At 42.4% G+C, this 1,153,433-nt stretch overlaps 2 protein-coding genes, 3 long non-coding RNA genes and 1 pseudogene across 12 annotated transcripts; 2 read left to right on the top strand and 4 right to left on the bottom strand.

Annotated features, from left to right (window-relative positions):
• Positions 1 to 286,855: 286,855 nt before the first annotated feature.
• On the bottom strand, positions 286,856 to 453,099 carry LOC149470797 (uncharacterized). The gene is made up of 2 exons (XR_016307920.1): positions 452,925 to 453,099; positions 286,856 to 287,448 (listed from the first exon to the last, which is right to left on the bottom strand). It is a non-coding gene; the product is annotated as an uncharacterized LOC149470797 (long non-coding RNA).
• Positions 420,203 to 908,179, top strand: RBMS1 (RNA binding motif single stranded interacting protein 1). 6 transcript variants are annotated; one of them, XM_089659931.1, is made up of 14 exons: positions 420,207 to 420,576; positions 765,844 to 766,019; positions 812,057 to 812,115; positions 827,644 to 827,735; positions 856,629 to 856,786; positions 859,387 to 859,466; positions 868,504 to 868,610; positions 870,187 to 870,233; positions 872,031 to 872,121; positions 876,245 to 876,295; positions 886,304 to 886,414; positions 891,349 to 891,429; positions 893,227 to 893,313; positions 905,189 to 908,179. In XM_089659931.1, the coding sequence occupies exons 1-13, from the start codon at positions 420,502 to 420,504 to the stop codon at positions 893,302 to 893,304; spliced, it is 1,206 nt and encodes a 401-aa protein (XP_089516057.1). In that variant the 5' UTR covers positions 420,207 to 420,501; the 3' UTR covers positions 893,305 to 893,313; positions 905,189 to 908,179. The 6 variants fall into 6 exon arrangements, with proteins under 6 accessions (XP_089516069.1, XP_089516057.1, XP_089516046.1 ...); XM_089659920.1 differs by having other exon boundaries at positions 870,187 to 870,245; XM_089659927.1 differs by having other exon boundaries at positions 420,208 to 420,576; positions 868,504 to 868,619.
• LOC149470796 (U2 spliceosomal RNA) lies at positions 516,650 to 516,737 on the bottom strand (annotated as a pseudogene).
• On the bottom strand, positions 691,485 to 734,540 carry LOC149470795 (uncharacterized). 2 transcript variants are annotated; one of them, XR_016307919.1, is made up of 2 exons: positions 734,098 to 734,540; positions 691,485 to 691,753 (listed from the first exon to the last, which is right to left on the bottom strand). It is a non-coding gene; the product is annotated as an uncharacterized LOC149470795 (long non-coding RNA). The 2 variants fall into 2 exon arrangements; XR_016307918.1 differs by lacking the exon at positions 734,098 to 734,540 and adding an exon at positions 695,690 to 695,920.
• Positions 908,180 to 927,948: 19,769 nt separating the features above from the next.
• On the bottom strand, positions 927,949 to 989,704 carry LOC149470793 (uncharacterized). 2 transcript variants are annotated; one of them, XR_016308004.1, is made up of 3 exons: positions 989,509 to 989,704; positions 937,011 to 937,137; positions 927,949 to 928,529 (listed from the first exon to the last, which is right to left on the bottom strand). It is a non-coding gene; the product is annotated as an uncharacterized LOC149470793 (long non-coding RNA). The 2 variants fall into 2 exon arrangements; XR_016308005.1 differs by lacking the exon at positions 989,509 to 989,704 and adding an exon at positions 937,857 to 937,940.
• Positions 989,705 to 1,002,802: 13,098 nt separating this feature from the next.
• ITGB6 (integrin subunit beta 6) lies at positions 1,002,803 to 1,110,227 on the top strand. Its single transcript, XM_089659907.1, has 15 exons — positions 1,002,803 to 1,003,004; positions 1,013,413 to 1,013,492; positions 1,035,033 to 1,035,237; positions 1,039,257 to 1,039,503; positions 1,044,312 to 1,044,474; positions 1,045,327 to 1,045,488; positions 1,046,987 to 1,047,082; positions 1,059,767 to 1,059,856; positions 1,077,222 to 1,077,356; positions 1,083,211 to 1,083,619; positions 1,083,964 to 1,084,186; positions 1,087,181 to 1,087,278; positions 1,092,540 to 1,092,659; positions 1,103,571 to 1,103,737; positions 1,108,911 to 1,110,227. The coding sequence occupies exons 1-15, from the start codon at positions 1,002,944 to 1,002,946 to the stop codon at positions 1,108,995 to 1,108,997; spliced, it is 2,343 nt and encodes a 780-aa protein (XP_089516033.1). The 5' UTR covers positions 1,002,803 to 1,002,943; the 3' UTR covers positions 1,108,998 to 1,110,227.
• The last annotated feature ends 43,206 nt before the right edge of the window (positions 1,110,228 to 1,153,433 follow it).

Here is a 1,153,433-nt window from a genome sequence, read left to right as displayed (position 1 = left end):
CCATGCTTCTAATATGTGAAACTTAGTATAAATCTTTAGTGTGTCACACCAATATAACATTTTTACATGTGTATATAAAATATGAACATAAATATATCCCACATACAAAAAACTAAAAATTATTTAAACAAACTACACCCAGCCAATGTCTTTACATAATCAAAAAAAGTCCATGTGTAAAGTGAAATTGAAAGGGAAGATATTTCATCCATATAATGGTTCTTCAATTCATGTGTAATTTAAACACCACCACACCGTGCTGATCCCCCACCCAAACGGATTGAATAAACTCACCAGAGCTCCAGGCTGGTCAAATCATAAACCAGCTGACACACAGTGGCCCTGGGAGCAATGATCTGCAGTAATATCTCTGGCTCCTACACGACTTGTCAATCTTCACAAAAAAGGATGGAATTACATGAGAAGAGAGAAAGAGGAAACTCCATAGTGTAAAACTGTTAATAGCTTTATTCCATTTAAAAAGAGAGAATCTCACTCATAATCTACAGTGTCTCCATCGACACTGATAAAAACAGCATGTACATATGCAAAAGGGTGAACTCCGGTAACACAAATGTCAGCAGCTCACCTATGCTACATGGTGACATCACCTCCAAAGCCCCGCCCTACGCGTTTTGTCCTCCAGCATGTCTCCTCTGTGATCCATTAGATGCATTGCAATGCAAACCGCATTGCAATAAATCTTTCCCCTGCTATTCTAGCTAGGAAAGCCCTGACCCAAAAGTGACATCATGGACGTCGCCTTCCAAATCACACAAAGAAGGTGGGGGGAGGAGACCCCTCCACCCACCGGCATTTGCCAAGACGCTCTTGGGCCCACAGATGGGCATGCAGAGCCCAGTGTCATGGCAGAAGTGCACCGTGGTGGGGGGCTGTGGAAGCAATCGGCAGCAGCGGAGCTGGCTGATTGCTTCCAGCTGACAGGCAAGAGTCTGCCTGTCAGATTTATACACAATCCTGATGGCTGCAGCCACTGGATTGTGTATAAAACCCCCTGCTGTCAGGTCCCTATGAAGTACAGACCTGGCAGCAAAAGGGCTAATGCAGTATAAAAGCCCAAAGTAAACATTTATTATATTACGGCTTACCCGGTCTCAGATGTGATGGCTGCATTTTGTTCAGTTTTCTTTTTTAGGCATTCTTTGTTTTTCAGATGATGATCTGGCCACTAAGTCTGCTGTTTTTCAAAAGAACAAGCTGTCCTGCAGATGTATCACTTAGAGGGATTAGACAAACCATTTTACACTGACAGGGAGGCTTAAAATGGTCAACTTTTATTCATGTATGTAAAACCTTTAACCAAAAGGATAAAATGTTGCTGTAACTGCTTATAGAGTGTTAGCTGGAGTTCAGCTTCAATTTGTTAGTGTATTCAAATCTGCTAATACATCCCCCCAAATTAACAATGCTATTGTCTACTGTGCCCCCTGTGTTCCAGAGTGGGGGCACTCTAATACAGGAGGTGTGGTACTGGCCAGATCACCAGGTGAAAACAGTGGGAAAACAGCCTAAAACAAACTAATGCAGCCACCACATCTAATGAGTAATTAAGCTGCAGTATACTATTTTTTTTTTTTGAGTTTAATATTGCTTTAATTGTGACAATTTTAACCATTGTTCTTTTTTGAGGGATTTTTTTAAACACATATGGCAATACTCTCTCTACTCCATTGTAAAGAATTCTTACCCACCTTCTTTCTCGGTTGTAGACATATACATTTTATATGGCAAAAGCCTGTTTAAAAAAGACAGTTATGTCCATAGTTAAATATATTATATAAAGTTGTTTACAGTATACACAGGTATGTACATATCAATCTGTGTGTATATGCATGTATATATTTATATATTCCTTTATTACTATGCAGCAATAGAGCATCTTATATTAAAATAAAATTCAGGATCATACCTTTTTTTAACTGGAGACTTTAGCAGATGTCAGTTGGCACAGTTTAAAAAGACAGATGGAGATGCAAAGCTAAAGCACAGAGGTTTTTCAAAGGCATGGAAATTCTCATTCCACCTTTTGAATACAGATGCAGATGTACCTGTAAAGTGCTGTCAGGTGGAAAAATCAGAAAAACAAGCACAGCTTGACTCTCCTATATGTGTAGAATTGCCAACTGTCCCTGATTATTTGCGACGGTCCCAGGTTTGAAAGATATCATTTTAACGTTTTGACCCCAGAAATGCTGAAAATTGATCAGCCCTGTTACATACATTTGTAACAGTGATAGTATGTCATTCATTTCAGTATTCTACCAGTAACATAGAGTACATTTATTATAGGACATATGCTGACTGTAAGGCCTGGTTCATATTTGCTATTGTAAGAGCAATGTGTGCAGCCAGCTTTTGCAAAGCATTTGTAAAATGTTGAGCAGTGTTGAAGTCTTCCATTATAGTTTGGATAAGTAAAGTGATTATAAACACTGAATTTTTTAAATTAAAATACCAAACATGTTATACATACCTGTGCACCAAACCTATACCTACCAGCAGACCCGATCTTCCTCTTCTTGGGTGCTCCTGGCTCCTACCCCTTGCTGAGTGCCTACCATAGCAAGCTGCTTGCTACAGGGGCACTCATGCAGGCTTGTTCCTGAGCTGTGCTCTGTGTGTCCATTGACACACAAAGTGTGGCATGACCCATCCCCTGCTCCCTCCTCACTGGCTGTGATTGACAGCAGCAGGAGCCAATGGCTCTTATTGCTGTCCCTGAGCCAATAAGGAGGGAGAGAGCAGGGAGAGATTCTGCTCTTGGGGAACAGTGCTGAATCGAGATCGGGCTCAGGTAAGTATTAGGAGGGGGGCTGAGGGAGGGGAGCTGCTTTCAGGTTTTTTCATATCAATGCAATGCAGAGAATGCGTTAAGGTAAAAAAAAAAACTTTCAGTCTTTAGAATCACTTTAAAAATGGAACTTTAGGAAAAAGAAAAATGTTGCCATAGGCACAAGTGAAATATTTTACCTTTAATGCTGAACGTGATCCATTCAAGGGAATGGAGCTGCTCTGAAAGTACCCTACAACTGCGTGCAATGCTGAAGGTTGGGGCATGCCAGTGCAGGGTTGAAGGGGTTAAAGCAGGCAGTGAGGAGGTGATACAACTCTTCCTTACCACCTGTCAAATGATCTCTGGAGAGCAATCCAAACGCTGATCACTCCTCAGAGTCTATATTGTGAGCAAACCCATTATTTTTTATTCATTTTTCATCTTTTTTTTTACAGTTTTTAGAATTAAATTTTTTTTTACATTTTTAACAGTCCTGTTGGGTGCCTTTGGGGAAATATCAGGGGTGTAAACAGACCACTGCTGTCTCACTTTTGAGACAGAGAAATGGACTGAGGGCAGAGACTCTTCAGTCCCTTCCTCTGAAGCCTCAGCTGCACTGGACAGTCAAGGAACAGGAACACCCTGTGCTGAGCGGCTCCCTGTTCATCCGCAAACTGAAGTATAAAAAAAACAAAGTTTTCCATGCTTCAATTATGAATGAACACAGGAGTGATCAATACCAATCACAAACAAAATTATGTCAATAAATATGTATTTTTATCCATACTGATATTGTGTTTATGTGCCTAAAAATGGCCATGTTTAATATACTTCAATAATCTTTTGACTCTTCTTTCAACAGTTTTCGGTCCTAAATGTTGCAGAATGGCACCACATAATAACATGGTGCCGCTTCCTGCAGCATTCATCTGTGAGTCTAAGGCAACCTAATCATGCATCCAAAGAAGGCCGGTCCTTGATACCCTGATCTTACAGGAGGTGGGTTGAAAGATGCTAGAAATCATTCAGCCCAGAATATGATCGCAGATAGGCAAGTCTCCAGGTAATAACACCCAGGGGTGTATTTGCCATGAGGCAAACAAGGTGTTTGCCTTGGGCAGCATTTTACACGGGGCACGCTGCCTCCAGGCAGAAGGGACACCATGGGTGTGAGTGGCCGGGCCGCGATTGGGGGGGGGGGGGCAGCCGAACTGACACACAAGTAGGGGCCAGGGGACCAGCTGCAGAGGAGGGAGGAGTGGTGGGCGGATCCCTGGTGTGCTCAGGGAGCAGTTGAAGGCTAGGGCCCCCTGTCAGGCAGGCTCCAGCCAGGATCTGCAGTGTACATCAGGCTGCACAGGGTGGGTGAGGCCAGGAGGTGCCAGCAGAGGGCCTGTGGAGGAGGAATAAAAAGAGGACAAGGTCAGGACAGGAGCAAGACCCTGTGCTCTTTGTTGCAGTTGCTGCCAGAGATCGGACACAGGCTCAGCTACTTACCTGTCTTGCTGCCCCCCTCCTGTTCTGCAGCCACTGCTTCACACTGCCCCCCTCCTGCTCCATGACCCCCAGTCCCTCGTCTCAATGCCCCCTTCTATCCTGAAGAGGTGGATCTTAAACAGGACAGAACAATAGAATCTTCAACAGGCTGATGTGTTTTGAGGACTAGTCTCGCATACCCCTGTGATCCGATTCTAGTGTGGACCCAAAAAAGGCCTCTGCACCTTTATGGTGTGGTGTGATTTGTGCGTAATACAAATAGTATGTGATTTGCACAGGAATGCGGTGTGGTTCCTGTGTGAATCACATGCGATGTACCACACTTGTGTGAACCTAGCCTAAAGGGCTGGCTGTCTGTCCATGCGTGTGGGGTTCACCTGGTATGCAGGCTAAATGACCCATAATCCAGGGAGCCCCGCTGCTAATCCTCGGGGTGGTTTTTATCATGGCTAATAGCCTTGCCTGGGGTCCGCTGGCTCCATGTGAAATGGGCAGCGGTGTAAGCAGAGTCTCTAGGTACGCACACCCGCACAATGCTTACAGTCGTATGGCGGAGGTTGGGTGAGCTAAATGTAAAAATGCTTTGTATCCAAATGAATGCTGCATTGCTGGCTATTGTTGTGCCTTGTTCCCTGCAGCCGCTGTGCATACCGAGCTCAGCCACAGAGAGTACTCTGCATAACAGGTGTACAAAATAATACTTTGTCTGTTCACACATGGGATTTATCTGTTGGTGGCTTCTCATATTTGCTTTACTATTTTTCCATTATGCCAACCCCCTCAAAAGACCAGCATTCCCAGAGAAGGTAGAGGAGTCGTCTGTGGATGACTACCATAGCCAGCATTGCCTGTTGGAGTATAGGATATCCCATTAATATTTGTTTTGTGGTCTCCAATTGCTAAAAAAAACAACAAAAAAGGTCTTTATGTCCTCAACAATTCCCTTAGATGACTTGTGTATATTGCAGAATATTATTGTAATTCTGATGCAGATTCCTACCTTTTGTGTTGCTTTTCTTAACAAAACATTTTCATCATGTCCTGTTCTCTGGCAGGGCAAGGTTTGGTTCATTAACCACCTGGTGACTTCAGGGCTGTGGTTGGAAGCTGACGTATCGGCATCCCTCTAGCAGTGGTTAACCCTTTAGGGTTGTTACTTCGCAAGTTATTTTCTACTTGATTAAATTATTGCTTTTTTTGTTTTGTTTCGTTTTGGGTTTTTTTAGCTGCTTTAAGCAGCAGGCAAAACCCTGTGAAAGGATTATCTAGTTTGACAATGAGCAGTCTCAGAGTTTTCCAAAGCAAGACAACCGTTTTCAGACTTTTTAAAAAAGAAGACACTGATAAACATGAATGTAAGTGTTTCACTCGCCCTGTGAAGGGGTTATGTGTTCTAACAAGGAGCAGTCTCATAGCCTTCCCAGGCAGAACAGCCTGTTCAGACTCTCCAAAGGGCAAAAGACAAATGGACGTGACAATATGAATCATGCTTTGTTCAAGCAACCACAAATGAAGATGATGACACCCAGCACGTTGTCACATTCATTAAGTGGCCAGTGCACTCAAAGGGAGTTGTTTCCACTCACCCTGTGAAAGGGTTATATGTTCTGGCGATTAGAAGTCTCATAGCAATGCCAGGCAAGACAGCCTCTTCAGACTCTATGAAAAGGAAGAGGGAAACGAGCATGACTATGTATCCTGCTGGTTTAAGCAGCCAGGGATAGAGATGATGACACCTAACAGGATGTCCCATTCAATAAACACATTGTCAATACACTAAAGGAATGGTTTCCACTTACCCTTTGAAGGGTTATCTGCTTTGGCAATGAGAAGCTGCCTCGTCTTCCCAGGTGAAGCATCCCTCTTCAGAGTTTCCAAAGAGGATGATGTGGATGGACATGACTGCATGAATACTGCTTTGTTCGAGCAACCAAGGATAAAGATGACACCTAACAGGTTGTCACATGAAGCTAATACACTCTAAAGGAATGTTTTCACTCACACTGTGAAAGGGTTATCTGTTCTATCAATGAGCAGTCTCCTAGCCTTCCAGGTAAACAATACTCCTCAGAATCTTCCAAAAGAAGATTCAGGGGAGCATAACTGTGTGAGCCCTGCTGGTTCAAGCAACCATGGATAAAGAAGTTGACACCTAATGATTTATCACATTCATTGACCAAATGGACGATACATTCTAAAGGAGTTTCTTTCACTCACCTTGTGAAGGGGTCATATATTCTGCCAATCAGCAGTCTCAGAACCTTCTCAGTCAAATCAACCCTTGCCAGATTAATCCAAAGAACATATGGACAAACATGACTTTATGATTCCTGCTTTGATTAAGTAGACAGTGATTAACCGCTTCAATACCGGGCACATTTACCCCCTTCCTGTCCAGGCCATTTTTCAGGTTTCAGCGCTCTCACACTTTGAATGACAATTGCGTGGTCATACAACATTGTACCCAATTTTAGCATTTTCTTCAAACAACTCGAGCTTTCTTTTGGTGGTATTTAATCACCACTGGAGTTTTTATTTTTTGCTAAATTAACAAAAAAAGACCAAACATTTTGAAAAAAAAACACTTTTTTCTTTGTTTCTGTTATAAAAGTTTGCAAATAAATAATTGTTCTTCATAAATTTAGGCCACGATGTATTCTGCTACATGTCTTTGGTGAAAATAACTCAAATTAGGATGTATTAGTTTGTAGGAAAGTTATAGAGTTCACAAACTATGGGATAGATCTGAATATTGATCAATCCTGAAGTACTGACAGCCAATCGAATTTCCTGAGGTCCAAGAATGTCAGAACAGTACAGATATCCCCCAAATGACCCCTTTTGGCAAAGTAGACAGTCCGACGTATTTCATAAGAGGCATGTCGAGTTTTTAGAAGTTGTATTTTTTTTGTCATAATTTTTTGGAAAATGAAAAAATTAAAAAAATTATTTTCACAATTTTTTTTTTTACATACTGTCACCAGTGCAGTACAGTGTCATCATATAACTGGCATGGCGGTTATCAGGGACACTGACTAGTGACAGTATGAAAAAAAAAATACATTATTTTTTTATTATTTTTAATTTTTTCTTTTTTTTTAAGATTTCTTTTTTTCATATTTCACTATGACCAAAGTAGTACAATGTTACCATAGTAACATTGTACTACTTTGGGGAAGTGATCAGTATTTTTTTTTTTACACAATTTGCTTATAGCAAAGCATTTACCTGAATGATATCGATTCATTCAGGGTTTTTTTTTTTTTTTGTGCTTTGCTGTGATTTGGTCATGGCTAATCACAGGACAAATCTGGGCTGTGATTTGCCCAGCTTGTGAATGTGATCAGTGTGACCATTCACAGCTAGACACACTAGTATACAATGGATGGCATGAATGAAGCCATCCATTGTATACAACTGTCATGTGACCTGCTGTGATTGGTCACAGCAGGTCACATGGTACCGTCAACAGGGCCAGTACTCAGATCTGTCATCGGCCGTGTCCGAGGTACATGGCCGGTGACAGATCGCACCGCTGCGTGGCTCTGCAGGCGTGCAAACTGCGCATGCCCGAAAGGATGCCATATGTCGTACATCCAGAAAGGTGAGTGTTTTTGCCGGCCGCCATTCGACCATAGGCTGGGCGGGAACCGGTTTAGATGATGGTGACCAAGTTGTCACAATTAATTAAGCATGTGATCAAGCCACTCTAAAGGAATTTCTGAATTTACCTTCTGCTACGGCCATCTATTCTGGCACTGTCCAGTTTTCCTTTTAGGGCCATTATAACTGGTCTCAGAGCCTTCTCAAGCCAATCAATCCTCACCAGTCCCTTCTGAACAAGAAGATAACGACCTTTGTCTAGGTTGTTGATTCCTCCTTTTGTAAGATTGATGAAATTCCTTTAAATAGAAGCAAAGTTGTGGAAGTATTTTAAGTGCCTCCAAAGGACGGCTTGACAATTCCCTTATGGTGACTGAATCAAATGCATGTTCTACAAGACTGGAGCATGCTGTCACAGCAGGATGTCAAGGGTTTTGAATCACCCCTTTGGTCGGTGTGTCCCTTATGGGATTGGCCAGATACATGACTTTACCATTAGATGATGTTGTGACCTTCAAGGATGTACTCAATAACTCCATTGTTTTTGATCTTGGAAGGTGAATCTGAATTAATAGCGGTCAGTTTGACTTCCTACCTCTGTTGAGTTATAGGAGACTGGAGTTCAAGAGTCTGTTTCCACGCTCACTCCAGAGAGGATAGCTTCTGCATTTCTGGCTGAGAGTCAAAGAAAAAGCCAATACATAATCCAAGAAGTCAGTGAAGAGCTTGAAGTCAGGATGCTTTCTGGTATTTTGGGAATTTTGCCAACCATACATGTCTTATGGGCACTTGGTGGTCCCTCCTTGGACATAGGTACAGCTTTGGTGATGGACACATAGTCACTCAAGGCAGGCATTTCAGGTCATATTTGGGAGTGTCATACTTTAATTGGTTTTATTTACAAAGCAGTGTAGCAATTCACAACAAATTCAAACTAGTGATAGGGTAAGCCCAACTAGTTGCCACAGTATATTTCTACATATTCTTTGCTTAACAAAGTACGTTTCAAAAATATCCCAGGTAAACATTTGTTTAAAGAGTTGTAATATAAAATAACACCACTAGATGGCACCTTCTACTTTTGAATCAAATAGCATCTGTACAGCTTGAATAGACTATGCTTTGGACAGCTTCAAATGTCATATTTAAACAATGTCAGCTAACCCAAAACTAATTACTGATGTCAATTAAGAGGTTTTTGTTTTCTTTTATTTAATACATTTAGACTTTCAGCCAACAAGTTATCAGGTCGGATTGCACTGTGATGAGCCCCACTCTCTTTGCTGGATTTATAATCAGCAAAATGGCTTCAGTATTTACTGTAATTTCCCTTTCCAGACAAGCTCCATGGCAGCATACTAATGGAGTAGTCTCCACCTCTTCCACCCTCATAGAAACATGAATTAATACACTCAAAACCCTACTTAGCCACTGCTTTACATAGCCACAATGGCTAAATGGTTAGCACTTCCGCCTGGCAGCACTAGGGTCATTAGTTCGAATCCCAGCCATGGCACCACCTGCCTGGAGTTTGCATGATCTCCCTGTGCCTGTGTGGGTTTCCTCTGGGTACTCCAGTTTCCACTCACACTCCAAAGACATGCTGCTAGGTTAATTGGATCCTGTCTAAATTGCCCCTAGTATGAATGTAAGTTAGGGAGCTTCTGTTGTATACACCTTGAGGGTTAGGGACTGATGTGAATGTATAATACATATGTAAATTGATGGCACTATACAAGTACCTGAAATAAATAAATAATAGCCAGCTTATTCTGACTGGGAGGCATACGATGATGCCATAGATCAGGTCAGGAAAGGAAAATTACAGTAAGCATTGGAGCCAATCTTCTGATTTTCCCAACAGCTCTGTGTCAGCATACTAACAAGAAATAACTTGAAAATTCAGGAAGGGAATGCTGAATATTTTAATTAAAAGTGGTAGAAGAGGAAATCACTTTCTGCCCAAAATTTACAGCAGGCTTGTTCAACCTGCAGCCCACGGGCTGCATGTGGCCCAAGAGAGCTATGAATGCAGCCCCACAAAAAATTATAAACTTAAAAATTTTAATTTTGGGGGGAATTTTTTGTAAAAATGAATTGACATTTAGCAAACACATGTGGCCAAAGGACTTTTATAAGTTTTATCTTCCCAAATAAAAATATCCCACTCTTCACAATAATGCCTTATATATGTCATCAGTTTTCAGCAGCCTCTATATTTGTGAGCTAATATTTTTAGGATGAAGCACACGAATGGCAAAATTAGAACCAAAATATCTGATGAGAACCTTGAGAATTGCTACTACAGCCATCAAACCGAATACTGATGAGTTAGTTTATAAATAACAGTGTTAAATATTGCACTTGGTTTATGTTACTCTTTTTTACTTTTATAATAAAAAATATACAAAAAATTAAGGTTTATTATCCGGATACAATATCTATGTCGATGATCGTCAACTTTTTCTGCTCATCAGCTTTCCTTATTAGTGTATTTTATGTGTGGCCCATGACAATTTATCTTCTTCCAATGCAGCCCAGGAAAGTCAAAAGGTTGGACACCCATGATGTACAGCCTTACAAGTTGTCTCTGGAGAGAACCAACCAGCTTCTGTCCAGAAGGATGCAACTCTTCAAGAGAAATGTGCTGTAAACCCCTCTACCCCTTTGCCTTGTAAGCTGACAATATGGGGTTTATTTACTAAAGCTGGAGAGTGCAAAATCAGACTCACTTCTGCATAGAAACCAATCAGCTTCCAGGTTTCATTGCCAAAGCTTCATTGAACAAGCTGAGGTTAGAAGCTGATTGGTTTCTATGCAGAAGGGAGTCTGATTTTGGACTCTCCAGCTTTAGTAAATAAACCCCTATGGGTCTGAACATATATGAAGCGATAATCTGAACAGGCACTTTCCTGCTTTCAGTTGCTCCTGTAGGAACAATGAACAGGTGATCTTAAGATCTGATGCTAGCTGTTGCTTCTATATATGATTAAGAGCTTTGCCATTGTCCAACTGGCTTCATTGCTGGTTGCTTGCAGACAAAAATGGACCACAATTCCTTGTTTCAGATGGAAGTCCATGATTATTTTAGGTATGAAAACTAGCACTGGCACCATCAAAACTCTATCCGCTAAGAAGATGATAAAAGGCTCTTTCACCCCCAATCCAGTTTGGACACTCTTCTTGCAGATGAGACAGAGACTAAGAGGGCCACTTTCACATTAAGATGCCAGAGGGAAACACCCATTTCAGAGCTAAAGGGATCAGAAGCCAAAAATTCCAGGTGAATCCCATTTAGGAAAAAGCAGCTTCCTTACAGGCCTTGACCTTATTACTGCTTTAAAAATTGGATATTGACTTATTGAAGGACCATTTGGTTTTGGAAAATGTTGATATAGGATGCTGATACATGGATCTTCAGTGTCCTCCTCATGCTGAGATTAAGTGATGTCAATTCTCACTGCAGGAAGTCCAAGATATTATGCACTTGCAGATCTGCAGCTGTGAATCCTTTTTAGATGCATATTGTTGAAATTGTTGCCATACTCTGCAGTAAGTCTTATTGGTGCTACTTTTCCTGGATTTCAAAAGGGTATAAACAGCATTTGCTGAGCAGCCTAACCTGATAATCCATCAAAATTCTTGCCATAAGATAAGGTCTCTCTGGATGGAATATGTGCCCTTGAGACAGGGGAATGTAAATGTTCAGCTTGAGTGTTCCGCTATAGTAGCAGCTGTAGCAATCGTGCACACAGAGATGGATGCGAACCTCCATTTTGGCAAAGGCCTCCATCTTCTATCATTTTCTACTCCCAAATCAGCTCTTCCACATCCTCCATCCCTCTCTGTTGAGTGACACGTGGTTCCTGGATGCTGAGTTCAAAAAGGCATCAAGGCCCAGCGGGGGAGCTCCTGGCTATAAACCCCAATTAGCCTGGCCCCCATATGTCTGCGAGACTCTGCTTGAAAAAGGATCGTAAAACCATAAACCAGTCCCTTGCTGAGCTTCAAAGACATTCCAGATAAGTCGAAAACCAGACATCACATTCGACATCCATTTTCCCCTATGATTTCATATCTTGGAATATGCAAGACTTACATAAAAACCAGACATATATTCAGACCGGTCACTTTAATACAGGTCGTCTGATATATTACACCCCCTATCTGACATCTACAGGAGAGCAGAAACTGATATCTCCTTAACCATCCCAGCAGGTATGTCATATTTCATATTTAGACGTTTAGCAGATGATTCTGCGTATTAATCTACCCGTGAATAGAATGTTACTTGTACCTAGGAAAAGTTATTGACCATAGTATAATTTGGGAGGGATTTGGTCATAGCCTGAGCTCCCCGCCTACAATACCCCTCCCTAAATGAGGCGATTGGTTCTCTGCTTTAAGGAGACACCCTGCTGAGTTCCTAGAAAAAGGTTGTTATGCTTGGAGTTAACCTAAGCTGAGTTGAGCTAAGTTGAAGATTCTCCCTTTTAACATCAGAACTAACTTTGGGAGATAAGGCACCCTTTTGGCTCAGGAAACTTGAAAGCTGCTTAAACCAAGGCTTTTGGCAAGTACTGTATCTCTCTAAATTCCTTTCTGTTATCTCTTTGCTGTGTTATTGCTCTCTGTATATTTATACAATATATATATATTTATATATATATATACAGTGAGGAACAGAAGTATTTGAACACCCTGCGATTTTGCAAGTTCTCCCACTTAGAAATCATGGAGGGGTCTGAAATTCACATTGTAGGTGCATTCCCACTCTGAGAGACAGAATTTAAAAAAAAATTCAGGAAATCACATTGTATGATTTTTAAAGAATGTATTTGTCTTGCACTACTGAACATAAGTATTTGAACACCTGAGAAAATCAGTGTTAATATTTGGTACAGAAGCCTTTGTTTGCAATTACAGAGGTCAAACATTTCCTGTAGTTCTTGACCAGGTTTGCACACACTGCAACAGGGATTTTGGCCCACTCCTCCACACAGATCTCCTCTAGATCTGTCAGGTTTCGGAGTTTCAGCTCCCTCCAAAGATGTTCTATTGGATTTAGGTCTGGAGACTGGCTAGGCCACTCCAGAACCTTGATATGCTTCTTACAGAGCCACTCCTTGGTTATCCTGGCTGTGTGCTTTGGGTCGTTGTCATGTTGGAAGACCCAGCCATGACCCATCTTCAATGCTCTGACTGAGGGAAGGAGGTTATTGCTCAAAATCTCACAATACATGGCCCCATTCATCCTCTCCTTAATACAGTGCAGTCGTCCTGTCCCCTTCGCAAAAAAGCACCCCAAAAGCATGATGTTACCACCCCCATGCTTCACAGTAGGGATGGTGTTCTTGGGATGCAACTTATCCTTCTTTTTCCTCCAAACACGACGAGTGAAGTTTAGACCAAAACGTTCTACTTTGGTCTCATCTGACCACATGACCTTCTCCCATGCCTCCTCTGGATCATCCAGATGGTCATTGGCAAACTTCAGACGGGCCTGGACATGTGATGACTTGAGCAGGGGAACCTTCCGTGCAATGCATGATTTGAAACCATGACGGCATAGTGTTCTACCGACAGTGACCTTTGAAACTGTGGTCCTAGCTCTCCTTCATGTCATTGGCCAGCTCCTCCCTTGTAGTTCTGGGCTGATTCCTCACCTTTCTTATCATCAGTGATACCCCACGAGGTGAGATCTTGCATGGAGCCCCAGTCCGAGGGAGACTGTCGTCTTTAGCCTCTTCCATTTTCTAACAATTGCTCCAACAGTTGATCTATTTTCACCAAGCTGCTTGGCAATTGCCCCGTAGCCCTTTCCAGCCTTGTGGAGGTCTACAATTTTGTCTCTGGTGTCTTTTGACAGCTCTTTGGTCTTGCCCATGGTAGTAGTTGGCGTCTGACTGACTGTGGGGTGGACAGGTATCTTTAAAGAGCTCAGACAGGTGCAACCAAGTTAGATTAATGAGTGGAGTAGAGGTGGACTTTTTAAAGGCATAGTAACAGGTCTTTGAGAGCCAGAATTCTTGCTGTTTCTTCGGTGTTCAAATACTTATGTTCAGCAGTGCAAGACAAATAAATTCTTTAAAAATCATACAATGTGATTTCCTGAATTTTTTTTTTAATTCTGTCTCTCAGAGTGGGAATGCACCTACAATGTAAATTTCAGACCCCTCCATGATTTCTAAGCGGGAGAACTTGCAAAATCGCAGGGTGTTCAAATACTTCTGTTCCTCACTGTATATATATATATATTGGCTACATCTTTTTCTATAAATATTTTTATTGCACCCTTTTGACCTTTTTAGTAATAAATCTTACTTTCTGAAAGTGTTGAACTGTTTCTAAAGCTCTTTAATGCAAACTAAGAACTCCTGTCTCTGAAAAGAGCTACTGTGGGTGTTTAAACTTCTGTATACCCTGCCTGCGGTGACAGTGGTATACAGACAATTATTCAACATCATAGTGTTATTGCTGATATTGCAGAGTTTCCTCTTTCTCTGTACAAAAAGGAGGTGGTGGAAGTGTGAAGGGTTAATTGTATAATTAACCTGACCCAGTAACAATTGCTCCCAGGCTGCAAGTACACAGATTGTGATCCATTAGCTGGAAAATCTTTGTGCAGGGTGCAGCTGGGCGTAGCATTGTTACGCACATGACAGCGCAGTTTTAGATTGGCTAGTCCTTCGGTCACGAGTTTTGTGAGAAGGGCTGGGGTCTGACGCCGTGATCGTCACAGCAGCTACCATGGGTGCTTCGGCCAGATGGCAACTATTGCCAGCACCAAGATGTTCTCCTTACAAAGTCTCTAATATCAGACGAATGGGAAGGAAGGCATACACCTACTGGAGCCACCAGTTTAACATCACAGGATTAATTTTCAATCAAAACCTCAAGCAAAACTTTGCTAGCTTGGCATTTGCAGGGGACACAAAACGCTCCACCTCTGGATGGAAAGCCCAGCCTGTCACTATCATATACATCTCCAGCAGCAAGGACAACTTGTTGCTGTCTAAGAGGGACCCCGAGAGCAAATTGGCTTGGATACTGTTTGGACCCAGAATTTACATTGCTTACAGGTAGAGAATATTAGCCTAAGCACACAACATTATTGGAGCAACCACAAAAGCTTAAAGGGTCAGATGGGGTGTCCTCAGCTCCAGGAAATTGGACACCAGTTTCTTTAAGGGAAGGACCATACCTCCTTAGTTGACTCTAAAAAGCATAAGGCTTCCCAGACCCTCTTGATGGCATCTGTCATAATTACAATCCATGAGATGGGTAGCAGGGAATGACAGTTTAAGAAATTTCCCTCATCCACCACCTAAGATCCTTCTTCATTGAAGCAGTGATAAGTATACTGTGTCTCAGATCTTGTCACGTACCTGATAGAAGACCAAGATGATGAAGGTAGCCTCTCTTGCATTTCCTGCCCAAGCACCCCTGAGAATGGGACAGAGAGTGCAAAGGGACAGGAGGAACTTGAGTGGCGGAGGATGTAGCTTGCACTGGAGATGCTGACTGGGAAGATCCAGCAGGACATGCAAGAGTAGGAGCATCAGGTGAGGAATCAGCTGGATAATCAGCAGACGTTAAAAAAGAATGCTGGCTTGTGCAATAGTTCAGAATGGCAGAGCTCATAGATGATGTCAGCAGGCATGTAGCAGGATCGTGCATAGAAGCAGGCAGCTGCATCAGTACATAAAGTATGTAGGCAATCAGCATTGGCATAGAGAAGAATCAGAAGCAAAAGCATAGTCAAGATCAAGCCAAGGTTATCAACGAGTGGGCAAGGATGCAGCCGAGGTCAGAAACAGTTAGAATAGAAGTACAGAGCAGAATCCAAATCACATCAGTAGGAAGCTGTGTCGATAACCCGAAATCACATGCAGAACATGGGTCAGGAGACAGGAACATGCTGAAGACCAGTCAGCACTGACACTGAATTAGAGCCTCCCTTAAATAGGCTGTTTGATGCTAATACCGGCTCTAGGCGGGCATGCACATATGTGCACATGCCGTGATGCATTGCTCAACGTGCGCATTTTTGCTCACATATGCACGCCTGGCTTATGTTCAGGCAGAAGTATGTACGTGTACATGCATATTTCTCTGAGCCAGCTGGCTAATAGAAATTCCCTGATAGGTCTTCCATCCACTGCTGGTCTAAGAAACCCTTCTGAAAGGGGCAATACATCCATTGAACCCATCTGGTCATCAGAATCATGGAGATCATTGTCCTGCATATCTTCAGACACTGAATTGCAGTGAGGGAAGTAGCACTCAGGGCATGTGTGATTCTTCCAGAAAATTTCAGAATTTTCTCCACTGGAAGTGGGATGGAATTCTCAAAGATATTTATTTGACCTCCAGGGTATATCAGGTGTGACTGGCATCCTGTTTTTTTCTGGACTAAAAAGTAGAGGTGAATACATGACTGAAAAATACTCTATTGTGGTATAAAAGTTTTTTTCTTAATGTTGTATACTGGAATCCTTGTCAGCATGAATGTGAGACAGAATGATCTTTTGAAACTTCCATGTATGACTCTCCCATTTTTCAAAACTCATTGGTTGCTATATTTTGTCTCACCAAACCTGCCAGAACCAGGATAGCCTGGCTCCCACCTGGCATAATTGGATGGGCAAGATTTCAAATGGACTTCTGGGTCTCTTGCCTCAAAGGGCAACCTTAGCTGAGTTTGAAAAGAAGGACTGTTTGTCAAGGCCCTGAACATTTTTTTGCACATTCTGTAAGTGCTGCCCTTTTCCCCACACACAAAATTGGTTTGCCCGTGAGACTATAAGAAGGCATGACACCAACTACACAATCAACAAAGTAAGTTAAAAATTTAATGAACAGTTTATTGATACAAAAATAGTTTAAAAATCTAATTACATGAGTAGGAGATTTGTATAAAATACATATAGCTGATTTGATACAGTTCAATATACTCTACATTAATGATGACATTACATAAATGGTTATTTTAATCCCATATCATCTTTACCCAGTTAATCTCAGGAGTGTTCTCACACCATTTTAATGAGTGGAATAATGCATCATGCTTCTCAATGCATTTCGTGAACTTTAATTCACTTTATCAGGAGTGGGTGCTATTGACAAGGTATAAATCAGCTTGAATTAAAACCACAATCTTCCAGTAGGGCTGTCACCAGGGAAATCTGCCCCTGTAGCTGAAGGGGAACCCAGAACCCTAACAAGCAAGAGAGGCAGAGATAGCACAAAAAGGCAATGGCTAGGTATCTACAGGAACTAACAGTAGACCCACAGACTGGAATCTCCCTCAGGATTGGGATGCACAGATGGCGCTGCTCTTTGACCACAGGCCTTTCTTTTCTATGTCTTTTTTTTTTTCTTTGGAAAACCTGCCATAACAATGCATCAGAGGAACTGGATAATGCATCTGAGGAATTGGACCATGAGAACTGCCAGGAACATACAGCATATTGAAAGAGGAGGAAAGAAAAGGTCTAAACAACAAATACAAGAGGGTGCCACCATCTAAGTGCAGATGACTTAATAAAGGAAAGTGTTAAAAACAAATTGCACTCGCTCTACTCCTTAAAAAGGAGTAATGTGTGTCACACTCCAAGGGGAAGTCATCTGTGGAGCGACCACCAATTGCAGAGATCAGCAGGAAAGCATCTGGAAACTGCAGAGCTGCACTGGGAACCTGCTGGAGAGAACCTCTGCTCAGCTGGTGGGTTGGACTGCATCTCTGATGAATAAATCAGTGACTTCTGGGTAGTACAGCAGGAGTTGGATAGGATCAGCTACCCTTGGAAGCCACTAATGCATCTATCTAAGATGTTTGCGTTCCAGCCCACCAGCTTAGAAGTGGTTCTCTCCAGCAGCTTCCCAGCGCAGCTCTGCAGTCTCCAGCCGCTTTCCTGATGATCTCTGCAGTTGTTGGTCACTTCACAGATGACTTGCCCTTAGAGTTTGACACACTCTCCTTTTTTATGCAGTGAGTGCAATTTGTTTTTTACCATTTCCTTTATTAAATCATCTACACTTAGATGGTGGTGCCCTCCTATGTTCGCTGTTTTTTTATATGCATTATGTTACCTAAGATCTGAATTAAGAGGAGGAGCAATCATTGCCCTGGAGTGATTCATAATTGTCATTGACTTGTATAAACTTACAAAGACAAGCATTTATGGGTCCGTCAGTGCAGTAGCTTCAGTTCATTAATTCAAGGTCTTATAGGGGTACAAGTGACGAGACTACCCCATTAATATGCTGCCATGGAGCTGTAAGGAAAATGTGTTTTATGCTATGAAGAATCCAAAAGAAGGAAAGAAAATAAGCAGAAATGCTGATTTTGCAGCAAGATGAGTGACAGCCAAGGTGAGCAGGAATTCAGCAGAGAAATATGTCCTAGATATCTCACCATTGAAATCTCTAGGTAATATAAGGAATGCATTGTATCGCTTATCATACACCATATATCATATCACCTTTGGGTTGACTGGCTCTAATACTAATAGTACTGTACTGACAGTGCTATTGGTGACAACAAAAATAACAAACAAATCAAGTTTAAGAAAGAAGAACATTGCTGGACCGGAGGGGGCTCAGGTAAGGATTGGGGGGAGGCTGGGGGGATGCTGCACATAGAAAGGTTTTTTAGCTTCATGTATAGAATGCAATAAGGTAAAAAACCTAGGGCCTTTACAACCACTTTAAGGATAGGTTCACACCGGTACCCTGCAGTTTGGCAGCAACACAGGTGTATGCAAGTTTTTGTGCATTTTCTCTCATTTTTAGCACTAGGTCTGATGTTTTTGCCTCATTTTCTAAAAGCACACAAAAATCCAGCATGCTGCATCTTTCAGAAAACACAGCAAAAGTGTGCAATCTAATAGAAGCCTATACGACTGCGACTGAAAATGTAGGTAAAATGGCGCATACACCTGCACTATAGCCAAATTACAACGCAGCAGTGTGAACCCAGCTTTAGTCCTCATTCACACGGGAAACCTTATCAAAACATTTGAGCAGAGGGCTGCAGTCTTTCTTCGTTCTGAGCCCTGCATGGGTCCCACACAAATGTACGCTCAGAAAGATCCATGCAGCTATTCACCTTTCATGATCTATGCAGCCATTTGTGTACAGATCCATGCAGCCATTCACCTTTCTTGATCCATGCATCCATTTGTGTACAGATCCATGCAGCCATTCACCTTTCTTGATCTATGCAGCCATTTGTGTACAGATCCATGCAGCTATTCACCTTTCATGATCCATGCAGCCATTAGTGTACAGATCCATGCAGTCATTCACCTTTCTTGATCTATGCAGCCATTTGTGTACATATCCATGCAGCCATTCACCTTTCATGATCTATGCAGCCATTTGTGTACAGATCCATGCAGTCATTCACCTTTCTTGATCTATGCAGCCATTTGTGTACAGATCCATGCAGCCATTCACCTTTCTTGATCCATGCAGCCATTTGTGTACAGATCCATGCAGCCTTTCACCTTTCGTGATCCATGCAGCCATTTGGGTAAAGATACATGCAGCTACAGTATTTGCCTGCCATTGATTTGAATGGGCTGGATGCATGCAGCTGCAAAGACCACATGTGCCTCTCGGGTGGGTAAACACAGCCCTCAGCATAGGTGAACGGATCAGTGCATTTGCAAACCCAACTATTACCTTGTAAATGTGGCATCACCACTCTTCTGTACATAGCCTGTGCAGAGATCAGAGCAGTACCAGTGTGGGAAAGCTGGAAAAAGGGGGGCTGGCAGGATTAACATGGAATGGCTGAAGTACGGGGGATTGGCTAACAGTACTAGTGTGGGGTGGCTGGAAGATGGGAGGCTAGCAGTATCAGCATGGGATCGCTGGAGTATGGGGGATGGGCTAGCAGTACAAGCGTGGGGTGGCTGGATGATGGGAGGGTAGCAGTATCAGCGTGGGATGGCTGGAGTACAGGGGGTGGGCTAGCAATACCAGTGTGGGGTGGCTGTAAGATGGGAGTCTAGCAGTACTAGCATGGGATGGCTGGAGTACAGTGGGTGGGCTAGCAGTATGAGCGTGGGGTGGCTGGATGATGGGAGGCTAGCAGTACTAGTGTGGGATGGCAGTACCACTGTGGAGTGGCTGGAAGATGGGAGTCTAGCAGTACTAGCGTGGGATGGCTAGAGTACAGGGGGTGGGCTAGTAGTACCAGCATGGGGTGGCTGGAAGATGGGAGACTAGAAGTATCAGCGTGGGATGGCTGCAGTACTGGGGGTAGGGTTAGCAATGCCAACGTGGGATGGCTTGAGTATGGAGGTGTGGGCTAACAGTAACAGCGTGCGGTGGCTGGAAGATGGGAGGCTAGCAGTATCAGCGTAAGATGGCTGGAGTACGGAAATAGGGTTAGCAGTACTAGTGTGGGGTGGCTGGAAAATGGGGGGGGGGGACTAGCAGTACCAGCGTGGGGTGGCTGGAAGATGGGAGGCTAGCAGTACCAGCAAGGGATGACTGGAGTACAGGGGGTGGGCTTGCAGTACCAGCGTGGGATGGCTGGAGTACAGGGGGTGGGCTAGCAGTACCAGCATGGAGTGGCTGGAAGACGGGAGGCTAGCACTACCAGCGTGGGGTGGCTGGAAGATGGGGTGGCTGGAAGATGGGAGGCTACCAGTACCAGCAAGGGATGGCTGGAGTACAGGGAGTGGGCTTGCAGTACCAGCATGGGGTGGCTGGAAGATAGGAGGCTAGCAGTACTAGCGTGGGATGGCTGGAGTACTGGGGTAGAGTTAGCAGTACCAGCATGGGATGGCTGGAGTATGGGGGGGTGGGCTAGCAGTACCAGCATATGGTAGCTGGAAGACTGGAGGCTAGCAGTATCAGGATGAGATGGCTGGAGTACCAGCGTGGGGTGGCAGGAGAATGGTGGTGGGGGAACTAGCAGTACCAGTGTGGGGTGGCTGGAGGACAGGGAAGGGGGGCGCCAAAAAACACCTTTGCCTATGTAGACAGAAATCCTTGCACCGGCCCTGCTTAAGAGGGCATCCATTGATGCTGCTGTCCTCAGTGTGTAGTGTCCCATTCCTTTTACTATGATGCCCTAAAATAAGCTGGAATGAGCTTCTGCTGATACCGGCACCTCTTAGTAGTATGAATCACCAGATGGATCTACATTGGTGCTTCGAGCGGCACTCTGTAAGCTTTAGTTAAGGTCAATCCTCATGAAGGAGATTGAGAACAGAATTTTTTTTATTCACGACAAATAAAGGTACATTCACACCCTTAATAATAAGGTCATCTGCCCATGCTGATGTGTGCACTACTGATCCACATGACATGTGAATGTTAACGATGGGTTTACTCTAATGTATTAATATTGCTAACATTTTAAAGAAAACTTTGAAAGCTGTCCAATGTTATTTATAGCCATAACACACTTAATATGACAGATAATGGAGTCCTTCAACAAAGCCTAATTGGAATATAGTTATCCTATAATGACTAGAACTTATATATACATTTTCCATTCTAAGTAAAATATATATATACTCATTAATGGAGAATAATTATGTGATCATTAATTGGTAACATGACAGAATCTAGAAAAGTTTTACAATCTCTCTAATTAACAAGAAACAACTTTGTTGATGAATTGACCGCAAACACATAAAATGATGTTGATCTAGATGAATGTCAGTGGGGATCCTAATCATCCCACAAAGTTTTTGAGTCTTATATTTCTTTAACTGATGTTTAAGCTTGATCAGAAGAGTATGAGACTATCATAAAGTTTTTTAAAGCCTTGACTGTCGTAAGCTTTCAAGTACATTTAAATAGGTTTCTAAACAATATATACTGTAAATTGGTATGTAGTAACCTGTCAATATAGTAATTTTAAAGTAGATATAAACTCTAACATTTACTGTGCTATAGCACTGTGCATCATAAAGAATTGTGATTTACAAAAAAAAAAAATAAAACAACTGTTTTCACTGCTTTTTTCATCCTGTGTTGCATCTCAGGGCAGCTGATCCTCTGCAGCCTCTTAGCAGTAATTTCCAGTCTACCTGAGCATCAGTGATGGCCTGGCATTTCTCAGAGCTAATTTTATGATGGTGACATAGTGGACCATGTCTGTATAATGTGTGTTGAAACAGATGCTTGTATTTTTTATCAGAAGGTCACATGACTGGGTGACAACACAGGAACACAAATAGGGGACTGAGAGTTATTGCTTCAAAACAGAAAGTATCTGAAAAGGGCCTTCATGTCAGGGTCACTAATTTTCAGATTTAACATTTTTAAAGTGACTTTAAGTTCTTGTTCACGCTAGCAGTGGAGGGGTGGTAAAACCCCACAGGCATTTTTACTGCTCCCCCCTCCCAACTGCTCCCACTTTAGCTGCAGGGGCAGAGGCCAGGGGTGTAAATATGCCACATCAATGATCCTTTGCTTTGGAATTGTACCCCCTGTCACTTTTTAAAGGTGTAGTGCCTGCAGAAGTTGACCCATTCATGTGTGCGAGTGTGCAATCCACACACTTGTGTTGCACTACTGCAGTGATCAAGGTGTTAATACAACATCTCCTCACTGACTGTCAAATGTTCTCTGAAGAGCGTTCCGAATGCAGATAATAGGCAGGATTTGAAAATACTTTTTAAAAATAGTTTTGAAATATTTTACATTTTCTCTGATAAGGTAAATATAAAATCTTATGTATGAATATTTTGTATTCTCCATTTTATCTAGCAGGTGGAACTTTGAACTGTGTTTCACATGTTTCCAGTGTCTCCTTAGCTCCTCTGTTGGAAAGTGGGGATGTTTACAGAGCTCAATTGCTCAAGCTAAAATGAACACACAAGTGAATGTGACAGAGCAACAATATTCTCCTCCTTCAGTACAGCTCCATCTGTGGGTTTATTCAGGCAGAGCTCGACTGTTGTACTTTCTTTAGAAAAACTATATTGCTCTTAGAATACTTTCTATTGGAATTAATAAAATAAAATAAAACAGACTTAAAACCAAATATAGTTTCTCTAAAAAGTATAAGTTCACAATTGTAGCCCTAAACTAAATAAATTGTTGATGGATCGCACGTTATTGCGTGTTTCTGATCTATGTTTCATTTTCAACATATTTAGTGGATAATCTTTCCAATTTTGTAAATTAGGTTGTACTTACTTTTATACAGTTCTCAATTGTCAGGCAAAAGAAACATCCATCCATGCAATGCTTTTCACCGTGTATATGACTAGCACTGTAGTTGGTTATGCACAGCTGCCAGTTACAATCCAGTTATAGAAAACCCAGCTGAAATCTTGTATCACCTGTGTCAACCATCCAGAAAAAGTGAGTTTTTGCCAGCTCACACCAGAATGCAGTGCAGGAAAGGTGTGTTTTGTGTGCGTTTCCTGCACCACCTTCGAAACGCACAGCCTTTGTGAAATGCTGTGGCAATGGATTGCAATACATTGTTAACAGCACCCCAAATTCAGATCGCAAATGCAGGGCAATTTCTGGCAGCAGATTGCATGTTATCGCAGAACCATGCCATTTGGTGCAGCTTTTGATATTTTTTTAAAGTAGTGCATGTGCTACTTTTTGTGTGGTCCGGTGTGATTTTGACCCTAGTCAAGTAAATGCTTTGCCAAATCGCACTGCAGGAGAGTGCACAGGAATCTGGTGTAAATTGGTCCTTAGAAAAAAAACTGGAAAATATAGAATGATAGAAAGAAAGGTAAATAACCAGAAAAGATAAACATTTTCTGAGTTCTCTAAGGCATCTGAATGCTGAGGATTCGTTAACTGTAGAATATGATAAACTACCTGGTGCTGGTCCAGTGAGCATGACAAACGGTATAGAGTGTTCTAAGGGAGTGCACCGCATTCTATAAGTATTTATTGATGGCTTAGAGAAACCAGGGATACTGTGCTATGCAACCTGGCAAAGATAAAGTGGTAGCTGTCAGTTTTGCGTCTAGGCTGCAGATTCATGCGAGGAGATGTGTCATTCATCAGGTCACAGGTGTATGTTGTACACTCTAATAATGAATACCCTACACACTCTATTTCTGCATTAAAATCAGACTGAATCAAAATAACATTAAATGTGCAGGTAAAGTGAGATAGATATATATATATATATATATATATATATATATATATATACTTAAAAATATTAAAGGAACACTTTATAATCAGAATATAGCATCAAGTCAATTAAACTCTTGGGATATAAATCGGGTCAGTTAAGTAGCAGAGGGGATTGTTAATCAGTTTCAGCTGCTTTGGTGTTAATGAAATTACCAACAGGTGCACTAGATGGGCAACAATAAGACGACCCCCAAAACAGAAATGGTTTTACAGGGGGAGGCCACTGACATTTTTTCCCTACTCAACTTTTCTTTCTCATCAAATCTCCGTCGGTGACGGCTCCCAAGTCGCAATGTCAGCTACATTGTGGGACTCTGATCTCACTACCCGCCGACATGGGAGTTGCCACCGACGGAGATTTGATCCCAAGCGACCCTTAAAGGGACCGGTCTCTTCAGTTGGGTCCGGAGATTAAGAAATAGGAAGAAGGGTTCCCAGTGGTTCTAAAACGATGGAGGACCAGGAGAGTGGAGGAACACAAATGTATTAATCATAAGCGCATTCAAATTTTTCTTAAGGTAGAGAACTGTGAGCACCGAGGTGGCACAACCTGCATGTTTGCAGCACTTTAATAGATGATGATGGTTTTAGGAGCACATGAGAAATTCTATGGAATTGTGCAGGAAGTTGATTTAAAACTCTATCCATGTTCACCTTTTTAACTCAAATTGCATGTACTTGCTTTTATGGACATTGTGTTTTATTCACGTATATGATTTATGCACGTTTATATGTCTATTTGATGTTTTTCTTAATTACTAGGATGATGATTTGGTATTTATACTTTATATTAGCAGTGCAGCATTAAGTTTTTGTTTATTTACATAAATACGTACAGTTGTGTCCAAAATTATTCAACCCCCAATGCTGTAAAGGGGTTTAGGGACTATAGTGTACATTTGGAATTGTATTCAGAATCAAATCCTACAAGGACGTTGTAACTACCCAAATGCAACTAAAATGACATCAATTGTTTATGTAATACAGTAGTAAATGGTTCTTATGTGGTTTCTTCATTGCCACAATTATTCAACCCCTTAAAGACTACCACTCTGAAGAACAGAGGTTCATACAGGTGCTTTCCATCAGGTATTGAAAACACCTGTGGATGTCACCGAGCAGCAATCAAGCATAATAAGCACCAATTAGGCAGCTTTAAAATGACTGTGATACTCAGCTCCTTCTAGACATTTACTGGTGTGGTTACAAACATGGTGAAGGCAAGAGAATGGTCCAGGAAGACAAGAGAAGAGGTGATTTCTCTTCACAGGAAGGGCAATGGCTATAAGAAGATTGCAAAGATGTTAAACATACCAAGAGACACCTTAGGAAGCATCATTCGCAAATTCAAGGCAAAGGGCACTGTTGAAACGCTACCTGGTCGTGGCAGAAAGAAGATGCTGACTTCGACTGCTGTGCGCTACCTGAAGCGTAGAGTGGAGAGAAGTCCCCGTGTGACTGCTGAGGAACTGAGAAAAGATTTGTCAGATGTGGGTACAGAAGTTTCAGCCCAGACAATAAGACGCACACTGCGTAATGAAGGCCTCCGTGCCAGAACTCCCAGGCGTACCCCCTTGCTGTCTCCAAAGAATAAGAAGAGTCGACTGCAGTATGCCAAAAGCCATGTGGACAAACCACAAAAGTTGTGGGATAGTGTTCTGTGGACTGATGAAACAAAATTAGAACTGTTTGGGCCCATGGATCAACGCTATGTTTGGAGGAGGAAGAACAAGGCCTATGATGAAAAGAACACCTTGCCTACTGTGAAGCATGGTGGAGGGTCAATCATGCTTTGGGGCTGTTTTGCTTCTGCAGGTACAGGGAAGCTTCAGCGTGTGCAAGGTACCATGAATTCTCTTCAGTACCAGGAGATATTGGATGGAAACGTGATGCAGTCCGTCACACACCTGAGGCTTGGGAGACGTTGGACCTTTCAACAGGACAATGATCCCAAGCATACCTCCAAGTCCACTAGAGCATGGTTGCAGAGGAAAGGCTGGAACATTTTGGAGTGGCCATCGCAGTCACCAGACTTAAATCCGATTGAGAACCTCTGGTGGGACTTAAAGAAAGCAGTTGCAGTGCGCAAGCCTAAGAATGTGACTGAACTGGAGGCCTTTGCCCATGAAGAATGGGCGAAGATACCCGTAGATCGCTGCAAGACACTTGTGTCAAGCTATGCTTCACGTTTAAAAGCTGTTATAACTGTAAAAGGATGCTGTACTAAGTACTAAGATTGAATGTCACTTGGGGGTTGAATAAAACTGATAATGCTGTGAGCACAGAAAAGACATTTGTGGTTATTTCATTATAACTGTTATGTTATATTTGTCTGACCTACAAGTGCCTCTTTAATGTAAATGTAAGCAAGATGACTGAATGATCAAAAGCAATGTCAAACTGGCCAAAACACTCAATTTCAGTGGGGGTTGAATAATTTTGGACACAACTGTAAGTACCCAGTAATTCTAATCCAAGTATGGTGATCCATCAGAGAGCAAAACCTGATTTTTAGTTTTTACCAGGTTAGTTAAGTTCTGATATGGGTCCCAGAATTCGGAGCATCAAACAGATTTGGGATGGGAAAGACCTGAACTACAGGTCTCTTGGTCCTGTATAGGGTAAGCGCCTACAAGAGAGAGCTGAAAAGGGTAGGAATTAGTCAGCAGATGTCCATAAGGTGTGGTTTACAGCAGGACCGACTTGGGAGAAGGAGCTGTGTGATGAGACACTACTGAGCTGTGGATACCTTTTCCATGGATTCTTGGAGCAGGCAGGGACTTTATGCCCTGTTAAGGGTCAAGTTTATGCTGGTGGTGAGCCAAAATTTTGTTTTCTTTCAGAGATTGATGGACTATTTTTGTTTGCCTTTTGAAAAAAGGGGCTAGTGACCCAGAGCCCCCAAATATCTAAACTTGCAGTGCTTGGTGGTATTTTACAGTCTGAAGGCTACAGAGTCCTATCTATAGATAGATAGATAGATAGATAAATAGATAGATATTTGGGGGCTCTGGGTCACTAGCCCCTTTTTTCAAAAAGGCAAACAAAAATAGTCCACCTCCTTGCCTTTTGTTAAACGCCTCTGAAAATAGATCTGAACACAGATAACTTTTCAAAGGCGCAACAATTTAGCCCTACATATAAGCCTAGCCTTAAAGTGAAGAAAACTAGAAATATTTTTTCTTATTTGTTTCCTCTTGGTCTGCCAATATTAGGAATGCACTGATACCGATACCAAGTATTTTCATGAGTACTTGTGAGAATACTCCCGATACATTAACCCATACTTTGCGTGACCGGAGCAGCAGCATAACACACAGCTCCGGTCGCCTCTGTGCTCCCATCTGCCATCCCCGGGATCTCCCTGGCTTCCGATTGCCCAACGGATTAAATTCCAAATTGCTAACACTGACGTACAAAGCTGTCCATAACACTGCCCCAAACTACATCACCGACCTGATATCCAAATACCACTCAAAATGTACTCTTCGCTCCTCACAAGACCTCCTACTCTCTAGTTCTCTGGTCTCCTCCTCCCATGCCCATCTCCAGGACTTCTCCAGGGCTTCCCCCATCCGCTGTAGCTCCCTACCCCGATCCATCAGACTATCACCTACTCTCCTCTCCTTTAGGTGCACCCTGAAAACCCACCTCTTCAGGGAAGCCTACCCCACCCTCAGCTAATTGCCGATCTCCTCCACTCTTCCTACCACTCCATCCCCCACAGTGATTCCTCCCGTACCACTCTCCCCTCCCTCCTAGATTGTAAGCTCCAAGGAGCAGGGCCCTCGAACCCCTCGTGTATCGCATTGCATTGTTATTGTACTGTCTCGTGTATTGTCTCCCATTGCAATGTACATCGCTGAGCAAACTGTTGGTGCTATATAAACACTGTATAATAATAATAATAATGGACGCAAATTGCACTGCAAAAATTAGCATGTGATTTGAACAGGAATGCAATTCCTGTCCAAATCACATGTGGTTTTCCCACTGCTACCTGTGTGAACCCAGGCTTGTCATAGCCCGAGTTCACACAGGAACGGTGCAGGAACCCTCCCTGCGGGCATCCCATGTTGGGTGTCAGTGGTAGGAGATAGAGAAAGTAGAGGGTATTTGAAATCCCCCGCTGCTTTCTTTCTTCTCCTTGCAGCAATGACAGTTCAGGCTAGATGGTATCTGATTGGTCAGCACCGTTAATCCTGAACTGTCATCGCTGCAAGAAGAGGAAATAAAGCAGCCATTAACGCAACTTTCACTGCAAAGTATCAGTACTCTGTATCGGCGAGTACTTGACTGAAAGTAAAAACAGTATTGGTGCATTCCTAGTTAATATGCCATTAAAGTGTTTTGTTATATCTGTTAGAGAAGTGCAAAAATACTCATTGATCCCATTAGAAAGGCAGCCCCAACCCTTGTGTGCACTTCTACATTGAAGCCCAAAGCACTGTTATCAGCCCTACCCAAGTTACCCCTGGGAACTAAAGATCATCTTGCCCCCATATTATGGAGTTAAGGAGAAAGGTAGGTATTCTGTAGTCCTAACACTCGCCCTTTCCTAGGCTGACAATGGTGTTCATCCATAGATATGGTACAGTGAGTGAGCGAGAGTTGTCACCCTAAGACAGGAAGTATGTTACTGGCAGGGATCAGCACAAAAAAACTTGAAAAAAGAAAACTAAAGCAGCCACCACATCTAAAGACTGGAAGGCTGCAATGTATTATATTTTTCTTTCTGAGTTTAGATGCAGTTTAGGTTTCTTGATGGACTTGAATCCAACAGGCTAAATTAATTAGTGAAAAAGTTCCATCTACAAGGAACCGGTGACTTCCAAATGAAAAGCCAGTGTCCTCTCTCCATGTCAGAGTTAATTAGCAGAATGAACCTTGCATGTATTAATGAGCCTTTAGCTGTTCTATTCCTTTGACACTTGCTCCAATTATGACAAAGACACGGCTTAAGACAAATATTGAATCTCAGTTTTGTGCAGCAGCACGACAGATCAAAATAACATTCTCTTCACATCTGTGCTTAGGGAATATGGGGACATGTTGATTTTCTATGGTCAGCTCTATAGAAACACTGCGGTTAATTTACTAAAGGCAAATAGGCTGTTTACTTTGCAAGAGAATATTCCCATATCTTAAAGTACAACTAAACTCTGGTTAAAAAAAAAAATCTATCTATCTCTCTATATCTATCTCTCTATATCTATCTCTCTATATCTATCTATCTATCTATCTATCTATCTATCTATCTATCTATCTATCTATCTATCTATCTATCTATCTGTCTATCTGTCTATCTGTCTATCTATCTATCTATCTGTCTGTCTGTCTGTCTGTCTGTCTGTCTGTCTGTCTGTCTGTCTGTCTGTCTGTCTATCTATCTATCTATCTATCTCTATATATATCTATCTATTCGAGGGGCTAAAAAGTCAAACCAGGACCAAGACTAATTTCAAGGAGTGGAAACTGCATTTAATTTTGACATACTCCCCTGCTACATTTATTCACTTATACCAGCATTTAACTAATGCCTGGAAAGCTTCTGCATAGCAAAATGTGTCAGTACCATCCTAGGACAGCCTGCTTCACTTCGTCATCAGTGCTGAATTGCTGACCTCCGAGGAACTCTGTTAGGGGTCCAAACAGGTGGAAATCACTCGGATCGAGGTCCAGGCTGTAAGGAGGATGTGGCATTACCTCCCAGCTGAGTTGCTGCAATGTGCACGTGGTGTGGTGAGCAGTATGAGCTTGTGCATCATCCTGGAGAAACAGGATGCCCTTAGTGATCCACCCAGGCCATTTTTTCCGTGTATGCACATCACTCAGAACACGACACGAATATTCACTGTTGATAGTAGCACTACCCAGCGAGTGCTAACTTTTTGAAACTGCAAATGTTCGTGAATGATTGTGTTCACTGTTCCCACAGAAATATTTGTCTCTTGTGCAATTTCACGACAGGTTACAGTGCCTTGAAAAAGTATTCATACCTCTTGAAAATTTCTACATTTTGTCATGTTACAACCAAAAACATAAATGTATTTTATTGGGATTTTATGTGATAGACCAACACAAAGTGGCACATAATTATGAAGTGGAAGGAAAATGTTAAATGGTTTTTAACATTTTTTACAAATAAATATCTGAAAAGTGTGGCTTGCATTTGTATTCAGCTCCCACATCTAAAGAGTTTTTTGCCCATTATTCTTTGCAAAATAGCTCAAGCTCATTCAGATTGGATGGAGAGCATCTGTGAACAGCAATTTTAAAATCTTGCCACAGATTCTCAATTTGATTTATGTCTGGACTTTGACTGGGCCATTCTAACATATGTATATGCTTTGCTCTAAATCATTTTACTGCAGCTCTGGCTGTATGTTTAGGGTCATTGTCCTGCTGGAAGATGAACCTTGGCCCTAGTCTCAAGTCTTTTGCAGACTCTAACAGGTTTTCTTCTAAGATTGCCATGTTTTTGTCTCCATCCATATTCCCATCAACTCTGACCAGCTTCCCTGTCCCTGCTGAACAAAAGTATCTCCACAACATGATGCTGCCACAACCATGTTTTACGGTGGGGATGGTGTGTTCAGAGTGATGTGCAGTGTTAGTTTTCTGCCACACATAGAGTTTTGCTTTTAGGCCAAAAAGTTATATTTTGGTCTCCTATAACCAGAGCACCTTCTTCCACATGTTTACTGTGGACCACACATGGCTTCTTTTGCATACTGCAAACAGGATTTCCTATGGCTTTCTTTCACCAATGTCTCTCTTCTTGCCACTCTTCCATAAATGCCAGATTTGTGGAGTGAACAACTAATAGTTGTCCTTTGGACAGATTCTCCCACCTGAGCTGTGAATCTCTGCAGCTCCTCCAGAGTTACCACGGGCCTCCTGGCTGCTTTTCTGATTAATGCTCTCCTTGCCTGGCTTGTCAGTTTAGGTGGACGGCCATGTCATGGTAGGTTTGCACTTGTACCCTACTCTTTCCATTTTTGGATTATGGATTGAACAGTGCTCCATGAGATGTTCAAAGCTTGGGATATTTTTTTAGAACCTAACGCTGCTTTAAACTCCACAGCTTTATCCCTGGCCTGGTCTGGTATGTTCCTTGGCCTTCATGATGCTGTTTATTCACCAATGTTCTCTAATAAACCTCTCAGGGCTTCACAGAACAGCTGTATTTATACTGAGATACAATTACACTCAGGTAGACTCTTTTTACTAATTAGGTGACTTCTGAAGACCATTGGTTCCACTAGATTTTAGTTAGAGGAATCAGAGTAAAGGGTGCTGAATACAAATGCACGCCACACTTTTCAGATATTTATTTGTACAACATTTTGAAAACCATTTATCATTTTCCTTTCACTTCACAATTATGTGTCACTATGGGTTGGTCTATCACATAAAATCATGACAAAATGTGGAAAATTTCAAAGGGTGTACGGTTATCTTTGAAACACTTACACCATTCAAATGTCTTACCGCGAATGAGTGTCTCACCACCATACTGTGATTGAAGCCTTCTGTAGATGTCTACGGGTTTTACGCCTTCGCTCACAAGAAACTTCATCACCACAGGCTGTTCCATACACACACACTAACACTGTTTGCCATCTTGACTAACGGTCTCTGGACAGGCCCATGACATTTGCATTACCTATCAGTAACAAGACTCACTTGCCACTTACTACTGTGTGTGTGTGTGTGTGTGTATATATATATATATATATATATATATATATATATATATATACTTCTCAAAAAAGGAAAATGAAAGGATCACTTTTTAATCAGAATTATATGAAAGAAAATTTCAACATATAATCAAGTCCCAAGTCCCGGAACATGTGGACCCTAAAACTAATAAGAGTCATAAACGCATGAATGTAATGGCCTGAAGATCTGTATCCACCATAACTCTCGAGCAGAGGAAAGATGCTGGACAATCATAATGAGCGGAAAGGATCCCTTCAGAGTATCCCCATCTTATATATCTCTCCGATGTGTACATTCAGAAGCACACTCCATGTATTCAGCAGTCCTCTGTACTCCTCGAGGGTCCACGTGTTCCGGTAAGAGTCCTACCATTACTTGGTGGTGGTGCACTTGGTTTTTTTTAAAGACACGTGGTGTTTGATTACACAATAACTTTGGGACTTTATTTACGATTTTTTTCACTTGTGACTTGATTATTTTCTTTCATATAATTTTCATTATGTATTTAATTGACAATAATGATGGTGTAGCATGGCAATTGATTTATGTTTATTTGTACACAATTGATCTGATTGTTTTGCCAGTAGCAATTTTTAATTTTTTACTTTTAGCGCGACTTTTTGCCTCTTTCTTGACTTTTTAATCAGAGTATAGCATCAAGTCAATGAAACTCCTGGGATATTGATCTGGTCATTTAGGTAGCAGAGGGGGTTGTAATCAGTTTCAGCTGCTTTGGTGTGAATGAAATTAAGAACAGGTGCACTAGATGGGCAACAATGAGACGACTACCGAAACAGGAATGGTTTTACAGGTGGAGGCCACTGACATTTTTTTCCCTACTCATCTTTTCTGACAGTTTTTCACTAGTTTTGCATTTGACTAGGGTCAGTGTCACTACTGGTAGCATGAGGCGATACCTGGACCCTACAGAGGTTGCACAGGCAGTCCAACTCCTCCAGGATGGCACATCAATACATGCCATTGCCAGAAGGTTTGCGGTGTCTCCCAGCACAGTCTGAAGAGCATGGAAGAGATTCCAGGAGACAGGCAGTTACTCTAAGAAAGCTGTACAGGGCCGTAGAAGGTCCTTAACACATCAGCAGGACCGGTACCTGCTCCATAGTGCAAGGAGAAACAGGATGAGCGCTGCCAGAGCCCTGCAAAATGACCTCCAGCAGGGCACTGGTGTGCATGTCTCTGACCAAACAATCAGAAACAGACTTCATGAGGGTGGCCTGGGGGCCTTTCATCCTCTAGTGGGCCCTGTGCTCACTGTTCAGCACCATAGAGCTTGACTGGCATTTGCCTTTGAACACCAGAATTGTCAGGTCTGCCACTGGCTCCCTTTGCTTTTCACAGATCAGAGCAGGTTCAACCTGAGCACATGTGACAGACATGAAAGGGTCTAGAGCAGCCATGGAGAATGTTATGCTGTCTGTAAGCCTGTCAGCATGACTGTTTTGGTGGTGGGTCAGTAATGGTCCGGGGGGGCATATCCATGGAGGGACACACAGACCTCTACAGGCTAGACAATTGCACCCTGACTGCCATTAGGTATCAGGATGAAATCCTTGGACCCATTGTCAGACCCTACGCTGGTGCAGTGGGTCCTGGGTTCCTCCTGGTGCATAACAATGCCCGGCCTCATGTGGCGAGAGTATGCAGGCAGTTCCTGGATTAAGAAGGAATTGATATCATTGAATGGCTCCCACGCTCGCCTGAGCTAAATCCAATAGAACACCTCTGGGATATCATGTTTCGGTCCATTCAAAGCCGCCAGGTTTCACCTCAGACTGTCCAGGAGCTCAGTGATGCCCTGCTCCATATCTGGGAGGAGATACCCCAGGGCACCATCCGTCGTCTCATTAGGAGCATGCTCCGATGTTGTCAGGCATGTATACAAGCACGTGGAGACCATACTAACCACTGAGTACCATTCTGAGTTGCTGTAATGAAATTTCAGCAAAATGGACTAGCCTGCTGCATAATTTTTACACTTTGGACTTTTACTCTCTTTGAATTCAGTCCTCTGTAGGTTGATCATTTTCATTTCCCTCAAACGATTGGGGCATCCTTACATTCCTGACACATTACACAGTCCATATCACTATAGATATCCAGCATGATATTTTTCCCCATTGAGATCTAATGTGTTTTCAAAGTGTTCCTTTAACTGTTTTGAGCAGCGTATATACAGTTGTGTTCAAAATAATAGCAGTCAGACATCACTAACCTGATCAATCACTGTTTTTGGTAGAAATGATATTTCTACATGGCAAATAATTTACTAGCAAGTGTAGTAGAATAGAATTCCAACAGACCCAACAGTCATGACATGCATGCTGCTGATTCTGTGTAATTGAATCACTAATTGAAAGGGGCATGTTCAAAATAATAGCAGTGTGGAGTTCTATTAGTGAGGTCATTCATTCTTTGAAAAACAGGTGGCAATTATTGCCCTTATTTAAGGAAGGAAGGCAGCAAATGTTTTACATGCTGGTTACAATGCATTTCTCTCTGAAATTCTGAGGAAAATGGGTCGTTCCAGACATTGTTCAGAAGAACAGCGTACCTTGATTAAAAAGTTGATTGGAGAGGGGAAAACATATAAAGACGTGCAGAAAATGATAGGCTGCTCAGCTAAAATGATCGCAAATGCTTTAAAATGGCAACCAAAACCTGAAAGACGTGGAAGAAAGAGAAAAACTACCATTCGAATGGATAGAAGAATAGACAAAATGACAAGGACTCAGCCAACAGTCAGCTCCAGGAAGATCAAAGAAGCTGTAAAGTTACCTGTGAGTACTGTTACAATTAGAAGACGCCTATGTGAAGCCAAGCTATCTGCAAGAAGCCCCCGCAAAGTCCCACTGTTGATAAAAAGACGTGCTGAAGAGGTTACAATTTGCCACAGAGCACATTGACTGGCCTAAAGAGAAATGGCGCAACATTTTGTGGACTGATGCTTGAATAGGTCATGCTGCCTTATGCTGAAGAGGAAATGCCCTTGAAATGGGTGTTCCAACAAGACAATGACCCCAAACACACCAGTAAACGTGCAACATCTTGGTTCCAGACCAACAAGATTGATGTTATGGAGTGGCCAGCCCAATCCCCGGATCTTAATCCAATAGAAAACTTGTGGGGTGACATCAAAAATGCAGTTTCTGAGGCAAAACCAAGAAATAGAGAAGAACTGTGGAATGTAGTCCAATCATCCTGGGCTGGAATACCTGTTCACAGGTGCCAGACGTTGGTTGACTCCATGCAACACAGATGTACAGCAGTGCTCAGAAACAGTGCTTATACAACTAAATATTCATTAAGTGATTCAAAGGAAAGCAAAATCTTCAAACATTTTTCAGTTTATATAGTGAATGTTTGAGTTTATAAAGAAGAATACAAACACTGCTATTTTTTTGAACAGTCTAATATTCACTTTTCTTCAATTTTTTTAGAGGAACAACACAAATTTGATATATTTTTCTTCATGTTTTGATTTGGAATAGAATGTGTAGTGTTCCCAATGCATTTGTGTGTATGGAAATAAGAACTATTAGAAGGATTTTGAGCTTTATTCACTTTTTTCAACACACTGCTATTATTTCGAACACAACTATATGGATGTGTGTGTATATATGTATATATATATAATTTTTTTTTTCTCCCAGTGGAGTAATATCTGAATCTTAGGGGACAGACTGGAGCAGCTTTTCTTCAGTGATCGTTCCTCACTGTGCTGTTTTTAAGCTGAATAGTGCACACCTGGCAGTATTTTTCGGAAAACTGGCAAAGGAAAGAATTGCTTTAACGCTAACAATTCTTCAAGCAAAACTCTACTTTCCCAAATAAAATCAATATAATGAATGTTATTGCTTCAAGAGCCATTTTGTAATTTAATGTTACTAAAAATTGCCCTTCCATTTCCGTACTTAGCCAGACACAGCTGCCAGAAAAATCATATTTCACTTCCTTGCAACTGTGGCAACACTGAAAAAATCGCATTGCTTGTGTAATTGGCTTGCACAGGTATTATATTCATATTTTTATTATACAAGATTTATATAACATCAACAGTTTGCGCAGCGCTTTATAACAAGAGGGGTTTAGTTTGAATGAACCTTAGGAAAATATATAAAACTCTTTAGTTCGTGCATTCATTTGTTCTAAAATTTTAAAATCAAGTTCGAGTTTAGATAATGCAGTTACTTTAAATTTTTTTCTATGCAGTAATTAAAGGAGTTTTATGGTAACACCTTATGCTTTCATTTTATAACATTACAATTGTAATAACAATACACACAATGGTTATATTTGACAATCCAATAAAAGTTTTCATGTTGTGAGCTCTGCCTGTCTGCTGATCATCTTTTCGCACATCTTCCTGGATTCCCTGCATGCTTTACAGCTTCTCCTCTGCTGTTTATTTTCAATTCCTAAGGACTACATATCCCATGGTACCTTGCTGCCTGTACGCAGTGACTCCTCTATTGACTTCTGAAACTCCTCCTCTCAGCACCTCTGTAGTTCAGAAGGCAGGCTCTGTGAAATGTGTGACACAGCAGTGCCCATCCACAGGGCATAGGGAATATGTAAGTAAATGTGTAGGGATGTTCACAAAGAAGGTTTACAAACTTCAAGATTGTTCAGAGTAATAGGAGTAGGCTAGAAATAACTGAAATACAATGTGGAAATTAATATATGATGGTACATTTGGACCACAGATACACTTTAATATTGTTCTGAAGAACCACCATTAGACAAGTGCGATTCGTTACGTTACAAACCAAAATTTGGAAACAATTTTCCTTATTTGGAGTTTTGGATGAATCCAAATTTTTGAATCACAATAGTAACAAATTTCAACAAATACAAAATAAATGATAATGAATCAAATTAATCTGAACTTGAAAATGAATTTCGGATTAGAAATAGAAAGATATTGCAATAAACACAATAAGGTATAAAATTGAAATACGATGATAATTCCTATTTAGGCTGCTGAACAGAATAGAATAGAATAAAAAAACTAGAATAGAATAAAACAGAAAAGAATAGACTAAAATAGAATAGAAAATAAAGGAATGGAATAAAATAAAATAGGTAAAAATAGAACAGAATGGCGTAAAATAGAAAAGAAAAAGTAGAATAGAATAAAATAGAACAAATATAGCTGTCTTTTGAAATTCAAATTTAGAATTTAAATTAGAATCTATTTAAAAATACAAATTTATAAAATAAATCTGAATATACAAAACAAATTCCGAAAACAAATCTTTCTAGCATAACGAATATGAAGAAATTAAGTTATTCACTTAAAGCAGTTGTAAAGGCTCAAGGTTTTTTACCTTCATGCATTGTATGCATGAAGGTAAAAAATCTTCTGTGTGCAGTCTTGGCTGGTCCGGGTCTCTGTCTCTTCATTGGCTGAGAGAGCAAGCGGGAGGCTCCCGCTGCTGTCAATCACAGTCAGTCAGCCAACCAATGAGGAGAAAGAGAGGGGGCAGGGCTAAGCCATGGCTCCGTGTGTGATGGCTGCTTGCTGTGGAGGAACCCAACTGGGGGCCAGGAGAGCCTGGGGGGGCCCCGAGAAGAGGAGGATCTAGGCTGCTCTGTGCAAAACCACTGCACACAGCAGGTAAGTATAGACATGTTTGTTATCCCCCCCAAAAAAATAATTAACCTTTAGAAACGCTTTAATGAAAGAATCAGACAACAAATGTTTCCGTCGTGTACATCTCTAATTGCCATACAACAGCTTAAACTTGAAATTAGATTTTAGGCATATTAGGTGAAGGGTGAGATGATAGTTACTGACTGATAACAGCTTAGGTGGGCAACAAAGTGGCAATATGTGTACCAGTGTTCAAAAAAGTACGGCAGTGGTGCAGTCTTCAGAACAGCAATCCTTGGTTGCTTGAAATCCAATGAGAATGAGCTACAGCACACCGCAGGAACACAGTTTCCCAGAATTTTGGAAGTCCAACTGACACGTACCTGGATAGTGAGCCTAACGTGAACAGGCAAACCTCTCGTACAACTCTGGCTCAAGGACTGCTGATGATGAGACAGCGGTCGCAGGGGCACGGTGGGGTATGAGTGCCTGTGATCAGTCCAGTAATAGTGGATGAGCTGATGAGTTGTAGGCAGTGAGCAGGGTTCTGATGTAGCCTTGCTGGTTGGATGGATACCCGAGAGCAGCGTGCTGAGGATACAGGGTCCGACGAGCCGGGTTCGGTATCGGTCAGGCAGATCAGGCTTAAGGTGGCAGGAGGAAGGGTAGTCAGGTCACAGGCCAGGTCAGTAACGGAGGATCAATCAGACAGGAGCAGAGACAGAAGAATAATCCAAGGCAAGCCAGGGGTCAGGGCAGGTAGCAATCAAGCGGAGGTCAGGAACAGGCTGGTTCGGTATCAGGAGACAATCACAGGAATCAGGGAACACACAACAACTCTGTCCCTCATAGAGCCTCAGTTGTCCCTCTTTTTGGTCTGATATGTAAATCTCTATACAAAATTTGTATTTTTTTTACCACCAAAACTATTATGCTGCACTAAAATTTTTATCTATCCTCTACTTGATTTGTTATGTTGAAAAGACGATATAAGGGAAGATAGAACGTGTGTGGTTCATTTACTGCATATTAGATCTTTGTGGGGTATGAGGGGATCCGACCGTATGTGCAAATGTTCATCTACGACCATTTTAACCACTGTGTGGATGATGCTACCCTTTATTACTGTTAATGTTGACATGTAAGTTTGTGGAGAAGGTCTCTTTTGGTAAAATTTGTGTAATTATTACATTATTTAATGTTATGTTTATATATATATATGCATATATGTATCTTCCAGCTAGGGCATTGGACTTCTTCGCCTCCAAATCTTTCGGGGTCTTGAGGAAGCTAATAAGCGAAACGCGTCAACCTCTGGAGGACTTTTGTGGTCATGACATACAATGCTATATACTATTGGGCTGACTAGCCAATATACTGGTTTTATGGTAAATTTTTGGAAGATATGTTTCAATGAACATGTTTTTATACAATAATATGAGGTTGTCTGTTTCCTGTACCAGTAAAGTCCCATTTGTTTTTTTCTGTGGTTCTTTATAAAACATATGAGGGATGAGGTATGTTTGCAGTCTGATTTCTATATAATAATAAAGTACAAAGTTTTTACTTTTTTCTTTTCTCTTTTTTGGATCAGCTGTTTTTCAACTCCCACATAATAAATCTCATGCAATCTTTATGGCGGAATATATTCATGGAACTATTCTTCTTTACTTTTTCATTTGAAAATTGCCTTTAAAATTTGTTTACATCATTGTCGGGAGGTAGCTATCTCTTTTCAAAGCTTCTTTCAGCACTGTTTTTATTTGTTGCTTTTACAATGAATCTTATGGTCTTGCTTCATAGAATTGTTTTGCTCCATTTCAACATCTCTACTGTATGATTAAGCCCCCAGTGGCCAAGGCAAAATGCATTAGGGGCAAGGCTTAGGAGGAGCCAAAGCCTGAGGCCGTTCCCAATCCTGTCCACCTGTTGAGCTAGTGGTGTGCAGTGTCTTTCATTCCTCCATGCTTCACTGCTTTCTGGATCAAGCATGTACCCTTACAATGCTGAGATTTGTTTTCCAGTAGAGAATTTTTAGTAGTAATCTTGAAATTAAATGATTTATAATAGAAAAGAAACATTAGTGGTCAGTGTAGATGTTCTTCTTTGCATTGGTGGCCAGTTTGAATGGGAGATCAGTTCACCATTGCTCATTGTTTAGGGAACATCTAACAAACTCAGGAAGAAGCCAACGGATCCACTGTACCCTTATTGGCTGATTATAACGTAGAGGAGCCATATAGTGTAAGAGTTTAGGTGTCTGCAATGAAGGATATTTTTAATGCTGCAGAATACACAGACATTTGAGACAATTGTGCACTTCCAACCTTTAGCCAACAGTTTGGGGAAGGCCTTTTTGTATTACAGCATTACTGTGCCCCCGAAATGGTGTGGGTTGATGAGTTGGATGTGGAGGAATTTGAATGGCCTGAACAGAGCTTTGACCCTAAAAGAGAAGTATAGCCAAAGCTATTTTTGCTATGCTTCTCTTATTGATCACAGGAGTGCAGTTTGTTCTACACTCCTGTGACCTGTTTTCAGCCGAGCGGGGTAAAGCCTGCTGTCAGCTGACATCACTATGCGTCCAGGCTCGAGAAAGATCTACCCACATGCCTGGACTGGCAGCTGGCTGAGCCTGAGAGGCTGTGCTAGCTGCTCCTGCCCCCTCCACAGCCCCTCACTCCAATGAGCACAGGAGGAGCAGAGTAGACATTGGTGAGTGACAGTCACAGGCTCTCTGCTGGCCGAAGACAGAGAACTGAACGATCAGTGGTGTTTGGCGGTGGTGATGCAGCTGGATCAGTGCTGCAGCCATCCAGGTGAGAATGATTGTTTATTTTTTTAAAGCCATTATTCTCTTTTAACTTTGCTGAATGCCTTTGGGATGAATTGGAGCACTGTCAAACATCAGTACCTGACCTAATAAATACTCAGCTGAATGGACAAAGAGTTCCCAGAGATACACTCCAATACCTGATGGAACTCCTTCCCAGAAGTATGGAGGATGTTAAAGCTGCAAAAGGGGAAGCCAACTCCATATTAAGGCTCATGTTTTTGGAGTGGGATGTCCAACAAGCTCATATAAGTGTGATGCTAGGTGTAGAGGTTTGACAAAGAAGTGAATGCTTTGAAATGTGTCACCCCATTGGCCAGTGGCTTTCCCGACTTCCTACTGACATCCCTTTCAGTACTTCCACATTCCATGCTGGTTACCACTGAAATCACTTCTCTATCCATCTGGGGTTTGTCAAAGAAGTGAATGCTTTGAAATGTGTCATCCCATTGTGGGTGGCTTTTCTGACTTCTGAGCAGGTGCCTTCCGCGTTCCATGCTGGTTACCGCTGGAAGGATAATTATGCATCCCCTAGACATGGCAGATGACCTCGAGCTCTCCAACTACCATGGCTGTTGGATACACAAATATGCCTGTATACTTGTTGATGTAAGTTGCCAATTGGCTTTTAATAAAAACTCATTAACATTGATTGCTACACTTAGTCTAGCGTCACCTTGTGTCCCTGTACAAATTTTTGTAAACTCTTTTACCAAAAGTTATGCTTTAGCTTATTACATTTAGTGATTTCAACAAATTTTCATAGTAAAAATATCCTGCTTCTCTTACAAGATGACAATTATTAGGTAGCTGTTTAAAGTGGAGTTCCACTCACTCTGTAAAAAAATAAGTCAGCAGCTACAAAAATGTAGCTGCTGACTTTTAAAAAACAGCCACTCACGTGTCCCACGATCCCGTGTTGCCCCCGCTGCAGCCCATTTCACCGGCCGTCCTGTATTCCAGGTGCTGGCATCTTCAGTGTGGGCACCCCAGCTGTGACAGCTTGTGGCTTCACAGCCGGGTGCCCACTGCGCATGCGAGCGCAGCGCTGCGCTCCCTGAATGGCCCCGTCGTCTTCTGGGACCTGTCACGTGTCCCACAAGACTCCGGGGAGGGAGGGTAGGAGGACAACGTTTGCTTTCAATCGCCTAGGTGATTGCAGCAGAAGTGGGAGCGGGCACCTGTCAAATTCGGGTACCCATTCCCCCCCCCCCGCTCTCCTCCAAAGGTGCCAATCCTTAATGGGGAGCAGGGGACCAATCTTTAAAGTGGAACTTCCCCTTTTGGGTGGAACTGCGCTTTAATATAACAATTGTTGGCATTGTTATTAGGCCCCATGCACACAAAGCACCGTGTTTACAGACATTTGACTTTTATTTTTTATTTTTTGGTTTTTAGCCTGTAAACACCCCTCTATGTTAGCCTATGTGGCCATGCATATATAGATCTTTACAGGCACATTAGAAAAAAATTCTGAATGCGCCTAAATGCATGTGAATATGTGTAAACAAGCCTAACCGCTAGGAGTGTTTAGCCCTTGAGCGTTCATTCATTCTAACAGCCTGAACAGATTATTATTCTGGTCAATGTAATCAATGAAAAGTCAAACGCTTGATGCACCTAAAAGCGTCTAAATGCGTATGCAAAACACTGCTTTAGACATATATTTTAGGCTGTTTTATTTTCCGAGGAAGAAAATGTCCTGTGTGCACGAGGCTTTACAAACGGTCACTTTAAGCATGCCTCCCAGTTAACGGTCTTCCCTTCCCATCTGCATGTACTAAACGCTGTCATTTGTGTGTTATATTTTTAGTTTGGATAATGAATAGTATTGTTGGAGAATTAAACAGGCTTGTATCTAAACATATCCTCTTTTCAGAAAGACGCCATCCTCTCCAGTTAATAATGCTGGTAAATCAAGTGCCTGATGACAATCATTCAGTCTCTCATTTACATGGATTCAGAAAAGCTGAACTGCTGCCAGACCTTCCCATCCAAATATCACTTCAAAATCTGTTTGTTCAGTTTTATCCTCTCTGCCTGCCAATTTCAATTGGGCCGTGCCAGCTTTCTTCTGGTTTCAGACAAAATTTTGGTCATAAGATACAGAGGAGTAAAAAAAAAAGAATGTATTTAATATAAAGAATGTGACATATTTTAAACAACATTGTTGTTGGTAATCAGACAAGGAAAATGACACAACACATTTTATGATGTTCATTTTGTTGCCATGTGTTGGTTGGCATTATATGTTCTCATTACTGTAGTGAATAGGCAGAGTTAATGACGATGTACATTCAGATCAGTCCTTGTCTTAGTGGTGGGTACAGTTTATTGTCTCTATATAAACTCACATACATATGTTAGATGTCAGATTCCAGCAAGGGGTTAAAGAGGAAGTCCAGCTGTTTAAAAGAAAAATTAAAAGTCAGCAGCTACAAATACTGTAGCTGCTGACTCCTCCAGGCCAGGAGTCCAGAGCTGTCCTCACCCATGCTGGTTCTTTGTCAGTCATTGGATTCCCAATGCTGCCATCTTGGCTGTGGGAGCCAGCTTTGACTTCCTGCTGTTACAGCTGCCTTCTCACTGTGCATGCGCAAGATCGTGCTACCCTGTTGGATTGGTCCTGGGGCTTCCTGGGACATGTGACATGTTCCAAGAGGTTGTGGAGGGGAGGGGGGGGGTTGGGTTAGCGGGTCAAATTTGTGGAAGTGGGCATCTGCAGATAAAGATGCTCGCTCCCCCCCCAAACAAGAAGAACATTTGTTTGAGAAAAACTCTCCATCCTGCTCCTTCAAATTTTCTCTTAATCATGGTCAAAAACGAACATCAATTAGACCCCATAAATGATTAGAAGGTCGAATGAATGTTCTTAAAACAAAACATTTTGTATGAAACTTTAATAGTGTGTGGCCAGGTTTAGTATACAGGTTGGGATTTCAGGAAAAGATAGTGTTATGTTGTTTAATGTTTTGTCCTTCACATGTACAACCATGTGGTGGGAGAGTACTTCCACTACACTCTTTAACCCATTCTTGCCTGGCATAGGCTGGTCCCCTTAGGCTCACGGAGGCACTAGAGGCATGGGGTCCTCCTCTGAGCTTTATACAGAAGCACCCCTGCCATGCTCAAACCAGCACCACCCAGTAGCCTGTTTCACACATAGGTTATGGCACTGGACCCATTAGCAACTTCACCCAGTACAAGTTTTGTTTCTGGAAGATGTTCCCATTTTGGGGTTATAAGAACGAAGATTTCAACTAACATCACAGCCAGCATCACAGGGGACACTTTTTGCTGACCGTGTATCCATTCCTTGTGCTGATTTCTTTAAAATAAAAGTTTTAGCCAAACCAATGACCAATACTTCATACTCTTACTACTAGACCTCTCTGCGGCATTTGATACTGTTGACCAGCCACTCCTTCTCAATAAACTCTACTGCAAGGGCGGACTGACCATTCGAGCACTCGGGCACTGCCCGAGGGCCTGGGTTCAGTAGGGGGCCCCATGAAATGCCCCTGGTACCTTTTTTATAGGCTTTTTTGAGTGTGGGCAAGGACACAGGGGCCCCATAATCCCCTATTGCCTGGGGACCCCATGAGTTGTCAGTCTGCCCCTGCTCTACTGCCTTGGTCTCCAAGATTCAGCTCTATCCTGGTTCTCCTCCTATTTGTCGCAGCGCTCCTTCAATGTTATCTGTAACTCTGTCTCCTCCTCTCCACTTCCTCTTTCTGTAAGGGTCTCCCAAGACTCTGTTCTTGGACCCCTTCTCTTCTCTATCTACACCTCCTCTATTGGTCACCTGATAACCTCCCATGGCTTCAAATACCACCTCTATGCCGATGACACCCAAATCTATCTCTCTACTCCTCATCTCACTCCTTCAGTCTCCTCTCGCATTACTAACTTACTAACTGAGATATCAGCACAGCCCTTCCTAAAACTAAATCTCTCTAAAACCGAGCTGATAATATTCCATCCCCCTCGTGCATGATTTTTCCATCAAGATTGATGATACAACTATCAGTCCCTCCCTCAAGCCATGGTACTAGGTGTAGTTCTGACCTATCCTTTCATCCCCAAATCAAATCCCTGTCAAAAGCTTGTAGACTTCACCTCCATAACATCTCTAACATTCGCCCCTTATTAACCAATGAAACCACCAAGCTACTCATTCACTCTATTGTTATCTCTCGCCTTGACCATTGCAACTCCCTTCTTATAGGCTTACCTCTTTGTAGACTATCCCCTCTTCAGTCTATCATAAATGCTGCTGAATGGATCATCTACCTTACCAACCACTCAGTGTCTGCCACCCCTCTATGCCAATCCTTCCACTGGATTGCCTAGCAAATTAAATTCAAAATACTAACGTACAAAGCCATCCACAACCCTGTCCCGAGCTACATCACCAATCTTGTCTCTAAGTATCACCCAAACCGTCCTCACGGCTCCTCTCATGATCTCCTGTTCTCAAGCTCCCTTGTCTCCTCCTACCATGCTCGTCTTCAGGACTTTGCCAGAGCCTCTTCCATCCTCTGGAACTCTCTACCTCAATCTGTCCAGCTATCCCCTACTCTGGCTGCCTTTAGGCAATCCCTGAAAACTCATCTCTTCAGGGAAGCCTATTCCATCCTTCCAAGCCTTCCATCAGCTAATCCCCCACATTTATAACCTTTTGTACTACTTGCCCCACCCTATTAGATTGTAAGCTCTTATGAGTGGGGCCCTTTTAATCCTCTTGTTTTGAGAAAATCTCTGTGCAAACTGTCGGTGCTATATAAGTCCCGTATAATAATAATAATAATATGCTCACCCTTTCTGTCCCCCTCCTCTATTCATAGAAGCAGTACTATAGCTTCCATCAATGAAACATGATCTATGAATGTAAGAGGTGGACCTTTCATTCATCTACCTGTCCTCCATTCATAGAGCGCTTTTCATTGGTAGAAGCTATAGTATAGCTTCTATGAATGGAGGAGGGGTGTGGAAAGGGCCAGCATAGTCATATTCTTGACAAATGCATACACCAGGCCCCTTAGCTCGTATCAGCCCCTGCAGCACCAGAAGATTATGGGGTTGGGGGGGGGGGGTCAGAGGACTTTGGATTTCAACTAAAACTGCAGCCATCAGCACAAGGGACACTTTACATTGCCTGCAAAATACTGTCCCTTATGCTGATTTTTTTTACGTTTTGCTTTAAAACTTAGGCTTCAAATCACGAGTGTCAAACTGTCTGCCCTCCAGCTGTTGCCAAACTACAAGCATGACTCATGGCCCTGCATGACTCCCAAAGGCAGGGCCATGATGGGACTTGTAGTTTCGCAACAGCCGGAGGGCTGCCAGTTTGACACCCCTGCTTTAAATCTAGCCCAGGGGCGGACTGACAACTCATGGGGCCCCCGGGCAATAGGGGATCATGGGGCCCCTGTGTCCTTGCCCAAACAGAAAAGCCTATGAAAAAGGTACCAGGGTCATCTTATGGGGCCCCCTACTGACCCCGGGCCCTCGGGCAGTGCCCGAGTTTCCAAATGGTCAGTCCACCCCTGATCTAGCCCTTACTTGGCCCTATCCCAAAGAAGAAAATCTTTGTCATTTAGATCATTAAAATTTAAATGAAAACAATCTGTGTATATTCCAAGCTGTCAAAGTTTTAAACAAGAACTTGACTAATTAATTTGCCCAAATGCAGAGCAGTTATATTTGAAGAGCGGACTATGTTGACAGGTTTCATTGATATTGAGATATTAGTTAGGACATTAAAAAAAGAAAACAAAAAGGATTGAAAAAAACAAACTTAAAACACGGACATTTACTTGGCGATGAATCCCTCTACTAAAGCAGTGTGATTCTAGTCCCATTTAATTTTATGCAGAAATAACCACTTCTCTGATCTGCTGCAGGCACCCCGCCGCTTAGGTGTAACAGACAAGTGCTATCCGGCACATGAAATAAATTTTCCTGTATGATTTACAGTAGGAAACTCCCCACTGAGCTGCATGCAGACAATCTGATCAAAGGTTCCAGACACTTCCAAATTTTATACATCAACCCTGTTGGAAGCACATTTTAGAAATAGTTGCTACACTTTACAGAAGCATAAAGGCAGAGGGGGATTACCATACCAACACTGAGATGTTTTGTGAGGCAGCAGAAAACATTTGATGCAGTCAATTTTTCTTTATTGGTACATGAAGGGTCCATTTACAGCATCTGTGTTGTGGTAATGCGCATTACCGCAATGCACGGTGATGCCTTGAATAGAACCCTAATGCAGGACCAGAAGGCACCTCTGCAATGCACTGAGCCCCCCCTTACATCAGGGTCCCCATCAGAGTCCCCCCCCTTAAGTTAGCGTCCCCATTAGTCTCCCCATTACATCAGGGCCCCATCAGAGTCCCCTCTTATATTAGGGTCCTCATTAGAGTTCCCCTTATATCAGAATTTCTGTCATAGCCCTCCTTACATCAGAATCCCCATCAGAGCCCCCCTTATATCATGGCCCCCCTCAGAGTTCCCTCTTGCATCATGGTCCCCTTAAGAGTCACCCCTTGCAAAATGGTCCCCATCATAGTTCCCCCTCACATCAGTGGCCCACCAGAGCCCCTCTTACATTAGGGTCCTCATTATAGTTCCCTTTATATCAGAGTTTCTGTCAGAGCCCTCCTTATGTCAAAATGCACATCAGAGCCCCTCTTGCATCATGCCCCCTTCAGAGTTCCCCTTGCATCATGACCCCCTTCAAAGTCCCCCCTTGCATCATGGTCTCCTTCAGAGTTCTATCTTGCATCATGGACTCCTTAAGAGTCAACCCTTGCAAAATGGTCCCGATCAGAGTTCCACCTTACATCAAGGCCCTACCAGAGTCCCCTCTTACATCAGGGTTCTCATTATAGTTTCCCTTATATCAGACCCTTTGAAAAATGGTCCCCTCAGACTTCCCCCTTACATCAGGGCCCCACAAGAGTCCTGTCTTGCATCAGGGTCCTCATTATAGTTCTCATTATATCAGAGTCCCGGTCAGAGCCCACCTTACATCACATTGTACATCAGAGCCCCTCTTGCATCATGCCCCCCTTCAGAGAACCCCCTTGCATTATGGCCCCCTTCAGAGTTCCCCTTGCATCATGGTCCCCTTCAGAGTTCCCCTTGCATCATGGACCCCTTCAGAGTTCCCCCTTGCATCATGGACCCCTTCAGAGTCACCCCTTGCAAAATGGTCCCCCTCAGATTTCCCCCTTACATCAAGGCCCCACCAAAGTCCCCTCTTACATCAGGGTCCTCATTATAGTTCCCCTTATATCAGAGTCCCTGTCAGAGCCCTCCTTACATCAAAATGCACATCAGAGCCCCTCTTGCATCATGATCCCCTTCAGAGTACCCTTTGCATCATGCCCCCCTTCAAAATCCCCCCTTGCAGCATGGTCCTCTTCAAAGTTCCACCTTGCATCATGGTCCCCTTAAGAGTCACCCCTTGCAAAATGGTCCCCATCAGAGTTCCCCCTTACATCAGGGCCCCACAAGAGTCTGATCTTGCATCAGGGTCCTCATTATAGTTCTCATTATATCAGAGTCCCTGTCAGAGCCCACCTTACATCAAATTGTATATCAGAGCCCCTCTTGCATCATGCCCCCTTCAGAGAACCCCCTTGCATCATGGCCCCCTTCAGAGTCCCCCCTTGCATCATGGTCCCCTTCAAGGTTCCACCTTGCATCATGGACCCCTTAACAGTCAACCCTTGCAAAATGGTCCCCATCAGAGTTCCCCCTTACATCAGGGCCCCACCAGAGTCCCCTCTTACATCAAGGTCCTCATTAGCATGGAGACTACCATAGCTGACCCCTCCTTTTGAAAAAGCTAGCTGCCTGGCTGTCACACTAACCTGCTTGTTTCAGTACTTTGAGCCACTTATTCTGAAGCATTTTCAGGAGGTCAATAATGGTGGTTCCCATATGTCTCCTTTAGCAGTGTAATGATTCTAGACAGACCGACATTAAAAGATTCAGTTATGTATTTCTTTACAAAAAAATCTTTATTGGGTATTTTTAAATATAGCCAAAATATGTACAAAAATCTGTGTTTGTATTAGTTTCCTTTATTCCTTGCATGGTGAGACTGAGGGAGAGGCAGCACTATGAACCATCCAGGAATTACTGCATTGCATAGTGCTGGCAATCTAACACTAGTAGCTTGCTAAGCAGAGTGATGATCCTATCAGTGTGGCAATGCTTTTTGTTCAGTGACCAAGCCTAAAGGATAAGTTCACCACTAATATGTTATATGTTACACCCATATTTAGGGAGTAACATGCAACATGGTAGCATTAAAGCACCCCTCCTCCACCCCACTCACCCCAAGAGTGAGAGCAGATGGGTGATCCGGTCTCTGCTTGCTATGTTATCTGGTAAAGGTGCTTGGATCACCAGAGCAAATGAACAGAACTGTTAATCTTTTAAAACGTTGGGCGGCTAACATTTATAAATTTCAGCCAGTGCCAGGACAAGGTCATCCAGTGCCCAGGGTAAAGAAGGCAAACTGTGCCCCCTTCTCCTTCATTTGTGAACTTAGGGGATGCTCCCCCCAGCAGTCATCTGCTTATCAAAATACCTTGCATCAGAGAGAACTCACTAGCGTTCCTATCCATAGAGTAAACTACTATGCCCAGAGCAGCTTCCCCTCCTGCCCACTCCTTGTCCTGGGGCTAACTTCAGCTACATATTTAGCATTGCTGAAATTATTCCCATCTGCAAAAAACAGTTTGAGTATTGCCACCCTTACTTAAAAAATGTGTACCCTATCAAAAGATGCAGAGCGGTAGTTATAGAATGATGGGGTGGTCTATACAGGCTTCTTCCTTTTGTTTCCAAATTCATTATGTGAAAATTATTGGGAAAAAATAAAGCCAGAAAAAACAACTGGAGTGAGCAAAAGGTAACTTATTGTGCTGAACTGATATTATATCATTATCTACCACCAAAAAGGATTTGATGGCTATGTGTTATCCAACATGAAGAATGTCTTATATCTCTTCTCTTCTGTCTGTTCCACAATTCCTTTCTTCGGCTCCATTGCTGAAACTGCCCATGAGTCCCAAAGCTGATCAGAAACAGCAGAGATAAATGAGAAATGTTAACACCAATTGTAAATGTTATTTTTTAGTGTTGCTCTCTCTGATCTGTTGCCCTAGGCACAGGCATTCAAGATCCTTAGGGAAATACGGTGGCATAATTTGCACAGAATACTAGTGATGAGGAAATCTGATCAGATTCATGCCACTAGTGATAGAACTAAACCAATCTGTGATACATTTAGCAGGTTGGATTATCCCCCATGGGATATTGTGCATTTGTAAAGGGGGTCTTAAGTACTCCATACCGGTCTGTTTGCACATTTCACACTCTCTTTTGATGCACAGAACCTTGTCCAAGCTCGCTGACCAATGGTAACAAGACCGAGAGGCAAACTAGTTTGTTTTACAATTGGTACAGCTCCATACATCTGGACTTAATGAGGTTAACTCTATCCATCTCCAGATAACTTCATCCACATGCTTACTGGCCCATTCACCCACGGGGTACTGGTTGCACATTTTGTTACTATAAAAAGAACTATAGCGGGTTCCATAGAGTCCTTCACTAATTTCAAATGGATTGGTCCACCAAGCTCTGTGAACAATCCATGGTGAACAGATTCCCAACAAATCCAAATTTAAGTGACCTGATTCGCTCATCACTTTACAGTACAAAAGAAGAAGATCCTACTGAATTATGGAGCTGAAGGCTTCTTATTTCTTGGTTTAGACTTCCTGAGCAATAACATGTTGATAAGAAGGTAACATGACATAACATAACTCAGCAATGTTTAAATGTTCATTAAGTCTAGGGAAGGTTGAAAGTAGAAAAACGTACCTTTTCCTTGCTCCATTACAACTGGTTCTCTAGATAATCTCAAATCTGCTGCTGCTGCTCCTGCATGGTAAATGATGACGTTGGCGAGGCCTCAACTGCACAACATGTGAAGAGTAGTGGCTTCATGGAACCAGTTGTATGGCAGGTAAGAAAGCTACAGGAGTGAGGAATAAGGTGTATATTTCTGCTTATTCCTCACCCCCTAGATCAGAATTTTGCAATCGTTTAACATGGAGGAACCTCTAAAATAACTTTCAGGTCTCAGGAAACCCCTACTAATTACTGCAGCTTACAGTACAATAGCATGGTGGTCATGGGCAGGAATGCTCCTTGCATTTGTCGTCATTGGATAGAATCCACAGACAGCTTAACAGAGTATTGTTGTCAGTGGTTACCTATCTGAAGGGTAATCTAAGAAGTAATCTCTAGGAACCTCTGGAGGAACCCCTGGGTTCCATTGAAAGCTAGTTGAGAAAGGTTGCCCTGGACCAAACAAACATTTTTCCCTGGCTATGCAGGCGAGAGGGGGCTACAAACTACTGTTTGTGGTATAAATTCAGGCATACCCTGCACGTCCCTTTAGGTTTACTGCAGAGATTTTCGGCTTTGCTGATATATTGGCCAAATATCTATAGGGATTCTTGTTTTATCTTTTCACAACACCAGTGCTGATCAGGTAATTATAGCAGATAGACCCTCCCGCTCAGCATTGGGTTTGAGAAGCTAGTGCAGTGACCCATTCAAACATTGAAAAAACAGAGGGAATTTGGAATTCTCAAAGATATGTAGTGCTTACCCCTGAAGGAGGGGGTCCCCTGATCCTGTGCCCATGACTCTGTGAACAGCACCACACACACTGACATCTGACTGAGTGGGGAATGTATACTGCAGAAATCTGTATATATACCCCAATGTTCAAGGTACATAGACACCAGGAATGACACAGCAATTGGTTAAGTAATAAAAATAAATATATTGCAATAAGGTAAACACAATAGGAAATATACTGTAATGAATAAATGGCAGGAGAAATATGTTGATATGGTTAAATAGTAAGAGAAATATATGGCAATGCTTAAGCAGTAGGAATAATGCGCTGCAGAAACAAGAATTGTTATAAAACACAACCCTCCCTGAATATATATATATATATATATATATATATATATATACACAGTAACAGCTCAGCAGTCCATAATATACTACCCTATTTCTTCTGCTGGCCAGATCATTGGGACCTAACTGTTATGGTGGCTGCTCAAGATAATATGCCTTTGAAAAACAGATGCAGGCACTTGCCACTGTGTTTCTTGCAGACAATTCTATCCCTCTTTATCAAGATATAGTGCATGGTTGGCCAATAGCCTTTCACCACTCTGTGTTAGCAGGGGGTCTCCTTCTGTTCACTAGCCAAGTATACCCCAGTCAATGTTCTCAGCATCCGGCTCCTCAATCATGCAGCATGTTGCAAATGGCTGCCAGTTTGTCTCTCTTTCACTCAGGTGCAGTGGTCCACTCGCAGCTTCAGTGCCTCTGCAAGTCTTCCTTCCTTTCTTCCTCTACTCAGACCCGAAAATTTACATACTTAATTTTCTTCACCACAGTTCTGCCAGGAGCTGAAGTCTTTTCTTCTTAGGCACTAAAGCTAGTATAGTCTGCAGAAACTACACCTCCCACAATCCTCTACACTTCTTTCCAGTGTCTCTAACAGTCCACATCCTCAGTGTACCCCCTAGTGGATGGAGGGTAGGCTTACTTTGGCTGTTCTATGTTTTGTAATAATAGCCTCTCCTGCAGCCATGCCTGTGTACAAGTCTCCTCTGCAGCACAGACACAGAGTTCTTTTCCTGCCGGAGATGAAAAGTAGTTTTTCACAAATCTCTTGGTGACTCTTGGTGAGATCTCTCTTTTTGAGTTCCTGGGTATGCATGACCATTCCTGTGGCCAATATGAGGGGTTATAATGCTGCACACTGTATATTTTAAACTTATTTTATATTATGGAAAATGCAGTAGTAGAATGCAGTAGTAAAAGCCAGATCACGCAGAAGTGGGCAAAACTCCAAAAAACCCCAGGAGGACAGAAACTATGGCAGGGATGTAACAGGGCATAGGTGCCACTTTATGTGGGTTGGGGGTGGGCAAGTCCTGGAGAGTTGGGTGATTTAGTGTGGTGGAGTGAGGAGTAGGAAAAAGAAGTTCACATAGCCAGCTCCAAATATGCATGCTTTCCCCTTTGTGGCCCCAAGGTTGGGATAGATTGGGAAGCAGTCAACTGCAACCTTGGTTGCTTGATTATAATGAGTGCTATGTGAGTACCGCATCCTCCTGTTCTTGCACTGCCCGCACCATTAAGATAGATGGTTTGTCAGAAATGTTCTAAGAATGTTTTGTGCATCATCATATTTTTGGATATGTGAATGTCACTAAGAAGTTCAGTAAACACTTTGGACAAATAAGTGAAGCAGTCACTCTGTCTCTAATTTTTTTTATCCCACTGTGGCAGTATGGCCCATGGTGGAGGGGTTGTTTAGAACCAAGGTGGATGGAATGATGTTACTTTACCAGAAGGCTACCTATTACAATTCAGGGTATAGCATCCTGCTGGGCTGAGGGAATGTTGGCCCTGGTACAGAGCCGGAAACTACTGTGTGGATAGAGGCCTTGAGTAAAATTTGTTCTGTATGGTGAAAAGTCAACCAGCCTCATGGAACTTGGTTTTCTGAACACTCCCATGTTGAAAGTATCAGAAGGTTTGATATTCCTTGCAGGATTCCAAGGCTTAGATAAACCTGCTGAAGAAGGAGTGTTCTGCATTGCCCCTCCTACAGGGAGATCTTTCTGTTTTTATGATTGAAAGATCTCACTTAAAATTTCAGTGATTATCCAAAATACATTCACCAGCCACCAGGTTGGACCCCCTTTTGCCTTCAGAACTGCCTTAATTCTTCATGGCATAGATTCAACAAGGTGTTGGCAACATTCCTCAGTGATTTTACTGACATGATAGCATGCCTTTCTATCATCTTGAACCAGTCTGACCCTTTTTCCTCTGTCCTCTGACATCAACAGGGCATCTGACACAACTGCCGGTCACTAGATATTTTCTCTTTTTCGGACTTTTCAGACCAATCCTAGAGATGGTTATGTGAGAAAATCCCAGTAGATCAGCAATTTTTTAAATACTCAGACCAACCATGGCACCAACAACCATGCCACGTTCAAAGTCACTTAAACCTCATTTTTTCTCCATTTAGATGTGGTGAAGACAACTTGCTGATGTTCAAACTGAGCATCAGCAAGTTGTCTTCACCACGTCTAAATGCCTAAATGCATTCAGTTGCTGCCATGTGATTGGCAATTTGTGTTGCCAAGAAATTGAACAGGTGTACCTAATAAAGTGACCGATGAGTGTATGTAATGAATCAGGGGCTGACTAAGCCGACTAGGCTCCATTCATAACTACAGTTTCACTTTTGGGTGGAGAGCAAGCACAGGCCGTTGGAGGTAATTAAACCATAAAGAGTACCACTTCCTTAAACTTAGCACACCTACATAATAAAATCATTTTATGCATTTCAGGGGCTCCACCCATTTTGTCAGTGCTTGACAAAGGGGCAGAGCCCCTGAAATGTGTATCGGCTCTGCCTGCTCCCAACATCACAGGTCTGCTGTGCCTGCTGCCTCTCTCCCTATTACAGCCACACATGCCACCAGCTTGCCCGCCAATCCCCGGCATGGCTGGATGATTACATCAAGCACACTGCTGCATGTCCCACTGGGCTACATCTACTTGTCATCCTCTTTGTCATCCTCTTGATGTCTGCCTATCAGACTGGGCTCCTGTATGCTGGTCATCCTGATTTTATTATGCAAGTGTGCTAAATTTAATAAAGTGGTACTCTTTATGGTTTTACTAACACCAGTGCCCTGTGCTTGCTCTTTTCCCATTCTGAGATCCATCCCTGATCTGACGGAGATGCTACAGGAATTATTTGGATCTTTCTCCCTTTATCCTTATTTTTCAATTGGAATCTTCCTGGGACTTCTAACTTTTAGCCTTGGACACAGCTTGCCTTAGGAGCGCTGAGTAAGTGGTTCATACTAAAAAGTTTCTCTTAAGACAAGCTGTGTCCATATCAAAACATTAGAAAGTCCCATGAAAAATAGCAGTATTTGGTGCACACTTTTTAGTGTGTGCCATTTGTGTTTTTATGTTTCACTTTTGGGTGGATTGTCCTTTAAAGATAAATTGATTTTATAACTTCCAGCATTACAACTACCTTGAATGATTTTACTTGTTGCCTGGAAATGAACAAGGAAAAGAAAAGATGTTTTGACAAGCTGCAACACAGACTAATTTGCTAAAACTGAGTAGCTTTACATGTTCTTTTTTTCCTTTTTCAAAAAGTGCCTACAAAGCACACCATTTAGGTGTTTTTTTATTGTTCATTTAATTGTGCATTTAAGCTTGAAGAATCAATGTTATCACATGCAGCCACTACAGGCACCCATCAATTTCACACATTCTGATGAATAGGCAGCAACCCAAGAGGCCATTGAGCTGCATAATGTTATTCTTCTAATTCTAGTGCCACTTGTAACTAAATAGCCTCAGTTACATCCAGGCAGCCTTAATTTATTCTCAATAGGCTGTGGAATAAAACTGTTTATATGTTTTACAAAGTGTCAAGCTAAAGAGAAAAATGTGACAAATATATCATAACATTACTGCGCTGGAAAGTGCGTTTAGAGAAAGAGATACGCATATTACAATGTCAGCAGGTTCTCCTGTGCTCAGTGAACAGAAAACAGTTCCTTGGTAATGGGAAAACACTACACCAACGGTACTACCAATTTATGGGTCTATTTAAAGAGAAACAAGTCTTTGCAAAGATTCAGCACTCATGCCAGTTGACCTAATTTATTACCCTGGTCTCGCAGGGTTTCACAACTGTCAATCAATTGCTATTTCTACCAATTTTTTACTCTTTAAAATCTTTTTAATCAAATAAAAAAAGTATATATATATATATATATATAATTTTTATATATATATATTAAAAGGGAGTTAAAGCACAGTAAGTATAACTTCACCAAATAGATAATACAGCAATTGCAGGCATCCCTGCCCTTTTTAATTACTCACCTGCTTTATGCAGTAGAAATGGAGATATGGGTCTTAAATAGCTTCCATATATACAACACATGGGATGCGAAAGAGGTGTGATCACTTATTACCCTTACATATAGCAAACGCTTGCTCATAAAATGGGGATTCTTAGTTTGCATACATTGCATGTTCAAGCTGGCCATCTGCATCATAGTGATCCCTCTCTGGCCAGTCCCTACTCTATCTGGCAGATTGCCAACCTGTTCTTTACTAAATTAGCATACTCTTGAGAGTGTGGAAATGTAGTGCACAGTAAATTACTATTTTGGTGGTTTCTTTGGGAACACACTAGGTTTCATGCATAGATTATTATTATTATTATTATTATACAGTATTTATAAAGCGCCGATAGTTCACTCAGCGCTGTACATTACAAAGGGGGACAGAACATGTGACAGAACAATACCAATACAATGCAAAACATGAGGGGATCGAGGGCCCTGCTCTTTCGAGCTTACAATCTAGAAGATAACTATATTGCACTACCCCTCCAAGGACCACTGGTTCTTTCCCACCAGTACAGAGGCCACCAGTCATGCAGGCAAAAGTCCATACACCCTGGCTCTAATAAACAGTCTAGGGGTTTGTCTTTTTATGATTTATTGCTTGCAGAACTTGTAACAGGAGAGGGACTTGGGGGTATGTGATACTACAAAACAGTTAGTGACAATAGTGAGAGGACAATTTTCTCCCAAAGGAGATGTGAACACTCAATAGTCTATTCCCGCAAAGCCAAAGACCATGGGGGAAAATCACACTGGAATCTGGTTACCTTGTTCCAATATATACTTGCAGTCAGATCTGGGCTGGTTCTAGCTCCCAGCACATCATCTCCTGAAACCTTGCAAAACAGCAGCCCAGTCCTTTAGCACCTCATGGGCAACAGCTCCTCCTGCAGCAGAGCATTTTCCTTCCTGGGGAAAGACGATCTCTCCTGGGGTTTCAGACTATTTATCAGCTGCCCAGCTACCATCTGGGCACACCTCCCCAGGGATTGACTAGGCCCTGATCAAGACTGGGTATTTGAATTCTCCCTTCCCATGCTTTAGATTCTAGAAGCTTCTTCTAGAGGCAGGGGGAAGCAATCAAACTCCCAGCCTGTGAAACCCTGAACAGACTGTGCCAAACATATATATATACATATATATATATACAGTTGTGTTCAAAATAATAGCAGTGTGTTGAAAAAAGTGAATAAAGCTCAAAATCCTTCTAATAGCTTTTATTTCCATACACACAAATGCATTGGGAACACTACACATTCTATTCCAAATCAAAACATGAAGAAAAATATATCAAATTTGTGTTGTTCCTCTAAAGAAATTGAAGAAAAGTGAATATTAGACTGTTTAAAAAAATAGCAGTGTTTGTATTCTTCTTTATAAACTCAAACATTCACTATATAAACTGAAAAATGTTTGAAGATTTTGCTTTCCTTTGAATCACTTAACCTCCCTGGCGGTATTCCCGAGTGTAGCTCGGGGTAACATTTCAGTACCAAAAGCGGTAACCCCGAGCTACACTCGGGAATACCATGCGGCGCTGCTCCGGCATGTGTTCTTCACTTACCTTACCCTGCGCTCCCACGATGTGTCCCCTGCAGCGTCCCCGGCCATCTCCTCCGGCCGATGCCGGCATCCGGCTTCTGTGTCCTGTCCCTGTGACGTCGGGACGTACGGGCGCCGCCGCCGCCGGCGGCGGGAAATTTAAAAATTTTAAAAAATGTCATTTTTTTTTTTTTTCATTTTACACAGTAAAACATTGCTGTTTCAACCTATTTCACATACATATTGTCCCTAGTGCTTTGTCCTGCGCCCTGCCTGCATTTTGTCTGTTCTTTCTGCCTGGAAACTGAGAAATGTCCATGGCGTCCAAAAAGTGTCCCTTTAGGTCAAAAGCGGTTTAGATCAGCTAGAGAACAGCGATAGTAAATCAGAACCACTTGCAGAATTGAGTGATAATGATTCGTGGGGAAATTCGTCATCAGAAACTGAAAACGATTTTGCGACTGAGCTCAGCAATGTGCGAACTTGGCGCTCTATTTCACATTTCAGTGTTTTTGGTTTGATTATATTATTGAATTAAATTTTTTATTATTATTATATTATTTTTATGATTATTTATTAAATTATAATTTATGATTTTGTGTTTCAAATTTTATCATACCCGGGATGTTTACTAGACTCTTGTTCGGACAGATTTCAGTGAGTTTTTCCTAAAAATTACAGCCTACAATAAAAAAAATACATATTTCCATGCAAAAAAATGGTACCGCTTTCAGCACCAAAAATCTGAAATAATCATACCGCCAGGGAGGTTAATGAATATTTAGTTGTATAAGCACTGTTTCTGAGAACTGCTGTACATCTGTGTTGCATGGAGTCAACCAACTTCTGGCACCTGTGAACAGGTATTCCAGCCCAGGATGATTGGACTACATTCCACAGTTCTTCTCTATTTCTTGGTTTTGCCTCAGAAACTGCATTTTTGATGTCACCCCACAAGTTTTCTATTGGATTACGATCTGGGGATTGGGCTGGCCACTCCATAACGTCAATCTTGTTGGTCTGGAACCAAGATGTTGCACGTTTACTGGTGTGTTTGGGGTCGTTGTCTTGTTGGAACACCCATTTCAAGGGCATTTCCTCTTCAGCATAAGGCAGCATGACCTCTTCAAGTATTCTGATGTATTCAAACTGATCCATGATCCCTGGTATGCGATAAATAGGCCCAACACCGTAGTATGGGAAACATCCCCATATCATGATGCTTGCCCAACCATGCTTCACTGTCTTCACAGTGTACTGTGGCTTGAATTCAGTGTTTGGGGGTCGTCTGACAAACTGTCTCCGACCACTAGACCCAAAAAAAACAATCTTACTTTCATCAGTCCACAAAATGTTGCGCCATTTCTCTTTAGGCCAGTCAATGTGCTCTTTGGCAAAATGTAACCTCTTCAGCACGTCTTTTTTTCAACAGTGGGACTTTGCGGGGGCTTCTTGCAGATAGCTTGGCTTCACATAGGCGTATTGTAACAGTACTCACAGGTAACTTTAGACCTTCTTTGATCTTCCTGGAGCTGATTGTTGGCTGAGTCCTTGCCATTTTGGCTATTCTTCTATCCATTCGAATGGTAGTTTTTCGCTTTCTTCCACGTCTTTCAGGTTTTGGTTGCCATTTTAAAGCATTTGCGATCATTTTAGCTGAGCAGCCTATCATTTTCTGCACTTCTTTATATGTTTTCCCCTCTCCAATCAACTTTTTAATCAAGGTACGCTGTTCTTCTGAACAATGTCTGGAACGACCCATTTTCCTCAGAATTTCAGAGAGAAATGCATTGTAACCAGCATGTACAACATTTGCTGCCTTCCTTCCTTAAATAAGGGCAATAATTGCCACCTGTTTTTCAAAGAATGAATGACCTCACTAATAGAACTCCACACTGCTATTATTGTGAACATGCCCCTTTCAATTAGTGACTCAATTACACAGAATCAGCAGCATGCATGTCATGACTGTTGGGTCTGTTGGATTTCTATTACTCTACTACACCTGCTAGTAAATTATTTGCCATGTAGAATATTATTTCTATGAAAAACAGTGATTGATCAGGTTAGTGATGTCTGACTGCTATTATTTTGAACACAACTGTATATATTTATAAATAGATATGTATAGATATATATGCGTTTTTGTTTCTCATGTCTCTTTATCTATTCCAACTTCTAGTGATTAAAGGGTTAGTTCACCTTTAGTGACTTTTGGCAAAAAGAACCCATATGCCCTACACCTTCCTCAGAATATTAATATTGAGTGCTTCGTTTTGTAAAAGGATGATTGCTTTTCAAGCTGCTAATTTAATTGTCCTCCCCTCTCTGTCTGGCCTAAATGGCAGGACATACCAAGCATAGGCCTTGGTAACTCACAAATGAGCACTCAGAATCATTCCCTACGCACACATTCACAATCAACTCTTTCTTGCAGCTCAGCATTCTATGAGAGTGAAAAACCTATCTACCCCCAGTAAACCAAAAACTGTCACCTATTGAAAAAATGCTGCAGAATCTTGATTGCCACTGACACTGCAGGGGTAAGTGAGTGTTCTTTCTGCTGTTCTTTCTATTAGCAATCATTAGAGTTGCCACCAGCAACAATTTTGCAAGTACAACATAGCACTTACAGTTGGAGAGCGAGGGGCAGCACCATCAGCTTATTAGGCTCTACTGCACATAGTGCTGTCAATCCAACACTGGGGGCTTTCTGACAGGAGGAAAAAAGCTAATGGACAGACACTTGTGTCTGTCCATTGCCTATATAGCCATGTACGTACAGCAGTCCTGTAATGGGTTATGTTTGACTCCTTAAACCACTAGATGGTGCCATGCACATAGTAAGTATATGGCCTGCAACACCAATAGGAAAAGACATTGTGGCCGAAATTATTGTTTTAAAATATTTAAAATACCTCTGTTCCTTCCTATTTAGGGAATGCTGTGAAATTCATGCACCAACAACTATTTATTGTGGTTGTGGGATATGCCAGGGAAACTTGTTTGCATATTTAGAACATGGGGAGATCTTTGCTGTTAAGTAAGTATTGCAAACAAATGGGCTTGATACTGTATACTGAATGAGTATCACACATTCACTTTGAAATGTGAATTTTGTTTTTTTTGCAAAGTGAATTTTTTACTTAGTTTAGTGAATAAGGTGAAGCTGTGCTAACGCCATTCATCCAATCTTTTCCAAGCATAAATTTAGGGGGGGTTTTTATTATTTTATTTCCATTACACATGATTTGGTATTCTTTGTAAAGTGAATTGCATACAAACTCTGAAGCTATGTGCAAAATCAATAATGTGCAAACAAGATTGGTGTGCAAAATGATGTAAAAGTGCAGTTCGTAAATATAAATATAAATGTTATAACTGTAACAGAGTCCCCAAGTAACACTTGTGTGTCCCCAATTACAAGATTCATATACAACAGTCCCAAGGACTGGAAAAAAGAAGGGACAGTTATCTTTAAATCAGTGGATTACAGTGAGGAGAAAGAAGAATCCAACTCCAAGGATTCATGCATAACACACCACCCATGTTGTGTGTGCAAGCAAGGCTTACCAGAGTTACATGACCCCCAATACAGTGTGGGTATATAGAATTTGGTGTCACCATAGGCTTCTTTCGATCTTATGGCACCTCACAGAACCCCCCCGGGTAAGTATAGTAACTCTTGCAACCTGCCTCCAGATCTCCAGGGCAGCACTCCACAGCTCACAGTAAGGGACAAAGAAACACAGCTCCCATAGTGTAAATCCACGTTAAAAAGAAGTTTTGTTCTGCAAATGCACTTACAATTTACCTCAAAGCATACATCACTTGAGATATATCAAAGCATCCAGTGACTGCGGCGGTGTTGTGCATACATGGTAGCATGTATCCTTTCCCCCTCCTATGCGTTTCATCACAGGGGGAGGTATCAGAGAACTGACCTGTAGAGCCCTTCAGCCATACCCTAAAGTAACCTCGCTGACTCACTCCCAGGCTTCTAGCAAGCCTCTAACTATGCACAAAAAAAACCTATCTACACTGGAGGCAGGTAATAAGCATTTATTGTTGAATAGACATAGAGGGGTCTATTTACTAAAGCTGGAGAGTGCAAAATCAGACTCAGTTCTGCAAATCAATCAATCAATCAATCAATCAGCTTCCAGTTTTTATTGCCAAAGCTTAATTGAAAAAGCTGAGGTTAGAACCTGATTGGTTTCTATGCAGAAGTGAGTCTGAGTTTGCACTCTCCAACTTTAGTAAATAAACCCCAGCGCAACTCTTCTTCAATAAAAGCTTACCAGCCAGAAATGTTTCATTCAAAGACTATGTCAGAGATTTACTAAACCTGGTGTACTCAGAATCTGGTGCAGCTGTACATGGTAGCCAGTCAGCTTCTAACTTCACCTTGTTCAATTAAGCTTTGACAATAAAACCTGGAAGGTGATTGGTTTCTGTGCAGAGTTGAACCAGATTTTGCACCATGCAGTTTTAGTAAGTAACCCCCATATTTCTAATGTATTACCATAACAATCGGCTATTCTGCATTAGTATATAACAGAAGAGTATATTTGTCATGTTGCCCAATCTTCGGCCTCTGACCTTTAGCCCACAACCTCTTACACTGCATTCTCTCAACATGGTAGCCACACTCTTTCCCTGCCTTCAAAGCAGCTTTTATATTTCAATTCTTAAAAAAAATATATAAAAAGGCCGACCCTGACAAGTTCTCTCGACCCTGACAAGTTCTCTCATCTGTCTGCCTTTCTGACATTGGCCACCTGAAACCGCCAACAACAGGGATGGGGTGCAGCTGTTGGGTTCAACACATTCCCTTGACCTTATTCTCACCCTTTCCCTGCACTTTTGTTCCATATATCAGTCCATATACACTTGAACTTTGTACAGATGTCTGCTTTACAGAATATTGAAATACAGATTCACTTTTTTCAGTTCAACCTCAGGCAAATGAAAAACACAGAAAACACGACACCCCTGCATATGCAATATTTCTGGCCAGCATGCATCCCGAATATCGTCCGTGGTGAGATCTGCTTATTTGGGCTGCTAGAGGAGGACACTTTTTTAGATGGTGGGTCACGTAGTGTTTGTATGGGGGGTTAGGGGGGGTTTCATAGGGAATGACTACCAGTGGGACTACACATAATCCGGTGGGATTCTCCGTAGAGCATGGGTATAATTTTATATCTTTTTGTATCTTTTAACTGCTTTCAATAAATTTTGTATGACGTAGCCCTAGAGGTGTCATGTTTTCCATGATTTCTATATCCCCTTTCATAGAGTTGTACATTTGTGGTGGCGCCCACCTATATCTTAGGGTTGGGCACCTCCTATACTTGGGATTCCCCCAACCATCTGATCTAGTTTGTAGATATGGGTATAATTTTATATCTTTTTTGTTTATATTTTTTTTGTATCTTTTAACTGCTTTCAATAAATTTTGTATGACGTAGCCCTAGAGGTGTCGTGTTTTCCATGATTTCTAATTCTCCTTTCATAGAGTTGTACATTTGTGGTGGCGCCCACCTATATCTTAGGGTTGGGCACCTCTTATACTTGGTGCATTCCACCAACCATCCGATCTAGTTTGTAGATATGGGTATAACTTTATATATTTTTTGTTTATATCTTATTTGTATCTTTTATCTGCTTTCAATAAATTTTGTATGAGATAGCCCTAGAGGTGTTGTGTTTTCCATGATTTCTAATTCTCCTTTCATAGAGTTGTACATTTGTGGTGGCGCTCACCTATATCTTAGGGTTGGGCACCTCTTATACTTGGGATTCCCCTAACCATCCAATATAGTTTGTAGATATAAAATACAGCCAATAATGCAGTACAGGGGATGTATTTGTCCCCTGTACAGAATCATTCAGATTGATAAAGAGAAGGTCAGCACTTAAAAGTGGTTGTAAACCCTTACATATACCCAGCGAAGTGACTGGCTTCAGGTGATACACAGTGTTGGAGATTTTGCTGTATAACCCTACAGAACATGTCTGGGCTGTATACAGAATATCTAACACACAGAGATGAAACAAATCCTCCTACATAAGTTGCACTTGTTTATCTGCAGTATTCTCTTCCCTACATCTGTTCATAGTGCAGAATTATAAGCACTGGTGCACACTGCTGAGACTTCAGGTGCGACATGCGATTTACAAATCGCACCTGAAGTAGACTGTAAGGTAAATGGCACTGAAATTGCACCTGTCTCTATATCAGCACTACATTGAAGTCGCGCTTTAAATAGGACCAGATTGCACCACTTTGAAATCGCATTCAGTGTGAACCAGGGCTAAGGCCTCATGCACACAGTACATTTTTGCATCCACTTTTAGGAGCGTCCGGCGTTCTTTTTACTGCTTGTAAACAGCCCTCTATGTTATCCTATGTGTCCATGAACACATAGATGTTTAGGAGCTTTTAGTGGCAGGAGCATTTACAGGCAGGAAAAAAATCCAGGGCCAGTGCGTCCAGGAGCAGCAGTGTTATGGCAAAAAAAACACTTGACATGTGTAAACGCATCTAAATGAGCCTAAATGCATGTAACGCTAGGCACATTTAGTGCTTGAGCTTTAAATTCATTTCAATGGCCAGAATAAATGATTATTCTCTCCAAATAAATGAATTTATTCCCAAATGCTTGTAAACACATCTAAACCTGTGTAAAATTGTTTGATACTTTTACAAGCATCAGGCATTTTTTCTGCAAAAACGCTACTGCCAGGAGGAAGGCTTCTAGGCAGGGGTGGACTGACAACTCATGGGGCCCCTGGGTAATAGGGAATCATGGGGCCCCTGGGTAATAGGGAATCATGGGGCCCCTGGGTAATAGGGAATCATGGGGCCCCTGTGTACTTGCCCAAACTCAAAAAAGCCTATGAAAAAGGTACCAGGGGCATCTCATGAGGCCCCCTACTGACCCCGGGTCCTCAGGCAGTGCCCGAGTTTCCAAATGGTCAGTCCACCCCTGCTTCTAGGAGTTTTTTTTAGCATTCTGTGTGCATGAGGCCTAAAGCTTGTCTGAGTATGCAGAAAAAGGGACAGACAGCTGACATTACCCACTACAGAGTTCAGTGAGGAGAGCTCTGAGAGATGATTGGAGGGAAGAGACACCCCCCCCTCTTTCACACAGCACACAGGAACAGAGCTGAGGCTGTCAATCTGCTGGAGGTCCCTCCCCTGTCACCATTTTTCTCTTTGTGCCAGGAAAACATGGCAGAAGTGATTCATGCTGATGGCAGAGGAATGAAGCAGCATACAGAAATGATACTTAGTGCTCTTAATTGTGACATGTACACACTATAGAGGCATATGCTTTGTTCATATTTCATGTCTGAGGGTTACACCCACTTTAAGCCAATCAACTTCTTTCTACAGTGTACATATGCTGGTAGCTAATATGCTGACAGGAGGAGTCAGAGGGATGATAGACACAAAGTCAAACTCCAGGCTCTGCACATTCTCCCTACAGTGTTGCCCCTCCACACTAAAGGTACCCCAGGTTGGTCTCATGATGCCACGAGTCCTCTTCCTCTTTGCCTCTTTCCTGAGACTTGGTGGTCCTCGGTGATGTACAGAGCCGTAATAACATGATGACATCAGTGTCTCTCTCTGCACCACTACATAGGGTGCTATTTTGATGCACCCCAGGCGGCAGGCCCCTGACTTACTGCACTCACATTATGTTCTCAGTCTTCTGAGTTGAGTGAGACTGGACTTTATTAAAGGATAAGTTCACCTTTCTGACAAAAATAAATGCACATTTTTTTTGCAGGTAAAAAAATGTGCATTTTATTATTTTTGTCCAAAGGAGCTTGGAAAGCATTGCACCAGTGATCATTAGATGGCTGGTGCCATGCAGGTCTCCTGCAGACTTGTCAGAATATCTGCATGCCGTACAGTACAGTCAAGCAGATATTCTGACAGGAAGCTTCAATGAACTACTATGGTGCTCCACAGCGCTGTGGTAGTTCATTGAAAACTACAAGCCGGCAACCACTAAGGCTGCCAGGACTTGTAGGCACTAATTCACAGAACTCTGTGAATAAGTGACACAGCTGTGAGGGCGGAGTTCCATGAGGCCACAATGTTTTCAAATCTGACTTCTCCCCATACTATCTGTCAGAGGGTTTGGGGGAGAGGAGGCTGCAGCTATGGGAACATGTTACATGTTCCACCCTAAAAACAGGTGGAACATGTAACATGTTCCCAAAGATGAACTTATCCTTTAAGCCAGGAACACTGAGGACATATTGTGGCGAAAAGCAATTTCTGTAGGGTACATCTCCAGGTTAAAGGCATGTCTTGAGCAGGGGCGGACTGACAACTCATGGGGCCCCCGGGCAATAGGGGATCATGGGGCCCCCGGGCAATAGGGGATCATGGGGCCCCTGTGTCCTTGCCCACACTCAAACCACGCCCAAAAAAGCCTATGAAAGGTACCAAGGGCATCTCATGGGGCCCCTTACTGACTCCGAGTCCTCGGGCAGTGCCCCAGTTTCCGAATGGTCAGTCAAGTGCTAATTATTACTCGTGAGCTAATATGGTGAATTTCAAAAAAATAAAAAATTATAAAAATTATATTGTGAAACAAAAAATAAAAAAATAAATAAAATTAAAAAACCTTTTGAATATGCACAAAGTGGTTTGCAAACACACTACACCAACTCATAAATAGTGTTAATATCTATATATAATCAATCAACTGTGCTACGCTGATTAAATAAATAAACTACAAAATTATGTGAATCCTTAAAATTACATACCATCCAAATAGTGTAAAAAAAAACAAAAATTGCTTAAATCATCCTCTTAAAAATAAAAGTATATTAATAATATATTAATAACCACAAACAATAAATACACTCAACATATAAAATGTCCCATCATCTTGTGTCCAGAAACCAATAGTAAAGAAAAGTCCTCCTTTCCTGAGATAATAATACAAACAGATGGATTTATTCCAACATATGAATGACTGCAGAATATATGAAGCTCTATTATGCGCTCACCTCCATTTTTAGCCCAATATATAGGCTAAACCAGCTGTTTATCCTAAGAGGATAAATATGTAATTTTGTTCCCAACTTCCTTTGAATGGTTCCACACCGTGATTTTCTAATTATCCACCTGGTGTCTCTCCACTTAATACTATCCTATGTCGGTCTGAGGATAAATGGATGGATGTTTTCTCCATCTCACCTCCAGGGGTCTAATCCTCCTTGTATCCACTCCAAAGACTCCACTCATATAGATAGTTAAAACCAGCCTTATTATAGAACTCCTAGTGTGCACTGCACACTTGCTGTACTTGCCGTGTAAAAGCCGACTGGACGTGGTGATGCCAGAGCCCCTCCCCTATGCGTTACGCCACCGTTCACGTGGCTTCATCAGGGGGAAATGAGTCCGCCCTTGGCTGTCACTGTCCCTCCCCTGCACCGATCACATCGGACTTTGTTCCTGATACATATCATCCATGGGGGAAGGGTGTGTGCAGGGTATGTTCAGTGAACACCCCGCACCCATGGATGATATGCCTCTCACCTTGCCACTGCCCACTGGCTACACCACCAGCACAGTGTCCGGACCCGTCACCCGACTCACTCTGCCACCAGGTAAAGTGACAGGTGAGCTACTACTGGGTAGGGATCTGAGACTGCCTCCTCCTCCGCTCCCCACACTGTCACTGGACAGTGATCATCTCACGGGCCCCCTACTGACCCCAGGCCCTCGGGCAATGCCCGAATGGTCAGTCCGCCCCTGGTCTTGAGGATTGTGGAATCAGCCATTGGATTTTTTGTCTCCTGTGAGTCCAGCCAGTACAATCTGCCTCCTATAGGACCCTACATTTCTTCTGTACTCTGTTTAATATAAAATAAAGTAAATTTCCAAAAAGGAAGATTGAGGCTGATGGACCTTGAATGCCAATGGTCAAAAACTTGTTGCCCCCATTTCCCAAGATATGCATGGAAATTATATTTTTTTTTAATCTAGAAAGCATCCAACCGTAAATGAAATATTAATTTTTGCTGGACACATAGTGAAGAAATGATTTTTACTTGCCTGTTATACTTTCATACTGTCATCATTACCCAGTGCTTTCCTGAATAAACCACTTTATGTTATAGCAACTTTCCTCAGGTTGAAAAAAAAATAAGAAGGTTCCTTAAAGAAAGAAAAAAGAGGAGACCTACTTTCCTTGAGTTTATAGGGGTCTTTGATAAATATGGCAGGTTAAGTGAATTTCTCAGAGTCAACACTGTAACGGGAAGCTTTCATTATCTTTTGCTACCATTCCATCAATTTTTTCCCTCATGTGAGAAATCTTTATCTATCTCTGCAGCTTCCAACCAGTCAACAATTTCCCTCATTGACCTTTTATGAAGATTTTATTGCTTTGTTGTGAACCTTTCATATCAGCTGGGAAAACTGGCAAATCATAAATATTCTACCATTTATTTTGTTATCCGCATGGTATAATATGCTGGTTCCTTTTTCTGTATATAGAAAATGTATTGCAGGTTATTGATAGCTACCCACATTATCGTCTTTATTAAAAAGGTAATGTTTATGTCTTCACTGTAAAATGTTGCTACACAATTGACTGATTTACTAAGGCTCCATGCACACTAGCATTTTTTTAAGGTCCTAGAAGCTGTTATCAGCATATCTTTTTCTGCTACTAGAAGCTAAATAGTGTGATAATATGTGTCCATGCACACTGTTTTAGGCTACTCACATTTTTTGAGCTTCAGCGTCTTGGATCAAAAAAAAAATTGTTTTTGTAGAGTTTTTGCATTTCAATGTTTTTATTAATTTATAAACAGTTTAAGACAGGAGCAACAAACATGCCCACGCAGGGGCTATCAACTGCACATAAAAAAATAAAAAAAAAACAGTGCTCTAACACCAACAGAGCAAAAGGTGCACCCAATCAGGGGCTATCAATGGCACTTAAATGAGAAAAACATTAGTATAACACCAACAGTAACTCAAACTAAAGGCAGCTATCCACTGCCACACCAAAAACAAACAGAAAAAGAAAAGGAAAGAGGAGTACAAAAGGAAAAAGATAACAAGACCAAGAGCAGGGCTCCGAGAACGCCAGTACAGAGCAACATCACAACCCCAGACTAGGCGGGGGGAGCGTGGGAAAGGCATATTGCAACCACGGCTCCCATATTTTCAGGAATTTCCATTGGGAGTCGTTACAGATACTCGACATCTGTTCACTGAGCAACATATTTGTAGAGTTTGTGGAGTGTTTTTCAAACAGAAAAAAATGCTAAACGCTCTTAAACACTGCTAAACGCTACAAAAAGGCTCATAACAGTTTTTTCTTTTTAGTTTTTTTTTCTCTACATGTACTGTAAAAAATAAAAAGCTCCTAAACACTCCTGAATGCTACCAAAACGCTATTACTAGTGCTTTTTATCCAGCGTTTTTGAGCTTATAAGAAATGATAGTGTTCATGGAGTCAAAAAGAAAATACCCACAAGCAGGTAGAAATGAAAATAACTGGTACTCTTGTATGACTCTGGTGGCTGGCCTTGTAAAGGGGATCTAAGCCCAAAACCAACAAAAATTATATATTGCAGCTTACATTCATTAGATGTTATGGCTGCATTAGTTTTCTTTTTTAGGCTTTTGTTCCTTATTTTCACCTGTTGACCCAGCTACTAACACACTTCGTAAGTTAGGATGGCTACACTCACTCATTCGCTGTATCTGTGGAAGAGCAGCTCTTGGACTACAGCATTGTCTTTCTGTAGATAAGGTAGTGTTACGTGGACTAGTAGCTTTAGGTGGACTTTACATAAGCGACTAACAAATTAACCACTTGGCGACCGCCCGCCCACAATGTACTACGAGCCAGCAGCTGCTGTAGGCAAAGCAACATACCTGTACATCACTGCCTGGTTCTGGGTTTAGGGCGCACGCATGCTCACAAAGTAGGGATGAGAAACTGACAGATCTTTAGTAAAAGCAGCACGTTACACACATAACATATAGCTAGGTACACATTTAACCCCTTGATCACCCTAGATGTTAACCTCTTCCCGGCCAGTGTCATTATTACAGTGACAGTGTATGGTATTTGTTGGATCTGTTTCCCTGAGTGTGCTATACTGCTGAGCTACTGAACTTCTGGACTTTGACCTCTGTCTGATACCTGCCTTCCTCTCTTTGCCTGACAATTCTACATTACTCTGCCAATCTGTGTATGACCCTGCCTGTCTCCGACTACATTTTTGGATTCTGGCTTTGTACCTTGCCATCAAAAGTTTTTGTTGACCTGGCCTGCCTGACTATGCTAACGCCTCAACCTCCAGCCAAAGCTCCACTGTTGAATGTCCTTACAAGTACCATACATACAGTGCAACAAACAGGCCAAAATGACAATGGACCCAGCTGACGTGGTTAAGGCTATTTTTCATTAAGGACACTTGCTTGATACTCATGAAGTTCATCTTACTTCTCTGGATACTAAACTGGACACACTGACTACGATGATAAAATCCTTGCTGCCGGCATCCTCTGAATCAGTTCAGACTCCTGCTCCAGCCAAAGCCACCTCTTCAGTACCTCTCAAACTCCCTCTTCCTGAAAAGTCCATGTTTTCTCTCTCTGAATGGAGGTGAGAGATACATTGTGTTTCTCTACCTTTCAGAGAAAAATAATATTAATAATAAAAAAAAATAAAACGTACATCAAGGTTTAATCTAGGTCAGTTCCAGGGTTAGTGTTTGGGTCAAGGTTCTGGGCCAAATGTCAGGGTCAGGTTTTTTTTTTTTTTTTACATACATTTTTTAATTAGTATCAGTGTCAGTGTCAGTTAGTGTCAGTGTCAATGTATTTCAGGCAGGATAAAAAAAACAAAATGCACACTATTGTTTCTGGTCCGTACTATAGGTACAAACAACAACTAATATACACATATGTGGTATTGCTGTGATCGTCAGGAGCAGAATTTATTTTGAGTTTTTCTTTGGTGGTAGGTTATGGCAGTAGTAGGAAATATACAGCTACATTTGAAAAAAATGATTTTTTTGGGGGGGTCAGTTTTCCTTTGATAATGAAAAAAAAATTCAGGAGATATCCATTACCATTCACCACCAGATGAAAGCCCAGTTTGTCTTGAAAAACAGGTATAATCCATCTGGATGCACAAAGTAGTTGTGATGATATGTACGGTTTTACTAACACATGTCAACGTTGCAAAATTGTTCTGAGGCATTTAGATTTGTTTTACCTTTAGGCACGAAGGAGTTAAGTTTGCCTTTACTTCCTGGTTTAGTGTCTGTTTTCTTTGATATAGCACTACTTTTGGATACTATTAGTAATTAGGATAAGTATTACTTTCAGTAAATTCTTGATATATTGTATGTTTGTGCACTCAATCCCATGTGTCAGAGGGGCTGAGGTTCTTGAGAAGGTCGAGGCAACGAAAAAGAGGAACCATCCTTTCCAGTGGCTCCTTCGAGGGTAGTGCTACATTTGTAAAAGGTGGACTTACCTATGTATCTAAAGTCAAAACTTATGTTGGTAGCGTTTCAGATATACTTGAATTTAAAGCAGAACTAAACTTAAAATGTTAAAAATTGCCAGCAGGTAGCCGTTTATTGCAGAAGCAACATTCAATGTTTCTTCTGCAGTAAGACACTTACTTGCCTGTTGGCAACCTTCCATTGAATATACACCGAGATGTACATTCCCGCTCACTCCGGCTATGCTGGAATGACTGACTCCCGTGTGCATGCATGCAATCACATCATCCTTCACTGGCCAATCAAGAGACCAGAATCTCTGCACCTGGAAGTAGCCCAGGAAGAAGATGACATCAGTTGGCAGGTAATGTAACATTCACATCACTGGGAGATTGAGGTGAGTACTTTGTGAATTTTCCACTTTAAACAAAAAAAAGAATTCTGTGTGCACATAAAGCGGTATCAAAAATGTAGTATATACTAATTATTAGATGTGGTAGTTTTCTTTAGGCTTTTTCCTCTGTTTTCACCTGGTGATCTGACCAGTAACACACCTCTTGTATTAGGGTGCCCCCACTCCAGATGAAGAAGCACAGGGGCACCTTTGGACAGCAGCATCGTCTGCCTGGGGGGGGAGGGTTATGTGAAATAGCAGATTTAAATACATAGTTTTTCTTTTCTTTTGTGATAAAGGTTTTACATTAATAAATAAATGCTGATCACTGTAAGAACCCCTGTCAGTGGTAAATGGTTTGTCTCAGTACACTAACTGCTACATTTGCAGGAGAGCTTGTTCTGATGAAAAACAACAGACCTACTGGCTGGATCACCAGGTGAAAATAAAAGAAAAAAGCCTAAAATACAAAACTAATGCAGCCACTGCATCTAGGTTGTGGTAAGCTACAACATAATAAATGTTTGCTTTTGGGTTTAAAATGGTTCTAAAGACTCAAGGTTTTTTACCATAATGTATTCTATGCAATAAGGTAAAAAACCTTCTCTGCTGCAGGAACCCCCCAGCCCCCTTATTCTTACCTGAGCTCGGTCTGATCCAGCGGTGTGCACAAAAGCAGCGGCTCTCCCCGCTGTCTCTTTCCTCATTGGGCAGATTGATAGCAGTGGAAGCCATTGGCTCCTGCTCCTGTCAATCAACTCCAGCAGGGGCGGGGCTGAGTCCCGCTGTGTGTGTCAATGTATGCAGCAGCGGGGCTTGGGAACAGGCACACATGAGTGCCCCCATGGGAAGTGGCCTCCTGTGAGGGCACTGGACAGAGAGGAGGAGCCTGGAGCACCGATGGGGGACCCAAGAAGAAGAGGTTCGGGGCCACTCTGTGCAATTCCATTGCACAGAGAAGGAAAGTATAGAGATGTTTATTTTTTTTCCATTAAAATTGCTTTAATACCACTTTAATATTCTAATTCCTAATCCAAATAACCTGTATGCAGTGACAAGGTAGTCGTGCTTGACTATCTTGAGTTGTCTGTTGGTTGGAATGGCTGAGAATCTGAGGCACTCTGTACAAACCCTTGGCTGGCTGGCTGGCAGTATTTCATTTGGCACTGGTCACCCTATTAGCTCAGGCAGGATTTAAAAAGTATGCATTATATTTAAGAAATGGTTCACAGCTCATTATATTGCCTACAGCCCAGCTGGCACTGTATGCAACTGTGTAGCCTGTCCATCCCATGAGGCACCTTTAACGAGAGCACCCAGGGGCTATAGACCTAGATCTGCATGTAAAGTATGTGCAGGGACCTCCTGATGTCCATTTTTAATTTATGCTATGGGTCTAGCCACTGTAGAGTAATGACAGGTTTACTTTAACTTTGCACAAATTCTTTGACCTATAATACCTGGCAAAGCTCACAAAATTTTGAAGCTACAAGAAAAACAAAGACAAAGCTACAACCGTTCAGCCAAACATCTGTTCATTTTACATCCAGGAGACAGGGTAAGAATGCAAACAAAGAATAGCTGCCCAGTATAAGTGCCAAGGCAATAAAAGAGCCTTCAGTACAGCCGAAGTGTTCTTTATGTTGAAATATAAGACGACTAAAATTAGTTCTCTTAACATCAAAGTTGTGTGCCAACAGGAAAAAAAAGGTGAAGATACTTTAAAAGGGAGACCACAGGGGTATTCCAAATATCTTCAGAGACACAAGGTAAAAGAAATTCTGTGAACTGGTATCTGACCGCAGACCATCTTAGGTTTTCCTGAAGATGTAAGTTTTAGTCATCTCGTGCAGGGGAGGCATTGGAACTGTTGTCTGAGGATAAATTCTTTCCTAAAGCCTTTAAACAGAACAGAGATTAAAGATGAACTCAGGGCATTGCTTTGGCAATGCCCTGCCTTACTAAAGTTTTCAGTTTCTATATCAATGCACCAGATCCTTCATAAAACCTCATTAGATTTTATGCAAATATGGCAGAGGCGCACTGGTGTCCTGTTTGAATGACCAGTCATCATGGCCACTCTCTGTGAGCAGGCGACCGTTTGTGTAACAGCCCTGCTGTAGTTCTGGCCTATGGTGTCCACACTGTTACGTACTAGTCTGGCATGTCCATTTCAACATTGTTTAATTAAAGGACTACATTTGACCATTTGCTCACCTATCTCTGGCCCCTGGGGAACTATTCCTCCCATCGGTTCGAGGGACTATTTCTCCCACTGACACTAAAAGTGGGCTATAATGTCTGCCACTGACACCAATGCTGGGGCACTATTCCTGCCACTGATACCAAGTAAGGGCTTTATTTTTTCTACCATTGTGGTACCAAGATGTGGCAATATTCTTCCTACTGATATCAATGATGGGAACCTTTTTCTATCACTGATTACAGTGGTGGAGCACTATTTCTCCCACTGATACCAACGATGGGGCAATATTCCTTGCACCAATATCAATATGGGGCACTATTCTTCCTCTCACTAATACCAATGATAGGGCACTGTTTCTTCTCTTACTGATCTCAGGCACTATGTAACTTTTTACCCCCCTTCCCTTCCTCAAGTTTGAAGCACAGTAGACTGCTCCTTTGTTAACAAAGTTTGGAGAGCCCTATTCTACACTGTTAGGGCCTTAGGCCTCATTCACACTGGCACTTCTGTGATTGGCTTTTCTAAAAGCAGGAGATGTCTCCCTATAAACAACTTTTATGCCTCCCAGAGGACTTTTTTCCTATATTAGGATGTTCCTGCAGTAGGGCTTGTTTACACCGCAATGCCAGCATTCAGCATGTAGTTTTACATGTGCGTTTACATGTACTTTTAATGTGTTTGTGCTATGCTCGCAGTTTGTTTGAAGTGTGTTTTATGGCATTGCCTATATTCTTTTTTTTTACTGGGTTACTTTAATGTGCATTTTGTGGTGACACATGCAAAAAAATTAATCATGTTATACTTTTTAAATGCACATGAAAGTATCGCAACAGCATACACTTAGCTCATTGAATTAAATATAATTATCTTATATACATTGGTACTGCATTTAAAATGGTGTTCGACAGCATCCGGTGTTAATGAGCCCTTAGTACAATCATCTTTATCAATAATTAATGTACAAAAAATGAATTACATAGAGATTTGTTATGAACACTTGAAGATGACCTCAAAGTGACACTATACTTTAGGCCTGATTCTCAACGGAGAGTCAGACTTTTTATAGAAATCAAATTAGGTATACTGGGCTTAGACATAGTTACCAGCATGTAATATAAGGCCAGAACTATAGCAGGGCTGTTACACGACCGGTTGCCTGCTCACAGAGAGTGGGCAATGATGACTGGTCATTCAAACAGGACACCAGTGCCCCTCTGCCATATTTGAATACACTCTAGTGAGGTTTTATGAAGGATCTGCTGCATTGATACAGAAAGTGAAAACTTTAGTAAGGCAAATATCAGACAGCCTGGGGAATTGTGAGCATTGTGGGCTGGAAGATGGATTGAGGAAGGTTGGAGTGAGGAACCTGTGAGGGGGCCCCAGGGAGAGGAACCTACCTACAGGCAGGTCGCTGGAGAAGAGGATCTCCACTGCATCAACATTTCCTGGGGAGGAGAGCCTGTGTAGCTGGGAAGGAGCCAGCCCAGAGTAAAGACTGAAGGCAGCTGCCAACCCACTGAGCTAACAGGAGAGGACAGTGTGAGTACTCTTACAACCCCTGGTACAGAAAAGGGTGAAGATGAGGGTGGTCAGGTGCAAGACCCAAATAGCTTCTCATCCTGGACTGTTCAGTTGACAGCTTCTGGGCCCCCTTGCCCAGGGAAATACTCACAGTGCACCCGGGTGAAGAGGAGGAATCATCCAGGTTCTGAGGAGGTACACTGAAGGGGTTTAGTGCTCCTTGAAGAAAAACTGTTACTAATCTGCATTTTTGTACATAAACTGCTACGGAGTTGTCCTCAAGTTGTACAGTTCCCCGGGCATCCCATATACCTCTAGACCCAATCCAAGTTTAACCCCTTAATAAACTCATAAAACCAAGCTCAAGGACCATTTACTGACTCCAGTGTGCAAAATGTGGGAAAGGTGCGTTGCCTGGCCGTGCAGAGCATAGCCGGACCCATTCAAATCCAGTGACCCCTAAGGGGGCAAAGCTATATATATATATATATATATATATATATATATACATATACATATACAGTGAGGAACAGAAGTATTTGAACAGCCTGCGATTTTGCAAGTTCTCCCACTTAGAAATCATGGAGGGGTCTGAAATTCACATTGTAGGTGCATTCCCACTCTGAGAGACAGAATTAAAAAAAAAATTCAGGAAATCACATTGTATGATTTTTAAAGAATGTATTTGTCTTGCACTGCTGAACATAAGTATTTGAACACCTGAGAAAATCAGTGTTAATATTTGGTACAGAAGCCTTTGTTTGCAATTACAGAGGTCAAACATTTCAGGATAGAGTGCTCTATAGGTCAGTCCTCTGATACCTCTCCCTGCTTTAGAAACTTGGAGAGGCTTCTAGAAGTCAGTAGGCTGGGGTGAGGAGGAGCTTATCTGCATATGTATGAGAGTCTAACCAATCTTAGGCAGGAGGTCTGGCAGTGTGGCAGACTGGCCCATAAATGTGACCAAGCCTGGCCAACAAGCGGAGTTGAGAGGAAGATTGAGGACTAAAGTGCTGCTGTGTAGCCTGGGAGGGAAACCCAGAGAATGGGGGTTCTGCCTCCAGGCTGGAATTAGAAGGAAGAAGGAAAGTGGAAGTAGGGAGCTCCACTGCCCTGAAGTCCACCTGAGAAGGATATCCTGCATAGCCTGGAGAAGAACCAGCCCAGTGGAAAGCCTGAAAGCAGTTCTATCCATAGCAGGACAAGGACAGTGTGAGTACCTCTACACCCCCAGGGCTTATAAGGGAGAAGTTCACTCAGGGGGCATTGAATTCCTAGGAGAGGATTACTTTGCTAAAGACTGTTGTGGTTCCGGCTGGAACACAGTCAAAAGTTTGTAATTTAGCAGTATTCTAGCTACTTGGCAACCGGCCCATTGCTACGGGACAGCCGCTCTGTGCAAAATCACACATACATATATATATATATATATATATACATATACCGTATTTTTCGCTCCATAAGACGCACTTTTTTCAAAAAAGGGGGGAAAATGTCAGTGAGTCTTATGGAGCGAATATAAAGCAGCCGGTCCGGTATTTTTGCGGCCACCATGTCAGAATACCGGGCCGGCCGCTCAGCTGTTGTCTCCTGCAGGGCCTTACCTGTTCCTAGCTCCAGCACTACACAGTCTTCCCGCGCTGTGGCTTCTGTGACAGCTGGGTGCCCACTGCGCATGTGCTGCGCTTTGTGAACGATCCGGTGTCTTCTGGGACACATGAAAGGTCCCAGAAGGCGCCGGGCCATTCACAAAGCGCAGCGCTTCTCGCACATGCGCAGTGGGCACCCGGCTGTCACAGAAGCCGGCCCGGGAAGAAGAGGGAAGGCAACTGTCAAATTCAGGTACCCGCTCCCCCTCCCTCCCCAAAGGTCAGCAGTCTCTGGTCATTCCCTGCACTGTCTGCAGTCTCTGGTCATTCCCTGCACTGTCTGCAGTCTCTGGTCATTCCCTGCACTGTCTGCAGTCTCTGGTCATTCCCTGCACTGTCTGCAGTCTCTGGTCATTCCTTGCACTGTCCGCAGTCTCTGGTCATTCCCTGTACTGTCCGCAGTCTCTGGTCATCCCCTGCACTGTGTCCGCAGTCTCTGGTCATCTCCTGCACTGTGTCCGCAGTCTCTGGTAATCTCCTGCACTGTGTCCGCAGTCTCTGGTCATCTCCTGCACTGTGTCCGCAGTCTCTGGTCATCTCCTGTACTGTGTCCGCAGTCTCTGGTCATCTCCTGTACTGTGTCCGCAGTCTCTGGTCATCCCCTGTACTATATCCGCAGTCTCTGGTCATCTCCTGTACTGTGTCCGCAGTCTCTTGGTCATCCCCTGTACTATGTCCGCAGTCTCTGGTCATCTCCTGCACTGTGTTTGCAGTCTCTGGTCATCCCCTGTACTATGTCCGCAGTCTCTGGTCATCTCCTGTACTATGTCCGCAGTCTCTGGTCATCCGCTGTACTATGTCCGCAGTCTCTTGGTCATCCCCTGTACTTTGTCCGCAGTCTCTGGTCATCTCCTGTACTATGTCCGCAGTCTCTGGTCATCTCCTGTACTGTGTCCGCAGTCTCTGGTCATCCCCTGTACTGTGTCTGCAGTCTATTGGTTCAGAATATTTTTTTTTTCTTGTTTTTCACCTCTAAAACCTAGGCGCGTCTTATGGTCAGGTGCGTCTTATGGAGCGAAAAATACGATATATATATATATATATATATATATATATATACACAGGTGAAACTCGAAAAATTTGAATATCGTGCAAAAGTTCATTTATTTCAGTAATGTAACTTAAAAGATGAAACTAATATATGAGATAGACTCATTACATGCAAAGCAAGATAGTTCAAGCCGTGATTTGTCATAATTGTGATGATTATGGCTTACAGCTCATGAAAACCCCAAATCCACAATCTCAGAAAATTTGAATATTGTGAAAAAGGTGCAATATTCTAGGCTCAAAGTGTCCCACTCTAATCAGCTAATTAAGCCATAGGACCTGCAAAGGGTCCCTAAGCCTTTAAATGGTCTTTCAGTCTGGTTCAGTAGGAATCACAATCATGGGAAAGACTGCTGACCTGACAGTTGTGCAGAAAACCATAATTGACACTCTCCATAAGGAGGGAAAGCCTCAAAAGGTAATTGCAAAAGAAGTTGGATGTTCCCAAAGTGCTATATCAAAGCACAATAATAGAAAGTTATGTGGAAGGGAAAAGTGTGGAAGAAAAAGGTGCACAAGCAGCAGGGATGACCGCAGCCTGGAGAGGATTGTCAGGAAAAGGCCATTTAAAAGTGTTGGACATCTCTCACAAGGAGTGGACTGAGGCTGGAGTCAGTGCATCAAGAGCCACCACACACACACGGATCCTGGACATGGGCTTCAAATGTCGTATTCCTCTTGTCAAGCCGCTCCTGAACAACAAACAATATCAGAAGCATCTTACCTGGGCTAAAGAAAAACAGACCTGGTCTGCTGCTCAGTGGTCCAAAGTCCTCTTTTCTGATGAGAGCAACTCTTGCATCTCATTTGGAAACCAAGGACCCAGAGTATGGAGGTAGAATGGAGAGGCACACACTGCAAGATGTTTGAAGTCCAGTGTGAAGTTTCCACAGTCTGTGTTGATTTGAGGAGCCATGTCATCTGCTGGTGTTGGTCCACTGTGCTTCATTAAGTCCAGGGGCAACATTTTTGGAGCAGTTCATGCTTCCTTCCGCGACAAGCTTTATTCGGATGCTGACTTCATTTTCCAGCAGGACTTGGCACCTGCCCACACTGCCAAAAGCACCAAAACCTGGTTCAATGACCGTGGGATTACTGTGCTTGATTGGCCAGCAAACTCGCCTGACCTGAAACCCATAGAGAATCTATGGGGCATTGCCAAGAGAAAGATGAGAGACATGAGACCGAACAATGCAGAAGAGCTGAAGGCCACTATTGAAGCATCCTGGTCTTCCATACCACCTCAGCGGTGCCACAGGCTGATAGCTTCCATGCCATGCCGCATTGAGGCAGTAATTGCTGCAAAAGGGGCCCAAATCAAGTACTGAGTACATATGCATGCTTATACTTTTCAGAGGTCCGATATTGTTCTATGTACAATCCTTGTTTTATTGATTGCATGTAATATTCTAATTTTCTGAGATTGTGGATTTGGGGTTTTCATGAGCTATAAGCCATAATCATCACGATTATAACAAATCACGGCTTGAACTGTCTTGCTTTGCATGTAATGAGTCTATATCATATATTAGTTTCACCTGTTAAGTTGCATTATTGAAATAAACTTTTGCACGATATTCTAATTTTTCGAGTTTCAGCTGTATATATGTGTGTGTGTGTGTGATTCTGCTTTTCTGGGTAGGGCGCCTACCCGATCTGTCATTGGCTCCCCTACATCAGCTGGGATGTGCCATTTTAATCTCCCTGCAAAGCAGGGCATAAAGACCAGCACATCTCCTAGTGAAACAGCACACAGTACACACACAATAACACTCCCTGGCAAACAGTTAACCCTTTCGCCCAGATGTTGAAATGGTAGTAATCCGCATCCAAAAATAAAATCCACTGCAAGCTAAATGCATAATATTCTAGTATGAATCGCATACTAGCACATTATGTAAAACTTACTTTAAAATTAGGCCCTCCAGCGGAGCGCTGTCACCGCTGACAGGGCTTTCATCATCACCCGGTCCTTCTTCTGGGTTCAAGGGCTCTGGTGGCTTAAATGGCCGAGCCACAATGATTTTGCTCCCACGCATGTGCATGGCACACGGCACAGTGCTCTGAAGGAACTGCATGGGTATGCCATTTCTTCAGAGCGCATGCGCCTGCTCTAAAAGAAAAATCCTAATATCTCCTAAGTGGTGCGCGTTTAGGAGATATTCATTTTACCTACTGGTAAGCTTTATTATAAGCTTTCCTGTAGGTAAAAATGAACAAAGTGGCTTTACTACCACTTTAACCCCTTCATTCATCAGTGTCTTTAGTACAGTGACAGTGCTTTTTATTAGCACTGATCACTGTAGTGTCACTGGTGATGTCAGTGGCAGTTAGTCAGTTACCACCCAGTGTCAGTTAGTGTCAGAATGCCCACCGTACTATCCCCGTCCCGCTATAAGTCGCTGATTGCCATCATTACTAGTATACAAAAAAATTCCTGTATCTTTACCATTATTTGTAGATGCTCACGTAAACCAGTTAATATACACTTATTAGGATTTTTTTTTACCAAAGACATGTAGCAGAATACATATTGTCCTAAATTTATGAAGAAATGTTATATTTGTCATTTATGTTATTGGATATCTTTTATAGCATAAAGTAAAAAATATTGTTTTTTTTTTTAAAGTTCAATCTTTTTTTGTTTATATCGCAAAAAATAAAAAACCCAGTGGTGATTAATTTCCACCAAAAAAAATCTCTGTTATTGAGAAAAGAATTATATCAATTTCAATCGTGAATAGCGTTGCATGACTGCACAATTTTCAGTTAAAGTAGCGCAGCACTGAATCGTAAAAAAATGGCCTGGTCATGAAGAGGGTAAATCTTCCAGAGGGCAAGTGGCTAGAGAAGGAAATTGTCCTCATTTTTTATTCTTCAATCAAGTTGGGCATCCCATAATCCCTTTACCCTATCCAAGTTGAACTCCCTAATAAATCCTAAAAACCAAGCCCATGGACTGTACAAAAAGAACGTATTTGAAAACTGAAATAAATGAATAACAAAGCCCTTGGAGCTTAATAGCAGCTCTTTTTTTCTGCCTCCTATAACAATGTTCCAGAGGTTTGAAGTCAATGTTATGCTGTAACAAAAGCAAAACAAAAAGTTCAAACGTGAAGCAAGACATTAAAATGACAAATGGCAATTCTGTTAATGCAGCGCAGTGTGTTCGGGTCACGAAGTCAAGTCCTGGAGCATCTAAAATAGAATGAGATCTTCACGATATGATGGTCACCTATAGCTGTTTCTTAGTACAACCTTGACCCTGCAAGTCAAGCACAAAACTGTCAAAGAACAGCCCCACAGTCCAGAAGTGTGGTGACATTTAAAGAGCAACTTCGGTGGAACAGTAACGCAAATAGTTGAAAACATACATAAGATGTTTTATCTGCTAAAAACTACCAAATAAATATATAGCACCCTCCTAGTTACACTGGGTGGAGCTAGATCTCTAGTGATTAGACAGGATCTGAATAGCAGCTCAGGTACAATAGCCAGAAGAGTTGAATTGTGGTCAGGGCTGAGAGACTCTGCAGGCCAGCTCCTCTGGAATTTCCCCCTGTTCTGAGGCCTTCAGAGGAGGGCCTTGGAGGCAGTGGGTGGATCTGAGGAGTGGTAGGCTGCACCTTTTGAGGGACCTAAGCCAATCCCCAGCAGGAGGCTTGGCAAGGGGCTGGACTCTTAAAAGGTGTTAGAGTCTGCACAGTAGCAGGAGTTGGAGTGTGGTGGTGGGAGAGGAGTGTGAGGCTTCAGGAAGGAGGCTGCCAGGAGGTCTGCTGGGATGGGGCCTGCCTGCAAGACAGGAGCTGGAAAGGAAGAAACCTCAGGACTTACTGGTCCCCTGAGAGAGGACAACCTGTGTGGCAAGGAAAGAGCAGCCTGGTAGCAGCAGCCATTCCAAAAGCTATACAGGAGGGGATCTGAGTGAGTATACCTGCACCCCCTGGGCTTTGCTAGTGACTGTGTACCTTACTTACGGGAACGGGAGCTAGATCCCCTGCTCAGGAAGAAAACCTTCAGATTGCTGGGTGAAGAAGAGTTCATCTAGGGTCTGGGGAACTACATCTGGAGCTGCTGGCTAGCACTCCAACAGAGACTGTGTCAGAGAGAAGAAGCTGTGAATAGTTCAGCAAGTTGTCCTCAGGATTCAGTTCCCTTGGGCATCCTATACACTCCTTACCCTATCCAAGTTTAAACCCCTCAATAAAATTATAAAACCAAAGCTCAAGGCCTGATTTCTGTCTGTGGATGAAGGCTGTGTGGAAAATGCTATCTGATTGGCTGTGGAGGACTATAGGGGGACCCAAATTCATCAGCGATCCCTAAGGGGGTTGTGCTACATTAGCATATTATTTATTTATTACTATAAATCATCTGAGCTGGAATTATTCAAAATGCTAATGCACCAGAAGTACAACATAGGATCCCGACTTTAAGTGGAACTCCAAACCAGACAGCGAAGTACACAGTACTTTTTTTACCTTCTAAAGGATTTGTATTTCTGTTCAGATAATTGTTTGATTCACGCACCCCTGGCACTCTACACAGCCAGTGATGCCAGGTTATATTTTGGTAAAAAATGAAGCTACCTGTTGTACTCTTCCAGTGTGCTTATTGGACAATGAATCAGTATCATTGCTTATGTCCAAAAAGCAGGGAGCTGACCCAGGGCTAAGGCGGCCCTTATAGTAGACCTTAAAGGAGAAGTACAGCCAAAGCTCTTTTGGCTGTACTTCTCCTGTGGACCACAGGAGTGCAGAACAAACCTTTACAGCTGACAGCGGGCTGAAGCCCGCTGTTGGCTGACATCACTCAGCCGGTCCAGGCTGGAGAAAGATCCCAACTTCAAAGTCGGGATCCACCCCAGTATCTGGAGCGTGCCACTGAGAGCCTGAGCCAGCTGCTCCCTCCCCATCCACAGCCCAGAGCTCCAGTGAGCACACAGTGCTGCATCCATCTAGGTAAGTATAAATGGGGATAAAAAATCCACACTTCTCTTTTAAGGAAACATTTTTTTTTACATTGGATAGAGTAAAGGGAGAGGTATAACCCCTGTAATTTTTTTTGCCATGTGTGTCCATTGCAGAGATTTCCCTTAACTTCCTGTCCTAAAGTGAAAACAGGAAGTCCAAAGTGAGGGAATCCCTGTTTGTCACCAGGGTCATTAGAACTAGTGTACCCATTGGAAGATTTCCTAGTTTTGTTCTTTTGACAACTTATGATTTGCTTTTTCTTTCACTTTCACTTTCACTCTCAGTGATAACGGTAAACAGAACAAATAGAGAGGGTAAATCTCCCTAATGGGGACACAGACAGCAATAAAAACTCAGCAAGGGTTCTAATCCCTCGCCACTCTATCCAAAACTAAACAAAAATGTTTTGCCTTTAGTTATACTTAAAGGAGTTAATTCACCTTTTCAGAACAAATGAAAAGGTGAACTAACACTGTACACCCTCCTCACCCTCCTCAATCCTCACTGTACTTACTTCCATGGGTGATGAGCTGTCAGTGCGCACTCAGTTGGTGCAGCGGTCTTGGGGTTTGAAATCCCCAGTATTCTCCCTCTTCTCTCTCCAGCGCTGTCAGGATGGATCAGAGTGATGCTCTGTGCTGGCGATGACCAATCAGAATTGCTCTGATCTGTCCCGGAAGCTCTACACAGAGATGAAGGAAAAGACCGGGGACTTCAAATTCCCGGACCGACCACTACACCAGCTGCATGGGCATTGACAGCTCATCACCCATGGAGGTAAGTACAGCAGGTACAAGAAGGGGGTGGGGAGGTAGTATAGTGTTAGTTCACCATTTCATTTTTTTCTGAAAAGGTGAACATACACTTTAAAGTACAGGTCCACAAAATCTCCATAGCCCCCTCAAAATATTCAGGTGTGACAAGTCCCCCTACACCATGAAGGGAGATTCCGTACCTTTGTGACACTTTTCTGGCAGTGTGAATGTAGTCAGAAGCCTTGCGCAAAATTCATGAAATCCGCATGTAGCACCCTCTAGTAGTGTTTGAGAGATACATTTAGTTTGGCTCACAGATGTAACTAAAGTAAGCATGTCTGTGGGGGTCAAGCTTAGGTCAGGCTGGGGGGCTTTGCAGGTCAGGCCTCTGTCGCCTCCCCATGGTTCTGGAGGTCCATGGAAAATTCTAGAAACTAATGGGAGATAGGGTGAAGACCAAGATCTGCAAATTCATTGGAGTCTAAACAATCCCAGGCAAGAGGCCTGGCAGTGTGGTAGATGGGCCCAAAAATGTGAGAGTGCCAATCAGAGGGAGAGTCTGGTGGTTGAGTGGAAGATGGAGTGTTGGGAGGTTCATGGGAGAAGACCCTGGGGAAGGGCAAGGGCTGGAGCTGAGAAGGAAGGAAGAAAGGAAAGAAAGAAAGAAAGAAAGAAAGAAAGAAAGAAAGAAAGAAAGAAAGAAAGAAAGAAAGAAAGAAAGAAAGAAAGAAAAAAAAAGAAAGAAAAAAAAAGAAAGAAAGAAAGGAACTTCACTACAAGTCCTATCCATGAGGCACCCTGCCCAGCATGGGAAGACTAGCACAGCTAAAACGCCTAAATGAGAAGTCTTGTCCCAAAGCAGCAGCATACAGGGGACAGAGTGAGTACCTCACCAGATACTATATCCAGCATGCTTTCATGAGGACAATGTCACATTGAACCTAATCCCTTGCTATGGGAAACGTATCCAAAGCAGGTAGGTGGGCTGGCATTTTCTCACCAAGTACTGGGACTTCATGAAAGTTCACAAAAGGGGACCTAGTGCTCCTTAAAGTAACTTTGCTACTGATCCTTAAAGGGACTGATACCACTCCGGCTGGAGTAACATTCAGGATCCATTTGTTTTTAATATGTAAATGCAGGAAGTTTGTCCTCAAACTGTTCTTTCTAGTAAAGTTGGGCATCCCATAACCCCTAATCCCTATCCAAGTTGTTTTCACCTAAATAAAACAACAAAAACAAGCCCCCATGGACTGGGGTAGTGCTACACATATTTTCATTGTTGGCACTGATTTGTGCAACAAATGTGTGTGTTTCTTATTTGTGACACTTTTACTGTCTGTTGCTGTTGCGACAAATTCAAAAAGAAATACTGTCCCATCCAACCTCTCTGTCCTGTCCAATCGAAGAACACTTTGCATTCATTCAGAGAATGCAAGGCATTCTCTGAATGGTGCCCATGTCAAGCTGTTAACTTCCTGGGTTCAGAATGCATCAGATCATCCACTCAGCACGGGAATCAGAAGTGGAGATCACTGGAATAGTGGTGTCTTCTTCAATGATTTCCAGCTTCGAGTAAAATATACCATGCGTAGAATTCATCTTAAACCTCCCTGGTGGTCTAATTATGTCAATATTTTTTAATGTCAAAGTGGTACATTGTTTTGCATGGAAATTTGTTTTACATTGTAGGCCTGTAATTCATAGGAATAACTCACTTAAATCTGTCCAAGTCTAGTAAAAATCCCGGGTATGATAAAGTTTGAAACACAAAATCATATAATATAATATAATAAATGATTATAAAAAATAATAATATAATAATAAATTGAATCAATAATGAAATCAAACCAAAAACACTAAAATTTGAAATAGAGCGCCAAGTTCACACATCACTGAGCTCAGTCGCAGAATCATCACTTTCAGTGTCTGATGACGAATTTCCCCATGAATCACTATCGCTCAGTTCTGCAAGTGACTCTGATTCACTATTGCTGGTCTAAAACTGCTTTTGACCTAAAGGGATGCTTTTTGGATGCCATGGATGTTCTCAAGTTTCCAGGCAGAAAGAATGGTAAAAGTGCAGGCAGGGCACAGGACAAAGCACTAGGGACAAAATTTAGGTGAAATAGTTTGATAGATTAATGTAATCCTAACAGATATGTGTATGTCATGTTTCTACTTTGTTGAATCTCTCACCGGTTTCGCCCCCCTACGTCGCAATGCTCGCAGGGAAGGGAACCCGGAAGACGGATGCCGGCATCGGCCGAAGGACATGACCGGAGGAGACAGCGGGAGGACATTGGGGGATCGCAGGACAAGGTAAGGATCAGGGGATCACAGGACAAAGACTACAATGTAATCCTGAGTGTGGCTCGGAGTTACCGCTTTTGGTACTGTAAATTAACCCCCAGTCACACTCGGGATTACCGCTAGGAAGGTTAAGAGTGCCATGACCAGGGTTGAAAATCAGATCTTCACAGCCACTCTCCTGGGCTGACTGTACAGCTATTAGCAGCTATCCACAGAACTCTGTCCATCTCCACAATAAACAGAGGTTACCACGAGCATACTGTAAGTCAATTCTTCAGATCAGCAAACCAGGAATGCAAATTTGTGCTTTTTGGTTTTGCAGATCTGCAAGCTTGCATTGACATTCAGTGCACCCCGCAGTAAAATCTATTTATTCTCAAGATGAACTGAGATCTATAGAAAGCACAACCAGCTGGAGCAGCACAGGAGAGTGGATGAATCTTAGATGTTCAAGCTTGGCCACAACACATTTACGGCCCTTTCACACTGACAAGTTTTAATCAGTTTTTCAATTAGAGAATGTCAAAGAAAAATGCATGAAAAATGCATACCTTTAAATCCTATGGAACTCTTCGCACCAGTCAGTTGCATTTCAGTTTTTAAAAGTCCTGTTCACTGAATTTATGGTACATAATGGGCCCTTTCACACTGATCAGTTTTCTGTTTAAAAAAAAGCAGAAGATCATGCATTTTTACTGCATTTTTACAACAAAGCAGCGTGAAAGCAGCCAAATATGCAACTGAAATGCAACTGACCAGTGTGAGGAGTTCCATAGACTTTAAAGGGATGCATTTTTTTCATGCATATTTCTTCCCTTCTTTTTAACTGAAAATCTAATCAAAAACTATGAAAGGGCTCTTTGCAGGTATTTCTAAAACATTGAAGAGCTATTTGTTGTGTGAAACTGCATGTAAATTCAGCCTGTAAGAATGCCAGCAAAATCAAATATTACTAGGCTATTTTCTCTCCAGGTCAGATGTTCTTCATTCATAAGGATATTGTGATTCAGAAAAATACTGCACTTTGCCACTAGATGGAACTGATGATCATAGGAAATAAATACTTTTTTTACTGTGAACATTGTCTCCATCTAGTGCCAATATTGTGGTATTTTCCTGATCCACCTATCCCTATGAAAAACATCCAATCTGGAGACACTTAGCACACAGGTCATGGTACACCATTGATTTAGAGCCTCAGACCATCACAAGTGTCTATGGAAGTTTACAGGCCTGTTCAACACATGCTATTTGCATAACCCTTTTCAACCTCTAATTTATATACACCAATATCCATATAAAACAAAGTAAAAAGATGGCTATGATTACTCTGGAAATAAATCTTTAGCCGATTATAGGAATTTAACAAATGATTTAATGGGCGCTGAACACATGAGGGCAGCAAAATGCAGAGTTATAAAGTATAAAGTAAGTACATGTTTTCCTAACAAAAGCAGACACAAGCTTAAATATCAAAAATCTTAAAGCTGGACAAATTGTGCATTATTTACTGAATAATTTGTATATAGTAGCAATACAAGCTGAATCTGATGCATCTGATGCAGCCAATGAAAATGAATACATTTTATAAAGCTACTAATTGAACAAAAAAGTAGTATTTGTGCTTGGGACAAACAGATCTATACTTCGATAAGAAAAATTAATGAAAACACAAAACAAAACAAAAAAAAATACAAAACATGTATATTAAGAAACAAACAAACAAACAAAAAAAAAACAGGCGGACATTATGTACCACTCAAGTCTCTTTTCTATGTTTATATGCCTGTTGTACCATGTACTTGTGTCAAAAAGTATTCTGTTCTCTTTATTTCTGCCTTTGTGTGAAATACCTGGTGATCTTGCCAGTCCCCCTGTTTTCCTATTTCAAGCACATCCATCCCAGCATGGTCAGGTTTCTGGCTTGGTGAGGCTTGATCTGACACACCACACCCTCTCTCTCCCCATCCCCATCCTTCTCCCTCTCCCTGCACAGCCCTTCATTGGGAAGATCAGTGTACTGCTATTTCTCTACCTCCTGCTGACACACTCCCTCGCAATCTCCACACCCACCACTTATGCAGCTGAGAACAGAGGCCATGTGGTCACTTCTAAAAATAAAAGAGAAAAAGAAATGTATATTTTTTTTTATATATACACACGTTTTGCCTTGCATTTCTATTTTAAACTGAATGAGTTGCTTTACAAGGTAAGGATTCAGATATATGTTAGATCCTCACTGACTGCTCTTCCATATATAGGTCACCTCTCCTAAAAAGGTATCCGTTCTTTTATTTGTGCTCTGGAATCATGATTTGGCTTGCTGATGTCTCTCTTTATCTTACTCTCACTATATTTATATCTATATAACCCAAGCTGTAAAAATCACGTTAGTGGATCTGGAGAATGGACCAGTGGCATGAACTGGCTCTGTTTACCTACAGGTGCTCCCTTGCCCATCCTCCAATTCCACTATAAATTCTTACTTTCGTAATTTGCTGAGAATTTTGCCAGCAAAGACAGTTTTAAGATGGACTTCAAATCAGTTCACTGGTCGGGTGAAGTTTGATCTGTTCACTCATCACACAATGATGATTCTATGACCATGATGGTCAAGGTGGAGAAACCACATCATAGGAATGAGGGGGAGAATGAAGAGAGTTTCTAAACCTTTGCTTTTTCTCTTGCATCCCAGTACCAATGGCATTGGTCGCAGTGATTTTGCCTTCTTGAGTCTGTGATTGGACTGTCTAGTTCATATTGCCAGTGTCTTAGGTGTCTCTATTAATGCTGCTCCTAAGTCAGCCTTAACTAAAAAATGGCCCTGTAGTCACTGGTAGCCACAGCGTGTGCTACTATCTTCTACAAACTCAATAAATAATTCCATTGGTCTGGTTCCCCATTTAACAGTTCTGCTCCACAGAATTGCATCCCCCATCTTCCAAAGAAAAGTGCCAAAACAAAGAATCTGTTATAGAAATGGACACTATAGGAAGAAACATCTTATTCTCACAATTGTTTTGCAATCTTCATTCTTCGCTCATTTCAAGGCATTTTTTCAAGTCCAGAAAAGATGCAGAATGTTTGAAAATCAAAAAGCAACCTTAGTCAATGTCACATACCTGACCTTGGCCAAGATGACAAGAGGGCTGCCTTTATACCTCTTGTCCTGTTTCCCCTGGGGATGCTTTTGGCCTGCATCCCCGACCAGAGAGTAAGTGTCCTCGACATCAGGATGTACTGACTGAATGGAAAAAATGAATTCCTCCTGTTGTCGGAGAAGAGAGTATACACTTGTCTGACACAGTGATGACATGGGTGTTACAACCATACCCCACTAACGACAGCACAGAGAGCTCAAGGAAAGGAACCCCTGAATCTGAGCTGTCTACTTCAGCAGACACTGTGGGGGCATACCCCCTACCTCACTGGCCTAACTAGGGAAGTTTATAGAGACTCTATTGAAGAACCCTACCTCTATCACCAGTCATAACTACTGAAGATTGAGATTCTTCTCTGGTAAGGCCCCTACTCCCTTGAGTGAAGACAACTTTAACACTTGGGTTGATAAAGTCCTCCAGGCCATAAAGGAATGGGAAGTGGCAGATGCTGTGAAGAGACAGAGGGTAGTGGAGAGCCTACGGTCTCCCGCCTCTGACATTGTGCAAAACCTAAAATGGGTCAAGCCAGGCTGTACCGCCTCTCTTGAGGTCCTACTGGAATGTTTGGGCGAGGTGAGAACTGTACAGAATTGACTTATTTATTTCAATTATTCTATTATTTCAATTATTTTATATCAACAAGTAGGAGAGAAATTGTCCGACTGTGCAAAGACTGGACAAAATCTTGTACCAGGTGGTTGTCCAGGGAGGAATACTGCCACACCTGCCTAAGCTGTATACAGAGAAAGACTCTCTGTATCTCTCTGAAAGACTACCAAAACAAGCTGCCTCATTGGGCAACCTTCAAAGCCAAGAACCAAAGGAGCTGGTGTGAATCAATCTCTTGTGTCTGGAATCATATTTGATAGCAAACCAATCAAAGAACTGCTGGCTTTGTTAGGAATAAAGAAGCCCAGGACTATTCCTTATCACCCCCAAGGTGATCCTCAACCAGAGCAGTTCAATCAAAAACTCCTGAACATGCTTGGCACCCTGCCATTAGAAAAGAAGCAACAGTGCAGCCAACATATTACTGCAGTAGTGCATGCTTACAGTATAATAGCATTGAGAATTACATAACAGGCTTTTCCCCTATTTTCTAATGTTTGGATGGGAGGCTAAATTACCCATGGATTTGGCCTTTGGCACAGCTCCTGATCACCTTACCCTCTCATCATATTACGGGCATGTAGACAGACCGAAACATCAATTAGAAATTGTCCGACTGTGTGCAAGGACTGGACAAGATCTTGCACCAGGTGGGTGTCCAAGAAGGAATACTGCTGCACCCGCCTAAGCTGTATACAGAGAAAGACTCTGTGCATCTCTCTGAAAGACTACCAAAACAAGCTGTCTCATTGGGCCACCTTCAAAGCCAAGAACCAATGGAGCTACTGTGTATCGATTTTTTGTGTCTGGAATCAGATTCTAGCGGATGGGGGAATGTCTTAGTAGTGACAGACCATTTCACTAGACATGCTCAGGCATTCCCCACAAAGAACCAGCAGGCATCCATGGTAGCCAAAGTCCTAAAAGTTTTATTTCTGCACTACGGACTTCCGCAGAGAATTTATTCAGATCAGGGCAGAGACTTTGAAAGCAAACCGATCAAATAACTGCTGGCTTATACCCGTGGTATTGGCCTTTGGCACAGCTCCTGATCACCTTACAATCTCATCATTTCACGGGCATGTAGACTGACTGAAACATCAATTAGAGACCGCTTATGAGAAAGCTAAGCAGACTTCCCAAACCTGCAGAGGAGAGAAACAAGTCACGACATGATTCCAAGGTGCAGCTGCAGGATTCACAGCCATGGGACCGAGTGCTGCTAAGAAACCTTGGAGTTCCAGGGAAACATAAAATCGCAACCTGCTGGAAATCTCAACCATATGTCATCTGTCAGAAGCGTCCGGAACTGCCTGTTTATCAGATCTGCCCAGAAGGGAAGAAATGTCCAGTGAAATCTTGTCTGACGCTGTGCGAGTCCCAACACCGATGAACACTACTCCCACTGTGGGGACGCGGCCATGCAAGCCTCCCCCAACCCCTCCTCAGCTCACTGCAGCCATAGAGGATGGAACAAAAAGAGGAAGAGTGGGTGGAAATAGGTATAGATTCGTGACCACTTCTATCTGCCAGACAGTATTCTGGCACTCACCCCTGCTTCAGGATTGACCGCCCCTTCCCCAAATTTCTATCCAGAGACTCCTTCCTCTGCAAACATAGGCCCTGCAGGACTTGTTGAGCCTACTCTTCAGCTAGGTCCCACTTTTGAAGACTTCCTCCAGCCCCCCCCTCGAGCCTGTGAATGACTCCCCAAAGGGTTCTCAAGCAGGGCCTGTGATTGAAGAAGCTGATGAGTTCATGAGAATAGAGGAGGATTACATCTTAGGGGAAGGAGATAGTGTCACCAATCAAGAAAGAGTGGAGATAGGAGCATCAAGAGCACCCAAAAGACTGACTTATGATGTTCTGGGAGAGAGTTCCGAAGAAACCGTCTATGCTAGCTAGAGAATCATAGAAGTTCCTTTTTACAGCACCTTCAAGAATCTGTAAGCCACTTTGCTGACACCATGCCCAAGGAGGTCTTCAAACCCATGCCCTTATCTCTTTATCAAGCAGAGTCTCCTAACCTTGGTGGGAGTTATTTCTGCAGAAGTTGATTATAATGAACACCTGCCAATTGTTGTTCCTCCTTACTAAGGTGGTTATTTTCCTTGCTGAATTTATTATTATTATTATTTCAGGTACTTATATAGCGCCATCAATTTACGCAGCACGTTACATATATATTTTACATTCACATCAGTCCCTAACCCTCAAGGGGCGTACAATCTAAGGTCCCTAACTTACATTTATTCATACATACTAGGGACAATTTAGACAGGATCCAATTCACCTAACAGCATGTCTTTGGAGTGTGGGAGGAAACCGTAGTACCCAGAGGAAACCCACGCAGGCACAGGGAGAACATGCAAACTCCAGGCAGGTGGTGCCATGGCTGGGATTTGAACCAGCGACCCTAGGACTGCCAGGCGGAAGTGCTAACCATTTAGCTACTGTGCTGCCCATTTATATTTGATTTGAATTTATATTTGTTATGTCAAATGATATCAGTTTTTTTTTTTTCTTGTTCCTTGGGGGACCAGTGTGTACACCCTACCATAATGCAAGCTGCAAGATGTTAAGAGAAACACAAGATGGCAGTGTTTTGCAATTCAGTAGCACTCACACTCTGTAGAACAGCCCCATGAACCTTGTATACTGAATTGGACTTTGCTGGGGAGCAGTGTACCAGAGGACTACATTTCATAGAGGAGCTGGCGTGTGGGTGGGGAGGGAACGCTGCGAGTGAGACTGGGGAACCTGAGCCAACCAAGTGAACACTGACATTTTTCTCATATCTGCCGCTTTCCTGCACACAGTTGCAGATATTGCATATAGTTAACACATGTTGTGGCCTAGTTTCCCTGGCAGCTACTATTGAACATATTTGCAGCATGGTTCAATCATCAGAGCTGACTGCAGTGTATGTCTTCTGCAGGCCAAACCACATCATTGTTCCCTTAATTAGACCTACGCTCTTAAAGGAACATTTATCACCATTGCCATTAGCTACTGCAGCCCAAAGAGGTGTTGCCCTTTCCCAGAAAGTGCTTCTGCCAACATCTGACACCTTTTTACTTACAATTTACAACTTGCTCCCTACAATAAAGGGATACCACCCACGTCCAGTGCCACTTAAAGGGATAGTACTTGTTCTTTCTTCTTCTTGTTCTTGCATTAATCCTTTGAGGAATTATCACCTTCATCTCTTCCCACCTAAAAGTCTGGATCGTTGTAGTGCACCAACTGGGCCCCAACGAGCTGCAGAAGATTCTGCACTGCATTTAAAGGGACGTTGACCTCCTTGCTGACTGGAGACTAGACTTCAGGTTGGAGGTTTTGAGTTAGCTTCAAATAGCAGGGCTGCTAACACTGATTGAGATTTTGCTGTATGTATTGTTTCTTTGCTTAAGGTTCCTAAGAGTGACAAATGTCATTACGTACACATATATCACTTTATGCTGTTTTACCCAGGTTACAGTCATGTTTAATATAAAGATCATATCAGTTTACTCCAATCTGTGTGAGTCTAAATTTTGGTGATAATTTACTCTGGTCAGAAGAGTACTGTGGTGTCAGCAGGGGTTGGGCTTTTGGAGAGGGGTCCTGAATGACAAAGAGCTTAAAAATAACTCCGTGACTCCTAAGGGGGTAGTGCTACATATATTTCACTGAAGGCAATGAGTACTACAATGATCATCCATAACGTTATGACCACCTACCATAACTTGTCGCGGCATGGACTCCACTTGACCTCTGAAGGTATGCTGTGGTATCTGCCACCTGATGCTTGTGTGCCCATTGTAGGTGCTTTTGGCTGCGGACATGGGTCAACATGGGCACCCTGACAGGTCTGTGGCTACACGACCTCATACACAACAAACTGTAATGCACTGTGTGTCTGATACATTTCTATCAGAACCAGCATTAACTTTTTCAGCAATTTGGCCTATATATAGCTCGTCTATTGGATAGCACTACATGGGCCAGCCTTCACTTCACTTTTCTAAAATTTCTGATATGAGATGACCATCCATCCTATTCATGAAAAGGGTTACAGCCTTTTAGAATTATGTGTTAGCAGCCATAGTAAAACATATTGTTCTTGTCAGTCTCCTACAGCCTTTGAGTCTCCTACAAAGAGAGACGAAAAAGGCTTCTGAAGATGGCTTTCTATTTTCTATGTCTAGGTGTCATATCGGTGTTTTAATGGTTAATGAGCAAGCTCCTCTGCACAAACTAGTATTCTCTTTATTAAATGGAATGTATAGTGTTTTAATATGGTGTCCTAAATGAGGAGAGTCACCTCCCCGACAACAAAGAAAGGTAAAGTCTTAATTAGTGGGTAACCAGAGAAACGTACAGGCAGTGATGAACTTTAGTGTCAAGGTCCTACCTTTTCCCTGAGGTTATGTTACTCCATGTGCTGGTGTCCATCTTGGATTCTGCTGTGCATGATGGGAATCCTTTTATGCCTTCAGGTTTCTGTGGTCCATCCCCCAGAGGGGTGTGGCTGATGACATATAAGCCTGTGGCCCCCACATGCTCTTTGCACTTGTGTCTTGTGTCTTTGTGTTGCTATTACTCTGTTCTGACTCTCGTGACTCTCCTGGTATTCTGATTCGGCTTGTGACTGACTATTCTTTGTATTCTCCTTTGATCTGACCCTCTGTTGCTGAACCCGGCTCCTGACCTGTGATTCTCGTCTGCTGTCCTGTACCGTTTTGTCCTGTTGTTGTTGACCCCGGCTTGTCTGATTACTCTTTTGTCTCTTCCACCAGCTACACGCCATTGGCGGCGGCCATTACCGCAGCTGAGGTGTCTCGGGGGCCGCGACCTGGTTCCTGGCTGCGTCAAGTCCATCCCCACCATCAGGGGCCCTGGTGAAGGGCAGCCTGGGACTTAGACTCCGCGCCCTGAGGGACTTCGGTCTGTGGGTGGTGGTTGTCGTCAGCCAGTGCATTACATTGTTAGGCCTGCCTGTCCGTTCCTCAGCTCCTGCCCTGACATTTAGACTGCCCTGGGAGCCCTCTGTAGAATTTACCAGCCTTTCTAATTGCACACCTTACTGGTATTGCTCATGTTTTTCAGGGATCTGTAGCAACTGTTTACTAGTATAGCAGCCTAAAGCCTAAGTTTACTCAAAAACAACATAAAATCACCACGAGGGACATTACTCGTGATCAATGCAATGTGTCCTTTGTGCTGTTGTCTCATCCTTTAGTAGAACGTCTCCTTCTCCAATTTCCCCCACCCCCGACACCATAATTTTCGGGCACAGCAGGTGTTAATAGAGTTAACAGAGCTCTGCCAAGCACTCATAAACAGTGCGCAACTATGTCCACCCTTTTTGTCCACCTCCTCCATGCATAGAAGCCATAGAAGGAATCATTCATTGAAGCCATAGAAGGAATAAAACAGGATCTATGAAATGAGGATGAGTGGATGATTGAAAGGTATGCCTCCTCAGTTCATAGATCACATTTCATTCATAGAATCTGTAGTATGGCTTCTATGAATGGTGAAGGTGGGTGGAAAGGGTGGGCATAGGCAAGCTCTCTCTGTCACAGCTTTCCAAGCCATGCTGGGCACTTTTATCAGTCAAAGTGCAACAGACCTTGCCTGATGAAGGGGCCCTGTGTGTGTTGACACGAGCACAATGTATATGTAAAATACTGAACACTACGGATGTGAAATATGCTGTAAAAGGCTCACATATAGAAACAGGGATGGAGCTTTGCAACCCTCTAATAAGAAGTACCTGAATAAGGACCCAATTGCATGATATCCTGGTTCTATTATTGTTTGAATATAGCCTTTAAAATTTTTGAAAACGACTTTTGAAATGACATTAACATGTTAAAGCTTTTATGATTGGCTTTACATACACTTTTAGAATCCCATTAACATGTTCCAAAAAACTCTATTTAAGAAAAGTGTGTGAATATTTCATGGAAACCTTCGCAGAGCAGCAAACTGTATTTTTCTGGCCAAAGCATTGATTATTGTATGACAGCAACTACAAAAGAACCCAGAATTCGTGCATAAGCCCAACAGTCCCTCTAACATACTAAAATATAATGCATAGGAAAACCATTTGCACACTAATGTGCTGCCAAATGGAATCTTCACCAGCGTGTGGTGAGTGGTATTCAGCCAGAGGTTACATTAGAATTTTATCTCGTTTTCTATAGCCTGTAAATGCTGTCTGGAAGTTGACAGATTTAAACAATGTGGTGAGTCTGGGCAGATCTGAAATGCCTGGTTTGCAAACTCCATGAAGAGTCGTTTCCTATTCCTTGCCTAGAATTCCCTGGAAAAATGTTATCTCTTCTTGCCTTAGACATACAGAATGGCGTTTCTCAATGATATCCCTCATCACTTTCACTATTATACGTGCTTTGGAACTATTGCTCATTACAAGCTATTATTCCATCTGACATTTGAGTTATTATGTATTATTTATAACCCAAAGATCACAAACCTCATTCATAAAATTCCTGCTTATACCAGTAATAAATAACTGGAGAAATGTACATTTCTTTCAAACCTGCAATCACTATTCAAAAAATCTTATAGGTATGTTAACCCTGACAAGTAAAACTCATATTCCAGGAATTATGTATTTTGCATACTTAGATTGGACCAGCTTGGTTGGATGTGAGAATGCATATCTGTTATCCGGAGGGTTGTTGGGGATGCTGTAAATCACTGTATTAGCCCATGCTACATACAATGTGTGACAATTTGATTCTTGGAATGGACTGTAAAATAACAATGTTTGCTTGCCTATACACTAGCAGCTGTTGTCACCTTCAAAGTAGTGCCATTGTAAAGTAACGCACTTTTCTAGACAACTGTGCAACTGCCGGAAACATTCCTGTAATTTGTTTTCTGGAACGCTGCACAGTATCTTTGTTGCAGCGCACAGGATGTCTGGAATGTCATCAAATCTGTGTCCTTTTATGGCATTTTTTTTTTTGGGAAAAAAAATTCACAGGGTGCTAAGTCAATGGAATAAGGAGGTTGATCTTGTTTTGGAATGGATTTTTACGAACACTTAATGCGTTATGTGCAGAAGCATTGTCATGGTGGAGAATCTAGTCAGGCCAGAGTTCGTCTTTTCCTGTGAACAGATTCCCACAACCTTTTAATTTTCCACATTTGTATCTGTCCCTGCATTTTTGGCTGCTCGCTTCATTGTGGACATCTTCCTGCCCATTTTTAAACTCTAGATTTTTTTCATGGAAAGTTCACAATAAGCCTGTTGTAACAAAGCTAAAGTTTCACCTGCACGTTCGCCAATTTTCACGCAAAATTTGATATTAATCTGCTGCTCCAGATTCCTGTCACTCATTTTCCACCAATAGTGCAATGCACATACGTGTTATTTCTTCTACTACTCCATAAAGAATGAGTGACGACCTAAGCGAGTGGAAGTTAGAACATGTCAGAACACGCTGTGTGACTCACCACCATAGTGCTAAGCGTGGTCATTCCGAGAATATGACTCTTACACCTCGTACAGTGAGAGTGGTGATCTTCAGGGTTTTGTGCAAGCATCTTCCCTTTACACACTGATTACAGGGGGTCACTTATTCTGCACCTCCACCATTTATAGAATGCCTTTTATATTTTGTAGATGAATACAAGGCATTCTCTGATTGGACATGGTATAGAAGATAGGTTTCCTTATCTCCACTTGGTCAAATCATAGAATGCCCTGTATTCATTGAAAAAAATACAAGACGTGTGAATGACAGTGGTGCTGAGTAATAATTTTTCAATAATTTTTATAAAAACTAAGTTTGGCTCTTTCTGCTGCAGTGGAGGTCTGCTGGCAACTCCAGTACTCAAGGCATTTTTCTCAGAAAATAGGTGCAGTTATTCTCCTCTTCCAAGACACCTCTTGCATATGCCCCTCTACCTACCTCCTAGTCCTGCCCCTTTAAGAGAATACAGAACCAAGTATTGTTTTATGGAGTTTAGTAGTTTCTATGTAATTTTTTATTGATAACAAGTAAAATAGATCCCCTGCATCCAGCAACAATAGACACCCCTCCAGCCACAATAGGCTCCTTCAGCAACAATCAACCCCCCAGCAGCAATAGTTCCACCCCACCAATTAAAGACTCTGCCATCAAAAACAGATCTCCCAGCAGCAAGCATCAATAGATCCTCCAGCAAATGGCAACATTAGACCCATCCCTGAACAGTAGATCCCTCCGAGCAACAGTTTGCTCCCTCTAGCAGGGGTGGCCTGACCATTTGGAAAATCTGGCACTGCCCGAGAGTCCGGGGTCAGTAGGGGACCCCATGAGATGCTCCTGGTACCTTTTTCATAGGCTTTTTTCAGTTTGGGCAAAGACACAGGGGCCCCATGATCCCCTATTGCCCGGGGGCCCCGTGCATTGTCAGTCCGCCCCTGCCCTCTAGTTCCATAACCCCCCCCCCGTAACAATAGACCACTTTCCAGGGACAATAGATCCCCAAGCAACCAAATTCAATAAACCATGCAGGAAACCCCAATACACCTTGCCCATACTGTACATACTTTCAGTACTGGGGGTTCCGGAACTGCATTCCCCTATGTTCCCGCTGAAAAACCCTGACTGTACTTATGTGTTGGAGTGCCATTCTAAATAAATGTGTCTCTTTAAAAACGAAAAGAAAAAAAAGAGAAAGAACAAATGTCTGGGAGTGATATTTTAGGTCCACTAGTCCTTTACATTTCCTGCAATTTTGGTTTGTGGAATTGTGACTTTTCCCTGAAAAAAAAAATTTTTTTTTGTGTTCCAGCTACTTTTCCCCATCCAATAGGCTATGGTGAGTTGAAACATCCATTTTTGTATATCTTAGTTTTGAAATAATAATCAGCTATGAACAGTTCAAATATTTCTTACACGTTTGGCCCCTGTTTTTCTGACTTAATTAAAATAATCAGGAGAAGTATGTGTGTGTTATGTAATTAAAGAACCCCGGACCGTGGGACTGGAGTAGGGGAATTAACTCCTGTGACACACAGGGGACCTGGAAAAGTTGGCATATGAGAAACATTTTCTTCACGCTTTTCTTAACAGAAGCTAATTAAATTCAATTCAGTCATTTGTGAAACCATTCAGTGATCCGCCTTTTAGAAATATAAGGCTTGTCCAGGCCAGCTGAGCTTAAAGTACTGTTGTCAGTCATCACAAGTTTGGATAAATAGCAGCTATCCTAATTTAATTCTATAATTTAATTTCATTCATGCTATAGATTTTAGTTTTGAAGCCAACAAAAAAATATCAGGAAGGAAGACGACCAAGACTTCCAGATTCTTCCAGTTTCTAGCTCAGAATTCTCAGAATCTCATGATTTATAAGATGTAAGGGGATAATACAGCTGGAATGTACCCAAAAAGTGAAAAATGTTTTGGGTCAACCCTTTATTCACTTGAGTACTAGCCTGTAATTCTTCTTCATCACCAGGCCATTTTTCAGTGTTGTGACAGTTTGACTGACAAATACTTGGTCCAAGCTTCTTGAGCGCTTAGTCTACAATCGCCTAAGCGCCCACCTCACTGACAACAACCTCCTTGATCCACTACAGTCTGGCTTCCGTCCCCTACACTCCACCAAAACCGTCCTACTTAAAATCACTAACGACCTGCTAACCGCCAAAGCTAATGGCCACTACTCAGTCCTCCTACTCCTCGACCTCTCCGCGGCCTTCGACACAGTCGACCACCCCCTCCTCCTTACTAAACTACACTCCCTTGGCATCAGGGACTCTGCTCTCTCCTGGTTCTCCTCTTACCTATCCCAACGCTCCTTCAGCGTTACCTATAACGCTGCCACCTCCCCCTCTCTCCCCCTCTCTGTTGGGGTCCCCCAAGGCTCTGTCCTCGGACCCCTTCTCTTCTCCATCTACACCTCCTCACTTGGCAAACTGATACACTCCCACGGATTCAACTATCACCTCTATGCCGATGACACACAAATTTACCTCTCCACCCCTCACCTCACCCCCTCACTCTCCGCCCGCATCACTTACCTCCTAAATGACATATCAGACTGGATGTCACTCCATTTCCTCAATTAAACCTTTCCAAAACCGAGCTCCTAGTTTTCCCCCCAGCCTGCGCCCCCCCCCCCATCCTCTCCATCATGACTAACAATCCCACCCCACACGCCAAAGTCCTAGGTGTCACCCTGGACTAAAACCTTTCCTTCCAACCACTATCAAATTCATGCAGGCTCCACCTCCGCAACATCTCCAAGATACGTATGTTCCTCACCCCAGACACCACTAAACAACTCGTACACTCCCTTATTATCTCACGCCTAGACTACTGCAACTCCCTTCTCACCGGCCTACCCCAACACACGCTATCCCCACTCCAGTCTATCCTGCACTCAGCGACTAGACTCATCCACCTCACCAACCGCTCCACATCCGCCACCCCCCTCTGTCAATCCCTTCACTGGCTCCCGATTGCCCAAGGCATTAAATTCAAATTACTAACTCTGACATACAAAGCCATTCATAATGCTGCCCCAAACTACCTCACTGACCTGATACCCAAATACCACCCTACCCGTGCTCTTCGCTCCTCACAAGACCTCCTACTCTCTAGCTCCCTGGTCTCCTCCTCCCACGCCCCACTGCAGGACTTCTCCAGGACTTCCCCCATCCTCTGGAACTCCCTACCCCAATCCATCAGACTGTCACCTACCCTCCTCACCTTCAGGCGCACCCTGAAAACCCATCTCTTCGGGGAAGCCTACCTCACCCTCACCTAACAGCCGTTCTCCTCCACTCCTCCTACCACTCCATCCCCCACAGCCACTTCCTCCTGTACCTCTACCCCCTCCCTCCTAGATTGTAAGCTCAAAAGAGCAGGGACCTTGAACCCCTCGTGTATTGTTTTGTTACTGTATTGTGTCATGTACTGTCCCCCCACTTTATTGTACAGCGCTGAGCAAACCTTTTGCCGCTATATAAACAATGAATAATAATAATACTTGGTCACACAATAGATAGATAGAACTTTATTTTTGGAGTACTTAAAACGACAGAAAACACTGCTTGATGATTTGTACCTACAAGCAGGGCCGGTACAAGGGTGGGGCCAAGCGGGCACCTGCCCCAGGCGCTGTGTTGAGAGGCGGCGCACTGCTGGTGCTTTTCCTCACTGACGGGAGTGCTTGCAGTTTCACTCCTGTCACAAGGAGCAGCTGCCAACACTTGCTGGAAGTAGGATTAGGCTTTATCCTCCCTCTAGCCTGCAGGGGGCAATAGACAGCCGGCACTGAGACTAAGAACTTGTCTCAGTCTCAGCACGGCACTGAGGAGTGAAGACAGATTGTCCTTCCTCTCTGCCCTTATCATGTAACTTATCGCATGACTGGAGAGAAGAAGGCGAAGCTGCCTTCATTCCAGAAGATCAGTGAGTATAAGGTGGGAGGGAGACACATTGTGTACGTGGGAATTCTGATGGGGCAGCTAATGTACAGGGGGACTCTGATGGGACACCTGATGTACAGGGGGACTCTGATGGGACACCTGATGTAAAGGGGGACAATGATGGGGACACCTGATGTAAAAAGGGGCATGGATGGGGCAGCCGATGAAAAGGGGGCACTCTGATGGGGCAGCTGATGTAAAATGGAACTCTGATGGAACACCTGATGTAAAGTGGAACTCTAATGGGACACCTGATGTAAAGTGGAATTCTGATGGGACACCTGATGTGAAGGGGGACTATGATGGGGACACCTGATGTAAAAAGGGACTCTGATGGGGCAGCTGATGAAAAGGGGGCACTCTGATGGGGTAGTCGATGTAAAGTGGAACTCTGATGGGACACCTGATGTAAAGTGGAACTCTGATGGGACACCTGATGTGAAGGGGACTCTGGTAAGGACATCTGTTGTAAAGGGGGACTCTGATAAGGATATCTTATGTTAAGTGGTTTTATTTTCTTTCACTTGAAAAGTAGATGTGATTGGCCTACTTTAATGTTTTATTAGAAAGAGATTTGGAACTCAGTAAATATTAGCAACCGGATCTCTTTGAATTCATTCCCTCTTCCTTAGGTAAACATTGGTGCATTGCAGGCATGTGTGCAAAATTGTGTGTATTCCTGCAATACACCAACACACACAGCTCTTTTACAGGTGTGCATTGACAACATTCATTCTTAGGGATTGTTCACACTTAACTAAATTTCTACCTCATCAAAAAAATGCCCCTATAGCATTAGACAGGTGTTAATGAGCTTTAGTATGGGCGTTCTACAAGCTCCCCAAAGTCCTATGAGCGGTTTTGAGGTATTTTTAAGGCGTTTTACAAGCGTTAGAACCACACTACAAACACCTATAATAAACTCCATGGGTATTAACACCCTGCAAATGCCTGCCAGGGATTTGCGGAGTGTCACCATAGACTTGAATGGGAGGCATTGAAAGGCTTTAACTCCTGACTCGACATGAGGCTTCAATTTTGAAGCGACGGGATGCTAACGCTTCATGTTTTGTTAATGTGAACAGCACTGTGTGCTGCTCATAGTATCATTTCCATAGGCATTTGAGGAGCGTTAAAAATGCCCCTCAAACTCCTGCTTTGAAAGCTAGTGTGAACTAAGCCTTAATGGCATAACACATACATTGCTTTTGATACCATGCATTTTGGTGTGGTGTGATTTCTAAAAAGGTTCTTTTGCGCATTCTTCAAGTGTAGGGCAGCCCATTGAAAAGAATGGACTTCCCCATAAGTGCTTTGCAAAAAAACGCACACTACATCACATCTGCTCCATGCACCTCTAATAGCCCCACCCCCTCCGCCTGAGGAGGGGCCAGTTTGCCATCTTCGCCCTGGGCCCTGGAGGACCTTGTCTCGGAACTGCCTACAGGTAAGCTCATAGTAAAGTTTACCTGTAGGTACAAGGAATATCTCCTAAACATGCACCATTTATGAGATATTCATTATTTATGCAGCTGATGATGTCACTGATGCATGCACACTGTGCTCTGAAGGGATGGCACACTGAGTATGCTGTCTCTTCAGAGTGCTGTGCCATGATAGTGACTCCTGTGTGCATGCATGAGAGTGATGTCATCGCGGCTCAGCCATTCAAACAGCCAGAGCCCACAAACCCGTAAGGAAGACCGGGTGAAGATGGAATCCCTATCAGCGGTGACAGCGCACCACCGGATGGCTTCATTTAAAAGTAACTATTTCATAATGTGCTAGTATGCGATGCAAACGACTACATTATGCTCTTGACTTGCAGGGGAAAGTTTTTTTTCCTGAACTTTACTACTGCTTTAATAACCACTGTTTTTTATTATATAAAGAAAAAAGTGAGATTTTGAAGAACAAAATTGATCTAATTTTTGATTCCAATTTTAATATTTTTGGGAAATGAAGAAACATGTTGGTGTTGAGGTGGTTGTAACATGGAGCATGGTAATGGTGCACTAGATACAGTGCACAATACATACAGGTCAGAGAGAGGATGAGGTGAAGATGTTATACATGTAATATAGAAAGAAAGAAAGAAAGAAAGAAAGAAAGAAAGAAAGAAAGAAAGAGAGAGAGAGAAAGAAAGAAAGAAAGAAAGAGAGAAAGAAAGAAAGAAAGAAAGAAAGAAAGAAAGAAAGAGAAAAAGAAAGAAAGAGAGAGAAAAAGAAAGAAAGAGAGAGAAAAAGAAAGAAAAAGAAAGAAAGAAAGAGAGAGAAAAAGTAAGAACGAGAGAGAGAGAAAAAGAAAGAGAGAAAGAAAGAAAGAAAGAAAGAAAGAAAGAAAGAAAAGAAAGAGAGAGAGAGAGAAAAAAGAAAGGAAGAGAGAGAGAGAGAGAAAGAAAGAAAGAAAGAAGGAAAGAAAGAGAATAAGAAAGAAAGAAAGAAAGAAAGAATAAGAAAGAGAGATACATACTGTATCTCCCTAAGTGTCATAAACTAAACTACCATAAATACACCCCCCCAAAAAAAATGCTGGAAAAAAAGGAGAAAAAGTGGAAATCCTTTTTTCAAGCAAGATTTGTCTTAGCATTGCAAGTGAGTGGGGTTCTCACTTTGGGAAGACTATTTAGCTGTAATAACACTGCTCATCCCTAATAAGTACTGAATTATATGTGTAATTCCCTCTAGTGTAAGATTTTTAGAACTTGGAGAAGTTTCTAGAAGCTAGTGGGTGGGGGTAAGGAGGGGCTAAACTGCATTCCTAGGGAAATCTGGACAATCCCCCAGGCAGGATGCCTGGCATGGTGGCTAGGTCAGCCTTTAAATATGAGTGATCTTTGTCAGAAAGGGGAGTTGGGTGGAAGATGGAGTGAAGAAGTGTTACAGGTGTGGAGCCTGGGAGGGGACCCCAGAGGAGAAGGGTCTGCTTACAGCCTGGAAGCTAGAAAGAAGGACCTCTATTGACCCTGCCTGATGAAAGAGCGTTCCTGGACTCATCTCGTCCTGCACATGCTCAGAAACGCATCGCATTTTGATGACGTCAGACGCCACATTTGCTGATCCTGGACACCTTGGAGACTCTGCCTAGTTCCACCATTCATGCAGCATATGCATAGCACCATCTGCTGGCAGACACCTTGGAGATTCCACCAGGCTTACCATCCATGTTGCACATGCACAGCACCACCTACTGATGGACTCAATCGATCTCCTCTCTGGATCAGAAACACAACATCATCTGGCTACAGACATCTCACCCTCTTACCCATGAGCCTGTTTTTAAATTCTAAGATGTGAGTTACTACCAGGGGTGGACTGACCATTTGGAAACTCGGGCACTGCCCGAGGGCCCGGGGTCAGTAGGGGGCCCCATGAGATGCCCCTGGTACCTTTATCATAGGCTTTTTTGAGTTTGGGCAAGGACACAGGGGTCCCATGATCCCCTATTGCCCGGAGGGGCCCCATGAGTTGTCAGTCCGCCCCTGGTTACTACTTATCTTTTTATTAAATACCTTCACAGTACACACTTAGAGGCGCTGTGTTTCTTTGTTTTCTCTATTGTCCCACAGCATAGGAGGCAAAGACAGCTTGTGAGCAGGGTAGGAGCCAGCCCAGTTTAAGGCCTGAAAGCTGCTTCAACCTTTAAAGCTACAGGAACAGGACAGTGTGAGCACTTCTACACTCCCTGGGCCAAAGAAGGTAGAGGGTTATCAGGTACAATACCCAACTAGTTCTCCCTGGGACTACATTACTTGTGTGTCTCGAATCCCTTGCCCTAGGATACTCTCAAGACAGCCAGGTGAATGAGGAGATTTTCATCTGGGGTCTGAGGAGGTTCATTTAAGAGGGCCAAGTGCCCCTTGCAAAGACTATATGCTGATTCTTCAGAAGATACAAGCTACTCCTGAAGCAGTACATAGCCTAGGATCTGTTCTTTCATGGTTTTTGTACTTTTTGTGCCCAAGAATTTGTCCTCCAAGTTGTTTCAGTTCCATTAGGCATACCATATACCTTTAGACCCCTAGTTAATCCCTAACAAAACAACAAAAACCAAGCTTGTGGACTGTTTGCTGACTGTGGATGAAAGTGTGGAAAATGCGTGTTGCCTGGCTGTGAAGAGCATAGGGGGACCCAAAAACTTAAAGGCCCTCAGGGTAGAGCCACATATGATTCAATTTTTTTGTGTAGAGTGCAATTTAGAAGATGTTGGTACTATATAACCAAACAAACTATACTAGTATATATCATAATATTATCTATATATACAGTATATGTAATATCTTTATATTATTATTATAATACAGGATTTATACAGCGCCAACAGTTTGCTCAGCGCTTTACAATATAACGGAAGACAATACAGCAACAATACAGTTCAATACAAGAGCTCCTTGGAGCTTACAATCTAAGAGGGAGGGGCTAGTGGTGCAAAAGGTAATAACTTTGGGGGATGGACTGGTAGGAGGAATAGAAGATTCCATTATTAGCTGAGGGCAAGATAGGCTTCCCTGAAGGGAGAGGTTTTCAGAGATCACCTAAAAGTGAGCAGAGTAGGCGATAGTCTGATAAATTGGGGTAGAGAGTTCCAGAGGATGGGGGAAGCTCTGGAAAAGTCCTGGAGATGAGCATGGGAGGAGGAGACAAGGGAGCTAGAGAGCAGTAGGTTGTGCGAGGAGCGGAGAGTACGGTTTGGGTGATATTGGAGACAAGATTGGTGAAGTAATTTGGGGCAGAATTATAAATGGCTTTATATGTTATTGCTAATGTTTTGAATTTTATCCGTTGGGCAATGGGAAGTGAGTGGAGGGATTAGCAGAGAGAGGTTACAGATATGTAATGGTTAGTAAGGTGGATGCGTTTTAAACGCCCCTCAAATGGTAGATATTATACCTGCGCCTTTTTCATGTGAACGCTAGCTGCTTCTGCAGCAAACACTAATCATGTCTCAATCTATAAACATCAAATGCAGTGCTATACTCTCTTATGCAAAGATATCCTAAGGCCCCATGTACACAGGACACTTCTGAACGTTGGAAACTGACTGCTGGAAAACGTAGGTTAAAAAACGTCTGTTTAGCTGCGTTTGCATAACGCATTTATGCGCGTTTGCGATTAGAAGTGTTTTTTAAAGATAAGCACAGGAGAACCTCCCAAAAGCCCAGAATGCACTGAAAAGTGGTAAATTATTAACTATATCAGACTGTTTCAGAGAAATACAGAGAGTAGAAGCAGAGACAGCAGTATGTGTTGAAATTAGCTTAGGTGTGATTTGCTTATTAACATTTCTTTTGTTTCCAAGGGTGGGAAAAGTGTCTGGTGGAGTGAGTCATTAAGGCCACCTGGCAGGGGGTCTTCATGAGGAATTTGAGGTGTGAATGGTCATTAACATATCTTTTGTTTCCAAGGGTGGGAGAGGTTTGAGGTGTGAATTGGTTATTACAATGTGTGACACGCTTGGTAGGAACATCCTGTGTTCAGTGTTTTGTCCATCTGACTACCTTGAAAACGCTTTGCATGCATTTTTCATGATGAAAAAAGGCTCTGGACAGCATCGGGAACTGGAAAAGTTAAAAAAAATTGCCATATGCAAATGCTCATAAACGTGATTTGCTGCGTTTACAAGCGTTTACAAGCGTTTTGCATTTGAAACGCTGATAAAATCGACTGCTGAACGCAAGTTTTCTGCGTTCAAAAAAACGACTGTAAACTCAAATGCCTGTAAACGACTGTAAACGAAGATGTGTACATGGACACATAGGAAAACATTAGGGTGAGTTCAGGGGCTGCTGAAAAAAACTCTGAACAGCTCCTAAACCTGAGTTTATCAGCTGCAGTGTACATGAACCCTAACAATTCATACACCAAAAGATTTTTTTTTTAAAATAAGAGTTTTTATTTTATATTTTAAAAAATTATTTTGGTTTTTGAATTATTGAGAGATCTTTGCATGAAAGAGTATACCGCTGCAAATGAGATATATAAACTAAATTAGTAGGCACTACCAAATTTCCCACATAGCAGAGATAGAAAGCGCATCAAAAAAAGTATTGCACTTACTGTTATAAATATCTTGGACATTCTATATACTGTAGCATAAAAAAGCTGCACAGAAAGCAAGCATATAGGATCCTCTGATTCATTTATCTCCCACTCTGCCAGCCAGCCCCTGTGGGAAACACAAATTGGTGTAAAAAAATATCTTGTCTTATATGCTGAAACTAGAGATGGATTGTACTACCTCACCAGGCATCTTCGATTGCCTTCCCCAAAGCTATGAGACAACGGTAAATCAATGAACTGTCAATGATAGGGAAGAGGCAGACAGGAAGCTCATAACAAGGTATACTTACTGTGTAAACACAGCTCACCAGTCACCTTGTGCTGCTTTCCAAGCCAGGAGCTGCCAGCCTTACCTTCTGTTATGAACTCTCTTATGGGGTCTTGATGGTGAAAGTTCACCCACAAACACCAATCAAACTCCAGATCTTTCTGGGAGTGACTAAAACAGTTTCTTGTTGCCCACAAAATTTAGTTTGTTTTATCTATTACAAGTATTTATATAGTGCCAACAGCGCCATCTTTAATATTGATTGGACCCTGGTCAAACCCCTACCCCCACCTCCATGCAATTTGACTCTCAACTTGCTCTGAGACATACAATAAATAACAGCTAGACTCAAAATCAGTTGACAGCAGCTGTCAGGAATGTACTTGCCAATGGTGGTGGGACTCACCTGCCTTGTGGGCTGCAGTACCAGGGCTGGCCAGCGGGTGCTCTCAGCAACCAGAAGCTCACTCCTGCAGTCGGCCATCACCTGGGGCTGATTGCAGGAGGTGTATTTAAGGAATGGCCAGACCTGCAGTCAGTGCTTTGCTGTATGTTTCCCATGAGCCCCTGTACCTGCATCCTGTCTGCTTCCTGCCTGATTCCTGATTCTGCTTGATCCTGACCCTGAATGAACTCTGCCTGTCCTGACTTTGGCTATTCTTGACCACTCTCCAGCCTGCTCCTTTGGTACCTTGTCTGCCTGATTGTTCCTGACCCGGCCCGTCTGACTACGCTCTGCCTACTCCTTTGTGTCTTGTCTGCCTGATGATTCCTGACCCGGCCCGCCTGACCACTCCACCTCACCAGCCCTGACTGCTCTTATCTGTGTACATTCCGTTATCAGTTGGAGGTTTGGTTTTGTTATATTGTGCGTTTGTGTATAACCCTTAATAAATTATATATTTACACCATACTTGAGCCTGCGTTTCCCTGTGTCAGTTCACGCATCTCTGGTCTTACCGGGAGCTCTGACAGCAGCAGATCAGGCAGTGATTATGATTGGTTGCCAGAGGTTACAGCATATCATTACCGCTCACTGACTGGTTGCTACAGGTTACAGCACATGATTTCTGCTCGCTGATTGGTTTCTAGAGGTTACTGCACATCATTATTGCTCACTGATTGGTTGCTAGAGATTACAGCAGGTCACTAATGTTCACTGATTGGGTGCTAGAGGTCACTGCACATCATTAGTGCTCACTAATTGGTTGCTAGAGAATACTGTACATCATTACCGCTCATCCATTGGTTGCTAGAGGTTACTGCACATCCTTACCACTCACTAATTGGTTGCTAGAGGTTATTGCATGTCATTACTGCTCACTGATCCGTTGCTAGTGGTTACAGCACATCATTACCACGCACTGATTGGTTGCTAGAGGTTGCTGCACGTCATTAGAGCTAACTGATTGGTTGCTGAAGATTACAGCACATCTCCTCACTGCCTGTACATCATGGACTAGGGAGGTGAGGAGACCTAAATCTCCTAGGACTCCAGGGAACAGTGGCAGTGCTCACTGATTTGTTGCTAGAGAATACAGCAGATCACTACTATTCACTGATTGATTGCTAAAGGTTACTGTGCATCATTACCACTCACTGATTGGTTGCTAGAGGTTACTGTGCATTATTATAACTAACTTATTGGTTGCTAGAGGTTACAGCACATGATTACAGCTCATTGATTGATTGCTAGAGGTTACTGCACATCATTAGAGCTAACTGATTGGTTTATAGAGGTTACTGCACATCCTTATTGCTCACTGATTGGTTGCTAGAGATTACAGCAGATCACTACTGTTCACTGATTGGTTGCTAGAGGTTACTGCACATCATTACCGCTCACTGATTGGTTGCTAAAGGTTACTTTGCATTATTATCACTTAGTGACTGGTTGCTATAGGTTACTGTGCATTATTACCACTTATTGGTTGCTAGAGGTTACAACACATCATTACAGATCACTGATTGGTTGCTAGAGGTTACAGCACATCATCTCCTTACTGCTTGAACATCATGGACTAGGGAGGTGAAGGGATCCACCCAGTGGTGTATGTTGTTTTTGTGCTGCCCTAGGCAACACAAAAATTAGGTGCCCCCCCCAAATGAAAAAGAAAAATGCAACCCTCCGTGCAACAACCTAAGCAGCTGTATGCTGGCACCTGTCCTGGATACTCTCCATCCCAATACACACGTCCTATAGTTTATCCCACCTACTCCAGAGGAATCCAACCCATATATATACCCCAGTGAATGCCCTTCTTATCATCCCCCCCACATGCCACCAACCTAATCACACCAACCTGATTGCACCCCTGCACATACCACCAACCTGAGTGCACCCTCCCATTATACCGCCAACCTGATCACCCCCCCCCACATACCGCCAACCTGATTGCACCCCCACACATACTGCCAACCTGATTGAATTCCCCACGTTATACCACCAACCTTAGCACCCCCCACATACTGCTAACCTGAACACATACCCTCACATACCGTCAACCTGAAAACAGCCCCCACATGCCGCAAACCTGATCAAACACCCCACACACCGTCAACCTGATCTCACCCCTCCCCCACACACAACGCCAACCTGCAAATAGCCCCCACATACCACCAACCTGATCACATCCCCCCCACATGCCGCCAACCTGACCACACTCCCCCCTCTGATCACATCCCCAGATCCCTCCATTCTGATCACCCCCCAAATACCTCCCTCCCCCATCACACACACCTTAGGTTTACCAATCCCCCCAAGTCTCACCAGTCCTGCAACTCCTCTACATGAAGCCAGGATGATTAGCCGTGTATCAGGCAGTCAGAAGAAGATCTCTACCAGGATCACAGGTGGAAGCTTCCGCAAAGAGCGGGGAACCTCCTCCTCCACCCCGCATGTCCGGGCACACACCACCATTCTGGGGCTTGCCTGACAGTGGGACCCTGCCCCTTTCTTGCATGCACCTGGGATCCTCCCACCACTCCTTCTTCCTCTGCATCCTCGGATCTGTTCTGACAGTAGGGTAAGCTCACCATCCTGATGAGCTTCAGTGTGCTCTCCTGCTCTCCCAGCAGCTTACTAAACAGCAGGCAAACTAAAACTTCATGGTGCACCCACTCTCCAGGCACAGAGTGGAAGTTTTAGTTTGCCTTCTGGGGGGACAAGTATTTTAAAAATCCATGTTTAAAAATCCCAGGTGCAAGCGGCTGGGGCTCCGGAATTACCTCCTTTAAAAATGCCGCCCTAGGCAAACGACTTGTTTGCCTTGTGGTAAATACACCCCTGGACCCACCAATAGACAGAGGACTCCTAGGACTCCTGGGATCAGTGGCAGTACTGGGGGGGGAGTATGATCAGTGCCATTGCTGGGAGGTTGATAGGATCAGTGGCAGTGCGGGGGGGGGATGGGATCAGTGGCAGCGCTGGGGGAATAAAGGTGTGATCAGCGGCAATGCTGGGGGATTGATGGGATGAATGACAGTGCTGGGGGCGTTGGGATCAGTGGCCATGCTGGTGGGGGGATGGGATCAGTGGCAGTGCTGGGTGGGGATGGTATCAGTGACACTCACTTGCTGTTACCTGTCAGTCAGTGTCTGCTCTGTTCCCCCTGTCTGCATGCGAGCTCTCTGGCCACCAATGTGAGGGGGACTTACACTCACCATCGTGTAACAGGGGATTTTATGACACCATCCAATATAAATAGGGATTTCTACACTGATGTAATAGGAGCATTTACAAAAACCACCAGTATAAGGGGGAATATACAATGACCTACATGTAAGGGAGAATTTACACTGACAACCATTGTTGAGGAGATTTGTACTGACCACCAATGTAAGGTGACATTTCTATACTGACCACTAATGTTAGGGGGGGGGATTCACACTGACCACCAATATAAGGGGGGATTTACATTGACCACCAGTAATAAGGCGGCATTAGTAAGCACTGATGAGGCTCCACTGATAATTCCACCCTAAAAATGGGTGGAATATGTAACATGTTCCCAAAGGTTAACTTATCCTTCATTCATTTTGCTGCCAGAGCCCTGTTTGCGCTTTTTTGCACACGTATATAAAAATGATTTTATTCCTGAAGATTACATAAACCTGTTTTTGGTTTTGTGTCTAGTAAGGTTACTTTGCGTTATAAGCAAGGAAGTTTAAACCTCTGTGGTATATTTATGTGCTTTTACTAAATAGAAAATCTGCACATACAAGCTGTTTTCCTGTTCTCAGTAATGAGAGGTCTGTCACACTTTTTCTTTCCCACTGGGTGATCATCATAAAAAATATCAAATACTATCTCCTCATCCTCACTATTATTTGAGGAGAGCACATCTCCATAATCCCAGTTTTGGGATATGACAATGGGATATGACAATGACACATACCCTGACTTTACTAACAGGTTTACGGCCCTTCTTTTTCCTTAAGGCATTAATTGATTTGGTCATGAGGGCTGCACACTGCTCTTGAAAATCATCATCCTGACTAGCAGTTGAATGTACACACTCCGAAGCAACTGATAGCTGTTTTTTTAATGCAGTCATTTTTGCCTCTGCCTTCTCCCTTCTTTGTGATTCAGTATAGAGAGTATGAAGAAAATACCAACCCACTCTGGACACTATCAGAGGCTATAACTAATCAGATTCAGCTACTTACACTGCTTGTGTTAAAAAAAATACATTTAATGATGCATTAATGATTATACCCACATGGAAGAAAAATGTATTTGAAATATATTTTAAAAATATTCTTCCCAAATATATTGACATATTTTTGAAATTCTACAATTTTGGCCACATTCAATATATTTCAAAATATATTTAAAAAAAACCCAAATATATATATATATATATATACTGCATGTTGAAATGCGTTTTTCTTACAAAATATATGAAAAATATTTTTAAAAATACATTTCAAATATACTGTATGTCTTTAAAAATCTAAATTTTTGGAATGCATTTACAAATATATGTAAAAATATATGTTAAAATGACTTTTTTATATGTTAAAAAAAAATCTGAAGAATATATTAAAAAAAAATTATATTTTTAAAAATGTAGATTTGTATTTTTAAAGACATACAGTATATTTGAAATGTATTTTTAAAAATATTTTCATATATTTTGTAATAACGCATTTCAACATGCAATATGTATGTATATATATATTTAAATATATTTTGAGATATATTGAATATGGGCAAAATTTTAGTATTTCAAATATATGTCAATATATTTGGGAAGAATATTTTTAAAATATATTTCAAATATATTTTTCTTCCATATTGGTAGAGTTTCAGATATCCGTGCCTTTTACATGTGCCTGGAGTTTATATTTAACTCTGTATTTATACCATTGTATTTGCTTCCAGCAGTGGGATTACACCTTGTACAAAAATCTTAATTTCCGCGCTAAGTCTGAGACTATAACTCCATCTAAGCTTTATACACAACACTGCTCCTTTCTAAAAGATCTGCTTTTTATATCCCTATAAATGGTATTGCAAGGTAGGAAAAATATAACCCCTTACCTTTTTTTTATTCCTTGGAAAGTTCCAAAAGTCAAAAGTGCATTTTCCTTTGAAACCAAACAAGGAGAATCAAGGGAAAATTGCTTTGTGTTTGGTGTGAGAATACATGCGCTACTCTTTTATTCATTGTATGTAGTATGTCAGTTACACAAAAGCTTGAATGATCAAATCTTTTGACACACAGATTTAAAGTGCTTGTAAACCCTTACATATACCCAGTGAAGTGACTGTTCTCAGGTGATACACAGAGATTAAACAAATCCTCTTACATAAGCTGTACTTGTTTATCTGTAGTCTTCTCAACAGCTGATCAAAGTGGAATTTATAAAGCTTGGCTAAGTTGCCAGAAAAAAGGGGGTGGAGAGCTTAAATTACACACTGCAGAGTTCAGTGAAGAGAGCTCTGAGAGCTGATTGGAGGGAGAAGACACACCTTCCTCTACACAGCTTACAGAGCTGAAGCTGTCAATCTGGAAGCTGGAAGTCCCTCCCCTGTCACCATGTACTGTATCCTTTGGTGTCAGGAAAACTTGTCAGAAGTGACTGAGGCAGCAGACAGAAATGACACATAGTGCTCTTAATTGAGACAAGTATCCACTATAGAGGGATATGCTTTGTTCATATTTCATGTCTGAGGTTTACAACCACTTTAAAGTGTTACTAAACCCAGGGCCCTGCATTCACTATATCTGGTATCCCACAGTACACAGAAATGCAATTATTTTAGTAAATATAAACTGCTAAATCCCTTTTCTCATCGGCAGTTAGAGCAGTCTTGTGACTTCTATCAGTGCCCAGCTGAGCACTGGTTAAAGCTTGTAAGAGGAGTTTTCTTTCTGCTCTAGGAGGATGCAAAACCCCTGACCTCTGTTTGGACAGTGCTGATTGGCCCTGTGATGATCACATGCACTCTCCTAAGAAAAAAAAAACTATCTGGCAATACATATCAAACTGAGCATGTGCAGAGTGTCTCCACACGGTATGTCTTATAAGGAGATAATAGGGGGACACTAGAAGGAGGGGAGGATCAGAAAAGTCAGGATCAAACAGCGTTTTTACACATTGGAGAGGATTAACCCCTTAGGTTCCACAGTGAGTATAACAAGCATGCTTTACTGCATATACAGACTGATTTTACTGTCTACTGTTGTGGGCTTAGTAACACTTTAACCACTTCCTGACCGGCCGTTGTATATAAACGGCCGGACGGTGGCACTGCAGGGTCAGGTGGCCGTCTACAAACGGCCTCCCCGCACCCTGCTTGTGCGCGCAGCACCGCGATCCGCTGCCCGCTGTGTCCTCCGGACACAGTGAAACACCGATCGTCGGACGGGACCTCTGTACGAGGTCCCGATCATGTGATTACTGATTGGCCAATCAGTGATTACATGCAAAGTAGTAAGCAAGATGTCACTTCTGACATCATTGCTTACTACGTGTGAAATCTGTGAATGATCACAGAGGTCACATGGTACAAGGCTATTCACAAAAGCCTTGTACCATGTGACAAGCTGTGACCAATCACAGCTCACTCTGTATTTCTCAATGAGTGCAGGAATGCACACAGAGAGAAAGAGAAATGATTGCTTTTACATCCTATATGGGTGTAAAAGCAATCAGTGTAAAAAAAAAAAAAAAAAAAAATTTAATCACCCCTCACAAGTAGTACAGTGTCACCATGGTGACACTGTACTGCTAGGGTGACAGTATGTAAAAAAAAAAAATAAAAAAAAAAAATAATAATATAATAAAATAAAATAAAAATGTAAAAAAAATGTTTAAAAATTATAATTTTTGCTTATAAACTAATTTGGATTTTTTTTTTCTACTAAAAAGATAGCGGAATAAATTTTGGCTAAGATTTATGATGAAATATTATTTATTTGCAAAATGTTATAAAAAAAACACTTTTTTAAAAATTTTTTGGACATTTCATTTACATAGCAAAAAAAATACAAATCCCAGTGGTGAATAAATACCACCAAAATAAAGCTTTATCTATCTAAAAAAAATGGTAAAAAATTCATTTGGGTACAGTGTTGCATGACCGCGCAATTGTCATTCAAAGTGTGATAGCGCTAAAAGCTGAAAATTGCCCTGGTCAGGAAGGGGGTAAAAGTGTCCGGTCTGGAAGTGGTTAAGGTAGTAATCAATTTTAAAAGCTGAACATCAAACTAGAAGGACAATTTTAAGCTTATTACTATTATCATAGTAATTTAATAAATAATGTATGTAGGATACATGTAATAAATATGATGTATTTTAAAAAAGATGATAGTGGAGTGCAAAGTATCTTGGCGCAGTTTTCAAATAATTATTCCAATCTTACATCCTCTGATCATCTCTTATGTCCTTCATTTGTCCTTGGAGGAAACCGAGTATAGTAGTTAAGCCTGGTACACACTATGAGAATATCGGACAAATGATCGTACGGTTGTTCTTTTTTGCATGCTAGTCCCATATCGAAAAAAACGAGGTTACAACTTTGGTGATGTAATTTGTTGTATTGTATTGTAATGTATTCTTTAGTTTCTGAGCATGCGTGTTCTTGCTCTTTTGTTTCGGACAAATATTGTACAGATTAAATGAAAATCACACGAACTGGTATCGTATGAAAAAATGGTGCCCTTTCGAATAATTTCAGATGCAAGCTGTGTACTAACAATCAGACTATCGTACGATTGCTATGAAATTGGTATTTTATGTCTGATTTTCTGATCGTGTGTACTAGGCTTTACTACAGGGGTGCCCAACCTGTGGCCCGCGGCCACATGTGGTCCTTGGAGCCCTCTTACAGTATGTGGTCTCCACATCAAACTGAATACAGGAGTTTTGGTGCACTTTCAAGAAGTGCACCACATCTGCAAGATATAATAGGAATAATAGGAATCTAGGGAAAAACACAGCTAACCCACAGGGGCACTGCTCTGCACTTGAGGTAACCCTCAGGGCATCAGTGTGAAAGCAGCCCTATAAGAGGCTCAGGACAGTAAGGCCACATTTACATTTGCAGTTTGGGACGTGGTAAAGCCCTATAGTTGAAACGTGTTTATACCACACACCCCCAACCACTGGTGTAGGTTCAAGGGTGTCAGGGCAGGGCTGTGGAACGGACAGGTAGGCCTAGTGGTAGGGTAACGCACTGGCTGACGACAACCACCACCAACAGACTGAAGTCCCTCAGGGCGCGGAGTCTAAGTCCCAGGCTGCCCTTCACCAGGGCCCCTGATGGTGGGGATGGACTTGACGCAACCAGGGACCAGGTCGCGGCCCCCGAGACACCCCAGCTGCGGTAATGGCCGCCGCCAATGGCGTGTAGTTGGTGAGAATGACAATAGCGTAGTCAGACAAGCCGGGTCAATAACAACGGGACAAAACAGTACAGAACAGTAGACAGAGAATCACAGGTCACGGGCCGGGTTCAGCAACGGAAGGTCAGATCAAAGGGAAACGCAGAGAATGGTCTTAGTCACAAGCCGAGTCAGAATACCAGAAGAGTCACGAGCGTATACACAGAGCTGTAGCAAGACAAAGACACAAGACACAAGTGCAAAGAGCATGTGCAGATCCCAGGCTTATATGTACTCAGCCACACCCCTCTGGGGGATGGACCTCAGAGACCTGAAGGCATAAAAGATTCCCATCATGCTCAGCAGAAATCCAAGATGGATGCTAGCACATGGAGTAACATAACCTCTGGGAAAAGGTAGGACCTTGACAGTACCTCCTCCTCAAGGGCCCCTCCCCCTCCGCGGCTCAACAAAAGGTTTCCGAGGAAAGCGGGTATGAAACGCGCGGAGGAGGGCAGGAGCATGGACATCCGCGGAAGGAACCCAGGAACGCTCCTCGGGACCATAACCGCGCCAATGAACCAGGAACTGTAATCGGCCGCGCACCAATCGAGAGTCCAGGATCCGGCTCACCTCATACTCCTCATGACCGTCAACCCGAATGGGACGGGGCCGAGGCAGAGAGGTAGTGAAGCGATTGCAGATCAGAGGTTTCAACAGTGATACATGAAAGATATTGGAGATCCGCATCCCAGGTGGAAGGGCAAGGGCATAGGCCACCGGATTCACCTTGCGGAGAATGCGAAAAGGACCGACAAAACGGGGAGCTAGTTTGGGTGTGGGCACCCGAAGATTGAGGTTGCGAGTAGACAACCACACCCGATCGCCGACTTGGTATGAAGGAGCGGGCAACCGTCTGCGATCAGCCTGGAACTTCTGACGCTGAGCCGAGTCCCTCAAAGCCCTCTGGATCTGCCCCCATGAAGAACGCAGGGCAGCAAGATGGTCCTCCACAGCCGGAATGTCCTGTGGTGAGAACCTCTCAGGTAATACCGCGGGTTGGTACCCATAGTTGGCCATGAAGGGGGACATCCCGGAGGAGGAGTTGACCGCTGAGTTCCTGGCAAACTCAGCCCAAGGCAGGAGATCGGCCCAATCGTCCTGATGGTCCGAGATATAACACCGAAGGAATTGTTCTAAGGCCTGATTGGAACGCTCCGCAGCCCCATTGGACTGCGGGTGGTAGGCCGAAGAAAAGGAGAGACTAATGCCCAACTGGGAGCAGAAGGCGCGCCAGAATCTGGACACGAACTGACTCCCGCGGTCCGAGACAATCACCTTGGGCAACCCATGCAGGCGAAAAATCTCCCTGGAAAAGACCGTGGCCAGTTCTTGCGCTGTTGGTAATTTCCTGAGTGGAATACAATGGCACATTTTGGAAAAACGATCGACGACCATGAGGATGACCGTATGGCCCCGAGACACAGGGAGGTCTACAATAAAGTCCATGCCCAGGTGTGACCAAGGACGCTCCCCATTGGGAATGGGTTGCAGAAGACCCATTGGAAGATGCCGTGGAGATTTATTCTGGGCACAGATCGAACATGCCGCTACATAAGAGGCGATGTCGGCACGGAGAGTTGGCCACCAGAACAACCGAGAGACGACCCAAGACAACTGGTTCCTCCCCGGATGCCCGGCAGTTTTGGAGTTATGGTAGGTACGCAGCAGACGGGTGCGCAACCCCTCGGGTACAAAACATCTACCCTCCGGTCTCTCGGGAGGAGCGTCAGTTTGAGCCGCCAAAATCTGCTCCCCAAGGGGAGAAGTCAGACTGGTACGAATGGCAGCCAGGATATGATCCGGAGGTATGACCGAGGTTGGCTCAGAGTCCTCCCTGGACAACTCAGAGTATTGCCGCGATAATGCATCAGCCCTGACATTCTTGGAACCAGGCAAATAGGAGACCACATAGTTGAACCGTGACAAGAACAAGGCCCATCTGGCTTGACGGGGTGTCAATCTTTTGGCCTCCGAAAGATAAGTCAGGTTCTTATGATCGGTAAGAATGAGGACCGGAACTGCGGAGCCCTCGAGCAGGTGCCTCCATTCCTTGAGAGCCAGAATGATTGCCAACAACTCCCTATCTCCAATCTGGTAGTTGCACTCTGCAGAGGAAAGCTTCCTGGAGTAGAACCCACAGGGAAGTAGGGGTCCATCGGGCGACCGACGTTGAGACAGGAGAGCGCCTACTCCTGTCTCGGATGCATCAACCTCAAGAACGAAGGGCAATCCAGGATTGGGATGAGACAGTATCGGAGCCGAAGCGAAGGCGGATTTCAGAGCCTCAAAAGCTACGATGGCCTCGGATGGCCACTCGTGAGGATTGCTGCCCTTCTTGGTTAGGTCTGAGAGAGGTTTTGCCAGCGTGGAGAAATTTCTGATGAATTTCCGATAGTAGTTGGCAAAACCCAAAAAGCGCTGAATGGGCCGAAGGCCATTGGGACGAGGCCACTGCAGAACTGCCGAAACCTTCTGAGGGTCCATGGAGAATCCCTCCGCAGAAATGATGTAGCCTAAAAAGGCAACTTGGGATCGATGGAATTCGCACTTCTCAAGTTTACAAAAAAGTTCGTTCTCACGTAATCGTTGCAGCACCTGCTTGACATCCTGGATATGGGACTCCATGGAGGCAGAGTAAACCAGGATGTCATCCAAGTAAACTACCACGCACTGCTGCAACAAGTCACGAAGGACATCATTTATGAATTCCTGAAAAACTGCGGGCGCGTTACACAACCCGAAGGGCATCACCAGGTATTCGTAGTGACCGGTTCTGGTGTTAAACGCGGTCTTCCACTCATCCCCCTGTTTGATCCGTACGAGGTTGTACGCCGCCCTAAGGTCAAGTTTGGTAAAGACTGTTGCCCCCTTAAGGCGGTCGAACAACTCAGTAATCAAGGGAATCGGGTAGGCATTCTTAGTGGTGATTCGATTGAGACCCCTATAATCGATGCAAGGCCTCAATTCACCACCCTTCTTCTTTACAAAGAAAAAGCCCGCTCCTGCTGGGGAAGTAGACTTACGAATGTGCCCCCGGGAAAGCGCATCCGCAACGTACTCCTCCATGGCCTTATTCTCCGCAACCGAGAGAGGATACACCCTGCCACGCGGAGGAGTGGCACCGGGTTGCAAGGATATGGCGCAGTCGTAAGGACGATGAGCAGGTAAGGCACCAGCGCGTACCTTATCAAACACGTCCTGGTACTCCCCATAATCAGTGGGCAACGCAGAGTCTGAGGAGGCACACAACACCTTAACCGGCCCACGGATGCACCCGGCCCCACACTGTGAAGACCACGAGAGAATCTCGGCAGTTTGCCAATTGAAGGTTGGATTGTGCATCTGGAGCCAGGGATACCCCAAAACCACCGAATAGTGCGGAGAAGAAATCACCTGGAAACAGGCCAACTCCCTGTGAACAGCCCCAATAGCTACTTCAACTGGCATAGTCTCGTGGGTAACCTGCGGTGGTTGCAGGGGCCTGCCATCTATCGCCTCGAGAACCAATGGGGTAACTCGAGCCTGCAGGGGAATGGAGTGCTGGGCAGCAAACGAGCTGTCCATAAACAACCCGCCAGCCCCAGAATCTACCAACGCCTGGGCCGTCACCGAGCCCTCTGCCCAAGAGAGGACAACGGTGATCAGTGGCTTATCTCTGCGGAACGCCGGGGACGAGGAGACTCCACCCAAGATCTGTCCCCGACAGGATCTCAGGTGCGAGCGTTTCCCGGACGGACCGGACAGGACTGCCAAAAGTGCCCACCAAGACCACAGTACAGGCAGCGACCCTCCCGACGCCGAGCGGCTCGCTCTCCCTCGGAAAGGCGAGCAAACCCCAGCTGCATGGGCTCACCACCAGACAATCTATCCCCAGGAGGCGTGGGAGGAGAGGGAGGAATGGGTGGGATAGAAAACGCAGGTGCCAGTCGATTGGAAGGCCTCCACAGGCGTTCCTTGAGTGAAGGCCTCTCCCTGAGCCTGGTATCAATCAGGATCAGGAAGGAAATTAGTGCTTCCAGCTCCACAGGCAATTCCTTGGCTGCGATCTCATCCTTCAATGCATCAGAAAGACCCTGAGAAAACGCAGCCACCAGAGCCTCATTGTTCCAACCCACCTCTGCTGCCAGGGTACGAAACTCTATGGCGTACTCGGCCACGGTCCGTGAACCCTGATGCATAGACATGAGCAGCTTGGCAGCCGAGGCGGAGCGAGCCGGTACATCGAATACCCTACGGAAGGCATCGACAAAACCGGAAAACTCGTGAATCACGGGGTCATTCCTCTCCCATAAGGGATTCGCCCAGGCCAAGGCCTTGTCTGAGAGTAGTGAGATGAGGAAACCCACCTTTGACCTCTCAGTCGGAAAAGCGTAGGGGATTAATTCAAAGTAAATCCCCACCTGGTTAAGGAACCCACGACACTGACTCGGCTCACCCCCAAAGCGCTGTGGAAGAGGGGCTGAACCGGTCATACCTCTGGACACCGCGGGTGCCGCATCAGCCGCGGCGGTAGGCACAGCAAGCGGAACAGCAGCGGGAGCGACCACCGGAGTGACAACCGGCCTAATAACACCAGGAGTAAGGTGCGCGGTGCATGCCAGCAGAGTTTGCAACGCCTGAGCGAACTGATCCAACAGGAGATCCTGTTGATCCAGTCTGGCAACCAACATAGGAAGTGAAGGCGTACCTGCACCGTCAGGATTCATGGCACTTGTGTAATGTCAGGGCAGGGCTGTGGAACGGACAGGTAGGCCTAGTGGTAGGGTAACGCACTGGCTGACGACAACCACCACCAACAGACTGAAGTCCCTCAGGGCGCGGAGTCTAAGTCCCAGGCTGCCCTTCACCAGGGCCCCTGATGGTGGGGATGGACTTGACGCAACCAGGGACCAGGTCGCGGCCCCCGAGACACCCCAGCTGCGGTAATGGCCGCCGCCAATGGCGTGTAGTTGGTGAGAATGACAATAGCGTAGTCAGACAAGCCGGGTCAATAACAACGGGACAAAACAGTACAGAACAGTAGACAGAGAATCACAGGTCACGGGCCGGGTTCAGCAACGGAAGGTCAGATCAAAGGGAAACGCAGAGAATGGTCTTAGTCACAAGCCGAGTCAGAATACCAGAAGAGTCACGAGCGTATACACAGAGCTGTAGCAAGACAAAGACACAAGACACAAGTGCAAAGAGCATGTGCAGATCCCAGGCTTATATGTACTCAGCCACACCCCTCTGGGGGATGGACCTCAGAGACCTGAAGGCATAAAAGATTCCCATCATGCTCAGCAGAAATCCAAGATGGATGCTAGCACATGGAGTAACATAACCTCTGGGAAAAGGTAGGACCTTGACAAAGGGTTGCAATGGTGACCCTGCTCCATGCTCCAAGGAACCCGTATGGACTCCATGTCACATTCTGTGTTATACTTGGACAGGAGGGGCAGCATATACAGGACCCAATCTTCTTCATTTTCCTCCTGCAACCGTTGAAAGCCTACTTCTCCTCCTCTCCCTGTCACTGGCTGTAAGGAAATTCCCGTGAGACGGCTGGTGAATAGATGTGCGCATGTGCACAGAAATGCACAATCACGCACACGCACAGTGAAGATTGGTGCCAGATGGACTATTTAAAAGGTGCCTCTGCCTGTGCTGAGTGCTGACTGGTCTTCAGCTATTCCCCATTTCCTACTCATTCCTGTGTGATTTCCTTGTTGCTGACCCGGCTTGTTCCTGACCTGACTCTGATTACTCTCCTGCTTGATACTTGTTCCTGACTTCGGCTCTGCTCCTGACTTTGGCTTGCTTATGATTTGGTACCTCGCTGTCCGCCCGTTGATGACCCTGGCTATTCCTTTGACACTGCTCCTGTCTCCCATCCCTGCTTCCTGCCTTGCTCTGGTGCACACCTGGTGATCTACCATACCAGCTCTGCATATTACTACTGTGCCTGAATCGGAGGTTCATCAGTCTTCCAAAGTCACCAACTGCAAGAGCTGCAAACAACATCTGCTGGCGCTCTTGTCCCCCTGGTCCCTAGACACCCTCTGTTCCACTTCCAGTGGGGTCAGGGCTAGTCACACAAGTGAGGCCTACCTCGTCATTTCAGTCTCCAATCAGGTACATGACACTGGAATTTAGCCGCTACAGGATAAAAAAGTTGATTACGCTATTCAAAATTTTAAATTCTCAATCATTTAATTTCATTGTGTCCTGCAACCGGTTACCAAATCACATACGTGGCCCTAACTCTTCAAAAGGTTGAGCTCCCCTGCTTTACTACCTAACCTAACCAGCCCCAAATATTTATGGATAGATTTTATTGTGGAAGACAACTTCTGTAGTTAAGCTTGCAAGACATTTCCTTGTAGCGGAACCTCCCTGAAAAACAGAAGTTCTTCTCTTCCTCATCCTCCCTCCCTCTTCTGCCAGAAATGAAAACCCTTTTTTTGAGAGGGGGGAGCATCTAGCTTTGACATGTTCCTGCCTCCGCTTCTGCTGGAAGTTCTCCCTCCTCACTTCTTGCCCACAACCTCCTGGAATATGTCACAGGTCCCAGGAGGCTGCGTGACCATTCACAGAGCACAACATAGCTCAAGAATGCACAGTAGGGAGCTGGCTGTGAAGCTGCAGGGAGTCACAGCCGACTTCCCAGTCAACATGGCGGTGTTGGGGACTGGAAGACCAGTGAAGAACCAGCCCAGGTGAAGAGAGCACTGGATCCCTGGACTAGTAAGTGTCTTTTTATGCTAATCAAATCCAGTGACCTACACTTAGTAATTTGCTGAACCAGGTCCAGGTGCACTATTTCTGAATGTTGCCCACGATGGTGGTGGAAGGTCTGTAAAATGGACAAACTATATGACTATGCTTTGTGTTTCACTGTGTAACTATGTCATTTAGACCCACTGGAGTGTTTGAGAGATCAACACATTTTCTTGAAATGCTAAAATATAATCTCAAGTCTGATAGCAGGCTTTATCTTTAAACACTTTTTTGAATGTAGTACACCCCTTAGTAATGTCTTTGCATCCTTAAGGGGTTGTATAAATGGGTGTTGCTATCAAAAGTTGAGTTTTTCATTTCAGCACAGCGGTACTCACACTGCATTCGTTCAAAGGCAAGTCATAGCAAAAGGCTACATTTATTCTGCTTGGCTTTCAAAGGAAACACATCTCAACAGGATCTGCTGTGTCTAAGTGAAATACAAAGCAACACAAAGCAGGTCAAACTCATCCTCAGAAACATCATCCATGCTACACCATTGAAATAAAAGGGATTGCGCTTACCTGCGTTTGACATGCATTTCAAACACATGGCCAATGCAGAAAAATGCTTGTTTACAGAAGCACTAACACTCATGTTAAGAACTCTGACCTTAGCAAAAGGTCATGGCTGAGATTTTTAGTCCTATTACTAAAGCCTAGTGACAATTTGGTCTCAGTTTCTGAATTTGGGAGGGCTGATTCTATGTATAGTAACTGACCTCTTAAATCAAACACTCAATCGTACTTGGCTTGCAATAAGACCATTGGGTGTTAGTAGGTGTCATGGTGTATCTCTCCTCACTCATTCAATTTAAAGTCAATGGGTAATTATAACTTCCCCCTAGTGATGGTTGTTCCCAGTTCCCGAGCTGTAGTCTACTGTAATTAGATTCCAGCAATGAAAGATCTGAAACCCCGGTCCAATCACTCCAGCTCCACATTTCTTAGCCAGTGAGCCATGTCAGAAAACACACACTCAGTTGTTCATAACATGCCTCTCAGATTCCAGAGGTCTGTTGAGAATCGCGTCGAACACCCAGACTCAAAATACACCAAGGTTGCAAGTTATAAGCACGTGGTCTCGCATGGGAGTCCATCTCACCATCACCAGATTGGCTGACCAGCTTCAACCAGGCCACCACCCCTTTCCCTAATAAGCTGCCAGGTCCTACACAGTGGCTGCACATTTTTTGTATTTTTTCACATGTTGTTGACTGTTGTTTTTCTTCTCTTTACAGAAATAGTTGTCTGTTATAAAATGATGTAGGGTCTTTGATAGCTACCAGTTTGGGTAAAAAACAGTGCTTAGTAGGCTTTTACTTTATTATGAAAGTCTTGTTTGAGAGATATTTTCATCTTTTCTTGCAGTAGACGTCTTGGCAGAAAGGTAGTGAAATTTTCAGCAGCTGAGGTACAGAATCTGTAACAACTTGAGCTGTAATTCAAAACTAGATCCCACATTTAATGTGGCGAGCCGACTGTAAACAGATTGTATTGTAATTGGCATCCCATAAAAGGCTCTTAGCAGAGCAGTTCAAGTTAAATCCATAAGAAGCATTGCTGACACCTTTTGTGATCCACAATACCTTCATGGGACGCCAAACAAAATGAAACATTCCTAGAGTTTCTCCCCTGCCGTCTGCTTTCCTCTGTTATGTTTTAAAAGCGATATGCAGCTGGATAAGGCACATATTATCCCAATTGTATTGCTGGAACAAAAACAGTGTGCCAAGTTCTTAATGGAATAATTCACTTTTGTGCCTATTAAAACAAAAAAAAAAGAACAAAATAGTAAATAGTTAAACAAGTTGTAACAGGCCAAGTAAATATACACTTTTAACTTGTGATTTTATCTGACAGTGCGCGTCAGTACGATGTTAGGTGTGAATCAGGGACATATGGGGATTCTGGTGTCAACAGAAAATTATTTTTAAACTGGATTTTCTACTCATCAAATATTACAGCTTGTCTAATACTAATGCTTTTTCCAGAATGGCACCCCAATTCAGTATTACAGCAGTGGACAATGCAACCACATTGCAGGACACTACAACACACATGTAGTTGGGGCTTACAACACGCTACTGGAGACACTGGAACCACACTTGCTAATACCTAAATATTAGACAGGAGTTTGCATTCATGTTAAATCAACATTAAGGCAGTAACGCAACACTTATAAGGGAGCAGCAACTTGCACTATTAACTGTTTTGTATCTCATGGCCAAACTCCTCACACTATTAACAATAAGCTCTTTGGACACAGCTACTGTTAGATAACCCCACTTCCCCAGGTGTGCAGCATTTTTGAGCCAGTACCGCGGAGTATGTACCGGTCTTCACCAACACAGCAGTTCCTGCCACCTCACTCCCAGTGACATGTCCAACTGTGGCTACAGGATCCAGGAAATGCACTTTTACTGTAACAACATTCTTGTACTCCTCCGGAGACCTCACTACATCTCTTTCTCATGACTCCCAGCTAGGTCCCTAGGCACTCTGTGCTTCAAGGACGGTCCCAGTCTGTGGGGAACTTAGTGAAGGGTTCAAGCACAACATCCCTGTGTCTGTCACCCTTGCTTCTCACCCATTCCCTGATGGGTTGGATGCCATAGCAAGTGATACATATACGTTTGTCCCTAGCAATGGCAATATAGCCTATACTAGACAGCATCCTACATGATGGACTCTCTGTACTGTATGTTCCCTAATCTTAGTCCCTTGGTTAATAGCCCCATTATTTGATATGCCATGTATGCACTCCTTTAGAGAGAGAGACTTGAAACCAGACACATTAATGGAACAATAAAGCAGCTTTACTGAAGTATTTAAGGGTAACACAGGAACAGTTCTCAAACAGCATCTTCACACACATTCCTACAAAGTTCTCTAAGTGCTCCAGAGTAGAATTCTGGGCCAATAAGCACCCCAGATTCCCCAGACCTACTCTTTTATGCATAGGTTACAGGGCAGGTTAGGGGTCCCTAATGTCTCTAAATCTTATTTGGCTGCCCAGATTCCTCAGCTATCTTTGTCCCAAGCTTCCTTTGAAATCTTTATTAAAAGGTCTTGCCACCAGCAACAAAAAACATTTTCTTACAAAAATATAAAGTTGATATATACAAATAAATTAATAAATAAATAAATACAAAATACCATACGACTGGTCTAAACAAATATCAACTAAATACAGTAATAATTCACAAAGCATAATCAAAAATATAACATAAAGCATAATAACTTATAAATGTCAGGGCCTGTATGGCCTATATCAGGAAAATATCTATCAAAATAAACAATTTACAATCAGGAAAAAATAAATCAAATTTTATATACCTTCTTGACCTTTCAACCAGGGGGGTAAGGCCTTTACTGCTTATCTGACCCATAACTAGGCTTTAGCCCACTATGAGAAACCTTAATCATGTAGTTCCCAGAGGCCCAATCAGCCCTTCACACAGGAGTGACGCCTTTACGGCTCGTATTTCTCAACACAAGGCTTTGGCCTGTGTGAGATTCCAGTCATGCTTCACGAGAGAACATCAACAAGGCCCTTCCGGCCCATCAGGCAAGCAAAGGTCTTTATAGCTCATACCATATCACAGCACTGGCCTGTATGGAAGTCTTCTGTTATGCGGATAAGTTTTCACAAGAAAAAATTCTCAAAGGCCCTTTCGGCCCATTGGGTAGGGGCAGTGCCATTATGGCCCATATCACTCATGATGAGGCATTTGGCCTGTCTGAGATTCGGGGAGGAAAAATCTTAACAACAGCTTATTCAGCCTATCAGGCTTCGACAAAGGCCCTTTCGACCTGTCAGACAAGAAAGAGGCCTTTATGCCTCATCCGCCTACACACATACTTAGGCCCTTTTAGCCATAACATAATCATAAATGTATTAACACACAAAACAAAAAATGCAGAACAAAGGCTGAGAAACGCAGGTCTTAAAATGTACGTAGCCTCTCTTCAAAAATTCTTCATCCAAAATCTAAGGGAGTGGAAAACTCAGAGAAAAAAAAGAGAACAGCATCCTCACCCAGAGATCAACAGACCGCGGCTACAGACCTGATATTCCTCCATGCCTCTATCCAGGCCCTTCGCCGCAGTCTGTCTTTCTCAAGACCCCGAATTTTCCCAACCTCACCAAGAATGTCATATACCACCACCGAGACAGGAAAGATTTTCTGCCGAAGGGAGACCTGGCACCGTGCATTCCAAATGAAATATCGGACCACTAGACAAACTAGAAAAAGAGTGTCAAAATCAAAATCCACATGTCTTTCAAATGCCCCATATACCCACTCTGCATAAGACATGCATTGCAGGAAGGGGATGTCTAGAGAACTCCCCACCTCTTTGTATACCTCTATATTGAAAGGGCACTGAAGCAAGAAGTGGTCCCCACGCTTCCTTGGATGTCCCCCTGTGGGTGCTTCTAGAGCTCCCCAACTGCGCCTAATCAAATGCTTATATGGCTTCCTCATAAACTCCGCCCTGTGACCCTAAGCCTACTTATGCGAAATAGTCTGAAATTATGGGATTCCGTGCAATACTCGAGCTCCCCTATGCCACCTTTTTTGCCCTTGCTATCTATCGCTAACAACCCCTTGTTTCTACCTGGCCTGGATGAGCCCCAGGCATTCTCTGGGTGGCTTCACACATGTGTGACACTGTTTGACCACCCTGTCCTTTCCAATGTGGGCTGGCCTCTGAGAGACCCACTCTACAGTCTGCATTTTTTCACTACTTTCAACTTCGGCATTGGCTATCTTTCCTTCATCATGCTTCTACTTATCCTTTCCTGGAAAGCAATGTTACTTGCCAACCATCACCAGGATCTCCAGGCCTTATTTCTAATCTCTTTGCGTCCTTGAACAGTCGATCACCCTCCACCTTTCTCTCTTATGTGACTCAATGGGGATGGTGTCTGAAATAGATCCGGTGCACTGGAGCCTGGTCTTCTATTGCTAAATGTACATTTATACTGCCACCTTAGAGACAGCGTATAAGGTGCTGTTATGATGGTATTGGGTTCAAACCTGAATCACCCATGCTAATCCATCTTTCAGTGACTGCTGTTTTCTGGGTTGTGGCCCTCGTGGCGTTGTCCTGCATACATGGCAGACATTTCTGTGACTGGTAGACTTCTGGCCACAAGCCTTAGGCTACGTTCACACTAGGCGGCAGAGAGGCGTTTGACACACACCAAAAGAGTAATAACTACATCTTGGAAGTCTTTTTCAGCAGACCTTTTTGGGGCACTAATAAACCCCTGTTTATATGGTATGACCTGCAGGGGCGGCAACTTCCTGAGAAAGAGTGGGAAAATCTAGCCACAGTGTTACCCTTTTCCTCTTAGATCCGCCAACCTAGCAGGTCAACTTAAGGACAGAGCACACACATCTACATTGTAACAGTTTAGTACAAATAACACAGTCAACTTGATGAACCCAGGATTTCTGATTGATTTTTAGTCCTTACATCACAACACGTGGAGGCTGCGTGACCCCTTCACCACCATGCTTCCCACCCAGGCTCCACTGTCCCACCTGCGTGTCGTTGGGTAGAGGGAAGGGATACCAGCAAACATCCATTTGCTAATCTTTCCTAGATAGAATGAACTTAGAAACAACGTGAAAACATCCTTTCCTTTTTCTGTTGTCACTTTCCCATATCCTTGCGGCCAGAGAAGATGCTAATGAAGGGCGATCTGCACGCCTTTAGCTGCAATGGAAGACAGGTGAGACATCAGTGTTCTAAAAGACTTCTGATTTCTTATTAATGAGAATCTGTCTTAAAAATATATCACATAGGGGCTTTTTTGTCCCCTACGTGATATAAATAAAGTTTTAGTGCAAAAAAAGTTAAAAAATAAAGTTACACCAAAGCACTTAAAGTGGAAAGAAACCCGCTTATTCTTTTCAGCCAAGGAAACTGCCATTTTAGATTCTGTTTGATCTTCAACTGCCATGGCCATGCACATGTGATCAGTTATGATTCCAGCCTTTTGATGGTTTGACAGTTTGGTTGAGAACACAAGCAAATGTGAGTTAGCGTTCCCGGCATGCCGGGAATGTAACTGTGTTTTGAAACTGCTAAATCGATGGGTTTAGTTCTGCATTAAAACCCCACCCAAACATTTTTAAGCCATCAACATGTTAAACTTTAAATGTGATATAAACAAACTCCAGCCCCCTCCACCTTAAAAAAAAAGCATGAAGCAAGAAAAGGCATAAAAAAGGTGCCAAAAACGCTATATAAATGCACTGTAAAACATAAGATTATCAGCAGCACTAGTGTAAACCTAGACTTAGTGATTGAGTTTAGATTTGTTGTAAGGGCTCTTTCACATGTGCAGAAATGCCCTCTGCTAAGTGTTTCACCGCGGTCCAGGGTGGTAGAGCAGCTGCTGTCAGGCGTTCAAGAGTTGATCTTTTTGTCTCCTGAACGCCTACTTTATTTTTTTTATATCCAAGGGGGATTTTGTATTAAAATATCGCACTGCAACTGGCCATTGACCTCAGTGGGTGGAGCCATCTGTCAAACTCTACAAGCCGAGTTATAATTGCCAGAATCATAAAGCAAAGCATTGCACCCTATTTGTACAGCTCCATGTTACAATGTTGCAATTTAGATGGGCGGCAGTAAAGCCACGGCTGGGTTGAGTGTTTTTACTGCCCCTCTAGCTGCCCATGTGAAAGAGCTCTAAGAGGGTCTAATGAACATCTTCCATTCAACTCTGCTGTGCTAAATTCAGTCAGCTCTATCAGCAAAGCTTTTTTTCTCCTCTTCCCTAAATTGCAAATCATTAAGAGAAAAATATCAGCAGCAGTTTTGCAAAATATAATTACTCCCTCGAGTTGCCTCTTTTCCCGGTAATAGCAGGGAAATATTTCTGAAGAAGTTGAAAGTTCAGTCGCTAACTTTTGGTTTTGCTGTGCATAGTGCACATTTTATCTCCAACAATAGTCTGAGTCCCTGCTCACATTTCCCATGTGGAATAAAGGAGCGTTGTTCATGGCAGAAAGCTGAGCACGTGCCAATACTTCTAAACATCACAAAGCTCAGGTGTGAAATCAAATATTCAGAAATCCTGATAGTAACACTTCCTTCCTCACCAACAGACTAATGGAAAGAAGAAACAAAGGCACACACAGATCTGAAATTACCCTCAGCTAGAAAGGCTGCCTTTGTTCACAGTAAAAATAAAAATATGTGAAAATGTTTTGCTTTATGTGGTAAAGTGGAACTCCAAGTGAAAAGCTGACTACACAGTAAAAAATGTATGTGTGCTAACTGGTTTACGTTCCAAAGGATTTGTAATTCTGTTCATTATAAAAACAGTTATATGGCGCAATCCCTGATATCGAGGGACACCTTTTATTCTAGGATATTATGACATTAATACTGTATACAATATGTAAATGATGAGTCCATAAGTCCATAATCATAAAAGAGGAAATGGATCTGAGTAGGCAGTTCCACTAAGAGACTGGAACATATCTCAGTAATGACAAGGAAGGACAGAAGGGGGCGCCACTAAGTGCAGTATTTAAAAAAAAACTTTAATAACACATAGGTAGATGCACTCACATGTAAACCATGAAAGTATTGCCTCTAAGTAAACGGAGCTATAGTATGGTGTCTTTGCAATTGTGAACTTTTGTGAACTATACTAGATTGCCAAACGTATTGGGACACCCTTCCAAATCAATGGATTCAGGTGTTCCAATCACCTCCATGGCCACAGGTGTATAAAATCAAGCACCTAGGCATGCAGACTGCTTCTACAAACATTTGTGAAAGAATGGGTCGCTCTCAGGAGCTCAGTGAATTCAACTGTGGTACAGTGATAGGCTGCCACCTGTGAAATAGGTCCATCCGTGAAATTTCCTTGCTACTAAATATTCCACGGTCAACTGTTAGTGGTATTATAACAAATTAGAAACAACTGGGAACTATAGCGTATGCATATGCTGAAGCGCACAGTGCGCAGAAGTCGCCAACTGTCTGCAGAGTCAATAGCTAAAAACCTCCAAACTTTGTGTGGCCGAGCAGCTGCATCCAAGTCTTACATCACCAAGTGCAACGCAAAGTGTCGGATGCAGTGGTATAAAGCACGCCATCACTGAACTCTAGAGCAGTGAAGACATGTTCTCTGGAATGACGAATCACATTTCTCTGTCTGGTTTTGGTGGTTGCCAAGAGAACAGTATTTGGCTGACTGCATTGTGCCAAGTGTAAAGTTTGGTGGATGGGCGATTATGGTGTGGGGTTGTTTTTCAGGGGTTGGGCTTGGTCCCTTAGTTCCAGTGAAGAGGTCTTTTAAGGCATCAGCATAACAAGACATTTTGGACAATTTCATGCTCCCCACTTTGTGGGAAGAGTTTGGGGATGGCCCCTTTCTGTTCCAACATAGCTGCGCATCAGTGCACAAAATAAGGTCCATAAAGACATGGCTAAGCAAGTTTGGGGTGGAGGAACTTGACTGGCCTGCATAGAGTCCTGACCTCAACCCGATAGAACACCTTTGGGATGAATTAGAGCGGAGACTGCGAGCCAGGCCTTCTCGTCTGACATCAGTGCCTGACCTCACAAATGCGCTTCTGGAAGAATGGTCAAACATCCCCATAGACACACTCCTAAACCTTGTGGACAGCCTTCTCAGAAGAGTTGAAGCTGTTAAAGCTGCAAAGGGTGGGCCAACTCAATATTGAATCCTACGGACTAAGACTGGGATGTCATTAAAGTTCATGTGCGTGTAAAGGCAGGCGTCCCAATACTTTTGGCAATATAATGTATGTCTGAACCCAGAGTGTCAGAGGTGTTGGGGGGCTTGCAAGGTCAGGGAAACCTTTGAGGACTGTCACCTTCCAGCGGCCTCTGCGGGGGTGGCGCTACATTTTTATAAAATGCTGTGTTTGTTTTACACCAGATGTAACTGAACGCACACCTTCCAACAAGTTCAACTTTTGTCTCATCAGTCCACAGAATATTTCCCCAAAAGTCTTGGGGATAATCAAGATTTTTTTGGCAAATGCGAAATGAGCCTTTGCATTCTTTTTGGTCAGCAGTGGCTTTCATCTTGGAATTCTCCCGTGGATGCCATTTTTGCCAGTCTCTTTCATATTGTTGAATCATGAACACTGACTTTAACCTCCTTAGCGGTTTTCCCGAGTGTAGCTCGGGGTAGAATTTCTATACCAAGAACGGTAACCCCGAGCTACACTCGGGCTTACCATGCAGCGTTCTCTGGGGGTCCCTGCAGCACTTACCTTGTCCTTCGCTCCCACGATGTGTCCCCTGCAGCGTCCCCGTCCATCTCCTCCGGCGGATGCCGGCATCTGACTTCCGTGTTCCGGTCCCCGTGACGTCGGAACGTTCGGGCGGCGGAACCGGCGGGAAATTTGAAATTTTTAAAAAATGACATTTTTGCTGTCATTGCTTTTTCATTGCATTTCACATACATTTTGTCCCCACTGCTTTGTCCTGTGCCCTGCCTGCATTTTGACTGTTCTTTCTGCCTGGAAACTTAGAAAAGTCCATGGCAGCCAAAAAGCGTCCCTTTACATCAAAGGCGGTTTTAGAACAGCGATAGTAAATCAGAACCACTTGCAGAATTGAGTGATAATGATTTGTGGGGAAATTCGTCATCAGACACTGAAAACGATTTTGCGACTTTGCTCAGCGATGTGCGAATTTGCCTCTGTATTTCAAATTTCAGTGTTTTTGGTTTGATTATATTATTGAATTAAATTGATTATTATTATATTATTATTTTTTATGATTATTAATTAAATTATAACTTATGATTTTGTGTTTCAAGTTTTATCATATCCGGAATGTTTAATAGACTCTTGTTCGGACAGATTTCAGTGAGTTATTCCTAAAAATTACAGCCTAAAATTAAAAACTACATATTTCCATGCAAAAAAATGGTACCGCTTTCATCACAAAATTCCTGACATGTTCATACCGCCAGGGAGGTTAAAGGAGAAGTACAGCCAAAGCTCTTTTGGCTGTACTTCTCTTGTGGATCACAGGAGTGCTGTTTGTTCTGCACTCCAGTGACCCATTTACAGCTGACAATGGGCTGAAGCCCGCTGTCAGTTGATGTCACTCAGCCAGTCCAGGCTTTGGGAAAGATCCCGACATTGGGATTCACCCCAGAGTCTGGAGCAGCACCTGGCTCAGCCTCTCAGAGAGCCTCCAAAAGTTTGAGCCAGCTACCCCCTCCCCCTCTACAGCCCAACGCACCAGTGGGCATGGGGGGAGGGGAGCAGAGCAGACAGTGGTGACTAACAATCACCGCTCTCTGCTGACACCGGCAGTGAGAACTCAGCGATCAGCGGTCATGTGATTGCTGAGCTATTACTCTTGGAGCTGGCAGGGGACAGATGCAGCATTGGACAGATGCTGCATCCACCTAGGTAAGTATAATTTAGGAAATAAAAACCCTTCTCTTTTAACTGAGGCAAGTGAGGCAGTTCTTTAGATGTTGTTCTGGGTTCTTTTCTGATCTCTTGGATGAGTCGTCATTGTGCTTGGAGTATTTTTGGAATAAAAAATTATAGTTTGTTGCTATTTTAAGCCAGTTTTTCCTTTGATAATAAAAAACAGCAGATATCCATTACCATTTACTATTAATGAAGGCCCAATTTGTCCTGAAAACAAAACAATGTATAATTCACCTGGATACACTAAGTAGTTGCGATGATACATACACATTTACTAACACATGTCAAAGTTTCAAAACTGTTTTCACTGCTAAGCAGGGGCGGACTGACAACTCATGGGGCCCCCGGGCAATAGGGGATCATGGGGCCCCTGTGTCCTTGCCCAAACTCAAAAAAGCCTATAAAAAAGGTACCAGGGGCATCTCATGGGGCCCCCTACTGACCCGGGCCCTCGGGCAGTGCCTGAGTTTCCAAATGGTCAGTCTGCCCCTGCTGCTAAGATTTGTTTTACCTTCCTCATGAAAGGGTTAAATATATATATTTTTTTAAATATCTGTTTGGTAAATGCAAAACCAATTTCCCATTGATCTTATCAGAATTTCAGTGCTGTCCTGCAGCCTGTACACTCTGACTGTAGTCAGGTGTTGGGCAGCAGTACATCTGCTGACCTGAAAGTGACACTGTACCATTTTTTCAAGCTGACAGAAGATCACTGAGGACTAATTTGTCCCCTGCTATGGGCTCCAGGCAGCCGTCATGGGGAAGATGGCATATCTTTTTGGATGCTGCAATCCTGTGAGCATTGGGCAGTCAACTTGACAAAGAAGTCCATAAACAGGAGATTCTGCATCATTTGGTGTGCCCACAGTGTGGAGTAGCATAAAGCCAGCCTTAGATGGTTAGAATCCTGGCTGGTTCAGCAGGGACTGGACAGGATTCAAACCATCCATGGGCAGGCTCATTGTACCCAAGTCTACTGTTGTACAACTTGAGTACAGCCACCATGTTGGATTTTTTATGCAATTATTGCAAGCAGCTATCATAGCCGCTGGCAGTAATCGCTGTGTTCTTTTGCCGCCTTCCCACCAGGAGAACACAATAGCTCAGCAGGAGGGATTCCCCTATCAACCCTGACTGTGTTGATGGGGAAATAAAGCGATTTTCTTTCCTGCAACCCATGCTTGCAAAAAAGAAAATTGCATCAGGTATGGCCTGCCTTAGAGAAAGGTGTTGATTCTTCCAATTCTTCGGGTACACTGATTAGGCCCTTCCTATATACCTATGTTATATCAAAGCATTTAATCAGCCCTCCCATCACTTATATAGGTCTACATAACAATTACTCTATATGTGGTATAGATGAGGAAATAGGGAGGGATTCAGAAATTTAGCAAAAGAAACAATTATTTTAATGTATTTAAAGAGATAAAACATTTTTATTATTATTATACAGGATTTATATAGCTCCAATAGTTTGCTCAGCGCTTTACAATATAAAGGGAGACAATACAGCAACAATACAGTTCAATACAAGAGGGATAGGAGGGCCCTGCTCCTTGGAGCTTACAATCTAAGAGGGAGGGGCTAGTGGTACAAAAGGTAGTAACTTTGGGGGATGGACTGGTAGGAGGAGTAGAAGATTCCATTATTAGCTGAGGGCAGGATAGGCTTCCCTGAAGAGATAGGTTTTCAGAGATCGCCTAAAAGTGAGCAGAGTAGGCGATAGTCTGATAAATTGGGGTAGAGAGTTCCAGAGGATGGGGGAAGCTCTGGAGAAGTCCTGGAGATGAGCATGGGAGAAGGAGACAAGGGAGCTAGAGAGCAGGAGGTCATACGAGGAGCAGAGAGTACGGTGTGGGTGATATTTGGAGAAAAGATTGGTGATGTAATTTGGGGCAAAGTTATAAATGGCTTTATATGTTATTGTTAATGTTTTGAATTTTATCTGTTGTGCAATGGGAAGTGAGTGGAGAAATTAGCAAAGAGGGGTGGCAGATACAGAGCGGTTAGTAAGGTGGATGAGTCAGGCAGCAGCATTCATGATAGACTGAAGAGGGGATAGCCTGCGATGAGGTAGGCCAATGAGGAGGGAGGTACAATAGTCAAGGCGAGATATAACAAGGGAGTGAATAAGTTGCTTAGTAGTTTCTGAGGTTAAGAACGGGCGTATCTTGGAGATGTTGCGGAGGTGAAGTCTACAAGATTTGAACAGCGATTGGATTTGGGGCTGAAAGGACAGATGGGAGTCTAGGATTACATTTGGCACCCTGGCATGAGGGGAGGAACTGATATTTGTGTTATTGATTTTTATGGAGAAGTCAGGGGAGGGGGCACAGGATGGAGGGAATACTAGGAACTCAGTTTTTGAAAGATTGAGTTTGAGGAAAACATGAGGAAATGTGCATGTATTGCAAAGATCTACTATATATTTTTTTTGCCCTGGCATACACTTCAAACCACAAATTATCAGAGGTGGCTAGAAAAGAAAATTATACAATTTGTAAAGTTTGATGCTGCATTCTGCTCCCTCCAACCCTGCCAAGAATGGATTTTATTAAAGTATTAGATAGAGTGGAGATGGATGAGAACACCTGTCATTTTGTATTGCTGTCTGTGCCCACATTGGAAGATTCACTCTGTCTTTTTTGTCTTGTTTCCTATTATCATCAAAAATCAAAGTGAAAGAAAAAGAAAATTCTGGATTGTCACCAGAACAGGAATAAAGGGAAAATCTTCCAATGGGGACATCAAAACAAGTGACTCTTATGAAAACCAGGGATTCTCTCAATTTGACTAAGGGACAGAACATAAGGAGAAATCTCCCCAAGGAGACACAAATGACATTTTAAAAAATGACAGGGTTTTAACAATCCCATGCATTATCCAAAATGTAAAACATTTGCCTTTAGTTCTGCTTTAAGCCTAACTCCACAATTTTGGACACATCTGATAATGCAAGATAATAATCAGCATCTTTGTAGACATCATTTTATTATGTATTTTGTTCCATTTTATTGCTTCTTAGTTTGGAAAGCAGTGCCATGTGTGGAGCCATACAAAGGTCTCCTGAGATCCTAAGCAGTGTCCTGTCATTATCAGGAACCCATGCAAAGAGGTATAGATTATACTGCTCAATGCTCCAGGTCACAACCCATTAACAGTAGCTGACAATGCTGGCAGGCACCCTCATTGAAGCACTAAATTACTGGCAGAAGTAAATATCTTGAAAAACATATTGGTCAGGGCTAAGTGGTTTAATAGGCAGAATGTAAAGCAAAGAGAGATAAAGAGCAATAGTCATTCAGAGGGCAAAAAAATGGAAACTGAAGACAGCATGGGTCAGCATCTGAATGACAGGTTCAAGGCCAAGCACCAGAATACCACCCAGGAGCAGGAGGTATATTTTTCCTAGGCACCCTTATAGCGTACTGAGAATTCAAATTCATTTAGGTAGGTGCCTGTGATATTGGAGGTGCATTTTCAACATATCTTCATAGCAGTATCCAAAAAAACCCCAAGCTTGCCCAAGCAAATGCCGCTGGTGGAAGGTGACCTGTGGTTGTTACAGGCAGTAAGTAGTCAAGACAGTGTTTCAGCATGGTCTTCAATGGTCTTCTGAGGCTTCCTTGGCATCTCTAGTGATTTTGTCTATGATAATAAGTGTGTGAAGAGAGACTGAGGGCTCTTCATAAAATGTCTCGTCACGTTCCTATTACAATTCTAATTTATTCTGTAGAAACATGTCAAGAAACAATGGGGGAACTCAATCACAACAGACTCAAGATTCCTAACTGCATAGCTGTGGTTAAGATTCTCAGCTTGTTCCTAATAGTCATTTTTCCTATATAGGCCTGATTTGTTTTCATAGTCTCTTACAGAAAGACATATGTCAAGATGACTGCACAATTTGTTCTCAACCTAGAGAATAGAGATCGTGTAATCCTACAAAGTGCCATTATCGTATTCAACTAAACCTTGCTGTTTAAGCTAATTAATATGTAGTTACAGGTTTACTATGGAGTCTCATATTAATTTTTTTTACACAAACATTCATTTTTTCGCCATGATTTCAGATGCTGCTGTAGCTGCCAATTTTAGGAATCACTAAATACAAATTGCAAGCTGTATTTTTAAAGTAAACCAGTGCTTGTCTTGTGCTGCCTTTTGTTGGTTGCTCCATGTGGATTCGGCAGGGGTGACAAGTGAAAATAAAATGGTGGGCTGCTAGGTAGGGAGATTAACCAAAATGATAGCTACACAAGAGTATAGTTATCCTTTAATTGTCCACTCCACCCCCCTGCTTATAGTTAAAGAGACACTGAACAATATCCTTACTCTCCAAAAATAATCCATGCACATCCTTTACTTAATAGCCCTGTAATCTATTTTTCATGAAATTGTTACTGTGTTTTTCTGCCTTCTTGTTATCTCCACTATGCCCCCCCCCCCCCCACTTCTGTTTATTTGGAATGAGCAGTAAGCGTCCAAATCATTGTGGTCATGTGCACTGCTCTATGCATACTACAAAACCCATAGTTCATCTCCAGAACAAGTAAAAGAGGGTGTTCATAATTCTACATACAACGGGACTCTGGAGATATAGCCACATAGCCACCCTCTTACGTAAGTTGGAGCACAGCAGCAAAAAATAAAAGGAATTTGAAGGAAGCTAAGAGCAATAGAATGGACCTTTTTGAGTTAGGCATGCATGCCTGTAGATAATTATTTTTTAAAACCAGAGTTTAGTGTCACGTTAACCTCTTTTAGCTCCCTTGCTTCCCACTTTGTCTGATGGAATGAAGAGATTAAGCCTTGTGTACATTCCAAGTTGATCTGCTTGAAGCTACATGGCTAAGGGCTTTTTCCTAGCCCTATGACATTGCTTGGGCATGGTGCATTGTGGCAGAAAAGGGAGTTCACATGATCCTCCATTTGCATACCCTTTGGTTGGCAAATAAAGACAGGAAACTGCAGGAAAGCTGAGCAAAGATGAGGTGGATAAACAAGCAACCCTGTTGCTTTGCACAGGGTTCTGTCAGTTTTCAAGCTTTCTATTCCATATTCAGTTTGATGCAGTTTATGAGCTGCTCTTACTTTTTCTTAAAAGAATTGCCAGTTTTTAGTGCTACCTTACTTCATAAAATGACTTTCCTTCCCTCCTTCTGGCCATTGTGGTATATCCCATCCTTCCTAAACACTATTTTTGTTCTAAACTCCCTAAGTTCCCAAATCTCTGTGGTCATGTCGTTCCCAAAATTATGTACAACATAAAAAGTATAGAGGTAAAAGGACATCATTAAAACAAATAAGGACAGCAGGAGAACTGCAATGCCTAAGCAAGCCTGTTTGACATTACCTTAGAAAGCTTTTGCCATTACAGAGTAATTGAGGACAACCCACTCACTGTGCAACAAAGGGGACACAAAGACATTTCAACAAGAAAAATTACTGGGCACTTGAAAATACTAAATTGCAATGACTTTTATTTTTACTTTGATACAAAGTCTGGTGCAAGAAAAAGTTGAACTTCTGGTAGTATATAGTGTCACCTCATATGGCCCAAAGTCTTAGTTCTAGCTTCTGTGTTCACAACTGCCATGGCTGTAATCCATCACAGATGTTTTAACACCCTACCTGCCCCCCCAAAAAATATGTAATTTGTGATTCCGAGACACAACCCTGGTTGCTATTAAACTTTAATGAAATATGTATGTTCTACACATGTTCACGTGTCCACAGGATATGAGGACAACTGCCTTCCAGTAATGAATTGTGTACAATTTGTCCACCATCCGCCACTGCTGCATTTTATAAATTAATGAATGCCGATGATTAAACTATGACATAGAACTTTACAGGATTGTTCATCCATGATGAAGAGGAACATATGTTGTAAACTTTATACAAAGAACTCTCCTCCCCAGTTCATTTGAGAACAAATAGGACATATTCTATATAACAACAAACTCAGGCTCTAGTAAATCCATGGCTGGAAAAGGTGAGTGTACATTTACTATACAGTAGTCGCTGCAACTTTACTATCAAGTGTTGGAAAGTCGCTGCTCACGTTATCATAAATTGAACTGTATCCAGTGCTGGATTTACCTTTTGCAGTGGGCTTGCGGCTAGGGTGGAAGAGGCAAATATAATCCAGTTTCCTCCCACACTCCAAAGACATGCTGGTAGGTTAATTGGATCCTGTCTAAATTGGCCCTAGTATGTGTATGTATGAATGTAAGTTAGGGACCTTAGATTGTACAACCCTTGAGGGTTAGGGACTGATGTGAATGTACAATATATATGTAAAGTGCTGCGGAAATTGACGCCGCTATATAAGTACCTGAAATAAATAAATAAATAAAATAGTTATTGGTCCCACTTTTTTCCATCATGAGTAAAAATACTGTTTTCTCATATAAGTTTATTTAGAGACTGTACAAAATTCATAGCCAAGTTGGGACCTGTAAAGCAAGAAAATGTTCTCTGTAAAAGAGCTGATCCTAATGATGAAATTAATGATGGAAATCCTCCTTTTACTGGGCCACTATAACAATGTGCATCTGACCAGGTCATAGATGTATGCCTTTTTGGATTAAATTAAATACCACTTATTAATTGATTAATGTAAATATAAACCCTAACCGAAACATTTATTTTGCTAAAGCACTATGGGGGTGTTTACTAAAACTGGTGCACACAGAATCTGGTGCGGCTGTGCAAAGTGACCAATCAGCCTCCAGGTTTTATTGTCAAAGCCTAATTGAACAAGCTGAAGTTAGAAGCTGATTGGTTACTATGTAAAGCTGCACCAGATTCTGTGTATGGTAAACATTTTTTAAAATGGAAATATTCGTTTTCACATTTTTTCATCCTTTTCTGGCATCTCAGTACAAAGATTTCCTTCCTTTTACATGTATGCGCTCCAGCAGCAGCAGGAAATCATTGCTCAGGGCAGATTTCTTGTTGATGACAATGGCAGAAAATATCCGTGCAATGAAAATGGAGGCCACATTGGCTCAGGAGGTCTTGCTAGAGTCAAAACTGAAATAGAGTAACACTCAAAACCTCCTGTTTATTGGCCACTGCACTTTAGAGAAAGCTATGTAATGCTCTTGGATGGCAACAATCCACTCACTGATAGCCAAGGAGCTGCAAGGAGTTGTAAGAGCCCCATCTCCATTTCTCCTCCTGCCCTACCGACTTACATTAAAGCAGTTAAACTACTATGACTGTAGACCTTTATTTACCTGGGAACAAGGTAGTCCTAAGGGATAGTTCCTCTTGTATTCCCAAGACCCCTTTAGATGGAGATGCTAGAGACTTAGGAGATGCTAGAGACTTATGAACATGAATAAAATATCAGTTGTAAGGGGGACAACTTTAGAAGGTAATGGCAGAGATATAGTAAACCATGCAAAAGACAGGGACAACCAAGAATAGTCCTATCAGGTTCATCCTGCACGGATAGTCAACATGGCAGCAAATATAAGCAGGAAGGCTTTGTACAGCAAGCTTGTAGCATAAAACAAACAAATCATCTGCTCTTCCAAGCTACTAACTCAGTTCAGTCTACTGATGGGTTCCCCAAATCAAAAAGGCAGTACCTTTTAGTGTTATCTTTTAGTGTTCATACACTGTCCATAATCCTGTGAGCCAGTGCGTCACCCTGTGAAATCCCACTTATCGAAGTCTCAGAATAAAGTTGTACTTTAATACAGATCTTGGAGTAAAAAGCTAGGTCCACTTAATATATAAGTGCCCCCTTATCTAATGTAAATAACAGCATTATTGTAAAAAAAAAATATGTAGGGAAAAAAACCTTATATACTGCAGGAGGTGATTTTACCATCCTTCTGACAGGATCCTGAGGAATGCTTAGTGACCAAAATTTAATGAGATGGCACTTCGGCACAGTGCAGAAGCATCTTCTCGTGAGATTGTGGGCACTCAACATTTCTCCTGAATCTTTCCAGAAGATTGGTGACAGGACCATCACATAGAAGCTGCGGGTAAGGTAACTATATTTAAGAGCATTGTCCCTACAGGTGTTTTTTTTGTACAATTTGGCTGCTATTTACAGTGGGGGAAGCTGCTTTTAATATATTAATCAGACCTTTTTTTTACTGCAAGGTCCACTTTATTTAACTCCTCCTAACAGTAGCCCAACTGGGATGATAATTACCTTCTTCCAGGCCCCAGACAGTTTTATTCATATTCCTTATTCATTCCTGTGATTACTCATGGTGGTCTTTAGTGGTCAATAGTACAGCACACCAATAGAAATAAATGGGTCTGTGCAGTATGAAGAAAAGCTGGCCAAGACCATGTTGGAGGGAAGATCATTGGATCAAGAAGGAAAGTATTATCCCAATGGGAGTAATAAATAGGGATATTTTCACCAAAGGTGAAGTTGTCCTTTAAATCCACAGTTTTTCTAATACCGTATCAGCAGTGGCTCCTCAATTGTGTTCCAGTTCCTGAAACCATTCTCTGAGCAGGAACACTGAAGATTCATATCTCATATCTATCCCTGTCTTCTGTCCTCCCTGAGTGCTTTTGGTGGTGCTCTCAGTTCCATCATGTACTGCCTCCGCTAATGATATTCCTTTACAGTTAGCAGACAAGGAAATGTCAAAAATACCATTAATGCTGGTGATCGCCTAAGAAACAAGTGTTCATTATAATAGCTCTTATCTTCACATACTGAAAGCTGAGAGTGCAATGATTTTTTTTTCTTTTAATAATGTAGCTGCCGAAGTGTTCTTCAGCCGTCTCAGCCAGTTAGAAGCTGTAGTGATTCTGAAGGGTTCTTTCATTGAAATAATGTTTGAAAGTTGTTTTTTGTTGCATGTTCTCAAGACTTGAGTGTTGGCTTGAGTATCATTTTAAAATGTTTGGTTGATAAAAAGAAATATAAAGCACTTTGGGAGATCTCAGGACTTACATAACTGGGAAACAATGTAATTTATTAAGGGGAGAAAGTGGTAATCTGCAGCAGTAAGCTTTGCCAGTATATAAAAGGAGGGTATGGCTTTTTGTTGGAGGCAGAGGAGTTGATTGAAAGAATATGCGTCTAAGATTGCACATCGATCCTGCACACAAGCGTGGTCATACCATATAGGAATAAAACTGCATCATATGGGAACTGCAATTTTTAAAACCTAACTCCAGTCATTTTATTTTTGGTTTTAGAATAGTGGAAAAGGCAAAAAAACACTGTCAGGTTTTTACTGAGGTTTGTGTCCTCATTGGGAAGAGGACAGGAATTAAAGACAGGCTAAAAACAAAGCACAGTAATGGTGAAGGGTTAGCACTAATGAATGCTTATTATTACTGTTAATGACTTTCTCTCCTAGTGGCCATTGCTCCCCACATTTATTGTACTGCTGTCACAAGCTTTCAGAAGGACAGGAAGTAAGGTGAACTCTCCCAAATGGGATCAGGGCAGAAATAATAATTTGAAAAGGGCATTTACTTTTTTTTTCAATCTATTTAGAACTAAATATTTTTTGGCTGAAATTGGGTTTTAGAAAAATGTAAAAAAAAAGGTGTAAACAAAACCCAAAAACAAAAATATAAAATATTGCTGCTTACCAGTTCTTACATGGGGTAGCTGCATAAGTTTCCATTTTTTTCAGCCTTCTTTTTCTTTATTTTCACTTGTAATCTGGCCAGTAACACATTTCCTGCCTCAGGGTACCGAAGCTCCACTTTATGGAGGAGTATTGGAGACACTCTTGGATAGCAGCACTGTGAACCTGTGGAGAGGGTTGTATTTAATGCACTAGCAAATTAAGATTTGGTAGTGACTGGGAAATTGCAAATTACATATTTCCTTATTAATGTTGGCCTCACAAATGTTTAACCTCCCTGGAGGTATTCCCGAGTGTAGCTCAGGGTAAAGTTTCAGCACCACAAGCAGTAACCCCGAGCTACACTCGGGAATATCCTGCATCGCTGCTCCGGGATCTCTTCTGAACTTACCTTGTCCTGCGCTCCCGCGATGTCCCTCCTGCAGTGTCCCCTGTAATGTCCTCCGGCGGATGCCGGCATCTGTCTTCCGGGTTGTTCCCTGCAACGTCAGGACATACGGGGGGAAATTTTAAAATTTTAAAAGTGACATTTACTAACTTCCCTAAAATCACATAGTAAAACATTAGTGTATCAAGCCATTTCACATACATTTTGTCCCGAGTGCTTTGTCCTGTGCCCTGCCTGCATTTTTAATGTTCCTTCTGCCTTGAAACTGAGAAAAGTCCATGGTGTCCAAAAAGTGTCCCTTCTAAGTCAAAAGCGGTTTTAGACCAGCTAGAGCGATAGTAAATCAGAACCACTTGCAGAATTGAGTGATAATGATTCATGGGGAAATTCATCATCAGACACTGAAAACGATTTTGCGACTTTGCTCATTGATGTGCAAACTGGCGCTCTATGTCAAATCTCAGTGTTTTTGGTTTGATTATATTATTGAATTAAATTTATTATTATTATATTATAATTTTGTATGATTATTAAATTATAATTTATGATTTTGTGTTTCAAATTTAAACATACAATATTTACTAGACTCTTGTTCAGACAGATTTCAGCGAGTTACTGTATTTCTAAAAATTACAGGCCTACAATAAAAAAACTACATATTTCCATGCAAAAAAATGTACCGCTTTGAGCACAGAAATATGGACATAATCAGACCACTAGGGAGGCTACAAATGCCTCCAAGCCTTGGTTAAAGAGCTGTATGGGGACAAGGTCTGATTACCTTAAATAACAAAGGAATGTGACTATTTGGACAAGTCAGACCACAGCTCTCCTTTTTGTTTGCATGGGGGGTGGGTTGTCAATTGCTTAAACCAGGGCTTGAAAAAGCCGCTCGCCCGCTCACCAAATGCGAGCAGAAATTCCTCTGTGGTGAGCGGCTGCGAGCGCCGAGCACAGATGAAGAAGCATGGAGCAACTGCACATGCGCTCCAAGCCTCATTGTGAAGCCGAGTTCCGGTTTACAACTTCCGGTTTCCGCGGCATCGCCATTGCAGTGGCAGCGCCGCTGTGGGGACACGTGCAGGAGAGGTCCGCTCTCCTACGCTAAGAGGAGACACTCTCTCCACCACCGTGGGGGAATCAAGGCCCGCTCTCCACCGCCGTGGGGGACATGAGGCCTGATCTCAACTGCCTTGGGGGACACGAGGCCTGATCTCAACCGCCTTGGGGGACACAAGGCCCGCTCTACACCTCCTTGGGGGACACGAGGACAACTCTCCACCACCTTGGGGGACACGAGGCCCGCTCTACACCACCTTGGGGGACACGAGGCCCGCTCTACACCTCCTTGGGGGACACGAGGCCCGCTCTGCACCGCCTTGGGGGACACGAGGCCCGCTCTGCACCGCCTTGGGGGACACGAGGCCCGCTCTGCACCACCTTGGGGGACACGAGGCCCACTCTAGACCGCCTTGGGGGACACGAGGCCCGCTCTAGACCACCTTGGGGGACACGAGGCCCGCTCTACACCGCTGTGGGGGACACGAGGCCCGCTCTACACCGCCTTAGGGGACACGAGGCCCGCTTTACACCGCCTTGGGGGACACTATGCCCGCTCTACACCGCTTTGGGGGACACGAGGCTCGCTCTACACCGCTGTGGGGGACACGAGGTCTGCTCTACACCACCTTGGGGGACACGAGGCCCGCTCCACACCGCCTTGGGGGACACGAGGCCCACTGTACACCGCCTTAGGGGACACGAGGAGAGGCCCTCTCTACACCGGCATGGGGGACACGTGAAGGAGAGACCCGCCAGGTGCACATCACTACACCCGCCAGCTTAAGGTAAATGACATTTTTTTGTGCTGCGCTCTGGGGGCAAAATGATTTGGAAAAGAGTTATCTTATATGCACCATTGGTCCTTCACAATTGTAATGCATGGACAGACCCACCCACCAAGCAAGCAGCTGTGCTCCTCCCTGCTCCTGAAAGGCAGCCCAGCCAGCAGACACACAGATCCACCAGAGGAGCCTTCAATCAGGCCAGTTTTTAATCTGAACTGCCTTTAATCTGAACTGCCTTTAATCTGAAGTGGCGTTAAACTGAAGTGGTGTTAATCTGAACTGCCGTTGAGCTTAACTGCCTTTCATCTGAACTCCCTTTTGATCTGAACTCCCTTTGATCTGAACTGCTGTTGAGCTGCGCTGCCTTGTTTAATCTGAACTGCCATTGAGCTGAACTGCCTTGTTTAACCCCCTGGCGGTATTCTCGAGTGTAGTTCGGGGTAAAGTTTCAGTACCACAAGCGGTAACCCCGAGCTTCACTCGGGAATACCATGCGGCGCTGCTCCGGGATCCCTTGATCACTTACCTTGTCCTGCGCTCCCGCAATGTCCCTCCTGCAATGTCCCCGGCAATGTCCTCCGGCGGATGCCGACATCTGTCATCTGGGTTCCCTCCCCTGCGAGCGTCGGGACGTACGGGGGACGGAACGGCGGGAAATTTGAAAATGACAAAAAGTGACATTCACTAAATACACTAAAATCACATAGTATAACATTACTGTATCAAACCATTTCACATACATATTGTCCCTAGTGCTTTGTCCGGCGCCCTGCCTGCATTTTTACTGTTCTTTCTGCCTGGAAACTGAGAAACTTCCATGGCATCCAAAAAGCGTCCCTTTAGGTCAAAAGCAGTTTTAGACCAGCTAGAGAACAGTGATAGTAAATTAGAACTACTTGCAGAATTGAGTGATAATGATTTGTGGGGAAATTCGTCATCAGACACTGAAAACGATTTTGCGACTTTGCACAGTGATGTGCGAACTTTGAGCTCAATTCAAATTTCAGTGTTTTTGGTTTCATTATATTATTGAATTAAATTTATTATTATATTATTATTTTTTATGATTATTTATTAAATTATAATTTATCATTTTGTGTTTCAAATTGTAACATACTGGGGATGTTTACTAGACTCTTGTTTGGACAGATTTCAGTGAGTTTTTCCTAAAAATTACAGGCCTACAATAAAAAAAATACATATTTCCATGCAAAAAAAGTACCTCTTTGAGCACAGAAATATGGACATATTCAGACCGCTAGGGAGGTTAATCTGAACTACCGTTGAGCTGAACTGCCGTTAAACTGAACTACCTTATTTAATCTGAACTCCCTTATTTAATCCCTCCCAAGTGTTGGCCTTACACCTCTAGAATTTCTTTGAAAATTTTTGATTTCAGAACATTTGTTTAATTATATAAGAATTAAAGGGGAAAAATCAACAACTGGTTTTGACCAGAGCAAGCAAAAAAATCAGATGATAAGGATGGAGAATTTTTGTTTAATCTAATGAAAATGAACATTCTAATTGTTGAATTGGCTTCTAGCCAAGACAAATTGTAACTAGTTTTATGCATGTGCACTTGTCAACCCTTTCTACGGAAATTGAGACATTGACATGGTACTCAAGCAAAAAGTCATTTGAAATTAGTCAAGGCCATCTTGTTTTGCTGACCTGGATTATGCTTCACAAAAATGTGGTGAGTGTTTTACAGGATAAACAATCACTATTGTAAAAAGTATGGAACCCCTGGCTCTCTTATTCAGAGGTACCGGATACCTGGAGGTGACGAGATGACGTTGGTCTTCTGGATCCTTGGAAGAGCACTTCCTGTCTCCCTTATTCATCCTCTCTTCTTTAATTTTCCTGATTTTGCTCTTTTGAGACTTTCTTTCCAAATTGCCCTCAATAATAATGCCGGGTCCTCTATCCCGACTTCTGGTCTTGTTTACCACATGTGTTACATCACAGTACACAACCTGTCATATCTTGGAATTTGCATTGTTAATAGTATTACTGATGGGAATACTCTGGGTTTGTACCCCTGTGTTAGTCCCTTGCTCCTATATGACTCCTGGAAAACGGTCATACTCTCTGTAATGAGGGACAGGTGCAGGCCTGCCTATCTCTTCTGCATAGAGCCCCAGTTCTGTGTAGTTCCTGTGTTTGTTCTCCTTTTTTTTTATACATGTCTTCTTTTCCTTTTGAGTCAAGATTGGTTGATATTGCAACTGTGGACTGTTCCCTGATAGCTCAACAGTTGTGAGTGTTATTAGAAGGAGATATGGGACTATGTTGGTATTTTTTGATATTACTGTATGGCTTTACTCTTCTTGATAGTCTCAAAAATACATACAATGTTATATTATCCTATTTTGTAAAACTAATAAAAATGATTGAAACAGAAATTAGTTGAGTCCACAAAGGCACCATTGAATGGTCAGACTAGCAATTTTTATACTTTCTCGTCCAAATAATATTCTATAATATTCTGGTGTAAGGCCAGTTTAAATTTTTATTTTCAAGGCTAAGAACAATTTCAGCAAATACAGAAAATTTCTGTTGATTTTGCCCAAAATATAATGTTCTAATCACTCCCTGTAAGAAAACACAAAGTACATCATATATCTCTATGTGAACTGCTAGTACCATCAATCCACCATGTAATTAAGGTGAACAAAGGTAAACAAATTTGAAGACCAGCCTGTGTGACAACTATAGATACCGCCATAGGTGAAGCACAGAGATGAAGGAAAACTTAAGGGGGGATTTACTAAAACAGGAGCACTCAGAATCTGGTGCAGCTGTGCATGGTAGCCAAACAGCTTCTAACTTCAGTTTGTTCGTTAAGGCCCCTTTCACATGGGGCAAACCTGTCAGCGGATCTGCTTGCGTAGTGGAGGATCTCTCCTCTGACTCCCACTGAGTAAGCGGATGTCCTTGTCTGCTCCGCTGCTGCAGTACGTACACAGATACAGCCTGCTGTCCTCTATGGGCAGTTGGATGGAAATGGACAAAAGGGGAACGGATCACCATTCGTCTACTTTTGGCGTCATATAACGTCCTTCTAGAATGCGCTCTTCTGCACGCCCCCAGGGGGCGTGCACCTGGCGATCTCCGTGATCACCTGTGTCCAATGACATGCTGATCACCAGGAAATGCAATTGCCGGTTCTCGGCTGCACTTTCCTCACGCTGTCAGAGAACCGGCAGTTGTCAGAGCAGGGATCGGCACCAATCATCAGGGCACTGATGATCAGTGCCCTGATGATCAGTGCCCAGCAGTGCCACCCACCAGTTCCACCCACCTGTGCCCAGCAGTGCATCCACCTGTGCCCAGCAGTGCACCCACCTGTGCCCAGCAGTGCCACCTAGCTGTGCCTAGCTGTGCTACCCACCTATTCCCACCAGTGCCACCCACCTGTGCCCACCAGTGCCCATCAATGCAGTGCTGCCAGTCAGTGCCACCAGTCAGTGCCCAGTGGTTGTGCCAGTCAGTGCCCAGCAGTTGTGCCAGTCAATGCCAAGCAGTGCCGCCAGTCAGTGCCCAGCAGTGATGCCAGTCAGTGCCACCTATCAGTGCTGTCTATCAGTACCCATCATCAGTGGCACCTATCAGTGCCGCCTATCCGTGACACCTCATTAGTGCTGCCTATCAGTGCCGCCTATCTGTGCCACCTCATTTGTGCTGCCTATCAGTGCCGCCTATCAGTGCCCTTCAGTGCTGCCTATCAGTGCCCATCAGTGCTGTCTATCAGTGTCCATCAGTGCTGCCTCATCAATGCACATCAGTGAAGGAGAAAAATTACCTGTTTGAAAAATTTTATAATAGAAACAAAGAAATTTTTTTTTTTTTCAAATTTCTTGCATTTTTTTTTTGTTTATAGCACAAAAAGTAAAGTGCCCAGCGGCGATTAAATACCACCAAAAGAAAGTTCTATTTGTGAGAAAAAATTTTTATAAAAATTTCATATGGGTACAATCTTGCATGACTGCGCAATTGTCACTCAAAGTGCGACAGCGCCAAAAGCAGAAAATTGGTCTGGTAAAGAAGGGGGTATAAGTGCCCAGTAGGCAAGTGGTTAATTTGTGAGAAGTTAACCGTACAAGGAAGGTTCTGTACTGCACATGTGCTGATCTGCTATATAAGATTCTATACTCTGGCACTTGAATATACAGGTACCAATGAGAAATATCTGTAGAAACTGACTTTTTCCATGAAAGTATAGCCCACAGGTTTTCTTTTTAAATGCCACTACTACCTAAAATACATAGCGTTTTTTTTACAAATATATATTTTTTTTTCTGCAATTTAGGAAATAATGGGTTTCTTTTCCTATAAATACTCTGTGTATGATTTTTCACTCATTTGGTGTGCCAATTAGCGGTGACATATATAAAAAAAATTATTTCCTATATTTATGGAAAATAGTGTTGGGGAGTTTATCAAGACAGACAGAACTGGGACGGTCTCTATCAATTCATTTTTCTTCCTCAGCATCCTACACAGCACGCTTTGTGCAGTCTGTAACTATAGCTACAAAATCACTCTAGATCGTCCTGATGGATGTTTAAGAATGAAAAGTACCGGCCTGAAAATTAATCTGCTGCACTATATATTATGTCAGGCTGTGTCCTTGTGCTTTAGGATTGTAAGTGTAACATAAAACTTGCAAACATATGAGCTTTCTGAAGGCAGCTGTATTGTTAGCTGGGCTAAAGGGGTTATATTTTTTATTTTATGTATTTGTTTGTAGTTGTACGTGTTAATTTTTTATTAATTCCAATCAGTTTTCTGTTTAATATGAACCTGGCAAGTTTAAGATAAATGCGGATTAAAGTTCTCTGCAATAAAAGAGCCGTAATATCCACCTGTTTGTCTTGCTTTGTCTGCTTTCTACTCTCCTGTACAACATTGCAGCCTCACATGCCTCTTTGGCATTGGATATTACAAGGAGTGTCCAGTGACTGTTTACCCTTGACATGCAATGGCACCATACTCTGCTGAGCCTCATAGTGACATAGGGGCTTGAGGATGGAACCTTGGCCTGTAATGTTGAACACAGGCATCTGACACTCCTGGAAGTGTCAAATACCAAAGAAACTGACAAAGGCTGCAACGATGGAATAGAGGCAAGGTATTAGATGCAGGATGAAGGTGAGGGGAGTATACAGTAAATGCTCTACCAAGGATCCAGATTTACTTTAAATAAATTAGACAAATTAAAAAAAAATTATGTCCAGATTAATGCCCCATATATAGTAAAATTCCTTTCAGAGATGTTGGATAGAATGTTTGGGTACAGAGTAACAGATTTCCTTGCAGGTTTCTGCTGCAGAACCTAAGAATAAAATTAAATGTAATCACAAAAATTTCATGTCATTTCAAGCATAATTACAGTAATATCAATGGTGTTTTAAAATATGCAGGGTTCGTTTAAAAATGACCTGGTGATCCGGCCATTGAGGTTTTTGTTCAAACACTTACTGTGATAGGGTGACAACACTCTATCATTCTCTCCAATTTGTTCTCTTGTGTTGCCCCCTCACCCCCCCTGTCTTGCAGCCTTCCGATAGAGACCATGAGTGGGAAAATCAACACAATTGTTGTCACCATCCGGAAACCCAACCTGAGAAATGCTAGGCAGCCATTGCTGGAATGTAGACAGAAAGTGGCTACAAAAAGGCTGCAGAAAATGAGTTGACATAAATTGAAAGACGAGGACCACATTCCCTTAAGTGTTCAGCTGTAGTAATAGATGGTTGCTTGTAGTGACTGTAGCAGATGGCGACACACAAACCACAGTATGACACGGCACTCTTCTACAAACATATACGCTCTTTTATTAGTGCAATGTCACATCAGTCAAGTAAGCCAACGTTTCAGGGCCATTCAGGGTCCCTTCTTTAAGGTGACATATAAAATCTCAATCGTGACTATGTAGCCTTGAGGAAGGGACCCCTCATGGCTCACTTGACTGATGTGTACATGTACAAGTGTTGGTGACGTCTTATCATTTTACTATAAACAACAATGAGATGTCTTCCTGTCAACATGCAGGCACTCTAGCAACCGCTGCATATTAGTTTTCAGGGTGGATTTCCTGATGGTGACAACAGTGGACAACACCTATTCAATGGGTGTTCAATGGATCATTGGCTGCAAGCACTAATCAGAGGCTGGTTTTCCAGCATGCACATTTGACAGGAGCTGGTTGTGAGGCTGGCTTCTGTAGAACACACAGCTTCACACACAGGTCGAAAGTTTTCTGGTTCCTGCTGGACCGGACGATTTTTGGCCCATGTGTACTGGGCTTTAGCCAGGTGCCATGATGCAGATTCAGGAGTTACGTCATCCTGGCCAATCAAGATGGCCGAAGATCCTTAGCCTAGAAGAAGCCGATGCGAAGATTTCCACACCAGCTAGGGAGCTTGTGGACGTTTCATCACTGGAGGGGAGGTGAGTAACATCTTGTTTTAACATTTTAATGCTTTTATGAGATCTCAAGGTGTGGGTTTACATATAGTTTAAGGCAATTCTGCAGCAGTATAGCAGGGGATGTGTTAGTCCTTACATGAGCTCTTATTACCTCATTTATTTAAAAAAAAACAAAGAATTGACATTTGTGGACTGGCTGGCCTGTTATCAGAACAGGATATGGGGCAACCTTGAACTCTTGCACAAGCATTAGACGCAGAATGTCTGGCAATCCCCAAGTGGAGGAAAGTTTATTTATAAGAAGTTGTATGAAGATCTGCTTCATATCAATCTGCTCTCTGCCTTACAAACCTTGTTCTACAGCGTATTTGGTCTTTGTGAGAGTTCACACTCGAAGAATGTTCAAATGATTTGAAACAGCTCTGGACTATTTACAAATGCTGACACCAGATCTTCTCATCAGATAGCAATGAGTTTAAAGAGAACTAGAAGAACTAGAACTAGGATTGATTTAGCCACTTAATAATATCCGCCTATGCACATATTTCTTCTATATATCATATCCTTTTACAGCTGAAAGCAAGTCCCACCAATCAAGGCAGTGGAATGTGGAAGGGGTAACTGTTAAAAAGAAAACACTGCATTGTGTGTAATGGCTAACACATTTTTTGGAACCTATAAAAGGAAAATTGAAAACGTGCAGCACAACCCCCCTGTTTTTATGTTACATGCAAATGTGAATTATGGTGGAAACCCCCAAGGGACCTTACAGTTTAGAAACACTGAAAATGTTATTTTTCCATACACTGTGCAATATACTGTACTATATATATATATATATATATATATATATATATATATATATATATATATACATACACACATATAAACACTTCATGAATAATGGTAGAACCCTCCAACCAACTCCCACCTATATTGTGCAAAATTCCAACTAAACAAATCATTACAATATAAAGTCCATTAGATATTTCCCTTCCACTAGTAGTATTGTGCAAGATTTCTTAACAGGAAACACCACATCCAAACCTTCACCAATCGCACAAACTGGTCACCACCACAGATTGCTTTAAACAAACTTTAGGTCCCAATGCGCCTTCCCCATTAAATAGGGTATTTGTTTATTTGTTCTAACTCAGGATTTCTCCAATTTCAACAACTAGACCCCTTAAACTTCTGGATTTCATTAAGGACACCAGATTTTACTTCTCCCTCCAGTAGAAGCTCAAAAGAATCAAGAGAAGGCCATCATCATGCATACCTATCAAATGCTATAAATTTTATTAAAAGTCACTAATAAATACATTCACTTTAAAAATTGCACTAATTCTGGTGCACTGCAGAGAAATCAGCCTAAAATAAAATGTGTTGCCCCCTTAAAGTGGAACATTACCCATAACAACTTGATAAAAAATATTGTTCTTTACCAATCACATACATTCCACATTAGTACTTATGCAAACTTAGTATGTGCAGTAAATTGCCTCCAGCATTGTTCCTGCCATTTTGCTGAAGCCCTGAGCAGCAGTAAATCTTTACGCTGTCAGCAGATTGTCCTCTAGAAATTCGGCACAGTGCCTAAAAATAGAGAGCAACTGAGAACGTGCAGATGAGGGTGAGACAGTGTATTACTGGATTTTAAACAGTATAGGCACTTATTTTTAATGTTTTACATAGCTATACCTGCAAAAGGGGCCAGCATGAAGTGATCTAGCAGATTTAATTTTCTGACTAAAATTCCACTTTAGCCACTTCCCCCTGGGTGGACATCATATGATGTCCTGGGGTTTGAGTGGAGATATATGGATGATGCCTGCAGCTACAGGCATCATCCAGGTATGTCTGTTTTCAGCTGGTGATTCCCTCTGTTGTAAAAGCCATCCTAGAGGCTGATTAGCCGCTGGTTTGCTTTTACAGTAGAAGGGGATGCCGCGGTCTTCTGTGCGATTGGAGAGCCAGAGAACCAATCTGGCGGTGCCACCGATTTACCATAGACCTGGCCGTGGACTAGATGGTCCCCTGCCATCTCTATGATTCTGGGAGGCCAGAAACAACATCATGACCTCACTTCCAACTCTGGCAAATGTAAACACTGCCATTTTTTTTTTTGCTGGAAAGCCTGAGATAGTTTTTTTCTAAATCTCATGCTTTCCAACATAGAGGAGAGATATGGGGTCTTATAGACCCAAGATCTCTCCATAAACAAGACCTCTCATGCCATATTCCTATTACAAAGGATGTTTATATTGCTTGTCATAGGAATAAAAAAAATTAAAAGGAAAGTGTAAAAATAAAAAAAAAAAAAAAGTTTTAAGCACTCCTGTCTACTTGCACACAGAAGCAAACACATATGTATTTTGCGCCTGCATATGTAAATGGCGTTCAAACCATACATGTGAGGTATCACTGTGATCATTATAGCGTGAGCAATAATTCTAGCATTAGACCTCCTCTATAGCTCTAAACTGGTAACCTGTAAACATTTTTAAAGCGTTACATGTGGAGATTTTTAAGTACCGTAGTTTTGCACCATATCACGAGTATTCCACTGTCATATGTTAATAAAGCCCAATAAATGTTACCAGGTGTATTGGTGGTAGGCCCTATTTACCAAGTGTGCTCTTACATTGTCACCCAGGCTCTGATGAAGAATACAAGTAGCCATTCCCACACATATTACGCAAGCATGGTCTACTGTTGTCACCATCAGAAAATGCAGACATGGCTAGAGTACATGTGGAAAGAAAGCAAAAAGGCCCTAGGAGATTAGCAGCACCAAGATGTAACAAAGAACTTAAAAAAAAAAAGTGAAAAAGGTATTTAATTTTTTAAAAATGTATTTCTTTATGCTACTCAGTGCTTTAGCGCACTAAATACCATTCAATTAGGGGTTAAATCTCCTTTAAAACAAAAAATGCCAAATGGTTGTAACCTATTCTTATTAAATATTATGTATTATTTTGTAACCAATAAAGTTTAACTTTAAAGCAGATTTCCAGTTGAATAGCAAAAAAAAAAGTCAGCAGCTACCTGTCCCCACGGCTGGTTTCACTGGCCGTCTTCTTTCCACAGCACCGGCATCTTCAGTGTTGGCACTAGGCTGACAATTTGCGGCTTCACAGCTGGGTACCCACGGCGAGTAGCACTGCGCTTTGTGAATGGTACCGCGATCTTCTGGAACCTGCAACATGTCCCAGAAGACTATGGGGAAGGGGGGGCAACTTCTGCTTCTGATCACCTTAGGCGATCGCACCAGAAGCTGGAGCGGGTACCTTTCAAATTCGGGTACCTGCTCCCCTCCGCTCCCCAAAGGTGCAAATCCTTAACGGGGAGCAGGGGACAAAGCCTTAAAGTGGAACTTCCCCTTTTAGGTATAGCTCCGCTTTAAATATAACTTTTTTTCGAGTTAGTGGGGAGAGGGATTAGAACACCTGTCTGGTTTCTATTGCTGTCTGTTCTCCCATTAGGGACATTCCTCCCACTCTATTTGTCCTGTTTACTGCTGTAAGTGAAAGTAAAAACTAAAGAAAGTTCTAAATTTTGGGTTGAATTTAGAACAGTAATTGGTGGAAAATCTTCCAATGGGTGTAGTAGTCCTTGTGACCCTGCTGACAACAGGGGATTCTCTCAAAGTGGAGGGATTTCCTCTTACTTCCTGTTTTGGCTATGGGACAGGAAGCAAAGGGAAATCTCAACAGGACACAAATGGCAAAAAAACTGACAAGGGTTATAACCCTCCCTTAATCTATCTAAAATAATATAAAAAAAAACAACAAAGTCCTATTATATTTGCCTAAGCTGAATACTAGGAAAATACACTGCTCAAAAAAATTAAAGGAACACTTTGAAAACACAACAGATCTCAATGGGGAAAAATGTCATGCTGGATATCTATACTGACATGGACTGGGTAATGTGTTAGGAACGTAAGGATGTCCCATTGTTTGATGGAAATGAAAATTATCAGCCTACAGAGGACTGAATTCAAAGACACCCTGAAAATCAAAGTTAAAACATTATGCAGCAGGCTAGTCCATTTTGTTGAAATTTCATTGCAGCAACTCAGAATGGTACTCAATAGTTTGTATGGCCCCCACGTACCTGTATGCATGCCTGACAATGTCGTGGCATGCTCCTAATGAGACGACGGATGGTGTCCTGGGGTATTTCCTCCCAGATCTGGACCAGGGCATCACTGAGCTCCTGGACAGTCTGAGGTGCAATCTGTTGGCGTTGGATGGACCAAAACATGATATCCCAGAGGTGTTGGATTTAGATCAGGCGAGCGTGGGGGCCATTCAATTGTATCAATTCCTTCATCCTCCAGGAACTGCCTGCATACTCTCGCCACATGAGGCCGGAATTGTCGTGCACCAGGTGGAACGCAGGCCCCACTGCACCAGTGTAGGGTCTGAAAATGGGTCCAAGGATTTCATCCCGATACCTAATGGCAGTCAGGGTTCCATTGTCTAGCCTGTAGAGGTCTGTGCATCCCTCCATGGATATGCTTCCCCAGACCATCACTGACCCACCATCAAAATGGTCATGCTGAATGATATTACAGGCAGCATAATGTTCTCCACGGCTTCTCCAGACCCTTTCACGTTTGTCACATGTGCTCAGGGTGAACCTGCTCTCATCTGTGAGAAGCACAGGATGCCAGTGGTGGACCTGCCAATTCTGGTGTCCAATGGTAAGTGCTAATTGAGCTCTATGGTGCCAGGCAGTGAGCGCAGAGCCCAGTAGAGAACGTCGGGCCCTCAGGCCACCCTCATGAAGTCTGTTTCTGATTGTTTAGTCAGAGACATTTACACCAGTGGCCTGCTGGAGGCCATTTTGTAGGTCTCTGCCAGTGTTCATCCTGTTCCTCCTTGCAAAAAGGAGGAGATACTGGTCCTGCTGATGGGTTAAGGACCTTCTATGGCCCTTTCCAGCTCTTATAGAGTAACTGCCTGTCTCCTGGAATCTCCTCCATGCTCTTGAGACTGTGCTGGGAGACACAGCAAACCTTCTGGCAATGGCATATATTGATGTGCCATCCTGGAGGAGTTGGACTGCCTGTGCAAACTCTGTAGGGTCCAGGTATCGCCTCATGCTACCAATAGTGACCCTGACCCTAGCCAAATGAAAAACTAATGAAAAACAGTCAGAAAAGATGAGTAGGGAAATAAATGTTAGTGGCCTCCACCTGTAAAACCATTCCTGTTTTGGGGGTCGTCTCATTGTTTCCCATCTAGTGCACCTGTTGTTAATTTGATTAACACCAAAGCAGCTGAAACTGATTAACAACCCCCTCTGCTACTTAACTGACCAGATCAATATCCCAGTAGTTTAATTGACTTGATGCTATACTCTGATTAAAAAGTGTTCCTTTAATTTTTTTGAGCAGTGTATAAAACGCACAAATAATGCAGGTATGCAGGATCATCAATACATTAAAATATTATTTATATTATTAAAAGCCTTTTTTATGCAAGCAATATAAGTACACAGAATTTGTAATGGTGTCAGCCTCTTGCTGTCCCTGTACAGGCAGAAATTTCAAGTTCAAAGTATATGTGAACCCTCACCTTGTAAAACAACCCATTCAGTTTAAAATAGAACTGAAATACAAAACATTTGTGTATAGCAATAAAAAAAATTATTATAAATACCTTCTTTTTATAAGTGATTACATACCCTCTGTTATCAGCTGCATAAGGAGCTCAAAGAGCTGAGGGAGGAGAAACAGCAGTACACTGGTCTTCCCAGTGAATAGCTGTGCAAGCTGGGGGGGGAGTGGGTGTCAGTACAAGTCTGAACATTGGAGGAGAGCAGAGTTCTCAGCACAGCTAGAAAACGGACCATGTTGTGTTCTCATGCCTAGTGTGGTCAGTTTTTAATTAGGAAATCAGAGGGATTAGCAGGAACACCAGGGATTTTACACAATGGAAGCAATACTTAGAGAACAGGATACTTTTTTGTACAAGTACACGGTACAGCAGGCACATATCAGGAATATGAAGTGTTGGATTTATATATTCTTTAAGGGGTTTTTGCCTTCAGTGTTGCAGACATGAAGATCTGGTGCAAATGATATGTTTTTCTCTAGATCATAGATTGCATATGATTAGCGTGTAATGTTTGTACCTGTCCAAATAAGTCAGGGTAGAAAAGACAACAGCCAGGAAGCTTAAAATTGTGTATACTTTAAAAATACAAATATTTTTCTTTAATTCTTCCAAGTTTAGTTTGGATCCCTTTCAGCCAGATTCACTCCCCTTGACCCAATTACTCCAGCCTCCCTGTGACCTATAAACACCTTTTGATTTGGTTTCCTTCACTTTGTCCGCCATAACGTTTTTTTCACTACTGGGATTAACTTCTGAGTCTGTTCACTGCCAACTGAGCCGGTTTTATGGTATGGCTGTTCATTTCGCTTCTTAACGGGCCTACTCATAAACACTGACAACTGAAATATGGATGAAGTTCCACCTCTTGTTCTCAATTTTGGTTTTATGGCCACTTTCGAATCGACAAGAACAGAGGCGGTTTATAGTGTTTTTTTTTTTTTTCCTTACCCTGCTTTTACCTCTGTTGTCTCTACTACATCATTTATAGCAATTCATATGATACCATATAGAGAAGATAAAAATCAATTCTGTAGCTAAGTGAAACGATCATAGAAAAATAACTGAGCAGGCAAAATTGAATACTGCTGTTTTTACTATAATCTGTCTGCAGAACCTTTGGTGTCTGCTATTGGGTTTTAAAGTAGAACTCTTTTCAAAAATAAAAACAAAAAAATGAATACAAGGAAAAGATAAAGTAAAAAAACAACTGCAAAATACACCTGCAATCTTAACCGCAGGTGACCTATTCCCACCTTTGCAGTGCACATTACTTTAACACATATTACATGTGTAGTGCACCCCTAAAGGGCCTCTGATATACTTAGCCCTATTCCCCCAGATAAAGCAGACACAGCATTTTCTTCTCTCTTCCGCTGGTTCGCAGAAACAGTCTAGGGCTGTCTTTTTAGAGTTTTATTGGGAACGTTGAACTTGGATTGGGTGATGGGGAACATAGAATATCCCAGAAACTGGCGAACTGAACACTTTGAGAACTACTTTGCTATCTTGCTGAACTGTACAAAAAAAAATGCCCCACAGAAAATCTATGCTGATGGTGACTATGAGTTCTCCCAGAGACCAAAAGCTATACAATCACTGACTTTCCAGCACTGGGATCATTTACTCACATAGCCATTGGATCATTGGTTGCCTCCTGATATCCACCAGGCTCTTCTCAATGAGTGAGATGCAGGCTCACATCACTATAGGACAGCTGGACACTTTTTCCCCCAACATCTTCCTAGTTCCCTCCAGTGAGTATGTCTATTTATTTATTTATTTCAGCTACCTATATAGCGCCGTCAATTTACGCAGCGCTTTACATATATATTGTACATTCACATCAGTCCCTAACCCTCAAGGGGTGTACAATCTAAGGTCCCTAACTCACATTCATACATACACACACTGGGGACAATTTAGACAGGAGCCAATTAGCTTACCAGCATGTCTTTGGAGAGTAGGAGGAAACCGGAGTACCCGGAGGAAACCCACGCAGGCACAGGGAGAACATGTAAACTCCAGGCAGGTGGTGCTGTGGTTGGGATGTCTAGACCCAACTTCCAGGATTTAAGCTTGCAAATAGACCTAGCTAAGGTTTAGATTGGATCTCAATGTCTTCGTAGTAGCATTTCTATCACTTCTATCCCAGAGGCAGACACCTGCACAAGAGTCTTCTCCAGCAGGACTGGACCCTAGAGCTCCCTCTCATATCTCATCCCTCAGACTTTTCATGGGCTCTCCAACCACCTACAGGTCACACCTCCCCAAGGATTGGCTGAAATCCCCTAAATATTCAAGTGTTCTTCCTCCCACTATAATTCTGCAATCCTCCAGATTACAGGGACAAGCAGTCAGAGCAGTAGCCTATGAGACACTGAGCGACCCTAAACAATCAACCCTACTTCACTGATTACAAAGAAGCTAGCTAAATTTACCCAACAGCCTACACTAATCTAGGAGGGTGCTAAACATGTGTTAGCTATTTGCAGTACATTCATTCTGAACAGCAACCCAATGCAATAAACCAATGCAACTTCAGCACACATGTGTTGCAGTGCACTACAATGCATGGTAACACGTCAATATGCATTGTGGTGTGCTGTGCTGGAAAAAGTGCCATATTTTATTTCTGTTCCTGTGTGAGTGTACTGTTAAAAACAAAATGGGATGCTTTATCGGAGAAGAAACGTGTGAATGGGCACTAATTCTTTTTCACCATTAATGGTCCTGGTTTCTAAGTTGAATGACAGCTGACATAATTCAAACCACTTCCTCTGAGCCCAGGGTGTCGTGAACCCATCCTCTCAGGCACTGTCATCACACAACCTGAGCTCAGAGCTTGATTACACTGAATAACGCTTACGTGCCATTATGTGAGTGTCATACAGTGCACCAACATTGGCCATCTACCACTGCTGCCAGAGCAGAAGATGTAGGTGTAATGATGTCATTGGATCATTTAGAAGACCCTTGAAAGTATGTGGTATGTATATATATATATATATATATATATATTTTTTTTTAAAGGGGATCCAGAGACGGGAATGAGATGGGGGTTGCGGGGTAAAAACTCTACAGTTCTACTTTTACCTTGCCCATAATAAGCCAAATAATAGGTTTGCTATATAACAGGCACAAAAACATCCTGTTGTATTTACATTACCTATCTTCCATCACTTCCCTGTTCCCCACTGGAACACTGAGAAATATTCCATGAAGGCAAAACTGAGGTCTGCAATGAGGTGGGTTGGAATTTTCATGTATTCTCTATTCATCTCTGCAGATAAGGACATGAATAGAGATAACACAAGTACCACACAGTACTTAATAGGCAGAAGTAGGAAGATTGGAGAATAATGGATGAGTACAGGTGTGTCGGTGTATGGAGGAATGCCAGATAATTTGACTCTGACCACTGAGAGCTCAATGTGTAGCCCATCTTACAATGAGGTGATTGTAGACGTAATAGTGCACTTGCGACAGAAACAATTGAGTACTGTCCGTGATTCTTTTTTATTTGCACTAACATACAATTTTCAGGACAAGCTTTTGGGTATGTCCCCTTCTTCAAGGTCCAAGCAGTATTCGACCTGCTTGGACCTTGAAGAAGAGGACATACCCAGAAAGCTTCTCCTGAAAATTGTATGTTAGTGCAAATAATAAAAATCCATCTTACAATCAAATTATAATAGTATCTTGTATATTTTTTCCATTATTTGTACATGTACTGCCTTCCCTCGCAGGGGCCGCTGGATTGTAAGCTCGAAAGAGCAGGGCCCTCGATCCCCTCATGTTTTGCATTGTATTGGTATTGTTCTGTCACATGTTCTGTCCCCCTTTGTAATGTACAGCGCTGAGTGAACTATTGGCGCATTATAAATACTGTATAATAATAATAATGATGAAGGGTTCTCGGTTCTGCCATGACTCTTAAAGCTGTTTGGTCCCCTTTGAAATACCTGGTTGTAGGTTGGAAGCTGCTCACGTTTGTGTATCCTAAGCATTGGTATACTACCACTCAGGGGCGGACTGACAACTCATGGGGCCCCCGGGCAATAGGGGATCATGGGGCCCCTGTTTACTTGCCCAAACTCAAAAAAGCCTATGAAAAAGGTACCAGGGGCATCTCATGGGGCCCCCTACTGGCCCGAGTTTCCAAATGGTCAGTCCGCCCCTTCTACCACTCTCTAACAGTACACAGAAAATAGGCCACAAGCAGCTTGTGGTAGATTAAATGGATGTATTAAAGCAGTGCAGTTAAACAATGCATAAATGACTAAACAGACAAATGAACAAATTCAAAAATGCTGCACTAAGTAACATGAACATTAGCCTATGAAGTGGCAATCAACTGAGCGGCAGCAGTATTAAACCAAATTATAACTGGTGCAGACAGGGTTAAAGTATTGGCATCAACTACATAAATCAAGAAATTAAAGGTCCCCGTGTGCACACTATGCATTATGTACAGGTGCCTAATTGTTAGTTATGTTACCAACACAGTGCCGCCTATCCAATGTAAAAAAACAGATATACAAGTGAAAACAAAATACAAGCAGATTCCAAATTATGCAGCTGCCTCTTTAAGTGTAAAACACCAGTGATACAATGTGCTGAAATAAAGATCTGCGCTTGCTAGATTCCTAATCATACATAAAAAAATACATAAATACAAAATTTGTGCAGCGTAGAAAACAAAAAGAGAAATAAAATAAAACTAAAAGTTCACCAATCTCCCCAACTCTTCACCACTTGTGTCTAAAAAAAATGCGCACTCACCAGAGGGTTTTGACCCCTTTTTACAGGTAGGTCAAACAGTGTATGATCTCCCAAGGGTGCTTTAGGTCAAGAAGTGGATTCCATGTGCTTCTTCAAATGATCAGCTTAATATAGCATACTCAGTAATGAAGCAGAGAACTTCCATTAAAAGCATCTAAGTGTAGTATTTATTTAATGTATTGCACCTATATTTTTTTTTTAATGAGAATTGCCCCTAATTTGCCTTTTGGAATAGCCCTCACCCATCCTGTGTGGTGGCAACCTCTGACGGAAATGTACCCATTTAGGTAGGAACCAGGAACCAGAAGCCAGGAAACTTTCCACAAGAATTGGTTGGTGAGCATATCACCAACATAAAAAACTGGTACAGGCAACCACTTTAGAATGAAGCACAACCGTGACCCCACTCTATTGAAGTTTTGGGGAATAGACAAAGTTTTGAAACACTGGAGGGGTATGGACATGCGGCAAAAGGTTTCCCAAATGGAAACCAAATGGATACATTAAATCTGGACATAGATTTAAATTGTTTCTTTTCGGATTATTAGGTATCTTGGGTAAACAGATAGCTATGTATTAGTTTTGTTATCACAGTTTCAATATTAAATATTCGAGGTGCTGTTGAGGTAACCACCATCCTAGAAGTGTTATTGTGGGCATAGCATTCACCCTAAGACTTTAACACCCTATGGTGGACTTCATCCCCTTTTAAATGTTTTTTTTTTTGGTTTTGCATTTTTTATATATTTTTATTAAGAGTTTATATGCTTATAAGTAGTACTAATTTGTAGACCCACCCCTCAGATGGGCATTTTCTATACCTATATGGTTGGTAGATTTTGTGAAGTTTAAATGGGGGGTGGTTATAAATGGGCTAAATCTCCTTTTGTTTCCTAATATTGGGTGTTGATTTTCTTAATACCACTAGAGGGAGCCATGGATGCACTATGGAGGGTATAGGAAAAATTTGGTATATTAGGGGACATAGATTTCTAATAGGAATGCTCACCTCCTATACCACTCGTTGGCACTTCCATAGTGACATAGGGATTAATTTGTATATGTCCTAAGAATATTGTGTTTTTATGTTTGTTTTGTTCTTTATAATGTAAAACGCAGCAGAATATACAGCCAGTATAATCGGTCTATCACATTACCTTCATTATTAGTACCGGTGGCCATTTTGTTGTGTCCATCCAATTACAGCATTTTTGCTTCAATATAGTCTGTTCGGAAATGGTGGCTCAGTATTTGCTGAAGACGCTGCTCCGGTGAAATGTACGCGGAAGCGCTCCGTGTCCCATATGAAATCATGTCTAGCCCATGGAACGAAGGCTTGGAATGCATGCCGGCCAACAGAGGCGGTGCAGTGACTAACATCCATTATAGACTGTATACACTGGTGCCGGTAATATAGGCACCTTGTAATGTGAGTGCATTTTTTTACTTTTTTATGTGTAATACCTAAAATAAATACTACACTTAGATGCTTTTAATGGATGTTCCCTGCTTCATTACTGAGTATGCCATATTAAACTAATTGTTTGAAGAAGCACATGGAATCCACTCCTTGACCTAAAGCACGCTTGGGAGATCATACGCCGTTTGACCTACCTGTAAAAAGGGGTCAAAACCCTCTGGTGAGTGCACATTTTTTTTGGACACAAGTGGTGAAGAGTTGGGGAGATTAGGTTGATCCCACAACCATTGAAGGACTTACATCATTGTGTGGTGTTGGGTTATACACTCTGGCGGACTTCTACTTTTATTTTATTTCTCATTGTTTTGTTTCTACTCTGCATAAAGTTGTATGTATATATTTTTTATGTATTATTAGGAATCTTTCAAGCACCTATCTTTATTTCAGCCTAATTGTTAGTGTTGGCCGGCTTCTGTTGGGGTGCTTCTGTAGGTGGTGCATGCATAACTGTCCCTTTAAGAGTGTGCAGCAGATGGCTTATGGGCCAAGATAAGCACGGATTGTCAGCTCACCTCTCCTGGTACACAAGAATCAGGTCCAAATTAGGTCTGCAGTCCTCAGAGGTCAAGTCCCAGGAGGCTCAGTCTCTCAGTTGTAGGTGCTCACAAGGACCCAATCTCTCACAGGCTCTGGCAGAAACTCCAACAGGTCTCTCTAGCCTTGGTTTCTGGTGAAGCAAACAAACTCTGAGAGTCTCAGTTCTTTGGTCACTGCTGTGAGCACAGGTACCCCATGCAGCAGGTCCTCACTCTCTCAGTCTTGGCTCTGGACTGCCCTGAGATACAGTGGTTTGCCTGCAAAAAATCCTGTCCTCTTCCCCTCTAACATGCAGGTGATCATGGCTCCTGTAATTCTTGCAACCAGTCATTTACATTTCATAATACTGTCTGCATACTACATGTCCCATGATGCCCTGTTACACAGCGACTCTCCTTCTCTGGTGTTTCCATTGGCTCTGACTCCCCTGCCCTCTTACTGGCTCTTCACTGCTGCCCAGGAAGGGTGCTGGTAGAATGAGGTGAAATTAATCTGGTTCAGCAGAGACTGGCTGAATTTTGATCCCTGTATGTGTATTTACAACTGACCTATTAGACTTTCCCCACTCAATCAGCATTCCAGGCTATAGCCTTCCCGATGTCAGAATGCAGAAGCACAACAGGGTGGGAAATGACTCTTTTAAGGGCTGCCGTATGACGAACAAATGCATTTGGAGCGACCCTCTGATAATCTATTCGTTAGTACACAGCTTCCGAGACCTGATCGGGACAGTTCATGTGAAAATATCTGAAGGGACAAGCATGAAAATGTTTCTCGTAAGATAACAGAACAAAAGATTTTTATGTAATTAGCATAGTATTTGTAGGAAAAAAATCGAGTGACCAAAACCATGCATGCTCGGAAACGAAAGAATATATTTCAATACAATACATCATTTTCAAAGTTGCATTCGATCTTACGAGAATTTTGATAACTTTTGTAACCTATTCGTTTTTGATATGAGACTAGTATGCAAAAAAAAAATGCCAATCATACATCCAATATTCTCATCGTGTTCACTGGGCCTTAGTGTTCCATTTCAGACTTAAGCTAGCCATAGATGGATAGCATTTTGGAGACTCCCTGCTGTCAGAATACAAAGGCACATAGGGAAGGATTTCTCTATCCACCTTGCTGGCTGATTAATAAGTAAAAAAAAACAACCTTAATCTATGGGCAGCATTATTCAACTTTGGGTTTTTGTGTAATCTTATTTCTTTCTATTTGGACTATTAGCATTGTAGGGTACTTACAAGATAGTAACAAATCCCTCTGTGTTTTTGTGTCTCTGTAGTCCTATTCTCTCCGTTTGCTGGATGAAAGTGGTAAATATAAAATATTAATATGTAATATATTATAATTATTCCTTAAAACTTTTAGACTGGAATATTTAGAAAAATATACACTCCCTTTAAAGAGACCCTGTCCCCACTCCATGTTTAACTAGATGAACATACTAAGTAAAAGTATGTATATACCCATAAATAAGTCTGGATCCATGCTGGAAAAGACATTATACACTGCTCATTAAAGGAACACTTTGAAAACACATCAGATCTCAATGGGGAAAAATATAATGCTGGATATCTATACTGATATGGACTGTATAATGTGTTAGGAATGTAAGGATATCCCATCGTTGGAATGGATGGAAATGAAAATTATCAGCCTACAGAGGACTGAATTCAAAGACACCCTGAAAATCAAAGTGAAAAAATGATGCAGGAGCTAGTCCATTTTGCTGAAATTTCATTGTAGCAACTCAAAATGGTACTCAGTAGTTCATATGGCCCCCACATGCGTGTATGCATGCCTGACAACATTGGGGCATGCTCCTAATGAGATGACGGATGGTGTCATGAGGTATTTCCTCCCAGATCTGGACCAGGGCATCACTGAGCTCCTGGACAGTCTGAGCTGCAACCTGGCAGCGTTAGATGGACCGAAACATGATATCCCAGAGGTGTTCTAATGGATTTAGGTCAGGCAAGCTTGTGGGCCATTCAATTGTATCAATTCCTTCATCCTCCAGAAACTGCCTTCATACTCTCGCCACATGAGGCCCGGCATTGTTGTGCACCAAGAGGAACCCAGGACCCACTTCACCAGTGTAGGGTCTGACAGTGGGTCCAAGGATTTCTTCCCGATACCTAATGGCAGTCCGGGTGCCATTGTCTAGCCTGTAGAGATCTATGCGTCCTTCCATGGATATGCCTGCCCAGACCATCACTGACCCACCACCAAAACGATCATGCTAAACGATGTTACAGGCAGCATAACATAGCCTCTCCAGACCCTTTCACATCTGTCCCATGTGCTCAGGGTGAACTTGCTCTCATCTGTGAAAAGCACAGGGTGCCAGTGGCGGACCTGGCAATTCTGGTGTTGTGTTCAATGGCAAATGCCAATCGAGCTCTATGGTGCCGGGCAGTGAGAACAAGCCCCACTAGAGGACGTTGGGCCCTCTGGTCACCCTCATGAAGTCTGTTTCTGATTGTTTGGTCAGAAACATTCACACCAGTGGCCTGCTGGAGGTCATTTTGTAGGGCACTGGCAGTGCTCATCCTGTTCCTCCTTGCACAAAGGAGCAGATACAGGTCCTGCTGATGGATTAAAGGCCTTCTACGGCCCTGTCCAGCTCTCCTAGAGTAACTGCCTGTCTCCTGGAATCTCCTCCATGCTCTTGAGACTGTGCTTGGAGACACAGCAAACCTTCTGGCAATGGCACATATTGATGTGCCATCCTGGAGGAGTTGGACTGCCTGTGTAACCTCTGTAGGGTCCAGGTATCTCCTCATGCTACCAGTAGTAACACTGACCTTAGCCAAATGCAAAACTAGTGAAAAACAGTCAGAACAGGTGAGTAGGGAAATAAATGTCAGTGGCCTCTACCTGTAAAACCATTCATGTTTTGGGAGTCATCTCATTGTTGCCCATCTAGTGTACTTGTTGTTAATTTCATTACCACCAAAGCAGCTGAAACTGATTAAACCATTTACTGTTGACTGTCTCACTACCTCTGCTGGAAGTCTATTCCAAGCTTTAACTACCCATTCAGTAAAATAAAAATCTAAGATTAGTTTTGAACTTTGCTCCAGTTAGTTTGAGGTCATGTACCCACGTTCTTTATTTTGGTTTCATATTGAAAATACCGCCTTCTTGAACCCTATTCACCCTCTTAATGTATTTAAAGGTTTCAATCCTGTCTCCATTTTCCCTTCTTTCCTCCAGACTGTAAATATTAATTTCCTGAAGTCTCTCCCGGTATGTTTTATTCCTCAGACCTTTCACGATTTTTGTTACCTGTCTCTGGACCCGTTCTATATCATCAATATATTTTTGTAAGTGAGGTGTCCAGAACTGGACACAGTATTCAAAATGAGGTTAAACTAAAGATCTATATAGGTGAATCAGGACTTCCTTCTTCCTGCTGATGACCCCCTTAGTGATGTATCCTAGAATTCTATTCACTTTCCCCACTGCCTGGTCACACTGCTCATTTTGCAAACTTCTGAAACAAGTACCCCCAAATCCTTTTCCTCTGTAGTGCTTGTCAACACTGTACCCCCAATGTTGTACCCTGTGAAGGCATTCTTTTTCCCTATCTGCATTATTTTACATTTAGAAACAATGAAATGCAGCTTCCTGTTCTTTGACCAATCTTCCAGTGATGCCAAATCATGTTCCATGTTACAGACACCTCCAGGGATATCAACCCTATAACACACCTTTGTATCATAAGCAAAAAGACATACCTTGCCCAACTCACCTTTAGCTATATCACATACACATAGATTAAATAGAACAGGACCTAGCACAGAGCCTTGTAGTACACCACTAGTGTCTGGTCTCTGTTCTGAATGAACCCCATTTACAACAACTCTGGTATCTATCCTTTAGCCAGCTGTATATCCAATAAACCACCCAAGGGTTAAGTCCTAGCTTGCACAACTTTTGTGTTAGATCATTATGTGGAACTGTATCAAATGCCTTGCTGAAATCAAGATATGCTATGTCCACAGCATCACCCTGGTCCAAAACATTGATAATATGGTAAAAAAATTAAATCAGATTCCTGGCAGTAACTGGCAAAGCCTCACATGGTCTCCACTTCTGAGAGTGTCACAGGCTGTGCTCTCCAGCGAGACCAAGCTGCTCTCTCTCCCTTATACTGACATTAGTCAAGGTCCTGTCCTGACAGCGGATCTGGAAGCCTGTTCTGATCTTCAAAGACTGTCAATGGAGATCATGTGGGCTTTTTCCTGGTACTTATAGGACTTTGACTGACATCAGGACAGGGGAGGGCAAGCAGCTGAGTCTCTCTGGAGCATACAGCCTGTAAATGTCAGAGATGCTTGAAAATATAAAGTCAAAAGATTATACTGACTAACGGTATGTAAATACTTTTACTCGGTATGTTTATCTGGTTAGGTATGGAATGGTGGCAGGGCATATTTATCTTCCTTTTTAGCTCCATCCCCCCCCCCCCCCCCGTTTTATTTTTTCTCTTCCTGAATCCTTGTCTTGATGAGGATGACATTGTAAGGCCTCCCACTGCTTCCCGGGATGTCTACATCATACATCCTAGGAGGTTGAATTATGGTGTTTCCAATTCAAAGATCCCATGTGTTCTGTGATGTGTCTATGTATGTAGGAGAGCCTCTCATTTTCCACATATGCATAGATATGTGTGTTATCTCTTTTCAAGATGGTGGCATGGGAGCAGAGTGGGAGCAGAGAACTGTGGATGTAAGTGAAAAAATGCTGGACTTCAATGACTAGTATGTACATTTTTTTTTATTTTCGAAGTGGGACAGTTGTTATTGATGTAAGATTTAATTTAGGTAGGTAGAGTGAAGTCCACTATAACCAGTTCCAGTTCATGTCAGTTCTGACATTCTTCTACATGTAAATATCTGCATTATTTTATGCTAGAAAACTACTTAGAACCCCCAAACATTATATATTTTTTTAAAGTAGAGGCCCTAAAGAATAAGATGGTGGGTGTTGCATATTTTTACATCACACGATATTTGAGAACGTTTTTTTAAAAGCAAGTTTAAGAAAAAAAATAAAACATTAATGAATTTCAATGCGCAAAAAACACAAATCATACTGATTGTTTAGTAAAATATAAAAGATGATGTAACGTAGAGTAAATAGATGACAAACATATCACGCTTTAAAATTCTATTAGACCCCAGATGTCTCCTCTGGCTTCCAAAGCAGCCAGTCAGGCACAGATCAGTCTGATCGGTTGCTTCACTGGCCGGTAACGAGCCAGTAAACAAAGAATCAAAGTTTTTGTCGCTTCCGGATTTTAATGTCTAACAATGGGAGGAACAAGATCAGTTTCTCTCACTGTTTCCCTGGAAGCAGATGCCAGCAGTGGTATCATTACTGGGCTCCTCATTCATTTGGGTGAGCCTGGTAAAGGTGGCAGCAGGAGTTGGGGGACCTCCTTTTGACGCCTGTAAAATAATCCAGCGACTCTTTAGGCACTTGGTTTACATTCACATTATGCAGAATTGCTGGCTGAAAAAAATGATATCTTAGACATCCCTGCATCTGCATTGATGACTGAGATATCACCCTTCCCATCCAGAGACGCACCAGTACATCACATGGGTAGGAAGTGGTTAAGGCTGATGTCAGAGGGGCAGCTCAAAATTGTCATCATCAAAATTGCTAAAAGGCTACTAACCAGCTAAATCACTCCCTCAGTGTCATCTTGCTGCCTTAGATAACAAGGAAGTGATTCCATAGAGACAAAAAGGCAGCCTCTTTGTTATTCTGCCACAGAGAATTGCAAACAATTGCCAATGGCAGAATTGCTAGCAGCAGGGTCTTCTTTCTGAGATCAGCTTAATGGTGGCCATACATGCTTCGATAAATGATCAGTTTCTTTTCCAATCGATCTTTTTTGATAGGATTTATCAATCTATAGTCAATAGCCCATTCGAATGATATGCCACAGGGGGCGAAGTGGATTTCAATCGATAGATATGAACATAAGTAATCAAACGCATCTCTATTTCCACCATGTACTGTATACTCATACTCTGATCGTAACACAATCGTATTCAAGAACATAATATCCCAGCACTGCTGATCAATGTAAAGTGTTCAATAAATTTCCGCCCTAACCAATCAACTCAGTTTGATCGAATCCAAATAAAATCAAGTTTAAATCAATTGGAAATGGAAGTTATGGCTTACAGTTGTTTGCAGATTTGATTGTTTTAAATGGGTGCTCAACCTGTGACATTCAAGCTGTTGCAGAACTACAAGTCCCATGTTGCATTGCAAGGCTGAAAGGTACAAGCAAGGCATGATGGGACTTGTAGTTTTGCAACAATTGGAGGGTAACAGGCTTAGCACCTATCCAATAATAAAGATAAAGCATGTATGGCCACCATTAGCATGAAAACAGCAATGGCAGTGTTACTCATGTTCAATCAAACCTCTCTTGTCTTGCAGATGTTTCATTCAATCTAGTTATCAAAGCACAGGTCAGCCTTGGGGTTTTCAGAACTAGCTGCAAATATGGAAATCATTTATGCATCATATTCAGAAAACAGAGTCCTTGTTGACCTTCATGACTTTTCTATATTAGATCTGGAAGAATGTGCATCATTGTAATATTCCTTCAATTGTTCCTTAAGCAGGCATAATTCTACAACATAATTCCAATTCTCACACTATGATGGTATTATGTGTTTGAATGTGCTACCCATGGCAATATATGATCGCCGCCTATAAATATATTCACTTCATTAAACCTTACAGCAACATTAATTATTTTTAAATGTTAAATTTTTCCGTTCTGTCATTTTAAATGTGCAAATTGATGCTTAGTAATAAAAAGCCACCCACACATTTTCCAGGAATGATACTCTGCGCTATAATAGTTTTTAATTCAATTTCAAGTAAACACAGTTGCATATTAAACAGCATATTCACTTATGGCAAAATTGGACCGTTTAGCCTTCTTTCAGACAGGTGGCAATGCGTACTGTTCCCTGAGAAGAGATCCACAGTGGTATAGCAGCAGTTGGCAGGCATTCAGGAGACAATCCTGCCACCTCCTGAATGTCTGATTTTTCCTTTTTTTCAATCTCAAGGGGGAATAAAAAAAACCTGAATTATAGGTGTGCACCATAGGCACTTGCCGAGCATTTTACTTGTGTTTGGGGTGTGCTCCGATTGGACTCAATGGGTGAGTTTGACAGATGGTGCTGCCAGTCAAACTCTGCAGCTTGAGTTAAAAATGCCGTGGCTGCAGCATGTGTGCAACCCTGTCTGGCTGTAATGTTAGCATCTGGGTGGCCAGCTGGAAAGCTGTAAAACCACGGCTCAGCCACCTGTTTTACCACCCTCTGGCCCCTGTGTTAAAGAGCCCTAAGAGTATTCGATGTTTTTAATTTAACAGACTTGAGGCAGAAGTCACAGGTTGAACACTAACCAGGTTTGTGTACAGTTAGTTAAAAATCTGCAGTACCCTTCCTGACAGCTCTATTTGGGACGGATTAGGGCGTATTTACTAAATGTGACAAAAGAAAGGCCCCATTCAAATCTCACGTAGCAAGAACAAGCTTTCCCGCTTGCGATTTTTAAGCATAATTCGCATTTTTTCCGTGTGGCGGCGTTCACTTGACAGCCTGCCTTATTTGCTGTTGTCGTCCAAAAGAAGCTCCTTTTTTGGACGACAAGCTGCATGTGATTTTTAAAAGCTTAGTTTTCCGCAATTTTTGCACTATTCTGACACGCCACAATCGCAACAAAATTTAGAATTAAAAATTAAGATTAATAATTAAGATTAATGGCACGAAAAAGCATGTTTTACCACAATTTTACCTCAATTTGAAATTGCAGTGATTCTACTGGTGATTCCAAATTGCCAAGTGTGAATGGGGCCTTAGAAACAAAAGTAAATTTAAAAAAAGGTAAACGGTTATGTTGCCAAAATTTTATTTTTTTTATGTTACATTTCTTTTTGAATGTGTTCACCCTACAAGTAATCCAGGCCATACATGGGTAGAATTCCGAAAGAGTGTGGCCATCGATTTTGAGTGATTGGGCATGTTGGAAATTTTTTGAAAAACAAACAAGTTTCTAGTCAATGATGTGAGAATTGTACAAGACATACAATTGAAAAAAGAAAACCCGAGCTGTGACTGAGAAAGAAAAGAATATTCCCAACCATGAAAATTCTTTTCTTTAGCAACATGAGGTAAAATTGAAGGCTTGGTTGGTTGAATATCTAAAAACAATTGTGGCACCATCTAATTAAAAAACACACTAAATTTCCAATAATTATGGTGAATACTTGTGAGCTATTATGAATCGAGGTGTTCAATAAGTTCTACAAGTGTATGGGGTGCGCTGGCACTTGCACTGACTCACTTAGCTAGTGTGTATAAATGATAGAAAAAAGATTGCGCCGCGCTCCTATATATTTATATATACAGCTTAAGCTTCTAAAGTGTATCAAATAACAATATTACCAAATATGAACTGTGACTATACCACTAAATGCATATGAAATAATACATATAGATAACATGCATGGTAAATAATCCTAAAGCAATAGTGCCTTAATGGGTGCCACGGTATAAACCTATGTTGCACCTATATATAACTGTGTATACTCTATACTAATAGTGCAAAAGCATATGTGCACGTGCTAATATTAAACAAATATATATACAGTCTTTAAAATAAATGTGCAGGTGGATATTCTGTTCCTTTTCTCCGAGTGCTAGATGGTCTCCTTATATGCTCACCTCTATATTTGCCTGAATGAATCCAGGCAAATACGCTTTTTATCCTTCCAGGATAGATGAAATGGGATGATGCCTTTGCTCTAGCCGTCCTATGAGGTGGACATGCATATGGATGGATCCTCCTGTTATCTCCTTTATCTCCCTGTGTATCTATGAGTACACTGAATAGCTCTCTTGGGATCTCCCAAATCCCCTCCTGGGGTTGTTTCCTCGTTCACTCCTCCTTATATCAGCTCATGGGATGTTTGGTCAAAAAGAGGAAAAAGCAGACCATAGTGTCTTATCCTTATACACAAAATGGATTTATTTCTGCCAATAACAGGTATAACTTGATGGTATGCAGCTCATATATGATCCAAACAGGCATAGATGGCAATCAGCAGGTAAAAAGTAGGTAAAAAGAAACCTCTCTGCAGCTGCCCCTGCAGTGCTGTCTGCCTGTGCTTGTACTCGGATCTGCTCGCTTCTCCAGTGCAATGTCGTGACGTCAGAGCCCCTCCCCTACTCGTTGCGTCAAATTCCCCCTGATGAAGTCACGTGACCCTGTGATGCAACGCGTAGGGGAGGGGCTCTGACGTCACGACAATGCACTGGAGAAGCGAGCAGATCCGAGTACAAGCACAGGCAGACAGCACTGCAGGGGCAGCTGCAGAGAGGTTTCTTTTTACCTACTTTTTACCTGCTGATTGCCATCTATGCCTGTTTGGATCATATATGAGCTGCATACCATCAAGCTATACCTGTTATTGGCAGAAATAAATCCATTTTGTGTATAAGGATAAGACACTATTGTCTGCTTTTTCCTCTTTTTGACCAAACATCCCATGAGCTGATATAAGGAGGAGTGAACGAGGAAACAACCCCAGGAGGGGATTTGGGAGATCCCAAGAGAGCTATTCAGTGTACTCATAGATACACAGGGAGATAAAGGAGATAACAGGAGGATCCATCCATATGCATGTCCACCTCATAGGACGGCTAGAGCAAAGGCATCATCCCATTTCATCTATCCTGGAAGGATAAAAAGCGTATTTGCCTGGATTCATTCAGGCAAATATAGAGGTGAGCATATAAGGAGACCATCTAGCACTCGGAGAAAAGGAACAGAATATTATTATTATTATTATTATACAGTATTTATAAAGCGCCAATAGTTCACTCAGCGCTGTACATTACAAAGGGGGACAGAACATGTGACAGAACAATACCAATACAATGCAAAACATGAGGGGATCGAGGGCCCTGCTCTTTCGAGCTTACAATCTAGAAGGGGTGGGATAGTGGTACAGGAGGAGATAGCTGTGGGGGATGGAGTGGTAGGAAGAGTGGAGGAGGTCAGCAAGTTAGCAAGGGGTGAGGTAGGCTTCCCTGAAGAGATGGGTTTTCAGGGTGCGCCTAAAGGAGAGGAGAGTAGGTGATAATCTGATGGGTTGGGGCAGGGAGTTCCAGAGGATGGGTGACACCCTGGAGAAGTCCTGGAGGCGGGCATGGGAGGAGGAGACCAGGGAACTAGAGAGAAGGAGGTCTTGTGAGGAGCGGAGTGTGCGTGCTGGGCGGTACTTGGATATTAGGTCAGTGATGTAGTTCGGGGCAGTATGGTGGACAGCTTTGTACGTCAGTGTTAGGATTTTAAATTTGATCCGTTGCGCATTTATTTTAAAGACTGTATATATATTTGTTTAATATTAGCACGTGCACATATGCTTTTGCACTATTAATATAGAGTATACACAGTTATATATAGGTGCAACATAGGTTTATACCGTGGCACCCATTAAGGCACTATTGCTTTAGGATTATTTACCATGCATGTTATCTATATGTATTATTTCATATGCATTTTGTGGTATAGTCACAGTTCATATTTGGTAATATTGTTATTTGATACACTTTAGAAGCTTAAGCTGTATATATAAATATATAGGAGCGCGGCGCAATCTTTTTTCTAACACTAAATTTCCAGTTTTCGGAAGAAACTTTATTCAGAATTCGACCCATGTATGGCCTGCATAGAGTGACAAAACTTTATTCCTGTCTCCCAGCTGTTCACTTCTGTAGTCACCGTGTCTTAAGAGCTTCCAATGAAGACTACAAGCTGCTGTGCTAACGCACAATGTACATACATGTTCCTCTGTTGCCACCATCAAGGAACTCATCCTGAGAATATTGCATGCAGCCATTGCTGTAGTGCAAGTAGGCAGGAAGTGCTGGCAAAAAGACTGCAGAAGATGATGAGCACTGAGATGCAACAAGAAGGTAAAAACGTGAAAATTGCAGACTATACATTTTTCTCCCCTCCACACAACAAATATTCCAGAATCGATTACCTCTTTATCTCGCAAGCTGACCTCTCTTTCCTCCATGATTCTTCCATCGAACTGATGATCCTCTCTGATCATCACACTATCACATTACGATTTCCGGAGAAACATTCCCGTTCTAAGATGTGGCGTTTGGATGCCTCTGTTCTTTCGGACTCGGCCAATGAAGCAGAGGTTCGCTCCCAATTAATGGACTATTTTTCGAACAATCAAACTCCAGATACCTCTTCGTTAACTCAATGGGAGGCACATAAATGCGTCATTTGAGGAATCCTAATAGCTATGGCCACAAAATGTAAAAAAGAGAGACAGACTCGCTTACAACAACTCTTAGGCCGCCTCGACTTTATCTGATCTTACGGACACCCGCACACAGCTCTTAAACGAACTAGGCACGGCAGCTAAGCTCAGATTCATTTTGTCGCACAAAATTTTTTATGAATTTGCTAACAAAAGCGGGAGATTCTTAGCCAGATCCCTCCAGACAAAAAAGTTGAGTTTAACGGTTCACAAGATTAGGGGATCGGATGGCTCTTTGGCCACCTCAAATGCGGATATAGCATCTCACTTCGAGCAATACTACAAAACATTATACAATCTTCCTCCAGAACGTCACCCTTCTGAGACCAATAAGCCTAGAGACACCCTAATCTCTGACTTTCTTCGCCTCTATAGTCCTTCCACTGTACCTGATGATACTATTCAGGATTTGGAACATCATATCACGGCAGAGGAACTCTCCCGAGCCGTCCAGCAAATGAAACCTGGTAAAAGCCCGGGCCCTGATGGTCTTTCTGTGGCATATTACAAGGAGTTTCTAGATATTTTGAGTGGACCCTTCCTCTCTGCCTTCAACACTTTCTCTTCACCCCCCACGCAACATCATCGCCTCCTGGAAGCTCATATCACTGTCATCCCCAAAGAAGGTAAAGATGTCACTTTGGTTACCAATTATAGACCCATCTGTCTTTTGAACGTAAACATCAAAATCTATGCAAAGATCCTAGCCAACTGTCTCCTTCCCTTGTTACCCTCCCTGATTGACCTTGACCAAGTGGGCTTCATCCCAAGAAGGGAAGCAAGAGATAACACCATCAAGGCTCTTAACCTTCTCCACCGGCTTCACGATTCTCGCAGTCTAGGATTTATTCTTTCCCTAGATGCCAAGAAGGCTTTTGATAGGGTGTCCTGGGATTACTTTAAGGCATCCCTACAGGCGATTGATTTAGGGGACACCATGCTCAATTTCATTAATGCACTGTATTCTGCTCCAACGGCTCAGGTCCATGTGAATGGGCATCTATCTCATCCATTCCCTCTTGGGAATGGTACGTGCCAAGGTTGCCCCCTATCCCCACTTCTTATTGTGATATCACTAGAACCATTGTTACGCAAACTCCGCTTAAACCCAGATATCAGGGGTATTTCCATGGTGAACAAGGAATACAAACTTGCTGCCTACGCAGACGACATTCTTTTGTTTGTGACAGAGCCCCGGATCACCTTGCCCAACCTACATAACGATTTTTCCTTTTTTCAATATATTTCGAACCTCAAAATTAATAATTCCAAATCCTATGCCTTAAACATTACTCTTCCTCCAGACCTGGTTTCCTTTTGTCAGTCACAGTTCCCGTTTCAATGGGAAAGGGACTCCCTTACCTATCTGGGAATACAGCTTACGAGTAACCTCTCTGATCTTTATGTCAAAAACTTTCTTCCAACCCTTGGTGCCATCCGAGCAGACCTAACTAGGTGGCATCGCCCATGCTTCTCCTGGATTGGTAGGCCTCCTCTATCTATTTCAAACCTTACCTATCCATTTACCACCCACCTTTTTCGTTTCATGCAGAAGAATGTGCTCTCTTTTTCTCTGGAATCATAAACGGCCACGTATTTCCTTCTTAGAACATGTGCTCCCCAAATCCAAAGGAGGGATTGGACTACCTGACCTGCAACTCTACCATCGGGCCTGCCATCTTACTAGGATAATCGATTGGAATATTCACCTTACCACCAAAGCGTGGGTCCTGCTGGAACACTCTTGTTCCACTTCCCCCTTGGCATCGATCCCGTGGCTTCTGACCAAACACATTCCTCAAGACCTCCTCCTACATCCAATAATCGGTCCTTCCCTTAAAACCTTTCGCTTAGCCTATAAATCGGCCTCCATTTCAGATGCCCCCAACCCACTAACTTCTCTTCGCCTCAATCTGGACTTCCCTCCCGGTATGCATAAGTCCTTTCCATCAGCACATTGGCCACACAGTCAAGTTTTAACGAACCATTTTTTTCACAAAGGTCAGCTGAAGTCTTGTTCTTCCCTGGCAAGTACTATGGGTGATCTCACCTTTCCCTTTTGGGCCTATCTTCAAATCAGACATTTTCTTCTCTCTCCGGCATATCACAATAAATGGGTCCGCCCTCTCACCTCCTTTGAGTCACTCTGTTCAAAGGCTGATCCACGGAGGTATTTAGTATCATTTACCTATCTGCTTCTTCTTGGTGACAGAACCTCTGATTCACTTCCCGCCTGTAAAGCTTAGAAAAGAGACTTGAACATTGACTTTTCTTCCTCTGATTGGGACCAAATCTTTACCTTTTCTCATACGTGCTCCTTGAATGTTTCGGCACAAGAAAACGGTTACAAGTTAGTATTTGTTGCAGATGTGGGGCTCCTGTTGGATCTCTTCTTCATATCTGGTGGGACTGCCCTATGGTCCAGCCCTTTTGGCAGGAGGTACATCGGATTACTTCTTCGGTGTCTACTCTTGATATTGAGTTCTCTCCGGCCCAACTTCTCCTCCAGCACACTCCGCTTCCCAAACGTCTATATTTCAAATCTCTGGCTATGCATATGCTTAACGCGGCCAAACTCTGCTTACCGGTTCTCTGGGGGTCTGTTCACCCCCCCACAGTGCGAGATTGGTTCATACGCTTGAACAGAATTGCTGAAATGGAAGAGCTGATTGCTTCTTCTCTGGATAACCCTACTAAATTTTCTCATACGTGGTCCTGTTGGTTTCACTTACGAACGACCCCTGAATATCATTCTTTTATGGGCCTTGCTGATTGATTCCGAACCTCTCTGATACCCCGTAGTGTTTCTGGCGATATATCGGCTCTCTGTTTTTTCAAGGTTGTGATTGAGGTCCTTTGTCTCGATGTCCTGTACTGCTTGGAGCAAGCTACGCTTGGCACCTTGATACGCCTGCAACTGTCCCCAGCTCGCTTCTCTGCCAGGGTTGCGCGTATCTCTCATGTCCTGGGAGTCTAGAGTAAAGGTGACTTACCTACCCTCCTACTCCTCCACACCTCCTCCACATCTGACCCTTCCCCAACCCCCCATCTGTACATGTAATTTTTAATATGACTACAAAATTCCTCTCTCAGCCAAAAGTATAAAAAATGTAAGCTGTACTCCAAAATTTAACTCTTCTTTCTGTGTTTAATAATTTTCCAAAAAGACTTTTGCAGCAGTAGTGAAATGCGTCAAGGAAGGTTTGTTTCAGATGGAGTCATTAATGTATGCAGCCTTTTTTTGACAATTAATTAACACAGGAAGGAAAGCTGTTTCCTTTGACCAAGAGTGGCTGGGTTGTGGTAGCCAGCATCCGGGTTGTCCATGTGAGATAAAAGGAGCAAGTCTGGGGCAAAGCCAGAGTTCTTTTTACAAATTTTCTCTCCCATATTTCTGATACTGTGGAGATTGTAGACATTTGTAGAATTGTGACTAGAGGAAGGATATTAGCTCTGACTTTTTGCTTTCTACCCCCCTGAGAGCCACTGGTTTTGGGTCCCAGTTTTTTCCTGCACAGCCAAGCAAAACGTATTTTCCAACTTGTATCCAGACACAAAGCAACAGACCATGGGCTTAGTTTTTTGTATTTATTAGAGATTTCAATTTGGATAATGAATAGAGGTTATAGGATGCCCAATTTGATTTAAAGAACAACAAAATGAGGACAGCTTCCTTCTCTGGCATACTGCAGCAACAGATACTTTATGTCTTCCCTGCGGAACAGCAACAGTCTTCAGCAAAGTGATCCCCCCCTAGGAGTCTGGTGTCCCCTCCTAAGTGGTATTTTTAGTAATATCCCAACTTGTAGGAGCTCATGGTACCCTTAGTGGCAAAATACAAGCCCCCCTGGACTCGGTATCTGATCCCAAGGCAAGGAATTTGGTAGGCACTAAACAGTCCCTTGAAGACTTGCCAAGAACTTGCATCAAGCAAAATTCTCCCTTATAGCACTTCAATCCTCCCCTTTGATGGCAAGGCTATGTCATATATATGGGCAAGTCTGCCACACTGCCAGGCCTCCTGCCTGGTATTGGCCAGACTCCCAGAAATATGCAGATTAGCCCCTCCTCACTTCCACCTACTGACTTCTAGGAGCTTCTCCAAGCTTCTAGAGAAGCAGGAGGTACCAGAGGACTAACCTGTAGCACCCTCCAACCTGACCAGAACCCACTTACTCTCACTTACTCTTACACCCAGGCTTCTAGCAAGCCTCTAATTACACATAACAAACTATGTGGACTAGAGGATGCTACACTTTACAATTGTAGAGATATGATTTCAAACACCAAATAATTGCACTCAGTTGACTCAGAGACTTGAATTGTGACAAGGACCAGAAAGCAGGGAGCAAAATGTATGTGTAGCATTTATCCCTGAAGAAGCCACTAATGCATGGGTCCCCTGACTTCCGATGACAACAACCCTTACAGCAATGCCACACCTTCTGACACATCAACGATGAAGAAGGAGGATTAATTTGGGCTACACACCCAACAATGCAAGGATAAAAAAATCCAACATCATGGCAAACTATCATGACAGCAGTCTCCAGCTCTGCGGCACCCTCCAACAGTCACCTCTCACTCCCCATGTTAGACTGCCCCAAGCACTGTCTTTTCCTTCCTTTTCTTCCTCTCTGCAGCACACTGTTCTCCTAAAACTCGTAGTCCCATACAGTTCTTCTTTTAATAGATGTTGTCTCATGGGAACTACATCCTCCACACTTCCAAGAGGTTCCCAGCAGTCTTTCCCTTCTCCATTGGTGGGCTCTTCCTCTCCCAGCCCACTCTGCAGCCAATCACAGTGTCCTCTGTATCTTAGGTGGTGGGCAGGGCTCTCTTCCGATCCCTGTGGCTGCAATTGCATCTGTTACAGTGCCTGTCCACTCCCCTCCCCACTCCTTTTCTCAGTGGCAGCTGTGGAGAGGTGACAGTTGCAGTGTATGGGTGGCTTTGAGAGCTATTACAGCCTGGTCCAGGAGGCTGCAAGCCTGGCGGGGTTGTGAACTTGACTACAGTATGTAGTGTCCAAACAGTCTTTACTGTGCTTCAGACAGGTTTAGAGGTAAGCTTTTTGGTACCTTTCAGCCCATCTCTACACTTGTCTGCTTATATTATCTCATTCAATAAAAGTGGTTTTCATGCATTGCATGGATGATGGCCAACAAGCATGAAGCAGCTGTATGCAGTTTGAGTAAATGGCTCTATGATATTAGACTGTGTCTGTGCTATAAAGATTCTGGATTTGTAGTTGGCTCAGGGGAGAAAAGAAGGATTTGCATGGCTCTACACACTATGCTAGGATGAGGATTAGCCCTTTGTTCATGGGGTTTGTAATGGAAGAGAGACATGCAGATACCTTATGTTTTCAGGGGGCCCCACTGTTCTCCACAAAGATGTATTGTACATGTAAATGGGATAATCTAAATGAAATCCTATCACAAAGCTCCTCCACAGACAGGCCATGGGAAGTACAGTTTGAGTTTCATCCTATACAGAGGTGGACTGACCATTTGGAAACTTGAGCACTCGGGTACTGCCCGAGGGCCCGGGGTCAGTAGGGGGCCCCATGAGATGCCCCTGGTACCTTTTTCAAAGGCTTTTTTGAGTTTGGGCAAGGACCCAGGGGCCCCAAGAACCCCTATTGCCCGGGGACCCCATGAGTTGTCAGTCTACCCCTGATCCTATACATTACAGAAACGTTTATGCTTTTGGAGGTAGGAGTAAAGAGGCTGCAAGAGATCTAGGGCAGAAAGAGAGAACACAGGAAACATGTTAAGCTCCTCTTCAGGGAGAGGGAAAAACATCTCCCTTTCAACCCCCCGTACCTAATCAATAATTTTCATTAAAAAAAAAGTCTATCTGTAAACCCCAATTACTTACCTTATGCTCTAGTCACATGACATGTCAGGTCCCAAGTCTTCATTCTTCTGCACGTTAATGTGGGAAGGACTGGTCTGCTGTACCTAAGGGTATTCCTAGGATACTGCCATTGGCTGGCAAAAAAAATGCTTTACTGGGTCATCAATGGAGTCTTCACAAGTTCCTGAAGCATTTCAAGGTAACTACTCGACGTGAGACAAACACAAGACCAGTTGACTGAGCAGCTGAGTACAAAAATACTTCCAATGATGCTCAGCGAGGATGACATGATAGTGATTTTCACGTAAGTTTTTCTTGGATGTATGGCTTTTTTTAGTGATATGCTTTACGTTCAGAAAGTTTTTTCACTAGAGATGATTCTATGGGGTTGATCTAATAAAGGCAAATAAACTGTGCACTTTGCAAAGTTCAGTTGCACTCTGCAAGAGCAGTTGGGCCGGAGCTTAGTAAATGAGTAGAAGCACTGCTGAATTACATCATCCAATCCTGTGCAAGCAAAAATGCTTTTTTTTAATTTTCCTTGCATGTGATTGGGTATTCTTTGCAAAGTGAAGCTTCATCTCATTTATTAAGCTCTGGAACTACTGCTCTTCTAGAGTGCAACTGCGCGTTGCAAAGTGCAATCTATTTGCCTTTAGTAAATCAACTGCTATGTGTCAGACAATAGATAACTTGAGTGGAAGATATCAATTGTATTTTTACTTCAAAGCTTCAGACCTGCAGGTTTGGCTGGGACTATAATCATGTACACCAATGGCACAACTGGACCCCAACACTAGCTGGCTGAAGAGAGAGAACTAAGGACTGCCCCTTTACTGCTGCTCCACAAAGACTTTTACTCATTGCCTATGCTAAGAGGTACCTCTCAGGGGACATTGTGCTATATCCTAGCTATTCTCCCAGAATGCACTCTAGACTACTTATAGTATTATTGTTCACAGTGCAGATAATGCTTATATGCACTGTTTATTACTGACTTTGATCATTCATAAGTTAATCCCAGTCTAGTGGTACAGAACTCTATTTTAACTTACCTTGGCATAGTGATTATACTATCTAGCAGACAGTGTTTCTGAACCTACCTTCTGTGTGCTCATTTATACTAAAGCCACCCTTTATTCTAACCTGTACCAATACATTGAGTTCATTTACAGCTAAACCGTCTTGTGTCTTTTTCCTGGTGCTAATTCACAGTGTACAGTATTCATACTCATGTTCTAATAAGTGCTTAAAGTAACTTTTATTCATCCAGGTGTGTCAGTGAGGCTGTACTTGGAATCAATCAGAGAACCAAAATCAACCAAGTGGCTCCTGTGGAGGTAGGGCTATATTTGTTTTTAACTTACCTTTTTTAACATCTTCAAGCTGGTCACATTACACCGCAGGATCTTTTTTACATTCACCTCTGCTCTGGATGATTCTTATTGATGCAGAAAACTGTACTGATAGTATCACTTTCTGCACCAGTGCACTGTCAATGAAGGGTGCCATGGTGATGCCCCCTTAGGAACATGGCCATGACACCATGGCTTCACAGTAAAATTTTTAGTCCTCTGGGTTAAATGACAGTGGGCCATCTTCAGGTATTATGGGGGACAGCTCCAGAAAAAAGTAAGCTTTGCAGCCAGAGCTACCCCTTCTTTTTAATATTTGGGGGGCATTTTAGAAAAAATAAAAGCTGGGTTTTAAGTCCCTAATGACATGAAACACCCACAAAAACTCCTGACAGCTAAAGGTCATGTCATGCTTACCTGGGGTTTAGATAACCTGAAGAAGCAGAATTTTTTGTATATGATATGAAAGAGATATTTAGTAAAATAATGACAGAATCTGTAGTGCTGAAATGTGCTTTTTTATTAACATGACGTGTAAATTTTAATGCTAGGTCTGCTTTGAGTGTGTTTAGAAAGGAGGTCTAACCTGGCCTCCATCATTCCTTCTGGCAAAAGAAAAAGTTTAAAAGATCGATAATTTTTAATACAATGACTGACAAGTAAAACCGTCGCTAGACTGTGTTTCTAGTGTGTATAATCAGAACAATCTGCAGAGACTTCCTGTCTGTGGCTAATGGGATGTTTCTCTACGGGTTTTTGTCACCATAGCAAATACTTTGTAATACACAAACATTTGCGATGCTGGAAATCCACCCACTCTGCTTGAAATATAGCAAGGGGTTTCATAGAAATGAATTCCAGCTACCCCGCTGAGTTTTAAGATAAGCCTTCTGAGTTTGCATTCTGAGTGTCAAAATGAAAATGTGTGAGGTTTGCAGGCCTGATTTATGGGAAACACACACATTCCTTTTCAAAGCCCATATTGGGAAATTAGGTAAAAACGTGAAGCAAATTGCTTTATCATGTTTTTTCCTGAAGGATTAGTGGCAGTAACTCCAAAGCTGAATATAAATAAGTAGGCATAAAAGGTAATGCAATCCAGAACTATTTTCCAGCATGAAACAAACTGGCTTCAAGCTGAACTGCAGGAAGCCAACTGAGTACACATATATACGGGAATTTTTCCTACTCTGCCAAAACATTTGTAATTTTGTCCAGCTAGTGATTCAGAAGAAACGGGATGTAGGTCCTGGATCCAAAGTGAGTTTATTCCCAAAGTGTTGCGTGGAATATAAGTAGAGTGCAGTGACTCAGGTTATGCCGCTCTGAATGAATGAAGTGGCCTCTGGGAGGTACTTTGGCCAGTTTTAAAAGAGGAAAGTGACGCACAAAAGGTTAAGAGTCAGATTTTTTTTTCATCTCAGTATATATGGAAAAAATCAAGTCAATGTTTTTATGCCTCTGTAAGGGACCACCATCATCAGGGCTTATATACTGGTTACAAAAATTAGACTGCAGTGATGCCAGGCTCAAAGAAGTTAACAGGCTCAAAAATGAGTACCTATGTAGTGCTTACCCCCAAATGAGCTGCTTGATCTGTCAAGTCCTCTGTTCTTGTGCCCATGACTCTCCTAACAGCTCTGACACACATGTTTGATCTAAGGCTATAAATGCAGACACCTATGCATATAAATACCCTAGCTAAGGGAGGTAGAGAGGACCTATAGGTGGTTATTGCAGCAGCAGTCAGCAGTCAGCAGCCCACATGTGCTAAACTTTCTGCTGGCCAGCTTATAGGGGCCCAAAATCTTTAGTTGGAGCTCTCTAACTAGTGTCCCTTTAACAGTTGGTGCATGCAAAAGTAAAGTGTTCCTAGCCGGCAAGTCTGTCCCTTAGTTAAGCTGCAGTGTATGGTTGGCTAGAGTCTGCTCACCTGTCCTGTGTAAACAGAGGCTTTTCGCCCCGTCATCATGTACAAAAGACTTCCCTCATTCTCTCTGGTGGCATCCTCAGCACTTGACTCTACTGCACAGCCAGCTCCCTGCAATTCAGGTCATGATCCAAGGCTGAAGGATAGCATTTGTTCTGCTTCCCCTGCTTTCAGATAAAGATGTCCCGCTTACTGCTCTCGCTGCACTCTGGTGGGTTATTATGGTCTGTATCGCCGCTGTTCTCGCTGCAGAAAGAGAACCTTCTTTCTCCTTCCACCCAGGGAATTTACTGCTGGCCTTCCCCTTTAATGTCTTTCTCTTGGGAATTGCCATTTTACAGCCAGCCTCTAGTAATATTATTATTATTATTATACAGGATTTATATAGCGCCAACAGTTTGCTCAGTTTTGCTTTACAATATAACGGGAGACAATACAGTTCAATACAAGAGGGAAAGGAGGGCCCTGCTCCTTAATAGCTCAGTCTCTCTTGTAAACTACATTTCCCACAATCCTACAGGACTTTCCTAAGTCTCTCTTGTACTCTGTGTTTACTGGGTGCCCTCTAGTGAACAGAGGCAGAAATAACACTGACTGTATCTATGTAGAATTCTTTTGTGCATACACAAGGAGAACATCAACAGCTGCTCCTCTCCTGCCAGATAAAGTGGTTGTAAACCCTTACCTAGTAGTGACTGGCCTTAGGTAATACACAGAGATGAAACAAATGTACCTGCTTCTCTGCAGCCTTTTCTTCTCTACAGCCACTCAAAGTGCAGAATTTCTAAAGCTTGTCTAAGTTTCCAGAAAGCAGGGGGTGAAGAAGTTGCAGTGGGGAAAGCTGAGAGCTTATTCGAGGAAAGGGACACACCCCTTTCACACAGCACACAGGAACAGGGCTGAGGCTGTCAGTTACAGGCTGTGTGCTGGAGCTTCCTCCCCGTCACCTTTTTTCTCTTGGTGTCAGGAAAACTTGTCAGAATTGACTCATGCTGATAGCAGAGGAGCAAGACAGCAGAGAGACATGACATTTAGGGGTTGATTTACTAAAGACAAAAAGACTGTATACTTGGCAAAGTGCACTTGCACTCGCAAGTGCCGTTGTTCCAGAGCTTAGTAAATTAGGTAAAGCAACACTTTGCAAAAAATACCCAATCATGAGTAAATAAAAAAGTGCATTTTTGCATGCACTTGATTGGATGATGGATTTCAGCAGAGCTTCTGCTCATTTACTAAGCTCTGGAGCAACTGCTCTTGCAGAGTGCAACTGCACTTTGCAAAGTACACGCTATTTGCACGTAAATCAACCCCATCTTCTGAATTGAGACAAATACACACTATAGAGGGGTATACTTTGTTCATATTTCATGTCAGAGGTTTACAACCACTTTAAATACCAGGCTACGCCTATAAGGTAGTAGGCTTCAGCAGCTGATTCGTGCAGCAATGCGATCTTGTTATCCAGGCATCTGTGTGAGACAGCATAGCCAGGTCTTCAACTCCTTCTGAACCAGCAGCACATGTTTGGTCAGGAACACACCCCTAGTGTGCTAAATGGCAAGCAGATGTCAATTGAAGAATATGCTAGGTGCAGGCTAAACAGGCTAAAGGTCTATACAGTCTTGGCCAAAAGTATTGGCACCCTTGCATTTCTGTCAGTGCACCACTTCGCACAGAAAATTGTTGCAGTTACAAATTTTTAGGCATTCACATGTTTATTTCTTTTGTTTGTCTTGGTATGACACAAAAAAGAGGAGAAACAAAAAGCCAAATCTTGCCAAGAAATGCAGGGGTGCCAATATTTATGGCCATGCCTCTATGTAAATGGCCAGCTGAACTGTCCACCTGGAGTTCCTCCATAATATATATAAAAATATAAAAAATCAGCGAGTGGGAGCTGCTTAACATGGCCCCAGCAGATGAACAGAAGTTCTGGTGAGCCTATATAGTGATATATTATATATATATATATATATATATATATATATATATACTGCTCAAAAAAATTAAAGGTACACTTTGAAGACACATCAGATCTCAAGGAGGAAAAATATCATGCTGGATATCTATACTGACATGGACAGGGTAATGTGTTAGGAACGTAAGGATTCCCCATCATTTGATAGAAATGAAAATTATCAACCAACAGAGGACTGAATTCAAAGACACCCCCAAAATCAAAGTGAAAAAATTACACAGCAGACTAGTCCATTTTGCAGAAATTTCATTACAGCAACTTAAAATAGAAATAGTTTGTATGGCCCCCACATGCTTGTATGCATGCCTGACAACATTAGGGCATGTTCTAATGAGATGACAGATGGTGTCCTGGGGTTTTTCCTCCTAGATCTGGACCAGGGCATCACTGTGCTCCTGGACAGTCTGAGGTGCAACCTGGCGGCATCAGATGGACCGAAACATGATATTCCAGAGGTGTTCTATTAGATTTAGGTCAGGCGAGCGTGGGGGGCCATTCAATGGTATCAATTTCTTCATCCTCCAGGAACTGCCTGCATACTCTTGCCACATGAGGCCGGGCATTGTCGTGCACCAGGAGGAACCCAGGACGCACTGCACCAGCGTATGGTCTAACAATGGGTCCAAGGATTTTATCCCGATACCTAATGGCAGTCAGGGTGTCATTGCCTAGCCTGTGGAGGTCTGTGCGTCCGTCCATGGATATGCCTCCCCAGATCATTACTGACCCACCACCAAAGCGGTCATGCTGAACGATGTTACAGGCAGCATAATGTTCTCCATGGCTTCTCCAGACCCTTTCATATCTGTCCCATGTACTCAGGGTGAACCTGCTCTCATCTGTGATTAGCACAGGGAGCCAGTGGCAGACCTGCCAATTCTGGTTTTCAATGGCAAATGTCAATCGAGCACTGTGGTGGTGGGCAGTGAACACAGGGCCCACTAGAGGACGTTGGGCCCTCAGGCCACCCTCATGAAGTCTGTTTCTGATTGTTTGATCAGGGACATTCACACCAGTGGCCTGCTGGAGGTCATTTTGTAGGGCTCTGGCAGTGCTCATCCTGTTCCTCCTTGCACAAAGGAGCAGATACCGGTCCTGCTGATGGGTTAAGGACCTTGTACAGCCCTGTCCAGCTCTCCTAGAGTAACTGCCTGTCTCCTGGAATCTCCTGCATGCTCTTGAGGCTGTGCTGGGAGACACAGCAAACCTTCTGGCAATGGCACGTATTGATGTGCCATCCTGGAGGACTTGTACTGCCTGTGCAACCTCTGTAGGGTCCAAGTATTGCCTCATGCTACCAGTAGTGACCCTGACCCTAGCCAAATGTAAAACTATTGAAAAACAGTCAGAAAATGTGAGTAGGTAAAAAAATGTCAGTGACCTTCACCTGTAAAACCATTCCTGTTTTGGGGGTTGTCTCATTGTTGCCATTAATGCACCTGTTGTTAATTTAATTCACACCAAAGCAACTGAAACTGATTAACAACTCCCTCTGCTACTTAACTGACCAGATCAACATCCCAGGAGTTTAATTGACTTGATGCTATACTCTGATTATACTCAATTTATAATTGTTCCTTTAATTTTTTTGAGCAGTGTATATTTGTGTATATATATACAGTTAGGTCCATATATATTTGGACACAGGCACAATTTTAGTTTTTTCAGATATTGACCAAAACATGTTCAAACTATAGTTATATAATGCATATGGTCTGAAAGTGCACACTCTCAGGTATAATTTGAGGGTATGTACATTCAAATTTGAGGAAGGGTTTAGGAATTACAGCCCTTTTTCAAGGGACCAAAAGTAATTGGACAATTGAATCAAAAGCTGTTTCATGGCCAGGTGTGGGCTACTTCTTCATTATTTCTTTATCAATTAAGCAGGTAAAAGGTCTGGAGTTGATTCTAAGCGTGGTATTTGTATTTGGAATCTATTGTTGTGAACCTACATCATGCGTTCAAAGGAACTGTCAATGCAAGTGAAACAGGCCATTGTAAGGCTTCAAAAATGAAACGAATCCATCAGAGAGATAGCAGCAACATTATCAGTGGCCAGATCAACAGATTGGTACAGTCTGAGGAAAGAAGAATGCACTGGTGAGCTCAGCAACTTAAAAAGGCATGGACGTCCATGGAAGACAACAGTGGTGGATGGTTGCAGGATCCCCTTTATCGTAAAGAAAAACCCATTCACAACATCCAGACAAGTGAAGGACACTCTCCAGGAGGTGGGCATATCATTGTCAAAGTCTACAATCAAGAGAAGACTTCATGAGGGCAAATACAGAGGGTTCACCACAAGGTGCAAAACATTCATAAGCCTGAAGAATAGAAAAGCCAGATTAGACTTTGCCAAAAAACATCTAAAAAGCCAGACCAGTTTTGGAAAAGCATTCTTTGGATGGTTGAAACTAAGATTAATCTGTACCAGAATGATGGGAAGAATAAAATGTGGAGAAAGCTTGGAATAGTTCATGATCCAAAGCACACAACGTCATCTGTAAAACATGGTGGAGGCAGTGTGATGGCATGGGCATGCATGGCTTCCAGTGGCACTGGGTCATTGGTGTTTATTGATGATGTGACAGAAGACAGAAGCAGTTGGATGAATTCTGCAGTGTTTAGAGATATACTGTCAGCCCAGATTCAGCCAAATGCAGCAAAGTTGATTGGACGGCGCTTCACAATACAGATGGACAATGATCCAAAACACACTGCAAAAGCAACCCAGGAGCTTTTGAAGGAAAAGAAGTGGAATATTCTGCAATGGCCGAGCCAATCACCTGACCTCAACCCAACCGAGCATGCATTTCACTTGCTGAAGGCAAAATTTAAGGCAGAAAGACCCACAAACAAAGAACAACTAAAGACAGCTGCAGTTAGAGCCTGGCAAAGAATCAGAAAGGAGGAAACCCAGTCTTTGGTAATGTCCATGGGTTCCAGACTTCAGGCAGTCATTGCCAGTAAAGGATTCCCAACAAATGAACATTTTATTTATGATTATATTCAATTGTCCAATTACTTTTGGTCCCTTGAAAAAGAGGGGATTGCTACTCTTAAGAGCTGTAATTCCTAAACCCTTCCTCCAATTTGGATGAACATACCCTCAAATTAAACCTGAGAGTGTGCACTTTCAGCCCATATCCATTATATAACTATAGCTTGAATATGTTTTGGTCAGTACCTGAAAAAACTAAAATTGTGCCTGTGTCCAAATATATATGGGCCTAACTGTATGTATATATATATATATATATATATATATATATATATATATATATATATATGGTGATATTTCCTATGTGTCCTGACTTTAGGGACATCCTGTATAGGAAGTAATTAACTGGTATAAATTTCCAATGTTGATTTAAGACTGAAGGCAATTTCTTTATTGACATTTTGGAAAATACCTCTCAACTTTCTGAAATGAGGAAGAGGGACACCTATTAGCACATTTTAGTGGCTGCATTGTGTTACATTTAAAGTGAAGTGATATCACAACTGCTGTCACAACACTTCCTGGTAGAGATCCATTGATCGAAACACGTTGAGGTTTGATGACGCAACTTCCGCTGACATCACTTCCGCCCTTTGGAACGCACGCTGTCTAGAGGCTTAACCACCATAGCTGCAGCCATTTTCTTCCCTTTACAAGCAACAAGGCTGAATACACCAAGTGCCAGGTTATGGGCACTTCTTTTGTGAGTTGTATTTTTACAGTACGTCCTCACCATTAAAGTTGTAACGGTTTTACACTATGGGATGTACGTTTTTGTTTTTATTTATATGCTGAATACTTCCATTTACTGCATGTGGAGGAGAGGAGGAATTTTGGTATTGACATAGCCCCTGTAAAGGAACACCGGTTACCATTAGCAATGCTGCATACTAGTCCCAAATGCACAAACTACCATCCTAGAGATAGGTGGTCAATCGGATGACAGTGAGTGCAAGTCCATGTGGGGGCAACAGTTTGAGCAAAGTGGAGCACCAGTCACTATATATGGAGTTCATAATCAAGAATTGAGCACTTTGCACCTTATCCTCACATACTGGGACTCAATAATTAATACCAGTATAATAAATGTTTATTGAATGTCACAAGTTATTTATTTATTGTCACTAAGTTTCTATAATTTGCATGGCTTATGTGCGGTCCATATGGTATTTATTTATGATTCTGTGTATACGAGTTCACAATTAGGACTGCTGCACATAACAGTTACTTTCTATTATTGATTTTATTCATAAGCGCAGCAGCATTTTTTTATTTCTCAATAGAGTTCTGTAGTTATTTGTCTGATTGGAGTTCTGTTTTCATATAAAATAATCAATCATAGAAAATTTCATTTTGGGATATTTTCCAATGAATCAGTTGAGCCTCTGTCTTATGTAACCATTCAGGATTAGCTGGTTTATAGGCCAGCTGTAGTTCATTCAGTAACATGAGGCTCTGCAGTCCCAGTCTGCTTGAAGGTTACATAAACAACTCCGTAGGTAGACACCTATTCTGAGAAACAGACGCTTTTGGACAATGAACCTTTTTTCAGCAGTAGAGGCAGACCGTCCATAATGTTCTTACAGGGCTAGCGGCTGAGGATTGATGATTGAGTGCAAATGCTTTGCTGAATCAATATTCAGTGTTAGCTATTGAATTACATATGGCAAATCCTCTGCCCACCATTTCCTTTGGTTTTGGCTAATGCTCTGTTTTAGCTATTTGATCATGTCAATACATGAATAATCCATGCTGGCAGTATTGCTCTGCCAGGCTTCATTATTATCATTATTAATATTACTATCATTATGGAGCACTTACAATACGACATCTGTTTACATTTATTAAAGGATAGCCATATATTTAGGACAATTACTGTATAGGTCCACCGCTTCCCACCTCCCCACCTTCCCAGCTAGGAATGAACAAATCTGCCTGGTTTTGATTCACAGAGGGTTTTTTGAATCTTGTTTGAAATTCACAAATCCATAACTTAGCAGTGAACCCCATTGATCTCTATAGAGACTAAACTCTGGCCATTTTATAGCCTTATAGGCAATCTATTGTTAAAAACAGGCATGGGGAGCAGGGCACTGCTATGGGGAACATTTAACAAAAGAAAAGAAAAAAGAAACATATAGTGGAGAGAGGGAACTTTTAATGCAGCTTCAAAGGTGACATGGGAAAAATGCCATTATTCTAAATCACATAGTTAGGTTGAAAAAAAGACAAAAGTTCATCTAGTTCAACCAATAGAAAGAATAGATAAACGCCCATATACAGAACCCTATACCCCCAAGTTGATCCATCTTCAATTCATTACATGCTTGGGAGATGCCTTTAAGCTGTATGTGGTGCTACCAAACAGCATTTTTCAAGGACAGTGTTAGCGAGACCATATTCTGGCGTTACATACTTTGAATGGGTAACTGCCTTTTTAACTTTTACATTTAACTTGGCTTACATTGATTAGCAGCATCTTAGTCTGATTCATTTTAACTTGAAGAAAAGGTTTTTTAAGGTAGTTTAGGCTCCTGATTTTTTTGTATCCAGCATTAACAGGCATGGATTAATTGAGGAAAGTAACAGCCACAACAGATCTAAAAGCTAAGAATGTCTAAAATATAAAGCTAAAGTCCTCATCTTTGTACACATTGGTCAGTGACAAAACAGTTTCATAGAATAGTTTGCTTCCTTTTTTTTTTTACCCCACTGCACGGTTAAAATGTTAATAAAATTCCAAACGAGAAAAAGCAAAAATACCTCAAAACCACAATCACTCATATTCCAAACCATTTCCCACCCTTAAATCCACAAATATTCCCCAAATAATTTTAAAACTAATTTTCAAATATAAACTGCAGCCATGTGTTTGACGGAAATTGGCTAGAATTAGGACAGTACATGAACAGGCAGCAAAAGACAAAGCAGGCTTTATTTTGCAATAAAGATTTGAGTGTATTATTTGAGAGACAATAGCCACAAATTTTATTTTGAAGCTGGACAGTCTGTAAGAAGTTAAGTTATGCCTCAATGTAAAAGGGATAGACAAGGCAGGTTTGATCTTGTAATATAGTGTACTATTTGAAAGTCAATGGCCACAAACATTGTACAATGGTTGGACAGCTTGGTGAGACTACAACATAGGAGGAAGAGATGAGACCGGGTTCGGAGTGCTATTTTGTCCAAGCTCTTGCTTTAACCTCTCCCCTATAAAGTCTAGTTAGAAAATTCCTGCCCTGAGTATTCCCATGGTTTTGATTTCCTATACACATTTTTTTTTCTACTTATGCTACTTTTTATTAATAGCTCATTTCAAATGTATCTTTATTTTTTTCTGTATTTTTATATTGACGCAGTGGTTGGGCTGCACACAGCAGAAGGCAGACATGCCTGCAATTCCAGCAAAATCTTTTTCCTCCCAGTCAATCAGCTATATTTTTTTTTACATACTTTTTTGTTTCATGAAAGTCAGGGCACTGGAGGCATAGCTAGGGGAAAGGAAGAGCAGGCAGCAGCAAAAAATAAAGTGATACTAAACACAAACTATTTAATTTACATTATTCCCTCCCTTTATGTGTGTGAATAATGGCACTGTATTTATTTAAAAAAAAAAAAACAATGCACAAATGTCCCCCTAGTATAAGAGAGTGGGGCTAAGGGGGATAAGGAGGAGAAGGGAGGTGTGGGGGAGGGGGGTCTGAGGAGGAGAGAGGGGTGCAGTGTGGTTTGACAAGGATGAGGGAGGTGCGGGGTTGTCTGAGGAGGAGAAGGGAGTTGTGTGTGTGTGTGTGTGTGTGTGTGGGGTGGGGGAGGGAGATGTAGGATGGTCTAAAGAGGAGAAGGGAGGTGTGTGTGGGGGGGGGGGCTGAGGAGGAGAAGGAAGGTGTGGCGGGGGTCTGAGGAGGAGAAGGAAGGTGTGGGGGGGGGTCTGAGGAGGAGAAGGAAGGTGCTGGGGGTCTGAAGTGGAGAATAGTGGGGTGGGGGGATGGTCTGAAGAGGAGAAAGGAGGTGTGGGTGTGGTCTGAGGATGGGAAGGGAGGTGTGGGGGGAGGTCTGAGGAGGCTGTGGGGTGGTCTGAGGGGGAGAAGGGAGATGTGAAAGGAGGTCTTAGGAGGAGAATGGGGCTGTGAGTTGATCTGAAGAGGAGAAGGGAGAGGTGGGGGGGGGGGTTGAGGAGTGGGGTGGTCTAAGGAGTATAAGGGAGGTGTGGGGGTGGGGGTCTGAGAAGAAGGGAGGTGTGGATGGTCTAAAGAGGAGAAGGGAGGTGTGAGGGGTCTGGGGAGGAGAGGGGGTGTGCTGTGTATTCAATCTCAGTATAGGCTCTCCATCTCCCCCTACAGGCTGGAGGGAGAAAAAAAGCCAGAATCCTCTCCCCAGCAGAAGCCAGATGCTCTTCTTGTGACAGGAGTGAAATACTCCTGTCAGTGAAGAGCGGCACAAGTGTCTAAATCACCAGCACACCCCCCCCCCCCCTTATCACTCCATCTATGTCAGGCCCTGTGAACAGCATTTAATACAGTACGTACTGACAGTTTTTAATAACCTGGGTTTAATAACACTTTAAGTGTGGAAATCAATGCCAGATCTGCCTTCCCTTCCCCAAATCAGGATGTATGCTTTTTGAGGCAGTATATTTTATTTTGTCAGGATCTTTTGATTATTTTGGTGCAGTACCATAAACTTGTAGTTGACCCAGGAAAAGCTGTGTTTTGTTTGCAGCACGTCACCACATACCTGTGCTGTAAAGTAATATGCATCAAAGCACCACATATTTCCCCCCTATTGCCACAGCTGCCATAAATTTAGGCAATCCCATCTATGACAAAAAGTCAGTCAGGCCTAAAGTGAGCCGCAGAAGTTCTACACATGGAGTTAGTAGGGGGTGAGCAGGTTCTGCAGGGCAAAGCAGTGGTTAGGCCACACTGTCTAGAGTCAGTACATGCTCTCCTTTTCTATCTGGTGGGTATGCTATACACCCACAGTACACACAAGAGGCAATAAAGTGACTGGTAGCCTCCCTATTCTTACTCCTCCAAGACACACAGTAACAACTTGTTTGCAAATAGTGCTAATGTACCCTTTTCCTTTTCCTCCTCCTCTTCGGAAAACACTGATATAGCCCCACAAACTGGCTAAAAGGACTCAGTGGAATTAGAGGCCACTGCTATCCCCAGGGCTGGTCCACAGAGCTCTGTAGTGTGTGTGGGCCTTTTATAACATACAATATATTGCCAAAAGTATTGGGACACCCCTCCAAATCATTGGATTCAGGCGTTTCAATCACTTCCATGGCCGCAGGTGTATAAAATCAAGCAGACTGCTTCTACAAACATTTGTGAAAGAATTGGTTGCTCTCAGGAGCTCAGTGAATTCAAGCGTGGTACCATGATAGGTTGTCCCCTGTGCAATAAGTCCATCCGTGAGATTTCCTTGCTACTAAATATTCACGGTCAACTGTTAGTGCTATTTTAACAAAGTGGAAGCAACTGGGAACAAAAGCAACTCGGCCACGAAGTGGTAGGCCATGTAAAATGTAAAAGTGGGGTCAGCGCATGCTGAAGCGCACAATGTGCAGATGTCACCAACTGTCTGCAGAGTCAATAGCTAAAGACCTCCAACTTCGTGTGACATTCAGATTAGCACAGCAACGGTGAGTAGAAATGGAGCTTCATGAAATGGATTTCCATGGCCGAGCAGCTGCATCCAAGCCTTACATTACCAAATGCAATGCAAAGTGCCGGATTCAGTGGCGTAAAGCACACCGTCAATGGACTCTATAGCAGTGGAGATGTGTTCTTTGGAGTGAGAATAATGCTTCTCTGTCTGGCAATGCAATGGACGTGTTTGGGTTTGGTAGTTGCCAGGAGAACGGTACTTGCCGGACTGCATTGTGCCAACTGTAAAATTTGGTGGATGGGGGTTGTTTTTCAGGGGTTGGGCTTGGCCCCTTAGTTCCAGTGAAGAGAATAAGTAAGGCGTCAGCATACCAAAACATTTTGGACAATTTTTTGCTTCCAACTTTGTGGGAACAGTTTGGGGATGGCCCCTTCCTTTCCAACATGACTGCAAACCAGTGCACAAAGCAAGATCCATTAAGACATGGATGAGCAAGTTTGGGGCGGAGGAACTTGACTGTCCTGAGTCCTTACCTCAACCTGAAAGAACACCTTTGGGATGAATTAGAGCAGAGACTGCGAGCCAGGCCTTCTCTTCCAACATCAGTGCCTGACCTCACAAATGCACTTCTGGAAGAATGGTCACACATTCCCATAGACACATTCCTAAACCTTGTGGACAGCCTTCCCAGAAGAATTGAAGCTGTTATAACTGCAAAGGGTGGGCCAACTCAATATTGAACCCTACGGACTAAGACTAGGATGCCATTAAATTTCATGTGCCTGTAAAGGCAGGTTTCCCAATACTTTTGGCAATATAGTGTATTTAAAATAAGTCCCCAAATTATTATTATTATTATACAGTATTTATAAAGCGCCAATAGTTCGCTCAGCGCTGTACATTACAAAGGGGGACAGAACATGTGACAGAACAATACCAAAACAATGCAAAACATGAGGGGATTGAGGGCCCTGCTCTTTCGAGCTTACAATCTAGGAGGGAGGGGATGGTGGCACAGGAGGAGATAGCTGTGGGGGATGGAGTGGTAGGAAGAGTGGAGGAGGTCGGCAAGTTAGCAGGGGGTGGGGTAGGCTTCCCTGAAGAGATGGGTTTTCAGGGTGCGCCTAAAGGAGAGGAGAGTAGGTGATAATCTGATGGGTTGGGGCAGGGAGTTTCAGAGGATGGGTGACACCCTGGAGAAGTCCTGGAGGCGGGCATGGGAGGAGGAGACCAGGGAACTAGAGAGAAGGAGGTCTTGTGAGGAGCGGAGTGTGCGTGCTGGGCGGTACTTGGATATTAGGTCAGTGATGTAGTTCGGGGCAGTATGGTGGACAGCTTTGTACGTCAGCGTTAGGATTTTGAATTTGATCCGTTGCGCAATCGGAAGCCAGTGGAAGGATTGGCAGAGGGGGGTGGCGGAGACAGAGCGGTTGGAAAGGGGAATGAGTCTGGCAGCCGTATTCAGGATCGACTGAAGCGGGGATAGCCAGCGGCGAGGCAGGCCAGTGAGGAGGGAGTTGCAGTAGTCGAGTCGTGATATGATGGAGTGGATGAGCTGTTTAGTGGTTTCTGGGGTTAGGAACGTGCGTATTTTGGCGATGTTGCGGAGGTGGAGTCTGCACGAGTTTGTTAAAGATTGGACTTGGGGTTGAAAGGATAGGTTGGAGTCCAGAATGACACCAAGTACTCTGGCCTGCAGGGCGGGTTTGATGGTAGCGTTGTTGGATGTGACGGAGAAGTCAATGGGGGGTGGTGTCCGGGCTGGGGGGAAGACAAGAAACTCGGTTTTGGAGAGGTTCAATTTAAGGAAGTGGAGTGACATCCAGTCTGATATGTCGCTCAGTAGGTGTGTGATTCGGGCTGAGACCAAGGGGGTGAGGTGGGGGGTTGAGAGATAAATTTGTGTGTCGTCGGCATAGAGGTGGTAGTTGAAGCCGTGAGAGTGTATGAGCTGGCCAAGGGAGGAGGTATAGATGAAGAAGAGAAGGGGCCCGAGGACAGAGCCTTGAGGGGCCCCAACAGAGAGGGGGAGTGAGGGGGAGGTGGTAGCATTATAGGTAATGCTGAAGGAGCGTTGTGACAGGTAGGATGAGAGCCAGGAGAGAGCAGAATCTCTGAGGCCGAGGGAGTGTAGTTTTTTGAATCACCTCTATGCCCAGTGTGTTAATGCCAGCTTGGCAAAACTGCTGCCTTTAATGCTGCTTCCATTCCAACTCATAGTTTCATTCCTTTTCACAAGTTTATGGTCTGTGCTACACCATAGTGGCAGGTACCCAGCCACCATAATGTGGCCTAGAAGGCCATTCCCCAGACACTTTATTTTGACCAGGAGGCTATCTCTGCTCTCTCACAACATATGGAATGCAATGAGGTTGCAGGAGGCAAAAGAGTAAAACGAAGAGGAAAATGTTTGGGTGCTGGTGGTAAGCAAGAGGAAAGGGTTGCTTACCATATCACAACACAGGTTAGTCAGCAAACAAATGGAGTGGGTAAACTGTACGGTCAGAGAGTAGTAGTGATTAGTCAAGTGTAGAATACTATAGGATGCCCATTCATCCTTAAATCTTCCTTCAATAGGAAAACATATGAGAGATGCAGTCTGAATTATAAAATTCACTGTCATAGACTGGAGGTTGTGGTCTCTTTGTGGCAGATTTATACAATTTTTTAGATATTCTATAATTTATAGAATTTTTTTTTTCATTTTTTTAAATTTTTTTTATGGTTAAATCTTTTTTTTTGTGTAGGTTTACAGCTTATAAGACATAATACTGTATGTATATAGTATAATGAATGCAAAGTGTACAAAGAACAATTTGTAAGGCGATTTAGTGTAGAAAATCAAATTGTAGAATAACATATTACAGACGTCAGATAGTAGTATGATAGGTGCAACCTGGACTGTTGCTTATAACTGCTGTGGAATTTCTTCCTTTGTTGCTGCTGTATTATCCTTCTGCAGTGTGCACAGGGTTAAACTGAATATTCATTAACCACTTGCCTACAAGCCAATTCTGAAACTTCTCACCTACATGTAAATAGCAGCATGTTGTGAATAGCAGGCCTGGTGTGATCAGACTGTACTAGAGATCACACCCACCCCATGTAAGTAAGGAAAAATGGGACTTCTCAGCAAGATTAAAAGGGAGAAATCACATCAACTTCTATCCTGACTGTATGACTTGAACTTGACTTTTACTGAATCAAAACAAGTATCTAGAGACCCAGAAGAAGGTACACTGGTTCTGGTAAGAGACTAACTGTGCACAAGTTAATCTGTTATCTGTTGGGAACTGTTGGGTTTTTTCAAGGGCACCAACTTTGCCAGCCATCTTTTTTTTTCATCATTCACTGGCCAGTGTGACAAAATAGGAAATATCTTTATATACTGTTGCTAGGTAAATGCAGTTCAGTTAATTACTGTTATTCAGAATACTGCAAGTGTTTAACCACGTCTCTCAGAGTAACGTCATTGTCGTATTGATTGTTTGTGTAAGTACAGTTGCTAATCCTCTCTTCTTTTAGGCTATGCTTGGCATAATACATCCTTTGAAATACCTCAAGGTGTGTCTGTAAATGCTGGGTGAGCAAGGTGTGTCATCTTCAGGTGTGCAGAGGAATCACAAAACCATTCAGCAGCTCCTCTGAGGGTAGTGCTACATAGGCATTACATATAGCTTTTTATTTATATTTTTAGTTGTTTTTCCTTGTAAAGTTGTCCCTGCCCTGGTCAAGCAAACATTGGCAGGGACAGAAATGCAAACTGGGTACTACCGTAGGCAAGAAGGAAGTCCTAGGCCTCAACGCTATTTTGTCCTAATGCAAAAAACAAAAAGGGCTCCTTTCCAAATAAGGCCGCTAGCGCAGACACTCAGCTAGCAGGTTACAAGAAATACCACCTAGTTGAGAACAGAAAAGGGAATGTCTCTGACAGGTAAAAAAAGGCCAGATTCAGATCCCTTGGAGTCACAGGAAAATTAATGGGAAGAGCTACATGGGAGACTCACTGTAAAATCGATGTCCTTCGAAAAAAAGAAAAATAGGGCAGGAACATGACTTTTGACACTGCTGAAAGCCAAACCTTGGTCCAGACCCATAATTTACCACCCACCACCAACATTTTTAACATTATTTCCATCTATGTATTATTTTATTTTTAAAAATGTTTATTTTATTACTATTAATTGTTTTTTTTTCTGTAAAACCACTCCTGCCCTGCTCAAACAAACATGGACAGGGATTACAAGACTGTAATAAAAACTCTAACAAGATCATATCTATCAATTGACTATTTGGGTGTTAAGGATTTACCACTGGCTGAAGGTGGCCCAATATATGCTTGAGGTACTGGTTTCCCTGCTGCATGTGCTATGTCACAGAGGGCCTTCAGCGTGCATGATAGATGTTACCAATAAAATCAAAACATATATTTTAAAGTGTAGTTAAAGGCAAAACTTATTTTTATTTAATTTTGCAAAGAGTGGAGAAAATTAGAACAGCTGTCAGGTTTTTATTGCCTTCATGGAGATTCACCTTCTCTTGAGGTACTGGTTTCCCTGCTGCATGTGCTATGTCACAGAGGGCCTTCAGCATGCATGATAGATGTTACCAATAAAATCAAAACATATATTTTAAAGTGTAGTTAAAGGCAAAACTTATTTTTATTTAGTTTTGCAAAGAGTGGAGAAAATTAGAACAGCTGTCAGGTTTTTATTGCCTTCATGGAGATTCATCTTCTCTACTTGTCCTCTTTAGGCCTCATGCATACTGTGCTTAAAAACTGTTTTTCTCCTACAGGAGTTTACATAATAAAAAATGCTGTAAAATGCTGCAATTTTGTATGGGTGTTAATTGTTAATGCGCATTCACGCGTGTCCCTGTGTCTGGCATTGATGCATTTTATTGTCCAGCATTCTGGCCATTAGAATGCATTAATGCAGGAACGCATTAACATGCTTTTGAGCATATTTTATGTTCAAAAACTCTTCCCCTGAACGTACAAGTGATTTTTTTTTCTGCCTGTAAGCTCCCCTGCCACTAAACTCCTGAAAACTCCTATAGATTAAACGTTTGAAGAAGCAGCTATTTTGAGCTGCACTGTGCATGAGACCTTACCATTATCACCAAGAGTGAAAGTAAAAGCCAATCCCAAATTTTGGGATATCACCAGGACAAGCATAGGGGGGAAATCTTCCAATGGGGATGCTAGATCTAGTGACCCAGACGGCTTAAAAAAATGTTTTACTTTTAGTTCTACTGGAAATATGTTTAACTAACCACTTGCTATCCGCCCTATAGCAAAAGTACTGCTACAGGGCGATATGGCTGTGCAAAATCCCGTATATATATGGGATTTGAATCTCTGGGTAGGGAACGCGTGCACCCTACATGCACTGCTATTGGCAGCTGGGGATGTTAATCACCGGGTCCCGATTGGCAATTCCCAGCAGGCACTCGGTGATTGTCAGCAAAGCTGACAGGGGAGAGACCACAGGTAAACAACACAGGTCTCTCTCCTGTCAGCATGGACATGCTGCTTTGTATCTCTCTGCACAACAGGTAGATACAAAGCAGCATGTCTTCCAAGTAAAACAGCACACAATGTAAAACACACAGTTAACCCTTTGATCTCCCCAGATGTTAACCCTTTCCTGCCCAGTGTCATTAGTACAGTGTCAGTACGTTTTATTAGCACTGATCAATGTATTAGTGTCAATGGGGATGTCAGTGGCATTTAGTCAGTTCCCCCCCAGTGTCAGAATGTCATCCGCAGTCCCGCTATAAGTTGCTGATCGCCGCCATTACTAGTATAAAAAAATAAAAATAAAACTTCCAGTATATATACCGCCATTTGTAGACATTATAACTTTCACGTAAACCAATTAATTTAGACACTTTTGGATTTTTTTTAGCAAAGACATGGAGCAGAATACATTTTGGCCTAAATTTATGAAGAAATTTGATTTAAAATATTTTTTATTGGATATGTTTTATAGCAACAAGTAAAAAATATTGCTTTTTTTCAAAATTGTCGGGCTTTTTTTTGTTTATAGTGCAAAATATAAAAAATGCACAGGTGATCAAATACCACTAAAAGAAAGCTCTATTTCTGGGAAAAAATGACATAAATTTCATTTATGTGCAGCATTGCATGACCACGCAATTGTCAGTTAAAGTAACGCAGGCACATCGCTAAAAATGGCCTGGTCAGGAAGGGGGGTAAATCCTCTGGAGCGCAAGTGGCTAAGGAAAGACCAAACGCTTTTTGGGTATATGCGGATACAGTAGGGGGTTACTGTGCACCTGAGGTGAGGGTGTGCTGTGTTTTTGGTGCACAGTGATTTTACATTTTTATCTTTTTAAGGAACAATTGAGGTGTGATGAAATAAAGGCAACTTTTGAACAGAATGTCGGCAACCTCTGCCTGAAGGGCTCTAATCACTCTCCGTTAAAAGAAAAAAAAGTCCCCAATTCATTTAAAAAAAATAGCTAAGTTATGGACAATTGAAGAGCCAATTGTCAATCATTTGCAGACAAATATTGTTCCTTAAAAGGATTTTTGGGTGTACAGATCTATACACGCAGACAGAACACATAAGCAAATGTACCCCAGCATTGCATTTGAAAGAACCTAAGCAAAGTCTGTTTACATAGATGTAAACCCAACCACCAAAATCTCACATAAGCTTTAACATGATAATATTTGGAAAGCTTATTTTTATTTTAACAACTAGTTTTCATGAAAATGACAGCTGGAAATACTGATATAAAGGTCCTTGTTTAGGAACTTTGTGTTATCTCCTGCTGATAAATCACCCTGTCACATGCTCTCCCAAAGGAAACTAAATCCTGCTGTCCAAATGCACATTACCCAGGCATGTTCCATTGTTGTCACCATGTAAAGTGGACCTTAAAAATATATATACTTATCTCAGCCCCTGCTTCCAGTGATTCCAGGAGGCATAGATGATTTCATTGTGCCTCAAAGCTGCCTTCTGGGATTGCTAGAATATCTGCGCTCCAGGCCATTGTGGGGGCATATTCTTTGATGGATTTTGAGTGCCCAGCTATCCCCAGAGGTGCAGGTTGATGTGATGCACACTTCCCAGAAGTGATGGAAGCGCTGCAGGTGATTTGACTTTGGGGTACAGAGTGGCTTTCAATAGAATGGACTGTCTATATTCATGGAAGGTCTGCCTTAATAAAAGACCTGCCATATTGCCACTGAGCAGGATTGAACCTTATTTCTTCTCCTATGATGTGATTAAAAAATCCCTAAAAAATTCTGTGTTGGCCAAATATTTAGAAACTTTGACTGCTTCTTATTGCAAATGAAAATTCTTCTTTTCCAGGAAATCAGTGTCTTACTTTAAAGCGGAGCTCCACTCAAAAAGGGAAGTTCTGCTTTAAGGACTGCTCCCCCGATGCCCATTAAGGATTGGCACCTTTGGAGAGCAAGGGGGGGAGTGGGTACTCGAATTTGACAGGCACCCGCTCCCACTTCCGGTCCATTCGCCTAGGTGATTGGAAATGGAAGGTGTCCTCCCTCCTTCCCTCCCTGTAGTCTTTTGGGACATGTGACAGGTCCCAGAAGACTACAGAACCATTCAGGAAGTGCAGCGCTACTCGCACATGCGCAGTGGGTACCCGGCTGTGAAGCCACAAGCTATCGCAGCCGGGTGCCCACACTGAAGATGCCAGCCTCCAAGAATACAGGACGTCCGGAGAAACGAGCTGCAAGGGACACACCTCGGGACCGAGGGACAGGTAAGTGGCTGTTTTTTTAAAAGTCAGCAGCTACAGACTTTTATTTTTTTGATAGGTCAAGTGGAACTCCGCTTTAAGAACGTTATGTGCCCACAGAATCCCTGCCAGGACTTCCAGAACTCTTGCTCTCAGGATCACTGCCAGAACTTCCAATGGTTCTCACAGAATCCCTGCCAGGAAGTTCTCCAAAATGATACTCGGCACATCCTCTGACCAAAAGGGTATTTACGCTCCAACCATTCATCTGACTAGTCTTGTGTCTTATTGCCAGCTGAGAGCATAAAGTGACACTGAACTCTGTTTCAAAAAAGAAAACAAATTTTATTCAAGTATGTATTCTTAACTCAAAACAGTCTCTTCTATTGCTCTCAGCCTAATCCAAATTCCTTTTTTTCAGCTGTGATCCGACTTCCTGTTAGAAGGTGGCTACGTTCAATCTCCATGGTCACTGTATGTAGAAGTGTAGCCACCATCACCATCTCATCATTCCTTGTGGGCGGCTATGATAAAAATGCTGTCACTTCACACACTGAGAGAGCCCCATCACCTGTCAGGGATATAATTTGTGACAATGACCAACCAGTACAAAGCACTGAGAATACAGGAATATAAGTAAGGGGTCTCCAAGGGGTTCACACAACAAATGTTGACACAGTGTACAAATGATTCAGCAATGGAGACCCACATCATTCTGTTTCCATGACTTCTGGAGAATAATATGTCTTTAGAGACCTTGAACCAACTGGTACATGTAACATTAATGTAACCTAAGACATGAATTGAGGGGGAGTAACATTTCTGGCACACATAACTCATCTGCTATGAACGAGAATTAACCTTAAGGTTGTTTCACATATCTGTTTCCCAAGACGGATTTGTTCCAAGAGATGTGATTTATTTTCTGTAATATAAGTGTTTACTACCTTTTTAAAATCACTCTAAGAAGGGAAAGCAAAGGATGTCCTAGGCTACTACACAGGAAAAACAAGCTTTCAAGGGCATCTATAATGGTTTAGGGTTTATTTTTTAGACATTATTTTGGACATTTTAAGAATTTATTTCTGTTCTTTACATAAAATATTTACGTAATAAATCAACATTTAATACAAACTACACCCATTAGGTCTCTTTGATACAGTGGGAGTGGTAAAAACAGGCAATTGAGCCTGTCCTGTTGACAGGCTGTATCTCCTGTCAAACCTGCCAGTTCAAGCCAAAGGGGCAGCACATTAGTCCCATTGAAAAAAATTAGGCAAAAAGAAAAACAAATTAGGCATTCAGGAGGCAGTAGGAGTCCGTCCTGAACAGCTGACTGTGAAAAGCAATCCACTATGGAGAGAAAGAGCAAGTTTGAACCTAGCCTAGCACAGTAGCCAAAAAGTATCATGGTTTTCTAAAGAGAGGGCATAGTCAAAGCTATAGCAGTTGCCTTGATTCTTTCTCTCTCTCATTATACGTTTTGAGAGTCCTGCATAAACAGGCAGGGATGGAGGGGAAGGAGTACCTGCTTTGACTCACTCTGCTGTGTGTATAAATTGGAGCTTGAGCTACTGAGCTTTGTAATTAACGACAAAGCATACAAACAAAACAAGTATGCTTAAAGCGGAGTTCCACTTGAAAAAATAAATAAATAAAAGCCAGCAGCTACAAAAACTGTAGCTACTGACTTTTAAAATACAGGCACTTACCTGTCACTCGGTCCAGCGGTGTCCTCACCACCACTGGTTTCACCGGCCGTCTTCTCTCCCTGGCGCTGGCATCTCCAGTGTGGGCACCTGGTGACAGTTTGCGGCTTCACAGCTGGTTGCCCACTGCGCATGCACGAGAAGCACTGCACTTTATGAATGGCCCCATAGTCTTCTGGGACCTGTCACATGTCCCAGAAGAATATGGGGAGGGAGAGCAACTTCCACTTCTGATCGCCTAGGCCAGTGGTCGGCAAGCCGCGGCTCGCGAGCCACATGCGGCTCTTTACACGCTTTAATGCGGCTCTTGTGTGCCGGGCGCCCGCTCCCCTCCCTCCTCTCGGGCGGCAGGGACTCTGCAGCGTGATCCAAAAAAAAACAGCCAGGGCAGCGCGCTCAAATGCAATGATTGGCCAGTCTCGCTACCACTCACATCCTGATAGCCAGTGATTGGCTGTCAGGATGTGTGTAGGCGGGGCAGCGTGATGAACGTGAGAGGAGCTAGGCTCCTCTCACAGTCCGCCCTGAAGACCGGAACGGCGCGGGAACACGGCAAGAGGAACGCGCGGAGCAAAGGTAAGTGAATTGACACAGGGGGGACTTGGCTTACTACTTGCTACTTACTTACTACTACTATATGAGGGATGAATTAATATGGGGGATGAATTACTATAGGGGGGATGAATTACTATGGGGGATGAATTACTATATGGGGGATGAATTACTATATGGGGGATGAATTACTATATGGGGGATGAATTACTATAGGGGGGATGAATTACTATAGGGGGGATGAATTACTATATGGGGGATGAATTACTATATGGGGGATGAATTACTATGGGGGATGAATTACTATATGGGGGATGAATTACTATGGGGGATGAATTACTATGGGGGATGAATTACTATATGGGGGATGAATTACTATGGGGGATGAATTACTATATGGGGGATGAATTACTATATGGGGGATGAATTACTATAAAAACTTATTGAAACTAAAAACAGTGTACCATCCTATGTATTTTCAGTTTTAAAAATGTGGCTCTCAAAATAAATTTCAATCGTGGTTTTGGCGAGATTTGGCTCAGTTGAAAAAAAAGGTTGCCCAACACTGGCATAGGCGATCGCTTCTGAAGTGGGAGCGAGTACCTGTCAAATTCGGGTACCTGCTCCCCAAAGGTGCCAATCCTTAATGGGCAGCGGGGGACAAAGGCTTAAAGCAGAACTTCCCCTTTTGGGTGGAGCTTCGCTTTAAACTGCTATATAAATGTTACCACTCTATACCAAATTGACATCCCTGTTGTCACGCTTCCGTGCACATTGAGTCGGCACCAGATTTTGCCTCCTGTCTGAGTTGCTCGGGTTCCTGCCTATCCCCCTTGAACCTAGGTATTATTAAGCCTTTACACCTGTGTGTTAGTGTTCGAGCAACGTGTCTCCATGTAGTAGCCAGACCCCTCTGATTTCTGTGTTGTGCGCCACCGATTGAGTACTCTCATATTTTTGTGTGCCCTTTGATGCTGTCTTTGTTCTCAGTGTTTTCCAACTGGCTGTGCATTTATATTGCCTTTGGTTTCTGTCTGTGGATTTCTTCATCCCCTGTTGTCTGTGTGTCCTTTTCAGCATTGTTTCTTGTTGTTTGCCTGCAGTCCTTCCAGCTTGCTGCAGTAGGTTACCTTGCTTCCTAGAATCCTGTGCATACCCCTTGGCAGCGTGCTGTTTGCTTGCACTATGCCCGCACGGGTGTATTAGAGAGCCACAACCTGAGGTCTGCCTTGCAGTACAACATCCACACCTTCATTGGCTCTGGTGAAGACCGGGTGGCACCTTAGATCCTGCGACTCTGATACACCACCGTTTGTGAGCAGTTACACTGCATCTGCGAGGACTGGTAAACAGGTACACCCGCTAGTTCTTGAGTTACAGTCCCAGGTGGTCTTACCCCTGAATGTGACACTTGTGTCTACGCATGAGCACAACCTAACATCCCTTCCTAAGCAAACTTGTAAAGGAAATGCAGAGATGCATAGGAAATGTAAAGACCATGTGTTCAGATAGACAGACCACCCTTGCCTGTGTCAGCCACTAAAGTTAACCTGTGCTTTAGACATGCAGGGCTATGCAACAAGTTCTCCTAATTTTTGTCCTCCTCCTCTGCACATCCCTTGCCTTGCCCCCCAATCCATTTGGCTGCCTACAGCACAAAGATATACCTGGTACATCTAGGTAGGGTGGAGCCAGGGGCAGACTGACATTTTGGAAACTCAGGCACCACCCGAGGGCCCGGAGTCAGTAGAGGGCCCCATGAGATGCCCCTGGTACCCTTTTCATAGGCTTTTTTTATTTTGGGCAAGGACACAGGGCCTCATGATCCCCTATTGCCTAGGGGCCCCATGAGTTGTCAGTCCGCCCCTGGATGGAGCATGAGAGTATCTTCCTTTCTCTTTCCCTTTCTCTCTCCCTCTTTCTGAGCAACCAATCATCAGGCCCAGCAGGGTAGAAAGGGAGCCCTCAGCTCTGTATGGTCCAACTAGAGCAGCTTGGAACTTATGCAGGTCTCTTCCCTTTGCTTCTGCAGGCAGAAAAGAGCAGTGGGGAGTGAAGAGAAGTATAAGCAGCAGGGGCAAGAGGCAGATAAGTCAACCCTGCATGGCCGAAGAATTTACTTATTTTAAAACTCAACACTAGGCAATGTTTTTCTGAAATCTGTTTTCCAAAGTCTCCAGGCTGGTGTAACACCCTGCTATTATTCAGACTGCAGGATGTTAAAAGAGACACAAGGTGGCAGTGTCCTGCAACTCAGTGGCATACACATGCTCTGGTGAAAAGCTCTATGGTTTTAGCAAACTGAACTGCAGGACTTTTCTGGAAGGCAGCTAATTAGAAAACTAAATTTCCCACAAGAGCTGGCATGTGGGTGGAGGCATATATATGTACAATAAAAAGAAACAGAGGGGTGCCAGACTAAGTGCAGCATTAGTTGCGAAGTTTATTAAAAACATACAATTGGCAACTCACTAGAAGATGAACAGGGACAGGCATGTCAGTAATTCATCCGGATGTAACCCCTGTGGGTTTTAGCTTCCAGACAGTCTATGCGTAGCTGGACTGTGGAGCTGGAACATCCGAATGCGACCATCCCCCGCAGTGACCAGCATGGAACGCAAGATGGCGCCAGACCGGACGTGACATCAGCACATTGTCGCCGCAATTACTAGTGTAAAAAAAATAACAATTCCAATATACAGGTGAAACTTGAAAAATTAGAATATCGTGCAAAAGTTCATTTATTTCAGTAATGCAACTTAAAAGGTGAAACTAATATATGAGATAGACTCATTACATGCAAAGCAAGATAGTTCAAGCCGTGATTTGTGAGAATTGTGATGATTATGGCTTACAGCTCATGAAAACCCAAATCCACAATCTCAGAAAATTAGAATATTACATGCAATCAATAAAACAAGGATTGTACATAGAACAATATCGGACCTCTGAAAAGTAGAAGCATGCATATGTACTCAGTACTTGGTTTGGGTCCCTTTTGCAGCAATTACTGCCTCAATGCGGCGTGGCATGGAAGCTATCAGCCTGTGGCACTGCTGAGGTGTTATAGAAGACCAGAATGCTTCAATAGCAGCCTTCAGCTCTTCTGCATTGTTCGGTCTCATGTCTCTCATCTTTCTCTTGGCAATGCCCCATAGATTCTCTATGGGCTTCAGGTCAAGCGAGTTTGCTGGCCAATCAAGCACAGTAATCCCACGGTCACTGAACCAGTATTGGTGCTTTTGGCAGTGTGGGCAGGTGCCAAGTCCTGCTGGAAAATGAAGTCAGCATCCCCATAAAGCTCGTCTGCGGAAGGAAGCATGAAGTGCTCCAAAATCTCCTGGTAGACGGCTGCGTTGACCTTGGACTTAATGAAGCACAGTGGACCAACACCAGCAGATGACATGGCTCCCCAAATCAACACAGACTGTGGAAACTTCACACTGGACTTCAAGCATCTTGCAGTGTGTGCCTCTCCATTCTTCCTCCATACTCTGGGTCCTTGGTTTCCAAATGAGATGCAAAAGTTGTTCTCATCAGAAAAGAGGACTTTGGACCACTGAGCAACAGACCAGGTCTGTTTTTCTTTAGCCCAGGTAAGACACTTCTGACGTTGTTTGTTGTTCAGGAGCGGCTTGACAAGAGGAATACGGCATTTGAAGCCCATGTCCAGGATCCATGTGTGTGTGGTGGCTCTTGATGCACTGACTCCAGCCTCAGTCCACTCCTTGTGAAAGTCCCCAACACTTTTGAATGGCCGTTTCCTGACAATCCTCTCCAGGCTGCGGTCATCCCTGCTGCTTGTGCACCTTTTTCTTCCACTATTTTCCCTTCCACATATCTTTCTATTAATGTGCTTTGATACAGCACTTTGGGAACACCCAACTTCTTTTGCAATTACCTTTTGAGGCTTTCCCTCCTTATGGAGGGTGTCAATGATGGTTTTCTGCACAACTGTCAGGTCAGCAGTCTTTCCCATGATTGTGATTCCTACTGAACCAGACTGAGAGACCATTTAAAGGCTCAGGAACCCTTTGCAGGTGTTATGGCTTAATTAGCTGATTAGAGTGGGACACTTTGAGCCGAGAATATTCCACCTTTTCACAATATTCTAATTTTCTGAGATTGTGGATTTGGGGTTTTCATGAGCTGTAAACCATAATCATCACAATTATGACAAATCACGGCTTGAACTATCTTGCTTTGAATGTAATGAGTCTATCTCATATATTAGTTTCACCTTTTAAGTTGCATTACTGAAATAAATGAACTTTTGCGCGATATTCTAATTTTTCGAGTTTCACCTGTATATACCATTTGTAGACGCTATAACTTTAACATAAACCAATTACTTTATACGTATTGGGATTTTTTTTTAGCAAAGACATGTAGCAGAATACATTTTGGCCTAAATTTATGACGAAATTAGATTTTTAAAATTTTTTTACTGGACATGTTTTATAGCAAAAAGTAAAACATTTTTTATTCTCAAAATTGTTGGTATTTTTTGTTTATAGCGCAAAAAATAAAAAATGCAGAGGCGATCAAATACCACGGAAAGAAAGCTCAATTTGTGGGAAAAAAGGACATGCATTTCATTTGGGTGCAGCGTTGCATGACTGTCAGTTAAAATAACGCAGCGCCGTATCGCAAAGACATGCTGGTAGGTTAATTGGATCCTGTCTAAATTGGCCCAAGTATGTGTATGTATGAATGTAAGTTAGGGACCTTAGATTGTGCACCCCTTGAGGGTTAGGGACTGATGTGAATGTACAATATATATGTAAAGCGCTGCGTAAATTGACGGCGCTATATAAGTACCTGAAATAAATAAATAAATAGCAACCATAGTCAGTGGATAAATATGCATCTCCCCTTACAAGCAATTGGATGAGTGCCCCCCCCTAGCTCCCCAGAAACAGGGTCCTTGAATTACTTTCGGATTCTTTGACTTCTGTTCCTAGATATTTTTAGAAGCTGAAAAGCGTCAAACATATGCAGGAGTATATATAATCAAAGTTCTATACTGTATTAGTGTTTTACTAATATGTGTGGGAGCCAAGGCAGCACACACTTCTAATGTTAAGAAGAGTGGAGAGAAAACACATCATTTACTATCGCCATGGGTGGTCCTGTCACAGCACTGTTGATAGGAAACAAGTTTAATGCAATTCACAGGTAATCATTTATCAAAGAATGCTGTTTGCAAGACTAATTAAAGTTGTTTTAGGAATAAAAGCATCAGGAAATGGGTTCAGGTGCTAAACTAGAATAAAAGGGCGACCAACAGAGCTGAATGTGGATGTGTGATTTAGACACCATCATGTCAGTTTTGAGAGAAAAAAGGGCACCATATTTGGAATGTATTCTTTTTTTCTTTGAGGAAACATAGAACACAGCATAAAACAGGCTACAGGGCTTAGAGCGTTCACTGTTTTTGCACCATTTATATGGAAATAAAAATATATTTTAGCAAAGCATTGCTTTGTCAGATTTTAACAGCAATTCCAAGGTAAATGAAATCAAATAGCATGAACGAACTGATAATGTGGCCCAGAAAATTTTAAAATAGGCACTATAAAAGCCACATCTCTTGATTTGGATAGAGTGGAATTGTTCAAATTCCTGTTTTATCATTGTAGCTTTAGTCCCTGTTGCAAAGATTCAATCTCTTTATTTGTCCTGATGACTATAAACTGGGACTAAAAGATGAACTCTGGGATCTGAAAATATTGTCTAAGTCCCTGGTGACACTGGATGCGAATTGGCATGCGATTTGCATGCCATGAGGCTTGTAAATTGCATGCCAAGTTGCACTCTATTGTCCGCAATTAGAGCGGCCATATCAAGTCGGAACTGTACAGATTTCTAAAGTAGTACATGCACTACTTTTGGTGCAATTTGCATAGAGATATGTGTCAAATGTCTTGCAAATCACACCTGAAATCGGCATGTCCTTTGACTTTGAAATTGTGCAACTTCACTGTAAGTTGCATGATTTCAAAGTTGGGTTTGGTATAACTGGGTTGTAACTGCAAGAGGCATGAGAATTCATACTTGTTTCTTGCAGTGTTTTGTGCATTTTCTTCAAATCTGTGTAGCAGTCAAGCATAAAACTTCCTGTAATAAAGACCTGTCAGTGCTGCTCTCTCTCCTTGTGCAGGGTGACTGGTCTTGTCTCTGCCCCCTCATCTAGTTTTCTGCAGGCAGCCTGTAATGGGTGGGCCTGCTGGGTCCCTCCCATGGTACTGTTCTCTTTGCTTGTGCAGGGTGACTGGTCTTGTCTCCGCCCCCTCATCTAGTTTAATGCAGGCAGCCTGTAATGGGTGAGCCTGCTGGGTCCCTCCCATGGTTCTGCTCTCTCTCCTTGTGCAGGGTGACTGGTCTTGTCTCCGCCCCCTCCTCAAGGTTTCTGCAGGCAGCCTGTAATGGGTGGGCCTGCTGGGTCCCTCCCATGGCTCTGCTCTCTGCAGAAACTTTGTAAAGCACAGTGATGGTGTTACTGCTTGTGTTACAAGAAAATAACTGGGCTTGCAAAGGTATTTGGTGCGCACAAAGAAAATGTATATCATTTGTGGCTATTGTAGAATATACAGTATTTAAATGAAAGTTTGTGCCAGGAGTTCACTTGGAAAGTAATGGGAAATCCGAAATGTCACCAAAACAGGAATAGAAGGAAATCTCTACTACAACAAAGCTTGGAGAAAAAAATATAAGACTGTAGTAAGGGTGTTTACATAAAATCAAAGTGCAATACAACAGTGGTCTGGAAATAAAAGTGCCATGACTGTAATCCATGTTGACAATATCCTTGAGTGAAAAATCTCAAAAAAAATCTTGACTGTGATATAATGACCAACTAGAAAAAAGATTTAGGAGAAGTGAAATTTAAAAAAAAATAAAGTAAAGCTGAGTTCCTCAGTGGATACACAGCAGAAAATCCATAACAGGTACATCATGGGTTAATTTCCACTGGCTCCAAAAACCGCTCAGTGCAGCACTCAGGAGATTGAAGATATCTCTAGCATAACACACAAACATACAGCAGAGGGTGGATATGTGTTTACTACACTTAGATCGCACCTTCTGCTGTGTGTTAAGAGAACTGAAATAAAGGGAAGGGAGCAGACAGGGGAGGTACAGTAGGTAGGGGGTGGGAAAGGGAGGGAGAAATCTGCTGGAATAGACATGGGTTTCTCTTTAACCAATGCCACCTAACATGCTCTATAATGGCTCGCTTACACATGGGCAAAGACTGCCACTCATCTGAAAAGTAATCTGCGCTTGGATCAATTTTCAGAAGTGTTTGACCCCCTGACTATCATGCCACAATTGCATGCATTGAAAGCTGCAGCAGGGCAGTTGCAGTGCAGCCCCATTCATTTGAACGAGTCATGTTCTGGGGGGCGGTCCTGATGAAGCTGAATAAGATACGCCCATCGGTGAAACGCGTTGATGTCACAAGTCAGTGATGTTACGGCTGGCAGCGTTCACCAGTGACACGCACCCTGTCCCGGGTGGTGACACGAGGAGTCACGGCAAACTTTTTCAGTGCTGACCACTGACCGATGGCGCACCTATCTGGAAGCAGGGCTCTTTCACAAAAATCACCAGTGCCAAAACCGTGAAATTATATACTAAATAAATGCTGCTGCTCATTAGTGTAAACACTAAAAAATATTTTGCAAACAGGTAATTTTTCTCCTTCACTGATGTGCATTGATGAGGCTGCACTGATAGGCAGAACTGATGGACACTGATAGGCGGCACTGATTAGGTGGCAAGGATAAGCAGCACTGATGGGCACTGATAGGCAGCACTGATAGTTGGCACTGATATGCAACGATGGGCACTGATAGGCAGCACTGATGGGCAGCACTGCTGGGCACTGATGGGTGGCATTTCACTTGCTGAAGACAAAACTGAAGGGAAATTGCCCCAAAAACAAGCAGGAACTGAAGACAGTTGCAGTAGAGGCCTGGCAGAGCATCACCAGGGAAGAAACCCAGCGTCTGGTGATGTCTATGCGTTCCAGACTTCAGGCTGTAATTGACTGCAAAGGATTTGCAACCAAGTATTAAAAAATGAAAGTTTGATTTATGATTATTATTCTGTCCCATTACTTTTGGTCCCTTAACAAGTGGGAGGCACATATGCAAACTGTTGTAATTCCTACACCGTTCACCTGATTGTAAATACCCTCAAATTAAAGCTGACAGTCTGCAGTTAAAGCACATCTTGTTCGTTTCATTTCAAATCCATTGTGGTAGTGTATAGAGCCAAAAATGTTAGAATTGTGTCGATGTCCCAATATTTATGCACCTTTCTGTATATTAAAAAGTAAGGGTCCCAACACTGAACCTTGGGGTACACCACTGACAACCCTAGACCATGGAGAGTATGAATCATTAACCACTACTCTCTGAATATGATCTTTTAGCCAGTTTTCTATCCATTTACATACAGATTTTTCCAAGCCTGTTAACCACCAAGCTTTGGATAGAACTGCTTAAAAAGAAAAATAAGGAGGTGAAACTGGATATTTGTAGAGTGCTTAGGCTTCAAATTTAGGAGGGGGGTTGCCTTGGGATCTTTTGGGATTACCTGGTATACATCACTTCAAAATCTCCTGATGCTTGTACAGGTCCTCTTGCATGTATTTTAATTTGTGTTCATGTTCACATCTACACAATTTTTAAATTAGTACATGACATTACTTAGTTATAGCTCATTTTTTCTTGAGAACATATACTTTATTTATATACAAATACATAAAAACAATGACTCAATCAAGGTATATTCCTCCCTGTACTGCGATGCAGCACATAATTACACCACATAACCATACAGTTGCAATCACACAAAAACATCATTCACTCAGCCATATGATGCCTAATGTGTTGTGTGGAGCAAAGTTACCTGAACCATCAATTTAGACAGGAGCCAATTAACCTTCCAGTCTGTCCTTGTAGTATGGGAGAAAACCCGCACAGGCACAGGGAGACCATGCAAGCTCCGTGCAGCAAGTGCCATGGTTGGCAGTCAAACCTACGACTCTACTGTTGCTCGGTAAATGTGCTAAGTACTTAGCCATTGTGCTGCCATTAGGCTAAATTTACAGTTTTCTATTGAAAATCTAAGCAAAGACCAGGCCTTCTGGAACAATGTATTGAAGACTGATCAATCAAAGATAGAGTTGTTTGTTCACAGTGATATTAGATATGTTTGCCACAAACTGAAGACAATATTTCATTAGAAGAACATTGTAACAACTGTGAAGTATGGTAGTGAAAATGTGATAGTTTTGGTTTCTTTTGCTGATTCAGGGTCTGGGCATGGAGCACACAAGCAAATCCATCAAGGAAGAAATAGAGGTTTATGGACTGCCTAGTCAAAGCCTTGTTTTTTTTTTTGCTGATTACCAATGCCACTTTGTAGAGGATTTATAGATGGACAGTTCATGCAAAGGAAATCCACAAACCTTGCAAATAAAGGAATTATGTTTAGAAAAGTGATAAAAAATCTCTCTGAGTCTGTAGTTGGGTGCAGCGTGGTGTGGCGGCAGTAAATACACAAAGTACGGTTGCAAATAACAAACGTTGTATTGAAGTCACAGCCCAAAGATACAAACAGCTTAGTGGGAAGGCACCCGAATGGGAACACTCACAATTCTGAACAGTAATACAGAGCGGAGCAAGTCCTGATATGTCATCAGCTTCTGTCTCTGAGGGTGAAATGCGGCCTGGCCAGTCTATGCCCAATTGGGAGGATTCCTGGGAGGATTCTCTACTTGTCTTTTCCCTACCGCTCTTCACTTTCCATGTCACAAAATGAACTCCAAGACAGGGAGCCAGGGCCTTAAATAGACAATGCCTGACCCAAGATGCCCACCAGAGTCACATAGGGTAGCAGCATCCAACAAGATCTCTTACCTAGTGACCCAGGAAACCATAGAGGAGCATTTTCCTCCTGTCTTCCTTCTACAATGCCACTGTGTTTGAGCGCCACCTGCAGTGGAGAAAAGAAATATTGATGTTACAGACTGGTGGGCAATTATATCAAAAGCCTACAAGGAGTAATTTCTGTTAAAGTGGGAAAAACCAGCTTTTGATGCCAAGGATGTATTTATTTTTTCCAATGTATACAATATTTCTATTGATGTTGTTGTTCAGCTTATGATTGAAAAGGCAACTTTTTCTTGAGTTTTTATTCACATATCACCTTTGTCTGTGGGCACTGTTTTAATAGAGATCTAATGTTTGACTGTTTAAACATGTTAAAGAAGTCCTCAAATTCCATGGGGTGTACTTAAAGCCAGACTCCAGGTTTACATTCACATTAAATAGTTTATTTGGGCCACATTGACTATTTCTTTTACTAACTGATGCAACCGCTGACAGCATGAGCTACATGCAGTACACAGCACTGTGTTCTGGCAACGGGATGAGGACTTCCTGTCTGCTGCAAAAATCGAATCGGGCCCAGTGCTTCTCAGCCATTCACAGAAAGCCTTTTATTTTTATCAGTAAATACGAGGTTTTCGCTGATTGGCTGAGGTGGAGATTGTGACATCATCAGCCAACCTAGAGTTCGGCTTTAATGATTTAAAATTACTGTATATGTTCAATGACAATCACTTAGAAGGTATTGACGTGTTTGCATCACCATGCCAGGCAACTAGTGAATTTAAAAGGAGAACTTGCCATTGGCAACCTAGGTAATTTGCCAATACAGGCTTCCTTCAATAAGTAGACATAACAGTGGAGAAAGTAAAACAAAAAAGCTACTTTAGCAAAGAAAAAAAAAGTATAAAAAAACAGTAAAAAAAAGTAATGCTAAAATGAAACCATCATGGCTCATGCTATGCCTTTCTTTAACAAAAGGGGAAGCTGTTAGTGACCCAGTGTCAGATAAGAGTAAAGGTCACATCCACTATAGAATGTTGAGAACCTGTTGAAATTGTACCAATTTTATGGTCTTTTTTCCTTTGAGTCTCCAATTTCTTCCACTTCTCACTGACTTCATTCCAGTCTTGACCTCTTTTACCCTAAAGAAAATTAAATGCAGCCCTTAACCTGCTAGACACCAATTAGTGCAGAAGTTCTCATCCCCCTCCTCTTGCATTCTTCAGTGCATTCCAGTGTGTGTCCTCCTTCCAAACGGAGTATATAAACAGACGAAGAACAAACTGAACTCCTTCAAGGAAAAATTAACCATACTTTATAGATCACAACTTCCTGTAGAAGTGCAATCAATGTTGATAGTTGGTTGGGAATTCAAGCTTCCAGTACTCAGCAACTTATTTTGTATGAAGCAGGGATGGGATTAAAACCTCTGTTGGGTTTTTGTTGCCTTTGCAGTAAAACTCTGCAATTGAGTGGCATTTTTACTGCCCCTCATACGCTCATCCATTTGCTGCAGAGACAGTGGCCAAGGGCAGGCCTGGACTGGGACCAAAAATAGGCCCGAGCACTTTGGACTGAGTAGCACAAAGCCCAGGGACCCTTTCCTTGGAGCCCGGTGGTGAAACACCAGCGCCCGGTCACAAGAGCGACCTTTGTGGCCCTGGTAATTCCGTCACTAGTGTCAGTAGGTTTTTATTTAATTTTTCACAATTTTATATATTTTTTTTTTTTTTAATTTTTTTGTAGGCGAGAAAGAAAGAAAGAGGGAAATAAAGAAGACAGGAAGGAAGAAAAGACAGAGAGAAAGAGGGAAGGAGAGAGAGAAAGAGGAAAAGAGAGAGGGAGAGAGAGAGAGAGAGGGAAAGGGAGAGGAAAAGAGCGAGGGAAAGGAAGAGGAAAAGAGAGTGGAAAAGAGAGAAGAAAAGAGAGAGGGAAAGAGAAAGAAAAAGAAAGAAAGAAAGAAAGAAAGAAAGAAAGAAGTGTAGAGATGTGCTGGTTGCTTTAAATCTTAAACAGCAGTTGCAATTTTATATTTTATTATTTTTTTACATTTTTTTGTAGGCGAGAAAGAAAGAAAGAAAGAGGGAAAGAAAGAAGACAGGAAGGAAGGAAAGACAGAGAGAAAGAGGGAAGGAGAGAGAGAAAGAGGGAAAGAGAGAGGGAAAGGGAGAGGAAAAGAGAGAGGGAAAGAGAGAGGGAAAGGGAGAGGAAAAGAGAGTGGAAAAGAGAGAAGAAAAGAGAGAGGGAAAGAAAGAGAAAGAAAGAAAGAAAGAAAGAAAGAAAGAAAGGTAGAGATGTGCTGGTTGCTTTAAATCTTAAACAGCAGTTGCAATTTTATATTTTATTATTTTTTTGTAGGCGAGAAAGAAAGAAAGAAAGAAAGAAAGAAAGAAAGAAAGAAAGAAAGAAAGAAAGAAAGAAAGAAAGAGGGAAAGAAGGAAGACAGGAAGGAAGGAAAGACAGAGAGAAAGAGGGAAGGAGAGAGAGAAAGAGGGAAAGAGAGAGGAAAAGAGAGAGGGAAAGAAAGAGGAAAAGAGAGAGGGAAAGAGAGTGGGAAAGAGAGAGGAAAATAGAGAGGGAAAGAGAGAAAGGAAGGAAGAAAGAAAGAGAAAGAAAGAAAGAAAGAAAGGAAGAAAGAAAGAAAGAAAGAAAGAAAGAAAGAAAGAAAGAAAGAAAGAAAGAAAGAAAGAAAGAAAGAAAGAAAGAAAGAAAGAAAGAAAGAAGGAAAGAAAGGAAGAAAGGAAGAAAGGAAGAAAGAAAGAAAGAAAGAAAGAAAGAAAGAAAGAAAGAAAGAAAGAAAGAAAGGAAGAAAGAAAGAGATGTGCTGGTTGCTTTAAATCTTAAACAGCAGTTGCAAAGCATTTTGTCTCTCTTTGTGAGTGACAGACAGGAAAAGCAGGACTGTGCTCTAATTGGTTGTTACTACAGCTGAAAAGGATCCACCCATAGTAGCACTGTTGCAGCTGAACTTATGATTGGCTGTGGAGGAAAGGAGAGAGGAAAAAGGAAGAAGAACCACATGTGGGGAGGCAGACATTTTCAGGGGACTGCATGGAGCAAGGGCTCCTGGTGTGAAGTCACAGAGTCTCACTCTCTGTGCTGCTAGAGCCCATGGACTGGGCTGGGAGTGTGTAGCAGAGAAATTGTTGCAAGAGGACAGTGTGCAAACTAAGGACTGTCCTGCCTGACACTCAGGATTACAGCCACTCAAGTGCATGTGTCTCTCAAAGTCTGAAGCTGCTGAAAGAGAGAGGATTTCTACTGCTGTCTAATGCTATCTAGAGGACAATCCAGAAACAGTGAGTACTCTGTGATGAAATGGGATTTTGTTATTGCTGCATTTGCTGTTCATCTCTGGAGAATGGTCATGAGAAAGCCTGCTCTCTTATTCTCAGAGTGACACAGATCTTGGAAAGCCCAAGCTGCTCAGAATTAGCTATTCCTGCTGCTGATTGATGAGAGAACTCTGTCTCTGTATATTACTGGTTTGTCTCCTCAAGACTTGTGCTGTGGCTGAAGTGTGTTTAGTTGCAAATCCCCACAGAAGCTTGCTACTTTGAATATACTGAGCAAGTGTCAGTATATCAGGATTTCACCTGTATGGTAAAGATTTGTTGAAGTGTTGTTTTTCTTCTATTGCAATGTTCACTGGGAGATTCTGCTTAAAGGAGACTGTGCTATCCTGGTACCCCTGGATTAGAAATACTCTCCCATGCAGAGAGTGAGCGCTCTTCCATTGATTAAAGGGCCCCAATGTTGAGAGACTTAAAGTTTCATCCCACTGGCCAGTGGTTAGGCTCATTTCTGCTCTAGATAGTATTGCTATAGCAAATGTCAATAAGCTGCTAAATCTCATTAACAGTCATTGTTTCATGTGTCAATGTCACTCTCATATGTCACCCTAGTCAGTGTGATACTAGTCCATTTTTGGAGAATTTGGCGAGTGAATTGTGACTTCTTACTAACTGTGTTATGCAAAGTGTTATCTGTGTTTTATGTACATTACCTGTGTTAAATCAGCTAGTTCTTTTTCAGGGTTTGTCTTCTTTAATAAAACTCGTAAAAAATATTCTCAGAGTGTCGAAGTGTTCTGGGTATAATCGGAGGTGTCACCAGATTCAGGTGGGAGCTGAACCTATATATCTAGCCAAGCATCACCCAAGGGTGTGCGAAAGAAAGAAAGAAAGAAAGAAAGAAAGAAAGGAAGGAGAGAAACAGGAGACAGCAAGAGAGAGAAAGAAAGAGAGAACTATAGAAAAGAAAGAAAGAGAGATGAGATGAGGAGGGGGACCACTGGAGGAAATGAGGGAGGGAGCCACTGGAGGAGATGAAGGAGGGGGCCGCTGGAGGAGATGAGGGAGGGAGCCACTGGAGGAGATGAAGGAGGGGGCCGCTGGAGGAGATGAGGGAGGAGGGGTGGCCAGGGGCGGGGGAGGAGCATACACGAGCCAACCACATGCAGACCACATGCAGGAGATTGATAAGAGAGGCGGCTGGGCTCACATAGAGGAACCAAGAAATGCACGATCCTCTATGTGCTGCCCGGCCGCCTCTCCTGTCCAGGCAACCCTGGTCCACTGAGATAATGCCCGGTGTGCTCTATGGCCAACCTGGGCCTGGCCAGGGGTGTACACATGCCTTGGCTGTGGTGTTTTGAGTCATGGCCACAGCAGGAAGTATACCCCTCTAGCACCCAATGGGCGGTACCGCCTGCTGAGTGTGACCCATTCAAGTGAATGTAGCTGCACTGCAATCACCTGGAAACCGTGCAAAAAAGTGTGGGGTTTCGGTGTGGTTGACCAGTATTTAGGGGGTTAGAACAGGCAGTGAGGAGGTGATACAATGCCTCCTCATTGTCTGTTAAATGTTCTCTGAAGAGCGATCTGAATGTGGGTCACTCTTCAAGGAGCAAAGCAGGTGTAAAAAAGGCCTAAATAAAATTTTAAAAAGTAGATTTACTTTTTCAAGGGAATTTCCCCTAAGCAGCTCCATAAGCAAAACTGAGAGTATCCATTTTGGCAAAATTGTAAAATATGTCATTTTGCGGCAAAATCAATTTTGCTGATATTTCTCTGCTCATCCCTATTCTACACATATTTATAGATATTAACTGAGGCTTTTTTCATGTTTGCACATTTTTTTTCTGTTCCTATTTGTGCATTTCCTTCTTTTTTTTAGGTTTTTTGCTTATATGACAGAACAAAATAATGACAAACTTCTTTCGTTTTTGACAACTGTGCAAGCGCATCCTTAGATGTGGTGATTATATTAGGTTTTTTGTGGCTTTCTCCCTTTATTGCCAGTAACCAACTTCCTGTTCTAGAATGGCATGCTCTATAAATATAGTGTATCTATGGCAATTTAAATATTATACTCCTGATATGTTCCTGCTGTACCATGTACTTGTATGAAAAAGTATCCTGTTCTCTTTTGTATTGCTGGTGTTCCTGCCAGTCTTTCTGCTTTCCTAATACAAGCTGACCACACTAGGCATGAGAGCACAGCATGGTCAGTTCTCTAGCTGTGCTGGGAACTCTGTCTGCTCTCCTCCAATGATCAGACTTCTCCTGACAAGACACCCCCCCCCCCCAATGCCTTCATCGGGAAGATCAATGTGACTGTTTCTCCTCCCTCAGCTCTCTGACCTTGTTATGCAGCTGAGAACCGAGGGTATGCTGTCACTTATAAAAAAGGAGAAAAAAAGGTACTTATAATGTTTTTTATATCTATGCACAAATGTCTTGCCTTTCATTTCTGTTTTAAACTGAATGGATTGTTTTACAAGGTGAGGGTTTACATATACTTTAGGCATCTTTAAAAAACAATTCAATTTATCATTCCCCAACTGAGATCTGAGGAACAGACTATTTGTGAAGTTGTAGCGAACTGCCCTCTCACATATATCTTTTCTTGTTTTGGACTCTCATAGCAACTCAAACTTTTTTTCTCTTTGCAACAATAAAGATCTCCCATATTTCTGGTTTACTGATTCTGGGCCAGCCTTGAATAAATTCATGCTATCCTGCCCGGAGCCATTTTTATGAATGAAATCATTCTGAAGGATTATATTTTCCTTGGCAACTGAATACATCCCAGAGTATGATGTCAGGGATCAATAAATAGATCCGTTGTGTTATCTAATGGAGGAAAATGAAGACCAGCTGTTTCATTTGTAAAACATGTTTTCACTTTTTTTGTGATTACGTCAGAATTGTAATTTTCATGTCATGGTGTTGGGATGAGAAGTGGTGGCAGACAAGGAAGCCATTGTGCAATTACGAGTGCGTCGCTTACGGTTCCTATTCTCCACTTATATTATTCATTGGTTCAGCTGGCCAGCAGCATTATCTTTCACATCTTTTACATATCAATTTCTCCTTACACAGACTAAGTATTTTTTCATTAATAAAAGTATCATCAGATGTGATGGAAATTAGAATAGACATGAATAATTCCAGTTACCCATTCATGGCAAAGTAATAGTGTCCATTGAAAGGGTCCCTTTCTTAGATTGTAAGCTCCAAGGAGCAGGACCCTCCTAACCCTCTTGTATTGAACTGTATTGTTGCTGTATTGTCTCCCTTTATATTGCAAAGCGCTGAGCAAACTTTTGGCGCTATATAAATCCTGTATATTAATACTTAACCTTGTGAACATTTTCCTTCTGATCTTTCCTTCTCCGCAAGCAGAACCTATATCTCAATTGTCCGCTGGGGTCGGATTCAGGACAGTGGTGATGTGCCTCCCAGAGCAGATGGAGTTTATGCTCAGGTGGGAACAGGCACAACTGAAAATCATGGGATTATGAATATCAAGATTCAAGTTATAAAACACTGTGTGGGAATAGGGCCTTAGGCTCCTTTTCATATATCTAGCCCTCTTTTGTGGGGGGGTTATGAAAAATGACCCTCTCCAAAAAGGATAGTGCGTTAAACCTGTAGGTAAATAAGAGAACCAAAACCATCAGTAAGTGGAAGCTTGATAATAAAGTTGGCAGTGCCTCCACCCAAGATAGGGCCCTCTGTGAGGGGATTCCCTTCTTGGGAAATGAATCAGGAATCTAATCAAAGTAATAACAGCAAAGGAACTACTGCAACCAACATATAACATTAACCATAAGTATATACACTGCTCAAAAAAATTAAAGGAACACTTTGTAATCAGAGTATAGCATCAAGTCAGTTAAACTCCTGGGATATTAATCTGGTCAGTTAAGTAGCAGAGGGGGTTGTTAATTAGTTTCAGCTGCTTTGGTGTTAATGAAAATAACAGGTGCACTAGATGGTTCAACAATGAGATGACCCCCAAAAGAGGAATTATTTTACAGGTGGAGACCACTTACATTTTTGCTCTATTCATCTTTTCTGACTGTTTTTCACTAGTTTTGTATTTGGCTAGGGTCAGTGTCACTACTGATAGCATGAGGCAATTCTTGGACCCTACAGAGGTTGCACAAGCAGTCCAACTCCTCCAGGATGGCACATCAATACGTGCCATTGCCAGAAGGTTTGCTGTGTCTCCCAACACTTTTATCTCACAAAAGGCTTGTTGTCAACAAAGCTCAGTAGCCTATGGTGAAATTTCTACGCCTGAGTCATGCAGAGCAGTGACTGATCTCCCTCCCATCATGCAGCTCTGACAGGGCTTGAGTTAGAGACAGAGTACCTGAAACCCATAGTGCTCTGGGAGTTCTTTACCATGAATGAAATGTTATTTTGAAACGTTTGTAAAACAAAGGTTGTGTATATTGTATATATAGTAGAAAATTAATGTAAAACATCACTTTTACACACTATTGTTTCCCTTTAAGAAACTTTTTACATTTCTGGCTTCTGTACACTTTTACTGTTCAAGGGGTGTTCATGTCAAATTGGGACTTTTAATTTTCCAGGTATAAAAATGGATGCTAGCGTGGCGGTACTACATGCAGTAAGAAATGGCAAGCATGTCCTATTACTGATAGGTGGTGCATATGTCGCAGGCCAGTCCAGAAACTGCCAATCAAGATGGCATACAACAGTGTTAGTGTGTGCATGGAACAGCGTGTGGTGATGAAGTTTCTTGTGAACAAAGATGTAAATCCTGCGGATATCTACAGAAGGCTTCAAGCACAGTGTGGTGATGAGACGCTGAGCCACAGTAAGATTTTTGAAAGGTGTACAGATGGCCCTATGTCCATCAGTGACGATCCCAGCCGTGGTGGTTCACAGCCCACAGCAGTCATTCCTGTGAACATTCAGCGTATGGAACGCCTGATCCTGGAAAATCAACGTGTAACCTGTTGTGGAATTGCACAAGAGACAAATCTTTCTGTGGGAATGTTGAACACAGTGATGAGGAAGTGAGGAAGGCTGTCCTAGGATGGTTCAGGCATACTGACAAATCTTTCTATGCCAAAGTTTTCCAGGCATTAGTTAAATGTTGGGATAAATGTATAAATGTAGCAGGGGAGTATGTTAAAAAATAAATGTAGTTTCAACTCCTTGAAATTTGTTCTTTTATTATATAAACACAAAAGTCTCTGTTTGACTTTAACGCCCCTCGTATATTCATAATGAAAGATCTAAGAAATCTCTCAAAGAGCCTGATGTAAGTGGATCTCATGCGACCAGTGAGGCTGAGCAGTGTTACCTCTCTGGCTTGCTTCTGCATCTTTGAGCATCCACTTGAACAAACATGGCTGTGCTTAGTTGGTAATCTCTGAAATGGAACATACTAAGGATGGTCAATTAACAAATACTAAATAGAACAAAAGTTAATTCTTAATATCCAGCTCAATGTTTGTTTTTATGTAAGCATGTAATAACTAATTTCAGAAATGTAATCTCTTGCAAGTTCAAATTGGTATTTTATAAATCTAACCCCTTTCGAAAATATTGGATTACGTAATGCACAATACAACACGTTTCAGTACTTAACATTTTATCTTATTAAAGTATTCCCGTGAGATGACTACAGCCCACCAGCTGTATACTGGCACCTGAAATGGAAAGGCTCCTGTCCCAGCCATGAAGTCATCTCAAGTAACAGTCTAGGTCATGGAGCCTGCAAGTTATGTTATCACTGAACACCAGTTACTGGGCACAATTTTCCACTGACAATTGACAAAAGCACACCATTCTTCCCAATGGCACAGGGACACCTTTCCTCCAGCTCACCAGTGACACATTGGACATTTATTAACCCCAGTGACACCAACATTTAGTACTCCCAGTGACTTTGGGGAATTTTTTGGACTCCTACTGACCGTTGATAAGCACACCAGCCGCCATTCCCTTTGATAAGCCAACTTCCTAGCACCAGAGGGGGTTAACAGCACACAGTGTCTAAGATCCTTAGGGATATCTGTACTCACAAGGCCCAAGAGATACTGGACGCCTTCCTCTATGATACCAGACCAGATCTTCAGGAGACAGCCCCTCAGTCAGCGTGCCAGAACCAGGGTGTCAACAATTCAGGCCCACCTATGGCAGCAGCTTCCTGGGAGGGAAACATGCTCTCCCCAGACTTGGATGATCCTAGCCAGGAAAGGCCCAGAGCCCCGTGTGCTCACTGAATATATACAGTTACCCAGCATGCCTTGGTGCTAAATATGTGTTCTTTCAAGCACCTATTTCTGAAGTCTTCAGACCTGGGAGCAAGCTTGCAGACAGAATACATTTTTAAATTTTATGAAATATAACAGAAAAGAACTGTTAGTAAAATTAAAACTAAAAGTGAAGTAATGCATAAAATGGAATGCAAATCTGATTACTGAAAAAGCTTAAATAAATAGACTGAATTTTGAGAATGAAAATCTAACCATTTTGGAACCTTTATAACCCTTTACAAACAATCCTCCATGTGTCGTAAGTGCTGTATCTCTGTAAACAGAAGTCTAGTTTAGATCATCTCACTGCACACAAACTAACGGCCGTCCAGCTGTTGCGAAACTGCAAGTCCCATCATGCCTCTGCCTTTCGGAGTCATGCTTGTAACAGTCAATCTTGCAATGCTTCTTGGGACTTGTAGTTTGGCAACAGCTGGAGGGCCGCCAGTTTGACACCCGTGCTATAGATGAACTGATTTTCTTTCCTTTCACCATGGGTGGAAGGAAAGAAAATCGCTCGATTCCCCCATCAACACAGCCACTGTTGATGGAGGAATAACTCCCACAGCGCTATTGGCGGCAGGGATGCTTCCCAGCAGCAGGACAAAATTATTACTGCTAGTGGCTATAGCCGCCAGCACATACGGTATCACATGGAAAAAATCTGACAGGCTGGTTGTACCCAAGACTATCAATGGATGAACTTGGATGAAATCAGCCTGCCCATAGATGGATCGAATCTCGGCTGGTCCCTTCTGAACCTTGCGAGTTTGGATCCATCTGTGGCTGGCTTTATTTAAACAAAGATCTTTCCATAAGATTATGTGTGCATTGAGCAGATCTTTCCTTGTAAAATCCTAACTTGTGTAGACATCTAAACACTTTGAGACTGCTTCTGGGAAGTGCGAGCAAAAGCAAAGTTATTACTCAACTGACATTCTATAGAAGCGTTTCTTAACCTTTTTAACCCAGGGAAGTCCTTGAAATAATTTTCAGGTCTCAGGGAACCCTTGCTAAAACCAAATAATTAGAGGTCAGTGGGACAAATGCTCATTACATTGGTGTCCAGTGGGGAAAAATGTCCCTTACATCGATGGGAATTGATTGTCTCCTTAAAGACAACTAAAATGATCATTGGTGTCATACAGCTGGCTGTGTCAAGTGGCATTGGTCATGGAAAGATGCAATATCATCAGATGGGAGGTCAATTATGCACATCTTAAGGAACCCCTAGCAATCTCTGTAGGAACCACAGGCTTCCATTGAACCCTAATTGAGAATGGCTGCTCTATAGTATTCTGCTTCAATCCTCTCTCAGCAGCTACATTAAAGTTTACGTAGACAGGAAAGGGGAGGAGTAGAGGAGCTTGAGCAGCACAGAGAGTAATTAGAAATTCCCAGAAGATTAAATAGCTATGTCATGCAAGGAGGAAGGGGGGAGTTTAAGGGAAATTACTCCTGAAGTAATCGCATTTTCGAACAAGTTCTGAGGCACATTGCAATTGACAATAAAAAAATGTAATGCAAAGAAAAAAAAACACTGCAGGTTAGCATTTAACACTCTAGATTTTTCAGTTTTGTAGGTTGGTGACAGGGTTTCTTTAAAAGCTGACATACCATTTTAGTATATTGGCCTGTCACTTTGATGAGCAGATTCACTAGGCAAGAAAAAGGGGCAGAATCCATGATGGCGGGCCTTCAACACCACAAGGAAAGCCTATGAGCCTGTAGATTAGAGCAGCCCAGTGATCAGGGATCTCATGGCATTCTTGTAGTCTTCTGAAGGTACCTGTTGGCACCCCCAGGTCCTGCACCTTAAGGCTAGACATGTGCAATTCAATTTGTTTACTGACAAAAATTTTTTTTCGGAGATTTGGATGGATCCGAATTTCTGAATGAACATAGAAATGAATAGCAATGAGTCTGCAAAAAGTAATAATGTATTTTTTTTTTAAAAAAATGCATTTGTTCAATTGTTTCAATTGGATGACATCATTTTCAAATTTGTTTGATAGTGATAAGGATTCAAATTCATTGTGAATAGCTATGGTTGTTAAGGTACGGGTGTCTTCTGCGTCTTTAACAACCATGACTTATCAATTTTTAAAACATCTAGGTGGCGCCCCCCCAAATTCATACCAGACCTTTATCCGAGCATGCAGCTTGGCAGGCCAGGAAAGGGGGGGGGTGAGCGATGCGCCCCCCCCCAGAACCATACCATGTTGATGGAGACAGTGGCCTCTTCCCCATAAACCTGGTTGGTTGCGGCTGTATGCAGATGGGGGAACTTATCAGAACAGGGAATCCCTTTTAAAAAGGGGGCCCCCCGGATCCCGCCCCCCCATGTGAATGAGTATAGGGTACACAATACCCCATACTCATTCACCAAAAAAAATATCAAAACTAAAAAAGACAGTTTTTGATAAGTCCTTTATTCAACCCTGAAAAAAATAATAGCCCCCGCGAAATAGATCCAACGTCAATCAAGATAACCACTGATCCACACGCGAAAAAAAAAAACGCTGCCCACCAAGCACGACGTGTCCCATCCAGGGACATATGCTGAATGACAGATAAACATGGGAGTAGGGTCACTAGGTAATCCCACCTACCATCAACACGGGGACAAGGTGCTTTGGGGGGGGAGTTCCCCCTTCCCTCAAAGCACACCCCCATGGTGAGAGCATGTGACGCTCGCTCACCCTCTTTCTTTTCTGGCCTGCTGGGCTGCATGCGCAGGTAAAGATCTGGTGTAAATTTTGGAGGGGGACCCACGCCATTTTTTTTTAAAATTGTGATGTGTTGTTCCCTTCAAAATCCATAGAAGACTCGAAGGGCCTGGTAAGGATTGTGGTGGGACCCTGACAATGTTTTTAAAAAACTTCTTTTGTTTACCAGAATAATGGTTGTGTGCAGGGGCGGACTGACAACTCATGGGGCCCCTGGGCAATAAGGGATCATGGGGCCTCTGTGTCCTCGCCCACACTCAAACCACCAAAAAAGCCTATGAAAGGTACCAGGGACATCTCATGGGGCCCCCTACTTACCCCAGGCCCTCGGGCAGTGCCCTAGTTCCCCAATGGTCAGTCCGCTCCTGGTTGTGTGGCCTGCTCCTTAACAACCACAGCTATTCATAATGAATTTAGGTCCGTCTGATGTTATCCACCCAGAATAACGAATAAGCAAAACGAATCCCAAAGAAACGGAACAAATCCCGAAAATGAAACGACCAAAACAACGAAAATGAATAAATTATCAACTTAACGAATGAGTCCAAAATGAAATGAAATTTTCCGCTGTGTATATGTCTACTTATGGCTGCTCTCACTTAGGCAAGTTTTTTTGGGTGACAGATGTACTTTAAGGCTTATCAATCACTCAGCAGTGCATATCAATGGACAACTATGCATTGAAATATGCCTCGTCTTCATTTTATGTGCCCCTTTAACTACAGTTTAAGCTTTTCCTGGGCATTAAACAGAAGAGAGTACATTCTGTGTATGCTTCAATATGGTTCTTTTGCTTTGAATATACTTCTCTGTTTGAAAAATGATAGTTTTGTTGTGACAAGAAACATATTTACTTTGAGAAAATGTCCTCATTTGCATGTCATTAATTCTGAAATGATAGTTAAGGAGCTTAAGATGATGAATGTAAGCAAAATCTCTTGTTATCTTGTGACAAACGACTGACATCCTGCAACTTAACAGATGAACTTAGAATATATAAAACTGTCAATAGAAAAAATACAAAAGAATTGTCAGAATTCATCCACAGCACTCCGCTCAGGGGATAACATGCTAAGGAAGACAGGGTAAAAAGAAAGTAAAAAAACACATGAATTGGCTGTTGCAGGACTACTTAGGAGCAGCTTCTGGGCCATTTAAGGACATATTTTATTCTATTTTGTCTTCCCTTCCCCCAACCACTAGATGATATTACCTATATCAGACAATCTGGCATTTGTGAACTTCTCTAGAATCTCCAGTACAATTTCCCAAGAGGTCTTAGCTAAACTAAAGCCAAATATTTCACTTCAGCTTCCAGCTTTGGCTTTGCAACTGGTTCAGTTTAATACCTGGCCCCCCTCCTGCTGGACACTTCTTTGTCACGTCTTCTATTAGAACCTGCTCAGCACACGTGGGAGTAGGGATAAAGTTTGGGTTCATGGTGAATCACTGGGATTTGTGAAGTTCGCAAATTGTAAATTTCTGGCCCAAAAAGTTTGCAGGCTTGCTGCCAGATATAAGGTGTAATCAACAATGCAATGTTTAGCATTTGCACCAAGTTAGCAGGGTCTCAAGAATCAATCATGTGAAGCAATGGATAATGTAGTCTCCTTTCTATAAAAAGTTGAGCTCACAGCAACCATATTTTTAGGGTGTGTTGGAGCTGCTGGGGAGAGCTGACAAATCTGTGTAAAGAGAAACTGATTTTTTTTTTACATTTTATTTTTATTTACTTATTTCATGTGCTTATAAAGCAACATCAATTTACGCAGCACTTTATATATATTGTACATTCACATCAGTCCCTAACCCTAAAGGAGTGTACAATCTAAGGTCCCTAACTTACATTCATACATACACATACTAGGGACAATTTAGACAGGATCCAATTCACCTACCAGCATGTCTTTGGAGTGTGGCAGGAAACCAGGGTACCCAGAGGAAACCCACGCAGGCACAGGGAGAACATGCAAACTCCAGGCAGGTGGTGCCGTGGCTGGGATTCAAACTAATGACCCTAGTACTGACAGGGTGAAGTGCTAACCGTTTAGCCACTGTGCTGCCCATTGTTTTACATTGTTATTTAATTTTCTTTTTCATTTTGCTATTGGTTCCCTATAATAATGTTTCCCATGACTTTTGTTTGACAGTAGCTTGCTTATTAGCCCTAAAAATGGCCAGACTTGAATAACAGGATTCGCCCACTATAGACTTCAATGGTTTTTGCCACAAAGTAAGTGTCAGGGATCCAGGTATGACCAGAGATGTGTGGACTGACACAGGGAAGTAGCAGGCTTCAGGAACACAGGCGTAGTCAGGGCTGGAGAGGTGGAATGGTCAGGCGGGCCGTAAGGTACTGTCAGGCACCGCCCGGCAGGATCTCTAGTGACCCACAGAACAGAATTCCCCAGGGTGCGGAGTCCAAGCCCCAGTCTGCCTTTTCACCAGAGTCCCTGATGGTGGGGATGCACTTGGCGCAGGACTGAGACCAGGTCGCGGCCCCTGAGTGCACCCAATTGTGGTAGAGGGGTCCGCCGAGGGTATGCACCGGGGGAAACCTGATGTGAAGGGGCTGGCAGGTTTGGACAGTAGTGACTGGATCCGTGCGGGATGGATGGATTGTCTGGGTAGCGTCAGGCGTAGTCAGGCAGGCCAGGTCAGCAACATGTGGGCAGTGAGGTACCGGAGGAGCAGGCAGAGAATAGTCAGGGGCACAAGCCGGGTTCAGTAACTCACGGGCAGCGCGGTACAGTGGATCAGGCAGAGAATGGTCAGGGTCACAAGCCGGGTTCAGTAACTCACGGGCAGCACCGTACAGAGGATCAGGCAGAAGGATGGTCAGGGAAGCCAGGGGTTAAACAGGAGACGGTCAGCAGGGTCAGGAACAATGCAGAGTCGGCAACACATCAGATAGGCAGAGGAACAGGAACACAGGATACAAGGTACAGGGGCTCATGGGAAACGACACCAAGGCACTGACTGCAGGTCTGGCCATTCCTTAAATACACCTCCTGCAATCAGCCTCAGGTGATAGCTGCCTGCAGGAGTGAGCTTCTGATTGCTGAGAGCACCCGCTGGCCAGCCCTGGTACTGCAGCCCACATGGCAGGTGAGTCCCACCACCAGTGCTGAGTCCATTCCTGACAGTAAGTAGACTTCTAGCAAGATTTGAGAGACTGTTAGGGCTAATTTACACATGTGCGGACTGAAGCTCAGGTTTCACAGCTGATTGACAGAGTAGTTGTGCAGCACATGTCAGGTTTACAACAGGTAGAGGACAGGATTAGGTCAAGATTTTATCCTACAGACCAAAGAAAAGCGCACCATATCCCTGGATACAAGTAGGTGATTATTTCCTTGTGCCAAAAGATCCAAAGTAGCCAGGAGTATGGATAAAAACTGTCACAAATGTAATTGCTTAAAATAAATACATAGATCAATGGATCATACCATGAAATGAAGTCACAGAGAGACTTGCACAGGTATCCCAAAATCACATGAGGGGGCAGATGGGGGACACCCACATGTAACTCCAGAAGAAAACCAGCCAGTGATGTCAGTGGCTGCTGGGGCTCCAGTGCTCGGGCCGTCTCGACCGGAAGTGACATCAGCAGAAACAGGAAGTAATGTGGAGGATGGGCAAAAGTGATCCACGGAGGTGCCGCTCTAAGGGCAGGCTGCAAACTGGGATAAGAATCAATCTTCAAGTAAATCCTCAAGTAGGTGACAGGCATGTAGACATACAGCACTCTCCTAGTACAGCTAAGGGGAGCTAGACACTAATGGTTAGTCAGCTGGTTAGCTGACTGGTTAGAAGCTCAGGTGTGATAGCCAGAGGGGTCAAGCTGTGGTCAGGGCTAAAAGACTCTGCAGGCCAGCCCCTCTGGAATTTCCCCCTGCTCTGAGGCTTTCAGAGGAGGGTCTTTGAGGCAGTGGGTGGATCTAAGGAGTGGCTGGCTGCACTCTTGAGGGACCTTAGCCAATCCCTAACAGAAGGCTTGGCAAGGGGCTGGGACTCCCTTAAAAGGGTAAGAGCCGGCTCAGTGGGAGTGGAGTGTGGAGAGTCGGGTGGAAGACATGAGGCTGGAGGAAGGACACTGCCATGACACCTAGTGAGATGGGGCCTGCCTGCGAGCCTGGAGTTGGAGAGGAGGAAAGTTTGGAGCTCACTGGCCCCCTGAGCGAAGACCACCTGTATGGCAAGGATGGAGCAGCCTAGCTGATAGGACTGGTAGCAGCAGCCAACACATCTGCACCCCCTGGGAAAATAGGGGAAGGAGCACTCTGGTGGGAAACCATATTATCCCGCTACTAGTGACTGTTTACCTCTATTAAAGGGATAGGAGCCAGATCCCCTGCTCAGGAAGAAAGTTTTCAGATTGCTGGGTGAACAAGAGTTCATCTAGGGTCTGGGGTAGTGCAACTAGGAGATGCTAGCTATCATTCCAACAGAGACTGTGTTGCTGAAGAAGGAGAAGCTTATCTTCTGAGCAGAGAGCGATGATTGTCAGTCACTGCTCTCTGCCCTGCTCCTTCCCACACTCACTGGAGCGCTGGGCTGTGGAGGGGGAGGGAGTGGCTGGCTCAGGCTCTCAGCAGCTCACTGAGAGGCTGAGACACGTGCTGCTCCAGACTCTGGGGTGGATCCCGACTTTAAAGTCGGGCTCTTTTCTCAGCCTGGACTAGCTGAGTGACATCAGTCGACAGTGGGCTTTAGCCCACTTTCAGCTGAAAATGGGTCACAGGAGTACAGAACAAACTGCACTCTTGTGATCCACAGGAGAAATACAGCCAAAAGAGCTGTGGTTGTACTTCTACTTTAAGCCTGGATGGGTGAAATGCGTTAGAAGGGTGGACATAGGGTGGAAGCATGTAGTGTGTAGTCTATCAATAAAACTGTTGAAGTTTGGTGGTATTATCGATGTGTGACCCCTTTCTTCATAGTGTTGTGAATTTTTGAGCATTTCAGAATCCTAAAATGGTTGTAAAACCAAAAACATCTAACTAATTAGGAGTCTCATGCATGAGCACGAGAGAAGGAGGCGTGTGTCCCACAGCTATCCACACAGATCACTCCCGAAATAGCCAAGCTTGGGAATTACTCAGTGGACCATGCCGACCCTATGTGCTTATCTCTTCTAACAGAGGAGGAGGGGGATACATGCTTTCACAGGTCATCATTATCAACTAAGGGGGGGAGGGGCAAACAGCTTCACACAGATTAACCCCACGGCTTCCAGGGAGAAAGGCGAGAAGTAGGATCACAATTACCCCTCAATGACTGGCCACATCTACTGTGTAACTATCGGACATTACTTGAAAATAGGGCATTACAGTAGTAAGTACCCAACCATTGAGGGATTAATTGTGATCCTTCTGCTTGGCTGTGGGGTGAAATCTGTTTGAGGCTATTTGGCTCCCGTTAATTGATAATGATGACCTATGAAAGCATGTATCCCCCCTCCTCTCCTCCCTTAGCAGAGATAAGCACATAGTGTCGGCAGGGTCCCGCTGAGTAATTCCCGACAGTTGCTCAGCTCCCTCCAGCCTATGAAAGTCTGCAGTCTCCGGTGCCTCAAATGCTCAAGGTGGAGTTGACTCCTGATGAGTCTGTTACTCACAGGAGACCCCCTCTCCTGGTTACACAAATTTTGTTCATGTGTTGGGTTTTTCACTGTAGGAAAGCAGAGAGGATTTCAGATGACTGGCTGCTCCTTTTTTGGCCAGACTAGGGACAGATGACTTCTGCTGCTATGCTGTGGTCATTCCAATTTAGATTTTTTGGGGTTTACAACCACTTTAAGGCTACATTTGCATCGACATTTTGCCACAGTGCACATGCCAACGGCAGGAATTTTCTCATTAATGCTGCTGCTGTGAGTAGCTAGCTGTGGCTGTCAAGCACATAAATTTCAATGACAGTTTGTTGGCAGCCACAGCAATTCATGGCTGTTCACACAGCCACGCTCGCTGCAATTAATCGCTGGCTGTATGAAGAGACACGAATAGTCAACAACTTGTCATTAAAGTGTACTGGCGGCCTCAGCTAGCTGTGCACACCTGTCATACACAATAGCAGGAATCAGTAGATTACTGCCACTGCCATTCACAGTGTGGCAAAATGCCAGTGTGAATATAGACTTAAGCATCTGCAAATTAAAAACAGCATATTCATTTTTTATATCAATAAATCACTTGTGTATTAGTTGTATAAGTTATATCATTTTTTCAGCGAAGGTGGAGTTTTCTTTGCAGGGAACATCAACAGTATGTTTCACTTCCAGCTTTACAACCAATGCCAGATTAAACTCTATGGGGGGGCTCTAGAAAATAGAAACTTTGGGGGCCCCCCTCGCAGGTTTCTGGAAGTTTCTTGTGTGCACGCTCAGGTGGGATAACATTGAATTAGGTAGTGTGCACGTCAGCTGCTGACACCAGTGACCATCACTGTTGTACATACACATACGTAGGTTGCACCAAAATCTTTTACAAACTGACAGCTGAAAGAAATTGAACTTTTAGGAGACAAACTGGAATGTGAACCTGATGTCAATGGTTTATGTACTTTAAGATAATTATTATTAATTACATTAATACAGTATTTTCTCTTTAGGGTTTTTAATTTGAAATTTGAAATATTTGTTTGAGTTGATTCATTCTGCCATCTTTTGTAGACCATTTAAGAAAGCTTCATTGTAATTTTCTTTCAAGATCAAATCAGTAATAATTTTGATCTGTTTTTGTGGGGCCCTTAGGCAGGTGTCAGTGCTCACTTTGCCTATTTAGTAATCCGGCAATGGTCACAACACATTGTGTTGGTCAATGACTGCATTTCTAGGCATGTCTTATTATTAGTGACAATAAAATTAGGGGAATCATCGATATATGTTTGTTTTTCGTTGGTCTTGTCTTTAAATTGATTTGTACTTATTATCAATCCTTAATTTACACTATAAGGCCAAATGTTTCTGGACAGATGATCAAATCTACAGGAGTTTGTTGGACATATCACTTCACAACCAAGGCCATTTACTCCCCTTTTCAGCTGGGAAGGCTTTTCACAATATTTTAAAGTGTGTCTGTTGTAATTTGTGCAATTTCAGTCAAAAAAAGCATTTGCAAGATCAGGTACTGATTTTGTATAATTAATATCGAATATCAGCACAACAGAGTGTAAGTAACCAAAGTCCCCTAGCAGCTGAAAACCTCCACCACCCCAGCAGAGTAAGAGATATGTGTTAAAACAGCGCTTAAAAGTTCAAATGTTCTCCAAAGTTAAATGCAAAGTGTCTTGTCAAGAGCCTGTCACCTTCATGTTCAAATAAAGTGCATTCATTAAATCACCATCTCTTTTGAACTAACTATATAGTGTGAAATAATCATATAATGTGCTCATATTAAAATAACATGTGCAAGCTATACATACACTACTCCAAACTCTTCCTTTCCAGTCCTCATGTGTGATGTCTTTTCTGGGAAGATCCTCATTCCTCACTCCTCACTTCCAGATGGGTGTCCGGAGCCCCAAAAATTAAATCAAAAGCAGTAGTGCAACACCGTAATGCACAAAAGTATAAATGTTTAATAATTCCTACTACTCACATCGAGTGAGCTTCAAATGTGTCCATCCCTTTAAAACCCTTAGTGTTCCACCATGAAATGTGCTGAATTGTTCACTCCATGCACCTTACCGAACTCCTCAATCCCATAAGCATATCCAATGAATCCTTTTGACAACCATTTTCCTTCTTACTTCCAAAATACGTATGCACAAACCCTCAAAAGGACAACACATATATATAGCTTGATACCACTTTACGAAATAGTTTGTGTAAATATCCAAACTACTCACATAAGCATACAGAACAAATGTCCTCTTATGCACACCATGCAAAGTGTATCCATTGCTACTATCCACCAACCAGTCACTCCATGCACCTTGGCCTATAGATCAAAAATTAAGCGCTTTTAATTTAATTGTCTTCACATCAAAGAGCAATAGAAATTCGTCCACTCCTCAACAAGCAAGATTCCTTCATGGAAAACATCAAAAAAGATCCATAGTGCAGCAATTTTTCAAATAAAAACACACATTTATTCATATGACATTTTACTTTTGAACAGAATTGATAAAAAGCTTGTAAACTTAACTCAAAATGGCTGCCACAGCACTTCAAGTAAGAATGATGATGTCACTTCCGACGATCCTGCAGGCCAGGGGACAGGCTGTAGGTTGGGCACGGACACCCACCTGGAAGCGAGGGGTGAGGATCTTCCCCAAAAAAGACATCACACATGAGGATTGAAAAGGAAGAGTTTGCAGTGGTATATGAAAAGCTTGGAAATATTATTTTAATGTGAGCACATTATATCAACATATGGAGTGAATACATATTACACTATATAGTTTTTTCTTTCTCTTTTTGTGATTGGATATTCAGGAGAGTGATTTTCAATTCAAAAGAGCCAGTGATTTCATGCACTATTTGAACATGAAGGTGACAGACTTTCTTGAGAAGACACTTAGCATTTAACTTTTGAGGACATTTGAACATTTTAGGGTTCTTTTAACACATAACTGATTTTGTAAAAAAAAGATCTGGCTCAGAATGTGCTTTTCAAATTATCCCATAGGTGTTGGGTTAAGGTCAGTGCTCTCTGCACGTCACTAAGGTCCTTCCCACGCCAAATGTATCAAACCATGTCTGTGGACCTGGAACTGAATAATTTGAAAGGGTGTCAACATACGTTTGGCCATGTAATCTACCTTATTCTTTAATAAATGACATTCATCCATGATATTTTTTTAGAAATATACAAACTCTATTCAGATAATGTAGTGTTGATTGTTACACCCACTCCTACAAAGCACCAGTGTTAATCAAAGAACCACCATGATGAGAAAGGCAAACATCCACTTGGCATCGGGTTCAAAATAATTTTTCTGTCTTGCTTTCCCAATATATTTATGGATGAATGGAGGCCCATAATGTTTACTTCAGTATACTGTATATCTATCACTGTGCAAAGAATAAACTCAAGAGTCTATTTTCCATTGATGAGTGAGATTGTGCCTTTCATATATCAGTGATCGCAGCATCTCTTGAACAGTTTTAGGCGTTTGGGAACTTTTTTTGTGCTGCTTGTCTGCTAATTAGCTCCCAGATCTGTTTTTCTGAGATGATTTAATTTGAGTGGCTGTGTTTGGGATTGCCTACTGAGGTACTGCCTGCTAATGAACGTCCATAAAATCATAATATACAGCTGTGACTAAAATATTTCATAATTCCTGCTCATATTGCAGTACTGTAACTGAGATTTATAGACTTCTGAAATGTAATTGTGTATTGGCATAGCAATAGGGATCACATATGTCATCCTGGTTTAGATCTCAAAGTCTGAGTTATAATCGCTATATATGTATATGGGGTTGGGTCTGTTATGGCCAATGTTCCTTTATTTTATAAATGTAATATTGTAAAATATAACAATTCTGTAGATAATAGTTTACCTATATAATGCAAGCCTTTAAAATAGCATGCCTAACTAGTCACTTTAGTGAAATGCTGCTTTTATGCATAGTGTACAGTTAGAGATCACTGTAGTCACTATTTATATTAGTTATCTTTACAATGTTCATACATACAGTGCTCACCTTTAGGATTTACTTTTATTCTGCTTTGCTCCTATCATTGCTAGAGCTGTCCAATCAGCGGGGAGCATAATCTTTGCTGATTGGAGAGCTCTAACTCATTAGGGGGCATGTCAGACCTTTGCAGAGAGACCCTGGTTTCCATACAGAGAGCAAGGGTCCTACTTTGCAGCTGCAGGCAGAATTGTTTTATGTTCCCCAGAAAGTTGTTATTTTTTTAAACACAGCTTTGGCTGTAATATTCACCTTCTATCTAGAGTTGACCCTCACATTACCTGAAAGACTAATGCAGGCCATAGATGGAGAGAAAACCGTCCGATTTTTCTTTAAAAAAACAAAAAATCGGTCGTTCAAGCTGCCAACGTTACCAGCAATGGTAAAAAAAATCGGCCGATTTTCATCCCGTCTACAGCCGGCAAAAAATGTCCCTGCAGAGAGCTCCGCTATTTCTTTGACAGTTCTTTGACATTTATAGCGGTTGCAACAATGTATCTATTTGTATCCGTTTAGGATACAGATGTTTTTATTCGGAAACAAATAGATACAATGTTGCAACCGCTGTAAATGTCAAGGAACTGTCAAAGAAATAGCGGAGCTCTCTGCAGGGACACTTTTTGCCGGACTGGAATTCCTCTTATTTTTCATCCTCTTCTTCTTCTTCATCCTCTTCTTCTTCTTCTTCTTCCTCTTCTTCATCTTCCTCTTCTTCTTCTTCATCCTCTTCATCTTCATCCTCTTCTTCTTCTTCTTCATCCTCTTCTTAAAACTCTTATTCTTCTTCTTCATCCTCTTCTTCTTCCTCTTCTTCATCCTCTTCTTCTTCTTCATCATCATCCTCTTCTTCTTCTTCTTCTTCATCCTCTTCTTCATCCTCTTCTTCTTCTCCTTCTTCATCATCATCCTCTTCTTCTTCATCTTCTTCTTCCTCTTCTTCATCCTCTTCATCATCATCCTCTTCTTCTTCTTCTTCATCCTCTTCTTCTTCTTCATCCTCTTCTTCATCCTCTTCTTCTTCTTCTCCTTCTTCATCATCATCCTCTTCTTCTTCTTCATCTTCTTCCTCCTCTTCTTCTTCTACTTCTTCCTCTTCTTCATCCTCTTCATCATCATCCTCTTCTTCTTCTTCATCCTCTTCTTCATCCTCTTCTTCTTCTTCTTTATCTTCATCCTCTTCTTCTTCTTCTCCTTCTTCATCATCACCCTCTTCTTCTTCTTCATCCTCTTCTTCTTCTTCTTCTTCTTCATCCTCTTCTTCTTCTTCATCATCATCATCATCCTCTTCTTCTTCTTCATCCTCTTCTTCTTCTTCCTCTTCTTCATCCTCTTCTTCATCATCATCCTCTTCTTCTTCATCCTCTTCTTCTTCATCATCCTCTTCTTCATCCTCTTCTTCTTCCTCTTCTTCATCCTCTTCTTCTTCATCCTCTTCTTCTTCTTCATCCTCTTCTTCTTCCTCTTCCTCTTCTTCTTTTTCTTCTTTTTGTCTTCCTCTTGCAGGTCACTGCTCATGCGCAGGTTTTTATATCGGTAAAAAATCGGCCGATTTGCCCATCATTGCCGCAAAAATCGGCCGATTTCCAACTTTACCGATAAAAAAAATCTGCCAAAATACCGAAAAATGGCCAAACAAATAGCCCACTAACGATCCGAAAATCGGCCGATTTTATTTTCGGCCCATCTATGGCCTGCATAAGCAAAGTCTGTGGCTATAGCATGTCATGGCACTCTATAATCACAGTTTCATGTCAGCATCTCTCTCTACATCATCCAGGAATGCCATAATGCTAGGAGAAGACTGAAGAGGGTAAGGACCCAGCATGTCACCTGACCAGCCAGAGGATATAAAAAAGGTAAGCAAAATAAAATAAAAACGTACTGCTGAGAGAGGGCTCAATGGGAATTGGGGTTCCCCAGAGGAAGGCACAGAGCCCAAAGTTTTTTTGAGACTTTTATGTAAATGATCCTAAAAGTACTGTTATGAAAGCCTTTGTATGTTTCTATAATTTTTAATTATATACATATAGGGGGAGATTTACTAAAACTGGAGCACTCAGAATCTGATGCAGCTGTGTATTGTAGCCAATCAACTTCTAACGTCAGCTTGTCCAATTAAGATTTGACAAAACCTAAAAGTTGATTGGTTACCATGCAGAGCTGAACCAGATTTTGCACTTTCCAGTTTTAGTAAATCTCCCCCATAGAGTGGCAGCCATATATGTGCTCATTACAAGTACAGATTCTGCTGCTTTGTTGATCCTCTTACCTAACTAGTCTGCCAGATGGGTTCTTTCTGATTAAAAACAACAGATTTTTTACTCTATTGGAGTTCAACATCCACAGGGATCAAATAAGCTATTTTTATTTATGACAAGTAAGAAGCAGAATTCTACTCAAAGTAATAATGAGATTAGGTAATACTGACTTGTTCCCTATTTATACTTGTGAAGTGTAAATATTAATGATAGGTCCACTTTAAGAAAGTCCATATTTGGCCGAATTAGCTGACAATGGCTGTTGTTTGCCTCTAGAGGAAACAGCTCTCTAAGAATGAGGAATAACCTTTGGATTCCTAGTCTCTTGGCAAGTGGAAGTGGATCTCGGATAAGCCCAGACTCTCAGGAAGGTGGGTAATGGCCTCATCGCTCAGAAGCATTTTCTTCTCATTGAGTCCTTTTAATGAGCACTTGACATGAACTGCTTCTTTTTTCTCTTAGTTGGCTTACTACCAAGACACAGAAAACACAGTGTTTGGGGAAAGCAGAGCTAGAAGCAAGGACAGCTGTCTTATTACCCACTAGAGAGGACGAATTGTTGCTGACGACTCTGCAACCAGGTGGGGAACCAAGAAATAAAAGCTTTTTTGCAATGTAACCCTTTGTGGATTTCTTTATCTTTGCTCTATTTTCCTTATGTAAGTCTTATTATCGCTAATGACTAATCATTTTGATTCATATATTACTGACAGCAAATAAAGATTAAGTGGTCCAAGTGAAGTTGTCTGACTTGCCCATTTATTTTCTTAATAGTGATTTTTTGATACATTTTTTGTAAAAAAAAAAAAAAAACACAGTATATAAATATATATAATATATACTTATATTGCCAAAAGTATTGGAATGCCTCTCCAAATCATTGGATTCAGGTGTTCCAATCACTTCCATGGCCACAGGTGTATACAATCAAGCACCTAGGTATGCAGACTGCTTCTACAAACATTTGTGAAATAATGGGTCGCTCTCAGGAGCTCAGTGAATTCAAGTGTGGTACCGTGACAGGTTGCCATCTGTGCAATAAGTACATCCATGAAATTAACTTGCTACTAAATATTCCACGGTCAACTGTTAGTGGTATTATAACAAAGTTGAGGCACCTGGGAACAACAGCAACTCAGCCACAAAGTGGTAAACCATGTAAAATGACAGAGCGAGCTCAGCGCATGCTGAAGCACTCAGTGCACAGAAGTCGCCAACTGTCTGCAGAGTCAATAGCTAAAGACCTCCAAACTTGGTGTGGCCTTCAGATTAGCACAACAGAAATGCATAGAGAGCTTCATGGAATGGGTTTCCATGGTCGAACAGCTGCTGCCGAGCCTTACATCACCAAGTGCAATGCAAATTGTTGGATGCAGTGGTGTAAAGCACCCCGCCACTGGACTCTAGAGCAGTGAAGACCTGTTCTCTGTAGTGGCAAATCACACTTCTATGCCTGGCAATACAAAGGACGTGTCTGGGTTTGCCAGGAGAATAGTACTTGCCTGACTGCATTGTGCCAAGTGTAAAGTTTGGTGGAGGGGGGATTATGGTGGGTGGGTTGTTTATCAGGGGTTGGGCTTGGACCCTTACTTCCAGTGAAGGGAAATCTTAAGGTGTCAGCATACCAATACATTTTGGACAATTTCACGTTCCAACATGACTGCGCACCAGTGCACAAAGCAAGGTCCATATGGGGGAACGTGACTGGCCTGCACAACCCAAAAGAACACCTTTGGGATGAATTTGAGCGGAGACTGCAAGCCAGGCCTTCTGTCTGACATCAGTGCCTGACCTCACAAATGCGCTTGTGGAAGAATGGTCAAACATTCCCATAGACACACTCCTAAACCTTATGGACAGCCTTCTCAGAAGAGTTGAAGCTGTTATAGCTGGGTGGGCTAATTCAATATTGAACCCTATGGAGTAAGACTGGGATGCCATTAAAGTTCATGTACGTGTAAAGGCAGGGGTCTCAATACTTTTGACAATTTAGTGTATATCAGCTCTCGAAATTTCCACTCATTTATAGTGTGGAACAGTCAAGTGCAGCATATAAATATATATAAAACCTGTGTATATAAAAACTAGAAAATCAGCAAGAAATAGAGTCTGTGAATAAATGTGATATTCCATGCACTAAAGTGCAATATTATAAATCAATAATAATGTTTGTGGTTGCACTTATCAAATCAAAATTCCATCCGACAACTGCATTCAAATAATGTCCTTATGTTGGTAAAGTGCAATTAAGAGCCAGAAATGCATCCTTCGGCAGAGGCGGCATTATGTCAGAAATGTAGGCTCCACCCGACGCATTTTGTGCGCATGCACATCCTCAGAAGACAAAGTTTTATATATATTTATATGCTGCACTTGACTGTTCCACTTTATATATTTACTGTGTGTTTTTAGTGCTGCACTTCTTTATATATATGCTTGTGGGGAATGTTACCTATACCTTGAGTGCTAGCTGCTTTAATATTTTCACTAGCGTTCGCCTGTATATTTTATATATATATATATATATATATATATATATATATATATATATAATTATTATTATTATTATACAGGATTTATATAGCGCCAACAGTTTGCACAGCGCTTTACATTATAAATTTTTTTTGTTAATATATAAAATATATACACACATCATATAGTATATAAGAATCAAGAATAGTGTGCCACACGTGTTTTGTATTTTGTGACAGTTTGTTTATGGATACTTTATTACAACCTTGCTTTGATTAGAATATTGTCATTTTGTCATATCGCCTCTGTAGATGGTCACTGTGGTTGGTTCTGAGGAACTTCCCCCATAGATATGTAAACTATTGGTGGCTTTGTCTTTCACCCTTAAACCTGACGAAGGCTTACCCAAAGTGGGTAGTGGTAGGGGTACCCAAGTGACTGATCACTATATTCCCAGGCTCTCTTTGTAGGGGAGGGGAGTGTTGATCGGTGTCAAGGTCTCTCCGTGGCGAGGGGAGACAATTTTTGTGTTGCCTAGGGCAGCACGAAACCTAAATACACCACTGGGCGTCCTGGCTATAAAACCTCACCAGCTAGGTGCCTAGCTGTCTGTTCGCTGTGCAATCTGGGATATCGTAAAAGTGTAAACCAAGTCCCTCACTGAACTTCAAAAGACTTTCCAAGGGGTTGTAAAAACACACTTACTTTTAAAAACTCACTTTTTCATATAAGTTGATATCTTCACATAGGACATAATTACCTAAACATGGAGCCCATATTCGGACGGCTCAATTTGAGACCATTCTCCTGGTATGTTGCACCCCTTATCTGACACATGTAAGAGAGCAGAAAATTATATCTCCTGAACCATTCAAGTAGATATGACATGTTTCATCTCTAACCATTCCGCAGATGTGGCTGAGTATTAATATACTAGTGCCCAGGCTGGCAAATGCCCCAAGAGTGAGTTATGAATCATAATAGCAGCTATGAGAGTTTCTAGTCATAACTTAGGGCTCCACCTACACTTCTCTCCCCAAAGGTGACGATTGGTTTCACTGCTCCAGGGAGACACTCTGCTGGGATCCTAGAAAAAGGCTGTTATGCTTGGTGTATGAGAGAGAAAAGAAGAGTCTCCTGGGTTAACATCGAAACTGACAGTAGAGACAAGAAATCCTTTTGACTTATGAAACTTGAAGCTGCTTACACCAAGGCTGACTGGCAAGTACTTTAACCCTCTAAATTCCTTTCTGTTACCTCTTTGCTGTGCTATTGTTCTCTGTATATTTATATATATATTGGCTACATCTTTTTCTGTAAATATTTTTTTGCACCCTTTTGACCTTTTAGTAATAAATCTTACTTTCTGAAAGTGTTGAACTGTTTCTAAAGCTCTTTAATGCAAATTATGAATTCCTGCTGCTGAAGAGCGCTACTGTGTGTGTTTAACCCTCTGTATAACCTGCCTGCGGTGACAGTGGTATACAGATGATTATTTCAACCATCATAGTGTTATTGCTGATATTGCCGAGTTTCCTCTTTCTCTGTACAAAAAGGAGGTGGTGGCAGTGTGAAGGGTTAATTGCGTAATTAACCTGACCCAGTAACAATCGCGCTCAGGCTGCCAGTACATCGATTGTGGTCCATTAGCTGGAAAATCGTTGTGCAGGGTGTGGCTGGGCGTGGCATTGTTACTCACGTGACATCGTGGTTTTAGATTGGCTAGTCCTTTGGTCACGAGTTTGGTGAGAAGGGCAGGGGTCTGATGCCGCGATCATCACAACTACGTTCTTATGATATTATATAATAAAACTTATAGTTTAGTTAGTGGGTTGGCCGAGCAGAAGTTGATATTGTTATACTAAAGGCCTCCTGCATTGACAACTGCTTTTGAAGAAATTTGAATAAATGTATTATCAATATACAACACAAATTTATATAATGAAATGTAGTCGTAGCCACGTTGTCACATACCTGGTGGAGATTGAGCTGGTGAAGGGGCTTCTCTTGCACCTCTTGTCCAACACCCCTAGTAGTGATGAAAAAAGGTGTGAAGACACAGAGTAGCATGTGGGCGGTGTAACAAGCAGCACCAGCTGGTGTTTGCAGGAAACAGATGACTGTAGATCCTAGATTGTAAGCTCTAATGAGCAGAGCCCTCTGTTTCCTCTTGTACCAAATTGTATTGTAACTGTAGTGTCTACCTTCGTTTTGTAAAATGCTGCGCAAACTGTTGGCGCTATATAAATCCTGTATAATATAAATCCTGTATAATAATAATAATCACTAGGCAGGAACTAGGAACTGGAACACGGTGATACTTTATTGACAGGAGGGTAGCCAGGGCACAAGCCAAAAGGTCATCAACAGCCGGGTAACGAGGTGCAGAAACATCAGGCAGAGGACAAATTCAGGATATAAGCTGGGACTGGTACATGGCCGGGCAGCAAGATACAGGAGCGCAAGACAGGAGCAGAGTCAGGGTACAAGCCGAGGTCACAGCAGGCAGGTGGAAATCCAAAGACAGGTCAGGGACAAGCCAAGTCATGCACAGGTAGGCAGGTTTAGCAGGTCAAGGCTCAGGATAAGCAGGAACTAGCTAAAGACCACTCAGCAATCCAGTCATATCTCAGACCAGCTTAAATAGGCTGTTGATGCCAGTGCCAGCCGGGCGTGTGTGCATGCACCTGCACATGTGCATATATTTTGAGCACACGCTATTACATTTGTGCATGTGTGCTTATGCCCCCTTTGCGTAGAATTATGAGCATGCACATGAACATGAGCATATGACAGTCTTCTGGTTCCAATAGATACTGAGCTTCTCTTGCACACCTTCCCCTCATTCTACATATAAGAAAAGAAAATGCAATACACCGAAACAAAAAAAAAGTATACAAACAAACAATATAGTACAAAAAGCAACCCATATGAAGAATAAGTATTATATAAAAACTAAAATAGATCTATGGTCACAGCAAACTCTTTCATTTTCTAATCTCAGCATTGTAATGGCAACATAAACAATAGTTATTTTTGACAATCCAGTATACGTTTATTGGAAAATCTCCTTTTATGTTGTGAGTTCTGCATGTCTGCTGGCCATCTCTTCCACAACTTCCCGGATTCCCTGCATGCTATAGAGCTTCTGCTCGGCTGTTTACTTTCCATTTCTAAAAACTACATATCCCTTGGTTCCTGCAAGTAGTGATTCCTGTACTGACTCCGCCTCCTGAAACTGCTCCTCTCAGCACCTCTGTGGTTCAGTAGGCAGGCTCTTTGAAATGTGTGACACAGCAGTACTACTCACAGGGCATAGTGACTACGTGTCACAGAATTCAAGACAGTAAACATGTGGGTATTTTCACAAAGTAAGTTTACAAACTTCAAGGTCATTCATATTAACTGCTTTCCCGCCGCCCTATAGCAGATATACTGCTACAGGGCGGCAGGGATGCACAAAACCACGTATATATACACGTGATTTTGCATTTCCGGGTAGGGGGCGCACATCCTACCCGCAGCGCCATTCGCGGCTGCGGCTATCAATCACCGGGTCCTGGTTACTGAGCATCTCTGATGGGGAGGAGGACTGTTTTGTTTACTAACAGTTCTCCCCTGTCGGCTTTGGCACACTGCTCTGGATGGCTGTGCACAGCACAGCCATCCAGAGCAATGTGATTATAGTGAAGCACACAGACACTGCCCCCCAGTAAAACACTCCCTGCACTCAGTTAACCCTTTGATTGCCCCGCATGTTAACCTTTTCCTGCCCAGTAACATTAGTACAGTGTTAGTGCTTTTTTTTAGCACTGATCACTGTGTTGGTATCACTGGGGATGTCAGATGTTCTTCCCAGTGTCACAATGTCTGCCACAGTTCCGCAGTCCTGCAGTCCCGCTATAAGTCGCTGATTGCCGTCATTACTAGTAAAAAAAAATTCCAGTATCTATACCGCCATTTGTAAATGCTATAACTTTCATTTAAACCAATTAATTTACACGTATTGGGATTTTTTTAATAGCAAAGACATGTAGCAGAATACATTTTGGCCTAAATTTATGACGAAATTTGATTTTTTAATTTTTTTTACTGAACATGTTTAACCACCTCCCATCCGGCCGTTGTATATAAACAGCCGGACGGTGGTAATGCAGGGTCGGGTGGCCATTTATAAATGGCCTCCCTGCCCCCTGCTTGTGCGCGCTTCCTGGGAGTGTGCAGCACCGTGATCCGGTGCCCGCTGTGTCCTCCGGACACAGTGGAACACTGATCGTCGTACGGGACCTCTGTACAACAAATAATCACATACATAAACAATTACAGAATGCCCTATATATATGGGAATGCATACCTCCCAACTTTTTGAGATGGGAATGATTGACACCTATTAGCAAATGTATGTAGGCATAGGACACACCCCCTGCCATTTCCCCACTAACAGAGCGAAACTCGGCTGATTTACTATTAGGTCTGATTTTCGAACGAAAAATCGTTCAAAAATCGACCAATGTATGGCTGGCCTAAAGAAGAAGTTCCACTTTTTATGCGCTCCTCTCCCCCATCTCCTTCTATTTTTAGCATCTTTGGGTTGGGGGAGGGGCAGGTATCTGGTTTTGACAGTAAACATGCTACCACCAGTGAAGAACCAATCTGGGTGAGGATGGAGCTAGACCCCTGGACAGGGAAGTGTCCTTTTTTTTTAAACGTCAGCAGTAACAGTATTTGTAGCTGTTGATTTTTATTTTTTTTCAAACAGGGTGAAGAACCACTTTAATGTCCAAGGATATTCTTTGCAGTCTTTATTACCCACTATAGAACGTTACGCATACCATGCCACATGGTTTGTCATATTACTGTCTATAGAAGCTAAAAAGAGTCTGTTGTGAAAGGATGACTTTCTTTTGTTCACTCAAGAAGTTCAACAATTACTGAGCTTCCTTGAGTAGTCCCCAGTCACACATTTGTTTGCTTCAAATCGTCTGAGAAGTCACACCCACAATGGAAGCCGTCAAATTGTGGCAAACCGACGGAATCGCACCCAGGGTCGGACTGACAACTCATGGGGCCCCTTGGCAATAGGGGATCATGGGGCCCCTGTGTCCTTGCACAAACTCAAAAAAGTCTATGAAAAAGGTACCAGGGGCATCTCATGGGGCCCCCTACTGACCCCGGGCCCTCAGGCAGTGCCCGAGTTTCCAAATGGTCAGTCCGCCCCTGGTCACACCATTTTGAAAGTAGCTCATGCACTACTTTTTGCAAGTTCAGGAGTGACTTGCATAGACATCTGTGCATGGAGTTGCACAGATGTCTTCCAAGTCGCACCTGAAGTTGCACTGACATCCAACTCACCAAATTCAAGTGAAGTCGTACGATTTCAAAGTCGGATTTGGCGTGACCAAAGTCTTAGGATGGATATATGTGCTATGCATGAAAGATCTTTTTGTAATAATTGTTCACAGAAATCTAAAGCTATTTCCTTGCTACACCTCCACCCCATTTAAAAACACAGGAATAAATGACTTAGTATCCCTCTTCTTTAAGTCAGCCATCAGCTCCTTAATTTTGTTGATATTGGGCAATAGTTTATTCTCCCTACACCATCATGACAGATCTAGTATTTCCACACTATAAAAAAACCTCATCATTATTTGTAACCCAGACAACAATCATCGCCATACTTAAAGTGATGGTAAAGCTTAATATTTCCTTCATAAAAATAATAAAAATGCTATATTTACCTGCTTTGTGCAATAGTATTCCCCTCTTTCGGCTCCTCCTCTTCTTGGTTTATCGCCATAGAAAGCTGCTTACTATGGTGGCACACATGCGCCTTGCTCCCGAGCTGAGATGTGTGTGTCTATTGACAACACAGTGAGGCTCAACCCCCCCACCACTATTTTTCCAAAGGATTTGACTGACAGTCGCAGGGGCGCAATGGCTCTCATTGCTGCCTCTTTAAGCAGAGAAATAGGAAAGAGCCACTGCAGTGCTGGACTGAAATCTGACCCAGGTAATTATACAGGGGGATGCGCGGGCAATGCAAATACTGGGACATTTTTACCCTAATCCAGGAAATGCATTAGGGTAAAAATATCTAGCCTTTTAGAGCCACTTTAATGATTGAATTCCTTTCATATAAGTGTAGCACTTCTCCCATAGGACTTGCTAAGTTTTGGGTCCCCCCTATAGTCCTGCACAGCGAGGCAACACACATTTTCCATACAGACTTGCATCCAGGAGACAGTAACCAGTCTTTGAGCTTGTTTTTTTTTTCTTTTATTAGGGTAATTTAACTTGGATGGGGTAAGGGATGTTTGAGATTCCCAAAGGGAATGGCAACTGAGGACAATCTTCCTGGAACTATGTACAAGTCTCTTTAGACAGCAAAAATTGTCTTCTGGAAAGCTAGCTTGCATCTCCTGGTGTAACACCCCAGACCCCAGCTGAATCCTCTCCTCATCCAACTGTACTGAGTGAATCCCTTGTACAGGGGATCTAGTGCCTGTCACTTTAAATTTCAAGACAGTCCCTGGTAGTCAGCTAATCCAATTTCCCACTGAAGTACTCCTTCCCCTCTCTTGCCCAGAGGATGTAGGTCTACTCACTCAGTCTGTGAGCGGATGGGTCGGTGGCTGTTCTCAGGCTTTCTGCTTTGCTGCTCCTTCCCTGCTGTACACATAGTCCTTGCTCTGGGTACTGATGAGGTCCTGTGCTTTGCTCCTTTCCAGCTCCACTACGTGCAGGTGACCCGCTTCCCATATGGGCACCCTCCCAGGCTCCTGCTCTCCAGCCTCTCACTTCCACCCGAACTCTCCTCCTGCTGAGCAGGCTCTGTCACACTTGAAGGCTGCCCTGGCCCCATGCCAAGCATCCTGCTTGGGGATTGTCCAAGGTCTTCCAAGTGTGCAGGCCAGCCCCTCCTCACCCACCCACTGCTTCTAGAATCTTCTCCAAGATTCTAGAGCAGGGGGAGGTATCAGGGAACTTACCTGGAGAGCCTCTGAGCTCTGATTGAAATTTGACCTCCTTCTGATTATCACCACAGGCTGCTACTCGGCCTCTGACTAACAATTGAACACTAGCTCCACCAAGCTATCTAGGAGGGTGCTGCATAAGGGAATACAAGAACACAAGGTAAACACTAAGGGGCTAAGCATGCAACCCTGAGGACTACCTTCTTTAAGAAACAGTACAGAGGAGGACTGTCTCCAATCTATCTGCAACTGTTTGTAAGAAAATCCAATATCCAATTACAAAGTGTGGTCTTTGCTGGTCCTGAGTGTCCCTATCTTGTGCATGGTTTACTGCTGCCAGTATCAGGAAGGTAACCCCCTCCCCCTTTAGACAGTTGTCACCAGAACCACTGTAACCACTGTCATTATTTGAAGATGCCCCTCACTTCCTGTTCAGGTGACAACCATAAAAAAATTTAGATTTTCCTGTACTTTCTGTCATAGTGACAACGGTCACCAAGTCAAATAAAGAGGGCAGCACTTCTAAGTGGGGACACAAACAACAATAAAGATTCAAACTATCAACCTACTCTATTCAAAAAAGTTAGATGTTCTTTAAAAAGCAGCAGTGGTCAGCTTGGAAGATTATGGATTCTTCTGCAGAGCACCTAAATTAAATTTTATACCTCCAGCTCCAAAGTTTCAGTTCAATGCAACTCTTGTGCCCATAAAGGCAATGCCTGTCAGAACAATAGAGGGTATGCTTTGAGAAGCTCATACCCCTCAGATCTACTCCAGCTGGTACACAACACCGTGCTCTTGGTCATTCTATTGCTTTTCTAATTGTACTCATATGGACTTAGTCAATGTTAGGTACGTATTATCAGAAAGTGCTCAAGAAGATGAAACGATGAAAGAGCAGACAGCTCTTGGTTTATAAAGGACAAGTAAAATAAAATATTGATAACTGAATGTGATTACGGCATATGCAAACTATTACACCAGCTGAAACCTAAATGGGGATTAAAAATTCTAGATGGGAGGAATAATGGAGGAGTCAAGAAATTAATTGAAATATGTGGTATTTTCTGAAATGTATCTTGGCACTAACTGTGTTCATAGAATGTTTTTTTTAAAAGTACATTAAAATATGCTACTATAATCCAATCATTCTTTGTAGGGGGTAATTCTAGGTTCATTTAAAGGCTGATAAGACTGATGGCAGGGAATGGAGACTCTGGAAAAAAAACCCTCTACTGTTTATTATTTAATTAGATTGAATTTACCAGGTTTGTGAGAATGTAACATCGAAGCTCAAGCAAAAAATATATCTTCTATTTATTCTCTTTAATTAATTTATAAATTTTAGTTTTCAAAAGAGTAATTAAAATCCGAACCATGGCACCACCTGCCTGGAGTTTGCATGTTCTCCCTGTGCCTGCGTGGTTTCCTCCGGGTGCTCTGGTTTCCTGCCATACTCCAAAGACATGCTGGTAGGTGAATTGCTCCTGTCTAAATTGTCCCTAGTATGTGTATGTATGAATGTAAGTTAGGGACCTTAGATTGTACGCTCCTTGAGGGTTAGAAACTGATATGAATGTACAGTATATATGAAAAGTGCTGTGTAAATTGATGGTGCTATATAAGTACCTGTAATAAATAAATGTCCAAATTCTTACCTGGAACTATAGTCACATGGCCAGGTTCTAATTTTTTTTTGAGGCTCCTTCTTGCATTACTCATGTGGTTCCTGGTTATGTGGATTCTGAAAATTGGCTGCCAAAAGTGTCCATCAAAGGAAACAGAAACAAAATTGGTTGGCTGCACAGAGAGCTGATTGTAATCATCAGTCTCCATTACTAGAAGAGGCACCACAGATGGTCACACAACAGCAGATTTAGGTAAGAAAATGAGGAGGATCGTAGAAGCTTTTTCTTTTTATTCTAGAATGACTAGAAGTGAGTGGAGTTCAGCTTTAAATATTAGTTGTTGTTTAACAAATTATAATGATTACCATCTCAATTGTGATAATTCATAAAACAGAAGAGCAAAAACACTAGAGCTACACAAGAGATTTTTAGTAGCTCAATTGTGCAAATAACATCACTAGAAATAGCAGCCAATCCCCAAGCAGATAGGACAAATGTATCCCTATAGTGTAAACTACTCAGTAGCAGGTATTAGCAATTAAAGGCTCACTTTAAGGGTGGATTACACTGGAACGCAGTGTGGGAAAGGCACGTTCACTAACCATGTCATGAACTGCACAACATTAATAACGTGCTCGTCCACACGAAACGCATCAGCCGGAGCTTAGCCGGTGACGTCACGCCGCCCCGCACCTCGTGGAGGCCGGTGGCCATCTTTGTTTCTGGGCTACCCTATGTGAGTGTACTGCATTATGTTCAAATAAAAATGTCTGTACATACTACACTATCAGTGCTTTTTTGGGGTGGGCTGTATGGTTGAGCCCCCCCCCCTTTCAAGGTGGATATCTATTTTGAGTGCCCTGCTCTGAGGAGTCCTGACTAGCTGTATGACAACCGTTGCTGGATGCCTGGTGACCCCCTGCTGGTTAGAGGAAGGAGCATCTCCATCAGAGTGACAGCCTGCTAGATGACCCATATTGCCTCAGCCTTCTAGTACCAGGAGTGGTCTGACAACTCAATTGCGCATATTTTGCGCTTTCTGGTGAGTGCATATAGTATACCCACCTATGAGCACGGAGTCGACAGCATTCGCACCTATTACTGGGACGATTGATATATCACCTGAGGATGTTATTTTCACTTTAAGCACTTTAGCTATCACCCATTTTTAACTTTAATTTTATTAGACGCATGATGTATATATGAGTCATTGCTTATCCCTTTTTTTTTAGTGCTGCATATGTTTTTATTATTTATTGTGAAGGTTTGGGTTCGTACCTTTATGCTAGCTGCTCATTACTCATTTCCAAGCGCTCGTTAATGTTTTACTGTTTTGCACAACATTAATTGTTCATGGCACCCCAAATACATCTTACAAACGTGTTGCGTTTATGGCCACCAGACTGCATGGTACTGCAGTAACCATGTCGCTCGGTGAGGCGCACTTTGCACATTACAGTGTAAACCAGCCCTAATTGCCAATACTATTTTTTCACTGTTAATGGACCCCCAAGCAGGGTGAAGATTAAAAAGCCACTCAGGTTGCAATACTCACATTCATTACAAAGCAGTCCCACACAGTACTATTTTTTTTGGCACAAGATGTCCTCCGTTTTCTGGGTCAAATGATTATTATTATTATACAGTATTTATAAAGCGCCAATAGTTCGCTCAGCGCTGTACATTACAAAGGGGGACAGAACATGTGACAGAACAATACCAGTACAATGCAAAACATGAGGGGATTGAGGGCCATGCTCTTTCGAGCTTACAATCTAGGAGGGAGGGGATGGTGGCACAGGAGGAGATAGCTGTGGGGGATGGAGTGGTAGGAAGAGTGGAGGAGGTCGGCAAGTTAGCAGGGGGTGGGGTAGGCTTCCCTGAAGAGATGGGTTTTTAGGGTGCGCCTAAAAGAGAGGAGAGTAGGTGATAATCTGATGGGTTGGGGCAGGGAGTTCCAGAGGATGGGTGACACCCTGGAGAAGTCCTGGAGGCGGGCATGGGAGGAGGAGACCAGGGAACTAGAGAGAAGGAGGTCTTGTGAGGAGCGGAGTGTGCGTGCTGGGCGGTACTTGGATATTAGGTCAGTGATGTAGTTTGGGGCAGTATGGTGGACAGCTTTGTACGTCAGTGTTAGGATTTTGGATTTGATCCGTTGCGCAATCGGAAGCCAGTGGAGGGATTGGCAGAGGGGGGTGGCGGAGACGGAGCTGTTGGAAAGGTGAATGAGTCTGGCAGCCGTATGCAGGATACCCAACCTCCTTCAACTCAGAAGACTGAGTATACACTATGAATAAATGGGTGTCATTGTCCTGCTCCCTAAAGGGCATCACGACAATGCCTTTAATTCATAGTATATTGAAACAAAACATTTTGTCAATGGCACTCTCTACATCAGCAGAAGGCCACCCCTTGCTGAGAAGAGACCAAAGAAAGTCTACTTTCAGAAAACCGCACCAAAATTATACAAAAGTATTGCCCATAATTTATTCCCCCTCACATAATCTATTATTTTTACTTGATATAAACTAGAGAAAGAATCTTATATATTTGATCTAGTATTTTTTTGGTCATTTTTTTTACCTCAACATTATGGTATTCCAATTCAACTTTTATTAACTGTGGAAAATATAACACAGAATTAAGGGCAACATAATAGAGGGCAGTTAGATCTACATTCTTTATACATAGCTTCCTAAATATATTTTTGCATTTCTTTTTTACTTTTTACTGCAATAAATATTAAATTGGACACAAACCCTAAAGATATCTTAAAATTATTTTGAACCACTGTAGAAGCTGTGCCTAAAAAAAGTTATGCAAAGGGCTCACCATAATTGTTTGCAGGCTTTCTGAAGCTTGTCTATTGCCTAGGACTGATTTACTATGCTTTACGCTCTGCTATGTCTTGTGTATAGGCAGTTATCTTGATAGAGGAGCAGGGCATTGCTTCTTCATGTAATGCTCTGTATGCACGTTTAAAATATCAGATAAACGATCGTTCGTTTTTTTTCTGCATGCGTCTCATATCAAAAATGGAGAGGTTATTACCCTAGGTTCATACCTGAGCGTTTTGCAGAAGTGCACTACAGTCCATTTAACATCATTTCCTATGGGACATGTTCCCATCTCTGCGTTTTCACCAGGTGCGTTTTTTGGAAAGGGTCAATGATGTTTTTTAACTCAAAAAGTAGTAGTGTGTGCGTTTTTGCTACGTTCTTGCTGAGTTTTTGCTGAGTTTTATGTTTTAAATCTGCCTAGCAACAAGAAAAAAAAAATTAAAAGCGAAATGCAGCAAAAACGCATCAAAAATGCAGGTGCAAAAAGGCAACTCAATGCAGAAACGGATCAAACGCAAACTGCATAGGTGTGTACCTAGCTTTAAAGTTACAATAATTCTTTACCGAGGGAATAAAAAAATTTGAAGAATGTAATGTACTTGTATTGTATTTTCGGATGACTACTGTACTGGTTAAATGAAAATCATACAATCTGGTATCGTACAATAAACATTTTCGTGTTTGCCCCTTCTATATTTTTCAGGCGATTGCTGTGTACTAACGATCAGATTATCATTTAATTGCTTTAAAAGCAGCATTTTTTGTATGATATTCTGATGGGGTATACGGGGCTTTAGACCCATACCCCAGATAAATGATCATCTGATTAACTGACAAACAGTAGAAAGAATGACTGAAAATCAACAAGAGAGGTAGAAGAAGCACAGTTCCATAGAACAAATAAAGAAGTGGGGAGATCCTTGCAATGTAGGTTTCCAGGTACAGCTTCCTCACCAGCAAGAGGAGAATTGTAAACTCTATGGCGTATCTTGAATTGTATTAATCTGTCTTTTGCAGTTGTTGCATAGGGTATTCCCAAATGTCCTCCCAGTCTTTGGAGTCCATGTCCAGAGTCTCCACCCTACAGTTGGCCAACAGCTTATCCAAACCACATGAATAGACAGTTGAAGGGCTTTGTATACATTGGACAATGGTTTTTTAAGAGAGTCATCTAGCAGTAGGCCTTCCAATCCAGATTAATCAAAGGTGACTTCCCACCCAAACAGCGTGGAATTGTATTTAAATCCCACATTAGTTCCACAGAATCCAGAACTTTTGGGGGATATGAAACAGTAGTGACATCACCAACCTAACAAACAATGCTTCGGAGGACACTCCAAATCTCAAGAATAGCAGGTTTAGGAGACCACAGGAACAAGAGTGCCTAAGCATTGTCACACCAAGAAATAGACTGATACTTTATGTAAGGAATTAAAGGCAAAAAATAGATATTTTCAAAGTACTGCTTTGCCACAATTAACCTTTCTGTAAATTTCCTATCAGGCAGCAAAATATTAAAGTGGATTTCTACCCGATTTTTAAAGTTTGGACTCATGTATTGCTTTCTGCTGTTCCATCAATGTTTGGCATATTTTTTTTTTCTCTTAAAGTTTTCATACCTTTAGGCTACTTGAAGCACTGCACTTCCGATGTACCTCGCCGTGGCAAATACGTCACATCCTCCTGCCTGCTTGTTCCTGGGATGTATATGTCATCAATCCCAGAAGTCAATGGGCATCCCCCACTCTACAATGAGTGCGCCGTGCTTTCTTCTCACTGTGCAGGCGCAAGATCAGGAGGTGCATGCTGGGTAGCCATGCGCCGTATCCGGAAAGAAAGTGCGGCTGGGCTTCAGATGCCCATAGTAAAGATGGAAGAAGACAGGATCATGAGGGGCCAGTGAGTGTCTTTAAAAAAACAAGGAAGACAATTACATCTGCAGCGTATGCCATTTTGCATGGCATAAGCTGCGACTGTCACGGAGGAACTTTAAACAAAAAAAAGAAAAAAATGACTGGAACTCCGCTTTAAGTTTTGAGTATATGTCAAATTTACAGGTTTTTTAGAGATAAATTTGCACCAAATGCAATCCAGGATGAGTTATATGACTGTAAGGCCAGGTACGTGGTCACATTATACCTGCTGAAACCCATCTCAGAAAGCCTGGTAAGTTGTTTTATATATATATATATATATATATATATATGGGACCACTTACTTTATGAGGAGATATATATATATATATATAGCCTCATAAAGTGAGTGGTCCCTTCTAGTCAATGATCCTATTGCAGTTTGAAAAACCCTTGCTGGCTTTAGCTCCAGCACTAATTGTTCATTCATAATAGTAGGAGGTCACTCAGTTCTGCAGCACTGTGTAATCTAACCGCGGCTGCCCATAAATACACAGCCCCTGTAGACACTTTTATGAATGAATGGACCGGTGCAGGGTATAACTCAGTCCCACCTGTTCATTCATAAAAGTGAAAGATCACCTAATGCTGTGGCCCTCTGTGATTCATTTGCCGGGGCTGTGTATTTATAGGCAGCCACAGCTAGACACAAAACCCTGCAGGCTGTATAATCTGTGGTGAATGGCAACGCTGGCATACAGAGAGGCCCCTGCTGTCAGGGAGCAGTGCTGTCACTCACAACTTTGTCTCCTTGCTGGCAGCGTTGTTGGGACGTGGGGGCATTTTACAGACAGCCAGGAGGTGTTGTGTCACCTCCACACCACCAGCTTTAACCCCTTGAAACCCTCACTAGTGTGCTGCAACTATGCAGTTGCAAAGCACCTTTACTCAGTTGAATGTACTGCCCGCTGAATGTGTCAGCTGGGATAATGTTGCCGTACCATATGTTTATGCCACATTATGGCATATGTTTTCCCCCCTCTGTTGTCTTTGCAGCATAACTGGGAGCAGTTGGCGGTGGCAGTAAAAATGTGGCTCAGCTGCACTTTCTTACCGCCCCACCCTCCCGTACACAGGTGTAAACAAGGCTGTATTCCATTTGTGTATTCATCTGTTTGCCTGGATTTCAGCCGTATCACAGAAGTCATGAAAACTTTACTATGAACAGAAATGATTTCCAGAGAAATGGGCTAATTTTAAAAACTGAGGACATATAGCAACACCAAAGTGTCTGAAATAAAAATATATTTAATCATACCAAAATAAGACACAGCAATGCAATATAAACAACTGACATTTTGAGATCATGGAGGACATCTTTATGGCTAGAAGCAATTTGTAGGGACAGATCTTCAGTGCTGTGACTGTCCCTGGAAACCAAGGACACCAACAGTGTCATGGCAAAGCTGTCTGCCAGTGGAACAGTAAACACAAAGAAAACTGCCTTTGAAAACTGTGGCAAAAAAACCTGTGAGATTACCCGAGAATGTTTAAATTAGGATCATCTCATACAATGGCAAGAGAATAAGAGGAAATCAGCAAATAACTGTTATTTCCTGGCATTTAGAGTGTAATTTGGGCTCTGTGAATATGACGAGTTGACAGCAGAATGAAGTGAAGTTGTCTGACTGTGTATAGATCTATTGCTATACTGGCAGAATGGGAGGCACTCTCTGTATGAAGCTATTTTTAGCTGTTTCATTGTTGTTTAAATCAATTGTCTAATCATTTCCATGCTGCAGGTCAGAGTGGAATTTCCTTTTTTCACCTGTAGGTTATGAAAATATTAGACAGATGTACAAATGGCAGAACATGGGGTCTTGTGGCAAAAAAGTGTTGATGAATTCCAGGTAAGGCAATTTTTACAGGACAAGAGCCTGAGCGTTGTCACCCTATAGTAGGAAGTGCTGGAAAATGATTTTTTTATTGGCAGGATCACTAGGAATTATTTTAATGAAAGCTGCAGATTTAAAGTGTTACTAAACCCAGGACCCTGCATTCACTATCTCTGGTCCCCCGCAGTACACAGAACATGGAAATGCAATTATCTTAGTAAATATAAACTGCTAAATACCTTTTCTCATCAGTGGTATATAGCAGTCTTGTGACTTCTGTCAGTGTCCAGCAGAGCACTGGTTAAAGCTTGTAGGAGGAGTTTTCATTCTCCCCTGATTGTCCTATGAGGCTGCATAACCCCTGACCCTCTGTCTGGATAGTGCTGACTGGCCCTGTGCTGATCACATGCACTTTCCCAAGTAAAAAAACCCACCAAACTGAGCATGTGTAGCTTGCCCCAAGGCTCTGTTCTATCAGCAGATCGATTGGGGACAGTAGAAGAAGGGGAGGATCAGAGAAGACAGGAACAAACATCCTTTTTACACAATGCAGACGATTAGCCCCTCGGGTTCCACAGTGAGTATAACAAGCATGCTTTACTGCATATACAGACTAATTTTACTGTTTTGGGTTTAGTTACACTTCAAAGGATACGTTCACCATTGGCAACATGTTACATGCTCTACCCATTTTTAGATTGGAACATGTAACATGTTCTTACTCCTGTCACGTCTCCCCACTATGCTGCATCTAGTAATAGCTAGCAGGGGATCTTCTCGCCCCGCTAGCTGTCACTATTTTTAAAACAACACGGCCATGCGGGGCTCCGCCCGCCCAGCAGCTTCTTTCATTCACAGAGTTCTGTGAGTGGGAAACTACAAGTCCCAACAGCCTTAGCGGCTGTCGGCTTCTAGTTCTCAATGAACTACCATGGTGCTGTTGAGCTCTCTAGGTAGTTCTTTCTGTCAGTGTGTATATGTCTGTCCATTGTAAGTACGAGCAGATACACTGACAAATCTGCAGGAGTGCTGAATGGCGCCTGTGATCTGCTGATTGTGGGGGCAATGCTTTACACGCTCCAAGAGAAAAAATCTTTAACCACTGAAACTGCTTTTTAAATGACTCAAAAATGCAAGGGAGGGGCGGTGACGTCATCACACATCCACAGAGGAAACGGCGAGTATAGCGAGTGAACACACACACACCTGCAGGGCTGTTTGCAGGAGGACCTGGATTTATTTACACAAAAGCGTTACTTTTGCTGATACCATGTGAGTGGGAGATCAGAAGCTCATTAAACATTTTTACTCAGGATAAGACACTATGTTTCTTTTTCCCTTTTCAATGTATGTATCGTTCATGGAGGAATAAGCCAAGCAGATAGAGGAGAAAGTCCTAATTGAGAAAAGCTGAATTGAGGAGAAAGGAGAGGAGGAAGGAGAGAGAGGTTCATGTCATGAACATAGACTTACCACGCCAATCAGATTGATTCACATTACCATCTCAATTTGTATGAACTGAACTATTTTTTATATTTTCATTATATATCATTATATATTTTTTCACTTTTGAATAGTTTTTCAGGCACGCAGTTTTTTTGCATTGATTTACAAATATTAATGACATTTTTTTGATTCACTTTAATTATGGATTCAAGTATTATGCAATTATGAATTTAAGTATTATGGATATAGATTATTATTGAATTTTTAGTTATACACTATATTTATTTATTTATTTAGAGCACTTAGATTTATTAATTTTGGAGCGCGGTACAACATAGATATATGCTTTTTAAATGACACTACCATGATAGGGCTCATATACACTGTCTACCAATGGTGGAGCATCAGCTGCCAGGTAAGGATGAGCTCATGTGTGTTCGGATTGTAGTGGAGCCCACCTGTGTGATTGCACCAGCAATCTGTTAATAGACCCGGTCAATAATAAATAGGAGAAGTATTCCCCACCCTACAGCCTCATGTATACAAGCCCCTTGCAGGGGCGAACTGACCATTGGGGAACTTGGGCACTGCCCGAGGGCCCGGGGTCAGTAGGGGGCCCCATGAGATGTCCCTGGTACCTTTCATAGGCTTTTTTGGGTGTGATTTGAGTGTGGGCGAGAACACAGGGGCCCCATGATCCCCTATTGCCCGGGGGCCCCATGATCGTCTATTCCCCGGGGGCCCCATGAGTTGTCAGTCCGCCCCTGGCCTCTTGTATTGTATATGTACAGCTGTGGGGGGGATGCCTCGGATGCTCATTATTGGCCCAGTACAGGCAAAGTTTCCCAGTGGGATCACTCAGGTGGGTTCAGATTAGGATCCGAATAGACCTGAGCTCATCCCTTCTGCCAGGCATTCAGGAGGAGATACTTTTTTGGAGCCAAAGGATGATTTATTAAAATTAAAATACCACACCACAACCAAAAGCCAAATGTCTGCCTCTCAGTTGCAGTGTGGCCCACTGACTTGAATGGGTCACATGACCTGCCTGGTAAACAAAGCCTTAACATCCAAAGACCTATACTAGCTGCCTGTGTAAACAAATCCTTAAAGTGGTATAGTGTGTACTAGCCTTGATCCGAAGCTAATAGTGTGGATTCTATCTGCTGTCTCTTCTCTCTGTTTGCATTAGCACTTCTGACAGTCTATGTTGATCCCACAAAATATGGGGAGACCCTGACCTCCAGCAAATAACAGGTAATTGACAGCCTCAGCTGTGCATTATTCTCTAGGAGCCTGTGTAGAGAAGGCTGTGTCTCTTCATTCAGGTCTCAGATTACACTCAGCTCTGTACTCTATGTTGTGCAGTGTGTAACATCAGATCACCACCCCCTGCCTGCCAGAGCCCGGAAATGCTGTGTAAAATGTGTGCTTTAGGAGGCTGTAGAGATAAAATGACTGAAGATAAACAGGTACAACTTACTGTATGTAGCAAGCTTTGTTTCATCTCTATGTATCACTTCATTTGGTGTATATATATGGGTTTACAACCACTTTAATGGAATTTATTGACTGGCTTTACATATACTTATATAGATACTGTATATGGACAGCCCACAAGCTTCCATTGAGCTTTAAGTTTTTCTTAATTTGAACCTTTCTCTTTATCAAAAATGTCAAACATAAAAAACAGAATTTGCAATAAAACCTGTCTTTACATGGGGGGGAACTATCGGTGGTGGAGCTTCACCAGGAAACAAAGGGCCTTAGAAGGGAAACCCTTAGGTGGAGCTGTTTTCATGATGCCGCGGGAAGTATGATCTCCTCCGCATGCGTCTCACTGGTAAGTAAAACCTTGACTGCTACTGCAGATAATTATCCCAGCTTATCAGAAAGACTGAGCAGCATATGAGCTCCTCTTATTGATTTTTCCTTAACAGCAATAATAATAGCAACAAGTAAAAAGGAAATAAAATAAACACCGGGGTCATTAGGGAAGGCTGCTGCTGTATTGAGCAGAGGCCAAAGCTCATTGTAGAGGAGAGCCGGTCGGCTAAGAGGCAGGCTGGGCAACACGCAAGGCTAATAGGTGAAAAGTACTATGATTACCAGAAAGAATTGAAGAGAGGGATGATGAGTGAGTGTTCTCTGCCTTATCTTCCTGTGCATTCATGAAACAGTCAATACTAAATTCAGCTCCAAATCAATCCAGAGTAACTGGCAAGAAGCAATTGACATCTGCTGAATACATCCTAGTCATTTCTTACAGGGAAATTGCAGGTTTTGTTACTTCGTGATTAGGTGTTAAGTACATGCAAGACACCATATGTTTTCTAATGAATAGTGTGTACTATGGGCAACTTTCTGTCTTTTACGTATTAAAAAAAAAACAGTTTTATAGAGCGGTCGCATCTCCTTTGCCTTCAAATAGATGTAAATCCTACCTAAATTACATTTAGTTTGCTAAAGCACTGTGAACCAAAATCTGAATAAAATATCTGTTTTTTTACATTTGTTGCATCTCAAAGCTGCTGCTGATCTCCTGCATTCTCTTTGCAGCCAATTTGTGTCTATGCCTGCCTGTAAGGGTCCCTGATTGGGTGGCGGTTCACACCATGTTGACTCTGGACCTGCTTTGCTTCTTTTGTGGGTGGGATAGTCACTTACATGGGATTTGAAGAAACTCCATCATATTGTGTCATCCTTCTCCTTCTGGCCTGAGACCCAACTCTTTCATATTCCCGACTGTCAGCCTGTTACCCGGGATAAAAGAATGTCCAGTCCAGGTGATTTACTGCACAACCCAGGCACCATATCAGTTCATCACTTGTAGACACAGTCAATAACACGACATCTTGACAGACGTCTATGGTACAGAACACAATACCTCCTTCTTTGTGTAGGCAGGTGCAGTCTGTTTTCACCACGGCAGGTGATGCTCAACTGTGGTACTACAGCCTGGAGAGAAAGTCAAGGGAAGCCTGGTTTCTCTGTGGTTTCCTGAATCATGGAGCAGCCATTCTGGTTGGGTACACTGCATTCATGTGACCCCTGGCACCCATCTTGGGTCTGCAGGGTCTTTATAAGCCCCTGCCGCTAGGTTTTGGCGTACATTTGTGAAGTGGGTGGGGTAAGGAAATAGAACCCATCTGATAGGCAAAGTGACTAGTGGCAATGAAAGGTTCCTGACAGGTTAGGGATTGGCTATCTTCAAGGAAGTCTCCCCTTTGGGACCAGACTGGCTAGGCCGCACCTCACCCTTAGAAACAGAAGCTGTTGGTGTATCACTTCCTGTTACATCTCTGCATTTGAACTGAACTGTGAGTGTTTCTCCTAAGCGGAGCTCTCCCACTAGGGTGTTTGTAGTTTGGAATTCTCTTCAATACAGTTCCAAGTTTCAGACTCTGTGTATTTACTGCCGCCACTGCACCACGCTGCATCTCCCCACATGCAACTTCCTATCAATAATCTTCAGTGCAGAACACTTTCCTTGATGGATCATACTTGGGTGTTTCCTCCACACACATGGGATGCTTCCCCTGAGGCTGTCCGAAACCAATCCACAGGACCCACTAGCCGAAGGTCAAGGGTGGCAAGGTTTCTCATTCTGTCCCCAATGTGTCCTCACTGATCACCCTGGCAGTTAAGACCTGAAGAGGGCTCTCTGTCTTTCTCCAGCACAGCTCTACATTTTTCTGAACATGGGTGTCCTGCTTCCATACCCTAACTCCCTTGGACCTCACTGATAGCTGACATATAAAGGGGCACTAACTCTACCCACTATATCACTAAAAGAGGGGCCACAATTAAAAGGGCACTAACAAATCCAACAAACCAGCGATGGCTGCATGGTATTTTTGAGGGCGAGTTTCCTTATGGTGACAAAATTAGACCATGCCTGAACAATGTGTGGTGAAATGGACACCTGGGGTCTCTACTCAAAGCCAAGGTGACAACACAGGAGCAAAAATGGACAGGATTGGAGCATTGTACACCTATATACACGAAGTGTCTAAACAAGGACCTTTATAGAAGGATCAACACAGACCAATTTATTAAAAGCTGCAAGTAAAAAAAAAAGAACATTTTGAAATTACATTAACATGTTCAAACTTATATACTCTTTAACCGCTTCCACACCGCCCTATAGCAGATATACTGCTACAGAGAGGCAGGGGTGCACAAAATCACACATATATATATATATATATATATATATATATGTGAGTGTGTGTGATTTTTCATTTCCAGGTAGGGGGCGTGCGCGCCCTACCCGTGCCGCCATTTACGGCCTTGGCTGTCAACCACTCGGTGTTTACCGAGGATCTCCGATGGGGAGGATGGCTGCTTTGTTTACTAACAGTCCTTCTCCCTGTCGGCTCAGGCACAGCACAGCCCTCCAGAGCCGTGTGCTTACAGTGAAGCACCAACACCCCCCAGTAAAACACTCCCAGTACACAGTTAACCCTTTGATTGACCCTCATGTTAACCCCTTCCTGCCCAGTGCCTTTAGTATATTGTCAGTGCTTTTTTTTTTAGCACTGATCACTGTATTGGTGTCACTGGGGATGTCAGTGACACCAAGTCAGTTCCCCCCAGTGTGAGAATGTCTGCCGCAGTCCCGCTATAAGTTGCTGATCGCCATTATTAGTAAAAAAAAAATTACAGTATCTATACCGCCATTTTTAAACGCTATAACTTTCACGTAAACCAATTAATGTACACATATTGAGATTTTTTTTTAGCAAAGACATGTAGCAGAATACATTTTGGCCTAAATTTATGAATTTTTTTACTGGACATGTTTAATAGTAAAAAGTCAAAAATATTGTTTTTTTTCTCAAAATTGTTGGTCTTTGTTTTTATAGTGCAAAAAAATAAAAAATACACAGGCGATCAAATACCACCGAAAGAAAGCTTCGTGGGATAAAAGAACGTAAATTTAATTTGGGTGCAGTGTTGCACAATTGTCAGTTAAAGTATCGCAGCACTGTAACGAAAAAAAATGGCCTGGTCAGGAAGGGGGGTAAATCCTCAGGAGGGCAAGTGGTAAAAGGGTATGGTTATAGAATGAAAATAAAGGGGATGTTAAAAATTAATTCCAGGTATGGATATTTTTACATAGTTACATTAGTCCAGCTATCATAACTCTTTGAACTCTCTAGCTGCTCAAAATCACTGTAGTGATCTCCAGTGATATCCACTTACTGTCCGTGCCAAACGGTTGCCCTGCTGCATTGCGAACACAGGAGATCGCCTGCTTGGTATATTTACCATTCAGAGTAATGTCACTGTCTCAACTCTGTACTTGTCCAATCAGAGAACACTTTGCATTCATTGAGAGAATGCAAATCGATCTCTGAATGGTGCCTGTGCCAATTGGGTTCAGTAAGTAGCAGGGCAGCCGGACCCAGAAGCTAGAGGAGATCACTGGAGTAGAGGTGCCTAATACCGTGGTTAGAACTTCTAGGGTGATCCCACAGGTATGTTTGAAGGAAGATGCAGTCTGCTTTCTCCACTGTGGATAGCTCTCGAACCTGAGTGGTACCACAGCCTGGAGAGAAAGTCGAGGGAAACATAGTTTCTGCCCAATTAATGCCCCAACATTGGCAAGATTAAACTGCCTAATGTGTTCATTTCTACTAAAGTTATTGTAAACCCTAAACACCTTAATGCATTCCCTGCATTAAGGTAAAAAATGTTTTAGAATGCATTTTGCCCCCTCACCCAAACTTATACTTACCTGAGCCTGATCTTGATCTAGCGCTGTGCCTGTCTGTAGTGGCTCTCTCCTCTTTTCCCTGCTTTTCACAGGCTATGCTGGGAGCAGCGGGAGCCATTGGCTCTCACTGCTGTCAGTAAAATTCTGTGATCAGGGCCCAAACCTCTTTGTCTGCGTGTATAGACACAGCCAGCGGGGCTCAGGATCAAGCCCGCAGCTGTGTCACAATGGTTCCTATGGTGGCACACAGAGAAGAGGAGATGCCAGGAGTGCCAGTGGGGGACACCAGTAGAGGATGTGCAGGGATGCTTTGTGCAATATCACTTCACTGACCAGGTAAGTATATCATGTTATTTTAAAAAATGACTTTGCAAACACTTTAAGTACTATGCTCTGTCTTTAAGTGTGTTTCATGTCCCACATCCAGGATACATAAGTCATGTCTGACACTAATAACAATGCAATGAATACAGTTTAACAATGATATTATATTGGATGAATGGCTTTATATTCTGAATATGTCTGTGCTACAAACCAGTGGTTTTACATGAGTAGTTTGCCACTTGTGCATAATGGTTTTTAATAAATCAGGAATAATCCACTCATTTTCTGATTTGTAAGATGATATGTGAATACCTTCTGTTTTAAGACGATTATGCTGTTCTTAAAGCTCAATTGCACACAGGCCAGAAAATAGGCAGAAGCTTTTTATATTGTTCCAAAAGCTTCAACTGCCAAGTCTTACTGCTTCGAGTCCTTTTGTTGCTTCCCAGCACCGGCCACAAATCCAAGGAATGGGCAGCATGATGCACAATAGGACTTCTGCTCCCTGTGTACGATCAATGGTGGCTGTATGTAAGCAGGTGTGCCTGTGTTAAATGTATTTTCTGCTGTGTGAACTACACTATTTAGTTGATGCTGCCCAGCAGAAATGGGTTTACTGGGTTTAGTTAATTAAGCAAATAACTCTTTAAACTGCCACTGCCAACTTTTTAACAGTTGGAAATATTCACAAGATTAGCAATAAAAATTATAATTGTAGCCTCCCTGGCGGTATTCCCGAGTGTAGCTCGGGGTAAAGTTTCAGTACCACAAGCGGTAACCCCGAGCTACACTCAGGCTTACCATGCGGCGCTGCTCCGGGATCAGTTCTTCCCTTACCTTGTCCTGCGCTCCCGCGATGTCCCTCCTGCAGTGTCCCCTGTAATGTCCTCTGGCGGATGCTGGCATCTGTCTTCCGGGTTCCGTTCCCTGCGACATCGGGACGTACAGGGACGGAATGGCGGGAAATTTGAAAATGACAAAAAGTGACATTCACTAAATTCACTAAAATAAAGTAAACCATTACTGTATCAAACCATTTCACATACATTTTGTCCCGAGTGCTTTGTCCTGTGCCCTGCCTACATTTTTACTGTTCTTTCTGCCTGGAAACTGAGAAACATCCATGGTGTCCAAAAAGCGTCCCTTTAGGTCAAAATCGGTTTTAGACCAGCTAGAGAACAGCGATAGTAAATCAGAACCACTTGCAGAATTGAGTGATAATGATTTGTGGGGGAAATTCGTCATCAGACACTGAAAATGATTTTGCGACTTTGCTTAGTGATGTGCGAACGTGGCGCTATATTTCAAATTTCAGTGTTTTTGGTTTGATTATATTATTGAATTAAATTTATTATTATTATATTATTATTTTTTATGATTATTTATTAAATTATAATTTATGATTTCGTGTTTCAAATTTTAACATACCCGGGATGTTTATTAGACTCTTGTTTGGACAGATTTCAGTGAGTTATTCCTAAAAATTACAGGCCTACAATAAAAAAAATACATATTTACATGCAAAAAAATGTACCGCTTTGAGCACAGAAATATGGACATAATCAGACCGTTAGGGAGGTTAAAATAAACATCGGTGCACACACTGTCACCACAGACGAGTATATTCAGAGATTTATCATTAACAATAGTGCTCTTCAAGAGACAAGGATTCTTTTAGCTTGTGTTAGCTCGTTAGAAACAGTTTCAACACTTTTAAAAATTGGGTTTAGAAATGAAAATGTCAAAATGGTGCAAATAAAATATTTACAAAAAAACCCAAAGTAACAAAGAGACAACAAGCAACAAAGAAATCAAAAGGAGTTGAGGGTGAGAATACATAACAATGTCCTGGTTTGCAGAGTCCAATGAAGAAGCAAAGACAGTGCAGTGGCTCTCTCACATCCGGTTAGGTGTTTCTTTTTTGATGTTAAACAAGAGCTCCCAAAATGTGGTTGTATTCCACTTTTCTTCACGTCAAGGTGGGTGTTAACAGAGACCATCTGACCAGTCATCTGGTCTAAGGGGTGGTTGCTGGGATGTCATTATGTTTATGACCAAGTTTCAGATGCAGTTTTGTATAGGTAATAATATCTCTGAATACCTATTGTTTATAGACTGCTAACATGCATATCATTGGCCAATGTGACATTTGCTTCAAAATGAATATAAATATGATAGATTTCAGATGTCTACTTTACCTAAGAGGGATACAGGGTGCCAATGGTTCCCCATATCCTTTAATACAGGGGTGTGTGGACCTAAAATGCTGCAAATGAACTTGGGAAGGTAAATATGTCCTTACTCTGGCTCTGCTATTATTATTTAATGAGTTATGAAATATACTGAAGTTTTGCAGTCTTGGCTGCTAACCAGTCTATCAGAAATGTGTATTGCTACAGAATGTATGATAGGGAGGAGAGTTGCCAATATCCAGTCACTCAAGCAGGCAAATCAGACTTTTTTATAGGGTTTTCCAGACTGTAGGGTAGATTCGTCTAATAGGCATGAGAGGGCCTGCACCTGTCCTTATCTGATAAGGTTCTGGCATCAGTTACCAGTTGAGTATTGCACCAGAGGCTTCCTGGGGGAATGAAGGGAAGGGAACCACTGTTGCTATTCACCAACTTGTGTTACAAACTGTAATGGCTGAATTCTGAACAACATGATGTCTTTGCCCTTTCACACAGCTTTGTGGGGGCTGAGTACGCGGTACCATTACACTGCCATGGTGGAGGATCCTGTGAGATTTGTGGTTCACGCCGCTTTACCTGTAACACAAGCATCAGTACTTAGACAGACTGAGCTAGAAAAGATGGCTGTGTGCTGCTGCAACATGTAACTGCTGCGGATCGTCCACTATATGTGAGTGACAATGTACTGTCAAGTGATCCTGGATAGCATGTCTGTGTGATGTGACTGTGAATGCCATCTTTAAAGTAAAACTGGTAAAGTGCAGCAACTCTATCTTTGTGTGGACATTCCTTCCTTTTGGGATATAAGGGTTAATGGCTGGGAAAGTCATGAGATGGCCTATGGCAAAGAGAGAGAACAAGATGGCAGAGGGTTAAATCCTCAAGCGAGTGGGCTGTTTTTCTGAAAGGGAAAAAACGGGCAGGGACTGGTGCTCTAGACACCATTACTAGCCCCTCGCAAGTCCCCCTTACATGTGTGAGATCAGCAGTGTCTGTATATCAGTTCGAAAAGCTCCCCTACCTTGTCAGCACTACAGCACACCAGTCAGCAGTGCTTGTTCTCCTACAAATCCATAACAGTCAGTTAGTGCCCCTTAGGTCTTGTTCACACTGTATCGTTTTAAAAAAAATTTACCTTAGCTCTGATTTTTTTGTTTTCTGTGTACACTGCATGGTGCATCCAATGTGCATAGTACATCCTAACTTTTTCTTCATATGCTCAGTGTGTGCCCCTGCCCATGTGCAGGAGTTACATTATCAGTAGCCGTCCAATGGCTGGAGGATTGCTCTGGAACTGAAAGAAGCATTGGTGAACATGGAAGTATGCTGTGCATAATATGCAAAAATGGTACATTATCCCTTTAAGAAGGTAAACTATTAAACATACAGAGAACAAACAAATTCCAATGAAATAGGTGCCAAGGTCCAAATCCAAGATTAAAGTGTTTCAAAATGCTTGTGAATGCAACCAAATATTCTTCCACACAGCAACAGTAGCACACACTGCTTACCAGACTCTTAGACCCCCAGATTATAAGAGATCAACCACGCTGTATAAAATATCAGCAACCACATAGATGGTATTGGCAATGGGGATGTGCTTGGCAGATGGCTCAGTCAATGCTCAGCACCACACGGACAAAGAAGATACAAAGGTCAGGATAGTGTAATACTGCTAGGCAACAATTATTAAAAATACAATTGGGTACTCACAAGGAAAACCATGGAGACAACCGCTACAAGTACTGCTGCACTCAACCATCGGCATTTTGATGTTACCAATGGCTCTGTCCTACACGTTTCGTCATAACCAACGTCATCAGGGGACTAGAGATGCTGTGCAAACTTGCACATAATGGCGAGAGCCCACCCCAACCAAAAAGAGTTTACTTCAGTTTTAACTTGCAAGCATCAAAGAGAAGCTGAAGTATCAGTTCTGGGTGGACTAGCCCTTTAAGCCCAATCTAGATTTTTCCAAATGTTCTTCAATAGTGACTATGTTTGGCACACACATTAGGTCTCACATTAAATATGGTAAGTACCATGTTTTGGCACCCTGGTTATTGGGAGCTCTACAAAATGTGAAACAAAGAAGCAAAATAACAAAGAAGAATCAGTTTCCAAGGGCAGATACTGTATATGCATAGTCAGCTTATGCTCTCGTGGTTAGTTTTTAGACTCACAGAACACTTTAGTGTTCTCTGATACATTTATGTATAAAGTTTCATATTCAACAATACAGTTGGGGTTCACCATCCAATATATTATACTCCTATCATTATTATAGTCATCGTAATTATCCATACAGTATATTATCATCATTGCTGCAAAGGTATCCATTATTACTGTATAAGAACAGTGGATGGCTTCCAAAGCACATCAGAAACAATTGTGGAAACAAGAAATCATTTTGCAGTTTATTTCTTCCTCTGAGACATAACATTCATGCACTAGAAGGAATTGGGAGTCTGTTATGGGCTTAGCATTTCTTGACACTAATGAGGCAGCTTGTAACATTCCTAGGGTCTGCATCGATTTCACAGTAATTCCCATATTTGCAGCTGCTTTATAAGCACTTGCCACGCACTCCAAAATGGAGTGTTAATTTCCTGGATTATGGGGTGCAAGAGACAAGACCCATGTTGTGATAAATTGTATTTTCTGCAGTGGTGCTCTTTAAAATACTGTGCAAATTGATAAAAATATAAAATGAATACAATTGTATTAAATATTGTTTGTGGCTGACAATGGTTTCAGAATGACCTGTAGTTACAGTGAACCTGAACTTCTCTAAAATACATAGGATTACAGTAGGGGTGAGCTCAAGCCTGTTTGGATCTCGAAGCCACTTGGACTATCCCACCTGGAAGCTGTCATTGCACAAATTCAATCATAATAGACTTAGGCACTCTTTGCCTCGCAGACGCAGTGACAGCTTCCTAGCAGGGGGGTTCGAACTAGGATCCGAACAGGCCTGAGATCACCTCTACTGTTATCCTATGTATGTTTTAGATGTGTCAGGTTCACTTTAATCTCATCCTTAGATAACACCAGTATTCTGACTCAGATTGTTGTGATAGCAATTTATCCCTTGTGAGACCTCTCTGCCTAGCCTGTATAAGCAGATATAATCACTGTGGACAATCCTTATCAGATAGCTGAACTCACCAATACTGTGTTCTTCCAGAAGTTGCTTTATTCTGTACATGTGACAACAGGATACAGCAGAATGAATGGTTTCCAGTATTATGCGGTCAAAAGATGATACTTTCTGTAGCTTACTATGCAGAATACATGTGTCCCTGTTACATGTGGTCTGTTAGCTGCATCCATGACACAGGAAGTGCTGAACTCAAGAAGAAGGGAGGAGCTTCATATACAAAGGAATTGTGTCATAGATCTCAGGGAGGTAATATAAAACAAATGCATTACCAAATAAGGCCACTGGATGGCAGCATAACTAACTATAGAAATGTCCATAGGAAATGGTACAAAAAATAAACTATATGAATTCTCATGTACATTACCATAAATATTAACTGTGTAACAGCATAACCAGCGTGCCTGCAAGTATGTGCATTCATCTTCAAATCAATGACTGTGTCAATGTCTGTGATGTTGTTAAGCGCCCTTTGTTCCTAGGTTGAGATCCTATACGTTGCATTGACGTCCCTCCATGCTGAGATTAAACTGGTTCTAAAGGTAAAAGGTTTTTACCTTAATGAATTCTATGCATTAAGGTGTAGTGATATCCTCGTGGGGGTCGCTGTGTTGTTGGTACCCCTAAGCTTCTCTCTGCACAGCCAGGCAACAGGTATTTCTCACACTGTCTTGCATCCAAGAGACAGTAACTAGTCCATGGGCTTGGTTGTGTTGTTTCATTAGGGGAAATCAACTTGGATAGGGAGATTATGGGATGCCCGGTTGACTTGAATCAATGAAAGGGGGACCCTTCCCTCCTATGTACAAAGGCAGATCCTGTACTGTTCTTTTCTTGAAAGCTGATCTTGCTGATCAGTAGCACAGCCCTTTATGGGCAAGGAACTAGCATCCCTTCAAAAATCAGCTTAACTTCTTGAAACTACATGTAGGGATGTCCTCTCTCCACCTGTAGAGCTGCTCCAAACTCCATGTCCTGCAAACACTACTTGCCCTCCTGGCTTCTCAGAAGATCTCCCTGGACAAGGATTGAGCCCAGTGCTGTCTTTAGAAAGCTTGTTACTTGGTGCAGTCTTTCTCCTTGTAGATCCCAGAGAGTGCTGCTATATGCACGCTGTCCTCTTTGCTCCCTACTACTCCAGGTCTCGATCACATTCACGCCTCACTGCTGAATGTATCCTCCTGAGCCAGCACGAGCCCAACCTGGAGGCCACCCTTTCCTAGACCTAGGGTACCCCTCCTAGGCACCAACAGTCTCCTCTGCACTTCATCTTCCACCCGACTCCCCTCTCAGCTTGACTCTGATATTTATGGGCCAGTCCACTACTCTACCAGGGCCTCCAAACCTGGGATTGTCCCTATAACTTCCATAAACATGTAGATTAGGTCTCCACCCTTTCCTGCTTACTGACATCTGGAAATTTCTATGGTCCTCCAGAGTCAGAAGGAGGCGATAGAGCCACAACCTGTTAACTCATCCAGCTGACCTGCAATAACCCGACCTCACAGACTTACGCAGTTACCATGACGATTTTACCTACAATACACTATTCTGACAGTACACAAGAGAGTGCTACAAAGGTAAAAAACTTTCTGCATGCAGCTCTCCCATCCCCCAGCTTCCTCCTATATTTATCTGAACCTGATCTTGATCCAGTGGCTCTCTCTCATTGGCTGAGCGACAGCAGCGGGAGCCATTGGCTACCTCTGCTGTCAATCACAGGCAGTGAGGAGTGAGTGGGGGGTGGGGCCAAGCCGATCTCCGTGTGTCTGTTGACACAAAGAGTGGGAGAGCACCAATAGCAAACGGCGTGCTGGGGGAGGGGGGGAGTCAGGAGTGCTGGCGGGGGACCTGAGAAGAGGAGGATCAGGTGTGCTCTTTGCATAACCATTGCACAGAGCAGGTGAGCATAACATGTTATTTTAAAGGAGAAAACCCTACCTCATGCAATTTTAAAGGCATGTAGACCCTCCTACTTGCACTTTGTGTTTTTGCCTGCTTAATATGTGCAATAATGATGTTGTTTCATGGTATCATTTGTTGCCTTGTACACAATCCATATCAGAAGTTACTGTTTATGTAGGAACATGAGGTACTGTTTTTGGCATGGAAATGCACAGATTAATGCATGACCTGTCTGTAGTGTAAGACCTGATACTTCCTGTGAAGAATCTACATATCCTACAGTCCCCAAGTCTCTCAGTCTGAGGGCTACACAGTAAGGCAAGGGCTCAAAGTAATTACATCTAATACAGACACAAGCAGGCAAAGCATTCCCAGATGCACAGAGAGCTCAACATGTTATTATTTTTTTATTACAGGTACTTATATAGCACCATCAATTTATGCAGAGCTTTACATATATATTGTACATTCAAATCAGTCCATAACCCTCAAGGGGTGTACAATCCAAGGCTCCTAACTTACATTCATACATACACATACTAGGGCCAATTTAGACAGAATCCAATTAACCTACCAGCATGTATTTGGAGTGTGGGAGTACCTGGAGGAAACCCACACAGGCACAGGGAGAACATGCAAACTCCAGGCAGGTGGTGCCATGGTTGGGATTTGAACAAAGGACCCTAGTACTGCCATGCAGAAGTGCTAATCATTTAGCCACTGTGCTGCTCCATGTAGCTAGAAGATGTTTTTCTTATTAAATTAGCACTACATTTGAAATGCAACACAGAGCAGATGGCAAGGCATGCTTTGGACACCATGTGAACCAAAACAGGAAGTTGTCCTGTCCTCCTGGTGGCTAGGGGCAGGGTAGCTGAAGCAATGCATGGACATAAGGAAATCGATCAGCCATGGCAATTCTAATTCCAGCCACAACATGCAAGCCTATCATTACAAAGTAAGGCAAACAAATAGCACAAGGAATATAACTACGCTAATACCAAGTTAAAACAATGAAAACATTGTTTTACACAAAAGTGTAAAACAAAAGTGTACAATGCCTTTAAAGTCTGATTCTTGTCATTTAATGGACAAATGCCTGAGCCTTTACTTCCCAGTGAGGCTCTGACATTAGACAGTTGAGTAATAAGACATAGCATAAAGAAGAAGCTGGTTGTACTTTTAACATGGAAACCCTGTTTTCTTCCAGGGCCTAGCATCCAAGGAGGTTCCATTGGGACACAGATATTGACTGGAGGGCCATTATAAAGTTTTGTATGGCACCACACGGTGTTGGTACTTAAAGTCAAGTGAGGCTCTGGTATTAGATAGTTTGGTACAGGCTTGCTCTAAAGCTGAAGATAAGGCAGAGCTCTGTCTACATCCTGGGCCTAGGATCCAGGAGGGCTCTACAGTAATACAATTATTAATTTGAAGACAGGTAATTGCAGGTACCACAAGGTGCTGTAACCTAATTCAAACTGATGCTTTGCTCATACAGTGCAAAGATTTTTTTAAATAATCCTTTCCCCAGAACCATATAATCACCTTTTCATCACCCCCGGTTCAGTTGCCAGCAGTGAAGAAAATAACAGGCTTTGCTGATTATAGTGTTTTGTGGAGCTTATGCGTGATATTTTTTGCTCTTGAGTGGCTGAAATGTACTGCTGAAAGAACAAATGGAAGGTGAGTATGTGCCCCTGGAGAGTAGGACATTAAATTGAACATGTTGTAAAGTCATACTAATTGCTTGATTTTTTTGCTTAATAACAAACATGCCATACTTACCTGCTCTATGCAGTGGTTTTGCACAGAGCAGCACCGATCCTCCTCTTCTCTAGTCCCACGCAGGCACTTCTGGCTCCTCCCCTCTGAGCAGTGCCCCCATAGCAAGTGGCTTACTATGGTGGCATTGGTGTGTGCTCGCTCTGGAGCCCCGCTCTCTGCGTCCATAAGACACTGCAGAGCGTGGCTTGGCCCGACCCCACCCTCCACTCCCTCCTCACTGGCTGTGACTGACAGCCGAGACAATGGCTCCCGCTTCTGTGTCTTAGCCAATGAGGAGGGAGAGACCCAGGAGAGACACAAGAAACTCCTGTGCACATCGCTGGACCAAGATCAGGATCAGGTAAGTATTGGGGGGGCTGAGGGGCTGCTGCACACTGAAGTTTTTCTCCTTCATGTATAGAATACTTGAAGGTAAAAAACCTTGATCCTTTAGAAACATTTAAGGCTATGGATAGTCAAGTATTTACATGTTTTTATCAAGCAGTAAATGAGCTTTAATGCAACCCTCACTGATCTCTGTAGCTGAAGACACTGCAGAGCAATCAGTCCTCAAAGAGAAGCTTTCAAGCCATTCAACTTGGCTCTCTAAGCATATAAATCTTCCCCTGTTCCCCATGATCTGAGCTCCTGAGCTGTGTTTATAGTAGGGATTAGAAGATTGGAAGGTTGCTGAGTTATTGCTGGGAGCATAAGCTGAGCTGCTGAGAGAAATAACTTAAAGCAATCATATCACTATAAAAAATGTAAATGCAATCCATTATTCTAAAGGAAGATAATGCAATTTCCTAAAACTGGATCAGACAGAATCTTGAGTAGCTGTGCAGAGTAACCAATTAGCTTTTAGCTTTAGCTTGTGTAGGTAAGCTTTAGAAATAAGTTAGAAACGGATTGATGCTCCAGATTCTGTCTGCATCAGTTGTATTAAATTAAATTCTCCACACTGTATATACTTATCTTCCCTGAAAGAGTGACATTTCCTCTTTTCCAGGAAATCGACACAACCAGAAGTGTTGCTTTATGAACTTCTGCTCTGAACTCTGAATGAATTGCTCATTTGTGCCTGCAACTACAGAGGTTAATGAGGGCTATTTTAAAGCTTATTTACCTCTTGTTGTTAATAATAAGTAAAAACTATAATGTTCATAGTCTGGCCACATGTTCACCTTACACACTTTTTAGGCTTGGTCAGGTTTGTGTAGGCAAAATTTGAAAAGCACTTTGTGTTGAGCTTAGAGTTAAACAAGTACCTCGGGAAAGACACAAAATTCAATAGAAATAAATGAATTGCTCTTTTTCCTTGTCTGCTTTAGGGAAAACAAATCTCTACCATTTAGAGTCTGTACCAGGATATAAAACTTGCCTACAACACAATGTTACTCCTGTGAGGCAGTGACACTCTATCTAGTTTGATTCACTAGTGCAAGCTCTTGCCTTCTACCTTTCTCAGTAAAATATATACTAACAGTTTTGTAGAGCTATTTGTACTGATCTTCGGTAGGCACACATGAATAATGATCATCCACTGCCAAACAGTTACATTAGCAATGTCCCATTTACTTAGCAGTAAAGTCCCAGAAACATTCATTACAGATGGGGTTTTTTGCTCAGGATGTACAAAATGATGGGTGCCAGTCACTTTAATAAATGTAAAAATAGAAGAATATTGCATATGACAATATGAGAAGGAGGGTGAGGTCTGGATCAGGATATCCTGAAAATACACTAGACCTCAAAACTAGAGATGAGCGAAGAAATGAAAAATTCGATTCGGCTGATTCGGCGAATTCCAGTGTGAAATTCGATTCGATGCGAATTTCTCCGCTACGAAGATGACTTATTTAAAGGGTTTCTAGGCTTCAGAGAGCCTTTAAATTAGTGCAGAACACTGTACCTTTAATTTAAATGCCCTTGGAGATGAGGAAGGAGAAGGAGAAGGAGAAGGATGAGAAGAAGGAGAAGGAGAAGGATGAGAAGAAGGAGAAGGAGAAGGATGAGAAGAAGGAGAAGGATGAGAAGAAGGAGAAGGATGAGAAGAAGGAGAAGGAGAAGGATGAGAAGAAGGAGAAGGAGAAGGATGAGAAGAAGGAGAAGGAGAAGGATGAGAAGAAGGAGAAGGATGAGAAGAAGGAGAAGGATGAGAAGGAGAAGGATGAGAAGGAGAAGGATGAGAAGAAGAAGGCTGAGAATAAGGAGAAGGATGAGAAGAAGGAGAAGGAGAAGGATGAGAAGAAGGAGAAGGATGAGAAGAAGGAGAAGGAGAAGGATGAGAAGAAAGAGAAGGATGAGAAGGAGAAGGATGAGAAGAAGAAGGATGAGAAGAAGAAGGATGAGAAGAAGGAAAAGGATGAGAAGAAGAAGGATGAGAAGAAGGAGAAGGATGAGAAGAAGGAGAATGATGAGAAGAAGGAGAAGGATGATAAGAAGGAGAAGGAAGAGAAGAAGGAGAAGGAGAAGGATGAGAAGAAGGAGAAGGATGAGAAGAAGGAGAAGGATGAGAAGAAGGAGAAGGATGAGAAGAAGGAGAAGGATGAGAAGAAGGAGAAGGAGAAGGATGAGAAGAAGGAGAAGGATGAGAAGAAGAAGGATGAGAAGAAGGATGAGAAGAAGGAGGAGAAGGATGAGAAGAAGAAGGATGAGAAGAAGGAGAAGGATGAGAAGAAGGAGAAGGAAGAGAAGAAGGAGAAGGAGAAGGATGAGAAGGAGAAGGATGAGAAGAAGGAGAAGGATGAGAAGAAGGAGAAGGATGAGAAGAAGGAGAAGGAGAAGGATGAGAAGAAGGAGAAGGATGAGAAGAAGAAGGATGAGAAGAAGGATGAGAAGGATGAGAAGAAGGAGAAGGATGAGAAGAAGGAGAATGATGAGAAGAAGGAGAAGAAGGAGAAGGATGAGAAGAAGGAGAAGGATGAGAAGAAGGAGAAGGATGAGAAGAAGGAGAAGGATGAGAAGAAGGAGAAGGAGAAGGATGAGAAGAAAAAGGATGAGGAGAAGGAGAAGGATGAGAAGAAGGAGAAGGATGAGAAGGAGAAGGAGAAGGATGAGAAGAAGGAGAAGGAGAAGGATGAGAAGAAGGAGAAGGATGAGAAGAAGGAGAAGGATGAGAAGGAGAAGGAGAAGGATGAGAAGGAGAAGGATGAGAAGAAGGAGAAGGAGAAGGATGAGAAGAAGGAGAAGGAGAAGGATGAGAAGAAGGAGAAGGATGAGAAGAAGGATGAGCAGAAGGAGAAGGATGAGAAGAAGGAGAAGGATGAGAAGAAGGAGAAGGATGAGAAGAAGGATGAGAAGAAGGATGAGAAGAAGGATGAGAAGAAGGAGAAGGATGAGAAGAAGGACAGTTCTGTGACAGTTTCTGTCTATTTCTGACAGTTCTGGGACATTCACTCCATACAGCGGTTTCAACCGCTGTATGGAGGGAATGTCATAGAACTGTCAGAAATAGACTATTAATGACAGTTCTGGGACTGTCCTTCCATGCAGCGGTTGAAACATTGTATGTATTTGTTTCCATAAATGGATCCATTTATGGAAACAAATACATACAATGTTTCAACCGCTGCATGGAAGGACAGTCCCAGAACTGTCATTAATAGTCTATTTCTGACAGTTCCATGACATTCCCTCCATACAGCGGTTAAAACAGCTGTATGCAGTGAATGTCCCAGAACTGTCATAAATAGTCTATTTCTGATAGATCTGGGACATTCACTCCATACAGCTGTTTTAACCGCTGTATGGAGGGAATGTCATGGAACTGTCAGAAATAGACTATTAATGACAGTTCTGGGACTGTCCTTCCATGCAGCGGTTGAAACATTGTATGTATTTGTTTCCATAAATGGATCCATTTATGGAAACAAATACATACAATGTTTCAACCGCTGCATTGAAGGACAGTCCCAGAACTGTCATTAATAGTCTATTTCTGACAGTTCCATGACATTCCCTCCATACAGCGGTTAAAACAGCTGTATGCAGTGAATGTCCCAGAACTGTCATAAATAGTCTATTTCTGATAGATCTGGGACATTCACTTCATACAGCTGTTTTAACCGCTGTATGGAGGGAATGTCATGGAACTGTCAGAAATAGACTATTAATGACAGTTCTGGGACTGTCCTTCCATGCAGCGGTTGAAACATTGTATGTATTTGTTTCCATAAAATGGATCCATTTATGGAAACAAATACATACAATGTTTCAACCGCTGCATTGAAGGACAGTCCCACAACTGTCATTAATAGTCTATTTCTGACAGTTCCATGACATTCCCTCCATACAGCGGTTAAAACAGCTGTATGCAGTGAATGTCCCAGAACTGTCATAAATAGTCTATTTCTGATAGATCTGGGACATTCACTCCATACAGCTGTTTTAACCGCTGTATGGAGGGAATGTCATGGAACTGTCAGAAATAGACTATTAATGACAGTTGTGGGACTGTCCTTCCATACAGCGGTTGAAACATTGTATGTATTTGTTTCCATAAATGGATCCATTTATGGAAACAAATACATACAATGTTTCAACCGCTGCATGGAAGGACAGTCCCAGAACTGTCATTAATAGTCTATTTCTGACAGTTCCATGACATTCCCTCCATACAGCGGTTAAAACAGCTGTATGCAGTGAATGTCCCAGAACTGTCATAAATAGTCTATTTCTGATAGATCTGGGACATTCACTCCATACAGCTGTTTTAACCGCTGTATGGAGGGAATGTCATGGAACTGTCAGAAATAGACTATTAATGACAGTTCTGGGACTGTCCTTCCATGCAGCGGTTGAAACATTGTATGTATTTGTTTCCATAAATGGATCCATTTATGGAAACAAATACATACAATGTTTCAACCGCTGCATTGAAGGACAGTCCCAGAACTGTCATTAATAGTCTATTTCTGACAGTTCCATGACATTCCCTCCATACAGCGGTTAAAACAGCTGTATGCAGTGAATGTCCCAGAACTGTCATAAATAGTCTATTTCTGATAGATCTGGGACATTCACTCCATACAGCTGTTTTAACCGCTGTATGGAGGGAATGTCATGGAACTGTCAGAAATAGACTATTAATGACAGTTGTGGGACTGTCCTTCCATACAGCGGTTGAAACATTGTATGTATTTGTTTCCATAAATGGATCCATTTATGGAAACAAATACATACAATGTTTCAACCGCTGTATGGAAGGACAGTCCCAGAACTGTCATTAATAGTCTATTTCTGACAGTTCCATGACATTCCCTCCATACAACGGTTAAAACAGCTGTATGGAGTGAATGTCCCAGAACTGTCATAAATAGTCTATTTCTGATAGATCTGGGACATTCACTTCATACAGCTGTTTTAACCGCTGTATGGAGGGAATGTCATGGAACTGTCAGAAATAGACTATTAATGACAGTTCTGGGACTGTCCTTCCATGCAGCGGTTGAAACATTGTATGTATTTGTTTCCATAAAATGGATCCATTTATGGAAACAAATACATACAATGTTTCAACCGCTGCATTGAAGGACAGTCCCACAACTGTCATTAATAGTCTATTTCTGACAGTTCCATGACATTCCCTCCATACAGCGGTTAAAACAGCTGTATGCAGTGAATGTCCCAGAACTGTCATAAATAGTCTATTTCTGATAGATCTGGGACATTCACTCCATACAGCTGTTTTAACCGCTGTATGGAGGGAATGTCATGGAACTGTCAGAAATAGACTATTAATGACAGTTGTGGGACTGTCCTTCCATACAGCGGTTGAAACATTGTATGTATTTGTTTCCATAAATGGATCCATTTATGGAAACAAATACATACAATGTTTCAACCGCTGCATTGAAGGACAGTCCCAGAACTGTCATTAATAGTCTATTTCTGACAGTTCCATGACATTCCCTCCATACAGCGGTTAAAACAGCTGTATGCAGTGAATGTCCCAGAACTGTCATAAATAGTCTATTTCTGACAGTTCTGGGACATTCACTCCATACAGCGGTTTCCGGCAAAAAGTGTATGTGCAGAGTTCCTCTATTCTGCAGATACACTTAGAGGAGCTCTGCAGATACACTTAGAGGAGCTCTGCACATACACTTTTTTCCGGTTTGGAATTATTCTTATTTTCATCCTACTTCTTCTTCTTCTTCTTCATCCTCATCCTCATCCTCTTCTTCTTCTGAGGATGAGGATGAAGAAGAAGAAGAAGAAGAAGTAGGATGAAAATAAGATTAATTCCAAGCCGGCAAAAAGTGTATGTGCAGAGCTCCTCTAAGTGTATCTGCAGAGCTCCTCTAAGTGTATCTGCAGAATAGAGGAACTCTGCACATACACTTTTTGCCGGCTTGGAATTATTCTTCTTTTCATCCTACTTCTTCTTCATCCTCATCCTCAGAAGAAGAGGATGAGGATGAGGATGAGGATGAGGAAGAAGAAGAAGAATGAAAAGAAGAATAATTCCAAGCCGGCAAAAAGTGTATGTGCAGAGTTCCTCTATTTCTGACAGTTCTCTCACAGCTTCTTCACATGTACAGCGGTTGAAATATCTGTATCCTAAATGGAAACTAATAGATACAAATTGTATCTATTAGTTTCCATTTAGGATACAGATGTTTCAACCGCTGTACATGTGAAGAAGCTGTGAGAGAACTGTCAGAAATAGAGGAACTCTGCACATACACTTTTTGCCGGCTTGGAATTATTCTTCTTTTCATCCTACTTCTTCTTCTTCTTCTTCTTCTTCTTCTTCTTCTTCTTCATCCTCATCCTCATCCTCTTCTTCTGAGGATGAAGAAGAAGAAGAAGTAGGATGAAAAGAAGAATAATTCCAAGCCGGCAAAAAGTGTATGTGCAGAGTTCCTCTATTTCTGACAGTTCTCTCACAACTTCTTCACATGTACAGTGGTTGAAACATCTGTATCCTAAATGTAAACTAATAGATACAATGTTTCAACCGCTAAACATGTGTTCCTTCTGTCAGAGAACTGTCAGAAATAGCGGAGCTCACTGCAGGGACACTTTTGCCGGCTGATCGGGAAATGTTCGATTCGCGCACCCGAAGTAGGCAAAATTTCGGTTTCGACACGAATCGAATATTTCCTGAAATTCGACTCGAATTCCGGTTCGCCTAGTTCGATTCGCTCATCTCTACTCAAAACAATAGACTATGCCTTAATCTCTTTTAGATCTTCCTCAAAGTTACTTATGGTTACCTTGAATCTTCTGATCAATGTGGAGAACACCACTGTCACTGATCAGTTCTGCCACTTGATCATTGGGGTGAATGCCACTGCCACTGTCTTTGCTGAGGAGCCAAAGGAGAACAGACAGAGACCAGCTGTCATCCAGGAGTTGGTGAGAGGGTGAGAGACTGCTGGCCAAACCCTACTGCACCCTATTTAAGAGGAACAGTATTGTTTGCTTGAGACACATTGCAGGCACCTATACCTGGGTTAGGAGGAACTTATCTTGAAAACTCCAGCGCTGGATCTGGTCCCCAATATGTTTCTCATCTTGACCATTGGCTTATCAATGGTATATCCTATTTACTACGATATATACTGTATATTGCCATTTCCTTTTCACTGGTTGCTGCACATACAGTCTATATATATATATATATATATATATATATATATATATCACAATAAATATCCCTTCAGATTGGGTGTATCAGAGAGTGTGGTGCTACTTACAGTCATGAGCTCTGGGAACAGAGGACTCTTGGTGGTAAGTATTACATGTCCATATATGGGGGCAGTAGCAGCTTGCTTCCTTGCCTTAACCTCGCCATACTCTAGTACAGTTTTTCTCAACCTTTTTTTCAGTCAAGGCACTCTTTAAATTATGGACAGTCCCGAGGCATCCTTTAAAATTATGGACAGTCTTGAGGCACCCTATTCTAAAATGGAAAGCTTCAAGACTGTCCATAATTTTAAAAGGGCACCCCATTGTAAAATGTGAAAATCTATTCTAATAGTTTTATATAATGCAGCAACATCCACACATGTAGGACACCCAACAGAGAGGGATTTGTTCTTCCAAAGCAAATACACTTTTGCACACTGGTACTGACTTCTCAGTTTTTCTCCATCACTGAGCTAATGTGACCCCAGCACTGACAGAGAGGGGCAAGGGATGATATATCTGGGATACTGTGCAGGCGGCTGACATCCCCCTTATCAACTGATGATGTCATTGGTTGTCAGGACACAAGCGGCTAGAAGGTCGTAATGGTGCACAATGAAATCCCGTAGCTTTGTGTAACTAAAAGGCAGGCTTGATCCACCCGCTGGCTTGTATACAGGTTTTGAGCAATTTTTAGACATTTTGCCAAGGCACCCCTGAAGAAACATCAAGGCACCCCAGGGTGCCTGGGCACCCTGCTCGAGAAAGGCTGCTCTAGTAGAATTTTTTAATGAACATTCACACCATCGTTCATTCGCAAATTCTCATCAGTGCAATTCAAAGACAAATGGCAAATGCCATTAAAAAAGTTTGCTTCTAACGTCTGATTTTAGGGTGAATAGGTTTTACCAAATTAAGACCATATTCACTGTTAGAAATTTGGATTGTATGAGAAAAAAAATTTCCATTATGCTCCTTCAAATTTTCTTGACACTACAGACAAATAATGCGTCAATTTGGCACCAGTAAACACTAGAAAAGTCAAAAGAACATTAAAAAATATATATTTTTGCATTAAATTCTCCTAGTGTTTGACCAACTTTACACTCTCCTCTCCAGCAGTCAACACCCTCAGGGGTATCTCCCAAGATGGGAACGCCCTACTTCTTTCCATGGCTAAGCCTGAGGCCTAGGAGAAACTGACTTCTAAGGTGACATTCTTAGAAGACAAAAGCACAGAGGGGAAGAGGCTAAATAGGAAGTTTTCCAAGATATCGGACAGTTTATCTAGAATGCTTCAGCAGGTTCAACAGGCCCACTTATTAGCTAGGCTATCAAACACCCATAACACAGAATAAAACATCTCTAGAACACTCTACTGGAGCAAGCTCAAGCAACATGTGGTAGAGAAAATACACTTTATACTTCGAGGATCACTCCTCCCCATTTTGAGGGGTCTATCCCCTGGAAGCAAGTATCCCTGGAATATCCCTGGGAGTGAGGCACCTCAGCCTGGAGCGTGCAAAATCAAATGTAGCTCTGCATAGAAACCAATAAGCTTCGTTTTTTTTGTCAAAGCTTAATTGAAAAAGCTTAAGTTAGAAGCTGATTGGTTACCATGCACAGCTGCACCAGATTTTGCACCCTCCGGTTTCAGTAAATCAACCACAGTTACTCTGCTGGACTCTGTAGCCAAATGTGCATGCGTGGCAATACTTGGCAGAAAAGGAATTCATTTTCCAGCTTTTGACTATGAAGTCCAGCAATGCCATTCCAGGGTGGCCAAGGCATCTGCATTGTGTAATGTTTACACTGCACAGCCTTGTGGCATGAGAAATTCTGGGCAGTAAGAGTTAGACTACACAAGTGAAGACAAGGAACCTGAAGAGCGATCCCTAGTCCACTGGTGATAGGTAAATGTCTACTGACATCTTACCTCTGCTCTCCTAGCATTACTTACACTTGAGGTCAGTTGTAAGTAACAAATTGAGAGGTTACATAGTTTGGCTGAAAAAGACAAAAGTCCATCTAGTCCAACCATAAAAAAAAAAGTTATAATCCTATACCCACAGTTGATCCAGAAGAAGGCCCCCCCCCCCCAGCAAAGCATGATCCAATTTGTTCCAGCAGGGGAAATGATTCCTTCTTGATCCCCCAAGACCCAAATGGATATTCCCTGGATCAACTTTACCTATACAATGTTAGTATCCAGTTATATTCTGTGTACCCAAGAAAGAATCCAGGCCTTTTTTAAAACAATCCACTGAGCTGGCCAGAACCAACTCCTGAGGGAGTCGATTCCACATACTTTACTGTGAAGAAGCCTTTCTGTATTTCTCTGTAAATCTCTTTTCCTCCAGACGTAAAGAGTTCCCCCTTGTCCTCTGTGATGACATCAGGGTGAATAACTCTACACCAAGTTCACTATATGAACCACTGATGTATTTATACATGTTGATCATATCCCCTCTTATGTATTATACATATTGATCATATCCCCCCTTAATCTCTTCTCAAGAGAGAATAAATTCAGTTCCTCGAATCTTTCCTCATAGCTGAGCTCCTCCATGCCTCTTATCAGTTTGGTTGCCCTTCTCTGCATTTTCTCCAGTTCCGCAATGTTTTTTTTGTGAATTGGTGCCCAAAACTGAACTGCATATTCCAGATGAGGTATTACTAATGATTTGTACAGGGGTAAACTGATATCTCTCTCATGTTACCAGAGGTCAGGTGTAAGTTATGTATAGAGAGCAGAGGTCAGGTGTAAGTAATGTACAGAGAGCAGAGGTCAGGTGTAAGTAATGCATGGACAACATAGGTCAGGTGTATGCACTGCATGCAGATCAGAGGTCAGGTCTCCATGTATTACTTACACCTGAACTATGCTCTCCGTGCATTACTTACACCTGACCTCCCCGTACATAATTTACACCTGACTTGTCCATGCGGTGCTTTCCCTGACATCTGCTCTCATTACTTAGACCTGACCTCTCCAGGCATTACTTTCAAATAACTTCTGCTCTCCTTATGTTCCTTACATTTAGTCTCTACACTCTGTACATAGCATATAACTCACCTCTGCACGTAACTTACACCTGACCTCTGCTCTCTGCGTTACTTACACCTGACCTCTGCTCTCCATGTGTTACTTACACCTGACCTCTGCTCTCTGTGCGTTACTTACACCTGACCTCTGCTCTCTGTGCGTTACTTACACCTGACCTCTGCTCTCTGTGCGTTACTTACACCTGACCTCTACTCTCTGTGCGTTACTTACACCTGACCTCTGCTCTCCCAGTGTTACTTACACCTGACATCTGCTCTCTGTGCGTTACTTACACCTGACCTCTGCTCTCTGTGCATTACTTACACCTGACCTCTGCTCTCCCAGTGTTACTTACACCTGACCTCTGCTCTCTGTGCGTTACTTACACCTGACATCTGCTCTCTGTGCGTTACTTACACCTGACCTCTGCTCTCCCAGTGTTACTTACACCTGACCTCTGCTCTCTGTGCGTTACGTACACCTGAACTCTACTCTCTGTGCATTACTTACACCTGACCTCTGCTCTCCCAGTGTTACTTACACCAGACCTTTGCTCCCTGTGCATTACTTACACCTGACCTCTGCTTTCCCAGTGTTACTTACACCTGACCTTTGCTCCCTGTGCATTACTTACACCTGACCTCTGCTTTCCCAGTGTTACTTACACCTTACCTCTGCTATCAGTGTGTTACTTACACCTGACCTCTGCTCGTCTAAAGTTACTTAGACCTGACCTCTGCTTTCCCAGTGTTACTTACACCTTACCTCTGCTCTCAGTGTGTTACTTACACCTGACCTCTGCTTTCCCAGTGTTACTTACACCTTACCTCTGCTATCAGTGTGTTACTTACACCTGACCTCTGCTCGTCTAAAGTTACTTAGACCTGACCTCTGATTTGCTAATGTTACTTACATCTGACCTCTGCTCTCCCAGTGTTACTTACACCTTACCTCTGCTCTCCCAGTGTTACTTACATCCGACCTCTGCTCATCTAAAGTTACTTAGACCTAACCTCTGATTTCTTAATGGTACTTACACCTGGCCTCTGCTCTCCTAGCATTACTGACACTTGATCTCTGCTCTCCTAGCATTATCTACACTTGATGTCTGTTCTCCTAGTAGTACTTACACCAGAACTCTGCTCTCCAAGCTTTCCTTACACTTGATCTCTGCTCTTTTTCTGTTACCTACACCTGACCTTTGCTCTTCATGTATTACTTACATTTGACATCTGTTCTCCTAGTGTTTCTTACACCTGATCTCTTCTCTTTTTGTGCTACTTACACCTGACCTTTGCTCTCCATGTCCCAATTGACCTCCTTGCTATTTACTCTTGACCTCCACAAACTGTGTATTACGCTCTCCTGACCCCTGCACTTTTTGCCTTACACACTCTTGTCTATTTAACCACAGCCCTTTAAAGGATAAGTTCACCTTTGAGAACATGTTACATGTTCCACCCGTTTTTAGGGTGGAACTTGTAACATGTTCCTAATGCTGCAGCCGCTGCACAATCTCCCTGTGGAGCATGGTGGTAGCTCAATGATTCTTCCTGTCATTGTATCTGCTTGCCTGTACATCCCATATGGAGCCAGAACACTTGCAGCACTGGGGATTGGAGATGAGCATCTGCATAGTAGTGGTGCACTGAGCTGATATTGTTACAGCACTGAGATTTGGAAGCAAATTGATGAAGAGAGCATCATTATTGGACCTGTTATAGATTGTTTTAGCATAATGTTTTGGACACATCTTTGATATAGAATATTTATGTTATGATTTAAATATTGCATTATTTTAAGGTGGAATGGTATATATCTTGTATGTTAACGCTAGACGCATTTAGGCACATTTACGTGTTTGTGCATTCATGCATTAAATATTCTGGCCAATATAATACATTAACACCAAGCATGCAAACATGCATAAACGCTCGTGAATGAGCATAAATTCGCTTGCAAAGAGTTGCTTTTACTATGTTTTTTAAGCAGAATACTCCTGTCAAGAGAAAGGGTGTTTAGGGGTGCTTATCGTTCAATAATCATACACACCCAATAACGTTGCCCCAATAAAACCCAATCAACAATATTTGTCTTCAGAATTTATCAGGTCTTTGTAACAAGTGTGTTTGCCATTTTCTTTGTACTGCCTTCAAAATCTACAAGTGCACATCAGCGTGCACCAAGCTTATATTTACAGAAGTCCTTTATTGCTTTATATGTTTTATTTTGGTTCTGTACAAACAATATTGATGTCTGTTTGCTTGCGGTTTTATGTTTGTTTCTTTTGGTCTATGTTTTTTTTTTTTTCCTCATTCTATTTTGTTACAGCAGAAGATCAAAGCGATGAATTTCCTCGTAGTCACTGAAACATCACTGAAAGGTTAAAAGCGGATTTGTCTGACATTTTCAAACCTGTTTTTGATATTTGTTCAAGATTCATTAGAGGGAAATTCGTGTTTTTACTGGCTTTATCATAGTACACTTTCCAAATAAATCCGTTAGAATATCAGCCATTGATGTGACCAGTATATATCACAGATGCAGTTCTAATGTCAGTTTTAACCATTTAGAATCTATTTCTAAATCCAATTCTAAATCCAAGAACAAAAATGTAACTGTAATATTGCAGCTTTCTTCTCATTAGATGTGGTGGCTGCATTTGTTTTATTTTTTTCAGGCTTCTTTACTGGCTTAGGGTGACAATGCTTACTAATTGTACAGCAACTATAGATGTGTGCACAGGGTGTGCCGCGCGTGCCTGGGCACACCCTAATCACCCCAAGTGCATTACGCTTACACACTTCTCTTTCACTGTACCAGCAGAGAGATCAATGTGCCTGGGCAATATATATGTAGACACACACATGTGTGTTTGATCTGCAGGGTGCACACCCTAATGCAACAGGCTGCGCACACCTATGACCGCAACTATATAGAAACAGTGTTGCCACCCTAGGACAGAAAGTGGTTTAGGACTACAGAACATCTCCCCTATTTGTCATCTCCATAGCATAAGTGGGTAGGTGTTTAGTAGTCCACAAAAAAAAACTGGAAACAATGCTAAATGATAGTGTGCAGAGGCAGAGAGCATAAGAGGTTATCGGCTCACATTTCAAGCAGGATTAATAGATATTTTTGCATTTATTTAACAGATATAAAACAATGCATTCAATTGCACATTTAACAAACTATTGGGAAAAATAAGAGATGTTTATTATAAGTCCCATAGTTATCTTGCCCCTCCTCCCAGATCCTAGACTCCAAGAGCACTTTTTTTTTATTTCAGAGATGTACACGTTTTGCATTTTGTAATTATATTTCTAAATATAATAATATTATAATATATCTAATGCAACTTTACTTTACGCAGGCCCAGATATTTACTCCAGACTACATTTGTCAATGTCTTCTGACCTAAAGGATATCCCAAAATAAAATGATTACATTACTTGGAATGCTAAAGCTCGAAGTCAAAGTTTATCAAAGTAAAAACTTGAAATGACATCACGTATACTTGCATAAGCTTTTAATGTCCATGTAATAAGTGCATTTGTCATCTTAAGCATCCTATGAATTATTTGGAACATTGCTCTTGTCAATGGTGTCATCTCCTTAAACATTATATAACATTCTTTGGATGTCGGCCAGCCTGCACCCCTCCTCCATCAAAAACGCAATGACGGCACGTTGCTTCTGCTTGGAATCCATTATTTACCTGCAATGAAATAAAAGGAAGAAGAGATTCTATAAAGGAAGAGTTACTCTACCAACATCTGAAATTTGAACAACCTATGTAAATTAATGTAGCACCCTCCTAGGTAGGTGCTAGATTAGTTAAGTTTAGTGCTGGCTCACTGTGTTCAGTGGAGCTGTGTGTGTTTTTGGTTAGGTAAATGGTTAGGTAAATTTAGCGTGCCTCACTGTAACCAGTGTGGCTGTAATTAGTATGTTAGGCACATCTAGCTGTGCTCACTGTATTCAGTGCAGCTAATTAATTAGGTCAGTTCAGTGTTTTCAGCTGCTGCTAGTCTGATAGCTCCCTCTGTTTCCAAAGAGTGGTAGAATTCTCTGGAACATAGGTGTGGAGCTATTCGGATGGCAGTATGAATATTCCTGCAGCGCTGGCCAATCCCAGAGAGCAGGGTCCTGCAGACCTCTGGGTAATTGCATAAATACTCTGAGAGACTGGGTTTCTGGGTCTTTTTATGCAGAGGATCAGTCCAGACTGGAGGGCTTCTGCCCTCCAGGGAAATGCTGCCATGTGCTTGCTGTTTGTGAGGCCTCGGGTGAGCAACCTGGGGGGCCTGGATGCTGAAGCTACAGAAAGCTGACTGAAGGGCTGTCTGCTGAAGATCTGGTATCATTGGAGAAAGGTGTTGCTTTTAAGTTGGAAGGAGCAAACCATCTCTCTCTGGACTTTCTGTGAGTACAAACTGAGATCTTAGAGACTTTTTGGCTGCTACCATGCTTCTTGTGCTAGAGTCAGAGCTTGCTAAAGGGAATCGGCAGTTCTGAAGAGCTTAGTCTATCTAGTTCTCTGTGAAGGGTCACTACTCTTGTTGCTCTAACAGAAGCTTGTGTTTTGTTAACTGCTTCTATTACAAAGCCAAGTCCACCATTTGCTATATACAAGGACCTTTGCTTCAGCTCTGCATTCAACTGTTTCTACTGCAAGCTAAGTCCACAGTTTGCTATTTGCAAGGATTTCTGCTTTGGCTTTATAGAAATGAGATCACTGTCCTCAACTTGAACATAGTTTCTGTTTTTTTGGAGTAACCCACCCAATTCCCTCAATCCTGTTCAAGTTCTCCAAAAAAAACAAACAAAAAAAAAAAACAACACCCCTAGACTGGTTATTGAGGAAAAGAGTGACTGCGTTCGTGTACCTGGCTGTAGGGTAATCCATTGGGGAAGAACCTGAGCAAATTTTCAGCGGCTCCTTCGAATGTACCCATAACATTTTGATAACAATTAATGTTTTTTAACAAAAGAACATACATTTCACATTAATAATTCTTCTACCAAAGTTAGTGTGTGCTGTAAATTGCCTCCAGCATTGCTCCTCTTTGTTCTTGCTGGAGTATGCCATTTTGCTGAAGCCCAGAGCAGTCACTTGGAAATTCTCCCCCTCTCCTTGGTCTTAAAAACTATATATCACTTTCTTCAATTAAAATATGTTCATTTCCAGCCTTGATTATATGTCTTGGCAAAGATAGAGAGGAAGGCTGTCAAAAGTGTTTACAGTGCTGAAGTTCACAGATTTGCCAATGAAGAAGAAAGGAGGTTCTATCAGAGAGATAACATGAGACACTATCCTTGTAGCTTTACTCTTTTGTGACTTCCTGGCAGCAGAGTTTGTCCTTTCACCTCTCCTACTTTTCTTTTCTCTCTCCCTAATCTGTGTTCCCTCAACACATTCTATGTCATTCCTGTTGCTTTCTTCCCCCTAAATAAATCCCTCAAATCCCTCTTGTATTGAACTGTATTGTTACTGTATTGTCTCCCGTTATATTGTAATGCACTGAGCAAACTGTTGGCGCTATGTAAATCCTGTATAATATCATAATAATTCTCTAATAAATCTTAGCCCCTTCCCACTGCCGCCTCCTGGCCCCTTAAGAGGTTCTAAATGCCAGGAGGAAGAGGCTGTCATTCCAATCATGTGACTGATGTGACTTAACTACAAATGAGTGTGAACATTCCACTTTAAGTGGGAGGGAAGCTTTTGGCTCTAGATTCTGGAAGTGGGACAGGAAAAATGTATATACTAAAACTGCACATTATTTAACAAGAGTAGAGTATAAGTGGTTGTTTTTGTAATTCTATGCAGTTTTTTAGTCTCTCATAAGCTAATAATTCCCCTTTATGTGCTGTAGTTGCTTGGATGACATAACAGTCTCTTTTCATGACTCCAGGCAATCAGAATTCTGAAGAAATCTGGAGTTATGTGAAGCAGTTTGCAGCCACCGTGTCACTGGCTCTTATTAAATATCCAGACAGCAGAACACACCCAGACTAGACAGAAATTAATCAGACAGTTCATCCAAGTAGCAGTACTTTCAACTGGTGAAACACTGTCTAAAAAGGAAGCATTACAGCATCTTATGCTTTTAACGGTTCCTTGAAATGTCATCCGGTTATGCTGTGCAGTGTATCACAGACCTACATTTTATAACCTGGAAGAGGCTTAAGGGGAATTGGAGTTTATACTGCATTGGATTCAAACAATATGGAAATACCAGTGCTACACTGAATACATACAGAATATACAATATAAAGTATCTATATATATATATATATAAACTGTAAGGAACAGAAATTAACACCTTTCCTTTGGCTTCCATACTGCAGGTATTGATGTCATACTGCTTCTGAATACATCTTGGAAAATACTCAGTACCCAACATCTCATGAAAGGAGGCTGCAACACAGTGCAGGATCATGTTCTTGCAAGATTTGAAGTTCTCAACATTCCTCGGGATCTCTTTGGCAGGAAAATATAATTTTTTGCCTTCTTTACATGAGTGGGGCAAGGGGCAGTGAAAACAGGCAGTTGAGCTGCAGTTTCAAAATTCAAATTCGGCTGAAAATAAAGATAAACGCATTCAAGAGGTGGCAAAATTATCTACTAAATAAGTAGCAGTTGCTGCTCTACCACAGGCAGTACAAACTGCCACCGATCTAAATGTGCCTTTACTTTGGTGCCATAGGCAGAAGCCATGGATGAGTTGAATATATTACAACATTTTTTCTTACCGTTGGGGCGCTAATGTAATAAGTGTATATTGCATTTGAACTGAAAAGTTTGCTTTAACTACAGGCCAAAGACTCATCTGTAATGGATCCACGTGTATTGCACCACTTATTTAGTGTAAACTAACATCTGTTGTTCTAAATGATCTAAAACACAAGTACCATGCAGGTGCCATACCATGGCCATGCTTTCCTGCTAAGCGCTCTGGGAATACTGAAAACCAGGACACTCTGGTATGTACATTTTTATGAGCTTTTCTTGGACAACCTGGCTCCCATTCTAGAGTCTATTCATGTTTCATCTGCCTCCTCTGTCACTACATCACTGTAATGGGCCACTTAGTTTCTGGACATTTAGGCTAACTTTAGGTTTGCTTTAAGCTGCCCATAGATTGAAGAGGGCAGTCATTTGAACAGGGACAAGTTGACTACCCTGTTGGTATGCTATACATGAAGCTCTAAAATTGAAAGCTCACCTATATTGACTTGTTGTTATTATTATTATTATACAGGATTTATATAGCGCCAACAGTTTGCTCAGCGATTTACAATATAAAGGGAGACAATACAGCAACGAAACAGTTCAATACAAGAGGGATAGGAGGAAACTGCTCCTTGGAGCTTACAATCTAAGATACTTGTAAAGTGTATATGCCTAGAAAAGGGTAAGGGAGGAGCTGGGGGTAGAAATAGTAAACCAACAGAATCTACTTATATTTCTGCAAACCCATCAAGTAATAAAATCTCTTTGGCAAACTGGACTGTTTCCACTGCCCCCACCTTGCTTGCATCACACATTGGCACACTTCCACTCAGAAGCCTGTTTTTATAAATCTTCATTCCCACCAAGATGTTTGTAGGCAGGTGCAGGTTTTTCTCCATCCAGTAGGTGGCATGGTACCATCATACAGATGGAATAAAGTCTGTTAAGGGAAATGTTCCCTTGGGGATGCCATTGGTGTCTCAGAGGTAACAGCTGTCTGACTGGATACTGCAACATCTGTTGACCTTTGGTAGCCATCTTGGTGTAGGACGCTATGAAATAGGGTACCCTTGCCATTTGGGTGCTCCTGGAGCCAGTGGTAGGTTAGGAACAAAGACCCTACTAGTTAAGGAGAGTGAATAGCACAGGGAAAGGTTCCTGGTGATTAGGTTCAGTGCAGGGGCTTGGCTTCTGCAGAGTATACATTCTGGTATCCAGACCAGTGAAGTGGGACTCTTCTCAGCAGCAACTCAGTGCTATCCCAGCGTACCACATACTGCCATCCCTCCAGCAGAAGCTGTCCTCCCGTAACATAGGTCCAAGCCTGGTAGTGTACACTTACCATCTACTAAATTTACTGCAGTCAGTACCTACTAAAACTGTCTTTATCTCTTACTCATAACCTATCTACAATATATCAGATACTTACCACATTAATGGCTATTTGTGTAAGCTGTCCTGATTGGGTACCATTGGGTGTAGGCCCCATCCACAAGGTCCTCTGTGAAGTAGGCTTTCTTTACCCCCAACATACCTAAATTATAATCCATGTCAAGTGAAAAAAACATACTTCCTAAATTGTTTTAAACTAGACCTGTCACACGTTTGAGCAAATCAGACTGAAAAAGTGCATACTAAATGATTATCTTCAGTAAAAGAAAACATGTTAACATTCTGCCACCCAGGTAACACATATGGGCGGTGACAAAGAGGGTGGGATTTACAGCCCAGATGCTGCACATATGTGTACATGGACGGCCCAGGATTCTGTGCTGGGAGAACGCTCACTGCACACTAACAGCTCAGCACCAAGTTGTCAAAGACAGCTCTTGGTTTCTAGTCATAATCAGGAACTGACAGGCTCCTAATCATTTGACCAATGTGACAGCCAATCACGGTGATAATATGATCGGGAAGTTCATCCCGTCCTGATCCCACTTGAATGGATGCTGGGTGGGAAGGAGTTAAGAAGCTTGGTATATACAGAAATAACAGCAGCTGAAATTTTATACTTTGTCACGTTCCTACCATATTCCAAGACTCTCTACAGGTCATTGAAGCTGCCTGTCATTAGAAGAAGCAATAGGGGAAGGAGGAAGAGGTGGAACCAAGTTCAAGTTTTATAGGAAAAGATTTTCATATCACCCAATTTGCCTTTGTCTCTGGATCTACTTTTGTTGTTTTCTGGGTAACAGTATCTAATCGATGGTTTTACTTGTTGCACTCACCTCCTCTTTAACCTTTGCAATCTCATGAGAGCATTGATATAATTTCGTTACACAGCCCCTTTAATAATGCAGAGTGCCATTTGCACTCTACTAAGTTAAACCATTTCATATTGTCAAATCTTTACCGAATCATGTGCTGCTATAAAACCACTAAATAAACAAAAGCATAATAATATACCTTTTACAGAATTACTTTTTTTTCACTTCTTTAATTTATATTAATTTTTGCAGGTCCCCCAGCAGAAAGATTTGTGCCTCAAGTCGTGGTTTATTGATTACTCTGTGTCATTGTCAGTCTGGTTTTATGTTCTTTAACATCTGCTACACAGTAGACACAATTAAAAAAAAAAAAATAAAAGAAGCTGGCTTATTTGTATTCAGACTGCAATACAGATGGCTGCTTTGTAGTTGGAATCCAGTCTGAACTATTTTGCAGTTTTCTGCACGATTTTCCATGCCTAGTGCTTCTAGTCATTAGTCTGTCCCTTTCATTCATGGAAGACTTGTACCTATAGATTTAAATATTGATGTGTGATCATCAGTGGATTTTTATTGTATGTATATATTATTAATGTTAAGGTAATGTTTATGTCATGTTTAATTCATTTGCATTATGTAACATTCACTTTTAACTGTCACCAGACATGCACTGCAGTCTATTAAAGGATTCTGCATGAATGGTCAAATACCGGTGGAGTCCAAATGCTGAGGAGCTCCATTTTACTAATTCAACCAGCCCCAACAGTCCAGAAATTAGGCCAGATGCCTCCTGTACCTCTCATTTGAACTAATGATAAGTGGCCTAATAATCAAAAGTGAGGCACGGGGGATAAGGGGGGGCTAGAGCTATTCACATTAGACACTGATCAAGGTATACTAGTCCTAGGTTTCTTGGTATGTCACAATTCATTCAGGCACCTCTAGACACATTCCGTATATGTCTGGTAACACGTTAGAATGTAAAAAGTAATTTTGACTTTACTTGAAAAACACACAACTGTTGACCTCTCATATAGGGAGTCAGTATATTGCTTACCGTAGAACTTTAGCTAAGACCACGTTCTAGCTTTGGATAGAGTTTGGAATGGTTAGAACCTGTGTATGGTTTTTACACTCTACTGGGGAGATTTTCCTTACTGCCTGCCCCAGAGACATGACAGGAATATAGAAGAAACATGCTGTCCAGAGTAAGGAAAGTCATAAAAAGGTGTCCCTCCTGGAAGACTCACTCTTCCTCCTTGTTCCAGTGGCATCGGAAATGTATATTTTCCTTCTCTTTCAGTCCTAACCACCAGAACAGAAAATAAGAGTGAATCCCTTAAAAATGGACATAGGCAGCAATAAAACCTAACATTCTAACTGGTTCTCACTTTACTCAAAGCTAGTAAAGAATGATTTTCACCAGTTCCATGTGTTTTACAGGGACATTCTGTTAGACATTGTCCTCTGGGAAGTGTTAAAACCCAATTCACTCAAGTAAACTGGTAAATTGGCCCTAAAGCTTACTTACCAGTTTGCCATTGAGTCATTGAGGTGGTCTGCAGTGTCTTCCTCAAACAGGAAGCAGACACTCCAAGGAGAATTCTGCTGTTAAGGTCTCAGAGGGTTGATGAAGTGACAATTCTTAACCCTTCCAATATATATGGCCCAATAGGAAAGCTTCTTATTAGTTGCTGTACCTGTCACGATTGCGGTGTCAGACCCCAGACCTTCTCACCAAACTCGTGACCAAAGGACTAGCCAATCTAAAACCGCAATGTGACATGCATAACAATGCCACACCCAGCTGCACCCTGCAAAACGATTTCCCAGCTAATGGGCCACAATCTCTGTACCGGCAGCCTGGGCGATTGTTACTGGGTACGGTTAATTACGCAATTAACCTTTCACACTGCCACCACCTCCTTTTTGTACAGAGAAAGCGGAAACTCGGTGTTATCAGCTATAACACTATAATGATTGAGATAATTGTCTGTATAAAATGGTCATAACACAGGCCTGTTTTACAGAGGGTTAAGCAAACAGTAGCGTTCTCTTTAGAGGCAGGGATTCATAAATTGCAATACAGAGCTATAGAAACAGTTCAACACTTTCAAAAAGAAAGATTTATTACTAAAAGGTCAAACGGGTGCAATAAAAATATTTACAGAAAAAGGATGTAACTAAGATATATATATACATATACAAAGAACCTGTAAGGGACCGCCAGCGCTCCACTGAGTAGGCGTCCCCAGAGCACGGAGTCTAAGTCCCAGGGCACTTGTTCACCATGGCCCCTGATGGTGGGGATGGACTTGGAGCACCCTGAGACCAGGTCGTGGCTACTGGGTATACCCGTCAGTGGTAGTGGTATACGCCGGGGGCTCCCACGGAGGAGAGCCTGATATGAGGAGGTCTGAAGACCCCTCTGAGAGGGATGGATGGATGTCTGAGCAAGTGCGAAGTCAGGCAGGCCGGGTCGGTAACTAAGAGGACGGTGCGGTACAAGGCAGCGGGCAAAGAATAGTCGGGTCACACGCCAGGTCAGCAACAGCAGGTCAGATCCAATAGGGGGCATCCAGGAGAGAGGTCAGGCAAAGCAAGGGTCAGGACAGGAGAATATAGCAAGGTCAGGTACAATCCGGGTCAATAACTTACAAGGCACAGGTTCGCAGGTTCAGGAATACAGGGAAGACCAGAAGGCACTGAATGACAGCTCAGGGCCATTTAAATATCCCGCCCTGTGCTGTCATTGGTGCCACGCACGCACCCGCGATCTCCACTGCGCATGCGCAAACTCGATTGCCGCGGTCGGCCAGGTCCCAGTGCCCGCGTCCCTGCACAGGGCGGTGCACTGCGCCTGCGCTGAGCCCAGTGCTGCGGCAATCCCCGACAGAACCATAGCACAGCAAAGAGATATCAGGGAGAGGTGAAAGGGTTAAAGTACTTGCCAAAGTCCTGGGTTAGCAGATCCACGTTGCAGAGCAAAAGGGCACGGGTCTCTCCAGGTGGTATTGATGTTAAAATGGGAGACGTCTTCAACTCAACTAATCTTAGGCCTGACAGCCCAATTTGTAGTTCCCAGCAGGGGGTGTTGCTGATGTCAAAGGAACAATACCCCGTTTCGGAGGGAACGTCTGGGCGTAGGCCTAAACTAGAGCCAAAATCTTTCATAACTCATATTTTGGCCCATAACTTCCCATCTGCACAAGTGACATTCCACCCGCGGGTAGATTATTATGCAGACAAGTCTGAGGATTGATTAGATATGAATTATGTAATTCTATACTGAATGGTTCATGAGATCTATTTTTCTGCTTTCCTGTGTATGCGAGACGAGTCGAGTGACCCATCAAACTGTCTGGCTCCTCCTAGCCAATCTGACGGTATGTCTGGTTTTTATGCAAGTTTCTCATATTCCAAGATATGAGACATAAGGGAAAATGGATTTTGAGGAGTGTTATCTGATTCTGTCACCTACACTGCATTAGGTTCATTAGGTCAGAATCTCTTTCAACTCCTGAGAAAGCTTGCCTTATCTCCGAGGTGTGAAATGGCACAGGTTCTCCCAGACAGCCAGGCACCTAGCTCAGAGCTGCCTTGGCCTGCCAGTGACCCGCTACATCAACATTTTACAAAGATTCTACAAAAATATTTTAGTCAATTGTGCTTCTAACCCTGTAAAAAGTATGGGTAAGACATTGTTCCAGCATGACTGTGCCCCTTTGTACAAAGTCAGCATCATAAAGACATGATGTTTGGTGTGGAGGAACTTGAGTGGCCTACACAGAGCCCTGACCTCAACCCTACTAAACTGAAACAACCTCAAAAATGCTCCTTTGGCTGAGTAGATACAGAGTCTCACAGACACACTCCAAAATCTTGTTGAAAGAGTTCTCAACAGACTGGAAGTAGCAATAGCCACAAAGGGGGAACCAACTCCATAATAATGTCTGTGGTTTTGGAAAAGGATTTTCAACAACCTGCAGATAAAACCTGCAGATAAAGGTGGCAATATTTTGACCATGGATAATTCACGATATGTAAAAATGTGTAAGAAAATTCTCAATAACCTTAGCTGGTACATTACAACTTTCCTTCCACACTTGAAAAATTCCATAAAAAATATTATCAACTATGTGACAGTGCTTATTTGAAAAGCAGTATAACTAAATCCACATGGGAATATATTAGAACAAACTTTCCTATTACTCCAACATTTTATGCCCTCCCTAAGGTTCATAAAAATGTTAATGATCCTCCTGGTAGACCCTGTTATCTCAGGGAGGGGTGCCCTAACGGAAAATGCAAGCAGATTAGTGGACGAATATCTCAGGCCTCATGTAATAAGTTTACCTTTTGACATTCATGATATTATACACCTCTTTCAGATTTTCAAAAACCTGAAGATAAAGGGGGCAATATTGTGCTCATGGATAATTCACAATATGTAACAATGTGTAAGAAAATTCTCAATAACCTTAACTGTTATCGTCCTATTACAACTTCCCTTCCCCACTTGAAAAATTCCATAAAAAATATTATCAACTATGTGACAGTGCTTATTTGAAAAGCAGTATAACTAAATCCACATGGGAATATATTAGAACAAACTTTCCTATTACTCCAACATTTTATGCCCTCCCTAAGGTTCATAAAAATGTTAACGATCCTCGTGGTAGACCCTGTTATCTCAGGGAGGGGTGCCCTGACGGAAAATGCAAACAGATTAGGGGACGAATATCTCAGGCCTCATGTAATAAGTTTACCTTCTGACATTCATGATACCATACACCTCTTTCAGATCATCAATGGGTTACATATTTCTGAAAATGCAATATTAGTTACGGGGGATGTTGAAGCTCTTTACAGCTCCATCCCCCATGAAAGACACCTGGCAGCCATCAAACATATTCTGACCCAGCGAGGCCAACAGGACTGCATGTATAATGTTTTGATCGAGTCCAATTTGAATTTCATCCTTCATCATAATGTTTTTTCATTTTGCGGTTCCCACTACCTCCAGGTACAGGGCGTAGAGATGGGGACATGTTGTGCCCTATCCTACCCCAATCTTTACCTGGGTGAGTGGGAACGAATGTTCATGACTGATGAATCCTTGTCGATGTATACTGACCATATTTCATTGTGGTAAAGATATATCGACAATGTTTTTATCGTCTGGGATGGCCCCCAAGACCTACTCCTAAAATGTATAGACAGGATGAACAGAAATTACTTCAATCTTACATATAACATGACATGTGATAGAAAATTAGTCACATTCTTGGATGTAGAGATCTATAGAAGAAAAGATGGAGCCCTTTGCTGCAACTTTTACCACAAACCCACTGCTGGGAATGTTATTCTCTATGCCTCTAGCTTCAACCCAAAGACCCTCATCAACTCTATACCCTATGGGCAATACTTCAAAGTCAGACGGAATTGTTCCGATGACTCTTCTTTTATTATTGAAACCAAAAAACTCCAACAAAGATTATTGGAGAGAGGTTTTTCCCATACCGCCTTGACAAAAGCATACAAACGAGCAATAATGAAAAACAGAAATCAACTCCTATACAAAACAAGGACAGATACAAATCCATTAAGAATCATCACAAGGTTTTCCAACCAACACCAACAAGTTAAAATAATCATAAAAAAGTACTGGCACATGCTCACCATGGACTCCATCGTAAGTAAATTTGTTCAGAAAACCCATTATTCACATTTAGGTGAACTACTTCCATTAGAGATTGCACAGTCCAGAGTGAATATAGGGGAGAATCACATGGGGACCCTGGTAACCATAAAGGTACTTTCATTTGTGAGTCTTGTAAATATTGCAAATTTATGTGCACTGACAAAAAATATTTTACTACCTAAAGGCTTATTGTATCATCCTAAACATTATGCTAATTGAAATAGAACTTTTGATTTTATATATCTGTTATAATTAGAGATGAGCGAATCGAAGTAGGCGAAGTGGAATTCGTTTCGAATATTAGGAAAATTTCGATTCGCGTCGAATCCGAAAATAAGCAGACTTCGGATGCGCGAATTGAAATTTTTCCTAAAATGGCGGCGACATGTGCGGCGACGGAGCGGGGATGTCTGGGAAGGCGCGCAGACAAGGCGCGCTGACCCATAATGCATTCATTCATGACATGTGATCGCATTAGCCAATCAGCAGCCAGCCAGCCAGCACAGTGTAATGGTCGAGCTATAAATGGCGGCCATTTTAGAATTCTCCATTTGCCTCCAGTCATTCAACAGAGGCAGACCTGGCTGTATTCAGGGAGAGAGTTAGGGACAGAGAAACGTTACTTAGGGCCACAGAAACATTACTTAGGGCCACAGAAACGTTACTTAGGGCCACAGAAACGTTACTTAGGGCCACAGAATCGTTAGTTAGGGCCACAGAAACGTTACTTAGGGACACAGAATTGTTACTCAGGGACAGACAGAATTGTTACTGAGGGATACAGAATTGTTACTGAGGGCCACAGAATCGTTACTTAGGGCCACAGAAACGTTACTTAGGGCCACAGAATTGTTACTTAGGGACAGACACAGAATTGTTACTGAGGGACACAGATTTGTTACTGAGGGCCACAGAATCGTTACGTAGGGCCACAGAAACGTTACTTAGGGCCACAGAAACGTTACTTAGGGCCACAGAATTGTTACTTAGGGACAGACACAGAATTGTTATTGAGGGACACAGAATTGTTACTGAGGGCCACAGAACCGTTACTTAGGGCCACAGAAACGTTACTTAGGGCCACAGAATTGTTACTTAGGGACAGACACAGAATTGTTACTGAGGGACACAGATTTGTTACTGAGGGCCACAGAAACGTTACTTAGGGCCACAGAAACGTTACTTAGGGCCACAGAATCATTAGTTAGGGCCACAGAAACGTTACTTAGGGACACAGAATTGTTACTCAGGGACAGACACAGAATTGTTACTGAGGGATACAGAATTGTTACTGAGGGACACAGAATTGTTACTGAGGGCCACAGAACCATTACTTAGGGCCACAGAAACGTTACCTAGGGCCACAGAATTGTTACTTAGGGACAGACACAGAATTGTTACTGAGGGACACAGATTTGTTACTGAGGGCCACAGAAACGTTACTTAGGGCCACAGAAACGTTACTTAGGGCCACAGAATCGTTACTTAGGGCCACAGAACCGTTACTTAGGGCCACAGAAACGTTACTTAGGGCCACAGAATTGTTACTTAGGGACAGACACAGAATTGTTACTGAGGGACACAGATTTGTTACTGAGGGCCACAGAAACGTTACTTAGGGCCACAGAAACGTTACTTAGGGCCACAGAATCGTTACTTAGGGCCACAGAAACGTTACTTAGGGCCACAGAATTGTTACTTAGGGACAGACACAGAATTGTTATTGAGGGACACAGAATTGTTACTGAGGGCCACAGAACCGTTACTTAGGGCCACAGAAACGTTACTTAGGGCCACAGAATTGTTACTTAGGGACAGACACAGAATTGTTACTGAGGGACACAGATTTGTTACTGAGGGCCACAGAAACGTTACTTAGGCCCACAGAAACGTTACTTAGGGCCACAGAATCGTTACGTAGGGCCACAGAAACGTTACTTAGGGACACAGAATTGTTACTCAGGGACAGACACAGAATTGTTACTGAGGGATACAGAATTGTTACTGAGGGCCACAGAATCGTTACTTAGGGCCACAGAAACGTTACTTAGGGCCACAGAAATGTTACTTAGGGCCACAGAATTGTTACTTAGGGACAGACACAGAATTGTTATTGAGGGACACAGAATTGTTACTGAGGGCCACAGAACCGTTACTTAGGGCCACAGAAACGTTACTTAGGGCCACAGAATTGTTACTTAGGGACAGACACAGAATTGTTACTGAGGGACACAGATTTGTTACTGAGGGCCACAGAAACGTTACTTAGGGCCACAGAAACGTTACTTAGGGCCACAGAATCGTTACTTAGGGCCACAGAAACGTTACTTAGGGCCACAGAAACGTTACTTAGGGCCACAGAATTGTTACTTAGGGACAGACACAGAATTGTTACTGAGGGACACAGATTTGTTACTGAGGGCCACAGAAACGTTACTTAGGGCCACAGAAACGTTACTTAGGGCCACAGAATCGTTACTTAGGGCCACAGAAACGTTACTTAGGGCCACAGAATTGTTACTTAGGGACAGACACAGAATTGTTATTGAGGGACACAGAATTGTTACTGAGGGCCACAGAACCGTTACTTAGGGCCACAGAAACGTTACTTAGGGCCACAGAATTGTTACTTAGGGACAGACACAGAATTGTTACTGAGGGACACAGATTTGTTACTGAGGGCCACAGAAACGCTACTTAGGGCCACAGAAACGTTACTTAGGGCCACAGAATCGTTACTTAGGGCCACAGAAACATTACTTAGGGCCACAGAATTGTTACTTAGGGACAGACACAGAATTGTTACTGAGGGCCACAGAATTGTTACTGAGGGCCACAGAACCGTTACTTAGGGCCACAGAAACGTTACTTAGGGCCACAGAAACGTTACTTAGGGCTACAGAAACGTTACTTAGGGCCACAGAATCGTTACTTAGGGCCACAGAATCGTTACTTAGGGACACAGAAACGTTACTTAAGGCCACAGAAACTTTACTTAGGGCCACAGAATTGTTACTTAGGGACAGACACAGAATTGTTACTGAGGGACACAGAATTGTTACTGAGGGACACAGAATTGTTACTGAGGGCCACAGAACTGTTACTTAGGGCCACAGAAACGTTACTCAGGGACACAGAATTGTTACTCAGGGACAGACACAGAATTGTTACTCAGGGACAGACACAGAATTGTTACTCAGGGACACAGAATTGTTACTGAGGGACACAGAATTGTTACTCAGGGACACAGAATTGTTACTCAGGGACAGACACAGAATTGTTACTGAGGGACACAGAATTGTTACTGAGAGACACAGAATTGTTACTGAGGGCCACAGAACTGTTACTTAGGGCCACAGAAACGTTACTCAGGGACACAGAATTGTTACTCAGGGACAGACACAGAATTGTTACTCAGGGACACAGAATCGTTTAATTAAAGAGTATGTCAGACAACATGCAGAGGAGTGGCAGAGGAGGCAATGTTTTAGGAGCGAGCAGACGTGGCAGCAGAGGAAGGGGTTGAGGCAGCACTATTCGCAGCCAGAGGCCAGTGCTCCCGGTGTCATCCAGTACAGTGAGGAAGAGCTAACAGAGGGCGGTCAGGAACAGGGGGAGACATCCGCCTCTTCAGCAGCCAGGCGAAGAAGTAGTGGCGAGGAGAGTGGCTCGGTAGCCGGTCTAGAGACAGGTCTGTCTCCTGACCCACACGCAGCCGAGGGGGCTAGTAGTGAGGCGGAGACCCTAATTGATGATGATGAGGCTGATCGCACTTGGCAGCCTCGTCGTCATCAGGCTATTGCTTCCGCATCATCAGGAGAAGAGGGTGGCAGCTTGGCAGCGAGCAAAACAGTCGGTGGGTTGTCTCCATCGCCACACTCTGCCATGTGCCACTTTCAGGTCTCCTCACACACTGCTGGTGTTTTCAATTTTTTGACATAGGGTGCTGGCAGATTACGGGCCTCCCAAAGCTGCTGCCAGGCCCCTAATCTGCCATGGGCCCCTATACCGCCTCCTCATGCTGCTGCCAGGTCCAGAGTGTCTCATGGGTCCCTGTACGGCCTCCCATTGCTGCTGTCTCCATCGCCACACTCTGCCATGTGCCACTTTCAGGTCTCCTCACACACTGCTGGTGTGTTCAATTTTTTGACATAGGGTGCTGGCAGATTACGGGCCTCCCATAGCTGCTGCCAGGCCCCTAATCTGCCATGGGCCCCTATACCGCCTCCTCATGCTGCTGCCAGGTCCAGAGTGTCTCATGCCATGTGCCACTTTCAGGTCTCCTCACACTGCTGGTGTGTTCAATTTTTTGACATAGGGTGCTGGCAGATTACGGGCCTCCCATAGCTGCTGCCAGGCCCCTAATCTGCCATGGGCCCCTATACCGCCTCCTCATGCTGCTGCCAAGTCCAGAGTCTCTCATGGGTCCCTGTACGGCCTCCCATTGCTGCTGTCTCCATCGCCACACTCTGCCATGTGCCACTTTCAGGTCTCCTCACACACTGCTGGTGTGTTCAATTTTTTGACATAGGGTGCTGGCAGATTACGGGCCTCCCATAGCTGCTGCCAGGCCCCTAATCTGCCATGGGCCCCTATACCGCCTCCTCATGCTGCTGCCAGGTCCAGAGTGTCTCATGGGTCCCTGTACGGCCTCCCATTGCTGCTGTCTCCATCGCCACACTCTGCCATGTGCCACTTTCAGGTCTCCTCACACACTGCTGGTGTGTTCAATTTTTTGACATAGGGTGCTGGCAGATTACGGGCCTCCCATAGCTGCTGCCAGGCCCCTAATCTGCCATGGGCCCCTATACCGCCTCCTCATGCTGCTGCCAGGTCCACAGTGTCTCATGCCATGTGCCACTTTCAGGTCTCCTCACACTGCTGGTGTGTTCAATTATTTGTCATAGGGTGCTGGCAGATTACGGGCCTCCCATAGCTGCTGCCAGGCCCCTAATCTGTCATGGGCCCCTGTACCGCCTCCTCATGCTGCTGCCAGGTCCAGAGTGTGTCATGGGTCCCTGTACGGCCTCCCATTGCTGCTGTCTCCATCGCCACACTCTGCCATGTGCCACTTTCAGGTCTCCTCACACTGCTGGTGGTTTCCATTTTTGTCATAGGGTGCTGTATGGCCTCCCATTGCTGCTGCCTCCACCGCCACACTGTGGCTCCACACTCTGGTTTTGGCCCCGTGACTGCCCAAATGAGTGAAGTGTGCGGTGATTCTAAGATCGACGGCACTCATCTGCATGTCATACTGACTGTCAGTATTATTTCTCTTCCCCAGCAGACTCCAAGGGCATTTAAATTAAAGGTACAGTGTTCTGCACTAATATAAAGGCTCTCTGAAGCCTAGAAACACCCTTTTATAAGTTAAATTCACAGCGAATATATTCGACTCGAATCGAAATTTTTCCACGAATTCGCCGAATCAGTCGAATCGAATTTTTGAATACTTCGCTCATCTCTAGTTATAATGTGAGTGCAGTTGTTACCATGTCGCATACCAACATATCAGAAGTATGCAAACATGCAACCCTGACTTTCCCCTTGGGTGACATGTCACAGCGGTACATGACGGCTTTTTCCCCAAATTAAATTTTTGATTTTGGACTGGATTCTCCCCAACAAAAGAGGAGGGGAGTGGAAAAAAGGACTCCTACAAATGGAACTAAAATGTTAAGAGCAACACAACCCCCAGGCCTAAATGAAGCTGTTTGCTTCAAGCTGTTCCTGGAGGTTTTTGTGCAAGTTAATATGGAAAAATAATTAGGTCTTTCTTCTGCCGACATATTAAACTCATGATTTGAAGAGGTCCCTGTATACACTATATGTCTCTTATTGATTGTAAACAAAGTTTTTGTGTCAGTTTCAGTCGTGACTATCATCCACTTGCCTTTTACATACGTCTATACGTCTGTAATCATGACCATCTGTATTATCAATTTCTTTATTGTTTTCTGTTTTTTTTTTGCAGTATTGTATGTTTGATTTGTGTTATGTTCATCAATTGTCTTTTTGTGGGGTCATTGCCATCCATGTATTCTCCTCTTTGGACACATGGTTGTTTGATTTGGGAATTTTCCTCTCTGCCTCATATTTTTCCATCCTCTCCTTCTTATGGATGGTGCTTGGTGGCTGTTCGGCATGCATTGACCACCTGGTTGCCAACATCTTCCCAGCTTGGTGAGTGACAGGGGTTATTTTTATACACCTGATATAGGAATGTTTTCCTGTTCACTCTCTTTCTTTGCAGTGACTAGATCACTTACAGATTTGGCTTTTTGTGCCTATATAATTTAATTTCATCATTATTTTTTTCTAGTATACATACACACTTCATATATTACTACTTGCAGATTATTCATCTATTCCTCTGAAGTCTCCATTACCAAGGGTGCCACACCTATAGTTGGGATCATATTGAATTAGAAATTTTCTTTATATACTGTACATATAAATATTTGCTATATTTGAGGTTGCCTGGTGGGATGGCAGTGATCACTTGTTTTTAACGTATTCAGCTTTGTTCCTGTGATAACTGCTCTCTGAATTGTAAGTTATATGCAAAAATGTGAAATATGACAATTTGTATAGACATGTAATTTTTGGACTCTTGCTAAATATGCTCATTATACTCTAGAGATGTAATATCCTTCAAACCCCTGAGGAAAGAGTGCTATATCTCTGAAATGCGTTGGGTGAATGGAGACACATCACAAGCTTGTAGTAACCATTGTGAACTCCCTGTACTTTATGTATTATAATCTGGTGAAAGCCATTTTTGATTTTATGAATCTTTTGTGTAATAAAATATGCTAAATCGTTTTACTAAATGATTGTACTGTAGTGCCTTAAAAGTCCCAAATTGGGGTAAAAAACATTTTTGGTTATATCTTAGGGATGTGGCACATATGAGAGTACATCCACCCTGATATTCACCAATGGTTGGCCACCTTGTGTAACACACAGATTGGGTAAGTCATTAAATGCTTATAGGCATATCTCCCAGCTTTTTGAGATGAGAAGGTGGGACACCTTTCTAACACAATGTAGTTAGGCAATGAACACATCTCTGTCATGGCCCTCAGTTATGCAGAAGAATTACAATTACAAAAATAATTGGTTATACCCAGAATAATTTTTTTTCGCCATTACTATATTTATCCTGGTGTTTCAAAATATCAAAAAAAGATAGTTAAGAAATATGATAAAAGTTTAGTGCAGAGTAACACTTGAATCATATGTTTCCATATATACAGTAGCTGTGCATCAGACCAAAATGAAGGCCAACTGAGGAGGGAAGAGGGACAGAGTGACTTTGTTCCAAAAGAGAGAAGTCCCCATAAATAACGAATGGTTGGAAGGTATGCCTATGGGTACCTAAACAAATAACCCTAATCTTACAGTATGATTTTTCATTCTCAAAATTCAAGCAGAATTATGAAAAATGGGATTAAAAGTTCCTCTCAAATTGAAATGCCAGTGCACATAGTGTAGCATTTTGGAAGACAAGGGAGATAGAGAGTGCTTTTAGAAATTCACCATGCAACATTTCTACCACTGTGTTCTTGGATTAAGCTGGATGTAAGCCTATTACATACATACTGTATATACAGGCTAGGGCTCTTTTCTGTCTCTAACAGCTGAGGGAGTTGTTCAGTCTTTTGCCTGCATTCATATGTGGCTGAGACACAACAGGAAATTCTTCTGTGGCAGCCGTCATCATTATGCACAAATCAACCTACATAGCTGCACAGCATGTTTGAGTGCCTCAAGACTGAAACTGCTGTGTAAAACTTTTAAGGGACGGCAGTAAGTTAGTAAAAAAAAACAACTTTGTTTTTTAAATGTTGTAAATCCCAGTTACAACATCATAATCATGAGAATATTCAGAACGTTAAGACAGATGTAGGTTTAGATTTATAGATTGATACCAAAAGAAAGCCACTCTGGATCTCTTTCGGAGCTACAAAATTCCTAAATCTTGCTCATGGTTTGTAATACTATGGTGGTAATATTTATTCCGATCAATCTCTTACAATAGGAATTATCGATCTATAGTTGACAGTGCATTCGATCGATATGCCACACACAGGCAAGTGAATGTTGGATTTGTTGGCTAATATGCAATCATAATTAACATCATAAATTACTGATTGCATCTGTTCCCCCCATGTAATCGTATAATCTGATTAATCAAAATATGATCAGTATCCATGAACAATGATTAATGATAGCGATGATTAATGATAACGAGGGCAATGTTATTTTACACATGTATTTGCAAATGTGTGCAAACTATACCCCTGTTTTTGTCAAATAACTGTTTATTCAGAAAACATATTCAGAAATCGAGTGACATTCTATATCATAGAATCGTGTAGAATGTTACAATATTATCCAGCTAAATGCTAGGGAGAAAAACTACAGGCATGAAAAACATTGGAAAACTCAAATGTACCCGTGAGGAGACTACAGAAAACACATGCTCATATCAGTACTAATATGGTAACCACAAGCATTAATAGGTGAGGCACATTAAGAACATAAGAAAAATAGAACTAAACTAAATATCACCAAGGAAGAAAAAAAAATTATATATATACACAGTATCTCACAGAAGTGAGTACACCCCTCATATTTTTGTAAATATTTTATTAAATCTTTTCATGTGGCAACACTGAAGAAACACTGCTACAATGTAAAGTAGTGAGTGTACAGCTTGTATAACAGTGTAAATTTGCTGTCCCCTCATAATAACTCAACTTACAGCCAGGGGCGGACTGACAACTCATGGGGCCCCCGGGCAATAGGGGATCATGGGGTCCCTGTGTCCTTGCCCAACCTCAAAAAAGCCAATGAAAAAGGTACCAGGGGCATCTCATGGGGACCCCTACTGACCCGAGTTTCCAAATGGTCAGTCCTCCCCTGCTCACAGCCATTAACCACTTGCCTACCAGGCACTTATACCCCCTTCCTTACCAGGCCAATTTTCAGCTTTCAGCGCTGCCGCACTTTGATTGACAATTGCGCGGTCATGCAACATTGTACCCATATGAAATTTTGATCATTTTTTTCTCACAAATAGAGCTTTCTTTTGGTGGTATTTAATCGCCACTGGGCACTTTACTTTTTGCGCTATAAATAAAAAAAGTGCAAAAAATTTGAAAAAAAAAAAGTTTATTTGTTTCTTTTACAAAATTTTTCAAACAGGTATTTTTTCTCCTTCACTGATGTGCGTTGATGAGGCAGCACTGATGGGCACTGATGGGCGGCACTGATGGGCACTGATAGGCAGCACTAAAGGGCACTGATAGGCAGTACTAATGAGGTGGCACGGATAGGCGGCACTGATAGACAGCACTAATTAGGGGTCACGGATAGGCGGCACTGATATGCAGCACTGATAGGCGGCACTGATAGGTGACACTGATTATGGGTACTGATAGACGGCACTGACTGGCATCACTGCTGGGCACTGACTGGTGGCACTGACTGGCACAACCCCTGGGCACTGACTGGTGGCACTGACTGGCAGCACTGCTGGGCTGCACTGGTGGGTGGCACTGGTGGGCAGCACTGGTGGGTGGGCACAGGTGGGTGGCACTGGTGGGCACAGGTGGGTGGGCACAGGTGGGTGGCACTGCTGGACACATGTAGGTGGCACTTCTGGGCACAGGTAGGTGGCACTGCAGAGTGGCACAGGTGGGTGCACTGCTGGGCACAGGTGGGGGCACTGCTGGGCACAGGTGGGTGCACTGCTGGGCACGGGTGGGCGGAGCTAGTGGGCGCACTGCTGGGCGGAACTTGCGGGTGTCACTGCTGGGCACCGATTATCAGGGCACTGATCATCAGTGCCCTGATGATCGGTGCCGATCCCCGCTCTGACAACTGCCGGTTCTCGGCAGTACTTTCCTCACGATCTGACAGCGTGAGGAAAGTGCAGCCGAGAACCGGCACTTGCATTTCCCTGTGATCAGCGCTGATCACGTGGTAAAAGGCCGCTGTGATTGGCCTTTTACCACATCACGTGATCAGCTGTGTCCGTAGGACACAGCGATCACGGAGATCGCCGGGTGCACGCCCCCTGGGGCGCGCAGGAGAGCGCGTTCTGGGAGGACGTCATATGACGTCCACCCAGAACTGGCCAGCCGTGGTGAAGCCGTCATTCGGCTATGCGCGGTCGGCAAGAGGTTAATTTCTAAATAGCTGGCAACAAAAGTGAGTACACCCCTAAGTGAAAATGTCCAAATTGGGCCCAATTAGCCATTTTCCCTCCCCAGTGTCATGTGACTCATTAGTGTTACAAGGTCTCAGGTGTGAATGGGGAGCAGGTGTGTAAAATTTGGTGTTATCGCTCTCACTCTTTCATACTGGTCACTGGAAGTTCAACATGGCACCTCATGGCAAAGAACTCTCTGAGGATCTGAAAAAAAGAATTGTTGCTCTACATAAAGATAGCCTAGGCTATAAGAAGATTGCCAAGACCCTGAAACTGAGCTGCAGCACGGTGGCCAAGACCATACAGTGATTTAACAGGACAGGTTCTGTCAGGAATCGTGGCGCCTCTCCCGGCGCACGCGCACTGGCAACAGCTCATGCCGGGACACAGGCACTAGGTCCCGGCGGGCCGCGGCTGACAGGACACCGCGCATGCGCAGTGGGAGCCGCGGGCGCGCCTCGGGCGGCCAATGACAGCCCGGGGGTGCGTCCTGGCCGGCCAATGACAGTGCAGGGCGCACTATTTAAAGATGCCCTGCACTGTCATAAATTGCCGCAAGGTCTTCTGTGATCCTGAAGTTTCTGTACCTGACTAGTGACCCTGATTGCCCTGACTACGCTGCCTTCTCCTGTGATTTGACCCGGATTGCCCTGACTACGCTGCCTTCTCCTGTGATTTGACCCGGATAGCCCTGACTACTCTGCCTTCTCCTTTCCTGACCCCCGGCTTGTTTGACCATCCTGCGGACTGACTTATCCTGCTGACCCTGCGTGTGACCTGACTACTCTTCGCCTGCCGATTTCAGTACCTCGCTACCCCACGGAACCACGGTTCGTGACCATCCTGCTAGGTCCGCCGTCCTCCTCACATCTGGCTCTCCCGGTACCTGCATACATCCCCGGAGGCTCCCGCTGCCACTGGTAGGCCTGCTCGGAGGTCGTGACCTGGCCCTGGTCTGTTACAAGTCCATCCCCACCATCAGGGGCCCTGGTGAAAGCACAGACCGGGGCTTAGACTCCACGCTCTGGGTAGGTCTGTCAAGTGGGCAGCCTGAGGCACCACCTGGCGGATCATAACAGGTTCCACTCAGAACAGGCCTCGCCACGGTAGTCCAAAGAAGCTGAGTGCACTTGCCCAGCATCATATCCAGAGGTTGTCTTTGGGAAATAGACGTATAAGTGCTGCCAGAATTGCTGCAGAGGTTGAAGGGGTGAGGGGTCAGACTGTCAGTGCTCAGACCATACGCCGCACACTACATCAAAATGGTCTGCATGGCTGTTGTCCCAGAAGGAAGCCTTTTCTAAAGATGATGCACAAGAAAGCCGTAAACAGTTTGCTGAAGACAAGCAGACTAAGGACATGGATTACTGGAACCATGTCCTGTGGTCTGATGAGACCAAGATAAACTTATTTGGTTCAGATGGTGTCAAGTGTGTGTGGTGGCAACCAGGTGAAGAGTACAAAGACAAATTTGTCTTGCCTACAGTCAAGCATGGTGGTTGGAGTGTCATGGTCTGGGACTACATAAGTTCTGCTGGCACTGGGGAGCTACAGTTCATTGAGAGAACCATGAATGCCAACATGTACTGTGACATACTGAAGCAGAGCACGATCACCCCCCTTTGGAGACTGGGCCGCAGTCTGAGATGACCCCAAACACACCTCCAAGATGACCACTGCTTTGCTAAAGAAGCTGAGGGTAAAGGTGATGGACTGGCCAAGCAAGTCTCCAGGTCTAAACCCTACTGAGCATCTGTGGGGCAACCTCAAATGGAAGGTGGAGGAACGCAAGGTCTCTAACATCCACCAGCTACATGATGTCGTCATGGAGGAGTGGAAGAGGACTCCAGTGGCAACCTGTGAAGCTCTGGTGAACTCCATGCCCAAGAGGGTTAAGGCAGTGCTGGAAAATAATGGTGGCCACACAAAATATTGACACTTTGGGCCCAATTTGGACATTTTCACTTAGGGGTGTACTCACTTTTGTTGCCATTGGTTTAGACATTAATAGCTTTGTGTTGAGTTATTTTGAGGTGACAACAAATTTACACTGTTATACAAGCTGTACATTCACTATTTTACATTGTAGCAAAGTGTCATTTCTTCAGTGTTGTCACATGAAAAGATATAATAAAATGTTTACAAAAATGTTAGGGGTGTATTCACTTCTGTGATATACTGTATATATTAGCTAGTAAGAGATATGGTAGAAAAGTAAGGAAAAAGGAGAATACCCAGGAGGAAAGGACCGGCATTGAGAGTACTCACAGATCCAAACCCCTGCTTTTAACATGAACTGTTAGCCAGAACAATTCGGTTTGTTGCAAGCTGGCTGGTAAGCCGAGCTGGGGATTTTTCTTTGTCGTTGTTTGAGATGCGTCATCCTTCCTTGTGCTCCTTGCTGTGAATACCAGTTATAGGTTGGGATAGTTGTGGTTTGTTTGTACCATTTTTTAAATGAACCCCATCAGGGTTTTTTAAGTTCCTCAGGTCAGCATAGCCTTTTTCTAGAATTCAGGTTCTACTCCATCACACACTTGTAGCCCATCCAGACGGAGCCACTTAAGCTCCCTGAATTTGGATCAATGGACCCTGTAATGCCATGTTTCCATCAGTCAAGGCTCCCATTTCCTAAAGGGGTTCTGGGGGCCTTCAGAGTGCTGCTATACAAGGGATAACAAGTGACTGAAAATAAAGCAAATTCAGGTATTAATGCTACCCATGTTTACAATTTTATGAATACTTAACTCTATTCCTAGGTGTTTTTTTTTATTCTGCTTAGAGCTCATCTTTAAAATACACTATTATTATTATTATTATTATACAGGATTTATATAGTGCCAACAGTTTGCGCAGTGCTTTAAACGAAATGTGCCTGGCTGTTATTTTGAAGCCCTGGCTTCAATGCTGACCATACACGTATACTTTTCATTTGTTTAGCTTGTTTTGGGCAAAAGAAATCTAACAGATTCCTCCATCCATGCGAATGGTGTGGATGGAATGCTTCCCCCTGTCGGGCTATTGTACTCTCAACACAAGAAGAAACAGAGCATTGTATTCAGATTTTCTAAGGGTCGCTGAAATTGTCTCTAGGCACACTGACTCCAGTTCAGCAGGACTCCATGAAACGGAGACTACCCTCAGGAACAAAGAATAAACCCAGAGTTTAGAATCCACATACATATAATCCAATGAGAGCACCAAACAAACATCCAAGAGTCCAAGGTAATTTATTTATAAAATAGCAGAATAAAGCCATATTTCAGGTGCCAAACACACTCCCTTTTAATCAGGACTTAATTCTGCACTCACTAACACTGCCCTCCTGAAACCAAGTAGTAAATTGCAGAGCAGGTTTAGTTGGTATCTGCTCACCTGCATCTGTCTAAACAGTCAAAATTCTTAAGCTCTGATAAAGGAGAGTGTGTTTGGCCCCTGAAATATGGCTTTATATTACTATGAATCATTTTTATCATGAAATTACCTTTGACTCTTGGACATTTTTTTGGTGCTCTCATTGGATTTTATGTAAGTGGGCTACTGTATTCTGAGAGCTGCTAGCAACAGCAGTCAGAATACCTAAATAGAGCCTGCAGCTAATTAGCTGCAGGAGCTATTTGGGGGACAATTTTCAGCCTGGATCCTTTGACAAAAGTTGACTGAGTAATCAACTGCTGTCAAGCCTGCAGGGCCAGCCACTATTAGAAATAAGGAAAATTCTTCTGAATCAACTGAAATTCTAACAGTATATAGCCAGCTTTAATGACACAGAACAAAAAGGCAGATCAAGAGTTGTAACTTCATCCTGGCTTCATCCGTGCTCTAGGTCAATGACTCAAAGGAATGCCAACCTACGTATTAGTATAGGTTTCCAGGAATAAAATCTGTATGTCTCATAACAAATTGTCATCTCACTGCCGTGGTGGATACAAATAACAGGGTTACCATATTTTCAAACACACGTTTGTGCAGTTGTAAGAGGGGGAACGATCACTATGCTGCAGACTGTTGAGTACACAATAATTGTGTGGGTGTTCCTACCTCAGTGTGATGGCAAGAATCTGAGTTTGTTCCTTTTTATTATGTGTATACCTTTGACAGTAAAACAAGATACCATATAATATAATTGGCTGAAAGAATACAATTATCATGCAAGAGCATTCATATGGCAATAGCCTTGTAATTGATTGTAGCTGGCTTTGCAATGATTATATTGGGAATGACTGCAAATCAACAAAACAGAGATTAAACAAATAATACAAATGGCAAAGCTGTTTAACTCTCTAAATATAGACTCATATCAATTTCTGAGGTTAAGAAGCTGTTAATATGCAAAAATAGCTAGTCTCTTGACACAAACACCCAGAATGATTTGTGGTTTGCCATCCCTTCCTTACGATCTTCAGATGCCAGTTGGAGTCAAGCTCTTTTTTTAACCCCCCCCCCCCCCACTATTGAAACATCCTAAATAATGTATTAAGCTTTAAAGGTAAAGCAGATATTTATCATTCATTTGTTATTCCTGATTCAGTCCTGCTCAGTCATGACTTATTAAGAAGAATCGTGGGCCAGAAATAAGGAAGATCATCTTCATACCAGGGATGAACTCGTGTGTTTGGGCCCTGAAGTAAATTCTGTTGGTGGTCCAGTTGACAAAAACTAGCTTGCTTTTGCCATACACAGCCCATGGGGTAGCTTAGGTAAAAACATTACAGATGACATAACAAAAGCTTTAGAAAACACGAGCATCCCTTAAATGTTGTAATAGGGGACAGAGGTGGTCTATCAGCTCAAAGGAAAAACATACAGTCAGGTCCATAAATATTGGGACATCGACACATTTCTAACATTTTTGGCTCTATACACCACCACAATGGATTTGAAATGAAACGAACAAGCTTTAATGTGAGGTTATTTACATCCAAATCAGGTGAATGGTGCAGGAATTACAACAGTTTGCATATGTGTCTCCCACTTGTTAAGGGACCAAAAGTAATGGGACAGAATAATAATCATAACTCAAACTTTCACTTTTTAATACTTGGTTGCAAATCCTTTGCAGTCAATTACAGCCTGAGTCTGTAATGCATAGGCATCACAAGATGCTGGGTTTCATCCCTGGTGATGCTCTGCCAGGCCTCTACTGCAACTGTCTTCAGTTCCTGCTTGTTCTTGGGGCATTTTCACTTCAGTTTTGTCTTCAGCAAGTGAAATGCATGCTCAATCGGATTCAGGTCAGGTGATTGACTTGGCCATTGCATAACATTCCACTTCTTTCCCTTAAAAAACTCTTTGGTTGCTTTTGCAGTATGCTTTGGGTCATTGTCCATCTGCACTGTGAAGCGGCGTCCAATGAGTTCTGAAGCATTTGGCTGAATATGAGCAGATAATATTGCCCGAAACACTTCAGAATTCATCCTGCTGCTTTTGTCAGCAGTCACATCATCAATAAATACAAGAGAACCAGTTCCATTGGCAGCCATACATGCCCACGCCATGACACTACCACCACCATGCTTCACTGATGAGGTGGTATGCTTAGGATCATGAGCAGTTCCTTTCCTTCTCCATACTCTTCTCTTCCCATCACTCTGGTACAAGTTGATCTTGGTCTCATCTGTCCATAGGAAGTTGTTCCAGAACTGTGAAGGCTTTTTTAGATGTCGTTTGGCAAACTCTAATCTGGCCTTCCTGTTTTTGAGGCTCACCAATGGTTTCCATCTTGTGGTGAACCCTCTGTATTCACTCTGGTGAAGTCTTCTCTTGATTGTTTACTTTGACACACATACACCTACCTCCTGGAGAGTGTTCTTGATCTGGCCAACTGTTGTGAAGGGTGTTTTCTTCACCAGGGAAAGAATTCTTCGGTCATCCACCACAATTGTTTTCCGTGGTCTTCCGGGTCTTTTGGTGTTGCTGAGCTCACCGGTGCATTTCTTCTTTTTAAGAATGTTCCAAACAGTTGTTTTGGCCACGCCTAATGTTTTTGCTATCTCTCTGATGGGTTTGATTTGGTTTTTCAGCCTAATGATGGCTTGCTTCACTGATAGTGACAGCTCTTTGGATCTCATCTTGAGAGTTGACAGCAACATATTCCAAATGCAAATAGCACACTTGAAATGAACTCTGGACCTTTTATCTGCTCATTGTAATTGGGATAATGAGGGAATAACACATTCCTGGCCATGGAACAGCTGAGAAGCTAATTGTCCCATTACTTTTGGTCCCTTAACAAGTGGGAGGCACATATGCAAACTGTTGTAATTCCTACACCGTTCACCTGATTTGGATGTAAATACCCTCAAATAAGAGCTGACAGTCTGCAGTTAAAGCACATCTTGTTCGTTTCATTTCAAATCTATTGTGGTGGTGTATAGAGCCAAAAATGTTAGAATTGTGTCGATGTCCCAATATTTATGGACCTGACTGTAGCTCATATACCAGTGCACTGTCTTACCAACTCCTCTTGGTTTGAGACTCCTTTCTAAATATCAGTGTTCACCAACTAGAGTCTTCCAAGCAAGCCTTTATTAAATAAGACTGGATTAATTCTTCATTTTCATAAACCATTATAGAGGTTGACTATTCTCTAAATTTACAGTAATATATCGCATATTATGCCAAAGAAAATAAAAACCCCTAAACACTGCCCCGTGGAATTGATTTACCAAGAATAAAGACTATTCACTTAGCAAATGTAATGTTCATTGAACTTAATAAATAAAACAAGCTTTAAACAACTAATCATATACTAGCAAAAATCCAGTTTTTTTTACTTTACCTTACATACAATTGCATAATTAAAGTGAACAAGGCTATACTTTATTTACAATTACCGGTATGTACTTTCCAAAATGAACATGTGAATAGCCTTTACTCCTATATCAAACCTATAATGTTTTTGTTCTAATATCTTTTTTATTGATTTAACAGTATAAATTTAGAGTATAAATTTACAAATACAAACATACATTAATATGCATATGTAAATTAGGAAGGGAGAGAATGGGAAAAAAAGAAATATATCTGCACTATTTTATCTCACTTACTTATCTTGCATACCTATACGTTTTCGACAACGTTACAAAAACCACCTTCATTTGGCTGTGCTTTTAAGTCTCAAGCCCTAATTTCCATTTCTTGAGCATATAGGAGTTCTGCAGCTTGTGATATAAGGGTTTGTATATAGTTGTATGAATTTAACTTTGCACTTCTGTTCAATCAGGGATTTCAACATGACATTCTTCTATGAATGGGGGGCTGCTGGTTTCTTTCACTCCCACATCGCCTTTTTGTTGTCAAAGCTACATTTTTGGAAAAGTAACAGTGTAAAATGATACAGAGCTTCTATAAAGCTTAGATTTCAGCTGTTAAGAATTCCAAAATATACATCCTAGTATACCAATGGAGATATAATCTCCCCTGTTGTCAAGCTGTGCAGTTAAATAGTAATTCCAGGCAACAAATAAAGCCAGTCAGTGAAATGCGATATGTTAGATGTTGCAACTGAGTTATTTGATTTATTATCTAATTTTAAAAAAGACAATATGAAGTGGGACTTGCCAAGCTTCTCAGAGGGTATCTGGACAGCATTGCAGTCTTTTGTCTACCTTGTCCCTCAGATGCCACAATGTGCATTGGTAAAGTGCAGAAGGCTCAGCGTAGGATACTGGAACCACAAAACACATTTTCCAGCAATTTTACAAAGCCAAAAATGAGATTTAGGCAACCTACAGGAATGAATCTAGAGCCACAGAGCAGCTGAACTGTGTCACTTTTTTAAACGTTTTATTTTGTTTGACTGGATAAACCTTTTGAATGGAGCTCTAAAGTAAATACTCAAATATTGGACCGTTAGTATAAGGTGGATGGATACATTTGTGGCATGCTTTACCACCATCATTTCCATGACCAGTCGCCAGGTTCAAGCATTATCATCCAGGTAGGGGAGGACTATAGTCCTGCAATTTAGAGCTTAGAGCCAACGAGGGAGTATTAATGGTAGTATTACATACATATTTATTTTCTTCTGGGGACTATTAAAATCTGTAAGCTCCAAGGAGAAGGGCCCTCCTATTCCTCTTGTATTGAACTGTATTGTGCTGTAAAGCGCTGAGCAAACTGTTCGCGCTATATAAATCCTGTATAATAATAATAATAATAATCCACATCTCTTCTCTAGACTGCCTATACTGTTGGAACACTGGGATCAACTTGTGGACATTTACTAATTAATAATTACAGTAAATCGTTTATTTATCTGCGAGCCCTTATTTGTTTGCTAAGCTGGCTTTCAGGATATTTACTTGCTTTTCATCAGCCTATCAGTTGTCACGTAATAAAGTTTACATCAGTATGCACCATGATAATCTTTTGAATAAGTGCTCATATATTTGGAGACATGACGAGTGATTGGTGTGTATTTTAATTCACCAGGTTCACCGTTCATCATGTGTTATTTAGATGATTGTTAATAAAGACTTTTTGTAAGGACATCTGTCGGAGATTAATCATTTTGTTCACATTTGTACTTGAATTAGTTTACATTATATGTTTTGGAGTGGTCACAGCCATGTATCCATTTTTATGGTATTGTTTTAAATCTTTGGCTCTAAAGTAAACACTCAAATATGAACTGTTAGTCCAGGGTGGATAGATACATTTTTGGCATGCTTTACTATCATTATTTCCATGGTCAGCCACCAGGCTCAATCGATTCACCTGTCTAATAGGATGGCAGAGAAGGTAAGTATCAGCAGCAGGAATAGAGGATTGTTACTTTGCCCATTGTAAAGGGCTTAAACTGTACGGGGCTTAAAGTGAGAGTTTGAGAACAAACATTTAAAAAAAACCCTACATTATATTATCAACAGTTTCTTACTTCAAACAAGTCAATACCTAAAATGCAACAGATAACTTTGAAAATTCAGCATCAAGGAAAAGCCTACAGGCCAGGCTGAAAATCTTCAACTCTTTAGCTGATAGACCTTTGTTTGCCTCTAAGACAAAGCAACCCACAGATTGCAGGTTGAATGAAAAAATAAATGACTCTATTCCCCCATCCACACACTCAATGCGGATGGGGAATCCTCCCTCTACTGAGCTATTGTATTCTGACTGCAGGAAGCCTTCCACACTGTCAGAATACACTGATCAGTGTTGCCGGCTATAGCCTACAGCACTGATCAATCACTGAAAATCCAATGGGCTGGTTGTACAGAAGTCAATTGGTGGACTGACTTCTGAAGAACCAGCCTGCCCATACATGGATCGAAAATTGGCTGGTCCCTGCAGAACCAGCCAAATTTTGATCCATGTATGGCTGGCTTAAGTGTGCTGCTATGGTTCAATGAACATCCAATAAATACAGTTACATATGTTTTTTTCTTTGATGGCTGCTAACATTAGTAAATTAACCACTGGCTCTCCAGAAGATATATCCCCCTTCCTGACCAGGCCATTTTTTGCGATACGGCAATACGTTACTTTAACTGACAATTGCGCAGTCATGCAATGCTGTACATAAATTATGTGGCCAATTTTACATACAAATGTCAGTTCCAAGGCAGCATGCAAGCTGTTTTAAAAGTTGTGGAGAAGAAAACACATGAATGAACTAAGGTCTGCCAATGAAAGTACTTACTGTTGCCCCAAAGGAAAAGTAGCATAATCCTCACCTGAGCAGTTCAAATAAATTTAGGAACTGGATTGTGTTATTTATGGACATGAGCCACGAGTAAGGCCGTTATGGCAGAAACGCGTTGACTGTTTGTGCTGTGCACATCAATGTTCTAATAAAGCTGATATTTTACTGCACTTGACAGTGATGCCGGAAATCTTCTTTTCTGCTATTTATGGGCAAACTAAGTCTTTAGGAAGCATATAGGTTTTATATACGTAGAGAGCTCTGTATGTTATTTTTGTCTTTTAAGACAATGGCTTTCTTCACAGGTTCCTGTCACAGTGTGTGTGAATGTATTCCTCCATGTTTGATCCCTGGTGCCGCTTGTTCTATCTCATTCTGTACACATTAAGCAGAACAGAGGCTTTCTGGGTATACATCAAATATTTTATCCTATAGCTTTAATCTTAAGGATATGTCTTCCAGTGAATCATAGAAAAACAAATATTCACTCATAGGTCATTGGGTCTAAGTGTGTTTGATTTCTAGCACTCACACAGCAGATGTCCTCTATCGCTCTACACTCTGTCTTAATGTCTCTTCAGCCTCTGATATTTTGATCTGTCACGTTAAATATCATTACTACAGTATTATGGTCATTAAGAACAATGACATGTTCCAGTCTGCTTTGCTTCTTCTTTCTCTGTCAGACAGCTTATCCATTATCCAATGGCTAGATGGTGCTTAATGTCATCAGTTGTAAAAAATTACATTATTGGCCTTATTCAATAAAGAGAGCTAATTCCAACCTATAGCAAACAACCAGACTCCATTATGGACTGGTCCTTTTTAAGTAAAGTGACTTCTGATTACGTGCACTTAAAGTATATATCTAGACAAAGTGTTTTTCTTTTTAATTTAGGACAGAGTAAAGAACGGTTAACACCCTGTCTTCTGGTGAGACATCAGCGAGTGAGAGGAAATCTCTCCAAACTGAGGGGCAATTACTGCTTAGCAGGTACACAGACAGTAATAAAAAACAAAAAATAAAATAAAGTAGAGGTGCTGGGCTTGAAGCTTGGCTATCTTCACATGCTGATTGGTAATGGTTCTTCTCAAACAAATCTCAACCGTATGGAGAACAAAAAGTGGGGAAATGGTCCCACAGGAGTAATAGGGAGAAACCAAATTGTTCTCTTCATTCCTCCCAAGACCTCCTGCTCTCTAGCTCTCCTGTCACTTCCTCCCATTCTCACCGCCAGGACTTGTCCCAAGCCTCACCCATCACCCCAATCTTACTATCTCCTACCCTGTCCACTTTTAGGCAATCCCTAAAAACCCTTCTCTTTAGAGAAGTCTATCCTGTCTCCACTTAACAACTGTACTTTTATTACTTCCATCAGCTCATCTCCCACAGTTATTACCTTTTGTATCACTTAACCCTCCCATTTATATTGTAAGCTCTAAGGAGCAGGGCCCTTTCCTCCTGTATTGGATTCTATTGTAGCTGTACTGTCTGCCCTCAATTTGTAAAGTGTTGTGAAAAGCTCTGTGCTATATAAATCCTATATAGTAAAAATAATAATGAAAATAATAATAATAATAATAATATTAACAATAGGAGGAATAAGCAATAAAACCGGACAGTTTCAAACTTTTCCTTATCTAAGCAAAAAGGCTAGAAATGGACTTTTCACTAAAAGCAACATTTCAGGCAAAAAAAGAATGAAAGCATTCAGAGAGAAATTAATGATATCCAGTAAATACAGCATCAATGCTTTAAAATGTTTACTCAATTCAATTTTATTTGAGTTCTTTGTAATCCCTGCTGAATAAGTCTGCATTGCTCCATGAATAATTAGTAGGAACACTGTAAGAGTCTACCTTCCAAAGCAAATCATATTAATCAGGGACCTTGCTAATGTTATTGATGAAATATAGTCATTGCCATATTTGGTCAATGTCATCACCTGAGATGCCCGCTGGCTTGTTTACAATCAAAAACAAGCCAGGCAGTAAGAAGCCCAGAAATCCAAGCAGGCAAACAGGCCATATCTGACTATTTAGTTTGCCCATTCAGCAAACTGCAAACAGCTTAGATTTAGGTCGAACTCAAGGTCAACCCAAACCTCATACTTGTCAGCCCTTAGGTGTGGTGGCTGCATTCATATTTTTTCAAGCTTGTTTGCTTTATTTTCACTTTGATCACACCATTAATGCAGTCCCTATACTAGGGTGACAACACTCACTCATAATAGTGTATCTTTGTAGGAGCAGCGTTGTCACCATAGGAGTGAGCTACAGCTTACCTCCCCTTCTCCTCTTCTTCATATGTAGTACCCTCCTAGTTTATAGTGAAAAGTATACCTTATGGCGCCGCTCCAAGCTATGCATGGAAGGAAAAGGATCCTATTATATCCCCCCTTACCCTATCCCAGTTCTAAATCCCCTCAATAAACAACAAATTAAACACTCAAGGACTAATGTAACGTACATGTAAGATTTGAGTAGCTGAGATGTGACATAAATATAAAGATTTGAGTAGCTGAGATGTGATCTGTAGAAAATATGACAATGTAGGTTTAGCGTCATTCCATGGTAATATAAGATGTGTTCAGAATGAAGGCAGAGGCACATGGTCATCAATTAGCATCTGAAAGGGACAGAGCTTCCTCTGGAAGGAGGTGACACCTAGGTGCCAATAAGATTTGACACCTTCTGGGAAATCTAGAAGGAAAAGGCTCCAGACAGTTCGGCTGCAGGAGACCGGGGGGGCTCCGATCTGTCTGGGGAGCTTTAAAGTATATACACAGATCAAAGGAATAGATTTCATCTCTCATAAAAGCTAAATTAGTTGCAGAGAGAAGAAAATATTTCCTTCTGATTGGACACTCTGTAGGCTACATCTGCATGTAAAAAAACTGTATTTGTGGCCTATGTAGAATGCCAGAAAAATGCAGGAAATGGTTATGTGGTGCCGGATTGCACAGCTGAACAGTGAGTGGTATTGTCGCGATCGGACTGATGCGCTGGTGTCAGAAATTCAATCCCTGACTTGGTTATTTAAACTGTTCCTGGTCCAATCGACTTTGGGCATTTCAGCACCCAGAACGTCCTGTGGACTGGTACAGGAACACCCCCCAGGGTTGATTGGCCAAGGACTAATGTCCAGACCATGTCCATATTCCCACAAATTGAGGACTTGAGGTATGGACGTTGTGATTCGTATGGAGCCCGTCCTATCGATTGACGGATCGTGGACTTTCTCTGACTTGCTCCATTCGCAGGATAAATCTTGGTAAAAGTTTTATTTCTGTTTTTTATTCCCTTTTATTTTAAAGTGAATAGTCAATGGTGTGTCTTCTTGTATTTTTTGTAACATTTTATACTTTGTACATATTTTATGCACTGCCCACTTTCGGGATACTAAATCTTAAAATTAATAAGTGACTTCTGGGTACTTAAGCTCGGGCTCATATCTCTGGAGAGATTAGATTGTATTGTATTTTAGTGTCTTTATATGCTCGGTCAAGTTCATTGCCAATCTGTATGCAATTGCACTGTGTGTTGGCAGATTGCTTGCAGATTGTAAGGGTGACAGGTCTGCCAGATGGAGATCTGTGTGTGGTGTCCCAGCAGTCCGTTCTGCGGATAAACTGTTGGGTGGTGGCTACCGTTTGTGGTGTGTCTGGTGTGGGGGTGTGTGGACAGTGGAAGAGTGATTAACACCGGGGTTCTAGCTTGTAGGACAGCTGGAGGAATCCTAGAAGGGTGTGTCAATCACTAGGCTGCTACTCAACCCTAATTAGTGCACCAGATTGTATGTAAGATTTGTGTCTACATGTGTGTATGGTCAGCCAGCTGGATTGGAGTGGAGTCTCCCTCTAGTGGTGGCAAGAGGTAGCGCGGGCTGTGAAAATATATCATGGCCAGTCTTATATTCGTATATATATTCAGATTAAGTCCCCCTTATTCCCTCATACCCCAAGTCATGGCCGCACGTGCGCGCCTTGGTTAGCTAGTCGCTGTGGGCATGTGCGTGTGGGTTGGATTCGTGACAACTGATTTTTGACTTTAAATGCAGAATGCCTGGCTGTGCAGGACTATAGGAGGACCCAAATCAACAGCAACCCCCAAGGGGGTAGTGATACGCATATAATTGGGAGAGGTATTTGTAGTCCACAAAGCTGGGGACAATGCCAACTGAAAACAGTCAGTATAGGCAGAGAACATAGGAAGTTATCAGTTTACAAGATTTCTGGCAGGATCAACATGTGTAGTTTTTTGTATTTATCCAACATATACATATTACCTAGTTGGGCAGGTTGAAAAAAAAGACACAAGTCCATCTAGTTTAACCAATGGAAAAATAGAAAACCTCCATATAGTGTACACTATCCTATACCAAGAGTTGATCCAGCAAAAGACGAAGAAAGACAATAAAGTCTGATCCAATTTTCTCCAGTGGGGAACAAATTCCTTCCCGATCCCTCAGGAGGAAATTGGATATGGTCTGGATCAACTATTAGCTGTTACTGTTAGCATCCAGGTATATGTTAGGCATTTAGGAATGAATCTGGATCTTTTTTAAAACAATCTACTGAGCTGGCCAGAACAAGTTCTTAGAAGTCTATATCACTTTTTCACAGCTTTCACTGTAAAGAAGTCTTTCCATACATGTACGTTAAATCTTTTTTCCTCAAGATGTAAAGCATGCCCTCTTGTCCTCTGTAATGAGCTGAAAGTGAATAACTCTACACCAAGTTCAATATATAGCCAACATATGTATTTATACATGTTGATCATATCCCATCTAATCACCTCTTCTCAAGAGAAAATAAATTCATGTCTGCTGATCTTTCCTCATAGTTCGGCTCCCTCATGCCTCTTATCAGTTTGGTTTCCAATTGCACTTCTTCAATATCCTTTTTGTGAACTGGTACCCAAAATGGAACTGGCGATATCCTTTAGGGATGTTGTTCCACTGCATAGCTTGGTGTTTGCAAATACTAAAATGGTACTTTTAATATCAAACTCTGTATCATTTATAAGTAAGTTAAAAAGCAAGAGTCCCAACACTGAACCTTGGGGTACACCACTAATAACCTTAGACCATTTAGAGTCTGAATCATGAATCACTACTCTCTGAATACGGTCTTTTAGCCAGTTTTCTTTCCATTTACAAACTGCATTTTTTAAACCTGCCAGCTTTAACATTGCATCAAAGGCTTTTGCAAAAGCCAAGTATACTATATCCACAGACACTCCTTTGTCTAAGTTTTTGCGTACCTCCTCATAAAAATAAATCAGATTTGTTTGACAACGTAGGTCATGAATCCATGCTGAATATTGCTTGAAATATTTTCTTGCAAAAACACTTCTGTTGTCTTTTGAGGTCTTTAATAAACTCTCAAGTAACTTCAAGACTATAGAAGTTAAACTAACCGGTCTATAGCTACTTGGTAAAGCCTTTTTTTTCACATATAAGGACCACATTGACCTTACACCAATCCAGTGGTATTTCACCACTAATTAACGAGTCTCTGAGAATTAGAAATACCTAATACACAGTACCCTCCCCAAAGTACACAATTCTCCCCCACCCTCCATCCTCCCAAGGAAAATTAAAAACAGTGGCGTAGAAATAGCAGAGCTTTACACTTTCAAAAGCTGTGGGTGTAAGCCATCTGGCCAAGGTGGTTTATTCACCTTTATTTTCCCTAAATGTTTTTAAACCATTGTGGATCATTTGGGATTTCAAATCTATTACCATTATGGAATTGAGCTCCCCAATTTTCCTTTGTATATACAGAGCTGAAGAAGGTATTTCATACATTTGCTTTCACTTTGTCCTCAGTTATCGATTCAAAATTATCTTGTAAAGGGCCTACATGCTCAGACCTGACCTTTTTACCCTGACCTATACCTTTTTAGGTATATTTAACAGACCAAACAGAAGCAAATAAGATAAGTTCATTGTTAGGGTTTACAGTACATACACTTTAATGAGTGCCTACAACAGCTGGAGTTGCTCATTACTGCCCCCTACGGGGGTGTCAGATGGCTCAGTTACTGCGTATGATGCTTGAAATGGCAGCATGGCTTGTAGTAATTGGACAGTCCCAGGCCACTCTGGCATTGAGAATCTTTTGGCAAATAACAGAGTCTCTGTATATGTGTTTCAGATGTGTATTTATCTGCTTGGCTGGAGTTCCCTTGAATCTACCAATGTGATATAGATGTCAGTATATTACCCTATAAAGCAAGACAGATTGCTGGCTAAAATGAGGACACCACCAACATCAGCACAAGTGCTGTGCCAGTTCCAAATGATTGAAGAAAAGCATCTCTTTGAGAACTAAAGAATATATTTTTATGCAATTGCAAATCTCTCTTCTTTTATGTCTCTTTATCATCCATCCAAGGCTGAAATGAAAAGTCCCAAAAAAAAAAGGAATTTGAAAGTGAAGCATCAGTTCTGTGAGCAGATGCTTTGCAAGAAGCAGATTGATGTTGATGTATAATCCTCAGTATCACAAATACGAATCAATACATCCGAATGATGCTGGCTGTGTTCAGATACAGATATAACACCCAGCAGTAAAATTCACATGGATGAGCTTTAGAACTCCTGATAGTATCAAAGGCCAGGTTGTCAAACAAGTCTGAATTATGGAGCTCACTCAAAATCGTTAAACAGCAGAGATTGAAACTGAACATGACCTTTCTGTAGTTTGGGGACTATCCAACAGAAATTAATTGACTGAAGCCTGATCCGAACACACTGAATGTTGAGTTTAGCCATATTTATAATTCTGAATAACCTTTTCTGTGGCCCCTTTAGAAAGAATATAGACATTTATGCTCTACATTTAAATGTAAAGGAACATTTGTAGTCTTGTACAGTACTAAGTAGAAGAACAAGGAGGTTTGATTTCTTACAGGAAATGAAAGCTTTGATCTGTATTCTGCTATTCACAAAAACTTCTCAATTCTGTTTCACAGTTATTCTTTGCAGACATTTTATATTGAAAGAGGTCCTCTTCCCTGTAAATGTTAAACTGCATGCATTAAGCGGCATATTATGTTCACTTTAGATATAATGGGCAAGCTCAAAGGGAGACCAGCACATGAATATGATTGATCGTCACAAAGGACACTTCTTGATAATTATTTAGTTTGACTATCGTGGATAGGGATCCATATACACAGGAGGAGAGATGGTTCAGAAAATGCAGGAGCAGACTTGAGGCTACGTGGAGCAAGTCATGGGGTCACTGCATAAGACTTGATGCCTTGGGGACTCAGGAAGCTCAGGAGACACTGATGACACACAATCACAGGGGTCATTGGAGATGGAGGAGTCAGTGGAGATGGAGGAGTCACTAGAGACATCAGAGAACAGGGATCACTGAAACCACTGGATCAATGGGAACATAGGAATCACTGGAGAAACACAGGATACAGGAGGCAAAGAGGTTGAGATTGCACAAGGGTCACACAGTCAGCAAAGGCACAGGAGCACTGGGGTCACTGGAAACACTACGGTCACAGAGTACACAAGGAACACAGTCTCTCATGCAGCACTGGAATGCCGGTATTGGTGGAGGAACAAAGTGACAGGATTACTGAAGGTACAGGAGTGCAGGAGTTGCTGGAGGCAAGGTAGTGCAAGGGGCTCTGAAGTCATAGGTGTTCATTAGTCTCTGAAGGCACAGGTGTTACAGTCACTGGAAGCAGGGAAACACAGGAGGAGTAGTCAAATTCTGGAGGCACAGGGGTGCTCAGCTTAGGCATAGTGACACATTGCTCAAACAATGAGCAGAGCATTACTTAGACCTTTAAGGATGAACCTGCAATCTGATTGGTGGCATCTCCAGTACCCTGGGAAAAACCCAAAAGTGACATTGGCTGTGCACCAGAGGGGGGACCCAGTGCAAGATCCCAGGGATCATGAATATGACATTACCCTCCCCTTTACAAGGCTTCCCAACTGTTGAAGTTCTGGTTTCAATAGAAAGTAGAGATAGAATCTCTTTTCCAGATGAGAGTTTTTCACATCAGATGCAGGTACCCCAGATCTTTCTTCAGGGCTGAAGCAATTCCAGTCAATCAGATATTGATATTGTCTGCAAGACATCTTGGAGTCTAAGATCTGATGAACCTTGTGTTCTTGAAATGGATAATCTACTGTATTTAGAACCAGAGGTTTAAGTAATGAAACATGGAAAGGATTCTGTACCTTCAGACAAAGTTTGTAACAGACTGGATTGATCTTGGCAGTGATAAATAAGGAGGAAACCTTGAGACAAATGTTTTTGGTTGCAAGCCAAACTTTATTGGAGAAGAGATGCTTTTCAACAGTGATAACCAGAAAATTTCCTGCGTCTGACAGTCGAGTGCTGGAGCCAGTTTTGAACTTGGGACAATTTTTCTCTGCACTGCACAAACTGCAGGAACCTCTGAAAAGCAAGGTTTTGGCAAGAAAACACGTGCATGTTTTTCATAGAGTATGAAGAATGGGGACCTCTTACTGCTGGCATTATGATATTTATTGTGAGCAAATTCTTCCCAAGGCAAGTGGGCAACCCAATCGTCCTGATTTGCAGACACTAGGGCACAAACGTTTTGTTCTAAGGATTGGTTGATCCTCTTGCTTTGTCCAAAGGCCTGTGGATCATTGTGTGAGGAAAACTGTAAGGATATATCCAAGAAACAGGAGATGAATTGGACCCCATGATCGGAAACAATATGGGTTGGCATGCCATGAGACCTGAAGATTTCCTGGATATAGACAGGTACCAGTGCTGCTGCTTCAAGACATGGAAGCCTTCAGCTTCATATGGAGGCCAGTGCTTGTGGTCAGCATCTTTTTAGGTGAGAGCGGTAATGGAGACAACAAGAACAGAGTAGTTGTTTATAAACTGCTGGTAGTACTTAGTGAGTCCTAGGAAGCCAGTTAAAGATTATTATTCAGGTAACCATCATGCATACATATGTGGAACCACAACATGAAACATCAAATGGGTGTCTAAAATATGCTGCAAAGCTTTAATACAGTTTCTCATTCTCATTTTTGATGATATCCAACATAAATATATACAAAAATGGGCTTTTGAGCATGAATGTGTCCTGCAGCTCATAAATGCAATCATGTGCTCACACTGACATTGGTGAAATGAGAGAGAAAAAAGACAGACATCTTTTAATAAGGGTCAAAGCTTGATCCCCCAGGACAAGGTACAGAGAGAGTTGTTACCTTTGTTATAGCACTGCAGCTATTGACTGGACATACAGTACACTGTGGCAAGGAAGGTTCTATACCTGAATCATCCTGAAAACGCAGCTGTTACACAGTCATGTAATAAGCACACATCCATCTGTTTAACTCTGTGCATCTGTCTTCCCATTTTGTATTTTGTTTCCATTCCATTATATCTATCGGTTGCAGATTCTATTGTTATTTTAAGTACAGTTCTTTTTATCACTGTTGTAAAAATGTAATGCCATGCAACAAAATGTTAAAAGACAGATTTTAACATCAGCTAATTTATCAAGCTTGACTATACACTCCCCGGCCACTTTATTAGGTACACCTATTCAATTGCTTGGTAACACAAATTGCTAATTAGCCTATCAAATGGCAGCAACTCAATGCATTAAGGCATCTGGACGTGTTGAAGATGACCTGCTGAAGTTTAAACCGAGCATCAGAATGGGGAAGAAAGGGGATTTAAAGTGTTATTAAAAGTGTTACTAAACCCACAACAGTAAAATCTGTCCGCATATGCAGTAAAGCATGCTTGATATACTCACTATGGAACCTAAGGGGTTAATCCTCCACATTGTGCAAAAAGGCTATTTGATCCTGTCTTCTCTGATCCTCCCCTTCTTCTACTGTCCCCAGTCCAATTGTTGATAGAATAGAACCTTGGGGGCAAGCGGCATATGCTCTGTTTGGTATGTATTGCTAGATAGTTTATTGTTTCTTGGGAAAGTGCATGTGATCAGAACAGGTCCAATCAGCACTGTCCAGACAGAGGGTCAGGGGTTATGCAGCCTCATAGGACAATAAGGGAAGAATGTAAACTCTTCCTACAAGCTTTAGCCAACAGTGTCCAACAGTGCTCTGCTGGACACTGATAGAAGTCACAAGAGCTCTGCTGATGAGAAAAGGTATTTAGCAGTGCATATTTACTACAATAGTTGCAATTCCATGTTCTGTGTACTCTGGGAGACCAGATATAGTAAATGCAGGGTCCTGTGTTTAGTAACACTTTAAGCGTTTTTGACCATGGCATGGTTGTTGATGCCAGATGAGCTGGTCTGAGTATTTTAAAAACTGCTGATCTACTGGGATTTTCCCACACAAGCATCTCTAGGGTTTACAGGGAATGGTCCTAAAAAGAGAAAATATCCACTGAGCAGCAGTTGTGTGGACGGAAATACCTTGTTGATGTTAGAGGTCAGAGGAGAATGGGCAGACTGGTTGCTGCGACATTCAGATGGTACGGTCAGAATTTGGCAAACAACTTGAAAGCATTGATCCATCCTGCCTTGTATCAATGGTTCAAGTTGGTGGTGTAATGGTGCGGGGGATACTTTCTTGGCACTAGCAAGGTGTACCTAATAAAGTGTCCAGTGAGTATATGGATCCAGGTGCTCAGCTAAACAAAATTACATGTGACTGCAGGGCGGGGAATGCCTCGGCCGCTTATGATTGGCTTTGTGCAGTGACAGCTTCTGGGATAGGTCATCCCTGGTCTTAACACCTAACACGTCTGTTAAAAAGGCACTGGGATCTCTGTTACTGCAAAGACATTCCAATCATCACCTGAAACTGGGGCTAAAGTCTACATACCTTTTTTTTTTACTGTTCGTTCAATTTCGCTGGATATTTGCTTTCTATATTTTTTTGTAAACATTACCTTTGCAATGCTGCCTGTTAATAAAGAAAAATGTATGCTATAACGTTTAGATTTTATTGATTGCACATGGTGTCAGCAGCAATAACCTGCAGCATAATGGGATTACTCTGCTACAAAGTATTGTATGGTACCTAGCTCAACTGCAGCTGAAACATGTTTTGTCTGAGCGTAGCCAGCGAAGGACAGAACGATAAAATTAAATAACTAATATTTCCCAGTGTTACCGAGTTTGTTTCATACTTTCACTCTTCAAAAATAATTTTTCTCTATTAAGGAGGAGCAATGCTCATATAATATTTCAACATGCATGAATATAGTAAAAAAAAAGAACTTTAAAGATTAAATAAAAGTACTGCCAGAGGTAAGTGTAGCATTGTAGTTAATGGGGAAGAAAAGCTTAATGCTAACTATCCTTGTTCCCTCCCCATCCTAAAAAAATGTGTGTACTTACTAGGGTTGCACCAATGCTGATACCGAGTTACTTGAATGAGTACTCCTACTCATGCAAATGTTCCCGATAAAACAAAATCTCCCAGAAAAAGAGGGCCTCAAGGTCTCAAGTCTGGGAATCCCCAATCATACTTTCACTCTTCAAAAAGAAATTTTCTCTATTACGGAGGAGCAATGCTTATCCACTTGCCTACCAGGCACTTATACCCCCTTATTTACCAGGCCAATTTTCAGCTTTCAGCGCTGCCGCACTTTGATTGACAATTGCGCGGTCATGCAACATTGTACCCATATGAAATTTTGATCATTTTTTTCTCACAAATAGAGCTTTCTTTTGGTGCTATTTAATCGCCACTGGGCGCTTTACTTTTTGCGCTATAAATAAAAAATTGCCAAAAATTTGAAAAAAAAAAAAAAGTTTCTTTGTTTCTATTATAAAATTTTTCAAACAGGTAATTTTTCTCCTTCACTGATGTGCGTTGATGAGGCAGCACTGATGGGCACTGATAGGCGGCACTGATGGGCACTGATAGGCACTAAAGGGCACTGATAGGCAGTACTAATGAGGTGGCACGGATAGGCGGCACTGATAGACAGCACTAATGAGGTGTCACGGATAGGCGGCACTAATATGCAGCACTGATAGGCGGCACTGATAGGTGACACTGATGATGGGTACTAATAGACGGCACTGCCTGGCATCACTGCTGGGCACTGACTGGCAGCACTGACTGGCACAACCGCTGGGCACTGACTGGTGGCACTGACTGGCAGCACTGCTGGGCTGCACTGGTGGGTGGCACTGGTGGGCGGCACTGGTGGGCGGCACTGGTGGGCGGGCACTGGTGGGCACAGGTGGGTGGGCACAGGTGGGTGGCACTGCTGGGCACAGGTAGGTGGCACTTCTGGGCACAGGTGTGTGAAATTGCAGAGTGGCACAGGTGGGTGCACTGCTGGGCACAGGTGGGTGCACTGCTGGGCACAGGTGGGTGATCTGCTGGGCACAGGTGGGCGGAGCTAGTGGGTGCACTGCAGGGCACAGGTGGGCGGAACTTGCGGGTGGCACTGCTGGGCACCGATCATCAGGGCACTGATCATCAGTGCCCTGATGATCGGTGCCGATCCCCGCTCTGACAACTGCCTGTTCGCGGCAGTACTTTCCTCACGATCTGACAGCGTGAGGAAAGTGCAGCCGAGAACCGGCACTTGCATTTCCCTCTGATCAGCGTGTTATTGGACACCGCTGATCAGGTGGTAAAAGGCCGCTGTGATTGGCCTTTTACCACATCACGTGATCAGCTGTGTCCGTAGGACACAGCGATCACGGAGATCGCCGGGTGCGCGCCCCCTGGGGCGCGCAGGAGAGCACGTTCTGGGGGGACGTCATATGACGTCCACTCAGAACTGGCCGGCCGCAGTGCAGCCGTCATTCGGCTATCTGCGGTCGGCAACAAGTTATATAGTAATGCCACATGCATGAATATAGTAAAAAAAAGAACTTGCAAAAGTTTAAATAAAAGTGCTGCCAGAGGTAAGTGTAGCACTGTAGTTAAAGGGGAAGAAAAGCTTAATGCTAACTATCCTTAAAAATGTTCTCTCCCCATCCTAAATAAAATGTGTGTACTTATTAGGGTTGCACCGATACTGATACCGAATACTTGAATGAGTACTCGTACCAGGGGCGGACTGACCATTTGGAAACTCTGGCACTGCCCGAGGGCTCGCGGTCAGTAGGGGGCCCCATGAGATGCCCCTGGTACCTTTTTCATAGGCTTTTTTGAGTTTGGGCAAGGACACAGGGGCCCCATGATCCCCTATTGCCCGGGGGCCCCAAGAGTTGTCAGTCCGCCCCTGACTCGTACTCATGCAAATGCTTCCGATAAAACAAAATCTCCCAGAAAAAGAGGGCCTCAAGGTCTCAAAAGCAGTAGTCCGGGAATCCCCAATCAAACACCTATATGCATGCCAAACTGAAGAAATTGGTTATAGATTCAACCAGGACTCATGAGTTTTTTTATATATATGTAAATACTTGTTCATAGTGTATTGACATACGGTAGATACACAGACTGATGATAATACGGTTCATTAAATAACCTCTTTACCATCAGCCTGTGTATCTATGCCAATACACTATGAACAAGTATTTACATATATATAAAAAAAAACCATGAGTCCTGGTTGAATCTATAACCGATTTCTTCAGTTTGGTATGCAAATGCTCCCGATACCTTTGCGGTGCGATTTGAATCCATACAAAATAAATGAGCTCAAATCACACTGCAAAGAATCACATGCAATTTGAACAGGAATGCAGTGTGATTCCTGTCCAAATCTCGCGAAGTTTCCCCCACCACTCCTGTGTGATCTTAGTATAGAACGACAGGGAAGCACCATCTAAGAAGTGCAGCAATGGGCAAACAAACAGCTTATTAATATTACAACTCATATGTTAAAAGTACATAATATATCTTGCATCGCATGTCAGATCTAAAACCACGGCCACTTGCAGTGCTCACAGGGCTGGAGGAGCTGTATAGGCGGCCCGCCCCCAAGCTGAGATCACTTCCACCCTATACCCACAGGGGTTCCGGAACTTCCTATATCTCCTCCAGCCCTGTGACCACAGCAAGTGGCTGTGGTTTTGGATAGAAATTGCACCACATCCCTGTTCAAATCGCATGCAATTTTTTGCAGTGCAGTTTGAGCCCATTCATTTTGTATGGATTCATAAAGGTATTGGCAGTCAATATCGGCGGGTAACATGTCAGTGCAACCCTAGTAATGATCTATTTTTAATCCATTCCAGTCGTATCACATGGTCCTACAGCTTCAACTCAGGGAGCACTCAACAGCAGCTGTGACGTCACCTCAAGGCTCCCATGGGCCATTTAGACTTTAAGCCAACCATATATGGATCACATTCAGCCAGTGTCTGCTGAACATATGGACAGGCTAGTTGTACAGAAGACAATCTACTGATTGACTTCTGTACAATCGGCCTGTTGGGTTTTTCTCGATTGATCAATGCTGCCGAATAATGTCAGAATACAGTAACTCAGTAATTCCTCCATCAAAATCAAATGTATGGATAGGGAAATTGGGTCTTTTTTTTTGTTTAACCCGCTGGTTCAATGAAAACAAAATCAGTATGTATGGGCTACCATAGGCTTTTTTTCCACTTTAAAGGATAAGTTCACCTTTGGGAACATGTTACATGTTCCACCCGTTTCCTCCCATTTCCACATCTCTGACAGATAGTACAAGGAGATGTTTCCCCGTACTATCTGTCAAATTTGAAAACAGTGCAGCTGTGCGGGGCTCCGCCCACACAGCTGCATCATTCATTCACAGACTTCTGTGAATGAATGAACTGCAAGTCCTAGCAGCCTTAGCGGGTGTCAGCTTGTAGTTTTCAATGAACTACCATGGCGCTGTGGAGAGCCATGGTAGTTCATTGAAGCTTCCTGTCAGAATATGCACCGCATATTCCTGTGCAAATCACATGCAAATTCTGTGCAGTGCGATTTGAGCCATACATTATGTATGGCTCAAATCACACTGCATTCACACCGAAAAGGTGCAGGACCCTTTTTTTTGGTCTGCACTAGAATTGGATCGCATGGGTATTCACACTCATGTGATTCAATTCTGCACATCGCAGAGCAATTTGCGGACCGATTTCAGGGTGTTGTTAACTTAACATACACACCTGCAACGGTACGCATGAACAGGGTGCTGTTGTGATGCGGTGCGGAATTCGCACACAAACCGCTGCAAATTCCACACCGCATCAGTGTAAACCCAGGCATAAGGATGAGCTCTGTAAACTCTCATTGCAAGACACCTGGTGACACTCAATTGCCATTCCACTGTTCAGTGTTGTCTGCCCCACAGAGCTTTTTAGAGGTAAGGAGTTTGCCATTATCTAAATCTGAGCTGTTTAATTGGTGTAAAGAGCAACATTCAATATACGTGGAATCAGTGCACACAAAGTATGGGTGCAACTACATCTATAACAACCCAGCGAGCTGTTATAGGTCCCAGAGACATACAGGGGCCCCATCAATGCGTTTCCTTTTCTGCTAAGAGATTCTGTCATAACAAAGTTTAATCCAATACTACTGTAGAAAATACCTTTGGAATATTTACCATTAACACCTCTATTAATCCAATCTTCATTCTTTTGCAGAGTAAGGCTACATTCAACCAGACAGTAGGAGGCAGATCTCAATGCCGCTTGCACATAGTGTATGTGAAGAGCAGCAGTTTTCAGTGGTGGCTACCATTTCTGTACAAATCAATACAGCCTCAGAGCCGGTGTGCATCCGAGGATGGCATTTCTGCTGAGTTTCTGCCCAAACACAAACTGGCCACAGCTAACACTGTTCAACAGGTAAAAAGTTTTGGGCATAAAATTAGCTAATCTTACATAATTTTGGGGTGCTGAAAACGAAAATGACCCTAAAAAATGTTGATTGGCTCTAGTTTCCATGATATATTCACCCATCTAATGACGTAAGCCATTCAAAATTATGATGTAACTTCAGCTGCATATTGCGCAATTGATACTGGTGACCAATAGAAAATTGCATGTATACTGAGATGATGCAATATTAGCCTTTAATTGCATCACTTCACTGCATAAAAGCTGCAGTATCTGTAGCTGATTGTAGTTCGACAGCGTCTTTACATTTCGTTTTATGCTTATATAGGCTACTCAGTAATGCCTCGAACTTGTGTGAATAAAGCAGATAATTTCTGCTATATCTGCGGTGAAATAACTTTTATCTCACAAAAAAGGAGGATAACAGGAATGATTAAGAAAGCCTACAACTTGTATTTTGGCTGCAAGATAGGAGACCAGGACAAGAGCTGGGCACCACATATATGCTGCAATTCTTGTGGGACGGCACTGGAGCAATGGTTGAATGGAAAAAAGGCATCTATGCCTTTCGCTGTGCCAATGATTTGGAGAGAGCCAACAGATCATGTTAGTAATTGTTACTTTTGTATGGTGCCTCCAATTGTAAAAGGGCTAAATAAGAAGAAAAAGTTATCTGTGCACTATCCAAATATTCCATCGGCAATACGTCCAGTTCCTCATGGAGAGGGGCTACCAATTCCTAAAGCACCAGAATCCTTCGTGGTTGAGTCAAGTGAGGAAGAACCTGAAGCGTGTAGTCACGTGCAGTTGTAAGAGATAGCCCTTTCCTCGAATACAAGAGACAAAACTAGTGAGAATCCTAAGTATTAAAATGATTCAACTTAGCTTATGGCTATAATTTTTCTTGGTAATCCTATGCAATATATTATGCCATTTAGGCTTTGTTATGTAGTCAATATCACTTGCTTTATATTTGTGGAAAGACATCTATCTATATAATTATTGTGCATTATGTAGTCATTACGCCTATAGTAGAAAACTTTCCGTTTACAGAAAAACTAGAGCCAATTGACAAATTTCATTGTTATATTTGAACTCAGAATGTGAAATTCATTAAGAAATGGATCCTTTTGTTTCCAAAACTGGCAAAAAATAAAAATTTGTTGAACAGTGTAATCGGCCAGTTTGTATGCAGCCATAGCACAGAATGCAACTGAGCCAGATGTGGTGTTTAACCGCCTCTGAACACAGCAAACTATCTATCCCCCATTGCCCGGATAAATGTAGCCTTAGTGTTGGACGCTTGCTTCTACTCACTGTGGTTACCTCCCTCCTATCACTTCTGCCTGTTGTGGCTCCCTTCACACTTGCCCTACTGCTCACTGTGGCCCCACCTTCTCTGCACCACTACATGGATAGTGTTTTCTAGGTTATCAAGGGCCCACACTTACCTGGAGATACAAGTGGAAGAGCATGGCAGTTGCTGTGGAAATTTAGAATAAGGTTAATATTTCTGCTTATTCCTTACCAGGGATTAGCTCAGGTGGGTTTGGACAAGAGTTTGAACTCGCCTGAGCCATCCTGCCTGGAAGCTGTCACTGACGACAGCCAATTATAGGTGATGTAGGCATTCTCACGCAGCTGAACTCCTGGTATGTGGGCAATTGCCATGTGGCGAATACCTCCAGTGCTTATGATTAGTTGTTTGTAGTGACAGCTTTCTGGTGGGATAGCTCGGGTGGGTCATGAACCCACCTGAGTTCATCCCTGGTAAGGAATAAGCAGAAATATTAACCTTATTCTTCATTACCCCCTGGACTAAACAAATATTTACCCTTTGCCCTGCAGGGAACATTTTTTATTTGCATGTATGACTGCAGTTCAGCTTTATTATTATTATTATGTTTATATTATACAGGATTTACATAGCGCCAACAGTTTGCACAGCACTTTACCAAATAAAGGAAGACAATGCAGTTACTATACAACTCAACACAAAAGGGTGAGCAGGGCCCTGATCATGAGAGCTCACAATCTAAAGGGCTTTAAAAATCACCTATTAATATTATTATATCTATTTTTTTCAATGGTTTGGTTGCTAATGATTCATTCTGTGTATATACAGGTATACACTATATTGCCGGAAGTATTGGGATGCCTGCCTTTACATGCATATGAGCTTTAATGGCATCCCAGTCTTAGTCAGTAGGGTTCAATATTGAGTTGGCCCACCCTTTGCAGCTAGAACAGCTTCAGCTCTTCTGGGAAGGTTGTCCACAAGGTTTGGGAGTGTGTCTATGGGAATGTTTGACCATTCTTCCAGAAGCGCATTTGTGAGGTCAGGCACTGATATCGAATAAGAAGGCCTGGCTCGCAGTCTCCGCTCTAATTCATCCCAAAGGTGTTCTATTGGATTGAGGTCAGGAACAGGAAGAGGCCATCACCAAACTGTTCCCACAAAGTTGGGAGCATGAAATGCTGATGCCTTAAGAGTTCCCTTCACTGGAACTAAGGAGCCAAGCCCAACCCCTGAAAAGCAACACCACACCATAATCCCCCTTCCACCAAACTTGACACTTGACACAATGCAGTCAGGCAAGTACTGTTCTCCGGGCAACCACCAAACCCAAACACGTCCATCGGATTGCCAGACAGAGAAGCGTGATTCGTCACTCCAGAGAACATGTCTCCACTCCACTCCTTTCCATTGTCTAGTGGCGGTGTGCTTTACACCACTGCATCCGACGCTTTGCATTGCAGTTGGTGATGTAAGGCTTGGATTGAATTCACTGAGCTCCTGAGAGCGACCCATTCTTTCACAAATGTTTGTAGAAGCAGTCTGCATGCCTAGGTGCTTGATTTTATACACCTGTGGCTACCAAGGTGATTGGAACACCTGAATTCAATGATTTGCAAGGATGTCCTAATACTTTTGGCAATATAGTGTAGATAAGACAGCTGTATCTTTTTGGTATAGCATTAAAATCATGTTCTGTTAATAAGCAGTGAAGCAATTGAATGACAGGATTCCACCACCCATTAACAGACCGCGATGCATTGTGGAACAATGATGATATGAATTCTGTGAATGGTGTAAAGGGTAGAAGGGGGCAGGTGGGCAGCTCAACTATTCTCTGTAGCAGTGGCTATGGTTAACTCTAATAGTGCCAGAAGACAGCCTTCCCGGACAGTGTTAAGTGGTTGTGAGGAAACCCTGCAAGGATTTTTAGCAGAAGCAGCAGTCTGCAGGTAATGGGATACACACTATTGTACTAAGTAATGTGCATCGTGCCCCCAACAACTTTAGCTTTAATATTGGGGTGCTCAAATCACAGCATGCACTTATTACTGATATCTGTTCTGGAAGCTGCCATTTCTTCACAGCATACTTTTTCATCGTTTTAAAGAAGAAAATCAAAGTGCACAACAATGTGCACCTAAACCAGCTCACATTATATCACTCACAATCAACACCATTACCCCCCTTCACCCCCGTTCCAATAGATTTAAAAAAAGGTTAGGCATACATCAGTTAGGCCTACCATCCCTGATTAAAACTGCCCTGCTGCTGGCCAGTTTTACACTGCTGTATCCTCTGCAGTATCCTAATTCTTGTAGCCAGCTTGCTCATTTTGTCTCTATTCATTTTGGACCTAGCCTTGCCATTTAAAACTGTCTTGCAGTTGGCTGAATTTACACTGTTTTGTCACCATGCCCCTTACTTCTTTTAGAAAAACATCCACCTGCACTCCTAGTACAATTTAGCCATATGCTGTTGCTGAGACTGTCCTTGAAAACTGTACTGTTCTGTAATGCCGTGTATAATTTTAGGGCAACCCATAAGCATGTAATTTAAAGGATTTATTATTTATTGATAATAAATAAAGGATTTAAATAGTTTTTGCATGGATACAAGTCATTCATGGCAGATCACAGTTTTCCATGCCTTTCTTTTTTACTGTGGGTTGCCTATTAGCCATAAAAATGTCCAGAATTTTATTTATTCTTATTTTTACACATGATTTACTGTATATAGTGCCAACAATTTGCTCAATGTTTTACAAAATAAAGGGAAATGGTACAGTTACAATTACAACTAAAAGACAAGGCATTTTACATCAAAATTCACCCACCTTGATTTCAATAGGATTCCCTTCTAAGTTTGGGATCCCTGAAATTCATTTAAGATTCGCAGAACCCTTTGCGAGTCAAACGTCATCCATCACTACTGGGGAGCAAAGTTTTTGTAAATTTTAGAACTGGATAGACAGAGATACAAATCCTTTGGCAGGCAAAACAGCTTCAATATACTATATTCTGTATTTCATCTGTGTGTTTTGCTGTGTCTTTAGCTTTAACCCCTTTCTGCATACATGTACATATACACATGCATGCTTTTACCAATCTTTTTTACTTATAAAAGCAATTGTGATAAAAAAAAAAAAAAAATTCAAATAGTCCTCAATTTTCCAAAAACTTCCAAAACTTTCAGATCCAATGTGCTTTTTCTGAATTGCATTCTAGGTATTTTACTTTCGTTTCTGCCTATTCTAGGACATGTTGTATCAACAGAGATCGTTCTGTGTCTCACTTTTAAAAGGACCAGTAAATCATTCTTTCTGTGCCATGAGCCTTCTCTTCGTCCCAGCAGTAGGTAACGTAAACAAGCTGCTGTAGGTCTTTTGCTGCTTTAGTAGAGAAAAAAAGACAGAAAGACAAAGGGCTCTCTCCTTTATAGGCCATGGGAAAACCAATGAGCGACCCCCACCGCCTTCCCTATAATGAAGTGCATATCATCTTACTGGCTGGATAAACAGTCCGCTTAACATAAAAGTAATCACACCAGGTATTCCCAAAATGTTTTAATTAAGTTAAAATTAAATATACATTTTTCTGTTGTAGTATCGTCTCAGCCAGATAGACGTTGGATCAATCGGGATTTGGCCCAGAGCCTGATGCTGACAAAGCGATCCATTTCTGAGGCTGAAATAATAACTGCTTTTTAGGCTTTGCTTTTCTCTTTCTCTTGGTAAACCTAATTCAAAGAGGGTCTATGTGAAAGCATAAACTGGAGTGAAGGGTGTGTGCAAAATGCAAATATATAAGCAATGTAGAACCCAACAATTAAATCAGTAGACATGCAGTTATTACCTTTGGCAGCCAATGATAAAGTCATTGTTACACTTATTGTATGGCAATATTGCCCATATGAGAATGAAATATTGAGTTAAATAATAAATAAATATTCCAACCAATGGGTTGGACAGCTGTTGTCATTACATTTTGTGTACACCATTTTATATACAGTATCTCACAGAAGTGAGTCCACCCCTTACAGAGCATGATCCCCTCCCTGACTGGGCCGCAGGGCAGTATTCCAACATGATAACGAACCCAAACACACCTCCAAGACAACCACTGCCTTGCTAAAGAAGCTGAGGGTAAAGGTGATGGACTGGCCAAGCATGTCTCCAGACCTAAACCCTATTGAGCATCTGTGGAGTATCCTCAAATGGAAGGTGGAGGAGCGCAAGGTCTCTAACATCCACCAGCTACATGATGTCGTCATGGAGGAGTGGAAGAGGACTCCAGTGGCAACCTGTGAACTCCATGCCCAAGAGGGTTAAGGTAGTGGTGAAAAATAATGGCAGCCACACAAAATATTGACACTGTGGGCCCAATTTGGACATTTTCACTTAGGGGTGTACTCACTTTTGTTGCCAGTGGTTTAGACATTAATGGCTGTGTGTTGTTATTTTGAGGGGACAGCAAATTTACACTGTTATACAAGCTGTACATTCACTACTTTACATTGTAGCAAAGTGTCATTTCTTTAGTGTTGTCACATGAAAAGATATAATAAAATATTTACAAAAATGTGAGGGGTGTACTCACTTCTGGGAGATACAGTATATCCTTAAAAACATTTAGTTATATCTCTTTGAAGTATAAATAAAATACTTCCTGATTCTGCCAGGAATTTTGTAAGCTGATAAATTCCTGGGCCCCCCTTCTGTGCTGTACTGTGATCAGTTAGAATTGTTTCCAGTTCCCCCCCGTGGACTACAGAACACCTCCTAATGCGATGAAGAGGAGAGGGGAAGGTGATCTGTAGTCATAAGGTGACTTGGTTTTTTTTTTTTATTTTTTAATGTTTAGAGAAAAAAAAGACCAAAACCTTTTAGAAAAAAAAAATAGTTTCCCTTACTTTTTGTTGTAAAACATCAAACAAAAATGCCTGGACAGTACAAACACCTCAAAACGACCCCTGTTTGCAACGTAGAGACCTCAAGATGATATCATTTTTTGCCAGTATTTTTGGAAATGAAGAAACGTGCTGGTGTTGAGGTGGTTAAAATATCAAGCTTTCTAATTGTGTACCAGATACAGCTCATTATTAATGTACTGATCATCCACAGAGGGGGGAGGATGGGATAATGTACAGGCCACATACAGTGAAAGGATGGAGATGATGGGCTTAACTCACAGAATAAGGGAGGTCAACAGCTAATACAGGCACTACAGAGACAGGATGGAAATGAGATTTACAGGAGGGGGGATTAAAAGGGGTAAAAAGATCCCTCGTTAAAATAAATACAATTAAAGAAAAAGTATAGCCAAAGCTATCTTGGCTGAACTTCTCCTGTAGGTCACAGGAGTGGGGTTTGTTCTGCACTCCTATGACCCATTTTCAGTTGACAGCGGGCTAAAGTCAACTGTTGGCTGACATCACTCAGCTGGTCCAGGCTCTGAAAAGATCCCGACCATATGATCAATCCAGAATCCTGGATGGACATCTGGTTCAGCCTCTCAATGATCTGTCAAGAGCATGAGACAGCCCCTCCTGCCCACTCCACAGCCTAGCACTCCAGTGAGAGCTGGAGGGGCAGAGCAGAGAGCCGGAAAGTGACAGTGACAGCTCTCTGCTCAGAGGGAAGGGGAGAATAAAGGTATCAGCGGTATTTGATTGCTCAGTTCTCACTGCAGAGCCAGAGGGGAACAAATGCAGCATATGCATTCACCTAGGTGAGTATAAGGCTCCATTCACATATAGGCGTTTTGAATCACGGACGAAATCGCCACGATTATGCCTGAAACTTCAAAACGTGCTGTTAAAATTTCAAATGTTCCAATGCGATCTGTCGTACGATGATAGCGGCAGAATTAACCTGCGTTTTTAGGTACCATTGAAATGAATGGTACCTGAACACACTGAAGAGCGATTTGATGTTTTAACAGCGTGTTTTGAAATTGTGAGCAATTCCGCCTGAGATTCAAAACGCCTATATGTAAACGGAGCTGAAATGTTTTTTACTTCACTTTTAATTAAATCTTCCTCTGCCTACTCTTCATTGTTTGACCCCTTGCTGACCGCATAACACATACATGCAGAGGCAAAAATAGTGGATTTTAACACCCAGCCCCCACACATACAGTATGTCCTGGGATTGTGTACTGATAATGCGCTCCCAGCATTCTGACTGATCTGTTATTCTATGCATTAAGGTAAAAAATGCCCCGTTTCCTGTCCCCACTCCCCCTTGTCCCTAAACACTTGTCTGACACCTCTCACCAATCCAGAACTGTCCCAGCTGCACCATCTGCCTTTCTGGTCTCACAGGAGACACTGGCAGTGGGAGCCATAGGCTCCTGCTACTGTCATTCAAACACCTCTGAGGAGGGAGTTGGAGGTGTGGCTTACTGGTTCTGTGCATGGCTATGGATGCACACAGCCTGGTTAGGGAGCTCACCCACACAGATACCCTCTTAGTACACAAAGGAGGAGTGGAGAGGGCTGGTGGGGAACCCTAGAAAAGGAGGTAAGAGACCTCTCTGTGCAATGCAATTATACAGGGCAGGTAAATATAACATTGTTTTTATTTTAAATTAAAAAAACAGACTTTACATTCACTTTAGTGATTCTAAATATTTTTTTTTTAATAACAAACACAGTATGTTTACCAGCTCTGTGCAATAGTTTTGCACAGAGCAGCCCCGATCCTCTTCCTTTTGTCGGTTGTGACTTCTCCCCCCTGACAAGTGCATCCAATAGCAAGCCTCTAGCTATGGGGGCGCTCGAACTGGCTTGTTCCTGACAATGTCCATTCACACACACACACAGCGTAGCTCGGTCCCGCCACCACTCTTTCCTCATTGGCTCACTCGCTGCAATTGACAGCAGCAGGAGCCAAGGGCTCCCCCTGCTGTGTGAGCCAATGAGGAACAAGAGACCCGGGAGAGCTGTGGATCTCATGCACACTGCTGGATTGAGATGGGGCTCAGGGTGGAGCTGCACCCAGAAGGTTTTTTACCCTAATGCATACACTGCATTATGGTAATAAAACCTTCTGCCTTTAGAACCACTTTTTCACTCTCTCTCTCTCTATAGATATTTAAAACAGCACAGTAAAGAGTTCATGTTTACACAGCTAGGTGATGTGTAAGGGTAGGTGCACACCACTGCGTACTGATGATGTGCACTGCATTGTGTTTCTGCTTGCACTGTGATTACTATGCTTTTACAGCGCACTGCAATGCAATTTGATAAAATACTGCCTGCCTTTTTTTCCAACCCACATTAACGCTTTGCATTTTTAGCCTTTTGCCTTGTTGAAGCATTGGAACTACATTGTCCAACACAACTGAATGCATGTGCTGTGAACAAGCCCTGAAGACCCTTTCATACTAGCACAGTCTGCTATGGGGCATTTAACTCGCATGCATTATGTTAAGGCTGCCTACTCACTTGAATGGGCTGTCTAAGGGCTTGTTCACACAGGCTGCTTTGTATAACGCGCATGCTGGTGTGCACTGTCAAGGGGCCGATGCCAATGCATCACAAACTCGCTGTTTACATTCTTTTAACTTTGTTGTTTTGTCCCAAAATGACATTTAATTTGTCTTTTTTTGCAGCAGTGGGTTGTGATGCAGGGTAATGCGTTTCAAAATACTGTGCTGATAAAGAGTACTGCATGCTCTACTTATTTCATACACATCATTGCAGCACTGTGGTGTGAGCTGAGCTTACAGGACTCAAAGCAAATTGCCTTACCTATGCATTGGGTCCAGGGGCAAACTGACAACTCATGGGACCCCCGGACAATAGGGGTTCATGGGGCCCCTGTGTCCTTGCCCAAACTCAAAAAAGCCTATGAAAAAGGTACCATGGGCATTTCATGGGAACCCCTACTAACCCTGGGCAGTGCCCGAATTTCCAAATGGTCAGTCCGCCCCTGATTGGGTCTATGTTGGGCAAGACAACCCAGTGCAGACTAACACATATGGCATGAACAGGTCCTTAAGAATGACAATTAACCAAAAATCAAGTATGCCGAATTGTCGATAGTGCGCAGTACTGCCTTACCACACATTGTGGTGTGCTGCAATGTAGGTGCTCTGGGAAGGTGTGTTCGGGTGCCATTCTGAATCAATAGCATCACACTAACACATGTTCCAAGGAGCAGGGCCCTCCTATCCCTCTTGTATTGAACTGTATTGTTGCTGTATTGTCTCCCGTTCTATTGTAAAGCGCTGAGCAAACTGTTAAAGCGCTGTATAAATCCTGTATAATAATAATAACTAGAAAAGCTACAATTTCTGGGGAAATTGTGTGAAGTGTTCTTGCCTCCACCAGTAGTCTACAACTGGAGTGGGCGGAGTAGCTTTTGTCACTCTGCTGCCTGCTCACACACCTGGGTTCCTATGGCAACTCACTCTACAGCAAGGGCAGAGGAGCGGTTAAAAACAAACTGCTCCAACTTGCTCACTTCACTGGCTGTTGCCACTTCAAACAGTTGTAGTTTTAAAATTATAAATTCTACACCGAAGAACTTTATATTGTGAGAATCACAAGACCCAGACCTACATTTTGATGCATAGCATGTCTCTGAAATATTAAAAATGAAGGCACAGTCACAGTTTAGAATTTGCCCTTCAAATTTCAGGTGGCTAGAGTGCAGTTTCAATGAATGTCAATGGGCGGCGTGAGTTGCAAACTATCAGGACTATGGCTTAGTCGTGGACATTGTTAGTGGCAGCAGGGATAGCTGAACGTTTTGATATATGATTTGTGTAGGTGGGCTTGAAAATGAGGGAGTGATGGCAGTTTAGAAATCATGTCCTGATTTTTCAGCTCCCACTCTACTTTTGAACATTGCGCCATTCATTCCTATGGGACCAATTTCACCACAAAAATGGCGATATTTCGTGAACCATTCGGCGAAACGTTCCACAAAGTAATAGCACACCAATCGGGAACAATCCGATACGTTTCTGTATATTACTGTCTATGTAGTGTAAAAACTGTGGGAGGAGTTAGGGTGGTAAATTTGGCTATAATAACAAGAATATATATGTGAGATAACAGTAAGTGGTCTGCCATGCAAGAACCCTTAATAATGTTGTCATTGCAGTGTGCTGTTGTGAATAGGCCATAGGACACCATGGGACAGTCAATCATGTACTCTGATATTTATGGGCACATAAGAATTTTATTCACATGAGCGGACCTATCTGTACACCCATTTGAAGGCTTGTCCAAGGGTGTGGAAATTTTTTAACCGCTTCCCAACCGCCCTGTAGCAGAACCACATATATATATTGTAACGGGGTTCGCTTGGCAGCGGGTGTGTGTGACCCCCTGGATGGGTGCACAACACAAAAACACAGGCACAGCACAACAGTGGAGGTGAAAAAACAAAAAGGTTCAGTTTATTTACAATATTTACAGGAAAACGTCAAACCAAAAAGAAACATCAAATCAAACCCTGGCCAACTGGATATTTACTGTACAATTAGCTTCCCTAGCTATCCACCAGGTACAGCCTGATACTATACCTAGTCCCTGTTAGTTGGAGGCTTAGCCACACAGGCTTTTGTCTCCCTGCACACAGATAATATGTTGCTCCCCAGTCTACTCAGGCAACGATCTGGTTCCAGGGTGGAGCAACTCCCTAAGCAGGCTGGGAAGTTTTATAGAGGCCTTAATGAGCCCACTACCTTCAGCTGGGCTCATTACCTCAGTGCTGAAGGACTCAGCACTTCCCCTAGTGGAACAAATCCCTATAGAGTCTAAACCTTGGACAAATGTATCGTCCATCCAGAACGCAACCAGGTGATTTCACCTGCCTACTGTCACAATATATATACACATGATTTTGCGTTTCCGGTAGGGGGCACGAGCAAGCCCTACCCGTGCCACCGTTCGCCGCTGTCAATCATCGGGTCCCGACCGGTAATTAATCGCCAGCACCTGGTGATTTCCAAAGATCTCCAACCGAGAGGAGGACTGTTTTGTTTACTAACAGTTCTCCCTGTCGGGCACACTGCTTTGGATGGCTGTGCACAGCACAGCCATGCAGAGCAGTGTGTTTACAGTGAAGCACACTGACACCGCCCCCTTGCAAAACACTCCCTCAACACAGTTAACCCTTTGAGCGCCCCTCATGTTAACCCCTTCCTGCCCAGTGCCATTAGTACAGTGTCAGTGCTTTTTTTTTTTTAGCACTGACCACTGTACTGGTGTCACTGGGGATGTCAGTGATACCAAGTTAGTTCCCCCCCAGTGTCAGAATGTCCACGACAGTCCCGCTATAAGTCGCTGATTGCTGCCATTACTAGTAAAAATAAATTTAAAAAAAATTCCCAGTATATATACCGCCATTCATAAATGCTATAGCTTTCACATAAACCAATTAATTTACACGTATTGGGATTTTTTTTAGCAAAGACATGTAGCAGAGTACATTTTGGTGTAAATTTATGATGAAATTAAATTTTTTAAGTTTTTTTACTGGACATGTTTAATAGCAAAAAGTCAAAAATATTGTTTTCTTTCTCAAAATTGTTGTTTTTTTTTAAAAAAATCAAATACCACCAAAAGAAAGCTCAATTAATGGGGAAAAAAGGCCGTAAATTTCATTTGGGTGCAGCGTTGCAAGACCGCGCAATTGTCAGTTAAAGTAACGCAGCGCCGTAACGCAAAAAATGGCCTGGTCAGGAAGGGGGGTAAATCCTCAGGAGGGCAAGGGGTTAAAAAAGCTGCTCCTATGTCGGTGCATTTTGCAGCTGTTTTTTTTTTTTAATTGATTTATATTTTATTAATTTTTATATATATATTTATTTATTTTATATACCGTATTTTTCGCTCCAAAAGATGCACCTGACCATAAGCCGCACCTAGGTTTTAGAGGCAGAAAACAGGAAAAAAATATTCTGAACCAATGGACTGCAGACATAGTACAAGAGATGACCAGAGACTGCAGACACAGTACAGGAGATGACCAAAGACTGCGGACACAGTACAGGAGATGACCAAAGACTGCGGACACAGTACAGGAGATGACCAGAGACTGTGGACACAGTACAGGAGATGACCAGAGACTGCGGACACAGTACAGGAGATGACCAGAGACTGCGGACACAGTACAGGAGATGACCAGAGACTGCGGACATAGTACAGGAGATGACCAGAGACTGCGGACATAATACAGGAGATGACCAGAGACTGCGGACATAGTACAGGAGATGACCAGAGACTGCGGACATAATACAGGAGATGACCAGAGACTGCGGACACAGTACAGGAGATGACCAGAGACTGCAGATAGTACAGGAGATGACCAGAGACTGCAGACAGTACAGGAGATGACCAGAGACTGCGGACAGTACAGGAGATGACCAGAGACTGCGGACACAGTACAGGAGATGACCAGAGACTGCAGACACAGTACAGGAGATGACCAGAGACTGCGTACATAGTACAGGAGATGACCAGAGACTGCGGACACAGTACAGGAGATGACCAGAGACTGCGGACACAGTACAGGAGATGACCAGAGACTGCGTACATAGTACAGGAGATGACCAGAGACTGCGTACATAGTACAGGAGATGACCAGAGACTGCGGACACAGTACAGGAGATGACCAGAGACTGCAGACACAGTACAGGAGATGACCAGAGACTGCAGACATAGTACAGGAGATGACCAGAGACTGCGGACACAGTACAGGAGATGACCAGAGACTGCAGACATAGTACAGGAGATGACCAGAGACTGCGGACAGTACAGGAGATGACTGCTGACTTTTGGGGAGGGGGGGGGAGCGGGTACCTGAATTTGACAGGTACCCGATCTTACTTCTGCGGAGTTGTTCTTTGGTTAGTGTCAGCTCTGCAGCGGGACCTTACCTGTTCCTCTATCCAGCGCTGTCTTCCCGGCTTCTGTAGTGTGGGCGTTCGGCTTGACAGCAGGGTGCCAAGTGCGCATGAGCGAGAAGCGCTCTGCGCTTTGTGATTGGTCCGGCGGCTTTTGGGACCTGTCATGTGTCCCAGGTGCTGCCTTACCATTCACAAAGCGCACCGCTTCTTGCGGACTTGGCACCCGGCTGTCAAGCCGAGTGCCCACACTACAGAAGCCAGGAAAACAGCGCGCCGCTGGATAGAGGAACAGGTAAGGTCCCGCTGCAGAGCTGAGCGGCCGGCCCGGTATTCTGACACGGTGGAGGTGGAAATACCGGACCAGCCGCTCCATATTTGCTCCATAAGATGCACTGACATTTTCCCCCCTTTTTTTGGGGGAAAAAAAGTGCGTCTTATGGAGCGAAAAATACGGTATATATTATTTTACATAAGTATAGCGAGTGCTCAATATATTTTATTTGGTTAAAAAGCTACTTGTCCGGGGACTAAATCAGGGTCCCAATCTGCTTGTTCCTCATGACAATCTACAAAAAAAAAAAGGAGGGTTGATGATTTTTATTAGGCAGAGGTGTTTTTCGGAATGTCTTGGGCTTTTGAAAACAAAAGGAGCTTTATTGTGACTTAAACGTTTAATGTTTTTAACATTGCGCTGTGTATATCCTATTCACCTCCCTGCTTGTCTCCAGCACCACACCCGGGGACTAGCAGGGAGGGGAGAGACCTTGCAGTGTGACAAGTACTGATTGGGCGCTTGTCAGGAAAGGGGAGTGTCAGGCTTTTTTAACGCTCAGCAGACACACATCTACTAAGCAAGTAAATAAGGTGCCGGCCCCAATGAGAAAAAAACAACTTTATTCGCTCAGGTTACCCTCACACACAGAAACACTTGGGTGCTCAGTACTAGTGCTCCGACGTCCGCTCCGTTAGGCCCCGTTCACACAGGGGCATTTTGGGATTGTGGCATAATTACTGCAATTCTGCCCGCAATGTCAAAACACACTACAATCACAAAACGCAGGTTCAGGTGTCATTTTTTTCAATGGTACCTAAAACGCAGTGCGGTCACTGCGCAATTCACTGCTCTGCAAATTGCATCACATGAAGCTTGTTGCCCAAAGAGGAGCAGGAGCATCTTTTGGGCGACAAGCTTCACACAAAGCGATTAGCTACAAGACAATCACAGCAAAACCAAACCACGATTTAGATGCCATTGAAATCAATAGCACCTGAACCTGTGTTTTCCGTTTCTGCTATGATTCCAAAATGCCCATGTGTGAATGGAGCCACCCTGGTTCACACATATGCGATTCTGGATGCGTTTTCAAATGCACAGATTCACACGACAGGCTAGATATTATGTGTTCCTATTGAGGTGGTTCAAGTGTTACTAAACCCAGGACCCCGCATTCACTATATCTGGTCCCCCACAGTACACACAACATGGAAATGATATTATTTTAATACATATAAACTGTTAAATACCTTTTCTCATCAGCAGTTAGAACAATCTTGTGACTTCAGCAGAGCACTGGTTAAAGCTTATAGGAGGAGTTTTCTTTCTGCTCTAGGAGGATGCAAAACCCCTGGCCTCTGTCTGGACAGTGCTGATTGGCCCTGTGCTGATCATATGCACTCTGCCAACAAAAAATAAACCTCTCTAGTAATACACACCAAACTGAGCATGTGCATGTGGCTACAGATTCAGTCTGTCTTATCAGGTGGACATCTGAACAAGAGGAGGGGCAGAGAAAACAGGATCAAATGGCATTTTCCACACAATACAGAAGATTAACCCCTTAGGTTCCACAGTGAGTATACTGCATATACAGACTGATTTTACTGTGCGGGTTTAGTAACAATTTCATACATGTGTTCCACATGCATTGTGATCTGAGTACCATGAGAAAAATGGTCCTGTGCGAGTTTGTAGCAGTGCGTTCCAGACTCACAAGTGGTAGAGTGACATGCATAGATAAGTACTTACATAGGATTGCTATTGACAGGAGTTTTCTCTTTGAAGTGAATTAAGGGTGTTTTTGCATTTAAATTAATGGGAGGAGTTATTGCATTGAAGTCAGAGGGAGGCGTTTTTTGCATGAAGTAAATGGAAGGCGTTATGTCATTGAAATCAGTGGGAGCCGATTTTGCACTGAAATCGATGGGAGGCGATTTTGCATTGAAGTCAATGGGAGCCAGTTATCGAGAGAGAGTTGGTAAAATCATGCCTGTTCTGAAATTGCACAGGAATGGTATTCACAAAGAAGAATTGCAATTTCAGCACACATAAGTATGAACCTAGGATAAAGAGGCTGCTTTCCCGCAGCAGGGCTAAGTGTAAAAAAATCCCACCTGCCCGGCGCCTGGAATTGCTTGTCCTGGGTGTCAGGTGATATGATTTACACATCCCTGTTGTCTTTGTCCCTATGGGCTGCATAGGTTTTCCTTGCATCCGCGTATAGATCCATTCATGTCTATTGGGAAGCAGTAGCTGCAGGGATGCAGCCGCTGGTCCCAATTTGACAGCCGTTCAGATGTGTGGCTCTGAACTCTGGCACAACTTACTATCAAATTGGGACCAGTGTGTGTAGACTTGAAGGAGACTGCCTGCATGTGGATGAACGGAACACTGTGTGGGCAAAGACAACCCTTCCCACGGGTGTAAGGATAGGTAAGCCATTGTGGATTAGGCCTTACTGAACAATATAGAGGCTGCCATTGCCAATCACCTATACTAAAATGGCCGTAGTGCTGGCTGAAATTCATTAAAACTGTCATTGTTATTGAGCAAGTATACAAACTTGTTTGATTTTCTTGATTCAGGTCAATGTCAATGGGGGCAGCACAGTGGCTAAATGGTTATCACTTAATCCTGGCAGTCCTAGGGTCATTGGTTCAAATCCCAGCCACAGCATCACCTGCCTGTAGTTTACATGTTCTCCCTGTGCCTGCATGGGTTTCCTCCAGGTACTCCAGCTTCCTCCCACACTCCAAAGACATGCTAGAAGGTTAATTGTCTTCTGTCTAAATTGGCCCTAGTATGATTATTATTATACAAGATTTATATACTGCCAACAGTTTGCTCAGCACTTTACAATATAACAGGAGATAATACAGCAACAATACAGTTCAATAGAAGAGGGTTAGGAGGGCCCTGCTCCTTGGAGCTTACAATTTAAGAGGGAGGGGCTAGTGGTAGAAAAGGTAATAACTGTGGGGGATGGACTGGTAGGAGAAATAGAAGATTCCATTATTAGCTGAGGGCAGGATAGGCTTCCCTAAAGAGATAGGTTTTCAGAGATCGCCTAAAAGTGAGCAGAATAGGTGATAGCCTGATAAATTGGGGTAGAGAGTTCCAGAGGATGGGGGAAGCTCTGAAGAAGTCCTGGAGACGAGCATGGGAGGAGGAGACAAGGGAGCTAGGGAGCAGAAGGTCGTGCGAGGAGTATGATATGTATGAATGTGAGTTAGGGACCTTAGATTGTACATCCCTTGAGGGTTAATGACAGATGTGAATGTACAATATATATATGTAAAGCGCTGCGTAAATTGACAGCACTATATAAGTACCTGTAATAAATAAATAATAATAAATGTCCCAGGAAATATTGTGCTTTGAGAATTTGGAGAAGATCACAAACTGTAGCCTCCATTCTCTTATGACAGGTCTGATTTATAGAACTTTATATATTCTCCTGATTATTTATCCTACATCTGAACTTACATTACCTTCTTCTCCTTTGATGTGTACTCGGTGGACCTGCAGACAGACGAATGTGAAGAATGAGCTATTAGTGACACAATAGAGTGCACATGACAGGTGATCCTGGGGATGTATGCTGGGAATTAATTACATCCATATGTTCACACTCTGCTACAAACGTGCATCTCAGGAAACAACCCAGGACTAAGGACAAGCCATTCTATTCAAATAAATATGGTGGAAGAACAAGTACAAGTAGACTTAACATCAGGCACATTATTTTATGTTAAGTGCTATAATATCTGAGGATAACATGGTAAAATGGTCAATGATACTGATGATGTTACTTTAAACTGACTTTATGGTCAAAATGTAAAACCATATATTCATTCCCATATTGTATTTCAGTTATTTGTTGTCCTACTCTTGTTAATCTGAACAATCTTGAAGTTCATAATCTTACTCTGTGAAGATTCTCTCTGTTACACGTATTCCCTATGTCCTGTGATTAGGCTCTGCTGTGTCACACGTTTCGCAGAGCCTGCCTTCTCAACTACAGAGGTGCTGAGAGGAGGAGTTTCAGGAGGCGGAGTCAGTACAGGAAACACTTCTTGCAAGCAGCAATTTATCATGGGATATGTAGTCCTTAGAAATTGAAAGCAAACAGCTGAGAAGACACTGTAACACAAGCAGGGAATCCTGGAAGTTGTGTAAAGAGATGGCCAGTAGACAGACAACACTTGCAACATGAAAAGAGAGTAAGTGTATATTGGATTGTCAAAATAACTATTGTATGTATTACTATTATAATGCTGATGATAAAAAATGAAAGTGTATACTGTGGCCATAAATTTCCTTTAAAGTGTTACTAAACTCAGGACCCTACATTCACTCTATCTGGTCTCCCACAGCAGACACAACATGGAAGTGCAATTATTTTAGTAAATATAAACTGCTAAATACCTTTTCTTATCAGAAGTTAGAGCAGTCTTGTGGCTTCTATCTGTGTTCAGCCAAGCACTAGCTAAAGCTTGTAGGAGAAGTTTTCTTTCTGCTCTAGGAGGATGCAAAGCCCGTGGCCTCTGTCTGACCAGTGCTGATCACATGTACTCTCTCATGGAAAGAAAAACCTCTCTAGCAATACATACCAAACTTAGCATGTGCAAAATGCCTACGGTTCAGTCTGTCTTATCAGGAGATAAGAGGTGGTCACTTGAAAAAGGGGAGGAACAGAGAAGAAAGATTCAAACAGCCTTTTTACACAATGCAGAGGATTAGCCCCTTAGGTTCCACAGTGAGTATAACAAGCATGCTTTACTACATATACAGGCTGATTATACTGTTGTGGGTTTAGTAACACTTTAAACAAGTCCATTGTTTAACTTTACAAGTTTGCATTAATAAATTCCAGACATGTCTCAGTATACGACAACAGCATACCTCTTCAAAAAGGTATATATGATATCTGTCCCACTCTGCTCTGATTGGCTCCCAGATCCCCTGCTGATCAATGCAGACTCCAATCCGTGTGGAAGAGACCTAAAGGCTACAATATTATCAGAATCCCTTGCAGCACACTTGTTTTAGGTCAGTGCCCGTCAGTATCCCTGGTGTTTACATTATTCCTGCATGCTGGTGGTCAGGTAGAACTACGGTTGCCACCTCATCCCTTTAATCCTGAACACATATTAATTACACAGCTTCTGAGGCTAATTTAATGCAGATAAGGCATTAGGTGAATTTAATTACCACCTTAATCAGCCACACAACCTGTGCAATGAATATGTGTTCGGTTTTAAAGGTATGAGGTGGCAACCCTAGGTAGAACACTGTCTCAGGGCTGCTGTTAGAAACCATGGGGCCACATACAGCCAACGTGACAGCACCCCCCAAAAGCACAGTTTACTAGGCTTCAGTTATGAATGAACATCGTGAATGATCAGTTCTGGTCACTCATTGTGTTCATTCAGGAAAGGAAGGGGACGGTAAATGTCACATATTTACTGGACCATTCCCCACTATCCATCTTGAAGGATCCTACAGTATGCTTTCAGCTGCCGGAAAGAAGCAGAGGAGGGAAGCCAGCAGCACTGCAGGTACACGGGGGGCCTGGGCAGCAGGAGGAAATGTATAGTATACAGGGATTGTCATGAGTGCAGCAGGAGCAATTAATGGAACCAATCCCCTGTATGGAGAGGAGAAGAAGCCAGCTTTCAGCTGCTGCAGAGAGAGCCATACAGGGGATCAGTTCCAGTAATTGCCCCCCGCACAGTGCTGATAACCTTCCCTGTCCACATCCAATTCACCTAGCTGCCTGAGCCCCCCTGCTGGCCTGGGCCCCATACAGCAGGACTGGTGGTACCCCCTTATCCACAGTCCTGCACTGTCTACTCTGCTTTCATCTCAAATTTTAGCAGCAAGGTACGATAGTTTTAAAACATTTTAACTGTCTCAAAACACTATGTCACACACTGAAATTCCATTTTATTATGTGTATCAGACGGCAAGTCTATGAGATTTTATGGGCTGTATCAGTATTTTGGAGAAGGGTATAAAATATTTGAATTCCTGTCTTTTATTAGTCCTCATGCACACTGGACGTTTTTACAGCAGCTGTTTTTGGCTTTTGACTTTTTTTTCTACAGCCAGTAAACCCTCCAGCATGTTATCCTATGTGTCCATGCACACATAGACTGTAATCAACATTTTTTGGCTGGAAAAAAACACCCAGGACTAGTAGGTTTCTAGAGGAGTTTTTTAGCTGTAAAAATGCTCTAACACTGAAAAACGCGGTAAATCGTGGCAAACCAGCGTTTTTGGATTTTTTTTACCCCCCCCAACAAACAAACAAACAAACAAGCCCCAAAAGCAAAAAAAGTGGCAAAACTCATGTTTTTAACGTGACTTTACACAGCTAACATTACCAGCGTTATTAAACCGCCCCGGGTGCATGGAGCCTTAGGGTTGCCACCTCATCCCTTTAACCGAACACATATAAATCACACAGGTTATGAGGCAAATTTAATGCAGATAGGGCACTAGGTGAGTTTAATTACCACCTTAATCAGCCACAGAACCTTTGTCATTTCTATGTGTTCTGTTTTAAAGGGATGAGGTGGCAACCCTATCTGTGATACAGGATGTGTCTGGACTAGGGTTGCCACCTCATCCCTTTAAACCTGAACACATATTAATTAGACAGATTTTGTGGCGAATTTAATGCAGATAAAGCACCAAGTGAGTTTAATTACCTCCTTAATCAGCCACAGAACCTGTGCAATTAATATGTGTTCGGTTTTAAAGGGATGAGGTGGCAGCCCTAGTCTGGACTCCCATCAGTTTGCTAAAAAAAAAAGAAAGACTTTCACTTTTTTATTATTATTATTTATTATTATACAGTATTTATATAGCGCCAACAGTTTGCTCAGCGCTTTACAATATAAAGGGAGACAATACAGCAACAATACAGTTCAATACAAGAGGGTTAGGAGGGACTGAACCTTGGAGCTTACAATCTAAGAGGGAGGGGCTGGTGGTACAAAAGGTAATAACTGTGGGGGATGAACTGATAGGAGGAATAGAAGATTCCATTATTAGCTGAAGGCACAATAGGCTTCCCTGGAGAGAGGTTTTCAGTATTATTATTTCCATATTATTATACACTTTAAGATAAATGCTCTATGTAATTGTTCTGTCCACTTCTATTCATTTGCATATTATTACAACATTTGCTGAGCCACTTTTGCATCTAAAATAACTATGTAACATAAAAGCTTCGAACTATCAAAATTTTTTTGAAACTTTCTTTGAGTAGCACCTACGTGCTGGTGTCAGGAACCCATGGAGAAGTTTGAATTGTGGCCCTTATGTTCAGACACCAATTTTCCCAGGTGTCTAGGCTACATAGGGATTGCCACAACTTCTACCAAACTAACATTGCGTGTTTCATTTTGGCCAGAGTTCTTCTATGGAATGATTCAAAAACCCATTTTCATATAAAAAGAATGAGGAATGTTTCATTACAGTAGAACGATGATTGGGAATCCGCTGTCGATTCCTATTGAAAGGTACACGGTGTCCACACATTTCAATGGTCCTTTTAAAAACATGACCGTTGTTACAATTATCTCTTCTTGTTATCAACAACCCTCGTTGGTAAGCAATTACGGCTCATTCATATTTTATGGCGTGTGCCCAGAAGAAAGCAAATGCACACAAAGATTGCATCTAGTAATCCATTAATGCCTACAGCAATTTGTTGGACTGCAAAGTATTATTAAAGAATGTATAATATTCATTATCCATATAGTACATAATTTAAAACGGGAAGATTGCTTTTCGTGCTTTCGGTGACAACCCTATGTGTATGGAATACATGCGATAGTCGGAATAATAGAGTTCAAAGGTGAAACACGATGCTGGAAATATATTAGTGAGCAAGCGAGAAATGTTATTTGTATATTCTAGCACAGTTTTAAACTAAAAGGAAATTGTAGCGTATATATATATTCCCCAGACAACTTTATTTTTTTACTTTTTGCTGCATTTAGCTTAAAGCAGTTGTAAATGCTCAAGGTTTTTAACCCTCATGCATTCTATGCATGAAGATAAAAAAAACCTTCTGTGTGCAGCAGTGCCCCCAGCCCCCTCAATACTTACCTGAGCCTCATCGAGATCCAGTGATGTGTACAACAGCCTCGTCTGTCCTGGGTCTTTGCTTCTTCATTGGCTGAGACAGCAGGTGGAAGCCAATTACAGTCAGTCAGCCAATCAGGAGAGAGAGGGGGCAAGGCCAAGCCACGGCTTCATGTGTAAACAAACAGCTGCTTGTTATGGGGGAACCGGACAGAAAGGAGGAGCCAGGAGAGCCTGCGGGGGACCCGAGAAGAGGAGGATCCAGGCTGCTCTGTGTAAAACCACTACACAGAGTAGGTAAGCATAGACATGTTTGATATTTTTAAAAAAAATTACCCTTTAGTATCACTTTAAAGAACTCCTGATGTTAGGAAGGCCTACTGAATCCCCAAGATATACTGTGCACATAGCACTTATGTCCATTAAAATCAGTGCTATGATTTGGAAATAAAATTAACTCCTTACCCAGTGCCCACTCCTTACTAAGTCCTGCTTCTTTCTGCTCAGCACAGACTTTAATACTAAGCCCTATCCCTCCCCAATAAATCTTGCCCCATCTTATTAGGCCTTGCGCCCCCACACACAAACCCCTGCCTTTTCTTAAAAAAGACACTGTCACCTTGTATATGCAGGGTAAAACTGACAGTATCCCCTGGTTCTCTTATACTTATCTTACCTGCACTCACTAGCTACTTCTTGCTGCTCTGAAATTGACTGTGTCAGGGACCCGGGGGGGGGGGGGGGGTGGCGATGATGTCACCCACCCAGTCACGTGGCAGTGTTCAGACCTAGGAATTGGCTGCTAGACCTAGACACTGTCATAAGGGAGTAGGTCACATAAGCCGAAATTATGTATATTCTCGCTAACTGTGAAGAAGCAAAAAGCTGCAAGGGACTAAGTGGATTCCTCATCTGTGCTGTACTTTGCAGATGGACAAATTCCCCTTTCCTGTCAGAATACCTGATTGGCTGCAGCTGCTGTTTATCTGACAAATTTCTGTTGAGGTTCTTTGATTTTTCAGGTGAAAAATGTTGGTCAGGAGGGTGGAGACAGGACCTCCCATGGAGTGAATTTCATCCGGTTTATCAGGAACTGGCCAAAATTCACATCATACTTGGCCAGCTTTTGACTTAAAGGGTTAGTTCACCTTTACAGAAAAAAAAGTAAAGATTAACTAACACTGTATACCATCCCCACCCCACTTAGTACCTTCTGTACTTATCTCCAGCGATCCTGAGTTGTATGGGCTCCCACAGCTGGTTCTGGTTTGAAATCTTCACTCCTCTCCCTCCTTTCTATGCAGGGCTTCCCTGGACAAACCAGATCACTTCTGATTGGTCAGCAGTGTAACAGTGAATCAATCCAGTCCATCCCAGAAGTGCTGCACAGAGAAGAGCAGGGATTTCAAATCTGAAGACTGCTGGACCAGCTGTGGGAGCAATGACAGCTCAGGATCGTTGGAGGCAGGGGCGGACTGACCATTTGGAAACTTGGGCACTGCCCGAGGGCCCGGGGTCAGTAGGGGCCCCATGAGATGCCCCTGTACCTTTTTCATAGGCTTTTTTGAGTTTGGCAAGGACACAGGGGCCCCACGATCCCCTATTGCCCGGGGGCCTCATGAGTTGTCAATCCGCCCCTGGTTGGAGGTAAGTACGACATGGAGGAATGAGGTGTACAGTGTTAGTTCCCTTTACAAAATTCTTTATAGCTGAATTAATGCTTACTAGCTTTCGACCTAGCCAGCTTTAGATGTAATAAGCAAGCAGTATGTAGGGGAAGGGGGGCTGAAAGGTTATTTATTTTTTCCTTCCAGTATTGGGGTATTATGGAGAACCGATCAGACATATGAAAAGCAAAAGTCCTGCAAAAGGTAGATATCACAGAATTTCTGCTGTTGCTTTGTTTGTCACAAAACGTTCCTGTGTGCACCTCTCTGAAGCTAGATTCACTTTATTTTTGTGTAAAACGTCATTGCAGTATCCTCTTTGGCAAACGTTCAGTTCTATTTTATTTTTATTTACATTATGATTCTGTCAGTTTGCCGCCTAGCATACAACTCTACGACATTCCTCTGAAATGTGGTTGTTCTTTGCAAAGTAGCATGGTTTATCCCACTGAGAAATTCTGTCTTGTTGTGGCTCATTAAGTCCAGAGAAGAGGAACAAAGACATTTGGAGAAAAGTCATAAACTTTTTTCGATTATGAAAGCTGCTTGTGCAACGCTTGCTAACCACAGTGTGTCAGGCTTCACATTGGTCACTTATTAAAGTCCGGTGATTGTTCTAGAAAGAATTTCGTTAAAACCCACCCACAAGCGGGACTTGCTCCGAGGGACGGGTCGTCTTCAGGTCACTGTTAAAACCAAATTGTAGTCCTGATACATGAAAGCTCTTTGGGAGCGAAGTGTGTTTTTTTTCTAAAAGAGTGGATATCGTTTCCAGAGCAACTTAAACCTCATGTGTTTTCACAAGGAAATGAATCATTTATTTTCTTTGGCCTTTTCCCTGTTTTCTCAAATTTTTCATATTTTGAACTGCCTAATAGATTTTGAATGAGCCAGAAGGAAACCCACCTTTTCGTCCATGCCTGTTGAGCTGCATTGATCTGCATAGATCGACACAAGCACAACGCAGAGGTGCTTAGAAAATAATTGTTTTCTATGTGCCTTGTTAACACCATACAAGTGTGGTGATGTACGGTGTGTAAAAATGTGCAAATCACAGCATGTGACTTCAGAGCCAAATAAGGAGTCATAGCCAAAAAGGTTGCCTTGGGCAAAATCCACCCCATGGCAAGGTTTTAGCTTACAGGCTGGTGTGAATGAGCTCTTAGGGCTCCTTTACACTCGCTTTGTTCTCTGAAGAGCATTTCAGGTTCAGAATGCTCTTCAAAGAGCATTTTAAAGATGATGAGGATGCATTGCATCGCCTTCTCACTATCTAATTTAACCCCTTGCACCCCACACTAGCACGCCACAACCGAATGCATTATATGTGGTTGCAGAGCACTTTCAGAGCAGCCCCATTCATGTAAATGATTCACACTAGCCAGGTGCTACAGGGATATAATTCCTGCTGCAGCTGTGAATCCCAGCCTCATGACCACTGCATATTTACACCATCGCTGCTGCCCCTGCAGCTAAAAAGGGAGTAGTTGGGGAGGAGGGGTCAGTAATAACATGGCTCATCTGCGGGGTTTAAAGTCAGTCTTTTCCTGAATGATCAGTGCCACCGGCTCTCAGCTGTCAGAGCGCAATGGCTCAGCAGGAGTGATTCCTCTATCCACATCGAATATGTGGCAGGGGGAATCGGCTAATTTTTTTTTCATTCAACCCGCGGGTTTAACAAAAAAAATGGTATAATGTATGGCCAGCCTTACTACCCCTTAGACATTAGTGTGGACAAGCCCTTAGATGGGTATAGTTTTGTAATTATTGTATTAAAATTTACTTAATGCATTAATGGGCAAGGCAAGGTAGCCATCTATTGAAAGCTTTTCCTTGAAATGTCGTTAAAGCATATCTCCAGGTAATGTCTGTATTGTAAAGTTACATTGGTCCAGTTTGGATGAATGGTAGTATAAATATTCCATACCTGACCAATCTCTGTGGATGCAGATACTACATTGATCCTTGCTGCCTGCCAAACGACTGCCCTATCGAAGGGTGGTCTTAATTAGTATGGTAAGTGGAACTTACTATCACTAGTGATGGGTGAATCTTCTCAGGTTCGATTCAAAAAGGGTTCAGTGAATCTTGTTCAGAATTCACTGAACCAAAGTATGGAGGTAACGTCTATGGGGTGAGTCTGTTCTATCTTGAGGAAGCGGATCAAGTCTGTGAAACGCGTCAAATGGGATGCCTCCACCATTGGCTATGATATTGAAAAATGTGTACTATGATATTGTATCTATGATAGAAGGGCTAAACAGGTACTTAGTAGGTATTAACCTGTAACCTTTTTTAGGGTTTTGTCTCACATTTTATATATTGAAATGAATAAAAATCAAATGAGTTTCTAAATATTTGAGATCCCTATGTGGTAGCTGTAAAGTCCGAATGTATTTTTTCTGTTTTTGGATTATCACGTTATTGCGGACATGGTATTGATTTGGTCCTTGTAAATTCACTAGACTGCGAAACTTGAACCAGCAGGTTTCCCTTTAAACCTATTTCAACCCGAATCCCATACCTACTTATCAGCTTTTCAAAATTCAGCAAAACCTTTAAAATGAAAAAAAAATAGGAAATGCCTGCTTTTCCTATGTACTGGTCATAATATCACCTGCTGACAGATAGAAAGGGCCAGGCATTAACTCATGTCATACATTTTTCATGTCTAGGTCCTTACTATATTAAGCTTGTGCAGCTAATGAGATACTGCAGAGATGGACAACGAGAGCATCAGTGAAGAGTTATAGGAGATGACGAATTGTCTTTTATCTCCTGAGTCACCTTCTGTTCACTGATCACTAGATCAAACAGCCTCTATTAGAGATTACATTTGTTCTCCATTCATAATTTAATGCAGCATTAAAACCAGCTGCTGCCCAGGAAGGTCATCATGTGTGAGGTAGTTATTTGTGTCCATTTATCCAAAATATTCATCTGGCAGTACCTCCAAAACTAATAGCTTAGTTGGTGGTAAATCTCAGAGGGTTAAATCACCATCCTTTATCATCTACCAGCAAGGATTCCAGCAGCAGCAGCCCATTTGCTTTAACAATTATGAGGGGTCTTAGTCCCTATTTTGGATTTATCTACTTAAAATCTAAAGGACCAAAGCCCTTGGTGCCAACAAGAGTCACATCTTCTCTTCTGCTGTTGTGTTATGGGGCTTGTTCACACCATAAGTCGCATTGCATCTTAGATGCATCCCCATGCGGTTTTACTACATTTCAACCACATCTACAATATTGTCTATTATTGCCTATGATCTTGTCAACATAATGAGTCACTGTGGCATAAGAAAAATAAAATGTTAGGTGCTGAAGTTTTGGTGGTCCTCAGAAGGATGATTATTCATTGCATGTGTGATGCAGACTGATACGAGACTAAGGGAATAACCTTTTTTTACAGCAATAGTTTGAACGAGTCTTAATGATACGTTTAGTTCTGGCATGGACTAGACATGTTTTAATACTTGCTTCAACAGCAGGACTGGGTTTCTGCATAGCCAGCCTAGGGTGGTGGTCACTGTAAGATAGCAAATCTTGGCTTTTTGAGTTCACTTGTTGTCAGGACTTGGGGCTGAACCTGCAGCCTCTGCTGTGTCTAACAATGTCTCTTCTTGCTGAGCAACCTAGAACACTAGCCAGCTCCCTGGACAATTCTTTGAATGATCCTGCAATGAACCTTGTTTATTTTGAAGCTTGAACCCTTTTGCTTCTCCTTTGTGCTTTGCAGTTCCTTTTGGCCAGAATAGTGTGCTCTCTCCAGACGATATGTTTCTCCTTTGCGTATCTGTAGCTTTCCTTATCTTCACTACCACTTGTTACCGACCCTTGGGTTGTTCATCGACTACACTTCTGCTTGATCCCAACCTGCAACCATTTGTTACTGACCTTTGGCTTGTTTACTGACTATGCTCCTGCTTGATTCCTACTTGCTTTATCTGCTGCTGGACCGCTCACCTCCTCGTGGGGTGAACCTGAGGACTGCAACCTGGTTCTAACACTCTGCAAACCCCATCTCCACTATCAGGAGTTCTGGTGAATATTGGTTAGTAGAGACCGTGCCTTGGGTGAGCCTGCATCATGCACTTGATTGACCTGCTTGTATACCTATTCCTCTGGTCAGTGAGAGCCCCTCTACTGATATAGCGACTGGTCTCCGAACCTGACCCTTGACTGTGGCACTTGCACTTTAGTATACTCAAACATGCTTCTTGGCATCCTGGGTATATTTGGCTTAGCCAAATATTCCTATGGTTGCTAGGAAAAATGGGGGGGGGGGGGTATCCTATATGTGTGACTCACTCTGCAGCCAGTGTAATCTAATCTTTAATTTTTTTTTTTTTTCAGAATGGCTATTATCCAAGCCTCCAGAAAACTGATGCTCTTTCTTGTTTTTAACCTTGCCATCTGATATCTGCAAATGGAAAAGGAAACAATACATTAAGATGTAACTTAATTTGCCTCTGGGATGAGTAGAAAGACATTAAAAAAAAACCCACACAGAAAAGAAAGATTAAATATATATTTTTCTTTCTTTCCTTTAAATAATTCTTCCTCTCATAATTACTCTATGATCATGATCATGGTCTGTCAGTATGCCAGTATTCTGCCACTTGACTGAAATGCCAGTTTAGCAGTGAAGTATGCCTGAAAATAAAAATAATTTTAGCATGTTGGCAGCTGTTTTCATTTCCCCCATTAATCAATTTTCGACATAGATTTGATTTATTTATACTGAGTCGCAGTGTGCTGAGCCTTTGCCAGCAGAGAAATAGAACTCGATTCATGTTACACATGCAGCAGTAGGGGGACTTGGACTGGGTACTAAAGCAGCATCACTGATAGAATACAGCCTGAAATGCATTACTGTCTAGACAGCAGGTCGGTTAGGTCAGCGGTGTTCCTGGAGTTTTTCCACTTTCCATCACGACCTGTACTGATCAATAACAGGAAACATACACGGTGCATTACTTAGAAACAGCTTCTAAGGGGAAATGGGTGTGCTCTCACCAAGATCAAATACAATCATTTAAAGTGCAACTCTACCTTCCCCTCAGATGTTATGTTCAATGGCAGGACAGCAAAATAGTAAACTTTGTTGTGATAATAGTGAAGTGATGAATTCTAAGATGAGTAGTTAGGATTGGGAAGGGGGACAGAACACAATTCCACCCTCATTTTCCCAAACATGCAAAAGTCAGTAACAAGACAGGGCAGCACTTTAAGTTAAGTGGTTAAGTGGTTAGCGCTCCACCTAACAACTGTACTTTTAATTCTTCCATCATCTCATTCCTCACAGTTATTACATTTTGTACCACTTGTCTCACCCTATTAGATTGTAAGCTCTTATGAGCAGGGTCTTCTTAACCCTCTTGTATTTTATTGCATTTTGGGATAAATATTTCCATAAATGAATACAAATTGACCAGCACCATTGTCAGTGTTTAATGGTTTGTCTCCGCATTATTACTGCCAATTTTGCTTTGCAGCTTGGTCTTTTAAAGGAAAGTAAAAAAAAATAACAGACTTACTGGTCAGATCAACAGATGAAAACTAGTGCCTCCACTACATACAGCTGTAAGGCCCTCTAGTTAGACTGTTAGACTAAATTTAGTTTTTGGTTTCACAGCAGTCAGTGGAGCAGTAATCTATTGTTTTGGTTGGTCAAGGTTTTCTTCTGTGTTTGATTTCTTCCTCCTGCTCTTGGGAGAAGCTTCCAGAATAAAGGGCAAGGAGTTTCAAATGTCCAGTATGTATATTTATTATGCCCCATCCAACCCCTGGAAGGAATCAACCAGAAGGTGGCTGAGGAGGTGATAAATATCTGGGAGGCTTTTCCAGTGTTCTTTCCTCTTCAGGAAGGGTTCCAGTTTTCATAGGGCTGCTGCCCTCAGGAGGCAGCTACAGTGAGATAGATTTGCAGTTTGGGCTGAGGGCCTGGAGTAGATTGCTGATGGATTTTGTTGGAGGGCACTGTTCTGAAGTCCTGGTCTGGAGAAGGATCTTTAATCTCCTTCACTAAGGATCTACCTGTGGAGTCTGGGTGGCAGACAGCTCCTGGGACATTGTGAGTAAGACCTGGTTGGGACTTTGATGTGTGCCTGCTGCTATAAGAATTTCTACTTAGAAGTTTGTCCCTGTATTGATTGTGATTTTTGTTTTGGAGTATCCTAAAACCCCTGATTTCCTACTCCTGATTCAAGTTATTCTGCAATAAATTCAGAAAGAAATCCCCTAGCATGAGCTTGTATTGTCAGTGTTCATGAAGCTGTGCTTGAGACTGGCAGCCTCTCTAGCTAGAGAGACCTGGGTTATATTCAGTGGCCCATTCAGGGGTAAGCCCTACACAGCCTTATGAGTACACATTTGTTGCATTGCATTTGACCTATAACTGAGCTCTCCATAAGAAAAGCTTACGCATTTTCAATGATTCCTAGGGTACTGAAGGTAAATTTTCCCAAAAAGTGGATGCAGTCTGTCATCATCAAGTTCAATGCAGGACAGGTGTGTGAGGATGGCGTGGCCCATCCACAACCCCAGGCATCAGAGGTGAGTGCCAACGGAATGGGGATCAAAGAATAAAGTAAGTGGTAAAGCTTATTTCTCTAACCTTAGATCTAACAAGTATAACCCTTGCAGTGTGGGGGGCTCACTTCAAGAGTGTTTGAAAAAAAAAACAGAGAGCTTAGCTTTAGGGAAATCTGGCTCTATGAAAAAGCTACCATTGTGTAAACTCTGTTACATTCTAGCCTGGATGTGGCAGCAAATGATAAAGATATTTTTGAAGATCAGAGTTAAAGCATGTGGTGGAAGCCAATATGTATGTGTATGTTTGTGTGTAAAGGGTTAACTGCTCAGTTGACCTGCCCTAGTGACAGTCACTCTCAGTCTGCTGGTGCTTCAGTTGTTGTCCCGTGAGCTGGAAAATCTCTGTGCAGACTGAGAGTGTGTACATAACGTCTGTAATTAGTTTTTATTACCTATTTTGTCCTGTTATGCATCAACACAACTTGGTAGTATTTATTGTGTCCATCTAGAACTAGAGCAACTTTGTAAATGCTGCTCTTTGCTATGGGCAGGGGTGTATTTACCACAAGGCAAACAAGACATTTGCCTAGGGCACCATTTTTCAGGGGGGCAGCACTGCCCCCGGAAAGAAAGGATGGAGACCAGGTGAGATCCGAGAGTGGCTGTGGGCTGCTTGACGGTGTATGCAGAGCCCAACTCTCTTTGAGAAGGTGAGTGTCTTCTCTCTCTTCATGGGGGGGTGGCTAGTGTACGGGGGGCGGTGGTAGTGGAAATCTCTCAGGTGGGGGGGCAGGGGTGTTGGTCAATGTCAGGCTGTCTCTGCAGGGGGGAGGGGTGGTGTTGATTGGTGTCAGGGTCTTTCTGTGGAAGGGGGGTGTTGGGTACCCAATTTTGGTGTTGCCTAGGGCAGCACAATACCTAAATACACCACTGGTCATGGGAGTGTGTCTACAGTTAACGAGAATGTTCATATAGACACATGGATTTTTCACATAGCAGCAAATATTAAACTTTTTTTGCCAATCACAGTGAATATTTACGGCCTATTCACACCTATGTGTATATTTTCAGTGAGCCAATGCCCTTTTTTTTTTTTTTTTTTATTCTGGAAAGCTACGCCATACAAAAAGGTATCTATTGTCACAAGAGGGCATGCAACCAACCAGAATCCCCTAATTCTTCCATTTCAGTTGTAGGTGGATTGCCCATTTAAAAATAGCTTGTACTCACAAAAGTATGCCAGATGGCCTCTCTTTCTGAAAATATTATTTGCCTGGTTTTAATGCCATGGGCTTCAATCTTTTCAGAACGTGTATAAAGATCAGGAGCTTTCACTTGACTGTTACTTTAGTTGTAGCATGCTAATTGTGGGTCAGTGGTTTGCAAAGTATTGTAACAAAGTATTGGACTGATATGACTGCCAAATGAAAAGCATTTGCAGAAAAAATAGTCAGCAATGGAAGTTCTCTTTCAGCACAGGTTTCCTTTAAGAGAAAACATGATAGAAAATCAGTGTAAATAATTATTAGGTACGGGAATATTGCTGTACTGTAGCAGCATACCAATTATAATTGGTATGCTGCTACAGTACAGCAATATTCCCGTACCTAATTTGGTTATATGATAAGCTCAGATATGTTTGGTCTTCTTGGAAGATCTTTATGTGTCAGGTGAAATAAATCTGAAGCGTTTAGCCATGGAAGTTTAAAGCCATATCATCACACGTCATCACCATCCATGCTAAGCCTGACAGATCGTGTTTGAATTCCGAAAATGAGCTTGGAGACAAACAACCAATCAACATGGTGCAAAATTATACACATATAATAAATTAACTGGGATATTTTTTACTTTTAAGCCCACTTCAAAGGAAGCCTTCCCTATGAGCAGCAATGCCATGTATGGCTTCCATTGCACAAGGTAAATTATGTAATCTACAGTGACATCATAGCTATGTCAGAGAACCATCAGAGAAAAGTCATGCTGCTGTTGTGTGAGTGAGACTTATCAGCTTCAAACTTCAGGACCACAAGTCTTCATAATTTCAGTAGTTTTATAGCAAGTCCAAAAACACTATACACTAAACACTAAAGTGTTTCTAAAGGCTCCAATGTTTTCACCTAAAATAAGAAAGATGTTTATACTTACCTGCTCTGCATATTGGTGTAGCACCCCTCTAGTTAGCCAGGGGGAGCTAGCTAGGTTGTTCAGTTAGAGGCTGAATAGCAGCCTGCTATGAGTCAGCCTGGGATGAGTCAGCCAGGTTACAGTACACTGGGTCAGGGCTGAGGGCTCTGCAGGTCAGTTTCCTGATACCTCCCCCTCCTCGAGAAGGTTGAGAAGTTTCTAGAAGGCAGCGGGTGGGGGTGAGGAGGGGCTGATCCACATACTGAAGGGATTCAGACCAATTCCCAAGCAGGAGGCTTGGCATGGGGTCAGAACAGCCCTTAAGTATGAGAGAAGTGGTCAGTGTCGGATGGAAGCTGATGTGAGCAGGTTGGAGTGTGGAGCCTGGGAAGGAGCCCAGGGAGGGGCTCACCTGCAGGGAGGATCTTGGAATGAGGATCTCTCAGCTTCAAACATCACCTGAGAGAGGATAGCCTGGGAAGCAGGGAAGAAGCCAGTCCAGAAAATGGCCTGAAGGCAGCCACCAACCCAACAACCTTACAAGAGAGGGACTGAGTGAGTAGTACTGCACCCCCTCGGACAGATAAGGGGAGAGGGCAGTCAGGTGGAGAACCCAACTAGCACCTCATCTGGTATTTTTTCATTAAAGTGGCAGCTTCTGGTTCCCCTTGAACAGGAGATTTCATCTGGGGTATGAGGTGGTACACCAGAAGGACTGTAGAGCTCTTCAAGGAGAGACTGTTTGTCTATGGACTTGTACATACACTATATTGCCAAAAGTATTGGGATGCCTGTCTTTACACACACATGAACTTTAATGGCATTCCAGTCTTAGACAATAGCGTTCAATATTGAGTTGGCCCACCCTTTGCGGCTAGAACAGCTTCAACTCTACTGGGAAGGCTGTCCACGAGGTTTAGGAGTGTGTCTATGGGAATGTTTGACCATTTTTCCATTTGTGAGGTCAGGCACTAATGTCAGATGAGAAATCCTGGCTCGCAGTCTTCACTCTAATTCATCCCAAAAGTGTTCTATGGGGTTGAGGTGCAGGCCAGTCAAGTTCCTCCACCCCAAACATGCTTTGTGCACTGGTGCACAGTCATGTTGGAACAGGGAGGGGAAACTGTTCCCACAAAATTGGGAGCATAATATTGTCTAAAATGTCTTGGTATGCTGACATCTTAAAGAGTTCCCTTCACTGGAACTAAGGGGCCAAGCCCAAACCCTGCAAAACAACCCCACACCATAATCCCCCCTCCACCAAAATTTACACTTGGCACAATGCAGTCAGGCAAGTACTGTTCTCCTGGCAACCACCAAACCCGACACATTCATCAGATTGCCAGACAGAGAAGTGTGATTCGTCACTCCAGTGAACGCGTTTCCACTGCTCTAGAGTCCAGTGGCAGCGTGCTTTACACCACTGCATCTGACACTTTGCATTGCACTTGGTGATGTAAGGCTTGGATGCAGCTGCCATGAGAACCCATTCCATAAAGCTCTCTACATACTGTTGTTGTGCTAATCTGAAGGCCACATGAAGTTTGGAGGTCTTTAGTTATTGACCGCCAAACAAGCCTACTTCGTAACCCTCATCAACACCCTCTCCTCCAGTCCTCGCCGGCTCTTCTCCACTTTCAACTCCCTACTCTCCCCCCCCCCACACCCAGTACCTCACTCACCTCCCATGAGATTGCCAATCACTTCCAAAATAAGATCAACTCAATCCGTAAGGACATCACCAATGCTCAACCTACCTCCCCACCTAGCCTCCCTCCCACCATAACCCCACCAACTCTCCCATCCCCTGACCTCGCAACCGCCCTGCCCCCCACCACATCTAACATTCCACACACTATTACCTCCCCAACACTCTGCTCCTTCAGCCTTGCCACCACTGAAGAGGTCACCAAGATCTTCTCAGAAGCCCGCCTCACCACTTGCCCACTTAACCCTGTCCCCACACAACTCCTCCGGGCACCCTCCTCCTCCATCCTACGCTCCCTCACCCACATCTTCAATCTCTCCCTCTCTACTGGTGCATTTCCCTCCCCCCTAAAGCACGCGCACATCACCCTCCATTTCCTCAAACTGAACCTTTCCAAAACCGAGCTCCTAATCTTCCCCCCAGCCTGCGCCCACCCTCTCCATCATGACCAACAACGCCACCATCTGTCCCAACCCGCAAGCCAAAGTCCTAGGTGTCACTCTAGACTCAAACCTGTCCTTCCAACCCCATGTCCAATCGTTGGCAAACTCATGCAGACTCCACCTCCGCAACATCTCCAAAATACGTACGTTCCTAACCCCAGACACTACTAAACAACTCGTTCACTCCCTCATTATTTCACGTCTGGACTACTGCAACTCCCTTTTCACCGGCCTACCTCACCACAGACTATCCCCGCTTTAGTCTATGCTGAACTCAGCGGCCAGACTCATCCACCTTACCAACCGCTCCTCTTCTGCCACCCCCCTCTGTCATTCCCTCCACTGGCTCCCGATTGCCCAACGCATTAAATTCAAACTACTAACACTGACATACAAAGCCATTCACAACGCTGCCCCAAACTACCTCACCAACCTGATACCCAAATACCACCCAACCCGTAATCTTTGCTCCTCACAAGACCTCCTACTTTCTAGCTCCCTGGTCTCCACCTCCCACGCCCGACTGCAGGACTTCTGCAGGACTTCCCCCATCCTCTGGAACTCACTACCCCAATCCATCAGACTGTCATCTACCCTCCTCACCTTTAGGCACACCCTAAAAACCCATCTCTTCGGGGAAGTCTACCCCACCCTCACCTAACAGCCGATCTCCTCCACTCCTCCTTCCACTCCATCCCCCACAGCCACTTCCTCCTGTACCACTTTCCCCTCCCTCCTAGATTGTAAGCTCCAAAGAGCAGGGCCCTCAAACCCCTCGTGTATTGTTTTGTTACTGTATTGTCTCATGTTCTGTCCCCCACAATAATGTACAGCGCTAAGCAAACCTTTTACTGTATAATAATAATATTTGACTGTTTGCTTCAGTATGCGCTGACCCCGCTCTGTCATTTTACACGGCTTACCACTTTGTGGCTGAGTTGCTGTTGTTCCCAGTTTCTTCCACTTTGTTATAATACCACTAACAGTTGTCCATAGAATATTTAGTAGCAAGGAGATTTCATGGATGGACTTATTGCACAGGTGGCAACCTATCATGTTACCACACTTGAATACCCTGAGCTCCTGAGAGCGACCCATTCTTTCACAAATGTTTGTAGAAACAGTCTGCATGCCTAGGTGCTTGATTTTATACATCTGTGGCCATGGAGGTGATTGGAACACCTGAATCCAATGATTTGGAGGGGTGTTCCAATACTTTTGGCAATATAGTGTAGTTGCTAAGGAGATTTGTCCTCATGTTCACAGTCCTTGGGCATCCCATACACCCCTCAACCCCATCCAAGTTCAATATCCCTTAATAAAACAAAAAAAACAAGCTCAAGGACTTTTACTGTTTCCATTGTGCAAGGTCTGAAGAAAATGCATGTTGCCTGGCTGTGCAGGACTACAGGGGGACGCACAACTCAGCGACTCCTAAGCGGGTAGTGCTACACTGGTATTGCACAGAGCTGCTCCCGTACCTTCCCTTCTGGGGTCCCCTGCTGGTGCTCTCAGCTCTGCCTTTTCTGTTCCTCCCTCCCTAGCATGCTGCTTGCTTTGGAGGCATACCTGTGGGCTCGCTCCTGAGCAGGGCTGTGTACACCCATAAACACACACAACGTGGTTTGGCACCACCCCCTCCTCACAGGATTTGATTGACTATAAATCTGCCTTCTGAGACCAGGAAGAAAGAGCAGGTCTGCTGCAGACGGACACAGCACTGGATCAATAAAGAACTCAGATAAGTATTTGGAGGGGGGAGCAAACAGTTAGGAAAAGGTAATGCATTAAGGTAAAAAAAACTTGCAATTTTTGAACCATTTTAAAGCAGAGATATGTGTATGTCTTGATAAAAAGTGTTTTTTTTTCACTTGCCATTAAACTACTGGATTATAGAAGAACTTCACTCTCCAGTACATTTTTAATTTACCCTCTTACCTGGTGGTAGAGAAGGATCTGGGGGTTCTGGTAGATCACAAGTTTAATAATGGCATGCAATGCCAAGCTGCGGTTTCTAAAGTGAGCAAAATGCTCTCTTGTAGTACAAGAGGTATAGACTCCAGAGAGAGAGATATCATTTTACCCCGGTACAAATCATTAGTAAGACCTCATCTGGAATATGCAGTTCAATTTTAGGTACTAATTCACAAAAAGAACATTGGGGAACTGGAGAAAGTGTAGAGAAGGGCAACCAAACTGATAAGAGGCATGGAGGAGCTCAGCTATGAGGAAAGATTAGAGGAACTGAATTTATTCTCTCTTGAGAAGAGGAGATTAAGGGGGGATATGATCTCCATGTATAAATACATCAGTGGTTCATATAATGAACTTGGTGTAGAGGTATTCACCTTGAGGTCATCACAGAGGACAAGGGGGCACTCTTTACGTCTGGAGGAAAATAAATGTATTCTCCAAACACAGAAAGGTTTCTTCACAGTGAGATCTGTGAGAATGTGGAATAGACTCCCTCAAGAGTTGGTTCTGGCCAGCTCAGCGGATTGCTTTAAAAAAGGCCTGGGTTGTTTCTTAGATACACAGAATATAACTGGATACTAACATTTATAGGTAAAGTTGATCCAGGGAATATCTGATTAGGGGATTGGGAAGGAAATTTTTCCCCTGCAGGAGCAAATTGGATTATGCTTTGCTGGGTTCTTTGCCTTCCTCTGGATCAACTGTGGGTATAGGATTATAACTCTTTTTGTTTTTTTTTTAATATGGTTGAACTGGATGGACTTTTGTCTTTTTTTCAGCCAGACTAACTATGTAACTATGTAACCTTGTCCGCTGGGTTGTCCTAAAAAAACCTCACGCACCAAGAGAAACCATGGTTGTCTCATGTAATCAACCACTCCACTGCTAAATGCCAGGTCACTCATCACCAGCTTTTCTTTTTATGTCATCAACAGTGTTGCCAACCTGCAGCATAATTTTGAAAATTGAAAATTTACTGACGGAGCACATTTTTTTTTACTGACAACCTAACAAATGAAATGACAAAACTAACACAATCAATATTTAAACAGTATAAACACAATATGGAAACACTTACAATACCCAAAACTTATAATTTGACTGGTTTACACTTACAAAAGTCAACACAGCATGACAAATTATCAGCCCCTGATATTTACAGACAGTTGTAAAAATCAGTAATTTTTACAACCTCTCCATAAATTTACTGGCGGTTAGCAACCCTGGTCATCAGGAGGTTGGCTGTCTATTCCTGGTTCTTGCAGCAAGCCCCCTGATGATGTGCTACAGTGCATGCGTACCGTGGTGGAGATTGTTCTGAAGCCCCCTGGCAAGATGGAAGGGCAGGAGGATGGGAGGGAATTATGAAAAGTCATTGAAGAGAGTGAAAGTCTACTTCATAGCCGTATCTAGTGACCTCTTTATTACCTTGATACTACTCATAATCATGCCATCAGAGACGACCTGAGCAAGAACACCGACACCCCCTGGGTGGATAGGGGAATGAGCATTTTGGTGGGAAAACAGATTAACACCCTGCTTGTGACTGTTCACCTATTGAAAGGGACAGGAACATGATCCCATGCTCAGGAAAACCTCCAGATTGCCGGGTGAAATGGAGAAATTCACCTATGGTCTGGGGTTGTACATCAAGGAGATGCTGGTTAGCTCTCCAACAGAGACTGCGCTGCGGAGAAGGCACGTGAACTGTTCCAGGAAGCTTGTCCTCAATTGTTGGTTCCCTTGGGCATCCTATACCCGCCTTACCCTATCCCAGTTCTAAATTCCCTCAATACAAACAACAGAACCAAAACTCAAGGACTGATTTCTGACTTTGGATGCAAGCTTGTGTGGAGAATGCTGATTACCTGGCTGTGCAGGACTATAGGGGGACACAAATCCTTGGCAACCCCCAAAGGGGTAGTGCTATATATACAAGTTCAGCTTTTTCCCGAATACCCTCTATGGGCACCCCACCTCTGGTTACCTAACTTGCAAGAGCAGGAAAATAGTCAAATTTGTAACCATAGGACATCAAATGTGCTAGGACTACAGAACACCTTCCCTTTTCTTTATTTCTATAACACAAAGAGGAGTGATTGAAAGAAGAGTTTGTAACATTTTCACCACATGCCCATTTGCATTTGCGAAGGTATTTGGACAGTTGTACAATAAACTGTAACTAAAAATATTGGGTGGCACCATAGTTGATATCCCTGAGGAAGAAGCAAACTTACGGTATATGTTCAGGAGAACCTGCCACAGGAAATTCCGCCATACATTTCCCTGTGCCATCCATGGGAGCAGGTCACAGTTCACTAAATTATACATTTCACAGATACTGTAGGTTTCAAGGACACTCACGGCATTTGATTCCCTTTGACTGGCCATACATTATATAATTTTCTTGAGATTTTTCATTTAGATTTACCAAAAAGCCATATAATAGGAGGTCAAACCTAACACTTTCAATTGTATCCAATTAGGCAGGCTCTTGCATTACATAGTTGAAGGTAAATCTAAAGGAAATTGGGCAAACATTGGACAGAAAATTGTATAGTGTATGGCCAGCCTTTATCAGGGCAAAGTAGCAAAGGCTAAAATGACTTAAATCCATCTGGCCGGTGACCATTTCCACTGCAGTACACACGCTTTTTTATATGGATATATGGATGGCATATGGATGGATTTGAAGTGTTTTTAGCCTTTGCCACTTTGCTTCAATAAGGAGAACCCAGAGAATAATATGCTGCAATTATTTACGAACAGGTTTAGCACAATGACCTGTTTGGGGAGGGCCATTTCCAATAACTTCCCCTCCCCCAAAATAGTTCTACACTACTATAGCAAATTTATAAAACATACACTTTTCGTATAGTTCAGCAAAGAGAATTTTCAAAGTGCAGCAACCCTATAGCAACCAATCCAATTTCACCTCTGATGTCAGCAGTGTGAAAAATTAATTCTGATTGGCTTCTTCAGAGTTACTGTATTCTGCACAGAGAGCTTGCATCACTGAATAATGCTTAATAACATACACAAAATTAGTTTACAGCTGAAAGAATACTAATTCAACAATCCTAAATAAAATAATCAAACGTCAAGTGGGATGTGCCGTTAAATGAGATGACAGTAATAAATTCCTATCTAATTACAATGACAAGTTATTTACGAGCACATTTTAATTAAAATTCTATGTAAGAAGGTTAATTAATAGTGTTAAATAACATTTTAGGATTTATTATTGGAAGATTTATGGACACCATTTACTGATTTGCAAAATATAAAGGATGTGTTGAGTGACTGCTGAAGTTTTTTCTTTCTGCTGAGGAAAAGGTCAGATGGGCTAAAATCTACATGACTCATTCATTCAGTTATAGATGAGTCACGCAAGCTCTCCTGGAGAAAATATTGTACATGGGAAGCTTGCAGTATCGTAAGGAGAGAAATTAGAGTAAAATTCGCAGTCATTTTGACCATACAAGCCTCATCCTAGGGCACCAGGGGGAGATGACGCAGGACCAAAGGAAAACATTTACTATTTGTGTTAATCTTTTTGCCTTTGCTGGCCACCATTGTAAGCAAATACAGCATTATAATGGAAGACAAAGAAGGCAATGAAGGCACTGATGAGAGGAGTCACATGATGTAAGGGTAAAGCAAGGCCCATCATTTGTGTCAGTAGCAGTAAATTTAAAACCTGCTGTTGGTGTCATTGAGGATAGAATATACGGTATAACATCATTGGTGTAGGTGAAATAAAATGAACCCCATTGTTGGTGTCGGAGGGAGAAAATGCTCCTCATATTGTTGGTGTCAGTTGGAGATTTGTGTCAGACTCCTACTGTGATGAACAAATATGTGGACATTTTCCAATGACTTTAGACTGGTCACCATACCCCTCTATACACATTTGTCCCAATTGCCTTTTAGACTAACAGATAAGATCACTGTATTTATTCGTCGACGTTGTATCAGACTAATGCAAGCCATAGATGGGTCAATGATGGGCAAACTGGCCGATCTTTTTACCGATAAAAAATCTGCGCATGAGCCGTGACCTGCAAGAAAAAGAAGAAAAAGATGAAAAAGAAGAAGCAGAAAAAAGATAAGAAGAAGGAGAAGAAGAAGAAGAAGTAGAAAAAAGATAAAAAGAAGAAGAAAAAAGATAAGAAAAAAAAGAAGAAAAGGAAGAAGAAAAAAAATAAGAAGAGAAAGAAGAAGAAGAGAGAGGAAGAAGAAGAAGAGAAAGAGAAGTAGAAGAAGAAAGAAAGAAGAGAAAGAGAAAGAAGAGGAAGAGGAAGAGAAAGAAGAAGAAGAAGAGAAAGAAGAGGAAGAGAAAGAAGAATAATTCCAGTTCGCTATTATATTTGACATGAAAAAGTATTGCGGTTGCAACAATGTATCTATTTGTATCCGAAAAACCCATCTGTATCCAAAATGGATACAAATAGATACAATGTTGCAACAGCAATACTTTTTCATGTTAAATATAATAGCAGGGCTCTCTGCAGGGACAGAAGTAATTAAATGCCGGCCGTAGACTGGAAGAAAATTGGCCGATTTTTTTTCTGTTGGTGGTAACGTTTGCCTATTGAACGACCGATTTTTTGTTTTTTTGTTAAAAAACCGGCCGGTTTTCTTTCCGTCTATGGCCTACATTACCAGTCTACATGTAACTTACAGCAAAACCTCAATCTCTCAATCAACATAGATTATTTTTAATTCTTATGACCTGCTAACATTAATAAATAGATCAGAAAATATATCATATTTACTAGTTTAAACCTTTTTTTTTTACATTTCTTCAGTTACTTCCAGATTTCTAGACTTTCCAGGTAAATGATGTCACACATCCCAGGAATCTTCAGGAGGGGAGGAGGGGTTTTCTTAGCACACCCTCCTGCCTGCATGTCTGAGCTAAGGGTGGATTTGTTCCAGAAACTGAATGCTACATGAATCATCTGCCTTTACTCAAGATGTCCATGGACAGAAATGGCCAATTAACCACTTCAAGTCTGGACACCCTTCCTGTCCAGGCCAATTTTCAGCTTTTAGCGCTATCACACTTTGAATGACAATTGTGCAGTCATGCAACACTGTACCCATATGAATTTTTTACCATTTTTTTGAGACAGATACAACTTTATTTTGGTGGTATTTATTCACCACTGGGATTTTTATTTCTTTGCTATATAAATGAAAAAGTCCAAAAATGTTAAAAATAAAGTTTTTTTCTTATAAAATTTTGCAAATAAATAATTTTTCTTCATCAATGTTGGCCAAAATGTATTCAGTTATCTTTTTAGCAAAAAAAATAACCCAAATTAGTTTATAACCAAAAATTTTAATGTTTCTAATTTTTTTTTTACATTTTTATTTTATTTTTTTATATTATTTTTTTTTTTTTACATACTGTCACCCTAGCAGTACAGTGTCACCATAGTGACACTGTACTACTTGTGGGGGGTGATGAAGATTTTTTTTTTTTTTACACTGATTGCTTTTACACCCATAAAGGCTGTAAAAGCAATCATTTCTCCTTCTCTATGGCTGCATTCTTGGAGCCATTGAGAAATACTTTGTGAGCTGTGATTGGTCACAGCTTGTCACATGGTACAAGGCTGTTGTGAATAGCCTTGTACCATGTGACCTCTGTAATCATTCATAGATTTCACACATAGCAAGCAATGATGTCAGATTTGACATCTTGCTTACTACTCTGTATGTGATCACTGATTGGCCAATCAGTGATCACATGATAGGGACCTCACACAGAGGTCCCGTCCAACGATCGGTGTTCCACTGTGTCCAAAGGAGACAGCGGGCACCAGATCGCAGTGCTGCGCGCTCCCAGGGAGCGTGCACAAGCAGGGGGCGGGGAGGCCATTTATAAACGGCCACCCGACCCTGCACTGCTTCCGTCCGACCGTTTATATACATGGGCCGCACGGGAAGTGGTTAACTTGAACATTAAAAAATAATTGTGATAGCGTTTTTGGTTTGTGGTGCTCAGATGCAGTGTAGTTCCACTTTAAAACTTTAAAGCGCACACTAACTGTCAGGCTCCGCCCAGCGGGATCTCTAGTGGTCCACGGCACGGGGTTTCCCAGGACGCGGAGTCTAAGTCCCAGTCTGCCTTTTCACCAGAGCCCCTGATGGTGGGGATGGACTTGGTGCAAGACTAGAACCAGGTCGCGTCCCTGGGCACCCCCGGCGGTGGCAGAGGGGTCCCACTGAGGGTATGTGCCCGGGATGAGTCTGCTGTGAAGGGGATGACAGACCCTGATCCGAGCGGGATGGATGGGATGACAGATCCCGATCCGAGCGGGATGGATGGACGACTGCTAGGAGTGAGCGAGGTCAGACTAGCCGGGTCGGTATCGTGCGGGCAGCGTGGTACAGAGGGAGCAAGCGGAGGATGGTCGGGGTCACAAGCCAGGTTCAGCAGGTAGCGGGCAGCGTGGTACAGAGAGTCAGTCAGAGGGATGGTCAGGAACGAGCCGGGGTCAGAGCAGGAGAGGGTCAGCGTAATCAGAACGGGCAGAGTTTGGCAACAAGGAAACGTACTAGCAGGAACACAGGAACAGGAACAAGACCTTGCGGCACTTTGGAAATGCACAGGGCAGATTTAAATAGGGCGCCCTGAGTTTCCATTGGTGCGGCCGCGATCGCTACTGCGCATGCGCGGCCGCCGCCGCGATCTCTGTATTCGCCGGCCAGGAAGAGTCGGCGATCTGCGCATGCGCACGACGCTGAGCGGCCGGGATCCCTGACATTGCCCCCCTCCTACGGGCAGCCTCCGGATACCCAACCGACCCCTTCCTAATGCCTGGTTCCGAAAAAATCTCTGCACAAGTCTTGGGGCGTGCACATTTTGGGCCGGCTCCCACGAATTTTCTTCCGCCCCATACCCTTTCCATTTCACCAGAAACTGAGTCTGGCCTCCCCTTTTCCTACAATCCAGGATAGCCTCAACTTCAAATTCCTCCTCCCCATCCACGTTTACTGCCTCCGGTGGTTTAGACCTTCGGTCCGGGAAGGGGTCTGGAGTTGCTGGTTTCAGTAGGGATACGTGGAAGACCGGATGAATCTTCATAGATTCAGGCAGAGCGAGCTCGTATGCTACCTCATTGATCCTGCGTTTGACCCGAAATGGACCCAGGAATTTGGGAGCCAATTTCTTCGATGGGCAGGACATCTTTAAATTTGTGGCGGACAACCAAACCTGGTCCTCCGGCCGCAAACTCAACTCCCCTCTTCTCTTTTTATCAAAAGCCCTCTTATTGCTCTCCTGGGCCTTTGCCATCGCCTATTGGAGCAATTTGTTATTAGAGGATAAAAAGCTCAGCATGTCCTGCATGGCCGGAACCGTGACTTCCGGAATCAAATCCGGCAAAAAAGTAGGGTGGAACCCATAATTTGCGAAAAAAGGAGCCTGGCCTGTAGCAGAATGACTCGCGTTATTATAGGCGAACTCCGCTAGCGGCAGGAGGGTCAACCAGTCGTCTTGGAGGAAGGTAGTGTAGCATCTGAGGTACTGTTCAAGTGTCTGATTCGTTCGTTCTGTCTGGCCGTTTGTTTGTGGGTGATATGCAGAGGACAATGACAGTTTAATCCCAAGCGTCTCACATAGAGCTTTCCAAAATCTAGACGTAAACTGAACCCCCCTATCTGACACAATATCCTTGGGGATTCCGTGGAGTCTTACCACCTCCCTGATAAAAACCTGTGCGGTCTCATGGGCTGTCGGTGTGTCCTTTAAGGGTACAAAATGAGCCATCTTGGACAACCGGTCTACAATCACAAAGATTGCTGTGTGTTCCTGGGAGGGGGGAAGCTCTACAATAAAGTCAACGGAGATCATGCTCCAAGGTCTGTCAGGTATTGGTAGTGGGCGTAATAGGCCCCAGGCCTTGTTTCTGGTAGTTTTATTCCGCTGGCACACGGTGCAAGTCTTAACATATTTCTCGCAATCCCTGGCCATAGTGGGCCACCAAAAGGTGCGTTGCAATAGTTCCAGGGTCTTGCGTATTCCAAAATGTCCCGCTAACGGGTGGTCGTGGCAGTATCCAAGTACCAAGGTACGGGTCTCCTCGGGAACTACAATCTGGCCTTCTTTCCAAAGAAGCCCCTCCCGATTCACTAAGGAAATACCGGGTGTGCCTGGCATGCCTATGGATGCGGTCTGCAGTCTGGAGCGGAGCTCAGATTGTAGGATCAAAAAGTTCCCTGAGGACAAGATTGTGTCGGGTCGGGGCGTCTCTTCAGGGTCCCCGAACATACGGGAAAGTGCGTCGGGCTTAGTATTCTTTGATCCTGGTCTATAGGTAATGTGAAAAGCAAATCGCGAAAAAAAAAGTGCCCACCTAGCCTGACGTGGTCTCAAGCGCTTTGCTGTCCTCAAATATTCCAGGTTTTTGTGATCTGTGAATATCAATATTGGGTGTACTGCCCCTTCTAATAAATACCTCCATTCCTCTAGTGCCACCTTGATTGCTAGAAGCTCCCGGTCCCCAATATCGTAATTCCTTTCTGCGGAAGTCAGTTTTCTAGAGAAAAAGGCCACTGGGTGCATGAGCTCTTTAACGCCCTTCCTCTGCGACAAAATCGCCCCCACTGCGTTTTCAGACGCATCCACCTCCAGGATATAGGGCATAGATGAGTCAGGATGGCTCAGGATAGGGGCCTCAGTGAATAACCTCTTTAAAGTGGTAAACGCTTCCTGCGCTTCTGGTGTCCACTGGAAACAGACCCCCTGTCTGGTTAACTGAGTAATCGGGGAAACTAAACCTGAAAAGTTCTTAATGAACTTTCTATAGAAGTTTGCGAAGCCTATGAACCGTTGGACCGCCTTCTTGTCAGTGGGTATAGGCCAATCTAAGATAGCTGACACCTTTTGGGGATCCATGGCTATACCTGTAGTGGAAATGGTCAGACCCAAAAAGGAAATGCTATGCTGCTCAAAGCAGCACTTGTCTGCCTTAGCATATAGACCGTGTTGGCGGAGTCGTTCCAAAACGTACCTCACATGCCCCCTATGGACCTCTAAGGATGGGGAAAAGATCAAGATGTCGTCTAGGTATACGACAACAAAGATGTCCAGATAGTCCCTAAATACATCATTAATGAAGTGTTGGAAAGTGGCGGGCGCGTTGCATAGGCCGAAGGGCATGACCAAGTATTCAAAATGCCCGAATCTAGTGCGGAATGCTGTTTTCCACTCATCCCCCTCTCTGATGCGGACTAGATTGTATGCTCCCCTCAGGTCCAGTTTAGTAAAGATAGAAGCTGACTTTAATCTCTGAAAGAGCTCAGGGACTAGAGGTAGTGGGTAACGATTCTTGACAGTTACTTTGTTCAGGTCTCGGTAGTCTACACAGGGTCGTAGGGATTTGTCTTTTTTTTCCACAAAAAAGATACCAGCCCCAGCTGGTGAAGCGGAGGGCCGAATAAACCCCTTGCGGAGACTTTCGTCAATATACTCCTTTAGAACCCCTAATTCCCGTTCAGTTAACGGAAATATTCGCCCAAAAGGTATCTCCGAGCCTGGGAGCAAATCAATCGGGCAGTCATATGTTCGGTGCGGGGGCAGGACCTCTGCCCCCCGCTTACTGAATACATCTAAATAACTATGGTAGGCTAAAGGAATGGCTTGAGCCAATTCTGCCTCCATATCCAGACAGAGCAAAGCCTGCGGTGCCGGAGACGCACTAGGGAGGCAATGCTGCTGGCAATAGGATGACGTGAAGTGAACTGATCCAGACTTCCAATTAATCTGCGGGTCATGGGCTTGTAACCAAGGGAGGCCCAAGATCACCGGAAACAGGGGGGATGCGATGGCATCCAGGCGGAGAAGCTCCTGGTGATGGTTGGCCACTGTAGTAAAAATAGGTGGAGTTTCACGGTCCACTACCCCTGACCTAATTTGGGACCCGTCAGCTAAGAAGATATTTAACCCTGTCTCCTTTGACTGTAAAGGAATCTGCTGCTGAGCTGCGAAATCCAGATCTATGAAGCAACTACATGCTCCAGAGTCTATAATTGCGGTAGTTACCACAGTTCTCCCTGGCAGCTGCAAGGAGATAGATACTGCTAGATAACTGGTGTCGTTCTTAACCTTAGGAGTAACCGTGGAAAATATCGCAGGAAACCTCCTCCTCTTGGCAGGGCAGGTATGTACTATATGGCCCGCCTCCCCACAATAAAAACAAAGCCGGTTTACCTGACGCCTCTGGCGCTCCTCAGACGTTAGTGGAGACCGAACCCCTCCTGCTGACCTGAGATTTGACGTATTCGTGAATTCCTGGTTCCGGTTGACCCGTGGAGACTTGGTCTGGACTGGAAGTCGCCTGGCTGATCTCTGCTCTTGGCTGGACCTTTCCCTCCTACGTTCCCGCAACCGGCGGTCAATCTGGATAGATAAGGTTATTAGGCCCTCAAGAGTTTCAGGCATGTCAACTCGGGCCAGCTCGTCCTTCAGTGGTTCGGTTAACCCCATGCGAAATTGGTGAGACAGGGCCGCCTCATTCCATTTGGTGTCACCACCCCAACGCCTGAATTCGGCGGCGTATTCCTCCACTGCCCGATTACCTTGCCTTAGGGTACGTAGGGACATTTTGGCCGTCGTGGCCGTATCTGGGTCGTCATATAAAAGCGCCATCGCTTTAAAAAATGCTGTTACTGAACCCAACTGAGGGTCTCGGTTTTCTAGTAGTCGGTGGGCCCAGGCTTGGGGTTCCTCTTGTAATAAAGAAATAATGAACCCGACCCTTATGGTTTCTGATGAGAACGTTCGAGGCTGGAGGTCGAAGTATAACTGGCAGGAAATACGAAACCTCCTGAATCTACCTCGATCCCCGAAAAAATGTTCCGGTAAGGGAACTCGGGGCTCCGGTGCAGATGTCAGAACTAGTGTCTCCCCAGGGCGCTCTTTAACCTGCCCGGTAGGGGTGGCTAAGGTCTGCAAACGGTCACCTAATTCTGTATAGCCCTCCTGGAGGAGCCTAACCCCCTCTGTGAGGGTGGCAATGTGTTAGCACAGATCGTCCAGGAGGAAGGTTCCCCTTCCAGACTCAGTCATGGCCGCAAGGTACTGTCAGGCTCCGCCCAGCGGGATCTCTAGTGGTCCACGGCACGGGGTTTCCCAGGACGCGGAGTCTAAGTCCCAGTCTGCCTTTTCACCAGAGCCCCTGATGGTGGGGATGGACTTGGTGCAAGACTGGAACCAGGTCGCGTCCCTGGGCACCCCCGGCGGTGGCAGAGGGGTCCCGCTGAGGGTATGTGCCCGGGATGAGTCTGCTGTGAAGGGGATGACAGACCCTGATCCGAGCGGGATGGATGGGATGACAGATCCCGATCCGAGCGGGATGGATGGACGACTGCTAGGAGTGAGCGAGGTCAGACTAGCCGGGTCGGTATCGTGCGGGCAGCGTGGTACAGAGGGAGCAAGCGGAGGATGGTCGGGGTCACAAGCCAGGTTCAGCAGGTAGCGGGCAGCGTGGTACAGAGAGTCAGTCAGAGGGATGGTCAGGAACGAGCCGGGGTCAGAGCAGGAGAGGGTCAGCGTAATCAGAACGGGCAGAGTTTGGCAACAAGGAAACGTACTAGCAGGAACACAGGAACAGGAACAAGACCTTGCGGCACTTTGGAAATGCACAGGGCAGATTTAAATAGGGCGCCCTGAGTTTCCATTGGTGCGGCCGCGATCGCTACTGCGCATGCGCGGCCGCCGCCGCGATCTCTGTATTCGCCGGCCAGGAAGAGTCGGCGATCTGCGCATGCGCGCGACGCTGAGCGGCCGGGATCCCTGACACTAACCAGATGTGTAGGGAAAACTTACGTGTGCTTTATTTCTGTAATATGACATCTAAAATGCTCTGTTTATCTATCAACAGGGTTTAATTTGAAGATGTTTACAGATATTGGCAATTTGAATTATAAATTAACCTTTAATAGCCATATAAAACTCATTGCACACTTTAAATCTATTTAAAAAAGCCTTCATTTTGCCTTCCCTATTAATCCCAATGCAATTTAACAAAATAAACTCAAAAATAGTGGGTAATTCTTTGGCTTCTGATGCTGAACGGAATAACAGGGGAAAGCAAAGGTACATATTTATTCTTGGATAATGGGGTCTTAAAGTAAAGTCTACTTTATTACCTATACCATCTGTACCATTTAGAAGGTATTCACATTTGTAGTGGCCGGTGATGTGACCAGTGTATGTGCACTATGCTCTGAATGGACAGCACACTGGAGTATGCTGGCCATTGAGAGCACTGCGCCATGACAGTAACTCCCATACGCATGCACAGGAGTGACGTCATCAAAGCCTGGCCATTCAAAAGGCTTGAACCCACAAACCTGAAGGAAGACCGGATGAAGATGGAAGCACCAACAGCAGTGCATACTAGCACATTATGGCTTAAACCACCTGGGGGCCCACATGTTTTTTTTAAATTTAGGACTTTACTACCATTTTAAATTGCATCTTCACTTTAAATGAAATTAATTCCCTACACCCCCTAAGCCAGTGATCTCCAAACTGTGGCCCGAGGGCTGGATGTGGCCCTCTGCTTCATTTTATCCGGCCCTTGGGGCATTATTCCCCCACTGTCAGCAATAGTGGGGCACTATTCCTCCCACTGACACCAATGATGGGGCACTATTCCTGCCACTGACACCAACAATGGGGCACTATTCCTCCCACTGACACCAATGATGGGGCACTATTCCTCCCACTGACACCAATGATGGGGCACTATTCCTCCCACTGATACCAATAGTGTGACACTATTTCTCCCACTGCCACCAGTCATAGGACATTTTTTACTGCCGCTGACACCAGGATTTTTTCTACTCCCGCTGGCCACAGTCTGGCCCCCCTAAAGATTGAAGAACAGTAAACTGGCCCTTCGTTTAGAAAGTTTGGAGATCCCTGCCCTAAGCGTCCATTCGTTCCAGTGGCCTGAATAGATTAACCGCTTCCGCTCCGCCCTATAGCATAAATACTGCTACAAGGTGGCACGGGTGCACAAAATCAATGTGACTTTACAGTTCCGGGTAGGGGGCCACCATTCACAGCCTCAGCTGTCAATCACAGGGCCCTGGCCGGTGATTACTCACTAGCACTTGGTAATCCCCGAGTATCTCCAAAGGGGGGTGGGGGGTGGGTGAGACCTGTAAATAAACAATACAGATCTCTCCCCTGTCAGCATAGCAGAGCCATACAAAGCAGAGTGCTTAAAGTGAAACATACACACAGCCCCCATAGGTAACAGTACACAGTTAACCCTTTGATCGCCCCAGATGTTAACCCCTTCCTGCCCAGTGCCATTAGTACAGTATCAGTGCTTGTTATTAGCACTGATCACTGTATTGGTGTCACTGGGGATGTCAGTGACACCAAGTCAGTTCCCTCCAGTCCTGCTAAAAGTCACTGATTACTGCCATTAATAGTATAAAAAAATAAAAATTCCAGTATATATTCCGCCATTTGCAAACACTATAATTTTCACATTAACCAATTAATTTACATGTATTGGGATTTTTTTTTTAGCAAAGACATGTAGCAGAATACATTTTGACATAAATTTATGATGAAATTTGATTTTTTAAATTTTTGTACTGGACATGTTTATTAGCAAAAAGTCAGTTTTTTTTCCTCGAAATTGTCCGTCTTTTTTTTAAGCGCAACAAATTAAAAACGCACAGGCAATCAAATACCACCAAAAGACAGTTCTATTCGTGGGAAAAAAAGGACGTACGTTTCATTTGGGTGCAGCGTTGCATGACCGCACAATTAAGTAAAAAAATAGTAAAAATAATGCAGCGCCGTATCGCAAAAGATGGCCTGGTCAGGAAGGAGGGTTAATCTTCTGGCCAATGGAATCCATAAATGCTCAAACGCTTGACATTATTATTATTAGTATTATACAGTATTTATAAAGCGCCAATGGTTCGTTCAGCGCTGTACATTACAAAGGGAGACAGAACATGTGACAGAACAATACCAATACAATGCAAAACATGAGGGGATCGAGGGCCCTGCTCTTTCAAGCTTACAATCTAGGAGGGAGGGGATGGTGGCACAGGAGGAGATAGCTGTGGGGGATGGAGTGGTAGGAAGAGTGGAGGAGGTCGGCAGGTTAGCAGGGGGTGGGGTAAGCTTCCCTGAAGAGATGGGTTTTCAGGGTGCGCCTAAAGGAGAGGAGAGTAGGTGATAATCTGATGAGTTGGGGCAGGGAGTTCCAGAGGATGGGTGACACCCTGGAGAAGTCCTGGAGGCGGGCATGGGAGGAGGAGACCAGGGAACTAGAGAGAAGGAGGTCTTGTGAGGAGCGGAGTGTGCGTGCTGGGCGGTACTTGGATATTAGGTCAGTGATGTAGTACGGGGCAGTATGGTGGACAGCTTTGACATGCCAAAATGTGTGAAAAATGTGGCTTTTGGTGGCTCCTGCTAGGAGAAAAGGCGTTCAGGGGAGCTGAGCAGACACATAGTGCATGTGGCCTTATACAAAAACATTATCTAAAATGCAAATATATAATATGTAGTTATATTTATATATATATAATGTATATTTAAGTTTTCTATACTGGCTTCATTGATTGCAAAGTGACAACACATTGGTAAACCGGCTCAGGAGCAAAGTGCTCCTGGAAAATATTTTAATATCTTGGCATCTACGTAATTACTTTTATATCTTTTTCATTTGGCTGCTGATTTAGCAACCAAAATGTTTTCCCTTAAAAAAATAAATCCTGCCATTTAAGTGAATAATGGTCTGTAGGAGCCCTTTCGGTTCCCAGACACACAAGCTTATTAGCACAGCGCCTTCTGCTCTCCCCCCAACATTCTCCAGAATGTGTGTTACGAAGTGGAGAAATAAAATTAGCTGTGCTCTTCTCTGTAAATTACATGTGTAATTAGCATAGAAGGAAATTAACTCAAAGCAGCGGAATATTCATAAGCTTGTAAATTATTCTCTATCAGTTTACAATGGCCCTTGTTCTGAGATCATATCGCAGCAGGCATGGCTCTATCCAAGAAACGTAAACTCGCTCTGGCCTTTTCTCAAATAGCAACATATATCTCCAACACAGTGTGACCTTTAAATGTAATAAAATAATACTCACTGATCCAGAGGAACTGTATACATAAAAATGTCGTCTCCTGGATCAACAGTGTTTACTAGGAGGAGGTATTATTGCAGATAGAGGTCATTTTATGAAATGGGGGAATGGAGATCGGGGATGACATAATTATTTGGAAATAACAGATTTATCAGTGAACGGTGAAAATAAGTATTTCTAAAGGATAGCTAAAGACTATTTAAAGCTGAACATGGTCAAACATTTTCACTTAAATACATTCCTCAATAGTAACAAAGGATATGAATCCACTTTGTGTACACCAATTATTTTTTTTGCAAACCCAGGTATTAATTTGTAAAAGTAGAAGTGACATCATCAGTGCACTGCATATAGCCTGTTCAGAGAATGGAGCTGTTGGAGGGGCTAAACAGCTCCACTCACTGCAGGATACCTGCAGCAAACTACATGAGGGGGCGGAGACAAGACCAGTCACCCTGCACAAGGAAAGAGAGCAACAGTGGCTGGTCTTTATTACAGGAACAGTTTCACACTGGACTATGGCACATAGTAAAAATATGCATGCCTCTTGTATTTAAACAGTGTTTACTTATCTTGAGTTTAGCTTTAAAGCCCAAGCTTCCAGAGGACCATTGCCTGCCTTGAGGATTCCTGTTTGTATTTTATGCTTTTTTCTACACATACTTTTTGTAGATGTCTTCATTGCAGGTCCTTCTCGCGATTTCCCCTGGTGTTAGGTGGTCCCCAATGATGTAGATAGTGGCACTGACAATGTCACATCAATGATACTCACTGTACTGTGGGCTGGATTCCACCAGAACATGGTGTGGGAAAGATGCGTTATGTGTGTGTTTCCCACATCATGTTCAAAGTGCACTGCCTTTGCAATCTGCTGCAGGTGCTAATACATTGTTAATGGCACCCCAAATTTAGATCTCCAGGCAACACTAAAATTGGGTACCCCCCGGCCCTGGTTCCGCTGACCACAGCTTCCACCACTCTCCACCAATCACCCCCCCAGCCCTGCCACCGCCATTCTCCACCATTCCCCCAAACCCTGCCACTGCCACTCTCTGCCAAACACCTTCCTCTACATGCCCTGCCACCGCCACTCTCCACCAATCATCCCCCCAACCCCGCCACCTCCATTCTCAGCCAACTCCCCCCCCAATCCACCCACTCTGCCAACACCTTCCCCTCCAGGCCTTGCCATCACCACTCTCCGCCAATCACCCCTCCAGCCCCGCCACCGCCATTCTCTGCCAACTACCCCCCAAACCCTGCCACCACCACTCTTTACCAAACACCTTCCCCTCCAGGCCCGGCTGCTGCCACTTTCAGTTTGTTGAACTGATACCTACCCCTGCCATTAGTTCTGGAAGTGTCCACCTCCCAGGGCTCTCTCAGTTTTTGACAGTCTTTCTCTATCCTCTCAGGACTGGACCTGCTTTCTCCATCCTGCTATGTCCTCCCAGGAGATTCTCATGGGTCAGTACACCCCAGCTCATCTTGTTCCGGGGGGCATTGCCACCCCCCCCTAAGAATTGCCACCCTAGGCAAGCCCTTTGCTTGCCTTGCAGTAAATATGCAGCTGAACGCAGTGCGTTTGCATTTTTCAATAGTAGTGCATACATTCCAGTGTAATTTGCAGCCCATTCAAATGAATGGGCTGCCAAATGCCACTGCAGGGGATTGCATAGGAATGCAAACCATGTTCCACTGCGATTTTGGTGTGCAGCCTACACTCTAAGTGCAGCACTTTGGTAACACCCCTCTGGGGCTCGGTCCATGATACCTTCTACCTACAGTAAGTCCTCAGTCTTCCAGGCTGGAAGACGCCCAGCGTCAAATTGAATGGGTTTCCTTAACACAGTGTGAATGAATGCATAAAAACATGTGCAATAACAAATGAAGGAGCCCTAAATGTTTTTTTAACTTTGTTTCTGAATATATTTAGGTAATACATTTGCACATGAAGGCATATGTAATTTGTGCCTCTTGATCTATATTGCTGCAAAATGGCAGCATATGACTGTTACGTAGGAGTAGCCCAGCTCAGTGTGTTTAGGTGCTAAACATTCAGTAATAAAGAAATTGTAAATTTATCTGTAAACATCCCTAGTTTGAAAGTATAACCAGGGCTGCATGTGCCAGGGGTAAGGGGTTGTTTTACAGGGAGAAAAAGTGATGAGAAATTCTTCTAATAGCGAGAGAAGCAGCAGCAGAATAAAAGTTTGATGCTCTGCCAGTGAGGATCTGATGTCATGCACTTCACAGCATTGAGAATGGAGCTGAGTGTAATATGAGACCTGAGTAGAAGGCATGGACCCCGTGCCACCCACATGCACGCACACACAGAGTCTCATAGGGAAATATGCACAGCTGAGACTGTCAATCACCTGCTGTGTGCTGGAGGGGGCAGAGATGTGTCCAGGGTTTGTCTGGTGTCAGAATAGACTGTTAGAAATGACTCATGTAGATAGCGGAGGAATGAGAGAGCAGACAGAACAATAATCATCCATCCGTCCATGTCTCCATGCTTTATTTTGCTGAGAAATCACTTTTTTTTTATAATTTACTTTTTATTGATTTTCAAAATGTTTACAACAAACAGAGTTGCACAAGTCATGAAATAAACAATAAAGAACAAAGAAAGAGGCTGATCGATGAGAGGTATATAGGTACATACAATGTCAGTACATAACAGTGAATTAGCCATCATTTGCAGACAATTGAGTAGGTAAGTCAGAAATGAAAAGATTCCACGGTTCCCAAACTGCCTCAAAGGTGGGGACAGCATTAGCATGTAAAGCAGTGAGGTATCCCATTTTACTAATCTCTGCTATAACCTTCACTAATTCTGATTGTGTAGGAGGCGTAATAGAAAGCCAATGCATGGGAATGGTTCTTCTGGCCGCTGTTAAAACATGGGAGGATAATTTTCTGGTAAATTTGGAGAGGCCTGAAAAAAGGCAGGCCCAATAAAAAGTGAATGGGCTCAAATGCAACAGGAACCTTTATGAGTAGCTGCAAAAGGTTAAGGACCTCTCTAGAAAAATGTGCAATGTGTTGGCAGGTCCAGAAAATGTGGAAGAGAATACTAGTTTCATCGCCACATCGCCAGCAGGCAGGAGAAGCGTTCAGATTGCGAGCATGGAGAACCTCAGGAGTCCTATACCTAAACATCAGTATTTAATAAGTGTTTTCTTTATACTCTACATATATAGAAGATCTGGAGGCAGCCCCCAAATCCTACTCCATTGATTCAAGGCAATATCCCGTTGGAGGATTTGGGGCCATTTGCACATATAAAGGTGCGTATCAATAGTAAGGGGGCTGAGAAATCACTTTGCAATAACACCCCCTAGCATTTCCGCCCGTGGCCATCTTGTGTAAGGGCAGATGATTCATGTAGCATTTATTTCCTGGAATTCATCTGTCCTTAGCTCAGGCATGCAGACAGGAGGGTGTGCTTAGCTGAGAAAACCCCATCTCCCCTCCTGAAGACTCCTGGGATGTATGGCATCATTTGCCTAGGCATGGAAACCAGGAAGTAACTAAAGAAATGTAAAAAAAAGTTTAAAACAAGTAACTATGATATACTTTCCTATCTATTTACTAATGCTAGCGGCATAAGGATTAAAAATAGTCACTATTCATTAAGAGAGTGAAGTTCCACTTTAACTAGTTTAAAAAACAGAAACAAAAACCTGAACAAAATAATCCACAATTGGACAGATTAAACTTTTCTTCAATATTACTATTTTATGACAGGACAGCATTAAGTCCCAAACCTTTTTACCTCTTAGTCCCTTATAAACATAACCTATTAGTTGTGCCTTTGTGGAGATGAGTGTCACTTTAGATTGCTGTAACAATCACCAACAATCAACAATGACTAAAAATTTCCATGCACACTTAACAGCTAATCTGCAAAAAAAAAACCAAATGACCCTGTCTAACAATTAATGTTAAAAGCAGAAGGTTTAGTTGCACACATTTGGAGATGTATGTGAAAGCCGCAGTGCCCCAACAAGGCTCTTCTGTATACTGCGGTCCTAACTCTATAGTTTTGAGAGTCTCCAAGTTGGAGCACATACATCGGGGATACATTCTACACAGGTTTGCCTGGAGAGAGCCCACCCCTCCTTAAAGGCAAAGGGACATGTTGGGTGCCCAGCAAAAGTACAGTGGCAGTTGAAGGCATCTAATGTGTCCCTCCGCTAAGTCTAAAGCACTTCCACGTGCGCAGAATGAGCAAACTGTGTGACTTTATTTCATGAAACAAATATCCACACTTATATTAAAAACGTGGTGCAGGAACTCAAGTGGCCAGCTCACAGTCCTGACCTGAACCCTACTGCATGCATAAAGCCGGACCCGCCAAATGATTGACAGCGGCGGTGTTTCTCATCCTACTTCACAGGGCAGCAAGCACAATGTGTTTCAGAGCCCCAGCCTCCTTTTTCAAGTTAGCCTGCTTGGAAAAGGAGGCGGGGGTTCTGAAATGCATTGTACATCATCTGGTGTTTGCGTGCTGCCCTATGAAGGAGGCTGAGAGACTCCGCCACTGTCACCCATTTGGCGGGTCCAGCTTTTTGTGTTTGGCATAGTGGTCAGTGAGTGTTCCTACATAGCTGCTGCTATTCTTTTCCTTCCACTGCCATGCCACTGCACCAAGTTTTTAATATAGGTGTGGATTTTGTTTCATGGAGTTATACAGTTTGCTCATTCTGCACCCTGGATCTCTGTTCTTTTTGCACGTTGTTTCTGATCATACCAAGATCTGTTCCCACCAGGACCTGCCGATTACCTATTGATCGTTTGCTGCCACTTTCCAACCAAGACCCATGGCCCATCTTGTGTGAAGCAGTGTTTGCTACAGGTCCCTATGAGCTGTAGATCTCCCCACTGCCTATTTACTGCCACTTCACATTCAAATTCTTTGGACTTTATCCTGTTTTAGTGGTTGTAAAGGTTGAAGGCTTTTTACCTTCATGCATCCTATGCCTACGTGCTTGATTTTATACACCTGTGGCCATGGAGGTGATTGGAATACCTAAATTCAATGACTTGGAGGGGTTTCCCAATTCTTTTGGCAATATAGTGTAATTCAGGCCGAATTTCACATTAATTTTCTTTAGAAAATCTGATGGTGCCACCATTGATTTCAAAATTCAACCAACCAAGCCTTCAATTTCACCTCATGTTGCTACAGAAAATAAGTTTCTTGGCCAAGAATTTTCTTTTTCTTCCACGTCACAGCTCATGCTCATTTCTTTTTTGTTTATATTTCTTGCACAATTCTCCCATAATTGATTTTAAATTCATGAATTTTTTCAAAACTGTGACCCACTAATGCTGTGAAATTCTAATGAAACTTCTTAGAAAAGATTTTCGAAAGAAAAATATTTTGGAATTTGACCCATGTACGGCCGGCGTAAGTCTATGTTAGAAAAATAAAGAAATATATAATAAAAATAAATAAATAGATAAAATTTAAAAATGGGGCAGACTCAATAAACTACTTGCTCTATTTTCTGCCATCACTTCATGTTTCTGCAATTGTTTAAATAACTTTGTATGCTGTAACCTTATAAGTACTCTTTACCTGAAATGCAGTTCGGTATAGGACAGGAAATTTTAGCATATTTATATTCAAATCTTATCAATACCTTTATTTAAAATGGACTCTCCAAGGCCCCCCCAAAATCCATTTGAACCCTGCATGTTTAGAACTCGACAGGATTGCTGTAACGTATATTTTAGTTTTATTGGTTCCTTTAAAAATCTGTCTACAGTTAGAGTACTTGTTTAATACTATATATGTAATTTATTTGATTTTATTTCCAGTATGAGACATGGAGAATTTTGGGTACATCTTAAAGTATTTAAAAAGTGTCTCAATGTTTCTTCCTGGCAATTGCTGAGCTGAGCAGGAACCTTTCCTGTTAAACTCTCGTATTTTATTACTTTTTACAAAGAAGGATGCTGCAATATTATTCTGATTTGTGTCTTCTATTTATGAAGATAATGTAAAACTAACACAGATTGAGCACCGAGATAGGGAAGTCATTTAGATATGAGTAATAACTCTGTTTGGAAGCAAAGCATTGCTAGTGCCTTGAAGGTTTGGTGTGTCCATATTAACCTCATTACAGTTTTTTCAAAGATTGCTAACCACTTATGCACTTTGGTTACCAAAGTCTGGAGTTTGGGTATATCCCTGGTAGGGATGAACAAACTCACATAAGTTAGAACTCGCAGCAAATCAGGCAAGGGTTCACTGGGTAGTAGCAAACTCAATTCACTCCCTAAAGAGACACTGTCATCATTTTAACATCTTTCATGTGGTTCACATAAATAAAATGTATTGTAGCTCCCTCCTAGTTAAGTGCTAGGATTTGTATAGTTACAATAAGTATAGCTGTGTTTCTCTGCTTAACAGAGCGACTGTAAGGAAAATCTAATTGGGCTCTCTGTGTAACAGAGTACTGTGATGGATTAGTAAGGTCTGCTCATGAAGCTCTGTTGCTGTGTAAGTTTGTCTGTAGCTCCACTTGCCTTCAGGAAGCTATGAGAGCCTTCCAGAACATATGTAGGGGCTAAACAGATGAGCGGCATGAACATTAATACAGCCCTGGCCAATTGCAGGGGAGGGTGGCCCCATTGCATGCTGGGAGTGGTATTTATGTTCTGTGAGCACATGGGCTCAGCGTATTTCCCTGGAGAGGATTGCACCAAGCCAGGCTGGTGGCAGGCTTGCCTCACCTGACACTTGCTGCCATGCGGGCCTCAGGTGGGTGATCTGAGGGCCTTAAGTTAGGAAGAGTGGTTCTGTTGTAAGCTGACTGATGGAAGCTTTCTGCCAAAGATCTGTTTGGTATCACTGGAGAGACACTTTGAAGATTGGAAGGAGGCTGTCTTTCTGTCCTTGGGCCTTGTGAGTACAGAAACTGAGAGATCTTAGGGACTCTGTGTGTTTTGCTACCCCTCTGGTGCTTAATAGTCAGCGTGGGTCTGAGAAAAAGGGAACACTAGCTGGTGTTCTGAAGAGCTTGTCCAACTGTTGCTACTGCATGGGACTTTGCTCAAATCTCAACTACCTGTTGCTTCCATTTAAAGAGAAGTCTGCTATCTGCTTTCAGCCAGGACTTCAACAAGTGCTCAGTTAGGAGATCAGCTTGATGTCCTCAGTGTGAATAGTTTGAGTTTTGGAGTATCCTATTAAATTCCCCATCCCTATCCCCAGTTCTACAATAAAACTCCAAAAAACAAACATCCCCTAGACTGGTCATTGAAGATAAGAAGCAAAAGAGTGTGTTTACTTGGTTGTGGAAAATATTCTGTGCTTGGCTGCAGGGCGAAGCAAAGGGAGACCTGGGCGGCTCCTCCAGGGGTGACACTACAGTATGAGACTAGTATTTTACTAATGCTGCCATTGTCCCTTCCTCCTGCCTCCTGGCCCTGATGTCAACAGGGTGTCTGGCTGCAGCCTGTCCAGCCTCCAGCACTCTATGAGTACAACAGTACATAGGTGGCATTTTCTCTGTGTGTGCTATGCATTGGAAATCACCACTGTCACTGGAAACATGCAGGCAGATTCTCACACACAAACCTTGAGCAGGTTGTCCCAAAGGCCAACTCCAGTCTAAACTTTCTATAGGATAGAAATGTAAAGGTATCACGTACCTATTGGAGGCTGAGTAGCTGAGGGAGCTTCTCTTGCATCTCCTGCCCAACACTCCTGAAGGTGGAAACATAGAGTGTGAGGGCACAGAGTGGCATAAGTGCCAAAGTTTGCAGGCTGGCCCAGATTTGTGTTGCAGGCAGATAAGTAGAACTGGAAGCTGAAGAGCACAGGGCAGGAACTGGGCACAGGAACAGCATGCTACCGGATCAGGAGGCCAAGACAGAGTCCAGGAAATTAACTGAGGTCAACAATACCTGGGCAGGATGGTTTTAGAATCAGAAGACAAAGACAGATTTCAGGAAACAAGCTGTGATCAGTAGCAGTTGGGCAGTGGGGTAACAATATTAGGAGGCACAATCAGCAGAATAAGTCTTAGATAAACAAGGACAAGCTGAAGACCACTCAGCAACTTTCTTATGCACTGCTTCAGTTTATATAGGCCAATGAGTGCCAAAACCAGTGTCAAGTGTGCACACTCATTCTTGCGCACATACAAATGCGTACGTCTTCTCACTAATGCACGTCCAGAATTTCTCTTGGTTGGCGTGCCTGCACTGGTTTCCTTCTGCTGCTAAAAATCTGGGCTTACAAAAGGGATTTTTTTACTCTTTTCTATGACCCCATCGAGGAGATTTCCCCATCCTGCTGCAGTGCCGAGGAGTCAAAGGGTTAGGAAGTTCTAGAAATTGCTGTCAATGGGGACAGCAACAAAGACACTTTCTTAGTTAGGCTACATTCATACTATTGCAGATGGTTGCTGGTGTGCTGGAATCACAACTGTTCCCTCACACCAAAAAACACAGTGCGTTTGCAGGTGCATGAACCACTGGGAAGTTGCATGGTGCAAAAGCTCCATGCGTTTTCCCAAATGCTTAGGTTTAAAAATGGTGTATGAAACGCAAGCATAGCAGCCCATTTAAATAAATGTGCTGCCATGCCAGGGCAATCGTGGCTTGTAGAGCCACCATAGTGTAAACCTAGCCTTGACTGACTGAAGTTAAAAATGGGAGGTTTTTAACGCATTGAACGCAATGAAGTCACGTGTTTAGAATGATAGCCAGGCAATCAGCATTTCTAAAAGTGAGGTCAACAACAGCAGCCTTTACATTTTTATAGTAAGGTATTTTATACTGAACTCTAGGTAAGATCTTAACTGCATACCTTTAATCATCCATCTTGGACTAATGTAAATATGAATATCCTATACCTGAGGGATCGTTGTAGAAGCTGACAATCATTGTAGCAGTCGGTGCTACTACAGCAATCGCCACATAATTCCTGGGTCCTGTACTGAGCTGCCTTACAGTAAACTGACCACAGGGGGTTGTTCACTCTGCAATGCTGCTCCTCATAGAATGTCTTGTGTTTATTTCAGTGAAAACAAGGCATTCTCTGATTGGACAGTGTGAAGAGGAGGGGCAGTGACATCACAATTGCCACCTCATTTCAATCAGGGAACACCTTGTTTTCATTACAAAAACAAACAGGGCATTCTGTGAGTGGCTGCAGTGCCAAATCAGCAACCCCTGTGGTCAGTTTCCAATGCAGCAGCTGATCAGCACAGAACTCAAGAACACCACAGTAATCGCTGTACTAGCGCTGACTACTACAGTGATTGGCAGCTTCTGCAGTGGTCCCTCTGGTTTGAGATATGCATGCTTACATTGGTCCATGCTATTTGCTGCCATATACTTATGGAAAAAAAAAAGACAGCACATTTACTTATCTTTAAAATATTTATGGTATTTTAATACTGGCTAAAATTATGATTTACAATGGAAAACAAACCTAGATGAGGTTCAAAAAACAGGCTGCCTCAATCACTGAATTAATAGTCAAAGGCATCATCTACAGTTTCATTGCATAGCCAAATTGAAACTTAGTATTGCTTCTTTATTTATAGTGTTTCCATTTGCACTAACATCCAAATTTTTAAGGACAAGCTTTCACGATGTGTCCATTTCATCAAAGTCCAGCCAGTACTTAACTCAACATTGAAGGAAGAAGTTTCCCCCCGAAACTTTTTCTGAAAATGTAGATGTTAGTGCAAATAAAAATAGTATCACGGACAGAACTTTTTGTTGCAAGTGCACTAATACAGCTACAATTGCCTCAAGCATAGTGTTTCAAGCTAAGAAAAACTATTTGACCACATTGTGCTAATATTAACTTACTAAACCTGGAAATAGTCCAGAAGCAGGACATCACACTATTGTTGACTGAATGGATACTTGCGTCCACCAAAGGCAGATATGATTTACTGACAGAAAATTTGAGAGATCTATTTGAAAGTCCTTATGTGCATTCTGATCTACTTTTGATCTGGTGGATCTTCTGGAGAGTTTTACTCCATCAGGTGGAGGGTCTTTGAAGTTCTTTTGAGGGTCGGAGTGGATACACTTTACAAATAACAGGATTTTATTATACTTTTCTTTATACTTTCTTTACTTATTGTATAACATTGTTTATATTTTTTCCCCCACAGCCACTTCCTCCTGTACCACTTTCCCCTCCTTCCTAGATTGTAAGCTCGAAAGAGCAGGGCCCTCGAACCCCTCGTGTATTGTATTGTTACCGTCTTGTCTCATGTTCTGTCCCCCTTGCTACTGTACAGCGCTGAGCAAACCCTTTGGCGCTATATAAATACTGTATAATAATATATACCCTTATATTTATAGTAATTCATGTGATTTATGATTTGTTGTGCAATACTGCTGACACGTTTAATATTGATACTTTTATTTACATATTTATGGGATCAATATCAGATTGGATTACTACAAAATAATCTGCAAATTACACGTCTGCTAAACTTACAAGTAAATTTAAGACAGGTGAAATGTAGCTGCTTTCCCAGTCATCCATAGCTTGCAAGCACCGGCTTCCATCTAGGAAGGTCTCTGGTAACCTCCAATCTTCAGAGTATGGCACTCCACTGCAACGGCTATAATCATAGTTACATAGTTAGTCTGGCTAAAAAAAGAGAAGACCATCCAGTTCAACCATTAAATAAAAAAGGTTATAATACTACACCCACAGGTGATCCAGAGGAAGGCAAAAAAACCCCAGCAAAGCATGATTCAATTTTCTCCTGCAGGGGAAAAAATTCTTTCCTGAGTGGCAATCGGATATTCCCTGGATCAACTATACCTATAAGTGTTAGTATCCAGTTATATTCTGTGTATCCAAGAAAGAATCCATGTCTTTTTTAAATGCTATTTATCAAAGTTCATGTAGTACAGTCATGTAGGAATCCAACGTGTTTCGGCTGTTAGGCCTTAGCCATGATCTGATGTCCGAAACGCGTTGGATTTACCTTGACTGTACTACATGAACTTTAATAAAGAGCATTAGATTATAGCCATTGCATTGGAGCACCAGCTTTCTCTATATACTGTACAATTAACTTCATCAAGCACAACCTTGAGCAGGAATCAGAATTACTGAAAGAAACAAAGTAGAAGGTATGTAAAGTGTGTAAAGCATTTTTCTTATATTTGGATAGAATGGTGATGGGTTAGAACCTCTGTCAGGTTTTATTGCTGTCTGTGTGGATTCATCCCCTCTATGTTCTGGTGATCACTGCCATCTAAACTGAAAATTGTCACCACAACAGAAATAAAGGGGAGATGTCTAAGATGGCATTTCCCGCACTTTGGGGAGATTTTCTCATTTCCTATTGTGTCTAAAAGACGGGAATTGAAAGGTAACGGGGAAGATTTACTAAAACTGGTGCACTCAGATTCTGTTGCAGCTGTGCATGGTAGCCAATCAGCTGCTAACTTTAGCTTGTTCATTTAAGCTTTGACAATAAAACCTGGAAGCTGATTGGTTTCTCTGCACAGCTGCACCAGATTTTGCACATGCAATTTTAGTAAATAAACCCCAATGTGCTCACAGTGGAGAACAAGGAAAAAGCTGACATGTTTGGAGCATTCTATGCTCTAATGAAAAGCTTTTGCTTCAGATATACTTTAAATTGATTCAGGTATAGTGAGGAGTCATATTTTTAAAACTCTAACACATGACTAACACAATGTTTATTGGAGTGGAGTGCAACACCACTGCAGTGAATAGAACTGAATAAAATGTTAAATTGGACATTTCAACAAAGTCCTCCCAAAAAAAATTAAAAAAGTAAACATTGCAATGCACCAGATCAGTACATTGGCACTATTCCTCATAGAAAACAGCTAAATTCAACACGGCTTCTGGTGTGAATGTGCCCTAAAACTAGTTTCTCTGAAGGTCATTTTATGATGCATGGGCACTGCTACAATTGACAGTAATAGTGGTAAAGAGAATGCTGTGGCAAAGTTAGAATATGTTCTTTGGATAACATCTTTCTATAGTATGTGAGTCAGCGTTAGGATTCAGCTTGCGGTTTAGGTAAAAATAAACATAAACTTTACAAATCTGTAGGTTGAGATTTTATCCATTCCTGTCTCTCTTATTTATGTGCTTCTGGGAAAACAGTCATCCTTTGAAGAGTCTAGGTAAAAAATAGATCAGTCTTTTCATTCTCATGGAAGTGATGCCTCACTAGGAAATGATGATAAACCACTTAAAGAAGAACCCCAGGTATATGTATAAAAAATGCTATTTATTGCAGTTGTAAATTTCTTTACAAATAGCTAACTGTATGTGGTCTGTACCAAAAGTAATGCAAAAGTGGGCACAACGTCTTTAATAATTTACATAGGCTGTTCAAATTTCACATGTTGGTAAAGTAACTCTTATTCTTTAGTAACTCTTCTTCTTCTTTTTCATTGCAATTGAAAAATGGATTCCAAGCAGAAGCTTTGGGGTTTATTTACTAAAATTGGAGAGTGCAAAATCAGCCAGTAGCCAGTCAGCTTCCAACTTCAGCTTGTTCAATTAAGCTTTCACAAAAACCTGGAGACATTGTTTTCTATGCAGAGCTGCACCAGGTTTGCACTCTCCAGTTTTAATAAATCAATCCCTTAGGCCCGCAATACATAGGTCGATTTTCGAAAAAATTTTCGTTAGAAAATCGTACCTAAGAATAATCGGCAGATTTTCTCTCTGTTAGTGGGGCAATGGCACCGGCCGATTTTCATGGTTCCTCCCCATTTAGTTGTTTGGCTAGCGGGAATGTGGGGGAATGCAGTTCCACTGAATGTATGTAATGGCAAGGGGTTTGCTGGAGGGTATATTGATGCTGCCTTCTGGGGGATCTATTGTTGCTGGGCATCTTATGTTGCTGGTGGGGATCTACTTTTGAGGAGAGGTTGCTGGGAGATCTGTTGTTGTTGCTGGGGGTATAATATTGCTGGGGTGGATATTTTGTTGCTGAGTGTGGTATTTTGTGTGGGTCCATTGTTGCTCTGGGTCCATTGTTGCTATTATTGTTGGAGTATGGTCTATGGTTGCTGGGGTGGAGGTCTATTGTTGCTGAGGGGACCTATTGTTGCTGGGCTGGGGTCCATTGTTGCTGGGGAAGTCTACTATTGTGTGGGTGATCAATTGTTGTTGGGGGGATCTATTGTTGCTGGCTGCAGGGGATCTAGTTTACTGCTTTTCTTGTTATCATTAACTAACTCCATACAAATTATGTAGCCCCACAAAATGATACTTGGCTCTGTAATCTCTAAAAGAGGCAGTACTGGGAGCAGGGTAGGGGGTAGAACCAAGGGATGGTGCTCACAGGAGGGTAGGGGGTGAAGACAAAGGAGGACTCAGAAAGGGGCATTTCCTGCACCTATTCTCTGAGAAAAAAGATCTGCCCATGAGAATTGTACATACTGTATTACCAATGTGATTCATCGCCACAATATTCCTGGGTCTTGTACTGAGCAGGTGATTGTTCGCTTTGCAATGCTGCTCTTCATAGAATGCCTGGTGTTTAAAATGCTGATTTCTTCTGTATTGAACTATATTATAAAAGTACTGTCTGCCTTTATATTGTAAAGCACTGCGTAAACTGTTGGCGCTATATAAATCCTTTCATTAAATTTCATAAATAATTTCAATGAAAACAAGGCTTTCTCTGATAGGACAAAGTGAGGAAGAGGGGCAGTGATAATTGCCACCTAATTCAATCAGAGAACACCTTGTATGCATTAACAACTATGGCAGCACAGTGGCTGAATGGTTACCACTTCCACCTGGCAGCACTAAGGTTGTTGGTTTGAATCCCAGCCATGGCACCACATGCCTGGAGTTTGCTTGTTCTCCCTGTGCCTGAATGGGTTCCCTCACACACTCCAAAGACAAGCTGGTAGGTTAATTGGATCCTGTCTCAATTGGCCCTAGTATGTGTATGTATGGATGTGAGTTAGGGACCTTAGATTGTATGCTCCTTGAGGGTTAGGGACTGATGTGAATGTACAATATATATATGTAAAGTGCTGTGTAAATTGATGGCACTATATAAGTACCTGTAATAAAAAAAACAATAATGTCCAGGAACCACTTCAGATCGTTACTTATGTGGTCGGAAAGTGACATATGGACAAAGCTACCTAACATTTATGATGATAGAAAATACAAAAAGTAAAAAAATTTAAATAAAATCAAAATCAAAAAGCCCCCCCATGTTCACCAGAAAAAATGCTTGTATTGTAAGAAGCAAAAAAAACTATTTAGTTGGAAAAATATACCATATTTATTTATTTATTGTTCGTTGTATTTTTTTATATTATTGTTTTTTCATTGCAGCAAAGGCTCATGATGCATAAAATTTCCCCTGCCACATTGAAGCTCCACCTCCATGACTAAGCCCCGGGGGTGGAAACACATCGGGGAAGTGTGGCCTGGATGGAGCTAGGCTGAGGCTGCTTTTAGCTGATTGAATGTCAGATCTTGTCTGGAGTGTGGCGACTGGGGCTCCCTCTTTCCAGGTTGAAAGAGCAGCCCATTATAACCCCATCCACTCCATTTATGCCTTAGTTTTTGCCTATTGACAAAAAGACGTCTTTTCTCCTCTGTAAGAAGCAAAACATTTTCTGTACTTTTTTTCCTAATAGCGAGTTTCTTCAGTTGCTGCAGAGGCTGGAGGGGCTTATTTTGCACCTATCTAGATTAAATTATCATAGGCATTGTCATGGAAGCCTTAACCATACCCCAATGATAGGAAGAGGTGGGGATGACTTGTAATGTGTCCTTGAGCACTAGGCTTGCCTAGACACGTGTGTGTAGCATGTGAGTCAGCCACATATTGCTTTACAAGTCCAGGCTCGCAGCGCACCTGTATAGTGGAACCTTGTCCCTGAACATGTCTTAGGTGTGTACCCACCAAAACGGTGAAAACTAGTGGAAGTGGGAACTACAGGCCCTCTCAGGATTTCAGCTGTAGTGAGTGTGGGTTTTTGCCCTTGTGTGTGGAAAGCCTTATGGTGCTTACACTATACAAGAGGTTAATGTCTGGAGCTCTGGCAGTGACACTACTGGTGTTCTAGCGGCCCTCTACTGTGGTTTCACTTACTCCTTGACCCTACTGCTCCCACGTGAGTCTCCTCCCAGAGTCCTCACTGTGCATGCATGTGCCTTGATGTCTTTCCACCATTTCCTTTGCTTATGCACCAGCTCCTCATCCTCTGGATGTTTGCCTGGTCTTGCTGCTGCAAGGGCATAGATCCTGGGGGCCTTTCCAGTTTATGATCTTGTAACAGGACTAGGAGGTCTTGCTTTGTACTCCCAAAGGGATCAGACACCAGTAGTCAAGACCACTGTCCCCTAACTGAGTTGAACCACTCTTCAGAGTTTTCCCTAAACCTGTCTTATCCAGGAAGGAATTCTCTGCTACTGTATGTCTGAGTTTTATTGCAGACATGCTAGCTAGCTCAAAACGCAAGTGTTGCAGCTACTTCTCTACAGTCAGCTGAGGAAAAAGAGGATTGTACCCTAACCATATTTAAGGGGTTGGTACAGAAGTCTCAGTTCTAAGACATATCTCCAAAATGTTACCATAAAAGTCCTAATTAGTGCAGCCAGCACATCCCGAGGCTTGGCACTATCTGCATTAGCTATACCTAAACTTACCAGTTTAGGTTCTCTTAAAAGTCCTCAATGTGTTCACATTTGCAACCTGTCCTGTTTAGTGAATGGCCTCATACAGATGATGTCTTTGCTTCTACATGCAAAAAAGGCTGGAAGCCCTTTCTACGGCCTTATTCTACCTTGCAGGTCTTGCCCCACAACCTGTCATTCCTGCCACATCCATTAGCCAGACCTTAGCTATCTGGTTCAGGGATATGTCTCAGGATCCTGGATCTGTTATAATGGTTTATTCTATCCTCCAACAACTGGAGCTCATGCTTGTGCCCTTAGTTTGCTGTGTTGAGGGGCTACTGTATATTTTAAACCAAATATCCAGAATAGGCCTCCTCTTGTTATCCCTTTTTGTTTTCAATGTAGATTTGCAGATAAACACCTTTTTGCCTATATCCTTTTATGGGGAACTTTATCATGGGAAGAGTACCATTTTGATTCAGAAAAAGAAGGCAAAACCTCAGTCTGGGAAACCTTTTACAGTACTTCTAAAGCTAGGAAAAGTTCCTTTTGTTTCTTTCAGGTACTTGAAGGCAAAGCATGGATCTCAATTCTGCTTTAAGTCATTCCTGAAAGTTCTTGACAGGCACAGCCTGCTTCTTAATTCACTCATTAGGTAGATTCAGCAACTCAAGCTTATGAACCTAAGGACAAGGTTTCCCCCTTCCCTGTCAAAGTGCAGCCAACCAGATTGTTTAGTGCTTTTTGGACATTTCAGCATCAGGCACCTCTTTCTCAGAACTGTAAGATTGCCACATGGCCTTTGGTTCACAACAAGATCAAGCATCCGCTTCCATGTTTCAGTTGCAAGGTTCTTGAGGCTCTGTTGAGCCTCTTCTTTTGACTTGTGGGTTTTAATTGGCCTATTAGCTTTTAATTTGCTCTGTTGCCCATCCCTCAGTTGGACTGCTTTTGAAAATCCATATGTAATGGAACCGGACCCCGATTGCGCTAGGGTATTTCTGTTAGATTCCAGCTTCCCTGTCCGAACACAGATCCCCGGACACCACCATTGACCATACAGGAAGTAGACAGCACCAGCTTCTTTTAAGACAGGAAGTCAACTGCTTTATTTTTACACAAACACAAGATATATACACAGGGCGGGGAAATACAACCAGGAACAGGAAACACAACAGCAGGCCATCCCATCGGGGGGGGCTTCCAGAAACACCACCCCCCCCTACCAAACCATGACACACAATAGAACAGTGGACAACCACTTGGCAGTGAACAATGGACAACCCCCCACCCCACCTATACATGTCTACACAATATCAGGACAGACCACCCTGTACCCCTCACAGACACAGGGTGGGTTGCACATAAGAGGAATCTAGGGAGATGATACAGGGGTCCCCCCACCCCCAAAAGTCACATATCTCCCCTTTCGGCAGGAGACTAAAGCAGGAGTAACTCCCAGACGGATGGACTCCAAAATTAGTCTGTACTTCCAGTCCCCCAATGCCATCACCCACACAGTACCCCAGACAAATTGTCCCACACCAAGCATTACTCACCCAGCCAACCTCTGCCTCTCCCGTAGAACATACCCATCGCTGGGGAGAAGTATGGACTGGTCCTTCTCCCTGAAGTCCTCTCAGCCACTGGGGAGAAGACAGGATGGCTGGGCCGACTCCATCATGCGGTGGGGGATCTGGGCCGACTTCCCAGCATCCCTGGGGTATCCAGGTTGCGATTGTAGTCTCATCCACTTTGACTTGATGGACATCCCCCAGTGTTCGCAAAGTAAGGCTAACATCCTCCTGTCCCAATGCCAGACCCTTTTCTGGGGTTGTGTCAGTGGAGACCGAAGTCCTATCCACGGACATCAGCTCAAGCTGCCATTGTGAGGTGCCGATTGCATCCTCTTCCTGTAGCTCCTGCGGTGCTGATTGTTGTGGGCAGAGGTCAACAACACCTTGCCCTGGTGCCAGCTCTTCTGCAGGAGGCGTGCCGGCTGGTTCCTCCTAAGCAGAAAAGTCTATCAAATCCCCAGTCTCTGGAATTTCCACTGATGATTCTTGGGCATGCTGCCGAACATGTTGTAGCAGTTGCCTGTATGCCCTTTCCAAATGCAGTTCTTTCTTCAGCAGGTATTCCAGATCTGGTTCAAGCTCTGAGACCCCTGTGAGACCGAACATAGCCTCTCTGTCTTCCCACAATTCCTCCAGGGTAGGTTCTCCTTCATCGCCAAACACAAAATTATCTGTAAGGCTCTCCCACAGCAATCCAGGGCCACCAAAGTCATATCCTTCAGGAGAGCATTCTGTTAACACCCCTAAATATTCCTGCTCTGCATACCATTGCAGAGCCCGATATCTGTTGTCCAGCTCTATCTCCTGCTGGACCAGCTTGTCCAACTCAGTCACCCATTACTCCTGGGGTGGCTCTCCCAGGAACGGCATCTGTAACTTCTAATGGTCCCTGGCCCGTTCCCCTGGGGTTGGATAGCACTTGCCCTTCTCCATACCAGCAACCTGGAAGGCTCTTCTCCAAAACACCTCCCAAATCCGCTGCCTGACCTCCAGGTACTGATCCGTAGACACAGTCCTGGGGTATGTTGCAAGAACGGTCTTCAGCAGCCGTGGGAACTCTGATGCCAGGTCCATATCTCCACTGGGGTGACCAACATCTCCTTTCCTGATCTTGAATCCCGGAGGTGGTTTGGACGTGTTCACAGCTTGGAAGCACAATCCCACTGCTTGCCACCAATGTAATGGAACCGGACCCCGACTGCGCTAGGGTATTTCCGTTAGACTCCAGCTTCCCTGTCCGAACACAGATCCCCGGACACCACCGCTGACCATATGGGAAATAGACAGCACCAGCTTCTTTTAAGAAAGGAAGTCAACTGCTTTATTTTTACACAAACACAAGATATATACACAGGGCGGGGAAATACAACCAGGAACAGGAAACACATCAGCAGGCCATCCCATCTGCGGGGGCTTCCAGAAATACCCCCCACCAAACCAAGGCACACAATAGAACAATTGACAACCACATGGCAGTGAACAATGGACAACCACTTGGCAGTGAACAATGGACAACCTCCCACCCCACCTATACATGTCTACACAATATCAGGACAGACCACCCTGTACCCCTAACAGGCACAGGGTGGGTTACACATAAGAGGAATCTAGGGAGCTGATACAGGGGTCCCCCCACTACCAAAAGTCACTCCCATCACATACATCATCCTGTGTCCCTTAATTTACCGCTAAGAAAAAAGGATTTTTTACTTTATGTAAAATCTTTTTCTTAGGGTGCCTCAAGAGACTCAGGTTTCTTCTTATAATCCACTGCTACTATTGCTTGCTACAGAACTGAAGCATGATGGGAGCAGGAGGAATCATACTAGGCTGTACTTACAACTTTGTTTGCCAGTGTCTAATATCCTGAAGGCAAAAGCGTACCCCTATGCACCTGAATTACTTCCCTTCTAAATGCTTAGAAGACCATTGTACAGTAAATCAATATCCTATTTTTTTGCTTTACATACGTTTTAAATTATAATGAATGCCATAATCAAGCTAACCACAATCACATCTAATGATCTGGATGGTCACCGCACTGCTAATAGTCTAATGGAGATCAAACATTATAATCATTCTGTACTCTACTGCTAGCAGAAATGATAAGCAACCTGCCTTCCACGCCTCTTTGCTACAGGTGATTCAGTAACATAGTAAACCTTCAGACTCCTGACAGCTGGAGCCGCCCTCTAATGACAGGTGCCGACTATGGAATATAGGATGTTGACAGTTGTTCGCAAAATGTTCTTGTAATGTGGCTGTAATTTGGACATTTTACTACAATAGCATGATGAGCAGTTACAGGAGTTAAAAACTAATTGGACATCCTGTACATATCATAAAAAAAAGGAAGAAATACAGTAATGCCCATTACAATAACTCCATTAGGGAAACATTAGAGCCACAGACAGTCTCAGGAATAGTAAGATATGGCTAAGATGGCAGGACTCCCAGTATTGCAAAAGTGCATTACTGCCACATAAATAAGTAATTGCTCTATAGCACACTTTTCAGAATGTTTTTCATACCCATAATGTCTTTTTTGTTGTTGTTGATATTGAGGGCCCAAGGGGAATATTCCCTTTTCTATTTAATTTTGTGTTTCTTCCACGAAGATCTATGAAGCAAATAACTAAAAATTAAGTTTGCCATGCTCTAAGGTTGTAATAAATTAAAATCACTCATTTGTGTTATCGCACAAGTTTTGAAGTACTGAGTAGAAAAACACATGTAAAGCTTAAATTAGAACTAAATAAAAAAATTATCTTCCCGCTGCAAAGCTCCACAAATACATGTTGATCCTGGCAGGGAGGTCCACCTCATGCAACTCCCTGTGTTGGGTTGGCAATGATGCTGCACTGCTCCTGAATTCAGAGCAGAGTTGCTATTCTCATGAAGGTTGTGTGGGATGAAAAAATGTTACAGGGGGGTGTAGCTATCAGAATTGTCACTGCTGGTTCACAAGCCTGTAGTTTGTCAGTCAGCACCTGGCCATGCCTAGTACATGCTTGCGGGCAGTACAGTGGCTAAGTGGTTAGTACTTCCGCCTGGAAGTACTAGAGTCGTCGGTTCTAATCCCAACCATGGCACCACCTACCTGGAGTTTACATGTTCTCCCTGTGCCTGCGTGGGCTTCCTCTGGGTACTCCAGTTTCCTCCCACACGCCAAAGACATGCTGGTAGGTTAATTGGCTCCTGTCTAAATTGGCCCTAGTATGTGTATGTATGAATGTGAGTTAGGGACCTTAGGTTGTACACCCCTTGAGGGTTAGGGACTGATGTGAATGTACATTTATGTAAAGCGCTGCATAAATTGACTGCACTATATAAGTACCTGGAATAAATAAATGCCTAGAAAAAAAATATCAAAGATCAAAAACAGAGAATCAAAACCGTTGAAAAGTGCTTATTACATGACCCCCACAAGACAAACACTTGATCAGGGGCGAATTGACCATTTGGAAACTCAGGCACTGCCTGAGGGCCCGGGGTCAGTAGGGGGCCCCATGAGATGCCCCTGGTACCTTTTTCATAGGCTTTTTTGAGTTTGGGCAAGGACACAGGGGCCCCATGATCCCTTATTATCCGGGGGCCCCATGAGTTGTCAGTCCGCCCCTGCACTTGATTGTAATCCCCAAGGTAAATTGCAAAAGCCAAAGTAGAAAAGTTTGTGCGCCATTAAGAGAGAGGTATGAAAGGGAGGGGAGACCTGGAGGGAAGAAAAGAACAGAGAATTGAGTGCAGTGGAGAGGCTATTTAGATGTCTATTCTCCAAGTGAAATGCAATCAAACACTAAAGCTGGCCATACATGTTTCAGTTTTTTTCATTCAGCCAGCAGGCTGAACAAAAAAAGCCTGAAGCGATTCCCCCAACCACACATTTGATGGATTCAAGAATCCTCCCAGCTGTGTCATTGTATTCTGACAGCCGCACTAACCTGCTATCAGAGTACACTGATCAGCGCTGCAGCCAATTGGTTGCAAGTGCTGATCAAATAGAAATTTTCCAGCAGGACTATAAATGAAAAGTCAATCGATAGATCAACTTTTCATGAACATAGATGGATTGACATTTGTCCAATTTCTTCTGAACCAGTCAAGTTTGGATCCCAGTGTGGCCAGCCTAAAGGATAAGTTTCGGAAATTGTTACATGTTCCACTAATTTTTAGGTTGGAACATGTAACATGTTCCCAGTGCTGTAGCTGCTGCCTGATCCGCACAGTACAGGCAAGCAGATATACTGACAGGTCTGCAGGAGACCTGCATGGCACCAGCAATCTGCTGATCTAAGATTTCTAATATGCATCTGCATTTACTGACACTGAAGTAAATTTGTTTTTCTGCATTGCCTCCCAAGACATATCAACATTGCAAGTTAAAGTGCACATACTGCACCTTTTACATCAAAATACTCTACTATAGCCATAAATAAAATATTTATAAAGTAAATGTAACAGGTTCCCACTCCTGTGGCAGCTGCCCACTCCACTGCATCTTTAAAATCTGGAGGTCCCTCCCCTGTCACCATTTTTCTCTTGGTGTCAGGAAAACTTGTCAAAACTTACTTATGTTGATACACAGAGAAATGAAACAGCAAACAGAAATGACACATCTGGTGCAGCTCTGCATAGAAACCAATCAGCTTCCAGGTCTTATTCTCAAAGCTTAACTGAACAAGCTGAAGTTAGAATCTGTCTACCATGCACAGCTGCACCAGATTCTGAGTACTCCGGTTTTAGTAAACCTCCCTCAAAGATTTTAAAACGTTACATTTAAGTGGATAGCTACACAACAAGTAAAAATGTGCTAATCAGCAAGGGATTTAATAGAGAAGAGGCATACTACCTCTCTACTGTATTAGGGCTGCTTTGCACCAGATGCAGTCCAGTGCATTGTTAATATGCATCTAAAACGCAAGCACAGTGTTTTCCATGCATTCCAATGGCCCTAGTTCACACCAGTGCAGTGAATAAAAGTAGAACATGCTGAGTTTCTAAGTAATTATATCTGTCAAATGCTTAACTCACATTTTTAGTTTGTTTTTTTATTTTTTTTACAATTTTCTTTTATTTATGTTTTCTAGCAGGGATGAAATGGAATCATTGTAAACCATAAAAAGTAATGTCTTTATAATAGGACATTGACTGTATGTAGACTATGTTTTCTATTTTGGACCCTAAACATTGGTAGGGTGTTCTTTTCTCCACAATTTCTCTGTTCATTGGGGCAGCCATTTTTGATGCTCTAATTTTCATCTCTTCGAGATCAGCTATAGTTAGGCTTTGCTACTACAGGCATAATCAAGTTAGCACGATAAGGAGAATATGACACAGCGAGCATGTGAAAATGTTATAACAATAATTCAAAACACATGCTCTCTGAGAATACGCTATAGTTTCCCTATACATGCAAAAAAAAAAAAAGGGTTTTTATATGAGATCAAACATATTGGAAGGATCCTCTTAGGGTCGGTATCAACCTCAGGACCATTTGGTGCACATTATGTAGCAAGCAGGCTACCAGCGAGTCTAAGCCAATGCACAGTGAAAGAATTTTCTGCTTTTTCTTTTCCAACTTATTTTTCTAATTGCAATACCTTGGGCTGTATTAAATATTTCATGACAACTACACCTTTACAATCAATTATTTAATATTGCCCCAGGTGTTGCAATTAAATAATAAGCGTGAAGACAAGAACATGATGCCATATTTTGCTTCACCTTTGCTTCATTTTCCTATATGTTGTAAATTACATTAGTAGTTTTAATATATTCCACAGCCTGGTGCAATCATCCACATTAAATTTTACATTCCCACAGTGATTCTTTACCTAACCTTCAGGGGTCACTGTATCAGAGGATGCATTAAATAATATTAGTACTCCATCAGAGTTATCCAATAAACAGCAATGATAATATGCATGGTACAATATCAATTTGCTTTAGTCTGATCACTTAAAATGGTTGTCTGGATGCTCTTTCCTCAAAGGATCTTTAGTTTTTATACTGTTACCAGGGGCGGACTGACCATTTGGAAACTCGGGCACTGCCCGAGGGCCCGGGATCAGTAGGGGGCCCCATGAGATGCCCCTGGTACCTTTTTCATAGGCTTTTTTGAGGTTGGGCAAGGACACAGGGGCCCTATGATCCCCTATTGCCCAGGGGCCCCATGAGTTGTCAGTCCGCCCCTGATTGTTACATGTACTTTGTATACTTGCTGCGTGGCATATCGTATATACTATTTTGTAATTACTGTAAGTATTGTGCATTCCACAGGAGTAATATCTTGTGATGTTTACATTTTCTCCTATGGTCAGTTAGGAGCAGTCCGAGGATCCGGGCGGGGACATGGATGCCTCTCACTCATACAGTGAATATAGTCTCCACATGATGATTGTAAGTTGTTCTTATACTAATGTTGTTAGGTGTGTTTATTATTCTTTATTCTATGTTATGTAGTTTACTTTATCACTACCCGCATGTATATATTTTTCTATCCATATATGCAGGTATCTCCTTAAATTCCCCCAATGAAGACTTGTTTGTAGTCAAAACGCGTTGGGAATTACATATTGGAGACATATCTATGACACTGTATACTATATGCTATTGTATAGAACCGTATGTTCGTATAGATGTGATGGAGATAGCCATTGGGCTTTGCAACATATATGGAATCTTTGGATGATATTCTGTGCAAATTGCTGTTGTATCGAGCATTAGAATGTAATTGTATTAAAACCGGTTACATACATTTAAATTGTGCAAATGAGACTAAGAACTTTTCAGCTTTTAACAAAGGATTTTTTAATATGGAAATTCAATAAAACTTGATTTGAAGGTTGATGATCGACATTGACTTTATACTTGAATCTGTAGCTGCTGAACCATGGGATGTAGCAGCAGTATTCACAGTTACATCACTCCCTAGATTCTATCTATTTATGGTCAGTTAGGATGGGGTCTGTACTAGGCCTGGACTGGGACAAAAATAGGCCAGGGCATTTTAGACTGAGAGCAGCCCGAGTGGTGGGTTGGGGTGGTCACGGGGGCAGTTGGTGACAGGACTGCACCTTTGGAACACAAAAAAGGCAACACAGCTAGCCACTCACAGGTGCCAAAACAGCAGTAGGAATCATCAGATTCCTGCCCCTGCCATTTGCATTGTGGCTAAACACTCGTGCGAATGTAGCCTTAGAACAGGGTTTGGATGCTACTACTTTAGAGAAGGTTTTGGAAACTAGCTACCAAACTCTTTTATAAAGTGCAGTTCCCTTTTAAAACCTCTAAAGTAGTGGTTACAAAGCTAATTATAAAGCATTACTTGCAAAGCCAGTTATTAAGCAAACTTCCTTTATAACTGGCTCTGTGAGTAATGTTTAGTAACTGGCTCTGTGAGTAATGCTTAGTAACTGGCTCTATAAGTAGTGCTTAGTAACTGGCTCTATGAGTAGTGCTTAGTAACTGGCTCTATGAGTAGTGCTTAGTAATTGGCTCTATGAGTAATGCTTAGTAACTGTCTCTATGAGTAGTGCTTAGTAACTGGCTCTGTGAGTAATGTTTAGTAACTGGTTCTGTGAGTAATGCTTAGTAACTGGCTCTGTGAGTAATGCAAAGTTATAAAGCAATACTCACAAAGCAAGACATAAAAGAATTTTGCTTAATAACTGGCTTTGTAAGTAATGCTAAACAACTGGCTTCATGACTACTGAAGAGCATTACTCACAAAGCCAGGTATTAAGCATTACTCACAAAGCCAGTTATTAGGCAAAACTCCTTTATAACTGGCTCTGTGAGAAATGTTTTATAACTGGCTTTGTCAGTACTGCAAAGCCAGTTGTAAAGCATCACTTACAGAGCCAGTTACAAAGAAATATTGCTTTTTAACTGGCGTTTTGAGTATCACTTTTAGTAGTGCTTATAAAGCCTGTTAAATACTTCATCTACAGTCAACTTTTCTGGGTAGAACAGTCCCCCCTTCAGCTTGAGCCAGGCACACAGCACGTGAATGCTGAATAGAAAAGGCCAGCCATGAGCCTGCTAATTAGAAGACTGCAGTTACCAAGGAGAAACAAAGTGCATAGTTACCATTAAAAAAAGGAATATTTGGCTCTGGAGAATCAGATCCGACCCCTTCACTGGTGGGAAAAGAAGTGGGCAAGAAGAGAGGTGGGCGAACACAAGCCACAATGCTTTCCCTATATGCGGCCACCGAGGCATGTGTGGGAAGGCCTCAGCTTCTCTGTCCCTCCTCCACTTCTGGTGTCCTGGTTGCTAGGCTGTGGCTTTGGGGCACATGCACTGTGGCTGTGGGGCACATCCGCAAACTGGGACTATCGATTGTCATGGAAAAGCTTGGTGGGCGAGAGAATAGAGAGACTCTTTCCACTCCTCCCACCACCACCGAGCTTATGCGGCAAGTGTTGCAGCACATGCCCGGATGGCACATCCATCCGCGGCTGGCCCTGCTAAGACATGCGGCCCGGCGACTCCGGCTCACCAGGAAAACGCCCAGTATGCCCTGTGACCAATCTGGGCCTGGTCTGTACTATACATCAGGAAGTATTTCTAGGAAATTAATATGCTATGACCAGGACTTTTTTCAGCACTGATTGTACAGTATGTAATGGCAAGGGGTGCTGGGGTTTGCTGAAGGGTCTATTAATGCTGGCTGCTGTGGGATCTATTGCTGCTTGGGGGGGTCTACTGTTCAGGGAGGGGTGTATTGTTGCTGGCTGCTGGAGGGTCTATTAATACTGGCTGCTGGGAGATCTATTGTTGCACTTGGAGGTCTATTTTTCCCTGATCTGTTGTTGCTGGATGGGTATTTTATTGCAGAGGGTCTATTACTGGATCTATGGCTCCAAGGGTGGGTCTGTTGTTGCTGGGGAGGGTTGTTTTGTTGCAGAGGGTCTATTGTTGCTAGGGGTGATCTATTGCTGCTGGGGAGGGCTATTACTGCAGGATGTAGGGGATCTACACTATATTGCCAAAAGTATTGGGACACCCATCCAAATCATTGGATTCAAGTTTTCCAAACACCTCCATGGCCACAGGCCTACAAAATCAAGCACCCAGACTGCTTCTACAAACATTTGTGAAAGAATGGGTCACGCTCAGGAGCTCAGTGACTTTAAGCATGGTACTGTGATAGGTTGCCACCTGTGCAATAAGTCCATCTGTGAAATTGTCTTGCTACTAAATATTTCACAGTCAACTGTTAGTGGTATTATAACAAAGTGGAAGCAACTGGGAACAACAGCAACTCAGAGCAAAGTACGTCACCACTGAACTCTAGGGCATTGGAGACGTGTTCTCTGAACTGACAAATCATGTTTCTCTGTCTGGAAATCCGATGGATGTGTCTGGGTTTGCCAAGAGAATGGTACTTGCCTGACTGCATTGTGCCAAATGTAACGTTTGGTGGAGGAGGGATTATGGTGTGGGAGTCTTTTTCAGGGGTTGGACTTGGCCCCTTAGTTCCAGTGAGGGGAACTTTTAAGGTGCCAGCACACAAGACATTTTGAGCAATTTCATGCTCCCAAATTTGTGGCAATAGTTTGGGGATGGCATTTTCCTGTTTCAACATGACTACGCACCAGTGCACAAAGCAAGGTCCATAAAGACATGGATGAAAGAGTTTGGGGAGGAGTAATTTAAGTGGCCTGCACAGAGTTCTGACCTCAACAAGATTGAACACCTTTGGGATTAATTAGAGCAGAGACTGCAAGCCAGACCTTCTTGTGCGACATCAGTGCCTGACCTCACAAATGAGGTTCTGGAAGAAAGGTCACATATTCCCATAGACACTCTCCTAAACCTTGTGGACAGCCTTCCCATTAGAGTTGAAGCTGTTATAGCAAAGGGTGAGCCAACTCAATATTGAGCCCTACGGACTAAGACTGGGATGCCATTATAGATAAGGCAGGCGTCCCAATACTTTTGTCTATAAAGTGTATTTTACTGCTTTTCTTGTTATCATTAACACATTTTTAACACATTCTTTAAAAATTACTTTACCCCATAAAATTATACTTGGTTCTGTTTTTTCTAAAATAGCCAGTACTGGGAGTTGGGTAGGGGGTGGAACCAAGGAACTGTGCTCGGAGGTGGGTTAAGGACAAGGGGAGACTTGGAATGAGGAAGTATCTGTACATATTCTCTGAGAAAAAAAACCTGGCTATGGCAGTACCTCACATATAGTATATTTTCAAGTTTAATGCAGTAGTTAAGGCAACTTTTTCACTACAGTAAGAAAGCATACATAATGGCAAAACAAATTTAAGTTTTGGATGAAGTAGGGGTCAGACACTTTGCCAAGTTTTTATTGCTTCTGTTTGTCCTAGTGAGCATTGCCACTGAAGCAGAAAGTGATGGGAAATCATGCCAGCAAGAACTAAGAGAAAATATTCCAAAGGGGACACCTGTTCCTTTGACAACTCTCTAAGATGGAAATTCCATTCACTTTAGGGAGATTTCCTCTCATTTTTGTTGCACCTCTAAGATATGAAACAAAGGATATCTCTCCAGTGTGTCACAGCTTGATAAGGGTTTCAATCCTTCCCTACTCTAAAACAAAGTTTAAAAAAGGAGCTTCAGGCACCACTGGTATCTGATACTTGAGTGCTAGATACCCAGTCCTAGATAGTTCTGCAAGCACCAGATGCAGTTGTGTTCAAAATAATAGCAGTCAGACATCACTAACCTGATCAATCACTGTTTGGTAGAAATTATATTTCTACATGGCAAATAATTTACTAGCAGGTGTAGTAGAGTAATACAAATCCAACAGACCCAACAGTCATGGCATGCATCCTGCTGATTCTGTGTAATTGAATCACTAATTGAAAGGGGCATGTTCAAAATAATAGCAGTGTGGAGTTCTATTAGTGAGGTCATTCATTCCTTGAAAAACAGGTGGCAATTATTGCGCTTATTTAAGGAAGGAAGGCAGCAAATGTTGTACATGCTGGTTACAGTGCATTTCTCTCTGAAATTCTGAGGAAAATGGGCCGTTCCAGACATTGTTCAGAAGAACAGCGTACCTTGATTAAAAAGTTGATTGGAGAGGGGAAAACATATAAATAAGTGCAGAAAATGATAGGCTGCTCAGCTAAAATGATGGCAAATGCTTTAAAATGGCAATCAAAACCTGAAAGATGTGGAAGAAAGCGAAAAACTACCATTCAAATGGATAGAAGAATAGCCAAAATGGCAAGGACTCAGCCAACAATCAGCTCCAGGAAGATCAAAGAAGGTGTAAAGTTCCCTGTGAGTACTGTTACAATTAGAAGACGCCTATGTGAAGCCAAGCTATCTGCAAGAAGCCCCCGCGAAGTCCTACTGTTGAAAAAAAAGACATGTGCTGAAGAGGTTACAATTTGCCAAAGAGCACATTGACTGGCCTAAAGAGAAATGGCGCAACATTTTGTGGACTGATGAAAGTAAGATTGTTCTTTTTGGGTCTAGGGGTCGGAGACAGTTTGTCAGACGACCCCCAAACACTGAATTCAAGCCACAGTACACTGTGAAGACAGTGAAGCATGGTTGCGCAAGCATCATGATATGGGGATGTTTCTCATACTACGGTGTTGGGCCTATTTATCGCATACCAGGGATCATGGATCAGTTTGAATACACCAGAATACTTGAAGAGGTCATGCTACCTTATGCTGAAGAGGAAATGCCCTTGAAATGGGTGTTCCAACAAGACAACGACCCCAAAAACACCAGTAAACGTGCAACATCTTGGTTCCAGACCAACAAGATTGACGTTATGGAGTGGCCAGCCCAATCCCCGGATCTTAATCCAATATAAAACTTGTGGGGTGACATCAAAAATGCAGTTTCTGAGGCAAAACCAAGAAATAGAGAAGAACTGTGGAATGTAGTCCAATCATCCTGGGCTGGAATACCTGTTCACAGGTGCCAGAAGTTGGTTGACTCCATGCAACACAGATGTACAGCAGTTCTCAGAAACAGTGCTTATACGACTAAATATTCATTAAGTGATTCAAAGGAAAGCAAAATCTTCAAACATTTTTCAGTTTATTTAGTGAATGTTTAAGTTTGTAAAGAAGAATACAAACACTGCTATTTTTTTTTAACAGTCTAATATTCACTTTTCTTCAATTTTTTTAGAGGAACAACACAAATTTGATATATTTTTCTTCATGTTTTGATTTGGAATAGAATGTGTAGTGTTCCCAATGCATTTGTGTGTATGGAAATAAAAGCTATTAGAAGGATTTTGAGCTTTATTCACTTGTTTCAACACACTGCTATTATTTTGAACACAACTGTACCTAGTCCTCAACACTCTCGGGAGTGCCGGATACTGTGTGCTTAACACTTTTAGAGGTGCTGAATAACTGCTTGTAAACACTTCAAGGAGTTCTGTATAGCTAGTCCTTGACACTTTTAGGAGTGCTGAATGATTGGCCCATAACACTTCAAGAAGTGCCCTATACGTGGTCTTCAACATTCCACAAGGGCTGGATACGTGGTCCTCAGCACTTCCAGGAGTGTCTAATATCTGGTCCTTGACACTTGAAGGAGTGCTGGATACCTACTCCTTGACACTTCTTGGAGTGCCAGATACCTGGTCTTTGACACTTCCAAGAATGCTGGATACCTAGTCTTCATTACCTCCAGGAGTGCTGTGCACTTGGTCTGCGGTACTTTTAGAACTGCCAATATATGGTGCTTTACATTTCCAGAAGTGCTGGATACCTGGACCTTAACACTTCTGGGAGTGCCAGATACCTGGTCCTTTATGCTTCAGGAAATACCAACAACTGGTCCTTAACACTTCAAGGAGTGCCAGAAACCTGATCCTTTATACTTCAGGAAATGCCAAACACCTGGTCCTCAACACTTCAAGGAGTGCCAGATGCCTGGTACTCAACACGTCTGGGAGAGCCAGATATCTGGTCCTCAACACATCTGGGAGTATTGGAATCCTGGCCCTTGACACTTTGGCCTTGATACATCAGGGAGTGCTGGATACCTGATCCCCCAATTGAAGTCTGTAATTCCTTTCTCTGGCTGCTTTGTTATTACAGGATTAGACTGAGGACAAAAAGTATATATGCTAAAATTGTGGTGGGGGAAACATTTGACTGGGGTACCTAACCTGGAGTTGGGCTTCAGGGTTCAAGCACTAAAACCCATTCTGTGGGCAGGATGCCTTTGTTTGTGTGCCTGCATGTACCCCGAGCTACATGCAGGCAGCCTATAAAGGTGGATGCAGATGTCAAAATGTGATGCTCGGAGCAGCCTCCAAGGCAGCCTGTACACAGGACGCCTGCCAGCATCCATCTGAGCAGGCTGTATAAACCAACATTATTTGTACTTCTTATTAACCAGAGAAACATGAAATATTGCTTATGATTATTTCATATTTACCATTTGCAGGCAGCAGGTGGAACTCTAATGCAAGGTCTGTCTCTTATAGGCAGCTGCTGTCCCTCAGTTGAAAATATAACCACAAATACAGAAAATTACTGGAGGATAAATACAAAATAAAATTGTATAAATACCATTACATTTTTAATTTAAAACTACTTTGTATGCAATATAGTATGTATGATCTGTAAGCAATAGTTTTGAATAAAAAGTTATAATTACTGTATTTTAACATTTGTACAGATTTCCTAACAGTAACATACCCTTGGCAATACAGCTTTTGCGAGGCAATATAGGCGAGAATTATTCACCATTAAGGAGGTAATTGAGGACAGGTACTGTATAAAGAGTGTGTATGTTTATTTTCTAACTTCTACTGGAAAAAGAGCAGTTAGAACCTGGCTGCTATCAACAACACCCTATTATTACTTGCCTCCAGTTTTCATAAATCAATTATGTTGCGACTTTGGTCTGTACACACACAAAAAAAGAGCTGTTAAAGCAAACAGGAATTTCCATCATAAAGTGACCCTATCAAAAATGTACGAATGCCCCTGTAAAAAAAAGGAATGTACATACCTACCTCTCCTGTTGCCTGCTTCACCAAATGCCATGTCAATCAAGAGGAGCTGGGTAAATTTACTTCCAAAGCCAACACATCAAGCATCATGTCTCCCTTAGTAGTCAGTGGCTCCCCCATTTGACCTCCACATCTCTACAGGACCCAGTAGCTTTGTGGAGGTTCCAGGAGGAACCACTGAATGCTGTTGGGGCACAGATAATCGTCACTCCCAGAAGTGTCGGCTTCTTCACAAACATAAGGTGGTGATTTTCACAGTTGGATTGGCATTTGGCAGCATAGTTTTCTTTTTACCAGGATCAGCTTTTTTGCATTTTCAAATTGTTGACAGAGACAGACAAACCTGAACTTTAAAAATTAGCCAAAATGTACTTTTACAGTGGGTTCCCCCCAGCTCTGCAAGGGCTGAATGCTTATTAAAGTGGTTGTAAACCTCAGGCATGAAATATGAACAAAGTATATCCCTTTATAGTGTGTACGTGTCTCAATCCAGAGCACTAAGTGCAATTACTGTCTGCTGCCTCGTTCCTCTGCTATCAGCATGAATCACTTCTAACAAGTTTTCCTGACACCAAGAGGAAAAAAAGGTGATGGGGAGAGATCTTCAGCACACAGTCTGTGATTGACAGTCTCAGCTTTGTGTAAAGGGGGGGGGGGTGTCCCTTCCCTCCAATCAGCTCTAAGAGCTTGTCTCATTGAGCCCTGCAGTGCGTAATTTCAGCTCTCCACCCCCTGTTTTTGAAAGCTTAGACAAGCTTTTTAAATTGTGGACTTTGAATGACTGTAGAGAAGATGCAGATAAACAGGTACAACTTAAGTAGGAGGATTTGTTTAATCTCTGTTTATCACCCGAGGCCAGTGACTTCACTGGGTATATGTAAGTTACAACCACTGTAAGCCTAGGTGGGGAGATAAAGAGGATTTTCTACTTACCTACTATTAACCTCAATGGCTAGCTACGAGTCTCCCCTCTTCTTCCTGAAGCTCCTGTCTGTGGGAATTTCCTCAGCACCATCACATACATGCAGGGCTATAAAACCTGCAGTATACATGGAGAATGCTTGAGTGCGACTGCTGCCAAGAATGCCTTAAAAGGAGGGAGTACTGGACTGGTCACATGGATCAAGGGAGTCTGTTGGAGCGAGGAATAGGATAAGTATATCAGATGCAAATTAATTTTAAGTGGTTTTAAATGCATGTGGTGTTTTTTTGTCCAAACAATAGAGGAGATGATATTTTTGTACAAATATATGAAGGATTAATGTCCTTGGTTGGATATTTCTAAAAGTAAGTAAAGGGGAGTTAATTTGATAATAAATTGTAAAATAAATATTTTTCCTTATTCTGGCACTCCTAGAAATAATCCCTGCAGTGCAGGGGTAGCCCTACTGGAAGGGTATATTTTACCTAATTCATGAAGTTCAGCTTTAATATTTACAGGGGTCGCCTAAAATCCTGAGTCACATTGGTAGGCAAATATCAATAACATATGACAGTCCACCCACCTCACAAGTCTCACTATTGTCCATGTAGATTGCCAGTCCATCATCACAATGAGAGGTTGGTAGTTTTGCGCAGAAGAAGACAGGGCCAGGCTATGGACCAGAAAATATGGTTGACATTTGCATACCAGTATGATCTAGATTTCAGGAAACCTAATAGGAATATGGACTTGGAATTGCTTTCTATGTAGTGCTTTAATGAAGCAGGAACAAATTAACTCTTTCAGTACTTGGTTTAGGCATCACTCGTGGGATTCTGCAGGTATCTAGTATGGGTTCTCCCAGAGGGTTCATAACTAGCAGGGCAGCAATGCAGAAACTTCACATCTGAGAACCCTGGGGAGGTCCAGCTTGGCCTGACTGGAATTTAGGGCCACCTCCCTCAGTGCAATGAGCATCCCCATACAGAGGAACCGTGCTGACAGAAGTAACCTGGAGTATGGTGAGTGTTTGCATAGGACACACCTTGTCTTAGGCACACCATACATGCAGGTGTAAAGGTGGAGCAGAGTGCTTAGAGGGCTGTGAACTATGGGATCAATTCACTAAGAGATAAATACCACATTAATTTTTTCATGCAGTATATATTTCAAAAGTAGTCAATTCACTAAATAAAATGCGTTATATACCGAATGTGTTAAATATTTATGTTTTGCGATATATAGTACTTAAAGTTTGCATTTTTGGGGGGGTTGTTTTTTCACAATTTTTTTTTTTTGCATGCTAAAGCATCAGTCCGATGCTGCATAAGCCCCCCACCGGCTCTAAGGGTTAGAACTTAGCGATCACATGACTGCTGATCACTGAGCTCTCCACTCTAACCCCCCCCCCCCCCCCCCAATGTTCACTGGATCGCTAGGCTGTGGAAGGGGAGGGAGCAGCTGGCTCAGCAGATCGCTTAGAGGCTGAGTCAGGTGCCACTCCAGACTCCAGGATCTTTCCCCAGCCTGAACTGGCTGAGTGATGTCAGCCGACAGCAGGCTTCAGCCCGCTGTCAGCTGAAAATGGGTCACAGGAGTGCAGAAAGAACTGCACTCCTGTGATCCACTGGAGAAGTACGGCCAAAAGGACTTTGGCTGGACTTCTCCTTTAATGAGTTATCTCATGTTTTTTGCGTTATTTAACTCACTATTTTAACAAATATGTGGTATGTAGTGTACCTCACATTCAATATTTTACTTTGACAAATTGACTCTTTTATTATCTCATGTGATATTTCCGAAAAATTAGTAACTTGACCTTCATATTGCATTAGGTAACCTTTAGTGAATTGACCCCATGTGGTCTGGGACCTAGGTCTTATTCTGCCCTGTTTTAGGCAGGCCCTGGTAGAGGAGAGAGCTGAAGCTGTCAATCAGCTGGAGGTCCCTCCCCTGTCACCTATTTTCTCTTGGTGTCACAAAAACCTGTCAGAAGTGACTCATGCTAATAGCAGAGGAATGAAGCAACAGAGAGAAATGACACTTAGTGCTCCTAATTGAGACAAGTACACAATATATAGGCAGGGGCGGACTGACCATTTGGAAACTCAGGCACTGCCTGAGGGCCCGGCATCAGTAGGGGGCCCCATGAGATGCCCCTGGTACTTTTTTCATAGGCTTTTTTGAGTTTGGACAAGGACACAGGGGTCCCATGATCCCCTATTGCCTGGGGGCCCCATGAGTAGGGATATGGTTTGTTCATTATTCATGTCTGAAGTTTACAACCACTTTAGGGTGCAAACCTTAAATCAGTTTTTGGTGGATGCTGGGATTTGAATCACTTGGCAGTTCCCTTTATCTCTTAGGGATCTTATTAGTAAGATGCTGTATCTGTGTTTGAGTTTCTGGCCACGATGAGAGGCTCCCACTACACTTGTTTAATTTTTTTGTGATGCAGTAGGAAAGGTTGAAATGTACAAGGGGATTAGGAACACCTAAAATTCTTAGGTGGGCAGAACTGGAAATTACAGCCGGAAGATTTCATTGGTTGAGAATCCAACACTTGTAAGATACCAGGAGCTTACTCAACCTATGATGAAATATCATTTCTGGGTGGAGTGACCCTTGAAAATATGTTGTATACATATCAGCTGCTTTTTATATACAATACATAACACATCTGATGTATTTTTAACACCATATAAATGCATCATTTTTAACAACTATCCACATTTTAATTTTTATAGACATACAGTATATTTTCTATTTGGGTATTTTTTTTTTAACTTTTAACCTGCAAGCACAGTTTTGCTCATACCCCTTCCAGGGGAGTTAGCCATATTTAAAGTGCTGCATACACACCTCAGCCCTTAGTGGGTTTACAATTATACACGATCCCTCCTCTTTTCCCTGCCCCCATTATGTTCCCTGTTTGCCAGTCTCTCTCTCCCTGCTGGCTGTCACTGAACAGAAAGCTGCAGACTTTATTGATTGTTTCCTGGGCTTTGCTGGCTGCATGAAATCAAACAGCATTACCTGCCCTCTAGAGAAACTCTTGCGAGAGAGCCCTACTACTCACACTGGCTGCCTGGGAAGAGGGGGTCGGACAAGCCTTTTCTCCTTGGGTGAGGTTGGTGCAGCAGGCAGAAGAAGAGACACCAGGCTGCTGCTGCAATAGGACATCCACAGAGGAGACAGAACTTGGGATTTGGGATTGCACTTCACCTCTCTGACATTTGCATCTTCATGGGCAAAGTGTGGAAACAGCAGATGTACCCCCAGTACACCACCTACTACTACCCCCAGTATCTGCAGGCTAAGGTAGGCACTACTACACTGGTACATTGTTACTGGCTCATGGAGGGAAGCTTAGACTGCATATCATTTGAAAAGAATCTGTTCGGTGAATGACAGTATCACTGATCAGTGTTATACTGGAAGCAACTCGATGATGCACTTACAAGGGGGTGGGGAATTAAAGGCACAGTAGCCAAACATAGCCTTGTTCAGATTTCAGGTCTATGGATTTGATCTCAGTTTTCCTCTTCTGAGTGGTCCCTTAGTTGATGATTGCCCCAGGAGGCCACGATACAGTGGATGTTAGAAGATGCGGATTTAACATTTGGGTTGCAGTAGACTCCATATAGACTGTGTACTAAGAAAACCGCTGTGCATAACAATCTCGAGGATCAGGTGACCTTGGTAAAATGGCCTAGGGAGTCGAGAGACAATGTGAATACAATATATGGCCAAACGTATGTGAACATCTCCAATTTATTGAGTTTAGGTGTTACCAGTAAAGGGTACTGTCAATGCTACAGCGTATAGTACAAAGACATTTTTAGACAATTGTAAGTTTCCAATCATGTGTCAACTGTTTGGGGAAGGCCCATTTCTCTTGCAGGATGACTGTGGCCCTTTGCAACGGTTTGTGAAGACAAGTTTGGAGTGCTGTGGCCCGCACAGAGCCCTGACCTCACAATACTGAACACTTTAGGGAATAACTGGAACAACAATTTTGAGACAGATCTTCTCATCCAGCATCATTGTACCTAACCTCACAAAAGTTCTCCAGCTGCAAAGAAGTGGAGACCCAACTCTAATATTTACCATGGTTTGGGTATAGGATGTCCAACAAACTCATATAGGTTTGATGTTCAGGTGTCCATAAACGTGTAGTCATACAATCCATTTCCTTGATTCTTTAATCTTCTGACATCATCATACCTAACCCCACAAAGGCTGTGGGGGACCAACTCCAAACTAATGCCTGAAGTTTGGTATGAGATGACCAATAAGGTCATATACGTGTCAGCTGTCCACAAATGTTTGGCAATATATTGTATTTCCTTGATTTTTCCTTGAATTTTAATGTTTAATGTTTAATCTTAAAATTAGTTTTCTGATGCAGAGTTGTATTCAGTTAATACAGATTTATATTACCTCTCTGTGTCATGCAAATTTAGGCCTCATGACTGATTATTCTTAGTCTTCTTTCTTTTGTTTAACTCCTAAGAGGTTAGGTCATGCCCAGGAACATGCATCAGGCATGTGAGGTTGCAACTAAACTTTACAACTAAGCCCAGCCCTCAAGGTACTTTTTTGTGAAGGCTTTCATACCTCAGGAAGACAGATAGGAGGTCTCTTGAAGAAAATTAAAGGATTGTGGGAAGTAGATGAAGTATTAAAACAGCCTGAAATATTGATTATTTGCTGTGATGAGACTGTTTTGAGCAATAATTATACTATAGGAAGTGGCACCACCAATCCTAAGTGCAAGCCGGTCTGAAAAAGTTTTCAGCAAGATATAAAGTCATGTGAATGATCTTTGTACATTTTTGCCAGATGTACTTCTTTCTCCATTGTAGACTCTGATTTTGCAAACTGGCCCACCAATTATGCAAGATGTTCCAAAAAATGTCCTTTTAGACAAAGTATATGTTATTTTTTTCCCATTGCTGGACAATTGTCTTTTTCTGTTTTTCTGGAAAAGTTGGCAGCTGTGCACATGAAATAACATAGATTGGGGCTGATTTACATAAAATGGAGCAAAATAGAATGAAGAAAAATTGGAGCCATTATTAATACAGTATCATTCAGATTACTCCTATTATTTGGTAGAGGAAAATTGGTAAGTCTTGTGGACAATATATCCTTATTTGCCCTAACTGTCTTGCCGTTTTTGCAAATAAGGCCCAATTAAAGTTATTTTTTTAACTGACTACAGAAAAATGAAACCTGAGTGGTTGTTCTTTATTACTGTACCATGCATATTATCATTGCTCATTGCATGAACTTACTGTATCTACTACTCAGCAACTATTATAAAAACAGGTGGGACCTGGCCATACAGCCATACCATCCCAGGCCCAGTGGCAGTGGGAAGGACTGCCTTGAGTGTCCATGTCTCCTTTCTCTAGTTGTGGGTGTTTAGTATTTGGTAGTATGATGGTCTAATTGGCAGTGTTTACATACATGTGGTGTTATTAGTGACATGGAAGGAAATTACCCTCACACTGTTCTCTCACACCAGTTGCCAGAGCACCAGGATGAAGCTCCTAGCTTCTGAGAGTGCAGACACAGGTTAGGCCCAAAAATATCCATAGTTAGGTGCTTTGGGCCCCATATTCCCACTGTCTTTATCCTAGTGAGGGGCAGAGGGGTTGCCAAGAAGGGGCCGCATCCAAGTGAGGGGCAGTGGGGTTTCCAAGAAGGGGCCATCAAATTTTACTTGCTCTTCTCCCTCTGCTCTGTGCAGCGCTTCCGAAATGGTTAACCAACCCTTTAAAGTGGAACTGAACTCAAAAAGTGAATATTTGATATGATATTGGGAACATCTACAAATGTTAATTGTGCCTAAGTGGTACCCTGAAAAATGTTTGTGTTACCTTGAATTCTTCCTGGAAAATAGCAGAGCATGTCCTGGTATGTGAGGGTGCTTAGGCACTCCTGTGCCTAAATTCTCATTGCTGTATATCTGCATTGCAAGATCTCAGGCACTGTTGCTTCAGACGGTTTGGAGTGAGATTTGGTGATCTTACTACTGTGCTGCCCGATGCTTTCTACGCTGGAGGCTCTGACATGAGAAAGCAAAGCCCTGCCTCTACAAAGATGGCTACCTCTACACAGACACAGTGCAGAACAAGGCAAAATAAGTCAGTAGTAGAGAGGCCACAAGTAATATTGCCTGCTGCTTGTCGTTTGTTGGAACAGTTTTCGAAGTTCAGTTCCTCTTTGAAGCTGAACTCCAAATAAAAGAAAATGCTCCCACACTGCAAGGGTCACTTAGATCTAAAGTCTGAAAAAAGCAGTTTTACATATCTGATCCTCCTAACCTGCTGGCTCTCTTCAGGCTGTAAGAATGGTCCCCAGGTCCCTGCAGTCTCTTCTTCCCTATGCCCTGGTGGTCACAGGCACTCTGACATCAAGTCCAATTCAGAGCCCATAACCCTGCATTGGACATGAGGACACTGAGGGACAGTACACTACGGGAGCATAGGGGAGTGGAGGAGAGTGCCGGCTTCCAGTGGAATAGAAGATCAGGAAAGTAAATCTGCTTTTTGTGGCTCCATCAGCCTAAACGAACACAAAACACTAACAGTACAGGAGCAGCCCTACTGCAAGGTAGAATTTTTCCTTTCCTGGAGATGGGCTTTCAGACTACCCTAACAGGTTTACAAAAGAAAGGAAGGAACATAATGATACAGCTATTACATTTATTCTAGTATTTTAAGATAGATAAGTGCAGTGGAAAAATGAAAACATATGAGATTAAAGTCCCTTTAAGGGGAAATCAGGTTACTGAGATAAAATGCCTTGGCTTCTTGCAGCATAGCAAACATGAGATTTGTTTCATCCCTGTAACCGTGTGTGTCATCGAGCTATTGTCTGCGGGTTTATGAGAAAGAAGCACAGTTGGCAGTTTTTTAGCTGTAGAGAAATAACTGACACAAGGATGTTGCCGGCACAGATGGTTTACAGGACAGCAGTCAGCTTCTTCCTGCAAGTCCTTAGAAATGAGAGCTGTCAGTTACAGATTCGAGGAGGTGACATTTCTATGTCACTTGTATTCATTATTTGACCTTTAATTGTCCTGCCTGGGTGCCTGGTTCCTTCTTTAAAGACTTTGACCAGTGTGTGAGTTCCTTCATTTGGAATGGTGCTCTCCTTCGTATGGCGAAAACTACAATACACCTACCGGTACAACACAGGGGCTTGGCGTTACCTAATTATCAGATTTATCATTGGACAGCAGTCCTATTTATATTTAGATGGTGTTTCCAAAGGTCCAAGGCTAATGCAGTTGTTTGTTCAGAGATGGCCATTTTGAGTCCCCTTATGCAGTTTAGTAATCTATTATATAAGAGAGATAGGGCCTATGCCAACCTCCTAAGTCCCACTAGAATGGCTCTCCAAGCATGGGTATTTGCTAGGAAGAGATTTATTAAACCTAATATTTGGTCACCCTTTGTGGGGTAACTGTTTCCTACCTCACTTCAGATCTTTGCACGATCCTCAAGTATGTGCAAAATTCAGGATGAAAATTTTGCAAGATATTATGACTGTTGGTACGCTACTGTAATATCAGGACCTATCTTCAGTCTATAGATTACCCAGGTGAATGCACTTCTTTTACCTACAATTGACACATGCATGTTGGTCTTAGTTCCCACACCCTCTTCTGTGCTTGAAACAGACCCAATTCTTCTCTCTTAAGACTCTCTTCTGAAGTTTCTCTCCTCCCTATATCTACCCTTCTCTTTCCAGAGTCTCCCAAGATTGATAGAATGTGGGGACAGTGGAGACCTGATATTCTACATTGGGCTGGGAGGACTGTCTTGAGGACTGTTCTAAACTTTTTGATTCATCTAGAGATAAATTGATACACACTATGTTTTTGGATAGGGTATACTTTACCCCACAATGATTGCATAGTATCTATCCCTGGTGGTCCCCAACCTGCCCGTGCTCTTTGAGGGACGCAGGTACATATTTTCACATGTTTTGGGACTGCCCCATGTTGATGCAGTTTTGGATGGAGATCTTTGACCTCATTAATGCCCGTCTACGATTGTCCCTTCCTGTGTCCTCTGAGCTGAATTTGTAGGGCATTCACAATGATGCACAGAGGCCTCACTATACTTAGCTGCTGATCTTGTATCTGTTATATTATGTCAAAAAGGAATTTCACCCTCCACACCCTCTCTATCCTCTTGGTAATCCTCGATCAATGCACTGCTGTCTATGTACAAGTTGAGATATTTGAATAGGAATTGTCCTAAGAAGTACAATATGGTCTGGTAGGCTTGGATGGCCCAGTAAGTGTCCCTCCCTTTCCTATCTGAAGTATTACCTTCTCTATTTCTCATCTGGGTATGATATGGGCTTCTTCATTATAACTTCTTTTTTTACACTACTCTGTGCCTTTCTTTTTGGCTATGTTTAGCTTTGTGTAGACTGGCTTATACTTCATTGCTTGTACCAAAATTATACATGAGCATACCACTTTTGCTCCTAACTGGTATTGTACCGTGCTCATATATTTCAAGGAGTGAAATGCTTGCTTGTAAAAAAAAAAAATATATATATATATATATATATATATATATATATATATGTTATCTTTGATACAGTGGGCTTAAGCCAATTCACCACATATCAAAAGAGAAGGCTAGCTCATGTCCGTGTTGCCTGGGATGAATATTCAGCAAAATATGAAGGTGGACTTATGGTCTGCTGGTCTAGATAATAAAAATGGACACCCCCGCCCTTTAACATAAGACCGCCATACATTGTTATGTGTTGAGCAAACAGAAAATCAGTGTGTCACTACTTTGAGGTCAGAGGCCAATGTGTCACAGGGGTAAACAAATTATTGTATTTACTCTTTCCCTACTGGAAAGTGTTTTATTCTGAAAGAAAAATGTTTTCTTATATATTATATGCAAATTGGGGTTATGCACTCCTTGGCATGTATAAGTTAAAGTATATTATAAATACAAAGCTTTTCCATTTTTTAAGTTATAAAGAAGAATTCCAGGTATGGATATTTTATACAAAGTTACCTTGGTTCAGCTTGCACCAATATAACCATATATATACTATACCTGTGGGATCCTCGTGGAAGTTGGAAATCACTGTATTAGAAGTCACTACTCCAGTGACCTCCACTTGCTTCTGGGTCCCATGTCGACCAGCTGCCCTCCAGCATTGTGAATACAGGAAGTGCCCCACTCGGCATGGGCACCATTCAAAGACATTGCTGCTTTGTCAGTAATGAGGTGGAAGAGCAAGGCGGTGATATCACACTCCCCATCTCCTCCAATCAAAGAATGCATTCCATTATTTGAAAAAATTCAAAGCATTCTCTGAATGGTGTCTGTGCAAAGTGGGTAACCATCTGTGTTCACAATGCAGCAGCAAAGCAGCTTGGCACAGGACCCGGAGGCTAGTGGAAATCACACTTCTGACACATTCCAACATACATTTGTTGCAGCACACAACATTGCACATGTGTATTGGAGATATGTTGGGTTAATGTACTGGGGTGCCATTGAAAACGATTGGCAATGCAAATCGCTAAAGCATGTAATGTGTGTTAATGCATGTTGTAGTACTGGAGAGGACCGAATTAGCTTAGACATTTTCCAAAAAAAGCTCCATGTTCTGACATGGCATACATCTCCCATGTCTTATAGACCACAAAAATGTGCTGCTATTTATAACAATCCAATCCAACGTCCATTTGGGGCATAGCAAGCACGTGATGGAAGAGAAATAAACAGTTGTGAAACAGAAATAGGAAAAAAAGAAATCACTAGAATATAATGAATGTAACAAAATATAAATTGTGCAATATCACCAAAAATATAATAATAATACAGACTGTCAGTACTGATACATGGGAATAATAATACAGAAGTGTTGCAATAAACGTAAACAAGATATAAATTAATAACCTGGGTATGGAAAATCCAATTTCTCAAGCATAAACATCCTGATGTGATATAACAATGATAAAGCTGGTAAAAGAAAGTACAAAAATGAAAAAGTTTAGAGGTATTTAATGTCACCTAAAGTTCATTATTTCCACATGTGACTAAAATCCCTATAAGAAGGACAACTGTAAGATTCCAGATTTTGGACTAGGCAACCCAAGCAGGAATATTGAGTAAAAGAAGCGGTCTAATATCATTGTGAGCTGGAAGTCAAGAAGTAGGCTTCCTTGTGAATTAGAAACTCAATCCTGCATGCTTGGTGGTAATCCATGACAGAAGGGTCAAGGTTGGTGTACTTCAGCTATGTGTGTGTGTAGTAGGTATGCTCAGATGTGGACAGTAGTGCGTGTGGGTGAGGCCCACTCTCCTGGTACACACTGGGCCTTTTGCTCTCTCTCACTTTTCTCTTTCTTCTGGACTCTCAGGCACACGCGCTCACTAATGCCTGTGAACAGACAGGGTCATGTTCATGTGACATCAACAGCATCCTGACTTAAAAGCGAACCATACACCCCAGTGTCCCTGTATCATGACCTGTTACTGACTTACAGGTACCTCCTGGACCCATGGTACATACAGCTGCTCAGGATGCAACATCTTGAAGGAAACAACACAGAGCAGTGTCCCGTTCCACCAGTCTAACTTAACTGTGGCACCTCCTTCCCAAAGACGGATTGGGGTCCTGCCAGGCACCAGTGCAGACCCCATGCATGCACAAAATTAACTGTTTCCTCTCCCGTACCATGTAGCTAGGTCCCTAGGGTCTCATACCACGTGGGTCCAGTCCCAATTGATGGAGCACCAACCGCTTCCTTCCCTATGCATTAGACCAGGGGTCTCCCGCCTTTCTAAAAAAAGGGCCTATTTACTGTTCTTTAGGGGGGCCAAACTGTGGCCAGTGGGAGAAGAAAATACCCCAGAGATCAGTAGCCCATCATTGGTTTTAATGGGCGGAATAGTGCCCCATTGTTGATATGAGTGACAAGAATAGTGATCCATTGTTGATATCAGTAAGAAGAATAGTGCTCCATTGATGTTGTCAGTAGGAAGAATGGTGCTCCATCATTGATAGTTTGTGAACTAGTGCCTCAAGGGCCATATAAAGGCAAGCCAAGGGCCACATCTGGCCCCCTGGTCGCAGTTTGGAGACCACTGCATTAGACCCATCACCCCTGCCAGAACTGCTCCCCTGCTGTCTGGCTGTCATAACACCATTCTCTGGTACTTTTTGCCCCTAGCAATGGCCTGTCATCACTTCACCCCGTGTTTGCATTACAGGCCCTGTACCTGCGCAGGCAAGAGTCCATTCAAAGCAAAGTCCACAGTAGCAGATTTCCAGAGCTGGTGTTCTTCAGGGAGGGCTGCAGGTCCCAGAAATCCCCCTACATGTGGAAAGTTTCTAGAGGCAGGCAAGGCTCTCTCTGACAGCTGCAGCAGCTCTGTGATGTGGCTGGAGATTACATGTTGTGTCTTGTCTGTGTCTCTTCCCATGCAGACTGTCTGGGTGGGTAGAGCCCTCCTCCTTTTATTAACAGCACAGAGAGAGAGAGAGAGAGAGAGGCAGAGCTCAGTAGAAAGTGCAGGAAACAGGTTAACTGTTTCCCTCCCAGCTGGGGCAGCAGCTGTCTCACTAACCAGCATTTCAAGCATTTTGGACCACATAAGTAAAAAGAATGAGGTATTTGATCCCAAGATGTGTTTGATTCATTGCCTAGTTGACTTGCTGGAACTGACAATGCTCAATGCTTCTGAGCCTTCAAAAAAGGGATGCATGTAAACTTGTTATAAAGCAAGAAAAAGTATATTGTGTCATGGCAACTCTGGGGCTCCGAGTTTCTGTGCTGCAGTGCTAAAGCCAAGTGTAAGAAGTACCTTTCAATAGTGTGGGGTAGTGAAACCTGTCCCCACAAAAATGGTATCAGCAGTTTATAAAAGAGCACTGTGACCAATTTAGCACCACCTGAGGCAGTGAACTGAAAAATATTCATACCAAGCAGATGTTATGTTAATTGGGAGTCAGAGATGGATGTTGTCAACAATATTGTGTTTGCAGAAGACACTGACAAAGCCTATAACAGCCAGTTCACTTTTTGACCACCCTTATCTTGTTTTATTTATTAAATATCCTTATATAGCACCATCAATATACACAGCACTTTACATATATATAAATATATATACAGTGCTCAGCATAAATGAGTACACCCCTTTTCAAAAGTAGGATATTAATCAATATGTCAATGAACACAAACAATTTCCACAATTTTGACAAGACTGAGTTTTATAGAACATTTGTTTAGCTCATTACATGAAAGTATGGTTAATAATATAGCTTAGATCACAAAGTCTTCAGTTTTACTCAAATTAGTTGATGCAAAAATGAATACACCCTACAACAAAAACTACTCCATCTAGTATTTTGTATGACCTTCATGATTTGTAAGGACAGCACCAAGTCTTCTAGGCATGGAATGAACAAGTTGGCCACATATTGCAACATCTATCTTTTTTCCATTATTCAAGAATGAGCTCCTTTAGGGCCTGGATGCTGGATGAAGAGTGATGCCCAACTTGTCTCTTCAGAATTCCCCATAGGTGTTCAATTGGGTTCAGATCAAGAGACACACTTGGCCACTGAATCACTTTCACCCTGTTCATCTTTAGAAATGCAGAAGTGGCCTTAGATGTGTGTTTTAGATCATTGTCATGTTGGGAAAGTGCACGATGACCAAGAGCACGGAGTGATGGTAGCATCTTCTCTTTCAATATAGAGCAGTATATCTGAATTCATGATACCATCAATGAAATGCAGCTCACTGACACCAGCAGCACTCATGAAGCCCCACAGAAGGACACTGCCACCACCATGTTTCCCTGTAGGCACCATGCATTTTTCTTTGTACTCCTCACCTTGCGACGCCATACAGTTTTGAAGCCATCAGTTCCAAAAACATTTATCTTGGTCTCATCACTCCAGAGTCCAAATAGTCTTCTTCATTTTCAGCATGGGCCCTGGCAAATTCTAGGCAGGCTTTATTGCGCATAGGAGAGGCTTCCTTCATTGACGACACCCATGCATGCCATTCCTTTGCAGTGTATGCCATATTGTGTCACAGGAAACAATCACCTCAGTTTGGGTTTCTACTTCTTTAGCGAACTGCAATGAACTTGCATGGTGATTTTCTTCAACCTTTCTCATCAAACTTTATGTATCACTTTTGCTACAGTATTCTGACTGATAATTAAAGCTTTGCTGATCTTCTTGTAGCCTTCACCTCTCTTGTGTAAAAAAAATGTTCTTTCTCAGGTCTTGTGACATTTCTCTTTCATGTGGTACCATTGCTGATAACATGAAATGGGGAGGGTTTTCTTTGTTAAGTAACGCCCTTTTATAATCAACTGTCTGCTGGACACCTGTGTAATGAATAATTAGACTCACCTGTAGTTGAATTCTTGTTAATTAGGGTTTTGTTGTCTAAAATGTAGCTTTGCTCCTAAGACTTTCATTGGGGTGTATTCATTTTTACAACATGGTCCTGAATGAATTTGTTAGGAAAAATACTCTTTTGTGTGTGCAAATTAAGAAATCTTGTTTGCAACCAATGGCCCGCATTTGTGGGAATATTTTGTAGTATGGTGTCCCATAGAATATGTTGATTCTGAAAGGAAAGGTTTTCTGACAAATCTGTTGGGGTGTACCCATTTATACTGAGCACTATATATATTGTATATTCACATCAGTCCCTAACCCTAAAAGAGCATATAGTCTAAGGTCCCTAACTCACATTCATGCATACACATACTAGGGACAATTTAGACAGGAACCAATTAATCTATCAGCATGTCTTTGGAGTGTGGGAGGAAACAGGAGTACTCAGAGGAAACCTATGCAGGGACAGGGACAACATGCAAACTCCAGGCAGGTGGTGCCATATTTGGGATTTGAACCAACAACCCTAGGGCTGCCAGGTGGAAGTGCCAACCATTTAGCCGCTGTGCTGCCAGTCTGACTGATAATCCATATAGCTTCATATCGGTTAGTAGTGGGGTATGCAATTTCCTTCTTTGACTCATTTATCGGGGTTTATGGTTGCTGTTTGGCTCTATTTGCCAACAAAAATTTTGCCAGGGTATATCCCATTTTGAGGAGTCTATCCACAACAAACTAGCATCCCCAGAAAGTTCCCTGGTGGTAGTGATATGTACACCATATGCTGTTAGATCCCAAGGCATGGCAGGGTGACAGTAGTGTACCAGTTGCTGCAATATTTTCTTCTTTTGGACAAACCACCCTAGGCACTTACATTTAGTGCCTTGGGCTGGTTTAGGTTTGGTTGGCTGGTCTCATGCGGTGCCAGTACCATGTGGCAGCACTACCTATGCAATGCATGTTTCTCCATTGTTCAGTATCACTACTTGGGCCACATATCTCTATCATGAAATGTGCTTTTCCTGATGGATGGCAGATCTGTTGCACACTGTGTAACAGTGCCTTTTGGAGTCAGGATTTGGAATGCTGTGAGGGTGTTTCTGGGCACCCCATTATTGGCAGGCTCCCCCCCTTTCTCTATGTGCAATCAATGCCAACCTTATCTGATCATCCATTGAAACTTTCAAAGTGACTGTTTGTTGTTAGAGATCAATGGTTTTGTTGGAGGAGATGTTTAGCAATCATAGGAGCCTATGCACACCCAAATATCTGCAGGCTGGTTCTGGTTCACAGGATGCCCCCGATTAAATTAACAGATGCCACCATTATCTGATCATCCCTTGCAACATTTTAAAGTGGTTGTAAACCTCAGACATGAAATAAGAACAAAGCATATCCCTCTATAGTGTTTCTTGTCTCAATTAGGAGCACTAAGTGTCATTTCTGCCTGCTGCTTCATTCCTCTGCTATCAACATGAATCACTTCTGACAAGTTTTCCTAACACCAAGAGAAATATGGTGATTGACAGCCTCAGCTCTGTTCCTGTGAGCTGTCTGGAGGGGGTGTGTCTCTTCCCTCCAATCAGCTCTCAGAGTTCTCCTCACTGAGCTCTGCAGTGTGTAATTTCACCTCTCTGCCCCCTTTTTTCTGAACTCTCAGACAAGCTGTATAAGTACAGCATTTTGACTGAATGTTGGGAAGAGAAGACAGCTTGCAAATAGGCAGGTACAACTTATCAAGGAGGATTTGTTTCATCTGTGTGTATCATCTGAGGCTAGTACCTTTACTGGGTATACTGTACGTAAGCATTTACAACCACTTTAAGTGAACGTTTGCTGTTAGATCTCCATATGCTTGTTGTAGCAATCTATTACTGTCAATGCTATCAATGCTGGGGTTTGTTTTACTCCCATACTACATAAAGCAGCATCTACCTTATTGGCCATGCCTCCTGGTGTGTGCTGCATTTCCCTTCTTGATATCTTTAGGGCATCCTTCCTAACCATTCATGCATACCTTAGTGCCTCTTATTTGAAATCTGTTTTTTTTGTCTATATATCTTGAATATGTGCCTCTTGTTCCAAAAGTCTATGGCCATTTGTTTGATGGCATGTTAAAAAAAGGGGGGGGGGGGTAATTTTGAGAGTGTGGTTAAAAATGGTTGTGGTCTGTAGGGTGTCCATAGATTTCATTTTGAAAATCTGGTAGTGGTATCCTATAAGTCAGTTGCCCCTCCTCTTCCTCTTCTTTCTCTTATTTAACTGAAAGTGCACTCTTTCTGACAGCCAGCTTTGAAAAGAGAGAGAGAGAGAGAGAGAGAGATGGGTGGATGAGGAAAGGTGAAGGTTTTAACATTTGCCTGATATAAGACTCTTCTTCTTTTTTTCCCTGGTTTATTGCAGGGAATGATAAAATACTACAGAGTGAGCTGATCTGCCATCCCCCAAATTACATTATTCAGAGAATGATGATTCAAGCTTTCCTGACCTTCAGCTAAGCCACATGACTCCTGATGGATGAAGCTGCTCAGTGTTAAGTAGCCGAGATGACCTCAGTTTGCTATTACTGTGCAGAATACTGGACTGATCACATGTCAGCAAGAAAAGCATATGTTATTGTTATGTAAGAAAATCATTTATAGTGCACAATATTTTTTTGGCCATCATGTGAAGTCACATACGTAGGTGCACAGACTGACAACAGCCATGTAGGACCTGCAGAGACCCTTTTGTGTGATCTTATATTTGGATTTGACAGTGTCACAGCCTGCTGTGTGTACCTTTTATCAGTGTAATACAACCACTAATGTTAATTACAAGTAGTTTTTATATTTCCCTTTGTTTCTTATGTCTTAACTCCTGTGAACTGTTTAACCAGAGGAATTGCTGTTCTGTTAAGTCAGTCTTGTAATCTGATCATGCTGGCCAGAGTGCATAGCTAGGTCCTAGACCTGCTGACTGGACAATGTATGAGCAGCAGAACATAGTTAGAGTGCTCCTATGCTCCCTCCACTCTGTCCTTCTGTGAGCACATATGCAGTGCAGCAAAGACTGATTGGCTTCCACAGCTAGCCCTTGCTCACCTAGTCTGAATGCTACTGTGCAAGATATAGCAGAAGTCAATAAGGGACAATCAGGTAGTTTATTCAGTTTGTGGGTGGGGTCACTTTGCCCATTCAAGAGTGGGGTACCTTTCTTCAATGCTCAGGACCAGGCGGGGCTGTGTTCATGTGACATCAACATTATGATGGTACCCCAACTTCGAGATGAGCTGTACACTGTGAGCAGTAGTTAAATGTACAGAGTCCCTCTGTGAAGCAGGTGGTCCCATGTCACTACACAACTTGTCCGTGAGCTGTTGCATTTAGGAGGAGCCCATGCCCTCTTCACCCCATCAGCATACCTCCGCCACCTACTCCCAGTGACAGAATGGGATCCTACAATGCAACTAGCGCAGACCTCATGTGTACACTTAGTTAACTGCTTCTGCTCTCATACCATGCAGATAGGTTGTGGTTCTCTGTAATGCGAGTTCGGTCCCGAGCTCTAGGAAGGGAGTCAGAGTGTCACCCCTCTTGCTACTGGATGACCCATCCCCACGCCAGATACCACGCTTCATGACAGGCTGCTGTCCACCTTCCACCAAACCTTAATTACCCATGGCAACTACTCTCTTCCTCCACACCTTCTGCTGTAGTGAACTTGCTTCATACCCTGTATGTGCTATACTGGCCCTGTCCTTTCATACACCAGAAACCATCATGCACCCCTTTAGAGTAACTTCAGACCAGGCTTTTGAACAGTGTAAAAATGTTTACCTAAAACTTTCTGTGGCAGAATAAATAAGAAACATAGTATAGTACAGGTTTTAAAATGACTTAAGGAGGTGGCTGCCCAGGCATACCTTAAAAAGATGTTAGTTCCTGTCCTTCTATCTCCAATTCCCGATCACTCCCCCGGATCAGACCTTCACCCTGTTTATATATACCACGGGGTGGAAGCAGATCTTAGAAAAAGCCCAGGAAACCAAGGTTTCAGAAGTTAATCCCTTTCCCAGTCTGGGCAGACCAAGTAGCTAGGCTACCTTCTCAACTCCTTGTAGGCACCTGCCTACAAGTTATATTCAAAAATACATTTAAAGCGAGACTAAAGGGTGAATACTTACCTGTCAAATGGTCCCTTGCCAGTATCTTCTTCTGAGTACTGGTCTTCAGGCCTCTTCATTGACCGTTGGGGGAAGTGCTCTCAGAGATTGTCCCAGCACTGTAAACTGAGCTACGAATGCACATCTGCCGCTTCAGCTACAGAGGGAAAGATTGTGCACTGCGCATGCACATCTGCTCATGTCTTTGAACAAACTGGCACACTGAATCTTTCGATGTTGGGAGTGTGCTTGTATAATCCATTGTGTCCTGCCATTTAGGCAGAATGGAAGGGGAGGAGGGTCGCCTACTTTATATATTTGCAGACAGACTGTGTACGGCCTACATCTATAGAATGACAAAGGCGCACTTTTTTTTATAAAAAACTGAACAGCGGATTGTAATGTGCATGGAATGCTGCAGCATATGGAAACTGGAAATATGGAAAAAGGTCTGTAGCACGACCCCCTTAGGGGTTGCTGATGAATTTTGGTCTCCCTATAGTCCTGTACAGCCAGTCAGTTAGCATTTTCCATACAAGCTTTCATCCATAGACAGAAATCAGGCTTTGCGCATTGGTTTTGTTATTTTATTGAGGGGATTAAACTTGGATGGGGTAAGGGGTGATAGGATGCCCAAGGGAACCGAAATCTGAAGAAAACATCCAGAACTATTCACAGCTTCTTTTCTCTGACACAGTCTCTGTTGGAGATCTAGCCAGCAGCTTCAGTTGTACAACCCCAGATTCTATATGAACTCATCTTCACCCAGCAATCTGGAGACTTTCTTCCTGAGCAGGGGATCTGGTTCCTGTTCCTTTAAGTGGATAACAGTCACTAGCAGAGGGCTAATCTGGTTTCCCACCAGAGTACACCTTTTCATACCCACCCAGGGGGCGCAGGTGTACTCACTCAGATCCCCTCCTGTACCGCTTGCAGAATAGCTGCTGCTACCAGGCCTATCAGCTGGCTGCTCCTTTCCTGCCACACAGGTGGTCCTCTCTCAGGGTGCCTGAGAGTCCTAAGCTTTCCTCCTTTCCAGTTCCAGGGTCATAGGCAGGCCCCATCCCAGTAGGCCTCCTGGCAGCCTTCCTTTTCCAGCCTCACATCTTCCTGTTTTTCTCACCTCTCCCCCACCACCACACTCCAACTCCTGCTACTGAGCAGACTCTAACACCTCAAAAGGGAGTATAGCCCCTTGCCAAGCCTCCTGTTGGGGATTGGCTAAGGTCCTTCAAAGGTGCAGCCTACCACTCCTCAGATCCACCCACTGTCTCCAAGGCCCTCCTCCGAAAGCCTCAGAGTAGAGGGAAGAGTCTCTCAGCCCTGATCAGAATTTTACCCCTCTGGCTATCTATCCTGAGCTGCTAATCAGCTCCTTTCTAGCCGCCAGGGTCTATCTCCCCCTAGCTAAACTATTAGGGTGCTACATGTCCCTAAAGGCAAACTAATCCTTTAAAGTAGAACTAAAGGCAACATTTATTTTTTTTTTAGATTTTGGGTGGTGAGGGGTTAGCACTAATCTCAGTTTTGTATTACTGTCTGTGTCCCTATTAAGGCAATTCACCCCCTATAATTGTTTTGAGCATTAACCGAAATAGGAGTAATGGAGAAATCTTCCAATAGAAACTCTTCTTTCTGTGACAACTATGTAAGAGGGAAGATTTCCTCCCACTTCCTGTTTAGTCTCACACATGGCAGAAAAAAACAGAGTGGTTTTAGCCATTTCCTACTCTACCCAAAAAAAATGGCTTTAGATATGCTTTGTAACAAATTTCACAAGGTTCTCCAGATTATATGATAGACCAGTCCATGCCCAATAAGAAGATTAACTCTCAAATACCTATCACAATCACACTTCGGGTGGAAGCTGATTAACCTACCAGTGTACTCAGCAGAAAACCTGCACAAAGTACATAGTGTCCTTGGTGGTAATTGAACCCACTGCCTTCTTCTTACTGCCCAGCCATTGCTTCATTCATTTATCTGTTCATCCCCCATCCTTTTTTCTGTCTATTGATTTTTTTTCTGTTCCCCATAGAAATTCTGACATGGCTAAAGCGCTATGCACAAGGATTGGGAATGACCCTACTGACATTGCAGCTAGTGGCTTGGCATGTATGCAGCATGAAGAGGGGTGGAATAGATCCCGGTGCCTTAGGCCATAGTGTTTAAATACTGGTATACAAGGACTGGCTGTATTCGCTAATCATGATTATCACTGTGGTTGACAGTCCTACAATTCTGCATTTCTGAGGTTTGGCTCCATTTTCTGCTTTACAGATCTAATCTACAAAGATATACAATCTTTTATTTCAAGATCATTAACACAAGAATGTATCTGTGTGGCTGGATGCCAGAGCTGCTGACATCATCCTGAGAACAGCATAATGATATTACATAGCAGATGAGGAAATAACCCCTGATAGATCTGAAACAGAGGCGCCTAATGTTTGTGAATATTCACATAAGGGGTGAGGCTCAGTTATCAATAAAATATAATTTTTATTAGGAAGCTATGACACTAAACAGCACGTTTTATTAGCGTTTAAAAGAATGTATGCATGTAAAAAAAGTTGGTTGTTGCATTTTACGTCAACAATGTATAAATTATTATTATTATACAAGATTTATATAGCGCCAACAGTTTGCTCAGCGATTTACAATATAGATAATACAGCAACAATACAGTTCAATACAAGAGGGATAGGAGGGCCCTGCTCCTTGGAGCTTACAATCTATAAATAGGTTTTAAAGAAATATTATTAGTTAAAAAAAAATATACACAAACTGTTGGCGCTATATAAATCCAGTATAATATATATAAATATATTATTATTATTATACAGGACTTATATAGCGCCAACAGTTTGCTCAGCGCTTTACATTATGGAGGGAGACAGTACAGTAACAATACAGTTCAATACAAGAGGGATTAGAGGGCCCTGCTCCTTGGAGCTTACAATCTAGGAGATATATATATATATATATATATATATTAAGCAATACAGATTACACTGCAATATTTAACATTTTCTAAATTGTTCCTGAAACCTGTAGGAATTGGTTTGCTGTGGATACCACATCTCTTTTATTATAAGTGCATCTTTAGTGTACTTTAACAATGTGCAAGAAGGAAGGGTATTTTTTTGCAGAGGAGTCATACCGTGGGGTGTATTTAAAAGAAAGCTTTTGTAAATTGCAGAGCTGTTCGGCCATCAAAACTGCATGTAAATTTGTTCTGTGCAAATCAGGCAAAATTGAATGTTCTCAGCCTATATTCTCTGCAGATTCAATGTTATTCATTGAAAAAAACAGTGTGAATGGGGAAATACTGCATTATGGCCCCTAGGTAGGGCTGAGGAGCATGCTTATTTTGTAGGATACTTAGTGCCACCTACTGGCCATAATGAGGTATTTTCCCCATATCATTTTATTTTTAATGAATGACATTTGATCTGCCTCTTCTGTAAAAAAGTAGTGTTAAGCTGGTTATACGCAGACCACACTTCAGCCAGTTAAGCAGGAAGCTTGTTCCATGGGCAGCCCTGTTGGCACCAGCCAGCTTTGCAGATGCTGATGAGTACAATAGCCAACACTGCAGATTCAAACATCCATGCTGCTTACGATGGATAGGGGAGTCGTGTGATGTCGCTTGTTCAGCCCTGCATATCATTCAGCAGATCTTAGTGTGTATGGCCAGCTCTACCCTCCCTCTTGCAAATTTCCTAATCTGTGTCTCACATCTCCTGGGTTCTGAAATGGATGGACAACCAATGCACATGCATGAGAGTTACATGAAAGGCAAGCCAATCAAAATGGCAGAAGATCACAAACCTGACAGAAAATCACACACGTTGAAATTGCTGGAGTTGAATTTTTTAAACTGATTTATGTTGCTTTGTAATATAAATTTTTTTTCTGATAGTGATCATCTTAGCTTAGCTTTGCTTAACAAAGACTGTGCTGCCATGAGGGAGCTGGCTTTACATACCCCATGCTTCAAGGATCATGGCTTTCAGACCTTGTCTGGTCTTAGTGTATTCAGCAAATTTCCTGTAAAATGAACAATTCAAGAGTAGAAATTCAGATTACTACAGGTGGTTCTTTGTAAGTAGAGAGACACATATCAAAACAACAGACAGCATGCATGAACAAAAACGAATTTTCATGTGTATACAGACAGTAAAATTCCAGCAAAATAAAACCGCTTCATTAGCTGCTTTGCCTTGCTTAACAGTAAGATTTATTGTGAGGATATACAGGCATGCACAGATGAACAAATATCAAACAAAACATTGACGCATTTCCATTTAAGCACTTTGTGTGTAATGCGTTAAGTTTCCCTGATGCCTGTTCATCTGTGCATTTCTGCATATCTTCACAATAAATTTTAGGTGTCTGTAAATACATGGAAATTAGTTTTTGTTCATGCATGTTGTCTGTTTTGTGTTCTCGCTACCTAAAGAGAACCATATGCAGTCATCTGAACATCTCCTTTTGAATTGTTATGGTAGTGCGGTCTTATCTCTGAAAGATTTTATTACTCCCTATGATGTCATTGTCAGGCTTGATCATTCTTGCCAGGACAACTGCTGAGTGGAGGGGTCACCAGGGTGCTATAAGTCAGTTCCTATTGATGTATAGCATGCACCCCAGAACTAAATCTCCCAAGAGCCCCTTCCCTACACACAGTGAGTGGGCAGACACATGGAAGTCATGTCAGCAGATATGTTTTGCTAGCAAAAGAAATCAATATATGCACGCTTAGAGGAAGAGATAGGGATGGGGATAAGCCAAGTTCTGAGGAGTACTCACCCAGGGCTGACAACACTACTTGGGATTTCAGTGCAGCAGAGGTAATGCTGTCAGCCAACAGGAAGATAGGGGCTAAATGGGTTTCTGGCATGACGATAAGGTATTTCCCATACTTGCATTGTTTTTAAAGTGGTTGTAAACCCTTACATATACCCAGTGAAGTGACTGGTCTCAGATGATACAGAGAGGAAACAAATCCTCCTACATAAGTTGTACCAGTTTTTTCTGTAGTAGTCTCTTCTGTACATATGTTCAAAGTCCGTAATCTACAAATCTTGCTTGAGAGTTCAGAAAAAAGGTGATGGAGAGCTGAAATTACACTCTGCAGAGCTCAGTGAGGAGAGCTCTGAGAGCTGATTGGAGGAAAGAGACAGACCTCTTTTCAGACAGCTCCCAGGAACAGAGCTGAGATTGTCAATCTGCTGGAGGTCCCTCCCTTGTCACCAATTTTTTTTTTTGGTGTCAGGAAAGCTTGTCAGAAATGCTGATAGCAGAGGAACCAAGGAACAGGCAGAAATGATACTTAGTGCTCTTAACTAAGACACGTACACACTATAAAGGGATATGCTTTGTTCATATGCCATGCCTGAGGTTTACAACCACTTTAAATAAACAAAAGCATGGTAAAATGTGCATCTATTCCAGAGATGTACTAAATATGTTTTTTGGGGACATTTTTGACTAAAGATGTACAATGCTTTGTTAATGAATAGAGAGCAGAATGTCAATTACTAGCCCTGAGCTCAGACAGGAGGTAAGTCAGTATCTGTGGGGGGTCTTACAGCCAGAGATTCCGTTTATACAATATATGGGTTGTGTCAGGGAGAGAATACAACTAACAGCTCCCACACCAATCCCTGAGAATTAAGGCTACACAGTTGGAGCAAAGTAAGAGTAAAAACTGAGTTTATAACAAATGCCTATTCCTAACTGCATGATGTCATCAAATTGCCCCATGGTTCTTCTTAATCAGCAATAGCACATGGAGAATAATCAATCTCTGCAGCAAAGGAGATCCTGCCTAACCTCAGATCTAGGAGTTGTGCCACCAATAATTCTTGTAATATAATGTACAAATTGTGACTTTCATTTAAAATAAAAAGGAATCCATGGGTAATACTGGATTTTATACTATTTTTTTACTGATTGGGAAAATGTGGAGTGATAATACTTGCCCGGCCAGGCTATCATTGAATGCTGCTATACCCTTGTGAACACTCCACATCTTAGGTGAGTATTTCTGCATTTCCTCTCTGCTCCTTAAGAATTAAACTTTTATGAGCTCTTATATAGGTCCGGATTAGGTGGAGCGTTTCAATATTTAAAATGGGAAGCAAATAATAACTTATTCATAAGAATCTGTGCAATTGGTTATACAAAATGTAATAAGGTAAGAGGAGGGATTTCAGGCAAACGTACTGGCTTTTAATTTCATACCAAGGAAACAAGGGGATAATGCAGCCCCTCACTGGCAATTTGGTATATATGGATTTTGCCAGAGAAGCCAATGGGGTTGATTTACTAAAGCTGGAGAGTGCAAAATCTGGCGCAGCTCTGCATAGAAATCAATCAGCTTCCAGGTTTTTCATCAAAGCTTAATTGAACAATCTGAAGCTAGAAGCTGATTGGATATCATGGAAAACTACATAAAATTTCCAGGTTTAGTAAATCAACCCCAAAGTATAATATCTTTAGTGGACTTCTCTGGGATGCTCAGACATAGGTGAACCTGGTTTAGAGAGGCAATATAGGTGTAAGAAAGTCAGATTTCAGAGGACAGCAAAATACCCCATATTTCATTATTTTTCATCAAATTTAGTGTGCACAATTACCATGTCCATGGTTGTACTTACCATAATGATATTCATGGGATACATTGTGGAAGCTTTTTCCTTTTTTGTTTCCTTCTATTGTCTGTCTCTGGACCTTTATGTCATAAGGCTCGCTATAGTTCTTGCAACATATTACCATCTCTCGTTGCTCTTGTTTGGAGATTGATACAGTTAAAATACAGTCTTGTACAAAGCATTTATGGTCTCTTGTGGGATGCTCAGACAAAGGTGAACCTTGTTTTATAGGCAGGCAATATCGGCCTTGGTGTAGAGTGTTCATATTCGGAGGAGAGTCAGCCTCCGCTTATTTTTCTATTCAATCGCTCTTTGATTTTAGTATACATACAATGTATCGGGGGCTGTAATTACCATAATGAAATTTAGTTAAAATGTAGCCTTGTACAATAGCTTTAGTGGACTCCTGTGGGATACATAGACATTGGGCTGGAGGGTTTGAGGGTTTGGGGTCTTATCCCCATGTAAGCCTGTGGGCCATTTCTGACCAATAACGATTCATCAAACAAAATATTCTCTAGATGGTTGAATTGGTGTTACTGCTTTTAAAGTAGAACTAAACCCTCACAAAAGATCGCTTAGCTCTGTATATCAACTGCCTGTGAATACATGCACCAACGTCATGCTTTTGATGCTCTGACTCTGATAAAACTTTCTGGAACACTGTAGGTTGGCATGGCTGCTTGTAGTCCAGATCAGATGCATGTGGGAAATGTTGATAATGCAATAGCCAAAGAGTTGTCTCTCTATGAAGTGCCTGTAGCTGGTAGGATCACCAGATGTGATTTAACTAAACACAGGAAATATAAAAATGTAAACTTTGTAACATTACAGAAATATATGCAATAAAATATTTGTTTTCCAAGTTAAAACTTTAGGCTCCAGTCATACTAGAGTGATTTGAGATGCCACTTAAAAGAGAAGTATAGGCTTTAAAAAAAAATTAAACTCACCTAGGTGGATGCCATATCAATTTGATGCTGCATCTGTCCTCTGCTGGCCCTGGTGTGAGAACTGAGCAATCAACAATCAATTGCTCAGTTCTCCCCTTCGTTCTGAGCAGAGAGTTGGTGACTGTCACTCTCTGGCTGTCTACTCCTCCAGAGCTCACTGGAGCGCTGGGCTGTGGAGGAGGTGAAAGGGAATGGCTCAGCCTCTCAGCAAATTGTTGAGAGGCTGAGCCAGTTGCCCGTCCAGGCGTCTGGGTGGATCCCGACCATATGGTTTGGATCTTTTCAGAGCCTGGACCGACTCTGACATCAACCAACAGTGGGCTTTAGCCTGCTGTTGGTTTAATATGGGTCACAGGTGTGATCCTTAGAAGCATAGCCAAAAAGCTTTAGCTATACTTATTCCAGTGGCAGGATTGCATGGCAATGGAAATCACATCATAGTTACATAGTTAGTCTGGCTGAAAAAAGACAAAAGTCCATCCAGTTCAACCATAAAAAAAAAAAGTTATAATCCTACACCTACAGTTGATCCAGAGGAAGCAAAAAACCCAGAAAAGCTTGATCCAATGCAGCTCAGCAAGGTGTGATTTTAGAAAAGGTTCCATTACTACTTTGGTACAATTCCAGCATAATTTTGGCTCCATAGAACATGCAAACCACATTCAATTTGCATTCAAGTTGCACTACATAATCGCACTGAAAATCAGGTCAAAATTGGATTGTAGCAGTGTGAACCTAGCCTAAACTTTATAGCAGTAGCCATTCACCAATAATACTGATTGCGTTTGTAGCACCCTCCTAGCTAGGCTGCTAACAATTAAGGCAAAGTAAGTTTTTGGCTCCCCTGTATCAGAGAAGCAGTGTTAATTTGCAGACTCTGCTGTTTTCACCCGAATTTCACCTGGCAGGAAGAATGACCAGCAGGGGGCAGAGTTGTTTATAAATATACTGAGGCCTGGAACAGCAGGGTCTTTGTCCTGTAGGAAGAGACCTAGCCTGAGGGTCTTCAGCACATAGCTGAAGATTAGAAAAGGCCATCTGGGTCCCTGCTCCAGTTAGAGCTAGGGGACCGAAGTCCAAAGCTCTTGAATGCAGTTGAAGTCAGTCTAAAGAGGATCTGGTCTGGATGCACACAGTACAGAAGCTGGCTGGTACTGCAGGAAAGCATTCAAGTACCCGAGGGACAGTGAGTACAGGCCTAGAGATCCCAGAGACTGGAGACTGTCCTTGCTATGTTTTTGAAGATCTCACTCCAGTTGCTGACTCAGAATTCCAAAGGTGTCCCCGAAGTTGTAGTTCACTAGGCATTGAATTCAAGAGGGTGGTTACACCCTGAAGAGGCAGCACAGTTAGAAGTGTACTCATTATCTTTTTACTAGTTTGGAGTATCTCCCGTGCCTTATCCAAGTTTTGTCAGCAAGTAAACTACAAAAAAACATGCACTGCCTATTTTTCTGACTTGAGTGACTGTGGACTACTGTGTACCTGGCCTCAGTGAATGGAACCTGGAATATTACAGCCAGCCCAGTGCTACAGAAATTATCTAATAAATCTATATTAAAAATGGCATCATGAAAGAAAATAGAATAAAAATACATACATTGTAACCTTTAAGTAAACTTTACAGTAAGAATTAAAAATCCTAACATTTTGTAAAATGCTGCTCAAACTGTTGGCACTATATACAGTAAATCCTATATATGATTTAGAGTAAAAAAACTAATAAAAAATATAGTAAAGTTTCTGTTCATACAATTTCCGGTCATGAATTGCTTGGACTTTCATGCTTTGTATGTCAGAACTGTGTTTGAATTCTAGGACTTAGGCCAATCCAGGCATTTAGAGGTCTGCCCATTATGTGAACCCATTTTGCCATATGGTGAGCTGCCTATATCTATATGCCTGTAAGATGTACAATTTACATGGACATAGGATGAATTTTAAAAACCTCAGCAGGAAACGACTACCGCTAGGAACTGCTGAGATTGCCGGTTACTGATGTTTATAAGAACTGCAAAAAATATGTTAAAAAGAAGGATGGTTTTTTTTAAGTCATTATGAACATAAAATAGCCCCACCGTGAGCATTTATTAAAGTAGGTTAGAGATGTCCATCTGTGGGAGCTGCAATATCTTCCTGGCACTAGTTATGCCTTTGCATGCTCCTGGTATCAGCAGATTAGCATTCACGTGTGGTGCTAGAGAGATATGTCTGCTTTTGCTGAGAAAGGCAGAATAGTCTTTGTTAGCGTGTAATGAGGGCCGTGTATCTGATCTCCGCATGTTTTAATATTTCACCGACATGCATGGGGAATTTTCAGCACACCTTGTCGTAGACGAGAAATTTACAATTCAGTGGCGCAGCGAGGTGTTGGCCAGCATATGTCTCTCGTTCCTTGATCCTCAGATCTTAATCATATCACAGTTAATAAAGAAGGCGAGATGATAGAATGTTGCCCCTGGCGTTTTCCATAATTAGTTGTATACCGAAGAGAAGTGCAGGAAATGGGAATCGCCTGGTGGATTCTGCTTTGCTGAGTCGATGCCCTTGAAAATAGAACGCTGGTCTAGCCGTGTTAATGTTGGCTAAGAGAACCAGCAAAGAGAACCAGTCAAGTTGGACTTGTGCAATAATCAGAATATTCAATCCAAAGTTATAATTATTCAGGTTTGAATAGGGAAAATGTATATTTATTTACTGTTGAATATAGCTTTACATACCTTGTCTGAGCCTTCAGGTTGTGTTAAGGAATGAGAGCTAATCTGCTGCCGTATCAACCCCTTGACCTCAAATACTGTATTCCAATTGCAGAGTATGGATCACAGCATCAATTAACAAAGCCCTGCATTCAAATGTGCCTTTGGACATGCTTGGGAATTGACCACTCTGGAAAGAGTCGATTCCCTAGCAGGGGCGGACTGACAACTCATGGGGCCCCCGGGCAATAGGGGATCATGGGGCCCCTGTGTCCTTGCCCAAACTCAAAAAAGCCTATGAAAAAGGTACTAGGGGCATCTCATGGGGCCCCCTACTGACCCCGGGCCCTCGGGCAACGCCCGAGTTTCCAAATGGTCAGTCCGCCCCTGTTCCCTAGTATGGTCACAGTTCCCCCTCCCTCCGGCCCCGTCATAGCCCTCTCCTTTTTTTCTGGGAGTGTCTAATTACTCTGTTCTGGCCAGTTTATGTGGATGACTGGGGAAGGAGAGAAGGGAAACAATATAGACTAACAGTCCTGAGTGTGCTAGGGCTGCTGACATTACATCCAAGATAGTGGTGTCCAGCACAGTCTCAGGGTTTTAGGATGTCTACACAAGGAAGGCTTTTTATTTAAATAACATGTCTATAATATGTAAAATGCACATATAACAATATGGGAAGATTGCTGTTGAAATGAATGGTCTAATCACAATATCTCTTTAAATTTATGGACCGCAAGGCAGAGGTGCCTTGACACAGCAGTGTGACTTCACAGGCATTTACAAGAGCATGTATGTAGAAAAAACATCTGTTTTACACCTATTTTTTTAAACTCTAAAGATTTTTTTGTGACTAGCTGGGAAATGTGTGGAGGTTGTTTGTATTGCTTATTGCTTATAAATAAAAGGTTTTGGCTGGAGTGCCACATTTAACTACATGTCTTACAATGGTCTCTGTTAAGATGGGTCATAATGGAAAACCAGCCACCAGAATTGGGAAATAATAAACTTGGATATGGTTTTACCCAAATAAAGACAGCGGTGCTGAACAGGTCAGACTTTAACTTAAAGATCTCTAATCTGGTATTCTAATACAGGAAAATGAATGTAATTTCATGCCACCAGGCCAATTGTTTTTGAAGCGTCACAGAAATGTTGAAAAATAAAATAACTAAGCCCAGTATGTTCTCTAAATTGTGAAATGTGAATTTCATAATATTTTACAAGTCCTCTGTAACACAGCATGATGACCTTTACAGCCTAAATTAGAGAGTTCTAGCGTGACCGCATTTATACTTTCTGCCCACTTAGGCCTTATCTCTTGTGCTGCTCTACCAAGGTGACTCTCAAGCCCTAGAATCACAAGAACAGATGACATGCTGTAACCACACAAAGCACATTGGAGCTTGGAATGGAGAGGCTGAAATTTGTCCACACTGACCCAGTACATCTAGAACAGACAAGCAGAAGAGTAGGGCAAACTGCCAGCAGTTTGACTTTCGTCATGCAGACCAAGTGAGCAACATAATGTATGGGTGGCTGCTTGTTGCCCCTGGCCTTGGGGCCCTATAATGCAGCTAAATTGACTATGCAGAAATTCAGCCCAAGGTACTAGGCCTCTCCTCTTTACAGATCCAGCATTTTTTCCCTTTACAAGATTCTCATTTTACTCCTAGGTTTTGGTCAGGATACCCCTTTATGAAGTGCATTGTAGTGCGCTGCAGATGTTATGTTTTATTACTATACTGGTTGACCACTATGTGGCAAACTGCTCCAGCATTGCGGATGTCAAACATTTCCACCTCTATGAATTTTGGAAATGTCAGTGAATTCCAGTAATTTTGTTTCATATAGTCCATCTCCTACTGTAGCTCTCATGCTTCTCATACAGTACATCCATATACAAGTTCCATAAACATAATATTAGGTAAACATAAATAGCCCATTCCAATGCCTCCAGTAATTGCATAAGTTCCTGCGGTTTCCTCTTCTTGGAAACCATTTCCATATGCTAGAACAAGGGAAGGAGCATTGTTATAACTGTAGAAATTCTAGCTCTCCTCTCCTTGTGCTTACATGTATAAACCTGCATCACACCCAGCAATCCTTCTCTACTAGATTACATACTGAAAATAATCAAAGTCTTGATCTCTGGGAAATGTAAGCACAACTGAAGTTACAAGATTGAGATGCAATAAGACAGAAAACCTCCATTCTCCATTGTAGGAAACAGAATTTGCATTGGGAAAAAAGGTAAATTTAACCGCTTCCCAACCATCCTATAGCAGATATACTGCTACAGGGCGGCACGGGTGCGCAAAGTCACATATACACATGATTTTGCATTTCTGGGTAAGGGGCACGTGCGCAGCTGTCAATCACCTGGTCCTGGCCAATGATTACTCGCTGGCGCCCGATGTGACGAGAGTCACTTTGGGTGGGGGGCCCATGGAACACAGCTCACTTTGGAGAGGTGGGGGGACCCCTGTCTCAGCTCCCCATATCCCTATTATGTGTAAGTCACCCTGTGCCTGTTAAGGGTGCAGGGGGATATGTCCTGATATTGTGTAGACATGTCTAGGAGATTGGTAGGGTGGGGGGTTGTGGATTGTTTAATACCATGTGGTTGCATCCCATTGTTCTATTGTGTGACTTGCTTGGGAGCAAACTATTATGGGATGTATGTTTTTGTGTGTTGGATTGGTGGGGGGTGTCTTCTGATGTGTCTCTTGTTGCTAGATGTGGTTTGCCCCACCCTGTGTCATTATGCAGGGAGGGGAGAATTGTTCCCTTGAATGTATATATCTTGTATCTGTGTTAAATAAAGTAGTCTATTTCCTGATTTATTTCAAGACTGGTCTCGTCTAGTCTTGTATGGTCAGCAGTGGTGTCTGTGGTCGGTGTTCAGACAGGGAAGCTGGAGTCTAACGGAAGTACCCAAGTGCAGTCGGGGTCTGGTTCCGTTACACCCGGTGATTACCGTGGATCTCCGACGGGGTTGCACAGCACAGCCATCCAAAGCAGTGTGCTTACAGTGAAGCACACAGACACCGCCCCCCAGTAAAACACTCCCTACACACAGTTAACCCTTTGATCGCCCCGTCATGTTAACCCCTTCCTGCCCAGTGCCATTAGTACAGTGTCAGTGCTTTTTTTTTTAGCACTGATCACTGTGTTGGTGTCACTGGGGATGTCAGTGACACCAAGTCAGTTCCCCCCCAGTGTCAGAATGCCCGTTGCAGTCCTGCTATAAGTCGCTGATCGCCGCCATTACTAGTAAAAATAACAAAAATAAAAAACCCAGTATATATACCGTTATTTGTAAACGCTATAACTTTCACGTAAACCACTTAATTTACATGTATTGGGACTTTATTTTAGCAAAGACATGTAGCAGAATACATTTTGGCCTAAATTTGTGACGAAATTTGATTTTTAAAATTTTTTTCACTGACATGTTTAATAGCAAAAAGTCACGCTAAAAATGGCCTGGTCAGGTAGGGGGGTAAATCCTCAGGAGGGCAAGTGGTTAAGGCATCTCCTAGCATAAAATCAGTCACAAATCATAACTTTGTTTATGATTTGTGAGGTACAACACTATAAAGAGATAAAAAGTCTTTAACTGCACTTTAAATAATTGTTGAATCAGAGAGAATGTGCAGCTTACAATGATGGAATGATGGATATGGGGAGAGGAGTGGCATTGCTCCCTCACTACCATTCATGAGGAATAGGATCTTAATGTTGCGGCAAAAGAAACATACACTATATTGGCAAAAGTATTGGGAAGCCTGCCCTTACACACACATGAACTTCAATGGCATCCTAGTCTTAGTCTGTAGGGTTCAATATTGAGTTGGCCCACCCTTTGCAGCTATAACAGCTTCAACTTTTCTGGGAAGGCTGTTCACGAGGTTTAGGAGTGTGTCTATAGGAATGTTTGACCATTCTTCCAGAAGCACATTTGTGAGGCACTGATGTCACACAAGAAGGCCTGCCTTGCAGTCTCCACTCTAATTCATTCCAAAAGGTGTTCTGTTGGGTTGAGGTCAGGACTCTGTGCAGGCCAGTCAAGTTCCTTCACTCTAAACTCACTCATCCATGTCTTTATGGACCGCACTTTATGCACTGGTGCGCAGTCATGTTGGAACAGGAAGGGGCCATCCCCAAACTGTTCCGACAAAGTTGGGAGCATGAAATTATCCAAAATTACTTGGTATGCTGACGCCTTAAGAGTTCCCTTCACTGGAACTAAGGGGCCAAGCCCAATCCCTGCAAACAAACATACACCAAAATTCCCCCTCCACCAAACATTACACTTGGCACAATGCAGTGAGGTAAGTACCGTTCTCCTGACAACCACCAAACCCAGACACGTCCATCGGATTGCCAGAAAGAGAAGCATGATTCATCACTCCAGAGAACACATCTCCACTGCTCTAGAGTCAAGTGGTGACATGCTTTACGCCACTGCATCCGACACTTTGCATTGCACTTGGTGATGTAAGGTTTGGATGAAGCTCCTCGGCCATGGAAACCCATTATTATTATTATACAGTATTTATAAAGCGCCAATAGTTCGCTCAGCGCTGTACATTACAGAGGGGAACAGAACATGTGACAGAACAATACCAATACAATGCAAAACATGAGGGGATTGAGGGCCCTGCTCTTTCGAGCTTACAATCTAAGAGGGAGGGGATGGTGGCACAGGAGGAGATAGCTGTGGGGGATGGGGTGGTAGGAAGAGTGGAGGAGATCGGCAAGTTAGCAGGGGGTGGGGTAGGCTTCCCTGAAGAGATGGGTTTTCAGGGTGCGCCTAAAGGAGAGGAGAGTAGGTGATAATCTGATGGGTTGGGGCAGGGAGTTCCAGAGGATGGGTGACACCCTGGAGAAGTCCTGGAGGCGGGCATGGGAGGAGGAGACCAGGGAACTAGAGAGAAGGAGGTCTTGTGAGGAGCGGAGTGTGCGTGCTGGGCGGTACTTGGATATTAGGTCAGTGATGTAGTTTGGGGCAGTATGGTGGACAGCTTTGTACGTCAGCGTTAGGATTTTGAATTTGATCCGTTGCGCAATCGGAAGCCAGTGGAGGGATTGGCAGAGGGGGGTGTCGGAAACGGAGCGGTTGGAAAGGTGAATGAGTCTGGCAGCCATATTCAGACTGAAGCAGGGATAGCCAGCGGCGAGGCAGGCCAGTGAGGAGGGAGTTGCAGTAGTCGAGTTGTGATATGATGAGGGAGTGGATGAGCTGTTTAGTGGTTTCTGGAGTTAGGAACGTGCGGATTTTGGCGATGTTGCGGAGGTGGAGTCTGCACGAGTTTGTTAAAGAAGCTCCATGAAGCTCTCTACTCAAGGTTGTTGTGCTAATCTGAAGGCCACATGAAGTTTGGAGGCCTTTAGCTCTTGAATCTTCAGACAGTTGGCGCCTTCTGCACACTGTGCTCTTCAGCATGCGCTAACCCCGCTCTGTCATTTACGTGGCCAACCACTTCATGGCTGAGTTGCTGTTGTTCCCAGTTTCTTCCACTTTGTTATGATACCACTAACAGTTGACCGCCGAATATTTAATAGCAAGGAATATTCACTGAGCTCCTGAGAGTGACCCATTCCTCCACAAATGTTTGTAGAAGCAGTCTGCATGCCTAGGTGCTTGATTTTATACATCTATGCCCATGGAGGTGATTGGAACACCTGAATCCAATGATTTGGAGGGGTGTCCCAATACTTTTGCCAATATAGTGTATCTGTTTGTGCCACCACCCTGAAAAACCTTTAGCTGGACATTTTTATAATGGGTGGCTCCAGTAGGCATCGCTGTGGCTAATGAAAGGGTATAAATAGTACAAAAGGTTTAACAGTCATTTTGTCTTTTTGTTTACACTTTTTTTCCTGTTGAAACCAATGTATTGATGAAACATGTTGGTATTTGGGTTATGATTTGATGTTAGCGGTATTAGTTTTAGCTCTAACATATACAATAGTTTGTGGAGGAAAATAGATTGAAAGTGTAAGGGATATTAGTTAAGAGAGAAACAAATATCCAGATAGGGTACTCCAATATCTCTTCTCTCCATCTTATACCTCTTTTAATGCCTAGGACAGTAGTAGGGCAAGGATAAACAGAATAAACCTATTACAGTAGTTAGATTGCATACTGGACAGCATCTCTAAGCTGGTTCTCCAGCTACTTTCATCTTCAAAAGTTTAGACACAGATCTTATTTTTTCACATACATCCATTAGCAATGATCCCCATAGCATCATATTTTCTGTCATTTAATACTTCATATCTGTCTTACTTACTCAAGTAGCAAACCTATCTATTTTAACATATGATTGTTGATTAAAAGGAAACAACAGAATGGTTTAGCATACCAAGGAACGCATGTTAGAGGTGACCTCATGGGAAAACCTGCGGTGATGATGAAGAGACCAACTGCCCCCCCTTTTTTATTAAAGACAGTCCCAGGTGTTTAAACTTTGCTTTGGCTACACTGCGTCTCAGTTGATGTTCCAAAACTGGCACTTAATTGCTTTGTACTGAATACACTCTTGCAAAATAAATTTAGGCTGTGTTGCTATTCTGAATTATTACATCTGGAACTCATGACTCAAAGATCTCTTAGGACAATTGATCTATGTTCAGCTGCCATTCACATAGAAGCCTTCTGAACCTTGGATCTGCAACCAGACTTTCACTCTATTCTGCTTAAAGCCATTTCTAGATGTACAAATCCCATAAACCATTCCATCAGTGAAGATACACAAACTGGGCAGGCAGAGAAGCAGTCTGAAGCTTTTTTTAATACATCATAGGAATGTGTTATCGACCTTAAGAAAAAAATCATGATGACTATGTGCCACCCCTGGCAGTACTAAGGTAGTTGGTTATGTGTATTTTTAAATTATTTTTTTATCAATTTTGCACGTCATACAGGGATTTATGGGGCTCACAGGCACCCATCACAACAAGTAGCTTGGGTCAGGAGCAGGATACACATATCAAAATAAATGCACCTCAGATAGATCAACCGATATAAGGACTAACAAGGCATTGACAGTTTAGCTCCCTTCGCCCAAAGGCCTCTGACCCATTTAAATCCCATACAACAGTAACTTTTCAATACATACAGGAAAACTAAAATACAGACAAAACAAAAGAAAAGAGAAAAGGGAAAAGAGAGCCATAACCATGGGAGCAGAGGGGAGTCGAAGAGAAGGGGGGTGGCGGGAAGAAAAAAAAGAACAGGAAAAAGAAAGGAAAAGGAAATGAGTGGGCTGCCCGAGAGAAACTGGTCTAAGAAAGTCTGTTGGGGTCTATGTTGGTTATAGTTTTAAGTGTACTCCTCATGTCCAGTACTACCAATCCCAAAACAAGCAGTACTGAGGCATATAATCTCACAAGTCAGAAATCATAGACTTCAGTTCTTGGTCAAAGAACCTCATATGGAGCTCAGGATTTTCCCAAACCACACTGGCCTCCCAGAAAGCAAATGCAGTTAATGGTCATAAGAAGATTACACTGCCTTTGTCATATTGAAAATTCAGCACAAAAAAAGAAATTGCAGATACAATATTAATATAGCATACTATGCATATGCAGTAATCATGCTTTAGATGCTAACTGTCCCTGATCTCCGAGTGGTCACTTCTGAAGCTCTGACCCTGCAAATACAGAACTTCAGAGGCTACAATTAATGACCTCTGCTTCTGCAAATGCTAGTTCCCTTGCTGTCATTATGATCCACTCCATCTTTAAGCCCAACTCCAGCCAAACTATCACATACCTGGTGCTGGAGGCCAATGGAGAGAGGGCTTCCATTGCGGCTAAGTTCCAGACTCCACTGTAGATGGGACAGAAGGTGTCAGGCCCAAAGTAGCATGGGTCGCCTGCAGGAGTGCTTGCAGAGATGATTTGACTGAGGATGCTTGTCAGAGGAACACAGCTGATTCACTGGAATGGTGTCTACAGACAAGTGGCGCCTGTGGGAGATAGCAGGCCTTCATAGTAGCAGGGGACAGCTGAGTAGTTGGTTCAGAGCCAGGGTCAGATGCCAGGTGAAGATTGGAGCAGACAGTGTCAGATGGATAGCCGGGGTCATACACAGGAGAGCGAGAATATCCGTTAGCCAATCTGGAGTCATACACAGGAGAGGGAGAATATCCATTAGCCAATCTGGGGTCATACACAGAAGAGCAAGTGAGAATATCCGTTAGCCAAGCCGAGGTCAACCAAGGTCAGATCAGGAGACAGGCAGAGAAGACAGGTCCAGCAACAAGCTGAGTCAGTAGCAGCAGATCACAATAGCAAGGGAACACAGGACAAAGGTACTGGGGAGTCAGAGATCAACCAGCAATTTGAGAGAGTGATGGGCTTCCTTATAAAGGCCGTCTGGAGTCAAACTGGGCTAATGCGTGCATAACTGTGCACCAGTGTGCATGAGTGTTCCGGCTCGCATCCTTGCATCAATGCGCATAGATGTTCACCAGTGTGCATTTCAAGGTACTGGCAGGAATGCCAGGTCTCCAAGTACCTCTGCTGTGGACAGAGCCCTGACACAAACCTGGATAGAGCAAAGAAGGGCTAGAGCCTCAGTCAAGTTGTTTTTTCTAGTCGCCTAATCAAAAACATTCCTTCAATTTCGCTAGGACAGGACGCGATAGAAAATATTTAAATTGGGAACACAGACATAATCACATTTTTAGTAGCTTTAGAAAGGTTGAGACTTTTCTGTTTTTATTTCTGCCTGTGGTTTTCTGTCCCATTAACTGATGGCAGCAGCTTTCTCCAATGTTTACGTCCTCAGTGCCGAACGTTTCTCCAGCGCTGACCGGACAATAACTTCCCATAGACTTAAATAAGGCTGCACTCCGAGTATCTCTAATGTAAGAGTAGGGCCCCGTTCAAGCCCATGTGGAGTTACTTCGCAGATGCAGGCAAAAGGCTGTAAATATTAAAGGAGTCCCCTGCCACCATAAAGAGATAAGTAAGGTATGTGGCTGGGAAAAGGAGGGAAGGAATATAGCTTAGTTCACCCTCTTTCTCCCTCAGTATATTTTCTCTTATTTTTGAGTATGCATACCTGTTTTTCTAGATGTCTTCTTTTTGGTCATGTGACATGATGGTCCCTCTTCTGAAATTCAGAAATTTCAGTGCCAGAGAAAAGGTGCTGTTTTTCTAACTCATTCTGGCCAACATATTTTTATACATATTTTTATTTAAGGCTATAAGTTTTATTGCATTCTGTATTTTTAGTTTATAATATATACTTTTTCCAATGTTCTCAAACACAAATATGGAAATGCTTTTCTTTATTGCTTTTATCAGTACAACTAAACCTAGGGTCATTTCCAAAGATCTGGAGATAACTTGATGCATAATAAACCAAGATAGGAAATAAAGTCGGCGCATTTCTTTATTTTAACCTTAATGTTGGCTTTCAATCTTCGGAGAATATGTTCTTGGACTCCAGCCACCCTTTCTTGGTCTGGTCTTGGGCAAAGCTTAATACAGTTTATTTGACCAGGAAAGCATCTCAATCAATGTTTCACTTCAAGAAAAGTCTTTATGTTAACACCTTTCTTGGAAGCTCTCAGAATAATATTACTTGGCTTTCCCGTAATGTGACTGAAAACGTCTTCATGGCAACCATGAATCTTTGCTTCTAAAACTGCGGGACTTGTTTTCATTATTGTCATTTACTTTTACAGGAAGACTGTATCTTATTTATAGCTGGGAATTGGTTTTAGTTTGTTATTTCAAGTATTATTGCTAATAAGCCCCTCCTACTGAGAAAAAACATATTATTATTATTATTATTTTTATTATTATTGTTACTCTAAAAGTGCCAAGTTGAGAAAAACTCTTCTATTCCAAGCAAAGTGACACGTATTGTTTGGCCTGCAGTTTGTGGATACCTGATCATCAAACCACTATATGACCAAAAGTATGTGGACAGTACTCCAAATAATTCAGTTACTGTGTTTCCAGTAAAGGGTACTGTTGCTACTACAACATACAACAATACGTTTGACATCTATACACTTTCAACCTTTTGGCAAAAATTTGGAGAAGGCTCAGTTCTGTTCCACCATGACTGTGTTCCTGTGTATAAAGCCAGGACTATAAGGGTCTATAAAAACATGACCTGGTAAGTTTGATGTTTAAACTTGGGCGGCCTGTACGAGTCATGACACCAATCCTACTGAATGTCTTTGTAATGAATTGAAATGCTGGTTGTGACCCAGGTCTTCTGGTGCAACATCAGTGCCTGTCCTTACAAATGTTCTTTTGGCTTCAAAGGAAACAAATTCCTACAGGCACAATTCAAAATCTTATGGGAAGCTTTTCTAGAGTAGTGTTGGGCAGGGGCGGACTGACCATTTGGAAACTCGGGGACTGCTCGAGGGCCCGGGGTCAGTAGATCACCAGGTATTATTTTAAAAGAGAAGTATGGGCTGGAGGAAAAAAAACCCATTATAATCACCTAGGTCAGCAATGGGCAAACTACGGCCCGGCGGACCTTTTAATCCGGCCCGCGGAGCGTGGCAAACATTGGCTGTCAGGATGTAGGCGGGGCAGCGTGACGAACTCCTCTCCTCTCACAGTCCGCCCTGAAGACCGGAACGGCGCGGGAACACGGCGAGAGGAACGCACGGAGCAAAGGTAAGTGAATTGACACAATATGGGGAATGAATTACTATAGGGGGGATGAATTACTATAGGGGGGATGAATTACTATATGGGGGATGAATTACTATAGGGGGGAATGAATTACTATAGGGGGGATGAATTACTATATGGGGGATGAATTACTATGGGGGATGAATTACTATATGGGGGATTAATTACTATGGGGGATGAATTACTATATGGGGGATGAATTACTATGGGGGATGAATTACTATAGGGGGGATTAATTACTATAGGGGGGATGAATTACTATATGGGGGATGAATTACTATGGGGGATGAATTACTATATGGGGGATGAATTACTATAGGGGGAATGAATTACTATATGGGGGATGAATTACTATGGGGGATGAATTACTATATGGGGGATGAATTACTATGGGGGATGAATTACTATGGGGGATGAATTACTATATGGGGGATGAATTACTATGGGGGATGAATTACTATATGGGGGATGAATTACTATATGGGGGATGAATTACTATGGGGGATGAATTACTATGGGGGATGAATTACTATATGGGGGATGAATTACTATGGGGGATGAATTACTATATGGGGGATTAATTACTATGCTTACTATGGGGGAATATTACTATACTTACTATGGATGGCATGGTAGTGGCTGGGCCGGCCAGCAGCTAGTCCGGCCCCCGGGTCCAATATATGAACCCATTGCGGCCCTCAAGTCAAAAAGTTTGCCCACCCCTGACCTAGGTGGATGCAGCATCAACACGATACTGTATTTGTCCCCTGCCGCCTCTACACATAGAACTGAGCAATCAAAGACTGCGATCACTCAGTTCTCCCCCTCCACTCTGAGCAGAGAGCCAGGACTGTCAGTCTCTGGATCTTTGCTCTAAACCCCCACAACAGCACTTACTGGAGTGCTGAGCTGTAAAGGGGGCTGGAGGGGATTGCTCAGGTTCTCTGCGGATCGGTCCAGGGTTCTGGGTGGATCCCGGACATATGGCTCTTTTCAAAGCCTAGGCCGGTTCTGTGATGTGCGCCAACAGCGAGCTACAGTCGCTGTCAGCTGAAAATGGGTCACAGGAGTACACAACTAATGGGACTCCTATGATCCATAGGAGAAGTATAGCCAAAAAAGCTTTGGATATACTTCTCCTTTAATGAAAGTTGAAGAATTAAAGTGGTTCTAAAGGCTCAAGGTTTTTTACCTTCAGGCATTCTATGCATGAAGGTAAAAAACCTTCTCTGTACAGTAGCCCCCCACCTAAACTACCTCTCGATCCACTGAAGTCTTGGCTTTCCTGGCACTCCCTCTTCTCATTGGCTCCCACTGCAGTCAATCACACTGCCAGTGAGCCAATGAGAAGAGAGAGGGGTGGGGCTGAGCCACGGCTCCGTGTGTGAATGGACACATGAAGCAGCGGGTGCCCTCATAGCAAGCCGAACAGGAAGGAGGGGCCAGGAGAGCCTCCAGGGGCCCCGAGAAGAGGAGGATCCAAGCTGCTCAAGTAAAACCACTGCATGCAGCAGGTAAGTATAGACATGTTTGTTATTTTTACTTAAAAAAACAATAAACCTTTAGAATCAACTACAATTTTGAAAAAAAAGAGAAATAAAGAAAAAATGCTACATGTCTACTTTTTACTGCAGCGCGGCACACTACACCTCCTGGCTGTGTTACATACAAAACAGTTGTTTTCTATGTGTTCTAGGGTTGATCTGTATTGATCCACTGTGCAAAACGCAAGTCACTGCCCTATGTGTGAACAGGCCTTTACTTTTACTATTACAGTAAAGAATTTTGGTGCTTGGGTTAACATTAACTTTATTCCGGAGAACATAATTAGAGGGAAATGTTACGTTTAGGAATAACAGGACCAACAGTAAAACATATTTCTATAAATATGAAAATAAATATAAATGATAAATAATATATGATAAATACACAAAAAACCTATAAATAAATATTCTAACATATAAGTATAAAATATAAATAAATATAGAAAAATAAATACAATAACAAATATGTTAGCATATTTTTGTATGATTTCTTTGGCCAAATTAGAATTCATCGTTGAGGGCAAATTCTATCTAATGCAATGGCATTTGGCTCTGGTGTTGTGTAAATAATTTAAATGTGGGATAGGCTGTAATAGCACATACTGATATTGACGGTAGGATTTACAGAGGTTTCAGACCCATTTATGAAAGCCTACTTCCTGTGTAAAGTATTTACTATTGATCCCTGTTACAGTCAATGACATTTTGAAAACATGTCTTCCACGTTTTGCTACACAATTAGGATGAATTAAATTGTATTAGGCTATATCCTTGTTACAGCAGGCAAGATTGAATATTGGATACCTGTGTCTTTCAAGAAAACAAAATTGGATCAAAATGATATATATTGTCAAAAGACACTTAAATAATAATGAAGACTATAGAGGAAGAATCTTGTTACATTCTGGAAATGTTTAGGTATAATAGGCAAACTACTGTCAAAAAATGGAAGCAGTGCATTGCCATGGAGGACATGTACCAATGTAAAAAAAAAAAACTAGGAAGGTCTTTTTGTGTGGCTTCAAGGGTAACATTGAAAATACAAGCATGCATGTATGCTTAAGGGGTGCATTAAAGCTACATATAGTGTTACAGAACAGTACAGTTTTCACTGACAGTCTCAGCGACAGCATACACTAGCAGCTCATATTTGGCTGGGGAATAGATTTCTTTTTACAATCAGCTTGGCTTACATAAAGAAGCAGCACTTCAATCTGATTACCGTGTTTTTCACTCCATAAGACACACTTTTTCCCCCCAAAAAAGGGGAGAAAATGTCAGTGCGTCTTATGGAGGGAATATAGAGTGGCTGGTCCGGTGTTTCCACCGCCGCCACCGTGTCAGAATACCGGGCTGGCCGCTCAGCTCTTCTCTGCAGCAGGACTTACCTGTTCCTTGGTCCAGCGCTGTACAGTCTTCCCGCGCCAGCATCTTTAGTGTGGTCACTTAGCTGTGACAGTCGGGTGCCCACTGTGCATGCGCGAGAAGTACTGCACTTTGTGAATGGTACAGCATCTTCTGGGACACATGACAGGTGCCAGAAGATGCCGGGCCATCCACAAAGCGCAGCGCTTCTCACGCATGCGCAGTGGGCACCTGGCTGTCAGCCGGGTGCCCGCACTAAAGGGAGGACAACTCCGCAGAAGTGGGAGCGGGTACCTGTCAAATTCAGGTACCCGCTCCCCCTCCCTCCCCAAAGGTTCGCAGTCTCTTGGTCATCTCCTGTACTGTCTGCAGTCTCTGGTCTTCTTCTGTACTGTCCGCAGTCTCTGGTCATCCCCTCTACTGTCTGCAGTCTCTGGTCATTTCCTGTACTGTCCGCAGTCTCTTTGTCATCTCCTGTACTGTGTCTGCAGTCTCTTGGTCATCTCCTGTACTATGTCCGCAGTCTCTGGTCACCCCCTGTACTGTCCGCAAACTCTGGTCATCTCCTGTACTGTCTGTAGCAGTCTCTGGTCATCTCCTGTACTGTCTGCAGTCTCTGGTCATCTCCTGTATTGTCTGCAGTCTCTGGTCATCTCCTGTACTGTGTCCGCAGTTTCTGGTCATCTCCTGTACTATGTCCGCAGTCTCTGGTCATCCCCTGTACTGTCCGCAGTCTCTGGTCATCTCCTGTACTGTCTGCAGTCTCTGGTCATCTCCTGTACTATGTCCGCAGTCTCTGGTCATCCCCTGTACTATGTCTGCAGTCTCTGGTCAGCTCCTGTACTGTGTCCGCAGTCTCTGGTCATCTCCTCTACAATGTCTGCAGTCTCTGGTCATCCCCTGTACTATGTCTGCAGTCTCTGGTCATCTCCTGTACTGTGTCCGTAGTCTCTGGTCATCTCCTGTACTATGTCTGCAGTCTCATGTCATCTCCTGTACTGTGTCCGCAGTCTCTGGTCATCTCCTGTACTGTGTCTGCAGTCTCTGGTCATTTTCTGTACTATGTCCGCAGTCTCTGGTCATCTCCCATACTGTGTCTGCAGTCTCTGGTCATCTCCTGTACTATGTCCGCAGTCTCTGGTCATCTCCTGTAGTATGTCTGCAGTCTCATGTCATCTCCTGCACTGTGTCCGCAGTTTCTGGTAATCTCCTGTACTGTGTCTGCAGTCTCTGGTCATTTTCTGTACTGTGTCCGCAGTCTCTGGTCATCTACTGTACTATGTCTGCAGTCTCATGTCATCTCCTGTACTGTGTCCGTAGTCTCTGGTCATCTCCTGTACTATGTCTGCAGTCTCATGTCATCTCCTGTACTGTGTCCGCAGTCTCTGGTCATCTCCTGTACTGTGTCTGCAGTCTCTGGTCATTTTCTGTACTATGTCCGCAGTCTCTGGTCATCTCCCGTACTGTGTCTGCAGTCTCTGGTCATCTCCTGTACTATGTCCGCAGTCTCTGGTCATCTCCTGTACTATGTCTGCAGTCTCATGTCATCTCCTGCACTGTGTCCGCAGTTTCTGGTAATCTCCTGTACTGTGTCTGCAGTCTCTGGTCATTTTCTGTACTGTGTCCGCAGTCTCTGGTCATCTACTGTACTATGTCTGCAGTCTCATGTCATCTCCTGTACTGTGTCCGCAGTTTCTGGTCATCTCCTGTACTGTGTCTGCAGTCTCTGGTCATTTTCTGTACTATGTCCGCAGTCTCTGGTCGTTTTCTGTACTATGTCCACAGTCTCTAGTCATCTCCTGTACTATGTCTGCAGTCTCATGTCATCTCCTGTACTGTGTCCGCAGTTTCTGGTCATCTCCTGTACTGTGTCTGCAGTCTCTGGTCATTTTCTGTACTATGTCCGCAGTCTCTGGTCATCTCCTGTACTATGTCTGCAGTCTCATGTCATCTCCTGTACTATGTCCGCAGTCTCCTATCATCTCTTGTACTGTGTCTGCAGTCTCTGGTCATTTTCTGTACTATGTCTGCAGTCCATTGGTTCAGAATATTTTTTTTTGGTTTTTCATCTCTAAAACCTAGGCGCGTCTTATGAACAGGTGTGTCTTATAGAGCGAAAAATACGGTAATTTTAATTTGAAATAAGGCTTTTTTCAGGTAGCTTTAGCAAACAGAAATGGATCTGCTTTGACTGGCAGATAGAAATTGGTCAGAAGCTTGCTGTGGCAGTCTTTGTTCTTGCTGATGCAAGAATCAATTGACCACAGATGACACAGCAGTGTAAAATTGGCCAGTAGCAGGACAGTTTTAATCAGGGATAATAGGCCAAACTGGTGTATGCTTAACTTTCATTTTAGTGAAATATACACGTGGCTATTGTATTATCCTTTCTAAGTGCCATTTATCCATTATGTCTTTCCTCTTAGAATATAACTGAAAAAGCCTCAGCTATACTAATCAGTTTACTAGTGTCACATTCAACTGGGCTTGTTCATTCTGAAGGTGTTTTGTAGCGTATCCAAGCTACTTCTTTAGATCCATTGAGTGTCAGGAAATACTCCAGCATGTCGGGGACACTCATTAGAACCGAAGAAGTAGCTTGAATGTGACTAACTACTACTAGATCTACCATGACCTGGATAAATGAGAACCTTCACAGACAAAGTTGCTAGCGATTTAATCATTTTGAGCCCCTTCGTCTCTGCCCATTCCTTTGCATTCAATTACTGCAAGTACATCAAGGTGCAGTATTTCAAGTATTTTTCATATTGAATGGAGAGTAAATTAATGGTATTGGAAAAATTTCAGGTCTGGTTGTGCTTTGTGGTGCCCTTCACTGAGGCTTATTCTGTATCTACTATACTGTGTGTTGGAGTGCCATTTAGTTGAATAGTATGGCAATGCATTGCACAGAGTGATGCATTCCTTTGCATTCAGTAAAGAGAGTGCAAGGGGACTGAGATTTGTAGTCAACTGCAAACAGTTGGGACTGTCGGCTTCCTATTGCGTAAGTTAAACAAGTAGTTAGAAGTAATGATCAATTTCATGCAACTGTAGCATTGTGGCATCATGCACAACTAACTGTCATTATACAATCATGTGTCTAGGGGACACAATTGGGTCCAGAGGTGACAAAACCAAAGGACATCTAAACCATAACTAGTTGACATCTAGATCACTGTTTATTATAAACAATTGCCATTTTTTTACTACTTCTTTTCACCTTTCGTCATCTTTTTATTCATCTTAGCAATGTTGATCTTTGACCCTGCCTCTTTGCAGTCACTTGACTAGTGTAAACTAGATGTCCCCAACTTTGACAGATACCTGCTAGCTAGACCATTGCCCCCAAACTCAAACCACACAAAAGTTTGGAGTTAAAATGGCCATCACAGCCATTTATTAACAACACAAAATTAAATCATACATCATTCCTTAAAACAGAAGCAAACCAAGCTTGCTTGTTTTTAAAGGCACCAAATATATCCCATTATTTTACTTTGGAAACCTTTAATTATAATAGGCCCCCAGCCAAAACTCATTATTTGTAGTGACCTCCATTTTCCATATTCCTAGTTAAACCATCATTTATAGGAATGCACCTGAGGACACCATACCACCAATGGGTCCTGAACCATTCTATTAGCCTAAATGTTTGCCTCCAAAGACCAACAACTGCCAGGCTGCTATGACAGCTACTGGACCACAGAACAGGAGGACCACAGGAGGGTGGGTAGATTTGTCTTCATCTGAACTGTGCTGAACACTTGCAGCTCTAAACCCCTCCTATGTCACAGAGGCCCCTCCCAGCCATAACACCACCACCCCCAATCAGTTAGGCTCCTGCAACATCTTCTAGTTTGTAACCCTTTTAACGCTTGTATCCCCTATTCACACAGTTATGTTGGTCCCTCAATTTTTTTTTTAAGGCTTCGGACCTTCCTTTCTGTCTCCATGCATGCACTCCAGCAGCAACAACAAATTCCTTAGGTTGGACTTCCTAATGGTGACAACAAACAAAGGCATAGGTAATAGTATACATATTATTAGACATACCATGTGTATGCTGCTGTATCCTGTATCCAAAAATAAAATTATATATATATATATATATATATATTATACTTCAGCTTTAAGTTCCTTCGGCATGAATAATACAAGGGAGCTTACGTTATATGAGGCCAATTTTCCTAGTCACATGTGCGGTGTAATGTGAGCTCTTGAGCACAATGTTGAGACGGAGCACAATTTGAGAAGGAAGGAGCTTTGTTACAACTGTGGGGGGATTTCAGTAAAGCAATGCTTTTCTGGGTGTAGGGTCCCTTTTAAACAACCTGCACCTCATTCAGGAAGGCCTTGTGACAGTTTTGCTAAGGTTTCTCCATCAGGCTCCGCCCACCAGACATAATTTCTCACCCGCTGCGCCTGTCTTCGTGGCAGGTACAGTGGCTAGGAAGGGAGGTTCACAGGCTCAGTATTAGTGAACTGCACTGAACATGGAGTTAATATATGCACACTTCAGCTTCAGAACACCACCTCCTGCCACAAATTCATGTACTTGATCCCAACAGATTCATGAATCTGTCGCAAGCACCAACATTTGTGGTGTGAAGTTGCAATAGAATTGTAAAAAGTGTCTGCCACCCAATCACTAAAATCTCCTATACGCTTTAACGTGATGATGTGATTTCAAAAGTTATTTTCAAGCTTTTCATATGCATATTTCAATAAAAGTATAGCTTTTGATCCTGCCATGAAGTTTCTTGTTTAGTAAATTCCTGGATCACAACTGTCTCCTAATTTTGCTCTTGTGTTGTCACAATGTTGTATGTGACTTTAACATAGACTACAAGTGGCCATGCCAATACACATTGTACAGACATGCTCCATTGTTGTCATTATCAGGAAGCCAGCCCAGAGCAATGATGTACATCTTATTTTGGGGTGAGTGCTTGTAAATAGGAAATAGCTGAAAGAGGGTCAAGGAGATCAGCAACAATGACTTAAAGAAAATGGATAAAACAAGAGTGAAAATGGTCTTTTATGAGAAAATAGCAGTGTTATCTACTGAAAAGCATGCAAGACACACAACCCACCTATTCAGATGGGAATCCATTCTATTTACCACAGGGCTGCTCAACCTGTGGCCCTCGGAGCCCTGTGAGATGGCCCCCCACCTCAATCTGAATGGAAAAGTTTTAATACACTTTCAGAAAGTGCACCACACCCGCAAGATACACTGCCCAAAAAAATTAAAGGAACACTTTGAAAACACATCAGATCTCAGTGTGTAAAAATATCATGCTGGATATCTATACTGATATGGACTGGGTAATGTATTAGGAACGTCAGGATGCCCCATTGTTTGATGGAAATTAAAATTATCAACCTACAGAGGACTGAATTCCAAGACACCCCGAAAATCAAAGTGTAAAAATGATGCAGCAGGCTAAACCATTTTGCAGCAACTCGAAATGGTACTCAGTAGTTTTTATGGCCCCCACATGCTTGTATACATGCCTGACAACATTGGGGTATGCTCCTAATGAGATGACGGATGGTGTCCTGGGGTATTTCCTCCCAGATCTGGACCAAAACATCACTGAGCTCCTGGACAGTCTGAGTTGCAACCTGGCAGTATCAGATGGACCGAAACATGATATCCCAGAGGTGTTCTATTAGATTTAGGTCAGACGAGCGTCGGTGCTATTTAATACTATCAATTCCTTCATCCTCCAGGAACTGCCTACATACTCTCGCCACATGAGGCCGGGCATTGTCGTGCAACAGAAGGAACCCAGGACCCACTACATCAGCGTAGGGTCTGACAGTGGGTTCAAGGAATTCATCTCGATACCTAATGGCAGTCAGGGTGCCATTGTCTAGCCAGTATAGGTCTGTGTGTCCCTCCAGGATATGCCTCCCCGGACCATCACTGATGTACCACAAAAATGGTTATGCTGAACGATGTTACATAACGTTCTCCACGGCTTCTCCAGACCCTTTCACGTCTGTCACATGTGCTCAGAGTGAACCTGGTCTCATCTGTGAAAAGCACAGGGCACCAGTGGTGGACCTGACAATTCTGGTGTTCAATGGCAAATGCCAATCAAGCTCTATAGTGCTAGGAAGTGAGCACAGCGCCCATAAAGGTTGTCAGGCCCCCCTCATGAAGTCTGTTTCTCATTGTTTGGTCAGAGACATTCACACTAGTGGCCTGCTGGAGGTAATTTTGTAGGGCTCTGGCAGTGCTCATCCTGTTCCTCCTTGCACAAAGGAGCAGATACCGGTCCTGCTGATGGGTTAAGGACCTTCTACGGCCCTGTCCAGCTTTTGTAGAGTAACTGCTTGTCTCCAGGAATCTCCTCTATGCTCTTGAGACTGTACTAGGAGACACAACAAACCTTCTGGCAATGGCACGTATTGATGTGCCATCCTGGAGGAGTTGAACTGCCTGTGCAACCTCTGTAGGGTCCAGGTATTGTCTCATGCTACCAGTAGTGACACTGACCCTAGCCAAATGAAAAACTAGTGAAAAACAGTCAGAAAAGATGAGTAGGGAAAAAATGTCAGTGGCCTCCACCTGAAGAATCATTCCTGTTTTGGGAGTTGTCTCATTGTGGCCCATTTAGTGTTTCATTCATTGTCATTAACACCAAAGCAGCTAAAACTGATTAACAACCCCCTCTGCTACTTATCTGACCAGATCAATATCCCAGGGGTTTAATTGGCTTGATGCTGTACTCTGAGCTCTTAAAAAGTGTTTCTTTAATTTTTTTGAGCAGTGTATAATAGAAGTCTTTGGCAAAGTGCAGCTAGCTTGCAGGAAAACCGCAGGTGCACTGTGCTGCACCTGCGGTGCGGGTAAACCACAGCACATCAATGTAAACGCAGTCTTATAGGGGGCACAGGGCAGTAAAAACTTATTTACATTTGCTATTTGTTGGGCAGTAAAACCCCATCATTGAGACTTTTTTTAAACCACACCTCCAACCACTGGTGACCCCACCCCATGCTCCAGGGAGCCCGTGTGGCCTACCTGTCAAATTCTGTTTTACACTTGGACAGGAGGGGTGGCAGAACTGATACAGGAAGTGATCCTCTCCATTTTCCTCCTGCAACCACTGAAAGCTGGCTTCTCCTCCTCTCCCGCCCTCCGGCATTCAGAGGCTGCAGGAAGGAATATGTTTATTATGCTATTTAAAATGAAAGATTAAAAAATGATGAACCATTTCATTCCACTGTGGCCCGCAACCAGTTACCAAATCACTTAAGTGGCCCCCACTTTTCCAAAGGATGAGCACCCATGATTTACCTGTTTGTAAAACAGTCACCTGCCTTGTAAGTTTGAATCGAATACAAAAAACTGTGAAATGAAGTGCTAGACTATGACAAAACAAAGGCACTAAATGCATAAATGAATAAAGTGACAATAGTGACCAATATAAAAGTGAGGAGCGGAAAATTAAGCGCTAACGTGAACAATGTTCTATAAAGTGTCTCACCATACGGTAGCGAGAACGCTGATAATGAATATATATGAATTAATATTAAAGTGACAATGGTGAACAGTCCAGCATAAATATATACTTCAAGAAAAAATGAGAAAATGAAAATAAGAACTCAAAAATTCCAAATATGTTCCGTGACAAATCAGTGAAAGCGACTCCATGCTTAGGAATTGCTGTGTGAATGCACTCACCAGAAGCGCATATTAAATGTGCATAATAATGTATCCAACTCTTTCACAGGTAGGGAAAACATCTGTCCATATGATCATAGTATGGAAACAGGAAAGGAACTCCACTGGCTTCTCACAGCATACATGGAAGACACCAAACACCACCACTGGCCTCTCACAGCATTACAGGGATGGCTCAAAGGGTCCCTCTCTGCCATAGATCAAACTAGCCAAAACAATGTATTCCACCTTAGGGAGAATAGCTCGCACAACGAGCCGCAACAGGAGTGCTAATAGTGTATTATTTTTATTATATCAAAGAGTAAAAACATCCACGTGGATATTGTAATGAAGAGACAGGAAGCTGGCTGCAAACACTCACAAAAATGGACGCCGGCCCTCCATGCGGACGCGGAGGCATGACGTCAGTACAGCAGGCTCCTCCCTGACGCGTTCCTGACTTCCTGTGAAGTTTTCTTATATCCTCTTCCTGTATTTCAGCTGGAAGCTGGAAGACCTTTACCATCCCTCAACGACGTTCATGTCAGCGTCCAGATGGCTGTACAAAAAGCTTCTCCATTACTTCTGGAAATAAGGCATATGATTCTACGGATAGAAGTTTTCCCTACCTGTGGAAGAATTGGATACATTATTATGCACATTTAATATGTGCTTCTGGTGAGTGCATTCACACAGCAATTCCTCAGCACGAAGTCACTTTCACTGATTTATCACATATTTGGACTTTTTGAGTTGTTTTTTTTCATTTTTTCTTGAAGTATAAATTTATGCTGGACTGTTCACCATTGTCACTTTATTATATATTTATATATATTCATAATCACCTTTCTCAGTACCGTATGGTGAGACACTTTTTGGAACATTGTTCACCTTAGCGCTTAATTTTATGTGCCTTACTTTTATATTGGTCACTATTGTCACTTTATTCATTTATGCATTTAGTGCCTTTGTTTTATCATAGTGTAGCGCTGCATTTCACAGTTTTTTATATTTGAGGATATAGGGGTTCATCCTTTCATGCCAGCTGCTTTGTGTTCTACCGTGCGCTCTCTTGTTTTGCTTTCTATTGAATCGGATACAGATATCCAATCTCAAGAAAACACAGTCTTCAGGAAACAGGCTCTTTCACCCCACATGTGTGAATCTCTGTAGTTTCAGTGGCTTGGAAAGAACGCAGAATAAAATAAATGGAGTAGAATTTCTGAATTCAGCACAGCTGTAGTGTTGGCTGGATGGCATTAGCAGTTTAGTCATTGGTTTTGCTTGTTGTCTAGAATCACTCTTTACATTTTCGACAATGTAAAAATGAGTAAATTCTGCTTACAAATTAGTTTTCATTTTATCCATGCATGCTGTGAAATTTAATAACCTGTCAGCCTGCAGAAGCCCAGGTTAATTTATCTTTTAATGAACTGATTTTTTTTTCAATATTGCAATTACATCATATACAATGTAAACACTCACCTTGTCTTTTAAAAATTGCTATCTGCCAAGATACATGCAGCAGGGTGAGAGTTAATCTGCTATATCATGATAACCCTCTGTATCAAATGATGCATTTGTATAAATAAAGACACAGTCATTCCTTTTCATGCTGCCAAATAAGATTATGTCCGAAATGTTTAACAAGCGCAAGTAACATTATCCTCAATTTTACACTCCTGTACCTTCTTAAACATCCCTTTTAAAATGAAAGGCAAAGCAAATTACCCTTGTCTATTTGAATAACTTCAATGTAAACAGGACAGAATTTCCTCGCTGGAAATGTGATTTCAGCCCCCGTGACCGCAATGTTTCTTTAGCGTCCTCTCGGGTCCGTTGCTCTTTCATGAAGATGACACGTCTGTAATCTTTAACTGTATGTGTGCTAAAACAGGAAGACGCACATATCATGGCAGACACATTACTAAGAACCTCTGTTCCCTCAGTGCCTGACCTGGATCAAGCCAACAATGGATATCAGCAAATATCAACCAATCCACTGGGCATGATCCACCATAATTAAAAGTATTTTTTAATACATATATATAAAAATGAGCTTTCCACTTCTTTGAGAGTTACCAAGCCAGCAGAGAAGATGTTTTGAAGATGTTGTCCCCTTCCTATGAGAAATGGGCTAAAAAAAACAGCCTGAGTATTTTCTAAACATCACTTGGGCCCGTGAGTGTGTGCATTCCTGCTGTAGTGATACCAACTTTCAGTGTCAGAGCAGTGCTTCAAGAAAAAAGGGCTCCAAAACAGTATGGGTGTCTTTTCTAAACATCATCCTGGGCAAGAAATGTTCTAGTCCCCAGAGGTTCTAGTGTGTGTTCCTTGCAATAGTGATACCAACTCTCAGTATCACAGCAACCCTTTAAGAGGAAGGGAGCAACAGTATGGTTGTTCTTTTTTTAAAAATCAGCCTGGGCCAGAAATGCTCCTACCTCTAATGAGGCTCTTGCAGGTGCCCCCTGCTATAATGATACAAATTCTCAACGTCAAGGCAGTGCTTCAAGAGAAAGGGGGCCCAGAAAGAGTAAGGGAGTGCTTTTCCAAACATCAGCCTTGACCAGGAATGTTCCAGTTTCTAGATAGGTTCTAGTGTGTGCCCCCTGTTATAGTGATACTAGCCCCCATGTCCATCAGGATAGTTCTTCAAGAGAAAATCCCCCCAAAAAATAGCTTGAGCATCTTTTTTTAAGCATCAGCTGGGGCCACAAAGGTTTCCATATCTTTGGGGCCCTGGTATGAAGCAAAGGAACATCGAATGTGATTATGTACATCTTATCTATGATTGAAACAGGCAAGTGAGCTACCCACAGGCATTGTGAATTGATAAAGATATCCATTCATTAAATGTCAATCTAAAAGTACAAAATGAGTACACCATTTATTCAAACTAGAAAAAGCTATTATTGAAATTAAGGAGGATGAGATCTTGGGAGATTCTAATGTAATTAATGTGCATTTGTAAAATACACATGTAATTCGAGTAATAGAAAATATATAGAAGAGTTTAGTTTTTATACTTGTAAACATTCAAAATATCATATAAAATTGACTAAGAACCACATAGATCCATAAACTATATACTGTAAATTCCTTATATATAACATGGCATCCAACCAATGGTCAACAGATAAATTTCTGCTGTGCTTCCCACAGAAAATTGTTTGATTAACGAAAAAATTAAACGATTTGGGTTCATTTATTTTAAATGTTTTTAAACTGATAATTATTGGTGTGTGAGTGTATACAGCATATATATATATATATATATATATATATATATATATATATATACTGTATATATATATATTTAAAAAAAATGTACATGTATTGCCAAAAGTATTGGGACACCCCTCCAAATCTTTGGATTCAGGTGTTCCAATTACCTCTATGGCCACAGATGTACAAAATCAAGCACCTAGGCATGCAGACTGCTTCTGCAAACATTTGTGAAAGAATGGGTCGCTCTCAGGAGCTCAGTGAATTTTCCTTGCTATTAAATATTCCGTGGTCAACTGTTAGTGGTATTATAACAAATCTGAAGCAACTGGGAACAACAGCAACTCAGCCATGAAGTGATAGGCCACGTAAAATGACAGAGTGGGGTCAGCGCATGCTGAAGCGCACAGTGCGCAGAAGTCGCCAACTGTCTGCAGAGTCAATAGCTAAAGACCTCTAAACTTCTGGTGGTCTTCAGATTAGCACAACAGTGCGTAGAGAGCTTTTGGAATGGGTTTTCATGGCCAAGCAACTGTATCCAAGCCTTACATCACCAAGTGCAATGCAAATAGTTGAATGCAGTGGTGTAAAGCGTGCCACCACTGGACTCTCGAGCAGTAGAGAAGTGTTCTCTGGAGTGATGAATCACGCTTCTCTGTCTGGCAATCTGATGGACGGGTCAGGGTTAGAAAGTTGCCAGAAGATTAGTACTTGCCTGACTGCATTGTGCTAAGTGTAAAGTTTGGTGGAGGGGGGAATATGGTGTGGGGTTGTTCTTCAGGGGTTGGGCTTGGCCCCTTAGTTCCAGTGAAGGGAACTCTTAAGGCATCATCATACCTAGACATTTTGGACAACTTCATACTTCCAACTTTGTGGGAACAGTTTGGGGATGGCCCCTTCCTTTTCCAACATGACTGCGCACCAGTGCACAAAGCAAGATCCATAAAGACATGGATGAGTGAGTTTAGGGTGGAGAAACTTGCATGGCCTCAACCCAATAGAACACCTTTGGGATGAATTAGCACAGAGACTGCGAGCCAGGCCTTCTCGTCCAACATCAGTGCCTGACCTCATAAATATACTTCTGGAAGAATGGTCAAACATTCCCATAGACACACTCCTTGTGGACACCCTTCCCAGAAGAGTTGAAGCTGTTATAGCTGCAAATGGTCGGCCAACTCAATATTGAACCCTACGGACTACGACTGGGATGTCATTAAAGTTTATGTGTGTGTAAAGGCAAGCGTCCCAATACTTTTGGCAATATAGTGTATATAGCGTGTTTCATGTATAGCATTTTAAAACCTTATATCTGTGTAACCACGCACTGCCAATTAATGAAACCTGTACTACTTGAACAGGTGTTGCCTAGAATTTCAAATGATGGCTATTACATACCACTACTGGCACCCAAATAGACATTAACCTCAGTCATTAACAAGATGGCATCTATGCAACAGAAGTCATTTTGTGTTCTCCGATTTAGCAAGACTAAGTCTGTAATAATAGTGCAGCATGAGTTTTGACAGCGTTTCGGGATTCTTCGTAGAAAGAACATCCTTCGTTGGTATAAATAATTTCAAGAATCTGGGTGTTTATATAAGGGGAAGAGTCCATGCACTTCAGCGGAAAATGTGGAATGAATTCAAGAGACATTTCAGCGATGCCTGCACAAGTTCGCTCATCATGTTAGCCGAGAACTTGCGATCCCTCATAAAACTGTTTGATGTGTATTAAGATGACGTTTGCTTCTGAGGCCATACCGATTGCAAATGGTGCAAGTTCTACGTGAAAGTAACAGATGAAAACGTTTAGATTTCCATCATATGCTCTTAGACGACATGGAGGATGACAGATTGTTACCACGGTTGATTTTTAGTGATGAATCAACGTTTCATTTAAGTGATAAAGTTTCATGTCACAATTTTCACATATGGCCATATGAAGCCATACGGACTTGTACAGCATGAGTGAAATTCCCCAAAAATTAGTTTTGTGCGGTTTCATTTACAAAGATTTATGGCCCTTTCTCCTATGAGGAAAACACTGTTACGGGACATTTCTATCTTGAAATGCCGAAGGGCTGGCTTTTCCCACAACTTAATGAAGACTCTGAAGATTTCATTTTTCAGCAAGATGGAGCACCGCCACATTGACACAAAGTTCCTCAGTTTCTAAATGAAACATTGCCTCAGTGTTGGATAGGTCGCACAGGACCCCAAGGCTTGGCACTACACTCTTGGACCCCAAGATCTAAAGGCATTATACCCTGGGACTTTTTTTTGTGGGGATATGTAAAACAATGTGTTAATATTTCACAATTTTTTTCCAACTAAAAACAGCGCAAAACACACCAGAAAGCAATCTATAAAATACCCAACCTATAAGCAATATTAATGCAAATTATTACAATTTACAATTATTTACAATTTACAATTTACAAAGTGTCAAAAAACTAAATATTTTGTGACACATACAAAAAACAAAAAAAAAAAGTCTAGTGACATATCCAAAAAATGTCCCCTGATAAAAAAACAAGCTTATATTTTCATAAAATTCTTCAGTGCCAATATTAGTCCTTCCACCATCCACCAGTGCAAAACCAACATGAACCGCACGCACCAGATGTTTGGTGAGTATAACGCCTTTCAGGATTATTAAGGGCTCCTGGAACCCCTTTTTTAGCCTCCAGATATTGCCTCCTCTAGAACATAGAAAACCTCTTCCGATTCCTCCCCTCACCGACTCCACCAAAATTCAGGAAGAAAAAAGCCAAATAGCATGATACCATTATGAGCCCAGGAGCCCTTAATAATCCTGAAATGCGTTATACTCACCAAACATCTGGTGAGTGCGGTTCATGTTGGTTTTGCACTGGTGGATGGTGGAAGGACTAATATTGGCACTGAAGAATTTTATGAAAATATAAGCTTGTTTTTTTATCAGGGGACGTTTTTTGGATATGTCACTGGACTTTTTTTGTTTGTTTTTTGTATGTGTCACAAAATATTTAGTTTTTTGACACTGATATATAAATTGTAATAATTTGCATTAATATTGCTTATAGGTTGGGTATTTTATAGATTGCTTTCTGGTGTGTTTTGCGCTGTTTTTAGTTGGGAAAAAAATTTTTTGGTTTTATGCTTATGCACAGCAGCATCTCACGTGGTTAAGTGTGTGGGGAAGGAGGTCCTGGGCGCTGAGGTTCCTTTTTATTAATATTTCACTATTACCTACTGATTTGGATGAGCTCAAAAACGGAATCACAGCTGCAATCATTTCTGTGACACCCTCAGACACATTGGGGACGAATTCAACTATCGTCTTGATGTTATCCATGCAGTAGGTGGAGGGCACATAGAGCATTTATAACATGGTGAGTGAAACTTGAGGACTTACCTAATAGTTTGTAATTTGTTATGTAACTATAGCACATTTTCATTAATAAATGTAACTATTTGAAATCAGGTCATTCTTTTTGAAACACACTATAATTCTATATTGTGAGGCACTGACTGGCATGATTGTGGATGTGGATGGTGTATTTCTCAACTAAGCATGGTGAGGAGCTCCAAGGTAGAATGCTAATCAGTCCTGGATCCTAAAGGCTTCGTAGAGCACTGAGTGCCAAACAGCCCCATTTGTAAGGTCTACATCTTGCCTTGTAGTCGGAGCTCAACAATTAGTCTTAGTTGTGCTATTTAAATGTGATCTGATTGATGCTCAGGGCCCTTCTTCTCTTACTCTGTCTGCTGCTCAGTGAAATGACAGACTGTGGACAGAACACTAAAAAGGCTGTCTTTTTGTTTCTGGAATCTCATTAGGAGGGAATAGTGATGGGCCATACACCCCCTTGTTCAGTTTGCGGTCGAACATTGGAACCTAATGAAAGTTCAACCGCGAACTTCGAACATAATGCAAGTCTATGGGACTCAAAGTGTAAATTCAAAGTGCCCATTTTGAAGGCTTATATGCAAGTTATTGGCCATAAAAGAGGTATGGGGACTCGGGTACTGCCCTGCAGGACATGACTCAGTGAAATAAAAAATTAAAACATACCATTTTTAAAGGGGCAGTCATTTTTCATTGCCTAAAGTTAAAAGAAAAATAATAATTCCTATAAATATCATGCCTGTGGAGTCCCCTTAAACTACATGCAAAGTTGCACATCTATACAATGTATAGAACTTGCTGCCACATTTTTATTATAAAAAAAAAAAAACTGTGTGGGATCCCCCCCCCCCCCAATCCATGCCAGAACCTTAAGGTCTGGTAGGAAGGTTAGGAGGGACCCCACATTTTTTTTAAAGTGCATTGGGTTCCTCCCAAAAGCCATAACAGGCCCTTTAGACCTGGTAGGTCTTTTAAGAGGAACCCCACCCCCAAAAGTGGGGTAAAAAAGGGGTGGGGTCCCCCCTAAATTCCCACCAGACCCTTGATCCTAGCACAGGCCTGGCAGACCCGGAAATAGGGAGCTCCCCCCCTCTTGAACCGTAACAGGCCACATGCACTCAACATGGGGGGGTTGATGCTTTGGGGTATGGGGGCTGTGATTGTGGGGGTCTTATCAGACTCTGGAAGCCCCCTTTAACAAGTACAGAGTACCCCTACCCATTCACCAAAAAAGTGTATATGAATAAAAACACAACAGTTTTTGACATGTCCTTTATTAAAAAAAAAAAAAGCCAAAAATGGTTCCATCGTAATTTATCGTCAGTCACGGCACCCAGCTTTTTCACGACCACGCTGAAATAAAAAAAAACCCGATGCCCTCCAACCCATCTGCACCTGCTGAGCACTTGCGCATCTGACAGGTCTGACAGTTGCTGGTCAGATGTACATCAGATGATGTCACCGTTAGCTCCGCCCAATTGTGCTATGATTGGCCAAAGCATTGCACCTGACCTGTGGTCAAGTGCATAGCTTTGGCCAATCACAATACACTGTTAGAGCGCAGTGCATTGTGGGGCATGGCGGGCAAACAGCCCGCTGGACGCCCTTACCATCCGTGTGTTGCCGAACACACAAACAGCTGATGTTCGAGTCCAATGTACATTCGACTCGAACATCAAGGACATCACTAAGAGGGAACCCTGTTAGTCAGGAAATTAGATGTTTTTTTAAGCACACATTGTAATACAGGGGGAACTGTGACAATGAACATAGAGCTATAATACAGGTGAAACTCGAAAAATTAGAATATGGTGCAAAAGTTCATTTATTTTAGTAATGCAACTTAAAAGGTGAAACTAATATATGAGATAGACTCATTACATGCGAAGCAAGATAGTTCAAGCCGTGATTTGTCATAATTGTGATGAATATGGCTTACAGCTCATGAAAACCCCAAATCCACAATCTCAGAAAATTAGAATATTACATGCAATCAATAAAACACGGATTGTACATAGAACAATATAGGACCTCTGAAAAGTATAAGCATGCATATGTACTCAGTACTTGGTTTGGGCCCCTTTTGCAGCAATTACTGCTTCAATGCGCGTGGCATGGAAGCTATCAGCCTGTGGCACTGCTGAGGTGTTATGGAAGACCAGGATGCTTCAATAGCAGCCTTCAGCTCTTCTGCATTGCTCGGTCTCATGTCTCTCATCTTTCTCTTGGCAATGCCCCTTAGATTCTCTATGGGGTTCAGGGCAGGCGAGTTTGCTGGCCAATCAAGCACAGTAATCCCACGGTCATTGAACCAGGTTTTGGTGCTTTTGGCAGTGTGGGCAGGTGCCAAGTCCAGCTGGAAAATGAAGTCAGCATCCCCATAAAGCTCGTCTGCGGAAGGAAGCATGAAGTGCTCCAAAATCTCCTGGTAGACGGCTGCGTTGACCCTGGACTTAATGAAGCACAATGGACCAACACCAGCAGATGACATGGCTCCCCAAATCAACACAGACTGTGGAAACTTCACACTGGACTTCAAGCATCTTGCAGTGTGTGCCTCTCCATCCTTCTTCCATACTCTGTGTCCTTGGTTTCCAAATGAGATGCAAAAGTTGCTCTCATCAGAAAAGAGGACTTTGGACCGCTGAGCAACAGACCAGGTCTGTTTTTCTTTAGCCCAGGTAAGATGCTTCTGACGTTGTTTGTTGTTCAGGGGCGGCTTGACAAGAGGAATACGACATTTGAAGCCCATGTCCAGGATCCGTCTGTGTGTGGTGGCTTTTGATGCACTGACTCCAGCCTCAGTCCACTCCTTGTGAAAGTCCCCAACACTTTTGAATGGCCTTTTCCTGACAATCCTCTCCAGGCTGCGGTCATCCCTGCTGCTTGTGCACCTTTTTCTTCCACACTTTTCCCTTCCACATAACTTTCTATTAATGTGCTTTGATACAGCACTTTGGAAACATCCAACTTCTTTTGCAATTATCTTTTGAGGCTTTCCCTCCTTATGGAGGGTGTCAATGATGGTTTTCTGCACAACTGTCAGGTCAGCAGTCTTTCCCATGATTGTGATTCCTACTGAACCAGACTGAGAGACCATTTAAAGACTCAGGAAAGCTTTGCAGGTGTTATGGCTTAATTAGCTGATTAGAGTGGGACACTTTGAGCTGATAGCTTCCATGCCACGCTGCATTGAGGCAGTAATTGCTGCAAAAGGGGCCCAAACCAAGTACTGAGTACATATGCATGCTTATACTTTTCAGAGGTCCTATATTGTTCTATGTACAATCCTTGTTTTATTGATTGCATGTAATATTCTAATTTTCTGAGATTGTGGATTTGGGGTTTTCATGAGCTGTAAGCCATATTCATCACATTTATGACAAATCACGGCTTAAACTATCTTGCTTCGCATGTAATGAGTCTATCTCATATATTAGTTTCACCTTTTAAGTTGCATTACTGAAATAAATGAACTTTTGCATGATATTCTAATTTTTCGAGTTTCACCTGTATTTATATGCAATATTTAATTTGCTTTATCTGATATGATGTGTTAAAAAATACATGTACTTTAGGAATGTCACAGTTTATTATACTACTGGATTATTCCGCACACCTTATGGCTGCACTCTTCCAGGGTGACTCCAAATCTGCCCCCATCACTAACCTCCCTATATCCTCCCAAATCCCACCTACGCATGAGCTTCAACTTCATTATTGAAGCTTGTTTACGGACATCCAGTGTGTCGGTGTTTACCTATTTGTTAATGTCATTGGAGAGCAGGTTACTAGATGAAGATCTGTTGATAGATGTAATAATGCACAAATAACGTGCATTAAGTGTGTTTTTCAAGCATTTACATTGAAGTCTATTGGGCCAAAAACATGCAGTCCTGTCCCCAAAGAAACACCTGTTGGCACCTGTTTGGCAATAAAACAACAGCACGTTGCTCAGATGTGAATACGCCCAATAGAATAAAATGAAAGTCATATTGTTAAGAGTTCTGGAAACACATAACAAAGTGCTCAGATGTGAAGGGGGGGGGGGGGGTGCTTACTGAGGCTTACAGGGGCAAGCAGCTTTTTTCTAACATATGCAGATGTGACAACCCTGTTCTGATCTCTGATTTGTCTGCACCGGACACCAGCTAAAGACTGTGTAGGCAGAATTGAAGATTGTTGCTGTCATCTATGGGAGGTTGGTTTTGTGAGGTCATTGATGGGGGGGGATCCACACACATACAATCCAATTAAAGCTACAAAAAAAACGTCCAAGAGTCCAAGGTAATTTAACAATAAAATTGATCCATAGCAGATTGTTTGGGGGATGGCAGGACGGGGACACACAGTCAATTCAACATATTTCTGTAACTGTCTGTATATTCATCTAACAAAACTTTAATATAACGGGCCCCCTTCGTGTAAAACGCTTGTGCGGGTTATGTCAAGAACATTAAACATTGGCTTGCAAAATCAAAATACATTGCTTATGTAAAAGCACAGAACACTAAATACACCATTATTAATGTTTAAATACCAGCTACTCTGAGCGTACAAGTGTATACATTTCAAGGTGTCTTGCAGACATACTATTATTGATGTACTTGGCAGAGATCGCATATGTTCTTTCTGCACAGTCATCGAGGATTATTGGTATTAATGGAAACAAGGGAGCTGGACATAGCTCATAATGTACAGCATTCGTCTTGATAATTCAAGAAGAAGAATCCAGGCTGTCCTTTTTCTTTTTCATTGCAGAATTTTTGTTCTAAGACACTGTTATAAATAGATGCAGGGAATATATCTATTTTTCCAGGTACTACGTGACCAAGCCATTTTTATAGAATAGACCAAGCTGTCAATTAACAGTCCTTATCACATCACCATACTTGAGGCATCAACTAGCATTGTTGTTTGAATTAGGGTTTGGGAGATTTAGAATAGGTTAAAATGAGGTTCATGAGCTTAACTAGCATTGAAATAAGCTTGCCTTAAACTTGGACAATTCCAACAGACCTAATGATGAAAAAAATACCTAGCTGAAGACATCTCAAAAGCTTCAGTAAATACAGACATATAGAGAACTGAATTTGCTATGCTAATCACATAAGCATTGGCTTGGCCCTGGTCCTATCCCTTTTTTTCCCAAAAGCTTCCTTATCAATAAGACTGGCATCATACTAAGGAACCAAAAGGGTAGCCAGTGAGGTAGCAAGATGGGTACTCTAACAGTGAACTGCCAATACTGCTCAATGGACAAGTATGCTTAAAGTGATACTAAACACACACTGTTTAATTTACATTATCCCTTCTCTTTCTGTATGTGGATGATGGCACTGTAATTATTTTAATTTAAAAAAAAGCATCCAAGTACCTTTTTTTTCTAATCAATGTACAACTGGCACATGACCCAGCTCTTTCTCAGCCTGTCTATAGGAAAACAGTGGCAGTGACAGCTTCTAGTCCTCTACTGGTCACATGTTCAAAACAAAAACAGCCTTTGGGATAAAGAGTAAAAATAAATATTTAATATCAATAAACTGCTTGAAATCGTCATACAAATATATATTTGAAATAAAATATTCATTATATTTTGAAACCAAAAATATTATATTTTGGCAATAACATGGTGTGGGTTGATTTCTGCCAGTCACAGACTATTTCACACCCTCTAGCTTGTGTCTTAGAATAAAATGGAGGTGAAGCCTCTGTCAATCAAGATGTAACCTCTCCCCCTTCCCCATTGTATTTAGCTAGTTAGTGGGCATGGAGGAGGAGGGAGGGAGTCGGCATGCAACTCCATTAGTCACATGGACTGTTCAGATGTGATAAGGAGGGAAAGTTTAGAGTAGAAAATACACTGAGTGCATGTGCACTAGCTGACAACACCACTCTGCAAAATTGCCAGCTGCAATGGGGACATAAGACAGAGTGGGGAGACAGAAAACAGCAGGATGAACCAGAATGTTTTTTATCAGAATACAGAAAACAAATTGCATAGTGACTGAGTATGAACAGCATGTAATACAGCATTTATTGATAGTTTATAATGATGTGGGTTTAATGACACTTTAAAGCGTAACTAAACCCACAACAGTAAAATCAGTCTGTATATGCAGTAAAGCATGCTTGTTATACTCACTGTGGAACCTAAGGGGTTAATCATCTGCATTGTGTAAAAAGGCTGTTTGATACTGACTTCTCTGATCCTCCCCTTCTTCTACTGTCCCCAATCCATCTGCTAATAGTTCAGAGCTCTAGGAATCACTCTGCACATGCTCAGTTGCTAGAGAGGTTGTTTTTTTTGGGGGGATGTGCATGATATCAACACAGGTCACATCAGTGCTGTCTGGACAGAGGGTCAGGGGTTATGCAGCCTTATAGGACACTCAGAGGAGAATGAAAACTCTTCCTACAAGATTAACCCGTTCTTGTTCAAACACTGATAGAAGTAATATGGCTGCTATATACTGCTGATGAGCAAAGGTACAGTATTTAGCAGTTTATATTTACTAAAATAATTGCATTTCCATGTTCTGTGTACTGTGGGAGACCAGATATAGTGGATGCAGGGTCCTGGGTTTAGTAGCACTTAGAGTTAGAAAATTTGCTTAGTTTTCCCAAAAAGGAAAGTCCAGCACTAGTCCCAGACGATTGAAGACCCAGATAGGCACTGTCTTAGCTAGTAGAGTAGGAGGTGTGTGTGTTCCCCCTCTAACTCATTCAGTTCTCTTTGTAATGTGATATGATTGTTCCAGTTTCTTTTATTAGCATAGTGGTACATTAGAATTATGAACACTGCAGTAGCTGGGGAATTCAGTATTTCAAACTTGTTGTAAATGTAAAAAATGTAAAAAATTGTATTTTTAAGCCAGGAGCATAATACACAAATAAAGAAAATTTGTGAAAAAACAATTTTGCAGTTCCTTTAACTTGAAATGATATATTTCGTTTAATCTGAGTTTATTTATGTAAGCACTGGATCTTCTCTGGGCTGGCCGCCAACGTATTACATCTGTGGTCACTCCAAGTGCTAAGCCCCATCCTTTATCCTATGTATTGGTTCCTTGCCAGTGAATGTGTTTGTTCCTTTATCCATTGAAGGGAAGGCCTAAATTCAGACCACTGCAGCATCGTTGTATACTGTCCTTGACTGTCTACAGGAAAATGGGGCATTTGGGGCATTGGTTGACACATTAAACATCTTCTTACCTTGCTGTATGATACTAATTGGCCTTTTAAAGCTCCTGATCTTTACTTATCACTAGTCCAGTACCCCTTATGTCAAAAGATAAACTTTTAGGAGAAAGACCCTTTAAAGCTCCAGTCAAGCCTTCTATTGGTTTTGGATAAAGTGGGGTTGGGTTAGAACGTCTGCTAGGTTTTAACTAGTTGCCGACCACAGATAGCCGAATGACGGCTGCACTGCGGCCTGCCAGTTCTGGGAGGGCGTCATATGACGTCCTCCCAGAACGCACTCTCCTGCACGCCCCCCCGGCAATCTCTGTGATCACTGTGTCCTACGGACACAGCTGATCATGTGATGTGGTAAAAGGCCAATAACAGCGGCCTTTTACCACGTGATCAGCCGTGTCCAATGGCACACTGATCACAGGGAAATGCAATTGCCGGTTCTCGGCTGCACTTTCCTCACGCTGTCAGAGTGTTAGGAAAGTACTGCCGTAAACCGGCAGTTGTCAGAGCAGGGATCGGCACCGATCATCAGGGCTCTGATGATCACTGATGATCAGTGCCCTGATGCTCGGTGCCCAGCAGTGCCACCCATTAGTTCCACCCAACTGTGCCCAGCAGTGCCGCCCACCTGTGCCCAGCAATGCCACTCATCTGTACCACCCACCTGTGCCCAGCAGTGCCACCCACCTGTGCCCAGCAGTGCCATCCACCTGTGCCCAGCAGTGCCACCCACCTGTGCCCAGCAGTGCCACCCACCTGTACCTAGCAGTGCCACCCACCTGTGCCCAGCAGTGCCACCCACCTCTGCCACCCGTCTGTGCCTGGCAGTGCCACCCATCAATGCCCATCAGTGCAGCCCAGCAGTGCCACCAGTCTGTGCCACCAGTCAGTGCCCAGCAGTGCCGCCAGTCAGTACCGACTATCAGTACCCATCATCAGTGCCGCCTATCAGTACCACCTATCAGTGCCACCTATCATTGCCACCTATACGTGCCACCTCATTAATGCCATCTATCAGTGCCCTTCAGTGCTGCCTATCAGTGCCCATCAGTGCCGCCTATCAGTGCCCATCAGTGCTGCCTATCAGTGCAGCCTCATCAACGCACATCAGTGAAGGAGAAAAATTACCTGTTTGCAAAATTTTATAGTAGAAACAAAAAAACTTTGTTTTTCTTCAAATTTTTTGCTCTTTTTTTGTTTATAGCGCAAAAAGTAAAACACCCAGCGGCAAGTAAATACAACCAAAAGAAATCTATATGTGTGAGAAAAAAATGATAAAAAATGTCATATGTGTTGCATGACCACACAATTGTCATTCAAAGTGCGACAGCGCTGAAAGCTGAAAATTGGCCTGGTAAGGAAGGGGGTATAAGTTCCTTGTAGGCAAGTGGTTAAATGCTGTCTGTGTCCCCATTAAATGATTGCTCTTCTCTTCTTTTGTTTGGCTTCTGTCAATTGAACAGGGAGTGAGGGGATATCTCCCTTATGGGGACAAAAACAGCAGTAATATTTTCATTTTTCTCAGTTTTATTTATAATTGTTTTTGATGCAGCCCGGGTCCCTTTTGGAGATATTTCTCACTTTTTGTTCTGTCTCACACCCATCAAATAGACAGAGACTGTTGTGATTCATTATCACTGACTGTTCTGTGATGCAATTCCTGTTAAAGGGCTACCTTTCCTGCACATTTCCAACAACCCCACCACCCCACGTTCCACCATCCCCAAATCATAAAACACCACTGCTCAGCTTTATAAAATGGCTATCCTTTTCCATACTATATCCATAGGCCACTATTCTCAGAAACTCCCAGGTAGCCAAACCCCTCAATTCTGTCTAAAGAACAGGTTGGGGAAGAGGTTGGAAGCGCACCCCCCAGTGGCAACTCTGCCTCTTGCAACCTGCACAATGCGCTTTTTCTCCATGTAGAAATACTGATCTCAGCTGCTGCTGGGGGAGCAATTCTAACATCCAGCAAGATGGGGGGGTTCAGCTATCTGAACAAAAATGGAGTGGAAACAGAACACTTTTTTAAAAGCTGAGCAGAACCATGTAATGAGTTGGGGATGCTGGAATGCACGGGCAGTTGTGCAAGAAAGGTGAACTAACCCTCTAATTTTGAAACCAACAATAAAAAAACCTTGACTCGGCCTTCAAAGAAACTCTCATTTTGCCAATTGAAGGTGCCAGAGCTTTTTGCTAGCCTCATCAACTAACCCCCAACCAATATTCCTCACTTGTGCCATGCCACACCGTTTCTTTGTCAGAACCAGATATCAAACTCAAGTGCAAGCATTGCATCATATTTTTATACATGCCATCCCTTTTTACTGCATTTATGATTTATAAAAAATATATCTTTTAGATGCCCAATTTATTGCATTCCAGTTTTAGCCCTATTTTTGATTTTAACTATATTTTAATTGTTTTTATGTCTGTTCTAACTAGCTGTCTTTTCTGTCTTGGCGGGCATTATTCAACAGATACTTGAATTCCAAATGCCATCTCTAGAATTTAATTACCCTTGTCTTCAGCTTTGAATATTTTCCTTGGAATGAGACAATTATATGGCTCCAGTAATTATTCATACTCCAATCCTTGAAGGCTCCAAACAAGACCTCATGCTGCTGCTTCTCTTCTATTTGCTTTTTTTTTAAAAAAAGAGATTGGTCTGGTCTCATTGCACATAACATAAAAGGGATTCCCTTTCCCCCCATCAAAGTTCCTTTGATTCATTTGGCTCCATGCAGCTTCCTGTTTGGCAAGATATTAAAGAAGAAAATACCTCTGTTTAGGTTATATCCCTTTGCATGTATTACGATGAGAGAAACACATTTACAAATTTAAGTGGACACCATTATGCACATTAATATATACTGTACATTGCTCAAAAAAATTAAAGGAACACTTTGAAAAAACATCAGATCTCAATGGATAAAATATCATGCTGGATGTCTATACTGATATGGACTGGGTAATGTGTTAGGAATGGATGCCCCATCGTTTGATGGAAATTAAAATTATCAACCTACAGAGAACTGAATTCAAAGACACCCCGAATATGAAAAAAAATGATACAGCAGGCTAGTCCATTTTGCTGAAATTTCATTGCAGCAGCTCAAAATGGTACTCAGTAGTTTGCATGTCCCCCACATGCTTGTATGCCCCTGATAATGTTGGGGCATGCTCCTAATGAGATGACGGATGGTGTCCTGGGGTGTTTCCTCCCAGATCTGGACCAGAGCATCACTGAGCTCCTGCACAGTCTGAGGTGCAACCTGGCAGCATCGGATGGACTGAAACATGATATCCCATAGGTATTGTGTTGGCTTTAGATCAGGCGAGCCATTCAATGGTAATAATTCCTTCATTCACCAGGATCTGCCTGCATACTCTTGCAACATGAGGCTGGGCATTGTCGTGCACCTGGAGGAACCCAGGACCCACTGCACTAGCGTAGGGTCTGACAATGAGTCCAAGGATTTCATCCCGATACCTAATGGCAGTCAGGGTGCCATTGTCCACCCTGTAGAGGTCTATGTGTCCCTCCATGGATATGCCTCCCCAGACCATCACTGACCCACCACCAAAACGGTCATGCTGAACGATGTTACAGCGCATAACGTTCTCCACGGCTTCTCCAGACCCTTTCACTTCTGTCACATGTGCTCAGGGTGAACTTGCTCTCATCGGCTTCTGAACCTGGTCTCATCTGTGAAAAGCACAGGGCGCCAGTGGTGGACCTGCCAATGCTGGTGTTCAGTGGAAAATGCCAATTAGGCTCAGTAGTGCTGGGAAGTGAGCACAGGGCCCACTAGAGAATGTCGGGCCCTCAGGCCCCCTCATGAAGTCTGTTTCTCATTGTTTGGTCAGACATTCACACCAATGGCCTGCTGGGGGTAATTTTGTAGGGCTCTGGCAGTGCTCATCCTGTTCCTCCTTGCACAAAGGAGCAGATACCGATCCTGCTGATGGGTTAAGGACCTTCTACAGCCCTGTCCAGCTCTCCTAAAGTAACTGCCTCCATTGATATGCCTCCCCAGACCATCACTGACCCACCACCAAAATCATCATGCTGAATTATGTTACAGGCAGCATAACATTCTCCATGGCTTTCATGTCTGTCACGTGCTCAGGGTGAACCTGCTTTCATCTGTGAAAAGCACAGGGTGCCAATGGCAGACCTACCAATTCTGGTGTTTGGTGGCAAATGCTAATCGAGCTCTGTGGTGCTGGGCAGTGAGCACAGGAACCACTAGAGGACGTCAAGCTCTCAGGCCACCCTCCATGAAGTCTATTTCTGTTTGGTCAGAGACATTCACACCAGTGGCCTGCTGGAGGTCATTTAGTGCTCATCCTGTTCCTCCTTGCACACAGGAGCAGATACCAGTCCTACTGATGGGTTAAGGACCTTCTACGGCCCTGTCCAGCTCTCATAGAGTAACTGCCTGTCTCCTGGAACCTCCTCAATGCTCTTGAGACTGTGCTGGGATACACAGCAAACCTTCTAGCAATGGAATATATTGATGTGCCATCCTGGAGTAGTTGGACTGCCTGTGCAACCTCTGTAGGGTCCAGGTATCACTTCATGCTAGCAGTAGTGACACTGACCCTAGCCTTCAGGAAGGGTTTTCTCAGCTAAGCACACCTTCCTGCCTGCATGCATTGGCTAAGGGCAGATGGATTCCAGGAAGTAAATGCTACATGAATCATCTGCCCTTGCTCAAGAAGCCTGCAGCTAGAAGTGCTAGGGTGTGTTTCACAAAGTGATCTCTAAAAATAAAGCATGTAGATATTGATGGATGAGTGAGTTTGCTCTAAATTTAAAAAAAAATGAGAAATGAAAAATAGCATTTGTGATGCTCAGATGCAGTGTAGTTCCATTTTAAAGCATATTTCCCTTTTGCAATCAAATTTGAGAAAACCCACTATACTCAGTATTTTTTTTATGTATTCCTATTCACACAGCATGCCAATGTGTCATGGCTAACTGCAAGGTTTTTTTGAACAATGTCAGAGTGAGTCTGTCCCAAGTCTGGCCTCATTAACATATAATGCGAGAAGCCCAGCCTCCACATATTTAACCCTTTGCTAGGACAAACAGTGTTCAAATCTAGTTTCAATTGATAATGAAGACTGAACATTATCTAGCGTGCACAGTATATACAGGGTTTATTATGGCTACCACAGCTGCCTAGCCCCCATAAACAAAGAAAACTACCTAGGATTTTTCTTGCTGGAGGGTCCAGAATAGAGCATCTAAAAAGTTGCTGCAGTATTTGTTTTTACTTACACTATGTGAATGGGGTGTGTAACAAATATAAAGTAGGTGTTATTCCAGTTTGGCTGCAAAATGGAAATACACTTAAATCATTCTCACACACAATTCCAATTAACTCAAATTTTATTTTTTTTTGCTATAAATACACCCCCATGGTGTCTAATAATTTCCTTCTCTAAAGATGAATAAAATGTTCCTTTAACCACTTCCAGTCAGCCGCACGCATATATGTGGCCTCTTGGTGATAGGACGCAGAGTGGCTGCATACATGCATGTATAGGTAAACAATTAACTGTGCTGAAAGCCCCCTCCCAGCACGGTAACTAAACTGCCACAGAATGCTCCCAATGCTTACTTGCAATCAGGAGCTTTTTGTCATGTGACCACTGTGACAGTCATATGATCGTAATGCCCTCCTCTGCCTCCTCCTGGCATTTCGATCCACTTTAAGGGCTGGGAGGCAGCAGTGAGAAGGGGTTAAATACACTTTAAGATCAGTAGAGTAGGGTATTGGAGGAGCAGAGGTAGGAGGAGCGCAACCTACTTTAGCCAAGGTTTGAGGAGGGAGTAGAAGCAGGGCCTGGGCCATTCTTGAAAATGCTTGGTAACAAGTGATGCCCATCTTTTAAAAGTTAGAGAAATATAACAGCAGGTAGCAATGTAGTTCTCTCAAGGCCAGGCAATTATCTGTTCATCTGATGTGCTAACACAGAATTTCTATAACCAGCCTTGGGGTAGACATACTTGACTTGATAAAGAACAAGTGATAGCAATCTGTGATCATTAAACTATGTAGGGATTCACCAGAAAGACATAACAAGCAGTTATGATAATCTGGAGTACTCTGTATTGCCTGCAGAGGTTTTGTGACTTATTGCAAAATTATTGCCATCACTATACATTGGTTTCCATTTGTCAAATGCCAGAAAGACAAGGCTAGGGGGTGCCCGTGGGCCATAGTAACATCAAGAATAGGCCAGTCTCTCATGGCATGCTGCTCTTGGTTGGAGGTTTACTTTATTACATACATTATATTGCCAAAAGTATTGGTCTGCCTGCCTTTAAATGCACATGAACTGTAACGTCATCCCAGTCTTAGTCTGTAGGGTTCAATATTGAGTTGGCCCACCCTTTGCTGCTATAACAGCTTCAACTCAACTGGGAAGGCTGTCCACAAGGTTTAGGAGTGTGTCTATGGAAATGTTTGACCATTCTTCCAGAACCGCATTTGTGAAGTCAGGCACTGATGTCAGACGAGAGGGCCTGGCTTGCAGTGTCCGCTCTAATTCATCCCAAAAGGTGTTCTATCGGGTTGAGGTCAGGACTCTGTGCAGGCCAGTCAAGTTCCTTCACCCCAAACTCTCTCATCCATGTCTTTAGGGACCTTGCTTTGTGCACTGGTGCGCAGTTATATTGGAACAAGAAGGGGCCATCCCCCAAACAGTTCCCACAAAGTTGGGAGCATGCAATTGTCCAAAATGTCTTGGTATGCTGATGCCTTAAGAGTTCCCTTCACTGGAACTAAGAGGCCAAGCCCAACCCCTGAAGAACAACCCCACACCATTATCCCCCCTCTCTAAAACTTTACACTTGGCACAATGCAGTCAGGCTAGTACCATTCTTTAGGCAACCACCAAACCAAGACACACCCATCAGATTGCCAGACAGAGAAGCATGATTCATCACTCCAGGGAACACGTCTCTACTGCTCTAGAGTCCAGTGGCGGCGTGCTTTACACCACTGCATCCGACGCTTTGCATTGCATTTGGTGATGTAAGGCTTGGATGCAGCCACTCAGCCATGGAAACCTATTCCGTGAAGCTCTTGTTGTGCTAATCTGAAGGCAACACGAAGTTTGGAGGTCTTTAGCTATTGACTCTGCAGATTTCTGCGCACTGTGCACTTCAATATGCGCCGACCCCTCTCTGTCATTTTACGTGGCCTACCACTTCCTGGCTGAGTTGTTGTTGTTCCCAGTTGCTTCCACTTTGTTATAATACCACTAACAGTTGGCCGTGGAATACTTAGTAGCAAAGAAATTTCATTGATGGACTTATTGCACAGGTGACAACCTATCACGGTACCACACTTGAATTCACTCAGCTCCTGAGAGCGACCCATTTTTTACAAATATTTGCAAAAGCAGTCTGCATTCCTAGGTGGTTGAATTACACACCTGTGACCATGGAAGGTGATTGGAACACCTGAATCCAATGTTTTGGAGGGGTGTATACAGTTGTGTCCAAAATTATTCAACCCCCAATGCTGTAAAGGGGTTTAGGGACTATAGTGTACATTTGGAATTGTATTCAGAATCAAATCCTACAAGGACGTTGTAACTACCCAAATGCAACTAAAATGACATCAATTGTTTATGTAATACAGTAGTAAATGGTTCTTATGTGGTTTCTTCATTGCCACAATTATTCAACCCCTTAAAGACTACCACTCTGAAGAACAGAGGTTCATACAGGTGCTTTCCATCAGGTATTGAAAACACCTGTGGATGTCACCGAGCAGCAATCAAGCATAATAAGCACCAATTAGGCAGCTTTAAAATGACTGTGATACTCAGCTCCTTCTAGACATTTACTGGTGTGGTTACAAACATGGTGAAGGCAAGAGAATGGTCCAGGAAGACAAGAGAAGAGGTGATTTCTCTTCACAGGAAGGGCAATGGCTATAAGAAGATTGCAAAGATGTTAAACATACCAAGAGACACCTTAGGAAGCATCATTCGCAAATTCAAGGCAAAGGGCACTGTTGAAACGCTACCTGGTCGTGGCAGAAAGAAGATGCTGACTTCGACTGCTGTGCGCTACCTGAAGCGTAGAGTGGAGAGAAGTCCCCGTGTGACTGCTGAGGAACTGAGAAAAGATTTGTCAGATGTGGGTACAGAAGTTTCAGCCCAGACAATAAGACGCACACTGCGTAATGAAGGCCTCCGTGCCAGAACTCCCAGGCGTACCCCCTTGCTGTCTCCAAAGAATAAGAAGAGTCGACTGCAGTATGCCAAAAGCCATGTGGACAAACCACAAAAGTTGTGGGATAGTGTTCTGTGGACTGATGAAACAAAATTAGAACTGTTTGGGCCCATGGATCAACGCTATGTTTGGAGGAGGAAGAACAAGGCCTATGATGAAAAGAACACCTTGCCTACTGTGAAGCATGGTGGAGGGTCAATCATGCTTTGGGGCTGTTTTGCTTCTGCAGGTACAGGGAAGCTTCAGCGTGTGCAAGGTACCATGAATTCTCTTCAGTACCAGGAGATATTGGATGGAAACGTGATGCAGTCCGTCACACACCTGAGGCTTGGGAGACGTTGGACCTTTCAACAGGACAATGATCCCAAGCATACCTCCAAGTCCACTAGAGCATGGTTGCAGAGGAAAGGCTGGAACATTTTGGAGTGGCCATCGCAGTCACCAGACTTAAATCCGATTGAGAACCTCTGGTGGGACTTAAAGAAAGCAGTTGCAGTGCGCAAGCCTAAGAATGTGACTGAACTGGAGGCCTTTGCCCATGAAGAATGGGCGAAGATACCCGTAGATCGCTGCAAGACACTTGTGTCAAGCTATGCTTCACGTTTAAAAGCTGTTATAACTGTAAAAGGATGCTGTACTAAGTACTAAGATTGAATGTCACTTGGGGGTTGAATAAAACTGATAATGCTGTGAGCACAGAAAAGACATTTGTGGTTATTTCATTATAACTGTTATGTTATATTTGTCTGACCTACAAGTGCCTCTTTAATGTAAATGTAAGCAAGATGACTGAATGATCAAAAGCAATGTCAAACTGGCCAAAACACTCAATTTCAGTGGGGGTTGAATAATTTTGGACACAACTGTATATCAATAACATGATAATCTAGATGCATGCTATCAGCTTAAAGTGGAAGTAAATCAAATCCTAACTAACTTAAAGCTACTCTCAGACACGTTCCAAGCCTAATCTATCTAGCCCTGTAAAGAAAAAAAATCTCTATACTTACCTGTTCTACAGCTGCTCCTGTGGCGCACTCTATGTGCAGGAGACAGTTGACAATGGTTGGGAAATACCTGGGAAGTGACATCACCCATAGAGTTACAATGGGGCTTCCATTGTAAGCTGCTTCTCCTGCACACTGCTACACGCTGAAGCCACAGCTGACAGCTCAGCCGGACCGCAGTGGCTGTATTACAGCTAAGTATAGTGTTTTTTTCTTTACAGGGCTAGATAGATTAGGCTTAGAATGTGGCTGAGAGTAGGTTTAGCATTAGTTAGGATTTGCTTTTACTTCCACTTTAAGGCACAAATCCAAGTTTCAATCACAATAATGGTTACTAATACTTGCAATTCATTTGGCACTTAAAAAAGTTCCCATAAAGTGTAGATATTTCAGTTGTGTTTTAAGCCGGTTGCCTGGAATTAAGCATTAAGGCATTTATTACATTACTAGCTCAAACTCTTTCACATTCCCTAATAAATTATCACTTTAGAAATTGCATATCAAATGCACATTGGAATATTTTAGTTTGTCCAGTCCAGGCAAAGTACATATTCATATATTTATTAAATAATGAAGGGTGAAAGCAAAAGCTGAAGGGGCCTTAACTCATATCAGCCAAGGCTCCTCGGATTGTTTCAAATGCTGGCCACCTGCATGGTGTGACTCTCAGCCACTGGTGACTCCATCATAACTAAGAGATGCTGCTGATTCTGGACTATCAACACATGCTATAGCACTCCGCAGTAAAGATTTCTTAACTGCTTTAGTATTCTCTACTTAGGGGGATTTCTAGTCATCCTGCTCATTATTTTAAAAAAAAGTTTCTGGTGAAAAAAATGGTGCCCCCATGATTTTGTCACATAGCAGTAAACAAATTTTAATTTTAGGTCCTGTGTGTACCCATTTCACCTCTGCAGCACTCTATACCTGAGAAGGTCTAAAACAGGAAAGATTAAGGCTCACCACCATTGGTATATCAAGAGCTTTCCCTTCTCTGCTACTACACACAGGATGGACAGTCAACAAGAAATGCAAGGACAGTACGAATGCCGGCTAATCAAGTTTAGCTGTTTCCAGTAGCACGTTTGGTCATATTGATTTTTTACCTGCCTTCAATAAAAGTGGATTTCCTTAACATAAGCAATGTGATTCAGACTTGGACACGTGTTGACCATCATCAAAAGAGTGGTAGGTCTCATGATGTCACAGCACTCCACAGAAGGATGCCAGTCTGATGACACATTTCTCCTGGACAAGAGTTTTAAAATAATATGATTGCTTAAAGCTGAACTCTATGCAAACACCTTAACAAAAGAAACATTTCAACTGTATTTAACATGGTTAAAAATGTACTTTTCATTTCAATCTGAAGTTGCTCTAATTTTCGAAAACTTTCAAAAATGGCAACCTGGAGGCATTGTGTACACCATTGGTTTGGTGGCCCCTAGAAATGTAATTTCCTGCTTGTGCGATTCGCTCACTGATTTTCCTAGATGCTTGCAAGATACAAGTAAAATTTAGGCATGCACTACTTTTGGAAACGAACTGCAACCACATCATATGGTACTTCAGTATCATGTGATCCCATGTGGGCAAGCGCACTGCGTTTTTGCGACCTGCATTTATGGTATCATTAACTTAATATTGACACCCACTGCAATGTATTTTGAAAGTGGTGCAGGAAACGTGCATGGAAAGCAGGTTTCTCACATTGCATTCTGGTGTGAACTGGCCCTTAGTGAAATACTCTCTAAGAATTAACTACTTCTTAAAGGGATTCAGACACTGCAACCACCAGGTGGTCATAATAAACCAGACCCTCCCATTCAGGAATCAGTCTTGAAAGGACATAGTGGAACAAACAGATTTTTCTTCAGAACAGAAACAGGTAGGAATCTGCTACAAAGTTTGTTAAAATCCTTGCCAGTACATAGATCACCCAGAGGAGATTGTTTTTTGCTCAGCAAATGTGGAGTTACACCTTGACATGGAAATGCAATGCATCTGAGCACCACAAAGCAAAAATGCTATTTAATTATTTTTTAATATTCAGAGCAAACTCCCCCATCCAGCCAAGTCTCCGTGCTTTTTTTGCTGAATAATCACTTTGAATAACACCTTTTAGCATTTTTGGCATTGGCCATCTTGAGTAAGGGCAGATGATTCATATAGCATTGACTTCCTGGAATCCATCTGCTCTTAGTTCAGGCATACAAGCTGGAGGGTGTACTTAGCTGAGAAAACCCCTCATCACCTCCAGAAGACTCCTGGGATGTATGGCATCATTTGCCTAGGCAAGAACATAGGAAGTAACTGAAGAAACATTAAAAAAATTGTTTAAAATAAGTAAATATGATATACTTTCCTATTTATTTACTAATGCTAGCAGCATAAGGGTTAAAAATAGTCAATGTTGATTGACAGAGCGACATTCCACTTTAACTTCATTAATTGTTTTTTTTTTAATGTATAATCTGTCTTGAGTTCAGCTTTAAATTTGTGCAAATCTGTATTAAAAAGTAATTTTGGGGGATTTCTAGTCATTTTAAAGCCAAGCTTTTCCTAATGTATCTTCAAAAAACTTAGCAAATCCTGACAGGTTTACTGATTTGGAGAACTCACATGCAGGCCTGTTCACTAAAGAACAAAGTGCAGTAAACGAATCGCAACTCGTCAACATCCTTCAGTGATCTGACATCAGTAGACAGACATCTGATTGGCTGCTATGGGTTACAGCTTTTTGCACTTTAGCTTTGCTCTTTGAACCGCTTTATTGAATAAACCCTGATGGCTTCCTTTCAAATATGAATCAATTACAGGAATGTACAGCGGCACAATGGCCTCATGCAGTGAGCATCGGCTGAATTCAGCACAAGTTGGAGATATTGACAGTCAGGTCGCTCTTAGACATTGAAATATGCCATTTTATCATTTTAGTAGCATACCCCGGTATTGATTTTACTACAACTGCTGGTTACTTTGTAATGGGAGGGAGAAGCATTTTGTACATCAATATTTCTGAACATTAAATGCCTAGAAATTGAAGCTGGGCTCTATATAACACAGCGCAGCTCTGTAAACTGGAGACGAAATTCCATTCCATTTCAAGGAGACATCACCTTAAAGGGAAACTCCCACCCTTTGTTTAATCTGAAGTTTACATGTTTATAAGACTGACAAATAATATTGTGCTTCATTACTTGTATAAAATCATTGTATTACAATATTTAAAGTGGTAGTAAGCCCTTGCCGTTCCTTCAGAGAACTGTGCCGTAGCCTGGGACTCCCATGCGCATGCACGGGAGTGAGGTCATTGCAGTTCCACCAGTCAGACGATTGGAGCTCGTGAACCCAAAAGAAAGATGGAATCCCTGTCAGTGTTGACAGTGCACCACTGGAGGGCTTCAATTTAAGGTAAATCCTTCATAATGTGCTAGTATGTGATGCATATTAGCACATTATGACATTACCTTGCAAGGATTTTTTATATTTTTTTTCCTGTGGTTTACTACCGCTTTAATAGAGCATACTTTCATAATAAATAAAGAGATTCTGCCTGTTCAGGGAAGAGTGACAGTGTCTCTTGATAGTCAACAAGATAGGGTGGCTCACCAGTCTATGATCTTTTGTCTCCGCTCTGTGAAAGCTCATGTTGCCTTGCTGCAACAGAAAGGGGCTGCCAGAAAGGACCATGTGACAGTGCTTGGACCTGAGTGGCCCTCTGCTAGTCCCTAACACTCCCCTATGGGGTGCAGTTATCTGCCTAGGAAAGGATTGACACTGGAGCTTACTTAGAAGTAGACTCCTGCAGTGACAAAGCAGCGAGGGAGCATGGATGGGTGAATGTGCCTTGTGGGGGGTAGCTATCAGAAGGTGATGGTGTCTCCATGAAGCTGAATTCTGGGCTAAATAAATAACATCTAAATACAGGAGCCATGTGTATTCCTGGTTGAATCTTGGTGTCATTTGCAATTTTCTTCCATATCTGTGCAATGATACAGCATTAATTAAGTCATAAGTTTGCCTCTGTGATGCTCTATCTCTTACTGCATGATGACTGGTCTCCTGTAGTTTTCTGTAGGTACAGCGCTACCCCTGCCGGGGCCGCTTGATAATGCTTGTCCCCAGTGGTTGCCTTGACCTTGCAAGCCTCTCAACACCTCTGACACTCTTGAGTTCAGACATATTTCAACAGGATGAAATAATTATGCAAGAGACAAGATTCTTTAGTAACACCTAAATTAGGCTCGTTCAAAAGAGTATACCACAGAATGGTAGGTTTAGGAGGTACTGTACATCCCCAGTTACAGTAACTCATAAAAGCAAAACACTGATAAAATGGAAATAACCAAATAGCAATGGTTAACAGATTATACGGTCACAAATGGTACGTTGTTACTATGTAACTGCAACACCAGCAGCGGGAGGGAAAAAAAAAGCAAACAATTATGTAAATATATACATACTGTATATATGCACTGTTATAAATGGGTATAGACATCCTAATTTGAATAACAATGGCTTAGATGCCAAGAGGTTCCTTTAACCACTAGCCGCCCACCCACTGTATAAAAACGGTGGCAGGGCGGCACGGCTGGGCAAAAGCACGTTTTAAAACAAGCTGTTTCAAAACAGGTAGGGGGCGCGCGAGGCCTTTTTTTTTATATCGCAAAAAATAAAAAACGCACAGGCAATCAAATACCTATTTGTGTGAAAAAAAGGACATAAATTTCATTTATGTACCGTATTGCATGACCACGCAATTGTCCGTTAAACTAGCGCACAAAAAGCAATCAATATACACTTATTGAGATTTTTTTTACCAAAAACATGTAGCAGAATATATTTTGGCCTAAATTTATAACTAATTTTGAGTTTACTATATATTTTTTATAGCTGAAAGTAAAAAATATCTTTTTTCTTCAAAATTTTTGGTCCTTTTTTTGTTTATTGCGTGAAAAATAAGAAGCGCACAGGTGATCAAATACCACCGAAAGAAAGCTCTATTTGTGTGAAAAAAAAGGACATAAATTTTGTTTGGGTGCAGCGTTGCATGACCGCGCAATTATCAGTTGAATTAGTGCAGCACCGAGTAGCAAAAATAGGCCTGGTCATTAAGGGGGGTAAATCCTCAGGAGGGCAAGTGGTTAACTAGATATAGCAAGGTGAGTGCTGAGATGTTTAAAGTTCCTGATGTGATAGTAGCTGTTGTCTTCTGCTAGCAATGATGGGGCTCATATACAATAATGAGTAATGGTAATTCAATGAAGATAACAGATTGTCTGTGGCAAATGCTTAAAGCAAAGATCTATTGGTACTGAGGTGAAAAGGTGTCTGCTTGCAGTGTCTCTAGAGTGTTGTCAGAAATAGGTTGGGCATCTGCCTGCTCACCAACCTCATGCATAGCACAGCCTCCTAGGAACAGGGTTCTTGCAAAGGGTCTTGGCTGTTTACAGAGAAGTACCGAGTTACCGCCTGACAGCCTGTCAATGAGGCAAGCACAGATATCTGGCTGAAGACTGGATAATGACAGTCCTGATGCAGAGAAGCTGATTGTCAAGGTCCTACCTTTCCTCAGAGCTTGTGCATCTCCATGTGCTGGCATCCATCTTAGGTTTTTGCAAAGCATGGTGGGAACCTTTATGCCTTTAGGCTTCTGCGGCTCCTCCTCAGAAGGGTGAGGTTGATCACATTTAAGCCTGCTGTCTGCAAGTGCTCTCTGCATTCGTGTCCTGTATGTTCCCTTGTCGCAAGCTCTTGTGTTGTTCTCGTATCTCTCCTGGTGACCGACTCGGCTTGGACAAGACTATTCTCTGCTTTAACCCTTTACCTGACCTCCCGTTGCTGAACCCAGCCCATGACCTGAGTATTCTTTGCCTACCATCTAGTACTGTCTGCTCCGTTGTTATTGACCCGGCCTGTCCGACTACGCTACACGTGTTCCCATCTAGCTCCCACCAGCTGTTTGCCATTGGCGGCAGTCATTACCGCAGCTGGGGTTACTCGGGGGCCGCGACCTGGTCTCAGGCTGCGTCAAGTCCATCCCCACCATCAGGGGCTCTGGTGAAGGGTAGCCTGGGGCTTAGACTCCGTGCCCTGAGGGACTCTGGTCTGTGGGTAGTGGCTGTCGTCAGTCGCTGCGTGGCCTTACCATAGGCCTGCCTGCCCATTCCTTCGTTCCTACCCTGACACTGATGCAATCCAGGTGTGGTGATTAGCATCACTGCTGTGCTGAACTGGTATGCAGAATTCCGCAGCAGTGCCCCCTGTGTTCAGTTCTGGATCCTGCACCAAGAGAGCGAGCCAGTTCTTTGCTGTAGAATATATATTCTCTCCCAGCAATATTCTGGTTCCCCAGCTCTCTAGTAGTTGTAGTTCAATTAGCACTCAGCAATACAATATGCATTGGCTTTAGGACTACAGGTCCCAGGATGCTGTCAGAGAAACTGGATCCACTCTGCTAACAGGAAGTGATGTACAGTCCCAGTACTGAGCACTGGGGGGGGGGGGGGAGATTAACCATTGTGTCAATTTGTAAATATTCCTGAATGACATAAGGATATAGGCGGTACCTGGCTACATTGGCAACCTGTAGGCACGTATAGTTAGGAACAGGTCCCATTTAAGGGTTACTCCTGCTGGTGGCGAACTCATGCCCTAAATAAGGTGGATGGAGCTTGGGCTTTGGGTCTTCTGTCTGGAAAAGATTCAGCAGAGAGGCCTGCTTATGGTAAACTTGCTCCCACTTCATGGTAGGGGCTGCTCTGGGGGTCCATTGGAACCATTGGGATTTGTTTTTTCCCCCTAACTCTTCCCTATGAGAAGTGTAGTGCCACATCTAAAAACTAAAAGCCACCCGATCAATGTGAAGTCCTCTCCTATTCTGCCACCAAATTCCAATAATGTGAACTTACTTAAAATCCAGTTACTGTATGAAGCCCCTCTTACAATTCATCCAAGAAATATGGACCCCCCACCCCACAATAGAAGCCCCCTGTACACTGGTGTTAAAGTGATTGTAAATCTCAAATGTGAAATATGAACAAAGAATATCCCTCTATAATTAAGAGCACCAAGTGTAATTTCTCTCTGCTGCTTTGTTCTTCTACTATCAGCATGAATCACTTCTTACAAGTTTTTCTAACACCAGGAAATAAATGGTGACAGGGGAGGGACCTCAAGCAGACTGGTAACCTCAGCTCTGTTCCTGTGAGATGTGTGGAGGAAGTGTGTCTCTTCCCTCCAATTAGCTCTCAGAGCTCCCCTCACTGAGTTTTGCAGTGTGTAATTTCAGCTCTCTACCCCCTTTTTTATGGACTCTAAGACAAGCTTTATAAATTCTAAACTTTGAATGGATATAGAGAAGAAAAGACTTCAGATAAACAGATATAACTTATAGTATGTAGCATGATTTGTTTCATCTCTGCGCATCACCTGAGGCCAGTCACTTCACTGGGTATATGTGAGAGTTTACAACCACTTTAAGTGGTTAAGTGGTTACTTCCATCAAGCAAGAACTGTAGAAGAGATTCTAATGCCACCAGGCTTTCTGGTGTCCTGTATGGTCCCCGAGAAGATTATTAAATAAATAAATTTGGCCCATTTTCCTGTCCAGTATATTTCGGAGGATGTACAGGGTTCAATGGTACATATTTGGTGGCTGTGTCTAGATGTTTTTCTTTCTGGACTCAGATTACTAAGTTTCTAACTACAGTTTTCTAAAAACCATTTATAACCTCCTCAGTCATTCTTGTTGGAAGGAAATACCCAGGGCCAAAAAACCCATGTTACAGGTTCATTCAATTTGTAGCTATGGTAGCCAAAATCAGTGAAGCCCACATTTTCTTTTTGGATGCTGTAGAAAATCTGGTTAACTCAATTATAATTATGAAGAAATTTGAATAGGCCTGACACTACAGAATTGGTAACGGCCTATGACTGGTTAGTGTTATGCATTATTTAATACCATTCTGTGGAAAGTTGATGACCTCTTGGCTTCTAAAAACTATACTAGGAAATGAGCCTAGATATTCATGGCCAATATCAAGGGGTCCTATCATGGCTATGGCAGTGACATAGTTTGGGTTTACCTGTTGAACTCTTCCTTTTGGAAAGCTGTTGGCCCCTTTTGAAGGAAATCTATTTCATGATTACTCATGTGTACTCTTCATTTCCATTATAAAAACATTTGTGCTTCATCACTCATTTGCAGTGCTTTAGGCAAGCCTGCATTCATTCAAGAATCATAGCCAGAGGGTTGGAGCAGGTTGTCACTCTTTGTCTGCTGTCAGCGGGGCTCTTCAAACACCATTCCTCTAGCAGTATTGGCTGTAGTAAAACATCAGAGCAGTTTAGGGTGTGCTGTGGTGAACAGCTACCAACTGTAGCAGATGGATGTATTTGGTGCGCACATATTCTTTTGGGATGCTAAAAAGCAGCTCAGGTGAGCTATCAAAATGAATATATTATACAGTACATGTGGCGCATGGAAAATGACTTAGTGGCAGATTTATTTTAAATGAACATTTAATGGCTGTGCTAGGAGAGATGAAGAGAGTAAGAGGGAGGCATTTGCACATTGTAGGCTGGTTTTTGGCCAAAAGTCAGCTAATGTCTTTAAAAAAGGTAGGTGTTCTGGCCCACTTATTTATATTGGTTCTGTCATATTAAACTATATCAGGTTACTATTGTTTGATAAATACTGGCACCTCTTGGTAGTTTTGGTCCACTACACTTTGTTTACATATGTGATTTAGTATATCAATCTTCCCTCCTCTCCTGTGCTAGTTAAATCAGTGCTAGTTAAATCAGTACTAGCTTGGCCCTTCCAGTTTCTACCATGTTCCCCCAGTCAGTGTTAGTTATTCGCAGAGAAAGACCCAAGGAAAGCCATTGCCTTTTTACACTTCAAAAGACTTGAAAAACATCTGTACTGCATTCTGAAGTAAGATTGCGTTGAATGAAATTTCTGTATCTTATTGAAGAGTTAAGCTGCTTGTGGATGGTGCCAAGTCAGCAGATGACTATACTGTCAGTGCAGACTGAGTCTAAGGGAGTATGTGAATGCATAATGTTGTAATTGAAACAACAATAAAAATGCAGGTTTCTTAAGAATTCCAATCACTCTTCTCTCTGTTGTGAAGTTTTACTCGTGTCTCAGTAAGCACATGGTCTTGTCTACATTCTGTGTAAGCATACAGTCAGGTCCATAAATATTGGGACATTGACACAATTCTAACATTTTTGGCTCTATACACCACCACAATGGATTTGAAATGAAACGAACAAGATGTGCTTTAACTGCAGACTGTCAGCTTTAATTTGAGGGTATTTACATCTAAATCAGGTGAACGGTGTAGGAATTACAACAGTTTGCATATGTGCCTCCCACTTCTTAAGGGACCAAAAGTAATGGGACAATTGGCTTCTCAGCTGTTCTATGGCCAGGTGTGTATTATTCCCTCATTATCCCAATTACAATGAGCAGATAAAAGGTCCAGAGTTCATTTCAAGTGTGCTATTTGCATTTGGAATCTGTTGCTGTCAACTCTCAAGATGAGATCCAAAGAGCTGTCACTATCAGTGAAGCAAGCCATCATTAGGCTGAAAAAACAAAACAAACCCATCAGAGAGATAGCAAAAACATTAGGCGTGGCCACAACAACTGTTTGGAACATTCTTAAAAAGAAAGAACGCACCAGTGAGCTCAGCAACACCAAAAGACCCAGAAGACCACGGAAAACAACTGTGGTGGATGACCGAAGAATTCTTTCCCTGGTGATGAAAACACCCTTCACAACAGTTGGCCAGATCAAGAACACTCTCCAGGAGGTAGGTGTATGTGTGTCAAAGTCAACAATCAAGAGAAGACTTCACCAGAGTGAATACAGAGGGTTCACCACAAGATGTAAACCATTGGTGAGCCTCAAAAACAGGAAGGCCAGATTAGAGTTTGCCAAACGACATCTAAAAAAGCCTTCACAGTTCTGGAACAACATCCTATGGACAGATGAGACCAAGATCAACTTGTACCAGAGTGATGGGAAGAGAAGAGTATGGAGAAGGAAAGGAACTGCTCATGATCCTAAGCATACCACCTCATCAGTGAAGCATCAGTGGTGGTAGTGTCATGGCGTGGGCATGTATGGCTGCCAATGGAACTGGTTCTCTTGTATTTATTGATGATGTGACTGCTGACAAAAGCAGCAGGATGAATTGTGAAGTGTTTCGGGCAATATTATCTGCTCATATTCAGCCAAATGCTTCACAACTCATTGGACGCCGCTTCACAGTGCAGATGGACAATGACCCAAAGCATACTGCAAAAGCAACCAAAGAGTTTTTTAAGTGGAATGTTATGCAATGGCCAAGTCAAACACCTGACCTGAATCCTATTGAGCATGCATTTCACTTGCTGAAGACAAAACTGAAGGGAAAATGGCCCAAGAACAAGCAGGAACTGAAGACAGTTGCAGTAGAGGCCTGGCAGAGCATCACCAGGGATGAAACCCAGTGTCTGGTGATGTCTATGCGTTCCAGACTTTAGGCTGTAATTGACTGAAAAGGATTTGCAACCAAGTATTAAAAAGTGAAAGTTCGATTTATGTTTATATTTCTGTCCCATTACTTTTGGTCCCTTAAGAAGTGGGAGGCACATATGCAAACTGTTGTAATTCCTACACCGTTCACCTGATTTGGATGTAAATACCCTCAAATTAAAGCTGACAGCCTGCAGTTAAAGCACATCTTGTTCGTTTCATTTCAAATCTATTGTGGTGGTGTATAGAGCCAAAAATGTTAGAATTGTGTCAATGTCCCAATATTTATAGACCTGACTGTATGCTGCATTACAGACTCTGAGATCTTCTTAGAAGTCCTCATGCACGCTGGGTGTTTTAAAACATGCTGGTAGCGTTACCTGTATAAAGTAGCATTAAAAATGCTGGTTTTTCTGAATCTTTTTTGCATTAGTGTTTGCCCGATTTAGCCACATTTTCCGCATTAGTGGGGGTTTTTTTGCGTTTTGTACACACAAAAAAAGTGGCTCAAAAAATGCCAGTTTGCCACGTTTTACCGCATTTACCAGCCTTTTATAGGTAAAAAACGCCTCTGGAAACCCACCAGTTCTGGGGGGTTTTCCACCCCTACCAAAAAATGCTGATTAAAGCCTATGTGTGCATGGAAACATAGGATAACATGCTGGGGAGTTTACTGGCTGTAGAAAAAAATGCCAAAAGCCAAAAACAGCTGCTGTAAAAACGTCCAGGATCATATTATAGTATTCTGCAACATTCCCATGTATCTGATCTTACTAGTTAAAGAGCAAATCTTTCAAAATTTTGGAACTTGGCTTGTATAGGAGATTTCAGTGTGTTGAATTTGCTTTTGGAATTACAAGGACTGTTGTTTCTAGATCTCTATTGAAATAGCTGTGCTGTGATAGACTATGTGCTCTGAACAGATGTCTGCTTTCTGCATACCATGCGACTGTACACTGATATTGTGACAATCGCGACGTCAGGCCCCAGACCTTCTCACCAAACTCGTGACCGAAAGGACTAGCCAATCTAAAACCGCGATGTCACGTGCGTAACAATGCCATGCCCAGCTGCACCCTGCACAGCGATTTTCCAGCTCACTGGACCACAAATCAATGTACCGGCAGCCTGAGCGCGATTGTTACTGGGTCAGGTTAATTACGCAATTAACCCTTCACACTGCCACCACCTCCTTTTTGTACAGAGAAAGAGGAAACTCGCCAATATCAGCAATAACACTATGATGGTTAGATAATCGTCTGTATACCACTGTCACCGCAGACAGGTTATACGGAGGGATAAACATACACACTAGCGTTCTTCAGTGGCATGAATTCATAAATTGCATTAAGGAGCTTTAGAAACAGTTCAACACTTTCAGAAAGAAAGATTTATTACTAAAAGGTCAAAAGGGTGCAATGAAAATATTTACAGAAAAAAGATGTAACCAATATATATAAATACACAGGGAGCAATAACACAGCAAAGAGGTAACAGAAAGAAGTTTAGAGAGGTAGAGTACTTGCCAAAAGTCCTGGGTTAAGCAGATCAAGTTTCAGAGCAAATGGGCACTGTCTCCCAAGTTGTTTCTGATGTTAAAAGGGAGAAGCCTTCAACTTCCACTCTTAGGCCTGACAGCCTATTTTGTGGTCCCCCAGCAGGGGGTGTCTCTGAAGCCAAGGACCAAAGGACCAATGCCTCATTTGGGGAGGGGGTGTCTAGGCGGAGACCCAAACTAGAACCAAAATCTCTCCTAGCTTATATTTTGGCTCATAACTTTTCCTAGGCACAAGTGACATTCCACCTGCGGGTAGATTAATATGCAGACGCATCTGTGGAACGGTTAGATATGAAATATGACATACATACTTGAATGGTTCAAGAGATGTAATTTTCTGCTTTCCTATATATTCCAGCCAAGGAGTGTGACATATCAAACGGTTTGTCTTCTCGTGACCAATCTGAAGATATGCCTCGTTTTTATGTAAGTCTCTCATATTCCGAGATTGGAGACATAGGGTGAAAATGGATTTTAAAAGTGGTATCTAGTTTATGACTCCTCTGGAATGTCTTTGAACTCAGGGGAAGGCTTGGGTTATACTTTTACGAGGTGCCAGATTGCACAGTTTCTTAGACAGCCCGGCACCCAGCTCAGAGATGTTTTATAGCTCGGAGCATCCTGCTGTGCTCTGGCCTGCCTGTGACACTTCCAACACACACCGACCACATGTCACTGTGGCTCTCAGAGAGGGAGGGGGATGAGGAAAGAGTTATTTGTACAAGATGGATGATCCTTTGCCAAGATGGAGGTTGGAGCAAAATGGTTGAACCGCGTCCATCTCTGTGTGCACGATTGCTACAGATATAACTACACTATGTGCATTTTCACTACATGTATGAACAAGAATGTGTACATCCATTACAGTCAGACAGTGATAAGCCTTCTTTTTACCTAAGATGAAGTAACACATGGACGTATCTGCTAGACCCGAACACACAGCTAAGCCGTTCTTAAAGTTTAAAGAGAATAAGGAAACAAACAGGACAGAAATGTTTGAAAGTTTGCCTGGCTTGAGGAACAGAACTGTGCAATTCATAATTGTTGCTGGTGAAACATGCAGTGATGCAAAGCAAATAAACAGTGTACTTGCAGAGCTAAAAAAATAGCTTATGAAACCTGAAAGAGTATCAACACAAAAGAGTCTCTGCAAGAGCTAAAGTGTTACTAAACCCAGGACCCTGCATTCACTATATCTGGTCTTCCACAGTACACAGAACATGGAAATTAAATTATTTTATTAAATATAAACTACTAAATACCTTTTCTCATCAGCAGTTAGAGCAGCTTTGTGAATTCTATCAGAGTCCAGCCGAGCACATGTTAAAGCTTGTAGGAGGAGTTTTCTTTCTGCTCTAAGAGGATGCAGGACCCATGACCTCTGTCTGGACAGTGCTGATTGGCCCTATGCTGATCACATGCACTCTCTCAGGAAAAAAAAACTCTCTAGCAATACACACCAAACTGAACATGTGCAGAGTGACTCCACACTATATGTCTTATCAGGAGATAAGAGGGGAACACTGGAAGAAGGGGAGGATCAGAGAAGTCAGGATCAAACAGCCTTTTTACATAATGCAGAGAATTAACCCCTTAGGTTCCACAGTAAGTATAACAAGCATGCTTTGCTGCATATACAGACTGATTTTTCTGTTGTGGGTTTAGTAACACTTTAAATAGCATTATTGCCTTTAACAAAGAATGCCACATCTCTTTTTTGAGGCCAAGTCACAGATAGACAACAAGATATTACCATTGCCTGAAACTGCATCCTTCCACTCTACCTCTTCATGGAACTCTAAGGCATCTTATGGATCATTAATGTCCTACTAACAGGGATCATCACTAAGATCCCACTCTCAGCAATTCTCACTCAGTAGTCAACTTATAACTGCCTGTGCTGAAGCAGAAGCAGCAAAGGTAGGAGCTTTCTCTACATTGAAAGGGAAGTGGCTCTTAATGCCAAATCCACAAAAAAACAGGTGCACATACAGACACAAGCCCAAACAGAAACCACTCAGGCTCAATCACAGGCCCAAGTAACGGTCACTCATGTGCATGCCCTCAGCCAAGCACAATGTGCAAGCATTTAAGAAGAGAAACAGAAACAAAGTTTGTACAGGTCAAAGCAGAAGCTCAATTAAAGATTCTCTGAAAGAAAAGAAGCTGCAGCCATGGCTAAGCTCAAAGTTTTGGAACAAGCTACGGAAGAAAAAGAAGTCATCCACCACCCAATCTTGACAACCTCCAATGACCCTGCAAGACAAACCTTGAAATTTTTCCTGAGAAAAAATAATGTTAACATAATTGCACAAGATGCTTCAAATACTGGAACCATCCCACAGTACATTCACCAGCAGGAGAAGCTGCAGCAATCAACCACACAAGTCACCTTTGCACATCAGGCACTAACATATAGAGGCTTAGACTTACCTTTAAATCAGTAGTCCAGGACCTTGGCATCCCACTCATGCATGAACTTGATCTGCTGCTGAGATGGATGGGACATGAACCAGACAAGGGCCTTAACCTTGCATGGGAGAGATTAAATCAAACTTATGGGAACTATGAAGTTATTAAGCTTTCCTTGTTTATGAGGCTGCAGAACGTTCCGAAACTATCCAACACAGAACCAGAGGTTCCATCCAGGAACTAAAAGATTTTCTTCTTGAGCTTAAAATCACCAAGGAAGATCCACATCTACGAGGTGTTAGCTGCATAGACACTGTGCATGTTGTTAACCCAATTGCAGCAAAAGTACCATACAACATTCAGGGAAAATGGGCAACAGTGGTTCTAAGTACAAACAGCGATATCAATAGTCCTTCCCACATATTTTGTTCTTTTCATAGTTCATCAAAGACCTAGCTAGAGAATGATCCAAGCTTCTTTATGTATATGTATTTAACTTATTCTATTACAGACTGATTCAGGCAGTTTGTTCTGCACTCCTCTGACCTGTTTACAGCCAGTCCAGGCTGTGGAAAGATCCGAATTTTAAAGTCGGGATCCACCCAGATGCCTGGACCAGCAGCTGGCTCAACTTCTTCGCGAGCTGCCAAGAGCCTGAGCCAGCTACTCCCCCCCCCCGCCCTGCTCTCCTGTGAGTACTGGAGAGCAGAGCAGAGAGACTGGCTCTCTGCTCAGTGAAGGCTGAGAACTAAATAATCAGCGGTGTTTGATCGCTCAGTTCTCAGTCTTAGAAGTGACAGGGAACAGATGCAGCATAAGACCGATCCTGCATCCACCTAGGTAAGTATAATTAAAAAAAAAACATACTTCTCTTTTAACACAAAAATGCTGTGCCTTATTGTTGCTTCTTTTTCAATATAAGCATTCCTTCAGCTTGTTAAGCTGCCAGCACAATGTTCATTGCTTTCCAGTTCTATTTCCCAACAGACAGGCAAATGGCCAAATATGTGAGTGTCTCAACTGTTCACCCTTTTACCCTGGTATAGAATTCACAGTGATGGAGTTCAACCAGTGTTGCTTTGAATTCCACTGATAAGAAGTCCGGCAATCTCTGCTTTGCTTTGAAAGACCCTCTTTAAACATTCCACTGTGGCTCTGAAGGACCGTTTCTGTGATGAAATGTCTAAATGAATCTAAAGGGCTCTACAGAATTGATATAACTTCACATACAAGCATCACAAAATAAATTACGCTACAAAATATTCCAGACAATTTTTTAAAAACTTTCATTTGTTTATGTTTGCAAAAATGAATTTGAGATTGTGGCTTATATGTCACCTGTTAAAAATAAATGTGCTTACCTGTTATGGTTTTAGTGCTCTTTTTGAAAGAAAAAATATATTTTTCCATAAAGATAGTGATCTTTTTTGTAATGGGCCTGTTGGTGGGGTAAAATCAGGAACTATTAGGAGATTTGAACTGCCATAGTCCCATATTCCTGAAAAATTGTAAAAGACTAATAGTTAAATTGACCTACCAATTACCAGTACTCACAACTTCACTTTGCTTTTTATTCCATGTTTTCTGTTACAGTTAAAGTGTAATGGCAAAACCTTTTTATTAAAGTTTTTTATTGCTGCTGATCACTCCTTTGGAGAAAGTTCCCCTCTATTTCTGTATTGGTGATAAGGTTGTCATCAGTAAAGGGAGTAAGGGAAAATTTCCTCAATAGGGGCACAACAGCAATAACAATATTTTGGCAATGTAGTTTGAAAAAACGTGAACCTCTATCTGCCCTTTATTGCTGTCTCATTGGAGATATCTTTGTTCTTCCTGTCTTAAGGTGGGAATACACGATTAGAAAATCGACTAATCGGTCATCTGACGACCGAGAGGCATTTGTTCGTTGGTCGAAATCGTGGCCCACATTAACCAATCTAAAAAAAATAGTTTGTCGGTCAATACATAGTGTTGATGTCTTCCGTACAAGTGGAAGTGATGCAGTGTGCGTGTGACCTTGTAGCCACGCCATTCCGATTAGAAGAAGTGATATACACAACAATTACCAGCAATGAGTATAATTTATTTATTTATTACATGACCTATATACATAAATAGTGATACATAAAATATAATATGCAGAATTCTGGTTTCATTATCTCATTAGGCCAATCTACTTTTACATTTGGATTTTTCATTCATGTTTTTACAAAGATTCCTTGGACATAAACATCCGAGTCATCTGTTTCCGCTCATGCGTGATAGCGCTTGATAGATTTTTTTCGTACGACCGTCATACCACCGCATAGAAAATCGGTCGTTCATATGCGAAATGACAAATTTTTTCACTGTTGTTCAACCAGATTTTTTTGTTCACAATATCGTTATCAGTTAATACATCCTGCTCATCAACGAAGAGAAAATCGTTCAATCAGTGGTTCCGCGAAATATTTCATACGATTTTCTTATCATGTGTACGGGGCATTACAACATTGGTATTAAAGAGCAAAAATGCCCAAGGGACATTGCGAGGCATGCTAAGTTGTAGTTAAAAAAATCACATTCTTTATTATTATGAGAAAAAGGAAAATTGTTCAATAAGCATCAAATACCAAATCTGAAAAATGTAAACATATAAGGAAGCTAGATCCATAAATTACATAGCACAAGCTCTCTGCACAATATCTCAGTGAGTTTCATGAAGCAACGTTCACTTCTTCAGGAGTAAAGAAATCCATGTCATGTAACTTGGAAAGAACATATACAAGGGCTAACAAACTGCTCAAGAAAGCAGATGGCGCCTTGAGGGAACCTCTCCGGCATATGACCGTCCTGGCCAGGAGCTGTGATGGGAAACGAATTAACCCACTAGGGGAGTGCAGTGGGGGGTGCTAATAGAAACCAGCAGTAGAAAGACAAATAGCGTGACCATCTCCAACGCTGCACAACATGTACCACAGCCAGGCACAAGTTACCCCAAACCGTGTTAGTTACAATATTGGCATTGGGGGCAGGAAATGAGGAAAACATTTCTCTTAAAACACCATCTGCACTGCAATTAAAAGTCCAAATGAATGAAAGAAGGAAGTGACCTCACAGGACAAACAGAAATATGTACATCAACTGCATATAAATGCACATCAATGCATGCAAATGTGCAAGAAAAAAACATGCAGCTAACATGCATTTTTAGTGTGAATGGGCCCTAAAGGCTGTCCTGGTAATATCCGAAATATGGGGTTAGATGTAGCCAATGTAGCCAAATCTGTTGCCTGAGGGTTGGACAAAGCTAAACTTGCTCGCACACCTCTGGATTTTGCAGACAAAACAGTAAATAAATATTGACATGTTTTATATAATCAGTCTCAGTTGTAGTGCAGCTTTTTAGGGGAAAACATGCGTTAATGTGTACAAAAAATGTCCCCCCACCCCTGTGTTTGATTTGCTGACAAAGGAAAACAGAAGGTTTCCATGCACACGGCTGTACGGCTTTTGCACTTGACAGCGCTCACAATGTTTACAATACGGCTTGGACAGTTGCCTAGAGCTGCTGTACACACAATTAAACTGCGGGGCTCAACTGCTCTTTCAAGTCAGCGTGATGCTAAAAGGCCCTCATTGTACCCCTGTGCCAGTCAGCCTTGAGACATTCAACATAAACAAATTTGGGGCTCATACATTAGTAACTGTATACCGTTTTGTCTGCTTCCGCAGACGGGGCCAATTCTCACACTGCAGCTGATGGGAATTCAACCCATCCTAGCTGAAAACATCGACAAATTAGGGAGGCCAATTAGGAGCTTGTTTGTATTACGCACTGTTTTATTCTTTATAAGTACCACTGAAAGTTTGTTGTCAGCACTGAGCAAATGGCCTTTACAATGCATTTTCTCTTACGTGTTGTGGTTAGTGTAACGGCAACATTTGCTGAGTCACAGCTAATACATTCTGGATGAAGTCCTTCTGTAAATTCAATTTTTGAGGGGGATGTTTGTAGGAAAGTTACAACATTATCTAAAGTGAACCTGTAATTTTGCAACAAATAATATTATTTATTTACTTATTACAGGCATTTATATAGTGCTAACAATTTCCACGGCACTTTACATACTTACATTCACATCAGCCCCTGCCCCTGCCCCCACAGAGCTTACAATCTAAGATCCCTACTTCACATGCATATTTAAAGTGGAATTCCAGTTATACCCTAACTAAGCCTAAGGCTACTTTCACACTGAGGAGTTTTTGAAGTGTTTTTGCATTAAAAAAGCGCCTGAAAAGCTCAAGAAAAATGCTTCCCTGTGTATGTGAATGTAAATATATGTATGTTTTCATACTGAGGCATTGTGCTTGCACTGCGGTGTAAAAACTCCTGCTTGCAGCATCTTTGGGGCATGTTTGGGGAGTTAAAAAAAATGCCCCAAAACTGCCTCTTCCCTTTGAAAACAATGGAAAACACCTGAAAACGTCTCAAAAACGCCTCTGAGAAGCGGTTTTGGTGCAGTTTTAAGTCACATGTCCTTTACAAAATGCAGCAAAATGCAGGAAAAATGTCTATGCATTTTTTAGGCTTTTGCGGCGGGTCAGTGTGAAAGTAGCCGAAGACTACTTTCACACTGAGGAGTTTTTGAAGCGTTTTTGTGTTAAAAAAGCACCTGAAAAGCTCAAGAAAAACGCTTCCCTATGTATGTGAAGGTATATCTATGTATAAATGCAAAGTATATAGCAAGTGCTGAAGTCTAAGATTCGTAAGGGGTAATATGATATCTCTCTATCTCTGGAGTCTATACCTCTTTTAATACAAGAGAGGATTTTGCTCGCTTTAGAAACCGCAGCTTGGCATTGCATGCTATTATTACGCTTGTGATCTACCCAGGGGCGGACTGAAAACTCATGGGGCCCCCAGGCAATAGGGGATCATGGGGCCCCTCTGTCCTTGCCCAAACTCAATAAAGCATATGAAAAAGGTACCAGGGGCATCTCATGGGGCCCCCTACTGACACCGGGCCCTCGGGCAGTGCCCGAGTTTCCAAATGGTCAGTCCGCCCCTGGATCTACCAGAACTCCCAGATCCTTCTCCACCATTGATTCCCCCAGTTGTACCCCCCCTAGTATGTATGATACATGCATATTCTTAGCCCCCAAGGGCATAACCTTACATTTATCAACATTAAACCTCATTTGCCACATAGTTGCCCAATTACACAGTGCATTGAGGTTGGTTTGTAAGTTGGAGACATCAACATAAGGATGATATTCCACTGCACAACTTGGTGTTATCTGCAATGATATTTTTAATCCCAGACCCTATATCATTTATAAATATTTTAACAAGTAAGGGTCCCAACACTGAACCTTGGGGTACACCACTGATGACCGACCCTAGACCATTCAGAGTATGAATCATTAACCACTACTCTCTGAATACAATCTTTTAGCCAGTTTTCTATCCATTTACATACAGATTTTTCCAAGCCTGTAGACTTTACCTTACACATTAGCTCTGTGTGGGGAACTGTGTTAAGCGCTTTTGAAAAATCCAAGTATACTATGTCCGCCGCCACGCCTCTGTCCAAGGTTTTGCTCACCCCCTCATCAAATCAGATTTGTTTGACAACTTCTGTCTTTCATGAATCCATGCTGTCTGTTGCTTAAAATATTTTTTTCCAGCAAGAACTCATCTATGTGGTCTTTTATTAAACTCTCCAGTATCTTCCCAACTATAGAAGTTAAACTAAAAGGTCTTTAATTACTTGGTAACAATTCTGAATATAGGCACCACATTGGCTTTACGCCAATAATACATAAACATAATAATAAAATCACTTTGAGAAAATACATATAGAATTGTATTCACAGTATAGAAAAAATGGAACTGCCCATAAGATTAGAGAACATTTTAGCATGTCTTCAGTCAGACCATGGTGGTCTCATCCATATATGCGGTAGTATGCAGTAAAGTGTCCCTTCTTCATTTGTCTACGCGTTTCGTCTTTCTTCAGGACAGGATGATATTACAATAATGCACTAAATAAAGTAATCAAATAAAATAGTATGAATAGTCCTATCCAAATACATTTTTATAAAAAATAAAATAACTTGTATTATTTTATACTCTCACATGGCTAGGGCCCAGTCATCTCCCAAGCAGACACAGGGGAGTGGAGAAGATGCACCAGAAACCAGTGGCAGAGGATAATACAGCATATTTCTCAGTAATATCCTTACATATTTGGACCTCCATACCCTTCACCCTTCCATTGTAGATACAGTGACTCATGCTTTTTCACCACCTTCCCATCAAAGAAGTTCACTTTGTGTAGGATCTTGTAATAGAACTTACCGGGGTGGATGATGTCACTGCTCCATCCCCATGTGACATGTACAAATGTCCTGTCTTGCCAATTGGCCACTTAGACCTGAACATATGGGGAGTTCACATGTTCCCCTATATCTGGAAGCCCTACTCCAATACAGAAGCAGAGCAAGGGCTCCAATGGAGCAGCTAGATGGCCAGGGAGCATCAACTAATCAGATTATCTTGCTGGGGGGTTGCTTTCAGGAGACAATGTTGCTTTCCCTGAAGGGAAAATTACACTGTCCCATTAAGGAAGTATAGTAAGTGCAGGGACTTTTTACAGAGTGCAGAAACCAATAGCCACCAATCAGCTTCCTTCTTTCTCATGGAAATCTAATGGGTTCCTGTTCTTTGCAGTCATTGCGCTTGGCACAGCCTCTTTTAATAAGATGGTATATGTTATTAACAATGCACCAGGATATTAGGACAACAATGCAGCCTGCTAATAAATATAATATATTTGTCCCCTAAAAACACCATCCTATAAAACCCTTTCATGTTATACAATTATATTGCTTCAATTTATACATTCCCTTTAATAATATGTTCTTCTAACCCTCCGCAGAATCTTGATTCCATTTGTAGTTAGGCTAAAGAGTTCACTGAATATAATTTGCACTAATTGCTTTTCGCCATCTCTTCAGGGAACTGGAGCCTCTGCTGATATTAGGAATGACCAATTAATATAGGTGAGACCGCATTTTGCAAGTGATTATAATAGAGCTTGCCTTGCTGTATAAAGAATATAGAGCAGGTAAACTTGTTTTCTCTAGAGGCAGTTTTAAGGCTCAGCTGAGGTTTGGGTATTCCGGATTCATTTATTTTATTTTGGCTGACGTAAACAGATCCTGAATCCTGAGCTATAAAATAAATAAATGCAATAAAAAAGTGCAGAATGCAGTCAAAATGGAATATGAAAATAAACTAATAAGTTTGGTTGGGTGGAAAAATTGGATTTAGAGAAGGAGGTATTTGGTCCTCAGCAGAGATGAGCTTCACATTTCGGCCGAAAACTTGATTTGGTGAATTGGCAAATTTGTGGTCATTACAATTTCGTAGACATTTTCCTTTAATTTTGCCTTGCAGCATAGCAATATTACATTAAAAAATGTAAGCGATTTGAAGCTGCCCAAGCAGGAAGATTTCAAACAAAACAATGTCCACTGATTTGAGAGACAATGGGGTTAAATCACAAAGCTAACAGACAAGAATAAGGTTACTTACTTTAAAATCTCATTGGACATTTCTTTAAACTAACTGTCACATGGTTAAAACTAAAATCCTTATAGTAAAGTATATGTGAACCCTCACCTTGTAAAACAACCCATTCAGGTTGAAGTATAAATGAAAGGCAAAACATTTGTGTACAGATAAAAAAAAAACGATACATACTTTTTTCTTTTTTTTTATAAGTGATCACATAGCCTCTGCTCTCAGTTGCATAAAGAATCTAGAGAGCTGGGGGAGGAGAAACAGTAGCACACTAGTCTTTCCAGTGAAAGGCTGTGCGGGGGGGGGGGGCTTGTCAGGACAAGCCTGATCATTGGAGGAGAGCAGACTGAGTCCCCAGCAATAGGGAACTGACCATGTTGTGTTTTCATGCCTAGTGTGCTCAGTTTGTGACAGGAAAGCAGAAGGTCTGGCAGAGACCCCATGGAGTTCACTCAAAGGAAGCAAAACAAAGAGAACAGGATACTTTTTCATACAAGTACATGGTACTGCAGGCACATATCAGGGATATGAAATGTTGGGTTTACATATACTTTAAAACTTTGTGAATTCAGCCAATAAACTGTGTCTTTATGATTCTCACTGCTGCTGCTGCTGCTGCTGCACACTCCTTCTTTATGTAATGAATTAATCTTTGTTATATAAATAAAAGATCCATTCATTATCCACTTGCCCTCCAGAGGATTTACCCCCCTTCCTGACCAGGCCATTTTTTGCGTTATGGCGCTGTGTTACTTTAACTGACAATTTTAATTTATGTCCTTTTATTCCCATGAATTGAGCTTTCTTTCAGTGGTATCTGATCGCCTGTGCATTTTTTATTTTTTACGCTATTAAAAAAAAAAAAGGCCGACAATTTTGAGAAAAAAACAATATTTTTGACTTTTTGCTATTAAGCATGTCCAGTAAATAAATATAAAAAATCAAATCTCATCACAAATTTAGGCCAAAATGTATTCTGCTACATGTCTTTGCTAAAAAAAATCCCAAAAATTATACTGACACTGTACTAATGGCACAGGGCAGGAAGGGGTTAACATCTGGGGCGATTAAAGGGTCAACTGTGCGCTGTTTTACTAGGGGCTGTGTCTGTGTTCTTCACTGTAAGCACACAGTTTTGCACGAGCTGACAGGGAGGAGAGCTGTTTTGTTTACTAACAGTGTCCCCCCCCCATCGGAGATCCTCGGCAATCACTGGGTAAGTAATCAGTGGGCAAGAAATCACCGGCTGGGATCCGGTGTTTGACAGCCGTGGCTGCGAATGGTGGCGCGGGTAGGGCACGCGCGCCTCACGCACGCCCCCTACCCGGAATTGCAAAATCACGTATGTATACGCACCCATGCCTGTAGTAGTGTGTCTGCTATATGGCGGACTGGAAGCAGTTAAGTACGCATCAAAGTCCTCAATTAACCGTTCATTCATAATCTAGCCATCATAGTCCTCACTTCTAGGCTCCCTAGGTGGGTGTACTTTAGGTACTTCCAGTTACAAAAATAAATAAATTAGAATATTATGGTGCCTATGTGACTGTGTGTTCAAACAATAAATGATAAATTAATTTAAGCCCGCAATACGCTGGCGATAAAGGTTGACAGCTGCCCCTGAAAAGTGAAACACACTTAAACATATACATACATGAATAGGTAGGCGCTAAAACTGGGATAACCCTTCCGGTCATCAGCACATCATAAATATTGCCCCCGATTGGATGTTCATAAAATTCCATGTATGGCAGTAGTGGATGGACTCTGAATATCAGGCTCTCCTTACAGTAAAGGTGATGCTCCAAGTAGCTTAAATTACTCAAATAGATTAAACGTTTTAAGTGTAGTATTTATTAGAATTTACATGATATAAACACATAAGGTTTTACACTCACATGTAAAGGTGCCCACAAGACCAGCACCAGTTTGTACAGCCTGTGTAATCCAATAAAATGGCCGGCGTGCATTCCAAGCCTCGCTTTCGGAAAGCTGGATGTGACGTCACGGGAACCCGGATGACATGCAGCTGGGGCACAGTTCCTTGCACCTCCCCAGCTGACTTCTGACCACACTGAGGATGTGCTGGCCCAGGAATCCCTATCCAAAATCTTTCTTCCCTCTACTCAGCTGTATTTTGTGTGGAGTGCCCCAAAATGGAGTCCTTCTGGGAGGCCTGGAAAACTGACATTCCCGCCTTAGATAGAGAGGACTGGGAGGGATGCTTTGAGGACAGCTCGAGATTGGTGGTCTCCTCCAGTGATAAATGATTCAGATGAAATTCCTTCTTCATATTATCCTCCTTGAAAATTGCACAGGATTTACCCTCAATGGTCCTCAGACTGCCCCCACTGCCAAACAGCAGGTGCCACCTATTACCATATGTTTTTTGGGATTACCGGAGGTGTCCAGGTTCTGGACGGCTGCGTTTGAGCTCATCAACTGCCGCGTGCAGCTGGCCCTTTCAGTCTGTCCAGCCTTGGTATTGCTCGCCACCCAGGATGACGACCAACGGCCATGGTATATCAAATTGCTAATTTCTTACCTATTATACTATGCCAAGAAAGAATTTTTTCTCGAGTGGAATGCTTCTTCCCCCCTCTCCATTGATTCCAGGGAGAAAGCTGTTAAGGAAGTCCTTCCCATGTATAAACTGACCTACATTAGTAGGAACTACCCACAGACATTTGATAGGGTATGGCAGCCGTGGCTAACCCAATAAATGAGCCCCTCCTTCTGATGTTCTATCTAGGCATGGGCCTGGACATGGCTGTCACCCCCGCTCTAGGATGTATGTGCAGGATGATACTTTTTGTGACCTATGTGGTTTTTTTGTGGTGCACTGTACTGTTCTATACCTATCACAATGCCAATACCTGTATTCTTTTTCCCTGACGTCTATATGAATTGTACCAATGCCATTATGGTTGTTAAAAAAAAAAAGAGTCCTCAGTTCAAAATGGACTACAATTTCATTGAGAAAAAGGTTCACCTTTAATAAATGGCTTTTTTTATCATTGGACTAGAAGCTCATTCATTAGAATATGAGTGAGAAGATGAAATGCGGATGTTGATAACTAACACGAATATTTAGAATTCTCGCTATGATACTCAATGAACGGGTCTATGTTGACATATTAAAGACACAATTCCAAAAGTTAAAAAAGAAATAAAAAGAGAACTCAAAAATAAATATTTAGCATATCATGTTGTTTTTATTATTTATTTTTTTCAAATAAAAAATAAAGACAAATACAAACTAAAAGAATTTAAAGAAAGTGTAATGAAAGTTCGCTAAAGGTGCCATTGCAGCTATTTTTTTATATGGTCTAGAAAGCATTAAAAAACTATACCCAAAACATACAAAAAAAGAAAATTGTAAATAAAAATGTTTTGGGGGTATTTTGGGGTATTTATTTTTTTCGTAATATCTAATACACTTGAAATAGCCCAAAACACACCAAAAATGAGAAAAGAGAAACAAAGTTTTAACAAATTAATTATTTATGTTATTTTTGGGAGGTTTTAATATTTATGTTATTTTTGTTAACACATTATGTGTAATCATGATCAGTGATCATGATAATGCATGCTGTGGGAGATTTCCACTCACTTCCTAAGTGTGTGATACCCATAGACAAAATGATGGGTACTGTAGTCACTAGCAAAGGGGGTGCAGACAATAATAAAAACATTTTCAAAGGTTCTACACCTTCCCCACGATGCTAAATTTTGTTTTTTTCGACCATGTCCCCATTGGAGAGATTTCTCACCTGTTCCTGTCCTGACAGGAAGTGAGCAGAAATTTTCCCAACAGGGAAACTGACAATAATAAATACCTTACAGACGTTCTAACCAATCCTCACTCTATCCAAAAGAAAAATAAAATGTTTTGTCTGGAGTTAGGCTTTTATTGGGTTTCATTAAAATATATTTAGGACCAGGGAATTCGGCTGGGAGTGCAGCCATTTTACATGATTCTGTGTTGTACAACAACTTCAGAGTGCATTGGTATGGCTGAAGAAAGGGCGGTGCTTATATCATTGAACAGCATTTCTCTTTGACTTAGATTCAGAGCTATGAAGAAGAATAGGGACACCTATAGGGAATTAGTTGATAGGACAGCCAATGATCAATGACACGCTGAATATTAGAACTAATCATCAGTTATGCTACACTGTCCTATTTAATCTAAATGTATAATCTTTTTAAAGTCCTGCGATGTAGTGAACACACAAAACTAGCACCCAGTGCAAAAAAAAGTGAGCACACAAAAGGGAGCACACAAAAGAGAAGCACACAAAAAAGTGCACAGGGTGTACGTCTAGCCCTCCTCCAAAGAGAAAGGGCCCTAGACCTGATCCCATGGAGCGCAACGCTCCTGACAAGTACTGAGGCACTCACTGGTCCACCTGGCCGAAACCAAGTGGACCCCTTTCTTCTGGAGGCCTGCCAAAGCAAGGCCACCCCAAGTATGTAGTGGGACTCCCCCTTAAGGAGAGCAGGAAACTCTGAACAAAAGGTCACATGCCTCCCTCGCCCCAAGACTTTCAGGGCAGGCCTGAGGACCTACACCCTATTAATCAGGAAAGTGAAAAAGTGCGTACTGTGCTGTGCAAAAGTGCAAGTGACAAACATACATTAAAAAAAGGGAAAGGGGAAGTGGATAAGTGCTTTCTGTGCCATAGTGTAGAACTATGGCGGGTCACTTGGCCAGGAATAAAAAATTCCTCCAGTCCTGGCCAAAAGGCCTGGCTCTAGAGGCAGGTGCAAAAAAAAATTGTGACTGGTGTAGTGACCACGGTGCCTAAAACTCAAAGTAAGCTTCCTCACTGTGAGAATTTCAGCACCCCTGGACTGCCACTCCAGGGGCACATACACCGCGGGCTTCTTTCTCAGCCCCATCCCTACCAGAAAGGCATCAGAACTTAGAAAGTTTAGGGAGAGCCTTGCCTACAACTGGGGACAAGCCTGGTGCACCAGGCCAGAATCAACCCAGAAGGAAAAGGCTCCCCCACCACTCTCACCATTCCCACCTAATTACATCCGGGATTACTAACTGACTCCCCAGTTGGCGACGGGAGCCAGGGTTCTATCCGGGACAACTGATAAGAACAGATACTACACTTGATCTTAACCAAAAGGCCAGGAAGCAATTCAATCTAAATGTATAATGTTTGACTTGAGTGTACCTTTCAATAAATATAAGACTACTTTTACATCCTTCCCACCTTCAGAAACCACATTTGTTCCTAATGATCTGAACTCGCAGAACGTCTTCACGCTAAACCTCATTTACACATTAACCTGACTGTCAGTAGGAGCAGGAGCAATCTAAATATTTACACAAATTAACCATGAACCCTAAAATAAACCAACCTTACAAGGTATAAGCAAAACAAACGAGGAAAATAAACAGCATTATTTGATTAGAATCGCATACATCTTTTGAATAATTACTGAGAAGACTTGCATTTGTTTTGTTTTTTTAATTGTACTGGATTTGGAATTATATTGCGGACATGTTCGTTGTTTGCTCTCTCTGTTACTGCCATCATTCATGCGGAGCAACTTGGGGTTGATACATAGACACTGGAAAGAAGAAAGAAAGAAGTCTATCACAACCAATCAGGTGATAGGTTTCATCTTCCACCCACAACTAGAAAAATGACAGCTGGGATCTGATTAATTGCTATGGATAGATCTAAATGATACCTTTCTTTTAGCTTTAGTACAAAAGTAGAAAAAGTCTTTTGAGTTATGGGAGTTTCCCCCCCCCATGTTACAGAAATGTCTAGTAAATTAAAAATATATATTAGCAAGGCCAACAACTGTTTTCCTTTAACCTCTTCAGCTGCGGAAGGTTTTACCCCCTTCATGACCAGGTCATTTTTTTGCTGTTTAGCACGGCAATACTTTATCTGGTAATTGCGCAGTCATGCAACATTGTACCTAAACAAAATTTATAGAATTGTTTTCACACAAATAGAGCTTTTTTGGTTGCATTTGATCACTACTGGATTTTTTATTTTTTATTATATAAATGAAAATATATATATATATATATTTCAAAACATATCCAATTAAAAAATGTAAAAAATCTAATTTCTTCATATATTTAGGCCAAAGTATATTCTGCTACATGTCTTTGGTAAAAAAAAAATCCCAATAAATGTATATTGATTGGTTTGCGTGAAAGGTATAGTGTCTCCAAACTATGGTGTATATATAATGGGATTTGTTTTTTTTACTACTAATGGCGATGATCAGCAACTTATAGTGGAACTGTGATAATGCGGTTGGCTATTTGGCACTAACTGACACTGGGTGGGAACTGACTGACACTGACTTCACCAGTGACACTAATATAGTGATCAGTGAGAATACTATACACTGTCACTGTACTAATGACACTGGTTGGGAAGGGGTTAACATCTCTGGTAATCAAGGGGTTAAGTGTGTGCCTAACAAGTGTTAATATGTGTATTATGTGCTGCTTTTTACTAAAAATATTTTTGTTCCCTGCTTTGCAAGTGCTTGCATGCATATTATTATGTGCTTTTTAGAGCATCTTTCCCATAAACTAAATCCCAGGGTGCTTTGTTAAGAAAATTTCAACCAAACATTCTGGATGTCATATAGACTGCACTTCCTGCTGTTTATGACTTCTTATTTGCCAATGAAACTACTCATCACATTTGCTGTCCAACAAGATGTTGATCCATCATAATGGTAAATGCTTACTGGTCAGCATGACCATATTACCAGTGCTTATTGGTCAGCATTAGAGATGAGCGAATTATTCAAAAATTCGGTTCGGCTGATTCGCCGAATTCGCAGATTAAATTCGCTTCGTGCCGAATATATTCGCTGCGAATTTAACTTATAAAAAGGGTGTTTCTAGGCTTCAGAGAGCCTTTATATTAGTGCAGAACACTGTACCTTTAATTTAAATGCCCTTGGAGTCTGCTGGGGAAGAGAAATAATACTGTCAGTCAGTATGACATGCAGATGAGTGCCGTCGATTTTAGAATCACCGCACACTTCACTCATTTGGGCAGTCACGGGGCATAACCAGAGTGTGGAGCCACAGTGTGGCGGTGGAGGCAGCAGCAATGGGAGGCCATACAGCACCCTATGACAAAATGGAACCCACCAGCAGTGTGAGGAGACCTGAAAGTGGCACATGGCAGAGTGTGGCGATGGAGACAGCAGCAATGGGAGGCCGTACAGGGACCCATGACACACTCTGGACCTGGCAGCAGCATGAGGAGGCGGTACAGGGGCCCATGACAGATTACGGGCCTGGCAGCAGCATGAGGAGTCGGTACAGGGGCCCATGGCAGAGTGGCGGAGCGTAAGCAGCTAAAATTGAAGGCCATACAGAGGCCTATGTTAAAAAGTCCCCCCAGCAGCAGCGTGGGGAGACGACTATCAAGAGTCCAATGGCAGAGTGGCGGAGCAGAAGCAGCTTCAATTGAAGGCCATACACAGGCCTAGGTTAAAAAGCGGAAGCCGTCAGCAGCGTGAGCAGACGACAGAGACACATGGCGCAGGGTGGCGGTGGATGCAGCAGTATTCGGAAGCCAAACACAGGCCTCGGTTAAAAAGCGGAAGCCGTCAGCAGCGTGAGCAGACGACAGAGGCACATGGCGCAGGGTGGCGGTGGAGGCAGCAGCAATGGAAGGCCATACAGCACCCTATCACAAAATGGAACCCACCAACAGTGTAAGGAGACCTGAAAGTGGCACATGGCGCAGGGTGGCGGTGGAGGCAGTAGTATTCGGAAGACATACACAGGCCTAGGTTAAAAAGCGGAAGCCGTCAGCAGCGTGAGCAGACGACAGAGACACATGGCGCAGGGTGGCGGTGGATGCAGCAGTATTCGGAAGCCAAACACAGGCCTCGGTTAAAAAGCGGAAGCCATCAGCAGCGTGAGCAGACGACAGAGACACATGGCGCAGGGTGGCAGTGGAGGCAGTAGCAATGGAAGGCCATACAGCACCCTATCACAAAATGGAACCCACCAACAGTGTAAGGAGACCTGAAAGTGGCACATGGCGCAGGGTGGCGGTGGAGGCAGCAGTATTCGGAAGCCATACACAGGCCTAGGTTAAAAAGCGGAAGCCGTCAGCAGCGTGAGCAGACGACAGAGACACATGGCGCAGGGTGGCGGTGGATGCAGCAGTATTCGGAAGCCAAACACAGGCCTCGGTTAAAAAGCGAAAGCCGTCAGCAGCGTGAGCAGACGACAGAGGCACATGGCGCAGGGTGGCGGTGGAGGCAGCAGTATTCGGAAGCCATACACAGGCCTAGGTTAAAAAGCGGAAGCCGTCAGCAGCGTGAGCAGACGACAGAGACACATGGCGCAGGGTGGCGGTGGATGCAGCAGTATTCGGAAGCCAAACACAGGCCTCGGTTAAAAAGCGGAAGCCGTCAGCAGCGTGAGCAGACGACAGAGACACATGGCACAGGGTGGCGGTGGATGCAGCAGTATTCGGAAGCCAAACACAGGCCTCGGTTAAAAAGCGGAAGCCGTCAGCAGCGTGAGCAGACGACAGAGGCACATGGCGCAGGGTGGCGGTGGAGGCAGCAGCAATGGAAGGCCATACAGCACCCTATCACAAAATGGAACCCACCAACAGTGTAAGGAGACCTGAAAGTGGCATATGGCGCAGGGTGGCGGTGGAGGCAGCAGTATTCGGAAGACATACACAGGACTAGTTTAAAAAGCGGAAGCCGTCAGCAGCGTGAGCAGACGACAGAGGCACATGGCGCAGGGTGGCGGTGGAGGCAGCAGTATTCGGAAGCCATACACAGGCCTAGGTTAAAAAGCGGAAGCCGTCAGCAGCGTGAGCAGACGACAGAGGCACATGGCGCAGGGTGGCGGTGGAGGCAGCAGTATTCGGAAGCCATACACAGGCCTAGGTTAAAAACTGGAACCCAGCAGCGTGAGCAGACGACAAAGACGCACGTGGCAGAGGATGGATCTGGCAGCAGTATGAGAAGGCGGTACAGGGGCCCGTGGCACAGTGTGGTGATGGGGGCTACAGCAACTGGATGCCAGAAAGTGGCCGATAGGGCTATATACTGCATGGAATTATAAAGTTGTAAAGACAGCGGCCTATAAGGCTATACACACTATAACAATCATGACTTGATTGACCATTGGCCTATAAGTCTATACACAGCATGAATATCATGACTTATTCTGAGAGTGGTTTGGAAGGCTATATACAAAAAGTAATTCATGAGCTGTCCGGACAGCGGACAATAAGTACATATATACAAATCAATTCATCAGCTGTCCAGCCAGCGGCCTCAAAGGCGACACATATAGAAAGCAATTCATGAGCTGTTCAGACAGCGGCCTCTAAGGCGACAGATATACAAAGCAATTCCCGAGGTGTTCAGGGAGCGGCCTGAACGGCTAGGTTATTAGGTCAGTTGTGTCAGGAACTGGTGGTTTGAAATCCAGACTAATCCACGCCTGATTCATTTTCACAAACGTGAGTCTCTCCACACTTTGGGTGGACAGTCGTGTCCTCCGCGGAGTTACAATACCTCCTGCCGCACTAAACGCGCTCCGATGCCACGCTACTGGCCGGGCATGACAGCCTTTCAAGGGCAAATTCAGCTAGTTGGGGCCAAAGGTCAAGTTTCGTTGCCCAGTAGTCAAGGGGATTGTTTACCTCGGTTGGCAGGGTGCTGTCCAAGTAGGCCCAAGCCTGTTGTTTGAGGTCCTGCTCCAGGTCCACCTGATGCTGCTGCTGCTGCTGCTGCGGCTGGTTAGTAGTTTCCTCACTGTGCTGGTGAAGAAAGCTACTCATCATCGACTGCAGACTGAGGCAGCCGCTGCTGGTGGAGCTGCCACTGCTCCTACCACCCCACCCCTCCCCTGCTGCCATGCAGCGGAACGCGAGCGCACAGGGCCCACAGTGTCTGAGGATGGACGTTGGCGCAGAAAGGCAGAGACCAACTGACTACATAGGTGGTTTTTATAGTACTTTATTTTGGCCTCCCTCTCAGCAGGTGTGAAAAAGGCCACCATTTTTGAACGGTAGCGAGGGTCCAACAAGGTGGACAGCCAAAAGTCATCCCTCTGTCTGATGGTTATTATTCGGCTGTCGCTACGCAAGCAACCGAGCATGCTATGGGCCATTTGTGCCAAGGAATGCGAGGGACTCCCTGCCTCCATCTCCACAGCATACTGCCACGGTGCGTCTGGGTCCTCTGTCTCCTCCTCCTCCTCTACCAGATGCTCCTGCTCCTCCACTCCTGTCCGCTGAGTGGAAAAACCACCCATTTCACTCAATAATTCCTGAGCACCAATGTCCTCCTCTACCTCCTCCTCTTCTTCCTGTCCTGCCCCCACAGGGGTCATGTGGTGTTGAGATCTGTGCGCCACGTCTACCGCACCCTGACCAGCCATTGTTAACAGCATTTGTTCCAGGACGTGCAACAGAGGAATGACGTCGTTCATCCCATAGTCCTGCCGACTCACGAATAGCGTGGCCTCCTCAAAGGGCCTGAGCAAGCGGCAGGTGTCACGCATGAGCTGCCAATGGCTGACATCTAAGTTACACAGGGAGTACCTTTATCCGCTTGTAACATCAGGAAATCAGTGATGGCCTTTCGCTGTTCGTAAAGGCGGTCTAACATATGTAGGGTTGAATTCCACCTTGTTGCAACGTCGCAGATCAGGCGATGCTGTGGAATTCCGTTCTGCCGCTGCAGCTCAAGGAGGGTGTGCTTTGCGGTGTAGGAATGGCTGAAATGCATGCAAAGTTTACGTGACATTTTAAGGATGTCTTGCAGTGGGATGGTGGATTTTAGGAACCGCTTGACAACCAGATTGAACACGTGAGCCATGCATGGCGCATGGCACAACCTTCCTTGACGCAGAGCAGACACCATGTTCTTTCCGTTGTCGGTCAACATGGTTCCGATTTTCAGTTTGCGCGGAGACAGCCATCTGTCGATTTCTCTGTTCATTACACTCAGAAGTTCCTCCCCTATGTGACTACGTTCACCAAGGCATACCAAGTGCAGCACAGCGTGACACCGTTGCACCCTGCACATGTGATATGCCGGTCGGGTAATGGGACTTGGCACGGGGGTGGCGGCTGAGGACACGGCGGAAGAAGAGGTGGTAGAGGCGAGCATCTTTGCTGGACCAAGGACGTGCAAACGTGGAGGCAAAAGCGGCGTGACCTGTCCAAGTTGCTGGTGCGGCTGTGCCGGCACCACGTTCACCCAGTGGGCCGTAAATGACATGTACTGTCCCTGACCGTAGTTACAGCTCCACACGTCGGCGCTGCCGTGCACTTTGGCAGAGACCGACATGCTCAAAGACTGGCCCACCATCTCTTCTACATGTGAATGCAGGGCTGGCACTGCCTTTTTGGCGAAGAAATGCCGGCTTGGCACTCTCCACCGCGGCTCGGCACAAGCCATCATTTCTCGGAAAGGTGCTGAGTCCACCACTTGGAAAGGGAGGGACTGCAGCACCAGCAACTTGGACAGGAGGACGTTCAGCTTCTGCACCGTCGGGTGCGTGCTCGCAAACTGTTGTCTCTTGGAAACGGATTCCAAGAAAGACTGCTGACGGAATCCGTGAAGAGGAGTAGCAGGAGAAGGAGCATCTGAACGAGCGGAAGATGCCAACGAGCGACAACTCCCCTCAGCAGAGGTGTTGGAGCCTTGACTGGCTGATAGAGGGCGATTGACGTCGGGTGACGGAGCAAGTAACGGAGCGGGTGATGAAGCGGGGGCTGGGGCAGGCAGAACCGCCGTATCTTTATCACGGTTTTCCCAGGCCACCGAATGGCGACGCTGCATATGCTGACGCAACGCTGTAGTCCCAACATTGGCCCCCTGGCCACGCTTGACTTTCTGGCCACATAGTCGACATACGGCTACGTTTACTTCCTCGGGCGGCTTGACGAAAAATTGCCACACCGCCGAGTAGGAAACTTTGCCCCCGCTACTCCTCACTGGCTGACTGCTACTTCCTCCGTGCACACCGGCACCACTACTGGCCGTGGTGGTAGGCTGCAGTGGAGCTGGTGCTCTACTCCGTGGCCGTTTGGCTCCACTGACACTGCTGCGACCCTGCTGCCTCCTGGGCAACCCACCGACTGTTTTGCTCGCTGGCAAGCTGGCACCCTCTTCTCCTGATGATGCGGAAGCAATAGCCTGATGACGACGAGGCTGCCAAGTGCGATCAGCCTCATCATCATCAATTAGGGTCTCCGCGTCACTACTAGCCCCCTCGGCTGCGTGTGGGTCAGGAGACAGACCTGTCTCTAGACCGGCTACCGAGCCACTCTCCTCGCCAGTACTTCTTCGCCTGGCTGCTGAAGAGGCGGATGTCTCCCCCCATTCCTGACCGCCCTCTGTTAGCTCTTCCTCACTGTACAGTGGGGCTGAGCCCACAGCATGCGATACTTCGCTTGGTGAGGGAACAGCAAAGGACAGGGGCAGGTCGAGGACACGTGATTTCAGTGGGCTTGCTCATGGGCCATGCCAACTAACGGTTGTGTCTGACGTACCCACCGACCGTTGGCTGTAGGTGTCAGAGGTGACCTGGGAAGAGGAAGACGACCGAGTCAACCAATCGATGATGGCAGGGTTGTCGGTGGAGACACGACCGCTGGATGACACCGGGAGCACTGGCCTCTGGCTGCGACTAGTGCTGCCTCGACCCCTTCCTCTGCTGCCACGTCTGCTCGCTCCTGAAACATTGCCTCCTCTGCCACTCTTCTGCGTGTTGTCTGACATACTCTTTAATTCAATAAGCACCCCAAAAATAAAAACGGATTTAACTCTTTGAACGTACAATAGTGGTTGTGAAGCAGAAAGTCAGTTTATTTAGCACAATCGGTCAATTGCAGCTTGCCGTTGGCTGGAAACTGTACGTTTAGGTCACTGGAATGCACTAATCACTCAAAAAATATTACCGCCAGCCGGCGTGTAAATGGATTTAACTCTTTGAACGTACAATAGTGGTTGTGAAGCAGAAAGTCAGTTTATTTAGCACAATCGGTCAATTGCAGCTTGCCGTTGGCTGGAAACTGTACGTTTATGTCACTGGAATGCACTAATCCCCCCAAAAATATTACCGCCACCCGGCGTGTAAATGGATCTAACTCTTTGAACGTACAATAGTGGTTGTGAAGCAGAAAGTCAGTTTATTTAGCACAATCGGTCAATTGCAGCTTGCCGTTGGCTGTAAACTGTACGTTTATGTCATTGGAATGCACTAATCACCCAAAAAATATTACCGCCACCCGGCGTGTATACGGATTTAACTCTTTGAACGTACAATAGTGGTTGTCAAGCAGAAAGTCAGTTTATTTAGCACAATCGGTCAATTGCAGCTTGCCGTTGGCTGGAAACTGTACGTTTAGGTCACTGGAATGCACTAATCACTCAAAAAATATTACCGCCAGCCGGCGTGTAAATGGATTTAACTCTTTGAACGTACAATAGTGGTTGTGAAGCAGAAAGTCAGTTTATTTAGCACAATCGGTCAATTGCAGCTTGCCGTTGGCTGGAAACTGTACGTTTATGTCACTGGAATGCACTAATCCCCCCAAAAATATTACCGCCACCCGGCGTGTAAATGGATCTAACTCTTTGAACGTACAATAGTGGTTGTGAAGCAGAAAGTCAGTTTATTTAGCACAATCGGTCAATTGCAGCTTGCCGTTGGCTGGAAACTGTACGTTTAGGTCACTGGAATGCACTAATCACCCAAAAAATATTACCGCCACCCGGCGTGTATATGGATTTAACTCTTTGAACGTACAATAGTGGTTGTGAAGCAGAAAGTCAGTTTATTTAGCACAATCGGTCAATTGCAGCTTGCCGTTGGCTGTAAACTGTACGTTTATGTCACTGGAATGCACTAATCACCCAAAAAATATTACCGCCACCCGGCGTGTATATGGATTTAACTCTTTGAACGTACAATAGTGGTTGTGAAGCAGAAAGTCAGTTTATTGTACACAATCGGTCAATTGCAGCTTGCCGTTGGCTGGAAACTGTACGTTTGTGTCACTGGAATGCACTAATCACCCAAAAAATATTACCGCCAGCCGGCGTGTAAATGGATTTAACTCTTTGAACGTACAATAGTGGTTGTGAAGCAGAAAGTCAGTTTATTTAGCACAATCGGTCAATTGCAGCTTGCCGTTGGCTGTAAACTGTACGTTTATGTCACTGGAATGCACTAATCACCCAAAAAATATTACCGCCACCCGGCGTGTAAATGGATCTAACTCTTTGAACGTACAATAGTGGTTGTGAAGCAGAAAGTCAGTTTATTTAGCACAATCGGTCAATTGCAGCTTGCCGTTGGCAGGAAACTGTACGTTTATGTCACTGGAATGCACTAATCCCCCCAAAAATATTACCGCCACCCGGCGTGTAAATGGATCTAACTCTTTGAACGTACAATAGTGGTTGTGAAGCAGAAAGTCAGTTTATTTAGCACAATCGGTCAATTGCAGCTTGCCGTTGGCTGGAAACTGTACATTTATGTCACTGGAATGCACTAATCACCCAAAAAATATTACCGCCAGCCGGCGTGTAAATGGATTTAACTCTTTGAACGTACAATAGTGGTTGTCAAGCAGAAAGTCAGTTTATTTAGCACAATCGGTCAATTGCAGCTTGCCGTTGGCTGGAAACTGTACGTTTATGTCACTGGAATGCACTAATCACCCAAAAAATATTACCGCCACCCGGCGTGTATATGGATTTAACTCTTTGAACGTACAATAGTGGTTGTGAAGCAGAAAGTCAGTTTATTTAGCACAATTGGTCAATTGCAGCTTGCCGTTGGCTGGAAACTGTACGTTTATGTCACTGGAATGCACTAATCACCCAAAAAATATTACCGCCACCCGGCGTGTAAATGGATCTAACTCTTTGAACGTACAATAGTGGTTGTGAAGCAGAAAGTCAGTTTATTTAGCACAATCGGTCAATTGCAGCTTGCCGTTGGCTGGAAACTGTACGTTTATGTCACTGGAATGCACTAATCACCCAAAAAATATTACCGCCACCCGGCGTGTAAATGGATCTAACTCTTTGAACGTACAATAGTGGTTGTGAAGCAGAAAGTCAGTTTATTGTACACAATCGGTCAATTGCAGCTTGCCGTTGGCTGGAAACTGTACGTTTGTGTCACTGGAATGCACTAATCACCCAAAAAATATTACCGCCAGCCGGCGTGTAAATGGATTTAACTCTTTGAACGTACAATAGTGGTTGTGAAGCAGAAAGTCAGTTTATTTCGCACAATCGGCAAACTGCAGCACCAACTGTGCACGACAGCCACCAAAAAAAAAAAGGGTGTATGTCACTTTAAATTTTCGATTCTTTGATAGCTGTGGCCCTGAGTAACGATTCTGTGTCCCTGAGTAACGATTCTGTGTCCCTGAGTAACGATTCTGTGTCCCTGAGTAACGATTCTGTGTCCCTGAGTAACGATTCTGTGTCCCTGTGTAACAATTCTGTGTCCCTGAGTAACAATTCTGTGTCCCTGAGTAACGATTCTGTGTCCCTGAGTAACGATTCTGTGGCCCTAAAGTCTCTGTGGCCCTAACTCTGTCCCTTAATACAGACAGGTCTGTCTCTCTTGAATGACCAGAGGCTAATGGAGAATTCTAAGATGGCCGCGATTTATAGCTCCACCATTACACAGTGCTGGCTGGCTGCTGATTGGCTAATGCGATCACATGTCATGATTCATGACTCATGAATGCATTATGGGTCAGCGCGCCTTGTCTGCGCGCCTTCCCAGAGATCCCCGCCCCATCTTCTCTGTCCATTTTCTCCTGTCGCCACACATGTCGCCGCCATTTTTGGGAAAATTCGATTCGTGCATCCGAAGTTTGCTAACCTTCGGATTCGTCGCGAATAGAATTTTTCCAAATATTCGGAACGAATTCCACTTCGTCATGTTCGATTCGCTCATCTCTAGTCAGCATGACCACATGACCATGCTGATCAATGAGAAACAGTTCTTTTTTCTGGGACTCCTTACCACAAGGAGAAGCCCCAGATGTGCTTCTCATTGAGCCACACCAGTGGTCTCCAAACTGTGGCTCAGGGGCCAGATATAGCCCTTTGCTTGGTTTCATCCAGCCCTTGGAGCAATATTTCATCCACTGACACCAACAATGTGGCATAATTCCCCCCCACTGACACAAATGAAGGGCCGCAATTTCTCCCAATGGCACCAATGATGAGGTACAGTTCCTCCAAATGACATGAATAATGGGCCACAATTTCTCCCAATGACACCCAATGATGGGACCCAGGGACACCAATGATGAGGCACAATTCCTCCCAATGACACCAATGTTTGGGCATTGTTTTTTCAATCTGATCTTTTGAACTTTTCTGCTCCCAATGGCCACAGTCAAGCCCTCCTACAGTCTGAAGGACAGTAAACTGGCCCTTTGTTCAGAAAGTTTGGAGACTCCTGATCAACATGGTCACTTGGCTGTGCTGGCCAACAAGCTCTTGCCATTATGAGCATTACGGTGGTTACTTACTCCGGGGCTATGTATTTCAGTGTACGGACCACTACACTGGCAGCACAGGTCATCACGCCTGCTATGTGCAGCAAGGTCTAGAAGGGTGGCCAGGATATTTTGAGTTAGTTCACCTTTTTCATGAAATTGTGAACTTACCCTTTAAGCATTCTACAAAATTCATGTGGAATTCCAATTTTATTTCATTTTTATTTTCCATTTCAATTGTTTCAATTGTTCAAATGTTCCCATTTATCCAGGTCTCGGCAGAGCTAATAGTAGTTTGTCACATTCAACTGCACTTGTTCTTTAATTCTGAAGATATTCTAAATGCTCTGTTCTGACACTCATTGGAATTGAAGAATCTGCTTGGATAATCTACAAAATGTCTTCAACATTACAGATCAAGTCCAGTTGAATTAGATTACCCACCTCTAGCTATTCCATCTCAATTATGAATATCTAAAACTAGAAAATTATTCTCTGATTTCTATTCCATGAAACCAGCCTGTAGACAGGATTTCCCAGCATTCTTACCTCCTGCTCCTACAATTGACTTGTATTTACCAGAAGTCTGCATAAAATTTGAGGTCAGATTGCTTGCATCCCCTAACTTTAATGGATAGGGAGTTTCACTGTTAAAGAAGGACCAGAAATGTCTAATGAAATACTAGGGATGTATTGTTTGTTATTACAGCACTGGAACTGGTCAGGCATTATACTAAAGGCCGAGCCTCCTTCTTAGCATTATGCAAAGTGATTTCAGCAAGTCTTCTAGTATGCAACATGTAGAGCAGTGATCTCCAAACTGTGGTCCATGGACTGGATGCTTGCATTTATGTGGCCCTTGAAGCCCTATTCCTCCCACTGAAACCAACAATGGGACACTATTCCTTCTACTGACTCCAATGATTTTAAATTACGATTCCAATTATTGAGGGAAAAAAGCTGTCCAAACCTATTTGGCCCTATGTGAAAAAGCAATTGCTCCCCCTTGCTAAATCATAACTGAACTGTGATTAACCACATTTTTTGGAAACCTGGGTTAAATTTCACTTGCCACACCCAGGCCTGATTACTGCCAGACCTGTTGAATCAAGAAATCACTTAGTGATACTAAACCCACAACAGTAAATTCAGTCTGTATATGCAGTAAAACATGTTTGTTATACTCACTGTGGAACCTAAGGGGTTAATCCTCTGCATTGTGTAAAAATGCTGTCTGATCCTTTCTTCTCTGTTCCTTCCCTTTTTAAAGCGACCACTTCTTATCTCCAGACTGAACTGTAGGCATGCACTTGCTCAGTTTGATGTGTATCACTAGAGAGGTTTTTTTTTTCTTGGGAGAGTGCATGTAATTAGCACAGGGCCAATCAGCACTGTCCAGACAGGTCAAGGGATTTCCATCCTCCTAGAATAGAAGGAAAACTCCTCCTTCAAGCTTTAGTTAGTGGTGGGCTGGACACAGATAGAAGTCACAAGAGTGCTCCAACTGTTGATGAGAAAAGGTATTTAGCAGTTTACATCTACTATAATAATTGTATTTCCATGTTCTGTGTACTGTGGGAGACCAGATACTGTATAGTGAATGCAGGGTTCTGGGTTTAGTAACACTTTAAATAGAAGCTGTCTGACAAAGTGAAGCATGCTAAAAGATCTCAAAAAGCAAAAAAACATATCATGCTGAAATCTAAAGAAATCCAGGAACAGATGAGAAACAAAGTAATTTACATGTATCAGTCTGGATAGGGTTACAAAGCCATTTCTAAAGCTTTGGGACCCCAGCAAACCACGGTGAGAGCCATTATCCACAAATGGAGAAAACTTGGAACAGTGGTGAACCTTCCCAGGAGTGCCCGGCCTACCAAAATTACTCCAAGAGCACAACAACAACTCATCCAAGAGATTATAAAATAACCCAGAACAACATCTAAAGAACTGCCTCACTTGCCTCAGTTAAGGTCAGTGTTCATGATTCAACAATAAGAAAGAGACTGGGCAAACATGGCATCCATGATAGAGTTCCAAGGCGAAACCCACTGCTGACCAAAAAGAACACAGAACACATCTCACATTTGTCAAAAAACATCTTGATTATCCCCAAGACAATGGGCAAATATTCTGTGGACTGATGAGACAAAAGTTTAACTTTTTAGAAGGTGTGCGTCCTGTTACATCTTATGTAAAACTAACACAGCATTTCATAAAAAGAACATCATACCAATAGTCAAATATGGTGGTGGTAGTGTGATGGTCTGGGGCTGCTTTGCAGCTTCAGGACCTGGACAACTTGCCATAATTGATGGAACCACGAATCCTGAAGGACAATGTCTTGCCATCAGTTTGTGAACTCAAGCTCAAGTGCACTTGGGTTATGCAGCAGGACAATGATCTGAAAAACACCAGCAGTCCAACATTGAATGACTCAAAAAAACAAAAAACAAAAAACACGAAAATAAGGTTTTGTGGTAGCCTAGTCGAAAGTCCGGACTTAAAACCTATTGCGATGCCGTGGCATGACCTTAAGCAGTCCATTCATGCTCAAAAACCTTCCAATTTGGCTAAATTAAAACAATTCTGCAAAGAAGAGCGGGCCAAAATTTCTCCACAGCAATGTGAAAGACTCAATACCAGTTAGCCCAAACGCTCAATTGCAGTTGCCAAGGGTGGCAGAACCAGTTATTAGGTTTAGGGGGCAATTACTCTTTCACATTGGGCCAGGCAGGTTTGCACAGCTTTTTTCTCTTAATAAATGAAATCATCATTTAAAAACTGCATTTTGTATTTACTCGGGTTATCTTTATGTAATATTAAAATTTGTTTGATGACCTGAATCATTTAAGTGTGACAAATCTGCAAAAAAAGTAAAAAATCAGGAAGGGGGCAAATATCTTCTCAGAGCACTGTATACTAAAAAAACTGTTAGATAAAGAACAAGAATTGCATAAGCATAAAATAAATGGAACCTATGTGATAAAAGATTTTTATAAATTTAAAATATAATTCTCAATCAAAAACAAAAATTCACAATAACAGTGGTAAAATTAAAGTGTCATCAGAATTGGCCACAGAATAACTGAAATCTTTTGACTGATGTTGATAAACACAACAAATCCCACATTGTCGTCTCATGTAATAATGGGGAAAAGAGTATTAGAGTTTTCTGTCTGTGCACGGATAAACCCCTGTGACCTTCTGTCCTCCTTTTCCAGACTTGGTTAAAAGTAATATTGCAACATTCATAGAATCGTGTGTGCTCTGTATAGATCTTCATTCAGTAGCTGACTTTGTTCCATTTCCCCACTGTTACACCATACCACACCGTGCTCTTCCACTGCAAGAGTATTGCTCACATATGTAACTGTCGCCACAGATCTGCAAAGGATGGTGTTTGTGGGTAGATAGCTTTCAGCAAACCTCTGTATCAAACACACTGCTGCAAGGTGTATTTCATTGCATCACCTCTGCAAAATAATGTGGTGCAGAGCTCATTATTTGTGCAGTTCTGCATATCTATGGAACTTACTAGGTACATCTGTCAGTTCCAGGAATCAAATTAAAGTTGATGTTTTATAAAACTGTGGAAACATTAGAATTAGATTGCTGATGGTGACAAGTACAGAGTGTTTTTATCAGTGGCAGTATTCAATTTTTTTTAACTTAAGTATTTCAAATTTTTAAAGTGTTTCTTTAACCACTTGCCTACCAGGCACTTATACCCCCATCCTGCCTAGGCCAATTTTCAGCTTTCAGCGCTGTCACACTTTGAATGACAATTGTGCGGTTATGCAACAGTGTACCCATATGGAATTTTTATAAATTTTTTTCACACAAATAGAGCTTTCTTTTGCTGGTATGTACCGTCTGCTGGGTGTTTTATTTTTTGTGCTATAAACAAAGAAAAAGCAAACATTTTGAAATAGTTTTTTATTGTTTCTATTATAAAATTTTGCAAACAGGTAATTTTTCTCCTTCACTGATGTACGTTGATGAGGCTGCACTGATAGGCAACACTGATGGGCACTGATAGGCAGCACTGATGGGCACTGATAGGTGGCACTGATGAGGTGGCACTGATAGGCGGCACTGATGAGCTGGCACTGATATGCAACAATGATGGGCACTGATAGACGGCACTGATGGGCACTGATAGGCAGCACTGATAGGCCGCACTGATGTGCTGGCACTGATATGCAACAATGATGGGCACTGATAGGCTGCACTGATGGGCACTAATAGGCAGCACTGATGGGTGGCACTGACTGATGACACTGACTGGTGGCACTGCTGGGCACTGATGGGTGGCACTGCTGGGCAGCACTGATGGGTGGAACTGCTGGGCACTGGTCGGTGGCACTGCTGGGCACAGGTGGGTGGCACTGATGGGCACAGGTGGGTGGCACTGATGGGCACAGGTGGGTGACACTGATGGGCACTTGTGGGTGGCACTGGTGGGTGGCACTGCTGGGCACTGATCATCAGGGCATTGATCATCAGTGCCCTGATGATCGGTGCCGATCCCTCCTCTGACAATTGGCAGTTATCGGCAGTACTTTCCTCACACTGTGACAGCGAGAGGAAAGTGCAGCTGATAACTGGCAACTGCATTTACCGGTAATCTGCTGTGTCATTGGACATGGCTGATCGCGTGGTAAAAGGCCGCTGTGATTGGCCTTTTACTGCATCACACGGGAGGGTGCGTTCTGGGAGGAAGTCATATGATGCCCTCCCAAAACTGGCCGGCCGCAGTGAAGCCGTCATTCGTCTTTCTGCGGTCGGCAAGTGGTTAAGCTGGCTGCTATGCAGTAGTAGATTTTCAAATGTACATGCGTACGAATATTCTTGCAGAAATACTGTACATTTGATGACTTTAAGAATGTTGTTTGAAACTATTTCAAAATTTTGTTTGTTTTTACCAACCAATATTGGAATGAATGTAATTTCCCAAACGAGAACCACATACACTGTTTGAAATTTGTTCATTCAAGAAAGATTTTCCATTGCGCTTCTTTGAATTTTCTCATCACTGTGGTCAAACACAAATATTGATTTGACCTCACTAACTAGTAGAAAATGGAAAAAAACGTTCTTAAAAGGAGAAAATTCAAGCAAAAAATTCTACTAGCGTATGGACAGCTTAAGTCACAAATACTTTTTAATAAACTCTTGAGGTCTATAATAGGTCTACCATTGTCTGATCAAGCAAACATGTATCTATCAGACATTTTTCCAAAAATTATGTATACACTTGAAAGCCAAAAATCAGGGTAAATCAGTGATGGAGAAGAAGTTAAGCCAGCTATAGATAGTTCAAATCTTGGCCAGTTCAGCAGGGACTGGTTGGGTTTTGAACCATGTATGGGAAGGCTGATTTTACCCAAGACGATCCTTATAGCCTATAGCCGCTAGCAATAATCACTGTGTTCTTCCAGCAGGGATGGCGCCCTGCAGCCCTATGCCAGGAGAAAATAAAAACACGTTGGGTGTGTTTTCCCCATCAACACTGACTGCGTTGATGGGGAATTGAGAGATTTCTTTCCTGCAACTCGCATCATCTATGGCCTGCCTTAGGTGTCTTTGCAAAAAGCATGCAATGCCAATCAACAACTTCTAAAACAACTAATGAATTTATTCAAAAGAGGCATCAACTCAAAAAAGAGAGACATCCTTTTGTACCTTTTCAAGACATTGATGTGACCTCATCCTGAATATATTGTTTGGTTTTTAGCACGAGTTCACAAAAATGATGTCTTGGAATTGGAAAGGGTGCATGGAAGGGCAGCAAATGTATAAGAACATGAAATACTAAAGTTAAGATAATAGAATGAGTGAATTTGAATTAGTTTCTAGACCAGCCTTTTTAACCTTTTTAGCCCAGGGGAAGCACTGAACTAATTTAGATGTTTTAGGCAGCCCATGGTAAAAAATTATTTTATCTACAGATCACATTACATTAGTATGATCAGTTGAAAACTTTTTTTAATAGAAGAATTAAGAAAATGGCATAGAGTATTTCGCTTTACAATACTCACCTGCTCTATATGACAATAATAATTAAATAGAGCATATAATGGTGGTCAGAAAAAAGAACCCAAACTGTGGAAATGATAGTATCCCGTGAAAAAGTGTCTCCATACATTAGTGGTCAAAGAAAAATTCCCCCAAATTGGTGGTCAGTGGAGAAAAGCCCCTTTGCATTGGTGACCTGTGTAGAAATGACCTCTTATATTGGAAGTCATTAGGAAATTGCTGCCTTAAAACATGGTGGTCATTGTAGGTTGCAGAGCAATCTGTCACTGCTTACTTCTGAAAGAATCCTTAGCAACCTCTGGAGGAACCCTTGGGAAAGACTGTTCTAGACTGTTTAAGGCCATAAAGAAATGGTTACTTAAAGGAAATACAATGAATTTTGATTCAGGAAGTTCTTTGATTGCCTTTGGAGGTAATTAATGGATTTTGTCCTAGTTAAAGAAAATTAGAGCATTGTTTATAAGAGTTCATCTTCCTCTAGATTTATTAGGCATTCAATCTAGTCTCTCACAGCACACAGAACATGGAAAAGCAATTATTTTATTAAATATAAACAGCTAAATACCTTTTCTCATCAGCAGTTAGAGCAGTCTTGGGACTGCTGTCTGTGTTCAACAGAGCACTGGTTAAATCTTGTAGGAGTTTTGTGAACCCCTGACCTCTGTCTGGGCAGTGTTGATTGGCCCTGTGCTGATCACCTGCACTCTCCCAAGAAAAAAAACCCTCTCTAGCAATACACACCTAACTGAGCATGTGCAGTGTCTCCACATGATATCTTATCAGGAGATAAGAGAGAGACAATGAAATAAGGGGAGGATCAGAGAAGTCAGGATCAAACAGCATTTTTAGACAATGCAGAGGACTAACCCCTTAGGTTCCACAGTGAGTATCACAAGCATGCTTTACTGCATATACAGTACAGACTGATTTTACTGTTATGGGTTTAGTAAGGTTTAAGGTTCTTAGAATACAAGGCCTTTTATGGTTGAACTGAACATATACAACTGTGTAACTGTGTAAATATAAAGCAAAGACTGGAGTACTCAACTTAAAAATGTTAAACCATATTTCTGTGTGTTGTATGTCTTATGTACGTGTGATAAAAATACATCTAAAGCTCCTGGCCATGAACGGAATATCAAGTGACCAAAACCTTACCAGATTTGAAAAATTTTGATTTATGGCCCTATTTAGGTCACATAAATGGCTCCACAGTGACCAGAAGATATTTTAATAGATATTCCCAATCTGATGTCCCCTGATTTTATTAACAAGCAGAGTTTTTATTTGGGGGAAAGTGCGAAGAAGTTATGTAATGAATATTTTGAGAATCCTGAGTGAGGGAAGGATTTGGGACCCAACTTAACTCCACACCAGAGTGTATGGGACTGTTATTAAACGTTATGATATCCCTAGCCATGAGATGTTCAGCCAGATCTGGTAATGGTGTCATAATGCTTATAGCCATGAAATGGCATTTATGTGATTTGACTGTTTATAGTTGAACCGGGTGATGACCTTGCGTTCTTGTTGACCATAGACATCACTAATGAGATACTTTTAGGTGTAAAAAGTGTACATCAGCTGTCCCCATCCATATTGCTAACCCCTTAACAAAAATACTGCAGCACCCTTTTTCCTCCTCCCCTGCTCAGCCTTTTGAACTCATTGCCCCCAAGTACATAGGTAAATTATAAACTATAAGGTGAGCCACTTTTCAGCCTTGTTCACAGGTGCATTACAATGAAACACTTTTTTTTTTCAATAAAACCCCTTACAGATAGCTAAAAAAGATCAATGGTGTCAGTGGGAACTTATTAGAAGTCATTGCTCAGGCATCCCCTAGGAACCACTGGAGGAACTCTATGGTTCCATGGAACCCTAGTTGAGAAACTCTGTCTTAGAGGGAGTGATGATGTCACCCCCTCAGTCATGTAACAGTCCACGGGCATAGCAATTGGCCACTAGACCAGAGCATTGCATCATAGGAGGAGGTCACATGCACCCCCATACCTGAAGGTAATAAGGTATTTTTTGTTGGCAGTCATGAAAAGAGGAGCATTGGGGATAACTTTAGGACTAGGCACAAGGAGATCTAGGGTGGGTATTCAACAGGGGCGGACTGACAACTCATGGGACCCCCGGGCAATAGGGGATCATGGGGCCCCTGTGTCCTCACCCACACTTAAACCACACCCAAAAAAGCCTATGAAAGGTACCAAGGGCATTTCATGGGGCCCCCTACTGACCCCGGGCCCTCGGGCAGTGCCCAAGTTCCCAAATGATCAGTCCGCCCCTGGTATTCAAAAGACCCTGTGACTTTGTTCTGAATGGGTTGATAAAAGAACTGTAGTGTCTCCTTTAATGCAACAGTTATTAAAAAAAAAAACCATGTGCAGATGTTGCCAAGACATCTGACCACTATCTAATGTCTAAATGTAGATCACCAAGATTACCTACATGCACAAATTCATGACATGACACTCGGAAGCATTGTCTTTTTTTTTTATAACAAAACTACCCTGTTGGGAATGTAGGGGATTATATCTGCTGCAAACTGTTTTTTCTTCCCTGAACTTGTTGATATATGATATTTAAAGAAAGAAAGCAGACAATCACAGGAAAGCATTTCCATTATCATAGAATTTATTTTGCTTTCGGCATAAACAACACAGTAGCGCTGATGCTGGAGAAGAACATTGTGGCAGCTCGGAGACAGCAAGTGCTGAGCCAGCAGAACTGTTAAAAGTCAGTATATATTATCATTTATCAGTGGTCCACATATGCATAGATGCATGTTACACTTTTTTTTAGCACAAGTGTCTGCCTTTTATTATATTCCACTTTTCATTTCCTAATGATTGCACATTTATAAATAACATGGCTGGGAACATGCTTAGAATAATCTTTATTCAGCCTATCAACAGTCAAAGGATTTTTTCAAGGTAACCCCAGCAGTTACATATGTTTTTCTTCTTTCTGGTATACTGGAAATTTCTGCAACTAAAACCACATTTTGGTTTAGCTCCTGTGGGTCCTTATTCTCTTAAAGGGCCATAAACTCTATTTTGACAGTAATCAGTTTTCAAATCTAGTCTAATTAGTTTAGTTTTCACCTGCTCAGTACTTCTGTTTTTGCAGCAGTTCAATTTTTTTCAGGCAACCCACTTTGCTTACTTGGTGAGAGCCTGGTGAATTAAAGTGTCAGTTCTCTAGCCCACATTCACAATTCAGCATTTTTCTGTTCATGCCTGGCAGGACTAGGGTCATTGGTTTGAATCTCAACCATAGCACCACCTGCCTGGAGTTTGCATGTTCTCCCTGTGCCTGCGTTGGTTTCCTCAGAGTATTCCTGTTTCCTCCCACACTCCAAAGACATGCTAATAGATTAATTGGCCCTAGTCTGTGTATGTTTGAATGTGAGTTAGAGACCTTGGATTGTATGCTCCTTGAGGGTTAGGGACTGATGTGAATGTACAATATATGTAAAGCGCTGCTTAAATTGATGGCGTAAGTAACTGTAATAATAAGTACCTGTAATAATAGATTACCCTCTGCCTGACTATTCCCAACATGCAGAATACTATTCTTTTTAAATATCTCTGTTCACAAAAGTAAGCTCATTCGCTTGATACATGTGGGAAAATGCTTGTAAAATGCATGTAATACATCTATATATCTGAAACTTTCACTACCATGATCATTAGTGCAGGGGGGATGATCACATTTCACTACCAGTGGCCACCAATGTGGGGGATGATTAATAGTACAGACACCAATGCTGAGGTTTATTTTTGCATCCACTGATAAATGGTGAATCTTTAGGGTGTTGAGGTGAATGGATTGTGTCAGTTGGTACTCCAATCCACTTTCCTCTAGCACCAAAATGGGTGACAGCGATCGTGGGATCGTCACATATTGGTGGCAGCGATCTTGCGTCTGTCACATATTGGTGGCAGCGGTGGGATATGTGATGGACGCAAGATCGCTGCCACCAATATGTGATGATCCCACGATCGCTGTCACCCATATGTGACAAACGTGGCATCACACCCCAGCCCTTCGCACCCAAACTCATGACCGAAAGACTAGCCAATCTAAAACCACGATGTCATGTGCATAACAATGCCACACCCAGCTGCACCCTGCACAACGATTTTCCAGCTAATTGGACCACAATCTATGTACCGGCGGCAGCCTGAGCGATTGTTACTGGGACAGGTTAATTACTAAATTATCCCTTCACACTGCCACCACCTCCTTTTTGTACATAGAAAGAGGAAACTCAGCGATATCAGCTATAACACTATAATGGTTGAGATAATCGTCTGTATACACGGTTACCGCAGGCCGGTTATACAGAAGGTTAAAAAAACACAGTAGCGCTCTTTTTAGAGGCAGAAATTCGTAAATTGCAATAAAGAGCTATAGAAACAGTTCAACACTTTCAGAAGGAAAGATTTATTACTAAAAGGTCAAATGGTGCAATAAAAATATTTACATAAAAAAGATGTAACCAATATATATATAAATATACAGAGAACAACAGCACAGCAAAGAGATAACAGAAGGAGGTTACAGGGTTAAAGTACATGCCAATCAGCCTTGGGTTTGCAGATAAAGTTTCAGAGCGAAAGGGTATGGGTCTCCCCAGGTGGTTCTGATGTTAAAATGGGAGACTTCTTCAACTTACTCTTCTTAGGCCTGACACCCAATTTGTAGTTCCCCAGCAGGGGGTGTCTCTGAAGTCAAGGACCAATACCCCGTTTAGGGCGGGAAAGTCTGGGCGTAGACCTAAACTAGAGCCAAAATCTCCTGTAGTTCATATTTTGACTCATAACTCTTCATATGCACAAGTGACACTCCACCCGCGGGTAGATTATTATCCAGACACATCTGAGGATTGATTAGATATGAATTATGAAATTCTACACTGAATGGTTCACGAGATCTACTTTTCTGCTTTCCTATGTATTCAAGACAAGGAGAGTGACCTATCAAACTGTTAGTCTCCTCTTGGCCAATCTGATGATATGCCTGGTTTTTATGTAAGACTCTCATATTCCAAGATATGAGACATAGGGGAAAAATAGATTTTTAGAAAGGTTATCTGGTTGTGCTTCCTTGGAATGTCTTTTGAACTCCTGGGAAGGCTGCGTTATCTTTTTATGAGGTGTTAAATTGCACAGGTTCTTTGGACAGCAAGGCCCCAGCTCCCTTGAGGATTTTATAGCTCCTAGCCCCCTGCTGGGCTCTGGCCTCCTGTGACACTTCTAACACACACACACACACACACACACACACACACTGGCCAAATGTCACTGTGCCTCTCAGAGAGGGAGGGGGGGGAGAATGAGGGGAGAACATAGAGAACTCTTAACAAAATGGAGGGCCGTGCCTGCCTCTGGTGGGCATGTTCGCGACACCTGGATATGACTTTTCAAGCCACTTCTTTTGTACCTCATTGTAAAATCATTTGTACATTAGCATTCAGAGTGGGAGAAAAATGAAAACACTAGGAGCCAATCTGGTGTTCTGTATGTACATGTACTGACAGATGAAAGAGAAGTGAGATGTCCTCATCAGTCTGTTGCTGCTTCTTCAGTGTCCAGTCGCAGGCTAGGGGCAAGTAGGTGACCTAGCTATGCTGCTTAAAGCGGAGTTTCATCCGTTTTAGTGTTTATTAAAAGTCAGCAGCTACAAAAACTGTAGCTGCTGACTTTTAATAAACACACATTTACCTGTCTCAGGGTCCAGTGATGTTCTCACCTGCATAGTCCCTTCTACCTTTCTCTCCACCATAGCATCAGCATCTCAACTGTGGGCACCAGGCTGTGACATCTTGCGGCTTCACAACCTGGTGCCCACTGCGCATGCACGGGTCGCGCTGCTAATTGGTCTGGCAGATTCCTGGGACCTGTGAAAGTTCCCAGGAGACTGAGGGAGGGAGGAGGGGGCCGAACTTCCGGTTTACTTTGCTGGAAGTGGGAGCGGGTACAGGTAGCCGCTCCCCCGAAAAGGGGCCAAATATGGCAGTGGAGGGGTTGAGGAGGCAAATAAGCGGAGCTTCCTCTTTTGACTAGAACTCAGCTTTAACTGCAATAAAGAAAATTTGGGTCAGCAGGCTAACTGTGCTCTATGTCATGTTTATACAAATCTCAAGAATAGGTGGAAAGAAAAACAAACTTTTTGACAGGCAAAAAAAATGTATTTCATCTGTATATTTAACTGTTTTCTGTAGCTCAATTGGACTTATAGAAATGCCTAGCTACTGTCCCAATCCAGTGGATTCAGTACAGGAATACAAATAAGGGGTTCTGACTTTAAATTGATTTGAAAGGTACTTTTTTTATTTTCTAAAAATAACAAACATGTCATACTTACCTGCTCTGTGGTTTTGCACACAGCCCTGATCCTCCTCTTCTCTGGTCCCATGCCAGGGCTCCTGGTCCCTTCCTTCTGCCGACTGCCCCCATAGCAGGCTGTTTGCTGAGGGTACACTCTTGCATGCTTGCTCCCAAGCCAACTCTGGGTGTCCATTGACACATGGAGCCGGCTCGGCCCTGCTCTTCCTCCTCACTGGCCAATGGCTCCTGCTGCTGTCTCTGAGCCAATGAAGAGGGAGAGAGTAGAAAGAGCCTTTTTTGTAGCGCACTTTGGTGGATCGAGATCGGGCTCAGGTAAGTACAAGGGGGAGCTTGGAGGAGGGGGACCTAGTATACTGAAAAGAAGTAAGTCTCCTTACGTCTTTTAGTACAGGCCATAAAAGCACACATCTACTGTACAGGTATGTAGACACCTCTCCAAATGAATGAGTTCAGGTGTTTCTGGTGAGGAGCACTGTTATTTATACAACATTCAAAGACATTTTAGATAATGATGTGCTTCAAACCTTATGGCAACAGCTTGGGAAAGGCCTCTTTCCTGTTCCAGCATGAATTTGCCCAAAGCCAGCTCCATAAAACATGAATGGATGAGTTTAGTGTGGAGGAACTCAAGTCACCTCCACAGAGCATGAAATCCTTTGATAACTATGTAATGAAGCGGAATGACAATTATGAGGCAGGTCCTCTGTACATCAGTAACTGACCTCACAAATTCTCTTTTGGCTGAAAGGGCACAAATTTTAACAGAAACACTCCAAAATCTTGAGAAAATCCTTCCTTGAATAGTGGCTTGTTCTTAGAGCTGCAATGGAGAGGACCATCTCCAAAATAATGCCTATGGTTTTGAAATGGGATGTCCAGCAAGCTTGTATGGGTGTAATAGTCAGGTTTCCACACACTTTTGGTCATATGGTGTATACACATCACGGTCAGTTTTGCAAGTTTCTAGTTAACTTGTAAATATGTTTTTGGGTTATGGAAGCTGGACAACTAGAAGGAAACATACGCAAACATAAAGATAAAATGCCATCTGGGCTGTTTATTCAGGTATTGGCTTCCTAAATTATACATTTATCAGAATTAAACAAGAGCTCCCTGTGCTGCCCATTGCAACCAACCAAATTCTTTTATTTGCTAAGCGCTCTAAAGAATGAATGCAAATATTTGATCTGGTTGCTATGGGCATTTGAAGCGTTCATCCTTCAAAAACATTAATATATGCGCTTTGATCATGCGCAAGACCACCTATGAGAAATATATCTTTGAAATATGTAAACATCTACACACAGAATCAAAGGATTTCCATAAACTACAAAATAGGCAGACTTGTTTAACCACCGACATTGATATTTGTGGAGGGCCGGAAATTGGTCTAAAATCTGATTATCATTAGAAAACGCAGTAGGAACTGTTTTATTAGCAGCAGGAAATCTATACTCATTAGAAAGGCAGAATGTAGATGAAGCGCTGCTAAGAGAACATATTATTCCAGTAATGAGTATGGATATACTTGCAGTGAGTAGAAGGAGCATAAAATCAAGAAGAGCACCATATGAATGTTTATAGCCATTTATTAATAAAATGTGCCTCCGGGCAGACTGTTGCTTTAATCAGTCCTGCAGTGAACTGACATCTGTCTGTGGACTGCTGGAACGAACAGTCAGTATTAAATGGACACTATTAATAAAATAATGAAAATTTATATACATAGCAGACAAGACATGTTACTGCCTACATGTACATTTTTAATAAAAACCCATACTTACTTGTGTATTTATCACATATCTAAAGGTGATAGCCCACATGACCTGCTTAAGCCAGCCATAGACAATTCAGCAGGGACCGGACTAGACTCAAACCATGTATGGGCAGGCTGAATGTACCCAAGTTGATTGATCGATCAACTTCAGTGCAACCAGCCTGTAGGATTTTACTTGCGATTACTGCTAGTGGCTATTAGTACTGCTAGCAGTAATCACTGTGTTCTCCGAATGGGTAATGGCTCCCCCCTCCCCTGCCGGGAGAACACAATGGTTCTGCGGGAGGGATTCCCCTATCAACACTGACTGCATTGATGGGGGAATCAAGTGTTTTTTTTTCCTGCAACCCAGGTTGCAGGAAAGAAAATCACTCCATCTATAGCCGGCTTTAGGCCTTACCCACATGTGATCCTTCAATACACAACACCTAAAGAGGAACTGTGGGCAAAATAAAAAATGGCATATATGATACAGTCTGTTAATAGCATTAACACAGCAGTTCTTGTTTTCATATGCAGAAGCTGCCTTTAATGTTATATGGAAAATGTTCTGTTTATACAGTAGAAATAAAGGGAATGCTAGCTCCAGTGGTGCAGGTAGTGATGTGAGACTCATTAGTTTCTATAGAATTTCCTATACTTTGGTCAGTCATTTGCTGCCAACTAAACATTTGCAGAGTTGCACTTGTACTTGTAAAAGTTATAAATATGTTTCTTTTAACATTTTTGGTGTGTGAGGCTTTACAGTTATGAGGACCACCAATCACTGAACTGCTGAGACTATTTTTTCAGGTGTACCTTCAGAAATTCAGAAATGTAGCTATGTTGTCTCTACTCTTCGATCAATTAATACAGTGTTAAATAACTAATCTGCTGGTACCATCTAATTGGATCCCCTGGTATCTCAGCAGAGAGCCAAAAGTCCTGACCTGCTGGAGTGTACTGTCAGTAGTGAGAATGTACTAGCAGTAGTCCCTGTCCCACACTTTGAGAAACAATGTTCTACAGCAGACATTCTCGTTCAGGGTCCTTACAAGGGTTTTTAGGGATTCCTTGAGCTATAGTTGATTGACCTCATGATCAAAGATGAGTTCATCATCCTTCTTGAAATAAAGACACCCCAAACAGAGCATATTTTACATTTGGCACCCCACAGAGCGTGTGGAAATCCTAAAAGACACATAGAACCTACAGGACAGAAGTGCTCGGATTCACAGTCCCATAAGGACAAGCAGGACTTCTATGAATTTCACATTGTAAAGGCAGCTGAAAACACCACAGAAGCCGAAAGGGCTGCAGGAGGTGTGATAAATCACTTAACCCCCCCCCCCAATTGCCCCCCCCCCCGTAGCATTTTTTGCTGTGACCAAAGTGAGTAACATTTACTTCCTGGAATCCATCTGCCCTGAGAAACACCCTCCTCCCCTCTTGAAGACTCCTAGGATGTATGACATCACTTGCCTAGGCCTGGAAACAAGGAAGAAACTGAAGAAGTGTACAAAAAAGTCTAAAATAAGCTCTATTATGAGCTAAAAAAATCCACAGAGCCCACTGCGGAGGTTGGCTGCGGTACTGCATGTGACCCAGAGGAGGGAGATTCCTGTCCAGGCTGTTTTCCTCCTTAAGGGGACCTCTGGCTGACCATACTATATACATATACATGCGTATTGTAAATACGCATCTGGTGAGTGCGTAAATTTACTATATCCCTGGCACATCACCGAATGATTATATTTGGCACGAGGAATATCACTTAAGATCACCCATACAAGGACCTTCACCTATTTATGGACATTGTCACTTGTTTACATTAGGACTGAATATTTCCTTTATTTCATTAGCACCTTATTTTTTGCACATTTCATCTTGAATGTTATTATGAGTTTTATTATGAGCTTTTAATCATGCACTTTACTGTTGGATATTGAGCGCTGCACCTGTTATCACTATATGTTATTGGAGGTTATTTGGTTGCCTTTGTGGTGTAATAGCAGCTTGTTCTTAGCGCTCGCTTGTTTGTTTTCTCACATTATAGCTATAGTCAGTTACTGAAACCTTGATTTCCCATTGAAAAATTGCAAAATCTAGATGCCACAATTCAGTTGTGCTCAAACGTTTGCATACCCTTGGAGAATTGGTAATAGTATGTACCATTTTTAAAGAAAACATGAGTGAGCAGGCAAAACACATTTCTTTTATTTCTTATGGGTTTCATATTCAACTGTAGGTCATAACAGAATGGCACAATCATAAAACAAAACATAGCAACAAGTAAACAAATGAAATGTCCCGTTCAAAAGTCTGCATACCCTTAGTTCTTAACCACTTGCCCTCCTGAGGAGTTACCCCCCTTAATGACCAGGCCTCTTTTTGCTACTCGGCGCTGCACTAATTCAACTGATAATTGCGCGGTCATGCAATGCTGCACCCAAACAAAATTTACGTCCTTTTTTTCACACAAATAGAGCTTTCTTTCGGTGGTATTTGATCACCTGTGCGCTTTTTATTTTTCACGCTATAAACAAAAAAAGACCAAAAATTTTGAAGAAAAACGATATTTTTTACTTTAAGCTATAAAAAATATATAGTAAACTCAAAGTTGGTTATAAATTTAGGCCAAAATGTATTCTGCTCCATGTTTTTGGTAAAAAAAATCCCAATGAGTGTATATTGATTGCTTTGTGTGGAAGTTATAGCGTCTACAAACTATGGTATAAATACTGCAATTTACTCCATTTTTCTGCTATACAGCGCTGTGCTAGTTTAACGGACAATTGCGCGGTCATGCAATATGGTACATAAATGAAATTTACATCCTTTTTTTCCCCCACAAATTGAGCTTTCTTTTGGTGGTATTTGATTGCCTGTGCGGTTTTTATTTTTTGCGCTATAAAAAAAAAGGCTGACAATTTTGAGGAAAAAAAAACAATATTTTGGACTTTTTGCTATAAAACATGTCCAGTAAAAAAAATGCAAAAATCAAATTTAGTCATAAATTTCTGCCAAAATGCATTCTGCGACATGTCTTTGCTAAAAAAAAAAAAAAACCAATACGTGTAAATTAATTGGTTTACGTGAAAGTTATAGCGTTTACAAATGGCGGGAAAGATACTGGGATTTTTAGTTTTTTTTTATACTAATAATGGCAGCGATCAGCGAATTATGGCGGCGATCAGTGACTTATGGCAGCGACCAGCGACTTATGGCGGGACTGCGGCGGACATTCTGACATTGGGGGGTACTGACTTGGGGTCACTGACATCCCCAAAAACACTAATACAGTGATCAGTGCAAAAAAAAAAAACTGACACTGTACTAATGGCACTGGGGAGGAAGGGGTTAACTTTATTTTGCACCGAAGGGTTATCTGAGTGAAGGGGAGTGTTTTACTAGGGGGCGGGGGTGTGTACTGGACGGGACAAGGCTGATCGAGAGAGAGAAACTCTTCTTTCTCGATCCGCTCGTCTTAGAGCTGTCAGGGAAGTGACAGACAGCACAGCTACTGCAGCTGTGCTGTCTGTCACTGTTTGCCACCGATCGCCGGGAAACAGCCAGAAAAGACTGGCTGTGACCCGGCGACTGACATCCGCGGCGGTGACCGGTGGGACAGATAGGGTGGTGGCGAGCCTCGCATGCGCCCCCTATCTGTTTACAAAACACGCGTTTTAAAACGTGGTTTTGCCTGCCAGTGCCGCCCAACCGCTGTATTTCTACAGTGGCAGGGCGGCAAGTGGTTAATATTGTGTATTGCTCCCTTTAGTATCAATGACAGCATGCAGGCTTTTTTTTCTAATAGTTGTCTATGAAGCCCCAAATTCTTGCAGGTGGTATAGCTGCCCATTCGTTTTGGCAGAATGCCTCCAGGTCACGCAAAGTCTTTGGTTGTCTTGCAAGAACCACAAGTTTGAGCTCTCCCCAGAGAGGCTTGATGATAAAAAGGTCAGGAGACTGTGATGGCCTCTCCAGAACCTTCACCTTTTTTCTGCTGTAACCATTGGAGGGTCAACTTGGCCTTGTGCTTAGGGTCATTGCTGGGAAGTCCAAGAGTGTCCCATGCTTCCCATTTCGTACAGAAAAATGCAAATTGTCTGGTAGTATTTTCTAATAACATGCTGCATTCATCTTGCCATCAATTTTCACAAGATTCCCTGTGCCCTTAGAGCTCACACCCCCCAAAACATCAGTGAGCCACTGCCATGCTTCACAGTGGGGATGATATTTTTGTCACTGTTGACCCCTCTCTAAACATAGTGCTTATGATTGTGACTAGAGATGAGCGAAGAAATGAAAAATTCGATTCGACTGATTCGGCGAATTCGTGGACAATATTCGATTCGAGTCGAATAAATTCGCTGTGAATTTAACTTAAAAAAGGGTGTTTCTAGGCTTCAGAGAGACTTAATATTAGTGCAGAACACTGTACCTTTAATTTAAATGCCCTTGGAGTCTGCTGGGGAAGAGAAATAATACTGTCTGTCAGTATGACATGCAGATGAGTGCCGTCGATCTTAGAATCACTGCACACTTCACTCCTTTGGCCAGTCACGGGGCCAAAACCAGTGTTTGGAGCCACAGTGTGGCGGTGGAGGCAGCAGCAATGGGAGGCCATACAGCAACCTATGACAAAATGGAAACCAGCAGGAGCGTGAGGAGACCTGAAAGTGGCACATGGCAGAGTGGGAGCAATGGGAGGCGGTACAGGGACCCAGGTCACACTATGGGCCCAGCAGCAGCGTGACCAGGCGGTACGGGGGCCCATGGCCGATATGGGGCTTGGTGGCACCTATGGAAGGCCTGTAATCTGCCAGCAACCTATGACAAAATGGACAACCGCAGGAGTGTGAGGAGATTTCAAAGTGGCACATGGCAGAGTGGAAGCAATGGGAGGCCGTACAGGGACCCAGGTCACACTGTGGGACCAGCATCAGCGTGAACAGGCGGTACGGGGGCCCATGGCCGATTTGACCTCATTCATCCCATAGTCCTGCCGACTCACGAATAGCGTGGCCTCCTCAAAGGGCCTGAGCAAGCGCAGGTGTCACACATGAGCTGACAATGGCTGACATCTAAGTTACACAGGGAGTACCTTTATCCGCTTTTAACATCAGGAAATCTGTGATGGCCTTTAGCTGTTCGTAAAGGCGGTCTAACATATGTAGGGTTGAATTACACCTTGTTGCAACGTCACAGCATGAGGAGTCGGTACGGGGGCCCATGGCAGATTAGGGGCCTGGCAGCAGCTATGTGAGGCCCGTAATCTGCCTGCACCCTATGTCAAAAAATTTAACACACCAGCAGTGTGAAGAGACCTGAAAGTGGCACATGGCAGCAGAGTGTGGCGATGGAGACAGCAGCAATGGGAGGCCGTACAGGGACCCATGACAGACTCTAGACTTGGCAGCAGCATGAGGAGGCGGTATATAGGGGCCCATGGCAGATTAGGGGCCTGGCAGCAGCTATGTGAGGCCCGTAATCTGCCTGCACCCTATGTCAAAAAATTTAACACACCAGCAGTGTGAAGAGACCTGAAAGTGGCACATGGCAGCAGAGTGTGGCGATGGAGACAGCAGCAATGGGAGGCCTTACAGGGACCCATGACAGACTCTGGACTTGGCAGCAGCATGAGGAGGCGGTATATAGGGGCCCATGGCAGATTAGGGGCCTGGCAGCAGCTATGTGAGGCCCGTAATCTGCCTGCACCCTATGTCAAAAAATTTAACACACCAGCAGTGTGAAGAGACCTGAAAGTGGCACATGGCAGCAGAGTGTGGCGATGGAGACAGCAGCAATGGGAGGCCGTACAGGGACCCATGAGAGACTCTAGACTTGGCAGCAGCATGAGGAGGCGGTATATAGGGGCCCATGGCAGATTAGGGGCCTGGCAGCAGCTATGTGAGGCCCGTAATCTGCCTGCACCCTATGTCAAAAAATTTAACACACCAGCAGTGTGAAGAGACCTGAAAGTGGCACATGGCAGCAGAGTGTGGCGATGGAGACAGCAGCAATGGGAGGCCGTACAGGGACCCATGACAGACTCTAGACTTGGCAGCAGCATGAGGAGGCGGTATATAGGGGCCCATGGCAGATTAGGGGCCTGGCAGCAGCTATGTGAAGCCCGTAATCTGCCTGCACCCTATGTCAAAAAATTAAACACACCAGCAGTGTGAAGAGACCTGAAAGTGGCACATGGCAGCAGAGTGTGGCGATGGAGACAGCAGCAATGGGAGGCCTTACAGGGACCCATGACAGACTCTGGACTTGGCAGCAGCATGAGGAGGCGGTATATAGGGGCCCATGGCAGATTAGGGGCCTGGCAGCAGCTATGTGAGGCCCGTAATCTGCCTGCACCCTATGTCAAAAAATTTAACACACCAGCAGTGTGAAGAGACCTGAAAGTGGCACATGGCAGCAGAGTGTGGCGATGGAGACAGCAGCAATGGGAGGCCGTACAGGGACCCATGAGAGACTCTAGACTTGGCAGCAGTATGAGGAGGCGGTATATAGGGGCCCATGGCAGATTAGGGGCCTGGCAGCAGCTATGTGAGGCCCGTAATCTGCCTGCACCCTATGTCAAAAAATTTAACACACCAGCAGTGTGAAGAGACCTGAAAGTGGCACATGGCAGCAGAGTGTGGCGATGGAGACAGCAGCAATGGGAGGCCGTACAGGGACCCATGACAGACTCTAGACTTGGCAGCAGCATGAGGAGGCGGTATATAGGGGCCCATGGCAGATTAGGGGCCTGGCAGCAGCTATGTGAGGCCCGTAATCTGCCTGCACCCTATGTCAAAAAATTTAACACACCAGCAGTGTGAAGAGACCTGAAAGTGGCACATGGCAGCAGAGTGTGGCGATGGAGACAGCAGCAATGGGAGGCCGTACAGGGACCCATGAGAGACTCTAGACTTGGCAGCAGCATGAGGAGGCGGTATATAGGGGCCCATGGCAGATTAGGGGCCTGGCAGCAGCTATGTGAGGCCCGTAATCTGCCTGCACCCTATGTCAAAAAATTTAACACACCAGCAGTGTGAAGAGACCTGAAAGTGGCACATGGCAGCAGAGTGTGGCGATGGAGACAGCAGCAATGGGAGGCCGTACAGGGACCCATGACAGACTCTGGACTTGGCAGCAGCATGAGGAGGCGGTATATAGGGGCCCATGGCAGATTAGGGGCCTGGCAGCAGCTATGTGAGGCCCGTAATCTGCCTGCACCCTATGTCAAAAAATTAAACACACCAGCAGTGTGAAGAGACCTGAAAGTGGCACATGGCAGCAGAGTGTGGCGATGGAGACAGCAGCAATGGGAGGCCGTACAGGGACCCATGAGAGACTCTGGACTTGGCAGCAGCATGAGGAGGCGGTATATAGGGGCCCATGGCAGATTAGGGGCCTGGCAGCAGCTATGTGAGGCCCGTTATCTTGCAGCACCCTATGTCAAAAAATTAAACACACCAGCAGTGTGAAGAGACCTGAAAGTGGCACATGGCAGCAGAGTGTGGCGATGGAGACAGCAGCAATGGGAGGCCATACAGGGACCCATGACAGACTCTGGACTTGGCAGCAGCATGAGGAGGCGGTATATAGGGGCCCATGGCAGATTAGGGGCCTGGCAGCAGCTATGTGAGGCCCGTAATCTGCCTGCACCCTATGTCAAAAAATTTAACACACCAGCAGTGTGAAGAGACCTGAAAGTGGCACATGGCAGCAGAGTGTGGCGATGGAGACAGCAGCAATGGGAGGCCGTACAGGGACCCATGACAGACTCTAGACTTGGCAGCAGCATGAGGAGGCGGTATATAGGGGCCCATGGCAGATTAGGGGCCTGGCAGCAGCTATGTGAGGCCCGTAATCTGCCTGCACCCTATGTCAAAAAATTTAACACACCAGCAGTGTGAAGAGACCTGAAAGTGGCACATGGCAGCAGAGTGTGGCGATGGAGACAGCAGCAATGGGAGGCCGTACAGGGACCCATGACAGACTCTGGACTTGGCAGCAGCATGAGGAGGCGGTATATAGGGGCCCATGGCAGATTAGGGGCCTGGCAGCAGCTATGTGAGGCCCGTAATCTGCCTGCACCCTATGTCAAAAAATTTAACACACCAGCAGTGTGAAGAGACCTGAAAGTGGCACATGGCAGCAGAGTGTGGCGATGGAGACAGCAGCAATGGGAGGCCGTACAGGGACCCATGACAGACTCTGGACTTGGCAGCAGCATGAGGAGGCGGTATATAGGGGCCCATGGCAGATTAGGGGCCTGGCAGCAGCTATGTGAGGCCCGTAATCTGCCTGCACCCTATGTCAAAAAATTAAACACACCAGCAGTGTGAAGAGACCTGAAAGTGGCACATGGCAGCAGAGTGTGGCGATGGAGACAGCAGCAATGGGAGGCCGTACAGGGACCCATGAGAGACTCTGGACTTGGCAGCAGCATGAGGAGGCGGTATATAGGGGCCCATGGCAGATTAGGGGCCTGGCAGCAGCTATGTGAGGCCCGTTATCTTGCAGCACCCTATGTCAAAAAATTAAACACACCAGCAGTGTGAAGAGACCTGAAAGTGGCACATGGCAGCAGAGTGTGGCGATGGAGACAGCAGCAATGGGAGGCCATACAGGGACCCATGACAGACTCTGGACTTGGCAGCAGCATGAGGAGGCGGTATATAGGGGCCCATGGCAGATTAGGGGCCTGGCAGCAGCTATGTGAGGCCCGTAATCTGCCTGCACCCTATGTCAAAAAATTTAACACACCAGCAGTGTGAAGAGACCTGAAAGTGGCACATGGCAGCAGAGTGTGGCGATGGAGACAGCAGCAATGGGAGGCCGTACAGGGACCCATGACAGACTCTGGACTTGGCAGCAGCATGAGGAGGCGGTATATAGGGGCCCATGGCAGATTAGGGGCCTGGCAGCAGCTATGTGAGGCCCGTAATCTGCCTGCACCCTATGTCAAAAAATTTAACACACCAGCAGTGTGAAGAGACCTGAAAGTGGCACATGGCAGCAGAGTGTGGCGATGGAGACAGCAGCAATGGGAGGCCGTACAGGGACCCATGACAGACTCTAGACTTGGCAGCAGCATGAGGAGGCGGTATATAGGGGCCCATGGCAGATTAGGGGCCTGGCAGCAGCTATGTGAGGCCCGTAATCTGCCTGCACCCTATGTCAAAAAATTAAACACACCAGCAGTGTGAAGAGACCTGAAAGTGGCACATGGCAGCAGAGTGTGGCGATGGAGACAGCAGCAATGGGAGGCCTTACAGGGACCCATGACAGACTCTGGACTTGGCAGCAGCATGAGGAGGCGGTATATAGGGGCCCATGGCAGATTAGGGGCCTGGCAGCAGCTATGTGAGGCCCGTAATCTGCCTGCACCCTATGTCAAAAAATTTAACACACCAGCAGTGTGAAGAGACCTGAAAGTGGCACATGGCAGCAGAGTGTGGCGATGGAGACAGCAGCAATGGGAGGCCGTACAGGGACCCATGAGAGACTCTAGACTTGGCAGCAGCATGAGGAGGCGGTATATAGGGGCCCATGGCAGATTAGGGGCCTGGCAGCAGCTATGTGAGGCCCGTAATCTGCCTGCACCCTATGTCAAAAAATTTAACACACCAGCAGTGTGAAGAGACCTGAAAGTGGCACATGGCAGCAGAGTGTGGCGATGGAGACAGCAGCAATGGGAGGCCGTACAGGGACCCATGACAGACTCTAGACTTGGCAGCAGCATGAGGAGGCGGTATATAGGGGCCCATGGCAGATTAGGGGCCTGGCAGCAGCTATGTGAGGCCCGTAATCTGCCTGCACCCTATGTCAAAAAATTAAACACACCAGCAGTGTGAAGAGACCTGAAAGTGGCACATGGCAGCAGAGTGTGGCGATGGAGACAGCAGCAATGGGAGGCCTTACAGGGACCCATGACAGACTCTGGACTTGGCAGCAGCATGAGGAGGCGGTATATAGGGGCCCATGGCAGATTAGGGGCCTGGCAGCAGCTATGTGAGGCCCGTAATCTGCCTGCACCCTATGTCAAAAAATTTAACACACCAGCAGTGTGAAGAGACCTGAAAGTGGCACATGGCAGCAGAGTGTGGCGATGGAGACAGCAGCAATGGGAGGCCGTACAGGGACCCATGACAGACTCTGGACTTGGCAGCAGCATGAGGAGGCGGTATATAGGGGCCCATGGCAGATTAGGGGCCTGGCAGCAGCTATGTGAGGCCCGTAATCTGCCTGCACCCTATGTCAAAAAATTTAACACACCAGCAGTGTGAAGAGACCTGAAAGTGGCACATGGCAGCAGAGTGTGGCGATGGAGACAGCAGCAATGGGAGGCCGTACAGGGACCCATGACAGACTCTAGACTTGGCAGCAGCATGAGGAGGCGGTATATAGGGGCCCATGGCAGATTAGGGGCCTGGCAGCAGCTATGTGAGGCCCGTAATCTGCCTGCACCCTATGTCAAAAAATTAAACACACCAGCAGTGTGAAGAGACCTGAAAGTGGCACATGGCAGCAGAGTGTGGCGATGGAGACAGCAGCAATGGGAGGCCTTACAGGGACCCATGACAGACTCTGGACTTGGCAGCAGCATGAGGAGGCGGTATATAGGGGCCCATGGCAGATTAGGGGCCTGGCAGCAGCTATGTGAGGCCCGTAATCTGCCTGCACCCTATGTCAAAAAATTTAACACACCAGCAGTGTGAAGAGACCTGAAAGTGGCACATGGCAGCAGAGTGTGGCGATGGAGACAGCAGCAATGGGAGGCCGTACAGGGACCCATGAGAGACTCTAGACTTGGCAGCAGCATGAGGAGGCGGTATATAGGGGCCCATGGCAGATTAGGGGCCTGGCAGCAGCTATGTGAGGCCCGTAATCTGCCTGCACCCTATGTCAAAAAATTTAACACACCAGCAGTGTGAAGAGACCTGAAAGTGGCACATGGCAGCAGAGTGTGGCGATGGAGACAGCAGCAATGGGAGGCCGTACAGGGACCCATGACAGACTCTAGACTTGGCAGCAGCATGAGGAGGCGGTATATAGGGGCCCATGGCAGATTAGGGGCCTGGCAGCAGCTATGTGAGGCCCGTAATCTGCCTGCACCCTATGTCAAAAAATTAAACACACCAGCAGTGTGAAGAGACCTGAAAGTGGCACATGGCAGCAGAGTGTGGCGATGGAGACAGCAGCAATGGGAGGCCTTACAGGGACCCATGACAGACTCTGGACTTGGCAGCAGCATGAGGAGGCGGTATATAGGGGCCCATGGCAGATTAGGGGCCTGGCAGCAGCTATGTGAGGCCCGTAATCTGCCTGCACCCTATGTCAAAAAATTTAACACACCAGCAGTGTGAAGAGACCTGAAAGTGGCACATGGCAGCAGAGTGTGGCGATGGAGACAGCAGCAATGGGAGGCCATACAGGGACCCATGACAGACTCTGAACTTGGCAGCAGCATGAGGAGGCGGTATATAGGGGCCCATGGCAGATTAGGGGCCTGGCAGCAGCTATAGGAGGCCCGTAATCTGCCAGCACCCTATGTCAAAAAATTAAACACACCAGCAGTGTGAGGAGACCTGAAAGTGGCACATGTTTGAGGCATGATTCATGGCGGATTTAGTCAGTTGTGTCAGGAACTGGTGGTTTGAAATCCAGACTAATCCACGCCTGATTCATTTTCACAAACGTGAGTCTCTCCACACTTTGGGTGGACAGTCGTGTCCTCCGCGGAGTTACAATACCTCCTGCCGCACTAAACACGCGCTCCGATGCCACGCTACTGGCCGGGCATGACAGCCTTTCAAGGGCAAATTCAGCTAGTTGGGGCCAAAGGTCAAGTTTCGTTGCCCAGTAGTCAAGGGGATTGTCTACCTCGGTTGGCAGGGTGCTGTCCAAGTAGGCCCAAGCCTGTTGTTTGAGCTCCTGCTCCAGGTCCACCTGATGCTGCTGCTGCTGCTGCGGCTGGTTAGTAGTTTCCTCACTGCGCTGGTGAAGAAAGCTACTCATCATCGACTGCAGACTGAGGCAGCCACTGCTGGTGGAGCTGCCACTGCTCCTACCACCCCACCCCTCCCCTGCTGCCATGCCAGCGGAACGCGAGCGCACAGGGCCCACAGTGTCTGAGGATGGACGTTGGCGCACAAAGGCAGAGACCAACTGACTACATAGGTGGTTTTTATAGTACGTAATTTTGGCCTCCCTCTCAGCAGGTGTGAAAAAGGCCACCATTTTGGACCGGTAGCGAGGGTCCAACAAGGTGGACAGCCAAAAGTCATCCCTCTGTCTGATGGTTATTATTCGGCTGTCGCTACGCAAGCAACCGAGCATGCTATGGGCCATTTGTGCCAAGGAATGCGAGGGACTCCCTGCCTCCATCTCCACAGCATACTGCCACGGTGCGTCTGGGTCCTCTGTCTCCTCCTCCTCCTCCTCTACCAGATGCTCCTGCTCCTCCACTCCTGTCCGCTGAGTGGAAAAACCACCCATTTCACTCAATAATTCCTGAGCACAAATGTCCTCCTCTACCTCCTCCTCTTCTTCCTGTCCTGCCCCCACAGGGGTCATGTGGCGTTGAGATCTGTGCGCCACGTCTACCGCACCCTGACCAGCCATTGTTAACAGCATTTGTTCCAGGACGTGCAACAGAGGAATGACGTCGTTCATCCCATAGTCCTGCCGACTCACGAATAGCGTGGCCTCCTCAAAGGGCCTGAGCAAGCGGCAGGTGTCACGCATGAGCTGCCAATGGCTGACATCTAAGTTACACAGGGGAGTACCTTTATCCGCTTGTAACATCAGGAAATCGGTGATGGCCTTTCGCTGCTCGTAAAGGCGGTCTAACATGTGTAGGGTTGAATTCCACCTTGTTGCAACGTCGCAGATCAGGCGATGCTGTGGAATTCCGTTCTGCCGCTGCAGCTCAATGAGGGTGTTCTTTGCGGTGTAGGAATGGCTGAAATGCATGCACAGTTTACGTGACATTTTAAGGATGTCTTGCAGTGGGATGGTGGATTTTAGGAACCGCTTGACAACCAGATTGAACACGTGAGCCATGCATGGCGCATGGCACAACCTTCCTTGACGCAGAGCAGACACCATGTTCTTTCCGTTGTCAGTCAACATGGTTCCGATTTTTAGTTTGCGCGGAGACAGCCATCTGTCGATTTCTCTGTTCATTACACTCAGCAGTTCCTCCCCTGTGTGACTACGTTCGCCAAGGCATACCAGGTGCAGCACAGCGTGACACCGTTGCGCCCTGCACATGTGATATGCCGGTCGGGTAATGGGACTTGGCACGGGGGTGGCGGCTGAGGACACGGCGGAAAAAGAGGTGGTAGAGGCGGACATGCTTGCTGGACCAAGGACGTGCAAACGTGGAGGCAAAAGCGTCGTGACCTGTCCAAGTTGCTGGTGCGGCTGTGCCGGCACCACGTTCACCCAGTGGGCCGTAAATGACATGTACTGTCCCTGACCGTAGTTACAGCTCCACACGTCGGCGCTGCCGTGCACTTTGGCAGAGACCGACATGCTCAAAGACTGGCCCACCATCTCTTCTACATGTGAATGCAGGGCTGGCACTGCCTTTTGGGCAAAGAAATGACGGCTTGGCACTCTCCACCGCGGCGCGGCACAAGCCATCATTTCTCGGAAAGGTGCTGAGTCCACCAGTTGGAAAGGGAGGGACTGCAGCACCAGCAACTTGGACAGGAGGACGTTCAGCTTTTGCACCGTCGGGTGCGTGCTCGCAAACTGTTGTCTCTTGGATACGGATTCCAAGAAAGACTGTTGACGGAATCCGAGAAGAGGAGTAGCAGGAGAAGGAGCATCTGAACGAGCGGAAGATGCCAATGAGCGACAACTCCCCTCAGCAGAGGTGTTGGAGCCTTGACTGGCTGATAGAGGGCGATTGACGACGTCGGGTGACGGAGCAAGTAACGGAGCGGGTGATGGAGCGGGGGCTGGGGCAGGCAGAACCGCCGTATGTTTATCACGGTTTTCCCAGGCCACCGAATGGTGACGCTGCATATGCTGACGCAACGCTGTAGTCCCAACATGGGCCCCCTGGCCACGCTTGCATTTCTGGCCACATAGTCGACATACGGCTACGTTTACTTCCTCGGGCGGCTTGAGGAAAAATTGCCACACCACCGAGTAGGAAACTTTGCCCCCGCTACTCTTCACTGGCTGACTGCTACTTCCTCCGTGCGCAACGGCACCACTACTGGCCGTGGTGGTAGGCTGCAGTGGAGCTGGTGCTCTACTCCGTGGACGTTTGGCTCCACTGACACTGATGCGACCCTGCTGCTGTCTCCTGGGCAACCCACCGACTGTTTTGCTCGCTGCCAAGCTGCCACCCTCTTCTCCTGATGATGCGGAAGAAATTGCCTGATGACGACGAGGCTGCCAAGTGCGATCAACCTCCTCATCATCAAGTAGGGTCTCCGCCTCACTACTAGCCCCCTCGGCTGCGTCTGGGTCAGGAGACAGACCTGTCTCTAGACCGGCTACCGAGCCACTCTCCTCGCCAGTACTTGTTCGCTTGGCTGCTGAAAAGGCCGATGTCTCCCCCCGTTCCTGACCGCCCTCTGTTAGCTCTTCCTCACTGTACAGTGGGGCTGAGCCCACAGCATGCGATACTTCGCTTGGTGAGGGAACAGCAAAGGACAGGGGCAGGTAGAGGACACGTGATTTCAGTGGGCTTGGTCCCGGGCCATGCCAACTAACGGTTGTGTCTGACGTACCCACCGACCGTTGGCTGTAGGTGTCAGAGGTGACCTGGGAAGAGGAAGACGACCGAGCCAACCAATCAATGACGGCAGGGTTGTCGGTGGAGACACGACCGCTGGATGACACCGGGAGCACTGGCCTCTGGCTGCGAATACTGCTGCCTCGACCCCTTCCTCTGCTGCCACGTCTGCTCGCTCCTAAAACATTGCCTCCTCTGCCACTCCTCTGCATGTTGTCTGACATACTATTTAATTCAACGATTAGGTGTCCCTGAGTAACAATTCTCTGGCACTCAGTAACAATTCTGTCTGTCCCTGAGTATGAATTCTGTGGCCCTGAGTAACAATTATGTGTCTGTGCGAGTAACAATTCTGTGTCTGTGCGAGTAACAATTCTGTGTCTGTGCAAGTAACAATTTTGTGTCTGTGCGAGTAACAATTCTCTGGCACTCAGTAACAATTCTGTCTGTCCCTGAGTAACAATTCTCTGGCACTCAGTAACAATTCTGTCTGTCCCTGAGTATGAATTCTGTGGCCCTGAGTAACAATTCTGTGTCTGTGCGAGTAACAATTCTGTGTCTGTGCAAGTAACAATTTTGTGTCTGTGCGAGTAACAATTCTCTGGCACTCAGTAACAATTCTGTCTGTCCCTGAGTAACAATTCTCTGGCACTCAGTAACAATTCTGTCTGTCCCTGAGTATGAATTCTGTGGCCCTGAGTAACAATTCTGTGTCTGTGCGAGTAACAATTCTGTGTCTGTGCAAGTAACAATTTTGTGTCTGTGCGAGTAACAATTCTCTGGCACTCAGTAACAATTCTGTCTGTCCCTGAGTAACAATTCTCTGGCACTCAGTAACAATTCTGTCTGTCCCTGAGTAACAATTCTCTGGCACTCAGTAACAATTCTGTCTATCCCTGAGTATGAATTCTGTGGCCCTGAGTAACAATTCTGTGTCTGTGCGAGTAACAATTCTGTGTCTGTGCAAGTAACAATTTTGTGTCTGTGCGAGTAACAATTCTCTGGCACTCAGTAACAATTCTGTCTGTCCCTGAGTAACAATTCTCTGGCACTCAGTAACAATTCTGTCTGTCCCTGAGTAACAATTCTCTGGCACTCAGTAACAATTCTGTCTGTCCCTGAGTATGAATTCTGTGGCCCTGAGTAACAATTCTGTGTCTGTGCGAGTAACAATTCTGTGTCTGTGCAAGTAACAATTTTGTGTCTGTGCGAGTAACAATTCTCTGGCACTCAGTAACAATTCTGTCTGTCCCTGAGTAACAATTCTCTGGCACTCAGTAACAATTCTGTCTGTCCCTGAGTAACAATTCTCTGGCACTCAGTAACAATTCTGTCTATCCCTGAGTATGAATTCTGTGGCCCTGAGTAACAATTCTGTGTCTGTGCGAGTAACAATTCTGTGTCTGTGCAAGTAACAATTTTGTGTCTGTGTGAGTAACAATTCTCTGGCACTCAGTAACAATTCTGTCTGTCCCTGAGTAACAATTCTCTGGCACTCAGTAACAATTCTGTCTGTCCCTGAGTAACAATTCTCTGGCACTCAGTAACAATTCTGTCTATCCCTGAGTATGAATTCTGTGGCCCTGAGTAACAATTCTGTGTCTGTGCGAGTAACAATTCTGTGTCTGTGCAAGTAACAATTTTGTGTCTGTGCGAGTAACAATTCTCTGGCACTCAGTAACAATTCTGTCTGTCCCTGAGTAACAATTCTCTGGCACTCAGTAACAATTCTGTCTGTCCCTGAGTAACAATTCTCTGGCACTCAGTAACAATTCTGTCTGTCCCTGAGTAACAATTCTCTGGCACTCAGTAACAATTCTGTCTGTCCCTGAGTAACAATTCTCTGGCACTCAGTAACAATTCTGTCTGTCCCTGAGTATGAATTCTGTGGCCCTGAGTAACAATTCTGTGTCTGTGCGAGTAACAATTCTGTGTCTGTGCAAGTAACAATTTTGTGTCTGTGCGAGTAACAAATCTCTGGCACTCAGTAACAATTCTGTCTGTCCCTGAGTAACAATTCTCTGGCACTCAGTAACAATTCTGTCTGTCCCTGAGTAACAATTCTCTGGCACTCAGTAACAATTCTGTCTGTCCCTGAGTATGAATTCTGTGGCCCTGAGTAACAATTCTGTGTCTGTGCGAGTAACAATTCTGTGTCTGTGCAAGTAACAATTTTGTGTCTGTGCGAGTAACAATTCTCTGGCACTCAGTAACAATTCTGTCTGTCCCTGAGTAACAATTCTCTGGCACTCAGTAACAATTCTGTCTGTCCCTGAGTAACAATTCTCTGGCACTCAGTAACAATTCTGTCTATCCCTGAGTATGAATTCTGTGGCCCTGAGTAACAATTCTGTGTCTGTGCGAGTAACAATTCTGTGTCTGTGCAAGTAACAATTTTGTGTCTGTGCGAGTAACAATTCTCTGGCACTCAGTAACAATTCTGTCTGTCCCTGAGTAACAATTCTCTGGCACTCAGTAACAATTCTGTCTGTCCCTGAGTAACAATTCTCTGGCACTCAGTAACAATTCTGTCTATCCCTGAGTATGAATTCTGTGGCCCTGAGTAACAATTCTGTGTCTGTGCGAGTAACAATTCTGTGTCTGTGCAAGTAACAATTTTGTGTCTGTGCGAGTAACAATTCTCTGGCACTCAGTAACAATTCTGTCTGTCCCTGAGTAACAATTCTCTGGCACTCAGTAACAATTCTGTCTGTCCCTGAGTAACAATTCTCTGGCACTCAGTAACAATTCTGTCTGTCCCTGAGTAACAATTCTCTGGCACTCAGTAACAATTCTGTCTGTCCCTGAGTAACAATTCTCTGGCACTCAGTAACAATTCTGTCTGTCCCTGAGTATGAATTCTGTGGCCCTGAGTAACAATTCTGTGTCTGTGCGAGTAACAATTCTGTGTCTGTGCAAGTAACAATTTTGTGTCTGTGCGAGTAACAAATCTCTGGCACTCAGTAACAATTCTGTCTGTCCCTGAGTAACAATTCTCTGGCACTCAGTAACAATTCTGTCTGTCCCTGAGTAACAATTCTCTGGCACTCAGTAACAATTCTGTCTGTCCCTGAGTATGAATTCTGTGGCCCTGAGTAACAATTCTGTGTCTGTGCGAGTAACAATTCTGTGTCTGTGCAAGTAACAATTTTGTGTCTGTGCGAGTAACAATTCTCTGGCACTCAGTAACAATTCTGTCTGTCCCTGAGTAACAATTCTCTGGCACTCAGTAACAATTCTGTCTGTCCCTGAGTAACAATTCTCTGGCACTCAGTAACAATTCTGTCTATCCCTGAGTATGAATTCTGTGGCCCTGAGTAACAATTCTGTGTCTGTGCGAGTAACAATTCTGTGTCTGTGCAAGTAACAATTTTGTGTCTGTGCGAGTAACAATTCTCTGGCACTCAGTAACAATTCTGTCTGTCCCTGAGTAACAATTCTCTGGCACTCAGTAACAATTCTGTCTGTCCCTGAGTAACAATTCTCTGGCACTCAGTAACAATTCTGTCTGTCCCTGAGTAACAATTCTCTGGCACTCAGTAACAATTCTGTCTGTCCCTGAGTAACAATTCTCTGGCACTCAGTAACAATTCTGTCTGTCCCTGAGTATGAATTCTGTGGCCCTGAGTAACAATTCTGTGTCTGTGCGAGTAACAATTCTGTGTCTGTGCAAGTAACAATTTTGTGTCTGTGCGAGTAACAATTCTCTGGCACTCAGTAACAATTCTGTCTGTCCCTGAGTAACAATTCTCTGGCACTCAGTAACAATTCTGTCTGTCCCTGAGTAACAATTCTCTGGCACTCAGTAACAATTCTGTCTGTCCCTGAGTATGAATTCTGTGGCCCTGAGTAACAATTCTGTGTCTGTGCGAGTAACAATTCTGTGTCTGTGCAAGTAACAATTTTGTGTCTGTGCGAGTAACAATTCTCTGGCACTCAGTAACAATTCTGTCTGTCCCTGAGTAACAATTCTCTGGCACTCAGTAACAATTCTGTCTGTCCCTGAGTAACAATTCTCTGGCACTCAGTAACAATTCTGTCTGTCCCTGAGTAACAATTCTCTGGCACTCAGTAACAATTCTGTCTGTCCCTGAGTAACAATTCTCTGGCACTCAGTAACAATTCTGTCTGTCCCTGAGTAACAATTCTGTCTGTCCCTGAGAATGAATTCTGTGGCCCTGAGTAAGAATTCTCTGGCACTCAGTAACAATTCTGTCTGTCCCTGAGTAACAATTCTCTGGCACTCAGTAACAATTCTGTCTGTCCCTGAGTAAAAATTCTGTGGCCCTAATAACGTTTCTGTGGCCCTAAGTAACAATTCTCTGGCACTGAGTAACAATTCTGTCTGTCCCTGAGTATGAATTCTGTGGCCCTAACTAGCGTTTCTTTGTCCCTAAATAACGATTCTGTGGCCCTCATTAACAAGTCTGTGTCCCTGAGTAATGGTTCTCTGTCCCTAAGTAACTTCTCTCTGTCCCCAATTCTCGTTTCTGTGGCCCTAACTCTGTCCCTGTCCCTAGTACAGAGCGGTCTGCCTCTGTTCAATGACTGCAGGCAAATGAAGATTTCCAAAATGGCCGCTATATATACCTCGACCATTACACAGTGCTGGCTGGCTGGCTGCTGATTGGCTGATGCGATCACATGTCGTTGAGGAATGCATTATGGGGCAGCGCGCCTTGTCTGCGCGCCTTCCCCGACATCCCCGCTCCGTCGCCGCACATGTCAGCCGCCATTTTCGGAAAAATTTCGATTCGCGCGTCCGAATTAGGCTGTTTTTCGGATTCGGCACGAATCGAAATTTTTCCGATATTCGACTCGAATTCCACTTCGGATACTTCGATTCGCTCATCTCTAATTGTGACCATAAAGCTCAAATTAGGTCTTGTCACTCCAGATTACAGTGTGCCAGAAGCTATGAGGTTGGGCATATTGTAACAGGGCTTCTTTCTGGCAGCTCGATCATGTAGCTCATTTTTGTTCAAGTATCATATTGTGCTCCTTGAAACAACCATGCCATCTTTTTCTGGAGCAGCCTGTATTTCTCTTGAGATTACCTGTGGGTTTTTCTTTGTATCTCAATCAATTCTTCTGGCAATTGTGGCTGCAATCTTTCTTGGTCTACCTGGCCGTGGCTTAGTATTAAGAGATCCCCAAATTTTCCACTTGTTAATAGGTGAATGAACAGTACTGACTGGCATATTCAAGGCTTTGGATATCTTTTTATATCCTTTTCCATCTTTATAAAGTTCCATTACCTTGTTATGCTGGTCTTTTGACAGTTCTTTTCTTCTCCCCATGGTTCAGTATCTATCCTGTTCAGTGCATCCATGTGAGAGCTAACAAACACATTGACTATTTATACACAGACACTAATTTCAATTGAAAAAGCCACAGATGTGGTAACTTAACCTTTAATTGCCATTTTAACTTTGTGTGTATGTACCAAGGAGAACATTCCAGGGTATGTAAACTTTTGATCATGGCCATTTGGGTGATTTCTGTTATCATTATAATATAAAAAGGAGCCAAACAACTCTGTGAAAATAAATTGCTTTATATGATCACTATTTTTAAATAAAAGACAGTTTTTTGGCATGATCAGTCATATTTTCAATAGAGATGGGCTTAATGTTCAAGACGAACATTGGCTGTTCGTGTGTTCGGCAAACACACGAACTGTAAGGGGGTTTGGCGGGCTGTTCGCCCACTGCAATCCAGAATGCACAGGTCAGGTGCAATGCTTTGGCCAATTACAGCTCATGATGATGTCACAAGGGGTCAGAGTCACCCGGTGATGTCAACTGGGTGACCCCACCCCCCTTGTGATGTCATCACAGTATTTAAGAACTGTCAGGCTGGCACAGCTATCAAATGACAGGAGGCAGCATCAAGAGTGCAGCATTTTTTTCTTTTTTCGGGTCGGTGGTGGCGGCGGGCATTGTGATTGACCTTGGATCTACTTCGGGGGACTTATTTATTTCTGCTTTTAATAAAGGACCTGTCAAAGACCCTCTTCTGTCATTTTTTACATTACACTTTTTTTTTTCCTGAATGAGTAGCGGTACCATGTTCCCCTCACTCATTCACATAGTGGGGGTGGCCAGAATCTTGGGGCCCCCTTGTTAAAGGGGGCTTCCAGATTCTGATAAACCCCCCGCCCACAGACCCCCACAACCACAGCCATATTTGTGGGAAAGAGGCCTTTGTCCCTATCAACATTGGGACAATGTGCTTTGGTGGGGGAGCCCCCCTGCCCCAAAGTACCCCCTCATGTTGAGTGTATGTGTCCTGTTATGGTTCGGGAGGGGGGGTGCTCGCTTGTCCCCCTCCCTTTCCTGACCTGCCAGGCTACAAGCTCAGATAAGGGTCTGGTATGGATTTTGGGGAGACCCCCCACGCCATTTGTTTTTTAAATTTTGGCGTGGGGGTTCCCCTCAAAATCCATACCAGACCCAAAGGTCTTGGTATGGATGGGGGGGGGACCCCACACCAATTTTTAAATATTTTTTAATTGCTGGCAATTCTTTTTACATTCAGCTGTCAGTAGGGAACCCTGCTGAAAACTGAAATATTAAAGAATGTTTTCACTATTAAAATACCGCATGACTTAATAATATAACTCATGTGGTATTTTAGTAGCTGGGCGGTACCTTAACTTGTACTCGGATGTGGTAAGATACCGCTTAGCGAATGGTCCCGGTTCGAAGTTTGCAGTTGAACTTTCGTTATTTTCAAATGTTTGACTGTGAACTGAACAGGGGGGTTTTGGTCCATCACTAATTTTCAATATTAATGGCAAAATTTCACGATTTCTGCCAGAGTATGCAAACTTTTGAGCACAACTGTATCTATAATGCAAACACATTGTCAAACTTGACCAGCAAATGTGCTTCCTAAAAGGTGTATAAGATTTAGCGGCAATAGCACAGAGAATTTGCCAGTGTATGAATCTGCCCCTATAAACCTTTATTGCTCCTAATAGGCCACCAATGAAGGTCAAGAAGAAGCAAAATGCCAGCCCATAGTTTTCTGCTATGAAATACCTGAAGAGGGAATTGCCTTCTTTTGAATTTTGCTCTGAGGTTTGAAGATTGTACTTCCTTTTATACCTTTGAACATCTGTAATACATTTTTGAATAAAACCCCATCATACAGAAAGCGAGAAATTTTCTTGTGCCGTTTCTCAGAGTTGAAAAATGGACATTTCCAAGGGCATAGTCAGGGACAGTTGGCAGCCATGGGTGGATGACATATACAAATTCCTTCCAACATACTAACATCAGGAAAACAGCAGGCCAGCCGCCAGTTCCACTAAAGCGTGCCATCATCTGGACGTATTTGGCCAGATCACACTTTGTTCCTTCACAGCTGACATTTTTCATTATTTTGATATTGTTGGTTGTGGAAGAATGGAACAACAAGAGCTTAAAATGGAGTTACAAACAAACGCTAGATATGTTCTCAATACAAAAAGTTAAATATTTTACATAAAAGTAGTATAAATAGCTGGATTGGTTCTTATATTAGCTCATTAGCTTAAAGTGGCATTGTCTTTGTATAGCCCACCCCATAATCACTGATACGTACTTCTCTAGCAGCCCCCCTAATCCCCTTCCTTCTTTGTAGCTGGCACTAATAAAATCACCTTGTCCTGAATTAGGGATCTTAAAGTTGTTGTAAACCTCAGACATGAACTATGAAAAAAGCATATCCCTCTATAGTGTGTACTTGTCTCAATTAAGGGGTAGATTTGCTAAAACTGGTGAAATCAGAATCTGGTGCTGCTATGTATGGTAGCCAATCAGCTTCTAACTTCAGCTTGTTCAATTAGGCTTTGGCAATAAAACCTGGAAGATGATTGGTTTCTAGTAGAGCTGCACCAGATTTTGCACTTTCCAGTTTTAGTAAACAACCCCCTAAGGCTCCATGTACACGGGATGCTTGGAAAACACTTCTGAATGATGGAAACTAACTGCTGGAAAATGTAGGTTAAAAAAGGTCTGTTTAGCAGCGTTTGCATACCGTGGTTATGTGCATTTATGCACATTTATGAGCATTTGCGTTTAGAAGCGTTTTTTTAAGATAACCTCAGGAGACCTTCCAAAATGCCCAGAATGCACTGAAAAACAGTAAAAAATTAACAATTTCAGACATTTTGAGAGAAATAGAGAGAGCAGAAGCAGAGAGAGTAGTATGTGTTGAGATGACCTGTCTTTTCTGGTTGTATTCACTATGGATCCCATCATGAGCATAATGCGGCGCGTTCTACCATTTTTTCCTTCACGCAAAACCTGGAACGGACTGAGCTGGTGTACCGGGTCCATTTGAATACATGGAAAACACTTTGCATGCATTTCTGATGATGAAAAAAGGCTCTGGACAGCATCTAGATATGGAACAGTTAAAAACGCTTCTAAATGCAAATGCTTATAAACGCTGTTAGCCGCATTTACAAGCGTTTGGCGTTTGAAATGCTGATAAAATCTACTCCTGAACACAAGTTTGGTGCATTCAAAAAAACGACTGTAAACTCAGCTGCTTGTAAATGACTATAAACGACATAGTTTACATGGACACGTTGGAAAACAATAGGGAGAGTTCAGGGGCTGCTGAAAAAAATGCAGAAAAGCTCCTAAACGTGAGTTTATCAGCTGCAGTGTACATGACCCCTTAGTGTTATTTCTGTCAGCTGGCTCATTCCTCTGCTATCACCATGAGACACTTCTGATGCGTTTTCCTGACACCAAGAGAAAAATGGTGATGGGGGGTACAGCCTGTGATTGACAGCCTCAGCTCTGTTCCTGTGTCTTCTGTGAAGGGGGATGTGTCCCTTCCCTCCAATAGGCTTTCAGAGCTCTACTCACTGAGCTCTTCAGTGTGTAATTTCAGTTCTCCACCCCCTGTTTTCTGAAAGCTCAGGCAAGCTTTATAAATTCTGGAATTTGAACAGATGTAGAGAAGAGAATACTGCAGATAAACAGGCACAACTTATGAAGAAGGATTTGTTTAATCTCTGTGTATCACTTGAGGCCAGTCATTTCACTGAGTATCTATAAGGGATTTCAACTCCAAAATGTAGGTTACCCTAACAATGAACTTCTTTTATTTGCTCCCTTTTGATCTGTTAAATATACCATTGGAAATATTTTGTTACATATCTTTGACAAGTGCAAAAAATAGCTGTTGATCAGAAATTCAGAACTGTCCTGTGTATTATTTTTACACTTCCTGTGTTATTGCAAGAAATCTAATTAGTCCTTGTTGTTATCTTGGGACTACAGAATCATTAGACTTTATGTTGTGGAGAATAGACTTGGTTTGAACAGTATTGCAAAAAAAAAAAAAAAAACTGGGCAGGGCTGACACCAATGAATCCACAAAAATGCTGTGTGTTGTCAGCCCGCAACAAGAATTAATAGATTATTTCCAGCATATCAAATGGTATTTTCTTGCACTTGCAGAGTTTTAAAGCTTAACCCCTAATAAGCAAAAGTTGTCAAAATCCAAAAGCCATGTGTATTCGTATTTAAATCTTGGTGTATTTTGTGTATTTCTTCCAGATCTGTGATGTAATCCTGTGTGAAACTTTACCTTTTTGCAGGAGTTTCCTGTCATAAAGACCGGTCATTTCTGCTCTTTCCATATGCAGGGTGACTGGTCATGTACACGCCCCCTCTTCTAGTTCTCTACAGGCAGCCTATGGCTGGTGGACCTTCTGGGTCCCTCCCACAGCTGTGCTCTCTGCACAGGCTATCTACAACACAGTGATTATATCACTACCAGGGGCGGACTGACAACTCATGGGGCCCCCGGGCAATTGGGGATCATGGGGCCCCTGTGTCCTTGCCCAAACTCAAAAAAGCCTATGAAAAAGGTACCAGGGGCATCTCATGGGGCCCCCTACTGACCCCGGGCCCTCGGGCAAGTTTCCAAATGGTCAGTCCGCCCCTGATCACTACTAATTTTAGAAAGTAATTACTGGGTTTGTAAAGGCATTTGGTGCACATAGAGTTCATATATATCCTTTGCAGCTACTGAGGATATTTAAATGAAAGTTTTTTTGCCTGGATTTCTGCTTTACGGACCAGTTCACAACACAAAAATGCACTCCAGATGCATTCCGGATACGTTTTTGCTTACAGTTCACACCACACTCTGTTCCGGTGCAGTTTTGATGCAGTTTGCTATGTTCCAGTACAGTGCTGTGCAGAAAAAATACAGCATGTTCTTTTTTTCCTGCACCGAAAATTGACTGGAACTGACTGCACTAGTGTGAACCGGGGCCATTGGATTACATGGAAAACACTATGCACGCATTTTTGATGCAGAAAAAAGTGCACTGAACTGCATCCAGTGTGAACTAGCTCTATGGGCCTGTTCACACTATAGAAACACAGTCCAGAAACATTCTGGATGTGTTTTTTTATGTGAATTTTTGCCGTATTCTGGTGTGTTTTTGATGCTTTTTTGATGCGTTCCAGTGCATTTTAATGCATTCCAGTTCATTTTTTCCCGTCTTTTTCTTTAATTTAAATAGAGACATGTGCATTCCAGTGCGTTTTTGGTGCGTTCCTGTGCGTTCCAGTGCCTTTTTTATGTGTTTTACCACGTTCCAGTACAGTTCTGTGCAGAAGAAATGCAGGATTTCCTACTTTTTTTTCTGCAACCGGAACGCACTTGAACTGCAAGCACTGATGTGAACTATGACACTGACAGCCATATAACCTATTTTCTGTGCTTTTTAGATGCAGAAAAAAATGCATGTAGTGTGAACTGGCCCTAAAGGTGGTAAACAAGGGAACTCTGCATTTATTGCAGATATGTACTGCATATTGTTTTGTTTTTTTTATTGCCAACTTTACTCATAATTTGAAGCCAATAATGCACATTTCAGTTAGTGCATGAAAAACAATAATGGAAATATGTTTCAGTGTGAAAGAGTTAACATTACTCAACCTGCATGCCGTGATAAGTCAGAGCCAGGGGCGGACTGACCATTTGGAAACTTGGGCACTGCCCAAGGGCCCAGGGTCAGTAGCGGGTCCCATGAGATGCCCCTGGTACCTTTTTCATAGGCTTTTTTGAGTTTGGGCAAGGACACAGGGGCCCCATGATCCCCTATTGCCCGTGGGGCCCCATGAGTTGTCAGTCTGCCCCTGGTCAGAGCCTGGATGGAACAAAGCTAAAAGGGAGGGCCAGCATGACTGGGGCTTGCAGACAAGGCGGAGAATGGATTGAGGTGGGAGTATATGCAGGAGGTGGGAGTGGTTACTCACCTGGTTGGAGTAAGCAAGCTTGAGGGTGGTCTTTAAATGGATTTACTTGTGAGCCACTGGAGTATACAAATGAGTGAGTGTATTAGATCGCTGGTTAACTTGCCCACCCTCATATATTGTGCGCGTAATATAAAAAAATTAAATGATTACCGCTCTCTAATACTATCATACATCCCCCAGACGAATCTACGTAATCCCTGTGGCGCAACGCGTTGGGGAGGGGCAGTGACGTTGCCACGCATCTGACCAACGATACGGCGAGTACTGACGGTGTGTGGTAACACACCCACGAGTCTTATCTTCATCGCATGTGGCGGTTTACTGTTTATACAAAGCGCAGTGATATTTGATGACATGTGAGTGCAATATGGGAGCACATTAAAGTTTGTTTTTACCTCTGGGATAAGGCACCATATTTCTCATTTCCTTTTTTGCATGGGTTATACGAGGATATTCAGAGAATTGGAATAAGGAGTTGACCAAGGAGGGAGAAACCCTCACGTTCTCACAGGCTCATAGAGAAGGATGCAAGATCACAGCTATCCACTACAAATTAATTGGAAGGAGAGTATTTAAAGTCTTGTTGGAATACCTCTGCACTGTTGGGACTTTATAAATTGTTTGTTTTTATTTTCATTTTTTTTTCATTGTTTTCCCACCTTTTAATATCATTTTTTATATATTGAAATTAATTATAATATATTGATTATATATTTTTGCACATTTATATGGGTATTGCACATTTGGTGACACTTTGTGTGATCACAATTTAATTTGAGGGTGATCTTGCCAAGATGAGGAGAGGGGTTTGGACTTGTCTGAGGTCAGTTGGAGCTTGTGCCAGCACGGGTGTGGTTTCTCCCGCCCTCCCTCTTTGGAGCTGTTTGTTGTTTTGTTTTGCTGTTTTGTTTTTTGTTTGCTTTGTTTATTGGTTTGTCCTTTTGTGTTTGTGGTGTTGTTTGTTTTGTGTGGGTTCCTTGATTTTTTTTTTCTTTTCTTGCTCATTTGGTGTCCTGTGGTGTTTGTCTGGTTTTCTGTTTTTGTCATGGCAGCCGGCAGGGGGCGCTGGGTCTTTGAAGGCGGTGCTGGAGTGATAATTTGGTGGATTATGGGTTGGGCCCATCTTAGGAATGGGTGTTTCTTCCCAATTATAAGGTCATGTTGGTAATGTGGAAGTTCATTGGCTGAATTTGGGACTATGTAACTGTAGTATGTCCCCAAGGCGGTGTAGTAGCGCCTGGGGGCCTTTCCATTGGGTGTCAGATACAGCCAAGTTATTGATGTGAGTAACAGTGCCTTCGAAGACCTTGGACCCGGCTGGGATCATTACTGGCAGTTATTTGATTGTACTGTATGAAGTGTTATATACAAGTTATGTTAAATAAAAGGGCTGCTATAGCCGGTTTTACACCAAAAGGAGAGTCGTGTGGTTATTTCAGGTGGGGGAGGTTGAAGGGGTGGTTGTTTTAAGGTTTAGGTGGTAAGTATTAGCCTCGATGTTCTGCATGTCCCTCAGTCATGACAAAATCTGACACTAGGTTTGCTTTAATTTTTTTTCAATGGAAATAAGGAACATGAGCAAATAATGGCCATTTGGCATCTAAAGTAGCTTGAGGGCCTGCAGCTACTAATTGTCCTGTAGACCCTTTTAAGCTGCTAACAGGACAACATTGCTGACGAAGCTTGCAGCATGTGTAAATGCTTGTGATTCTGTATACTGTTGTTATTACCAAGTATCTCTGCATTATAATTGCAGCATTCGCTCTGCAGCTGTGTTATGCACTTGTATTTTCTGATTGCATTATGTATTGGCTTGTACAGTGAAATGTAATCAGAGAATCCCTCATTGAGGCACTGTGTTTAAAGTGATTCAGCAATCACGGTGACTTCTGCACAATCAATATGGTGTCATTTTCCTCCTTCCCTGGCTATTGTGTCACTACATATTGCTTGCTATATACAGTGTACACTGCCTCCCACTATGACCCAGGAAGGTAGCAGATGTCACTAAACACAGTGGTAAAGGGACACTCCATTCAGCTATATGAGCAGCTGAAAGATTTGACTTTGTTCATTCTTTAAAGTGGTTGTAAACCTCTGAAATGAAAAATTAACAAAACATATCCTTCTATAGGATAGAAGGGTGTTCCAGTACGCAGCCTGTGATTGACAGCCTCAGCTGTGCATGTTTCCCTATGAAACTGTGTAGAAGGGAGTGTGTCTATTCCCTCCAGTTATGTATTTTACACTCAGCTCTCTGTTCTATGCTGTGAAGTGTTTGACATTAGATCAACGACCTCTGCCTTCTGACAATCAGGCTGTGTAAAATGTACATTTTGAATGGCGGTAGAAGAGAAGGTAGTGTAGATAAACAGGTGCAGTTTATGTAGGAGGATTTGTTTCATCTCTGTTTATCACATGAGGCTAGTCCCTTAACTGAGTATATGTAAGGGTTTAAAGTCACTTAAAACGGTAAGGAGGAATCATTCTCACAGTTTTTATAGGTTCTGTTTACACCTGTGGGTGTTATTATTATTATTATTATTATTATACAGGATTTATATAGCGCCAACAGTTTGCTCAGTGCTTTACAATATAAAGGGAGACAAAACAGCAATGATACAGTTCAATACAAGAGGGATAGGAGGGCCCTGCTCCTTGGAGCTTACAATCTAAGAGGGAGTTGCTAGTGGTACAAAGGTAGAAACTGTGGGGGACGAACTGATGGGAGGATTTGGTTACTACCCAAAGGCAAGATAAGCATCCCTGAAGAGATAGGTTTTCTGGGATCACCTAAAAGTGGGCAGAGTAGGCAATAGTCGGATAGATTGGGGTAGAGAGTTTCAGAAGATGGGGGAGGCTCTGGAGAAGTCCTGGAGACAAGCATGGGAGGAGGAGATAAGGGAGCTAGAGAGCAGGAGGTCATGGGATGAGTGGAGAGGACATTCTGAGTGATATTTAGAGACAAGTTTGGTGGTGTAACTGGCGGCAGAGTTATAAATGGCTTTGCCTGTTATTGTTAATGTTTTTAATTTTATTCATCGGGCAATGGGAAGCCAGTGGATGGTTTGTCAGAGAGGGATGGAATGGTTGGTAAGGTGGATGAGTCTGGCAGCAGCATACATGATAGACTGAAGAGGGGATAGCCTGCAATTAGGTAGTCCAATGAGGAGGGAGTTACAATAGTCAAGGCAATAGATAAGAAGGGAGTGAATAAATTGCTTAGTGGCTCTGGTGGTTATATGGGCATATCTTGGAGATGTCACAGAGGTGAAGTCTACAAGATTTGGACAGTGATTGGATTTGGGGCTGAAAGGACAGATGGGAGTCCAGGATTACATATAGTACCCTGGCATGAGGGGAGGGACTGATGGTTGTAATATTGATCTTAATGGTAAAGTCAGGGGAGGGGGCACGGGCTGGAGGGAATATAATGAGCTCAGTTTTAGAAAGGTTGAGTTTGAGGAAGTGGAGTGGAATCCATGCTGATATGTCACTTAGTAGGTTAGTACTGTGAGAGGAGACTAAAGGAGTGAGGTGAGGAGTAGAAAGATAGATCTGTGTGTCATCAGCATAGAGATGGTACTTGAAGCCATGGGAGTTTAACAAGTGACCAAGGGAGGAGGTGTAGATGGAGAAGAGAAGGGGTCCTAGGAGAGAACCTTGAGGGACCCCTACAGAAAGAGGAAGTGAAGAATGGTACTTGAAGCCATGGGAGTTTAACAAGTGACCAAGGGAGGAGGTGTAGATGGAGAAGAGAAGGGGTCCTAGGAGAGAACTTTGAGGGACCCCTACAGAAAGAGGAAGTGAAGAGAACGAAACAGAGTTATAGGTAACATTGAAGGAGCGCTACAATAGGTACTAGGAGAACCAGGAGAGAGCAGTCTCGGAGGCCAAGAGAGTGGAGTTTTTTTTAGAAGGAGGGGATGATCAACAGAATCAAAAGCTACAGAGAGGTCAAGTGGTAAGAGTACGGAGTAGTGGCCATTGGTTTTAGCTGTTAGTAGATCATTAGTGAGTTTTAGTAGGGCAGTTTCAGTGGAGTGTAGTGAGCAAAAGCCAAACTGTAAAGGGCTAAGAAGGCTGTTGTCAGTGAGGTAGGAGCTCAGGTGATTGTAGACTAGGCATTCTAAGGGAGCAGGGAGATGGGTCTTAAGTTGTTCAGGTTGGTGGGGTCCAGTGAGGGCTTTTTAAGTAATGGGTGATCTGTGCATGCTTTAGAGGGGAGGGGAAGGTGCCAGTAGAGAGGGCGAGGCTGATGTTATGGAGCATAGGATAGAAAAGAGGGTGACCGTAGTAGTTGTGAGGGAACAGGATCCAAGGGGTAGGTGGTGAGACGGGCTTCTGGGAAAACTTTAGTGATCTCTTTGGAAGTAGCAAGGTGAAAAGAGGAAAGTGGTGAGGGAGGTTTAGTATAAGGTATGCTAAGTGGGATAGATGTCTGTGCAATAGAGATGCCCATACAAATTGCATCAATCTTGTTTTTGAAATGATTGGCAATATCGCAAGCAGTGAGTGAGTTACTAGGTGGAGGTGGCGGTGGAGAATGTAGAGAGTTAAAATTAGAGAAGAGACGACGAGGACTGGATGACAAGGTATTAAGAGTGACAAAGTAGGCTTGTTTGGCAGCATGGAAGGAGGAATTGTATTTTAAGAAAGAAGATTTGTATAGGGTGAATGCTAGCAGGGATTTGGTTTTACGCTACAATCATTCCAGTGCACGGCTATGTCTCTTAAGATTTCTGGAGTCGTCAGTCTGCCAATGTTGTAATGGTCGGGGCCTGATACTTCATGTAGTTAGAGGAGCAAGTGAGTCTAGTGTGAAAGAAAGCAAACTGTTGTAGACAGAAGTGACTGTGCCCCCTGTCTGTGACTTCCCCCATAAGCTGGTCTAATTTTATAGAAAGATGATTAAATGAGGAATCCTTCCCCACCCCAATTAGGAACTGATAAGGAACACATGAATTTGGGAGGTGGAGGGGATGGTTAAAGCCAGACCAGCCACAGGCCAAAGTCATAAAAGATCATTCTTTTTTTATAAAATTTTTCTTATTCAGTTTTGCATAGAAACAAATATAAAAACTTAACATTGCACCGCGCAGGGCACCAGACACCATACAGGCCTCGATGGGCCCTGAACAATTACAAGAAGAATAGTGCAAAAAACTTATATTGGTATTTAATAACAGAGACCAACTAACAGAATTAAATAACTTAACCCCCCTCTTTCCCATTACACCCCCACCACCTTCAATCCAATGATTATCATTCAGGGAGATCCCTCCAACAGTATAACCTCCTTCAGTCAGCAAGTAATAGTAACACAAGAGAAAAATATGCAGGTAAAATCTCTCATTCAGGCCCTCACAGACATGACTATAAGAGAGCACGAGGGATAATTATATGGTTAACAGGTATTTGGAATTTGTAAGAGACCTCAGTATAATACACCATGTGGCCTACCCCGTCATGGCAGAAGCAGGGGCTAACCTACCGCAAGGCAAACAAGGCGTTTGCCTTGGACGGCATTTTTCAGGGGGGCGGCGCAGAAGGGCAGAGGCAGCTCTTTAATTAGACCTCGCAGCTGTCTACTTTACCTAATTAAAGAGCTGCCTTTGGTCTTAAACAGTCAGGATCTGAGGGCAGAGTGAGGAGAAGCAGCAGGTGGGAGGCACACACACTCCGAGAACGGTAATGGAGGAGGAGAAGGCATCCTCCACAACTACAGCTCAGCGGGGATGGCGGCGCAGGCCAATCGGAGACAGGGAGAGAAGGGGCATGGGGGGCACAGTCCAATGAGCAAGAGGGGAGTGGAGAGAGGGTTTCCGGAAAAGGTGGGGTGGAAAAGGGAGCAGTGACGTTGAGATTGAGGTTGGGGCAGGGTAGTGACAGAGGGGGAGTGGTGGCATGAGAGAAATAACTGTGCACAGATGTATATAGAGAAGTGTGTATAATGTACAGGAGTGAGACAGAGAGAAGAGTGTGTATAGTGAACAGCAGAGAGAGAGAGAGAGAGAGAGAGAGAGAGAGAGAGGAGTGTGTATAGTGAACAGCAGAGAGAGAGAGAGAGAGAGAGAAGTGTGTATAGTGAACAGCAGGGAGAGAGAGGAGTGTGTATAGTGTACAGCAGGGAGAGAGAGAGAGAGAGAGAGAGAGGTGTTTGTATAGTGAACAGCAGGGAGAGAGAGGCATGTGTATAGTGTACAGCAGGGAGGAGAGAGAGGAGTGTGTATAGTGAACAGCAGGGAGAGAGAGAGGAGTGTGTATAGTGAACAGCAGGGAGAGAGAGAGGAGTGTGTATAGTGAACAGCAGGGAGAGAGAGAGAGGAGTGTGTATAGTGAACAGGAGGGAGAGAGAGAGAGAGGAGTGTGTATAGTGAACAGCAGGGAGAGAGAGAGGAGCGTGTATAGTGTACAGGAGGCAGAGAGAGAGGAGTGTGTATAGTGAACAGCAGGGAGTGAGAAAGGAGTGTGTATAGTGAACAGCAGGGAGAGAGAGGAGTGCGTATTGTGAACAGCAGGGAGAGAGAGAGGAGTGTGTATAGTGTACAGGAGGGAGAGTGAGAGGAGTGTGTATAGAGAACAGCAGGGAGACTGAGGAGTGTGTATAGTGCACAGGAGGGAGGGAGAGAGGAGTGTGTATTGTAAACAGGAGGGAGAGAAGGAGAAATGTGTATAGTGTACAGGTGGGAGAGGGAGAGGAGTGTTTATAGTGAACAGCAGGGAGAGAGAGAGGAGTGTGTATAGTGAACAGCAGGGAGAGAGAGAGGAGTGCGTATTGTGAACAGGAGGGAGAGAGAGAGGAGTGTGTATAGTGTACAGAAGGAAGAGAGAGAGGAGTGTGTATAGTGAACAGCAGGGAGAGAGAAAGGAGGGTGCATAGTGACCAGCAGGGAGAGAGAGAGAGGAGTGTGTATAGTGAACAACAGGGAGAAAGCAGAGTGTGTATAGTGAACAGCAGGGAGAGAGGAGTGTGTATAGTGAACAGCAGAGAGAGAGGAGTGTGTATAGTGAACAGCAGGGAGAGGGGAGTGTGTATATTGAACAGCGGGGAGAGAGAGAGAGAGAGAGAGAGAGAGAGAGAGAGAGAGAGAGAGGAGTGTGTATAGTGAACAGCAGGGAGAGAGGAGTGTGTATATTGAACAGCAGGGAGAGAGAGAGAGAGAGAGAGAGAGTGTATAGTGTACAGGAGGGAGAGAGAGAGGAGTGTGTATAGTGAACAGCAGGGAGAGATGAGTGTGTATTGTGTACAGGAGGGAGAGAGAGAGGCCTGCTGACCCCATCCTCTGCCCCACTGACCCCGTCCTCTGCCCCATTGACCACTTGCTCTGCCCTATTGACCCTGTCCTCTGGCCCCATTCTATGCCATGCTGACCCCATCCCCTGTCCCACTGAGCTCAAGCTCTGCCCTACTGACCCCATCCTATACCCTACTGACCCCATCCTCTGCCATGCTGACTCCGTCCTATGTCCCGCTGACCCCATCCTCTGCCCCATTGCCCACATATGTGTCACTTGGATGAATCATGTCTCAGGGTCTGATGAGGAAGCCACAGATGTTCACTGTCAACGGCTGCAACTTTCTCATCAGATCCTGAGACAAGAACGGTATACTGTGGCTGGGGTGGGACAAATTTAGATGGAGGGGGGCACCCGATGTTAGTCTTGCCTAGGGTAGCACAAAACCAAAATACACCACAAGGCAGAAGAGGAAAGCCACGCTTGCCAAACTTTATTAAACTTCTTCACACAACCCCTAGATAGGTAAGTGGCCTTGTAGTACGGGATCATCGTATTTACTAGACCTTTCCAGAAGGAAACCATGGGAGCAGTGGGTTTCTTCCAGTGCAATATAATAACCTTATGAGTAAAAAATGATAAAATATTGAGAAGGGTTCTATGGGCATTGGTTGGAACCACCTCATCTACCAAGCCCAGGAGGCATACAGAGACAGAGGAACTGGGGTAGTGAGGGCCTCCGAGATACACAATGTAACGTCTTTCCAGAAAACAGTAAAGGACTGGCAGTTCCAGAATATGTGAGTGAAATCAGCAGGGGAATGGGAATAACACCAACACTCCGCTGTGGAAGTGGGGTATACCTGCCTGGGTATAATATATTTTGTGTAGGAATTTAAAGTGAATCAATCTATCCTTAGCCAACACCAGATGTTTGAAAGGGTGGTCCCACATCTCATCCCAGTCTTCCCCCTGGATACCCGGTGCTTCCACACTCCATTTTTCCCTACAGCTTTGCAACTGTATGGGGGATATTTGGAACATTTCCTTGTATACCACTGATAAGGTTTTTAAAAGCGAATCATCTGTCAACAGACTTTCAAGGACCGAAGGCTGAGTCTCTATGGTCAAGTTGCTAAATTGAGATTGGTGCGCGTGATGCAGTTGAAGATATCGGAAATAATAGTGATATGGAAGATTATATTTTATATTTAACTGATCAAATATGAGCAGGTTGCCATCCCTAACTTTTTCACCCACCCGTTCGATGCCTCTGGTCACCCACACCCCCGGGTCCGGTATAAAGTGGAAGTGAGACAAATATGGGTTCATCCATAAAGGAGAGGAAGGTAAAACCCCTTCCATTTCAGGTTGCCTCAGGTTAGTAACAAGTTCCCAAACCCTGATAGTGGCTTTCATGGAACCTGTGAGTAGAAGAGAAGACCTCGCTCCCCTGAACAGTGCCAACCATAGACTTTCTTAGGACCCCAAAACTGCTGCCTCCAGGACCATTGCCGAATCTGCACCATCTTTCAAAAGCCAGTGATGGACAAACACCATTTTGGCCTGCTAGATAGTATATACATTTTATACATTTTCATGTATTATTTGGGTCCTTAGGACACCCCATGGTTATTTCTATGCGAGTTGGTTATGTATTATATTGGGGTCATTACTCTTAATATGTTAATTTATTTCTGAACCCTCTTTTTCTTCTTTTTGATTGACTTTTCATTTTGTCCTCAACTAAGAGTGTCCCGGTTTTTACTTTACTTTCCATAGATAGTATTTCTGCCAGTCTGGTAGCGCTATTCCTGGGAGAGTGGGGGGTGAATTAGCTTGTGGTGGGGTTTGTTCCATCAGGGAGGCAGACACCCAGTGGACATGTATACCATCGATCAGTGTCTGACATGGGAGGTCCTTCAATTCCAGGGGTAGGGGCCCTTGTGATTGGGTATGTACACCGGATCTCCGATGTTATGTTTACTGTGTATGTCTTTCATGAATAAACAATTTTTGAGGTTAGCCTATTAGGTGTGCAGTCTATTTTCTTTTTTCTTTGTTTTTGCTAAGTCTTGTATAAGTCTACCGGAAAGCCATCAGAGCCTGGTGCCTTGTGCAAGGGAAAGGCCCCAATAACACCCTCAATCTCAAGGGGGGTTATCTTGGCTTACATCAATTCCCTGTCTGACTCTGAAAGTGCTGGAAAATTCAGAGCAACAAGACAACGTCTTAGGGAGGCAGCATCATATGGTGATATGGGCGAATATAGGGAAGAGAAATAGTGCACAAACTCTTCCATAATCTGCGATGGATCAGTCATCTTAATAGTCGGTATGGAGGAGCTGACCCTCTGATCCACCACAACAAAGCCAGAAGCTTGAAAATTGAAAAAATGCTGCTGAGCTTATTAAATAAACCTGTGTACAAGTCCAGAAGCTTACCATTTTTAGTGCCTTGAGTGAACAGAGACTCAGCCTTGTGTCTACATTCTGTATGAGCAAGATCATAGAAGAGATGCCTTGCCTCCAGCAAAGCAGTGTAGGAGTCAGCTGATGATGACTTAGTGTGGTCCTCTGTACATCTCTTCTCGCGCTCCTGTAATTACAAAATACCACTATTATGATATTTTCATGCTGTTTTGATGGCTGATATAAATTCACCCCTTTGCATAGTCTTGAATGCATCCCATACCACAGGGGGGAAGCTAAGTCTACATTATTGGGCCAGTAGGCCATAGTTGCTGATTGTATATGGGTTGAGACCTGATCTACGTTAAACCACCCCAGGGATAATTTCCATGTGACCTCCCTACACCTCCCAAACACTTAAGATCAAATGCAAATGGGGTGTGATCAGATTCTTGCGGAGAATCAAAGAACTTTACAGCACCTTTGTGTTGGACCTGGAGCTTATTAGGGTATAGTAGGCTTTACTGAAGGTCTTTCTCCCGCATGTGTTTCCGTACTGCCGTGACGGAACGACATTTCCTTTGGGTCTCATCTGAGAAATCTGGAAAGAACATAACTTTGGCATTTTCATACTGTAGGTCAGGGTGTTTTTGGGCTTGCACCAGGATCATGTACCTGTCCCGGCAGTTCAAGAAGTGTACTAGGAATGGTCTGGGGGTAGCACCAGGGGCGCACAAGCCTGTGGGAACTAGATGGGCTCATTCCATCACATAGGCCAGCATTTGTTTGAAAACCTGCTCAGCAAATATGGCAGGCCTGGCACCCTCCACCCCTTCTGGGAGCCCCACCACCCACACGTTGTTCCGGCATTGTCTGTCCTCAGCATTGTCTGCCCACTTTTGTAATGCTCTTACCCATTCCTGTAGCTCTGTTAGCAGGGCGCTGTGAGTAGTGGTGGTATCTTATACATCTAAGATACGCTCCTCTGCTGTGGTCAGCCTGCCCCAGATCTTATCCAGACCATGGCATATCAGGGTACATTCCGACGCCAGGTGGTCAATACGGATCATTAGGGTGGCTTTACAGCCGTCGATAGCTTCTAGGATTGGATTTGTAATCACACCAGCTTCCGCCTCAGTAGTGGAGGAGGCTGAGGGGGTGTTCGGGTCAGAGGTGGACTGACCATTTGGAAACTCGGGCACTGCCCGAGGGCCCGGAATCAGTAGGGGGCCCCATGAGATGCCCCTGGTACCTTTTTCATAGGCTTTTTTGAGTTTGGGCAAGGAAACAGGGGCCCCATGATCCCCTATTGCCCGGGGGCCCCATGATTTGTCAGTCCACCCCTGGTTCGGTTCTGGCGCAGGCCCTCTCTGCTGGTGAGTCCATCCTCACAGCTGGGCGGCGTGGGTTAGATGAGGAAGGATCCGGAAGCAAGATGGCAGAGGATGGCCCGAATTCCGGCCTCACCCTGGCCACTGTGGCCGAGGTTCAGCAGGTGTCTTCATCCTATGTTTTAAAGTCATGGATGGGGGTACCTCAGACTGCTGGATCAGGTAAGAGAAGAGAAACCAGGGTGTGGGGAGTCAGGAAGCAGGATTAATGCAGGAGGACCAGGGAGCTTTAGAGAAGTGCGACCAGTCACATCCCGGCCACGCCCCCCATGACTGTTTTTTTTATCACTGAGATGCAAAATGGAGGTGAGAATCAATCACCAGAAACAAAAATATATCAACTAATTACCTTACGTTTTGCAGAGAGTCAGTGCATAGCAATGAGACAGTTTCAGATGGAGTTGAGACATCAGACAGCATTTACCTTTGAAAAAGCAAAGAGGACATGATCAGAGGGCTGTGTTCAACTGCTGCTTAGCACTCCAGTAGAAAATGCACTCACGCAGGACAATGCCCTATCTGTGACTGTGCCCCCTGTCTGTCTTAGGTGCATTTTAAGTTAAAAAAAAGTCCTGCTTACAGCATCCATGATGTGCTTTCATGAAAACGTATATCATAAATGTAAAATGCTCCATGACATTGTTACAATTCTCATATAGATTCTAGATCCTATGTCCACGTGCAGTTCGGCCCCATAGACTTCTAAAGGGCTGGTAGACAGTTGGCTTCTATCTGTCTGTCAGCTCCATGGAAACCTATGGGGCCAAACTGCACAGATGTGGACATCATATCAAGAAGCGTGTTGGGCAATGTAAACAATACTGTAGACCTCAGGACGAGATCTAAGAATAGGTATATATATATATGCTAAGTATTTAGATCCCAATAGATCACCCAGCAGCCAGCATCAACAGACCCTTCAGCACACTCTAGCACTCCATGCCATTACAGTACATACATTCAGTGCTGGAGGTACCGAAACTGTGTTCCTCCACATTCCTGCTGAAAAAAACCCAGCTTATAGCAAGTGCAAGTGGAAGTGGACCTTTGGACAAAACTGCACAGTAATTTTTTATCTGCAGACACCCCTTACCTGTATAGGCAGTTCTTTGGTAACAATGAACTAACCCTTTAAATTGTAATGTATCAGTAAAGAGTTTAATAGAACTGTACAGCATATTGTAATGGTGTTTTCTTCATATATAGTATGTGCATTGTATTTTATAATACTTTATAATCATAAACTGTTATGCTGCTCTGAAATTTTCTTTTTTTTTTTTCAATTTAAGTCGCCCCATCAACACCATTAGACATTTCCTTCTTCAGCTTCATTTCGAAAATAGTGTGATTTGTGCAGCTTGAGCCAACCCTTACTGAGTATCTGTTTAATTGAAATCCTCAATGTAGCCTTAAGACAGAAGATGGAATGATAGGGCCAGCACTGACCAGGGCAGAGAGAAGACATTATTAAGTGCTAATGATAATGGCTTGGTGTAAATGGTTTGTAAATCAGCTTTAATTGCTTTATGTCTAGAGGGCTCTCCAACACATTGCACTGTTTACAAAAAAACAAGGCATGCTCCAATCTCCAAATGTCTCTGACACGTCTTTGATGTGTAATAAAGCGACCAGGACAAACTATGTATTACCTTCTTTAACGACTCAGCAGTTAACAGCACTAATGAATGTCAGAATGGCACACCATATGTTTTCTTAGAGAAAAACAAACCCAGTTTTGTTAGAGAAATACATCGACCGCAACACAAATATATCACATTATTTCGAGCTTTACTCTTCAGCGGAGGCAATTATGACTAATACTTTGTCCCAAAGCTGATTATCTAGCTATAGGCTGTAGAGCCAAAGCATACTCTGACAACATTGTATACAGGTACACTGTGTTCATCTCCAATGGAATGTGAATGAAAAACTGGCTTCAGCTCAGAACTCAGCCTCTACGATTAAGCCCAATGTGGGTGAAACATGTCAGAGGGCTGTGACCTGGGATCTGAGCTGAAGCCAGTTTTTCATTCCCCTTCCATTGGAGTTGAATGCAGTGTGTGGCAGTACCTGCATGCTATATTACATTTTGGAGTGAGATGTGCTCTATTTCTGTCAGCGCCTGAATAGAGTATAAGCCTGGGAGACTGACACTGCAGACATGGAGCGGAGCCAATCTGTTATCATATTCTGACAGCATGCCATACTCAGGGACATGCATTTATATGGCTTATTCACTAACAAATGAGGTTTGCTAAACAGAACACACATAGGGGTTGATTTACTAAAGGCAAACAGACTGCACTTTGCAAGTGCAGTTGCATTCTGCAAGGGGAATGCATTAAAGTGGTTGTAAACCTCAATCATGAAATAGGAGCAAAGCATATCTCAAACCTCTATAGTTTGTAATTGTTGTAATTCAGAGCACTATTATTATTATTATACAGTATTTATAAAGCGCCAATAGTTCGCTCAGTGCTGTACATTACAAAGGGGGACAGAACAATAGCAATACAATGCAAAATATTAGGGGATTGAGGGCCCTGCTCTTTTGAGCTTACAATCTAGCACTAAGTGTCATTTCTGTCTGCTGCCTTGTTCCTCTGCTATCAACATGAGTCACTTCTGATGGGTTTTCCTGACACCAAGAGAAAAAAGGTGATAGGGGAGGGCACAGTCTGTGATTGACAGCCACAGCTCTGTTCCTGTGTGTGCTGTGTGAGGGGGGTGTCCCTTCCCTCCAATCAGCTCTCAGAGCTCTCCTCACTGATGTAACTTCAGCTCCCTGCCCCTGGCTTTTTAGAGCTTGGAGATCCTGTGTAAATTCTGCACTTTGAATTTATGTAGAGGACAGATGCTATAGATAAACAGGTACAACTTATATAGGAGGATTTCTTTCATCTCTTTGTATCACTTGAGGCCAGTCACTTCACTGGGTATATGTAAGGGTTTACAACCACTTTAAGGTAGAGATCCTGTGTAAATTCTGCACTTTGAATGTATGTAGAGAACAGACCACTATAGATAAACAGGTACAACTTATGTAGGAGGATATGTTTCATCTCTGTGTATCACTTGAGGGCAGTCACTTCACTGGGTATATGTAAGGGTTTACAACCACTTTAAGGTGGAGATCCTGTGTAAATTCTGCACTTTGAATGTATGCAGAGGACAGACTGCTATAGATAAACAGGTACAACATATGTAGGAGGCTATGCTTCATCTCTGTATATCACTTGACGGCAGTCACTTCACTGGGTATTTGTGAGGGTTTACAACCACTTTAAGGTAAAAAATGTTTAGGCTTTAGAAACACGTTTATCCTTTTTCCTGGTGTTACTTACTATTTGAAAAATGTAACAATGTCTGTTGTCTGTGTTCTAATGCAGGCCATACATGGGTCGAATTCCAAACAAATTTTTTTTTTTAGAAAATCGGAAATTTTGTGTGTTTTATAATCCGATGGTTCCACCATTGATTTCAAAATTTGACTGACCAAGCTTTTCATTTACCCTCATGTTGCCACAGAAAAAAAATTTCGTAGCCAAGAATTTTCTTTTCTTTCCCGGTCACAGCTCACGCTCATTGCTTTTTAGATTACATTTCTCACATGATTCTCCCACCATTGATTAGAAATTTGTTCACTTTTAAAAAAAAATTCCAACATGTCCGATCACTCAAATTCGATGGTCGCTCAAAAATTGGCCATTTCTGTGGCCCACGAATGGTGAGAAAGTCATACGAAAAGTCTTTGGAAAGATTTTCGAAAGAAAATTCTTTCGGAATGTGACCCGTGTATAGCCAGCTTAAGGCCTTATGCACACTAGGCTCTTCTGAACACCTTTCTCCTGAAATGAGAAAAGCAGCATTAAAATCGCACCTAAAGCCACATCTTTCTTTAGAAGCGTTCAGGTTCATCAAGCATTCAAGCATTTCATTGGCCAGAATATGAATTTATTCTGCCCTTTGAAATGAATGAATGCTCAAGCACTAAGCACGCCAAGCATTTAGGCACGTTTAGGTGTGTCGGGCGTTTTTACTGCCCAAATGCACCTCTCCTGAATGTGATTGTGGTGCCTTCATATTTCTGCCCCTAAACACCCCTTTCTGTAAACACCTGTAAATGCCTATGTATGCACGGACTAACATAGAGGGGCATTCAGAAACCAAAAAACACAAACGCCTGTGAAATGGACATTTTACAGCTGCAGTGTGTGTAAGGATTAATAGTTAAAAAAAAAAAATACAATCTGACGTTAACCAGAATTCTCATTATGACTCATCTTGGTCAGGAAGGCTCTTCTACTTTTTTATTCTTTAATTAACTGACTAACCTTTTCTGTGGAAAATGTATATTGCAATAGCAATAGATCACCAATTACCTTTAAAAACAGGTGCATTCAGTGAACTGAGAGCATAATCATGTTTTAGCAGTGAGTACAGATGCTGTAAAATACACATGGGCCTGGGGCAACTACTAAGACCACCATTAGACATCCCTGAGGCATCTGTATCCCTTCATAAAAGATTAAATGACTGTCTTTAAATCAAAGGGTCATCTCATTTGGACAGTATGGGTTCCATTACTAAAACGTCCGCTGGTTGGCTTCAGGCAACTATCCTTTTTCCCATGCTTAACACATAACATTAATAGAAACAGTTAGCTTCCAACCCAGCAGTCATTGTTACCTTAGTCTACCCCATACAGTATACATTCGCTACAGTATGTCTTTTTCTTTTTCCTTTGTCATAAGTGCTTTAAAAGCACAGATACCTGTAGGTGAGGTGAGTCTTTGGTTAGAAATTGTTATAGTTGCCAGGAAAAGGAACATCTTGGGTAGTAGACTGGTAAGGGCGGTGAAAGCAGTTGTTGCTTTCACCCCAATAGGAGCCCACTGTTTGCGTCTCTAGGCTCTTTCCCAGTAGTTTCACCTGTAGCCAGGCATGTAGTCACAATTACTCTTGTGGCTCAGTAATCAGTCTAGAGGTATTATTTTCTGATGCATTATTGCAAAACCTGAACTTTTATAGATGTAGGGTCACTGTGGGATACTCAAGTAACTTTAACCAGTATCTTGAGGACCCTAGCCTTTCTCTTAAGAATCTCTGCACAGTAGTTGTTTGCAGCAAATATTGGGCTGAGCTACACAATATTGCCAAAAGTATTGGGACCCATAGGGTTCAATATTGAGTTGGTCCACCCTTTGCAGCTATAACAGCTTCAACTCTTTTAGGAAGGCTGTCCACAAGGTTTAGGAGTATGTCTATGGGAATGTTTGACCATTCTTCCAGAAGCACATTTGTGAGGTCAGGCACTGATGTCAGATGAGAAGACCTGGATCGCAGTCTCTGCTCTAATTCTTCCCAAAGGTGTTGAGGTCAGGACTCGGTGCAGGCCAGTCAAGTTCCTCCACCCCAAACCCGCTCATCCATGTCTTTATGGTCCTTGCTTTGTGCACTGGTGCGCAGTCATGTTGGAACAGGAAGGGGCCATCCCCAAACTGTTCCCACAAAGTTGGGAGCATTAATTGTCCAAAATGTCTTGGTATGCTGACGCCTTAAGAGTTCCCTTCACTGGATCTAAGAGGCCAAGCCCAATCCCTGAAAAACATCCCCACACCATAATCGCCCCTCCACCAAACTTTACACTTGGCACAATGCAGTCAGGTAAGTACTGTTCTCCTGGCAACTGCCAAATCCAGACACATCCATCGGATTGCCAGACAGAGAAGCGTGATTTGTCACTCCAGAGAACATGTCTCCATTGCTCTAGAGTCCAGTGATCAGCAGAGGATCTGTCCACAAATCCCCTGCTGATCAGAGCAGAGTGAGTGGATGACAGGTCTATGTCCACTCAATTTGTGCAGAATGGACACGGACAGAGCCCACTCTGCAATATGGGCCACAGGTCTAGGGAAAATGAGTGCAACTGCACTTGCAAAGTGCACAGTCTATTTCCCTATAGTAAATCCACACTGTGAGAATGTATAATTTTCAGTAAAAGTCTGAGCTAACAGAAAAGCTCAAGGTAGACTTAAAGCAAAACTCTATTTTTTAAATCTATATTAGGCAAACTTGGTTACCTATACTTATCTATGTGTATCCTCTGGAGGGATGCTGAAATTCATTGCAGCAGTCTGTGCTGCATAGAGGTAGATGTACTAAAACTGGAGCACTCAGAATGTGGTGCCGCTGTGCATAGCAGCCAATCAGCTTCTAACATCAGCTTGTTCAGGCAATAAAACCAGAAGCTGATTGGTTTCTATGCAGAGTTGCATCAGATTCTGCAATCTCCACGTTTAGTAAATAATCCCTATAGCGTCTGCGCTGTTCTACTCCAGGTGCTGTTGGAGCATCTTGCAGTGTTGTGGGCAGGTGCAGGTTCTCTTCCAGCCTTTTGGTGGCATTGTGATGCTGTTACAGCTAGGGGGCAATTCAACATGGAAAATTGCCCCCCTTATGGACTCCAGTGGCCCTCTTGAGGAAGACAGTTGTCTGATTGGATGCTGAAATCTTGCAAGATCTCTGGTGGCCATCTTGATGGAGAACCTTGTAAATAGGGGGTCCTGCATTATGGAGTGAGTGACAAGTCAGGGACAGGTACCTGGTAAGGGAAAGTTATTAAGTACAGAGAGAGGTTCCTAACAAGAAGGGATAGCTCCGGGAGGCCTCCTGCAGTGCACGTTACTGTCCGGTGCCTGGAATAGGAGCTCAAAGTCTCCTCAAACAGCAGAAACAGTGCCGATTTGGTACATAATATATCGCCACCCCTCCCAGAGAAGTAATCATTTCTGGGTTGCCTTGTACTGGTGCCTACAACATTGCTATATGGCTGTTACTGATCAGGGGCGGACTGACAACTCATGGGGCCCCCGGGCAATAGGGGATCATGGGGCCCCTGTGTCCCTGCCCACACTCAAAAAAGCCTATAAAAAAGGTACCAGGGGCATTTCATGGGGCCCCCTACTGACCCCGGGCCCTCGGGCAGTGCCTGAGTGCTCGAATGGTCAGTCCGTCCCTGTTACTGGTAACCTATTCAAACTAATACAATATATTTCAGTGCTCCATAACATTGTCTGTGGTTTCTCCAAGGTTGGGTACCTTAACTGAGGCCCCATCTACAGTCTGTGCACTGAGTTGCTAACTCCTATATCCCCACCATTCAGCAAACATCTTGTAATTTTGTCAATGAATACAAGGCTTTCTCTGATTTGATGAGGCAGAGAGGAAGGGCAGATGACATCACCATCTTGTCTAATCAGAGATTTCCTTGTGTTAACTAAAAAAATACAAGGCACTTGCTGAATGGAGGGGGTACGGGAGAGTGTGACTCCCTGGGCTCAGTGTACAGGTGGCAAGTTGTTCCAGCAAAAACCGTAAGAAAACAATGTTTACCACATGTTGCGCAGACTACTACAGTGGATTTCAATATCCCTAGGGGCCCACTGTTCGCCCAGAGGCTCTGAGGAAGAGGCTAGTCCTCGAAATGCATCAGCCATTTTGGATGTCCATCATTCTCATCACCATTCAGAAACGCAGTGCGAATTGGGCAGAGCGGTCTCATATGATGTGCTTATATTCATGTACTTTTGTGAGTAGAATACCTTCTTTTAAATTTAATAAACACACTTTTAACCACTTGAGCTCCAGAGGATTTACCCCCCTTAATGACCAGGCCTCTTTTTGCTACTCGGCGCTGCACTAATTCAACTGATAATTGCGCGGTCATGCAATGCTGCACCCTAACTAAATTTACGTCCTTTTTTTCGCACAAATAGAGCTTTCTTTCGGTGGTATTTGATCACCTGTGCACTTTTTATTTTTCACGCTATAAACAAAAAAAGGCCAAACATTTTGAAGAAAAACAATATTTTTTATTTTCAGCTATAAAAAATATATAGTAAACTCAAAGTTGGTTATAAATTTAGGGCAAAATGTATTCTGCTACATGTTTTTGGTAAAAAAAATCCCAATGAGTGTATATTGATTGCTTTGTGTGGAAGTTATAGCGTCTACAAACTATGGTATAAATACTGCAATTTACGCCATTTTTCTGCTATACAGCGCTGCGCTAGTTTAACGGACAATTGCACGGTCATGCAATATGGTACATAAATGAAATTTACATCCTTTTTTTCCCCACAAATTGAGCTTTCTTTCGGTGGTATTTGATTGCCTGTGCGGTTTTTATTTTTTGCGCTATAAAAAAAAAGACTGACAATTTTGAGGAAAAAAAAAACAATATTTTGGACTTTTTGCTATAAAACATGTCCAGTAAAAAAAAAATGCAAAAATCAAATTTAGTCATAAATTTCTGCCAAAATGCATTCTGCGACATGACTTTGCTAAAAAAAAAAACCAATACGTGTAAATTAATTGGTTTAAGTGAAAGTTATAGCATTTACAAATGGCGGGAAAGATACTGGGATTTTTTTTTTTTTTTATACTAATAATGGCGGCAATCAGCGAATTATGGCGGCGATCAGGGACTTATGGCAGCGACCAGCGACTTATGGGGGGACTGCGGCGAACATTTTGACATTGGGGGGTACTGACTTGGGGTCACTGACATCCCCAAAAACACTAATACAGTGATCAGTGCAAAAAAAAAAAAACTGACACTGTACTAATGGCACTGGGGAGGAAGGGGTTAACTTTATTTAGCAGGGAAGGGTTATAGGAGTGAGGGGAGTGTTTTACTAGGGGGCGGGGGTGTGTACTGGGCGGGACAAGGCTGATCGAGAAAGAAAAACTGTTCTTTCTCCATCAGCTCATCCTCGAGCTGTCAGGGAAGTGACAGACAGCACAGCTACTGCAGCTGTGCTCTCTGTCACTGTTTGCCGCCGATCGCCGGGACATAGCCGCTAAGGAGCAGCTGTGACCCGGAGACTGACATCTGTGGCAGAGAACCGCGGGACAAATAGGGCGGCGGCGCGCCTCGCGCGCACCCCCTCTTTGTTTACAAAACACACGTCTTAAAACGTGGTTTTGCCTGTGAGTGCCGCCCTGCCACCGTATATGTACAGTGGCTGGGCGGCATGCGGTTAAAGGTAATGCACAAGGCCAGTGCACCCACTGTTTTGTTTTTCTCTATTAGTACTGTTTGCCCAATGTAGGGTTACAAAATAGATTATTCCTGGAGTTTAGCTTTAATAGGTAAAACATATTCTATTTCTATTGTGCATTGTTGAACAAATTGGAGCAGACTGGGCTTTTGGCTATGTCAAACTTATATTGGAAAAGTAGTGAGATATGGATACCTTAAAGTGTAGACATTTTACATATGTTTCCTGAGCTCTGTGCACTCCAAGCCTGTCTTTCAGGATGTGTATGTTAAAATTAGATTTTTCAATTGAAGATTCCCTTCAGTTCTGTTGTCATATCCTATAAAAATATACTGAAGTGAGATGTGTCAAAATGACACATATTCAATGCAGAAAACATCTCTCAATTTCAGGATACAAATCAGCTTCTTATTCACTAGTAAACCTATAATCCCAGGAGCTTCATGCTGGAGGCAGGAGGATTGTGGAGGAAAGAGGTCTTCTTAAAGTGGCATTAAACCTATAAACCAATAATGTAATATATTGCAGCTTACCAATCATTAGATGTGGTGGCTGCATTAGTTTTCATGTTTTAGTCTCTTTTCCCACCTGGTGATCTGGTCAGTAACACACCTCCTCTAATAAAGTGCCTCCACTCTGGATAGAGGAGCAAAGGGGGCACAGCAGACAGCTGCATTGTCAGTGTGGGGGGGTGTTAAATGTACTAGCAGATTTACCTACACTAACAGCCGCACTCCTGCTAATACTTTATACTCAGTTATAGATCAGTTTTTATTTTCTTATTGGGATAAAGGTTTTATATAAAAATCTGATCATTGTAAGCACTCCTGTCAATGGGAAGTGGTTTGTCTCATCCCTATAAACTGATGCATCTGCAAGAGAGCTTGTTCTTTTGAAAAACAACAGACTTACTAGCTGGCTCACCAGATAAAAATAAAAAAAAAAAGCCAAAAAAGAAATATAATTCAGTCATCACAACTAAGAAGTGGTAAGCTGCAAAGTAATAAATACTTTATTTGCTTTTGGGTTTAATATCGATTTAAAATAATTCATATTTCTACAAAAAAATCTGTTTGGATTTTAAAAATACACACAAGTCAAAATCTAAAAATGACCGTTGTTACCCCTGACCTTTCAAATGTCTTATTTAACTTTCTTTTTGCATAATTTCAAAAAATTGACATTGTTTATATTTGCTTAAAACTCCTTACAATCTCTCCTTGCTTTGTAATGTTAAGAAGGTGGCTGTTTAGTAATGTTTAACAGAAAGAACCCTGTCTGTGCTGTGTTTGCAGTTCTTCATTATCAGAGGTAAACTAGATGAACACTGTCTGTCCTAACAAAGTGTTAAAAATGTAAAAACCTCCCTCCTTGCAATGTATGTTAATAAGGTATAGCTCACACTGTGTGGGGACCAAGACACTGGAAAGGTGCAATCACACTTGCAAATACACTCTGCTGGCAATTACAAGGAACCTCCAGCAGAGGTTCCCATGATTAACTGGTAGAAGGCATCCCCATTGAAAGCAATGGGAGTCTGTCAGCACTTGCAGCTTATTATGCCCACCCACTCGCATGTAATCTCTTAAGTAGCGATTACTAGTGATGGTCTGAACACCCCCCTGTTCGAACCTAAAGAAAGTTCTACTGCAAACATCAAACAAACATCAAACATAATGCATGTCTATAGGACTTAAGCTTGTAAATTCAAAAGTACCCATTTTGAAGGCTTCTATGCAAGTTATTCACCATAAAAGGGGTATGGTGACTCGGGTACTGCCCTGAGGGACATAAATCAGTGTAAAAAACTTTTTCAAAAAGTACCGTTTTTAGAGGGGCAGTCATTTTTTATTGCTCAAAGTAAAAAAAAATGGAAAAATTCCTTTAACCACTTCCTGCCCGGCCAATAGGAAAATGCATGCCGTGCAGGACTCTCATCAATCCGGGAGGGCATCATATGACGTCCTTACTGGATTGCGCCTTGCGTGTGCCCGTGGGGTCGTGATGCGGCAAGATCTGTCACCGGCTGTGTACCTCGGACACAGCCGAAGACAGATCTGTGTACCGGCCCTGTTGCCAGTGCCATGTGACCTGCTGTGACCAATCACAGCAGGTCACATAACAGTTGTATACAATGGATGGCTTCCTTTCAAGCCATCTATTGTATACAAGTGTGTCTAGCTGTGAATGGTCATAGTGATCACATGCACAGGCTAGGCCAATCACAGCCCATCTGTGTCATGTGATTAGCCGTGGCCAAAAAAAAACCTGAATTAATCGATTTCATTCAGTTAAATGCTTGCTTATAGTAAAGAAATTCTTTGCTATAAGCAATCAAATTGTGTAAAAAATACTGATCACTTCCCCAAAGTAGTACAATGTTACTATGATAACATTATACTACTTTGCTCATAGTGTAATATGAAAAACAATCTTTAAAAAAGAGAAAAAAAATTAATAAAAAATGAAAAAAATAAAAATGTAAAAAATGTGAATTTTTTTTTTTAATTTCGTACTGTCACCAGTCAGTGTCCCTGATTACCGCCCCACCAGTTATATGATTACACTGTACTGCACTAGTGACAGTATGTAAAAAAAATTGTGAAAATAATTTTTTTAATTTCTTCATTTTCCAAAAAATTATAACAAGAAAATTACAACTTCAAAAAACTCGCCATGCCTCTGATGAAATACGTCGGACTGTCTACTTTGCAAAAAGGGGCCATTTGGGGGATATCTGTACTGTTCTGACATTTTTGGGCCTCAAGAAATTAGGCTGTCAATTCTTCAGGACTGATCAATTTGCAGATATATTATTATTATTATTATACAGTATTTATAAAGCGCCAATAGTTTGCTCAGCGCTGTACATTACAAAGGGGGACAGAACATGTGACAGAACAATACCAATACAATGCAAAACATGAGGGGATTGAGGGCCCTGCTCTTTCGAGCTTACAATCTATATCCCATAGTTTGTGAACTCTACAACTTTAGTCTTCAGACTAAATAATAAATACTGATTTGGGTTATTTTCACCAAAGAAATGTAGCAGAATACATCTTGGCCTAAATTTATGAAGAACAATTATTTATTTGCAAACTTTTATAACAAACAAAGAAAAACGTGGGGGGGGTTTTCAAAATGTTTGGTCTTTTTTTGTTAATTTAGCAAAAAATAAAACCCCCAGTAGTGATTAAATACCACCAAAAGAAAGCTCTAGTTGTGTGAACAAAATTATAAAAATGTAGTTTGGGTACAATGTTGCATGACTGCTCAATTGTCATTCAAACTGTGAGAACGCTGAAACCTGAAAGTTGGCCTTGGCAGGAAGGGGGTAAAAGTGCCCAGTATTGAAGTGGTTAAATCCCATGCCTGTGGGGATCCCGTTAAACTACCTGCAAAGTTGCACATCTGTGCAATGTATAGAACCTGCTACAGCAGGACTAACATGTTTTTAAAAATGACATTTAAAAAAAACAGCGTGGGGTCCCCCCCTAATTTATACCAGACCCTTTAGGTCTGGTAGGAAGGTTAGGAGGGACCCCACAGTAAAAAAAATTTTTTTAAAGTGCGTGAGGTTTCCCCTAAAAGCCATACCAGGCCCTGTAGGCCTGGTAGGACTTTTAAGGGGAACCCCACCCCCCAAAAAATGGGGGGAAGTGTGGGGTGCCCCCTAAATTCCTAACAGACCCTTGATCCAAGCACAGGTCTGGCAGGCCAGGAAAGGAGGGGGGATGAACGAACACCCTCCCTTGCCTTATCAGGTCACGTGCCCTCAACATTGGGACAGTGTCCCCATACCGATGAGGACAAGGGACTCTTCCATACAACTTTGACCGGTGGTTATGGGGGTCTGCGGGCAGGGGGCTTATCGGAATCTGGAAGCCCCCTTTAATAAGCCCCTATATCCCGCCCCCCCTATATAAATGAGTATGTTGTACATGGTACCACTACCCATTCACAATAAAAGTGTAGTGTAAAAATGACAGGAGACAGACTTTGACAAGTGCTTTAATAAAAACAAAAATTCCCCCGAAGTAGATCTAACTTCAATCACGATGCCCACTGCCGCCGTCGACCCAAAAAAAGAAAAAAAAAGCTTGGCTCTTGGCTCTGGCTCCACCGTCTGACAGCTGCGCCAGGTCGACAGTTCTTAAATAGGGTGATGACATCACAAAGGGATCACCCCCTCCCCCTTGTGACGTCATCAAGCCCTGTGGCTGGCCAAAGCATTGCACCTGACCTTTGGTCAGGTGCTATGCTTTGGCCAATCACAATGCACTGTCAGGACGCAGTGCATTGTGGGGCGTGGCGGGTGGGCAGCCCGCCAAGTGCCTATGCCGTTCATGTGTTCACAAAACACACAATCAGTCCATGTTCGACTCGAACATGTAGACCATCACTGCGAGTGATTAGTCCTGGACGTAGGCAGTCTGCATCCAGGGCCGATCACTCACACGTGGTCACAGCTTATGTGATTACATGCAAGTGGGGTGAGATTAGCTTCAAGAGCAGCTTCCTCTTGCTGGGATTTGACTGCAAAAGAGGAAATGTTCTTTAAAAGAATACAATGGTGGTTTGGGCTAATAATTTAATAAGAATATTTCAACTTTTTTTTAAGTCTATATGTTTTACATTTATTTTTTATATCTATTATATAAAAAACTAATATGACATGAGCTGGAATTCCCCTTTAACAGTAAGATAAAAATAATATAAGTGGCACCCCAACCCCCATTAAAAGATACCATGCCTATTTGTCTTGAAGTTACAATTTTGTTTGACTCTGAAGCAGATTTGTATCCAGAAACTTAGACACATTTTTATTCTTTGCTCCAGATATGTATCATTTTGACACATTTCATCTCAATATATTTCATGGGATGTGACAACAGAAAGGATCCTTCAGATTATGAAAATCGAACTTTCAACATGCACATTTTGAAATACTGTCTGAAACTGCTGATCCTCTCAACTGAAATATGTAAAATGGCTAGCTTGAAAACTCAGATAAGAGAACCATTATTTAAAGTGGTATTTAATAAGCATATGTCAAGATTTAGACTTCTGTATTACATTAAAGTTATCCTGTGCTTAGTTTAAGGGTAAGAAAGTGACAACAAGGACTGCATAGTAGGCAATCAGATGTAACAGTATGTACCTTGACATATCTTCCTGGGTGCATGGAGTCCAGGATTACTGAGTTTATATTCTCTAAAATATGAGGGAGGATACAAAGGCAGAAGAGCTTGCAATCTGTTGCAGAATAAAGTTGGAAACAGAAGGCAGAAGATCTTACAATCTATTGCAGAATAAAGTTGGAAACAGAAGACAGAAGAGCTTACAATCTATTGCAGAATAAAGTTGGAAACAGAAGGCAGAAGAGCTTACAATCTGTTGCAGAATAAAGTTGGAAACAGAAGGCAGAAGAGCTTACAATCTGTTGCAGAATAAAGTTGGAAACAGAAGGTAAAAGAGTTTACAATCTATTGCAGAATAAAGTTGGAAACAGAAGGCGGAAGAGCTTACAATCTACTGCAGAATAAAGTTGGAAACAGAAGGCAGAAGAGCTTACAATCTATCGCAGAATAAATTTGGAAACAGAAGTACCTTGACATATCTTCCTGGGTGCATGGAGTCCAGGATTACTAAGTTTATATTCTCTAAAATATGAGGGAGGATACAAAGGCAGAAGAGCTTGCAATCTATTGCAGAATAAAGTTGGAAACAGAAGGCAGAAGAGCTTACAATCTGTTGCAGAATAAAGTTGGAAACAGAAGGCAGAAGAGCTTACAATCTATAGCAGAATAAAGTTGGAAACAGAAGGCAGAAGAGCTTACATTCTATTGAAGAATAAAGTTGGAAACCGAAGGTGGAAGAGCTTACACTCTATTGCAGAATAAAGCAGAAGAGTTTACAATCTATTGCAGAATAAAGTTGCAAATAGAAGGCAGAAGAGCTCACAATCTATTGCAGAATAAAGTTGGAAACAGAAGGTGGAAGAGCCTACCATCTATTTGGTATGCAAAAGTGGTACAGAAGGTGAAGGAGCTTACTATCGAGTAGAGTATAAACCAGTGATAAAGAACACGTGGGGGCTTACAGTCTACTATATTAAGATATAGAGGAGGATACGGAAGGTAGAAGAGCATACCCTCTATTGGGGTATAAGGGAGGGATATAGTTGGCGGAAGAGCTTACAGTTTATTAGGGTATAAGGGGGATACAGAAGTGGAAGAGCTCAAAGTCTATATTATAATATAAAAGGAGGAAACCAGGTGGGAGAGCTTACAATCTATTAAAGTGGTTTTGAAGAGTAAAAGACGTTAATGCATTATCTGCAAAAAGGCAAAAAACCTTCAATGTGCTGCTCCCAAAGCCTGCCCGGAGCAATTTTCAGATTTCGGCGTTGTTGCACTTTGAATGACAATTTCACGGACATGCTACACTGTACTCATTTATAATTTTTTTCACACAAATAAAGCTTTCTTTTGGTGGTATTTAGTCACCACTGAGTTTTTTATTTTTGCAAAATAAACAAAAAAGACCAACAATTTTGAAGAAAAACACGTTTTATTTGTTTCTTTGGTCAAAATGTATTCTGCTACGTTTCTTTGATGAAAATAACCCAACTCATGTATATTATTTAGTCTATTTATGGAGTCCACAAATTATTGTAAATATATTTGACAATCGATCAATCCTGATGTACTGAAGGTCAATTTCATTTTCTGAGGCTCCAAAATGCCAGGATAGTACAAATACCCCCAAATGACCCATTTTTGGAAGATAGACAGTCCAAGGTACCGTATTTAATAAGAGTTTTTTGAAGCTTTTAAGTTTTTGCCACAATGTTTTTGGAAATGAAGAAATTAACAAAAGAAAAATGTCACTATTTTTTATTTTTTTACATATTGTCACCAGTCTAGTACAGCATTATCATATAAATGGTGTGGTGGTGATCAGGGGGACTGACTGGTGACAGTATGTTAAAAAGAAAAAAATAAAATCATTAAAAAATTTTTTTCTTTTTTCTTATATTTTTTCCCCTTTTTTTACACATTAAGACTGCTTATACCAATGGATTTCATTGATATTAGCAACCATTTTTACTGAATCAAAATAATGAATTCAGTGTCTTTTGTTGTGATTAGCTGTAATTGGCCTAAGCTCATCACATGGTACAGATCGGCTGTGATTGGCCCTGTCTGTACCATGTGATCACTGTGACTAATCACAGCTAACAACACAATTGTATACAATGGATGGCATGAAAGGAAGCCATCCATTGTTTACAATTGTCATGTGATCTGCTGTGATTGGTCACAGCGATCACATGGCACTGGCAGCAGGCTGGTGTAGTGATCAGTTATCAGCTGTGTCAGGTGGACACAGCCGGTGACAGGTCACGCCACTGTGCAGCCCCATGGTTGCGTGAGTGGCACCTTCTGAGAGGACATCATATGATGCCCACTCAGAAGGAGGAGCGTCCCGCCCAACCATCAATCTGCTATAGGTTGGGCGGGAAGGTGTTAAAGGAGTTCTATGGTCACAACATACACTTTATTTTGTAAAATCAGCATCATGCACAATAGGTATTTTGACAATCCAATGTACGCTTACATATTGTGAGTGTTGCTTGTATGCTGGCTGTCTCTTTCCACAACGTCCTACACTCCCTGCATCCTTAGCAGCTTCCCCTCTGTTTATTTTATTGGTTTCTTTCATTTCTAAGGACTACACATCCTGTGGTACATTGCTGTCTGCAATCATTGATTAGTAGAAGTAAGCTGAAAATAATTGAAATTCAATGTGGAAATGAATATATTATTTTACATTTTGACATATTGCATCTTACCGAACATCACCTGACTTCAGTGTTGTGGTGCATAGTGCTGAATGAAAGTGATACTGGAGATATTTTTTTAAAAGTCTGTGCAATTGTTTTGGACAGAGCAGCCCTGATCTTACTCTTCATGGCAGGGATGGCCTGGGCCAGGGGGAAATTACCCCGGGCTAATCCGATGCCCTGTAAAAAGGCTGCACCATCTCTGACACAGATATGCCTAAAGGCTTTGTGGTGAAGAGTATTAAAAAATCCCCGCTGGTGTCCTACCAAGTGCAGAATGAGGGTGTAGACAGAGTGCAGGCCGCTCCCTTGGCATGGATGGTGTACACCATGTCTGAGAATGGAGGCTCTACTCCTCCAGACACCCCTGATTGAGCTGCTCTGGCTCAACCCTGCAGCCCCCAGCCGCCACCTGCCGACCAGTTTGGGAGTCTGGTGTTGGTGCAGCAGGCATTGTCCAGCTTGACCTGCCCAGTGAGCAGAGAGTACCTGGAGCAGAGCTTCAGCCTGGCATGGGGGTCGGAAGGAGGTAGGGAAGAGGGAGAGTAGAAGGGGGGCAGAGTTGTTGCACCTCAGGCCTCTGGTTCAGGCCAAAAGTTGCCAGTCAGTCCCTGCTTCTTGAGTCCCTCACTTGCTATGGGGGCACTCATGCATACTTACTCCTGAGCTGGCTCTGTTTGTCCATAAAAACACAGAGCGCCGCTCATCCCTGCCCCCACCGCCTCCTCACAGGCTGTGATTGACAGCAGCAGAGTCAATGAGGAGGCAGAAAACTGGGAGAGTTGCTGCTCTCATGCACAACGCTGGATCGAGATCGGACTCAGGTAAGTATTGGGGGGGGGTGGGAGGGTGGGGAGGTTAGCTGCACACAGAAGGTGTTTGAATGTTAAGCATAGAATGCATGAAAGTAAAAAAACCTTCAGCCGCAATGCCTTTTGTCGCTCCTACACAACGCACACCACTGTGCATGCGGGTTGGTGTGAACGAGTCATTAAAAGGAGGTTTTTGTTCTTACTTTACTGGAATTTCGTTGTAGTATTGATCTTTTTCCTCTAAAGTTGTCCCAATGGATATGTAAACTTAACGTCAAAACTTTCTGAATGCTAATACAAAATGTTTTAACTTGTGCTGAAGATGAGACACCCAGCGAGGAGACGGATTTGCTTTGCTGAAACAATGAGACACCCAGCGAGGAGACGGATTTGCTTTTCTTCCCTCGCCTCCTCCATGTGTATTCTGCAGTCTACGCTCTCTTGTGGGCTTGATTACTTCCTGTGATTTTAGCTTGTGGCATTTCCTCTGAGGAGGCCCCAGTCCCTGCTTCCAAATCCTCCGCCATGTGAGACAGAGTTCAGAGTCATGGGAGATGGACATTGATTTACTGCAGAGAATGACAGCAAGGGACACTGAGACAGAACGACATAAACATAACTGACGGGACTCTAAAAAAAAAAGCACAAAATAGTTATAAAAAATAAGTCTTTGCTTCTCTGTACCGGCAGAACGTAGAATAGAGCCGAGTGATTTCACTGCGAAATTTGCCTGCCAGGAATTCTCAGTTTTGCTCATGGAACTGCTTAGATGAAATTTGCTACACTGAAAAAAAGAAATCTGTTCTTTTTTTCTTTAAAGGGTTTGTGTTTTGGGGTGCTTTTGATGTAGTTTATTTCATTTAGTGTTCTTTGTATTTGTGTTTTTTTATATGTAATTGATTATTAGTTGTGTACTGTTGTGTGTATAATATTTGTGTTATTTAAATGATTTATCTTACTTTTTTCACCATTTTGTCTGTGAAAAAATAATAAGGCTTATGAGGGGCCATTTTTTGCCTCAAGAATGGGTCCAAGATACTTGAAAAGGGCTTCCTTCAAGCGGTTATAAAGACAGGTTTTTTTTTTACCTTAAAGTGGAGTTCCAGCCATTTGTGTGTTTATTAAAAAGTCAGCAGCTACAAAACCTGTAGTCGCTGACTTTTAATAAACACACACTTACCCAGGGGTGGACTGACAAGCCATGGGGCCCCCGGGCAATAGGGGATCATGGGGCCCCTGGGTCCCCACCCACACTCAAAACCACACCCAAAAAAGCCTATGAAAGGTACTAGGGGCATCTCATGGGGCCCCCTACTGACCTTGGGCCCTCAGGCAGTGCCCTAGTGCCCGAATGGTCACTCCGCCCCTGCACTTACCTGTCCCAAAGTCCAGCAATGTTCTCACCCGCGCCATCCCTTCAAGGCGTCGGCATCTCAACTGTGGGCACCAAGCTGTGACAGCTTGCGGCTTCACAGCCTGGTGCCCACTGCGCATGCGACCTCCTGATTGGTCTAGTAGTCTTTTGGGACCTGTGAAAGTTCCCAGGAGACTGCAAGAGGGAGGAGGGGTCCAAACTTCCGGCTCACTTCGCCACGGCAAACTGAGCCAGAAGTGGGAGCAGGTACCTTTCAAAAACAGGTATCCGCTCCCACCCAAAAGGTGCCAATATGGCAGTGGATGGGGGGAGGAGGTAAACAAGCGGAGCTCCCGCTTTTGAGTGGAGCTCCGCTTTAATGTATTCTCGTCATTAAAGCGGAGCTCCACCCAAAAGGGGAAGTTCTGCTTTAAGGACTGCTCCCTTTTAAGGATTGGCACCTTTGGGGAGCGGGGGGAAGCGGGTACCCGAATTTGACAGGTACCCGCTCCCACTTACGGTCCGATTGCCTAGGCGATTGGAAGCGGAAGGTGTCCTCCCTCCCTCCCTGTAGTCTTTTGGGACACGTGACAGGTCCCAGAATACTACAGGACCATTCACGAAGCACGGCGCTACTCGCGCATGCGCAGCAGGTACCCGGCTGTGAAGCCGCAAGCTATCGCAGTGGGTACCCAGCTGTGAAGCCGCAAGCTATCACAGCCGGGTGCCCACACTGAAGATGCTGGCCTCCTGAAATACAGGACGGCCGGTGAAACGAGCTGCGGGGGAAACACAACGGGACCGAGAAACAGGTAAGTGGCTGTTTTTTAAAAGTCTGCAGCTACAGTTTTTGTAGCTGCTGACTTTTATTTTTTGATAGGTTGAGTGGAACTCCGCTTTAAGGTAAAAAACCATTTGTGTCCCCCACCCATGCCCACCCCTAAATACTTACCTGAGCTCAATCTCAATCAAGCGTTGTGCCTGAGAGCAGCAGCTGTCTTCCCTCTGTCTCTCCTCAATGGACATGGAGGCAGCAGCAGAGCAATTGGCTCCTGCTACTGTCAATCACAACCTGTGAGGAGACAGCAGGGGCAGGGCTGAGCCACTCTTTGTGTATCAATAGACACACAAAGCCAAGCATGGGGCTGAACCTGCGCAAGTGCCTGCATAGCAAGTGGCTTGCTAGGGGGGCAATTGAAAGGGGGAAGAAGCCAGAAGCGCCAGTGGGAGATCCCAGAAGAGAAATGTCAGGGCTGCTGTGTGCAAAACCATTGCACAGAGCAAGTAAGTATTACGTTTGTTATTTACAAAAAAATTACCTTTACATTCACTTTAAAGAAGAAATCTCATTTATTTATTTATTACAGTTTTCTGCCATGATGTTTTACAGCAAATATTAACACCCCCTTTGTGTTAAGTCAGCAGTACCATCACAGGCAAATGGGGCCCAGCCGTAACTGCCATGCTTGCGATGCCTGTCAAATGCCTCTGAAAAGCAATCCACTGCAGAGGCTGTTGCATGTGTAAACTAAGCCTTTGGATTTATCTAAAAGACCCATCAGATCTGTGTAGCATTGCTTATAAACAAACCGTGTCACATTCCATTATTCATGACCACAGGTCTTTGTTTAACAACAAAGCCATTTATTATCATGTCTGTACAGAGGTGGTAATCAAAGGTTTTCTTGACTCTCAATCAGGGGCGGACTGACCATTCGAGCACTCAGGCACTGCCTGAGGGCCCAGGGTCAGTAGGGGGCCCCATGAAATGCCCCTGGTACCTTTTATAGGCTTTTTTTGGGTGTGCTTTGAGTGTGGGCAAGGACACAGGGGCCCCATGATCCCCTATTGCCTGGGGGCCCCATGAGTTGTCAGTTCGCTCCTGCTCTCAATATATTTCATTCTGGTTTCTCTTTTTATGCACTTAGAAAGAAATAATATTCTTAAAGTAGAACTATAAGCAAAACGTTTTTTTCATTTTGGATAGAGTAAGGGATGGTTACAACCCATGTCTTTTTTTTCCATCTGTGTCCCATTGGGGAGATTTCTGTTCACCTCCTCTCCCATAGCCAAAACAGGAAGTGGGAGGAATTCCATACAAATTAAAGTAATCCATTGGGGGCCCCCAGGTTACCAGAACTAGCGTCCCCATTGGAAGATTTCATTTTTGGTGATAATGGTAAACAAGACAAATAAAAATGGTGAATCTCCTTAATGGGAAACAGATAGCAATATAAACCTGACAGGTGTTCTAATCCAACTAAAAAAAAAGTTTTGCCTTTGGCTATACTTAAAGGATGAAGATTGACCCTCAGAGCCTCCTAAGAAACCAACACTTTGGGAGTACTGATCTTCTGTGTTCTCAGTGGTTCCTCCAATCCACCTTTACATTACTACTGTGTCCTGTAGTAACATAGTATTTCAGCAGTGCAGACAGGTAGAAAGGTAAGTATATAATTTCTTCTTTGTAGGTAGAATTTATAAATAAGGATAAGCAAATTTATAATTTATGGGATCTCATAAAATCCTGCTTGTAGCCCACAAAACCTAAACGTAGCACTGAACCCTGTTCAAGTATATTAAGGGCAACACTAAATTCTTGCCATTTTCAATTCTAGTAGACTTGATATTCTCAAACAAGGACTTGAGAAGCTGGTCACTGCCATGTGGAACATTAAGAACAGCAAAGAAAAAGTTTGCAAATGTCATACAAAGGGAGAGAGTCCTTTTAATGCAACTTCAAGGGTAACCGTGTAAAAAAAAACTTTAAAACACATGCTTGGGGGTGCATTTGAGTTGCATTGCATGTGGTTTTATGAAATTGTATAATTTTCACACACAGTATCAGCAACACTGTATTCTGGCATGATATATTTTAGATGTGTAATGGATTTTTTAACTTTTGCATTTAGCTTTAATTAAATACAACAGCAGCACCCCAATCTGATTATTTTTAACTGAAAAAAGGCTTTTGTAGGTAGTTTGGGTTGTGACACCTCATTTTTTTAATAGACCTGTGTTGAACAGTGGAAGTAGCAGCCACAATAGATCTAAATGCTATAGAAAAGTATAGTCTTACAAAAATAAAGCTAACACTCTCAACTTTGTAGAAACTGGCCAGTGGCACAATCTTTTAATAGTATAGTTTGTAAGCTTCTCTTTCATAATACCACAGTTGTCTTAAACGTTTAATAAAATGTCAAAATAGAGTGAAAAAAACCCAACCTCACATTCCCTGAACCCCCTCCTACTTCAGGACCCCTAATTTTTCACAAAAGGTTCAAACTATAGACTTCAGTTATATGTTTGATAGAAATTGACTAGTGGCAGGACAGTATGCAATAATTTGAACAGGCAGCAAATGGAAAGAGACAAGTTGTATCTTGCAATAAAAATTAATGTCTAGTATCTGAGAGGCAATAGCCACAAATATTGTTCAGTGGCTGGACAGTATGTAAGCAGCTTGGTTAGGTTGCAAAATAAGATGGAGCGATGAGGCAGGTTTTATCTTCAAATAAACATTAGGCTGTATACATTGAGAAACAATAGCCACAAATATTGTTCAGTGGCTGGACAATATGTAAGCAGCTTGGTTAGGATGCAATAGAAGAACTAGAAAAGAGGCAGGTTTAATCTTTAAATAAACATTATACTGAATTATTTAAGAGAGAATAGACACAAATATTGTTCAGTGGCTGGACAGTATGTAAACAGCATGGTAAGGTTGTAATGCAAGAGGGAGAGATGAGGCAGGTTTTATCTTGAAATAGAAATTGAAGTGTATTATTTGAGCGATAATAGTCACAAAAGTCCATTTGCCACAGATTGACTGCAGTCACTGAGGGCAACACTGTCCTCAACTATCTCACCGCACCTATGCTCAAAGTCTGGGAGGCGTGAATTATCCCCCTTCTCACCACTAGCATTCTCACCACTAGCATCCAACCCCATCCAAACCTTCCTCCTACCCATATTCCTCTTCTACATCATGCTGCCTCTGACTCACAGAGATGGATCCAAGCAAATAATCCTGCTGGAGAAAGCAATGTTATTCTTTTCCTCCTGCTCCAGTAACTGGTCTATCAGGCCATGGAATGTGTGCTCCAGGAAGAACACAAGAGGGATTATATTAATAAACTTCACTAATCCCCACCTTCTGGTTAATGTTTTAAAAGGTGGCAAAATGCTACACACTTACTAAATGAAAAGAACCCCAGCCTTCCAGAGCCTGTTCTTATACCGTAATTCCACAGATACTCATTGATGCCATACTGCTACAGAAGTCTCTGCAGCATGGCCAACGCTGAGTTCTAGCATGTGGGATTGCCACAGATCAGAAGGTTGACAGGCAGCTTGTAATAGAGCTGCATTTCAGGAGAACACTGGTCATATATGACCATGTATAGTGGCCATATAGTAGTTTCCTTTTCTCCAGTCAATGGCACCTACACACAGTCTGTCACCTCAGCATCCATCCCTTCTCAACGCTGGAGCCTATTTGGCAGTAAATTCCAGTTGCTGAAGCATTCTGCAATCACTGACTTCCTGCAGAAGGTTGATCTCAGTCACACGCAAGTATTCCTTGTTTCAGATATTGAGGATATAGAAGATAGTGTTAGGACCATGGAGGGACATCAGGCCAGGAACAGCAAGCTGTTCCTGGCCTGATGTCCCTCCATGGTCCTAACAGTATCTTCTATATCCTCAATATCTGAAACAAGGAATACTTGCGTGTGACAGAGATCATCCTTCTGCAGGAAGTCAGTGATTGTGTGATCAGTTTGTGGATTATGGCAGGAATAACAGAAGAGGAGGAGGAAGAAGAAGAGGGTGAAATTGCAGCAGTTGCAGACAACAGACCGCTTTGTGCCTGGGGGACGAAGACGAGGAAGGCTCTTGTCAGCTATGTCTGTGTATGCTGTGGCTGTATAGCAAAACCACTCTAAATTTAAAAAAGGCAGATGTGCCCTGCCTCTAGATGTTGTAGTCTAGCCACCACTTTGTCCCGCAGAACTTGTTTGTCCCCAGCAACCTCCATGTGCAGAACCACTGTCTCTCCCTTTTAGGCTGCCTGACATTTTTAATGAAGTGCTTTGTCTAACTTTATTGGCAGATATGGAAATGTGGATAATAAAATTTAATGCTCTGGTGCCCAATACTTTAGCTTGCAATGAGATGAAGAGCAGGCTTGCATCTAGCCCCCTTGCTGAATCTGTAATCTGATGTTCTCTCACCAGAGAGACCAACACAGTCAAATGGGGACTGTAGTGTTAGCACCTTTAGACAATGTAGTCTGCTTTGATTGTAATGCAATGCACTGAGCACTTGTCATTCAGCTTAATCCAAATCTTCTACCAGCTCAGAGAATGCCAGGAGGAGCTCATGTAGGAAGTCTAGTAAGGTGCCATGCAACACTGCATTTATATCTGTGTGTCGGCAGGATCCCTGTGTAACCATGAAGACTCAGCACTTTCATACATAACAGGCTATGCTGTGTGAATATTTTATATCTCCTCAATACCAATAAAGAAATAATTGCAACAAAGAGAAAAAAATACTGCTTTCTGTGAGGAAAAATTGACAAGTATTCCGTGATTCTGCTATTTTCTCAGGCACGAGTTTACTTTTACCAAGTCCTCTGTGTGGTGTGTGATTCAGCAAAGAAAACTGGAACATTTTTCAAACTGAAATCCGATTCTGTAATTGTGAAACATATTTGGTGTGTTTTGAGTAGGAAATATTTTGAACATATGTTCAGAAAAGCTGCCTTGGACGGTCTACACTTGGGAAAGCTTGACATTTACTGGGCAGAAGTTGTTTTGTTTTATTTAACCAGAGCAGGGAGTTTACACTCAAATGTAGTTTGCAGTTGGATTTTTCTCCTTCTTGTTCAAATATATAAAGGCCTGATGGTGATGCATTAGGGTCAGTAGTTGGATATAGATCTGGGGCTCTGGGAACCGTGCCAATCATAGTTCATACATTAAATGAGGCCTACTATTCTCTTTTATGAAACAGTGCAATCAAAAGGGTAGGCTATTTCATTAGTTAGAGGAGATAGTAAATTCAGGCTGTAATGAATTATCACAAACGTATTTTGACCTGGGTCAAGGAGCTTTTGTTTGTGCTACACAAATTTTGTATTACCATTCACGCCTTGGAGAATGCAAAAAAGCAAGTAAAATGAGGGTCATAAAGTTGTCAACTGCAATCCAACACACCTGTCACAAAATTTTGAATGATCTTAGAACAGTCTCAAACTCATGTCATCAACACAAGCCCAAAAGACGTCAACATAGACCCTTAGAAAAGGGTTGTGATTGGAAATGAACAATCTCTGTCTTAAGTGCTATACATGCCAAAATGGTTATTTCTTAATAAGTATTGTACAAGAGGCAGGAATTCTTCCATCTTAACCCTTTGTGTCAGTATAAACAGGAGCTCCATTGGATTCCACTCATATGGCTAACTGGTGACTGGAGAGACCCTAGAAATCTTGTATCTTCCTATGAATTGCAGTCTTCCTAAAGGGAAAGTGTTAGTTAAATTCCATGCACATTTATCTCAGTCTGAAATGGCCAACAATATTAGTGAAGTTAAAGTAGAACCCCAGTTCAGGCTTTACGTTATTAGACAATATTAGAACAGGGTTATAAAAATTTTTAGATTTCTATTAGTGTATGTGCCGTTCTATCCCATGATCATACTCGTTCTCCTTTTTGCTGTCCATCTCCCCATTGCGAAGGTTTCCCAGTGAAGACCCAGACAGCAATAAAAACTTGACAAAGTATCTAACCCTAACCACTTTATCCAAACAAATATTGACTGGAGTTTTACATATGGACCATTCACAGAAATTCCTTCATTTTGCAGGTATTAGTATGCCTGTCTGAAAGAACCACATGGCTTTTTTCTTTTTGCTGCAGACAATAATGAGAAGCATGATGAACAGATGTAACAAAAGTGCTAGTTATAAATACTGTATAATAATAATAATAGTTATATTTTGTAAAGTGTAATACTGCCTTTTTCCTATAGGTGTCGCTTTAATCGGTACTTACATGTTTGGTATAGTCAGTGGGTTAACACATAAATCAAGTACTGTACTCCCAGTTTATTTTTCATTCCTCAAACCTGTTGACTGTTGCTTGTTTATAACTGCTCGTTATTTCAGAACAATATAAAATTAATAATAATATACTTTTATGGAGCTTACTGCTTTCAGTAAAAAACTGAAGACCCTTACCAGTAGGGGTCTCCCACCAAACCTACTGCAAGATAACTAATGAACAGCACTAGGGACTTTTACACAGCTTTATACAGCTAAGAGATACATGAACATTGTGTCTGTTTCCAGTCTACTGAACAGGTGTCAGTTAACTGAACCTCTAGGGTGAGCAATAAGCTGCGTTCACTGCGTCTCTAGTGTTGCATCACTGCCGTGCTGAATGGAATTTCATATTTTTCTCTTACTGAATGTGCAGCACCTTATTAATGCCTATATTTATATTTTTACTCTCTCAACCAAATATCTTAGTATAATAAAAATCTCTGAAGGAGTTTATGCATCGGGGCTTATTTTTATATATGAATGGAATATGGCATTGACAAGGAGACTGGATCATCCACTTTTATTTTGTGAAAGATGGATCTGTAGCTGAGAAGCGTAAGCCAAGTTTTAAATCTTTCGGTCTAGATTACTTATTATGTTTTCTATATATACCAATCCTTCAAGTGAAAATTAAAACAAAATATATAAAATAAATATTAAGTACTTAAAATATTAAATAATCTTCTATAATTACAAATTGTAGTCTGTCAGAAAAGGATATAGTCTGTGCCAGTGCAGGTCCACAGGTCCTCAGACACCAAATGAAGACAGTAGTATTTCATGTCGGTTGATGTTCAAATTTGCGCTGGCTGTCACGTACCTTTGTTGGAGGCCAAGTTGACAAGAGGGCTTCCTTGGTGGCTCTGGTCCGAGCACCCCTAAATGTGGTGACAGAGGTACAAGGCTCAAGGAAGCAAGGGGTGCTGGTAGCTTGTGTGTAAGTGACTGCCACGATCAAGGACGTAGTCTAGGAGAGCCAGGGTCATGCGTGATGAGAGAGACAGCAGTATGGTCAGGAAGCAGGCCGAGGCCAATACCAGGGGATCAGGCAGAGCAAGGTATAGTTAGCAGGCCGAGGTCAACATTAGGGAAGCAGGCAGAGAATAGTCAGAGGCAAGCAGAGGTCACAATCCAGAATCCACAAAGCGAGGTCAGGAACAAGCTGGGTCAGCAATGGAGGATCAGTCAGCAAAAGCAGGAACACAGGAACAAGGATCACAGGGAGCTGAAGAACATCCAGTGATTAGCACACAGCAGGATCAACTTTAAATAGGCAGCTTGGTACCAATGTACGAGGACGCGCGCGCCAATACTTGCTGGCGCACACAAATGGGCCTACGTGTTAGTCCACTCTGGATATTAGCCCAAGCTCATCTGTGTGCTGGTACATGTGCACGAGCATTAGCTGCATGGCAATGAGCATTAGTTACATGAGAATTAGCATTAGCTGTACTAGTTTCCTGACACTGGCACACACTGGGGAAGATTTACTAAAACTGGAATACTCCGATTCTGGTGCAGCTGTGCATGGTAGCCAATCATCTTCTAAGTTTAGCTTGTTCAGTTAAGCTTTGCCAATAAAACCTGGAAGCTGATTGGTTTCTAAGCACAGCTGAACCAGATTTTGCACTCTACTGTTTTAGTAAATAACCCCCAATGCATCCTGCATGAAAAACTAATTGACCCAATGAAAAAAAAATTTAATTTCTTTTGCAAGAGTAAAACAGCCCATAGATTACATTGTCTTTCCTTCCACCACCGTTCAGGAGTGGTGAAGCATTGTTGTCACCCTATGCAATGAAGGAAGCTGGATGACATGGATTTCACTGTAAGGTTCAATAGATATTTGTGGAACAGGCAACCTAAGATAAAACTGTAAGTTCATATGTACTTATAATTAAGCACTGCGGTACATATTTTTATAATGGGCGGCCGTAGCTCCAGTTTGGGTCCTGGTCCAAAGCAGACCCTTTCACAAGTAAGTGCAAATGTAATTTGAAAAGAATCTGTCATTTTCATTTAGATTGAATGCACTGAAGTATAAGGATACCCAAGCCCACAAAAATATGACAATTTGAAAGTTGTGTTTGCCAGATGGAAAACTTGTATTTTATGTATTTTTGTGAGGGACATGGGAGGGGTTAATGAGAAAACTGTTAATTCAGCCATGGAGTAATTAGGCTGCCTGATTACTAACACTTCTCCCGCTGTGTTAATTTCTCTCTAATAGTCCATAATTAATTTCTTGAACTATTTTCTGAGTTTGTGACTTAATGCACCAGTCTGCACACATGTGTTCAAATAAAACAGTCAGTTTAAAGTGTGTAAACTGCTATTGCTGTATTTTGTTAATTGGATGTGAGGAGGGGGGGCTGTATTCTTGCCTTTTCTCCTACTGTGAAAATAGAGTGGGCCCTTGCTGTGAATTTGAATCGGCAGGCAACATACTTCACGTGAATGCATTAGTCGTTACACTGCTGTAATTACAGCTTATTATAGAATTTTAATTAGGAAAGTCATTTCATATCTATTATGTGATGTCCTCAAAATGAGAAGACCAGTTTCAGAGGTTAGGATGTTTCAGCTGAATATACTATAAATACACAAAATCTATTGACAACTCCTGGAATCAATTTCTCAATTTTGGATGGTAGAACAAGACTGGATCTCCCTACAAGCCTTTCCTAGTGCCTAAAACTTTGTTGAGCTATCTCCCTCACCTTGGCATCAGAACTTGGCTTTGTAGCTGAGCTTAAAATTGTCCTTCCCCCTACTAATCAATTGACATTTGTAAAATTTGACATTGTCTCTCACTTTTGACAAATAGAAAGGGTGAATCCAGAAACCAATTAAGGCAGAATGGGAACAAAGGCAAGGTAGTGGCTTTGGTTCCCCATAAGGTTGATTTCCATGAATAATGATTGTATTAGGCTCATAGAAGCACCCTCATGTGCACTGTCTTTGAAGTGTATCCTCCTTCCCTAAATTGACAGACTGATTAAAGGCTTTGACCAATAGTGCTATCTCCCTAGTTTATTGCAGAAGCATTAGACTTGAACTCCCTGGACATCCCACTGACCTTTGCTTCCTATGTAAAAGTGAACTGAGCTTAGTGTAAATAAATACTAATAAAGCAAGTGACTCAGGCTGTGAATGTTACTGAGATAATAGCACCATTCACAGATATCCAAATACACCAATATATACACTTAATATGAACAAGCAATGTGTTGCGCTGTTAATAGTCCATGAGTTAATCACAATAAATACATTCCAAAAGAAAAAGTCCACTGTGAAGTTTTAATCCTTTCACCACCTTCCCCAGTTCCATTGCTCATGGGCACCACCACCACATAGATCAGCTTACTAGAAAATCAGTCCTCAGTATACAGGAGGTCTAATTTGACTTTATGCTGCCCACAGATGGATGGATGGCTCTCTCCCCTGTGTAGGTTGTAAATGGCCACATACACTAGAAGCAAATAAGTAAAGGATTGCAAATCAAGCATTAAAAACTAAGAAACACCACCTATCTGGGGTGATGATTTCACTACATAGCTCCGCCCTTACATGTTTCATCCCACAGAATGTCTTCTGAGGGATGCTGGATGGGCGGCATTTGTTAGTTTTCATGCTTGATTTGTAATCCCTTGCTTATCTGCTTCTAGTGTATACTGTAAAACATTTGTAAAACAGCATTTGTAAAAGCTAACATATTTGAGCTAGCCAATGTATAGCATCAGAAAAACAGGCAAGCATGAAGGGTACTTAAAATGGCCATAAACTTGGCAATTTGATAGAGTTATCAAACTTTCTATTCCATTTTCTGTTGACATTGAAAATCAATTGAAGAAATAAAATTGACCTTTTAATTGACCACAAAGTCAGCAAAAATTGCCTCAACTGAACATGGCTTAAAAATCTGATCATTGCAATGACGTTGCTGTTATTTTCCGCAATATTGAATCCATATCAATTTGATGTATTGAATCTGTCAATTTATTTCCCAGCTTCAAATTTACAAGCAAACAAATTGTTGTGATTTATCATAGATTGCTTAGTTTCTGGTGATTATTTGTTTATTTCACATTAAGTTTATTCTCCATGGAGAAGAGGCACATAAGAGGAGCTATGATTACAATATGTAAATAACTAACTGGTTATACTAGCATAGGGAGAAAACTGTTCAGTCTCAGGTCACTTAAGAGGACACGTGGACAAATGGTCAATCAATAAAACTGGATAAGAAGCGGTTTAACGTTAAACTGCATTAGAGGCTCTGTACTGTTAGAACAGTAAAGATGTGGAACTCCCTTCCACAACTGGTGGTGTCAACGGGAAGCATCAACAATTAAAAACATTTTTTAGATAGGCATCTTAGCGTACACAATATACAGAGATATGGGAAGTAGTAGAGACATAAATGCATGCACACACCCACACAGGTTCAACTGGATTGACTGTTGTCTTTATTCAGCCTTACCAACTATGTAACTACTGTGTGTAACTATGTGTTACTTGTATTTGTGATTGCATTGGCTCAAAAATGGTTCCACTCACATGAAAATTACCATGTGTATGGTCAGCTTTAGTCTTCAAGCTAATTGTTTTCAGGCCTCTATACACAATTCTTTAAGTGAGGTATAAGTTCATTTTTGGATTTGGAATTTAGAATCTTAAGTCAATTTCTCTGAGTTGTTTATGTTGGACGAAATTGTGTTTGCCTTTTGCGCACATTACCCTGACCTTAATGTCTGTTCTATATGATCTTTTGCTGAGGAAAAGGGAAGTGCAATTGCTTTCATAGAATTTTCATTGGCTCTGCTTATTGTTATGGCCCTCCTGGCAGCAGACACCAGAGACAAGCCCGAGAAGCCTATTCCATTCCTCAACATCTTTTATGAGTTCCGAGCTTGCACGAGCCCTACATTAACAGGTCTACTGCTTGTTCCTGGTTTCAAAGCTTCCTTTGTGCTTCAACTTCTCTCCTATGGGAAATGCAATGTTGACAAGCCTGAATTAGCACCATTAATTATTTGACCTGCTTAAAGTATTTAGGTAAACACCATAAGAGGGCCATTTGGATGGCAATGTTTCATTAGCAGTCTCGGTGCAGACTTGGGGAGTATGGATACTTCATTGAGAATGTGTAGTTATAAAATGTGGGTGATTATTTGTGCAAATTTGTCTGTGATTGGGTTAGCTTTGGCTTCTGTGTACAAGCACCCACTTTGATGTGCCTCGGATAGGTTTGAGCAGAGTGAGGAGAGAACTGAAAGAACTGAAAACCCTCTCCTGAAATACTTTTAAGATCAATGTTGCATTTAACCGTATTTTCTGGATGGTATTTCTGGTTACCAATTTTACTATAATTTTACTATAATTTTAATTCATGCTGCTCATCAGGTCTTGAATGAGAAGTGTTTTGTCAACTCAGAGTCCAGACACAGGTCAGGTTTACCTAAAAAGGCACAGCTGAGATTCCTTTGGCCTTCTAAACACAATCATCAAAGGAACCACCTTTTTGGTGTCAGAAAGAGCTTATCGAACCGATTCTTCACTCTGTAGCTTGTGGGCTTTCACCCTGCAGTTTTCTGTTATTTAGTAATGCAAACAACTACAAATTTCAAATATCCAAGGACAAGGAAACAGAATGTTTTTAACTTTTTATGTAGTCAATAGATCTTTTATCAACAGTCTTTCAGCAGGGATGCTAATCACATTCCCTGATGCAAAGACTGATAAATTATATATGTATGCCTGTCAAAGAGTTTTAGTTAAATGTTGCTAAATGACTCTAAAAGTATATTTTACTGGAAATACACTTAGTTTCCCCTTAAAGCTTAAAGTTTTAGTTCAAATTTCAAAAAAATGTAAAAGATAAACTAACACTGCTGTACTTACCTGCAGTGATGCTGAGCTGTCAGTTCCCACACAGCCCATACAGTGGTCTGGGGATTTAAAATCCTCACTGTTCTCCCTCTTTTGTGTGCAGTGCTTTCAGGATGGACCAAAGCAATTCTGATTGGTAGACGCCTGCACAATGAATTGCTCTGGTTCATCCTGGAAGCGTTGCACAGAGAAGAGGGAGAAGAGTGGGGATTCCAAATCCCTGGATCACTGGACTGTCTGCATGGGCACTGACAGATCATCACCCTTGGAAGGTAAGTGTAGCAGGGACAAGTGGGTGGGGGAGAGAGTACTGTGTTAATTCAATTTTTTATTTTTTCAGAAAAGGTGAGCAAACACTTTAATTACAGGAAGATTAAAAACCACCAGTTCATGCTGCTATGTGTTCATTAAAACAAAATCATCAAACGTTTTTTTAAAAGCAGCTAGCATCTGAGTTTAAATTAGTATCAACCTCTTACAACCCCTTATACAGTAGAGCTTACAGTGGGAGAGGAAGAAGCAGCACAAGGGGTCAATTTGCTGTGCTGCAGTGTTCATGTGTTAACGAGTAAGATGCTGACTGGAGGCGAGCAGAGTGACAGAGAGAAAAGCTCATCACTATGTTGTTTTACCTAGTTTTATTATTTAACTACAGTACAGAAATGTCAGGTCTTCAGGCTAGATGTGATGTCTGGTAGGAGTGTGTAAATTGTAAAAATGAATGGAAGGAAATAAAAATCCTTTGGCATGTAAAACTTCTCTCGTACATGTATTTCATTTGTGTATATTTTCAAAAATTTAATTTACTGTAATAAGAAAAATTTAATTATATCAGTTCTCAAGCAATCATAATGGAGTATACAGTATAATGATGATAATGTTTTACATTTTATGTTCTTTCTTTGTCATATTTTTGCTATTCTGTTTTGTATAGCAGTTTGTAGATCTGTATTTAGCACTCATCCTTCCTACTTCAGAAGATAAGATATAAGACACACAAGGCGTGCATTGTTTTCAGTGGGTTGACCAACTCAGTGGGGTTGGCTTACTAAAGGCAAATCGACTGAGCACTTTGCAAGTGCAGGTGCCCCTGAGCTTAGTAAATGAGCTAAAGCTTCACTTTACAAAGATTAAATCAATCATGTGCACGGAAAATATAAAAAACCTGAGTTTTTGCTGGCACATGATTGGATGATGGAAGTCAACAGAACTTCCCCTTATTTACTAAGTTCTGCAGTAAATGCTCTTACAAAGTGCCCAGTCTATTTGTCTTTAGTAAATCCATCTCACAGACTTACATAATGTGAAGAACCAGAAAGCACAAACATTGTGCAACACTGTATTGCAGAAAGCAGAGACTGAGTTTGCAATGAGTACATATTGTATACGGCTACCTCCATGTACATAACCAATTACAAACTATGGTGATGATTTTTAAGAAATGTAATATTATTCATATATATAAAATAAACCCACCTGAGTGCAGCCCACCTGGAGAGATACTTATCTTTATCCTTGATCTTGCGATTTCCACTGTGCAACCCCTGCAGCCCTTTACTATGGTTGTCAGCCCCACCTAGAGGACAAAATGCAGTATTTTCTTGATTCACTCTATCCTTTGTAAATGAATAACATTCAAGCTGGAGAGAAAATAGCTGAGTAACATTTGATTTTGTCCTGATTTGCACAGAATGGGGACATATAGTTTCATAGGATAAATAGCTCTGTACTTTTTGTTTTTTACATACACCCATATGGTATATATTTTTTGTAGAGGTCTACACCGCAGACCAGAAATAGGGATATTTGAGTAGTAATGAGTGACAGAGGGATTTGGTTTCAATATAGGGACAGCACAGTGGCTAAATGGTTAGCACTTCCGCCTGGCAGTACAAGGATTGTTGGTTCAAATCCCAACCACGGCACCACCTGCCTGGAGTTTGCATGTTCTCCATGTGTCTGCGTGGGTTTCCTCCGGGTACTCCAGTTTCCTTCCACACTCCAAAGACATGCTGGTAGGTGAATTGGCTACTGTCTAAATTATCCCTAGTATGTGTATGTATCAATGTAAGTTAGGGACCTTAGATTGTACACCCCTTGAGGGATAGGGACTGATGTGAATGTACAATATATATGTAAATTACTGTGTAAACTGACGGCGCTATATAAGTATCTATAATAAATAGGGACAGTCCCTCTAAATCAGGGACAGTTGGGAGGTTTGTGTTATTATGATTTCAAAAGTCATTAAGTATTCTAACATTTGCAGCTTTCATTAACCCCTGGGCACCGGAGTCTCCTGCCCCTTTAAGGTAATGTGATGCTGGGAGGCGGGGCCGGGTTCAGGGTCATGTGACAGCCATGACTGGCTGTCACTGCGGTCACATGATTGGAAAGCTCCTGACCGCAAGTAACGATTGGGACCTTTCTGGCGCTGGTGAATGCGCCGGGAGGGTGCAGGGGACTCGCTCTTGGCACATCCTTTGTTTACACTGAGTATATGCAGCGCTAAGGCCCAGCCCCAGAGTGGCCTCATTTTTGCGTGTGCTTGGCACCAAGGAGTTAAAATACCAACCGCTGATTCTGCCATGGAGGTCCTTGTTCACACACTTTCTGCTGTTGGGTGACAACTCCCTGTCCATGTCTCCCAATAGTGACTCTGCATTGTCACCCCGTCACATGGGCTTCTGACGAAGGTTACAGGTGGCTGTTTCAATGCAAATTATGGCTCACTGTTGTCACCATATGAGAAATATAATGTAGCAATTGCCTGGGATGCAGCATGCTTGTAGACATGGGGTGGCTGCAAAGAGACAGTAGGAGTTCAGCAGCACTGAGGTGTGAAAATGATTAAAAAAGGTAAAAGTAAGTATTGTATTTTAAAAAAGACTTATGATAAGTTACAGCGCTATAGCACACTAAACGCCATTTACTTATGGTTTACATCTGCTTTAACAGCAGACCTTTTGCTACATTTTGTTATCTGAAGTTGCACTCATCTGTGGATACGAGTTCAGTGCAATTCTAGCAAACATGGAAGCTTTAATGCTGAACTAGTTCTGGGTATCAAGGCATATAAACACGCTGCATTATTTTATGTTACCATATCTGCCCAGTTACTGTGAATGACATGCACACAGCCAGAGCACTATGCAAATCAATGTATACCTGGATATTTGACATTTGTTTTCTTCCTGCTGGTATCTTTTTCTACTAGGTACCCACTATCATGTCCGCAATTCTTGCCTAGGTGGGAATTACATCAACTTGGTGTCTCCATGTCCCAGGAGGCTGGGGGACCAATCTGACAGTGCAGCACGATCTTACGCATGTGCAGTGGTGAGCCGACTGTTAAACAGCAAGAAGTCACAACAGGCTACCACATCCAAGATGGCGGCACTGGGCATCGGAAGCACCGGCCCCGGTGAACACAATGCTGGACTCCTAGGCTTGTGTCTGCTTCTTAAAAGCCAATTTGATTTTCTTAAAGCAGAGCTCCACCCAGAAGGGGAAACTCTGCTTTAAGTATTGGTCTCCCTCTCCCTGTTAAGGATTGGCACCTTTAGGGAGTGGGGGGGAGTGGGTACCCAAAATTGGCAGTCTCACTTCCGCTGCTATCGTCTAGGCGATCAGAAGCAGAAGTTGTCCTCCCCCCGGGACATATACCAGGTCCCAGAAGACTACAGGACCATTCACAAAGCATTGCGCTACTCACGCATGCGCAGTGAACACCCGGCTATGAAGCCGCAACCTGTCGTACCAGGTGCCCACACTGAAGATGCCGGCGCCCGGAACACAGGGCAGCCTGTGAAACTGGCTGTGCGGGGGGGGGACAAGAAAGTGTCCGTTTTTTAAAAGTGCACAGCTACAGTTTGTGTAACTGCTGACTTTTATTTTTTTTATTTTCACTGGAACCCCCGCTTTAAAAAATAACAGAAGTTCCTCTTTAACACTTTCTTATAACATGCTATGCTTAATTCAGTTCCTCCAAATTTCCTGTTAATTTTCTTCAAATAAAAAGACCATGCACTAAAAAAAAAAGGAAATATTTTAGTTAGCCAATGTTATACACAATATTATCTAAGTAAACAACATGTACAAAATTATTTGGAAAGTTTTTGGAAGCTTAAGTCTAGTACACAGGATCAGGAAATCGGATGAAAAATACCGCTTTCAAAGCGATCTTAGGATAATCTGATCGTTGGCACACAGCTTTTGTCTGAAAGGGACAAAGACGAAAAATGTTTTCATACAATACCAGATTGTGCGATTTTCATTTAATCAGTACAGAAGTCGACTAAAAAAAAAGGAAGAGCAAAGCCACGCATGCTCAGAAACAAAAGAATAAATTACAATACGATACAATATGTTACATCACTTCCGAAATTGTATTCTGTCATGTGAAAATTTTCGTAACATTAGTAACCTCTTCATTTTTGAAATGAGACTAGCATGAAAAAAAAAACGCACAATCATTCGTCCAATATTTTCATCATGTGTACCATGCTTTACATGAAGGTATCAGGACATTCCCTGACCCCAGCTGCACACACCAAAGAAGTGAGATGCTTGTGAAATCATTGACCTAACAAAGCCACTACCTCTTTGTGTAAGCGCAGCTATGGGGCGAAAAATGCCCTGGGCACAGTTGATTGGGCAGCAGTGGGCGCAAGTGTCAATTTCCTTCTGCGTGCAGTCCAATCCAAAATTCACAGCTAACCCAAGGTCATCCCTAGTCACAAGGTGAAAGGCTGAAGCAGGGGCTGATCTGTGTCAGAAATTTGTTAACACAACCAAATAGCTTGTGCTATTTCTGAGCCAGCAACCAACTTCAGTTGGTAGATGTTGACCTGGCTTAATGCAAAAGCAAAGAGGGCTCCATCCTTCTGCAGGGAAAAGCAGATGAAAACATTGTCAGGGGTAGTGCTGTGATCTATAATGGGCAATAGATATCTGTAAGGCTAGCCATATGTGCTAAGAGTTTTCCCATTCAGCGCACGGGGCTGAACAATAGAAATAAATAAGTTCTATCCACACAAAACAGTGTGGATGGAGGAATCTTCCCTTCCAGCTAATGTATTCTGACAGCTACTGTACCCAGCAATCTGACTGACTGCAGTCACTGTTTAGCTGAGAATTTTCCATCAAGTCAACAGGGCCATCCACCGTTTGAATTTTCCTGCCAAATTATTTGAAATTTGATATATGTATGGCCAGCATAACTGTGCTGACTACTACTGGACAGCAGCCTGGGATGAGTAAGCCTGGGAGTGAGGTAGTGAGTTCACCTCAAGACAGGTTGGGAGGTTGTACAGTTCCAGGCTTCTGGAGCCCTCCCACCCTTCCAGAAACGTAGAGGCAGAGGAGGCCCAGATCTGTATGTTTGAGGGACCTTGGTCAATCTACAGGCAGGAGGCTGGGCATGGTGACCAAGGACAATCTTGGTGCAAGAGCCTGTGCAGCAGAGTTAGTTGCTGGAGTCAGGTGGAGGATGGACTGAGAGAAGGCTGGAGTGTGGAACCTGGGAGGGGGCCCCAGGGAGGGGAGCCTACTTACAGGGTGGTTGATGAACAGCAGGATCTTGACTGTTCCACCGCCTGAGGGGACATCCTGATCAGCAGCGAAGGAGCTAGCCCAGCAAAAGGCCTGAAAGCAGCTACCAACCTACCACACTGACAGGAGAGGACAGCGTGAGTACTCTTACACCCCCTGGGCAAGATAAAGGGAAAGGGTAGTAAGGTGCAAGACCCAACTAGTTCTCATCCGGGACTACTTCATTGCTAGATTTTGGAATCCCTTGGGATATCCTCAGTGCAGCCTGGTGTAGATATTTTTGCATATCTACATTTTGTACAGTGTACAGGTTGCTAAGAAGTTTGTCCTCAAGTTTACAGCTCCTTGCGCATCCCATATACCCCTAGACCCCATCCAAGCTGTTAACGCTTAATAAAAACAACTTAAAACTAACTTAAGGACTGTTTACTGACTCTGAATGTACAAGTGTGGAAAAATGCATGTTACCTGCCTGTGTAGTGCTTAGGGGGACCCAAACATATCCAGCGGCCCTCAAGAGGGTAGTGCTACATTAGCATGTATGCATTTTGCATAAATAGACAGATCTAAAACTAATGTAGCACCCTCCTAGTTTAGCTAAGGGGAGCTAGATTCCAATGGTTAGACAGGGGCTGAGCAGCAGCCCAGCTGTAATAGCCAGAGAGGGGTCAAATTGTGGTCAAGGCTGAGAGGCTCTGCAGGCCAGCCTCTCTGGAATTTCCCCTTTCTCTAGGGCTTTTGGAGAAAGGCCTTAGAGGCAGTAGCTGGATCTGAGGAGTGGCTGGCTGCACTTCTGAGGGGTCCTAGCCAATCCCCAACAGGCGGTTGGCAAGGGGCTGGACACCCTTAAAGTGCTGGGGCCTGCTCAGTGGCAGGAGAGTTGGCGGGAGAGTTCGGGTGGAAGATATGAGGTTGAAGGAAGGAGGCTGCGAAGAGGCCCAGTGGGATGGGGCTACCTGCAGGCCTGGAACTGGAATGGAGGAAATCTCAGAACTCACCGGCCCCCTGAGAGAGGGCCACCTGTATGGCAGGGAAGGAGAAGCCCAGCTGATATGTCTGGTAGCAGCAACCAACCCACAATCGGTACGGGAAAAGATCTGAGTGAGTACATCTGCACTCCCTGGGTGGATAGGGGAAGGAGCACTCTGGTGAAAAACAAGATTAGCCACCTACTAGTGACCGTTCAACTCTTAAAGTGACAGGATTCCCTGTTTAGAAATACCTCCAGATTTCTGGGTGAAGAGGATAAGTTCATCTAGGGTCTGGGGTAGTACACTCACAAGACGCTATGCTGCAGAGAAGGCTTGTAAATAGTTCCAGGAAGTTGTCCTCAGTACCCTTGGGCATCTTGTACACCCCTGACCCTATCCCAATTCAAGATCCCCTAAATAAAACAGCAAAACTAAAGCTCAAGGACTGATTTCTGACTCAGGATGCAAGCTTTTGGGAAGATGTGTGATGCCTGGCTGTGCAGGATTACAGGGGGACCCAAATCTTCTAACAACTCCCAAGGGGGTAGTGCTACATTAGGTGTACTTTAAAGTAATTGTAAAGGGACAAATAAATAAACAAACAAAAAACAACAGGTTATACTTACTTTCTCTGTGTAATGGTCTTGCGCAGAGCAGCCCCGATTCTTCTCTTCTTGGGTCCCCTCCTGGGGCCGGCCCCCCGCTCTTGCCTCAATGATTGTGATTGACAATAGCAACCTTCTGCACTTCAGCATGCTCAATTTTGGGTTGGACTGGCCAGACAGCATTTCATCCCCCCTGACAAGTGCTATCTTCAGTTTGGGCCTACTACCACTGATTCTTCGCTGCATTGACTGTAAGTTTCCAGTCAGGTGAGCTTCCCCGCTGAGTAGTTGTACTGTTTGCAAGTTCTTAAACACATCAGTTACTGCATCATGGGCCTCTGTGTGTTTACTGCCGCCGCACCACGTTGCACCTACCTACATGGCTGCTGTTAGAAACCTCGGGGCCCCATACAGCCAACCTAAAAGGGCCCACCCAAAAACACAGTTTACTGTGCTTCAGTTATGATTGAACACAGTGAGTGATCATTACTGATCACTCATTGTGTTCATTCAGAAAAAGAAGGGCTGGTAAATGCAACATATTTACTGGACCCTACCCCCCACTCTCCATCCTGAAGGATCCCAGTGTGTGTTAGCATCTGCCGGTGGGAAGCCTGCAGCACTGTGGGGGTAGAGGCATTTAGGGGGGCCTGGGCAGCAGGGGGAAATGTATGGTGCACAGTGAGGGTGATGGGTGTGGTAGGGAGGAAATTACTAAAACTGATCACCTATATGGGTGGAGGGAGAAGAGAAGAATCCAGCTTTCAGCTGCTGCAGAGAGAGCGATACAGGAGATCGATTCCAATAAATGCCCCCCCCCTCCCCTCGGTGCCGATCACCCTCCCTGCCCACACCCGGTTCACCCCGCTGCCTGGGCCCCCCTGTTGGCCTGGGTCCCATACAGGAGGACTGGTGGTACCCCGTTATCCACGGCCCTGCCTGCCTAACGCACTGTATTGTAGCTGGACTGTCTCCCTTTATATTCTAACACCCCGGTTACACTGATCCGACTTTGAAATCGTGCGACTTCCAATGAAGTCACACAATTTCAAAGTCAGATGGTATTCCAACTTGAGGTGCAACTTGCAAGATATCTGCGGCTTGCAAGACACAGATGTCTATGCAAGTCGCACCTGAAGTAGTGCCTACACTGCTTTAGAAATCGGTGCGGCTCCAACCAAGTCCGAATCGCACCGATATGACCGCTTTAATTGCGAACAATAGGGTGCGACTTGCCATGCGATTTGCAACTTGCATGGCATGGCAGATTGCATGGCAAATCGCACCCGGTGTTACCAAGGTGTAAAGCACTGTGTAAACTGTTAGCACTATATCATTTTTTTTTAAATAAGAGGTATCTGGGGCTGAAAACACCATTGGTCCATCCAGTTGTAAATAGTGCTTAGCAAAATCTTCCTTTAAAATTGGCCCCTTGTGCTGTGCACACATTAGTTCTTGCAGGGATGTAGTGGAGGTCCCACGCATTTTATGAGACGGTACAGGGAGTGTAAATCCGACTAAGGATTCGGTCACAGTTTCCTGCGTCCCGCGTCCAGCGGTCTCCGAGGACTGTTGTGTAATGTGTACAGTACTTGACTTAAAGCATTTCCTGGATACAAAGCATAGTTTGTGTTCTACAATAAGTTACTATTTACCTTGTACCCTGTCACAGTAAATTCAGTTAAGACAATATTTACATGGCATACAGACAACTGACATTTATGAGTACATGGAGCCACCCACTGAAAATAAGAGGCATACTGATGGATCGAAACAGGTGTAAGTATACGCAAATCCGTTAATGTATTCCTAGTGTGAAGCATCAGATAGAAGGAGGTCACCAGATTCTTCCAATGGACATAACTGCAGCTTTTATTATGTGCAGTAATAATAATGACAGCTGATTAAAAAATGTTTGCATCACGTGGGGTGGGAGTGAACATATGTGCTGACTTTCAGGAAGTCAGTATTTGCATGAGAGGTTCAAGGAACTCTTGCATGCTATGGAGGGAATTTGTAGAGAATGTGTGTTATGCAGGGGCGGACTGACAACTCATGGGGCCCCTGGGCAATAGGGGATCATGGGGCCCCTGTTTCCTTGCCCAAACTCAAAAATGCCTATGAAAAAGGTACCAGGGGCATCTCATGGGGCCCCCTACTGACCCCGGGCCCTCGGGCAGTGCCCGAGTTTCCAAATGGTCAGTCCGCCCCTGTTATGTAGTGTATGTGGGAGGCCACATTAGGGCCCCTTTCAAATGAGCAGTACGATTGAGTCCTTCTGTCCGTTTTTCAGGTGGACCCCATCGGACCTTCCATTTTCCTCTATAGGTGGCAGATATGAACGGACTTGTGTCTGTTAACACCCAGCCACCTCTGATCTAGCAAAAACAAATAGAATGGGATCCGTTCCTCTCCGTCTGGGAGGATCTATAATTTATATAATGGGGCGGCACAGTGGCTTAGTGGTTAGCACTTCCGCCTGGCAGTACTAGGGTTGTTGGTTCAAATCCCAACCACCTGCCTGGAGTTTACATGTTCTCCCTGTGCCTGCGTGGGCTTCCTCCGGGTTCTCCGGTTTCCTCCCACACTCCAAAGACATGCAGATAGGTTAATTAGATCCTATCTAAATTGTCCATAGTATGTGTATGTATGAATGTGAGTTAGGGACCTTAGATTGTACACCCCTTGAGGGTTAGGGACTGATGTGAATGTACTATATATATGTAAAGCAATGAGTAAACTGATGGCGCTATATAAGTACCTGAAATAAATAAATATTCCCTGCAAAAAAATGTACTGCTTTGAGCACAGAAATACTGACATAATCAGACCGCTAGGGAGGCTACTAGTAAAAAATATATTTTTTTTCTCAACATTGATGGCCTGTTTTTTTTTTATAGTGCAAAAAATAAAAACATACAAATACCACCGAAAGACAGTTGTATTCGTGGGAAAAAAAAGACACAAATTTAATTTGGTTGCAGAGTTGCATGACCACACAATTGTCAGTTAAAGTAACGCAGCGCCGTAACACAAAAAATGGCCTGGTCAGGAAGGGGGGTAAATCCTCTGGAGGGCAAGTGGTTGGAGTATGCAGGTTCTCATATATATCTTAGATTGTAAGCTCCCAGGATCAGGCCCCTCCTAACCCTCTTGTATTGAACTGTATAGTTGCTGTATTGTCTCCCGTTATATTGTAAAGTGCTTTTCAAACTGTTGGCGCTATATAAATCCTGCATAATAATAATAATATATATATATATACTGTTGGGTGGATCCAAACTCACACAAAGGTCAGGAGGACCTCAGACATATATCAGAAGCAGTTGAGACTTCTAGAGAAATAATTACATTTTCTGAGAATATAAATCCTCGCAGTACAGCACCAACAAGCATCACCTACAATAACATGACATCAGGTACAAGGTTTGCCCCATAGACTAGAATGTTGAAATACAATGTGTCAAAACTCAAAGTAGGCCTTGTCAATTTCCTTTCATAAAATCTTCTTGCCTCGGGCCAGCACTTTCTACAGTGTTTTGGTCATTTTTTTGTGTGTGTTTTTGCTTAGGAACTGACGATCTGGAACGCTGATCTTACAGATTGTATTGACATGGCAGCAGGTGCAAAGGTATAACTTAATGAAAGAGTATCTTTAGATTTCCAGGAATGTTAGTCTTGCAGAAATCCAGACTACACCTCAAGGCATCTCGTACTTTTGACTAGCGCACAGTAGTGAACCATGCAAGTATCTAACAGGATGAAGACACCAAGGAGGATACGCTTCAGGTGATATGAATGTCCTGTCTCAGACAAGGACAGCTACTCTGCTGAGCAGACAAAGGTCACAGAGTCATCCCTTTAATTACTATCTCCCAGCTGGAGAGAGCTTTAGAGTGGGGGAGGGTAAGGATGGAGAAGGAATGCACAGAGGTGTAACAAACACTGTCGTTTAACAGTTTAATGGAGGAATGGAAGAATGGAAAAAAATGTGCACTTCCACAGGAAAGGCTGAAGCCTGCAGGGAATTTGGTTCATCTGTCTGCAGGGGCGTCAAGGCCAAAATGGTCCCTGAGCACACAACCTTCCTGGCTCTATATCTTTCTTGCACTCCTCCATCCCATTCACGATCCTCACCCCTTTGCCGTCTTCTGTGAACTTCAGTCCTTGGATCCTTAATTTTTTCTGCAGTTCCATATTTTTTTTTACATTTAATTTTATATTACAGATACTTATATAATGCCATCAATTTATTCAGAGCTTTACATATATACATATTGTACATTTACATCAGTCCCTGCCCTCAAGGAGCTTGCAATCTAAGGTCCCTAATTCACAATCATACATACACATACTAGGGCCATGTTAGACAGGAGCCATTTAACCTACAAACATGTCTTTGGAGTGTGGGAGGAAACCAGAGTACCCAGAGAAAACCCACGCAGGCATATGGAGAACATGCAAACTCAGTGTAGGTTGGGATTCAAACCGACGACAGTGCTGCTAGGTGGAAGTGCTAACTTAGCCACTGTGGCATGCATAATTTCAGCTTATTTAAAAGAAATGTTCAGGGGAAGTGATTTAATGCCACCACCAAAAAATACATTAGGCCCCTGAAAACTAGATCGTTTTGGTTTACCACATGGACAGGAACACATCCATGATCACAAACTTCAATAGCCATTTTGTGAGTCTATATCCTATAGCCCATTGGATGCAATAATATGCCCTGGCCAATCAGTATACTGTTTGGCCTGCCTAGGCACTCATAACCCTTGATTGGCCATAAAGAGTGCAATAACGGGCCCATTCACAACACGTACATTGGGCTGCTTTTCTCAATGGAGGTCCACTAAGATACCAAGCCAAGATCCATTGTTTACAATAGGTTCAATCTGCACCAATGTGTTGGTGTGCATTGGGTGAAAATGGAACTTGCTACATTTAAACTCACTGCAACACATTCCAATACACCACAGCCTGGTGCAAAAAAAAAAATCAACAAAAGCAATGCAATGCATTAAAAAATGCACATCAGTACAAAAAAAAGTTACAGAATCGTATGCCAATTCACATCAACTCAAGTGCATGCAACTAGCAACAATGCATGCTAATTGCAATGGAAGTGGTATAAATCAAGCCCTTAATGGAACTAAACTGACCATAAATGTTTGACTATGGTTACACATCAAGAAATATTCCAAATATAAGACAACGTATGCATTCCATACAGGTACACTAAAATTTACATTTGTGTTAATTTTTTTTTATTTTCATAGTGCAGGCTAACTGGGCTGTGATTTTCAGAGGGTATTAACCTGTAAAAAGGTGTTTGGTAGTGATCTGTGAAAACAGAGACAGTTTTACTGAAGCCTGCAACTCGGGATAAAGTCCGGGTAGAAAAGTTTGGCAGTTACAATAAAGTACAGTCCTTAAACAGCTGCAAACGGAGAGATAGATTTTTTCAACAGCAAAGAAATCCAGATTCCCTGCACAAAGAAGATACATTGAGGGTGCTGCTTCTCCCAAGGTGTACTAAAAAACACAAGAAGACCCTCAGAAATGGTGAGTGATCACTCGCTCTGAGGAAGAGGGGATTCCCCACTCAAAATGCGTCAGTATCTCCTAGATTGTAAGCTCCGGGGAGCAGGGCCTCCTATCCCTCTTGTATTGAACTGTATTGTTGCTGTATTGTCTCCAATTATATTGTAAAGCACTGAGCAAACTGTTGGCGCTATATAAATCCTGTATAATAATAATAATAATAATAATAATTTCTGAGGGTCTTCTTGTGTTTGGGACTCGCCCAGTGGCCCAGGTCATCCAGGACACTGTGGATATTGATATGCTTGTGATTCTTGGTGTTTGTAAGTATACATCTGTTTTACTATTATAATAAAGAGTTATCGCTGAGGCAATTCGCAAGGCTGGTGCGCCCCCTTTTTTTCTTGTTTTCTAGTATGTCTTCTGGGCCCTAATGGGGCTGCAAAGGTTTGCCATACTGAAATTATTGAAGATCCTTGGCTTACCATTGCCAGAACTTGTCTCTTGAGCACAGGAGGTTGTTCTTTCTGTTTATATAACAAGAGATAGACCATAACAGCAGACCTCTATAGGGTGATGGTCACAGAGTGGGAACATGCTACAAGGGTAGTTGGAGATGTGTTGCATGAGACAGAAACAGGGTATATAATACATGAGACTACTAGAGAATGTTGGGATTAAGAGCCCTTTACAAGTCAGTGCTTCCTCTACTATTTGCTGGGGACCGAGGGCTGCACGACAAATACAATATACCAGGACTGCACAACAAATACAGTATACAAGGGCTACATAACAAGTATCAAGTAGCCACATAAGGTTCTTGAGCCATATGTTCAGCAACAGAGCCCTAGGGCAGTGGTGGGCAACCTTTTTTTTCAACTGAGCCAAATCTCGCCAAAACCACGATTGAAATTTATTTTGAGAGCCACATTTTTAAAACTGAAAATACATCCCCCATATAGTAATTCATCCCCCATAGTAATTCATCCCCCATATAGTAATTCATCCCCCATAGTAATTCATCCCCCATATAGTAATTCATCCCCCATAGTAATTCATCCCCCATATAGTAATTCATCCCCCATAGTAATTAATCCCCCATATAGTAATTCATCCCCCATATAGTAATTCATCCCCCATAGTAATTCATCCCCCATAGTAATTCATCCCCCATATAGTAATTCATCCCCCATATAGTAATTCATCCCCCATAGTAATTCATCCCCCATATAGTAATTCATCCCCCATAGTAATTCATCCCCCATATAGTAATTCATCCCCCATAGTAATTAATCCCCCATATAGTAATTCATCCCCCATATAGTAATTCATCCCCCCTATAGTAATTCATCCCCCCTATAGTAATTTATTCCCCATATTGTGTCAATTCACTTACCTTTGCTCCGCGCGTTCCTCTCGCCGTGTTCCTGCGCCGTTCCGGTCTTCAGGGCGGACTGTGAGAGGAGAGGAGTTCGTCACGCTGCCCCGCCTACATCCTGACAGCCAATGTTTGCCACGCTCCGCGGGCCGGATTAAAAGGTCCGCCGGGCTAGCTGCAGAGTCCTGACTTTTGGGGCGGCCGCCCGAGAGGAGGGAGGGGAGCGGGCGCCCGGCACACAGAAGAGCCGCATTAAAGTGTGGAAAGAGCCGCATGTGGCTCGCGAGCCGCGGGTTGCCGACCACTGCCCTAGGGTAATGTATGTTGAATTTTAGTGATGTATCAATGGGAAGGTGTCACTAGTGACAGGAGTACCTGTGTGACAATATATTTCCAACCATAGGTAGAACCTGCTCCTTTCTGTTCCTTCCATTATTATATACCAGGCTTTCTCAGTCAGGGTTCTGTTGAACCCTAGGGTTCCTCTATAGGTTTCTAGGGATTCCATTAGCAGGGAGCAATTTCTGCCTCTCAGATAAGTTCCCATTGACACCAATTTTTTTTTTTAAGCTATCTGTAAGTTGGAAATGTTTCCCACTGACCACAAATGTAAGGAGCATTCTTCCCAATAACCACAAATGTAAGGAGCATTCTTCCCACTGACCACAAATGTAAGGAGCATTCTTCCCACTGACCACAAATGTAAGGAGCATTCTTCCAACTGTCCACAAATGTAAGGAGCATTCTTCCCACTGACCACAAATGTAAGGAGCATTCTTCCCACTGACCACAAATGTAAGGAGCATTCTTCCCACTGACCACAAATGTAAGGAGCATTCTTCCCACTGACCGCAAATGTAAGGAGCATTCTTCCCACTGACCACAAATGTAAGGAGCATTCTTCCCACTGACCGCAAATGTAAGGAGCATTTTTCCCACTGACCGCAAATGTAAGAGGCATTCTTCCCAATGACCACAAATGTAGGGAGCATTCTTCCCACTGACCGCAAATGTAAGGAGCATTCTTCCCACTGACCGCAAATGTAAGGAGTATTCTTCCTACTGACCACAAATGTAAGGAGTATTCTTCCCACTGACCACAAATGTAAGGAGCATTCTTCCCACTGACCACAAATGTAAGGAGTATTCTTCCCACTGACCACAAATGTAAGGAGCATTCTTCCCACTGACCACAAATGTAAGGAGCATTCTTCCCACTGACCACAAATGTAAGGAGTATTCTTCCCACTGACCACAAATGTAAGGAGCGTTCTTCTGACTGTCCACAAATGTAAGGAGCATTCTTCCCACTGACCATCACACTACTGTACAGTGAGCTGTAGTACAATTAGCAGGAGTTTCGTGAGACCGGAAAATTATTTCAAAGGTCCCTTCATCTTAAAAAGATCGTGAAAGATTGGTATATACTATTAGTTTTTAGGGTAAATTGTGTCTTCTGTTATTGAATATTGGGGAGTTTGGTAGAGTTGAGACATTTAATAGGCAGTGTTTGCATAAAAACCATTGTGATCTGATATACCTCTTCTAAGATATCTTCTACTATGCTTTTTGACAGGTGCTCTTTAAACATGGTATCATGGTATCACATAACAAGCACTTATGACCAGAACTGTGAACTTTTAACTTCTGTTACTACAGATGCCAAGAACATACCAACGTGATTTATTGTATTTAATTAACATAAGAGTTTAATCGGCTGTCCTGCTTATAAAAATGAGCACCTAGGTCGCCACACCTTGCATTAGATGTGTATTTACTTTTAATTATATCTTAACACTGAAAAAGGTAGACCACAGGCAGATTTGTACACTGCAGATTTTTCTGCTAAATGAAAGCTCACTGTGCTGGTATTTGCTGCAGGCTCTTTTGGAATGGTTGAAAATGTAAGTAAATTTCTTACGATATTGACTATACAACACAGCAAAAAACAGAGATGCTATAAAGGTAGTGCATATTATGGAGCCTTGACTCACTAATCCCGCCATGGGGAAAAAAAAATTATGGTCTGGTAGCTGTCAGAAAGTGGAGTGGCTGAAAATCTGGAGCCCTGTACCTTCTGAAGGTCAACAGAGCAGATGATGAGCGGATAGAAGAGGGCAAGCATGCATCCCCAACTTGTTAAAACTGGGGTCTATTTATTATAGGTACTTATGTAACACCATCAAATTACACAGCACTTTACATCTATATTGTACCTTCACATCAGTCCCTAACCCTTAAGGAGCATACAATCTAAGGTCCCTAATTCACATTCATACTAGGGCTAATTTAGACAGGAACCAATTAACCTACCAGAATATGAAGTGTGGGTGGAAACCAACGCAGGCACAGGGAGAAGATGCAAACTCCGGGCAGGTAGTGCCATGGTTGGGATTCAAACCAATGACCTTAGTACTGCCAGGTGAAAGTGCTAACCACTTAGCCACTGTGCTGCCTCATAATGGATTTCCCAAGTTTGTGAAACAGAAGCAGAAGCTAGTAAACTCCATGACACACCAGTCCAAAAATATTGAATGCTTGAAGATTAGACTTCCTCCCATTGCAGCAATGAACTGACAAAAGAAGGTGCTGGTGACAACTAGCCTAAGGGATTCCATGAGCAAGCCTGTAATTCTTGGGGTGTCTTCCCATCACAAGATTTCTGACTAGATACAATCATACCTCCAACAGTCCCAGGTTGAGCAGGACCATCCCGCATTTTCACCTTTGCACCTTCCACCTGAGCAGGACCTGCAGCAGTGTGAACAGTGTGAACATCTATCACAGCACGGGATTGGTGAGCAAGTCAGCGGGACTTGAATCCGCAATGAAAGAGAGTGTGCAGCTGTTAATTCCAACCTGTGATGTCGAGGATGGACAGAGCCAATATGCATTTTAGGGGCTCCGCCCCCTTTGTCAAGCAAACATTGCCTAGATAAACAGTTGCAATATCCACTAAAGCTCCGGAAGGTTTTGCCCCATAAGTGGCCAAGCCATCCTTTGCTATTCGGCACTGCGTTACTTTAACTGGTAATTGCACAGTCATGCAACACTGTACCCAAATTAAATTTATACAATTTTTTTCACACAAATAGAGCTTTCCTTTGTGGTATTTGATCACCACTGTGTTTTTTACTGTCTGCTATAAAACAAATTAATTCAAAAAAATTTTAAAAATCTAATTTCTTTGTAAATTTAGGCCAAAATGTTTTCTGTGGCATTTCTTTAGTAAAACAAAAATTCCCAATAAGTTATAGTAATTGGTTTGTGTGAAAGTTATAGCATCTACAAATGATGGTATATATCATGTATTTTTTATTTTTTTTTATTTTTTATATACTGGTAATGGCAGTGATCAGTTACTGATAGTGGGACTGTGAGTGAGCAATCTGGTACTAACTGACATTTTGTGGAAACTGTCTAACTGCCACTGGCATCTCCAGTGACACTATTACAGTGATCAGTGCTAATAATATACTTATATTGTAAAGCGCTGAGCAAACTGTTGGCACTATATAAATCCTGTATAATAATAATAATAATATACAGTACACTGTCACTGTGATCATGATACTGGCTGGGAAAGGTTTAACATCTAGGAGCAATCAAGGGGTTAATTGTGTGCCTAACAATGTGTAGTGTATGTAATATGTGCTGCTTTTTACTAACGATTGATTTGTTTCTTTTCCCTGCTTTGCGAGGAAAACAAACGGAGCAATTATTCCCTTTACATAGAGCCCTGTGTTGTCACCAAAGAGCTCTGGGCTCTGATTCGACACAGCCGATCAGCAGGTCCTGGCCATGAACCATTGACCAGGATCTGCTGACAAACTTCTTCTATGTCAAATCACAGGGGAGTAGGCAGGTAGGGGCACATGCACCCAAAACCCGGAAACAGGTGGCGACATACAGGTACGTTGCTGTGCATGTAGTAGCCACCCCGCTGCAGTATATGTACTCTGGCAAGTCAACAAGCGGACAGCAACACAACCATTTTTCAAAAAGTTCTGTCTATTTATCAATAAAAAGACATCTATGTGCTCAAGTCAGTGACTCTGCCTAGGCTCATATGTCTGCTGCTCACAGAAGGAGGCTTTTCCTCTCTCTCTCCTCCAGTAATCAGCCAGCAACTTTGTAGAAAGTCACTTGATGGGAGGTTGCATCTAGGAGGAAACTCAAGCAGGCACGAGGATAGCATGCAAACTCGAGGCAGGTATTGCCATGGTTGGGATTTGAACAACCCTAATACTGCCAGACAGAAGTGCTAACCACTTAGCCACTGTGCAGCCCAGTTCACCCAAGGGTTAAAAGCTTGCTATTTCTATGGATGTAGAGTAAGGCGCTGTATTACTTCTCTTATTCCCTGTTCCAGTAGGCTCCAGTCCTGTCCTCTTTTCCCCAAAGCTCAGGCCTCTGGGCAGTCCCTCAGCGCCATCATGTACAATGTAGAACTATTAACCCTGCACCGTATATGGAGGGTGCAAGCGAGCAACTATGCCTCTGAGCAGCTTAGCAAGGAGGCTGATGAACCGGCCAAAATTTGTTCTGTGGGTGGCCCTGTCAACACCCACCCGACATCCTTTAATTGAAAAATTGAAGGTTCCAGATGGAAACTTTATGACTGTGGCTGCTGGCCATGACAAAACGATTAACAGTACTATATTGCCATATTGTCGATAGATTTACGATCATATCAAATTATCCACTTTCCTATGATCGGATTTCCTCCCAGACCGATCAAAATAATTTCAATTGTATTGATTGTTTTTTCTCAGTGTCAGTTTAGGACACAGTATGTGTCTTTACAATAATTCACAGAACCAATCATGTTATCCGATCTTGTGAAGAATTGTTCAGGCAGATCATGTTTATGGCCAACGTAAAAGTGTATGATCCAGCTTTAGATGGATGGAAGGAATGAGTAGACAGATGGATGGATGAAATGGGTGAATGGATGGATTAGAAGGAATATATGGAATGAATGGATGGAGTAAATGGATTGATGGATGGAGTGAATGGATGGTTGGATAGATTGAGGGATGGATAGATGGATGGATGGAGTGATTGGATGGATTGAAAGAAATGGATGGATGGATGAATGAATGGATTGGAAGGAATGAATGGAATTGAATGGGATGGATGGATGGATATATAGATGGTTTGAATGGAGTGGATGGATGGATGGTGTGAACAGATGGATGGAGTGACTGGATGGGTGGATGGAGTGATTGGATGGATTGGAAGAAATGGATGAATGAAGGGATTGGAAGGAATGAATGGCATGGAATGGATGGATGGATGGATAAAGAGATGGATAGAATGGATGGATGGACAATATAAATGGATAGATGAATGAATTTGAAGGAATGGATGAATTAGAAGGAATGGATGGAATGGATTAGAAGTAATAGATGGAATTGAAGGATGGAGTGATTGGATGGATGGATGGAGTGATTGGATGAATTGGAAGAAATGGATGAATGAATGGAATTGAAGGAATGAATGGATGGATAAATAGATGGATAGAATGGATGGATGGTATAAATAGATGGATGGAATGAATTAATGAATGAATGGATTGGAAGGAATGAATGGCATGGAATGGATGGATGGATAAACAGATGGATAGAATGGATGGACAATATAAATGGATAGATGGATGGATTTGAAGGAATGGATGGATTAGAAGGAACTGATGGAATGGATTAGAAGGAATAGATGGAATTGAAGGATGGAGTGATTGGATGGATAGAGTGATTGGATGAATGGACAGAGTGATTGGATGAATTGGAAGAAATGGATGAATGAATGGATTTGAAGGAATGAATGGCATGGAATGGATGGATGGATGGATAAACAGATGGATATAATGGATGGATGGTATAAATAGATGGATAGAATGGATGGATGGATGGATGGATGGTATAAATAGATGGATAGAATGGATGGATGGTATAAATAGATGGATGCAATGAATGGATGGATGATACATATACATAATCATTTGTTATTATTTCAGAAATAAACAAGTATAAGCAATAGTTTCTAATAGCAGATGCCTATGTTTGTAAACTCCTGTACACATCACACAGAAGAAAATACCTTTCTAAACAAAAGTTTTCAAAATTTACACCACATTGCGGAGACTTCTTCCAGCTGTTTCAATGTAACTTCTGAAAACAAGTACAGGGTAAACAGTGACATCACCATCTGTGATTTTTTGCTCAGCTCTAAGAACTCTGACAATGTTTGAGAACACTCAAATCCTTGTGCTGAGTTAAGTGGAGATGGCATGGAAGCGTTTAACTGTAATGAGCAGCAAGCCTTGTTTTGGGGTGCCGATGGGGGTTGTAATGCCCGAAGCCAAGGCCTGTCATTAAGGTATAAGGTATCCAAGTGGGTCTGATCTCGCTGACTTTGGTCAGAGGCCTGCTTCACATCAACATGTATGCAGCCAGATTCGAGACGCGCTCACTGAAAGCATTTGACACGAGCATATTTTCCCACTGACATAATGCGTGCAATTCTCATACGAATCAAGTTACAGGCTGAGTTTTTGGGAGCAATTAGACCCTTGTTTTTTTCCTCTTAGATTTTTTTTTTCTGTTTCTTGAAGCAAAGGTTAATGTTTATTCATTTCAAATTTTCACTGGAAGAATGGGGTCTCTTAAAGGGTCTATGTTATAAAGCAAAACACCTGTGTCAGAAGGATTCCATAGAAGCAGCCATTCCAAGACTCACTGATCCTAATGATTATGTAAACCCAACATTTCATGTTCCTGATATGTGCCTGCTGTACCATGTACTTGTATGAAAAAGTATCCTGTTCTCTTTGTATTGCTTCATCTGTGTGAAATCCCTGGTGTTCCTGCCAGCACTTCTGCTTTTCTATTAAAACTGACCACACTAGGCATCAGAGCACAGCGGGGTCAGTTTTCTAGCTGTTCTGGAACTCCTCCAATGATCAGACTTGTCCTGATGAGCCCCCTCCCCCTTTCCCTGCACAGCCATTCACTGGGAAGATGAGTGTGCTGCTCTTTCTCCTCCCCACCTCTTATGCAGTTGAGAACAGATAATATGTGATCACTAAAAAAAAGGGGGGGAAACTACAACTCCTGTTAATTTTTTTTTATTCCGTGGGGCTGAGCTCGCACTGCATGGGCAACTGCTCGTTTTGTCGAGGGACTCATGGAAAAGCTATACTTACTCCAGATAAAACCACGCTCCCCCACATTCAGCAGTGGACTGTTCCTGCCATCCTTGTGTTCAGAGCCAGTCTATGGGCGTGATGAGGTCAGGAGCAGCCCATTCACAAGTTCACAAGACCGCTAGCGTGCAGGGGGGCAGGAGTGATGGGGACCGGTCTTGCACTCGGAGGATCAGAGGATTAGGTAAGTATATCTCAGCTTTATAAACCCCTACACAAAAACGAACATTTAACCCATGCAGTTCAGGAACAGCCCCACTGCATGTGAAAATGACATTTTTCCCGGAATATGTCTTTAAGCTGGCTGTGCTGCAACAGAATTTCATTTTAAAAATATACGTATTTGGAACATTGGTTCAATTTTCTTTTGGTTAGTGGGGTCAAATCAATGTTAGTTTTCGACTGCAAGGACAAAAAAACTTGAAGAAGCAGGATGGAAAGCGTTTGTCAAAGAAGCAGAATTTTAATTACTCGAAACTGACAGGTACCTGCTTCCACTTCTGCTGCGATCGCCTAGGCCAGGGGTCTCCAAACTACAGCCCGTGGGATGAATGTGGCCTTTTGCTTGCATTTATTTGGCCCCTGAGGGACTATTCTTTCCACTGACACCAATGATGGGACACTACTCATTCCACTGACACCAAAGATGGGGTACTATTCCTCCCACTGACACCAGAGATGGTAAGCTAATTCTAACAATGACACCAAAGATGGGGTACTATTCCTCCCAGTGACACCAATTATGGGGTACTATTCCTCCCAGTGACACTAATTATGGGGTACTATTCCTCCCAGTGACACCAATTGTGGGCTACTATTCCTCCCACTGCTAGCAATGATGTAATTTTTTTTTACTCCCACTGACCACCAAGCCTATGACATTGTTTACTCACATCGATGCCAGGGCATTTTCTATTCTCACTAGCCACAGTCCAACCCCCTAAAGTTTGAAGGACAGTAAACTGGCCCTTTATTTTGAAAGTTTGGAGATCCCTGGTCTAGGTGATCACAAGTGGAAGCCGCAAGCTGTCACAGCCGGGTGCCCATACTGAAGATGCCGGGAACACAGGGCAGCCAGTGAAACTGGCTGTGGTGGGAACACTGCGGGATCAAGGGACAGGTAAATGTCCATTTTTTAAAAGTCAGCAGCTACAGTTTTTGTAGCTGCTGACTTTTATTTTTTATTATTTTCTAACCTTGTATGGCCAGCTTTAGAGTTGCTATGGACCCAAATTTTGCCCAAACTTTTTTTTTTTGCTTTAGGAATAGTCAGTGGCTAAGTTTAAAACCTTTATCCTTTGCTAAACCCACAACAGTAAAATCAGTCTGTATATGCAGTAAAGCATGCTTGATATACTCACTGTGGATCCTAAGGGGTTAATCCTCTGCATTGTGTAAAAACGCTGTTTGATCCTGTCTTCTATGATCATCCTCTTCTTCCAGTGTCCCCCTTTTATCTCCTGATAGGACATATTGTGTGGAGACACTATGCACATGCTCAGTTTGGTGTGTATTGCTAGAGAGGTTTTCTTTTCTTGGGAGGGTGCATGTGATCAGTACTATCCATAGAGAGGTCAGGGGTTCTGCATCCTCCTAGAGCAGAAAGAAGACTCCTCCTACAAGATTTAACCAGTGCTCTACTGGATACAGATAGAAATCACAAGACTTCTCTAACTGCTGATGAGAAAAGGTATTTAGCAGTTTATATTTACTAAAATAATTGCATTTCCATGCTCTGTGTACTGTGGGAGACCAGATACAGTGAATGCAAGGTCTGGGTATTTAGTTACACTTTAAAGAACAGCCCAAAAAAGTAAAAAAGCATGCACAAGCAACTAAATGCACACTTAGGAGCTGGTTTTCCTGCAATAGAATTTGTATTTTGGTTCATCCAGTTCTGAGATTTACAAAGCATGCCAGAGAGTAAAGTCAGGTTAGTGACTTGACATTCCAATACTGCAGTTGAGTGTACAGCTAGGTCACCTCCTAGGCTCCAGCCTTTAATTGGACAATGAAGGAGAAGTAGCTGCATGATGAGTTCATCACTCTGCCCTCCCCTCCTATCAGCATATTCCTTGTGAGCATAGTGCATGTAGCATGCCTAATTGGCCTCTAGGGCTGACCCTGCTACCCAGAGTCCTAAATGCTGCTACATAGGGGGAGGAGTAAAAGTTTACAAGAGACTGATATCAAGTCAAATTCACGTGCCTCGACTATTTGTATGTAAAATTATGTTTGATTATTTTCTAAGAAATGTGTGTTGTATATGTCTACCTGGCATTCAGTTTTAATTTGTGTTTTATCAGATTTTTCCATTAACCGTTTCAGTTATGGTGGATTTGTGGGCTGATTCACCACTTGGATTTATACATTTTATGAAGAAGTCTCACTTTTTCTGCTGCATTCTATAATGTACATTAAAGTGTTACTAAACCCCGGACCCTGCATTCACTATATCAGGTCTCCTACAGTACACACAACATGGAAATGCAATTATTTTAGTAAATAGAAACTGCTAAATAACTTTTCTCATCAGCAGTATATAGCAGTCATGTGACTTCTATCAGTGTCCGGCTGAGCACTGGTTAAAGCTTGTAGGAGGAGTTTTCATTCTCAACTGATTGTCCTATGAGGCTGCAAGACCCCTGACCCTCTGTCTGGACAGTGCTGATTGGCCCTGTGCTGATTACATGTACTCTCCGAAGAAAAAATAAACTCTCTAGCAATACAGACCAAACTGAACATGAGCAGCCCCCAAGTCTCTGTTTTATCAGCACATGGATTGGGGACTGTGGAAGAAGGGGAGGATCAGTGAAGTCAGGATCAAACATTCTTTTTACACAATGCAGAAGACCCATTAGGATCCACAGTGAGTATAACAAACATGCTTTACTGCATATACAGACTTTACTGTTGTGGGTTTAGTAACACTTTAAATCAAAATTCCGAGCAGGAAAGCATGACCACATCACAATGGCTTTGTCTTCTGGGAATTTAGAAGCAGAGATCTCTCCTCCTAAAGTCCTTCAAAATGATAGGAAGATAATAAATATTTTGATTCTTTAAAGGGAAACTTTAACCAAAAGTGATATTTACAGAATATTTTGGAAAAGGGGCCATGTATATAATTATTAGTTTTGATCCTAGAAGAGGTAACTGGTCTTAAAGCCACCAAAGATGCCTCAAATTTTGACATTTGAGCCAAATACTGTAGCTGCTGACTTTTAATATTAGGGCACTTACCTGTCCATGCATCCAGAGGTGTCCTCACCCTGAGCCGATTCTTCATTTGGCTGTCGGGTTCTGGCACCGCCATCTTAACTAAGGGAAACCATCAGTGAAGCCTTGCTGCTTCACTGCCAGTTTCCCCATGCACTTGCTCAAAGTGCGCTGAACTTTGTGAATGGGCCACAGTCCCCTGAGATCTTGGAAGTGTCCCAGAGGGCTGCGGTGGGGGGCAAACTTCCAGCCCATGTGTCAAGTGCCCACTCCCCTCTCCCCCCAAAAGGTGCCAAATGTGGGACCGGAGGGGGGAGGAGGCAGAAAAGTTGAGCTCCCACTTTTGGGTGGAACTCCACTTTAACTGAACAAGCTGAAGTTCGAAGCTGATTGGTTATTATGCACAGCTGCACCTGATTTTGTGTACACCAGTTTTAAGGCGGCCATAGACAGTGTGATTTTCTATCAACCAGGGCTGCTGTTAGAAACCATGGGGCCCCATACGGCTAACCTGACAGAGCCCCCTACCCCCCAAAAAACTCAGTTTACCATGCTTCAGTTATGAATGAACACAGTGAGTGATCAGCACCAATCACCCATTGTATTCATTCAGGAAAGGAATGTAGCACCGCAGGGGTGGGGGTTTTGGATGCGGAGGAGGGGCCCACTCATCACCCTCCCTGCCCACACCAGATTCACCCAGCTTCCTTGGCCCCCCTGGCTGGTCTGAGCCCCATACAGGAGGATGGGTGGTACCCCATTATCCATGGCCCTGCCTACAACCACAGGTTGCAGGAAAGAAAATCACTTGATCTCCCCATCAACACAGTCAGTGCTAATGGGGGAATCCCTCCCAAGCAGCCATTGGGGTTTATTCAGTAATAGCAAATTGCCTGTGCACTTTGCAAAGTGCAGTTGAACTCTGCAAGGGCAGTTGCTCCAGAGCTTAATAAATGAGGTAAAGCTTCACTTTGAAAAGAATACCCAATCAAAAGCAAGGAAATAGCATTTTTGCTTGCACATGATTGGATGATGGACGGCAGCAGAGCTTCTGCTCATTTGCTAAGCTTTGAAGCAACTGCATTTGCAAAGTGCACAGTCTATTTGCCTTTAGTAAACCAACCAATTTGTGGTGTCCTAGTGTGCGTGTGCGGGGGCAGTGGGGAGCCATCCCTACTGGGAGAAAACAGTGATTATTGCTAGCAGCTATAATAGCCTCTGGCATATAAAACCCGACAGGCTGGTTGTACCCATTTTAATCGATTTATCAACTTGGGTACTTTCAGCCTATCCATACATGGTTGGAATCTTGGCAGGTCCCTGCTGAACCGACCGAGCCTCGAACTGTCTATGGCCAGCTTTAGTAAATCTCCCCTAATGCGTTGCTACATAATGGGGACAGGGGCGTATCCACCGCGAGGCCAACAAGGCGTTTGCCTAGGGCGGCAATTTTTAGGGAGGCGGCACCGCCCCCCCCCTTCCGAAGAAGGGACCCTTTGAGCAGCGGCGGACAGCAGGAAGATCGATGTGGGGGAGGGCAGTTGCAGAGCGAAGATCGTGCACCTCTCCCTCCAGTAGCTGACAAGCCAGGACCAGGGGAATGCCTGGAGCAGGGAGAGAAGCGATGAAAGAGCCTGGAAGAGGTGAGCTGTGTTGTCTTCTGTGGGCTCTCCCTCCTGTCACCCATCCAGCAGATTACACTGACACTGATCACTGACAGATCCTATGGGACTGCACACACCTCACCCCCTTCCTGCTGCACAGAGATCAGCAGCCCTTGAAGAGGGGGGAGGGGTGGGTGGGTGGGTGTGCTCCCATATGATCTGAGGGAGAGGGTGGGGAGAGAAAGAAAGGAAAGACAGAGAGGGAGAGGGAGGGAAGAGAGAGAGGGAGGAAAAAGGGAGAGGGAAGAGGGAGAGGGGGATTAAGAGAGAGAGGGAAGAGAGAGGGGGGAGAGAGGGAGAGGGGGATAAAGAGAGAGAGGGAGAGGGAGAGGGAGGGAAGAGAGAGAGGGAAGTAAGAGAGGGAGAGAGAAAGCGAGAGGGGGGGAGAAAGAAAAAGAGGGAGAAAGAAGAAGAGGGAAGAGAGAGGGGGGGAGGGGAGAGAGGGAGGAAGAGAGAGAGAAAGAAAAAGAGGAAGAGAGAAAGAAAGAGGGAGAGAAAGAGGGAAAGGGGGAGAAGGAGAGAGGGTGGGGGGAGGCAGAGAGGGGGGGGGGGGGAGAGAGAGGGGGGAGAAAAAGGGAGAGAGAGGGAGGGGGAGGGAGAGAGGGGGGGAGAAAGAGAGAGGGAGGGGGAGGGGGGAGAAAGAGGGAGAGAGAGGGAGGGGGAGAGATAAAGAGAGGGGGGGAGAAAGAGAGAGGGAGAGAGAGAGAGAGAAAGGGAAGAGAGAGGGAGAAAGGGAAGAGAGAGAGAACAGAAAGAAAGGGAGAGAGAATCATATATACATACACACACTTATTGAACTCTCTCGCTCTCTCATTGGGGGGGGGGGGGCGCAAAATGTTTGTGTTGCCTAGGGCAGCACAAAATCTAAATACACTACTGAATGGGGATATGCTGTTGATTCTTTTTGTTTTTTCATGGTATTGGCAATATTTTGGTGCTTGATATCTGATTTTATGTCTGTGTATTGCACAATGCTGTGGAAGAACCCAATAAAAACATAAAATTCAGAAAAGAAAACATACTGGAGTATTTTCATTCTGTTCTGCAATCCACAGGCAAGAGGAAGTTCCCTGTCATTCTGGGATGTTTTGTCTCTTCTATCAAGCAGCAACTCCAGAACGATCGCTGCGATTTAATGGCCACTTGCACTTTAACTAGTGATGAGTTCTACGGCCCTCTGATTATGAAAAGGTTTCCTGTGGAAAGTGACCGAACATGAAATCTGCTGCGTAGAGCCCAGAGGTTGAACTTTTGGCTCCCAGGGTGCACTGTACCATATGTGTAAACTATGTGGCCGGCCTTGTGTTGGATTTCGTAACACAGCTGCAGCCATCCCCCGGGAATTTCCCCTGAACAGGATGTTGCCTGGGAAGAGACCCTCCAACAGGGAGGGGGGCACCTTCCTCCATCAATCTAGCTGCCAGCAGCGCTGCAAGCCTTCCACCCCTGCTACATACTTCTGTGTACGCTAAGCCGTTACAAATGTCCTACTCAATGTAATGCCCTAACATGCTACAGAACAACATTTCCTAAAATTCACAATAAGTGGTTTATTTCATGGCCATATATCAGCCATCTAGAACCATAGACTGCAACCTTCACGTAAGGGTGCAAGACAAATTTGTGGGGGTCACAGACTTTCTTTCCTGCTGTAAGTGATTAGTAATAGCATTAACAGTTGATGAACAGAGACCTCTATGCTTCCTATCAGAATGTAGCTACACCCAAATCCGAAAATGTAATATATTACAGTTTACCACACCTTAGGCCCCATGTACATGGGACACTTCTGAACAATGGAAACTGACTGCTGGAAAACATAGGTTAAAAAAATGTCTGTTTAGCCATGTTTGCATAACACGTTTATGCACGTTTATTCGTGTTTGCATTTAGAAGCGTTTTTTAAAGAAAAGCACAGGAGAACCTCCCAAATGCCCAGAACGCACTAAAAAATGGTAAATTATTAACTATATCAGATTGTTTCAGAGAAATACACAGAGTAGAAGCAGATACAGCAGTATGTGTTGAGATTAGCTTAGGCGTGAGCTGCTCATTAACATTTCTTTTGTTTCCAAGGGTGGGAAAGGTGTCTGGTGGAGTCATTAAGGCTACCTTGCAGGGGGTCTCCCTGAGGAATTTGAGGTGTAAATGGTCATTAACATATCTTTTGTTTCCAAGGGTGGGAGAAGTCTGAGGTGTGAATTGGTCATTACAATGTGTGACAAGCTTGGTAGGAACATCCTGTGTTCAGTGTTTTGTCCATTTGAGTACCTTGAAAATGCTTTGCGTGCATTTTTCATGATGAAAAAAGGCTCTGGAGAGCATCGGGAACTGGAAGAGTTAAAAAAAATTTGCAAATGCTTATAAACGCAACTTGCCACGCTTAGCCACGTTTACAAGCATTTTGCGTTTGAATTGCTGATAAAATCGACTGCTGAACGCAAGTTTTCTGCATTCAAAAAAATTACTGTAAACTCAAAGGCCTGTAAATGACTGCAAACGAAGATGTGTACATGGACACATAGGAAAACATTAGGGTGAGTTCAGGAGTTGCTGAAAAAAATGCTGAACAGATCCTAAAAGTGATAAATGTGTGAGTTTAGCGAGCGCACCAATAAAAAGCTGCTGATGCACAAAAAGGAACCACAAAGCCTTTCTAAGAATATGACATAAAAATAGGGTGTGCAGCGCTATATAAATAAAACACACTGTCTAAAGTATGACAAAATATGACAGAAATGGAAAAATCCCATAAACTGGATGTTAAACAGTCCAAGGTAATATAATATCAGTCCAAAAAGGTATATTCCAGTGATGGAGTATAAACGACTTCAATCCAAATGGGTATATTCCAGCATCCTAACATGAAGGTGTAGAAAAATTGCCCACTCACCGGAAGTGCAATTTAATGTGCACATAGAAATTCCATGAAGCCGGAGGTCCCATGAAGGTATAGCCTGATGATAAAGGTGCCCTCTGGTGGTGGATAGGGTGACGGCTGCCAGAGAAGTTGATCTGGACCAATTTCCCAAATTGTCCTGCCTGGGTGGACTCCTAGAATGCTGGGCTGAGATGTGGAGGCTCAGTGCCAGGTAGTAGAGATGAGAACGCTCATAGTGTAGTATTATAAAAAGTATTTATTGAGTATATATCATTAAGATAAAACAGTAAACGTACAGGGTTAGAGTACCTATACAGGTATAGTGTAAATGAGCTCTTTAAATACACTGACCAGTGAATATAAATGATGGCCACCGGACCTCCTGATCCGGTGGCTTAACGTCAAGGCGTGCAGTAAAGCATGTTTGTTATACTCACTACACTATGAGCGTTCTCATCTCTACTACCTGGCACTGAGCCTCCACATCTCAGCCCAGCATTCTAGGAGTCCACCCAGGCAGGACAATTTGGGAAATTGGTCCAGATCAACTTCTCTGGCAGCCGTCACCCTATCCACCACCAGAGGGCACCTTTATCATCAGGCTATACCTTCATGGGACCTCCGGCTTCATGGAATTTCTATGTGCACATTAAATTGCACTTCCGGTGAGTGGGCAATTTTTCTACACCTTCATGTTAGGATGCTGGAATATACCCATTTGGATTGAAGTCGCTTATACTCCATCACTGGAATATACCTTTTTGGACTGATATTATATTACCTTGGACTGTTTAACATCCAGTTTATGGGATTTTTCCATTTCTGTCATATTTTGTCATACTTTAGACAGTGTGTTTTATTTATATAGCGCTGCACACCCTATTTTTATGTCAGATCCTAAAAGTGAGTTTATCAGCTGCAGTGTACATGAGCCTTTAGTTGTGGTGGCCGCATTCATTTTCCATTTGATACAAACACCTCCCCTTCTCATCTCATTTTCACAGCAGAGGGATGTTTTTTGTAGTGTGCAGGATGTAGATGGTAGAAATGATAACATTGTTTTAGATTTGTGCACAGAAAGTCCTGGTAATTGGCCGTTCAAGCCCAAGCACTATCACATGGGGGGATGTCACATGCTCCCTCATACGTGGAAGCTCCACTTCATTAACAAAGATAACTTTAAAGTGGTATTAAACCCAAGAGAAAACATTTATTATATTGCAGCTTACCAATTTTTAGATGTGATGGCTGTATTAGTTTCCTTTTTTAGGCTTTCTTCTATTTTTATCTGGTGATCCAGCCAGCAAGTCTATTGCTTATCAAAAGCTCAAGCTCTCCAGTAGTATGTCTGTATATCAGTTTACATGGATGGGAAAAAAAACACTTAAAGCGGAGCTCCACCCAAAAGGGGAAATTCTGCGTTAAGCCTTTGTCCCCCGCTCCCCATTAAGGATTGGCACCTTTGGGGAGCGGGTACCCGAATTTGACAGGTACCCAGTCCCACTTCTGCTGCAATCGCCTAGGCGATCGGAAGCGGAACTTGTCCTTCCCCCTCCCTCCCAGTAGTCTTCTGGGACACGTGACAGGTCCCAGAAGAATACGGCGCCATTCACAAAGCACAGTGCTTCTCGCGCATGCGCAATGGGCACCAGGCTGTGAAGCCGCAAGCTGTCACAGCCGGGTGCCCACACTGAAGATGCCGGCGACAAGGAGAGAAGACGGCCAGTGAAACCATCGGTGGTGGGGACACGGCTGGACCGAGGGACAGGCAAGTGGCTGTATTTTAAAAGTCAGCAGCTACAGTTTTTGTAGCTACTGACTTTTTTTTTTTTTTTAGGTGGAACTCCGCTTTAACACTGACAGGGATGATTAAAATGAGCAGCTTTATTTCATGCACAACCTTTACCCTAAAAGGAAAAACTGTAACTAATTATACAGTGTGAGTTGGAGTTTGGCTTCAATTTGTTTAGAGTATTTAAATCTGATAATATACTTAACACTACCCCCCCCCCCTCCCCAGACTGATAATGATGCGGTAGCTCCTGTGCTCCTTCATCCAGAGTGGTGTTTCACTAATACAAGAGGTGTGTTACTGGCCAGATCACCAGGTGAAAACAGAGGGAAAAAGGCCAAAGAAAAGAAAACTAATGCAGCCACCACATTCAATAATTGGTAAGCTGCAATATAATACATTTTTTTGGTTTTGGGTTTAACACCACTTTAAGGAGACCCTGTAAGCTTCTTTAAGTAAAGAATAGAAAATCGCGCCTGTCGGACACATACTCTGGTGTATAGAGGGGTTAATGAAAACGTGCTGCTTTGTCTTGATTGGGCAAGGCTCGTGTTTGTGCTTTTCAGTGAATAATAGGGATTGTTCCCAAAGTGAAGATGTCTAGCCATTCCCATTCACAAAAAAATAATAAATTTATTTTTCTGCCCTGCCGAATTTGATGTGTTAAAAATAAAGAATGATAGAAAAACAAAGCGCCGTATCTGTAGATCAAAATAAATATCAGCCCATCATCCATTTTCTCTATTTGGATTTAATTCAGGAAAGTAATGAGGTCGCTTCCACTCTGACCTTGTGCCAGCAGACGGCAGAGCTGGAATACCAGAGGTCACTTCCAATTGGTGACCTCGTACACAAAGGGCCAACCTCTGTGTTATGAAAGGAATCAGTCGGGTCGGGTGATTCTGTGTTTAAGTGTATTTCTAAATGAGACATTCTCAGTGGGGCTATGATACTGGAGCTGGGACTGGAAGAGATGATCAAAGAAAACACCTTTTTAGGTTTTGTGTCTGAAAGTGTAGAAGAATACCACTTATAGCTGAAATTTCGGTATGGCAATTTTTACATACAGTTGTGCTCAAAAGTTTGCACACCCTGGCAGAAAACATAAAATGTTGTCATTGGTGTTGAAAATATGACTGATCATGCCAAAAAAACTTTTATTCAAGGATAGTGATCCTGTGAAGCCTTTTATTATCACATAGTTGTTTGGTTCCTTTCTTAATCAGAATGATAACAGAAATCACCCAAATAGATCAAAAGTTTCCATACCCTGGAATGTGTGGCCTTGGGACAGACACACAAGGTGACACACACGGGTTAAAATGGCAATTAAAGGTTAATTTCCCACATCTGTGACTTTTTAAATTGCAATTAGTGTCTGTGTATAAATAGTCAATGCGTTTGTTAGCTCCCACGTGGATGCACTGAGCAGGCTAGATACTGAGCCATGGGGAGCAAAAAAGAACTGTCAAAAGTCCTGTGTAACAAGGTAATGGAGCTTTATAAAGATGGAAAAGGATATAAAAAGATATCCAAAGCCTTGAATATGCCAGTCAGTACTATTCAATCACTTATTAGAAGTGGAAAGTTCAGGGATCTGTAGAAACCAAGCCAAGGTCAGGCAGACCAAGAAAGATTGCAGCCACAACTGCCAGAAGAATTGTTTGAGACACAAAGAAAAACCCACAGGTAACCTCAGGAGAAATACAGGATCTAGAAAAAGACGGTGTGGTTGTTTCAAGGAGCACAATACAATGATACTTGAACAAAAATGAGCTGCATGGTCGAGTTGCCAGAAAGAAGCCTTTACTGTGCCAATGGCACAAAAAAGCTTGGTGAGGCATGTCAAGGCATTGTCGGGGCATATTTTTTGGTATACTTTAAGTATGTACACCCACCAACCACTTTATTAGGAACACCTTGCTAGTACTGGGTTGGACCCCCTTTTGCCTTCAGAACTGCCTTAATTCCTTGTGACATAGATTCAACAAAGTGTTGGAAACATTACTCAGAGATTTTGGTCCATATTGACATGAATTACTGTTGCCTTTCCATCATCTTGAACCAGTCTGCCCATTCTCCTCTGATCTCTGACATCAACCAGGCATTTTCTTCCATACAACTGCTGCTCACTGGATATTTTCTCTTTTTCGGACCATTCTCTGTAAACTCTAGAGGTGGTTGTGCGTGAAAATCCCAGTAGATCAGCAGTTTTTGAAATACTCAGACCAGCCCGTCTGGCACCAACAACCATGCTGTCAGGGATCGAGGTGTGACCAGAAATGTGTGGACTGACACAGGGAAGTAGCAGGCTTCAGGAACACAGGCGTAGTTAGGGCTGGAGAGGTGGAATGGTCAGGCGGGCCGTAAGGTACTGTCAGGCACCACCCAGCGGGATCTCTAGTGACCCACAGACCAGGATTCCCCAGGGCGCGGAGTCTAAGCCCCAGTCTGCCTTTTCACCGGAGCCCCTGATGGTGGGGATGGACTTGGCGCAGGACTGAGACCAGGCCGCGGCCCCTGAGTGCACCCAACTGTGGTAGAGGGGTCTGCCGAGGGTATGTACCAGGGGAAAGCCTGATGTGAAGGGGCTGGCAGGTTTGGACAGTAGTGACTGGATCCGTGCGGGATGGATGGATCGTCTGGGTAGCGTCAGGCGTAGTCAGGCAGGCCAGGTCAGCAATGTGTGGGCAGTGAGGTACCGGAGGAGCAGGCAGAGAATAGTCAGGGTCACAAGCCGGGTTCAGTAACTCATGGGCAGCACGGTACAGAGGATCAGGCAGAAGGATGGTCAGGCAAGCCAGGGGTTCAACAGGAGACGGTCAGCAGAGGTCAGGATCAAAGCAGGGTCAGCAACTAGGCAGATAGGCAGGAACACAGGATACCAGGTACAGGGGCTCATGGGAAACATACACCAAGGCACTGACTGCAGGTCTGGCCATTCCTTAAATACACCTCCTGCAATCACCCCCAGGTGTTGGCTGATTGCAGGAGTGAGCTTCTGGCTGCTGAGAGCACCCGCTGGTCAGCCCCGGTACTGCAGCCCATACGGCAGGTGAGTCCCACCACCAGTGCTGAGTCCATTCCTGACACATGCCATGTTCAAAGTCACTTAAATTCCCTTTCTTCCACAGTCTGATGCTCAGTTTGAACTTCAGCAAGTCGTCTTCACCATGTCTAGATGCCTAAATGCGTTGAATTTCTGTCATGTGATTGGCTGATTAGCAATTTGTGTTACCAAGCAAGTAAACAGGTGTACCTAATAAAGTGGACGATGAGTGTATGTGCCATACCAGTGGGATCCTTGTGGAAGCTGGAAATCATTGTAGTAGACACCACTACTCCAGCAATCTCCACTGGCTTCTGGGTCCTGTACTAAAAGGCTGCTCTGTTGCATTGTGAACACAGCAGGTCGCTCGCTTGACACAGGTGCCATTCAGGGAACACTTTGTATTTTCTCAGTGAATGCAAAATGTTTTCTGATTCTTCCAGATAATGTCACAATTTCCCCCTTGCCCAATCATAGAACACTTTGCATTAACTGCGAAAATGCAAAGTGTTTTCTCCTAGATTGTAAGCTCGTAAGAGTAGGGCCCTCTTACCCCTCGTACATTGTTTGTTGTTGTTGTACTGTGCCATGTTTTGTCCCCCCTATTGTACAGCGCTGAGCAAACCCTTTGGCGCTATATAAACTCGTAGTAATAATAATAATAATAATAATGTCGCCCATGCCAAGCAAATGATCTCCTGTGTTCACTTCTCGGCATTGGAACCCAGAAGCTATCAGCAGTCACTGGAGTAGAGGTGCCTATTATAGTGATCTCCAGCTTCTACTGGGATCCCACAAGAATGACACATACATACTTACATTGGCCCAAGCTGAACTAATGTAACTGTTTAAAAATTGCAATATTTGGAATTCAGCCTTAAAAAACACTTCTCTTTTAAAAAGGAGAAACCATCAACTGTATATACTGTGTATAGAATTCTTCTCAACTGCCTATATGTAGAATTCTTTTTTATCTACTGTGGGACAGTTAGGCTAGGTTCATCATTCATTGTCCACTGGGGTACATTGCTTTAACACATACAAGTTATGCATGTTTTTTCATGCATTAAAGTCTATTTGTGAAGTGTACATCCCATTTAAAATGAATATTTCAGCAACACACCTCAAAATCCCAGAAAATGGACTCCCATCTTTTCTGGCAGCACAACAAACCGCAATGCATGTTAGTAAATTGCCACATGTTGGCCTGCACTGCAAAGCATGTGTGTTTAAAGGTTTGTTGGGTGCCATTCACAATGACTGGCACTGCATTGCACTAACCCAGGTAACATGTTGCCCTGCACTATGGTAAGACATGTATTTTAGAGCTTACTCCTGGAACACAATAGTAAGAACCAAGTCCTGGGCCCCTTTCACATGGGCTGACTCCGCTGGCTATCCGCTTTCTCAGCTAGGGATCTGTCCACTTATCCCCCCCGCTGAGCAGGTTAGTGACAGGTCCGTGTCTTCTCCGTGTATGCACAGTGGACACAGACACAGACCGCTCTGCTTTGCGGGCAGTTGGATGTAAACTCATCAGCTATTTACCCCCGACTGCCATCCAATCTGATCTGGCGAGATGGAGGGAAAGGATCCCCCTTTTGTTTGTTTTTGCCAGATCACATCAGACTGGAGGCAGCCGGGTGTAAACAGACACAAGTCCATTTACATCTGGTTAATCAGAGAGAAGAATGGAGGGTCCGGTTGAATCCATCTGAGAAACGGACAGTTGGAACCCACTGGACCGCCCAGGTGAAAGGGGCCTTGGAGATATTTTTCTTCTAGCCTGCCTCAAGGTTTCTCCCAAGCCTTACACAGAAATTGTGAGGTAGTGTTCCAGCAACACTATTACAGAGTCGGGGTACTTACATTGGTACTTGCACTGTGAGGCTGCCAGGTGCTGTTGAGAGTACATGGAACACAATTGTTTGCATCACACAACAGTGGTACTTTAATGAACTTATCCAAGCACACCTCCTACCCCAACACACACACATTATGAGACCTGGACTGCCCGCCTGGTCATTCTGGTAGTTTCAAAAAGAACCTAAAGTCTAAAGGCTGCCATACACAGCTCAATTTCATCCAGTTCCTCCTCAATTGGCCAAGATTTGAGCCAGGTGGGTACCACCTGGCTCTTCAAAAGTCGATTGTTCAATTGACTTATGTTGAGGGAGTCGGGTATAAAATTCTTGGCTCAAGGGAGCCTGCATCAAGTCAGATTCAGGCACTGCTAAGGGTATTCTGATTCCATCATATTCTGACTTTATACAGCACGACATCTACTCAGTGATAATCGTATTTATATATTCACATTTGGACAGTCCTTTGCTATTATATTTTAGCACATGCAATATATTTTCTATACTCCGGAGTGGCTAGTCCATAGGGTGGCGAGTAGTAGCCTGACAGACGACCAGTGTTCGAGTCGCTGCCTGGCTAACTATATTCCTGAACATAGGGCCATACCGTGATGTCATGGTTTATTCTATTTGTTTTTAAGACGAACAGACAACTTTGTCTGGGGTGAGGTGATGGATGTTGGTGTTTGTTCAATTGCCTTTTTGCTACATGATTGGCATTGTCTATGCATTTATACTTAACACTATAATAATAACTACAGTTTTTTGTAATATCTATGCATGGTTTATCGTATTGTCCTTCTTGTAACCGCTTTTGGTGGACACCTTGTTCACGTAATTTTTTATTTTGCTAGTTGCATTTGGTTACTGAACCACACATACCTATAGTGAAGCGGATACCTAGAATACTTAGAACCTACTTTTTTATGTTTATTTAGTATTCTGATTCCATGGTTGCTGGCTGTCAGAAATCAATAGCCCTCAGAGGAGATTCCTCCATCCAAGTTATTTAGTGTGGATGGAGGTATCAGTTGGATTACTTTTGTTTAGCCCACAGGCTGCATAAAAGACATCTATGCATGTATGGCCAGCTTAGGATTTGTATGGGTTTCATTAACTCTATTCCAGACATCCACTATTTCAGCCTCACAATGGTACATATTTGATGGATCTGTTTATTTTTCCAGTGGGTAGAACAGTAGAGCCTCCTAGAACAGAAGGTATGCACATGTCTCATTCCATCACATATCCCAAAATACAAGGATTATTCCTCATGTCAGGATGGTGGGTGGAACTATGCAAATCATTCTTTTTTGTTGTAACTATACATCCACAACTGCTCACGGAGCACATATTATTATTATTATTATTATTATTATACAGTATTTATATAGCGCCAAAAAGTTTGCTCAGCGCTGTACAATATAGTGGGGGACAGTACATGAGAGAATACAGTAACAAAACAATATACGAGAGGTTCGAGGGCCCTGCTCTTTCGAGCTTACAATCTAGGAGATAAAGACCCTAATATTATGGAATTATTTACTCCAAACTGCATACAGCTGTTTTAGACATGTTAGCCATCATCAATGCAGTGTATGGAAACAATGACCAAACTGCCAGGCTGGTGGATTATTATTATTCCACCATGTCTGGCAGTTTGGTCACGAACACAGACAAGTGCTATTGTGTTTTATATGCAAGGGATGTTCTTCATCCCATCCAGCCTCACATGTTATGACTTGTAGCATGCCTTTTATAACTGTACTATGCATATTCTTGTGGTATTTATTAGTTCTGTGTCTTGCTGCTCACATTGACTTTGATTACTGATTCCTGACCTCTGATTACTGGAAGCTGGATAACCCTGACCTCTAGAATTCAGTCAGTGATCACTGTCCTCCACTCAACCTATTGACACCTGCCTGAACACCTACCCTGCCTCTGCTCTGATTACTTCATCCTGCTGTGACACAACACATGTATAGAAGGTCTTATTTCTATAGACATAATACAAAGAAAACAGACATAATGTAGATATAAATAAAAACTGTATTATTATTTTTGCCTATGAAGAATGCAAACAAATTAATACAGTAATTACATATTATTATACATTCAACAGCCACTATATTAGGTACACCTGTTCAATTGCTTGGTAACATAAATTTCTAATCAGCCAATCACATGGCAGCAGCTCAGTGCATTTAGGCATCTAGACGTGGTGAAGACGACTTGCTGAAGTTCAAACCAAACAGCATAATGGGGAGGAAAGGGAATTTAGGTGACTTTGAATGTGGCAAGGTTGTTGGAGCCAGACGGGCTGGTCTCAGTGTTTCAACAACTGCTGATATACTGGGATTTTCATGCATGATCATCTCTAGGGTTTACAGAGAATGGTCCGAAAAAGAGAAAATATTTCCAACACCTTGTTGAATCTATGCCACAAAGACTTAAGGCAGTTCTGAAGGCAAAAGGGGGTACAACCCGGTACTAGCAATGTGTACCTAATAAAGTGACCGGTGAAGGTATATATGTTATATATATACTGTATAGTGTATATATATATACTATATATATATATATATATATACACACAACTAGTACTGGTGGTCAGCATGATCACTGCAAGCATGGCGTTCAGCACACAGGACCAGCCCTATGATCCAATATGTAGACAACATCAATCAGGTTTTTGCTGCAACAGAAGAAAATTTATTTAGACATTCAGCATATACAGACATGTCATATAGATGAGACAGTTTCAGGCCAATGCCCTTTCTCAAGCAACAGCAAGTCTATAACTAACAGCGAACTACTGTCTAATTAAATGCAGAAGCTCCGAGCTAGAGAAAAAGTAACATTTAAACAACATCACAAAAACACAGGAAAGAATAACAATATAATAAATATGCCTAAAAGAAAAACATAAAACAATATTGCAAAACCGAAATAATCTATTAAAAAAACAGATATAAATCATTGACGTACAAAGCTGTTCATAACACTGCCCCAAACTACATCACCGACCTGATATCCATCTACCACCCAAAACGCACTCTCTGCTCCTCACAAGACCTCCTACTCTCCAGTTCCCTGGTCTCCTCCTCCCATGTTCATCTCCAGGACTTCTCCAGGGCTTTCCCCATCCTCTGGAACTCACTACCCCAATCCATCAGACTGTCACCTTCCCTCCTCACGTTTGGGCGCACCCTGAAAACCCATCTCTTCAGAGAAGCCTACCCCGCCCTCTCCTAACTGCTGATCTCCTCCGCTCTTCCCACCACTCCATCTCCCACAGCTATTTCCTCCTGTACCACTCTCCCCTCCATCCTAGATTGTAACCTCTAAGGAGCAGGGCCCTCGAACCTTTTGTGTATTGTATTGTATTGTTACTGTACTGTCTCGTGTACTGTCTTCCATTGTAATGTACAGCGCTGAGCAAACTGTTGGCACTATATAAATCCTGTATAATAATATAATAATAATAATAATAATTATCCACATTGAGACCTTTTGGTTGAAGAGTATTTAGTCTATCGATTTAACCTTACATTGTTTTAGTTTAAGTTCTTGGTTTTCTCCCCAGTTCAGCTTTGAAAAAGTCTATAACAGCCTTTCTTGACGTTTTTAACATGAAGTAACCCTTAAAATAAAGTTACACTCTCAGGGAACCCCTGATAATAATTACTCTACAGCTTATGGTCAGTGGTAAGAATACCCACCTTACAGATAACTAAAAAGATTGTTGGTTTCAGTAGTTTCTTATGTGAGAGCCAGAAAATGCTCACTGCTCAAGGACCCCCAAAAAATCCATTACAGGGTTTCTCAACCAGGGTTCCTCCAGAGGTTGTTAGGGGTTCCTCGAGCAATGAGTAATTTCTGCCTCTCAGATAAGTTCCCACTCATGCCATTGATCTTCTTAGCTATTGTGACAGTGTGGCGATCTGTCACCCTGGATTCTCAACAAGGCAGGTTGAGGGGCTCCAGGGTAAATGTTTGATATGGAGGAAAGTGGCTTTTCACCTTCCTCCTTTGTTTGTAAGGTCTGTTTTGGGATCTGGAGCCTGGAGATTTCAAAGAGATCTGGGAGGGATGAAATCTCCAATCCTGGGACCAGGTTTTGGGATAGGCCAGGAGACTGATTGCACAGGTGTGTGCAGGCCTTTAGAGAGAGTCAGGACCAGGGTTCTGGGCTCCACCCCGGCAGCTAGGAGTCAGCAGGGCTCCACCCCGGCAGCTAGGAGTCAGGTGGGCTTCAGCTAGGAGAGGTGGGAGCCAAAAGCAGCAAGGGGCTGCTAGAGACTAGCTGTGTGCTAGTGGCCAGCGGTGTGCAAGAGCCGTGTCTAGAAGAAGTCTGCAGGAGGCAGACATCAAGCTCAGTATAAGCCAGGAGGCTGAATTTTGTTTTGTGGATGATCAATACCCCTGTGTGGGAAACTTCTGTTATTTGAACTTTTCTTGTAAATAAAAGTGGGCAAAAAAGCCCTTAAAAGAAGCGAGTTGCTGTGTGCTTTGAAGAAGCTCTACCACGTTGAAGCGAGTTCCCACACTATGTATAAGGGGACAATTCTTCCCAATGTTAACACATGTGCAGAGCATTCCTCCCATTAACCATCACACTACTGTATTATGAATTGTAGATATAGTAACTTTTAGCATGGGTTCCCTGAGACCGAAAAGTTATTTAAGGGGTTCCTCCATGTTGAGGAGGTTGAGAAAGGCTGCCCTGGAGGAATCCTAGGTTTCCACAGACCCTTGGGTGAGAAAAGCTGGTCTATAATCATGGACTTAAATTGAGATGCTATGGAGGTTATTTACTAAGGCTGGAGAGTGCGAAATCTGGTGCAGCTCTGCATAGAAACCAATCAGCTTCCAGGTTTTATTGCCAAAAATTAACTGATCAAGCTGAAATTAAAAGATGATAGGCTACCATGCACCACTGCACCAGATTCTGAGTGCTCCAGTTTTAGAAAATCTACCCCTTTGTGTTCATGTTCAACAAAGTGTCTTGCAACTTGCATCTGTGTTTGTGAATTTTTATTATGTGTGTTTCACCATGTGCTCCTCAGTCTTTCAGCTGGTTTCTCCCACATAGTATAGTCCCCAAAGACATCTGACTAGATAAATTACGAGTCCACTTTGACATGTGTATGTTCCTCCTTCTTGAATCCTCCTACCCATGAGGGTATGAGGCAAAGAATCACCTTTAATCAGGTTGGCACAGTATATACAGGAGAAACAGAGCTAACAGCCTGTTTTCGTAGGTCCTAAAAATGTAAGTGGTTTTTCAATCTTCTCCATAAGGAAATCAGCAATAACATCTCTGTCAGGTATGATCTTACCTCTATGGAACAATTGAAGGGGGTGTATGGGTAGTTCTCTCTAGGTAGGTTCTGATGCTTTTTAACTATAGAAAATGTTCTATGGCAGACTTTCTAAACCTTCTTACACTGACAAACCCTTGAAATAAATTTTATGTTTTGGGGAACCCTTGCTAAAACCAATTAATTGAGGGTCAGTGGGAAAAATGCCCCTTACGTTTGTGATCAGTGGAAAGAATGACCTCTTACAGTAGTGGTCAGAATGTCACCCTTATAGATAACTAAAAAAAGATCACTGGTGCCATGGTTCTGTCATGTGCAAAGATCAACGATGCCATGGTTTTGTCATGTGCTGTTGGCCCCTAAAGTAAGCATCATCAAATGGCAGGTCAATCAGCCACAGATCAAGGAACCTCTAAAAACCTCTGGAGGAAGTCTAGGGTTCCACAGACCCTGGATGAAAATGCCTGTTCTTTAGCAATGAGGATGTAATTGGGCTACAAATGGAATGTAGGATCATATATTTTCCCTGCATGTATTGTCAATAACTGTTCTGTTTACATATTGTAACTGACTCAGTGGGATAGATTTAAAGCAAAACTTCACTCTCTCCATTAGCACTGACTATTTTTAATCCTTATGCTACTAGCAATAGTAAATAAATAGGAAAATATAACATATTTGCTTGTTTTAAACATTTTTTACATTTCTTTAGTTATGTTCTGGTTTCCATGCCTAGGCTAATGATGTCATACATCTCAGGAGTCTTTAGGAGTGGAGGAAGAGCTTTCTCAGCTAAGCACACCCTTCTGTCTGCATGCCTGAACTAAGGGCAGATGGATTGGAAGGTAATGTTGCATGAATCATCTGCCCTTACTCAAAATGGCCATGGCCAGAAATGCAAGGGCATTTTTCAAAGTGATTTTTCAGCAAAATAAAGCATGGAGACATGGATGGGTGAGTTTGCTTTGAATATTATAAATTAAATAATAGCATTTTTGGTTTGTGGTGCTCAGATGCAGTGTAGTTCCACTGTAATGACTGAAGTAGATTGAAAAAGTTTAAATCTGATTCAAGCCTGTATGATTACCATATTAATTAGTATGTCCAAAAACATAATTTTGTTCAGTAGGGTGTTTTATGTTCATACCCACAATGCTAGTATTAGGGCACTGGCTGGTAGAATTGTGGACTGAGAGTATATTATTTATTTGAGCTTTCATCTCTCTCACTTTCTCTGCTGTAAGGACCTGTTGCTGGGTGAAAAGGCTGACAAAACACTATAAATGTACAAGAGCTGACTGTGTTGGGAAATCCATTAGGGGACACTCTATTATTTAGCAACTGACATGAGTTGAGTTTGTGACTCAGATGAGAAGATCTTTGTTTTTTGCCACGGACTTGCTGTACATAACCTTTTTGCATTAAAATTGTGTTTGCTGCCTTGCTGAATAAAAGTTCAGGAGAACTCTGTTCCTGGGTGTTCCTTTTTTGTGCATGGCTACCACTGCCAATAATATTTGGGCCTGTCCCCTTACTAAATACAGATATATACACAATCAATGCATTATACTCCCTTTAACCGCCTCCCACCCGCCATATAAGGAAATGATGGGCGCAAGGCGGTTCTCTCATTCTGGGAGGACGTCATATGACATTCTCCCACTCTAACCACGCATGGCAATCGGTGGTGAGCTGTGTACCTGGGACACAGTGGATGACCGATAAGCAGAAAGAGCCGATGACTTCGGATCTGTCATGTGATCAGCTGTGTCCAATCACAGTTGATCGCATGAAAATAAGGAAATGCTGGTTATCAGCATTTCTCTCCTCACAAGCTGTCACGCTGACAGCTCGTGAGGAGAGGAGAGCCGGTAATCAGCATTCCTCAGAGGGGACATCTACACTGATCATCAGGACACTAATGATCAGTGCCTTGATGATCACTGTAGCCCCATCAGTGCCACCTGTCAGTGCCCATCAATACCAGCTGTCGGTGCCCATCAGTGCACATCAATGCCACATATCAGTGCCTACCAGTGCAGATCAATGCCACATGTTAGTGCCCATCTGAGTTGCCTTTTAGTGCCAACTATCATTGCCAGTCAGTGCCACCTATCAGTGCCAGTCAGTGCCACCTATCAGTGCCACCTATCAGTGCCCATCAGTGCTGCCTAACAGTTCCAGTGAGTGCCACCTAACAGTGCTCATCAGTGCCGCCTAACAGTTCCAGTCAGTGCCACCTAACAGTGCCAGTCAGTGCCGCCTATCAGTGCCAGTCAATGCCGCCTATCAGTGCCAGTCAGTGCCGCCTATCAGTGCCATATATGAGTGCCCATCAGTGATGTCTGTGAAAGCCACCAATGATGCCTGTCAATGCCCATCAGTGCCACCTACCAGTGCCTCCTCATCAGTGCCCATCAGTGCTGCCTATCAGTGCCCATCACTGCAGCCTCATTAGCACACATCAGTGAAGGAGAAAAATTACTCATTTACAAAAATTTATAACTGACACTAAGAAAAAAACTTTTTTTTTTCAAAATTTTCAGTTGTTTTTGGTTTGTTTATAAAAAAATAAAAAACCCAGTGGTGATTAAATACCACCAAAAGAGAGCTCTATCTGTCTCAAAAAAATGATAACAATTTCATATGGGTGCAGTGTTGCATGACCGCGCAATTGTCATTCAAAGTGCAACAGCGCTGAAAGCTGAAAATTGGCCTGGGCAGGAAGAGAGTGAAAGTGCCCGGTAGGCAAGTGGTTAATATGTTTTATTGTCAAACTATTCACAAGCTTTCAGCCACATCCACCATCAACTGACATGTGAAAGGCCACAGAAAATCGTCAAAAGGTTGTGGAACAGTGTATTACCAATATTGGGAAGCTTTACATTGGAGTACATTGGCTCAGTGATTGCAAATCTGGTCATAAACTACAGGGGAATCTTGATATCTGTATGCATAAATATTCCAGATGGAGCTGTGGATCTAGTGCATCTTACTGGATATACAGTATTATATATAAGCTTCATCAGTCTGAAATTGAATTTGATTCTTTATTATCATTGTAATACCACAAAATGTTATACGGTAGCTCTCTGACAACAGTAATAAATGCATGCATATACATATCCACACATACATACATACAGTACATTCCATTAAAATGTAAGCTATAACCCATGAAAATAATACAATGTATTCAAAGTAATGCAAATTTTATAAAAATAAGGAAAAGAAAAGATACCAATACATTATTTACATATAAAGATAAAATACCAACATATGCAACATTAACATTCTTGGGAGTTTGTAGTATATGATGGCGTAATGGATAGTACAGGTCTGGGAAAGAAACTATACTTCAATCTGTTCGATTCAAAATGTTTGCCAATATGCATTGTATATAAAAATTGTTTTCAAGCAGTAGAGCTGTTCCTGGCAGCTTTTTCCTGGAACATGCTCCATTTTTGAAACATGGGCTTCATGGCAATTAGGTTGGTACCATTCTTACCTTGAGGTGCTGTTGCAGACCTGGGCTCATTTTCTAGTAGGGGAGTACTGCTTGGTGTTTGTATGTTTTGCTCACATGTACTATTTATGGGTTGCCTTCTGGATTTTTTCCTTTGGCAGTTTATTAGTGTAGCACCCTCTTAGATAAGTGCTAGGTTAGGTAAATTTCATTTTTGGGTCACTGCAATCAGTGCAGCTTCATGTGGTTGGATTGGGTGAATTTAGTTCTGGCTCACTGTAATCATCAGTGTAGCTGTATGTGATTATTTAGGTCTGTTCTGTGCTTCACAGGCTGCAGGTTTGACTGCTCTTCCTGTACTTCAGAAATTTCTGGGCTGTTCTGGTACATAGGTGTGGAGCAGGGCAAATGGGCAGCATAAATATTTACATTGTCTTAGCCAAACCCTTTGGGAGACTGTACAGGTGGCTGATGGGAAGGCATATAAATAATTTGAAACCTGGAACAGAGGGGTCTTGTCCCTGAGGAGGAGATCACAGCCCGGGGGTCTGTTTGCCCCCTAGGCAAGTGTGCCATGTGTCTGTGGGCCATCAAGGTCTCAGTTGGGGTAAGCCTACTTTACTGAAAGTTGCTGGTGCTGACTAAGAGGTTTTCATCTTAGGATCTAGTCTGGTATCACTGGGAGAAAGTGTCTAGAAGATATTGGATGGAGGCAACCAATTATCCAAGGACATTACTGAATAGGTGCTAGGTGTAACCCTAGACTCCCATCTGTCCTTTCAGCCCCAAATCCAATCGCTGTCCAAATCTTGTAGACTTCACCTCCGCAACATCTCCAAGTTACGCCCGTTCTTAACCTCGGAAACCACTAAACAACTTATTCACTCCCTTGTTATATCTCGCCTTGACTATTGTAACTCCCTCCTCATTGGCCTACCTCATCGCAGGCTATCCCCTCTTCAGTCTATCATGAATGCTGCTGCCAGACTCATCCACCTTACTAACCGTTCTGTATCTGTCATCCCTCTCTGCCAATCCCTCCACTGGCTTCCCATTGCCCAACAGATAAAATTCAAAACATTACCAATAACATATAAAGCCATTTATAACTCTGCCCCAAATTACATCACCAATCTTGTCTCCAAATATCACCCAAACCGTACTCTCCGCTCCTCACAGACCTCCTGCTCTCTAGCTCTCTTGTCTCCTCCTCCCATGCTCATCTCTAGGACCTCTCCAGAGCTTCCCCCATCCTCTGGAACTCTACCCCAATTTATCAGACTATCGCCTACTCTGCTCACTTTTAGGAGATCTCTGAAAACCTATCTCTTCAGGGAAGGCTATCCTGCCCTCAGCTAATAATGGAACCTTCTACTCTTCCTACCAGTCCATCCCCCACAGTTATTACCTTTTGTACCACTAACCCCTCCCTCCTAGACTGTAAGCTCCAAGGAGCAGGGCCCTCCTATCCCTCTTGTATTGAACTGTATTGTTGCTGTATTGTCTCCCTTTATATTGTAAAGCGCTGAGCAAACTGTTAGCGCTATATAAATCCTGTATAATAATAATAACAGAGACATGTGTGAGAGATCCTTGAGACTGTGTGGCTGTTGCCATTCCTCTGGTGCTATAGAGTCAGCTACAGTGCTGTTCAAAACTTGTAGCTGTGGGAAGGACCCAACAGCTCCACCCACTACAGGCTGCCTGCAGAAAACCACAGGAAGAGGGCAGAGAAAAGGCCAGTCATTCTGCACAAGAGGAGAGAACAGCAGTGACTGGTCTTCATTACAGGAAGCTCCTGCAGAAAGGCAAAATTTTGCAAGGGATTCCTGCATAGATCTGGAAGAAATACACAAAGCATACCAAGGGGGAAATTTACTAAAACTGGTGTATTCAGAACCTAGTGCAGCTGTGCATTGTAGCCAATCAGCCTCTAGCTTGTTTAATTAAGCTTTGACAATAAAACCCAGAAGCTGATTGGTTTTTATGCAGAGATTTTGCAGTATCCAGCTTTAGTAAATCTCCCCATGTGTCAAGTAAGAGTACATATTACTTTTCTATTTAACAGAAAGACTACTGTTTCAGCTTGGTGTGCCACATCAAAAGGAATCATACAATTTATTTTTTTAAATATAGAGGACATTTTTAGGCACCCAAGAAAGACACAAGATAAATTTTATATATATATATATATATATATATATATATTTTTTTTTTTTTTTTACAAACTTTATTGCAAAGACCATAAAAATGATTAAAAGCAGTGCAATGGCTGATCATGCCATTATTTTTCATGTGTCTTGCTTGGGTGCCTAAAAGAGTCCTATATATTTACTCTACAAAATAGTTTATATGACTTTTGCATTTAGACAGTATCTGCATATCCCAGATTTCAGCTTTAAACATATAATTGAAAGTGTTTTATTATATCTGTTAGATAAGTGCATTCCAGGAATCTTGTCAGCTGATAACTTTCTGATCTTTCAACCTCTGCTGCACTTTTACCAGTTAGCATTGTTCCCAGCTATCACTGAGGTCTACAGAGCCCTTTCCCTTTCTGGTATGGAGAAGTGGAAAGTGAGAGTATTTGTAATCCCATTTTATGGTGACAATGCTGCTCTTCCATACATACAGAACAGTGAGTACAAATTTGCAGCCTAGGACAGGAATTGTGTTACCAGCCGTTATCACCGGCTAACAGTAAACAAAGAAGCCTGAAAAAAGTGAACTAATGCATCCATCACCTCTAAAGACTGGTAAGTTGCAAAATGTTAAATTTGTATTCTTGGGTTTAGATACCCCTTAAGTAGACCAGATATCGTGGCCTCTTTTATCACACATTTTGACTTTTGGCTCAGTCAGTTCCCATGAGTGGAATGCAGTCTTTTATTAAATGCTGGTCCCAGCACAGCACATATTACTGACGTCACTCCTGTATGTTCCCACATCTGAAAACAAGTGGCTATATTCACCATCAAGAGAGCAATTGAAAAGTCAGTGCAGTGACATTGTTATTCCATATCAAAAGAATTGCTGTGTCAAGTGAGATTTGCCATTGTTACTGCCCAGCATAAAGGCTGTATGGTTAATTTCATGCACAGCTCGCCTTTGTGAAATTTTAATGGAATCAGAGAAAGTAAAGACTGCTTTATCGTTATTAGGTTGTAGATACACTGAGACTGCATTTACACTTGTGGAGTGCGTGATCACTCGTGAAATTTCACAAGATCACAAAATGCACAAAAAAACATTGTTAATGTCACTCCAAGCAAGATGCTTGATTTTGCATGTCAAGAACCGTGCAGCAAAAAAAAAAATAAACACACCAAGCCCAAAAATATATTAGAGCTTCTTTGCCATGTTTATTGTGTGTAGAGCAGCCCACTGAAATGGATAGGCTGTCCTATGAACAAAGTATGACAACACATTATTATAGGATTATATTATTATAGGCCCTGCTTGTTCTAGTTTACAATCTAAGAGATGAAAAATGTGTGAAAATGCACATAAGCGCGGAGCACTACAGTAGTCTGAATGGGGGATGACAATTCCCACCCCTGATGGAGTAATTAGTATTGAGTCATTTAGGGGTAACCTCTGGAGTAGATTTTGAGCTCCTCCAATGTCTGGTTGGAAAATACTCTAGAGAATCCTTCTCTCTGCCTAATGAGAAGTGGAAGGGACATTGTTTACTGTGTGTATGCAATTTCAGTCTATCCCATAAGTTGTACAAGAATCTGGTGCTACAGACAGTGCTTCCTTCTCTCCCTCATTCCCAGCATCATTCCCAAAAAATATCTGCCTGTATATACTTAGCCTTAAAGCTGTAATTTTTAAAGCAAAGTGATTTTTAAACTCTAGGCAAACAATTTAATATACTGCAAGCAAGCTCTTATACATATGAAGGAACTATATTCAATCCAGCTCTGAGATATGCACAGCATACCAGACACCAGAGCCAGGCCGGTGACCTGACTTTTTTCTGCTGCAGTTGAGCAATACAGCCAGGTCACCTCCTTGCCCCCAGGGTGTGATTGGACAGACTGAAGACAAGGAGGTGACTGGCAAGGCATTGCCCAAATAAAGAAGTATAGAAATTCCCCATTAGGTACATTATATCATAGGAGTCAGAGAATCCCACTCCACATACATCTGCACCATACAGTACAGGTGAAACTCGAAAAATTAGAATTTGGTGCAAAAGTTCATTTATTTCAGTAATGCAACTTAAAAGGTGAAACTAATATATGAGATAGACACATTACATGCAAAGCAAGATAGTTCAAGCTGTGATTTGTCATAATTGTGATGATTATGGCTTACAGCTCATGAAAACCCCAAATTCGCAATCTCAGAAAATTAGAATATTATGAAAAGGTGCAATATTCTCGGCTCAAAGTGTCCCACTCTAATCAGCTAATTAAGCCATAACACCTGCAAAGGGTTCCTGAGCCTTTAAATGGTCTCTCAGTCTGGTTCAGTAGGAATCACAATCATGGGAAAGAGTGCTGACCTGACAGTTGTGCAGAAAACCATCATTGACACCCTCCATAAGGAGGGGAAGCCTCAAAAGGTAATTGCAAAAGAAGTTGGATGTTCCCAAAGTGCTATATCAAAGCACATTAATAGAAAGTTATGTGGAAGAAAAGGGTGCACAAGCAGCAGGGATGACCGCAGCCTGGAGAGGAATGTCAGGAAAAGCCCATTTAAAAGTGCTGGGGACTTTCACAAGGAGTGGACTGAGGCTGGAGTCAGTGCATCAAGAGCCACCACACACAGACATATCCTGGACATGGAATGTCATATTCCTCTTGTCAAGCCGCTCCTGAACAACAAACAACGTCAAAAGCGTCTTACCTGGGCTAAAGAAAAACAGACCTGGTCTGTTGCTCAATGGTCCAAAGTCCTCTTTTCTGATGAGAGCAACTTTTGCATCTCATTTGGAAACCAAGGACCCAGAATATAGAGGAAGAATGAAGAGGCACACACTGCAAGATGCTTGAAGTCCAGTGTGAAGTTTCCACAGTCTGTGTTGATTTGGGGAGCCATGTCTTCTGCTGGTCCACTGTGCTTCATTAAGTCCAGGGTCAACGCAGCCGTCTAGCAGGAGATTTTGGAGCACTTCATGCTTCCTTCCGCAAATGAGCTTTATGGGGATGCTGACTTCATTTTCCAGCAGGACTTGGCACCTGCCCACACTGCCAAAGGCAACAAAACCTGGTTCAATGACCGTGGGATTACTGTGCTTGATTGGCCAGCAAACTCGCCTGACCTGAACCCCATAAAGAATCTATGGGGCATTGCCAAGAGAAAGATGAGAGACATGAGACCGAACAATGCAGAAGAGCTGAAGGCCGTTATTGAAGCATCTTGGTCTTCCATAATGCCTCAGCAGTGCCACAGGCTGATAGCTTCCAAGCCACGCCGCATTGAGGTAGTAATTGCTGCAAATGGGGCCCAAACCAAGTACTGAGCACATATGCATGCTTATACTTTTCAGAGGTCCTATATTGTTCTATGTACAATCCGTGTTTTATTGATTACATGTAATACTCTAATTTTCTGAGATTGTGGATTTGGGGTTTTCATGAGCTGTAAGCCATAATCATCACAATTATGACAAATCACGGCTTGAACTATCTTGCTTTGCATGTAATGAGTCTATCTCATATATTAGTTTCACCTTTTAAGTTGCATTACTGAAATAAATGAACTTTTGCACCATATTCTAATTTTTCAAGTTTCACCTGTATATCATAGATGTCAATTGTCCCTGATTTACATCTAGGTGCTCTATCCCAATGATGTTGTATTGCATCCAAAGATCACAGCATCGCCCCTATTTATAAATTCTAAGAGTACAAAGATTCAAAGGGATACATCTTAGGGTCGCTGGGACATTATTGCTTATCAATCCAGAGTAATAAGGGGAAAAGACAGTCTCACAGGCAACCATAGCTACCCTACAATGGGTGCCCAAGACCATCAGAGCTGAAACCAACCGAAGGAGCACCAAACCAAATCAAATTCAGTGCCAAGAAGTGCCAAGCAAAACGCATAAAGGAGCCCAAATCAGTTTTAACAATTCACACATCATCCAACATGTTTTTTTGATTCATTAGAGCTATTTTGGAGTCCTTTGAATGTACTGTTGTAGCAGCAGTGTATCCAAACCCAAAAACAAAAACGTAATATATTCCAGCTTTCCAATGTTTAGATGTGGTGGCTACACCAGTTTTTTGTTTTTAGTTTTTTTTCCTTTATTTTTACCTGATGATACAAACAGTAATACCTGTCTTAGGGTGTCTACTTTATCTACAGAGGAGCAAAGGAGACAACCTTTGAAAGCAGTATTGTAAATCTAGGGAGAGGGTAGTATTATGTAAGCAGGTGGTAGAGCAGGTTCCCCTTTAAGGTGCCTCCTCCCCTTAGGTTAAAGCTGAGTCTAGACAGAACCTAGGAGGGAGGTGCCTCAAACTGCTTGCTCCTGTGCTCCTGCTCCCTCTCCCGCCCGGGGGAGACCAGAGTGCCCTGGGGTTTCCCATTCCTAGCCCCATGAGAGAAGGAGAGACAGTTGCAGCAGATAATGGCAGGCCCCGGAAGAGGACTTTTGAAGCTGGTATCCCCACTGTCCCTTCCCCTCCATCCTTAGCCCAGGAAGAGAAACAGACCTGCCTTTCTGCAAGGACACAAGCAACCACGGCCAGAGCCTGGGACCAAGAGTCCATATTTCTGTTAAAACTGTGTTTAGGTCTGCGACGCACTGAAGCCATATTATTCATTAAGGCTTCCAAGTAAAGACGTTGACCACATCAATCCTTGTGGCATCTTTATTTGCTCTGAAGAGACTGAATTCTACTGGTGTCCCCTGGTTGTTGGGCCTGAGAAAGGTAGCCCAACATCTGGATCCCCTGGCAGTGATGGGGGGAAACTGCACAGTTATGATGGTGGACAGGGGGTCGGTCTTCGTCCGCCACCCACACATTGGATAGAGTTATGGGCAAAGGTATTGTATTATACTGAGATTCAGTTCACTTTGGGGGTTAACTTTGATGCTTGCTATGGCCACACGTGATGCAGCCCACCACCCACCAACACTTACATGGACTTGACTAACACATTAAAGCCAAACTACAACAAACACTTTTTTGAGCAGTTACAGCAATTTTTTTCTTTTTCGATAAAAGTTTTATATAAATGAATAAAAGATGAACATTGTAAGCACCCCATTCGATGGTAAATGGGTTGTTTCACTCCTTCAACTGCCACTTTTGCTGCACAGTTTGATCTGTTAAATGAAGTTTAATGGGGAAGTAGAAAAACAACAACTGATTTCTATTGCTAGTGACAGACTGCATCACATATGTGATTTTTTATTTGGCTTAAGTATCACTTATCTGAATTAGAGAGCGTGTGCAGAATGTGCAATAACAAAAAAAAAATAACCAAAGGCAGTGGGGAGTTCAAGCATAATTATGGACAACACCACCCAAAAAGTGGGACTGGGATGCCCAGAAGGTAGGTGTCATCTGGATGGGACCACACAGTTGATGGGCATGTTAAGTGTGGGCAGGGGTAACAGTGTCCCAGGGATTGGGACAAATATGTTGGCAAGTTTGCTCTGCAACTAATTAAAGTAGAATCTCGATAAGATCCTGCACACTTACAGGCCAGATATCCCAGAAAAGGCTTCAAATAAATGGCATGCATGTGGACTGGTAAAGGTTTCTAAGGACCTAAGGCCATGGTGCCCAACTTGTGGCCCAAGGGCTGCATGTGGTCACTTGGTATATGATGTGCAGCCCTTGGACCTTAGCAGTTTGTAGTGAGCACATTGATTAGGGTAATTGCACTGATCTCTACTAGCTTCATATAATATGTTCCTGATTTTGTATTGTTGTCTGCAGCATATCTACAGGCCAAAAATGTAGCATATGCACAATCTTTGACCATCACTTCCCCTATTACGTCTGCAGTCTGGCAGTCCTATCAATTTTACATATACTGAACACTATGTGTGGCCCCTTGGTGATGTCAGGGGCTGTAGTTGAGGCCCCATATAGTTCACAAGTTGACAACCCCTGACCTAAGGATTTACTAATCCATGATGTTAATGAGCTTGCTTGGCTGAGTGAAGTGGCAATTCATGGGACAATCTGTTTCAGGCAAACTAATTTGCTCATTACTAGTTACATCTTGTCATCATCAATAAGCCAAGTGCTGTTACTTATGGCACTCACACCTTCTTCTGTAAAGCAAAACAATGATGATATGCTAAGAGCAGTAATACTTTACAACCGATTAGATTGTTGGAGTAGTAAGGCCAGTGAAGGATGATTTCACATTACTTGCTGTTAGTGCACTTTATACCCCACAATTGCTCGCTATACTGCCTCTGATTAAATCTGTTTATATATATATGTATTTACCGTGACATTTTGACACCGCATCTGTACTTGTTTCCAAAACATGACTTGATTGTAATTTGATCAAACAGAGATGCCAGCAGAGTTATAGCAGAGCTCAGGATTAGAGCCAGTGAACCATAATTAATGGCTGATGAGAACGGTAGCTTCTTTCTGTGTTATCAATAAAAGAAGATTGCTGCCTCTATCTGTAGATGACACTTTTACCACGCCATTTATCATATGAAGGAGTGCTAGATGGTCCGGTCTGGTCTGTGTTGTATGCCATGTTTCTGGAGATAGCTAAGGTATAACTTACATGAAAGAAATTGCTAACCTCCTGGTGAAAATGGGGATTGTCTGGCTAAGGATCTTCTGAGCCAGATCTGGAACAAGCATGCAGCAAATTAAGCAAGTCAAAAGCAACATAGTGGCTAAGTGGTTAGCACTAGGTTCGTCGGTTCTAATCTCCGCCACGGCACTACCTGCCTGAGGTGCCTGCATGGGTTTCCTTTGGGTACTCCGGTTTCTTCCCACACTCCAAAGACATGCTGGCACATTAACTGGACCCTGTCTAAATTGGCCCTAATATGTGTACTGTATATATGAATGAGAGTTAGGTACATTAGACTGTAAGCTCCTTGAGGGTAGGGACTGATGTGAATGTACAATATATATGTGCAGTGCCACCTCCGTAGAAGCCCCTGGAAGATGATGGTCTCCAAATGTTGCCCTGACCTTGCAAGCCTTCCAACACCTCTGACACCTTGGGTTCAGACACGGTTTACAAAGAATTACACTTGCAACGACATCAAATGTAGTAAAGCAATTGGGGTATTTACTAAGTTCTCCAGTCAACAGACAGAGACATTTGGTGTAAGCTGTTTAGACTTTACTTGAGGATCTAGGTCACAGATATGCAATAAAGGTAAATCAAACAGCAATTTTAAGCAGGTTCTTGTAGAACCTATGAACCCAGGTATAAAAGGAAGAAAGAAGACTTTCCTGTGTCAATCCTCTCCCTTAAAGTCCTGATGCCACGGGCCCAGAAAAATATTGACTCAATTTAGATTAAGTCAATACGTAGGTATTGCATTAGACTATTTCTGAATGAGAATTCCCCCTAATATACACAATCATGGAACACAGAGCTCTTTAAGTGAGAGAGGCAAAACAAAAGAGAAAAGTCTTGCCAATGTGATGTACCCAAACTCTTTAGCTAGCTCAATCAAGATCCAAAGGATTTGCTCTGCAATGGCAACCAGCAATAAAGAATATCATGTGCAAGTATTTCCTATTAGTATCTTTGGGGATTAAACAGATGACGAAAAGGAGTCTGCATGCAATGTCCTTAGGAAGAGTGTAATCAGTGTGGGCCCGCTCACCAATCACCAAAGATATCAATGCTCAAGGGAAAGAGACGTCCCAGAACAGGCTCTTGAAGAATCCGTGTCCACTGAGAGGCACCTGAACTAGGCACCTCACGACCTTGGGTCTCAGCTGGGCCTGTCACAATGACAATGTACGTGACCCTCAACAGTCATTCAACCACCAGGGAGCTGGAATGGATAGTCTGCCCACAGGTATATGGATCACCTACTGAAGATTCCCCATGCTGTCTGGGCTGCAAGGCTGGCTCTAACTCTTCGGTGCGGGCAGGCCCCTCTTTTCAACTATTGGCAGTGGTCCCAAGAGCCCAAGCTTTCCCCAGGCCAAGCTTTATATGTCCTTTCCCAGCATACCCCCTTTCTTACCAGTTGGCTGGACCTTGTAGTTCACAGCAGCAACGACTCCATCCCCTGGTTTCAGTAGTGGTCCTCCTCTTACTGATTCCCACAGTGTCACAATTACTAGGCTGATCACTAGAGGGAAACAGGCTCATGGCAATCTTTCTTAAGAATGTCCCTTGGTCGTGTGGGTGAGCTATCCAGCACTTTGCTACATATGTGTAAAGCGTTGTGTAAGTTGACAACGCCACATAAGTACCTGCAATGAATAAATAAAACCAAGAAGCCCTTATCTCTGTACCTGTACTGGGTCAGTGGCTCAGAATGTACAAGCCAAAATATCAGTAGGACAGCCATTTGCAAAAGAATAAGTTAGCAATGACAGTTGCTACATTTCAATCCATGTATGACCAGCTTAAGCTTTACGTACTGCCATTCTACACTGTTCAGGGAGATTGCCTTTACTGGTCATTGAGACATTCTCACTAGACACAGAAAAGGCAGCTCAAAGAACTTGAGACGTCAGAGGAAGTCATACCCCAGTAATAAATCGAAATGAAGTCAGAAAGGAGCACAGAAGAAGCTTTTCTGGGAAATACACTAATATGGAACAAATTGTTCTTTTTTGTTCTATTAGGCTACACCTTTAGCTCAAAACTTTAAAAAGGAGTGCAAGATCTCCAGTTTGGTCTTGATGTAAGCAAGCTTGGCCTAATATGATGTTTCCCATTTCTTAGAGAAGTACAAGTTTCAGCATGTATTGCTATGCCCTGGAATCGTAAAATAATATTTCCTAACCAAAATAATTTGTAAAAATTTGTATAATTTGTAAAATAATTTGTAAAAATAATTAGACAAAAAAGGGTAAAAGCTTTGCCCCATATCTTTACATGTAGTAGACACTAAGAGTTGATGTATGGTAAGCTCACTATTAGTAGTTCATACACACTGGTTCTGTAAAGCAGAGCAATGTGCAGGACAGCATATAGCAAGCACTTTCTAAATCCAGTAAACCCAGTAATCTGAAATCTGAAATGTGATTGGCTCATGTATATTACTACAGTATCACCATTGTCACTGTTCTTCCTCCTATGATTGAGCTCACCAGGATACGTTAGAGGGTAAAGTCACCTCTGAGGGGGGAGAAAATGTCTATTTGACTTTATTAAAGCTTGTATTGTTTAGCAATATAGCAGAGTGTGGCTTATATGTTTGGATCACTGTTCTGCTATATAAAATAAACTGGATTTCTTCCATCTGCCTCAAATATCCAGGAACAGTGTGTATGCAGGTGCAGGCAGTTTTCTCCAATGTAGGTGGCTCTCAACCAGAGCGGTTAGGCAGCTGGAGAGGAGGTTAAGAGTAATCTTGTTTCTCTATGGTTTCCTTGGTCCCCTGGAGCAGCATTCCAGTTGGCTACACTGCACCATGGTAATCTTCACAACCATCTTTGGTCAAACAGAGTGTTTTTAAGTCCCTGCCCCCACGTTTTGGTGCGCATTTGTGAAGTAACTAGTGTAAGGAGAGATCACTCACCTGTCAGGGACAGCACTATTGATAGGGTACAGTCCTGGAGAAGTAGAGGAAGCGTAGGGCCTGTGTCTACACTACCACAAGCTCCCTCTTGGGTTGGACTGGCCACACCGCACTCCACCGCCCTCAGCAGGTGCTGCCTTCAGCTCATGCTTACTACCGCTGACCCTCCACTGCATTGACTGTGAGTTCCCAGAAGGATGTTCTCCAATATGGGTTGTTGTAACTGTTCTGCAAGTTCTACAATACATTGGTTTCTGCATCCTGGGCCTCAGTGTCATTACTGCCATCTCACCAAGCTGCATCTAACCCACAGGTACCTAGTTTTGAAGTCCTTAAAAAGATTTTCATCCTGTGTGTATATTTTTCTTTCCCCTCTTACTTGGTTTGCTGGATCATCCTTAATACATCTAGTGCTGTCATGCTGTAATCTGCCAATGGTTGCTACATGCTACGTCCTGTGCCCATCTTCTTTGCTTGCATCATTGGGAACCAGCTGTCTTCTGGTCTCTTGCAGCCTTGCAGCCCCCTGATGATGCACAATGGTACATGCACAATGTTTTCTACATTGCCCCAGGTGATTGTAGCCGTATTAGTGCATTTGCAACAGAAACAATTAAATACTGTTCGTGATACTTTTTTTATTTGCACATACAATTTTGAGGACAAGCTTTCGGGGTATGTCCCCTTCTTCAAAGTCCAAGCAGTACTATTACAAATCACAAAGTTTAAGCAGAATGTTAGAAGGGATGCTGTATCTCTTCTGTAGCTTTTTTTTCATCCCTTCTAACATTCTGCTTAAACTTTGTGATTTGTAATAGTACTGCTTGGACTTTGAAGAAGGGGACATACCCCGAAAGCTTGTCCTCAAAATTGTATGTTAAATAAAAAAAGTATCACGGACAGTACTCAATTGTTTCTACATTGCCCCCAAAGCCTCCTGAGATGTATGACCTGAGTATCCCTGGAGGCTTTGGGCAGCTGGGGAAATCATTCTTGCCATGGTGAGAAAGGTGAAATCGCAGGCTGAGCTCCTAAAAAAATGGATTTATGAGAAAAAAAATAAATATATAATTTGATTAAAGGAAGAGTTAAAGGAGCGGGATTCTTTAAAGAAGAAAAACAGACTGAAGCCCCGACTGAAAACTTCCCTGATTTTGAATACTGGTGAAATTCACAATAAACATCTCAGTTTTTTTAAATATCAACTTCTCTCTGTTCTCTTTAATCTTTTATGTAGTGCTAATATTTTTTTCCCACATGGTTTCCTTTATCCAAAGGAGCTTACAGTGCAATGTCCGTAACCATATACTGTATATATACAGTATACAGCAGGGCCAGTTCATTTACAAGCATTGTGGATTGTGGAAGTGGTCTCCATGCACACAGTGGGAGTCATTTACTAAAAAAGCACATTTTCCAATTCCTTAAGGCAAGTGAACCTATGTGTTAATTTCAAACACCCAATTATTTCCAGCAGAATTTAAGCTATAAGGAATTTTCTTTGTCCATGAGTGAGTAATTGATGTGATTACAGCTTCGCTGCGGAAAGTGAAAATTGTTCTCCTTTAGTAAATTAGGTTCAGTGGGGTTGATTTACCAAAGGCAAGTAGACTGTTCACTTTGGAAGGGAATTTTTACTTTGCAATAGATTTTTTTGTGAAAATTCACTTTGCAAAGAAAATACAATCACAAACAAGGAAAATTAAGAAAAGAAAAACAGTATTTTTTTGCTTGTATATGTTTGGATAATGGACGTCAGCTCATTCACTAGGCTAGGGAAAATCCCCTTGCATAGTGAACAGCCTATTTGTCTTTATTAGCTTAAACTCAGTTTCCTTGGAGAATATCAAACAAAGAAACATAGTGCTTTAGGGAAGAGTGTTTACCACGGACTTTCTGGTACCTACCTACAATGTATTAGATTAATGGACCCCACCACTGCATTTTCATTTTCTTAGATTTTTTTCTTGATTTTAATTTGATTTAATATTTTCTTGATTAAGTGTTCTTGCATGGCAAGACCACTTACTGTTATCCCACATATATATACTTATTATTATAGCCAAATTTACCACCCTAACTTCTCCCACAGTCTTTACACTACATAGACAGTAATATACTGAAACGTGCAGATTGTTCCCGATTGGTGTGCTATTACTTTGTGGAACGTTTTGCCGAATGGTTCACAAAATATTGGCGTTTTTGTGGTGAAATTGGTCCCATAGGAATGAATGGCGGAATGTTCAAAACTAGAGTGGGAGCTGACAAAAGCTAGAGTGTGAGCTGAAAAATCAGGACCTGATTTCTAAACTGCCATCACTCCCTCATTTTCAAGCCCACCTACACAAATCTTATATCAAAACGTTCAGCTATCCCTGCTGCCACTAAAAATGTCCACGTCTAAGCCGTAGTCCTGATAGTTTTCACAATATGACCATTTATTTGCAACGCACGCCGCCCATTGACCTTTTCACAGTTACTCCAGCCACTCCAACCACACAACGGTTACTCAAGCCACTCCACCCAGTTACTCCACCCACTCCAGTTGTAGACTACTGGTGGAGGCAAGAACACGTCACACAATTTCCCCAGAAATTGTAGCTTTTCTAGTTTTAATAATTTTTTTTTCTTGAATGTTTATTTTAATATTTGTTGCCGTTCATAAAATTAATTACCGCAACAATTCTGGGTGAATCTGTCTATTTTAATATGTATTCTTTTTTATTATTACAGTTGTTTATGTTTATTTTTATTTTATTTTTTTTTTACTTTCATTGTTACATTTATTTTCTTGACCTGCCACATTTTGTTAAAATTGCAAATCATCCAGCCTTGCTGAAGGTTCTCTTTATCTATCTGCATCCTTCCATAATGATGTCCCAGTAGTTTTTAAGCATAATTATAGAATATGCAAATCCTCCCTGTCTTCTCTTTTGGTGATAAATTCCACATTTTTTTTCAACCCTCTGGTGTAGGTTTAAAATTCTCAGACCTTGTTAGAGACATATTGGAAAAGGCCTTCAGATAAAATATGTTCTCATTTACATAACAAAGCATCTGAAGAATGTCCCGATTTTATTGACTCATTAAAAAGAATAAGTTCTATGCCTTATAATAATTGCTGTTCTCAGTCTAGCAATTCCATTCCATTGTACAGGGACTAGACTGACTAAAAATAGCCTTTATCTACACATCACATAACTGGCAAATCGATTGTGGTAAAATGTTCACTGGAGAGAATAAAATTTTACCTATATACAATTGAGATATGTCTTTCTAATATATATTGAACTAGTAAGCAACTCAACAAAACCAGTACATTTCACTTCATGGTTATCCCATTTAACAAAATTATTATCTGTACAACTCATCCAGCACTTCATGGCTTTTATATGCCTGCAAAAGATAAATACATATATTACAGGCATTTATATAGTGCCAACAATTTACTCAGCACTTACTGTATGTACACATCAGCTCCTTTCATCAAGAAAACTATATTCTATATTATTTGATGTTTTATACTGTATTTACAACTGACTGACCACACAAATGTGCAGTGAGCTAGAGATGTATTAACATAGCGAGGGTTCCCTGAGACATGAAAATTATTTCAGGGGTTCTTATGTATTGAAAATTTTGAGAAAAGCTGCTTTAGAGGGTGAAAAGAAAACCATGTAAGTACAGGGAGAACATGCAAACTCCATGCAGATAGTGTTTTGATGGGGATTCTAACCAGGGAGACTAATGCAAATGGTGGAAGCGCTAACCACTAAACCACTGTACTGCTCATGTTTTATAAGAAAATATCTTTTGAATTCTTCTTGCAGGTTTTACTTACTTTATTTTGGTACTAATATAACTTCATTACCATGTTATAAGCAATTTGGAATTGGTTCCTCTTGATTACCTGTTCACTGTTAGCTGTTTTTTTAAAAAAACACAGGAGTTGATTTACTAACATTAGAGTGCTCAATCTGGTGCAGCTTTGCATAGAAACCAATCAGCTTCCAGTTTTTATTGTCAAAGCTTAATTGAACAAGCTGTAGGTAGAAGCTGATTGGCTACCATACACAGCAGCACCAGAATTTGCACTCTCCAGTTTTACTAACTCAACCCCTTTGTGTGTTATTTGTTTGCATTGTTTGTCACTCAGGTCTTGAAAAAGAACCCAACAAGATTCTGCGACTTTGCACTCAGATAGACATACCATTTGTGCAGGCTTAGCAGCTGCACCAGGGCCCTCCAGGGTCTATTTTTACTAGATGCCTCCCACTACCACACAGATAAGGTCTCACTTCTATGTAGCTATCCATCAATACACAGAAAATACGTATTTTTACTTGACTAACAGTTGAATAGGGGGGCCCAAAAATTAAGGGGGTCCCTTAGTGACCTTGTCTGCTACTGTTTGCACTTCCTTTTTGATGTCTAGTCTACTATGTGCACCATTAAAGGATTTTCAAGGAAGATGAAGGTGTACTGGTAACATTGTGATAGTGCCATTCAATGGCTTTTCAAGCACCCATGTGATCAGTTGGTCTCAGCCTGCTTTGTGTGTTACTAGAATATATTGACTTTTCCAAGACAAGATGTCCCAGAGTCTCTATGTGACATGTGTGTATATGACGCTGCCTTGCCGTACTAAAGATCTGTGTTGAAATACCACCAGTGAACCATTTGAATGGTGTTTACCAGTCCCCCCACAAGCCACAAACTTTGTTTGCAGCCTCATGGACCCCTCTGGAGTCTGAGCCCAAGCAGCTACCTGTTCTGCATTTATTATAACCCGCCACTCGGCTTATGTATGAAAAGTGTGCGCAACCAATCAAAATTCTTCATTATGACTTCTACACTACAGAAAAAAAAAACAGTTGGATGCTGATTGATTGCTATGAGCCACAAGATGTTTTCTTGTTACCCCATTTTCCTACACACCCCAGAATGTTAATATTTTGCTCTAGTGCTGCCCCACTATGCTCTGCTGTACACTCTGCACCACAATACAGACTTGTATTGGTTAATCCATGAAAAAAATAAAAGCTCCATTTATGATCTTTGTTATTTTGTGCCAGTGACTTTAGATAAAGAAGGAATATTTTTCCTGCACACTGAGGTATCTTCTTCGTGATATTCTCCAGCAGCACATTGATCACTGGAATACAGCTCGCTCCTGAGGATGTCTCTGAGGACGGAGCAGGTTACACCATGATCTCCACCGGGATCACAGCTAAAGTTAGTGTCCGCTAATTGTTAGGTGAGTTAACAGCCATTCCCCACCTCTCGGTTACATCAGCCTAAACCAACAGTTGTTTGCTCTGGGACAAATCCACAAGTGACAGTCGTCGTATATCTCAGATCAGTAGCTTTGTAAGAGAAATGCAAATCTATTCCATGGTCATAAACGCACATAAAATACAGCAAATATATGTCCATAGAAAGACAGAGGGAATGATGGCAATGTAAGCTGCTATCCAAGCTGGCCTTAGTGCAGGGGTGTCCAACCTCTTGACTCTCTTGGGCCACATTGTATGAAGAGGAATTGTCTTGGGTTGCACATAAAAAAATTAACAATAAGGATAGCTGAGGAACAGAAAAGACGGATTGTGTTGTGTTAAGGGTATCTGTGTACAGTCCAGGGATGGGTGATGGCCGGGTACAGTGTTAGGGTTAGGGGTGTTGTGGGGGGGTGCCCAGCAATGCAGCACTCACTTGGCTATCGCTAGCTATCGGGAGTCGCTGCATGTACCGCCTGTGCTAATACAAACACACCATCCTGGGCATCCCTCCAGACATGCTGGGGCCCTTCTTGTCTGTGCCGGCAGTGTCCCTGGCATCCCTCCAGATGTGCACTGGTCACATTCATAGCCACAAGTTTACAATCTTGTGATGGGCCACATGTGGCCCGTGGTCCGTGGGTTGGACACCTCTGCCTTAGTGTATGGAAGGAAGGCAGAGAAGAAAAAAAGGGAAGGAATTAAAGGCAGAAAGAAGAGAAGGAGGAAAGAAGAAAGGATAACAGGGAGGAAGGAGGGAAGAAAGAAAGGAATGAATGTCAGGAAGAGGAGAGGAAGGAGGAAAGAAAGGATATAAGGAGGGAACGAGGGAGAGAAGGAAGGAAGGAAGGATGGGAGGAAGAAAGGAAGTAGGGAAAGAAGAGGGGAGGGAAATATGGGAGGAAGGAAGAAAGAAGGGAAGAACAGAAGAAAGTAAGGGATGGAGAAAGGAAGGAAAGAAGGAAGGAGGGAGAGAAAGAAGGGAGGAATGAAGGGCAGAAGGGAGAGAGGGAGGAAGAAAAGACAGATAGAAGGAAAGTGGGAAAGAGAGTATAAAAGGAGGAAGAAAAGAAGGAAGGTGCTCCAGGATCGTTTGAGATTTGTCATTTGCAAAATACTATGTAAAGTGATGATAAATATATGAGTTTAGGGAAAGGATTGTATAGCGAGGACCCTGGTACTAATAAGCAAATGTGTAAAACTATAACTGCAGCTCATGGGGACCTCTCTACATACTTCATCATTCTATGTAAAAACATTGCTTAGGTTGTGTTCTTCCCCAAAAAAGAACAAGGTTGAGCTGGCCCACTGATGAGTTTTTTCTGAACACTGCTACATCCCTTTGGCAGATGTCATCTGGCCATTGCAATGGCATTAGTCATTTCACCAACTGCCAGGGGGAACCTTGGGGCCACTGGAATCTTTGAATAGATGAATATGATACAATGTGTGTTAGTACCTAAGACCATCCATAGATATCAGGGAAACAAATCTTCATTATGGTGAGCAGAGAATTTTTTAACATGCCTATATGATGTTCCTGCTGAAAGATCTTATCTGTCACCAATGATATTAGGTTGTCATTCAGCAGCAAAAAAAAACAGCCAGACCGGGTGACTGTCATCTTAAAACTATGAGCTGCTGAAGGCTATAGAGTAGTCAGGATGAGTTTTAATAAAAGGTAGGCTCATTTAGGGATGATAAATGTGCTATAGAAAGTGTACTGACAAATGTAGACGGTCATTGCTGAGCCCTTTCTGAAAATGCCAACTACCTGGCTGTCTCTGGCCCCAATACTTTCTGATTCACTAACCCAGAATTGGCATGTGGCTAGTGAAGTCATGGCAAAGTCACTGGGTACTTGCCCTGTGCGCATAACAGCCAGGCAAGCCACATTTTTAGAAAGTGATGTCAGCAATGGCATTCTCTGCATACTTCTCTTTACTTTAATATGTATTTAACCAAATATCTATTTCAGTATGTTTGGCATCATCCCTCACTGTATAAAGTTTTCATTTGTAAAACATTTTTGTGAACATACTACAAAGTTTCTTGTATGGTATCCTGCTAGTAACAGCACTTCCTGTTGCAGGGTGACAACACTATTACACTGCCTTGCATGTTGTAGCAGTGTTGTCAGCCTGCTATGAAAGCTCTTTTAGCTGGTCATTCAGCTGGCCATAGATGAAACTAAATTCGTCTGGTTCGGTAGGGGCTATCTGAATTTCAGTCCATCTATGGCTGATCATGTTTGAGAGCAGTTAATCTACTGGGATTGCTGGAAAACTTTGGTTCGATCAGCACTGCAGAGCTTATTAGTGTATTCAGACAGCAGGGGACTCCAGCTGACCCCTCTGCTGTCAGAATACAAGGACGCAGTGGGAGGACTCCTCCTTCCATCTTGATTGTGTGGATAGGGGAATCAGTTCTGTTTTTTTTGCTCAACCCGCTGATTGAGAGAATACAACTGAGACATATATGGCCAGCTTTAGGCTACCTAACTGATAGACCTGATAAGATAGGTTACATAGACACAGGGCTTTTGATCGGAATGGGAGGAATTATTTCCGACAACTCCAGCACTGGGTGGCAAAGAGTGCTGGGGTGTGCTGACGGATCTGTTGATGCTGGGAGCTGGGTAATCTGTTGTTGCGGGGGGGGTACCATTGTTGCTGGGGAGGTCTATTGTTGCTGGTGGGGGACCTATTGTTGCGAGGGGTTAATTGTTTCTGGGAGGGATCTACTGTTGAGGAAGGGGTCTATTGCACCTGGCTGCTGGAGGGTTAATGGATGCTGGCTGCTGGGAGATCTATTTTTGCTGATAGGGTCTATTGTTGTGCACTGGTTCATTTAATTTTTTCCTGGAGGGATCTATTGTTGTGCAGCGGCTCATTTCATTATTTCTGGTGGTATCTATTGTTGCTGGGGGGGTTATAGTTTTGCTGGCTGCATGGGATCTATTTTACTGCTTTTCTTATCATTAACAAATATGATAAAAATTTAGCACCACAAAATGGTATCTGGTTCTGGTTCTGGTGTTCTCTAAAAGGGGCAGTACTGGGAGGCGAGTAGGGGGGTAGAACCAAAGTGTGACTCGGAAGGAGGTAGTACCTGCACCAATTCACTGAGGATAAAAAGCCCTACAAAGACCAGTTTAGAAATATCTGATATGAATAGACTGCCACTCACTACAAACCCCATGCACCTCCTGGCTGCTGGTTTCCAGACAAAATCCTTAAAAGCTTATCTTGTCCTGCATCCTTCAAGATATTTGATGTAGTATATAGAATACAAAATTAAGCAAAATCTGCCACCTACCACCCCCATCTTGCTCTTGTTGGTCTCCAGACAAAACCTGAGGTTGCACTGTTGCCTATCTTGCTTGGGATCATGACAGCTATTTGAAGTAGCTTATAAAATGTATATTTAAACAGAACTGTAGATCCAAACATTAGATTTTGTTTTTTTTTTCCCAACACACTGGTCCATTTTCCTATTTGCCTTGTACAAATAATTCAGTATTTTAGTTTGGCCAGCTGTTGAGCGGGAAGATTAATAGTTGGAAAATGATTTCCTTTTAGCATACAAAACCACAGGTATTTTTATTACCATATTATTAATATCTGACTGTGTATGCCCATACTGTACCATTCATATCACGCTGTATTGTGACTAATCTAATTTCCAGCTTCACTGACCTTATAAGCTCCAATAGTCCTGCTTACCAGCCTGCTCATTGTGTGTCTGTGCACTTTTTCAGATTATTATTTATGCCTAGTATGAGCGTGTACTTTTTTTTATTTTTTTCATAACTCCCAAGCTCTGTAATTTAACCTATACTATACTGAAGAAGATTTGTTTTTTAAACATGCACTCTAGGCAAATATAGACGCAAACTAACGCAGCCTTGTATTATTTAATATATAATTAAATGTGTTTTTAAATTAGAAGAAGAAAGAGCACAAGGGGACAGTAAGTTTCCATGCATGCTGATAGGAGAAGAAAGCAGAGTGACAGAGATCTGAGCTCTGATCACTGTGTCATTTCTCCTTTCACTCTCCAGTCACAGGCTGGAGTGATTCCAGGAAGATCTGGGCTCAGAGGAAGTTGATCAAATGATGTTGATGTCAGATTGGGACATCTAGCAGCTGTAGTAAGTACTGTCTGGGAAGATTGTAAGATTGTAGATTGTAAGCTCTAATGAGCAGGCTCCTCTGTTTCCTCTTGTACCAAATTGTATTGTAACTATAATGTCTACCTTCATTTTGTAAAGCACTCCCCAAAAAGTTGGCGCTGTATAATAATAATAAGGTGAATATGTTTGGAATGTCCCCCTTTGTAATGTACAGCGCTGAGCAAACCATTGGCGCTTTATAAATCCTGTATAATAATAATAAGGTGAATATTGCAGCAAAAGATGGTTTTATTTGATCTTTTAATGGACAATTAATTGTTATCTTGTTATTTTGGCTGTTTCTCAGGCTCTTTTTGCCAAGGGATGGGCTATACACTCCACCTGCTGCTTAGTAACATTTTACAATTTTTTAAATGAACTTTTAGGCCCCTTTCAAGTGTTACTCAGTGGAGCTGTTTCTTTTGACTTTTTTTGGCCTTTTTCAAGGATTGGTTCCTGAGACCTTCCCACGGGCCAGTGGGTACTTGTTTGTGTGCCCTCTGAATTGTGCGGGGTTGTGATAGGGTACAAGGTGATTACACCAGTGACTGAACAATTGTATAAAAACAATACATATGATCCTGATGAAGCGGGGAGGCCCGCAAATAGCATAGAGCGATTTGTACCACGGTTATCGGCACATATAACATCCTGTTCATTGTTTTTTATAGCTATGGTATATGCCTGAGGGCAATTTTATATGTGAATCTGGTTTGTAATAAAATTTTGTTCGTTTTTAGTAGTATTTCATTTTGTTTTTTTCTGGCGGCATATTAAAAGTCCCACTTACCTACTTCTTTACCCGGGTAAGAATTAACATATAGCACCTATGACTTTTTTTATATTTACCATAAGGGATCCAAATTTACATCTCAGACCCCTCCATGTTTCTAAATGGTCAATCCACCCAAAAGTATTACTTTAGTATTTTATACTCCTACACTGAGATCTCCTGGAAGGTTCTCCAGTTCAATATTTTTGTGTGTGTGTGTTTTCTGCCTCCTTGTAACATCATCTGTGAGCTAACAAACCTCTCCTTTTCCCCTCCCTTCCATTTGTTTGGAATGAGCAGTGCACTTCAGTTGCAGTCATGTGCACTTGCTCTATGCACCCTACACATCCAATGGGGCTCATTCAGACTTGCTATGCCCTGCAGTACCTTCTGCAGAGCAATCGGAAGTTGGATCGCTTTGCACAGGGCATTTGACAGGCAGTGAGGTGGCATTATAACACCTCCTCACTACCTGATTTAACCCTTAAATGTTGCATTACTGTGCTGCAATCATGTGCCTTGCACATGGTTGCAATGCAAACCTTATTAAACTCAATGGGCAAGTTTGACCGGTGGCAACTTAGCAAGGCATTGCAGCCATGGCATCTGTACAGCCCCATCTGGCTATATTGGCACAGTTTGGGTGGGTGGCTGGGAGCCCATAAACCTGCAGCTCCGCTGCCCGTTTTTACCACCCTCCCAGCCACGTGTCTTAAAGAGCACATAGTCCATGTTAGAAGCAAGAAGGAGAGCGTGGCTCCATTCCTACATACAGTGGGCTCATGGAGAGAGAACGTAGCCACCCTCTAAAAGGAAGTCAGATCACAGCAGTGAAAAAAGGAATTTGGAGATTTGGAGGAGGTGGGAGAAATGGAAGGTAATTTTCTGAGTTAAGATTACATATTTGAATAGATTTTATTTTTCACTTTAATACCTGTTGCAGGCATTTTGATGCACTGTCATTGACTTCTAATTGCCTCCCAGTGCACAAAAGCACAGAAAATATGGAGATGTTGTGTTTTTTAAAACGCACTGCACTGCAGAGTTGGGTTCGGAACAGGGGCGGACTGACAACTCATGGGGCCCCTGGGCAATAGGGGATCATGGGGCCCCTGTGTCCTTGCCCAAACTGAAAAGAGCCTATGAAAAAGGTACCGGGGCATCTCATGGGGCCCTCTACTGACCCCGGGCCCTCAGGCAGTGCCTGCGTTTCCGATTGGTCAGTCCGCCCCTGGTTCGGAACAAACTTTATCTTTATTATGGCAAACCACAACACGTGTTTTATAGCACATTAGAAGGTGCAGATAAATATATGTAAATGGGTCCTAAATTATTAAAAGGAGTCTGTGTATACTAAAGAGCTTACAATCTAATGTCCCTACCCCAGTAAGATGAATTTCGGTAGAAGTCAGCTTGAGGTGATTGTAGCCATATTAGTGCATTTGCGACAGAAACAATTCAGTACTGTCCGTGATACTTTTTTTAATTGCACTAACATACAATTTTGAGGACAAGCTTTCGGGGTATGTCCCCTTCTTCAAGGTCCAAGCAGTACTATATAAATCACAAAGTTTCAGCAGAATGTTAGAAGAGATGAAGAAAAAAAAAAAGAGGTTAGAGATAAGATACAGCCAAAGCGAGGGGGGGGGATACTACATTCACACAGAGGGAGTCAAGCTTCAGCTAATAGTCATAAAACGGTTGGATAATGATTGAGGAATCCCATGTCAGGAATCCCATGTCCAAATTAAGGCCGTCATCTCTTGTGTCAAATAGAATTATCATTCTTAGTTCAAAAGTTTTTCTTTCCTGAATGGATTTGAAATTTCCTTTAGAAACAATTAAGTACTATAAAATAATATAATATATATTTATATAATATAAAAAAAGTATCACGGACAGTACTGAATTGTTTCTGGTAGAAGTCAGTTAACCTCACCATATGTCATTGGATTTTAAGATAAAAAGTGCCCAAAAATGGAGGTAACATACAAATTCTATGTATATCGTGTCCTTGGTGCAATTCAAACCTATGACGCAGAACTGAATACTAAACACTTAGCCTCGTCCTACCTGTTTAATGTTTCTTGACAGAATGCAATAAGCAGAATTCCTTTCTTGGATAAAAGAGTTAATTTATTTTACATATGTCAGCGGACAGGGTTTACATCAGCTAACACAGGTAAAGCTTGAACATATGGCAAGGAGCATCAGTGTGAATGAAACTGATGACCCCTGTGTTAAGTGTGGCTTCTGCTAAGCGGTGACCAAGAGCAGCGTGTCCTTGATGGTAACTGCCCCCACCTCTGCTAAGCTCTGTGATTTTCAGCTTTCAGGCCACCCTGGAGTTCACTATAGTAAAACCTGCAGCTGCTCCATAAGCTTTGCAGTGAAATAGTGTAACAGGCACAGGAGTGTGTGCAATCAAGGACTAAAAACTGGGCACAGACATGGAAGAGGAGTCACCTAGTATGGTCATTTTCAGACTGAGAAGGTAATCGTCTTATGTCTATGTTGTCGGGAGACTCCTGTCGCCCAATTGATGTAGGAAGGAAAGGTTGCTAGTCTTGGAAACCTTGGCCAAGCACTACTTTTTTCCAGAGATATGCAGCTGTAGGTGTTGCTTGCTCATACCTTCATCCTCCTACTCTCTATAGCAGCAATTTTCAACCAAGATTCTGTGGAACCCTAGGGTTTCTCCAGAGGTTGCTAGGGGCTCCATGACCTGCTGCTGATTCACCTCCCATTTAATGATGTCTGAATAGTCACCCAGTCTGGCTTTTTTCAGATGTTTAAGGCAAACATCTCATGTCTATGGCAATGGCAGATTTCTATGGCCCAACGGATATGGGAAGAAAAGACCGCCAGTCTAGAAAACCTTGGCCAAATCCTGGTGTTCCCCAGCGATAGCCATCAGGATTGCTTGCTCATACCACCATCCTCATACTCTCTATAGCAGCTATTCTCAACCAGGGTTCTGTGGAGCCCTAGGGTTCCTCCAAAGATTGCTGGGTGTTCCTTGAGCAGTGGCTTATTGACCTCTCATTTAATGGTGTTTGAATAGTCACCCATTCTGTTGATTTTCAGACAGATAAAGTTATTATTATATCCTGTCTATGGCAGCGGCGGATTCATACCACCCAACCTTCAGAGGTTGCTAAGTGTTCCTTGTGCTGTGGCTGATTGATCTTCCATTTATTGATAAATGCATAAACCCAGGACCAACACCAGTTGGTAAGGCCAGCAGGGCGACCACATATGTAAACTGGCCATAGATTAATTCAACAGGGACTGACCAAATTTTGATCCATGTGTGACCATTCCCATTCAATAGAAGTCAATCTGATGATCATCTTCTATCGAACAGAAATGTAGCTGCTTGATCAGCAGCTGCAGATCAGTGTGTTTTGACAATGGAGAGTCTCTGCTGTGAGATTACACAGTTTCAACAGGGAGGATTTCTCCATCCACCTCAATTGTGTGGATGGGGGAATCTATTTTTTTTTTGTTCATCCTGTTGGCTTAACGAAAAAAACAAAAATTACCCATCTATGACCAGTCTAAGAGTGACATTCTGACCAAGGGTTCACTGCTACCTGAAACTCACTTTACAGTTTCCCCTGGGGTGAAAAGGTTGGGAAAGGCTGCTCTATGTTTAAAAATAAGCACTTATGCTTATTACCTATACTGTAATGTATGTGCTTCTGCCTAGCAGCACTAGGGTCATCCATTTGAATCCCTACCATGGCACTACCATCCTGGGGTTGCATGTTCTCCCTGTGCTTCCAGGTACTCCAGTTTCCTCCCACACTCCCAAGGCATGCTGGTAAGTTAATTGGCTTCAGTCTAAATTGGCCCTAGTATGTGTATGTATGAATGTGAATTAACGACCTTAGATTGTAAGCTCCTTGAGGGCAGGAACTGATGGCAATGTACAATATGTATGTAAAGCACTGCGTAAATTAATGGTGATATAAAAGTACCCATAATAAATAAAATCTAGTGCACCATTTCCAAAATCCAGGTTTCTTTTTTTTTTAATATTTTATTAATTTTCCAATTTCAACCTATCTCATACAATAAGAATAAGCTCTTATATCATTACATCTCAATATAAAAATACAAACACAAAAACAAAATACAATTTTACCTTCCCCCATATGCTTGCTAAATGCACCCAGAAATAAATCACTAGCAGAAGTGATCTGTTGCTTCATACATGTAAGCTTTTGATGAGGTGGGGGGAATCTAGTCTCCACTATCCAAATGCAGATTCCCCCCCCGCCATAAAAGTGTAAAGAAAAAAAAACATTTAAATGTAAATTAAAAAAATATATATTGTTCCAGCAACTGAACCCTGGCTAAAGTAATCTCACTATAGGTTGCATGTGAATTGCACAGGAACCACACTGCATTCCAGTGAAATTCACATGTGACTCTTTGTGGTGCAATTAGAGCCCATTAATTTTGAATAGGCTCCAATCATATTGCATAGCACAAAGAAATGAGCAGGCATCTTTTTTTTTTTGTAACCACACTGAAACCGGATCGCATGGTCGTTTTGCACCATGTAATCCACTGCAGACAAATGCATTATGATTGCAACTTGCTTTTGGGGTGTCATTCACTTGAACTGACACCTGAAGCAGATTGCAAATTACAATGCGATTGCAATGCAGTTTGGGAAACGCACAGGTTTAGTGAAATTACCCGCACCGCATATGTCTGAATCGGGGCTTAGAAGAGATCTGTTGCTCAACAGCTGCATGGCGGTAGTCTGGATCTGGTCTTCACTGACCAAATCCAGACCCACTCATAAAAAAAAAAAAAGAAAGAAAAATTAAAAAAAGATTTATATTTTTATATATATATATATATATATATATATATATATTAAAAAATACATTGTATACATCTCCAGATTATTCCCCAGATCCCAACAATGATGTCAGATGACATGAGCATTCAATAATTTTTTAATAATAAAAAAAATACTGATTGCACACAGCAATAGATCACTATTAGAAATTATTCTTAAAACATAAAACGCTACGTGAAATATTGAACCAAATAAACCTATGTCACAAAGATATAAGCAATAGAAATGAGTCCACTATGGTATCATAATCTGAATTCCTCAGTCCACAATGAGATTTCTGACACTGTAGGTATAATCCGGTTTTCTGTTGTGGCGATATGAATAGATTGCCTACTCACCAGAAACACAATGTTAATGCGCATATCTGGATCACATGCATCCTGGGGTCCCGGATAAAGACAGCCTGGTGGTAGGATCCTCTGGTGGTCCCTCAAAGGTGTGTGAGAAGGATCACCCCTACTGCAGACGTGTGTTTACACGAAACGCGTCTAGGAGGAGCCCTTGCACGCCTTGACGTCACGCCGCCGGATCAGGAGGTCCGGCGGCCCACATTTGATGTGTACTGGTCAGTCCTTTTTGGTGCTTTTACTATTGCTCACAGCAGCCTTTTATCATATGCAGTCATTTATGTATGTATGGCATTGCTCTCATTTTACTACAATAAATTCATTGTTTATAATACTACACTATGAGCACCTTCATTCTCCATACCTGGCACTGAGCCTCCACGCCTCAGCCCCAGTATTTCAGGCGTTGCTGCAGACCTGAGGAGTAAGCACTTTGAGACCAGACCGGTATCCTTCTCACACACCTTTGAGGGACCACCAGAGGATCCTACCACCAGGCTGTCTTCATCCGGGACCCCAAGATGCATGTGATCCAGATATGCGCATTAACATTGTGTTTCTGGTGAGTAGGCAATCTATTCATATCGCCACAACAGAAAACCGGATTATACCTACAGTGTCAGAAATCTCATTGTGGACTGAGGAATTCAGATTATGATACCATAGTGGACTCATTTCTTTTGCTTATATCTTTGTGACATAGGTTTATTTGGTTCAATATTTCATGTAGCGCTGCACTCCTTGTTTTATGATTCTATCAGAAAGGTTTTGTGGTTCCTTTTAGTGCATTGGTCGCTTTTCAGATTGCGCTCACTAATTTACATATACTGATATTAGAAATTATTGTTTGCTGCATAGTTGCATGGAGTGGTCTGGATCCGATCTCCCTTGGCCACATCCAGAACCACCCATAAAAAATGGAAATAACATTTTTTTTAACTTAATACATTTAAATAAAATAAAAAAAATGCATTGTATATATTATCCCCAGATTAATCCCCAGATCCTAACAATGATGTTGAATGGAATTTGTAATCAAATTAGAGCTCTATCTGTCCCCCAAAAATGTATAATTTGTTAGGGGAAACTACAGATGATAAAAAAGATAATGTGTGAAACCAAGACATCGCCAAAAAAAAGAGAGAGAAAAAGGCCCCAGGGCTCAATGAAAAGAAAAACATACAACAAGCCTGGTAAGTGCTGAGGTCTGCAACACAATCGGCTTTTACATTTCAGGGTTTAATAACACTTTAAGCAGAGCATTCATGTTTATGTACAGTCTGGCTGAAAATCAATCTGAGGCCAGTCATTTTTTACCTGTATGTCTGTCTGCCCACACTTTTAGGTCTACGGCCAGCTTAAAAGACCAGTAAAAGGATATAATGGCCAGGTGCTCAGTCAGTTAATACATAGCTAGGAAGGAGCATGATGAGAGGGGGAATTCATCTCAAGTACGAAAATTCCTCAACACCCAGATCTACTTAATAGTAAAAAAAAACACATCAGGAGATTTATCCTAATTATTTACTTTTAATTTATTACTTAATAAACAATCACTATAAAAACTGCAGTAACCACAGACCAAACAGACCTCAGACTACTGCTTGTCATAAAATTGAAACAAATGTGATTGGATGTTATAAGTTCATTTTCTTTACATGGTTTTATTTAATTAATCAGTGTATATAACTGTGCTGTGCATCCGTTTGTTTTATATAAACCACCATGCCGTGCCTGCTATACATGGCTTCTTGCATTTTATTATTATTATACAGAATTTATATAGCGCCAACAGTTTACGCAGTGCTTTACAACATAAGGGCAGACAGTACATTTACAATACAAATGAATACAGGAGGGATCAGAAGGCCCTGCTCCTTACAGTTTACATTCTAAGAGTTTAAAATCTCATTTTAAAAGCTGAACATTAAGTCAGGTAAAAATACAAAAATTAAGGCAATTGAAAGTAAAATTCTGAAGAGTACATTTTTTTGTAAAGCCCTAAAATCCTAATGCCGGCCATACATGGGTCGAAAATTCAACCGATTTTTTTGTCCGAAAATCAGACCTAAGAATAATTGGCCGATTTTTGCTCTGTTAGTGGGTCAATAGCACCGTCCGATTTTCGTGGTTCCTCCCCTTTTTGGTGATTGGGCATGTTGGAAAATAATTTTCTGAAAAGAATATGCTCATGAGCCATGACCTGGAAGGAACAGTAGTTTCACCTGTTATATGGGGTGAACTTTATGACTTGGTCGGCCGATTTTCAAAATCATTGGTGGCACCATTGGATTACCGAGCTCACACTGCAACCACAGCAAATAGTTTTTTTTCCCTTTTGCGATAAAGGTTTTACATGAATAAATAAAAGCTGATCATTGTAAGCACAGACTTACTGGCCAGATCACTAGATAAAAATAAAGAAAAGAAAGCCTAAAAAAGAAAAGCAACTGCAGCCATTACATCAAAGAACTGGTAAGCTTCAATAAATGTTTGCTTTTGGGTTTAATACCACTTTAAGCCCAAAAGCAAACATTTATTATATTGCAGCTTACCAATTCTTAGATGTGATGTTGGCATTTCTTTTTTTTTATCTTTCTTTCCTTTATTTTCATCTAGTGATCTAGCCACTAAGTCTGTGCTTACAATGACCAGTTTTTATTTATTCACGTGAAACCTATATCCCAAAGGTAAAAAACTGCTGTAACTGTTTATAAAAGTGTGAGCTGGAGTTTGACTTGTTAGCGTATCTAAATCTGCTAGTACATCTAACACTGCCCTCCCCCTATGCTGCTGTCCATAGGTGTCTCTATCCCACTTCTACACATACTTATCCATGCTTTGGAGAGGTGTCTCAATTCACCTGTGTTTGTCTCTGTGTATTCTGCTACTGATGCTGGGTAGCTTTTACACTGCCTTTTGTTGGTGTACTTGTATACCCTTAACCTGTACAATTGCACATCATTTATTATTTCAAAATCCAATATAATCCTTTGTGAAACATAAGGCCTTTCTGTTGCTCCATCGCTCAGAGTGTGTGTCACTGGCCAGATCACCAGGTAAAAACAAAGGGAAAAAAGTCTAAAAAAACTAATGCAGCCACCACATCTAAGGCTAGGTTCACACCTATGCAGGTTGCGTTTAACCCATTTCTGCATTGCGTTTTGCGTTTTTGCCGCATTTCACATTTTTTTTCATTTTTTTTATTTTTCTTGTTGCTAGGCAGATTTAAAATGCAAAACGCAGCAAAAACACACTACTTACTTTTCTGCAGCATTTTCATTGAAGTCCTTAGAACAAAAAATGCAACTTTTTGCATTATAAAAAGTACCTGTTGCTTTCCAAAAAACGCATCGGGTGAAAAGGCGGAGAGGTGAACATGTCCCATAGGAAATCATCTTAAGTGGACTGTAGTGCGTTTCTGCAAAACGCTGCAGAAACCGCTTAGGTGTGAACCTAGAGTAAGGCTGGCCACACACTATACAATTTTCTGTCCAATTTCTGCCCAATTTCACTTAGACTTAGACTGGCCATACATTATACAATTTTCATGAGATTTTTGGTTTAGATTTACCAAAAACCATATTATAGGAGGTCATACCTAACAACACGTTCAATTGTATCCAATTAGGCAGGCTCTTGCACTACATAATTGAGGGTAAATCTAAAGGAAATCGGGCAGAAATTGGACAGAAAATTGTATAGTGTATGGCCAGCCTTACCTTCAACTATGTAGTATTAGAACTTGCCTAATTGGATACAATTGAAATTGTTGTTTAGGTTTGACCTCCTATTATATGGTGTTTGGTAAATCTAAAGCAAAATTCTCAAGAAAATTGTATAATGTATGGCCAGCCTTAGGATTGCCAAGCAGCAATGTTACATTTTGGGTTTAACCTCCCTAGCGGTCTGATTATGTCCATATTTCTGTGCTCAAAGCGGTACATTTTTTTGCATGGAAATATGTATTTTTTTTTTATTGTGGGCTTGTAATTCTTAGGAATAACTCACTGAAATCTGTCCGAACAAGAGTCTAGTAAACATCCCGGGTATGTTAAAATTTGAAACACGAAAACATAAATTATAATTTAATAAATAATCAGAAAAAATAATATAATAATAATAAATTTAATCAATAATATAATCAAACCAAAAACACTGAAATTTGAAATAAAGCGCCAAGTTCGCACATCACTGAGCAAAGTCGCAAAATCGTTTACAGTGTCTGATGACGAATTTCCCCCACGAATCATTATCACTCGATTCTGCAAGTGGTTCTGATTTACTATCGCTGTTCTCTAGCCGGTCTAAAACCGATTTTGACCTAAAGGAACGCTTTTTGGACGCCATGGAAATTTCTCAGTTTCCAGGCAGAAAGAACAGTAAAAATGCAGGCAGGGCACAGGACAAAGCACTCGGGACAAAATGTATGTGAAATGGTTTGATACAGGAATGTTTTACTATGTGATTTTAGTGAATTCAGTGAATGTCACTTTTTGTCATTTTCAAATTTCCCGCGGTTCTGTCACCGTACGTCCCGACGTCGCAAGGGACGGAACCCAGAAGACAGATGCCGGCATCCACCGGAGGACATTACAGGGGACACTGCAGGAGGGACATCGCGGGAGTGCAGGACAAGGTAAGAGAAGAACAGATCCCGGAGCAGCGCCGCATGGTAAGCCCGAGTGTAGCTCGGGGTTACCGCTTGTGGTACTGAAACTTTACCCCAAGCTACACTCGAGAATACCTCCACGGAGGTTAATACTGCTTTAAACTATATTCCCATTTATAAATGCAGATGTCTCAGTACCCATGGGTGACCTAAAGTATTGCTTAATGTGAATACATTTATCAGTGGTAACCCATACATATTTTCCCAAATAATACATTGTGTTTATAATAAAAAACAAAAAACTGCTATCCATGTTACATATTTATTATTTGCTACAACCGAAAGCTTTATGATGAATTTCCAGTAAAAAGATGTCATGGTACAACAAACAAAAAGTTTGCCCAGCACACTTACAAGTTTGCCTGCAAATAAAAACAAAATAGCGCTTGGTGTTAAAAACAAAGGTTTTTGTGGTACATATTTGCAAATATTTGTTGAAGCCGCACTATCTCAAGACTCCTCTGTAAGGCTCTATTCACACCTATGCGACTTGTCATGCGACTTTGGGGTCCAAAGTTGCATGACAAGTCGCCCCCCTCCATGTTTCCCAATGTGTACCATTCATATCTGTGCGACTTCAAAGTAGTTCCTGCACTACTTTGGTCCAACTTTCATTCATCTTGAGGACCGTAGACTTCATGTAAACCCTCCAAAGTCGCATGAAAGTCACACCTTAATGTTGTACATTCAACTTTTTACAGCAGAAAGAATTATCCTTGGTCAAAGCCAAAGTCGCACCAAAGTTGTGCTCATCTAAATTTGCACCAAGTTGCACTGTAAAGTCGCAATGAAAATCGCACGATTTTGAAGTCACACAAATGTGAATGGAGCCTAAGTGTAGTCCTAACTTTTATATTTGAGATTCTTCATATTGAAGCATATATAGCAATGGATAAATTAAAGGCAGGTATGTCTGGAGGGAGCATGTTCCTCCTTAAAGGCACACGGACACATTAGAAACCCAGCAAGAGCACAACGGCAGTGTCCCCACACCAATTCCAGCAAGCTATACAAAAATGGCGACCACCCCAGTTTATAACGAAGGGGCACATGGAAGGGCTTTGCAAAGCACATACCAGCAAAAAGGTTTTCTGTAGGGTTGTCACCTCATCCCTTTAAACCCGAACACATATTAATTATACAGGTTCTGAGGCTAATTTAATGCAGATATGATGCAAAGCTGGTTTAATTACCACCTTAATCAGCTACAGAACCTGTGTAGTTAATATGTGTTCGGGTTTAAAGGGATGAGGCGGCCACCCTAGTTTCCCAGCACATTGTGCTCTTCCAGGGCTTCTATTGTCCCTGCTCCTTTAAGGAGAAGTAGGCTACCTCCCGACATACCTGCCCTTAATTTGTCATTGATATACATCCTCCAACATGGAGACCATCAAATATAACAGTTAGGACTGCACTTTACAGAGGAGCTTTGGTGAAGCTGTGCAGGAGTCACATAGAATTACAAATATGTGCAACTAAAACTTCTGTTTTTAATGCAAATTTTTGGAACGTGTAATTTTTTTTTTTTACTTATAGTCTAGCTGGTACAGTGCTAGGAAAACGTTTTGTTTTTTTTTTTGTGCTTCACAAAGCCTAACCATGTGTGCCGTAGCCCAAGGTCTAGGTATAGATTACAGCGGTTGCCATTTTGGTATAGCTTACTCGCGAAATGATGAAGTCACCTGCCGCACCGAGCTGAGGTACTTCCTCCGGCTGCCAAGCAGTGCTGTAAGTATTATGGGGTCAGTGTTGTAAGTATTATGGGGTATGATGAGATGGGAATGATTTAACTTTGGGAAGTGTGCCTGATCATTGAGTGATGGATCTATAAAATGTTGCAAATATGTCTCCATTAGGAATCACATTGACCAAGATTTCCCTTCACTTCCTGTCCTGTAGAGACAATAGGAAATGAGGGAAATGCCCTCTTGGGAACAATTTGTCCCCATATTGGCCTTAAATATGCATTCACCTTTGTAAAAAGGAAAAAATCTTTTTGCAGTTAAAAGATGGGTATTATTAATAATACCTATTTTTTATTAATACCCATCTTTTAACTGCAAAAAGATATATATTTTTTTCTTTATACAAAGGTGAATGCATATTTAAGGCCAATATTGGGACAGATTGTTCCCAAAAGGGCATTTCCCTCACTTCCTGTTGTCTCTACAGGCCGTGAAGGGAAATCTCCTTAGAGATACCAATGGCAAAAAAAGGACACCCCACACAAAAAAAATATATATAAATGTGCTATTCTTGTGTGTTTTTTTTTTTTTTTTTTTTTTTTTTTTTTTGCCCAGCTTCTAGGTTTTATTGTATTTCTATGGACTAGCGGATGATCATCTGCATTCCTTTTGTTTTTTTTGAATGGAAGAAAACCCTATTTCTTCCGTTAAAAAAAAAATACAATTTAAACAGACATACAGTCCATTTTTGCATTGGTAAATGATGCAAAAACAGATGTAAACTGATTAAAAAAAAAAAATAACGGATGTGAACTGGTCCGTATCTTCTTTGAAAAAAATGTGACTGAACTGTAGAAAAAAAGGAATGCCCGTGTGAAAGGACCCTCCCTGTCAAAGCTTAAAGTGATTCTAAAGGGGCAGGGTTTTTTTTTTCTGGAAAAAAAACAAACATCTATAGGTAGGTAATACTGCGTGTAGTGGTTTTGCACAGAGCAGCCTGGAGCCCCCTCTTCTCGGGTCCCCCACAGGCTCTCCTGGCCCCTCCATCCTGTTGGGTGCCCCCACAGCAAGCAGCTTGCTATGGGGGGCACCCACTGCTGTGTTCATTCACACGGAGCTGTGGCTTGGCCCTGCCCCCTCTCTCATTGGCTGACTGGCTGTGGTCCACCCCCCCCCCATTGCTGTGTCAAGCACATAGCTGGATCTCGATGGGACTCAGGTAAGTATTGAGGGGTCTTTGGGGGGGGGGGGAAGCTGCACACAAAATGTTTTTTTACCTTCACGCAAAGAATGCATGAAGGTGACCACTTTAAAGTAGAACTAAAGGTTTTTTGGGTTTTTTTTTATATCTCGGATAGGGAGGGTTATAATTCTTGTCATTTTTATTTTTCTGCCCTGTGTCCCATTGGGGAGATTTGCCTTCACTTCCTGTCCCATAGCCAAAACAGGAAGTAGAAGATTATCCCTGCAAATAAATGAGTTCCTTGGGGACCCCCAGGTCACCGGAACTAGTGTCCCCATTGGAAGATTTCCCCTCCTACTACTTCTCTGGAAATAACCCAAATTTTATTTATTTTTTTACTTTCAATGGTGAAAAGGACAAACAGAGGGTGAATCTCCCTAACGTCAGCATAGACTGCGACCAAAAACTTAATGGGAGTTCTAATCCATCTCCAAAAACAGTTTTACTTTTTTTAGTTCTACTTTAATTGAACAAGTTGACATTAGAAGCTGATTGGTTACCATGCACCACTGTACCAGACTCTGGGTGCTCCAATTTTAGTAAATCTCCCCCATTGTGTCATCGCTTTAATATTTTGAGCAAAACCTATTGATTTCATGGAGGTTATGATTGGTCTGGACAGAAAATCCAATAAAGTAGATGGAGCAATAGGATCGAAAATTGTATGGCACATCGAACAGTCTTTCCAATTGTGTTTTCCGCCCAGCCAGTAAATCGATTGACAATGCAAAATCATTCTGTGCATGGCCACCATTATTGAGCTATCTACTTTAAATAAATGAAAAAAACAAAAAACAAAAATGGTGTAATTTTATTATTTTATAGAAATTATTCTTATCAGTCTAAACATAAGATCTGATTCAATAAAAGCAGATCGATCGCTGGGATCATTAAGACTCCATGTACACGGGATGTTTGGAAAACCCTTCTGAACGATGGAAACTGACTGCTGGAAAACGTAGGTTAAAAACCGTCTCTTTAGCCCCGTTTGCATACCACGTTTATGAGCGTTTGCAGTTTAGAAGCATTTTTTTAAAGATAACCTCAGGAGACCTTCCAAATGCACTGAAAAACAGTAAAACAAAATTAACTATTTCAGACATTTTGAGAGAAATAGAGAGCAGAAGCAGAGCGAGCAGTATGTGTTGAGATGACCTGTCTTTTCTGGTTGTATTCACTATGGTTCCCATCATGAGCACAATGCGGCACGTTCTACCATTTTTTTTTTTTTTTTTTTCCTCCACGCAAAACCGGGAACTGACTGCGCTGGTTTACCGGGTCCATTTGAATACATGGAAAATGCTTTGCATGCATTTCTGATGATGAAAAAAGGCTCTGGACCAGGGGTGGACTGACAACTCATGGGGCCCCCGGGCAATAGGGGATCATAAGGCCCCTGTGCCCTTGCCCAAACTCAAAAAAGCCTATGAAAAAGGTACCAGGGGCATCTCATGGGGCCCCCTACTGACCCCGGGCCCTCGGGCAGTGCCAGAGTTTCCAAATGGTCAGTCCGCCCCTGGTCTGGACAGCATCTGGATATAGAACAGTTAAATAACGCTTCTAAACACAAATGCTTATAAACGCTGTTAGTCGCGTTTACAAGTGTTTGGTGTTTGAAACGCTGATAAAATCTACTCCTGAATGCAAGTTTGGTGCGTTCAAAAAAACGACTTTAAACTTAACTGCCTGTAAACGACTGTGTACATGGACACATAGGAAAACATTAGGGAGAGTTCAGGGACTGCTGAAAAAAAAAAAAAAAATGCAGAAAAGCTCCTGAACGTCAGTTTATCAGCTGCAGTGTACATGAGCCCTAAGCGTGTCCATACATGCACTGATCAGATCAGAAAGAAAGATCATTCCATACACTTAGCCTGGGTTCATACGGATGCGGTGTGGAATTCGCAGCGTTTTTTTTTTTTGCAAATTCCACACTGCATCTCAATCGCAACCCTGTTCATGCAAACTGCTGCAGGTGTGTATGTTAACACCCTGAAATCGGTTCGCAAAACGTGGTGCAATGTGCAGAATCGGAATGCATAGGTGTGAATACCCCTGCAATCCGATTCTAGTGCGGACCAAAAAAAGGTCCTGCGCCTTTTTGATGCGGTGCAATTGGAGCCATACAAAATGCATGGCTCCAATCACACTGCACACAACTTGCATGTGATTGGCACAGGAATGTGGTGTGGTTCCTGTGTGAATCACGTGATATGCCGCACCGCATAAGTGTGAACCCCGGCTAAATGATCACATTGATTCATACACTTTCCTACAATCAGGATTTCTGCCCGGATCAATTAATTAAATTTCCATGACATTGATATTTGCTAAAAGTGAATCGCTGAAACTAAGAATTTACAATTCATAGATTTGATCGTATTATCCAGTTCTGTGGAGGATTGCTCCTAGAGATTGGTATGTGTATGGCCACCATAATGACATTGATGAATGATTTGATTTCTTTTCTGATCAGTCTCTCCTGATGGGAATAACAGATCTATGGTCAACAACCCAACTGATCAACTGGACAATGAGGGGAGGGGATTTGATCAATGATTGTAATTTATTGATGACGTGTAATTTTATTGATGGGATGTTTTTTCCCATGCAATCCAATTATCTGATTGAAATATAATTGTGTTCTCGAGCAATGGGGTTGATTTACTAAAGGCAAATAGCCTGTGCACCGTACAAGTGCAATTGCTCCAGAGCTTCATAAATGAAGAAAATAAAGATTCACTTTGCAAGGAATACCCAATCACGTGCATGGAAAATTGAAAAAAAAAAACAACTTTTGCTTGCACATGATTGGATGATGGAAGTCAGCAGAGCTTCTGCTCATTTATTTAGCTCTGGAGCAACTGCAAAGTGCTCAGTCTATTTACCTTTAGTAAATCAGCCCCAATGTGTCTTGGTTTGCAGATTGAAGCAAATTTCTGCCCTGGCCGAGTTTGATCTGATCAATACAGAATGCAATTTAGATTGGATCTGAAGGGAAAACATGGCCAGCTGTTTGGCGATTTGACCGCTTTACCTGATTGGATAATAAAATTAAAGTGTGTGGCCATCACAAAAGGACACAGGCAGCAATAAAAACCTGACTGGGGTTCTAATCCTCAATACTCAATGTAAAAAAAAATACAAAATAAAAATTGTTTTATCACGTGCTGGGTGAGCATTGCGGGTTAGAACCTCAGTCATGTTTTTATTGCTGCCTTTTATGTCCTTTCTATGATTGCCATACATCAGTCTTATGCGTTCAATTAAAAAAAAAATTATTGAAATAATTCCTTTTTTTTTGTGTATTTAGATGGGCTAAGATGAGAAGTGGCTGTCATGCTGAGACTTGTAGTAGCCCCCCCCCCCCCCCAAGTAGAATAGATTTTCCTGGCTGACGACTTCTAAAGAGGTTGTGCAGCAGTTCCTGCTGCGCTGTGGCCCTGTCAGGTGATCTCCCCCCAGACAAGCAGTCGATTCCCCCCCCTTGCACCCTCCATGCAGCCGCCCGCTCTGAGCACAGGAAGGAGGTGATGGCTGCACTGTGGAATGTATGGTATGCTCGCTGGAGCCGACCATTCCCGGCACGGGGGGGTTCGGATCACATCACATCCCTGTGATTCCGGAGGAGCGGGGCGGACAGTTTCTCTCTATCCCGGGTACATTTCCCCCGAATTTTTCTCCGTCTGCAGCCTCATCGTTTCCTCCATACACTGCACCGAGCACCCAGGACACAGCCTCCTGGTCCTCCGGTGCTCCCCCGTCGCCTGGCATTGGTATGATCCGTGGTAGGTGGGATCGGCTCTGCGGGGAAGTCTCTGGCAGATCAATGAATTCGCTTTGATGGCAGTGTCGGCCAACTGAGCGGAGCGCCAGGCAGAGGGCAACGGGAGGAAGAGCGAGCACCGGGGGGAGAGCATCGGTTGGGCACAGCCGGGGTGGTGGGCGGAGTATAGCCCGGGACTGGCCGGCCGCCGCTGGAGAGAGCAGAGCGGACTTCGGGGAAACTTCCATACAAAGTTACCTTCATCCCTACCGGAGGACGGACGCGGCCGGGGACCCCACACCGCAACGGGGATGATTTTTCCAAGTAGCAGCAACCCTGTGAGAACCCCGTATAGGAAGCAGGTGAGAGATTCCCCACCAGATCCCCAACCTTCCCTCACCCGATCCCTGGGGATCCCCGCCTCCCTGATCCCTTCCCTCTCACCCGATCCCTAGGGATCCCCGCCTCCCTGATCCCCCAACCTTCCCTCTCCTCACCCGATCCCTGCGGATCCCCGCCTCTCTGATCTCCCCCCCCCCCCCCCAACCGATCCCGGGGATCCCCGCCTCCCTAATCCCCAACCTTCCCTGTCCACACCCGATCCCTGGGGATCCCCGCCTCCCTGATCCCCCCAACCTTCCCTCTCCTCACCCGATCCCTGGGGATTCCAGCCTCCCTGATCCCCCCAACCTTCCCTCTCCTCACCCGATCCCTGGGGATTCCAGCCTCCCTGCCCGATCCCGGGGGATCCTGCACAGTCCAGGGGGGATCTGATGTGGCTGTACAGAGGTGATCTCTATAGAGTCCGCCCGAGCAGAGAGAAACCTCCTATCCTGGGAGAACCAGAAGTCTGCTCAGGGATCTGCTGTCTTGGTTGCACAGATGGGATCTGCTGTCCTTGGTAGACACGGGGATCCGCTATCCTGGCTGAGTCGATGTGATCTAGTCCTGTAAGAGTCAGTTGGATCTTCTGTCCGGGTTGGACAGATGTGATTTGCAGTCCTCTATGGGATCTGCTGCCCTGGTGGTATAGATGGGATCCGGAGTCCTTTGCAGACACTGGAATCTGATGGGATCTGCTGCCTTGGTTGCATAGATGTGATCTAGTGCTGTAAGAGGCAATGGTATGTGCTGTCCTGGTTATGTGATCTAATGTCCCGTGTAGGCACAGGGATCTGCTGTCCTGGGTGAACAGATTTTAGGTTCTGTAGTTGGCATCTGATGGGTCTGCTTACCTGGGTGTGCACATGTGATCTAGAGTCCCTTGTAGGCAATGAGATCTGATGGGGTCCTGGTTGTACAGATGTGATCTGGTGGCCTTTTTTAGGCAATGAGATCTGCTATCTTGGTTTCAGGTCTAGACTACTTTTTAGGCACAGAGCTGATAGGTTACATATGTGATCTATTCTAGTCCTGTACAAGCATGATCTGTTGTCTTGGCTGTGCAAATGAGATCTAGAGGGGCAAAGGTCTGACGGGATCTGCAATAATGGGTGTGCAGATAAGAAGAAAATAAGATGGTGTGTGTGTGTGTGTGTGTGTGTGTGTGTGTGTGTGTGTGTGTGTGTATATATGTGTGCGTGTATGTATATGTGTGTGTATGTGTGTATATAGATATATATATATATATATATATATATATATATATATATATAAATATATATATAAATATATATATAAATTTTTTTTTTTTTCCTGCTGTCTTGGTTATACAGTTGTGATCCATTGCCCTGTACTTGCTCAGACATGTGATTTCAGTGATGGACAGATGTCCTCTATCCTGTGATCTGTTGTCAGGGACACATACATGTAAAGGTATTGCTTGGACAAAGTGGTGGGACTTGGGTGCCAGATGTGACCCTGTACAGCCCCAGGGGGATCTAATGAAATTTAATGCCCTGGCTTCACAGATGTGATCATTTTGTCTTGCATGAGAGCAGGGAAGATGGCTGTTCAGAAGCTGATGGGATCTGATCTGGGTTGGCACAGAGGAGTCAGGATCTGCTGTCTTGACTGCACATATTTAACCCTAATATGCACACTGGTGGACCCACTGCCCTATATGCATATATGTGGTGGATGTGGAGTTGAGGGATGTCTTTGGGATCTTCCAGTGTCCTGCAGTGCATGTGGGATCTGGTAACTTAGATACTGTGGTGTTGGTTTTAACCCATACTGAAGATGAGATGCATATTGATGAGAGATGTGATCCTGCATGGACTCGGAGTGATCAGGATCTGATGAGATCTTGGCTGTGAGAAATATAGGGAGGGAGGCTTGGTGGTTAAAATAATAATGTATACGTGTTCATTTATTAATGTGTATGTGTGGAGAAGACTTGGGGAGGGGAAAAAAATATATATTTTTGGGGGGAATGTTATATAAATATTTTTGGGGGGAACATTGCAGTACAATTTCAGCACAAGTACTTGGGATCTGCATTAATAATTGTATGGAGTCTGTAGGATGTGATGGAGCTGCTGGGAGATCCTTGTAATCCAATAAATGGAATTGGGATTGATCAATAGGAGCTGAATATCCCGGCTGTATAGGAGGTGGATGATGTGTGATCTGATCTCCTTAATGTACAATAAGGGGGGGGTTGTGCATTGCACGTTATGTCCTACCGGTATGATTATACATGCAGGGTACCCGGTGCTGTGACCTTGTGTATTACTCCAGGAAGGTGGGGGGGAGGTTGATCTTTGGCTTGTCATTTACATGATGACATCGGTGACCCTCTCCAGCTATTGAGACTTTTTTTTTCTTTTTTTTATTCATCTTGTGATCCTAAATGTGAAATGGATCCATTAAGTGAAACAAACTGTCCATGAGCTACCACAAAATTCATTATTTTAACTGCTCTATTGCTTGATCATAATGTATGTTATCTGTCCATTTGTAATATTTCTTCCTAAAGATCACACATCTACCATCATTCCTGGGGATGTGAAGCCTTTACATTTTTAGTATTTGTTGAGGGACTCTGGAGGATAAAAGGTTTAATTATCAATGACAAGATGCTTACTTGACAAAACAAGGTAATCGCTACAAATGTTTTGATACATTTAAAGAGCTTGCAGCAAATCTTGTAACACATCCTGCAATTGTATTAATGTATTTGTTTTTCTATATAATAAAAGTGAAAAGTTAGGGATGTATGTTATAATTTTTTGTATTTTCTGTAAGCAAACGGAAATCCGTGTTTGATTTTTTTATCTTTTAAAAAATAAAATAGCAGCAGGTGTTGACAATATGTATATTTTTTTTCTGTGTCTTGCGTAGAGGTTTTTTTTTTTTTTTTGTGCTTGCGTTCATTCAGTTCAACAAAGGAAACCCATAAAAATGCATTGTATAAAACACACCCTGCCTTGCTGCACTCTAAAGGCCAAATTGTTAGCGAAGGTGTACTGTAATATTTCACTCCACCTGTAACTCTTAATTAAGTGCTTCACCTTCCAAGTTGTGTGCATTTTCATTTGTTGTTGTCAGCGCAGCACAGGGTGTTAGCATTAAAATACACACCAAAAAAGGGTGAGGCCTCTTACTGGAAAAGCTCTTCTCTGTGCGGATGTGAGTTTTCAGGCCAATCTCGAGCAATTCTGTTGTATGCAGATAAGATGCTCTGCACAGCTCATTCGGGGACCTGGAAGTCATTGTGAACCAGCAACACACACCACTCTCTCTCTTCCGTATTTAATTCATTCAGAATGTAAAGGCTGACATAAACGCCTGTGTATCATCCTGACGTCGTACTGGTGGCATTGATCTAAAAGCTCCCTTTTTTTTTTTTTTTTTTGTTTTTTTTTTTGTTTTGTTTTCCAGCTCTTGGCTGATGGTTCAGGCACCACAAGAGCCAGACAATGGCTTTTGCTTAAAAACATGTTGCCTCACCCAATAAAAAAAAAAAAAAAACCTGTACAACCACACCAGATCGAGCAATAACAGATCTGTGATGGTCTTAGATGTCCAGGACTGCACACAGTCTACACAGACCAGGCCAGCTTGTGTCTACCCTTTGCCAAAAGGTGCGGGTAACCCACTGAACCCTGTTTTGCAATATGAATCGGGGATTGCAATTATTTCCCTTGAACAAGCAATTTTAAGGAAGTGTGGGTCATAGTCCAAAAGGTGTGGGTAATCCACTGAACCCGGTTTCTGATTAGGATCAAGGATTGCAATTTCCCAAGAACAAGAGAAAATGCGGGTCATAAGCTCATGTTAAGTCCCCACCACTTGAACACCCTAGCCATTGCAACCACCAATTGGATGGTTTAGTGAGGGTCTCGGATTGTTCCTGCCTTGGTTGGTGATGGCCTTGGCAGAGCATCAAGATGGGTGACCAAACGTCTGTCTAGAAGAAGGGAGAAGTGGTAACAAGGTTTCCATAGGTGAATTTTCAGGAGGATCATTAATGGAGGCTGGGTGCTGGTGGAAGATGGCACCAACTTTGGAGCGAGCATAGAGAGGGTAGGGGTAGAGGCAGGCATTTGGCTATGGGGTACTACTGCCAGCTTCTCTCAGCCACTCCCATCAGCTGGCAAATGCATGGGGGATGGGTGTAGTGACCTTCCCTCTCTGCTGACAGGCTGAGGTGTGTACCACTTGGCCCCACCACCCCTACCCTGGTGATTGGGGGGGGGGGGGTGGCTTGGTTGGTTTATAAGCCTTGAGTCCAGCAGCGCTGGGCATTTGTATAGTTTTAAAACTGAACTTTGGGGAAAGAAATTTTCCACTGCAAGAGTTAAATGCTCAGTTTATGCCGAAGGCAGAGGTAGGCAAATTACTATGGAATTGAGGAGCCAGCAAGGTTGTTTTAAGGAGCCGGCTCCATTGACAACTAAAGAGAACCTCCTAAATTAGGCACCAGCTGTAATTTAAGGAGCATTGACTTCCTGGCTCCTGGGATTTGTCCTGTCCTGGCCTAGGATACCAGGAAAAAGGACTTTGACTTGTGTAATCATTCACTCCTGCAGGCTTTCTCCATGCAGCCTCTGGCGGTCGCAGGCACTCTGATGTCGTCAAGTACAATGCAGGGCTTGCATTGTTCATGAGGGTGCTGAGAGTCTGCCTAGAAGCTGGAGCATCATGTTAGACCACAATGGCTGCTGAGGATAAGGTACTCTACTGATAAATGGGAATTTAACCCCTTGCAGTACAGGGGGGAGCCCCACTGATTTTTCTTCGGAGTCCAGATTTATTTATTTATTGCAGGTACTTGTATAGCACATCAATTTACGCAGCACTTTACACATATGTATTGTACGTTCGCATCAGCCCCTGCCCTCAAGAAGCTTACAGTCTAAAGTCCCTAACTCCCATTCCTAAATACCCATACTAGGGCCAACTTAAACAGGATCCAATTAACCTACCAGCAGGTCTTTGGAGTGTGGGAGGAAAGCGGAGTATCCGGAGGAAACCCACGCAAGCACAGGGAGAACAAGCAAACTCCAGGCAGGTAGTACCATGTTTGAGATTTGAACCAATGACCCTAGTGCTTCTAGGTGGAAGTGCTAAGCACTTTGCCACTGTGTTGCCCCGGTAGTGCGACATCCATATAAGTGTACCCAAATAAAGTAGAATTTCACGATAAACCTAGAATTCTTTTTATGTAAAAGTGATCCAGGCAGCTCTACAGAATTATATTGTGTTTGTGCACCAAATTTATTGAAGTGTACTTTTTCCTGAAAACTTTGCACTTCATAAACAGCTGCTCAAACATTGTGTGACACAAAAAAAAAAATGTATTCTCCAGAGCCTCTTGCTTTCATAAAATGTGTAATGTCTGGGTCATCAGCCTCCCACAGTGCCCCCCTAGCTTTCTGCAGAGGGTTGCTGTCTTTCAGAATTTCGATAAGTTTTGCATTTGCACCCTTTTTATTGAGAGATAGATAGATATGTGTGTGTGTGTGTGTGTGTGTGTGTGTGTGTGTGTGTGTGTGTGTATATATATATATATATATGTGTGTGTGTGTGTGTGTGTGTGTGTGTGTGTATATATATATATATATATATATATATATATATATATATATATATATATATATATATATATATATGTATGTGTATATATATATGATCTCAATAAGGATGCAGATGCAAAACTTACTGAAATTCTGAAAGACCGCAACCCTCTGCGCGTGTGTGTGTGTTTTTGTGTGTGTATATATAATTTTTTTTTGGGGGGGGGGGTTTGCAGAATTTTCCAGGCCCAGATCTTGATAAGGTTGAATTGCTCTTTTCACTAGTACAGCATTGGTAAATACAAGTTACCTTTTATTTACCATCGCTATATACATTTTTATGTAGATGGTAGAATTTGTATGACTTTTCTCAGTTTATGGTGGGAGGTGATGAATGCAAACCATTGCTGTATCTGATCAGCCATTGAAGGCTTATCAGAGGCTGCCTGCACTGTCCTTCAATGGGATTACTAGATAGGAAGTCTTCTTTGTAGGAAAGTTGGACTTCAGTGTTTCTGAAATCTTCCTTTCTTCTAAGCTTAAACATTTATCTATACATCATTTTATTCATGCCGTTCATTGCTAATTTTTTTTAATTAAAAAAGAACTCTTTAAAGTATATGTAGATCATAAAGGACTGTCACTTTAGTGGTGCACCGAAATAAAAATCTGGACCAAAACCAAAAATTCAGGATGCACTTGGCCAAAAACCAAAATGGACGTTTTACAAAAAAAAAGAAAATATATACACATATATATATATAATTGGATGTGATGTTGCATTAAGGTAAATTTTATCATTTATTGCCACTTTTTTCTTTCTTTTTTTTATCCACCCTAGAGGAACCCTTAATTCTTAAGGGGGACCCCTGTGTGAAAAATATGTAAAAACACCCCCTGTAGCCTCTTGTACCCTCTGACAGAAGCTTGTGTGACACAGCAGGGGCACAAATGGGAGAAAAGGACAGAATTTTTATCCTATGATGGGAAGTGCCTGAACAGAGACTTTAATGGCAGGATCCTTATTTTAATGAGAGTTAACTTTTAAAATGACTGGAAACACTTTTAGATGAGCAAGGAGGAAAGGGCTACAATAGACATACAACAGTCCCGATGAATTGATATCAGAATATCTGAAGGATCCCACATAATTGTCATAGCTGGTAATGGCAAATGTTTTCTCCTTCCATGTGCATAAATAAGATTTACTAAGGTAGACCATAGACTAAATGCAAAACAAAAATGGTGCGTGCTATTGTGCATTTTTTTTTTTTTTTTGCTACAGAAAATCCAACATGTTGGATCAGGCACTTTTGATTGCGACACAAAAATAGCATGTCGCAGCTGGCACACTGATGCAAATAACGAACAACCAAGAATTTTTTGTTTGGTTTTCATCTCCTATGTCCTGCTTAACAGCTACAGCCCCGATCACCTTTACAGTGTTGAGATTAAATGTTTGGGGGTTGCAAGTAATTTTTCTAGCAAAAAAGCTGATTTTGCAATTTTAAAAAATTGCCCTGGATGCAAAGTGGTTAATATGCTATCATCTTTGATATTCCCTTTTATAGAATTATATAGAGGTAGAGACTAGTAGGCATGCTGGATCTTGTGGTTACTCCAAAAATTCCTGCCTGCGGGTTATTTTGGCTCTGATCTAAATCTGCTGCTTCAATGTACACATTAAAATTGTAAACTTTTATAGCTCTAAACACACAAAAAAGCACAAAGTGAATCCTTAATTATAGTTTACGACAGCCCTGTAATTTAAGGCATGTACCGTGTGTTTCATCATTCAGGGAGTTAGGAGTGACAGGGTTGCCCTCTCCGATCAGCCTGGGAATAGCAGAGAGGGTTCTGGGTAATGACGTCTCTTGTGACTCCTCCAGGATCAGTGCATCCGAATATTTCAAAGGGGGAGATGGTCTAAAGTAAATCTCATGTTAAGCAGGGTTGTAGAGATGCAGAGCAAATTGAAACTGTGTACAAATTGTTTCTTTTTGGTCTTGGTGTATGTAAACCCTAGTGATGAACTATTCTTATTGGCTACTATTGAAGGGGTGTGGTTTATTTATTTTTTTTGGCACCAAAAGAATACAAAACTAACCACCAATCTATTGCAGTTCTGTTCTATGCCTTTATTATATCAGGCACTCTTATCAGCCCTGCTTAGTTCCCTGGACTACAGATTCCCCCCCTTCCCCATGTTAAGTCTTTTTCAGATGTGTTGGATCTGGATTTTCTCCTAATTGGAGCAGCCAGGTGACAGGTCTTTGTCCACCTTGCTTATGCCTACTCTGCTGTATGGGCAGCCGAATGCAAACTGGGACTGGCCATCAGTTTTACAACCCGACTGCCCTCTGATCCAGCTGCACGGAGGGGATCAAATCCCCTCTATGGGCAGTTGGATGCAAACAGATCAGCTGTCCATTTTACATCAGACTGCCTTCTGATCCAGCTAGATGCCTTGGTGATGTCCCTCCCGTGTGTGCGCACTGGAGTCTGTGTCTTGGCACAGAGCGGTTCTGTAAATGTAAACTGCGCAGCACATGCAGACAAAACAAATGCCAATGGGCAGGGAGAAGGATTTATGGCAGAGAAGACCAATAAGGCTTTTTTTTTTTTTTTTTTTTTCTGTCATAAAAATCTAATTTTTCTAAAATTTTATTTAAGGAAAATAAAATATCCCTATGACTTGATCAGAGTTGCATTGCTTTCTGGATATCATTAGATGCATTTAGCTTGAGATTTGGTGTGTGTTATAATTTAAAAAAAAAAAAATGGTCCCTGACTGCATACCCTTTTAATTGGGGAAAAAGCTTGAAACTTTGGGGCTGATTTACTAACACTGGAGAGTACAAAATCTGGTGACCAATCACATTCCAAAGTCAGCTTATTCAGTTAAGCTTTGACAACAAAACCTGGAATATGATTGGCTATCATGCACAGCGGCACCAGATTTAGTACTCTCCAGTTTCAGTAAATCAAACCCAGTTTCTCCCATTTTTAATCTGCTTTGGGGATTTTCATCTCACTTTTTTTTTTTTAACCTATTTCAGCATGGGTTTAAAGATCTAGCCACATGCATGTACAGTGTATCGATGTATGGAGAGGGTCCCAGTTTTTGCTGAGAATTTTTGCCACCCTGAATCTGGTTTTATTTGTTCTGTTGAGGAAACTGGAATTGGAGCTTTCTTCTGTATGGTTTATTTATTTTGTGCTCCGTTGGTATGCATGTCTGTGGTGAACTGATATCCCTGTCATCCTAAAATTCTCATTTATATACAACATTTTAGGGGTTAAAGCTGACCATCAGTCCCTGCCTTCAAGGAGCTTGCAATGCAATCCAATTTCCCTATCTCTCACCCATTTAGACAGGGACTGTCTTTGGAGTGTGGGAGAAAACTGGAGTACCCAAATGAAACCCCCACATCCAAAGGGAGAACATTCAAACTCCATGCAGATGAGATGGTATACTGGTTGGGATTTGAACAAAGTATCCTAGTACATAAGATTACAGAAACTAACATTTATTTGGTGAGATCCTGACATGTGACCCTAATTGATTCCTGAGAAGCGTTGTGTGGTTTTTTTTTTTTTTTTTTCTTTGCTTCAGGTCAAATGATGTTCTCCTTAACAGCTGCCAGTGTTTACCTAATAACCTTTTGATGTGCATCCAGTTATTTCAAGAGCCCTTTGAAGTGTGTGCGTTTTATTGCCAAGAAACTTTGAGTAAATCCAGCCAGAACTTTTTTGGATAAACTGGGGAAGGATTAGAACTCCAGCCGGGTTTTTACAGTTATCTGGGATGTCTCTAGACATTTTACCTAACTTCTGCTGCAACAGCTGTGTGTGTATACACATATACTAGGGCCAATTTATACGGGAGCCAATTAACCTACCAGCATATCTTTGGTGTGTGGGAGGAGGGGGAAAAATAATAAATATATATATATATATATATATATATATATATATATTTCCTGTGAACAGGACAGAACCCTGATAGTAAAAAAAAAAAAAGCAGAAACTCTAACCCCTCTGGTTCAAACCAAAAACTTTGCAGCACTGCTAAACCATAAAGTAAGACCTACAAATGCTAGAACAATGAGGGGAAAAATGATTTCTGATCCCTTTCCAAAACTGTGGGGGTGGGAGTCGGTGGCGGCAAATGGACACGCGTGCGCTACTTTTTTGTAAACTAAAAGATCTAAAATAAGCATTCACCAATACAAAGAGTCTATTTTGGTCTAGAAAGCAAAATTTGATTTCCAACCATTCCAGTATAAGGGGTATTTTGAATAATGATGAAATGACAATTGTATATAATATTATACATAAAAGTAAATATTACATTATAAAATACACAGTATATTTTTTATGTTAGTATTTGAATTTATTAATGTTTAAAAATGTTTGTATGGTGTGGTTTTTGTGTGCGTTTTTTTCTTTTGTTTACCAATGACTGCAGGAAAACAAAGATCCTATCTTGGTTATTCTTTTGATTAGCTTGTTTTTATTCCTGGCTGACGGTTCTGATATTCTCAGACGCAGTGAAGGTTTGGACGTTGGTGGTCCACATAGATATCTTTAGCTCATCATGCCGTAGAGCGAAGCTGTTGTCTGATATTTAAAATGGTTTGTCCTAGAAAACTAGGGAATAGAAATCTTTCAGTTTGTTCAATAAACTTGTCGATCGTTGTCTATGGTGTGCAATTTTTGACTATAGCAGCAGATATTTCACCATAGCAGACAGAATACCGGCTCATGTATGGCTGCCTAAGAGCCTAGAAAATACAAATGACACGTTTTTGCCTATTTATTGCTGGCATACACTGGCAATAAAGTGTTAAGCCTTTGCTGATTTTTCTTATCACTTTCTTATCCTGTCCATTCACTGCTGTAAAATTTGGTGTCCATAATTTCTGCCTCCTGAGTGGCTCTGCTACCTTGCAAAGTCTCCCTAGAGCCACCCCTATGGTTTCTGAACAGAATTCCCTGAAATCTCCTTTCTTGCTTTATGATTGGCTCACTGCTTTTCCCAACTGATCATGTTTTTTCCAGCAGGCAGACCCTCCCACTTAGCACTCACACTTCTGAGTCTGGTGAAGTTGGGACTCATTAACAATTGCAATCAGGGGTGGTAAAAACATGGTTGAGCTGCCTTTTTACTGCATCCAACACCCAAAATGAAAATGGTTGTTCAAATGCCATGACTGTGTTGCACTGGGGTTGGCAGTACTGCTGCTGTCAAAGCCTCCAGAAAAGTGGTCCACCGCAAATCACTTCAAAAAAGGGCAGCAAAGTCTGCAGTATGTGTAAAAGTTTGTAAGCCTTTGGGAGTGGCCTGGCTTGGTATCTGCAGAGCAGCAGCAGGCAAGAATCTGCAACAAAGGCTGCTAATATCTAAGGTGTATATTACCGATCTGAAAAAAATGTTTTTCCTTTTTATAATCTTGACAAAGGCATGTTCACTTTTAAATCTGATATCTATTCTAGGTAGGTGTGCACTGGTCAACAAGCCAAGTAATGAAATAACCTTGGTATTTTGCTGTTTTGCCTGGAAAGGTTTGCAGCATTTTTCCTGCTTTCTCTGAGCGTTTCCTTTATGTCAGGGATCAGCTTTGTGCGTTTTTAGTCTGTCAGGGATTCAGGCTCTTCAGAACAGATTGCAATGGGAACAGCCTTAATCCTTTCCTGGAATGCTCTTCATTACCAAAGACTTTCCGAGCCCTCAAGTCCTATCTGTTCTTTAGGATTTCCTGCCTTCCTTACTGATACAAGCATATGTTTTCTTCCCCCCCACCACCATGACACAAATAGTCAGTTCTGGCATTGTCCAAATATTGGTCTGTAATGAAACCCAAACAAATCTTTTACGATTAGTCATTATTTTCCCTGTCCTTTTTTTGGGTTCCCTTTTTGTTTACCAAATCCCTGAATACCATCTAGGGGAGTGATTGAGGGGGCTTCAAACAATTGTGCAGATAATTCAGATTATTATTTATAAGTGGAACTTTGGGTAAAATAGAGTCCCTTTCATAGCATGGTTGCATTACCTGTTCATAAAAATAAATTATACCACACTGTCCAGTAGCAATTATAGGTATATCTGAAAGCAAAGATATAGATATATATATATATTTTTTTTTTTATTTTTAAATGTTTGTGGGGGGGGGGGGGTTTTCCCCCCAAGAAAGGACAGGAGGGAGAAAAGGAGAAATTCACCACAACAATCCTGTGCGTTTTCTGCTCTTGATTTGAGAGGTTTCCGTTAAGGTCATTGGCTATTGTGAAAATTGTAGCTTGCAAAGCTGCTCTGGTCACCTTATCAGACTTGTCTCCAAAATGTCCACTTTGAAGCTAATTGGTTTGTTTTAAAAGGACCTCTCTTGTTACTTTCACACTTCAAGCAATTGCTTGTGCAGTGTAACTTTTTTTTTTCCTTTTTTTTCTTTCCCCTCTTTTTAAACAGATGCGTGGTAATTTAGTAGAGGTCACATCTATTGATTGAACAATTGATCTGCTGATTAATTTAAATGTAAAACCTGATTGGTGCGGGCTGAGTTGGGTTAGCCTCGGGGAAAGGTGATGCAGAGCATCTGGAAACTTGCCCCGCCATCTATACATGTTTTATATTTGTGAAGGTGGTCACCTAATCTCTATGGGCACCTGTGGGGAAATTGGAAAAATATGAGAAATTGTCAAGTGGCTCAATAAAAATTTAGAACGGTGAATGACACTGAAAAATGTAAATCGGTCAGTGTGAATTGATAAAGCTGTCCATTTTAGCTGAATTCTAAAAAGGCCTACACAATACTCACGTGTGAATGCAGCCTGTGGAACTTCAAAAATATAGAAAATAAAATAAGTGTGAGAACCCAGCAACTAGTGATAAAAGTAAATTAATATACTGCATGGTGTGCCATGCATTGGACAAATATGAAGAGCTGCTAATTAAAGTTCTTCTAAAGGCAGTAGGATTTTTTACCACAATAAATTCAATGCTAGATACTTGCCTGAGCCCACCATTCTTATTCCAGTGATGTGCATAAGTGAAGCGGCTCTTCCGGGTCTCTCCTCATTGGCTTACACAGCAGCAGCTGCCACTGGCTCCTGTCAATCAGCCAGTGCAAATAAGGAGAGAGTGGGAACACTGGGCCGAGCCATGATCTGTGTGTGAATGGACAATGGTTCATTCACAGGAGCGCGGCTTGGGAAAGAGCCTGCTGGAGTGTCCCCATAGCAAGCGGCTTGCTGTTGGGGGCACACAGCAAGGGGAAGGAGCCAGGACCGAAACAATATTTGGGCTGCTCTGTGCAAAAGCCTTGCACAGAGCAGGTAAGTATAACATGTTTTTGTAGTGTTGTGTTTTTTTTTTTTTTTTGTTCTGTTCCTGCACCCCCAAAAAAAGGCCACCTCAGGTGACCTCTTTCCTCAGTAGGGCCCTGTAGCACCATGAATGGTGTGACCCAAGACGTTGGTGACCACACATGGGGAAGCTATTGGTATACTACCAAACCAGGGGGTGTGGCTAGCTGGAGGTCCAGGTGTGTTGCTTTAGAAACACCCTTACTTTTTATGGTAGTAAACTTTAGGTAGTTTTGAAGTTTGTAAATCTGACTAAAGACAACTGAGGACAAGGAGAAAGATTTGGTTCTAGAAAAGGGACAGTTGAGGGCTATGCCAAGCTGCTAATATATATATATATATATATATATATATATATATATATATATATATATATATATCTCCATCTATCAGATTTATTAGATATTTGCACTCCCTAGTTATCGCTCGCCTTGACTCTTGTAACTCCATACCTTTTTACACAGGCTATCCCCCCTTCAGTCCATCATGAATGCTGCTCGACTCATTCACCTTTGTAACTGATCTTTGGCTACTGCCCCACTCTGCCAATCTATTCACAGGCTTCCCACTAGCCGAACATATAAAATTCAAAATACTAACCATAACATACAAAGCCATCCACAACTCTGCCCCCAGCTATATCACCAAACTCAACACACCTTGCCCAAATTGTCCATTCTTCTCCCCCAAGATCTCTTGCTTTCTAGCTCTCTCCTTACTTCCTCCAACAATCACTTGCAGGACATCTCCAGAACCTCTCCCATCTTCTTATTCCCTTCCCTAGTATGTCTGGTCAGCTCCTACCCTGTCTGCCTTTAGGCAGTCCTTCAAAACTCACTTGTTTAGGAAAGCCTACCCCACCTCCACCTAATAACTGTACTTCAACCACCTCCATCAGCTCATCCCCCATAGCCATTACCTTTTGTACCCCTTCCTACCTTTTTTAAATTGTAAGCTCTGTGAGCGGGGACCTCCTAATCCGTCTGTATTGTAACTACTTGGTCTCCCTGTATAATGTGCAAACTGTTGACTGTATATAAATCCTGTATCTTGTCCTGAGCTACATAATCCTTACAGCTCTAGACCAGTATGACCAGGAGTGTTCTTATAGTGGCCACAATGGATGGTGCCCTGCAGGATCAGAATCGTAGGAAGTCACCAGTGCTCCAAGAGAATTTTGACAATGATGAACTGATTTTACTAAACGTTGAGAATCTACAACCAATAAATTGGATGAATATTCAATTATCCAATCACAGGATTCAGTCACGTGCAGATGAAGCAAGTGAACAAGAATTTGCTTTTCACAAGATTGGATTGTTGGAGGAGTTGTTGTTATTATTATTATACAGGATTTAGCGCCAACAGTTTGCGCAGCGCTTTACAAAATGAAGGTAGACGTTGGTTACAATACTTGGTACAAGAGGAAACGGCCCTGCTCAGAGTTTACAATCTAAGATGTAACTCCATTTATTCTCGGCTCCTTTTAATAAATCGGCTTTGTTTTCTCACATTCTAACAGTTTGGGGCACCGCCGGGTTGTCTTCCTTAGGATGACACAGCGACTGTGTGCCCTGAGTTGAGCATGCGGGGCCCCCAGTTTCTATGTTCACTCAAGTGAGATGAGGTTAATTTACGAACTGCAAATTGGCTATTCACTTTGGAAGGGAATTTTTCCTCATCTCTGTGAATTCACTTTGTAAAGATATCCTTTCACATGCAAAGAAAATAAAGTATTTTTGCTTTTAATGTGTGATTGGCTAATAGAAGTCAGCAGAGCATCACTTCCTTTACCAAGCTAAGGGAAAATTTCCTTGCAAAGTGAAATGCTTATTTGCCTTTAGTAAATCAACCCCAATGTGTCCACAATAAATTGTCAAAAGGTATCTTTTGAAGTGCTGGTGACTTCCCACTTCATTACCCCAGTCACTTGGCATGAGTGTAGCCAGGCAATTTAGAGGCGCTTTATTTTTCACATCTACTCCAAAGTGTGTGTGTGTTCAGGTTGTTTGTGTGTTTTTTTTTTTTTTTTTTTTTTTTTTTTTTTTTTTTTTTTTTATTTTTGTTTTGCTTTGTGCAAGAGGTAACAAATAACACAATGCTAATTTGTGTGGTGGGGTTCCCCCCCCCCCCCACAATCTTCAGCATTGTTTTGCATCAGGAATTGCTACTATCAAAAGCTGGGGTGTGAATGGGTGCAGTCACATTCTCCATTAACTGCTCATACACTATGCATGATGGTAACTGGCTAAAATTTACTCCATGGGTGGCCTTGTTGCCATTCTCCCACCCAACATCCTTTGGAAAATTGAGGGAGCCAGAAAGAAAAAATGATTATTTGAAGGAGCAGGGTGGAAAAACTTTTAATAAAAAAAACATTTCTAATTGTGTAGGTGGTTTTTCATTCAGGAAACTTCATTCATTCCAAAGTTTAATGTAACAAGCAATTGATATTTTGCAGTACGTTTTTGACCAACATTTTCCAAGTCATCGGATGTACTGGGCTTTTTCGTACAAATGTTCGTATGCAAAACTATTCGTGTACTGCCCACCTTTAGCCTCTCTGAGCCTGATATGGCCGACCAAGTCAATACAATGGCTTACGTGCCCTGATGCAACAAACCAATAAACATCTTTTGATTGCTCGGCCTCTTTTATAATGCAGTAACTTAAATTTTAGAAAGTCGTTCTAGTTAATAATGCAAAGCAACTTGGGCTGCAGATTCAGTGTCAAATTCTAACAGCAATGGTGCACCTTAAACGACCCGTCTTGTTGGCTGTCAGGATGGGTGTGAATGGATCAGAAAGCAGTTCTCTCCCACCACGCCTCCTATTCAGAGTCCCAGCTGTAAATGAGGCGAGCACTGTACCCATAATGACTTTAGTTAATAGATGAAATATTCAGTGTCTCTAATCCTGTCCCAGCAGGGAGGGTCGGCATTTGTCTGGCAGTAAACATTGACTTCCTACCCCTTGCACAGTGTCCTTTTCTCCATCATGACCATATGAAGCCATGTCATTTACAACCAATCCAATTAGCGGGTTTGGAAGCTTGAGTAATAAACATGGTTTTTGAAAATCTGGGTGTGCCACTCCTTTTGTATTAAAAAAAAAAAAAAATGTATTTCAAACTCTGTCAGCCTGCTAGCAATCGCTGGTATGTTACATTTTCTATTTGCTTAGGTGCTGACCCTGCAGGGGGAGGGGAGGACACAGGGTCTGCAGACCTAAGCAATTTTCTGCTGCAAAATAAAGACAAAAGGGGTGGGGGGGGTGATGAATTTTGACTAAAATATCCACAAACAAGTCACCCTTGGGGATTTAATAAATTGCTGTAGAGAGGTAATTTTGCAAAGTTTCAGGTGTTTGCTGCTAGATGCTTCCCTTTTTTTTTTTTTTTTTTTTTTTTTTTTAAACTAAGTTTTTTTCTAAGCAAACTGTTTTTATAATAAAATGTTTAGTTATTATACGGTAATATTTAATACAAATATATAATATAGAGCATCCCATTGCCAATACCAATTTCAGGTAAAATGGATGAGTTAAATATTGGGCAGTTCATCTTAAAACGGAACTATATAGTAACTGAGCTCCACAAACCAAAAAACGCTATTTAATTCATTTTTAATATTAAAAGCAAACTCTCCTATCCATCCATGTCTCCATGCTTTCTTTTAAGACATTACTTTGAAAAATGTCCACCTAGCATTTTTTTGCTGTGGCCATTTTGAGTAAGGGAAGATGATTCCGGAGTCAATCCACACTTAGTTCAGGCAAGTTCCTACTTTTTTTTTTTTTTTTAAGCTAGCCATGAAGTGCCCAATTCCTGTGAAACTGGAGCCATTTACTACGCCACCAAACCACCTGTCTCAACAAATCAAAAGACACAGGTGGAAAGAAGCCAGCCAAATGGTGCCTTCAGCCAATCGGCAAAGATTACTTTAATCCCAGACAAGAAAACCGTATTTTACTTGCACATGATTGGCTGATGGAAGCTATCAGAGATTCACCTCATTTACTAAGCTTTGAAGGTTGGAAGCCATCAGAGCTTCGCCTCATTTACTAAGCGTGGATAATGGAGAATGAAGCAAAGCTCTGATGGCTTCCATTATCCAAGCTTCATAAATGAGGTGAAGCTTTCATGGCTTCCATCAGGCAAGGTTGGTAAATGAGCCAAAGCTCTGATGGCTTCCATCAGGCAAGCTTGGTAAATGAGGCAAAGCTCTAATGGCTTCCATCATGCAAGCTTAGAGAATGAAGCAAAGCTCTGATGGCTTCCAAGCTTGCGTGATGGAAGCCATCAGAGTTTCGCCTCATTTACTAAGCTTGCATAGAGAATGAGGCAAAGCTCTGACAGCTTCCATCAGGCAAGCTTAGTAAATGAGGTGAAGCTCTGATGGCTTCTATCATGCAAGCTTAGAGAATGAGGCTTGCATGTTGGAAGCCATCAGAGCTTCGCCTCATTTACTAAGCTTGCCTGATGGAAACCGTCAGAGCTTTGCCTCATTATCTAAGCTTAGTAAATGAGGTGAAGCTCTGATGGCTTCCATCATCAAAGCTTAGTAAATGAGGTGAGGTTCTGATGGCTTCCATCAGGCAAGCTTAGTAAATGAAGTAAAGCTCTAATGGCTTCAATCATGCAAGCTTAGAGAACTGTCAAAGCTCTGATGGCTTCCAAGCTTGCATGATGGAAGCCATCCGAGCGTTGCCTCATTCTCTAAGCTTGCATGATGGAAGCCATCAGAGCTGAACCTCATTCACTAATCTAAGGGGGAGAATTGCCCTTTAGTATCAGTCTCTTGCAGTCCCTGTGCAGCAAATCTGACTGAAAGAGGGTGATGCGCACACAGCCAGTTCAAAGGGCATGCTGATAGAGGCAGAGATCAGAGTGAGAGGCAGAGATCAGAGTGAGAGATCGAGCTCATTGATGTGCTTCTCCTTTTAATATCCAGTCCTAGGCTGGGGATAGAGAGAAGACCTGTAAGTGTTAAAGAATCACATCAGAGACCATTCGGGTCTCCTGTCCTGCCAGGCAGGGCTGTGTGGTTTGGCAGAGCTGTGCAAATCTCTGGATGGATAGAAATACTAATCCTCTGGCAAGTATGATGGACTGATCTGTGTATTTAGCTGTTTGCCTGAAGTTCAGCTTTAAATCGCATCCTTCTTCTGTTTTTCACAAATCTTGGTGTTGCGGTGGCTGGGGGGTATTTATCTCTTTTCAGACTTACAAACTGGCTTGCAGGGAGATTAGCGGGGCGTTTCCCTATGTGGAATTTAGCAGGGTTTCCAGTGTTTAGGAACTTGTGCAATGAGCTGCTGAATGAAGTCATTCACACTCCACTATTCACAGCTAATTCCAGCCCGTTCTCACCTCCTTTATTGCAGTACAGTGAGCACATGTTCCCGGGAAGATCTTCTGGTTGTCTAAACAGTTTCTCTTTACGGCTTGTACACACAAGCTGTGTGCTTTTTGGGGGGAGGGGGGGGTGCACATCGCTCACGTTTCACATGACCTGTGATGTCATTAGCGCTCTTGTGAGGGAGGGGCATAGAGAACACAGGTTGCATTGCAAATTTGGGTAGCTGCATCAACTAACTTTTTTTTTTTTTTCTAGTTTTAATAATGCTGGTAGCGTCGGCTGTGTAAGGTCGCGTTTAAAAACATGAGTGTTTTTTTTTTTTTTCCCCCAACGATTTTGCATTAGCGTTTTAGTTGTCTGTTTTTTTTTCTTTTTTGGGGGTTTTTTTTTCCGCATTTGAAGTAAAAAAAAAAAAAAAAAAAAAAAAAAAAATTTGTATAAAAAAAAGTGTCTAAAAACGCAGCTTTACCGTGTTAGAGCATTTTTTACAGCTAAACTCTCCTGGAAACCCAGTAGCATTGGGTTTTTCTTCTTGTGAGTTTTTTTTTTTTTTTCCAGCCAAAAAAAAGCTGATTAAAGCCTGTGTGTGCATAGACACATAGGATAACATACTGGAGAGTTTATTACCATTAGAAAAAAAAAATGGCAGCTATAACCATGTCCAGTGTGCATGAGGACTTAAAGTGGTTGTAAACCCTTACATATACCCAGAGAAGAGAGACACATCTTCCTACATAAGTTGTACTGTATCTGTGGCCATCTCTATATCTGTACAAAGTACAGAATTTATAAAGCTTGCCTGAGCTGTCAGAAAAAGGGGTCAGACAGCTGAAGTTACACATTGCAGAGCTCAGTGAGGAGAGCTGATTAGAGGGAAGGCACACAGGAACAGAGCTGATGCCGTCAATCAGCCAGAGGTCCCTCCCCGTCACCATTTTTTTCTTGGTGTCAAGAAAACCTGTCAGAACTGACTCATGCTGATAGCAGAGGAACAAAACGGAAGACAGAAATGACACTTACTGCTCTTAATTTGAACAACTACACACTATAGAGGGATATGCTTTTATTAAAGTGGTTGTGAACCTCACACATGAAGTGTGTGTGAGATCCCAAGATCCTATACTTGGTCTTGGATAGTGCAGAGAAGGGGGTAAATTCCATGCTCTATTCTTCTTTCTCTTTTTTTTTTTTTTTTTTTTATTCCGGGCAAATAAAAGTAGTTTTATAAGGAGGATATGATTGTTAGGCGCTACACCGGCAATCGGGAGCTGGTAAGACAGACCTTACTCTGGCAGCCTCCATTCTCTTGCAGCATCCTATGGAGCCAAACCTTGTATGCAGAAACTAGGGCTGTCTCCCTACACCAGGCATGTCCAAAGTCCGGCCTGCGGGCAATTTACGGCCCGAGGGTCGGTTTAATACGGCCCTCCATGTCAGTGTGTCAGTGTGTCTTATGGAGCGAACATGGAGCGGCCGGTCCGGTATTTCCACCGCGGCCGTGTCAGAATACCGGGCCGGCCGCTCAGCTCTGCAGCGGGACCTTACCTGTTCCTCTATCCAGCGGCGCGCTGTCTTCCCAGCTTCTGTAGTGTGGGCGCTGGGCATGACAGCCGGGTGCCAAGTGCGCATGCGCAAGAAGCGGTGCTTTTTGTGAATGGTAAGGCGGTACCTGGGACACATGACAGATCCCAGAAGCCGCCGGACCAATCACAAAGCGCAAGTGCTTCTCGCTCATGCGCACTGGGCACCCGGCTGTCATGCCGAGTGCCATTACAGAAGCCGGGAAGACAGCGCACGGCTGGATCGAGGAACAGGTAAGATCAAAGAACAACTGCGGAAGTAAGAGCGGGTACCTGTCAAATTCAGGTACCCGCTCCCCACCTCCCCAAAGGTCAGCAGTCATCTGTGCTGTCCGCAGTCTCTGGTCAGCAGTCATCTGTGCTGTCCGCAGTCTCTGGTCAGCAGTCATCTGTGCTGTCCGCAGTCTCTGGTCAGCAGTCATCTGTGCTGTCCGCAGTCTCTGGTCAGCAGTCATCTGTGCTGTCCGCAGTCTCTGGTCAGCAGTCATCTGTGCTGTCCGCAGTCTCTGGTCAGCAGTCATCTGTGCTGTCCGCAGTCTCTGGTCAGCAGTCATCTGTGCTGTCCGCAGTCTCTGGTCAGCAGTCATCTGTGCTGTCCGCAGTCTCTGGTCAGCAGTCATCTGTGCTGTCCGCAGTCTCTGGTCAGCAGTCATCTGTGCTGTCCGCAGTCTCTGGTCAGCAGTCATCTGTGCTGTCCGCAGTCTCTGGTCAGCAGTCATCTGTGCTGTCCGCAGTCTCTGGTCAGCAGTCATCTGTGCTGTCCGCAGTCTCTGGTCAGCAGTCATCTGTGCTGTCCGCAGTCTCTGGTCAGCAGTCATCTGTGCTGTCCGCAGTCTCTGGTCAGCAGTCATCTGTGCTGTCCGCAGTCTCTGGTCAGCAGTCATCTGTGCTGTCCGCAGTCTCTGGTCAGCAGTCATCTGTGCTGTCCGCAGTCTCTGGTCAGCAGTCATCTGTGCTGTCCGCAGTCTCTGGTCAGCAGTCATCTGTGCTGTCCGCAGTCTCTGGTCAGCAGTCATCTGTGCTGTCCGCAGTCTCTGGTCAGCAGTCATCTGTGCTGTCCGCAGTCTCTGGTCAGCAGTCATCTGTGCTGTCCGCAGTCTCTGGTCAGCAGTCATCTGTGCTGTCCGCAGTCTCTGGTCAGCAGTCATCTGTGCTGTCCGCAGTCTCTGGTCAGCAGTCATCTGTGCTGTCCGCAGTCTCTGGTCAGCAGTCATCTGTGCTGTCCGCAGTCTCTGGTCATCTCCTGTACTGTGTCTGCAGTCCATTAGTTCAGAATTTTTTTTTTCCTGTTTTCTGCCTCTAAAACCTAGGTGCATCTTATGGTCAGGTGCGTCTTATACGGCGAAAAATACGGTAACTTGGCATAAAATAATTTATTTGCATTTAATTGTAATGGTTCAAAGAATGTTTGGAAAAATGTTCGGCCCTCCACCATGTTCACTTCATCCAATCTGGCCCTCTTTGAAAAAAGTTTGGACACCCCTGCTCTACACTGTGCATTCATAGAAGCTCAAAGTCCTGTTGCCTAGAATGGCAAGGTATTCCCCTGCCCCTCCCCTCCAGCTAACAGACTGGCTAGAGACTGCACTGTCCACTGTGAAGCCTAGAAGTTCAGGGAAGTGGCAATGAGAGAGCAGGAGCCTGCAGTGTGTGTGTGTGTGTGTGTGTGTGTGTGTGTGTGTGTGTGTGTGTGTGTGTGTGTGTGTGTGTGTGTGTGTCTCTGCTCAAAAGTTAAATGTTATCCTATGTGTCCAGGCTATTTCATTGTTTTTGGAGCATTTTTTCCAGCAAAAAAAAATGCTGAGCGCTCCTAAGTTTGTTTGTGGTGGTTTTTTTTTTTTTTTTTTCCCCCCCTCAAATATACTAGTAATAGCAGCAACTTATAGTGGAACTGTGGTGGGCATTCTGACACGGGGGGGGAGAGACTCACTGACATCCCCATTGACACTAATACAGTGATTAGTGCAAATAAAAAGCAATGACACTGGGCAGGAAGGGGGGTTAACATCTTGGGTGATCAAAGGGTTAACTGTGTGCTGCGTTACATTATGTGCTGTTTTACTTGGGAGACATGCTGCCTTGTATCTCTCTGCTGTGCAGAGAAATACACAGCAGCATGTCTTTGCTGACAGGAGAGAGATCTGTGCTTGCTTACACACCGGTCTCTCCTCTGTCATTGTTCCTTGGAGATCACCAGGTGTCGGCGGGGAATCTCCAGCTGGGACCCACTAATCGACAGCTATAGCCGCCTACCCGGAAATACAAAATCGTGTGTGTGATTGATTTTTTTTTTTTTTTTGCGCCGCCCTGTAGCAGTACTTGTTCTGTAGGGCGGTCGGGAATCAGTTAATAGATCAGACCTCCTATCCACGTGCAAATTTGCAGTTAAAAACATGAAATTCCCCAGATTAGTTCAGGTTACCAATTGATTGGCAAAGGCGTGGAGGAATGAGCGGTAGTTGTGACAATTACGTTCGGTCTATATTTTTAAAAGGCAACACTGTAACTCTTAAGACAAATTGCTTGATTTAAATGCATTGATACCTTCACTATTAAAAAAAAAAAAAATCCATTCTAATGCTAATGGTGCATACAGATTGTGTGGACATATAATGCAGCGTGTGTACTTTCCAATGATCATTTGTTAAGCTTTGTGCATTTGAAATATTAAATTCTCACAAAGTTAAACTGATGCCTCCCTGGTGCCCTATACAATGTCCTGTTGTCATGGTAACCCTGGGCAGCCGAGAGGAAAATGGTTTGTAACACTGAAACCATAACGCTGGAAAGGCAGGGTGCAGGAGAGTCTCCGGGGGAGGACCTCGACATGTGTGTGTGAAACCGATAAGACGGGAGGTGATCCACACTGGACAAGGGGACGCCGCCACCCTTAGCTGGCCATACGTGGTTAGGAGGCCATTCAAAAATTGGTGGTTTTTCCAAATATTTTTTTTCCCCTTTTGTTTTCTGATGATTAAAGTAGAATTCTGGGCTTTAGCTGACTATTGTAAATGCTCTCTCCCCATCCTAACACCTATACTGACTAACCTGTGTAGTGTGTGTTTGTGTGTACTTTCAGGCATCGGTCTGGTCATGTGATCCCCTGTGTCAGCCAATGGTGGCTACAGGGGAGAGAGAGTGCACTGAACAGCTCCTATGGCCCATCCATTGTCGGTGCTCCCTCCTTCCCCCTGCAGCAGCTGCTGGCTAATGCAGGGGAGCGAGATCATGTGACTGGACCAGATTGGGTTGAAAATTGGGTATGTACACACCATTCTTAAGCCGGGTACATTCTGTGTGGTGTGTTTTTGTTGTGTGGTGTGTTTTTGTTGTGTGGTGTGTTTTTGTTGTGTGGTGTTGTTGTTGTGGGTGTTTTTTTTTTTTTTCAAACCTATGGGCTGAAGGGGGAAAAAACCTGGGAGATCGCCATAAGCAAAGTTAGTACAGTGATCTATTCCGCTCTGCCTTTTTGTTTTTGATTCTGAAGGGGACAGCTAAAGCAAACAAGCATTATAAGCAACTTTTCGATTTGGTTAGAGAGATGTATGTATTTTTGTATTTACTTACTGTGCCTGACACCTTTTTTTTTTTTTTTTTTTTTTTTTTAGCTTTTGCCATTGCGGATCATGCAAACATGCATTTTTAGTCTTCCTGATTGGATTGGCAGCTAAACTGTTATATGAAGGAGACGGTTCGGCATTTGCTGCAATTGCAGCCCACTTGCTCTGAACCTGACCCAGCCTGTGACTAGACAGTGAAAGGAGAAGTGGCGCAGTGATGAGCTTGTGTCTACTCTGCATCCTCCTCCTATCAGCATGCTTTTTTGCACTGATTCTTCCTCTTCCTCTCCCTCTCCAGCTGTGATATACTGAGACTGTAAGAGGCTGATATCAGATCAAATTCAAGTACTTGCTATTATTATTATTATACAGGATTTATACAGCGTCAACAGTTTGCTCAGCGCTTTACAATATAACGAGAGACAATACAGCAACAGTACAGTTCAATACAAGAGGGTTAGGAGGGCCCTGCTCCTTGGAGCTTACAATCCAGGATGCTTGCATTTAAACAGTACCTGTAAGGCCTCTTGCGCACATACTACTGGTTTGTGCATCAGCATTTATGGCCGTGATTTCAGGCATTTGCTTTACATGTATTCGTGCACAGTTGTGCGTATGCGCATTCACACGCACAATCCATTCCTTGGCAAAATCCATTATTGATACTTGTATGCATGCATTTGCGTGTACCGGTGCAAATTACTGACCAGGACTGCAATTTATTTTTTCCTTAACACGCAGTGCTTGTTTACATGCCTGCGTGTAAAGGAAAATTGTAAACAATGGGCTGCATTGTAGATCAGTAGAAAAAAAATTATGTACTGAGCTTTTTCAAGCAGCAAGGGGCCTAATGATGTACTGTGAAGCTGTATTCATTTGTGTAATTTCAGTCTTCCTGAAGTTCAGCTTTAAGCAATCTGTGCTTTTCACTTTTACAGGCTTTTTTTTTTTATTTTATTATACGTAAAGAATTGTAGATTACCCACTAGAGCAGGGGTGTCAAAATGGCAGTCCTCCAGATGTTGCAAAACTACAAGTCCCGTCATGCCCCTGCCTTTGGGAGTCATGCTTGTAACTATCAATCTTGCAGTGCCTCATGGGACTTGTAGTTTGGCAATAGCTGGAGGGCTGCCAGTTTGACACCTGTGCACTAGAGGCAGAGTGGATTAGCTTCTGCAATGACAAGGAGCCCATGGATCATGCAATTTTCTTTCCTTCCACCATAGGTGGAAGGAAAAAAATCACTCTATTCTCCCATGAACAGTCTGTTAATGAGGGAATCCCTTCTACTATGCTGTTGTGTTCTGCCAGCGGGGAGCCTTAACCTGCCGATAGAACACAATGATCACTGCTGGAGGCTATAGCTGCCAGAAGTGATCGCCTGAAAATTCAGACAGGCTGGTTGTACTGGAGTCAACTGGTGGATTGACTTCAGTCCACCCACCCATAGGTGGATCAAAATTTGGTGGTTTCCTACTGAACCCTTTAAATTTTGATCAACCTATGGCTAGCTTTTATACCTTCTAAGATATCATCCACAGATGGCATGCATTGATTTCAATTCATTTGCTGACTCATAAATTTGAAAACGGCAGAACGCAACCATTGTGTAACACTAATAAGCAGAAAGCGGAGCCTGTGTATTTATGAGCAAATATGACTGCCCCACCTCCCACTTTAGCCAGTTGTTGACCTTTTTAATGCCTTGTTATTGGGGGCTCTAGCAATGGACTGACCTGCAGGTAACTCTTGTTGTTGGTTCTTGAGAGGTTGTTTCAATAATTGGAGCCAATATTCGAGCATTATTGTAACTATATAGCTTTTACCTATAAAACTCTCCATTTTAGTTGCCTTTTTCTAACATTAGATTTAAATCCAAACCTTAGGGTTCTTCCAGAGGATCCTTGGCTGTGGCTAACCAATCTAGTGCCTGCATTGTTCCAGGTCCAACACCACTTAGTCAGTGGGAAGAAATCTCCCCTTAGTTATGACTCTGGCCCTGCCATCATTGGTGTAAGGGGCATTTTTCCACTGACTACCAATGGACTAAATTCAGCAGGGTTTCTCTGAGACCTGAAAAATGCCAGGGTTCCTTTTGCGGTAAAAAGGTTACAAAAGGCTAAGCTAGAGCCCATGTCATATTTATTACAGGCATTTACACTCACCGTCCACTTATTAGGTACACCTGTTCAATTGCTTGGTAACACAAATTGCTAATCAGCCAATCACATGGCAACTACTCAATGCATTTAGGCATCTAGATCTGGTGAAAACTACTTGCTGAAGTTAAAACTGAGCATCAGAATGGGGAAGAAAGAGAGATTTGAGTGACTTTGTACATGGCATGGTTGTTGGAGCCAGATGGGCTGGTCTGAGTATTGAAAAAAACAGCTGATCTACTGGGATTTTCACGCACAACCATCTCGGGTTTACAGACAATGGCCTGAAAAAAAGAAAATATCCAGTGAGTGGCAATTGTGTGGATGAAAATGCCTTGTTGACGTCAGAGGTGAATGGGCAGACTGGTTTGAGATGGGCAACAGGAACTTGTGTCAAGGAGGTCCAACCTGTTACTAGCAAGGTGTACTTAATAATAAAGTGTCCAGTGAGTGTACTGCAGACTATTTTATGGAGCACTTTGTACTGTATTGTACGTTCACTTCAGACCCTGCCCTCAAGGGCTTACAATCCAAGGTTCTTATCTCACATGCATATGTGCTATGGTCAGTTTAAACAGGGACAACCTACTATCATGTCTTTGGAGTGTGGGAGGCAACCAGAGTACCTGAAGGAGACCCACGCAATCACAAGGGGGAACATTCTAACGTCATGGAGGTTTTTGGGTTTCATACCAAGAACCATTGTGCTGCAGTCCTTCAACAGGAACACTGACATGTATGTATTGTCTGTGCTTTCCTGTCCCAATGATACCCCTCCCCAATCCTTGTATGGGTGTCACAGGGAGAAAAATAAGGAAGACCTCTGACAGTTGCATACCAGTAAAACCCAACCATAATTTTAACCCTCCCTGCTCTATTGAAAATGAACTAAAAATATGGCAGTTTTATGCTTTAAAAGCCAGAGTAAAGAGAACTAGAGTAACGTTGGGGCTGTCATATTTCCTTTTTCATTTTTACAGCGGATCCAACCTGATTGGTCGCTCTAGGCAGTGACTCAATTGTTGCGCCAGTTTCTATAATCGGCCCCTCTGTCTTTGTGACAAAAATGTAGCCCAAGGTTTTCGCCCAAGGTTTTCAATGACTGCTCAGCCCGGCTCCATCTTGTGTTGTGTAATTGCTGAACAGATGTTCGAGATCTCTCTTCAAAGCAGCTGGCCTTCCCACCCAGTTCAGCTCATGGAAGTCGTTCCGGTCAAGAAGACATGCCGTGTACAGAGAATTCCCACAGGAGCCTGCGAAAATGTTCTCATATGCAATCGTTCCCGGAAAACAAGGCCTTCTTTTTTTTTTTTTTTTTTTCCCCTTTCTCATATTCCTTGTAAGATCATTTTTTTCTTAGAATCTCATCCTCTGGATTTTCAGATGTATATTGGAATCGCAAAGCCCTTCCCAGCAAATATTTCAAACAAAGTTTGGATGACAATGATTTATGATGCTGAGGGGCAGATAGCGTGCCATATACCTAGCGTGGTTTTTTTTTTTTTTTTTTTTTTTTTTTTTTTTTAAAGTAGGCTGCTTCTCCAGTTTCCTCTGGGCGGTAAAAGAAGGTCTTTGTTGCCGATAATGCACAAAAATGCATGAAGTCAATTGAGAACTGTGATTTATGACTGCCTATGTACAGAATTCTGTACATGTCATTGGACAGTAACCGCTGGTTTGTCAACAGAATTTCAGCAGAAAGTTTAGGGATTTATCCGTCTCTAACGAAAACTTTTCAGCAGCTCATGAATCTTCATTAGGCTTCCTCTAGATGTCTTTTAATTAGCCGCATTTGACTTGTATTGGGAAAGCCGTTCAAACGTAAATCATCCCCCTTTTTTTTTTTTATTTTTTAAATCGACATACTTTTGGATTTATCATGGCAGTGTTGATGACCGGTAAAGTAGACGTAAATCCAATCCCTAAAATCACATAAGTTCTGACATGTCAGTGTGTTTCAATATTTTTTTTTTCCAATTGTGGCTTTCATCAATATATATTTATATAGATTGTACACCCCTTGAGGGTTAGGGACTGATGTGAATGTAATATATATATATATATATATATATATATATATATATATATATATATATATATATATATATATATATTAAATTGACGGCGCTATATAAGTACCTGAAATAAATAAATAGTGGTGCTGTATGAGTGATTTTCCCCCATCCACACAAATGAGGTAGGTGGATGGATGACCCCCCCCCCCCCCCCTCCATCCCCAGCAGGATACTGTAAAGAACAGTGGCTGTGGCTGACTGGCTGCAGCCGCTGATCAAGGGAAACCTTTTTCCAATGTGTCGGTGGCCAGTTAAACAACCAACTTCCTATGCACAACATCCCTCAGTGTATGACCAGCTCTGTGATCAAAGGTCTTTCACATTCATAAATGCACATACTGGGACCAATTTAGATGGGAGCCAATTAATTTACCAGCATGTCTTTGGAGGGTTGGAGCAAAACTATGCAAGCACAGGGAGAACATGCAAACTGAAATATAAATAGGGCTTCCCTGTTCAACTTGCCAGCCAGCTAACCAACAAACATTGGTCAGCAACCCCAGTCTAAAAATGTTTATCAGCAAGGAACATGGATAGGTATCACTTATCAAAAAGGGGGATAAGAAAACCAGTTACAGGTCAATTTGGTTTTTGATAGTTGGCTAACTGGCTGGCGGATTGAACTGGCTTTCTTATTCCCCTTTTTTGGTAAGTGATGCCTATCCATGTTCCTTGCTGATAAAAAGCCATTTTTAGACTGGGGTGGCTGACCAATGTTTGTTGGTTAGCTGGCTGGCAAGTTGAACAGGGTAGCCCTATTTTATATTTCATATGCGATGCCCGTCCGTGTTCACTGCTGAAAAAGCCAGTTATAAACCTGGGTCGGTGACCAGTATTTAGAACGTGCAACCTCCATGCTGTCCTGATCCCAGGTGCAAGGCAGAAGTGCTAACCACCTAGTAATACCTAGTTTTAATTTTTTTGGACACACCTATAGGGTGACTATGTTCTCTCGCAGTTGTACTTCTGTGCTGTGGCACTAGGGTGGCTCCGATTGAAGATTACACATGGCCGTTTCAAACCATCAGGAAATTCATCCATCCACCTCACTTGTGTGGGATGGGGGAAATCGCTCATTCTGTACCACTATATTATTATTATTATTATTATTATTATTATTATTATTATTCAGTATTTATAAAGCGCCAATAGTTTGCTCAGCGCTGTACATTACAAAGGGGGACAGAACATGTGACAGAACAATACCAATACAATGCAAAACATGAGGGGATTGAGGGCCCTGCTCTTTCGAGCTTACATAAATACATTTTGCTGAAAGCCACAATTGGAAAAAAATATTGAAACACACTGACATGTCAGGGCTTATGTCCGACAATGAGAAATCTCATGCAGCCACGGTTGTCGTGTATGTAGACAGGAAGTAGCTGAAAGAAGAGGTAGTGCTGTGCTGAAATGCAATAAAAGACCCCTTTTTTTTGGTGTTTTTTTTGTTTTTTGTTTTTTTCCCCTCTGTGCTGCATGAAGGTGTTAACCTGATCATTTCCTCTACTCCAACTTTTGTAAACTATAGACAAAAAGGGTCACAGCTACTATTGGCGCATTTGCTGCCGCTTGCAGTCCCTCCTACAGTCATACAAATACATGTAAAGGTCCATTTAAATTTTTGCAGTGCATGTTGTGTCAGGGCAGCCTATTTAGACACCATAATTTGCCTGAAAAATGTACATGCACGGCTCGCTAAGGGCTGTTTCATGCTATGCATTTTAAGTGTGTGTGTGTTTTTTGAAAATTTTTTTTTTTCCCTCCAAAATGATAGGGATGCGACAAATGCCTTTTTTACTTTAAAGCTTGCATATCCAAACAACCATAGAGCAACTGTTTGGAAAACCCTGCCCTTTCTCAATTTCACTGGTAAAGGGTAGGCATGTTAGAGATGGTGATTCTATGTTCCCTGGGATATGCTTGTTTAATAAAGTAAGATCCCGATCATTTTGCATTTGTGTGTGCAGCAGTGTTTGCGAGGCCACCAGATGCTACTGCACGGATTATCTTTTGGATTACATGCAGGTCACCATTTGTGTATATATCAGGGGTCTCCTAAACTATTCCCTGTGGGGTCAAATCTGACCACCTACAAGATTATTATCTGGCCTGCACCTAGGGTCAGTGGCATATCCTCAATGTGCACGGATTTAGGAATTGAGGTCAGCAGAGGCTGCCTGTGGTCTCCACCCCTGATAGAAGGGGGACTCTGGGGACCCTGATGTAAGGGGGGACTGTGATGGGGAACCTGATAAGAGGTGGTTTGTAAGAGGGCTTATGGGGACCCTGATGTAAGGTGTGACTCTGGGCTTTTGTTTGATCCACAATTTTGTAAAACTTAAGAATGCAGTCCGTGTATGGAAAGTTAACCCCCGTGGGGAGACGCACACAGTATCTGTAAAGATACACACACATGCTGAGAAAGCATGAATAGGAAGCCCCGATTGTAGAGCGCTGTGTCCTAGAGTGCATCCGTCATACTCTATACATCATTGGGTTTCATTTTGAGTTGTCAGAAGCATGAAGAGTCTGGAAACTCCCAGCTTCCTTCCTGCTTGAGCTTTTGTGCAAACGCATTTCTGCAGCAGAAAAACGGTCCGGGAGAGGGCTTTTTTTTTTTTTCTTCTTTTCCTTTCTCCCCCTACTGATTAGATAATTGTTACATTATGAACAAGTTGGCAAAACAGACATTTCTTTCAGGGAGACTGACTTCCCGCCCACACCCTCCTAGACTCGAGTGATAAATATGTCACATCCAAGGTGCGAATATAAACAATTCCTAATCATTTTGCCTATGGATGCTAACTGCTCATATTTGGTACTACATTGCTGCCCAGGATGATGTCATTAATGGCTCTGTGACACAGGATGATGGTGATGTAATTTGTGTCATCAGGTTTGTATGCTGAGAACTTGACATTAACAAGGTTAAGTCATTTGTTTTAGCTATTGATTTTTAGGGTTTCCATTTTTTGGAGGCCTTTGTGTGGGTTTTTTTTTTTTTGTTTTTGTTTTTCTTTCCTATATTGCCTGTTGCATCATGTAGGATGTTTAATGCAGAGACCAGCCAAAGATTATGGTGTCCTTTTTATGAAACGGAGATCAGCGGCGAGCCTGAGGATCATTGCTGATCTCCGATCATTAGTGGTTTAGGAAACCGAGATGATCAGTGGAGAACGTGTTCTCCACTGATCATCTCAGCACACAGACTGCCAGTATATGAAGGAGCGATGTCATCCCTTCACTGGTGATCTGTGTTCTCCCTCCAGATTCTCCAGCCCAGAGGTGTAGAATCAGAGGATCCGCACACGAAACAGCTATAATTTACCGCTGTTTAGTAAACGGTGTTTGACTGATCTCTTACTGTAATCTCGCAAGATTATAGTAAAAGCAGCCGGTTTCCTGCGTTCAAAGTGTTTTTGTAGATCGCTTCTCCCTTCATTCGGAGAACTGATCTACACCGCTTCATAAAACGGCATTCAGAGGAGATCTCTCTCCTGAGAATTCCGGAGAACTGAGCAGGTCATTTACCACTGCATGATAAAAGGACACCTAAACCTGGATCATTGCAGGACCAAAGTCTGTGCTTCCTTGATCTGCAACTATCCCTATACACCCTGTCAGGACACTGGGGATAGGTCCTGGATGGGGAGCTATAGTCCAATTTATCTGGGTTGTGGTCCTTGTTTAGGGGGGATAAGCGTTTTGTTTATTCAGGGGCTGTCACCCCTGCAGAAGAGAAGATTGGCAGTTCTGCCAGGGTAGATAAATCCTTGTTTGGGACCCAGAATTCGAAGACTTGCAGGGAATTGGGTGGGAAAAAGCCTCCAAATCCTGAATACAGGTACTTTGGTCTCAAAAGGGTTAACCCACCTGCAGGGGAGACCTGAAAGGGTTGGCACCTGTGAGAGGCAAGTCATAGCTGTGAGGAAGTGTTGACTGACAGTGCTTTGCTGTACTTCTGTGGCCTCCTGAAGTAGACAGGAACTCTGAACCCTGGTGTGAGATCGGTATACTGGCGGTGAGCCATTATGGATTTTTCTTTCTCAATGCCAGAATTTGAATTTGGACTGTTTACTTTTCTGAATGCCAGATTTTGAAAATGACTTTTTTTTTTTTTTTTTTTTCCTGGCTGATTAGGGGTTCCCCATATTACAACCCATAGCATGAAATAAAATATAATGCCTAAGCCTACATATAACAAAAAATAAAAATATCAGCTCAAGGGACATTCCTTCAGTGAGGTGTCCCCCTGTACTGCTGTGTTCTCCTTACATCTGAATCTTCTGACTCGCATGCCCTGCCCCTCCTCAAGAGAGCCTGACTATGCCTGCCCTTTCCACCCAGCAACTCCATTCATATAAGTCAGCCTTTCTCAACCTATTCAACACAGAAGAACCCTCGAAATAACTATCTGGTCTTGGGGGAACCCCTGCTATATACAACTCATGATACATTAGTGTGATGGTAAGTGGGAAGAATGCCCCTTACACTTGTGGATGTTAAGAATTACCTTGTTAGAGCTGGTTAAAAAAAAAAAAATAATGGAGTGATTGGGAACTTATCTGAGAGGCAGTAATTGCTCAAGGAACCCCTAGCAGTCTCTGAAGGAACCCTAGGGATCCATGGACACCTGGTTGAGAAACGCTGATCTAAGCTGTTGCTTCACCTTGAATGAAACAAGATCTGTGAATGGAGGGGTGGATCATCTGTCCATCCTTTGTTCATAGACCGTGTACAGTAAAGTACTAAGTGCGAGGAATTGCCTTTTAATATAGTCAAATAATCAGTCTCACAATTGTAATCTGAAACGTGAAACACTCTCTCCAGGGATTTTAAAGTGGTTGTGAATGCTCAAGGTTTTTTTTTACCTTCATGTATTCTATGCATGAAGGAAAAACCTCCAGTGTGCATGGAGCCACCGCAGGGAAGTATGGACATGTTTGTAATTTAAAAAAAAAAATCAAAAATAAATCACTTTTAAGCTTGGACTTCTGAGAAAAGCAACTAACCTTTCACACAGAGGAGAATAGAAAGTTTGAGGCCTTCTGTATATCAATTTTTAGTTCTGTGGACATGGTTGAACTAATGAGAAATTTTAGAATTTTTTTTTCTGGTTTTCATGCCTTACTTTTAATTTTATGTATGGACGTTGCCTTTTAGTCTTCACATTTCTTGACGTTTCTGTTTTGGTCAGTGCCAAGCTCCAGTAGACAAGATGTGAAATGGTGATAGAAATCTTGTGAATCTACACACTTGGCTCCCTGGTTCTATATGGTGCTCATTGTTTAAAGGAACAGTGTTGTCTGCCTATGGCTTTATCTCAAAATCCAGCTTGCCTTTTTTTATTTGAATCCTGTAGAGCAGAGCATAGACTGTTCTTCTGTGTAATCTGCATTGTTTGATAGCCATGGCCTGCTTGTGACCTTTTTGGGATTTGCAAATGAGTTGTGTGGTTTTGTTTGTGTTTTTTTTTTTTTTTTTTTTTTTTTGCTAGAAATTACATCCTCAATAAATATAGAAGGGTTCAAATGAACATGTCAGTGTTCACTGGCCAAGCATCAAAAGATGCTTTAGTGTACCCTCTGGACCTGCAAAATCCTTTCTGTTATTCTGTTTAAGTGGGGGGGGGGGGAGCCCCATGAACCTTAGTTTGTTTTATTGGTGGCCCTGACTCTTGTTTTTACTTAAAGGATAAAGTATAAGTTCAACTTTGGGAACATGTTACACATTTCACCCGTGTGTGGGGTGTGTTTTTTTTTTTTTTTTTTTTTTAATGGTGGAACATGTAACCTGTTTCCAAGCTTGCAGCGTCTCCCTACTTTGCTGTATCAAATGACAGCTAGCTGTCACTATTTAAAATAAAAAAAAAATGCGGCTGTGTGGTGCTCTGCTCAGCCAAGCCATTTATTCACAGATTTCTGTGAATGGATAAACTACAAGTCCTGGCAGCCTTTGCATCTGTCGGATTGTAGTTCTCAATGAACTACCCAGAAACTGAGCGCTCTGGTAGTTCATCGTCTCTTTGCGTTGGTGTGTCTGCCTGTCCATACAAGGTATGAGCAGATACACTGACAAGTCTGCAGGAGTCCTGCATGGCAGCAGCTGCTGATTGTGGGTGCAGTGCTTTCCAGGCTCCCAGTGAAAAATTATAAATCTACATTACCTGCAAAAAGATGTGAGAGAGATAAAAGCTATCCATTTTAAGGGCTGTCTTGTCCCACGCAAGCCCAATATCCATTTTGAAGCCCTGTTAATGGCTAATTGGGATAGGGGGGATGCAAGCAGGCCATATGATCTACTTGTAATTATGCATATGTCATGTCTGTGGGCCTTCCCTGGAAGCTGGAAATCAATGTAGTAATCTGATCTCCACTTGCTGTCTGGTCCCTTGCCAAGTAGCTTCCCTGCTGCATTGTGAACACAGGAGGTCCCTCTTTTGGTATAGATGCCCTTCAGAGAACACTTTGCATTTTCTCATTGAATGCAGAGCTTTCTCTGATTGGATGAGGTGGAGATTGACTTCACCAGCATGCCTCTCCACTTTGCACTCTTAATGGTTGCAAAACCCTCTGAGTGGACAAAGTGTTCACTGGATGGCTCCTGAGCAGGGGCAGACTGACCATTTAGAAACTCGGGCGCTGCCCGAGGGCCTGGGGTCAGTAGGGGGCCCCCATGAGATGCCCCTGGTACTTTTTTCATAGGCTTTTTTGAGTTTGGGCAAGGACACAGGGGCCCCATGATCCCCTATTGCCGGGGGGCCACATGAGTTGTCAGTCCGCCCCTGCTCCTGACTAAGCGACCTCCTTTCCTAGGCAGCTGGGCATCTGTTAGGCACAAAATCTGGAGGCTAGTGGAGATCACTATAGTAGTGTTGTCTACTACCGTGATTTGCAGCTTCCATGAGGATTCCACAGGTTTGGTATATGCATATTTATATTGGTCCATGCTGCACCAATGTTATGATGTAAAAATTGCCATATCTGGAGTTTTTAATCTTCAATGTTGAAGTGTGCCTTTTTTAATGCGTTTAAGGTTCCCATAGACCTGAGAAAATTGGTAGCCAGTTTGAATGATGGTCCTCATAGCTATAGGCTGTAGTAGACAACACAAGAGGCACCACTGGTCAACTTGTCCAAAGGGACCTTGGGCTTGTTGCATTGGCAGATGAAATGCACTTTAAGATGCATGCAGTCTGCATTTTGAAATCTATTTCCTCAACCTGACCTGCTTCTGACCAAAGTTGCATTAGTATTTAGTGAAGAAGTGAAGAAGTTATGTGGACAAAAGGCCATTAAAGTGGAACTTCACTTTCTCAATGAACATGGACTATTTTTAATGCTAGTATTAATAGGAAAATGTCATACTTTTAACATTTATTTTTTTTACATTTCTTCAATTACTGCCTGGTTTTCATGCCTAGGCAAATGATGTCCTACATTCCTGGAGTCTTTAGAAGGGGAGGGAGGGTTCTCCACCAATGCCTGATGGATTCCAGGAAGTAAATGCTACATGAATAATCTGCTCTTACTCAAGATGGCCACTACCAGAAATACCAGGGGGTGTTTTTTTGTTTTTTTTTTTTAAATTCTCATCAAAATAAAGCACAGACATGGGTGGATGGGTGACTTTGCTTTGAATATTAACAATTAGCATCTTTGGTTTGTGGTGCTCAGATGCAGTGCAGTTCCACTTGAAGTGATTGGCTGTATTAGATTTTCTGGACCATTTGTTTTTCCCTCCTCCTATACTGACATAAACATGCATGATCAGCCCATGCCTGTTTATATCACTGCTTTGAAAAGCAAATTGGCACTCAGATCTTGCCTGTATGCCTTTTTTAATGTCTATGGTCAGCCAAAGAATACAGCGTGACTAAAAATAAGTCGGCAACAATTAGAGCTAATCAGTCCACATTATGTCTGCTGTTCAACAATCACAATCGGTTACTCATTAAAGATAATCCCTCTGTCGGGCACATAACTGCTCACCTTTTATTGTGCTGGGCTATCTGACGACACACTTTGTGTACAATGCTTAACAACGCGTATGTGTGTACGCCACAGCTGACATTCCTTTCTAGGGCTTTGCTTGTCATTCAGACTATTTCTGACACCGCTGACGTAATCGGCCGTACTGGAGAATATATTGGGTGGATCATTTATAGGAAAGCAGCATAGGTTCTTCGTATGCTGAAATAGAAACCAATCCTGTTCAAGGTGTAAAGTTCAGCATTTGTGGATTCTGCAGAAAGTGTCATGACTTTAATTTGTTGTAGTTTAGTAATTGTGATAAGCTATTAACAGATACAAAAAAAATCAAGTACATAGCCTTGCAATCTATTTTTGGCAAACATTGGGAGTAGAATGTGTTGTATTGAAAAGCTTAGTGATTTTAAGGGCTTGTTCATGTGTGCTTTTGATCTCTAAAGAGTTATCCATGTCAGGATCATGTCAGGATCATGGGAAGGTGTTTGTATCGCCTTCTCACCACCTGATTTAACCCCTTGAACCCCACAATGGCACAACACCATGCACGCGGTTGCGGGGTGCTTACTGAGCAATCCCATTCACTTGAATGAGTTTCACTTAGTGGGCACTGGGCCCACCAAAAAGTGACTGGGTATAATTTCAGCCATGATGCTTTGCATGTGTACACCCCTAGCCTCTGCAGCCAAAAAGGCATTGTTTGGGGGCAATAGAAGTTTGACTCTACTGTGGGGTTTTCCTGTCCATCAATTGCCAGTGTGAACAAGCCCAAATGGTAGCACTGGCATAGGATGCCCCCCTCTTCTTTTTTTTTTTTCTTTTTTTCAGCATAACTGTCCTGGTACAGTTCTGCATGGAAACCAATCAGCTTCCAAGTTTTATTGCCAAAGCCTAATTGAACAAACTGAGGTTTGGAGGGTGAAACATCTGGTGCAGTTTTGAAGAGAAACTATTCCGCTTCTAACCTCAGATTGTTCAATTAAGCTTTGGCAATAAAACCTGTAAACTGACTGGTTTCTATGCAGAACTGCACCAGATGTTTGCACCCTCCAGTTTTAGTACATCTCCCCCATGGTTTGACGAGTGGTGTGGCGCAACACCAGTTGCCTTCAAAGTCCTGGCCTCAACCCAACAGAACACCTTTTGGGATAAGTTGAACACCCAATTTGTAATCTAGGTCCCCTCTTCCTGTATGGTAACTATTTCCAAGCCCTTCCAGAAGAGTGGAGGCTGTGGTCTTGGCATAGAATGTCGAGAGTCCATAAACCTTTGGCCTTGCTCACAGGGAAGATTTCCATAGTGTGGAGAGGCGCTCTCCTTTTTTTTTTTTTTTTTTTTTTTAGCATCTGTAACTTCCAAGTGTTCTGTGAAGGCAGCTCATTGAAGTATAATAAAACCTGCAGTATGGATTGTCCTAATGCAATGTCTTTAGGCGTGAGTCCCAAATGTAGACCGTACATACAGTACCGTACATTCAGGGCCATTCACCTGCATCCCTGTCTCATTAGAAAGAGTGGCTGTATCTCTACAGCCACTTGTCTTAATAGACTTCAATGGGCTGTCTGCATTCAGTACCTGGAAGAAAAAACTGCCCCTTTCACACAATAAGGGCTTTATCGCTCATGTGAACGAGGCCATATGTTATGAATCGATTTCAGTATACCCAGCCTGCTTGAACTGGTCGAAATTAGATCCATACATGGCCAGCTCTAGTCCTACACTTTGCTCTGTAAAGATTTCATGTGCGCAGGGCTTATCTAAGGAGTAATTACATCTGTAATAGTATAGTATAGTTTATAATCTGGAAGGCTATAGCTTTTTTACTGTTCATGTGAAATTGCTCAACAAAAAAAACACTTCGGCTGAAGTTCCCAAAGGGGTGTAGGGGCATTCTGCTTGGGTAGCCTTGGCCAGCTGTTTCATTTTTGTGAAAATGCATTCTGTCTTCTTCATCAAGTAGTGTCTCATTCTGTGCCACAGTATGCTGACCATCCATGGTTCTATTGTACATATTTCATCTAGTACTGGGATCATGGAGATCTGGAGTTTGCATAAACATCAGTGTTTGACACCATAATTCTCATGTCACTGATATGTGAAGGGGGTCTGTTCTTCAAATGTCCCTTGGGAAAGCTTTTGAAGCATTTTTTTTTTTTTTTTTTTCCCTGAAAATCAGATTTAGTACACAACATTCGAGAGTCTATCATGACCGTTCATGTGAAATTATTTGAAGGGACAACCACAAATTTTTCTCGTATGATAATGGATCAAACTATTTTCGTTTTGAGTGGCCAAGACCGTGCATGCTGGGAAACAAAAGAATATCATACAATACAACATATTACATATTCACGGGAAGTTGTTTTCTATCTTACGAGAATCTTCTTAACTCTAGTAACCTATTTATTTAGTTTTTGCAAGCGAGTCTCATAAAAATGGATGACCATCCGTCCAATATTTTCAGGACTTGACCTTAACCATTATAGCTCCACCATAGTGGATATTTGAGGTTTGAGGGTCTCTCTGCAGTAGTGAGATACTTTAAGCTTTTCTGTTAGTGTTCACTGACACATGTGGCCAGGGTGCAATAAAACCAGGTGGTTAACCCAGTTTTACTACCACCTGAACAGACATTCAGCTGCTCAAGGCTGTACATGTGAAATGGGTAAGATGCCAGGTTTCCCAACTGCAGTAAAAATGAAACCTCATGTCTTACTGCAGCCATCTTGTAAGCATGTAGAATAGTGTGCCATTTACAGGGCTAAACCTGGTGGTGAGGAGGCAACATATTGCCACCTTACTGCCTGCCCAATGAGGCAACGGCCGCTGCACATGTGAGCACGTCCTTTATGATCTATATTTTATAGAAGACACATTTTCTGATCATTACTAAGTATTGGCACACTCTAATCTGCCAGTTAGTACTACAAGTATGCCTACTTATGCAATTTAGTGAGATTTAACTCTATATAAACCTAACCATTACAGTCCCATAGAAGATTTAATGTTCCAAAACTTCAAAAGTCTTTTCTATTCATTTTAACTCTGAAGTGTTCATTAGGAATAATACCTTTTTGATCTTTCCATGAAGGTACAGGGACTTCTAGTTTTTATATGGTGCCAATGTTCTGTCCTTCTCCCCCAGCTGTGCTCCTGTGTTATTACATGGGCTTCTCATGGAGATTACATACAACGGTTTCATCACATACATTGGCATGGCCCACTGTTGTGGCCATCAGGAAACCAATCTAGAGAAATGCCATTCAGTCATTGCTGGAGTCTCTTTGGACACAGGATGTGGATGCAAGAGGTCAGTAGCCCTGATATGCAAACTAAAAAAAAAAAAAAAAAAAATCCTTGGTGGTTTGGCAAACCTAATGTCCTCAGTCTAGGGTATGCATCTACTATAAAGGATAAGTGCTTTTATGTACTGATGGTCCAAACACATAGTTGCCAACATTACCAGAGGGCAGGCACTGACCTCCAATCATTCTGGGTGTCAGCTCTTGGAGGTCAATTAAACTGCTTTGTCACGGTGTAAGGTCAGGTTCAGAGACCAGTTGCTATAGCAGTAAAAGGCTTACCTGGAACCAGCAGGATAGGTACACCAGCGGATCCCCCTGGGAATGACGCAGGCTCATCTGAGGTGCGGGGTCTAAGTATTAACCGGTATTCACCAGAGCTCCTAATGGTGGAGATGGATTGGGCTGCGTGTTAATACCAGGTCGCAGATCTCAGGATCACCCCACCAGGGAATGAGCAGACTGGGAACCAATAGCGGATCAACAGGTTAGGGATCAGACGAAAGCAGAGTCGGTCACAAGCCAAGGGTCGGTCACAAATGGTAGCAGATCAATCGTGGTCAGGAACAAGCCAAAGGTCAGTAGCGGAGGTGTAGACAGCAGCAGGAACAGTAGCAGGATATTGGCTGGAAAGGCACAATAATCTGGCAAGAAGGAAGTCCAAGGACATGGCTTATATAGGAAGTTCATGGGAGGAGCAAGGAGTTCAAGATTCAAGAGCAAACAAGGCACAAGGCAGGATTATCCAATAGATGAGGCAAAGTGTTGTCCAGCATCCTAGGTAGCTCAGTGAGTAGAGTTACTGCCTGACACAGTAGAAGTCCCAGGTTCAAGTCCAGGCCCTGACATGCTTATTAGCAACCTTCCCATCCTTGTCGATGAAATTGCTACCTGCTCTGCCATTACAAACTATTTTTGCACTATATACAGTATAATTAGTGTGGTAGTCTATACTTAAAGCAATCCTGTGGATAATAAAACCATCTCAAACTGACAGTTACTTTGCATAGCTGTTACCCCAGACACCTCTGGATTATTTTTATTTATTTTTTCAGAATGACTTATGAGCCCTAAGTAGTGGTTTGTTCTAGAACAGTGGTCTCCAAACTTTGGCCCGGGGGGCCAGATGTGGACCTCTGTCCACTTTTATCTGGCCCTGGGGGCACTATTCCTCCTTCTGACACAAATAATGGAGCATTACTCCTTCACCTACTTGCCACAAACGCTATATAATTTTTTTTTTTTTTTTTTTTTTACTCACTAACCAACATACTTGACAGTGTTTCCTCCCACTGATGCTTGGCACTTCCTACTCCCACTGGCCACAATCCAGACCTTCTAAAGTATACTGACCCTTTATTTAGAATGTTTGGAGACTCCTGTTCTGGAAGATGCCATCTCTTACCCACCCTTCTGCCCCTCATTATGAAGGGTTACTAATGAAAAGGCATGGGAGGTGGGTTGGCGACCAAAGGATCTGGTCACCATTTGCATATTGGCATAGCCTAGGCAGGGTGTATCTGATTGTATCAAAACCACCTCCAATAGAGGTGATTTCTTGCGGTTTAGTAAAAACGTAAAGTAGTTCAATGGACGTGTATGGAATAAAATGTAAACGTTGCCGCTACGATTCCTCGAAGTGGGACTGTCCCGGCGTGCTGCTATCTGAATGTTCTGCAGTGTCTTAGGCAATCCTTTGGCACTCTCCTAACTCTGTCTCTAATTAGTCTCACAGTTTGGCTTGCAGTGTTTTCATGTAGGCTGGAAACAGATGATGTTGTTGGCTGTTTTACATTTTCTCCCTTTTTTTATTTATTCACTTCAGACGAAGAGAAAAAATTTTTTTTTTTTTTTTTTTTTACATTATTACAAAATCTTTTTTTTGTAGTACAATATTGACGTAGTATTAGGTCATTATAATATAAAAACATATTTAATGAAATGCTTAAAATTGGAACTAAGCCTAAAATGTTATGATAATGCTGTTCTACAATGAGACACCCTTACCTTCCTGCGTGATTTCCGAACACTCTGGCAATGCTGGAATGACTGACTCCTGCACGGGCTTGCATCGTGCATGGACATTTGAAGGGGCACGTGGCAGTTCCCACTGTGCCGGCATGCGGCAGTTCCCACTGTGCCTGCATGTCAACGCAGAGGATGGATGACAGCATAGAACCACGTCACCTTGACACGCCCCCTCGTGAGTAGTGTCCAATCGGAAATCAGGGAAGGCACCACATGACTTCAGCATGTCTAATAATGTTGTTGAGGCGAGGAGCAGCTAATCGTGGGAGAGCTAAAAGATGTAGGGAGAGCGATCTGTTGCTGGAATGCTGGACACACTCCCCCCTTCTCTAATGCCCGTGCATGAGAGATATACGTAATATATCAGTCAGAGCAGCGGAGGTGTGGTGACACCAATTTTTGTCATGTCGGGTAGGCATGTACAGAAATTTCAGTGGCCGAAACTTTTTTGGCCAGAGACACACCTATCTGCCTTTGGCCAATATGAAAATGGGCACCAATACAGGTGCTGAAAATAACCCTGTCGCCGTTCGATGGTTCTCGGCCTTACCTGAGAAACCATCGGACGATCCCGGCGCTGGGCATAGAGAGAGATAAGTGAAGGAAAGATGGCCTCCTCACCATCTCTATACCCTTGGAAGACCGGAGCAACATCGGTTCCGGCACCTTGTAAACAAGGCTTTTTTTTTTCTCTAATGCTTTACATTGTAGGAGAGATGTGGGGTCTTATTGACCCCAGATCTCTTCATAAAGAGGACCTGTCGCTGCTTATTTATATCACAAGGGATGCATGCATTCCTTGTGATAGGAATAAAAGTGATTAAAATTTTTTTTTCTTAAAGGGACAGTGTAAAAAAAATTTAACGTGCTGGCGTGTAGTGGTAAACGTATAGGTAGGCCACGCCCACATGAGGTATTGCCACAAACATCATAGCAAGAGCAATAATTATAACACTAGACCTCAAAAATTTCCATTGGTGACTAACTTTAAACTGGTAACCTGTAGAAATTTTTAAAGTACAGTAGTTTGCGTGCGCAATTTTAAAGCATGACATGTTGGGTATCGATTTACTCTGCGTAACATCAATCTTTCACATATTACAAAAAAATTGGGTGTGTATGGTTTTGTTTATCATGAAAGGATATTTTATTCCAAAACCATTGCGATTGAAATATATATTTTTAAAAACTGTCCCTTTTTTCTGTACAGTGTGGTTGGTTTTTTTTTGTTTTTGTTTTACAAACGCTTTAACTAGAACAACCCAAACTAAGAAATATTTTTTTTTTTTCTTTACTTGCCTAGCTATGAAAGACTGACCTACTGTTGTCTAGGGGCCGCAGACTGAGCCCAGGGCTCTTGTCAAAGCAAGAGCACAGGAAAACACGTGTAGGCAGGTTTTAGACCATCCCAAACCTTGTCGGTGGTTATCCTGAGGTGTTTTAAACATGGATGCCCAGCTGTACACTTTGAATGAAAGTCGAAGGAGAAGCTGTTAGCCACAAGTACCATCTATTTCAAGGGGGAGCAATGGCGGTCAGGCAAGGTTCTCAAACCTGTCCAGTTGCTTTTGTTCTCCAGGAAGATATGGCCAACGGGTGTCTGCTGTAGCCATAGACATGAAGTCTTTATCTGATGTGACTGGAACTGGCCAAGTTGGCTGTCTGTCATCTTGTGTTTGTGACCAGCATTAGATATCACATGCAGCATCTTGCAGATTAAAGGGAAGAAAACCTTGAGCCAAGCGGTGGTGTGTAGTGAGCTGCCCAGCCATGTTCACCTGTTCAGGCCTGACGTCAGGGATTGTGTATAGCAGACCTGGATCAGACCTAAATTCAGCATCCTCCTCTCATTCTCATTTTCGCCATCGTGTAGTTTGGTCACTGTAGCTTACAGATTTCCCAACATTGGGAAGACTTGCATGGAAAATATTTGAAGGGGTTTTTTTTTTTTCTGCATGTGCTTTGAAATATGACATTATTATTCTCTGGAAAATGATGAAATGAATATAAATTAATATCCTGGATATTTTGTCAGCCAGAAATCCCATCTGTGGCCTAACCATATGACAAACAACCAGCAACAATTACAGTGACACCAACACACAGAAACCTGCCAGGGAAGCAGATGCTGCATCTAAGGGAGATCTTGTTCATCACCGCACTTGTTCTGCTTTTGATTTATGTGCTTTAGGAGGAGGAAGGTATAGAGGAGGTGGAGGATGCTCTGTACTGCAGCCATTTTATGTTTGTCGTTGCTGCTGAATATTTAACCTTCTAGTCTTTTGTTCCATTCATCTGAGTGCTGGCTGATGGGGCATTTGATGTGGACTCTGCGTGGGTTTATGGGAAAGGATGCGGAGTCAACACCTTATTCTCCTGGAAGATGGTAATGGTTTATACTTTTTTTTTTTTTTTCTCCCAAAGAGAAATGGGGAGACCAATTTTCCCATGATGATGTCTGAGAGCCAAGCAAGTACTGCCTTACTTTTGTATGCAAGGGCCAACTAGGGTCTGGTGTATGAGAAGGACATGCTTATAGTGGATTGTTAATAGAACAGCCATTCCTCAGAAGTGTTCTGTAGAACCCTAGGGTTCCTCCAGAGGTGCCAGGGGTTCCTAAAAGTGGAAGAGAAGTCTAACTAGATCTTTTCCTAAATGTTCTGTCCCCTTCCTTCTGCCTAACGTTTGGGTGTGTGTTTGGGTGTGTGTGTGTGTGTGTGTGTTGTCCCTGCTCACGAACCCAGAGCTGTTGAGTGCCCCTTGCACAGATCTGTAGGATCAGATGCAGATCCCCCCACTTTCCCCCCCCCCCCCCTCAAGTGTACAATATATTTATCACACACACACACACACACGTATGTATATTGACACCACATTTTTGGTGCTACAGTTCCGGCACCAATGCCACTTGGCAGGACCAGATGCATGCCACCAGTGATATATTTAGCTATCTGTAGGACGGGCATTCTCATCAATACTGTAAAATAGGGAGCCTACTTGCCAATGGTACCTATGTAAGAAGCATTTTTTTTCCCACTGACTCCTAATTGGTTTTGGCAGGGGCTCACTAAGATCCAAAAATCATTAGAGGGGTTTCCTTGAGGTAAAAAGTTGAGAGCTGAGTCAGAAGGTTGCTTCTGTATATAATGAGCAAAAATGGCTACATTTTATGAAAACTATACATACAAACAAGATATTTATTTTGCTAATATACTGTTGATAACAGTGTTCTGATTAAAGTGAACCTTTAGCCAGTCTATGGACATTTAAAATAATGTAGCTGCAGGCACTGTGGAGCCATTCATCCTCGCAGATCATTCGGGTTGCACTTGTTTCTGAACAGCATATGGCACCTGCTGGTTGTCCCTTCTGCCAGAGGAATCTAGTGAAGAGGAGCTGCATTTCACTAACTCTGCTGTGACGTGAGGATCAATTGTTCCATGATGACTGCAGCCACAGAGGTCAGTAATGTGCTCTGGGCTTTACAGTACATCTGTGGCCAGACTATGGACAACAAAAATACACTTACAATGGGCCCCCCCCCCCCCACACACACCCAAACGGCAAGGATTAAATTATCTTTATGTATGGGGTGCTGGAATGAGGTGTAATTCCACACTCCAGATGGGTCCTTCTACTGATGCGACCTGTCCCCCGCAGAAGCTGCTAATTGCTGCAATCGCACTGTGTACTATGAAGGTTTAACAGCCCTGCATTATACATAATGTTGGAGGACAACCCACTGATCAAAGGTTCATAGAAGAAGGCAATTCTGGAGCAGGGCATGTAATATTGCCTGTTCCTGTACATCCTTCACATAATTTGCCTTTTTAACCCTCACCTAGGCTTTTTTCTTAACAGATTACATTTTATGATCCTAATTTTATCGTATCTGTACTAATTGAAAGACTCTTTCCTGTGTGTGGCATTTTGGTCAAATGGGTTGTCCACTATTGATCCTGTTGGAAGTGATTGATCAGAGAAGGAATTGGTTATTTATAAGTGTGCATGGCCACCATTACCTCCATAAACGGGATTAATTTCACGGAAAATAATTTTTTTATCTAAAACTATATTGGAGCTGTTTTGTGCTTACCGGGGTTCCTCTTCAATCCCAAAAATGAGTGTTTTTGTCTCAGGATAATAAATTTCCTAATACATAAATAGTTAATGCAAATTGTATTGAAATTTCCAGTGGTGTGTGTTTTTTTTTTTTTTTTTTTTTTTTTTTTTTTTTTTTTTTTTCTCCATGAGTGCTTAGTGTATGATAAGCAGGACAGAAGTGAAATGAGTGGCCTGTATTTGTCAGATATGTTTTTCAAGCACTAAGCTCTCATATCTAAACTCAAATGCAAATGCTCCCTCTTAATCATATTTCATTGTCTGGTCTAATGTTCGCAGCCCTGCACCCTGCTCAGAAAGTCGCAGACTGACCTCTGGTCAGTAAGTGTGTGTGTGTGTGTGTGTATATGTGTGTGTGTGTGCGTATATGTATGTATGTATATATGTGTGCGTGTATGTGTGTGTGTATATATGTATGTGTGTGTGTGTGTGTGTGTGTATATCCGAACAGCACTGCACTCACCCCAGCATGCCACCTGCACTTCTCCTCCTCGTTTTCCTCTCCTCCATCCCAAAAATCGCCTCCCTCTACCCGCCCACCCCCCCAAAACGGCTCTACATTGCCCCTTCACTTCTGCCCTCTCCCCACTACGGCACTCACCACCTCCTCCTGGTACTCCACTCCTCGGTCGACCCACGTGCCACCACTACCAGACCCACACGCTCCTGCACCTCCCATTCCCATGCCACCCTCCTCACCCTTCTCCTTCTCCTATCCGCTGGGGACATCTCCCCGAACCCTGGCCCCTCACCACCTCTCCCCCCCTCCAGGGACCCCCCTGCTCCCGCCAGCCGCCGCAACCCCCTCAACCTCATACCTGTGCACCTCCTCCCCACATCCATCCCCCCTCTCTCGGTTGCACTTCTGAACGCCCGCTCGGTTTGCAACAAACTAACTGCCATCCATGACCTCTTTATCTCCCGCTCCCTCAACCTCCTAGCCATCACTGAAACCTGGGTACAGGCCACCGACTCTACCTCCCCTGCGGCACTCTCTCATGGAGGTCTCATCTGGTCCCATTCACCAAGACTGAGCGGTCACAAAGGTGGTGGTGTCGGCCTGCTCCTATCACCGCTGAGCACCTTCCAGGTCCTCCCTAACCCCCCCTCCCTAACCTTCTCCTCCTTCGAGGCTCACTGCATCCGGCTCTTCTCACCCACCCCCTTAAGGATCGCAGTGATCTACAGGCCCCCCGGATCCATAGCCCGCTTCCTGGATGACTTCGCCGCCTGGCTTCCCTTCTTCCTCTCCTCTGAACTACCGACCATCATCCTCGGGGACTTCAACATCCCCATCAACGACAACACCCCAGCTACCTCTCGACTCCTCCACTTAACCACCTCCTTCGCGCTCACACAACACACTCAATCCTCCACCCACATCAATGGGAACACCCTGGACCTCGTCTTCTCCCACCTCTGTACCCTTAACCACTTCACTAACACCCCCTTCCCTCTCTCCGACCACCACCTCCTCACGTTCTCCATCTCCCCTTCCCCTAACTCCCCCCCCCCAGTGCGCCAAACCATCACCAGCCGCAACCTCCGCAACCTGCACCCGGCCCCCCTCCACTCGGCTGCCGACCGCTTGCACGACCGCATCCTTCCACTGTCATGTCCTGACCTAGCCACCACCGCGTACAACGACTCACTATCAGCCACCCTAGACTCTCTGGCACCCCTAACCACACGCAACATCAAACCCAGACCGCTCCAACCATGGCAGAACGACCACACTAAATGCCTCAAACGTCGCAGTCGTGCGCTGGAGAGACTATGGCGCAAAACCAGGTCCCCTCATGCATTCTCCCTCTACAAATCTGCCTTCCTCACCTACACCTCCTCCCTCCACGCCGCCAAGCAGGCCTACTTCGTTGACCTGATCAACACCCTCTCTAACCGCCCTCGCCGACTCTTCTCCACCTTCAACTCCCTGCTCTCTCCCCCCCCTCCTCCACTCAGTACCTCACTTACCGCCCACGAGATTGCCACTCATCTCCATAGCAAGATTGACGCAATCCGCAAGGACATAGTCAACTTGCAGTCTACCTCCCCATCTAGCCTCCCCCCTTCCATCACCCTCTCATCTCTCCCCTCCTCTGACCTTGCAACGGCACTGCCCCCCACCACACCCAAGGCCCTGCCTACCGTAACCCCCCCATCACTGCACTCCTTCAGCCCTACTACCACTGAGGAAGTCACCAGAGTCTTCTCAGAAGCCCGCCTCACTACCTGCCCCCTGGACCCTATCCCCTCTCAACTCCTCCGGTCACCCCCCTCTTCCCTCATCCGCTCCCTTACCCACATCTTCAATCTCTCCCTCGCTACTGGCGTCTTCCCCTCCCCCCTAAAACATGCGCACATCACCCCCATACTCAAAAAGCCCTCCCTGGACTCCACTGACCTCAACAACCTCAGACCAATTTCCCTACTGCCACTCACGTCCAAGCTCCTTGAGCGCTTGGTCTACGATCGCCTAAGCGCCCACCTAACTGACAACAACCTCCTTGACCCACTACAGTCCGGCTTCCGTCCCCTACACTCCACCGAAACTGCCCTCCTCAAAATCACCAACGATCTACTAACCGCCAAAGCCAAAGGCGACTACTCTGTCCTCCTTCTCCTAGACCTCTCTGCGGCCTTTGACACAGTCGACCACCCCCTCCTCCTTAATAAACTACTCTCCCTTGGCATCAGAGACACCGCTCTCTCCTGGTTCTCCTCCTACCTATCCCAACGCTCCTTCAGCGTTTGCTACAACGGCGCCACCTCCTCTTCCCTCCCCCTCTCTGTTGGGGTCCCCCAGGGCTCTGTCCTTGGACCCCTTCTCTTCTCCATCTACACCTCCTCCCTTGGCAAACTCATACACTCCCACGGCTTCAACTACCACCTCTATGCTGATGATACTCAAATCTACCTATCCACCCCTCACCTCACCCCCACATTCTCCGCCCGCATCACTCACCTCCTAAACGACATCTCTGACTGGATGTCGCTCCATTTCCTCAAACTCAACCTCTCCAAAACCGAGCTTCTCGTCTTTCCCCCTTCCCGTGCCCCCCCCCCCATCCTTTCCATCACTACCAACAACACCACCATCAATCCCGCCCCGCAAGCCAAGGTCCTTGGCGTCATTCTGGACTCAAACCTTTCCTTTCAACCTCATATCAAATCTCTCACAAACTCATGCAGGCTCCACCTCCGGAACATCTCCAAGATACGCTCCTTCCTTACCCCAGACACCACTAAACTACTCGTTCACTCCCTGATTATCTCACGCCTTGACTACTGCAACTCCCTCCTCACCGGCCTACCCCAGTGCAAACTCACCCCGCTTCAGACCATCCTGAACTCAGCTGCCAGACTCATCCACCTCACCAGCCGCTCCACCTCTGCCACCCCCCTCTGCCTCTCCCTCCACTGGCTCCCCATTGCCCAACGCATTAAATTCAAACTGCTCACTCTGACCTATAAAGCCATTCACAACACTGCCCCTAACTACCTCACCGACCTGATTCCCAGATACCACCCTACCCGTACCCTTCGCTCTTCACAGGACCTCCTTCTATCTTGCTCCCTGGTCTCCTCCTCACACGCACGTCTGCAAGACTTCTCCAGGTCCTCCCCCATCCTCTGGAACTCACTACCCCAACCCATCAGACTGTCACCTTCCCTCCTCACCTTCAGGCGCTCCCTGAAAACCCACCTCTTCAGGGAAGCCTACCCCACCCTCACCTAACAGCCGCTGCCCTTCCCTCCTCCTTCCACTCCATCCCCCACAGCCATTTCCTCCTGTACCTCTACCCCCTCCCTCCTAGATTGTAAGCTCGAAAGAGTAGGGCCCTCTTACCCCTTGTGTGCTGTTTGATGTTACTGTACTGTTTCATGTATTGTCCCCCCTCTATTGTACAGCGCTGAGCAAACCCTTTGGCGCTATATAAACTCGATAAATAAATAAATAAATAAATAAATAAATATAAATAAATGTCATCTGCATCAACAGCTAGGACCAAAGTACATGGATAAGATTGGGAACGTTGATTGACAATGGATTGGGAAAATGAAGGTTGCTGAGAAAGATAAGAGGAAATGACCGCAAGGAACAGCATGTATCAGAGAATTTTTAAAATATGTGCCGGATCTGATAGATGGAACTAAAGCAGCCTGCAGTAGTGACACGACTATTGCTCGATCTGGTAGGGATATAGTCTGAGATACCTACTGGATTGATGGTCTTGAAGGAGGCAGTCTACAAATCCTCTTATGAACCTATTGGCCCCTCATCTACCACGTCTGCCTCTGCCACTTTCTCGGCTCTGCTGGTCTGTAGTCACATACCAAGCACTGGGAAGCTGAGGGACACAAACAACCAACTAGCCCTTTAATTGTAGGGAAATGTTCTCCATGGACTAAAGAAAATGTGCCATGATGTCCCATTGATTGGTAGGCACGATGTTCTAAAGCACTGGATTCATCGTCTCAAACCTTTTCACATCCCTTTTTTTTTTTTTGGCAAACAAAACCAACTAGTTTTTTTTTTTTTTTTATATTGTATGGAAAGACTTCCATGGGCTAAAGAAAGCGTAGTATACATGCCATGACCATGGTGTCCCGTTGATTGGTGGGCATAGTGATAGTTGGGTGTTGCTAAAGGACTGGACTCATTCTGGCAAACCTTTTCTTTTTCTTTTTTTTTTTTTTTCTCCCCACACCTAACTTTTTAATTTTTATGCATTTGGAAAACTGTCAACTAATCCTTTTTCATTGTAGGGAAAGCTTTCCATGAGCAAAAAGTGTACTATGGTGTCCCATTTTGATTATGGGTATGAGTGGGTATTAAAGATTGGCTTTTCTTCTTTTTCTTCTTTCTTATTTCCTTTTTTTCCTTTTTCTTTTAGCATTTGACTGCAGGGCCCACTATGATCAATGTCTGGATAGTGAATGATCTCCATTCCTGGGCCACTATCCCCAGCATATCTTATTAGTACTGATCCAGTGGGCAAATAGCCTAGCTCAGGCCTCCCATGAGTGGTAGAACATTGTTTACATCCTTCAAAGCTATGAAGTCTATCCATTTAGCTGTAGTGACCATCCTAAGCTATCCTTATAACCATTTGAACTATTAATGGACCACCAGAGGCAGCTTAGTGTCTAGTACTTCTACCCTGCAACGCTAGGGTTTTTGGTTGAGATCCCAAATGGGACATGCACATTGCGTTTGCATGTTCTCCCAGTGCATGTGTGGGTTTCCTGTGCATGTATGGGTTTCCTCTGCAGGTTCTCCCAGTGCATGTGTGGGTTTCCTCTGCAGTACTCCTCCTGAGTATTCTGTTTTTTCTCCTACACTGTAAAGACATTCTGGTAGGCTAGTTGGCTCAACTGAGTGCACCCAAAAAGGCCTACTCTCCAAGTGTTTTGAGTGCCCCAGGAGAAAAGTGTTATAGGAATACACTTATGTGGAAACTGTAAGCAGTTGGCACACCTACATTTTAAGAATATGGACGTTACTGAATCATGGGTTGTTAAATTATGGATATCCCCTTTAAGTCTGGTGCCTGAAGAGCTAACACCACCTTAACCTACTTTAGCAGTCCTTTTTGGATGTTTGTACATTCTGATGAATTATTGATTGACTCTAAGGACACAAGCCATGGCAGAAGGTGTGAGTGCTATGGGACCCAGTATTGTCTGGCTACATATCGATTTATCCAGTCAGATGCTGTGTTAATATTTGTTTAGAATGTAATGTGTCTAAACCCAAGAACAGAAATGTATTCTAATGCAGCTTTCCAGTACTTCGATGTTGTGGCTTCATAAGTTTGTTTTGTGTGTGGGTTTTTTTTTTTTGTTTTTTTTTTTTGTACCGCACGCCCCCCATCCCTCCGGTGAATGTCCTAGGGTGATAACACTTATTGAGGGAGATGTACTAAAATTGTTGTGAACAGAATCTGGCGCAGCTGTGCATATTAACCAATTGGTTTACGGTTTTATTTTCAAAGTTTATTTTAACAAGTGACAGTTAGAAGCTGGCTGGTTACTATGCACAACTGTACCAGATTGTGTTTCTGTGCTCCAGTTTAATTCCCCCCCCCACCATTGTTTCTATGTAAAAGCAAGCCTTGTTATCCTAGGACAGATTTCCATTATATAAGGGAAGTGTCCTGTTCTTCACAAAAGTGAACTGGTAGAAACTGCTCAAGGAGCCAATCGGGTATGTAGCATTGTCACTCTGCTCTCTCCCATCAGTATGCTCTTTGCAGAGGTGAGCTCATCAGTGGGTGGCTTTATTTTTTACAGGGTTGGTAAGGGGACCTGTAAGTGTAGGTGAAACTGCAACAGAGCAAGCTTAGGTCTCCTCCCTTGTCAGCCAGGTCTGTGCTGTGTGACAGAGCTGTGTAAATTTCAGGGCTGGATGGACAGAAATGCAAAACCTTTATTAGGTAAAACCGTTGTGGGTGGTATTTTGGGTTGCTTTTTTTTCCTTAGGGGTGCTGGGTAATCCAGAAAGCCTTGTAATATTTGTGGGGCTTTGTTGAATCCTATTTCAGCAATAAAATTAAAAAGGCGCTAAAAATCAATTGTTAAGCTTGTGATAGATGGGTAGAAATTGTATTGAAAATTCTTAGAAAAATTAACTTGGCTTCCTAAAACCTAATTAGTAGGGTCAAATCAATGATATATATTTTTTTTTTTGACCATAGTGATGAGAAAATTCAAAGTAGCAGGATGGAATTTTTCATTTGGCAATGTCTGCTTTCCAAAATCAAATGTTTAAAAGCAAGCTAAATCTTTTGACATTCGAATGTTCTGAGAATTTTTGTAAAATATTTTTACTACAAACTTTCGTTCTTTCTTTCTTTGTCCAGCTGTGTCATTTAGGATGTACCAAAGTATGACTCTAGAAATCACAAAGGGAATGTGAAATAAATAGGAACTAGTTGAATAGGAATTAAATCTTATATAGTCTGGTAGTATGGAGGAGAATTGTGCAGATGCTGCAGGAAGGAGAGATCAGGGTCCAGGCTTCCTTCTCCATACTACATCAGGAGAGGAAGTAGCGGGGAGGTGGAGAGGCTGCATAATGTCTGTTCTGTGGGTAGCAACTAGTGGTGTGTTTGTGTGGGTTTTTTTTTTTTTTTTTTGCAGAGGCATGCGTTTCCTCGCTGTGTACAGTGCTGTGTATTGTGTAACTATGTACTCCTCCACAGACACATCCCCGGCTTATCTTTTATCCTCCAGTCAAACTTTAAATAGCAACTCCACTAGTAAAAGAACAAAAGATCAGGCACTGATAACATCTGCTGTAGCTGGGAAACCTGTCTTTTCTGTACTGTTCCCCATGACTTATTAGTGTCCCTTCCATTACTGTCATAGCTGTTGTATAGAAACATACAGGGATCCTGTAAATAGGAGTCTGGCAGGAACTCCTCATTGCCTGTTCTCACTTCAGCTATTCCCACAGGCTCACAACTGGGCACAAAGCTGGGCATAGCTGGGTCGTGGTTTTGTTTGTTTGTTTGTTTTTGTTTTTTGTTTTTTTATCTGATTTTGAAGTAAAAGGAAAAAAAAAAAAAATTCCAGTTGCCACAAGTGAGATGGATGAGGGAATCCTCCCTATTTTCTTCCAGCAGGGACTCCTCCACTCTCAGAATATGTATCGGCGTTGCAGCTGATCAACCAAACATTTTCTAATGTTCTATTCAACATAAGTTGTCCGTTTTATATTGACTTCTGTTGAGCCAAAATGGCCATAGATTGATCAGATGCAGCTGGTGGTTTTGTGTGTGTGTGTGTGTTCTTCTTCCCTTCTTCTTTTTTTTTTTTTTTTTTTTTTTTTTTTTTTTTTAAATTTAAACCCAGTGGTGATCAAATATCCCCAAAAGAAAGCGGTTTATGGGAAACGACATAAATTTCATTTTATGTACAGCGTTGCATGACTCTGCAAATTTCAGTTAAAGTAGCGCAGTGCCATATAGCAAAAAATGGTCTGGTCAGGAAGGGGGTAAATCATGTGAATAAAAGATGACCATTTTAGAAGCTGCTCTGGTCATGGTATAGTTGGTCCTTAGCGCTTTCGCCACCCCGGGTTTTTGTTTTTTTTTTGTTTTTCTTGTTTTAATAATTTAGTCTGCATGTACAGTTTCTCAGTCTTTTTTAAAAATGTAAAATTATCAGCTACATATTTGTTGCTGCTGACTTAATAGACACTTACCTGTCCATGGATCCAGCTGTCCCCCTTCCCCAAGAGGTTTGAGAAAGCTAGTTAGGTCCATATATATCAGTATTTTGTTGTGTGTTTGGTTTTTTTTTTTTTCTTTCAGGTATTTACCTTTTTAAGCTATATTTATATAATGGATATGGGCTGAAAGTGCACACTCATTTTAATTTGAGGGTATGTACATCCAAATTGGAGGAAAGGTTTAGGAATTACAGCTCTTAAAGAGTAGCCATCCCCCCTTTTTTTCAAGGGACCAAAAGTAATTGGACAAATATCATCAATAGAATAGTCATTTTTAATAGTTTTGTTGAGAATCATTTACTGGCAATGACTGCCTGAAGTCCGGAACCCATGGACATTACCAAAGACTGGGTTTCCTCCTTTCTGATGCTTTGCCAGGCTCTATAACTGCAGCTGTCTTCAGTTGTTCTTTGTGGGTCTTTCTGCCTTTTTGTTTTGCCTTCAGCAAGTGACATGCATGCTCAATTGGGTTGAGATCAGGTGATTGACTCGGCCATTGCAGAATATTCCACTTCATTTCCTTCAAAAGCTCCTGGGTTGCTTTTGCAGTGTGTTTTGGATCATTGTCCATCTGTTCTGCAAAGCGCCGTCCAATCAACTTTGCTGCATTTGGCTGAATCTGGGATGACCGTATATCTCTAAACACTGTAGAATTCATCTGGCTGCTTCTGTCTTCTCTCACATCATCAATAAACACCAATGACCCAGTGCCACTGGAAGCCATACATGCCCATGCCAGCACACTGCCTCCACCATGTTTTACAGATGACGTGTGCTTTAGATCCTAAGCTGTTCCAAGCCTTCTCCACACTTTTTTTTTTTTTTTTTTTTTTTTTTTTTTCTTCCAGTCATTCTGGTACAGATTAATCTTTGTTTCATCCGTCCAAAGAATTCTTTTCCAGATTTTAGATTTTTTTAGATTTTTTTTTTTTGGCAAAATCTAATCTGGCTCTTCTATTATCCAGGCTTACGAATGGTTTGCACCTTGTGGTGAACCCTCTGTATTTGCTTTGGTGAAGTCTTCTCTTGATTGTAGACTTTGACAATGATACGCCCACCTCCTGGAGAGTGTCCTCCACTTGTCTGGATGTTGTGAATGGGGTTTTCTTTACCATAGAGAGGATCCTGTGATCATCCACCACTGTTGTCTTCCATGGATGTCCATGCCTTTTTTATGTTGCTGAACTCACCAGTGCATTCTTCTTTCCTCAATGTACCAAACTGTTGATGTGGCCACTCCTAATGTTGCTGATATCTCTGATTTTTGTTTTGTTTTTGAAGCCTTACAATGGCCTGTTACACTTGTATGGACAGCTCCTTTGAATGCATGATGTAGGCTCACAGCAATAGATTCCAAATGCAAATACCACACTTAGAATCAACTCCAGACCTTTTACCTGCTTAATTGATTAAGAAATAATGGAGTAGCCCACACCTGGCTATAAAATGGCTTTTGATTCAATTGTCCAATTACTTTTGGTCCCTTGAAAAAGGGGGGGTTGCTACTCTTAAGAGCTGTAATTCCTAAACCCTTCCTCCAATTTGGAAGTACATACCCTCAAATTAAACCTGAGAGTGTGCACTTTCAGCCCATATCCATTTATATAACTATAGCTTGAGTATGTTTTGGTAAATACCTGAAAAAAACTAAAATTGTGCCTGTGTCCAAATTTATATGGACCTAACTGTATATAGAGATTCATAGGTCGAGGGATATAGAGATGCTGAGATATAGGGGGATTTGCAGGTCAAGCGAGGTGTAGGGGGATTTGCAGGTCGAGAGGTATAGAATTGCATAAATACATGGATACTGTATATAGATAGAGATCCATAGGTACATATATTTATAACTGGAGAGAAATCTTGACAAAGTCACACAGACTCCTAGTTGGAGATATCTAAATGGGTATTATAGATGGAAGTACTTGGAGATTTATTGATATCTTAACTGCTACTCTGAAGGCTAACTCTCATTGATCTATGTAATTTTTTCGTTTTTCTGAAAATTAACCTGGCAATTACTATGTGAAATGCTTTTTTTTTTTTTTTTTTTTTTTTTTTTTTTTTTTTTTTTTTTTTTGTGCTTTCAAATATCAACACAAAAAAATCTAAATATTTGTTCTAATATTTCTAACCTGCACTATGCTGTAAATATTATCTAACACAGGGTTTGGATTTTTTTAAAGAAACAAATATCTGTTCAAAGGAACGGCAGACAGTAACAATATTTGTGTTCCATTGTTTGATGCCGTTGACCGTTCTTTTTGGACAGGACTGTTTGTTTTGGGTTTTTTTCCCCATTAAATAAATACGATTTGGTAGTCTGTCAGCTTTTCCCTTGGCAGAAGGAACACGGCTAGGACCTGTCATTGAAATGCGCTTTTTGCCATCAGTCCTAATTGATTCTTTGCCAGACTAGCGTTTGATCTCCCCGTTGATCTTTGCGGACCTTTTTAAACAAGTTGTCATTTGTCCTTTGTCCATTGTATATTTGAAGGCTAAACAGCGCCGAAGAAGGCAGGCCCACACTTCAATGGGATCATAATCCTGTTCACCCACAGCCGCTTATCTGAAGAGAGAATTAATCAAGCACCTCTCAAGGCTGCAACTGGCATTTGTGTAGGCTGAATGACTGACTGTACGTGGGCCGTATTGGAGGCATTGGCTTCAACAAGTCCGCCTTGAAGTACTGTGTTTTTTGCATCTAAACTGACAATTTAAAAAAAAAATTAAAAAAAAAAAATTGCAGTGTGAGAAACAAAAAATCCTTTTACAGTAATTGGAAAATCTGCGAGGACAGAAATATGGCAGTTGAGACAGAAGGTATGTTTTTTTTGTTTTTTTTTTTTGTTTTTTTTTGGGGAACTTTTTCTATCTACTTTATAAATACTCCTTAATATTTTCTTAAATATTTTACAAAAAAATATACGGTGTAATGGCGGTTAGACTGAACAATGCTGATCTTGCTGATGAGCAGGCCTAGCACTTTCTCCCACTTGCTGACTACCTGGAATAGGCAAGTCAAGCAAGCAGTGTATTGGGTCCTGCTAGGAAGGAGGTGAAGGAGGAGGGGGGGGGGGTCCTTCCATGTAGGTTAAAGGAGACTTCCTCTTCAAAGGCTTTGCATTATTCAATCGCTTCCTTCTCCGCAATCTAAAGCCCTTTTTCTGCATGCCTCCATTCTCACCTAGATAAGATTACAATGTAACCTGCTGTTGGTGCATCCCAGAATATGCACAGCAGTCCAGTAGGTATTAGCAGTCCTGTAAGTATATTTTTTACGGGGGGGGGCAGCAAACTAGTAGGTGAAGTTCCCCATTAAGTGATGTGTGCAAGTTTTTTTTTTTTTTTTTTAATTCAGGTCTATTTAGGCACAACAGCTGTTTAAATCCTAAAACAGCAAGATAAGTGAGCGCTAAAAGATAAAATCAGCAGCTATGCACCGCAAGGTACCATATAAAACCTTTAAAGTAATAGAGTTAAATAAGGTGCAGCACTAAATAATTCATTATGTATCAAAATGTTCTTACTTAAACATCTAAAATCACCATAAACAATAAAAATGTGACACAAGTGCAAAGACAAATGCCACTCAATAGTGACTAATAACGTGAAAGAGTGTTATACAGTGAGGGGATATCTGACCAGACCTATTAGGATCCTTGATGTCCTGTGGTTACCTGTTATATGCGCATTTAGAATTGTGTATCTGGTGAGTGTGCAATCTTTACACACCTGTCACCTTACCCACGGATCCAGCCACTGGATTTTGAAGATCATTTGGGATCTTATGTGCACTTATATTGTGGACTTTGTAGTGTACAACACTCTTTCACGTTATTAGTCACTATTGAGTAGCATTTGTTTTTGCACTTGTGTCACATATTTATTGTTTATGGTGATTTTAGATGTTTAAGTAAGAACATTTTGATACATAACTAATTATTTAGCGCTGCACCTTATTTTACTCTATAGCTGTTTAAATCGACCTCCAGAATGGTATGGCTCTTAAAACTGAGCACATTTTGACTGCAAGCAGTACAGCATTTACCCGACTAAGAAAAGAAAAACATTTAAAAAAAAACCTTGGAATAAAAAGTAGACATGGTACATATTAGTGCTGAAAATATAAAAGAAAATTACATTAAAGATTTGTCACTTTTTTTTTTTTTTTTTTAATCCACATAATCCAATTTTTTTTTTTTTTTATGTGTGTTCTGGTTTTATTGACAGTGTATGTGTAAAAAAATAAATACATTTTTTGCTTGCCTCAATAGGTGCTTATAACATGTATAAACAAAGGTGAAGTGCATATGGAGCAGAAGTCTTTTTTTTTTTTTTTTTTTTTTTTTTTTTTTTTTTTTTTTTTTTTTTTTTTTTTCCTTTGACTAGTAGAAATTGCAATACAGCTATAAATTTTGAGTCTGTGTGAATTTTTAATCTTGTGATAGCCCGGATATTATGAGTGGAAGTGACTCATTTTGAAAATTCCCCTTAACTTTACTTGCAAAATGTTTTCTGCTGGAGGATGAATTAAAATAGAGATCATTTATCATGCACACATTCTGTTCATTTTAAAATCCTACCATATTTTGGAAGCTTTGTGTGGGTGGAAAGTAGTAGACAATTGGCTAGAGGTGATGAGGTTAGTCAGGCTTAATCTATAAAGGATAGACCGCTTAATACCTCTTGCAGGTCTTATCCTTCCCGTAGTTTGTTATTGGACGGTGAAAGTAGAAACCGGTTGAGTGATGCTTTCGTCTGTTGGTCACTTTGCTCTCTCCTCATATCAGCATGTTCTTTGTTAGCATGAGCATTGCAGCACAGCTTAGAGTGGCTTATCCTAAATTTCTGTCTGTCTGAGCTCTATTGTATTTCTAGTCAAATTCAGGTACTTGCACTGTTCTATTTCTCTTTTTAGTTTTTTTTTTTTTTGGTACCTTTTTTATATCTGGCTGGAGTTTGTCAGATTGCAGAGACTGACTAATTATTTCTGTCTCACAGCAAGAGTGATTGACAAACCCCTTTCTTCAGTCACTTTTGGTGTTCTGTACACAGCTTCTTGTATTTTAGGTTGTCAGTTTGTGGTGAAAGTTGCCTAATGAGGCCCACAGACTCAAAGTATTTTTTTTTTGAAACCTGGATGAGACTTGTAGATAATTAGGATGACAACAGCAGCTTGGCATAGAGTTAGAACCATGGAGACCTACTGTAGATAAAGAAATGTATAAATAGTAAGGGGCCAGTATAATTTAAATTTTTGGTAGATTTCTCCTAAAAATTCAACTGAACCTTGCTAAAAAAACCAAAAAACTCTGGAGTAGAACAGTAAATCAGGCCATTGATGATGTGATATTCTTTCCAGGCCCCCTTTCCCCCATCCACACTGACAATACTTCCTGTGGAGCTATTATGTTTTGCCGTGGGGAACCTTCCCAGCTGGCAGGACACAATGATCACTGCCTACGGCTATAGTCATTGGCAATAGTCACGTGTTGGTTGTACCCGAGTCAATCGATGGATTGACCTGTGCACAGCCAGCCTGCCCATAGATGGATCGAATCTTGGCCGGTGTCTGCTGAACCGCCCAAATTCGATCCATCTATGGCCAGCTTAAATGTCTAGTGTCTTAGTGGCCATTTGGGTGGTAAAGCAGCCCATAGGAATCGTAAGACAGGAAAATTTAAATTAAGCCCTGGATGCAGATCTCTGATGTCGGCAGCAAAATTTTATAGAGTAGTGTAATTTTTGCTGCAGACATTGCCGTGTAACACAGACTGTGCTCTTGTATATCGACTGCCACTGATTTGATTGTTCAGAGGCTTTGAGTCCATGAAACCTTACTCGCCTGTTGAATTTTTGTGGAATCGTTAAAACTTTGCACTTCTAAGATGTTGTTGTGGGCCTCCTTATTGGCTTTATACAGAGTAAAAAGGCTAACTTTTAATATTGGGGCACTTGCTTTTCCAGGGATGTCCTCACCCTGAGCTGATTCTTCAGTTGGCTTTTGGGTGCTGGCGCCGCCATCTTGATTAAGGGAAACCATCAGAGAAGCCTTGTGGCTTCAGCGCCGGTTTACTACAGCATGAAGCGTACTGTGCTTTTATGAATGGGCCACAGTCCTCTGGTACCTTGGAAGTATCCCAGAGGGCTGTGGGGGGATGAGCTTCCAGCTCAATTCACTGTGGCAAATGTGGCGGCCAAGGGGGGAGGAGGCAGAAAAGTGGAGCTTCCACTTTTGGATGGAGTGCCACTTTAGTATGTCAAGGCAAAAAAAAAACATGCAGTACAGCTATACCTTTCATACACACATTTCCCATGGGTTTTATCCCTCCATAGACCCTGCAAGTACAGAAAAATACATTCTCTGAAAAGCACTTGGCTCATGATATCCTTGTGTTCTGAGAATTTCCAGTATTTTTGTGGACCGAATGGTGTCGGCCCTGCCCAAATGTGTTTTTTTGCTAAACTACTGAATCCATCCCCGTTCCCTTAATGGTATATTAAACACACCAAAAGGGGAGCAAATAAGTTTTAGGATTTGGATACATTTTATAACAAAGTAACATATATTTGTTTCGGGTTTGCCTACATTCCATACATTTTTAATTTAAAAGTATATACCTGGAAGTGAATTGGCAGTTTCTCCTAAAATAATGCAGTGAATTATAGGCAATTTAATCAAGCTGTCACCCCAAGATGTAGATCTCTGGCGCTTTGAATGTATGTCTATCAAGATATTTTTCCCTCTATTCTGTCATTTGGAGTCGTGCTCCTTTGCTGAGGAACATGTCATCTGTCATCCACTATCTTGTGCATCAGCCTAGTGTGTTTTTTTTTTTTTTTTTTTTTTTTTCCCTGTCCTTTTGGACTCTGGGGGATGTTCATTGTGCAGACACTACTTTTTTTGTCCGAATAATGGCTCTGCTTTTCATATACACTGGAAGTTTTTACAGCTGCTGTTTTTGGCTTTTATTAAATTATTTTCTGCAGCCAGTAAACTCCCCAGCATGTTATCCTATGTGTCCATGCACACACAGACTGTAATCCACGTTTTTTTTGGCTTGGGGGGGACCCCAGAACTAGTGGATTTCTAGAGGAGTTTTTTTTTATCTGTAAAAAAGCTCATACGCTGCAAAACGTGGTGAATTGCGGCAAACGGTTTGGATTTTTTTTTTTTTTTTGAGCAGAACATTTAAAAAAAAAAAAAAAACCTGCCGCAAAATGCTAAACAAACGTTAACGTGCCTTTTATACAGCTAATGTTACCAGCGTTATTAAAACGCCAAGTGTTCATGGAGCTTGATGGTGAAATGTTCAATCTTTTAGGAGCTACTCTTACAAGGGAACCTATCCTCTTGCTGTATGAGGGGTTATGTTGGTATTAGCTTGTTAGAATTTTTCTTCCTAGCACCACATGCTAAACCATTATACCCAATGCTGCAAACAATACACTTCATCCCCTTTTATTAATGCACATCACTGGGAGAATTAAGTGTTTATGCTGATGATTGATTGATGAAGCATCATTTTGAAATTTAAAAAATATCAACCATTCACTATGGCAAGCATTGGGTTTATTCAGTACAGAAATTCTTATCTCCTTTGAGGAACTGATACTAATGTCTGGATGTCTGTACTAAAGAGAAACAATCAAAATAACACTGAAAAAAAAAACTGCAAGGCAGTGTGCCTTATGCAGGCCATTGACAGGTTGTTTATCGGCCGAATTTTCGTCCGCACGAAACATTGGCCGATATTCACGCCGTTAGTGGGGCATTTTTCGCGGATGTTCTCATTTATTTTTATCGGTCATGCTGAAAAATCCACAAAAAAGGCTGTTTTTCGTGGACATTGGTGGCAGCATAGTCAACGGCACCGACCGATTTTTTGTTTATCGGCCGACAATTCGGCTGATAAATGACCCATCTATGGCCAGCCTTAACCCAAGACAGCCAATCAAGTCTTTTGTATTGAAGGATATAACAAAGTAAAATCTGATAGGTTGCTATGAGTCACTACTTGATTCAGATGATCTCTGATCTTTGCAATGCCAATTGAACCATGAAAAACTTGTAGATAATCAACAGGTAGGGGAGATGGTGAGAGGTCCATGAACAAAAGTCATTGCACTCAGAATAATGTATTTAGCAACTGAGTTGTGGCTCATGTGTACTAGGAAAGTCCACAAAGCAAACCAATGTGTTTTGGGGTGGAGGGATTAAGGACAAATGGCTATGTCATGCTTCTCAGCAACTAATTACTACTTTATTTGACTTATTTATTGCATTTTTGAAATGTTTTTGAAGGCATTAAACTTGAGGGCATAGCCCATAAAGCAATGTCAATCACTGGCAAGGTGAAAACTGCCAATAAAGCTGTGACGAAACACATGAGTGGGTGGGCTGGCAATGCTTTTAATGTCTGAATCTCTTCAGAGTAGTGGGATGTGCCCCTACGCAGCCTTTTTTCTAGAGTTCAGGCTCCACCCAGTCACCTCATGTGTTGGTGGCCAATCCTAACGGAGACCCTTACCCTCCCTGTTTATAGGTTGTTGTCCATGTAGCTGTCAAGTTTCCAGCACTCAAGACTCCCTTTCCCTGGGTGGGGCAAGGGACCTTCATTACTTGAACAGTGTACAGCCCTGACCAAACATTTTGAGAATGACACAAATATAAATTTTCACAGTCTGCTGCTTCAGTGTTTTTAGATCTTTTTTTTTTTTTTTTCAGATGTTACTATTTTATTAGGTTAAGGAAAGAGTCAATATTTGCAGTGTGAGTCAATATTTGCAGTGTGACCCTTCTTTTTTTTCAAGACCTCTGCAGTTCACCCTGGCATGCTGTCAATCAACTTCTGGGCCACATCCCGACTGATGGCAGCCCATTCTTGCATAATCAATGCTTGGAGTTTGTCAGAAGTTGAAGGTTTTTTTTGTTCACGCGCCTCTTGAGGATTGACCAAGTTCTCAATGGGATTAAGGTCTGGGGAGTGTCCTGACCATGGACCCAAAATTTTGATGTTTTGTTCTCCAAGCTACTTGGTTATCACTTATGCCTTGTGGCACAGTGATCCATCATGCTGGAAAGGCATTGTTTATCCCCAAACTGTTCTTGGGTGGTTGGGAGAAGTTGCTCTCAGAGGCTGTGTTCTTAGCCAAAATTGTGAGTGAGCCCACTCCCTTGGCAGAAGCAACCCCACACATGAATGGTCTCAGGATGCTTTACTGTTGGCATGACACAGGACTGATGGTAGTGCTCACATTTTTCTTTCCTGGACAAGGTTTTTTTTTCCGGATGCCCCAAACAATCTGAAAGGGGATTCATCAGAGAAAATTACTTTACCCCCAGTCCTCAGCAGTCCAATCCCTGTACCTTTTATAGAATATCAGTCTGTCCCTGAGGTTTTTCCTGGAGAGAAGTGGCTTCTTTGCTGCCCTCCTTGACACTGGGGCATCCTCCAAACGTCTTCACCTCACTGTGCGTGCCGATGCACTCACACCTGCCTGCTGCCATTCCTGAGCAAGCTCTGCACTGGTGGTGCCCCGATCCCATAGCTGAATCAACTTTACGAGACTGTCCTTGCTGGACTTTCTTGGGCCTTCTTCACAACAATTGAACCTCTCTCCTTGAAGTTCTTGACGATCCGATAAATGGTTGATTTAGGTGCTGTCTTAGTAGCAGCAATATCCTTGCTTGTGAATTGCTTTTTGTGCAAAGCAATAATGACTGCAGGTAAATTAATGTGTGTCGTTCTCAAAAGTTTTGGCCAGGGCTATAGTGTGGATAACCATTCCTGAGGCTGTTTGCTGCTTTACACTTCTTTTGGATGCAGCAAGTCCTAAAAAGGTTGCAACAACATACAGTTGGGAATGATTTATGTATATTTGATACAATAACTAAACACTGCAATTAAAGTAACTTTTCAGCATTACATGATGGATGCACTTTTTTTAAGCTTGGCAGTCTTGTGTACACCCACCACATACTTAAAACATGTTGCAGTAGGAAAACAGCACTGATTACAGCTCCTTTGCTGAAGTTAACTTTATATGGGCATGAGTAACTCAGATTTACTAGTGTTTGTTTCATTATGGCCTAAATCATTTGTAGCAGTAAGCAAGAAGAGCAGTTATATTGCAAAACATTGTCTTCAACATTGAGCAGAGTAGTTCATCAATGGGTATCGGTCACCCACAGAAGAAGAAGAATAAGTAATCTCTATGCATAATATTTGATATGTTTCTAGGGTTTTGATGTTTTTGTTGCCATTAAAGTGACCCTGCCGCTTTGGCGCACCCTGTACAAGAAAGTGATTTACTTACCTTTTGTGGTGGGCTTTAAAGCCTGGTATATACTAAGTTCGTGGGTTTTTCTTTTCTTTTTGTTCAACCCAATGCGCTGAATGGGGGAAAGAAAACTTGGATCGCTGTACCAAAACAACCAATGTTAGTACAGCATTTTTTTCTCCGCTGTGCTGTTGTATAACCCCCCCCCCCCCCCCCCCCCCCGCAAGAACACATCAGCCAGCGCTTGCAGCTGTTGGTCGGCTGCTGGTTTTCCAGCATGCTTGTTTGACAGAAGCCAGTTGTGAGATCAGCTTCTGTCATACACACGGGACGAAAATTGACTTGTTTCTACCGTATGGCTGATTTTGGGTAATATTCGGCCCATGTACCGGGCTATGGTCCAGTCTTCACTTTCTACCAGAATCTTCCGCATGCAACACTTTCAGGTTGTTCCGGATGCCTGCACAGTGTGGTTCTACAGACAGGCCAGTGGGATGAATAATGGCCCAAAGCAGTAGACCAGACATCTGGACGTATTAATAACTGCAGCTATAGTTCTCTAAAGCTGGCTATAGATAATCCATTTTTTGTTCAGCTTGCTGGCTGAAAAAAATAGAAGATTCCTCCATCCCCACAATCTAGGTGGATAGAGGAATCCTCCCAGAGACATTATATACTGATCAGCAGCTGCATGCAATGGTCAACAATAATTTTTCAACAAGCCCATTTGACAGACAATTGCTAATTACCTTCTGTTGACAACACATGGATTGAAATTCAGTCGGTCCCTGCTGAAACATCCTTTTAGGCTGGCCACAGATGGATAGAAATTTGTCTAAGGTCACCTTTGGGAACATGTTCCACTGGTTTTTAACTCACTGCTGCAGGTGCTGCCCACTGACCCAGGTTGGTTTTAAAGGTGCAAGCTACTGATCTGTAACAAGCATGCTGGATGGGTGTCCAAATTTCTGAGACTTAAATGGTTGTTCCAGACCTTTAGCTGGCTAGATGTTGAAGCCAATAAAGAAAAAATTTAACCTAGATGGTATATCTGTGCTGTTATGCTGCACATTCTTAAGCCTTGGCTTTAAGCTGGTCATGCACAGATTTTTGTTTTGAGTGTTCATTAGAACATTCTTGCTGTCAAGGAGTCAACTAATTTCATTCAAAAGCCTAATCTATCATCCAGAACGCCAATTTGAATGGAATCCCAAATGCATCACAGGTTTTATAACAATATGTATGATTTTCCTGAACAAAAACATTCATTGTTAGAACTTTGTTCACAACAAAAATTCCATTCTGTTCTTTTTGTGTGTGAAAAAAAACAAAAAAACAATAAAAATCCCTCTGGCTCCTGGATTGGACATATTGGACCGTGAATTCTATATCCATTTAATTTTGGATAGAGTGAGGAAGATTTTTCGAAGTCCTGATGGGATTTTACTGCTATCAAAGACTGACTCATTCCCATTAGATCTCTGCATGAGCAAAGCACAGGTTCACTTTATGAATGGTCAACGTATTTATTTGACCAATCAGATTATTTCAGTCAGCCTTACGTTGTTAAAGATTAGAAGCACAGCTCATATATCTGCATCTGAATTATCTGCTTTGCTGCATAGTTATGTGATGGCTTTGAGGCTTTTTTGTACAAAATACAAAATAACGACATAAAAATGCTGCGTAAAGATATAATGGCATGAATGGCGGCACATCTTAGCTCAGCAAGCTCCTTGACAAAGATTCCCATAATAGCCTCACTGAGCTACATTACCCTTGAAGAGCTTTTCCTAAAAATGGAAGAGCCACAGGCAGTGCTGTCACCCCTTGGGGCTCATCATGTTCTGTTGGTAATCCCCTCTAGTCCAAGCAGAGGAGACTTTTCTTTTCTAACCCTTCCTTGCTGAATAGATCTGAGAGCCGTCTGATTTGTAGAATTCTATGGCACTGTTCACTGTGTTTCCCATTAATTATGGCTGGCATCACGGGCTGATAACTTAATACAAAAACACTGGTCATGTTTGTGTGTCCTATGGAGGTTCACACATACTGGGCATTATCCTAGTGCTTTTATTTAATTTATGTGGAATTACTTGTGTATGGCTTTTCATTATGTGTGTTTAGTAATGTGTTCAGTAGTCCAAGCTTATGAGAAATACATGTCTTATTGTTGCAACAAAAGACTTGGTCTGCTCAAAGCAGGAATGAGAAAGTGAGCTATTTTGGCACGCTATGCCTCTTGAAGACCCAGAATGTGTGGTGTGTGTGTGTGTTTTTTTTATTTGCAGAAATTCGAACATTTTGTCACATTTTAACACCATCTGTATACCTACTGGGAGATGCAACAAAGTGAGGGGGAGCCCTATGTATGGTTGTCACTGGAAGTGAGTGGCTGTCTTCAAGTGGTCAGTCTTGTCCTGGTGTCAACTGCTAAAGATGGGAATTCCCCTCATTTTGTAAAAGTTCACTTCCCATTCTGGTCATATGATAAAAGGTGGGAAATTTCCCCAAAGGTACAGACTGCATTTTTGATGGAGGTTCCATCCCTCTTCATTCTGGGTCCTACTTAAATTTCAACATGGGAGATTGTTGCAGGCTGGATTTTGTGTTTGCCTAATTTGACATTTCAGTTAGAGGTGTTAACAATGTGGCTTAATCTCCGTTTTTAATGTCCTCCAACTGCAAATCTAAACAAGTAGACTTGAGTGTTATGGATGCACAGATCAGGGCTGTAGCTGGTGATTGAGTGGCTTTTATTAAACAGGGTAGTTGATCTGAAGGTAGATTTCTGTGGCCACACACATCCCTGCTCAAGCAAATTTCGATCCATTGATGGCCACCTTAAGGATTCAGAAATTCAGCAGCTATTAATTTCTTGTGGTTATTAAGGGTGCATACCAGTACCATAATTTCAGGGGGTTGAAGCAAGCTGTTTGCAACCGTAAGTATAATAATTTTGTGTGTGTGTGGTTTTTTTTTTTTTTGGTTTTTTTTGAGATTTTGGCATAGTTGGCCTAGAGGTTTGAAATGGTTTGAGGGTGATGCACAAAGGTGACTTCCTGTTGCCGTCCCTTCATTGTCCAGCCAACAGGCTAGGGGGATGAAAGTTGATTAAGGAATCAGAAATACAGCAGCCATTATTTTCATGTGATCACCAATCAGGTGGCCAGAGTAAAATTTGCATATTTTCAGTTGAATATGCTTGCAGCTATAACCATAAAAGGACATACACTATATTGCCAAAAGTATTGGGACACCTGCCTTTACAAGCACATGAAATTTAATGGAATCCCAGTCTTTGTCCGTAGGGCTCAATATTGAGTTGGCCCACCCTTTGCCGCTCCTAACAGCTTCAACTCTTCTGAGAAGGCTGCCCATAAGGTTTAGGAGCGTCTATGGGAATGTTTTGACCATTCTTTCAGAAGCGCATTTGTGAGGTCAGGAACTGATGGTCGAGAAGGCCTGGCTCACAGTCTCCGCTCTAATTCATCCCAAAGGTGTTCTATCGGGTTGAGGTCAGGTCTCTGGGGTGGAGAAACTTGACTGGCCTGCACAAACTCGCTCATCCATGTCTTTATGGACCTTGCTTTGTTCTCTGGTGCGCAATCATGTTGGAACAGGAAGGGGCCATCCCCAAACTGTTCCCACAAAGTTGGGAGCATGAAATTGTCCAAAATGTCTTGCTATGCTGATGCCTTAAGAGTTCGCTGGAACTAAGGGGCCAAGCCAAACCCCATACCATAATCTGCCCTCCACCAAGTTTTACACTTGGCACAATGTAGTCAGGAAAGTACCGTTCTCCTGACAACTGCCAAACCCAGACACATCCATCAGATCGCCAGACAGAGAAGTGTGTCACTCCAGAGAACACATCCCCACCGCTCTAGAGTCAAGAGGCAACGTGCTTTACACCACTGCATCCAACGCTTTGCATTGCACTTGGAGATGTAAGGCTTGGATGCAGCTGCTAGGCCATGGAAACCCATTCCATGAAGCTCTCTAAGCATTGTGCTAATCTGAAGGCCACACAAAGTTTGGAGGTCTTTAGCTATTAGCTCTGCAGACAGTTGGCAACTTCAGCATGCACAGACCCTGCTCTGTCATTCTACGTGGCCCATCATTTCGTGACTGAGTTGCTGTTCCCAGTTGCTTTCACTTTGTTAGAACACCTCTATCAGTTGAACATGGAATATTTAGTAGCAAGGAAATTTCGCTGATGGATGCAACCAGTTGTGGTACCACGATTGAATTCACTGAGCTCCTGGGAGCGACCCCTTCTTTCACAAATGTTTGTAGAAACGGTCTGCGTGCCTAGGTGCTTTATTTTATACACCTGTGGATTTAGGTATTCCAATCCTCCATGGCCAATGATTTGCAGGGGTGTCCCAATACTTTTGGCAATATAGTGTAAATGTAGAGCAAAAGAATTGAGGTTCTGAGATTTTGGCCTAAAGTTCCATGTGAGCAGCATGTAGAGTTTCTTTTAAATGGAAGGGTTTAGTTCTCTTGAGCAGTCCTCAGTAAATCGCTTTCCTCTGTAGCTGACCCATTTAGTTAATTGATAAGACCTCTTTGAATCTATGTAATTGTGTTTTACTGTTGCATGCTGTCTTGGAAAGTAAAGGCAGGCTGTTATTGGTTATATGTCAGTTGTATGCATTTTAAATTTGACACGTCTAACCTTGTTTGAGTTCTATGATTTATTCTTTTTCTCTCTTCCCCTTATTTGTATCCTGAACACTGCGAAAAAACACTGTAAAAAGAAATTGATTTCAACTTTAAGGCTTTGCCATTAAGATTTTTTAAAAAAGCATAATTTGTTTGGATCATCTTAATTGTCAGCTGGTCTGGATGGCCTCTGGCTTTGAAAAGCCTCCTTTTGGTTCTGTTACAATGTTCTTAAGTGTGACAGTTGAGAAGACTGAATGTATCCTCTTTAAATAAATGCATGTGACTTGAGCAGTAGAATGAAAGGATAAGTTCATCTTTTCCAGAAAACAGCCTATGCAGTCAGAGGGTCCCAAGAGATAACTGTACAGCTTTGTAAAATGTTCACTTATTTTTGTCATATTTGTAGGCCATTTGCCCCCACCCTTTCCTTGAAGCCTGGCTGAAAAACTCCATTAACAATCCCATTGTTCCTGTCTTGTTGGTAGAATGTGAAAACCGTTTTAGTGCTCATTGCTTTACAAGAGTGAATACGGTAGGAAATGCCAGTTTCCTGGCAGTGACCTGAAGACCTCTTCCGTGCCAGATCACTGACCACCAGACTAAGGGTTGTTCACGTGCAGCAGGGACTGCCACTTTGCTGAAAAGTGCTCTATGCTCAGATTGTTTTTGACAGACGGTGACAAGGCATTATGTAAACACCCTACGTTACCCAATTTGTGCTAGTAGTGATCAAATAAAATATAACACTAGCTATTACTAGCGTATGGCCATTAGTACGCATTACTCATGAAGGTAGCTTTGCCCAATCTGACAAGGATAATTTATACTTTTTATTATGATACAGGATTTATATAGTGCCAACAGTTTGCTCAGCACTTTACAAAATAAAGACCATACAGATTCAAGGGGTTAGAAAAGGGTTAGCAGGGTGCTGCTCATGAGAGCTTACAATCTAATAGACAGAAGCCCAGATCTTGCAGTTTGGACCTAGCAGAAAAGACAACCTGACCTCGCATGACAAAAGCTTTTCTTTATTAGGAAACCTTGAGGATGAATGCACTCTGTATTTAGCATTCGGAAAGGGCAAAGCCCCATTAGAGGGGCACATAATGACTTAATATGCGCAGTGTTGTATTGCCGATCGTATGTCATTTTCTGTATCACTTGTGCTAAAAATGATAGATGACTCACTGAGACTTGCTCTCCGGCTGTATCAGTAAACCGGACACATGACCCATAAAACCGTGCAGTCAATATAGATCTATAGATAGTTTGCAATTAGCCATGGGATTGGGACCGCGCTCAGTCAATGCATGCATAAGACCATGTAACTGTTGTGGCCATTTTTGGTGGAAGTATGTCTGTTGTGTGATATATGGCACCAGAAGTCTGGATGGATTTTTTGGTAATGTACCTGTAAGTCGCTCTTCATAATGTTGCTACTGTACATCATTCTGTAAATGCACAATTGGTGTGGATTTCAGGTCTGTATAATCCAGGCCTCTGGCAAACATTTGTTAGGAGCCTGAAATCACATGCTACCAGGCCGGTGTCAGGTACTAGATCGGGTGTTATGTGTGTTTTTTGTGTTGGTTGCCTGGCTCTTGGGAGGAGTTTGGTGCTTCAATGGATAGAGTTGCTGCCTAAAGTCTTGTTGAATATTAATCCATGCTCTATCTGGAGCATTTGCTGGTTTCCAGAAGTTCTATTCCAAGGGTGCTGATTGGTTAATTAGCTGAATGTTGAGTGGTTTTGAACATAATTTAGATTACAAAGATTGTAAGGGTCCTAGGTTGTCGATTTGTAAGCTCCAAGGAGCAGGGCCCTCCTAGCCCTCTTGTATTGAACTGTATTGTTGCTGTATTGTCTCCCGTTATATTGTAAAGCGCTGAGCAAACTGTTGGCGCTATATAAATTCTGTATAATAATAATAATTAGAATTTATGTTATGATCTAGAAATCCGCATTTATTTTATCCCTATAAGAATTAAATATCGCGTTTAGTACAGTATTTTTGCTTTCAAGCTAGTAAGTGGAGCTTTTGGCTTGTTTCTTTATTTTTAACCCCCCCCCAACTTTCTTTTATGATAACAGCCTGTTGCTCATTATAATTTTAAACACTGATCCCTCTGATTCAAGGCTTGGGCTGATTTCATATGAGCAACCCTTTTGTTGGCAAGATCTTGGAATCCTTGACAAGGTTACTAAGGGGTTGTCTGTTTTGTACCTATGGAAATTGCCTGTTCTGTAGCCCAATGCAGCGAGATGTTGCTCCCATTGCTGGTGAATGAGGTTCAGGGTGAGCGACCTCACTGGATTTGGCTACGGAGTGATTCCATAGGAACAGACAGGCAGCCTGTTGGAGATCCTGCCACTAATGTTTTGTCTCTAGCGACTGAATCTCGGCTCTGGCATCCAGTCTCAATCTTACAGCTCAGTCCAAAATTGACGGCACTGTAGAAGTACCTGTAATAATTGAATGAAATGTGAAATGAAATGTGTTTGTTTTCAGAACTGTGCATTTTGTATAATTCAAAACAAACTCATGATGTTCCCTGGTGATTACTCTTGCTTTGCAATCTGCATGGAGTTTGTACACCTTTTCAGATTGCCATGTTTTAGGTAGGTCTGTACTAAATACATGGTTAATAATGAGCTCTATTTTTTTTCTATTTCAGCAACCCATTGTGCCTGCTCACCCCATGGCTCCTCCAAGCCCCAGCACAACCAGCAACAACAATAGCAGCAGTAGCAGTAGCAGTTCTGGTTGGGATCAGTTAAGCAAAACAAACTTGTATATTCGAGGACTCCTTCCAAACACCACAGACCAGGACCTAGTGAAGCTATGCCAACCGTAAGTATGGCTGTTTGTCAATAATGCAATGTGATGTTAACACAAAGCCCAATGATAAATGTGTCTGCAGTGTGACTGGTTGCATGTTTTTAGTGTTGCATCCCACTTAAACATATCTTGTTCATTTTTTTTTTTTTTTTTATGTAGTAGGCCAAAAGACCACTTTTACTTCTTTGTTTTAGTAACTGAACTTGTGTCTGATCTTTATGGAAGCCTTATTAGTTTCAGAGGGTTATAGGACTTTGTACAGCATAGTTGTTCTATTGTTTTTAGTAAACAAGCTAGCCTACATCAATGTGTGGTCCAGTTCTTCATATCCATGTTAGTCTAGCCAAAATTAGCCAATTAAAATCGATGTTCTAAAACTGTGTACTAGGGCAAGCGAAGGCCTGGACTATTAGTCCTCATGCACACTGGATGTTTTTACAGCTGCTGTTTTTGGCTTTTGACTTTTTTGTGTTTTTTTTTTTTTTTTGTTGTTTTTTTCTACTGCTAGTAAACCCCCAGCATGTTATCCTTTGTGTCCATGCACACATAGACTAATCGATTTTTGGACTAGTGGGTTTCTAGAGACATTATTATTATTTTTTTTTTTTTTTAGCTGTAAAAACGCTCTAACACTGAAACGCGGTAAATTGTCGCAAAACAGCGTTTTTGGATTTTTTTTTTTGGGGGGGGGGGGGGTTTCATTTTTTATTTTTTTTATTTTTTTTTTTACACATCCTGCCTGCATGAAGCCTAAGGCTTCATGCACATATGGTGTTTTGATAACGCTGGTAACATTAGCTGTGTAAAGTCATGTTAAAGTCTCTAGTTTTTTAGTTTTGTTTTTTTTTTGTTTTTCTTTTTAAACCAAAAAAACTCACATTTTTATTTTAACATGACTTTACACAGCTAACGTTGCCAGAGATATCAAAACACCCCATGTGCATGGAGCCTTAGGCTTCATTTCATGCAGGCAGGATGTGTTAAAAAAAAAAAAAAAAAAAAACTCTCTCCTTCCAAGCAGCAGCGTTCTTTTGCAGAAAAGAATGCATGATGCTTGTAAAAGTATCTAACACTTTTATAAGCATTTGGGTGTATTATCAGTTAGCTTAGGTGTTAAATCATTTCAATGGGCAAATTATTCTGGCCAATGAAATTAATTAATGCTCAAGTGCTAAACGCTCCTAGAGTTCACAAGTGTTTAGGTGCCTTTTAAGCATGTCAAGTGTGCGTTTATTAATTATTTTTTTCTTTCTTCTGCCAAAACGCTGCTGCTCCTGGATGCACTGGCAGTGGGGTTTTTTTTCCTGCTACTAAGTCTGTGTGCGTGGACACATAGGCTAACATGGAGGGTTGTTTGGAAGCAGAACGCCTGATGCCCCTAAAAGTGACAGTGTAAATGTCCTGTGTGCATGAGGTCTCCTGGTCATTTTTGGCAACAAAGAACACCTTTTTGTGCTGAATTTTGTTTAAGTCTTAAATGATGTGAAAATCCTAAAACTGAAATATCTGAGACTTGATGGGACTAGTTGTATCTACTCTGTTTGACATAATCTCATGTGTGTATATACCACCAATATATACAAAATGTACTTCAAATTTAAAAATTCATTTAATAGCTTTTGAATAGTTGCATAAAGTTTAAGAGGAAGGAGGTGAAGCTTAAGTGAAAGGCCGACATAGTTACATAGTTAGTCTGGCTGAAAAAAAGTCCATCCAGTTCAACCATAAAAAAAAAAAAATTGTCCTACACCCACAGTTGATCCGGAGGAAGGCAAAAAAACACCCAGCAAAGCATGATCCAAAAAGGAAAAAAAAAATAGTGTGTGTGTACCACCATTTTGTATGTAAATGCTATAACTTTCACATAAACCAAGTAACTTACACGTGTTAGGATTTTTTTTTTCTTCTTGGCAAAGACGTGTGGGTGTTTTTTTTTTTTTTTTATTTTTTTTTTTTTGTTTTTTTTCCTAGTGCAAAAAATAAAAAACATACAGGTGATCAAATACCACTGAAAGAGAGCTCTATTTGTGGGGGGAAAAAAAGGACATAAATTTTCATTTGGGTGCAGTGTTGCATGACCCCACACTTTTCAGTTACAATAACGCAGCGCTGTAATGCAAAAAATGGACTGGTCAGGAAGGGGAGGGGGGGGGGGGGTGGAGTAAATCCTCCATGAGGGCAAGTGGTTAAAAAAAAAACTCTTTTTGACTTTTTGCTATAAAACATCCAATAAAAAAAAAAAAAAAAACAATCTTAATTCCTTCAATAAAATTTAAACCAAAGTGTATTCTGCTACATGTCTTTGCTTAGAAAAAGAAAAACCCAATACATGTAAACAATTGGTTTACATGAAAGTTATAGCGTCCCCCTCCCCCATTTCCTAGCAGTTTGGTAGTGAGGAGACTTCTCGTGTTTCGCAAGTCACGCTCTAGTTTTACTCATTTCCAAGTGTTCACCTGAGTGTGTTCACCCATTGAAGGCCTTATTTTCTGTCCGTCAAAGAATGCTGGTGGCAGTTTCCATGTTTCTTCCCTGCTTTGTGGTGCGATACGCCTAAATTATTTTAATGACCGTTCTGGTTGACAACTTTAAAGAGTAGTTTCCTTTTTTACTTTCGGTTGAGGATTAAAGCTGAACTCAAAGTAAAACATTAGATAAAAGAAATTTACGGGAGTTTCTACCTGCCAAAAGATTTTTTAGTCTTAATATTTGCACATCTCTGCCACAGCCCTGGAGCTTGGTACACCTTAAATATTAGTGGAACATGTTCCTAAAAGTTAACTTATCAAGTTGGCCATGGAAAGTTAGGCATGTTTGACCAGTTATCTTCTATCCTGTATATTTTGCTCACATGCACTTGTTTAGCTGAATGGAGGCATAGAAAGATGCTTCAAATAGACAAAACCTGTCTGATCAAATTTTTGTTTTGCCCTAGAACAATTCACAAGGGTTAATGTTGCTGCCATAGATAAGATAATGGTTAAACTGGGCAATTGTCATCCAACAAAATCATGTCCCAACAAGGGACATCCTAATCTTTTGTGGGTACCTCTTATCAGATCTGAGATATTGAACACATCCACTTGAGGGATGTAATTTAAAAGAAGAAATTTAGTGTTGTGTGCCGTGCTATATACAGAATCCTGGTAGCAGTGGCTGTGTCCTAATTTGATGTGTTGGCAAGAGTTCACAGAAGTGAAACTGTAAAAATCTGTGATGCTTTCCACGCATGTGTGGGTTTTTTTTTTTCTATGGTTTCACTTCTCGTTTCACAAGTTATTGTGTTTATGAACTGTTTACTTACCCATCTCTGAGCTAAGGTTGACATGATTGTTGATGGAAAAAGGAGCCCAGTATAAGCATTATATATTGCCACTTCTAAAAAGCTATTTTATGATTAAACCATCTATCTGCAGTAGTTGTTCTTAGCCTAGGATTCCTCCAGAGGTTTCTAGGGCTTCCTTGAGCTGGGGTTATTTGACCTTCCATCTAATCTGATGCCTGCATAATTCTAGGTCCAACACAACTTGGCAGTGTCAATGGTATGACACTAATGGTCTTTTTAAGCTGTCCGTAAGGGTGACATTCCGACAATCACTGTAAGGGGGATATTTTCCCATGGGCCACCAATATAGGGGCTTTCTTCTACTGACCTCTTTTAGGGAACGCCTCCAATGAGATCTCTGCACGAGTTCCTAATTCAACCTACCTGCCACATCTTCGTCTCCCTTTTGAAAGTTTGTCTATTTTATATTCTATAGAATAAGGTAGGAAGAGTGAGACTCCAATGGGAAAGCTGCAGAGACCTATAAAAGAACACTTTGAAAACGCATCAGATCTCAATGGGCAAAAATATGCTGGATATCTATACTGATATGGACTGGGTAATGTGTTAGAAACATAAGGAGGCCCCATCGTTTGATGGAAATGAAAATTATTAACCTACAGAGGACTGAATTCAAAGACACCCTGAAAATCAGTGAAAAAATGATGCAGCAGGCTAGTCCATTTTGCTGAAATTTCATTGCAGCAACTCAAAATGGTACTCGGTAGTTTGTATGGCCCCCACGTGTTTGTATGCATGCCTGACATTGTCGGGGCATGCTCTTAATGAGACGACGGATGGTGTCCTGGGGTATTTCCTCCCAGATCTGGACCAGGGTATCACTGGAGGTGCAGAGTGGTGGTGTCGGATTGACTGAAACAATCTTTCAGAGGTGTTCTGTTGGAATTAGGTCAGGCCAGCGTGGGGGCCATTCTGTGGTATCAATGCCTTCATTCATCACATGAGGCCAGGCATTGTCGTGCACCAGGAGGAACCCAGGACTCGCTGCACCAGCGTAGGCTCTGACAATGTATCCAAGGATTTCATCCCGATGCCTAATGGCAGTCAGGGTGCCATTGTCTAGCCTGTATAGGTCTGCGTGTACCTCCATGGATATGCCTCCCTAGACCATAATGACCCATCACCAAAACGGTCATGCTGAACGATGTTACAGGCAGCCGAATGTTCTGCTTCTCCAGACCCTTTCATCTCTTCACAGATGAGAGCAAGTTCACCCTGAGCACATGTGACAAAGCACAGGCTCCAGTGGCAGACCTGCCAATTCTAGTGTTCAATGGCAAATGCCAATCATCAAGCTCTAAGCTCTATAGTGCCAGGCAGTGAGCACAGAGCCCACTAGAGGACATTGGGCCTTCTGACCACACAATCGGATTTCATGGAGGGTGGTCTGAAACATTCACATCAGTGGCCTGCTGTAGGTCATTTTGTAGGGCTCTGGCAGTACTCATCCTGTTCCTTCTTGCGCAAAGGAGCATATACCGGTCCTACTGATGACCTACGGCCCTGTCCAACTCTCCTAGAGTAAATGCCGGTCTCCTGTAATCTCCTCCATGCTCTTGAGACTGTGCTAGTAGACACCGCAAACCTTCTGGCAATGGCTTGTATTGATGTGCCATCCTGGAAGAGTTGGACTGCCTGTGCAATCTCAGCAGAAGGCTATACCTGGACCCTACAACCGGTAGTGACACTGACCCGAGCCAAATGCAAAACTAGTGAAAAACAGGCAGAAAAGAGTAGAGAAAGTTTGTGGCCTCCACCTGTAAAACCATTCCTGTTTTGGGGGTCATCTCCTTGTTGCCCATCTAGTGCACCTGTTAATCAGTTTCAGCTGCATTGGTGCTAATGAAATGAACAACCCCCTCTGCTACTTAACTGACCAGATCAATATCCCAGGAGTTTAATTGACTTGATGCTATACTCTGATTTAAAAAGTTTCTTTAATTTTTTTTGAGCAGTGTATTAGAAGCTAGTGGGAGGTGGGATTAGGCTGCAATATTGTCTAAACCTCCCTCACCACAGTTTTGTGTAGCTATTTGTGTTCTAAGAAAAATATTCTGGCTACCTTTGCTTTCCTTCTGAAATGCTAGTTGCCTGACTGTCAGGTTTATCCTCCGGCTTCATTACTTTTAACTGACCAGGAACATGTATGCAGATCAGAAGCGTTGACCATAAAGTGATACTAAACACACACTGTTTAATTTACATTGTCCCTTCAATTTTTTTTTTTTTATAAATTAAAATTACAGGGCCATCATCCACATAAAGAAATAGAAATCACTTTTTCCTAATCGATACTCGGCTCTTTCCCAGCCTGTCTATAGGAAAACATAAGCAGCAGGAGCTTCTAGTCGACTAACCAGTTAAACAATGTGTTTACCTGGTTAGTCGGCATTGAGGAGGAGGGAGGGAGTAGGCTGTCCTTTACCAGTGTGCATACACCCACATGAAATTCTAGTCACTTGGGCTGCTCAGTTGTGATGGGGAGGAAATGCTCAGCATAAAAACTCACCGAAAATTGAGCATGTGTAGAGCTGCCAACACTACTGTGCAATATCCCTAGCTGCGTTGGGGACTTGGACAGAGGGGGGAGATAGAAAATAGCAGGATCAACCAGGTTTTCTCCAGAACACAGAAAAGGAATCTTATAGTGACACTGAGTATGAACAGCATTTATTTATTTATTTATTTTTTCAATCTATGGAGGGTACCATTCTCACCGAGGCTAGCTTTCAAGCATGTCTTCTGTGCTTCATCTGCACTATACAGGGGAGAAGGTGGGATTAGTAGTTTACAGAAGGAGATCCCTTTTTAAGTTGCAGCAAGTTCATCAGGTGTTTTTCTGTACTGTCTGAAAATATTTTTGCCTAAAACATAAACTAGTACAGCCACCACATCTAACAAATGGTAAGCTGCAATTACATTTTTTTGTATTTAGGTTTCAAAATCCTATAACATGATATGAGGACAAGCAGTATTTTCAGCGTTGGCAGCCAGCATATCTCTACCATGACATTTTTAGTGTTGGCTATAGATTGAGTATAGGATGATCCCAGTATACTGCAATCATTGCCAGTAGTATTACAAGACAGTGGTAGTTATACCTTTTTTATTTGGATCCCCCTACACTGCCCAATTGGTAGATGACCGTCTTTTCTGATTAGATTTTTCCTTGCCACTCTGAAATAATTATTACTCCCTGAAAATTACTAGTACATTAGACGTTATTACTAAAGGGATTCGAAAGTGTCATTGTGGACCTGTTACCTTATTGTTTGTTGACATGAAGCAATACAATGGATTGAAAAGACAGTAAAAGAAAATTAATGCTCACAAATTATGGATGATGTTATATGAAATATAGAATAAAGTATGACATGTAAAAATGTGTCTACGGTGCATATAAACCTAATTACTGATGTACTGCCATATTTTACAATTTGCAGAAATCCAATAAAAATTTGTACAAGACAAATGTAACCAATAAAGAAACAGAAGATAGGAAGGTACTGTCCACAAGAGCTTGCAATCAAAGGGTGATCATTATGTCATCTTGCTAGTTTTTTGGCCAAATCGGTCAACAGTTATTTGGTATTTAGGCATCAGATCCTGCAAGCCAATTAATCCTGACAGGAGAAAATTTTAGTTGGGTTTTCATGCCAGTTGACTACTGTCCTTAATATAAGATGCTTTAACTGTCATCTATACACATGCTGAATGACAGAAACATTGGCACACAGTAGGAGAGAAAAGAGGTAAGGGAGATGCAGCCATATAGTTTACAGGCCACAGAGAAAAATGTTGCCCAAAAACTCATCTGTGGTTTATTTGACGTGATACTATTAAAACATGTATCCTTGAGTAGTGCTACCCCTTTCTGAGCCACAGGAATACTGTACAGGTCCTCCCCATTATTTTGCCCTGCAGCCAGGCACACGGGCCCAGTCACATGCCTCTCCAAAAACCAGTCAGGGGTGGTGTTCTTGGTTTTTATTTTTGGAGAACTTGGACACGGATGAGGGAAATGAGTGTGATACTCCAAAAATAGTAACGAAGTACTCTTGAGGACTTTATCTAATCTTCAGGGCAAGCTATGTCATGCTTGAATCAAACAGTGGACTTCAGCACTCACCCCCCTAGTACCAGAGGGGGTTATACAGCATACGCTCCCGTAGACCTTTTAGAGATGTCTGTACTCACGAGGCACAAGAGCAGCTAGATGTCTTCCTTTGTGATGGCAGATCAGATCTTCAGTAGACAGCCCCTCAGTCAGCATATCAGAACCCAGGTCTTGGCATTCAGGCCCTCAGGTCACCCACCTGAGGTTGCATGGCAGTAGATGTCTGGGAGGGCAACATACATGTATGTATGTATGTATCCCTCTCTTTGGGATAGGCTGAATATCCATATTCATGCTGCCATCTGCATAACTTCACACCTATTCTCCAGGAACCTCTACAGTTTCCTAGATACAGAGGAAGCTAGGCAGACTATCAGCACTTGAGCACACAAAGCAGACCTAACTAAATGATCACAGTTTACCCTGTACAATGAACGAACGATGCTCTTAACAAATAATTAGTAAAGACATGTACTTGTCAATACTATATCTGATGACACTGATCTTCGTTCTGTCCACAGCTGGAAATGTTGTTCAGGTAGATCTCCACCTCTCAAAGGTTGCCTACCCCTGCTTTGGAGTGTATAGAATGTCTGTCTGGTTCTTCCTGCTGTGCACTGTGGTTCCACCTGCTGGCTGCTACGTCATCAGCATGTCCCTCCAGTGCTACAGGGTGGTCAGAGGCAGATGTCTCCCCCCAGGAGGACACAGCTGGATGTGGTCATCACCACCAAAAGGCCAGAAACTGGTATTCACAAGTCATGCGCACTGCATTGCTTGTGATTTTGACACTAGTTATAAGCAAGGGTAGCATAAACGGGCTGATAAAGTGGTTCTAAAAGCTAGATATGTTTTACCCTAATGAAATTCCTGCCTTAAGGTAAAAAATGTGCATGTTCAGCGGTTTACCTGAAGTTAAGATGTGCCATGATGGGGGAATTTTTGGCATTCATACTTTTTGGGGATTCCATTTCCTTTAAAATATTGTATTTGTACCAGGAAATGAGCTTTCTCTTAGGAAACAAATGTAGCCTTGGAGGACTCCTCTCCAGGCTTTCTAATAACGTAGGCCTCAGTACAGCTTGTTTAGTTGGTCAGGTTAATACTTTTACCATATTTACTCAGCCAGACAGAATTTCTGTAGATGAAGCTGAAGGAGAGTTTATTAAAAAGACGGGCCAATGTTTGTGACCTGACACGGAACGTGAGTCGTTTAGTGTTTGTCTGATATGGTGTTATTGCAAAGCTCCCCTATTCATTCCTTGTTTGCTCAGCTGAATAAAAGCCAGCCCTGACCCACACATTCACAGCTTCCCTCACCACATTCCCGCTACACTTTATTATGCTTTTGTTTGGGATAAAACCACTTGTCAATCTTCCACCCTCTCATACCTCCACCAGTGTTTTGCAGGTATATTCTTGAGGTTAGGAATAATTCTTTGTATAAACCTTCCTTTCAGTCACTTTCTAGGAATAAATATAATACAGTTTTTTTTAATTTACTTTTTATCTTGTTCTGTGGCTAGATGTCCGTTTCTCACGCTTTGGTCTTCAAAGATTCTTGACAGTTGGGATTCTGTCCTCCTATTTTTGCCTTTGTGATTTCTGATCTATGTGACCTTGTACTCTGATCTATGTCATATTACTTGACTTTGGTACACATCTAAACAGAATACTTGGCTCCTCTCACAGCAAATGGAAAACCTTTCCCCCGCCACGCCAATAAAAAACTAAGTCAGTTGCTTACCTGAAACCGAGGTCACATGATGGCATCCAATTCTTCCTGGTCTATATTGTGGTATAGACCTCTTTGCAGTGCCCACGTTTCTTCCTGTGAGAGGAATGCTGTCCATTGGTGGATGAACACATCTAGCCAAGGGTCATTAAGTTCCCATTCACACCGAGTTTTTTGATGTGCACATCCCAAAGTACAACAATGCTTGAGATGAAGAAACTCCTTTTTCTCAATGAGCCTGTTCATACCTGAACATTGTGTTGCATGTGACCTGTGAAGCTCATAAATTTCTTTAGGGAAGAATTACACATTTTTGATCTCATAGACTTTAATTGGGAGTGCCTGAAAAGTGCAAGTTTGATTGTTTTTCAGGTGCTCATTTAAAGGTCTATGGGGCCAAAAATGTGATGAGTACCTTCCAGTACTAAGTTGCACATAAAACTGTGTACAAACGTGCAGATAAATTGCCTAGTTATGTTCATGCTGAAGTGTGAATAGGGGCTAGTCTTAAAGTACGGTTGGTGCTGTTGTGGCAACAGGACAATCGGCTGAGCAATTCAGCTAGCAATCGCTGATCTCCACTAAAGTTTGGCTTTAAAGATCAACTCAAGGCAACACATGAAATCAAGCCATGAGCGAATAAGATTTATACAGCAATATGACTGGGTTAAAAAGTGCAATTAATTTGCCTTCGTTTTTAAAGATGGTTCTAAAACCTTTTAAGGTTTTTTTTTTACATTAAAGCATTCTATGCATTATGGTAAAAAAAACCTTCTGTGCCACAGGATCTCCCCCTCACCCCTTTATACTTGTCTAAGCCTGATCCTGATCTAGCGCTGTGCCTGAGAGCCTCAGCTCTCTCAACTCACTCCTTCTGCCCTCTCCCTCACAGGGTGTATTGACAGCAGTGAAAGCCAAACCGCATGGTCTGTTTTATACACAGACATTGCAACACTGAACCTAGCCTGAACGAATGCCCCATAAAAAGTGGCTTTCTATGAGGGCATTTGTGGAAGAGGAGGATCTGGGAACACTGGCTGGGGACCCCAGAAGAGGATCAGAGCTGCCCTGCTTAAAACCATTGCACAGCGCAGGTAAGTATAACATTTTTCTTTTAATTTAAAAAAATTAGGACATGTCACCCTTAAACTGAATGTCAGAGCAAAATACAAAAACATATTCAGTATGTCTGCAAAACCTGCCCATTTCACTGTAGCATCCCTAGAGTGATCCCACAAGTACATATTGATCCCTGCAGAAATGGATTCAGGTCCTAATTTCTATTTGTAGCCAACAATACACAGCCTTTGTGTGTCAGCTGTTCCCAGTTCTTTACTGAGCTATGGAATATCACTCCTTAATCTTTGCCACATGGCGTGGAGGTATTCTGTAGTCCAGGTGGAGAGCTAGGACAGCTGTTTAGATGGCTTGAGATTAGACTGTAGAGTTCAGGGGACGGCTTTAATTTTTATATGGTCAACAGGTAGTGTTTGTGGTGTGTGGTTTTTTTTTTTTTTTTTTTTAATTACATTTATGAAACCTAGAACACAACACTTCCACTGGTATATTTAATAGACCAAAAGAGAGCAGATAAGAAAAGCACATTGTTGGTTTACATTCAGAAAGATCTCAGATGTGTTTATGGATTGGACTGCAGTGTCTTGTTTGATTCAATGCTTTGCAAGTTTACTCTTAACATCTATAGACTGCAGTAGACCTTACATCAGCATTTTCAACCCGGATTCCTCCAGAGGTTACTAGAGTTTCTTCCCTGGTTGATTTTACCTGCCTATGGTGTTGGCACTATTCTAGGTTCATTGCCACTTGGCCCCCAAGCAATTAGCTTTTTGTAAGGAGGGAGAGGCATTGTTCTACTGACCTCCGGTGTAAGGAGCATTCTTCTCTCTGACCACCAAAGACTCTAATTATTTACACATTTCTTCCCCCTGACCATGCCAATGTGCACCAATGTAAGGGACATTCTTCCCACTGGCCACCAATGTGGTTGAAAATGTATTTCAAGGGTTCCCACTGGGATTAAAAGGTTGGGAAAGATTGCCTTGCATCTTTTCACATGTGAAAAGAAACTCCTGTTGGTGCAGATCACTAAGGCTGTCCAGTGCAGATTGAAATGAAAGAACATGGTTTATAATCTACATGATGGTTACTGGCAATTTCTTTTTTCAGACCTTTTGGAAAATTGAAGTAATATCAGTGTTTACATGGGTGTACCTAGGCTAAAAAAGACTGTTCTGTCTGGTTCAAACATTTGGATAGCTTTGTTTTTATAGAGTTACAATTAGTGTTTTTATTTCTAAAGGAAAAGAGATCTTTTATGAGGAAAAGCGTTTTTGGCCCATTACTTTGCCTCAGCTTATGTTTTTTTTTGCATGTTGCTTTATCACTGCAGTGGGTAGGAGATAGACGTTTAATTGGATTAAACTAGGACAGCTGCTGGTTGAAAGTAATACAATTAGAGATATAATTACCCCTGCAGACCATTGTGCTGTTCCAGGATGGAACATTGAATCTTCATAATGCAACAAAAGTCTTGCCTACTTATTGGATTTCACGATATTACAGGCAGAGAGGTCTCTCTGTGGTAATGTTTGCTGTCTAAGTTCATGTCTGCTCCATGCAGTTCTGAATATTACATTTGTTTTAGCCTCGATGTGCCATACATCATATTGTAACTGATTTCAGGAATTATTGCCAAATTGCAAATGAGATATGGAAGAGCATGCTGTTATATTCATGTTCATGCTTTAATATGTTTAAAGACCTTGTTTACTGCAGTAAACATAAGGTTCAGTGCCATGGCAGCAGGCTTAGAGGGTGTGGCATCGCAAAACAGACTTTTTTTTGTTCACTTTCCCGTTCGAGAGGTTCATTCTCTGTCCCAGAGATACAAAAAGGGAGTTAAAGCAAATCTGGGAATAAAACTCCTTTTAGACAGTTGTCACTGGAACATGTGTACCTTGTTTAGAATATTTCCACTCACTGTTAGAACCTGCCTAAATGTATCCCTGACCAGGAGGTATAACTAAAGTCTGAACCCACCTGAGTTACCCTACAGGGGACCTGCCAAAGAAGCTTGCCAATTGTAGGCAGCAGAGGCATTCTCCGTTCCACAGTTGTATGTATATACGCACCTTGCATACAATGCAGGGCAGAGAATGCCTCCACCACCTATGACTGGCTGTCCACCTTAAGTTTCCCATTGGGATAATTCAGGTGGGTTCAGGCTCGTGTCCGAATACTCCTGAGCTCATGCCTTCTAGTGTGCACTGGGTTAAAAAAAATGCACTTTATTCAGGTTTTTTTTTTTTTTTTGCACTGGTGTGCTGCCAACCTGTTAAATGAATGGGATGTTTTAACTCCGCATGCCTTAACAGGTAGATGCATTGTGTTAATGTAAGCACATGAATGCCACACATGGTCGGAATAGGTCCTTTTTAGTGTCTGAGTTTATTTTTTTGGAGCCTATACAGGCTCTGAAGCTGTGGAAAAGCCCTTGACACACACACACACACACACACACACACACACACATCTGTACATAGTTGGCTAGTCTCCAGATAAATTGAGTTAAAACTAATAAGAACATTTTAATGACTTCTGTAGAGAACGCACATTGGCCAAGGTTTCCTAATTTACCTCCTCCTAGGAGTCTGTTCCCCTTCTCATACATAGGGCAAAAGGTCCTATTGGTTCAATCCACTGAAAACATTATTTCAACTTAAGTGCTGCGGGACACATTGGGTACCCTTTTTTGTGCTCTCCGTAGAGGTTATTTTTTTATTGGGCTGGGTTTCTGCAGGACTAAGCAGTGGTGTAGGGACCAGGTAGGAGAACCACTCCCATAAGTGTAGAATGTGGAAGACTGGTTCTGGAAAACAGGGTTGTTTTGAAGCAACAGAGTCATTTCAAAGAGTTGCATTGGATATATTTGGCTAGTTAAGAACTAGCATTGGACAATTTTCATCAATGTCTCCTAGCAGCTTTGCTGTGGAGAGGACTGTGTGGAAAGGAATACAGGATCAGTGTTTTTCTCTTCTCTCTCAAAGATCAGAGATTGCTACTGGAATCAGATGTGGAAGAAGTGATCAAAGCCCCTACTCAAAACCTACAAGCAATGACAGGGGTTCTTATCTGACACAGAAGAGGTGGGTGGGAGGAAGGAATGTGCACATGAATGATGGTTGTACGTGAACTTCCAAAAATCACTGTCATCTATCACCTTGCTGCTTTTGCTGCTTGATGGGATCCTGCTTCATAAGTCTTCATTGATGTCATGCAGAGCAAGATCAGGATAGAATTTTAAATTTTAAAATGTCAAAAAGCTGTACTACATAGGCTTTTGGTTAATTTGGAGAGTTAATCGTAACAGTAGGCTAGCCCAGTTAACATTATCAGAAATGGTTATTAAGGAGGACCTGAACTGTGGTGGCTGTGCTAAAAAAAAAAAGCAAATGGAACAAAGGATTAATCATTAGTATTGCCCATAGACTCTCTGCAGGTGATCATTCCCCTTTTCTAACTATGCCTTGTTCTGTACTGTTTTGTGCCGAAGCAGCCATCTTAGTAAAGACAGGGCTTTTGTGTCTCATGTCAGAGCCGCTCCCTTTTTTGATTGGAAACTGTTAAAGGAATAATCAAGACTGATGGAGGAATAAGCAAGCATCAGTAGGAGATTTTAAAAAGTACAGATCCAGAGAATGAATAAAGCAGGGAGATGGTTATATGTAGGCCATAAAGTACAGCTTCCACTCCAGCAAGCGGAACAGTGAACGGCACATTGGTGATGGCACCAAATCTTAATCCATATCTCATGAGGCTAACAGTCACCAACACAGAGCCTTTGTCACTTGCAAAGATACAGCCTCTTGGCTTTTTTGGCTTTGGCTGTACTTCTGTGGATCACAAGAGTGCAGTTCGTTCTGCACTCCTTTGACCCGTTTTCATCTGACAGGGAACTGAAGTTCGCTGTCAGCTGACATCATTCAGCCGGTCCAAGCTGGGGAAAGATCTCGAATTCAAGGTTGGGATCCACCAAAGAGTCTGGAGCAGCACCTGGCTCAGCCTCTCAGCCCAGAGGCTGTGCGAGCTGCTCCCTCCCCCTCCACAGCCCAGCACGCCAATGAATGCTGGGAGACTGAGCAGACAGCGGTGGGAGACTCATCCTGTTCTCTGCTCAGAGCAGCTGTGAGAAATCGGCAATCGTGATTGTTGAGTTCTCACTCTTGAAGCCGGCGGGGGAACAGATGGTGCATCCACCTAGGTAAGTATGAATAGGGGAAAAAAGCCCCACTTTTCTTTTTAAAGTAGTTGTAAAGGTAAGGTAAAACACCTTCTGTGTGCAGCAGCCCCCTCTAATAATCACCTAAGCCCCTCTCGATCCAACGATGTGCACTAGAGTCTCGGCTATCCCGGGACTCCCCCTCCTCATTGGCTGACATATCAACAGGAGCCATTGGCTCCTGCTGATGTCAGTCAGTGAGCCAATGAGGAGGGAGAGGGGCGAGGCCAAGCTCCTTGTGTCAGTGGACACATCCTGCTTGGGTGCTACCATAGCAAGCTGCTTGCTGTAGGAGCACTCACCAGGAAGGAGGGGCCAAGGGCACCAGAGGGGGGCCTGAGAAGAGGATTCGGGCTGCTCTGTGCAAATCCACTGCACGATGCAGGCAAGTATAGACATGTTTGTTCTCTTTTTATGCTAGTCTTATCGCTGTATTGTCCTGTATTTATATTGTATTTTTGGATGAAAACCGTACTGGGTAAATGAAAATTGTACGATCGAATATCGTACAACATTTTTCGTGCTCGTCTCCAAGTAATTGTATGATTCTACGATTGCTTTGAAAGTTGCATTTTTCATAGAACTTTCTGATCGTGTGTACGGGGCTTTACAGTGGAAATAAGGCTAAACAAATATTCTCTAATATGTTGCTTTCCATTACACTGCATACAGTTTAGCACATGCAAATCAAATGCCTGAAGTTTTGGCCTGGAATTCTGATGTGCAAACATCAGTACCATATGCAAGTACCCTTTAAAGTAGATTAGCCTTTGCTTCTACATTAAGGAACAGGGGTACCTTGGCACAGGAAATGCACAAAAGGTAAGTATTTAGGGTACTGTTTAGGCATAAAAACGTTTCCAATTTTCCCTTTTAAGTTCTCAAATCTTCAGTTTTTATTTTTAGTTCAGGACTACATTTAGGGGCTCTGTCCTTGCAGGCCATGGCTGTTCATGGGGAGAGGCTGTTGGCCTTCCTACAAAAGCATTCCAACTCTCAGACTGACAGTGGCCCTCCATTTACCAACTAACTACTGATCAGTGGTTTTGTTTCCTGCAGATTGGCTGACAAGAGCTGCCTGTAGTTTGCACAGGACATTGACTGTGCTTCCGCAGCATTGGAAGCTGATGCGTTTGCAAAGTTGGCTTATTAAAGAGAGTCCTATGGGAATTGCTAAGCTGACAGAAGCAAAAAAAAAAAAATGTATTCTTACAAATTTTATGCCATTTCAAACTCTAGGTTGGCTAGTTTGTTCTAGAAATGACATCTTTGTTTACAAAATTATTTTAGGCTTTTCATATAGTCTTAGAGGTAATTTCCTTAACAATTGGCACTTGATTGTCTGCCTTACACTGCCTTTTCCTGCAGTGTTTTTAGCCATCAGTTTCATTATTTGCTTGCTTTAATTTATTGCCACCTCTCTGCTGTCTGGTAATGAGGGAGCTGGCATGACTAAATATTGTTGGAATAAGAGATCCTGAATTACTAGCGTGATATTCAGTGACATTTTGTGATGTTTCTTTGGGGACAATTAAATTCTGTTGCATCTGCTGGAACGGCTCTGTACACAAGCCGCCCCCACAAGCGCCGGTTATTGATGGGCGACCCGAACACCCAGACACTCCTCTAGTCTCTGCTTATTTCTCCTCTTCATATATTATTTATGACTTGGTGTCTTTAGTGGACGATCAAGAGCTTTGTTGCATTATTTAAAGTGAAAAATATTGATTTTCTGATAAAAGGAACCCATTTGTTTAAAACCTGAAAGAAAAATGTCTATTATCCTATTGTGCTTTTACAGTGACTGGGCTAGAAAATTAATATTCCTCTAATTTATGACTTTGTTCTTAAAAGAAAAAAAAAAACCTGTCTTATGGCTTTGCTTTTTTTTTTTTGCGCTGGTATAAAACATAGGACTTATTGAATTTTCAGAAAAGATCTGTGCGACCCATAGATATGAGATGGTAGTTGCCCTACATGGATAAAAGCGATGATCTCATGTCCTGATTTGCTATTCCTGCCTGCCACGATAAATGATGGTGGTGGTGTTTTGCCATGATTGCACTTCTCTTCTCTGATCCTGTCTGATAGACAGGAACATTCAACTGAGCAGAAGATTCCTGTTCACAAACTCTGTCCAATCCTGGTTTCCAAGAAGGGTCAGTCCAAGTGCCTTAAGTCAAGTCTGTAGACAGCTTTCAGGTTTTTTTTTTTTTTCGTACATGTATTGTAGTTCACAGCACATCAAAGAATGTTAAAGTACTTAAAAATTTATTTTATGCCTCAGGGTTTTCAGCTTCGGTTTCAACTGACATCAGTTAAATGGAATAAAATGTATAAACTTGTATTATAGCAAAGCACCTTGTGGTTCCATTAAAGGATCTTTGCTTATTTTCCAACTGGTTACTTTGTGCCTGAGGAAGATCCCGGATCTTGGGTCAAAAGGAGCTATCATTTCATAGGTAGACTATGCTCGCTGGAGCTAGTGCTGGGAGAGGTGGGGCTTGATCTTGACTTGGAGAAAAGTCAGTGCAGTCAAAATCTGCAGTGTGTGTGTGTGTGTGTGTGTGTGTGTGTGTGTGTGTGTGTGTGTGTGTGTGTGTGTGTGTGTGTGTGTGTGTGTGTGTGTGTGTGTGTGTGTGTGTGTGTGTGTGTTTTTTCCCCTTTTTAATGAAGTGATGCATGGAGCAGATTTTTAAGGTTTTGTGTAGTTTTGAGCTTTGGTGCTTTCGACCAGGAGCATTAACTTAATGTGAGATCATTGAACACCAGAGAAGGCCATCTTTTAAAAAAATGAACCTGTGGATCCTTTGCTGCTGTCATCTGCACCCTCAACTACCATAATTAAGGCTGCATTCACATTTGAGCATTTTGTAGCTTGAGCTTTTTTGGAGCTTCAAACTTAAAAAATAATCAATTGTTCTCCATGGTGCCTGTTTGCACGATCAGGTGTGAACAGGCACCATAGTGAACAATTTATTTTTTAAAAGTTTGAGCTTTTTTGGAGCTTCAAGCTACAAAACGCTCAAGTGTGAATGCAGCCGAAATGTGGTTACTTATAGACTTTCATTCTATAGTGGGTTGAGAAGTGGTGATCCAGGAGTAGAGCCACACCCTCTCCACATTTAAGATGAATTTGAGAATTGTTAGTCAGGTCATAAACTAAACAATTTTTGGGAACACATAATGGATGTTTTTGAATATTTAAACTATTTTAGGTAAATGTTTGATGGGATCACCCCTTTGAGGGCAATTGGGTTGCTCTTTACAACCGTTTAAAAATACAGTATAATTTATATTTAAATTATATCACAACCTTAAGAACCATAATCTGGCATACACAGCAACACGCTGCCCAGATTGGAACACTGAGCATCTTGAAAATCTCCCAAAAAGAGCCTGAATTTGTAGCTGGACAAAGCGGTGTGCCCATCCTGAATTTGTAGCTGGACAAAGTGGTGTGCTCATCCTATGATCTTCAAAAGTCCTAATAATTCAAGATATATTGGAAATTCTGACCATCCTGCTAATTGTATGGACATTTTTGAAGCTGCAATGCAGTTATGTAGAAGTCTTTTCTCTTGACTACACTTCCACAGTTGTCTGAAATGTTTTACCATTCAGGAAGAGCATAAGAGCATTCGTAATCTGACAGCAGGAAAGGGGGATTTTAAGTGGTTGACCCTGTTTTGACCCAGCGCACAAGAGGAACAGCGTTCTTCCTGCAAATGTTTGTTTTTTTGCGGCAGAAATATGGTTGTAGAATGGAGCTTCTATTAATCCCCAGTTCCACCCTCACTTTACCTCTGACTCCAGCATTTTAAGTAAATAGTTCATTGGCACCCAGGGCAGATATTCACCTTGAAAAGCAACATACCAGTGTTGGTGTTAGAGGATCCTCCTCTGCAGGAAGCAGGTTTGCTGTGCATACAGATCTCAAGGCAAGGCAGAGCAGAGTTCTAAATTAAATTTTACTCTCGATGATTCACAGCCCAGGCTACAATCCGGCTTTCAGGGAGGCAGGGAACAGAAATAACCCAGGGCTCAAGATTTCTAATTAGCCTAATCTGATATAATAAAGGAATGGGAGCTTACATTAACATAATTGTCTCTTCTATTTAAAAAGTTAAGCTGGTCATAGACCTAAGATGGTGGTCGGATGATTGAGAGCAATCAGCCACTTCAAATTTTTTACTCCTTTTTTCCTTTTACTCCTTTTTCCTGTTACTGTACAATATACCTCAGTTGTTTCATTTTTTTTAATGGGACTTTTATATGAATGCTGTTCCATATATAAAGGGGAGTTAATCTTGCAACTACTTACATCTTTTGACAACTTTATTGGTGAGGTTTTGAGTCTGTGCACCTGCTTTGGCCTGATTGAGAGGTCACCACTCTCTGCTGAGGTTTTTTTTTGCATTTATTTAAGATATTAGGGAGCATATAATGGGATGGGCTAGAACATGCAAAGAATTATGGCAGGGAGCTCTCACTATTGGAATATTCAAGACCTAAGAAGCCACCAGGGCAACCTTTACTAGACCATCACTTTTGCATTGACTGACCCTATAACCCTTTCTTGAGCTAAATTTTTGTTGATGCTTAGATGCTCAGAAGAGGTTTTAGTAGTGTCGGTTAACTTGGCAATAACTAACCTGAAAGCTAGGAACACATACTAGTTGGTTAGTTAACATTCTCATGGCAGGGGGGCATTTTTCATGTGGAATCAGAAGTGTACTGCGGTCACAAAGGTGTTAAAAAGTCACAGTATGCCAAACAAGCCATTCTCAACTAAGGTTCCTCCAGAATTTTTTAGGGATTCCATAAGATGTTGACTGACTTTACCATTTGATGCCTGGATAGCCCTAGGGCCTATGCCACTTGACAGAGCCATCTGCAAAACCAATATTTATTAGCCCTCTGTAAAGGTGGCATTCTGACCACCATTGTAAAGTGTTACTAAACCCCTAACAGTAAAATCAGTCTTTATATGCAATAAAGCATTCTTGTTATACACACTATGGAATCTAAGGGGTTAGTCCTCCACATTGTGTAAAAAGGATGTTTGATCCTCCCCTTCTTCCAGTGTCTCCTAAATATCTCCTGATAGATCAGAGGCTTGGGGGCAAGCTGCACATACTCAGTTTAGTATGTATTGCTCGAGAGTTTTTGTTTTTTTTTTCTTGGAAGAGTGCATGTGATCAACACTGTCTAGACAGAGGTCAGGGGTCGTTCTTCCTCCAGCAGAATGAATTCTTCCTACAAGCTTTAACATGTGCTCTGCTGGACACTGATTGATGTCAAGACTGCTATATACTGCTGATGAGCAAAGGTATTTAGCAGTTTATATTTACTAAAATAATTGCATTTTCATGTAAGCTGTAAAGCCTTGGTGGGCTTTGACTGCTGACCATACCTTTCCCAGAACGAATACGGCTGATTTACACAGAAAATACAGATACTTAACTTTTTTAAAATGTAGCTTAAGTTCTATTTAAAAATCTATTTAATGATTCATAAATATATGCAGAGCCGGATTAAATGCTATTTTGCTCTACCTGCTTGGAGCTTAGCTTTTACATGTTCTTAATAAGAACCTGGATAACCATCTTTACTCTCGGTGTTAAGCCAGAGGCTCTCTGGAGACAGACGCTGGCACTGCCAGTGTAGATTACAGCTTGTACAATGTCGGGCTTTAGCAGAATGAACCACAGACCTCTGCGCACAATGCCTTCTATAGATGTGCGAATGTACAGTTTGTTGTCCCTGTTTCAGGGCATTGAACCTCTTTTGTTATTCATTGTACTGCTAGCTGACACATTTGTGTCATTGAAACCATTCAGTGTGTTAAATGTGTACACTTCGGTGGCTCACTAAATACACACTCGAGGCCTGAATAGGCCTATTCTGCAATGTTGTGTTTGATTGACAAAGCGCTTTGGCACTGGCAATGTGCTGTAACCCTTTCACCATGATCCAGTTAAAGGAAATTAAATCGCTAATTTACTCTGCTGTCACCAGCTGCAGAATGTCCTTTTCTGTTATTTTTTAGCACGGCGGTGGGATGTCACTTTTACCCCTCTGGCGTGTAATGGTAATCAAGTTCATTCTTAAAAGCATGTTTCATGCTGAAAAGTAGGAGAAATTACATTATCTCCAAAACGCTGAGCCGCTTATGTGGTAGATATCTATGCGCATGATATGCAGAGCGTATATTTATTAGGCTTTTTGTTTTTGTTTTTTTTTGGAAGGGATACTCTTATCTTCCCAGCTTGGAATATATAAAAATAAAATAATAAAAAAATAATAAAAATATTCATTTATATAGCAACAACAGTTGTGCAGCGCTTTACAAAGCTGGGAGACAGTTCAGTTACAATACAACAATTAATTGCAAGGCCAATCAGAGGGCCCCGCACATTAGAGCTTACAATCGTGAAAGTAAGTCAAATGTTTACATTTTGAAACTGTTGCTAGTAATGGCTGAATTGGAACGTCTAACATTTAAAAAAAAAACTTTCATTGGATTACAGCGAGGTAGCTGCTCTGCACAAAACCTTGACATAGAATCGGGTTCACTACAAATGATTTAGCACAGGGTTCCCAACAAATAGGCATTGAGCTCTGGTCCCAAGATGATTGGCACTACAAAGGGGTAGTGGGTTGGCTATCGCTGACATTCAGGGTTCTGCAGCATGGTGCCATCTTAACATATGGAATCCACTGGGAAGATTTTCCCTCATTTCCGGTCACTGTGACAAGACATAAGGGCAATGGTTGTCACCAAGACAAAAATAAAATACTGGCTGGACTTTAACCTGTTTCCCTGATTTTGTTTTTGTTGTTTTTGTTTTTTACTGGACATTCTGTCACCAAAACAGGAAATGAAGGAAAATCTCTCCAGTTGGGGAAACAGACGGCAGTAAAATCCAGATGTAGGTTCCATTCCAAAACCAAAAAAAAGTTGTGGCTATAGTTGGACTTCAGAGTTTTCTAGTAAAGATATATTTACCCTATGCGTTAGTACAGTTGCTATACAGCGATGCTCCTACCATAGGGCAGGATTATTAAAACTGACCTAGCATTCTATAACTTTTCATGATACATACATGCAGGCTATGTTATGCGAAATATGAAAGTACATAGGATTGGCTCTAAATTACAGAAGGTGGGTGGTGAGTTTTTGGGACTTTAGTCAACCCATTAAATGCAAATGCTCCTGGTTATGCTTTTGCTGAAAAGTTGCCGTTGACTGAATTTGGGAGATGTGAAACGTGCCCTGTAAGTTTCCATGTGAAATGTAAGATTTCACATTAACTCCGTTTCAGGTGCTGACAGAGCTAGAAACTGTTCTGGACACATTTTTTGATGTGCTCAGTATTCAGGACTGCATCAACGTGTACAAATCGTGCAATTTCCATTTAACCTAATAGGACTCATTTTCCAAAATAGCTGTCAGCTCTTGGCATAGTGCTACAAAAAAAGTTGGATAACACTTGTGCATAATGTGTACATTTCCTTTGCTTCAAAAATGGACAATTTTCATGAGGGCCTCTGTCTTCCTTTTACTTGAAAATCCCCTTATGGTTGTGGCTACATTATGCAGTGCTGCAGCATTTAGAAAATGCACTGTGATAATCTAAAAAAAAATCGTCAATCTACCTAGTACATTGTGAGATGGCAAATGGTCAATGGGACTCCTCCTGGTCAACGGGACTCCTCCTGGTTTCTTAGAGTAGCCTAGACTCTGTCCACATAAGGTTCCCACCCTCAAAATATGTAATTCCAGTCTGTGAGGGTGTGGCATCTGGTGCCGGAGCCCTCTTATATTTAGAATCTAAGTATTATAAGGAAGTGTTTTTAGGCCAGTTAAAGGGGGATTTCACCCCCACCAACACCACATACACCCTTTACCTTTTTTGCTGGGTAACGCACAAAAATATACTCCATGCCCACTGACGTTCTCTGGGATCTGCTGCTCTGCCTCTCTCCGCCTGGTCCCTAATGATGCATCAGTGCATCATAGACTGCCCCGAGGCCTCCTGGGATGAATGATCTAAGTATCCCAGAAGGCACAAATAAATTTGGCTCCCATGGGACTTTAATATTTGTACAATAAAGTGTTTAGTTTTTTGGCTGCTATAAACTTATAAAATCATTCCATAAGAGCATATTAGCATAAATACTCTGGTTGTGAGGATAGTTTTAACTGTGGTTCAATTTTTGGTGGTTTGTTTCTCTGGTTCATCAGAACCTGATTTGCAGGGCACACATGGTTAACACCAAGCAGTTACACTCTGCTTCTGATAGTTTAAGGCACAGGTGTCAAACACAAGGCCTGCGGGCCGAATCCAGGCCATTTCATGTGGTTTTTGCATCTCTCCTGCAGGTACCTCCTTGTCTCCACCCCCACCTTGTCTCGGCAGTCGGCAGCAGAGAGGAGGTGCAGGATTTGGCAGAGGAGTTCTATTCTCCTAAGTGCAGCTGCAGCACCCCCTCATCTCTACCTACCCTGGTCTCAGCTCTCAGAAAACTCTGGTAACGGACTCCACTCCTCTAGTCCTCCAGACCCTGCACTTTCTGCTTTCCAGCTCTGCCCCCAAAGGGGGTGCACGGTGATGTTAGGGAGGGTGTGGGATTCTTGACAGCTGATATAATGGGGGTGGGGTGCTCTGGACATCTAGTCTTACAGATGCAACTGGCCTTTGAGGATTCCTAGTCTGGAGGCCAGTGGGCTGGGGACATTGTTATAGCCCCTTGCCAGTCCATAGTTCACCTGGTCAATCCATTCAATAGTCTGTGGTGCTGATCTGTAGTTGAATTCTCTGCAAATCTGGTTCTGAGGAACTAATCCAAACATGGTTAACACCAAGCAGCTCTGTTACCAGTTCAGTGGTCTCCAAACTATGGCCCGCGGGCCAGATTTGACTTATAGGTTGCCTTTAGCTGACCCTTGGGGCACTTTTCTCTCCTACTGATATAAGGCATTATTCCTCCTACTGACACCAATGGTGAGGCATCATTCCTCTCACTGGCACCAATGATGGGGCACTATTCCTTTTACTGTTGCAAACTATGGGGCACTTTTTCTTCCATGGACCCCAACGATTCCACCCATTATTACCAATAATGGAGCACTGTTCCTCCACCTACTGATCACAGGCGATTGTGTAATTTTTCTACCCCCACTGACCACCAAGCCTGAGGCATTGTTTACTCCCAATGGTGCTGGAGCATTTTCTACCCCCTCTGGCAACAGTCTGGCCCCCTAAAGTCTGAAGAACAGTAAACTGGCCCGTTTTGTTTAGAACGTTTGGAGACCTCTGCTCTAGTTGTTTTTGTGGTTTTTATTTTTGTATTTTTTGGTATTTGAAGGCATCCCTTTTGGAACCCTTTGAAAGCAGTCACAAAGTTGACTGAATGTAGAAATTTCCTTTGAAATTAGGCATCATTTGTGGACTTTTTTTTTTTTTTTTCTCACTAGATTTAATACAGCATTGGGCCTTGGTGGTCCAGGTTTAGAGTTCACTACAGGTTGTGTCTGCATGGATCAGGCATCTCCATGCTTGTGTAGTTTCTGCATGAAATTTCCTCTCAATCTAAAAAAACACATACCAGCTTGTGAATCAGTTTCTTGCCAAACTGGCTTTAGACGTTTTAGCCATGTGGCTATGGTAGAGGCATCTGATTGTAAGCTCCTTTTTTTTTTTTTTGGAGTAAAAGGTTCATGGAAATGGCTCTGTAAAGTGCCCTAGGATTACTAAACATCCCTCGCTATGTGATTTATTTCTACCAGTATGTGCATTGGCTATGTTGCTACCAAAACTTCCATAGTTTATAGTTTATACTCCTAAGCACGTATGTGGTTTTCGAAGTCTTTCCAATACTCCCTCACCACATTTCCTGCTGGATAAGCTGTGTTGTGTGTGTTGTTTTTTTTTTTTTTCCTTTAATTGCTGCAGAGCAGGTGGTATTTCCATTATTACAGATTTCATGTTCGCTAAATGAGCTGCTGGCGTTCTCAGATGTGCCTTTGCTGTTTGGACTGCACTACAGCTAAGGAGTCAGTCTGTTTACTGTCTGCACATGAGAGACAGAACGGCTGCACTGCCCTTCCTCCTCCCAGCAGCGCTTACATGCAAGAATGACAGAAATGTTTCCTAATGAAGGATATTGTGCATGGAGAAGTGTTTCAGTTGAGAAATAATGAACTTTTTGTCCAGAAAGGATTGCACCAAGAGGGCTCTGTGCTTTCACAGCTCTGCACGGTGCATTCTTCCGTGCACTCCACCATGGTGCGGTGGTACAGTTCTGGGTGTGGTGTCTATAAACTCCCCCAGATTGTGAAGACTTAAATTTAGCACAATGAGATCATGAGCTCTTTGAAACCGTCTGCATCATAGAACGTAGAGGGAAGTAGAGCACATCTGTGGTTAATCACAAGGAGATGTGCATTCTTCCAGAATTTGATAGATTTTAGTGTGTTTATGTATGTATTTCATGGTTTTTATAAAAGGCCAACCCTGGGGTGGCAGCCCCAAGCGTCAAAATATCAGACCATGCTCATTTTATCCTATTTTATCTTGTTTCCATTCTCTTGTCAGCTCTGCACATTTGTGGCTAAATTCAGGAGTTGGTAGAGCAGGGAAAAGCAGTGCAGCTTATGTTGAGGGGAGTCAGAAGACTCCTTAAGCTGGTCTTGCACTATAAGAAAATCAAAAGAATGTTCTTAATAATTCTCTTTCAAACATTTTATTGGTATTACAACATAGGGAGATAGACATTAACAGTAGGCATTGAACATCATATTAACAGCAAGATACAGAGGGAAAAATATGTACAGTGTCGATGCCCTAGTATATAGAGGGAGAGCAAGGGTCAAGAAATTAGAGAAGCACAACTTTATAATGTCGGATGGATCGAGATTATTAACAAAAAGGTATTAACATATCACAATGAGAGATCAGCGGGGGTAATGACTCTCCCATGCCACACAAGGGGTTAGGGGCAGATAGAGGAGGACCAAGGAAGGGAAGGGGGTGGGGACGGGGTGACTGGGATGACTCCATGGTTGTCAGGGAAGAATATAGTAATTTGTGCGTTTTGGTTGGTAGTGGTGCCAGATTTGTGCTAAAAATGTATAGTAGGCATATTAGGGAAGAAGTGAGTCCTCAAAATTTTGCGGGAGAAAACACTCTACCCAAGGATTCCAAACATTCAGGAACTTAGGGATTGTATCAAGAATTGTGGCTTCCACCTTTTGCGTGTATCATGGCTTGCGTTACCCTAGTTTTTACAGCGGCAATGCTTAGAGTGGGGGATTTCCAGGATTTTGCTATAACCTGTTTGGCTGCTGTGGTTACTTGCAGGATGAGTTTGAATTGTGATGTATTTACGCCAGGGGGGCGCAGATTGAGAAGAGCTGTTATTGAGGTGGGTTGGAGCGGGTTTGCACAAAATTTGGAAATCATAGTAGTTCTTAATAATTCTAATAGTGGAGTGAAATTAACATTCATTTTTCTACAGCAATGACGAGAACATTTTGAAAAAGCAGCATGGGAAATTTTTTTTTTTTTTTTTTAGTACTTCCAAACGACATTCATCATGTCATTGAATGAATGTACTGATAATTTTTGTGTGAATAACCTAAGATGTTTTGTTTGATTTGCTTGGAGTTCCTCTTCAATGACATTGATAGCCTTTATAAATGATAGGATACGTTGACTTGAAAAAGTTTTTCCAGGTCAAAAAAAAAAAAAAAAAAAAAAAAATATATATATATATATATATATATATATATATATTTTATTTTTTAGGAGCTTTCAAAGCATAGCACCTGCAGTCAAGTGATCATGGGTGCAATGTCGGGCTCCTGCAGACTGTTAGTATAGTTGTCTGCTCGTACATGCAGTCAGTTACTTCAGTCCAGGAAGGATCAATGAACTACAGGGATGCTCTCCAGCTCCTTCGACGTTTTTTGAGAACTATTGGCCATCAATCACAAAGGTTGTCTGTACTTGTAGTTCTCTCATTTACAGAACTGTTTGAATGAATGAGCTCCACATGGCCATGCTCTTTTCAAATTGTAACAGCAGGTGCAGGGAGAAGATCCACTGTCACATTGAGAAGGGGAATTGGGGGAGAGGCTTCAGGAGTGGGAACATGTGGTGGTCCACCCTAAAAACGCATGGACCATGTTCCCAAAGTTTTTTTGCTTTTTTAGCAGTGCTTACAGAACCATAAATAAAGAAGAACTCTAAACTTGTGTGGTTTTTTTTGGCAGAACAGTTAAGGTCTCTAAATAAACCCTAACCACTGTTCAGTCTCAATAAGCCGATTTTTCCTAAAGCAGATTTATCTGTGACAATCCTGGTTAAATGGAAACCTGTCATGAAAAAAATATGGGTGCTTGTTTGTCTTTGAAAGGTTCCAGAACTGTCTTTGGCGTTTGCACCTTAAACTACTAGCCAGTAGAGTCCGATCCCTTTTTTAGATCAGTGGCACCATTAGCACCTATGACATGCACAGGGGAAGTGGCCACATGGAGGTCAACGTTCTTTCACACATTTTTGATTGGCATGTGGACCCTATTATAGGTTTTCATTTTTGTTTGGGCTTTTTTTGTTTTTTTTAATCCCTCAAATTTCCTTTTGGCATTTGTGGTCACTATACATTGAAATAGTGCTTGGAGGAGGTTTATTTTATTTTCTGTGTGAACATTTGCTGGCTACATGTAGAAGGGCTTGTGTGCATGCATGTGGTTTCTTCAGCCTGTAGAAGCATTTTGAAGTATAAAAACAGTGTTTATGTTCATTCCCTGATTTTCATCTGCCAGCAGCGATCCAAGCCAAATATCAGTTAATGTGAATTTGTACTAACAATTATCCCCCCCAAAAAAATCTACATCTCTCAACAGGAATCTAATTCAGTGGGCCTTTCTAGGCTATAGAATCCCTTACACATAAACTCCATATGGCCAATTTTGCGGACTGCTAACCACCACTCATACACGTTATGGCCAAAAGTATGTTTACCACCTTCCAAATTGACTTCTAGTTCCTCCAGTGAAAGAACTGTAGATCCTACACTACAATATACGAAGACATTTTAGACAGTTGCACACCTCCCAGCTTTTCCAGGTCTATTCCTGTTCCAGGGTAAGTTTTTCCCCTGTGTACAAAGCCAGCTTCATAAAGACATGGTTTAATGAGTTTGGTGTGGATGAATTCAAGTGGCCTGCATGGGCCCAGACCTCACCCCTGCTGAACACCTTTTGAGGTTATTTGGAACGCTGACTGAATGTCAAATTGTCTCGTCCAGCATACATACTGGGCCCCACAAATTCTTTTTTGGCTAAATGGGCACAAATTTCCATAGACCTACTCCAAAACCTTGTAAAAAAAATTTCTAGTAGAATGGAAGCTTTTAAAGCCACAAGGGATGCCCAACTTTATAATTCTGCCCTATGGGTTTGGAGTGGAATGTTCTACAAGCTGATATAGGTATCCTTTTGGCTATAGAATGTGTGTTTGTTTCTTGGGCTGTGTCTCTATATGCCTCAAAAGAGGCTCCCACACACAATGCCATAGTCTCTGTGCTTTGTGTTGGCTTTCAGACAATGGCGACCATTCATTAACTCTGATTCTCCTGATGAGTGCTCCAAGCACAGGTAGAACACTGCCCAAACTTAGGTGCTCGGTAGTATGTCTCTGCATCTGATACCAGAGTTGGGGGTCATCAAAGATGAATTAAAATCTTACTAATGTTTCTCTTTACCATGATTTCCATAGCTGCTACTCTAATATTAATGAGTGTTAGTGTGCTGATGAGAAACATTAACATTTTAAAGGCTATTTGTGTGAAAGGCACCATTAAAACCAATTAAAATAATTTGAATGCACTTTTAATGCACTAATTGGTGTACAAAAAACTGATGTATGCTAGAGTGGTGTGACGCAGCAATTAATGTAATGCGTCCTGTACTTTTTTAACCCATTAGAAGGCTCCCTTTGATTTTTGTGTGTATGTGTGTATTTTTATATTTATATTATAGAGAGAGATATATGATCTATTATCTTTCAAGAGTAAGAATTTTCAATGTAAGCCTGTACAACCTTTTTAAACGAAGTAAACAAAAATTTCTTTACCTCCGTTGTGTCTCATGTGCTCCCCCTCCCAGACGCTGCAGCTCACAATGGGTATGTTTTAGTAATAAAGGCTGTGCGGTCGGTCCAGAAAGCAGTGGGCAGGACTAGATATGGCCAAGTGCTGATTGACAAGCTACTGGCCTGTGCATCAGCAGTGAAATGGATGATTTCCAAACCCCCTGCAACAGGTTTTTTTTTTTTTTTTTCTTCTCTGAACCAGCTGTAGTACAAACAGGCACAGCCTACATGAGTGGCCAGCCTACACCACCGAAGGAAGCTGCATTAGGTGGACTTCACTAGCAAGAACCAGTATCTGGGGGACTGTGCAGGGAGATTAACAGAAAACTGTAAGTGTTGATGCTTTTATAATAAACCCAGTGAAGTGACTGGCCTCAAGTGATACGGAGATTAAACAAATCCTACATAAGTTGTACCTGTTTATCTGCAGTCTATATCTGTTCAAAGTGCAGAATTTATAAAGCCCGTGTGACTGTCAGAAAACAGAGGGTGGAGAACTGAAATTACAGTGGAGAACTGAAATTACATATTGCAGAGCTCAGGGGAAGTTGCTGTGAGAGCTGATTAGAGGTAAAGGATACACCCCCTTCATACAGAACAGAGCGGAGGCTGTCAATCATAGGCGGTGTGCTGGAAGTTCCTCCCCTAGTCACTTTTTTTTTTTTTTTCTTTTTTTTTTCTTTTCTCTTGGTGTCAGGAAAACTTTTCAAATGAGACTCCTCCTGATAGAGGAACAAAGCAGCAGACAGAAATTACACTTAAAGTGGTTGTAAAGCTTTGACATACCCCTCTATAGTGTATACATTTTTTTAAGTGCAGAAAGACCTCCTCTTTATTTTTTTTTCCTACTCTACCGACCAAATCAGCAAATTCCTTCACATGTGTGGACTGAACGATGCCAAGCTAAGTAGACAAAGGCACTGGAGTGTCTACACAAGAGACTTATGATGTAGTTATCCTGGCATAGGTGCTCGGCACATCTCCACATGACATACAATGCAATATGCATACGCTAGTGACAGGAAAAAAAAAAATTTAATCAATATTACATGGAGGCTTTGGAGGATGAGGATAACAGTATGCATAATATGCTACGTTCCAAGTTAAAATGTAGCATTTTCCTCCACTTTAAAGAGTAATTTTAGATAGGAATAAAAAAGGAAGCAGAAAAGTGTTTGTTTCTATTTAATTTTGTTCAGTAGAGGTTTATTGTGTTTTTTTGCAATAAGTGAGTCTTGCCTTTTCTCCTTGCAGTCTTGCACACACAGTTTAGTTTAGAATTCCAGCATGAATTAAAGTCCAGTACACATTACCTGACCTAATGACCAGTTTCTGTCAAACAGTCCTGCTAGAAATCCAGCATTCAAATGCCCTTGCAGCAGAGTCCCTGCTGTCAGAATCAAATAGAACAGTAGGAGAGAAACCTGCACTGCATCATACATTTTGTGGGTATGGGAATCTTAGTGTTTCAACCCACCGGCTGAACACTGTACATGTATACCCAACTTAGTCTTTTTCTAACATCACTTTTCTATGTTTCTGAGTGGTCCATCGAGTGGGGTTTTTTTTTTTGGGGGGGGGGAGGCGGCGGCGGCTTGTTTGCACGTGTGGGAATTATGACATCTCAGTGTGGCCAGTCATGATGGTCCCAAAAATCCTGAAACCTGGGAAGGGAAAAAAGGTGCAAAGATGTGGGTGCTAAGGGAAGTAAAGTTCCACTTTATTATTCTGAAGCGATTCTGTGCCTCTGATTGAAGGCAATAGCAGACTTCTAGTTGTGTCTGTGGCTGGGCAGGATTTTTACTTTTAAAGTTTTTTTTTTTTTTTTTGTTTTGTTTTTTTTTTAGGAGTATGTCGGCTCTAGCACGGGCCATACACACATAGATTTTTCTGTTCAGCCAGATTCCTCCATCTGCACTAAGGCTCCACTCACACTTGGTCGTTTACAATCTTGGACAGAATTGTCTCAATTCTGCCTGCAATCCAAAGACGCTCTGCAAAATAAATTGCACAATGCCTGTCTGGGTTAGGGTTGCCCCCTCATCCCTTTAAACCCGAACACACATTAATTACACAGGTTCTGAGGCTAATTTAATTCACATAGGGCTCGAAGTGAGTTAATTACCACCTATAATTAATGTGTTTGGTTTTAAAGGGTTCAGGTGGTAACCCTAGTTTGGGTGCCATTCATTTTCAATGGCATCAAAACGTGGTTTGGTTCTGCCGCAATTGTCGCACTATAAATCATGGCAAACATCACTGTGCAAAATTTGTCGCCCTAAAGAAGCTCTTGTTCCTCTTTGAGTGACAGGATTTGTGCGATGCAGTTTGCGGTGATTGCAGCGCTATTTTATCATGCGACTTTCGCTGCAGAACCACACTGCATTTTGGTGCCATTGAAAATCAATAGCACATGAACTGGCATTGTGCGATTTTTGTGATCTTTGAAGAGTGTTTTGGGAATGCAGGCAGAATCGCGGCAATTCTGCCCACGATCGCAAACGCCCAGGTGTGAATGGGGGCCTAAATAGTGCAGGTAGAGAAATCTGTCAATGCCTCATGCAGGCACTATTCAGGTATTTTGACAGCAGAAGTTTGGATTCAGTTGCTGTTCTCCCAACATTTTTCCACCTTTTTTTTTAATTTCATAAATTTTTTTTTTTTTCAGTCAAAGGAAGTCGGGCAGTAGGATGCCAATAGGACCACCCACTTCATAAAGAACCATTCGAAATTTGCGCTGTGTATGACCAGCATAAAGCAGAACTTTACTCTTCTAGAATCCAGTGATACCATATACTGGAACTCACTGCCGATTGCTGACATCTTTGGGCGTACGACTGCCGGGTCTCAGTCGCCTGCCGGAGATGACGTCACTCCCGTGTATGTGCGGGAGTTCTGTCAGATTCGGCATTGCCGAAATTTGTGAGGTGTGCTTGCGTAGCTTACTATACAGGGGTGGACAGGCAGGTGAGAAGTATTAATGCAGAAGACAAAGCATGTCTCTTCTGCATTAAGACCCTGCCTGTCTGACCATTTGTGGAGCCTAAAGTTCCACTGTTAATTGAAATACCAGAACACTGGAATTTACGGTCACCGAAGTACTCATGTGAACACTTTTTTTTTTTTTTTTTTTTCTTTTTCAAAGTAGATATTTGTTTAGGTCAAGATGTGACAGTTGGTCTCCCTTGCACCATGCACAGTCCTGTGGTGGGTGTACTTTTTTCTCCTGCCCAAAATTTTAGGTTTTTATTTTACTCCATTGAGAATGTAGAGTGCAGGCACATACCATATGGTAGGATGCAGTACTTGCCTTTTAGCTTTCTGCAGTTTGTTTTGTTTGTATGAGCGCTGTGCTGGTTCACTTTACGTAGAACTCGACATGTATACGCTCATTTGCAGGTTTTATAAAAATGTTTTGATTTGCGTTGACTGTCAGAAGTACCGAGTCATCCTTCTGGCTTCTCATTTCCATCTTCTGTTTCTCATTTATTTTACTCTGTGTGTCTCCCCCACCCTTCCAGGCGAGAGGGGGACTCGCATTCATCTGATTACATTACTCATCCCACTTACGACTGCGAAGGCCTCAGCCGGTTTCCTGTTCTGGGAAAAACTAGAGTGAAAACATTCTCTTGCGGTGATCAGGACAAATTTGGAATCATGGCTGTATTTTTCCATGACTTGGTTTTATTATATTCTCTTTAAAGCCTACGTTCAGTTTTCAAATGTCTCACTGGTAGCATTTTTGACACATATATCACTTTCTCTGTTGTATTTTTAGTCCTTTTTTTCTCTTTAGTTTGCTTTCTATAAGGCCCCACCCACTTTTACAAATTATTATTGCCATGAGTGATCCAAAAGCCTTTGTATGAATGGCATAAAATAGCAGCTGGAGTTGCCTTAATTTGATATTAAAGCTTAATTCGATATTAAAGCGGAACATCACTCACCAGCCTCCCCACGCCTGTGTATACACCCTTCAATCTGTAGCTGCTGCTATATACTATATCGCAATCCAGAGGCATTCTTTACCCTAATGTAAAAAATGCCCCCAGAAATAGAAGTCTGCAATAAGATACAAGCAGGAAATTATGAGAATTAGTGACCCAATTATACAAGTCAGATTTTAGGCACCCCCGTGTAATGAAATTAAAGTTTTTTTGAGATTCTCCCCAAGGATAAAATACTTCCAAAGAAATGCACACACTGCTGCTTTCATCATTAGAACACTGAGGGTTCATCGGATGATTATAATGAACCAGACCTTCCCGTTCAGAATTAGTCTGCAAAGGATATGGTGAAACAAACTGCTAATTCTTCAGAGCAGAAAAAGGTAGGAATCTGCAACAAAGTTGCAATGTCCGTTGATCACCCAGAAGGGATTTTTTTTCCCCCTCAACAAAAGTGGAGATGCACTTTAAAGCAGCCGATGATGCACCACCAAGTCTGCTTTATTAAAGCTGGTGCCTCCTGATTTATAGGATGTGCGTATCCCAGTATCCTAGGAGGCTTCATGAGCAGAGGAGATATCATTCTCACTTAGGTGAGAATGGAAGCAGGGGGTGGTCTATAACGTGAAACATTTAAATTCATCATTTTACATTGCGGGGAGGGGTACCACTAAAGCAGCTTTTCTCAATCCAGGGTTCTCTGGAACCAAAGGGTTCCTCCAGAGATTTCTAGGGGTTCCGTGAACAATTTCTGCCTCCTTTTTAGATATTTAATTACTGACACCAATTTTATCTTTTTAGCTATCTGTATGCGTATTCTTCCCAATGACCACCAATGTAAGAAGCTCTCGTCCCACTGACCACCATGCTAATGTACTGTGAGCTATAGATATAGTAATTATTGGCAGGGAATTCTTCTGAGACCAGACAGTTGTTCAAGAGTTCCTTCATGTTCAAGGTTTGGAAAGACTACACTAAAGAAGTGTGGTATTGGAGGGAAAGGCCACTTTGAAGTGATAGCCATATACAGTGGTCAGAGGAGAGCAACGCAAGCAGGAATTTTTTTTCAAGGTCTCTTCCACAGAACACCAGAATAGGAGAAATTCCTAGGTACAGAATTGCATAAGGGATAAAAGTAATACAAAAAAAAATCCAAGCTAATTTTTAAAGAGAACCAGTTTTTAATATGGAGAATATGGGGGGTAGTTTTATTTGCTGTGCTTGATACAGGCTTTAGTATGTTTTATAGAATTGCAATATTCATGACCTACTCTAGGTGTCTTTTATATTCAATTGATACCATGGCAATGCTCTGACGTCGCTATGTAGGAGAATTTGGTGTGATGGCCACAATTGTCATTCAACACCTCTGTAAAGCTGCCTAGAGCCGTTAGATGGGGACCAGCTGTGCCCCCCCTGTTCTAGTGGTCTCCTACAAAGATTGTTCTACAAAAATACATGTTTTAATTGGGGAGATGTGAATGTTTATCTGTAGAGGGGAGGGGGAGCACTCCACAAACATCTCCTGGCACTGGCCTGTCCCAGGAGAAAACAGTAGGGATTGGCTGGGAAAATCCAGTTTGGCTGATTAACTCGCCTCCCAAGAAAGCTCAGCCAAGGAATACCTTTCAGGGGAGGGGTCGTAATTGCCTCCTTTTGGTCAAAAATTCTCTGTAGTCGCCTCCATAATGAATTGAGTTTTGCTCTTACAAATGTAACAGGTTCACTTTAATTATAGCCCCCATGGTTGCACATACTTGCCTATGCTTCCCCACCACATTCTGATGGCAGCTGAGAGGAGGGAAACTCCCTGTACTTCCAGGTATGGGAAACCTGTTACTCCACCTCTTGCCATGTAACGCCACTGGTGATTGGCTGCTTGGGATCTGAGCACTGCTAAGCTCTCACTAAGATCGACTTGCAGCTTACAAAGTCATTGTGGCAAAGAGAAGATACATATGGGCAGCATAAGTGACATTTGACGGCAGGAATCGGCTGAGATTCAAACCATGTATGGGCAAGCTGAATGTACGAAAGGTGATTGATCAACTTGAGTACAACCGGCCTGTTGTATTTTACATGCGATTATTGCAAGCGGCTATTATAGCTGTTAGCAATAGTCAGTCTTCTCCCAGCGGAGACTGTTCCCCCTGTCCTCACTTCCAGGAGAACACAATGGCTTTGTGGGAAGATTGATTGGGGACTAAAGTGTTCTTCTTTCTTGCAACCAGCAGGACAGAAATTTTGCTCAACTTGTGGCCGGGTTTCGACTCTCCTGCCTGCAGCCCTATGGTCCCTGATTGGGAACCCAACCAGGACACTACTTGCATGGGGTTTGCATGTGCTTCCATTGCTTGCATGGGTTTGCTCAGGGTACTTAGGATTTCCTCCCACACTCCAAAGATATGTTGGTAGGTTAGTTGGCTACTGTTCAAATTGGCTCTACTGTGTTTATATATGCATGTGAGGTGGGGACTTTTGATTGTAAGCTCCGTGAGGGACTGGACAATATGAAAAGCGCTATATACATTTTCTGCACTTTATAAATACCGGTCATAAATGAATATGCTTCTACTGGAGCTGACATTAAAGTGAAACTGTTGCTTGAGCAAAAAACATTTTCACAATAAGTGATGCCAAACTCTTCCACATCCTAACTCTTGTATACTTGCTAATACAAATGTCGGCTTTAGTTTGGTACATTTTAATAAAAAATCCTAAATGCAAAGTATGGGCACAAAAGAAGCATGTTTTTCTGAGCTGCACATTAGAGTTTCACTTTAATGCTAGATGTTTTCTTAGTGCTGCTTTAATTTATGAAGCATCCTCCCTAACCCAAGTCAGCATTTATGAGTATGAGGTGTGATAAGTTGTAGGAGGTCCATTGGGTGGGCCCCACTAGCATGACAGTGGAATAAAGATTGTTAATTAGATGTTGTTGCCAAACATCATTGCCCTTAGGGTTGTCATAAGGGTGTTTTTTTACTTTTTATAGTGTTGTGCTAAAGTATGGCATATGAAACGAGAGGACAAACAAAGCTGCATGAATGAACTTTAATTGATTTGGAGGTGTGTTGCGTGTTTTCAAAAAAGAGGGTGGGAGGGGAATCCCTTTTTTAATGCAACAGTTTACTAATTAGAATAGTCAGTTAGTAAATATAAAGTCTACACACCCCTGTTTAAAATGTTTGGTTTCTGTGATGTAAAAAAGCGACAAAGATAAATAATTTCAGAACTCTTTCCACCTTTCATGGGACCTATAAGCTGCACAACTCAGTTGAAAAATAAACTGAAATATTTTAAGGGGGGGGGGGGGTGTAAACATAAAAAACTAAAATAATGTGGTTGCACAAGTGTGTACACCTTCCAATAACTGGTAATGTAGCTGTGTTCAGAATTAAGCAATCGCATTCATAATCATGTTTAAAATGATGGCAGGTGTGTACTGACTCATATTCAAGTGCATCTGCTAGCCCCAAATAAAGTTCAGTTGTTCTAGTAGGTCTTTCCTGACATTTAGTCACATCCTAGTGCAAAGGCAATGGTCCACAGAGAGCTTCCAAAGCATCTCATTGTTAAAAGGTGTCAGTCAGGAGAAAGGTACAAAAGAATTTAAGAATTTCCAAGGAATTAGGTATGCCATGGAACACAGTGAAGACAGTCATCAAGTGGATAAAATATGGCGCAACAGTGACTACATCAAGAACTGGATGTCTCCCCCCTTCCCAAAAAAGTGGATGAAAAGACCACAAGAAAACTGGTCTGGGAGGCTGCCAAGAGGCCTACAGCAACATGAAAAGAGCTGCAGGAATATCTGGCAAGTACTGGCTGTGTGGTACATGTGACAACAATCTCCCGTTTTTTGTTTTTTTTTTGTGCTATCGGGTAGAGTGGCAAGACTGAAGCCTTCTCTTACGAAGAAAAACATCCAAGTCCGGCTACATTTTTGCAAAAACACAACTGAAGTCCCAAAAACATATGGGAAAATGTGTTCTGGTCCAATGAAAGGTTGAACTTTTTGGCCATAATTCCAAAAGAGATGTTTGGTGCAAAAACACTGCACATCACCAAAAAGACACCATACCCACAGTGAAGCATGATGGTGGCAGCATCATGCCTTGAGGCTGTTTTTCTTCAGCTAAAACTGGGGCCGTAATCAAGATAGAGGGAATTATGAACAGTTCCAAATACCAGTCAATATTGGCACAAAACCTTCAGGCTTCTGCTAGAAAGCTGAACATGAAGAGGAACTTCATCTTTCAGCATGACAACCACCCAAAGCATACATCCAAATCGAAAAAAAAAAAGACTTCACCAGAAGAAGAGTAAAGTTTTAGAATGGCCCAGCCAGAGCCCAGACCTGAATCCAATGGAAAATCTGTGGGGTGATATGAAGAGGGCTGTGCACAGGAGATGCCCTCGCAATCTGACAGATTTGGAGTTTTTTTGCAAGGAAGAGTGAGCAAATATTGCTGATTCAGGATGTGCCTTGCTGATAGACTCATCCCCAAAAAGACTGAGTGCTGGAATCAAATCAAAAGGGGCTTCAACAAAGGATTAGTGTAAGGGTGTGCACACTTATGCAACCATATCATTTTTTAGTTTTTTACTTCCACCTAAAATATTTCAGTTTGTTGTTCAACTGAGTTGTACAGTTTTTTTATAGGTCATATTAACGGTGAAAAACTTTCTGAAATATCTTTTATTATTTTTTTACATCTTAGAAACCTGAAACTTTAACAGGGGTGTGTAGACTTTTTATATCCACTGTAAGTGTTTTTGAGGACCTTAAAACAGATATTGCACATGTATAAACGAATGACAAGACCAGCAGCAAAGATGTCTGTTTAGAACAGTTGGGTCTGTTGCATGCAAGGCAGTCATTAGATAACCGCTCTACTACAGCTAGTACCTTGGGATATAGGTAGCCTGTGACATGGAGTATGTTTATAAATATGAACCAGCGTGTGAATGCCTCACCATATCCCAAGTACGCACTAAGGGTGTGCGCAATGAGGATAACAGCACTGCAGGCTGAATGTCACCAAACTGGCTATTGTCTCAATTGTGTTTTCTACGTCATACAAGTTGAAGTCTGGAAAATACTGCATGAATGTAGTTACCATTTAAAATGTGAAAGCAACCCTTTCTTGGACATTCCCTAAATATTAAAGCTACATGAATGGCTTTTGATCCTAAAATTGCACATCCAAGCCATTTTTTTTTTTTTTTTTTTTGCTTCTGTAAAGTTGAGTAAAATGTTCAAAAGATTTTTCCATTCCATTAAATATCTTACTGCAAATGTAGGCAAATTATTTCTTGTCCTGGTGTTACTGAAACACACGGAGAGGAAATCTCCCCAGTGGAGTATGAGACTGTAATGAAGACCTGGTAAAGGTTGTCTTCGTTGTTCAAGTTCTTATTTATCCAGGTCTGGATATGGTAGTCACATTCTAAAGGACTTGTCCTGTAATAAAAGGTTCTAACCCTTTTCTCAAGTCAAAACTAAAGACAAAAAGCAATTTCACTAGATTCGGGCTTTAAATAAACACGTTACTGGAGAATTGCTGTTTAGGGCTATAGTTTGACGGATCCCTGAATTCTGGTCATCTTGAGTACAGGATCTCCCTCTGATAGAGATAAGGCCTCATGTTGCATACTGAAATATCAAATACCTCAAACTGTTGGCCTAATGTACATTCCCTGTGTCCTTCTGTAAGACTTGTCCTAGTTCTATGTTCTATTCTTTTACATACTTTCTCTCATTCCTAGAATGTATAGTCTGTTTAGAAGTACAGTCACAGATGGAACTGATCTGTGTTCTTCACCATCATTTGCACATATGTGCTGTGTAAACAAACACATTACCAATTTTGCCTAAAGGGAAATCACAAATGACAGTTTACTTTCAGGCTATGTGCTTGCCATAGGCAGATAATCTGCTGGCTCAGGGCAACAGTATACTAAGGGAAATTGAGAAAATATGTGGCGCTCTTATCCAATGGGGCCTTTATGTTAACAAACCAGACTTTTAAGAGGATATAGTACACCGGATGTCATTGAGAGAGAACAATGCTGTACATAAAACAAGTAGGGTAGGTGTCCTTTTCCGGTTTTAAAGGTTTTAGGATATTCTGGAAAATTGACTGACTCCCTTCTTCTGGTTCCATTTAAACCCTACACCTACTATCGGGGATCTTACAATAAACACATTTCTAAACCAACCAATGCACATCTCTACCAAAATCCACAAACTCCCTTCTGCACCCAATTCCCATAATACATGCCTTTTTAAATCGAGTTGTCTTGGCTGTTCCCAGGGTCATTCTTTACAGTGGGGGTGGGCAGCCCCCAAAACTGCAGAGAATTGCATTAGCATTATAACATCAGTTATTCTACTCTAGCCCAGGTCATACCATATCAACGACTTCCTGGATTTAGAGGAAGGGGAGCACCATCAAATGAAAATACAGCCCTTAGGAAAGCACCCCAGGGACTCAGCGGTATATAGCACCTCACGGGGCTTGTACCAGCTAATTCAACAAGTAGACACGAGGGGGAAAATTGTTAAGAAAAATTCTTCCACTATAAGTTTCATAACCTAGACCGTGAGCAATAGCTAGACTCATTACAGAGGCGCTCAGCTGGTATTACCAGTTTTCTAAGACCTCTAGGGATTTATTCCCTTCTCTATTTATGACTCAAAAAAATCTGAATGAGAATTGGGATGTGTATTTTTGATCTATTTTGTTCACTTTTTTTTTTTAAATATAGGGGCATCTTTAAGGGCAGTTCTTGTTTCCTCATCTCTTCCCCAAGTACATAAGCCATTACCCAATATAAAAAAACGGAATGGACGAAATTATCCCCTTTTTTTAACTGCTCTACTATAACCTGTCAAAATTCAACCTTATTTGACTAAATGTGAGAAATTTCCATGCAACACAACGCCCATGGTGAAGGAAATGGCAATTAAATAAAAATAGCCCTATAAGAACAAAAAAAGAAAAAATGGATCAGACTTATACTCCCAGAAAAATTATGGTTAGTACATTGGTGAAGGAATGTGGTTTTGACATTTTAGGGGGCAGGGGTTGTTTTTGTATTTTGATATCCTAATAATGAATTTAGAATTTTACTTAACAATTTTCCCTCTCTTGTGCCTACATGTACATGTTGGATTAATTAGCTGGTACAAGCCGCATAGGGTGCTATATATCTGTGTCCCTTGGGTGCTTTCTTAGGGGTTGTGTTTTTTTGTTTTTTTTTTTTTTTTTTTGTGTTTTTTACAGGCGAGCAGGCCGCTCCATGTATCATATACGCATTTCCACAGTAACCGTGTTTTTTTTAATTTAATTTTTCTAGTACACCATAAAGTGGTCTTTTGTGGAGCCAGACTTGGATGGAAGGCAAGCATTGCAGAAATGTTTTTTGTCACCTAAATTCCTATTTAGGGAGCAATGGTAGATTGTCTTGAAAGCACAGCTTCCCTCTACATCACTGATACCTTCCACACACTCTCCTACCAACAGAGCCAACCTGTGTAATCATGTCAGATGGTGTTGGCGCTTGCATAGGGTTAATGAGTTCCTCCGATTTTTCCTCACATGACTGTTTGAGTCTAGCACTTGGCCTCTCAGGCACTGCATCCTGGATGGAAGGATACCTGGAAACCCTGGCTAATATTTTGAGTATTCTGATGGAGACCTGAATGCCAAAGCGTCAGTCTCTTTTAAAGACTAGTTCAGAAAAGTGAAACCATTTATCCAGATACCCATACTATTGAACAAGCGTGCAATAGTGTGATCACATGCAACAAAATGAATATCCACATATTCTAAAATCGTTCAAAACTGATTATATTTTTGCAACACAAAGTGCATATATTTGTATTGGATAAGAGCATATCGTTTAGTGACCCAAAAATTTGCATTTAGAACACTTGGGGTAGGTAGAGGCGTTGTGCTTAAAAATATCTTTTACTTTTGTATAAATTTGTGGTTAAGAATTTTGAGTTCTCTCCCATTTTGGCATTGCATGTCATCTTTCCTTCCTGATCAGCAAGACCATATTAAATTTAAATTTTTTTTTTTTCATCTCTCTGCCTCCTGGTTCTGTGCTTCTGTCAGTCTCATGACAGTCATGTTGTTCCTGAAGGAAGGAAAAGGTGGTTGTTTCCTGAGACCTTAATCTGCCATCAATCCTTGTGGTCCGGAAACAGAAGGCAGGTGTGCCTGGCATTCCAGAAACCCAGCTGCACTGCCTGGCAAGCAGCACATAGGGCAAGGAGATATGCAATCAATAATGTTGTAGTGGTTTTTTTCTGATTGGAGTGCATATTCATTTTAGCTCTTAAACAGCTGGCAGTTTGTTTCGTTGAGCGAAGTACCAGTACTAATCATTACTACTTTTCTTAAAGTATACCATAGAACAGTTTTTTTTTAACTTTTTTTTTTTTTTTTCCTTACAGTGCTAAATGTCAGCAACTTTTAATTCTTTAAATGTAAGTCACGTAATTGCAAAAAATCTTCCAAGAGACTCAAGTGGTAGATGGTAGAAATGTTTAGTGTCACCAACTGTTGGGACAATTGCAAAGTCAAATGATGGTGTCACACACCCCTTATTAATCTCTATAATGTGGAGTAAACCAATAATTGGAGAGCACATGTACGAGAGTAACACCTTCATTATGACCTTGTAGGAGGGTGCAGAAATGTCATCACTGGAAGGCAAGAAGAAATGCCATTTGTGAATGGAGTTAACCTTTAAAACCAGTAAGATATTCTCTAGCATTCTCTCTTCTTCTGTAGCTGCCACGTTGATTGATTATCCTGACTAGAGTCACACAGACTGCCTAAGTAGACTGACAAAGTGGAGTGCTTAGTATCACTGCCGATGCCAAATGAAAGAAAGCGGTCATCCGCCTCAGTGCAATTCTTCTTTAGAGTGAACTTCTGCGTTTTCCCATTCCAGGGACAAAGCAATATGTGTGCTTTAATCGTGCCATCACTGGCAGCACATTCTTAACTTCCAGAACCTAAAGTAAGCCATGGGTCAGCTACACATACTGGAGTCAAAGCTTACATAGGGATGTAGACTCCCCATGTGACAATACTGATTGCGGGCACATGCACCTCCATACTCAAAAATGCCATGCACTTTCCTGAGCTTGTGGCAAGTGGAGCAAAGGAAAGGTAAATATATGCTGCTTAGTATGGGGGAATTAAAGCAAATATGTTGCTGAATGGGCAAAGCTCAGGTTTGCTTTAAAGTTAAATTCCATTAACTCAGCTGCTTTGTAAAAAAGTACAAGCACACAATGAGTTGAGTCTTTAATAGCTGCCTGTCATGTGGGCTTATCTGTAGTATTTATATCCAGTAGGTTTATGGCTCTACCAGAAGGATACATTCTGCACTCAAGTCTGTGATAGGAGAGGGGCATAGCCTACCCCTCCTGTTCATGTACAGAAGCCTTTGTATTGTGTGAATGAGTTCACACAATACAAAGGCTTCTGTGATTGGGCAGGAGGAGGAGAGGGTGGGACATAGAAACTGTACTGACTCCACATACTTGGAGGAGCAGAGTCCAGTGTCTGAGCTCCAGCTATGCTGCTGAAGTACAATAAACCAGTCACATATACAGATAAGCCCAGGAGCTGGAAGGGAAACCTTGTTGAACTTATCTAGTGCCTTTTTATTTCTACAAAGTTGCTGAATTCTTGGAATTCAGCTTTAAGCTGGAAGGGGTGTGGTGTAAAACAAGCGGACTGCCCCCGCAAAGCATTACATCAGGTTTGGGTAATTCCAAGGAGTCTGTTCGGGCACATTGACTGTTCCTCGATAACCCACTTATTGCTTGGTCTTAGTAATGGAATCACATGTATCCTAGTTTCTGACAGTGCTGAATTCTGCATTTTTTCCACAATTCTAATTATCCAAGGGCTCATTTATTCTATTCTTTGAGAGCAGCATACGGTAAATGCAAGTGAATCTACAACAGCAATCTCATTTAGTCTGCAGGCAATGTGGCTGTCTTCACCTTCCCTTGGGCAGTCCATGCACAGCAGAGCAAGGCCTAAAGCAAAGCTGGATTTGGAAGTGTAGAAAATTGGCACTAAACCTTATTGAGAGAAGTTCTAAAAGTGGTAAAAACTTAACTGCAATTACCAAGTTGGTCAGCAACATAGACCACATCTTACTTTTAACCCATAGTAAATTGTTTTTCAGCTAGGATTACAAAAAAAAAAAAAAATAAAATCAAACTTTGAGTTACTATGACTACAGTAACTTTTCAGCTTCCTTCGTACCAGTTCTTAAGATTTTTTTTTTTGCTGAGGTATTGCATTAGTCTACGGCGACTGGAGTATTTATAGAAGTAGGAATAATATTCCCACTTATAGATTGCAGATAAGGTAAAAATAAATAGTCTTGCATTATCAACAGTCACATTGGAGTCCATCAGAAAAACATTTCTCCCTCATGACGCCTATGAAGCAGAATGGAATGTCATGTGTGTCCTGTTAGCGTGGCTTGATGGAGTTTCTTTTCATTGTACAGCATTGTAAACCGTAATATTGGCTTCCCTCGGTGTCATTGTATTTAAAGCAAACATTAATCACTATTGGTTTTCTTGGGATTGTCATGAGTGTGGACAAGAACAAGGGCTCTACAAGCCATGTTCCTGTCAGTGATAGGATCCAGAGTGAGCCAGAGGACGTGGGTTGGGCGATGTGCCGTGGAATGTAGGGCAGGGCCTCCCCACACACTCATATCTCATGAAGGAGGAGCAGCAAGAGGAAATGGAAACCAAGACTTCACTCACATGTTTAACCAGTTCATGAGCTGATAGACAGCTTGATAAGGCTTTTGCTTTGCACCCTCATTCTTGGCAGCCCAGGTTACATATTTTAAAAGCCAATAACGTGCAGATGTTGCTCTTCAGTTTTGTTTAGAGTTGAAACACTTCAGCACATCTTTCTGTATCTCTAATGCCTATCATACATGCTGCCAGTTTTGATCAATTTGAATAGAAGTAATGCTAAAAAGTGATTTCCTCATTGGATTATACATAGACACTACTGATTTTAATTAGGAATGTGATGTTGCAAAAGATGTTGTCAGAGAACAGGCAATGTGCCCAAAAAATTGGAATCCTAGCTCCTAAAACTGCCTGTCGACCCCTAAAATGAACTTATTTGGTCTGGAATACTGTAGAAATATTTCCACTGTCCTACATTCCATGGCATATCAGTTGCTTTATTGAATGACACAACCCACATTGATACTCTCCTCCCTGTCAATCAATTTTAAATATCAATTAAAAAATCAATTGAGAGGCCATTTGTGTAATTGGTGCCAATGGTCAGTTCTTTGACATTTAGCACAGACTTTACATACAAAGCAGTGATCTACGTTTTCGGACCAATATGTCAAAGGTTAAAAACGATTATGTCTTTATTATTTGGACAATGAGTTTTACACACTCGCTTTATATATGCTTTAATCCGATTTAGTGCATGGATTAGTTGCTCAAATGATCATATTAATTAATTTGTGGATGCCATGAGACACTCCAGTAATGTGATATCTTACCGGAGTTCCTGTCTTTTTGCCCATGCTGAAAACGTTAGTCAGCCAAGTTGTGGGGGTCTCACACATGCTACTCTTTATAACATAGACTATAATAATTACCAGAGAATCATATGGAGAGTGTGAAACTCCCTGGTATCGATCTCTAAAAATAGGTGCAGCTGGGAACTTAGGTGTATATCTGCTGCTGTTCCTGTTGCAGAAAGTTAAGTGACTCACTCCATCAGGTCCCAATGAATGTCAAGGAATTCTCCTGCTAAAGTCACATGGAAGCCACTGAATGGATGAGTTATTTATTTATATATATATATATATATATCTATATCTGTCTTGTAAGTAATTCAGTGTGATTGTATAGAGTTTCTAGTGTCATTCTCCAGCCTTTGCAAGGTGTTCATCCCCTTTGTTTTTTGGAACTGCCATACTTCAGCCTACGTAGACTTGACCTTACCTGACCAGTGGATTAGGAAATAATGTCCATCTTATTTCCACAATTGTACAGTAAACCTCAAACTTAAAGCTGAAGCTCTGATTATTTACCTCCTCCCTCCACTGCCATATTTGGAACCTTTTTGGGGGGGGGGGGGGGGTAGCTGGTACCTGGTTTTGACAGGTACCCGCTCCCACTTCCTGCTCAGTCCGCTGTGGCAAAGTGAGCCAGAAGTTCGGCCCCCTCTTCTCTCCCGCAGTCTCCTGGGAACTTTCACAGGTCCCAGGAGACTGCCGGACCATCTAGGTGTAGCGCGACTCACGCATGCGCAGTGGGCACCAGGCTGTGAAGCCGCAAGCTGTCACAGCCTGGTGCCCACAGTTGAGATGCTAGCTCCGTGGAGGAGAAGGGATGGCACGGGTGAGAACACCGCTGGACTCTGGGACAGGTAAGTTGTGTATTAAGTCAGCAGCTACAGTTTTTGTAGCTGCTGACTTTTAATAAACACAAAAAATGGCTGAAACTGCATTTAATTTTTTTGAGCAGCATACCAACCAAAAGTGTGCCAACACTTTTTTAATCTGAGTATAGCATCAAGTCAAACTCCTGGGATATTGTTCTGGTCAGTAAGTAGCAGAGGGGGTTGTTAATCGGTTTTAGTTGCTTTGGTGTTGATGAAATTAACAATAAGTGCACTTGATGGGCAACAATGAGACGACTCCCAATACAGGAATCCTCTTTTGGTCCATCCGTCACCAGCAGGTTGCACCTCAGACTGTCCAGGAGCTCAGTGATGCCTTGGTCCAGATCTAGGAGAAAATTCTCCTGGACACCGTTCGTTGTCGTCTCATTAGGAGCATGCCCTGACCTTGTAAGACATGCATACAAGCACATGGGGGGGGGGGCCATACAAACGGAGCACCGTTTTTGAGTTGCTGCAATGAAATTTCAGCAGAATGGACTAGCCTGCTGCATAATGTTTTCACTTTGATGGAAATGAAAATTATCAACCTACAGAGTACTGAATTCAAAGACACCCCAAACATGAAACGATGAGGCATCCTTGCTTTCCCAACACATTTTCTAGTCCATATACGTATAGATCTCCAGCATGTTATTTTTCCCCATTGAGATCTGATGTGTTTTCAAAGTGTTTATTTAATTTTTTTTTAGCAGTGTACATTAGGATAATTACCATCGCTATTTTTGTTCAACTGTAAAACAGAAATGGGAGGTTTTAGAAATGTGGTATGGGGGTATAATTAATGGTCATCATAAACCAGATTTTTGTCACATTATTTTGCTCTTTCTAACATTTGGAACCTATATTATACGGTTTATCATTGATGTTTATATTTTCATTATGCAAGCCAGTATGTTTTTAGCAATATTAATGTGTCATCCTCTTATTTCATTTCTAGATATGGCAAGATTGTTTCCACAAAAGCTATCTTGGATAAAACAACAAACAAATGTAAAGGTATGTTTCCAGAATTACAGCATTTTTCATTCCAACCCTAAATTCTAGTATGCACATTTTTACATTGGATAATTGCATTAAAGTACAGCTCTAGGCAGCAAGGTTCTAAAATGTTTCAACATCACTTTGTGGGATTCTACTTTCTCTATGCAGGCTGAAGTAGTCTTTGTAATCTAATAAGTATAATATTTCTATTTTCCTGTGCAGGCCAAATGTATCCTGACTGTATTACTGGAATGCAGTCAGGCTACATACAGTAATGAATGTGCTGGTATTTTTTCCTTTTTAGTTCTATGCAGCAAGGATCAAAACACCCTATGCTGACAGCACTTCGGAGAGTCAGACCACTGCTCACACACAAGCATCAGCCAGTTTCAACCACCCACCACCCCTTACACACTGCTCCAATCAATTGAGCTCTCATTCCTTGAACAGTGCTGTTATTGGAGCAGTGTGATTAGGGGTGGTGTTGGACCACTGCAGGCCAATAGAATATATATAATTGTATGTCAGTGCTTCTCAACCTTTTTTCAGTCAAGGCACCCTTTGAAATTTTGCACCTTGAGGCACTGGTTACAAAATGTAAAAAACTGAATTGTTTTTCACACTGCAGCAACATCTGCACATGTAGGACACCCAACGTCGGAGGTGATTTATTCTTCTAAACCATATACACCTTTTCACACTGATACTGACTAGTATTCCAATGTTTCTCTTCCAAAATTTCACCCTCACTCAGCTAATGTGAGACGCAAGCACGGATGCTGTGTAGGGGCCCAGTGTCCTTGTTGACTGATGACATCATTGGTTTTTGTCAGCGGTGGCTAGAAAGTCGTAATGGTGCACAATGAAACTGTGGCTTTATGTAACTAAAATTATGGCTTGTATACAATTTTTGGGCAATTTTTAGGTGTTTTGCCAAGGCACCCCTGAAGATACCTGAAGGCACCACAGGGTGCCTGGGCAGCCCGGTTGAAATAGGCCGGTATATGTGATCCGGCAGCATTGGGTATAAAAATAGCAAAGGCTCTGTTTGACTGTAGGCAAACGGCTAATATGTGTTTTCAGTTGTCATTTATCTATCTGTTGTACCTTTTTAGAGTTTATAATTCTGTTCATCCATTTTTGAGATTTGCGCAGTCTAGATAAACAGCATAACCAGGTCCTTGGCCTTAGTTTACTCCGCTGCAGGTAAAATATAGATTGGCTATGGACTTGCTTCAGATTACCATCGGGTAATGTGAGAATAGCAGCATACTCTTAATGCCTGTACTGTCTCCTATTAGCAAGGTCTTTGCATTAGCCTACTGTATTTAATAAATATTTAAATCCATGTTCAGTCACTTTGCAGCCATGCCCTGGCTACATGGATACACTCCTGTGATAGCTGCATGGTTTCCTCATTTGCAGGGTTTAAATGGCCACTTGTCTCAATCGACAACTCAGCAGCAAATTTGGGAGATGGGGACAGAGCGTTGTCACCTTATAACAGGAAGGTAAAATGCAATCCAACAGCGCAGAAAGAGAATTGTTAAGGCTGTACTATAGCTGCAAACCTAAAACACCCCTAATCTTCTTAGGGCGCTTTTAAACTTCAAACCATAAAAAAACAGTATTGCATTGTGTTTGCAACAGTCCAACATGGACCGAAACGTCTCAATCTTCCCATTTCCAAAATAAAAAAAATAAATGGAAAGATCTCCTAGGCTGTTACGTTTTTTACGTTTTATTTGGAAAATGGTAAGATTGATAAGTTTAGGCCCATTTTAGCCTGTTTCGCAACCTAATATTTTTTTATGCTATAACAGGAAGGGCCTCAAAGGATTTTAATGGCCGAATCACCTGGTATTGGACTAATAAAGCTGCAAATTTTTCAGATATTGAAAATTACTTCTGAAATCTCATTGAGACTTTAAAGTTTATATAGGATTTTAGTGATTTTGACTTTACATATACTCTGAAATTTCATTAACTCTGAAATTTCAGTTCTCTCTGCAATGTGTCTTAAAGGTATTTCCAGTAGAAGAGTGAAATTAAATTTTTAGCACTTAAGGTGGCTTTATATGGTCCAATAATTAAGTGATGTTCCCAAGTTGAAGCATTGTGAGCAAGATCTGAGCCTCAAGAGGGCATCTAAAGCACTTATTGGCCCTTTTCACCCCTTCTGCTCACAGAGAGGACAGAAATCGGGGCCCATTCACAATAAAAAGGATAACTCTGTAGTACATTGATATGCGGTATGCCATATGTTTTCCGACAAGTGTAAATGGGCCCTCAGAATACTACCTGTGCACTGCTGTTGCCCCCAGAGGAAGAATAGCGGCACAAAAGGAGACTACTTTTACAATGAGTGGCTATATCACCCCTACCTGATGTTCTCTGATGCAGCAGCATTGTGACTGCAAAATATTAGCTATTGCAGATCAAATGAGGAACTACAGCACGACAACCAAGCAAACTTTATGAAGACCTAAAAGGGCCATGTAACAAAATTAAATGTGACTGCAGGTGTTTGCCTGGAGACGGTGCCAGGTAGTGCGGAAGCGTAAAGCTATTATAGAACTGATACATTTACACCTATACAGGGCGGCCAGCCAACCCACCTGCAAACGTAAATGCTAATAAAAACATGTATGTGCAGCAAAGCTGTGAAACTTGCATAAATCTGGCCCTGAATTTTAATCTTGCTTCCAAAACCAGGTGTGTGTTTTTTTTTGTTTTTTTTTTACCCCCCTCCATGGGATAATATATTGTGCATTACAGCAACAGTATTTAGTGGTTTATTCATAAAAATGTGCTATTGAAGCATGCCACTCACACAGAATCTTTCTTTGAAATCAAAGCAGATATATTGTTCTGTGTAGAGGACACGCTGGGTCTTGTCTTCTCTGTATAGTAGTTACCAGCCTGGTATGAGGATGGGAAGGCAGCACTTGGCACCATAGTTTGTAGCCAGAGCCACACCTTTTTGTTCTTTCCGCTGGTCGTGCTTCTGTTATATGGATTTGGTTGAACCGTCCCTTTTTTAAATGGACTACTCACTAACTTTTTGCCAGTGCCAATATTTCAGGGTATCCCTGTCAATATACAATCCCAAAGGCTTATGAGCCTCAACATATTGAATTAAAGTATCAAAGCAGAAGTAAAGTTAAAAGTGAAAAAAAATGAACAGACTATCTTTATTGCAGACATGCTTCTTCTGCAAAAAGAAATGTACACGCCTGCCTGTTGCAATCTTTAGGACTAGTGTGTTGTGTGTTTGTTGGTTTTTTGTTTTTTGTTTTTTGTCTCCTAGAAGCTATTGTCAGTTTTTTGTTTGTTTTTTTTCCCTCCACTTTTAGCTGCTAAATAGTGTTTATTCTATGTGCACTACTTTAAGCTATTAGCATTTTCTTTAGATTCAGTGTCTAGTAGCAGAAAAAAAAATTTTTTTTTGGAGTGTTATTTTCCTGCAGGAAAAACAAAACGCTCAGAACACCTTGTTTTTTTTTGTTTTTTTTTCTCTAAATGTACTGTAAAAATGGCTAATAAAATGCTAAATGTTCAAAGCTATCAAAGGCTATTACCAGCGTTTTTTTTTTTTTTTTAATCTAGCATTTTTTCCTAGCGTTTTTTTGAGGTTAAAAAACAAAAAAAAGTGTGCATGGAGCCTTAGAATGTGCAGGCACAGATCAGTGTACATGCCTTGGTATCGGGACGAATGAACTCCTGTACATGTGCACGGACGTCATGTTGTCCTACACCAAAGAATTAAGACAGCCAAAGAATCCGCAAGAAGCCAGGGAGAGGATGCTTCTGAGGGAGGGAGCTTATGGACGCTGCATCGCTTGAGCAGAGGTGAGCATTTTTCAGATTTTAGTTTTGCTTTAAAGTACAAGTAAATTTTGGATAGTGGAGATGGATCACCTCACCTGTCAGTGGTTATTTTTTTTTTTGTTTTTTAATTGCTGCCTGTGTCCCTATTAGGGAGATCCTCCCTCTCTATTTGTCCTGCTTACCATTATCATTGAAAGTTAAAAAACAAATTTTGGACTGTCCTCAAAAAAGTAAGAGGGGAAATCGGACCTAGGGGTCCCCAGGGGATTTTGTCTCTTCTTTTGGCTATGGGACAGGAATTGAATGGAAATCTCCCCAATGGGACACAGCAAAAAAAAAACAAAAAACACAGGCGTTATAACCCTCCCTTACTCTATCCAAAATGAAAAAAAATGCCTGTAGTTCTACTAGAATAGTTCACTCATGTTTTTCTTCAAAATCCTGAAATCCTTTCAGTTCACCTGAAGCATCCTTTCTCCACATTTTAACACTGGACTAACCCATGAAATTTTTTTTTTCTGGTCTCTGGGAACACCTTGGTGTCCCCTAACAATAATGGTCAGTGCAGACGTTCCCCCTTGTGTTGGTGGTAAGTGTAGGTAGGAGATCCGTTTCCCGTTGCCCACTGCTCAAGGAACCCTTAACAAACTTTGGAGGAACCCTGGTAGGGAAAGGAACTCAAGTAATCGCATGGCCAGTACATTTTTATATTAAACTGTTGCATGCCAATTGGAACTTTGGATCAGGCTTGCAGTGCAAGCTCTTTACGTTCTCCTTTTGGAAGGGAGAAATAATTAAAGAAAATCTGTCATGGAAGAAGCATGGAGCCCCACCATTGCTGGTGTCTCTATATAATTCTCCCTGGCTGTCAAGCTGATATCCTTGCTTTTGAGTAAGAAACCCAGAACACGTTAGCAAATCAGAGTTCTGACTTTCTACAACTTTCCTGTTTTGCATCCTTGTTAAAGCGTATTTTCCCTACAAGGTAATTTCATAATGTGCTAGTATGCATTGCATTCTAACACACTTATGAAAGACTCGCCTCTGAAATGGAGCCTTTCAACAGCGTGCTGTCAGGGCTTCCAGCTTCACCCGGTCTTCCAACTTTGTGGGCTTAGGCTGTTTAAATGTCCAATGACATCACTTCCACGTATGCGCATTGAATGGATGGCACACTCACGTGCCATCTGTTCAGAGCGCAGTGCATATGCTCTAGTCATGTCACCAGCTGCAGACTCTATTACCACTTTTAAGTGATTTAAGAAGAAAAAGGGTAATTGGCCTGGCAACTATTTTATTATGTTATTACAGGTACTTATGTAGCACCATCAATGTAGGCAACTCTTTACATATGTATTGTACATTCACATCAGTCCCTGCCCTCAAGGAGCTTACAATCTAAGGTCCCTAACATACACATAGTAGGAACAATTTAGACAGAAGTCAGTTAGCCTACCAGCATGTCTTTGGACTGTGGGAAGAAACCGAAGTACCCAAAGGAAACCCGTGCAGGCACAGGCAGAGCATGCAAACTCCAGGCAGGTAGTGCCATGGTTGGGATTTGAACTGATGACCCTAGTGCTGCATAGTTGGAAGTGCTAACCACTTGGCCACTGTTCTGCAACTATCTTTTAGGGGGGGAAAAAAAAGTGGCTAACATGGTTTATTTTAAACTGACCACATGCGGTCAGATTATGTTTTTATATTTCATCTGTTTTTAAAAAGTAGATGGGAGGTGGCAGGGGCAGTGACACAGAGCTTGTGGAATTGAAGACACCATGTGCTTTTCAGTCCTGTAGCAGTTTTTTTTTTTTTTTTTTAAATTTTATTCAGAGTTGTATTTTAATTAAATTATGCAATACAAAAAGTAAAGGGGGTGGAATAAATGCCCCTTAAATAACCCTCTGCCAGTTCAGACGTAGCTCCGCAGACATACTAAACTTTTCTGCCTGCGAGGTCTGTTCGCTAAGAAAGGAACTGGTTTCTTCCCGTCACTGAGGTTGTTTAGCAGTATTAATAATCTGAAAGGATTACACTTTGTGCAAATTGGCTGTGCTAATTAGAAGGGGGTCAATTTAAGCACCACTTAATTACACATCTCTGGATAGTGTGCGTTCTTTATTCTGTGAAAGGCATGGTGGAGAGTTATCTCCTGTCCCTTTAATTAGCAGGCAAATTATTCTTGACCCATTTTTTTTTTTCCTAGAGTCGCTCATCACATGAAAGCCATGCCGTAACCTGCAACCATTATGGCGACACGGGTGGGACACAGGGACTCTACATACTAAGGCGTCATGTTCCCTGCTATTTATGTCAATAGCAATCCCTCCTGCTAGTTTAAAAGGGGAGATGGCATCAATGGGCCAAGAAAGGAATTCAGTCAGATGACTCTGATTTCACTGTTCACCCATGAGTAAGCAGCAAGAGACTTCACTCAGAGTCACTGCAATGCCTCTCCTTCTGCAGTGCTGGCTAGTAGAAGAGAAATCATTAGTGAGGTCTAGGTGCTTAAAGGGTCAGTTCATACAATTATTTTTTTTTTTTTTTTCTGGCATATGTTGGATAGTTAAACCACCTGAGGGTTGTGGCTATCTTATGGTGGCCATAAACACTTCTTCACACACTTACCACCACTATGCAGCTTACCAAATTTAGTTGTTAGCCCCTAGCTATTGTATCCAGAACTGGAGGATTGCAGAGTAGCACACATAGAAGAGAGAGAAAGCTGGGATTAAATCTTTACCTCCATGCCCTCTCCAAAGAACTTCACCAGCAAAGGACATCAATGCATTCACGACACACCAATGCAGACATCTCGTATTCTAAGAAGCTACCTTAACTAGCAATGTCAAGTGGTTCATTTTCTACACCGCAGTGGATGCGTTCTTTTATGCACATAGAATACTATTAGAAGCTCTTTTACATCAAGTAGCTTTTATTTTAGGTTCAGTGGTCCTTTAAATGACCACTTTAATTATCCTTGTCTGCCTCTTAATGCTGAGTACAGGAGAGGTCTGTGTAGGAAAAAGAAAGCGTTCAGCTTTTTCCACATTACAGTGGGAATCAATACCTTTCCACACTGGGCTGAGTGGAAGCAAGCCGCTAGTATAGTTCTTGCCAGCTTTGGCTTTCTTCTGCCATTCTTTTCCTTTCCATAAAGACAGAACTCTGATTAAAATTTGAGTTGTTGATCATCTTTATGATGTAGTAAAGAATATCTGCTGCCTACTATACAGAATTATAGGTCTGCTGAAGTGGTCCTGTCTTTGTAATTCACATAACACTTCTGCTGTATTTAACACTGATATTCTCCTCATTCACACCTGTGCAACTTGTTGTGCATCAGCTGGTGTGCAACAATTCACGACAAATGGAATCACATTGACTGTGGGACCTGTTCACACCTGAAACACGCTTCCATGAAACTTGGAGGTATAAAAAAAGTTGCAGGTGTGTCTTCTAGTGCATCATAGTGTATGTATAGCACCATAGACTTCAATCTACGTGTGTGTGTAGGCAGGGGCACCTGTTGTGCCAGAGGTACCCACTAACTCCCAACGGGGCCCACATAATAAAGAGGGCTCACTCCGGTTCACTTACTGACTGTGTGACAACCAGAGCTAACCCAGGTTCACTCACCGGCTGAGTGATGACCAGAACCCTCACAAATTAGCATGTCTACCAGCCATCTGAAATTATGGTGTGCCGTGACCTAGGGTCGAACTGCAAGTCCACTCTCCATGCTCCTGTCCTCTAGTGACAACTGTCTGTGCCCAGGGATACCAGATGTTCCAGGCCTGAAGACTTGGGTGGTGTCAGGGTAGCACCTCTCCTTGCCTATTCACCACTGGCTTCTAGCTATACCAGGCTTGAGTTGCTGTTGGTTACACTGCGATTCTCTTCCACAAAGAGAAGGGGGAAGTAGCTAAGGAATACTCTGCCTAACTCGACCCACAGGTCGATTTCCCAACACTGGACCACAAGGTTTCTGGAATCCACTTATGGCACAAGAAACTGCTAGTGGCTCGGTCCAACACAATTTTATTGCAACAGTCAGTTCCATAAGTGCATTAAGTGTGTCTTCAGTATCCATACAGTCTCCAAGTATTATCTCACTCCTCTATGCATATAGTTTTCCACTCAAAGGCAGCATATGTTTGTGTGAATGATGGTGTACCTATGTGTCCAGCTCCAGGGGACCCCTCCAAAGAGAAGCAAGAAAGCTAAATCTCAGTGTCTAAATCAGGTTTTCTCATCCAGGGTTCCATAGGACCCTAAGGTTCCTTCAGAGGTTGCTCTTGGCAATTAGCAATTTCTGCCTCTCCAATAAGTTACCACTGACGACATTGATCTTTTTATCTACAATTTTATAAGGGGGTAATTCTTCCCAGTGACCAAGTGTAAGGAGCATTCTTCCCACTAGCCATCACACTAATGTATCATTCGTTGCAGATACAGTAATTTTCAGCAGGGCTTCTCTGGGACCAGAAAGTTATTCCAAGGGTTCCTCTGTGTTGAAAAGGTCTAGATGGTACTCTCTCATGGCTCCTCCTTTTCCCATAGCCAGCAACTACCCTGAGCTAAGTTACTCCCCAGATAATTTAGGGATCCTGCCAGGAAGGAAATGAAATCCATCTGCTTTCCAGGAAGGATTTAAAAGAGAAACCCTTAAGTGGGCTGCATAGTGGACTCCACTTCAACCTGCCTACACGTTTTAGTGTGTTTTTGGCACATTTTTATGTATTCCAACAAATCTCCTAGTAGCATCTACTCTAAACAGGCAATATAGGAAGATGTAACTGAGCAGGTCAGTCTAAACTTGATATTAAAGAACGAATATAAATGGTGAGGCCAGGGACATTGCTGTACAGTCCCAGCAATGACCATTACACGGATCACTGCAAGTGCAAGAGGGCCTGTGAGGACATTTCCCATGTGATTTATACAGAAAGGGATACAGAATTTCCACCACTTCTATCATTGCGGCAGTAGCTGCGACTGCTGCCAAAAAATATGGCATAGCAGACATGACTCCTCAGCACAATGACATACAGAGCAAACAGATACAAGGAAGAGGACATCTAATGAAGTCACGGAAGCTATTGATTGTAATTGATCAAAACAAAAATGCACAATTCATAAAAAATGCATTTCATTGCATCAAAAATGTACTTTGACATGCTACAAAAATGTGCTAAATAAAAATGCAGAAATATTGGAACAAAGGTCAAAAGTAAATAAGGATTCCAGAGGTCCCCACTGTTCTGCTCCTCTACTCTTCATACAGGAGGAAACCTATATGCAAAAGAAAAAAAAAGTACCAAAACACAAAAACCACAAATACGTTTCCAAAATAAAGTTGCTATTTGGAAATCATATAAAATGTATGACCGGGCCCCAAATCTAGCAGCATATTCCTATTATAAATACCCACTCATATGCTGTATATAGAGCAATTGAATGATGACTCTATGCCTTTTTACATGGACAGCCCAATCCATGAATAATACTCGATCCAGGTATTGTGATGTTGCATCAAGTCTATGTATAAGTGCTTTTATGCTTTATGACCGTTTTTAACTACTGAAACTACTGTTTCAGAGCAGTGGTGGTGCAGTCCCATGTATTCTATGCAGTCCCATGTATTCTATGCAGTCCCATGCGCTCTATCCCTATCCACGTATAACTGCAAGGTGGAAACAGAAATTGGTTCTATATAACGTGGCATTCTAATTAAACAGTTATTCAGTTCAATAAAGTATGCAACAGACTGCGTCCCTCTGCAAAATTAATATGCAACACCCATGCACATACGCTGCTGGCAAGTGTTCTGCTGGACAAACAGTCTATTAAAGGACAGCTGACACCTCTGGTTCTGGTCTTCCCTCTGCAGTAAATTTTATGTTTAATTGGAATCCTCCTCTGCACTGAGATATATTGCAGCATGTCCACTTTCAGAGGGGAATATTCAATATTAAGCTGCAGCTCCAGCCAGCCATACAGAGTTGGCTGCTGTCCTTGGAACAGACAAGTAATTGGCACTACAGCTTTAATTGACCATGTCAGCACCAATCCTGCAATTATTCCTGACAGTGCCTCCGCCGTGGCATAGCTTGGTCACATACATAGGCGCTCATTATGGTTGTTAGTGCTCCAAATTAGTGCATTGGCTCTCTCCCATTCTGAGTAGTTTTAACTGTTTGTGTGACAGATGTGGATGACAAACTTGCCTGTCAAACTTTTTTTTTTTTTCAATTTTCAAGCAATTTAAAGGGTCAGTCCAATAAATTTAAAAAAAAAATAAAAAATTTTTCTTTTCTCTTTTTTTTGTTTATATTTTATGGGTGGACGCTGGATGGTTGGATCTCTCACTGGCATTTTTATACCAGAGTAGTGTTATTTGTCTGAGTGCTCATGTATGCCATGCCTGCCTTGGAGACTCAATCCTCTTGCTGCAGTCCTAGTTTAACACGACAAGATGCTAACAAATGAGAAGTTCAACAGAGAGATGGGGATGGTGAGAATGATCGCAGCAGGTGGGGGATTCTGGGAAGTCAGGTGAAGAGGTCTAACCATTTGGGGCCCCGAGAGGTATAAAAAGCCAGTAAATGATTCTGTTGGCCTATGGACTGAGAAGCAAAATGTCAGGTTTGATTGAGGTGTGTGTGTGTGTGTGTGTGTGTGTGTGTGTGTGTGTGTGTGTGTGTGTGTTAGTTAAAGGGTTTTTTTTTTTATTTGAACCCGAAAGATTCTATCTGTAGCGCTTGCAGGTGATTGGCTACAAGTGGGTAAGGAAGTGCTCTGAAAGCGGATTTACAAATACAATTAAATAAACCTGGAGGGAAAGGAGATTGGATTACATGGGGTGCAGTGGAAGTCATAGAAGTACCCTGAGGCTCGTCCAGTTATATACACACAGTGCTGCCAAGCATGCAGTCAACGGCTGGCTTTTCTTATTGGAAATCATAGTGTGCTTTGCAAACCGAGTGCCATATACACTCTGTATTGTGTGATAAAATTGTTGTTTTTTTTTTAATATATAAATGCAGCACCCCAGTAGGCTACTAGTGTTTTTAAATTTAGTTTTCGGCTTCCCTGTAGTCAGGGAGAGCAGCAGTTGCTTAATAGTGTCCTGTTGCTGGTGTTTATTTCTCCTGCATCCCACTCTATTTGTGGGTGGAAGCACACAGACCTGGCCTACACATTCATGCCTCTTCAGTCAATCCCTGATCAGTGGAGTAAGTGACCAGCAGGGGGCTGAAAGGGGTATAAATGGGCTAGGACCCAGGTCTCTTGTTCTGGGGGAGTAACACCCAGCCTGAGGGCTATGGCATTCCTGCAACTAAAAATCCTTTTTGGGGTCCCAGCTTCTGCTTTGGCTGGGGGACCTCTGGCCTAGTCTCCTGAAGATTGCATAGAACTCTTCTAAAAATCCAGGACACTGGCAACCCAAATACAGAAACTGACTGATACTGCAGGTGGCTACACAGTATTCAGGATATGGTGGGGATGATGTACTAAAGTTGGAGTGTTCAAAATCCTGGTGCAGCTCTGCATAGAAACCAACCAGCTTCCAGGTTTTATTGTCAAAGCTTAACAGCTTTCTGACCGCCCTATAGCAGAACTACTGCGGCAGGGCTTGAACAAAATCATTTTGTGTATGTGTGTACATGATTTTGTATGTATGGATTGAGGGCATGCACCACCATTGGTGGCTACAGCTGTTGATCAGAGTCCCGGGTGCCGGAGATTCTCCGTCGGCAATCTCCAAGTAACACTGCCTGGGGAGAGGTCTGTATGTAAACAATACAAATCTCTCCCCTGTCAGCTCCAGCACACTGCATAACAGAGCAATACAAAGCAGTGTGCTTACATGGTAAAACGCACAGTTAACCCTTTGATCACCCCAGATGTTAATCCCTTCCTGCCCAGTACCATTAGTAGTCAGTGCTTTTTATTAGCACTAATCACTGTATTAGTGTCACTGGAGATGTCAGTGATAGTTCGTTCTCCCCCGTTGTCAGAATGCCCGCCACAGTGTATATACCGCCATTTGTGGACTCTAACTTTCACATAAACCAATTAATTGGGATATTTTTTTTTAAGCAAAGATGTTGCATAATACATTTTGGCCTAAATTTTTCTGACGAAATTTAGATTTAAAAAAAAATTTTTTTGGATATGTTTTGTAGTAAAAAGTCATGTATTTTTTTTTTTTTTCAAAATTGGCTTTTTTTTTTTTTTTTATAGAGCTAAAAATAAAAACCGTAGAGGTGATCAAATACTACCGAAAGAAAGCTCCATACATTTCATTTGGGTGCAGCGTTGCATGACCATGCAATTGTCAGTTAAAATAATGCAGTGCCGTATTGAAAAAAATGGTCTGGTCATGAAGGGGGGGGGGTGGTAAATCTTCTGGAGGCAAGTGCTTAATGGAACAAGCTGAACTTAGAAGCTGATTGGTTACCTTGTACAGCTACACCAGATTTTGTACTCTCTGGTGTTAGTAAAACAACCCTGTGAGTACTATCCTTCTGGATTTAGAAACTTAGAAACTTTGGCCTCTTTTTGGGAGAGCATTTCCTTTGTACATTTACAACTGAGCAGGCCCTGTTTAGTACCAGTTTACCTTTGCTTTAAAAGGGATGCCTTCACCCTGAAGGATTATTTTAGATTTAGAGTCCTCTACTGCAAGTTATGGAAGTTTTTTGGAGTATCCCTAGGCTCACCGTATCCCAGTTCTCAAACAAAAACCACAAAAGCCATGTACAGCCCGTTCTGATTTGAGTGACTGAACTACCGTGTGCCTATCAGGGAATGCAACCTGGGACCAAGCCGCCCGGTCAGCCTCGGGTCTGTGCTACAAAAAATTACAACACATTTGTACACAAGATTACCATGCATTTCCACTTTGTGTAGTGACTCTAGGAGAATGAGGTATTACTAGAGATTTTTGTGTACAGGGTTGAAATTCTGACACCAGTCTAAACTCCCACAAACTGAATCCATCTTCATCTCGTCTGGTTACAAGGCCGTGTTGGTTCTTGGAAACATTTGAAACAATTGTTAGGACTTGATTTGTCTGCCGGCCACATACAGACCATGGGTTTGCATTGGATTTTTTTTTTTTTTTTCTTTTGCCTGTATTCGTTTTGGTTGTTGGCACTATAGCATGGGTGTTTCAGTCAGATAAGATGCTACATTGCAATATAGGATGCTGTGGGGCACAGTGGAAGCACACTCAAGTTAACAGAATGGTCTGCAGGCCCTGACTGGTGCTTGCTATCTGCAAACAAGGTCAGTTTAGCAGACTTTTTCTTAACCCAGGAAAACGTCAAAGCTTCCCTACAGTCAAACAGCTAAATATAAAGGTGAAATGCATACTTATAGAAGAAATGTGTTAACTGCCAAAGAATTTGTAATTGTTTTAGGCGCTCTTGATAGACGGCATTGCTAGGTTGATGACCTCACTTAGTGTACTGTAGTTAAAAACTATTTTTAAATCCATCTTCCCACCCCCCCAGCCTTCAATTTGGTTAAAAGTGGAGCAGAGCTCTATTTTGGGTCACCAATCTATTCTATCAGTCAGTATGTTGACTGCAGTGTGCAGGAGAGCCCTGATTGGCTCAGTGCTGCCCCTCCCTTTCCCTGTCTGAGTGCTGCTGCACATGAGATTTTAGGAGGGGGGTAATTTCAAACGTTCAGGAATTTTCATCTGTATTTTAATAGGGGATTTACTGAAATACTAGTATAGGAATGGTTTGTATTGCTGTTCATCCAGTCCTAAGATGTACACAGTCCTACCACACAGCAGAGCCGCACTGGTGACCTGAAATTTCTCTGTTCTAGTTAAGCTTTGCAGTCTGGTCACCTCCCTGCCCCAAGTCTGTGATTGGACAGTGATATCTTCTCTCTCTGCCCCTGCCAGACTATAACTTGCCAGCTTATGTGAACTGCAACACTACTAATTTGCTCCTATTGTTGCCTCTTCCAGTATGAGTGCTGCAATATAGGGGATTACCCCTAAGAGACTGATCCCAAGTCAAAACTGGGTACTTACACTAGCTGTATTAAATAGATATATCTATCGTTAAGCCATTGCGGTATTAAAGAAGAAATCTCCATAAGTTGAAAAAGCTTATTGAAACTCACAGGGGATCCAGTGTGCATGGTTTTTGGTGTTCAGATTCATATAGTGGTTGTTGAGCTTGCATGGTTAACAGCGTGCCCCCTCTTCCCCCCACTGCTGTCCGACGCTGCTCAGGAGACCAATCCTATGCGGTCTGAATGTCAGGTGCACAAGAAGGATGGTGACGGTGCACACAGATCGGAGCCTGGATAAGCCCCATCCCTGCATCTGACAGCTGTCAGGATGGAACATGGAGTACCATGAGTAGAGCAAGTACGGGGAAGCGATTGGGCCAAGGTAACCGAATCCCAGAGCATGTGAGCAAGATTAATGCATTCTGGACCCCAAGTTTCGGAGAGAGTCTAGAGCATTATCTGGCTGCTTGTGGTTTTGTGAATGACGGCATGCTAAAGAGAAGTACCATCACATACAAAAGCACAAGCTCCCAACTACACACAGCTACTGCTCTACTCTCCCTCAGACCATGGTCTCTAGACCTGCCCAACTTATTGTGGGGAGATTACAGTAGTAGCCTAGGTGTGGTGTTGTGGAGCTAGTTTCCAGTGCACCATCATTCACAGCAACACAAGCCACCAGCTAGTACTGTAGCCTTTTTCCTTATGATAGCTGGAATGAGGGTCTGGATTCACTCTCTTCCATGTACAAGGAAGATGGCAGAGGGGTAGAGCAGAAAAAGCACAGGGTTGAAAGATTAGATGGCAGAGCTGCAGATGTTAGAATGAAGAGCGTTTGGCTTCAGTGCTGGCTGTAGTCCCCCACCCCATAGGAACACCTATAAATTGGGCTTCAGCCTGGGATCAGCACAAAAAAGTATTTTAATTGTAAACCACTGCACAGATCTGAACAGGACCAAGTGCTATGTGCACTGGGTTTCCTGGGGGAGTAAACAAATATTTTGAACTTCTTGTGACGCTTCTTTAAAGTGGAATTCCAGGCTATAACTATCTACTCTTAAATCTGCTCCCACCCCCTTCTAACTCTATTTGAACTACCCATTAGAATGATACTTGCCTATTTTCAGGGAGCTTCAGTCCAGTCACATGATTGGCTCCCAGCAGTGGATTCAGGGGGTGAGGAGAAAAGGCATTTCACCCGTTGTCACCACTGTTCTCTCCCCTGAAGCTGGCCTCTGGGGAGGTCACATGACTGGACCATAGCACCTTGAGAATAGGTAAGTAGAAGCTTCTTCACCTGCAGGATAGTTAGAATAGGAGTTAGAAGGGGGTGGGGGCAGATTTGAGTAGACCGTTCTAGTCTGGAATTTCACTTTAATTTTTCTTTTGTCTTTATCTGCTTTTAAGTGCAGTACTAAGTCCTAAGGGTGTCCTTTAGAAGCTATAAGTGCGTCGCTTCTAACTTTTTGAAATGGCATTATGTGTTTAGAAATTTTGGAACAAATAACAGATCTTGTAGTTCCTTTTTATGTCATCCTTATTCTAGACCGGTAAATCACTTTTGCCATCTCTTCTGTTCGCCGAGTAGGATGGTTATGTTTTAGCAGCCTGTGCGCACAAGCTGCCTCCTTTGATATGTGTATAAATTGTCATTTTTATGATCTGCAGGTTATGGATTTGTAGACTTTGACAGCCCGGCAGCTGCTCAGAAAGCGGTCTCAGCTCTGAAGGCGACTGGAGTCCAAGCACAGATGGCAAAGGTACCTATCAATAACTGCTGAGTTCTTTCCAGGCTGGGAGGAGTCAAGGGATAAAACTCCTTCTGTTCACATGTGTTTCATTGTCTCTTGTTCTCGATTAACCGTGATCTGATTAAGTTAAACATGGCTTCCATTTGTTTGGACTATAATTTCTATCAGTCACAGGAGCAGACACACAATGGGCTTGGATTTATCCAAACTGAGGAAAGTCTATTGGGTAGACCAACCAGAATGCAGCTGTCATATTTTTTTTTCCTCCAATTTCTCATCAGGTGCAAAGGTTGCCAATTGTATTGTCCTGAAATCGCTCCTGGTTACTGGGCTCTGCATTTTGGGGCCAATCCATTAGACAAACATAACAAAGAAACCATATCTTATCTTGGCTTATATACATTGCACATTTCTGAAAGGCCAGGTATCATTCCTGAAAGCACAACTGCTGCCAAGACTTTTTATTTAGATTGGATGGGGAAGGGTGGTTGGAGCTTCTGTCATGTTTTAAATGCTGTTGAAGAGATTTCTCTTTACTTCCTGTCTTCTGACATGTCATTAGACAGGAAGTGAGGGGGAAATTCCTTAATACAGAGACCACAATAGGGGTAATGCTGGGGCACAATCATATCTAGATGTTCTCGAACATATGAGCGCTTCACTTTATTGAGTCCACTTTAACCCCTTTTTGCTGAGTGTCCAGCGGACATGGGGCGCATATATGCTCTACTGTGTTTGTGTGGAAGACTAAGCTGTCACCGATGGCTCCAGGTTTCATACTCATGATCAGGAACTAGGAGGACTGGTTCTTGATTAGCTGATCGCTGTTATAGGCTTTGATTGGCTGTCACAGTGATCAGTCACTGCACAGCCAAACCCTGTATTTAGTTTTTGTTTTGTTTTTTTGTTACGAGAAAATGTTCAATAAAATAAAACTCTGGGGGAGATGAAATGGTTAGGCCAGTGTTAGGGTCAAGATTAGGTTCAAAGGCTGGGGTCAAAGGTCAGGATTAGCGTTTGGTTTTTTTTTTGCTAAGATTTAAAAAGGAAAAATAATTTTGTCAGTGTGTTGGGATGAAAAAACAAAATGGGCACTACTACAAACCCATAATATACAAATGTGGTATCGCTGTGATCATCAGGAGTAGAATTTTTGTTTTGCGTTGCTCTTTAGCACAAAATGGTTACAGAAAAAAAAAATTTAGCTGCTTATATTTTTTTGCAATTGCCATGAGCTTTACCCCAGCCTTTGAACCTAATCTTGACCCTAACACTGGCCTAACTATTTCATCTACCCCCAGAGTTTTATTTTATTTAACATTTTCTCGTAACAAACAAAAAAACTAAATACCGGGGTTGGCTGTGTAGTGACTGAGGAGTGCCAGTGGAGGACCTGAGAAGAGGATAAGGGCTGCTCTATGCAAAACCACTGCACAGAGCAAGGATGTATAACATATGTTTGTTTGTTTTTTGTTTTTTTTTGTTTTTTTTAAATCAAGCCTTTATCACTTAAGTCTTCAAATGTTTAAACCCAAAGCAGCCAACTTATTTGTAGATAGAGCAGGTAAGGGTTAGAGCCTGTTGTAGTTTTTAATTGCCATACATGACCCTACTGGGCAGAATCTTTTCCTCTTCAATGAGGACACAAACCTTTTTTTTTTTTTATTTTTTTAAAGGACTGATCAGAAGTTCTGACGTTGTGTGTTTTTGGTTTTCTGGTCTTTTTTTTTTGCCTGTGCCTTCCTGTCCCAGTGACTACTCCCCCATTGCTTATACATGTGTTACAAATATAGGAAGTGTGGGAAAATCTTCCTAATGGGGTCAGCGGAGAGAGAAAAAAAACCTGACAGACATTTAACTCTTTCTATGTCCAAAAAAAATGGCTGGAGTTAGGTTTCAATCTTCTATTGTCCGTATAAAGTCCTCATCACTATAAAAAGAAAATCAAACCCACTTGGAGAGAATCTGCCATGGGAGTTATGTTTAGTGTTTGATGTGAAGTCACAATCTGTGTTGCAGAATTCTCTGGTGGGTCACCAAACGGTTAACCGCACATCAGACGCATCCTTGGGGTGAGGCCAAACCCGTGGAAAAGGGAACCATATGTATAAAACTGGAAGCTGAAGCTTAGACCTCTATAAACATTAATAGGGAATCTGTGCAGATGTGAGCTTTGCATTCAACATATTACAGCGTACAACATCCTGGAGATTTACACCCTCCACCTGGGTATTATAAATCAGGGCTTGGTGTGCTGGATGTCAGCCTAGCCGGTGTAAGAAAGCAGACCGAAGCGGCAATGTGTTGAATGAATACACATGCCAAGCTGTCCATCTGCAAGGCACGGTGCAAGCCAGGAAAGATCTATAACGCTTCCATATGCAGCTCTATGTGATCTATTGTTGATTTGCTCATCTGTCTGTTCTTATAATGCCAGAAAGCATATGGGAGAAGCCGGTTGAGTAATTCTCTGGTGTTGTATATCTTAAACATGGTTTAGTGTGAGCCGCCACATTGCGCATATTGGGTAATCTTTCCACAGAAATGCCTAGCAACGGGGGCCTCCATGTTTACAATCCTTGTGTAGACCATCCATAGTAGTGGAAAATTTCACTGAAAAAAAAAGCTTTACAACACAAGTTGTGGAGAAATCTTTCTTAAATCTGCTTTATACCAGTCTTTACCACAAGGCAAGGCAGAACAAAAACAAACCATGAATGGATCTTGAAAAATGAGTTGGTATGGAGTTTTTTGTGCTGTTGAGAATGAAATGGGCTCTTAAAGGTTATTGCTACACAAATGCAAATGTCTAGCACAGTGGTTGACAACTGATAGGCGGACTCAACTGTGGCCACATATGGGCAATATGTATTCCAACTGGAGCAGCTGTCCATGGGAACCAGTCGGCTTCTATCGCCAACTTATTCATCTAGGGCTCATGTAGCAAGGACTGCCGCTCATCTGGAAACTGACCCATGCTCGGAACACTTTTCAGAGGTATTTGACAAGCTGTGAGGAAGCGATATGTCGCCTCCTCACTGCCTATTTTAACCCTCTAAATGGCATTGCATGTGGTTGCAGCATGGTTCAAATCACTAGAATGGGGCATATTGGTGGTAAGAGAGCACACAGGTGGCACAAACACCTAGCGCATTATCCAAGGTTTATTAAAAAGTATAAAAGGACGAAAAACATACTCAAGCTAGCTCTGAGGAAAGGGACACATCCCTGAAACGCATCAGAAGGCCAACCATACCAGCAGTTGGACATTCTGCCATCATTTCGGCCATCTCTGTGGCCTTGCAGGCTTTATACATGCACTTGGTTTGTGAGAGTTTTTTTTGTCCTTTTTATACTTTTTAATAAACCTTGGATAATGCGCTAGGTGTTTGGTTTTCACTCTCGATGATAATGTTAAATGTTACAAATGGAGAGAGTGAATCTCTCGAATAGGGGTGCAGATGGCAAAAACCTGACAGGTGTTCTAATCCTTCTCCACTCTGTCCAAAATCAGCAAAAAAAAAAAGTTTTCCTTTTAGTTATGCTTTGATTACTGTGTGAACTGACATTTTGGAAGATCGATTTATAGAAGCATAGCAGAGCCTTCATAGAACAGAAAATGGTTATATGTGTCATTCTGTCACAAAACCCTAAAACAAGTAGATTTTTCCATATTTTAGGATAGTGTTTGGAACCATGCCAATCATCTAGTTATGCCCCAATGTACCTCCAGAACTGGTTTATAGTACAGATACAGCCTTATAGTCATTCATTCCAAATGGCATACAGCTATTTCAGGCTTTTTGGCCATCATGAAACCGTTAAGACGTGGGCCAAAAGAAATTAAGAAGTCCTCCACCAGAGTGAAGCCCAGCAGAGCATTTTTAGAAAAGAAGGTATTTACAGGTTTCAGTTCATCATATATCCCAAAATAAGGGGATTGTTTTGACGTTTTTAGGATAGTGGGTGGAGCCCTGCAAATCTTTCCCTTTTTATTCCCCTTTGGCCATTTGTACATCCAGAACCAATAAACACATCCAATCTTTGATTGTATCTACTTTGTATTTGTGGGTTTTTTTTTTTTTTTTTAAATCTATCATGGGAACCCCTGAATGCAAGGAGAAGCACATAGGGCTGTGCACAACAAGATCTGTATTTCAAGGTCTACAGTGCCTAGTCATTGCTGCTATTCACACCGAAAAGCTGGTGTCTTTTAGGAATTTTGAGATTTTCAGTGTAAAAGCTTGGGAAGGCATTTTTTCTGTTTGCAAAAAAAATGCATTGCAAAAAAAATATAAAAAATGGTTATAGACACTGATCTATAGGGCAGTGGGACTTTTCAGGTGCTACTAAATAATATTCAACATGTACAACAAAATGTTTATTAAAAGGTGGTACTTTTTCTGACACAATGCTTAAATTTTGTTTGATAAATATAAATGCAGAAATAAAGGCTGGATCCTCAAATCTTACATGAAGGATTAACAGTTAGGGATGCATTGGTTAAACATAATTTCCACAGACCCTACCTTCAAATAGCCCAAGGTTCAGCTTGACCTTATCATATATAAAGTGCCGATCAGTTTTTCCTTTTAAAAAAAAAAAAATGCTCGTTCTACCCATGGGGCAGGAACATTACGTGACCCGTTTCTCATTCTACACTACCTGCATCAGGAAGCTGTGGAAACAGTCTACATGTCTATAATTGAAAGTGTCCTTCAATGGAACATCCATATCTCGGCTTCTGCTAATAAGGGAATTAAACAGCAATGGATGAACCCCCTCCGACCCCAAAGACTCCCAAGGGACTGCTGGTGTAGACTGGCAATAATTCATATACAGTAATCCTTTATATAGCCCACACTACTGTATCGCTACCCCCACAGGGGCTGCTTGATAATGCTTGTCCCCAGTGGTTGCCCTGACCTTGGAAGCCTTCTGACACTCTGGGTTCAGACATATTTCAACAGTATAGGATAATAATGCAAGATACACAATTCTTAAGTAACACTTCTATATTAGTCCTGTTCAAAAGAGTAGACCACAAGAATAATGGGTTTAGGATATACAACCCCAGTTAATGCACAATATAGAACACTGTAAAATAGGAATAATCCATTAGCGACGTTTAACAAATTATACAGTCATGAGTAGTAGGCTTCAACTATTAACCTGCCACACCAGCTGTAAGAGGGGGAAGAAAAGGCCTGTTGACTTATCAGCTACCTCTAAGCCACCGGCGCCGCAGTGGTGGATGCTGTGAATTATGTAAATATATCCTCCGACCATAAATAGATACAAGTATCCTAATTTGAATAACAGTGGCCCTAGAAAAGTAGAGGTCCCTTTTAACTTAAGATTGCAACTTGAGTCCTGTGATGTTCAAAGTTCCTGATGTGGTGGTGACCATTATCTTCTGCTAGCAATGGTGGGGCCCATAAATGGTAGTAAATACTGGTAATTCAGTGAGGTTAAACACTGTGGTACTGCTCAAAACAAAGATCTCCTGTTACTGAGATGTAAAGGTGGCTGCATGCAGTATCTCTTAGAGTGGTGACAGAGGATGTGCATTCACCTGCTCACCAATTCTTGAATAGCACAGCCTCCTAGGAATGGGAGTTCTTGCCCAGGCTCATGGCTGTTTGCAGGGAAGTGCAGAGTTACAACCTGATGGGCTGTCAGTGTGGCAAGTAGAGATGTCTATGTGAAGACCAGACAGTGACAGTCCCAATGCAGAGAAGCTGATGTGATTCTCAGGGTGGCGAACAGCATCACTGCTGTGCTGAAATGGTGTGCAGAATCCCGCAGCAGTAGGCCAACAATCTGTCTCTGGAGGAGAACGACAGTCCCCCCTGTGTTCAGCTCTGAATCCCATGCTAAGAGAGCCAACCAGTCCTTTGCTGTAGAATTTATCTGCTCTTCCAGCAGGCTTCTGGTTCACCAGTTCTCTGGTTGTTGTAGTTGTCATCACTCAGAAATACAGTATGTATTGTGTATAGGACTACAGGTCCCAGGATCCTCTGCCATCTGAAGAACTGGATCCACTTTAACAGGAAGTGATATAGCAATCCCCGTGCTGGGCACTAGGGAGAAAAGGATTAATCCTGGTCTCATCTGTAAATATCCCTGAAAGGCATAATGATATAGCCGGTACCTGGCTACATTACTAGTGTTTACAGAGATGTATTGGTCATATTGAAGAATATTGAGACCGTATCATCCAATAAGGGTGTTGCTACAAAAATTGCTATCCAGCATGTGTTGGAGCCTTGTTGCCTATTTTGGCAATCTATAGAATATATCATGTCCATTGGCAGCGATGTGACTGATTGTTAATTAGTAATGAGTTGTTTCCAACAGTCCCATCCCACATGGACTGGGTTTTATGGAGACTCCCAGATGCAATTTATACAGGCAAGCGAGTGTTTGAGAAACTTTTTGAGGTTTTCACAATGTAAAAACTGGGGAAGACCACCTTTTTTTTTTTTTTTTTTTTTTTTTTTTTTTTCTCTTGCCAAAAGTGCATTGCTGCTATCAAGGAAAAGATATTTATGTAATGTAACTGAACAGTCTTTGTGCACTGGAGCTCTTCTTTCATTTAGTGCAGCTGTTTTGGCAAAGGCAGCTACATAGGTACATTTAGCCATTACCGTTCTTGCTGGGCAGCACAGTGGGGTGTGATTTGTAGCCAAATGGACTTAATTAAAACCTGATCTCTACTTTTATGATATTCATCTTTCAGTTGTTTTAACTGTGGTGCAGTGACATCATTTCAGTAATGAATTTCTGAGAAAAAAGTTGCCTGATTTTTTTTATTTCTGCAGAAAATTAGTCAGATGTTAATTAGTTCTGCCGTTTCTTGTCTCTGGAGTATTATGATTCAGTACAGCTGACACAGGAAGGGCAGATTATTTGAGTCATGGAAATGAAGATGTGGTTAATGGTTTACTAGTGGTTTATAAACATTTTAAGTGGGTGCTGTCTAGATTCACAGCATCCTAGATTGTCACATATATAATTTAGTGTCATAGTTCTTGCCATAAGGCAGTCAAAGCATTGTTTATGAAACTGTGACAGGGGCTCTTACTCTCCTACCCCTACATTTGGTGGTTTTCCTAATTTTAGATCCCAAAAGGGACATGCATCCAGAAAACGTCTGGCTTTTCAAATATGGATGTGCTTGGACAGGGTTAAAAGAACAAATGGTGGAAGTTAAAGATACCCTAATTTTGGGGGTGTTGGGGAGATATGTCAACAGCATAGGTCATGTAAGCAAAATCTGTGTGGTGTTGGTCCTCTTTAGATTGCACACATTTTAAATAACTTGAAAGTCTCAGTCACTAGAACGACAGTTAGGTATTTTCTTTTAGGTCAGATGGCTCTCCATATCGATGTTTTTCAAATAAGACTTTAAGGGGTACTCCACGTTTAAATTAAAGGGCGTCTGTGCTTCTGTTTTTAAATATCAGTAGACTTTTAATGTTTCTTTGTATATATCCTTTTAGTCATGGTGGACTGTCATCAGTTCTATGGGCATCTTGTCTTTTTATTTATTTTTTTTTTTTTCTCAAAGAACCTTCTTGGCACAGCTAGGCCACCAAGGCTTTCCTCAGCCCTCCCAGATTGCTAGGCTTAGGACTGGCATGCAGAATGTGATTACATTTATGCTGAGGTTATTTAGTTCCTGTACAAATTGGCTAGCAGTGGTGGGTTAATAGGCTACCGGCATGTCTTTGGTGAGTAGGAGCAAATGCAAACGAACCAAATGCAGAGTACCCCAAGAGTCAAACCAAGGACCCCAGTGGTGCTATCTTGTAAGCCACTCTGCCACCCATATTTTCTTTTTCATCCTTTTTTTTCTGGTACATTTGTATTTCTTTTATTTTATAATTTTGTAAAAAAAAAAAAAGAAAAAAGCAGACTCCCCATCCTTGCCTTTCTATGATCCAACTAAATGCAGGGAGCATTAGGAGAACGATCTAGTTAATCTTTAGACACTAAACCTTTATAGTGTGTCCTCACTGTGATATTAGCTCATGCACTGTGTACTTAGGTTTTTGCTGTCAAGCTCCTCAAAGTTAAAGTGGAGCACTGGCCCCTTTGAGGCTGCCATTAGGTGCCCTTCTCCAAACCATATATTTATTTATCCCAATAACTCTCCTTTTAAAGTGGAATGCTCCTTTAATAGGGCTTTTTATTGTCTCTACTGTGCTAAATTGACTATATTAAGTGCAGACATGACATAGTGTGAATTTTAGTTTTGTCTGGTGAACCAGCAGACCACTGCAGCTTGCGATACCAACAGGAGTATTGGATAACGAATGATGGTGGAGCCCAGCTCTCCGTAGAGACTACTGGTATGTGCCATCATAAATAAGTCAACAGATGCACATGCACAAAGCCCGCTTCTCATTATTGTACACTGTGTGAGGCTTCAAAAGAACCCCTTCAAAGTAATTGTCTGATAAACAACTGAAAAGAAGAAAAAAAAAACATGTTCCAGCGCAGCACCTTTTTAAGTATAAAAGTCCCATTATTTCAAGACTACAAATGAGTGTGTTATGGAACAATTTGTCAGAGATCACAGCTTAGCCTCATCCTCTGTGATGCCTCCACAAGGAACTTTTCAATTAGCAGACCACCTATTGTGATCGGCATTGTACTTGAACTCCTGTGACCCAGGAGAGGACAATGTCATGGGTACTTTCCTCAAGAGTGCCTTATGGGGTCCTGGCCTTGGCGCAAATGTCACCATTATCTTTTTTTTTTTTTGGGTCTCTGATTTTTTTCTGCTCCTATCATGGTTATTGCAGGTTTGTCTGAGTGGGAAAAGCCTGCAGAGAAACCCTAACCTATATCATGAAAGGTGATTTTGTTTTTCTGGTCCTATGTAAATTCATGTGTGTTGTGTTTTTTTTTTTTTTTTTTTTTTTTTTTGTTTTAGGCTGGAATACCCCTGTGATGAAAAACATTGACATCTTTAAAAGCTGTTTAGGGGTAATCCTGTTGAGATTATCATTACTATCCATCATTACTATCCAGATGTATTAGTGGAGGCATCTACAACCTTTCAAATTAAAAGTGAACTCCTCTTTAAAATGCATCTTCCTCATTAGAAAATATTTTTTGTAATCAAGCCATGCAGAACTGAGATTTTAGTATATGCTGAACTTTGAATCACCTGGCTGTTGCTTGCATCTTCCAGGAATTGTGAGTTCCAGCTCCAGGCATCTGTCACAGCCATCACAATTGGTTTTCTGTAGTTTTTTTTACAAAAATATTGACTGAGCCCCCCCCCCCAATGTAGCAGGAAGACCTGGATTGTGCAGTGCTGAAGGAAAATTTGAGTTGTACAGGTGGTTAAAGACTCTCCATATATGTTACATTTAACCATACAGTCTCTGAACAATCAATTTTAGGTTTACAAAAACTATGTGGACCTGCTTAGAGGTTCTTCACTCCACCTGTAAACAAAATTGTAAAGGTCAGCCACTACAAATTCTGTAGCTGCTGACTTTTTTGAAAAACACACACTTGCCTATGCAGGGATCCAGTGCTGTCCTTTCCTCACCTTGCTCTTCACCGGTTATCGGGTCCCTGGTGCTGGCATATTAACTTTGGGCAGCTGGCTTCACAGTTGGCTGCCCACTGCGCATGTGCATGTCTCCTGGGAACTGTGATGTATCCTAGGGAGGCTGTAAGGAGCGGTGGGGGGGTCAAAATCAGGTACCTGTCCCCAAAGCCCCCCCTTAACCACTTGACCAGGCTATAGCGCGATAGTACGGCTACAGCACAATAGTCTAGTCTAGTTCTGGGAGGGTGTTCTGGGGCGCACACCCGGCGAGCTCTGTTATCAGCTGTGTCCAATGACACAGCTGATCACAATGTAAATACACTTGCCGGTTATCGGCTGCCACAGCGTGAGGAGAGCCTGTAATCAGCAACTGTGTGTTCTAATGAGGACATCAGTGCAGTCCCAACAGTGCCCATCAGTGAAGGAGAAAAACTACCTGTTTGCAAAATTTTATAATAAACAAAGAAAATTTTTTTTTTTTTTTTGTTTTTTTCAAAATGTTCGGTCTTTTCATTTAGCAGAAAATTTAAAAACCAAAATAAATCTCTATATGTCTCAAAAAGATACAAATTTAATTTGTGTACAGTGTTGCATGACCACGCAATAGTCATGGGCGATTAAATATCTGGTGAATTCATGGGTGAAGTTCCATTTTAGGCAATCCACTCAGGCAGGACCTTGCAGTAAATTTGCTAGTAGATCTATAGGAGACTCTACAATAATTGTACTGTGTGCTGAGCATAAGGAGATCATTTGCACAATCTTTCAACAATCCTTCTAAACCTGGTCATATGCGATATAATCTATTTGCACGATCTCCTTTTAGGTTTACCAAAACTATATAATATGAGGACCATATAACAAAAAAAAAAACTGTAAAAGCAGGCAGGCCCCTGAACTACATAGATGTTGGTAGTTATAAAAGAAGATTTCATGGTCATATTTAGTGTTGAATATATTTTTTGTTTTTGAAAAAGTTATACAACATGTACAAGAGAATAGAAGAAAGGATTAAGAGCTTGATACATATCCTTAAAAGGACTATAGCACACAGTATGGATTGAAAAGGCAATACAAGACACTATAAACTGGTCTCACGGGTCAGATTTATTATTGTAGGGCCAGCTGTAGCTAAATGAATGTGGTACTTGAAGTTGTGTTTTTTTTGTTTTTTTGTTTTCCCTACCATTGCTGGGAGTCTGTTATGAAAGAGTAGTTGATACTTGGAATATACTTCCAACAGAGGTGGTGAGTCATTCAACAGGAAGTGAATTCAAACATGCCTGGGACAGACATAGATTTATACTCAGACAAAAATTTAAAAAAAAAAAATTTGTAGAGAAGAAAAATGAAATGTATAAATTTAAAAAAAAAAATTGTCACACTCTGTGAACCTCTCGATCCTTTTTAATACAAAAAAAAAAAAGAATTGAGTGGTTCACAGTCTGCACCACTTTTTTTTTTTTTTCATTTATACATTTAATTTTTCTTCTCTACAAATTTATGTTTTTGTTTTTTTAATCGATGATCTAATGCGGCTTTTAACCTTTTCATCCCAGTGGAACACTTGAAATAACTTCCCTGTTTCAGGTTATCCCTGCTAAAAATGATACTGAAACTAATAAAATTAGTGTGATAGTGGGTAGGAAGAATGCTCCTTACACTGGTGGTCATTGGGAAGAACTACCCCCTTACAGATGGCTAAAGAAATCAATGGATGGTGTCCGTGGGAACTTATCTGAGAGGCAGAAATTGCTGTTTGCTCAAGGAACCCCTAACAACCTCTGAATGAACCCCAGGGTTCCATGGACCCCTTGTTGAGGAACACTGATCTAATTTCTGAGTAGCCTAACAAGCTCAAGGATCAAAACCTCCTTACAAAAGACAGAAATAGGGATTGGTCAATTCAGTCTATCTGTAACTGGGATATTGCCTTTCGAAGCAACACTTTAACATAAATTTAAAAAATAGTGTCCAGTTGGGCACTTTATTTTTTTTTCTAGAGCATCTTAACATATGCTGGAAAAACCTATTTCTGCTTAGTCCTGTGACAGGCGTGAAAGAACTTTGCACAATTTACCGGCACTCTCCCGGATGGGCAGCCAACTTCTTCCCTGCTTTTCTCATGCAGAATACCGCTGGCACAGAAATGAGAAGCAGACAAGCTGAAAGACTGAATGTTTCTCAGTGAGATCAGCAGACTTGTCTCTAATCTCTCCCCTATCTGCCAGGGGATCGTCCGAGCAGGGAGTCCGGCTGGTCACATGACGGTCAGCGGAGATCTTGCCAGTGACCCTATTCAAAGCAAGAGAAAACAGATGTTCTTCAGTTATGCCAAGTAATTCCCCCCCCCCCTCCCCTTCCTTCTTTCCCTGCGTTTTAGGAACCGTTCCACACGCAAAGGGAGGTTTCGTTAATTTCTCTCAGATGACAGAGTTGTGCTCTTTCATTTAAACTTTCTCTGCAGGGTTTGTATTGTGGCCTTGATAGTTTTTAAGAGTGTATATAATACAGATACCAGTCAAGTCTTTAGAAAAGGCTTATCGAAGTTGATATCTTAACATCTGGAATGTCTCACCAAAGATGGGGCAGGCTATAGCTAAGTATTTGTGGAATATCTTCGTACTGATTAATGAATACGTATATTAATTTTTTGCACATTAGTCGGCTCATGTATTTTTGGTTCATGTAGATGGATGCTTGAATAGCTCTTTAAACCCAGGCCAGAAGAATTCGATTTAATCTAATGGTGTCCATGATCATTCTGAGGGTGTATTTGATCTGCTTTTCTTTTGCTAGAACAGATCCTATTGATCGGTTCACCTTACAGGCAAGGCAAATCAAAAGCAATTTTTCATTTGATCACAGAATAGTAAAACGTCCACCAACAGTCTACACGAGACCCAAAGGTGGTTTTCAAACAGAATGGGAATATCCTGTTTTCATGGTACTCTTCTCATATCTATTGTCCAGACTTTGGTTTAATTAGAGTGGAACATAACTCGTATATGTTATGCTTTGTTTACATTTGCTGCTTTTCCTTTTTCTCCAATGAACAAAAAAGTACAGCGGATGGCTTGTTTTTGCAGAGCATGGCCTGCGCTGCTTCTGTCTACCTGGTTTAGCTCAGCATGACATCTGTCTCCCAAAGCATCTTGGTATACACACATCATGGCTTCCAAGAGACCTCAGTGCTGTGTAGAACCCACATGCGGAGGGATCTTCATCAGGAGGCTGGCTAATAGGACCCGAAAAACACAGCTGGTCTCCTGATGATGTCCCAAAGTGCGGTGGCACTGTCTGAACTGGATTTTCAGGATGGGTGAGCATGCTAATTTGGCTAAATCTACCATATCAGGCAAGAAGAGAGAAATAATAAAATTAACTCCAGAAGAGGAGCAATGTACCTCTTTAAGGTACTCATACATAACTTGATACATTACTCAGCCAAGCTGAAAGTTGCCTGTAGAACCATTCTCGTTGGCCTTCTAAGGCTTTTCGTACATGCATAGATCTTTTGTTCAGCCCGTGGGGTTTGGGTAGATGCTGACATACTGGATCACCCCATCACCCACAAGCTTTTTATATTTTCCTAGACTGAGGAGCAAATTCTTCTTGCCCAGTCCTAGCACCACACTTTCAAAGCCGTTTGTCTCTTCAGCTTCAACCAGTATTGTGAATGTACATGCTTTATATATTGCCAGCTTCTCCAATGGGTGGCTGGGTTTCACTCATTTGAATTTGATTCACAGCAGATACTTTTAAAATTAGACGTGCAGCCATTCAGTCCAGACATGCTGCGGCTTGAGCAATTCGAGGAATGCAATGCTTGAATTGATAGACATTTGACGATTGTCCTCACCTCCGCAATCTTAATATATGAGCTCATCAAACAGAACACTGCCATGATCTCTAGGATGACATGGATTCTAGTAGAATGAGCTTTAGGTTGTCACCTATATGCCTGTATAATGAAAGCCTCTGCATCTCAAAAGCTCCCATAACGTGACCCTGGCAGAATCTCTGCAGTTGCTCTGTATGCACAACCATTTTTAGGTACCCCTGTGCAAATCAAGCCAAATGCAAATGTTATGTTTATTTAAAGAAGTAATAGCAGTCACAAAAATTTCATACAAGGAAAAGCAATTTTCCAATTTGTATATTATTTTATATTAATATCTTAAAGCGGAGTTCTAGCTGAAAAAAAATCTGTAGCTGCTAACTTTTAGACCAGTCACTTACCTGTCCCTCAGTCCAGCAGTGTCATCGCCACCGCTGGTTTCACTGGCCGTCTTCTCTCCCTGGCGCCGGCATCATCAATGTGGGCACCCGACTGTGACACCTTGAGGCTTCACAGCTGGGTGCCCACTGCGCATGCGCGAGAAGCGCTGTGCTTTGTGAATGGGCCCGTAGTCTTCTGGGACCTGTTATGTGTCCCAGAAGACTATGGGGAGGGAAGGGGGAGGAAACCGTCTGCTTCCAATTGCCTTAGGCGATCGCAGCGGAAGTGGGTACTTGTAAAATTCGGGTACCCACTCCCCTAAGGTCCTAAGGTGCCAATCCTTAATAGGGAGCTGGAGGACAAAGACTTCCCCTTTTGGCTGGAGCTCCGCTGTAAATATGCACCTGGCGATCTGGCCATGAACTTTCTTGGGGCACTTCCTGTTATTGAGTGACAGTTCTCTGTTCCTGCCTTTCAGTTGTGCTCCTCCTTTGTCACCCTGTCACATGGGCTTTGAATGGAGACTCCAAGTGGTTATTTCAACACTCATGTACACAGTCCATTGTTGCCACCGCCAGGGAACATACCCTGACATGTCTAATTTATTTTAGGTATTTATATAGCACCAACAATTTACATGCATTACATATATTGTACCATTCATATCAGTCCGTGCCCTCAAGGAACTTAGTCTAAGGTCACTATGTCACATGCTACACATACTAGAGGCAATTTGGACAGGAACCAATTAACCTACCAGGATGTCTTTTGGAGTGTGAGAAGAAACCTATGCAAGCACAGGAAGAACCTGCAAACTGCATGTAGGTAGTGTCGTGGATGGGATTCAAAGCAATGACCACAGTGCTGCAAGGCAGGAGGGCTAGGCCACTGTGCTTAGCAGTGATTAGTAGCCGTCTCATGTAACATGTCCTTGGGCATGTCAAGTCTCTGGCCATTTCCTCTACGAAGTGTGCAGTCTGACAGTTCTTCTATAGTTACATATGCTAAATACCATGTGATGCCCTTTGGGAACATTAAGGGCTATAGTTGAAATGTTGTGCATCCATCACTGGAGAGCATAAATGTGGCTGCAAAAGCCTGCAAATAGATCAGCAGCAGTGAGATGCAACAAAGCAAGAAAACAATTGTGAAAACAATTATTTTATAAAATGGTGGTTGTTCGAAATACAGTGCTTTAGCAAACTAAATGTCATTTAGGTAGGATTTGCATCTCCAAAAACACAGGAGGGAGAAAAAGCCTAGTGCATTACCACCACAAATGTATTCAATATAAAACAAGGTTGTATACTCACAAACATAAATAATGGTGGGCACATCAAACCACAAATTCTCCAGCCATAGGCAATGTCCTCTCATCATATACTGAACAGTTGACAGGTGACCGCATTTTGAGGTAGAAGCCTCCTTCCTCAGAGCTGGTGAAAATTTGTGGTGGTAATACACTAAGCGTTTGTGCCCTCCTGTGTGTGCTTTTGTAGTTTATAGAAGATTACCTGATTTGAGGAGGGCTGCATCGAGTAAAGCATTACGGGCCAAGATTTTGAGGATCACCTTGGTTTGAGCGTGGGAGTGTTTGGATGAATGTTGTAAATAGGATTTACATCTACATTAAACCATACCTATAGTGCAGGGGTCTCCAAACTGCGGCCCAAGGGCCAGATGTGGCCCTTTGGTAGCCTTTATCCAGCCCTTGGACCACTATTCCTCCCAATTATAGGAGGTACTATTCCTCCCACTGACACCAACACTGTTTCTTACACTGATACCAATGATGGGGCATTATTCCTCCCATTAATACCAATGATGCGTATAATGGTAGGAATAGTACCCCATGTTTATTTTTACTGATGCTGGACCCAGGACATTCTCTACCTCCACTGGTCACAATCCAGCCCTCCTAAAGTTTGAAGGACAGGAAACCAGCCCTTTGTTTGAAAAGTTTGGAGACCCCTGCAAAAGTATTCCCAGGCTATAACTGAAAAGGGAGAGAAATGGCTGAATCACTGACTTACTAAAACAGCTGATTGTGGAATGTTTAGTCATGTGACTAGTGCCAAGGTATTACCACTGTAGGTTCTGCCAAAGTATGATAATGCTGATAACCTACCAGGGGGTGTGAACATTTTTTAAGAAACTACTTGTCCCTGGACTATACCGGGGTTCCAATCTACTTGTCCCTCATGAGAGTCTGCTTGTCCTGATAAAAAACAAAAAAAATTTGGATGGAAAATATGAAGGGTTGATTTTTTTTTTTTAGGTAGAGGTGCTTTTAGGAATGTCTGGGGCTTTTAAAAACAATTTTATTTTTTTCCTCTTAAAGCAGAGGCCCTAGAGAATAAATTAATGGGTTTTGCCATTTAAAAAAAAAATTAGGTTTTGAGAATTAACAAAGGGAAATATGTGAGTTTTGTGGTGTACGTATATTGGTGTATTTTCTGAACGCCAAAACTGACAATGGTATACGCTGCACTAGAAAGCTTCTATTGTCCAAATGCACCAAATTAAGGCTGAAGTTTAGTTAAATATTTATTTTTGTACAGCTTTGGTTAATTACTTGTAATAGCGTATGTCCCAAGTTGTGTAGGCTGCTGGATTCTATAGAAATCTTCACAGCGGGACTGCCCTGTCCTCTTCTGCTGGTGAGCATCTGGTGCTTTGGATTTTAACAGCTTCGGATCTCCATGCTGAGCTGCACTGAAGATGATCTGACAGATACACTCCCACCATCCTGCCCTCTTCTCCATTGAGTATTCCTTGAGTATTCCTTGCATAGATTACACTGCCTATAGCATGATTTGTAAATGGAAGAGAGAATCATGTGACTGGTCACTCTCCCCCATTTTCAGATCATGTGACTGGTCACTCTCCCCCATTTTCAGATCATGTGACTGGTCACTCTCCCCCATTTTCAGATCATGTGACTGGTCACTCTCCCCCATTTTCAGATCATGTGACTGGTCACTCTCCCCCATTTTCAGATCATGTGACTGGTCACTCTCCCCCATTTTCAGATCATGTGACTGGTCACTCTCCCCCATTTTCAGATCATGTGACTGGTCACTCTCCCCCATTTTCAGATCATGTGACTGGTCACTCTCCCCCATTTTCAGATCATGTGACTGGTCACTCTCCCCCATTTTCAGATCATGTGACTGGTCACTCTCCCCCATTTTCAGATCATGTGACTGGTCACTCTCCCCCATTTTCAGATCATGTGACTGGTCACTCTCCCCCATTTTCAGATCATGTGACAGGCAGTGTAATGCATTCTCAGTGCAGGAGAGGGCAAAAAAGGGGCGAGTCCTCATAGGATCATCTTTAGTGCAGCTGAGCCTAGAGACCTGAAATGGTTCCCCTTCACAGCATCAATGTACAGCATCAGGAAGATGACAGGGCAGCCCTACAGTAAAGATTTCAACATAATCCAGCAGCCAGAAAATAGTGGGACATCATTACAGGTAAGTAATCCTAAAAGCTGTAGAGGTTGTTTTTTTTTTTTTTGTTTTTTTTGTTTTGGGTTTTATTTTTTATTTTTTTTAAGCTAAAGGTCAGCTTTTATCAAGCCCCTGCGCAAGGGGGGGGGGAAATATTTTATGGTCAGCTGAAGGTGCTACCACTGTGCAAAACATGCATCGCGCTAACAGTGTTGCATTAAATGTTTAGTAATTTGACGTTAACTCTCATCAGTCTGCATTTTGAACTTGTGCATTTCTTTCCACATGCTGGTCTTGCCTTTTTTTCTTTTTTTTTCTTTTTATTGCAAATGCAGTGTAAACTGTGAAGAAAAAACATTTACAACATTTTGTTGCTTTTTTTTTTTTTTTTTTTTTTTTTTTTGAATGCGAGTTGAACTTTCCATCCCCGGTAGAGGCCTCATTTTATTGCGCATATGGGTGTGGTTAAGGCACAGCTTACTAGTACAGTTTGTCCGTGGGATGAGTCAGTCTCTTTAAATTCTTGCATGTTATTTCAGAAGTGAGAATCTCTCGCTCGGCCGTGTTTTTGCGGCTTGGCTTCCACACTGGCACAGGTTCAAAGCCTGTTCTTTGAAATGCATCCTTACGAAGTTTAGACAGTTTAGAACTTCAAAGTGGCGTAGAGGGGGAGCAGGGAACGTGGATAAAAAAAATGGCAACAAAGAGACTTTTTATTCCATGCACTCGCTGCTGCTTGCGGAGGAAAATGCTGGCTAATTATTAAATATCCGTGTAAATTGTGGGCTTGGGAAAGAATTGTGCGTCACAACACAAGGTGCAGTGCCAGGTTATATTACTCCTTCTCTACTCTCAAGCAAAATTTCACAACTTAGAAGTGAGAAGGCTTTTGGTTTGATATTCCTCATCACACTATTTGGAAAGCTTTGTAACTCTTTTGATGTTAAAAGGTTGTTTGAGTTTTCCTTAATCAACCAATTTCAGCAGGCTTCTCACACTGCTCCTGAGATTAGAGAGTGGCAAAACTGGTACAGTATATAAATATCAGAATTAAGACTAGGGCTGTTCAGTGTGTTTGCATACCTCAGCATTGGGTAGAGTAGTGAAGACTTTTAAAGTGGAACTTTAGGAAAATAAGAAATTGGTGAATGGCAGGATTTTTAATGCAGAGGAGACATACTAGATCTCTTCTGCGTTTAGTTTTTTACTTGCCTATCTGCATTGTACGCTGCGATACGCACACACAAAGTAGCTGGAAAACAGGAAGACTGGCTGAAGATGTCAGTAGCTGTCGGGGAGCTTCAGGACACTGCAATGCTGGAGTGAAGAGGAGCATAGTTCTGCTATAAGTATAAGTTCACCTTTTGCAACATGTTCCTCCTGTTTTTAGGGTAGAACATGTAACATGTTCCAGCTTCTGCAGCCTCTCCTCTGCTCACCTCGATATCGAGCAGGGGGATCTGCTCCCCGCACCCACTGTCACTATTTGAAAACAGCACAACTGTGCAGGGCTCTTCCCACATGGCCACGTTATTCATTCAGTTTCCTTTGAATAAATGCCTACAAGTACGGTCCGCCATTGCTGATGACTTGTAGTTCTCACTGGTGAGCGCTGTCATAGTCCAATGAGAAGTCTGCAGGAGCCTGACATTGCACCTGTTCTGCAGACTCCTTGGGGGGGAAAAAAATGTAAATTTGTTCCCCTGCTTGTGTTTGCTTGTTTTTTTTTTGTTTGTTTTTTTTAAAGGTAAATGTTAGGCATGTGTGTAAAATCAATCTGTAATTCTTCAATAGGACCCTGTGGCAGAGGAAGATGGTCATGTTGACTATACTGCTGTCCTGTATTATTGTTCCTCAAACAAATAAAACTCCTTCCTAACTGATCAATTCAGTGAACGTCTCCTCTAAGTCCTCCATTCACCCCTGCACTTTTTTGGGGCTGAACTATGTGTTTTTACCCTATGGTTTTTAATAGGATCATCTAAGAAATGCTTGCAAATGCGTTTTGTGCATTTTTCAGGCACTCCCATTTAAGTCTGAGGATAAAAATGTGTTTCAGCTCATGTATTAAAATATAAATGCACAAAAATTCATGTACATTTTCTGGCTACACTTGAGCGAGAGTTAAGTGAGAATAGGTATTAAAAAAACCTTTGCACAGTTATACTAATTGCTGTGTGTGTCCATTCTGAGGGGGAGTGGGGGATTCACCCTCTTAAAGTCATGACAGATGTCACTGAAACAGGTGAGGGGAAAATCTTCCAATGGAGACCCCTGTTTTGGTAGCAAATGGCTAAGAGGGGATTCCCTCTTACTATGGAGAGATTACCTCTCATGTTCTGGATATTTAGCAATACTTGTCTTTAAAAAAAAAAAAATATATATATATATATATATATATATATATATATATATATATATATATATATATATATATATATATATATAAAGATCTATATCTATCCATTCAGTCGTGTCCGACCCTTGGCGATTGCATGGACCGTCACTCATAAGCGACTTTTTCCATGAATTCTCTTAGCAATTATTTTACAAGGTAGGTTGCCAGGTCTTTCGCCAGGAGATCACGCATGGCCAGGGATGAATCTAGGACAATTTAGACAGGAGCCAATTAACCTACCAGCATGTCTTTGGAGTGTGGGAGGAAACCGGAGTACCCTGAAGAAACCCACATGAGCACAGGGAGAATATGCAAACTCCATGCAGGAGGCGCCATGGTTGGGAATCGAACCCATGACCCAATTACTGCAAGGCAGAAGTGCTAACCACTAAGCCACCATGCCACATATTATAATATAATATAATTTTTTTTTTTTCTCCTGTGACATTTTCTGCTTTAAAGGAATAGTATAGCCAAAGTACTTTTGGCTGTACTGCTGTGGATCACAGGAGTGCAGTTAGTTCTGCACTCCTGTGACCCAGTTTCTGCTGACAGTGGGCTGATGTCACTCAGCTGGCCCAGGCTGGGACAAGATGCTGACTTCAAAGTCAGGATCCACTCCAGGGTCTGGAGCAGCACCCTGCTCAGCTTCTCAGCGAGCCAACCGCTCCCTCCCCCTCCACGGCCCAGCGCTCCAGTGTGCGCTGGGGAGGGAGAGCAGAGAGCGGTGACTGATATCAGTGGTCATGTGATCGCTGAGTTCTCACACTTAGAGCCAGTGGGGGACAGATGCAGCATCAGACCAATGCTGTATCCACCTAGGTAAGTATATTTTGGGGAAAATGACAAACCCTGTACTTTTTGCAGTAGAATTTGAGAAGCCTCTTCTCTATATCTGTTTATATACATAGAACTCTAGTCTCTCTATAGGCAGCTCAAAATTGTTAGCAGAATAACTCGCAATGTGCAATTAGGGGACAGATGTTGTGTTTTGGTTTTTTTTTTATTTAGACCAAGATTACCTTCCAGGAAAAAATTATAAATGCAGAGATTTTTGCAGGAAAAAAGTGCATTTGTTTTTTCCCACAGGAGCCTGCAAAAGCATCTCATGTACAGTCAGTGGATCAAGGGTGCAATGTCAGGCTCCTGTAGACATATTTTCCAGTTTTCTTCCTGTACCTTCATACAGCCTTTTCCTTTCCCCTTTCAGTTCAAAATCTGGATCAAGAGGGAATGGACCCAGTGCACTGATCGGTGCCCTCATAGTCCACTGAGAACTACAAGCAGTCTACTGTGGTGGCAGACGGGACTTGTCATTTAATTTACAGATCTCTGTCAATGAGTGTTGTAGCTGTGAAAAAGTAGAACAATGCTTTGTTTTTCAAGTAGCAGAGAGCAATGGTGGCATACTTTAACTCATAGCAACCAAAGTTCCAATACTATTCATGTATACGTATACATATTAGTATACAGTAAATGCCATTGGCTGCAGTGGGTCATTGCCGATTGGTAGTTGCTCTTTACATTCATAATGATTGGCTGATGGCAAAGACTGGAAAAGCCATTGGCTGTACAGTAGAACACTTTGTTTTGACATACTTCAAGTCTGGTGTGTTGTCTGGTGACAGGACCTTTAGGAAGAATTTTTGTATTTACTTAAAATAGAAGAAATGAAATGTGATTTGCACACAAATACTTTAAATACCATTCCATGTTCTAAGGGCAAATAGCAGTTCTGAATTTCATAATATTTCCAAATATGCCTCCGGTTTGCTGACAATAGAGATGTTTGAGGTGCCCTGGAGGTGAAGAATATACGTAGTATTTCATTTATTGAAATTGTCACTGACATCAGGAGACAGAGCATATTCTGACCAATCACAAGTCAACTCTAAAGTATATCTGGAGCCAAAACATTTTTCTTTTCCTTTTGACCTGGTTATAGAAAAATATGAAAATACAGACTTTTGCTGTTTTCCCTGGAACTGGAATGGGGGCATCTTTTAGTGGAGACATCTATTCTGTTGACACTGTGTAAAAGGGGATTTCCCACGCTTTGTAGAGATTCCAGTTATTTCTTGTTTTGTCTCCAGGAAAGCATGATAGCAAAAGAAGAAACATTTGAGTGGTTTCAACCATACTTTACTAAATGCTTTATCTCTAGATATACTTTACAGAGGAGTTTTGCTTTACTTAAAATGGAACTCTAATTTTCAAGCAGAATGACGGTCAAGTCATTCTGTCCATTTCCTTAGAACTCAGCCCATGGCTGACACACACCACCTGGGGGAGCATCATCAAACAAGCTGGTCTGATGGTATTCCACTGGAATCCCACTTCAATTAACCATTCCCAAAACTAAAAAATTTAAAATGGCTATAACCCCTGCCAAGTGTTTTTTGCCCTCAGGGTCCCATTGGGAAGATTTCCCTACATTTCCTGTTCCAGAAATACAGCAGGAAGTAAAAGGAGATCTTTCAGAAGCGTAGGGATTCTCCATCCTAGACCGCTAACTGGCACAAACCTCTCCTGCTCTAATGATGTCAATCACATTTTCAAGTCCTATCTGTACTGGTGGCAATGCCTACTAGAACTAACAGCGAAGTTGAATTTCTCCAGTGGGGACACAGACTACAATGAAAACCTGGATACGTTTAGAATTGAAGTCATATCATAATTATCAAGTCATAAAATAGGTTTGGACTCAAATACTATCGTGTAACATTTCAATTCTGAATTTATCCGCCCTCATCACAACTCGGGGTGATTCTGGAAACCTTTTGATGTGCAGAAGTTGCCTGTCTAATATTCATATGCCCCCATAATACTGTCTCCATACTGTTGGACAACAGTACGAAACTATAATTCAATCAAAACGGAGTCAAAGTACAATTAACTCGGGCTGATTTTAGTTAGCATACACTACATGAGGGTCTGTTTTAGAAATGTTTTCACGCAAGATTCATTTAACTTTCACACAGGATTCAGACATTTTTCAGTTGAATTCAATGAGAAAATTTATTAACCATGGCTGAAAGTTGTGTGAATCTTTGGTGAAACCTTTTGTAGCTCAACCCTACTGTTTGGACATGAACTGATATAAATGCTTGGTAGAGACCTCCAACTCCTCCCCACTTGATCAAAAAAAAGTTGGCATTCTATTGAAATCTATACTGGGGCATCTGGAATGCTACTGGTTATATTAGCTCAATGTTACCTTTTGAAGTAAATTCAGATCTTTGCAGCTATGTGCATGAGCCCATAGAAATCAATTCACCTGCGTTCAGATCCATAAAAGTTGAGCAGTTCAAAAAAAAAAAGCCAACTTTTTTTGCAGCTGTATGGGCCCTAAGGGAGGTCAGAGACCTGACTATGTTGTTGGCAGGCATGTCTGGAACGCAACACTGAACAGAATTTTTTAAATCCTATGGCAGATTGCATAGTTCATATATATATTTATTTTACTAGTGTATTTAGCGGTTTGCCTGGAGTTTAGCCTTCAACTGTTATAAGGTTGCAGTCCTCTCGATTAGGACTGATATTCATTAAGCTGTCAAATAAGAAAGGTGCTATCAGGAATACCGGAGAATACAGCAAGGCCAGTTTTATGAATACTCCCTTCTGCTGCAGCAGCCCAGAGAGAACATTTATCAGGTAATTTGGCCCTCTGGATTCTTCCTCGCTAACTTTGATTGCGATTTACCTTGATGTGCACACTACTCATCTCTTCTGCACCAATCTCATAACTGTTCCATGCCTTTGGTAGTATGACAGTTGTGTAGCTGTGCTCAGTACAGGGAATAGCACTCTCTACAGAAGAATATATTGAAAATGTACATTTTTACCTTCCATAGTGATGAATGATAATGCAGGTACAGATCACTATACCGCATGACATTTGGAATGGGTTGAATGTAGTCTTAGATAAGTATGATACTTTACTATTCACTAGCTAATCTCTTGCTGAGCTGTATCTGCTAACACTAGCCATGCACTAGTAGATTTTCTAACAAAAGTTCATATGAACATTGATGCATTCGATAACTGGCCATATCTTCTTCCTTTTGAAACAAATGGACTTTCCTGATGGAAAAACTACATACACACTGTTAAATTTCCTTTGAGAAAAATTTTGCATCATGCTCCTCTGATTTTGTCTATTTGATTGTCCGTTTGACCCTTCTATCATTTAAAAAAAACACCTTAGAACAAAAGTTCAAGCTAAACTCTGCTAGTGTACATCAAGATAATGGGGATTGTGAAGAATAGGATTAAGGTTAACTATTGATGATAAACATTCAACGATTGAAAAACCCTTTTCTTCAACCACTCAGCTTTTTTCTAGCTATTTTGGTGTGCAGTGCACAGTAGCCCAATAAAATAGAGGTTACCCATCAGCCTTCAGCTCCCATTCTTTCAGTGAAGCCAGAACGAGGAACCAATTTCTCTTTCCCGAGCCAACTGACTTGGGCCATTCCCCCTTTTCTAATTATATCTAGAGCTGAAGGAAGTACGTTTTGACCTGCTCTGCTAGGAGTTAACACCTAGGTGTTCAGACCTGAAGTGGTTGAACTGTAAGCACACAGTACACTATTCTACTAATGAGAATACAGACACTGTGTGAACAGGGTAAGGAGAACCTCACTGAATTGTAATGGTATTTAGGGTGGGTCCGTATTACTGGAAGGCGGCACCTTTTAAAGGGCAAGTCCTCCTTTGAATTAAAATTTAAAATACAATAAAGCGACCGCGGTATTTTGAAAAACCACCTTCTTTGGGGGAAGAAAAATGACCTTATCTTAAAGCCAGCATTACATGGATCGCAATTTGGCCGGTTCAACAGGGACTGGGCAAATTTTGATCCATGTATGGGCAGGGAGGTTTTAACCAGAAGTTGATCTACCGATCAACCTCTGCACAACTCTTTTGGATTTTCTTTGCTTGATCAATGCTTCAAGCTATAACCTGCAATGCTGATCAGTGCATTCTGTTGGTGGGGAAGTCTCCCTGTTATCTGCAGTGTGGATGGGAGTAGTAAAGTTGTTTGTGGTTTTTTTATTTTATTTATTTTTTCTTGCTTTGTTTCTGTTCAACATGATGGTCAAAGGAAGATAAACAGACTCCCCCCTTCCCTCCCCCATGAGCTGCCTAAATATGCCTGTAGGTCAAGGGTGTGGCAGCAACATCTAAGATCTCTCCCAGTATTTAAGGTACTAGAAATTTCCCCCTCTAACAACCATGCATGTACAACCAGTTTTATGTCAGAGCATGCTCGTTTCTTAGACGCCATGAGAGTGCCTAAATGCTGGTGCCAAGCCCAATGGATCGTTTTCAATGAAACATAGTAAATTTTAAAATGAAGGTGAACTTGCCCCCCTTTTTAAAGTAATCCCTGCAAATAAAGCAATGCTTACATGTCCCTCTGCCTGTATTGCTCAACGCCACTACATTGAAGTTCTTCAGCATTTGGCAAATGCCTGCTCGCCTCCTGTACTTTGTGGTTCCTTACACTGACACCCTATGTCACTACTTTCTCCTGCAATAAGGTAAGTTCCATCTAAGGAAGCCAAAGACTGCAGCAGGGATTGGGGGGTATGCCAACATCTGACCCTGCAGGAAGTGTCAATTGTTGAACATTTTGCAGAAAATGCAGCTGCGTTTGGCTGGGCATGCATGGCTGTGTGCAGTCTTTGGTCAAGAGTAAAACTTGATAGTCAATAGGCTACTGTAATTTGCACAAGGCTCTTGTTAAAAGCTTGGTTACAAACGTATAAATAGAATTGCTTGCACGCTGTCATTGGTTTGATATGTTACAGAAGACGTGACCCGGAAGTATGATAATGCAATCAGTTGCCGATTTTTGAGATTTTAATTGTTGCCAATAGTTCTATCTCCCCAGATCATCTTACTGGTACGACTGCGGTATCCACTATCAGTAGTTGAACAAAGACATCCGCTCATTTTTATATGCAATATGGAAGAGAATATTTAGACAGGAAGGAAAAGATTTGCATCTCTTGCTTTTATTTCAGGACTTTAACATTTTCACTGCAAGTGGTTTAGTGAGGTGTGTGATAAGGTAATATGTTTAGGTAGCGACTCTAAAGAGCTCCAGTCAAAAAGTCATGGAATGTTTCTCTTGACATTTGCTTATTGAACCAGAAAGGGTTATTGAGACCAGTGTGACATTGACCTTTTTCTTTAGCTTGATCATATTGGGCTTTAGTTGGTCGATTTTCAACCAACGCCAGCTGCCATCTGTAGGACTGACTTCTCCTGTTTTGAGCTTGTACTCTTTTGGTTTTCGGTTAGGGCCATTTGCCCTGATAACTTGGTTGATATATCTGCTGTATTCTTGAACATTTCAATAAAATATATATATATATAAAAACAAAAAAATCATGGAAGTCGGTCCGGATCAAGTTGTCGCATACCTGTTGTCTACTCTGTAAAGGGGTGGCAGGGGGTATTTAGGTGTGCTTACAGAAGGCAACCCTAGGGTTGGTATACCTACAGTATATTGTGAACTTCAGTAGTATTCCATAGTGTAGGCTGGAGCTGGGACAGTTCCTTCAAGTCTGCCGAATTACAAGCTGTGAAGAGTGTTGTCAACCTTCTGTGCAGCTAGATTATATAAAAGGTGTGGGTAAATCGGTCAGCGCATCACATCGTAAATCTTCAGTTTCCTTTTACATGTGTTCTTGTTTTGGTGGAGCTGCCATTTAAATAATAAAATAGGAAAAAGGTAAAACAGGTAAAAACTATTCTAGTAATCAACTAGCTGCCTATCTTTCCCACATTGCAATACTTGAACTTGAAAAAATTAAAAGTCAGTCTATGACCAGCTTAACCACTTCAGTATTTTCAGTTTCACCCTTTCCTGCCTAAGCCAATTTTCAGTTTTCAGCGCTATTGCACGGTCATGCAAAACTGTACCCATTTTTTTCTGGGACAGATCTTTCTTTTGGTGGTGTTTAATTACCACTGGGTTTTTTTATTTTTGCTAAAGAAATGAAAAAAGACAGAAAATTAGGAAAAAAAAAAGTTTGTTAAACTTTTTTTGAAATTAAGTAATTTTTCTTCAATGTTGAAGCGGCACTGATGGGTGCTGTTGAAGCGGCACTGATGGGCACTGATGATCAGTGCCCTGATTTTTAGTGTAAATGTGTCCTGTCAGGATTGCTGGTTATCGGCTCTCCTTTCCTCACACGGGTTTATTTATTAAAGCTGGTTCATGCAAAATCTTGTGCACTTCTGCATAGAAACCAATCCGCTTCCAGGTTTTATTGTTGAAGCTTAACTGAACAAGATGAGGTTAGAAGCTGATTGGCTACCATGCACAGCTGCACAAGATTCTGAGCAAACCAGGTTTAGTAAATAAAGCCCATAGTGACTGTGCATGAGGAAAGGAAATGCCGATAACCAGCAAGTTTGTTGTGATTGGACACAACTGATCACATAGTAAAGGGAAAATGTGATGGTCCCTTTACCTCGAACTGTGGATACAGCAGTCACTGTGCGCACCCCAAGGGGCATGTTCTGGGAGGATGTCCGTAGACGCCCTCCTTGAGCGAGAACTACTCTGTAGCCGTCTTTTTGGCTATGGCGCGGTAATGGGGTGGTTAAACGATATCCTTATTCAAAATACAATCCATACATATCCACCCCCTAGTGACCCTGTAATCTGTGTATCATGAAATAACTGTTTTTCTGCCTCCTTGTAAATTCCTGTGTGAGCTCCTGAACCTTTCCTTTTCATCTTTGTTTGGAATGGGGAGTACATGGTATTTGCAGTCATGTGAGCTGCTTTAAGCACACTACAAATCCCACAGTCCCTAGTCCATCTCAGGAGCGAGCAACAGATGGTAGCTGCATTCCTACATACAATGAGACCGTGAAGAACAAATGTATCCACCCTCTAACAGGAAGTCTGATAACAGCAGCAAAAAACCCCACTGAATTCTGAGATTTGGAGGGGGCTGAGAGCAATAGAGAGGACTTTTATGAGTTAGGAATTCACATTTGAATAGAATTGTTTATTCAGTTTAGTATCCCTTTCATTTTATTCTCACTCCTCAATGTTGCAGTCCCATTAGGATGAAGTATTCCACCTCAATTTGCTCAACTATTATAAAGGCAGCAGTTCATCCATGCATGGTTCACTCAGATGTAGCAAAAATCCATGTACTTATCAAGTGGCTCTCTGGTCAGTAAGGGTGGCATTCAGATCTATTGTATCTGTGGAACCACAGTGTTGCTGATTTGTTTCCGATTTATAGCTGGACTCTCAGCCATTTATTCAAGAGGTTCACCGTTGTTTCATAAATGCCTTTTATATGCTCTCGTTGCATTTGACAATTCAAATCCTCTTCTGGCCATCTTTCGCATTATCCGTTTTTCTTGGACCCATTGTCATTTGAACAATTAGTATTGTCTTTGTTTTATGTGATACAAGCAGTCCCTGGGTTACGAACAAAATAGGTTTTGTATGTTTGTTGAATTTGTATGTAAATAGGAACAAGTACATTTCTAAAGTGTAACTCCAGCTAAAAAAAAGTGTAAGTTTTGGATAGCTTAGGGAAGGGTTAACTGGTCATGCAGTTATGTGGGATTACTGAGAGGTCTGTTAAACAGTAGGTGGCAGCATGCGGTGAGCAGCAAGATGGCCATTCAGCGGTTTCTGGGACCAGCGTCAAGTCAGATGTTTGTAACTTGGGGACTGCCTGTAACTTTTTTTTGTGTTTTTGTTTTTTTTGGGGGGGGGGGGGGTTGTATTTTAAGTGTATGAGGGTAGCTATGTTCATTACATATGCAGGCTCTGCTTCCTGCCTACTAGTGTAACACAAAGTTCTTCTGTGCGGTTCCTTTTTCAGTGCATTTCGCTCACGAGGCTTGAATCTGAAGAATACAGTCAGTGTAATGGCTGAAAAAAAAAATCAATCTTCCAGCAAGGTTGAATTGCATTTGTCTAACCTACACATGGAGAAGCAACAAATCTGTATATAAAATATAACGAAATGATAAAGCCGTAGATATATGCGTCACTTGTGACCAACCTTGATATACGCTGTGTTTTTGTCTCACTGAAGCAAACTGTTACAGGTCTGATTTATGTATATTTTTAAACTCTGCTTTTGTTTAGCTTTAATAGCATCAGAAGAAGTTGGAGAATTTTTTAAACGGTTGTGTTTTATGGCAGAACACTCTGGTTCTAAATCCTGCCCTTTTTTTTCTTTTGCTTTTTTCTCTTTAGCAACAAGAACAAGATCCAACAAACCTGTATATATCTAACTTGCCATTGTCCATGGATGAGCAAGAGCTTGAAAATATGCTTAAGCCGTTTGGGCAGGTGATATCGACAAGGATACTACGTGATTCCAGTGGCACCAGTCGCGGAGTTGGATTTGCAAGGTGGGCTTTGTGGACTCTGGATTTTAAAGGTTTAAAGACCTCTCCAGTCAAACTTGGATATTACACTTTGCATCCCATACAAGCTACTTGGGGAATAAGAACTAAAGCGAGCATGGTTGTGGATAAGGGGGTCCTCCTGTACAGGTTCCAGGCCAGCAAGGGGGCCCAGACAGCTGAGTGAATCTGATGTGCGCAGGAAAGGGGGGGGGTGCAATTGCTGGAACTGATCCTCTGTATGGCTCTCTGAAGCTGACCAAACTACTACCCCCCCCCCCCCCCCGTGCCCCCACCCCCACAGTACTGCCAGCTTCCTTCCTCTCCTTCCCACCGGCAACATATCACATTTACCTGCCCCTTCCTTCCCTGAATGAGCACAACGAGTGATCAGTACCAATGACTCACTGCTTTCATTCAAACTGAAGCATAATAAACTGTTGGTTTTTTTTGTTTGTTTGGGGGAGGGGTGGGGCCCTGTGGTTTCTAACAGCAGCCTTGAAAGCGCAATACAACTGATTTTAATAGTCCAGATACATATATGGTCATCCATTAGGCTGAGTGAAAAAAACTAAACCGATTCCTCCATCCACACATTAGAGGAGCTGCAGCGCTGTCGGAATACAATAGTGCAGCAGGCAGATTATCCCCTGCTGTCAAATTACACAAATCGGCACTGCAGCCATGGATACTGATAATTGCCTTTTATCTGACAGGGCGGCTGAACAGAAGTCACGTGTAGTTTAAATTTCGTCTAGTCTCTGCTAAACCTGCTAAATTGTGATCCATGTAAGCCACCTTTAAGAGTGAAAGGGACAATGAAAGGAGTAGCTAATGTATTTTAAGGGATCAAAAACACCCCCTGTATAAAGCCAGCCATAGACCTGTATGGGCAGGTGGAAAGTACCAAGTTGATCGATCAACTTGGGTACAACCAGACTGTCGGCTTTTACATGCAATTATTACTAGTGGCTATTATAGCTGCTAGCAGTAATCACTCTGTTCTCACAGTGGAGATGGCTTCCCCACCCCAGTCCTCCAATGGCTTACGAACACGATGGCTCAGTGGAAGGGATTCCCCCATCAACACTGACTATGTTGATGGGAGGATAAAGTGATTTTCTGTCTGTGGCCGGCTTTAGGGCTTGCAATAGAAAACAATATAAAAAAAACTTAATATTGAATGGAACTTGTACAGTATTTAGTGTGATATTTACAGATCTCATCAGAAGCTGGTTTGGCTACCTAATACAATTAAGAAAAAAACAAGTCCATACTCGCAGGCAAAAAAATTAACTTCAGTACAAGCAGCCTGCCCATACATGGATCAAATCTCAACCGGTCCCTGCTGAACTGGCCAAAATTTGATCCATCTATGGCCGGCTTTAGTTGCAGTTCCTAGGATCCATTGTGCACAGGAGATGGGTAGTAAAGCCATACATGGATCGAAATTTGGCCAGTTAATTTGTGGGCACCTAGACTGTTTTTTTTCCCCAACCAATTAGTGCCGCCGGCTATAGTCGGCAACACTAATTTTGTTCTGTCAACAGGGAAGTCTCCCCGCAAGCAAAAAAAACAATAGCGTTGTGAAGTGGGGCGGGGGAGATGGTAGATGCCCTCATCAACACATTGTTGAGGGAATCTAGCAATTTTTTTTATTGCCTTCCACCCATTGTAAGAAAATTGCAAAAACTATGGCCTGCCTTACTTCATCCAGCTCCATGGAAGGTGTGCACCACATAGGACACATCTGCTGCGAATGAAGCCCTGGGGGCAAGTCAAAGACAGTCCATCAGCCTTGTGGGAGGCTGGGTGTCTGCATTGGGAGTGGGAGTAAAATAGAGAAACAATTATCCACAAAGTGCCAAAGGCAGAAGCCGATAGGACAGAGGACATTGAGGTTGGGGTTTTGTTTTAAGGGTTAAGTTCACCTCATTTTTGCAGGTAAAAAAGTGCATTTATTTTTTTTCTATGAATCCTGCAGAACGTTGCGCCAGTCATCAGCAGATCATGAGTGCAATGTCAGACTCCTGCAGACTGTCGAGTTACTGCAGGAAGATCGGTGTTCTAAGAGCGCCCACCAGCACCCTCACAGTTTGAGAACTGCAAGCAGTAGCCACTATGGTTGATGATACTTGTAGGCATTCATTCACAGGAAGCTGAACGAATGACACACCCATGTGGGTGGAGCTCCACACCAGCATGCTGTTTTCAGATTGTGACCGGGCTGCCTGAAGAGGATCCCTTGCCTGCTGTCACAGGGAGCAGGGGGTTTGGATTGGGGGGAGAGGCTGCAGATGTTTGAACATGTTTCAAGTCAACGTTTCTTTTAAGTTAAAGAAAGGTTACTACTTATTCACCCTTTTGGCACATAAACACTCAGCTCCACACTGCAAATGCCAAGTTTTAGGTATCAAAAATAGACTTTCAAATGACAATGTGAACCCGGTCCTCCTACAGTAGCTTGCTATAGAGTTCAGTGTGAAAATGGTCTGTCCCAGTTACATGAGGGTGTTTTACTAATAAACTTAGTATTTTGCGGTAAAATCATTTTCAGTTAACAGCATGGGGTTATGTTATTAATTTTTGTCTTTCCTCACTTTCAGGATGGAATCAACAGAGAAATGTGAAGCAGTGATCAATCATTTTAATGGAAAGTTTATTAAAACTCTTCCTGGTGTCTCAGGTTGGTACATTTTGATTTCTTTTCAAAGCCCCTCCCATAGGGTAGAACAGAATAATTACCTTGCAGCTGTTCAGATACAATGTCTTGATTAATACACTTTCTGCCTAGTATACAGTGGAATCCTACAGAGTTTGCTGAACACCAGCAAACCACAAAAAGTTTGTAGCAAACCACAGGATGAGGCAGCGGCAAGGGCTGATTTGTTTCGGACTTTTGTGAACACTCCCAAGAACTGCACAAATCCAAACACAAGAACAGGGTGCTGGATTAGGATTTTCTAAGGGTCACTGAAATTGTCACTGAGCACACTGGTTCCAGTTTGGCAGCACTCCTCGAAGTGGGGACCAACCTCAGGAAAAAGGGAGAGGACCCAGAGTTGAGAATCTACACATACAATCCAATGAGTGCCAAACAAATGTTCAAAAGTCCAAGATAAAATGAAATGGATTCGTAGCAGAATAAATTCAACGTGTTTTGGGATTTATCCTGAAACGTGTTGGATTTATTCTGCTTCAAATTAATTTTATAAATTACCTTGGACTTTTGGATGTTTGGGGCTGTCATTGGATTATATATGTGAAGAACTGCATGAGCACCAGGATTTACTGTATATGGAGTCCAGGAAATAACCGACCAGGAAATAGATTGTTAACCTGGATGATGCCTGAACAAAGATGGCTCCATCCATCTGGAGAATAAATAAAGGTATTGTTGGGAGTACTGTGATATCTGTGAGAGGTAATAAATAAATCTAAGTGGTAAACACTTATACATTACTTAGCAAACATGCACTTAAAGTGGATCAAACATCATATTTTTCAAGTTAATTGTCTGTTGCTAATGGTACTTCCCAGGTAACAGAACTGAAAAGGCCCTACTGAATTGTTAAAATGGTGACATCCATGTGAAGAACTTGGTAATCAAAGTGTGCAATTCCTTGAAATCCCTGCACAAAGCTGCTATGACTAGCTGATCAGATATGTCATGCAGCAAATAGCACATTCTGAGAGTTCTTTGAATTCTTAGCATGCAGCATTGCTCCAGAAACGCAGGCATTCAGCTATTAAGCTGCTTTAACACATTTCTTTGTATCCTCCTGAACTTTTATTTTTCACCTTATCTTTCAATCAACTCCTGACAGCAGACAAATATGAAAACAGAGATTCTTTTCATGCCATACCACCATGAGGCTAAAGAACCCAGTGTATGCCTCTTATCTCTGCTGATTAAAAGGCAACGTCTGGTCACTTTGGGTACCCTTACCTTAACACATTGTCTTTTGGTCTACTGTACTAGAAAATACTCGTACCTTAACAGTAATCATGTTTGTCTTTTCAATCAGGGGTAGACTGGGACTTTGGGGTCCTTAGGGAAAGTGGGGACGGGAGGCATCATGCAGGACAAAAATTGGGTTTACTGTGGTGTAGAGTGCATGGGTATGGCGAAAGATCACAAAGCGCAGCATGCCTAACACATGCTCAATAGAAAACTGACTGTGAACCTTAGTAGAGATGGCGGTGCCTGCACCTGACACCTAATAAAAGAATCTGCTCGGGGTAAGGACATCGCTGGACCCCTGGACAGGTATGTGTCCTAATATTAAAAGTCAGGAGCTATAGTATTTGTAGCTGCTATTTATTTTATATTTTTTTCCTGGTGTGGGAAGGGGAGAAAACCAGGGGCCACTTTAAGTTCTGCTTTTAAAGTGTATCTAAACCGTATCTAAACAGCACAATCTGAAAATTTTAATTCATTTTTCATGCTATTTTTACTCCCCCATCCATCCATGTCTCCATTCTTTATTATTTTGTTCAAATCCCTTTGAAAAACACCCCCTAGCAGTTCTAGCCAGGGTCATCTTGAGTAAGGGCAGATGGTTCATGTAGCATTTACTTCCTGGAATACATCTGCTATTGGCTCAGGCATGCAGGCAGAAGGGTGTGCTTAGCTGAAAGAACCCCTCCAGATGAAAGGGGGAAAGAAATGCCTATGAAGACTCCTGAGATGTATGACATCATTTGGCCTATGCTAGAAACCTGGAAGCAACTGAAGAAATGTAACAAAACATTTTAAAACAAGTAATTCTATCAATTTACAAATGCTAACAGCATAAGGATTAAAAATAGTTAATGTTGATGGAGAAAGTTATTTTTTTTTTTTTAGTTCCATTTTTAAAATAAAAGCACAGATAAGAGTGCTATATACACTCTGCATGTCAGCACCACCTCCACCATTACCTGATCACCTCTGAAAGGAACTTTCTATTAGGAAGAAAAAATGGCTTTGCCATTTCAGAACCCTTTTTCACTGTCCAGAGTTCCTAACAGACATATTAATCTCTGCAGACCTTCCTTAATGCCGGTGACTCTTCTAGCTTTTAATATGGATTTCTCAGGTGTGTGAGTCACAGGGTGAGTGATTTAGAAATGAATGTAATTATATGTGATTCAGCCTCCTAGATAGAGCACCCGGACTGCCTGTAATTACAGAGTGTTGGGGGTGATTTACGAGCTGCTTGCCTTTGCAGGACGGATCTGAAACACCCTTCTTTGACTGCTCTAGGTTTGATATAATCGCTATTGGCGTTATCCATCACCTTGATAAAGAATCATTTATGCTGACATGATCACAAACCTATTAATTTTTTAATGTGCTCCAGGACTTTAGGACCTTCATGTAATAAGGACTATACGCTGAGAAGTATAATAGACAAATGAACAAGCTGAATTACCAAATAAGTCACATTTTACGGGGGATTTTTCCCTATTTTAGATTGTGGTTTACACATTATAGTCATTGGCTTCTTTCTAAACTGTCAGTGTTCTCGATACATCGTTGTAACAAGTCCAATTAGGACTAACCATCTCCATACCAGGGCTGAAAACTTGTAAGAACTTGTGACCCATTCCTCTTCCACATGACAGTGCTGGCTATTGGAGACTGACCTCTTATGCACCATCGCTGTGGAGGCCGGGAGAATGTTGGCAACCTGGGGCTAATTTACCCTTGGCTTTCTTTTTCTTTGCACTGCAAGCTTGGAAAGAACAAAATAAATTCCAATAAAGCCACTCTTAATTGAGAAAATAAAATAATCCTCTGGATCACAAAGACTTGAGCCCCTGGTGTTCACCTGCAGCCCTGTGGCAATTTTTGTGTGGCCCTTGTAACCCCTGCAGACACTAATCTGTGTCTCTCTATTGCCCAGTGATGGCAATTATTTCTAGCAGTCTTGTGTAATGTCTTTAATTGGTCTCTTCCTATAGCATGCTCCATCTCTGACAGTCTCCTGCAGCATGTCCCCAGGCTTTGACCATCTCTTGTATCCGGTCTGCAGGCTCTGACCATCTCTTGTATCTGGTCTCCGAAACTGAATGTTTACTAAATTTTACGTGTGGCCCTTTGGTGATTTCAAGGGCTGCACTTGAGCTCCCCCATATCAAGACTGTTGACCACCACTGATTTAAGCAAACTATTGCAATTTTAACTGCATTGGCTGTGTACTCTGTACCTGCATCTGCATTGTACAAGTGTTATGATTTGATAGTTTTGATAATGAACAGCAGCATTCTCTGCAGCTTCATAAATGCGTGGAAAAATTGGCAACTAACACAAGCAGATTCTTGTGAATGCAAAACTAATTTATGACGAGTTCGACCACCCTCACTTAATCAGCCTATTTAATGAAAAAGCTAAAAAAAAGTATATAAATCATAAAGTTATTTGAACGTAGTAGGGTCACTACATTAAGCAAGACGAGCTTAAAAAAAAAAAAAAAAATGAAAGGATATAAGTTAATTGTAATCTGTATCTCAGACAGGTTGCAAGCATCCAATTTTGTAGGTTTTGTTGGGAAACAAGCTTGCTCAAGGCCATTGTAGACTCGAAACTGAACTGAGACTGGATAAAATGGAATAATTAGTTTTGCTGAGATGCTCTGTGCTTTCCTGGCACAATGCACAGCAGGTATACAGGGAGCATTTCTAGATTGCTCTACTGATACCAGACATGTCAGCTGAATAGTAGAAAACAGGGACGGCATTACACAGGGCCGCAAGCTTCAAATTGGCCCCAAAGAGGACAGCAGTCTACTTGATGAACTCATCAGCGGCATGGGTAGAATCTCTGAAATGACATTCTTTACCCAAAATCTTTATATTCTGTGAACAGTAAAAAAAAAAAAAAGTAAACAGTCTCCATTTTAATAAACAAATATGTGGTAATATAATTGTGTGTGTGTATATATGAAACCTGTGATTGCCTCATGTCTTCATTCACACATATCACTACATAGCAGTTAAAGCCGCCTAGAAACCCTAAACCTTTGAGTGTGCTGTTCTGGAAGCTCTGGCTATTTTCCCACTCCCTCATTCTTTACAGCTAACTATTGGTCCTTTTAGAACAGCCTTACTGGCTAATAGTGAGATGGAAGGGGCAGACTGGAGTTCAGCATTCACTACTGAAGATGGGGCTTGCTAAACAGGCTTCCCAGTGTTTTGAGGATGTGCAGGAACCTCTGGGTGCCTGCTTTCAATTCCTTGGGAGAATTAACAAAGTTTAACATTAAGTTTAATTCAGAGGGATCATTAGGAATCACTCCCCCAGACTCAGAGTATGCAAAGGAGATGCAGTGGGATTTCTCCTATCCCCACAGAGCACCTTTCAGGTTCTTCACTCTTCTCCCTCTATCTGCCTCTCATTGTTTTGAAGCTCACTGTATACATCTATTTTCTCCAATTTCATTAAGAATTGCTGTGATCTACCAGCCCCAAGGGCCAGTGTCCACTTTACTTGATGACTTCTCTGCCTGGCTACCCTACTTTCTGTCTTCTGAAATTCCCAGTCAGTGTCTGACTTCAACGTCCCTGTTAATACGAACACCTGATACTTCTAATCTTCGTAGTCTAACTTCCTCACTTAACCTGAAGCAATGGCTACATGCTTCTACGCACTCTGATGGCAACACCTTCAACCTTGTATTCTCCTGCCTGTGCACTCCATCCAACCTGTCCAACAATCCTTTCCCTCTCTGATCACCACCTTATTGGGTTCGCTCTGTCCCTGTCTTCCACCACCTCTCCCTCCAAACACCTAACAATTACCCATAGAGACCTTCGCCACAACCCTTTTCTTCTCTACTCTAGTGACAAACTTTATGACAAAATCTCACCCCTGTCCTGCCCCAATCTAGCCACTTCTGTCTACAATAGATCCCTGTCCTTTGCCCTGCATGAACTCTTTCCTCTCACTACACACAGAATCGGGCTCTGACCCCCTATAACCCTGGTAAACAAACAGCACCAAAAATCCAATTCTCTCCTCCACGCTGAAATGCAAAGCTATTTTATCACTCTCATTAACACCACCTCATCCAGTCCCCATCAACTCTTCTCTACCTTTTAACTCTCTACTTTGTCCTGCACCTACTAACTCACTGCCCAGTTGTAATTCAAAAATAAGATTGATACAAATAATGATGAAATCTCCAGTCAACCTTAACCACCTTCGCTCTATCACCTTGCTCCCCTTTTCCTCCGAACTCCTTGAATGCCTTGTCTACAACCAAGTAACCACCTCATTAAGAATATCCTTCTTGATCCCCTTCAGTATGGATTTTGCCCTCAACACTCCACAGAAACTGCTGTCCTAAAACTCACAATGTACTAACCGCTAAAACCAATGGACACTATTCTGTACTCCTCCTTCTGGACCTTTCGGCTGCCTTTGATACAGTTGACCACCCGCTTCTTCTCAAACTTCTTTCATCTCTGACTGCTTTTTGTTGGTTCTCATTCTACCTATCTCACTGCACCTTCAGTGTCACTTACAACTCTACTTCCTCCTCTCCTCCTCCTTTCTCAGTCTGGGTCCCCTGAGGTCCTGTTCTTGTACAATCTCAATCTACACCTCCCTGGGTGAGCTGATGGCCTCCCACGGCTTTCATTATAATTTCTGCAATGATGATACCCAAATTTATCTCTCTACCCCTCGGCTCACATCAGTCTCCTCTAGCATCACTATTTTACTGACGGACATTTTGCATACTGACTGACGTACCACTTCCTCAAACCCAATCTATTCAAAACCAAACTTTTAATATTTTCTCCTCCACGTCCCCCTTCTCCTGACTTTTCTGTCAAGATCAATGGCACAACCATTGACCTGTCCCCGCATACCTGGGTGCTAGGTGTAATCCTGGATTCTAACCTCCTTTCAGCCCCACATCAATCACTTTCCAAAGCTTGCTGTCAACCTCCACAACATGCCCAAAATACACCACCCCTTCCTAACCAATGACCCCACAAAGCTCCTATTTCACTCCCAGGTTATCTCTCGCCTCGACTACTACAACTCCCTCCTCATTGGCTTACCTTTACATAGGCTATCCCCCCCCCCCCTCCAGTCCATCATGAATTCTGCTGCCAGACTCCTCCACCTTACCAACCATTCATTGTCTGCCACCCCTCTTTGCCAATCCTGCATTGGCTGTCACTCATCCAACAAATTAAATTCAAAATACTAACTTCTTATAAAGCCATCCACAACTCTGCCCCCAGCTACATCACTAACCTAGCCTCAAAATACTAACCAAATCTCTCTTCGTTCTTCCCAAGGCCTCCTGCTCTCTAGTTCCCTTGTTACCTCCTCTCATGCTCCGCATCTAGGACTTCTCCCAAGCCTCTCTCATCCTATGGCATTCCCTACCCCAGTGTGTCCGACTATCTCCTACTCTGTCCACTTTTAGGCAATCCCTGAAAGCTTTTTGCTTCAGAGAACCCTATCCTGGCGTCATTTAAATGTACTTTTGTCTTATCCTTCAGCTCACCCCCCACAGTTTTTTAATTTTTTTGTATCACTTGACCCTCCCTTTTTTTTTTTTTTAGATTGTAAGCTCTAATGAGCAGGTCCCTTTGATTCCTTCTGTATTGAATTGTAACTGTACTGTTTGCTGTCACATTGTAAAGCGCTGCTCAAACTGTTTTCTTTATATAATTCATGTAGAATAATAATAATAATGTTGAGCTCCCACTTGTTAAATGTCTGAGGGTCTATATCCGCCATTCTCAACCAAGTTTCCTCCAGAAGATTCCTTGAGCATGATCTCTCGTTTCATGGTTGTATGACCAGAGCCACTTCGCAAAGCTGGCAGCATGATACCAATTCTCTTTTTTAGTTGTCTGACAACCACTGTAAAGGGGTAGTTTTGCCATTGACCCACATTAAATAGTTTTAGTAAGAGCTCCTCAAGACCTGAAAAATATTTTAGTGGTTCCTGTGGGGTGAAAGGTTGAAAAAGGCTTGTCTATAGTGTATAGAGAGCTGTGTTAATTTCTGTAACATTTCCAGCATCAGTTACTCTATGTATATCAAACACTAGGTCATTTTGCTGTGCGTTCAGGTAATATAGGGTAACGTGTAAGGGTTGGGGGAACTGCTAGTTGCTGGAGCCTACGACTAGCAAGTTGACACAAATTCTAGCCAAAAGTTTGTTGGCTATAAGGGAATGCTCTGATAACAGCTTCTTCATTGTGGTTGGGCTCTCCTGGAAGGCAGATCCATTTACTACAATACATAGAAATAAACAATTTCTTCTTTTAGCCAAGACTCCTATCCACTCCCTGTTCTGACACTTGATGACACATAATGAATAATGTATTATCATTCAAGGAGTAGCTCAATTTATAAGCCATTTATATGTTGGAAACTATTCTATTACTTTTGGTATGGTCTTTGTCATAGCTGGGCTGTACTACTGAACAAATCGCTTGTAATTTTAAGGGTATTGTATGAACATGAATGCATTAGAACTAGAAGTGAATGACAAATATACATGTATTATTATTGTAGTAATTATTGAGGTGACAGAAGGAGAATGTTCTTTGGCTGTAATCATGTGGGGAAGGGCTTGTACTTGCTGAGTCAGTCTGTAGATTGAGGTGAGTTTTACTGCAAGTGATGTAGCTAATACATAGAACCTTGCTACATGGGTGATTTCTGCATTGCACTGCTGTATGGTTGCCAGCTCTCGTTTTATTTAGTTTAATGCAATCTAGTTTTTTGCTGGAAATGTATCTTTATGCTGGTGTACTTTTTTTAGTTTCAAGCTTTACTATAACATCTGCCCACTAAAGGTGTTTATAATTCGTGCACACCACTGATTGTGGACAAATTAAGAACAATCCTTTATAGTGAATCTTTCCAATGTGAGGAAAATCCCCTCCTAAACACGGGATCAAATGTCCCCTTTATTTTTGTTCTGGTGATAACTCAATTTTATAATTGCGGTCACTCTCATTCCTGGTGATATTGGTGATCAGGACAATTGGAGAGACTGAATCTCCCTGATGTGGCCGCAAAGACAACAGTAAGGCTCACTATAGATTAACCTGTTTTATTTCCTTTCTTCACGGGTGGAAGGAAAGAAAATCTCTTAATTACTCCAACACAATCAGTTTTGATGGGGGAATCCCTCACAGTGCTATGGTGTTCTGCTGACAACTGACCTTCCCATGTGGCAGAGAGCAATGATTACTGCTAACAGCTATAGCCAGTAATCACATGTAAAAAATCCGAAAAGCTGGTTGTACCCAAGTGGAACGATGGATCGACTTTGGTAGAATCAGCCTGCCCATAGACCAAATCTCAGCCACTCCCTGTTGAACCAGCCAAGATTCTATTCATCTATGGCCAGCTTAACATGGCAGTTGCTTTAAACCCCCACAAATCTATCCAAATTAAAAATAGATGCCTTTTAGTTATACTTTAGGGAAAGTTTATTACAATTACCCATTTAAATGCACTGCCAGCTATGCCATTTTGAAACATTCTTTTTTTTTTTTTTTTTTCTTATTAGAAATTAATGTCATCACTATGATGTTTGTGTAGGGAATTAAATTTATCACAATTGTGCTCACAGGTACACCTCAAAATGGTGTGCCTCTCCTCTATTAGAAGCAGTGGTGATGGGGGATGTAAAACATTTTTTTTCCTGTGACTTGCTGATGCCTTTGCTATCTATTTATTTATTTATTTATTGCAGCTCCTACAGAAGCTCTGTTGTGCAAGTTTGCCGATGGAGGTCAAAAGAAGAGACAGACCCAGAACAAATATGTCCAGAATGGAAGAGCTTGGCCGAGAGAAGGGGAGGTGAGACTTGTAAGTCTTTCCATACAATTTCAGGGTGGGTGCTTGAATGAGCTGCTTAAAAACATGACTCATACTTACACACACAGTTCTTGGCTTGGAGCAGCCACAGCATGGGTGTGTGGAACGGTGATTGCACTCTTGTACTCAATCTCTTCCGTCCCTGTGTAAAATTCACCCACATATCCATCACTGAACTCTTCACAGTTGTGCAGCTTGGCTCAGATGCTACTATCACTATTCTTCTCATGCATGACAAGACATGTAAACGAGAGGAAGAAAGTGGAGTAAACCGATTACAGAATAATGGAAAGAAATTATGCCACTTGTGAGTCCAGCGTTGAGGCCCAAACCAGGAGGAATTGGCAGGAATGGCTGTCCAAGAAGGGCATGAGCAGAATTATACATGCTCAAATCTGCAACCCATGGCTGGAATAACCGTCCGATTTATGGTCGTTCTACATCAAACAGATTTATTGGGTTAGGTCTGTTACCTGCTTGTACCCCAACCCACCCACCACCTGCATACCTCATATACTTGAAACCGCTTCCAGCTTACATACCTTTACTCTGAAGCATTCCAGCTGGTTATCAGAGGATCAGAGTCCATGTTTTGTGACGAGACTAGCTCTAGTGGTATATCATTGACAGTCTGGGCTCACATGAAGGTGACACTGGGCAGCTTTTTCTTCTAAGAGGATCTAAACTTTGAATACACATAGATGATGGACATGGACTTGTTCACAGTATCTGTGAAAAAGATCTGCATTGTTTGCCTCTTAGATAAATATACAGGTAGGACTGTGTAATGAGTGTGAATACTGTTGCATTCACTTTCCCTCTTATCAAGACTCTTTTTCACGGAAGGGTGATCTACCAATGTTGAGTATTCAACTCGGGATTGAATTGGACCCTGTGTTTCCTATGACATAGTTCTGAGATGCACTTGCTGGGAGTAGTGTGCATGACAGGTGTCCTATAATCTCTACAAAGTTTTGGCTGATGGTCCTACTTCCTTAATAAATGAAACAATACTTCATTAAAGGATAAGTTCACCTTTGGGAACATGTTACATGTTCCACCCGTTTTTAGGGTGGAACATGTAACATGTTTCCATAGCCACAGCCGCTGCCTGTTTCTCCCTGTACTAGTTTTCAAATTGGAAAACCGCACAGCCGTGCGGGGCTCTGCCCACATGGCTGCATCATTCACTCACGGACTGAGGCCGTCTTGTAGTTTTCAATGAACTATCACAGCACTGTGGAGCGCCGTGGTAGTTCCTTGAAGCGTCCTGTCAGAATATCTGCTTGCTCGTACATCCTGTGCGGCAAGCAGATATTCCGACAGGTCTGCAGGAGACCTGCATGGCACCAGAGATCTACTGATCGCTGGTGCAATGCTTTCCAGGCTCCAGTAGACAAAAAACGTAAATGCACATTTTTTTTACCTGCAAAAAAGTTCTTTTTTTTTTGTCTAAAAGGTGAACTTATCCTTTTTAAGACTACAGAATACCTGCACCTATTTCATTTTACTTGTGTAAAGATGCAAGAGTTTGATCTAATTTTTATCATCTTCACAGGCTGGAATGACATTGACCTATGACCCCACTGCTGCTATTCAAAATGGGTATGTCAGAAGGTGATTTTCCCAACTCTGATCTTTTCATTCATGTTTGTTTTGTCCTGGAACACAGTGGGGGCAGCTTTTTGTGGTCTGAACCAGTGTTAATGGGAACTAGGAAACATCAATATCTGAGGGCCTCCTGTATAGGAACTGTAAACTTGACTTGTTGGTGTAAGCAACACCCTAAAATCTCAGTGCTTATACATGAGGCTCTAAAGTTTCTGCAGCAGTTCTGGTGAGATTGAAGCCTATAGAAGTATGAGGGGTTCAAGCAATCCTGATATGAGGCAATATGAGAAGAAAGCAAAAACTAGGTATGGTAGAACATGGAACTCCAGACTTTAATCGGGCCAATAGCCACTGGAGTAATGTGATGCCACTACTGCCAACTCTACTACCATTGTGGGGCTCAAGATCCAAATGTGTATAAAGTGCTGTGATCTTTAGTGTTTTCCACTAAGTAGACCACTTTGATGTTGAGCAGCTCAAAAGAATCTTACACCAGCCATATGAGCTTATTCAATAATCAATGCAAAACGCTGTGTACAGAAACCTATAGCAACCAATCCTAATTCACTTTACTTATTTGTTATTGGTTGCTATAGGTACTTCAAGTTCCTCTTTGCTTTGGTCCAGGCACTGCTTCATTGACTTGCTATATTTTACTAAATATCCTAATATGATAATATTACCCCTTCAGGTAAAGCTAGAATTATTATCCTAGGTGAGTGTTGGGTCTCAGGTGGCACTTCACCTGGTAATATGTAAAACAAAGGGCTTCAGATGTCAAAGGATTGGTGTTTCCCAAAACAAGCAATGTTCTCCTTTTTATTCATTTATTATTTTTAATCAGCCCTACGAGCAAAAAATGGAATGTCTGTTTTGGTCTCCCTGAATGTATCAAATGTGCATCCTTAACACATTACACATGTGTATGTCTTCATGAAATAGGGCCTGTTTGTCATTAATGTATCCTGTAGCCTAAAAGGGCAGAGGTGAGCTCTCCCAGGTACTGATTGCTTTTTTTTTTTTTTTTTAACTGTTTGAAGAGTAGGAAAGGATGAGAGCACAACAGTAATGGTATTAGGCCGATAACATGTTATTAAATCACAAGAATAGCCAATGCAGCAGTTCCCGTTCATGAAAGCTTTGATGCTGACAATAATATGGAGGATACTGAACAACAATTTGTAATGTGAAAAGATAAGATAGTGCTCAATAGTTGCTGATTGACCAGTGACCTGAACTAGCACTATCTTATCTTTTCTCATCACAAATTGTTGTCCAGTAAACTCTATATTTATTGTCGGCATGAAAACTCTGATGGACTGCTGAGCCCCCAAAAACACATTGGATATTCTTGTGACCTCCTGTTGTGTTTAGTAAAGACCTACTGGTCTTAATACCAAACCATCTGTCTCCTGCTCTTCAGACTACCCCGGGGACACCTTTGGGCTACCCCAGATGACAGTTGCCTCTATACTGCACTGTACTGGCACTTCCATGTTTAATGTGTTTAAAAGACAGAACAGTTCTTGTCCATAGTGACCAATCAGATTCTTCGATTCACTTCATACTGCATTGATAACAGTGTAAACTGTTAGGTTTCTGTGGGCTCTGTTCTTCATTGGGATATTCTAGTAAACTGGCTTTTTTAATTAATTTGCAAGGAGTACCATGCTGCATTCTCACCAGTATCTGGAATTGTCACCAAATAGCTGCCACCACTGTCTGTAGGCAATAACTGCACACTAGCAGTAGTCTCATATATGCTACTTTTTTTTTCCCCCCTTACTGCAGGTTTTATCCTCCGTATAGCATCGCCACAAACAGGATGATTACACAGACTTCGATCACCCCTTATATAGCATCTCCTGTCTCAACGTACCAGGTGAGTGGATGAGATTCTGAGAACTACTCAACTGGAAAGATAATTGGATAATCCCTACCCCAATCTGTCAGACACCTCCTAATCCAGGGTTTAAAATTTCGAGTGTAGACCTTCTAGCCAGGCACAAACCTTACTCTCCACCAGTTGCCCCTCCCAACCTTGGCCAGGTCTGCCTCCAACCCCGCCCCCAGCCCTGCTCCCAACCACGCCCCTTAAAGGTTATGAAATTACATTTTTCTTTAGAATAAAGAGTCCAAAATCTAAAAAACTGCAATTATAACATGGCTTTATTATGTCAATTTCAACATAACAGCAATCGCTTAATAGCAATAGGGTGCAATCAAAATATCAAGTTTTACAGCTTTAAACCTGTAGTGAACATTTTTGTATTTTTTTTGTTTATCTCCTGCATCTTTAAAAAGACTTTTTAGTAACTAAAGTCTCTTTTAAAAGATGTAAGTTTAGTTTACAGAAGTATAGCATAAGAAAATGTGCTTATTTTGATGCCAGAAAACATGAAATAATCGTTACTGTGAACATGTATTTTTTATCTCCGGCAGATACCTTAGCGGTGGAGAGCGGGCCTCGTGTCCCCCCAAGGTGGTGGAGAGCGGGCCTCTCCTCGTGTCCCCCAAGGTGGTGGAGAGCGGGCCTCTCCTCGTGTCCCCTAAGGCGGGGGAGGGCGGACCTCTCCTCGAGTCCCCCGCGGTGGTGGAGAGGGTGTCTCCTCTCAGCAGAGGAGAGCGGATCTCTCCTGCACCTGTCCCCTCAGCGGTGCTGCCATTACACTGGCAGCGCCGAAGAAGCCAGATACCGGAAGTTGGAAACCGGAACTCGGCTTCACATTGAGGCTTGGAGCGCAGGTGCAGCCGCTCCATCATCTGTGCTCTCCACACAAGAATTTCTCCTCGCATTGGGCGAGCTGCTTTTTTCAAGCCCTGTCCTAATCTATCCACCTCTAGACGATCCCTGAAAACCCTTCCCTTTTAAATAAGCCTATCCTGCTTCTAACTAGTAAATGTTATATGTGCGAAATCTGCTATGCATTGACCACCTCAATAGTTCTGTTTGAGTCTCCCCTGCGGTATTCAGATATATTTTAAGGGTAGCCAGCTAGTGGCATAAGTTTTTATTGCCACAGTGACTAGTGAACCCAATCTGTGTGTGAAAACTGCAGAGCGGTTGCTATATTAAAAGTCGGGGTACTTTCTATGTGGAGCCCTATTTTTGCTATGAGGGGAATATTTCTATTCACCTTAGCATAGGACTATTGCACTTCTTTTGACTCTGATGCTGTTTTTGCTGAACCTCTACCACAATTTTGGAAAGGAGAGATTGAGATATATATTTTCTAACCTCCCAGCCTACGTTGGAGGCTTATGGAGTGCCAATGGTCCCCAATCAAATAGTATTAAACACATACAACAATCCTATCATTTATTATAATCCTAATAAACATTAGGTCATTTGCCCTCTGTGAGGCTTTGGTGCGTAAGTATACCCACCCTCATTTTTTGTTTAGGTATATGTACATGCCATACTAAGGGAGTTTTGAATTTGTAAAATACAGTAGGCATTAGTTCAAGTATTCCCCCTTTAGAACAGAGTAAAGTAAAAGGATTATAAAATGTACACCATGTTGAAGCCAGTGTGTTGAGGACACCAGATTGAGATGCCGGGATAATGAGTTTAACTCCTATAATGCAGTGTGGCCTTGCAGCTATCTTCTGACTGGGGAAATCTTCAATACTAAAGAAGGAAAAAAGTGAGCGCACTGGCCTAGTGCAACACCTTCTGACACCATAAAATATATATTCATATAAAATACTCACAAGAGTTAAAATTTCAGGCATGTCATTAAATCCTAGATGTAAAGTGTCTCCACATCCTCAGACTGAATTTTTCAATCAGAAGATCACTGCAACACTAACAGCAAATGATAGGTGCTGAATACTGAAACATTTTTGAGGATCAAGCACTCTTCCACAGAGCTATTTTTTTATTTCCAAAGTAAAAGGGTCACTTAACCTCCCCTTCCCTTCAAAGCAATATATTATCACTGTTCAATTGCTTTCCTGGGAGCGAAGTAAATACCTGTCACTTCCAGGAAGTGGTGCGCATGTGACTAATTTTTCTCATGTGATGTAAGGTTGCTTTCCTCTGTTCCACAAAGGAACATTGGGTGAGCAATTCACCTCCCTTCATTCACTATGAAAGTAAGTGATGGGAAATCCCAAATTTTAAAAAGAGATGACATCAGAGCAAGAGAAAAGTATCCCTGAAGGTGATCTTTAATATGGTTGCTCTTCAAAGGGATCCCGTGAATAGGGGGTGAAGGGAAGGGTAGCCCTGATGTGGACTCGGCTGCTGCCTCTCTAGTAGCGACATGACATCACTCCGCAGGATATGTGTAGATGAGATATGAGGTGCGCTCGATAAGTAGGGATGTTACACTTCAGGCTCTTATACAACATGTTTACTGAAGTTCACAGGGTGCACAAGAAGCCAATACATTTCAGGGGAAAAGCACTCCCTTCATCGGGGCTGACGTGGTGAATGAATTGGCACCTGGTCTGGAACTGGAGAGACTTTTTGCTGGAGCTCTTGTGAGGCTGTGGACAAAAAGAACAGCCAAAGTGAGGGAAACTATTGGCGGGTGTATTTGAAATTGACCGGGAGGTGTGAATCCAGTGACGGGCAGATGTTGGGCTGCTTTCATTTTCCTGCTTCTTGTGCACCCTGAGACCTGCGAACGTCAACAAACACGTTGTATAAAAGAAGTGTGACATCCCTGCTTATTGAGCATGCCTCATATCTCATCTACACATATCAGAGCAATAGGTAATGACTAAATGGGTGGGGACAAATGTTCTGATGAGAATTAAGATGGAGGTTCCTCTTACTTTGCGGAGATTTTTTTCTCATTTGGCTCCCTGGAACAGGATATAATGGAAGATCTAATCGGGACAAAAACAGTAAAAATTACTTTAGTGGGAGAGGTGCAAGCCTTTTCTACGCCTTCCTTTTTTTTTTGGGGGGGGGGGTGTACATACACTTTAAGTGACTTTTACTTTGCACTGCAAGGACAAAGGAAAGTGTCACTTAAAAGGAAATAAAATGGAGCAGGATGCAATGATCCCAGCCATAGCCTATCAGTCCTTAGAATGGGCAGCTCCTCATTCTGTGAGCTTTGTGGGAATGTGAATACTGGGTGGTGCTCTTAACCACAGAACTTGGCCTGAAACTCCCGTGGTCATTCCCAGCCTGAGCAGTTTGCCTTTAGACAATGGCAATTTCGGTTTTAAATTAAAAACTTCCATAGTATTTTGGGTATGCTGGAGGAGAATTCTTATGTGCATCCAGAAATTGGCCACAGACCACCAGTAATATGTATTTTTCAGACGTTGATGTGGTCAGTGGCACTGTCCCGGAGTTCAGCCGAATTCCATTTGCACGAGACTTGGATTTTGCCTGCGGCCGGCACTGCGTGATGTACAAGCTTGTTTAGTGCAAAGAACAATGATGGCATGTAAAGCAGAGCAACCCACAACAATCACAATTCATTTTATGAAATAGATCAATGATGAATTCCGATTGGCTGCTGTGGGTATTGATGCTTTACAAATATCTTTTTATTGAACACATCTGCCATCTCCAAATGTTTACTGTTTCATTTGATACAATTTTAAGTTAAAATAAAACTATGGGAAAAATAAAAAAATGTACAAATCTGACTAACATTAACAAAGTACTTTTTATTTATGAATCCCCAGCCAGTAGATCCTTTATTTTTTATTTAATACTAATTAACTCTGGCAAACTTGGCCATGCTTTAGACCTCAGATGTCATGGATTGTGACCTAAGTTCTAGGAACATTTGTCTGTTTTGTACAGCTAGCTATGCAAATACATGCTGCAGATGTGAAACTATACTACAACCTGTAACAAATCAAGGCATCAGCATTTGCAGAAGTACAGTCTTTCTATAAAGCCAGCTCCTGTGTCGCCAGTATGACAAGTAATTTGAACCATACTGGTGTTTTAGCTGATCTAAACAGTTACATCTTGAAAATAAATGGGAAGCAATCTTTCTCAAACATGCGTATTTTATTTGTTTTCTCAGGTGCCAAGTCCATCCTGGATGCAGCCTCAGCCCTACATCATGCAGCATGCTGTAAGTACTAAATGGCTGTGTAAACAGCAGTGACACCTATAGGTCATAGAAGTGTATTACACCATGTTACTTGTAACTCATAGCTTTTGAATCAGGAAATGTGTTAAAGAACATAGGAAGACCTTTTTCATTTTTAATGTATATTCAGATCTCTTGAAAACCCAAATTATTTTTCACAGCACTCCTAAATATATATTCTGACTTCAGTCTCAATGCAGGCATCACTGGTTGCTTGGTGGGACTTTTTAATGATGGTTACAGAAGTGTTGCAATGTTAGACTTTTTATTTTTTTTTCTTCCTGTGGTATGTGGTTACATGCCTGCTGACAATTGACGGCAATTGCTTAAAATGCTCCTTGTGTGATGCATTAACTATTTTAACCCGCATCCTGACCCTTACCTAACCTTAACCAAGCCTACTCTGACTCTACAGTCATTTATTTTTATGTTCCAAGTTATGGTTTTTAGAGTTTACTGGAGTATTGTAATGCAAGATGGTACAGATTAAATGTTAATTCACTAGTCCATGCATTAAACAGTTATCACATTTTGCTTAAAGCTGAGCTCCAGGTTTCTTGTAACTTAAAAATCGATGGGTTTAGTTGCAATTTAAAGTTTAAAAATAGTTAACAAATTGCTAATCAGCCAATCACATGGAAGCAATTCAATGCATTTAGACATCTAGATGTGAAGATGACTTGCTGAAGTTCTTCACTGAACATCAGAATGGAGAAGAAAGGTGACTTTGAACGTGGCATGGTTGTTGGTGCCAGACGGGCTAGTTTGAGTATTTCTACAACTGCAGATCTACTGGGATTTTCACGCACAACCATCTCTACGGTTTACAGAGAATGGTCCAAAAAAGAGAAAATATGCAGTAAGAAGCAGTTGTGTGGACAACAATGCCTTGTTGTCAGAGAATGGGCAGACTGATTTGAGATGATAGGCAACGGTAACTCAACCACTCATTAAAACCAAATACCTTCTCTAAACATACAACATGTCAAACCTTGAAGCAGATGGGCTACAGCAGCAGAAGACCACGCCGGGTGCCACTCTTGTTAGCTAAGATCAGGAACCAGAGGCTACAAATCACACAGGCTCAAACAAATTGGACAATAGATTGGAAAAATATTGCCTGGTCTGAGTCTTGATTTCAGCTGCGACATTCAGGTGGTAGGGTCAGAATTTGGTGTAAACAACATGAAAGCATGTATCCATCCTGCCTTGTATCAATGGTTCAGGCTGGTGGTGGTGTAATGGTGTGGGTTATATTTTCTTGGTACACTTTGGGCCCCTTAGTACCAACTGAGCATCACCTAAATGCCACGGCCTACCTGAGTATTGTTGCTGACCATGTCCATCCCTTTAGGACTACAGTGTACCCGTCTTCTGATGGCTACTTCCAGCAGGATAATGCGCCATGTCACAAAATTCAAATCATCTCAAACTTGTTTTTGAACATGACAATGAGTTCCCTGTACTCCAATGGCCTCCACAGTCACCAGATCTCAATCCAATAGAGCCCCTTTGGGATGTGGTGGAATGGGAGATTCGCATCATGGATGTGCTGCCGACAAATCTGCAGCAACTGCGTGATGCTATCATGTCAATATGGTCCAAAATCTCATGAGTGTTTCCAAAACCTTGTTGAATCTATGCCACGAAGAATGAAGGCATTTCTGAGGGCAAAGGGGGTCCAACACTGTACTAGCAAGGTGTACCTAATAAAGTGGCCGGTGAGTGTATATTTATAAAGCACTCCCAGTGGGTGCATACATGGAGGCCTGATCACGAACACGGCTTGTGTATTTTCCAGCATACATTGCTGCTGTGTACAGTAGACTATAGTAATGAAAGCTGTATACAGCCGTAGATGGGTTTATGGGGCTACTTGCATATTCCTGTATGTGTACAACCCTGGGCACAGTCTGCATGCAGGGGCCTATGACTTTATGCATGCAAGCAATGGCATAAACCACAAACAACAATTTCTGATGTAGCTATGTATTCCAGATACAGAAATGTATCCATTCATGCCTGTGTGCCGGAGACCTAAGTTGTGCCATCAAAAAATGCATACCATACACATGCCATACCTTCCATCTGTGAGGGCTGGTTCACAACAGATGCAGTTCAGTGCTTTTTTTTCCAACTTCAAAATACATGCACAGTATGTTCCATGTGTTCAAAAAAATGCTGGTTTTTTTTCTGCACAGAACTGTACTGGAACACAGCAAAACGCATCAAAAACACCGGAATGAAGTGTGGTGTGAACTGGCCCTTAGCCAGTAAATGGCATAACCTAAATGCCAAACTTTCTGCAATAATAAGTTCAATATATCCACACTGCAAATGCACCTTTTTGTTTTTCTTGAAGTGTGCCATAAAATTCCACCCTCCTTATAGAGCCAGTTTGCAGAACAATTCTGGGATTATGAAACCTATTGTTCGTAATTTATTATACTGTATCATGTGCGGCTGCTCTTTTTGTAATTGTTAACACTCCTTCCCGAGTAAACACGGTCGGTGTATTTAATCATTTTAGCCTTGGGCCCCCTTCACTCTTACATCTGTTATGTCCGCTCGCTGGGGCTGAACAGTCTGAAATGAATTCTCCTTAAACTGCCGGAACTTTAAACCGTTCTTGTCGTTTACTCAATACTGAGGCCTCTGCTTTGGGGCTCCCATAATATTCATCCCATCTGTCCCTACACAAGGTTGTGGCACCTATAACAACCAACAGTACATCATGACCAGCACTGTCACCCACAGTCAATATAATCGGGTGCACAGTTTGATACTTCGGACTCCAAATAAATAATGGCAAGTACTCAAAGTGGATGCAAACCTGAATAAAAACTGAATAAAGCATATCTTTCTATAGTGCATACTTGTCTCAATCCAAAGCACCAATTGTGATTTCTGTCTTCTCTCTTCCGTCTATCTGAACGAGTCACTTCTGATTTTCTATCCCAGAACACGGTCCGTACCCTCTTCCCGTCCAGCCTCAGCTGTGCACGTTTCCCTTTAGGACTGTGTATAAGAGGGCATGTCCTTTTCCCTCCACTCAGGTCTCAGATTACACTCAGCTCTGCGCTCCATGCTCTTTAGTGTGACACCAGGCCAGAGCTGAGAATTGCTGTCTAAATTCTGTACTTTGTATGGCTTTAGAGGAGATATGGTTGAAGGTAAACTGATACCTTTTTATGTAGGAGGATTTTTTTTTCATCTGTGTATCACCGAAGGCTAATCACGTCATTGGGTATATTTAAGGGTTTACTACCACTTTAAATATTGTGGAGTGTATTTAGAAAACAAATGCAGCACTATTCATCCTGTAAAACCATGTGCATGTGTTCTGTGTGAATGGGGGCAACAATGAATGGCATTAAACTATTTTCTCTCTAGATTGAATGTTCTTCAGAGAGAGAATCAGGAAAATACCACAATATGGCCACTAGATGAAGCTATTCTAGTAAATGGTGTATCTAAAAACAAAAGTTTGTTTTAGAAGTGTGGTGCAGGTTTAGAACCTGTCAGGTTTTTATTGCTGTCTGTGACTCCCATCTCCAAATGTGAAGGAAAAGCCTGAATTTTGAATCACCAGAGAAGGCGTAGAGACTTTGTTCTGAATGGAACAGGGAATCCCTGGTAAACCCGGTTGCAACCAGGAATTCCTTCACTTTGGATGGATTTTCTCATTTACTGTTTTGGCTGGGGGCAGGACGTAAAGGGAAATCTTCAATGGGACACAAATGGCAAGAAAAAGCCTGACGGGTTATAACGCCCCCTTACTCCAAATTTACCTTTAGTTGTGCTAAGTATTTTCTATTATTGCTGGTTCCATCTAGTGGCTATAGTACAGTATTTATCTGTTTTATTCCATTCTGTATGAATGGAAAACATTCGTCCTGGAGAGAAAATAGTCAAAGAACGTTTGTTTTTTGGCAGTTTTTTGACGGATTGTGTGGTTATTTGCATTGTCCATAGCAATCGGTCTTCATCTCAGATTTTTTTTTTTTCTATAAATTAGGCCAATTTTTGAAGGCGATGTTGATGTCAAGTGTGGGCTGGGATCCTGTACACATTTTATTCATTCAGTAATTTCCCTGTTACAAAAAAAATCAAGATAGCCTTCCCTAATCTAGCGCAATATCTGTATCTTTCACTTTGCCTCAGTAACCACAAACCATGCTTTCGTCAATTTCCTTCTTGCAGGAAAGTCTTCGAGAACACAACGCGCCCGCGGCCCTGTTTCCCAATTGTCACATGTTCTTTATGTTTGAAAGAGTCTATGAATGTTTCATGTAACAAGCTCATCAAACGAATGCTACATAGGGAGATACACATTTCCTTTGTCTTGTTTTGTAGAGCCATACAGTATTTATTATCTTACAAACCAGCCAGGAACATGCAACAGAATTTGATTCATTTAAAGGAGAATTGCTGGAAAAACTAAAAAAAATAACCTTTTGTTTTGAAGAGCTTTTCAAATCACAAATATCAATAAAGGCATCAGAACACCCTTAAGCCCGGGTTTACACTGATACGGTGCAGCACATCACACGTGATTCGCACAAGAACCACGCTGCATTCCTGTGCAAATTGCGTGCAATTTCTCCGTGGTGCAGTTTTGAGCCATACTCAAATCGCACTGCGTCCGCACCAAAATGGTGTAGGACCCTTTTTTGTCCACACCAGAATTAGAGCGCGTTTTGCGAACTGATTTTGGGGTGTTAACTTTAAATGCATACCCACAGCAGTTCTCATGGATGGGGCGTGATTACGATGTGATGCGGAAATTGCACAGAAACTGGTGCGAATTCTGCTCCGCATCAGTGTCAACCCGGGCTAAAGGCACCTTTTTTGTCTTGTCACCTCCTGTAAGCATTTACAGTGTACAATTTCATCTAAAAGTCTGTTTTTTTTGAGGGGGGTTTAAATCGTAACTTCAGTCTGCGTCACAGGTGACCTCATCTTCCAAGTGGCTCCGCCCCCAGGTGGTAACATGGCACATGCATCCATATCTGCGCACACTCCAGTAATTTTCCACGCACGTGCAAAGACTGGGAAGGTTTTGAACCCCCCTGGTAGCTGTCTTTGCACGTGCGTGGAAAACCCCGAGCATGTGCAGATGGCCAGGAAAAACTGTCAGATGTGCCACAGTGCTCTGGCCCAAGTCCTGTGGCAAACCTGAGCAGAAATTATTTTAGTAAAAAAAAAATTATAAAAATGTCCATTTGTAAGGGGGAGGAAGAGGAGCAGCACAACTTAAAGTGGTTGTAAACCCTTACATATACCCATTGAAGTGACTGGCCTCAGGTGATACACAGAGATTACACAAATACTCCTTTGTAATTGGTACCTCTTTATATGCAGTCTTCTCTTTGCTATATCCGTTCAAAGTCCAGAATTTTATACAGCTTGTCTGAGCTGCTAGAAAAAAGGGGGGTGCAGAGCTGAAGTTACTCTGCCGTGCTCAGTGAGGAGAGCTATGAAAGACACACCCCCCTTCACACAGGAACAGAGCTGATGCTGTCATTTAGCTTGGGGTCCCTCCCCTGTCACCATTTTTTTCTTTGGTGTCAGGAGAACCTGTTAGAAGTGATTTATGCTGATAGCAGAGAAACGAAGCATCAGGCAGAAATGACACGTAGTGCTCTTAATTGAGACAAGTACACACTATAGAGGGGTGTGCTTTGTTCATATTTCACGTCTGAAGTTTACAACCGCTTTAAGGGGCTTCTGTTAAGACTTTTATGGCTGTACGTGTCCCCAATTAGGAAGAATCTTTTTATATTTGTCCCGGTGTAACTGAAGGCGAGGAAAAATCTAAATTTTGAACTGTCACCAGAAAAAGACTGAACTCAATAAATGTGGACACTTCCAGTAACATTGATTTGTAAGGACCTTTTGCTCACTTTGGATTTCCTCTCACCACCTTGTGTCTGCAATACAAGAAGTGAGAGAAAATTTCCCCAATGGGACATGGCAAAAAAACTGAGGTTTTTAACCCTATCCCATCCAAAGAAAAAAAAACCTTTAGAATGTCTGCCAACTGTCCTTGAGATTACAGGCAGCTAATATGAAGGTGTTCTAGATGTTGTTAGCTGCATGTAAAAATGCATTTAATTTAATCTGTAACTTACGTGTATTTCTTTTAATTATTGCTAGGAGTTCAGCTGGTAAAATTTTCTCTTGGTGTCTGAGGTGGGGAGTGTAAATCTGAAATCCTTTTTGTTAGAGCTCTCCCCACCTTGCATCACTGCGGTCAATGAAGGATGCAAATCTGCTCAATTCCGGCAAGCAGAATTATTGTTCTGTTCTCATTCAGACCTCATCTGATTTGCATATCTCATAAACCCATATTTTATTGACAATAGAAAACCCTTTAAAAATGTTTTATACTGAGAAAATGTACCATTTTGACCACTTGGGCTCTGCAAGATTTTACCCCCTTCATGACCAGGCCAGTTTTTGCTATTTAGCACTGCGCTACTTTAACTGATAATTTGCACAATCATGCAACACTGTATCCAAATGAAATTCATATACATTTTTTTTCACACAAATAGCTTTCTTTTTGATTGAATTTGATCACCACTGGGTTTTTAGTTTTTATTATATAAACAAAAAAAATACCCTACATTTTGAGGGAAAAACTTTTTTTTTACTTTTCACTATAAAACCTATACAATAAATTAAAAAAAAAACGAATTTCTTCATAAATTTAGGCCAAAATGTATTCTGCTACATGTCTTTTGGTTAAAAAAAAAAAATCCCAATAAGTGTATATTGGTTTCTACAAACTATGGTATACTGGAATTTTAATTTTTGTAGTTTTGGCAGTAATCAGCGACTTATAGTGGGATTGTGACAGCAAGCAGTCTGACGTGGAGTGGGACTTGACTAACCCTGACATCACCAGTGGCACTAGTACAGTGATCAGTGCTAATACTATACACTGTCAAGGTGAAGTGTGTGCCTAACAAGTGTTAATGTGTGTAATATGTGCTGCATTTTAAGGATCAGTTTGTCTCTTTGCCATGCTTTGCAGGGAGAAGAAACAAAGACTGTTCCCTCTGTACAGAACCCTGTTTGTCAATACAGGGCTCTAGGATGTGATTGTACACAGCCGATCAACAGGTCTCAGCCATGAATCATTGGCCGGGACCTGCTGACAAAATCCTGTGTTCAATCACAGTGAAAGGTGCCCTGAAGTTGCCGGCGCCCTGAAGTTGGAAAAGGCCAGCGACTTACAAGTGCAACGCTGTGCCTGTAGGCGCCACCTATCCGAAGTACATTGTGGGCGGGTGGTCCTGAAGTGATTTAGAAAGGTAAATTTGAAATTAATGGCAGCAACATGTCTCAAACCTTGGGACAGGGCAACAAAAAGCTAGCAGCGCAAGAGGTACTAACAAGGAAGAGCTTAATGAACATTCTGCAACTATATAGGTTAACGTAGTAATGTAAAATTGCAAATACTTTAAACATATCATCTACAGTACATAATATTAAGATTCCTATATTGAATGACCGTGATCTTTGGGCCCTCAGACGGCACTAAAACCTAGCTTGAGTCTGTGATGCACATCACTGCATGGGCTCAGGAATACTTCCCTGCCTATGAACAGTTTGCCGTGCCATCCAAAAATGTTGGGTAAAGCTCTATCATGCAAAAAAGAAGCCAGATCTGAACATGATCCAGAAACGCTGCCGTCTTCTCTAGACCAAAGGTCATTTAAATTAGACTGATGCAACGTAGGAAACTGTTGTATGGCCAGATGAATCAAAATTTGACTTTCTTTTTGCCAGCCATGGGCAATGTGTCCTCCAGACTAAAGAGGAGAGGGACCTTCTGTTTTTGTTATCAGCACTCCGTTCAGAAGCCTGCATTTCTGATGGTATGGGGGTGCAGTAGTGTGAATGGAATGAGCAGCTTGCACATCTGGAAATGCCCCATCAATGCTGAAAGATATATCCTGGTTAGAGAAGAATATGCTCCCATCCAGATGTCTTTCAGGGAAGGCCTTGCATATTTCAGCAGAATAATGCTAAACCGCATATCTATGACAACCGCGTGGCTTTGTAGTTGATGTGTCTGGGTGCTTAACTGACCTGTTGGCACTCCAGACCTTTCACCAACTGTCAAATTTTTCATTTCATGATGGACAAAATATTTTCAATGTCCCAGGACTGTTAAACAGTTAGAATCCTATATCAGGCAAGGAGATATCATTCCTCTCCCAAAACTCCAGCAACTGATCTCAATTCCCAGATGTTTAAAGATTGTTGTTAAATGATGGGATGCTATGTCATAAACATGGCCCTGTCCCAACTTTTTTTGAGACTTGTTGCTGCCATCAATGTCAAAATTTTTTTTTTTTTCTTCTTAAAATTGTAAATTTTCTCAGTTTAAACATTTTTGTTTTCTATAGTAATAAAATATATATCATTGCATTCTGTTTTATGTAGATTTTACAGAGCGACCCAAGTTTTTTGGAGTTTTGCTTGTATCACACGTTGGCCGGGCCTACTCAGCTGTCACATATTGGACCCCATCCTTTCCTATTCTCCATAGCATAGCAGGGCGTAGTTCTGTATCCCCCAGAGATAACTGAGAACAATATGATTGACAGTCAGCACAGGCAAACGTGTGGCGTTATCCGCTCATAAGATTTATGGCAAATTTGCAACTGGGCAATACAATCAGTAACATTAGAACAACTTTTTTTTTTTTTTTTTAAACCGATATAACCAAACTCTTCCAACTGTGTGTTTACCGACCAAAAGGGAGCAAATACAAGACGTTCAGTGTTTGGGTTTACGCACACTAAAGCAATTCATAGTAATAGATTTTCTTTCCACCATGGCTCAGCCAGTATTGATGGGGGAATGCCTCATGCAGCAGTATTGTTTCCCAGCCAGCAGAATACAATGATTACAGTAATCAAATGCTAAAATTCTGACAGGCTAGTTGTACCCAAGTCTATCAATGGATTGATGTTGGTACAATCAGCCTGCTCATAAGTGGATCAAATCTTGGCTGGTACGTGCTGAACTGGTCAAGATTCAATCTATCAATGGCTGTCCTATTCCTTTATTTTCAAGGTAAATTAGTTTTTGCTTTTACTGGAATATCTGATTAAAGCTGATTAGACTACAGGATTTATTTTTTTTTTGAATTTCACACTATTTACAGGGCTACAAATGAATGAATATATGTAAATGAAGGAATAAACGATAAGCATTTAAAGTGTACATAATGTAATAAGCACTGCAACAATTCTGAGAACCGCACTCGGTTGACTGTGTTTTATTTCTTACTAGACTATTTCCTACAGGCATTTGCAGCTGCACGTAAAGTGATGTCATGTCAAAGCTATTCCTGAATACGTATTTTGGCTCTTGGGATGGAATAGAAGTAATACACAGAAAAACAATATTGAATAAAGCTTTAAAGGGACTTGTGACTCTAAAGTGACACTAAACTCTGGTTTACAAAAAAGAAATCTTAGTGTGTGTATATATATTCATAGCTCAAAAGCCCTGCTATTGCTCTTGGCCTCTTCCAAATCTCTCAAAAAAATTTTTTTTTCTTCAGCTGGCTGAGCTAAAAAACTTTTTTTTTTTTCTTTTTTTTTTTTTTTGTATTCCCCATCCACATTTAGAATGTGGGAATCCTCCCCGCTGTGTCATTGTATTCTGACAGCAGAACTCCCTCACCGTTAGAATACACTGATCTAAGCATTTTCCTGCAACCGGCTGTAATTCACATAGTGTATAGCCAGTTTTAACCATGACAAACCATTTCTGGTGAACACCAAGATAAGGGCATCATCCTGGGTCTCAGCAGGTCGCATGCATGCTGATAAAGAGCAATGATACAATGGTCATTAAAAATCCACTTCTGTAAATCTATTAAGTTTCCTTTTATTGACTGTGCTTTTGATAAATGCGTAGGAATGAACAGTGGTTTAATCTGCCCGTTATTTTCTTGTTCAGGGAGCTGTCTTAACTCCCTCCATGGACCATACCATGTCACTACAGCCTGCATCGATGATCAGCCCTCTGACCCAGCAGATGAGTCATCTGTCATTAAGCAGCAGTGGAACAGTAAGTGGCCTCTTCATTGTTTGTGTCATATGAAACTGTATGACTACGCTCCATAGATTTGTGTAATAAGCTCCTTTACACTGGGGAAATGGGTACATTATCACAAAAGCAGATGAGTCTTAGAACTTTGGGAAGATGGGTGGCTTATTTTTGGTATGGTGGGGCTTAGATGAAAAGAAATTTCCCTTTTCTGGAAATAACTGTTGGCTCAGCGACGATCAAAGATGAAATTGCACTGTGCCTGAATGTTTTATGACTTTTTAATGCACATTCAAGGAGAAAAGCAGATAATGGGAAGCTGATTGATTTCCTTGTAACTTTCAAAATGAGGCCTGCCCTCCTTGCTGCATCTCCGATTCATAATTTATTCAGCCGTTCCTTTATAACAACCACGTTTCCTTAAAGTGGACCTAGCATCAGATATATTTTTTTAATGTTAAGTGCCTGCATGCTAAGTAATGTAACACAGGTATTTATTACCTCTCAGTGATCACCCTAATCTGCCTGGCAATACCTTCATGTGCTTTTATGATCATAAGAATGGCACTTTTCTTGTTCAGATGTTATCCAGGGTTTTTTTTTAATACTGTTCTTGTATATTTTGACATGTCAAGAATTTATTTTTGCAAGTTTGGAAAATTACTGATAGGTCTACTTTTTTTATTTATTACAGGTACTTGTATAACACCGTGTAGTTACGCAGCGCTTTATATTTATATTGTACATTCACATCAGTCCCTAACCCTCAAGGATTGTACAATCTAAGGTCCCTAACTCACATTCATACATTCATTCATATATACATACATATACTAGGGCCAATTTACACAGGAGCCAATTAATCTATCATGTCTTAGAAGTGTGGGATGAAACCAGAGCACAAAAGGATACCTAGAGGAAACCCACGCAAGTGCAGGGAGAACATGCAAACTCCAGGCAGGAGGTGCCGTGGTTGGGATTTGAATCAACAACCCTAGTGCTGCCAGGCAGAAGTGCTAACCATTTACCCACTGTGCTGCCTAGTCCTATCTGTAGAGAGCTTAAGCTGGGGCCTGGCTGCTCCTGTGTTCTAATCCCAACCCACCTGCTTTTCCCACTTTAAAGTTTCACACTTGCTTTTGACTTTCTTTAATGTACAAGGAATATTAAAACTCCCATTAGGGTCAGGGACAGAAATGTATTTTATTACAGGTACTTGTATAGCACCATCATTTTATGCAGCAGTATATAGTGTTTGTGTGTGTATATATAATATTTAGTACATTCACATCAGTTCCTAACCCCCTAGGTGCATACAATCTAAGGTCCCTAGCTCACATTCATACATACACATACTAGGGCCAATTTAGACAGGAGCCAATTAACCTACCAGCATGTCTTTGGAGTGTGGGAGGAAACCCATGCACGCACAGGGAGAACATGCACACTCCAGGCAGGTGGTGCCATGGTTGGGATTCAAACCAATGACCTTGGTGCTGCCAGGCAGAAGTTGTGGATTCAGAGAATAAAAAGTCAGTTTTTTTTTTTCCCTAGGAGTGAACTACCATATTTGAGCTGCTTCAGATAACATAATCTCTTCCACCCACATAGGCTTATGTCTTGTAGGATAGCCTAAAATCAAAAGACATTGTACACAGGGGCATTTCTGGCATCAAACCTCATTTGGTCAGAAGACCGAAAAATGCCCGAAGCAGCTTGATGCAGTTTAGTAGTAAATTGGAAGCAATTTAGCAAGATCTGAAGCACCTCTGAAGGAAATCAAAAGAATCTTTTGATTTGGCGGCTTAAATTGGTCACGAATGCAAGCTGAATGCACACAAAAGCATGCTGCACTAACCCATCTACACCATCCCTAAGGGTGCCTATACTTCTCAAATTCTGCTAATTTGGTCCTCCTTTTAGTTGGATTGGGTGACTACTTCATATCCATGAGTACCTGCAGAGACTCCACACTAGGTTTCGAGAAGGGCTAGAACACCTTTTCCAGTTATGTTTGATTTCCCTGAGATCCAACCTCCCTCCCTATTGCACCATCATCCATAACCATAAAGGCATTGTGTGTATGCCTGCAAGCTGAAGGAAAATGATTCCTTCTCTACGAACAGCATGGGTAGACAACTCCACCATGCCAGGCTATCATACCCTTTTTAGCCAACAGTGTTCTGCTTAGCTCCTTCTGTTTTTGAGTTGAAGGATGATGGGCAGGCCAACAGAGTTACCCACGTAGTGAATTTGGCAGGTTCTTCAGCAACCGACTGAAATTCATAGTATGTCAAGGTTAAAGCTGGCCATACACTGTCAGGTGAACACCAAGATAAGAGTATAATCCTGGGTCTCAGTAGGTCACATGCATGCTGATACAGAAACAGAAGATTTGAGCATTAATGTGACTGGTACAGGGGAATTAAGATCTTTTGAAGGTCAGATCGTTAAGGAGCTGTCAGTAGCTAAAAAAGATTTATCGCTGACAAAAGCAAGGAGTGGCGCAGAGTTAATACCACACCTAAGTGGAACCCCCTCTGTTACTTATGATTCATCTAATTAACCTACACCAAACCCAGTTCAGAAACACAAGCATACAGGCACAATTAGGTAGCTGGCACAACACCCAGTTTATAATGGCAATAGGTACATGATATCTAATGCAGAGATGTAGAGGTGACCAAGACTCAAAAAGGTGACACGTTGTCTTCCCGGAATTTCACAGACAAGATAGCTACCCACGTCATAAATTTGTTGGTGCCTTGGCTGTCATGTCTTCATTCGTAGGTCGTCTTGGGTAAACAGACTGTTCGTGTTTCTGCATAGAAATGTGAAATTACCTGATATTCCATACTGCAGAGGAATCACAACTGTATCGATACCTATAGACACTTCTATCTTGTAGCGTCCCAGAAAAGGCACTGAAGCTTGCCGTTTGCATGAAGACCAGGCAGCCTGATCTGACTTAAGTAGATGTAAATGACATATGCAACGCCCTCTTCTAATTGGGCTGCTGGGTTAAATTTAGTTTTTGGTTTCACTGTAGTTGGTGGAACAGTGACCTCCTGTCTTTTGTCTGGTTAGGGGTTCTTAGCTGGGTGTTTTGATTCCTCCAACTGCTTCTCAAAGAAGCTTCCAGAATATAGGGCAGGGAGAATCAACTGACTAATATGAATGTTTGTCATGCCCCAGCCAGTTCCTGGAAGAAGGTGGCTGGGGAGGTGATAGGTTTGGGGGGACTTTCAGCTAGTGAGGCAGGGAATTTGCAGTCTGGGCCTCAGCAGGAGTTGGGTTGAAGGCCTGGAGAAGATTGCTAAAGAGGATTTTTACAAAAATCTGGACCTAAGCTGGAGCTGGGCTTGAGGGACTGGGGAAGACTGAAAGGATTATTGGTGGGAAAGCACTGGTCTTGAGAAGGATTTTGGATATCCGTCAGAGGATGTAACTGTGCTTGTGATTGGCAGCCTCTGTACTAGCATGGGAGATCTGGGTACATGCCCAGCCACCCTTTTGGGGGGTAAGCACTACACATAAATGACGGACATTTTAGTTTGCAAAAGCAATATATCATAATTGATTGCCTTTTTAACTTGTTTTTATACTTTGTCATCTCATTTCTGCAACCTCTTCCTGTCTGCATGAATGCTTTGCAGAAATGACTGCATGGCAGTTTTGGGGGCAACAGTGGACTATTGACTATGCTGGATACTGCCTGCACATTTAATATTCTATTAGAATATCAATTTCAGCTTTCCTGCTAATTGCGGTCTGCATCATAAGATCCACACATCACAAGGATGGGTAGTATGAACCTCCTAAACACTGGAGTGTTCTGTTTAATCGAAAAACAAATTAAAGCTGTTTTGGAATATTTCACTAATGGCCTGGCCCTCTTGTTGCATTTCTTTTGAACAATGTGTGTTGGTCTCAGTGTACATACACACGAGAGTAGTACTTAAGGGTACATTCACACTCTGTGATGGGCTGCAAGAACCCCAGTGGGGTTTCCCACAATTAACTGAGAGTAAGCAGCCCCATTGAATGCAATGGGAAGCTGCTAGCTCTCGCAGTTAATCTGGCCCACTTGTATGTAATCACTCAAGTAGAATGCCAGGCTAAACCTAACTAGTCTTAGGCTAGGTTCACACTTGTGGGTAAAGGAATTCATATAAATCACATGTTTTCCCACACCGGCAGGCAAAACATGCTGCTCTTTAGCAGATGCCCCAGTGGTACAGGTAAATCTTAATGACACCCCCATGCCTCTGAAAATGCATCACGTTAGGCACATTTAGTGCTTGAGACTTCATTAATGCAAAAGCACCATGGGGTTTCCATGTGGCTGAAAGTGAAGGGACCATTTTTCCTGTATTTGCACAAACGTGGCATGCAGGAAGTCTTTAGATGTGAACCTAGCCTTAAAAATGCTGCCTACCCCTCCTAACACCTATGCTGACTAACCTGTTTAAGAAAGATGTATACTTATTTCAGCCTGCTCTGATCTGCTCACGTGATTCTGCTCCCCTGTATCTGCCAGCGGAGGCTGCAGGGGAGAGGGAGCGCCAACAGGTTGGCCATGGGAGCCTATAGGTGACATCACTGCTCCTGAAATTGAGTGCTCTCTCCTCTCCCCTGCAGCTGCTGCTAACTGACACAGGGGATCATGAGATCAGACTATAGTGGGCTTAAAATAGGGAAATATTTACTGTACATCTTTCTTTCACAGGTTGGTCAGCATAGGTGTAGAAGGGGGGGGAGGGAGCATTAATTGTGACACTTCCAGTGTATACGAATATCTGGAAGAACTGTACTATACACCATAATTTACTGTCTTAATCTTCTAAGAAACAGATTTAAAAAAAATGGGGAGAAAGCTACAAGGGCATCTTATTTTTTATTTTTCCTTTTGAATATTTTAATGTTTTTTTTTTTTGTTTGTTTTTTTCTTTTAGTATATGCCTGCCACAACAGCTATGCAAGGAGCGTATATACCGCAGTACACACACGTCCAAACAGCTGCCGTCTCTGTGGAGGTCAGTAGTGATGTCTGGCTTAGGTCAAGGTGCTGAAATAAACTGAACAGATCAGGCCTGACTTGAATGCCAGAGTGGGATGTCTGGTCACATAACCGAGCAATTCAAGCTGAGCTCACGATGAAAAGATGCATAAGAATAAGTTAACCGGCAGTGAAACCAGCATGTCAAAATGATCAGTAGATCTGAGATCTAGGCACCTGATATATAGGCGGCTGATGTATCTAAAGATTGTGTATGAACCACCTGCGCTAACCAAAAATTCTGATGTATCTAAAGATTTATTTTTCTTAAAGTCAAACTTGGCCCTACCCCTCCTTCCACCCTATTGATACTTTAAGATGATAGATTGCCTCCCTGACCAATTGGGAGGCAGCAGGGGTTGAGTCCAAGGATGAATTTTGCAGGGAACATGGTAGTTTTTGACCTACAGCTTTCATTAAAAAGCTAAGGCATTTTCTGACTCGTATACGGAGTGTGAATTAAAAAAATTAACAATCTTGTCCGTTTTACTGGAATAAAGCAATTTGTTTTTTGTTTTTAAACCTTGTGTAGTTATTTAATATGTAGACCTGGTGGAAGGTATATTTGCCAGAAATGTATGCATTCACCTTGCTTAGTAGTATTGTAAAGTAATCATAATGTAGCTTTATATTTCTAGAGGAAATATTAGAATCTCTGTTTAGGTAATTCGTTCCATCATTCATCTTATCAGTCACAGATATGGAGGATAAAACTACAGATATAGATAGATATTCTCCAAATATTGGGATTATATTTCTCATGATCTTTGAGAGATATAACAATGGGCTTTGCTTCAAACTGGCTTTGCTCTCCCTGTGCAAATCAATAGAATAGATAGAACATAATGACTGATGATGATGTTCATACTATAGAGTGTAGCCTGGCCGTGTTTTAATCCATGTGGGACTTCTGGTTTCGCAATTTGGCATATTAAACATATAGTGCATTGATAGAAATGACCAATTTGCCCTCGTGTTTAGATTTTTCATATTTGGGTTGACAACTTTATCTACTCTCATGCTATTTCATAGCTCATTATGGCCTTTTATTATAGGATTGTTAGCTTGCTCAGCCATTTGGGATAACGTGATTGCATAGGTTTCTTTGCTTCCAATTCCTAATAAGGCCTCATGCACACTGAGCTTAAAACGATTTACATTTGTGTGTGTGTATGTGCTGATAGTCTTTGGTACACCTGGCCTGTCGTATTTTTGCTGCTTGATCAGCACCACCGGCTATAGCCTGCAGCGCTGATCAGTGTAATCTGACAGAAAAGTCTCCCTGTTGTCGGAATAAAACGACACAACAGGGAAGACTCCCCCCATCATTCTCGAATGTGTTGCTTGGGGTATTGACTTTTTAACGAAAAAAAAAGAAAAATCCTTTATGGGCTGCTTTAAACTGTGGGAGGAAGGGGCAGTACTCTCAGCTGAGCTCTAATGCTTGGCGCTGTGCTGTTCAAGAGGGGAAAGTAAAGGGATGAGCTCAGCAATGTACTTCTGCTCCTTCCTTGTCCAATCAGAGTTTACCATTACTGTTATTTGAGGAGTTATGGGTTTACACATGGCTTGCAACTATGCAATGAAGGTTCGATTTTATGTGGGGTATCATAAAATAATTTTAATAAAAATATTTTTTTGAGGTTCCACTTTAAAATGTGTCCTCACCTAAAATTCTCTGTAGCTTCCCGATCTCTTTAAAAAATAGAAGGTTGTATCCTTTTGTCTTTGTGCCAGTCTCGACGTTATAATAATAATGTGTCATCTCTTCCAGGAACCCAGTGGTCAACAGCCAGTGACAGTAGAGACGTCTAGTGAACATTCTCCATACACCTATCAACAGAACAAGTAACTCTAAAAGGTAAGGGTATATTTATACATTAGAAGATGCTTGGATTATTTGGTAAATTTCATTTTTGAATGGTAAAAAGTATATTCCGATGTCCCTCTCATTACATCCCTTGGTCCCTATTTCTTTCCTCCATTCATTGATGTTACTCCAGTGATTTAAGAAGTCTTATGAACACATTTCCTGCATTTTACCATACATATCCTCCAGTTCTGATTGGCTACTGTATGGTTTCTTTTGGTGCTATAGTTGGTCTGTATTCCAGGGGACATCAAAACAGCTGTGTACTATAATACGTTTACAGGGGACTATCCAGGAAGATTTGCTGGACCGGCAATATTCCCAGTATATTCAAATCTCTGATTGTAAATATTGTACTTAACGATTGCTAAGCAAGCTAAAGTAACAAATCTGTGGTTCATTTCAAATAGATCGTCTGTTCTAGGCAAATGCTCATTATTTCCAGGGGACACGCATTGTCAGGAAATAGATTTTGCCCAGATCAGAGAACAAACTGGTAAATCCTGTTAGATTTATGGGGCAATAAATCGTATTGCACTAAGAAGCCAAGCTGGAGAATAAGCAGTTAAAAAGGGAAGGATGATTGCCACCACCCCTTTAAAAATAGGCGCCATAGTTCTCTGTATCACAGAGACATGACTGTACAGTGTCACCTACCAGACTGTGCGAATTGTACTGTAAAAGTATATCTAAATCCAACATGTTTAAAGATTAACTCCGCTTTTGAGAATAAAATATTCCCCTCTGGGTGATCTACAGCCGTGGCCAAAAGTTTTGAAAATTACACAAATAACTATTTTCACAGTCTGCTGACTCAGTGTTTTTAGATCTTGTTACTATGTTATACTGAAGTATAATTACAAGTATTTCATAGGTGTAAAAGGATTTTATTGACCGGTCCATTACATTAGGTTTATGCAGAGAATCAATATTTGCACTGTTGACCCTTCTTTAAGACCTCTGCAATTTACCCTGGCATGCAGTCAGTCAACTTCTGGGTCACATCCTGACTGATGGCAGCCAATTCTTGCATAGTCAATACTTTTTGATTGTCAGAATTTGTGGTGGGGGGTTTTGTTCATTGTCTCTTGTGGATTGACCACAAGTTCTCAATGGGAGTAAGGTCTGGGGAGTTTCCTGGCCATTGACCCAAAATTTTGAAGTTGGTTTCCCCAAGTCACTTATCACTTTTTGCCTTATGGCAAGGTGCTCCATCATGCTGGAAAAGGCTTTGTTCGCCACCAAACTGTTCTGGGATGGTTGGGAGAAGTTGCTCTCGGAGTATGTTTTTGTACTATTATTTATTCATGGCTATGTTCTTGGCTGAGAAGTAACCCCACACATGAATGGTCTCGGGGTGCTTTAATGTTGGCATGACACAGGACTGATGGTAGGCCTCACCTTTTCTTCTCCAGACAAGGTTTTTTTCCCGATGCCCCAAACAATCGGAAAGGTGATTCATCAGAGAAAATGACTTTACTCCAGACTTTACCTTTTGCAGAATATCAGTCTGTCCCTGATTTTTTATTTTTTTTTTTTTTTTTTTTGAGAGGGAAGTGGCTCTCCAAAAGTCTTCACCTCACCATGCGTGCAGATACACTCACACCTGCCTGCTGCCATTCCTGAGCAAGCTCTGTACTGGTGATGCTCTGTTCCCTCTGCTCAATCAACTTTAGGAGACAGCCCTGGCGCTTGCTGGACTTTCTTGGGCGCTCTGCAGCCTTCTCAACAAATGAACCTCTCCTCGATGTTCTTGATGATCCAGTGCTTTAGCTGCAATATTAGTAGCAGCAATATCCTTGCCTGTGAATCCTTTTGTGCAAAGCAATGATGACTGCAAGTGTTTCCTTGCAGGTAACCATGGGTAACAAAGAAAGAACAATGATTTCAAACACCTCCCTCCAGCTTCCAATCTGTTATTCTAACTCAATTAGCATGACGGAGTGATCTCCAGTCTTGTCATTGTCAACACTGACACCTGTGTTAACCAGTGAATCACTGACATGTTATCAGCTGGTCCTTTTGTGGCAGGGCTGAAACGCAGTGGAAATGTTTTGGGTTTTTTTATAGGGGGAGGGGGATTAAGTTAATTTTCATGCCAAAGAGGGACTTTGCATTTCATCTGATCGCTCTTCACAACATTCTGGAGTATATGCAAATTGCCATCATAAAAACTGAGGCAGCACATGTGAAAATTAATATTTTGTCATTCTCAAAACATTTGAACAGGGCTGTATGTACATTACAAGGATTTTAACAAAGGTTCTTGCAGATTCCTACCTTTTTGTTCTTAAGGAGTAGCAGTTTGTGTCTTTATGTAAAATTAATCTGTATGGGAGTGATTTAAGAATTATCAATTAGTTGCTGCACCTGCAGGGCTCTAATGAGGAAAATTGCAGGGTCTGCATCCCTTTAGTGGGATTTCCTTTGGGATCATCAACAAAAATAAACTTTTTGTTGCAGGGGATGCTTAAAATTTGACTTGGTGGAAAGTTCCTGGGAAAATCAGAACGTTCATTACACAAGCAGAAAATTATATATCTGGAGGGACGTTCTGTACACCATCTGTGTACAGAACACTTCCAGGTGACCATATTGCATTGCATTTTACAGAAAATCACAGCAGCTGCAGATTGAAAAGAAAATGTAATTTTTACTAGCATTCAATTACAATGTGACTTGCGTTGCTGTATACGCTATATTTTATTTTTTTCATTGCCATTTGTTTTCACTACACCGGAGTTACCCTTTAAATGTTGGCGTATAGAATGAATAAAATTTCTGTTGTGCTTATTGGTGGTTCTTGTTTTTGTGGGGGGGGGGGTTCGTTTTTTTTGCCTTTGGGGATTTTTCACCTTCGCTTTCTGTCCTGTAGACGCAGCCAAAAGTAAGACAAAGTAAAAATGTCTTCCTTGCCAAGTTGTGACCAGAGCATTGGTAGATCAATCCTCTTTATGTGTTCTGGTGACTACTCAATATTTTGGACTTTTAGTGCTGATTACTATGGTCAGCAGGACAAAAAGGAGGGTGAATCTCTATAGCGGGGACACAGGCAGCAATTTAAAAACCTGACAGAAGTTCTAACCCTTCCTTAGACAAGGAAAAGTGTATAATAAAGAGATTTGTATAGCAATTTGTATATGTTGTATTAAAAACTGTAGCATTTCCCTTTAAAATGTGTGTAAATCTTAAATTAACTTCTGTTATTTTCATCTGCTAAATACACCACTGAAAGTGTTTTTTAGTATCGACTTGATAAGTTTAAAAAAAAAAAAAAAAACATTTGATCTTGCCAGAAATCTCGTGAGCTGACCATTTGGAGTAAGTGGTCAATATAAATTGGGTTGAATACTACACCAAATAGGCTGTTCAATTTGGAAGGGATTTTTTCGTTCGCATAGTGAATAAAGTGAAACTCTGACTTCCATGATCCAATCAAGTGCCAGCAAAAAGTTTTTTTTTTTTCATCCATTTGCACCTTATTTGGTATTCTTTGCAACGTTTATTTTCACCACATTCACTTAAATAAGGGAAAAGGCCCTTGCAAAGTTAACAGTTAACAGTTGACTTGCATTTGATAAATCAATACCAGTGCCTCAGCTGCACTGAAATCCCAAGTAGGGTTATCAGCCTTTCCAAGTTCACCTTGAACTACAGAATACCTCCTTTTTTTATATAGAAGAGTAGGAGTTATCTAGTCCAAATCAGGAGCAAGCAGCTTAGGATGGCAGCGCTGCTTCTCCATAGATACTGTGCAGTTGATGAGCATTGACATCCTAGGATAGAAAGTGTTACTGGCAGGATCTTCAAGTGAAAATAAGGAGGGAAAAAAAAAAGGACTGAGAAAGGGAAAACTATTGTAGTTACCACATGTAAGAACTGGCTGCACCATATTATGCAATAACCTATAACTGTACAGTAGAGGAAAAATGGTCATCTGATAAAACTAGAAATTTAAAGTGACTGTATTAGTAAAATGTAAACCCTCATTAGCCATTAGTACAACTGGTCCTTTCCTAGAACAAGAATGTTTCTACCTACATTGTATCAAAACTCCAAAGTCTGGCCAACCTGAGTCCTTGGACTGTCCTATCATGGATGGGACATGGATAATGGGCATTTCCACTTATTAGAGTTTTCACCCTGTGTAGAGACCTTAAAGCTGAAATTGACAAGGTCCACCCACCTGCCACTACCATTCTAAGAGGGTCTTGCTCTTCCTGTTTGATTAGTAATCTCAGAAACTGCAGAAGAAAGATAGAAACTCCTTTTTCCCCCAACATTAGAAGTGAGACTCCATAACTAAAATAGCACAGCTGCTGTTACTGAAACTGTTCCAAAATATTAGTGTTGAAAGCCCAGTAAAAAAAAAAAGTTTGACGCTCAAAGGTCAAATCGACCTGCCGGCAGATTGCAATGTGTCCAGGTTTGAAAGTTTGGACTCACAATGAGAAAGTAGGAGACCTATACAAGTGCTTGATCCAATCAGATCCACGGTTCCAGCCACGAGGAAGGGGGAGGCAGTTTGCCCAATACGCATAGTCTTCATCTGCTACTTTAATTCAGCAAATATTTGGATTTGACCTTTTTGATTGTCAACTTTTTTTTACTGGGCACTCCTCAGTACACACCCCAAAGTTTGGCATCGATAATCCATGTGTGTTCTCGAGACCATCAGAGAGGCAGCAGCCCGAGACCAGAACAATGTCGACCTACACTCTTTGAAGGATGACTGAATTTTGTTATATTCATCAGTATCAATTCCTCGCTTCTATTAGTGCTATCACACTTACACATCAGCAAAATATTAATGTTGGATAGACTTGCCCTTTAACCGTTTACCAAACCAGCAACATATTAACAAAACAGGGCGAGAATTGTCTTTTTATAGGCCTTGCTAACATAATAGCTTTAAGCCAGTTGTCAGCACTTGGGTGTAGCAGCCTTGAATGGATTGCATTTATTTAGTAGTAGTTGTCAGTGAGATGAAGACAGGTCAGGTGAGTTCACACAGATTCAGCATTGCTGGGATGCCTCTGGCTTGATCAGCGCATACCGTCTTAGAGGCGGATTTGGTCACAATGGCAACACTGTATACACACACTCAACACTGATATTACTCTGGAGAGTGTTATAGAGCCAATGGAAATCTGTTTTCTGTTGAACATGAAGGAGAAAACTGTGAAGGCTCTATAGCAGGTCTTTACCTATGCCAGCAATCTACTTCCAAGATCACCCTGAGAGCTCCAAAACTCAAGGAGTTCAATTATGCAAATACCACCACTTGGATAACAAAAAGAGGACCCGCCCATGGAACATTGAGGCCTGGAGATACTTTTTCAGGTTAAATTACAGATAGTTGTTACAGTTTAATGTGTAAAGACATGTATGTATTAGAGAAACCCACCAAAGTGCTTTGTGCTTTATCACGGTCTTTTTTTTTTTTTTTTTTTTTTTTTTTTTTTTTAAATCCATAAAACTCCTTTTAAATCAAAATTAAACATACACTCCGCTATGCTGCAGCTGTCACACGTCTGCTCTAGTCAAGAGACAGAGAACTGAGCAATCACATGACTGCTGAATGCTCAGTTCTTTTACTTGAAGAGGAGAGCTGTGACTGTAGATCTGCTCCTCAAGCACTCACTGGTGCACCAGATAGGGGAGGGGTGGGCACAGCTAGCCTTGGCTCTCAGCCTTGCTGAGAATTGGCACCAACTGTCAATCAGGCAGTCTGGTTGATCCAGGCAATATTGTCTGGATCCCTTCAGAGTCTGGAGCGACTGTTCCATATTAGCAATAGCAGATAGCGAGCAATAGCCTTCTATCAGCTGACGCTGGTTACAGGTCAGCAAAATTAGTTGCACTCATGTGACCCACATGAGTAGAATCGGCAAAAATGCTTTAATCATACTTTTTTTTTTTTTTTTTTAAAGCCCAGTTGAAATTTTACAAATATAATCGGGGTGCACAGAAATGCAGAGGAGAACGAGTATTGCTGATGGGGGAGGGGGCACTTCGGACCAATGTAGAGAGGATGATTGTCATCACACATTGCATGGTGGTCCTCTGCCACGCAGTACTCGAAGGGCCATTCCATTGGGGTGCCTAATAAATAAAAACAAAGGTGGGGCATTGACCTCTTTGCCTGCACCCTGATTATATTTTTACTATTTCAGCTGAAATTTCAAATCGACTTTAAGGTCTCTTGCACAGATGTTTGAGTATCAGCATTTCTGTACGCAATTTCAGGCATGCGTTATGCGTATTTGTGTGTACAATACATTCCTTAGGCAACCTCTATGAATATTCAAAATAGTTATCCATATGCGTATATTTGCGCATACGGGTGGAAAATACTGAACGACAATGCATATTTTTGTAATTTTCTTTCTTTATTCCTCTTAACGTAGTGCTTGTTTACTTACCTGTAAGCACATTGTAAATAATGGTCTGCATTTTAGTTCAGTGTTAAAAAAACAATTGCTGTACTGAGCATTTTCAAGCAGAAGTGTGCAAGATGCCAAATAAAGAATCTCTGATCCTGGATGTTCCATATGTTGTCTTTCTTTGGCTGAGTTTTGGATGGGTGAACCTGGGACCAGGCATCAATAGCAGGATGGAAGTGGGTCAGCCTGCTGAGTTGTTTTTATACTGCAGCCTGGCTGACCCACATCTCCATATTGGCTCCAAAATGCAATGGTGGTGACCACATTGGCCAATAAATAAATGCAGGCGCAGGTGGACCAGAAACTGCTATAGAGTCTACAGAGAACATAAAAGTTTTGTTTGGCAATCATTAAAAGCCATTAATTTATCTTGATTGCAGGCGCTCCAGTTATAGAAATATTAGCATACCACAGCCTGCCGTTACTGATGTCACCAAGTATAACCAATCCAGTGTCAGCTTTCATCTGATAACCCCACTAGAAAAAAAAATTAGAAGTTGATGTGTTATAATCACATTTCTCATCTATTGCTGCGTTCTTGCTTAAGCAACCCTAATTGTTCATTTAGAACAGTGTTTTTCAACCTTTTTTGTGCAAAGGCACACTTTTTTCATGAAAAAAATCACGAGGCACACCACCATTAGAAAATGTTAAAAAAATTTACCTCTGTGCCTATATTGACTATATATAAAGTAATTCTCTTGAATAGGAATCAAACACAAAGAAATTATTTTATAATTACTTTATTATGAAATAATAAAGTATTTTATAATTGGACCCGGGGGCCGGACCAAGAGTAGATGAATGATGTGTATGTGTCATCCATAGTAAGTATAGTAATATTCCCCCATAGTAAGCATAGTAATTAATCCCCCATATAGTAATTCATCCTCCATATAGTAATTCATCCCCCATAGTAATTCATCCCTCATATAGTATTTCATCCCCCCATATAGTATTTCATCCCCCCATATAGTATTTCATCCCCCCATATAGTATTTCATCCCTCATATAGTAATTCATCCCTCATATAGTATTTCATCCCTCATATAGTATTTCATCCCTCATATAGTATTTCATCCCCCATATAGTATTTCATCCCCCCATATAGTATTTCATCCCCTCATATAGTATTTCATCCCTCATATAGTATTTCATCCCCCCATATAGTATTTCATCCCTCATACAGTAATTCATCCCTCATATAGTAATTCATCCCCCATATAGTATTTCATCCCTCATATAGTATTTCATCCCCCCATATAGTATTTCATCCCTCATATAGTAATTCATCCCCCCATATAGTATTTCATCCCCCCATATAGTATTTCATCCCCCCATATAGTATTTCATCCCTCATATAGTAATTCATCCCTGATATAGTAATTCATCCCCCATATAGTATTTCATCCCCCCATATAGTATTTCATCCCTCATAAAGTAATTCATCCCTCATATAGTATTTCATCCCCCACAGTACTATTCCCCCCCCCCCCTTCTAGTAAGCCAAGTCCCCCGTGTCAATTCACTTACCTTTTGCGTTCCTCTCGCTGTCTTCCCGCGCCGTTCGGGTCTTCAGGGCGGACTGTGAGAGGAGCCTAGCTCCCCTCCCCTCACGTTCGGCACGCTGCCCCGCCTACACACATCCTGACAGCCACATCCGCAAGCCGGATTAAAAGGTCCGCGCGGACTTTTGGGGCTGCCAACCGAGAGGAGGCAGGGGAGCGGCCGACCGAGAGGAGGGAGGGGAGCAGGCGCCCGGCACACAGAAGAGCCGCATTAGACTGGGTAAAGAGCCGCATGTGGCTCGCGAGCCGCGGCTTGCCGACCACTGAATCATTAGATTCTAATGATTGGTCTATTTGTGAGCCGAAGCCACATGTTACAGATGAAATTGGAATTTTTCCCACGGCACACCAGACAATATCTCACGGCACACTAGTGTGCCGCGGCACAGTGGTTGAAAAACGCTGATTTAGAACATAAAATACGACACATTTAATAAATTTGCCATTTATGTGCTAAGCAATAAAAATAATCAGTACATTTTAATAGTCTAATTTTTCTCTCTGTGCATCCAACTGCTTTTTATTAGTCCATTTTTTTTTTTGCTTTTTTTTCTGTGCATCCCATTGCTTTTTATTAGTCTAGTTTTTTTTTTATCTGTGCATCCCATTGCTTTTTATTCTAGTTTTTCTGTGCCTCCCATTGCTTTTTACAAGGTTATTTTTTATGCTAATTTGCAAAAAATTTAATCCAGGAATAATGTCCTAGAGACAATTGGAAGAACTTTAGAGATAATTTTTACATATTAAATTCATGTTGTCACTGCAAGTATGGCAGTCAAAAATCAGGGTTTCCTTTTTGACCCCTTTTTTGTTTCAACAGCTGTTAACAGATATTTACTAAACCTGGAGTGTGCAAATTCAGGTTTTCAGTAAGTTAGCTGTCCCATAGGCTTGCTTTGTGAGAGAGCAGTAGGGAATAACCTTTGACTTACACTGCAAAGTAGGAAGCAGAGTTTGCACATGTAATGAGCACATATAACTGCCCCCATATGTTTATTATATAATATGTACTGCATATTAAACTGTAAATTAGATCATGCATGTGTGCAAAGCATGTACATTTTCCCATGTTTCATCCATTTAAAGATCCTCCAAGTATAGTAAATATCACTTGATGTGCCAGAAAATCACTTGGCTCCTAAGCAATGTGTTGCTGATTACGCACAGCAATTATATATACTGAATAGTGTCAGCCCTGCCCAGTTTTCTTTTGCTAAACTACTCAAAGCAACACTGCGAAAGAGACCCTAATCTTTCTGTAGAGTCTGATTGGAACTAGGAGAGCTCATTAGACTTTTAGGCCCCTTTCACATGGGGCGGACTCCTATTTGATCATTATGGGATCTGTTCGTTGATCCCCTACTGAGCTGCGGATGACAGGTCCATGTGTGCTCAGTTTATGCAGAGCAGACACAGCCTGCTCTATGGGCAGCCAGGAATAAACCGACTTCTTTCCTTTTACATCTGACTGCCCTCCGATCCGATCCACCCAGATGGAGGATGACTGATCCCCTTCCATTTTTTTTATATTATTCATACGTAGATATAGAGCTCTCTCTTCTTCTCTCTCTCTCTATCTATCTATCTATCTATCTATCTATCTATCTATCTATCTATCTATCTATCTATCTATCTCTATATATATCTATTCTCTTATAATTCTTTTTGGCTAAAAAAAACACACTAGGTCTGATTTTTGGGGTATGTCTTATTTTTTAAATGTCCAGGTATGGACAGGGGGTGCAGAGGTGAGCTGCAGGCAATTGTGGATGAGGGTTACTATAGAGAGGGCCAGTTGATGATAGTTTTGAGCTGCAGTCAGGTGTTGCAGGGGTGACTTGACAGGTGAGTTTCAGACAGGGTGAAGGGGTGCGTTGCAGACGGGGAATGCAGAGCTGAGCTGTGGCCGGGGGGTGCTGAGCTGTGGCTGGGGGGTGCAAAGGTGGGTTGCAACTCAGCTCACCTCTGCACCCCCCCAGCTGCAGCTTACCTATGCACCCTGTCTGCAACTCACCTGACTTAATTTACCTCTGCAACACCTGACTGCAGCTCACCTTTGCACATCCCCCCTCCCCCTCCACTGCCCTCATATGGTAAACTAGCTTTGCAAAACACAGCTGTCAGCAGCCGGCCCCTCTCTATAGTAACTCCCGCTTTGGGTCCTATCTTCCCACACAGTGCACCAAGCGCACTTACTCACCGCTCCGCCTCTTCCCCACTGGCCGGTGATCACCCCTGGGGCATCGGCTTCCATGCATTAGGCTGCAGGAGGAGATGCTCCGCCCCGAAACACACTGCATACTGCATCCGCAGATATCTGTTCCTTCCCTGTCCCACAGTGAGTACAGAGATGGGGAGGTTCTGTGGGAGTGGACGGTGCTGTCACTTCAGCCGCGTTCTCTGTGTTTATAAGAGACAGTAGATATGGGTGTGCGCAGGGCCAGTGCTGGAGGTGGCAGCATGGCGTTCCGCCATGTTCCAGCTGAAAAAAAGCCCCGATCACAACCCATTCGTGTGAAATTAACCTTCAAAAGAACACCGGATGTAGGCACAGGACAGCTCTGAATTTTTGACTTGACAATTATTTCAATGGTGTATTTAACAGACCAAAATGTTCCAAATAGAAGTTCATTGTTTTAAGATTTACATACCCTTTTTAAGATCCAAACAACCATTGCTTTTACAGCAGTGCTGAGATCTGTTAGATATTTCTGTAAAATAACATTGAACAAACTGTGTACATTAAATTAAATATATCTCCTAAGCTAGAAACATAGACCATTATTAGAATCAGGAATATGTTAAAGAGCATATAAAAAAACAATGAGATTAAATTTTACAGCAGATTACAACAGTCCATAAAAAGTTGTTAACTGGTAGCTTTGTATAAACTGTCCATATGTCTAGAAATGAGGAGTTTTGAGCCTTTAGTAAATGGTAGCGATGCAATGTATGCTGTTTTTATCCTGTGACATTAAGTGAATTGTTTTAGAATGTAATGATATTCACAGTTGCAACTACTAAAGGATAGCTGGGAAATATTTTGGCCCAGGGAATTCTGATTGCCAGTTTCAGGTCTGAATATCTTGCCATAATGCAAAATCTGGTCATCAGAGTCCAATCAGTGACTGACTACTTAAAATGTAGGGATAGGTGAAGCAATCTGCAAGACTGGCCCGGCATTTGACATGAACAGAGTTCGGGTGAAAATTACTTCAAGCCCAGCAAGGGTAGCGATTGGAAGAATTTTAGCTATGGTGCCACCTGGTGACAAAACAAAGAAATTACATTATCAAAAATAGGCGTTCACTATGGTATCGTTCAGTTAGGAGTTTGTCTAGATTTACAGTGCATATTTCTGTATGCTTTTTACATAGAATTCACGTTTATTTCATTTTTGCATGTGTCAGAAGTGAAAGATAGGGTTTGGAAACACTGCAACGGAGTCAGATCGTTGTATTTAAAGCTCAAGCAGACACTATTGTAAGCAGCATGCACTTTTTCAACAAATGAGTTCACAAAATAATTATCAGTTATTTTTAGTTGTACAATTTTTTATTTTTTCTGTATGGAACTTCCTAGACAGGTGAAGCAGCAATGTTTCCATTTTTAATTGCCTGCGGTGGCAATAATGGTATTTTCTGTTTCAATGTTTGTGGTTTTACATCCATTTGGAGACCGGATAGGGGAAAAAAATACCATTTAAAGCTAGTGTCCAAGATTTCTATATTAAAATATACTATTAGGTGTTTGTGTAATGAAATTAATATTGCCTTATTTTGTTCAGATATTTTATACTTGAAAAGACCTAAAAGAAAAATTTTAATATTTACATTTTTTTTTCTCCCACAGATGGAGCGATGACCTTGATTGGGGGAAATGAGGTTCAGATGCTTAAACAATCATGGATTTTTCTGAACAATCGTGCTTTATGAATTGACAGTTTTGCACAGGTTCTTGGGAAAAAAAAAACATTATTTATAACAAAATCAACTCAAACTATTTTTGCTATAAGTTCTATGAAGTGCATAAAAACCTTCAATTCATCTAGTGTCTGTTCCCCTGAACAGGTTTATTTTATTATGGAAATTTTTATCAAGTAATATAACACAAAAAGAGACAGACTACAGGTTTATCTCTGGATATGCACAGGTGGCTATTTGTATGAGGATATGTGCATGACAGACAATTTTTGTGTTATTTTTCTTTTATTTTTTTTATTTTTTTTTGTTTATTTTGTTTGTTTTTTATGGGACTTCCATTGTAAAATTTTTAAAGACTCGGGATTTTTTTTTTTTTTTTTTTCTTCTCTGAAGGTTAACCATTTTATTGGCCAGCGAAGAAATAATTGCAAAAATAAACGTCGCTGGTTTCTAAATGTTCTGATTCCAACAAGAAGGCATTTTAATGTGATGCCTCCGTGCTTGCAGTGTGAGTGTTGCTGTAGTGCAGTGTTGCAGTTGCTGTCCGTTTTTTCTGATTCCTTGTAATTTTTTTTTTTTTTTTTCTTTCATAGCGTGAAGTGTCTTATCTTTTTCCAATGAATTCCAATTTGCCTTAAAAACTTTTAATGCTGTAGCTTTTTTTTCCTCCACGCAATTACTAGAAAAAAAAAAGTGTAGATTGCTTTGACCAAGTAAGCTGGTCGGTTTTGCCTTGTAAAACAGCAGCATAGGGCTTTTAAAAGGTAGTTAATAAAATTGCTGAAAATCTGGCTTTTTAATGTGTAGTAGATGTTTTTTAATTTTTTTTTTTTTTTTTCACGTAACGTGTATGGTAGTGAAAAAAAATTTGTTGGGTGGGTGGGGAGGTGGGAAGATGTTTTGTGTGAAACACATTTTCTGATGGGGGGATGTTTTAGTAGAATCAGTTGTTTGTAAGGCCTTATGCCAACAATTTGCTCTGGTAGTCTAAGCGATTTTAGGAAATCTGCTGTAAGATGCAATGTAAAAATATTTTGCTTTTTTTTTTTTGGTTTTTTTGTTTGTTTTTTTTGGGGGGGCGGGGGGGTTTGCAAATTAACTTGATGTTTTAGCATATGTAGAATAATAGGAATTGGGATAGGGGATTTGTCAGCGAATGTGTTTTTCTTGTTCTTTTTTTTTTTTTCTTTGGTTTTTTTGTTTGATTTTTTTTCCTCTGTTTTGGTTGTTTCTTTATACAATTAATGATAGTACTTTAGTTGATTGTGCTCAAACCTTGCAAACGAAAAGTGATGTTACAGCAACATGGCAAAAAGCTAAAGGACTTTAAAGAAATAAGCTGAGATATAAGTGGAATTGTCAATACATTGGGTACTCGCTCTCCTTTAGGTGAAAATAATTAAAAAAAAAAAAAAAAAGACTTGGCACTTTTAAAGGTAACTTTACCAAAGAACAAAGAGCCAGTAACCAATCTTCCAGATTATTCTCAGCATGATTTTTTTTGTTTTCTTTATTTTTGCCGGACCAGTTTGCGGTTAGGAGAATGTGCCTTTTTTTGTACATTTGCATTTTTTTTAAATAGTTTTAGTAAATGTATGGACACAATATCAAAAGCATGAAGGAAGACTTGGATCCAAGCAGTGCCACACTTCACATCATCACTACAAGTATTAATTGTAACGAAAAAAGAAAAAAAATAAAAACACCTTTTTGAAACTATGAAATTCCTTATTGGTCAAATACAGCATTTTTTGTTTCTTTTTTATATATATATTTTTATTAACACATTAGATTGATCACTGCTTATATTATGGCTGTTTTTATTCTAATTGCATATGTAAAAGAAATGAATTTTGTTGTCTTCCAAAACTGTGTACTCGCCTGGTCAGCAGTGTGATCAGTTATCTACCTCAAAACTTTATTTCCTTTTTTATTGGAACAGGTTGCTGGTATTGCCTGTTTCTCTGACCAAATCCTCCTAGCTGGAGCTAGGGCTAAGCAGTTTTATGGTTACTTTTGATTTCATTTTTTCATTTTATTTTCATTTTTTTATTTTAAATTTTTTTTACAATTTTAAGTATTTAGTAATAATCTGCATGTATTTGATTATTAGAAAGCAGTGAGATTTCATAGTTTCAAAAGTAATTGCTGCTCTGAGTTAGATTTTAGTAAAAAAAAAAAATTGCATATTCATGAGAAGTGTTTTTGTTCTTTATTTTATTTTTTTGCAGAGGAATACAACAAAAGTTGTGGTATAATTGGTTCAAAGCTCCCTGGGATATAATTGCTTTAATTGAACACCTTTGCTGCTTGAGGTGTGTGGTTAATTATTATGGATGTTCAAACAGCCCCTTCAGCAGTAAAGACATAGAAGTTCAGACATGCAGGTAGTCGTCCTCTATTGAATTAATTCTGAACTCTAAAAATCCTACTAAAATTAAATTCTCAATTATGTTGTTTTAAGTAGTGGTAAATTCTTATAGTTTCAATAAAGGGGATTTCAATCACTGCTGCTGTGTCTGAACAATGTGCCATACTTTGTGTCTGGGTAAGATTTGGAACATTAAAACATAACCTCTGTACATAAAAATAATCAGTTAAACATCACATAGTAGACAGCCATTAAATTATAAAAAAAAAAAAATAAAATTAATTTATGAAGAAAGACCTTTTGTACAGATTGAAAAAAAGATTTTCATAGAGATATCTATATGATCAAGAGAGTTAATTTTTTATTTTTGTTTTACTAGTGCCACAAACTTGCCAGTGGTAACTTATTTGTCCGGTTCAAGACAACTCTGTAGTTATTGTTAAAACGCCAAAATAAAAATTTTTGAACTGTAAATTTGATTAGATTGTTAGCTTTTTCTGTTTTTGTTTCTTTTGAAAACTTTTGAATAAAAAAGATACAAAAGAAAAATGTGTTTTTTGTTATTTGTTAAATCAATATCCAAATCTTTTTGGTAAATCCACAGGATTTTATTCTAGTTAAGTGCAGTAATATTAGATAAAAAGACTTTATGATTTTTTTTTTTTTACTTTTTTTTTTTTTTTTCCCTTTACAGCAAAATCTGACACCACTAATTTTAATATGAAGTTAAAAACATGATTTACAGCCAGTTGACACAATTAATCACAAATGATACTCTTTCAGATTAAAAATAACTGACTGCTATTCTCAGCATGAAGCCACAGAAATACTGATATGCATGCAAATAATGTGTCTGGATACAAGGGGTTTGAGAAAAGAGAAGTCTATCAAATGTATAGTTAGTCTGTTTTTTGTTTTTTGTTTTTTGTCAACTTCATTTCGGGACCTTGCAGGAGTCTGGTCTCATTTAACTGATGTGTCATTAGTTATGTTTTAATAAATTCCGATCTTGTATTTATATTTGCTCTATTCAAGCAAATTAGATTAACCACACCTTATCCTTCCTCTTTTTTCCCCAAGCAAACCCAACAAATTTGAATATATGCATTGAGTTTCTTGATTGTAATGATTACCAATTTCATTATTAATATCCCATTATTTTATATAAAAGCTGATCGATATAGAGAGAAATAGTGTGTGTGTGTGTGTATATGTGTGTGTATATGTGTGTGTATATGTGTGTGTATATGTGTGTGTATATGTGTGTGTATATGTGTGTGTATATGTGTGTGTATATGTGTGTGTATATGTGTGTGTGTGTGTGTGTGTATGTATGTATATATATATATATATATATATATATATATATATATATATATATATATATATATATATATATATATATATATATATATATATAGATCGTTCAGTTTACTCGACTTTTAACAGGAAAGATTAAAAATAAACTTTAGGGTTGAAAGGAATAGGCTGTTCACTTTCCAAAGTGAATGTTCCATTCAGGTTAGTGAATAAAATGTAGCTGTGTTCACTTTAATTATCCAATCCAGGCATGCAAAAAACATTTCCCCTAAATTTGCACATGATTGGGTATTAAATGTGAACGCATTATCTTATTCAAGTCAGTAATTATTCTTTTTGCTATGAGAACATTCTGTACTACTTTTGTAAATTTGACTCAGTTTTGAAATTTCTATTTAAACTATATTTAGCCCCTCCCATGACCTGCTCCTACTTCTTTGTTTGCTGCTATTATATCCATGGCGTCGACAGGCAAATATACAGCCTCTCAGTGGTTGGGCCTTGACACAGAGAGGCCACATATTTGCGTACCCGATGTAAATATGCATGTGCTGAGAGTGCATGCCATGCGTGCTCTGAGCACAGTTACTAGTGCCTCATGGAAAGCTCCTGATTGCTAATTGCAATTAGGAGCTTTCCGATCATGCGACCGCTGTGACTGCCGATCACAGCAGTCACATGACCTTAAAGTCTGGGAGGTGCCAAGGGGTTAATAAGGTATTTTAATGCTATATGCATATGTTAACCTCTTGCCGTCCGCCTGCTGTTTATAAACGGCAGGGCGGTGGCAGTCCAGGGGCGGGTTGCCGTTCATAAACGGCACCCGCCTTTTCTAGCTGTGAGCGCTCCCTGGGAGCGCGCAACACTGCGATCCGGTGCTCGCTGTGTCCTCCGGACACAGTGAAACACCGATTGTCGGACGGGACCTCTGTACGAGGTCCCGATCATGTGATCACTGATTGGCGAATCAGTGATCACATGCAAAGTAGTAAGCAAGATGTCACTTGTGACATCATTGCTTACTATATGTGAAATCTGTGAATGATCACAGAGGTCACATGGTACAAGGCCGTTGTGAATAGCCTTGTACCATGTGACAAGCTGTGACCACTTACAGCTCACTCAGTAATTCTCAATAACTGCAAGAATGCAGACAGAGAGAAAGAGAAATGATTGCTTTTACATCCTAATGGGTGTAAAAGCAATCAGTGTAAAAAAAATAAATAAATAAAATCTTCATCACCCCCCACAAGTAGTACAGTGTCACCATGGTGACACTGTACTGCTAGGGTGACAGTATGTAAAAAAAATAAATAAATAAAAAATAATATAAAAATGTAAAAAAAATGTTTAAATTATAATTTTTGGTTAACTAATTTATATATATTTTTTTTTTTTACTAAAAAAATAACGGTATAAATTTTGGCCAAGATTTATGATGAAATATTATTTATTTGCAAAATTCTATTTTAAAAAACACATTTTTTCAAAATTTTTGGACATTTTCATTTACATAGTAAAAAAAATTAAAATCCCAGCGGTGAATAAATACCACCAAAATAAAGCTTTATCCGTCTCAAAAAAATGGTAAAAAATTCATATGGGTACAGTATTGCATGACCGCGCAATTGTCATTCAAAGTGTGATAGCGCTGAAAGCTAAAAATTGCCCTGGACAGGAAGGGGGTGAAAGTGTCCGGACAGGAAGTGGTTAAGTGACTTAATACCCAATGCTACAGCTACTACTAATGTAAATACTGATAAGGGTAATTACTATTACTAATGCTATTTTAAGTGTTTCTTGTTTTAATACAGGGTTAATCTGTCCATGCATATTACAACAAATTATAGCTAAGGCAGTATGGTTTTGCTTCTTGGCATGTAAAGGGTAACTCCACTTTCATGAAAAAAATGTACATGGCATACAGTGCATTCCGAAACTGTGCCCTTTTTCAATGTTACAGCCTGATACTACAGTGCTTTAAATTCATTTTTTTTTCTCATTAATCTATACTCGGTAGCCCATAATAACAAATTAAAAACAGAATTTTAGAAATATGGTGTATATATATAGTGCATCGCTGTGATGTGATTTAAAATAACATAATTTAAAATAGTTCATCAAGTCTTTAGTCACAATAAAATCAAATATGTGCAGGCCTTCTCCTCATTAGGCGACTGGAATCAAATAGTAAAAATGCGCACTCACCGACCGCACATTTTAAATGCGCCTGTGTGTAATCTTATCCAGAAGACCAGCCAGGCATGCAGCTCCAGAACACATATGGATCCTCCCTCTTAAGCACTGACATCAACCTTGGGTGTAGTAATACCTCCAGATCCAGAGACCCTCTCGCCCCAAATGATAGGTAGACAGGGATCCCCCTCCTGGTTCCAGGTACCCCAAAAATGGAAGGTGTAGATCTGCAACCCTCCAACAGGAGAGTCTCTGAAAGCTGCTACAAGATGAGGCGATCAGCGCCTGTCCGCAGGACACGTGACCTCCGGCTGGCTCTGACCCCGTGAGTGGCAGGTGAGCCGTCCCAGGTGAGATCCATATGTGTTCTGGAGCTGCATGCCTGGCTGGTCTTCTGGATAAGATTACACACAGGCGCATTTAAAATGTGCGGTCGGTGAGTGCGCATTTTTACTATTTGATTCCAGTCGCCTAATGAGGAGAAGGCCTGCACATATTTGATTTTATTGTGACTAAAGACTTGATGAACTATTTTAAATTATGTTATTTTAAATCACATCACAGCGCTGCACTATAGATATACCATATTTCTGTTATGAGGTCTGATGATTCCTTGAAGTGTTCCAGCTGCTGATTTCTCTGAGCGCTCGCTATATATCTACTAGAATTTTAGAAATGTTTGCCAAGTTATGAAAAAAACTGAAATATCACATTGGCATTGGGTATTAGGACCTTTTGCAACAACACTTGAAATTTATCTTGGGTGCCTCCCATTTCTCTTGATAGTTGCTGAGATGTTCCTTCACCTTGATTGGAGTCCACCTGCGGTAAATTAAATTGATTGACCTCATGGCTTTTGTTCTGATACAGTATGCATTGTTAGCTGCGAGGCCTCTTTGTCCAAAGGATCTGCCTGCAGAGCTCAGAGACAGGATTATTGCAAGGCACAGAGCTGGGGAAGGCTACAAAAAAATGTATGCTGCACTGATGCTTCCCAAAAACCCAGTGGACTCCATAACTCTCAAATGGAAAGTTTTGGCACAACCAGAACTCTTCCAAGAGTCAGTCGCTCAGGTGAGCATTTGGGGGAGACAGGCCTTAGTATGAGAGGTGGCCAAGAAACCGATGATCACTCTAGATTGTCACATCTCCACACAAGATCTCTGGAGCTCAACGTTCAAGAAGGACAACCATAACTGTATACCTCCACCAATCTGAGCTTTATGGCAGAGTGGCTGGACTGAAGCCTCTTAGGGCAAAACACATGAAAGTCTGCTTGGACTTTTTGCAAAAGCATTTTTACAAACTCTAAGGGGGCGTTTGTGCATGTGTTTTAATTTATTTAAAACCCAACTCCAGGAAGACTGTGGTGGGGGCTCAGTCTGCACTGCAGGGGTTTACTACACATTTTAGGCTTACGGGAACAAGAAACAGATACATTTATCCAATCCTTTACTGCTCCCCACGGCTATACCAATCCCTGCAGCTTCTGCTCCAGCAGTCTAGGGACCTGATGTTATCAAGACCACAGTAGGGTCCATAGCCCTGCTCTGGATGTGAGGATGCAGAGGGACCATCTACCTCCAGATGATGGAGGATCAGGTAAGTAAAGCAGTTTCTCCTCTCCCCTAGCCAAAATGAGCTATTAACCCTTGTAATGTGGGCACAGCCCCACTGCAAAGGATAACTTTATATCTGCCTGGAGTTGGGCTTTATAAAGGTAAGCAGTGGAAGTACCAGAATTTGACCTGGTATTGGCCTCTTGCAGTCCCTGTACAGCAGAACTGAGTGAGGGAGAAACAGCATAAGGACCCGATCAGTTTTACTATAGTGCAAGGAGCACGCTGACAGATAACTGCATACATTTGCTACGTTACTTTCACCGTGCATTCATAGGCTGGGGAGGGGATGAGATCTGTAAGTGTAACTAAACTGCAGCAGAGAATAATCAGGTCTTCCACCCTGCTAGACAGGGCCCTGTAAAGCAGCAGAGTTGTGTAAATCACAGGACTGGATAGATAGAAATTCAAATCCTTTTGGTAGGTAAAATGGCTGCTTGTTTTATGTGTGTATGGAGCTGTTCAGCTTTAGACGTCTAGTCAAGTGAGATGTAGTGCTTTGCTCACATGGCATCAGCCATTGTCTTGGGGATCTAAGGCTGTCTATTTATATAAAATAGCATTTAGAGCCGTCACGATGGAATAGAACTGCAATAACAGTGTCACTGTTATTCCCTTTGGGATAGTCTCATTTCAGGGCAGCTGTTAAAGATAAAACCTCCCTGCCCCTGCTGCTCACTTATACAGATTAAAGGTGTCAGTCAGGGAAAAGAAGGGGGCTGATCCATGTGTAATAATAGACCGAGAAAATCAAGAAAATTCCAGCCAAGTAGATGGGACCAAACCTGGACCTGTCTGCTCCAGGAAAATCTGCAAAAGACCTTCTGTACCATGGTGTATGGGGTTGGAGTTTATGCAAAAATGTCCTTATTTTAATAAAAATAAATATGTACACACTATATATTAATTTAAGTGGTTGTAATGGCTCAAAGTTTATCTTCATGCATTCTACACACGAACGTAAAAAAACCTGTGTGCCTGAGCCCTATCACAATACATCAATGTGCACAAGTGCCTTGGCTCTCTGGGTTTCTTCCTCATTATCTGGGACAGCAGCTTGCAGTCACTGCCGGTTAGCCAATGAAAGGGGGGGGGGCGAGCCCCAGCTCTGTGTGAATGGGCTCACAGGACAGTGGCTCGGGAGAGAGCCTGCTCAGGTGCCCCCATAGTAAGCTGCTTGCTGTGAAGACACTTGGCAGGTGCGATGGGGGTCAGGAGCAATGGCGGGGGAGCAGGGAAGCGGAGGATCGGGGCTGATTTGTGCAAAACAATGCCATTGGCTCCCATCTCAGCCAATGAGGACGGAGAGCCGAGGCTCACATTGGCTCAGGTATAGATTAGGGGGGCTGCTGCACACAGAGGGTATTTTTCCTTTATGCATAAAATGCATGAAGGAAAAAAAAAAAAAACTTTTAGCCTTTACAACCACTTTAAGGCCTTGACAGTGACACTAAAATCAAGTTCCAATTGTCCAAGTCCACTGTAATAAGAATGAGGAAAGAACAGAGAGGGCGCACAGGCCTAGTGCATTACCATAAAAAATGTTTAATAAGAAATAAAATAGGTGTTGTACTCACAAACAACAATAAAGTCAAGGCACATCATAAAAGAACAGCTGGGTCAACACCGCGCTGAGTAACAGTCCGTAATGGGGAATGTAGACATCCAATAGGCTGACGTGTTTCGAGGACTTGCCTCTTCCTCAGAGCCACTGCATGAGGAAAGTACTGCCGATAACTGGAAGCTGCCACAGAGCAGATCAGCACTGATGATCAATTTCCAGCAGTTCTGCAAGTCTATGCCACCTATCAGGGACTATCGATGCTGCCTATCCGTGCTGCCTATCCATGCAGCCTCATGAATGCACATCAATGAAGGAGAAAATGTATGTTAGCAACATTTTATAATAGAAATTAACTTTTTTTTTCAAATTTTTTTTTTTTGCCTTTTTTGTTTATAGTGCAAAAAACAAAAAAACCCAGTGGCGATTAAATACTGCCAAAAGAAAGGTCTGTGTGTGAAAAAAATTTCATATGGGTACAATGTTGCATGGCCGCACAGTTGTTGTTCAAAGTGTGACAGCGCTGAAAATTGGCCTGGTCAGGAAGGGGGTATAAGTTCCCTGTAGGCGAATGGTTAAGCAGGGTAAAAGAGCAGGAAAAGCAGATCTGTGTGAAAGGGCCCTGCGTGTCTGTGCTTCAACATCCAGCTGGCTCCCACATAACACTGTCTGTGTAAGTCAACAAATAAAGGGGATGGGTCACCAGTCTTCCAGCTTCTTTTTATTTGGAATTCCATGTTACCAGGTCTGAGAACAAATGTTTTGGATAATATTTTACAGCCTGCCTTTTCACAACACAGCTACCTTTTAGGAGCTGACCTAGACAGCCCATACCATATTCACTTTTTTTTTTTTTGTTCAACCAGTATGGGTTGAACAAAAAAGGACCAGCTTCCCCATCTGTGGACTTTGTTGATGGCGGAATCCTTCCTGTTGAACTGTGGTAAGCATTAGGGTGCCTTCCCTGCCCTCCGAATACACTGATCAGTGTTGCCAACTATAGCCGATGGCACTGATTGGTTGGGTAAAACCCAACAGGCTGGTTGTACAGAAGTCGGACGGTAAATAAACTTTTGTACAAAACCAGCCTGCCCATACATGGATCAAAATTCGTCCGGTCCCTGCTCAACCGACTGTATATTGATCCATGTAGGGCTGCCTTTACGGAATCCAGACCAACTCTTCAAAGCTGAGATTGTAGCTGAGCAGCTGTTGAGAAGAGTGATTCTAATTAAAGTAAAGACAGCCACTAGAGAACGAGTATGAGAATATGCAGATCTGTATGCAGTGTAATTATATGGTACAGAAAATGTAAAAGGAGAAAACGACCTCATAGAATTTTATAGTAAACATTATGTTAATAGCTGAAAATCTGTAAGATATTTGCTGTTAGGCTGAACCTGTTCATAATTATCCAGTCCTGCATATGGCCCATTGAGTCTTCATGTATATATGCGTGTATGTATATACTGTGCCTGCGTCTCTGTGCAAAAGTCTTAGGTGTGCAAAAATCCTGTAAATGAAGAATGCTTTCAAAAACAGAAGTGTCATTAGTTTAGTTTATTTTTATCAATTAACAAAATGGAAAGTAAATGAACAGAAGAGAAATCCAAATCAAAGCACGGTTTGGTGTGACCACCCTTTCCCTTCATGCATTCATTCTTCTAGGCACACTTGTACACAGTTTTTAAAGGAACTCAGCAGGTAACGTTGCAAACATCTTGGAGAACTTACCACAGATCTTCTGTGAATGTAGGCTGCTTCATGTAATCCCAGACAGACTTCATGATGTTGAGATCAGGTCTCTGGGGGGACCAAACTGTCTCTTCCAGGACTTTGTTACATTGAAGATAGTTCTTAATGACATGGGTTGTATGTTTGGGGGTCATTGTCCTGCTGCAGAGAAAATTTGGGGGCCAGTCACACACCTCCGTGTTGGTATGGCATGATTAATATCATTTCAGGTACTTATAGTGCCGTCAATTTATGCCCTGCTTTACATATATATTGTACATTAACATTAGTCCCTAACCCTCAAGGGGTGTACAATCTAAGGTTCCTAACTTACATTAATACATACATACACATACTAGGGCCAATTTAGACAGGATCCAATTCACCTTCCAGCATGTCTTTGGTGTGTGTGGGAGGAAACTGAAGTACCTGGAGGAAACTCACACAGGCGCAAGGAGAACATACAAACTCCAGGCAGGTGGGTTTTGGACCAATGTCCCTAGTTCTGCCAGGTGTGCCATTTCTTATCATTGAGGACACCATTGATCCTGACCAAATCTCCAACTCTATTTGCAGCAATGCAGTCCTAAACTTGGAAGGAAGCTCCACCTTGCTTTTCTGTTGCCTGTAGACCCTCATTGTATCACTCTCCAGCCCTGCGGGGAATAGACTACCTCCTGCTACAGCCAAATATTTCAGATTTTGACTCCAGAGCACCTACTGCCATTTTTCTGCATCCCAATTCATATGTTTTCATGCATCGTTGAGTCTCTTGGCTTTGTTTTCATGTTCTATGCACTGTAGCAGAGGATGCAGCTAAATTGTGGCTACTTTAAATGCCAAAGCCCTGGAGAACAAAATCATAATTTCTAGCAAAAAATACAGATTTTAACAGGCAAAAAGTTAAAAAAAAAAAAAAAAAAAAAAAGCCTTGGAATAGACAAGTGGTTAAAGTGTATTTCCACATAGTAAAATGTAAGAAAACCGCACTAAATGTTTATTGTGAGTTCTCATTTACACAGCATACTGTACCTAAGTCTGGATATAGATGAATCACATTCAGCCAGTTCAGTGAGGACCAGATTAATTCCAGTCTATCTATGTCTATTCCCCTGCAAAACAAGTTTATCTAATGATCGATTCCTCTTGAACGGAACTGTTAGAAAATTGTTGTTTGATCAGTTCATGCAGGCAATCGGCTGCAGCTCTATCAATATATTCTGAGTGTGGAGTCTAGTACAGCAGGCAGGATTTCTCCATCCACCTTGCTTGCTGATCAACAAAAAAATCCCATGTAAGTCCAGTTTAAGAATAATTTTTTAGGAGGGTTCTTACCTTTCTAATTGTTTATTTGGAGCAGGCTTTGGGCAGACTGCAAGCTGCTCTGAACAATTTGAAAGTGGAGGGACAAAGTGGGTACAGGGCAAGTTTTCTCTCAATATATGATGCCGATTCCAAGATCCGAGATCCTAAATCTTTTGATAGAACGCACTCCCAGGAATTCATAAAGACTGGTGCTGATAGAGTTTGCAAAAGTGTCTCTCATGTTCTAAAAGTGATGCAAAATGCACCTCATTCATGTGCTGTCTAGAGCTTGTACTTGAATTTGGTGCATGATATGCCACTTGCGAAATGCTTTTGCCAAATTGGTCTGTGCCAGTTTCTGTAGCCAAAAGACAGTTGGTCTTAATTAGCTCCACTTTTGAAAGCTACAAACTGTAGGCATTTTATTTTGAATTTGGCAGTCATTGTGCCACAATGTAAAAGTCATGCATTTTAGAACTATCTGAATTTGGTGCACGAGTGTCAGAACCAAAAGTGTCACAAATACTTCATGAATTTGGTGCAATACATTAACAAGGATTAATACCAAGAAAAGTGGTGCAGCAGCTCTGAGTCCATACTCCCCAACACACACACTCACACTCTGTGCAAATCTAGTTTACAACTGATGACAAGATCTGCCAGTATATTACAGATGGGAAAAATGATGGTAAACCTCAACTGCTTTGCCTCCTCCCTGACATTACATATAATAGTTTTGGAAAAGCGAGAGTAAGGCCTGTGTGTTGCAATCTGCTGCGGGAAACAAGTTCCTGACCTCATCCAAAAATGCAGTGGCTGAAAATGCATAGATGTGAACGTGTCCCATAGGAAATCATGTTGAATGGACTGGAGTAAGTTTCTGCAAAATGCACTAAACACGTAGGTGTAAAGCAGGCATAAAAGATGTAAACAGCATTTTTGACAAACCGCTTTCTTTAAGGCTAGTTTTACACACGGGCACGACAGCCCCTTCATGTTTCACACAGGAAAAAGGTTCTTGCAGAATTTTCAAAACTCATCTGCTGGGAAGTATCATGCTGCCCATGAGATTTCCCTGCGGCTCCCACCTTCTCACTGCATTTTTAGATGCGTAGGGCTACCCTTAAGAATGATTAGCTAACGTACATCTCTAAAGTGTGGTGTGTTTTAGCTGTGAGTGCAGGAACATCTGCGATATCCACAACCACCCCCGCATAGTGCAAGTCCAGTCTAAAGTGGTTCTAAAGGCTGAAGGTTTTCTTTTACCTTAGTGAATTTTAGGAATTACAGTAAAAACTCTCTGCATGAAGCTCCCCAGCTCCCTTTATACCAGGGGTGTCAAACTGGTGGCCCTCCAGCTGTTGCGGAACTACAAGTTCCATCATGCCTCTACTTTTGGGACTCATGCTTATAACTGTCAATCTTGCAATGCGTCATGGGACTTGTAGTTTGGCAACAGCTGGAGGGCCACCAGTTTGACACCTGTGCTTTATACTTACCTGAGCTTAATATCAGTTCATTGATGTGCAAAAGAGCAGTGGCTCTCTCCCTCCGCATTGGCTCAGAGACAGAAGTGGGAGCCATTGGCTCCTGCTGCAGTCAGTCACAGCCAGTGAGACAGGGGCAGGGCTGAGCTGCACTCTGTGCATCTATGGACACACAGAGACGGGTCGGAAATGAGCATGCATGCATCTTACTATGGGGGCACTCTGTGGGTGGAAGAGCCAGGAATGCTGCCAGGGGACCCGAGACGAGGATTGGGGCTGCTCTTTGCAAAACCACTGCACAGAGCAGATAAGTATGACATGGTATTTTTAAAAAAATATATAAAGTGATCCTTTACAATCACTTTAGGTTATGCTATGAGAACATGTAACAAATAGCTCACTTACCATAAGTACACATACCTCTACTCCTCCATTTTAACCACTTCTTGACCATGCTATAGCTGTGCATGGATGTCCTCCAACGTGTGCGCACTGCTTCTTTAGAGCCCAGCTGATCACGGTAAAGGGCCAATCACAGTGGCCCTTTAACGTGTGACCAGCTGTGATTGGACACAGCTGATTACATGGTAAATGTTATTGGTATTCCTTTCCTTACATGCTCTCTATGTGAAGAAATGTGAGCCAATAACCATACCGTCTGACGGCACAGTGAGTACGTTGTTTACACTGATAACCAGGGCACTGATTATTATTGAGGCCCTATCAATGCAGCTTATCAGGGCAGCCTCATCAGTGAAGAAGAAAAATTACTTATTTGCAAAATTTTATAACAAATTAGAAATTAGTTTTTTTTTTCATTTGTTTAGCAAAAAATAAAAAAACAAATGGTGATTAAATACTACCAAAAGAAAGCTCTGTCTAAAAAAAAAAAAATGATTGCATTACTGTACAAATGTCATTCAAAGTCTGACAGCTCTGAAAGCTGAAAATTGGCCTGAACTGGAAGGAGGTGAAAGTGTCCGGAATTGAAGTGGGTTAATCTTTACCGTAGATATTTTTCCTGATATAACATGAAAAATAGCCCCTCTAACCACAAGGGGGCAGAAAAACTTGGGAATATGTCATGCCTGGGAGGAGCGGAAAAAGAAAAAAAGATATTTGTAAAAGAAAAAAAAAAGTTGGAAGACAATGGTGGATGTGAAAGGAGCTGGAAGTAATGAATCACCTGACCCACGGCTGTACTGATTTATTCAGCCACAGGAGAACTAGCTCTTGGATGCAGCATGTATCCGTGCTCAGTAACAGCAAAGACACTTGGGGCTGAGCGAGGCTCTCATGTAGAGAAAACATGAATCAGAAACATGACAGGTGTTGCTACTAGTGTTACTACAAAGCAGCAGCCTGTCCAGAGCAGAAGAGTGGATGTCATTAGGGGTATTCCCCTGGCATGACGCTCATAGTGGAAGATCTCTGTGCAGTCTCTCTGTTCTACACTTCAACTAGAAAAAGTAGGTGAATGTTAAGAGTAAAATAGGTCAATTACCAGATTTGTAAAGCTAGTCCTAAGAGATGTATGATCTTTTAAAAATCCAACTGCATTTGATGTGAACAGTGACAACACTGCTACTCCATAGATACAGTACAGTGAGTGAGCGTTGTCACCCTAGGACAGGAGATAGTACTGGCAGGATATCCAGGTAAAAAAAAAAGGGGGAAAAGTCTGAAAAAAGAACACACATTTAAACACCACAAAGGACAGGAAAATGCCATTTAACTCTTTTATTTTGTTCTTTAGGCCTGGTTCACACTATTGTGGGTGCAGGAACTACACCTGTTCCCGCATCCACAACCACTTGCACAGAAAAATGCAGGAGATGTGTGTGGGTGCCATTAATCTTAAGGATGTGCCGCACGCACTGGGAACTGCACTGCACTTGAAGTTCCCGTGTGGGCTACGATTCCAAATATGGAGCAGGGACCTTTTCCCTGCATCTCTCAAGGCACGGCAGCCCATTCAAATTAATGGGCTGTCATGCCCACTCAAGACGCGGCTCACAGAGCCGCATCAGTGTGAACCAGGCCTTATTCTGCCTGGAATTCAAATAAAGGGTAACTTCATTTTTGTAAGAAAAAAATAGTCAATAAAATAATATATGCAATTGCTACACAAGCCATGTTATAACATAATTTTAAGAAAAAATGACTGTTCTTTTTCTATATAAGTCAATGCAATATAGCAACCTGAAGACGTTTTGTATCCCAATGGCGTATAGGACACCCCACAAATGCCATTTTCTACTTATGTGATTGGCCCGTTGATTTTAACCCAGAGGTCTGCACTAAGATACAAATCAAATTTTAGGTGTCCTCTGCAACAGGAATTTAAGTTTTGCTGAGGTACTCCTCAAGGGTTAAATACTCCCAAAGGGATGCAGACCCTGTAACTTTCCTCATCTGAACACAGAGCGCACCAGCTAATTATAATGAACCAGACTCATCCAATTAGAATCAGTCTGCAGATGGCGAAACAAACAGCTATTTATTCAGAGCAACAAAAGGTAGAAATCTACTACAAATGTATTTATTTATTTTTATAGATCTCAGCAATGTACATCGAACATCCAGCACGTATTGCTTTTCCTCAACAAAAGTAGAGTTATATGTTAAGCCAGGGCAGCTGGTAATGTAAGATCCAGCAGGGAGCAGTGTGATGTGTGATTCAGTGTATCGCACTGCTTTTTTTTTCATATCATTTGAAGTGTCATATAGTGACAGCTCATGTCTTTGTACAGCAGCTTGGCGTGTTGCGCTGCAGTGCAGTGGCATGCGGTGCCATTCTTCGTGCTACAGAAAAATGCAGACGTGCTGCACATCTCACCAGCCCTGTAGTGTGAACAAGGCACATAGAAAACAATTGTTTTCTATGCACTTTTAGGGGTGACCTACATTTATCCAGTACTGAAAACAGCCTTTCATAGAGTGTGAATGAGTCCTTCAAGAAAATGCCAATCCACCATGATTTTCAAGAGAAAGGCACACTTGAGGACAGCTGCTCTGTAAGCTTGTTATATTTTGGCAATAACATTTGGATCTGCGATTATAATAGTTTATTTAACGCAAAGGTATTTAGTAGAACTATCCTAAGCCAAGATTAACTGAAAGTTGACATACATATCAGAAGCATACCAGCTATTAGAACCCTTCAAATAAAGATGAACATGAGAACAGCTGAACAAGTCTAACAGGAATACCTATCATGGCTGTGGAAATCTGCTTTTGCAAATTTGTGTATAGGTCCCATATAGGTCAAACATCAAAGAACAATATGACATTATAGCTGTCAGTAGAAGCACAATAGGATCATAGCGGCAGGATAGGGTGTCACAGTGGCTGGAGGAACATCTGAGAAGATTTTAAAGTGGATCTGTCACATTCAAAGCAAGATTATAGTACAGATTAGAACCCTGCAGAATTTTTTTAGGTGTCTTTGACAAGTGATCAGCAGTCTCTTTTTATTTACTTTATTTAATTATTATCCAAAGTATATTTTTTTTCTTTAGTTTTGGATAGATTGGGGAAGGGGTTTGAACTTCTTTTAGGTTCTTAGTGCTAAAGAACTGAAACTTAAGCCAATTGGCTATACCTGGCCAGGGGTGGATCTTAAATCAGCCGATTCAACAGGGACTGGCCAAATTATGATCCGTCTATGTCCGTTTCTGCTCAAGAAAAGTAAATCTAATGATAGGCTTTTCTCAAATGGGAATTTTTTATTTGATCAGCACTCGCAGCCAATCAGCCGTAGTGCTGATCAGTGTATTATGACAGTGGAGGAGTCTCGCTGTCAGAATACAGTAGCACGTTGGGGGGGGGGGGGGATTTTTTTCATCCACTTTGCTTGTAGATGGGGGAATCTGTTTTTTTTTTTGCTTGCTGGCTGATTAAAAAAAAACAAAAACAGACAATCAGTGGTGTCCCTAGGTGGGTGCAGGGGGTGCACGCCGCACTTATCTCATGGGGTGACACCAAAAAGTTTTAAAGCAAGCCGACGATCCACACAAGATGGATCAGATCTGCGGTAACATGTGGCGCCACCCCTCCAGAGGTGGGCGGTCCCTGTCGTGCACACACAACCTGGCTCTCCCCCTCCCTGTGTCCCCGTCGCACCCCCCAGACCGGTGTTGCAAGATCAGTTAACCCCGTATTGGTTGCAAGCCAACAATCCCCGCAAGATGGATCGGATCTGCGGATTGGGATCCAATCCATCTTGCGGGGATTGTCGGAGGGGTGAAACCACGTGTTACTGCTCCGGGTGACACCAACCCTAAGGGCGCCCCTGCATACAATCCACTGATGGCCAGCCTTGCATATAATACTATACAGGTTTCTATATTAACCTTCTGCACACTGTGACTTCAATTACAGTACATGTTCAAGCTAGCGAAATGAATTAAAGTGATCCATCTCTTTCTCTGTGTCCCCACTGGGGAAATTTACCCTCTATGTTTATTCTAGTTGTCACCAGAACCAGATTAGAGGGGAATTCCAATGTGGACACTTGTACCAGTGACAACTGCAAGGGCATTTCCCTTTACATTGGAATGATTTCCCTTTAATCCTGTTGTCTGTATAGGACACTGAAGTGGAATGAATTAAGATACCCCCCAATAAAAAACAGATGGCAAAAACTTTTATTACTCTATTGCCCTTTTCACATATGCGGTCAGATCAGGTCCACCTGCCAGTTGTTTCAGGGGGACTTGATTGGATGGACTTGTGTGTTTACACCTGCCTACCGCCAATCCGATCTGGTCCACCAAAAAAAAATGTAAATGGGATCCATTTCCCTCTTTCTAGGCAAATCAGAGGGCAGTTGGGTGTGCACAAACAGCCAGTCCCTTTACACGTGGTCGCCCATACATTAGAGCAAACTGTGCTTATGTCCACTCTTCATAAACTGAGCAGACATGGAGCTGTCATCCATCTGCTCTGCTCAGCATGACATTAGCCGACAGATCCCCTGCTGAGCAAAGCAGATATGCCTCTTGTGAAAGGGGTCTATCTGTAAAAAGAAGTGTTGGCTAGTTGTAAGTTTGGCTAAATATCCAACATGGATCACAACTTGGGCAGGGCAACAACCCATAATAATTACACATAACAATTCCAAACACTGGAAAATTAAAGCTACAGCTTTTTTAAACGAAACGTGATTGTATCAAATACATTTTAATACATATAGCATTAGTAAATATTTAAAGAAGAAATATTGGATTCAAAAAAATAAATAAACACGTTCACTTCTATGCTGTAGCATCTGCCCCACATCGGCTCTAAGACTGAGTGATCAAATGACCACTGATCACTCAGTTCTCGGTCCTCTCCAAGTGGAGAGCAGTGATTGTCATTCACAGCTCTCTGCTCTGCCCCTCCAGAGCTCACTGGAGCAACGAGTTGTGGAGGAGGGCTGGACTGCCTGGCTCGACTCTCAGCTACGTGTTGAAAAACAAAGACAGCTGTCAATCAGGCAGTGAGGTGGATCCCAACAACATTGTCAGGATGCTTCCCAAGCCCAGAACAACTCTAGCCCATTAGCTGAGAGCAGGCAATAGAAAATAAAGACTTCACAGTGGCCAGTGAGCCAGAACATCCAACTCACATTGCAGAGCATTCTCAGTTGAGCAGGGGCTGAATGATCAGACTAGGACACAAGATCCACAGCTGTGTGCTGTACAAGCCTACATGCTGCCCTATGCTGAGCACATTGACAGCCAGTGAAAGAGATTGTGTAATGCAGAGTGGAACTGTCATTCTGATCACATCCTTGACTGACAGTTCCAATCCTCTTTGCAATGCCTTGGGGGAGAGCCTGGAAAAGCTGAAGCGATGTCACAGGACTTGTAACCCGCTCCAGCTAAGCCCCGCCCCTAGTCCAGGTCATGTTGTAGGGGAAAAGGGGATAAATCATGTGATCGGTACTTTACAAAAGGAAAAAAAGGTAATTAATAAATTATCAAAGCATGTTTAATGCAGATCAGTGACTGACCGTGTGCCCTATCATTTAGATGCAGGCACACTGTAGGGTTTAAAATCACTTTAAATATTTTATTTCTTTCACAAGATCATTCTCTCATGTGTTGTGTCTATTCCTTTTCACATTTTATGTTTATTTTTCCTCCCTTATTTTTTTTCATAATGGATCTTGCTGTGAGAAATGTTTAAAGGCTTACTACAAAGTGACAGGTCCTCTATGATGGTCATAAGACTTTGGATGTAGGTACTTTCCTGCTAAAGCTGTGTGGGAATGCAGTGTAATCCTGGCACAGTATGAAAGAGATTATTTGTTCCTATCAGGGCAGATACAGGTCTGATAATCCGAGTCAGCGCTAATAAAACATTGAAGGAGGAAGTTATAACAATACACTGCTGCCAGCATGGATAAACTATTAAGACCTGACAAGGACCATCCCTGTTCAATTCTAGAACATCATGGTGGATATTTCCAGGAAAGTCCCATTTTAATAGCCATGCCTGTAAATAGGCACCCATGCACTCATTTGAATTGTAAACTCAAGGATGTAAAAAAATACATATAAAGAAAAAGAGCAGTTGACAAGAGCAAACTACAAAGAAGTCGATATTAATGAATCCTAAGCAGAGTAAAAAATACATCAATAACAGTGCAAAAAGTATCTTTATTTTGATCTCAAAGATCCTGTGAAGAATAGACTCTTTCCAAGGTGAATACACGGTCAATCGCAAATAAAAACAGTGCATTGGCTTGGAAACCGTATAGTATTGAACCTCTTGAGGATAATTCCTACTATGAGGATAGTGACAAAAATTGCAGCAATGAAAAAATCACTGACTACAATCAGGATATTACATCCTCTTGGCTATAGTACCATGCTGACCTCCAGTGATTGCATAAACAGTGGAATAAATATTATCTCACCACTTGTGGGTATTCATCAACCATGAATGATATTGTAGTAGTGATGATGAAGTAGTAGATAAAGTCAGTCCTGAAAGATCAACAAAATTCAGTGAACAGTAAGGCAATAAATAAAAAATCGATGCACTGGTTCAGATGTCAGAGGTATAGTCATGCATTTACAGTTCGAATGACAATGACAGTGGCTATTGATTCAGTAGTATGTTAAAGTCCAAAAAACATTGAGGACACATAATGATTCCAAAGTGTCTCACCATCACGATTATCAATCGATCTTTCATTGATAGTGTACCAGATGTATGTGGATAGCGTTCAGTGTCGGATGATCTCTCTTTGATAATAGAACAGCTGTATATAGAAATCGCTCAATAACATCTGAGATGGGTGAACAAAGATAAATCAAAAGAATTGGGTGAGATAGCCACGTATCATGCTTTCAATAGGTAGGGTTGACCCCCTTAGACATACTTAATAAATATAAGTAGTCCATTTGCATAGGCACTGTGCAGGTGGTATAGAAGAAAAGTCCCAGTCAGTCTTAGAGAGCAAAGCCTACAGAATTACCGGTAGTGTGGATTCAAGTAAGAGCCAAGTAGGAAAGTGATTCCAGAGTAAACACTTACTGTCAGCTCACTATGCATCTTCCGGGATCACTATAGCCAATAAATACTTCATTTCGCTGTGCATGACTAAGGGTACTTGCCAGTGAAGGCTTTCATAGCAGCTCAGATGTCAGCAAAAGTGGCTGAAAGTGCTCAAAAATCATGGCATCATAGAAGTTAGTTTCCGTTTCGCCATGTAGTTTTCCATCGTGGAGGCATGTAACGTGCGTCATCCCCAGCATGGAGGCTTCAGCATACGTGATGTGTGGACGTGATGATGTCACTACGTTGATGCGTTTCGTCTGCCAATCATCGCAGACTTCATCAGAACTGGGGGGGGGCATTTTTCCATTCCTTATATAGCGTGAAAATTGCATAATGAGGTCGTTATGACATCCTCTGGTGTTAAGAAATCATCATAACAATGTCTAAAATTTTAAAACAACAGACCTTAACTGATCACAGAGCATAGATGGCTCACAGAAAATTGATCAGTTAAGGTCTGTTCTGTAGCGGCCCACTGCTGGTACCAATGTTTGCTGTGACCAATCACATTAGATCACATGACAATTGTAAACAATGAATGGCTTTTGATTCATGCCATTCATTATGTACAGCTGTATTGCTAGCTATGATTGGTCACAGTGATCGCAGTACAGACAGGGCCAATCACAGCCCATCTGTACCATGTGATTAGCTATGGCCAATCACAGCTAATCACAATAGTACATATTGAATGAATCTATTTCATTCAGGAAAAATGCTTGCTTAGACCAGTGAAATTCATTACTATAAGCAATTAGAATGTGTAAAAAAAAATCTTGATCACTTTCCCAGAGTAGTACAATGTTGCTATGTTAACATTATATTGCACTGGTCACCGTGTGCTAAAAAAAAAATTGTTAAAAAAAGTAACAAGAAAAAAAAATGGAAACAATGATTAGCTTTTTGTTTTCGTACTGTCACCAGTCAGTTTTCCTGATCACAGCTACATCAGTTATATGATGATGCTTTACTGCACTGGTGACAGTATGTAAAAAAAAAAAAAAATTGAAAAATGATTTTGAATTTCCCTGATCACTGCTACATCAGTTATATGATGACACTGTACTGCACTGGTTACAGTATGTTAAAAAAAAATATGAAAAAGTATTTTGAATTTCTTATTTTTCCAACAAATTATGACAAAAAAATTACAATTTCAAAAGAACTTTCAATGCCTCTTACTAAATACCTTGGACTTTCTACTTTCCAAAAAGGAGTCATTTGGGGGGTATCTGTATTGTCCTGACATTTCTGGGCCTCAAGAAATTAGATCGGCCGTCAGTACATCAGGATTGATCAATTTTCAGATATATATCCCATAGTTTATGGACTCTAAAACTTTCCTATAGACTAAATAATATACACTGATTTGGATTATTTTCACCAAAGAAATTTAGCAGAATACATTTTGGCCTTAATTTATGAAGAACTATTCTTTATTTGCAAAATTTTATAACAGAAACAAAGAAAAAGTGTTTCTTTTTTTCAAAATGTTTGATTTTTTTTTGTTTATTTAGTAAAAAATAAAAAACCCAGAGGTGATTAAATACAATTTAATAGAATCAATAGAAAGTTCTATTTGTGTGAACAAAATGATGAAAATTTAGTTTGGGTACAGTGTTGCATGACAACGCAATTGTAATTGAAAATGGGCCTGGGCAGGAAGGGGGTAAAAGTGTCCGGTATTGATGTGATTAAGCAAAGTACTGCGTGGAACTACAAGTCTCAGGAGACATAGTGTGCTGGTAGAGGAGGAAAAAGGAAGGAGACCTGTAGTGAAGGCTTCTCACATGAGAAGTGAGAGGTGACATTTGGAGTATGCTGACTCAGAGATGCTGATTGTTGCCAGAGTTCAGTGCGGAGTTGGAGTGTGCTGCCGCATTCACTCAGAGCCTGCTGCCCTCAGGGAGATCCAGTGAGCTGGAGGAAAGGGGCATCACTGACTTCATAAGGGATCATCCAGATTTTCTGATAAAGCCATGTGTTCTGCAGGAGGTACCCCTTGAATGTCCAGGGTTCTGGACACCAGAGAACAGGAGGAGGCTTCACAACTGACTGCATAGTGGTAAGAGGCTGTTGGCTGCAACCTCTTTACTCTCTTCTTAAAGAGACAGTGCCACCTTAAGGAGAAACAAACAGATTTTTAGTAAAAGCGGCACATATTACACACATTAACACTTGTTAGGCACACCTATCCCCTTTATTACCTTGAGATGTTAACCCCTTCCCAGCCAGTGTCATTAGTACAGTGACAGTGTATAGTTTTAGCACTGATCACTGTATTAGTGTCAGTTAGTGGTGATGTCAGTGTCAGTTAGTCAGTTCCCACTCAGTGCCAGTTAGTGTCAGATTGCCCGCCGCACTATCAGAGTCTCACTATAAGTCGATGATCACAGCCATTACTAGTATAAAAATATATACCATAGTTTGTAGACTCTGTAACATTCACATAAACCAATTAATATAAACTTATCAGGATTTTATTTTTACCAAAGACATGTAGCAGAATACATTTTGACCTAAATTTATAATGCAACTTTTTTTTTCATATGTTTTATAGCAGAAGGTAATTTTTTTTTTAATTTTTCAGTATTTATTAATTTATATAACAAAAAATAAAAACCCAGTGGTGATCAAATACCACCAAAAGAAAGCTCTATTAGTATGAAAAAAAAAAATAAAAATTTCATATGGCTACAGTGTTGCATGATCGCACAATTACCAATTAAAGTAGCGTAGTGCTAAACAGCCTGATCATGAAGAGGGTAAGACCTTATGGAGATCAAGTGGTTAAAAAGCTAGCTTCAAAAGCATATGTTGGGAATGGTTCATGACTACTGTAAATCTAAATTTGGTATAATACTACTACTTCTACCACCACTGCTACTAATAATAATATTTATAATAATAAAAAGAAAAAAAAAGAATACAAAATTAAATTTTAGCCAATACTCAAACATATCGTTTGAAATTAAAGAGAACATTGCTGCTTGCTATGAACAACAGCTCCATTATTGTGCAATTTTTTTTTACAGTTTTCAGGAATCACTGAGATTTTCACCAGCTTTAAAGAAGTGAAATGTTGGTTATCAGACCATCTGAAAATGCTCCAATCAAATGTAATTTATGTTAATAATAAAATATAAACATTTTTAAGAATTGAAAAAAAACATAGCTCTTATTATTACAAAAATCATGTTAGTATTTATTTGTCATTCTGGCCAAGGTGTAAAAAGACAGCAATCTTTAGGTAGGGGCTTGTCCTTTTCTATCCATTATTCTGAACTTCTAGGTTTTCGTTTTTCAAAATTTTGGTTAACTTTTGACTACATCGAGATCATGATTCCCAGACCAGGATAAAAAAGATGAATATCCATTATTATTATTATTATTATACAGTATTTATATAGCACCAAAAGGTTTGCTCAGCGCTTTACATTATAGTGGGGGACAGTACATGAGACAATACAGTAACAAAACAATACAAGAGGGGTTCGAGGGCCCTGCTCCTTGGAGCTTACAATCTATCTACAGTCATATCCTCATATTCAGGGACGGACTGACCATTTGGAAACTCAGGCACTGCCCAAGGGTCCGGTGTCAGTAGGGGGCCCCATGAGATGCCCCTGGTACCTTTTTCATAGGTTTTTTAGAGTTTGGGCAAGGATACAGGGGCCCCAAGATCCCCTATTGCCCGGGGGCCCCATGAGTTGTCAGTCCGCCCCTGCTCATGTCAAAACCTGCTGAGATGGCATGAGGTTGACAATTTCCCTTTAAGGATGAACTCCAAGCAAAACCACTAAATACGCAGATAAAAATACATACAGTATTATTATATTACTACTCATTCAGTCTTGGGATTTACACAGCACTGCCACAAAGTGCAGCCCTGTCTGGCAGTTGAGTGGATCTTTCTCTGAAGCAGTTTCACTTGTTGGCTCCATGTACACGGTGCATTTGGAGAACTCTTCTGAACGCTGGAAATTGACAGCAGGAAAACGCAGGTTAAAAAAACATCAGTTTTGCAGCGTTTGCATACTGCGTTTATGCGTGTTTAGCCGCATTTATGAGCGTTTGCATTCAGAAGCATTTTTTAAAGATAAACACAGGAGAACCTCCCAAATGCCCAGAATGCACTGGAAAATGGTAAATTATTAACTATTTCAGACTGTTTGAGAGAAATAGAGAGAGTAGAAGCAGAGAGAGCAGTATGTGTTGAGATTAGCTCTTTTTTTTTTTTTTTTTTTTTTTTTTTGTGGTGTTTGGATGTGTTCCAGCTCATTTCTGTGCAGAAATTAGCAATGTCTAACATATTTTCTTTCATGCAAAACCTCAAAGTATGGTGTACCAGGTCCATTTTAGTACCGGGAAAATGCTTTGCATGCATTTTTCATGATGAAAAATGCTCTGGGCAGCATCTGGAAATGGAAGTGTTAAAAAATAAATTTCCAAATGCAAACGCTTATAACCGTGGTTAGCCACATTTACACACGTTTCCAAGCATTTGGCTTTTGAAACGCTGATAAAATCTACTCCTGAACGCAAGTTTGGTGCGTTCAAAAAAACAACTTTAAACTTAACTGCCTGTAAACGACTGTAAACGAAGATGTGTACATGGACACATAGGAACACATTAGGGAGAGTTCAGGGGCTGCTGAAAAAAAATGCAGATAAGCTCCTAAATGTGAGTTTATCCGCTGCAGTGTACATGGAGCCTTTAGTTTGCTTACCCTAGAGTTCATCTTGACGTATTATTTATTTATTTCAGGTACTTATATAGTGCCGTCAATTTACGCAGCGCTTTACATATATATTACACATTCACATCAGTCCCTAACCCTCAAGGGGTGTACAATCTAAGGTCCCTAAGGCTACGTTCACACTAGCGTTGTGTGCAGGCGGCAGAGAGGAGTTTGGGAAGCGTTTTTACCTCTTCCCAAACGCCTCTGCCAATTCTGCACATTACAGCACATGGTGCTGTTCTAACAGGAGTGTTTGCGTCGTGTCGCGTCATTGCAAAACGGATGCCTCTGGTCGAGTCAGGAGGTGTTGAAGCCTCCTATTCTAGTCTATGGTGCCGCTCCGCAAACGCCCAGCCGGCATTTGCGGTGCGGTTGCGGGGCATTTGCGGAGCGGTAACACCATTCAAACTGCATTGCTCTGCTCCACAAACGCCTAGCAACCGCCGCTAAACCGCGCATGCAGCGTTTGCGGAGCGTTTGCCGAGCGTTAAAAAACGATCCGCAAACGCCGGACCAACGCTTGCCAAATGCTATAGGGGCGTTTGGCAAGCGTTGGTAAAACAGCCAAGTATGAATGAGCCCTAACTTACATTCATACATACACATACTAGGGCCAATTTAGACAGGATCCAATTAACCTACCAGCATGTCTTTGGAGTGTGGGAGGAAACCCGAGTACCTGGAGGAAACCCACGCAGGCACAGGGAGAACATACAAACTCCAGGCAGGAGGTGCTGTGGCTGGGATTCGAACCAACAACCCTAGTACTGCCAGATGGAAGTGCTAACCATTTAGCCACTGTGCTGTCCAATTAATAGATAGAGCTGCATTACTCTGTCCCCTTTACATCTAGAGTTCAGCTTTAACTTTTTCAATTTTCTTTTATTTTTTAACACAGGTAAGGTGTAAAATGTTCCTGTCTAATATTAGGTATTAAATATAACAAGCAGAAGATAATAAACAGCTGAAACAACATTGCTGAATTACTAATTATTTCCTGTGAACGCACACAAATAATTCAAGCACCATTAATTTGCCCTACACCTTGTATCAGGACTAAACTTTCTTCTATCCATGTGCCTGACCCTTTACTTTTTAAAGCCAGACCCTTCTCCTCCCCAAAAGAGGGGGAGGGAGATAAGGGGGCTTCCAGGAGCCTGTTACACACCACTTCAGAATAAGACATACTTTGACATAACTTTGCCATTTGTCAGTTTGTGGTTTGCATTCACTAGTCTAATTTTAACTGAGCATTTGGCCCCATGCAGCATGCATACTCTGATTCACTTGTACTTCATCCGTGCAGGACTTTAAATGATGGGCTTTATCACAGAATCACTCACAAGTGAATTAAAATTAATCTGCTTTTATCTCGACTCTTAGTAGCCGAGCGCAATTAATCTGTTTGCATCAAGGTCGGGTGAATGATAATGCAGCGAGAGGAAACACTAAGAATGGATCTGTTTCCGAATCTGAGTCTTTTCTGATGTAAGAGGCCAAGAGGTAAGTGGTCTTCTCCTTTTATTGTCTGCTGTGATGGGTATGGATCAGCTTCAAGAGGAAGGACATTGCGTTATTCTTGACAACCAATCAGAATGCAGCTGTCATATCTTTTAGTATAGGACGAACAGTGATCAAAAGTATAGCATCTGTTTCTTTGGGTAGTTTATTTTTTTCTGGTTGATGAGGCTTTCTTGACTTTTGAAATATTTTAGCAGATGACAGGTGTTGTGGTGATTCACATATCAGTTGCTATTTTATTTTACTTTTCCTTATTTTTTGTATTTGCATCTAACAAGAAGGAAAAAGGAAATGTTGTTTTATGGGGCTGAGTATTCTGAATCTTTTCTGTGAATATTATAGTTAAGATAATGATTAATACTATTAATAAAATAATATTTAACAGTAATATTATATCAATCATAATCATTACTTCTATTATTGTTATTATTATTATTATTAGTAGTAGTAGTAATAATAAAATATTATTATTATATATTTGATTAGCAAGGCAGTATATTTTATAATACTGTTTGTGTAGTTATTTATTTGATGCCATTGTGATTTCTATGAATTAGGGGATATCACAAAGCAAAGCAAATATATCAGTTACAATAGTAAATAAAAAAAAAAAGAGGGGGGAGGAGGAAGAATAAATGTAAAAGATTGCCAAAAAGTTCAGTAACTTGTGTCTCAGGGTCACATTTATTGAATCTGGACATGTACTCTGATTTACTAACAATCCAATCATGTACGTCAAGGTTGATGGCTGGCTTTACACCTGTGCCTTGTGGTAATGCGTAGTAAAAGGTGGAGTAAGGAACGATTTGGTATGAGGTGCCTTTGTGTACCCTTCATATTGAATAGTACAATGACAAACCTTGCCAACAAGGACGGGGATGACGGGAGGTGAGAGGAGTAGCTGACCCAGGTGTAGCGTGGGGAGGTGATGTGTGATGAGCTGTGTCCTCCTTATCACAAGCATACCCTGTATTTTGCTGCTTCTGGCTGGTCTGGAGCAATTTACAATCACACATTAGGAAGGTTCCAATACATCACTGCACTCTTCTGTTTCCACATGAATCCAGATTGGTGAACTCAGAGCTGTGCAGTGATGCTGAGACAAGAGTCATGGCATCTGGGTGCGTGAGGACTCCTGAATAATAAACCAGGGCAGAAGGGGGTACAATATGGCATCTTCTCCCTGGGCACTGGATGACGTTGTCTCGGCACTTCAACTTTTGCTCATTTTAGCACTCCTCAATGCATAGATGTGAACCACCTGCGTATTGTGATATGGTACTGTGGTGGTGTACCACCTGTGTTGGGTTGGGCTGCCTTAAAGGATAAGTTCACCTTTGGGAACATATTACATGTTCCACCCGTTTTTAAGGTGGAACATGAAACCTGTTCCCAATGCTGCAGCTGCTGCCCCCCCCCTCCCTCCCTGTGACAGGGAACTTTACCCACTCCCTCCCTGTGACAGGGAACTTTCTAACAACAGCATGGCTGTGCGGGGCTCCGCCCACACAGCCGCATCATTCATTCACAGTGTTCTGTGAATGAATGAACTACAAGTCCCGACAGCCTAAGCGTCTATCAACTTGTAGTTTCCAATGAGCTACCATGGCACTGTGGAGCACTTTGGTAGTTCATTGAATCTTCCTGTCAGTATATCTGCTTGCCCATACATCCCATACAGGCAAGCTGATATACTGACAGATCCTCAGAAGACCTGCATGGCATCAGCGATCTGCTGATCGCTAGTGCAATGCTTTACAGGCTCCTGCAACCAAAAATAATAAAAGCAAATTTTTTTACCTGCAAAAAATATGCATTTATTATTTTTGGTAAAAAGGTGAACTTTAAGGCAATGCACCATAATGCATAAACTACCGCATGGTAACATGTCTATGGTAAAGCACCACTACGTAAAAGGTGGAAAGGAGACCTCACATGATTGGATGTTTTAAGTGTTCACAGGTTCACTTTACCTTACTTTACCTTACATCGCACTTCAGAAATTCAAGTGGATCAGACTTCAGAGGGACAGAATGCTGGAGTTTTAAAGAAGCACCATGCCCATTCAGGGAAGACTGAAAGAACATTTCTCATTCCCGTGCAGGCTCCCAGCTCTGACAGAGCCCTCCCAAAGTTAGGTTTAAAAAACAGACACTATTCCATCTAATTCAACCAACAGAAAAAAAAATATACACTAACTAGAAAATCTCTGTATAGAAAATACTATACCCACAGTTGATCCAGAGGAAGGCAAAAAAAAAACATGATCCAATTTGCTCTAGCAGGGGAAAAATAAATTTCTTTCTGATCCCCCAACAGGCAATCAGATATTCCCAGGATCAACAATCCCTGATGTTATTCCCTAAAAATATCAGTATCCAGTTATATGTTGTGCATTTAAGAGTACATCCAGCTCTTTTTAAATATAGTCTACTGAGCTGCCCAGAACTAGTTTCTGAGGGAGTCTATTCCACATTTTCACAGCTCCTACTGTAAAGAAACCTTTCCTTGGATGGAGGTTAAATCTCTTTTCTTCCAGACATAAAGGATGCCTCCTTGTCTGTTGTAAGGACCTTAAAGTGAAAAGAAAACTTTACCCCTAGTTCACTACACAGGCCACTTATGTATTTATACATGCTGATCATTTCCCCATTAATCTTCTCAAGAGAGAATAAATTCAGTTCCTCTAATCTTTCCTCATAGCTGAGCTCCTCCATGCTTCTTACCAGTTTGGTTGCCATTCTCTGCACTTTCTCCAGTTCCCCAATTATTTGTGACCTGGGGCCCAAAACTGAACTGCATATTCCAGATGAGGTCTTGTTAGTGCTCACTCCAATGTTCTAATGGTGCAGCATGTGACAGTACTCTTACCTGAACAGTCAGTTGTTAGGCAGGAACAATGTCAAGTGGTGGGAACTATGGCTTCAATCACCTGAGTAAGCTCCAACCCCTCTTGACTCTGGGGCTTACCCAAGGTGGACTATTACAGTGAGGGGAAGGCAAGGGAGGTAGGATGGGAAGAATACTTTGTTGGGTAGGGTTGGGCTATCATGAGACACTTCCACTCTAGCCTGAATTGGAAGCTGACAGCATATTATTTAGCACTATTATTGGCCCATCTTAAAAGGTTCTGCTAAAACTTAGATGTACACAGTAATCACTATTCCCAATGTAGTATGAGCTCAGCATCTACAATGCATAACATAACTGGAAAATTACTCATCTTGGAGGCATAATGCTTTCTTCTATCATTGTGTGTCCAGCCGCAGCAAGTGTTCACTTACTCATCCTAAAACAAGCCTTTACAGATAAGGTCCACTCTTTCCTTCTACTCAGACATTCTTTTTTCTGATTTAGAGCCTCTGCCGAGTCAACCAATACTCCATTATATCTTTGCTGATTCATGATAGCTCCTACTCCTGCCTCTCATTTGTAAGAGCTCATTCATATCAGCAGGCTGTCTTATCCATCATTAATATGTTAATAATTCATTTTTAATAACCACATAAAGTGTATGTGTTTGAATGACTCAATGCTAGTAACTATGAAAATACTACATGCGTAAATATAACCTAATTCCATCCATAGGGAAAATCAGGTCTGTATTTATTAGAGAGCAATTGTGGGAACTTATACCTCTTTACTTTCTCCTCCCAACTAGGAAAACTGGACAAATTTTAGCACAAAGTAAAGGACACACCCCGGCTGTGCCCCCAGTTATGAGGACCATGACGAATTTATATGCTAATGTTATTGGTTAAACCAACATACAGTATGTTTTATCTGCCATCAACAGCCTATGTATTGGCTTTCCAAATAAACAAATGCAATAATTTGGATATGTGAAAGATTTAGGGCCAGCTCACACCAGACCTGCATCAGAATCACATAGAAACGCACTGTGCATTCCTGGGCGATTTACATGCGGCTCTGTGCGGTGCAATTTCAAGCCCATTCATTTTGAGTGGGCTCAAATCGCACTGCACCACACCAAAAGTAGTGCATGCACTACGTTTTAAAATGCACTGTAACCAGATCTCATGGTACAAAAGCACCTGTGTAGGCAGGTGTCTGCGTTTGGGGTGCCATTAAGATTTTATTGACACCCACTGCAGATCATAAAAGCAGTATGTTTTTCATGAGAGTTGAATTGCACAGTGCGTTCCTGAGCGATTCTAGTGCGGACATGGTGTGAATGGGCGCTATGTGAAGCATAACCCTTGCATCATAGTCCGCTTATCTTTTAGACCCACAGAAAAAAAAGTATCACCTGTAAAAATAAGATCACAAATTAGAAAAAAAATAAATAAAGATATACTGTACATATACTTAGCTTACACTTTGGCTTCTGCCCATGGTACCTAGACGAGGGTGATGTCACTGGTCTTTCCAGCAAGATCCTGTGGAAAGTAAGAGTCCCAGGTCTCACAAGAAAATGCTCAGGAGGGCAAGTGCCAGCTTGTCACTGGGAAAAAAGCAATATATGTATAGAAATATACAATATATACATAGTATATAATGTTACATTTTTATTTCACATAAAAGACATAATTAAAAACAATTAAAAATGTTGCAGGGCCCTGCCCCCAATACATGATTGTGCATCATATCATTCAAACTTGAAATAAATATTAAACCTATAGAAGGCAAAACATTTTGGAATAAAATCCAAGTATCTATTTAGACACAAAAATGGGATGTTGATTTACTTCAATATATGTAGCCCTAATTAAACTGGGCTTGTATTGGGCTGATACTGATATCTCATGATGTAGTCAATCCACGTCAAGTGCTCAGCCATCCCAAGTGCTAATTCTGATACAAAGCTGAAACCAGACTTGGAACTGAAGATACTGAATAACACATCGGTAAGATCCAACTCATTTTCATATACTGTAATCGCATGGACATGGTTAGTCTTTTTGGGTTTTGAATACTAGATCTAACTGATATCTATATATGCTTGGACATTGTAATTATGAGTGTAAGGATTCCTCAGACTGGAACATGAGTTTGCTGAGGCTGAAATTCACTGCCTGTGATATCACCTAATACAAATACCTTTGGCGAATGACACTATTTTGGGGCATTTACACATGATGGAGGACATTTTTATTTATGACATGTTCATGCCTGGCTCAACACTAAGACCAGGTTGTTGGAAATTGACTCATGTATGTTTACCTGAAAATTATGATATCAACCAGTTCATGACACTAAAGGCTTATGTCATATGGACTTTGAGTTTTTTATATTTGACCATCAAGCCCAATAGGAATCCAAACCTGGAATGACATAAAACATTTTGTTGGATATCCTCATTATCATTGATTATAGGCAATGGTTGGGTACAACTGGATACTGTATGTTGATTAATTACTGTATATCACAGATACTCTTACCAGGTGCACAGCAAAGTCTGTAGTACAAATATTTCGCTCTTTCTTTTGGATTTTATATATATACTATACATATATAACTCTGTGTAATTTTTTGGCCAGAGGTCCACTTTAAATTTTATACAGATACTAAATGATAGTTGGATATGGGGGGTATGGTGCCCAAATTTTCTTTTTTTTTTTAATTTTTAAGTAATTGCTGAAATTTCCATAACTGCTGATCTGGCTGAAATCAGGCAGATCTTATCTTATGTCAGTTGCCTCCTTTATGATAATTACACCTGCCATGCAAAAATAGAGTGTGTTTATTTAAAAAACACTGGAATGCAGGTATTTCATTGGATGCAAATTTCTTGGGACAAATGTAAAGCTCAGTCCCTGGAAAGCAGAGACAGCTGGCACATATATGTACATATGAGATTTGTAGGAAGTGGTTTTGACACTGGAGTGTCTGAAGGACAGTGTTGGTGTGTCAGTAACACCCGGCCTGCCAGTGAGTGAAAGCTGTGATGGAGAAGTCAGGGTTTCCTGCTGGCCCCCCTGTGTGTGTTGTGCCCGCTGACTCATCTCTGCTCATGTGGGAAAGTTCCTGGCCCCATACAGCTCTGTTTGATGTGGTCAGGTGCTTTTTAGAAAACTCATGTGAAGCTCAGTGTATATTTAATTAGGGAATAGATTTTCCTTGTTTCCAGCCAGGTATTTTCTGGATAATCTGACATCATTATTTTGTTTTTAAAATCATTTAGCAGAGCTGAATTAGAATTATAGATAGAAAGATAGATAAATAGATAGATAGATAGATAGATAGATAGATAGATAGATACTCTTGTGAGTACAAAGAGAGAACGTTCCAAGACAGATGCATATAGAAATATAAGGTTGAAAAAGATGGTATAGAGAAAATGAAAGAAAAATATAAAGGAAGGAAGGAAGGAAGGAAGGAAGGAAGAAAGAAAGAAAGAAAGAAAGAAAGAAAGAAAGAAAGAAAGAAAGAAAGAAAGAAAGAAAGAAAGAAAGAAAGAAAGAAAGAAAGAAAGAAAGAAAGAAAGAAAGAAAAGGAAGGGATGGAGGAAGGAAAGGAATAAAAAGAAAGAAGGAAAGACAAAGAAAGGAAAGGGAGAAAGAGAAAAAGAGGAAGGAAGGAAGGTAATAAAAAAGAATGAATGAAAGAGGAAAAAAAGGAAAGGAAAGGAAGAAAGAAAGAGAAAATGAAAGATTTACAAGAAGGAAGGAAGGAAGAATAGAATGGTATAAAGGAAATAAACAAAAAGAAAAATAGGAAAAGAAGAGAACATGAAATATATATATATATATATATACAGTTGCAAGAAAAAGTATGTGAACCCCTTGGGATTACGTGGAGTTTTGCATGAATTTGATCATACAATGTGCTCTGAACGTCATCTAAGTCACAACAATAGAAGAACACAGTCTGCTGAACATAATACTACACAAACATTAGATGTTGCCATGGTTTAATTGCACATAACATGTAAACATTCACAGTGCAGGGAGGAAAAAGTATGTGAGGCCCTAGCTTAATGACTTCTCCCAGAGCTAATTGGAGCCAGGAGTGAGCCAACCTTGACTCCAATCAGTGTGATGATATTGGATGTGTTGCTGACAGCTGTCCTGCCCTTAAAAAACACACACCTGTTTTGGGTTTACTGGTTTCAAGAAGCACTGTCTGATGTGAACCATGCCTTGCAGAAAAGAGCTCTCAGAAGACCTACGATCAAGAATTGTTGACTTGCATGAAGCTGGAAAGGGTTACAAAAGTATCTCGAAAAGCCTTGATGTTCATGTGTCCACGGAAAGACAGACTGTCTACAAATGGAGAAAGTTTAGCACTGTTGCTACTCTCCCTAGACATGGTCGTCCTGTAAATATGACTGCAAGAGCACAGCGCAGAATGCTGCATGAGGTAAAGAAGAATCCCAGAGTGTCAGCTAAAGACCTACAGAAATCTCTGGCACATGCTAACATTTTTGTTGACACATCTACAATAAGGAAAACATTAAACAAGAATGGAGTACATGGGAGGACACCACGGAGGAAGCCATTGCTGTCCAAAAAGAATATTGCAGCACGTTTGAAGTTTGCAAAAGAGCACCTGGATGTTCCACAGCACTACTGGCAAAATATACTGTGGACAGATGAAACCAAGATTGAGTTGTTTGGGAAGAACACACAACACTATGTGTGGAGAAAAAAAGGCACAGCACACCAACATCAAAACCTCATCCCCACTGTAAAACATGGCGGAGGGAGCATCATGGTTTGGGGCTGCTTTGCTGCCTCAGGGCCTGGACGGATTGTTGTCATTGATGGGAAAATGAATTCCAGAGTTTATCAAGACATTTTGCAGGAAAACGTACGACCATCTGTCCGCCAACTGAAACTCCGCAGAGGATGGGTGATGCAACAGGACAATGACCCAAAGCATACAAGTAATTCAACAAAACAATGGCTGCAACAGCACAGAATACGCCTTCTGGAGTGGCCCAGTCAGAGTCCTGACCTCAACCCGATTGAAATGCTGTGGCATGACCTTAAGAGAGCGATTCACACCAGACATCCCAAGAATATTGCTACACTGAAACAGTTTTGTGAAGAGGAGTGGTCCAAAATTACTCCAGATCGTTGTGCAGGTCTGATCTGCAACTACAGGAAATGTTTGGTTGAGGTTATTGCTGCCAATGGAGGGTCAACCAGTTATTAAGTCCAAAGGTTCACATACTTTTTCCTCCCTGCACTGTTAATGTTTACATGTTATGTGCAATTAAACCATGGCAACATCTAATGTTTGTGTAGTATTATGTTCAGCAGACTGTGTTCTTCTATTGTTGTGACTTAGATGACGTTCAGAGCACATTTTATGCCCAATTCATGCAAAACTCCACATAATCCCAAGGGGTTCACATACTTTTTCTTGCAACTGTATATATATATGAAAGAAAGAAGGAGGGAAGGAAGTCAGGAAGGAAGGGAATAAAAAGAAAGAATGAAAGAAAGAAAGAAAGAAAGAAAGGAAGAAAAAAAGAAAGAAAGAAAAGGAAGAAAGAGAAAATGAAAGATATAAAAATAGGAAGAAAGGAAGGCAGAACTACACAGTACAATATAAAAGTATTTTAAGCAAATGTTTTATGACAAAAAAGAAAAAGCGTTCACATGTGAATATATATATATATTTAGTGTTCCTCTCCTTGTAAATAAGAGGCATAAAATGGTGTAAAACCTAAAGTGTGGATTAAAGCATTTACGGGATGAAAACAGCTGCTACACCAGTGCCATAGTCAGGCCGCGGAGGGATAAAGTCTGCTATTCATTGAACTCACACCTGCTGTCAAGCATCTTCTTTAGCACCTACGCTGCAGATTGCCCTGTGATATTTATATACAGTTTATCAGCGCTGAGTACAGAAATCTGAGCCATGAATGTAACCAGTGAATTGGCCTTTCCTGAGCTCTGACTATCTGTACTACAATACAGGCACCCATGGCATCTGCTACAACCCTATCACAAAGACATAAAGGACCAATGGAAGGACAGGAAGAGACAAGAAGAGGAGACATGACTGTAAATAATAGCACAGAGGTACTCCCATCTCATGAAGTAATGACATTTATTAAAGCCAATAATGATGACTGATATTTTTGCCCACTATAGTGGATAGGGTGTCTGCTGAGGATTATTCTAAGAAATAATAAAGTGCCAGAACTGTTACACTGTAATATAAATACTGTGAAGTACATTAAAATGTATCTAAAGTCAAAACTTTTTTTTAGTTTTGAATAGTGTGTTAGAACCACTCACTGCCACTTCAATCAGCTGCTTTTGGACCCCGTAGCTTCACGTGCACAAAGCGATGGGGATGCTTGTGACATCATTGACCTAATATGGCCATGAGCATATCCACCCCGCAGTTGATTGAGCTGGCACTGACAGGTTTGGAAACCCAAGTTCATCCCTACAGATGGCCAATGTCATCAGAACTGAAAGTGATGGGAAATCCAAGATTTTGAATTGTCACTAGAACAGAAATAAAGGGCAAATCTTCTAATAGGTGCTAATGTTCCAGTGACAAAGCTTTCCTCTCATGTTCAGTCAGTAGAAAAAAAGAAGTACAGGAAAATTTTCCAAATTAAACACCAATGGCAAAACACAGGTGTGGTACCATTCCCTACTCTATCCAAAATGGAAATTGGCTTTAGATAAACTTCAGGGAAATATAACATGAATTAAATAAGCTGTACCACTACTGCTTGACCATCACAGACTGGAGAGGATGTCAGGAGAAACATGGTTTCTCTATTGTTTCCTGGTTCCTGGAGGCAGTGTTCCGGTTGGCTACGTTGCATCCAGGTGACCTCTAGTGGCCATCTTGGGTCAGCAAAGTCTTTATATGTTCCTGCCCCCAGGTTCTGACGCACATTTTGGCTACTGTAGAGAAAGAGCACCCATCTGTCAGGGAAAGTGATAGCGGCAGGGAAAGGTTCTAGATGAGTAGGGACAGGCTAGGGAATCACAATCCTCAGAAGCCTACCCCTTGGGACTGGACTGGCCAGGACTACATCTTTACCCACTGTATCTCTGCATTGAACTGAGCTGTGAGTGTTACCCAAGCAGCACTCTCCTGCTGGGGTTGTTTGTAATTGGCATACTCTTTAATACAAGTTCTGAGTTTATCTACAACAGGAAAAAAGTAGAGTCTAAAACAGGATATCTAAAAGCAGAAACAGGATTTTTATACTTACCATAAAGTCCTTTTCTCTGTGATCATTGAAGGACACAGTTGGATCTTTAGATCCTGACTGTTAGGTTAAAGTACCACCTGCAAAAGAAGGACACTAGGTAGAAAAAAAGAATCAGGCCAGCGATGGTAAAACACGGAAGAACCACAAAAATAAGGACAGGGGCTGTGTCTTTCAGTGAACGCAGAGAAAAGGGCTTTACAGTGAGTACAAAAATCCCAATTTTTCTTCTCTTTGGATAACCTTACCTAATTTATTTTCCATCTCATTGGGGAGATTTACCATCACTTCCTGTTCTGTAGACACAACAGGAAGTAAGAGGAAACCTCTACAAAGTAAGAGGATCACATCTTACACAGTTGTCACTGGAACAAGTGTCCCCATTGGTTGATTTCCCCTTCATTCCCCTTTTGGTGACAACTCAAATGTTTAGATTTTTCCTCACTTTCAGTCCTATTGACAGTGGTCCAGGCAGGGCAGATGGCCATAAAAAAGTGACAGAGGTTCAAAACTTTTTCACTCCAAAACTAAAAAAAATAAAGTTTAGGCTTTAGATACACTTTAAATCTCATAGAAGCAAGAGATTAAACTCATGTATGTAGTAGCTAAGCCTTTAAAGCCCAATTCTGGGAATTACCAATAACTACTCTTGTAGTGGGATCCCCACCATCTCAAGGGACAAATGCTTGTGAGCTCTGTGAGATAGGAGAAAATACCTTGCCTTACACCTCACTCTAGCAGGCTCTGACACTCTCAGTCGCTCCAGGTTGTGGGTCATCCTTTACTGTCTTCACATACAATGCAGGGCTATTGGCCCTGTGTTGTACTTGATGACATCATCACGCAACCATAATCCAGGGTGCCTTACAGAAGTGGCTTTCGGGGACTAGAGAAAGTCTGCCAGAATGAGGAATATGATATAACACATTATTCTTCATCTCCTAGAGTTAACGAGCATTAGCATGTGCTTTCAAGCTTGCATCACTGCAACACAAAAGTGTGAATAAATGCTCAATGAAGCTGATGAACTTTTTGAATGCTTGGACAAGTATCTCCTTGTGTCAAGTATCTCTTTTAATACTAAAAGACTATATTTCAAAAGTTGTACAGGAGGAGTGTTTTGATGGCAGTCAGATGAAGTGGACGAAGTAGTACCCAGTGCTGCCGCTCCTAAAACTCGCCCACTCCCAGTAATGAAGATTTAAGAGGATGAAAATGTTAATTGGAATTCAGGGCATGGGAGTAGATTGGGAGACAAGAGGTGGGCGTACAGAGATTCATGCAGACCAAATTCTGTTTTTGTAAATGGAGTTCTCAAACTGAACATGAGATCAGTTAACTATTCAAGTGTATTCTTTAAATGAAGTCTGTCCAAGTTATCTTTGAATGACATTTATTGTTTTTACCTCTTTAACTCCCACTGATAAGTCCCTTAAGCAAGGTCAACTCTATGGCCGTCTGTGCAAAGCGATCCACGTTGGATCATTTATGAGAGAGTGCCTAAGCAGTAGCTTGCAGGAATTCAGGAGGTGGTCCTGCCAACTCCTGGATGCCTTTTCATCAAATTTTTGCTTTTTTTCTTTGCCAATGGCAATTTAAAATATAATGAATGCACCACAGCTGCAAGCCAAGCGTTAGACTTGAGGTGCGAACCCATTGATTCGAATGAGCGAATTTGACAGGTGGTGCCACTGGTCAATTCGACAAGTCACATTAAATTTGCTGTGATTAAGCATGTGTACAGACCCACGGACTGTACGTTAGGTTTTAGGTGATCAGTCGGAAGGCAGTAGTACCGCAGCTCAACCACTTGTTTTTATTGTCCCCTTGCCACCTGTGTGAAAGAGGTCAAAGTGAATGTTTGGAAACATAAAAACATGTAAACTTAGTACATCTCTGTAATACAGCACAGTTCCCCATGTTGTATCCCTATACAAATACACATACAGGAAAAATACCTGTTGATGCTGCCAAAAATCCAGTGAGTACTTAACTGCCTTTAGTAAGCTGACAAAACTGCCTCTATTGCACTGAAAAGAATGTTGTCAAAAATGCTTGAATTTTTCCTTAATGGAGTACAGAAAACCTCCCCCTCTCCTCATCTGCATAAGCGCGCTGCAATCTGCAGTCCAGCAGGGGAGAACTCGGGTAGGGCTGATAATATCGAGCAAAAACACAAAGGTATTTTCCAGCATACTTATTATTATTATTATACAGGATTTATATAGCGCCAATAGTGAAGGCAGTCATTACAATTACAATACATATTGGTACAAGAGGAAACAGAGGGCCCTGCTCGTTAGAGCATACAATCTAAGAACCAGCTAACTACAAAAAAAAACAAAACAAAAAAAAAATTACACTGTCTAACCATTAAAAACATAGATTTTAGTTGCACAACATTTGGAAGTATAAGTGGAAGCTGTACTGCCTCATGAAGGCCCCTTTGAATAGTGCGGTCCCAACTCTAGTCTAAAAGAACATCCATTTGGAGTATACACAGTAACTCATAGAAGTGAGTACACTCCTCACATTTTTGGAAATATTTTATATCTTTTCATGTGACGACACTGAAGAAATGACACTTTGCTACAATGTAAAGTAGTGAGTGTACAGCTTGTATAACAGTGTAAATTTGCTGTCCCCTCAAAATAACTCAACACACAGCCATTAATGTCTAAACCGCTGGCAACAAAAGTGAGTACACCCCTAAGTGAAAATGTACAAATTGGGCACAATTAGCTGTTTTCCCTCCCTGGTGTCATGTGACTCGTTAGTGTTACAAGGTCTCAGGTGTGAATGGGGAGCAGGTGTGTTAAATTTGGTGTTATCACTCTCACTCTCTCATACTGGTCACTGGAAGTTCAACATGGCACCTCATGGCAAAGAACTCTCTGAGGATCTGAAAAAAAGAATTGTTGCTCTACATAAAGATGGCCTAGGCTATAAGAAGATTGCCAAGACCCTGAAACTGAGCTGCAGCACGGTGGCCAAGAACATACAGCGGCTTAACAGGACAGATTCCACTCAGAACAGGCCCCGCCATGGTCAACCAAAGAAGTTAAATGCACATGCTCAGCATCATATCCAGAGGTTGTATTTGGGATATAGACATATGAGTGCTGCCAGCATTGCTGCAGAGATTGAAGGGGTGGGGGGTCAGCCTGTCAGTACTCAGACCATACGCCGCACACTGCATCAAATTGGTCTGCATGGCTGTCGTCCCACAAGGAAGCCTCTTCTAAAGATGATGCACAAGGGAGCCTGCAATCAGTTTGTTGAAGACAAGCAGACTAAGGACATGGATTACTGGAACAATGTCCTGTGGTCTGATGAGACCAAGATAAACTGATTTGGTTCAGATGGTGTCAAGCGTTTGTGGCGGTAACCAGGTGAGGAGTACAAAGACAAGTGTGTCTTGCCTACAGTCAAGCATGGTGGTGGGAGTGTCATGGTCTGGGGCTGCATGAGTGCTGCTGGCACTGGGAAGCTACAGTTCATTGAGGGAACCATGAATGCCAACATGTACTGTGACATACTGAAGCAAAGCATTGTCCCCTCCCTTCGAAGACTGGGCCGCAGGGCAGTATTCCAACATGACAACGACCCCAAACACACCTCCAAGACAACCACTGCCTTGCTAAAGAAGCTGAGGGTAAAGGTGATGGACTGGCCAAGCATGTCTCCAGATCTAAACCCTATTGAGCATCTGTGGGGCATCCTCAAATGGAAGGTGGAGGAGCGCAAGGTCTCTAACATCCACCAGCTCCGTGATGTCGTCATCGAGGAGTCGAAGAGGACTCCACTGGCAACCTGTGAAGCTCTGGTGAACTCCATGTCTATGAGTGTTAAGGCAGTGCTGGAAAATAATGGTGGCCACACTAAATATTGACACTTTGGGCCCAATTTGGACATTTTCACTTAGGGGTGTGCTCACTTTTGTTGCCAGCAGTTTACACATGAATGGCACTATGTTGAGTTATTATGAGGGGACAGCAAATTTACACTGTTATACAAGCTGTGCGCTCACTACTTTACATTGTAGCAAAGTGTCATTTCGTCATTGTTGTCACATGAAAAGATAGAATAAAATATTTACAAAAATGTGAGGGGTGAACTTGCTTCCATGAGATACTATATATCACACTGTCATCAGGCTTCCAATGGAGATTACAAGTGCGCATTTCAACACATATTATGCAGGCATGGTCCACTTGTCACTATTAGTAAATCTGTATAGCCATCACTGGAGTGCACGTATTCAGGAAGTGGCTGCAAAGAGCCTTTAGGAGATTGTCAGTATTGAGATGAATCAAGGGAGGAAAAAAATGGCATACACAGCTCCAAACAGGTGTTGCACTACCCCGAAGGAGCCCCGTGGTAATGTTGGGTTCTCTGCTCTGTGCCTCGACTCCAAGAACAACCCAGCCGCTTTGACATACCTGGTTGAATAAAAGTCACAATAAGCATGTATAAACACACAAGTATAAATACCTTTAACCAGGCTGTGGGCTGCTACCAGAAAATAGACACACACCCGTTTTGTGGTCAATGATCTTAATCAATTGACACAGGTTAGAATAGATGGCAGTTTGAACATGAGCACATAAAAGGTAAATTCGGACACAATCTGCTAGACAGGTAATGTCAAAGTGAATAAGAATCAGGTTATATACCACTAAACTGCAATCACCATGGGAATCAGCAAATTCAGCAATAAACAGTGAAAATAAATGTTAACTGTAATGTAGGTAGCAATAATACCTCCTAAGAGGTACCTCTTCAACTAAGTAAAAGAGGCAAAGGCCTCTGGGTAGCAAAAGTTAAGGGCCAGTCTTTAGTCTTGACTCCTCAGCTGGCTAAACGTTGGGGCCCAATAATCATTGGCGTTCTTAGTGACAGTTAACAAAGCCTGCAGGCAGTTGTAGAGCTCTAGCATAGATGGTTGTGTAGTTCCTAAGCGCTCATTCTCCAGTGGTAGCAACAAGTAATGGCCACAAAACCCTCTCCCCAGACCCAGTGACATGGCAGCAGTGGTCCCAGCCTGAGGTGACTCTGCTCTGTAGCACAGCAAAGTCTGTAGCTTGGCAGTGGCTCCATCTCTTTGCACTCAGGTCACAGCTCTGTACTCTCTTGGTCCCCCACGCAAAGGCTTCCCAGTAGCTACGTCTCTCTCTCTTTGGGTTGGTCCCCATGATACAGTCCCCTCACCAGCTCACTCTGCGCTGCACTTACAGTCTACCTGAACTTGCCCAGGAAATGTCTCCCTTCTCCTCTTTTCTGTAGCAAAGCTTGATGGGGGCTGAAGTTCAAACCCCCTTTTTACAGCAATGGACAGTGCACTCCCCAGGACTACATGTCGCATCATGCCCCTCTAGTCTCTCCTGATTGGCTACTCTGCCACTTGCCAGGAGGGAGGGGAAATTGGGCAGCAAGCAAGGAGATTACACAGAGCCCACAACTGCACATTCCATTCCCTCTTCTGCAGCGGCAGGGGAGCAAGTGAGGGGAAAACACACACAGTGTACTCCTCCAGTTGCCCTGTCATTCCTTGTGGGGGGGTAGGGGAGACAAGCGGGGAAAGCGGGTGCAGAGCCAGCAGAGCACTTGGAAACACAGAGTTTCAGTTTGGAGAGAGAGAGTCTGAAAGGAAGAAGATACTGCCAGGCTTTAAATGCATTTGCCTTATTTATTACGATTAAGGTTCACAAATCAAATTAAAAAAACTTTCTTCGTGAAGTACAAAGGAGGTGCTTCATATGTTATATTTATCATTTCTAGCCATCAGTTGAAGCACTAAACTCCTTTTTATACACATGATCATAACAAAATCTATGTGTTCACGGAGCTGAATAGCTGAAGCTTAGATTGCACATGCAGCTAAATAAGTTACAGGAGTAACTGAAAGGGAGAAGGCACTGATGTTTTCTTTCTTTATAAATTTATGTACAAAAGTCATGGCTGCACCCTGCATAAAAAAATTATTTGTAAAATGAACACTTGGAATGAATAATAAAGAAAAATCTAAAATACATTGGACCAAAAACTGTTATATCTTGCCTTTAAAAACACATGTTAAAATACTTTATTTTTTTAGACACAGAAGTGCTTATACGACCTTTTAAATATTGAGAGCAAAAGTCAAAGCTCTACTCACTAAAGTACAAATAATCCCTGTCCCTTCAGCAGTAAATAACCTTGTGAACCCACACAAATTGGACACAGAATTATTTAAAATAACACGGAGGGAACAGCTGCAGTTATTAGCTCCTTCCAAACTTATTTCAGCAGAATTACCCTAGCTCTGCAAATGCCTGGAGTGTGATCGTGCGGCAATCACTGTGCTATCCTGGTAGCTATTCAAACATTGTCCAATATTAAACAGACAAAACAGACACTGTAACTGCTTTCAGTATTAATTCTAAACAATAAAGTCATAATTCGCTAATATTAATTAAAACCTTTTTTGAAATCTATGTTCATTCGTAGGAATTGATTTTGCAGTGAAAGTTCATCTTTGCAAAAAAAATCTTTGAAATTAGCCCCAGATTTCACCATGTAGATATCTTAGGCAATGTCTGTTTGCAAAAAAAGGATCACATGACTTTTTTCTAACAAAGCCTTGTGATCACCATGTAAGACCTAATATAATGAGCACTGTTTGATAAACAGAGCCAGCCTGAATCTTTTGTTTATCAACAAAACCATGTAATCACATAGCTTTGTTAACCACTTCTGCGCCGCCCTATAGCAGAAATACTGCTACAGGGCAGCACGACTGCGCGAAATCATGTATATATACGTGATTCTGCAGTTCTGGGTAGGGAACTTGCGCCCTACCTGCGCTACCATTCGCTGTCTTGGCTGTCAATCAGCGGGTACCGGCCAGTGATTCCCTACCAGCACCTGGCAATCGCCAAGTATCACCGACAGGGGAGAGACCTGTGTATAAACAACACAGACCTCTCCCGTCAGCTCCTGCACACTGCTTTGTATGGATCTGCATAACAGAGCCATACAAAGCAGTGTGCTTGCAGCGTAAAGCACAAATACACAGCACACAGTAAAACAGTACACAGTTAACCCTTTGATCGCACGCTATGTTAACCCCTTCCTGCCCAGTGTCATTAATACAGTGTCAGTGCTTTTTATTAGCATTGATCACTGTATTGGTGTTATTGGGGATGTCAGTGACACCAAGTCAGTTCCCCCCAGTGTCAGAATGCCCATCGCAGTCCCGCTATAAGTCGCTGATCGCTGCCATTACTAGTAAAAAAAAAAAAAATGCCATTATGTATACCGCCATTTGTAAATGCTATAACTTTCACGTAAACCAATTAATTTACATGTATTGGGATTTTTTTAACAAAGACATGTAGTAGAATACATTTTGGCATAAATTTACGATGAAATTTTATTTTTTAAAATCTTTTTACTGGATGATTTATAGTAAAAAGTCAAAAATATAGGTTTTTTTTTCAGAATTGTCGGTCTTTTTTTTGGTTATAGCGCAAAAAAATAAAAAAAAACACAAATCCCACCAAAAGAAAGCTCTATTTGTGGAAAAAAAGGACATAAATTTCATTTATGTACAGTGTTGCATGACAGCACAACTGTTAGTTAAATTAATGCAGAGCCATATCGCAAAAAAATGGCCTAGTCAGGAAGGGGGGTAAATCCTCTGGAGGGCAAGTGTTTAACAAGCAAAGGGTTAGATATAGTGTTAGCCTGCATTCACATCTGAGAAGAGCGTATTCCTTGTGATTTTTAAACTTTTTCTTCAGGTGTTTTACAGGTATATTACAGGAGTATTATGGGCATTCTTCAGGTGTACTGCTTCGGGAGTTTGTTTCCTGGGCTGGCACATTTACCACATTCCCTATGAAGTCTATGGGATCAAAAACACCTACATATGTTAAAATAAAAGCTCACATACTTTTTTGAGCATAGGTCGTAGATCGTAGGATGTGAAGAGGCATGAACAGGCACAATTAGAAGACATGGGATTCTGCGTAGTCAAGAATAGTCAGGCTCAGGGTAACAAGCCAAAAAACACTCAAGTATGAATGGGAGCTTGGGCCCCATCTATACATTACTATCGGGAACATGAGTGGAAACTTGAATGGGCTGCCCTATATGCGTTTGACGTGCCAAAGAAGCTCGGGGACCAAATTGTGGCCCTGGGCCAGGTGCAATTTTAAACATGTTTTGTTGTACAACAATCGCAGCAAAATTGCGCCAGGTTTTGGGTGCCATTCAGGATGAACGGCACCCAAATGCACATTACGCATTTTGCAGCAATTTTGAATCACATGCAGAATCACAGAGATTCCCCCCACTATTCCAAATTTCCTTTATGTGAACAAGGCTTTAGGGTTAGGACTCCTCTGTCCAAAATATCTAATGTCATGCAACTATTACTATAAATAAAAGGAACCCTGGAATGAGGTAGTATGGAGGCTGATCTTTCATTCTGAAAATGCTACTTTTCTGTCTGTCATACTGATCCAGTGACTCAGTGCTTTCAAAGGTACAAGCCTTTAACAACCAAACAGATCAGGAGTTCTGATTTCACTCTGACTTTCTTATCTGTGAGCTTGTTCCAGCTCAGGAAGATCACATCAGATCAGCAATGGCCTAGGTTTCCTTTGTTTGTTTTTGGAAGCCTATGTAAACCCTAAATGTATTTTCCATTATATTTGGTATCATATCTCACTGCTGTTTTCTTAAGCAAATAATTTTCTGTAAACCTGTTGAAAAGTTTCTTGCCTAGAGATCCTGCCAATAACAGCACTTCCTGTTTCAGGCTGACAACACTAAGAAAATGCCTTGCAATAAACAGAGGCATTGCCAGCTGGGTGTGTGCTGTCAGCACACTTCTTCAATTGGCCATTGGACTGTCTATAAGGTCTGCGCATTGCCTCCTACAGATCTGAAAGCCAGCCCAACAGCCAACAGAAGAAATGAACTAAATGTAATTCTGAAAATTAAAGTGATACTAAAGGTAATTGTTTTAAAAATAACAGGCATGCTTTACTTTCCTTCCCCCCACTGTAGTAGTTCACTTTGGGTAAGCTCCAGAGTCAAGTGGGGTTGGAGCTTACCAAGGTGAATGATGCCATAGTTCCCACCACTTTACATTGTTCCTGCCTAACAATTGACTGTTCAGGTAAGAGTACTGTCACATGCTGCTCCATTAGAACATTGGAGTGAGCACTTATAAAACCTCATCTGGAATATGCAGTTCAGTTTTGGGCCCCAGGTCACAAATAAATGGGGAAATGGAGAAAGTGCAGAGAATGGCAACCAAACTGGTAAGAAGCATGGAGGAGCTCAGCTATGGGGAAAGATTAGAGGAACTGAATTTATTCTCTCTTGAGAAGATTAATGGGGAAATGATCAGCATGTATAAATACATAAGTGGTCTGTGTAGTGAACTTGGGGGTAAAGTTTTCTATTCACTTTAAAGTCCTTACAACAGGCAAGGAGGCACCCTTTATGTCTGGAAGAAAAGAGATTTAAAGCGATTCTAAAGGTTTATGTTAAATAACATAAAATAACAAACATGTCTATACTTTCCTGCTGTGTGCAGTGGTTTTGCACAGAGCAGCGCCGATACTCCTCTTTTGTGGTCCCCCGCTGGCGCTCCTGGCTTCTCCACCCTTGCTGCTTGCACCCTTGCTGCTTGCGTATCTGTTCCCGAGCTGGCTCTGTGTGTCCATTGACACACAGAGAGCAGCTCAGACCTGTCTCTCACTCCCTCATCACTGGCTGTGTTTGACAGCAGTGAGAGCTACTGGCTCCTGCTCCTGTCTCTGAACCTATGGGGAGGGAGAGAGCCAAGAGAGTCTCTGCTTTCAAGCACAGCGATGGATCTCAATCAGGCTCAGGTAAGTATAAGGGTGGGCGATTGCTTCACACAGAAGGGTTTTTACCTTCATGCATACAATATATGAAGGTAAAAAATCTTCAACCTTTATAACCTCTTTAACAATCAAATTACAATTCATGTATTATTAGATTATTGTAACTTTTTAAAGGTGCAAGAAATATTTTCTGGTCTATTTAACTGGCAAAAGAGAGTAGCCTAATAACCTATAGAACAATTAAGGACTCAATTAAGTTATATTAATAGGCTGGATGCGGGCCACAAAGAATGAGTAAGAGGTCTGCAAGGAAGGATTAAAAGAGCTGCAAGGAAGGACTGAAAGGGCACTTTGATATGCTTTCTGGCCAAATTGGAACATTGCCGAATCCGCCCCCACATTGCTGGCACTTCATGAATGACCCTATCTGCCTCCTTTATAGACTCTGTTAGTAATGACTCCTCCGTTGTTGTCTATTTCCCAATGACTCATCTTTCATTCTTTCTCCCTGTCCTCACCTGTCTCAGGGTGCCGCACACTCAGCGCTGTCTCATTCTCTTCTACTTGTTTATCATGCTCACTGAACTTTGGACAGCAACACAAAAACAGAGCAGAGCACTGAATACTTGACTGACCATGTAACACCCAAAGAGTGGCAGTGGTAGTGTACAAGCTTTCTCCTGACGATATACAAGGGTCTTGCATTTGTTTTCAACAAGAGTATCTTTACCCGTTGTGTATTTATATAAAAACAACACGTTTTGTAGAATTTTACAGAATACATTGAGTATTCCCTAAAGGTGTGGTTACACAAGTAGGTGCCTCCAACATAACTTATTAAAGTAGAACTATAGGCAAAACTTTCATTTATTTTGGATAGAGTAAGGGAGGGTTAAAACCCCTGTAAGATTTTTTTTTCCGCATTGCAATGTTTTCTCTTCACTTCCAGTCCCATAGTCAAACAGGAAGCCAGAGGAAATCTCTACAAATTAAGAAATTCCTTGGGGACCCCCAGGTCTCCAGAACTAGTGTCCCCATTGGAAGATTTCCCATCTATTACTTTTCTGGAGACAACCCAAACGTTGGGTATTTCTTTTACTTTCACTTTCAATAATAATGGTAAACAGGACAAATAGAGAGGGTGAATCTCCTTAACGGGGGCACTGACAGCAATAAACACTGACAGGTTTTCTGATCCCTCTCAACTCTGTCCAAAACTAAATAAAAAAAAAGTTTGCCTTTAATTTTACTTTAAAGGACACATACTTCACTCAATAATTTCTGTTTACCATGCTAAGAATAATCACTTGATACCTTTTGATAGATATTCTTTAAATTCCTACGAGACCCTCTCCTTCCTTCACTGTCCTCATCCAAACCAACAACTTTCCTTTGGCAGAGTCACTGAGGTGCAGCGGCCACGTTGCTTAAAGATGAATTCCAGGTATGGACATTTTACTTAGTTACATTGCACTAGCTTGGACCACTATAGTTCTAAATATACCATACTTGGCAGCTCAAGTGGAAGCTGGAAATCACTGTAGTAGGCACCGTTACTCCAGTGATCTCCCCTCTCTTCTGGGTCCCGTGATGAGCCGCTGCTCTGCTGCTTACTGAACACAGGAGGTCGCCCATTGGGCATGTGCACCATTCAGAGAAAACTTTATATTTTCTTAATGAATCCAAAGCATTCTCTGATTGGCCTAGGTGGAGATAGTGGTGTCATTACCCAGGGGCGGACTGACAACTCATGGGGCCCCCGGGCAATAGGGGATTATGGGGCCCCTGTGTCCTTGCCCACACTCAAAGCACACCCAAAAAAGCCTATAAAAGGTACCAGGGGCATTTCATGGGGCCCCCTACTGACCCCCTGCCCTTGGGCAGTGCCCGAGTTCTCGAATGGTCAGTCCGCCCCTGTACACCACCCTACCTTTCTATGAAGAACAGCTGTATGCCCAAATAACCACACAAAAACTACTTGGGTTGGGAAGGGCAAGGTCAGAGCTTTATTATCATAACGTATTTTCACAACCCATAAGAGCAAACAAAACAATCAATATCCACTTTAGTAAAAACTTCTGTGCCAATCACAGATGAACTATGAGCACCCAACTAACATAACATAGTCTTACAGCCTTCATCACCATGAGATCCAGACAAGTACCTGACTACCCACAGCTCACATAGGGCACAATTTAGAAACTGTTGTCCTATAGCTGTGAAAATGACCACTTAAAAAGACAGGAAAGGAGCATGGCACATTATATGGAGAAATGCAAGTTGAATATCACCACCACCTACCTACTTTCAAATAGTTCCACCCACATCCATTCCATCTAGCCACAACTGCCAATTGCTTGCTTATTACAGTATCCTAATCTTAGTAAAACCTCTCTTCCTTCTTCCCTTAGTGAAGACCTTCTTTTTCTATGGCTCTAGAGGCCTTTCATGATACGTAGCAAGAAAGCAGCATCTTGCTTGTTTGGGCAGAGAAGAAATTATATCATATGATCAGAGTTGAGATTAGTGACTCTGTCTCTGGCAAGTTACTAATGTGAGATGGATCTTATGGAGTAAAGCTGGCCATAGATGGGTGGAATTTTGAATGAAAATTCTTAGGAAAAGAATGTTCTAAGAAAGCTTGTTCATTTTTCTAATCGTTGGTGGGATCAGATCGAACTTTGTTTTCAACCATAGTGATGAGAAAATTCAAAGGAACATGATGGAAAATTTTTCTGGAACGAACACATTTCTACCAGTATACAGTATGTGGTCTTCATTGGGTAATGTCCATTTATTCCAAAATCAAATGTTAAAAGCAAACAAAATCCTCTGAACAACATTCCAATGTTCTGAGAATGTTCTTAGAAATAGCTTTAAAAAAATTCATATGAAAATGCTAAGAGTTTATGTTCAAACTTCAATCCATCTATCGGCAGCTTTTTTCACATTGGGGAATCCATAAACATGCTAGGGCTAGTTGGTTGGAAGACAATTATGTTGGGTGGAAGACAATTAGCCTACCATTTTTATGAGGGTTATGGGAGAAAAAACAAGCAAACATGGGGAGAACATTCAAACTCCGTTTAGAAAACTGAACACAAGACTCTAGCGGTGCAGCAACACAATTTTGCTCCTAAGTAATTATCTTTCAAGCACCTGGGACTGACAGCTTTTTTCCTAATGTGGACATTCAGTAAGACAATAGTCCCCTTTGTTGTGGGGAGAGGGAACAACCCCTAGCTAAGTGTAGATAGTCTCCAGCATGCAGGAACAAATCTGCACTATATCCAGGAGACTTACTTGTTGTTGCTTGTTTCGTGCTCTGTACTATTTTTGTCTTGCTATCATTCTCTTCCACCATCCATACAACAATAGTTAATTGGCCAACAAGTGTTGAGGTGATCTTACCACAAAAGGTCGTAGTGATCATATTAAAGAGCATCTCAAGTAACCAACAACAACATGGAGGAACATCTTTTACTGTTTCTTGCATTTTTATCTGATGGTTCTGCAACTCCATCCATCTGCAGAATAGCCATAGCAGTGAGAAGGCTGAAGGAATATCAATGGCTTAATAGATGATATCAAAGGCTTATTAGGTGATATCCATAGCGGGATAGGTGAGGTCCACACGCGTTTTTCATTGAACATATTCATTTGTAAAAAAATATATTGCCTAAGGGGCATTTTCCCCCTCTCTGCCTACCCTTCCGAGGTTGCCACATTTTGCATTCTTTATTGCTCAAGAATTCTTAAATAAAATGGCTTCCAGATCTGTACCACATCCAGTAACACATCTAACCCAGCATTTCTCAACCGGGGTGTTGCGGCACCCCGGGGTGCCGCAAATAGTCTCCAGGGGTGCCCCTGCAAAATGACCAAATGCTTCCCCAACTTGGCATGTGGTAAAATATTTTTCTCAGCCAGCAGTTAAGCCTTCTTGTGATTACAGTAGTGACGGTCCAGTGATTAAAATTTGCATAAAGCTGGACTCAGAAAGCTGTGCAGGTCACCTGCCCGCAATCTGCCAACCAGTGATGTCATAAGTTGCTAAGGCCAGGTCGGGCGTCCGCACTCTGGTGGTTCGTGGGATGTGCTGCTTGCCACTTTTCTGTCCATATAGCTTGGGAGGCACAAGCAGGTGTGTGAGAGAAGTGGGAAAAAGACACATGTACTCCTAACCTTCATGTATTGAACTGTATCATTGCTGTATTGTCTCCCATTATATTGTAAAGCGCTGAGCAAACTGTTGGCGCTATATGAATCCTGTATAATAATAATAATGTAGGAGTCTGTTCAGTGGGCTGCATATAAGCTCCTGTGAGCTCTTGGAGGACACAATGTATGTGAAGGTAATGTGGATCAAGCTCTCAGTGTGTTGGTTCTGCCAGTCTTTGCTACATACAGATGGGTCGGTACAGGTCTGAATTCTCGATCAGGGCAAGCAGCAGAGCAGTGGAAGGGGGAGGCATCTTCCTGAGTCTCTCCACCTCCCCCTACAGGCAGCAGTGCAAACTATCCATTCACCCAGCAATGCTAGTGCAGCTACAGTGTACATCTGGAAAAAAGGCTATATGTATGTCAGTTAATGTACGTGTGCGTGCATATATGGGAGTGTATTTATGTGTGTATGTGAGTTTATCTATGTGTGCGTGCATATATGGGAGTGTATTTATGTGTGTGAGTTTATGTATGTGTGCGTGCATTAAAAGGGAGTGTATTTCTGAGTGTATGTGAGTTTATGTATGTGTGCCTGCATATATGGGAGTGTATTTCTGTGTGTATGTGAGTTTATCTATGTGTGCGTGCATATACGGGAGTGTATTTATGCGTGTATGTGAGTTAATGTATGTGTGCCTGCATATATGGGAGTGTATTTATGTGTGTATGTGAGTTAATGTATGTGTGCCTGCATATATGGGAGTGTATTTATGCGTGTATGTGAGTTTATGTATGTGTGTGTGCATATATGGGAGTGTATTTATGTGTGTATGTGAGTTTATGTATGTGTGCGTGCATATACCGGAGTGTATTTATGCGTGTATGTGAGTTAATGTATGTGTGCGTGCATATACGGGAGTGTATTTATGCGTGTATGTGAGTTAATGTATGTGTGCGTGTATATATGGGAGTGTATTTATGTGTGCATGTGAGTTTATGTATGTGTGCGTGCATATACGGGAGTGTGTTATGCGTGTATGTGAGTTTATGTATGTGTGCGTGCATATACGGGAGTGTATTTCTGCGTGTATGTGAGTTTATGTATGTGTGCGTGCATATACGGGAGTGTATTTCTGCGTGTATGTGAGTTTATGTATGTGTGCGTGCATATATGGGAGTGTATTTATGCGTGTATGTGAGTTTATGTATGTGTGCGTGCATGTATGGGAGTGTATTTATGCGTGTATGTGAGTTTATGTACGTGTGGGTGCATGTATGGGAGTGTATTTCTGCGTGTATGTGAGTTTATGTAATGTATGTGTGCGTGCATATATGGGAGTGTATTTATGCGTGTATGTGAGTTAATGTATGTGTGTGCTTATGTTTGTACATTATCTTTAATCCTGACCACTAACGCTGTGGATCCGAATTGCTTTTCCATGACGGCTTTTTTTTAGGGCTTGTTCACAACAGCAGCAAGGAGTGCTACTCCTCTGAGGCGTTCGACAACTGGTTAGAAGGCAATATGTCGCCACAGTGCTGCAACTGCATGCAATGCACATGGTTGCGGGGCAGTTGCAAAACAGCCCCATTCACCTGCATGGGTCATGTTCAGTGGGCAGAAGTGCTTGTCAAATGTGACAGGGGGTATAATTCCTGCCATGGCCACATTATGTGTACAACTCCAGCTGCTGCTTGTGCAGCTAAAGAAGGAACAGTTAGGAGGTGGTAAAAATGTGGCTCAGCTGTGTGGTTTTACCATCCCACAAACTCACATGTTAGCGTGCCTTTAGTCTGGGGTGTCCTAAGACTGAAAAAAAAAAATTAAAGGGTGCCTTGACTGAAAACAGGTTGAAAAACATTGATCTAAACACATCAAAAAATTATAGAGGACTTTACTGGTACTAAGAGAAGACACAGTTCCTAAATGTACAATATTTTATTTACAACATTGTAAAAGGGTAAATAAAAATAATAAAAGGACAGGGAATGTAGTCCCTGACAAAATGACATCTTCATTACATAGTAGGTATCAATTGTACACAACTTCAAGAGCAGCAAATAGATAAGGTCAATGTTTCACAAAGACGCTTCTTCTGGACCTTCTCTTTGCATTGTTATTTTACACCAGCAAAGGCTGTATCAGCTGTGAGGAGTTCCTGGAATACAACATAAATTATCCAAAACGTAAGGGCCCATGGAACTCCTCACCATTAGTAGGATGGCTCGGGATAGTCCAATTCCATCACTCCATACACTGGTACCAGGAAGTACATGATTGAGTTATTTCTGAGCCAACATTTCAGTTCAGGAAGTAGATGATAAATCTGAATTTTGACTTCTGGAGAGAACATTTGACAAAGTTATTGTCAGGGGTAGTATGGTGAACTCTGGGAAAGGCAATGTATCCCTGTATTGTTACATTCACACATTACTCATCATTCATGTACGTCACATGAAAATCGTACCTAATGCTCAATCCCCTTTAGGTGTCCTGGCTGCCTGTAGATAAGGGTGTACTGTGCCTACTATTAGACAACCCTGTATAGCAGAGATCTCCGAACGTTCACATACGAGGGACAAGTATTCACGGGACAAAAAACGTTTTATAAATGAATGAATATAACTTAAATGAATATGTTTTACTTTTTGCTTTTTTTGCAATTAGCATGATATGATTGAATGCAACAGAGAAAGAACTTCAGTGAAACAAAGCAGACATTCCACAAAAACTTCTACACATCAGAGTCACCCTTACATCAGAGTTCCCATCAACGTCTGCCCTTACATCAGAGCCCTCTTACATCAGAGGTCATCTTACATGAGAGTCCCCATCAGAATTTCCACCTTACATAGACGTGTCCATCAGTGTCCACCCTAATACAAAAGTCCCAATCAGAGTCCCTCCTTACATGTGGTGTCCCATCAGAGTCTACCCTTATATGAGTGTCCCAACCAGATTTCCTCTTCACATAAAAGTCCCCATCAGAGTCCATCCTTATATGAGAGTCCCAATCAGAGTCCCTCCTTACATAAAAGTCCCCATTAGAGTCCGCCCTTATATGAGAGTCCCAATCAGAGCCCTCTTTACATAAAAGTCATTATCAGAGTCCACCCTTATATGACAGATTCCCTCCTTACATAAACGTCCCCATCAGAGTCCACCCTTATATGAGAGTCCCAATCAGAGTCCCTCCTTACATAAAAGTCCCCTTCAGAGTCCACCCTTATATGAGAGTCCCAATCATAGTCCCTCCTTACATAAAAGTCATTATCAGAGTCCACCCTTATATGACAGATTCCCTCCTTGCATAAAACTAGATTCCCTCCTTACATAAAAGTCCCCATCAGAATCCACCTTTATATGATAGTTCTATTCAGAGATCTCCTTACATAAACTCCCCCATCAGAGTCCACCCTTTTATGAGAGTCAGAATCAGAACGCCTCCTTACATAAAAGTCCCCTTCAGTGTCCACCCTTATATGAGAGTCCCAATCAGAGCCCTCTTTACATAAAAGTCATTATCAGAGTCCACCCTTATATGACAGATTCCCTCCTTGCATAAAACTAGATTCCCTCCTTACATAAAAGTTCCCATCAGAATCCACCCTTATATGATAGTTCCATTCACAGATCTCCTTACATAAATGTCCCCATCAGAGTCCACCCTTATATGAGAGTCCCAATCAGAGTCCCTCCTTACATAAAAGTTCCCTTCAGAGTCCACCCTTATATGAGAGTCCCAATCAGAGTCCCTCCTTACATAAAAGTCCCATTCAGTGTCCACCAGGGGCGGACTGACAACTCATGGGGCCCCGGGCAATAGGGGATCATGGGGCCCCTGTGTCCTTGCCCAAACTCAAAAAAGCCTATGAAAAAGGTACCAGGAGCATCTCAGGGGGCCCCTTACTGACCCCGGGCCCTCAGGCAGTGCCCGAGTTTTCAAATGGTCAGTCCGCCCCTGGTGTCCACCCTTATATGAGAGTCCCAATCAGAGTCCCTCCTTACATAAAAGTCATTATCAGAGTCCACCCTTATATGACAGATTCCCTCCTTGCATAAAACTAGATTACCTCCTTATATAAAAGTCCCCATCAGAGTCCACCCTTATATGAGAGTCACAATCAGAATGCCTCCTTACATAAAAGTCCGCTTCAGTGTCCACCCTTATATGAGAGTCCCAATCATAGTCCCTCTGTACATAAAAGTCCCCTTCAGAGTCCACCCTTATATGAGAGTCCCAATCACAGTCCCTCCTTACATAAAAGTCCCCTTCAGAGTCCACTGTTTTTTGAGCATCAACTATGGTACAAGGACATCGCAGCTGGGGAACCTGCACTGGAGACTGGATGATGGTGTGGGGGAGATTGTGGATGCTGGAGAGAAAACTAGACTATAGTCTAACCTGAAGACCTGTATGAGAGGCCATTGATCCTAGCTGTGGTTCAGATAAAACATTGCAGTGAGCCGTATTTGGCCCCTGACCATAGTTTGGTGACCTCTGCTCTAGAACATCATATTAAAGGGTTTTCAAAAAGATTTGCAATTGATGGACAGGAACTCTGCAGAGATTACCACTCTTTAATCCCTCAATTTTCTATTCTGTAAGTACAGTGAATGTTCTTGTTTCTCAGCTAATTCTTGTCTGCTAAGAATTTTTACATCTCCCAGCAGACACTATTAAAGACCTCTGCAATCAATGCTGCATGTGTTCTTTTTTATGTTTGCTACCCATACTGTACAAATGTGCTGATATTCTGGCAGAAAGGCTGCTGTGAATGAGAGTATCTATGCCTAGGAGTGAGCTCCATTCGGCTGTTCATTAAAGGCAAACTCCAGCCAAAACTGATATTTCACGTTTGTGTGGTTGCTAGCAGATCGAACTACATGGCAGACATAGACCATTGTGCAAAAGTGTGACACCAACCTGAACTGTGACGTCTTGTCTAGTTCTTGAGGAAATAGAGAAAATACAGAACCAGAGCCAAGATATCCTGTACAAATAGAACCGTCTAGAGGTCTGAATTCAACAAACACATGGCAAACAACTGGCACACACCCACTCACTATCTCAGTACGGTAGACAGTGATTCATGTATTGAACATTTAGATTAATCCGGCAGTTTGAGGAAAGAATTGATTTTTACCGGCTCACCTGAACAGAAGCACAATCGCTGCATAAACAGGACTATTTAAAGGAATTGTATGGTCAGGATAAAATTGAATGGAGAACCTACGTCATGTGCTGATGTTAGATTTCTTCTTGATAGGCTGCAGTATTACCTGAGCTCAAAGAATTGTTTGCTGCATGTGTCCAAATGAATTCATTGCTACACCTATGCCAATACATCCATAATTGTAAATGTCCAAATCAATTCATTGCAGTATATGTCCCAATACATTCATTGCTGTACAGTTGTGCTCAAAAGGTTGCATCCCCTTGAAGAACTGGTAATAGTATGTACCATTTTTAACCACTTGCCCTCCTGAGGATTTACGTTACTTTAACAATTGCGCGGTCATGCAATGCTGCACCTAAATTAAATTTACGTCCTTTTTTCCCACAAATAGAGCTTTCTTTCGATGGAATTTGATCGCTTGTGTATTTTTTTTTTTTTGCGCTATAAACAAAAAAAGACAATTTTGAGAAAAAAACAATATTTTTGACTTTTTGCTATTAAACATGTCCAGTAAAAAAATTTAAAAAATCTTATTTCTTTATGTGCTGTTGATAGCCCCTGCATGGGCGCACCTTTTGCTCTGTTGGTGTTAGAACACTGTTTTCTTTAATTTTTTATGTGCAATTGATGGCCTCTGAATGGGCGTGTCTTGTTGCTCCTGTTTTTTTAAATGTTTATAAACTAATAAAAATCATTGAAATACAAAAAAATCTAATTTCTTCATAAATTTAGGCCAAAATGCATTCTGCTACATCTTTGCTAAAAAAAAATCCCAATACGTGTAAATTAATTGGTTTACGTAAAAGTTACAAATGGCGGTATATATACTGGAATTTTTTTTTTGTAACTTGTAATGGCGGCAATCAGTGACTTATAGCGGGACTGCAGCAGGCATTCTGACACTGGGAGGAACAGAGTTGGTGTCACTGACATCCCCAGTGACACCAATACAGTGATCAGTGCTGATAAAAAGCACTGACACTGTACTAATAACACTGGACAGGAAGGGGTTAACATGTGGGGTGATCAAAGGGTTAATTGTGTGCTGTGTGCTGTTTGCTGTTTTGCATTATGTGCTGTTTCACAGTGTGCTGTGTGAGTGCTTTCCACTGTAAGCACACTGCTTTGTATGGCTCTGCTAGTCACAGTGGTCACATGATCAGAAAGCTCCCGATCGCAAGTAATGATCAGGACCTTTCCGTGAGGCGTTGGTAAATGTGCTGGAAGCGTGCAGGCATGTTTGTTTACATTGGGTATGGAAATATGCGGCATCTCAGCATCAGCAGCCGAGAGGCCGCATATTTGCGTACCGTAGGCACCAAGAAGTTAAGTTTTAAGTAGATTGAAAAAAGTTTAGAAGTTTTCTCAGATTTGTGTTTTTTACTGTCTGTGACCACTTTAGAGAGATTTCCTGTATTATTCTTCAACAAGAAAATAGGAGGCACCCAGACAGGCACATAATTACTTCATGTCTAACTTTTTCCTGCTCACCCATATACATGTTTTTGTTGCCTCTGTCTTCAGTGGAGATATTTCCCATCACTTCCTGTTCCTTTGACTCTCTGTCACCAAGGCAGGAAGTGAGAGGAAATCTCTCCAATGGGATCACATGGGAAAAAAAATCAAACCTATATTTATCCACGGCAAAAAAATCTATATATTTGGCTGAAGTTGGGCTTTAATTTTCCATATTGTATATGCTCGATAGTTATCACTATCATCTCCCTCATAATAGTCTCAGCACAGGCAATTATGTCAAAGATGCCAACACCTTGCTGAAATCCAGTTTTGGTCATATACATTTTCATATTCTCACACAGAGCCAAAAAACAGGACAAATAAAATCCGAGGAGGCAGAGGCGATCATTGACTCTGACAGAGAGAGCTGTAATGGATGCAGGGAGGGAAGGGTTATAAATGAGGCTCAGACAGGTAGACTTCTCCTCAGACATATACGTATTCATGAGCTGGGCCACCATTTCCCTGAAGTGTTTCTGGAGACTGATGGATTGGAGGAACCATTTCTCACATTCAACACTTCTAATGTGGTGGTCAGATATATCGACTGTCTCCTCAGCCGTTTAACAACAGAAAAAAAAGGTCAAGGAATGAAGGCGGCGAGTATACACCAAGGAGGGGGATCGGACTAAGTGCTATTAGGAGAGAAGCCGTTCTGCAAAAGCCTCCTTTAAATAAGATATTCTAGCATTTAGGATTCCTACAATCACAGTGTGTTAGGTCTGTATTATATTCTCAGCAATGGCGGCAGCTTCATACTATTATATGGCCCTCTCACTGCCCACCTTAAAGGCATAGATCACCTTTGCCAAAAACAACTGCCTATGCAGATGACCAAAGTTGGATATTGCCCTTCTTATAGGTGAAGACCATTTATGTACCTTCTGAAGCTGACTGAAAAACTGCCAGCGATGGCATCATCTAGTTCTGCCTTGTTTCCAGGACGTTGCTAAGACTCTCCTACTGTAGCTGTTTCTGTTTACTTCCACCATGAAAGGAGTGAGCTCATTCGCTGACTGATACCCCTCACATGCTCTCTCTCTCCTGTGACACAGTGGACCTGAGCTCAGCATATGAGAGCTCGCTCCTGTGATGGTGGGGGGTGAACAGCTAGCTAGCCTCTTAGCAACAAGGCAGGATTGGATGATGCCATCTCTGAGAGTTTTTCAGTCAGGATTTGCGAGCTACATAAATGGCCTACATCTATAGCAAGGGCATTGTTTACCCCCCTCATGACCAGGCCATTTTTTGCTATACAGCACTGAGCTGCTTTAACTGGTAACTGTGCAGTCATACAATGTTGTACCCAGTACTGTATTTAGGTTTTGTGATGCCCTAGGCAACACAAAAATCGTTTGCCTCCACAGACACCGACCAACACCCCCCCCTTCCCCCTCCAGCAGAGAGAGCCTGACATTGCTGACATTGACCAACAGCACCCCTGGCTCCCACCCGGGAGAAGAAGATGAAAGAAAGAGCGCAGAAACCTTTGCGCATTACCTCAATAAATAGTGACTAATTTTATTATTAACTAGTAGCCGACCGCAGATAGCCGAATGACGGCTGCACTGCGGCCGGCCAGTTCTGGGTGGACGTCATATGACGTCCCACCAGAACGCGCTCTCCTGCGCGCCCCAGGGGGCGCGCACCCGGCGATCTCCGTGATCTCTGTGTCCTACGGACACAGCTGATCACGTGATGTGGTAAAAGGCCAATCACAGCAGCCTTTTACCACCTGATCAGCGGTGTCCAATAACACGCTGATCAGAGGGAAATGCAAGTGCTGGTTCTCGGCTGCACTTTCCTCACGCTGTCAGATCGTAAGGAAAGTACTGCCGAGAACCGGCAGTTGTCAGAGCGAGGATCGGCACCGATTATCAGGGCACTGATGATCAGTGCCCTGATGATCGGTGCCCAGCAGTGCCACCCGCAAGTTCCGCCCACCTGTGCCCAGCAGTGCGCCCACTAACTCCACCCACCTGTGCCCAGCAGATCACCCACCTGTGCCCAGCAGTGCACCCACCTGTGCCCAGCAATGTACCCACCTTTGCCACTCTGCAGTGTCACACACCTGTGCCCAGAAGTGCCACCTACATGTGCCCAGCAGTGCCACCCTCCTGTGCCCACCCACCTGTGCCCACCAGTGCCACCCACCTGTGCCCACCCACCAGTGCTGCCCACCAGTGCCACCCACCAGTACAGCCCAGCAGTGCTGCCAGTCAGTGCCACCAGTCAGTGCCCAGCGGTTGTGCCAGTCAGTGCCGCCAGTCAGTGCCCAGCAGTGATGCCAGTCAGTGCCGCCTATCAGTACCCATCATCAGTGTCACCTATCAGTGCCGCCTATCAGTGCTGCATATTAGTGCCGCCTATCCGTGACACCTCATTAGTGCTGTCTATCAGTGCCGCCTATCCGTGCCACCTCATTAGTACTGCCTATCAGTGCCCTTTAGTGCTGCCTATCAGTGCCCATCAGTGCCGCCTATCAGTGCCCATCAGTGCTGCCTCATCAACGCACATCAGTGAAGGAGAAAAATTACCTGTTTGAAAAATTTTATAATAGAAACAAAGAAACTTTTTTTTTTTTTCAAATTTTTTGCACCTTTTTTATTTATAGCGCAAAAAGTAAAGCGCCCAGTGGCGATTAAATACCACCAAAAGAAAGCTCTATTTGTGAGAAAAAAATGATCAAAATTTCATATGGGTACAATGTTGCATGACCGCGCAATTGTCAATCAAAGTGCGGCAGCGCTGAAAGCTGAAAATTGGCCTGGTAAGGAAGGGGGTATAAGTGCCTGGTGGTTAAGGAAATATACTCACAAAGTGATGGTATAACAGGCATAAGTAACCATAATCCAAACAGGGTTACAGGTAAAACCAAAAGGGGGGGATGAAGGCTAACGCGTTTTGAAGGGTGCTCCCTTCTTCATCAGAGCTGGGTTGAGCAGATAGAGACTTCAGTATGGCAGAGTTCCCATGGCAAGAAGATATTCAGCCACTGAGTGCCAGTATTACAGCAGTTCAACCTGTTTAGTCAGGACTTTGCTCACCACCTCCCTGACTGAAACTGTATGGTACTTTGGGGCAGGACTTTGCTCACCACCTCCCTGACTGAAACTGTATGGTACTTTTGGACAGGACTTTTCCCACCCAGGAGAGACTTCCAAATTCTCTTCCCCCGGCAATAGAGAAAAAGGCACTCATCTTCACAACTCTGGACATCCCCGGGAACAGGAGTTAGGCTCTACATACACCATCAAGCAGCTTGCAGCCTCTCTCGGATCCCACCTGGTTCCCATGGCATGCATGTCCCTTTTTCATCCCTTCTTCTGGGGGGAGGTGCTGCCCCCCTGAAAAATTCCACCCTATGCAGGTGCCTTGTTTGCCTTGTGGTAAATACGCCCCTGGTTCTACCAATAATGTTGATATTTTTTCACACAAAGAAAGATTTCTTTTGGCGGTATTTTATCACCACTGGATTTTTTTATTTTTTTATTATATAAATGAAAAAAGTCCAAAAATTAAAAAAAAACAATATTTTTTTACTTTCTGCTATAAAACATATCCAATAAAATCAAATTTCTTGATAAATGTAGGCCAAAATGTATTCTGCTACGTCTTTGGTAAAAAAAATCCCAATAAGTGTCTATTGATTGGTTTGCAAGAAAGTTATAGTGTCTACAAACTATGGTGAACTGTATATATAAAGTGCTACCCTCGAGGGCCGCTGTGTTTCTAGGTCACCCTATGTGCCGCACAGCCAGGGAGCAGGCATTTTCCACACATGCATTTTCCATCCAAAGTCACTGAACAGTCCATGACCATGAGCTTGGTTTTTTGTTAATTTATAGGGGAAATAACTTGGATTTGGTAATAGGGATTATGGGATGCCCAAATTAAGTGAATCAATGCACAGGGACAACTTCCTTCCTATTTACAGAAACAGAGCCTAGGCTTTTCTTTTCCTTGAAAGCCGCCAGTCTTTGCGTATCAGTAGCAATTGCTCCTTATGGGTGAGGGACGCACAGCCCCTCTGAAAATTAGCTCAGCTTGTTGCAAACTACATACAGAGATGTCTCCTCTACCCTGTGGAGCTCCTTCCATCTCCACAGCCTGCAGACACTACCAGCTTCTGGCTGTTCTGAAGATCTCCCAGGACAAGGATAAAGGATTAAGCACAGCGCTTTCCTTTGACAGCTTGCTACTTGTGGCAGTCTCTCCCCTTGTAAATCCCTGGGTGTGCTGATGTACTCACTCTGCTCTCCCTTCTACCAGGCTTTGATCCTGTTCATGCTGTACGGCTGAATGGACCCTCCTGAGCCATCTCCCCTCAGACCTAGGGGACCCCTCTCAGGCCACTGACACTCTCCTCAGCCCTCCATCTCCTACATGACTCCCATGCCAGCCTCTCCCATATTTATTGGTTGGTCTCAACACTCTACCAGGGCCTCCAAACCTGGGACTGGTTAGGCTCCCATAAACATGCAGATTAGGTCTCCACCCCTTCTGCCCACTGGCTTCTGTAAGGTTCAATGGTCCTCCAGAGCCAGGTGGAGGTGATAGAGTCCCAAACTGTTAAGTCTTCCAGCCTGACCTGTAGTATACTGACCCAATTACAGCCTCACACAGTTACCATGAGTCCTACACAATAAATATGCCTACACTAATCTAGTAGCACACTAGAGGGTGCTACATATACCAGGATTTTTTTTTATATACTAGTAATGTTGGTGATGAGCGATTTTTAGTGGAACTGTGCTGTGACACTAACTGACACTGGGTGGGACCTTACTGACACTGACATCACCAGTGAAACAAATACAGTGATCAGTGATAGTACGATATGCTATTACTTTACTGACACTGGCTGGGAAGGGGTTAACATCTAAAGGTAATCAAGGGGTTAAGTGCATGCCTAACAAGTGTTAACCACTTGCCTACCAGGCACTTATACCCCCTTCCTTACCAGGCCAATTTTCAGCTTTCAGCGCTGCCGCAATTTGATTGACAATTGCGCGGTCATGCAACATTGTACCCATATGAAATTTTGATCATTTTTTTCTCACAAATAGAGCTTTCTTTTGGTGGTATTTAATCGCCACTGGGCGCTTTACTTTTTGCACTATAAATTAAAAAAAGTGCAAAAAATTTGAAAAAAAAAAAAGTTTATTTGTTTCTTTTATAAAATTTTTCAAACAGGTATTTTTTCTCCTTCACTGATTTGCGTTGATGAGGCGGCACTGATGGGCACTGATAGGCGGCACTGATGGGCACTGATAGGCAGCACTAAAGGGCACTGATAGGCAGTACTAATGAGGTGGCACGGATAGGCGGCACTGATAGACAGCACTAATTAGGGGTCACGGATAGGCGGCACTGATATGCAGCACTGATAGGCGGCACTGATAGGTGACACTGATGATGGGTACTGATAGACGGCACTGACTGGCATCACTTCTGGGCACTGACTGGCGGCACTGACTGGCACAACCCCTGGGCACTGACTGGTGGCACTGACTGGCAGCACTGCTGGGCTGCACTGGTGGGTGGCACTGGTGGGCAGCACTGGTGGGTGGGCACAGGTGGGTGGCACTGGTGGGCACAGGTGGGTGGCACTGGTGGGTGGGCACAGGTGGGTGGCACTGCTGGGCACATGTAGGTGGCACTTCTGGGCACAGGTAGGTGGCACTGCAGAGTGGCACAGGTGGGGGCACTGCTGGGCACAGGTGGGGGCACTGCTGGGCACAGGTGGGGGCACTGCTGGGAACGGGTGGGCGGGGCTAGTGGGCGCACTGCTGGGCGGAACTTGCGGGTGTCACTGCTGGGCACCGATCATCAGGGCACTGATCATCAGTGCCCTGATGATCGGTGCCGATCCCCGCTCTGACAACTGCCGGTTCTCGGCAGTACTTTCCTCACGATCTGACAGCGTGAGGAAAGTGCAGCCGAGAACCGGCACTTGCATTTCCCTGTGATCAGCGTGTCATTGGACACAGCTGATCACGTGGTAAAAGGCCGGTGGGATCGGCCTTTCACCACATCACGTGATCAGCTGTGTCCGTAGGACACAGCGATCACGGAGATCGCCGGGTGCGCGCCCCCTGGGGTGCGCAGGAGAGCGCGTTCTGGGAGGACGTCATATGACGTCCACTCAGAACTGGCCGGCCGCGGTGAAGCCGTCATTCGGCTATGTGCGGTCGGCAAGAAGTTAATGTGTGTATTATGTGCTGCTTTTTACCAAAAAATCTCTTTTTGTTTCTGCTTTGCTTTGCAGGGAGAGAAAACATAGAGATTGTACCCTCTGTACAGAGCCCTGTGTTGATAGTCAACACAGGGCTGTAGGCTGTGATTGGACACAGCCAATCAACATGTCTTGGCCATGAATCATTGGCTGAGACCTGCTGACAAAATCCTGCCATTTCTAAACACAGTGGAAGTTGGTGGGCGGGGAAGTGTGCTCCCTGAATCTGGAAGAGGCCTGACATACAGGTACGTTGCTGTGCCTGTACGGGCCACCCATCTGCAGTACATAGTGTCGGGTGATCCTGAAGTGGTTAACTTTGGTCAAAGCTGCACAATTTGTTTTGATCTACAGATGCTCCGTAGGCTTTTTTTTAAAAGGTGGACTATGCCTTTAAAGTCAACCTTCACCCTAAAGGTCATGTCATGTTGCCCTGCCTCCTCACATCCTCCATTTCTTACAATTGGACATTATTTTTTAATTTTTTTTTAACTCATGCTATTTATTTGTGCTGCAAACTAGCACTTCCCCAAAAGTATTAAACTGCTGATGTTGACTGGAAAGGAAGGCTGGAGATGGCAGGAATGCAAGAACAAATGCTAGGCATGCCACAATATATGTCTATATACTGCCAGTCATTGTCCAATAGCAAGTGTTTCTATTGTCATACATGTGTTGGTTACTGATCGCTGCTAGGAAAGTTGTAAAGCTCCATGTACACGGGACGTTTGGAAAACACTTCTGAATGATGGAAACTGACTGCTGGAAAACATAGGTTAAAATACGTCTGTTTAGCCACGTTTGCATACCACGTTTATGAGCGTTTTGCATTTTAGAAGCGTTTTTTAAAGATAACCTCAGGAGACCTTCCAAAATGCCAAGAATGCACTGAAAAACAGTAAAAAATTAACTATTTCAGATTTTGAGAGAAACAGAGAGAGCAGAAGCAGAGAGAGCAGTATGTGTTGAGATTACCGGTCTTTTCTGGTTGTATTCACTATGGATCCCATCATGAGCATAATTCGGCGCATTCTACCATTTTTTCCTTCAGGCAACACCTGGAACTGACTGCGCTGGTGTACCGGGTTCCATTTGAATACATGGAAAACACTTTGCATGCATTTTTGATGATGAAAAAAGGCTCTGGACAGCATCTGGATATGGAACAGTTAAAAAACGCTTCTAATTTTTACCTTTCCTTTAATGCAGTTTACACGCGTTTGCAAGCGTTTACAAGCATTTGGAATTTGAAAAGCTGATAAAATCTACTCCTGAACGAAGTTTGGTGCGTTCAAAAAAATACTGTAAACTCAACTGCTTGTAAACGACTATGTGTACATGGACACATAGGAAAACATTAGGGAGAGTTCAGGGGCGGCTGAAAAAAATGCAGAAAAGCTCCTGAATGTCAGTGTATCAGCTGCAGTGTACATGAACCCTAAAATAAATAATAATTTCAGAAGAAGACGTGGCTGAAAGAGCCTTTCCAGGTGCACATGTGGTTTTGTAGCCTAATTACTTAAATCCTGGCTTTAGTCCTTGATCACAACAGCACGACTTATCATGCAATTGGATAGTTTCAAATCACATGACAAGTCCACAATGGAAGCAGTCATATTGGTAAGATTCTGACTCTGCACCATTTTTTAAAGTACTTCATGCACTACTTTTTGCAAGTTCAGGTGCGTCTTGCATAGACATCTGTGCATGAAGTCGCACAAATGTCTTCCAAATTGCACCTGAAGGTGGGACTGACATCCGACTTTGAAATCGTGTAAATTTCAGTGAAGTTGCACAATTTCAAAGTCAAATTCGGTGTGACCAGAGACTAATACTCCATTTGCCAACAGAAAGTAGGCACTGCTACTACAGGATTGCCGCTGGCTCCTGGGTTCTGTACCAAGCAGCTGCCTTGCTACCAAGTGAACACAGGAGGTCACTGGCTCAGTATGGGTGCCATTCAGACAACACTTTGGATTTTCTCAATGAATGCATAGCATTCTTTGATTGGACAAGGTGGAAGTCGTAACAACACTGCCCCGTCTATCCACTTTGTCCAATCAGAGAACACTTCTCTGAACAGCACCTGTGCCAAGTGAGTAACCTCCTGCATTTACTAAGTAGCTGGGAAGCTGCTCAGCATGGGACCTGGAAGCCAAGGGCAGTCACTGTAGTAGCCATGCCTATTACAATGATTTTCAGCTTTCAAGGGGATTGGCCTTATGGCACATGGATGGTCCAAGCTGGACTAATGTAACTGTCAAAAAATGCCATACCTGGAATTCAGCTTTAAATTAGATAAATACATTCCAGGTGCACCAACTGTAGAAAGGTCTGTTCCTTATCAGCATGCTGCAGAGAAGTGCCCTTGCTCCCTGAAGCAGTGGTCTCTCTAACATACCTCTTGCTGAGTCAGAGCTAGAGCTCTCCTATCCACAGGGAGGATGAGCCTTGCTGATTGCAGATCTATAGGCCTGAGTCAGCACAGGGCACATCAGACATTTTCAGAAAGTTCACAGCTTCCACACAGATAGCAGGGATCCTTCTCTGCTGCATGCTGGCCAAGGAAAGGCTTTTCTGCTCAGGTTGTGGCTGCTTTCAAAAGGAAACAACTTGTAAGACCTTGAACACCCTTTGTTTTGATGCACTTGGAATATATACACTGCTCAGAAAAATTAAAGGAACACTTTGAAAACACATCAGATCTCAATGGGGAAATATATCATGATGAATATCTATACTGATATGAACTGGGTAATGTGTTAGGAACGTAAGGATGCCCCATAGTTTGATGGAAATGAAAATGATCAACCTACAGAGGACTGAATTCAAAGACACCCCGAAAATCAAAGTAAACAAATTATGCAGCAGGCTAGTCCATTTTGCTGAAATTTCATTGCTGCAACTCAAAATGGTACTCAATAGTTTGTATGGCCCCCACGTGATTGTATGCATGTCTGAAAACATCGGGGCATGCTCCTAATGAGACGATGGATGGTGTCCTGGGGTATTTCCTCCCAGATCTGGACCAGGGCATCACTGAGTTCCTGGACAGTCTGAGGTGCAACCTGGCAGCGTTGGATGGACCGAACCATGATATCCCAGAGGTGTTCTAATGGATTTAGGTCAGGCAAGCGTGGGGGCCATTTAATGGTATCAATTCCTTCTAACTCCACTGCCTGCATACTCTCGCCACATGAGGCCCGGCATTGTCGTGCATGGGGGCGGACTGACAACTTATGAGGCCCCCGAGCAATAGGGGATCATGGGGCCCCTGTGTCCATGCCCAAACTCAAAAAAGCCTATGAAAAAGGTACCAGGGGCATCTCATGGGGCCTCCTACTGACCCCGGGCCCTCGGGCAGTGCCCGAGATTTTAAATGGTCAGTCCGCCCCTGGTCGTGCACCAGGAGGAACCCAGGACCAACTGCACCAGGGTAGAGTCTGACAATGGGTCCAAGAATTTCATCCCGATACCTAATGGCAGTCAGGGTGCAATTGTCTAGCCTGTAAAGGTCTGTGCGTCCCTCCATGGATATGCCTCCCCAGACCATCACTGACCCACCACCAAAACGGTCATGCTGAACGATGTTACAGGCAGCATAATGTTCTCCACGGCTTTTCCAGACCCTTTCACGTCTGTCACATGTGCTCATGGTGAACCTGCTCTCATCTGTGAACTCACAATTTAACACAAATTGCTATTCAGCCAATCACATGGCAGCAACTCAATGCATTTAGGCATCTAGATATGATGAAGATGACTTGCTGAAGTTCACCAAGTGTAGCGCCCCTCTAGTTAGCCAGGGGGAGCTAGCTAGTTAGAGGCTGTATTGCAGCCTGGTATGAATCAGCCAGGTAACTTTAGGTCAGGGCTGAGGGTTCTGCAGGTCAGTTCCCTGATACCTCCCCCTGCTCTAGAAGCTTGAGAAGTTTCTAGAAGGCAATGGGTGGAGGTGAGAAGGGGCTGATCTGCATACTCAGGGGACTTTGACTAACCCCAAGTAGGAGGCTTTGCATGGGGTCAGGACAGCCCTTAAGTATTAGAGAGCCTAATCAGGAAGTGGTCAGCGTCGGGTGGAAGATGATGTGAGAAGGCTGGAGTGTGGAGCCTGGGAAGAGGCCCAGGGAGGGGCCTACCTGCACGCAAGATCTTAGAAGAAGGATCTATCAGCCTCAACCATCCCCTGAGAGAGGACAGCCTGGGAAGCAGGAAAGGAGTCAACCCAGCGTAAATCCTGAAGGAAGCTATCAACCCACAAGCTTACAGGAGAAGACTGAGTGAGTAATCCTGCACCCCCTGGGTCAGATAAGGGGAGACAGTAGTCAGGTGGCAAACCCAACTAGCTTCTCAACTGGGGCTGCTCTACTATGGTGGCAGTTTCTGAGTCCCCTTGCTCAGGGATTCCCTCAGGCAGCTGGGTGAAGAGGAGGAATCATCTGGGGTCTGAGGAGGTACACCAGAAGGGCTGCAGAGCTCCTCAAGGAAAGATCGTTTGTCTATGGACTTCTACATAGCTGCTAAAGAGATTTGTCCTCATGTTCATAGTTCCTTGGGCATTGCATACACTCTTCAACCCCAGCCAAGTTCAATACCCTTTAACCTCCCTAGCGGTATGATTATTTCATATTTTTGGTCCTGAAAGCGGTACCATTATTTTGCATGGAAATATGTCATTTTTTTATTGTAGGCTGTAATTTTTAGGAATAACTCACTGAAATCTGTCTGAACAAGATTCTAAATCATACATTTAATTCAAAAATATAATCAAACCAAAAACACTGAAATTTGAAATATAGCACCAAGTTTGCACATCGCTGAGGAAAGTCGCAAAATTGTTTTCAGTGTCTGATGACGAATTTCTCCACGAATCATTATCACTCAATTCTGCAAGTGGTTCTGATTTACTATCGCTGTTCTCTAGCTGATCTAAACCCGCTTTTGACCTAAAGGGACACTTTTTGGACGCCATGGACTTTTCTAAGTTTCCAGGCAGAAAGAACAATCAAAATGCAGGCAGGGCACAGGACAAAGCACTAGGGACAAAATGGATGTGAAATGGGTTGAAACAGCAATGTTTTACTATGTAAAATCGTTTTGAAAAAAATGAAATTTTTTTAAAATTTTCAAATTTCCCGCCGCCGGCGACGCCCGTACGTCCCGGCGTCACAGGGACCGGAACACAGGAGGCGGATGCCGGCATCAGCCGGAGGAGATGGCCGGGGACTCTGCAGGGAACACATTGTGGGAGCCAAGGACAAGGTAAGTGCTGCAGGGACTCCCTATGCAGCGCCGCATGGTAAGCCCGAGTGTAGCTCGGGGTTACCGCTTTTGGTACAGACATTTTACCCAGAGCTACACTCGGGAATACCGTTAGGGAGGTTAATAAAATCACAAAAAAAAAACAAGCTCAAGGACTTTTTACTGTCTCCAGTGTGCAAGTGTGGAAGAAAATGCTTGTTGCCTGGCTGTGCTGGACTTTAGGGGAACCCAAAACTCAGCAGCTCCTAAGAGGGTAGTGCTACACAAGCAATTTAACAAGTGTACCTAATAAAGAGGCCAGTGAGTGTATATCCCCACTATACAAATGCTGATTCACTGTATCCTGTGATAGACTAAAAATAAAAAGTTCTATTTTCCTTCACACTCTGTATCACATCTGGATCAGTTTGAAAATAAATTGCTGACTGGGGAAGACCTCTGACTAATAATGACTTTCAGAATCTAGTTGGAGATCTGGCTGGAAACTTGATGGCCATGCAGCAGTTAGAGGATTTCCTCTTTTACTGGTATACATCCTGCCATCATTTTTACCTTTCCTTTACTGCAGTATTCCCTTCACTCCTATCACCAGAAAAAAAACCCTCAATTTTATGAAATGAGACTCAGAAATAAAATGTTGATAGAGGTTTAAACCCTTTGAAAACTCCACCCAATACTGGAAGAATTGTCATGGCTGGAGTTCCAGTGGCATGAGGCAATGCAAAGAGTAATGATAATGTACAAAGAGCAATAATTAATACAAAGCAATCAGAATGCAGAGAATTTGGAGCAGCTTGAATAATAAAAATGGGACTGTCAGGGCTCGTTTCCACATGCGGCAGCCGTTGCCGGTGGTTGACAGGCGGCTGGGAGACAATATGACGTATCTTCAATGCCTGTTTTATCCCTAAAAATGACAAAACACTGCTCCACAAGGAGGTTGCAGCATGGCCCCTTTAACTGTAATGGATTGTACTGTCCACCAAATGCGATAGCGGGTTTAATTTTGCAGAGGTTGTGAAAAAACAAAGGTCAAGCGTAAAAAAATAAAAATAAATTATTTATTTTTCTAAATTCAGGTTTGGTGTTTGGCATTTGTTTAGAGCAGCCTGAACAATCAAAAATAATTGCAATGGCTGCTAAAGGTTACTACACAATTTACTTTTACATTTTACCTCATCAGGGAAGCCTATTAAGCTGGGTAATCACAGAGCAAATTTCAGCCAGTTCATGACCATTCAAAATCTTATTAGGTGGCCATTTTAGCACCCTCCAAACCAACATCCTTTGACTAAAAAAAAAAAAAGGAGCCAGACAGAATATATTTTACTGAACAAAACCTGCATCCAATCAGATACAGCTGCTGTTTGAGTATTTTGACAGATGCTGGCAGTAACCCCTTCAGGCTGGGATCTCCTCCTCCTGGCCTCCTTCTCCAGGCCTCAGACTATTTATGCACTCTCCCAACCACCATCTGGGCACCCTCTCCCAGGGATTGGCTGGGGCCACATAAATATTCACACTGTAGATTTGACTCTCCAAGCCTGCTACTTTCCAGAACCACCCAGAAAGCGGGTGGAAGCAGTCAAACTCCCAGCCTGTGAAACTCAGAGCAGACCATAGTAATCACAGGCAGTTCAACTTATTACAGGAGAGCTAAGAACAAAATTTAACTAAACTAGGAGGGTGCTGCAAAAAAATAAAATGAATGCAACTACCACATCTGAGGCCAGGAAAGCTGTAATACAATCTATTTTTGTTCTTGGGTCTTGATATGCTTTACCTTTCTTCAATACACCATCTGTAATCCATCCATTGCCGGCAAAACCGTCTGCTACTTTTAAGGCAATACAAACAAACCTGTCTGGTGCACAATCTAATTTCTAGCAATGTCTGTGAAATCCGTCTGGAAAACTGTCCACACATGTCCTGCTCTGTGTCTTTTTTTGCCCGAGTACATTCATATTTCCCAAACTCAACATGTGGAGTAAAAATTTTGGATTTAGTCACTTTGCCCGAAGGCACCAGAGATGGGAAAGTCTGCTTGGCATCGGCACCTGAGCACATAGCAATACAGCCAAGACTGTGATTTGAATCTCCAATAAAGTCCTGACTTCACTCCATAAAACAATGAAGAAGAAAGAGCCTGTATTGGGTGAGTTCTTTATATTTAAAGTCCAATGTCACCATCTGCTCATTTTTTAACCGGTACCATATTTACAATAGACTTTTAATCTGCTGTTATATTTAAAGGCTCACCCAGGAAGAATTGAAAGTGAGCCCTTGAAATACTAACAAAGAACAAGTCCTGCCTGCGCCATTTTTTTCTGTTGTTGTGCAGTGTCCAATGCAATGTTTAAAGTGGAACTAGACCCTTTCAAAATCTCTAACTATTTTTATTGCTTATGCTGCTAGCATTATAAATAGATGGGAAGGTATATTATATTTTCTTGTTTTAAACTTTTTTTTCTTTTACATTTCTTCAGTTGTTTCAAGGCTTCTAGCCTAGGCCAACATTATGTCATACATTCCAGAAGTCTTCATGGACATTTTTTTTTCTTTCATCTGGAGGAGGGGTTTTCTCAGCTAAGCACACCCTGCTGCCTGCATGCCTGAGCTAAGGGCAGATGGATTCCAGGAAGTAAATGCTACATGAATCATCTGACCTTACTCAAGATGGCCATGGCCAAAAATGCTAGGGGGTGGTTTTCAAAGTGGTTTCTCAATAAAATAAAGCATGGAGACATGGAAGGGTGAGTGGATAGGCAAGTTTGCTTTGAATATAAAAAATGAATCAAATATCGTTTAGTTCCACTTTAATCTGAGAGTTAAAGCTGAAATCTAGGCAAGAAGCTAAGAACTCAAGTATTTGTATTTCTGTCAGTTTATAAAGCTACACATTGCACTGCACTGTCTAGCAGGACAGGAGACCATTTACAGGTCCTATCAATCCACTAGTCTGTGACTGGACAGTGAAGAAGAAGCAGACCGACAAGCACTCTGCTCTTTCCTCCTATGAGCATGCCATTTGGAAGGACATGAGCACTGCAGCACAATTGATTGTCTCCTTGTGCTGAGTCTCTCAGTCTGTTGTGAGTTCTGCTGTACAGAGGGTTTAGTAATTCAGATCCTTTGACTGATTTATCATGAATGCAGAGCTGCATTAATTGTGTATTTTGTATCATTTGTGTATTTTATATCTGTCTGGAGCCCGGCTTTGAACAAATAATAAATATTTTCTGCACTGTCACCAGTAAGCTTGATGATATTTTAAAGGCAAGTTGTATCTAGTGAGTTAGGCTGGGTTCACACTGATGCGGTGCTAAATTTGCAGCGTTTTCTGTGCGAATTCCACACTGTATCAGAATCGCACCCCGTTAATGCGAACTGCTGCGGGTGTGTATGTTAAGATAACAACACCCCGAAAGCGGTCCGCAAAATGCGGTGCGATGTGCAGAATTGTATCGGATAGGTGTGAATACCCATGCGATCCGATTCTAGTGCAGACCTAAAAAAGGGTCCTGCACCTTTTTTGGTGCGAATGCGGTGCGATTGGAGCCATACAAAATGTATGGCTCCAATTGCACTGCACACAAATTGCATGTGATTTGCACAGGAATGCGGTGCGGTTCCTATGGGAATCACGTGATGTATCGCACCGCATTAGAACCTAGCCTTAATTTGGTCTTGGGAGGGTTTAAGGTGGTGGAATATATTTTGTGAGATGTTTTTATTGATTTTACTAATAACCATTTTGTTTAAAACAGACCTTTCCCCTCTTTCCCTAAAATTGTGATGTGAAATCACCCAGCACTTTTAAAAAAATGTTTTTTTGCTATAGCTACCTTTTTCTCTTCCACTTTCTGGTTTCCCTGAAGGCAGTGGTGATGTAGCCCCAGCTGCCCAGATGCCCCTGGAAAGGCAATGTCATCATTACCCTCAATGAAAACTCATACCAAAACTGCAAGATCCCACAACATCTCTACTGTCATACTATGCATGAGCAAGATTAAGCACATGATAGCTCCTCATTTTGCACATGCACCATACAAGATTACATTCATTTACTGGTTAAAAAAAAAAAAAAAAACTCTGCGATCTCGCAATGTTTTTTTTTTTTTCTACAACAGATGCATGTAGTGTCTTACAGCACATGCGTGAGGTGAAGCTAATGATGTCATGCACCTCACACATGTGCAGTATCAAGTAAAGAGCAGGAGGAGGAGAAGTAGCAGCACACTGATCTTTCCAGTGAATGACTGTGCAGGAGAGGGGCGTGTCAACACAAGTCTGATCATTGGAGGACAGGCAGGCTTAGTTCTCAGCACAGCCAGAACACTGACCGCGCTGTTCTCTCATGCCTAGTGTAGTCAATTTTTAATAGGAAAGCTGAGGGACTGGCAGGAACACCAAGTATTTTACACAATACAAAAAAAACAGGATACTTTTTCAAACAAGTATATGTCCTAGCAGGCACATATCAGGAATATGAAATTTTGGGTTGACATATTCTTAAACCAATAGCTGACTGCGCTATAGCTGAATGACAGCTACAGAGCGGTCATCCAGTTTAGGGAGGGAGTCATATGATGTCTTCCCAGAACCGCACCCCCCACACGCCCCCTACAGCATGCACCCGATGCTCTCTCTGATTGCTGTGTTCTTTAGACACATCTGATCACATGTCACAGTAAAGGTAAAGTCACATGTCACAGTAAAAGTAAAGTCACACCAATCACAGTGGCCTTTTACCATGTGATCTGCTGTGTCCAATCACGGTTGTTCCCGATGTAAACACACTTGCCAGTTATCGGCAGTGCTTTCCTCACGCTGTCACAACGAGAGGAAAGTACTACTGATAACCAGCAAGTATGAAATGAGACATCTACACTGATAATCAGTGCAGCCCCAAAAGTGCAAATTAGTGCTGCTTATCAATGTCAATCAGTGCCCAGCAAGTGCCCAACAGTGATGCCAATCTGTGCCCATTAGTTCTGCCAATCTGTGCCCGATAGTTCTGCCAATCTGTGCCCATCAGTGCCGCCAGTCCGTGCCACCTATCAGTGCCGCCAGTCAGTGCCGCCTATCAGTGCTCTTCAGAGCCACCTATCAGTGCCGCATATCAGTGCAGCCTTATGAGTGCCTCCTCATCAATGCCCACCAGTGCTGTATATCAGTGCCAATCAGTGCTGCCTATCAGTGCCAATCAGTGCAGCCTATTAGTGCTCATCAGTGTTGCCTATCAGTGCCTATCAATGCAGGCCCATCAATGCACATCAGTGAAGGAGAAAAATTGCCTCTTTGCAAAATTTTATAATAGAATAGAAAAGCATAGAATAGAAATAGATTAGAATAGAATAGAAAAACTTTTTTTTTCAACATTTTTGGTCTGTTTTCATTTGTTTCATATTAAAACACCCAGTGCTGATTAACCGTTTGAATACCGTGCAATTTTACACCTTCCTGCCCAGGCCATTTTTCAGGTTTCAGCGCTCTCACACTTTGAATGACAATTGCGCGGTCATACAATATTGTACCCAAACTAAAATTTTATCATTTTCTTCACACAACTAGAGCTTTCTTTTGGTGGTATTTAATCACCGCTGGGGTTTTTATTTTTTGCTAAATTAACAAAAAAAGACCAAAAATTTTGAAAAAAAACACATTTTTCTTTGTTTTTGTTATAAAAGTTTACAAATAAATAATTGTTCTTCATAAATTTAGGCCGAGATGTATTCTGCTACATGTCTTTGGTGAAAATAACCCAAATTAGGATGTATTATTTAGTTTGTAGGAAAGTTATAGAGTTCACAAACTATGGTATAGATCTGAATATTGATCAATCCTGAAGTACTGACAGCCAATCTAATATCTTGAGGTCCAAGAATGTCAGAACAGTACAGATATCCCCCAAATTACCCCTTTTTGCAGAGTAGACAGTCCGACGTACTTCATAAGAGGCATGGCGAGTTTTTTCAAGTTGTATTTTTTTGTCATAATTTTTCGGAAAATGAAAAAATTAAAAAAATTATTTTCACTATTTTTTTTTTTACATACTGTCACCAGTGCAGTACAGCGTCATCATATAACTGGCATGGCAGTGAACAGCGACACTGACTGGTGACAGTATGAAAAAAATATATATATATATATATTTTTTTTATTATATTTAATTTTTTATTACATTTTTTTTTAAGATTTTTTTTTCATATTTTACTATGACCAAAATAGTACAATGTTACCATAGTAACACTGTACTACTTTGGGGAAGTGATCAGTATTTTTTTTTTTTTTTTTTTTACACAATTTGCTTATAGCAAAGAATTACTTTGCTATAAGCAAGCATTTACCTGAATGAAATCGATTCATTCAGCTTTTTTTTTTTTTTTTTTTTTTTGTGCTTAGCTGTGATTTGGTCACAGCTAATCACATGACATGTGCATGTGATTAGCTGTGACCATTCACAGCTAGGCACTAGTATACAATGGAAGGCATCATGAATGAAGCCATCCATTGTATACAACTGTCATGTGACCTGCTGTGATTGGTCACAGCAGGTCACATGGTACCGGCAACGGGAACCGGTACTCGGATCTGTCATCGGCCGTGTCCGAGGTGCACGGGCGGTGACAGATCGCACTGCTGCGTCGCTCTGCAACCGCGCAAACCGTGCATGTGCGGGAGCACGCCAAATGGCGTGCACCCGGAATACAGGAGCACATTTCAAGCCGCCAAACGGCCATTGGCCGGGCGGCTAATGGTTAAATACCACCAAAAGAAAGCTCTATTTGTGTGAAAAAAATGATAACAATTTCATATGGATACAGTGTTGCATGGCCGTGTAATTGTCAAAGTGGAAGCTGCAAACTGACCTGGGCAGGAAGAGCGTATAAGTGCCTTGTAGGCAAGTGGTTAAGCAATTTTACATATAAGGTTTTTAAACTGGATTTTGTAACCAGTAATCAGAAGTTTTGGGAACAAGACAGCACAAAATGCAGCCACCACATTTAAAGTAGAATTCCTGCCTAATATTAACTAGCCTTAAAAATGTGCTCTCTCTATTCCTGCTACCATAATTGACTAACCTGTGTAAAAAAGATGAACATTGTATATACTTACCTTTTTTCATCTTGCTCTGGTCTGGTCACGAGATCCGGCTCCCCTGTCCCAGTGATCAGCGACTGCAGGGGAGAGGAGGGATCTCTGACAATGGCTGGGGCATGGGAGCCTATGAGTGATGTCACTACTTCCAGATTTCCCAGCCGTTGTTGAGCTCTCTCTCTCCTCTCCCCTTCAGCCGCGGATCACTGACTAACACATGGGAGCCGGACCACGTGACCAGACCAGAGCAGCCTGAAAATAGGTAAGTATACATGAAATGATAATGATTTAATCAAATTTTTTCCAGCCTGCGTTGTGGTGCAAAAAAAACTGAACATCAAAAGTTAAGAAAAAATGGCACTTAGGATGTGTCTATTGGACCCCTCCTGAACAGGAAGGTCTCTTCCCTGTTCCTTACCCTGTACAAGTTTCCTGACAGGGTGAGGCACACTCAGTTTCACCTAGCCAAAAGGCCCCTGCTCCATATGGTCAACCAGAGCCGACCAACAAGTGGTAGCTGAGGGGCTCTCCTGAAGAGAGAACCCTCAAGGCAGGGTAAGAAGGAACCTAATGGCAACTCATCCTCCCCCTAGACTTCACGATAGGCCCAAACACCCAGACCCTTCATCAAGAGTGAAAAAGGAAAACACGTAAGTGCAGGGTGGCTCAAGTGGAGAAAAAATAAATATGCAAAAATAAAAAAATGCCAGTGCAGGTGCATTGGCTAGGCCGCTGTGGCCTGGTAACAAAGTTTGCCCTGTTCTTGGCCAAAAGGCCTAGCCCATGAGGGGTTGTGCAGAAGAAGCATAGGTGTCATGGCCTAGTGCAGTTTCACACCATGGGTTCCCACATCCAAGCGCTTTCAAAACTTCAAAAGCCTGTACAGACATGTTATAGGACAAGTGAAGTTTCGGATTTACTTGTCCACTATTATATTTGTTAGATAGGTGAAATCCCTAGGGGAGAAATGTGAGATCATTGGTGCTGCACATGCAAAGATAAATAAAATACAAGGTTGATTCCGGAGTGATGGAATTCTTGTTTAGAAGAGAGAATATAAAACCGAGTTCCTGATCTTTTGATGAAAGCTGGCGTGAGCACCAAAGCTGTAAACCGACTCCAGTTTCACAAAGTATTTACCACACCTGATCACACCTTTCAACACTTCTAGTAATGTAAAGCCATCACAACCCTGCCAGAGAACGAGAGAGAGGTGATTTACTTTTTTTGTTTTGGGAATGTTTGTTTGATTTTCTAATAATTAGTGGGGTCAAATCGACAATCATCTTTGACAGTAATAATGCAAAAAAATTAGAAAGAGCAGGATGGAAAGTTTTTTTGGAACAAACCATATTTGAATCATGAATGTGATTTCTGTTTGAGAAAAATTGTACATATTTTAATTAGCATTCTAGGAAAAAAAAACAACCTAGACTGGTGCATCCCATCCAGCCACAGCAGCTTTCAGCTTTTCATAGACATAATGCTGCAGCTGGACAGGGCTCATCCAAGCAAGTGGTGCTAACATTTAGGGCAGTATGTGCCCAGAGATGAATGGCAGGAACGTAGACTGCTTGTATTCTTGGCTTCATCACTGGGTGCATACAGTCATAAAAGTTATTACCACTTGGTGCACCAAAAGGCTCTGTCCAGCCAATGCATAGAGTTTTACAGGCTGTAGGCAGCGAGGCTGGTGTGAGGAAAATCGTACCTATTTTAATACACATGTTCTAGCTACAAAAGAAACCTGTACTTGGTGCACCTGCATGGTTTTGGTCATTTGGATCATGAGTACCCTAGTCCCCCCATTAGAAGTCTTGCGCGCCAGGGGATCAGGGCCAAGAATCCTCCACTCTCCCCTATGTGACCAATATAAAAATGATGATTGGTATACGAACGCTAGGTAAACAAAGTGAGCAGCTTGCATTAAAGGTCAACCTCCAACCCTCATAAAATGTTCATATTCAGAAATGCAACGCTATTAAATGACATGTATAATATTAACTAATAAAACAACGATAAATATAAACTGACATAAAGGTGCGCTGTAGAGCGCTAGGGTAAATGTTATAATAGCGCCTCACTATGATGCATAAGGTGCAATTGTGACATAAATAATTATAAGTGCATTTGAGTAAACAGACCACTCCTGGTCATCAGCATCATAAGGGTAACCTCGGGGATCATCTGGCATACGTCTGCACATCAGTTGATCATCCTGCTGCCACTCTCCAGGTATCCAGGGTAAATCCAATCCAGATGTATATGGACCAGTATGACACTTATGGAATCCACCTTAAATTGCTCATTAACAAACGAGCCAGAGAGAGAGTGCCTAATAGTGCAGTAAGTTTTATTTTATTTGGGGAAAAGATAGTTTAAAAACATCATGCAGTCACATCTAGCAAGTGAACAGAATCAAAGATGACCGCCGGCCTTTCTCATGGCCTGTGCGGCGTGATGTCACTGGCTTGGCTCCTCCCCTGTGTGACCGCCTTGGGTACTTGTGAAGCCAGACCAATCGTCAAGCATTTTTCTTCCACTCTGAATGTAAAAGCGGAGGACAAAGAGAAGGTACTTACTGCTGATGTGCACAGGTTCACCTTAAGCTTAACACCCTACAGTAACCTGAACCTGAAAATGACCATTTAACTAAAAAGAAATATCAAAAATATTGTAGCAATCTAAAGTCTTCTTAACATAAAAGGTATTCACATGTCTCCATCACATATCCCCAAAATAAGAGGATTATACCACATTTCAGGACAGTGGGAGAGCCATGCAAATCATTCAGTTATGCCCCATTATGCACATTCAGAACCACCGGTGTATAGTGCTATTAATAATGCTCCTCATATTATGGAGCCATTTACTCTAAACTACTTATGGCCATTTCAGGCTGTGTTTTTTTTCTCCTAAGTTCCGTTATGGGGTTCACACACTCAAAACCAAACGCCAGGAGCAATAAAAAAAAGCACATAGTGTAATACATTGTACACCTTTAAAGAGAAAAGACCCTCACCCTGTTCCTCTGGGGTGCCAGACTGCTGATGGGGGACTGGGGTATTCATGGTCCACCTGGCTGAAACCAGGTAGACCCCATTCTTCAGGGGACCTGCTGAGGCAAGGTCCACTCAAGTACTCAAGCTTCTCTAAATGGATACCCTAAGGGAGTGGGGACAGTTTCAGGCTGTCAGGCCATCATCAGTGCAGTGTATGGAAACCATGGCTTCTCTAGAGTATGGCTTGGAACTCGACGAGAGAGTATAACCATAACGGATATGGTGAGTAGTAGTCAAAAAGCCCTCCAACCAAATCAGTGCACAGCACAGTAAAGCCTTCTTAAAACAGCATGTATTCACATGTCTCATTCCATCACCTATCACAAAAATATGAGGATTATACTTCATTTCAGGACAGTAGGCAGAGCCATGCATATCGATTTAACAAACATGTTGAAAGTGTTTCCATTTATCGTCAAGCTGAACTCTAGATCGACAATTAAACACACGGGTGAAATGAATATATGATAGTTGTAGTATTATTTATTTATTACAGGTACATATATAGCGCCATCAATTTACGCAGTGCTTTACACATATATATTTTACATTCACATCAGTGTTGAAGGACTTTTATTTCTGATCACCCAGTTCATGGATTTACTCATCACACTGCATAGCCCTATCTAGTATGACAAGAGGCCTGATTAATCTATGCAGCAGTTAAGTTACACTTGCATGTCTTGTCCCTCCCCTAGCCTATGACTGGAAGTGAAAGAGAAGCAGCACAATAATGAGATCATCTCTGTGTCACTCTGCTCTCTCCTTCTATCAACATGCTTCTTGTTAGCATATGAGCAATACAGCACACCTGATTGGCTTCTGCCTCTCCCATTCTGAGCTCTGATGTACAGGGGTTGCAAGAAACAGATACCAAGTCAAATTAAGGTGTTCATTTTAAAAATAAATATGTGTAATTATAAAATCATGAATACAGAGCTATATACATTTGTTTTTAAATCTACCTGTAGTCTTTAAAAAAACGTCCAGATTACTTTTGATTAAAATATATTTAGAGTGTTTCCCTGTATTTTTGATTAAATATGAATACATACCAGCTCTGTTACATAAAATGTATTTCATGGCATTATGTGAATGTCAGTGTACCTGCGTGTAAATTCGTTTTGCAATTGAACAAAAAAAAAATTCAACAGGCTGGTACATGCAGCAATATGTCTTGAAGATGTCAGCTAAGCCCTTATTTAGACTTCCTACAGAAGAATAATTTACTGGAAAACCTCAAATAATACAGATAATTCATGCAATTGCAATTTTTTTATTCCATGGAACCCAGTTAAAATCTCAAAACTTAAACAATAACACAGATGCCGGTCCTATGTACAATATATAGTCTGTCTCTTGTAAGCAAAATCAGACTTGCTCACTCACACATCCATGCACAGTTATTCACATTCATGTGAGCAAGCACAGTCATGAATGTCTGAGTCTATTACTTGGAGCTGTTCGTCTTCAGAGTAGTAAAGCCGGCCTCAGATACAAGGCTTTTCAGTCTGGAGTCTGGACTGCACCATGCAGGCACCATCAGTCTTGGAAACTCTTTTGCTAAAGCAATGAATTTACATGTCCAGGTTGTGCTGCTCCAAAGAAAGAACAAAGATATCCTCATCTTGAGTACCAGCATGTATATACCCCTTCATTACCAGGTATAATATTTCAGTTTTCAATGCTGTGATAGTTTGACTGCAAACTACAAGTATTTGATTATGCAACATTGTACCCAGAAGAGTTTTATACCATTTTTTTGAGACAGATAGAGATTTCTTTTGGTGGTATTTAATAACCACTGGGCTTTTTATTTTTTACTATATAAAGGAAAAATACCAAAATTTGAATTTGCTAACATTTAACTTTTTTTTTTTTACTAAAAAAAAATATCCCACAATCATTGATGGCCAGTGGAACTTCACCCCCCTACCACCTCTAAGTAACACATAACCAAATACTAAACTATATGACAAAATACCTACATTTCTCCATCCGTTGCTAGACCCTGGAACACAGATAACGTGCCCAGGGTTTTCTACTGAATGCCCTAGGCTCCCTTTGCAATAATTGTTGCTGCCATCCCAAAAATTAACCTGTAACTAATATACTTCAAACTTTTTTTTTGATCTTCGGTTATATGATTTTTATTTGTATCTTGTATATCTATCCCCTCATTTCAACCACTAAGTGTATTTTCCCTCACAATCCCTTATAATTGAATTGGGTAGACAAGCTAGTGAATTTGAGAATCATGCATTCCTAATGAATTACTGGATTCCTACCTTTATCTGGACTGTTCAGTTATTATTTTTTATTTTTAAGCATTTTTTTTTTATTTCATTGAAGTCATCAAATTTATGGAATTACACATCTGGCCCAAAGAGAATTTCTTTTTTTAAATACCAGTGAAAGTCATTTTCGAGTATTAGTTTATTCTTACATTCTTAAATAGCTAAATTAGAAAAAAAAAACAGTATACGGCATGGTGGAAGCAGTGGCTTTGCAAGGTTATTTAGGATGTTCTGGGTAACATATTTTTCTGGCCTGGGGCTGTTACCTAGGTGCCCAGGGGTGCCCCATATCTTTTAGTATCCTAGGAACATCTCTGTCCACACCTTCAGCTCATGGATAGATAATTAATCCTGACCTATTTTGATTAATTCTGTGGTATGCATTGAGGAGCGCTTAGTACAAAAGTTCATATCACTTAGAAGTCTTTTTGAAATGTTTATTGGGTAAGAGCATCAAATACAGCCAAAGCTGTCAATAAACTTTTCAAGAAGGCCTGTAAGTGATATCAACGTTTATGCTAAGTGCTCCTCAACGTTGGCTGCATTTGAGGCTCTTAACCAATAAAGGTTTCAGAAAGACCTCTAAGTGATGCAAACCTTTGTTCTATTAGGTTGCTCTCCTCAATACATACCGCAGAGTTTATTGTCTGAAGAGTTATTTTTTTGTCATGATCAATGTGGTAGCAACCTAGGACTAGAACAAAGTCTATATATACTATATTCTCATTATGAAGCAGCTCCTTTGAAGGAACTCCATTGTAAATCTATCAGAACCAAGCCTCGCTTTTATTGGTCCAACACTATAACACACACATAAGACACTTATTTTCGATAGATGCTTTATAAGATTGCAATGCTAACTTCAAGAAGGAACTGAAAAGAAATAAGTTAAGTGGCAGGGTGTTTTTGGGGTTCCTCTGAACCTAAGTTGCCCCCTTTCACATTCCTGCTATACTATTTTCTTATGTTTATCCCCTCTCTCTACCTTATATATATATACTTTATATACCATTTCAAACCATAAAAGTCCCATATACCAACTTCCCCCACATATATAAACAACAAGAGCTATGGTAGCATGCATAAGTGTAAATGATAATGTATATCCTACCTATGCCTTTATTTACATTCCATTTAAACTAAGTTTTCTTTGTACCATTTATAATGTCTGTTACATACAATTACATCTTGTTGTATTGACATCTGACTTTGTTGTTTCCTAATAAAACTTCTTGAAATAGAAAATGAATGGCTCTTCACCATAAGCCATAGTTAGATGCCATAGGCAAAGTTACTTGTGATAAAACGTACTACTTTGCTCAGCACGTTGAGATATTTGGCTCAGAATACTCTTCCTGCCATAATTTTTGGATGTAGCTGGTGGTCACACACTGAGCATCCCCTTTTAATGCCTGTGCATACAAAGTTTCACACGTCAATCAATAAGCATCCAAAGCATTTCAAAGTCCCTATTACCAAAATCCCCCAATCGAATTCCTACCATTACTTTACGCACACCAACATATATGTAACTAGCGCTACTCCCGTAGGAGCCACAGGAATACAGTCCAGGTCCTCCTCAAATACTTTCCCTCGCAGCCAGGCATATAAGCTCATTCACTTGTTTCTCCAGTAATCAGTCTAGTGGTGTTGTTTTTCTTGTTTTTATTTTTGAAGAATAGGGATAGGGATGAGGGAGATGAGTGGAATACTCCACATCAGGAACTATGAACACTTTGTCTAATCTTTACAACAAGCTATGCTTGAATCAAACAGGGGCTTCAGCTTTAAGCAATAACAAGAAATAGTAGCAGTAACAGCAGTAACTCTTTACAGCCCAGAGCAGTGTTACTTTAAGTAGCAGTGGGCAGATGGACAAAGCTCTTTGGAACACCAGCTGGTATTGCTTTTCTAAAACCACAGCTGACTTCCTAGCACCAGAGGGGGTTTAACAGCATACAGTCTCTAGGATTATTAGGGATGTCTGTACTCACAAGGCCCAAGAACAACTGGATGCCTTTCTCAGCGATACCAGACCAGATCTTCAAGAGACAGCCCCTCAGTTAGCATAGCAGAACCCAGGTCTTAGCAATTCAGGGTCTCGGGTAGCCCACCTGAGGTTTACGGCAGCAACTGCCTGGGAAGACAACGTGCCCTCTCCCAGGCTTGGGCAATCCTAGCCAGGAAAGACTTAGAGCTCTATGTGCTCACTGAATCTATACAGTTACCCAGCATGCCTTAGAGCTCCCCTCTCTGGGATAAGCTGAGGCTATATCAATGTTCATGCTACCATCTGCATAACTCCACACACATCCAGAAACTTCTGCTGGATCCAGAGGAAGCTAGGCAGATTAGTAGCACCTGTGCACACAGAACAGACCTCACTAAATAATCACAGCTCACCCAGTACAATGAACTAACTATGCTTTAACCTAGCAATAACTACAGCCACTCACACTGCAGAGGGACAACTAAATTTGCCTATCAAAAGCACAACTAATCCTAGCTATCTAATCCTAGCCGAGGGTGCTACATAATTTTAACAAAGTCTCCAGAGGTCTAGTACCTGAACCATGGCACAGTTTGACATGGGATTATGATAATCTAATTTACATTATACTCTGAAAGCTTCCTCATCTGTCAAAATCTCCTCTGATTTATGAACATGATCTCCTTCTCTTGGAGGCCTGCACGTTATCTGCATTGTACATCTACTGATCTGGTATGTACATACCATAAAGAAATATGTGGCCTATATATGGAATGTACAGCAGGGTGACGAGCTGCAGAAAGTATGAAATCTGTTGAAAGGCTTCATAATCTTAGCATATTTTATTTAGACAATACACAGTGAGAACACAGCACAGTGCAAGCTGCATGTCGGTTACATTTTTGTGTTAGTGTGTTGGTAGAGTGTCGAGTAAATAAAGAGGGAGAACTTTTACTAAGAGTGTTATTTTCAGCAAATTATGCACAATTGCTAAATTGAATTAATTAATTTTTTTAATCAGCATAATATGATTCAGAATAGGGGAAAGAAAGAACTTCATTAGAACAAAGCAAAGAAATTTCAAATAAACTTGAGCCATTATTAAAGTTTGAACAAAAATAAACTCAGCCTACACTCTTCTCATTAGAGTCCCCCCTATACTAGGGTTCCCATCGCTGTACCACCTTACATTGGAGATCTAACCAGAGTTCCCTTACATCAGGGTCCCTATCAGTGTACCACCTTACATTGGAGACCCCACCAGAGTCCCCTTACATCAGGGTCCCCATCACTGTACTTTACATTGGAGATCCCACCAGAGTCTCCTTATATCAGGGTCCCCATCAGTGTACCACCTTATATTGAAGACCCCACCACACCAGAGTCCCTTACATCAGGGTCCCCATCAGTGTACCACCTTACATTGAAGACCCCACCACACCAAAGTCCCTTACATCAGGGTCCCCATCAGTGTACCACCTTACATTGGAGACCCCACCAGAGCCCACCATTACATCTGGATTCCCCCCTAAAATCTGAGTCCCTATCAGTGCCCCACCTTACATTGGAGACACCACCAGAGCCCCCCCTTACATCAGGATGCCCCCAACATAATTCCCCCTCACTCCTCTTACTTCAGGGACCCCATCAGAGTCATCTCTTACATCAGGGTCCCTATCAGAGTCTTCCCTCACTTCATGGTTCCCATCAGAGTAACCCTTTATTTCAGAAATCTGATCAGAGTCCTCCGCTACTATTGAGGGGAGGGGAAGCAGAGACTGTGCCCATCATCTCTTGTGGGGGGGGGGAGCAGAGACTGTGTGCATATCAGCTGCGGGCCAGATAAAGCCTTGTAGTAGGATTCACATTACCCATGGACCAAAGTTTGGTGATTCCTGCTCTGAATGAAACTTTTTTTTTCTATGTGCCCTTGTTCTGACGAGTAATCCCTTGTTCACACTAGTGCAGCGCATTTGCACGCACACCTCACTGGTACAGCAGCTCATTCATTTGAATGGGCTGCTGTACTCTGGAGAAACATGGGAAAAGAAGTCCCCAACCCTTTTTGAAAATTGTTCCACACCTAACTGCAAGGTGCTGTGGGTGCTGATGTGTGGAGGTGTCAATTAAAAATAATGGCACACCCCACGTGTCTGTTCAAGTGCAGCACGGTTTCAGTGCAGGTCATGAACCATTGCAATTTTGCATGCATTCCCAACCTACACTAGTATGAACCTAGGCTAAATGAAAATTTACCCAATAGGCTAAATAAAGGGTATTAGCTGAGGCTGGCCTTTAACGTAATATTTTCAATGAAAAGAAATTATTTAAAAAAATGGCAGTACTTGACTTCACAAAAGCAGCCATAATGTATGAGGGACACTGAGAGAAAAAAGAACTAACTGCCCTGGAAAGAAAGTCACAGATAGACATTCAGCATTATAACTGCAAAAACATTTTTTACTGGCATTTCTCTTTGAAAAAGGTCTTGTTGTAGAATCGTCTTTCCAGGAAAGTTCCATTGAAGGAACAAGTGAAAGGTAACCTCTCCCTGCATCCAGGAAATCCATTAGCTTTTCATTTGTATATCTTTAAGATCAGCCCAGAATGTTCCACCCTGTCAGGCTCTTTATTCTCAGCTAGTTCAGAGTTATCGGTTGACAAATGCGTTAATGGGCTCTGTATCTGTGTGTGATCATGGCCGAATATCAGCGAAATCACTTGTTCTGCCGCTTGTTTTCTGAAAGAAGAAACAATGTGGGAAGTCTGGAAATTAAAGGTCTCACAAGGATCGAATAGTAAAACCAACTGAACCTTCAGTTTAAATTAAATACAAGGGGTGTTCAAGTCAAAACTGTGACTTTTAATTCTACAGGTGTAAAAAGGGATGTTAGCGTGGTGGTACTGCACTCAGTAGTAAGCGGCCAGTGTAAGTGTTAGTGCGTCCATGGAACAGCGTGTTGTGATGAAGTTTCTTTTGAACGAAGGCATAAAACCCACGGATATCTACAGAAGACGTCAAGCACAGTACGGTGATGAGATGCTCAGCTGCAGTAAGACATTGGAATGGTGTAAATGTTTCAAAGATGGCTGTACGTCAATCAGCGATGATCCCGGCCATGGTGATTTCCAGTCCACAGCAGCCATTGCTGTGAACATTCCGCACGTGGAATTCCTGATCCTGGATAATCGACACACAACCTGCCGTGAAACTGCACAAGAGACAAATGGGCAATAATGAAGATACAACATATACAGTAAGTCCCCGACTTACAAACATTCAAGTTGCGAACTTTCACAGATACGAACGGACCTTGCATTATGAACATTTGTAGATGCAAACAAATCATGGAAGTAGCTCACATGTCTGCCAGACATTGTCACAGTTGTGCTGCTGTGTGCTTACTGTACAGTGCAGTGCAATAGTGTACTGTACAGAGCCTAGGATGTCCAAAAGCAAGAGGAAAAGCAGTGGTGATGTGGATGGGACTTCTAGTAGGTGCAAAGCAATAATCATGGAAATAAAAGTGAAAATAATTGAGAAATTGGACCTAGGCGAAAAGATGGTAGACATCGCTCATTCTTATAACATGAATGTAGCAATCATGCCTACAGAGATGGACACGGTTCAACCATTTTGGCTCCAATCTCCATCTTGGCAAAGGATCCTCCATCTTGTACAAACATATCCCCCTCATTCTCATTCTTCCTCTCTGTTCAGCCACAGTGACATATGGCCTGTGTGTTGGCAGTGTCACAGGAGGCCAGAGCACAGCAGGGAGCCCCGAGCTATAAAACCCCCAAGGGAGCTGGGGCCTCGCTGTCCAAAAAACCAGTGGAATCTACCATATCGTAAAAAGATAACACAAGCCTTCCCCTAAGTTCAAGTCTAGATAACACTTTTAAAATCCATTTTTTCCCTATGTCTCATATCTTGGAATATGAGAGGCTTACATACAAACCAGGTCTATCTTCAGATTACCCACGAGAAGACAAACAGTTTGATAGGTCATACTCCCTGACTGGAATACCTAGGAAAGCAGAAAATTACATCTCTGGAACCCTTCGGATATGTATCTCATATTTCATATCTAACCGTTCCTCAGATGCGTCTGCATAGTAATCTACCCGCAGGTGGAATGTCACTTGTGCATAGGAAAAGTTATGAGCCAAAATATGAACTATGAGAGATTTTGGCTCTAGTTAGTTCTCCGCCCAGACCTTCCCTCCCTAAATGAAGCATTGGTCCTTGGCTTTATAAACACACCCCCTGCTGGGGGACTACAAAATAGGCTGGCAGGCCTAAGAGAATGAAGAGATCTGCTTAATCCAAGGCTGATTGGATTACTTTAACCCTTTAACCTCCTTTCTGTTACCTCTTTGCTGTGCTGTTGTTATCTGTATATTTATATATATATTGATTACATCTTTTTTCTGTAAATATTTTTATTGCACCCTTTTGACCTTTTAGTAATAAATCTTTCTTTCTGAAAGTGTTGAACTGTTTCTAAAGCTCCTTAATGCAATTTACGAATTCCTGCCTCTAAAAGAGCACTACCGTGTTTGTTTAACCCTCTGTATAACCTGTCTGCAGTGACAGTGGTATACAGATGATTATCTCAACCATTATAGTGTTATTGCTGGTATTGCCAAGTTTCCTCTTTCTCTGTACAAAAAGGAGGTGGTGGCAGTGTGAAGGGTTAATTGCGTAATTAACCTGACCCAGTAACAATTGCTCTCAGGCGGCAGGTACATCGATTGGTGGTCCATTAGCTGGAGAATCGTTGTGCAGGGTGCAGCTGGGTGTGGCATTGTTACGCAAGTGACATTGCGGTTTTAGATTGGCTATTCCTTCGGTCACGAGTTTGCTGAGAAGGATAGGGGTCTGACGCCACGATCGCCACAATGAATTGTTCAACCATTGGCACAATTTTAAAGAACAAGGCCAAGATCATGGAACATGATGCCTATGAAGTCAGCAATAATATCCATAAAGCGTGGTAAAGTGATAAAGGAGATGGAGAAATTTCTCAGTGTGTGAATGCAGGATCAGCACCAGCGTCGAGTCCCACTCAGCTCAATACTTAATGCTTATTCAAGAAAAAGCTAAAAGCCTTTTTAAAGAGTTGAAGAAAAAATGGGGTGAACAATGTGCATCTTTTACTGCCAGCCATGGATAGCTTAATAGATTCAAGGCTAGAGCCAACATTCACAACGTAACAGTAAGTGGTGAGACTGTGAGTACAAATACCATAGCTGCCCAAGAATTTCCAGCAACACTTAGAGAAATTATTGACAAATGTGCTTATTTACCCCAACAGGTTTTTAACATCAATGAGACAGGACTGTACTGGCAGAGGATGCCAGAATGAAGTTACATCAGTAAAGAGGAAAATGTGATGCCAGGCTTCAAAGCAGCAAAGGACAGACTTACTCTGTTGTTTGCGTCTGCTGATATGAAACTAAAGCCTCTCTTAGTTTACTATTCAGAGAACCCAAGAGCCCTCAAAAACATAGCCAAGGGCTCTCTACCTGTTGTGTGGAAGAGTAACTCCAAAGCCTGGGTTACACAGGCCATTTTCCAGGACTGGTTTTTCCACCACTTTATCCCAGAGATAGAGATATATTGTTTGGAGAAAGATATCCCATTCAACATTCTTTTGCTGCTTGACAATGCACCAGGTCACCCCCAATTCATGGATGACTTTCATCCCAACGTCAAAGTAGTGCATCTGTCACCGAATACTACGGAGCTCATCCAACCTATGGACCAAGCAGTTATTGCGACTTTCAAGATATATTATTTACACAACACTTTTCGTCAGGCAGTGAAGGCTATTGATGAAACAGGAACAACCGTGCAACAATTTTGGAAGGATAACAACATCTACAAGGCCATAAAAACATCAACTTTGCTTGGCGTGAGGTTTCGGCTGTCACTATGAATGGGGTTTGAAAGTACGTTTGCCCACAGTTTGTTTGTGAAGTTCATGGACTTGAGAAGATGAGTAAGGAGTCCAAAGAGGTCTTCAACAACTTAGTGACCCTTAGCATGAAGCTGGAGCTAGATCTGCAAGAAGATGACTTCATTGAACTCCTTGTTGTGCAACAAGAGGACCTTACTAATGAGGACCTGATGGAATTAGAAGTCCAGCGAAAAGACGAAGAGAGCCAAAAGGAAGATGTAACTGAAGAACCAAAGAGATTCACAACACAGGAAATGGCAAGGGGATTTTCTTTACTTGAAGAGGCACTGTTAGTTTTTGAAGCACAGGACCCCAACATAGAATGATACACAAAGGTTACAGCCGTTGAGAATGCCATCCAATGCTACAGAGTCATCTACGATGAGAAAAAAAGAGCTACTACTCAGACATCACTGGATATTTTTTTCCAGAGCGTAGACAAAATTGAATCCATCAAAAAACCTGTGTCATCAACAGGTGTTACTGAAATTCCATCTTGCCCTCCATCTTCTATTGTTGATGATCCTTCGGCTCCGTCAACATCAGGTGTGGGCCATATTCCATCTTACCCTCCATCTCCTATTGCTGATGATCCTTAAGCTCCAACAACATCAGGTGTGGGCCACATTCCATCTTGCCCTCCATCTCCTATTGCTGATGATCCCTCAGCTCCGTCAACATCAGGCATGGGCCAAATTCCATCTTGCCCTCCATCTCCTATTGCTGATGATCCTTCAGCTCCGTGAACATCAGGTGTGGGCCAAATTCCATCTTGCCCTCCATCCTCTATTGCTGATGATCCTTCAGCTCCGTCAACATCAGGTGTGGGCTAAATTCCATCTTTCCCTCCATCTCCTATTGCTGATGATCCATCAGCTCCACCATCTCCCACCTACCCTCCCTCCTCCAGTTAGCAACTCTCTTCCACTATATGCCAGTTGTGGTACTGGGCTGTACTGTACCACCATTTTAAGGTAACTGTTAATGTAAAAATAGTTTACTTACAGTATTTTCGTGTGTGTTTGGTTTTTTGATGCTTCACATTGTATATTTGTGTCAAAGGTGTATAAGACTCACTTTGTCGGACTTACGAACGAATCCGATTTATGAACGTCCTCCCAGAACACAACTTTCGAAAGTTGGGGACTTACTGTACTGCATTTTATATATATATATATATATATATATATATATATATATACTGTATGTCAATTAGTATATAATTGGGATAGCTTGAATATTGGTTTCTTTGGAATAAGCTTTTTTAGAGGGAGAAGTCAGCTATAACAACCTAAATTTTCCTGTAGGGTCACCTGTTCTGGTGAAACCTGTCTTGGAGGAGACTTTTTCTCACTTTGGAGAGACTTCCACTCACTGGTGGCTGTTGTAAGCTCTTTATTGCCGTCTTTTTGGTGGCACAGCTCTCTAGGAACCCCCTAGTTAGCACCTGTAGAAACACTGAAAATCTAACTTTTATAGGTAAAGTCGATCTTTACACAGTCTGTAAACATACAATGACATCATTCCTCCTTTCCCCCGTTGGTGGAGGCATGAAAAAATTCCAGGCCAACACGGATAGGAGGGATGAAGGAAGTGAAAATGAAAGGTAAAATGGTTTACTGCGTGGAGTTTTCACAGCTTCTATCTAAAAATTATGCCAGAGAACTGTGATGAGAGCAATAAAGCAATAAAAAGCTTACAACAGTCTCTATGCACAGATACTGTTAGATGGGATAGCAAAATGAATGGCATTGGTGAATGTCAGGGTATGTAAATCAGACAGGACAAGCAAGAAATAAAATAAGAGGTATACACATTAATTATAACATCTTAATACATACAATAAATCAGATATACTACGTCTTCCACAAGGACTTTGCACTCCACATTTTTTATTCTGTTTGTATCTTAAAACAAACACTTAGCTTATAGAGGATGTGTTAAAAGTACAATGTTAAGTAACTTTGCAATTAAAGTGTTACTAAACCCACAACAGTAAAATCAGTCTGTATATGCAGTAAAGCATGCTTGTTATACTCACTGTGGAATCTAAGGGGTTAATCCTCTGCATTGTGTAAAACCGCTGTTTTATCCTGACCTCTCTGATCCTCCCCTTCTTCCGGTGTCCAGCTCTTATCTCCTGATTAGAAATATCATGTGGAGTTACTCTGCACATGCTCAGTTTGGTGTGTATTGCTAGAGAGGTTTTTTTTTTTCGTGGGGGAGAGTGCATGTGATCAGCACAGGGCCAATCAGCACTGTCCAGAGAGAGGGCCTGGGGTCATGCATCTTCCTAGAGCAGAAAGAAACCTCCTCCTACAAGCTGTAAACAGTGCTCTGCTGGACACTGATAGAAGTCACAAGACTGCTCTAACTGCTGATGAGAAAAGGTATTTAGCAGTTTATATTTACTAAAATAATTGCATTTTCATGTTCTGTGTACTGTGGGAGACCAGATATAGTGAATGCAGAGTCCTGCATTTAGTAACACTTTAAGAGAATATTTCTAAAAAAAAAGTAAGATGAGAACAAAGCTTGTTACAAATCTTAAAGCTCAAAGTGGAAATAAACCCATTGATCTAACTGTTTCCCAAAATAGTTACATTCAAGGTATGCCATGAATAATAATTGTCATAGTTGCTTGTTCTCACAACTGAACTGTCAAGCCATCAAATGGCTGGTGTCATAATTGATCACATGTGCAGTACCTTGGCAACTGAAGATCAAGCAGAGGCTAAGATGGCAACTTCCATTGGCTGTAAAGGATAGGAGGTTTTAGTTCTTCTTTAAAGACAATAGTGATTTCAGAATGCTGTCATCCTATAATTCTCCTAGATGAAGGTTATGGCTTGCTTCTCTCCCCAGGTAGTCTTTTTACGCCTAGGAGTTACTGCAGATAATATTCCGAATGTCTCTGGAGAAATATTTGAGCATTTTTATTCTCTCTGTAGATTTCCAAGAGCAATAACATTTAAATAGGCTGTCAAAAAGGAAACTTTTCATTATATCATCAGAACCTCATCTTCTTATCTATGTTGCTCTCCCTATCTGCCATACTGCTTCCAAGGTTACTTTTTCAAGTTTCCTGCTACCTCGTTAATAGTCTATGTATGCAATTTCACACCAACGAGTGGTGTATTTAGGTTTTGTGCTGCCCTAGGCAATACAAAAATCAGAACCCCCCCTCCCCGGTGGAGAGAGCCTGACACCGACCAACACCAGCCTGCCCACGGAGAGAGCCTGACGGTGACCAACAACACCCCTACCCCATCCCCCTCACCCAAGAGAGCCTTCCACTAACAAACACCCCCCCCCCCGGCGACAGAATCAACGGGAACGACAATCGGGCTCTGCATACACAATCAAGCAACCCGCAGCCTCTCTCGGATCCCACTTGGTCCCCATGCCGCATATGTCCCTATTTCCAGGGGGCAGTGCTGCCCCCCTAAAAAAAGCCACCCTAGGCAAATGCCTTGTTTGCCTTGTGGTAAGTACGCCCCTGACACTGACTTCCACTAGTTGGGTTGGTCCTACCTTGGAAAGAGTCTACATGTGAAGTTCTCCTTCCACCCTCATTTGTCATTTTCAGTGCTCCTCGGTAACAGACTACATGTGCAGTTCCACATTCACCCCCATTTAAAAACATCCCATTACACAGTACCACTCCAAAGCTCATGTCCAACTGTCTACTTCCAACCTCAGGCAGTTTTATTCACATGGATTGTCTATATTCTGCCCCACCTGGCTTCTTACGTCAACATTAATCATAGACCATCCATTGGGTAAGTTGGTTACAATTTATATGTGCAGTTCCACATCCACCTCAATTTGTTGGGTTTGGTGCTCTTTCGAGTATACAGTGGGGAAAATAAGTATTTGATCCCCTGCAGATTTTGTAAGTTTGCCCACTTACAAAGAAATGAAAGGTCTATATTTTTTATCATAGGTGTATTTTAAATGATAGAGACAGAATATCAACGAAAAAAGAGAAAACACATGATACAAATGTTATAAATTGAGTTGCAGTTCAGTGAGTAAAATAAGTATTTGATCCCCAAGAAAAATATGACTTCGTACTTAGTGGATAAACCCTTGTTGGCAAGCACAGAGGTAAGATGTTTCTTGTATTTGATTACCAGGTTTGCACACATCTCAGGAGGGATTTTGGTCCACTCTTCTTTACAGATCTTCTCTAAATACTTAAAGTTTCTTGGCTGTCGCCTGGCAACTCGAAGTTTCAGCTCCCTCCATAAATTTACTAGGATTAAGACCTGGAGAGTGGCTAGGCCATTCCATGACCTTAATGTGCTTCTTCTTGAGCCACTCCTTTGTTGCCTTGGCAGTATGTTTTGGGTCATTGTCATGGCAGAAGACCCATCCACAACCCATCTTCAGTGTTCTGGCTGGGGGAAGAAGGTTCTCATCCAAGATTTTACAATACATGGCCCCGTCCATTGGCCCCTCAATGCGGCAAAGTCAACCTGTACCTATAGCAGAGAAACAAAGCATAATGTTTCCACCTCCGTGATTGACTGTAGGGATGGTGTTCTTAGAGTCATAGTCAGCATTTTTCTTCCTCTAAACACAGAGAATTGAATTAATGCCAAAGAGCTCAATTTTGGTCTCAACGGACCACAGAACTTTCTCCCAATCCTTCTCTGAATCATTTAGATGTTCATTGACAAACTTCAAACAGGCCTGTACATGTGCCTTCTTGAGAAGGGGGGTCTTGTGGGCACTGCAGAATTTCAATCCATGGTGGCGTATTGTGTTACCAATGGTTTGTTTGGTGACTGTGGTCCCAACTGCCTTGAGATCATTCACAAGCTCATCCCGTTTAGTTCTGGGCTGATCCTTCACTTTTATCATGATCATCCTTACCCCATGAGGCAAAATCTTGCATGGAGCTCCAGACCAAGGACTATTGCTGGTTATTTTTTATTTCTTCCATTTGCGAATAATCACTCCAACAGTTGTCTCCTTCTCACCAAGCTACGTGCTGATGGTCTTGTAGCCCATTCCAGCCTCGTGCAAGTCTACATTCTTGTCCCTGACATCTTTTGACAACTCTTTGGTCCTGCCTATGACAGTGAGGTTTGAAGGGAAGAGATTCTGTGGACAGGTGTCTTTTATCCACATAATGAGTTGTTATTAAATTGACAGGACTAATCTGTGTACCACATGAGCACATAGCCAGTCTGTGGGAGCCAGAATTATTGTTGGTTGCTAGGGGATCAAATACTTATTTTACTCAATGAACGGCAACTCAATTTATAACATTTGTATAATGCGTTTTTTCTCTGGATTTTTGGTCTCTATCATTTAAAAAGCACCTATGATAAATATTATAGACCCTTCATTTCTTTGTAAGTGGGCAAACGTACAAAATCTGCAGGGGATCAAATAATTATTTTCCCCACTGTAAATGCATGGTTCTATAGGATTGTTGCCATTATTCTTCCCCAACCTGAATTTAAACCAGGGGGTCTCTGATGAGTCCAGGATGCATACTCTAAATATCCATCACATGATAAACCACCAAAACCCAAAACTGACCATCTGAATGGTAAAGGCCAACTCCAGCCTAAACTTATTTTTTCTGCTTTCCACAGAGGGAGGGTGGCTAAATAACTGTCATCTTTTACTACTATCTCCAGCTTGTGGAGATTTATGGTCAAATGTCCCTGCAAAAGAAAAGCTTTTATACTCACCTTTCATACCCTCTTTCTGATACAACCCTACCGCCCTTCTCCTCTGCCTCCTTAAGACTCTTCAGCATTCAACACTTTTATGAGCACACATGGCTCTATTATCTGACCCCTACATCTCTGTTGAGTCCTGTAGTGACACTAGGACTGATGGTTGGAGCTATGGTGTGCTGCAAGGGACATAGGCATCCTACAGTCCTGGAGGCTCACAGAGGCTGCAGTACTGGAATAGAGGAAACATTGGAGACATGGACCACCAGAGAAGTGAGTATAAAATCTCTTCTAATGCAGGGACATTTGATCTTGATTTTTCTTTTAGACCTGACAGGGTCACTTCTGCCCTCACTTCTTACCTCAGTGACACAATGGGGTGGATTTACTAAAGGCAAACAGACTGTGCACTTTGCAAGTACAGATGCTCCATAACTTAGTAAATGAGATGAAGATTCACTTTGCAAAGAATACCCAATCACATGCAAGGAAAATAAAAAACTGCATTTTTGTTTGCACACGATTGGATGATAGAATTCAGCAGAGCTTCCCCACACTTCTTAAAGCGGAGCTCCACCCAAAAGGGGAAGTTTTGCTCTAAGGACTGCTCTCCATTAAAGATTGGCACCTTTGGGGGGGCGGGGGGGAGTGGGTACCCGAATTTGACAGGCACCCGCTCCCATTTCTGGTCCGATCACCTAGGCAATCGGAAACGGAAGGTGTCCTCCCTCCCTCCATTCCTGTAGTTTTCTGGGACATGTGACAGGTCCCAGAACACTACAGGACCATTTAAGAAGCACAGCTCTACTCGCGCATGCGCAGTGGGTACCCGGATGTGAAGCCGCAAGCTTCAGTGCCCACACTGAAGATGCCAGCCTCCTGGAATACAGGATGGCTGGTGAAACGGGCTGCGGGGGACACACCACGGGACCGGGGGACAGGTAAGTGGCTGTTTTTTAAAAGTCAGCAGCTACAGTTTTTGTAGCTGCTGACTTTTATTTTTTGACAGATGAGTGGAACTCCACTTTAAGCTCTGGAGCAACTGCAGTCTATTTGTCTTTAGTAAATCCACCCCTATGTAACACACACAGTTAGTGACGGAGTATCTCTCTAAAGAGGACAGGGACAGCAGCAAAAGCACATTTATTGAATAACATTGGGAAGGGGCAGAACATTTTTTAATTGTTATAAATCTCTATGACTTCTTGACCTAGTCAGCCCCCTATTCACTCTTTAAAAAGAATTAAAAAACTATGCACTCCCTCTAAACAAACCAGATAGTCACTTCAGCTGCACCAAAGATCTGAATATGTCTCTCTTCCAGCATGATTGAAATAAAATGAAGATGACATTCCTAGAGGGATTTGTGAGGATGAAACAATGTGATGTTCAGATTAGAAACTTGAGCTGTGTACGGAGAATGGCAGCAGCCAGGTGGATAAGCGCACCATGCAGGGCTGTCACATGGGGCCTTCCCCTTTTCTCCACTTTCTTAGGTAAGGATACCTGCAATAACAAGGAAGTGGGTGGGATTATGCTGATAGGTGTCTCTACCTGCTTGACTGTTTCATTCCTTACAAGCTCTTGTTCAGCTCATTCAAGCTAGTCTAGTGTGGATTATAGTACATTCCATTCCTGCGTCCGAATCACAAGGAATTTTAGTGATTATTACCTGCTCACACGTATAGATCCCACTTCATCTCTACAGGGCGGAAGACTAGTTAATATTGTTCCTTTCTCCTTTTTTTCTCCATCCAGCCAGAAGTAAAAACGAATGGGGATTGAACTGATTTGTCTCTTAGCATTCTTTCTGCATGGGAAAAATCATGTACAAGGTAAGACCGGCGTTCATTATTACCATGGGGTTGTAAAAATACCATTCAAAGCGTCTGTGATATGATTAATGTTTACACGCCCATTGTAACCAACACTGCATTTTCTACAATAATTTCCTGTTTCTGTTGTAGAGGCTTCTGCCAGGAAAGGCCCACTGTCAGACAAAATATTTTTCAAATGGTAATGTTGTCTTGATAGATCGTAAACACTTTGAGAATGCTGGAAACATATTGGGAGGAATTCTCTTTCCCTTTGCTTGAAATTCAAAAAACAGATTTTATTACGTCTTGTAATGTATAGTTTGTACATTTTGCATTCGTAAAATATTTTTCGTGTTTGTGTGTCCAGTCAACCCTAGCCGAATCATTCATAGTACACACAAAAATGCAATTTTTTTCATTTTTCTAGAGCCTTGTGCATTTCTGCAATAGAGAACTATGATGTCACATCCGCTCTTTTATTGTTGTGATGTTTTGGGGGTTTTTTGTGATAGATTGTTTTTCTTTAGATTATTGTTATTTTATTTTTATGTTAGATTCACTGTAGACCTCATTCATATGACCAGATCGGTCATGGTGCACTAAGCATGTGTTGCAAAAAAAACGCTCACAGGAGCCCAGATGTGTGCAGACAGCTGTAGAGCCTGTACTAAGCAGTGACAGACTGACAGTTCAGTTGTCCGCTGGTGTTCAGATGTAATTGCACAGCCAGCGATTACCTGTGGTTAGAGACAGATGATCTCTGGACGAAAGTTACTTGTATCCAAGGGCAATTTATTTATTTATTTATTACAGGTACTTATATACAGCTGTCAATTTACACAGCGCTTTACATATATATTGTACATTCATATCTGTCCCTAACTTTCAAGGGGCATACAATCTAAGGTCATCTGTCCTTAACTGCAGGCAATCATAGGCTGTACGATTATTCCTGAACACCAGTGGACATCTGTGGCTGCTGACAGCCTGTCATTGCTATGTACAGGCTTTGCTGCCATGGCTGCCCGCACATACCTGGGTCCCTAGGCACAGTTTTTCACAACCTATCTGCTGTGCCATGGCCGATTTGGACATTTAAATAAGGCCTTAAAGTTATATTTTGGGCTTAGGCTAAGTTTAGAATAAATATATCCAAATGAAAAGGTCAGCAACACAGTTATGACTAAAACCTACTTGGGCTGAAATGTGTCAATACTTCTCTGTGTATTGGATTCTTTTACTCCTGATGGATTTAAGGCTCCGTTCACATCTAGGCATTTTGTATCACAGGCAGAATTGCCACGACTCTGCTCGCAATTCCAAAACGCTCCGGAAAACATTCATTTTCAATGGCACTGGTGATTCTGCCACTATTGCCAGGTGATACATCGCATTGAGCACAGCTTGTCATGCAAAAGAAGCTCCTGCTTCGCATGATGTGGTTTGCTGTGATTGCACTGTTATTTATCATACAACAATCACAGCAGAATTGCACCTGTGCTTAGGTGCCATAGGAACTGAATGACACCTGAACAAGTATGGTGTGATTCATCGGTTTTGCAGACCGTCGATTCTGCCCACAATACAAAATGCCTAGATGTGAATGGAGCCTAAAAGTACATGTAAACTCTTATAATGGACTTCTCTTTTATGCTTCCTTTTTCTCAGTTTAATATACAATTGACAGCTGGAGCGGACTGACAACTCATGGGGCCCAAGGGCAATAGGGGATCATGGGGCCCCTAAATCCTCACCCACACTCAAACAACACCCAAAAAAGCCTATGAAAGGTACCAGGGGCATCTCATAGGGCCCCTTACTGACCCCGGGCCCTCGGGCAGTGCCCGAGTGCTTGAATGGTCAGTCCGCCCCTGATTGACAGTGTTTCCTTAAATCTTTTTGACAAGCGTGAAAAATACCTGTTGATCCTTCCAGACAATGAAAACATTCTTTGTTTCTGCCTCTGCTGACTGTTATCTGTTAAAATTGTTTTCGCTTCTCTCTGTAACCTACAGAACACCTCCTCCCTATATTATGGAGATGAAGGGAGGTGGAGGTCTTCTGTAGCCCTAATATACTTCTTGTCCAAGGGTGATAACCTTGCTTCTCCATAGATATAGAACAATGACTGAGCATTGTCATCCCAGGATAAGGAATGTTACTGGCAAGATCACCAGGAGTAAAAAAAAGAAAAAAAATGAATGCAGCCACCACATCTAAGGACTGGAAAATTGGATCTAAATATTTTTTTAAGGCTGATGGTTATGTCTATGGATTGGGTTAGGGCAGTGGTTCCTAACCAAAATCCTCAAGTACCTTCAACAGGTCACATTTTCAAGATTTCATTCACCTTTAAAGTGGTAGCAATAACTATAATTATTCCTAAAAATATCCCCCCTCCTATCCTGCATAGCCTATATAAAAAAAAATCTGTGTACTTACTTTTATAAATCCGGCCAGGTCACTTGATCCAGCAGCTCCCCCGTGTAAGCGAACGCTCAACTATGGCTGTGAATTCTTGGAGCTGTGATATCACCCATAGGCTCCCATGGCCTATCCATTGTCATTGCTCTCTCCTCTCCCCTGCAGCAGCTGCTTCTGGACCACATGACCGGATTGGATTAAATATAGGTAAGTACATAGAGCATGCAGGATGGGAAGGAGGAGAGGGGAGAGAACATTTTTAAGAATAGTCCACCTAAGCGGCTGAACAGGGAACCAGCCACCTTGCAAGGACCCCAGAGATGCAAGCTCCTGGATGGATCAATTAGCGCTGAGTAGTGTCAAAAGATCACTGGTCATGTGTATTTGCCAAAAGTCCCCAATCTGCTTAGGCAGGTGTGTGGGCTTTACTACTGGGAATGTTTTTAAATCATTGTCTTGGCTGATAAGTACTGTACAGTATGTCACACAATTTAACTCCCCCCCCCCCCATCCCCAATGAAGAACTTTCTTTGAAAAGCACTAGCCTGTTCCCATACAAGAATACTTTACTCTATATAAATACCTGCAATAATATTGCAACTAATACGGACTGTGGATGTTTCTTCAAATGCCGGCATTTCCATGATTGCACCACTGCCTACCAGCTGGCATGTAACTGCCCCAAAGGGTGAGCTGATTGTGTTTTGATACTGATTGGTCATTTCAGGCTGATGAAAGGCACTTGTCATGGCACTTGTGATGCTGTGCCTACCCACATGGAAGAAAAATATATTTGAAATATATTTTAAAAATATTCTTCCCAAATATATTGACATATATTTGAAATACTACAATTTTGGCCATATTCAATATATTTTAATATATATATATACTGCATGTTTAAAAGCAATTTTTATATATTACAAAATATATGAAAAATATTTTTAAAAATATATATATTTTAAATATATTCTTCAGATTTTTTTTAACATATAAAAAGTTATTTTAACATATATTTTTACATATAATTGTAAATGCATTCCAAAAATGTAGATTCGTAAAGACATACAGTATATTTGAAAATGTATTTTTAAAAATATTTTTCATATATTTTGTAATAAGAATGCATTTCAACACACAGTATATATATATATATATATATATATATATATATATATATATATAGTTATTGAAATATATTTTGAAATATATTGAATACGGCCAAAATTTTAGTATTTCAAATATATGCCAATATATTTGGGAAGAATATTTTTTAGATATATTTAAAATATATATTTCTTCCATGTCGGTAGGGTGGTAGGGTTAGAGGGGGCAGCACATAGCCTCAGAATTTACAAATCGTGATAATTTATTTTACTTTTGTTTCCCTTTTCTGGCCACCTCCGGGAGGATGTGGCTAAATTGAGCAAAGAATTGTAGGGGATGTTAAGAGGAGTCAGAAGACTTTCTACAGTTCAATAAACATGAAGCAAACGCTCCCATCTCTTCTTGTTGCGTTTATGTGAATATAAAGCAGACGCGATGCTGCCTCCAATAACACCTTATGCCTCTACATTTTAGTCTAAAATTTACATGAAAAAAGGGATGCCTCAATGTAGGCCAGGGACAGTGTATTCCAGTGGAATAGAAGACAAAGTCAGTTGCATACAGAAGAGACTTATAGGAGGCTCTCATTACTATCCCCATTATGAACATAATAGTTGCAGAGATGCCATTCTTTAACTTTGGTTTCAGTACTTCCTAAATCACTGAGGTGGAACAAGGAGAGACTTTTGCTTGCTGCATACTTACTTTATATATGTGACTCAAAAGTATTAAAGGGTTAGCTCTCCTTTCCCCAAAAACTGCCTATGCAGCTAAAGGGCTCTTAGAGGTGAAAACAAACTGCAGCTTTGACTAAAGATTTGTTGCTAGGATGTTGCTAAGACACTCCCAGGCATTACTGCTCACTGCAAACACTGCCTCATCATTGGTTTTCATGTGAGGAGTAGTGCCCCGTTGTTGATATCAGTGGGGGGGGGGGGGGACGGTGCCCTATTGATGGTGTCAGCAGAAGGAATGATTCCTCATAATTGGTGTCAGTTGAAGTAATAGTACCCCATCGTTGGTGTCAATGAGAGAAATAGTGTCCCATCAATGGTATCAGTGGGAAGAATAGTGGTCCATCATTATTATCAGTGGAAGAATAGTGGTCCATTGTGGGTGTTGGTGGGAGGAATAATGCCTTATCGTTGGTGTGAGTGGGAGCAATAATGCCCCATCTTTGGTGTCAGTGGGAGGAATAATGCCCCATCTTTGGTGACAGTGGGAGGAATAATGCCCATCTTTGGTATGAGTGCGGGAATAGTGTCCCATCAGTGGTATCAGTGGGAAGGATAGTGGTCCATCATTATTATCAGTGGAAGAATAGTGGTCCATTGTGGGTGTTGGTGGGAGGAATAATGGCTTATCGTTGGTGTGAGTGGGAGCAATAATGCCCCATCTTTGGTGTCAGTGGGAGGAATAATGCCCCATCTTTGGTGTCAGTGGGAGGAATAATGCCCCATCTTTGGTGTGAGTGTGGGAATAGTGTCCCATCAGTGGTATCAGTGGGAGGAACAATGCCCCATCTTTGGTGTAAATGGGAGGAATAGTGTTCAATCATTGTTGTCAGTGGGAGGAATAATGCCCCATCTTTGGTGTCAGCGGGAGGAATAGTGCTTAATCTTTGGTGTCAGTAGGAGGAATAATGCCCCATCAGTGGAGGAATAGTATCCCATCATTGGTATCAGTAGAGGAATAGTGTCCAATCATTGGTATCAGTAGAGGAATAGTGTCCCATCATTGGTATCAGTGGATGAATAGTGCCCCATCATTGGTATCAGTGGATGAATAGTGTCCCATCATTGGTATCAGTGGAGGAATAGTGCCCCATTATTGGTATCAGTGGAGGAATAGTGTCCCATCATTGGTATCAGTAGAGGAATAGTGTCCCATCATTGGTATCAGTGGATGAATAGTGTCCCATCATTGGTATCAGTGGATGACTAGTGTCGCATCATTGGTATAAGTGGATGAATAGTGTCCCATCATTGGTATCAGAGGAGGAATAGTGCCCCATCATTGGTATCAGTGGAGGAATAGTGCTCTATCATTGGTATCCGTAGAGGAATAGTGTCCTTTCATTGGTGCCACTGGGAGTAATAGAGCCACATTGTTGGTGTCACTGGGAGGAATAATGCCTCATATCAATGGAAGGAATAGTGCCCCAAGGGCAAGATAAATGCAAGCAAAGGGCCACATCTGGCCCTCAAGCCACAGTTTGGAGACCACTGTCCTAGAGAAAAAAAGGCATTTGAGTTACTGCTAGGGAGGAGGAGTGAGCATGTTAGAGAACATCGTATGTGATTTCAATGCTTCTGCTGTAAGCTACAAGAATTCATTGCTGAAAACAATCCTGCAGCTACAGTGTTCAGTGAGGGTTTGTTTCAAAGCTCATTTACTGCTTGTAAATAATATGTAAATACTTAAATGTACAAGTCAACTTTAAACCCAAAACAACTTTGGTAGACCCAAAAGCCCTAGAATTGCCTATATCCTTGACTTTCCCAGACGGAGTAAAGTGTGTGTAAAATAAGTGAACCAGGTCTTGTTTTTTTTAAAGGATTACTTGTGGTCACAGAGCTGGCACGGTGCACAGTAGTGGTTAAGACGCATATTTGCATTGAAAGTTTGAGTATTTACTTTGTAAATTTTATTAACACAAACTTGTGAGCAAGCTGCATTCTTGTGGTGAGCATATTTTCCTGAGAACTGTGGACAGGTGTGGTGTCACTGGACCCCACACATGTAATACAAGGGTTTGGTCATGTTCAGAAGATTGTAGCCATATTAGTGCATTTGCGACAGGAGCAATTGAGTACTGTCCGTGATACTTTTTTATTTGCACTAACATACAATTTTGAGGACAAGCTTTTGGGGAATGTCCCCTTCTGTGGGACACCATTTCGCACAACCAGACCACATTATGGAAGACCTCAATGTTTTAGTTCTTAAAGGAAATTTCAAATCCATTCAGGAAAGAAAAACTTTTGAACTAAGAATGATCATTTTATTTGACACAAGAGATAACGGCCTGAATTTGGACATGGGATTCCTGACATGGGATTCCTCAATCATTATCCAACAGTTTTATGACTGTCAGCTCAAGCATGACTGCCTCTGCTAGTGTTGTCTTCCCCCCCCCCCAGACTTTGCTTTTGCTATATCTTATCTCTGTTTTTTTTTTTTTTCCCATCCCCTACATCTCTTCCAACATTCTGCTAAATCTTTGTTTCAGTACTGCTTAGACCTGAAGAAGGGGACATTCCCCAAAAGCTTGTCCTCAAAATTGTATGTTAGTGCAAATAAAAAAAGTATCACGGACAGTACTCAATTGTTCCTATCATGTTCAGGAGGAAATTCACTGGTTTATATTTCATATGGTTTTATATCTGCTTTGGGGTTTTTTTCGTAGATCATTTGGTTAGTGAAATGGCTGGATTGTCCCACGTAGGAGTTTTAGCAAAGTTTAATCAGGAAGAGAACAGGTGAATGTAATCTCTTTATACCTGCAAGGAAACAAAGGGAAAGTGTAAAAGGTTGTTGTGCAATAATGGAAATTTATTACATACATTGGACAGAGTGGCAGGGTTAGGTTTAGGCGCGGTGCTGCAATGTGCTTATATAGTGCAACTTTGATGTGACTTTGGATGTTGTTAGCATATTCTATGGAGCCAAATCGCACTGAAATCACACCAAAGTAGTATAGGAACCTTTTCCAAAATCGCACAGCACAGAATTGCATTTATGTGAACTGCCACCATTGATATTAATGTGATTTTACTTGTCACATGATTCTGTGCGATGCAAGTCGCATCAGTAATGGCACCAATATGAAAAAGCACTTAGTAACCAGGGGTTCCAAAGTACCCAGTGGTTTCATAGAAGTAATTCAAATAATGTGTTGCTCTCTTCTTTTCTTTTTTTTATACAATGTCTAATATATTGTTAGATCCTGAAAAATAGTTTGTACTTTCAAAGGGTTGCTTCCTCACCTAGACTACCAAATCATGAAAAAAAAAATTTTCATTCTTCACATAGAATGCGTGAAATGTGATGTTTATTCACGATGTTGCACCAAATGTGTTCCCCTGGAAATTGTTAAAAAGCTATACATTCAACATAATTGCTTTGGTAAAAGATATTATGGTTAATAGACAACGCCAGGTCTGATTTACTTGAAGAGAGAGAGAGAGAGAGAGAGCTTACACAGTGTATTGCGGAACATGGTCTGGGGCAGTGATGGTGAACCTTTTAGAGACCGAGTGCCCAGACTGCAACCCAAAACCTCCTTATTTATTGCAAAGTGCCAACACTGCAATTAAACCTGAATACTGAGGATTTACTTTAGAAAAAGCAACCCATACATTAACATCTTTTATCTTAAAAGAAAAACACAAGAACAGAGCTTCCACTGACCACCAGCACAAAGGGGAAAAGTTCCACTGACCATCAGCACAAGGGGGCAAAGTTCCACTAACCACCAGCACAAGGGGGAAAAGACCCACTGACAACTGGCATAAGGGAGCAAAGTCCCACTGACCACCAGCACAAAGGGGCAATGTTCCACTGACCATCAGCACAAGGGGGCAATGTTCCACTGACCACCAGCACAAGGAGGCAATGTTCCACTGACCACCAGCACAAGGGGGCAAAGTTCCACTGACCACCAGCACAAGGGGGCAAAGTTCCACTGACCACCAGCACAAGGGGGCAATGTTCCACTGATCATCAGCACAAGGGGGCAAAGTTCCACAGACCAGCAACACAAGAGGGCAATGTTCCACTGACCACCAGCACAAGGGGGCAATGTTCCACTGACCACCAGCACAAGGGGGCAAAGTTCCACTGATCAAAAGCACAAGCTAAAATCTTATGTTAATAAAAAATGAATGTATTAAAACTCACTGACAACAGGCATAAGGGAGCAAAGTCCCACTGACCACCAGCACAAAGGGGCAATGTTCCACTGACCATCAGCACAAGGGGGCAATGTTCCACTGACCACCAGCACAAGGGGGCAATGTTCCACTGACCACCAGCACAAGGGGGCAATGTTCCACTGACCACCAGCACAAGGGGGCAAAGTTCCACTGACCACCAGCACAAGGGGGCAATGTTCCACTGATCATCAGCACAAGGGGGCAAAGTTCCACAGACCAGCAACACAAGAGGGCAATGTTCCACTGACCACCAGCACAAGGGGGCAATGTTCCACTGACCACCAGCACAAGGGGGCAAAGTTCCACTGACCACCAGCACAAGGGGGCAATGTTCCACTGACCATCAGCACAAGGGGGCAATGTTCCACTGACCATCAGCACAAGGGGGCAATGTTCCACTGACCATCAGCACAAGGGGGCAATGTTCCACTGACCATCAGCACAAGTGGGCAATGTTCCACTGATCAAAAGCACAAGCTAAAATCTTATGTTAATAAAAAATGAATGTATTAAAACTCACAGCCAGTCCAATATATATATTCTTGGCAGCACACTGACCGGCCATGTGAAAGCTCAGACGAGTTGAGGCTAATGAGTCACAGCTCATGATGTTATCGCCTGGTGCCACTACTCCTTTCCGAGCATGCGCATGGCCCCTATGTGCGCTGTTACCTGATGCTCGGCTGCTGGGGAGATTTTGCTCACATGCTGCCGACAGAGAAAGGTGGTAAATCTTCTGGAGGGCAATACTTATAAGTGTTCACTCACAAGGGCAGAAAAAAAAAGCTGTGTTTAGACACGTATTTCTGCAAAGATCCTGTGTACAATATGTGCCTAAAGTGCTCGTGTTTCTACGCATACATGAGTAAAATCTGCAAATCTATGGGGTCGATTTACTAAAGGCAAATAGACTGTGCACTTTGCAAGTACAATAGCTCCAGAACTTAGTAAATGAGCAGAAGCTCTGCTAACTTTCATCATCCAATCATGTGCAAGCAAAAATGCTGTTTTTTTATTTTCCTTGCATGTGATTGGGTATTCTTTGCAAAGTGAAGCTTTTAAGCTCTGGAGCAACTGCACTTGCAGAGTGCACAGTCTAATTACCTTTAGTAAATCAACTCCTATGTGCGTTAAATCTGCAGCTGTGTCCTACTGGTTTTGTGTGCAATTATACATAGCATACATTTTATACATAGACACATCTGTGTGTATGGGCTCATTGATTAGTATAGTGCTACGTTTAAATGTATACAAAACTATCTGCTGTATGTATCTACACACAATGGGGTTGATTTACTATAGGCAAACAGACTGTGCACTCTACAAGTGCTGTTGCTCCAGAGCTTAGTAAATGAGGTAAGGCTTCACTTTGCAAAGAATATCCAATCGCTTGCAAGGAAAATTTTAAAAAAATGCATTTTTGCTTACACATGATTGGATGATGGAAGTCAGCAAAGCTTCTGCTCATTTACTAAGCTCTAGAGCAACTGCACTTGCAGAGTGCACAGTCTATTTGCCTTTAGTAAATCAACCCCAATGTTTTTTTGCCCATGTGAATGAGCCATAAATGGGACAGACAGGGGCGGACTGACAACTCATAGGCCCCCTGCAATACGGGATCATGGGGCCCCTGTGTCCTTGCCCAAACTCAAAAAAGCCTATGAAAAAGGTACCAGGGGCATCTCATGGGGCCCCCTACTGACCCTGGGCCCTCGGCAGTGCCCGAGTTTCCAAATGGTCAATCCGCCCCTGGGGACAGAACAGGGAGACTGTCATCCCACATGTTTTGCCATCTTCATCTTGACTCTTTATATGTAATATTGTTGTTCAGCTTTACATCATTGCTTGAATAATGTTGCAATCCCCATCCTTGGTGACCACGCAGAAAGGAAATTTTCTATAGTATCATGTTATATTACACAGGTACTAATACTCATCTCCATCTCTCTTGAATTTAGGCTCTTGTTCTCCGGGAAGTACAATGACTTGTGGAGACTGCCTGAAATCAGGACCACACTGTGCTTGGTGTTCCCAAAAGGTAATCCTATGTGACCTGTTCTAGAATTCAAGTAGAGCCCCATTTATTTATTTATATGAGCCAACAAATGTCACAGCAAAGTACAATTCACATGGAAATATAATATTAATCCCTTCTACGGAAAAAGTGTATTTTAAAGTGTACATGTGCTTTACTCACTCTGAGTGTGATTGGGAGGAAGGTGAGCATAGCATGCTTTTTCTCTAGAGAATAAACTATAGCTTCACCTAAAGTGTTACTAAACCCAGGACCCTGCATTCACTATATCTGGTCTCCCACAGTACACACAACATGGAAATTCAATTATTTTAGGAAATACAAACTGCTAAATACTTTTTCTCATCAGTAGTTAGAGCAGTCTTGTGACTTCTATCAGTGTTCAGCAGAGCACTGGTTAAAGCTTATTGGAGGAGTTTTATTTCTGCTCTAGGAGGATGCAAATCTCCTGACCTCTGTCTGGACAGTGCTGATTGGCTCTCTGCTGATCACATGCACTCTCCCAATAAAAAAAAAAACATCTCTAGCAATACACACTAAACTGAGCATGTGGCTATGGGTTCAGTCTGTCTTATCAGGTGGACATCTGAACAAGAGGAGAGGCAGAGAAAACAGGATCAAACGGCCTTTTTGTACAATGTAGAGGATTAACCCCTTAGGCTCCATGTACACGGGACACTTCTGAACGATGGAAACTGACTGCTGGAAAACGTAGGTTAAAAAACGTCTGTTTAGCCATGTTTGCATAACACGTTTATGCGCGTTTATATGCATTTGTGTTTAGAAGTGTTTTTTAAAGATAAGCACAGGAGAACCTCCCAAATGCCCAGAATGCACTGAAAAGTGGTAAATTATTAACTATTTCAGACTGCTTCAGAGAAATACAGAGAGTAGAAGCAGAGACAGCAGTATGTGTTAAAAAATTAGCTTAGGTGTGAGTTGCTCATTAACATTTCTTTTCTTTCCAAGGGTGGGAAAGGTGTCTGGTGGAGTGAGTCATTAAGGCCACCTGGCAGGGGGTCTTCATGAGGAATTTGAGGTGTGAATGGTCATTAACATTTCTTTTGTTTCCAAGGGTGGGGGAGGTCTGTGATGTGAATTTGTCATTACAATGTGTGACAAGCTTAGTAGGAACATCCTGTTTTCAGTGTTTTGTCCATCTGAATACCTTGAAAACAGTTTGCATGCATTTTTCATGATGAAAAAAGGCTCTGGACAGCATTGGGAACTGGAAGAGTAAAAAAAAAAATTTATCTTTAAAAAACGCTTCTAAACGCAAACACACATAAACACGCATAAATGCATTATGCAAACGCGGCTAAACAGACGTTTTTTAACCTACGTTTTCCAGCAGTCGGTTTCCATCGTTCAGAAGTGTCCCGTGAACATGGGGCCTAACAAGCATGCTTTACTGCATATACAGATTGATTTTACTGTTGTGGGTTTAGTAAAGTGGTTGTAAATATCTGACTTGAATATGAACAAAACATATCCCTCTTTAGTTTGTACTTGTCTAAATCCAGAGTACTAAGTATCATTTCTGTCTGCTGCTCCATTCCTCTGCTGCCAGCATAAATTATTTCTGACAGATTTTCCTATTATCAAGAGAAAAGAGGTGACAGGAGAGGGACCTTCAGCCTATGATTGACAGCCATAGCTTTGTTCCTGTGTGCTGTGTGAAAGGGGGTGCATTCCTTTGTTAGAGATTCTGTATATAGCCCTACAGAATACACAGCGCACAGTTCACATGTGTTTATCTGCTGCTTCTCTGCTAACAGGAAACAGGAACTTTTTTTTATAGAGAAAAGACAATAGAGTATACAGTACCATAGATGCAGCTACAAACTTATAAACACTGCCATCTACTGGTTGAAGAATATATCTCTACTGAATACTGTTGGTGTAGTTGTTGCACAAAAATACATGAACACTGTATGCCAACACCCCCCCCCCCCTCCAGTCAGCTCTCAGAGCTCCCCTTAGTGAGATCTGCAGAGTGTAACTTCAGCTCTCTGTCCCCTATTTTCTGAAAGCTCAGACAAGCTGTATACATTCTGCACTTTGAACAGATGTAGAAAAGAGAAGACTGCAGATATACCGACACAACTTATGTAGGAGGATTTGTTTCATCTCCGTGTATCCCCTGAGGCCAGTTACTTAATTGGGTACATGTAAGGGTTTACAACCATTTTAAAGCGCATGAAGCTAAAAAACCTGTGTGCAGCAGTGGCCCCAGCCCCCTCAATACTTACCTGAGTCTTATCGCGATTCAATGATGTCAACGACAGCCTCGGCTATCCTGGGTCTCTGCCTCCTCATTGGCTGAGACAGCAAGCGGGAGCCATTGGCTCCCATTGCTGTCAATCACAGCCATTCAGCCAATGAAGAGAGAGAGGGGGCAGGACAAGCCACTGCTCCGCGTGTGTGAATGGACACACGGAGCAGCAGGTGCCCCCATAGCAATCTGGGCTGCTCTGTGCAAAACCACTGCACCCAGCAGGTAACTGACAACATCAGAAATCTTAAGAGACATAGCCGTGCACTGGAGCAACTGTGGTGTAAAACCAAATCCCAGCAAGCATTAACCCTATATAAATCTGCTTTCTTAACATACGATTCCTCCCTCCATGCTGCCAAACAAGCCTACTTTGTCACTCTTGTTAATACCTTGTCATCCAGTCCTCCTCATCTCTTCTCTACTTTTAACTCTCTACTTTCTCCACCTCCACCTAGTAACTCACTCACTGCTTATGAGATTGCCGATCATTTCAAAAACAAGATTGATGCAATTCGTAGGGGCACCTTCCAACTTCCCTCAACACTTTCCTCTTTTGACCTTGCTACTACTGAAGAGCTCACTAAAGTTTTCTCAGAAGCCCATTTCATCACGTGTCCCCTTGATCCTGTCCCCTCTCAACTACTACGGTCAACCTCTTCTTCTCTCCTATGCTCCTTCACTCACATCTTCAATCTCTCCCTCTCTAACGGTGCCTTCCCCTCCCCTCTAAAGCATGCGCACATCACTCCCATACTTAAAAAGCCCCCCCACTGGACCCCACCAATCTGAACAACTTATGACCCATCTCCCTGCACCCGTTTACCTCTAAACTCTTAGAACGGTTAATCTACAATCGTCTGGGCTCCTACCTCACTGACAACAATATTCTTGACCCTTTATAGTCTTGCTTTCGCTCAGTACACTCCACTGAAACTGCCCTACTAAAACCTACTAATAATCTACTAACTGCTAAAACCAATGGCCACTACTCCACACTCTTACTACTTCACCTGTCTGCGGCTTTTGATACCATTGACCATCCCCTCCTCCTCGAAAAACTCCACTCTTTTGGTCTCCGAGACTCTGCTCTCTCCTGGTTCTCCTCTTACCTATCGCAGTGCTCCTTCAATGTTACCTATAACTCTGTCTCCTCCTCTCCACTTCCTCTTTCTGTAGGAATCCCTCAAAGTTCTGTCCTTGGACCCCTTCTATTCTCCATCTACACCTCCTCCCTTGGTCACTTGATAAACTCCCATAGCTTTAAGTACCATCTCTGTACAGAGGACACACAAATCTATCTTTCTACTCCTCACCTCACCCCTTCAGTCTCCTCTCCCATTACTAACCTACTAAGTGACATATCGGCATGGATGTCACTCCACTTCCTCAAACTAAGTCTTTCCAAAACTGAGCTCTTAGTATTCCCCCCAGCCCGTGCTCCCTCCCCTGACTTCTCCATCAAGATTAATAATACAACCATCACTCCCTCCCCTCATGCCAGGGTACTAGGTGTACTCCTAGACTCCCATCTGTCCTTTCAGCCCCAAATCCAATCACTGTCCAAATCTTGTAGACTTCACCTCCACAACATCTCCAAGATACGCCCATATAACTAGAGATGAGCGAATCGAAGTATCCGAAGTGGAATTCGAGTCGAATATCGGAAAAATTTCGATTCGTGCCGAATCCGAAAAACAGCCTAATTCGGACGCGCGAATCGAAATTTTTCCGAAAATGGCGGCTGACATGTGCGGCGACGGAGCGGGGATGTCGGGGAAGGCGCGCAGACAAGGCGCGCTGCCCCATAATGCATTCCTCAACGACATGTGATCGCATCAGCCAATCAGCAGCCAGCCAGCCAGCACTGTGTAATGGTCGAGGTATATATAGCGGCCATTTTGGAAATCTTCATTTGCCTGCAGTCATTGAACAGAGGCAGACCGCTCTGTACTAGGGACAGGGACAGAGTTAGGGCCACAGAAACGAGAATTGGGGACAGAGAGAAGTTACTTAGGGACAGAGAACCATTACTCAGGGACACAGACTTGTTAATGAGGGCCACAGAATCGTTATTTAGGGACAAAGAAACGCTAGTTAGGGCCACAGAATTCATACTCAGGGACAGACAGAATTTTCACTCAGTGCCAGAGAATTGTTACTTAGGGCCACAGAAACGTTATTAGGGCCACAGAATTTTTACTCAGGGACAGACAGAATTGTTACTGAGTGCCAGAGAATTGTTACTCAGGGACAGACAGAATTGTTACTGAGTGCCAGAGAATTCTTACTCAGGGCCACAGAATTCATTCTCAGGGACAGACAGAATTGTTACTCAGGGACAGACAGAATTGTTACTGAGTGCCAGAGAATTGTTACTCAGGGACAGACAGAATTGTTACTGAGTGCCAGAGAATTGTTACTCAGGGACAGACAGAATTGTTACTGAGTGCCAGAGAATTGTTACTCAGGGACAGACAGAATTGTTACTGAGTGCCAGAGAATTGTTACTCGCACAGACACAAAATTGTTACTTGCACAGACACAGAATTGTTACTCGCACAGACAGAATTGTTACTCAGGGCCACAGAATTCATACTCAGGGACAGACAGAATTGTTACTGAGTGCCAGAGAATTGTTACTCAGGGACAGACAGAATTGTTACTGAGTGCCAGAGAATTGTTACTCAGGGACAGACAGAATTGTTACTGAGTGCCAGAGAATTGTTACTCAGGGACAGACAGAATTGTTACTGAGTGCCAGAGAATTGTTACTCGCACAGACACAAAATTGTTACTTGCACAGACACAGAATTGTTACTCGCACAGACACAGAATTGTTACTCAGGGCCACAGAATTCATACTCAGGGACAGACAGAATTGTTACTGAGTGCCAGAGAATTGTTACTCAGGGACAGACAGAATTGTTACTGAGTGCCAGAGAATTGTTACTCAGGGACAGACAGAATTGTTACTGAGTGCCAGAGAATTGTTACTCGCACAGACACAAAATTGTTACTTGCACAGACACAGAATTGTTACTCGCACAGACACAGAATTGTTACTCAGGGCCACAGAATTCATACTCAGGGACAGACAGAATTGTTACTGAGTGCCAGAGAATTGTTACTCAGGGACAGACAGAATTGTTACTGAGTGCCAGAGAATTGTTACTCAGGGACAGACAGAATTGTTACTGAGTGCCAGAGAATTGTTACTCGCACAGACACAAAATTGTTACTTGCACAGACACAGAATTGTTACTCGCACAGACACAGAATTGTTACTGAGTGCCAGAGAATTGTTACTCAGGGACAGACAGAATTGTTACTGAGTGCCAGAGAATTGTTACTCAGGGACAGACAGAATTGTTACTGAGTGCCAGAGAATTGTTACTCAGGGACAGACAGAATTGTTACTGAGTGCCAGAGAATTGTTACTCGCACAGACACAAAATTGTTACTTGCACAGACACAGAATTGTTACTCGCACAGACACAGAATTGTTACTCAGGGCCACAGAATTCATACTCAGGGACAGACAGAATTGTTACTGAGTGCCAGAGAATTGTTACTCAGGGACAGACAGAATTGTTACTGAGTGCCAGAGAATTGTTACTCAGGGACAGACAGAATTGTTACTGAGTGCCAGAGAATTGTTACTCGCACAGACACAAAATTGTTACTTGCACAGACACAGAATTGTTACTCGCACAGACACAGAATTGTTACTCAGGGCCACAGAATTCATACTCAGGGACAGACAGAATTGTTACTGAGTGCCAGAGAATTGTTACTTAGGGACAGACAGAATTGTTACTGAGTGCCAGAGAATTGTTACTCAGGGACAGACAGAATTGTTACTGAGTGCCAGAGAATTGTTACTCGCACAGACACAAAATTGTTACTTGCACAGACACAGAATTGTTACTCGCACAGACACAGAATTGTTACTCAGGGCCACAGAATTCATACTCAGGGACAGACAGAATTGTTACTGAGTGCCAGAGAATTGTTACTCAGGGACAGACAGAATTGTTACTGAGTGCCAGAGAATTGTTACTCGCACAGACACAAAATTGTTACTTGCACAGACACAGAATTGTTACTCGCACAGACACAGAATTGTTACTCGCACAGACACAGAATTGTTACTCAGGGCCACAGAATTCATACTCAGGGACAGACAGAATTGTTACTGAGTGCCAGAGAATTGTTACTCAGGGACACCTAATCGTTGAATTAAATAGTATGTCAGACAACATGCAGAGGAGTGGCAGAGGAGGCAATGTTTTAGGAGCGAGCAGACGTGGCAGCAGAGGAAGGGGTCGAGGCAGCAGTATTCGCAGCCAGAGGCCAGTGCTCCCGGTGTCATCCAGCGGTCGTGTCTCCACCGACAACCCTGCCGTCATTGATTGGTTGGCTCGGTCGTCTTCCTCTTCCCAGGTCACCTCTGACACCTACAGCCAACGGTCGGTGGGTACGTCAGACACAACCGTTAGTTGGCATGGCCCGGGAGCAAGCCCACTGAAATCACGTGTCCTCTACCTGCCCCTGTCCTTTGCTGTTCCCTCACCAAGCGAAGTATCGCATGCTGTGGGCTCAGCCCCACTGTACAGTGAGGAAGAGCTAACAGAGGGCGGTCAGGAACGGGGGGAGACATCGGCCTTTTCAGCAGCCAAGCGAACAAGTACTGGCGAGGAGAGTGGCTCGGTAGCCGGTCTAGAGACAGGTCTGTCTCCTGACCCAGACGCAGCCGAGGGGGCTAGTAGTGAGGCGGAGACCCTACTTGATGATGAGGAGGTTGATCGCACTTGGCAGCCTCGTCGTCATCAGGCAATTTCTTCCGCATCATCAGGAGAAGAGGGTGGCAGCTTGGCAGCGAGCAAAACAGTCGGTGGGTTGCCCAGGAGACAGCAGCAGGGTCGCATCAGTGTCAGTGGAGCCAAACGTCCACGGAGTAGAGCACCAGCTCCACTGCAGCCTACCACCACGGCCAGTAGTGGTGCCGGTGCGCACGGAGGAAGTAGCAGTCAGCCAGTGAAGAGTAGCGGGGGCAAAGTTTCCTACTCGGTGGTGTGGCAATTTTTCCTCAAGCCGCCCGAGGAAGTAAACGTAGCCGTATGTCGACTATGTGGCCAGAAATGCAAGCGTGGCCAGGGGGCCCATGTTGGGACTACAGCGTTGCGTCAGCATATGCAGCGTCACCATTCGGTGGCCTGGGAAAACCGTGATAAACATACGGCGGTTCTGCCTGCCCCAGCCCCCGCTCCATCACCCGCTCCGTTACTTGCTCCGTCACCCGACGTCGTCAATCGCCCTCTATCAGCCAGTCAAGGCTCCAACACCTCTGCTGAGGGGAGTTGTCGCTCGTTGGCATCTTCCGCTCGTTCAGATGCTCCTTCTCCTGCTACTCCTCTTCTCGGATTCCGTCAACAGTCTTTCTTGGAATCCGTATTCAAGAGACAACAGTTTGCGAGCACGCACCCGACGGTGCAAAAGCTGAACGTCCTCCTGTCCAAGTTGCTGGTGCTGCAGTCCCTCCCTTTCCAACTGGTGGACTCAGCACCTTTCCGAGAAATGATGGCTTGTGCCGCGCCGCGGTGGAGAGTGCCAAGCCGTCATTTCTTTGCCCAAAAGGCAGTGCCAGCCCTGCATTCACATGTAGAAGAGATGGTGGGCCAGTCTTTGAGCATGTCGGTCTCTGCCAAAGTGCACGGCAGCGCCGACGTGTGGAGCTGTAACTACGGTCAGGGACAGTACATGTCATTTACGGCCCACTGGGTGAACGTGGTGCCGGCACAGCCGCACCAGCAACTTGGACAGGTCACGACGCTTTTGCCTCCACGTTTGCACGTCCTTGGTCCAGCAAGCATGTCCGCCTCTACCACCTCTTTTTCCGCCGTGTCCTCAGCCGCCACCCCCGTGCCAAGTCCCATTACCCGACCGGCATATCACATGTGCAGGGCGCAACGGTGTCACGCTGTGCTGCACCTGGTATGCCTTGGCGAACGTAGTCACACAGGGGAGGAACTGCTGAGTGTAATGAACAGAGAAATCGACAGATGGCTGTCTCCGCGCAAACTAAAAATCGGAACCATGTTGACTGACAACGGAAAGAACATGGTGTCTGCTCTGCGTCAAGGAAGGTTGTGCCATGCGCCATGCATGGCTCACGTGTTCAATCTGGTTGTCAAGCGGTTCCTAAAATCCACCATCCCACTGCAAGACATCCTTAAAATGTCACGTAAACTGTGCATGCATTTCAGCCATTCCTACACCGCAAAGAACACCCTCATTGAGCTGCAGCGGCAGAACGGAATTCCACAGCATCGCCTGATCTGCGACGTTGCAACAAGGTGGAATTCAACCCTACACATGTTAGACCGCCTTTACGAGCAGCGAAAGGCCATCACCGATTTCCTGATGTTACAAGCGGATAAAGGTACTCCCCTGTGTAACTTAGATGTCAGCCATTGGCAGCTCATGCGTGACACCTGCCGCTTGCTCAGGCCCTTTGAGGAGGCCACGCTATTCGTGAGTCGGCAGGACTATGGGATGAACGACGTCATTCCTCTGTTGCACGTCCTGGAACAAATGCTGTTAACAATGGCTGGTCAGGGTGCGGTAGACGTGGCGCACAGATCTCAACGCCACATGACCCCTGTGGGGGCAGGACAGGAAGAAGAGGAGGAGGTAGAGGAGGACATTTGTGCTCAGGAATTATTGAGTGAAATGGGTGGTTTTTCCACTCAGCGGACAGGAGTGGAGGAGCAGGAGCATCTGGTAGAGGAGGAGGAGGAGGAGACAGAGGACCCAGACGCACCGTGGCAGTATGCTGTGGAGATGGAGGCAGGGAGTCCCTCGCATTCCTTGGCACAAATGGCCCATAGCATGCTCGGTTGCTTGCGTAGCGACAGCCGAATAATAACCATCAGACAGAGGGATGACTTTTGGCTGTCCACCTTGTTGGACCCTCGCTACCGGTCCAAAATGGTGGCCTTTTTCACACCTGCTGAGAGGGAGGCCAAAATTACGTACTATAAAAACCACCTATGTAGTCAGTTGGTCTCTGCCTTTGTGCGCCAACGTCCATCCTCAGACACTGTGGGCCCTGTGCGCTCGCGTTCCGCTGGCATGGCAGCAGGGGAGGGGTGGGGTGGTAGGAGCAGTGGCAGCTCCACCAGCAGCGGCTGCCTCAGTCTGCAGTCGATGATGAGTAGCTTTCTTCACCAGCGCAGTGAGGAAACTACTAACCAGCCGCAGCAGCAGCAGCAGCATCAGGTGGACCTGGAGCAGGAGCTCAAACAACAGGCTTGGGCCTACTTGGACAGCACCCTGCCAACCGAGGTAGACAATCCCCTTGACTACTGGGCAACGAAACTTGACCTTTGGCCCCAACTAGCTGAATTTGCCCTTGAAAGGCTGTCATGCCCGGCCAGTAGCGTGGCATCGGAGCGCGTGTTTAGTGCGGCAGGAGGTATTGTAACTCCGCGGAGGACACGACTGTCCACCCAAAGTGTGGAGAGACTCACGTTTGTGAAAATGAATCAGGCGTGGATTAGTCTGGATTTCAAACCACCAGTTCCTGACACAACTGACTAAATCCGCCATGAATCATGCCTCAAACATGTGCCACTTTCAGGTCTCCTCACACTGCTGGTGTGTTTAATTTTTTGACATAGGGTGCTGGCAGATTACGGGCCTCCTATAGCTGCTGCCAGGCCCCTAATCTGCCATAGGCCCCTATATACCGCCTCCTCATGCTGCTGCTAGGTCCAGAGTCTCTCATGGGTCCCTGTACGGCCTCCCATTGCTGCTGTCTCCATCGCCACACTCTGCTGCCATGTGCCACTTTCAGGTCTCTTCACACTGCTGGTGTGTTTAATTTTTTGACATAGGGTGCAGGCAGATTACGGGCCTCACATAGCTGCTGCCAGGCCCCTAATCTGCCATGGGCCCCTATATACCGCCTCCTCATGCTGCTGCCAAGTCCAGAGTCTCTCATGGGTCCCTGTACGGCCTCCCATTGCTGCTGTCTCCATCGCCACACTCTGCTGCCATGTGCCACTTTCAGGTCTCTTCACACTGCTGGTGTGTTTAATTTTTTGACATAGGGTGCAGGCAGATTACGGGCCTCACATAGCTGCTGCCAGGCCCCTAATCTGCCATGGGCCCCTATATACCGCCTCCTCATGCTGCTGCCAAGTCCAGAGTCTCTCATGGGTCCCTGTACGGCCTCCCATTGCTGCTGTCTCCATCGCCACACTCTGCTGCCATGTGCCACTTTCAGGTCTCTTCACACTGCTGGTGTGTTAAATTTTTTGACATAGGGTGCAGGCAGATTACGGGCCTCACATAGCTGCTGCCAGGCCCCTAATCTGCCATGGGCCCCTATAAACCGCCTCCTCATGCTGCTGCCAAGTCTAGAGTCTCTCATGGGTCCCTGTACGGCCTCCCATTGCTGCTGTCTCCATCGCCACACTCTGCTGCCATGTGCCACTTTCAGGTCTCTTCACACTGCTGGTGTGTTAAATTTTTTGACATAGGGTGCAGGCAGATTACGGGCCTCACATAGCTGCTGCCAGGCCCCTAATCTGCCATGGGCCCCTATATACCGCCTCCTCATGCTGCTGCCAAGTCTAGAGTCTCTCATGGGTCCCTGTACGGCCTCCCATTGCTGCTGTCTCCATCGCCACACTCTGCTGCCATGTGCCACTTTCAGGTCTCTTCACACTGCTGGTGTGTTTAATTTTTTGACATAGGGTGCAGGCAGATTACGGGCCTCACATAGCTGCTGCCAGGCCCCTAATCTGCCATGGGCCCCTATATACCGCCTCCTCATGCTGCTGCCAAGTCTAGAGTCTCTCATGGGTCCCTGTACGGCCTCCCATTGCTGCTGTCTCCATCGCCACACTCTGCTGCCATGTGCCACTTTCAGGTCTCTTCACACTGCTGGTGTGTTTAATTTTTTGACATAGGGTGCTGCAAGATAACGGGCCTCACATAGCTGCTGCCAGGCCCCTAATCTGCCATGGGCCCCTATATACCGCCTCCTCATGCTGCTGCCAAGTCCAGAGTCTCTCATGGGTCCCTGTACGGCCTCCCATTGCTGCTGTCTCCATCGCCACACTCTGCTGCCATGTGCCACTTTCAGGTCTCTTCACACTGCTGGTGTGTTTAATTTTTTGACATAGGGTGCAGGCAGATTACGGGCCTCACATAGCTGCTGCCAGGCCCCTAATCTGCCATGGGCCCCTATATACCGCCTCCTCATGCTGCTGCCAAGTCTAGAGTCTCTCATGGGTCCCTGTACGGCCTCCCATTGCTGCTGTCTCCATCGCCACACTCTGCTGCCATGTGCCACTTTCAGGTCTCTTCACACTGCTGGTGTGTTTAATTTTTTGACATAGGGTGCTGCAAGATAACGGGCCTCACATAGCTGCTGCCAGGCCCCTAATCTGCCATGGGCCCCTATATACCGCCTCCTCATGCTGCTGCCAAGTCCAGAGTCTCTCATGGGTCCCTGTACGGCCTCCCATTGCTGCTGTCTCCATCGCCACACTCTGCTGCCATGTGCCACTTTCAGGTCTCTTCACACTGCTGGTGTGTTAAATTTTTTGACATAGGGTGCAGGCAGATTATGGGCCTCACATAGCTGCTGCCAGGCCCCTAATCTGCCATGGGCCCCTATAAACCGCCTCCTCAGGCTGCTGCCAAGTCTAGAGTCTCTCATGGGTCCCTGTACGGCCTCCCATTGCTGCTGTCTCCATCGCCACACTCTGCTGCCATGTGCCACTTTCAGGTCTCTTCACACTGCTGGTGTGTTAAATTTTTTGACATAGGGTGCAGGCAGATTACGGGCCTCACATAGCTGCTGCCAGGCCCCTAATCTGCCATGGGCCCCTATATACCGCCTCCTCATGCTGCTGCCAAGTCTAGAGTCTCTCATGGGTCCCTGTACGGCCTCCCATTGCTGCTGTCTCCATCGCCACACTCTGCTGCCATGTGCCACTTTCAGGTCTCTTCACACTGCTGGTGTGTTTAATTTTTTGACATAGGGTGCAGGCAGATTACGGGCCTCACATAGCTGCTGCCAGGCCCCTAATCTGCCATGGGCCCCTATATACCGCCTCCTCATGCTGCTGCCAAGTCCAGAGTCTCTCATGGGTCCCTGTACGGCCTCCCATTGCTGCTGTCTCCATCGCCACACTCTGCTGCCATGTGCCACTTTCAGGTCTCTTCACACTGCTGGTGTGTTTAATTTTTTGACATAGGGTGCAGGCAGATTACGGGCCTCACATAGCTGCTGCCAGGCCCCTAATCTGCCATGGGCCCCTATATACCGCCTCCTCATGCTGCTGCCAAGTCTAGAGTCTCTCATGGGTCCCTGTACGGCCTCCCATTGCTGCTGTCTCCATCGCCACACTCTGCTGCCATGTGCCACTTTCAGGTCTCTTCACACTGCTGGTGTGTTTAATTTTTTGACATAGGGTGCTGCAAGATAACGGGCCTCACATAGCTGCTGCCAGGCCCCTAATCTGCCATGGGCCCCTATATACCGCCTCCTCATGCTGCTGCCAAGTCCAGAGTCTCTCATGGGTCCCTGTACGGCCTCCCATTGCTGCTGTCTCCATCGCCACACTCTGCTGCCATGTGCCACTTTCAGGTCTCTTCACACTGCTGGTGTGTTTAATTTTTTGACATAGGGTGCAGGCAGATTACAGGCCTCACATAGCTGCTGCCAGGCCCCTAATCTGCCATGGGCCCCTATATACCGCCTCCTCATGCTGCTGCCAAGTCTAGAGTCTGTCATGGGTCCCTGTACGGCCTCCCATTGCTGCTGTCTCCATCGCCACACTCTGCCATGTGCCACTTTCAGGTCTCTTCACACTGCTGGTGTGTTTAATTTTTTGACATAGGGTGCAGGCAGATTACGGGCCTCACATAGCTGCTGCCAGGCCCCTAATCTGCCATGGGCCCCTATATACCGCCTCCTCATGCTGCTGCCAAGTCCAGAGTCTCTCATGGGTCCCTATACGGCCTCCCATTGCTGCTGTCTCCATCGCCACACTCTGCTGCCATGTGCCACTTTCAGGTCTCTTCACACTGCTGGTGTGTTAAATTTTTTGACATAGGGTGCAGGCAGATTACGGGCCTCACATAGCTGCTGCCAGGCCCCTAATCTGCCATGGGCCCCTATATACCGCCTCCTCATGCTGCTGCCAAGTCCAGAGTCTCTCATGGGTCCCTGTACGGCCTCCCATTGCTGCTGTCTCCATCGCCACACTCTGCTGCCATGTGCCACTTTCAGGTCTCTTCACACTGCTGGTGTGTTAAATTTTTTGACATAGGGTGCAGGCAGATTACGGGCCTCACATAGCTGCTGCCAGGCCCCTAATCTGCCATGGGCCCCTATAAACCGCCTCCTCATGCTGCTGCCAAGTCTAGAGTCTCTCATGGGTCCCTGTACGGCCTCCCATTGCTGCTGTCTCCATCGCCACACTCTGCTGCCATGTGCCACTTTCAGGTCTCTTCACACTGCTGGTGTGTTTAATTTTTTGACATAGGGTGCTGCAAGATAACGGGCCTCACATAGCTGCTGCCAGGCCCCTAATCTGCCATGGGCCCCTATATACCGCCTCCTCATGCTGCTGCCAAGTCCAGAGTCTCTCATGGGTCCCTGTACGGCCTCCCATTGCTGCTGTCTCCATCGCCACACTCTGCTGCCATGTGCCACTTTCAGGTCTCTTCACACTGCTGGTGTGTTAAATTTTTTGACATAGGGTGCAGGCAGATTACGGGCCTCACATAGCTGCTGCCAGGCCCCTAATCTGCCATGGGCCCCTATATACCGCCTCCTCATGCTGCTGCCAAGTCCAGAGTCTCTCATGGGTCCCTGTACGGCCTCCCATTGCTGCTGTCTCCATCGCCACACTCTGCTGCCATGTGCCACTTTCAGGTCTCTTCACACTGCTGGTGTGTTTAATTTTTTGACATAGGGTGCAGGCAGATTACGGGCCTCACATAGCTGCTGCCAGGCCCCTAATCTGCCATGGGCCCCTATATACCGCCTCCTCATGCTGCTGCCAAGTCCAGAGTCTCTCATGGGTCCCTGTATGGCCTCCCATTGCTGCTGTCTCCATCGCCACACTCTGCTGCCATGTGCCACTTTCAGGTCTCTTCACACTGCTGGTGTGTTAAATTTTTTGACATAGGGTGCTGGCAGATTACGGGCCTCCCATTGCTGCTGCCAGACATGTAATCTGCCATGGGCCCCCGTACCGACTCCTCATGCTGTGACGTTGCAACAAGGTGTAATTCAACCCTACATATGTTAGACCGCCTTTACGAACAGCTAAAGGCCATCACAGATTTCCTGATGTTAAAAGCGGATAAAGGTACTCCCTGTGTAACTTAGATGTCAGCCATTGTCAGCTCATGTGTGACACCTGCGCTTGCTCAGGCCCTTTGAGGAGGCCACGCTATTCGTGAGTCGGCAGGACTATGGGATGAATGAGGTCAAATCGGCCATGGGCCCCCGTACCGCCTGTTCACGCTGATGCTGGTCCCACAGTGTGACCTGGGTCCCTGTACGGCCTCCCATTGCTTCCACTCTGCCATGTACCTCTTTGAAATCTCCTCACACTCCTGCGGTTGTCCATTTTGTCATAGGTTGCTGGCAGATTAGCGGCCTTCCATAGGTGCCGCCAGGCCCCATATCGACCATGGGCCCCCGTACCTCCTGGTCACGCTGCTGCTGAGCCCACAGTGTGACCTGGGTCCCTGTACGGCCTCCCATTGCTTCCACTCTGCCATGTGCCACTTTGAAATCTCCTCACACTCCTGCGGTTGTCCATTTTGTCATAGGTTGCTGGCAGATTACAGGCCTTCCATAGGTGCCACCAAGCCCCATATCGGCCATGGGCCCCCGTACCGCCTGGTCACGCTGCTGCTGGGCCCACAGTGTGACCTGGGTCCCTGTACCGCCTCCCATTGCTCCCACTCTGCCATGTGCCACTTTCAGGTCTCCTCACGCTCCTGCTGGTTTCCATTTTGTCATAGGTTGCTGTATGGCCTCCCATTGCTGCTGCCTCCACCGCCACACTGTGGCTCCAAACACTGGTTTTGGCCCCGTGACTGCCCAAATGAGTGAAGTGTGCGGTGATTCTAAGATCGACGGCACTCATCTGCATGTCATACTGACAGACAGTATTATTTCTCTTCCCCAGCAGACTCCAAGGGCATTTAAATTAAAGGTACAGTGTTCTGCACTAATATTAAGTCTCTCTGAAGCCTAGAAACACCCTTTTTTAAGTTAAATTCACAGCGAATTTATTCGACTCGAATCGAATATTGTCCACGAATTCGCCGAATCAGTCGAATCGAATTTTTCATTTCTTCGCTCATCTCTACATATAACCACTGAAACCATTAAAGAACTTATTTACTCCTTTGCTATCTCTTGTCTTGACTATTGTAACTCCCTCCTCATTGGCCTACATAATCGTTGGCTATCCCCTCTTCAGTCTATCATGAATGCTGCTGCCAGACTCATCCAACTTATTAACTGTTCCATATCTGCCGTCCCTCTCTGCCAACCGCTCCACTGGCTTCCCGTTGTCCAACGAATAAAATTAAAAACTTTAACAATAACATGTAAAGTAATTTATAGCTTTGCCCCAAACTACATCACCAATCTTGTCTCCAAATATCAACCAAACTGCCCTCTCTACTCCTCCCATGACCTCCTGCTCTATAGCTTCCTTGTCTCCTTTTCCCATGCTCATCTCCAGGTCTTCTCCCGAGCCTCCCCCATCTTCTGGAACTCTCTACCGCAATCTATCAGACTTTCGCCTACTCTGCTCACTTTAGGCGATCTCTGAAAACCTATCTCTTCAAGGAAGCCTATCCTGCCTTCAGTTAATACCTGAATCTTCTATTCCTCCTGTCAGTTCATCCCCCACAGTTATTACCTTTTTTACCGCCAGCCCCTCCCTCTTAGATTGTAAGCTCCAAGGAGCAGGGCCCTCCTAACCCTCTTGTATTGAACTGTAATGTTGCTGTATTGTCTCCCTTTGTATTGTAAAGCGCTAAGAAAACTGTTGGCGCTATATAAATCCTGTATAATAATAATAATAAAAAGTATAGCATGTTTATTATTCTTCAAAAAAAAAGAAAAAAACTTTAGAATCACTTTAAAGTATAACTGAAGATAAACCTTTTTTTCTTTATTTTTTTAATTTTGAATATAGCCCAACAAGTTTTTTCCACTGGCTGTGCCCCTGTTAAGGAGATTCTCCTGTCCTGGTGACCATTATCACTGAATGTGAAAGAAAATCCCAAATTTTGAGTTGTCACCAGAACAGGAAGAAAGGGGAAGTCTTCCAAAAAGGACACTAGTTCTAGTGACCCTGGTGATTACCAGCGATTTCCCTTTGGGGGGACTTTCTCTCACTTCGTGTTTTGTCTATAAGAAATTAAGAAATAAAGAGAAATCTCCACAAAGAGAGAGAAGACCTGTGGGATGAACATAGCAGGACTACTTACTACAGGCTGCCTACTGAAAGCTTCAGGGGGGGGGGGGGGGCGGAGACAAGACCAGTCACCCTGCACATGAAAAGAGTAGCAGTTACTGGTCTTTATTACAGGAAGCTCCTGCACAGTAGCAAAATGCAAGAGCTGCTGCATGCGGCATTACTGCACAGATCTGGAGGAAATGCACAAGGAACTTCAAAATTTAAGTAAGAATAGACAAGTCTCTTGTATTTAGACCATAATTGTTGGCTCCTAGTTCAGCTTTAAAGAATATCCTGTTTTTTTGCGTAGACTAGACATCTCCTTTAGTAAGTGGTTCATGAGATCACACAAGGAATTTGCTGCCTGCAGACATTCTGGAGGGTAAATGATTAATTGATCAGGTTGGTATTCTAGTGAAATGCAGGAGGTCCTGAATGTGTGCCAGTGTCAACTGTCATTGCCAATGATCCGGTTACTCCTTCCTGCTCCTACATGCAAAGTGTGTTACAACAACATCCCGCTGTACAGGGCTATGTCAGCAAAAACTAAAAAGATGAACAAAAACAATGATTTCTGAAAATTGGAGCAAAACTGGAACTGTTGTCTGTAACACCCAATCAGGTTGTATATTAAATAACAAAATAAACTACTGTATATACAATGTTACAACCAATCAGGATTTATCTGTGAACAAAAATACCTTCTGTATATACAATGTTACAACCAATCAGGTTTTATCTGTTACAGTGTTACTAAACCCACAATAGTACAATCAGTCTGTATATGCAGTAAAGCATGCTTGTTATACTCACCGTGGAAACTAAGGGGTTAATCCTCCGCATCGTGTAAAAAGAATGTTTGATTCCGTCCTCTCTGATCCTCCCTTTCTTCTACTGTTCCCAATCCATCTGCTGATACAGAGCTCTAGGAGTCACTCTGCACATGCTCAGTTTAGTGTGTATTGCTAGAGAGTTTTTTTTTTCTTTCTTTGGGAGGGTGCATGTGATCAGCACAGGGCCAATCAGCACTGTTCAGGCAGAGGGGCAGCCTCATAGGACAGTCAGAGGAGAATGAAACCTGCTCCTACAAGCTTTAACCAGTGCTCGGCTGGACTACTATATATTGCTGATGATAAAATGTATTTAGCAGTTTATATTCACTAAAATAATTGCATTTCCATGTTCTGTGTACTGTGGGAGACCAGGTATAGTGAATGCAGAGTCCTGGGTTTAGTAACACTTTAAATAATAAAATAAACTTCTGTATATTCAATGTTACAACCAATCAGGTTTTATCTTTTAAGTAACAAAATAAACTACAGTATATTCAATGTTACTATATAATACCTTACTTTTTCATAGTTAATTCCTGAGTATAAAATGTAATATTGCATGAGCTAGGAGTATACAGTTAGGTCCATATATATTTGGACACAGGCACAATTTTAGATTTTTTCAGGTATTTACCAAAACATATCATGAAACATTTTTTGATTCAATTGTCCAATTACTTTTGGTCTCTTGAAAAAGGGGGGGTGGCTACTCTTAAGAGCTGTAATTCCTAAACCCTTCCTCCATGTTGGATGTACATGCCCTCAAATTAAACCTGAGAGTGTGCACTCTCAGCCCATATCCATTTTATAACTATAGCTTGAATATATTTGGTAAATATCTGAAACAAACTAAAATTGTGCCTGCGTCCAAATATATATGGACCTAACTGTATCTGTAGGCCCTGGTGCCATGATGCTGTTGTCAAAGCCATGAGATAAAGATGTCATTAAGCAGTCCATGCCTCAACTCAACACCAATTTAGGTGAAGCTAACTTTAAAGTACAACTTTTGTACGAGAATGGAAGAAGCCATTGCTGCTATTTGCCTGACTGTCTATTGTCATGTCACACACCTGAAACAAGTATGCTGTATATGAGTGTCAGAAAAGCTTCAGATTTCCCATTCTCTGTAAAGACAGCGCAGTATTAAGCTCTGTGGAGGCCCCTAGGCAGTCGAAACCTTGGGGCTCCCTGGCAGGTTTCTGGAAATGTCTTGTGCACACGCTCTAGTGGGATAACATTGAACTAAGTAGTGTGCACATCAGCCGCTAGATGGAGGTGACCATCATTACGGTACATGTGCAGCTAGGAGGAAGTCCGCCAAAGCCCCTTATCTCTGTCTATCTGATGGGGACCTTGATGTAAGAAGGAACTCTCATGTAAGTGGGAACTTATTTAATTAAAGAAAAAACTGTTTTTTTTGGCCCATAAATATTTGTAAAATATACTATGTGGCCCTCATACTGCAAAGTTTGAGACTTCTGTCCTAGATGAAACAAGAATTTAATCCTTGAAGTGCTGGAGGAGCCCCACTGCAAGGGTCGTTTTTTCCTGGAGCTGAGCTTTAAAGTGGAGTTCTGGCCCACACCAACAAAAATTAATAGACAGCAGCTAAAAATACTGTAGTTGCTGACTTTTAATATTAGGGCACTTACCTGTTCAGGGATCCAGCAGTGTCATTAACTGAGCTGACTCTTCAATCAGCTATTGGGTGCTGGCACTGCCATCTTGACTAAGGGAAACTGGCAGTGAAGCTTTGCAGCTTCATAGGTGGTTTCCTACTGCGCATGCTGAGCTTTGTGAATGGGCACCAGTCTTCTGAGACCTGTGAAGTGTCCCAGAAGGCTGCGAAGAAAGAAGGGGAGCTGAACTTCCAGGTCAATTCGCCGCAGCAAACTGAGCCGGAATTGTGTGCAGGTACCTTTCAAAACCAGGTACCCGCTCCCACCTCCCAAAAGCTGCAAAATGTTGCAGCAGAGGGGGGGGGGGGGCAGACAAGCAGAGCTTCCCCTTTTTGGTGAAGCTTAGCTTTAGGGAAAACAGTAAAGAAGTTTATTGAACTTTTTCCTAGTAAACTCAGATCTATTCAGAGTGCTGTAAAAACATACAAAAGGACGCAAATGCCTAGTGCATTACCAACACCACGTTTTAATAAAACCATAAGTTAAAAACATATCCACAAACATATGATAAAACAGGAATATTAAATCTCCAATCCAGATATGGGGAGATGTCATCTGACAACACAAATATCAGTTGTTAGGCTCATACATTTTGGAGACATGTCCCCCTCCTCATAGCTAACTCCTTTTAGCTCTAAGGAAGGGAGTACATCCCCAGAAATGTGTCAGACTACCAGCCTACATTTGTGTAGTCAGATGACATCACCTCACAGCTGGATTTGAGATTTAACATGCTTGTTTTATCTCATGTTTTGAGTATGTTTTTGATCTATGGTTTTAATAAAAAGTGGTGGTGCGATTCCCCAGTCTGAGAAGGGCTGCATTGGCAAAGTTGTGATACCTCTGGATGAAGTGCTTGAGTACTTTTGTCTATTTAGAGTGCACAGCAACTTCCCTGACCCTTTTCCCATGGGCAGCCATTGAAGTGCGGGTTCTGCACCTACCACTGATGACCTTTGGTTCTATCCCAATGTGAAAGTATAGACTTTCCTTGTTAGTGCAGTCAGTGGGGTAGTCAGTGGGGTAGTGTGGGTTGTCAGCGCCAGGGGAAAGGCACGTAATTTGCGCCCCTAACCTGTGGACTTTTAGCATTCCCTTCCCTAGAGTCCCTTCCACTTGTACAATATAAACTGTGGCTGTGGAAACACAAAGGGTTCCTCCATTCACAGCTTGAGCCTCTGATTGGCTGGCAGCAGCATTTTCTTTTATTATAGGTTGAATCTGAGATATCTCTTTAACTACAGTAGTAGTCCCTGCCTTCCAGGACAGCTGTACCTCCCAAGCCGGCTGTCACCCAGACACTAAGACCAGGGTATGATCAGGAGGTTGGAGCTGTCATTGGAGGAGAGGGAGAAGGGAAGCAAGTAGATGGAGTTGTGGGTTTTCCGCGGGGTCTGGGAGAGGGACAGAAACTAATTTGTTGCACCCCTGTAAATGTTGTGCCTGGGGTGACCACACCAACTGCCCCCCCACGCTACGTCACTGAGTGCCGTGATGTCCCAGAGTATGGGGATTCTCACCCCTTAATAACCTGTAATGATGTAAGTGAGATCTCTGATGATTGGAGGTGATGTAGGTTTTCTGTTGGGGGGTGGCGGAGACACTTCTACTTCATCTCTAGATTTGTCATTGTTTTTTTAGAAGCACCCTTGCATGATCCATATACGTTTTGTTTTTGCAAACAGACTCCAGGTATTTTAGTGAGCCGTGCAGTTACGTATACCACGAAAGGTCGGGGTAGTCATGCCGCCTGCTCTAGATCAAAGCACTCAGAAGTGATAGCTTTTCAGCTAGGCTTCTGATGAATCTCTACAGTGCGATAAAACAGTGGGAGGAATTCAATGAGCCATTTCTGAACTCTCCAGTTCACTTCCTGCATCAGATACACAAAAGACATTATTTGTATGATGCAACACAACTAGAACTGACTTTACAGAGACATGGATAGTGAATCAATATCAGTGTGTTGGCCCTGGAGATGCGCAAGCCCACCAACAGCTGTGGATTCTATTTATGTTCTTTATAACCCAGGAAAATCACTTATCTCAGGGTGTGATTCCCTATGGCTATGGGCAATAAAGCGATAGAGGGGATTAGAAGCACTGTCATTATTTCATGAATCCATATGCAATGTGCTAAATGTAATAACACACAACGACTAGTCTGTGAAACTGAAATGTGCCTGATTTCATTCTGTGCTGTATAATGTATCTGTTTTATTTTATTTCTTTTAGAACTTTACAGATTATTTAGGTGTTGTTGCACGATGTGATACTCCTGCAGTTCTCTTATCAAGGGGTTGCCTGCAAAGCCACATTGAATTCCCTGAATCTAAAGTAGAAGTACACAGGAGTAAGCCACTCACTGAAGGAGCTCAGGCAATCAGTTCAGATGTTACACAGATAACCCCACAGAAGCTAGTGCTGAAACTGAGGCCAGGTAAGCATCCAGCTGAGGTTTAATCTGCTTATATTTTGCCTTCCCAGGTTCTTCCTTTCCCTCTCATAAACATTCGAATAACATTTTAAATAAAACTTTTCCTTTTTCCACACATAACTTATCTTAGATCCATTGATGTCACTGGATCTCTGTGCTTCTCTATGCAGTGAATGTAGATCATGGCTGGTGGGAAGGGCTGCTGTACATAGCTTCCTGAAAACCTCACCATACCCTTAGTACTCCTTAGTACTCCTTAGTACTCCTCTCAAAAGGCCTCAGCAAATGTAAAAATGCCTTGATGAGTGGATGTCCATCTGGAGTTGTAGGTGTTCTTGGATAAGCTGCATTTGCATGCAGACTGTCCTACATAATGCTAATTTGTGATGCTGACCCTTCATGATTTAAAGTCTGAAAATCTTATGAATGAAAGGGACAGATCATAGATAGACAGAGTGGGGAGGACTAGATAATGCTGTATGTTCTCTAACCAGGAAATGGGACATGCTCCATCTGACTTGCTGCAACTTCTAATGCAATTTGTGAGAAGCTCACAGTGTGCAGCAAAATCAGAGTAAGCAAATTCAGTACAGGAGAGGAGCCGCTAAACCTGTGCAAGACTGAAGGTAGGGTTGGAGCTCAGCTTTAAATTATTACTGCAGAGAATATATTCACCTTTATATCAGCATTTGGATAGATAAAATCTGCTTCTGAGAGCCTTATACCCAAATATTCAGACTAGTTAATATAAATAAATATTTCAGATCAGAACAATGGCAGGACAGTTTTTGTGAATTGGATGCAGTTCAGCAGTGTTGAAAAAAATCAGCTGGAGGGAGCCTATAGGCAATACGCATGACTAGTCCTTTGCTGTATGTTTCCCTTTTATGGATGCCTCTTCCACAGTACAGGTCCTCTTTAACAAGAGAGATAACTGGCACTTTACACAAGAAGCTAGCAGATATACATGCCCTTTAACAGAATCATCATAAATCCAGAAGCGTGTGTATTACTCATTCTTCCATTGCTGTAGAATTGTCCACATGTGAGCCAAACAAGCTAAATGTAATCAGATTTTATTGTATTTCAATCCAACCTCCATGCTACTGGCTAGCTTCTGCGTGACTCATCTCTGTGCATTAACTTCACAGTCTCACAGTCTTCGGCAGCTTTTCTCACCCTTTTTACCCTTGAAACAGTTTTCAAGTCTCAAGGAACCCCTACTAGAAAGATTAGACCTACAGCTTATGGCACATTCTCCTGATCAATAAGGCAGGCCATACATGATTCATTCACGTTTGTTCAACCAGCAGGTTGAATGAAAGATAATGAATCAATTCCCCATCCACACGATCAAGGTGGATGTGGAGTCCCTTCCATGGAGCTATTGTATTCTTACAGTGGGGAGGCTTCCTCTATGTCAGAATACACTCATTGGCAACTCCGGCTATAGCTGGCGGCAATGATCAAACTAAAATTTTCCAACAGGCTGGGTGTACAGAAAGTAATCAAGAGATTGACTTCTGTACATCTAGCCTGCCTAGAGATGAATTGAAATTTAGGCAGTCCCTGCTGACCCAGCCGGATTTCGACCAAACTATGGCTAAAGTTGTAGGGACTTTTAAATAAAAGAATAGTTGACTTAATAATTATTAAATTAAATGAATACTAATAATGGCAGAGATGGTAGAAATGGCATTGACATTGTTGGTCAGTATAAGAGTGACCCTTTACTTTAAAGCGGAGCTCCACCCAAGAGGGGAAGTTCCGCTTTAAGGAACCTTTGGGGGGTAGGGGGGAGTGGGTACCCGAATTTGACAGGTACCGACTCCCACTTCCGCTCCGATCACCTAGGCAACCGGAAGCGGAAGGTGTCCTCCCTCCCTGGGACACGTGACAGGTCCCAGAAGACTACAGGACCATTCATGAAGCGCAGCTCTTCTCGCACATGCATAGTGGGTACCCGGCTATGAAGCCGCAAGCTGCACAGCCGGGTGCCCACACTGAAGATACTGGCCTCCTGGAATACAGGACGGCTCGTGAAATGGGCTGCGGGGGACAGACTGTGGGACTGAGGGACAGGCAAGTGACTGTTTTTTAAAAGTCAGCAGCTACAGTTTTTGTAGCTGCTCTCTTTTATTTTGTGACAGGGTGAGTGGAACTCCGCTTTAATGGTCAGGTTGGAAGTGACTCCTTATACTGGTGGTCTTTCGCTGCTCTTTCCTCAAGGAACCCCTAGCAACTTGTGGAGAAAACCAAGGATTCCACAGAACTCTGGCTCAGAAAGGCTGGCCTACAGGGTTTTTGAATGCCTTCCTTCCTTTGTTTCTTCAAGACTTTATTACAGTCTAATACTGTTCATAGTAAAGTTGTATGTATACATATGTGGAAGGACATTTGCCCATTCTAGCCATTCATGGTTGGATCAGAGAACGTTAGCCTATATCTGGATGTCTTTTTAGTCATTTGAGTACTGAATCTGCTTACGCTGTCCTAACACTAGTAGAATTTTGTTCAAATGTTTGTATGGAAATTCTAAAAAAAGTGTGAAAGTTGCCATCATTGAGCCAACTAATGTGGTTCGAAAGCCATTGAAATTGTGTCCAGACCAGCAGCTTGAATGGAATCTCAGGCATATTATACAGGTTTCTTTTGTGCCTAGAACATGTGCATCACCGTATGTACCATTTTTCCTGGAGGAAAACCACTTTCACAGTTATAATTTTCTTCGTTCAGGAACAATTTTCCATGCTGCTCCTTTGAATTTTCTCATCACTATGGCCCTTAAACAATTGTCAATTTGACCCCACTAGCCATTAAAGAAGGTATACAAACATTTCAAAAAACAAATTTCTATCAGTGTATGGTCACCTTAGAGTTAGAATCATTCCGAAGAAATGCATCTTGTCAGTCCCTATTGTTTTACCCGAAGCTAACTTGTGGACAGTATGCAGAGACACATACATGCAAACTCATCCAAAGCAAGCATGTATGTGTGTATAAATGATCATTTCTAAGGTCCCCAACACACCTGTCTTGTAGGTTGCAATACATGAACGTGTACAGGCTAGTGTGTGTAATCTTGTGTGTAAACGTGCATTGCCACACCCTATTCATTACAAAAAAAGGCACCTTTTAAACAAACCAATGCACCACAAGGCACAGATGCAGGGGTTTCTCTCTGGGTGGGTTTACAAGACATGTTGTTATCCCATTTAAAATGAATGGCACTGCAATGCCTATCGTGCATTAACATATGATGGTGTAGGAAAGTGCATATTTTACTGAGCAATGAAGTGTAGATGTGGAGTCAACCTTAAAATGTTGATTTGACAGCATGGTGCCATGAAAAGCCTTGAACAAGAGCATGCAGAAAAACAGCCAGATCGCTGTTCCCTGTACACAGAGTTCTGTCTTTTCAGCTGATTAGTTGACTTCAGCCAAAATCATTGGCTGAAACCAGCTGCCAAACTTGCAATGTGTCCAATCACAGCATGGGTTGGCAGGGGGAGCGCGCATGCAGCCAGAAGAAGGCCAGTCATGTATTTATACATAACTGTACCTACCCATGCCGCCCCTCTGCAGCAAATGTACTGTGCCAGGGAGGCAAGTGGTTAAAGTTGAAGTTTGAAGTCAGAGCCTCTGTCAGGTTTTTACTAGTATCCACATGCTACCTACTTTCACAGGTGTCAGGAACACAGGCAGCACGCAGAGCGGATGAAGTATAGGAGACCCTTTTATGTGCTATACCAAACTGAAAACAATTAACTAGACCTTTATCTTAAGGCTAGAAAGGTCCAGTGACTGACCTGTATAAAGAGCCACGTAAGAAGCTGAAAAAAAGACATGGATGAGTAAAACATTCATCTCTGGTCATAAATCACATTCTGTAAAGAGAATGTTTGTTGATTTCTATCCATGACATTTTGTGACATTCAGGGGACTGGAGCCTCATGTTTCATTATATGTTGTTGAGTTTAGTGTCATTGTACAATAGTTATTATATCATGCTTGTTCATCAGGAAAAGAGGTAACATTTCAAGTCCATGTGCGTCAAAGTGAAGATTACCCTGTAGATTTATATTACTTAATGGACCTGTCAGCCTCCATGAAAGATGATCTGAGGACCATTCAGGTGTTGGGGTCCACTCTGTCACAAGAGATGTCCAAGCTAACCAGCAACTTTCGCCTTGGCTTCGGGACATTTGTAGAGAAGCCAGTTTCCCCATATATTATAACTGTTCCAAAAGAAATGGAAAACCCTTGCCAGTAAGTAACTTACTCATTTTTAGTCAGAATCTTTCCTTTAAGTGCTGACTGAAATTAATTGTGGTCACTCCAATGTATAACGTATTACTCATCTGTGACTTTATGAACAATGACAGCAGTGGTACATCGAACATTATATTGGATGCCAAAATGACATCACTTTTTTTCCCTATGACACTGAACTAACGTTCACACACTTTTTCACATGTGAATACAATTAGATGTTTTATTACAGATAATTGTGTTTTACAATATAATCATTTTGGTATATATTCAACATCTATATCCTAGCTTGACCCCTAGAAATTTCTGTCTCAAAATGTTCTTAGTATTCAGTATGTACCATAAGGTTCCACCATTTCTGCTAACCAGATTCAGTTTTTCACATCTTTTAATATGGGATTCCAGCCAATAGTTGATGTCTATATTGTTTTTTAGGTAAAGTCCCTTTCACTGTCCCATAGACAATGGTCACCAGGACAAGAAGTGAGGGAATGGTGGAAGCAAGGGATGTTCTAACTTTTCCCATCTCTATCATAATTGGTTTAGTTGTTGTCTGTGTCCTCTTTGTAGAGATTTCCCATTTTCCTTGTCCTGGTGAAATCTGTTTCTGGGAAAGGATATGTAAAAGCTGGGTGTAAGCACTTTATGGTCCTACAAGACAATTGTGTGTAAGGTGATTTCTGTTACCTAGATAAGCAGCAAAATCTCCATAAAAATGATGATATTGCATAACTCGACCTATAAAGAAAAGAAAGACAACTTACAGATCATTTTATAATATAGAAACATTTCCTCTGGGAGCCTCTTTACAAGCACATATTTCCTGCTGACTAATTTTCAGATTTCTTTATTTCAGTCTTAGATTTAGAGAGTTTTGGGTATAGTGAATCCATGTCAATTTTTTTACAGCTGTCCAAGTCTCCACTGAGAGTATTCACCCTCTGTATTTGTCCTAATAACCATTGTCAGTGGTATGGCTCATAATAGTCCATTTTTTATTGCACAGCTGTCACCAGAACAGGACTTGTGGGGAGATTGCCCAATGGAGACACCTGATCCTGTGACATCTAAGAAAAGATCTATCTTCTCTTTGGAGAGATTTCCTCTATGGGGGTGCATATTGTAGTTGGATTCTGGCCATTTTAAGGCTAATATTTAAACAACTGTAAAAAAAGGAAGAGGAGCTGGGAACTGCCAGGTAGAATATAAACCACTGCAAAAAAAGTTTTAAAAAAAGTACATGTATGGCAAGGAGAGGGTCTTCTCATGTGGCTTCAACAGCAACATTAAAAATACATCAATTCTTTAAATAACCTGTTAGGAGGATGCCTTAAAGCTGTATGTGATGTTACAAATTAGTTCAATTTTCACAGTCTCAGTGACAGCATACACTGCCAGCACATATTTGACTGTGGACATGATTATGTTTTCTTTTACATTTACCTTTGCTTATATACACCTGCTACCCAACCTGATTAATTTCAGTTGGAAAGATAGCTTTACCAGCAACTCATTATTTTTTATCAAACAGAAATTGGCAGCTAATTTGTCGTGGCTGAACCTGTTCCTGTTCTCATTGATACAAAACTGTCCTGCTCTGAATAATTTCTTTCAAGCTTTTTTAACCTCCCTAGCGGTATGATTATGTCCATATTTCTGTGCTTAAAACGGTACATTTTTTGCATGGAAATATGTATTTTTTTTATTGTAGGCCTCTAATTTTTAGGAATAACTCACTGAAATCTGTCCGAACAACAGTCTAGTAAACATTCCGGGTATGTTACAATTTGAACCACGAAATCATAAATTATAATTTAATAAATAATCATAAAATATAATAATAATAATAATAAAAAATTTAATTCAATAATGTAATCAATCCAAAAACACTGAAATTTGAAACAGAACGCCAAGTTCGCACATCACTGAGCAAAGTCGCAAAATCGTTTCCAGTGTCTGATGACGAATTTCCCCACGAATCATTATCACTCAAACCCAGATAACAGATGCCGGCATCCGCCGGATTACATTGCCGGGGACACTGCAGGAGGGACATCGCGGGACAAGATAAGCGAAGAACAGATCCCAGATCAGCGCCGCATGGTAAGCCCCGAGTGAAGCTCGGGGTTACCGCTTGTGGTACTGAAACTTTACCCCGAGCTACACTCGGGAATACCTCCAGGGAGGTTAAGAACTGCAAGACCACAGATGAGGCAGAAATGCACAAAATATACTTGAGAAATCAATTGCAGGCAGGTGTTAAGAATACATAAATTAAGAAACTGCATATGACACAGCAGTGGAAAATAGCTAGGCCATGATTTACTAGAAACAAATTTCCCAAACCGAGACTTTACTAGAAGGATAATGCAGTGAATACAGCAGTATAAAATTGGCCAGTAGCAGGACAGATTTAGTTTGAGATAGTAGGCCTAACTGGGGTATGCCACATTTTTATTTTATCTCTGGAGACAGGGGGTGCAGTGAATGTGATTGATATAATTTGAGGTAGTTTAGGTGCACACTGTTTTTGAACTTTTTTGTTATTTTAAAAAATGTGGTGGTATCCCGTAAATGAAAGGCAGCAACAAGAACAGACAGACAGAAACAAGTGAGTGTTCTAGTTTGAGCACACATAACTTAAATAATCAACATAAAATCAACATTAAAAGCAACTCCCAAAAAATAAAAACCCTCAAATAACACCCCTTTTTTAAAAAGCAGTTTGACCTAAAAAATGAATGCCCTGTCAACATAAAATAAAAAAGAATAAATACCAACCCCTGAAACAAAAGCCAATTGTTTTTAACCAACCTTGCAAAGAAAAAAAAATCAACCAGAAAATAAAATGAAAGAAAAAAAGTCCTCAATGGTAAAACAGCAACAATGTCAAATACATGGTTGAAACCAAGTTAACAAGAGGGCAACCCCTACACCTCTTGTCCTGTTTCCCCTGGGAATGACGACAGGGTATAACAGGGCACAGAGTGGCACGGGTGCCTGTAAGAGATCTGGTTTGGAATATATTGGTAGCAGATGCAGAGCCAGGCAGCAGGGGTACAGAGTCAGGAACCAGCCAGACCAAGGTCTGAGTCAAGTGAGCAGAAGAAGTACTGCAACAGCAGTCAAGAAGCAGGGTCAGGTCACAAGCCAGAGTCAGCAACAGAGGTTCAAGAACAAGCGGAATCATCAAGCTGGGTCGGGATATGAATGAACACAGGATCAGGTCACAAGCAGAAGGAACTGACAACCACTCAGCAATGAAGTTGAGTCCTGTAAGGCTTTAAATAGGACACTGGGCACCAAAGTCCATCAAAAAAGCATGCTCACGCACATGAGCACGTACAGAACACTAATGCTCACGTGCAGATGCATACGCACATGCTCATGTAGATGCGAGCAGGGTCCTAATGCTGTGCAGTTCTATGGACCTACAGGCATTCCTTTGAACATGGACATTCATTTGAACGTGAGCATTCTTTTAAAGGAGAAGTAGAGCCAAAACTCGTTTGGCTGTACTTCTCCTGTGGATCACAGGAGTGCAGTCTGTACTGCACTCCTGTGACCCGTTTTCAGCAGACAGCTAGCTGAAACTCACTGTCAGCCGATGTTACTCAGCCGGTCCAGGCTGGGGAAAGATCTTGACTTTAAAGTCTGGATCTACTCCAGAGCTTGGAGCAAGCCGCTGAGAGCCTGAGCCAGCTTCTCTCTCCCCCTCCATAGCCCAGCACTCCAGTGAGTGCAGGGAGGAGGGGAGGGCAGAGCAGGCTGACAGTCACCACTCTCTGCTCAGAGCAGCTATGAGAACTCAGAGATCAGCGATCATGTAATCGCTTACTTCTCACACTTAGAGCCAGCGGGGCCATAACCACCTAAGTAAGCATAACTGGGGGAAAAAAAGCCCATACTTGCCTTTTAAGCATGAGCATTCGTTTGAGCACATCTTGTGCATGGCTTTCCTGACAAAAACAAACAGAAGGCAGCAAAAAAGGTTGATTTCCAAAAAAGCAAGGATCAGTAATGGACCCTAATCACTCCCTATGCAATTTGTCAGCTTTTCCTAAATGTTCCCTGCAACAAGTTCCAATTCACTAGCATTATGGCTGCTCTGTGCTGCCAACCCTCCCTCCATTTTCTAGTGAGGGGGTGGCTCAACCAAAACCTGTGACTTTTAAGCATGCTGGCTATAGTTCAAATCGGCATGCAGTGCATTAGGGTGTATTATCTGCACATATAATCATCAAGACCGCAAATCTTGAACCTGCAGCCAATCCATGCATCAGCAAGCCCAACATCGTACCAAGAATCTCATATTATGGTAAAGAGATTTTACTTTTTAAGTAACCAGGAAATATAGGAAGCCGGGAACTGCACATCAGACTGTACATAACTAAAATATCACTTTAATTATTGATATTAGGAGACCATGTGTTGCCTGCAAAATGAGTGGTTTATTGATTACCTAATATCGAATTTTGAAAAAAAAAGGTTGTTGGCTATTACTCTTGTCTAACAATGCCTAAACAACAGCCCTTATTAACATCTAAAAATCAATCAGTTACATCCTTCAGACAAAGCAGGAGTCACAACCACCATAACCTATCAACCACAACACAGTGGAGATCACCTTTTCGAGTATTGCTGTACACCCCTCCACATGTCATACAGTCTTCTGGTCCAAGGGTAAACACAAGGGAAGTACACTAAAGTTTTATCCCTACATTAAATTAATATTAATGATGAAGATAAAAATGTTTGTTTTTCCTTCATCTCTGAGGGATTTAAAGAATATCTTTATTTTGCAGTCCATATGGAGTTTGTTTGCCAACCTTTGGATACAAGCATGTTTTGTCTCTGACCTATAATACGACAGATTTTAATGACATTGTGAAGAAACAGACAATTTCAGCAAATATCGACACTCCAGAGGGGGGATTTGATGCAATCATGCAAGCAACTGTCTGCAAAGTAAGTTACTTGTGTGAACTTCTAAAGTAGGGGCTGCCATTTTGTGAGTTGAAGCTTTCATTATGTGGTTTGAAGCAACATTATTGAAAGGACAATGCCAAATGATCACTATTTCTAGGGTGCATTACTGTAATACTGCCACAAGCCAGAAAAATGCAGACTAAGAATTTTGTGTCAAATGCACAAGCAAAAAGTCAAACCAGTCAGGAAACGAAAAGATACAGGCGTTTGAATTTGCACATACTGTAAATCTTGACTTGACCTTTAAAAGTCTAGCTTCCCAATGACCTTCTACTTTCACAGCCTTCCAATTGGCCAGTGAGACTGGCCACACCATGAAAGGAGCAACTGGGAGACTCGGGAGGTGGGAAGGATGGAACCAAGTACAGGGCTGATAACTGGGTTGATGTAAAATAGTGAGATGTAATACTGTCCCTCAACAAACCCTTAAAACCTATCTTGGCAAAAGGCATCGGTTACAGGATAGAAATTGAGGTCTCCAAAAAGTAGACCCAAAGAGAAATAATCCCCTCCCCTGTCTGTCCAAAAAAAAGTTTTCTTAATTGCAGTTACAAATCACTCAAGTCCGAGTCACCTCTCACAGACCCAAAGCCACACTCCAACTGTGAAGACCTCATAAATTCCTCTTTGTTCCAAAGAGAAAAATGTAGAGGTAATAGAAGATAACACCCCAATAGGGTGAAAACCACATCAAAGGAAGGAATGGATGGAGTGTCTGTGACGCTTGTCCAATAAAGATTTGCATGAAGGCAGCTCCTATTTTTGAGTTGTAATGAGGCTGTTCTGTCATATCATGTTACTTAATTTTAATATTCATTCTTTGAAATTCAGGACAGGATTGGATGGAGGAATGGATCGATGCATTTGCTGGTGTTTGTGACGGACGCTGATTCCCACTATGGTATGGACAGTAAACTGGCTGGTATTGTGATACCCAATGATAGTCAGTGTCATCTAGACAGCAATAATGAATACTACATGTCAACTGTCCAGGTATATGTCGTTTCGTTTCTGTCTTTAACTGTCCTATCAGTAAATATATGGGGGGAGGGGGCAAAGCTGGGCAATCAACGTAGTTAGTCTTTGTGTGAGTTACCATTAAACCACCACAATCAGCCACAATATCTCAGGCATAGGCTGTCCAAATGTAAATTGGCTATGTACTTAAGCAAGAGATTGCAAATGATTTCAGTTTTGTTGTAAAAAATACCGTTGTGCAATTTAACGTGAAGATATGATACTTTTGTATGTATTTTCTTTCAGTTATTTTCTTTAGTTATTATGGTCAGGGGTAAAAGAAATATTTTAGCTAGGTAATATGAACTATTACATTTGAATATTATGTAGTCTACTATCCAGCCAGCAGGTGGTGTATTAGGCTACTTTTCACTTGTTTTCCTCTGTTTCCTGGGTTCCTTGGTTATATCAAAACCTGTTGTTTACAGAGCTCTGTACCTCAAGGTTAAATTTAGACACATACATGAATAAGTTAGAGCAATGTCTCCTCCCTCATTCAAATGTTTCAGTCAGATAAAATGAGTCTTATGGATACTGCTGTGATACATCTGTAGATACCTCAAACTGCTGTGGGAATCCTGTGTGTATTAAATATGTATCTGTAAGAATGGTGCTTGTTTCCAGTGGTTTTTGGAGGAAGGAGATTGTAGGATGGTATAGTGCCACGTTTATTCCTCACCCCCACCTAAATGTGTGACTCTAGAGTGGTTGTGGGTGAGTTCCAGACTTCCTTTGAAAAAACATGTTCTGACTGCTGTCAAGTCAAACTCAGATATTACAAAGGCATCAAAATCTAGAGATTTAGTAAGCCCACAACCTTGAGGAAGCGTGCTGTAGCACATGAAATGTCAGTTGGCACTGGCATTGCTGAACCTTTTATGTGAGTTTCATATATCTGCACCAATAAATTTCAGATCAGCATAGTAAGTACAAAAATTTTGATTTATGTATGTTCACACAGAACAGAGGGCTAAACTGCATTGTCTAGTTTTGTAAGAGGCCGTTTTTTAGCATTATTGAGAGTCTCAGTTGCCTAATTGCAAACTGTTGCTTTTGTAATTCGTGTAATTATAGAATATATTATAATTGAAAGAGTGCTTATTTGTTCATTCCATTGAAGCAAATAAAAATCAGCATTGATGTATCAGAAAACCATTTTAGTACTTTCTACACTGAAACTGAGTAGAGATGTGCCACCTTTATAACAAAGAAATCAAAATTTAAAACTCTAAGAGGCCAAAAGGAAAGATCCAGGCTATGTGTATTCCAAAAAAATAGCAGTTTGCATATTTGATCTAGGGTCCTATAATTCTAGGTAGAAATATTTTTTTGAATGGAAGACAGAACTGAAAATAGTGTGAGAACAGCAAACCATCTGACTTGTAAATGACTTGTTAACATTTCCTTTGTTTATGGTCAGTAACCAGTTGATACACACCAGAATACACAATGTCCTGTTTGACTTCTGCTTCAGGAATATCCATCTCTTGGTCAGCTGATTGAGAAGCTGGTGGAGAATAATATTCTGCTTATTTTCGCTGTTACGGAAAAACAAGTTCCTTTGTATCAGGTAAGGACAAAACACAGTTATAATCACATCTCTCTCCATTCTTACTAAAAAAAATTGGGCTAGATGTTACTGTAGGGAAAATAACTGAACATTTATAGATACTTTTTTACATAATATTGTAGCTGCATGTATAGTGTATCTCCAGTATATATATATATATATATATATATATATATATATATATATATATATATATACTGTATATATTTGTTTTAATAGAAAGAGTTAGAACCCCTGTCCATTTTTTATGTCTCTATCCCATTGGATTTCTCTCTGTTTCCTGTCCTGGTAAGAAAGTTGTCACTGAGAAACAAAATGTTGGGCAATCTCCATTGTAGACATAGATACCAATAAAAAACCAACAGAGGTTCCAGCCTTCTTTTACTCTACTAATCACAAATTGTTTTAGCAGAGTCCTTCCTTTTTCTGTTCCTCAGACTGACTTCTGGAGGGGTGGTCTGGTTCATTATATCCATCTGGTGCATTTTCAGTGCTCTAGAGAGGAAAGTTGGAGTGTCTGCATCCCTTTAGAAGTAATTAACCCTTAAGGAGTATCTCGCCAAAAATTAATTTCCTGATGCTGATGGTGCCTAAAATTATACCCTACTGCAGATGTCTAAAAAGATCAGTGTGCCAATCACACAATCAGGTAATTACATTTCTGGGGGCTTTCTGCACACCACCCTCCAGGTTGCCATATTACATTGATTTTTGGAACGGTTTTAGAAAATCACAGAGGTTTCAGATTGAAAAGGAAAGGACTTTTTAATAACATTTAATTACAAAATATCTTGTGTGCCAATTTTATATGCTATAATATTTTTTTAAACCAAAGTGGAATTCCCCTTTAACGCCAAAGGTTTTTGGCAGAGTAGTGTAGGATTGCTGTCTCTGATTGGGGAGATTTGCCTTTACTTCCTGATCCAGAGACCCTATATCATTTACAACTGACTTTTCTCAGTTTTTAAAGGATAAAGCTTCCTAAGTCTAGGTCCACTTTAAGTACTACAGTGGCAAAGTCAATGTAGATATTTTGAATCATAATCTTTAAAACCCATTACTTATTTTATTATGCATCATGGCCACTTTGAAATAAAGGAATCTTCTTTCTTGTTATGAAGAAAAAAGGAAAGACTCGACTACCCGTCTGATAACGCTCACTGAATGACTTAGGGAAGTGGAGCCGCAGAGCAGATGTGATCTGAGCATGAAATGTCGTGTTCAATTTATTTTTATGAATGTGAAACCATAATCAGAAAAATATGGTTAATGTTTGATATGTCATATACTTGGCATCAGACACAGAAAATGTTCTCTTATTTTTACATCTGTTGGGATTTTATTTTGCCACTGGATTGCTTCTTGCTTAACATGGTCTATAAAAAAGCTTTGTTTTGTAATTTTTTTTTTTACAATAAAATTACAATTACAAAATTAATTATTAAAAAAGAAAATTCTGGGCAACATGTGAAAACAGCCAGTTTGCTACTGCTATTCAGAAAACACTGCAGCTGTGCTAAAGTCACAAAATTAACGTATTCTGAGTTCTGTGTAATACACTATAGCCAGAATCCAGAGCACTCCTTACATGTGAGCTAGGTGGGATTGCTTCTTGAAGTTTGGACTGTGTAAGCTTTGCCACCCGTGATATAACTGGCTTAGTTACAAAGTAATATACTTCCTAATTAAGTGTTAAGTTATATATAGCATGGTACTATATATAGTATGGTATAGTATGGCAATTAGAGTGTTGATGTCACACAGGGGATGTTGGGGGTGACAGGGGTCCTGCTTTCCAGGACTGGGCCAACACAAGGCATTAGAGTTATCCACCTCAGGTACTGTGGTTGGTGGGGAGGGTTGGGGTGGGAGATTCTCCTGACTGTGCATCAGTGGTTCCCAACCATTGGACTGAGGCCTTCTGCCAGGCCACAGCCTCCATTATCTCAGGCCCCCCACACACTACAGATTCCCTAACCTCACACAGTGCCTTTGAGCTCCCATAGTGCCCCCCAACCTCTCATAGGGGTTCACAGTGTCTCCAGACCCCCTGACACCCCTCAGCCATCACAGTGCCCCCCAACCTCCCACAGCTGCCCAACCTGCCACAGTACTCCCCCATCCTGCTGTGGAGCCTGCATTCCTCAATAGTGCCCCCCACCTTTAACAGTGTCAAACAGCCCACTCCGCAACCCTCATCCCCCCCACAATGATACCAAGTTCCATCCAGAGCCTTCCAGGATTTCAATACATGTTTTGCATTCCCATATTTTTATTATCGGTATAAACTTTATTTTTTACTGTTCGGGCATGGAAGGTTTTGGAAGAATTTACCAGGCCTTAGTCTGAAAAAGGTTGAGAACTGCTGCTCCACATTACCTCAGCCATCTCCCAGCTCTACAAGACTGGGCTGTCAGAATGAGTGATATCTAAGCCCTGCTGCTTACACTAAGAGAGTTTAGTGGAAAGTTTTAAGAAAAGGTTGAAACCTTGGTTACCCTTAGATAGCCCCAAATTATGTTAGTAGACCCATCATCCTCTTCTTTCATTTATTATTATATTTTTACTTTTGTTTGTACGCTGATTAGTGCTCTTGTGTAAGTGAGGCCTTATATGTAAACTTTAATGTGTTACTAAACCCAGGACCCTGCATTCACTCTATCTGGTCTCCCACAGTACACAGAACATGGAAATGCAATGATTTTAGTAAATATATACTGCTAAATACCTTTCCTCATCAGCAGTTAGAGTAGTCCTGTGACTTCTACCAGTGTCCAGCAGAGCACTGGTTAAAGCTTGTAGGAGTTTTAATTTTGCTCTAGGAGGATGCAGAACCCCTAACCTGTGTCTGGACATTTCTGATTGGCCCTGTGCTGATTACATGCACCCCCCCCCCCCAAAAAAAAAACTCTCTAGCAATACACACCAAACTGAGCATGTGCAGAGTGTCTCCGATATGTCTTATCAGGAGATAAGAGGGGGCACTGGAAGAAGGGGAGGATCAGAAAAGACAGGATCAAACAACATTTTTACCCAATGCAGAGGATTAACCCCTTAGGTTCCACAGTAAGTATATCAGGCATGCTTTACTGCATATATAGAAAAAGGGGGGGTAACCGGGACACTGCCAACTATGGACTATAGTGAGAATACCTAGGAAAAAGGGGGGTCAGAAATTATGTAATGAACTAAATACTGGCCTCCATATACATTGAAAATATGCCGACTCACATGGAGATAGCCATGTGGTGTCCTCAGGACCCAAACATAACTGAGGGAAACAAAAAGGGAAATAAAATGACAGAGGTACAAGATGCCTAAGTCAAACGGGTCCAAAAGAGGTCAAACTGCAGCTTGTAATATTATTAAAATTATTACAAGCTGCAGTTTGACCTCTTTTGGACCCGCTTGACTTAGTCATCTTGTGCCTCTGTCATTTTTTTCCCTTTTTGTTTCCCTCATGCTTTACTGCATATACAGACTATGATTGCCATCTACACTTTGGGTGTCAGAGGACCTTGTCCCAGCATCGATACTGACACTCTGCAGGATGTTCCTGTTCCCACACCCGTACCCACAACTGCCCGCAGCTGCATTGTGTTTCTCTTGTGAGACCCGGGGGGGGGGTTGCCATTCATTCTGAATGTCACCCCCTATGCATCTCATCCCGCAGCTCAATTGCGGGTGTGGGAACCACACGGAAACCATATTGTCAAAAACACTGTGGTTACGTTTTGGAAAACGTTTTTCCTTGCGTGAAACATGGCCCTAGTGTGAACCGGGCCTAAGGGATGAGTACACTCTAAAGGATGAGTACACTTTATCCTTTCTATCCCCCTCAAACCAAAGTAACCCACCCTCCCCTGTCCCAGAGGTATTTTTACTTATGGCCTTCCACAATGTTTACATGCTGACCTAAAGTAACAAACTCTCGCACGTCCCAGATCTACACTTAATGTACTGTATATGTAAAAGAAAATTTTTTTTTTAGTTTTGGATAGAATGGGAAGGGATTAATCAGGATTATATTGCCGTTTTTGTGCCTGTTGGGGGAATTTACCCCTCTATTTGTTCTATTGACCACTGTCACAGGCAGAAAGTGATAGGAAATCCAAAACTATAGAGATGTCACCCCCTCAAATGAGGACACCCATGCCTGTGACAACTATGCAAGAAAGGAATTCCGTTCATTTGGGAGAAATTTTCTCTAATTTCCTGTTGCATCTCCAGGATAGGAAATGAAGGGAAATCTACCCAGTGTGGATAAAGGCAGCAAAAAATAAACTGCTAGGGGTTTTATCCCTCAATTACTGTATCTACTAGAGCAGGGGATGCTTGACCTGTGGCCTGCAACCTCATACCAGGGAAGCGCATGCACGGGGTTGGCAACTCGTTGATCGCAAGTTGGGCTTGCTGACCATCCCAGAGAATCAGAGTGCATTGAGCTGGTGCTGGCAGAGGAAGAAGCAGGCCGCATAAGCTGATGCTTCCACTGTAGTGCCAGCTCTAATCCCAGGCTTAGTGATACCAAGTGCATTTTGCCTGGGACCTTTCCAGCATCCTGGAGAGCGATGCCAGAAGAAGCTGCAAGAGGAAAAGAAGGTCCCTGTATTAGACCAGCCTTTCTCAACCAGGATGCACAGGCACCCTGGGGTGCCTTCTGGTTGCTGCAGAAGTGCCTTGGCAAAATGAACAAAAATTGGATACAGGCCAGCAGGGGGATCAATCGTGTCTTTTAGTACACAAAGCCACAGGTTTTCATTGTGCACTTTTATGACCTTCTAGCTGCCAGCATCCTAACAACCAGGGGCAGACTGACCATTTGGAAACTCGGGCACTGCCCGAGGGCCCGGGGTCAGTAGGGGGCCCCATGTAATGCCCCTGGTACCTTTTTCATAGGCTTTTTTGAGTTTTGGCAAGGACACAGGGGCCCCATGATCCCCTATTGCCCGGGGGCCCCATGAGTTGTCAGTCCGCCCCTGCTAACAACCAATGACATCATGAGTTGTTAAGGAGGACATCGGGTGCATGCACATCATCCTTGTTTGACCCTTCCCTACCTCTCTCCATCAACACTGGGGTAACATTAGCAGAGTGAGGGAGAGAAAATGAGAGATATACTAGTCAGTACCAGTGTGCAAAGGTGCATTTGCTTTGGAAGAATAAATCACCTCTAATGTTGGGTGTACTGGATGTGTGTTGAATAGTTTTTCACATTTTAGATTGGGGTACCCTAAGATTGTGCAGATGTTTAAAGGGTGCCTTGAGATTATCCATAACTTTAAAAGGTGCCTTGATTGAAAAAAGGTTGAGAAACACTGTATTAGACAACACATACAGTTGCAAGAAAAAGTATGTGAACCCCTTGGGATTACGTGGAGTTTTGCATGAATTGGGCATAAAATGTGCTCTGAACGTCATCTAAGTCACAACAATAGAAGAACACAGTCTGCTGAACATAATACTACACAAACATTAGATGTTGCCATGGTTTAATTGCACATAACATGTAAACATTCACAGTGCAGGGAGGAAAAAGTATGTGAACCTTTGGACTTTATAACTGGTTGACCCTTCTTTGGCAGCAATAACCTCAACCAAACGTTTCCTGTAGTTGCAGATCAGACCTGCACAACGATCTGGAATAATTTTGGACCACCCCTCTTCACAAAACTGTTTCAGTGTAGCAATATTCTTGGGATATCTGGTGTGAATTGCTCCCTTAAGGTCATGCCACAGCATTTCAATCAGGTTGATGTCAGGACTCTGACTGGGCCACTCCAGAAGGCGTATTCTGTGCTGTTGCAGCCATTGTTTTGTTGAATTACTTGTATGCTTTGGGTCATTGTCCTGTTGCATCACCCATCCTCTGCGGAGCTTCAGTTGGCGGACAGATGGTCATACGTTTTCCTGTAAAATGTCTTGATAAACTCTGGAATTCATTTTCCCATCAATGACAACAATCCGTCCAGGCCCTGAGGCAGCAAAGCAGCCCCAAACCATGATGCTCCCTCCGCCATGTTTTACAGTGGGGATGAGGTTTTGATGTTGGTGTGCTGTGCCTTTTTTTTCTCCACACATAGTGTTGTGTGTTCTTTCCAAACAACTCAATCTTGGTTTCATCCGTCCACAGTATATTTTGCCAGTAGTGCTGTGGAACATCCAGGTGCTCTTTTGCAAACTTCAAACGTGCTGCAATATTCTTTTTGGACAGCAATGGCTTCCTGCGTGGTGTCCTCCCATGTACTCCATTCTTGTTTAATGTTTTCCTTATTGTAGATGTGTCAACAAAAATGTTAGCATGTGCCAGAGATTTCTGTAGGTCTTTAGCTGACACTCTGGGATTCTTCTTTACCTCATGCAGCATTCTGCGCTGTGCTCTTGCAGTCATTTTTACAGGATGACCACGCCTAGGGAGAGTAGCAACAGTGCTAAACTTTCTCCATTTGTAGACAGTCTGTCTTACCATGGACACATGAACATCAAGGCTTTTGGAGATACTTTTGTAACCCTTTCCAGCTTCATGCAAGTCAACAATTCTTGATCGTAGGTCTTCTGAGAGCTCTTTTCTGCAAGGCATGGTTCACATCAGACAGTGCTTCTTGAAACCAGTAAACCCAAACCAGGTGTGTGTTTTTTAAGGGCAGGACAGCTGCCAGCAACACATCCAATATCATCACACTGATTGGAGTCAAGGTTGGCTCACTCCTGGCTCCAATTAGCACTGGGAGAAGTCATTAAGCTAGGGCCTCACATACTTTTTCCTCCCTGCACTGTGAATGTTTACATGTTATGTGCAATTAAACCATGGCAACATCTAATGTTTGTGTAGTATTATGTTCAGCAGACTGTGTTCTTCTATTGTTGTGACTTAGATGACGTTCAGAGTAAATTTTATGCCCAATTCATGCAAAACTCCACGTAATCCCAAGGGGTTCACATACTATTTCTTGCAACTGTACACTGCACTTTTGCAATGGGCATAGTAGCACCTATAAAAGGGTTAACAACTATTAGGCTGCTTTCACACTGATCTGAGGGTGCAGCGAAGTGCACCTGCTGGTTATCTGGACTGATCCATAGACTTCTATTATATTCTGCGGGTTTGGTGCTCTTTCTGAAGGCGCGCCAAAACTCCTGAATGCAGGAGATTTGGTGTGCTTTCAGAAAGTGTATCACACACGCAAGATATACTAGAAGTCTATGGCAAAGCAGAGCTAACCTGCAGGAAAGCCGCAGGTGCACCGTGCTGCACGCGAGCTGCGGATAAACCACAGCACATCAATGTGAAAGCTGCCTATTAGGAGGCTCAGGACAGTAAGGGCTCTTGTACATTTGTGGTCTAAATTTAAGAAGAAACATAGCTAAGGTTTTCTCTGTTTGGAAGCAGTTACCTTTGTGAACAACTTTTTTTTGAGTATGAAGCATGCAAAATCGAAACTTAGAACAAAAATAACAGACTGTCCACCTGCAACAGTGTCTCTGCTCAGGAAGGACTGATATAAAACCTGACATAGAGTCCCTTGTAAAAAGTAAACAAGGTCAGTGCTCACACTAGTTTACACAGTGAAAACGTATTTAATGAAAAATAGATTACCGTGTCATTAAGTAGTGGATGTTAAGGATAATTTTTGGAGAATAAGGATATTGTTTAGTATCACCTTTACTGATAAGTGACCCTTTAGATCTATTTACTGGTGTAAAGAGTGAACCCACCCATGCGGAGCCCCTTTGGCTGTATCATCTGAACTTATCTTTGGAACTAACTGACCTTATCCATAGAGATTCTTGACTCAAGTAAACCAGTTTGATCTTCTTTACTTACTCAGCATTACAGTATTTATAAAAATATTCAATTACAAATATACAGTTTATATCATGGTTGATTTTACAGCAGAGACAAGTGAATGAAATGTGATACTTCAATATTAAAACTCAGCTATCACAAAACTGCCAAGCCAGGCACAGGATACATATCTAAATATTAACAAATATTTGTATAAAAAAATGGCTGCAGGCAGGGTTCCAGGTAAAATAGTAATATTGTACCTGTCATGTAATTTGAAGGAATGTTGGCAGAAAGTCACAGTTAGGTAATTATCCTGCTGGCAGGATATTCTCCATTAAAATGTGGGTGATATAATTTAAATGGGTGTATGTTTTACTGTGGAACAATGCATGACATGTTGTAGCAGCTTTTGTTAATATGGGGCCTGCTCGCATCACTACGCTTGAAATACGGTACTTTTTTAAGCAAACACTACGTTCACCTTTTTTGGGTGTGTTTTCAGGTCCCAGAGAGCTTTCATACCTATGCAAATGCTGTAATTAGCATTTTTTGATGTATTACAGCATACTTTCTCAAAATGCACTTAAAATTAGGAAAATATCAGCCTTTCAAACTAGTCTATAACACATGCAGGGGAAAAAATTAATGAGAGTGGGTCAAGTCCCATTAAATGAAGAATATTCTGTAGCAACAAATCCTGCAAGTAATTTAAATTCATTTAATCCCTTCCGACTCAGCCCGGCATCACTTTAATAGGGCCTGCATACCTGGAGAAGCAGGAAGGATCAGCGATCATGTAACCATTGTGATTGGCTGCCATAGTGGTCACATGATGGGGAGCTGGTCCCGACGGCTATCAATCATTAGTAGGAACTGAGAGTTGTCTTTGACAGCTCAGTTTCTGTGCTGGGAGTGCGTAGTGGATGAACTCTCAGCACCAAACCATCACTGTTGGTGTTAAAGTTCATGCAATATGTGTTGAGGGGCCAACAACAGGTCAAGGGGCCCGTTTAATGGGCATTAATGCACAAAAATGCTGCATATCATATAGTCTATTTGGCTAAATTTATACCCCAAATGGACACCATTCCAAGTCATGGCGTTCAGCTGTTTCCAGTGAAGGATACTGTTAATGCTTCAAGACATTTTAGACAGCTGTGAACTTCCAACCATATTACAGTAGCTTGGAGAAGATCCTTTCCTGTTCCAATATGACCTTGCCCCTGTACACAAAGTCAGTTCCACATAGACATGGATTGATGAGTTTGGTGTGGAGGACCTCAAGTAGTTTGCACAGAGCTTTAACCTCAACCCTACTGAATATCTTTGGAATCAAATGGATTTCCCATTGGGAGTCAAATCTTCCTATTCAACATCAGTCCCTGGGCTCTTTTAGTTGAATGAGCACAAATTTCCATAAACACATGCCAAGGTTTTGTGGATTTCAGTGACTCAGATGACTCATAGACTGTAATGTGAGAAGGGGCAGTAAAGTACAACCATTGTGCAGCACTTTGCATAAGAACAGTTCAGTTTTACCAACACATGAATCAGTTGGTTCAATAGGCTTTATTGTATGGCAATGGGAATGGAAACCCTGCCACATATCTCTGTGCTTAATTGTAGGCATCAGAATGGGATGGGTTGGGTGAGGGTCAGTTTCCCTTGGTATACCATAAAGCTTCATAAAACACCCTATTAATGTGGTTGGTGTGGCTGTGCTGTTCTTCTGGGAAGTAGAGTTAGAGGAGGACAAGGCAGGTCCTTGTATCTGGCTGGAGCCCATGACTGCTGAGAGTGACCAAAGAGAGCCCTTACCAATACTGCAAGTTGGAGTGCATTGTGTAGCATTGCAAAGCAGGAAAGCAGAGCCCAATGTAATCAACAAATATGGTGGTCCCCATGTACATATATGACTACAAACTATATATACAACAAGATATTTGAAAAGAATAAAACTCATTGATAAATGTATTTGCACCAAGTTGATTTATTTCTAAATATTTAAACAAACATGTATAGCATACATTCATAGAGGTGTGATAAAGGGCCTTAAATGTGTACATTTTTTTACCATTATCACTATGCTCTTTATGAGGACATCCTGTATTTCTGGTTCAGGCTTGGACAGATACAGCATGGAGAGGAGAAGGAGTAACTGCTACAGCTAAGTAAGCTAAACGTCACTTGTTTCAAATTGTTAGGCATTCAAGGCATGCAAACGCCAACCTTTTTTTGAACAAAAAAGAGAGAAATAGCTTTTCTTTTTTAACTTAAATAGATGAAATACGAATGTATGAACTATTTTGCCTCCCAAATAATTTGTAAGTTCGACCAGGGGTGATCAAGCCACGCCTGCCAGATAACACTTGGTGACTTCACGTTTCTCTGTTGCATTAAACCCAAAGGCAAACATTTTTTATATTGCAGATTACCAATTATTTAAGGTAATGGTTGCATACTTTATTTTTTTAAGGCTTTCTTTCCTTTATTTTCATCTAGTGATCCAGCCAGTATAGCTGTTGTTTTCAACGGAACAAGCTTTCTTTCAGATTAGCAGTTAGAGTATTGAAATAAACCATTTACCACTGACAGGGGTGCTTACAATGCTCAGCTTTTATTTATTCATGTAAAACCTTTATCCCAAAAGAAAAAAATTGTTACCGTAACTGTTTGTGTAACTGCAGTGTGAGATTGCTGTCCAAAGGTGCCTCCTGTGTTCCTTCATTCAGAGTGGGGAACTCTAATACAGGAGGCGTGTTACTGGCCAGGCAGCTAATGTAACCACCACATCTACAGTAACTTGGTAAGGTGTAATATATTACATTCTTTTGTTTTGGATCACTAGACTGTTCTTAGGCTGAGATCACCGTTGACTGACAGTACGTAATTGCTCCAATGTCACCACAATATGCCTGACAACACCTTGACATGCCTCACTGGTCTTTTTGTGGCATTGGCACAGTAAAGCCTTCTTTCTAGTAGCTCTACAATGCAGCTCAAGTATCGTTGTATTGTGCTCCTTGAAACAACCACATCATCTTTTTCCAGAGCAGCCTGTATTTCTCCTGAGATTACCTGTGGGTTTTTATTTGTATCCCAAACAAGTCTTTTGATAGTTGTGGCTGCAATCTTTCTTGCTCTACCTGACCTTGAATTGGTATCAAGAGATCTTCAAATTCAACTTCTTAATAAGTGATTGAACAGTATTGTAGTGAGCGCTACTGAGGCGCATATTTAGTGGTGAGGTGACATTACATCTGATGATGACATATTGAAATACAAGAAGATAAAATAATGTGACAGGAGTGGTTCCAGATACAGGGGTTTCCACCGTTTTTATTATATGTCCCTATTACTTTTAGCGCTGTATATATTTATTATATTTATTTACATTTTAGAGGTTTAACCTTTTTATGCTAGCTGCTTCTTTCATACATGCGCTCGCAATTACCTATACCTATGATTGAACAGTATTGACTGGCATAATCAAGGCTTTGAATATCTTCTTATATCCCTTTCCATCTTTATAAAGTTTCATTACCTTGTTCCGCAAGTCTTTTGACAGTTCCCCATGGCTCAGTATCTAGCCTGCTCAGTGCATCCATGTGAGAGTAAACAAACTCATTGACTATTTATACACAGACACTAATTGCATTTTAAAAAGCAACACGTGTGGGAAATGTATCTTTAATTGCTATTGTAACCTGTGTGTGCCACCTTGTGTATCTGTACCATGGCCAGACATTCCAGGGTATGGAAACTTATGATCAGCGCCATATGAGTGATTGCAGTTATCATTATGATTTTAAAAGGAGCCAAACAACTATGTGGTGATAAATGGCTTCTTATGATCACTATTAGTAAATAAAAGACAGTTTTTTGGCATGATCAGTCATATTTTCAATATCAATGCCAAAACGTCACAATTTCTGCCAGGGTGTGCAAACTTTTGAACTGTGTATATACGACCCCAAACACACCTCCAAGACGACCACTGCCTTGCTAAAGAAGCTGAGTGTAAAGGTGATGGACTGGCCAAGCATGTCTCCAGACCTAAATCTTATTTAGAATCTGTGTGGCATCCTCAAACAGAAGGTGGAGGAGCGCAAGGTCTCTAACATCCACCAGCTCAGTGATGTTGTCATGGAGGAGTGGAAGAGGACTCCAGTGGCAACCTGTGAAGCTCTGGTCAACTCCATGCCCAAGAGGGTTAAGGCAGTGCTGGAAAATAATGATGGCCACACAAAATATTGACACTTTGGGCCCAATTTGGACATTTCACTTAGGGGTGTACTCACTTTCGTTACCAGCGGTTTAGACATTAATGGCTGTATATTGAGTTATTTTGAGGGGACAGCAAATTTACACTGTTATACAAGCTGTACACTCACTACGTCACATTGTAGCAAAGTGTCATTTCTTCAGTGTTGTCACATGGAAAGATATAATAAAATATTTACAAAAATGTGAGGGGTGGACTCACTTCTGTGAGATACTGTGTATATATATATATATATATATATATATATATATATATATATATATATATTCAATGGTTGTTAATACGTGGAAAACAATTTCTTTTACAGTATATATCTGCCTGGAGTTCATTTTAAGTGGCAGCTACACTATAAAAAATTAATGCAGATGTCCTATCAAAACAACCTTATGTGCTTTTTCTGGATAAAAAAATACCACCTCAGCACAATATAGGAACTCATTTCTGTTGCACAGGAAAACATTCTATATGCTGTAGAAGTGCAATCTTATAATCTCAGAGGACAAAGCTCTAATAGCATTCTCTCTACATTTGGGCAGATAAGTTGTAGAATAAGCTCCATGTGCTCCTGTGGCTACAATTTTAACAGGTTTGTGTTCATTATTTATTGTAGAACTACACCAAGCTCATACCTGGAGCCACAGTTGGACGACTACAAGAAGACTCCAGAAACATATTACAACTGATTTTAACTGCATACAAAGTAAGCCTTGTAGTTATTCATGTACTTATTTTATTTATTTTGCTTTTTGAGCACCTTTCGAGAATTTATCTTCCATATTGATATGGCAAAAACATTTTGCGCAACTAATTTCTCCTTTGACATCAACTACTGTCCGTTCAAGTAGCCAAATATTGAATGTCCCTTCCACAGCTATACACATAAGGTCAAATATGGGAGGAAGCCCTGTAATTCTTCTCCTCTCTGAAGCTGATCCCCATAGAAAGTCCTCTCCAAGGTCCAGCACCGGTTATCTTCACTCCTAGATTGTAAGCTCCAAGGAGCAGGGCCCTCAAACCCCTCGTGTATCACACTGTATTGTTATTGTACTGTCTCATGTATTGCCCCCCATTGTAATGTACAGCACTGAGTGAACTGTTGGCGCTATATAAATACTGTATAATAATAATAATAATTGCCTAGTCTCCACAAAGGACAGAAGAAGATCCAAATGTAAACAGAAACTGTTCCTCATCCCACACCACCATCTCCAACTAATTAATTAGATCATCTGTCATAACGTCCTTCTTTACTGAACCTCCCAGTATTAGCTTTGGCTATATAATCTAGAGAAATTAACCCAGGCACTCTAAATGTGTTCAAATGTTGTTGGGTTATTTGAGTCATCTTAAAGTCACACTAAACAATATTCTAATTCTCCAAAAATAATTCAAATACATCCACTATTTAATGGTCCTGTAATCTATTTTTCATGAAATTGTTTATTTCTGCATTTTTCTGCCTCCTTGGGATGTTCTCAAATATTTTCTTTTCGCCCTCACTTCTGTTTGTTTGGAACAAGCAGGGCATGTTAGTTGTGGTCATCTGCAATGCTTTATGCACGCTACACATCCCATAGTCCATCGGCAGTGAGGAAGAGAGGGTGTCTACATTTCCACATATAGTGGGACCATGGAGAAGGAAGGTAGCCACCCTCTAACAGGAAGTAAGATCACAGCAGCAAAAACAGGATTTTGGAGTTTTGGAGGAGGAGGATAGTAATAGAAGGGTCTTTTTGAGTTAAAGCGGAACCACACTGCATTAGAGCACCACAAAGCAAAAACGTTATTTAGTTTATTTTTAATATTCAAGGCAAACTCCTCCATCCATGTATCCATGCTATATTTTGTTGAGAAATCATATTGAAAAATACCACCCTAGCATTTCTGATTGAGGCCATCTTGAGCAAGGGCAAATGATTCATGTAGCATTTACTTCCTGGAATCCATGTGCCCTTAGCTCAGGCATGCAGGCAGATGGGTATGCTTAGCTCAGAAAACCCCTCCTCCTCTCCTGAAGACTCTTGGGATGTATGACATCTTTTGTCTAAGCCTGGAAACCAGGAAGTAACTGAAGAAATGTAAGAAAAAAAGTTCATCTATTTACTAATGATAGCAGCATATGAGTCGAAAATGGTTAATGTGGCAATGCTGATTGAGAGCTCTGCTCTGCTCTAATAATATAGACCTAAAAAATATATTTTTTTAACCAAAGTTTAAAATGTAATTAAACCCAGGACCGTGCATTTACCATATCTGATCTCCCACAGTACACAGAACATATAAATGCATTTATTTTGGTAAATATAAACTGCTAAATAACTTTTCTCATCAGCAGTATATAGCAGTCTTGTGACTTCTACCAGTGTCCAGCTGAGCAATGGTTAAAGCTTGTAGGAGGAGTTTTCATTCTCCCTTGATTGTCCTATGAGGCTGCATAACCCCTGACCCTCTATCTGGACAGCGCAGATTGGTCCTGTGCTGATCACATGCACACTCCCAAAGGAAAAAAAACTCTAGCAATGCACACAAAACTGAGCATGTGCACAGTAACTCCTAGAGCTCTGTACTATCAGCATATAGTTTGGGGACTGTAGAAGAAGGGGAGGGTCAGTGAAGACAGGATCAAACAGCCTTTTTACACAATGCAGAGGATTAACCCTTTAGGTTCCACAGTGAATATAACAAGCATGCTTTACTGCATATACAGACTGATTTTACTGTTGTGGGTTCAGTAACACTTTAACATCACTTTAAGGGCTTATGTCAATGACCCATCCAATAATTGCATTTGAATAGCTTTTGAAAAGTCCATCAAACGCAATTTATCAACAGTGCAATTCATATAAATGTAAAGTTTAAATAGCACTGTTGATCACTGTTTCTGAGCTGCATCTGATTTGCTTGTCCTATTATCCTATTGTTCTATTATAGATTGAGGTGTCTCAAAAGTGTAGCAAAACATGCCTCATAAAAATGAAGTAGTAGGAACGTGCCCTGAACGCGCCTAAATTGCAGTTGCTGCTTTAGAGACAACTACTTTTTTCACATTCAAACATTGTGCTGGCAATAAAACCTGCTATCATTATCCCCAACATAAAAATATTCGCCCACATGTAATTAAATTCAAAAAGACATTTGTTGCTGGCTGTGTCCCCATTATAGAGATTTCCCATCACTATGTCCCCTTTCACCAGGACAGCAATTGAGGAGAAATATTGGTGACACAGACAGCAATACTGTCCTGATGGGGTTGCGAACACTTTCATGCTCTATTAAATAACTAAGCTTAAACAAAAATGTTAAATATTTCAGCTTACAAATCCTTAGATGTGGTGGATGCATTTGTTTTCCTTTTTTCACATGACCCTGCCAATCGCTCACCTTTTGTAATAGGGTGATAACGCTCACTTGCTGCACTGTATTTATGGAGGAGCTGCACTGTCACCCTAGGACAGGAGGTTTGTTAGGACTACAGTACACCTGCTCCTCTTTCCATAACATGGGGGGTTCTGTAGTTCACAAAGGTGAACTGGGAACAAAGCTAACTGAGAGGAGCACAGAACATGATTTTATCAACTCACTAGAATTCTGGCAGGATCAATGGGTATTTTATTTAAATAACCGGATGCTTTAACCAAAAGGAACAAATTAGTTAAAAATTAGGGTTTACATACACTTTAAAGTGGAACTAAACATATCCACTTCAGCTCTCGAAGGTTTCACCCCCTTCAGGCCATTTTTTCCTATTTAGCACTGTGCTATTTTAACTGGTAACTACACTGTCATGCAACACTGTACCAAAACAAAATTTATATTTTTTTTCACACAAATAGAACTTTCTTTTAGTGGTTTTTGATAACCACTGGGCTTTTTATTTTTCGCAATATGAACAAAAAAGACCCAAAATTTGGAAAAAAAAATATTTTCCAATAAAAAAAAAATTAGAAATCAAATTTCTTCATACATTTTGGCCAAAATGTATTCTGCTACATGTGTTTGAGAAAAAAAAAAGAAAACAATAAGTGTATATTGATTGGTTTGTGTGTAAGTCATAGTGTTTACAAGCTATAGTATATATATATATATATATATATACAGTGGGGATCGAAAGTTTGGGCACCCCAGCTACAAATTTGTATTAATGTGCATAAAGAAGCCAAGGAAAGATGGAAAAATCTCCAAAAGGCATCAAATTACAGATTAGACATTCTTATAATATGTCAACAAAAGTTAGATTTTATTTCCATCATTTACACTTTCAAAATGACAAAAAACAAAAAAAATGGCGTCTGCAAAAGTTTGAGCACCCTGCAGAGTTAATATCTTGTACTGCCCCCTTTGGCAAGTATCACAGCTTGTAAACACTTTTTGTAGCCAGCCAAGAATCTTTCAATTCTTGTTTGAGGTATCTTTGCCCATTCTTCCTTACAAAAGTCTTCCAGTTTGTTGAGATTTCTGGGCTGTCTATCACGCACTGCTCTTTTAAGGTCTATCCATAGATTTTCAATTATGTTGAGGTCAGGAGATTGTGAAGGCCATGGCAAAACCTTCAGTTTACGCCTCTTGATGTAATCCCTCTTGGATTTCAAGGTGTGTTTAGGATCATTATCCATTTGTAGAAACCATCCTCTCTTTAACTTCAGCTTTTTCACAGATGGCATCAAGTTACCATCCAAAATTTGCTGAAATTTTATTGAATCCATTTTTCCTTCTACTCGTGAGATGTTCCCTGTGCCACTGGCTGCAACACAATCCCAAAGCATGATTGATCCAACCCCATGCTTAACAGTTGGACAGAGGTTCTTTTCATTAAATTCTGTGCCCCTTCTTCTCCAAACGTACCTTTGCTCATTCTGGCCAAAAAGTTCAATTTTAACCTCATCGGTCCACAGAACTTGTTTCCAAAATGCATCAGGCTTGTTTATATGTTCATTTGCAAAGTTCAAACAATGATTTTTGTGGTGAGGACGTAGAAGAGGTTTTCTTCTGATGACTCTTCCATGAAGACCATATTTGTACAAGTATCTCTTTTTAGTGGAATAGTGTACCACAACTCCAGTGTCTGCCAGATCTTTCTGGAGGGATCGTGCAGTCAAACGTGGGTTTTGAATTGTTTTTCTCACAATCCTGCGAGCTGTTCTGTCTGATATTTTTCTTGGTCTTCCAGATCTTGCTTTAACTTCCACTGTTCCTGATGACTGCCATTTCTTAATTACATTCTGAACAGAGGATATTGACATCTGAAAACGCTTTGCTATCTTCTTATAGCCTTCTCCAGCTTTGTGAGCGTCAATTATTTTCAGTTTCAGTTTTCTAGACAACTGCTTAGAAGAACCCATGGTGCTGATTGTTGGGGCAAGGTCAGATGAGTCTGGGCATTTAAAACCTTTGAGATTGACATCACCTGGTCTTTCCAGACGATGATTGAGAACAATCCATGACACTGGCAGGTCTCAGCTTGGCAAAGGGGGCAGTGCATGCTATAAATTCTGCAGGGTGCCCAAACTTTTGCAGACGCCATTTTTTTGTTTTCTGTTATTTTGAAAGTGTAAATGATGGAAATAAAATCTAACTTTTGTTGACATATTATAAGAATGTCTAATCTGTAATTTGATGCCTTTTGGAGATTTTTCCATCTTTCCTTGGCTTCTTTATGCACATTAATACAAATTTTTAGCTGGGGTGCCCAAACTTTCGATCCCCACTGTATATATATATATATATATATATATATATATATATATATATATTGGAATTTTTATTTATTTATTGTTTTTTTATACTACTAATGGAGGTGAACAGCAACTTAAAATGGGACTTCGATAGTGCAGCTGGCAATCTGACACTCACTGATGCTGATTGGAACTGACTAACAGCCACTGACATCACCAGTGACACTAATACCATGATCAGTGATCAAGGGGTTAAATGTGTGCCTAACAATGTATAATGTGTGTATTATGTACTGCTTTTACTAATACATCTCTTTATTTTCATCTCTGCTTTGCAGGGATGAGAAACAGAAAGATTGTTCCCTCTGTACAGAGTGCTGTGATGATTGTCAACACAGGGCTCTAGGCTGTGATTGGACACAGCCGATCAGCAGCCATAAATCATTGGCCAGGACCTGCTGACACACTCCTGCTGTGTACAATCACAGCAGGTGTTAGTCATCCTAAACAAAGAAGCAGGCAGCGATGTACCTGTATATGGCTTTGCCTGCACGGGCCACCCATCCACAGTAGATTGCAGATGAGTGGTTCGGAAGTGGTTAATCAGTAAACTGAGAGCAGGCAGTTCTTTATTGCAGAAGACAAATGTTATGTTTCTTCTGCAATAACAACACTTACCTACCTGCTCATATTCTATTGAATGTACAGAGAGCTGTACATTCCCAGCACACTCTGGCTGTGCCCGAATGACTGGCTCCTTTACAAATGTACGAAATGGCATCATTCTCCCATCAGTCAAAAGGCTGAAAACCCGGCACCTGGAAAGTAGCTGGGGGGAAGATGACAGCAGTCAGTGAGGGATGTAACCGCTGCATAATTGGAATGATATGGGATGATCCATGTTCAGAAGCCAAGCTAAGCCCAGATGAAGGTCACCCTACGTGAGAAGTCATAGTGCACAAAAAAACTGAAAAACAATCCACATTAGACAGCTGAAATTATGACTCCCCACACACAGATCCCTCATTTCTTGGACACTGGTATATGCTGACTGCAGGAACCATTTGACTGTGTCAAGGTAGAAGCCTACTGGTGCCCATTTCGAAAGTGTTTACTTACTTGAGCAATATTTTTCTGGGGTGTAGACATGTTTCACATGTATCAGATTTTCTTTTTAAAGAATGTAAAGCCAAAATTGTAATATCAGCATATTCATAAGCAATAGTGGGATGCTACAAGATATATGTTTCTGATTTCTTCAAGGACCCTGTGCTTGTCCTTTACATTGCTCTGCTGTTCCCCTTGGCTAAAGGTGGGTTAAAAACTCCATTATTTGTCTATTTGATTTCATGGGGATTCTGATGATACAAATCGCTTCTCTGTTTAAGTGCTACAGTGGCAAAACCAATATAGATATGTTGAATCATGCGGCGTTGGTAATGAACTCAGGCCTTGTTCTTCAGGAGCCTACATTAGGCTCCATCCCTATCCTCTTCCCATCTTGGCTGTGTAATCACATTTGACATTAATGGCTGTATAATATGACACACTATTTTATCTGCAGCAGCTGGTTAATGGCCCAGACTTACAAAATAAAGCTGCCCATGACTAAGACTATTATAATGCAGTTAAGTCAGTATGAAGCCAAGGAAAGGGGGAAATTCAATTTAGCAAGGCAAGGAAGGGAGGAAAGCGCAATATTATCCCATGCATGGCTCTCTACATCGCCAAGCACCAAAGCCATAGGAGTTTGTTTTGAGGAGTTCATTAAATTAGACTTGTCACTGAACCTTGGGACCTTGTGATGGAGCTAGTATGAAAATAAACAAAATTATCTTCCTTCATTTCATAGCAGTTGGCTGAAAGACTGGTTTCTAATGATATTGTCAGTACATAGGCATGGTGTGTAGGTTTTATCTTTCAATAGCTCTCGGGAGTTAGAATGGAAAGCCTCTCCCTTCTCTCCCCCGTGATTGCCCCTGGCACAGTTAGCACAATCTAAGCCCAATGATTGATTCATATGGCGGGTTATGCTAACAGTGTAGTAATAGGCATCAAAGGCATCGATGTGTGAAAAACCTATCTCTAGCTATATCGTTACCTCATTGTAGTCACTTACAGTGAACCTGGACTTGCCTAAAATGGTTACAGCAGTCCTGATTTGCTGGACTTTGTGGAAATAACTGTGTTAGTGTTCACATTGATCCCTTAGTCCCCGTGAAGACCCTTGAATTCTAGGCTCATATTAATCCCTGCCTCCTCACTGCACTATGTGGCACTCTCTGTAGAGACTCTGCCATTTAGGAGTACATGATGTGGGCAGAGTGCCAATATACTCTCTGTACGCAGATCTAGGCCTCTTTAACCCCTTTTCTTACAACACCCTGAATTCCTGAACATGTCCTGAGAAGATATGTTTCTCTCTTCCCTACCTCAGCAGCTCAGAGGGGCCACACCTGATGATGCAGAAGTAGCTGGGCAAGTGATCTGCAGCCAGGTAGGATGCCCTCCAGTGTCAGGACCAGGATACAAGCAGTCAGGCAGGCTCCTAATAGCATGCAGCTGTAGGCCTTGTAAAGGGGTGGGCTCCCCAGGATACAGTGAAGTCACGAACAAGGAAAGCAACCCCAACACCAACTTTTGCCACAACAGAATTTTACTTAGATGTGGCAAATAAACAAAACCACAAATGCTGGAAACATACAATAAATTTACATACACCCAGCCCAAAGGCTGAGACCCTTGTGCTGCACAGCATGGCGCCTTCTGATGATGAAGGTAGAAAGTGTAGTAATTTACCTACTGGCGGGCACAACTAAGCTGCCACACCTTACCCGTTATTACCTTAAAAGAGCAGGAATCAGTGTATGGGTGTATGGTATGAGCTAGCCTGCGGTGCAGCACAACAGCTTACAATCTTACACAAATCTACAGTATTCCCTCTCCCATAACTGGTCCTGTAGCACGTGCCTGAGTATTCCTTCTGAGCAAAACGCCAGTCTGGCTTGAGTTTGTAGGATTTTATCAGCCCTCCAATGTGAAATGTCACTTTAAGTTGTGGAGTCCTTCCAATGATCAGTAACAACACTTGTGGCCTGACACAAACAGAGACCCTAACTAACTATAGGCCTGGTCTCAAGGCACCAACACTGAAATGAGGTACGTGCACGATCTTACCGACCCGGGTCTGCTTTGCATCCGTTGGTGACTCTGAACAGAACAAATGTCTCTCCAACAAGTATGCGGTCTCGCCGTATATGTTGCTCAGTTCCTCTGCTCTCATCAGCATTCCTGGCAGCAATCTCATCAGCTTCACTTAGCTGCAGCTCTGGTTACGGAGGGATGCTTTCACACCTGGATGTCATCAGATTCTCAGCTCACAGGGCCCCCCTCATTCACCATTGTCCAGAACATGGCTGCTCTCTCTTCTTCCTCTTCTCTCTCAACTCTGTGTGAAAACTCCACCTCTTCATGAATATAGAAATATCTATGCAGTCTGAGGCTGTGTTAGAAAAACAGTGACATCTTGTGGCTAAACTGCAGAATGTCAGTCAAAACATTTAATTTACTCCACACAAGCAGTATTCAAACAATGAGAGCTGTTTCCCCATCTCACACAGCTTCTCTAAAAGACCCAGTCATTGTGGGGAGCACTTCCTGGTTGCTACCAGTGTACTAAAGTTGCAATGGGTTGGCGCTTCGTCCTTGCCTGGGATCCCTCCACCTGTGTTACCGGAGGTATTCCGGATTTTCCTGTGAGGGATGCCGTTTGTTAGGACAATTGCAAGTGCCTGTGTTGTCTGCTGTTTTATCAAAGAAGAGATTATCAGCTAGACTGTCTGTTGTTCTAAAGTCTTATAAAGACTACACTATGCAGCAACATGTTACCATGATTGAGCCAAAGAGATGTTGCTGCAATGAGTCCATGTTTGTGTGGCTTTCATAAACTGGGACGTTGCTGTAATGAGTCCATGTTTGTGCAGCTTTCATGAACTGGGACGTTGCTGTAATGAGTCCATGTTTGTGCAGCTTTCATGAACTGGGACGTTGCTGTAATGAGTCCATGTTTGTGCAGCTTTTATAAACTGGGACGTTGTTGTAATGAGTCCATGTTTGTGCAGCTTTCATAAACTGGGACGTTGCTGTAATGAGTCCATGTTTGTGCAGCTTTCATGAACTGGGACGTTGCTGTAATGAGTCCATGTTTGTGCGGGTTTCATAAACTATTTTCTATTAAAGTTCCACTTTGAATGTTTTGAAGAATCAGTTCCTGTGCAAATCACATGCAATTTGTGTGCGGTGTGATTGGAGTCATACATTTGGTGCAGGACCCTTTTGCGATCCGATGCTGCACATTGCACCCCATTTTGCTGACCGCTTTTGGGGTGTTCTTAACTTAACATACACATCCGCAGCGGTTTGCAAGAATGGGGTGTGATTCTGATGCGGTGCGGAATTCGCATAGAAAATGCTGCGAATTCCGCACCGCATCAGTGTGAACCAGGGCTAAATGATAGTTACTTGCCAAATTTGGCTCTGTACTGTATAACTGCATGTATAAACAACAACAGGGCACATCTGCAAGGGCAGTCTTTTTCCGAAAATATCTCAAGGTTTTGTGAAATCTCATGAGATCTTGTATGTTTAGGGATAAGATCTCCCTAGAAGGTACTGGTGACGTAGCCTTTTGAGGGGGCACTCCCTGGCACCAAGCTGAACAAGGATGTGGAAACACAAATGTATGTAACAGCTAAAATCTTTATTCAAAGTGATTGTAAATGCAATTTACAAAAAAAAAACAAGTTTATACTTACCTGCTCTGTGCAATTCCATTGCACAGAGCGGCCCCATAGCTCCTCTATTGAGGTCCTCTGCTAGCACTTCTGGTTCCTCCTCTCCAGTAAACGCTGCTTCCTATGGGGGCACTCGGGCTCGCTCCTGAGCTCTTCTGCCTGTATCTATAGGCACAGACAGTGGGACTTGGACCTGCCCCCAGCTCCATAGTCACTAGCTTTGATTGACAGCAGAGGGAGCCAATGGTTCCTGCTAACTCAACAAAGCCTGTGAGACCAGGAAGTGAGGGGAGAAAATGGGCACAGCACTGGATCAAACGAGGGCTCAGGTAAGTATAGCAGGGGGTGAGGGGGCATACTGATGCCTAAACATTTTTTAAATTAATGCAAGGAATGTATAACTGCATGGAATGGAAGGAATTCATTAAGGTTAAAAATGCTTTAACTTTACAACCACTTTGGTGCATTTCCTGTATATGACCTTGTTCACACGGGCATACTCTGTTGTACACCCATGCTGGGGACATGTTTATCCACACAGGGATGCATAGGTGTTGTGTGCATCCCCATGCAGGCAGTCCCCTTCACATTAATTGGGATGCAGAGGCTGCATGGACAGAGCCGCTGCTCCCAATTTGACATTCAGGCAAGTGACTGGCACAGAACACAAACAGTGTGCGCTCAGGGCTGTGTACCTGCACCTTCGTGGACACGAACCTGTCAATCCTTCTGCTCAGCGGGAGGATCAGTGGACAGATCCCCCACTGAGCAAGCAGATCGCCAGCACAGAATGCCCTGTGTGAAAGGGGCATTTGTCTTTTTTAAAGGAATTTTGTAGCCACTATTAATGATTTATTTCTGAAGATCTCAGTTGCCTAACTGTCTCTGGCTTCCATACTTTGAGCCACTGCCCAAGAACAAGCATGCAGTTTTGAAAGTAACAGGAAATTCAAAACGGCATATTTATATACCCATTCCAGGTCAGTGTCTTTCAGAAGAGGTCAGTAATGGCTGCCAACATTTTCCCCCAAAACAGATTTTTTTTTCTCTTAGTGGTGCTTCAGTTGGTATTTTATCAACTCAGCAGTAGAACATAAAGTACTAAATGTTTAATTAATAACTGTGGATGACTAGCATACATCTAAACCATATGGAGCGAGTTACTACGTTTCTAAATGTTTGTGGAGTGAGCAATGATGACACATAATTCCAAGGTGCGAGTCACGGCTTGGCTGCAGCATGCCCTTTCCCTGTGAATGTGTCAGAGGACAAGTGTAGTGTTATTCTTCAAAGACTAAATTCTAATTCAAATGAAAGTTTAAGTGACACTAATCTCTGCTTTAAAAAAAATCCTATTGAAGTATGTATTCTTAAAGTGTTACTAAACCCAGGACCCTGCATTCATTATGTCTGGTCTCCCACAGTACACAGAAAATGGAAATTCAATTATTTTAGTAAATATAAACTGCTAAATACGTTTTCTCATCAGCAGTTAGAGCAGTCTTGTGACTTCTATCTGTATCCAGCAGAGCACTGATTAAAGATTGTAGGAGGAATTTTCATTCTGCTCTAGGAGGATGCAGAACCCCTGACCTCTGTCTGGACAGTGCTGATTAGCCCTGTGCTGATCACATGGACTCTCCCCCCCAAAAAAAAAATCTATAGCAATACACACCAAACTGAGCATGTGCAGAGTGACTCCACATGATATGTCTTATCAGGAGATAAGAGGGAGACATTGGAATAAAAGGAGGATCAGAGAAGTCAGGATCAAACAGCCTTTTTACACAAGGCAGAGGACTAACCCCTTAGTGAGTATAACAAGCATGCTTTACTGTATATACAGACTGATTTTACTGTTGTGGGTTTAGTAACACTTTAAAGCGGAGTTCCACCCAAAAGGGGAAGTTCCGCTTTAAAGATTGGTCCCCCGCTCACCATTAAGGATTGGCACCTTCGGGGAGCGGGGGGGGGAAATGGGTACCCGAATTTGACAGGTACCCGCTCCCACTTTCACTGCGATCACCTAGACGATTGGTAACGGAAGTTGTCCTCCTACCCTCCCTCCCCGAAGTCTTGTGGGACACGTGACAGGTCCCAGAAGACGACGGGGCCATTCAGGAAGCGCAGCACTACTCGCGCATGCGCACTTGGCACCCGGCTGTGAAGCCACAAGCTGTCACAACACTGAAGATGCCGGTGCCTAGAATACAGGACGGCCGGTGAAACGGCTGTGGCGGGGGCAATGCGGGATTGTGGGAGAGGTGAGTGGCTGTTTTTTAGCAGTTTTTGTAGCTAATGACTTTTATTTTTTTACAGAGTGAGTGGAACTCCGCTTTAATTCAAAAAAGTACATTCTATTGCTCTCAGCCTCATTCAGGTTTCTTTTTTTTTGCTGCTGTGAAGCTCCCGGACCTCTCCTTTTCCCCAATCACTTATGTTTGGAACAAGCAGTTGCAGTCAAGTACACTGCTCTATGCCCACTACATATCCCACAGTCCGTAGTCCCTATTCTATCTCTGGAGTGAGCAAGAGAAGGTGGCTTTGTTCCTACATACAGTGGTACCAAGGCGAATGAACAAAGCTACCTTCTGTTGCTCACTCCAGAGATAGGCTAGGGACCTTGGACTGTGGGATTTGCAGTGGGCATAGAGCAATGTACATGACTGCAACGAACATGCACTACTCATTCCAAACAGAAGAGAATGGGGAAAAGGAGAGGTTCGGGAGCTCAAGGAATACATTACAAGGAGGCTGAAAAACACAGTAAGAAACAATTTCATGAAAAAATACATTTCTGGGCCATTAAGAAATGGATGTATATGAGTTATTTTTGGAGAATAAGGATATTGTTTAATGTCAGTTTTAGGATTCATTTAGTGACAACTTTGGTGGGTCACTTTTCAGAGGGACAGGCAGTTGGGAGGCAATACGTCACCTCCTCATTGCCTGTTGACAGTGGACAGTGCAGTCTGGAGCCAGTCTGTTAGGTTGAAGAAGGAAGGGGAAGAAGAGGGAATGATTCGCCATCCTAGGCCATGGGGCTTTGTGTTTCTATTGATGCACACTGTACAGGAAGACACGACTCTAGTCTTTGCATGCAAGGGTGGCTTCATAGGATGCTACAAAAGATAGGATGATACAAGAAAAAAATCAATCGAGGGTGTTAGAATCAACTTATATAATTCAATAGTTCCAATTCACTTGTTGAGTGTTGTCATTGTAACCCTAATAATAGAGGGCACATTTGTCATAAAGGTAGCGTCTTTTAAGCCCATATTCTGACTTTATCTGAGTTTTGTGGCTACCTTTTCTAAGTATGCAAAAGACAGGAGCCAGTCTGAATCAGGAAACCTGGAGGACCTGTCATGGTAGCAGATTAAACTGATACATAGGCAAGAATTTAAAGATAAAGATATTGCACACTCAGTAAATTATTAAATGAACTACCAGTATTGTCTAAAATGATGGTTTAATATCACTTTAAGTCATAAAAGGTAGCAAAAGCAATTTAATACTTTTGCTACAGAGCCTGCTGTTTTCATGGCAGCCCTGTGTCAGCAAACAAAAGAATGAAGTAACAGAAGGAAATCTGAACTAGCAGAGCCATTTATCATCTCTAATACAGCTCTCAAATAACATCAGAAGAATAAAAGGTCATAAATTATACCTGCAAATGTGCTTGACTTGTCTGGATATATAAAAGAAGAACTGTCACCACATAAGAATCCGAAGTTGAATCCCCCATGGGGACCGAAGGCATATAGCATTTGGGCTGGTTTTGACCCATGGTCCCATTATATATTAAAAGCCAATTTTCATTACTTCTGGTTGTAGCTCCACCCCATGCTGTAGCCCAGTTTGTGAACGTTCCTATAGGGAAGGTACAGCCAGCACTATAGCCACCTCCCACTCTCTCTGTAGAAATTGATTTTGTGCAGTGTGCCACCTTCCCTCCTAGCAATGACTGAACATTTGCAAGTACTAGTAAAGGATCATTCAGAGCTGTTGGGGCTATGTAATCTATCTGCTGGTGGTATGTGTGTTTACAAGCAATTGATAGGTGGATCACACAGCCCTGCCAGTGTTGACTGTTCATTTACAAAAGAAAAGATTATTCAGCTCTGGCAGGACTGTGTGATCTATTTGCCAGCTGCTTGTAAACATACACAGCACCAGCAGATACTGTAGATCACAAATTCCCAGCAGTTCTGAATGATCTTTTACTAGTGCATGTGTTGTAAATGGAGCTGATCCCGCCATCTGCTGTGCTTAAAGAAGAAGTACAGACAAAGCTCTTTTGGCTGTACTTCTCCTGTGGATCACAGGGGTGCAGTTTGTTCTGCACTCCTGTGACCTATTTTCAACAGACAGCGGGCTGAAGCAGAAGAACTCCGGAATAGACAAAAAAAAAATCAGTTAATCAAATTTTTTAAATCCATACCATTTAGGAGAAAAGTCTAATTGAATTTTTATGACCTCATCTGTGTAATTCAAAAGATAACAGCATCCACTCTGCCAAGGAGGAGGTGTAACAGCAGAGATTACATCATATCCTCTCCTCTCTCTGCAGTAAAAGGAAACTACAGTTCCCATCAACCAAAGGATATTGTAGTGAATGTGGGCGGGTACACTAGGCCTGTACATGTTGAATCTGTCTGAGAGTCTCGGTCCGCCCATCACTGCAAGTGGGGCTGAATTACATCCCTGCTTCCTGGAGAAAGTACTACAGAAGGGATGTGCCAAGACCAAAGGCTGGGGGTATAGGAGGCATAGCAGCAACTGGACTTACAAAAAGGAAACTTTTGAAAATGTGAAAATTAATAGGCTATTTCAGGGCAACTACTGAGTGAACCAGAAGATGGAAGACATCAGTGAAGGTAGGAAATCTGCAACAAGGACGTGTAAAGAGGTTTTGCCTGGAGTTCTGTTTTATTGAACGCTCTCCAGCGCATACCTGCTGCCAGAAACTGGTGCTGTCAATCAGCCATCACAAATTTAATTGACTGAAGGGTGGAGGTTCTTTCCCACCCAAATATCTCTCTGAAGCTCCAAATTTCAGGTCCCAAATGAGGAATTATCAATTCAGAGAGTACTGTAAGGGGTGGACTGACAACTCATGGGGCCCCCGGGCAATAGGGGATCATAGGGCCCCTGTGTCCTCGTCCACACCCAAAAAAGCCTATGAAAAAGCCAATGAAAGGTACCAGGGGCATCTCATTGGGCCCCCTACTGACCCCGGGCCCTCGGGCAGAGCCCGAGTGCTCGAATGGTCAGTCCGCCCCTGACTGTAAGTTAGTCCTCTTCTTTCTAATAAGACTACCCAGAACCCCTCACCCTGCATGGGTGAAAACCCCTGAGTACACCAACTGTACACCAAAATCATCCCACAACCCAAATATAGGTGAAATATAACATCTGTCCTGGACCTATCCTTGCGGTGCTGTACATGATACTTCCACTTTGAAGGAGCTACGTCCAGCTTATAAACAGTACGCATTTAAAGGCTTCTTGACACTTTTTTCTCTACACATTTATCTTTATATTGATATAGGGTCATAAGTTTAGGTTTAGTACATTATCCGTCAAAGTCTGATCTATAGATGTGTGGGTGTTAGGAAGAATTATTTTCACACTTTGTGATTTGATTTGTTTGTATTGGAGAATTATGTGTAAAGTCAACGTAAAGCCATACAAAAGGAGACTCCTGAGAGCACATAATTCTCCTTCACTGAGAGTTTGCTGGAGTTTCTATAAACAGTAGTAAATTCTCCGCAGCTGCAGTGTCCTCAGGCCTTGGATTGTCAATGAGCTCCTAGGTTTACAAGCCAAAGCTTGTCTGAGATTCTTTCATTACAGATCTTTCATCCAGATACCAAACATACGTTGTACAAAGCTAAAGCTAGACTTTAGGCCAATAGAAAAGCCCAAAATATACAACTCTGTAACTATTGCGTTCACACTTCTGCCTCTGCAGTTGCATGCGTTTTGTAATACATTTTTTTTATTTTATTTTCATTCCATTTTCTTGTGTTTTTCATGAGCTCCCACTGACGTCTATGGGGAAGATTTACTAAAACCGGTTCACACAGAATCTGGTGCTGCTGTGCATGGTAGCCAATCAGCTTCTAACTTCAGCTTGTTCAATTAAGCTTTGGCGATAAAACCTGGAAGATATTTGGTTTCTATGCAGAGCTGCCCAAATTTTGCACTCTCCAGTTTTAGTAAATAACTGCCTGCTACAAATGCAGCAAAAGAAACACCTGCACTTCATTTTCCAAGTTGCACGGAAGCATAGGTGTGAACGGGCCCCATAGGGAAAACTGGAGGGTCCCTGTTCACACAGTCATCACAGGACAATGTGTGACAAGAGGAATCTGATAATTGTCTATGGGACCCACTCAAACCTATGCAACACGCTTCCATGAAACCTGGAAAACAGTGCAGGTACTTCTTTTGGCTAAACATAGTGCATCTTTGGTCCCATAGACTTCGATGTGAACACATAAAACATGCAAAAAAACACATAAAAACACATGCAAAAAAGCATAAAAGTGCAGATGCACAAGCGTGATCCTAGTCTTCTTTACATATAATTACTTCTTCCCCTCTCCTGCAACAGAATCACAAAAATGTGTTTACTTTTTGTTTTTTTTTCCTTTTTAATTTTAAAAAACAGCTTGAACTTCTGTCTTTCTTGCCTAGGCGAGAGTGGCATAGCCCCAGCTGCCTACATCCTGAGATACTCACTCACATCACGTTTTCCAGGAGGTTGCGAGCAACTGCAGTAACATACAACACATGGTGCATGCACAAGGCAACCCACATCACATCACATGTGTTACAGCACATCATAAGGGAGCCAGCTGCAAACACGCAGGAGAGACAGCCAGTCTCATGATGACACAAGAAGAGGAGATGGCGACGTGGGACCCGGCATGCAGTAGTGAAGCGGCAGCTTACACCAGACAATGATGGATTCGCTGGGCATGTGAGTATGTTTTTTAAGGACGACCCAGTTACCAAGGCAAATGGAGAAAAATAAATTAACAGGGGAGTGAAGTTCCTCTTCAATGAATTTTATAAATGCAAACAATATAAGTACATAAATTTGACCGGATATGAGCCTCATGCAGTTCCAACTGGGAAAGGAAAAAGCAGCCAATCAATTTGTGGCCAGTTTAAGGCTGTGCAGCAGTAAAGTGGCATTTAGATTGGGTGCCATAAAAAGTCTCCTGCACAGATCACTGTAACAACCAATCAGATTTTGCTTTTAATCTATAAACTACACTAAAAATTTAAGCACTGAATTATAAAAATTCCAGTTTATTATTTAAATATCACTCATGACCTAATAACAAATTAACTCAGTTGCTTGGTGTTAGGTTAATGTATCTAGTTATATAATTGTTTTACATAAATGCAAAGCAAAACCATACATGAGGATCAACTCTTCCCTTAATAAACAGTGATCAAAGCTGGTATGACTCATGGAACACTTTAAGGGGACGTAAGAAATTGCTGACATCTTGGCAAAAAATAGGCTAAATGTTAATGTTGGAGTGTTAGCAATATTGCTGAATCACATCTCTGTTTTCAGGAACTGCGGTCGGAAATTGAGCTTGAAGTATCAGGAGACACCGAAGGACTTAACCTCTTCTTCACCGCGCACTGCAACAACGAAACATCCATCCCAAACAGCAGGCGGTGCCAGCAAATTAAAGTTGGGGACAGAGTGAGTACTCATACTCTATATATAAAGTATATATCAATTTAAGAAAGAGAGCTCTTAGAGGGCCTTGTTATTCATAGTTAAAGTTAGTATGCATAAAGTCGATTTTATCCCTGGAGTTGATCCAGAAATGTTATTAATGGAAATTTATTTTCAGTATTTTGGAAATTACAGCTGAGCTCAGTTTGCAAGCTGATCTCTGAAATCTGAGCATATGTAATCCATTCTCAGAAATAAAGGTCAGTCCATCCGTAACATGATGCGTTTTTGGCTAAATACTGGCAGGCTTATTCACATATTACATTTATCATTCTGAAACAACACTGGTACGTTCTGTACCTTTCCAGTTCCATTCACCTGTCGCAGCCATTACAAAGGAGGGGGGACTCGTTAACTTTGTTATTTTTAATTAGGGATGAGCTAAGGTTTGGGCCGAACTCAGATCAGCCAGAATCTGTGGGAAACTGTCATGTGATAACAGGCCTCTAGCCCCATTAGACATCATTGGCCTTCAGCTCCATTAAACATCATTGGCATCTATCTGGATAATGTTATTGCGGCCATAATTGGTCAATGGTGTCACCAACATTCTTGCCTCTTTGGTGCATGTGGCTGCTGGGTGGGGAATTCCACAGCCACAGCTGATTGGGCCAGCAGCTTAATATCATGTGACAGTTTCCTGCGGGTTTGGGTCAAATTCATTTCTGCTCGAACCTTAGCTCATCCTGATATTTAATGTAGTTTATATCATGGAAAATATGTGTAGGTGGAGAGAAACTCTGTAGGTAGTAGAGGACAAAAAAAAACAGTAAGTGATTCAGCACACCATCACCTACCTTTAGGAGCATGGAATCCCTAACAATGACCTTCTCTTATGTGCTCTGTTTTGGCCTAATAAATATACCATTGAAATCATTTTTGTCATACCTGTTCTAACTCAAAATAGCTGTTGGTCCCGCTAGAATAGTATTGAGCTTGTAAGTTCCTATGCAATTTTATCTCAGTTAGTGCCATCAGCCCTGACCAGCTCACCCACTGTTATGGAGATGAGGAGAGGGGAGTTTAAATCAGTAATGAGTAGCCTAAGGTGACAACTCTTCAAGGGAATGCATCTGCCACTTCTAAGGCAGCCCATACATTATGCAATTTGCTTCCCCCAATCCCTCCCGCAGCGCTATTAAGTTATGTAACAAGGAGCCTTCCCTGCTGGCAGAACACAATGATCACTGCTGGCGGCTATATCCACCGCCAGTGATCACATGAAAGGCTGGTTGTACTGAAGTCAATCGAAATGGATCAACTTCAGTACAACCAGCCTGCCCATAGATGGATAAATTCCTGTCCCATCCCTGCTAAGCCAGCTGAGATTTGATCCATCTATGGCCAGCTTTAAATACTGCTTAACTGTAACATATGACATTTTATTTATATAAAAAGATTAGACATTTTAGATACCCACAGAGACAATATTAGTTAGTAAGTTTATTAATCAGTTACAGATTACAATTTGATAAAATCGTAAATACATTGCAGCAACAACTGTTATTTTTTCTATTTCTAAAGTCTCTATATTTCTAACCCCATACACCACCTACTATGAAGGCATTGAGTTCAATCAAAACACATCCATGTTAGGTTATGGCATTTCCATATTATGGTATTGAGGAAGCAGTGGGATAGAGATGACTCTATGGAGTTGATTTACTAGAACTGAAGAGTGCTAAATCTGGTGCAGCCATGCATGGTAGCCAGTCAGCTTTGAACTTCAGCTTTTTTATCTAAGCTTTGACAAAAAAAAACTGGAAGCAGATTGGTTTATATGTAGAGCTGCACCAGATTTTGCACTATCCAGTTTTAGTAAATCAATCCTATGTGTTTCTCAGATACCAGATCTATTTTTTTGGGATGGGTAATGTCAGTATATAAAAAAGAAAACATAGAAATGCAGAGAAAGTAAGATGCAAGAAAATGAGTACATAAACAATACTTTATCAAAATGAAAATATTGTATATATCATGTGCACATCAAAAAATTATATTAAGAGTTACTGTGCCTGTTTAAACCTTTATAAGTTCCCATAGTTAAATACAGAGAAATAGGGCGATATAAGGCTTTCCCAATGTAGCACTACCCCCTTGGGGGATGCTGTTGAATTTTGGGCCCCCCTGTAGTCCTGCACAGCCAGCCAATTAGCATTTTTCACAGAGCTTTCACCCACAGACAGAAATCAGGCCTTGAGCTTTTGTTTTGTTATTTTATTGAGGGGTTTAAATTTGGATAGGGTAAGGGGTGTATAGGATGCCCAAGGGAACTGAATTCTGAGGACAACTTCCTGAACTATTCACAGCTTCTTCTCTCTGACACAGTCTCTGTTGGAGTGCTAGCCAGAAGCTCCAGATGTAGTACCCCAGACCCCAGATGAACTCCTCTTCACCCAGCAATCTGAAGGTTTCCCACCAGATTGCTCCTTCCCCTATCCACCCAGGAGGTACAGGTGTGCTCACTCAGATCCCCTCCTTTACAGCTTGTGGAATGGCTGCTGCTACCAGTCCTATCAGCTGGGCTGCTCCTTCCTTGCCACACAGGTGGTCCTCTCTCAGGGGACCAGTGAGTCCTGAGGTTTCCTCTTTTCCAGCTCCTGTCTTGCAGGCAGGCTCAATCCAAGCAGACCTCCTGGCAGCCTCCTTCCTCCGCCAGCCTCACATCTTCCTGCTATGCACTCCTTTCCCCTCCCCACACTCCTGCTACTGAGCAGACACTAACACCTCATAAGGGAGTCCAGCCCCCTACCAAGCCTCAAGTTGGGGAGGTCCCTCAAAAAGGTGCAGCCTACCACTCCTCAGATCTATTCACTGCCTCCAAGGCCTGCCTCCAAAAGCCTCAGAGCAGGGGGAAATTCCAGAGGAGCTGGCCTGCAGAGTCTCTCAGCCCTGACCACAATTTGACTCCTCTGGCTATTGCACCTGAGTTGCTATTCAGCTCCTGTCTAACCATTAGGAATCTAGCTCCACCTAGTGTAACCAGAAGGGTGCAATACCAATTAGGAGCATATCAGACTTGTAAAGAAAGGGTCCAAAGAATAGCATATACATAGAACTGGAATCGATATAATGATGAATATAACATTGCATTGGCATTAAACATAACAAACAATTTTACAAACAATATATATAAGCTGGAAACCCCAGCTTATATCTCCGTGCTAAATTGGTGGTGACAATATCACACATATTAAGTAGTGAAACAAAGCAGCCATTTTAAATAAAAAATAAATCACATAAACAGCTCTCTGTCATAATAAATTGTCATAAAGGGATAATTCTGACATAAAAAATATCCAATCAAGATAAAAAAAATACTAAAGAAACTTCCACCAAAATGAAAAAATGTGAAAAAAGTTCAGTTCATTTCAGTATTGTGATCTCTCTTTAAAGTAGCATTGATCCACCATCAAAGTGATTATCACCCCATTGAATTCAACACTCACCAGAAGCTGGTGAATAACTAGTAGTGGAAACTCAGTAGAAAATCAATCGCCTTAATGCTGAATAGTTGTGAAACGACAGGTGGATAATCAGCCAGCAACCCAAAGCAACCTTCAATCAATGGAATATCAATCGTTTATGCTCCCATCTCCTCATCAGCCCGATTAGATGATATCAATCCATATATGGGAAAAATAAAACAGCCACATAGTGTAATACTGTAAACATATTTATTGCCTTGAAAACCCCCCTTTTTTAAAATGCACTCACATTCCAATAAAATGGCCGGCGTTAGTACTGCTGGTGACAGTCTCACCACACACTGGTTCCTGTAGATTCCCGGCAATAGCGGTTGTGTGATCACACCTCGTGGTCCCAGCGTGCGTGCTGACGTCACAGATGGTCACGCCCTGACGTGTTTCATCATTCTGACTTCCTCTGAGGGTGTTAAAGATTTTAGTTGCATCTCAGGGGAAATAAAAAGAGTTTCCTTCCCAAAAAGATAGATCCAACGCTTAAGCAACGGAAGGGAATACATATGCTCAGTGATGTATGTATAATATATATTTTCATTTTTAGAATAAATTGTTTCCATTTTGATTTTTTTTTTTTAACTCACTTTCCCTGCATTTCCATGTAGTATGTTATAGAGATACCTCTGTTATCCTTCTGAAGAAGCAGATCTTGTATCTGAGAATTATGTAGAGTCATCTCTATTCAATCTCTTACTCAGCATCATAATATGGAAACACAGTAGAGCAATATGGATGTGTTTAAATTCAACTCAATATCTTACAAACATACTGTAGTATGCTGATGTGATAGTAGGTGATGTATGCAGTTACTTATATGGAGGCTTTCATAATAGAAAAAAAAACAGTTGTTGCTATAATGTTTTTATGCTCATATCAATCTGTAATCTGTAAATGATTAATAAATAATTTGCTTTTATTGATATTGTCTCTGTGGGTACCTAAAAAGCCTGACCTTTTGTATAGCTTTTTAAAGAATGTAAAGATTTTTTTGTACAATTACAGATTTTGTTTTTACCAATCCGCTTGTTTTCTTATCAGGAGAGAAAGCTGCTATTGACTTCAAGCCCACATTTTCTACATCTGCCCCCTCCTTATGTCTTCATTGCCTAGTTAGGCCTGGTTCACACGATATCAGAAGCGAATTGAGCCGCACAGAATCACATGACAAGAAAAATCACATTATTTTCAATGGTGCCCATTCACATCAGTGTGACTCCATGCATTAATTTTGGAAAAGGTTCCTGTGCTACTTTGGTACAATTTATAGTGCTATTTGGACCCATAGAATATGCAAACCACATACAAAGTTGCACTACCTAATCACACTGCAAATTGAGTCAAAGTCACATTACAGTGGTGTGACCTGAGTCTAATCTGTTGAATCGGAACAAGCAAACAGCAAGTGAAATGTTGGAACAACTGAACCCAGTTCTAAACCAATTACTTTTTTATGCCTTTTTTTGACAAGATATTGTGAAAAACATTACAACATAGAAATGTAGTAAGACTATAAAAGTACAATTTATGATGTATTGCAATGAGATTAGAAGTGTTCAGAAAATGAAGCATTACAAAGTATAAAACAAGAATACGTCTACTGTATGTGAGTGTACTGTATAATAAGCATAGAGATCAAAGGTAAAAAATACACAAATACTGTATGTTTTAGAACCAGCACACTGTTAGCTTCAATTTGATGTCTGTAAACCCAAAAACAGATATAATTTTAAATAAAATCAGTATTTATCTCTGATGACTTAGTTTAATAGGAAGTTTTTATAACGATTTTTATTTTCAGATTGGATCAAAATAAATTAAATATATGTTAAGTGTTTGGTTTTTACGTTGGTTTGTTAACTTTTTTATTTGTTTGTTTCAAAATTTTTCATTTGCTGTATTCATTCAAGGATTGTAGGTATTTAGGATTATTGGATTTGGATGGTCAATTAGTTTATTAAAAATGAATAAATAAATAAATACAATAAAAAGTAGGGCGAATAGTCTATACTTTAGGAAAGGATATACATTTTTACATGCCTGAAGTTTTATCTGTTACCATCAAAGCACCGAGGAATCTGTACGGCTTGTAGAAGCTAAATGCATACCAATTGAAAGACTAAATAAATGGGGGCAATTTATAAATGTTTTCAAACAAGATTCTCTTATTTTTCATCCATGATTTACACATTTTTTTCCCAAAAGAACCCAATTAAAACAATTTATGAATCTTGGCAAAAGTTGAGTAAAGCTTGTTTGAAAACATGTATGGACGCATCAGCCTGCATGCATCATAAGGAAATAAAAGTTAATTCTTATGTATTTATTTGTTTCTTTAGGTTTCCTTCAGTGTGACTATAAACTCAACTTCCTGCGCCAAGCAAACACGGCACATAGCCATAAAGCCTTTAGGTCTTCAGGAGAGCCTGGAGATTGAGGTTCAGTCAGAGTGCTCTTGTTCATGCAATTCGGAAGCTGAGGAGGAGAGCCCTGATTGCAGCCAGGGAAATGGCTCGCTGGAGTGTGGAGTGTGTATATGTAAGCCAGGCTTCCTGGGAGCTCAGTGCGAATGTAATGAGGCCTCTCTGAACAGCAGCTCCTGCAATGAACCGGATGCGTGTAGTGGCCGCGGGGAATGCTTCTGTGGACAGTGCGTCTGTAATCCATCCATATATGGACGAGTCTATGGACCTCGCTGTGAATGCGATGACTTTTCCTGTGTTCGGCACAGGGGACTTATATGTGGAGGTAAAAACAATCACATTTTTAAAAAATTCTAAGCATAATAGCACAGAATGATGATGTCTGTGAATAAAGGCAATCTTTAACACAAAAGGCCATTGATACTGAATGTAAGGACTTCATTTTACATAAAAAACACAAAACTACTGGAAAAAATATAGCACCGCATTAGAATTTGTGCATTTTTATTTTTTCACAATCTGATATTGTAAAATTAGTGATCAATAGAAGCTGAAATTTTTCATAGGTATGCAAATTGTAATTGCTTTTGGCCTCTTTATCATTTGCAATAACTATGAAGTATCTCTGGTGAGTCAAGCCTAAAGTGTTGTGTTACGATACCTCTACAGGCCATGGAGACTGTGAATGTAGCGAGTGCGCCTGCCACAGTGGATGGACCGGCCCGTACTGTAACTGTACTACAAACATAGACCCCTGTATCTCAGAAAGTGGAATTGTGTGCAGTGGAAGAGGTAAATGTGAGTGCGGAAAGTGCATCTGCTATGGCGCAGGCGTCTCCGGCGATACTTGCGAGAGGTGTCCAACTTGTGGTGATCCCTGTGACTTTCAAAGGTAAATTGCTGTTGAAAGGTATTTTAAACTTAGCTTTTGTTTTTCCCTGAACAATCATGTAGTTTGACATTACAGTTTACAATGTACCTCCCTGGAGCATTTAGCATAGGGGAGGCTTGACTGAGGTGGGATCAGGCAGCTCAAGGGTTAATGTTGACTTAGTTTTTTTAATCCTAAAAGCTGGTAGGTGAGTTTAGTTGTTGGTGTGGAGCTTAGGTATGAAACTGGCAGTAGATAAAGAATAAACAGGTGGCGCACACACCTAGTGCATTATCCAAGGTTTATTCAAAGGTATAAAGGATAAAAAACATACTCACAGATGAAGCATGTATCTAAAAAGCATGTGCATTATGAAGATGGCCACAACGGCAAGCAAGGTGTTCCAAATGCGGTCAAATGGTTGACGCGTTTCGGGGACGAGTTCCTTTCCTCAGAGCTGCTGACCAGCAGGGAATCTATGTATATAATTTCTGGAGAGATCTGAAAATGGAAGTCCACCAACAATCCCCATCCAACCTTACTAAATTTGAGAAGATTTGCAAAGAAGAATGACAGAAAATCCTCCAATCCATGTGTGCAATGCTTGTCATGTCCAGGGGCGGACTGACAACTCATGGGGCCCCCGGGCAATAGGGGATCATGGGGCCCCTGTGTCCTTGCCCAAACTCAAAAAAGCCTATGAAAAAGGTACCATGGGCATCTCATGGTGCCCCCTACTGACCCCGGGCCCTCGGGGAGTGCCCGAGTTTCCAAATGGTCAGTCTGCCCCTGGTCGTGTCATACATATGCAAAAAAACAACCAATAACCACGAAGTGCACAGGCATAGAAGCAGAGACTGGGCAGAGGAAATCTCTTAATTCGGCAAGGGCAAGAGATAATAGGATGACAGCGGCCACTAATTGGTACAGCATTTAGAGGCTGTCCTCTGCAAATAGTACTGTTAGGAGGCCTTAAAGCGACCCTGTGCTCTTTGCATGCAGGTCAAAGCCATGGGTTGATTTTAAGCACAACCCACCAGCCAAACATACTTCTCTTCCATGCCACTCGGTTCGACAGGCAAGAATAGATACACAGGGGTGGCGATTCTCTAACCCCCCTGTGATAGTTACGAGTGCAATTAATATGCATTGTTAGGTGCTGGTATAACAGTTTTTGACTTCTAAAAATTTACTTGGTTGGTTTCTGAAGCAGTAGTTTCTTCTCCAGTAATCTCTCTACTCGGAGTTTCAGCACACACAACTTCAATCTGCAGTATTTGTTATGTAAGAATCCCACCTGAATTAGTAATAGCCACTTACTGACGTAACCTATAATTTAACCTCCACCTCCGGTACTACATAAACCTAGAGTATATGTGAAGCACAACCTTTTTTTTTAATCCAAAACTCTAAAAATGAATTGCCTTTAGATATATTGTACTTTTGCGCTTAACTAGGGATGAACTTGGGTTTGGTTTTGGTTCAGTTCGAACCCATGTTCGAGCAAACCCGGAAGTCACTTATCAGTGACATAATTGACATAATATAGCCACATTGCCCTTGTATTACATCAGTGATAACATGTGCATCCCCACCCCTCTGTGTACATGTAGCTGTGGGGTAGGGAATGTTCCAGCCGCAACTCATTGGCCCAGGAATGACAACTGACTTCTCGGTTTGGACCGAACCCAAGCTGATCACTACTCTTAACCTGAATCTAACTTCTAAAATCAACCCCTAACCTGTATCTTAGAACTAACTGTAAAGTTTATATTGTCACCGTGTTAAATAAAAAATAATTTCAAATTTTAACCGCTTCTTGTCTGCCCTATAGCAGAAATACTGCTACAGGGTGGCACGGGTATAAAAATATATACGTGATTTTGAATCTCCAGGTAGGGGGTGTGTGCAAGCCGCGTGCGTGCCCTACACAGCCGCCATTCTCAGCTGTCAATCACAGGGTCCCAGCCAGTGATTACTTGCAGGCGCCCAGTGATTTCCAAGGATCTCCGACAGGGAGGAGAACTGTTTTGTTTACCAACAGTTCTCCTCCCAGTCAGCTCGGGCACACTGCTTTGGATGGCTGTGCACAGTGAGTTATTCCTAAAAATTACAGGCCTACAATAAAAAAAACAACATATTTCCATGCAAAAAAATGTACCGCTTTGAGCACAGAAATATAGACCGCAAGGGAGGCTACTAGCAAAAAGTCAAAAATATAGTTTTTTTTCTCAAAATTGTCAGTTTTATAGCGCAAAAAATAAAAACCACACAGGTAATCAAATACCACCGAAAGAAAGCTATATTCGTGGTGAAAAAAGGACGTAAATTTCATTTGGGTGCAGCATTGCATGTCCGCACAATTGTCAGTTAAAGTAACGCAGCGCTCTAAAAAATGGTCTGGTCAGGAAGGGGGGTAAATCCTCTGCAGGGCAAGTGGTTAATACCTATTTAAAAAAGCAGGACTGCACTGAAATCTCCACGCCAAAAGTTGTTGATCTTTTTTATAGCTTAGAATATTGCAAGTCTTAGTAGCAGATATTTCTTTTAAGCTAGGGAGCCGGGGGGGCCCAGGTAATGATTTTTTTAGGACCCCTTGGTGTAAGTAAATGTAGATGGAGCCACTTCATTATTTTTAAAGCATCGCCCTATTTACCAGATCCTTTTTAATGCAATACTCTAAATAGAGTTTTGATGAATTTTGGGCCCTCAGGCTGTGACAGGAGCAAGGTCAGGAGTCTGGAACATGACATCTAAGCTATGAAAAAAAAGAATATGCATCACATTCAGGTAAAATGACTAAAGAGCTGTTTATCATACAGAATTGTCTGACAAAGCTAGCCTGCAGGATATCTATGCAATTCATGAGATAGTGGAGACCTTTTAAAGCTGTTTTCAGCACAATGACTTAGATCCTGCGAACGTTCACAATGGAATGCTTGACTCGGCATTGGCTGGGACACGTATGTTGCCTTCGTTCTTCGTGACCGATGAGCTGTATGTTGTTTGTTCTAGACCCTGTGTAGAATGCCATCTGTTTTCAGAAGAGGAGAAAACAGCAACATGTGCAGAGACATGTCACTTAATGGATGTCATGGTCAGCAAAGATCAAGGTTCGTAGTAAGAAGTTTGTAGTAAGTAGTATTCTTGTCGTAACTGGTATTGCAAGAAAGCTTTCAGAGATATTCTTTCACAGGGTTATTTTTATCCTACATAGGGATGATGTCATCCCTGGCACCAAATGATGTCACAATAAAATAGAGCCACTAAAAGACGTCATCTCATCTGGTTTTGTGCATATGGAGGATTCTGTGTTAAGTAAGCCACATACTGCTCACATTTCAGCTGATTCCTGCTGGTTTTGCCAAAATATGAGTAGTGTTTGGCCCCACTGGCACCATTCTGCTTGCCAACAGTTGATTGTTCAATTGATTTTTGTTGAATGAGTCTTTTGAATGAGTTCAGTTGAGTTGAATGAGTCTGTAAAATCGTCGGCCAAACAGCACATGCATCCAGTGAGATGCAGGCACTGTTCGAATATTCTGAATGACTGGCGGCAGCTGTTGGAATCCAAATGCCCAATAGAGGCTGTTAATGTGGATGGAGCTCAGGGTATCTGCCTCATTTTTACAACCCCAATTCCAAAAAAGCTGGGACACTGTATAATCTACATAAAAACAGACTGCAATGATTTTTAAATCTAGTAAACCCATATTTTATTCACAATAGAAAATAGGAAGCATATCAAATGTTTAAACGTATATGTTTAAAAAGGTACCATTTTAAGAAAAAAAAGGTAATTTTGAATTTGATGGCAGTGTAACGGGGTTTGCTCAGCAGTGTGTGTGTGACCCCCTGGGTGAGTTCACAACACAAAAAAACAGGCACAGCAAAAGAGCAGTGTAGGTGAAAAACATAAAACCAAAAAGAAACATGAAATTAAATACTTGCCAACTTGGCCACTTACTATACAGTAGCTTCCCTAGCTATCCACTAGGTACAGCCTTATGCTACACCCAGTCCCTATCAATTTGAGGCTAGCCACACAGGCCTTTGTCTCACCGCACCGATAAGTATGGTGCTCCCCAGTCTACTCAGGCACAGATCTGGTTCCAGGATGGAGCAACTCCCTAAGCAGGCTGGGAAGTTTTATAGAGGCCCTAATGAACCCACTACCTTCAGCTGGGCTCATTACCTCACTGCTGAAGGGCTCAGCACTTCCCCCTAGTAGAACGAATCTACATAGAGCCTAAACCTTGGACAAATGTATCGTCCATCCAGGACGCAACCAGGTGATTTCACCTGCCTACTGTCACAGCAGCAATACATCTAAAAAAAAGTTGGGACATAGCAACAAAAGCTGGCAAAGCACTGTACTGCATCTATAACAGTGTTTCTCAACTCCAGTCCTCATGGACCCCCAACAGGTCATGTTTTCAGGATTTCCATTATTTTGCACAGGTGATTTGATCAGTTTCACTGCCTTAGTAATTACCACAGCTGTTTCATCTGAGGGAAATCCTGAAAACATGACCTGTTGGGGGTCCATGAGGACTGGAGTTGAGAAACACTGATCTATAACAACAGCATGGCATCGTAGTAGAAGAGTCCAGGTGCTTAACTGGCCTACCTGCTGTCTAGACCTTTTACCAATAGAAAATATTTGTAAAAGAGCAAACAGGAGGCGCAAACCCCTAGTGCATTATCCAAGGTTTGTTTAAAAGTAAAAATGATGAAAACATACTCACAAACATAGCATGTATGTAAAGCTTTGTATGAAGGTGGAGATGGTCATAACTAGGAAAGGGACTAGCTCTGAGGAAAGGGACTCATCCCCGAAACACGTCAGAAAACCTACCACACTAGTCGGACACCCTGCCATTGTTATGGCCATCTCCACCTTCTTACAAAGCTTTACATACATGCTATGTTTGTGAGCATGTTTTCGTCATTTTTACTTTTATATAAACCTTGGATAATGCACTAGGGGTTTGCACCTCCTGTTTGCTCTTTTCCAGTTGTTGATTTCCCTATCTGAGGAGGGCTGCATCTCCTAAACGCCATCCATAGGCCATCTTGGTCCTGGTTCCCTTGTCCTTCCTTTGGCAATTGATTCCTGGAGTGCTGTAGGGTACGCATTTTTGTCCGCTTTAATAGAAAATATTTGCACATCTTGAAATAATATGGCAAGGAAGATCCAGGACTGTTGAGTAGTTAGAATCCTATGTCAGGCAGGAATGGGACAACATTCCTCTCCCAAAACTCAACTCAATTTATCTCTTCAGTTCCGAGACAGTGTTGTTAAAGGAAAAGGGGATGCTACACTGTGGTCAACATGGCCATGTCCCAACTTGTTTAAAACGTGTTGCTGCCATCAATTTCAAAATGACCTTATTGTTTTCTTAAAATGGTACATTGTCTTCTTAAAATGGTATTTTCTCAGTTTAAACATTTCATATGTTATCTATTGCGCGTAAAATATGAGTTTATGAGATCTGCAAAACATTGCATTTTGTTTTTATGTAGATTTTACACAGCATCCCAAATTTTTTGGAATTGGCATTGTAGAATTTTTAAAGCGGTTCTGTCAGGAAGCAAGAATTGACTGTACATGCTGATTTTTCATTCCATTTAACTGACAGGGGACATGAATTGAAAATGGCCCAATGTACAATTAAATCAAAGCTCTCCATTACTGCCACAGCTCTGACAATACAGAATGATGGCTGCAACTCCCCCAAAGCTCAATTTCGATTGACTGCAGTGAGATTGTCCAATAACCAATTTATGATTAAACTGATGCTAAATTCTGACTTTAAAAATAAATCATTCAATTATGTATTATTAACTCAAAAAAGTACCCTCTATTGCTGTTGCTGCTGTGATCCAAATTTCTGTTCAAAGTTGGCTACATTCTTTCACTACAGTCCCATTATATGTAAGAATGTAGCCATCCTCTCTTGTTTCCACCCAAGATGGACGATGGATTTTGCAGTGTGCCTAGAGCAGTGCACATGACCACAACTAATGCACACTGCTCGTTCCAAACAAATAAAAGTGAGAGGAAAAGGAAATGTTTGGGAGATCACAAAGGACAAGGAGGCAGGAAAACAAAGTAAAAAACAAGTTAATTAAAGATGAGTTACAGGGCCACTAAGTAGTGGATGTGCATGGATTATTTGTGGAAAAAAAGGGTTTCGTTTAGTGTCACTCTATCACATAAACACAAAGGTCTGTAATGCTTAAAGTGATTCTAAAGGCTATACTTACCTGCTGTGTGTAGTAGTTTTGCACAGAGCAGCCTGGATCCTCCTCTTCTCAGGTACCCCGCTGGCCCTCCTGGCCCCTCCTTCCTGTCGGGTGCCCCAAAGCAAGCAGCTTGCTATGGGGGCACCCGCTGCTCCGTGTGTCCATTCACACATGGAGCCATGGCTCATTCCCACCCCCTCTCTCTTTTCATTGGCTCACTGGCTGTGATTGACAGCAGTGGGAGCCAGCGGCTCCCGCTTCTGTCTCAGCCAATGAGAAAAGGGAGCCCTGGGATAGCCAAGACTCCAGTACACATCGCTGAGTCAAGAGGGGGCTTAGGTGAGTAAAGGGGGGCTGTGGGGGATGCTGCACACAGAAGGTTTTTTACATTCTTGCATAGAATGCATGAAAGTAAAAAATGCTTAAGCCTTTACAACCACTTTAAGGTGACAACAATCATTCAACAAAGGTACTGACTGCACTGTCTGAAATTGATCAATTCTACCTTTATTGGCTTAAAGCAACTCCGTCACTGGGCTAAAAGAACGTAGGAAAGCATCTCCTGGAAAAGAAGAAGCTTTATACTCATCTGTCCTGAAGCCTATTGCTCCAAATTTCACTCTGTTGCAGGGCAATGGTCAATTCATATCCGAAACACTTCCATGAGTGTTGGACGCCTTGTTCCCTCACTTTGGTCTGTAGTTCCTTCCTCCATGGTCTACAGCTGTGGATAGTGACTGTTCCAGTTAGCCCTGAACCTGCTTAACATCCCTTGTGGTCATCAACTGTAAGGGTATTAGGCCAGCTATAGACAGTTTGAATTTATGACAGTTCAACAAGGACCACCCAAGATTCGATCCATGTATTGGCAGGCTGAATGTACCCACGTTGTTTGATTGACCAACTTGGATACAACCAGCCTGTTGGATTTTACACGTGATTATTGCTAACGGCTATTATAGCCACTAGCAGTAACCACTGTGTTCTCCCGGTTTTGAACATCCCATTCCACACTATTCTCCTTCTGGTAAAGTTTTACAGCAATAAACCTCAAAAAGACATCTCCTAGACTGTTTTCTGAGCTGGAATGAGTGAACTATTAGCTTTGTGCCTGGCTGCCTCCGCACTGAATAGGAAAGAACTTGGGCAACCCAACAGCCCCTTTGGGGGTTGGCGCTACATGGTCATAGCTCTTGAACAGAGCGAAAATCAAAGGAACGGATGTTGGGACAGGTCAGTATAAATCCTCTTCTTTTTGCAGACGGTTCTTTGCTGCATTTTTTATAACCCAGTGACATTGTCGCCTTAAATTCTGCATATGAAACAAATATGTAGAAATGCTGAAACTAAATCTAAAAATAGTTTCAGGTGGGTATTACATTACAGGCACACAAATAATTCTTACTGAAAGCACTCAGTGACTTTCCCTTAAAAACACATAAAATATATAAGCTGTTTCAGCCATGGTTACAACCTTTTCTCCAACCATGTACAGGATCTTATCAACGTGTATCTGCCACTAAGCAGGGAGTAATACATCACTCAGAGAGACCTTAACCATAAATAACTTTTCCTCTTCTTTCTGCAAGAGAATCACATTTCACAGAGTTGACATTCCTTGTTTTCTTTACTTAAGTGATTCCAACTGTTGTGACAATCTATAGCAAGCCATGCATGGTAAGACGCCGCCTTGGGGTATCGCTATCCATTGATAAAGAATTTTTTCTAAGACCGAAGTGTCTTCAGGTAACTGGAAGTAATAGAAAACACTCGGTTGCCTTTTAACACAAATGAGACTATTATGTGCTTCTGGCTCAGTCCAAGTTATATTGTTAAGGCCTGCCGAACAGGCGGCCATGTTGTGCTCTAGATGAGCAGTGGTGACTGACATATCCGGAATGTACTTAGACAAGAATAATCAAAGCCAGACATAGGTATGTCCCTGTAACCAAGACAGAAAAAAAAAAACCCCCAAAGAAATATTGAACTTTCTCTGGCAATTTTCTCCGCCTGCTTCCATCTTAACCATTGGTGAGCTCAAACTTGACATGACAATCCATCAGACCTTTTGTTTTGATGTCATGCATTTTATTTCAGCTGTCTCTTTCCCTTCTCATCCCTTCAGATTTCTCTGAGGATAAATCTATTTTCTGTAGCATGCAAGGTGAAAATGAATGTGCTATTACATTTTGGATGGCCACGGACGAGCTCGGAAAGAAAGTCATTTATAACCTGCGCCAAAACGGTAGGCATTTAATATTGTCTGTCACAGATTATAATGTGAGCGGTGGAAATGTGACAAATTGAGCTGGCCTAACAAAATGGCTGGCAAACACAATACGCCTATTTAGTGCATATATCTTATCTCGTTTACCGCTGACAGGGAGCATGGAAATATGTTTTTATAAGCAGTACCCATTATCAGGCTTATGCAAAGCAGGCAAATATACAGCGTGGAAAGACATATTGATTGAATTTTAAGAAGTGTTCAAGCCTGTGCCGCCGTCCCATCCCATATGATACATAGTGTGTAGAGTTCTATTACAAGATATATGTTTAAACTGTATATTGGCAATTTATTTTTTTTCATTGATTTCAGAATCTAGAAGTATAAAAAAAGAAAAAACAGAAACTTCTATTTTAAAGGAAAAGCTTAAAGGTTGCTTAAAGAAAGATTTACATTTTAGTACAGTACTTCTTCAAAAGTCGCCCAGCGTGCAAATGTACCGCAAGGGACAAAAAAATGACCCCAATATACAGTAAGAGTGTTGTGGTGCACTGCGCTGTACATTGGCCTCTACTGTACTGTGCATTTGGAGTGCCATTCACAATGCCATGCATTGCATTTAGTGATTTTATTTACCATGCATTACCGCAACCCCTAAATTGGTTGTAAACCTCAGACATGAAAATACAAACAAATCATATATGTCTATAGTGTCTACTTGTCTTAATTAAGAGCATCATTTCTGTCTGCTGCATTGTTCCTCTGCTGTCAGCCTTGTCACTTGTGATAACCTTTCCTGACACCAAGAGAAAAATGGTGATGGGGAGGGATTTTCAGCACACAGCCTGTGACTGACAGCCTCAACTCTCTTCTTGTGTGCTATGTAAAGGGAATGGGGGGGGGGTCCCTTCCCTCCAATCATCTCTCAGAGCTCTCCTTACTGAGCTCTGCAGAGTATAAGTTCAGGTCTCTGCCCCCTTTTTTCTGAACTTTAAGATAAGCTTGATATATTCAACACATTGAACGGATATGGAGAAGAGAAGACTGCAGATAAACAGGTACAACTTGTAGGAGGATTTGTTTCATCTCTGTGCATCACCTGAGGCCAGTCACACTGGGTAAATGTAATGGTTTACAACCTTTAAGGGGCTGTTTACACCTATATGGTACACTGCAGTCAGGGGCGGACTAACAACTCATGGGGCCCCTGGGCAATAGGAGATCATGGGGCCCCTGTGTCCTTGCCCAAACTCAAAAAAGCCTATGAAAGGGTACCAGGGGCATCTCATGGGGCCCCCTACTGACCCCGGGCCCTCGGGCAGTGCCCAAGTTTCCAAATGGTCAGTCTGCCCCTGACTGCGGTACATTAATGCACGCATGTTAAGGTATGTTGTGTTAGGGCAGCCCATTCATTATGAATAGGCTGCCAACGTACCTCTCAGGACATGCACATTTTCTGCTGATGCGCTGCAGTGCAACACAACAGAACACACAGTATGTTTATAGCTGTGTGCTGATGCACATTTTATGGTATTGTGTGGCTTGCTAGACATCTCAGGCCACACTCAAGTCCGTCTTTATCCACTGCTCTATACAATTGCAGTGAAAGCAATTAGCATACAACATCACTAGACGGCAGACAGTGGGCCCCTTAATTGGTTTGCTATGGGGCCCAATCACACATAGTTAAAAGCTGAGATCATGCAAGTTCCTTTTTTGTTACATCTTGACTGTGCCCCTGTGTACAAAGCCAGCACCATAAAGATTTGGATTGATGAGTTTGGCATAGAGGAAACTAAGTGGCCTGAACAGAGCTCTGACTCAACCCAACTGAACACCTTTGGGATGGATCTGATTGTGAGCCAACCAATATCAGTACCTTTCCGCAAAAATATTCTATTGGCTGACTAGGCACAAATTCCCAAAAACACACTCGAAAATCTTATGGAAAGGCTTAACAAGAGACTAAGCCATCATAGCCACAAAAGGGGAGGGGGACAACTCCATATTATTGCCCCTGGTTTGGGAATGGGATGTCCATCAAGCTCAAATTGGTGTGATGGTTAGATGCTGTCCTGTAGTTGCATCAAATCAGATGTGGTGTCCTGTTTCCTGCTGCTTACCATTTCAAGATCAGCTAATACATTGATGGCCAGGGTGGAAAGTTGTCCCCAAGGAAGTATACCGAATTATATTTTGGTAAATCACAGTCCTTCTCTGGTGTTGTCTGACGTGGAATCCCCTGAGTAATCATCAGTCTGTTCATCTGTCAGCATTTCCCAGCTGTCTCAAGCTGAAGTGTCACCTGACACTCTGATCAATTTCTGAAGAATGAAAATGAGAGCCTTTGAGCCGGCGGAATGCTCTGCAAACATTTCAGATGAATGACGTGTATTGCCATGCAGAATGCCTTGTTTTCTCTGTGCCATTCTGCTCAAGGGTTTTCATTTTCTATTTCAAGTTGGGACACTCTTGTGTGAACTTTCCTATATAATGTTGTATATCTGGTCAAGCCATCCAATGTGTATGAGTGATCAATGCTTTATTGAGGAATATGCATTCAAGCTGGCTGGAGGAGACATTGTGGGAGATTTACTAAAACTGGTGCACTCAGGATCAGATGCAAGTGTGCATGATAGCCAATCAGCTTCTAAGTTCAGCTTGTAAACTTTGGCAAATAAAACCTGGAAGCTGAATGGTTTCTGTGCAGAGTTGCACCAGATTTTGCACTTTCCAGTTTGAATAAATAATCCCCGCTGTCTGCAGCAGGGGAGCAGGTATTGCATATACCTGGAAGTAATAAATTCCTGGGAGCAGCAAAGAGGTGGGGTTCAACCACATGGGCCACCAGAAAGGTAAGTATATAATCTCTTCTTTTACAGACTTTGTATTTTGTACAAGTGACCCAGCACCACTTTAAGGGTCCTTTCACATGGTGTGGACCCGTTTAGTGGATCCGCTTGCTCAATGGATGATCTCTCCGCTGATGCCCGCTGAGCAAGTGGATGACAGGTCTGTGTCTGCTCTGCGGCTGCAGACCTGTCATCCACCTGTGAGCCAATGACTACAAGTGTAAGGAGCATTCTTCCCACTGGCCATCACATTAATGTATTATGAGTTGTAGATATAGTAATTTTTAGCAGGGGTTCCCTGAGACTGAAAAGTTATTTTAAGGCTTCCTCTGTGTTGAAAAGGTTGAGAAAGGCTGCTATAGACTGTATATGTTGATCTATGCTCCTATTTCCATAAATCCGTGAGTGCAGGCATACAACCATGGACGCAGGCAATCTGCCTACAGGGGTATCCCAATTTTACACATGGATGGGACTATGCAAGTAGTGCACACAGTCATTCATTATTACACATCGGCTGCATATGACAGCTGTGCATCTCAGGCATGGAAATTCTCCCCCAATTTAAGCTATACCGCTTAGTGCATCTTTGTGCATGAGACCTTAAAGGGACATTTTACAAAAAATGTAAAAAATGTGTTTGGAGTATCCATACAATATATACAATAAACGGTTTATATAAGTAGATATTGTTTTATAATTAAGGCATTTGTCACCTTAATTCCCAGTATGGCTCTGCATTTCTAATATCATGGAGCTTAAAGTCCGATATTCCACACCAGTAAGGGGGAGGTTAGCATTCCAGCATGACAGTTTTATATATATATATATATATATATATATATACTGTAGTTTCCTCTTCCAACAGCTGACCGCAAATCTTCACAAGAGAACGTATACTGAAAAGCAAAACAAAGGTAGAGTGCATCTAAGAGTATTGGTAGGTGAACAGGAAAACTGAAATCAATGAAGTCAGCTCACCCTGATGAGTGGCCAAGAACACACCAATTAGTGTCCCGATGGCAAGATTACAAAAAGCAGGAATCCACAGTTGACTTTCAAGAGGTCTGCAACAACACATCCCAAGGTTAGGTGTACCATGATCAACAATAATGCTGTTGGTTGATGGGAGTCCAGACAGTGCAGAGTAAGAAGGTGGATCACTATAATGTAAGATAAACAAATGTATTAAAATACATAAAACTAAACATATTTCATAGCATACATTGCTCCCTCTTCAGTAACTGATACATATCAAAACAAAACATGAACTTAAACAACCAAGACCATTAAATTGACACACCCCACTGTGATGGATTTACCAAGGAACACCTAACAAGTAACCTGGTTATTCCAAAACACAAAGTTGTCACCGGTGTCACCAGAATTAGTGTCCCCATTGAAAGATTTCCCCTCTATTACTATTCTAGGGATAACTCAAAATTTGGGATTTTCTTTCACTTTCAGTGAAATCAGTAAACATGACAAATAGGGTGAATCTCCCTAATGGGGACACAGACAGCAATAAAGACCTCACAGGTGTTCTAATCCCTCTGCACTCCTAAATAAAAATGTGTTATCTTTGGTTATATGTTAAATTCAGATATTTTTTACATGAGACATTTTGGTAGCTATTCTTTCTCAAAGGTTATTTTATCAATAATAGAGATGAACAGGCAGGGGGATTTTGACAAACTTTGACACATTTGATGCAGTAAAATAGCTTAATTGTGCTGGTGACATTTTCTTGAAAAGAAAATCTCTGTCTTTTCTTTATTTAGAGGGGATTCTGGGTTTTTTGTTTAAGTAGTTTAGTTAATCTCAAGGTTTTTACTTTCATGCATTCTATGCATGAAGGTAAAAAACCTTCTTGTGTGCAGCAGACCCCCCCCCCCAGTCCTTACCCGAGCCCCCTTTCGAACCAGTGATGTTCTTGACAGCCTCTGCTGTCTGGGGACTCTTCCTCCTCATTGCCTGAAACAGCAATGGGAGCCCATGGGCTCCCACTGGTGTCAATCACAGCCAGTGAGCCAATGAGGAGAGAGTGGGGGCAGGGCCAAGTCGCAGCTCTATGTGTCTTATGGACGCATAGAACAGCAGCTTGGTGACGAGCACGCAGAGGTACCCCCAGGGTGAGCAGCTTTCTCTGGGGGCACTACTCAAGGAGGGGGAGTGCTGGAGGGGACCAGCAAAGAAGAGGATCAGGGCTGCTCTTACAAAATCACTACACAGTGCAGGTATGTATAGACATTTTGTTATTTTAGAAAAAAAAAAACAAGCTTTAGTGTCACTTTAATGCTTTTCATATTTGGGTTTTTTCTTGTATATTTATTATTCATTTATTGTTACCTTAAATATTATATTTAACTTTTCTTTTTCACTGTTAAATAATGGGGTTAATAAGGGGTTGTTTTTGTCAAAAAGGATAGGTTCAAGATAGATAAAATGAACTTTGGTAACCCTAAGGAAGGGGTCTCCAAGCTTTCAAAACAAAGGGCCAGTTTACTGTTCTTCAATCTTTAGGGGGGCAAGACTGTGGCCAGAGGAAACAGAAAATGTAATGGCATCAGTGGGAGTAAACAATGCCCCATCATTGGTATTAGTGGGAGGAATGGTGCCCCAGAATTGGTGTTAGGGGGAGGAATGGTGTCCCATCATTGGTATTAGGGGGAGTAATAGTACCCCATCATTGGTATTAAGGGAGTAATAGTGCCCCATTATTGGCATTAGTGGGAGGAATGGTGCCCCATCATTGATATTAGTGGGAGGAATGGTGTCTCATCATTGGTATTAGGGGGAGTAATAGTGCCCCATCATTGGTATTAAGGGAGTAATAGTGCCCCATCATTGGCATTAGTGGGAGGAATGGTGCCCCATCATTGATATTAGTGGGAGGAATGGTGCTCCAGAATTGGTGTTAGGGAGAGGAATGGTGCCCCATCATAAGTATTAGGGGGAGTAATAGTGCCCCATCATTGGCATTAGTGGGAGGGATGGTGCCCCATCATTGATATTGGTGGGAATAATAGTGCCCCATCATTGGCATTAGTGGGAGGAATGGTGCCCCATCTTTGGTATTAGATGGAGTAATAGTGCCCCATCATTTGTATTAATGGGAGGAATGGTGCCCCATAATTGGTATCAGTGGGTGGAATAGCGCTTCATCATTGGTGTCAGTGGGAGAAATAGCGCTTCATCATTGGTGTCAGTGGAAGGAATAGTGCCCCATCATTGGTGTCAGTGGGAGGAATAGTGCCTCACCATTGGGGTCAGTGGGAGGAATAGTGCCCCATCATTGGTGTCAGTGGGAGGAATAGTGTTCCATTGTTAGTGTCAGTAATAGGGCCCCATAGTTGGTAGCAAAGGGAGCAATGGCGCACCATCATTGGTTTCAGTGGGAGGAATAGCATCCCATCGTTGGTGTCAGTGAGAGAAATAATGCCCCATAGTCAGTGGCAGGAAATATGCCCCACTGTTGCTGACGGGAATAATGCCCCAAGGGCCAGATAGAAGCAAGGAAAGGTCCAGCTTTGGCCCCTGGGCTGCAGTTTGGTGACCACTGCCCTAAGGAGTCATATAAAGCACACTTGGGTTTATTTCCTAAAGCTGGAAAGTGCAAAATTAGGCTCATTCTTCATAGAAATCAATTACCTTCCAGGTTTTATTGTCAAAACTTAATTGAACAAGCTGAGGTTAGAAGCTGATTAGTTTCTATGCAGAAGCAAGCCTGATTTCACACTCTCCAGGCTTTAGTAAATAAACCCCACAGTATCCTTAAAAAAAATGAAAACACATGCATTGCAATCTTCTGATATTCGACTAAATTTTAAAGGAATGAAAGCTGTCAGTTTTGTTCATCTCTAATCAATGGTAGTTTATGCCAGACGTTAATAGTCACAATAAAGCCATTCAGATGTTTATCCCGTTTGCTACATGAAAGAGGATTTGTCTGTGAATTTATATCTCAGTGCCTTGTTTTGTCTGATAACAAATGTTTAATATCCTCCAGCCTGCAATGTGAATGCGGAGCAGCGCTTAGCTCACACTGACATCTAGTGGTTGCAGAAAGGTCCCTCAACTATTATTTAGTCAGAATTCTGCAAAGATTTTCTCAGACATTACTTTAAATTTACAGTTTTGTTCTTTCAGGCTACAGCAACAGAAAATTGCATTGTTTTAAAGCTGATGTTTAGCTAAAAAACATTTTTTCTTTACACATTTAGTTACAACACTTACCGGTAATGAAGGATGTCCCTTGATGTGCAGGCTGCTGGATTCTGTAGAATTGTTCACAGCAGGACTGCCCTGTCCTCTTCTATGGGAAGCAAATCTTGTGACTGATCAGACTCTCCCCCATTCACTTATTGTGTAATAGGCTGCATAATCAGTAAAAGGACTTTTAATAGCAGTGAGGACAGGACAGGGAGCATCCCCTTCAGATCATCTTTAGTGCAGCTGAGCCTGGAGACCTGAAGCTGTTAACCCCCACATTGCTAGGTGTTCAGCAGCTGGAAGAGAACAGGGCAGCCCTGCAGTGGAAATTGCTACAGAATCCAGCAGTATGCGCATTGTGGGATATACCTCATTATAGGTAACTAAGTAATGTAACTAAAGCTATAGAGAAACATTTTTTTTCTTTTTTTTAAATAAACTTCAACTTTAAAGTGTATGTCCATCCAAAACATTTTTTAGCAATGTAGGGAAGGTTAGAACTTCTGTCAACTTGTTATTGCTGTCTGTGTCCCTGTTAGGTTTTTCCTCTATAGTGAAATGGTCACTGTGACCATACGTTTTGAGAAATCTCTTGTAAGGAGCACGGAATAATAGTATAAACCAAGCAGGGGTTCTAGTCCTTCTCCCATCTATTTAAAACTAAAAGAGTAGTTTTGGCTGTACGTCCAATTTAAATTGTTTAACTTATAAAATAACTATGCTATCCATGAGTTGTCCTCTGATGGCAATGTACCATTATTCATATTAATATTATTATACAGCATTTATATAGCGCCAACAGTTTGCTCAGCGCTTTACAATATAACGGGAGGCAATACAGCAACAATACAGTTCAATACAAGGCCCTGAATCACGCTAAAATTTGTAAGTGGGACTTTTCAGGTACTTTAAATGGCATTTGACACAAATTCATATAACACATTGAAACCATATTACATAAATATATACGACGTATAAAATCATAAAAATCCAAAATGGTTGAGGCTGGTATAGAAGCGCTACAGCAATGCACTTACCATCCATAGCCACTTTGGTCTAACCCAACCCAGTTGCAGTATATTAATCAATGATTGTGTACAGATGTTACATCGCTGATACTGGGGAGATTTCTCTGTGTTTGCATGAGCATTGTTCTCTTCTTCAGGAGTATATGGATTGTGAGTATCCAAAAATGCATATATATATATATATATATATATATATATAAATATATATATATATATATATATATATATATAATCACATTGTATACATATTCAAAAAATAACATCTATAAAGACCCATAATACATATATATATATACACTATATTGCCAAAAGTATTGGTCGGCCTGCCTTTACACACACATGGACTTTAATGGCATCCCAGTCTTAGTCTGTAGGGTTCAATATTGAGTTGGCCCACCCTTTGCAGCTATAACAGCTTCAACTCTTCTGGGAAGGCTGTCCACAAGGTTTAGGAGTGTGTCTATGGGAATGTTTGACCATTCTTCCAGAAGGACATTTGTGAGGTCAGGCACTGATGTCTGACGAGAAGGCCTGCCTCGCAATCTCCACACTAATTCATCCCAAAGGTGTTCTATCGGGTTGAGGTCAGGACTCTGTGCAGGCCAGTCAAGTTCCTCCACCCCAAACTCGCTCATTCACGTCTTTATGGACCTTGCTTTATGCACTGGTGTGCAGTCATGTTGGAACAGGAAGGTGCCATCCCCAAACTGTTCCCACAAAGTTAGGAGCATGAAATTGTCCAAAATGTCTTGGTATGCTGATGCCTTAAGAGTTCCCTTCACTGGAACTAAGGGGCCAAGCCCAACCCCTGAAAAACAACCCCCCACCATAATCCCCCTTCACCAAACTTTACACTTGGCACAATGCAGTCAGGGAAGTACTGTTCTCCTGAAAACCCCCAAACCTAGACACGTCCATTGGATTGCAAGACAGAGAAGCGTAATTTGTCACTCCAGAGAACATGTCTCCACTGCTCTAGAGTCCAGTGGTGGCGTGCTTTACACCACTGCATCCGACGCTTTGCATTGTACTTGGTAATGTAAGGCTTAGATGCAGCTGCTTGGCCATGGAAACCCATTCCATGAAGCTGTAAGCCGTGTACCGGGGTGGGCTCCCCAGGATACAGTGAAGTCACGAACGAGGAAAGCAACCCCAACACCAGCTTTTGCCACAACAGAATTTTACTTAGATGTGGCAAATAAACACAAATGCTGGGAACATACAATAAATTTACATACACCCAGCCCAAAAGCTGAGACCCTTGTGCTGCACAGCATGGCGCCTTCTGATGGGTGAAGGTAGAAAGTGTAGTAATTTACCTACTGGCGGGCACAACTAAGCTTACCTGTTATTACCCTAAAAGAGCAGGAATCAGTGTATGGGTGTACGGTATGGGCTAGCCTGCGGTGCAGCACAACAGCTTACAATCCTACACAAATCTACAGTATTCCCTCTCCCATAACTGGTCCTGTAGCACGTGCCTGAGTATTCCTTCTGAGCAGAACGCCAGTCTGGCTTGAGTTTCTGGGATTTTATCAGCTCTCCAATGTGAAATGTCACTTTAAGTTATGGAGTCCTTCCAATGATCAGTAACAACACTTGTGGCCTGACACAAACAGAGACCCTAACTAACTAGCTATAGGCCTGGTCTGTCTATAGGCGCAAACACTGAAATGAGGTGCGTGCATGATCTTACCGACCCGGGTCTGCTTTGCTGGTGACTCTGAACAGAACAAATATCTCTCCAACAAGCATGCGATATGGCAGTATATGTTGCGTTGTTCTTCTGTTCTCATCAGCATTCCTGGCAGCAATCTTGCTTTCTCTGAACAGGATCAGGGTCTTGGACATGATCAGCTTCACTTGGCCGCAGCTCTGGTTACTGAGGGATGCACTCACACCTGGATGTCATCGGATTCTCAGCTCACACGGCCCCTTCATTCAGCATCGTCCAAAACATGGCTGCAATCTCCTCTTCCTGTTCACTAAAACTCCATGTGAAAACCTCACCTCTTATTGAATATAGAAATATCTATGCAGTCTGAGACTGTGTTAGAAAAACAGTGAAATCTTGTGGCTAAACCACAGAATGTCACTCCAGAACGTTTAATTTACTCCACACAATCAGTGTTCAAACAATGCGAGCTGTTTCCCCATCTCACAAAGCTCTCGTGCTAATCTAAAAGCCACACAAAGTTTGGAGGTCTTTAGCTATTGACTCTGCAGACAGTTCTGTGTACTGTGCGCTTCAGCATGCACTGACCCCGCTCTGTCATTTTATGTGGCCTATCACTTCGTGGCTGAGTTGCTGCTGTTCCCAGTTGCTTCCACTTTGTTATAATACCACTAACAGCTGACCGTGGAATATTTAGTAGCAAGGAAATGTCACAGATGGATTTATTGCACAGGTGGCAACCTATCACAGTACCACGCTTGCATTCACTGAGCTGAGAGCAACCCATTCTTTCACAAATGTTTGTAGAAGCAGTCTGCATGCCTAGGTGTTTGATTTTATACATCTGTGGCCATGGAGGCGATTGGAACACCTGAATCCAATGATTTGGAGAGGAGTCCCAATACTTTTGGCAATTTAGGGTGTATATACATATATATATATATATATATATATATATATATAGGCATGCATACAAAAATTTGGTATTTTCAAGTATACACTTTAAACTGTCCACACTTTTGCCAGTTTTTTGACATTTTTGTCCTGCAGTTTTTTTTACAGAAGACTAAATGAGATGTTAAACGTAATACATTCTATAAAGTATACATTCTGAGATTTCCAGGGTGTTTTCTAATGTATTTTTTTTCATTTCTAACTCTAGATTGCCCTGAGCCTCCAAATATTCCCATGATTCTAATGGGTGTCTCTATCGCCATTGTGTTAATTGGCTTTGTGGTGTTGTGTTTATGGAAGCTGCTGGTATCCTTTCATGATCGGAAAGAAGTTGCCAAATTCGAAGCAGAAAGGTTGAAGGCAAAATGGCCACAGGTATGTGTATAGGTGACTTGGAAAATGTAATGCACACACATCACTTTAGCTGGATTTTCCGCTAGTCCCGTCTTTCTCAACCTTTTTAACACTGAGAAACCCTTTTAATGACTTTTCAATCTCAGGGAACCCCTGCCAATAAAAATAATATCTACAGCTCAAAAGATATTAGTGGGATGGTCAAAAAGATAAAAAAAAACCTACTTTCAGCTTCCGTGAGCATAATTGAGTTTCTGCTTATGGCCCTTTCAGATGGGCCAGATCCATCCGCTGATCCCGTGCTGAGCTGAGCGGAGCGGGCAGACGACAGATCCGTGTCTGCTCTGCTTATGCAAAGTGAACACGGACACAGCCCGCTCTGCTCTATGAGCAGCCAGATGTAAACAGACCAGTTGTCCGTTTACACCAGACTGCCCTCTGATCTGATCAGATCAGATGGAGGGGAATGGATCACCCTTTCCTTTGTTTTTGCCAGATTGTATCGGAGGTAGCTGAGTGTAAACAGACAGAAGTCTGGTTAAATCAGGCTACCCATAGAGGAGAATGGAGGGTCCGGTGCCTGAAAAACGGACCGGCGGACCCGACCGTTCGTGTAAAAGGGGCCTTGGTGAACATTCACTAATGGGGAAAGTATAATTTTGCTACAAAAATTATTTATCTAAAATAACTTTTTTTTTAATAACAACTGTTATTTTTTTACCTTCAAGTTCAAGTTTCAAGTTTCAAGTTCAAGAATCAATAATTCTGTAGTCCAGAAAGAGCACTGGAAACAGTTAACTTGTACATGGAAATCCTTAGACAGACAGATTGCATTTCCATAGTGTAAAGCGAGGCATCCCAGAAATCCCTCAATCCCTGGAGGTATGCTTACTTCTTGATCGACTCTGCAGGAGTTTGGGGCACGGCGACCTATTCTAGAGGAATGTTGGGCATACTTGCTTTCATATAACTACATTGGTTAATATGCCTACAGTTAGCTTGTTAGCCATCAGGTAGGAAATTTGAATTATCAGAATAGTTGTTGATTAAATAGAGGGCAGCAGGAAAATGGAAAAACAAATGATATATGTGCAAAATTGCTTGATATGTATGAGTGTCTGTAAACCAAATGACTAAACTCTCATGGAAGATTTAAAGCATTTTACATTTTTAGCTTTCATTTACCTTCTTTAATGTAGATATAACCCCTAAATTGATGATATTTAGTTTGCTAAATCACTATGGGGTTGATTTACTAAAGGCACATAGACTGAGCACTTTGCAAGTACACTTTTTCCAGAGCTTATTAAATGAGGGGAAGCTCTGCTGACTTCCATCATCCAATCATATGCAAGTAAAAAATGCTGTTTGTTTTTATTTTTCTTGCAGGTGATTGAGTATTGTTTGTAAAGTGAAGCTTCACCTCATTTACTAAGCTCTGGAGAAACTACACTTGCAAAGTACATCCACCCCTATGTATCATAAACAATTTTTTTGGTTTAATTAAATTCTTGCTTTCACTCAGGGTTACTACGTTTTATCTTCTTTCTCCCAATTGTGCTCTTGCATTGTCACCTTTAGTGAAAATATTACATTGCAAAACAAATAATTGTTTATAGGGCTCCATGCACACGGGGCGTTTTAACCATTTCAATACCGTGCAATTTTACACCTTCCTGCCCAGGCCATTTTTCAGGTTTCAGCGCTCTCACACTTTGAATGACAATTGCGCAGTCATACAACATTGTACCCAAACTAAAATTTTATCATTTTCTTCACACAACTAGAGCTTTCTTTTGCTGGTATTTAATCACCGCTGGGGTTTTTATTTTTTGCTAAATTAACAAAAAAAGACCAAAAAAAAACACGTTTTTCTTTGTTTCTGTTATAAAAGTTTACAAATAAATAATTGTTCTTCAAAAAATTTAGGCCGAGATGTATTCTGCTACATGTCTTTGGTGAAAATAACCCAAATTAGGATGTATTATTTAGTCTGTAGGAAAGTTATAGAGTTCACAAACTATGGTATAGATCTGAAAATGATTAATCCTGAAGTACTGACAGCCAATCTAATTTTTTGAGGTCCAAGAATGTCAGAATAGTACAGATATCCCCCAAATGACCCCTTTTTGCAGAGTAGACAGTCCGACGTACTTCATAAGAGGAATGGCGAGTTTTTTGAAGTTGTATTTTTTTTGTCATAATTTTTCGGAAAATTAAAAAATTAAAAAAATTATTTTCACTATTTTTTTTCACATACTGTCACCAGTGCAGTACAGCATCATCATATAACTGGCATGGCGGTGAACAGGGACACTGACTGGTGACAGTATGAAAAAAAATATATATTTTTTTTTTTTTTTTTTAATTTATTTTTAATTTTTTATTACATTTTTTTATTTTTTTTTTAAGATTTTTTTTCATATTTTACTATGACCAAAGTAGTACAATGTTACCATAGTATAGTTTTGGGGGTTTTTTTGTGCTTAGCTGTGATTTGGTCACAACTAATCACATAACATTTGCATGTGATTAGCTGTGACCATTCACAGCTAGGCAGTAGTATACAATGGATGGCATGAATGAAGCCATCCATTGTATACAACTGTCATGTGACCTGCTGTGATTGGTCACAGCAGGTCACATGGTACCAGCCATGGGGGCGGGTACTCAGATCTGTCATCGGCCGTGTCCGAGGTACACGGCCGGTGACAGATCGCCCCGCTGCGCGGCTCTGCAGGGTCGCAAACTGCCGAAGCACTTCTGAAGCCGCCAAACGGCCATTGGCCGGACGGCTAATGGTTAATAACACTGGTAACCTTAGCTGTGTAAAGTCACGTTAAAAACATGAGTTTTTTTAGAGTTTAGTGGCGTTTTGCCACGTTTTTTCATGTATGCGGTTTTTAGAGTTTTTCTTACCAAAAAAACATGTATTTCTTAGTCAATAAAACGTCCAAAACACTGGTTTGCCGCTATTTACCGTGTTTTACTGCATTTTGCCGCATTTTTCAGCCTCAGAGCGTTTTTACAGCTAAAAATACTCCTCTAGGAACCCACTAGTCCTGGGGGGTTTTTTCCAGCCAAAAAATGTTGATTACAGTCTGTGTGTGCATGGACACATAGGATAACATGCTGGGGAGTCTACTGGCTGTAGAAAAAACGTCAAAAGCCAAAAACAGCTGCTGTAAAAACGTCCATTGTGCATGAGGACTAATACATATTGATTTAGCAAGCTAAATGTCATCCACTTAGGCTTAAATCTAAAAAGGTAAGGTTTGTTAAATAATATGCAAACCCAACATTTAATATTCCCGATATGTGCCTACTGTACCATGGACTTGTGTGAAAAAGTATCCCGTTCTCTTTGTATTGCCTCCTTTGTGTGAAATCCCTGATGGTCTTGCCAATCCCTCGGCTTTCCTATTAAAAAGTGACCACACTAGGCATGATAGAACATCATGGTCAGTGTTCTGGGAACTCAGCCTGCTCTCCTCCAATGATCAGAGTTGTGTTGACATCCCCCCCCCCTCCACACACACACACGCCTCACCCTGCACAGCCATTCACTTTGAAGATCAGTGTAATGCTGTTTCTCCTCCCTGAGCTCATTCTGCAGCTGAGAACAGAAGGAGTGTGATCACTTATAAAAATGTGCAAAAAAGGTACTTATAATGTTTTTATATGTAAACACAAATGTTTTGCCTTTTATTTCTATTTTAAACTGAATGGGTTGCTTTACAAGGTGAAGGTTTACATATAAATTAAAGGTACACTTACAACCTTATTCACTAGAAAGTGGAAGTAACAAAGTTATAATTGTATTACCCATAGCACCCAAAAAAAGCATCTTGAATTGGTTTTTGGGCATAAAGAGAATTCAGACTGATCGCTGTGGGTTACTTTGGTTAAAGTGACAGTCCACAAGTAGTAAATGCAGCAACACTGATCTTATGATCAATATACATTGACTACTTTTACAAATTAGGGCCTGCAGAGCATTGCTTTTGTGATCGGTGCACTGCAGGTACCATGCACAGGCTCTGTATCCTAGTCCCAGAATCTGTATAAACCTTCTCTATGGCAGGCTTACAACTGAAGTGATGTCACTTCCCTGCTCCTGCTCTGTGAGCTCCTTTACTATGGTAGCAGAGTTGTAGTTTTTGCCATTGATGGATCTCAGACCTTAAAGTGGTTGTAAACCTAAGACATGAAATATGAACAAAGCATATCCCTCTATAGTGTGTACCTGTCTCAATTAAGAGCACTGAGTATCTTTTCTATCTGTTGCTTTGTTTCTCTGCTATCAGCCACTTGTGAATAGTTTTCCTGACACCAAGAAAAAAATGGTGACAGGGGAGGGGCTTCTAGCAATTTGACAGTTTCAGCTCTGTTCCTGTGAGCTGTATGGAGGGGGGATTTTTCTCTTCCTTCCAATCAGCTATCAGAAATAACCTCACTGAGCTCTACAGAGTGTAACTTCAGCTCTCCGCCCCTTTTTTTCCTGAACTCTTGGTCAAGTTTTAAAATTCAGCACTTTGAACGCATGTAGATAAGAGAAGGCTGCAGACAGACAGATACAACTGTGTAGGAGGATATGTTTCATCTCTATTTATTAGGCCAGTCACTTCACTGGGTATATGTAAGGGTTTACAACCACTTTAATGACACGACTGTGTGGGCAGAGAACTAAATAAAAAAAATAACAGTGGCAGAGGCACCCCATGATTCAGGCAAGGAGGGGTGTTGGTCTGGGTTTTGGAGATAGGGTATGAGATCATGCTGCAAGTCACACCCTAAATACAGTGCCTTGAAAAGGTATTCAGACCCCTTGTGTATCAGAGTAAAGAGGGCTGAGTACAAATACGCGCCACACTTTTCAGATATTTATTTGTAAAAAATTTGGAAAACCATTTATCATTTTCCTTCCACTTCACAATTATGTGCCACTTTGTGTTGGTCTATCACACAAAATCCCAATAAAAGATACTTTTTTGAGACACTGTATGTGTAGAATGGTCTAAGTGGTGGACTAAACCTTTAAAACCAGCACTTTTCTCTTTCACTCTTTATTGAAGAAGGCTGTGCTGCGGCAGTACTGAACACCATACTGTGTGATGACCCTTTCAGAAAGTTATTATAATTCAGTGTCAGTGCCAGGACAGCTTTGTAACCAGTCACCTTGTTTCCTTTCCAGGATACAAACCCATTGTACAAAGACACTATCAGTACATTTAAAAATGTCACCTATGAGCAAGCAATAAGAAGAGACGGCGCAGCGTGAGGACATATTCCAGTGACTATGCGGAGGTATAGAGGATTAATGTATTCCAGATTCCTGGCGTTTTCTACACAATTCAAGGCCCTGAGCTGCGAGTTCATTAGTTCTTGTAAAAATTCATGACTTTGCCATTCATCCGAACACAGCCTTAGGCCGAGGCAGAATCCATGCATCACAGAATGCTGAAGAAGAAAGAACTACTGAATAAAGCAACGATTTGGACAGGGATGTAACTACAAATAAAGGGGCCCCGTAGCAAAATAATAAGAGCCCTCCATGCTCTTAAAGGACTGTAAATAAGGGTATGTGCATATTGCCGCTTGCACTGTGTTTATGTATTGTATTTGCACTATTTCTACTTTGTGCTTTTACGCATTTGCAGTGAGTCATTCTTAAGACCATTACTTGCTACTATGGCCATGGCTACTTTACACAATGCCACAGCTGCAGAAGATTCATCTTAAAAGGAACATGGGGTATATAAAAGTGTTTGGAGCAAGCTAAGATAGTAGAGATTATCAGTACAGTGTGTTCAATTGCCCTCTTCACAGCTTTAAACCTCATGGTAGCCAGTACTGTATTGACAATACAAGGGATGGAGCCATTCTATGGTGAAGATTGGCATGAAATTACTGGCACACCAAATGATGCAAAAAATAGGGAAAATTATTGTGCACTGTAAGCTTATGACAATAAATGGCCTTATTTTTTACATAATTTAGTGGGCTGGTGGCACTCTGCTACTCTACATTAACTATACAGTGATCTGCTGCGAATGCGTTAAAAAGTTCATGCAATGCAAACGTAATTCAAAATCCAGTTTGCCAACTGTCAGTGTGTGTTTACCTTTATAAAAACACTACAAAATAATGATTGCTTTACAGTGAATGTAAACCCAAAAGGAAAAGTAAGGCAAACCTCTTTTGGCCATACTTCTCCTGTGGGTCACAAAAGTGCACTTAGATTTGCACTCCTGTGACCCAGATTCAGTCAGCAGTCCGCTGTTGGCTGATATCACAGAGCCGGTCCAGGGCAGGCTCTGCAGGGATTCTGACAGTAATGTCAGGATCTTCCCAGATTCCAGTTTTTGTCACCTCGTAGGGAAATTTACCCTATTTAACCTCATTGTTGGTCCTGGTGACCTCTTTGGTACATAATGTGATGGTAAGTCCAACATTTTTAAGTAGTCACATACAGTGGGGATTGAAAGTTTGGGCACCCCAGCTAAAAATTTGTATTAATGTGCATAAAGAAGCCAAGGAAAGATGGAAAAATCTCCAAAAGGCATCAAATTACAGATTAGACATTCTTATAATATGTCAACAAAAGTTAGATTTTATTTCCATCATTTACACTTTCAAAATAACAGAAAACAAAAAAATGGCGTCTGCAAAAGTTTGGGCACCCTGCAGAGTTAATATCTTGTACTGCCCCCTTTGGCAAGTATCACAGCTTGTAAACGCTTTTTGTAGCCAGCCAAGAGTCTTTCAATTCTTGTTTGAGGTATCTTTGCCCATTCTTCCTTACAAAAGTCTTCCAGCTCTTTGAGATTTCTGGGCTGTCTGTCACGCACTGCTCTTTTAAGGTCTATCCATAGATTTTCAATTATGTTGAGGTCAGGAGATTGTGAAGGCCATGGCAAAACCTTCAGTTTACGCCTCTTGATGTAATCCCCCGTGGATTTCGAGGTGTGTTTAGGGTCATTATCCATTTGTAGAAGCCATCCTCTCTTTAACTTCAGCTTTTTCACAGATGGCATCAAGTTACCATCCAAAATTTGCTGAAATTTTATTGAATCCATTTTTCCTTCTACTCGTGAGATGTTCCCTGTGCCACTGGCTGCAACACAACCCCAAAGCATGATTGATCCAATCCCATGCTTAACAGTTGGACAGAGGTTCTTTTCATTAAATTCTGTGCCCCTTCTTCTCCAAACGTACCTTTGCTCATTCCGGCCAAAAAGTTCAATTTTAACCTCATCGGTCCACAGAACTTGTTTAAAAAATGCATCAGGCTTGTCTATATGTTCATTTGCAAAGTTCAAACGATGATTTTTGTGGTGAGGACGTAGAAGAGGTTTTCTTCTGATGACTCTTCCATGAAGACCATATTTGTACAAGTATCTCTTTATAGTGGAATAGTGTACCACAACTCCAGTGTCCGCCAGATCTTTCTGGAGGGATGGTGCAGTCAAACGTGGGTTTTGAATTGTTTTTCTCACAATCCTGCGAGCTGTTCTGTCTGATATTTTTCTTGGTCTTCCAGATCTTGCTTTAACTTCCACTGTTCCTGATGACTGCCATTTCTTAATTACATTCTGAACAAAGGATATTGACATCTGAAAATGCTTTGCTATCTTCTTATAGCCTTCTCCAGCTTTGTGAGCGTCAACTATTTTCAGTTTCAGTTTTCTAGACAACTGCTTAGAAGAACCCATGGTGCTGATTGTTGGGGCAAGGTCAGATGAGTCTGGGCATTTAAAACCTTTGAGATTGAAATAACCTGGTCCTCCCAGACGATGATTGAGAACAATCCATGACACTGGCAGGTCTCAGCTTTGCAAAGGGGGCAGTGCATGCTATAAATTCTGCAGGGTGCCCAAACTTTTGCAGACGCCATTTTTTCTGTTTTCTGTTATTTTGAAAGTGTAAATGATGGAAATAAAATCTAACTTTTGTTGACATATTATAAGAATGTCTAATCTGTAATTTGATGCCTTTTGGAGATTTTTCCATCTTTCCTTGGCTTCTTTATGCACATTAATACAAATTTTTAGCTGGGGTGCCCAAACTTTCGATCCCCACTGTAAATAGGTGGTGTTGGGAAATCTTCCAATGGGTAGATATGTTTTGGTGACAGCTGTATAAAGGAGGATATCCCCTCAGATCATTTTGTCTCTTTAGTTATTGCTGCTGTCAGAGTTTTAAAATGCATATTTACCATATATTATATAGTTGTTTCACAGGAAACCTGAAGTCATCTAAAATAAGACTTGATTTAGCACTGGTGTTTATCTATGTAACACTGGTGTGTTCTCTAAGGAAAATACAACCAAAATTGTAGACCTTCCAAAAGCAACTCATAAAATTGATGTCAATTTCATGCTGCTTTCAGATTGATGTTATGTGTTTTAAATGTCTATGTTGTTTACATTGCATATCTGCATTGAAAGTGAGGTTTCAAGAAAATGTTATTGAAGCCCCTCTATGCACCCTAATGGAGGGCTCCCCACCTCTCAAAGCTCCCTCATAAACATTAAGGGCTAGTTCACACCATGAAATGCACAGGAACAAGCTGTGCATTCCTGTATGGTTCACATGCGATCTGAGTGCAGTGCGGTTTCAGCCCATTCATTTGAATGGTTTGAAATCACGCCAGATCGTAAGCTACTTTCCAAAAGACAGAGACACCAAATCACATGGTACGTCTGGTCATGGTACCTAAATGCACTGCTTTTGGGACAGTGTTTGGAGTGTCATTAGCATTGCACTGACACCCGCTGCAGATTGCAAGGGCAGTGCATTTAGAATGCGGTGCAGGAAAAGTGCACAGAATGTGGGTTGTCCGCACCACGTTCTGGTGTGAACTGGCCAAAAAGAAAGCCCTTTGTACTGTTGCTTACATTTCTTGGTTTACTGGAGTCTAACCAGTAAAGTAGCTGTGTCCTAAAAAAGGCAAGCAAAAGCGCAAGTGAGTAGTCACCAGTATTGTCTATGGTCACCATTCAGCTGTTCTTTTCTCCATAAGGGTAGATTTAGACGTGTCTAAATCTCCCTTTCCTCTGAGCCTAATCCATGTTCAGATTGCACTGCAGAGGCTACTGACAGGTGGAGAGGAAGCAATGTGATGCCTCCTCACCACCTGTTTTAAACCCATTTTTGTTGATAGATACGCCAAAATTGCATACATTGAACTTGGTTGCGTGGCATTTGTGGCACTTCCCCATTTGCTTGAGTGTGTAGAGTTCTGGTACATGTCACCAGTGCCAGGACAAGGTCATCTAGTGCCCAGGGTGAATATGCCAAATGACGCCCTTCCAAACAAATGAGTATTGTGTGTCAGCAAAAAAAAATTTAAAACTTAACCCCTAAGCAAAAATTTACCCTCTTTCAGAACTCCCAGCTCAAATCCACTCCCTCCCCAAATCACCCCTTCTAGCACAAATCCTCAACCCTTCAAATTTCCCCTCTGAGCACAAATCCTCTCCCCCTCCAAATCCCCCTCTCCTAGCACAAATCCCCTCTCCTAACACTAATCCCCTCCTCCCCAATCCCAAATTCACGGTTCTTGTACAAATTTCCCTCCAAATCGCCCCTTCTAGCACAACCCTCCGAATCCTAGACCAAGCCCAGAGCAGCCTTTTTTGTGTTCAGACTCACTTTAAATATGCAGTTGAAGCTTCCTACCAAGAAGGCCAGAGATCTTTTGGTAGGGGAACCTTCCTATATTACTACATATAGGGATATGTAGTTTTCTTGGAAATGCCTCTAAACAATAGCAAAATACTGGAATTTCTTCCAAAGGCATTAAAAGCAGTTGTACCTAGAAACCCTGGTTAAGATAGGCAGAGCCACTAGTGTATTAAGGAAGCAACCCATTCCTGACTGCAAAATAGCTGCTATGGTAATAACTCCACCATGGTAAGTGTTGCTCACACTTCCAAATGTTTTTAAATGGTGAAAACGTTTTTTTTTTAAATGACTTGCTTTGTTTTTTTACTTTGTGTCATATGGTTGAAAAGTTTTGTGATTTTTGTTTGTTTGTTTTTTGTACATATTTCTTTAATATATTTCTCACCATTTACTTATTAACACATTAACAAGAATGGGGGTCACCCTGAAAGGTGACCAGAACCTGGGAAGCCTATTCTCAATGGCTCTGACATCACTACAGACCTTTAGAACAGCAAGCACTTAAATAAGTGAACACTAACTTGAAGCACTAGTATGTTAGAGTGAGGGTGGGAATGGGAGTTAGAATTTAGAAAAGAATTTAAAAATGCAACTCTAAACTTTTTTTTCAAGACACAATTTCACACATTTCAGGAGCCATTCAGAGAAAACCTAGAGCTTGATGGACATATGATCTACCAGCGTTCATTTCAGATCAGATGGCCAATTCACCAAAAATGACTTTCTGATAAAGGTGGAATCTGTAGTCCCTTTCCCTAGTTGCTGGCTATTTTCCCACCTACCTTAGAATTTTAGGTTTCCTTTATTATCCCTTAAAGGAGAAATACAGCCAAAGCTCTTTTGGCTGTACTTCTCTTGTGGGAGACAGGAGTGCAGTTTGTTCTGCACTCCTGTGACCGATTTTCAGCTGACAGTGGGCTGAAGCCTGATGTTGGCTGACCTCACTCAGCCAGTCAAGGCTGGGGAAAGATCTTGACTTTAAAGTCGGGATCCACCCCAGAATCTGTAGTAGCACTTGGTTCAGCCTTTCAGTGGCAGTGAGAACTCAGCAATCAGCCGGCAAGGGACAGATGCAGCGTTATAAAGATGATGCATCCACCTAGGTAAGTATGATTTCTAAAAAAAACTAAATCCCATACTACTCTTTTAAGTGTTCCCAGTCCCAATGTTGTATTCTGCATAATACAAAAATACAATAACTCCTGTGGTGAAAGTGATAACCTCTTGTAATGCTGTGGATGATTTGCAAACGGGGGGAAACTCTACATCAGAGGTCTTGTCACTATACAGTAGATTAGCTTTAGCATCTACCAAAGCAAATCTATTTATTTTGGGTGGATTGACTATTGAATACTTAAAATACTGATATTTTTCCACTGAAATGAATCAAATAAAATCCACAGGTTAACAATGGCCATTTTGTCATCAGGTACAATATTCAGTTTACCAGCTCACTAGGATATACTATCTTGCACCTAATCCCTAGTGAATTGATAGGGTTAAGTTTTACAGTGGGGATAATAATTGTTTGATCCCCTGCAGATTTTGTAGGTTTGCCCACTTACAAAGAAATGAAAGATCTATAATTTTTTTATCATAGGTGTATTTTAAATGATAGAGACATAATATCAACCAAAAATCCAGAGAAAACACAATACAAATGTTATAAATTGAGTTGCAAATTCAGTGAGTAAAAAAAGTATTTGATCCCCTACCAACCAACAATAATTCTGGCTCCCACAGACTGGTTATGTGCTCATGTGGTACACAGATTAGTCCTGTTAATTTAAAAAGGTGCTCCTAATGACAACTCGTTTTGTGTATAAAAAGACACCTGTCCACAGAATGTATTGTAAAATCTTGGATGAGAACCTTCTTCCATCAGTCAGAACACTTAAGATTGGTCATGGATGGATCTTTCAGCATGAAAATGATCCAAAGCATACCACCAAGGCAAAAAAGGGGTGGCTCAAGAAGAAGCACATTAAGGTCATGGAGTGGCTTAGCCAGTCTCCAGACCTTAATCCTATAAAAAAATTTATAAAGGGAGCTGAAACTTCGAGTTGCCAGGCGACAGCCAAGAAACCTTAAGGATTTAGAGAAGATCTGTAAAGAAGAGTGAACCAAAATCCCTCCTGAGATGTGTGCAAACCTGGTACCCAGCTACAGGAAAAGTCTTACCTCTGTGCTTGCCAACAAGGGTTTCTCCACCAAGTACTACAATTGAAAAAAGGAGAGACCCCCTAACACTGGGACTGTAAGGGCATAGAAAATACTGGAAGTATTAAAAAAGTATAAATGTATTTTCTAAGCCCTTAAAGTCCCAGTGTTAGGGGGTCTGTCCTTTTTCCAATTGTTGTCTTGGGGATGTTGGCTTATAATCAGGAATTTTTCCCTTCTTTTTTCCACCAAGTGCTAAATCATGTTTTGCTTGGGGACTAAATACTTATTTTATTCACTGAACTACAACTCAATTTATATAATTTGTATCATGTGTTTTTTTCTGGATTTTTGGTTGATATTATGTCTCTATCATTTAAAATACACCTATGATAAAAATTATAGACCCTTAATTTCTTTGTAAGTAGGAAAACGTACAAAATCTGCAGGGGGTCAAATAGTTATTTTCCCCACTGTATAAGCACTAAAGCCAACAGCAAAATGGAAGACATAATGGGGTTGATTTACTAAAACTGGTGTACTCAGAATCTGGTGCACTGTGCATGGTCCCCAATCAGCTTCTAACTTCAGCTTGTTCAATTAAGCTTTGACAATAAATCTGGAAGCTGATTTTGCACTCTCCAATTTTAGTAAATAAACCCCAATGGCTTTCTCAGTGGGTGTAGTGAATACATCTTTTTGTTTTCCTCCTACATACTACTAAGTAACAGTCTTCATGTCTATTGCTACCAGCAGACACCCTGGATAATGATTTTTGGTAAAGGATTATTGACTGGGTTGGTACTCCCTGTGTTCGTGGCAGGACCATGGACCCATGGGCAATATTGTATGTTCATTTGAACACTAGACCGTACAGCAGTTGGGTCATGCTACAACATCTAACTGCAATGTGTCTATGGGGTTGATTTACTTAAGGCACACAAAGCTTCCTTTGCAAAGTGAACAGTTTGGTGTCTACAGTTTAAGAGCTCAGAAAACCAAATTCGACCTTGCTTTCTATAAAACTGTTGTTACTATATGCTATATAGCTAAACATTTATGGACACCTGACCACCACATCTATATGAACTTGCTGGAGATCCCACAGCAAGACCAACTCTTTGCAGCCAGAAGGCTTTCCACAAGATTTTGGGATTTTCTGTGGGAATTTCTGCCCATTTAGCCAAAAATGCATTTGTAAGGTCAGGTATTGTTGTTTAATGAAAAATGAAAGAGGAAAAACATCTAACCCAAACTGTTGTCACGAGGTTGGAAGGGAGCAGTTATCTAAAATTGCATGCTGTAGCATTAAAAGTTCAGTTCCCTTCACTAAAAACACCTGCGCTATGGGTTATTCACATACTTTTGGCTATTTAGTAGCCATGATGGTCAAGTGTCCTTAAACTATTGGTCATATAGTGGAACTTACATATGTAAAAGCTGCAGATGCAAAATAGAGTTGGGAAACTGAGATGGGCAGTCAAGTTCATACACACCCAATTAGAAGTAATAAAGCAAGTCTTCCTAACTTTGCTAAAAATGGCTGAAAACACAGAATTTTATGCATAGCTTGTCTTCATACCAAATAAATAAAAAAACTAATTCAAATATCTTCAAAATATTAGATATAGGGAATTTTGCATATTTATGAATGGTATCAGTTTCTATTTTACACTGAAGTAACACACATTTTAGGGTTACTGTTTTGTTGAATGATCTTCTAGACTAGCCAATGGAATTCAAATAATTAGACTGGATGTTTCCTATGAGTGTGAATGTGCATAACTTGACCTTCTTGTAGATATTTCACATGTAACACTGGTGTAAAAAAAGACTGTACAAAAAAAACTGACTACTAAAGTTTACTGTGTTACTTTATAGCGTTCCGTCAAAGGAGAATAGTTGTTGTTTTGTAGCTGAAGAATTTGATACATTTTCAACTTTTTGTACAAAAAAATGTTTTGACCATAGGCTGGTCCTTGTTAGAGGTCAAAATCTTGATTTTTAGAAATGTTTCTATAATCTGTATTTTCAATTGAACCACTGCAATAAATGTGACTTGAAATAATATGTGTATTACTGGTGGTTATTATGATAATAAAAAGTGTAGATTTGTTTTTGCTTAAATTATGCTTTGCTTTGTTCATGTAAATTGTTAAAGCTACTGATAGCTTTGTTTTAAAGAGACCCTGTCACCAACATTAAAAAACATCACATAAAAGCACAGGTCAATTAAATTATCTCACCTCTGTACAAAGCCTTTTATATAGCTGCTGGGGGAGCAGCAAAGGGGAATATTATATAGAGTGAACTCTGAATATGCTGGGGTTGCTGCCATTACATTCAAATGGTGGCACCCAGCAGCAGTCTTAGGGCTTTTTTTTTTTTACAGGTAAACAATGTAATAAAACAAATACATGTACATATAATCTGATTTTATACATTTTGTGGAAATGAATAGTCTGGTGACAGGGTCATTTTAAGAGGTAGGAAAGCCATGATTTGCAGACTGTGATTTGGTAATGCATATTATTTAACTCAAAAGCAACTTAGCAAATACAGCTATGTTTAGTCTGCAAATATAAAAATAAAAAAAGATCCTCCTGTGCTCAATGGGATACCTCGTGTCTATTACTCAGCTGCTGTCACTCAACCTAAACCTACAAGTGCATTTAAACAGTGAAAATAAATAGTGAAGCGCTTAAATATCATAATATTGAAAAATTATTTTTACACTCAAAACCCTGATGAAGTCACGACGCACGTGACGCAACGCGTCGGTTCGTCATTTCCGGTGACGTTTGTTCGGACGCCGCGGCCATATTGGATTCCCCTGTGTCATGCAGCTTTACCCATAGGATGTGGTAAAAAGGCTTGTTATCGAAGGAGGACAATGTGAGTGTAATTCTTTACTGATTACATCTTTAAATAATAAAATTACTACACTATGGAAAGATTTGCATTCATTTACATGTCTTGGAGTGGAGATACAAGAAAGGAGATGCAATAAGGAGGATAAGGAGCTTGCCAGAAGGGATATACCACTGAGGTGGAAATAGCCAGTTGGCCCTGTGTGGGTCAAGGAGGGGGGGTGAGCAGGCATTGCTGCCATTCGGAGGATTCAATTTTTTGCACTTAGAAGTGGAAAACACGTTTTGATGTAGAAACACAGATTCACATGCATGGACTGTTCACCTACTGTTTGTTTTGTATATGGCACCAATATAAGTGGATTATTAATATATTATGAGTGTTTTTATGCACTGGTTCAATTCATTTATTATTCACTTAGATTTTGTGGATTATTTTTAGTATATGCACTTTAAATAATTTTTTCACTGTGTGCAGTTATTTATTTATTTTGGAAACAATTTGTTGCACCACCTTACTTTCCTCACTGGGAGGGGGTATTAATGTGTATTAGCATTATGTTTTTCTCATGTACTTCATTTTACAAAGAGTATATATTCAGCACTATTTTTGAGTGTAAAAATAATTTTTCAATATTATGATATTTAAGCGCTTCACTATTTATTTTCTATGTTTAGTCTGCACTTCGATTTCATAACAAAATATGCTATATCAGAACCCCAGTTAAAAAAATAAACTTTCAAAAGAATTCCACTTTAAGTGCCAAAAACGTGACTGAAGAGAAATCTACAATCTTTTAATGTACTGGTACTTAAAGTAGAACTTCCCCTTTTAGGTGGAGCTCTGCTTTAAGTGCTCCTCCCTTCCTCCCCTGCCACATTTGGCATGCAATTTTATTTTGGGGGGGAGGGGAGCAAATACCTTGTTTTGACAGGTACCCGCTCCCACTTTGGGCTCAGTTCTCCATGGCAAACTAAGCCAAAAGTTTGCCCCCTTCCTTCCACCCACAGTCTTCTGGAACACTTTACAGGTCCCAGAAGACTTCCAGACCATTCAGGAGGCGCAGCAGGACTCACGCATGCGCAGCGGGCACCGGGTGGTCTAAGAATCCTAAACCCTGCCCCTCCTCCCGGTATCAGAAACCCCTTAAAGGGCTGGGAGGCGCTGGCATTAAGGAGTTAAATATATGGTCTGTTAAAGTCCATCACTGATTTCTGTTATAGGTCAGAGACTCTTCAAGTAGTAAAGGAAGGATAAGGGTTAACAGCCCCAGAAATTGCAACCTCAAAACAAGTCAACAAGTCCCTTGTCAGATTCTTTTATTTCTGAGAGGAACAATTTTAAGGGCATTAATTAACCACTTGACCTCCGGAAGGTTTTAGCACTAAAAGCACTGTGCTACTTTAACTGGCCATTACTCGGTCATGCAACACTGACCAACCAACTGACCAATCAAGTGAAATTTATAGCATTTTTTCACACAACTAGAACTTTCTTTTGGTGGTATTTGATCACTACTGGGTTATTTTTTTGCTATGTAAACGAAAAAATACAAAAAAAAAAAAACCCAGGTTTTTCTTCTTTTTTTTTTTAAAGTTTGCAAACAAATAATCTTTCTCCATAAATGTATACGGAGATGTAGTCTGTTACATTTCTTTAGCAAAAAATAGCCTAAATCAGTGTGTATTATTAAGTGTGTATGAAAGTTAGAATCTACAAACTATGGTATATACTGTATATCTGAATATTGATCAGTCCTGATGTACTGATGGCCTATCTCATTTCTTGAGCCCCTAAAATTCCAGGACAGTACAAATACCCCCCAAATGACCCCTTTTTGGAAAGTAGAGTTTTTTGAAGTTGTAATTTTTTGTTACAATTTTTTGGAAAATGAAGAAATTAAATAAAATTTGCTTTTGTTGACAATTTTTTTACATATTGTCACCAGTGCAATACAGCATCATCATATTACAGTATGTTAAAAAAATTAAGTACTTTTTTATTAATTTTTGTAAAAAATAAAAAAAAAATTTTCACAGCTTCACAATAGTAAGCAAGCTGTGAAGAATGAAAGCCATTCATGACAGTTTTGCTTACATGTTATCATGTGATCACTATGATTGCTCACAGTGGCCACGCACTGAGCACTGTAATCCACTATGTCCACAGGACACAGGATCGTGCAGCTGGGCTGCACCAGTGCGCATGAGTGCCGCAACATACGGGTATGTCGCAGTGTCTGGGGAAGCAGGCCACCAGCAGTAAATTTACATTTGGCTGTCAGCAAGTGGTTAAAGGGCATTCTAAATTGATGAGTTGTAGCAGTTTTTGTGTCACCTATGTAAAATATTTGTTGCCATTTTGTTAGCATACACTATTATATTGTAGGAATACTACTAGTTTTTCAGCAGGAACGTAGGGGATCGCAGTTCCGGCACCTTCAGCACCTCCAGCACTGAATGTATGTAATGGCAATGAGTGATGGGGTGTCGAGGGTCTATGCTGGCTGCTGGGCATCTATTGTCACTGGAGGGGATCTATTTTTGCATGGGGGTCTGTTGTTGCAGAGGAGGTCTGTTGTTGCTGTTGGGGAATCTATTGTTGCTGGGATGGATCTACTCTTGAGGGAGAAGTCTGTTGATGCTGGCTGCTGGGAGATCTTTTATTGCTGCTGGGGGTCTATTGTTGCTGGGATGTATCTTTTGTTGCTGGGGTGGCATTTTGCATGTTGCAAGGGTCCATTGTTGTTGGGGGGGTCTATTGTTGTAGGGGGGATCTGTTGTTGCTGGCTGCAGGGGATCTATCTTACTGCTTTTCTTGTTAACATGCACAATACACAAAATCCATACAAATTACTTAGCACCACAAAATGATACTTGGTTTTGTATTCTGAAAAAGGCGCGGTACTGGGAGGTGGGTAGGGGGTGAAACCAAGGAACGGTGCTTAGAAGTGGGTAGAGGGGCAGAGAAAATAGGTGATTCAGAAGAGGGGAATTCCTGCACCTATTCTCTGAGAACAAAAGCCCTACAGGAAACCTGACATATTTGCTATCTCAATAGTAATTGCAACAATTACATTCTTTATATTTTACCAAAAATGAGGATTGTATTCTGTTTGCATGCATTAAAATTAGTTGTAATGTATGTTTTTCTGAAAATAAAGGTTTGATAAACAGTTGCAATGTTGCTGTGCAAATATTATGTGACTTTTGCAACCAGGGGCGGACTGACCATTCGAGCACTCGGGCCCTGCCCGAGGGCCCAGGGTCAGTAGGGGGCCCCATGAAATGCCCCTGGTACCTTTTTTATAGGTTTTTTGGGTGTGCTTTGAGTGTGGGCAAGGACACAGGGGCCCCATGATTCCCTATTGCCCGGGGGCCCCATGCGTTGTCAGTCCGCCCCTGTTTGCAACTATCAACTTTTTTATTCAACAGGTTTTATGCTTTCAGAAAATATATATTATCCATCTGAGATGCTACATGGGAGATGGAAGGCAGCCCTGGCAGCCAAAGGGTTAAGTTAGGAGTGACATTACAAGTAAGGCCAGGTCAGAAGTGTAGGAGGAAGCCATGACTCACAAGGAGGAGGCCTTCATAAACACAAAACATCAACAGGTCTTAGTTCTTGTAAAGTGTTGACAACTAAGCACAGAGGGAGAGATCTGTGGTAGATATAGTGAGGTAGGGGGATAGCTGTAATAATAATATGGGGTGCTCTACGATAATGGGGAACCCTGGATGGCCAGTATCAATGACACATCATTTTTTAGTATTAGCTGATTCTAGAGTTTTAACACTTTTGGGGTTATTTACTAAAAACTGGAGAGTGCAAAATCTGGTGGAACTCTGCATAGAAACCAATCAGCTTCCAGCTTTTATTTCCAAAGCTTAAATGAACAAGCTGAAGTTAGAAGGTGATTGGTTACCATGCACAGCTGCACCAGATTCGGAGTGCTCCCCCTTTGTGACTATCAGCATTCTGGAACAATGCAGGTTTCTCTGCTATAAGTGCCCATTGTTGTTTGCACCTTAGAAGTGTCTCCCAAATTAATTACGTTTTATTACCTCCTGTTTCATCTTTAATGACCCTGTGAATAGGGATAACTTGTAAAATTGTCATCTATCAGAGAATCTCATGTAGGCCCCTGCGGTGCATTTTCGTGTGCACCAAACCACGTGTTGCTGCGGTGCAATTTTGAAAAAAGGGTCCGGGACTTCTCCGTGTTTCTCACAGGTAGTGTGGCCCATTAAAATGAATGGGCTGATCTATCCACGACGTGAGCACCAAATGCACATATACAGATCTGAGCCTGTTCTTATATTAGTGTCCTCAATCCCCACTGCACATCACAGTCCCCTCCTCGTTCACAGCAAGATCCCCTCTTGATGAGTGTCCTCAGCTCCCCCTTTACATCACCCCCCTCCACCCCTTTCACAGTAGTGTTCTCACACTTCCTTGACAGCAACCGCCCCCCCCCCCCCTCCCCAACCCCAACAGTACTGTTTTCTGCCCCCTTCATTGCATCCCTTCTTACATTGCCCCCCCCCACGTTACTATCCTCAGCCCCCCCCCCCACATTACTGTCCTCAGCTCCCACATTACAGTTCTCAGCCCCCCCTCCACCTAAAATGTCCTCAGCTCCCCCACATTACTGTCTTCGGCTCCACATTACAGTTCTTAGCCCACCCCCCCCCCCCCACTTTACTGTCCTCATCCCCCACACACCGCAGACCTTAGCCCCCCGCTTTACTGTCCTCAGCCCCCACACACTGCAGACCTTAGCCCCCACTTTACTGTCATCAGCCCCCCCCCCCCCCACATTACTGTCCTCAGCTCCCACATTACAGTTCTCAGCCCCCCCCCCCCACTTTAATGTCCTCAGCTCCACGACATTACTGTCTTCGGCCCCACATTAGAGTTCCTAGCCCACCCTCCCCTTTAATGTCCTCAGCCCCCACACACCGTAGACCTTAGCCCCCCACTTTACTGCCCTCAGCCCCCCCACTATAACGCTCTTAGCCCCCCACATTTCAATTCTCAGCTCCTCCACTTTATTTTTAATGCCCTCCCCCCAACACTACTGTCCTCGGTCTCCCAACATTACTGTTCTAAGCCCCCCCCACATTCAGTCCCAGTCCCCCCACATTCAGTGCTTGCCTCCTTTTCACTGACCTTAGTCTCTAACTGTGCCCCCCCCCCACACACACACACACACTCCTACCTTAGACAGTGATTGATTGCTAAGACTGCCTTTTGTCCTAGCAACAAATCACCTGCTTGTTAACCTCGGACAGCTCCCGCCCTCCATCCAGAACTGTCATGTCTCCCACCGTCAGCTCTGTGAGGGTGACTGCGAGACGGCTGGGGGAAGAAAAGGCTCCTAAATGTCGGGATTGCATGGGTCCGGATAGGATAGTGACTTGGTCCGCATCCGGACCCCCGGTCTGCCATTTAGTGATGCCTGTTCTATAATCACCTTACCCATGTCTTCAAAATCTGGTTCTCCATGACCACTGCAGGTATTCCACACTTCTGGGCATGTGAATGCTTACTCCTCACACCCCAACATGGTCACTATAGGACATACAGGCCAGCTGGAGGAGCTACAACATGCAATGTGCTGGAGCACAATCTCACAATTTTCAATAAAAGGGTATTATTACATTTCATAGAACTACTGCTTTATTATTGAGTGGCTCCACAATCTCCAAATCTAATGACACTAGCAGTCAGAGGCACAGCAGTGCCTTAGATGATCTCACACTGCAGATATACAACTATGAGGCTCACAGGAGTGCCTAGGCATACAAGCTGCATACACAGCTGTTTTTCATGGGGAGTTGAAGGCAAAAGGTAGATTTTTCAGAGCACTGCTGAGGCAAAATTAAACTTTTTAGATATTCCTTATAACTAGAGATGAGCGAAGTATTCAAAAATTCGATTCGACTGATTCGGCGAATTCGTGAAAAAATTTTGATTCGAGTCGAATATATTCGCTGCGAATTTAACTTATAAAAGGGTGTTTCTAGGCTTCAGAGAGCCTTTATATTAGTGCAGAACACTGTACCTTTAATTTAAATGCCCTTGGAGTCTGCTGGGGAAGAGAAATAATACTGACAGTCAGTATGACATGCAGATGAGTGCCGTCGATCTTAGAATCACCGCACACTTCACTCATTTGGGCAGTCACGGGGCCAAAACCAGAGTGTGGAGCCACAGTGTGGCGGTGGAGGCAGCAGCAATGGGAGGCCATACAGCACCCTATGACAAAAATGGAAACCACCAGCAGTGTGAGGAAACCTGAAAGTGGCACATGGCAGAGTGTGGCGATGGAGACAGCAGCAATGGGAGGCCGTACAGGGACCCATGACACACTCTGGACCTGGCAGCAGCATGAGGAGGCGGTACAGGGGCCCATGACAGATTACGGGCCTGGCAGCAGCATGAAGAGTTGGTATGGGGGCCCATGGCAGATTACGGGCCTGGCAGCAGCAATGGGAGGCCGTACAGGGACCCATGACACACTCTGGACCTGGCAGCAGCATGAGGAGGCAGTACAGGGGCCCATGACAGATTACGGGCCTGGCAGCAGCATGAGGAGTCGGTACGGGGGCCCATGACACACTCTGGACCTGGCAGCAGCATGAGGAGGCGGTACAGGGGCGCATGACAGATTACGAGCCTGGCAGCAGCAACTTGGACAGGAGGACGTTCAGCTTCTGCACCGTCGGGTGCGTGCTCGCAAACTGTTGTCTCTTGGAAACGGATTCCAAGAAAGACTGCTGACGGAATCCGTGAAGAGGAGTAGCAGGAGAAGGAGCATCTGAACGAGCGGTATATGCCAACAAGCGACAACAGGGGCCCATGAGAGATTACGGGCCTGGCAGCAGCATGAGGAGTCGGTACGGGGGCCCATGGCAGATTACGGGCCTGGCAGCAGCAATGGGAGGCCCGTAATCTGCCAGCACCCTATGACAAAAAATGGAACACACCAGCAGTGTGAGGAGACCTGAAAGTGGCACATGGCATGAGACACTGTGGACCTGGCAGCAGCATGAGGAGGCGGTACAGGGGCCCATGGCAGATTAGGGGCCTGGCAGCAGCTATGGGAGGCCCGTAATCTGCCAGCACCTTATGACAAAAAATGGAACACACCAGCAGTGTGAGGAGACCTGAAAGTGGCACATGGCAGAGTGTGGCGATGGAGACAGCAGCAATGGGAGGCCGTACAGGGACCCATGAGAGACTGTGGACCTGGCAGCAGCATGAGGAGGCGGTACAGGGGCCCATGGCAGATTAGGGGCCTGGCAGCAGCAATGGGAGGCCCGTAATCTGCCAGCACCCTATGACAAAAAATGGAACACACCAGCAGTGTGTGAGGAGACCTGAAAGTGGCACATGGCAGAGTGTGGCGATGGAGACAGCAGCAATGGGAGGCCGTACAGGGACCCATGAGAGACTCTGGACCTGGCAGCAGCATGAGGAGGCGGTACAGGGGCCCATGGCAGATAAGGGCCTGGCAGCAGCTATGGGAGGCACGTAATCTGCCAGCACCCTATGACAAAAAATGGAACACACCAGCAGTGTGAGGAGACCTGAAAGTGGCACATGGCAGAGTGTGGCGATGGAGACAGCAGCAATGGGAGGCCGTACAGGGACCCATGAGAGACTGTGGACCTGGCAGCAGCATGAGGAGGCGGTACTGGGGCCCATGGCAGATTAGGGGCCTGGCAGCAGCTATGGGAGGCCCGTAATCTGCCAGCACCCTATGACAAAAAATGGAACACACCAGCAGTGTGAGGAGACCTGAAAGTGGCACATGGCAGAGTGTGGCGATGGAGACAGCAGCAATGGGAGGCGGTTCAGGGACCCATGAGACACTGTGGACCTGGCAGCAGCATGAGGAGGCGGTACAGGGGCCCATGGCAGATTAAGGCCTGGCAGCAGCAATGGGAGGCCCGTAATCTGCCAGCACCCTATGACAAAATGGAACCCTGGGCTGGGGCAGGCAGAACCGCCGTATCTTTATCACGGTTTTCCCAGGCCACCGAATGGCGACGCTGCATATGCTGACGCAACGCTGTAGTCCCAACATGGGCCCCCTGGCCACGCTTGACTTTCTGGCCACATAGTCGACATATGGCTACGTTTACTTCCTCGGGCGGCTTGACGAAAAATTGCCACACCGCCGAGTAGGAAACTTTGCCCCCACTACTCCTCACTGGCTGACTGCTACTTCCTCCGTGCACACCGGCACCACTACTGGCCGTGGTGGTAGGCTGCAGTGGAGCTGGTGCTCTACTCCGTGGCCATTTCCCTCCACTGACACTGCTGCAACCCTGCTGCCTCCTGGCAGCAGCAATGGGAGGCCGTACAGGGACCCATGACACACTCTGGACCTGGCAGCAGCATGAAGAGGCGGTACAGGGGCCCATGGCAGATTACGGGCCTGGCAGCAGCAATGGGAGGCCCGTAATCTGCCAGCACCCTATGACAAAAAATGGAACACACCAGCAGTGTGTGAGGAGACCTGAAAGTGGCACATGGCATGAGACACTGTGGACCTGGCAGCAGCATGAGGAGGCGGTACAGGGGCCCATGGCAGATTAGGGGCCTGGCAGCAGCTATGGGAGGCCCGTAATCTGCCAGCACCCTATGACAAAAAATGGAACACACCAGCAGTGTGTGAGGAGACCTGAAAGTGGCACATGGCATGAGACACTGTGGACCTGGCAGCAGCATGAGGAGGCGGTACAGGGGCCCATGGCAGATTAGGGGCCTGGCAGCAGCAATGGGAGGCCCGTAATCTGCCAGCACCCTATGACAAAAAATGGAACACACCAGCAGTGTGTGAGGAGACCTGAAAGTGGCACATGGCAGAGTGTGGCGATGGAGACAGCAGCAATGGGAGGCCGTACAGGGACCCATGACACACTCTGGACCTGGCAGCAGCATGAGGAGGCGGTACAGGGGCCCATGGCAGATTACGGGCCTGGCAGCAGCTATTGGAGGCCCGTAATCTGCCAGCACCCTATGACAAAAAATGGAACACAACAGCAGTGTGAGGAGACCTGAAAGTGGCACATGGCATGAGACACTGTGGACCTGGCAGCAGCATGAGGAGGCGGTACAGGGGCCCATGGCAGATTAGGGGCCTGGCAGCAGCTATGGGAGGCCCGTAATCTGCCAGCACCCTATGACAAAAAATGGAAACACACCAGCAGTGTGTGAGGAGACCTGAAAGTGGCACATGGCAGAGTGTGGCGATGGAGACAGCAGCAATGGGAGGCCATACAGGGACCCATGACACACTCTGGACCTGGCAGCAGCATGAGGAGGCGGTACAGGGGCCCATGGCAGATTACGGGCCTGGCAGCAGCAATGGGAGGCCCGTAATCTGCCAGCACCCTATGACAAAAAATGGAACACACCAGCAGTGTGAGGAGACCTGAAAGTGGCACATGTTTGGGGCATGATTCATGGCGGATTTAGTCAGTTGTGTCAGGAACTGGTGGTTTGAAATCCAGACTAATCCACGCCTGATTCATTTTCACAAACGTGAGTCTCTCCACACTTTGGGTGGACAGTCGTGTCCTCCGCGGAGTTACAATACCTCCTGCCGCACTAAACACGCGCTCCGATGCCACGCTACTGGCCGGGCATGACAGCCTTTCAAGGGCAAATTCAGCTAGTTGGGGCCAAAGGTCAAGTTTCGTTGCCCAGTAGTCAAGGGGATTGTCTACCTCGGTTGGCAGGGTGCTGTCCAAGTAGGCTTAAGCCTGTTGTTTGAGGTCCTGCTCCAGGTCCACCTGATGCTGCTGCTGCTGCGGCTGGTTAGTAGTTTCCTCACTGCGCTGGTGAAGAAAGCTACTCATCATCGACTGCAGACTGAGGCAGCCGCTGCTGGTGGAGCTGCCACTGCTCCTACCACCCCACCCCTCCCCTGCTGCCATGGCAGCGGAACGCGAGCGCACAGGGCCCACAGTGTCTGAGGATGGACGTTGGCGCAGAAAGGCAGAGACCAGCTGACTACATAGGTGGTTTTTATAGTACGTTATTTTGGCCTCCCTCTCAGCAGGTGTGAAAAAGGCCACCATTTTTGAATGGTAGCGAGGGTCCAACAAGGTGGACAGCCAAAAGTCATCCCTTTGTCTTATGGTTATTATTCGGCTGTCGCTACGCAAGCAAGCGAGCATGCTATGGGCCATTTGTGCCAAGGAATGCGAGGGACTCCCTGCCTCCATCTCCACAGCATACTGCCACGGTGCGTCTGGGTCCTCTGTCTCCTCCTCCTCCTCCTCTACCAGATGCTCCTGCTCCTCCACTCCTGTCCGCTGAGTGGAAAAACCACCCATTTCACTCAATAATTCCTGAGCACCAATGTCCTCCTCTACCTCCTCCTCTTCTTCCTGTCCTGCCCCCACAGGGGTCATGTGGCGTTGAGATCTGTGCGCCACGTGTACCACCAAAGTGTGGAGAGATCTGTGCGCCACGTCTACCGCACCCTGACCAGCCATTGTTAACAGCATTTGTTCCAGGACGTGCAACAGAGGAATGACGTCGTTCATCCCATAGTCCTGCCGACTCACGAATAGCGTGGCCTCCTCAAAGGGCCTGAGCAAGCGGCAGGTGTCACGCATGAGCTGCCAATGGCTGACATCGAAGTTACACAGGGGAGTACCTTTATCCGCTTGTAACATCAGGAAATCGGTGATGGCCTTTCGCTGTTCGTAAAGGCGGTCTAACATGTGTAGGGTTGAATTCCACCTTGTTGCAACGTCGCAGATCAAGCGATGCTGTGGAATTCCGTTCTGCCGCTGCAGCTCAAGGAGGGTGTGCTTTGCGGTGTAGGAATGGCTGAAATGCATGCAAAGTTTACGTGACATTTTAAAGATGTCTTGCAGTGGGATGGTGGATTTTAGGAACCGCTTGACAACCAGATTGAACACGTGAGCCATGCATGGCGCATGGCACAACCTTCCTTGACGCAGAGCAGACACCATGTTCTTTCCGTTGTCGGTCAACGATTCAATGGTTCCGATTTTCAGTTTGCGCGGAGACAGCCATCTGTCGATTTCTCTGTTCATTACACTGAGAAGTTCCTCCCCTGTGTGACTACGTTCGCCAAGGCATACCAGGTGCAGCACAGCGTGACACCGTTGCGCCCTGCACATGTGATATGCCGGTCGGGTAATGGGACTTGGCACGGGGGTGGCGGCTGAGGACACGGCGGAAGAAGAGGTGGTAGAGGCGGACATCTTTGCCGGACGAAGGACGTGCAAACGTGGAGGCAAAAGCGGCGTGACCTGTCCAAGTTGCTGGTGCGGCTGTGACGGCACCACGTTCACCCAGTGGGCCGTAAATGACATGTACTGTCCCTGACCGTAGTTACAGCTCCATACGTCGGCGCTGCCGTGCACTTTGGCAGAGACCGACATGCTCAAAGACTGGCCCACCATCTCTTCTACATGTGAATGCAGGGCTGGCACTGCCTTTTTGGCGAAGAAATGACGGCTTGGCACTCTCCACCGCGGCGCGGCACAAGCCATAATTTCTCGGAAAGGTGCTGAGTCCACCACTTGGAAAGGGAGGGACTGCAGCACCAGCAACTTGGACAGGAGGACGTTCAGCTTTTGCACCGTCGGGTGCGTGCTCGCAAACTGTTGTCTCTTGGAAACGGATTCCAAGAAAGACTGCTGACGGAATCCGTGAAGAGGAGTAGCAGGAGAAGGAGCATCAGAACGAGCGGAAGATGCCAACGAGCGACAACTCCCCTCAGCAGAGGTGTTGGAGCCTTGACTGGCTGATAGATTGACGTCGGGTGACGGAGCAAGTAACGGAGCGGGTGATGGAGCGGGGGCTGGGGCGGGCAGAACCGCCGTATCTTTATCACGGTTTTCCCAGGCCACCAAATGGCGACGCTGCATATGCTGCCGCAACGCTGTAGTCCCAACATGGGCCCCCTGGCCACGCTTGACTTTCTGGCCACATAGTCGACATACGGCTACGTTTACTTCCTCGGGCTGCTTGACAAAAAATTGCCACACCGCCGAGTAGGAAACTTTGCCCCCGATACTCCTCACTGGCTGACTGCTGCTTCCTCCGTGCACACCGGCACCACTACTGGCCGTGGTGGTAGGCTGCAGTGGAGCTGGTGCTGTACTCCGTGGCCGTTTGCCTCCACTGACACTGCTGCGACCCTGCTGCCTCCTGGGCAACCCACCGACTGTTTTGCTCGCTGCCAAGCTGCCACCCTCTTCTCCTGATGATGCGGAAGCAATAGCCTGATGACGACGAGGCTGCCAAGTGCGATCAGCCTCATCATCATCAATTAGGGTCTCCGCCTCACTACTAGCCCCCTCGGCTGCGTGTGGGTCAGGAGACAGACCTGTCTCTAGACCGGCTACCGAGCCACTCTCCTCGCCACTACTTCTTCGCCTGGCTGCTGAAGAGGCGGATGTCTCCCCCCTTTCCTGACCGCCCTCTGTTAGCTCTTCCTCACTGTACAGTGGGGCTGAGCCCACAGCATACGATACTTCGCTTGGTGAGGGAACACCAAAGGACAGGGGCAGGTCGAGGACACGTGATTTCAGTGGGCTTGCTCCCGGGCCATGCCAACTAACGGTTGTGTCTGACGTACCCACCGACCGTTGGCTGTAGGTGTCAGAGGTGACCTGGGAAGAGGAAGACGACCAAGCCAACCAATCGATGACGGCAGGGTTGTCGGTGGAGACACGACCGCTGGATGACACCGGGAGCACTGGCCTCTGGCTGCGACTAGTGCTGCCTCGACCCCTTCCTCTGCTGCCACGTCTGCTCGCTCCTAAAACATTGCCTCCTCTGCCACTCCTATGCATGTTGTCTGACATACTCTTTAATTAAACGATTCTGTGTCCCTGAGTAACAATTCTGTGTCTGTCCCTGAGTAACAATTCTGTGTCCCTGAGTAACAATTCTGTGTCCCTCAGTAACAATTCTGTGTCCCTCAGTAACAATTCTGTGTCCCTCAGTAACAATTTTGTGTCTGTCCCTGAGTAACAATTCTGTGTCTGTCCCTGAGTAACAATTCTGTGTCCCTCAGTAACAATTCTGTGTCCCTCAGTAACAATTCTGTGTCCCTCAGTAACAATTCTGTGTCCCTCAGTAAAAATTCTGTGTCCCTCAGTAACAATTCTGTGTCCCTGAGTAACAATTCTGTGTCCCTGAGTAACAATTCTGTGTCCCTCAGTAACAATTCTGTGTCCCTCAGTAACAATTCTGTGTCTGTCCCTGAGTAACAATTCTGTGTCTGTCGCTGAGTAACAATTCTGTGTCCCTCAGTAACAATTCTGTGTCCCTCAGTAACAATTCTGTGTCCCTCAGTAACAATTCTGTGTCTGTCCCTGAGTAACAATTCTGTGTCTGTCCCTGAGTAACAATTCTGTGTCCCTCAGTAACAATTCTGTGTCCCTGAGTAACAATTCTGTGTCCCTCAGTAACAATTCTGTGTCCCTCAGTAACAATTCTGTGTCTGTCCCTGAGTAACAATTCTGTGTCCCTCAGTAACAATTCTGTGTCCCTCAGTAACAATTCTGTGTCCCTGAGTAACAATTCTGTGTCCCTCAGTAACAATTCTGTGTCCCTCAGTAACAATTCTGTGTCTGTCCCTGAGTAACAATTCTGTGTCTGTCGCTGAGTAACAATTCTGTGTCCCTCAGTAACAATTCTGTGTCCGTCCCTGAGTAACAATTCTGTGTCTGTCCCTGAGTAACAATTCTGTGTCTGTCCCTGAGTAACAATTCTGTGTCCCTCAGTAACAATTCTGTGTCCCTCAGTAACAATTCTGTGTCCCTGAGTAACAATTCTGTGTCCCTCAGTAACAATTCTGTGTCCCTCAGTAACAATTCTGTGTCTGTCCCTGAGTAACAATTCTGTGTCTGTCCCTGAGTAACAATTCTGTGTCCCTCAGTAACAATTCTGTGTCCCTCAGTAACAATTCTGTGTCTGTCCCTCAGTAACAATTCTGTGTCCCTCAGTAACAATTCTGTGTCCCTCAGTAACAATTCTGTGTCCCTCAGTAACAATTCTGTGTCTGTCCCTGAGTAACAATTCTGTGTCTGTCCCTGAGTAACAATTCTGTGTCCCTCAGTAACAATTCTGTGTCCCTCAGTAACAATTCTGTGTCCCTCAGTAACAATCTGTGTCTGTCCCTGAGTAACAATTCTGTGTCCCTAAGTAACGTTTCTGTGGCCCTAAGTAACGGTTCTGTGGCCCTCAGTAACAAATCTGTGTCCCTCAGTAACAATTCTGTGTCTGTCCCTAAGTAACAATTCTGTGGCACTAAGTAACGTTTCTGTGGCCCTAAGTAAAGTTTCTGTGGCCCTAAGTAACGATTCTGTGGCCCTAAGTAACGTTTCTGTAGCCCTAAGTAACGTTTCTGTGGCCCTAAGTAACGTTTCTGTGTCCCTCAGTAACAATTCTGTATCCCTCAGTAACAATTCTGTGTCTGTCCCTGAGTAACAATTCTGTGTCCCTAAGTAACAATTCTGTGTCTGTCCCTGAGTAACAATTCTGTGTCCCTAAGTAACGTTTCTGTGGCCCTAAGTAACGGTTCTGTGGCCCTCAGTAACAAATCTGTGTCCCTCAGTAACAATTCTGTGTCTGTCCCTAAGTAACAATTCTGTGGCACTAAGTAACGTTTCTGTGGCCCTAAGTAACGTTTCTGTGGCCCTAAGTAACGTTTCTATGTCCCTAAGTAACGTTTCTGTAGCCCTAAGTAACGTTTCTCTGTCCCTAACTCTCTCCCTGAATACAGCCAGGTCTGCCTCTGTTGAATGACTGGAGGCAAATGGAGAATTCTAAAATGGCCGCCATTTATAGCTCGACCATTACACAGTGCTGGCTGGCTGGCTGCTGATTGGCTAATGCGATCACATGTCATGAATGAATGCATTATGGGTCAGCGCGCCTTGTCTGCGCGCCTTCCCAGACATCCCCGCTCCGTCGCCGCACATGTTGCCGCCATTTTAGGAAAAATTTTGATTCGCGCATCCGAAGTCTGCTTATTTTCGGATTCGGCGCTAAGTAACAGTTCTGTGGCCCTCAGTAACAATTCTGTGGCCCTCAGTAACAATTCTGTGTCTGTCCTTAAGTAACAATTCTGTGGCCCTAAGTAACGTTTCTGTGGCCCTAAGTAACAGTTCTGTGGCCCTCAGTAACAATTCTGTGTCCCTCAGTAACAATTCTGTGTCTGTCCCTAAGTAACAATTCTGTGGCCCTAAGTAACGTTTCTGTGGCCCTAAGTAACAGTTCTGTGGCCCTCAGTAACAATTCTGTGTCCCTCAGTAACAATTCTGTGTCTGTCCCTAAGTAACAATTCTGTGGCCCTAAGTAACGTTTCTGTGGCCCTAAGTAACGTTTCTGTGGCCCTAAGTAACGTTTCTGTGGCCCTAAGTAACGATTCTGTGGCCCTAAGTAACGTTTCTGTGTCCCTAAGTAACGTTTCTGTGTCCCTAAGTAAAGTTTCTGTGGCCCTAAGTAACGTTTCTGTGGCCCTAAGTAACGTTTCTGTGGCCCTAAGTAACGTTTCTGTGTCCCTAACTAACGTTTCTAATACCCTAAGTAATGTTTCTGTGTCCCTAAGTAACGTTTCTCTGTCCCTAACTCTCTCCCTGAATACAGCCAGGTCTGCCTCTGTTGAATGACTGGAGGCAAATGGAGAATTCTAAAATGGCCGCCATTTATAGCTCGACCATTACACAGTGCTGGCTGGCTGGCTGCTGATTGGCTAATGCGATCACATGTCATGAATGAATGCATTATGGGTCAGCGCGCCTTGTCTGCGCGCCTTCCCAGACATCCCCGCTCCGTCGCCGCACATGTTGCCGCCATTTTAGGAAAAATTTCGATTCGCGCATCCGAAGTCTGCTTATTTTCGGATTCGGCGCGAATCGAAATTTTTCTAATATTCGAAGCGAATTCCACTTCGCCTACTTCGATTCGCTCATCTCTACTTATAACAGCAAATCTTCAGTTTATTTTTACCGCACAGAAATGCACCACCACTGAGTGTGGACCTGGAAACAAAACTAACTACATGTGATACAAATTCCACTAGAAAACCAAACTGCACTGCTCCTTATCAATGAATATGTTAATAATAAATGGGGATGAGGAAGCATCCGCTGCTACCATACGTTCAAGGCAATCCCTGCGTGTTTGAGGTTTGCAGTCCCAGTGAACTAAGCAGGAATTCGTTGGACCGAATTTACTGGAGCCATAATACACTCCCTGGTCTTTGAACTTAGGTCAGCTGTCTCAGTTGCAGGAAGGCTTTGATTGTGGAGTTTTCTTTCGTTCAACCCAATGGGCTGAAGGAAAAAACTGAGAGGTCGCCATACTAGCTGAGCTATTGTGTTCTGATGCACCCAACCCCGCCAAGGCACACTGATCAGCACTCACAGCCATTGGTTTTTCAGCATGCCCATTCGATAAAAGCCGGTCATTAGACCAGCTTCTGTTGGTACACATGGGCCGAATGATGGCCGGTTTCTGTTGAACAGGACAATTTTTGGGCCATATATTCCAACCTTAAGAATACAGCTCCTAAGCCCTGAGTACTGGCATTGATTGTTAGCCAGAATAGAAGACAGAAGAGGTGAAAGTCTGACTCTTCCAACTCTTCTTACTCCACCCATGACCAGTCTTTAACAAAATGGACTTCAGACAGACGTCACTTCCACTTTTGCATTTACTGACACTGCACCAATGCACACTTGCATTTACTTATATTAAACCAGTGCACACTTCTGCACTAACCAATGCCCACTTTTGCACTCAAACACTGCCCCTACACGCACTTTTGCACTTGACAAAATCACAATTATGTGCTTTTCTGCAGCTGCCAATACTTGCTAACACCACACAAATGGCCACTTTTCCACTTGCCAAAACCACAGCATTGTGCACATCTGCAGTCACCAACACACACCTTTGCATTTGGCAATGCTGCACCAACCTGCACTTTTCCAGCTTGCCAGTACCACATTGATGCACACTTTTGCAATCGCCAACACCACAATGATAAGGACTTCTACCTTTGCTGACAAGGAACCTTCACGCTTTTCTGTACTAGCCCACAAAGCAGCTACACATCACTTTTGCATCTGCCAAAACAGCAAAAAGAGTGCTTTTCTACACTCAATAAGGTTGCCACCTCATCCCTTTAAAACCAAATGCATATTAATAACACAGGTTCTGGGGCTAATTTAATGCAGGTAAGTCACTAAGTTATTTTAATTACCACCTTAGTCAGCCCCAGAACCTGTGTTATTAATATGCTTTCGGTTTAAAGGGATGAGGTGGCAACCCTAACACTCAACACCACAACAATATAAACTAGTACATTCACCAACACCACAACACCGTGCACTAGTACACTCACCAACAATATGCACTAGTACACTCACCAACAATATGCACTAGTACATTCACCAATAATATGCACTAGTACATTCACTAATAATATGCACTAGTACACTCACCAACAATATGCACTAGTACATTCACCAATAATATGCACTAGTACATTCACCAACAATATGCACTAGTACATTCACCAACAATATGCACTAGTACACTCACCAACAATATGCACTAGTACACTCACCAATAATATGCACTAGTACACTCACCAACAATATGCACTAGTACACTCACCAACAATATGCACTAGTACATTCACCAACAATATGCACTAGTATACTCACCAACAATATGCACTAGTACATTCACCAACAATATGCACTAGTATACTCACCAACAATATGCACTAGTACATTCACCAATAATATGCACTAGTACACTCACCAACAATATGCACTAGTACACTCACCAACAATATGCACTAGTACATTCACCAACAATATGCACTAGTACACTCACCAACAATATGCACTAGTACATTCACCAACAATATGCACTAGTACACTCACCAACAATATGCACTAGTACATTCACCAACAATATGCACTAGTACATTCACCAATAATATGCACTAGCACACTCACCAACAATATCCACTAGTACACTCACCAACAATATGCACTAGTACACTCACCAACAATATCCACTAGTACACTCACCAACAATATGCACTAGTACACTCACCAACAATATCCACTAGTACACTCACCAACAATATCCACTAGTACACTCACCAACAATATCCACTAGTACACTCACCAACAATATGCACTAGCACATTCACCAACAATATGCACTAGCACATTCACCAACAATATGCACTAGCACACTCACCAACAATATGCACTAGTACACTCACCAACAATATGCACTAGTACACTCACCAACAATATGCACTAGCACACTCACCAACAATATGCACTAGTACACTCACCAACAATATGCACTAGTACATTCACCAACAATATGCACTAGTACATTCACCAACAATATGCACTAGTACACTCACCAACACCCCAACAATATGCACTAGTACACTCACCAACAATATGCACTAGTACATTCACCAACAATATGCACTAGTACACTCACCAACACCACAACAATATGCACTAGTACACTCACCAACAATATGCACTAGTACACTCACCAACAATGTGCACTAGTACACTCACCAACAATATCCAATAGTACACTCACCAACACCACAACAACGTGCACTAGTACACTCACCAACAATATGCACTAGTACACTCACCAACAATATGCACTAGTACACTCACCAACAATATCCACTAGTACACTCACCAACAATATCCACTAGTACACTCACCAACAATATCCACTAGTACACTCACCAACAATATGCACTAGCACATTCACCAACAATATGCACTAGCACATTCACCAACAATATGCACTAGCACACTCACCAACAATATGCACTAGTACATTCACCAACAATATGCACTAGTACACTCACCAACAATATGCACTAGCACACTCACCAACAATATGCACTAGTACATTCACCAACAATATGCACTAGTACATTCACCAACAATATGCACTAGTACACTCACCAACACCACAACAATATGCACTAGTACACTCACCAACAATATGCACTAGTACACTCACCAACAATGTGCACTAGTACACTCACCAACAATATCCAATAGTACACTCACCAACACCACAACAACGTGCACTAGTACACTCACCAACACCACAATAATATGCACTAGTACACTCACCAACAATATGCACTAGTACATTCACCAACAATATGCACTAGTACATTCACCAACAATATGCACTAGTACACTCACCAACACCACAACAACATGCACTAGTACACTCACCAAAACCACAATAATATGCACTAGTACACTCACCAACACCACAACAACGTGCACTAGTACACTCACCAACGCCACAAAAACGTGCACTAGTACACTCACCAACACCACAACAACATGCACTAGTACACTCACCAACGCCACAATAATATGCACTAGTACACTCACCAACACCACAACAATGTGCACTAGTACACTCACCAACGCCACAACAATGTGCACTAGTACATTCACCAATGCCACAACAATGTGCACTAGTACACTCACCAACGCCACAACAACGTGCACTAGTACACTCACCAACACCACAAAAACGTGCACTAGTACACTCACCAACGCCACAACAATATGCACTAGTACATTCACCAACACCACAACAATGTGCACTAGTACACTCACCAACACCACAACAATGTGCACTAGTACATTCACCAACACCACAAAAACGTGCACTAGTACACTCACCAACGCCACAACAATATGCACTAGTACATTCACCAACACCACAACAATGTGCACTAGTACACTCACCAACACCACAACAATGTGCACTAGTACACTCACCAACACCACAACAATGTGCACTAGTACACTCATCAACGCCACAAAAACATGCACTAGTACACTCACCAACGCCACAACAATATGCACTAGTACATTCACCAACACCACAACAATATGCACTAGTACACTCACCAACAGCACAACAACATGCGCTAGTACACTCACCAACACCACAACAATATGCACTTCTCACTTAGCAGCACTGCACACATATTTGCTGATATCACACCAGCGAGGACATTTGCACTTGCCACACTGCAACAATGCACCCCTTTTGCACTGACCAATACTGCAATGCACACTTTTTCACTTGCCAACACTGCAGCCACCTAATATTCTGTTCACCAATAACACAGTAAAGTGCACTTCTGCATTTGCCAACACTGCAACCTTGATACACACTTCCATATTCAATAAATAGGCACACTTTCACAAATATGTACAGTATAATATATATATAAATATATATATATATAAATAAATATATACATATATATGTATATATATTTATTAAGAGAGAGAGAAAGAAAGAAAGAAAGAAAGAAAGAAAGAAAGAAAGAAAGAAAGAAAGAAAGAAAGAAAGAAAGAAAGAAAGAAAGAAAGAAAAAGAAAGAAAGAAAGAAAGAGAGATCGAGGTCGGGGGTGTTTCGACAAAAAGTCATCTTGTGTGGGTTATTGGATTTTAAAACTGATGATGGGCGATGCTACTGGCAGCCAGAGGGTTAAGCCGGGTGTAACATTACAAGTAAGGCCAGGACTGAGGTGTGGAGGAAGCCATGACTCACAAGGTGGAGGCCTTCATAAACACAAAACAACAACATATCTCAGTTGTTGTAAGGTGTTGGCATTTAAGCACAGAGGGGGAGATCTGATGTAGATATAATAAGGTAGAGGGTTAGTCGCAGTAATAATATGGGGTGCTCTATGATATGGGTTGCCAGGATGGTTGACACATGGTTTTTCAGTATTTGCTCACAAAGGATCCTAGATCTTTATCCTCTTGCCTAGCATGTTAAGCATATGTACGGTGGCAATCCATATGGAAGAAAAATATATTTGAAATATATTTTTAAAATAATCTTCCCAAATATATTGACATATATTTCAAATGCTACAATTTTGGCCATATTCAATATATTTCAAAATATATTTCAATAAATACATATACTGTATGTTTCAAATGCATTTTTATTACAAAATATATGAAAAATATTTTTAAAAATACATTTCAAAAATAATGTCTTTAGCAATACAAATCTACATTTTTGGAATGCATTTACAAATATATGCTAGATTATATGTTAAAATGACTTTTTTATATGTTAAAAAAATCTGAAGAATATATTAAAATATATATATATATATTTATTTATTTTTTTAATATTTATATATATTCTTCAGATTTTTTTAAAAAAATTAAAAAAAAAAAAGTAATTTTAACATATATTTGTAAAGGCAGGACCTTTACATATATTTGTGGGAAGGAGCATGGACCAAGGAGCTTACAATCTAAGGTCCCTAACTCATATTCATACATACACATATCAGCATGCCTTTGGAGTGTGGAAAGAAACTGGTTTACCAAGAGGAAACCCACACAGGCACAGGGAGAACATGCCTACTTCAGGCAGGTAGTGTGGTGGTTGGGATTTGAACCAACGACCGTAGTGCTACTAGGTGGAAGTGCTAACCTCTGTGCCGCCCACACATATAAAGATGTGATGGCTGAGGTGTTCACAGACAGCTCTCAGTCTCTGGTTATGACCAAAGTCTGGTGGGACAAGCCCCCAACCACAGTGATCACATAATCAGGATGTTCATCCCCTCCCCCAGAGAAAAGCCCACGTGAAAGGACACCAGGGGATGGTGGGAAGGGGCTTTCACTTTGTGACTGTCAGCATTCTGGCACATTCCAGGATTCCATGCCGTATGTGCCTATTATTGCTTGTTTCATAGGAGTGGTTTTTTTTGAGAAAAAAGTATGTAACATCACCTCCTGTTTCATCTTTAGTGACCCTATTACCACAGGGCCACTTGTAAAGTGGGTGCAGCTTTTAAAGAAGAGCATCCATAGTTACTTTTCCAGTAGCCCGTGTCTTCAAATTTTGACGCTTTGCTGCTCCATGGCCACTGCAGATATTCCACCCTTCTGGGAATGTGAATATCTGCTCCTCCCACCATAGTGCAGTCACTGCAGGACGTACAAGCCAGTAGGAGGAACCACAGCGTGCAATGTGCTCACAATGGAACACATTATTGCAGGATTTTTAGTAAAAGGGGATCTTTCATTTTAATGAAAGATCTGCTATGATATTAGGTGGCTAAACACATTTTCCTCTACAGAGTTTTTATGGCCATGTCCATTTTAAAAATAAATAACTTCCATAAGTACTATTACATAAAGGAAAAATTGGGTTGCCTGACTAATGCTTCAGTCCTATATGACTGGCAATACAAACGTTCCCACCCTTTGAAACAATTTGAAGTTTTATAAAGTGTTGGCAATGAAGCATTGCTCTGAGCAGCTAAGGGCCACTTTGCCAATATAGTCACTTGCTTAAACACTTCATCCTCCTACATTTCAGTCTCTTCTGTAGAACCTGTTTTACTTCTTGTTATGCTGCTTCAGATGATCTTCAGTTGTGTGCCTTAAGTAGTTCTGCATGAGTTTTGGATGACAACTTGTAAATGAATGTAACTGGTAAAATGAGTCCAATCACCTGTAGAATTTTATGGGCTGAAAAAAGGTTTCAGTGAAAGTAAATTGTCATTGTATGGGGAACTACTACTGGCATTACCTGGTATGAGTTACCCTATACTTCATGCCTCACTGATAGGATGAACTTGGCATGTGAACCAAGCCCATGATTGGCTGGTTGTTAGGGAGCTGACAGATACCAGCTTCCTAGCAACCAGTAACGTATCCCCACTAGACTATTTATCTGTCAGCCACTTTGACTGAAAGGCCTGATATGAACTTTCTTTCCCATGCTGGTGTTTTTAGGTTGGATTTCCTTCTTAAAACTCATACCATACCCTTATCAAGGGGAAGGGTGCTGGCAAGAATTTTGGGGACGACCCCACAATTTTATTTGCTTTTTTTTTACAAATTTTTGCTGTAAGATGTACTACATTTTAGAATTTAAAAAAACATATTTGTTGATATTTTTCATTTCTCTACTGGCTTTTTTGGAATCAAATGCACAGGAACCCCCCCCCCCCCCAAAAAAAAGTCCTTCCAACATTTAAGGGTCTGGTATGAGTACTGGGGGGTCACCATGCTGTTTTTTTTTTACAAAGAAAACCAAGAGAGCAGGGAAATGTAATTTACTGGTAATCAAAACAGCATTTATTACTTTGTGACACATTTGCTGTACTACATAAAGTACATCGTACAGGTGTGCAACTTCAGAGGAATTATTTGCACTTCTACATCCCCCTAGAATTGCCCAGTCCCTCACACCACTTGTTTGACAATCCCTTGCCAATTAGCCTTGAAAATGGTGATAACTGACCCATTGATTTCACTTGGGTTCAGATTCCCTTTTGGAACTTGTAAGCTGTTTGGAAAATCTGGCTCATCCCTAGTCACTGACATCACTAGTCTCTATAGATTACAGCTACCCAATAAATGCACCATTTTGTCTGTGCCCCTGCTGGATAACATTTCTATCACTGCCGGTCCTGACAACAAGAAATAAGAATTCTCTAAAATAGGGCTGCAAACTGGAATAAAGTTTCTAACCCTTCCCTGCTCTACCCAAAATATATACACTATATTGCCAAAAGTATTGGGACACCCCTCCAAATCATTGGATTCAGGTGTTCTAATCACCTCCATGGCCACAGGTGTATATAATCAAGCACCTAGGCATGCAGACTGCTTCTACAAACATTTGTGAAAGAATGGGTCGCTCTCAGGAGCTCAGTGAATTTGAGCGTGGTACCGTGATAGGTTGCCACCTGTGCAATAAGTCCATCCATGAAATTTCCTTGCTACTAAATATTTCACAGTCAACTGTTAGTGGGATTATAACAAAGTGGAAGCAACTTGGAACAACAGCAACTCAGCCACAAAGTGGTAGGCCACGTGAAATGACAGAGCGGGGTCAGCACATGCTGAAGCGGACAGTGTGCAGAAATCACCAACTGTCTGCAGAGTCAATACAATAGCTAAAGACTTCTAAAGTTCATGTGGCCTTCAGATTAGCACAACAACAGTGCATAGAGAGCTTCATGGAATGGGTTTCCATGGCCAAGCAGCAGCATCCAAGCCTTACATCACCAAGTGCAATGCAAAGCGTTGGATGCAGTAGTATAAAGCACACCGCCACTAAGCTCTAGAGCAGTGGAGACATGTTCTCTGGAGTGACAAATCACGCTTCTCTGTCTGGCAATCCTATAGACGTGTCTGGATTTGGCAGTTGTCAGTAGAACGGTACTTGCCTGACTGCATTGTGCCAAGTGTAAAGTTTGGTGGAGGGGGATTATGGTGTGGGGATTGTTTTTCAGGGGTTGGGTTTGGACCCTTAGTTCCAGTGAAGGGAACTCTTAAGCATACCAAGACATTTGGAAAATTTTATGCTCCCTACTTTGTTGTAACAGTTTGGGGATGGCCCCTTCCTGTTCCAACATGACTGCACACCAGTGCACAAAGCAAGGTCCATAAAGACATGGATGAGTGAGTTTGGGGTGGAGGAACTTGACTGGCCTGCACAGAGTCCTGACCTCAACCCAATAGAACATCTTCGGGATGAATTAGTGTGGAGACTGCAAGCCAGGCCTTCTCCTTTGACATCAGTGCCTGACCTCACAAATGGGCTTCTAGAAGAATGGTCAAGCATTCTCATAGACACACTGTGGACAGCCTTCCTAGAAGAGATGAAGCTGTTATAGCTGCAAAGGGCGGGCCAACTCAATATTGAAGCTTACAGACTGAGACTGGGATGCCATTAAATTTCATGGTGTGTAAAGGCAGGCTTCCCAATACTTTTGGCAATATAGTGCATATTTAATGGATCAGCCAACTAGGGTTGATTTTTATAGGGCCCTTTAATACTTTGACATGTTTTGTGTGTTTTTTTAAGCATATACCTGTATTAATTTATTATGCAAATTGGGGGAGAAACATGGGGTAGATGCATTTTACCATACAAAATTGCAAATCAAGCAAAAACACCACTTCAGCGCTACAAAGATGTGAAAAACAGACAGTCCTGATATAGGAGGGCTTGATGGCCATAATCTTCAGTTTGATGTCAAGAAATACTTCAGGCCTTTGCATGAAGTCTTTAGTTACAAACGACAAAATTACAAGAAGGGTGGAACAGCCTCATGAATTGCTTTAAGCATTATTTATTAATTAAAGGAATACAAATATATTCACAAAAGCCAAATGACTGTAAGTGTATAATGCAACCCAAGCTATATGGTTTTGTGAGTAGTATATTTGTATAGTTTTAATTAAAGTGTTACTAAACCCAGGACCCTGCATTCACTATATTTGTTCTCCCACAGTACACAGAACATGAAAATGCAATTATTTTAGTAAATATAAACTGCTTAATACCTTTTCTCATCAGCAGTATATAGCAGTCTTGTGACTTCTATCAGTGTCCAGCCGAGCACTGGTTAATCTTGTACTGGATTGTACTATTAGGTTACATAATCCCTGAACTTCTGTCCGGACAGTGCTGATTGGCCCTGTGCTGATCACATGCACTCTCCCAAAGAAAAAAAAAACTCTCTAGTAACACACACTAAACTGAGCATGTGCAGAAGGGCTACAGGTTAAGTCTGTCTTAGCAGGAGATAAGATACAGACACTTGAACAAGAGGAGGAGCAGAGAAGTCAGGATCAAACTGCCTTTTTACACAATGCGGAGGATTAACCCCTTATGTTCCACAGTGAGTACAACAAGCATGCTTTACTGCATATACAGACTGATTTTACTGTTGTGGGTTAGTAACACTGTAATAAATAGTGCTTAAGGAAATGCACAAGGCTGTTGTGCCCTTCTTGTTTTGTCGTTTAATACATAATAGTAGTTTCATTTGTTATCCAATATTTTGACAGTTCTGCTTAAATTACTACAGAATCACTTGTAAAAAAATAAGGTCACCTTGTTAAAAAAAAAAAAAAAGAGCATCTATACGTAAGTTTCCAGTGGCCTGTATCTTCAAATTTGCCTCTTTGCTGTTCCATGGCCCCTGCTGGTATTCAACACATGCAAGTGTGTACACAGCTATTCATTTGGGATTCTTTTTCATTTACTTTCAATTGGTTGTGGTAAAGGGTGACAAAAACCCCCTGAGGCCAGATCTGTGCTTAGCACAAAGCGCAATGGTCTAGGTCTCTGGACATGCCCTCCTCACACACTGCTCCAATTACTGGGGTTTACACTCCCCGAGCAATGCTATTGATTAACCACTTGCCCACCCGCTATCTACTGCAGACACAAGACCCGCACGGGCAAAGCAACGTACCCATTCGTTTACATCCAAATGTCTGAATAACAATTTTTCATATGAAAAATGATTTGTAATGAACCAAATTGCATGTGTCTAATAATCAAACCATTAAAAGGGATGTCCATATTTATTACAATGTATGCAGCCAGACTATATCACAGTGAAAAAACCTGGAAGAGTGATTTGGGCTTTATTAAATATATAGAGACAAATACAGTTGTGACCAAAATTATTCAACCCCCACTGAAATTGAGTGTTTTGGCCAGTTTGACATTGCTTTTGATCATTCAGTCATCTTGCTTACATTTACATTAAAGAGGCACTTGTAGGTCAGACAAATATAACATAACAGTTATAATGAAATAACCACAAATGTCTTTTCTGTGCTCACAGCATTATCAGTTTTATTCAACCCCCAAGTGACATTCAATCTTAGTACTTAGTACAGCATCCTTTTACAGTTATAACAGCTTTTAAACGTGAAGCATAGCTTGACACAAGTGTCTTGCAGCGATCTACGGGTATCTTCGCCCATTCTTCATGGGCAAAGGCCTCCAGTTCAGTCACATTCTTAGGCTTGCGCACTGCAACTGCTTTCTTTAAGTCCCACCAGAGGTTCTCAATCGGATTTAAGTCTGGTGACTGCGATGGCCACTCCAAAATGTTCCAGCCTTTCCTCTGCAACCATGCTCTAGTGGACTTGGAGGTATGCTTGGGATCATTGTCCTGTTGAAAGGTCCAACGTCTCCCAAGCCTCAGGTGTGTGACGGACTGCATCACGTTTCCATCCAATATCTCCTGGTACTGAAGAGAATTCATGGTACCTTGCACACGCTGAAGCTTCCCTGTACCTGCAGAAGCAAAACAGCCCCAAAGCATGATTGACCCTCCACCATGCTTCACAGTAGGCAAGGTGTTCTTTTCATCATAGGCCTTGTTCTTCCTCCTCCAAACATAGCGTTGATCCATGGGCCCAAACAGTTCTAATTTTGTTTCATCAGTCCACAGAACACTATCCCACAACTTTTGTGGTTTGTCCACATGGCTTTTGGCATACTGCAGTCGACTCTTCTTATTCTTTGGAGACAGCAAGGGGGTACGCCTGGGAGTTCTGGCACGGAGGCCTTCATTACGCAGTGTGCGTCTTATTGTCTGGGCTGAAACTTCTGTACCCACATCTGACAAATCTTTTCTCAGTTCCTCAGCAGTCACACGGGGACTTCTCTCCACTCTACGCTTCAGGTAGCGCACAGCAGTCGAAGTCAGCATCTTCTTTCTGCCACGACCAGGTAGCGTTTCAACAGTGCCCTTTGCCTTGAATTTGCGAATGATGCTTCCTAAGGTGTCTCTTGGTATGTTTAACATCTTTGCAATCTTCTTATAGCCATTGCCCTTCCTGTGAAGAGAAATCACCTCTTCTCTTGTCTTCCTGGACCATTCTCTTGCCTTCACCATGTTTGTAACCACACCAGTAAATGTCTAGAAGGAGCTGAGTATCACAGTCATTTTAAAGCTGCCTAATTGGTGCTTATTATGCTTGATTGCTGCTCGGTGACATCCACAGGTGTTTTCAATACCTGATGGAAAGCACCTGTATGAACCTCTGTTCTTCAGAGTGGTAGTCTTTAAGGGGTTGAATAATTGTGGCAATGAAGAAACCACATAAGAACCATTTACTACTGTATTACATAAACAATTGATGTCATTTTAGTTGCATTTGGGTAGTTACAACGTCCTTGTAGGATTTGATTCTGAATACAATTCCAAATGTACACTATAGTCCCTAAACCCCTTTACAGCATTGGGGGTTGAATAATTTTGGTCACAACTGTATATAGTGAAATAACAATAAATGAATAAACCTCCAGCAGATAATTATTACAAATAAACGAAACCCCCACTAGAGTACATATCTTATCCCTAATGGCCAGTACACACGGTAAGAAAATTGGATGACAATTTCTGTAAAAGGGTAGAATATCTGTTCGTTAGTACACCACTTTTAACAGCCGACTGTTCAGACGAAAAAAAATGAAGGTGCAAGCTAGAAAATTTATTTTGCAACTTAACACAATGCTCAATATCCGTTCAAGGTGTACAGTAATTGTACGGAGATAATTGACCGTATTTGGTGGACATGGCTAGAAGGGTCACGTACACTATATCCCTTCCTCTGCTACTACACTAGTATGTGGCTCCCTTTATCTACATTTCCTTTGTTGTTCGAAAATTTCCATTGAAGTTAATATAATTTTCAGTTACATCATGATATTCACCTTCCTGGAAAACCAGACGATTGTTCGTCCAATTTTCTTATAGTGGGTACTAGGCTTAAATTCATACTGCCACATCAGCCACAAAAAATCTGTAAAATTATTATTATTATTATTATACAGTATTTATAAAGCGCCAATAGTTCGCTCAGCGCTGTACATTACAGAGGGGAACAGAACATGTGACAGAATACCAATACAATGCAAAACATGAGGGGATCGAGGGCCCTGCTCTTTCGAGCTTACAATCTAGGAGGGAGGGGATGGTGGCACAGGAGGAAATAGCTGTGAAGGGTGAAGGGTGGAGTGGTAGGAAGAGTGGAGGAGGTCGGCAAGTTAGCAGGGGGCGGGGTAGGCTTCCCTGAAGAGATGGGTTTTCAGGGTGCGCCTAAAGGAGAGGAGAGTAGGTGATAATCTGATGGGTTGGGGCAGGGAGTTCCAGAGGATGGGTGACACCCTGGAGAAGTCCTGGAGGCGGGCATGGGAGGAGGAGACCAGGGAACTAGAGAGAAGGAGGTCTTGTGAGGAGCGGAGTGTGCGTGCTGGGCGGTACTTGGATATTAGGTCAGTGATGTAGTTCGGGGCAGTATGGTGGACAGCTTTGTACGTCAGTGTTAGGATTTTGAATTTGATCCGTTGCGCAATCGGAAGCCAGTGGAGGGATTGGCAGAGGGGGGTGGCGGAAACGGAGCGGTTGGAAAGGTGAATGAGTCTGGCAGCCGTATTCAGGATGGACTGAAGCGGGGATAGCCAGCGGCGAGGCAGGCCAGTGAGGAGGGAGTTGCAGTAGTCGAGTCGTGATATGATGAGGGAGTGGATGAGCTGTTTAGTGGTTTCTGGAGTTAGGAACGTGCGGATTTTGGCGAAGTTGCGGAGGTGGAGTCTGCACGAGTTTGTTAAAGAGTGGACTTGGGGCTGGAAGGATAGGTTGGAGTCAAAAATGACACCAAGTACTCTGGCCTGCGGGGCGGGTTTGATGGTGGCGTTGTTGGACATGATGGAGAAGTCAAAGGGGGGTGGTGTCCGGGCTGGAGGGAAGACAAGAAACTCGGTTTTGGAGAGGTTCAGTTTAAGGAAGTGGAGCGACATCCAGTCTGATATGTCGCTCAACAGGTGTGTGATTCGGGCGGAGACCGAGGGGGTGAGGTGGGGGGTTGAGAGATAGATTTGTGTGTCGTCGGCATAGAGGTGGTAGTTGAAGCCGTGAGAGTGTATGAGTTGGCCAAGGGAGGAGGTGTAGATGGAGAAGAGAAGGGGCCCGAGGACAGAGCCTTGAGGGACCCCAACAGAGAGGGGGAGTGAGAGGGAGGTGGTGGCATTATAGGTAACGCTGAAAGAGCGTTGTGACAGGTAGGATGAGAGCCAGGAGAGAGCAGAATCTCTGAGGCCGAGGCCGAGGCAGTGTAGTTTTTTGAGGAGGAGGGGGTGGTCGACTGTGTCAAAGGCCGCAGAGAGGTCAAGGAGTAGGAGCACTGAATAGTGGCCATTAGCTTTGGCGGTTAGCAGGTCGTTGGAGAGTTTGAGTAAGGCAGTTTCGGTGGAGTGTAGGGGACGGAAGCCGGACTGTAGGGGATCGAGGAGGTTGTTGTCGTTGAGGTGAGAGCATAGGCGGGTGTAGACTAGGCGCTCGAGGAGTTTAGATGTAAATGGGAGCAGGGAGATGGGTCTGAGGTTGTTCGGGTCATTGGGGTCCAGGGAGGGCTTTTTAAGTATGGGGGTGATGTGTGCATGTTTCAGAGGGGAAGGGAAAGTGCCGGAGGAGAGGGAGAGATTGAAGATGTGGGTGAGGGAGCGTAGGATGGAGGGGGAGGGAGGTTGTAGGAGTTGTGAGGGGATAGGGTCGAGGGGGCAGGTGGTGTGGCGGGCATCAGAGAGGATCTTGGAGACTTCTTCGATGGTAGTAAGGTCAAAGGTGCGGAGTGTTGGGGGAGCTTCAGTATGAGGAATGTAGGGTGGGGTGGAAGAGGAGGTCAGAGCAGTGGTGGGGCCGTGGGAGAGGGGTGTAGAGGGGGAAGCTGAGTGAGGGGGAAGGGGGTTGGAGGGAGTTTGAGCAGCGACGAAGTCCCTGTGGGTTATGTCGAGGGGGAGGGGGGATGAGGGGGTAGCTGTGTGAGAGGGGACGGGTTGAGAAGGCGTGTGAGTTGCGGCAATGTCCTTGCGAATTGTGTCAATCTTGTTTTTGAAGTGATTGGCAATCTCAAGGGCAGTGAGTGAGGTGCTGGGTGGAGGTGGGGGTGGCGAGAGTAGAGAGTTGAAGGTGGAGAAGAGTCGGCGAGGATTGGAGGAGAGGGCCTTGATGAGGGTCAGGAAGTAGGCTTGTTTGGCAGTGTGGAGGGAGGAGGTGTAGGTGTGGAAGGCAGATTTGTATCGGGTGAAGGCTTGTTGGGATTTGGTTTTGCGCCATAGTCGCTCCAGGGCACGACTGTGTCGTTTGAGGGTTTTGGTGTGATCAGTCTGCCAGGGCTGGAGCGGTCGGGGTCTGATGTTGCGTGTGGTTAAAGGCGCTAGTGAGTCAAGGGCTGTTGACAGCGCATTGTTGTAGGAGGTCATAGCCAAGTCGGGGCAGGACAGGGGGAGGATGCGGTCATGGAGTTGATCAGCTGCGGAGTGGAGGGAGGCAGGGTTAAGGTTGCGGAGGTTACGGCTGGTAGAAGTGTGACATTTGGAGGGGTAGGCGTTGGAGAATGAGGAGATAGAGAAGGTAATCAGGTTGTGGTCAGAGAGAGGGAAGGGGGTGTTAGTGAGGTTGTGGGGAGCGCAGCGGTTGGAGAAGACAAGATCAAGGATATTACCGTCGGAGTGGGTGGTGGATTGTATGCACTGTGCAAGTGCAAAGGAGGAGGTTAAGTGGAGGAGATGGGCTGTGTCCGGGTTGTCGAGGTTGACAGGGATGTTGAAATCCCCAAGGATGATAGTGGGTAGCTCAGAGGAGAGGAAGAAGGGTAGCCAGGAGGAGAAGTCTTCCAGGAAGCGGGGTATGGATCCAGGAGGCCGGTATATCACAGCAATCTTCAGGGGGGTTGGGGAGAATAGTCGGACGCAGTGGGCCTCGAAGGAGGAGAAGGATAGGGAGGGGGGGTTTGGGAGGACTCGGAAGGTGCTCAGCGGTGACAGGAGCAGGCCAACCCCACCACCTTTACGACCGTTGGGCCTGGGTGAGTGGGTCCAGGTGAGACCTCCATAGGAGAGTGCAGCAGGGGAGGTAGAGTCAGTGGGCTGGATCCAGGTTTCCGTAATCGCCAGGAGGTTGAGGGAGCGGGAAACAAAGAGGTCGTGGATGGCGGTAAGCTTGTTGCACACCGATCGGGCGTTCAGGAGTGCACATGAAAACGGGGGGGAGATTTTAGGGAGCAGGGGGACAGATACTAAGTTGCGGGGGTTGCGGCAGGACGTGGAGGCGGGAGGGTTTTGTGCGGGTGAGGGAGGTGGTGGAGGGCCAGGATTCGGGGAGATGTCCCCTGCGGTTATGAGGAGGAGAAGGGTGAGAAAGGTGGCATGGGAGCGGGATGTGCAGGAGCGTGAGAAACTACTAGTGGAGGTGTTTGGGTCAGTGGGAGAGTGGAGTAATAGGAGGAGGTGGTGGGTGCCATAGAGGGGTGAGGGAAGCAGTGAGGGCACAATATACAAATGTTTGGGAGGAGCAGAGGGATATAGTGAATGGATTTTGGGAACAGAGGAGAGGAAAATGAGAAGGAGGAGTAGAAGAGGCATTTTGGGGAGGTGATGAAAGCAATATTAGGGAGATGATAGCAATGAGGGGTAGATGTACAAGTTTTGGGGTGGAGCAGAGGGGTAAAGAAATGAGATTTGGAAACAGAGGATAGTAATATGAAGAGGAGAAGAGGGGTGTATTATATAAAAGGTACATGTTGTGTCTTCCTGCTGCTTAAGTTCTCCTGCTTTAGTTCAACTGCTGTGTTTAACTGCTCTGCACTGATTCAAAGCCGCACTCCATCATAAGCAGCACCCCCATCAGAGACTGTGCCCCCCATCAGAGATCTCCCCCATGAGCTGAACTAAATTTATAGGGAGATGCTCAAATGAGCATTCAACTCCGCCCCAATTAGAAGCTGATAAGGCTCACATGAATAGTGGGGGATGTTTCTTAGGAACAGATTTTAATTAAACGTTACAGCTAAACTCTAGGCACATATAAAAGCACAAATGTGATGCCGCTCTGTATTCATGAATAAATCCTTGCATGTATTTTTACAATATTTAACTGTATTTTTAATACAAGCAGTGTAAGCACTTGACTTGACATCAGCCTCTTGCTGTCTACCGTACAGCAGAACTCAAAAAGTAGGAGGAAGAAGCAGTAAAGGAGCCAATCAGGTGTATTGGAGTGCAAGAAGCACTTGCACTAGATAGAGCAGAGTGATAGGGAGATGAGCTCATCAGTGTGCTGTTTCTCCATTCACTGTCCATTCAAAGGATGGGAGTGGGGAGGACACCTATTAAAATAAATGGGATGAAATGCAAATCAATGCATTAAGAAAATTGTGAAGGCTACATTTTATTGCAGCGCAATGCATGAGACACTGTGCAATGTGCTGTACTGTGTTGAGACACAAGCATTCTGAAGGTGCCTTGGGGTGCAATTCACGATGATTGGCATGGCAGTGCACCAACACATGTAACCTGCATTGCTGAGCATTGCGGTAACACACATATTAATGCAATTGTGTAAACGGTCCTTCCAGGGGGCCTTTAGCCTTGGCTCATACCTATGCGTTTTTTTTTAGTGCGATTTAAAGAAATGCACTACAGTCCATTTAACATTGCAACACCCCTTTTGATAATGTACATTGTGTACGAAACGCGTTAAGGAGGAGCCACGCATGCCTGTGACATCACACCGCCGGATCATGGAGGTCCGGCGGCCATATTAACAACCCAGCTGATTAGTGCTCAGAGCAGCTCCATGCTGCACATATTCTTGTCTTTACTACCTATGCTTGTTCATTCACGGAGGATTCTTAATGTGTGTTCATCTTACTTTTAATTAATCTAATAAAATTATCCTTAACCACCTCCCGTCCGGCCGTTGTATATAAACGGCCGGACGGTGGCAGTGCAGGGTCGGGTGGCCGTTTATAAACGGGCTCCCCGCACCCTGCTTGTGTGTGCTCCCTGGGAGCATGCAGCACCGCAATCCGGTGCCCGCTGTGTCCTCCGGACACAGTGGAACACCGATCGTCGGACGGGACCTCTGTACGAGGTCCCGATCATGTGATCACTGATTGGCCAATCAGTGATCACATGCAGAGTAGTAAGCAAGATGTCATTTGTGACATCATTGCTTACTATGTGTGAAATCTGTGAATGATCACAGAGGTCACATGGTACAAGGCTATTCACAACAGCCTTGTACCATGTGACAAGCTGTGACAATCACAGCTCACTCAGTAGTTCTCAATGGCTGCAAGAATGCAGCTAGAGAGAAGGAGAAATGATTGCTTTTACATCCTTTATGCGTGTAAAAGCAATCAGTGTAAAAAAAAAAAAGAAAAATCTTCATCACCCCCCACAAGTAGTACAGTGTCACAATGGTGACACTGTACTGCTAAGGTGACAGTGTGTTAAAAAAAATAATAAAGAAAAAATAATATAAAACAAAATGTAAAAAAAAATGTTTAAAAATTATAATTTTTGGTTATAAACTAATTTGGGTTATTTTGTTTTTTACTAAAAATATAACGGAATAAATTTTGGCCAAGATTTATGATGAAATACTATTTATTTGCAAAATTTTATAAGAAAAACACTTTTTTTCAAAATTTTTGGACATTTTAATTTACATAGCAAAAAAAATAAAAATCCCAGTGGTAAATAAATACCACCAAAATAAAGCTTTATCTGTCTCAAAAAAATGCTAAAAAATTCATATGGGTACAGTGTTGCACGACCGCGCAATTGTCATTCAGAGTGTGATAGCACTGAAAACTGAAAATTGGCCAGGACAGGAAGGGGGTAAAAGTGTTCAGACTGGAAGTGGTTAATTTGGAAATACTACACTATGGGCACCATTTTGTGCTCCGTACCGAGCATTTATCTCCCCAGGATCCCAGGTGACCATTCCAGGGCCCAGAGGAGAGAGATCCATTGCTGACCCCCACCGCAGCTTACCTATTAAGGGGACCTCTAGAGGCGACATCCCACTAACAATACCCAAGGAAGAAATTACCCATTCCAGGCTGCATCCTTTCCAGGACAGAGGGGACCTCTGGTGTATATGATGATATTATTGCGCATGTAAATTGCGCATCTGGTAAGTGCGCACTTTTACCATTTTCCTCCACGCCACCAGATTATATACTTCACTGGGTACATTAGAGTCACCAATCCTGAATATTTTTTTCT

Source organism: Staurois parvus, unplaced genomic scaffold, assembly GCF_062004578.1.
Source record: "Staurois parvus isolate SC_StPar_1 unplaced genomic scaffold, SC_StPar_1.0 ptg000031l, whole genome shotgun sequence".
NCBI lineage: Eukaryota > Metazoa > Chordata > Amphibia > Anura > Ranidae > Staurois > Staurois parvus.
This window is presented reverse-complemented; position numbering and strand designations above follow the sequence as displayed.

Bases quoted from the DNA above. Each gene is read 5' to 3' on its own strand.
- RBMS1 (XM_089659914.1), top strand. From the start codon at position 420,502: ATGGGCAAAGTGTGGAAACAGCAGATGTACCCCCAGTACACCACCTAC. The intron at 827,736-856,628 runs GTACCTATCAAT...TTTTCTCTTTAG, and splicing joins TCCAAGCACAGATGGCAAAG to CAACAAGAACAAGATCCAAC. The intron at 870,246-872,030 runs GTGATTTTCCCA...CCCTTACTGCAG, and splicing joins CAAAATGGGTATGTCAGAAG to GTTTTATCCTCCGTATAGCA.
- ITGB6 (XM_089659907.1), top strand. From the start codon at position 1,002,944: ATGGGGATTGAACTGATTTGTCTCTTAGCATTCTTTCTGCATGGGAAA. The intron at 1,013,493-1,035,032 runs GTAATCCTATGT...TATTTCTTTTAG, and splicing joins GTGCTTGGTGTTCCCAAAAG to AACTTTACAGATTATTTAGG. The intron at 1,059,857-1,077,221 runs GTAAGCCTTGTA...CTCTGTTTTCAG, and splicing joins TGATTTTAACTGCATACAAA to GAACTGCGGTCGGAAATTGA.